This window comes from Gavia stellata, chromosome 16 (genome assembly GCF_030936135.1).
Source record: "Gavia stellata isolate bGavSte3 chromosome 16, bGavSte3.hap2, whole genome shotgun sequence".
Lineage (NCBI taxonomy): Eukaryota > Metazoa > Chordata > Aves > Gaviiformes > Gaviidae > Gavia > Gavia stellata.
In genome coordinates this window covers 15,909,945-16,885,119 of record NC_082609.1, presented here as the reverse complement: position 1 = coordinate 16,885,119, position 975,175 = coordinate 15,909,945, and the positions used below count along the sequence as shown (strand labels likewise).

Genomic DNA, 975,175 nt, shown 5'->3' with positions numbered 1-975,175 from the left:
TTTGTGCTTTGACACTGGCAAATAGTATTTGTCTTTCTAGAGCTCTTGGTCATGTTGAAACATTGCATAAAACTATTAGGGAGATGACAGACATACATGGCAAGGGAGAGAGAATTGTTTAGATATCATGGACCTAAACAGGCAGTTATAGCATATAATGCGCGTGTATTGGTGCCTGCCAACACCAGGAGCCTCCTGTGACAGCCTCTGCCCGGTGGAGCTGCCTGCTAGAGCCAGCACCCCTGCACTAGTTTCCGTGGGCTGAAAGTGGCTGTAAGGCTGTAAGTTCTCACCACTAATTCAGAGATCTGGCGAGTAAAATGTCTTTTGCAGCTGCCTCAGCAACTGTACTGTGGCGGATGATGACCCTGTCCTAAACTCTTCCGTACGCATGCAGCCCTCGGCACTTGGCGCCACTGAGGTGGAGAAGTGAGTTTGATTCCAGAGGAATGGCAGATTTCAAATGCAGCGAGTAAGGTTAAACTAAGTAATCCCTGTAAGTAAGAAACCTTTATGCTGCAGGCTGTACCTGAAGAGATTGGGAAGGAGCTTTCCTTGTTGGCAGAAAAGCTCAGAGGCAGAGGGGTCCTGGTACCTCTTCATTACCCCGCCTAGCTGAAGCCAGGGAGCCTGTTACACTCTACATCTGGCTAGTAAAGCCCCATTCCTCATTCCCACATTCAAAACTGCCCACGGACATCTACTCTTAGTACCTATTTGGAGAAAAAAATTATAGCCACAGAAGGTCTTGTCTTCTGGATAAAATCTGCATTTCCTGAGATTAAGGGCATTGTGCTTAACACTTGGATGGGGTAGGACTTGTAAGGCCATCCCACCTTAGTTTGTAAGGTAAGATCTCACCTTTGAACAGATGCACAGCTAAAATAAAGGCCACCCGAGTGGATGACTGACCTTAACATGTGGTTCTCGTGCAAGATCACCAGATGAACACAGGACAGTACAATAGGGTGACAGAAACCTTACCTTTTGAGTTTCCAAGGGCTGTAGCCTCAAAGCTGAATGTCAAACATATTCCCATGTTCGATCATCACTGAGTGCTTTAGAAGTGTTTGCAAGACTGTCGGCAAAAGGGTAAACCTGACAGAAATTATAGCACAACTCAGTTAATGCAAATTATTCAGTGGCACTCAGTTCTGATGTGGTTTTCTTGGATTCCTGGGGAAGGCTGATGCTTGTTTGCACTGGAAACTCTTCACCAACAAACATGAGAGAGCCTTGGGAGGAGGTGCTGTGGTCATGTCCAGTGCAGATGAGGGATATCTAGCTCTTCTGCTCTTACAGCAAGGATGAGCCCAGGCTACATGAAGATCAGGGGCTTACAGGATAATAATAGAGAGGCAGAATGCTGTTGGCACGTTCATTTCTGGCAGGAAACTTCCGAGAGGCTACATTACCCAAGGGATGGGAGGTGAAAACTAGCAATACCAGAGCCGGGCTCCCATGCAGGTTTCAGACTGGCTCTGCGCATTCTCAGAGCCCAGCATGTGTGCGTGCGTCAGCCCTTGCACTCCAGGTAGCAAAGGAAAAAAAAAATTGGGTCTAAATGCTTCCTTCCCCACACTTGTTCCCATGAGAGTATTGTGGATCCCTTGGTCTGGCCCAGCTTTAGGAGGAGCTTCTGTTGGTGCCTTTATTTGGGACACCCCGAGGCCACTAAGGAAGGCTAACACGGCACCGCGTGGGGGACTGGCGTGGGCAAGGCAGTGCCAGGAGGCAAAGGCCGGTACCTCTGAGCGTCCCACGCGCAGAACTGCCATCATGCGGCCAAAATGCCGTGGAGTGCAACCTCGAGAGGCAAAACACCAGTGGTGGTGAGGAGTGGGGTGTGCCGAGACACGCGCCGACACCGACAGCCAAATCCCAGGCTTTGGGCCAAGTCAGGAAGCGAAACAGTTTTTTCAAGCTGAAATGCAAGGTTGTAAATATCAAATTCTTTCAGTTACAGCGATCCAATAGGAAAAAAGGAAACGTACTCCAATGCTGATTCTCCATCTGGTTTTAGCTGCAAACAGAAGCCTGTTCTTGGATTTGTGTTTGCTCTGCAAACGCCTCAGCTTACGCTCCAGTGAGCTAGAAGGGCAAACGTACACCCGTAGCTCTTGGGCTGGCCCGCGCTCATGCACTGCGCCTTCCCACAGCAAGGAGCGCTTCCCAGGCCGGGTCCTTACACGGCTGCCCTCGGCCTGTCCTGGTCACAGCACTGTTGGGGACACAGCCACAATGTCCCTGTTAAAGCCACCACTTAACTAAACCCCATGAGGAGGATCCCAGTTCACGTCTCCTTGGCTTTGCTTTAGGTTAATCACCTATTCCATATGGAGAAGTGTAGCAAGGAGGAGAGAAGAAAAGCAAGAGCTTTGAGAGGAACAGGAGATACCAATTTGAGCGAGTGAGGAAAGGGAGGGTTGTAGAAAGGAAAAGGGAGAGAAAGATACCTCAGATGGGACCACAGGAGAGGAGGCAGTAAGCGGTTGGCCATGGCCACATCAGTCCAGTTATCATCTCCCCCCTTTGTTAAGTGAAAAGCTCTTCAGGATAGCTTCTAAAAGTCAGCTCTTTTTCCAGACATGAGAGCATCTAGCTCTCTGTGATAACTGCAAAATACAGTAATTCTTCCAATCTCTTTGATGCACCGCACAAGGGTTTTCTAAGTTAACTTGACATCCTACAGTTTACTTGCCAAAAGGACAGGCTGGGAGCATTCGTCCATGTAGACAGACCGTTAAATGTGGCAGGGAGTCAGTATGGAAACACAAAGAAAGCATAGTGGCAGAGCCGAGAGGTAAGGCTGGGAATGACCTTGGTCAGGTCCAGCATGATAGTTAGATCCAAGAGCTCAAGTGTATTGCTGGGGCTTCCCGCGGGACCCGTGCGAAGTTGTGCACAGGCTTTGGAAACTATAGGTAGCCCTGGATAAACGGTCTCTGGTGAGTATTTAGCTAGCATGACTGGACCGCTTTCAAAAGTTGTGTTTAAGAACATCTCGATAATGTGTACGTTACTTGCAAAGGAGCTGGGCAGGGAGTGTATCCCTGGCAAATCTGTTACATCTTCTCCCGTAGCAATTAATACTAAAAAGGGTACTTCACTTTTAGTTTGACTAAGTTTCCTTTTGAAGTAGCAGAATCCCTAATTCTGAAGAGTTTCAGCTTTAGGAGAATGGCAACAGAATAAAGGACATCGGGGACTGTGCAACAGGTTCTCGTTTCAACCCTCTCAACTGCAAGAAAAATTCCATTCCAAAAAATGACCTAAGAAGCTTATCAGTACAGGGAAAGGGTAATTCAGAAAAACTGTGACAATGAAAAGTGTCTCCACCTTGTGATTTCATGTTTTATGCCTCCATTAAAAACAAGTAACAATACTTCTTTAAGAGGTTTCACTTGTAAAGAACGGTCTGATAACATAACAGCACTTCACGTCCATCAGCACAGAAAAACATCTGCAGTGATGGACATAGAGGACTTCATCTGAAAACGTACCCAGGCTCATCCTTCAGCGGAGGAGTAACAGGGCTCGGGGTTCCAGCGCGTGTGCTGCACAGGGCAAACACGTAGGTGTAACGCTCCGGTCAGAACGGGACAGCTCTTGGTTGCACAGCAAAAACTAGATGCGCTTTCTGAGTGCTACAGGGGTTACACAAACACAGCCACTGAACTGGTCTGCTTTAAAAATGCGCTGGAGTGAATTAATGCCCGTAATCAACTCGAGCATCTCTGTCGAGACCATGAATCATTAAAAGCCTCATTTGCAACCCCAAAAGCAAAACTGTTCTCAAAATGAAGTGGAGCTCCCTAGCTACATGCCTAAATGAGATAAAAGCAGCAGGGCTCTGGTTGATGGATGGTTCCCTTTTAACATCATCAGGAGTGACTGTTTGCTTAGGAGAGGGTCTTTGATCTTACCTCCAGTATTTAAATGTGGCAGAAATAAGCAGTCTACCACAGACGACAGATTTCATGGAGACTTCCCGGCTCACAGCACGGCTTTCCACGTTCTGTTCAATATTATGTTACTGCGTTTTCAAACTGTTCCGATGTTACTTTGGTGCAAGTAAACTACTTGCAGGATTGAAACGTGGCAGTTTGAGGGTTGCTAGTCGTGAGGTGCAGAGAGGGAGTTTCTAAAGCATTTACCAATTTTCTGCTGTGTCCTAAACAGAGTTTTGGGTGACTTTGCTTACCCAGAGATCGAAGGCCTGGCCAGCCCTCTGTAGAATCCACGGTACAACAGCAGCAAGTCATTTCGACGTATAAGATGCTGTGTGCATTAGGTGACAGAGAGACACTAATATGTTTTCAATTTTAGAAGATTTCACAATGGAAGACAAGTAGTTCACAGGAGTTTTAGAGACTTTATTTATGTATAAACAATTTAAACACTTTGCCATAAATTATCTTTGCCTGTCTCTAGTCTTTGCTTAGCAGCAAATTAAAATTAATATAAAAACTCAATGAACAATTCATACATGTATATTACAAAAAAGTTCTTGTACCAAAGTTCTTATTAGACTTTTTTTTTTCTTTTTTTTTTTTTTTTTTTTTGTGGTGACTGTAATGTGATTGTCTCAGTTTCTCGACCAAACAAACACACTAATAATTTTTAAATCTGAAACAGTGATTGTGCCTTCTGGCTGATGTATGTACAGGGTGATCTGACGTGGTGCCCATTTGCAATAGTGTAACACAATGCCCACAGCTCTACTGGAACTGATACCAACAAACTACTGAATCTAAACAGACTACACCCTGTAACTGTGTTATACTGTCCACAATGGAAATCTTCAAAGACAAACAGAGTATGAAATTTATTTGTAGTGATTTATAGCCACCATTTTGAATGTAACTTTACACTCTGCCCTCTTTGAATAAGTTAAGCTTCAGGCCAGACAAGTGGAGGGTCAGAGCGCAAGTGTGGGTTTGTTACTTTTAAATATATTTCTCTTTACTATTTCCAGTGCGCTCTCACTTGCATTCTCATTGTCCTCCAGTTGCTACACACAAATCACCCCAAAGTCATGTTTTAAATGCACCTGTATTTTGCTTTAAATGAAAACCTCTTGGATATTCATCAAACAAGCAGTCTGAATCATCTGTGTTTCATCAGCTGGTTAGTGAAAGTGGCCCACTTGGATTTCTTAGTTTGCTCACGTGTGAATGGAGTGAGGTAATACAATACGAGGCCTTCTTTTTGTTTTTCTTTAGACCCAGAACAAGTGGGTAATATTTCAGGGGTACTTTTTAATTTGTATGGTTAGAGTTTTCAGTCTGGCTTTAGTCCACTTCAGGATGTGGGTTTTAATTACTTGAACAGTAGCATTTAACTCAAAAAATATGAGCTTTTTTGCCACTTACTATCCCAAAGTAGCTCAGCCTAGTGCCCCCATTTAGGTCTTCATCTCCTTAGGAGAGGAGATAACAGTTATGACTACTGATTCATCCAGCAAAGGATGACAGCAGGTTAATTTGTTACCTCTTTCCCATTTCATTCTGTCTTAAAAACTGGATGTTGCTGCTACTGTCTGCTAGCTCTGGGTACTGCTCCACGGGCAGGACATAATATCCCTCGTAACCTTGAACCCTTCCCGTGTTCAGAAGCTGCTGCTTCTCTCCGTCTGTCCATACGCGGCTGCCCTCTCGGCCATCCCGTGCCTTCTGCTGCTCTTTGGCCCAGGCTGATGCCAGGGCTCGCTGCCGAGCCTGGTCTAACACTCTCGCCTTCTCCTCGTCCAGCGTGTCGGGCGTCAGTCCGTAGCGGATGTTGATCAGCAGGGTGGAATACTGAAACTCAATATTCGTAAACCTTCGAGTCCTCCCGTTGACGAGGAGAGTGGGCTGGGAGACGGTGACGTTGACTCCGCTCTCCAGGACCTTCCGCCCACTGGTCATTGCGAGGGTGACAAGGTCGCTGTCAGCCGAGCCTATCTTGACAAAGTAATGGGTATCCTTCCCCTCGATGCTGTAGTGCATTTTTTCCAGGTAGTGAGCACTGTTAAGGACAGAGGCAATCTTTCTGCTATCATCTGTGGCTATGCTGGAAACGCCAGTGGTTACACGGCCTTCCTTCACAGCAAACATGATTCCTTTCCCAATGATAGGAGTGGTTGTTGCGAACCAGTGACCTGCTTTTTCTCTAATATTGGCATGTAACCTTTTAGATATGACCTGTCCCTCAAGAGCCATGAAAGCTTGGTTGTGTCTTTCTGTCGTCTGCTGAACTCCTGTAATGAGCTGGGGAAAACAAAACAGAACACAAAAACACCAAGGAAGATATAGATCTGAGAATACTCGTTTCAGAGACCAATACTAGTCTTTGCTTTGCTTTTTTAAGGGAAAGCCATGCCGTGAAAAATTCTACGCTATGGGAAGCCCACCCTTAGTCACCTGCCCCTATACATATCCCGTTCAGAATCAGGTAAATACTCATTTGGCAAATTATTTTGCTATCAGTAATACTAAATAAAACACTTCTCATTAATCACCCTTTGTAGCATATATGTACCACAAATGCCAATATTGGCAAGTCATATGGCATCCGTTAAAAGAATAAGTAAGACCCAAGTCTAGCACAATTTTAATCAGAGCTTAAACCAAACAGAATCAGTTTATTAAAAGATGGCGCTTAACTTCTGGATGCTTTTGCCCAGAGATTTCAACCAGTATATGTGACTAAAATGCTTATGAATGTAAGCCTTTTTGAAAACAGATGAGATTTGGGCTCCAAAATACCAAAGCAATCCCTGAAGAGAGGATTTAGACTCTCAAATGACTTAGAAGCCTGCGAAAGCAGTATGTTTAGGTTTATATGACCGTTTCAGTCGTATTACCACAAATGTGAAGTGAGCCTAGCACAGACTTCGTTTGAAATTGGCCTCGTACCTTTTTAAGTTTATTAAATGGGTTGGAATTTATTATAAAGGTCGAAAGCATGTGCCATTTTCCACCCTAACCTGACAAGTCAGTATGAACACTGTAACTGAAGTTAACTGGAGTAAGCGGAGTAGCAAACCAAAGCCTCGAAGAAACGTGTCAGACAAAAAATGACAAGAAATCCTATTACAGGGTGAGAAGTAGAACCATTTCTTCACAGTACAGCAAGTACCAACCTAAGTTTATTGCAACGCCTATGTTATTAGGATGGTTTTACCAAAGGTACAACAGATGATAAATTACCCTGACCAAATCTCCCTTTGTCATTGCTAATCAAGTTAATCGCATTACAACTTGTTAATCAAGGAAGAACTCAATAAAAGACAAACTAATGACACTGTAATTATCATAACAACGAAGGCTGGAAAGAAAGGCATATGTTCATTAGTATAAAATCTAGCTATACTCACTTCATTTTACACCAAAATAAATACTTGGTCTTCTGCTGTAACTACAGAAGAGCCCAGCAGTTCTATTCATAGAGTGGGGCAAATTTGTCAAGAAAAATAACTTCACATTTCTGCCTACCTGTCCATTTTCACATGCTTGACTCTCGGACAACTCGTATGGCGGTGGCACAAAGTACATTTTTGCTCTAGGGAAACCAGGAATGATGTTGCTAAGCTGAAATCCAAACATCACCAACCAGCTTTTCACATCTAAAAATCAAAAGCAAGCAGGCAAGTGAGAAATAAATGTGTGTAATAAATACAAGAAATCAAAAAATGTAGGAAATCCATCGCTGACCTCCTTAATTTCAAGTAGCAGTGGAACTCATAATTTATATTACAGCGTATCACTTTACAGAATTGTAGTAATCCACCATGAACAGGGAGAGGAAATATTGCTTTAAATTTACCCTAAATAGTTCGTCAGGGGTATACCACCTCTTTCATTCTTTTTCTATTACAGCACACGGATTATCCAAACATTTTACTGTATGCAATACTTGTTCCATCATCTCTGACACCTTCTGAAGTGGCTACTGTAACCTATAAACTGTATTGTAAGATGATGTTTTATTAGGTTAGTACTCCTAAAAACATCTGCAAAGTCCGTTGGGAAAATACATGGCTTCTCTTCCTCGTCCTGCTTCTACTAGCTGTCACCAGGTCTCGGGAGGCTCCATTAAATGCAGTGAGCAGCTAGACTTTTAATTCAGATATCTAAATTTAGGTTCCGTGAATATCCCCCCCATCCCTCCAGGCCCAGTACGGAAAAGTAAGGAGCTGTGTGGGAGGGTTACAGCTCAGCTCTGGGGCGAGCTTTGGGAAGTTCCAGCTCTGGGTTCGACCAGTAAAACTCTTTCGGATCTAGTTGAAAAAGCTAAGTAAATAAATTAATAACAGTAATTCTCACTCAGCAGATATTAAGAACTAATGATGTATTTTGTGTATCAAAATGATGTTTTCAACAAAAAGAAAAACCCCAAAACCCCGTTTTACATTTCTCTTTCCTGCTTCTCTTTTCTGGCTGTCATGGCGATAAGAAGCCTTATGAACCTATGTTCATGACCATTTTTGTTTAAAAAAATCTCTCCTGTCTTTTCCAGTGGCCTTCTCTCCTCGCTGGCCTACAATGGCTCCTGGTGCTGCTATCGCCACTTCCTCGCGTGAGCCGAACTCCGTGTCTGAAGAGAGACATGACGGTGGCAAGGCACGCTCGATGCAAGGGTCGCTGGCTGAATTTAGACCGCTCCAAGCACGGTGTCGGCAGCAGGTAGGTGCAGAGCGGGCTCTGCTTGCTGCCCAGGGGCACGCAGAGTGCCTGCGGAGCACCCGCCGGTACGTACAGACCTCCGGGACGTGCTCAGCCGCAACGTGGCACCTGCTTGCTGGTGCAAAGCCTGTTCTCCCAAAATTTTTAGCAGAGGTAATGTTACATCATAAAAAGTGTAATACTTCTTGGTTGTGGACATTCGACAGCAGAGGTCGTCTTTTCTTAGCCATTCTGACGCTAAAATAAGTAGTAAAATACTCTGCTTCTACGAAGATATTTGTACGTATCTCCCTTCACACAGTGCCTACCATGTTTTTCCTCTAGCTTTGGACAGCACAGGGTTACTGCTCCTTTTTAAGACTTCAATTTATTTTGTGGTATAATGGTATCTCCCAAACAATTCACTTCAGCTGCCCTAATTCCACAAAAAAAAGAGGAGGACCTATATACAAAGCAGTTACTATTTTGCTTAGCTAATGTGCTTTGCAGCATTGCACTTGCTACAGGAATTCCTTTTCAGCAAAACCTGTGAATAAAGCAGTGTCGGGGTTACCAGTAAGAATGGATTGGGGTGGGGAAGTATTTCTTTTTTGGTTTCTGTTTGTTTTTTTTTTTTTTAACTATGACAACCAAGGTGCCACCATAATCACTTCTTGTGCAAGATAATCTGTTTAGTCCATACAGCAACAAATATTTTCATCACCAATGAAGTATTTTTACAGACTACAAGGCATATGTTATAGTAGAATGCAATATATCTTCCTAGGTTTCATCCAGTGGATGGATAAATTAAATGAATGTAATTCCAAAACGTAACAAAATATCATAAGATGACATTAAAAATCTAAAACAAACAGTGGTGGATGAAAATAGGAATTTTGTTGAATTTAAGAGAACAGAATTTGATCCCAAGGTAATTTTAGTCGCCAATATTTTCACACTATCAGATACAAATTGCACTATCTTCAAATTGCAAAGTAGCTATGGCAGAACCTAGGGTGTGTTACACGTACAATGAGGTCCCAATGTACCAATGAAACTTGCTGTGATTTTCTTTGAAGGAAATGCACGCTTTTCCCAAAGTTCAAATTACTGCTAAAATTAAGATAGCTCTTTTTAAAAAATGATATCACTGCTCTAATTATTGTATACTGCATATTCAATTCAGAAAAAAGCTTTTCCTGAAGGCATATTAATTACCTTTCTTTTTAGAAACTGCCAGCAGCTAGTTCAAGTATTGTGTGATCTTACTAAGTGAAAAATTATTACTAATTAAGAAGAGGTTACAAGTTTTACCCAATTCTAACATACACGATCAAAACTACTTTATTGTTTCTCTTTCTCAGCTCTACACATTCCACAAAACTTCCTAGGTCTTTCGGGAGGAAATAATTTTTAGAAACATCATGATTTTTTTTAAAGACTGTTTGCCTATTAAAAGTTAAATGGGAAAAAGAGGTTTAATTAAGTCCATTCTTGGTGCTAATTCATAATGTGCCCATGGGCTCAGTCAGCAGTTAATTTTGAAAGGAGCCCTGAAGGGAAGAGATGCTGAGCAGCTCTGGTTCCCGATTCTGCAACTAACCTGCCAGTGATTCTTGTATAGGTGACTTCACTTTTCTTGATATAAAATTAGAATGAACACACTTTCTACAGTACTAGTTCAGTAAGAAGAGCACTATGGCTGTGCTGAAATTGAATATTTAGGCAAAATTTTTATTATTATATTTAATTTCCCTCCATAATTCATTGTGGCTTCTCATTCAGTGCCCTTCATTCAGGGAGGAGCAGTATCAAAGAATCAGGGCTAGCCAGCCCTTTTCATAGCACAAAAAGGAAAAAGGCCCAACCTTAACGGGAGGATTCAGCAAATGGCTAGTAAGGAGAAGCCTGATTTCTTTCCCAAATCGACTTCCAAACTGTAGTGTTATTTATAAGAAATGTAATGAAGTCTCACCTGTTACATAATTCTTTAGATCCAGTTCATTGCTGAGAGGGTTGTTACTCTTGAACATGTACAGATTGAAAGGAGCGGGTTCTTTACCAATGTTTTTCCACATGGTGTAATCAGGAGATGTCCAGCGTCCAGCCAGGACATCATAGTCCCTTTGGGTAAAATGGACGAGTTTGGTTAAAGGATCATACAGCCCTCCATGGAACCCAATAACCAGCTGGAAATCAGGGTTAGAGTCGTAATAAATCTCCCCATATGCTGTGTACTGAAGCTGTTTGATCATGAGGCCATTGATGCTGAACACGGCTAGTGGAGTGCCTGTGTTATCAGAGGCGACATAATATTCTTCCCCGCTGCTACTCTCCATTGCAAAGAGGTGGCCTTGCAGATCGTAGTACAAAGAGGTAATTTCGGAATTGGAATGATTGTAGACATGAGTTACCCTTGTTGGATTGTGAAGATCAGCATAGAAGTACTGTAGATGATGCCCCAGGTTAGTCTTACAGGAAGCCCTTCGGCCGAGCCCATCGTAACGGTACTGAACACTCCACCCATTTGCTTTGTTGTAAGCTCTTGTTAAGAGTCCTTTGGAGTTGTACTCAAATACGTCTGAGCCTCGCTGACACAGGAATCCATCATCATCAATTTTGTACGGTACGTCACCTAAGCGCGTAATCCTGTCTCTTAGGTCGTAGCGCAGAGGCATCAATCGGACACTGTTTCCAGGATTCAAGAGATGAAGGTTTCCATTCAGATCGTAACTGTAACGCCAGGTTGGCCTATCATTTACTGCTACACTTTGCAGTTGCCCATCTCCGTCGTACTCATAGGTGTACTTGGTTGTGTTGGCATACGGACCAAGTTTCAGTTCTCTTTTAGTTACCCTTCCCATGCTGTCATATTGTACAGTCATCCAGTACATCAGGGATCTGAACATTTCGTATTGAACTTCTTTAATGCGTCCATGGGTATCAAAGTGCTTACTCAGTGTCATAACTGCTGTAGTAATAATTTGATTTATATCATAATAAATAACTCCAAATTTGCCAAAATGCTCTACTTTGCCAGAAATCTCATCGTAACGGTAAAGATCAACTGGAAGAGGCGTCTCACTTATTATGGGCTTGATGCTTGCGATTCGAAAGCTATTATCATGGTATGTGTAATCGAACCTTGCATTGACCATACCTTCTTCAGAGAATCTGTAGATTTGTTTGTCAACGAGAGGACCAATTTTACGATAGCGGATTGTACAAGAAAATCCTCCACTTTGCAAATTCACCATTTTTAGGACACCTGTAGTTTCATCGTACCCGAAAGTAACTGCAGTGCTGTCATAAACGATTTCAGATAATTTGGATAGCTTGCCATACTTGTAGAAAACTTGTCGGCCAGTACCTAAAAATGATGTTTTCAAAATCCTTCCGTCATCACTGTAATCAAAAATCACTGATGCGTTGCTTTCAGGAGGATTATAAATATTTCTAATGTAGCCAACAGAGGTGTGAGTTGACATGCTGTGCCGAGCAACGCTAGGCATGGTAACAGCATGAAGTCGGTCTGAAGAATCATACTCGAAGATGTACTGTCGTTGACTCTGAAGCAGTAGTACCATCGACTATAGGGAAAAACATGAACAGACAGTTACTAGCTTTCAGCATGTGACCTCTGAGAGGGCCTTAAAGAAAAGAAAAGTTCACTGGAGAGGCGCTAATGTTAAACGAATAAAAAGAGAATTAGATACATTAGTTAGGGGTGCAAAGCTGCTCAGGAATACTGACAGATTGCTGTCCGACTGCCAGATGAGAGGATGTGCTACTTGGGAATCAACATGCTGACGACTCCAGAGAAAGTGTAGGTTAGCAACCTATTAGCTACCCTCCCTTTAGTGGGACTTTTTTTCTGTCTTTTTTTTTTTCTGAGGGATGCAGAGGAGTTAGATAAAGGGCTTGATTCATCTTTCCGCTGGCAGTTGTAACTCACAACTATTACTGTGAAATACGTGAGAAACTAAGCAGAGAACATCAGCTCTGGTTTGCTTAAAACAACAGATTCAGAGAAGGGAAAAGGAAAAATAATACGCAATTTTGAAGTATTTAAGACACTTTTATGATTGAAATGTCTTAATTAGGCTAAGTAAAAATGCATTACCATATTTTCACTTAATAAATAATGATTAGAGATGAATTACCTCTTTCTGCCTCAACTTTTTGTCAGGTTTAGTCATGCCTTTTTGGTCTTCATTAAGCACAATTCATTGTGTTAGTTTACGCCATTATATGGCAGCCTAACCGCTTTCAGGAAAACAGCAGAAGACACAAACCATGAACAAAGTGTTTCCCATTAAAAATCAGTCAAATTCAGTTGACTAATTGAAAAAATAAGGAATTTTGAGACCATGTACAAAGGGATTCTTAACAGCTGGAAGACATCAAAACTTAGGTAATTTGGGCGTGTGTATATTATGTACAGAGCTTAAATGAAGCCGAATAGTACTTTGTCTCTTTGTAGCTACTGTCAGAAGGTAAAACAACATCACCTACTTTTTCTAGGTAGGTGTAGCTCCAAACTTTCCCATCTGCAAACATGCGCGATATGATCCTGCCTTGCTTATCGATATCTGTTCGTTCACTCATGGCACCGCGCTGAAGCCCAGCCAGGCGCCCGTTGAAGAAGTAAGACACGTTGACAGCAGCCAGGCCGCTGCTGGGTAGCCAAAGGAAAGGCCGTCCTAGCTGATCGTAAATTATCCTCAGTGTAAACTTCCGGTGATCATCATAGATTTTTTCTGTGCGTATGTTCCGGTCGTAATCAATGGACAGTAAATTCCTTCCGTGCACCTATTGAACGAAAGAAGGCTGCATTCAGTGAGCAGTGGGCACTACGCCTCTGTGGATTTTCAGCGTGAAAATGACATGCGCAACGGAGAACTCCATTTCCCCACAGTTTTGAAACGTGTACGACATCTTCCTATTAACTGGCTTTTGCTTTCTACTTCTCGGTATACTCAAATATGTAACTTTGGGTGTTTTACTGGGCTATTTTCCATCTCCCTGCAACATGGGAGCTGTGATCTTACAGAGAAAGGCCTCCCTTACTGTCAGAACAGAGGGACATACTGCACACCTAGGTCTTAAAGTGCAGACTGTTAGCACTTAGCAGAGAAACGAATTATTTTGCATGGAACTACTTCTGCCATCAGTAATTCTTAGCCCTTTTCCTACAATGACTCCAAGAACAACCGAAGAAACTGTAATTCTCTGACTTCATTGAGGTTTAGCCACTTAGGTTCTGTAGTTGCAACACCCTGCTTATGAATTCACTCATACAATGTTTTCTTCATTTGCTTTCCAAATATTCAATAGATGCCTCAGCAACCCGATCACGTGCGATGGGTTTCATTTCGTCTGATTAAAAATCCTGATCATACAGGCTGGGAAAGATGGACTTCTAGTTTTGAGAAACAAAAGTGTTAAATAATTAGGTTAAATATTTTTCTTCTTTTTTCGTTTTTTTTTCAGTTACAATTTTCAAATCAAGGTACAGCATGAAGTGTTTCAGTCCCAGATTTTATTTTTTTTTTTAATAAAAAAGCAAAACAGAAACAAAGGAGCATAAGAATGCCAAATGGAGAGGCTTCAAGTGAAAGTGCTATAATGAGAGATACATAAACATATTCACTGGAGGCTAAGCCACAGAATTCAGGCTAATGCTGTAATCTGATAAAGCTTCTTAGGTAATTTAATTGTAGATGCATCATTAATAAAGTAGAAGTCTTTAAATTGGATACAATTTGAGAGCAATGACTACTTAAAAAGTATTCATCAGTTTCTGGGATTTTGTTCTTCAGCTTATATTTTACAGTAGCTTTGATTAAGCAGCGTTTTCTCTTATCCAAAATTAAACTGCACATCAAACAATATGTAAATTAACCCTGAGCCTTTCTCGAGGACATAAAAGTTATTCTGAGATATTTTCACTGGCAGGGGTAAACCCAATTCCCATCCCAACCAACTCTGTAGGAGTTCAGTTATATAGAAAGCAAATTAAAAATTAATACAATTTTGTATTTGTAAAGAAATAATTATTTCAAATTATCGCTCATTATCCTAATTTTTTCCATCAATAAAATTTAGCTCTTTAACAGTTTGCATTTCCTCAGTGGGCAATTATTAGAAAAAGCTCTTTTCTGTCGATTTTCTGGAAGGTTATCCCAGCAACAACTTCTGTGATTCAAAGAAAAGATAGGGTATTTTTTTTAAAACACCTTGGCAAAATAAATCATATTCTCATTTCCCAAGGTAATGGAAACAAAGCCAGGGAAGCCAAACTCAACATCAGTACTTTCTCAACTGGCTTACAAAACTCTAGTTTTGTAAGTGTAGGATCAGTCCTGATGACAGAGACGTATCAAAACCCTTTCTGTCACAGAGCTCTTGGGGAAGCAGAAGGGAGCTTTCACTTCTCAAAAACATTTAGCTATAATGTTAAAGGGTTAGTGTATGACTGAAAGATCCCAATTTCTTAACGACAGGCAGATTTTCTAAAAAGAAAAAGAAAAAAGAGAAGTCTTTCAGAAAGATTATTAACCGAATTTTAGCTTTTGTGTTTTAATTTGTTTGGTTTTGGTTTGTTTCGGTTTTTAGTTTCTGAAGCTTCATAAAGCAATTGGGATTTCTGGGCTTTCTTCCCTCCATTACAGTAACTGCAACTGTAATCTGCACGTAGGAAAGCCTGACTCCAGGTATCCTCCCTTTTTTGAGAAAACATTATAAAGGTTATTAGGTTTTTTGCCATAGAAAACTAAAGCATTTGGGGTTTTTTAATGATTACACAGACAAGAGCTATGCACACACATAAACATCACCTGGAGAATAAAGAAGTACCTGCTTGGATAATTCAGTAACTTCATTTTCATTTGTAAAATAAGTAAAACCAGAGACTGTAATTGTAGTGTCATATTAATTATATAGAAACCCAAACAGAATGACTAACTCCCACTCTTCCTGGGAACACTAACATCCCTGTTACAAGTATCATGACTGAAGATTACCTAACAAGCTCTTTCTCTTTTACCCCACTACCTACACGCACGTCTGGTTTTCCCTTGGCTGCTGCTGGCCAAGGGGCAGTAGGGACGAGCCCTTTGCCTTGGGTAAAGGTCTTGCAACAAAAATCACTTCCATGATGCTGCACTGTAACAAAAACTCTTCAGAAGGGAATTTTATCAAGACTTTATCTGAAGCTACTGCAAGACACTGAATGTGTGGTGCATAAAATAGTGGCGGACAGTAAGTGGGATAACACAAAGTGCAGGTCTTCCTTTCTTGGCTTAGTGAAGTTTGCCCAGGCATGTTTGCAGAGGCCAACACGTACAGCTGCGATGTGCCTACGGCACAGATGAGCAGAGCTGGGGGGCACAGGTAGCAGCACTACCTGAGGAATCATAGAATAGTTTGGGTTGGAGGGACCTTTAAAGGTCATCCAGTCCAACCCCCCTGCAATGAGCGGGGACATCTTCAACTAGACCAGGTTGCTCAGAGCCCCGTCCAACCTGACCTCGAATGTTTCCAGGGATGGGGCATCTACCACCTCTCTGGGCAACCTGTGTCAGTGTTTCACCGCCCTCATCGTAAAAGATGTCTTCCTTATATCTAGTCTGCATCTACCCTCTTTTAGTTTAAAACCATTACCCCTTGTCGTATCGCAACAGGACCTACTAAAAAGTCTGTCCCCATCTTTCTTATAAGCCCCCTTTGAGTATTGAAGAAAAGGGGTATGGGCTTCTGTAAGTACTTGTAAGAGGGGAATCCCATATAATAACAATCCCTTTCAGTACTACCTGATTCTGTATCGGGGATTCAGGGGACGGCTCCCCACGCTCTCTCACTGGTCGTTCCGGGGCTGCATTAGCTCCGCGGCAGTGCCCCCCCATCTGTACCGCCACGTGCCACAGCTGCCGCAGCCCACCCTGCCCGCCACCTGCTCCCCCCGGTGTTCCAACACCCTTGCTCTAGTTCATTCACTAAACGGTTTATAAAGATGAATTAGAATAAATGAGATGCAAATAAATTCTATGCTTTCTCCCTTATTTTCAAATTTCATTTTCAGTCCACTCAACCTGTTATAATCTCATGGTGATTTTCATTTAAAGAGCTAAATGGATATGTGATTATTGTTACAGGAACTAACACCAGACAATTAAATGTTGAGGTGTTGCTAGATAAAGCAGTGTTTTGATTTGCATAAACATGATGCAAAAAAACCCCGTCTCAGGCAAGGTTTCGGCTCTAAGACGTGTTTAACTTCAGCTAATTACCACAAGTACCTCTATTAAATTTTTAGTATCGAGAGTTAGGATTACAGCAATTTCATTTCAAGGTCCTATTTATTTTTATTTTGAACACCTAGTCAAAACACAGAGCTGATCTATTTTCTACTTACAATCAACTTCTGCAGGTCAACACATCAAAAATCAATTAATTACACAGCCATGAAATTTAGTCATTACGGATTAGCTGCTAATCTCATTCCATTGTTTGTCTAACCTTCTCCCCCTCTCCCCAATAGGTGCATTCTGAGCATTTGTGAGAATAAGGAAAGTCTTGTTAATTCAACACTGTGAATTAGATGTTCAGCAATAGGAAAATACCGAAATTTAACATCCGAGTCTTACTGTTTTTTTGTAAATTACCACGTACTTTCTTACATATATTGCATTTAACAGATCATCTTCAACACACAGAACTGTATCTCATGTCCAGTGATGTCGGGAGAATTATTAAAAGAGCCAGGACTGGATCAGCACTACATTTGTTTTCTTCCCAGTATCTCAAAGCTCTTCCAAAACCATATGTACTGAAGCAGGCAGTGAAAGTTTAGGTACTTAAGGGGTGAAAAACAGGCCAGCTAAGCACAGAATGAGATTAATCCGGCTGCAGTAGATCTTTAATTTGGCAGGGGATGGATTACATGACCTGAGTGTCTTTCTTATCCTATGCTTATGACTTTGTAATTATGGCAATTATTTTCCAATCGTGCCATTTGGGAAAGGGAATAACCACAATATGCCCGTCTCAATGAATCCGTAGGGGGATTTTACAGAAGCAGAATGTAACCGCACAAGCTGCAACTGTGTTTGCTCCCCAGGACTAACTGTGGTAAGCGTGCCATAGCGTTTTTACCAATGGTGAGTGGTTGGATTTCTTTTTTCCCCCCACCTTCAGAAGCAGAGTGACTTGCAGCAATATTCTGGGTATTTTTACCAACCTCTTTGGGAATACTTTTAGTAATGAAGCTTCTATAGCTGATGGCAGCAGACGATCCCATGCAGTTAACTAACCTCTCAAATAAAGAAAAGATTGTCACACCAAAGACAATCCCAGCGTTGTACATTTTTAACAAGTAAAAATAGGAAAGACATGTCCTTCAAAATGGAAAATTAGTTTTCTGCCCACAGAAGAAAAGATCAGTACTGTAATGACAGATTCTACTTACCCTGAGCTTTCTTCCGAACACAGTCACTTTGCCTTTAATCTGTTCCTTCCTCAGACGCCATTCAATTGAGTTTAAACCATTTTCCATTGGTAGAGAAATATTACATCGTCCTATGGTGGGAGTCACAGTCCCAGCCAGGACATGAGGTTCGCTGTGAAAGCTAATGCTCATGCCATTGGCATACATCACTCTCAAAGTACCATTATTACAGAGCTGGTAGCTGTTCCTCACTTGATCTACAGCAATAATGAAAAGAAAATAATTTAGCTACTCCAGTCATAAAGAAAACATATAGCTTAATTTGATTGTTTTTTTATTGCACTCCTGTTGATGTTAAATGAAGTCAGCCTGCAATTACCATTTACGTGGTACTATGGTGGAAATCACAGATGTTACTGATTCATGTAAAGAACAGTAGTGTAACAGTCAGCCTGCAGAGAAATACTGTGTTTATTTCATTATGTTTTCCCTCTAGTCTTAATTGTGAATCAAAACGCACAGTGATATGTGTTCAACCACGTAATTTATTTCTAACATGAACAAAAACTCCTGAAAACTGAACTGCTGGATAAACAACAAACCATTAAACTCCAGGACAAAAAAAAACCAAACCCAAAACAAACAAACAAAAAAACCCCGCTGGACTCTTTATGAGTGGGAAGAAGTAAGTGCCTCTTCTTTTTCTTTCCCTCTGTTTAAAAACCGTCTCTTTGTATGGAATTACAGTTTGGCTGTAAGTCCTCAAGGTGTGAGGCTCCAGCAATGCAAGCCGGCAGCCACGGTCCTTCACTCGCCTGCCTTCCTGGCACCCCACCAGAAGTGCACTAACCTGATGTGCACCCCCGGCCTTTTGGCTGTTGGAGAAGAGTTATAAAAATAATCCCGCGCTTTTATGGCCATGCAGTTCTCCAGCTGTTTGACCCAGCCAAGTCCATTCTCAGCCAGGATGGAGCGCTGCAGTGTGCAACTGTCAGCAAAGCATCAATATTTGTCTGACAGAAGGACAGCATCTACATAATTAATCATCTGGTATAAGAGAAATAAAGTCTTTGTAACCAGACGTGTCACAGTATAATAGCCTATAAATGTTGACATTTATGTCAGGAGGAGACTATTGTTCGATGACGATATTCTTATTCCATTGACATTATATCTTAATTAAAAAAACCCCATCACTCACCAAATTCCTTTCAGTCTGTCTTTGATAACTGACCGCTTTCGCTTCATCAGATACAACGCCTGGGCGGTGCTGGAAAGCTCTAAGCAAACATTTAACCACTTTGTTGCTGAACTCTCCTGCCATACTCGGGCTGTAACACTGTTCTCGGAAGCGCTAACTGTGGCACAAGGACATCCACTGCCCTGATTGTTCTACATTTTGTTTAACGGTAGTCTATAAACTTGGAAGATTTCTTTTCTAATAGCAGGAGACTACCCGTGCCTCTCTCTCCACGCAGATCTCTACCCAGGCAGCCAACGCTCAGCAGTCAAACTGCATCTCTGTGGCACTGAAGTCGGAACCAATTTTGCGGTGAAGTACCGGGAAATATGCGAGTGGGTGAAGTGAACCTGACCCAAGAGGTAACGGCAGGACTAACTTACACCAGCAGATAACGACCATACGTATTTGACGCAAAGCATGATTGTGAAGTGTCTCTTACCTGTCCTGAAGACCTGTCATTTTAGGACTGAGCTTTATGGGAGTTTTTCTTGCAAACCTTACGCGTTTTTCCCCTGCTCATGAGTGTACTAATGACACGAATCTTTTGCGAATTGCTTTCTCGAGTTGTGTGTGTGGTTAGGAGATGTGCTGAGAAGTGTGCTTTGGTACCTTGAACAACTGTATAGGAAGCCTCCACAGAGGAGAGATTTGTGATGACCGTGACATCGTCATCCCGATTAGAATTCTCAATGTCGATGGTTATAGACTTTTCCATTTCTCGATGAAGGCTAGTTACCACTCCAGTGGGACGTGTTACATTGGTCAGACGCCCTTCATGATCATAGCTAATAGAAAAGTTAGTGAGAGCAAAAAAGCATGAGGATATATGTTCATTTCAATACCCAATGTATTAATAATTCACCACATTTGTGCAAAAAACCCAGAATGAAACAGATTTTCAAGAACATCCTGGCCATACCTATTTCTCTGTTCTTGAAAGAGTCTATAATGATGAAATAATAATTTTTAGAGATACCAATCTCAACTACATGAGTGTAAATCCAGGCTAGCATCTTTTAAATTATTAAATTAATTAATTACATTATTATGGATATACAGCATGATATTTGGCTCAAAAATTACAATTAGTAAATTCATCTGTATTTTAATAGTCGCATTTCACTCTAAGGAAGTGGACTTACGATGGATACTATTGCTTATGCTGATGACGGGTACAATTGCATACACTGCACATTTGCAGTTGAATACTTAATGGAAACTACTAAGTATGGTCTTAAGTGACACATCAAGGAATAAACTTGCCATAAGAGATTAAAAAAGACATCAGCTTGAGAACATAATAATTTCATTTAGATCTTCTCTGTGGTATTGAACTGCATTTTGGGGTCAGTATTTTGGGTCATATAGATGAATGATGAGAAGTTAAAGCACAGGATAGGTTGGAGTTGCACAAAGGGCAGCAAGTCAGCACTCAGAATACACCTTAGAAGATGAATTAAGCACTCCAGAGGCATAAAGATAAAAAAATAAAAGAAAAAGGGCTCTCCATGTGTTTACTGAGTCAAATTTATTTAGAGGTATAAAGCCTGAGAAGGGGGGGAAAGAAGGAATGCTGCCTGAAATCAAATCATACTGTTTCTCCCTTTCCTTTAGCATGGTATATTTGTGTGCATACGTATGCTAAAGAAGCAATCCCTTGGATCTGAAGGGCAAGAAATGGGGACCTGAAACAAAATCAGTATTCCAGTCTGACACTCTGCTTGTTGCAATTCTCTACTTGTGCAAGAGTCTCTCACCCAGCCGCTACCAAAGCGCACATACTTCTAAACAGCAGAAAGGCAAGAAAAAATGTCCTGTGTAGATAAAGGGAAAAGTTTAGGTAGAGATTGAAACCAACTGGTCATCCTTCGAACGTAGAAATCCAGGGAGCAGGAAGCCTGGAAGAGAACTGGTAAATCCACTGCACTGCCTGAGAGTAACAGAAGAGAGGAGGAGCACGTTTAGTATCACGGAGCTAGCTGAGTTCTTTGTACGTCATGGTTAGCTGTAAAGATGAAAAAAAATCAGTGCTTTCAACATGACTTTTTACAATTAAATCATTCAGAAACCTCAAAGTAGGCCACCTGAACTGTATAGCATATCTCCAAAATTAATATATATATTGGCTCCTCAGTTAACACAAACATAAAATATGCCTTTCAAATCCATTGCAAATGGTTGCACCCATTCAACTGAATATTGGGGAGGAAGGAAAAAAATCACCTGTGGAGCAACAAGCCTTACCAGAACCAATGGAGGTATTAGGCAAAGAAGTAACTCAATAAAACAAAGCCTCATGCGACCTAAAAGGGACCAATAATATATTTTGTTCATTTAAGCAGTTCAGGATCAAATGAAGATTAAGCAGCATGATTTTTCTTAATAAAAGTCACAAGTTTCTACCTAAATATACACATATATTTTCAACAAGATCCCGAATAAAAGATAATACGTTGAGATAATCTATGAAATGGGGTTTGGTTAAGTCTATATAAAGGTCTTCACAAAAAAATAGTGAAAAGTACTCATAAAGTACAGATGAGGGAAGAACTTGATCCAGTCAAGCATCCATCTAGCAAGGAGAAACAAAAAGTACAAAAAATGGACAGTTTCAAAAAATCTCAAAGGTTAATAACGAGATACGCCCTAAGAGCCTGTATGTGGACTACGCTGGTATGTTTAGTGATCAGCAGAGTGATGAAGAGAATACTTAGGTGTCCGATATTACAGAAGAGCCAATGTTACTTAGGACAAACTAGAAAAGTCTGTGAGTGGTTTCAGTGTGACTATGCAGAGCTTGCTGAACATCCAGAAGAATAGCTGGCGAAATTCCCCATCAGCAAATATATTTTAGGCAATGCAAATGAGACGCTAATTTAAACTCTTCATTCACATTGCTGGGTTTTTAATTAACCCAGGAAAAATTCCTGGGGATTGCTGTGGGCTACTCACTGAAAATCTCTGTTCAAAGTGCAAGGGCAGTCTAAAAAGTAAATACGGATGAGGATGTACAGAGACTGAAACAGAAAAATTAAAATATTCTAATGCTATTTCTAGAAATCAGTGCTTTGTCCCTCGCCATGGGGCACGTTTCCCAGCGCTGGTCACAATTTCTGAAATCAGCAATGGCAGAGATTAAAAGGGTTTATAAGCAAGTGATGGACACGCCTAAGGTGATATGTACAAAAGTACTCTCTATGAAGATCTGCAGACCATTTAGTTTACGAGCTAGACATATAAAAAATGCACTACTTAAATGATACATGCTCACTGCAATACCAGTGTTTAAAGAAGGCATTTCTACTTTATCCATTGCATCCATAAAATCCTATTTAAAAAAAATACCTTAAAGGTAAAAAAATTAAAGTTAATAAAACTGAAACCTTTTATGTACTAGAAAATTTACAAGTGACATATTATTGACTTTTTTTTTAATTTATGTATTATGCGAGAGCAAGTGCTTAGTAGAAAACAACACCCAGACATTTATCTGAAAAATAAGAATAAAGCTATATAGGAATTAAATAGTTATGTACCTTTCTTCTTCATGACATGAACCCAGGTCGAATGAAGTAAAAAAAGAAAATTTTGCAATGGAAAATACACAAATCAACCTGGGACTTCTCAGTATCTTCTTCAGAAGCAGCCACTACATATCACAGTGTATGACACTGCATCGGGCTGGATGAATCAGATCTGATAAGGCAATCTTTGCATCTTCAAATGAGGTGGGTTCTGGATACACTGAAATTCCTGAGCTTTTGTTATTGACTTCAGTTAGAGTAAGGTTTCATTCCAAGTTGTTCTACTAATAAAATTACAAGGGGAGAGGTCCTTTCTTAATCCCAGTATCTTAAAAAATCAGCATCTCCCCACGCCCACTACTAACTCGCCAACATATTGCTAACTGTGGCCACGTCTGCCCGAGCAGGCAAAGGTTTCCAAGACCGTAGTTCCCAGGACAGCTCTGGGTAACACCGGCCACTGGCGCCCCGGGCAGACACGAAAGCCATTGGCCCATTCTGCCGGCAGCCTGCGGATGGTTCCTGGCAGCCCTGAGTCGGCCACAGCCAGCTCGCCTGTGCTGGGCCACCCAACACGGCTATAGCCCAACCGTCAGACACAGCCGAGCGCTTGTTCGCCACCTTCTCGGACAGCTACAAATATCTGACCTGTGCATCCCTTCAGTGGGCTCGTGCTAATGCACTGAAGGCTGTTCTCCCATGTCCAATATTATGGCACCTCTGTATCTTAATGCAATTTTTATTGCTAGCGTTCTGGTCTTTGAGGTTTGAGACATGTACTGCTCGACAGCTTGTGGGTGGGAGTGGCTAGGACAGTGCCGTATACAGTACTGCATAAAAGGAGGAACAGCAGCTTTTGACTTAACACAGAGCAGGGCAAGGTGCAGACCCGCATACATTAACATATATCCCTATTTTCTCTCCCTTATAAAAACCCAGCTGATTCAAGAAGAAAACTGCAGCATTCTCTCCGGATGCTCCCAAGACCGAGTGGAATACCACTGAGGACCACTTCAAAGATCTGTGCTTCGTGCCCCAACCCAAGCTTAAATTACTCCATGTGAGCCTGCCGGTAGCTGTTGTATTATTTAAGAGCCTTGCCTGTTCCAACTGCAAATGAACTGTGTGCATATACACACGCGCTATATATATATATATACACACACACACACACACACTCTCTCTCTCTCTGTACATATGGAGTTTGTATACACACACACAAAAAAAGTTTGTGTATGCATTTCTCTGCATATACATATGTGTACCTAGATATACTGCACAAAGTTAATTCTGTGAGCATTTTCAGGGTAGTTTCAGATAAAAGAAAGGAATATACCCAAGAAGATAGCACGGCACTTCAACGTCTGGCTGATATAAATGCACTGAAATAAATTTTTCATAACAACTTTAGTTCATGCAGTATTTTACTACTTAAAAGACATTTGTTCTTTTCCAGTTCTGCTGCCATGCTAACAATTTTGGGTATTGATTATCTCTATATGAATGCATGAACGTAATGGCACAGAAAACTATGTTGTTGTCCTTATAAACTCTCATTGGCTAAGCATTTTTTCATCTTCAATTGATACTAACTTATAGCTACCAAAATAAACTGCGTAACAGTGACTACAGAATTTTCCCCTTGGAGCTGCTTCGAAGAACAAGTAGAAACCAGAAACCAGTATTGAGTGATTGCGGGCTGTGATTATTTAGGTTCGTAAATTTGATTTAAATAATTCTCATAATCTTGTTAATAAACCCGTCAACTGTGGGGGTACCTGAGATGACAAAGCACATTAAGGAGTTAGTGTAAGTCAGCTGCTTCGGATCAGCCTAAAGGAGATGCCTCTATTTTTCTGGTATTTTGTAATGAGTATCTCTAGCGCATACAGCTAACTTCTAGTCCTCACATAGGGCTTTCCATGCACATATAGAGATACACATCTTCTTTTGACATCTTTGTGAATGGCATTTTATGGCTTCTCTTCTAGCCTAGATAACAGTCACCGTGTATAGTTTATTTTATACACGCACTATAAAGCATATGCATTTTTAATGCCAAAAATGTCTATACTGTCATCTATGGGCTCTATGCTTATGAGAACGTATGAGAACATATGTACCAGTCTGGGAGAAAGTAAGTTATTTCTGCTGCCTCATCCGAGTTACTAATCATCTAAGACCGTACCTCAGGCTGTAATATTTAGACCTCAATATGGTACTTAACTTCCACTGACCCGAGGCAAGGCTTGCGCATCTTTTCTTATTTGATCTCGGAAAAACATCTAGTCAACGTGTCAGCACTATATGCACATTAAATTATATTTTCAGATGCATCTCAGAAAGACATCAAAGCACCTACCTTCTATATTTACTTAGGAATTGTAGTACAATTTTTCTAATAAATCACACCAACTTAGTACTTCATGTGACTCTCAGCCACTGGTTACACCAGTTTTGTGACTTGTAACTTTCTGACGACCTTTTTTAATGTTTCATTGATTTTCATGGAGAGTTTTGAATTACTTTGCTATTTAATTTTCTACGATGAATTACTGGTGTTTTGAGAAATAACTAGTTTATATGACTTCTGATCTGAGTCTTGAGCTAGCTATTGAGGAAAAAACAGCAACAGAAAAGCCCACCTAGAAGGGCATCCACATCTCATCAGCAACAATGTGAGATTTTAAACCACCGTCTAGTACAGTGAGCTTTTGCTTGATCTTATAACCAGCAGTTAATACCTTCATGCGTTCACGTAACTGGATTATTTTTGTAACTAATGTGTGGTAAAGAAATACCTTTTGCAAAATATTACGGAGAAAAAACCCCTCCGCATCTCTACCCATAGTCTAGATGAAAAATCGCAGTGGTTCAGTTTCCAGGGCCACATCAGAAGGGGACCACAAGAGGGCACTGCTTTCCTGGTTATGGAAACCAAACACATCCTGGACAAAATACTGATGTGCGGTGCTGATTTAGATATATTTTGAACAGATTGAACACAGTTCTTTTTATTCCTGCATTACTTTTTCTCTACGAGGAAAGTAAGTGGTAGCCAAAATGAATCCATTACTAAACTAAAATAGGTGTGCGTCATTGCTAGTCTGTAACCTTAAAAATAAGCCTACAATTTAAAATTAAATATAAAGCCTTCTTCATACTTTCTACCCACTAATTTGAGAAATGGTATTCAGTAATCATTAATTATTTAAACCAAAATATATGGCATCAGACTTGCCATACCCCAAAGCTATATATATGTTCAATGTATCATTTAACTTCTATTTTTAAAATTGTTTTGATCAATAAATGGCAATACGACTACTAAGAATAGGATAACTATTAATAAAAATCTGACTGTTTTTTCTAGATTTTTAATATACTTTTGAACTTCATCTCTGATGAATTTCATTCCAAGAGGAAGTTCTGTCTTTTTAATCTATATGCTCATGAACACCAGTGTGCTTTTGGGTTTGCTACAAATTATGGAAGTTACACCAGGGGTCTGGCAGATAGCTGGGGATCTAATTTCCTCACTTGTCTCAAGAATGAACAGTCAGTGAAGTTAATCAACATTTTAACAACCGTGAGTAATATATGGGTCTGAACAGAAAGAGAGATAATTTCAGTTCCAAAAGAAACTGCAGCATCGGGGTTCCTAGAGAGAGGCAGCTCGGTAGGAGCCATACATTGCTGGGGGCTGGTCTGGATGCGAGTTATCTGCAGCCTTGCTGATGGCTACGAGCAGGGGCCCAATCTGGTAAATCAAACACGGGTTTCTGAGCGTGGTAGGCAATCCTCGGTGCTGGCGGTGGGTGAGCTTCCCCACTGGCCTCAAACTGCGGGCAGAATTTAGGTGGTTCGGTACCCACCCAAAGGACCCGGCAAAACTGATGAAATCAAGAAGCCACTTAATCATTTCCCGTGTCCTACTAGCCTGAGATCAAACGGCCTTATTCAGTATCAGTGAAAAGCCTACAACAAACGTCAGCAGGGTCAGTTTAGGGCCTACTCACTACCAGCTGAAAAATAAATGTACGCTTAATATATCCAAAAACATTCTTACTCATAAAATGTTGTCCATCCTGTTTCATCACTCTTCGTTGCTAAGAGACCACTGTTTCCGTTATATGTCATTAATCCGAGCTCCAGGGTCTGTGTTGAGACTAGCTTGAGTCCACCATTAGTGCCAACAGCCAGCGTGACAATCTGATTATCCGGCATCAGTAAATGGCGGGGCATCCCACTGGCATCCCGACGGACCTTCAAGGAGTTGCCGTTGTTGTCCATCACCTCCGTGACATCGTTATCGCTGCTATAGGTGAAATTGTACAAGTACTCCCCGGTAACAAGGCTGAGAGTGTACTGGTGAATCCCATCAGCATTGAAGACATACAGCTCCTGTTCTCCTGGAGATGCAGCTTCATATTGGTTAAAAGAATTAAGAATGGGCCTGTTTTTACTGACAGCCCTAATGCGGATATTTCCAAGATCAGCTATGTAGATGGTACCATCTGGGGCCACAGCTAAGGAAGATGGTGAATTTAAGATGGCATCAGTGGCATACCCATCATCCCCAGAATAGCAATTACAGTTGACATCATTTTTGCAATCACAGTCTGAAGCTGCCCCTGCAAGAAGGCATATTTCTCCATTGGTAGTTACCTGGCGTAGCCGATTAATTTTTTTTTCATCTGTCTCACTGATGTAAAGAACTCCTGTGTGTGAGATGGCAATGGCACTGGCTGATTCAAGTGCAGAATGAATAGCCAGTTTGCTAAGAGAGTAGTCTATACCAGGAACCTGGCAGTGCATGGGGCGTCCAGCAATAATGCTAACTTGATGATTTTCTGTGATCCGTAAAATAACATTGTTCTCTAGGACATAAAGTGAGTTGTCCATGGGATTGACAGCGAGATCAGTAGGCCACTCCAGCCGTACCTATGAGTTGCACAAATTATTACTGTAAAACTCATAACTGAAAAGTACACTTCCAGTGTTTAAAATTCCATGTGTAACAACAGCAAATTAGTGAGGGGTTTATCAGCGTATATCATGAAACCAAGTCATGAACGGCAACTATTTCAAACAACGACTTTGTTTTTTCGGAAATATTAAAGCTACGTGCAGTGGTAACTTTGGCTAATTGTGTTTCTGTGCAAAGAATGAACGCTACATTGTGGAAGCTCTACAATAATTACAGAAAAACAGGCAATTAAGACAATAACTCCCATTATCTCAACCTTATTTCTCTATAGTTGCATAAATAACCTGTGTTAGCCACAGTAAAAGGATGGTTCACTCATTTCAGTAATGAATCAAATATGCTATCATCTTGTGTTGCATAATGTATTTCTTAAGTGGCCAGGCAGTTACCCAAAATAGATGCCCATCTCTTCTAAGGCAGAGAAGAAAATAGATGCAGTAAGAGTCTACCTGGGTGACATCCATGCTGGAATCACAGCTGAGAGGTCGAACAGCAGTTAGGTCGTTGGAACCCAGCAGGGTTGATATAATTCCATTCTGATCCACTTTTCTAATCATAGTGGCATCAACAAAATACATGAGTCCGTACTTATCCACTGCAATTCCTGCAAATATAAAAAGCAGGCATCAGTGAAGCAGTGAGGCTCCTGGCTTCAAGGCAGGCTTCATCTTATTACCAAGTTTACAAGACGGCGACGGTTGTTCACCTCCCCTGTCCTCTCCTGCCTTCCAACCTGAGCACAGGCCCTGGAACCCTCCAAGGACCTGTAGTTCTGCTGAATAAATGGCATCAAGCAGGTTTATCCTTTGGGGCCTTAAAGAAAAGAAAACCACAGAAATCCCCCAAACATGCCAAAGAGCCAGCAGAATGCATCAGCTTATTTCTGAATTCAAACTCTGTGTGATATGTTACATAAACTCAATAAAAAAAAAAACCAAACCTCCTAAGTTTTAATCTCAGAAATTTGAGGCGCTGCTTTCTTCACCTGAAGAATCTAATGAAGAATTCTTAGAAATCTTTTAAAATGGCTTTAAAATTTTTGAAAAATTAAGAGGACATTATATTCTTTCAGCAAGTTTCTTAATTCTTTGACCTGTTGCGGTAAGGAATATGGGAAGAACATCTGGTGTTTCCAGATGAAGACACAGGGGTTTCCAGCCTGGAAAAAAAGGAAAGGTTGAATGCCTGTCACGTTGGGAGTCCTTAGAGAGGAAAGGCACGGAATGAAAGGGTGCTCCCTTGGAGGAGCAGAAGGATGCTGGTGCCTGTTGTGAAGGAGGGCAGGCTTCTTCTCACTTCCCTTCCCTGCTTTGATTTGGTGCACTGCCTTTGTCCGTTTCTTGGGCTGAAAATAAAATACTGATCTAAAAATTTTGTCTTCAAATGGTTGCAGTGCTCATCCTATTGGGCAGTGAGAGAAGATACAGCTTTATCTTCTTAACTTCTATGTGGAGGCTTAACTTAAAACATGCAAGCAGCTCTGTCCCGTTGATATACTCTGTTTGTATTAACTGAAACTATTACCTAGACAAAGAAACAGGACCTTTCATTTTTGTTCGCTTTTATGATCATCTAGTTATTTTCAACCATTGGAACAAAACCCAAAGATGTCTGAAACACCTGGCAACACACCTGATTAATTCATCCTTACAATTAAGATGAAACAATGGAAAAAAAAATCTGAAAAAGAAACACATCCCCAAACCTCTACATCATCTTGAAACCTTCTTGTTAAAAATTAGAAACTGGAAAGGGCAAAAATCCTTTTATTTTTCCTCTGCCTCTGAAGAAAAAGGGGATACATAGAATAAAAACTCAGAAAAAAGCCACAGCAGGCAGTTTTTCCTCCCCAAAGACTGTATCTCAAACAGTAATTTGTTTCCCAGTTTACACGCTTGCTTCTCGGAGTGAGCGGTACCCTGCTAATTTGTGTTCTGTTCTTCTTTTGCAGCGTTCAGCGTTGGGGTAATAAAGTTTGCTTTAACTAAACAAATCACGAACACTTGCCAATCCACTGTAATTAAAGCCCAGAATAAAAATTACCGAGCAAGGAGTGATTTAATTGCCAGATAATTATTTCCACATCCAGCCTAGCCTCATGCAGTCATTTTCTCCGGCTTCTTTTCCTACTTTACCTCGAGGGCTCATTAGGGTTGCGTCCACTGCCTTCCCTCCATCCCCACATCTGGCTTCGTCAAAGGGCAGGCATTGCTCTCCGGTCCCTGCTACCACTTCAGAGTTACCAGCTAGGTCTTTCGTGCCAGTGAGGGACTTGACTTTGTATATCCGTCGACTATTGGTGTCCGATACGTACAGCGAGCCTGAAACAGGGTCCACGGCCAGATAGTATTTATGAGCGGGATTGTTGCTTTAGAGAAAAAAGAAAGCATAAAACAGAAACAGCTGAGCAGTCTAGAAACTTCACAGGCTTTCAGAGCTTAGATACTCATCAGGCACAGAGAGATCTGGAAAGAAAGTCTGACACCTTCGTACAGAGGTGGGGTCTGAAGGACTACCGTCTGAGGGCCTAACGTGGTTAGGGCCTCGTCGCTGTTTCAGAAGGACTGTCATTTTAGATCTCATTCATCCTGCTACACCAAACCTTGCACAGCAGAGCCCAGTAAGCCAAAGCTGCACAGCAGACCCTCCTCTCGGTCTCTTTAGCCCTTTAGATCTGCTCCAGGTCAATTCTCTTTGGCTTATCTCTACCTGTTTCCCCCCCCCTCCCCGCCACCTTGTTTAACTTCCCTCGAAAGCAGAAGTCATAGGAGTAAGAGCAAAGAATCGGCTTCTGAGTTACTTATATTATGCCACAAGATTTGCGAGGTCTTGTATAAATAGGAGGCAGATGCATAACAAATTTATTCCTAAAGCAAATTTGTTCCCATTCATTCTCATCAAGAACCTCATTTACGGCGAATGAAGTTGGTTATATAACTAAAACCAGAGACCCCCAAGTGTCTGACTTTAACTCCAAACCTTCTGTTATTGAGAAACTGGTCCTCAGCTTGCGATTAGAATGGGTGCTCATATGGAAAGCTACTTCTCTTCTGAAATATATGTTTTTTGACAGCTTGTCACATTTTGGAACTACTTTAGCAAATCATCTGCAAATTGAGAAATGTCAATCTTTGCGATATATATACGTTCACACACAGAGAACTGCAGTGCAGAAATATTTCCAAAATCTTGCCTGGCTAGTTTAACTCAATTTAGTTGGATTTTAAGCATGATGTGAATTTTCCAGCCTTTGGAGCCTATGGGTGAGCGTAAATAAGGTCAATGGTGGTTTCAAAGCATAGAAGACAAATGAAGACAGGAAGAAAAAAAATGAAGGTTACTTACCAGTAACCAGAGACATTTGCCTCCAAATATCCACACTCCTAGTTTCATGTGGCAGAAGTGCCCACCTCCAAGAGTGAGGATACACAGAGGTAAGTTATGATGGACAAAAGCCATTCCTTGATCAGACTCGCTGAAACTATAGTAAGGCCACTTTCGGCAGATGGATTATCAGCAGCACAAAGACAACTGCGTTCACGTGGTCATGACCAGATTTGGAGGAATGAGGAGGCCCAAAAATAGCACTTTCTACAGTTATTTTCCTCTATACCAGTCTTTGACGTGTCATGATTTTAGGTCAGTAACAGTTTGTTCTAAAACTGTAGAAAGTAGGGAGGAGATTGGTTTGATCAAAATTCAGTAGGCAGAGGTAATACCATCTGCTGAAGTCTAGGAGTGTAGAAATTAGAGATGAAAAAATACAGTAAACAAAAAATACTTGGCAGGTTTATTTCATGCATGGATCTCAAAGTACTTTAAAAAGATGGGTATTACACCCATTTTACAGAGGAGGAAACTGAGGCACAGAGAGGTTAAGTGGTGTAGACAAAGTTATGCAGGGAGACTAGTGACATGCTTGAGATTAGAACGCAATCCCTTTATTCCCCAAGCTCCTCTCCTTATCTTCAGTGGCAGACTGCACCTCTTCACTAGACCCTTATCACATTCCTTCTCATCCCTCCAGAACAAAGCTCAATCTTCTTTGCCACATGGAAAAAATATCTCTTTCCACTTACAAGATTTCTCTAGTCTCTCGAGCATCCGAGCCATACAAACACCTGCACATTTGTCATTGTTTTGAAATCCTGCTCTCTTCCTCCACCATGCTCTCCCCTTCCACTGAAGAACAAACTTTGCTGTGATAGCAGTGTGGTGCCATACTTCACAAATACACCCAAACTTAGCTCAAGGCTTTGCAACAGCAGCAGAGCAGCCAACAACCGAGCGCTGCAGCTGCAGGCTCGCTGCTGCTGCCTCTCTGCAGGTTCTCCCCCCAGAGCGCCTTTTGCCTGGCCCTTCTAAAGCACGTGGCACCCCCGCCTCGGCCGAGCGGGGAGACGCGAGGCCGGTACCAACGGGAGCTGGAGCTTGGCACAGCCATAGCTGCCTGCTGCTGGAGGCAGAGGCCTTGCTTGGTCTCAGGAGTGGGAGCTGCTCACAACAGTGCCTGGGGGAGCTGCGCTGCTGCCTGACAGGGAGCAGCAGCCACTTGGCGGGACTGGAAGGGTCTCCCTGATTTTCCGGCGTGATGTTGCTGGCCGGTGCCTGTCTTCCTGAGTGAGCGCATCCCTGCTTCCCTTCTGCCCACAGCTAGCCTTGGCTATGTCCCACTGTTACCAGGATGGGTCAGGTATGAGTCCGGGTAAAGAGCAATGGCAGAACATGGGCTTATTTCCCTCTCCTCTCCTGCAGTCATTGGCGTGGCCCTGGAGCTCACCCTGCCTTTCTCCTCTGCAATCTCCCTCGGGGCAGTTTTACCAGGAAGAGTCAGTCATGAGCTTTTGTTCCAGATCAGGGAGCAACTCAGTGGAGCTGCAGACCTGCTGCACACCCCTTTGCTCCTTCCTGAGCTCGGTAAGGGAACGGACAGCGGAAGACTCTCCACGTAAAATATTTGAGGGGCTTTGGCAGAAAAGGACTGGTGGAAGGTGACACGCACTCACCGTGTCCCCAGAGAAACTACGAGATTATTACCTCAAACAGGGATGTATTTTATAAATGAGTAACAAATATTTCTCAAATTGGCATCTGAGCAATTGAAGACCTCTGCCTCTCTTTTCTCTGTGCCACTGTAATCTTTTATTCGAATTATAGGAAGCCAAGGAACGTACCTTGTTTTAAAAGATTTTCCGTAACATTCGGTACTGCTCAGAGGCCTCTGCCAGTCATGTCCCCTCCTCTAGCCCTCCCCGGTCGATGGGGCAGTTACCACCACACGCAGCCTGACTCTGGGCTGCGAGGGAGCCTGGTGCCTGACAGCAAGTGCAGGCAGGATCCGCTTGTCCTCCCTGTTCTTCTCATACGTGCATCACATCCATAACATTTCAACAGTAGCTTTTCTTTAAATCTAACTAGAAAGAGAAGCTGCCCACAGCAAATCTCTAAGCACCTGAGAAATTAACTAAGCTTACAGTTGCTAATGAAGAGCCTCCAGCACCACCAATAATCATTAGCAAATCGCGCATGAATTCATCCAGATAAGAAAATTTAGTGGAGTTACACTTGCTATACCAAAATATATTGCAAAGGGGAAATTACACTGTTTAGTCTAGACATCTTTTGCATCTAACTTGTATTATAGAAATGGAAAGTATGGTTTTAAAAGGGTGATGCGCAGGACGCTATAGAATAGTTTACAATGGCTCTTCTTTTTCTTGCCCTTGATATTCTCCAGGGCAAACATCACCCCCGTCCCAGGTGTGGCATGGAAGAAGGTACAAGCATTTCCTATGCTGCTGCCATCCAGAAGACCCAGGGCTAGGTGAGATGATGAAAAATCTTTTCTGCTAATGTCCGGAAAGGTTAGGGCTCCCTCCTGAATCTTACAGTGACTGCATCTAGTGGTTGCATACAACCAGCCCCACAGGTTGACTGACTGTTGAATGTATTTGATGAAAGAAAATAGAAACTAAATTATGAAAAAGGACAGAGGGTTCAGAAAATCATTAATAACCGGAAAATGAGGTTTTGACCTATTTGCAGTTATTAGTGCTTTTGTGAACCTTTCTGGCATTTGTAAAACTGCTGTTGTAGTTTACCTCAACCATTTAGACCAATTATAGACAGCAGGGAGAAGTGTTTCTGTAGAAGTTACCTTGGGGTTCATTATACTTGCATTCTACCAGAAATTTCTAATTACTGTCAGAACTTATTTGTTGCTTTTTGACTGCATTTCATAATTGCTAACGCTCTTATCATATTCATAACACACAATTAGCACATAAAAATGTTTCTATATATGGTACATGAAGAACATAACATTACACAAGAAGCACAACACAAAAAGCAAACACAATGAAGCAAACAAACCATATCAAATTATATGGGAAAGAGCTCGTGTCTTACCTATGTTTAAACTCTTTATTTCTTTATAGAAAGGGAACAGAAGAAAAAAGAACAAACAGTTAGCTGAAGAATAGATGGTAAAGCAAACATAGTATTTGTTTTATTTTACAGAAGGACACAGGAGAAGATATCTCTTTTCAGCACTAGCCTTAGCTTGGCTTACGGATGAAGAGCAACTGGGAGTGACAGAGTTGCAAGCTAGTTCCCTAGTAGGACACCCCTGTCCCCAACCCCCACCCCCCATATACTTTACAGGAAACTTTCTGGACCGTGGAAAGAGTTTTCACATGGAAATATGTTTAGCTTGTGGGCTAGGAGCGAGAGAAACTGGCAGTCTTCTGAATACAGAACTGGGAAGGGGGAAGCATTGGGCTTAGGATATTGTCCGCCAGTTGGAGGCAACCTCTTTAATCAAAATAGTTTTCCAACAGGCTATTTCTAAACAAATGTTACTACACAGTTTATTTTCCTCTCCCCCCAGTCTCTAAAATAATTGCTTAAAGCAAGTTTGGATGCTACTTGGTATCTATCTCAGCCCATCAAAGCAAATCTTAGGGTAAAAAAACTCTTCTAAGTGAGCAGTAAGATACTGTACAATGGGAGATACATAGCATTAACTGATCCCTAGTTTACTGTCTAGACACAAAGTCAAAGCAAAAGTGTTCTCTGCTTCCCAGAAGTAAATTAACACATCCTCCATACCACAGTGTTTCACTGTGTTTATGTCATTTCCATTGAGGAATATCCACTGAATGAAGCAGAGAGGTGCATGACTCCTGAGCTGCAGCACTCAATGCACAGCGCCAAACTTGCAATATCAACGTTAAGCCTGACATGCAACACTACTGAGTGAAAATTCCTATTAGCCACTCAGATCAGACACCTTCATAAAGGACAGCGTGAAGCATATATGCACACTGGGATATTCTGACTTTTAAAGTTACTCAGGATTTATATCGGCTTACGTAAAACCAAAATTACATCCGTTGTGGAATCTAAATAAAGTGATGTATTTGGTTTGTAATACTTATGGACATACTATTTGCAACAGTAGTTATTCAAGCTACTTGATACTAGCTGAAGACTTCTGCTCTCGTTCATAATTAAACGGCTCGAATCTTCAAACTCTTACCCGTGTAACTCACACAGGTTTTGAGATGACCACTGAATCACAACTACTGCTATAGATGATGTTTGCTGGAATGGACCTTAGCTCCCTTTAGAGGAACAGGGGGCAAAAGACATCACTGCAAATCCTAAAGATCTGTGTGTCAAGACATTTGCAGCTGTCCAACAGCACTCAAAATACAATAGCTTTATTGTTCATTGCTAATAGTTATAACAGAGGCTAAAGAAACTATGCTATGGAAAACAGACTTCCATGAAAGAAGAGACAAAGTGGACAAAAGCAGATTGAGACGTCCATCTTCTGTTTCTTTACTGATGTCCCTTCCCATTTTCCCTCACACGTGCGGAGAAGCCCAAGTTCTCTCTCGCATAGAGAGAGAGCGAAGTACTCAGACTAATACTGTTGTAAGCTTGGAGACAACATTTTCAAATATCAGGTGCGCTAGGACACTTTGTCACTGGCTGATACTAGGAAGTGAGGTGCATATAAATGCCTTATGTTAAGTACCCTAATTTGAAAATGTTTCTCTTCACCTGTAAAGCTGCAGCCCTATTTACTGGAAAGCTAAAAAAAAAATCAGCATATTCTATATAATGCAGAGTTATAGGGTATATTGATATAAGTATTTATAGCAGGTCAAACATCCATACCAGCTGCCTTCTGTGTTTTATGCTGAGCTGCTAGCAGAAAGCACTGAATGATCTATGACTTTTTTTTGTCTAAATATAATGAAGCAGCCTGATGGTGTATAAGGTAGGTGTGAGAGAGTGATTTCAGAGTAGAATTGGCCTGAATGGGATCTCTTTTCTCTTATATAAATCAGAATTCACAACAGTGACATCAACAGGATGACATGAATGGAAGAGAGGTGCAGAATAGAGCTAGGCCTCCTATTCCCTAACAGTTGAATCATTTTGCACTTTTCCCCGCTAATTAAAAACTAAAAGTATGGTGGAAGCAGAGGAATTGGTTATTGGCCATATCATTAAAAAAAAGGCTAATGACCTAAATTCACTCAGTGGACTTTGCAGCTATGTCCAGTTTACGAGAGCACTAAGCCTATTGCCTGAGTGGGCTGCAGAAGTATCAGAAGACAGCCAATGCAAGCTATTTGTCCTCATTTTTCTGCAAATACTCAACAGTGCTGTAACTATAAGGTCCAGTTACATAAGTTACAGTTTGAAGCAATAGCTCTTGCCTCTCCTAGAAGAATGAAAAAAGGAGATGGAACAGAAATGGGTGAGGTGGTACACTCTACACTCATGCCTTCCTTATTAAGAGACCAAACCTGAGTGTTGGGGGGGTGCACGATGGGGGACAGAGATACAATCTTAAAAAGAGTTCTGATGATGCAAAGTGACTCTGTATGTCAATCTTAACTGCACTTGCCAACCTACAGGAATAGACTTACGAGTATGGGAAAGAAATGGGAAAGTGGCTCTCAAAACCATTGATAGGACAACCTTCCTTCTAACCTCGTAAGACTTTGCTTATCACTGTGGCTCAATACCTAAGGGCAGTCAATTCTGTAGTTTTCAAACAAAACTAAATGATGTAAAGTACTGAGAGGAGATTGTATCAAATGATCACCAACAGGACAGAAGAAGGTGCTTTGTACTTTTTGCACAAGTTGGCTTGTACTCTTTAGTCCTTCTCTATAGTCATTGCTCTGATAAGCTGTAGACTTTGAACTATGCATTTCTGTGCCCCATTTCTCCACTGGAATTTAAATAGGTTGAAAGTGACAATGTTTTACAAAATTATAAAAAGTAATGGTAAAGGCTGATTTGAGCACAGGCTACAGAAATAAAGTGCTAAGTTTAACACCTTACCTCAGCTCCAATATACTAGTAACGTTCCTGGATGGGAAGATACGCCGAATGTAGTTAAAATCTCCAACAAAGAGACTTCCATCAATACCCACTGCCAGTGCTACAGGGGCCAAAAGCTTATTTCCTTCTGCCAGACCATTGCAGCTAGGACAGGATATGCTCCTTCGGCGCCCGTTCCCCATAATGCTGGTTATCACAGCTGGCTGCTGAGTTAGAAACTGATTTTCTCCGTTGCCTTTGTGCAATATACCTAGTAACGAAGAGGAGAAGAAGTGGTTATTACAATCATTCATTGCAGGGGACTTCAGGTAGTTCTCTTTTCAACTGCTGCTGTTAAGGACTGTACACTGAAATGACTCCAGCACTTGGTTTTTCAACGGTGCAAAAAGAGTGAAAGAGCTTTGCAGTAGTAAAAATAAAGGTGTGATGAAGATTCTCTGTTAAAGAACAGGCACACGCATGGCCACAGACCCAAACCTAAACCCAGAGTCCTTTGGTATTCATTATGAAAGAAAACGCTGCCATACATCCCTCTGGCCTGGCACAATGGTTCTGACTGTCTTATTAACTGGGAAGTGAGAAGGCAAACAGCGGAGAAGGCATGTACCTTATTTGTGTCCCTGGATCCTCTCACTCCAGTTTCCTACGTTTTGTTTGGAATTTTGTGCCAACCTTACCGTTCTCTTTCTACCTCTCAGCCTTCCCCACTTTTTTCATGGAAAATGAAAAATGAGAAATGGAGATACCAGAGAAGAGGACAGCAGAGAAAATGAAAAGATAGGAGAAAGACAAAACTCCTAGATGGGCTGCTAAGGATCAGTGATGAAAGGCACGAGGGAAGCTAGTGGTAAGGCTCTTTATTAGGCTTCAAGAAATGCCCTTAAGATAGGATTTCTTTTCAAAATATTTGTTCAAAGAGCAGACCCCTGCTCCAAGAAGGGAGTGACCATTTTCAGTGTATCAAAGATTGTAGATATCTGGCTGGAAACTTTTAGCCCCATGCCCTTTTGGAAATGCAGTTGTATGACCCTAAGGTAAAGTAACTGGCTCCCCACTGGTGAAGACAGTGGATATCACGCTCTATCCAAATGGCTACCTCAACAGTGTTTGATCTGCTGCACAGCACTTAAAATGTGTTCAAATAGCCTGATCTTGCCTATTCCAAACACTACTTCAGATTTTTTGAGCAACAATATAGTTTGCTACTTGTTAATGCAGGGATCAGCAGGGAGGCTGTAGGAAACACTTTACAAGGATCAAATGAAATATATTCTAAGCATTCAGCTCCCAAAGAGTCTCTCGTAAAATAGGAAGTCCGGGACCATTCAGGTTAGGGTAGGTAAAGACAAAGAGACGTGAGGAAAAAACAAACAGGTGACAAAAGAAAAAGACAAATGAGACTCAGTATCTCGTCAGACTCATACTCCTTTTAAGCCCCATCTCAGATTAGAGGGAAGAAGATCAAACAAGAGGAACCAGGAACGGGTGTGGTTAAGACCAGAAAACCAGGGAAGCAAGACAGAAAGACACTACAGGGGAAGGGGAATAAACAAACAACAGACTAGTGGATAAAGATTTGGACTTTAAGTCAGTCATGCTGTGCAGAACAGTAAAATATCTGTTGAAATTCTACAAAAATTTTCTGACAACTGAAACGTGTCCCATACCTTATTGAGATAAAGATGAAACAAAAAGAGTGGAGAAATTGCATTTTTTAAAGTATAAATATAATGCAAAGAAACGTGTTCACAGACAGAACTCCATATAGCCCAGAAAACACATGGCATTAACTAACTCACCGCTTTTGACATTAAGTACATGATGTTTATCCAAAGACCATCCTCCTAAATTTGAAGGATCTAGTTCAAATCCTTGCAGCAGTGCTGTCCTCTTCTCCCATAAAATGAGACTGGGGCAAGTCTCATATTCAAAACCCACAGAAACTGAAATAAAATACAATAAAATCTAATATACTTGCTGAACAAACACTGAATTAAACGTCCGAAGCACATTCAAATCGTTCAGCATTCCAGTTCCCCAGCCCCTCAAGAAGATGGAGTGATTATATTCCCCTCTTTTATTCTACAATATTAAATTCAGATCTTTGACTAGACACAAATTTGAAACTTCATTCATATGTACTCTGCAGGGATCTGATCACTTCTCTTTGAATTGCTGGCATTGGGAAGTGACTGGTTTGGTGAGAGGAGAGTGAGAAATATAATTTTAAAAATATAATAAAATTATTCTATCAGGTAAGAGGACATCATCAAACTCTTAATTTGCCAGATGTTCACAGCATTTATTTAATGTGTCCACTTTACATACCATATACCAAAGGAGCAGTGAAAACTTTACGTGCTTTTAAGCACACACACACTGTAAGCATCGCTCAGGAAAGCAATACCTTATGCAATAATGTAAGAAAGAAAAGCTATAGCAAAGAAGATTTTAGAAAATATAGAAAAGAAATTAAGATTTTAAAAGTTAAGTTTTTCTTTCCACACTGGCACAGCTCTGATGCCCATTTTTAGCACTGCTGTATCAAAATTGTTCTGATATTCAAATGAAAATGAAAACTTGAAAATATTACGATGATCACTCTTTTTCCCACCCACTAGAACCAAGCGAACTAAAACCAGCTATAGAACTACAAGAGACTGAACAGCATTAGAGAAACACCATTTTCATTTCAAATGTATTATACTACAAGGGGCTATAATAGCATGCATGAAAACCCAAATGCACTGAGGAATGCCAGCCAGTCCAGCATGAGGTTCATTTGTTAACTGAAAGAAAATAAAAGCATAGTGATGGACTAGGTTTCACCTAAGTTCCTGTGGCCAGTTTTTCCCAGTGTCTGGTCTAAACCTTCTAAGTCAGCTACTGATCAGGAAACACAGGCATGTTGATGGAGTTTAGACCCTCTGAATGTGATCTTTAATGTGTAAAAGAAACATAATACAAAGATAAATTGTGTCAGGAAGACAAGAACTATTTAGTCTATATTTGCTTCTCCATAAGAATTCTTTGCAGTTTTCTTACTAAGAATTACAGGTGTTATCTGGAAAGTTGTGGAGCTTATATATGCTGACTTACCTACGGCATCTGACAACCCATAAACCTTCTGACCGTATGCATCTGTTTTGTCCCAGATAAATGTATACGCCAAGTTGGGAGATGCCTGAAATGATTTTTGAAACAGATGCCCTTCTACTGCTACCATCAAATGAACTTTGATTAGATTCAGCGGCACAAGTGACTGAGTCATGGCGATCTTGAGCAAGGATTTGTATCCAGCAGTACGGGAACTCAGGTAGCTGAGCTTTATACTAGAGCCAGGGATCTCAATTTCTTCATGAAGAACCTGCATAAGAAAAAGATCAAACATTTCACACTAGTGCTTTGGTTTGGTTTTTTTTTTTAATAATATTGCCTTGCATATTCTTATGAACTTATGACTTTCTGCTACTGGGAATGGTTATCCTCAACTCAGTGCAGTGATGCAGTTCAGCTGACATTTCTAAACAAATGATTATTTGGCATCTGTGTACATTTCTTTTCAAGAGCCCACCGCTGGCAAAAGTGCAAATAAGTACAAGCAGTTTTACTGCAAGTTATATACAAGGGGAACATAAGAAATATGGTCACAGGAACTCACAACTGCCACTAACAGTCAGTATAAAGTAAAGGCTAACTGAATAAAGTAGTGAAACAACAGTACTAGTAGAGTCTTCCTTTGTCCTAAGTAACGTACAAGAAAACTGCGGTTAGCAGCACACACACCAAGCCTTTGCAAAATTCTCTTGAAACACCTAAGCTGGCAACTGAAAGGCAGAGATATACTTGATATATTGCATGATAATGCGAAGGGGCAAGGTAGTCAAAGATAAATGTGTCTGGGTGACGTAAACCTCGGGTATCTCCTGCAGACTTCACTGGAAAACCTGGTATCTGATGCAACTCTACAGAGGCATTGTACAGCAATTCCAGGGGACAAATGGTGACTCTGCGGTAAGTGCTCAGGGCAGCGCTAGCGCCTGACCACTGATTTCTATACCCATTTCAGTCCCACTGTTCTTACCTGGGTTTCTGGTACGATGGGATTCCGGCCAGGAGCATCGCTGAAGAAAGTTGAAAGTGGTGATGAAATGATGACTGGATCAGGACGGACAAAACCACTTAGATCACAGCTGGGAATAGAGTTCTCTTCTGTCTTCATGGCAAGCGTGTCCATGGCATAGAAGCTATTCCACGGCAACCATACTGTCCTTTCCTGACTCATAAACGGGGCCCGTTCAAAGTGCAAGGTTAGGGATGCTCCGCCATTTGCAACCAAATCAAATCTAGAAAAACGTGGGCTTTAGAAGTGACAAGACTGAATAATTCCAGTAATAGCATTCCTGGCTAATGAAATGAGCATACAGGTACAGCAGGAGGTATATTTTAAGTGTCATGCTTCAAATGATCAGTAACAGGATGTGAACCTCGGCAACTAAACAATTGAAATCCAGCCAAGACAAGCAATGATTTGAAGTCACCCAGACAAACCTTGTTCCTATATATTATAAAATCTGCATTAAATAATTAAAAAATACCCAGAAACAAACCACCCCATTTATTATTACAAGTCTCCTTTATATATAAAATCAGCAGAGAAGCCAAGTTCATACTGAGCTGGACACTGAATTATCCCTTTCCTAAAAGACGCTGTCCATCAAGCACAGGACACATGGCAGTAAGAGAATAGTAAGGAGAAGTTTTGCCCTTCGTGTTCTACAAAGTAAGATAAGAATTCCTGTCCCCAGGACAATCGGTCCATCATTTTTCAGAGATTAGGACTTTACTCCCAATCCCCTACATCACAGCAGTGATGTGGAGCTGCGCAGGCATTTTGAAATCTGGCCTAAATGAGTAAAATACTTCTAGGTTGTTCTGACAACAGAAGTAGGTATCAGTTCTTTCACGTAAATGCTGGCAATGTAACAAATTACTCAATGATTTCAATAATCTATTCAGATAGAAATACAGTTCAGCTCACCATTTACTGTAGTATTAAACCACTGAAATCAACAACATTACACTTTTATTATAACAGAATAATATTCTGGGCAACGTGGAGATGAAATACTCCCTATAGTTCAGTTGACTCATATTAATTCTTTCAATTCAATTGTTTGCACGCAAGATCAAGATAAAACAGCAAATGTTTACAATGCATGTGTCACAGATCTACAGTTGTAGTTACCACAGCCAGTAAACTAGATAAACCATGACACGTTGATTTGTGTTAATCTGAATTTGTGTGCGTTTCAAATCAGCTGATACAAGGGGGAAAAAGCACTTTCTTGCACAGCAGGAAGTTGTCTAAATATATTCAATTAGAATCTTTTGATTACATTCTACCCTGAAGAAACTCAAAAGATAGTGGATCTTCAAAAGGAAAGAGAGGCAGAAGGGAACTTTTAATGAAATAAACTATTCTACAATGATACTACTTCTTTTTTCTAGCAGTGTTAGCCTGCCTTGCATTTTAAAACAAAATATGTCTGGTCTCAGCTGGGTATTACTGTAGTCCACCAATGCTTTCATAGATACACAGCAATTTATTTGAAAGGAGTCCGCTTGCTAACACATTATTATCAGAAGTCAGCCTTTTCATATTTACTTGCAGTTAGTATTCAAAATGCCGTGTGAAAAATTACTTTTGTGTTTTCTTAATAGCTCTTTGCCCTGGGAGGAATGCAATGCATGATACCACATCGTTCCATTAGATCACACCATCTGTTAATCAGCAAAGATGCTACATATGAAATAGGTACTCAATGAAGCAAGCAAACTCACGTGCCATCCTGACGAGTGATGGTATAGCCGTACTTTGGATACTTGACAAATGACACATTGACCCCAACTAGAGGAGTTCCATCTGTAGTCACCACTTGGCCTCTTATAAGAGACACAAGACTGAAAAAGAAAGATAATTAAAGGTATTAAAGTTAGTTACAAAAGCAAAGTTACACTGTTTATAAACTGAGTAGTGGAACACTTGTGCCTCATTTACTCTAGATCCAATTTACTCCAAATGCAATTTACTCCAAAGATTTCTAGAATACGGAAGATACCACAATATCGCCCAGCTCCCTCTATATACTTCCATCAAGAAACTGCTTATCTATGCAGTGAAACCTGTGTATACAGAATGGGAGTTAATGCCTTCCTTGTCTAATGAGGCTTTGTCTCATTGTCCAACGAGGCTTTGCAGAGTAGAAAGCTACCTCGTGTTCAGCCAGGCCAGAACTGTGACCCTGAAGTCCCACTGAAACGATGACTGGTTGGGCACTTGTCATAAACCTCTCTGGGTACAATAGCGTGTCTGCAGACACCTAATACGCTTGAAAAACACGGTGTAAAGCCATATCTCTTTTTTTATGCGATCGATTTTCCACACTAAGGTTCACGTTTCTCCATCCTAGGGAGTGACTGATGTTTGCACACTGCATTTGGTCCTGATTTGTAAGCCTTGCTTTTCACTTTGGCAGCAGGAGGAAGGATTTGGTTTTAAGGCCAGCTTTACGCACAGGCAAAATAAAGAGTTTTCTTAGCCAACAGGTTAAGCAACCTTGCTCAACCTAAAGGAGATGAAGATGGGTTATTCCTGTAAGAGGCACAGTCAGTCTTTCTCTCTTTTGAGAGTGCTTTGCTGCTGCTAAGGGCACAGCGGGCAGAAATTGCTGCTGCCCGCCTGGCTGCCTTCTCAGCCTCCTGAGCACTGCAGGTCGCAAGCCCCGCTTCTCCCTGCTCTGCCGCTCTCCGGCATGGCCAGTCTGTTCCTGCCCCTCTCCTCTCCCAGCTGGAGAGGCGTCTCCATCCCCTGCCTCCTCTCCCTTCCACCTTCCCTGTACCCTGAGGGCAGCAGATCGGTGAGTGGGGGAAGCCTGCCCGGAAAAAGGGAGATAGAAAAGGAGAAGCTCCTTGCAGATGGTTTCCATTTCTGCATTGCAAACGTGAAAAAAGGAGAAGGCAATCCTGGGAAACAGGGAGAAAGTCAAGTCCCGCTGCAACCCATAATCTCAGGGACCGCAAAATTGTGTTTTGCAGCAGCCCTCGGTGAACAGATTCCTGTTTCAGCGCTACGAGCTTCCCGCATGATCCACCAACTCTCACCTGTAGCTATAGAGAGAGCCAGAACATGCAAAGCCCCGTTTCTGAACTGCCTCTGCAGCTCCGCGGCCCTCAGGCACGCCGGCAGGCACTGCCCCTCGCACCACAGACGGCTGGGCCCAGTCCGAGCCGTAGGACGAGGGCATTAGGGTGAGCTGGGTTCTGCCGAACACGGACTAAATGCAGTCGAATTCTGGCACGGCTATAACGCTTGCATTATCCCCCGCGCTTGCATTTCTAAAGCGATGTACGTATCGGAGAACGTATCGGAGAATGTCTCTTTGCGTCAGTACTACCAGGGGGTGTTTTCAGGTCTTTTCTATTAACTCTGAAATGTTCGAGGGGCTGTGACGTAAATTTCTGACTGTATTATACGGGCTATTTAACAACTACTTCCTCATATCTCTATTCCAAACAAGGTGTAATATTTTCTTCAATATTACATAAAAAAGAAACTAACTCATGAAAACGAGCCATTTCCATTACTTTTCTTTTAGAACTTGCAACCATTTCTTGACTCTCCAGGTCAAATTTTAATTTCTGAAATCAACATTTTGTGACAGAATATGGAATTTCATAGAAATCAACACCTGTTGAGAAAATCTACTTGGGAATACAGTGGACCAAAATGATTGTCTTGGCATTGTTCATTTTGCTTGAACTATTTTATGTCACACACACACACAGATAGTTGTAGGAAGATAGTCACTCAGGCTTCTACAGAAGAATCTATAAATCTGCAGAAAGCCGATTTAGAAAGAAGTCATCGTATGACAGAAGAGAACTGAGAATGTTCATGACTTAATTTTTTCTACCTTCCATTTTAGTATTTCAGGAAATAATTTGAATAAGAACATTTTGGCCAATAATCTTCCCTGTTATTTCTAAAATGCCAAAATATGGACCACAACGGATATTAAAATTTGTAGCTAAAACCTGGATTTATAAGAAGTAATATGTCGACTAACAGTCACACATAGGACAACCCTTTTTTTTTGGTAATCTTTTGAACATGTAACTGACAAATTAAGCTGATACATTAAGTCTTTTTTTTTTTTAACATGGAAGTTAAATGTGTAAAACCACGTAACTATTTTTTTTCCTGAAAACTTCATTTCATCTTGTTTCTGCACAGAAACAATCAGTGAGATCTAAATAATTTTGCACTCAATACGTTTTGTTATTTATCGCTTTAGCAGGGTAGGAAATAACTATTTTTTCTTATACTAGCACTGGAAAAAAATCGTAACCACTATTTTGTCCCACTTTTTCATCTCTTTCAATGGAATAAGAGGTTGAACAAAGAGAAGAGAGAGGCCGTTATCTTTCATGGTAGCTACTTCTTGAGAATATGGCAGCTTCAGTGTATGTGAAACTTGGAGTCTAACCCTGTAGCACTTTTTAACGAAAGCCTTAGTTTTAAAACTTTCAATTTGACACTATACATTAGATTTGCCTAAAAATGCTACCAAAAATAACAGCTGAGCTATAGAATTCTCAAAAGCACCTTCACAACGTAGAGGCTAAGGCCAATTTTAAAACGTCATTAATATGCCATCTGCAAAGACATGCTAAAATACACGATGTACTTCAGATGAATAGAACAGAACTAAGACTCCTGCCACCAGGAACCCTAGAAAACATATTTTAAAAGAAGAAAAAATCTACAATCTCAAATGAGATTTTTTCAAAGGAGCCTCAGGATCGAAGGGCCCAGCTCCTGCTTAGTCTAGAGCTCTAATTCTTAGACTGTTTTGAAGACTTCAACACATACGCATACATAATCAGCTTTATTATTTCTAATATAATTTCTAATCTTTCTTGGATGGTGCAAGAATGTCTGCATATCACTATACTCGTCTAGAAATCTGGAATGATAATCACCTGCTTTTGTAAAATACTTCAAGATCTAGGGATAAAGTGTTGGATCACATTAATAACACAACTAAACGTTATCAGATGATAGTGGAATACAGATACAGGGAATACGCTCATTTTCATTCTGGGTGGCTTAATGAGGCAACAGCTCAAGCACTGGTTAGCATACAATATGTAACAGGAAACTGCCCGCTCCTCTTCTCTCAAGGAAATTTTGCTGACTGTAACGTACATAGAGCAGCAGGTACCAACCAGCCTGTGGACTAGAATGCTTTTTATGCTGTATCCTGTATTCCTTTTTGGACAAATTATTCAGCCTCATGAATTAGTAAGCCTCTCTCTTGTCTTGTTTTCCTTTTCATGCAACATTGAAGAAAATTGCAAGAATTCCCCCATTTCACTTTCACAGAGCTGATGAGGAAAAAAAAAAATCACCACAAATTTAGATGAAAACAGAACAATTTTCTTCCATTTTTCCAAACAACGTCACGTGTGTACGCATAGAGTATTTTATAGAACAGAATAAAGTCTGTATTATATAGAGTAGGATCCAACAGGGCTCTTCTTATAAAATATGGAAATCATTGTGCTATTTGAGCATCATAGGTATGAATACAACGGGGTCCTGCCTGATGTATCCAGAAACATTACGATCCTCATTTTACAGACAAATATTTAGCGACTTGCTCTACATCACCCAGTAAGCCTATAATGAAATCCTGACTGAAAAAACAGTTTCCTTTAACAAAGTCCAATCTTTTGGGCGTTATCGCGAATGAAGTTCGTTCTTCAGTTTTAACTTTGGCAATATGAACATAATTAACATATTCATCAATTTCTTAGCATCTTTCCATGGAGACATATTTAAATAATACTGATAAATAGGAACAACACTCTTCTTGTAAGCATACAATGGCATCAAATATCACTTAATGATGTGGTGGCTTTTAGGTTAATTATAAATATATAAGTATTAATCATAGGAAGTACAGACATAGAAAAAGAAAACCAAGAAGAAAACAAAAACCTAGTCAGATGTATTGATGATGCAAGTGAAACATCAAGTAAAACAGTTTTATATAAGGAATAAATAAAAAAACCTCCTAAGTTATTGTATCTTTAAAATAATTTGAAATGTTATTCCATTACTGAAACTTGTGTTAATGGCACTAAATAAAATGCAATCTCTTTCTAACTGGAAACCAGTTTGCATTTTCCCTTGTTGTAGATTGCACTCTAGAGAGTCGAAGAAACCTTCTTCTAGGTGTGACCAATATGTTAAAATGCTAATAAAACTCAGTGTTATAAAACAAAGGCCACATCATAAATTGCAAGAGTGCCCTCAGTGGGAATGATGCCCGAGATGCAAACGCATGAAGCACCTGAAAGCAGCATCTCATGTTCAAATAGGAATAAAATCTCTGGGAGAGATTTTGCCATACAATGCAACTGCACAGATACAGCATCATTTTTATAGCTGCTACCTGCTGTTGAAGGGATTTTCTCCAGGGATGATGTGAGTGCTGTCCTTCCCCACCAAAAGCTTGATTCGATCATAGAATGACTTCACAGCTGGTGAACCAGAATGGCTCTGTTGTATGATGTCAAGAGGATCACGTGAACCCCGGCACAGCAGGCTATTTTGACAAGTAGACTGGAGGCAGCAGTCTGGGTCTAAGCAGTCAACCAAGCCATCTGAAAGGTAAAAATCATCAAGATTCAGCTGGCTGCACGGTGCTATCGAGCAGTAATATTTAATGGACATCTTAAGGCACTGGGAAAAAATGTTAATGCTTACTCTTCACAACACCTCTACGCCATAAAACTGGTAATTGAACCAATAATGCAACGAGGATGAGACTTTCTAAAGTACACTGGTTAAACACCGTTACCGCTACAATTAATTTAAACCAGTGTTAGATGAGAATCAATCCCACAGAAATATGTTAAGGGTTGAAATTAGGAAGAAGGAATAGTGGAAGGAGTACAGGATTTTTTGTTTAGGTTTTTTGTTTGGTTGGTTTGTGGGGTTTTTTAAATCTTTCCAACTGTTTGTTTTACAAAGTCTGTAGATTTCCTTCCTGGGCTACAAGAGTGTTGTGAATTACGCTGTTTAATTTCATTTGTTCCATTTGGGGAGATGAGGGAAGGAGATGGGGGTGACAGAGTAAGTTATCATTACCTAAGTAAAATAAAAATTACATTGTACCCATTTTGGGAATTCATAGGATTGCTTGGATAAGGAAGGATCAGTCACAAAGCCAGGGGGTTCAGTCATCATATTACATATTAGGTTCCATAAAGACTATTTCTTAAGAAGTATTCTTAAGAAAAAATAGAATTTAAACACCAGAAGTTGAAATGGAATCCTCAATGGGGAGATTGATCTGTATACTCAGATAAATCACATTTTTAGCACATACAGTAACAACTTCTAGCACCATCCTTGCCTTTGGTATCATCATTTAACTGAAGTATGTTCTCTCAATGGAGTTCTACTGTAATTTAGAAATTAATAACCATTTACTTTAAAATATTATCAGCTCTAACATTTAGAGCTGCATGATGAGGTCACTGCAGACATAACATATGCTCACCTCTTCGAAATTTAGAAACATTTGTTCATCTACTCTGGCAAGAATCAGGCATTCAATCTGCAATCTATTTAGGTCTGTAAACTTTCAGAGACTCCCCAGGGCATATTAATCTGATTTTTGAATACAAATATGGCCTGGGCATATACTGAATATCATACACAAGAGAGAACATTCCAGTAGGTTAGTTGACAAAAGTACCTTAGAGTAAGATTATGACTCACGTATTTTCAAGATTTTCAAATGCACAACAGACCAGCATTACCCTACACAGCGATAACTGGAAAAACAACAACAGAAGAAAAAACAACCCAAACCTATAAAAAGCTTTCATATTTTACAATTGGCCTTGTATTTCCAACGGATTGTGCGTGCCTGAAACGACTGTTTCTGATTTAAAAACAAAATTGCCAAGGTATGCTGACAATGTTTCATTCAGCCCTCTAAGGAAATTTAAGTTAAGACAAACTACCTTGTCGCGAGAGCTATACATTGCTTTAAGGTCAGTCACCTATTCACATTAAGAGCTCCATTAATCTTAAATCCTTTCCAACGTGGCGGTAGGAATTTTCTTTTTTGCTACAGTCCATTTTCCACCTGCTTTATATAATCGTTGTAAGGACACCATTAGCTTCAGATTATAACTCAAGGCAGTTTTCCTGTTAAGCTCTGAGAACTTTTTCTCAGCATCCTGCATTCTTAGTTTGTGACACCTCTACGACTAGGAACTTATAGCTGCCCACTGTTTAGTCCGCTCAGTTCTTTTATTCAGACGACCACCAGTCAAGAGGATGCTATCAGCACATTAGAAATAATAGAAGCAAAACACAGGATATAAACTGCTCCCTTTGCCAAATTTACATTTACCTGTTCAAGCTGCATCGTATTTTTGCGATACCTGTTATTAGAGGTGAGCATATGTTATGTCTGCAATGACCTCATCATGCAGCAGATTATGGGATGCTGTGACCGAACACTTCTGATGACACCATGAACTTTCAACTGGCATATCAATCTCTCAGCGTCCTGTCAGTCACGCGAATCACATCTTTATGCTCGCAAGCCCCCTTGGATATAGCCTGACATTGCAATCTTCAGTAAATTACCCTGTCACTGCCAATCTCACCGTTATCTCACAAACAATCAAGCAGGCAATCAAACTGCTCTGAATTGCCAGTTCAGGACCTGGGAGGCTAGAAACATCTCCATCCAATACCAGGGAGAAACCTGTGCATGATTCCTTTCATGTTGGAAGGTTTTTTAGGCAGTTATGTGAATTCAGACTCGCACACTTTCAGATGCTACAAGAATATTTAGAAAAGACAGGCATATACTGTAACATAAACATACATATGATTTACTTGTTTGGAACATTATTGCTTATAATATATGGCTGTATTCTCCCATACTAATTTACTCCCAGATGGCATGATTTGGGAGTTAGGATATTTTTACCTTGTTCCAACTACTTGATCCAGCCTGTTGCAAGAGCAGAACCGAGGTATGGATCTGTTCAGCACACGCAGCCAGAACCTGGGCACTGCTGTTTGGTGTCAAAGGCTTATACACCGCTATGTTGTTTGCATTCATTGTTGCATTGCTGCTATTATTTACTTTGTTGCTCTGAAATCTCCAACTCTATGTATGACAGAGTATTGACTACTGTCAGGATATGTTTGTTTCTAATTCATGTTTGCCTAATTTGCTATCCGGACGTATTATCACAGAACGGCTGAGGCTGGCAGGGACCTCTGGATGTCAGCTGGTCCAACTCCCCTGCTCAAGCAAGGCTACCAAAAGCCGACTGCCCAGGACCATGCCCAGAAGGCTTTTGAGTATCTCCAAGGATGGAGACTCCACAACCTCTCTGGGCAACATGCTCCAGCGCTCAGACACCCTCACGATAAAAAGGTGTTTCCCAGCATACGTTTGTGCCTGGGGTTGTTCCTCCCCAGCTGCAGGAACTTGCACTTCATAGGGTTCCTACCAGCCCATTTCTCCAGCCGTATTGTACCATTACATATGAAGTAAATTCTTACAGAATCATTTAGTTGCATTAGACTCAGTTGATTAAAACAAGGGCTAGAAAAAAACGTACCTTCTGTAAGAGAAAACTCTGCCATAAGCATGAATTTTAATTATAATTCAGTACTTTGTTTTTTAATATATGTTTCAGAGCTTGTCGTCTTCCAGATTTCCTCAGGCACACTGAATTATTTATATGGTTAATTCAATGACAAAAACCTCACCATTAGCCTCACCAAGATACTGCTGCTTTTTATAGCATACACATCTGAGTCAAGTGGCCAGTTAGCAGCTCTCTGAAACTCTGTGTGCTAAAGGGGAAGAGACTGTAGCAGGAATTAAGATGATGCTAAACCTCCTCCAACAATTTGAGACCAAAGGAAGTCCTGACTTGGCCTTAACTGAGAAGAAAGAAATAGGAAATTTTCATCTGATTTAAACTGGCAGCACAGGATTAGCTCTCCATTGCTGTTCGTGGTTCTTCTGAATTCCCAGATCTTGTCAGAAACAAATCCAGTGACACGGTATTCCTCTTGAAGACTTCACTTCTGCTAATGGATACACACATTTCTTGACTTTCTGTGAACTGTTCCACAAGATTTTTGGCAGACTTAACTATACCGCAAAAAGAAAATTTTGAAGTACTACATGTACGTAGAATAATCTACTTGTGCACACCATATTTTAAGATGGACTTATGATTGTGTTCCTCTTGAACATCGTTACAAGGCCTAAAAAGCTCTCAGTGGAAATAGTGATATATTTTACTGCTAATGTATTTAGAACCTCTCATCATCACTTTTCCTTCACCACTGAATGTATTTCTCATCAGGCGACTGGGTTCCAGAATTGTGCTACACCTTTCTTCGGAACGTTGACGCTTGAGCTACTGTTGGGTTTTTTTTAAACTCCTCGGAGTAAATTATCTTTAGTTTCCGCTCTTCATCAAATACTTGCAGGTTGTGCTTCAGGTTCAATTCACGATGCACGTTAGAACGAGTCAACTTTGACCTGACATCCAGCGGCTTGAGAAACTGCTTTCTGTCCCCAGCAGGGGACAATTTTGTTTCCAGAACAAAACTTCGGAGCACATGCTCAGCAGAGGGCATCCTTACACTTCACACGAGCTGCAGGAGCTGGTGACTTTCAGAGCGTAATTCCTGGAAATTTTTCTTTTTCCAATAAACATTTCAGACTGATGATTAAAATGGAGGCGGGGAGGGGGGGAAGAGCAGCTACTACGAACCCTGCAGGCAAAAGGGCCTTTGATCACTCTAAGGGCAAATTAGTTAATTTATCATGATCCGATTTTAATTATGTGTAGTATTAATATACCCAAGGTGAAAGAATTAGAGATGCTCTATCACATTATCAAAAGAGTAGGCCTTCTCTCTGCCAAGACAGAAATATTTTAATTGAGCTCTAAAACTGCATGCAGAACTGTTTCCACAGCCCGGCTATTCCACAGCCCAGGATATCTTATTACCAGCAAGTTTCATCTAATATTTAACCCAAATTTTCACTTTTGTAGCTTGATCTAATTACTGTTAGCTATATTGGCATACATCATTCAAAATGATTCCTCAGAAGTTCCTAGCGCTAAGAAGAAAGGAAATGCTTCTAATCCTGTTCCAGTCCTGTCCCCCAACCAGCCAAACTGGGAAGCCTCTGTAAACTGTCAGGATACCGCTGGCTTTTACAACAACCTGTGAGCACAACAGAGTCCGGAACCGTAAACCTAAACCAAAGCTGTCTTTCGGGAAAAGCCAGATTGTAAACCCCAGATTGTGGTAAAGTAGAATAAACCTGGCTTCTGTGTCAGCTGGGCGTGCCTCTGAATGCCCAAAAAACTCCCTGATGAGGTTTTAAAGTACCCTGGAATATGACACTGGCAGAGCAACAGCCCCACTTCCCCTGCCCGCTCAGGACCCCTGTGCTGCCCAGAGCTCCGGCAGTCGGGAAAACCCTCATCCCTAAAAGCACAAGCCCAAAGAAACTACTGCAGGTGTAGCTCCAGCTACGCACTGAGCCGGTGGTGGTCCTTCAGAACCTGTGAATACCGGCGAATTATTGATGTTCGAGCTTCAAACCACACATCGCTTAGAGCAGAGTTGACTTAGAGGGCTCCAGGTTGAAAACAATCTTGAAAAAAAATGTTTGTTGAGTTCCAGTGTACGCACGGATACCCACACAGCAACTGGTGGCTTTCTAAATGATGGAATTTGCAGTCACTGAATTTCTTGCTTTCGCTTCTCTATGGGTTATAAGAGCGTGTTATTGTAGTAACATATCCCGTGAGGGACAGTGTAAGGATAAGCTGGCTAATGTGCGTAAAGGCGATTAGAGGCTGACGTGAAGTTTTAACAAAATCACATACAAGCACGCTCCTTAGCTCTTGTCAAACTTACATACTGTCCAGTTTTGATACAGATTTTATACTCGAGCCTACATGACTCGTTCTGGCCCCCATCCACAACAGATTTCAACTACTCATCACATTTAATGTTCTAAACCTGACTATCGTACAGGCTGTGGGAAGGTATTTTCTGCACCAAGAGTATTCTGGGTATTTATATTGAGAACTTCATAAAATCTTTTGTCTGTGCTGAATTAGAGACCCCTGCTGAGGCAATGCTTGTTGAGGCAAGCTAAATTACATGATTTGCTTTTGTGCTGTGAAATACTTGTATTATCTTAAATGTCACAAGCCTGATGCAGTATCAAGTCACAGGATTTGTAATTTTCTAAAAGCATTTTTTTTCTAAATGTTTATTGCAGGAAGACACTTCTCTTTTCTTTCTATTTTCTTTCTGTCTAATTTCAGAAATGAGTTTTCTAAGACAACTCAAATAAACAGCCTTTCAATCAGTCAAGTGCACTGTCCTGACAGTGAACTTCTCTAGAAATGTATTTTTCTTGTGAATTGAGGAGAATTCATACTGGAGCAGATAGCTGGCTCTCTTTCATTCATTATCTTTAATGTATTGTGCCAAACAGAATTACCACCAACTGTACTTCTTGGTGGGGTTACAGCTGTACAGTAACAAGTTGAAGGGCAAAATTTGCCATCTGAGATATGCACAACTCTCTTTGGAAAGCCAAGTGGAAATAAATCAAAATGTATTTTAAAAAGAACGTCCCACTTTGCATACCAAACAAGGAATTGTTATAGAATTAGCATTCTATACTGCTATGGGTTGCTTCCTTTCCTTCACCACCCAATTTTAGTCCAGATAATTACATTTTGAGGCGAAATGTGATCTGTGAAGTGATATAAGCAGTGACTGCATTTAAGGCTTTGTGTTTTTTTTTTTAACCTGCCTGCACCTGCCCTCTCCACCCTGATCAAATCTGAAACAAACCACTTTTTAGCAAAATTTTGGCTATTTTCCTTTCTCTGAGATTACACCATTTAACTGTCTTGTCAATAAAAATTATAACCATAAGTAGAGTAAGTTTGAAAGAATGCAAAAGGTGGGAGAAAAGACAAAGATGGAAAAGCAAAGCCTAGAAAGAGTAACCCAAGTGGGCGATATGGGACTCCTGCCAGGGCTGCTTCTGCAGAAGCCAGAGTTCTTCAATATCTCCCCCAAATCATCCCACAGAATTTAGGACAAAGGCCCCTCAAATATGAGCTCCTGGTATCAGCTGCCTTCAACATCTAGTGAAACTATTCTTTAGAAAAGAAATATGATGTTTGCTATACATTAAATTGTCCATTTTACTTGGAAGCACTGTAAGGTCTAAGGTGAAATCTATTTAAACATACACAATTTACGAAGACTGTTCCAACGTACTAAAAGCATTTTGCAGTTTAGTTAAAATAGTTACTGTAAAAAGATGGGTGTAAATAGCCCCTGTAGTGATTTCCTTATGCAATATGTCAAAAGAAATATGAACTTAAAAAGTAATGTACCTTCTCCCATTCCTCAAAATATCATTTCTAATCCCTTAATTTCCTAAAATAAATCCACGGTGAATTAAATGGGTTATACATGTCTATTGGGGGGATTATACATTGTAATCACAAGTATAGGTCTTAAAATAAAGCTATTTTTAATCCCTCCAAAAGATGCTTAACAACTATTAGACTACTGAGGGACTGATTAAGGAAAGGGATTAGATTTAGAAGTGGCCACAGTAAGTAAATTACGTATTATGTTTTGGAAAACAGAAGCATTTTCCAATTAAAAAATATCTTAAAAGTGAGTCAATGCCAGAAAACCCTCACCAGTTAGGCTTCCTCCTTAAAGATAAATAAATAAATAGACAAATAAATAATTAAATGAGAGCCTTTCAAGCTTTTTCAGCAAAGTAGCCTATGCACCATAGCAACCCTAGGCAGGTTCATCATGAAGACCCAGTTAAGCCCATACTTAGATTTGACATGTGATGGTAAGGACAAACACAGGTGAATTTGCCAGTGCTACCTCGGATCAGGCACAACTCTACTGGAACAGCTCTAAGAGGAGAAAACAGCTCTGGACACTCTCTCCTCTCTCTGCTCTGGAATCCTGTTTTATTTATGTGAGTAATACACACTGACATCTCATTTAAAATGAAGATTTGTAAGTCTCAACAAGACAGGGACACATCTGCCTCTTCTGGGAATAAACCAACTAAAGGGCATTAATCTAAAATTGAAAGAAAATATTAAGTATAATCTTTCATTTTCCTCTTTTTGAACTATGGTACGGAATTCGCATTGTGGCAGATAATAAGACAAAACAGGACAAATGGGAATCCCTTTGGAGTCAGTGGCAATGCTCTTCTTGACATCCATGAAATGAAGACTTGGCCTAAGGCCCCTGAATCTGATTGTGAGATACAATTGCAATAAGAATGGCTGAACAGCAGAAGAGCACCAAAATATGTTAAATCTGATGCAACATGGGGAAGAATGGAAGACAGAAAATGATAGTTCCGCTTCAGTGACACACTGAAGCATCTATATTTTAACAACATGACTAGATGGATGGAAAGGGAAGGAGATTGAGCTGTCCAGATAGGGATCTCATTTAGGCAAAAAATTGTATTTTTAGCTACCCTGCTGCCTTTCGAAAGAACAGCTTGCATCTTCTGCAGTACTCCAGAACTACTTGCTTATCTTAACAGAGCAATGTTGGTAATGGAGCAGCAAATGAGTTCAACATTTTGCTGCAAATAAACTTGGTTGAGTTTTAAATGAAAAAAGAGACTGGGAGGAGAGGCGATTTCTTTAACTTTAATAATCTTGTGTTTTATGTGAAACTTGGGGTTCTGGTACCTAGCTGAATCTTTAACATTGATTCTCATAGTACAGTTTTCAGCTTTGTCTAATGAGAAAACTTAATTCTATCTGCTCCTTTATATAGGCAGTCACACTTACATAAAGGTGCATCTTGAAGCCCCCAGCACACATCCCTTCCTCCCTCTCTGTTCCTGCACACTCCTGTAGTCTCCGCTGTGATAGCATTAATAAACACATAGGTCGCAGGATGTGTTCCTGGCCAGATGTGTACTGAACCAGATACATGAAGAATAGTACAGCTCAAGGCAAAGGCAGAACTGCACTCTAAGATACTAAGCATTAAGTGAGTAATGTTACGTTCAGCTTTGAGTCTTGTTGTAGCTCTTGTGACTGACAATTTGACAAGCTGATGGGAATGATAATGGCTCTGTCCTTACAGCGCCAATTGGAAAGGACCCCATGCCACCTCAAAGAAACCAGAAACTCAAAATATAATCAAGCAAACTGAAACAGCAAAAAATCACAAAGGCATGACAGAGACAGAAGACTGCTGCAGTGCCACACAGCCCGTGGGTACCTCTCAGCCTGTGCCCCCTACAAAACACAGCGTGGCTGAATCAAAGGGTTTGTCTGTTCGGTTTTTCAGGTATACCTTGCAAGTATTCGGAGAAACAGCTAGCTGAACAGGTGTTGAACATCACCTAAGCTCCCTTATAGAAGAACTCTACAGAAATGAAATCAGGATGAGACTATTAGAGAGGAGTAATGATTGTCGGATTCACGCACTGAGCTAAGGGTCGGAAGACAAGAGATTCTTTTCTGCCTTTATTATAAAATCCCCACGTGAAAATGTGCGGGTCAAACGGACTTTTCAGGTTGTTTGGACCTTGGAACAGGCATAGATTTTCAAACTGCCTACACCCCCACAAGAAGCAATGAGCAGTAACCTCTCTAGCCTCTGGAAAAAAACAACTTCAACCTGCAAGCATTGAAAAGGTCTGAAGAGTTCCCCCCTTAATCTTTCTAGCTTTCAGCTAGACCAGTTTTCTTTCAGGCGCGACTATGGTAAACCAGAAACCACGCACCTTGCACGGTAATGCTGATTAATATTATATGTCTGTTGTATGGCATATTTATTCTATGTACTCTTTGACTTTGATGAACTACTATTTGCCTTCCATGAACTAAGTTTTAGAATTTGCAATTTTAAATTGATATGAACAGCTGAATGGTCTCACTGGTCATTTTTTCCCCTGTTGGCCTATCTGTTTTACAAGTGGAGAATGTTGTCTTGGATAAATAAGTAACATCTTATTCCAGTACTTCTAATAATGTTTTCCAAACTCATATCTTGTTTTGAGGAAAATCTGATGATACATCCATTTCAAGTTTTTCTTCAAAGCCTGTAAAAACTGCAAACCTAAGCAGTTCACCTTTTAGTTTCTTACATTGCATCTTAATGTAAGTTTAGTGGGTTTTCTTGTATAGTTAAATGCCAAATAATGTAATTTGGCACTTAGATTCTGCTCTTTACAACTCGGTAACAGCTATGAAGCAAGTTCCAGTTGTCTGAAATTGAATCAGCTCCAGCTCTTTTAAAATATTTCTATAAGCACGGATCACATGTGAAACCAAGGAACTAATAGAGGATTTACAGATTAAAACTAGCGGATGATATTCAGATGTGATTAATATCATGTAATCAAACGCAAATATACCCGTTCCTCACTTTGGGACTTACGAACAAGTTCTACACCCTGAAATTTTACATCAAATTAAAGCACTCATCTCAATGACAATTTTACCCTAGAAGCAGCCATTCAAGGAAGCCAAATGTTTCTTTGCAGTTTTAGAAAACACCAGGAGTAAAACATTTCTTAATCACCAAACAACAGATGCGCTCTTTAGATTAATTGTTGGCCAAAGAAAAGTGAAGGAGTCTCAAAGCTGTGTCTGGTGCTTGACTTTCAATGAAGAGCAGGAGTGAGAAAGAATCTACGTGACTTACTAAAGACATTGTAATGAAAGGTGTAAGACAGCTACTTCGAATGAAGGAGACAGATTAAGCAATCTTATTTAGACGGCACGACTTGTCAGAACTGCCTTCAGCCCAGCATAGCCTAATACACCACGGAAGGCTCTACAAAATGAGATCAACTAAAGCCGTCTTTGAAGGTAAACACAGAACACAAATTCTACGTTTAATAGGGATGTGCCTGATAAAGGAGAGGGAAAATTGAACTGGGATCTCGGAGTCTTACCATACATGACTGTTCAGCGCACCTCACTCAGCCCTTTGAAGTCTGGCACATGAATCGTGCCGTATGACAGCAAGCTACAACCACTTACACAGGTTGTGTACATGAGAGCATGACCCTAGCCTCCAGCACAGAGCAGAAAAAATATTGTTAAATATCCCGCTCAACCAGCCGCTACGCTTGTGCACACAGGCACGGTAAGTTGTTTTGCAATGCACATGCGCCAAGACCCCACAGGAAAAAGTTCTGGTCCGCTGGGCCATGTTCTCCACCATGGGCCTCGGCGGGATGCGGAGTGGGACTGAGCCTGCCTGCTCGCTCCCGACGCAGGCGTCGCGGGTCACCACGTCTCTCCACAAGGCCCCAGCTCGCTCAGCCTCACTTGCTTCAAAAGAAATGTAACACCACCACCTGACAACGATGACAGCCCAAGTCTTTCTGAAGGAAGACGACTCGCGAAGAAAGTGTGTATAACCCTTTGTTCTTTAGGGACTGGGAATTGAAAGACTTTTGCTCACCTCCCTCATTATCCTTGTTATCAGCACAGGCGGTTTCCATGGCAACGTTGCATCCAGGCCCCCTCCAGCCGGTCTGGCAGACACACTGCCAGCTGTTCTGACCCAGCGTGCATCTCCCATTGCCATTGCACAGATCAGGGCAGCCATCTGGTTGAAGAAATGGAGAAGGTAAGTACAAGACACACTCATTCACGCTGCCACTCAGACTTCTGACAACATTACTGTGCAGACAAAAAGGCTCGTTCCTGCTGGTGGGACCAACGCTCTCCTGGCCCAGAGCCGCAGCCCTGGGGTGGAGAAGGAGGGTAGAGAAAGCCGATGCCTCAGAGAAACGAGATTTAACTCAAGCCAAAAGGCAGGAGGAGTCCTACCATCACCCATAATATGCATTTTAAGAACGCTGTAAAGGTTCAGCTCTTGAGTTGATGGAAATTACAGTCTGCTGACAGAAGATCACAGCCTTTTATTTTTCCCACTGTATGCGTGTGTATACACACATACGAGGGAGAATGTCTTATTCAACAAGCACGTCAATGTTCAGAGTGCCTTTTATATTATGCGTTGCATAATTCTCCAGAGCTTCTCTAAACACAAGGTTTAAATAAATAGTTTTGAAAATATTTCCCGTCTTTAACAGTCATTTAAAAAGACCTACTTACTTAACACTAAGTTTACTTACATCATGATGTAACATTTCATGATTTCTGAAAGACACATTAGAAGAGATATCCCACAAAATACGTATGTTTTCAATTGACTATGGATATGATGTGACTTATTGTGTAGCAAAAGCTGAATTAGGAACAAAAATATTTATTAGCTAAGGTGCTTACATGTTCTAACAAAATGTCCATAGGTAACAGAATACCTCGACTGCTTTTTCCTGAAGATAAATGAGTCTCAGGAGGCACTACTGTATCTTACTGAATATTCATTATGAAAAAGGGTAAGAAAACCAAATTCCAGCCTTGGTATATACAATCAAATCCATCAACACCCAATCCACACAAGCAGGTGTAATTTGCCTGCGGAGGTGATAGAAGATTTGAGAGTCCTGCAGCAGACCTCTCATAGCACCTTTTCATTAGTCTTAGCAGGAGGAGAGGGCTGTGTTGCCATGCTGACAACAGATGTTGGATCCCGATCATTCACCAGCTCTCTCGTTTGGGTTGGAAATACAGTCTAATCCTGCCATCTCTACAACCACCAGAGAACCTGGAATAATTAATCTCATTGCTGTTGGTCTTGGGCAGAAAATTTAATCTCAAAACAGCTCACAGAGCTTCGTGCTCTCTCATTTTCCCCTCCGCCAGCAGTGATGGGTCACTGTCAGCATCAAGATCTGCAGGGACCTGCTGCAGCCCTCTCAGGTCTCACCGACTGGCTGGGTTAGTCCTTTGCATTTGCCACCGTGACCCCAAGCTGTGACTATTAATTAAGTATGCCACTCCCTTCCCCGGGCATTTTAAGAGCACCGGGGAACTAACGGGCACCCTACCAGAGTGTGGATACTCTTGTCACCAGCTGTGAGTGAGGAAGGCAGCAGTGGGAAATATCCTGAAAGCAAATAAATATGTTTTCTTTGTCTGAGCAGCACTGCTTCAGATGGGCAGCACTGGAGAACGACTAAGGTGACAGTATGTCGCCTTTGTGCCCCTTGGCCTCTGTAGGTGACCGGGAATAGGAGCAACTGTCAAACCAGCACAGCTTTCATACTAGTGCTGAGAGGTTGAACAGCCTTCCAGAAATCACTAACTTAGACCGCCTGTGTTTCTATAACCCTGTTCAGAAAGCCGCAGCTCTGAGTTGTGTCTCTTCCTACGCCTCCCAGCCGCCCTTGCTGTAGCCAGGTGAGGTTAGAGAGTTCCTCGGAGCCCACGCTGGTTTTCACCCTGCTGCAGGAGTTTCCCATGCGGGAAAGGGAGCTGCCTTGTACCCCTGGTGCTCACACAACTGGTATCACAATATGCAAGCATTCACTTTACTTTTCCTCTTTGGGTTGTTACCTGGTACATTCATAGCGATTAATTAAATTTTAATAGGACTAAGTAGTCCACAGCCACATTAACCTTCGATGTAATTCTGAAAGTTTGCTTTACTATTTTGTTAAAAAAATGAATGCTGGGCCTGTGGAAGGTGCTGGACCAAGACCTCTGAGGCCTCAGCTGTCCCACAGAAAAGGTTCTTTATAAGTAAGAGCAACCAAAGCTTCTGTGCATTGTCCTACCAAGGTGCCTGAACCTGCACCGTTTCTAGCACTGGCACAGCGGCTCGATCCCCACCAAAGCTCTGTGGAGTAAGATACCAGATCTCTGTGGACAGGCCAAGACCATTCAGTTCATTTTACACAGAAAAGTATCAGCAGGTAGAAACAAGTCCTGGAAGTTTTATTTCAATGCTGTTATGTATTAAAAAAATACAGTGCCCCTTTCACTTAAATGCAAGCTTATTTTGGCATTACATATCTTAGCTATAAAAAAATCGCACTTACTTTTGCATCACAGCTAATACATTTTCAAGGCATTTATTTTATCTCTTTCATTTGCCAGGTTGTTTGAATGACCAAAATGATAACATTGGAGGGGAGGCATCAATACTGTAGGACAAATTATTTGTTTTAAATGAAAACCAAATAGTAATTGTGAATATACACACATGGTTGGCTTTATACTGAGGCACTGAAGAGAATTAAATCACTGAAGCAGTTTGCTTTGCAGCATATGAGCAAGGTAAAAACAGGAACAGTAGGGAGCTAGCAAAATCTCTGAAAACTTTTACGTGCAGCTGGGGATTAATGGACATGACTTTGCGATTAGCTTAAAGAGAGAAGCAAGCATCACTGATATAGACATGATGTTGCTAGGAAACACTACGCTACCTCTATAGAGTTTTATTTAACTGTGGCCTTCCAAAGACAGACTTTGTGTTTCAGTAACATAAATATCAGAAGGAAGGGAAAAAACCAGCAGTAGACTACAATAAGATCCAAGTACTTTGATAATAATGTCTTCCTTAAAAGATCTATTAAATTAATGATGTATTAACCTTCAAAACAGCTTTAAGTAATGGACAACTATTTAGAAATTTTGCATGGTAATGTGTGTTTCGGTACACGCGTGTATGCATAGATGCATTTCTGTTTATGCCTGTCTTTCTTCAAGCAAATATTTACAGAGCATTATAGTCTGTTAGACCAAAATTTAACAGCCCGTTGACCAACTAGACAACGGAGCTCCACTATGATCTATTAATAACAAGTTTTCTTTTAAAAAGTTCGTATTTAGGCAGTGCACCGAATGTCTCTATTTAAATCTTCCTACATGTGCGATCAGTACCGACGAACATCCTCAGCACACGCACCATTTGCACGTGGCTAATGGGCCTTGATGCACTTCAGCGGGTTTTGGCAGTGGACAAGGTCACAAAGTGCCTAACTGAGGAGCCCTCAGAGTCTCAGCAAATGCCCAGTGCTCACAGCTGGACTTACGGTCTTTGCTGGAAACACACACTGTACGAAGCACACCCTAACACCAAGTGCATCGTTCAAGCTTGCTTTCACCCTGCAGTCCTAGCTCACAGCGCGCAGTGTATCACCTCCTGACTGTCTTATGAATTCACTCGCAGAGGGAGGCAGTCAGAGAAAGAGTAAGGTAGTCACAGAGGGAAGGGCTATCAACATCTAACCTAAAGAAGTAATCCGCCACGGTATGAAGCTCTCAGTCACAGCACAGAAAAGGGCCCTTCATGCCAAGCAGACAGGTTGCTATTCCTGGTGTGTAGAGAAACTCTACTCATCTTTTCTATTACAGTATGCTTAATGGAAAATGTCAAAAAGCTAGGCTAAAAAAGAAGAAAGTGCTTGTTTAAAGTGCTAGATTGACAACCTGTTTATTCACAGAACAGGCAGAGTACGGGCAACAGCAGTTCAAGTGTCTCCCACTTTCCCAGCAATGTCTCTGCACAGGCTGCTGCTGCTAGAGGTGAAACACTAATGCAGTCTCCCTTCTCTTTCCATCTCCAACTTGCCTGTGGGACTGGTAACTGGGAGCTTTAATACAGGTACTTATGCATCTACAATTAAAACAGCAAGAAAGATTTCAGTACTTTTTGCAATGTAGTGTCAGGAATCTGTGCCTGCACTGCGAGGGACCATCAGAGTAAAAGAAGGTTTCAAAGTCAAAATACTAAAATTCATTCCTCTCCATACCACAGACGAACCAAATGCCCAGCGTTCATGTAAAGTGAATGCTGGAAGGCAGTGGTAAAGGAAAAGGAGAAAACAAAGGCATTGTCTCTCTGGATCTAACAGAGAATGAGGTAAACTAGTGTTCTGTACATATGAGATCCCAAAACACTTTTTAGCATTCTCACTGAACAGAACAATCTCCATAACCTTGCAGTTCTGGAACACCAGGGCTAGTGTTTAATGCCTGAATTTATTTCCTCTCTTAGTTTCTTTTCCAACTACCCAACTAAATTGGAGTAACAGAACAAATTCATTAATGGATTTCATTGTGTTTCTTGCTTCTCTTTGCTCAAGCAGGCTGTTACATTCTTAACTTGCTCATAGCTTAAAAAGCTCATTTCATACCACATCTGCAGCGGTAAGTAGCATGACAACGCTGACTCTCACCGATCACAAGGGCTTGAAGACAACTCTGAAACTCTGCAGTTTGGTAAGCAGAGATTCAGCAAATTTATCTGTTTCAGTGCATGGGGACACTTGCGCCCTATATACCTACATTATTTCTCAGTACTTGAAAGCCCTTCACTTACATTTCCTCAGCTTATCCATTCCAATGCCCGTATGGTGACAGTACGTTACAATGAAAGGAACTTTGGTGATACATAGTACAAATGAATACTCAGTAACAACATGGACTGTGGCTTAAGAAAAAAAAAAAAAGGTTTTTTCATAAAATATTTGAGGTCCTTCTTCTAGGCATGAATTTGATTTCTGCCTCTTGACTGTGCCTGTTACTAAGAGGAAGATGATCTACCATGGATGCTAAGTAAATAATGTAGTATCAGAAGAACAGGACACTATTTAACAAAACACTTTGAGAAATGAGAACATGTCAATATGAAGAGGAGTATTTAGTCAACTACTACTATATATATATACACACAATTATTACATTTATCTTATTTCACATTTTTAATATTCATGGAGAAAAGGGATCAAAAAGGTTCAAGACTCTTGGTTAGACACAACAGGGAAAGAAAGCTCCTATCTGAAAGCCCTTATTAATCCAAAAGACAAAATGAGCTTAAAATATTAGATTTTGTTATTTGTTTGCAGAGCTCCACATCGCCACAGTCCATGATGGGGCCTAGAAGATGCTATAACAATATAAATTAAAGTGTTTTTCATAGCAAAAATAGAAAAATAGATAGTCTAGAAAACAACAAACATTGCTGTTACTGAGGTCATTGTGAGCAAAACTGTCTACTGCGTCCTCCAGGCCTATGTAAGCTTTATCTATTTCTATTGTTTCATATTTTCAAAACTTACGAGAGATTTACGAAAAGCTGAATTTAACAAGAAAGTCTGTGGAATCATTACGAAGAGTAAACAAAATCAGTATGGACAGTGCTTGTTTCTAAGAAAGTGATAGTGCTGGATATATTTACAAGAGAATACTCATAGGTTTTACCTACAGTGAAATTTTTTTTGAAACTAAGTTGTAAGCTGATTAATGCATTTTTTAACTCAGCAAATTAATTCCCAGTATCTAGGCAGTACATCAAAAATTCCAATCCAATTTTGGGTAAATTCTGCACAGAGTTCCTTTTCATTCCACTGATACTCACAAACTCCAGGTATACAAATACACATGTACCCAGCTACCCGGGCATATATAGATTTTCCTTTGCATAAACTACTTTAAAACTCCAAACCAAACACTTTAAGTAAATCAAAATATAAAGACACACTGTCCAATTAATTTGTGGTTTCAGACTAGACCTTAATAATCATCAGAACTCCCAGTTATGGTGGGGAAATCACTCTGAAAAAGAAGGAAGGGAAAGTCAGCCAGGGAACAGGAAGTTAGAGAAATCTTGTTCTTTTTAAAGTTTTCAAACTTTGAAGGAATAAGTAGCCTCTTCGTATAATGAAAGGAAAAAGGGGAATAGGAGAGATGGAGGGAAAAAACTAAAATGGCTCTAGGTGGTATCTCGTAACCACTTAGAGAAGCGGACAATGTTTTTAGCCTCTCCTGAGTTCATACACGGAACATTAGATGTGAATCTTCTGAGTCCTTCTGATCCAATGCGGTCTACCAGCCATCTATCCCCCAAACTCCTCCGAACAATATCTTCAAGCAGATAGAAGGGGTTCCCAGCACCTCTCCCCGTTTAGCGCACATGTAGTGCAGCTATAGTCCGGAATGTACTATCTCTTGTTTGTCTTTCTGCCTAACCCCATTTTACATATCCTTATCCAAAGCCTGCTGGCAGGCAGTGGAGTCTTTCCACGGACCAGGACACTTTCCACGGACACTGGACCAGGCGGTCCTATGGGTGAAGCTGCCCTGCAGTAAGAGTATGTTGTACAGCACAGTGTTTTCTTGCTCACAGGATACACATGAGTTTCAAGGGGAACATTTAAATTACATTTAAATCCTCCTCATTACATCCGTTAACTACAGAACTGTAGCAAATAAAAGTAGTCTGGGATATGATGGTGCCTACAGAATATAGAGAAATTACATAAAAGCAGTAATGGTAATAGCCTGTTTAATTTGGATTTTAGAGGATAATCACTGTTTTCATATTTTCTGTTCATTCCTTCAGTAAGCTGCTGGTATGCCTATGGCTATCTAGCAAATAATAACTGAGGTACATAGAACGAGTTACCTAGCAACACTGAAAATAAAATTATGCTTTTTATTTGGTATTGTTATTTTTTAATCCTTCAATTCCAAAGTCTACAGGGCTTAGTTAAAGCCAAAGAAAGGGCATACAAATAAAAATGACATGTAGTATTATGGTAGGCACAGACAAGTTATTTTCTACAGAGTAATATTTCAACTAAACTAAACTCAAATCCAAAACATGTAACTAAACATATGTCAGTGCAATACAGTGTTGGTTGAGTGAGAGGTGAGGCCGCTTTCAGTGAGTTTGGACAGTTCCAGAACAGGCTAGAAAGCCATGCAGAAGCACTAGCTCAGGTCTTCGAAGCAGGATAGTCACACAGATTGACAAATTATTCAGAATTAACCCAGGCTTTCAGCGTAATAAAAAGCCTGATTTCACCGCTCAGGTACCACAGCAGTGCTGCTTGCGGTTCCAGAGTGCTCACACAGAGCAGGAGCTTCTCCGTGGCACTGAGGCATTTGTAACCAAGATGCTCTGACTGGCTTCCTTGCTTCTTTTTTTTTTTTTTCCCCTTTTTATTTTTTAGAGAAAACATTTTTTTAAAACTACCCAATACCCTATGTATTTCTTTAAGCTAGATATCAAACAAAGGAATGTATGGAATAAATAACTATTTGCAGATGTGTTGAGGTAGATGAATACATGCCTGAGTTAAAACTAAAGAATGGGCCAGCTACAATTTTATTTATTGAACAGGCTGAAAAAAATGGAAAGGCCAAGAAGTAAGTTTCAAGAATCCAGAATCCTGATTTCCTCCACTCTCATACTTTCTGTGCAGGCAGTCAATTACGAATGTTAAGTAAGGTTCCTTAAATTGCTTGGCATATGTAAGCCATAACAGAATTTCCTTCTAAATTCTATTTACTATATTTCTGTGCAATTTCTGTCTTTCACATGTAAAGGTAGGAACTCAGAGAACATCCAGCTCTCCAAACAAAATAGGAAAACCGTGAGAAAAACTTGTGCTACTGTTTAGAAGAAGAGAAGTAAACCTCACACAAAGGGGAACTGCTGGTATTAAAAAGGAAGTCTCAAGAAAAGTCACTTGCATCTTTCTGAAAAAAGAAAAACTATAAAAGAGATACAGACACACACATCCCCAAAAAAAAGACAGAGGAAAGTTCATGTTGCAATATAGGTCACACAAATTTGAGACTGAAAAAACCCCCCCCGGGTGTCAGAGCATCACGCCTTGTTAAGAAGGGATTGTTCCCAGCAGTACGTTCTGTTTTACCCAACTTCATTTTAAGCGACTCAAGCAGATGGGCTCCCATTACTTTCTTGGAGGAAGACACCCTCGAGGCCTCCCTCTTGTACACAACCATCAGAGTTCTCTAACTATCACCAGCTTTTGGTGTGACACCCCTTCACCCCAACAGCTGGGCAGGGAAAAGAGGGTGACAGTTTGTGCTACACTGTCCCGAGAGTTGAGGAAACCAAACAGATCAATAATCAAAAAATCCATGTCTGCTCAGAAGGCTGAATACACACAAAGAGCTTCAGCTGAGCCCAAGAAAGTGGCCTGTTTATATATACAAAAGACAGTTTCAAGAAGGAAGGGAGACTGCATTGATGGGAAGTTTAGTCACAAGACTGAGAAGCTTCTGCAATGCTAAGAGACCAAGTGCTCTGCTGTAGCCAGGAGGTCACATCCAGCCCTGTGAATGTGGGATGTTACAGAATGCTGCCTCCGCACAGCCCCCACAACATCCACAGACCGCAGGCAGGAGTAAGGGTGGGACGAGTGCTGTGCGCAGGCGACGTGCTGCCTGCGTGCCCCGCTATTGCTAACCTTAACGCAGAAGCTGCACCACGTCCTGCACAGAAACCAACTCTGTGCACGGCGGCTTTATTAATGATCAGGTGAAGACCATTTCAGATGCGTAGCAGCATAAGCAAAGGAGTTACATGAAACATAGGGACACAATTAAAGACACTGCTGCAGCCCAGCTACACCGCTTCTTCTGTCGGCTAAGCAGATTATTTGCTGAGATTTTTAGAAAGGGCTAAAATGTGACCCTAGCAGCACGTTCAAGTTTCACAGTATATTGTTTCTGAATGAGACTCATACTCAACTCATATTCATAGACCAATAAAAAGATACATAAAAGATGCAATAAAATTTGTATTTAAGATAGCTGGTTCTTTCAAATTAATCTTACTGTAACAAAATCCATTTAGAATATAATTCCGGGTGAAATTGCATTCATAAAACCAGTACCACAACCATAACCTTTTATTGTATTAATGTTTCTGATATGGGATACAAGAACTGGCATCATCCTTTGTAATATGTAATATCGCTTCTTAGAAAGGAGCCTTCTCAAGTTGGATTTATCTCTAAAATAACATCTATATAAATAGTTTAGTGGCAGTGTAATGATAAAGGGACCTATCAGACAGGATGTGTAAATTCAGTCAATTGAAGAGTAACAAGCAAAACATTGACCTCATATTTAAAAGAATACATAAGCTAATTAAAATGTAATAACTAAAATCCCTACACTAATCACAGTGTTATGGCAGGGAGTTTCAGTCTTTCGTTCATAAAAATTAGGATCCACACAGATATTGCTACTCAACCTCCTTGCAGACAATGTAATTTGCTTTTTTATTACTTGAAATATGTGGCAGCCATAGCTTTCCAAAAATAAGCATTTAAACTTTTTTCAATAAATGTTTTGGTAAAGTTTTAGATATCAACTACAAAGCTTCAAGAATCTCATACACGCGGATGCACAAAGTTTTGTCACATTTCCATACTCCTTACGCATTCTATCCTCTTCATGTCATAGGGAGAGGCAAAGAGGAAAAATTAGAACGTAATTCTTATGTTAAGTGATACTTGTATCTGGCAAAAGGATATTTGATATTGTGCTGTCAAATCCCAGACATTAGATTTCAAAAGCTCACTTTATTTGGCTAACTGAACTTCATAAAATTCAACATAAATTTTTCCTAATTTTTCCTTCTTTCAGACAGAATACAATGCAAAGCCCTAGTTTTGCAATTGTTAAGAGCTAAGACGATGTATGAACTCAGAATCATACCTAGCTTACTGAAGTACCTGCAGTATTCTATTCTAACTCTGGAGGAAAGCATGAAGTCATGTGGTTTCTGGTTTCATGTTCCTTTATGCAGTTTTCATACAAAGCCCAGACAACAAAGGATGCTGCTACTCCATCCCGCGCTCCCTGTCAGACTAAGCTGGCCGGGGGAGACGGCATGGTGCCATGCTTATCCAAAGTTGAACCCAATTTAACGATATTGTGAACGCAGCCTGTATAAAACGAGAAGTAAGCCCTATCCTTCACCTGCTCAGATACGAACTTTTAAAATCCCTGTATACATCAAGATGCCACAAAGGTAGGACCTCATTTCAAACATTGACAATCTAAGACCCTGCTGATATAAAAAGTAGAAGATCAGGCTTGAAAAGAGCAGGATTGCTTGTTGCTACCAAGGCTTCGTCTGGTAGCGGAGAGTACTCCCAGATCTCTCATTTGATAGAAAACCCTCCAGTGAGGCAGCTGTACTTTTTCCTCTATGAACGCCCCAATGGGTCAGCAGAGAAGACCACCTTGTCACTGGCTAGCTTTTCTCAAGACACAAATGCCACCCAGCATTTCTCCTACTTTAAATTTTAAAGGAAAATCACAGTTGGCAGCTTCACTGCTCAGTAAATGTTTTTAAGCAACATTATTTGTTGCAACAAAGTTTCAGTGCAGAGGCAGGGAATGTAAATGCTAAACCAAGTTAAATCAGACATTTTCTGGCCAGCTAAGTGTATAGATACATTAAATATAACCACATTAAAGTAATTCTTTAGGACTTACGTAGACCTAGAACTATCCTACAAACAGGGTATTTGTAATTAAGTGCGAAACACTGTCCTCTGCTGTTCTCGCACATTTACAGCTGAATCTCGGTCTCTCAATCAGATTTGGTAACAATAAAATTATTTCTAGCATTCTGCAAACAACGATGGCCTAACACAAAATGATAACCAGGCAAGCGTTCAAGCTCTGGTCTCTTCAGAAGCGATGCGCAGACAGAAAGAGGAGAAGAAGAAAACCACCAACAGGTATGCTGTGCGGAACACGAAAGCTGACGCTGCAGACAAGGCCTTGGCATTAGCCCTGTCAAACACAAGGTGTACTGCAAATATTGAAGAGTTTATCTGTCTGAGAAAAACTGACACCCTGTAATGTAAAATTAACCGTTAAATCTGAAGCGGCTAGACTGCTTGGGATCACATCCTTCTTCACCGACCAGACTGACTCCTCATCCTTCTCGGCTGTATCAGCTGGGGGCCGGGACACAAACTGGTCCACGTTGGCAAAATTCAGCCAAATACAACAGAATTACATGCATTTCAATTGGCCGCTGTACAACCTCAAGGTTCATGGCAGTTTGCTGTACCTGGGTCCTTCATATAATAGTTAAAATTAACGTATTCTTCAGAAAAGCAAGGATTTTCTCCGGTTTCTACGCGTTAACTGACTACCGAGCATGGTGAAAACCCTTGGATTAATACCTGCTGCTGGTGGTTTTACAGCCCTTCCTCTCTCCCGAAAGGGTTCTGGATAACTAGCGCTTCCCCTGTCTGAAAGGCAATGAATCACTTAGAAACAGAGATTTCCTTTCATCACACTGGCATGAGCCTGCCCATTCCACAAAGAAGCAACCCTTGGACCCATCCATTCTAGCCAAATATCACTAGCATCAACTTTTCCATTTCCAAACATTTTTACAAAGTCCTATTAAAACTAAACTAACATTCTAGACCGAATGCAATTTTGGATTTTCGGGGAAGACGCAGTTCTCAGTTCAGTCATTAACTTCAGAATACTTTTATTCACTTCACAAATCCTCCACATAGGAGCTGTGCTATCAATCACTTCTGCGGGACGGTCAGACTCCATTTCATACCTCCCTTACAGTCCATTCAGCAACGCAATATATACGGGCGTAAGCCAAATTCAGCTAAGTCAATACTGAAGCGTTTCTTCTTAACAAGAACAGGTACATCAAATATTATCTTAATTCTCTCACCAATGGCTTACTAAAGAAATTCAAAATCAAGTTCAAGGCCTTACTTCTTATCTGGTAGGCTCAGGATATTTAAGAGACTGCCTAAGGTACAGGGATGGAAACTGGGGTCAAGAGCTCTGCTAAGCTGACAAAAGCTAATCTTATCTGTGTAGGAGGTGGAGATTTTAAGAAGCCAATTCAAGACTGTGGAATGAATTCCTTCACTCTATAAAAAAGAACTTACATATATATTAAAAAAAAATAAATCACGTATTATCCACTTTTCCTCCAAATACAAATTGCATTTCTCTGACCATAACTCCTTTAATATACAAATAGCTTTACAAAGTCAACCAAAATGGTCTAGTAAGCTAAGCCAGCATTTACAGTGACCAAACAGAACTGTTTCCCTTATGCCGGTACTGCTTAACAGCAGTTTACACTGGTGTTTCTAATCCTATTTGAATTCAGAGATGCGAGGGAATGGGATGTGTGCGCACACATGCATGCACAAGTAGGGCACTGTGGTGAGAACAAGCAGATATTATATACTTATGGTGCTCAGTATGCTACAGGAGGTGCTTAGCTAGGGCGCTGAGTGGTGAGGAACAGCCCATCCAACGTACAATAAAGAGGGCTGTAGGAAGTCTGCCTTAAAAACAGGCCTGAGACTAATGTCTGAGCTCATAACTAAACCTCCTTTGAGGAAGAAGTTGGACTGGATGACCTCCTGACATCCCTTCCAACCTGAATTCTCTATGAACCCTTCAGTTTTAGAGCTTTATAATTCATAGTTCTCAGGGCAGGGAATCCCAATCTTCTCAGGCATTATTACAAAATAATTAGTTTCTATTCATCAGATGTTGATGTCTGCACAGAATTTATAATTTAGCAATTAACTTTCAGGTATGCAAATGCAGGTCCTCTATAAGTGTCCAGGTTATCTCTATCAGAAGAATAAATATGAGCCTTAACATAAGCATGCGTTGTCCTCCATGACTGTTTAACAGACCAGTATGCCCTATGAGCAAATATCCCTTAATTTGGTACAGAACTTTGGAACCCCTTCAGGATGAAAAGTGCTATATAGACGGATGTATTATATTTTGCAGCTGATCTTCTTAAAGTATTAATTACATAGATTCCAATAAACAGCTGCACACTGTATGGTTTCAGACTACAGAGTCCAAACATTTCAGCTGTCCCAAAGGAAAATCAAAAGAAAGCACTGAAGAAAAAAAAAAAAGAAGTTTTTAAGAAGTACTGTGGGATAGTTTGGAATGAAAAAAGCCTTGATAACGTACACTAAATGCTTCTCATACCCCTTCTGGCTCACAGGAATCCTAAATCTTCATGACAGTAAAATAAGATTAAGAAGTGACAAGAAATAATGGATATTTCAATATTAAAATAAATATATCTCACGTGTTTGTTAGAGCTAGAATTTATGGAGTTTAAATATATGCAAATATTAAGGATGAAATAATGCCCACAACACAGGAGCAGCATTCTGCCACATAGGCGACATATGTAAACCAAATTAAAATACATAAACAATGCGTTCTGAGTTATGTGATTATTTGTGTATGCTGAGTTGTTTGGCAGATGTAGGATAGAAGATGAATATTTCACTATACAAAACATATTTTATAAACATGGCTTTAATTCTAAAGTGCTAGGCATCCATTCTGCATCCCTTTTCAGTATACATAAGCCTCATGAATATCATGCAATTTTCCAATTTTTCTATCTACCAACTGCACAAATAACTAATAAAAGCTACAGAAATAAAAATGTTGTTTTCACAAACAGTTTTTAATCCTGCATGCACAGACAAAGCGTAGGATAGCTCTCTTTTTGTTCCTTCTTTATCTGCCTACGTGGTGAAGGAAAAAACCTCATTAAACCTTCAAACACAGGCAGTTGCCTTGATATTTAAATACTAAATAAATCTGGGAAACTGAGTTTGATCTACTAGGGAGATCATCTTCACCATTTCACCCCCAAGAAAGCCAAGAGTATTTAGTCTGCACTTGGAAGAAATTTGAAAGAGAAAAGACTCTTTAAGCTCTGCTTGCTTTGTATTAAAAATATTTATTATCTGGCAACTGATAGCCCTGCTCCTCCGCTAGCCTTACCAGAAGTGACCTTAATTCTCTGGAACAAATACTTAAGTCTTTCTGCTTACAGACAGAGTATTTCTTTTCTGTTTCTCTGCTGAAACCATCAGAAGCACCATCGAGGCTTTTAACTTGGTTGCCTTGCATCTCTATTTGACAGTTTTTAAGCCGTGCTGGGACAGGCAGGATGTTATTAGTTATAATGGGACCATTTGCTAGGAGCACCTCTCTCAGGAGGAGAAATGCAGTATCGAAGCGAGTTGGAGATGCAGCCAAGAAATCCAGAGATCGCTCCACCTCAGCTGCAATTCGATTGTATGACCAATACATGGGATTAATCCACTTCAGTCACTGCTTCATGTCAGGTGAAAAGGTGCACAACTATGTATTGTCATGGTATTTGCTTCAGTTTAAAAACAAAACAAAACAAAACCAAAACAACAGGGAAAAGCAGACTTAACATTATCAAAAACAAAGACCAGCCAAAAGGAATTTTCAACAGCAAAACCCCCTCCCAAAACAACAACAACAAAATCTGTGCATGGGACGTCTAAAGGACAATTTGCTACAGTTCTGTGCAAATTGCTCTTTCTTTGCAACACTGAAAATACAGCACGAGTAGCTAATAGTATCGCTAAACGTATCAAATAGATATCAAGGCAATTCCACTTTTCTGTTTTCTATCCAGGTCATTAGTTAGCATTATTTACCCTCAGTGTTCACACAAAATGATAACTTTGGTTACCGTACTCTGCCTGTTTCCCATAATTTCAATTGGGTATAGTATGATTTTTCATTTCTTTGCCATAGTTGAACTGTTACCACATTCTAAGGAACATGTCAGGCACACATATTAATTAGGCTTCCCCTTAGACAATACCGATTCGTTCAAAGCTGTGAAACCGAGCAGCGTATAGCAGCCTTTTCCACCGCACGGCAATATTTCGTCAGTTCAGAGCAGAAAGTGAGAAGCACTGCCCTAACTTAAACTGCAGAGGACTTCCGTAATACTCCACTCTATATTCCCCGACTAGCTAACAAAAGAACACCTTGCGACATCAACATCTTAGCTGCGGGTCTCTCACCTGAGGATTGATGCAGTTTGACTCTATTGAGTTTGAGATCTCCACGGGTCTTAATCAAGCAAAAGGAACTTTGGAATGGCTTTAGGTTTCACAGTAAATACCTATGTGGGAGTATGTTTAATCAGGCAGAGCGCATATCCAATTTACTGCAATAACTTCCGTAAGCGGTTAGGAAGTTTTTGCAAAAATCCTTCCTAACTGGGTATCACTCACTGGAAAAACTATCCTGCAGTTTAATGACATCGTCTTTCGCCTCAAGGTACAAATCAGTAAACTGAAGACACTTAAGTGCATTTTCCAGCACGTGTACCAGCTTCTCATTCTGAATGAAACAACTTACTAATTTTAATTATTTCCTAAGCTGGAATGAAGTTACCCCATTCAAGTAAGGGATCAGCAGCAGTAGCCCTGTGAAACATTATCTTTCATAAACCTGCAATTTTTAGTCACAGGACAAAAAAAATAGAAGAAATGCTGAAAAGAACAGACATCTTCCTTTTCACTTCACTGCCATTTGTTCACATTTCAATGACATCTCTCCTCATGTTTTATAACATCTTTATCTCAAGCAATAAAATACAGAAAATAAAATAAATAATGAAGATCTAGGGGCATATTCCACAGATAACTTTTAAGAAAGCTCCCATTTAAAATCGATAGGAACATCCACCTTAAGAAATCAGATACATTATAAACACCTTGCTAGAAATCTTAAAAAATACAGTGTTTTATCTCAGAAATGCTGACAAAAATCCTTAGTACAGCAGGGGAAACTGTAACTATAAAGGCTGAATAAACAGATGCAGTTTTAAATGGAAGGCAAATATGTTAAATTACCTCAGTTCTGCTGAATAAATGCTTCCCTTCACAAGGCGTCTCATACTGAAAACTTTCCCTGCAGTAATACTTTTAAATCAGGTACTAAGGATTTTACAAATTTCATGGTAACTAGAAATACAAATACTGGTAAAAGAAGACAGACTTTACTTATCGAATTCTCTGTGTAGGGAAAATTGAAAGAATAAAAGGAATGGAGAAATCATGGGGTTTTAATAAGCACTGCCTTCATTTTCTTTTAAGAAAATTTCATGTGGTATGAAAATACTAACAATTTCAGGAGACACTTCAGCGTATCCACAAAGTTTGGTATCTGAGCAATATCTCATACGTAATTAAGTCTTTTGACATAGGACATGATCTACCGTTTGAAATTAAGGGGGGGCCTGACCAGTTTTGATTCACTTTTTTCTTCAGCATATAAGCAATCAAAATTGTTATAGCATATATAACAAAAGATTCCAATGAAAAATCAGAAAACCGGTAACTGATGCGTGCAGACCTGTTTACACATGCTTAACATTTTCTATAGTTTAACACTCACCTAGTATGTCCTTCAAGCAACTGCTGCCCTCTCAGCTTTCACAGACAAAGTGACCTTGACTCTAATAACCCATTCTCTAAATATGGAAGGCTTTTGCCATTCTAAATCAATATTTCTGACTTATTTTGAAAAAAAAAGGTTCAAACATTCACAGGACACAGTGAAGATATATATGGATTGGCTTCATGATAAAGAATCAATTAATAACGATCCCCGGGAGGCAGTAACAAAAAGCAATTTTACCCCTAGTTTCCAAAGAAACAAAAAGATGCATTGGATACAAAAATCTATGTCACTATATTCCACCCCCCACCCCCCCCCACCCCCCAGTTCAACTATCTATTAACAATGCTGCATGGTGAGCAATGCCAACCTTCATTTCATATTCCTAACAATCTCCTATGCAGTCATTTTCTGTCTTAGGTCTAAAACCTCTTTTCAGTTTTTTTCTGAAAGAAGAAAAGGCATATTGCCATTATTTTTACTGTACTGTTATCAAATTACTCTGAAAAAAAATATGTAAAGAGTAGAATTAATCAGAATCTGTTAGCATTTTAACAAATTCATACTGTGCTTTCACTTCTCAGCAGTAAATGCTTTCAGTAATGCTTTCCTTGTTCAAATGCAAGTGACTCTGCCATTTAAAAATAAAATAAAATAGGGAAGAGGGAGAGAGACACCCAACTTCCTTTTCTATAACTCCTTAATTCTGGGCACACGGTCTTGCATTATAGAACTGTATGCTAATTCCTCTATTAATTTCAGAGAGAAGTGATCTGTAACCCAGCACACACACATTTTGCCTTGCTTTATTAAATGGAAAGTAAAGAAGTCAGATCAGTTTATATTTAAAATGTGCTGAAAAGTTGATGGCACCATGCTACATTAGGAACTGAGTTCTACTCTCTGGTATTCCCAGCGGTTAAAACAAAAAGTCAGTTCTCTCATCTGTACTAATGTGTCTCTGGTTTTAGGAGGATCAGCATCTTCTGGGACATTCCGGGTTTTGTATTTGTGCATGCTGAATTTACAAAAATAACTTCACTGCTATTCTTGAGGAACTCATTCCACAAGAAGCTCAGCATCCGTTTTGATTCCTAACAATTGGAAGATCACAATATTCGAAGCAGTATTACTTTTAAGATCAATAAATCACCATGTTCTAGGTAAACATGTTACTCCTAAACTGATCTTTTTTTTTGTTAATTTGTTCTTTCGGATAATTATCCTCTTCGTATCGTTCCTAGCCTAAAATCACAACCTAGTAATATTTTTCACTACAGACTAATTTCGTCTTTAATTAAAAAGGATGGGTTTTAATCATGATTACACTATTATATTTATTTCTTAGATAACAAAGCTATTTCACTACTATTTCTCTTCAGAACAGGGACTGCATCTTGATGCACTGTGGTTCTTTAGCTCAGTTGTTCAATGCTCTGAAAAACTGACCTTGAAGGCAAATTAAAATATATGTGGTCTAGATGCATTATGAATCTTTGAATCTCATTTGTCACACTCATCAATAACTTTACTCTTTCCACATTTACTTAAAAAAAAAAATTCCCATCTGCAATTTTATAATTAACTGCAATGAATACAGAAGACATTAATCTTTACTTTATATGGGGTTCTGTAAAAATATACCAAAATGTTAAAAGTGTATATACTTTTTAATTATTTGAAAAAATAACTATTGGCTCGTGTAGTCCAGGCTATCCTACTCACTCCAGAACATTTAAGACGACATACTTAAACCCTTCCTTGCAGCTATTTTGTATAGTATATTATTTTACAGTACTTTAAAAGCATGCCACAGTCTACTGATGCCGAGTTGATCAATCTGCTCCGTGCTGGACTGTTAAAAACTGTGAATAGAAACTAAAAATACAATGGGATTAGGAAAAAGCAATAAACCCTGACATTGATTGGCAGTTTGTCAAAATTTCGGCTCCCTATTTACAAAAGGCAGGAAACCCACAGCCTTTTAAATGGCCTTGTACAACAGAGAAAATACAAATGAGTTGGGTAGGACTTAGGTGCCATTATGTAAGCTGTGTTGGAGAGAATGCAGAAACTGTTTTACACTTCAACATCTGGGATTCACTGCGTGGCTCCCAATAACTAATGACACAGCACAAGAAAAGGCAATGAATCCCAGATGTTAGACATCGGCCATGGGCCATAGAACTGGCAGATTACAGTAAGGCGGGAGTAAAAGTATCTTGTAAGTTTAGTAGAATGAGAGAGAGAAAAGCTTTACACGGAGAAGCAGACAAACATGTCTCCTCCGCCTAAATTTTCATTAGGGATAATGTTATGATCCATGTCACACTGAAGGCTTTGTGAAAGCAAAAGTTACTACTTTTCCCTGAAGAATGCTGAACTTTTTAAAGGAGGTACTTATTTAGAGTGAAATATTCAAGTCAAGTGTGTAGCACCCAGTGCTAAAGGTCAGCTCTCAGATTTGAAAATCTTTAAGGAGACAGCTGGACGATGAATCCTTTCTGCTCTAATCCTGTTATTGAAAGAAGAGAGAGTGAGGATAAATACAGTAACCTTAATTTCTCATGTCCCACTTTTCCTTCAGCTTTTAGTACTATGACTGTCAACTGCTGCTAGACTAAAGAGACACCAGTATGGCTTTGTCTCTATCTATCCCAGCATGGATGCGTTTTGAATACAACTGACAGCATGAGATGGGCAGTTATATGTCAATCAATACTATATCACTGAAAACACTACAGAAGTTATGTCCTGGAAATTGCAAAAATCTAAACGCTTCGTTACAACTTTCATGGCAGCTATAAATCAGGTAATAATGATGCCATTATTACTCCAGCTGTCAGCACCTTCAACATACAGAGATGAACATGGACCATAACCTCTGTCCTGAAGACTTTCGAGAACACTCAGGTTTGTATTTACTTCTTACATTTCAGTTACATAAATGTTTGTAATTTCTTTGGACAAACGACATATACTACTTCATATGACTATTTCTGTTGGGACAGAAAACTTTGCTTCTCTTTATACATGTAGAAGAACTATATCTAAAATGAAACAGACTGAGGCTACCTACAGGAATAATCCCCAGAAGTGAGGTTATCCTAAAAAGCATTTCATAAGCAGGTCAGAATAGGAATGGAAAGAAAGAACAAGAGAAAAGAGTCAAATAACATAATTTTGTAAAAACTCTGTTCAGTAAGAATGGCTCAGGATACCTCATAGCTGGTACCCAGAAGAAGTCCCCATATTCAGTCCTTAAGGTCTTTTAAAAAATTGTCTTAGTAAGGGCTTTTAGGGAAAGCAGGATGTATCAATATTCAGCACCAGTGTGTATTTCATCCTCTGAATAGTTACTGCACAAGAGATAACTGACAGTTTAAAGAGAAAGCTTTCAATAGTTTCATTTTTTTCCCCAAAGCCCTAAATAGATGACACAGCAAAATCCCAAACTGACACTTCAGAGATGCTACGAACCCCCTTTTTTCCTTTTTCTGTCTGACACTAATATTTTTAATACAACATTAAACTAAGAAAATATTAAGTAGAGAATTTCAAAAGCATCAAATATCTTAGGAAGACAAGCCTCTAACTTCTAATGCATCCTACTGTTAATTTAATACTACATAGGAATCTGAGACAAAATTGACAAGAAGCTGAAAAGGTAAAGCCTTGCATCTGAATTGTTATTCCATAGAGTTTGCAGCAGTCAAGCAAAACACATTTGGCTTCATTCGCATCTTCAAGCATGAAAGATTACGTGAAACTGATATTGAAGATACAAGAATTATACCTTGAGAATGTATAAGCAATAATGCAAGTGATTAAGGAAAAGATATCTTTAATGAGCGGGCCTCAAAAGGATGGACAGATATTGTTCTTTTTTGGATTTCTTTCTTAATAAGTATAAATATTATATACATGTATATACATATATATTCCTCAAGATCTGGTACTTCCTTTCTGTCTCTACACAATCTATGTCACCGACCTCTCACAAGCATTCCCGTGTCTTTGTTGTTTTGTATCCAGCAACACCATATAATTCACTCACTTGCTGAAGCTGTGCTTGACACCACAGGGTACAAAATAACACACAAAACATTATCTGTGGAAGAAGAGAAGATTGCCTGACGCTGTGAATACTCCTATGAACAGCAAAATCAGCTTTGCCCTTTCAAAAGTTAGATCAGCTGCCTGATTGATTGCCCTCCCCCTCTTTTTGTGGTCTTTCAAGAGTTCAGGAATTGGCCAGAAAATCAATGTAACTCTTGTAGAAGCCCCTCCAAAAGGAGAAAAAAGAAACGTGATTTTAGTTTGGGAAACTATTCTGCTGGGTGCATCTTTGAAGTACCAGACAAAATGCAGGAAGCTTTGCTGAAAGCACACTCATTAAATTTTTTGGGCTAGAAAGGGAAGAACTAAGGTCATGTTCTGCAAATATCCTATATACAGAGACAGAAAAAAGCCACTCAAGTGTTCTGACACTGCGCTGTGACATATTTCAATCATTTACAGGAAGCCCTCAGCAAAGAATGCAAACAGGAAAGTTCTTCCTCATGAATAGGCTTGCCTTTTAGCCAGAAAAGATCCCCAGCTGCCCCGTGTAAATTCTGCAGATGAAAAGGAATTCTGTTTCTAAACTCCCTGAAAGTCAAACCACTCTCACTGTATACAAATCTCTACATAGATTATTTCCTTCCAAATATATCAGCTATCTTGCTCAGCTATCTTGCTCAGCTATGATAAAGTAAGAGGATGCACATGGTAATTCTGAATTCCTTAGCGTTACAGAAATTGTTTAGAAAGTCTGCTCATCCCTGAGACAGAAAAGTAGAGAAGTATATTTTAGTTACTGGGCTAGGAATTTACAAAGTTACAAATCAGAAACAAAAATTAGCATGAGATTCAAAACAAGAGCTATTTACACAGGGTGTAATCTGGGGACTTTACAGCCGAGAGATTTTATTCAGAAGTTTTGGAGGTGAAATAAAAGATGACACGTTTACAAAACCAACAAAGCACCCCAATAGCAAATGTAGCTGGAAAAGATAAAAAGCATCATCTTTCCAGGAAGAAACTTCTAATAGCTTATTTACTGGGAACTTGCACCTTTACTGAAGCACGGTGATGTTGGACTAGATGACCGCTTGTCTAATTGGCTAGTACATTCCCTTGCTTTTGGTTATAAAATGTAACACGATGTGATACAACACACGTGACCAAAACGTCACTTTAGAAGGAAAACTTCTACCGTATGAGTCTCTCTTTGCATGCATGATGGAAATGAAAATGTAAATTATGTGCAGAGAATGACAGAAATCGTCGAGAATCTCTCAGATTACTTCATGAGGTATCTGCCACTCTTCTGTTTTGCCGAACAGACGCGTGGCGGGGAAACCGCCCTACACTGCAGATGAAAGCTTGACAACACGTACCTGGAAGACTGCATCACAGATGTGCTTATCAAGAAACCTGCTACCACAGAAGTAAAGACAATAGCGTAACTGTATTATACAGGTGATGAACCTGAATCTGCAGATACAGAAACAGCCAATGTCTCTAACGTTTTTGGTCATGCCATCATATAGATTACCAACATATTTCTATATCATTAGTAATGAAAAGTGGTCATGCCTTAAATATTCTATGCTTTTTTCAAATCAAATGAAAACCTGTGTTCCTCCCTCTACAGAACATGCAATCTATATTTCTACTGTCGTTGTTAGAGGGGTTTTTATGCCTTGATAGGTTATGAACTGTTACAGATTAATTTTAAGTTAGAAGTGCATTGCAGAAGTCTAATGTATCTAGCTCCTTCTAAATTGCTCTTTGTCAGATACGATGGCTTTCCACTGTCTCCTCCCACACACTTTCCATCTCTCCTGAAAATTGCCTCATCTTTGAATCATTACCATTGTAATTACAACAGGAGAAATCAGTAGTAGAAGAAAAAAAATCTTTGACGCAAAGAGCATTATCATGGGACAAAAATATCCTGCTGTATCCAAAGATAACACAATGCTGCATTATTAATGTTTCTATCCATTATTGACTTCATGATAAGGTAAAAATCTAAATCTTTACACTTTATATGTGGTATTCCTTCCAGTCTACAAGAAATACAAACATGCCTAAAAGCTGGGAAGGGCATGGTCATTCCAAAACACTCGGAGGGAAAAAAATTTTAGTAAACTTTCTTTTCAGTGAAAACAGAGGTGGAATACTATCCATCTAGTGTTCAGTTGGGTGAGTCTTGGTACTTCAAAGGGAGAGGATTTGAAGTATTTACCTACTGGGTGTAATATTTGCTCTTTGTTTGGATGTTTCAGAATGGCTCAATATACACATTGACAACCCATTGTTCTGCAAATACAGAACACACAGATTAGTCTCCTCGGTTGGATAAATGATCAATTCTACTTCTAAGACCGGCGTTAGATTCTTAAAGGGGATGACAGTACAAATCTTAACATAGGCCATTATAAAATAAGGTACTTAGAAGGAATGCTTCCTTTTAAGCCCATTTAAAATCAGACTGGGATAGAGCTCATCAATGGTTTTCTAGCCAGCTTTCTGCCCCACGGCAGGATGAATTATCTCTCTGCTATTCCTGACTGACGTTTGTCTAAATTGTTGTTAAAAGCTCCATTGACGAGGATTCCACAACTTGCTTAGACAACCTACTTCAGTTTTTCATTTACTGTTACAAGGTTTTTCTTAACACCTAACCCAAATCTCCCATACTGTAACTTCAACTTCTTATCTTAGTCATCCTGAACACAGAGACTCCTCTCTTTTTCCTGCACATTTTTATGTATCTGAATATTTTAGGTTATTTCCCACCATGTAGGTGACAGGATCCTGGTTCTTTCAAAACTTTCTTCTTTATTCAAGACCCTGAAAACATAGAATCACACAGAATCATTAAGGTTGGAAAAGATCTGTAAGATCATCAAGTCCAACCATCACCCCAACCCCACCATGCCCACTAAACCATGTCCCACAATGCCTCGTCCACACGCTCCTTGAACACCTCCAGTGACGGTGACTCCACCACCTCCCCGGGCAGCTTATTCCAGTGTTTCACCACTCTCTCAGTAAAGACATTTTTCCTAATACCCAGCCTGAACCTCCCCTGGCGCAACTTGAGGCCATTTCCTCTTGTCCTGTCACTGTCACTTGGGAGAAGAGGCCAATGGTAACGTAAGGTATAGGGCTAATACAGATTTCCAAATCCCTTACTTACTGAGGGACATGTCCTACCATTTGACATTTGCAGCACAGAGGCCAAGGACTCAGTGGGGGAAAGACAATGGCAGATCCCCACCTCCGGAGTTAAATTCCGAAAATCAGTACCAGGGCCAGGAAGCAGTGTTAGGTTTATGGTTGGACTCGATGATCTTAAGGGTCTTTTCCAACCTGAATGGTTCTAAGCAGAGTCTGCAGAGACGCACACATCAGCCCTGTTTGTCTTCTGCCTAGCAGGTAGATAGTTGGAGGTTCAGCTTCTATGGCTGTCAAAGTGGGTATAGCTCATTTGCTAGATACCCCCTCATGGAAAAATAAAAAAAAGGAACAGAAAAGATAAGAAATGTCTTGATTGTAATCTGCAGCAGAGTATCCATATTATGAAATAGCCTTGACTACAATCTTTTGCCACTTTCTGTCTGAAAGCAGGTGTGCTTAACCTACATCTAATGTAGGACGTGAGCAGATAAGAGCAAGGCTTTGGGAATATGACAGGTGGCCACAAAGAAAACCTCATATATCGTCTTCTGGTGAGAGCTCATCTTACAAGTTATGTTTGCAGACTTTTAATTTTTGCTTGTAAATATTAAGGATTAAATCCTGGTTTCACTGGTCTCACAGTGAGATTTTTGTCAATGACTTAATAACAGTCATATTTCATGCTGCAGGGATGCAAATTACAGATGGAATTACACTTTTAAAATGGTATTTTTGACTATTTCTTAAGATCTCCGTATATATCACACTATCCTTAGTATACTATCCTGACAGTTTATATGGAGAACACCCTCCACAACAGTTTAAAAACAAGAGTTTTAAACATCCAAATATTAATTTCAGTGAAAGTAATAGATCTGCTTTATAACAGAATACTTTAACAACACTCAGATGATTCAAGGAAAAGCTAAATCCTCCATCTTAAAATTCCGGCATGAAATTCATTCAAGATTTAGCAACTTCTGTATCTTAGTCTTTCTCTTTGTTATTAGTTTTCCAATATTTTTTTCCTCATCTAGATTACCCTCTATTATTTAGTTATAACTTCCTCCATAATTGCAATCAATGAATAGTAATCACTTAATAAACATATCCTGACAGGTCTATTTTTGCACTGGGAAAAGATTCATTTTCTTTATCATCGCTCCAGTAAGCAAATTTTTCTTCTTACCTGAAGTAGCAAAGTTAAATGTAGTGCCTGCTGTAGAGTTCTGCTCTGCTACGTACAGCATTTGAGCAAGGCCAGACACCACTCCTTTCATTTTTATGTTATTTGGATATAGATTTATCAAAATCTGTGCAACTTGGAATTTGCATTCACTGATTTTTATATGTAATTCTATTGCTGCACATAGGTAAAAGCTGCTTTGCACAAACAGCTCGTTAACACTGAGCTAAGAGTGGCATTCTGGGAGACTTTTCCGAGTGCTTTTCTTAAAATGCAGGTAATGCAGACAGAAAATGCATTTGTGTTAAATTTTTTGAGCTTAGAATCTCAACATCGAAATGCCAAAGAGCGTGCATTCTGTCAACTATCTATAAAGGCCTAATTTGTTATTAAATAGAATAAAATATCCTGAATGAACTTGGATACCTGCAGGTTGCTATAATGATTTCTTTTCCACTGCCATGTGAATGTAGCACATGAAACTGGTACAGAAACACAAACAAAAGAAAATGTATTTTGGTTTGTATATAGAAATCTGTCTTTTTTTCCTCAGAAATTAGATTGATTTGTTCTAAGTGAGCTTGGCCTAAAGTCACTAGAATCAAAGCAAGTTTTTCTACTGACTTCAAGAGATTTCAGACTAGGTGTAGCCATAAATGGAAATTCAGAGTAAATAAACTCTCGTACAGGATTCACATTTTTCTGCTTGAAGTCCATATGGAGAAATTCTCAAACGCCTTGCGAGGTAAGCCTGGCCATTCGTTGCTCCTGGAGACCTAATATGGGTATTCAAAAATTCAAATTACGTACAGGGAAGGGAGAGATTCAGCCTCTGCTCATACACTATTTTACTCTGGTCTGGCCTGGCTTTGCCTTAGGACAAACGGACTGTGCAGTTTGCTAGGTACCTTTCAAACAGGACAATAACAATGGCTTTGGAGTGAAAAATTAAAATAAAATAATTTTTTAAAAAATTAAAGAATCAAGGTTTGAATACATCACATTTGCATTCCTGAATATTATATTTTCAGGTGGACAATCCTCAGTGAGTAATTCTGGCACTAAATGGTCTGTCAACCTTTCAGTTGAAAGCTAAACCATAAAGGGAGTACTCTACATTCAAATGAGCTTATGTAAAATATAAGTACACTGTAGTTCCTCACACTAACGTTTAAAACATCTTGAGCAACTCATCCTTGTTCCGAAGTATCAATCCACTGTAAGGACAAATTTTCCAGTGGTAACTTCTAGCATTTTTTGTACAAATACTGACAAAAATTAGTTTTACCATCCTTATCCTCCAAACTCTCTCTCTGTTTCAGCCCCCCGTAACGCGAATCAATGGGATCAAGCCGAGCTGTCCCTCCAAACTGAATTCCATTTCTGGCATCACGCTTTTTGCTTTTGTAAATGGCCTCACAATCAGGCCTCACGGTATCAGCATGTGAAAATTCTTACTAATACAGGCCTGTCACAGGAATATATATCAGTCTACACACAACAGGCAACTTATGACTGCATAAATTTAAATGTACGATAACTACAAGGGCAAACTTAAATTTTTTGCGCTAGTCTCATCTTTGCTGCAGGCAGACCCGCATTAAGGTTCAAGGAAATCTTTCTCATACATACAAAACAAAAAAAGCTTATGCATATTTTAATCACTTCAGCAGCATCACCCTTTCTCTGAAAAGAAGAATTGATTATCTACATCAATAATAGGGAAAATATTTATTTCACAGCTCTGATAATTAGACTAAAAATCTCACTTCAAAGTTCACTAGTTCAGCTTGTAATTTTCAGAATTCTTTTAAGATACCAGTACAAGGCGTCTTTTTGTGTGCACAGTAATGAAGACTTTAAATACACTAATTATCTCTAAACATACGCATATTAATAAAAGATTATAAAGCAAAACAAATTTTGCGCAAAGCAGCAACTTTTAAAACAAGCAATTATTACACAATTTAATGCAAAAAAATTTATACTCTAGGCATTTTGTAAAGATCTGGGAAGTACTTATATGAAAACAAAATGCCTGGATTAATCTAGCAGAGATATGTTGATACGATGGAAGTCAAAAAGCAATTGTGAAAAAACACTCTGCATCTACGCTGGTGACAAAGTGTTCAGTCATAAAAGCTTTGATTTAAATCATATTACCATAGTGTGGTGGAAGCAGGCAGCACCACAACATCAAAGGATATGCCCCAAAAATATGTATCTATTTTTCTTTTTTTTTTTTTTCTCTCCAATAAGAGTATATTTTTAGTTTCCAACTCATGGGTGTATCAGAAATGGTTTGTATATCCAGGGAGAAATCAGAGGGGAATGAAAAAGAAAAACAGCTTGAGGGATGCAAGAATCTCACCATACTTTTAAGTAAAGAAGTAACAATTCACTTGTAATAGGACTGTCCCATTAGGGTCCCTGATTGCCATGAAAATCTCAATTGACCTATGCCTTTTCTTTGTTAAATTTACCACTTTAAGATAATTAAAACAATATGACCTTGGATTTGGTCCCGCTAGGTTTCTTTTAAGGTATACCTCACAGTCCTCCAAAAATTCTTTGGGGAAAAATCCCCTCACCTGAATCTCACATTGTCTCAGCAGCTGGATACTCTTGTTCCGGATAATTTTGCTCAGGCATCTCAGAAGAGATGTGACCACTCAGAATTTCCCATTTTTGGTTACAGCACAGGGAAAATAACAATTTTTCCTTTGTTTTCAGTAACTTTACAAAATAATCCAAATACACTACCCGACTGCTTGTAGAGACGAAATAAAGAAGTTCATTTAGGAATAATTAATTCCTCTTCAAAATAAATTTTGAAGCACGGTAATTGAGAGGATAGAACATCATTGCTTTGTGTAAGCATAACCTTTTTGAACTTCCCAGGCTGACACATCACAGCTGAGATGCAATCGTTTTAGTCACGGCACTCTGCGTGATGCCAATGCTGTTCTGAGCAGCACGCTATTAGGAAAGGGTACAGCAGCATGCTGCACTCCCGCCAGAGCCCTCCCATGCTGGGATTGTCTATAGGCAAACACCATGCCCACTGCCACAGCACAACACAGGAGAATGCTAGGGAGCTATTTCTGTAACACCAGGAACACTTATTCCTCCGCAACTTGACCGCTGCTCTGTGTGGTGATGGTGGTGATGCGTTTCAGATGCGATATATAATAGCAGGAGAGCACTGATGCATCAGACCAGGAAATTAAAAAAGATGCCATTCACACAAAGGAATGTTTAGTTAAGTTTGAAAATCTTGGCTCAGATGATACCATGATGGACCATTTGTTACATCTTTACTTACTAGCGTTCATTTGCTGTGGAATTTGTTGTTGTTTTTTTTCCCTCTACAAATCAGTTTGTTACTGATTTTAAATTATTCCAAGAGCTCATCCGCATTACACCCAACACATTTTGAGTCAGAGATAGTATTTGAAAGCGCTAGGGTCCTTAAAGGAACAGCCTATTACAATACACAACAGTAACTATGTTTCTACGATTTATGAAAAGAAAGCAATATGTGCCTGTTTCGGTGCCTGTCGTTTGCCTACCAATGGTGCAGTGCTCCCCATTCCAGCCCTCTCTGCATTCACATTTCCCATCTTTACAAGTTCCGTGCTCCGTACAACGGGGATGACACACACGCTGGTCACATGCCACTCCTGTCCACCCTTCTTCACAGCGACACGCTCCGCCAATGCACACCCCGTGAGTGCCACAGTCTACAGAGCACACTTCTAGGAGAAGAAAAGAATAAAGATTATAGATCGCTCATGTCAGCAGCGATGGGGCAGAAGCAGCAACGTAGCCATGAAGGGAAAAGTGAGTACAACAGGTATGCTATTGCTGAAAACTATATGCTGTCAAAAGCTGACCTGTTCATATTCTGATCAAAACCGGCATTTAACTTTTGCTTAAAACCAAATTAATTATCTTTAAAAGTTGTTTAAAAAAAAAAAATCTGCTCGCGTACGCTGGACAGAGCTTGTCCTCTATTCCGATACAAACAAGTTTCAGAGGTAGCTTCCGCAACACTGTCAGCAGTGAAGAAGGGGAGCATGTAGCTCTGTTTTACTCAAACCTGGACCTGTGGGGATTTTGATACAGACATTGATTTGCCGAGAATGAGACTGAAACTCACCTAAAACTCATTCAGCAGAGAATGGTGACAACTCAGGGTCCCTTAGACTCTAGGAGTGACGGGTAAAAGACACTTTCAAGGGAGAGATTTTGGAATCCTATTACTAACATGGTCAGTTATCCGGTGTCTCACTCCAAAAATTCTTCTACTGCTCTGTGCAAGCTGAACTTGTAGAAAAGCAGAGGGGTCTTCTGCCTCATGCATCAGCAAAGAAATTGACAGTGAAACTCCCATTCATGAATTTTTCTGGCTGCTGATGCATGAAGCAGAAAAAACAGATCTTGATATTCATTCCACTGGTGGGGTATTCTAAGTCATTAATCTTAAGAAAGAGTGTGAAAACCATAAATATTATTTTGAGAGACTTGCTTATGACCTACAGCTCTGTCTCAAGGTTCAGCTTCCAATATAAATGCAAAATTCCCAGTATTTTTTCCCCACAAACAGAACATTTTCTGTCTTGTCAAAACTGTTTTTTTCTCTTTAGCTCCTTCTGTTAGAACAATCGAGTTTTACAGCTGTAGCTTTGGAGAGGACGACATTTTTTTAGCCTACGCTTTTGTGCCTGCTTTTTAGTGTCTCTTGCTCCAAGATTATTTTTTTAAACATTCCAGGTACAACTGAAAAGGGAACAATACCCTTTATTTGAGAAGACATTTTTCTGTTTTGTGACGTTTTTCATAAATGAATAGCACTTGGATGCGCAGTAAAGCAAACCCCAAAAACGTACTTAATTGTAGTGTTTTCCACTTCTCAAATGTTATAAACATAGTTATGAATTATGGAAGTTTTCGTTTACAGTTGGGAAACAGATGTGAAGCACTTAAATAACTTCTTCAGTCCAAATGAGGGTCAGTATTAGAACAAAATACACACTCCTAACCTGCATCCCCCTCGCCCCCAGCTGACAATCCCAAATTAAGAATGTCACAACAAATAGTATCTAAGATATATACACACTTCTTCCCAACATAACTAAACAGGACCAAACATGTTCCAAAGTAAATTTTCCAATTTATTTGCACTTCAAACTTGCCATAGATAATAAGATTTTAACAAAATAGCAACATTACTGCAAAATCAGGAGAAAATATTTTTCTTACCGACGGAGCAGTCAGGACCCATCCAGTTGGGATCACAGCTACAAAGACCTGTGTCAGACAGGTAGGTACCGTGCCCACTACACTGGTCTGGACACTGGGCTCTGGGAAGCTCACAATTTATTCCACCCCACCCCGGGCTGCAGAGACATTCTCCATTCACACAGACTCCGTGGTTGGAGCACGTTGGATCTAAGCAATCAACTACAGAAGAAAACAAGAACAATGTAGAGAAAGGTAAGTTCGCACAATACGATGGCTGGAAAACATGTAGATGCGTGCTCTGAAAAGTTTTTGTCACTGTGATAAATAAAGAAAACTGACGTAGTTCTTCAAGTCATATTAACACCTGGTCTGAGAACGGAAAAGTGCAAAGTAATTTGTGTTTTACACTAGCTCCAAATAAAACGGAACAATGAAAGCTTACTGTAGGAATTCTGTAGTGAAGAAGCACAGAGATGTAAAAATATCAGTTAAATATATATAATAAGAGTTCCACACATAAGCCTTCACCTGGGGACATTTCTTCTGAAATACATTGAAGTTCCAATGACTCATGTACTACATTTAAATAGCAAAATAAAAAAAAAAATAACTGAATAAATTGCACTTTTTAAAGGATATTTTTCTTTGGAGTATCTTCATCAATACTGCCTTTACTACTATTGAAACGCTAGAGCATTGTGAGAATAACATTATGATGTCCAATTTAAGTACCTAGAAGTCAAAATATCAGTGGCTTTCAGCTTCATTTAGACTCCTAAATTATTCAGGCACTCCTGAACATTTGATTCGTGGTCCATTAGTAGCTGAGCTGTGACATCAAGAGTCCTAGTTAATTCAACCCATATTCTAATTGGCAGATAGTTCCTCTTAAAGAAATAAAGCAAAACAGATACAGATAGGGATTTCATCTTTTCTCAATCCAGAGACAAAAGAAGAAGAACGTGAAAAGAGTTACAATGGAAAATCATCCAATGAAGTTTCAGTTGCTATTTCAATCCTGATAAATAAAGGAATGTTACGAGCTGTCTTTCAAATAAACTCTATCAGTAACATCACGGTTTTCCAAACTTTTATCTTGCATTATGAATTTGTGTAAGTATACTATGCTCTACCGCAAATACCAACATAGAGGCTTTACCAACTGCCTTTTGCTGTGGAATTGAGGGCCAAGGTCAAACCCATGTCCTAAATAAAATGAATTCATCTCATGACTGGTATATATTAGCTCACAACAGAAGGACCAAGAATGATTGGCATTCTCTCTCGCAGCTCCAGGAAGATCTGAGTTTGTAATGAAAGTGATTTATCTCTCATCTTTTCCAAATTGATCCTTCTAAATTAAGGCAGAGACATTTTCACTCTACCTTATGTGAACAATACTTGATCTTTCAAATCTCAACTTTTCTATAAACACAGAGTCTTGTCAAGTTATTTTATGTAGTTGCAGAACATTTAAAGTAAGTATATAGATTAGATACAACACAGAGGATTGAGGCAAGCACATTTAGAAAAGCAATAACACGAGTTATCACAATAGTTTTGATTTTAATTCAGATTACAGCAGTACAGGAATAAATTACTATAAAATTTCTTAAAAGATTTTCATTTTAATGACGACACCAGCTATAGGGGTTTTTATTTGAGTGGTTTTTTTTTAAGATTTAATGCTTAGTTAAATGGACATGAAAATATTATAATGCAATTTCGTATTTATAGGTAAACCAAGATTGTTCTGTGGTTCAGCTCAGATGGGATTTGATAAATTCATAAGTTGTTTTAAAATTATTCATAATACTTGTCTTGAACTGCTATTCCTTCTTGGTGCCTAACAAAATTAGAAACTGTCCAAAGTTTAGAATGTGTCTTTCATACTATTTCTGTTGAACCTAACAGACACAGAGTTGTGATAAAACAATCCCACTGAATAAAGAAATAAAGAACACAAAGATTTAGGTCCATTTACTTTTAGGATGAAGGTTACTTTTTTCCCCTAAATTTAGTCTATTCTGGTTTTTTTTTTTTTTAGATGATGATATTTTAATAGAAAATTTAAAAGGGTAGTGTGTGTATAACATCATATGTGGCAGGACAGCTACCTTCAGGAGATACTGATGAGTCCTAATGTACTCGCCATGTCAGAAATGTATCATCTTCCTTCTCAAATGAAAGTACTAATGAAAGCAATGTGGAATGCATGAAAAACACCACCTTCTGCTACATAAATTAACTGTCTTTCCTCTATCCTGAATTACAGTATTCATGCAGCTGAGACTTATTTCCACAGAATAAGCCTATCAATACCCCTAAGCCCCCAATCTCCCTTGTTTTATAGAACAACACACTAACCACCTTTGTCCTTTGTTATAGACAAATACACTTTATAGCTGTTTTGTTCTATTATATGGGTAAGTAATAGCTTTCAAAGTGTAAATTGAAGAGAGTTTTTACTTTGAACTCAAATCTTGTTCTATTTTAATACATGCTCTTAGAGTTATCATCTTGGGCCAGATCCTCAGCTGCTAAAATTAGCATAACGTGATTACCTGCAATAGAACTACCCTGACTTATGCTGCAAAGGTTGTGGCCTCAAGTCTTTAGAAGGGTTTACAATGGTATTTAATAAGGATTTATAAATGGAGCTTCTTTGGTGTTTAAACAAAGGAGACCGTGCCTTAGCAAGTAAGTACATTAGACTTAGAACTCACAGCCCCTTGGCAGCTCAGATCATTAGAGCTCATTTAGTATTGGGCCCTCTGTGGATTTGACAAAAAAAGGTACTGAAAGCAATTTATATCCCTAAGGACGAAAAAGGAGGTCAAGGAGTTTTCCGAACAATATGTACCAAAAAACCCCCAAAGAGCCATGAATTACACTTACGAAGTTAAATGTCATTGAAAAATGACTCGACCATGAAAGTGACAAGAAAACCACCCTTAACTTAACTTAATTTAGCAATTTCGCCTGTCTCCCCCCAAACCAGATTGAATGAAACCTGACAAACATGCCACTTCATCTTGTGTGCAAATTTGTTAATAGAACAACAGTGTTTATGCTGCAAAAATTGGTGCATCACAAATATTGATTTTGGTGCCACTTTCATTTCAGGTAAATTGTTTGAACAATTTGACCATGACGAATATCAGAAATAAAAAGCTAATGGGAAGAAAAAAATGCTGACCCACTTGTTCTAATTCAATATCCTAGTTGGAAAACGACGAATAAATCAACCTTCGCCATTCCTTTTGGAAGCTCAAATCAATAGAGGAGATTTCATATATTACATACAAATACAGATATATTTATTTGTATCATTCTACCATTAGAATGGCAGAATTTAAATTCATGCAAAAAGTTTAAATAAGATCAGATGATTACTTGCAACTGGAGAGACACCACTTCATATTATACTCTTCTTCCCATAGCTCTTGAATTAATGTAAGAAATATGCACAGAAGAAATGGAATTTTATAGTAGAAACATGACGGTTGTTTTTTATTTATTTGTAAATTACTTTATTGACTTATTCATTGCCCAATGATGTATGCAAAAGGTTATTTTAACCTTTCTTGTCATGTTATTGGCCCCTTCCAAGTTTGCAGTCAATACCTCCTGCCTTTGTAATCCATTTATCTTTTAAGAAAAAACTTATCCTTTCAAGCACACTGTTGATTAAATAAGGTCTATCCTTTCACTTCACATAGTAATTCACCTCCCCAAAAACTCTGTTGACCGACAACGTTTTGCAGTGTTTCCAACTTTGAACGCTGTTAGCATTAACACCTTCGCAAAACGATACACACTAGCTTGTTCTATAACATTCTCTGGAGCTGGTGAGGTGTTTATTTCACCCATTTCAAACATTCACCTTAGGAGAAACTGAATTAAGAACGACAAGAGACTATTTGTCTTATAGGAGTGCTAGGGGATTCAAGATGTCTAGCCCAGATATACCACAGCCACTCTAGACAACTGAAAGAAGAGAGAGAATTCCATGCAAGCAGCTGGAAATTACAATCAAAATGAGGGAGGAACTGCTTACAAGGTAAAATTTACAGAATCAAATGAAAGAAAGGTAATTTTAGGCCATCTACCATAGTCTCTCTAATAATACGAGCATTTATATGACCACACAAAGCATGATGAAATTTATATGACTTAATTAGACTGAGCAAACAATTGCAGTTACCAGAAAGAGAGCTTCTGCATTCCTGGGGAATAGACTGATGTTGTACAGCATGCTGTCTTGTCATTCCATCTTTGATTTCGATAAGAATGCTAGCTATAGCAAAGCATTTCAGATAATTTTTGAGTATTTCCTATAATCATACACTCAGGGTGAACTGAGAACTATCAATCCTAGCAGACAAAAAGGACATCACAATTTTCTGCATATAGCTTAAAGTGTAACCCATTAAAAACAATGGAAAAACTCTACTGACTTCAGGTGAATTCTGTATTAGAGCTTTAGCAATCAGTGTTGTGAAGCTTTCCTGGAGGGAGATGACAGGAATGAACTGAACAAACACTTGCAGTGTTGGCAGTCCCACTAGTCCTAGCTTTTTTTTTTTTTTTTTTTGCTTTTAGCAAAGTAAGTTCACTCAGACTAATGCAAGATCTTGTGCAGTCCACGCCCAAAAAGTAAAACCCTTAGTGGTTAGGTCCTTATAGTTTTCTTCCCTTTGTTTCTTGATGGGAGAAACAGCTGTTTACTATAGCGTAAGATAAAAATTGATACCCGTGGTGGACAGCTCTGCATCCCACTCAGAATACTCCACAGAGACTCTTTAATCCTAAAACCATGCAGCTCCAGTCCTATCACTTTAGTCCTCAAACTGCTCCTCCTTTTGGAGGATTAATATGATATATTAATACATATCATAAAGTAGCTTGAACTATTACTGCTCTGAGGATGTGCCAAGGTATGCTGAACTCTCTATTTAGCAGTCCTCTGGGGAGCTAAATTCCCTTTTAAAACCATACTAATATATTTTAAAAAGAAAAGCAGTCCAATTTATGTTGTGCATTCTAACAGAAAACACTGTGAATAAACCCAATATCGGGCTTAATCTATGATCACATTTTGCATGGGTTATTTTGTTAAATTTGCTTATTCTTTATACACAAGGAATTGGACACTTTCAACATGAAGAGCTTTTCTGCATTCAAAGGACAGTTATCGTTTCCTTGCGCCATCTACCTTTCTTTAATTCCATGTGATTGCAGCTAACAGGAGTAATTTGTCCTACATGAAGTCTGTAAGTAACATGGATAACTAAGTCTTTCAAATTTGTTTCATCAACTTCCGTCTTAATAGTGACTGATACGTTTGCTTTGTATGGAGCTGCAGCTATACAATTTACCCCGATCCATTTTCCTCTGCTTTTCACATCTAAATTGTTCAATAAATATAATCCATAAGAAAAGATTTAACTTCACTCTTCAACAAAGGAATTATTCAGGTTTACTTGTGGCAGACGTTCTTAATACAGCAAAACAAGGTATGTAAAAGGTCAGAAGTTTTGTTTGAACTTTGATAGATCAGTAAAATTGTGATGGGCTACATTTTTACCCCTCTTTTACAATAATCTGCTACAGTAGTTTTACATTTAAGTTTTTATTCTGTTCTTTCCTTTTTTCTACCTATTGAACAAAACCCAGAAAACAAACTCACAATATAGAAAGAAAACATCCTACAGTATTACCTTCTTCACAGTTTTCTCCTTTATAGCCAACAGAACAGACACAGTTCCCTTCAACGCAGGAACCATGACCTCCACATGAGGGATCAATACACTGGCTGATGGGTACATCACATTCTGGACCTTTCCAGCCACTGTAGCATAAGCAGGTGCCTTTAGAGTATTGACCATTGCCACTGCACAGTACCGGGCAGGCAGCTGGAAAATTGAATGAAAGAAAAACAGCATACTGGGTCATACATGTATTCATGTAAAAGTGCACTAAAAATCCACTACCAAATACTTAGCCGTATATTCTAATCCATTCGTTTACTGGGGAAAGAAATCTAAGCTAATTTGTAGTAGTTCAGTTCTTCATTTCCCAAAGAAATGATATGATTGCTATTTAATAAAACAAACACATGTTGGGCATTCTGAGAATACAGCTACTATTCTTTATAGACTATTGATGATGTTTGGGATAACTAAGGAGATAATGTGAACAGATTTGAGTCTGACATTGCTCTGCTTTGTTCCTCTAGGTAACATCCAATTTTCACAGACACCAGAACACAAAACATTCAGTCCCCAGAACATTTTATTATATAGCATCTTTCTTCTTCCATAACACTTTTTTTAATATATATGCCCCAAAAATTTTTTAGACCCTTTAACTTGTTTTTTTCAGTGTAAGAATCTTGAACACGGGAATAACACAAGCTTTCATCTACAGCAAACGTACCTTGCCACCAATATCCCTGCTGAACCTTGCTTTCCCAAATCCCAGGGAGACTGCTTTTACCCTGTGTGTATTGGCAAGAAAGCACCATTAACCCTTATCCCTCCCTCTTGTATTATTAAGGGGGTAAAACACATTTTGAGCAAATATTCACTTATGCAAATGAAGCTAAGCCTATGAATAATAAAAGTAGTCAGCAGGTCTTGGATGCCAGGAATCAGATGTTGTACATATGCAGAGCAATGGAAAGAAACAAGTGGTTTATTAAAAGCCAGTTGCACACAAATGTTACACTAAGGCATATTCACACTCCTATATGCCCACGTCTCCCATGTGAACATGGCAATCTATGAACTTACATGCCTGCCAAAGACTGAATGTGTGGTCACCAGCCGGGGAAATGGAAAAAAAACCAGAGGAGTAACAGAAAATGGGAGTAATGAAGTGATTCTTTCAGAAAAGGTACACTTTTGTGCTCCTCTCTCTGATGCAGTTTGATAAAGACAGGAAAGTATTTCCCTGTCTTTTCACCCTTCAAAGTAATTAGAAACTAACAGGCAGTTTTACAGTGCCAAAAATATACTCAAAAGCTGCTATTAATCATTAAAAGGTCTTACTGTCTTCTTGCTTCTATTATCCCTTTAACCTGAATGATCAAGAAGAACCCAAGTAATTGATTTCCTACAAAGAAATGTGTAATTGTCCAGTTGTACAACTTCTCCACTCTTCAGTCCTGTAACCCTTATTAATCTTAGCTGTCCCATTGATCTGCTGCAAAAACACATTTTAGGATAGATTTTTTCAAGAATTTTCTCATCTGAAATGGAAAAAATTGATCAGAAAAAAATATATTCAGATCTGTAACGTGAGACGTTAGCTAAAATTTAGAGTGCTGAGAATTATTTCAATTAAGACTACAGGTTGATGCGCCACATGTCACATGTATAATCTTTTTTAGTCTATTTTTTCTACAGTAGAATAATAACAAAATCAGTATGCTGAAGTTTGGGGTTTTTTTGCTACTCCTCCTCTGTCTTAGGGCCATATCGTCAGTCCTTTGGTAGCAACAGAACTTCATTCTACTTCGTTCCCGGTGTTCCCTCTTACTTTGAGTCTTGTTCAATCTTCTTCTTCCTCGCTCCAAAAATGAACACATATCTGAATAAAATATAATTTCCAGCAGCAACTTTCTGATTTCAGATGTGGCCTATGTTCACAAGTGCTTTACTGAGTTCAGTGAAAGAGTTTATGCCAAGGTTCTACCAGTTTTGCTTTTTGCAGCTGGTTTCAGAATTAAGTTTACTGAATCAGCTGGATTATGTCCATACTGCACTCTACGTCAGCCTATTTTGCATCGTTTTGCACATCATCATGAAACACCCTTCCATGATACACAACACACTGACCTAGTAGCAACTTGTATGCTGTGTGAATAACTATTTCTTCTGTTTGCATAAATTACATCATGGAGTCTATCTCAGTTCCTCAGCATGCACGGCTTTTCACTGCCTAGATATGGAAACTGCTGCTACTGCAAGTCATAGAGGTGAGCCATAAAGAAAGGGATCAAACTAGGACTGCTTCCACTCTTCAGGTAGGAAGACCTGGGGATACAAACAATTCCTTTGTCCATAATTCTCCATTTCACTGCAATTAAAAGTTTTGTTTGGGTTGATGATGATACATTTTCCCAAATCACTGTAAGCACGGTTATAACTTCAGCCCTGATCTCTTGACTTGCCACAGTGTAGAGGATTTGGAGGTGAGTGATCAGAAGGCAGCTTGTCCTGAAGACCTGGAATAATCATTAGTGGCAAGTTTGTTGATGCCACCTTCCACACCCTGACATACTGTAGAGACGCTGTCACTTTTTCGGGGCCTCAACACAAAAATATCTCTCTCTGGAACAAGGCAACTCTCAGCTCCTGTATGTGGTGGTTAAGCTTGCAGTCCCTTTGTTCAAGTCCACCACAGAAGGAAGCAATATCGCTAGATGCAAATTCTCTACGTGCTTCTGAGCCACTGCAGAGACTCAACATTATCATTACTAATAGCTGCTCAATGTGGCTTCTCCAACTGCACTGGGACACGCCAGCTTATGACTTGCTTTTACCCATCAACATCCTCACCATGCTGTCGTACAGCTGCATGGAAAGAAAAGGTCCCCGGAAAGCTAAACAAATCGGTAGACAGTAGACAGTTTTTTCAGACAAATCACATTTGTTCAAGTAAGTATAAAGACAAAAAATTAGGGTTGACTTACAAACTGGTTACAAGTAAGGATTAGATTTTTTTGTTTTGTTGTGTTACAGGTCAACATGGCACTCACCACCAGAAAGAACTTCTGTTCTGCAAACCTCTCCTCTGGAGTCAAAACTCAAATAAAGGCAATCACTCAATTTGAGCAGCACAGTCCCCTGCAAGAGGGACTGAGCAGAAATTAATCGATTATTAAAATAAATTAAAAAAAAAAACAAACCCAAAAAACAACAAGCAACTTAGATGTGACGCTTCAGACCTAGCTAGATAATATTGTGCCAGCCACCTGATGTAAGATTGCTTCTCTCCTCGCCTTGCCCCTAAGTCTCATTAAGCAATAGGCAATTGTGTTCCAGCTAAAGAGATGTATACCTGCTATTTGGAACATGTCTATGGGAAGGCCATTCTTAGATCCCACTTTTGATCTGAATTTGCAGGGTTCAATTTCTGGGACACCAGAGACTGGCACAGAAGAAGAAAGATAACTAGATGGTGCTGGATCTTGGGCTAAAGAGCTCTTACAGGAGTTTTTTAGTGTTCCCTTGCTCTGCGCTATGGTGCTTCAAGAATTTAAGTAAAGATGAAAGCCATGTCACAGCTTTTCATTCCTCTTCATGCGCCTACCACATCAGAGGTCTTGCTATGGTTCATAAACATGTTCAGTCCTTCTGAAGCTTGTATATAAGCTGAACAGTAATCTGCTTTCAGTGATCTGCCGCTGCAGTATGCATTGCCAAGATGTTAGTGACACCAGAACTGACTTTGGAGAAATGAGAGAATCTGTCATTTAACCTTAGGGATGAAATGAATAGTTAAGATTAAGACACTTGCAACCTAAAGCCACAAAGTTTAATCTACAACCCTCTGCTGGGGTTATTCTACAAACTATATACCTGGAGTATCACTCTGGGAATGAGAAAAAATGACAGAGGTACTTGGTCAGATTTTGGCATGTCCAAGACTGCCATGTCACTAAGATTGCAGGGGAAACATGTAAGCAGGAATGCAAGCAAGTGTAGGTTGTAAGAACCCAGCTTGTCACTGCTGTAATAAATAGGTCTTCATTAATGTTTCTGCTGTGGGTTTATAGGCTGTCCTAAGTGAGGAACAAAGAGATAATCAAGCTGCTCTTCCATAGAAAACAAAAGCAGGCAGTATAAAAAGAGGTCTGCTAGGCTTATTTGCTAGACCGTGTTGTTGCAGGGTGAGACCCAAAACAGCCCACTCTAATTTTACATCCAGGTTGCTTCAATTAATGTGCAAAGAACTCAAGAGTCATCTGGAGTTCTTGTTATCTAGGACTGCTTATTTCCCCTATGTGACGTGGATGGCCCCTATTCCAGGACAGAATTGACTGTTCAAAGTCTGTTGAAGGAGTGTGAAGGAAGGTTGGTTTATGTAATGAAACAATCAAGTTCCATCTCATTTCTATGGACAGATAGGTTGCAGAAAGACAACGCGTATCACACACCAACACGGTCAAAAAGTGGACAGAGGTCTTCAGGAGTAGTTATGGCAACACTCAAGTAAGTTAAGCACAAGGGTATAGCTCCTGAATGAAGTTTAAATAAGCACAACAGATATTAACCCAAAATATAGTTTTGTTGATGTGATTCTGCCCTTTACCAGTATTCGAACAAAACCAGACAAAGTTCTTAACACGGGTCTCAGCTGATCAAGTTACGGCCAATGGATACTACAGACCTTTGAGTCCTGTAGGCTCCAGACATTTAACAGCAGACAAATATCCCTCTAAAAGATCTCTCTCTAAAGGTTATCTTTGGATAGGTATTTTGGAGCAATGTTAATATTCCCTGATGCATGAGGAAAGGGGGTTTGATAACAGCCTGTTACAGATGGACTAGGAGGGGAGATGGTGAGGGATAACGCCCAAATGATCTGGCATGAAAAGCCACTATTTTGTCCAGTGACTCTTAACACCTAGGTATCCCAGCTGCAGTCTGTGTACGCACTCCTTTCACCCAGCCTTATGCTATTCACCCCTCCGTACTCACCAGAGGTGGTGTTCTAGAGCATAGCAAGAAACCAGCAAAGGATATCTGAGGAGCTAAACTCTCGAGGCTGTTGCAGAACTTGGTTTAGTTACACAGCTGCTTGGTTGAGAGGCCTTCCCCTGCTACTTGAAGTTCCAAACAGGATTTGAAGGCAGAGTTCTGGCTTGGTTCCTCTTGCAGTAGAGCAAACATTATCCTGGTGCAAAGAGAGTCCTGTACCACTAGGACCTAAGCTGTCAGTTTTCTACTGCAGACTTTTTTCAGTTCCTCCTCGTAGAATAGAGAAAGCGATATACTTCTCTTCAAAGTTATTCGAATTTCTGGACACAGCAATATGCAGACTCGAAAGGTTTTTGAACTTGCCTGCAATGCTTCCCTGCCCTGGACCAGGTCACAAGCAATGCCCTTATATCGCCTTTGTTCTGCAAGCAGCTCAGTTTTACAAAATGGGAAATTTTCAAATGGGGCATAAGAAAGTTAGCTTCCTTTGTGCCATCTGTAGGCTTACTCAGAGCCCAGACAAGCTGTCAGAAGTCACCCCATATTAAGTCAAAATTTTTCAACTTAAGTACCACAGAATTTTGTGGTGAGACGCTCATGGCAGGTCAGTGAGGGGAGTCATTGGTCTGGATGGACAAAATTGCATCAAGCCTGTTGGGGTACTGTTTGAGTGAGGACCGGAATGGTGGTATCGATAATGCTTGTAAACCCTAATCTTGCATATAAAGCAGATTCTTCTTAGCACAAGTTGGTGCGCATGGAAGATGAGCTTGACTGTCTACTCACAATGTAAGCAGTAAGGAAAATTAGGACTGAGTGTTGAAGTGCAAGTTTAAGGCTGCACTAACAGAGCACTTAGACACAGTCTGAAGTGCCCTTACATCCTAAGTACTGCTAACTGTTCCATCAACAAATTTTAACAAAATTATCTGAAAAGTTCAAACTCATGGAAGAACATTCCCTTACTGAATACCTAATTAGACAAATCCATGGAATGAAAATCTACAAAGGCTACTATACACAAAGAGACATCATCTACTGTAGGAAGTCCTAACACTAGTCCTATCTCTAGAACTGGAAGAATTTACTTGAGAAACATCAAAGACAGGTACAATTTTTACTCTTCCTCAACTATTTGCTGTAGGCCACCATCAGAGCTGAAATCCTGGATAAAATGGAATTTTAGTCTGAGCCATTGCAGCTTTACTTCCATGATATAACCTCTGAACAAAGACATTCAGAAAAAAACATTCTGAAGAGACACTACTTACACTCCTAGGTAAGATACATTCAGCCCTTGCTGAACTGTACAGAACTTTGTCAGACCTAAGTGAAATAAAGATAATTTTTATCTGTAGATGTTCCTGTTTAGGAGGAGGAAGTGAGTTTCAGTCCTGAGACTTCTGCTAAAGAACACAGCTTAGAAGAAATGTGTCTGACATCATACAAAAATCCAAAACTGCACAAGGATCACCTGTTCTGTACATGTGATCACATATTTGCAAGTGCAATTGGTCTACCGTAACTCGTATGACCCAACAGTGGAGGATATGCACTAATATTAGCATGCATCGCACTTGTTGAGGTTTACACAAGGTTTGCTTGGGGTCAGATAAAAACTTGGTTCTACTTCCAAACATATGGACACATCTTGAATCTTCTCATTAAGAAGAATTTCCAAACTTTTTGAGTCTGGTTTTGCCTAAACAATTCTTCCCTATATTCATTAATGCAAGTCAGGCCAGTGTCACTAAGCTTGGGGGAAGTCATTATGTTATGTATCACAAAACAGAGTAAATGTTTTTCAAGTCTTTAATACAATCGTATTAACATTCTATAGCTGCCTCTGAAAAATCATCTGCACCTACAGATTGGGCAGTTTTGATATGCTCTTTGGACAGAGTTGCATGAATTCCTAGTTATATAAAAAATGAAATACTCACTAGCATAATAGAAATCAAGTTGTCCTTTGTTTCACTGACCACCTGGAATTCTACTGAAGACAGATGTAGGTCAAACTTCTTGCCAATGAACCCTACCAGTGGGCCTTCTGGGTGCAGTTCCTCTAGGGGATAATTAATTCAGACTCTGTAATAGCTCACACTTCCCTTTAGCAGAGATTAAACTGCTACTGCTGAGAGATTATGCATGATTTTGCCAATATATAAAGACGACTGATTACTGTTTATGACAGTCTAATCTGAAACCAATAAATGCATTCCAGGTCAGCTCCAAACTGGAGCAGAAATACAGGAAAGATCCAAAACCAATGTCATATACAACCTTCTAGTTCCAAATACCTAAAAAATACAAATAGGGTCACGTTGTACTGGCGTTTTGCTCTTTTTGGTCTTTATCTTGGTAATGCATATGTAGCATATAGTCTACAAATGCTAATTTCTCGTCAACGGATGAATCAGATTAAGACGTAAGCAGGTGAAGACGTGTTTTACTGATGCTAGAGCTGAATCCTACAACAATTGTATACCAAAGCCCTGAATAATTTTAGATGATTAACTCCAAAAGCTATAACCAGGTTCCTCCCTAGTGTCAACCTCCTAAAGTGAAGTTATACCTATTTAGATATAAACAACTTTAATTTCTAAATGGCTTAAAAATCCACAAAACCACTAAAACCAAGGGAATTGGAAACATTTGCATTTTAGAATATCACCCCAGTTATTTAAGAAGTCAATCTCTGACAACCTGATTCAAAATGTTGGCTCTTGATTTTACATTATTATTATTTTACACAAAACAGTACTGAAATATAACAAATCCTCACAAGCCTTGTTATACCAAGTGTTTGCCCAGAAGATATTTCTAAAAATTAGGAGTATGAGTATTCTTATTTGTAGTTTAAAAATACAGTTGTTTTGCCTGACAACACATTTCACGTTTAAACCTATTTTAATCAGCTGGATGCACATTTTCACTACTTGTCTTCATGCCTATTAGTTTTAACTGGAGTTCATTTATGGATATGAAAATCTGAAATAATTTCTAAGACCACTCCATGGTTGACGCTGTTTCACTTTTACTAGTTTATGCTATTTTTATGCTACTTTCCTGGTAAGAAGTTGCCTCACCCCCCTAGCAAACTTAGCCCCGAGAAAATAATTCTGGAATGGGAGATTGAATTAATTGAGTGCCATTTTCTCTCATCTGTTCTTTACACCTCACATACATGATATTTGCGTGGTCTGGAAGAATGGTGTTTGACTAGATTGCCTAACTTCCATTAGGCTGAAACGTTCTTAAGAACAGTGACAATTGGGAAGATCTAGAACATCTTTTAGGTTGCTCGAAGACCTTGTGCTCTTCCAAGCAGAAGTCATTTTGTAGAAATTCACCCAGAAGCAGAAGAATGAACAACTATGAATAACGGTTACTGGCATTATATGCTTTATTAGTTAGTTCGTGAAACTGTTTACTTTGACCGCAGAACACGCAAATAATTTAAATGATTTAACAGTAGTGTCAAGCTATGCTTGCAGGCATCAAGTCAGTATTAAGATAAAATGTAGAGCCCTTCATAGTAGTCATGCTCTGCAATCCTTACTTCAGTTGCCCAAACCTGAGCCTTACCAAGCTCCCTTGTCTAGCTCTGTCAAACTGCACATTAGTAAGCAAGAAAGAGATTCACAGAAGAATTTCCAGAAGGACGAAAAACCCATCAGGTGTGTCAAATCTCTGACATTCAGAAACCATTTGGGGAAAGCAGCACACGCTGACTTAAGCACTAAAGTATGGATGCTTTAATTAATCCGGGGTGAATTTAATTGCTTTAGTTAAGTGGAAATCGGGTTAAAAATGATGCAGAGCATTCTGGGGTGTGTTAAAAACATGACATATGAGTTGGATGAATCGATAAATTAAAAGCGCACAGATGTTTTAATTAAACCCAGGAAAGTTAACGAAGATCACTAGAGACTTTTAAGCCTATGATTAATTCAATTCATTTAAAATACCTGTAGAGATATGGGGATGCTTCCATTTTGGGAGTTACAGAAGTTCTCAATCGATAAGTACTTAAGCTGTTCTACAAAAAAAATGGCAGGATTTTTATAGAAGTGACTGAACAGCATTAATTGCATAATGAATATTTACATCCTTTTGAACACTCAGCAAACTTTTGCTTTGGCCAAAATTTATCAAAAGGGTCATAGTTTTTCTCACTGCCTTCAGTGTGACCTTAACTGTCAAAAATACAACACTTGCTGTTCCCTCCCCTACCATTCCACAAATTATCTATTTCCATTACATAACTGTTTTGCTTACAACTATTACAAAATATCTATGTAAGAAATATGAATATGTCTTCCCACACTATCTAGCAGCAATTTTCAGAACCACAGCAAATTCGTAAACTGATCTCTTTGGGGTTGGTCACTTGGTACAAGAAATTTTTGCTTCATGAATAGAACCTTATAATATTTTTAATAACAATAACAATGCAGTCTGTAAGAAGAGGGAAAATAAAAATTAAGCAAATGTCAGATACATTGGAACTAATTTAGTGGTGGATTGAAAGGGCTGAAGCCCCATTACTGCTAGCGGGAAGATGAGCTTAGACAATCTAGCTAGCCATCAACAAAGATCTAAGTCTTAGAACTCTAAAGATACTGGAGTCCTGAGGGGGGAAAGAAAAAAGGCCACTCTACTGTTTCACTGGAAAAGCCACAGCTGAACTTAAAAAAGATTTTCAGGTGGTATAAAACAAACTCCAAATTGGAGACAGAGAGAAAAGAGGACATTTGAGTTCAGCTAGACACCTGAAAAACTCAGCTACCTGTGTCAGGGTTCAAGTGTCTTGAGGATTTTCTCTTGACAGTACATTCTGGATTCAACACTTTGTCAGCCTGTTCGTTCCCCCTCCACTACTGCAGAAGCTCTGCAACTATCACTATCTAGATTAAGGGAAAGATTGTAGTTCTCCATGCAGTACACTAAGATGATTTGCAAAATGGTAGACTGATTTGCAACCAATCCAGTTAGGGTCCTCCCTACATCATTGAAGAGCAGCACAGTTCAATTTCTTTTACATACGCATCAGGGCATTCAAGGAAATCGAAGCTACCCTGCACTGGTTCTGGTTTACGACAAGAGAATGCGACTGATCAGTTTGCCATATATTTTGTGCCTTTGAAAATAAAGGCAAAAAAAAAAAAAAAGGAAAAAAAAAAAGAGGGGAGAACTCTTTTCAACTCTCTGCATGATACATGGGATTGGAGGAAAATGTAGTTGGTGGATACAAATGTCCTGAAAACATTGCCTTGCAATCTAAAACTCTTTTTCTGTGGGAACTAGTAACACAGAATCAGAGCTGTGAAATTCCCGCTTTAGATATAAGCAGTGAAGTTGATGCAACTACAAGAACATGCAGAGAAATAAATTTTACTTTCTACCAACAGATGGAAATAAACAGATGTTGAAATCGACTACTGTCAAAGACAAGCACGTAGATCTTCATTTGTATGTCTTGATAACTTCATCACCAGAAAAACTGAGGAGTAAGGGAAAACTAAACTATTTCAGAGGTTGCAGTAGCTATCTCCATGGAAAGAGCCAGTGAAGAATCAAAGAGATGATGCTTCAAGCTCACAGAAAGCAGCAGTAAGGACAAACACCAGAATTATCCTTCCAAACATACATATTGTGTTTCGTAACAGAGAAGCACTAACAGCATGAAGTCATTTATGCATCTAGAAAAAGAAATGAAAAAGTGAAACATTTCTTCCCATGTTTTTGGTACGATTGTACACCATTCCCAGTGAATGGTGTAAAAGCTATTACTTCTCTGGTAATGGTTTAGCTCTGGCTAAATAGCAGTGCAGTAGACGTAGGATGGCACCCACAGGCTGCAGTATTCAGGGCATTTAAAACCCAGACTGCTTTGCTCTCATTTGCCTTATTCCATTTACCAGAAAAGATTTAAATCATAACATGATTAATTGCACAGTTCCACGTTAGCTGCAGATACTTAAATATTTTTCTACATTCGAATTAGAAACACTTTGTTTGAGAAAGTGAAATGGGATGACAGCTAACAATTTAATCTCCCCCAAACAGGGTCTAAATATAGGAAAAGATCTAAATTACAAGTTCAAATCTAGACATAATGCAGATATGAAAAAAACTCATGGATGCTGAAATCTGAAGCTGTGATTCAGGGCTGTTTCTGTTATTCAGGGATGGCAAATGTCTAAGAATCTCTTCACAGCTGTATTTCTGTAACGTGATTTACAATACTACTTAATCAGAGTTGCTTCAATGACATTTACCGTCATCGCAAGGACTCCAAGATGTTCCCAACACAACTGCAAAGACAAACTCTTAGAACTTAATGAAATAAACAAATACCAGTACAAGTCCATGGAGACAATGCAATCTAAAACCAAAATGTAGATTGCGACACAATTAAATAAGCTAACCAATTAAACACAAAAACAAATTACAAAGCATACATCACAGTGAGCACAATTCAGCTCAGAGCAGCATAGGTAGAGCAGAGAGCCACCAATGGAAGTATTATAAGATTGGAAGAAAGATTTTTGGCTTGCCAGAAACTAAGCTGCACAATGGTTTGCATCCTGCATGTATTTGTATGCACGTCCACCTCCTTGCTGCACTGGGAACCTTTTGAAATATTCTATTTATTGGAATGCCATTGAAACAGAAAATATTTGTGCAAATAGATATGCTGTTGCTGCACATGTATAAGAAGGGAAGAAAGATAAAGTGAAGTAACTGGTAATAGAAAGGGCTTCGAAAGCAGCTGTGAGAGATCAAATGAATGTACCCTGCTTCTAATAAGTCTGAAAATATTACTCTAATGCTGTTGCAGAAAAATCCATTAATAAGATTTTACTGTGTTTCCATATACTTTCCATCTTGGACATAAGCAAAGCAAACTTCCTTATCACACTAAGCCAACCAAACTCGATTCCAGTTTGTGGGCCTCAGGTGCAGTACTGCCTGGGGCTCTGCCTTTGGGCTCTGAATTTCTACAGGTTGGGTAATGAGGGATCAGATGAAGATGCACTGGTGTTCACTGAAACCAGCAACTCATAATTACTCACCTGCCCACTTCTCTTTACCTATCATGGTTTGTCCAGCAGTGGCATTAGCAACTTTTCGCAGTTATTTCCTTCCTCCTTCATTACTGAATTCCTCAGCGTTTCCCATTTTTTTCTTAATCCTTTTAGCTTTGTCTTCAAAATTTTCTCCTACAGAAATAAGTCTACCATCTTAACTGCACCACTATTCTGCAAGCTCTTTGGGAAAAGGAGTCATACATAATTTCAAGTTCATACGCTGCAACATGAATTTAGAAACATATGAAAGGGCAATGCAATACACAGGCACAAAGTTGGCTGCATGTTTACTGGCGGTTTAATATAGAAAACAAATGCTAGTTAAGGTGCTACACTCGATGCAAGTACTGGGTAAATTTAACAACATTAAATAAATATCTTAAAAATTTTTAAAGCATTTTTGCTGCCCTGTAAAGGCAAAACTGTAACAAACAGGAGGAAGGACGTGCTTCTAAACAACAGGAGCATCCCCGCTTGAAATTATTAAGGACAAGCTCTCCTGTAGATAAATTCTTTATAACCCTGAATTCAATGCTGGAATCAGCAGAAGCCTTAAGAGCTTTAAGAACAATGAGAAGTTAATATTTTGCTTGTTGAAATCCGTATTTTTAAAGTCTGTTTTCTCAAATATTCCCAATGCTGAAAGTAGCTCCTGGGTCCTATTTCAACTTTGTAAATATTCCCTTACAAAAAACGCAAAGGATATAAACCACCAATTTCTAGCCCGGCACAGGCTAGGGAGTCCTCTGTCACCATTCTGTCACTAACCGCACATGCCTTGCAAATGTCTGCTAATCCTCACATTTAATCTACAATGTACTATAATGACAGGTACATGTTTTTAAAGAGTAATGAAATGTTAAGATGCCAAATGACTTGTGTTGTAACAAGGTATCTGTTGTAGAATTCAGGAGTCCAGACTCTCCAGTCCCCTCTTTTTACCTCTAATCTCCAACAGAGTTCATGAGGATTGATGAGGAAAGCTGCAGACTAGAGACGATGGTTCCTGTATTCGCTCTACTGACTCTGTGCCCTGAGCCCCTTTCGGAGCCATGACCACTAACAATCAGAAAGAATTCAGCCTGTGACCCCTTCAGTTCTGGGCTCCTGTTTAAATTGCCAATTAGAAAGAGTTAGAGTGGTGGATTTTGTGTTGGCTCTACTTGCCTACCTGACACTGGCTCAAAGCTACTATCTCATTTCATGCAGCCAAGCTAGCAGCTGATACACGGCAATGACTGTCAATCATTGTCAAAATAGGTTACATGTCCATTTATTTACTCTGTAATTATTTTGGGCACAGCTGATGGCGCAAAACCCTTTTCAGAGTATACTGCAGTTCAGTAAAACTGAGGGCAGATAGGCAAGCAATGTCCTGTACAGAGAACTCACTGGAAAGCAAGTGAGGACATGATCAGTTTGCCAGAAATGAGAAACGTCTGCTAATAAAACACGAGACTGGGAAAACAAGAAGAAAATCTATAACAAAGGCATTTTAAGGTACTGAGTCAGAGAGGTGGGAACTGCTGGAAAGGAACATTGCCAAAGACAGCCTTGTCTGTTCAAGTATCAAAATGATGCTTCCACCAACTGTGTGAGAAGATTTGAGTGACAAGCCAGGGCTGCGCTGCTGCTGCAGCACATACACAAGTTGGTACACATACACACACAAACACACAAAACCCCAAACCAAACCCACCCAGAAAGAGATACGAAGAGAGAAGCTGAACATGCTGAATTTTGTCAACTGCAAGAAAGGATGAGAGAGATGTGTGGGTGACAAGTCATGAATGCGGTATTTCCAATGAAAAGCACACTTTTTTTTTTTTAATGAGAACGGTGTAAGTGATGAGACATGCTATGATTAGGAACACATAAAATGCGTGCCAATGAAGTTGGTATTTCTCTAATTTCTGTTTTCTCTCTAACCCACTACTTCTCAGCCCTCCCCTGCATTCTTGCTCTGTCACAGTGGACGATACCATCGTTCTACCTGTCTTTATGGTTCATAATCTAGATGTTATTTTTGACTCATCTGTTTCCTTGCCTCACATTCAGGCTTTGACAAAGCCTTACAGATTTGTTCTGCGTTGCATCTCTTTGTCAGAATTCTTGCCTTAGCTTTCAGGAAATAAAATCTACATTAGATCAACACCTTTTTCTCCAGTGTTGATAAATTCAGTCTTCTTCAGTCGTGCCCGTGTGCAACAGTGCTGCAAAAATCATGCTGTTAATCTAACCTTCAGCTGTGTGGCTCTTCTTTCCCAGTCCTGTTTCAGGTCCTTTCCTCTTATCACATAGAACATGAACTTCATGCTCCAACTTCATTTACAGACCCGCTTTCTGACATTTACAGACCCGATTCTGACTTCAACCTCTCTCTGATTTACAATGCTTTTGAAAGTCAAATCTAAAAAGAGCTTTTCTGAGCTCCTTCCTATGCTCTGTCTCCTTTGGAGGCTCCATTTGCCCTCCGTTGTCCACATGATGTTATCTACCTGCCCCATCATCCCTCTTTAAAACTGCCTTTTACTACAGTGTTCCCCAAAACTGACAAGAGTCACACTCCGTATCACATTTTTTCCTTATATCTCCAGATCTGTCAATTGGTTCCCATTCATTTCCTTGCAGTTTGTATTGACATGGTAAATTCCTGGAGGTAGGCACTGTTCTTATTTATTTGTTTTGCTTGTGAAGCACTAACCACAATAGATTAGCTTTAACAAGTACTATTGCTCCTGATAATCTCTTTATAATGCCATAAAAACGGTGGTTTTCCCATACTATTGTTCCTCTCCCGCTCTTTTCTCTGCCAAACCAATCTGCTTTGGGTAGCATCATGTTTAATCCAACCTACCTCACTTGTCCGATCTATAACCTGTTATTGCACAAATTTGCAGTGAGTCACTTGAATAGCACAAGACACACAGAAGACCCAAAGTGCTGCCTCACCACGGGTCCCATCTCTTCTGCAGGCTACGAACATGTGCAGGACAGGCAAAGGAGAAAGGCTATTCAGTATCACCTCTCACCCCTCCCTTCAAAGTCCAGTGAGCTTCTCTCTGCTTGCACTATTTTCAGTTCCTAAGATTTCTAGCCAAGTTATGAAGGCAAATACTTTTTTCCTTACTCACATAGAGGAAATACTAACTCGTAGACATTACCAGCATATGCCGGACACCTTTCATTCATGTTGGCCACGTGCTCAACAGCAATGACCAAGTACTGAATTATTCAGCAAGATGCACTCCAAAATTCATGTTTTCCCCACTGCAATCACTCCCAGAACCTCTTATGCCACTGCGAGCATTCTGGACATGGCACTAGGAGAATAGTTTCAAGCAGAGTATTCAATGGATGAAAAAACATTACTTTATGCACTATTGCCCAAGCACTAAGCCTCTGAATAACCTCAGAGCAAGAAGAGTCCCAAACAACCGAAATTTGAGTAACAACTGAGAAAAAGGCAAGAGTTGCTACTTCTAGCAATTATACCTTACTTACCTAATAATTGACAGTTTTTTACATTTTTATACAGATTAACAGTACACATATAACAAAGAAAATGGCAGTGGTAGGAACTCTTATTATGGTGTGGGCAGTCATCAGAAACAGCAAATCCATTAGAACAGATTTAAAAAGACATAGACTACACTTTACAGCTTAGTAACTATTTCAAACTAAACAGATGTCGCAAAAGAAATAAAAAGAAATTTAAAAAAACCTACCCTTCTTTTTATACTTATTAAAGTGGCGCCGTCCTTTGCCAGTAAGCCAAAAACAAACAGAATGAAAATAAAATAATGAAAAACCCGCACAAGGAGAACAGGAAAAGAAACTGCGAATAACATAAATCTGAATCATTAGCGTTCTTAAAATCAGATTAAAAAGTCAACTGATCAAACATGGTACAAATTCCTGGTTTAAAAAATCCAAAAGCCTTCAAACCATTTAGATTAAAATATTAAACATTTCTTATTACATTGCATAATCAACTAAAAGTATCTGCTAAATGGCAGCTTCATGGCAGCTGACATGAGCTACTCGACTCAATTTTTTTCCTTCTTTTACAAATTGGATACCATCTCTTAACAGGCTATGCTCATCATGTCAATGCAGAAATCCCACGTGATGGTACATTGTTTCACCTTTTCAGATCAGCTAAATATGCTTATGATGCAAATCCTAGTCTTTTAAAATGCAAAAATTAAAGGAGGCTCTGAGTACATTTGCAAAACAGTATATGACAGTGTCTTCAGAAGTATTTTTGTTAAAGGAATGGACAAGTTGCATGCCCTTCAAATATATCATGAGATGAAACGAAATTACGGCCAACTCTGAGTCGCTTCTAGGAACCCAGCTCATTGTAACACTGAGCTCTACAAATGGCGAAAAGCAAGACACGACGAAGGATGCCTGCTTGCAGATTTACCACAGAACTTGGAGTTGAAAGACCAAACTATTATCAGACATTAACAGTGGGTACACCAAGAAAGAAAGACATCTTGATATACTTGGGTGGTTACGTCATAGAGGTTACAGAAAAATAGAGATGAATATAAAAAAAGTGACAACACACCAAAATAACATAATCATAGCTGCATGACTGATTCTTAAATCGGTCCTTGGCCATAGCATTGCTTCTTATCAATAACTCCTACAGATAATTGTGGGCAGAAGGTTACTCACAGTGCAGTTCAATTTACAGCAAACCTTCCTCTGGCTTGAACTATACACATTTTCTTTATCAGGATACATCTCCACCCACTGAATTATCTTTTGATTATCAGACTTTCTTTTTCTTTATAGGCCGTATTTTATCCACATGAGATTAAAATGTATCACTACCTTCTTTGTGTGTTAGAGGGAATCCTTAATTAGGTTAAACTCCAAATGATTTCAAAGGGAATCTTGCTTGAGCAAGGATGGAGTAAATCTGTTGATATTAGCTACCTGAGAATAAGTTATTTCCACGGAATAAGGGTGAGAAACAACACCCCCCACCCCCCCCATTATTTGGCAAGAGCATTTGAGAGGGTGAAATTTCCTCCACTTCAATCAGGGTATGAAAGTGCATTTCAGCCTGTGGGTTGGGCCAAAAGTTCTTCTCTTTCCAATAATTTTCATGGTATTTCCCTGGAGCTAATGGATCTTGAGATGAACCCGTGCTGCCTCTCACAGATTTCCTTCTTTTTTCTCTTTTAGAACTACACGGATAGAGTAAAGTAACAGAGGGAGTACCTGTGCACTGTCTGCAAACAGTTTGCAGATGACTCCTCTCAAGATTCACTGCCTCCAATGCCCTCAAGATCAGCCCTGTGACTTAGGATTCATTGGCATAAAGGACCATGCTTCCTATCTATCAAACTCGGGTTTCACCCAATGTGACGCTCTTAGACTGCCGTGTTATTGCATGAATCAAGTTCTAAAAGCCATCTGAGGAGCTTGTTCGCATTTTCTCCACATTTCTCTATTTGAGTCTTGCCTCATTTTACAGTGGAGAACTGAGACACTGAAAGACGTGTTGCTAGGGAAATAATAATAAAAAAAACCCAGAGGGGAAGAAAATCATTATCCTTCCATACTTGTGACAGCTTAAATATAAATTTAACGTTACGGTAACTGTGTATTAAACATGTGTCCATACATACAATATGCTGGAAAAGATTTAACTCTCTGTCTCATTTTACTGTGTTTTACCATGCATACAATCCCAATTTTGATGTCTGTCTTCTGAAACTGCTCTCACATATAATCAGCATTCAAGTAAGCAGAAAAAGCTGTGGACATGACAACAGGCATGACAGTGCCTGTGAAATGGGCGAGACGTGTAGCCCTTACACCCTAACTCAGCCGCACACTTCGGGGTATGTCTCATAGTATAAAGGCGTGCAGCTACGTGCTCGCACCGCAACACGACAATTCTGTCAACACACCCGTTTTGTCATTTTATGTAGTTTTTCAAGCTTCTTTGTTCTTTAGAAATACCATGATGTCTGACAAGAGAACAGTAAAAGAGTTGAAAGAAGCTTCCAAGAAACCATTTCTGCTTTTCAGGGGAAAGAGACATCACAGAAAGGACAAAGCAGGAAGCCGAGGGAAGGTACTGAGGGGTAGGAGAAGCCTGACAGACACAGTTTGACAAGTACCCTGTAAAAAAGCTGTTTATCTGACATAGCCTGAATGAAGTGTTTTCTAGCATTAACATAGAATACAGCGTTACACAGAGGTTCAGTGTACAATGCAGGATTGCTCCACAACTCAAAATGCAAATGAGGTGATTTAATGGCCACGTACGTGTGAAGAGCGGCAGTGAAGCACACAGTCACCGCATGCATACCTTCACAGGTTAACACCACAAAAATGCATATAGCTGTCAATGTGTATTTACAGCACACATTATCACACCATTTACTTTGTAATATGCAGAGATCTCCTCCATATATTTGCCATGTGTCTTAACTTCTCAGGTAATCAAGCAATATGCACGCTGTATTTGAAGCACTTTCTAAAATGAGTACTGAATGAGCACTGAAATAACATCATTAGCTTTCCAAGGCCCTTGGGGTCTTTCTTTTTGTACTGGGGCCCCTCCAAGAGCCAAATACACAGACACAAAATGGAAATGACTCTCTCCAGTGTGGCTATAACAGCTATTTAAGGAGTGTTTCATAGACACACACGGGTATGCTGGATGCCACCCTGCTACACCAGGGAAAGAGGTGGGGCACAACAAACTGTCCTCAGGACTGGATCAGGAGTCTAAGAAGAAATGAGCACATTCCTAAGGTCCTTCAAAGCATTTCAAAAAGCTTTCAAACACCAGGCTTTCCCCCTTTGAACACTAACAGCCCTATCCCTGTGGAAAACAACGGTAGGCACGTGATATTGATAGTGTGCCTAAACCTCACACAAACGAAGAAGGAAGCAAACTGTAAAATGTTATGACTGTGCTCAGGAACAACGGGGAATACAACTAAGTCATTGATTTAGACAACATACATGCTACTAGCTGTATAAACTAAAGAGGCCCTCCTTTATGAATCTTTTCCCTATGGCAGCTATTCCAAACTCACAGAAAAACTTAGTAAACACATACTGCCAATCCATAGTTGTCTTACATTTCTGTTTAGTCCTTGATAATCATGCATCTTCCAGTTTTAGTTGTTAAAATTTATAATCGACACTTAAGAAAAGGTTTATTTTAAGACTTTATCAAGTCCTACTTATTTCCCTAAAAAAGATAAACTTCCTTCAGTCAAAGAGTAGTTGTATAAGCAAGAAAGATGCTATGAACTAGAAGTAAGGCTCAGCCAAGCCAGAATATACATTACATGCTATTGATGATGATAATCAGTCTTCTGTTGCAGACCAATTAATGATTATCAGAAGGCATTGATGAGAATTCACCCATTTTCACAGAAAATAAATCTTTTCTGCCACTTCTGTCTACTACCTTTGACACAAAAAAACTTGTAGCTATGCAAGCTCCTCAGCAATGTAGCAATACTTCCACCTGATCATATTTAACTAAGAGATCAAAGAAAAAAAAACGCATATGGATCTCTTTGAATCTAGCTCGGAGCCATGCTAACTAGCAGGCACTGTAGATCCATACATCACACACTGTGGTTATTTGTAAACATAGGGAAAATGATACCTTTAGCACAATCTGCTCCATGAAATCCTGGAAAACAGTGGCAGACACCGGATACACACTCTCCATTCCCATGACAATTACGTGGGCAGTCTTGCACTGAATCTGAAATACAAGCATCACGGGCACATTAGTTGGTTCCTATTTAGGCTACAAATCCTTTGCTTAATTTTTCTTGAGTTTATTTTGTCTTCAATACTTAGAAGAACAATCCCTAATAATATTAACACCACAAAGTTCAGGTGAAGCAGAAAGGTTCTATGGCAGCATGAGTAAGTGTAGAGATCTATTGAGATACTAAAGTCACATATTAAGTCTCCAAGCACCATTAGAACTCAAAGTCTTCTGATAGTGCTCAAGTCCTCTGTTAGAACAGGTAGGCAGGACTCCCTCTTAAGACCTCTACAGCGATGTGTGAATTCATATTTATGTAGCAAACATAATGCTTCATCAGGAAAATTGACAATCTGCCTTTTGCAATGAGACTTTGATCTTGCAAAACCACTTTTCCTCGTGAAACTGATTATCCCGAAGAGTGTATCTTCTTTTCCTTCTACAGTCATTTAAAGCCTCATTAATTAAGCTGACAGAAATATCTGCTGAACATGACAAAGAGGAGCTCTGTTGCTCCAGCAAATATTCTTTACCCTAAAAAAAAAAAAAAAAATCAACAAAAATGGTGCAAGTAGCTATGCAAGAGGATGAAGAAGAGGTCTGCAAAAACAGAGGACAACGTTTAACATTAGAGTTTAAGGGACTGACTGAAGTGTTGATGACTTCAATAATCTGAGAAGAGTAAGCACACCAGCCTGATGATAAAATATCAGTTGTACCAAAGAACTAAATTTCCACCATTTCTGCTATTATTTGGATAATAGATACAGTACTTTGCATAATGACAACCTAGAAATAAAATTCCAATTTTGAAATTGATTGTTAAAATCACTTTCATTTGAAAGCTGTTGGATTTCAGTGGAACATACTTTCATCACTGAATTATTAGAACAAAAATCTAATTGGAATGTTGTTATACTTCACTATTACTCCCTGTTGTTGTAGGACCTGTGGTCCCAAACTAAATGGCTCTGTCAGTCCCAGACACCAAACAAATAGCAGCTGTACAACACAGAAGATGACTTTTGGATTTAGAACGAGCAGAACCATACAGACTATTTTTCTGTCAAATTCAGCTGAAAAGAGGAAAAAGATTCAAGCACAACTTGAAATCTAACTTCACAGTTGCAGGACACTAAATTAAAACACCCTAAAGAAAATTTTCAAAGAGACATCATTAGCTTGGCCTCTTGAAATGGTTCATGTAAACAATGAAAAGAAAAACAAATGTAATGCTCAAAGATATCCATTTGTCTCATGAAGAAGCTTGTCTATAGATTTATTCATTATTTCGCTTCATGGCACACAAAAGCATTTTCTATGTATTCAAAATCATGGTAAATTTAGTATTGTCTGGAATTTAACATTGTTTCCGTTATTCTTTCTCCTCTTCCACATTAGAGAAACTTTCAGCTGTCTCAGATCCTTTGATTATGAAACATCTGATACCAGGTGTGCGTAGAAGAACCTCTGAACTGGATAAAACACTATACTTTTCTCTACATTTCAGTCCAATTCCTATTATTGCACTATCAAGTAGTCTACCTGACTATTAGACCTTTGATGCTTTTGAAACCTGTAGCATAGACCAGGCAACTCTTTTAAGGACAGCTTATCATAGCTGAAGGTTTTCTAAGCACAATAGGGACATAACACGATACAAGCACAAATGTTCTTGTTCTTTTTGGAGAAGCAGAAAAAGCTTTCTATGGGCAAATACGCAAATATATTTATATATCAACATGCATAGCACCTAGTAACTCTTACTAAACCACATATGAGCTATGGAAGAAAAATCATTTTTTCATCTTAACTGAGGTTAACAGAAACAATTATATTCATACTTAATGACACAGTATTGGCTATCCTCCTACACCCTTTGGGACTTAAGCCAACAAACTGAATTTTATACTGATGTAAAAGGAAAAAAATAAGCTTCATGTCATTAATCAGGCAAGACTGGAAAAGACCTTCAACTATTTTTCATCAAGTTTAAAAACTCACTCGGACTTTTTGCAGTTTCTCTTTCCCTAAACTAACAGGAATTACAGATTAATACAATACAGTGCCATTTAACACTTCACCAGCCAGGACGGACTAGCACATAGACTATTAGAATTTTTTATGCCACTGGGACAAGATAGTCAGCAAAGTTCATCAAGTGTTTCAAAACTCAACAGATCTTCTGATAAAGCTTGGAGAATTTAGACTCAGTTTGATTTTCAACTAAATGGAACCCTATTCTTCTTAGAAAACTGCAAGCTTCTCAGATCATAGGCTAGATGTTCTTCTGCTCTTGATTCCACCACGTTGAGGAGACGACCCACTATTAGGTGAGTAGTAAGCTGTAAAACAGCATATGGCTAATTAAATTACTCAATTAATCTCTGGCGTGACTGCAAACAGTACCCTCATTCACAGGTGTCAGTTTCTTGTGCTGCGTTCTACTAAGATTAAACAGCTCTCCTGTTGGATACTACTCCACCTGGGTGTAAAGCAGCTTCTCAGGACAAGCAAATAAGAAGTATAAAAATAACAGAGGTGAGGGAGAGCAATATTAACTGGGGAACGCTTCAACCCAGACTGAACTTATCTGAGTCTTCTTCTCCAGAACTAAACTCAAGATCTATGGGAATCGTAAAATCTTAAGAGAGAAACCAGCAAATTAAAATCAGCACCCCATTACAGACCTTTTGACAGCAGTGTTGAGAAAAAAAATGCAGAACATAACATAAGGATAAACAGGACGAATACTGAAGGCTGCAAGAAAGTATTACGACTTTAAGTAAGGGAAGGTATAAACAGAGAGGAAAAATGCTCAGCTTGTCGAGATACCTACCCAAAATAACTGTACTGAAAGAGACCACTTCTTTGTCCTTGCCATCATTGTAAAATGCCAGGTGCCACAAACCCACATCCAAGTATTGAACAAACACAGCCTCATTCTGAACAAGGGTCTGAATACTTCGACGTTCCCGTGGGGACTCCACCACACTCCATTTCTCTTTCCCATCCAAGCGTTCCATGAAATCATACTGCAGGGTAAAAAAACAGGAGGAAAAAAGGAAAAAAAAAAAAAGAAAAAAAAAAGAACACAAACAAACAAAACCCCAAACAAACAGACCTGAATACAGAATGATATTTCAGCTCAAAATCTGACACTGCATTTTTCTTTTCCACCTTGTCATAAAATGGTATTTCCGGAAGATATGTCAATGTGAAACTAGTATTTACTAGTCAATCGTGCAACACAGAGAGATTCTGTGACTCTTATCCTTTCTTAAACAGTGACAGATAATTATGCATCTTTGCTCTGCATAGGTGATCAAAAAATGTACAAATGGTATTTCTTGACATGCTGGGTTTTGAGGAAGAAGTTGAAATCAGTGATTTGACCCATCAAATTTTAGGTTCCTGCACAGCTTTCAAAGCTGGAAAGCTTCAACCTATGAGAGACGCACCCTTTTCTAAGCAATCGCCTACAATAACTTCTTTCTGCAAGAGAATCAGAAGGTGTAGTTCCAGACGTACAATTGAATGGAAGCCCCCAGAACGTGAAAACAAACAGGAACAGCACAAACAGGAAATGCGTGTATCGGAGGCTAGGTAACTCAGTGCCCAATAAAAATACACTGTACAAGTTTTACATCACAGAGTAAAAGTTGCTTACCTGAGTTTATATGTGGAACAATCGGGGGCAAGTAGGGTACAAAAACCAGAGGGAGCATGGAAAGGAATAACACAAATCAAGTGGCTGAAGGAATTGAACTTATATTAAGGAAAAGTGAGAATTTCTGATTGGATGGTTTCCAAGAAAGGTAGAACGTTACATTAATCTTTGGAAAAGGGATCAAACAGAGCAAGTGATTATTTAGAGTATAAGAGGGATGGCACCATTAATGGCATGAAACTAAAAAAGGAAAGAAAGAAATTTAAGATGAATGTCAGATAAGCTTCCCATCTATTAAGCTCAGTAATAGCCTCCCAGTGGAGATGCCACTGCATCACACAATTAAACAGGACTGGAAGAAATATTGGTTAATCTACAACAGGGAATAACTCCACATAACAAAGCAGCTGGACTAGTTGTCCTAACAGGCTTTTTTCTGTTTTTAATGTCTGTGATTCTGGAGCTCTCAAGCTGATGCTATGCTCAACTTCCTTGCTCTCATAGTCCCTATCTAAGGGAAGCCCTTAAGGAACAACAAAAACAATATATATAATCTTTTGATAGTCGTGTAACAAGTCCCTTATCAAAACACATCTCGGTTTAGACACATTTATCTATGTAGGAGTACATAAAGATAGATAGACATGTCTAAAGAAAGATGTGTATGTTCAATAAAATACAGTAATATTATGTGCTTGCTTGCCAGTAGTTTCATTGCATTTCCCTCCGCTATCTCTAGCACATACGGTCTGTGCTTGCGACAGCTCTGGGAAAACATACACCTTCACTTGCTTCCAGTTGAAATAGAAAACTGTAATCTTGCATCCTAAACAGACCAAACACCCAGAAAAGGCTGTCTTGTACACTGTATTCCACTCATTAACAGTAAGTTCTAGCAAATAATACACAACATGCAATAAAATAATGAAGATTATCCCTTCTAGTAGAAGAGACAGACGGACTGATTTAACACTTTAGTGCCATGCTACACATCTATCTAAAACTGGGGTATAAAATCTGACCTTTCTGTTTGAAATTTTGCAAGAGCAATATAGAGTCCTTGATACACTTGGCCTTACAACAAAGGGAAAAGCATGGCAGTATTACTACCCTCCTGTTAAACATGCAGAACTATGACACCAATATGCAGCCGCAAAGGAAATCCATGGCAGGGTAGGGATTTGAACCCAGGCCTACTAATGTTGAAAGCTCTTGTCACAGTAAGTGCATTATCCACTCTCTCCTATGCCTTTAAACGTGGGGAAGAGTAGGAGAAGTGGACTAAAAAGTTTCACCAAACTATTAATATTAAATTGCCATTCACTTGAGCCCTTTTTCATGCAGGATTTTTGCAGGAGAAGGCAAATCACGTAAATTAGTACATCTAAGCCAATGCACGCCAGAGATTTGGAGAATTCTGGCATGTCAGTAACTTTCAGACTATCAGAGGTGCCAAACACACATATATCTATCTCTTAAGTCAATGACATTTGGAAATATTGCTAAAACCTTATCGTCTAACAGTCAGAGGTTAAGGACAGACTCATCACCTCCTTGGGAAATATTATTACTCGGGCAACATCTTGGGAAAAAGAAATCTTGAACAATCATTCACAAAGGGTCAACTAAGGAAGTAGCAATAAAAGCTGACATTTCTCACTGGCAACATGCTGTTCATCTCTGCTTGTGCTGGCAGGTTCCTCTGCCTCCCCTCTGTTTGATGCTGATTCTACCTCATATAGTAGAGGAGGCTCAGCAGTTGGCAAGATCGAAGGGGAAGAGTACTCAGGCTGAAACTGCTTGAAGTAGTTTTAGCTGCAGATTCTCTGTTCACAATGACGGGGTGCGACCTAGTGAGAGCAGGTCCCTTGGTATGACTCCCCGTAAGGCTACAATTTTAACGTCAGTAAAGTTAGGACCGGCATTGCCCCTCTTTAATCAAACTACGAAGAGCTACTGCATGCTCAGGCAAAAGCAAAATGACTAAACCTGAATAACTTTATGAATGGTGAAGTACTGGTGCAAACTGATACCAAATATAACAATACATTTTTATCCCTCTTTGGATCCCTCAGGACTGAGGGAAAAAGAAGGAAGGTAAGGTATCTGCCCGTGGTTCCCCAGGTGTACAAACAGTAATGTATCAGCAAGTACTAGGTATATGTACCCTGAAATCTAAAATCCCTGACTGACGGGTCACCGAGACGGTACTGTGAATTCATAACAGGTAAGATTTCTTCACGTGGTTGGCTGAATCATCATTTTGCTTCTTGCGGCCCAGTTGATTTACCACACTTGCGTGATGAATTATTTTTATATAATGTTGTGCTGAAGATACCACTCTTGCCTTAAAGCTACTTATTGATAAATATCCATAGATTAAAAGACCCATCTAGGAAAAGAGTGAAAATACTTTCATGATCATTAGGAAGCAACCGTGGAATTTTTCATCTAACACACACAACTGCTAAGGAAGAGACAACTAAATCACATGAATTAGGGAATGGATCTGTAAAACCAAACTAAATCACTAAATCTCTGCAGTAATTTGGAAGTTCAACTGACTTTTTTTTTTGTAATGATTCACTATATTTCATGGCTTTATACTGAAAGTCACACAAAAATGGCAAAAACTGCTCAGAAACAAAATGCACCAGAAAACCCAAATGACTACATGTTCAGAGTTCAATTTTGCAGGGGGGAGTACTTACTATGATTAAAGCTCCATATAAGCAAGTGACTTGCCAGCCTGCTTCCCTAAACAAATTCCAAATTCACATTCTCAGTGAGTTTGTTTATGTTTACTACAGAGCACACCAAAACCCTACTGCATACTTTTATTTACAAACCTAAATCTCATACTAAGTTCTTTCTGGGCAATTTGTTTTTATAATTTCTCCATTCAGTGCCTTCTATCCTCCTCTGACGCATTTTATTCATAGGCTAACAAGGACCTTCTTTTTCCACTAACCGTGGGGAGTCAGCAAAACAGTTTTGGAACTTTACGTATACGGTAGTGACCACACTGCACAATGCCATCCATATAGCACAGCTCGACTGAGCCCAGCTGCATACAGGATGTGAACTACTTGTGAAAGCACGGCGAAGCGGAGAGCCTGCATAATCTTCGTTTTTTTCTTAGATTTGAAACTATTTGCATGCCTCCACAAAATCCCTAACAATGTTTGAAGTTAGGAATTGAAAAGAAAGATTCCTTAGAGTGCTTGTCTTGATAACAGATGCATATTTAAATGGGGGGGGGGGGGGGAAACGTTTGGCATTGTGGCTAGCATTTGTCTTTATGCCAAAGCCCTGTAAGACCTAAGCAGCCAAGAAAACATATGTCAGGGAAACTTGTTTGCAGAGTGCTTTAAAATCAGTTCTTCATAAAATCCAGTTGGTAATTATTCATTAAAATATACCCATGAAACATCTGATACCCACAGTGACAGCCAACCGATTTGTTTCAACGTTTGAATGTGACACAACACAACCAGTACAATGCAGCACGGCATTCAGTAATAACAGCACAGTTGCCATCAGACAACTTTAAGGTGGCCAGAGCACCTAAATGTGTTTGAGCACTGGCTAAAAACCAAGGTAACACTGAAGCTCCCCAGCTATTCAAGCTGTTTCAAATAAAGCCACTTCTTGTTGTAAATGAAAACAGTTTTCATTTTGACATGAAAAATTTGCAAGTATAAAACACTCTGCTGGAAATGAAAACAATATAACTCCATGCACTGCCTTCTCCAGACGTTACAGTGATGTTTCTATAAGGTTACCTTATTTCATGAGTCATTTGGAATGTTCTACCATTGTTAGATACATCATAATTGCTGTAATCTCTGTAGAGTCACTTCATGCATTATTTGACATTTACAGTTCATTTTCTATACATTATCAATTTTATTAAAATTACTACCTTCTACTAATTTCCTATTCTATTCAAGCCTGCAATGTGTATTTTGTTATTTCTATGTAGTACTGCACAGGTTGGACGAATTTTGCTTGAAAGCAATGCATTCCTGTTTCTAGTCTGCTTGCCACTCAAAACTGCGTTTTCACCTCTCCTCTAGAACTCCATTCCCTATGCACAAGGCACACAGGCTGCCTCTAGACAAGTTTACAGCTACATCAGTTTGACTGACTAAACCAGGCATTTGGAATATTTGCTAAACAGTAATACTGAGAAGGTTAAATCTCAGCAGGGCTCTCAGACAGGAACTGCGTCTTGTTGTCTCAGGTTAATCATGTACCTAATTTGCTGATTATTGACTTGCTCCCACAAAGGATTTTATTTGGCTTGACATATCAGCACTGATCAGTGATGAACTGTCAAGTGTAGTTGTTCACTGTTTTACAGCTCATGTCCCTAACCTGCAGAAACCAGGATTTTAAATTTCAATTTTAAAATATCGTCTGATGTCAACTTCAGACTATTTTCATTAATACAAAAGCATTCTGCTCCTTTCTGTCAGAACAAGGCTTCTTTTCACTAACTCAGGTCTGTAACAGTTTGCTTTTCTTTTTCTAAAATTATTTCTCTTAGTAGCAGCTTGGCTGACTTTCCATTGCTGGGCAAAAATGCCAAGCAATCTTCTGCTGTACCACCCTGTTGACAAGCACCAGGACCCTGCATGGATATGGGAAAGTAATCCTGCAGATTATACGGGTAGATTTCTTCAAGTCCAGTTATGGAAGAGGGTTGGAATTGCTTCCTCTAAAGATTAGAAAACAGGTTCTCTGAGGAGGAATCCAGCTCAGTAGGAAACACAGTTGATATTTCTCATTATTTAATTTAACAGAAAGGTCATGAAATTTATATCCTATCCACGTAAGGTGGAGTGAAATAAAGAAGAGAAATTTTGCTTGATTATAGCCTTCTCAGATGAGAACATCATAATGAAACCCAGAACAAATACATTTGATCACAGTGCAACAGAAATCAAAGTTCAGCTTGAATTAAAAAAATATTTTGTCCTACCAGTTACATCCAACTGCATTTCTTGTAAAAGATACAGGCATACCTCCATCATGTCTTAGTCAATCAATTATCATTAACTTGTATTAATAGCAAACCTTGATGACTGCTTAGGAGCTTTGGTTGCCCTAAGCCATTTTCACTTTATGATTTATACTTTTGTTTGTTTTCCTCAACTAAATTACTGGTTTTTCGTGGTGGAATGATAGGGGAAGTGAGCGCCAAAATTCTGAATTAAATGAGACACGCTCAATGAATTATGCCATTACCTCATTGCAACAGTCAAAGATCCGTAGACATAATTTCGCCCTCAAGACAACCTCTTGAAGCATTACAGCCAAAATCAAAACATTCTTAAGAAAGGCTCCAACCCTGCAACATATTCTCTGTGGATATCTTCTGTTTGCATGGATGTCTGGCAATGGCTGAAAATTAGTCAACAGCCCTGTACCATTTCCCCGATTTATGTAGTATTTGTACGGAACTTCGGGATGCTGTATGCAAACCTCTAGCTCTATGGAAAACTGACTGCTTGCCCTCCCCTCCTTGGGTTGTGGACTGCTGATCCTTATTTCTTACCCATGTAAACCTCTTTTCTCCTTTCCTCCCAACTCCATTTAAAGATTTTGGTTCTCAGTTTGGACTACAGGCAATAATAAACAGCAAGGAACAAGAAACAATGCAGAATAGTTCTGCCTCACACTGGTAAGCAGATCCAAAATTCAGTTAAGGAAGTGTAGTTTTCCCCAGAAAATTAATGGGTTCACTGTTTGTACCATGAGTTTGCACATGCACATGGACACAGTTCACTTAGAGCTGATTATCTTCCTGAAGGCAGTATGTAGCAATGCAACTATGTTAAAACCTCTGGGCTTTTAGCTTACTTCATGCATTGTAACCATTTATGCAACTGCAGTCTGCTTTACTAAATGAAAAAAAAAGTAGTAGCAGTTCTTTGCAAATCAGGGCAAGGCATCGAGAACTGTTAAACTGGGCTTTCCCAAAAGGGATCATAGAGTTCTACATTTGCTTTTTGGAAATCATATACTAAATAAAGCATTTTAAGTTTAGGTGATAATTTCTGAATGAAGAACTGATTTTTACCAGCAAGGATATGCATGAAGGAAGGGGTCCTTTCCAAGAGTTGGTTGCTATTTCTGCTTCCCTTGCTCTCTAAAGAATGGAGGCTCTTTCCTTTTAGTACGCGTAACTGCAAATATATTACTTCTCATTACAGTTCTAATCTAAGTAAATGGAAATCCTTCGATTCACATTAATGAGTTTTCAATATAATAAAAAAATTTCTCTCTTTAACAGAAAATATGGCTGTATCTTCCCATAGCAAAACAATTAGAACACCCACTGCACAATCTAGAATAAAAAGATACTGAAGTTTGGTCTCACTAACTTGAAAACTATCTTTACCTACAGCCCTTAGCTCTGTACTACAGGGTCACTGCAAAAATGCGGTGTTAGGGAGTTTTCATCTCTGAGGCTGGTTAGAAATCAAGAAGAATTGGGTTTCCCAACTGCAAGACTCGCCCCATGTCCGAGTCAGATGATATACCTAAATACCATCCTTGAGGGAAAAGTAGTAAAATGAAAGCTCTCAAACACAGGGCCACTGCATTATACTCTCTAATATGGCTGGGCGGCACTGATGCCAAAGTCTGTTGCATACCCCAGCAATGCCATTCCAACAGCCTGTGGAGATTAAAACTTCTATGAAGATAGTAAATTGTGTTAACACATCTAGCTGTGCATGCATTCCAGCTGTATACAGTGCTTTGATACTGTGAGTTTGACCATCATCACTCATCATTTTTGACCGGTGTATAACCGGATAGGTTTATCCCAATTGGTGCCTAGATTTTGTCAGAGATCTAAAACCATGAGTGTCAAACTGCAAGTTATTTTAAAAACCTGAATGGCAAGAACATCATCATTGATTACTTCTTTTAGCAATGTACTGTTGAGGTGTGTAATAACCTAGAAATCTTAGTATCATGGCGTTCAGTCAAATATCACAAACTAAGTAAATCCCAGGATATTGCACAGAATCCCTAAACTTGAGCTCCATAACCTCCAGCATAAATCTAACATAGACTCCTAAACTTTTGCATTTTGACATTTCAAGCCAACAAACACATTGATAAAGTACCTGGGCATGTGATGGTGGGAGTCCTCTTCTTATATAAACACCAAAAAGGGCATCCTTCCCTAAGGATATGTTGAACTTCAGGAACTGTGGCTGGCTGATATGGATCTGAGACCGCCAAAACACTCCGGGGGGCACTTCCTGGGTGACCCTGCGGCCAACTTCTGTTTCTCCGCTGTCTATGCTGCTATTCCTAGCGACCCATGGTCCTACAAAACAAACGCAAATATAAATCAAATGAGATAACTGCTTTTAATACAGGTATTTTTATGCATTCAGGACGAACATCTGTGGCAATGCTACCTTTTAAATCAAACTGTAACTTTCCTTTCTTATTCTGATGCAATTTGCCTGCTGTTTCAATCAGCACGTAAGAATTTGGCCCCTCTATTTCAGTAAGAAGGCTGTGAACTTTTTTGTGTGGCGCATCTGCAATTTTCTAATCCCTCCAACCCTTTAGTTCTGCGATTGCTCTTCACTAATCAAATACAGTAACAGTAGAGCATCAACTAAGCACATACAAATCTCCCTGTGTTCTTTTCAGCTGCATCTTGTACGCAACCAGGGTACAAAAAAATTATCAGAAAGGTGAACTGAAGGGGTGACGTCAACCTAAATGAACTGATTTGCAAATTTTTATTACCATTGTTTTATTTAGTAAAGTAGTCCGATAAACTCCAGCTCATAGACAAGAGAGTTGACAGAAGAAATGAAATGCACAGAAAAGGATTTAGAGGACAGTGTCTGTACTCTGTAACACGCATCTTCTCCCTCTTGAAAGAAAGTTAGTACAACTCAACGTGCTGCCTTTCAAGTTCTCTCTGCCTGAAGCAGGGTCTATCTACAAGTCTTTCTCCCTCGTGCTGTGGTTAGTTAAAATCCATCATTTGATGGTTCTTCAGCATGCATTATTGAAGACAAGATACAAGACCTTTCTGGTTGAGTGCTCCGGCTTCCAGCCCATGAAATAGTCAACCTTTAAAACACGGTGCAAATCCCTTCTGTTCTCAGCTGAACAGGGTGGTTCTGAGGCTAGGCATATTTTAAACACGGAGTGCGATACGTGAAGAGTTAGCAGTGCTTTCAAGCTACAGTATATAGCAATGTTTGATTTGTGTTCCATATTCCCAAACAACATGGTGATAAATCCATTCTAAAATTACTACAACAGACACCGTAGACCAGAAAACCACAGAAAATATCTGTTAACAATTGCAGAAATTTAAAGGTATCATTAATATAACTATTAACACACACTGGATGGTAGTGATATGTCTGATACAACCTGACAGTATTTTTTTAAAAGCTCAATGTTTACTTCATGTTTTTTTCATGGTGTAATGCTATTTTCAATAAATGGTAAGTTACTTTTGAAATATATTCCAGAACTGTATGAATGTAACAGGATGGCACAGAGTGACATATAATTTCTGCAGGTAAGTACATAACAGCTTTTCTGTCTTGAACTATCTTTAATTGAAAGAGCTGCAATAGCATGGTTTCAATTATAGATTCCAAATTATCTATGTTAGCAGCACTTACACTTGTACATAATGAACCAGATATTATGTTAGCAGTGTTTTGAAATGGTAAAAGAATGCTCTGAATACCAACTGCTATACAGTTTTTGGCAACTTGTTTGTTTTTTCATTTTGTATGTCAATGGGTCTACAATAACATCACAGCACTAAGAAAAAAAGAAAGCAGAACAAGCTGCAAAGACAGGCTGCAAAGAAAGGAAAAATGGCTGAGAATGTCAAGCAATGTGCCTTTAGAGCCGCCCAAGAAGACAGACATACCAACCAGATTCAAACACGTAACGCTTTATAAAAACTACATGATTTCCTTTCTAATGGATTACTGCAACAGAGGATCTCTCAAAGTTCCTACCTCAATGAAGTCAGGCACCATCTCACTAGAATTTCAATTAGTCCTTACCCACGTGGATAGGAAAACCAGGTACAGAGCACATAAAATCTCCTGTTGAATGCTATACTGGAATCACTGGCAGAGCTGGGAAGTCAGCCTAAGACCGAGGGCTCCTTCATCTCCTTTGAATACAACATTACCCTTACTTCACTTCACAATTCCATGTTATGGTAATAAATGATGATTTTTTTTCAACATTCTTAAAAAGCATGCTGTAAATTATTTCTTTGGAAGCAGACTCTGCATGCTTAAATGAACATCAACTGTATCTAATCTAAGAACCGACTCCCTGACACACCCTGAAGAACCTTGTTCTTCAAGATCAGTATATCCATAGTCAAAGTGAAACAGTCGAAGAAAAAGCTATTTCCAGGAAGTATTACAGTAGGTATTATTATTATGATAAGAACTGTGTAAGTAATAAAGGTGGGAAGATTAATAGACCAGTGCCTCTTCCAGTATTCTGACTCTGTCTACAGACTCCTTATACTCAATGAATTACCTGCATTATATATTTTTTTCAATTTGGTTAATTTCAAGACTGCAATAAAGCTGATGCAGTCCACAGAAGCTAGTGGAAATCTCTGACGAAAAGACTATCGAGTTCAGTAAGTGTAATCTATTTCTGAAATCCACATGTAAAATTGGTGGGAATCTGCAGCTTAGATCTGTTTAAAATCAGAAGCCTCCCCTCATGTCGTAATCTGCTTCTCATTTAGTTTCTTTTTAAGCAATACTTTATACTTTTTAATACAGTTCTAGAATTCAGTGGAGCAGTGGTCATGTACACTGGCTTGCATTAGCAGCACAAATCTAATATTCCAATTAGTTAAAAAATAAGCAGCTTAAAGTCACTTACCTCATGTCACAAACATATATATAACATATATATATAAGCATACATATATATATCTGAGGGCTATTAAGTACTGAAATGGCTACTAACACACATAAATACCCTATGCCACAGAACAAATTTTAGAAAAAGGAATCCTTGTTAGAACACTTGAAGAACTGATGTGGTGTTAGAATGCCCTCATGCATACATCGGCTTTACCAATTACTGAGTCACGTCTTTTTCACCTACGTCAAATAGATATTATACTGAATATTGCTTCAGCCAGTATACCTCACTTTTATCCAGTGCAGCAAGCTTACCGAGCATGCAAATGGCAAGACCACCATAGTGTCTGTTGGAGATTATCATAGAATCATAGAAATGTTTAAGTTGGAAAAGACCTTTAAGATCATCAAGTCCCACTGTTAACCTAGCACTGCCAAGTCCACCACTAAAACATATCCCTAAACGCCTCATCCACACATCTTTTAAATACCTCCAGGGATGGTGACTCAATCACCTCCCTGGGCAGCCCGTTCCAACATCTGACAAGATGGTTTCATTGGCTATTAAAGCAGCTCCAAAACACCACCATCAATGACTTTTGCTCATTACATTGCTTCCAAGTCTGCTGAGTATTTATTTCCTCGAACTATAACTTTGCAAATAAATGTAATTCTTATGGAGGCTCAAGTTTTAGTACTTCTGGTTGGATTTAGCCTTAGCCTCCTTTGGTTTTCCAAAATTCTGTTTTCTATGTCTATCTGAGAAAGTGCATTTTTCAGGAGTCAAGACTCTTCAAATATTATCAATTAAGCTAAACAGAGAAAACTCCAGTCACCAAGAGAACCAGAGTTATGTTCACACTACTTCAGCATGCACCTTACAGCTAAACAAACATATTGGATGCCAAACTTTCCCAGCAAAAGATTTTTAGAAAAAGACCATTCCTTTACATGTCTCATGAAAATTTTGAAGTTATTAGCTTAAAAATTGGTGAAAACTGCAGATGAGACAATTAAATTTGTAGTTATTGATCAGCCTAGAGACATGATTCAGGTTCCCAATACTGAAATGATTCAGTTCAGTCTAGCATTATCTTTGGAAGCACCTTTCTGTAGATGCTCTTTCTTTGCTCTACAACATAAATGATCTGGTTTCTAGTTGTCCAAACCACTCCTTCTGGAACATTTCAGTGCCTCAGGAAAATCTACCTAGGAAGAGAACCGTGACAGCTGTAGGGCTTCAACACAGCGGAGGATTTTAAGAGCAGGTTAGATGAGCAGCTATCACAAATGATCAAGATATACCTAACCTACAACAAAGAATGGAATGGATGGGTGACCCTGTATTTTCAGGTCTGTATTTCTGTAGTATGGCATGCCTCTGCTCTACATCCAGCCCATGCCATGTCTGTGAGAAACAGCTGCTGCCTCACACCTCCCGCATGCTGAACAGGATCCGTATTTTTGCCTTTAAGAATTTAATGCATGAGATCCTGGTTTTATGGCTCTACATTACAATGCTGAAATAACACAATTTAGAAACGCTTGAAGTTGTACTAAAATAGGAGTTTTATATTTGCAAGTCCTTGCTTTGACACAGCCAGCGCACCTGACTTGGTCATGATCTTGATGTTCTCAGATGACTACTTGTAAAACAGAAATATTAACAATGATCTATTAAAAATTCTCACCTTGAAGATGAGTAATGCAGAGCAGTCGCATAAAAATACTACCAGAGGTGTCTCAACATTGGCCTCTCCATGTTCCTTCCTCCCCAAGTTAGAAATACAGAAATGAAATGCAAAGTAGATACGACCACTGAACCTCTTTTATTAGTCGTAGGCTTAAGTTTATTTTTTTAAACCTGAAAAGCAGAACATCGTGCTAGCATTATATTCGCAACGGCTTTTTCTGCACTAACAGCTTCACTTATAAACTCTGTCTCTAGAGACTCTTAAAGTAAACTTTTATTATAGCTCCCTTCAGTCTTCACCTCCTAATGTAGAGAATGTATCTTGCCACCTGACTCCCTCCAGCTATTTTTAGAAGCTCTTCCACTTTGATGGACCACTGCAGATCACATTCAAACAACATCAACTGCGTTTAAGTGAAGTTACAGATGTGACAGCCTGACAAATCTGGGAAGAACAACTAACCCAAACAACTCATCCTGTTGTGAACAAATAAATCCCAACATCATTATCTCTGCTGTGGGTGACTGTTTTAGAGTTTCGTCCGTTTATCTCACAACGCCATGGATACTGAACTTTTTTTTTTGTGATTTCCTCTCTATAAACATCTACAAAAGAGAGTTTTAAAAGCATACTGCTTCATCTTACCCAGGGGAGCCATTTCAATCGCTCAGTCAAACATATATTTATCAACTAAATAACACTTATTCATTTAAACTGCTGTGTTATTTACCCAGTTGAATTACTATTTTGGCATATACATTTGAAAAGACTGTTTTAGCACTCAAGTATATTTGCCTTTGAAGCTATCAAACAGGCAATACATGACAACAGCAATGCAAACTCCCCCTGCTAACTTGTCAGCAGGCCTCATCTTGGAGCTGGAGGTGAGTTTCAAGGTGGCAGCTGATAGGACATGCCCAGTCAGCCTTCAATTTAACTGATGTCAAGCGGTGTCAGCCATGGAGGCACAACTGCAGCTACCCTGAAACCAGATATACTTGAGGATTTATTATAGGCTCCTCTCCTGTACTGTAGTTAAGATTAAAAAATATGAAATCTGGCTACCGGCAGTGTCACGCTACAGACATCACATTTAAATAGCAATTAACTCCAGTGCTTTGACTGTGTGCCTTTATAACGCTGATGACTGTAAATTGCGTCTTGATAAGGCCCTTGAAAAATATCTAGCAGAATAACCGTTCCAACGGATCCATAATGAAGTACCAAGATGATGTGGACAATTTCAGATTAAATACAAGGAATAAATATCACCAAAGTTGGTTAAAGAGAATTCCCTTTCACTTCTCTTCCTGTGTCTCTGCATTTCTTATAAATCACTGCTGCAGACATAGCTTTCCTTATCTTTTTATTTAACTTATTTTTCTGTTGTTGTTTGTTATATAGTTAGGGATTTTCACAGATGAATCTGAACTCCAAAGAAATTTATGGTACAGCTATGTAAAGGAAACCATTCCATATAACAATACGCTCCACTGACTTTTTGCCAAAAAAGAATTTGTGGGAATTACTACGGTTTTCAATGATAGCTTGATTTTTTCCTCAGGTAAATTTGCTACTTATATGACCAGACATTTCTTACTGTTTCAGAAAGGCAAACAAAAAAAAAGTAGAAAATGTCTTTTCTATACAAATTTCTTCAGTGGAAAAAATCAGTGCTATGCACTATTACTTCCTATATGAACTTCTGCTTCAGAGTATCTACTGCTAATACCTAAGTGCCCTAGGACCCAAGTGAAAACAGATTCTTTTTGAAACGTGTACAATAGATTGACTGCTGATGCAAACAAGTTCCCACAGCTATAATAAAGTAAAAAGCCAGGAAATGAGAGTTTGTCTGGAGAAGCTGCTATGACACATCTTGAACTTCAGTTATGCTGAAGATGCTGAGGTACTAATGAGCTCTATTTTGTGAAGTGAGGACGAAGGAAGCTTTGGAATTTGTATGAGCTTTCAGGGGTCCAGTAAAACAGCTTCTGAAATAAAATCAAAACCTCAGGTTTGCTGATCAGTATCCCATATTTCTGTCATAGTGAAAGGAAAGAAATTCTGCTAAGAAAGCATCTGCTTAAGTCCACTGCTCTGGCTCAGCTGCAGTCAAACAATCTGGCCCTGCAAGCGGAATTAAGAAACATGTCTTAATATCCTGATACACCTCAAAATTTAGGCACATCTTCACGTTCGTGTGGGCATGGCTTCACAAGATGCATTGTTTTCAGAATCAAAAGCAAATTATAGCTGAAATGAAATTAAGAGCTGTTGGTTCACTGCATTTCACAAAGAACAAATACACAGTAGCATGGATTTCTGCATCACCATAACAATCAGTATATAATACACTTCATCACCTAACTTTAAACACAGTAACTCATACTATCACCATCAACACAATCACAAAAATAAAACTCCTCTTCTGTTCTGTTGAACTTAGCCAAATACTTTGCTTCTGCTAAGACAGCCCTAGAACGTGGTACATTTTCAGAAGACCACATCTGTAAGCCTTCATAGCGTCCATATTAATACTTCTGCTTGCTAAAGTGATAATTAAGAATCACATTACATTAGCCACGTAACTACTTAATAAGATTAATCCACCTGGAAACTGATGGCATGTCTTGATTAAATTGAATGAAGGTAACGGAAGTGACATTTAAAATACATTGATTGTTGCTACATTTTGATCACCTGTTTCAAAGCCTCCGAAAGGAAATAGTAGAAACCAAAAGATTCATGTTTACATTGTTAATGAGGTATGAGTTTTTCATCTTTTTATCTTTTGCAACATGACAAAGAGTTCCCTCCAGTTGTTGCTGAGTCCTTATACTGCCTGATGAGTAGGATCAGGTTTCAGCAGGAACATAGCTGGGGTAGCACCAGTGTCTCAGGCAGTCAAGTCAGGGCCTGTTCTATTTGCATCTGAACCCCAACTCATCAATATGCAAGAGTGACAACTCTTCCCATTTAATAAATTTGTTACTCCTTTAACGATGGCCTGTCTGCTGCATTGCTAATAAAATATCTTAACTATCAGAAAATAATCATTTCTGTGTGCAAACCAAAATGTGACTCGGAGCTGCAGCATCTGGCAGAGGTCTCAACATCACCTGGAGAGAGCTGAAGACAACCTATACCACCTCACAATGATTGCTGAGTTCAGCTTTCCGTATTTATTCAAGGCAAATTTCTGCTAGATTAGTCAAATTCTGTTTTTCCCTTCTCTCATCTCAAGCAAGTAAGATAGCGTCAAATTTAACAGCAAATTTAACTTTCTGCATTTCATTATTGCCATTTTATTTACAATGCTGAATTTGATAACTGGAAACAAGTATTTTTCATGCTACTTCAATACTTTACCATTTGATTAATTGTAATTGTCTTTTCAAAATCCGCACACTGTGGTAGACTTAGTGAAATATCTCATAAACTGAACACGAACCTGGATCAAGCTGGTTGGTCCAAAGAGACACAAAGCCTGGATTATGTGAGTATCAGAACACACATCCAAATCTACCTTTTCCAATTAGTCAGTATATTTATGGCAACCAAAGTGATCTTTCAAGTCCACAATCCTAGTCCATAAGTATTTTTGGTGTCTTTTAAAATGTGGGTTTCTAGGATCAGAGACCACAATCTCTTACTGTGTTTTTCAGCTTTATAGAACCTTACTAGAGCGAATAATCAAGTTAAAAAATACTAAGTCAATTTCTAATTAGTAGAAAATGTGCTGAATTTGTAAGCACACCAAAGGCAATATGTCATAAACAAAAACCTCTACAGTGAAGCATTCTTTACTTGGATTTGCAGCTGGTGTTAATTTCGATATTTCCACATAAATTTTAGTTTATCTTAGGCATCCTCTGAAAAGATCAAAGTTGGCTTTTGTAGTATATTCTGTCAATTAGAAAGGAAACGGCACATAGATAGTCACATTTTTTATGGAAATGTGTGTCTAGCCTACTACATAATTTTAAATGTAGAATATATTTTTGGCATAGATTAACAGAATCTAAGCACAGAAAAATCCCATAAGGTCACCTAATTCACTTCTTTGTGAAGAAGCAATTATTCCCAAACACGCTATTTATTTTTTTTTTGGCACTTTCCCCCCTAATTTAGATTTATTACACCAAAATTCTAAGATTATCCTTATGCAACTGTAACCGACAAATGGGCTTCACTCTCAGAAAGTGTTTTTTTAATGTCATTACTACCTATCTCATCCCTGTAGCAATTCCACAAGTCCTTCGCAGTGCCAACTTTTTGGGGTTTATGTACTATGAAGGGATACTACCATATCATTTGCATTAAGAAAGGAATTTTTCTTTACTTTTGTCTCTTAATCTAAATCCCTAGTTCAGCACAACTTCTAGAGCCTAAAGGCAAAAAAAAAAAAGCTATCTCATGCTCTGTTTACAGCCAGAGCATGGTGGACTTCACTTGCAGTTTTACAGCAGCACTGAGGATTTTTCTACCCATTGCACTTGCCCGCTCCTTTCAGATGTCCCCAGTATCAGTGAGATGTAGTGTGTAATTACAAAAACCCTGCAACTGTGTTACCTTAATAGTGAATTTTGTTTTCATTCAGATAGGAAAATGCAGTAATAAAGTAATTTACATTCCTCTTAAATTGCAGTTTTATTATTTCATACCAGAATTTAGTCTCTTAATAAGGAACAAGCAGATCACTTTGAAATATCTACTTTTTTTTTTTCCCCTTCCAAATTGCTCTGCTTTAAAATGCCTTGCTTGCTGAGTAGGCACAGCTTGTGTTTAAGTGGCCGTTCTCAGTCTAGGGGTTAAAGGTTTCTTTGGGAGACCCATGTTTTGAAAAGAATGGCTTCATCCTGAGTTGTGTCAATTACAGAAAGGTCACTCTCCGCAGCCAGAGCCCTGAGCCCTGAAATGCCTGGTTGTGTTAAAAGCTGTCAGAGGCTTTCCTAAAAACTGCTGGGATAGCAATATTAACTTGGACACAATAAAAGGAAAGGTGTGGTAGAAAAACTTCTCACCCTTCCCTGCTATGAGAATTTGTCTTTTAGATATTACTTGTGTTCATCCAAACCTGTCATTCATATTATTCCACTGTGGAAGATTACTTGCCTAAATATTGTTCTCCCGCCTTCCCTCAGGTTACCAACATTTCTGCAACCTTCTACAAAATGTCAGAAGAACAAGTAAACTTTTCCAACATGCTCTGAGGAAAGCTAACTGCAGCAATTTAAGACATAACTAGCAGTTCTGTCTCCTTGTCTCCTCTACAGGAGGTTACCACTCCCCAAACACCCGGCATCTCAGCCTCTTCAAATGTGCGCGGCTAATTAGAGTGGGGCTGGGATAAACCGCCAGAATTTGCACTGAAGTGCCCCAGGCAGACGAGCACATTCCAATTCAACAGTCCCGCTGCCCTATATTTGCACAAAGATGGCAACAAAAAGCTGCAGCGGAGGGGATTTGGAAACATATTAAACACTGCAGTTGTCTGCTAAGTGACCATAACTGCAGACCTGGGCTCTTCAGGTTCCTGCCTAAAACCATAGGGTCTCTTACCTGTGCACAATCTGGAAGAACTTCAGCAGTAATTTGAATGTTCTGCCTTCTACTGAGGGATGTACTGTTCGTCCAATTTGACCTACAGTCAGTCAGAGATGAAAGCCAAGCCAACAAACCGCTGTCTGAACATCTACAGGTTTTTGCCACCAGTAGGATGTAGGATTTCACAAAAAGGAGGAAGCCAAAATTAGTCCCTCCACAGCAAACATGAAGAAGCTGAGATGCAGCAACATCATTTATTGAAAACAGAAGCAAATCCATGAAATGAACGGGCACACCAAAGAACAACTCAGCTTCCTTTCCCAGCTCTATTTAACTGAATTTTTTCCAGTACATCCAATGCAAGTATCCTGTGTTAGCATTTGTTTCTAACACTTGCTTTGGCAATCAACAAGTTTAACACGAACCACAGGTCCTGAGAGCAAGATGATGCTCAGCTCTGAACAAAACTCTTCCGTTGACCAACAGCAACTGCTCCTACTTCTCTTCTGTTCCAGTCGCCCCGCCCCACCTTCACAGTAACACTAAGGCCTGTGAGGTGCTTTGACTAATTGAAATGTTTTGTTCTGTCTTCTTATCATTATTTTTGTACTAACTAGGGAAAGCCTTATCGCGATGTAGCAAAGAAAACACCTGAACCTCACCAGTAAAAGGCACTTGATTTAAATGATTAAAATCCTTTTCATGACATGCAATTTCTCTGTATTTTTAATATATACTTTCTCAGTTTAAGTAAATATTTATCTTTCTAGATTTTCCCTCATTCTTCTCGTTGGCCTGTTTCTGTCATCCTTCACTGGAGCACAGTTTTTCTTTAGAAGAATCCATCTGCTGCCTTTGCTCATTGTTTATGAGCAAAGTAATGTAATTCTACACGTATCAAGTATCTCATACAAGTATCACATGGCAGATTATGAGAGGAAATGGCCTCAAGTTGTGCCAGGGGAGGTTCAGGCTGGGTATTAGGAAAAATTTCTTCAGTGAGAGAGTGGTTGAGCATTGGAAGAGGCTGCCCAGGGGGGTGGTGGAGTCACCATCCCTGGAGGTGTTCAAGGAGCGTGTGGACGTGGCCCTGCGGGACATGGTTTAGTGGGCATGGGTGATGGTTGGACTTGATCTTACAGGTCTTTTCCAACCTTAGCGTTTCTGTCATTATTTACTGTGGCTCGAATTATGCTGTCCTTCATGTTTTCTATTAGAATTACAGCTGAGAAAGAGAAAAACCAGGCATTTGGTCCCGGCTGGAAGCCAAAGTTCTTGACTTCTCCCAATCAGCACAATGTACTTCTAAGTCAAGCTTTTTCTCTGAGTTCTCTATGCTATACATGGAAACAGGGCATATCAGACCGAGCAGAATGCGCATGCATTTTTTGACTGACCGCTGCTTCATCAGTATCTGAGGGAGCACTTCTTCAGCAGTAGATGAGCTTCTAGAAATGACATGATTTTGTGCACCAACGCGCAGAGGGACGGAGTAAGAACAGCCGTACCTGGGCAGCGAACCAGCAAACAACTGCCAGCAGCGGCACGCAGAGAACAGCAGCAGGCAGAAGGCACCAGCACTGCTCAAACCAGCCCGAAACCCGGCCTGGGCGTCCCCCTCGGCGCGGGCCTGCGCACCGGCAGCCGCAAGCGAAGCGCCGCGAGCCCGCCGCCGCCGCCGCCTCACCTCTGCCTCCAGATGGCGCCGTCGCCACGTCCTCCGCGCCCGGCAGGCCGGGCCGCAGCCCGTTGTTGAAGGTGTGTCCGTCCGCGGGCTGGAGCTGCCAGTTCAGGCCCAGGAGGTGCATGGCTGCCGGAGACACAAAGCCGGGGAAAGTAAATAGGCCGCGCACTGAGGGAAATGGCGGGGGAGAGGCTACAGCTCGTTTCACTTAAGCGGTAAAGCAACTTGCCTCGGAGGAATGTTAATACGCTACAAAAAAAGCATCCCAAAAAACCCCCCAAAAGCAAGCCCTGATGACTCACACAAAAGCGTCTTATTTTTATTCAGTTATCGGATCTTCTAAATTACTGACACCCAAGAGGAAAAACGCTTACAGTCCAGTGCACCGAAAGAGAGAGGTGAGCGTTTTGCTCAGACTGGGGCCTCGCGTGCTGCCCTGCCGAGACACACGCTGCGGGGGGACACCTTCCTGGAGACAACGCGCTACTGCAAACACCAGCGCCGACTTCAAGTTATACGTGATAACGTAGACGTTGATTATAAAATAGCTTTACCCCTACCTACGCTAATGACATTGTAATGTAATTATTTTGTGTTTATTACAACTTATTTAAACCAACAGACTAACAGCCTCTGCCTTCATATTGTAGATTAAACCTTCCCCACAAACCCAGGCCTTTGCCATTTTGACCTCGCCATTTTTTCTACTCCAGTGCAGGGAACTCGGCCACCCGGGCCACGCACCGAAGAGCCACGTGCAGTCCTGGCCAGGAAGGGTTTGCCTGCACGCAGAGCTCCTGGCAGCAGCCCAGCACCGTGGCCTCTCTGGCCGTCCGTCCCGAGTCCCTAAGCCGGAGGCAGGCCCGCCTGGCCCGCAGGTACGGCGGGGGGCAGGCAGCTGCGCCTGACGCTAAGATACAGAGTGGGAGAAAGGCTGTGGCACCACCTTCGCGAGTGCGTGAGTTATGGGCGCTGTGCTAGGGGCTACTGAGTAAGTCCTGTGCATAATGCGGGAGAGTTGACAGAGCTGAATCATTCAGCTAGTGGATTTATGGGCATCGTCACCTTGTATAAACAGAAGCTACCTGAATACATCTCCATAATTTCATCATACCATCCCCATGGCATCCTCCCAATGTAGGGGAGTGGTGAGGGATAGAAAAGCCCACCAAGCTGGTTTTATTCACTTTCCCTGGGTCTATCATCAGCGCTCTTCCCGTTTACACAGAACGTATGTAAACGTACATACCACAGAGAAGAGCATTTCCAGTTATATACTAAAATGGTGTTTGAGGAGATTCTCTGTCAGTTTAGGGACAGAAAACATATATGATTATGAGCACCCTTAGAATCATTCACTTCTGCAGTCTCAGATCCACATAAGATGAGCAGGTATTTTGCATCCAATTACAAGCAATTGTAGAAGAGCTGGTGTGGTCACAAATGGACCATCAGTGGCCACACAGCTAGGTGTTCAGAGATTAAACATTAAGGATAGGTAAAGCAAAAGACTTATCACAGGAACTGCAATTTACAGCGCTTGAGACGTCACTCAGATAATCTCTGAATACGAGACATCACTCAGATAATCTCTGAATACAGGGAATCCATTTAGACGTGAGCAATTCATATACATATTTCTAAAAGCCAAGAAAAAAAAAAACAAAGCACCCCCCACCCCAGAATCCATCTAACCCAGCTCCTGGAAATCCCTCAGCACACAATCTATGCAGAGTTTAACTTCCATGTTTTTGACAAAAGCAGTTGAGAAGCAAGACAGCTTTCATAACATGACCTTCCCCTAGACATACCTACGGACCAAGCAGATGTCTAAGAATAGTAACTAAAATCAGGAGACATTTTGTGTGAAGAGGGCAGTTGCCAGATTTTGCTTTCATGCTGAATTTGCAAGATTTTTTTCTATTAGGAAAAAAAATTGAAAATACATTAAAGCATCTGCTATTTGAAAAAATACCAAGTATGAAGCTGAAAAGGACATTTTGCCGAGAAACTACTAAAAATTTATTCCTAGGGAATGTTTAAAAATACCTGGAAAATACACAGAAATTTTATGTGGGATCAAATGTTTTATTCAATTACAACTCTTCTGTTTTGCCAAAATGAACATTTTAAAAGGCTTTTCAGTCTAATCTCAAGGAACTAATTTTCTTTTCAGTACAGCAATGAAACTGAAAAATTATTCATAAAGCTCAAACAACAAACAAGTCACTAGCTCATACAGCCTCTCCCCACCGAGTGAGAGACATCATCTCTGCTGTAGACGTGAGAGGGCTGGGGGATGCCAGGTAGCAGAGCAGCTTGTGTTTGTGCTGTCAGCAATTCCCACGCGATGCGCACACACCAGGGCTCCAAAGAGAGAGTTCAGCTGGCCCACCCCCATAAGCAAAGAGTGCATAAAGATTAAGTGAATTTCAGAGCCACGAAATGAAAACAAGTCATAGAGGAGAATTAAGACTTTTGTGGTTTATACTCTCAGTGTATCTATTCAAAGTTGCAATCTTTTTTTTTTAATTTTATTGCAAGCGTAACCATAAATATAGGTCATTTGCAGAGATGAAAGTCTGCTGCTTCAAGTGTGAACCATTCCTCACAACAAAGAGATACAGAAATCATAACTACAAGAGAATTATAGTTCTAACTCATAATTACCAGGTAAATTCAGAGAAGGAATTAAAAAAGATCTTATTAACATGGTATTAAGAAAAACTTTGATCCATCTGCTTCCAAGTACGCCATGATTTCATTAATAACTCTGTTGCTCTGTGTTTTAATCATAGATGCACATTAGGTAGGAGCAATTAGAGCTCCTTCCTAATGGGGCAGGGACTTGCACGTCTGCTATAGTCCCTTACGGAGACAGAGAAAAGATGACAATCTCCTGCATAGCTCACACATCTATTGCCTGATCTACAAACTTCCACTAAGACAACTGAAACATGAGGAATGTTCACCTTCTACCAAGAATACCTCGAGAAAAGTATGTCACAGGGGCCTGAGGGGAAAGCTCCGTGTTTGCATTGCATATAGCAAACCTGACTGGCAGCCGAGCAGGGAGAACAAGGAGCTACCTATTCTCTGCTGCTTCAGAACACTATGAGATGGCAAATTTATATGATTAACCTTTTGTTCTGTTAATCAAACAAAAATGCCTTCAGCAAAGGAATAAGTAGAAGCCCGTTTAATTAGAAATACAGGGATCCACTCAGAAGTTGAGTGCATGTGTGTCAGAAGAGAAATTTGGGCTAGTGAATTTGTGCCTGTTTCCTATTTTTTCTATTGTGGGTTTTTTGTTTTTTTTTTTTGAAACTACAACTAAATAATCTGTGATGTGGAGGCAAAGCCTTCTTCCCCAACAACACGCTTTTATCAGATATTACAGTACTGGCCACATTTTCTCCGAAGGATATTCAGCAGACAGCTGAGTTGGGATACTCAGCTAGGTCCATAGCTGATCATAAAGACGAGCGCTGATTTTCTGAAACAGCCCACCCTACTTAACACATTTCCAGAACTTCCCATTTGATTTATAGATTAAACTTCAGGGACAATCACCTCTCTGAAGATTTAAAACACAAAAAAGCGTCATTTCATCTGTTATATGTATGATGTATTCATAAATTATATTGTACAGACCACTTAACGTATGTTTTGTAGGTATTATTTGCGTTTGTTTGCTTTTTTCCCCCTCAACATTTAAGCATGTTTCTAAGTTCTTGTGTCTAATATCTGATTTTTTAACATGGAACTTGTCAGACTTTATCTGGCTCATTTAACACTAACATCTAGTAACTCAGGATAGTGAATTGTGTATTTATATTCTCTAAAAAATAAGAATATAAAATCAATAAATTCTGAAGTAAAACGTTTGAGGTTTAGGTAAAAAGTAATAATCAACCTCTCACTCCCACCCCAGCAAAACATACACACACACAGAGCGAAAGCGCCTCAAACTGGCAGCTAAACCTGCATGCCCATCAAGAACAAAAGCAGCGAACTAGTTCATCTCTCTAGGTGGTAGAGCTGTCACGGATCAGTTTAAGACTTACATAAGATAGAGGTTGCTAGAGTGAATCACACGTTATTTTAAGAAATCTCAAAAGGTATACAAATTCACAGAAAAATGACAAAACTTACATGCAAACTTTCTTGAATGTTCTCTAAGACTCAGTAGTGTCCCCACATTCCTCTTTCGTTCAGTCTTCTCTCGTTCTGGCCATAAGCCCAACGCTCACTCCATTCAGAGTTTAATCTAATGGACGATGGTTTCCAAGCTGACAAAGCTCCCCCTTTGTGCTCTCCTGTCAGTCTTGACCACGTATTTAAAATGAGAGACCTCTGGTGTCTTCATGTGCTAGAGATCTCACTGTAGTCTCAGATCTCCCTGTAGCTCAGTCTCTGCCAATAGGCAGGGCAGAATCAGGTTTTGCACTTATCTCTTTACTCTATGGTATTCCTTCTTAAAGAGAGAAATACGCAGATTAACGACCCACCATTTTCCCCATTCCTACTGCACCTTCCCAGTTGAAGTCTGGGAGATATGCACCGCTTGCTCGTCAGAAAATTCTGTATTCCCTAAGCAACTGAAAAGATGGGAAGATTATAAAACGAACAGAATTCACAATGTTTCCACATATTAATTTTCCAAGTTGTCATGCTTACTAAACCCTAAATTATTGTCATCCAAAACGAACCCATCAAACTACGATCTCACTTTGTCAGGATATCGCTAGTCATATTATGTTTAACTGTAGCAGGCCAGCCTCTTTTCATGGGGAAAAGAAATTGGTCCATTATATCACGAACAACATAAGCAAATAAACGCTAAAAGCACATTTGCTATATGTAGGCTACTGTATTACAGGGGAGTGGAAACACTACAAGTTTCCTTTCCATCCACTCATGAGGTGAACAATGACGTAACTCTTGTTATTCCAGTATACTTTGTTAGTCTTGAGCAACATCAGTGTGACTTCCAAGTCAGGCCTAATGAATCACAGACCTCACGAAACAAAAGGTACCTAATAAATCTTAGCAGCATATAATTTTATAGCATATATATTCAAAGAACTATCTGCACATCTATTTCTTATTTCATATGGTCTGTATATTGTTCTAATGCACCACAATCTTTGCACGAAACATAAGAAGTTTAGAGTGGGTGCATATAGATGGGTGACCTGGATAACTTGGAGAAAAATAAATGTATCCCAAAAAATAAAAAAATAATTAAACACTATTGCATACTTACTTTGTATTAAATGTTATTCAGCTGGGACTCGTGGTTCTTTACTAGTTACTACTTCTTGATCGTGCTACAGAACTCCAGATATAGCAGGAATTGATCTTACCGATCTCAATTAGTATTCATAAAATAACAGTTACTTAAAAGACTAGAAACATAGTAGTTTAATGTTCTAGTACTATGCCTCTGGAAAAACAGGTTCAAGTTCAACACAAGTCACAACTGAAACGAGTGTGTTAGGCCTATTCCCTAGTGATTACTTGCCCCCATTACAAAATGAATGCACAATTCATCACAACTGACAACCTCTCCTCAAGGGATGCCCGAGACAGGAATAGCAGGGGTCTGAAGGTGAGAAAAGAGCAATGGAGGAACTGCATGGGCGAAACTCACATGGTGCCTGAAAACACTACACTTGATTCTAACTAGTGCTTTCAGGTCTCCATCTGAGGAGCGTGGATTATTGGGTAGCTGTAACAAGAAATGTAAGAAGCTCTTCCTAGCTCCTCTCACCTCTGAAGAGGTTACAAGACAGTTCACAAATACATACACAATCAGAGTTTGCTGAACTAAATCTCAGCTGAGATCCGCTTTTTGCTAACATGTTTTAGGATTAAAGGAAACCGAAGACAGAGGACAGCTCGGCTTCGTCAGACGGGCAGTTCTGCAAGCGTTATTTATGTACAAGGTATTTCATCATTGTGGACATCAGTAAAAGTCCTCTCCCACCAAATTTAGACTTGGCAACAAACATGCCTGACAAAGTCAGATTTCAGTAAGTCGTAGATGTTTTACAGAGGCTGACACCATTCGTTGCTCAGTAATTTTGCTGGCCAGCTTTCGGCCGCATTTGCAGCAGGAGGAATACAAGCACTGTCAGTACGCAGCTAGAATGGAATAAATGACTCCTTGTATTAAATGATGGCTGAGGCAGTTGTCACAAAGACACCTGCTGAATCCAAGGACCTGGACTCACCATTACACTAATGCCCTTTCATATTCTGTAACCAGCAGAAAGGGACAGCGTGTCCACGAAGTTTAACCTGCAATTCCTCCACTTTAAAGTGCTTGGGAAGTCATTACCAAAGAATGAGTCCTTGTTACTTAAAAGAAGCAGTCTTAAAATAAACAATGTGAACAAGTATCACCTTTCCCTGCTAGAGAAACAATGACGTCTCTCCTAAAATTCAGGACTAACTGCCAGAACTTTCTATTATTCCTTGAATAGAAAGGCTGTGACAAGGATATGCCAGAGACCTCCTGAGGGTATCCAAGAGATCTCAGAAAAATTCATCACATTCCCAGATCTTTTTCTAAAAACAAAACAAAAGCCATATGACTTGCTGGGTGGACATCTGCCATTTTTGATACATTATCTACAGGGAAGTTTAAATTAGTATTTAAAAAAAATCCAAACCTATCATATATGATATGATAGAATTCCAAATGCAAAACAGGCCGTGCAGGGTGGTGGCAGGGTCTGCTGCTGATACTGCATTATTCAACACGAGGGCTGACTGAGAACTGTGTAAGGACATAACGCAACCGAGCGACTGGGCCAGAAAACGGCAGACAAAATTCAAACCCAGTTAAGATAAAAGAACATAAGCTGGAGAGGAGTAATCTTAACTCCACATACAAAACAATGAGCTCTGAGCTGACTATTATCAAACTGAAAGGAAATTTTGGGCTAGACGATAAAGTTCCCTGAAAATTTCAAGTAAGTCAAACATTGAATCATTATGAGAAGAGCGAAAAAAGCAAAGAATATTGTTATGCTACCTCCCCTCATCTCAAAAGGACGTAGAAGAACCAGAGGTTGGAAGATCAGTAGGGAAAAGTACATATATGATTTGCCCGTTCTTACAAGACAACCACTTTTGGATGCTGGATATAAATTAATGGATTATTTGACTTTTATCTGACCCAACACAGCTGCTCCTACACATATACAACACTCCTTGGTGTATCCATTAGTCCCAATGTTTCTTGAAGTGTTTGATGCATTTTTATCCCCTACGTTGTACCACAGCATGTCCTTACCTATCCACCAGCCCAGACAATCTAAGGAATGTTTAGGTCAACACGTCACAGGCAAACCCTTGAATTTGTATGCCACAAAGCATTTCCTAGAAGCAGTATGATTTTTCAGGTACCCTAGGGCATAAGCTTCAGTACATCTAAATAGGCTGAGAATGTAGTATATAAAATGGCAGTTGCTGACATGCCACAGAGTTTGTGCAGGCTAGTGTCGTTATTCACCTGCACAATAGTAAATACGCTAATTAATAGCAGAGGCAGTTATGATTATGAGAGACATATTTTCAAAATAACTTGTTGGACATCTCAGGGACACAGGAGATAAGAGTTTAACTTTTACATTTGATGCCAGAGATTAAAGATCAGGTAAAAAAAAAGTATTCTCTAGATTACCAGTACTTAGGGAATTTATGAACTCATGTTATAATATTCATGACTAGGATCCTACAGGCCTCATGGGAAACATTTGGATGTACTCCTGATCGTATTGTCTCCTCTACTTGTGAGCATTCAATTGTTTGCAGGAACGGTTGAAGTACTATTTCAAAAACAGATTACTTGATCTAAATTTAATATTACTGTTGTAGAATGTATGCAAAACGTACTGCTTATTGACCGTGACCACTGAAGCTCAACAACTAATAGATGGCTTACTTTCAAGGTCATTCATTCTCAGTAAATCATCTTAATCCTCAGTATGCTATTTGGTATGCACTATGTTTTCTTAATAAATTTAAATTAAAAGTTCATTTGGGAACTCCATCTAAAGCATTACCAAATAGACAACTTGAACAATTAACAGACCACACTGTTTTCATTAAAACAATAGGTTTGCCTGTATTATGGCTAGAGAGCACAATTAAGAACCATTTTTCTGTCTTTCTTACCCTACACGTAACATTGAACAAGACCTTTCACTTCTCATAGTCACTTTTTTTGTTTACAGTGTTAAAAATGGAGAATTCCATTAACTACAATGGCACAGCTGCATATTTTACATGCCTTTTCCCACTTCTCCATCAATTGAATTAAGCTGATACCGTGACCAGCATACACGCTTCTACATGATACCCATCTACAACTTTCTGCTTTTGTTAACTGTGCCGGAGCTCTTCAGTAGTTTTACTTAAAATAACAACAACTTCTTGCAACTTTCCAAAGAGGAAGACAGAGTGTATTTTCTGACTACATGAGGAAAGCTGTGAGGACTGATTACCCAGTAAGTTTATGAAACAGTGAACGTAATAAATATCAGGCTATGGATTCTGCTAGCCTTCTCACAGCTGCAGAGAGTTTACAGCTCTGTGCTTCTCTAATCCAAGAGTGAGCCTATAAACACAGCCAGAGTAAAACTTGAATTTCAGTGCCTTACTTTCTGGGACATAAGCAGAGGGAAACAGAGGCAGACCCTGATCTTTGCTTCTGCGCTCTCTGTAAGGATGGCGCTCGCTGTGCGAGAGGGGAAAGCAGGGTGCCTCCGCTCTATGCAGAAATGGTAGGCATGCTCTTTCCGCTCACCAGGGAGACACAGGACATATTGTGCCTTTTTGAAAACACAATGGAAGGGAATGTTGACTTCACACAATCTTAAACATAAGAAAGCAATCCTTAGGCATAATTTCACCCTCAGCATGTAAACTCTTTTAGACAATAAACTGTTCAGAACAGGGCTTTTGCTTTATGAAGCATCCAGCCCAAGAAGCATTTTACAGAAATACCATAAAGGATCTATGAATGAGTGTATTGTTATAATCAACAGCAAAACTTCTTCTGGGATTTATTAATTGCTTTCTTTTGAATAGATGTTATTAAAGATGACACAGGAGATGGAAGGAGGGCTATAAGATGGTTCACTGTCACTGTGTTCATACAGAATAAATAGGGGGACCCAGAAAGAACAAAATTTTTTTTTTTTTAAGTTGGTCACACCCCCTCCAAGCTGACAGATTTCTTTCCCCATGCATGTCAGTAAACTGAATGGAATGAATTTTGAAAGCACAGCATGAAAGATAAACCCACAAATCCCATTAGGAGTAATGTGATTTGTGTGCTTATCTGCTACGCAATGCTTTGAAAGTTCATTCCTCTATGTCCAATTTCAGTCTTTCTACTTCCAAAAATACTTGAAAAGCTTACACGCACTTGCAGTTACTTCAAGGGTGGGGAAAATTGGAGGATGTGAAGACCCGGCTCCCAATTCCAAGGAATACAACAGGCAAACAGAGCTTCGGCCTGCAGGAACAAGAGTTATACCTTGGGTGGTGGTTAGTTCCCCAGTCACCATTCTGACTGGGACGGAGAAAGAATCCCTGGTTTAGACTTTTCAGCTTTTCTCATTTCACTCCTCTTTACTGAAATGTTTTGATTTTGTGCCACTTTGAGCAATCTTTTTGTTACAAGAAGGGTAACAGCATTGCATGCTGCCTTCATAATCTGGAATCTCATGACAAACACCTTAAAAGAGAAGCAGAATACAGTGCACTATTAATTTATTCTCGTGACAGGGCTTAGATTGTACAGAGTATAGAAAACTGGCACAAGATTAATCAGTTCCTGAGACTGTATAAAAGGAACTCACTTCTTAGGGCAATTTTAAGAGTCAAGGCTGCAATCTTTTTGGTCTTGCATCTGAACTAGATGGCTGTAACTAATAAGAAAAGTGTTTATATTTTTATTTACCTAATAAAGCATCTTTCAGCCTGGAAGGTCCCAATCACATTATACAATACCCACTTGACCAGCCTTGCCAAAATACTGCCACTTTTGAAATAGGCTTAGAATAGCAGAAAGGGATGCTCTTGACCAACACACAATGGAAAACCTCATTTTTTTTTTTTTTTTGGAGCAATTTTGAGCATTTAATGTTAAACAAAGCAAATTGGATCCAATTTTAATTTCACACCTAAAAGACACCATTACCATGAACAAAGTACCCAGCTTCTCTTTATTCTGTTTCCAAGAGGAGGAAGAACCTAGCTGAGACTTGAAACTGGCATTTCCAGGAATATAGACACAAATATACTCTCTTAAATCACTGATGCCTGAACCTACAATAATTAGAATAACTGCTTTACTTTTAATACTGATTGTAACCCTAAGGGATATCATGTCAAACATTTATTCAACTATGTTCATCTTCCGAGACTGCAACTGCCCTAATCTCTACAAACATGTTGAACAAGGTTTTCATAATCCAACTGTTCCAAAGCATTCAGACCTTGACTCAACCTCTGATTGTTAGCCATATTGATAAGAAAATAGTTTTTACCTTTATTACTCCTTTGCATACACTAAATGAAGTGGAACTGCATGATTACGAACGGCCAAATTTCTGTTCACAGTGCAAAAAAGTATAAATTCTAATCACAGAGTATATTCTTCCCTTAATAGAAATTATACAGAACAGTTTAATTTAAATCACCTGACTGTAAAACGTTGCATGAATGATAAAATTTAAGGTTTTACTCCCTACACAAAGTAATTATTGGAGTTAAAAGTTCAATACAAAGAGGAAATAGATCTGAAGATGAAAAGTAAATATGATTTCTTCTCCCAAAGCTTCTCATTAATTTTCAACACTATAAACTGTTTATACTTCTTTCACGATACGCTTCAAAAGGTATATATAAACATAGCCTAAATCGTATCTTGGTATTCAGATAAAGGTACAGATTATATTTAGCATCGAGGCAGATTTAGACCTTCTATATGCCTCGCAAAGCTGACATTATTAATAAATTGTGAATTAGATATCCTACTGATCCAGAATAGAAACATACATGATGAAAATCAAATATACAGATTTTATTTGATAAATATCTTGTACAACCAGGCAGTTACAGCCTTGTAACTCATATTCCTTTGTGGTTTTTTTTTAATGGTTACTTTTTAAAAGATAAACAATTATCAAATTGCACTTTAGGTATGTTTTGAGAATTTTTTTTCTGTTGTCCTTACATGATTTCTATTAAGCATCTCCCGTAATGGGTTTACCATAACTGGGATATGTACTATTTTTAATCTTATACCTGTCTGATTCTTGGCAGGTTTCCAAGTCTAAAGTTTGCTTATTTTGCCTTCATGGGAAAAATAGTTTTTCTAACAAAGCAGAGACTGAAAGCTTGCCCTCCTGCATCCATGCCTTCTCGTCTTCCCATGTAGAATTCTAGAGCAGGTAAGGAAGAGCAAGCTGCAAGTGAGGGCATGATTTCAGTGTGGTCACACCAATACGGAAGTACATTAGAAAACAGAGAAATCCATGAAGGGTTTATATGGTGCCAGGATTTTAGTTTCTGATCGCTGCTCTATTTTGAAGTGGCAGAGTTGCAAGTTTTCAGACTGCAGCAATATACATTTTACAAGGAATTTGTGTGTGTATGTATGTGTTCATATCTGATTATCAGTTGCATCACCAAAACATCCTGTTACACAATTTCATCAGCCAATATAGGAATGAAGAAAAGCTTGCATATGCATTTTAAGCCCCAGGAAACATCATGATAGCACACCAGTTTATGTAAGTCCCTTCCAAGCACTGTGCACCATGTGTAATGGAAGACAATGATATTTCATTTGGATACCTACATCCCAATTCATCTAAGGAACATCATCATAATATACACTTAATTAAATACTAGTATTTGTATTACTTTCCTTTATCTAATATGTCTTAAATTGCCTTTTAAAATATGGGTTTTTAAGACTAGCTCAATTTGATCATCATCTTGCTATAACAAAATTCACAGCAGAGGCAGTAGAAATCACTGTTACAGATGGAGCTGCTGTCCACAACAGAAAAATGAAGCCAGCTTATTGTACAGAGCATCTGATACCTGATCATTTTAATGAAGCTTTCCGTCTCGCATACAAAATGGTGCAGAAGCCAATTCCACTGTCTGCGGTCAGCAATGCAGAATGCTCATCATCAGTCATTTCAGAGCTGTTTAAAATCAAGGCCCATTGTAATCAAGGTCAAAATTGTCACTGACTTCAGTGGAGAGAGCTTCACTTCAGAACTCGTCTATTTATTTTAAGTATTTGAGACTGCGAATATCATAACAAAGCCTCAAAAAAATAGCGTTTGCTACAGGCAACAGCAATGCAACCCATAAAAAACTTTACCCTCCAAAGTCAACAGTTTAAATTGCGGGGTGAATTGGACATGCGTGATAATGCATTAGCATATGCATCACTGTATACAATTAATGAATCGTAGAATAAAAATATGAGCTAGATTACACACCCTCCAAAACCTTTGGCTTCAATTACATACACTTTGTAAAGCATAACTGAAGTATGTTAAATGATTAATACAATACATTTTAACATATGTAACCATATTACTTAATAATACCGATAAAATAACTGGGAATTATCCTTCAAAGAGAAGACAACTTAGACTGCAAGGGGCAAAAAGCAATATGTGGTAGCTAGAACTATACATTAGCACGACACAGCTAATGCTCAAGTTCTACTTCTTCATGTCTGTAACACCCAGGTGGCCAGCAACCAAACGAGGATTAGATAGATTTTTCTTTGACGGATGAAACAGTGAATACTATATTAAAAAAACCCAAACAAACCAAACCCTAAACTATACTGAAAATCCATCCAGCATTTCAGCCTCACTCTTCACTATGAAATTGATTTTCCTCTTTTTTTCCTTTCAAGAATTTGCTTCGTCTTGGAAGCAGGTATTAAAGCTGCTTCGCGATAACTTAAGAGAAAAATGACTAGAAACTCTTCAGTGTCACTGTATCTGACAAGTTTCTGCAATGTATTTACCACCTTCTTTCACAACATTACTAACATTTAAGCACCCAGAAAGTGCTACAGCTGACATTTTTTTCCCCTTCATTTCAATTTGAAAAAGATGCATTTGATTCTATGGTCTAATAGAAAATTCACTTCTGTCTACTGAAAGCGGCTGTCCATACTAATTACTGAGAAATAAAATACACACAACCTTTATTTTGCTTAGGATTTGAACAGAATTTAAAATGAAGACAATATCAAACCTATTCATAAATCTTTAAAAATCTCACCTTCTAGGACAGGTTTAAAAAAAAAAACCCACCCTGTGATAACACCTACAGAGTTATTTCACCAATTTTTCAATTTAAATGTGATTTTGACAATTTAATGACTGCATTCTTTCAAAAATAACAGTGGTATTATATGACTGTCATGTAAATGTAACTCAGGATTGCTATCAGTTCATAAAATTATTTCAGAAATCTGTTCGCATCCCATGTTTTTGCAGAGTGTACATAAACTGCAGCTCTCGCTTCATTCTTGAAAAGTGTTTTAACATTTGCATTCAAGTCCTCAGAGGTAAATTTTCGGTTCAGATGCAGGATTAACAAATTTCCATCCCTATACTACGTTGCAGAATTTTATGAAAAAGCAGCTCTCTTTTCATAGAGGACCACAGGCCCTTGGGAAAAAACAGTCTCTGTAGCACTGGATTGTTAGCACTCGGGTTGCAGAAAGCACCGTGAATAAAACTGCTTTCGCACTGTGCTTTCTAAAACGTGATATTACCCAGTGCAATAAGTAATGAAGCTGAAATGACCAGATCTTGTTCTGAACAATGTAGCTGACTGCACAGTGCCAGCGAGGTCTGAGGAAGGAATGCATTATATTCTGCTGTATATTTCTGAGTCAGACCTCTGAAGTTCTTCGAACCTTTACTAGAGCAATTTTGTATTTGAAATATTTTCAGAACTTATCTTCTCCATTTTCGCCAGCTAGACACAACACGCACACTGACTCCTGTCAGGGAACAATGGGAGGGACTGAGCGCGCGGTGGCTAAGCACTCTCATTGAAAAAACCAGAGGATGCTGCAATAATTGTCCTGAGAGGCTAGAAAGGAAACAAGACTCTATGCTGACAGCTTAGCTCAGCGTGAACTCTCATTTTTCACACGGAGCTAATTAAAAACTGAAATTAGTTAAATATGGAAATGACACTTGCAAGCACTTTAGCTGAATTCTGGCAAAATCCCTCTAGAGTGCTGCGACACTACCTGCTGCTTCAAAACTCCCCAACTGAATTTCACAGTTAAAAGGCTGAGCAAAGGGAAAGTTATTACAGAGATTTCCAATTCAAAACGTGTCTGTAAAATTCTAAATTAAATTTCATGGTAGCCCTTTCAGTAACTAGGGACATACTGTGCAGTCCGACGATACGGTGCTCAAATAACGTCCCTGCATGTACTCTCCGATTATCTCACCTTTAGGCACTGTGCTGGTTGTGCCAGAACTGTGAGGCTCACAAGGATGCCGGCACTACAATGCTACAAAGATAAGCCATGTACTGCTACAGAAGCAGTTATTTGGAAAGAATGGATGCACAGCGCATAAAGGAATTACTTCCACAGTTTAACAGCAGAAATCTTGGAAAATCAGAACGCCACAACCAAAATATTTTATGCCTCGTGATTTTAATTTATATTTGTAAGTGTGGGATAAATATGCAGAGGAGGGTCTATACTGCAATAAATTACATGGCCTATATATATCAGTGCTTTACAGGCAAGGTAATAATAAAAAGCACTTCTGCATATTTAAATGGGCATAAAGAACCAAGGGACTGGATATGCATAAAAGGTACGATGACTGACATTAGGTTTTTGACTAAAGCACCGTGTGAATTCCATTTTGGTGCACGTCTTTCCTAGTATGCATAAAAGCAAGGGTATTTGCCCAAGGGCAAATATGATTTCTGAATGCAATTTTACGAAACCCGCCCACGGAGCAGATCATTTTGGATCCATACCAAGGCATTCAGGATAGCCAATCACTTTCAAAACAACTGGAGCGTTCTGATTTTATTGTTTTTCCTACATTCCATCCCTTTACCCTTGAGGCAATCCCCTCCCACTGGCCTGCCGCCACTATTGCACCAACAAATTTCTGTCTAGGAAAGCCAGCAAAAGATGCCATATAGCATGAAAGCCACTGTTACTCCCAAGTCTGCTGGCAGGGGGTATTGCTGCACCCAGCCTGCCAAAACCTCTTCCCTGGCAGCTATCTGTATAATCTGTACATCACACCCAGGCTTTGCTAGTCCAGGGCCTTGAAACATCTCAGCTTACCCAGCTGGAGGGGGTATGCTGCAGCTGCACCATCAGACCCTCTTATTTTATTGAATTTTGAATATGCAGTTTCAAAGCAATTCAAATGAATTTGCCCAAGGCCTCAGATCAGTAAAACTACCGATACCATCTGCAGCAGGCTTCCTAAATTTGAAGCATTTAAAACCAGGTGACAGGATAGGAGCTTTCAATGTAAGGACTGACACTCATGAAAAGCCTGCTAAACAAACTTGGTTATGCCTCATTTTGGCAAGGAAGGAACTGTATGGCTTTCAGCCCAATTCTCACAATAGCACTGGTAATAATCACAAGTTCCATTTTAAATTATTTTTTAAATCATGTGTATATTTTTCCAGGTTAAAAAGGAAGCATTTATTTCAGTGTTGAGTTTCATCTATTTTAAAGCATCTATATGAGTGGAGATAAAGAGCAGATTATATGATGAACCTGAACTCTTAACAAGAGGGTGTATTAAGAAATCCAGAAACCAACATCAAGCAGGTTGAGACCTCTTTCAAGAAGTTTATGAAACTCCAATGTGGTCATTAAAACATGGGTTGCCCTAAAGGAGGAAATCCAAAGGCATGATTATAACACCCTTCCCTTCAAGTAGTATTTTGAATAATGCCCGTTGCTTAATCCTATTCAGTACCTTTAAACATCCCAGATGATGATGAAGTATATGTATACACCGCATAGTTTAAGTCCTGCAGGGACGCAGAGACTAACAGCAAGACTGTAGCAAACAGATACTACATTTTGACCAAGGTCCCTTGTTTAGAACTCGGCTTTTACAAAACAGCAGAACTGTAAATTATCAGACAGGGCAAAATAATATTTAAAAAAAAAAAAAAGATATCTTGATGCCCAGGGACATACGTAGTTACACAGAGCTGAGTCTCCTACAGATTCTGCACTGCCAACATAACCCAGATCTGCCAGCTAGGAAACGACTAATGTTTCCCCACTCATACTGCCATCCAATTCTTCTTCCAGCAAGCAGAGGCAAAAGATTAAATTCCCTATCTAGCAGATGTCCACGCCCATGGTCCATTTAGAATATGCCTGATTGACAGGTACAAGCTTAAAAACTACTGGGACACATACCTGGCTGGCTATCAAACCAGGAGCCAGAGCCTCAGCCAGAGGAAGCAGAGCGTGGCAGCCAAAGCCCTCTGCAAGAACCGTGTGGAGGTGGTTGTGGTCCCAGCCTGGCGCCCTGCACTTACTCACTCCACACTGAACAGGGAGTCCGTGAGCTGCCTATCGGTTTCTGTTGTTTCATTGCCCTGACTGTGCCTGTATACTCAGCCCTGTCCGGAGCAATGATATAGCAGATAACTAGTACCTACCTCTTGTCTGGGGGTTTTAAGACCACCCATATTATTTGTACGAGTAACTATCCTATTTGGGGATCAGTATTCTTAAAGAGAGAAATTATTTTTATCATCTTCTTCTCCCTCTTCTGCCATCCTACCTGAATATACTCACAGGAAGATACAGCTTGGTGAGGGAGCTAGTGGCAGAAAAGGGGAATCCGGGGAAGGGTACTGTCAGATACAGTCAGGCAGCTTACTTTGAATAGCAGTCATAAGCCAATGACTTATGCCTTTTAAAAGACCCCTACAGAATAAACTATAAAGAACTTGCTAGAAAGAACAACGTATATTCCAATCAACTTGTGATTGTACTTCAAATCTGCAATGAACATTCACTCTCCAAAGTGCTTTATGCTATACTCAGCACATGACGCAAATCTGGGTAAGCACCGCTGGGATAAAACCTCAGACATGCTTACAAGGGGGACATCCACATAGACAACTGCTTTTGTCACTAACACTTCTGGGACAGTATTTACTCAAGAAGAAAATGAATAGTGGCTTCAAGGTGAGATATTGAGACACGATTTTCATCTTCAGGCACTTAAAGGAATGTAATGATTCTCTTGTTCTTTTCCCTCCTCTTGCAGTCAGAAATACCCAATAAAGTTTAAAAACTTGAATCAAGGAAAAAAACCTGAGCCTGCAGCCTCCCTTTGGGGAGGGAGAAGGGAGGAGGGAGCAAAGGGGGCTGACAGACAGAAATACATTATTTATTCTTTCCATAACCAATATAGCAGAGCGGTGTGAGCCAGGGAATTACATCCACCAAGCACACATGCTATAGCCATCTTTGCCCTTGTAGGAACTATTGCAGTGCTCGGAAGATGCAGCATGCACAACCCAGCAACGTCACCCTCGTGACATAAACCAGCCTCCATATGCAGAAAGCAACGGAGCGAAGATTATTCCCAAAGCTGGGGCCAATAAAGGGCTACCGGTTCCAGGAGACTGGTGAGCCAGGTACCCCCAGAGAGTTTACAAGCTGGTTCTTTGAGCCATAGGCAAGAACAAGACTACTAAGATCATTCGTCCTCACTCTGAACTGCTGCCTCATACTGATTTTCTTTGTAAACAGAGCCTAAGATCATCCCATAAGAAGCAAAAAGAGTCACTTTCTGATTTTGCCAAATACAGGGTCCTCAGTGGGAGCAACGCAGGTTTTGCCCCGTAAAGTGATTCTGGCGTTCTAGATAGTCTAAGTCATTAAATGACTTCTCTGAATTGTAAAACTTTAGTCAAGGTCATTTGCAAATGCCAACCTTGAGTTCAATTATGTTTTACCAGTGGCTGACACAATTACAAGAAAAAACCCTGTTTTTGTAACTCAACGGTCTTTTCCCCTTGGTTATCAATTTTTAAATACAGGGCAAGAAAAAAAGTGTGCTTTTGAGAAAATTCTGAACACATAAATGTTTCAGATCAGTTCTACTGCACAGAAGAAGAAAATGTTTCTTTTAATAGTGTGATTTGATGTAATTTGCCTTATGATTTTTCTTAAGGTACAGGAAATGCCGAACAGAAAGTGGCACATATTTCAAGATACAGACCCAAATTCATCCCTGCATCTTTTTCATGCCTCATTGGTATAAGCCAATTATTTTCAATGTAGCTATATCAGTGTGAAAAAGGAATAATGCAATCATGAATCGAGTCCATACTATTTTTCATGACAATTCCACTCCAGCAAAGCCTCAGATATAACCCAGTGAACCACAGATCACAGTAATATTTTATAAAATTTATTCAACAAAATGTATTAAATAAACTTACCTTTCCGCCTGTATCTTAGCAACTTAGCAAGCCTTAAAATATCAGAACACTGGGAACAAGCCTCCGAAATCTTACCTGCAAATGCAGACTTTACTTTTGAGAGTAGCTGCGCCAGCATTGATGGACATAATTGCGAGAATAAATTTTGCAGAACGGGGCCATAATGCATACATTTTATCTGTATCTGCACCCAGTCCTTAAGGTATCTCTTAATTAGTGGTATCATTTTCGAGGCTATTCACCAGCTCTGTCATGTAAAGTCAATGGCAAGGATATTCAGGTTTCATGACAGGAGATATCAAAATAAAAGTATCCCTAAATAGCTTAAATGTTCCACAGCCACTTGTCACATGTTTTACGGTTTCCACTGATTTCAGTAACAGCCCCAGAGTGAGCTGGAGGAAAGAACGTGCCCTACGGCACTGCATCTTGGGCTCAGGCATCCTTCACGGCACCAGTTTTATGCTCTGTGGCCAACGAAATACCACGTACGCACTATACCTTAATATGAACTCATCGCTAGAGAGCCAAGAACAGTGCTGTCTAACTGAAGTTCAACAGCTGCATGCAGAATAGGGAAATGAAACTTAATTCCTCACGGAAAAATGCAGTGGGACTGTATGAAAACCGCAGGAGCTGGTCCACACCAGTTTTAGTCATATCTTTAGAGAGATGGCAATAAATCCTCAGTATTTGCACGGAAAACTGGTTTACACTAAAGCAACCTGCAGTTTTCCCTTTAAGAGCCAAGAAGCAACTCAACTCTGCAGACGAAGGGTACAACCACTGTCAGTTTTGTGAAATGAGGGAGAAGGCAGTGTCAATAGGACCGTGACTAATTGGTAATTAGACCAAAGTAAGAAATCTGGGGTTAAACCCTGTAGTCTTAACTCAAGATTGTTCCCTCAGTACTTTTTCATCAGCTTCTGCATGATTTAGAGTTTAAATTAAAGCTTCTAACCCTGCGCCCAGTATTGTGAAAAGAAAACACCGGGGCTTCACTCAGCTGCACAAAGGGCCAGACCCTCTCTGCTTGAGCCTTTGGGGCTCCTTATCTGTCGCGGGCAAAACAAGTGTTTCGTGAGCTGGGAAACTGATTCCCTTCTTTACCAGCGCCAGGCGGACGTGGCAGACGTTCCTAGTCACCCCTAGCTCCTCACGCACCTCACGGCTTCTGGCCGGCGCTGGGAGGCTGCTGCGGCCTGCAGCCAGCCGGGCCGCCCCCCTCTCGGCCGCTCGGCCCCGGTCGGCTCTCCCTCCGCTGCCCTGCCGGCGCCGGCACTGCGCGGGCGCTCTCTGCGCTGCCTCGCGCAGTGCCAAAGGCGCCATGTTCCGCGAGAGAGGCGGGAGAAACGTGGCCCCTGACGCTTCAGAGACGCCGTAACCAAAACGGCATACGATAAATGTGGGAAGGAGCACAAGTGATTCAGTAGATGTAAATACCGACGCAGTAGACACATAAGGAATGGCTTTAGCAACATCCCCTGCTGAAGATCCTCCCCCTGGATTTGTCAGAAATACTGTCAACTGCTGTAACTAAACATCTGACCAGTCCTCAAGCGTCCACAGCAACATCACTCCGGTGCACCTCAGGCGCTGGCATCCTGGAGACTGACTGGGCAAAAAGTTAGAAGAGAAAGCGTAACGCTGCTGGTTTTCCTCCTTTTTTTCTCAAGGACAAATAGGGATTTATCATTACTGAGAAGTTTTCTTGACACGAGCACTGCAAAGGACAACTAGCTGTGACAGGGACGCAAACCCGACTTGTTGTGAACACCCGCCCGGGAGGTGCCGGGGGGCAGCGGGGCGGGAGGTGTGCGGTCCTGGACCCAGTCCCCGCGACTGACCCCGAGACAGAAACAGGCTCCGCTCGGCTACCCTCCTTTGACGTCTTCCAGCTGCTAGCCATGGCATGCTGCTTAGCTCTGTTTACCTTAAAATCTCCTCGTGGATGGCTGTACTATGCATTCGTGCAGGCTGATGATTTAGTGGTTGCCCGCTGATATCAGAGCGAGAAGCGTTTTTCCTTTCAGTGTCTGCGTTGTAAATCAGTTGCTAAATTATGTGCTACTTCATTCACATTTTTTTGGGCCTCTAACTGATGTAAGCCACCTGCTGTGGCGATAACTGACAAAATATATGGAACCTGGGGAGAGGACGAGGGAAAGACAGGAAGGAGGAGGACTCTGACTATCTTTGCACATGCGACCTATTGGCAGAAATGCTCAGGCAGTGGCACACGAATGCTGTAGACTGAAGCTATTGAATTTTTTAGTAGCACAATACACTGCGTACCATTGTCGTTGCACCAGAATGCAAGCACTTACAAAGCAATCTTCAAAGCAGTAAAATAAGACGTACCCAGCTGTGTTTCAATTCGTATACATCAACAAGAAAACTTGTACTTTTCTATACTAATTCCACAGAGAAATCATAGAATAGAAAGCTATCAAAAAACTAAACAAAATTCTACAGAGTCCAACTTTAACAATCCAGAAAAATAAAACTAGTTTTATTAATCTGTATCATGGAAACAGAAGCAATTTAAAGCAGCTTTGCAACATCTCTCCTAATTAATCTGTATCAGGCTATTTGGATGAAATCACGATCTTACCGTCAAGATCAAAACATTCACTGTCTTCTCCACAAAACAACTGTTAACGTTTTTAAAAGTAATTTGGGAATGCTGACAAACAGACTTGTTGATGTTACAAACAAATAGGTACTGCTAACATTCACGTCTCCTTATATTTTATCTTTCTTTTGCAAGGCCTTATAATTTTTTTCCAGTAGTAACATACAAATTACTTTCCTTGGAATCAGACTCAAGATTCCTGCAGATTCTTAAATGAGAAAACACGTTATCGCCACTAACGGTAAGGCAAACAAAACAGAACTACTCCTACACGTGACGGCATTGAAAGAAGGAGCATGTAGTATCAGCATTCGAAGACGGATGAGTAAACCAGGGGTGGGAAAGGGCAGATTCCTGTGCAAGCAGAGGAATTTTGAAAACTTCACTAGAGGGCTGGGATCTGCTCGCTGCAAAAGAAAATCAACCAGAAAGCAGAAATAACACATTGCTCTTTTTCCTTGTTCGGTAAAGTTCTTTTCATCAAGTTGTATGGGAAGTAGAATAAAACTTGTCTTCTTCCCTTCAGAACAGAGTATTAATATAAAACATTTAATTATTATCGTTACAGCTTCCGCCACATTAGATTGTACTTTACCTCCTTTTATTTTTTAAGGTGAATACCCTGCCAATAAAAGACACTAGACCGATAGCCTGAGAACCCGGTATTTGCCATTTATTCTCAGAATAGGAGTAGCACTGAAAGCTTCCCCAAGTGGCCCAGCTTCACTCCTCCTCTGAAGAAACTGCTCCTTTATCATTGTCTATTCTGGAAAAATAATACGCCTCAGCTAAAATAATGGTAAAAAGTGACTTAGCACTGAGTGCGGGCACAGGGCGTCTTACCTGATATCATGGCAACAACCAGTGGATTCACTTAAGGTCATGGGCTTGGTTCCCCTCGACAGAGCCTTCTCAGAGCTGGGCAGTGCTCATTTCTATTTCCCCTCTGCTCAGCTTCCAGGAGGAACAATGTGCAGAAATAGCTGCACTTCCCCAAGGAGCAGTGTTTCCCCAGCAAACGGCCTGAAAAGCAATACTTGGCCCCACAGGGACAATAATTTGGGGTCCTGAAATAAAAATGGATAGATAAGGTTGTGCTGGGAGAGCAAGTCCTACGTCCTAAAAGACCAGAGGAAGATTTTAATTGCTTTGGTAGCACCCAAGGCTACAGCCCTCTCCTTGCATAAACTTACCTGGAAAGATCAAACTAGCTGGGGAACAAGTGGTTACGTGGAGCAGGACAGGTCCCCAAAGCTCAGCTGACCCTCATACTAAGTTTTCATAGACTATCAGAACTCATCTGAGACAGCAGACCGATATTCTTCATTAAAATAACTAACAAAAAGTTAGTTATTCACAAATAAAGGTGTTGAGATGTTAGCTAGAACAAATTATTTTGCCTACTGTAAGGGAAAACACTGTTAAAACATTGCTGCAAATGGGATGTGAACATTTAGGATTCCTTGGAAAGTGAGTGTAGCGAATCTCGTGGTGAAGAAGTCGCTTCATTATCAACAGACACAGATCTCTCCTCCTGAACTACCTGAAAATAGGCATGAATTGTCTATCATACTTTACCGCCTTGTGCTATGATTTCTTTCTGGAACGCCATGCTCCTCATTCGATCTAGTTATTACATTACTTTTAAATACCAGAATATAGAGCCTGATAGTACTCAAAACAGCCACTCAAAACCAGCAGACCCAAGATCCATTTTTTACAGTAATGTAAACCATTCTATGATTCTATGAATGTAGGAATAATAACATTTACTTACAGTAAAGTGCTTATAAGCTAAATTGGCATTAACTATTATTCATCTCAATTCTAGAAAAGAGTGAATCATAGCCTTAACTTCAAGCACTCTTTTTTAAAAATAAGTAAGTAATTTCACTGAGCAGGAAATAAAACTTTTGTCTTTCTTTTCAATTCCTCCAACTATCATTATTTACCAGAAGCTAATTTAGCCTATTTACAGAAAAACCAAGTCCTTTTTTTTTTTGGCTCTCCTGTGTTAGAATTAATCAGAAGCAGCATGATTTCATGTTTAATTTCAATCACAGCAGCTATTGCTTTTCAAAGAAATAAAACTTACAAAATTTGTATTGCTCATAAATAAGATGCTCATTTTTTCTTAAGGAAAATAAAATCTAGAATAATGGCTTTTGCACGAACTTTTGTTTAATTATGAGAGTGTGTTTTCCCTTAATAAAATCCAAGTGCATAATTAAAACTGCATTTTCTTGAAAGACATCAGCAATATCTGGGTCATCTAGAAGATGTCCAGACCATCAAGAAATAAAATGACCATAAGGAAATACAATTTTGGGGGGGAAGAAGGAAAAAAAAGTTACGATTAAAAGAAACCTATCACCCCTAACTTCAACCACAGAGGCAAGTGCCATGGGCTGGTACATGGAATTCCTTTTGTAGACCTGGGACTTAGGTTTCTTTCAGTTTAAATTGAAAAAGCCAGTTATCAATTTTCTAGCTAGATTTACTAAGAGGATAGCAGAATTTAGCCCCATCTGTTAGTCCTTGGCTAGGACACTAGTGCTATTTGTTTTCCTAGCATGGCATCCCAGCCCGTTTCTGACTTGCAAGCTCATACGACGTATTGATGGTGCCAAAGAGAGACACGGTGAAGCGGTGCCTGCACCACTGCCAAGGGCAGGGAGAAAATGGATGGTCAAATCCAGATGATCTTACATTAAGAGGGGAGGCAGTAAAAAACCTGCGCTGGCCCCCCACCTCCCCTCTCACCCCATGCTCGCAGGAGATTGCATCTAACCTTCAGCCAGCAAACAGAGAGAAAACTTTGCTTTACAGCTTTAGAGGTGCCCAAGAATACTTTCAGCTGGAGTTTTGCCCAACCATGGGCTGGCTTTAAATCCATACTGTCAAAATAAGAGTTAGAGGGATTTTCCCCAACTTCATAACTGGGACAAACTGCTTTCGGCTAAATGGCTTTTGCCTAAAGACTTTCTCTAGTGTCCTCTTTCACAAAAATGTACACCGGGAACGGCAGTTTTCTGCAGACCCAGCTGATCTGTAAATCTGTTGGGAGAGGGTAGATTCAGTGTTCAGTGAACCTTACGTATGCTATACTAAAACTTACACAAGATGTTGCACTGAAACTACAGCCAACCCGGTAGCAACGATGGATCTAAGTCACATTTCTCATTATACAACAGTACAATTTTATAATTCATTATCAGTAAGTACTGGTGGCCAATATGTACTAGATTACTCCAAAATATTAAACACTTGGAGATACTGTGAATCTCACCAGAGAAAATAAAAGTAAATCCTCAGCTATTTTTGTAAACTTCTCCCCTGCTGCAGAAAAGCCTACACAAACTATGATTAATTTTCCCATTCCTGACTTTACTTACATGTGCATTTCCAACAAACCTCAGAAGGGTACAGGTGGAATATTTTCAAGAATGGGCCTAGGGTAAAATTCTGACAAATACATAGAATAAGCAAGCTAAAAAATAGGGGCAATATTTTCATCGTTTCTGTCAATCTGTAGTAATATTAGTTATTTTTAGTACAGCAGAAAAGATTTTCTACATATGACTTAAGTGCATCTAGTAACACACAACAAAAAGCAGGTCAAAGAAATCAGTAAAATACATACAGAAATCAGTTCAATTTGTAGCTATCTATACACATAAACACAAACAATAAGCAAACTAGAGACATGTATAATATACTTCTGTCTACCACAAATTTGACCTTTTCATAATCTGCAGCCCAAACTCTATTATAAGCTTGCCATTTCAATCCAGACCTTTGACTTCCAAAAAAAGGCTTTAGGGAAAAAAATCTGTTTATATTTCAGAAAAGCTTTAAAAGGTAAAAGTATCATAGAATAATATTATCTTTATCTTACCAGCCTAGTCAGAGAGTTCAAACTGAAATGGCATTTTATACTAAGCACTAACATCTCAATTTGTAAATGGCATGCAGGGCATCGATATTACTGAAAACCAGGGATAATGATGGCAGGTTTTTCAGTTCCTGAGTTGACCAAGGGGGTATTTTCACGAAGGTGACACACACGGGTTTCAAAGGCCTCCCCCCAGTCCACAGCTGGCACTGATAAGTGGCAGGACTTACTCAAGAGTGAACATACATTGCATAGCACACACACATGTTGACGTAAATCGTGTTTAACAAGAGATATCCCAGCGAAAGAGGGTAGGAAAAAGCCCCGCAGCCCTACAGACACTTCAAGTGAGGAGGAGAAAGCATCTGGGATTTAGTATTTTCCTTCAGCCAAGAAAGGACCCGATTGTGTTTAAATTTCCAGCCAAGGGAAACAAAGATTCACTGTTATCATCAATACAATTGTATGCCTTCACCTTAGTCCCCAAGCACCCGCGTGCCTAACCATTATGACGGAGACTAGCTAAACAGTGACTGCTTAAAAGAATCAACTTACTTTCAAAGCCTGTCTCCTGCCCTCTGATCAAATCTGTAAATCTGTCATCTGAAGATTTTAATGAGCAACCTTACCGAGCAAAGTGAAAGACTGAACGACCGCCACCTCCAAAACCCCATATCGTACCCTTGGTATTTGAGGCCTGTTTCGCCTTGCAAGAAATACAAAAGTCTTTTGTCTCTGAAAACAGAAAGATTTGGGGTCACACAGTAAAACTGAGTAAGAAAACTTGCAAATTTTGGCTAAAAGCATCCACACGGAAACTTACCGGTGACCTGCTGCGTTCAGGAATTTACCCATGTGACAAACCCGAGTCCTGAACTTAGGAAACCGCTTTGTACAACTATAAAAAAACCCCAACCGATTCCAGAGTCATGACTATAGTAAAGAAAAAGCAAGGTATGCAATATATGCAACCGTTACCTCTTTCGCAAACTGCTCTGGGATTGTCAGAGTATACAAGTTGTAGCACTCAGCAGAAGCTGTTAATGGAGAGCATTTAAAACAAAATCTGCTGAAAGTATGTAAAGGAGAGCTGACAGCTGAAAAAATGATTCATCTATGGGTTAAGAGAACTAGAATTCCTAAGTTTTGGGCCCCGAGCTCTGGTTTGGACCTTTCTATTAGGAAAAGCTAAGATCTGTGCTCAGAAAGGCTCCATACTCAAAAGGTAGAACATAGGATGGATTTTATGAAGTCAGCCCCAGGCCACGTGCCGCCCCTTCCCGGGGAAACGACTGCGTGCACACTGCTTGCAGGTACAGGGCAAAGGCGTCCACCGCGGGAACGGGCAGCCCGAGGTGCGGGCGCAGAGCTCCCAGTGCTGGGCAGGGGAGGACCTGCAGCACAGTCCCCAACCTGCAGGTCCCTCTTTTCCCGGTCTGCGGGGCCCTTGACAAAGAGAGAGCCAGAAGGAGCCCAGGTTCTGCCTGGGCTGTCCCAGCAGCTATACCTGCCCCAAACCACTCAGCTGGGCTGTACTGAGGACTACTCCTCAGCAGAACACCACTCTACCAAAAGCAGCTACTAAAAGGTCTCCTACTTCAGACTCAGGTTGAAGTGCAGGTTGGGATGCGGATAGCTTTGAAACTGGTATCCAGGAGTTCCGAAATGCTGAATTTCGTACTAAATATCTGTTCCTCAAATCATGGGAGCCACAGCCAAAACTGTGCATTTTCAAATGCACACACAGTCGAAGCAAAGAAAATTCCCACTCCTTCAACTCACCTGCCGTGTGTCTAGCGTTCCGCAGTTTCCAATCAATGTTAGGCAAATTGCACTGTGTTTAAAAGCCTTTTTCTGTTCTAGCTGTTTACAGTTTTCTACTGGTAAATATGGGAGAACAGATGAGTGATTTATGAATGCTCACTTTAAAAAGTCAAACAACATATTAAACCAATACTTCATAGCACAGTGAAATAGAGTTAAGCAGACCGTTTTCACAGTGATTTTTATAGAAAGAACACGCATAGATTTTTGACACGAAAAAATAAATCTAAAGATAGAGAGAACTGCATGTATTAGATGTTGTTAAACCTCCGTTTGTCCTAAAGGAAGTTCTGTCAGAGATGTATATAAAATCTAAAAGAAGAGATGAAAATCACAGCTTCTCAAGCTCAGTAATTTCTCTTTACAAATACTCTAAGATGAGATGGAGTGAAACCCTTCACCAAACTGCCTCCTGAAAACCAATACTATTTCCAGTCTCTCTGTTAATATGAGAGTGGGTAGTGCTGATCAAATGACAGGAAACCAACCAAGCAGCAAGATGCATCTTGCTGTTTTCTTGAACGCCTATAAATCACTGCTTTCAGTAACAGTAACACACTTCCTTAGCCGCAGCCCTAATTGGCGGCACTTGCCCATGGCTGCTTAGGCAATTGCAATGACCCAGGTTGTGCAAGCAAGTAACGAGTCCCTGAATTGACTACGGAGTGTCAGAATGACAGAAGGAAAAATTGGCTAAGGGAGCACATCAGCAGTGTATGTGCATCCTCAAGGAGAATGTATATTTTAATTTGTAGCCCATTTGCTGCAAAAGGAATAGAAGTTTAAGATATGCCATGGAGTACAATATGGCAATCCAAGCAAAGAGAAGGAAAACAACTTTTCTGTATTTCTGAGAACAAATAGCTGTCTCTACCATCATATCATTGTTTTACTATTACCAGCTAATACAACAGCAGACAGAAAGTGCAGCTGTGGTCCACAGAATATTTGGCATTTCTGGCCCAGGCATAATCCCTCATGTAATGAAAAACCTATTTCTATTTCTGCATCCTCGCTACTCTTCATACTGAAGAGGCTTGCGTCTGTCTCCCATTTATTGAAGCTTATTCTTCATCTAGACAGCCAGGTCTGGTTTGTATTAGAAATTAGGTTTTAAATCACTATTTTTCTATTATTTATTTTAGGATTTTCAGGAAGCCTCCAGAGGTGCAGAAAAATGCTTCTTGCGAAAAAGACCCTAATACTCTTAATGAACCAAGCCCCATGTTAAAGAACTTCGATGTTTTTAAGGTTCAAAATAAATCCTGGCTATAAAGACAATGACATTATTTTAAGAGTTGAAATGACACAAAAATGTCCAAAAAAAAGTTAAAAACTCCCCATGGGAGTCAGACCCCTGAGCTTTTCTTAATGAGCAGGCTCCATTACGGGCTCTTGCCTTCTCTTTTCTCATGCGGCTGGGGTTTTACACTCCAGTCATTAATGGAGTCTCAAGATGTAGAAGGGGATATATCCAAAGAAAGAAACAACAGGTAAAATAAACTTTTGGCTCAATAAATCTTACGGGCCTAAATTACATCTCCTTTCGCTTTGTGCTCTCCGCTGCCTTGTTGTCAGTTTTAACACGATTCTCTATTTTTAGGTCCCAGCTCTGCACCACATTCTTGTAAACGTGCACAGCTCTCTCCTCGGGAAAGACCCTATATGATATGGGCATACTAACCCATTACCGCGAGGTAAACGCAACTACGATGTTGCATTGCCTTTCTGCAGTAACTGTGAGAATTGTGAAATTTTTTAACTTCTGTTTCACTTTAAAGTATTTTGCATTTACCACAGACCAGCAGAGATGTCACAGGTTCACACCTGCCCTTATATTACCTTTGCTACGTACTCCTGACATTTTTCCAGCGTCTACTAATTTTCTCAGCACATCAAGCACTGTTTTCCTCTCTTTTAAAGACTTTCAGTAACTGAACACAGAAATCCTCTAGTAACAGCACGTTCTTACAGAAGAAGAATCTCCTTTCTTCTGCAAAAGAACACATTACCCTCACAACTCCAATTCAGTTGAGACCGACTCCAACTCTCAGGAGCAAAACCTGAGTTTGCTGATAAACCACATGCCTTGGATCAAACTCTCCCCTAGAATTACACAGGGGTTTCACGGTTTCCGTATTTCGGAGGCATAGCTGTAGCACAAAGTCCCTGATTTAAAATGGAAAATTTGTCATTTTGTTCTTCTGACTACACAGAATTATTTCAGCTACATTGCCAAACCTTTTGATAGCAGCAGGTTGGCTTTGCACTTGCTGTTGGTACAACTGCGCTAAAGTTGGTTTATGTGGCCAAACGAGGATAATGAGAAGCAGCAGTTCACGCCTTGCCTCCTGCTGAAGCAGACACGGATAGGGCCTTCTGATCATCTCCTGCTTTCCTCGTGTAGTTCTTCAGCCTCTGATTACTCCGTTGTTATTTGCGGTCATCTGCACATCACAGAAAGTAGGAAGTCTCTTGCAGGAGGAATGAATAAATTGAAAGGAGAAGGTGCAAATACACAAATCATAAAACATGACTGCCAAAATAGTGCAGTACACTCAGATTTAAACAAAACAACTGTTAACATACAGGTACAGGCAGCGTATATACCACAGACTGACTGACCTTTCAAAGACTCTAATCCAGGTCAACTCCTGCAAGGCAAGTAAAGTGCCGCAGAAGCAGCGTACCCTTCTCGCCCAGCAAATGGGGAACCTATTCCGCCACACTGGCATTAGCATGTGAAAACATCTTCTGTTCTGTGCCTTTCCTCAGAAAGCATTTAGTAAGAAAAATGTTGGAAGAAATCAGCTGACCAACCAACCAGCAAATTAAAAAAACTTAAAATTAAATTAGCTGCAGCACTGTTATGTATTATGTATACTACCTTTTAATAATTAAACATGAGACAGGGGGATAAATCTGGACATCCCAGAGAAGAAAACAAACTAAACCCAGAGCATATCTAAAGTTTTAGGTAAGGGCCTGTAAGATCAACATAAGAGAATGAAATTCCTTTTCCATTCAGGAACTATATTAATACAAATGCTTGTCTTTTCTAGTAATTCTTTAGTAATAGCCAAGATAAAGACATTAATAGTGTCTAATAATCACACAGTGGGGCTCAATAGTGATTCTCTCATTATAAAATCTGATCAACGCACAAGCCAAAACATGATTTTTCTAACCAACTACATTCTTCATTTTGGCATTGTAATTCAAGCTTCTGATGCCAGAAACAACTGTGAGAAATTAAGCAGGACAGAATTCCCTGAATATTAAGAAAGTATACATGCATCAATCAAAAAAGGAACCTCTCCTTCCTACACCCCTTACTCTATTAAATAAATAGGCTTTGGCTCGCCTATACCCACGGTGGTCAAATTCTGTTGTGGAAAACAACCATTTGCTCATACTCAGTGAAAGGACTACACGTCTTACAGTTTAGCACTCATCATCGTTCAGGCAAAAATGCCTCAAATCACGAGAAATGGCAAGAACTCCTTGCAGGGATACAAACGGGACTGACTGGCTGGGGAGCAGCTCTGTGGGAAAGGCCCTGGGGTCCCAGTGGACAGAGAGCCAAACATGAACCAGCAACGTGCCCCGGCAGCAAAGGCGGCCAGCAGTATCCTGGGCTGTAGGAACAGAAGCATGGCCAGGAGACTGGGGAGATGGTTATGCCCATCTGCTCTGCGCTCATTAGTCTGCTTCGAGGATAACTGCATCCAGTTTAGGGCCCCTCAACACAACAAACACATCAGTAAACCAGAGCAAGTCCAGGGAAGGCCACCGGGATGGCTGGGGGCTGGAGCACTTGCCCTGGGAGGAGGGCCTGAGGGAGCTGGGTTTGTCTGCGCTGGGGAAGAGATGGCTACGGGGGCTTAAAAGCAGCCTGCCGATACCTGCAGGTCATCAAGAAGATACAGCCAGGCTCTTCACAGTGGTATATGGTAAGAGCATGACAGACCAAGGGTATACACTGAAACAAGGCTCAACCTGGATATAAGGAAATACTTTTTCCCCATGAGGCCAGTCAAGCAGTGGAACAGGTTGCCCAATCTCTGTCCTTGGAGGTCTTCAAGACCAGGCTGGACTTCAGAGATGACCCAGATTTGAGCAGAAGATTGGACTAGAGACCTGCAGAGGTCCCTTCCAACCTGAATTATCCTATAACCTTGTAAACCTAAATCTGGAGTGTAAAATTTGCCCCGGGGATCAGACAGGTTGTCATGGAAGATGCTGTTTTTCCTGATTGTAACTACAAGGCTATCATACAAAGAATTAATAACAAGGCACAACACAATGTGGACATGGTGTGCTAGGTATTCAAACTCATTGACCTTGGCAAGTCAATGACTTTATTACTGGACATCCAGAATATATAAAACTGCCGGGATTTTTTGTGTCTGAGTAGTGAAGTGAGCAGGTAGCTCAATGTATGACGCCGCAAGGCTACCTAGAATTAAAACCTGACTAAGCAAAAGCTGAAATGAACCCCAAACCTGTTTCTTAAACAGATTTTTAAATTACTGAAAGAAGGTAATTTCACCATGTATTATATGGTAGGCAATGTTTTCTGTCATTTCATAGTGATGTCTCATTTCTCTTCCCACCGTTTTTGCTCCATAATTTCTGTAGTCTGTTACCCTGTTTTATTATTTTTGCAACTTGAATTTAATTCCTATTTTTATATTTTGTCTTCCTGCAAGTTCCTTGAATATTCTCTTGTCTCTTTAGTACACTTAAGTGTTTTTTATTTGTGGGGTTTTTCGTGGCTTTCATAATAGTGTTTTAAGAGCTACATTAGCCATGCTTACAAAATCCACGTCACATCTTTCAATCTGCTATTACCCCATTAAGCAGTAGTTCTATACCTAAAGGTGAACAGGTACCTCTACACTTAAATGAACAAAATCCGTAAGCGTGCGAAGTACAAACCAACACAGTGAGTTAACAAAGCAGCACAGCAACAAATAATCAATATAAATGAATCCATAAATGATCAACGGGTGATCTCAATATAAATAGCTGCTAACAGAGCAATGTTTCCTTAGGGAGAAATGACACATTTTACACTGATATTGAACGTTGACTTTTCAGAGAGAATGACCACAGGTTTATTTGATAGGTATCTCTGACTTGGCATTATATTAGCAGAATTTAATCTCCAATATCCCCTATGCTCACCCTTCCCCTAAGAAATGGTCTCATCTCAGTATGTTGGGCTAGGTTATAAAGCATGTCTCACTAAAGTATCTCAAAGCTTTTTCATCATTTTCCCCCTGACTTCCTGCAAGACTTGTTTTGCATCTACTTATCTCTGCTATCTCTTTGCCCTGACAAGACTTCATACCTGTGATTCTGCGATTAAATCCAAGACTACTAAAAAAATTCATAATATTCAATATTTGCACTGATGGAAGTAGGAATAGGCTCTGTTCCACAGCCATTATGAAACCCAGGATATTTTCTAGTTTGTGCATGGTAGGACAACACAGTACACGTGAAGCACAGCATGTGCTTCACAACTGAGTAAAAAAAAAGAAAAAGCAAGCATCTCTGAGGAAGCCACTACTGTCTTGCAGCTTTGAGCAGAAGAAGCCAAACCCTGTACTGTATAAACAATAATTGTACTACTAAACTACTAATTTTAACCACTATCTCTCTAAAATTTCCAGGTTAGCCATTGTTATGCTATTACATCGCATTGCTCATTTTTATGATACTAACCTCTACCACAGCCCGTGTTTTGAGTCGTGCAGCATCAGCTAGTACAGGTAGCATCAGCTAGGCAGTTACGTTACTTTACTCACGTTCACAGCAATATATTTCAACAGCTTCTGGGGAGCACTTCCAGAATCTGTGAAAAACGTTTTCTCAAACCCATCCTAGATTGCGTTGTGCGATACGTGTTAAAAACCAAATAAAAATGCGCCCCCCAAACCACAACCCCAGTAACACACAAAAGAAAACACCCTCTTGGTCTCCTGTTTCTTGCCAAGGGTTCAGAGTATGTTTGTTTGACTTGGTAGCTAAGCAGAAAGGGTTTACAATTTTAAGTGCTAAGCACCTGATAGCACTTTCCGAGTTATGGAAACGTTAGTCTCACTCCAGTTTCAAGTGCTGAGGTTTACTGTATGAAAATCCTCAACAAAGAGAACTGAACAGGCTGATAAGACTGCCCCTTCCCACTGAAGGGTAGCTACTGCCGTTATCTCTCAGATCTCTGCTAGGCCAAACAATAGGTACATTGGCTTTTCTTGGAACAAATCTGTAGATCAAGCTTTTATTTTTGACTCAGGAGAAGCACGGGCAAACTATACCCAAGTAATTTCACATAAAAATCCACCTGTTCTTTGTGGCATTATGCATATCCAGCAGCTGGAGCGTTTTGTCTCTAGGAAAATTGTCTCCTTCACCTAACGGATCTCTCACACCTTTGGACTGTGAAAGAGGACACTTGCCTAGACTAGAAAGCCACATCTAAAGCTCCTGGAGCCAGGCTCCGCGATTCCCAGCACTAGTGCATAGTTTTCTTCTGGAATGGGGCCAGATGCTTTTCCCCGAAAAGCTCAAAGCCTCTCTTCTCAGAGGTCGCATCAGACAAGCTTACCGAGCTACTACTGCTCTTTTCTCTCTCAGATTGACGGATGTCAGTCAATAAGAATCACTGAACGTGTGACATTCAGAATAAGACAGGCATATTCTAAAATGTAATTATTGCCCCGTAACTGACACCTATTTTCAATGCAAATTTAGGAAGAGAACCTTCTGTCATCAGCTAATCTTGCAAGATGCAGAGCTCCCTCGGTTTACATCGATTTCAAGTGAATCTGATAGCAGTGATTGGCAGCCAGATGACCTCTGCCGCTCAGAGGTTCCATCTTTGCGTGGTTTTCCCTTTTTTCAGTCTCGGTTTCCAAAATGTCTAGCGTATTTGATTTCAGTGAAGTCTGGACAAGACAAAGTCAGTGGTTTTCTGACTCTACGGGTAAAAAACAACAAATGCAACATAAGAAATCAAATGAAACGTAGGTTGCCATTCGTCAAAAACAACTCAGAGAGAGAAAAAAATCATTTGATACATAAGGTAGCCACTTGAGCAAACTGTTTTGATGAATCCTGATCTGTGGAATCAGGGTCAAAAAAACAAGTGGACTTACGAGTGGAAGAAATTACAAATATGAATGAACAAGAAACGTCACACAAGCACTTACATTAGCAAATAGCTGGCTCATTTGTGGGAAGAAAATAATTCAAGTTGATATATACCTGAAGAATATCATTTTATGCAAACTGTGGCTGTGGTATGTACACATATCTGATGCAGAGTAAAGATGAGATTTCTACTTCCAAGTCTAATTTTTTCAGAAGCCCCATACATTTTATTGTCTGACTGACACAGAAACAAATGAATGGGTACAAGAGGGATAACAAAATAAATTGTTTATTTGCCTATATGTCTTTTATCCTTAAAATACCTACTGTGATGCTTTCTAATAGCAAGAAATTTACCAAAATATTTGTTCTGTGCACAGCTATTTTTCAGGCTCTAATTTTAAATATATATAGGGAATAATAATTTTAAAAAAAGACATTTCCATTTGTTTAACTGCCAGACCCTTTGGCAATTCAGCCCTTTCTATAGCACGGAAGTGAGTATATTATTTTAAGTTCATGCAAAAAACTGAGATATATTTTAAACCTTATGTGTCTTTAAGGCCAAATAACACTGAAGATTAAATGAGTAATAACATTTTCATGTGCAACATACACACTAAAGATGTAGTGCAGGCATGCTATTCTCATAATTTCTTTCTGTCATTTTCCTTTTATTTTTCCTGTATCTTCTCGCACATGATAGGAGTAGATAAAATAGCATCAATACTGTAGAAGTTACCAGTATGAGTCTCAAGATACTGTTTTCAAGTGGAGCATCTTTAAACCCATTGTAGCTTTAAATTTCCACAGGAAATAACAGTTCTATTTTTTTTTTTTTAAAGGAAAGTCTAAATACTTTATTTATTACCACATTTTTCATGTACTGACATGTTGATGGTCAGATGTTCTTTGATGCTCAAAGTTAGACTGGCAGAAATCAGAGCAGTGTAGGGGCTTACAAAAATGTGGTATTTATGTTTGGCAGCAATTACTTTGTGAAAAACACAAGGTGACTCTATTTTTCCTCTCCTTCTTTCTTCTTTTTTATATTTTTTCCCCTCCAAGTTTGGCATGAATCTAAAGAGCTAAAAACTAATTTAACATGACAAATGCTTTCATCACTCCCTTAACCTCTGAAGTGAACGCTCTGACAAAGACAGTATGTGCGGTATATGCTTTCCTTTTGACACTTTATAAATTACTTTCTTGTAACTGGGTTTTACCACCACTCCAATATCTTCAGGATGTCCTAATTTGAATGGCTGGTTCTACATTCTTCATATGTCACCCCAGGATACTAGGAAGAACTCCTGGGCTTTGTGAAATGACGTGTGTCTCAGACAGGATTGTAGGACTATTTTATTTACATACCGCATACTGGAATTTACCAAAACGTTGTGCAATACTACCAACTTGCACTCCGCATTCCATTTACATCTGGCTGCTGAAGAAACAGGGAAATGTGATAAACCTGGCTATAAATAAGCAGACAACCTTTTGTATACTGTGTAAGAAAAAAGTTAACTGAAGTGAATTTCTCCTATTCTCGGCTATTAAAAATAGTATAACGCTCAGCCATAGAAACATCTTAAAATGCTCTTTTTCAGGAAAACTATCTGAAAATCTTTTGCCTCTGTCTATTCCTTTAACAAAAGAAGACAAAGTTGCTTGATTTATTTTCATCCTGGTGAATCTGATGTGTGTCAAAGTTTCTGCAGACACTCCGTCAGGGTAAAGGAATTGAGGTATAGAACAGTATGTCTGAGATGGCCAACTGTACGCATACAAAGCCAAGCGTATTTTTCACGTACACAGGCCATATCACAGTAGACCAGTGTCACGCAGACCTGCAGAATTTTTTCCCAGACAACAGTCAGGCTAAGTTTCAGAGGAAGATTTAGGGAAACTCTGATAACGATGGTACTGACTGGCCCGTAAAGGAAAAGTCTATGTAAATAGCCAAACTACAATGGCATTTTATGATCTAAACCATCCATCTACATGCATCTTAAAAAACAAAATAAAAACTAAAAGTTTCCTTCTAGCAAGTCATATTGTCATTATTTCGACAAATGTTTAACTTCTTAAAATCTCAGTAGCAGCTTTATTTAGCGTCAATTATGTAGCGTGGCAAAAATTCCAAAGGTTATTATGCACTATTAATTTATCTTTGAAGCTTTAAACATACTGCCTTTTCATTCCATTCATTGTATTTTTATTTGTGTGTTACCAGAAAGGCAATAGCTATGCCTAAATAATGTTTTAAATATTTATTCTTTTCTATGTTATGATACTTTTTTTGCTTGTCTCTTTAAATCACCCTCATTAGAAATTCCTTCATGCCACCCATAATCTTTGGCAGCTCTCTGAAAGTCACATCTTTAAACCTATAAACAGCATGTTTTCAATGATCTATCCGTATCAATTCCCCCATCTTTTTTATTAGAGGACAATTCATTTAGAAGTCCTGAAGACTACGAGAACTTCAAAGTATTCTTTCAATATAATTTACCTCTTATTTGCCAGCATTGCCTTTTTCATTTAGTCCTGGAATAGTCTTGATTAGCATTGATATGATCATCTTCACACAGCCTAGATATATTGACAAACCTAAGTAGCAGAACCATTTGCTGCAAATTTTGATGACTTTTTCCATAACTATTCCTTTTAGCTGATGTAACCCCGGTGATACAACCTCTGCTATGGTGGAGAGCAAGAAATTTTCTTTGTGGACATGTACGGCAGAAAAACATTATTAGGACCTTTAAAGCCTCTCCTGTGCTTGAAGTTCTGACAGCAAAATACATCAGGAGGAGTTACTGCAATATGGAGTACTGCCCTTCCTCCTGCGCGTCTTGGGGGAACTTAACATCTCTCTTCATCCCAAGACTGCCAGCTCTCCCGGTAGATTAACAACTCTCGCTTCCCACTGTCTCAATGATTAGGACAGAATTGGGATTTTGGTCTGATCTCAACATTATTCTGGTCACCCGTTTTGAAAACAGAAAAACATTTTTCCTTCTGACGGGGCAAGATAAGAGTTATTTTGTCTTCAGAGCGGTTCAGAAATTAGTAGGTCAGGAGCTCCAAAAGAGCTGCAGAACAGTGGGAGAGCTGGTATTTCGCATTGCTGCTCTCTCCCCAGGAGAGAGATGTTTAGTTTTCCCAGGACTCAAGTTCTGCACATACCCAGGAGAAGGCATCCCTCCGGAGAGCTGCAAAGCAAGGAAAGGTTCTTAAGATTCTGGTTTTCTTTAAATAAAGAGATGATTTAGCACCTTAAGTCATACTATTGGAGGACAGCAAGTCCCAGCAATCTGATGGGTGGATTAGCTTATAGCTGATGGTCTTACGCCTGGTCTTTGTCATGTGGAATGAATTTGTATCAGTATGAGTTTTTGTTGAGAGTGAGGGAATTAAATTAATGAATGGCCTAACTCAGCACATCCCTTGTCATTCTCATGCACCTAAGGCATTGTAACTTCTTTTTTGTTTCCTTTTCTTTTCTCTCTTTTCCATCACTTTAAATTACAATCACAGTGGATCCATCAAATTTATTCACAGGATTAATTGCAGCTATTTTCCGGTTTTGACAGCTACTTTTCAATGTACTTACTCTTTACTGTGTATGGCATGAAGCTTGCCAGCTAACTTCTTATTGTTTAATCCTTGAGCCAACACTCTTCCCAAAACCTGCTTTCTTGCGTTCACTAGCCAACTCTATTGCACTCATCATCCTTTAGTCAGGAAAGAAGACCTCAAAACCTTACTTCTGTCAAAATGGATCATTTATGTCATTACTTGAAATGATAGATCATTCATCAATTATTAAGAGTCAGTGCACTGCCTTACATTATCTCGTCCTAGATAGTATATGAAAGTAAATAAAGCAATAACCATGTTGCAAAGCTTTGCTTTCGATTACAGTAACCTAAATACCAAGGAAAAATACATTTCATAATCCATCACTTCAAAGTTATGCACATGATTAAAATATTCAGCTTGCAGTATATCATTTCCCATGTGCATAATCACTCAAACAGAGAGCTGTTGTATGATAACTGTCAAGTTCAATAAATCATGTGCTTTCCAATCTTTTTATTTATATATCAGACTAAGGCTCTTATTCTGAGGTGTTCTACAGAAGAAATAGAGAAAGATGGTTAGCTCTGTAGCACTGAGTATGCTGGGATGTAAGCCTGGCCTAAAGAGACAGCAGCAATAAAGTAGCTAGCCAGCTCTCTCTCACTGCTGTATATATTAATTACATGTGGAAGCTCATTAGTATGAAAAACGGGGTTTCCTTAGAAAACAGCGTCTATTCTGTTGAGTCAGATTATATGGGATCAAAAAAACCCCAAATCATTCTCTTCAAATGGAGAGAACAGGGAGAAAATTCAGTACATCTTTATAGAGCTTTTGAGCACCATATATGAGAATAGTTTCAGAGATTAACTAAAACCCCCACAGAACAGGTCTAGAAAGTATTAACAGAAAATATCGACAAGCTACCATAATTTTGCCATTTACTCAGAGAAGCTAGACAGTTTCTGTCAGCAACGTATTGTCGAATGCACTGTAAAAAAGGTACAACATACACAGCTAGTTTGTGTAGACACTTAGAAAAACCTCCAAAACAACAAAGAGGGGGATATCTGGGGGAGAGAAGTCAGAAATGAATTAAATTAAGAAAGACAAAATAACAGGAGCATGTTAAAAAAATCTTGAAAGACCACAGAAAGAATTAGAACATGGTGTGGTCATTATTAATATATTAATCACTAGAAATAAGCACAACATCTAGAGTTTCCTTTCTATATTTTTGCTTACAACATACTAAGGATGTGTGGAATACAGAAAATAACAGTACGCAAAATGGAACTAACTATTTAGATCTAACACCACCAGGAATTTAGGCACACTGACTTATTAGTCGAAATGATTTTGTGTTTTTTATCTAAAGGCAGCATGTGATGGTAATATTTGAATTCAAATGCCAGTAGCTTCTGTTATTTATATGGATTCACCTCCTACTGCAATTTTTTCCAAGTATTTTTTAAACATATGGTAGTACATCAAAAATCATGGTATCACCCTCTGTTTGGACCATCTATGAGAGGTGCATATCGGACACCTAAAGTTAACTGCACACTGAGAATCCTGAATCGATTTCTTGCTTCCACTGCTCTTATGACAGTGAACAGGACTTGAACATTTTATTTTTCCTCATTAATCAGTACAAGGAATAATCATTTTCTTTGCTCAGTAAGAACACAAATTTGCGAAGCAGATTGACCATCATTTTATCTGCTGAATTTTTATTTGCTGACATAGCCGTGTGATTTGACAGAGAAAACACAGCCTTACCTATGAAATATGCTAGCAGGATGGCAAGCAGGACTGCAGCAGCAATTGCAGATAAAGCAGCACATTTCCAGCTACAATACTTGGAGGGTTTTTTCAGCTTGAACGCATTCCTGGAGAAGGTATTTCTAGGTAACAGTCTGGGAGGTGGAGTATAAACTGTTCCTGAGGTCAATGGGTAACCAGGGGAAGAACTACTGAACAGCGGAGTAGTTCCAGAAGAAGTCTTGAACAAGAAGTGCCTGAAAAACATAAAATAGAACATCGTTGAAAATGGCAAGTCTTGTAGTAAAGAAAGAATATCTCCTATTCCTATTCCATTCCAGCTGCCATAATGTCTTAAATTCAACTAAAAAGAGAAAGGATTTTGTATGAAGAAGTAAGGAGATGAAAATTCCCATAGTGTTTTTGCTACCAGAGCTTAACAACTGTCACTAAAACACAGTGTCAGGATATCTGCTTAATCCTTTCTGTAATGAGATGCAACTTGACCAGCTAAAACACCAGCACGACCAGTGAAGTGTCTTTGAGTACCAGTTGAGATGGCGCCTGTAAGAAGAGCGAGCAGGCTAGTAACAAAGCTCATATTCAGAAGTGACATCACTATTGATTCCTTTTTGCCTGTGTTTGGTTAGGACAAAGCAACTAATTCCACTACAAAATGCCTGTAACATTTATTAGTACAACAGAACACTTAACTTTATGAGAAAACCGCCTTTCTGAGTTCACAGGTTTACACGATTTCCCTGTGGAATCCACTACCCAACAAATAGTCCAAGACAAAAAAAATTATGAGTCTCATTAACATTCTTGGCAAAAGCCTCCAGCACAAACCATTAAGACATATTAAGCAAAACCCATAGTCCTGTAAGAAAAGATCTTGCCAGAATTAGAATTAACCATTTTTTTTTTTTAATGGTACGCAGGCGTGGTTTGAACAACTAAGACAATCACCAAAAGCACAACACTCAGCAGAGTTCAACTGCCTTTCCATTTGTTAAAAAGAAAAATAAGGGCCAACATAAACTACCTAAAAAATTCTCAGAAAATGCTGCCAACAACGGAGAAAGCAAACTGGAAGTCTGGCTGCTCTAGATTAACTTCTCACAGTCAGGAAGAACTGACTACAAGCGAGTTCCCAGTACAGGATAAAAAGAGAAGCACGGAACAAAGGCAGCGGTCTTCAAGAAGGCCATTTGCTTTGAGACAAAAGAGCTCTGAAGATCCATTCCATACCCTATCCCTTCCCAGCTCTGAAAAACAAGTGCTTCTTGGAATCAGTGAGAATGAAGATACTCAGTAATCTCCAAAATCAACAAAACCATAGCCTAAAATAACCCAGCTCTTCTTCAGATGTAAAAATGTTTAACACTTTTATTCGGAGCAGAATCCAGTATGTCACTCTCAAAGCACCTGGTAGGACTTTAAAATCAATTCCAGCCACTGTTTATTACAACAAAGATTTGCAAGCTTGAAGTTGAAATGTGTTTCCTAAGTACGTTTTCCAACACGTCATCAGGCACGTGCATACTTCCAAGCAGAGTTTACTGTATACTTATTATACAGAATAACCAAAATGATTTTCAAGAGTACTTTTGAAAACCCAGAGCATAATAAATGGTGTAGAATGTGCATAGAGGTAGGAGACAGTAAAAGGAAGGCTGCCTAGGTTTCTCAGTTTTATGATTAAACATTCACATTTGAAGACAGTCTCTGAAAATATGCCCATTTTTTAATGAAGTCATTTATAAACTCTATTAACGAATGTGAAAAATTACTTAGTTTGACACTGCCTTTGGTTTTGTTTTCTGTTTTTTGGGTTTTTTTAAACCCAAAATGACCTTGTACATCCCTCACAACAGTGATCAAAATTTAGTTTCTTTCAGAAAATATTTCCGTCACCTAAGATAGTGGTAGTATTCACTGCCAAAACTACTTCTTTGTGCTTTGGAGACACCACAGAAAAAAACTTCAGGCACACAAGTACACAACCAGAAGTGGCTTTCAAAGCCTAACTATCTCAGGCAGATTAATTCTGTGGGTTTTGGTTGGTTGTTTTTTTTTTTTTTTTAAATGTAGTATTTGTAAAACAAAGAAAGAATTAGAACAAAAAGGGAATATTCTAACCAGTTACTTGAAAGAAACCTTCTGTCATTTTTTTCAAATAACGTTGCTGCTCTTTTTTCCTCATCGGTGAGGCTCATTAGACGTTAGAATAATTTCTTTTCTGCACATTGTATGTGATCTATGAGCAAACATGGTAAAGGCAAATGCTAAAAGGGTCTCCCCCTCTAAATGACCCAGCCTTCCAAATGAAAAAACACACCTTCCAGTTACAAGAAAGCAAGAAATAATGAAAGTCTGATTTAATGAACACTTCATTTTAAATGTTTCTTTACTTTGCAACAATTCAATTAAAATAACTGTGGGGAAAATGATGTTATCAGGCTGGTTGGGTTACACTGGATCTATTGACACTTCTCTTCCTTTCGTCTGGTTAAAACCTGATTAACACTTGCTAGCAGAAGCAGTTTTAGTCCTTCCTGCTTGCTCTCCGGTGTTGGGAACACAATACCGCTTCCATGAGAGGAACTAGGGATTGAAGTGACGTGGAGCGCGAGGAAGGAAGGACAGAGAGATCTGGTGAGCCAAAGGAAGGCAGGAAGGCTCATCTCTCTCATTCAGGCTAACTCTGCGTCTGTCTCAGCCCAGGACCCCCTTCTCCCCATAAATCCTCACGGTGCGAGTGGCCCATTCGGGTTTGGACCTAAGGGTCTACAACAAACAGCTCTCACAGTTTTTTTCTTTTTTTCCTGCCCAAAAGCAGATCTCCCAGAATGAAACTGGAAATTGCTGTCCTTGGCACTGTCTTATCTGAAATGTCAAGGCTTTTAAACCCAGAAATTTTAGGTTCTCTTTAGCTGAGAAGTCAGCTCCAGTACTAACAGAAATTGTAATGTATCGTTAAAGTAAACTCAGATATATAATGAAACTCTGCTCCCATTAAAATTGAAATAATGAATATCTAGTATTGTTTTAATAGAACATGTCAATCATATACTCTTTCACGTGAGAAGAAAAAAGAAGTAGAACAAAAAATAGTTCCACTGTGATCCACTTTGAGGTACATAAAGTATATAAAGAAAACCAAAATACTTATCCATGCAAACATGACCTCTATTATATTGTTAAAACTGATCAGAACTTGATAAAAGCAAAAAAGGCCGACTGCAATAGATATGTGGAACGGTGTCATTCTTAAAGCAAAAAAGAAAAAAAGTAATTAGGTGAATTCTGAATTTTGTCACACCTGTAAGTGGCAACCATTTGAAGATAGCACACCAAGTTAAAGGATAGTGATTATGCCTTAAAATTTTTTAAAAATCTATTTAACTAAAGATATGTTGAATATTCACCAAGCTCGTTTGGAAAACTGGCATTGCATTCTTAAGTTGGAGACCAGATTAGCAGAAACACCTTAAGTTATAGTAAAGCACACCAGAAAGACTGAGAACATAATGGGCAAAATACTTGGACCCCCCAGAGTTTTACATTAGATTCAGCTACTAATGGAAATAAATTGACCTGTCTCAACTCTATCCCTAAACCCAATGATCTACAGCTATATTTTTATCTGGGATTTGACATGCTCTGGTACAACCAATTGTCTGTGGGCCCAAGCTGCACAGAGAGAATATGAGCATTTATCAACATTAATTACAGCCTCACAGCGGTAAGACTGGGAGGTATTGTACAATGACTGCTTATGAAAAGAAATGAACTTATTTGTACCCATTCACTTCATTTCAAATAGATTCCATATGAGAATTAAAAAAACCTGTATATTCTCTGTCTTACCTGTTCACCTATCAACCACTACTAAGAAAAACAAGTACCATTAATAATTTGATTTAGATTGGGACTAAATTTCTATTTTCAAAACATGGGAGTAAACTTGCAGTCTTCGCCCAGTCTCCCTAAATTCTGCGTATCGTGAAGACATTCCTATACTGGCAAACTACAAAATACGCTTGTCAGTATACAGTGAGTCGGTAATTCAAGCATCCATGAAAGCTACGGAAGGAGCTTGCGTGCTGCTCACAGAAAAGAAGTTAACCCTGTAGCTCGCTTGGTGCTCTCCTCTACAGCTGTGCAGCTTTCTGGGCTGTAAAATGCACCCCGCTTGGTTTTAAGCAGCGTGTGCTGCCGATGCGCTGGATCACAGCCGGGGACCTCATCACTGACGCCGGGAGAAAGGTGACATCTATGAAAGTTGAGCTTGCAAGGGGACATTTGTCCACAGTTCTGTGGACTAATGGTAAATGGAAAAAGCTCTATTTTTCTTTCGTCATTAATTCAGAGCTCTCTGTAGCATTTATTTTCCCACAGGTCAAAAGGACCTCTGGTGTTCAGGGAACAGGGGTCTGACAGAGACTGTATTAACTTCCATATTCTTTGAAAGAACAATCTTTTTTTTTTTTTTTCTTCCTGCTTTCTGGCCAGATTGTCATGGCAGCACGCTCCAAGAATCAGTTGAGAAAAAACGCCGTAATTGTTTTTGCAATGAAAAACTGTAATAGAAAGGAAGAGCAAGATACTTTGTAACATAAATTGCTTCTTTCCCTCATACTATCCTAAGCTTATTCTGTGTGAAAAAAAGAAATACAGAGAGCTGCAATGCTTAAATTGCCTTTTTAAATAGTTTTTTCATAGGTTTTTAATAGTAATTAATGACTAGAAAAGATACACACCAAGAGAATAGTAACAGCTCAATTTAGTGGTTCTAGGACTTAAAAACATCTTCAAGCTGTGGTAAAATCACATCTTGTCTATAATTTTATTGGACATTTATTCTTAGCAGACAAAACCAACGCAATATAGAATGTAACATGCTGGCTTTCACTGGGGGGAAAAAGAAATCTTCTGTAGTCTTCTAAGTCCTCCAAAAAGTAGCCATGAGTCATTTTATGTCAGTGGAAACCTGAAAGTGGCTGCCAAATTCCGACAGGGAAGTGTTACGGCAGTTTTCTAACTTCCACGCAAAAAGAAACCAAGACGGAAGAAAACTAGAAGCTGTTCTTACGCCTTTTACACTAAGAATGAACCCTGAGTGTTAGACCGGTGCAAGCTTCGGTTACCTGTGTAAGGGGCTCTCAGCCTTTCCTCGAATGAGATTTAAGTGCATGTTCTTGCTCTCAGGTTCTTGCAGGGAAACACAGGATTATCAGCCAGGTTTACACAGCTGAGGGCTCTCTGATGTGGTGACATTGCAGAGAAGTCTCCACCCTTTTTAGTGTCTAGAGCACAGGGACTTCGGTATTCCCCAAATGCACTAGAGTCAGCAATAAGGGTTTAAAATGGTATCCATACGTGTTTCAATTGCATAGTTCCAAGAAATTGTCTCAATTGCGTCAAATCTACAGACTAAACTCCGTAAGATACATTTTTCCACGATGAGCTATTGAAAACGCACACTTACATAAAGGAGCTGGCCGTTTTACGCTGGTGTGCCTACGGGCACCCTCAGACCCAAAGGCCTGTTACCAACAGAGGACAGCCCTCATGGGAACACACTATTTCAGTGTTTTTCAGCCTGCTGCAGATAATCAGTTTGTAACTAACCGTGCAGGGTGCAGGAACCAAGGACACTCTACTAGGCACAGGAACAATAATTCAGAGTGAACACCTCAGTACCGATGGGACACTTCCATCCGCCGTAACCTAACTCTGAACCTTGCAGCAGCCGCCCAGCTTCCAGCGCAGCTCTAATACCGGCTTCCCGGCTCTTGAAAGGTTCACGATTCCTTAAAGGCTGGGTCCTTCACATCCCCAGGCAAAGTCTTCTAAAAAATGCGCAGTGTTAAGAAGAGGGTCACCGATGTTGCCTTAAGTACCAGACTAGCTTGTCACTGCCATCTCCACACTCAACAAAGACCCAGTCGGACACGCAGAAGCACAGTAACTGAGAGCGCTGACAGGAAGGTAGGATCACAGAATCCCTAAGGTTGGAAAAGACCTGTAAGATCATCAAGTCCAGCCATCAACCAGCAAACCCCACCGTGCCCATTAAACCATGTCCCACAATGCCTCATCCACACGTTCCTTGAACACCTCCAGGGATGGTGACTCCACCGCCTCCCTGGGCAGCCTCTTCCAGTGTCTCACCACTCTCTCAGTAAAGAAATCTTTCCTAATATCCAGCCTGAACCTCTCATGGCGCAACTTGAGGCCACTTCCTCTTGTCCTGTCGCTTGTCACTTGGGAGAAGAGACCCACACCCACCTCACCACAACCCCCTTTCAGGCAGTTGTAGAGAGCGATGAGGTCTCCCCTCAGCCTCCTCTTCTCCAGACTGAACAACCCCAGCTCCCTCAGCCGCTCCTCATCAGACTTGTGCTCCAGACCCCTCACCAGCTCCGTCGCCCTTCTCTGGACATGCTCCAGCACCTCAATGTCCTTCTTGCAGTGAGGGGCCCAAAACTGAACACAAGATTTGAGGTGCGGCCTCACCAGCGCCGAGTACAGGGGCACGATCCCCTCCCTGCTCCTGCTGCCCACACTATTCCCGATACAGAAATAGTTGTACAAAAAGGCAGGTGCCAGCCTTTGGGCACCCTGATCTGTTGTACAACTAAACAAAACCAAAGAGGCAATGTTCATGGAGCCGCAGTTGAAAGCAGAGTAGGTAAAAAAAAAGGCAAAACATCTGTATTGTACCACAGCTGCAGCGTTAGCTCTGTACCGGATAACTTTTTACAGGACAAACTGCTTTTCATCTGGAAGCTGTTAATTGAGATAGTGTTGGATAAGCTTTTATAAGCTTCTCTCTCTCTCTCTAATCCCTGCTGTAAGCTGCCCCCCTGGAGCACCCTCCCGGGGCTCTCGCTGCCTGTGTCCCAGGCCTGGCTCCGGTACGTCCCAAGGGCACAGCCTTGGCTCAGGCCGCTCAGAAAGCTGCTGCCTTGTGACAAGGAGCTGAGAGAGAGTCTGTAGAAAGATAAGGTGAAAGGTATGGAGAGAGGAAGGATTGCTGAGATGGGGATCATTACTAGCTCAAGAATGGGAGAGGAAGAACACCAGCGTGGAAAAACATAAAATCTGAAAGGGGGAAACCCGGGAAGGCTAGCAAGGATGCATGGGGCCGAACGGCTGGTGGTGATGGAGCTGGTGGCACACGGCAGCTCAGCGACCCCAGGGAGCTACAGGGGCCACCCCTTACCTTCCGGAGTGGTGCCTGGGTGGCCAGAAGAGATTCTGGGTGCCCTGCAGCGGGTGGTAAGCACTCACGCAGCCTGCCAGCTTAAATCCTAGTTATCCTAGTTAGCTTTTCTGCGAGTTAGCCAGTAAAGAATTGCTTTACCCTTTAAACTTACGCATATCTTGCTTGCACTATCCTTTATTCTCCAGGAATGCAGCAATGAAACCGCTAGTTAACAGCTAGTAAGAAGTAAGGAATGGCTACAGACATAAACGCAAAAAACCAGTTACTTTGCATATGTACTTACATTAAATGGGAGCAGGATCAATAAAGCAGATACAGGAAGATTTAGGCAGCTCTGAATCAGCTCAAACTATAGGACCTTTCCCTCCCTAAGTGGAAAAACTTGTGTCTTTTCTGCTATAAAGTTCTGAGTAGTATGTTGCATAGTGCAGTCAAAGTGATGAAATCCAGTAATGCCTACTGTTCTTATTCTGGTAATGATGACAATGACAACAGTATTTTGCATTTCAATAGGTCCATCCATTTTTCGCTTTCTACATCAATTAATGAACATAATTTCAAAACACTTCTGTTTGAAAAGGCATACATGTAAGCTCTTCACTATCTCTTAATTCAACTACTCGCTTAACAAGACAAAACAAAAAAGTACTAGCAACAGTGCTATTTAAGTCTATAAATAATAGAGTATAAATAATTAGAATAATAAACTCAAATCTCTAAAATAATTTTGTTATCAGTCTACATGTAAATATAAAAAATAGAAACCAACATTGCATCATTTGAGATTAATTTTTTTTTAAATAAAAAGTAACACCCTAACCATAGCTGCCTCATCCTGTACAGTCACTCACGCTGCCTGTTCGCTCTGCACAACCCAAAACTTCAAAATGCAAACCAACAAGATCGTGAAAACATGCAATTATCTGCAATCTGTAAAAGCTTCTTTGAGCTTATGTGCATGCGAGTAGGAGTACATCTAGACTGATTTTCTGAACCATCATTACACATCCTGCTTTTGTAGGGTTTTCCTTCACCCTTTTTTCTCCCTTATCACAGGCTACATTTGTTACGAAAACAATTCTACAGTAGCCTGCTAAAAATGACCCTTCTACAGTGTTTTTGGAATTCCTCCAAGTCTATGGCCCAAATGTCTGTGAAGTCCTTGGGGATGCTTTTGACTGTGCTTTACTCGACTCTTTAAAATGCTTTTGATTTTTAGATAGGTCCAGAATCTATCTGTGCAGATCTCATTTATTTGGAAAGTCCACACAACCTTCCCACAACGTTCACATGCAGGAACAAGAGAACGGAGGAGTCACTTCTTGCCCCAGCCCTCAAACTCGGAGGACTAAACTGCTGCAGCATATGTGCCTGTAACCGCAGAGTTTAAGTAAATGGTAAGAGAAAGCCACACAAGACAAAGCAAAATTAGAGGAGTTATTGCACTGTTCCAAGTAGTTGTTTGTTATGCTGAATATATCCTAGAAATTTGCATTAACAAAAGGGAAAGAAATTTTGTTTCACTATTCTGTTCCAGAACACTTCGCATCATGTATAAAGATATCAAAATATTGAGACAGTATTCAAAATACGCAGACAATTGTGGAGAGCGGCTGTAACTTGGAACTTCTACACATTCAGAAATTTCAAGCTTACATATTCAGCTCACAAGTTCTGCAGCTGATCTTGACACCCTAATACAGTACAGCATCTGAATTCAGTAGTAACAACATTTCAAATACTCGATTTCTTTCTTTAAAAAAACCCCACCAACCACCTCCTGCCGCCCCCCAAAACCTCAGCACTAAATCCTGCTCTTCTTTGTTCTTGGCCTTTTTGCCTCGACTGCTCTAGCCCGAGCATAGCCGCTGTGTACCGCATTCATCCCGTCACTGCCTGGAAGGCTGCGGCTACAAAAACGCTGAGCGCAGATGCTTCCCTACTCTGACGCCCGTGACTTTGAGCTCATGCACTGCATTGGTACAGACTGGGATACAGCTCTTGTTGCTGCTCCATCCATTAATCTCCCGTTTCTGTCCTAGCTCCCTCTCCCCAGGCTCACCCAACGTGACTGTGCTGGACTCAGCCTGGCAAAGTAAGAAATACAGCTCGAACCCCACAGGAGCAGGCAAATACTGTGAAGAGGAACATGGGTGATTTTAAGGCTGATTTTCAGATTGCTCAGACTTTAAACTGAACTTTGCTTAAGTCACCCTATATTTGGACCACTGCTCTTATGCTACAGCCCACAAGATCTTCTAAGGAAACGGATTTTGTTATCACCAGAAGAGTGACCATCATCCTTTCTCCCGAACTACAGGTGAAACGTTAGTATGTTACATTCTTCATCAATGCCTGGTAACATATCCTTGTCAGCAAGCTCAAAGAAATTGTAGACATACATACAAAATTATCTCTGCAACTAAAAGATTTGGACTGAAAATATTTCCAAGTAATTAGGAGACTAAAGAATAACACTAATTTCTATTTAATTTTGTCTTTTTCTCTCCTGGATTAAGTATTATTAATTATAATGGTACCAACTAAATTAATATCAATATAAAGTACCAGAACAGGCATTAGTACATTAGCCAATCTCAGTCAAACATCTATCCACAAAAGCTCTTCTGTTATCCTCACTTATGAGTCATTCCGTTTCTGACCGGCGCCTGCAGATGGCCCTGCGTGAGGTTCCCGTACCAGAGAGGACTCTCACAGCGCAAAGAGCAATGCAAACCTTCCTCGCAAAGCCATACTTTTCTCCCTGTGCCCTCAAAGCATTTCAAGCTTTAAAGCAGAGCGCTGCCTTTCTAGCTGTCTGGAAGTAATGAGACCCACACCGGGATGTTCAAAGGTAGTATTTTCATCATTCATCCTCTTCGAAGGCAATGATTAAAGCAGCAATAAAGGAACACCTCTTAACTGGAAAACGTAGAAACCAGCACTTTGGAAAGGAGGAGGAGGAGATGGTTTGAAACAGACTGCAAGAGGACAATAAAAGTTAAAGAGCATTAAACAGCAGCTCCGAGCCTAAAGGTAAAGCAGCTAAGTACCGCAGAAATGAACCACAAAAACAGCACCATAAAAATGCTACGGCGATGCATTACTGCATCCTTAGTTAAAGATATTTCAACCCTTCTATTAGGGACCCTTATTTCAAAGAAAACCGAACAATTACGTAGCCAACCTGGGCGCCTGTTGCAGCCGTAAAGAAGCAGCAGACTGTATTTGTTTGCCTTGAACCAGAAACAAGCACACTAAAATCAAGCACACATCACTGGAAGTGCTCAAGGCCAGGCTGGATGGGGCTTTCAGCAACCTGATCTGGTTGAAGAGGTCCCTGTCCATGGCAGGGGGGTTGGACTAGATGATCTCTAAAGGTCCCTTCCAACCCAACCCATTCTGTGATTCTATGATTCTAAAAAAGCGTAATTAGCAACTCCATATAAGCATTTTGCAATACTCGAACTCCACTAAAAGGAACAAGCTACTGCAATACAGCCAAGCATAATGATGTAAAAAATACAGAGCCACAAAGGGTATGTGGAGACTGGGGATATAGTTGCCTGAAGAGGGTACATGAAAACATGTGCAAGCAGTAAAAGCTTGTTTTACATCACAAAGAAAACAAAAGAAACGTGATTAACACCCCCACCCCCCCCCCCCCAATATTGAAGCAAGAGGTGGAGAAAGGATATATTTGGAAAATGTGCTGTCTCCAAACAATCTGAATTTAGCCCAAACTGCCTAAGACAGCCAAGGAAAGAAGGGAAGGGAAAAACTTTCTTACCAGAAAAATAATAACAACATGCAGACGCACGTTGTCTTATTCAATGATGACAGTGCTTGGTACTGTTAGATAAAGAGAGGTCTGGAATCTAAACTGTGATCTGAGTTTTGTAGTGCTGAAATAAAGCATTCCCTCCAGACAGCTCGGGTCCCGCTTTTTGTTTCCTAATCAGTAATGTGAACAACTTGCACATTATTTTCAGTTGAGAGCAGAATCTACTGAAGGTAACTGAAAGGTGAAAACTAAAAGTTGTGCTACTCTTCCCTGATAAAGCAGGTGCTGTCAGTGCTGGCTTTGCCTCCTGGGCACTCCGCTACGGATATTAATAAACTGACAACAAGAAAAAAAAAAAAAAATCAGGTGTCGCGCACTGTGAAGAGGCAGCGTAAGAGGGATCAGTGTTTCGCAACAAGCTAAAGCTATAAAGTAAAGGCTGAACTAAAAAGTTCGCAAAAAGGTGTCATTTGTTTTTGTGGCTACTGGTATGAATTTAGATGAAACACCAGTTTTAAAGTGAAAGAATTACAGGCTAATTCTGAAAGTCTCCAATGATTCCGCAGGCATCAATTTCAGCAAAGCTCGCTGCAAACCAGAAAAAACCCATCATCATCTTCCGAGTTAATATTCTTGTGATGAAACTTGTCATCAAGTCCTGTCAGGTGTGTAATTTCAGCAAAGAAGAAAAATCGATCCTGAAGCAACTCTGGAATAGTCTTAGAACACAGCAGTCCTGTCAGGATGTTTTCTAATATCTTAATGCTAGCCTATGACACACCTACCTACGGAAAAGCTCCAATGAACTGCCGGGTAGCTTGCAACCTCCAAAAATAACAGCACTCGCAAAGTAACCTGTTGTCATCAACATGAATGCATATATCTTCCCAAGGGTTTGATGATAAAAATTAGAAGAGAAGAACCAAAGTTAGTAATGGAATTGATAGTCTCCACATAGAGGGAAGAGGCACAAAATCAGACAGTGGAAGAAAACCAGCCGGGCAAACGCCCAGTCCCGTTTCTCAGGGATGCCAGTATTATGGCAAAGAATCATTTTGTGAATACCCCAAGGAATTGCCTCCCTGTAAAGTGTTTGGTAAATTGGGACAATCTTAACCCATCAGAAATGACACATTTTAGGTAGTGTTGCACCCAAGAACAATTTCTTTCGAAAAGAGATCGACAAAGAACAGCCGGGGGTTACTCCACGCCAGCATTAAAAGCACATTGTAATCCTGTGGGCAACGAACCACATAGAAACAACTGGCCTGGGCTGAATGGGACCAACATTTTTATCTTGTAGTTCTTGGTAAGAGATACCAAAATTAAGTTCTAAACAGCAGCAGATGCTCTCACAGAAGCAGCAGTTTAGCAGCAGAGCTTCAGTCTTAATTTTTTTTTTTTGGCCAAAGTTAGCTCCAAACCTTCAGTCAGTGAGAATCCCTTTGCTTTCTCTTTTTGGACACTTCAGGCTTCAGATAACTTGTATTTGCTTTTCAGCCCCCCCACTTCTTCACGGCACCCACGTTTCCACTTTAGCAAAGTAGGGCAACGTGAGTGAAGCCCCTGTGACCGCTCCAAAGGCGGGCGCAGGAGCACTGGCCGGGCACAGACTGCCTGCTCCTTACAGCCTCATTTGTTCCCCACGGTGCTACAACCACTGATTAACTGCTGGATAACAACAGCCTGGGTGTTGTAAGCTTCAATCCAGCCCTATCAACAGCTCCCCGAGCTCCAAACCAGAAGGCAGTCTTTAATCAAACTCGGGGAGGGACTGGGCTGAGACTGCGCGGCGGTGTGACCGTACCATACCTAGCTACTCTGGGTGTAATCCGGCACAGCGCCTTTACATTCCCAGAAGGTTACAATTCAAACGTAACATCTCAGGAGCTGCGGCAACCAAACAGCTGAAACCGTGGTAGGAGTCAGACTTAAAAGCGGTCCAGCTCCTCCACCCGTATGCTGTGCTTACAGCTATCTGGGCAAGCAAGAACACGCTACTATTGCCAATCGCTTTTTTCAGCACCACGATGGCTAACTGTAAACGTTGGGAGATCAGCTCTGCCAGCTCTGCTATTTCAAGCGCAAGTTAAATATGTTTGACCTTCCATACCCCAAATGACAACAAACCAGAATATGTAGAACTGCAGCACGTCAGGCATTTATTTATTTAGTTATCTGGCAGGCCTAAGTGCTGCACCTTTTCATTTACATGCAACTGTTTGCCCCACGGGCATCAAGCTGTTAGCACGTACAGAAGAAATTAAAATGAGCTCGCATGCTGGATGAAATATAAATTAAAATTATAGTACTGTCAGTCTTGAATCTGGGGTTGTTTCTCAAGGTCTCCCAAAATGCATCATTTCAAATGAGCCTCTGTTTGTTGCTTCAGGAAAGGCAAAATGTATAATTTTTCAGCCATGCAGTCAACATGAGTTATAAGTAAGTTGTACCCTGAGCCTGTGAGTAAAATATGATGTACTAATACCATGAGTTGCGTACACAGGACTGGTCCAAATGAATAAAAGGCTTGAAAATGGGACACGTGAACAGAGAGATGGCCACCTGTCTACCTTCCAACGCAAAGCACATCAGAGGCTTGAAGGTGTTCTAAGGTCAGTAACTCCCAATGCTGTGTCAGCCAAAACCGTCACCGACACAAAGCAAACCAAACTCCGTCCCCTAACGAGCCAAACATCTTTCTCTGTGCGCTTCAGAGAACCGTGCAGTGGCATCGCCCAGGGGCGTCCGTCCACACGACCCACCTGGTCTCCAGCGGGACGTTGCTGTTGAGCACCCAGCTGTCCTGGAGCTGCACGGACTCGGGGGTGGTGGCCAGGTCGTTGGGCGCCGGAGCGGGCGCGTGGATCTGGTTCCGGCGATTCGTGAGTGAGTTCCTGTTGAGGGAGTTGGCAGAGGAATGGTGATGGGACAGTGAATGGTTGTGAGGAGGAGGGAGAGGTGGCCTCAGTGTTGACTGGCTGTGATGATTTGAAGGGCCTAAAATAGAAAAGAAAAATAAATCACAAATGTGTGTTGACGATACTATTCCCCTTGGCATTTTCAACAGACCACCGCCTGGAAAGAAAGCCAAACCCCGCAAACAGGAAACTAAGCCTGCATGCCTTTGGGACCTGTAGGCATTAAAACACGGTTGAATCAGATCAGTGATTAATAGAGACCAGAGATATAAAACAGTGTTTTGAGGTTGCACAGTTGGGATGTTCACGAAGGCTATGTTTAGATTTAAAAATACTTCTTTACGGATTCTTCCGGGTGAAAGGCTCCTCTGTGGAGGAGCCAGGACAGCAGTCTAGCTTGACCATTCTATACATCCACCCAGGGGAACTTTTTCCTCCCTGTTTCTATCAGGGACTTTAAGGAGATGAACCTTAATGGATTAAAACCAGCTTTTGAGAATACGGTCTTTAGGCTTCTATAAAACTTAATCAGAGATCTCCATCTGCTTTCGCTCACTGTTATTTTACCAACCAGCTTCAAATGAACAGTATTTGTGCCAGTCAAAGAAGATTAAACTCCAAATATGAAAAGAGAGCAACAATGCAATGATGATATCTTTCATGCTCTGCCATGTGATCAGGATTTGGCCTGTATTTTTCTAGTTAGCAATGCCACAAACACACACCAAGATCTGAAAATTATGCTACTCTTTCAGCCTCTTTCCTTGACAAATGACAGATGATGGTTTTGAGAGATAAAGAAGGATATACACTTTTCTCATTCTTTGAGTGTTTGCATTGATAATGAAAATAAATTTTTCTAATCAATAAGACAAGTGGATTAAAATAAAAAGCAGATGAGAAGAAAATAGAACAAGCAGCATAGTCACAATTCTAAACATAAATGCAGAATGGTAAGTTTAAGTTCAACTCCAAATGTTGCAATAATTCACTTCTAATAAAAATAGCAAAAGAGATTAAAGAAAACAAACACTGTAAGTGTATTACGAACCACATGCTTTAGTCATTATATCAAGTTGTAGTTTTCTAGTGAACAATAATCAGAAAAAGTAATATTAGTGAAATTATAATTATAATGATGTATGTTTGTTTTTGGAAATTGAAGCACATTCTGTACTTAATGAATCAAAAAATAAAAGAAAACATCACAAGGGGAAACCATTTGCAGCTAGACTGATCTATTTTTATATGAAACAATGAAGTATAGAAAAACTGCTGAACTGATCAATTAACTGCAAGTTAATTAAGGCAAATATTTAAAAAAAAAGAAAAAACAACCCACCTCCAAACCCAAAAACACGTTCAAGGGGGGCTAATCCTGATTGCGGATCAGGCCACGCAGCCAGGAACTGAAATCGGTGCATCATTTCAGGCTTCTGAACGCTAAGGTTCCTACCGAAACCCCTTTCATAATCAGGGGGTATTTCACTCTCACGGTAAGCTACCCAAGAGAGGGCGAGTAACCACCTCTTTTCTTTTGTATAGGGAAACCCGCGCGGCACTGCAGCTCAACCACTGGCGATCCGAGGGGCGAGCTGGCACGGCACCCCGAGCCGCAGCGGTGACCGTGTCCTGCCCCGTCCCCAGCGCCCCTGGGACCAGCCCCTGCCCCGGCACCGCTCTGCCGACTGCCCGCCCCAGGGAAAAGCAACGAAAACGCCTCCTCCTAACAGCAGTACCACCAGGGAACAGAGGGAGAACAGAGTTTTTTGGAGAGCGACCATTAATTTTCTGAAGCGGTTCCGTGGGCCTGGGGAAGCCCAGGCTGACGAAGAAGAGACAGACAGGTTTACTGGGACTTGCGCCAGGCAAGTAGAAGTTGTCCCACGACAAGAAACTTCAAGAAGGGAAGGATATTAAATTCTGCATCCTTCACATGCTGCTTTCAATCTGCACAGAAGTGTCTTTATCTTTTTTGAATGTCTGTTGCCTGAACGCTCGCCCTACCGGAGCGTCAACTGCTTTAAATCCAGATGCACCTTTCACGAACACGGCCTAAATTTTAGGGCCATCATATGTGCTGCTCTCCTCGGTATCCTTGCCCCGGCTAGGTCCTACCTAAGCTTGCAAGAGACTGTTTAGCCCAGCAAACTTTGCGTTTAAAACCCCGCTTTGGGTCTCCTAAAAGATAAATGTCTAATCTACGCTCGGTCCTGGGCCATTCCCAACAGCACGTGGAGTAAGACGCAGCAGGAAGGAAATGTGTTTGGACAATATCCACACGCATAGAAGCTTAAGTGGAATTAGTCTCCTAGTCTGTGTTCTGGCTTTAAACAAAGCATGTTGGGATTTCAATAAGTGGATATTTATGAGCGATAAAATACAAACATGTGCCCTTGCGTTAAAAATTACTTCAGAAGATTAATGCGCTTCTTATTTTCACAACTTACTTTGGATGCAGCTTTTCCTTTTGGAGAATAAATATGAAAAAGTCATACCCACATAAACAAAAAAGTTTCGCTTCGAGAGATGTGGTAGTGCCAGCTATATAAAGCCTCTGAATCTTGCAACCACAAAATCATGGAGGCTGTTCTTAAAAGCGAGACAACTGCACACCAATAAGAAGGAACGGAATTTCTGTACGATTAAGGAGGCAAGAACTGAATTCAGGGTACCACAAATTAATTTCATCCGCCTCAAGACTTAGTTCCCGCACAGTAAATAAAATGTACTGCACAAAATAAGCTGCGCAGAAGTACCTGAACATACACCGCAGGTGCAGAACCTCAGAAATCTGGTCTAAGATGAACGCTGCATTTAATAGAGAATAATAAAACAAATACCAATATCAACGTTATATAGTTATTATATAGTTTATATTAAAACGTATAAAAGCTTATATATGTATAAGAAGTACTAACCAGGGAGCATGCACACACACTCATGTGTATATATGAGAGAGATAAAAGCTTAATATGCTGCTTCTTCATAAACCTGTTTAAATGAATCAAAAGCAGAAGCTGAGCACCACTGAACTTGCCAGGGATGTAAAATTGGATTCGCATCTGAACACTTCTTTATGAGCATCTTTGCCTAAATTAAAACTTCAGCAGCAGTACCTGCAAATCTGCTGAGCTCAGAAGTTCAGAAAAGTAAATCACTTGTCCCGTAATAAAAAGATCAGCAGCCTAAAGGACTGGCACAACGTATCTTACAAAATGACATGCTCTGCGGCCTCTTGCCGATTGCTTTATTGTTTGGAAGCTTGAACACAATAAGCATCTTCATGAAGTACATCTGGCTTTTTACATCAGGAAAGCAATTTTATTTTTGATATAGCAGTTGCCAGTATTGGTTTGGGGAAAAATACTGAGGACACGACACCTTTTCTCAATCATTACATGAATTAGGGGCTTCACCATAATACACTACACCATCGCAAACGTTAAGGATTTAAGAAGTCTCTCAAAACCATAATGAAAATCAGAACTGGAAAGCTGAAATACTGGTACCCTCCATGTTTTGGCTTTTTTTTTATTTTTTAAGTTCTGATTTATATTCACAAATAGACAAACATACCTAATTCTAATGAATTTTAGTACACATTGGTTGTGCTGAGCACTTCTAAAAAGTCAGGGGCCAATGACCGTATAATCAATACGTGATTCTTCAAGAGATCTTACTGCGGTCAAGAATATCAGCAATGCTCATTTCAAATGTGCAATTAGAAGCTGAGCGAGGATAAACTGTGTTCTAATTAAGTAATCAGAGAATACAAAGCCTGATCTACATACCTTTAAAGTAATCAAAAGCTATCCAGTTGACTTATTTGGGTTTAATCAGAACCAAAATGCCAAAAAAAGAAAAAATAATGTTTTGCTCTTTTTGTTCTTTTACCCAGTAAAACAATTAAACGAATCAGGCTAGCACAGAGGTAAAATTCAGCTAAAGAAAGATGCAAAATAGCACACGTCTCCTTGAAAGCAATCAAACGAAAACCCAAGCCTGAGCACAATCCTGCCACTAAGGTCTCCCCTTCTTTTGCATGCGCACGAGCGAGCGCGGGCTCTGCAGCCCAAAGCACAACCCCACGGCCGCTGCCCTGCTGCGCAGACGCCGGCTGAAGGCAGGGGTGCCGCGGGAGCGCCGGGTGGTGGGCAGCCGCTGCAGATCCTTCGGGAGCCTGCGCCACCGCGTCCTGCCAGCCTTAGCCTGGCACGAGCCTGGCAACCCCAGGGAGCAGGAAAGGCCACCGGATGTCACAGCGCGGCAGGTCCAACAGCGGTGGCTGCGTGCTCCTGAGCGCACACTTCCAAACACCACTCCTCAGCTATTTTAGCAGTTCAAATGTTGCCTAGAATACGAAGGGAAACTTCAGATCTGCTTTAACATGGTCAAATTATTTTTCAAAGTTCTTCCAAGGCTTTGGTACGCTTACTTCACACTTGTGCTAACTCCATGCAACACAACGATCTGAGGAGAACAAGTTAATCTCCCACCTCAGCAATTAAATTCAAAGCCAAATCAGCAGCATCCCTAATCTAAGCAAAGCGATCGCCTCCCTGCATCCCAGTTCTTTGTCAATACTACCTCAAAAAAGTAATGTAGATTGTATCTTAGTTGTGCTGAATTAGCCTCTGTGCCATGATTAAATGCTAGAGACACATAAACACCTCCTCATCAATCCTTTCCACAAAAGATCTAAAAGAAAAAAGCCAAACATATATTATTTTTCCGAAATGAGCAATGATGCAGCTGTTTCCTTATACAGCTCAACAATACAAATATCGAACACAAAAAGATAACGAAGCTGATGCATTGAAAGCAAAAATTAATTACGTAAACCCACAGAAAATCCTCGTGAGCCCGCATTAGGAACCCAGTCTGCAGTATTCTTAGTTCTTTATTCAAATAACTCTACCACGCTGTTTTCTCATGGAAACCACATCATCTGCCATCACAATGAGTAACAGGTTTTTCATAGAACCACAGGGCCACCTTCCAAGCTAAATTCATCTTCAAAGGCAGATCCCATTACTCAGAGTCAGGAAGAGAAGAAAGCCCTGAGACACCCAGGAACATAACACAGTACCGCCAGGAGCTGCCGCCTCCGCGGCCAGCTCTCACCCCAGGATTTCAGCCGTCCTTCGAGTTCAGCGGGCTGGGACCGGGGTTCCTTCCCAAGCAATATAGACTCTGATTTACGCTATGTCTGCTTCCGTTCTTCTGTTTGTTGGCTTTAATTCTCTGAATTATTTTGTGCAAGGCCATAGTTAAATGGAATCTAAATGTTCTGAAAATGTTTTCAACATACGCTGTAAAGCAGCAAGTTATCTCCCTCATAACCACGGATATCATTAACTCTCTCTCTTGTTGTAAACCCAAAACATTTGCCAGGTGTTCCTTCTTTTGTCCGCATGTTTTTACAGTGTTTGAGGCAAGAATAGGTTGAATGACTGGCTGTCATCCCAGACTGTACATTTCAAACCGAAAATGCAGTAAACGCGTGGTGTAAAATTGTAAGTCACTTATCAGTCTCTGCCAGTGCACTGCTGCCATCTCCTCAGCACAATAATTGGAATAGAAAATTAAATGTTGCTGTGGCAAAAAAGAAACAACAAAAAAACAAACAAAAAGTACCCCATTGCTTACCCACAATATCCAGATAATCACAGAAAAGGGGAAAGGTGGTTTAATGGAGAAAGTCTAGGTCTTCGTCATAGTTTCTATATCCTACTCTGACTGAGCCAGCCCTTGAGCGATTGTGGCCCAATCACTTGTTATCTATAAGCGTCCTTATCCGCATCCTTTGCAGGAGTGCCAAAGGTAAATAACCTTACCACTTACAAGGCAATCGGATACTACTGCAGCACAAGCCAGCCCAATGCTTCGCGTCCGCGGCTCCCAGCCCGCGGGGCACGGGTTCATCGCATGGAGGCAGAAGCAGCAGCGACCAAATTAACTCTGCCAGACCCGAGTTGTTGCTCTGTACACAGAGTGCGACTGCGACTCCGTCACGCTCCCAAAACCAGAGGTGCTGAGACGCTCTGTGCAGATGTCCAAGCGCATCTAGGCAGAATCAGCCTGCTTGCAGCAAGGATATTAGCTTGTCCTCAGCGTTGCTGGAGCCAAAGAAACGGCAGATTTGGTCTCTGTGCCGGCTGGGTTACGTGGTTGTGAAGAAGTGGCACACGTACTCATGCAAGTGAAGGCAAAGACGCAGGACCCTTCACCAGGAGTCTAACCTGAGGGATTACAGTCCTATAACCGATTTTCTCAAGTGAAAGACACCTACAAAAAGGTTAAAAACTACTGCCCTACACAGCAGTATTATCTGAGGTACCATGTACTAATTATATTTGCTGAAATACACCACTTCAATATTCATTATCACACTGTATGAGGTGTACTGGCTCCATAAAATAATGGCTAGTCAAAGGCAAAACACATCGCTTTAATAATAATAATGCTTTATGTGGACTCAGTGTCCTGTGATACTTTTATGCATGTGTATATATACGCACACAGACATGTAAAGATAGGCATACTGTTTCAATTTTGACATATCATAAAATGAGTCACAGAGAGGTTAAAGAAAAGAGCCTTCTTTCCAATTAAAAAAACAATCCATGCATTTCACATCTTTCCCAATCAACCTTTTCATTTAGTTTTCCAATAATGAAAAAGATATAAAATGTATTTCAGAAAGACTAAGGGTGTATTTACCTTCTTTAGCTTAGATACATGACTTTTGTCTGAAGAAGGCACGGATGTAAGAAGAACTAAGAAGAAATGCACACGTATATATTTCTAAGCAATGAAGTTCATCATTACTGTCGCCATTACCACGGAACATTTCAGTGCAGAATGCTCAATGTTGCTCTATATACCCGTTTCTGCAGAATGGGAAGGAGTTGAACCCTATCTAGAGACTTACGCAAACCCTCTCCAAAGCTTACGCAACGTGATACACCGAGAATCACACCAAAGAGAGAGTGAAGACACACAGTTTTCTGAACCACATACGGAAACTTCTGAGCAGAAATATTTCGGCTAGCATTCGGTGCCGTTTTCCTGATCGGAGTACAGCTTGAAAACTGCTGTTTGCCTGGATGGTCCAAGGGGGAGCCTGAAAGTTTTCATAGTGACATAAGAATAATTGCACTGTAATTGCCAATTCATTGTGAGCCTGGAGTCAGGTGCAATAGAAAGTCATCCCCGAAGCCATTAGAGCAGCGCTTTGGATTTCACAGAACCCAGTCAGCTGGCACACAAAGCTGTTTTCCAAGGGGGCAAAAGCAATGCTAGTCACAGGTGTTTTAATGCAATACGTTATCTTGATTATTTCACAAATGTCACAGAACATATTAAGCATGGTCCAAAATATGTTTTTTTTCTGTTAAATCTAACCTCGTAAAAAAATTATACAAGAAAGAGTCTCTCAACATAAATTACTGAAAGCAACCGTGTCAGAGAGATGATCTAATAGGAGACTGAGCTTTCAGCAATCTCTAGGTGAGCTTTTCAATAAATCAGCCTTCCAGGTGTTGCAGACCCTTTAAGAAGGAAAGGTCTATCAGCAGAGAATAACGATTTTGAATCCTTCTGGTGTTCTGAGTCTGCAATGTCAAGTCTCACCACCGAGAAGTTTGGCAGCTGAACTATTAATGAAACTAAATACACTGAACATGGCTTTCAGCATCAAGTAATTTCTGTTTCTCAGGCAATACTATCATCCTTCCCAGCAGCACTGACTTTTGTCAACTGCCTAATTTTTTTTCTTATTCCATCTTACACTACTGCCTTGGGGTGATTCACCATAACACATACTGTACACCAATCTAGAAGCTTTCAGTTCAACAGCAGGATAAACAAAAAATACACCAGTTTTCTTGTTTAAAAGAGAAAAAAAAATATATGTTCTATCTTACCACAATGCTCTTCCACAGGTGTTCAGGGTTAGAGCATTTCTTTCAGAAATATTTACAATATTACCCCTTCAGCCCAAAGAAAGCATGAAAATAATAATAAAATATAGCTTTTCCTTTAGGCTGAACCACCTGATAATCAAATGGTGGAAATAAACACTGATATATAAGAATCATTAACATGAAGCCTTACTGACATATACCAGTAAATACAAGGTTCCTGGAGGAGCTTCCTGGGATAATTCAATTTCACAGCTCCTGGGAAGCCAGTTATTTACTGCCTGGACCATCTGTCTCCCAACATGTAGAACAGGTAAAAATAAGTTGTGTAGACTATAGGGAAAAAGTAAGAGGAACGTTGCATAATGCCATAGTAAAGAAAAGCAAATATCATGCAATGCACATGTTGCATCGAATCAGACTTTTCAATATGTTCTTTCTCTTTTTCGAAGCAGGCAAGACGCAAATAAGGACAAGAAAGAAATGAGCATTCGTCTGCCTCCTGGGAACCGCAAGCTGCCATACTCCATGACTGGCACTTCTGCCAGAGGCAGCGGAATTTGGTTTGAATTCCTGGTTGGTATTGGACAAAAAGGAAAGTCACAAACCATTCAAATTAAGAAGTCCTGTCAAAGTCGCCTGACTTTTCAAGGTACCAGAGAGGTTAACTTCAGCTACCACAAACAACAGGTTCTGTTACTCAGAATAGGAAACCATGGGCTAAGGAGGAGAAATTGAGGGTATCATAAAGCGGCGTACAAAAGCCCTCACACAGTTTATCACTCGGCAGCAAATGAGCCAACATTAAGCCAGCAGCTTTTATAAAAGTTTTTAGAGTTTTTTAGTGTGTGAAGGGAAAAAAAACAGAAGTAAAAACCAACCATACCCCCACAGTTGCACCTGATAAAACAGAAAAATCGATACAGGAGAATCTCAGCTATGAAAAGGATCGGTCTGTGTCACTGGGTGCTGCAGCTGGGCTGGAACTTCTCAAAACACCGTGGCTGATGTGAGCGGCTTGCAGGGGCTGATCCCAATCCCCGTCACCTGCAGCCTCACCGCCGGGCGGGCGCCTGGCAAACCACTGTCCTTGACCGGCAGCGCGGCAGAGCTAAGGGAGAGCCAGGCCCCAGCAGATGCCAGCAGCCACTGCCCAGGGATCAAGGGACTCCGAGCGCGGGGCAGAGCGGAGCCGCCAGCGCGGCTGAGCCGAGGCCAGGCCAGCGTGGGGAACGTCAATGCCCATCTGGGGACCACCTCCCCGCTGTGCTCCTGCGAGCGCCCGAGGGGCACGGTGTGCTGCTTCGGGCACAGCTCGGTGCTACCGGCAAAACGCCTGTCAGGCTGCAGCTGGCTTTTGGGCAGCTCGGACACCAGGAAAATTTAACTGCCTTAACACCATCGTGATGAGGCACCCACTGAGCTTAGGCTGCCCAGCAATCCTCTCAAGAGTACCCCATCAAATACTTAACTACGGCTGCATTTACCATGAACCAATTTACTGCAAGCTAGAAAAATGCTCTCTAGCAAAGAAGAAATGAAGCAGCACACTGAAAACTTTGACTAGCTGGAGGAGACCAAGTGTTGCCTTATCTAAATAGCATTACCAACATCTTGCAGAAACTCAATTCTCATCAAGATGCTAAACCTCAGTGCAACTCTCTATTATATGAGCTTGAAGAGGCACTCAGAACAAGGCTGGGGGTCTCTTTTTTCTTTTTTTATTTTATAAAATACACCTGTTTGATCACTTAGAATCAGTGAAAAAGAAAACACTGTCACTACTCATCCGCTGGGACCGTGCTGCTTGCTTATCTGACATCCTCTGCCCAGTTTACCCAGCCTACCTCTGATACCATAATTACAATGCAACTACAAGCTTTGGGCTGCCACTTGAAATACCCATGGGTCTTACTTCTCCAGCATGGAGAAGGCAATCGAATTTACAACCTGAAGAGACCGTGCAATCGTACCGGCAAACACCAAACAACGAAGCGGTCCCACATTATCAGAACCAACAGAACTTAGGGGAAGGGTAATGTCTTTTGGCAATGCTTCTTGTTCCCAGTGTCAAGGGGAGAGCGAGTCCTACCCATTATCTATATGGCATACATTTTTGAAAACACAGCTTCACCCCAGCTCCATCATCATCTTTACCTGTCCTTCTTTGTCTCAAGGCCATGATTTTATTTTTCTGAGAAGACCAGCAACGCAAAGGGACTCAAGTAAAGAGCCACAGAAATACGGTATTAACGGAGCGATGAGGGAACAGATTCCATTTTCTATTTAAGCTATAAAAGTAGCTATGATAACTGAATTATATAGTGTTTCTTCCTTCAGAATGTCTGAGACCACCACAGTACTAAGTGGAGTTTAGCACTGTGAAAAGAAAGAGAGAAAACAGCTCTCAGGTGCAATGCTGTATTCACAATAACGATAGTGGCAATATTAAAGAAGAATTTAAAAATGGGAAAAGAGGATGACCACAATATTTTATCCAACTAAAGCCATAGGAGACTAGAGAGTAGCTAAATACCAAGACTGTAGTTTGGCTAAAACCTCTGGACAAACATCTGCCACCTTGCAAAAATTTCTTACAGCTTTTCCTAATGATGAGAAGTAATCAAAACCTACGTTTGAAATCTCTGCTTTAAAACGTGTATGGATTGCTGAAATCCCTTGGCCAGAAAAGGTTCACGGCAGTTAAAGCCATAATGCGACAGATGAATTTCAGAAAACCCACAGACCAAGGGGCAAAACTTTTTGACACTGAAGTTGACTTGTGAAATCGTGAGAGAGAAGAAAAGGAGATAAGGAGGATTCTCAAGTCAGTCAAACAATTCTGCTTCTCTGAGACATGGGGGCAAGGAAGAGGTCAGCAGAAACGAAGGAAAAAGACACTAAATAAATTATGTCCTATGAGCTCTTACAGTAGCGTGATAGTAGTCTTCTACATAGAAGATATTATATGCAGATTAGCAAGTAATTTGGTACAATACAAACAGATCAGTAGATGAGAGCAGAAGGTCCTAGACCCCCTCTTCTAAACCATATGCTGTTTGGATAGTGTAGGGCGGTAAATTTGGACTAGGTTTACTTTGATACACCGGGATCAAGAGTCTCCACCATCTATGTGCTTTGAAGCAGTCTCAAGGACTGGTCATTGTTTCCACCTCTCCTGCCCCCACTAGAAGAGGGAGCCCATTTGCATCAATTTGGCGAGAGACTAATAAATTAGTAGATGTTAAGCTGCAATTCTGTATTTGACAAATCCAATAAGATTAGTCTGGTTTGATTTCAAAACTATGATACAGCATGACAGCACACAATCTTCCAATTTCTAAAACTGATTTAGAAATTAATTAGAATTTAGAAATTAGATTTACAATTTAGAAAATTTAGATTTAGAATTTAGAAATTAATTTAGAAATTAATGAAGAAACGCAAGAAAAATCTGTGTTAAGTCTTCACAGCTCTCTATAGAGACACGTTCAACATGTCAAGGCTTTTCTGCAAGGACCTTTTATTAACCATGATTTGCAAGGAGCATTCAGAAACAGAAGAGTCAAGCTTAAGAAATTCCAAAGTCAAGAGGATTTTTTTTTTCCTAAACATCTCTAGTATTTTAAAAGTTATTTTCATTATATTATTACCAGTTAATTACAGCTATCTATAGTTTTATGTAGTGAGATATTTATTAGATGTCCCTACTTAACATGGAATGAACCAAACTCTAATTACTTTAAAAAATAAACTTTATCTAGCTGAATTGTTGCTGTTAGGCAGCTGTGACTCTCCATGCCAATAACATTTATCTGAAGAATTTAAAAAAAAATAATTAAAATAGCCATTCTTTCTTAGTAATTTTCTTGCTACTGGTATGTGTGAAAGATTTTCATTTGCACTCACTTACCAACTCAGACAACTTCACTAATGGGGAAATCTATTCTGATAACAAAGAATCAAACTGCACCTTGAGAAGGGTCTCACAGATGGGTACATGCATACGGCACCTGGATCAGGAATAAGTATGATCTTTCATCAAACACAACTCTCAAAAATTATGGTTATCCTTGACATAGTCACAAAGGCAGATGGATGCCCAGATAGCAAAAATTTTGTTTTAAATTAGTGTTTCTGAAAGAAATATTCACAAATCTGGGAAGGCAGAAGAGACGTTAAACTGAACACTAAAACACGGTATAGAAGGGGATCATGAAGAGCAGTAACTGTGTACTCCAGCAACGTAGGCTATGGAGCTTTTATCTGTCAAAACTGCTTGTAGTCAATGTTACATACACTGAATTGATCAATACCAATAACCACAATGTAGTAACAATGATAATACTCCGCATTCTCTGAAATATCTGCCATGTGTTCTTTTTAAGGTGTTTCATAAACGAAGCCTGAGAAGGTAAGGATGTTATCAGAATTTTACAGGCACGTGAACCGAAACACAGAGAGTAATGAATTAATACCAAATCGTGTGACTGAACCCTAGTCCCCTGGTTTCACCCCGGTCTTTTCCCTCTTCCAGCAGGCCTTCCGCATCTGGCACCTACGTTTCTCCAGTCATAACAAACTGAAACACCTGAAACCGAATTCCTGTGGGTGCTAATAGAAAGTAACCCACGTTTAAGTTTAACTATTATTTCAAACAGGTTTGGTTGGGTTCTTCTTTCTTCATGCAGAATATTTCGGTAAGCAGAAACAAACGGGGCAACCTCTACATTGGATAAAGAGCTAGAAATGCAGTATCCTTCTGCCTGACCTTTTAGCTAGCTGTTAAAAAACAACAAAAAACCCCAAACAAAAACCCCACAGCTGATCACACATTTTCCAAATGACACATAAAACAAGTCCTACCCATCGGAGAGGATTACATTTTTAAGCGAATGTCTAATTAGTACGTTTTAACAGAAATATAAGAGCAAAAGCTTCCCTCTTGCAAGTCAATCATCGTTAAAGCTTAAAGACTGTTCCATGCATATTTTCTGCATCATAAAAAAGTAGTCTGGAATAAAACCCAAACTACACATCTGTGTAGGATGCTCATAGACATCTTGATAGGTTTTCACTATTTCAATTTACTTGCGTATTGTTTGATACAAGCTCAGGGAAATACGGCAAGCTGTGCCATGCATGGAGGGGAAGACAACTAACTCTCTGTTGCTGTACGGTGTCTTTTTATTAACTGAGACTCCACAAAACTCTAAATTTATGAAATACTAAAGAAAAAATTATTAAATTATTCATCAGTGATAAGACAATTAAGAAGCAAACTAAGGAGCAAGTGGAAGCTTGGTCCTGAGGGAGAACAGCTGGTCCTCTCATTAGAAGTACGTTTTGGCAGCAAAATACCCTCTGAACAGAGGGAACCTGCTGCTAAAGCAGCCTCAGAGTCGAATTTAGGAGCAAATGACAAAGACAGACTCATGTGAAGAGTAAGGTGGGTATACCCAGGGTATCACTGGGTGGCTGGTGCAAGCTGCGTACCCCCTGCTTTTGGCAAAAAGGTGCCGTGATTTTATTGCACGTCGGAGCCACAACGTTAGACGGGAGCCGTCTCAGCCACTGGGCAACTTCGGGCTGCTGTGTGAAAACACACTGAAGTAAGCTTAAAACTCAAGGAAAGATATTTGCACTGGATAAACCTTAGCTGAGCACGGAATCTAGCAGTGAGGATGGCGTCCGAGTCACTGAGTCACCCTGCACCCCCGCTTCAGATTCCTTGTTTATCAAACAGAAAAGCGTGCTGCAGACCCTGAAGGGGCGTCGGGTGGGTAAATACAGGAGAATTTCATGAGCAGCTTGAGATCTTCTCCGGAGCAGGTACCGTGGGTGTGCTGAAGATGCGCACTGCCCAGCTGCACGGTGGCCAGCCAGGGTCCGGAAGGGATACTCCGCCTGTGCGGTTGCAATGGTGCAGGTGCTATCGGAAAGAAAAAGGAACTGTACGATGTTAGCGACATGGAAAGCCTTTCACGGGTGGAAAAGAGAAGGAAAAGGAATAAGAAGGGGAAGACAAAGACAGCACTTGGGTGCAATGCCTTTTACGGAGTGAAGTGGCACAGGCAAATCCAGCACCATCCTGCTCTAACAGACGGGTTCACGGTGCCAGAGCCCTGAGGGTCTCGGAAAAACTCATCATTAAATACCATTGCTCCCCATTCCTTCTCATCCCTCTCTTTCTGCTACCTACTATCTTCAGCTTGTGGGTTTTCTCACACTTTCTTTTTGTAGTTTTTATTTCTTTTCCTGTCCTGCCATCTCAGTAATACTGAGTCTGCATAGTTCAGATCTGGCCTCGGCTCACCACCTCTTACAACCCACCCTCAGACATCCATCTTGAACTCCTAGTGAAAAAAAAAAAATCAACTATCCCATCTCTCACCACAGCATCACAAAGGACTTATTAATTTGTGTAACTCCATTGCTGAAATACATAATTGGTCACAAGTATGATTTGTGTTCTTTAACGAGAGTATCCTTACGTTCTTTAACGAGAGTATCCTACAGCAATAAAAACTTTCTGTAGCATCTGCTGAAACACTCACTAGCACACCTTGTTCTATACGCTTGAGAAACTTTTTCAAATAACAAAGGTCCATAACTTTTTGGCGACGTAGAAATGCAAAACCAGATACTTCATCTTAATTTCGTACAATTTTACTTCCCAGTTAGATAAAACACTGCTAAGAATTTTCCTCCCTGAATGCCATCCTCTCCTTGCCTGTACTTCCCCATGCACGTGGAGCGTTACTCCAACTCTTGCCTAAGACTCAAGCCTCTTGCACAACTGGCAGGAATTCTGACATCCCCGCATAGCACCAAATTAGTCTCAGCCTGTTTCAAAACCCGATTCATCATATGTAATAATTTCCACTCCAATCTTTCTGCACCTATTTATTCACTTGGGTCAGCTGGCAAAATAAACATTTTAGCCTTTCCTTCTGCTCCAGATACGTCATACCAAAGTGGGTTTTGCATAAAAAGAAATGGCATGCTACTATCTTTGCAACATTTTTAGGGCCTTACTTATAAATACTTCAGATGATGCTCTAGACAGGAACTCAGGGGACGCAGATTTCAGCTCTTCACATGAACAGCAGAGTTACAGGTTCCGTTTGAATCGGTCCTATACTATCTTACCCTAGATGATCAAAGGAAAAGGAAGCATAGATCAAGTTGAATTTATAATGTGACGGAATTTATATGCATCGCGCTAACAATTTATTAGGTACACAGAGTTATCTGGGCATATACAGGTACTGGGCAGTCAGGAATACACAGGACAACACCCTGATGTACAAAAACGAATCCCAATATACAGAAATGATCCCTAACCCACTCAGGAACAAACGCTGAGCAGGTGAAGCAGATGAATCCTGAAATGCCGGGAGGAGGAGGAGGAGAGGAGCGGGGCGGCAAAGGCAGCGGGGCAGCCGCCTCCCCGAGGTGCCGACACTGCCCCTTCCTCAGGTGGGAGCGAGCTGCAAGGAGACGGGGAACCACGGGAGCAGAGCCGGCAAGTTGAAAAAGGAGGAAAAGGAAAAGGCGCAGAGCTCCTCCAAGACAGCGTGTGTTTCTCTTCGGGCAAGGTTCAGGGTAAATTAAAGGAGAGGGAAACAACCAGGAGAGCTGTCGAGGACGGGGTAAGGGAATTGCACGGGCAGCAGGAATGCAGTATTGAACAGGGTAAACTGTACTACACACTTCAGACACACCTGTATAGCTGTATCACCTAGAACTACATCACATACCACAGACATATCTATACCAGTAAGTACGTATAAGTACACCCCCGTCTTTTTTTGATTAGCGCTACAAAGGTGCGGCAGTTTGTGTGATGTACACCTTCTCCCTTAGTCCTAGTAATACTATCTTGTTTCCAAATTCAGAGATGTCACTGGGAAGTCCTATGACATGTACTTCTTAAACCTCAGTGCTACTTCAGAGAGTTTTAAAAATAGGAAGACAATAGCTACCCACCTGTAGAACAGTAAATTAAGAAGTTACTTTCACGGACACATCATTATTCTTTCAATACTGTAGCTTTTGCAAAACTAAATTGTTTTTCTTCCTCAAGAAGGAGCATTTTTTGCAAAAAATGCTTCTGCTAAGGAAAAAAGCCCCAAACCCACAATCTTAAGCCATGTTAAAGAAATTATTTTAATCCTGCACTTAGACATACTGTTTGAAGGGTCAACGTCACCCACAGCAAAGACTGATAAAGGAATTATTTTAAGCCCAACACTACAAGATACCATCTCCGGAGTTGATCCTATTCAAAGCAAGCAATGACAAGAGAAAATTGATACTTCTATATATTCATACTCTTCAAAAAAATAGACTGTTATTTCCTAAGCTAACATAAACAGATCTGTCTCCTCTTTACACATTAACAATTAATATGGATCCTGCTTATAGACATCTGTAATGCTTTGGGCTGTATTTATGGTGTGATAACTGTGTCATTTTGAGACACAGTGCACCAAGATGATAGAAAGACATAGATGAACTGTTCACTCATGCTCCCATCTAAGGGACAACACTGTTATCTTGTTACAAAATACTGCCCCAAGCAATGAAAAGTTTCATAAATCTTTTTCTACCAGTGTTGTCAGCTTCTATTTTTGCCTGTGGCTGAATGTGATTATAATCTGTTTTCACCATACAAGCAAACAAAGCGATCCAGAATATAATGACTGGGGAACATTTTGGAGCCCTCCTGAGCTGCAGGATATTTCCAGCTGCTAGCATAGCTGATAACGGACTTAATAGAGCTAATGATTTCTAATACCACTAACACAAGGCTATTTTCACAGTGGGTAAATAATGACTCTTTTGTTTTGGAAATAGTTAAGGAGTCATGTAGATGGTTGATAAGTACATGATACAGTATAAATGCAGCAATATTTGGGTAACTAATGGTAGATTACACCATAGCTAGAAGATAATATACTTTTTTGTTTCCTTTTAAGAACTTAAAAGTTTATAACCCTGTTAACACCACTGTGACAGCACGGAGATTTCACTGTAAACAATTACAAGTAATGTTTTAATCTAAGCATAAAAATGCATCCATTTGTTACAGTGCACTGCCTCTTTGTTTTTATGTTGGTAATTAATATTACAAATCTTTGCTAGAAAAAAAATAAAAAATAATTGGATAGTAAAAGAAATTTTCTTGAGGGTTGAGTGCAAAAACTGCATCGATGGGGCAAACTACGACTACCATATATGCCTACAGCATTTTACTCCATCATGACTGTATGTTTCTGATGAGGATTAACAACATCTACTTGGTTTCCTCCTTTCCCGGCATGTAATCCGTGCTCCCCATTCACAGGCATGTGTTCCCACCAGGAGAACTCCACACCGTAGGCTAGAAGATTCCTTTCCTGTTTTTGTTTGTATGAAAGTACACACAAAAAATTTCCTATGGTAAAATGCATTTCCCCTTCCCTCTCCGCCTTCTCTCCAGAAGTTACGTACCTAGCTATGTACGTTGCACATACGAATCTTCTATTTTTCCTTAAAGATGTTTGAACGTCATTTCACATTAAGTTCATGGTAGCTCTAAAGACGGTCTGGGACTTCTGTCCCAACTCACTGCAGTATCCTGCAAACCCAGCGTTTCATGCCCCCTCGCTCTTCCCGACCAGCTATTCCCGCCCCATGCTTGCCTCTCGGCTCGGAGCCTCCGACCCTTCCGTGGCCCTGTCGCTGCTGAGCAGGGATGGGGTCGGGCTTTGGCGCAGGGAAATCCAGGCAGCCGCCCGGAACTGGCCCGTCTCCCACCTGAGCGGAGCCTGCCCAGTCTCGCAGGGTGGTCCGAGACGTCTGCTGCCCCGGGAAGGGGGCACGGTGCGGGGGGCAGGCAGGTCGGGGACGAAGGAGCACTGGTTTGAAAGCAGAACTTACTGTGGAATTCTGCACTGTTGGAAGCAAGGCCGTCAGCAGACAGTTCTACCGCCATGTGAGTTTTCCGAGCTGTATTCAGTAACAAAGGGGATTCCCTAAAAAGGACTGTATTTCAGCATGCCCTGTGTTCCGGTATCGCCCCGAATGGGTGGTACCAAGCCGCTTACAATCCCAACTTCTCAACACGCAGAAAGAAGATTAATTATACTTCTGATGAAGGAAACAAAGTAAGGTTTAAATAAAATAATTCAAGCTACACAGAGCTCCTAAAGTCAAAATGAAAGAAATAAAAGGACTTCTGGCACGAACAGAGGATAATAAATAGTATAATGCAACAAAGCAATATCTACCCATTATAAACCTTATAGATTTTAGGAAAGCATATGATAACCCCCATTGTGATTCATTTTCACATATCTTGAAATATTACAGGAAGCAAGCAAAAATAATTAAGTTTACCAAACTGTATTTCAAGGTACGGCTTCTACGGTTAAATGGAACGCAAACTTAAGCGAAGAGTCTAATACAGCTGCCGGTGTCAAACTGAGAATGCAATCTCTTCGCTTGTTTGTCACTGCCATTGTTTCATTATGAGAAGAAATTGTAGACTGAAACAACAGAAATATTTCACGGTCTAAGAGTTAATAGCAGATTTTGTTTGTTCTGGTGATACAGCAGTTGTAAATGACAGGTCAAACATGCAAGGAACACCACGAGATTGTTCCACACCACAAATAAATCAGGTTAAATATTATGAAAAATACATCTAGCAGGAACTCCAGGTTCCAAATCAGGTTTTGTATTAGAAGGCCAAGAGACACAGGGTTTGTAAATTCCTGTACTTGATAGACATGAGCAAGCCAATGGATATAATCGTAAGGAAACAATACCATGATCAAGTAATGCGACAGCCGCATTCACCAACTTCCCTGACTTGCTCAGACGTTACTTCTCTCTCAACAGACAGATGTGGAAACAGCAAAGCCACTAGATGCAGTTATTTATGCATTCTGAGTGCCAGTGCTTTCAGAAAATATTAGGTATTACTTTAACTTAATTACTAAATACTAAGATTCAGAATTCAACAATTCTTATTTTCTTTACATAGCACTCAATGCAAGACAGAAATTCAAGACACATTAAAAGCTCAGCTAGAGCGCCCAACATAGCTGGCGCACCACTGACAATTTGAGAAGCGTGTCAAAGGGCCTACACACTCTTCAAACCGAGAGTATTGAGCAAGTTTGAGAACAAGACAGCTAAGCTGCTCAAAGAATAAGAATTAAGGATTGTATAATGAAACTCAGCTGTAATATCATAGGGCAGTGATATATTACCTGCATTAGCATATAAAAAATGAAAACGTGGGAAATTTTGGAGATCAAGGAGCTCTTCTTCTGTATCAATACAAGAGTTGTAATGCCAACTAAAATTAGACTTAAACATGTAGATCAGGAATTTACGATAGGAATAGATGGTTGTTAAAGAAAAAGGTTACAACGGGATAGTGAGTTAAATATTTTCATTATTTGGAAAATGTTTATGGAATGGAAAAAAGTCTAGTAGAGAGTACTTAACAAAGAAGGTCTTGAAAATTGAGAAGATATATAGGGAACAAATCTTCCTAAGTCTAAAAGTTACCATAGTTTGTTAAAAGTAATTAAAATACAATATACGAGGCGGTCCTTCAAAAGGAAGTAAAGCTATGTAACTGGTGGAGGGACAGGAGATGCAATTCCGTGTTGACAACTGCAAGAGCAACTTGAAATTCTTCTATTAACTATTGATTATAAACTACCTAAATGAACTCCAAGAAGAAAAAGGCCTGGAGGGATGAATTTTTGTAACCAGACCAATGAAAATAACTATAATACAGCAGATATTCCAGGATAACATTCTAATTGCATAACAATAGAAGAAAATAAAAATGCAGCCTATCTGCTAAGCTCTGACATCAAGTGATTGCATGCTGCATCCTTATTGCGGAAGCGAAAGACAATCACCAGCTGACTTACGACGTACCCTGCGTTAACGTGCACGAATACACCAAGTTAGGAAATGCCGCATCATTCACTCACATCGTGTGGAAGGTGTTATGTGTTATCCCACAGCCATCCTGCCTCGTTCATGCTTAGCGTTGTGAAAAAAGCAAAAAGATTTAAAATGCCTACTTAACGCAACTGTTCTCTGTAAACTTATCAGGATGTGAACCCTCCGGCATCCTCCGCTGCAGACAGAGCTGATCCACGCTCACTGGGAGCAGAGTGACCGCGGAACTACGGCGGACCTTCACGCAGGCCCCTGGCTGGCACACAGGCTGCTGCTGTCTAGGGTCCAGTGCCAACCGTCTTCCCAAAATCTGCTAGAGCTCTCTGCCTTTGCATCTGTGTGTTAGTGGACACAAACCCACCACTTCTGTATTGACTATGCCCCTTACAAGTTCTCGCTAGGTAATACGGACTTGGGTAAGAAATCTTACTGATCCTGGCAGAGAACTAAGAATTGGAAAAATGACAAGGTGTGCAGACACATTTTTGATGCTCAAGTCTCAGCTGAGTGAAGTCAGTATTTAAAAGTCAGTCAGTAATCTCCTCCCAGGAATTCTTATACTAGTGTTTTAGTGAGACATGTGCATGTCTGACTACGGTGCTGGAGAATGGGCACTTACTGTAACGTCACCATCAGGTGACAAGCACAGAATTTGGCTTGGTGAAGTGATATGTCTTGGACTAATAGAAAGAAACTTACCCAAAGGCTCAGGCAGCCAAAAAGTCGCTTGTAATCGACTCCCTGCACACAGCAGGAAACCATGAATACCGTGGTTTGGCTTCAGACCTGACAATCAGCTACGTTGCTATTGCTTAGAAGGACAGGCGTTCTTCTAGCAGTCATGGCCCAGCATTTCTGTTGGGAGATCACCTACGCTGCCAAAACAGATGCAGCAACATATTCCTCTACTGGCATATATTAACCAATCGTGCAGGAAACTCAAATACCAGGTTACAGTAACAGATCCATTGATCAAGCCCAATGTATTTTGTAGGCGTGCAGAACTGCTTAAAGAAGATTGTGCAGAGATCGGATTCCCGGCTGGCTGGTACCTACCTGAATGTCTCTGCAGATGGTTCAGCAGCAACATGCCTTGGAAGGTGTGGCTGTGCAGCACCTATCAGCCCTGCAGCTTTTCCAGGGTGGGCAGTATGGTCAAGAAGCAGTGCCCAGCGGGGAGGTCAGAAGCCAGGCTGGGGCACTCCGAGCTCTACGACGAGTGCCAGACGCGGTGGCAGCTGGTAGTTCAGCGTGCCTCTGGTTCACCCCAAAAGTTCCCTAACATGTCAAAGGGACTGAGGTACCCCCAACTCCAAACGGAGGAGTCCCGTGCCCATATCATAAGCCCAGTTTATGGTTGGACATAAACTGCACAAATGAAGTTAGAGCTTTCTGTTCGATCCAACTACTTTGCATTATATACTATTCTTTTCATTTGTGAGTCAAGCCAGTTATTGGTATATGTTGCTCAAATGAACTGCAGCATCAACACAGCAAAATAAAAGCAAAAGCATTGTTTAGGCACAGCCTAAGTTCTTATATTACCGTCATAAATGATACACAATAATACACTGTCTTCAATTTTCTAACACTTCGTAATTCTTCAGTGAAAGAGGCAATACTCTTCTGCTCTCATTTTTTGGTAATTCACAAGAGTCATGCCAGCCCGTCCAGCTGCAAGTGTAACACATTTGTTCTTCAGATATTATCAGTGTACACATCTGATTTTCTAACTCCAAGCAATTAGAAGCCCAGTGCAACTGCAAACAAAGCTGCTGGTCAAGGAGGCGCTGCCGACTGAAAACTGAATAAGGCTTCTCTAGATCACCATTTCAAGAGCTACAGGCGTTGTTTATTCACATTTGGTAAGACTGTAAGAGACAGGCATGCTGTCTGCCTCAGTTTTTATGGGGGATGTGGGGGGAAAAAAAAGGAGAATCTCACAATTCATAAAAGACAGAAGTACTGTCTATCTGGCACCGTCACTGTCAGGCTCGCGCCGGCATACTGCTGGGCTGCTTTCACACCCATACTGCAGAACAGAGACCTCTGAAAAAAAACAATCTATTTCCTTTTTATGTTTTTTTCTAAACACCGTGTACTCTTCAGAACTGTATTTATTTTCTTGAAGTAAACCCAACAATAACCGTTACGTGAGAGAAGAAAAAAATAAGGGAAGGAAATGTAAGTGTGAAACGCTATCACTGACAAGGACACTGCTAGAGAAAATGCACAACATGTATTCACTCGCTTTGATGTTTCACAAAGTTAGAGCTTCCGGAGTTGAATGAGGCAGGTGAATATTATCTTTGTACGTCTTTGGATACATGTAGTTACAGATATATTGCTGCTATTACCAAGTAACTCAATGAACAGCTTAAATGCACATTGCACTTCCTTATGACATTTCTCCTGTTCCTCTATCAAATTCTGACACGGAGGTTTTCTCTCCTAACCATATCCATCAGCACCATTTCCTACCAAGCTGGTGACTCCCATCTACAAATCGGTCGGTACTTATCCCGGGATGTACATGAATGCACACAACCTTTTCCTTCCACACCATGTTCTTCCGTAGGGTGCAGCACGTTCTCCTCCCGAGAAGGCGTTGTGCGCCACCGTCGTCCTTTGTAACAAATGGTGAACTCGTGGTGCGTGAATTTTACCCCAAGCAAACCCGAGGGGTCACTGAGGCACTTGAAGGCTGCGTAGCGGGTCGGGGCGTTGGTCTATAGACAGGAACAAAGGAGCAGGCAGTGCCCTAGCCGGCTCGCTTCCCTATCCCTGCTCACCTCTGCTTCTTTTACTAGGTTCCCGTTATCACCTTCATACCTAAACTGATCTATCGAGTATTGCAGAACCCTTTGCCCACGCCTGCTCTCTGCTAGGCTATTCTGGCTGCTCTCATTATCCCTTCTCTCCACCAGAGAGACAGTCATGACTCAGTATGTAAATCTGACTCCTTTCAACACTTCGCTTATAGCTCCAAATCTGTCACTGCACACGGATTAGGCTAGTATTTCTTACCTATTGAACTATTTCACATCACAGCTTTTAACTGAACAGATTTAGGGAAGGAATTGAACACAAACTGTTAGAACGATTAGAAAGGGAAAACGCCACAGGACGCATAACAGCTTCCTGAGGCCTCTGGGAATGCAAACAGTTCTTGTTTAATTCTCATTTTTACCTCAAAAGTTTTCAAGCTAGTCCTTTCAGAAAATTAAACCAAAAAATGTTGTTTGCAAAGACAACCGTACCTGTAAAGCAAAGTACCACAGAAAGCTCTGCAGCACTCTGGACTTGACTCAGCTCCCTGCCAAGAGTAAGGAATAACGTCTTTAAACCGTCACTCGCTTCCATTCTGTGACTTCCTTTCTATTGCCACAGTATTCCGCTGCGTAAATCGGCTTTATTTATTCATAGGCACTGGCATACCATTACTTTTGTCAAAACTGGTCTCGCACATACTGTGTTGTCTGCATTCTTATAAACGAACTGGAAAAGCAATTAAGATTCCCTGGCATTTCGGAGAGGGGAGGGGGCAGCCACCGCACTGTTGCTAACACAATCTCCGTAGGCGTACGCTAGTGCAGAATGACTGCATCTCTGTGTAGAGGGAGATAAGAGAAGTGACATATATTAAAACAAATTGTTGATCCATACCAGAGAGGAGCTCGGCAAACAATAGCAGTAAAAGCATAAATGTCAATTTGGGATGATAAAAGATACAATCTAAATGTAATATGAGAGGCCTCCAGACAAAAGGGAGAAATAGAAATTACACATTACTGAAGTACCAGATGCAATAAACAAACAAATATGTAAACACAGACATGAATATGTATATGGCAAAATTCAGATCACAGGGTTAATTGCGCAAGAACCTAGATTTTAAAGCAAAATCCCGAAAAATTAAAAAAAAAAATTGGCTGCTAGATTTGAAGGAAAAATCTTATTTATACTCTCGGTAATTTTGTTTTAATTTTGAATAATCCGCAAGTATCTCAACATGCCTTCCCCTACATCCTGCATGTGCATACTGATGGCACAACTGTCCATCAGACGCTGAAACCAATGCCAGGAGATTCTTTCTCGCAAGAAGCTGGCTTTTTATCCGCTGAAAAGAGCTGTCAAAAGATTTCTCTAATTGCTTTCAGGATTTCCTCTCCTCTTCCCCTTAACGTTTTCTAGTACCCTGCAGCACTTTGCCAGGTGAATTAAGGTTTCAAAGCTCTATTTAAATCATCTTATGCCTATTCTAGCCTTGGCGAAAAAATCAGATCGTTCCATCCAAACTATGACCTAGCAACGAGGCACAGGGATCAGTTAAAAGACCTATCCAAAATTCACTTATCACAGTCAGCCTCGGTAGTAACATTGCTATGTTTTACCTGATACTGTTGGACGATCCAAAACCTTATTTTGTTATGAGAACATAAGACACCTAAGAAGGTTAAATTTAATTTAACTCAAAAAAAGTTCACAATACGAATGGAATTATCAAAAGCTACACATTAGCGACCAGTTTCTAAAGCACAGTACTGCAACAAAAATTTCCGCCGTACCACCAAACAGGGAGATATTCCATATATGATTTTGACCTACGTTTGGGGTTGTCTGCAGACACACATCAACCTGTCAAGATCAATTTTTTGATGTGAACAAAAATCAACCCAAAACCAAATCAACCAAAACACGTGCTGTACAGACATACACAACTACACACGAACACATTCAGTCAGTGTAATTACACATGACAGCTGTAACAGAATTGCTGCCGTATCGAGTCGTGCATTTAAATAACCACATGTTCCAGGTGCCTGGAGGTAGCACCATGCTACAGTCGGCAATACCAAATGACAAGAGTGGCCAGCTTCACTGTTCCCTGTCGACTCAACTTAGTTTAACGTTTCAAACTCTTACCTTCAAACATGTCTACATGAGAGGAGGTGGGAAAGAATGAAAACTTACAGGCAGACATTTTATTTCTCCAAGTCTGAAATGCAACTCCTACTTGAAATCTACTCCCTAAATATTAGGTGGAAAATTTTAGACTAATCTAGTATGGCATTATTGCTGTTGCATTTTCGTCCTTTAGAAAGCTCTCTGAAACTAGCGGAAGCTACTGTTTCAAAACTCCGCTATTAGGTAATTATATTGCCTAACATCTAACATCTCGCAAGCCAAACTCCCTTTTGGTTATTAAGAATTAGCTATGTTAATCTCATACTATGAAAGACAGAATATTGTTCTTTCAAGCGTTCTTTTCAGAAATGTGAGCTTCTGCTGAACCTGCCATATAGGCTAAGGTTTCCATTGACAACTATTCCGTACTCTAGTAATGTAAACTTCCTTTTTGTTTACAACCAAACAGCATTGATACTTTGTATTTTCAGTATTTTAATTTTTGCTTGTATCCTAGAGCTATATTAAAAGAAACCTCAATATGGAATACAGCCGTTTCAAATACTGCATCTATTCATCATTATTCCAAGCAAAAATGTGTATTTATTTTGTAAACATTCTATTATTTTCTGCACAGTGATTTTTTAATATTTGTTTTATTCTTAAAGATGTAAATAAAGATTAATTTCAATGTAGCTGCTTCTATGCCATTTTTCTAAAAGATTAATAAAATTGATAAAAGAATTTGAACAGAGAAAGAAACACGTAAGTTTACATGTCCTCAGCATTTCCGACAATTTTCCATCTGTACATACATTGCATGCACTACAAACTCCACCGATTATTAATCTTGTCCTGTATTGCCTACTCAAATATTCTGTTTTTCTTCCTTAGAACACCCCCAAACTGCCTGGTCATCATTCTACAAAAAATGTATTGGCCTAATGTTGTTTTGGAAAATGTCAGGCAAAAGGCTTACCCTTTTTCTGGAAGACAGGCAGCAGGAATATTTTGGTTTGCTGGTATTAAAGAAAACAGAGGAACGTTTTGTTTGAACAGCTAGAATACCCTGTTCGCTGCCGCAGAGATAAGGCATGTGGAAGTGCGGTGACTCTGTATCGGGGAAATGCTTCTGCCATCCCCACATCCACGTACGCAACAGCTTTCTCACGCTTTGAAAATTTCACATTTTCAAAGACTCCGTCTGCAGTCGGTTGCCTGCCTGGATCAAAGAAGGGCCGTCCTCCCTCCCCGCCACCGGGGTCCAGGCTGCTCTAAACCATACGTTTACGACTGACAATACAACAATACCGTACTAGTATCACATTTTCCAACGTACGGGACGACAAACACTATCAAAGTCATTAGGAACTGGTAGTACTGGCCTCATACCCTCCTCTGCACTCTTGACTCACAGTGTCTCTGCTCCCATGGACTGGCGACAAAATTACCAGCAAAGCCTCTCTGCAGCAGTGACGGCACGTAGAGAAAGACTAGAAGCGGCTAAACCTTTGCTACCGTCTGCTCCAAGAGCAGCACTCCATTCTCTCCAGCCATCAACTGTAGCAGGTAGGGGCACCTGAACGTGGGGAATCCACAGAGCCCGAGGGTCCTGGGCTGGGTGACACAGGGGTAGAGATACGGCGGTCTCCCAGGGTGGTAACGTTAGTGCTTCCCATTTCTATCTTACACGGCAGTCTCCGCCATGGAGTGAAGTCCCCTGTATTCAAGCCCTGCTACACCTCCGCCTACAGAAGGGATCGGGAGGACCGGGGGTTATGGAGAGGAGAGTTAGAGTCAGAGTCAGAGAAGAGGGTCTCCACTCACAATGAGCCCTTGTGCAAGAGGTCTAAACAGTATCATGAGACTTGATGGTGATGCAGAACTCCTGCTGTCAGTGCTGTAGGAGACACCGCTGCACACTGTGCACTCTCCAAAGCATTCTATGCTGGGCTGAGACAGAAGATCCTACTGCGCAATGCAACACAGAGATGAGAACCAGAGCTGCAGAGGAAGCCACCAAGGGATGCTGGGCTGTGGGGACAGGACGCTGAAACCAGCCTGAAGAGAGGCTGGGACTTGTCTCTGACCGGTTAGTCAGAGAATAGGAAGCCTGGACCGAGGGCTAGAAAAGATTGAGGTGGGATGAGGAGTTGGGAAACGGAAAGCTGTCAGTCAGGGTGATGGAAGCAACAAGAGAACAACACATCAAGGTGCTGGAAGAAACAAGACGGAAAGATAGACCTAACAAAGAGAGTGGAGAGAGAGAGACACACACATTTGAAGATCCCAATGAAGGAAAGAGGGACTGAAGACTGTTGAGAAAGGGGGAAAAAAACCAAAATGACAACAAAAAAACCCCACACAGATCCAAACAAAGAAAAGAGTGGAATTCAGGTTCATAAGGAACGCTAGAAGGTGAGCAAGGAAAACACGAATTAGGACTGGGTAGAGAAGCAGACTGTGTACTAAATAAACAGGAAAGGTGGAAAAAGCCCACCGCGAGGATGGTGGGAAGAGAGCCCTGCTCCTCTGGGACGCATGCCGGGACTGGCCACAGAGCTGCTGGGGCTGAGGGGACCAGAAGAGTGCTCCAGCTTTCGGGACGCTGCGTTATAACGTAAAAGACCGGGCAAATTCAGGCTGCATAGACAACCTTATTACTGACAATTAGCAAGCTTCTATGTGCTTCATTTTGCAACATTAACCTTAAGAACTTTTTAAGTTCTGTGTGTTTCATTTTCTTTGGCCATTTTGTTGTAAAACAGAAAATTATTAAGAGTGAATAGAGCACTATAGCTTCAGCTGGTGAGCAGGAGCTGCAGCTGCTACCAAACAACACACAGCTATTAATTTATTTGAGGGTTATCCTTATTATTCCTCATCACAATAATATTAAATAAGCTATGCACATACACTGATGGAAAACAGACTTCTCAGTTTCTGTCCGCAGTGCTGTATTTGTTATGAGTTTGAATTTTTATTTGAAGTTTCCTGAGCTTCTTTGTTAGCTAGTGAGTTGATCTCAATTTTACGTTGACGCCAAAGCAGAGCAGATTAACTCGGAAATGATGCCCAAAGCTTGAAGTGCTGCTGGATCATTTGTCCTTGTTGAATGAAGGCAGATTTCTGCATTGTGTTACACACTGCTACTGGTGCCACGGTTTCAAATATTGTTCTTTTCATCACTCTTTGTCAATTATCCTACATTCAGGGGATTTTTTAACTAAATAAATATTCCTGCACGGTGAATGTCAGAATTAGGAGAAAAGTCCTGAAAAGCCAGCTTATACATTAAATTCTGATTTCAGTAAATTAATTCTTCTCAGATAGCTACATTTCCAGAACAAATTATCATCTCTAATATCATTACCTGAATATAGCAAACCTGTATTGTAAAGGGTCTTGACACTGAATGATGATAGGCATCAGAGGCTTAATGTTTAATTACTGAACAGAGTTTTCTGGCGAGTTAAGCGCTAATATCATTCACTTGCTGCTGTTGGCTATGTGGCAGAATATTGTGATTGTTACGATCTGTCAAGGAGAAGTGATTCATAAACTTTGCTGCGTGCTACTCAAACGCACAGCTGGTGGGAATAAAAAATGGACAGCTATTTATGGCAGTAAATCCCAACAGGGAATGCCTGACTTAAAACATACATGAACAATAAATAGAAAGTCTTAATGAGCAGAGGAACATGCATTCCTATACATTGTGAAGCACAGAACACAAAGTAGCTACTGATATTTCCCTTATATTTGTATGTTTTAGGGGCTAGGAGCAATCTCTGAATCACAAGCGTTGCTACGACTAAACTAACGCTCATGTTAATTAATGACGGTACCCTCCCTGCTCAACAAAGAGAGTGAAGCAAGCTGGGCTTGGCATCTTAATTTAATCCCCTCTCGATGTAAACTATGCAGCAAAGGGACAAAAGAAGGGGGAGAACGAAGAAGATTCAGATATCTATTTTTTGGTTTGCTGCAAACAGTAGGGACACAGAGTTAGCTCTTCAGGGAGCTGAAGACAAGAACATCCCTACACAAGCTCACCAGGACTGAGAATCCCAGTGACTCAGTGGCAAAGGCTTTGTGGGGAACAGCAGGTCTAGGTGACTGACTCACACACCTAACGCTGTTTCACCCCCCAGCCTGGTCTTTTGTTCCAAAGCACCGAGCAAGCTGAAATAGAGTGAGTTAAAAATCCACCACCACCACCCCCCAATACATCAAGAACAAAATAGACATCTGACTTTTTCCACTTTATCCAACAAACATAGAGAATGCAAGAAGGCGGCAGCAGTGCTAGGAGCATTTCTGCGAGCGCTGCGTCTATCAGGGCTGCTGCTCCCCCCCAACGCAATCTTTTTATAAATACAAGCTCTTAGCACCACAACTGATAATGTTGACTTTCAAAGACAATTTTGAAAGGCAAGAATGTGCAAGTCTCATTTCTAGATATGCTGAACAGCAGTAAGAACAAACATTTGTCATGGGGTAATGAGAGGCCCGATTTCTATGCTATATACAGTCTATTTTTAAAAATCGACACGTTTCAGTATTTACATTGCTGCTTTGTATGCATAAGTAGTTGTACACATGTTTGAGAGCGAAGGAGGAAAAAAAAGAAATCCTTCTTTTTCATATAGGAGCCTAAATGGAGAATAATTCCTGAAAATCTAAAGCTTGAGTTTGGATATTGAATACATAATCTGTCAGACCTCTGTTCTCTACTCTCATCTGTTTCAAACTAGTTAATGAAATAATGTTTTATATAATAAATAACAGGGGAATTAAGCCAAGGAGTTAACAGTAAGCACTGAATAATGAATCAATGCAATTCTTGCAAAACACATAGCTTAAAGTTGTTTACAAAAGAAGAGATACATTAGATTTGCTCTTTAAAAATGAAGCAGAACTCTAAGTTGTTTGGGAAAGGTGATCCCTCCTATTTTGTACCTGCTGGCCGAAGGCCCTGTCATTCTGCCACGGCTGCAGTACGGAAGCACTGAACTGTCTGCTAAGGTTCAAGATAACTAGAAGAAGGAAGAATAAGAGGCGGCGGGAAGAAAGGAAAAACAAAACCAGTGCAGAAAGGCAAAAATGGAATAAAGTACAAAGAAAGGACTAGCAACAGGCATGGCATGTTTCTGACACGTGGTCCGGAGAGCTCAGCAATGAGAATCAGTTCAGACTTCCAGGTGAGAAGACAAACAAGGAGCAGCACCTCTCAGCATGGCAGGACATACTCCGAAGGAGACACGGACAGTGGACCCAAAGAAGAGGTAATTACGAGCTCATCTTTGCACCAATATCTGGAAGAGCGCAGCTTTCCCGCTTGTTTGGACAAAGTCCAGACCGCTGCGGAAAGAGGCAGTTTGGTCCCAGCCCTCCCAGCCCGGCCCCTGCCCCTTCTGCTGGCAAGCCATACCCGCAGCGTGCTTTGAGTCAAACCGGCCTGGTAATCCAACCGAAAACAAGCCTTGCCGTCCGGCCGGGCCCGGCTGTCCGTCAGACCACGCTGATGATCCGGCTAACTAGACAGCTCCTAGAGCTGGCGCCGGGGAAGGGGGAGCGGCAGCAGCGTGAAGCCAGAGGCCGGGGAGAAGAGGGCTGAGGCTTTCGCACGCAGCACCCTCTTCGGCTGGCGGTAACCAGTGATGAAAATGTACCCCAAGGTATGGATCAGCAACGGGATTCCCCGGCCAACAGCTGATTAACTCTGGATTGCTACCAAACTCCGCACTCTCCCGCACCACGCTTAACGCTTGTGCAGCTGCGTGGGAAACTGGTGCCAGCAGCTATCAGCTTGGGAACGAGGCACTGATTTTTTTTTCCCTGGGGGTGAGATTAGTTTTCCTATCATCTGCACGGGTCAGCCCTTTCTTGGGAGTGCTGGTGATGATACAAGGCGGGGATGGCGAGAGGAACGCGCAGCGTGCAGGCAAGCGTGGGCACCGACCTCAGCAGCAGAGACGCGGCTCCCTGAGCTGCTGTCAAACCACGTCCTGACGCCCTGCCGAAGCCAGAGGAAACGGAGTAAGGAGGTCTCAAGCCACATGCAGGTGCACGGAAAAATACATAGCGTGAGAGACTATGTGTAACTAATTACATGCACTGTTCTTTCACTTGCTCTATTAAGTACTATTTAGAGAAAACCTAGGCTTTTAAGTAAATCATTAACAGGAAAAGAGTTTTCTGCAGCCCTCCAAAAAAAGTTCTAAGTCATCTTAATTGTCATTTTAGGGAGGGAAAAGAAGAAAAAAATATTCTAACAAACATTATAGTAAATGCATTTAACACATTTTGAAGGATAAACATTTTGCCAGTGGTCTGATAACTGAAATACATATATTCATAAACTCCATTGACTTAAGGCATTTGTACAAGCAGACAAGAAATTTCTGGCAGAATGGTGTATTCAGACACCTGCGTGTGTGCGCACACTCAGAGTGTTCTATAGTTTTACTAATTCCTGAGTGGTTTAGTTTGCTAAAAAAGGGTCGTATTTTAATTCTGAATTAATATTAGAAATTATTACACTGTGTCGAGGAGTCCCAATTTAATAATAGAATATGATAATTAAGATTTATGGCATCTGTAAAGTACCTATTTTAGTAGTAAAAGAGTTGGCTTATAATGTGTGCTTTGGTAAGACACTAAACTAAGACTGAAATAACCTTTAGATATGAATTCTTTCACAGCTGGCTACAGCACTCTCTTTAAGTCATTATAACAACTCTCTTAACTTCACCGAACATAAGCGAAGTGCCCATGAAAGTACCCAGAAAGACTATATAAAGGGATTTCCATGTCCACAGGTTAACAGAACTTAAAAAGGCCACCCTGCCCCTTGCAGAATAGAGCTTTATTGAAAATGGGGTTAGGCTGCATAAATGAATCAGGTCACCTTTTGAAAGGAAGAACAGGTTCCTGCGCTTCCTACTTGCTTTCAAACGGCCGACTTCCACAATGCACAAAGTGAACATCGTTTGGATTTGCATACCTTAACGTCTTTCCTCAGTTTTAAGCTTCCCATTGCTTCTGCAAAACCAAGCTCTGTCCTGGGCTGGGATTAAATCAGAATTACTTTTGAGAGAGAAAACCAGCAACCTAAAATACAAGTTTCCATAAGATCTTCAATTGTCCGAGCAGCACTGTTAGAGCATTTGCTGTTGATAGACAGGCACCGGACAGATTAAAAATCACAGGAGTTAAACTGAAAACAAAATGTTTTCATAAATTACACTTCCAAAAATTAGCATCAGACGCCTTTTTTTTCCTGCAACGATTCTAGGGAGAAATGAGCTGCACTAGCCAATCCAGAATTTCATCTAATGCATGACCTACTTTCCTTCCAAAAAGGAATCTGTTACACATCTGCAATAGCAGGATATATACAGATGATAAAAAGTAGCCTCAACTAGTAATTTATGACCAAGCCATATAAATGTTTCTTAAAACTGTGTCCACTAACAACGCTTAAACTAACGGTGTTCCTCCGTATAGTTTTGTTCGGATCTAGCTTATTCCAAAACACATTTCAATCATTTTGAAACACAGCAAAACCAGAAAACCATGAGTTTCTACTTGCAAAATGTTACCCAAAAACCACAGGAAAATCTCTTAGATGTTTCTTACTGAAAATTAGATCTTCTAGAAAATCAGCACTGCTGGGTGCGGCTCAGATCCTACCCCCTGCTATATGGGCACGGAAACATTTCTAGTATACAAGTGGTGCGATGGATTGTTTTTCTTCAAAAAATAAATTCTAATCATATGGATGAACTTTCATGTTCTTTGTGAAAGCATGTAGCTGTTCTGTAAAGAAAATAGGTAATTAACATACTATATATTTTTTCAGAACATGGTTATGACATGTAATGAATGCTTCGTTTGAAGTGCTTCCTAACAGCATTTTTGTGCACCTTTTTGCAGAAGTTTCTTAAAACACAGTGCAATGTGAGCAGTGCAGCATGACTGACCTTTTTTTAAAAAAAAAAAACCAAAAAAAAAAAAACCCCAACCAAACAAAAAAACCAACCAAAGAAAAAATCCCCAACCAACCCACACCTAACTCTTACCCACTGCTGTCTCCCAGGAAATTGTGACAAGATTCTGCAAGAAACCTGGGACCTGCGCACATTAGAAATTCTTTCCTGCAGGGTTAGCAGGTGTGGGCTATGTCAAATAAATTTATTGCAGTCTGTGCTAATAACAAAAATTATAGAAAACCTAGATGAAACTGCTCTGCATCCAGCTAATTTGAAGCTACCTTACGAGACAATAACAAGCTTCTAACAGTTTTTCCCTTTTTAAAATACACTAATTATGCTTAATGTTCCCTGTCGCATTAGCTTTCATGGTAATTATATTTCAAAACTTTTGCAATTAGGGTACAGTTAATATTGTGGAATATTGCAATTATTTTTCATTGTGACACCTCCATTGAAAACTGGTGGCATAATGATCACATTGTTCAACTAAATCAGAACTGTAGAAATATGGCAAATGAACCAATTATACATTATTATTTCTAATTACAGATAATGCCCTTTTCCTTGCTTTTGTCCAGAAGAATTTCTCAAACACCCAGACTCTTCCTAATTTAAAAAAAAACACAACTAACCGATTTCTCCACCTTCATTTTTTTCATACACATACTAATATATATGCACAGTATGTTTATGTATACTGCACATTATATATTTGTAAGACATGTGAGCATGGACATGCGTGTACAGGTACATCAACATATACAGAGATAAGTTACAGTTGATACGGGTTCAGTCAACGCCAGCTATAAACGTAAATACCACTAAGTTGTACTCGCTCTGCGTAACGATTTTACGCACTGATTGATCCTCAGAGGTAACTTCAAATGCATTACAAACGCACTCTACACCTTTTCTACTTCAGCCCCATATTGCCCCAAACAACATTTCCTTATTTCTGCTTAACCTTCCTCTTCCGTAAACTCAAGGTCTTTGGCTCTCCTTCCTTAAGCGTCTAGCTCTCCTTTTCGTCATTAAACCTGAACATCAAACCCCAAATTAACAGCCCTGATGCTACGTTTATTGATGGTGAATAAGCTCAAGCATTTGGATAAATGACAACAGCAGAAATTTCTAAGAACTAATATATATAATTGTTAAGATTTGATGTTCACTCCTGGGTTTTGAAGAGGCTGTTTGTAATTAAGCCATTCTATAATCTGCTAAGACAGAACGCTATCACACAGAAGTGCACTCTGAGAAACACAGCAGAGGAGTCGGGAAGGAATTGCTAAAACAGAACAGCCAGACAGGTAATAGGAGACATTCTAAGCATTTTCAATACTTCAGCAATTCTGAGAGTAATTATCATTTACCAACATTTACATTCTTCATATGGAATTTTAATCAAAGCTCGCTTAATTAAGTTTTCATTTAAATTACAATAAAGCAGTGATAAATAAATCAACGATCAAATCCCTGACTTCAAACAGAGAAGACATTTACCAAAAACACCGGCTTGCCAAACCCCACCATCTGTACATGTCCCAGCTACCAGTCTAATGAATTTCAAGGTTATATTACCAAGTGTAAGATATAATTTCTAGCCAACATTAGACAACGGAAATAAAACACGTATGAGATGTCACACTGTTTCTGCCATGAAAAAAGTCTGGAAACAAGTTTACATGACTCCTTATTCCCCTCAATAAAGAACAATATAAGATTAAAGCAGAACCCCTGCAAAGATTATTTCAGACAGAAATCTGAAAACTGCAAATCTCAGCTTATTCAATATTGTGGAAGAAGGTTTTTTAAGAGTAAAGCCTCTTTTGGTAACCTGAACAATGAGCACGTTTTCAAAATGAACTATAACTCTATCTCCTCTGACCCTCCGAAACACTAAAAGCTGATTTGAGTGATTAAATGACAGCTGGAAGTCCTGAGAAATCTGGCACAGAATATAATTTTTAAGAATGCCTCAAAGTCCTGCCATCACTAATGTCTCAGTCATCACCCACCTTCCATCATTTCTTCGTTTGTATTAATTGATTTTTTTTTTTTTTTTTAAAGTTTATGTGACTTTATTTTTCTGGACATAGTATTTTTCATGCAACTTTTGTTTCTTTTAACTTAGACATACAGTCTGCACCATCTGCTGAGCACTGACAAAATACAGGACAAGTAAACTGAGCAGTAGAGCGTGTTTCTCCCATGCTGGGTAACGCTACCGAAGTACATATATGTACGGGAAGGAGAGGGGTCTCACAGGGGTTATGTGCATGTATATATACATGTTCGAGATGAAAATCACTCGTAAACTATATAGGTCTCCAGGCTGTATGTGGACAACAACCAAACACATCTGGCAATATAATTATCTATTAAATAATGTCTGCTGAAATATTACTAATAGCAAAATACTATAATAGCCCTGAAATAGTTTAACAATGGGGTTATAAATAGTGATTAATGGTTTAAAAACAGAAATGGAATTATTTTCCCCATAAAAAAATAGTAAGTATTCAAAATAAATAGCTTTCTTCCTAAATTAATGGCCACATGTAAGATCAGTGGTATAAAGTCCATCGTATTTGAGAGTAAACTCATCCTCAAAGACTCCTCAAACATATTTTTAACAGGCAAATTCAACAGTGAAAGCATTTTAACACAATAACTATCGTGCGGGACACTTACGATTTTTTGTTTTCTATGGAATAATTCTGCCAAATTCTTTCACAATATTCTGTTGCATTACAAGTAAAAGTTTTAAGGTAATGATCACCATAAAAAGTAAGGGCTGTAAGAGTTTGAAGATTTATGAAATAAAGACAATACTTATATGTACCTATTTAATTGCTAGCTCAACCCCTGCGTATGTGTCGTGTCTATTGGATCAATTTTCTGGAGCAGTGAAGCACGTAAGCATAGGTGTTAATGACCCCATTCTAGTGATCCATGGGACAATAATACCTGCTTTACTGACAGCTGTCAGAATAGTCCGTTAGGATCTCCAGAGGACACAAAACGTACGCTTCATCATGTGACTCGCTGGGTAACGTAATGCTGGAGCATAGTGATGACCATCCAAATTACGTGAGTAAACTTCACTGTGTATTCCATTACTTTTGCGGAAGAAGCTTGAATACTCCAAGTTCAATTAGAAATGCATCACTATTTTCATTTGCTTCATTACCCAACTTTTTTTAAAAAAAAAAAAAATCAGATCAGATGTTTTTGTAAGTTGATAGGCAATTTTATTTCCTGAAATCTTTATTATGCATTTTAATTCTATGCAAGTTCCTGATGAATTGATTAGCCCTACAATGCCTATGTGAGGCACAACAATTCTCTGTAATGACATAGCAGAGCTATATGTCGCTCTGAGCCGCTGATATTTAAGTACTCCCAAAGTAAGTACCAATTGCTTTTTTGGAGCTCTTCCAGTACTCAAAAAAGCAACGTAACTTCATTATCATTAAAAGCAACAGCATTATATTTCTTTTACTTGCCTCATCTTTGTGAGGATTCAACTTTTTTTTTTCCCCCCCGGTGATTTAATTTTCATCAATATAAAATCTTAAATGTCTCATGAAAAGGATTCAACAGAGATAAATGGAAGTGCAGGAACCTGAAGTTTGATTCTAAATTCAAAAATTTCTTCACAGTACTGCCTCTATGTCTTGACTAAATATATAATGTTTGCAGTGGACCAGCCAATAAATCACTACTATTTTAAGCTTGATTATCTATTCTTTTTAAATCCTGTAAGTAAGCTTTTAACACTTTCAGCTAAAGAACTGTGGCATAAGAATTTGTGCAAAAATCCTAAGGTTTACATCAAGGCAGCATAAAAACTGTCCGTATTCTGACATGCGTCACTTGTAAAGTGTAAGTGGTTTTAATATCCTTACTTCAAACTGCTTAGCAATGAAAATTCAGCTACAGAGCACATTCTTTTGTTGGTTTACATTTTGTAGTTGTGAAACAAGAGACTGACACGTGAAGAAGTGCTAAAAGTAGCACTAGGCATTGAGTTAGCAGCTCAAGCAAGATTTAAGAACAAATAAAAGCAGGAAAACAGTTTCATTACCTGAATTTTGATGAATAGGGTACAAACAAGGAATCATTAGAGAGCCTTTAACCTAATAACACAGATTAATAAAAAGCAGCTGGGAGAGCAGTAAGAAAATAGGTTATCTTTAGTTTTATGAAGCCTGTTAGAGCAGGCAGATTTGTGCCACAGGTTGTACTGTGTTTGAGCAATTTGCTCTATGTCTGCTCCAAACGTTCTCCATTGCTGTGAATTTTACTCATGGGAATATTTAGCAATGCTCACATATTGTTATTATGCTGTTAAATTAACAACGGCTCATATCTTCAACAGATTTCAAAATGCAAATTGAAGGTGGAGAAAGCATCAAATCTTACGAAAATACGTGTGGACTTTCCAATAGAACTTGGCAATTTCTGTAGGAACAGGGTGGCCCGGCGAGTGGAGAATCCTGCTCTCATGGTTGGGTTGCGTTGGGAAGTGCCGACGCCTTCCCACCTGTGCCATTTGCTCTGTGTTGGCTTTGCAGTGAGAACCTAAAAACTTTTATCTGAAAAAAGGAACAGAAATCTAACAGTAGCTCAGACTGAAGACTAAGGGGGGGAGATGCAGACAGTTTTGGGGTTGGGAAACACATGGCGGGGGTTAGAAAAACTACAGAGAGGAAAGCTCTCTTTTTTCCTTTTCTGTTTATTTATTTATTTATTTGTTTTTATTCTATTTTTCTGTTCTTTGATAACACTATGCTTAAACCAAAATCTGAAATTATACACTTTCACTACAGTTTTCTCAAACTTTTTAGGTGCTTTCTCATAAAACCACCTGAGAGAGAGAGAATATTCTGGGAACTAGAAATAATTCAACTGAAGAATTTTTGCATAGACTGAAACCTAATGGTGATATTTCTGTAGATCCTTTTAATGTAAGTCAGCATGCTAGAGCATTAATTCCTTAAAAGAACCAACTGCAATGTACTTTTTTGTTAATCGAAAGAACCTAACAGATTGGTTATTAAAAAACAGTTCAAAATTAAGATTTCCAGAAAGACGACAAAGTATGTAATGTATATATTTTAACAGCTAGCTAAGGAAAAAAACCTAAACCCGAACCAAAACCACACGCGCCCTCGCCCCCCAAAGCAAACGAACCCCAACCACCTAGAGAGAACAAACATTAAACCAGCTACCCAGAAATGGAATTTGGGCCTGCAAACCCCTTAGGAATTTGGAAATGTGAATTGAATCTGCCTACCCTATAAAGAAAACACTATTCTATAAACCAGCCTAGACTATATCCTAATGAAGAAACCACTGAATGCAAAGGCTGCTGCTGCAGCAGGATCCACCAGTACTGATTTCCTCAAGCAAATTTAAATGATAAATATTAAGAAGTTGCTATCATCTGAACTAAACTTGACTGAACAGTTTAACTTCCATCTCACCCCGAAGAGTCAGCTACGCTGTTGGGGTTCTGGGTCTCAGTGAGCAGTCGCTGGAGCTCCCCAGAATAAACCTGCCATGATAAAGAGCTGTGAAACAGTACCAGTTGCTTTGTGACAGCAGGATATTAATGGAAATTGTTCCAGAAAAAGAAAATGAAACACAACACTCTAATGCATTCTTGTTTCTGGCATGATCCCAAGGGAACTGAAGAATGGAGAATGTGGCATCTTTCCAGCTGTCGACAATAAAAAAGAAAAGAAAGAAAAAGAAAGATATTTAGAGGAACTGGTGTGTGGTTCAAGTACAAGTGAAGAAATAAGTTTTGTGGCCATCTATGTACTTCTGGATGACGATTTCTAGTGATTGGTATTATATAACTTTTTTCTGTAAATGATTTGGAGGAAGCAGCTGAGTTACCTGTGTAGATGGACTGGGCTTTAGCTGCTGACAGTACACTTTTAAAAGTTTGGTTTCTAGCCAGGCTCTGGAGTCCTCTCCTCAGATTAGTTTTGTAAGTCCAGTCCCTCACAGCCTTTCTGCATTACCAGAACCACCAATTCTCAGTCTGTTCATACACATCCGTCTCCATAATCTCATCATGCTTTCAAGTCAGTCTCAGATGGGAAACTCAGAGTCTTGGAAATTCCCCCTTTTCTTCAAGGCGGTCTGGTTTTCTCTGCGTCCTCTCCTCCAGCTGCATAGAGCACTCACAAGCATAATTGACTGGCCTTGCCATGTCTACTGACTGCATGGATTTTAGAGTAAGTAGCTATTCTTTACCTGGTTTCAGCCTAGTGCCTGCTTCACACCACAAGGAAACAAACCATTCATTAATATCTCATCAAATTTTGCTACGTTTTTAGCTGAAAAAGATAGGGCAGGAAGGGAGAAGAGGTTTGGAAAATGCAGAAATATCTAATTAAAACAATAGTTATTTAATTTTTGAAATGTTGAACCATTTCATTTCGAAGACTTTTAAGTAAATATTTTCACCTTTCATTTTGAGAATTTGTGTCTGTTTCCCCCCCCCCCCAAAAGAAAGTTAAACAAAAAGGTTGAAACTTAAAATTGAAAAAAAACCCAGCCCACGTTTTGCTTTAATTAAGTAATTCACATTGCTCTTCCTAACCAAATTTGCAAATTGAAGTAGTCCAAGCTACTTCTTCCATGCCACGTAAGCCTTACCAATTGCCTTTTGTTTTGTTTTGCCTCCGTGTTACTCCCTTTTGCTTTTGTAGCAAGTTTTCAGCCCAGCTGGAAATGAAGGTGCCAAGAGTTGATGGAACTTGTATTGCAGTGTCACTAAGGATTTATATGCCCCCCCAAACCATCCCAGTCCCAATCCTCATTCTCCCCCCTTGATAGAATAATTCAAAGCCATCATTTACCGCTTGAGCTTTAAACTCCCCAAACTCCCTTCTCTTGACTTTGCAAATTATGTTTTCGGAAACCTGGAGCTCTCAAACTTACGAAGATTTTACATCTTTTCATGTTTGCTAGTCCCTATAATTGACAGATTTGTGTCAAGTGAAACAATTATCCACCTGTTTGTGGGAACAAATACTAACGAACATGCTCAAACACTGCGTTTTGTTAGGCAGAACATTTCACACTTCATTACAGTGTGTATTAACTGAGGAGTTCGCCTGGTGTTTGGTGTGCAAAATTCCCACTGATGTCAGTAGAAAAAGCGATTTGTAAACCCCCAAATAATTACCATGGCCTATACAGTGAATTAGTAGTTGGGATTTCCCGTTTTATGCTACACTAACAACTGCCCCCCAGGTTTGGACATTCAAGGCGGAGGAGGATGTTTCAAAATAACAAGGTCATAAATCTTTTTCTTATGGAGTACTGAGACAATATTGAACTTTGCTGCTGTTGTTACGAATGGAAGTTTTGGGGCATGGTAGTTGACAGCAAGCCAGTCCCTCTTTGGCAGACTTTGAAAGACCTAGCAGCAGAGGAAGACTCCCTGGCTTTTAGGGTTTTGGTATATATGGCTTCTATACCCCCACTTTGCTTTTTATCATTTATAAAAGGTCATTCTCATTTTCCACACTGTTCTAGTTATTGCTCCTAAACGAACAGAGCATCAAGGACAAGGAGCCTTCTCAAAACAATACAGCTTCCACACTAAGTTGCTAATTCTCTTTCATTTTGATTTACCAGGTTTTTTCAGATCCCAGATATGCAAGATAAGTACCAGCTATCACTATAATCATAAAGATGCTGTTATGTTTCTGCTTGTATGTATGCATTTATTTATTTCACAAATCATTAGACCTGACCTGACTCAAAGGAGCAAAAAGCTCAATTACTGAAAATCACGCTGTTACAGCCCTATGATATCCGACACAAATGCATTAAATAGAAAGGAACTATTGTAGAGGAGCGACACGTAAGGCAATACCTTGGCGGAGTGAGGCAGGGACTGAAGGAGAGCTGAATGACAAATAGCACCCTACGTAGATGGAAAAGGTCACTGCAATAAAAGCAACCTAGGGAACTGGGAGCAAGCGCAGCATTGCTACAGACTGGAAGAAAACACAGAATCCAAACAAACGGAACAGAGCGAGAGATGCAATTTCGTTCACATGTAAATGCCACAGATTGAGCTATGGAAACATTTGGGGAGCTGACAAAACGGAAGAGGATTCCCTCTATGCCTTCATGTCAAGATATCTGAAAAAGTAAGCATTTACTCAGGCCAGTAATTAACTTTTACAAACAGTCAAAGTTTCTGTGTAAGAATCCGGCAGAAAACTAAATTACATATACTTGCAATGTAATACAGAAGGCAATATCGTTTGGTTGATTAGCTTACATGAGAAAAATAACCCCTCATCTGTAGTTTTAGTAAGTAATTATTACAAACAACACGGGAATTGCAAACAACACGGGAACTGGTCAGTTCAAGACTTGCACTCAAACTCCTTCGGTTCCTGAACCTTTGGAGTGGATGGAGCCAGCTATCCACAGGTGGTACCAGGACAGGCGTGATGCAGGCGAAGAGCATCACCACAGACAAAACCGACCTGAAACACCACACTCAGCTCTGAAGGCATCCCACAACATCAAAGCCTCTGACCATTTACTCGGCCTCCCAACGTAAACCCCACGGTGCGCACCTCCCGCACGCTCCCTCTACGGGAAACATTTGTAATTCTGCACCAAAAGAAAGCAGCTGTTTAACGGGGGAACCCCAGACTTCCACTACATTTCCACTGCAACGGCGGCTGCACAAGGCTGCTGCTGAAGCTGAAACGGTAAGAAAGACAAAATCCTGGTCTACAAACGCACGCATCAGCAAAAGCCAGCAGAAGATGCACCGATGCCCGCAAAGGAGTCCTCTTTACAACACGGCTTAATCCATTTGAGAAATTGGATTAGGAAGTAACAGGAGAGCATATTTTGCTTGGGTGAGCTGTATTTTCAGTGGAGGGTTTTGCCAATAAAGCTGTACGTGCCAAACCTTTTAGTGTACGTGCTCCCAGAGTGCAACAGAGCTGTCGCAGGTAAACAGAAAGGGAAAAATATTCAGAGTAAAATGACAGAGCTCCGATTTCTTTCTGTTTATGCTGAAGGGATATAAAAGACATGCATGGAGAACTGTCAGGCAAAGAGTCAGGCATGAATGGGAGGCGAAAAAAAAACAACAGTGAGATTTATTTATAACCACTGAGCAGTTTTCTCCAGCTATGCGGTGAGTTCTCCATCTCTTGTAGTTTTTAGAATAAGATTGAACATCTTCTAAAGGAAAGAAGTCCTAATTTCTATTGATTTAATCATGCATTATATGAAGATAAACTCAGTTTCTAAAGATGTTAACACGATCAATAGATGACATATATTTACAGATTTGCCTGATAAGATGCTAGTATTTATAAGCATATTAGAAATAGGTATTATATAACTGTAAATCTATTGGAGTAATTCTATAACCAGGAACAACAATTAAGCACTAGATAAATTGACAATTTATCATTTAAATAAAGAAGTATATGACTTTGTCTTATCAAATCAGGAAATCCATAATACAAGATACCAACTTAGATAAAAAGTATCTCCTTGCCTTTAAGTGTTTGTAACAGCACTTATTTGGATTTCTAGAGAGAAAGAATGAAGCGATTGAACTTTTTGTTATTACAAAACCAACCAAACACACACCCCACAGGACTTCTGTGTACAAATACTGCAAAGAATTCTGAAAAAAATTATATCCTAAATTTTAGGTTCTCGATTTTATAACCTGTGAAGTGCACATGGCGTACATGTGCTTGACTCTTCGCTTTGAATCGGCTACCAAATTGTGTTGGTGACAGTTAAAAACACGAAATGTTTCCTAAATATTGCCTTTCCGTACAAACAGCTGCAGAATCCACTACGGAAGTTGTTAGGACTACGTCATTGCCAATGAAAAAGGAGGTGTGGTTCAGAAGATGCAAAACTCTGTATCAAAAGACAAAATTATTAGAAAGCCTGAGAAATTCTTTCCCATACAGCACAACTTACAGTAGAGAGCATTAGCAAGAACATTAGCAAGAACAATTTTAGGCTTTTCTACACACAAAGGATAAAACACACGAACAGCGACTGGACTCAGCATATGAAAGAAAAAAAAAAAGATGGTAAAGAGTTACTCTGCTTGTAATTGTAATATCCCCAATGCCTTTCAGTTTTCAAGCCAGGTGCCAAGTTTAGGCATTCATTTTTCTTGGCACCACAGCATGGAGGAACACTATCTAGTCTTTAAGTTTCAAACCCATGACATTCATCGGTGAGCTCAAACCAGCTGCTAGGAGACAAAATCAGGCTCGGTAATGAGAAAAAGCAAGGCCTGACTGGCCGTAGTGTCTGAGCTGTTTCCCAGCCATTACGGTAGATATCAGAAAACAGCAGAATAACAGCTTGGGAAGTTAGTACCGCAGCTCCTGTGCTGGGCTGCTTTTATTGCTCCGGAGGCTGCCCGTTTAACACATTTACCAGCCTTAAACTAAAATGAGGTAAAAGCAGCTAAGAAAAATCTCTGCAGCTCTCAAAACCATGGTGAACTTAAGAAAAATACAGAAATGACAGAATTAGAATCTGTTCTCAACACTATAGCTTTTTGTAATGCGTTATCATTTTTATTACCATAAAACCTTCTGTTTGCTATTTGTTTGTCTGTTACAATTATGAATTCATAAATTAATAGCTACAATGTTTCTGCAATATCTTAATATCTAGAATCACGTCTTCTGGCTGAAATTCAGACATCTGCTGGCATTGTCAACATATGCTGCACAGATTAGCAGCAGCAATAATATCAGTAATAGCTGCAGCAACATGGAACAAATACTTAAGAAAAAGTACACCCTTCAGTTTCAATGGGAAAACATGCTTCCTGCTGTTCCCTCCATTTCTAATTCCAATCCAAAGCGCTAAAATTAGACCTAGTGCTCAAGAGATGCAACGGAATTGGAATGTGACTGGCCATTAAGGATTTAGAGAACTTAAGTATTAAAAACAAATTGGAAAAAAACAATCTACTTAAAGACCTCGCTGCTAAATATGTACACTGTTTAAAACAATATGCATAGAAAGAGACTACTGCTTAAAACCTCAACACTAGAAGCCAGAGCATAAACACTAGAAACCAACAGGTTTTAGTTTCTATTCCATCTTACCTACTGTAACAGAGGAATCTTTATGGGACATCGTCACCTGCTGAAGAGAAGCCTTTGAGAAATACGGGGTGGTTTATGCTCTTCAGCTACATTAAGCATTACAGATAGAATTCTTGAAGTTAGTGTTGCTTTCTTCTACTTCTGGGGCAGCACATAACAGCCATGGGTTCCAAGGCAGAAAAAAGCCTATAGCACTGAAATTCTTAATGATGATAATAACAAGAACAACAACAACAGACCCAGAAACAAACATATATAATTTCCTCTTAATTTGGAAATAGAAGTTAAAATTATAATCTGCAACTCTTTTTTTGCATTGTTCTAAAATGTCATCAGAAAAAAAATTGCTTATGGTATTCCAAATGCAAAAAACAAACCAAAACCTTTTGCAAAATTAAAATTAAATATTGATCGAACATGCTATACTTATTTTCTGTGCAAGTGTGCGGGCAAGACCTCTACCACCTGCAATGACAGTATATGAGCAAAACATGTTTGATGATGCCATACCATGTGGCTCAAGAAAGAATGCCCATGGACTTTGAGTGACCATGAGAAAGTTGCTTTGAATCTGAGCAGAATTAAATCTCACCATTTTAATAGTCAACACTGGGAAACTACAAAACCTCTGAGAGCATGGAGTGTGGAATGGAGTGATCCGTACCTTCTGTTGGGGCTGCACAGGGAGCTACCACAAACCTACTCACTAAGTCTGGGAAGCCTTGTGCCACATAAAGAACCTGTAGGTCTTCCACACCTCTAAAAGGTATTAACTGCCAAAATTGTTAAGGCGAATGTTTTTGACCATTTCCAAGGATGCAGACTTTACAGCCTCCCTGGGCAAACTGTTCTAATACTTCATCTCCTTTCATGGTAAAAAAAGTTTCTTCTTATGTTTAAACTGAATTTTCTGTATTTCAGTTCACGCCCATTGCCTCTTGTTGTGTCAGCAGACAACACTGAGAAGAGCCCATCTCCCTTGTTGCTACTCTTCCCCATCGGGATAAGATTCCTCTGAGCCTTTTCTTCTCCAGGCTGAACAGTCCCAGCTCTCTCAGCCTCTCCAGGTCTATTAGATGCTCCAGTCCCTTGATTACTTTAGTGGCCCTTCACTGGACATGCTCCAGTAAGTCCACTTCTCTTGTACTGGGGAGCCAAGCACTGGGCCCAGCACTCCAAACGTGTCTCACCAGCGCCGAGCAGAGGAGAAGCATGACCTCCCTCGCCCCCCCTTGGCAGTGCTTGCCGAATGCAAGGGTGCTGCTGGCCGCCTTTGCCCCAGCGCACATTGCTGGCTCACGGTCAATCTCTTGTCCCCCAAGATCCCAGGTGCTTCCAGCTGGGCAGCCCCAGCATGTACTGGTGCAGGGGTTTACTCCTCCCAGGTGCAGGACTTCGCATTTCCCTTTGTTTGAACTCCACGAGATTCCGACAGAATGTTTAACGCTCAGCGTTGAGCCTGGTTAATTGGGGAATAGTTCCTCCAGCAATCCAGCAACTGGATATCATGCTGGGATAGCTGGGCATGCCTAGGTTTCTTATCTACAGTTTAAAGCCACGTCTTTCTGGCAATAAGATGAAGGTGCTACCTACTGAGATATCCAAACTCTTTTATTTAGTCTCTTAAGTAAGTCAAGTCAATCCTTTACGGGGGGGGGGGGGGGGGGGGGGGGGGGGGGGGGGGGGCGGGAAGAGCTATGGATCCACATTTCTGTTGTTGTTACTTTATTTTCTGTCATGTAAGTTGGCAGATACAGAAACTGCTTTCTCCATTCAGTAGGGGTGATACTTAATCATCTAAAGGAGATCTAATTATTTTTCTATAGGATTCATTTATTTCTTAAAGATTATTGTTTCCTGTATGGGTTTGCATTATACACTAAAAACTGGAAATTTTGTTTATTTGATGCCAGATTGCAGAGGGTTATAAAACATACACTTCCAAGCACTCCCAGCAGAGGATCCCAAAAAAGACCTCCAGCTACAGCGCATTAATGAAAGTTCTGGCTTCCTTCAGAAAAAAAAAGATTTTTACATACTGGATTAAACTGCAAGGAGGTGGTGGTAATTATACATTAGTAATTATGAAATCTCATAGGCAGGTCGTATCCATTGAACGCTGGAGTTCCTTCTAGATATTTATACTGAATATAATGAACATAGATATTTTACATAATAAAGTAACACAATCTAGGGTCATAAAGAGTCTTATTCTTTACTTCAACTCTAACTCGCAGACAATATTAAACAACAACAATTATTTCACTCAAGCCAACCTATCTCTCCACTCCTCTCTCCTCGCTGCCAGTAACTGCTTGTGAAAAAATCAAGCAAACCCTGTCTTCTGAGCAGCGTCCAAACTATTCTATGGGCAAATATCATTGCATTGAGGCCAACTGCTTCGTATTATTGTCTCTGAGCCAGAGAGACATGTTAACACTGAAAACCGGGGCATGATCCCCCTTCCAGATAAACTTCAGTAATTTCTTGGGAATCGTGACAGTATCTAATGCACAGTCTAGAATTTTCCTAAAAATCAAAATACTCCGAAAATCATTCTGCATCTACTTCTCATTGTTAGACTGGTTGAAGATGATGAATGTATCCAATATGGATCCATTACATCAAAAACTATTGTGCAAGTAGGTGTATCCTAGGTGTTCTACTCAGGTTGAAAACCAACCAACCAACCAACCAGTTTTTCTGTTCGGATTCCAAAATTTGGTTTAGTAGGAATAAATCCTATATAAAAAAGTAAAGGCAAAGGTGCTGTTAACAAAACCCTATTTTTTTTTCTACGTAAGATTGAAAAAGAGCCTGTTAGATTGTATTATGATTGAAGCCATTAAAATGGCATTCCAACAAGATGAGTTGCCTTATATTACCAGAAAGAAATACATACAATATGTACAGGAAGAAGAAATAAACCTATTTCTACTGTTAGCTGTAAGAAACCATTCTAGAAAATGGTGTGACAGGAACCGCCCTTCTTCTAAAAGGGAAAAAAAAAAATAATCCACTAACTTTTCATGGATAAAAGGTTTCATTTCCTTCTATAATATTTGTGTTTTTCAAAATACTATCAGCAGGTGCACCAGATTTCAAAAACCTCTTGTCCTTCATCACATATAATTGTGCTGCATATTATATTAAGAAATACAAGCAGAGGAATGTAAGTGATTGGGAGTTCAATTAAAAACAGCATAATATCTGTTGCATAGGAAATTATTCTGCAACTGAAATCAGGTTCTAACAGAGAAAAAAGGAATACATTTTCACATCTTTTTAATTACATAGAATTTCTCAAACATGATTTTTTAATAATATATTCCATTAGGTTAACATCATATTTAAAGAAAGTGCATTTTCTGATTTCATTTTAAGTCTGATTTGAGCAATTACTGTGTCATTGTTCTGCAGCAGAAAGGTTGAATTCATTTACCGTGTGGTTATGCTAGTTATGATTGATGTCGCTTCTCCAAATGATAAACCAATCACCCCGATGATGTAATGTCATTTTAAGAGTGCTATAATCACATTTCTCTCAAACGGGAAGCTCTGATGAGTTCTAACAAAGATTTATTGTAGATTAAAGGCCTTCATAATATCAACAATAGATTGCTCATTTGATGGAAGATTTGATTAGGTAATTTTTTTAGGCAAATTAGTTTTCCAGAGATATCAAGAATGGCTATTGTGAAGGGCACAGGGCAGCACATATGGATGACTATCACCTCATATCCAAGAAGACTCATCTAAACTTGTTGAGGAGCTATTCTGTAATTGTAGAGGTTGAAGCAAGCATAAGTGTACAATCAGACAAACAAGAGGACACTTATTATATAAGGTAATCAGCGTGAGACTTCTGCAAACATTTCATCTTCAGCACGTACTTTGAAGACGGCGATAAAAATGTTTAAAGAAGAACCTGGAAAGTGCTAGCAAATATTTATTACTGGTCAGAGATTATCTGAAATCTAAGCCTTAAATCTAAATATCTTCAAATCTTCTTTTTTAACCCAACCCCGAATACAAACAAAATATTTAAATTTATTTACTCTCTCCCAAGTGTCTGGATCTATGTTGCCAAGTTTCCACAGGAACTAAACTAGATTTAAAAACATATTTTAAAATAATAATAAAAAAAATCCCCAAGCATGGTCTACCTTTCCATATCATGTAAACTGTAAAAGCTACTCTGAAAATCTTTCAAGAATAAGGATGAGCCACAAAAAAAGGTGAGCTTTTCCAGTGTAAGGTATACATCACTCTCTGTGTATGTTCTTATAGACTCTCTAAAGGAAACATTGTGAGAACTACAGAAGAAAGATGAGATCGCTAGAAATGCTTATTAGTATCCAGAGTATGTATTAAGTCCAGAAGAGCTCATGCTATAGAATACTCTCAGTGGTGCTCAAACAATCATGCATCTGTCTGTGGTTAAAAAAAAATGCTATTTCTTATACTGAAAATTAAAAGTCATTATATATTATATGACTGTTTATTAAAGAAGAAAATGGAATATTTTTTTGGGGGGGAAAAAAAAGGTAAAACGCAGAATGAACAAATCAGCCATTCATAAACAAATCAGAGCATATCTGAGCATGCCAAAAAGGTTCCTTGGGTCAGTGCACAGTAACAAGTGTGAAACACAAAGCTTTTAAGGATATAAAGGAACAATGACTATTATTTAGAATGAAACGTACAGAGCTCTTCCATCAAATTTTCAGATGTTGTTTTACTGCAACTTCCTTCGTTCAGCTTCATAAGAAAAGCCACGCTGGCTCGCCCAGCCTCCAACGGTGGCTATAAATACCAAGTACCAAGTATTCAAGTATCCTCCAAATCTCTTTTTTGGTTCACATTCCCTGACCTTGATTTTCTTCTACTTAGCAACCCTCATTGCATCTCTCTCCCACTTACTTCTCCCATTCCCTTTTAAACCCTTGTAAACTGTTTGATCCACCACATCCTTTCGACAATGTTCTCCCTTTTGTTCTTCACTCCTTTCTTCAGCTGTCAACATTCACCCGGTCCTGAGCTCCGAGATGAAGCATGCACGCCCTCAACAACTCACTCCTGACTGGTAACGGTCCATCGCTAACCAGTGAACCAGAGCTGCTTTTTCCATGAATATCACTTTACTTTTCTCTACCCCAAGTTTCCTCTGCCATTTTGCTGCCCTGTTACTTGGTCTCACAGGGTCCTTTTGTGATTCTTCACAGTACAATCTTGTCCTTAGCACCCAGCCGTCAGCTACCTTTCTTACCCCACTGCTCACCATCTTCTCCAAGTATATCTTCACGTCCCACGAAAATTCATTGAGGAGCTCCAACTTCTGCTTACCACCTTTCATATAACTACTTACCATGCAGGGACCTTCCCTCTTACCCTATGTTAGTTTAGTTTCCTTAAAAGCACTTAGCGACAGATTTTGCTGAGACCCTTTTGAAAATACAAAGACCCTTCAGCAACTAGATCACCCTTATTTAGAAATGGCTGACCCCTTCAAGGAACCCTTAAATGTTTGATGGTAGTACTACCCTTTACAGAAGCTATACTGACTCATCAAAGACAGATCATATCCTCTGGTTTTTTCCATTTCTATGGCTCCTACTGAGTTGCCCATTACAGATTTTGAGGTCTGCAGCTCCCCAGATCCCCCTGGAACCTCTTAAAAGAACCCCTCAAAACTGGTATCATATTTTCCACCCTCAAACCTCAAGTAGCAAGGAAGCATGCTCAATCTCTGCATTATTATTTCTTTCTGTAATTATATTTTAACATATCTGAACTGATCATAGAGTTAAAGGCTAATTCAGGACGGAAGGAACCCCAGGAGGTCCCTAGTCCAGCCTCCTGCCAAGCAAGGGCAGCTCTGAGGTCAGACCAGCTGGGCTCAGGATTTTAACCAACCTATTCTTGGAAACCTCCAAGGGCAGAGACTGCACAGGCTCTCTGGGCAACCTGTTCCAACCCAATGCTTAGGGAAAAACTTTTACCTTATACCCACTCTGAATCTTATGTTTCAACTTCTGCTCATTGTCTCATCCTCCCACCACACACCACCAGCCACTGCTTAAAGGGCATCGTTCAAGTGTACCGTACGCACCCACAAAGGCCAAAAGTTCCACACCACATACTGTCTCCGATACTGTTCGGATCTGTACTGTCACAGGAAAGAGTGACCTTAAGCAGATCGGAAACTGCATATAGGATATAAACTTATAGTGTTTAGTTAAATAGACAAGAACTGCACAACAGATAACTGTGTAAAAAAAAAAAAAAAAAAAAAAACCAAAAAATCAGGAGCTATAATAGCCTTCTTTTGTTTTGCCTGTATTTCTAAAAACAGATTGCATCCTCATTCCTCAATTTTTGGCTGTCAAAATGAAAAGTCAGCATCTGTTAATAAATTAAAAAAAAAAAAAAGAAAGAAAACCCTAACCACTACAGATTATATGACTGATAGCAGAGCTGCAAATGTTTTAAAACAGTGGCCTGAAAGACAAGAATTAATTTGCTGAAAAGAAGCAGTATGTTAGTTAAATGTGACATTGGGAGCATAGAATCAGACAGATTCTGAAACAAGAACAGATGTAGAATGGCAGAAGCAACACACATTTTTAGATACAGAACCCCATCACCTACAGGAGATACCGGACTAGCGTATGCAGAACAAAGAACCGTCGTGCGTACACCTCTCTTTACAATATGCATCAAGGAGCAGGAAACCTACTTTAAAAAATAAATCCCTCTGATGACAAGAATTCAGTAATTTTTTTACACTACTTATAAGACTCCTAAACCAAAAAAGCTCTCTATAGTAAAATGAAGGAAAAACATATATGATGTATGGTGTTTCCAAAAAGGTTTCTGTGAAATAAAGCAGTAGGATTTTTGTTCGCCTCATTTCCATGCATGCCCTCAATTTTATGGTGATGTAAGAACACATTTGCAAAAAAATGCGTAAAACCGGCACAAACATGTCACAAACAAACTCCATATGTTTGCAATTTTCTTACCACTGCTGGAAGCCTGCTGTGGCCCTGAACACGCTCTTAGCAGATATGAGTTAGGAGAGAACTCCTCATCAGGATTGGTGTCCATGATTTGATGGGACGTATTGCTGTCTAGCAATGGCATCTGGCAGCTAACTGGTGGAGGATTATGAGAACTGGGCAGCTGAGCAGATGGGAGAAGGCTAGACGAGGATGTAGGTGGAATGGGACGACCTGGGAAAGAGGACACAGGGAGCAAAGATCAGCAATGAATGTAATGAAAAAACCCAAACAACCAAGTAATTGCACTGTAACCGTCCGTCGTTAAGTATGATTACTGCTCCACAGAGCCACAAAATCTCTCCACTGGTACGAACTTGTCCCGTTGTATCACACTCAAGGCATTGCGAGCGGCTACGTTGTGAACTCATCCCAAAAATCTCTCTGCAGCGTCGCTGCAACTGCGCACCACTGGATCGGAAGCGGCCGTTCGGCGTGGGACCAACACACACAGCAGCCAAACGCTGAACGGCCCCGAGCTGCGTTCTCAGGGGCTGCAAAATGCAAGTGCATCAGCTACACATTTTACCAGAAGAATTTTCACAGAAATAGGTCTTTTGGCTAAATAAGACCGATGAGAAAGGGGACTATAATAACTTGATTCCTGGAGTTACAACACAAGTCTGTAATCATCTCTTAAAATAATGGTGCAGTTCTGGTTCGGTTTTTTGTTTCTTTCTTTTTTTCTTTTTTTTTTTTTTAAAAATATCTAATAGATTCCAGTACAGGAATCTATTAGAGGCATGTAACAAGAACCATATGAAGGCTACCTCCAAGCTAAGGGTCTTCCTGTATTGTTGCAGATCTTTCCGAAACCCACCGATGGACGTGGCAGGAAGCATAGGGGACAAGGGGACAGCAGGACTGAAAGGGAATTATCCCATTTGCAGAGACGGGCTAAGCTGGAATATGGGTTGGAAACGCTAAGCTCTCCTGTCCTTTCCCTCTCATTTCTTTCTGCACTGATGCTGCAGGGACAGAATTTCCTGCCTACCTCACCAGGCAGATTAATTTCAAGCCCGAAACCCAATCCTTAATGTGTACGATACACCTCAGCCCACTGCAACAACATATTTTTGGTCAACTGAACTAGTGGTATCAAGTCAACAACAAAAAAACCCCCGTTCATACTTATTTATTCTTTGCTTTTGTGAACTTTCATAACTTTATATCAATCTATTCCATCAAATGCACACAGGTGAAGACAGGTTTGGGGGTTTTTTTTTTGCATTACGTATTAGAATATGACCAATTGCAGGGATGAGAGGAAGAGAAACACACATTCTGATCTCTGCAAGTTTATCTAGTGCACTGGAGAAATTGTTCGTGAAAAATTTATACATAGGAAAATATGACCTCTGCAATACTGCCAAAGCCTGTGAGGCAAAGAGAGATGTGCTGCATGCCGGCTACAAATGTTAAAACACAGCAAAACTACATAAAATGGTGCACCCATTATTTGTAAAGAAAAGAGTAGCAGAGTTGCATTACAGAGTTACATTAGTTACATCTTCCTTTGTGGAATCAAGAACCCCTCACTTTATATGAATTACACTAAGGTTTATACCACTAGGTAATCTTCTAGAGTCACACATTCAATTCCAAAGGAGGGAAAAAAAGAAAAAAAAAAAAGAAAAAAAAAAATCAAGAAAATGAATAAAATCCAGCCATCACATGTAAATTATATTTGGGGAGCAGCAATCAGCCAAAGGTACCCACAGAAACTGAAAAAAACTTTCACGACATGCTATCAGCAAATAACGGGAACTACTTCCTTACCTTCAAAAAGTTTAAAATAAAATAAACACCTGGAGATAGGCAAGTGACTATTATGCTTATTTTTTATTAGATTTTTAGCACTGGATAAACTGACGATAAGACTAAATGACAAAGTTATCATGTAACAGAAATGCATTTAAGCCACTCCAGAGTAACCCCCATCTACTGTCTTTTACGCTAGAGAAAATTCAGTATGCGTTGAGTATTTTCATTGTGGACTTGCATTGACGAGGAAATAATTCTAATATTGATGACAGGAATAATTACTGTTATTATTCATCATTATGCTAGTCTTATGAAATACTACAGTGAATATCCTAAACATTCAAGGGAAGTGATTGAGCAAAGCAGTTTCTAATTATTTCTTCGCAAGGTGTTGGAAACAAGTGGAGAGGCTGAGGTTTGACACTCCTCAGACAGGAATGTGACACTGTGCCCATTGTGTGCATTTAACTTTAACGTATTCTCGCTCTGCCTCAGCATTATGAAGTTGAAAGAAGAAACTTACAAATTCCAAATCTGCATCTACTGTACCATATGAAAATACTACTGTATTCTTAACATGTTGGACATGTGAAGTGATAGAGATGAAGGGAAAAAGATTTCGCCTTCTGTGGAAACTACCTATGGTATTTGAGAGAAATTTAGGTATGCTTTTGCAGAATACATTGAGAGATACCAAAAAACCAAGAATTCTTTTGCCAGGAAAGCTAATCACATTGTTACCTTCATGAAATAATACAGCCCAAATCCCTGAAGACAAGGTAAAATGTCTAATTACTACAGCTCTGTTTGTAGCTTAGAAGAAGCAGAAGGTATCAAGTTGTTAAAACGTTGCATTATTTTGGTGGGGAGTTGGCTCTTGAGGAAGATTTGTCCATAAGCACATGTTCATTGAAAAACATAGATGTCTGTGAGCCATAGAACCTACTGCCAATCTGTCCTGTGGTTAAATTTCCTAATAAAATGCCAAACCTGATTAAAACTTTTCTTGTGGTTGAGGCATTCTTGATCTTTCTGTCAAGTTGATTTTTGGCATCTAATAAACGTTAAACTCCAACTACAGCCTTTCCCTGTACAGTAGTGGGGCTCTAGTAGAGCTGCTTCTCTCCATACAGCTCTCCAATCCCACGCCCTGAAACACACACAGGAATATCTTAAGACACCCAACCTTTTGTAAAATTTGGTAGGAAGTGAGTTGAAAAATTACTGAAGAGGAACAGAAGAAGATTAAGCTTTGTTGCCTTAGGAAATGAATCTAAAGGGTAACTATCTGCAGTACCACAGTTGAGAGAATGGTTGTGAAACTACCGAAGAGAATTGAACATACGCAGTTAGGCTATAAAGAGCATGATAAATGCAATTTATTTGTTACTATATACTCTTAAGTTAGAAATAATGGGTTCAATTCATACTCTTGAATACTACTACCTTGGTCAAATAAGTTCAATGTATTATTGTAGCATTTAAAATAACAGACTAAGCTTTACAGGTTTTATAAACCTGAGCTTCTTGCCAGACCCATTCGTGTGTCTGCAGATACCCTAACAGTCGTATTTTGAAACCCTCCACTTCTTGAAATGATTCTATATTTCCATCACTGCACAATGGGACTTGTAATACCCGACAGTATTGTAAAACATACTGTGATGTACGGTACCATCAGTATTCTATTACACTGCTGTTTTCAAAAGTGAAATCCATAATGTAAACAGGAGTTCGTACAAATTGCATCGACTCTTCATATATTAATATGATAAAGCTTCTATGAATGAGATTTTTACCTAGTTGTGCATTGACAGAAACCCTATGTAACGGACACTTCTACTGACAGCAATAATGTGATTATGTAACATACCCAAAGTAACATAACCCAAAGATACAAATGCCAGAAAGGGAAACCAAAGTCTAAAAGCTGATATATTACAATTTCAATACTAAAAGTTAATATTAGTTTTCTTCAAATATCTGTTCATTTGCATTTTCATACCACGTATACTCATGCATGGCAGATACTCGTACAGGTACTGAATACAGTATTTGTAAGGCATTTTTCAAAAAAAGCAAGCAGACAAGAACACACCACCACCACCACCACCCCCATTACCTTCTCCTGTCATTTATCTTATCTCACTACTTAGAGTGAAGGAAAAAAATTGATAACTCTCCTTCTGGGGGGCATTCTGATTTGGGCTTCCATGCCACATGGCAGCTCATTCTGCAAGGGCCTTTTTCATCCTCTTATCACTTATATTCCCTTTTTCCCCCCTAAAATGATATAGCAGACAGCACAGACTTACTGTTTCCATTTTTTCTTTTTAACAGAGTCACATCTTTCTTCATCAGCCCAGGAACTTTTATTAAACCATTCCTCAATTACTGCTACACTTTGAGTCCCTAAGGCTTAAAATATGCCATAGGATCAACATTCAAAAATCGTGCCACGCTTGTAGCTGGTTACGATGCCACAGCTCCACAACCATCTTCAGAAAGACATCCACAAGAGCGGGTCGGTCAGAGGTGTGAGGAATTCCTTTACTCTCCTTGTTAAGGACAGCTTCACAGCCAGACAGAGGTTGAATAAGGCACAGGCTTCCCAGGGAGAAGCTGCCACGTGTGGTCACGGTACAACGCGGCAGTGGGGTGACAGAGCAGGCTGTCTCAAGCCCAGGCACTTACAAGACAGCTAAGAAGAGTTCTGTTCATCTCAATCACAATAACGCATTTGGGAAAAAGATACGCTGGTTGCTGTTAACCTAAATGACCAAAATCCATCACCAAGGGGGGGGAGAAAAGGATTGCCTGCAATCACTCCAGGCATTAATATACATAAATAAAAGACACGATCAAAGAGGAAAAGCAGGCTGCTTATCAGTTCCTGAAGGATTTTTGCGATGCACTTTCTATACTCCCCCTTCTTCCTCCTCCTGCAAAGGACCTACGGAGTTCTGTGGGTGAATAAAGCCTGTGCGGGTGTGAAACCCTGCCTCTACACTCCACCATGGTGCATGACAGGAAGCAGGGAACAAACACGACAAAAATAACTGAAATTTAAGAATTTTGACACATGAGCAGTCACTGTGTAAATATGCATTACAAAAACACATCTTGAAGAGCTGTTAAGTAACCTTTCAGCTAACTCTACTATAGTATAGTATTACTAGCTAAGAATATATAAGAAACATAATTGTATATATATTTACATAAATATTTATATATTTAAATACATTTACCCACACACATTTAGACAGATACGCATAATATCCAAAAAAAGATTATTTTATGAGGTCTAAAGGATCAAGCCAGACTCCTTAAATAGCCATTTTGCCATTAACTTTGTCAGGGGGAAGATCACAACTTGTTTGTTGCCCTCCCACACTCCTAAGTTATCTACTTCAATATAAAAATTTATTTTGTTAGAACAGATCTGAATCCCAGAGGTGGTAAATACAGATCTCAAAGCTTACTGTGCCTGCAATGGAATTCTCAAGCTCTTCCCATCAGGACAATCTCACTTCTAAGGTTAGCACATGTGTAGCAAAGATCTGTGTAGATTGTTGAACCCCATGCATTTTCAGCATGTCACCTGGAGATTTTCATACACTTAAACAGCATATCTTCATTGATAAATTACATTTCTGAAGGCATTTTCCTATGTGCAGGGGTTTTTATAAGCAAAATCAAGTTTCAATACATTTAAACAGCTGGTAATCCTCACAATTACTGTCGGACTTGATGATCTTAAAAGGCCTTCTCCAACCTAAACGATTCTATAATCAAGTGGTTATGATATTAACTACTTCGTACGTCTCTAAGCTAGGCAACCTGCTATTCATGCAGAAGATAAACAGAAATGATCTGTAATAACTACAGTTAGTCACATATATGACTATCAATAAAGTCACTTACGCCTTTGTTCTGCAGCTCTGGTCGTAAGGACCCGGACTCGGATAGAAAAGATATCCACAAGCCAAACACACACTGCGCAATCCTCGACACGTTAGATTGCAGAAAGAAGGGAACCTTTAAGATAACTGTTCTTTTTAAAACAGCTGTTTGGAAGATGCAGAAGCATTCAAGTATTAATGCAGGACGGTAGGGAAGTAAAAAGTGAAAGGAGAGGAGTCGTTTCTACATAACGGATGGCATCAGAACAGAAACTGTATAACACTTAATTGGCAATTAATGTTGACATTTACTGATTGAAGCTGATAGTCATGTTACACCAATACAAAATATAGAACCCTATATAAAGTAATCCCAAAAAACTATGCCAGTGGCTTGAATGATGGGCAGTATCATTAGCAGCAGTTGCTGTGGTGCTCATATTTACTACAATTATACAAGGAAGGCGATCTAGTAATGGCATTGGCTGGACATTAACTAGAGATGATAAAAGGGAGGGATCAGATATCCCCCTCCTTTTCTCCCGGAGAGCTGGAAGGGAGAAGGGGAAGCAAGCCAAGGACCAGAGCCCGGACCCCGCGGGCAGGATGACAGGCGCCCAGCTCTCCTCCCACAGCACGGGCACCTTCTCGCTGCATTTCCGAGCCAGCCTGACCAAAGCACCCACAATGTCAGCAACGTCAGGTTCCCTTTAAAGAGCGAGAAACGACGCTAAATGTGTCAGGGAGCGACTAGATAACGTAAGCGGTGTGTTTCTGCAGTGCAAAGCGCTATAAATTAAGCAGGCGGCTGATGAAGGTGAAACTTTCCTGAGGAACAGCACATTGAGCAGAGTCTCCTCTTCCTCCCCAGGCTAATTGTTTTCTGCAAGAAGAAAACCCTGGCCTTCAAATATTTGGGCAAAGCCTGTCTCGCCAGTGGGCTGGGCACTCTCAAGCAGAGTCATATTGAGTAAGCGAAATATATATTGTCATAACTGGCAGAAGGGATATAAATATTTTGTATTTGATGAAATTACTACATTTCACTGACAACAGGAAAAATCACCCATTTTTCTGGATAGGAACAGCATCTATCGCTTTTGTAGCTCGAATGGCATTTGTACTTCAGCGCAGCGGAGGCCAGCGGGGAGCCCCAGCAGGCAAAGCTCTTCTCGGGGGAGAGAGTCATTTCCCCCGCGCTAAGCAGCCTCTGCAGCCTCTCCGGAGAAAGAGGAGACACCCCACCTCCCCGTTCCCTCATCTGGCAAGCAGCAACGCTAATTTATCTGTAAAGAGGACTCGGTTAACCCTTCAGTCACGAGACCGCCTTTCAAGTTGACAAGACAAAACAAAAGCCCAAAATGAAGCACACAAGAAAAAGGGGGAAAGAAATCCGACAATTTGTGATCATTTTCTTCAACATCAAATTGCCTTCTGTTGCCTAAACTCCTGTTGCGTTTTTTTCTCTAAGGCAAACCAGCTTCACAACAGCAAAGAAGAAAGATATACATCAGGATTTGGATGATAGAGAGAGATCACTGAAGAAAGGTACTTCCAGTGCTTCTGCAGCTCCTCTCTCTCTGAAAGCAACAAATGAACCAAACCAGCCAAGCTAAGAAAAGTGTTTTCACAGAGTCTGTGTCAGAAGAGTCAAAGGAGAAAAAAGCATGGAGCCGAAACTCCTGCACAGACCTGTTTATTGATGTTTTGAGGTATTTCTCTGCATCACAAAGGATAGTCAGAGGATGAAGTCGATACCATTGTATCATACCAGGGAAAGATAGAAGGTGGCTTTGAAACAATTAAAAGAGAATGCCAAAAAAAGAGATCTAGACACAGTAAATCATCTGTGATTTACGTAACAATGAACCATCTAAGATAAATCAGTGCTACGGGTTTGTACCTTTCCCATTTAACAAAATGAACAACACCCTCCATGCTTGGCTTAGTTTTTTCAAAACTTTTGTTATGCAAAAAAGCATAAAATCTGAGCAATAGCATGCACAGAGTGAAGATCATAAAAAATTAACAATAATTATGTAACTACAGTATAGGCAAGAATATGCTGAAAAAGGTGATTTCTCAACGTACAAGAAAGATTTGTATCTTTGGCCAGTAGCTGCTCTGAGAGCAGAACAGCAGAGCCCTGCGCGGCACCTGGTTATGCCGTCTTCACAAACGCTTTGTAGAGTCTGCTCTGCCAAGTAAGAAACGCTGGAGCCGTTTGTGGCGCGAGATGTCTATGTCTACAACCACGTCTTTGCAGACTGCATGTATGACGGGTTGGCTGCTGTCCGCTCTGCTCCCTGGGGCTGCCTGGAGCTACGTTCCTTCAGAAGGACTTCACTTGGGCTCCTGAAGCCCTCAGATCTTTCTTCTTTTTTTTTTTTAATTGGTGGGTTTTTCATTTCAAGGTGGCTGAAATGTTGAAAGGCTTGTGTTGCAGTTCCCCAGAGCAGCGGGAGCCGAGCGTCAGCGTTGCTGAGGCACAGCTCCATCACATCATCAACCCATGAACTCCTGTTGCATTCAGGGCGAGTGAAAGAATTTACGTTGGCAAGATCTCCAAAGATAATACTCAAGCCAAACTTAGTGCAAGCAACATCCATTCCCTCCCCTCTCAAGCAGGCAATGGAATTAGCTCTTCTCCCAAGCACCCCCAGGTCTCCTGGAGCCTTTCTGTGAAACACCAAAAAGCAAAATCCACTCTAAGGGGACCAAAGCCCTCAGGAAAAGGGCACTGAAGAAATTAACACGTACGTGCCAAAATCTCTACCTCCTTTATTCAAATATGAAACACAGCAATGTAAGATGATCTGATGCAGCATAAAACATAGTTTTGAAAGATTCTTAGATTCACATTGTACAAGGAAAATAGTGCATTTCTTTAGAAAACATAATCCTAGAAATCACGATCTTACCTGTGTAGGTATAGTGTTTTAGTAGCCTAGAAGTTAAAATGTTGTTTAAATAAAATTATCCTAAAAATTCAAGGCTATTTCTTCTTAGGCACATGTTCATATTCATATTTACATTTCAAATTCATATTTACATTTCCAAGCAGTCCTGCGGGGAGGGGTGGGAGGTGGAGGTTGGGGTAGGGGTAGAGATAAATCAAGAAAATCTCTAACAAAACAAAATAATCCTAGATTCTTCATGACAGTAATGCATAAAGTCTCATTGGTTTAGCATTGTTGTAGGTCTAGTTAAATTTTGCCGGCAGGATAAGAAATTATTTATAAGGCATTATATATGATAGAAGAAAAGAAATATTGTATAATGGCAACCAGTTTCTGTTACAAAAAAACCCCAACCCAACATTAAAATATATTCATATTTAATATGTTCCTCTTCCCTGTCTTCTGAAGCAGAACCGTTTACTGCACACCCAGGAATACAGTCTGAGAACTGCAGATAATAGAAAAGGGACAAATGAAGAAGAACCAGCAATCCCTGGTCTCTATTTTTTATTACGGATGCATTCTACAAGCTTGTTCAAGTTTTGTTATTTTCCTTAAACCGCTTGACCTCTGTATGTCGTTAATATTTCCTGAAGTACTGTACATGTGTAATTCCTGAATCTGAAAATCACTGCACCAATGCAAGATACTATCATTACTAAAATCTATGCAGAAGAATAACTTGGAAATCAATCACTTCTCTTCTGACTTTCAGTGCTAAAAGTTAAATTAATTTTCCTAAGCAATCCATCTTCAAAATGTATCAGTTTTATGGAATTTGGATATTAAAAATAAGTAGACAGTCATGACTTAAAAATTATCTAAACCAATTCAGTATGTAAAGGAATAATTTGCTGCTGTCAAAAGCTAATGTCACTTAATTCTTGTCTTGTTAAATCATCTGATGCCCCTTTCTTTTTTAGTTAAACAAAGATAAATAATAAAAACGATTTACAGCTAGAAGATGTTAGGGTTTTGCAGCTGTTCAATGTCTTTTGGGCAGATTAGATTCTGTAATGAGAAGTTATAAGCCTCATTTTATAAAAGCTGTTGCTGTCTTGGGAAAAACATCAGTGAATAAGATTAGAAAACTCTTTTCCTTCATGAACCTATTAGAGTAGCAAGCTGATTACTTGGCATATGTTTGATACCTTCATAGCTGGAAAAGAGTAATTTGTTTCAAGGATTTTTTCCCATCACTCATAAAGTCAAAATGTCTTCTCCAATCTTACCGTACGTCTGATTTAGCCAGTAAAATCAGAGCCAGAAGAAACAGACAAATCCACATGAGCATAACTCACACAAACTTGCATTAACTTAACTTCCCTAAAAAAAGGTTCTACTGAACTAACTATAACTAACATCAAATTATAACAACTCATCAACTGCCTGGTCCTTGTGGGACAAAAATAACATTCTAAGATTAGGAATGTATTTAGGAGAAACTTATTGGAAGATTCACAACAATCATCATATGTGACTGAATTTCCACCTTTATAGTAACTTAATAATATATGTAGCTTTTAGAAATTGGGAAGAAAGAAAATTTCCTATTTGTCCCTCTTACCAGCTAAGCATTCATGGCAGGGAATTCCACTGATGAGAGGGTTGTAGTTAGGCCCTGGGTAGGTAGTCACCAGGCTCCCTATAAAATCTACCTCCTTCGATAAATCTACAAGTACTTGATTTGATCTTTATTCTAGTGACACAGAGAGTTCAGACTATGCTGTGCTACAAACTTCACAGAATCACTACGGTTGGAAAAGACCTGTAAGATCACCAAGCCCAACCATCACCCCAACCCCACCATGCCCACTGAACCATGTCCCGCAGGGCCACGTCCACACGTTCCTTGAACACCTCCAGGGATGGTGACTCCACCACCTCCCTGGGCAGCCTCTGCCAGTGCTTCACCACTCTCTCAGGAAAGACATTTTTCCTAATATCCAGCCTGAACCTCCCCTGGTGCAACTTGAGGCCGTTTCCTCTTGTCCTGTCACTGTCACTTGGGAGAAGAGACCAACACCCACCTCACCACAACCCCCTTTCAGGTAATTGTAGAGAACTTGTTTCCTCTATCCAAACACCTCCTGTTTACCTTTGCCTTATTTTATTGAAATTCTAAATATTGTTAAACAACCACTCATGCCATCTCTACTACATATCCTCCTGAATTATGTTGGCTTTATTTCTGTTAGAGAAATTTATTTCCAGGAACGTTGCAACACTTAGTGATTCAGGTGCCTGAAGTCACTAATAGGTGGGAAAAATAACACTATCTTGAATAAACATGAGAAAACGCCAAACTGTAATTATTTAACAAATTCTGTGAAAGTCATACATAGGTAGTACTAACTGGTGGGAGCTGGATAATGATTAGAGAGGTTGTGTTAACCCTTTGGAACCTACTAAAAAAGCAGCTCTAATTTCTGGTGCACAAATGTGAAATGAACGCAAGGCTCCACATGATCAGTATTATGTAAATGGCTAATAATTTGCTTAAAATCTCTTCTGGCTGATTCCGCTTTAGGTTATTAAAGTCTACTTTTCTTAGTTACACCTACAGTTTGAATACGGTGTTCCTGTTTGCTTTCAAAATGTGTGTCGAATGCACTTCTGAGTTAGTGCCATGAACATCTGCTGTGATACACTCTAGAGATGTTTGTATTTTAGTGCTGGGAGATACTAAGGTGCAGTAAGAAAACTATCAGTATGGTGGGAATTAATCTTCCATTACTCTTGATACTGATCCTTACATTTACATGATATTATCTTGCTATTTACATTTTTCTTGCTTCATCTGGTTTCTTCTCTCAAGATCCAGTCTTGCATTTCTGCCACAACCCGTACTGACATTAGCAGAAGTTTTGGGTGTACAAGGAAACTAAAGGCTCGACTTTTTAGTCATGTATGTCACTGGTGGGCTTTCCAAAGCACAGAAGTGCGTAAGCATTTAACTTCCCTGGGTCTTACTGCATCTTCAGGCAGCTAAACATCTTTTTTTCTTAAACATTTAATGGGTGCTACAAATGTTTAAGACTGTTAAGATATTTTACACTGAACATTTGGGGGCACTGACAAGAAGTGATCAGGCCCCGTAACAGATCCTGCTTCAAGAATGAACGTTCCACCATTTAACAGCAAACCGCAGAGGAATCTCAGCTCCATAGAAGTCAATACAAATTGTATTTTTGCCTTCAGCACAGCCAGGATTTCACCCTAGAGTCCTACAAGGCGTTTGCGCAGAGCGAAGCTCCCCCAACAGCAGTCTTTTCCTGACCGGAATACCAGGCTGCTGCTGTTCGTTCGATTCAGGATGGTCCATTGCGCTCAGATCTAGAAGCGCAGCTTGGAGCTAAACTGCAGTTCAAAATCAAATGGGGAAATGAAATACCGTCACTAAATACGGAGCTAGGCCTATTTAGCCTTTAAAAATCTCTCTGATGTCTTCTGGTAGAGCTCACTATTCCCTGAAGACGACACACAAAACAGAAAGTATCCAAATACAGGATTATGGAGAAAACTACCAAACCACTTGTAAATGAGCAATTTAAGCGCGGATGAAATGGTGTTCACTGTCAGTGTTAAAAAATGTTTGAAATATTTCCTTCTTCGTAAAGTTGATTTCCAGTTCAGAGTTTGGGAAGTAGACTCAAAGGAAGAAAGAGAATATAAATTACGGAAGGAAGGACAGTACCATTTACTGTTTGTGGGCCACATCTTAAATGAACACTGGAATCTGCTCACTTTCCTTAGGTGAAAGCTAAGAAATGTGGATTTCTTAAGTGAGATTTATGTTAAATTTCACTTTATGTGAAAAGTTCTACAAAATAAAGCCTTTCTGAGGGGCAGATTGCAACACAACAGCTATCAGACCACTAACTATTTTAGCACTGCTGTTTATCGCCATAGTTAATGGCACTCTGGGAGAGCAGTACAGGAAATTAAAAAGATAAAATTTCCTTTTCATGAAAAGACATTGCAGACATGGAAGACTACTATATGGGAAAGGGAGCTTCGCTCTGCGGTACTAAGAAAACTGTAACCTGATTAAAGGGCATCTGCAAGCACACAATTAGATACGTTAAAAAGGTAAGAAATCTTTTCATTACAGTTAAATTTGCCAGAACGAAGGAATAAAAATACATGTTCTTCACCTAAAAACAAAAGGGCTCTGTTCCACACCTTTCGGTAAGGCACAAACCCCACTGAAAATCAAACAGGCTACAGAAGAGCTTTAACGTGCTCTTCTGTATTTCAGTGTGAACTGTATATTTAAAATAATGACAGTTTCTCTCATCTTTTTGATCTTAAAGCACTTTATAAGTACAGCTCAGAAATACACGGACAGAGAAGAATTAAAGCAACTGAAGCTGAAACCTGCTACTTAGGAATCCAAAGTTTGTTTACACCATTAGAAGGCACTCAAATATATATCCCCATAAATGACAAGGTCCCAGCAGCAAATTAACAGGAACAATTTTCCCATCTCAGGAGCTGTCAAGATGGGCTCTGTTAGCCAATTTATCTTACTCTAGCACATCTCTGGTGCTTGTCAATCAATATGGGAAACATTTGGTGCTGATTGCCATTTTTCTATCCACTTCCTTTTGCCCCTCGTACCAGGCAATTTACTGCAAGTCAATCAAGGTTGAAACAGACCTTGTTTAAATAAAACACTGTTGAGTTCTTTTTCACAGCAACAATTTCAAAACCAGAATGAGCTGTAGCTTTTCACATTTACATTTATACTACTTTTTCTGTTTTTCCCAAATGCCATGCTCAAGCTATAGGTCATAACTAAACTTGGCCGAAGGCTTATGGAGGAAACGGTCACAAAGGATGAACTGAATATAACTGTAGGTGCTCTGTCAAAAATTCAGTCTATCAATGGAGACAGAGAACATTAAAAAGTACGTAAGTACTATGGGATTGTTTCTTTTTCATTCTTGCTTGAAGTCAGGTCTCCACACCACAAAAGCAAGTTCTAACTTGTCTGAACTTATTAACTCAGGATAATCATTTCAAATATTCATTTACACTGCAATTTTAAGGTAAGCAGGAGATCAACTACTACATTTCTAACTGCATGTCACAAATAAAAGTAGGAAGAAAATCAAATCTCCCAACTAAAAACTTGGCACTATGTTAAATACACTGACAGCGTCCCTCTCACGTCCAGAGAAAACAATCCCACAGCAACCCCCGGTCACATCACATCTAACTTTGGCACTACCTTGGCATCACCTGTCAACAGCGAGGTAGACCAATACTACTACTGAAGAAACCATTTCCTTTGCAACAAATATTATTACCTGATGAACAACTTCAACAAAATACAATTATTACACATAATGCTTAGCAAAAAAAATTTTTAAAACTTTGACTTCTTTCTGCAGAGCAAGGCTTCATTTTACAAACAATACCCATGTAACTTTTCTACTGTGCACAATGCTATTTCAGTTCTTAGGTTCACCATGGATTCCAAAATTAACCACATGATGATTCACAACCGTGGAGCATAAAACTACTGTCTTCTCAGTTAGAATGGCAATTAAATACCTGAAGCATGCATTTATGTGCTACAACTGTATAGCACTCTACAATTTATTTGGTTTAATCTCGTTATTTATTAGATCCACATACACTAAATCTAATGATGTACAGCTGCAACAAAAGAAAATGCAAGTCAGGTCAACCCCTGAGATCCCACAAGTAATAATCTCATAAGAGAATCAGAGACATACGCCTTTAATAACAAATAAAGAGTGGCTATGTCTTCAGTTGTTACTGTTCTTATGAATAAGATTATCCAGTGCTCCCCTGTTTAATTTTAAATGACGCAAGGGTGTCAGACATCCCCCCCAGCTCAACAGCATATATATATATTATTTTATATATGTTTTTATAGATATATTAAATGTATGTTTTTTTATATATATGCTAGAATATAATTTGCTATATACAGAACCATGGAATCATTTAGGTTGGAAAAGACCTTTAAAATCATTGAGTCCAACTCTTAACCTAGCACTGCCAAGTCCACCACTAAACCATGTCCACACGTCTTTTAAATATCCCCAGGGATCGTCACTCAACCACTTCCCTGGGCAGCCTGTTCCAAGGCTTGACAACCCTTCCGGTGAAGAAATTGTTCCTAATATCCAATCCAAACGTCTCCTGATGCAACTTGAGGCTGTTTCCTCTCGTCTTATCGCTTGTTCCTTGGGAGAAGAGACCAACACCCACCTCTCTGCAACCCCCTTTCAGGTAGTCATAGGGAGTGATAAGGTCTCCCCTGAGCCTCTTTTTTTCCAGGCTAAACAACCCCAGCTCTCTCAGCTGCTCCTCATCAGACTTGTGCTTGAGACTCTTCACCAACTTTGTTGCCCTTCTCTGGACACGTTCCTGCACCTCTATGTCCTTCTTGTAGTGAGGGGCCCAAAACTGAACACAGCATTTGAGGTGCGGCCTCACCAGAGCCGAGTACAGGGGCACGATCCCCTCCCTGCTCCTGCTGCCCACACTGTTTCTGATACAGGCCAGGATGCCGTTGGCCTTCTTGGCCACCTGGGCACACTGCTGGCTCATCTTCAGCCGGCTGTCAACCAGCACCCCCAGGTCCTTTTCCACCAGGCAGCTTTCCAGCCTCTCGTCCCCAAGCCTGTAGTGTTGCGTGGGGTTGTTGTGACCCAAGTGCAGGACCCGGCACTTGGCCTTGTTGAACCGCATACAATTGGCCTCAGCCCATCGATCCAGCCTGTCCAGATCCCTCTGCAGAGCCTTCCTACCCTCAAGCAGATCAACACTCCCGCCCAACTTGGTGTCGTCTGAAAACATACTGATGGTGCACTCGATTCCCTCGTCCCGATCATTGGTAAAGAAATTAAACAAAACGGCACTAGAAAATGAATGGCTTTTGAAAGAGACAAAAAATTATCAGTTCCTTCTCTGGTCAGCAATTTACAGCTATCATAAAAGTATGAAAGGAACTTAGATTATTAAAAAGGATGCCTGATGTAAAGGTTAACAACTTGTAAAATTTCATGGCAGGAATGTCCCTGCTCATTTGCTAGTACTTTAATATGAGACCTAATATCTTCTCAATCCATAGCACATGCAATAAAATCCATAACAATCCTATAACGGAGGCAAAGACTGACTGAAAAATAAAGCAACCGTATTATAACGCGTATACAATCACCAGTCCCATCCTGTGCAGTATTTAAAAATCCTTACAGCAATCTTTTTGGCCAACGTAATGCATGATATGACTCAAATGGGTTGTATTTCACTATATTTTGGATAAAGAATGTACTAGTTTAATTATAAAAGAAGAAATGTTAAACATTTTAGAACATTAGCCTCATAAGAAGCAAAAAACTCTTGGTGTTCATCCTCACTAGGGGTGAGGCTATCCCCAATTTAAGGATCTTCCCCCTTAGGCTGCTGCAAGTGATAGGAAAAAAATCCATATAATATATGAGATTTAGAGGTATACCAAAGATGTGGATATTGTATAAACACGAACAAATATATACGTACACACACATGTAAATGTGTATGCATAGGATGTGTGGTGTCCTAACCCTAACCTTACCAAGAGTTGACCTTTAAGTTATCTTCACAAGAAATTTCTCATGACTCATCGGAAGGAAGATGTATGTTTTACTTTATATTGATGTCACTAAGAAAAAAAACCAAAACCAAACAAACAGCAAGATAGAGATAAGAAAAAGTTACTTCTTGCAAGGCAAAAACCAGTTAGGCTGATTCATGCAAAGATGATGTAAGTATATGCTTCAGTAACAATAGCCGGTTGCCCACAATAAAAATTATCGTAAAGGTAGTATAACAATTCCAGATTCCCAGTTTAGGCTTAACTCATGACAAAAGATCATGGGTGGTTTTCTTGCCTAGTCTTCAAAAAGATGCCTCCCACACTAAAGCATGAAGAATCACACTTATGTAACATTTATTTTATCATTTTCAACGATAGGAGAACACTTATGCATTCCATTCATTCCACCTCACATATCTAAAACATCCCTGAAGAAAAAAAAGAAAGTCATTTTAATCCTCAGAAAGCTCTGGGCTTATTCAGATCTAAACTTTGCCGCTGGCCAAGGCAGGCATGGTACTTTTACAGTCCTCTCAGCTCTGTGGAAGTCACTTGGAGCTTGCAGAAAGCTCATGTCTGGAATGTAGGTTTGCGGCTGGGCTCTGTCAATTTATTCGAAAGGCATTTCCTCCAAAATAAAAACAAACACGACAAATAAAAAGCCTTACACCTGCTTATGAACTGTTTCTCTTTGCCCATAGCAAAAATTGTGTTTTCATCGCTAACGTATTTTTCCCCACGGTTATACCGGTTTCTTGCTATACGCTTTCTGATTATGAATGTAGAAGGGAATGTAAAATGTTTCTGCCATAGAAAGAAGCAATAAATGATGGGTAAAGAGTTATCTGATAGCTGAATGACCTAAATAAGGACTTGGCTCAGGTCAAAACGGTTAGAAGACCGTCCCCTTTCTGCCCATCCCTGCCCCCAGCTCCTCTGTCCCCCAAATCTTCTCAGACGTTCCATTAGGGCCCTACAAAGACTGAACAAAACATTTGATGGATTTTAGGGGAATGCAGATGAAGTTCGCAAGACAGAGAAGATGGATACAGAGAGAAGCAGCGTACGCTGCCTGACGTACCGCCTGCCAGAGGGTTACAAATGAAGGGTTAGTTAAATTCTCTCTGAAAAGTTGATCGCGTATTTCGCTATCCTTACCAAAAGCCAAAAGTCCAGGATTTCTCTCTGTTCCTATCCTCTTTCTTTTTCCCCCAATACCAGGTTGTTTAAAACCTTAATTTTAACCTGAACCTGCAATTTTAGCTGCTAAGAGAATTGCACTTTCCTGTCTCTCTACAGCCCCAGGGACTAATTGAGAAGATTACCTGAAGGCTCGAGGTCTAAACGCTCAAGGAAGAAAAACCTGCTTAAAACGATCTCTACAAAGAAGAATGACAGAAACAGGAACAACTAGGAGATCTTTCTGTCACTGCAGGGTTTTATATTACAAATGACGGTATGCTGCATGTGATCATGTGCTGCGAAAAACAGTAATAAGACAGTGAGCTTCAGTGGTTTCTTTTATTGCAGTACATAGACATCTAATTGATAGATAAGGAGCTTGTCTTCACTACAAATCACAGAACTAAAAAGGAGTCTTGATCTAAAAATATTCTAATCTAAGGAAGGGTCAAGTTTCTTCTGTCTTTGCTAACTTGCCACGGCGAACAGATGAAATTTGTTAGGTCTACACGGCTGAAATAGTGTTTCTCTCCAGCTATCACAGAGATCACGTTAAAGTGGTATTGAGGACTAAATGGAGTAGATATGTAAGAAAGAGTCAAAGCCAATTTTCAAAAATGCCGTTTTACCTACACTTAATGAAATGAAAACTAGAAAATCCACACTCCTATCAGAAGTCATGACCCCATCAAAAGCCGATGCACAAAACTGTTCCAAGCAAGGTCGGTTAATAGAAATAACACATCACAGCCCAGTCCATTTGGGGCTTTTGTTCTTAAACACTTCAGTAAATGGGCCTGTTTGTTAACTCCAACAGATAATTATGAAGTGCAATAAAAAATTCAAATTATGTTAATAGGCCAGAGAACAACGGCTGTTTCTGAAATCACTGGCAATTACTACACATAATGGTCCTCAATTAAGCTGGAGGGTATTTTCACTCATTCATAATTCACTATTTTAAAAGTATCCTAAAAATATATAAATGGGAACTGTTAAAACTTTCAGACCAACAATGTAGCTGTTTGTCGCAGAAAGTAATACCTATTTTATTTTTATAGCGTTTTTTCTCTTGTGAATGATATGTGAAGATATTATTAGTGAGAGGAAGGTAACTACATGGGCTTTATTTCTCATAGTGCTCCTAAGTGCAAAAGAAGCTATATTCCTTTCTTAAGCAACTTCAGTTTCCCATAGGAACATAGCCAGCAATCGTGCATATCTTTACCGATTCTATTTTCAGATACTGCAGCTCACTATATAAACTTTAATGCATATGTGGATGTATGTGAACTGGGGGACGCACTGCTCGTCCACTTTCAGACTTTTACTTCAGATATTTTTCAAGGGAATAAAATGGACCACAACAAAAAATGGAAAAATTAAGGCCTAAAATAAGACCAAGAAATCCTAAGGATCATCTTTCAATCATAAGCTTGATGCACCCTAGATTTCCACCAAACCAAATAAAACAAACACCTTTAACAAATGAAGCCACTAAGGAAAGATCAATAGGCAATAATTACTAGCCACACTTCCACTAAAACTACCACTTACTTATCCACCGCGTGTGTAAACTTCCATTAGGAAAATGGCACACTTAGTAATTGCTAAATTCTCATTGTAAGTTTACTACAGATGATTAATGGTCAATTTACTGGTGACATGCCTGAATACCCTAAGTAGATATATATAAACACACATGTGTGCACATGGGTTTTATTTATTTATTTCAAAACCAACCACACCTTAAAAACATTTTCTCTAATCCAACCACTTCAATCTTCCTCCTGCCAAGAAGCAAAGCTTCTTTCATTTTTATTCAAATACATTTGCATACATATTCCTGAGAAAGAGTAAATCATTCAAGAACAGTTCCTAACTGTAGAAATTGATATTTTCATATTTAAACGGCAGCTCACAGACTTGAGCACAACACCGTGAATCAGCAGGGGAAGACGTCATTCGTCAGTCAGACCTTAGGATCTGCTGAGAGTCTTTATTGCTTTGACCTCATTAAAACACTGCAAACCATGAGCTAACAGAAATCTGTCTCCCTAAATACTTTCCCCTTTAGTTTTTCAATAGTTCCATGCAAAGTGAAAAGTTAAAGCCGATTAAAAGAGATACAAATATCATTATTTTTGCCCTGACAAACTGTTAGTTATTGGATTTGGTCATTTCACTTTAGAAAACCACCACTCCCATTTCTGAATGAATTAGTAATTACACTGTTTATTGACTTTCCGTGGGTTTTTTTGTTTTGTTGGGGGGTGTGGTGTATTGTTTTTGGGGTTTTTTTTAATCCCTTCATTTTTATTCCATCTTCTCTTTCACTACTTACTTTTAGTCTCAAAGCTAAAGAAAATCTCAAGTGTTACAGCTGGACAAGGCTACCTACATAAGGACTAAATTGTAATTCTAACTTCCTTCCAAATGGGACAAAAAGATTCTGAATTTATTCCTAGGCAGTAAAAACTTGTTTTTCTATCTCATTGAGATCATCATACAATACCAACAGATGCTTAAAACCATCTAGTGCTGAAGGAACTGTTGAGAAAATGGAAACAGAAATACTGATGAATGATAATCTACTGATACTGCAAAGGTTTGTCTTTCCTGGACTGTGTCTAGCAAAACACACATATCCCAACACGCCCCCCTCCCAAAGCCAAACAAGAAATTATGTTACTTCATACTGTTTGGCACTGTGAGCAGCAGTTGTCATTTTACTTTAAAAAAAAAAACAAAAAGGTAGGGGTTAAAGTCTCCCAGAATTCCCAATGACCTCAGTAGCTGCTATGCACACAGAACTGCGAACAGAATATTACCATTAACAGTATAATCATAGTAAACAAGCATCTGGCTGTCATTTAAAATACAGCTTCTCTCTACTGATAATAAGAAGCATTTTCTGCTAATTTCTGTTATCTGTAAATCTCTCTTGGCATTCCAACTCTGCACTTAATGTGCTGTACACGCTTCACTTTATGCACAATGAACACTCGCATCAAATGTCAGCATGTCTTCTTGTTATCTTAAAGATAGGCAGGGATTCATTCAATAAAACATGTAAAGAATAAGAAGATAAGGAATAAGGAGATATTTACTTATTATGCCACAGATATTCAACAAAACCATATATCTATCTATATTTAGTTTCTTTTACACTGGGGAAACAATCATAACCTTTGCAAAAAAGCACTTTTATTTCTTGCCTAGCTCGGTTAATTTAATTGCAGAATGAGAGCTGAAGTCAAGTTTAGATCAGTTACTTGTTTATCCATGTATCGCATCTCTAAATGAGCAAAGCACTACATTACACCAGCCCCAAGTTAATCATACCTGCTCATTTTCCGGTACCACTGATGTGCTCTCCGCGAGCCTATTCCTACAGGGTACCTGCATAGGCGTAAACCAGAAACTGAGTTCCAAGCAGCTGCCATATTCTGGTTTTCGTACTTTCTCTTCTCTTAGACTACTGGAAAATTAATCTGCAAGTGACCCTTGAAAAAAAAAAAAATACCAGCACAACGCACACGTAAGAAGCAGCAGCCTTGAAAAATTGAACTTGTGTAATGAATTTCTCTCCTCCTGGATTTACTGGTGTAAATCACAAGCAACCCAGTTGACTCAATTCACTAACGTGAAGTCGGTACAAGGAATGTCACAATTCTGCCACAGGTTTTGAGCTTTAAAAATGGACTTTACAAAGTATTTCATATGCATCAGAAACAGCAACATACTTGTAAAATAAAATATAAAAAAAATGTAAATTGACTTCAAATTGAGTGCCTATCTTTTTAATTTTTATTAAACTTTGTTTCTCATTCTCCCCCTCATTTAGATGCTTGCAAAATAAATATAATTATATCCAACTTTAATAACTTTGGTACCTTGAGCTGCAGGTGCTACTATGCTGTATCTATTACCATATTTTAAGCCCTTTTAAGAAGATTGCATTAATTTCTATGATAATTTAGAGCCCATAATGCATTCCAAGATGTGAATAGATGTTAATCACCACAGAATGATTTTCCTGTATACTAACGAAGTCATGCTGTAACTAGTAACTACTAACTTTTAAAATTCAATATTGCCACTGAAAGACTTGCTTAAAATTTTGTTAGAGTAACGACACCCCTGAGGCTGGTGTAAAAAAACCAAAATAATCAACAACTACATGAATTGCTATATCCTTCCTATAGAAATTATTAGGACTGAAAATGTTTGAAGTATCCATTCCATTCTTTGCCCAGTATTAACAGAAGTTATCCATGCATAGTTATCTTCTGACACTACCGTAGACTTAGTAGAGCAGCTAGCTCAAATATAGCAGGCATTAAAGAATCTTCATTATTAAAATGACATTACGTTCACTATTACAGGCACATTGCTGAGGAAAAGCTGACATGAGCAATTGCATAACTATTCTGATATTAGAACATTTAGATTGATAAAATAAGGCAAGAGTTTGCCTCTATGATTTAAGTCAAAGCTCAGTTTGTTTCATCAACTCCAACAACCTCTAACAAAGAAACATTCCGATTTAAATATCTATACAGAGAAAGTGAAAATCGGCAACGTTTTTCTGGAACAAGCCTGTTTACAACTTTTCTGCAACCTAAAAGCAACTAGGGGATGCCTCTTCTGCATTAGCCTGTTCATCGTTGTTGCTTTTTGACAGCTATTTAAACCAGGATGTACTAAAGGTAGTACACTGCTTTGTCCCGATCAGCAAGGTGACCCGAAACGAAGGAATGTTCCAAAGGTATCCTTAGGGACCCATTACCCAGGCTGAGAAATGCTTTCAGCTTTGCTACGGTTTGCCCTCTGGACGGGCAGGGACACTGGGTATCTGCTTCACCGCTACGTCAATATGGGTGGTACTGTCCGTATTAAACATCAGATCTGCCTTCAATAACCAAGGAAGAAACAGCCTTAGCCAAAATTATTGCTGTGCTCCACAAATTCAATAGTGTCACTTAACAATGGATCATTTCAGCCACGTTATTGCATACGAAGATTATAGTTCCATCTTCCCAGACCTAGAGTACTAACTACTTGAGGACTGTGATCAAAGAACAAGCTTTTGGAGAGTTTACCACAAAGTTTGTTTTTTGGTTTAAGAGTTAGACTAGACTAGACTATTTCAGTTGGAAGGGACTTGCAACGATCATCTAGTCCAACTGCCTGAGGAATTCAGGGCTGACCAAAAGTTAAAGCGTGTTGTGAAGGGCATTGTCCAGATGCCTCTTAAACACCGGCAGGCTTGGGGCATCGACCACCTCTCCGGAAAGGCTGTTCCAGTGCTCCACCACACTCTCGGTAAAGAACGCAGTTACAACGCAGAGTAATGCCACCATCTTTGTGTCTGCCCAGGTCCCAAGCGATCTAAACAACAGAATCAAGTTGATGTTTCAAACTATGTGGTTAAAATCTTATGCATTTTGTTCTCATAAATGAAAACGTTTTAACATTTTTTTGCCTGTGGACAACAAGCACATTCAAGTGAGCAGCTGAAAGCCATGATGAGATTGTGATAATTCAAATTGTTGCTCTATCAACAATTAAGCTACATGCAGAGGTTTAACTGGGTGCTGTGATTCAGCAGTGCGAGGAGGGCTGCATGCACCCCGTTCTCGTTATAATGAGTGTTTTTCCCTAAAGTCTCTTCTTACTTCTTCGAAGATTTTAAAACTAGCAATCACTTCAGTGCTGTGCTTTAAGGTGGGATTCGATTTCTGGGGTCTCTAAGATGCTGTCAGCACAATCCTTGAAATACAGTATCATGTGCTGGAAGAAAATCAGCGCCTATGTGAAATGTGCCTCAGAAAAAAATAAGAAAAAAATTGGGGGGCTTCTAGATCAACTGTTATTATGATCCCTTAAAAGACTTTGCACTCTTTCTGGCATCATCCTTGATACTGTTTCAAATTCTGCTGCCTTCAACACAAGTTCATTATGCCTTCCCAAAACGTGTCAAAAGGTAGAAGAAAGATTTTAAAAGACAGCTTAAAAGATCACAAATCCTCCGAAACCCACAAATGCAACTTTAGCATTCCAGATGAAATTTGAATTTTGAGAGAAACGTTGAAGGGTTCTGTAAGAAGAATAGTTTTTTTACTCTGCTTTTACATGTAAGCGGTTCACTTTACAAGATTAATATCTAATTGAGAAATGAAGTATTTAAAGACGGTTTACTTTTTTTTAAAAAAGAACAATCTGGGATTTATTTCATGGTTGTGTATTTTTGTAGCAGCAGTCAATGCCATTTGAGCAGTGACAGGATTTAAGCTGCCACCAATACAAATTAAATCATTAGCTGCTGCGTGTAGAAAAATTCAGAATCTTGCATTTCAGTCTCAACAGACAAGCACAGGAAGAATTATTCTCACACGTTTTATATAAATAATCACTTAAATCTGTACATGTTAAGTACAAAATATGTGTTAGCATAACAAAGTATCTGGTTTGTGCAAGTGTGATTCTTGCCTTCCTCTCATTGAAAGAGAAGAAACTATTACAAAAAAAAAAGTAGTAGTATAAAACAAAGCAACTGCTTGAGGAATTAAATAACTAAACAAACAAGTGCAGTATATTTACTGAGAAGATATTAGAATGGCTTCAGGAATTTTATCCCTAGAAGCGCTACAGAATTGTAGCAACACAGAAGAAAGTTGAAGAAGGTGAATAAACACCTAAGCAAGGGGCTCATCTGGAGAAGCCTCAGATGAAAGAAGATGAAGGGAGTGCACGGCCCCTCACTTCAGCTCGGAAACTCTCCAATTCCCCCCCTCTTCCTCTACCGGTGACCAACGCGGTATTCTTCAGCGGTTCCAGGAGACCCGAGACCAGCAAGGCCTCGCAAGCACACCTTTGAGTTTCTGCCCGTTTCCCCCGTGTTAGGTACCCCCTCTTCCGCCCCGCAGCCGGATCCCCAAGCGGACACCCCGTCGGTGTGCGAAAGGACCAAGCAGCCAAGTCTCGGAGGGGAGACGGTGAGAGAGCGCCAAGCGGGTTTCACCTTGCCCGGCCACAGGCCGTTCCAGGCCCCAGCTCTCCAGACCTGCTTTATCTTGAACGAGAAAACTGTCCTTGGGGATGGAAGGATGCAGGGGGCACTGGGTGGGGGCGTGTGGGAAAGACTTTCAAAACACAATGGTAAAGTTGAAAAGGACAGAAGAGCGTTAGTCTTGTAAAATCAGTCAAAGCCCATGCCTTTCTACCGTAACAGATCTTGGACATTCTAACAGCACAACCCTACGACAAAAAGTGTTTCTAAACCAATACAGTAAAAACCCCGGACAAGACTGAGTATTTAATTTCCTATAACTTCCCTGATTCAATACAATTAAACTCAACATATGGTACCGAAACAAAGACGAAAATCAAGCCCACCCATGTACCAGAGTAGGAGACAGAGTAAAAATAGTAAAAGTTCATACAGACAACTCTCAATAGAGGAAGAGGATTAATGCCACACTTTGTCAGAAATCTTTTCTCCACACATTAAGGCTTTACCTAGTCAGAAAAAACAAAAGGGCCTGAACAGGCAACCAGCGTTATGAATGCCTCTGGGAGCTGGGGGACCTCCAAAGGACCAAGAGGCCACAATAAATTAACACAACTTAGAGGAATGGAGGAGAGGACCCGGCAGAGCAGGTAACAGAAGTCTCTATAATAATTGAGTACACACAGGGACTCGTCTGTTTTCATTCTCAAATTGTCCTTCCTGGTATCAAGTCACAAACTGGGTAGCTCAAAGAACAAGATTACCAGTAAAATGCAAACTGAATTTTTTAAAACCAGAAACAGTTGAGTAATGATGATTTGTTTGTTTTCTTTTTTAAACAGGGAACACCTGTAATATCAGTGATGCTAAATTTATAAAGACTATACAGCCAGACATTTAAAGAATGTTGAGCCCTTGAGTGAAAGGTACACAATAAACTTCAGTGCTTTAAAAAAAAAAATCACCATAATAGTTAGAAACCACTTTTTTTTTTCCAATATTTTACTTTAATTGGAAAGTTGAAGAGGAATTTTCTATCATAGAATTTACAATGTCAGTCAACCCACAAAAAACCTAAGCTAGAGTTAGGAAGAATTTTCCCATTTACACCATCACATTACAGTATGTGTACACTATCGATATTTTATGACTTATAATAAAGCATTTGCCCTTTGTCACTGTCAAAAGTAAGACAATTACTATAGCTACCCCTTCAGCCTGTTCTGCTGTGGAGTTGTCTGGTATATCTGAGAAGATGAAAAATATTCTTTAAAATATTCTGAACTGGAACTGCACAATGGATGCACCTCCAAAAGACTACTTTGTATACCTTTTTCAAAAGGTATTTCCGGATTCCAAGAATCAAAAAATGAAGAGTTAAATATAAAAGTGTGTAAAAGCTTAAGACTTGTTTTAAAATTAAAATCAGTGGTGATGTGCACAGAAAATGCCAACCAAACATTTGATCAGCGTTATTGTTTAAGAAGTCTGGCTCCCTTTTTAAGTAACATTTTTGAGTCAAGTTTCTTTTTCAATTTAACAATTTCCCTAAAACTTCTTTCCCCATTTAGGCAGTACTACCTAACAAATGGCTTCAATGTCCTTTTCCTCCCTTGAATGGCCATGCATATTTTGCCAGAAACATGAAAAGTAGGAATGCAATTGCATTTGTGCTGATGCTAAATGTTAATAGATTTGCCTAAATGCCTGCTAATAGCACCCCTAGAATTAGCTAGACTAGTAGTGCATGCCTAATGTGTTGTTTTTGTTGTTGCTGCCTTAGCTGTTTTCTCCCTTTTTTCTCAGTAACAAAAAGAAAGGCGTTTTTAGTGAAGTGTTTCTGTACATCTGTAGCCTGTACAGCAGGCATGCCACTAACATCACCTAGCACCGACAGAGCATCATTAGGATTATAAGTCCCAACGTTCTACTGTTTCCTTAAATTAAACATGAAAAGTTTAATGTCTTTTTAAATTAAACGCCAAGTCCTGACTTTGCCAGCCAAAATATGTCCTTCTATCACCTCTTTGAATTCCTCCAGGTCACTTCTTTTGTTAGAGAACTTAGCTCCATGCAGTCAGAGGACGATGCTCTTTTACTGGTGTGTACTTTCTATGGTTGTACAACTATGGTTGTGGGCGACTAAAGCTTTTGAAAAACATTTTCTACAGGCCCAAACATTTAATAAGTATGCTTTACACTCAAAGAGCTCCAATTTGCTTAGAATCACAAAGCAATTTATAAGTGTAAAAGGTTTTTAAAATAAATAGTTATAAGTGGCTTCATTGAAAAATCATATTTTTATAAGTAAATAATCTGTGAAAATCACATAATACTGTATTATGAAAAAAAATCTATCTTCCCGATTTGCGTTTGTAGTAGCTGCACAAATGCATCATGTTATCAAAGTCTTCTACTGTTTCAAAATACAATAAATGTAAAAATATTTCATAACACCTTTCTTTTTAATAAGGACTGCTAATTTCCAGCTGTCAGTTGACTAAGCCACCTTGAAATACGTTACTATTAGTGTAGCGCAGGACAGATACTCAGTCCTCCTATTTCTGTCAAAAGTACGTAAAAAGACTGTATTCCAACTGTAGGCTGCAGAGAGCCACTGCAGACAGAACATTTAGTCCTAATGCAAAAAGCACACTGAAGAGAAACAAAGCCAATAGTTGCTCCAGGTCCAAGAAACTAACTTTCAAATCTCTAATTAGAAATTCTGGTCCTGATTCTAACTATGATAATATTAAACAAAACCCCAACCTTACGAGTCTTTTAATTTATGTCAGTGGAAACACACCACTGTAAAGGGTACGAAAAATAAGAATCAAGTCTCTGATTATATTACCTTTCAGAAAATTTGTTAGCATGTTATTAGCAAAATGTTTATTTGTTAATTATAGTTTTAATTAAGATACAACAATAAATTATCTTTGCAACATTTCTGCAGCTATTTACAACCCCTGAGACTTAGATATCTCCTTCTGTATCTGTAAGGTTGACTGAAGTAAATTAAAGTTATACCACAAAGATCACCCTTTGCTCACCCAAATTTCCTCCTGAAACTTCAAAGGAGGAATGCAGTGTTCCTCCAGATGCCTCTGCAAACCACCGCAGCATCAACGTAACAACTGCTATTCTCATAAGGACTGCCTCAGACCTGGTTTTCAAGAAGGAAAATCCTGCTTTTTAGATTTTTTTTTTTTTTTAAACTAATTCCTACGCTTTCATAACCTAGGATCTTGCTAATGCCAGTCAAAATTAAAGAGAGAGAGCATGACTGGGAAAGAAAAGCCTGTATGTCATGGATTCATTTGCTACCCTACATTGGTGTCACCCGTTTCCCTCACCTCAACAACTGAGATTATCCTTTACAATAAGCTTCTGCTAGAGGATATCATCTGTGGCTCTTCTGCACAATAAAGCATGTTCTGCCTGTACCAATAAGGCAGGAATGTCTACAAAGTCTAAGTGTAGGAAGATTCTTCCAAGGTGGACTGCAATGAAATACGGCTTAGCTATTAGCCACACACTTACGGCATAACTTCCGACTTAAGTTTGGTAGCACTGCCTTCATGACCCATCGCAGAAAAACACACCCCTTTGATTTCACATGAATTCAGAGAATACCAGAGCACTATGGAGAGCGGGGTATGTGATAAGGAGCACATCAGATAGAAAATGTACCCCAAACGTCAACATGCTCTAGGTTCAGCAGGAGATGCAGGAGCCACCTACTCCAAGTCTCAACAATAACAGTTTTCAGAAATCTGCAGGTCAGGGCCATTTTTCCAATTACAGTTATCAGGGGAAAAAAAAAAAAAAAACCCACAAAAATCTCTCTCCAGTATATACACTGCCATGATTTGAAAAGTAAGGTATGCCAGGTTCAAAAGCAGTGTTTTTTCTTCCTGAAATCAGCAGAGCTTGATATGCCCTTTCAAAAAACCCACACATTAAATTTTATTTTTCAGTGACAAGTATAGATACATGAGGCCCAACTTTCATTATGGTTCCTACCCAAAATGGCAGTGAGCTCCTTCCCCAACATGGGACGAGGGGGTTCCCTTTTCACCCCCACATCCAACCCAGAGTAGTTCTATCATCCTATAAACACGTTACTTCAGTTCAAAGAAGAACGAGGAGCTAGTTTCATAGGTATTCCACCCTAACAGGAAAACAGAGCTTTATTCATTTATTACTTTTCTTCTTTCTTCTGCCCACCCCCCAATCCTACCTGAGCAGAAAGAAGAGCCATGTGGACACCCTCCCCTATCACACCTATCCATACCACCTTCTTTTTCATGAGTCAGAAAGCACAAAGAAACGCAAAAACAAAACATTCGTATTTGAAAGGCAAGTATCTGTTGGATAACGAAAGAAAGCTATGTGGCAATTCAAACTCAAATACCTAACATCTGTTTTCTGGGGTTCTGAGCTGTGGTTCAAGGACATACCAATACAATAGCACTAATACAACTATATTACAACAGTTGCTTTTTTTGTATTTTTTTTCCATCTTATTTGTACTTTTCTCATTACCTATCAATTATCTGGAATTTTATGGTCAAAATGTAATGAGGGCAATATATATCTGCCAGAAAACCTGCAAACAGAAACAGGTTTTATAAACAAACCCAACAATTATTCAGTTTCACACCGCTGATGAGGTCGCTGCTCTGCTGACATACGCAGTACTTTCTCATGCTGTGCATCACAAGTCTTTAAAAAATTACTAAGGGATATGTGTGTGTGTGTAAAAAGAAAATTAAACTCTTAGGACTGTATTTACTTAGTAACTCCACACAATTACTAACAAATTTGTTAATACTAGATAGAAGTACTGATTTTGTTCTTTAGTAGCGGCTCTTGGAAATACATGAGAATAAAAAAATTGTACAGTATTACTCAGAGGCATAAAGTGCATCTAACTGATGAGGTTTCATAATTCTCCAACCAACTCTGCTCAGAAAGTAGAATTGCTCTTCTTCACCCCTTTAAAGAAGAGAAACGTTTTTCCTCTTTTCAGCCAAAGTACTGCAGTAGAACGGTACTTTAATTTAAAAGGTACTGAAGCTGTTTCCATTCGTCTGCTTTAAAAAGTCTTTCAAGTGCTGCTATTTCTGTATCCCTCTGGTAAGCACATTTTGCTGCCTTAGTTTTGCATAAAAAGGAACAAGACTAGGTCAAGGATGCAAAGCAACCCTGAAGAGAAGACCTGACCGGTCCTATCTTTCTAATGCTGTGCTGCTTATTAACATCCTAATTTTTTCTAATAATATTTTAGTATTAACGTCACACTGCATTTCCTAATGAAGACTTTTGCTTTATAAATATATATACACACCCTAGAAAAAATAACTGAAAAATATCCCAGAAGACATGTGTTTTCCTACAGCAATAGCAGTTGACAGCAAATAACTGTTACCGTGTTACCTCAAATTTTCAAAGAATGCATTTAACATCATTATTTCGGCAGTCATGTTATTTGATTTCATTATACAGCTGAGAAAAATCTTGCATTTGAAATGTCTTACACTCAAAAAGTGACTCCTGGCTTGTAAGCGGTGAATTAAGAACAAGCGCGTAAACCAGGGAAAGATATGGTCACAGCCATGCAAAGCTTACACTGAAAAGACGACACGGAGAACCAGATATTGCACTGGATATACTCTAAAGTGTTACAGCCTTGTTGTGGCTCCTTCTTATTTTTCCCCTATTAAGGAATAACACAAGAAGTGAGATTACTTGATTTGAGTATCAGCCTTATTACATAATGAGCATACATGGCAAGGATTTGTTAGAAACATAATAAAAGGTAAGTGAATTGATACTGGGAAGTGTCCCCCAGGAAGAAAGTCCCTTTTGAAGTATTAAATCTAATATTTTCATTAAGAGACGTATTAATGATTAAGTGCTATTAGTGTCACAGCTAGGAAAAACCACATGAAAATGTATTTATTAATTTCATTTCACCCTGTGTATTCTAAGAAAAGCAGAAAAACATGTTTGGATTTGGATTAGATGGTTTTAACCATCAAAGCTCAACCTTTTGACAAGCCCTACTTAGCACGGCAATCACTTGAAGCCTATACTATACAGAGACATCTCCAGTAGAACGACAGGAAGGTAACAGAAAGCAGAATTACCCATTTCTTCAAAGATACTGTCATAAAGTACAGGGCATACTTTTCTCAAAAAGGCTTTATACTGAAATGTGATCCACAGAAATATGCGCATATTTTACCCTGCTCACCTCCGCAAAAGTGCTCACTAACTATGAGGAAGGATAAAAGATTTGCTGTATTTGGAATGTATCACCTTCCACTTCTGCAGTGTCACTTCCTTTAGCTCAGGGAGCAGTTGGTGACAGAAAAGAGGACTAGAGCTGGCCATCAGAAGTCCTCTAGTCCATCCCCTCCCCACCCAACCACTGCTAGTAACCCCTTGCCTTGCCTTCCCTTTCCCCATCCATCAGCAAATGATTCTGCAAACTAAGACACTTAAACATTTGGGAGACTGTAAAACTATTTTGAAAACACGTAAACCCATCCTGAAATAAAGACAGCTTAAGCAAGTTACGGTCACCATTACAGAAAGCTTCCCTATCATACCTACATCTTGAAGCAGTTCAAATGCAACTCAAACCTAAAGCAAAAGCTTTAGTGGGTTCCAAGAAGCAGTCATCTGTGGCATCTAAAAACACGGTCTCTGTATCATTGGAGACTTAACCTACAGAGCATGTTATAAGCCATCATTATAGTGTTTCTACCTGCACAACAGTCTCATCTTCCTTGATATTTAGCAGTCAATCCTCATCCTAGTCGGCTGGTCAGAAGTACAGCCTTCATAGTGCGTTCTTCCAACTTGAGCAAGGAATTTCAAGCCACAAAGATTCGATGACACAAACTGGACTTCTTTACCTGGTTACGTACTTTGTTTGCCTTCTAGTGCTTTACAGAGCTGCTCTCCCTTCTGTAGGATACTTGCTTCTTACTCTATTTATCCCCTGACATTGCAGCGTACTGCTGATTACTTTCCTCCCACCGAGTTTCCAAGATGCCTATTGACAATGACAAGAGAAGGGACAATAAGGCCACTGCTTTTCATTTGGATTACAGGATGTAACCTCCACGCAACTGCTGTTTTTCAAGCATAAACTGATTCCAGCATCGGAGACACCAGAATACTTTAAACCAGTCACAGACTGGATTCCAGTTCTTTAGACCAGCCATAGACTGGATTAGGTAGGAGATTCAAGTGCATTGACATCTTAGCTACCACTTAAAAAAAAGAAAGTGCCTTATTCTATTCAGGCCTTACCCTATGTCTACTAGCATGCTACTCACTTTCTGCTCAAAACTAGATCTTGAATATAGTCGACTGTGCTGTACGTTGATGTTGCAGAAGATTTGCACAGATAAACACACTAGTTCTCCATCTCCCTTAAGATGAAACCATGACAAAGACCAAAAGGACCTCCTGGTTGTCACAGCCCCATCATGACCTGAAACTGTAAGTCAGAAAATTGTGTCTTTGGTAACACGCAGCACATCCGTAATAGGCTTACTGTTTGCTGGGATCCAGAAGGAGCTAGCCTTCTAGTTCCTGAGCCTTTTAGGTCCTTTGTTCCAATCAGAGCAGGCACAGGTGGTCCTTCCCAAGCCTGGCCTTCTATGGCTCGTCTGGGAAGCCCCCTATTCGCTTCCTTTACATCAAGCCAGTTTCTGTATCTGTTTACAAAGAGGCTGATACGGTCATTTCAAAAAATGTTCTAAGTGTTCTCAGTGTAGGCCTCCAAGATGTACAGAGAAATACTTACACACTTCCTCCCGATTTCGCTATGGACGTGTACGTAACTTTGTAATGTGGGCTTCATTTGTTTTGCTTATCCATGCCATTTCCTGTCTTCATGTTGTCAACTTATGTTTCATTCTTTTAATAGAAAATAGCTCATGACTGAACGCCTGGAGGAATGAATCCTGAATGATATGTGCTTTTGCACTTGTCAATCTTTTCCAGTCTTTAGCTTAAGATCTTTTGATAATCTTTATATTTTAAATGCCAGCAGCATGTAGTTTAGTACCATTTTGGTTTAGATGAACAATAGTGTTTAGAGAAGAGTGACAGAGAGGATTATTGGTTCCTGAGAGTTGCTGTCTGCCGGAGATCTGACCTGCATGCCTACATCCACTTCTCACATATGGGCGAGGAACTTGTAAACGTGGCACTCGGCATAATTAATGTAGTAATTCCCAACCTTCTCAAATCTGCATTTTACTTTGCTGCTAGGGACTTATTCTCTTCTTTTGCATCTTTCTCAGCTTATGTCTGAGAACGTTTACTGCCTCCACATTGCGATCTCTCCCTACCTACCAACTCAAAGTTTAATCTCAAAATTTTTCTGATGAGTTTGGTTTCATATGCACTATAAATTTCCAGCTCAAATACAAGTTTCTTGCTCAAGTAAAATTTTTATTTTTGGGTAGGACTAACATCACCTTCCCTGAACAGTTCACAGCTTACTTCTGTATGTGTACACCTTTGAGCATAACATCATAGTCCATGTGAAAATGAGTGACTAAGATGTACTAATCTATATAGGGTCTTGCCAGGACAACTGCATTGTTATGTTTGCAGCTGGCTATACTCCTGTATTTTAAATATGGGGATCAATTTAATTTCTGATTTGACTGTTAATTAAATAAAGTTTACTGTTCTAGGCTTAAAATTTAGTAATTAGGATTTCATTTTATTCCAGTACTAATAAAATCTTATTTGGGACTTACTACCAGTAGCAAACACTAAGCTGAATTCTTCTGCCTCTCTTACAACCACAAAAACATAAACCATTATGATAACTTTGAATCAGTCCAAATCAAGAAGTTTAATATTAAGTGTTGGAACCATTGTAATATTTATAAGAGAATGTTTCAAACGAGGAATACAACTCCACGATCTTTGTCAATATTGTAACTGCAGTTTATATTTACAAACTTGGTATTACTCTGCTTTGTAGAAGGCAACTCACGTGTTTTGGCAGAAAACTGAATAGTAATTTTTTCCATTGGAACAACTGCTTTTTTTTAATAATCCTTCACTCTGTTCTTCCATTTCTCTTCTCTTCTGCTCCCACAGAAAACAAGTTATTCCTCACATTTGGAATGTTGTCTTGTTTATGCTGTTCAGACATGTGCCTGTTTGGTAGGTGCACAGTGAGCCTGCCTAGTCTGCACAGGCTTTAGTACATGTAACACGTGTTGTACGCTGCTGAACAGCACTGAGGTAAAAAAACCCTGCACCTTTACGAAATAGAAAAGCCACATACAGTGAGGTCGTATCTATTTAAGAAGAAAATATTTTCTCTTAAACCTTCGTGCCTGACTTCTACCGTCAGACACTAACACAACCGTTTCCAAAAAACACCCGTCAAACCCAAAGAAATAGAGAAACAAATAAAACAACTCCTTCAAACGTTCTGTTATGAAACTGGAAATCATTTATAGATGCTCCTAGGTAGTTTGGGAACCTGTCCTCTTCCTTGCTGTCCCTATGTCTAATGCAGCCCACAAGCCCACGAGGGCAGGGATCAGCCACCGAAAAGCACTTCATACTGTATACATGATGAATAAATAGATGCAACAACTTTCAAGGTCATTAGGTGAAAAGAAAACATGGCTGGGAACATTAACATGAACTTGTACCTTAGTTGCCTTTATGAAGTAGAGGTGATGAAAAAATAGCACATCAAGATGGACAGTGCGTGAGTACTGACACCGTTCACGAGTAATGGTTTAAAAAAAATTATAATAAAAACAATAAATCAGTATTTACATGAATTCCTGTCCCTTAGCTCTTGAATGAGGAATTGTAATGGTTCTATGGTTCACTTAGGCTTTCTGAGCTACTTCACAAATATACCTTATTCTCCTGACTGCTTTTTCCTTCAAGTAAGTGTCTGTCCTCATAATGTATTTCTCAGCATAAATTGTATGCCAACACTCTTCTCCACAACAGCCATCAGCACTTACTGGATCAACAAGTAAACCAATACACTTGTTCACACATACTTAGTTTAGGAAGGTTGCAGGTGCTCTTCAGAACCTGAGGAAGTAAGATTTCTGGACCTCTTGTTGTATGTGCTATCACACAGGTAAGATGATACATACTTTAGAAAGGTAAGTGGGAAATTTCCATTAGTGTTCTGCCACCTGGAAGTTCAATCTTGTGAAGATGCAAGAAAAATAAGGAGAAGCAGCAAGGAATCAACTGATTTCATGAACTGACCTACTGTATACAATCCAAGCCCAAATATTAAGTTACAGAGTGACTTTAAGTGTTACAATAAATGTTAATCATTATGCATTACTTCAAAAGTCTCCTGTTTTTTACTTGTGGAGCTGATGAAAAATGCTCTAACATACCTGAAAGCCAATATGTACAACTGTTCTTCTCACGTCTCAGAATACATCAAGCACCTCGTTCACATACCACTAGTTGCGCTAGGACACACCAACACTTACTCAGATTGCCCCAAGCTCACAGGCAATGCAGAGGAGAGTCTCTGGCTGATCAGCGCACGGAGCGGAAAACCAGTTCTTTACTGAATTCCATTAAGTCAAATGCTGCCCACTCAAAATCAGTAGGTCATATTTAAGTACTAGCACCATTATATGTTCCAATGCAGATGCAAAATTAAACTGATCAAAGCAAAAAGAAAACACCCCTTTGTTATGACAAGAGTCTGTTTCAAAGAGCAATTAATTTTTGATGAAATTTATAAGACTTCTGTAACACAAAGTTGAAAGCACGCAGTGGAGATGCTCTCTTTTGCTAAATGTTTGCCAAGACAATGAATAAAAACCAGAAGCAAACCAGAAAGCATGAGAAAAATGAAAGAAGTGAATCTGAAGTTAAAACGGGTCTTAAAATGCAAGTAAGACCTGAAAGCAACAAAAGAAGGTAACCAGCAGTGTCTCAGCCGGTCAGCGAAACCTACACAGGGTTTTAGGAAAGCTCAGAGCAAATCAACCGATTGGCGGCTGAACTTCACAATGCACCTCTCTCTCACCGGTGACCTGGAAGAACTGCGCGTGCTGGAGTATCAGGTCAGGTATTCTACAGACTTAATGTATTTGGCAAGTAACCTACTACTATCCCACAGCTATACGTCAGGATTTAAACTCGCTGCAAAAACTGCTGTCAGGTCCAAGTTACTAGTCATCTCCATACTAGAAAGACTAAGCAATGCACTGGCGAAATCAACCGTCTCTTAAAATGTGTTTAAATATGACCAATAAGGAAAACATTAAAAAAATCCCTAATTTGATGCGGATTAATGAATAAATAAGATGATCGAGTAGAACATGTTTCAGATGCAAGCGTAGAGACCAGAAAACTACCGGAAAGCCCTCCTAGCAGAATTCAGAGTATTCTTAATACCCTCCATCCGTTCTGACAGCTAGAGCTGGCTGGTTTGTCTGTAACTTAGGAAAGATTACGGCATTTCTCTTAACGAAGTGCTATATTAAGAGTGCGAACACAATCTTTCTTCTTCCTTCTGAAACAGGAAAGAAAGTAGCAGGTAATAAATGTAATTCTACAATCTGCACCTAGGACACAAGAAGCTTCTGCAGTGCCTCACAAATAGCAGGCTTTGCCACGAGCCAAACACTGCTGACTAAATCTCTTCGAAATGAACCATTCTCGACCACAACTGCTAATCCCCATGCCCTGGAGCAACTCATTGCAGACTGACCGTATAAAGATGAATTAGAAGGCCTTGAGCTTTTTAGACTGTGTTTAGCCGAGAGATTCTTCCATTGAGGACCTTTTCTCTTTTCTCAGGCTTCAGCATGCTTATCTCAGTGAAAACTACTTCACCACACGCTGTTCCATTTTTTAGGAACCAGCTCAGAAAAAACCCAGCATTTACGATGTGAATGGGGATAGAGCTAAAAAGCCTGCATACTGCAAACTAATGGTGTTCAGGTATGTGCCCGAATGTACACGTGAAACATACTTTTCATAGAGCACACTATATATATATACACACAAACATATATATAAGCATATTAGATGTATATATGTATATTATATAAGCATATCATGTTTTATATACGAAAAGCATTTATATATGTATGTGAAGCATATTACTTACTGTATATAATATTATTGCCTATATATTGTATAGATAAAATACAATATTGTATACATTTTATATGCAAAACACTAACTGGATAATTAATTGTAAAACAGACATTAATCATTTTGGACAAAAACTGCATTTCCTAATAGCTTTTTCTGTCTTCTGCTGGAGGTTGCACAGGTGTAGAAGAACTTAGGGCATCTCAAATGGAAACAGCAGGTACAAAATTGAAAACAAATAAAATAAGGGGTTCCCTGCAGTTCTTATAGCTAAGTGATAGAATTCCTTCCTAAAAGATACTGTGAATGCCAGAGTTTACCCGAGGTCAAAAAGTGACTAGACAAAAGAAAAACACCTCAGTGGCCAGTAAATATAAAAAGACTAATCCTGGATGGTCAAACGCAAAATGTAAACCTCTTCTCTCATTTTATGATATATGTGTAGAAAAAAAAATCTCAAGTTGTATGTATACCTGGCTGTACAATCCACCTTTGGCCGGATGGTAGAATCTGTTTTCTTCTCAGGAACTTACTGCTAATTTTTTAATCTCTATCTCTACATACACATACATTTGTTTCTCTAGGTGCTAATACAGCAATAGTTCTTTCCATTTAAACTCTGGAATTGACAAATTTTTCCATCTATGCTTACCATGGTCTTTTTTAACTATACCAAACAGCAGAGTTAGGCCTAACAGTAATAAATTTCTCACGCTATACTTGCAATAGTCAATGGTTGCCTATGAAATTACTACATTCTTACATGCTTACTTTGCACGTAGGATTGGATAATGGTGCTCTTCTCTGGTTTTAAGGTATATTCCTCTAGTTCTACATTTACAGTGGCCGATTGGTCTCTTGGCCATCTTTTCCAAGCTTGTTTAAATTTATTTAAGTTTTTAAAGAATCCGTCCTTTACTTTCAGTATATCTGTAGCTTTTGGCTCATACAGTATTTTACAACACTAACTCAATGCAACCTAATGGACTGGCCTAAATCCATCTGCCTCTCACGTCCCCAGAGAAAACTAATGATAAGAGGTCTCTTGTTTACAAGGAACTTTCTTAGGTAACCACTAGACAAACTTTTCTGACAGGTACCCATTACATGTAATCTAATAATGGACTTCATTTGAGAGTAATACCCAGTTAGGATACAAATATTTATATGGAAGGTAATGTGGTAAGTAGAAAGACAGCGATTTGACAGAAGACTATGCTTATGTCCCTGTAAGAATATTCAGCAAAAGCATACTGTGCTGGCATTCTAACTGTGCCAAACCCAAACCGCACTGGAATCCAACTGAAATGAAATACCCGATATTCTGACTTGAAAACCTCATCACTGACTTCTCCAATGAACACACAAAACCTTCAAGATGTGTTTGTTCTCCTACTATTCTTCAAACATCTCAGTTTAAGTACCGAAGTGCTCGTGTCCCCTTTTCACAACAACATGCAGCTAGAGAGTGGCCAAGCCAGGTGCCAAGAAAGGCTCTTGCTCTTCAGCTGTCTGCAGGAGATTGATGGAGGCATTCCTAACACCGGCAATCCTTGGCTGGCCCTACAAAGACCTGACCTGAACACCTACCTTCTTCACGCACTTTTAAAATGGCCTTGAGAGCCTTGCAGATCCTGGTAAGAAGCAGAAGCATGTTGTACGCTGGTGCCGAGCACTGTGACTGTCAAGTCTCCACACGTCTAACGCCATTAGTGATTGTGATTAATACTCATAAGCAGACTTGGGTAGAAAATTTTGTCTTTAGACTCCCAGACAAGTATCTTAATCTTTGGACATCATATCCTCTTCATTGTACTATATCAGATATAAATCTAATTAAAAAAAAGGTTTTAAATAGAAAACAAATGGTCACTATCCGGCTCATATACCTTTGATATTTTCAAAGCTTTGCTTTTAGATGGGAAAAAAAGAAGAAGAAACTTATTCTGATAAAGCACAAAAAAGGGCTAAACGTAAAAAACCCAAAAAGACAAAGAAGAAAAAGAAATAGAGTTCAGTTCTTGGGAGTTCAGGATGAGTTTTTTCCTTTCTAAATATTAAATTCATGAATGAGTGTAGCTTTCAGTCCTATTCAGCAAGTATATAAGCATTTGTTAACTTATGTTTAAATCTTTCAATGAACAAGGGCAACAATGGCACTCATCAAAATATAACATAAACTACAGTTAGTTTCAAAAATAATGTTTATTGAGATGACAAATTGTTCTTTAGAATGAAACCAACAAAAAGGTATTTCACCTATTATGGACAATAGTAGTTTCATAACAAAAGTACACTAAAGAAAGCTAGAAAATTGGACTATGAATATCACAAAATTGATTTTATCAGTTCAGTTACCTTATTGATTCACAGTGTTTGCCAACAGATCGTTTCTTTCTCTCTCTCGTCAGTCTGTAGAGAGTTAAGGTCTACCATATAATGGTGACACCACTGATCTAAAACTTAAAGCAAGAATAACGCCACAAAAATCTCTTACCTTGTTTCAGGTAATAAACAGATTCACTGGGCAGAGTAATTTTTGCCCAACTGATCAATAACTGCATTTTATCAATTTCTGCTATCAGTTTATCAAACTCATTTTTTTCCTGTTTCTTTTATAGGAGCAGTCCATTTTGACATGGCATCAGTTCTAATTCAGCAGAACAAGATCAAAACCCAGTAACAGGTAATCGGAATCATCTGATGTTCAATCTGAGACTGAATACTTTCAAATGAACACATTCATGCTAAAGGGATGTCCACACATTTTAAAAACTTCCCCCCCCCCAAACACAACTACTACCAATGTATTTTAAATTATCCTAGGGCATCAACAATTTGCAGTTTATCTGCTGGCTTCCAGCTATTACATAATGGGTAATTAGATGCTGAATCTTCTAGTGACTTAGAAAAATAGTCTACATGTTAATTGCTTTTATGAGTCCTTTAATGTAATCTGGGGACAGAAAGAATTTTGGACTGTCTCTGAATAATAACATTACTGGCATCAAGCTTAATTTCTTTCCCTTCTTTCCCCAGACATTTCTTCGATGTTTTGACAGATTTCCTTCCCTCCTCCCCGTACACTATATATATACAATTTTTTTTACCACCACACACGCTATTAGATTTTTCTATTTAATCGCAACCAATGGCCATTGACCATTTCCAACACAGTGTCCAAGCTACCACTAGACTTCCGCCCCCCCATGAGAAGACAACTGTATTTTCCATAGGTTATTTGTTTCTAGTATAAAAACTTTGTCTCTTCTTTCTTGCTTAACATCTGTTTTTGTGAAATTATCATTAAAACCGGACATTTGCTTTCCTTTCTCCTTCCAAACCCTCCTAGCGATCTCTGCCCTTTGACTTCCCTCCAGCGGGGGAACCATGAGCAATGTCACCTTGCTCTCAATAAGCTGACAGTGGTCAATCTTTTGGCAACAAAGCTACTGCTGCCACCACACAGGATTGACTTGAAATGTTGCCTACAAACACCTCAAGAAATGAGGCAGAATGTCTAGATCTGAATTGCCAAAAGTGGAATGTTTGTGTGACTTAGTTGACAAAACAGTGAGTGAATTTGAGAAAACAGAAAACAAAAACCCCACAAAAATGAAAAAAAACCCAGAATATTCAAAATTACCATGGGAATATACAAACGTAGGAGCTTCCAGAACACTACATCAACATTGTATCTGGTCCTCAACAGCAACAAGCCTATCTAGAAAAACCTGTATGAATAGGGCAAGTATCCACCAACTTATATGTCTTGAAGGAGTAAGACAGAATTTTTGTAGTCAGAAGGGGAAAAAAAGCATGGCCAGAAAAAGAATTTAAACAAGGAAATAAATCACACGCTTTAGGGAAAAGAGTAAACCACAGAAATTCATATACAAGCTGCTACAAGAATGTAACCTTGTTGTGATGCTCTCCACTTTTGCCCCCCAAATAAACAGAAAAAAATTTTCTGTTCAAAATTTGTATCTCAATCATTCACATGTATCAACTATAGGATAATCCAAGAAGTTCGCAAGTTCCCATAAATTTATGATCTCCCATAACCACCTACTGTAATAATGATGCTAGTCAATGGCAGGAGAGTGGGGTCCAAGAGACACAAGTTTCAGAGCACATCCGCGTAAACACTGAAACTCATCAGCACAAGACGGAAGAAAAATACTCATTAACAAAAAGAAATCACAAGTGGTGGCATTAACTGTAAAAGCTTTTTTTTTCCTCTCTCTGTTTTGTTATGCTTTTGGGGATGCAACACGGAGGCAAGCAGCAAATTCCGCAATTTTTCTGAAACCTGTGCATTCTCCAGTTACTCCAGTATAGAATCCCAGAATCCCCCCCTTTGAAAGCCCTATGCAAATCTGAGCATATTAAATGCCATACTTATCAAGTCTTCCTAAAGAATTATCTTTAATCACAGAATTCTTCAAGGGAAGAAAAACTACCGGAGAAGCAGTCTGCGCTACTGTGAACAACAGGCTTCTGGGCTGATCAAGTCTTAGCTCTCAGAAAAACCTATAAAACCAGAAACTGCTTCCAGAATAGACCTAAAGAGCCCATTTGAAAGCGGCACCTGGATTCTTTTCGGAGAAAGTTTAGAAGAGACGAGAGGAAAAACAAAAAAGCGTTGATGCACAGTTCCTGACTCAAGTCCAGTACTTACTGGAATGACGAAACTTCAGTCTTACCAGTGTTTATTCCACCCCGTGCCAAAATGGTTTGACCGAAGGATAGACTAACCTCTACCAAACTCTGCCATGAAGAGTAGAATTACTAGCCTCAGGACTATGTAAAACCAGGTGGAAACAAATGCTTTGCTTGGAGAGTGTCGGGGGGAATGATTAATCGACACAGCCCTTTGACAGAAGAGGAGAGGCAGGAAGGCAGGTGCTGGTTGGCATGACGAAGGAGAACACTTTTGCCCTCAACAACTCTACAAACGGAGAAAGCAGCCTGAACTGGGGGTCCTGCCCCTAGATTCAACATGACCAGGACTGCACACATGACAGTCCTCGTGCTTTTTGCCTTTTAAAATTCAATTTACTCTCATTTTCTCAAGATTTCCTGCTCATGATCCTACGACCCCTTAGGTACACCTCTGATCTAGCAAAATAGCATTGTTATTACAGGGATATTTAAGTAACAATAAGAAAAACAGAAAGAGGAGATTACCAACATATGTAATTGTCCAAAGCAGGCAGAAAGATCTTTTTGCAAAAGTAGTTATCAAAATTGAAAGTACAATATATTACTGTATTAGATACTCTACTGGTGAGCTGCAATCAGGCAGTGTGCAAGTTAGTAAAAATCAGAACGAGAAAGATTTATAATTAAACTAATCAAAATCTTGCAGGCGGTATAATAAGTACTTCTGAATTTTTGATGTGGCATGCTGATTCTTAAATTTTGAGAACTGCTGCTCTATGTGATACAAGCACCCTATTGGGCTCCATCAGATAAAAGCCTACATCTTAGAAATCTCAATTCCTTAACAGAAATCTGGATGTCAGACTATAGAGACCGATGTGTATTGCTGAATGAAAAATTGACCTCTGTGAAAAGAACCTAAGGGCTCTAAGAATGTATTATGGTGTGCAGAGTAATTTGAAGCTACAATAATCCATGTGCTTACCCTCCGCTGCTTACGAACTTTTTTATTCTAAACATACAAACAAAAAAACCACCACACCCAGCAGAGTAAAGGGTTCCCACAAAACTTCTATCAAAATAATTTCTTTAAAAAAACCAAAACACAAAACCACCACAAACTTTTCTTTTTCTAGCTTCATAATAGGATGTCGCAGTAGTCTGCTTACTCTTATAGGGTTAAATAGACATTCTATAACCTGCCAACACAAATTAAATAATTTGATATTGTTATAGTTTTAGCTCTACAATCTTAACTTAATTTGGTGGCATTAAGGTGTTCCATCCATTTCAATGTGTACCTGCCCCCAGTTCTGACATTTGAATTATTTAAAAGGTATTACTATCTTCTAAGACAGACAGTGCTTTAAACTAGTCAACATACACTCCCTGGCATCCACAGAATTCAACTGCATATACACAAAAATTAAACTTTTCTATAAATACTTCAAGTATTTTTTAATTACCTTAGATCTAAAAGCTACACTCCCTCTTCACACAGAAGCATCACTGACTTTGCTTTATCAAACAAGCCTGGGACTAGAGTGGGAAAGAAGGCTGTGCCAACTCTATTGAGGTCAAGTGGATTGAAGTCTGCTTGTGCTATCTGAATCACACATTGGCAGATGAAAAGATATGCTTTTACCATCTGTAAATTTTAATGTGCCAGATTTTGGCTGCCGTACAACCTAAAGTATTTACTTCACTGAGGTACACAGAGAGAAAAAAGGACACAAGAAGTTTCTATCTAGGTTTAAGCTGACAGTACTAGATAAAATCACTTTCTGCTACAGTTTAACCATTTAAACTTAAGCACTGAAGTAAATTTCTCATCCGTATAGAGATGTTCTGATGAAAAAAAATACTGATTGTCTCTTGATGTCTCCATGGCTTCCCTTCTGCGTTTGAGATGAAAACAAGTATGTGGATTTTTACAATGGCCTTGAAAATGCCATTGCACTAAAACTGAAGGTACATACAAATGTCTGATCCTTTCAGGGCTTGTAGTCTCAAAAGACCATTGCAAATGCAAATAACTGTAGTTGTTACTGCGGAAACAGAAACAATGAGAAGAATAAGAATGGCAGTGGCAGTGAGGACAAGAAGCAAGATAAATAACAGAAATGATCTTCCTTGCAGCAGGAAAGCTGGAATCTAGTTCTATTTTGCAATAATAAGTCATGTGGTAGACTGAGACCTTCAATCAGCTCGATGAACCTCATAGTCTATTTTAAATAAGCATGACTTATGCTTTGTCCAGAAATAGTACACAGTGGTGCAGCAAAATACTTTTGGCATATTAATACATTTGTCCCATTGTTCCCCCCTTTAGCCTTTAACCCCGTTCATATTAACTCTGTATTTCTGAAAAACCTGTACTGAATAAACTGATACTATATTTTCCCTATATCGGTCAATGATTTTTGAGGAAAAGGATTTCTTTTGTGTCAATCAGATGTCTACTGAAGCCAGAAGGGTACAACAGTATATACACTTTTGCATTGGTGCTTTTCTGCTGGCACTAGCACAAATGAGAGGAAGGTAGTTTAAAATAGAAAGTTGAAAAAAAAAAACCAAACCCAAAAACCCATAAACACCCCACAGTTTCAGTGAACAAGTACACAAAAGGCAGATGTGGAGACATGTTGTCTCTCTCATTGCTCTCACTTCACTTTGACTGCTCTTTTGTAATTTTTCCATGTTTTCACGTGTTTAGTTTCAAAAGCCATAAATTTCTATCTGAAGAATTTACATTCAGTAAGATGAAGAATGTTCAAATTCAAGCAAAATTTGAGATAATTAAAGAAATTCTGCAGTTTAGCTGAAATTTTGATCAGTTGTACTCCAAAATGGAGGACGTTCCTTCACAGATGTGTCAGAAGCAAAATCCCCCATTTCTGGAAGCGAAGGAGGAAAAGCAACAAAGCATGGCACAGAGATACTGCAGTTATTGTGGAAAAAGCCTTGAAGCAAATGCAAATGGGGCAGAACGGAACTATCTGAATACAGGGAAGGAAGAACAAAACCCGAGATACACAGATCAGATTTGAAATCATAGCGGTCATTTAACTAAAGTCACTTTCATATCTACTGAAAACAAAAGAGAAGTTCTAAACTGCAAGAGGTTTTTTTTTTTATTTTGTTCTCTGAGCAGCTCTGTAAGCAGCGTCAAAAATACCAAGCATCTAGAAACTTTCAGAAATGCCAACATCTTCCAAAACTAGAAAGAGTCGAACTGTGAGCACGGTGCCTCCTGGAAAGCACAAGACCCCTTCCCACAAGACCGTCCCCATTGAATGACGTTTACTTTTCTGTTCCAAGACCTGTTTTGATGTTGCAAATGTATCTTTACGCTGGTGAAAGTGAAGAAACACAGGGGCAAACTCAGCCTTCAGACCCTCCGCTGCAGCTCTCCTGGACCGCTCCCGGCCGCCTTCCCCACTCAGACCCGTCCAGGTTTGTTGTTACCAGAGACAGTGACAAAAAAGCAGAATTGTCATACCTGCACAGAATACAGGAATCTGCAAATGATTTTCGCATGTCAGAGATCCAAATATTTTACAAGATAGACACTTAAAGATACCACACACAGTATCTCGCCGTACTGCGTACAATTTAATCTGCAAATCTTCCCCAGCAGCGACCGTTACAGTGCACTCGCACAGACGCTACAAGTCCACTATGGTAGAGGGAATGGACTAAACATCCCCGCTCTGATTTCTCTGATTTTCAATTAAACTTCCTTTTCTGTTGGAACACGGATCACCTGCTCCACCATGCATACTTCTGTATTATTAATTTGTTAGCTTGCTCGAATCACAGTTGAAAACCTTTCAGCCTTGGTTTGCAGCAGTAAATTCAACTGACAGCTGAAATTTGGAACGCTCACTTAATATTGATTCTGAATGTAATAACAAGCGACATGACCTTTTGGAGGGTGTAAAATATGGCTGCCACAACATCTGTGCCACATTTCTTGCTGTTTAGTAATATGCTCTAACAGCATGGAGCTGGCATTGAAGTTAAGCTTTATTATCAAGCAGATCACTCCATCTCTCTGGCTTCATTAAAAAGAACCCACAAAACCTTTCTCCTCACCCCGCCCCCAAAATGCTTCCCACGTCTAGGACTTGTGCACACATCGCTGTTTCTAAGACCTCATTTATCCCGCAGTAAGAGGGGAGATATTGGACTACTAAAAGAGACCCCCTGTGTCAGGCACGGCAGTTCCAGCAGACTGAAAATCAGGACACGTCTTTAGCCAGCGAGGAGAAGGGATTTTACATCAAGTATCCTACCCAAACATCTACCACGTTATACTGCTTACAGTTACCTCCCTACGTATGAGAAAATACCTTTACATCTTGCCTTCCATTCTGACAAAAAAAGGAACACATTCCTACTATTTTTGTGTGCTCTGACACCACGAACACCATTTTCATTTGGCATTACCCCGGGATACCTTGAACTCATTTTGCTAGGCTGGATACAGACTTGGTTGCATCGGATTTCCTTTCAGTCATTTCTTTTAAAGTGCTGGTATCTTTAAGATACAGTCCAAGTAGGCAGACTATCCATTTCTGTATTTTTTAAAATCCAATTTAAATAACTGCAAATTATCCAAGCAGTCTAACCAAGTCTCAAAGACAGAATTCTACTCCAGAAAACACTCCCCCCAACGCATTGTAAAGAATGCTTTAAGGATCTCCTGATTTTTTTTTGTTGACAGAACAAGTAAACTGAAACAACGAATCCCTTTATCCTTATGAACAACACCTCTTTGATCTCTTAACGAATAATAAAGACAAGGAAGCAGATCTTTACCATGACATTTTGATTTTGTATTTTGTGATTTCAGTTCCTACGCTGCCAAACACTAGGTAGCAGCTAAAATGTTAAAAGCTTTAAAACTTGCCCTTCAAGAAAAATTAAAAACCTTCGTATTTTGCAGGTAAATAAAGCTTCTAAATAAAAGACCTGCTGGTACTCTAACAAACATGTATAATATCAAGAACATGACAATAGTCTCTTTTTAAAAATCTTAATAGACCATATACTGCAAGCCTTGCTCATCTATATACCCGTACCGGCCTTGTGGCCAGGCGGCCAGTACAGGTGTAATCTGTATCAAGCGGGTTATGAATACCTCACAGTTACACACCGAGAACCAGTGAGCTGTTCTTTTAGCAAAAGATTCAGAAAAAAATTACAAAGACAAAGAATTGAAGTGTATAAAAATATACCAAGTATAGAAAAGCATTCCTTGCGGCGTAACCATGGGATAGTGGGAACAGATTCCCAATATGTACGTTCCAAAAGGCATTAAATATCACCGTATACATGTACTGACACATACTAATTCACGCATATTACATTTAATAAATATATGTATACTTGATTATTACTGAAGGCAGAATTAATCTTTAATGATTCCTAGATACGTAGAATTTGAAAATCATTTAGATCAATTATATATACACACTATCATATTAAAATGGCTAGTCCCTGTCTTTCTCTCCCCTGCTCTGAACATAATTTAATTTAATTATAACATCAGTGCCTCAACCAATCGACTCTCCCATTCTGCTACAATAGATGAAGCCGAGACTGTAACAAAACACGATGAAAGACTGCTTGGGCAAGATGCGAGAGAATGACTAAAAGAAAGGATTGTTAAATTGTTTCAACTACAATGAAGTCTGGGACTCATTTGAAGGAGTTGGAGAATAAAATAAAATACTTTAAAAAGCTGTAACTGACGTTTGAGTACCCTCCAATCTTATAATTAGCTATTATGATAGAGGAATAAATTCCATGGAAGATGGAAGTAGTAGACAAAAGTGTTATCGCAGGACCCGGAGAACCCACGGGTTCGGTCTTTACCCAAGCTTCCACGGCACATACAGAGCGTCCAGACACTTCAGCAGTTTAATCTCTGTTTAAGAGTATTTGAAATCCACACCCTTCCGCTGCACGACAGTTGTTCTCTTGAAGAGCAATATTTACAAGTCCTACATGGTGGAATCATTTGAAGTGTCAGAGATAGCCATACACTTCCAGCTATGGAAAAGATTTCTCACTCTGCAACGGCATTAGACCTGGGAGTTCGACTGCACGACCAGGCTTTTAAGTAGTATAAACCAAACCCACTGTGATTACTCTCAGTAGTTTCAAACACGTCTTCCTCAGAGGCTTAAATCTACCACTCCTCCGCACCACGAAACCAGCTGCCCTCCTTACGGAGACGCTGACGTGGCCTGGCTTGCTTGCACCCTTTGGGGTATCAGAGAAAGCAGAGCTAAACAACCACGAATTGGATTACTCCTACATTCTCAGTGGAGACAGAACTCAAACCTAATCTGATTGTATGTATATTATGAGCCGCTGAGAATCTTTTTGCAGCAATTACCAAGGTTCCACACATAAAAAAGGGCATTTTATTTAGCACTGGGCTAATCTATCAAGTGGAAAGCTTCAAAGGGAATGTTGGGGGAGAAAAAACAAACAAAAAACCCCCTGAAGCAGGTTTATAAAGCAGGGGTATTTCTTTTTTATTGAAATGCAATGAAGTATTTCAGACTCTTAAATGCACTGAAAGACTTTCAAATAAAGCACAATTTCTCCTTTGGACTTTCAAAGCTTAATTTCCAGTGATACAACGTCTGTAAGTTCTAAAAGGCTCCAGAGCAGCAGCTGGAAATGCTGTCACTGTTTCCGATACACATCTCAAAACCAAGAGCTGTAGCTTAGGGCAGAGGGAGGAAAGCTAACCACCAGTGGCTAACACCTGCCTTAAAAATTAATAGCCAAGATTATATGGCAATTACATTTATGCTTTTTAATGGCAACTAAAATTTGTCAGACAACCAAATACGAGCTATATGTTTGTTTATAGATAAAGCAAGGCTGAAAATGAAAAACTGAAGTAATACAGTATAGTGTTATACATGCATATATGCTCACGCACATCTGTAAAACTAGATTTTTACCAAAGCTGTCAGTGAATAGATTAACATAGCTGTAGGAGTACAAGCACGCAACACGGAGTGAAACTCAAAAGCTAAGGAGGCGGAGCGGAAAGTGGAAGAGGGGTGTAAGAGGGAAACCCACGAGAGGCACTTTCCACATTCCTGCTCAGAAGCGAGGGCATTCAGACGCTTTCCTTAGGTGTCCGTCCACTACTGTGCAGAGTTTGGGCAACAATCAGGAAGAAATTCAAGTTCAGTCAGAAACCTGTAACACGATCGTGGAGACATAGTAGAAGAGCATGCGTGACTGGAAAAAGGGCCACCGATTTACAGAGAACAAGCAAGGATGAGAAGGAGAGGGATTACCACCTGACTGCACAGAGTACCAGTTTGAAGAGATCATGAAATTATTTGAGTCTGGGATCCTGAGAAAGCCTGGGAAGGCAACTAGCAGAAGTTTGGACTCCAAACTTGAAAGTAGGCTTCGGTGTAGTCAAGGAATTGCTAGACAGAACCTCCCGGGGCACAGCCATGAAGGACATGCCCCAGAGGTGTGGCACACAGCGAGGGGGCAGCGAGTCAGGGATGGACACAGAGGATTGGACAGGGTGTGCCAAGAGTGCTGAAAAAACTGATGGGTATTGTCATAAGGTGACATTCACTTGTGAAAACACATTGCTGTGGCGGCGAGCCCTTGCTAATGTTACGCTCATCTAAGAAAGGCAAGAAAGAGAACCTGGGGAACTCAAGGCTGATCAGTCTCACCTAGAATGATTCCTGGAACAAATTTGAACTATTTCTCTTTGGAAACCTTTTCCAAGAACATCAAATGATGAGAAGATAATCAGGAATAGTTAACCCGGATTTACCAGAGGGCAGATCATGCTGGACCCAAATAATTACATTCTGCAATGAAATGACTGGCTATGGAGGCGAGGAGAAAGCAATCAATGTTGCACTTAGTTTTTAGTGAACCTTATCACACCCTCTCCCACAGCATTCTCAACTGCAAACTGAAGAAATATCCTTTGGACAAATGGACTGTTTGGTGAGCCTAAAACTGGCTGAATTGCTGGGCTCAAGGGGCGGGAATTAATGACTCGGTGTCCAGCTGGCACCCAAGAGCAAGCAAAATACCGAAGGGGTACTAGAGTCTGCACCATTCAATATCTTCATCAGAGACCTGGAAAATGAGACAGAGTAAACTGTCAGTATATTTTTGGTTGGTGTTAAATTGGGGCAGTGGCTGACACAACAAATTGCACAATTTCAATCCAGAGGAACCTTTAAAGCCGAGGAATGGCCTGCAGAGGCCATTTTTTTGTTGGTCATGCTTTGCAGGGAAACACAGCGTTCTCCAAAGATGGTGGAATAAATCCCAAGCACCAGTACAAGCTGGGAAGTGAACAGCTGAGTGACAGCCCTGCTAAAGTCTACTTTCTTTAATTCTATAAAATTCACAAAACTCTACTCTATGACCTGAGCCCTTGCAGCCAAGTGAGAATCCTCTTCATTGCTCTCAGTAAGCAAGGAAAAAATGAATGAACTACGGTCATACGGGAATACAATGGTATGCAGGATGGTTTTAAAAAAAAAATCATTAAGTCCATGTAAATCTTGCCCTTTATACCAATCAATTAGTAAATACCAGTTTCAGCAATACCCAACAGTCGTCATTTTTAAATTGTCCGCTCTTTGGAGTCAATTGCCTTGTTAGCTATTTAGCCCTAGATGCAATAAAAGACACAAGGACTTGCAGTTACGCACCATAGCACTTGCTTCCAGTTAGGCACCTGCGATTCTCCATAGATAATATGGCAAGAATTAAATAACTCAGAAGCGTGAGTAGAAACAGCAACAAAAACTCTGGAGGCTTCTTGTACAACTGCCTTGAGTTAGTCAACAGGAAGCATGGAGCATAGTAAAGCATCCAAATCCCATCCTACCTTTCCTTCCCTGCGAAGCACAGGCATGCAAGTCAGCATTACAGGGTGCACGGCTGTTCATCTAGGATCCAGACTTCTGAACGTTTAAATTTACAAGCCTGGAATAGTTAATCCATAACCCTACCTACAAAAATGGGGTGTTTTTGAAAACAAAATAAAAAGTTCAAATAGGCAGTTAAAGCATAATCATAAATAAAATATACTAATAATGGAGACTGAGATGAATACTAATCATGAGAGATATAAAACTACATGTATTTTATAAAAACAAGTAACTCAGGCTCTGTAGAATTATCTTTAAATTTTCATCAAAATGTAAGTGCATATAAATCTAAAATTAACTATATATAGTGACAAAATAAAGTTAAATTCCATGGATGCTATCAATGCAAATTCATCACTGTACACATAGTGCTACTTTGTTACAAAAAGTTCTAAATTCACCATAAAATGGGAATAAACTACAAAGTAGCATAAGTGCCACTAATACAGAAACCAGTGGTGGGACACACCAAGCAATCTACTGCCTAACACAATACTACGGGTGCCGTGCCATAGACGTTAGAACGCACGATCTCCAAAACTGATTCCAGTGTGCACCTAGGACAGACAGACATTTCCTTCAAGTACTCTATTCCCCAAACTGACATCTGTTTCACTGAGATGTCAAGTACAGACTCTGTCACAAGACTTTCTTAAGTGACACAGAAAATCAACAAACTCAACCAACACCTAATATGAGCTCGTAACTACAATTGGACTTTCAGACCCAGAAGGTAAACGTCTGAAAAATGAAGCAAAACGAAACCACTGAAAATACTTCTTTGAAGAATTCCTAGCTAAACTTCAGGACAGTCGCTCTCAGATAAACTCAAGTATGTTTATTTGCTTCTATGTCGTCTTCACGCTGCAAGAAATCTAAGTGGAACTTCAAAAGAACTTACCTGCATTAGCTTCTGTGCTCTTCTGAGCAGCATAACTGCGGAGACTGTGCCCCAGCCCGGTACTTCTAGAAGTACTACCAAAATATCCACTTCTGTGGTCAAGACTTCTGCTTTCAAAAATCTTTAAATGACAATTGTCATAAATGCTGTTGTCCAGAAGCATTTTAATAACGTTTTTTAATTCCTCACTTTTATAACTCTATGTCTAGCTTAACAATGCCATTGCTTTGGAAATTGATTATTTGCCATTACCTAAAATAAAAGCTAAAGTCAAAGGAAGATTACAAACAGGTTAAACTGTTTCCTATTCAGTTTCCTGAGAACATTTGCAAACTGATACAAATCTTGGGACTATCCAAGTTTGGGCTATGTGTCCAAAGAGCCTACAAGTGACAGCAGCTACAAATTACCACCTCTGGTCTCCCAGTGCCCTCCGTGGAGAAGGAGGTGGCAAACTAATGCCAAAGCACAGAGCAGAGCAATTAACTAGCAAGAGAATTTCAAATGAAACACTCTTCTGTCTTAACTTAGATGTTTAGGATGGGCTTCAACTAATTCTAACAATTTAAAAATAGTTATCTAACTGGAACTAGTCAAGCAGTTGCCTCTGCCGTTAATGAACAGAGATACGCACAACGAAGGGAATTTCTCCCATGCCACCCTAAGATGAAGCATGCTGGAGGGATCGCTCTGAAAGTGCCCGTCTTATTTTACTGATGATTATCTTTGATTAATAACCTATCTTTTATATTAGCGCAAATTAGACAAGATGAATTCTATCTTTATTTTCTTATTTTCAAGTAATAAGAATCTTAAGCCCTCCGGCCAGAGGTTATTTGGAGCCTATAGAATGGTAGAACAATGTAATTTGCCTTAGCGTGTCACTTGTGCCACCTCCCTTTAATCTCTAACTTATTAGCATACGCTACTCTTTATTACCCTGTTGAATTTGGCGCTATTTATGTCTACTGAGTCACACACGTTCTATTGCATTAATGTGACTAACCTCCTTATTTGGTATTTTGCTTTAAGCTCCCACTCCTAGGAGCTGATTTTTTGAAAGCGTCAGCTTTACAATACTCCTAGCTTCAGGAAAAGACTTTTTAAAAAAGGATGTGGGTGTAGTCTAAGGATTTAAAATAAAAAGGCCTCTAAAAATAATCCATCTATAGAAAATAAGCTCATGATATTTTCAGGCTTAGCCCATAACCTGCACTTCAAAATTCTCCTTATTTTTAGACCTGTCATTTAACTATACATATATTTTAACCTTGTTGATGGAAAGAAAGATGACAGCCACAGAATCATCTAGACGAAACACCAACATCTAATTTGCATGTTTACTAGTAATACACATTGAAAGAGGAGGGCTGCTTCTCCCCAGTAACCTCCCTGCTATATGATAGCATGTTAGTGACTTCTTCGTATAGTGTTTGGTCATTCTTCCATTCAATTGCTTTCCTGTGCGGCAAAGCTTCTAATAGGCACAATTCCATCCACTTGCCTAACTTTACTGCAGTACTAAAGGCATATTGGCTGATCTGCTAAAACGGCAAATACGAAACCAGCTCCTTTCATCATCACCTTTAGAGTTTGGGCATACCCGTGACATAGCACAAGTGCCAAGATGTTAATCTCAGCTGTGGGCAAAATTTATCTCCCAAAGCTTTATGATTCTACGTCTGTACTAGATAAACCTCGCTGTGGATGTTTACTGCCAGAGCTGAAGAGTTCATCTACATATCTATTTGCATGTGCATATCAGTCAGTTGCAGAAAAAATAGAAGAGAATAGGATTGGTAGAGCTCTCCATCGACATACTGAGCATGAACATTTATCCAGCAATCATAAATATGTATTCTGACAACGTTCTTCCATCCCAGTATGCAAGTGGAGACCAGAATAGCAAAGAGTAGTGAAACACACCCTAAGAAAGCCCCGGTTTCCAAGTATTTTCCAGGAATATGAGATCAGTAAGAACAGACAAACACAGGACATTCTCTGGAACCTCTGTAACAATGCTTTTTTTTGTACAGGTGAAAGCATATTCACACAGTCAAGTGGAAAAAACATTCCAAGCAGCTTATTAATCACAAATACAGAACAAACATATCAGTGCAACTGAAAATCATCAATGCTAATGCAGAAAGCATCTCTGATTAGAAAATGCTCAAAAATGATTATACAGATGAGCAAGCCTGATTTTTGGGATCATCATCTTCCTACATCTGACATGTAAATGTAACTATTCTGATAAATCAGAGTAGGAAGCAGCAATATAATACTGAAAGTCGTATTTTAGCTTAAATTGATTTGACCAACTTTTTAGTGAGGAAGTTGTGATTAACTGTATGTTTATCTGTTGCTCTGCAGACAGACTGCAAAGTGGAGATGTCAAACATGCAAACCACGTTTTGCAGAGTGGGTCAAACCCCCTTCTCCTTATCCTAAAACTTCCCAGGACTAGTGCGTTTGTGGCCTTGAGGAAAGCAAAATTACATACATAATTTAAAAGAGAAAGAAGAATCGAGAGTGCCAGGGGAGAGGAAAAGGAGTTAAATCTTGAAATGAGTCTTGAAAAAAACCCAGAAGCCATTTGCCATGAATTCAAAGGACGTTATTTGTAAGGAACAGTAAATGTCATCCCTTTCTTGTCCCTGTTTCTCTGCTGAGTCATAATTATGTCACATTTCACAGCACTGGAAAGGGGGTTGACCCCCCAGGACCCACCTCTTGGCTGGGCAGAGCCGGTGGGACTGCGCTTGCCATCTTTGGACTGGAATACACAAGTATCGCTACATTCAACAGCACGCTGCCTGACAGCTGGCCTATCAAAAAACACATACAGGCTGGCAAGAGGAAGAAAATATGGCCCAAGCAGCACACGCAATACTTCTCAGCCCAACAGACAAGCGGAGAGGAAGCAGCCATCACCAAGACGAAGGGGTAAAGAAATGCAGGGGAGAGGGAAAGCGGGGGACCGCCAGCGACACCTTATGCTGGTAGCTTCGAGCCTGCAATATGTCCCTGCTGCTTCTGAAGGATGCACGCTGCTCAGCTAAATGTCTTCCCCTCTCAGTTTTAGGAGATGTTTTCCCGAAATGTCTCCCCAGGTATAAGATCAGCTAATTCCCAGCAAAACTGAAGTTTGATTACATGTTAACAGTTCCTAGGGTGATTACATATAGGAGCACAAGCAGGTGCTCACACCTGCCCCAGGTAAGGAGGGCTCAGGTCAGTACACGGAGAACAACGCTGGAATGCTGAGGCCCTGTTTCTACGAATCCCTGATGCTCATGCATTGGCACTTTCTATTTCGACCTCTCAGGAATCACTTAAAAGGCGGCACATTCAGAAGGCAGCACTTCAATAGCTCTGCTGGCAGCAATGCTTTGATTTGTTTGACATTTACTGATCATCTGGTAAGCTGAATGCTGCAAATTCTAAGTTGCAGAAAGACAAAGCTAAGGAAGGAAAAACCACATACCAGCACCGTGAGGCTGGAGGAACAGAGAAGCCGGGCTAGCCTTCTGCTAAATAACTTGAGACGAGTCTACACACAACTATGAGAAAGTGAAGGATCAAGCACTAGGGATAAGTTGTACTCACTTTACTCCAACGCTGAATGTCTTCAGTGGTAATGTTTCCCCCTAAAAAACCCTCATGAAGCCTCCAGTGTAAACAATAATTTTCTCTCCCTTTTTTTAATTAGGCCCCTCTTCCTGCCACACTTAAGAGTAACTTCTCAGACTTTTAACACAACGCCATTAATAAAACACTGTCTGAAAATCAGGATTGAAATAATCAGAACAACATGGAACCGCATCTTCAAATCCCATTAAAGCTGCCTCAAGACCATCATTCAGAAACAGTTACACAAAACTGCATGAAAATGGCACTATTTTTAAACATTAACGTATTCAAAATACTTCTCCATTTGCTCCTCGCCTTCACTGGTGCTCAGTTTCCATTACTAGCATGTAGCCACAGGCGCGTCTCAGTGCTGCTGCGTCAGTGTGAGAGTTAAAAAATGGTATTATTGAACTTTGGCACTTTTGCGTAACTTTCTAAGATGTGCCTGATTCCACATTTAAGTATCTCAGCTTTGGGACTACCATTTTATTAATCAAACTACAGAAGAGGAAAAAAACTGAAGTGAAAGTAGATTTCTTCTTAAAGCCACAATATTTTAATAATTTCTTGTAAAAGGAAAACAAGTAGAACCCTGTAACAACTTGAGCTTTTATCATACTGAGTTTTGATCAGAAGTTGTGACATTCCATAACTCTCCCCATGCATGCTAATGATAAGGGCTTTACAGTGGTTTAATAAAGCACTTGGTAATGAATAGGAAAAACAGGGACAGCCATGTGGTATCACTGATGCTTTATTAACCACCATTATTGAATGTTTCAAACTCTGGTTGAAGTGAAAACTTTATGCAGATAACTCTGGTACCACAAAGGCATAAAGTTCCCTGAGGAATGCTGAAATACTTCTGACGAGGAAAATATGACGAGAATAAAAAAAGCGGACACCTTTTTTTGAAATCATCTACTACATGAGATTATGGGAGAAACGCTCCTCCAAGCCACCCCACCTACAAGCTGGTACAGCCTTTTGCCTTCAAATGGAGTGCTAGATACTCTTCTCAGAAACAAGAAACCAAAACAACCAGAACCAATTACTGAAAAAGTGAAGTCTAGTCCTATACATTACCATTTGTTTCTTAATGTAACTCTGAGCATATTTACACGTTGTAACAAACATTGAGTCCAATGAAAAATTTCAACACCAAGATAAAAAACCTGAAAGGATCTAGAGCTGTCACTGCAATTCTCCACTAGCGACCCAAAACTATCCAATTCTCTTCCTTCTCTTACGACACCAAAGAATAAAGACTTTCCCCTCTCCAGAAGCTTAAATGGTCAAAATGACTTTCATTTCCCAACGCAGCAGAGAGAGTGGGAATCAGAGCGTGGTTCAGAGGAACGGTGAGGTCCTCAGGCTAGCTCCCAGCACACTGACCAACTACAGCTGTTGAATTTTTTTCCTTGATAAGCACACTAGTTGAAGTTGTGCTTAGGTTTCACTTGAGAAAGACTATAAACCAAAGTAAAATTGTGCAGTTTCAGGATTGTTTTTTTTTTTTTTAACAAAAATGTGTTTCCATGAAACTACAATTTTCTAAGTAAAATGTGATTACTACATCTTTTCCCCACATCCTCTTACATGGCATTGTGTATCCTTCTCTGCTCAGATGCAGTGAAAAAGTTTACAGTCAGAATCTTTAGCTTTACATTTAGCCAAGTGTTTACACAACTGATCTTGAAACATGTGACATCTTCATGTGACAAAAGACTGAGAGGGAATAATAATTATTAGTTTGCCATTTAAGAAAACTTAAGAATAAGCCCAAGGATATTTGTGATACTTTTTCAAGCTATTTTTCTAATTCATATAATTCTATTCCTCAGTAATGCTACAAATAATTATTGCATTATATAGAAAGCGTGGTTTGTTTTCCGTTAATAACGCAGAGAGGTTAAAAGTATTTTTCATATAAAAAAAAAGGTTATTTTTCCTCCAAGTTGAGTGACAGCAGTTAGTCCTCACAGAACAAAAATCCCCTCTGTCTCCCCGATAGGAAACGGACAGTAACAGTTCACCATCACTTTAATGTTGGGGTTTATCATCAGCTATTTCACTGTCCTGCACTTCCCTCCGCTCAGTTTCACGCAATGCGTAATGATAGAGAACTCCCAGTTGTTCAGAAATCTGTGACCGCAACATACTCGATCAACATTAGGTCTGTCATTATTTGAGTCACCTTTGCTCCGAAGGCATACTCGCTATGCAGCCGCTTTTGTAGGTATGATGGTAGCAAGAACATGGAGTTACACATCTGGGAAGAAGTGCTGCACAGCTGTACGAGGTGCAGTAGCAGCCTAGGAAGGAGGCATTTGATGGGTGAACGCTGACGTGCACCCATCTGAAGAGATACTCAAACAGTGGAATGACAAAATGGGCTTCTCAGGGGGAACCTGATACAGCAGCTCAATAAATCGTCACAATCCATGCTATTTTCCACGTATGCTGGTGTAGCAGAGATGGGAGGAGGAATATGGGTGTATGGGGACCAGAAGCACTTACTGAAAGGGATTTCAGCTGAAGAAAACATAACAAACTTCAGTGCTTGACAACACACTGGTGACTTCATGAAGAGCAACACACATTTTCACTAATATGGACCAACTATGCCGTCCCAATTGATAGACGGGGATAATTCAGCTTTTATATCCTTTTCGACAATAATATGTAGTCCACTAAGTTAAACATCTTTGAATATATGCTTTGAAAACTTCTGAAAAAAGGCTTTTATCCTTCATCTACTAATGAACTATTTCTCAAGATTAAAAAAAAGCTTCACTATCTCGCACTTGTGTTTTCCCTCTGTAGTTAATGAGTCTTAATGAGAGCAAAATTAATAACAGAACACATCTCACTAACTTGAAAAAGACATTTTTCCAACTCTGAAATCTATATAATTTCTGTTCATGCAAGCTAAGGACACAGAGAAAGAAATACAGTCTTGCTGCATTAACAAAGTCAAATAATGATTCCTGCTAGAGATTAAATGTGGTTCAGCATTTGCGTCTATTTGCTGTCAGTGAAGCTGCAACACACAGTCATCAGAATTATGGCCCAATGCTGAAAAAAATTAATGGAACAACTGTCCATGAAGGAAAGCTATGCATTTTTAATAGAAATTTAAGGGTCTTAAAACACTTTTTAAAGAAATTGAAGGATCTTAAGTTCCAGAAATAATTTTTCCTATTTACAAAAAAACTATGCTTCCACAAAGGTTTGCGAAGAAATTTTGTAACTTATTCCAAGAGGAATGAAACAGAATTCTTTTGTTGAGATTGAACCAAAAAGTTGGGTTTTTTTTTCTTTCCATTTCTATCTTTTCCGGACTCGTATCAACAAGATGCACTCAGTGACTGCAGTTTATTCACATAAGAAAACATTTTCTTAATGAGAGCAAAATTAATAACAGAACACATCTCACTAACTTGAAAAAGACATTTTTCCAACTCTGAAATCTATATAATTTCTGTTCATGCAAGATAAAATTTAAAACCATATCCACTGAACCAAAGGCATACTTAAAATGCCAAATATAGTTTTTCTTAATGTAAACTAGGTCTGTTATTTTTTCACTGCATTCTGACCATATTATAAAAAAGTGCATCTGTCAGTGGTAATCAAGACTACATTGAATAACCATAATAAACATTAAAAATTTGAAAAAAATTACAGTAAGGAGAGGAAACCGTTTGCTACGAATCTGACTTTCCATTCAGTGTTGCTCCTCTATTTAATACTACGGTTAAATTTGGATAATATTGATCCCAATGTTTAGAGTTTATAGTTTAAAAGAGGTTAAAAATCATAACTCTTTGCATTTATGGTGTACCTACAAAGCTCTCTCTGGGAAACACTGGTGTATAAGCTTAAAATATAACTACCCACTATATTCTGTGTATTCATAAATATATTGATTTTATGGGATACTATCTCGCAGGAGATTTGGTTCTGAGTTTACAGTGATACTTAACTTCCATTTCCCTACCATGCTCTTAAGCCTACATACCATAGCAATAGTGTCAAATTAAACATCCACAGCTGAAATAAACAGCTGTAACATCGTCAGTAGTACTGCTGGGATAGCGCATGTTACAGCGGCCAACATTTCCATTTACATTCAATAGTACAGCAAAAAGGATTTTTTATTATCTGGCAGAACTGAGGGGAGAGGAGGGAAAGTAACTAAAATGGCTAAACCAGGGAATCAATTCGCCCCACCACCTTTTCTTCTGTCTGAAAAGACACCCCAATAAAACAAGGCTATACAGGTCCCCCTACAACAGTCATAATTCAGCAGCAGATAATATTTATTGAACACATCTGATTTGCAAAAGAAGAGGTTTTTAACCCATTTTATATGTTGCATACTGTATTTGCCCATTTGTACCTGTAAGAGAAGTGAGCTGCACAGTTTGACTCATATTTTGCATAAACCACGGGTTTTATTCCAACTCCAGAAAATCATCATATAGCACAACTGAGGCGACTCATGGTCTTCCCTTAAAGAGAAAAAAATCCTGTAATACACCTCCACAAAACAAACAATATATGCTTCTACCCCTAGCCCTTCTTCCTCCCTGCAGACAGACTCAGCATGTGGTTCCTGAGGAATTAGTTGTAGAAGAACTTCCCTGCTGACAGCAAAATGCCAAATGCACGTCCTGCACGTGTAATGTGTCTGACATTTCCACATCTCACCAGGTTAACGTTTCTGACAAGTGCTTAAAAATATATGTCTTTTAAAATGGGTGTTTACTGCTGCCTTCCTATCTCCTCTTCATCATGTTTTAAAATGTTATTTTACTCATGAAACCATGTTCACATTTGTCTTTTGATTTACGCAGAAGTAATTGCTTTTTGAGGGTCAAATACCTTTTTGGAACCAATGGGTTCATTTCAGTTGATGGATGGTATAAAATGTGCAAATATTGTCATCTTTGTATACAACGGAACTGTTAAAAACTGAAAAGAATCAACATGATTGACAGATTTAACAGGGGCAGCACTGACAATGTTTTAACACCCTACCTTCTTTAATGTTGTTATTCTTTGCAGTAGGAGACCTTGGGAAAATTTTCAAGTGTTAAAGCAGTTTCTTCCCTACTTCTATTTTTCCCCATGCAAGTACAAATTGCCAGTTGGGACCTTTTACAAACCAAAGAGGGATCTAGCATAGGCACAGGATTGGTGCATCAACTGTTGCCATAATTGAGTCATTACAACAGTTTTTCTTAGGGAGCAGTGTACAGTATTTGCAGAAGTACAGTACTAAACCTGTACCGGACAGATTTTGGGCACACCTTCTAAAAAGTCTTACGGCATTACACACAATGGACATTATATTAATTTTTCTCAGAACTTCTAAAACCCTCCTGCACAGTAGGTCAGTCTCAACTTTAAAATGCAAATAATGGAAAGTGATTTCAACTAACTCACCCGAAGAGACCCTTGGTTGTACATCTGGCTTCCTATAAAATAATTCTCATACACGTATACATATCTACACACATTTACATACATGTTTTATATACGCTTTCGAATTCATATTTGAAGTATTTTCTCCTCCTTAAACATATGTTTTTCACTCAGTACTAATGGTGTTGCCAATGACAGCAACAGTCACTGATGCTGATTAAACTTTATGGTTTTGCAGTGGAATTCATAAATTACTATAATTTCTTTTAGAAATTGAATAATTAAGACTTCCTTAGTAACATGCTGCACACCATAAAAATGATGAAGCTCAAAAACAGAGGCATTTTAAACTCCGCTACAGAGTATCTGCGCCATTCAGTAAAGGCGTGTTTTCCTTTCTGTACTGTCAGTCTTGTACTTTTTAACTTTGCCCGCCCATAATCATGACAAAAATAGATTTCAAGGAAAATTAGAGGTTTTTGAACTTCCTTGGTATTCAGTCAGAGAGGTCATTCCTGTTTCAAAGGAAGACAGACCTCATCGGATGCAACACAGAACACTGAGCTCTCTGTAAATTCCTGCTATCTGACCCAGCCACAACTACTCATTTTTCCTTCTAACTCCCAATATATACTGACAGAGTTATAAGGAGAATGGCAAACAGTCATCAAAATATTCTCCACTTGAACCGGAATGACAATATTTCAAAATACTCCTCATGAACCAACAAAGGAAAGCAAGCTGACCATTCTACTTAGCAGAAGATAATCAAGCTCAGTGCCCTTACGCAGAGAAGCTCTCCCTCTGGTGCAGGAGGCTGGCTGCAGGTACAGAGCGAGCTTGGGAAAAAGAACTATGACATATTTAGATGCAAGATAGCCAATGTCATATAATTTTCTGAAATACATTAAAAATAATAGACTATTATAACATATGCACTACACGTGATTTTTTTTTTAATCTGGTTTCATCTGAGTTAACCTCATCAAACACTTACAGAAATAAACTCAGAGTACTCATACGCCTCCTTAGTGCCCCACGCATGATGTAGCAGTGGCCTCCTGCCAAGGGATAAGGTAGAACTGAAGCCATACCTTCTTAAACCGCTCCAACCAAATTGACAAAAAATATGCGTATTTATTCCCTAAATCTCGCATCCAGTGCTTCCCTGCATCTTCCTGCAATTCTCTGTATATTCTTTGGAAAGACAAAATTCTCCAACAACCCCCTGGAAAGGAATCCTAGAACAGCTCATTTTATCATGCCAGACATACCAGGCATATACAGTGGCGAGGGCACCATGGGAGAGGACAGAGTACCTTCAGACTGGCCTCATGTTTGTGACCAAGATAGCGTTACATTGAAGACACGCACTTCAAGAGTTGAACTTCCTTTTTTTTCCCCCATCAGGATCAAACCTGTGGTACCCTGTTCTGAACTGCACACCTTCCAGACTACCACTCCAATTCACAAGCTAAACTTCTTCAATTACTCTTGGCTATAGATAGAAGGACTTGGCCTTCATTACGGATATATTCTGTTTCTCCTTTCTTTCATCAGAAATACATTCTGGATTAACCTGCTTTAGAAGTTCTCCAAAAGTTGTAATTCTTAACAAAGTGTTGATAACTGACTGATTCCAAGCTCTCTGTCTCATCAGGGACTGTGAATGTCCCTGACTCCGAGACAAGGTTAATAAAGTTTAGTTATCTAAATAAATACTTGGTTCTGTCTTGTCAATCTGTTCATGTACTAGAGACAATGCAACCAGGTAACCAACTAATTCCTAAGATATCAAAATGATCAAATGTTAATCTCTTAACACATACTTAAGACATTCACATACTATCATTATGTGAACTGTATTCTACACTTGTAGAAGACGAAAAGTGAAGTTATTTTAGAGACTTCTTCTGATCGTTTGACTTCATTAGTCTCTAGCTGTGCTTAATACTCCCAAAACAAGAACTTACTGTTCTTCGTAACCAAAAAAAAAAAGTAAAAAAAAAAAAAAAGAGTTTTATAATTACTAATGGTCACAATGTAATCTCAGGCCAGGTAGTAGATCCTACGCTAGCGCTATAAATATTTGTGTATAGGTGTCATTTTTGCCTTATATTGCACAGTCCAGCCCTACTGAATGCACCATGATATTGCAGCACCCGGTAGTATAATGCTACAACAGGTATCACAGCTATAGAAGAGTGATTTTGCACATCACCGGATTCTCTGGAGCTAAAAGAATGGATTTCTCTTCCCCCATTCCCCTCTTTTCTTTTTAATATTAAGGCACATATTTCTTAAAAGGCTTAGATGTAACTCTTGATTTTTTGCATTTTGTAAGTTTTATCTTTGGGTCCTTTACATTATCATCTCAGTTTGAATAATATCTTTCCTTGGCATATAATCGCATTTTTATTAAAACATTAGTGTAAATATTATACTGTATTGTTGACTGCATATTAAATGGCTTCATTTTGTTACAAAGTTCTTAAAGCCTAAAAAATTTCTTAAACTCTTATCTAGCTAACAGATTGAATCATGATTGTGTAACAGATTGAAATCTCCATAATGGGAGATCATATCAAAATTCCTCTGGAAGTCTGCTACTTCTTAAATGAACTATTTAAGATGCAGGGGAATACAATGGTGGAGGAGCGGGAGGGAAAGAAGAAAAGTGAACTAGTGGATTCAACAAAAGAAAGGAACACAGCGCGTACGATAACCAGGCTTCTTGACAAGGGAGCTCACAAGCACAGTGAAGAAAAAGCTGTGACTAATTTATTTATTTTAACCAGTGGATGATAAAGAGTACCTGTCTGCTTGATTTAGGGATCAATGGGAAAAACACAAGCCTACCTGGCTGAGAAATTATCTGACATCAGATGCAGCAAACCTGTCTTGCTGTGCCCCTACAAATACCTAACAGCATTCACAGACCTGTTGAAGGGAAGGAGACAAAAAGACGACCCAGAAGCTTCTACATTTTCATTTTATTATTTCTTTTCCCTGTTTTATTTACCAATTAGTACAGAGTTAGCAGCAGTAGAAATTCAGATGCTAACCTGTAAATGGGCTTTTTCGCACCTCGGGTTGCTGCTTGAAGAACGCTCTAGGCACTCACATTCCCTACACAGCGTATATATACTGTAGCGTCAACTGCCGTCAGGTACAGAAATGAGTTTCAAGAAGAAGAGCAGCTGATGTATTTCGACATACAGGTTACCAACATCTCCAAACCACTGTAACTAAAAAGCAGAGCAAGCAGACAGCTGAACACATGCAGTTCGTCAATTAAAATCTACGCATTCAGCTTGAGGAATCAGGACCAAAGATTATATAAAAGTTTTAGTGACCAACGTGTAAAAAAGGAAAAGAAAAGCAAATTCGTGAGATGAGTAAAAGGAACATTACACTGAATGCTGAGGGGGTTTTCTGGATATTCTGTGCAACAGCACTGTCTGTGGAACCAACACTGCCCAAACTACACAGAATCAGAGCACCAAACAATTGGAAAGAGCTTTCTAACACTGAAAAACAAACAAACAAAACTTTATTATGCCTGTAACAGACTCAATCCTTTCTTTTTCTTGTTTTTCCACATAGAGCAAGACTGACTATTGTACTCTCTGTCTTTGTCTAAACTCCACCAGTGTGATAATGTGATGTTGCTCTAATTTAACCCATTATTCTTTTGTCTTGCCGAAGTGAAATGCCACTTCTCTTCTTCCCTTTGAGGTTCATCTCAAACAACTGTCTTTGTTCTTAATGAGACCAATCCATATGTTTGCTCCTGCATATTGTGTTCAGTTAATGGGAAGATTTTCTGACACTGTAAAAACCCTTCTATTATTTGTTCCAGTCAGCTTTGTGTTCTTTTCAAAAGCTGTTGTAACCATTACCTTTGATAAAATGTCCCACATCCAACATTTTCTACTTCTGAATAGTCATCCCTCCATGAACTCAGGCTTATTTATGTCCCTGCAGCATATGTGTATCTCGATTCCTCAATTTCTTCCTTTCTCATTGTATTGTATGTGTTTGAAAAACCAAAACCAGAAAGTACAGTGAAGGCATTGATCAGGCAGCCTGCAGCAAAGCACTACACATGAACCCATGCATCAAAACTATAATTTAGGTTATTTGTCAACAATTATACTTGTAAATATTTGCTTTGCTGCTTACCGATAAATCAACAAATAGCCATTATGAGAAAGCAGCGAGGTAATCTCGTTGTTTACTTTTGCTGGTTTTTAGCTACTAATCAATGACCGAGAATGAAATTATGTATACTAACTACTCAGGTGGGTTTTTTCAATAAAAATCAGGAATACATATAAAAAGAATATGAAAGTAACTAGATTAGTGAGAGTTCTGTGTGAGTGTACGTGCACAGTGTGAAAACATCCTAAAATTCATTGAAATTATTAGCTTCTCTTCTAATGTAAAATAGCTTAATGACTTTCTTGATTTAAAAGCAGACTCCTGTGGCTCAAACAAGTTTCTCTGGCAGCCAGACATAAACATGATATTGTCAAGTCTCAGATAAACCCTGTTTCCATGCCATGCCACCTTACGCCAGCAGCAACAGCGGCACAGAATGGTGCGGCACAGAATAGTAGCCTTACACTCACCATGAGAGAACATGACTAATCCTGGAAAATATCCAGTGTTATCAGGCACCCCTTATGGAGGCTAGATGTTTGCTGCTGCTTTGCTCACAAAGCAATGCTGAGGAGCCCTAGTGATTTAAGTAATATTCCTGATTTTCTTTTTAAATAGATCTCATGACTCTGTAAACAAAATGTAAGACAGGACACGGGAGCTCACACAATTGATTCCAACCCTTTGCATATAGCATGCACAACAGTTGTTTTGCTTTAGATATGCTGAACATGAGTCCAGCAATTTCTGTCCAATTTTACCTTGGTGAATACCTAGTAACCTTATCCGGCACTGAGAAATGTCTCATGGGTATTGTTACTTCGGTTTTCTCTTATGTCCTTTCCCCATCAGATATCACCCGAGTTCTCCCGAACATGCTGGCCCGCTGGAGTCTAACCACTACAGCATTTATCTTAAGCAGGTTTTCAATTTTTCATAGTAACCTGCAACTATGACAGGATTTACTAAAACAGTTTCTCTCTCCAAATTCTATTCCCTTGACAAAAAGAATACACGCTTCTTCTCAAAAGGCTTAACATCATTATTCAAACAGCACCTTTTACCAAATTCCCTTCTTTCAGGCAGGCTTATGGAACTTCTGTGATCAATTTTTATTTTCTCAAGAAATAAAAGTCAGGGCTGGAAGCTGAAGAATTCCTACTACAGTCTGAAAACATACATCATACAACAATTAAAAAACCCCCTCAGAACCTCACTGCATGGGACTGCAGTAGCCGTACAGTAACCATAGCTACTCATTTCAATGAAAATGAAAAGAAATAGCAATGAATAACAATGAAATCATAAAAAACAAACAAAAACCCTACACTAAATCCTGAAAGCTAAGAAAACATTCTTAATGTAAAAGTGAAGAACATGTGTAAACCAGCCAGCTTTTTTGTTTGATTTCCCACGGATATATTTATTTCTTCAGTAACATATGCCAAAAGCGTACGGAGGCATCCATTTCAACACTTTTGGACAGGGCACAAACAGGAGAATTCACCAGCTGTGTATTGTTGTCTGATAAATAACAAGAAGTGTTCAGTTTTTGTCCTAATCCTGTTACATTCAGGTATGTAAAGTAACATCGCTAGTAGAGAACTTAACGTGAAGAGAATGAAGAAAAGTTCGTTACAGTCTTGTGCAACCTCACACAGCACCAGACTCTCCATTGCAAATCTACACAAAACATTCTGAGACTAAAATTTTGATGCAGTGCTGGCGGTCTGCCCGTTGGTAAAGCAATTGTACTGTTGACCTTCCTTGTAGATCTACTAAATATATGCCATCCAGAAAAAGATCAGCCAATTCTCTCAAATACAACATGGAAAGTACAGGAGGATTTAGATCTTGTTAATTACTTATTTATGGAGCAATTTCTAGTATTTTAATTCTTATTTATGTATGGAACCAACATCACGTTATGAGGCAACGAACCTTTTGTTACAAGTAGCAATAGGGCTCCGTAACAGCCCTGCCTGTAAACTCTGCGAGTCTAGGAAAAAGCAGTTGCTTATCATCCGGCATCCTCACACAATTTAATGTTTAAATAACGCAGAAGTTGAAGTACTGCTGTCTCATGTGCAACAGAGAACTTGGTGATCAGATAAGATTTTTTGATGATATTTTATAAGATCAGTTCTGGAACCAGAAATTTGGGATACAGGTGTCATTTATTTCAGAATGGTGGGTCTCTACTCCTTTGCTATTCATGCTGCTGGAATAACCTGCAGCGATACAGCGGACCCAGCAATGATCTGGGTTCTGAATAGATGGGACATTCCAACAGTGATGTCAAAAGGCTCAGTGGCATAAGTGCCTATACTTAGGGTCAAGATTATTATGATTTCAGGAAACAAATTACAGGGCTCACACAAATTAATTATCTTCTTGCTATGCCACAGAGATCTATAGGGAGATATTAATACAAACTCGTAGAACAATTAAGGTTAAAAGGGACCTCTTGAGGTCATCCAGTCCAACACATCAACCTCAAGAGCCAATCTCAAAGTTAGATAAGGTTAACTTCTCGCTCATTTTCATTCTCGATAGGAATACCCACATTTTGCAACTTCAGATACCTATTTTTGGTGCTTCAAATAGGAGCAGAAAGAGGAAGAGATGAGCTTAGAGCCCTTACCTTTGCTACTGACTACATAAGGGGTCTAAATTTTCTTGGCACAAGCATATCAGATCCGCTCTCACATGCAGACTTAAACAACAAGCGGTCGTCTTGTGTACACTGTGTTTCTATGTTTAGATAAATTATGCAATGTGCTTTTACATGAATAATGGAGATTATTTCTAGAACTTAAAAATTTGTGATTTACTGAAACCTATATGAAACAGACGACAGCAAGACACAATGCACAACTGACTCCAGCATCAGAGCTTCAGGCATTAGAGTAAGTGGTGCTCTTTGTCAGATCTGGCACATTCATAACTTATTTGTAAATCGGGAAGACTGTTTCAAAGCTCCCCCATTCAGTGATGAAATCACATTTTCCCGGTAACCCCAAGCATGTCATTTATCTCCATCAGAAGAAAGCCTTCAATGAACAATAAAGCAAATGTCACCACTTTTCATTAACAAGAAATCTGCTAGCAATCCTGACTCTCCCCATCTACGTGTGATATGGAGGGTGGGTGGGGTGGTGAGAAGCGTTAACATATACGAAAATGAGCATATATTAAAGAAATAGTTGTCATTTTCATATAATAAAATAACTTCAAAAACTGTGATTTAAAATAAGGACCTGCCTTCTCCATTTATTCTTATATTTTTAGCAACTCTTGTACATTAAGTAATATTCTGTCTTCAATTTTTTGTCGGTATTTAAATGCAAATCTTGCATTTTTTCAAGATGACTTATGAATATCAAGTTACATTTACAAGAAATACTGACATTTCCTTGAGATCAGTTTTTTTTTTTAAAAAAAAAGAAATGATGAAACAATAATAAAGTAATTTGTCACATCCCTTGACTGAAATATGTGCCACTTACATCAACATGGATCAGCAGGTGCACTGCTGCACAGAGTTGTCCCTCCTGCTATTATACTTGCAAAGTAAAATTTGTAATGTATCAAGATGAAATTGAGAAGTGGGATTGAACAATCTTACCAAGCTACGGAACTCTAGGGTTGCAGATGTTTAATACAGACAAATTTAGAAGAAAGATGATTAAAGTTGCATGTATACAAAACATATTGATCTGTCAAAAGCCAACTGATGCAACGTCATAAGAATATTTTAAATAGCAACATCCTAGAAAAAAATTATTCAAAACACTGCCTAGGATATGTGAAAGCTCGAAGTATGGTACACAAAGTCACCAACGTAACTACGTGTACGAATATCTCAGTGTTACACAGGAAATCCCATCTGGGAGCAAATCTCTATTGAAACTTCAGTAACATTTATTTCAGACGTGTAAGAAAAGCGAAGGTCATGCTGCATGTAAAATAATACTTTAATCCAAGGACTAAGTTACAGAACTTCTATCTACACAAATAAGAGAAAGTTCAAAATCACCACTACATCATCTTCACAGAATCACCAAGGTTGGAAAAGACCTGTAAGATCATCAAGTCCAACCATTACAAAAAAAAAACCAAACCCACCAACAAAAAAACCCCCACACCACACCCCACCCCACCATGCCCATCAAGCCACGTCCCACAATGCCACGTCCACACGCTCCTTGAACACCTCCAGGGAGGGTGACTCCACCACCTCCCTGGGCAGCCTCTGCCAGTGTGTTACCGGTATGTACCTGCCATGACACAAAAACCTGAACGGCTAACATCATCTTCCACTTTAAGAACAACTGGGATCTCTCTCAAAAAAACCCATCAAGCTGTTAGAAGTTACCATGATGCTGACTGGGCCTATGCTGCTTGTGAAGAAAAGGAAAAAACAAAAACCATCCCCAGAGGGAAAAATAATATAACCCACCCCAAAAAATGTAAACCTACAGAATAAATCATTCTTACCATCAGGAAATGCAGGTCTTAAATTCAGAGTGGTGCTTTTGAGCAAGCAAATATGATATCCTCTGACTTTACCATATAAACAAGACGAGGATATTTGTATTTTAATTAAGTACCTTTTAGCTCTTAACCATTGATGAAACAGTTCCCACACCTTAAGAAGATACACCTAAAATTCTTTCAAAGATGTCTCTAGCTGTCAAAGCTTAACTGGCTTATGAAAAAAATAAAAAATATGCATAGAACAAAATTCTGCCAAGGAAAGCCATATCCTGACCCAGCGGCAGAAACAAGACACCTTGGGATAACTTAAGATCTGGCAGATCGTTAAGACTCATGGGAACCAAATATCCCGTGCCTCAGAGCCTCCTGGAACACCAGAAAAACAGTGCAGATAAAACTGTATTAGGCAGCATATACAGGAAGGGCAGATGCTGTCCTTAAATGCATCCAGGAGAATCCTACTGATTTATGCGCTTTGCCTTTATGCTGAACTAAAAAGAACCAGGTAGATCATATTCCCAGCTAAAAAAACCTCCTAAGTACCGTTTCAATCAATGTATAAACTGTTTTCTTTCACACAGTTCTGTCAGCTTTTGATTAATTTTCACCTCTAGCGTACTAATTGTTGAGTCCCTTAACTGGCTGATTAGAATCCAGCACAAAGTGTATGCTGGACTCCTTTTCAACAAATTCTTCAGCTAATTGAAAAAGAAACTGTGTTGAAACAGCTGCTAGAGTATGTTTAGTACTTGGTTTACTCATCTACATCTTGCGCATGTTGTGCACGGTTGGCATAGATTAATTCTGTACTATGCCTCTCGGCACGGTCACTCAGGAAAGCACCGCTTGCGTTGCAGGCCAGATTCACAGTCCTTTGTCTCCACTTGCCTGGGCATTTTGGAACAATTAACATCTGCTCACGCTACCACTCATCAAGTTTTGCGTAGCATGACCCACACTTAGCAACGACAAAGCACTGAAGGCAGTGGATTTTGGGAGGTATAAATAGATAATTCGTAAAGTACATGCACATCTTTATTATTTAAAAATGTAAATTCACTAGAAATACAACTTATTTTTTCTTTAAGGGAAATTATTTTTCATGTCAGGGTGCTTACAGTCTTTTGGATACTAAGTTGATATAGGTTTTCAACTAACAAAAATGTGCCCACATATGACAGGTATTCTAGTAAAGACAGGGTGGCGTGAGCTTACCAAGGATTTTATTCTCCTCCCACCTCCAAGAGTTGCACCAGAGTGCGAGAGACGGTAGATGGATATTAAGATAAGGACATAAGGCTATTCAAGTCCTGTACATTACAGTAAGAGAGACAAAAAGATCTTCTATACACGACACTTCAGAAAATGAATGGATTGAGATGTTATCCTGAAAAGATTCATTTTATTAAATACAAATTATTATTATTAAATTTGCATTTCAATAAGCTTTGTTTCCTCCCATTATATGACCTATAATCTTTCAGCTGCACAAAACATTCACTGGCTATGCTTCCTCGGCTTAATAATGGCTGTAAATTTAAGTAGCCTAAGAACAGAAAGGTTTAAAGAAATCATTTTGTTTACTACACAATAAGAAACTGTGTATCATTTGTTAGAGGCCCCTCGACTGTGCCTGGAATGTTCTCAGACAAGTACCTCTCTAACTGCCGTCCTGCAGCCAGCTATGAAATACTGCTCTGCAGGCATCTCCCACCTTCTACATACACCAGCTGCAGGGCCGCCCTGCTGAAGTCGACAGGAACGGTGCCACAGAGTTCAGCGACACAGAGATGTATGCATTATTCCACTGTATTTCCAAATTTGGGTGTGAATATAATTCAAGCATATATTTCTGTATATGCAATAATACATGTTACACACAACCACAGCTATACATGTCACCTTCTTGAAGCACTACAAATGCACACACACACTCCTGTAATTTGCACATACAGAAGTTTTTTCACCTATAAATTAAAGAAATTCAATTGGGAGGTCTAACTAAGCAAATGGGAAACTACAGCAAAAGTATAAGAAGTTAAATTAAAGTTGGGTAGGAAAAGTTACCCAGACTCAAATTCTCTCATATTTTGCTGTTACAAGTTTAAAAGACACATATGTGGCTCCCTGAAGTGCTCAAAGTTTTCCAATTTTATGTAGCAGAAACCTTGTAGCAAATATTTTTGTTTGGGGTTTTTGTTTGTTTTGTTTTTTTTTAAGACAACCTCAATAGCTCATTAAAATCTAGTGCAAGAACAGCTTTTAGGAGACACCTGCATGTCAACAGTTGAAGAAAGCTAAGCAGGTATTTTAATAAATTCTAGGACTTCCAGATTAATTTTAGCAATCACATATCTGTAAATAGATCAGGTAAATGCAATTTTTTTTAAACTTTCTGAAATGGATCATATTCTAGGTTTGCCTCAGTTGAGCTCCAAAGGATCAAACAGTGAATTAAAAGGACTTCCTCCTCTCTAGATATGAAATGGCTTTCTACACAGCCCAAACCAAATAAACCAAAACCAAATACTAAAAGGAAAGCTAGGGGTTTATGAAAATATTGGTTCTACTCTACCATCATTTGAAGACGTGTTGATGTAACTGAAAGACAAAAATATCTGTGACTGATAAAAGTACATCATTGCAAATATCAGTTGACCGTAACGCCAGAAAGGGTGCTTGTAGGAGTAACCAGTTTTTGAACACGTCTCTAGAGTTCTGATGATACAGACTAAACCACACATGCCGCACTATTCATCTTTCTTTGGGAGTCAGGTTTAAAAGTATTTCTAGCCTGCTCATGTTAATGCCAAGAGACTTAAACTCGGGCAGCACAGATTTAGAGCAGGTAAGGGAAAAATAAAAGGAGAGCAGGTCACTGTGTCAAGAGAAGCAGCACAGTGGTCTGCTCTGTATTACTCTCTTGGGGGACCCTGGTATATTGGGTAGGGCACTTCTGAAAGTAACCGCACCTTAACGATGACAGTTTCACAGAAGCCCTTATAACTCCAGAAAACAGCTAACCTCAAAAGACTTACATGTAGGGAAAAAACCATAGTATATCTTTTAAACCTATAGAGTATGTATAAATAATAACTTTCCATAGGATCCTGTGCTTACACGCTTCCTCAACAAGGAGGCTTAATAACTCTTCGTATCAAAAGGGCTTGGAATAAACAACCCCTATCTTTATTTAGTTTATTTCTGGCAGTTTTAGTGGAAACACGTTAAAAGCATGTTATTAAAAACACAGCACAGTTTTCCAGAGGTTGAACACATTCTACATTCCAGTGGTCTGTCTAGTCAAAGGTTATAATCTTAAAGTTAGGTAGGTATTTACTGATGAAATTCTATGACTACAACTAACAGTACTCTTCGCTGGCTAACTCACTGCAAATGAGAAGTCAAGTCTTTGCGACACTCTCTAGGGTGAAAGAATAAAAAGCACATTTCAGAAATTACAAGTTCTCAAGATCCACAATGTAACAGAAAGCGAACGATAAGAAACAACACTTCAAAGGGATCTTGAAAAAGTCCGAGTACCTAATACCATCCAATTCTTCTGGAAAGCTTATATTTGACAGGAATTCCAGGAACTCTCACCTGGAATTCCTACCTCACGTTGAGGTTATAAAAAAATATTAATATTGAAGTAGGTGTTTCTATAATAAGAACAATGAAGGTGAAGAAAAAGGAATTTCTAAATGCTAATTTGATTGTCATGTAAAATAACGCTCACAAGCATGACCTGGTCAAGCAACCAAATTTACAACTGCATTTAAATTGATTAAAAGCAGACTACGAAATTCAGCTAAGTACACATATTCAGTGCACAAATTTTAAAAATACATTTTTCTGTATTAATTTGACAAGGAAAACAGAGGTAGAAGCATTCTATAACTATGCTGCCTCCCTCTTGTTGACATAAATTCTCTCAATTTTCTAAGAAAACAGTTTAAAATTTACCTAGAAGCCTCAATACCTCAAATTCAGTCCTTTTATATTGTTACAATAAAGCTAAATCACAGAGGAATGATCACATCAGGAAGGTTTGAGGCTATAGTAATGTCTGTACCCCAACAACCTACCCCAACAAACTGACCACAGAACTATTCTAGTGCTTTACCGATCCAAATACTTCTCCCCACCCCAACTTCTCACTCCAGAGAGCTCATCTACTGTGAAGTCCCAGTGAACTGTTGAACTTCATAACTAAAATGCAAAGTTAAAATACCCCCAATCAAACCAGCTACAACCCAAGTGCTCGTGCTCAGGAACGATTTCAACTTAAAGTCCCTGAAGGTGAACAGCAGCAGCTGGCTTTATATAACATTTCTTAATACATATAGAGCAGCTCAACTGCTTAGACTTTACTGATTTCAAACCTTGTCTGTATGAATCTCCACATGTATTTAGTGTATCCATGTACTCACACGTAAGGGATATTTCTGTCCTTTCCCATTACTTCACATTTAACTTTGAGACTATTTGATTTCTACTACGCCCACAGATTTAGAAGGACATATCTGAAAAAGCACAGTAAAGGAAAGCAAATACCATTTAAATTTTTTGTCAAGATTAACATTGGCAGTACTTTTCATACTACCACTTTATTACTTAACTAGCAGCATGAACCGCTCTGAGAACTACGCATGCCTGAAACGACATCGCTTCCTAGCACTGCAGACTTGACCAGCTCTGAGCCACCTCAAAAGGAATGTCAATAATGCATATCACAGAAGTGACTTAGAAAATGAAGAAATCAATACAGCACATGTCAATCCTATCTATCTTTCTTAGATTCACCTCAATCTAGCTGAAACATACTTCCCTTATTTCAGTTCTGCCTCCATCTGCAGAATTTGAATCCTTCAGCCTTTATTACGTGTAGCAGTACTGCACAGTCATGGCAGCTCTGGTCTTAATTTCCTGTTTTGGTCTTAATTTCTTCCTGTATTCAAGAGATTGTTGATACAAACCCTAAATTTAAGCCACAAAAATGCAGGTGCATTGAATGGAATTTAAGATATGGAGCTTGCAATTTTACGCAAAAGTAACTTCTTGTTCTGACGTAATGTTCAGAAACCAACCTACAACAAAGCTAGTTTGAGTTACATCCATGAAATAAAGGATCCCGACCTTACTGCTAAGAGTGGAAGACAATGAGAAGTTTGAGTGCAAGCGCAGCTCTGTTATTTTTGACACGGCTTACTATAAAGAGAATGCGGCCTGACAGCGGCTAAAAGAAGAGACGCCTTTCTTTACTCTGAATACGTCAATTCTAGTGGCCAAACCAGGCACTCGGTAAATGAGAACACGTGGCTGTTCAGTCTGTACTGGGCAATAAGTATCAGGGAGGTCACATGGGCTGGTTTTGCTGTTGAAAAGAAGCACCAGTATCTATCTATGATGATACTATCACATGGTACACAAAGTCAAATTTCAGAACCAAAACTTGGGGGCAATATCTACAACTAACCCTGAGAATTGCCAAGTATCCTTTGAGTGGAAGGAGGAGGGAAGGCAGCAGTACCGTTTTGCCCTAACAAAGAATATATCACAATGCCCAAAGAAGGCTGAAGATTTTGCAGGCTAGATAGGTAACAGACAAAGATTTCCAGTATCTAAAGAGAAAGAGGCCACCTGATTTTTTTTGCTGGTTACAGATCATTTAGTTTTCCAAAATGCACTTGATTTCCAACTTCCACATGCTATTTAATCAAATAAAAATCATGCTTTATTTAAAAAAAAAGATGACATCAGTAAGTTTCAGTAAGTCCTTTTGGGGGCCTCCTGGCATTACCACCACATTCAATATTTTCGTTAATCGGGAGTAGGAAGTTCAAGCCATGTGGGATTTGATGTACAATATTTTCCTACCCTACACTTTGACTGAAAAAGCAAAGTTTTCATTCTAAATTAAAAAATGAACCAAGTACAATCAAGTATGGCCAGATTCTGAGCATATGCACTACAGAAAAACCTGTCTCCAAAGCATATTCACTCTACTGAACCATCACGCAAAATCTAAATAATTAGATCGGGATCAAATAGTAACTCCTAACGATCCTGTTTAAGGAAACAAATTTTGAAGCAGCATGAAAATGTATTACCAGATATGTCTGTAAGTCTTACAGCCAGGAGAAACCCCGTGAAGTTGCTTGAAAATACTGAAGTCACTTGTCACAGTAAGGAAATGGATATCCCGAACTGTGCTGTGCAGGTCTCAGCGTTTCACCTCTGCTTAGTATCCCAAGGAGATTTAGTTCTTCAGATACTTAAGCCCATCCACTATCTACATTTCTATCAAAACGCTTGGCCTTCCACTGACAACCTCTGAATGCAGCCGTGCATCATCAATGTAAAAATCGTTAACACAGGGAAGAGTTCGCAAGTAACATAGGTCAAAATAATTTACTGTCATCATTTCCTCATTGCTTCTCCTTATTAAAAAATACAATGTCATCAATTTTGTTTTGCTTACTATTATGGCATTAGAGACTATAAAAATTTTTCCCCAGATGCAGATCCAGTTTGGAATAAAGCATATTATATTTCCAGTTCATAATCCAAACAAAAAAAGCAAGCTATGGAAATTCAAAGAAAGCACTGGCCAGGGGCCCTCCACTTCTACCCTAGCAGTGGATATAAGTAAACCTAAACTAAGGAACTACAGCACTAGTATAAAAAAATATGTATATAATTTATTTTTTGTACATCAGTTTTTCCTTGTCTCCCTGCTTATTCAAGTTTCACAGCATACATATGGGTATGAATAAGTAAGGGATTCTTCACCCTAACTTCGTGCACAGCAGCTTGAGAAATGTTTCAGATTAACATAAATGATAATACACATACATAAGGCTGTCTTTCAGAGAGGTTTGATGATTCGTAAATGCAATGTTTACACAGATCAGGTCAAGTCAAAAGGTTTGTAATATAAGTATTTAATGTATGTAAATCTGTTTATCACTGCTAAGGAACATGGGATGACTTCAGATGCTCACTCTCTAATATACGCAGTACACATGTAGTGCAACTCACATGAATTCTCATTCCAATTTTTAATTACTATGCAGTCTGTAAAGACAAGAATTCACTAAGTCAGACTGCTCTTTTTTTTCTTTTATCAGAACAATTAACATTAATCGCATATTACTTCACAGGCATTGCTTTTCTACACATTCATTACTAAAATAATAAATCGAATGAATTTTGAATAAAAGTATTAAAATAACTACAAGTATAGACATTTACCCTTAAACATATTTCTATCAGTATTTCCTTAGCAAGTGGTCATAAGGAGATAATGCAAAGCTTCATTTATACTCACTGTATGTTTCAGGACTCCCAACAAAAAAAGAACTGGCAATTCCTTTTAAAATTGTTTAGGCTTTTCCAGATGTAATTTTCTTTTTATACTGTATACAGATTTACGTGCATAACTTGTCAAAATGCTTTGCGAAACCATAAAAGGAAGACAAGGATTTCATACTGTTAAACAGACCTTGGTGGCAGGAAGGGAAGACATTGAATTTGTTTTTACTTGAGGTTTCTAAAGTTTTAGACAAAGAGTCTGAATTCATGTCTCTGTGGAGTCCATCCTGTTTTTTCACCTACTAGAGAATAAAGTGGCCAAAAAGTTTTTTTTTCCTAAGGTTTCCAATCCATGGCTTTAATTTCTATCTCAAAATCTTAAAATTCAATATCCACCCATCCATATGGAGATGCAGACATTTCATTTTTTGGATTTATTAAAATCTACTTATACTGATAACAGCACAGGGACATATGATTTGGCACAGCAAACACAGGTTTAACAGCCTAATTCCTTGGATTTTGTATAGTGGATCATTATGTTAATGCCTCTGCAGTAAAGTGCTAAATAGGAATTCCCACAATGAGAAGGAAAAGGTTGGACATACTGAGGTAATTTGGGAAGAGACGGCTCTTCAGGGACACGGGGGGGCGGGGGGGGGGGGGGGGGGGGCGCGAATCTTCAAACCAACGGGACTACCAAGCTCTACCAAAAGGAAGAAAACATGCCACAACACAAAACGCCATGAATTATGTCTTTGTCTGAATAACCCATGGACACCAGACGATTACACCTTGTCTTACAACCTTGCTTGGGAGGAAAGATAGCTTTGTGGAGCTTTACAGGATAAAGACATACTCTACAAAAATAAACAACTCTGCATGTATGTGGAATTTCTTATTGTACAGTATTCAACTGGATCTTGAGATAAACCTCATTATTTTCTTCTGCAACTGCTGTGATGGCACTGGACATGATGCTCCCTTAAACACTTTCTCCCATGTAAGCAAATCTGACACAAGACACCCGAACCTGCTCTGTCTTCGCAGCCCCAGATTCACGGATGTGACAGAAAACTAGGCTTGCTTAGATGACCAAGAATGTCGTTGTGGAAAGATTTTTGCTTTGGTGGAGGAAAGACTAAATGAGAAGTTTTCCATGATAACCAGGTGTTTTGAAAGAACAAATATACATTTAACATTTTTGATTCAATAATAAATTGGATCAAAATAAAAAATAAATAGAAGGCATAAACATAGCAATATATTTTGTAAGTTCCTTTCAGTTGTTTAATATTTCCTTCAGTTCCCTTAAAAAGTTTCATTATTGTTTTCCCTAAACTTATGTCCACATTTAATCACCAAAAATGCACCTCCACCACGCAGCAGATGTATCATTAACTATTTCTGGAAAAAAGTGAAATAAAATCACCCAGCATGAGAGTACTATGGAGTAAGTCAACACTAGCAGATGGTGTTTATTTTGTCACTGCTTGTGTTAAAAATTACCACCTATTTCATCAGCTTCTTTAAGGTAGAAGCTTCATGTAAAAAGCGGAAAAGCTATTTTTTGTATGCTGTCACAGAACTCCTTAAAATATAAGTTCTTGTTTTCATGGCTTCCAGTTTTCTAGGACATGGTGCAATACACAAGAGATCAGTTTGTATAAACCTGACACGATCGAGTATTTTGCTAGCAGCTCAGTCTTTCAACACACAATCTGTTTTGTTTCTCAAGCAAATTTGCAAATTCTTTAGTTCAAATACCAGTGTTTTCAAGACAAATTCTCTAACAAGTGTTAAGTCTGCTCCTAGGAGAGGCACCTGGTAGAACCGTCAGCTTGTTTTCTTCTAGGACCCAACATGCAAGCAAGTTTTGCTTCCCCATCAGAATTTCCTACATTCTCATTATTTTATTTTATCGTACACTTTTGGCTTTGCGGTTTACGTTCTCTGGTTGATTGTTTCTTAACAAAACAGGATGTTGCATGAAGAGCAATTGAACAACCTGGGCTTGGCTGCTTAAAGAAATCATTGCTAAAATCCCATGATAAAACCAGGTTTTGCTCATGTATTTTTGAGAGAATTTCCATTAAAATGGAAACCCAAAAAACCTCCCAGAAATGCAAACCCATATAATCCTCAGTAAGGCAAATCCACATTGAAAGCAGCAAAAGGAACCAAATTCCTCACTATGGTGATTTAAACAGAATTATTACAAACGCTATCCACAGTATCTATACACAGTATTTAAATACAATTTTCAATAAAGTAAAAGAACTCATTTATATCTGAAGGCTACTGGACATCAGTCTACCATTCTCACTGATGCTTTTAAATCTCATGCCATTGAGAGATCATCCTCCAAAATCAAATTTCCATGCAACCAGTTGCATTTTGTAGCTAAACTTCATAAGCACAGGATAAAATCCAATCCATTTTCTTCCCCCAGAAAAGGCATAATCCCCATCTTCATTCAATTACAGTTCAATTGATAATGTCCCAAAATTACTTTAAGAACTTACTTGCACATCACAGATTACCATCGATCTTTGAGATAGTTGTATGCTTGCTGCAACAACGTATCAAATACATAGCTTATTAACTGCAGTCATTCCAATCTCCTTTAGGTATTGACAGGATTATACATGAATTCAGAGACTAGGGACTCCACTACAATGTCCAGATTTGTATGTTTGCAGTTTACTCAAAATCATAGTGTTGAAATAAACAGCAAAGCTGCTTAAACCGCACTACAATGGCTGCAAAGTGAATCAAAAGATAGGAAATGGTAGAAAAAAGGTTGCCTGGACAACGACTGTTAGTGCGCTGCAATACGTTTTTTAATTACTTGACTCAATCCTTTCTCCCTCCCTGTTAAGTCTTCTATTGCACTTAATGTTCAGGTTGGCTTGCACACACTATACAAGGAACCAATCCTTTTATCTTTATTATTTAATGAGAAGCACAGTTTCCTATTCAAATCATACTCTAAGCAGACCGCTATTACATTTCTTTTTTTGCTTTCGTATATTACTCAACATTACACTATCTGAATGCTTTAAAAGCATTAATTAATAATTCTGATAAATCTCTGAGCTTCTGTTACATTATTTTACAACTATAAAAAGAAACCCAGGGTCATTTTGTCCTTTTGTTTGGTTGGCTTTGGTTTTAATTCTGCATGCTTAGTACGAGACAGATTTGAGATATTTTGGGTTCGGGGTTTTTTGTTTTGTTTTTGTTTGGTTGGTTGGTTTGGTTTGTTTTTAAATCTATTAAGAATTCTTCTCCCAGAAAAGGAGAAGTCCGAAAAGGTGAGATTCAGGTTTACTCCAAATACTAGGTAGGGGAGATATTTTCCTATTGGACGCTTTTATCCTTTTTCCTTCCAGAGTCTGAACATGGATCTGACAAGAATCCTTCTGCCTGTATTTTGAAGCACTGACCATTATAATACCCATGTTCAGCACTTAACCTCCTTTTTTCCCATTACCTCTTGGTCTGCACCAGCAGCATCTTTCTCCTTAGCAAAGCAAAGGTTGAATAGATCAAGAAACCTAACATTTTATTAGAACACAGCAAAGCAATCCACCCACTAAATGAGCACACTCGATAACTGGGTACCTTTAAAATGAAAAGTCTGAGGGCTCTACTTATGGTGATATAAAGAGTCCTCTTCTGTTGACACAACATGCACACTGAAAGCTTTGCAACACTATTTGGACACATTCTCAGCCAGCTGAGGCTTTAAACCAAGGTTAGTGCCATCTGTCTAGTTTTGGCAGCATCCAGATTGATGTAAAACATCCTATGGCACTTTTTAAAAGGAACAGAGATAAAGCTGGGTTTTGGTCAATTCCCTTGAATTATTAACATGTTAGATTTGGCTGACATCAATGCCAGTCAGCACTGTCACTGAATCACTAAAATTCCTTAAGGTGTCTTTGGATTTATTTACTACAGCTTATTAATTTTTTCTTTTGCTAAAAAATACATTGCAAGCTTTTTTCCACATATCATCCTCCTCCCAAAGGAGTTTTGCTCTTAGGGAAACAAAAGGTATGTGTTTGTGTGGGGAGTAGTGGTACTTTAAAAAAAAAAAAAATTGTCTATCAATGAGGTAATTCCCTACAAAACAAAAAAACCCAACAAAACCCCCTGCTTGTTTTGCACAGCCCCTAAGATACAGAACTTCAGTGTCACACCAAGTGTGACTGCCTGAATCTGAATCTCTCCGATCAAAAAAATTCAAATCAAGACTAAAGATGAATAGAGCTTTCGCTAAATCTTTCATTAGAAAGTCAGATTTAAGAATCACCGAAGCAACATGTATCACATGCAAGCTTTTACCAACGGGATAAAACATATGTGGTTGCCTTTGGGAAAATACTGCTAGATATAGGTACCATGTTGTTTTTAAATCATGTATGCATGTACCCAGATCTGGCATCTCTTACATGTCTTAGCTCTCTTTCTCTCCATGGAACGTGTCCAATCCCATGAAGTAACATCAGCTCAGGGAAAATGCAGTTCCTTCACCACCCACTGAAGACTCCCAATAAAAAAACCCACCCATACTTGGTTCAATCAAATCAAATCAATTGATAAGAATGAAGGAGAACTAAGTAGTAAAGAGAGATCAGGTTTATTCAACAGAATATAAACACCCAGGAGGAACAACAAACAAACCAACCCCACAATACATAATAAGCAGAACATAAACAGAACTAGATTAATCACTGCAAAACCCACAAATTCTAAACTAGGTTCTAAGTTTACAAGGAATAAGTTTAAGCAAGATAAAAACCTTACGTATTAGAGAGTTCTTTGTCTCAGCCAGCTGCTGCCAGCTTGTCTGTCTGTCTTTCAATTTCTCAGAAAGGTGTGTGTGAAAATCTAAATGAAATAAAACAAATACATTTTAGAGATGGCTCTTTTCCTCCTTTTCTTCCATTTCATTCACCTTTGGTATAATACAGCCCTTAGAACGTTTCACCTCCTCCCACCCAAAGCATCTCTGAATAATAAAAAATACATTACTCATTATTATCTAGAGACTGAGAATTCTTTTATCTTGTTATCAATGACACATAAAAAGGCATCTTGAGCAGCAGTAATACTGGTGAAATCTTGCTTTGCAGGAGGTACACATACCCACTGTCAATATCATTAACCATGAAAAAGGACGGAGTGCATAAAAATCTGGCTATAATACGGGCATTAGAATTTAACCTGAAGTCCGTGAGAGTTTCCATACATGCTGTACAGTAGGTATTTAAAGATGATACTGACTTATTTTCAGTGTATTATCTATTACTCCTATAGTCAGGCATGTATCATTACATCCTTCTAAAGGATAATTTTTATTATCTAAACCCAGACTTTGAAGATACATTTGGAAAACGGACACTTGCAGCTATAATAAATCACTTCTTACATGTTTATTGCAGCAGCATGATGACTTTTACATTGACTATCGACATAATCAGGCTCATTCTACTGCATCTCAACTACACATGAACCAGTGAAACTGCACTGTCGCAAGGATGGCAATTTTTTTTGTCTCGTAAAAACTCTCCAGCTTTAGGAAAACAGATTTTAATATATATATTAAAAAAAAATGCTTTAGTTTTGAATAGTCTTTCTCTTTGCGTAAAAAGAAAACAGCTTGCTTTTGTTTGTACAACTAATTCGAATGTACCTGGATTTTGAAAACATGAAGTAATTAGGGAGAACTCTTAAATTTGAAAAGCACAAAATCAATTGAAAATTGTTATTGAATTTCACAACAACAACAACAAGAGAGTTTTCAGAGGTAGTAAACAGGAAACATAAAACCTCTTTTTATTTATTTACATGAATTTCCTTGCACAAACCAGTAAGACAAGAAGCCTAATAATTAATGTATAGTCACTACAATTCTTGTTCTTCACTGCCTTTAAGGTTTCACTGGGAAATTATTTTACCTGGTACGTCTCAGGTTCAAACCCTTAATAATTTTTATAAGATAATTAATCTTGCACTCAAGACTCACCAGAATCAACACTGAAAATATGTTCTGTATACCACCGTAATTTACTATATGCAAAGAAAAAAAAAGGCAACGCATTCACACTTAAAAGATACAAAAACAGCTGACCAAAACAATAGAAAATAAACTGCTTTGCATGCTAAAGACCTAAGACAACAAATGAGTTATTTGTTAGGAGCACAAATGTTTTGGACCTAAAATGCCTGCAACAGAAATAACGTGAAAGAATGACAGCTCCCAAGTTTTACACTGCTGGCTTTGGGGGTAAAAAGTAATTTTAAGGGACAAGTTATACTTTCACAAACAATAAAACCCAGACACAGTTTAGTAAAACTGGCTAAATGTCTCCTTGCCACACATGAAATTCAAGTTTGATGTTCTATGACTACAAGTCATTTTCAGGTATTTTGGCTCATGTCCAATTAGTTCAGCTTTACTTTCGACAATAAAGATTTTGATTTAAAAGCAAGGAAGGAAAACAAGAGATTTTCAGGAACACTCCACTGAAAGATAATTCTAAGAACAATATGGAAGTGAAGCAAAGATACGTGAAGTGCAGAGCACAATGACTATCAATATAAAAACTTTGGTAAATAAAAAGAAAAAAATCATTGCAAAGGTCTTCATTTTGGTGCTACTAGCAATTTCCCCAAAAATATAGTACTGGAAGTTGATGACATTATTTTCCCATTTTTCGTATTTTAAGAATAGGAGAAGTTAAATATAAGTAAATACTTGCATACACAGCAATATATGAAAAAGGAAGTAATGCAATTGTTTAACTATGCTTTTTTTTTTTCCTTTTCATTTTTTATGTGAAAATGGGACCAAATTCCTAAATACGGTGCAATTCTTCTGTGGTACTTACAATTAAATTGAACATTTTTAGTAGTTTGCAATTTTACAGTTTCTGTTATATCACACCCTGTAATATGCAAATTTTTGAAATCTTTACTTTCTCTATTTTTGTTTTAATAGGTGTTTTGCTTTCATTTCCCTTTCAAGAGGAAAAAACAGAATTAATCCATCAACAGTTATCACATTACCCTTGAAGCCTGTGTACGTTACTGATCTGCTATTTTCTCTTTTTACCTGTCCGTGGCCACCTTGGGTTATTTGATCCTTACAATTACAAAGGGCACAGATGACGACAACAAACTGCTCCCCCAAGGAAGCTTGGCCATCCCTCTTTTTGATGTGAAACATCTAAAACTAATGGCTAGAACTGAAGTTTCCAAGCTCTGTTCTCCAACAATTAAAAAAAAAGTTTGTTACCAATGCCCAAAGAATCATTTAAATGTTGAGACACTTCAAAAAAAGTGCCAACTGAAGGAAGTCTCCATGGGTATTACCTTCCTTTGACACTCACAGGGAGTTAAACCTAATTGCATTTAGGGTTATCTCTAGCAGCTACACTCAGAATCAAACAACCTCATGAGGAATATTGTTCTAACTAATCTACTTATTAAGCTTTTATTCAGATTTAGTACAGTCTTTTATAAAAAACATCTCAAAGGGATAGTAATGGATTTTGCAATTACCAGACAGGAAAGAATAGACTATGACCTACAATCTTTGGCCTTGCCAAAAATTAGGGAAAAAAAGTCTTTTCTAAGTAAATCTTTAAATCATTAAGTTAATTTTAGTCCCTATCAGACACCACACTTCACACCTGGAAAAAGTAAAACCTGTGTTAATTTACTATGCTTTCCTCTTATACATTCCTCTAAAACACAAACCCCCTGAAGTTCACAGGTCTGTTGGCTCCGACAGTAACTGATGGAGGGAAAGAAATCTGCTTTCTCTACGTTACTTTCAAAGGTGACTGAGTAGCAGTTTTCGGCTTGCTGTCTCAAGACCCAGTTTAAGTTAAAGATCAACGCTGAAACAGCTAATTTTAAACCAAAGTGTCAATACTAGCAACACTTTTTGAAAATTGGGAAAACAAATACTGCAAATCCTAAACTGGTCTCCTGTGAGGTATACGACGTTCAGACAAGCCGCTTCTCTTCTGCACGTTATTCAGCAAACTCATTTTCTTCTCCTTTCCTCACAGCAGCCTCTTCAGAAACTGATACTCTGCTTCCCCCATTCTATCACTTTTTAACATTTATCGAATTTCCCTCAGACCCCCACAGTCTCCCACAAGGCCTGGCACTCTGACGAGACCTACATGACGTTCTCTTGCTGTCCAACAGACAGGCTGACAAGGAAAGGTTGTACTTACTCTCCCCATTTTCATTCCCTCTCTCTCGCTATGCCGCGTAACCAGCAATCAGGAGGCACCTCTGAACACCACGCGGTCAGAGGTCCCGCTCATCAGGATCTCACCACAGAGCATTCTTGGGCCCCACAGGACACATTCTTCTCACAGCAAAGAGGCTGATCACCAAGTATCATGTTGTTCTTCATTCATGGTTCCTCTTTTGAGCTGGCCGAACAATGACTCGTAACGGTTACCTACCCAGGAACAAGTATCACCACCAGCTCTTCCTTCTCGCTCCCTCCCACCCCCAGTTGTTTTCTTCCCTTGGAATTTTCCCCTTCAGAGTCCTGCCTGAATGGATGTTTCCAACTATGCGCTATGAATTTTCACCCTTATTAGTTCAGTCAGGTATTCTGGAATTTCACTTTTTAACATTTCCCAATAGGCATCACCAAAAGCGTGGCTACCAATCATATAGTATATGCTCCACCCTTTAAGATGATAGCATATTGTTTATGAGTTTTATTATTTTTTTTTACAGTATGAAACCTTTTTCATTTTGTAAGCCTTGCTTTCTCCACCCATAATTCTTATGCCTCTCTGTCAACATTCATCTAGAAAATAACTAGTGTTAACTAGTGTTAAATATGATCAGAGCTTAAATATCCTCCCAAGATCTGTTCATTTTCCCTCTTCTATTTATCAAAGTGGCACAACCCAATTTTTACCAGTAATAAACAATTAAAAAAAATGGTTTATTTTTATAAACTAGCACTTCAGAGAAGCATTAAAAAAAGAGGTCTTGCAAATGGGGGGTATTTACCTTTAACTTCTCAAGCTGCTTCCCCTCCCCTCCCAATATTCACACAAGAAGATCCAGTAACGAAGACTTGCTCCATTTGTGTCACACCTACGTGGCTGAGGCTTGTCCCAATGGTCTCGAGTTTCCTCTCTATTGAACACTTCCAATGAGCAGAAGTTGCTCCTCTGTTAATACCTTACTACGTTTTCATTGCTATTTGCTCAACGTTTATTACTGATCATTGTGGTCTTTGAGGAATAGGACAAAGATTGTAACAACTGACAGAACACTCTCTCAATACCGGGCAGGTCAAAGCTCTACGTTTTCCTCAAATAACCTTTTTTTGGTTCTTTTTTTCCAATCACATTCTCCCCTAACATTTTGGATCAAGCACTCTGGACAGACAGAACAAATGCAGTGCTCTTAACCTATATGCATATCATTTCTGGAGACAAATAATGATTATGAAGAAATTAGAAAAAAGTCAGTAATACAAGAATTATGCAGTAAAGTATGGAAATATGAACTGTTCTGTAATAAAAGACCACACAATTTTTCTCTTCCTATATTGTCTTGACAGAATTACTATCTGCTGTTTTATTCTATTATGTTCTATTGCACATTTCAAATCCAATGTTTTGTTTCATCTTCTACAGAAGTTGTACTCGTTTTTCTCTCCTCTGAAGCACATTCACTAAGCCAATTAAACTTAAAAAAGCTTTACCTGCATAGTATACTAGCAGCTCTCAAGCAGAATTATTCTCCGATCCAAAACATCCACAACACATTTTATTTTTTGAAAGTATACACTTAAATATGTTAACACACCACCAAATATTCATGGAAGAATGACAAACGCTTCAAAGGAAAATGCTCTAATATTAGTTCAAGTACATTTGAAAGCCTATTAGAATTCAGTGAACTCAACAGCAAATGCACCATTTTCACTCTCCTCTGTCTACCAAAGGTAAGGTTACAAAATGGGAGTCAGAAGAAATTTTGATTCACATTGCTATTTATGATGTCCTAAGTATGACCAAACATGACCAGCAACAGATCTTCTGCACCAGGAGCTGGATTTTCCAAGCGCATTGCCCGTGACTCTCATACAGAATCAACTAAGCAACTAGCTAATTAGAGACAACAGTAGAGGACTTAAAATGACAAATACCTTCATTTTGTATTTTCATTTCCTATGGACTAATAAAAGCATTAGGATGTAGTAGTACCGTAAAAATCACAGGGACACGCATAATTCAGATCAGCACTTAGGAGAGCGCGTAGATGCGTCTATTTCTCTGTGCAGAAGTCTGTCTACACTTATGAACTTAAAGGGAATTGAAACTAAATTTCAATTGGATTTATTTAAGTCAAATTGAATGGTTTCAACTTGCCTTATTTTCAAAAAGTGTTAAATACAGGCCCTCTTATGTCCGAACGAATACGACTACATAGGAGTTAACAATCAATTTCACAACATCACTTCAAAATCATGCCACAAAAATCACTGGTAATTTGGATAAATCTTCTCAAATGCCCCTGAACAGCCAAGCCCTAACATCTAAAATATCCATAATTGACTCTTAATTCAACACGGTCATTGACTCGCATCGAAAGAAAAACTAAGTGAAACTTCGTAACGTTTTTTCTCCACGCTGCTTCCTTCTGATTTTGTTCCACTTTGCTTTTTAAAGTAAGGGTCAATTTAACAACTATTACTTCATGCTGTTAGGAATGGGACAGCATCCCCATACGGGACAATGACTCAGCTACGGGTCAATATCCCCATAAATTATAAAACCATATGCCACAACTCTCATGGGAATAATTTATCAAAAAGTAAGAAAAGCTTCAGTCTCAAGTAGCAACTACAGGTACTCTTAAGGTTGCTTTCTCTTTCTTTAATACCTCTTTCATGCAAGTCTTTCTCCGAAATAACATTTTACTATTAGTTCAGCCTCTGTTCCAATGCCTATGTGTTTAGATCAAAAACTTATGCCTAGAAAGACCAGGATCTGCATTATTAGGCTAATGGGGAGAATTTAATTTACTGAACTACAAACTAAACAGTTCCTGGTGAAAGTTCGTATCACTTTTTTCAGTCTAGCTATTTGAAAAACAACAACAAAAAAACTATTTAAAACCAGTATCCTTACATAAATATGGCGACAAAATTCACATTAACCTAGTTTTACAAGAAAAGTGGTCAGGTACAAAGTTTAATTTAGAGGGGACTATATGCATTGTACTACAACCAATCAACACCTCAATGAAAGCACCCACTGCTGTTCCTCATCACTTTGGTAGCACACAAAATTGTGTAAATAAATGCTGTATAGAGAAGGCTAAAAAGAATTTAAAGAATTCTGAAAAGAATGCCTTAAAAAGAATTTTTCTCCTTATTGTCAGATACATAGATAACCTGTACTTTTTCAGCTTGAAAGTGTAAAGAAAGAATAAGTCAACGAAAACGCTACAGTGAAAATTATCTGCCACTTACTACTTTACCGCTTCTTTTGTGAGTAAGGGAAGAAACCAAAGTTAGCTGCTCTTGATAAGATTGTACTTGTTTTAATTTATCACCTAATGGCAGCAGAATGGAGCACTGTGACAGCTGTGACATAAACACTAAGAGATTCATAAAACAATGGAAAGAAGGTTTTCCAGTACAAGCATGCCATTCTAATAATGTTAAATTATTATAACCACACATTGGGAGCTGTGTCACCCCACCGCTCCTCCAGAAGAAACAAAAAAGCAACCCTCAAAACATGATTTCTTCTGCCAAAAGAACAGCGTAAAGCTAAGACACATAGACAAAGGTAAGAAGGACCAAAGTGCTACCATGTTAGTCCTGCTGACATATTAGGCATTTTTTTCAATGACCTGAATATTCCATAGGCCCTACATCATCCTGTATGCTTCTGTCACTGTAGCTTATCGCTCATTTACAATCAGTGAGGCTCCTAAAAATATAAGGGAAACCTAAACCAAATACATACAAGTTGTATTCCTAGGGAGCTGGTGACTGAGATCAATATTCTAGCAGTAATAATGCCTTGCAAAACAAAACAAAAAAAAAAAGCTCTTGGAGTAGTAACTTCAGCATCTGACACTCTCATTATACACTTATGTTCTTCACTGTTAAGAATTATTGTTTTTAAACTGCTAAGGCAAGTTAATTAATTGACGAGCCTCAACCACCTTTAGACCTACTTTTACTTACTGATCTCTTTCTATAGCAAGTTCTATTAGTGAAAAAAAAAATCAAATTACAGTTTTCAAGTAATTTAGTTGGTAAAATCTAATTTGTCATCTGTGCCTGTAAACAATTCTGAAGAACTAAGAACTGACACATGATTCACAAAAAGACAAGTAGACAAACTTACCGCCTTACTGTGTTATTTGTTGGGGAAAAAAAATTACAAAGGACAAGATTTCAATCTGGAATTTTACCAACTATCTCTTCAGCCTCTATAATGAGATCACCTATAGCTTTGAAACAAATTTATTCTCAGTACCCTTTGACAAAGAATGTAAGTACAACCTGTAGCAAGTCAGATCAAAAGAACTTTTACTGCCTCTCTATCCTAAAGGAAAAGGATAAAACTAGAGTTAACATATAAAGATAATCCTTCAGAATAGCCGCTGAAACTCCAGGAGTTTCTCTCAGATTTCCTAAAATTTTTATTCAGCAGCCCTGGTTGGATTTTTCTTCCATCAATCAGAATCATAGAATCATTTAGGATGGAAAAGACCCTTAAGATCAAGTCCAACTGTAATTTCTCAAGCCTGTCTGCGAACCAGTGTAAATTGTTAGTATTTACAAAGTCCAGGGACAAGAAGTCTAACAACTTCCCTGAATGTTACATGAAGAAGTAGATATTTGTTCATTTTGGATCTGCCATTTGCTAATTTGATGTTGTATAGTTCCCACATGGGGAAAAAAGGAGTGAACAATGATTCCGTATTCACATTCTCTATGTCAGTCACCAATCATGTCACCAGTCACTGGTTTTTGTACAGTAAAGAATATTAAACTATTCAAGTCACTCTTCACAAGGAAACAATGCTATATGTTAGGTAACCCATCTCACTGGCTTTTACCTTTTGCAGTTCTACTATATCACTCTTTAAAGGAAAGAATGAGAATTCAGCATATCGTTCAAGGTATGGACATCCCACACCTTTACAGAATGGCAGTGATTTTCTGCTTTGTTCCTCATATAAACTTCCCACTGGTTCCTCTCGTTTGTTTTAAGGAGGAGGTTGTTTGCATTATTGTAATATCGCATGGATATCCTGTCATAGGGTTGCACACTGTCGCACTAACAGAACTTTCCTGAATAATAATAGACAATTCAGAGCCCATCATATTTCCTCATCAATTCTCAATTTCACCTGCTATTTTCTCTCCCACCCACTCAGCATCACGACATTCTTCAGGAAATTCTTCTCAGTCTTTGTCTTCACTACCCTAGGGATAACCCTTGCATACAGAAAACAATCACCTCAGTACGTTTGTGTTTTCCCAGCTCATTTAAAAAAAACACCAAAATTAAGTTTGCTCCATGAATGGAACAACAAAGTGCAGGAGGCAGCAACACACTCAAAAAACCCAGACTAATTGAGCTCTCCTGTGTAAGAACATACGTCTGCCTTATGCATCATGGTAGCTGCTTCCCTCTGCATACAACACAGGCTAGTAACAGACTCCCTCATCTGTCCCCTGACAGATAGAAGCCAGCCTTAAGGACTCTGCCCAGTTTCCACAAACCAGGCAGTTGCTAGAAGAGCCAGAAGAACTGCCTGGACAAGACAGACATACATAAACATATTACAAGTTCATGCTGTGCACTGTTGGAGAGAAAGCATTAGACAGGAGGACTCGAAAGGGATAACATTTTAGAGTAAATAAATGTAGACGATAGTTTCTACATGTACCAGAACGATATTTATGATGTGAAAAGCACTGCTATATATTCTATCTAAGCTACAAACACCGAGTCATGTGGTGAGTGACCTAGTTTCCTTTTCATTTTCGGTGTATTTTTAGTTATTCCCTGTTGATTTATGTTTTCATTAAAACCTCAGGGATATGTCCCTTTGAAGTCTGCTGGAGACTGAATGGACATATGATGCTTTGTAAAGAATACCTAGGCATTTTCCCCCAATGTTCTCTCTCTCTTAAAGTCAAACTTCTAATAGGAGCTCAGTTGAAGAGTAAATAAGCATCATTTGTTTACCTCTTTATCTTATCTTTCCTTCACAGGAATTTAAATGCAAATGTGAAATAGAATGAACACCAACAAATGCATCAACTCACAGTGCAGTCTAATGACCGCAGTCCACAAAGGAAAGGAGACTATTGTGCTCTCTGCTTACTGCCACAGCATTCTGCAGCTGGCAATACTAGCAGTGTTCGGCATATCTTATTTTTGCAACTGAATTTATACAGAAGTACTTTGAAAATCATTCCAGTATTTATACAGAAGTGGTGTAATTCATTTCTGTAACCTTATGGACTGACATAGAACATTTTATGTAGACAGTTAAGGAGATGATACTGATTTGAAATAGAAAAAAGACAACCCACCTAAGAAAAAAGCCCTCTGAGTGCCTCCAATTGTGCAGAAGACGCATTTGAAGAGTTTCATTTTTGGAGAATTCTGACCTTAATCTGCAATACGTGGAAACTTCTAATTGTTCTCAAACCAGACATGTAAAGTCAGTGAAATGAGGCCCACTGTTGCGAATTTTTTTTAAGTATCAAAATGGACCATAAAATTTCAAGATTTATGTATGGACTCCAAAAGTTCAGAGCAATTAGTAGCCGAATTTTTTGTTTTGCCCCTTCTCTATCACTGAATTATGTTAAAACATTAGATTTTGTATTATAAACAAGCACAAAACATTGCATAATGACCTAGCTTCAAATGAACGTTCAATTACAGTAATGATCTTGATAATTATATTAGGACAGTCTAGGTTTCCCTACAGCTCTCTATTTTTCAATATAAAGAGAGTTATGTGCGTGATGACAGGTCTGTGTGCTCATAAGACTATTCTTACTTTATCCTGTCTATTTTCGCATGCTCCACAAACTCAGTTTTAAGCTGCAGTTTTCAAGTATTTTGTCAATCACAGTTTATCAAATGCATTCTGCTAAGACAGCTGTCAGGACAAGATTCAGCAATGACAAGCTGTCTTAGCTCCTGTTCATTCTATCCTTAAGTCACCAACTCTTATTTTTATCTCTGAGAAGGAGAAATACTCTGGCTAAAAAGGCTCTACCTGTTCACTAAACAGGCAGTTGAGTCACTATGTTGGCAAGGCTTCTGAACAACAGAACTAAGAGTACCAATAAATTCTCAGCAGCTCATTTATGCCTACTTTTTCCTTATCATAAGTGCTATTCTGAAAATACTACTGGCACTCTGCACACAGAAGTGATTGAGTAAAAAGATACAGTGCAGGTTCTCAATTTATCCTGAAATAGCTTCTAGTGGATAGATAAAAGCCATCTAAACCATTGCTGAAGACCGTGCTATTACACAGAACCACCAGATTCCCCACAAAACATTCCAGACAAAATTCTGGCCTCTGTTACACACACGTGCAAAATGACGACAGCACACATCATTATTAGCGTACATAGTGAAAGATCAGTGCATACCGAAGTATTTTCTTATAAATCCTGGCAATTAAGAACTTCATGGCATCTTACTCTGTATAAATGTTTTTAGCGATACTTCATAAAGGCTAAAACTGGGATTATGCCAAACATGCCTTTTAGCATTAATTGTGTTATTGACTACATTGCCTAAAAGAATGTTCACTTATAATGACAAATCGTGACTGGTGAAAAAGTGTAAATCTGATTTCCCCCCCCTCCACAGTTATTATCATGGAAATGCTATAACCGTGAGACAGTACACAGACAGCTTATCTCCAAATATTTTAGTTCATCAAAGTGAGTGCCATACATGCTCCGTTGTGGGATGAAGGAGTGAGTTCGAAAAGTGGTTCCAGTGTTAATCTAAATCAAATCCTTCTGCTTTAAAGGGAACAGAATGAAGAAAGTTTCAGTCTTCATTAAAGAGGAAGCAAGAAAAAGGTGAAGTAGTGACTTGAATTTTTGAAGTGTTTAATATTTCTTACACCAGTTGAGGTTAGCAGAACATAGTATTTGAAACAGGCTGGCATTTGAAAATAGACCGTATCACAGAATCACTACGGTTGGAAAAGACCTGTAAGATCATCAAGTCCAACCATCGACCACCACCACCATGCCCCACAATGCTTCGTCCACACGTTCCTTAAACACCTCCAGTGACGGTGACTCTACCACCTCCCTGGGCAGCCTCTTCCAGTGTCTCACCACTCTCTCACTAAAGAACTTTTTCCTAATATCCAGTCTAAACCTCCCCTGGCGCAACTTGAGGCCATTCCCTCTTGTCCTATCACTGTCACTTGGGAGAAGAGACCAACACCCACCTCTCTGCAACCTCCTTTCAGGTAGTTGTAGAGAGCGATGAGGTCTCCCCTGAGCCTCCTCTTCTCCAGACTGAACAACCCCAGCTCCCTCAGCCGCTCCTCATCAGACTTGTGCTCCAGACCCCTCACCAGCTTCATCGCCCTTCTCTGGACATGCTCCAGCACCTCAACGTCCTTCTTGCAGTGAGGGGCCCAAAATGGATATGCACTTATGACAAAATTTTCAACTGTTGTCCATCAAGTGTCCATTGTTGTCCGTTTATGCCGTATGAAAAGGAACAAAGCAGTAAATGGGCCAGAGTAGTCCCAAAACAAAGAAAAAAATCATTAGGATATGAACAGAAGACATCATGCTATCTCAAAGCAATGTTTCATTGCCAACCCTAGCATGAGAGAACATTAGAAACAGACCTAGAGGCGAGAGTAAAGGAGCAGGAATAAGTCAGAGATAGGATCACAGCATACAAGCATGTCAATAAGCAGCTTGGCAGTAACTGGCCTGATGTCATTTCGAAGCACTGTACATTGTTTTTGTGACAGACCAAACTGAAGTCAGAAGTATGCAAAGGACCGTTGCATCTTAGCAACACTTCCCAACTCCCTCTTAGGGCAGTTAGTTTTGCATTACAATTCTTAAGGTCCCAGATGAAGGAAACCATAGGAAGGAAACCAAACCTCAACCAGTTGGAAAAAATATTGGAACAGATGAGCAGGGGCTTTTTGCTATTTTAAAAGGAATCTCCTCCACCTATTAAATGGTGTACTTCACTGTATCACATAACTGCATTAAGAATTTGATACCTGTGAACATAATTCAGATGACGTTCAGAGTTCATAATGTAGCAGGTTACTCCCAGAATTGCAGAAGTCTGAGGGCAAAATGATGGTGGCTGTCCTTACTGAAAGACTAAGGTGATCACTACAATCAAACAGGACCAACCCTTGTCAGTACATCTGATCAACTCACAGAAAGTGTTAATATTTCAGTTATACAGACTAGCAGGATGTGTAGAACATGAAGGACACTGAAATAAAAGCAACAACAAAAAAATGAAGTACATGTAAATGACAAGTTTTCTGGTTTTCAGCTTTACAGAGAAGAACCAGATGTTTCTAAGTAGTCTTCTCTCTTTTATTAGCTTAGCAGTAACATTCTTTTCTGTGTGCGCGTCTACAAAAGTAAGTGGTTTTCCACCAGAACAAGCTGCTAAATGTCTGCTCAAGGCAGAAGGACATATATTCATGTACTAGTTATTTCATGGAACTCTCTTCCTCTATCACCGTGGGTACTATCTACTCTAAATGAGTAGATATGGAACATGGTGCTCCTTCATTAGTTTTTGCAGCAACTCAGCATTGCCTTTATCATCTTTGACATATTATAGATGAAAATCCTTAGATCATTTTTTGATATTATTTTTTACAGATTCACAAGTCTATTTCCAACGTTTTGTTTTCAATACCAAGCCAAAATTACCTCTTTCTTCTTTTCGTTGTTCTAACAGTCTTTGTTTGACATACCTGTTTAGAAAACATTATTGTGGACGTGGTCCAAATTAATTATCTTATCAATGTCCATATCACGGCAATTTTTAGGAAGAAGCAAGGTTGGTAAGATATCAGGAGACACACAATTAGACTTCATTAACCCAGAAGAAAAATCTATTCCCAGGTAGCCACTGGTTAGGGGCAAGACTGGAAAGATTACAAACAGACCTAAAATAGATGAAATACATCGGTAGTTACTATTTCTGATAACAATACTTCAAAAGTTAACAATGATGTTGGACAAACAGTTCTGCTGGATTTTCTTACTGTAGCTCAAGCAGCACAAAACTATAACTACAGTCAAATAGCTTTCTAAGAGTGTGGGAAAAAAATCCATCTCTGTGCCTCAAATACTTGTTTTGAGGACACCTATTACAGCTGTAGCTTTGGTGGCAGAGGAAATAGTTAAGAAAAAAAGAAGTGGCCAGAATGCAACTCCAGTTCTCCAATGTGCTGCAATGGCTTTGGGAGCTCAGGGACAGTAGGATGTAAAAAAAGCTAAACTGAATAAGCCGTAAGAGGTCTTTTGGGGGTTTTTTTTGTGGGTTTTTGGTGTTTGGGGATTTTTTTGTCTCTGAAGTTTTGCATCAGGAATAGATCATCCAAAACAGAGAAACTATTTCTATAAATCTAAACAGTCTTATGAATCTATTTAAGACTCAAACCATTTCCTTAGAGTAAGCACTGTTATTTTTATAAGCGAGAAACTGAGGGCACATAATGTTACTCTGGCTTGACGCCCCTGTTCCCCCCATAATAAAAAACAGCTAAATCTGTCTAAAACTAGTGGTAGAATGGGTGCTCCCGAGTCCGCTACTCTGCCTAGAAGGATAAGGAAGAAGAAAGCCAATTAGATCTTGAAGCACACAAGGTAGAGTATGGAGAAAGTAGTAAGGTCCAGTATTCCACAGAAAGAACTTCTGCCTCTCCAGTACCTCGGGTAGGCACTGAACAGACAGACAAAGTCTGAGTATTTAAAACTAATGCAGGAGCAAAGCTGTGCCAATGGGATCAAAAAAACTGACTATCAAGAAGTCACCCCCATGATGGAGTGACTCTGCCTCTTGCAAGTAAACTTGGCTGCTCACCTAAAATGAAAAAATTTCACCTTTTACCACTCATGACTCACTGAGACCTTGGTATCAATGTGAGGCTCATTAACATAACTCTTATATGTTCTGTGTCTAACTCAGTATTGTATGTGCTAGAGTTGCCATTCTGGACACCCACAAAAGAGTGGAAGAGCAAGAGAAGCATTCTATGATACCTTCCAGCTACAGCCCTTCCCCCCTCTCAAGAATCTTCCAGGTTTTCTTTTATGGAGTATTTTACATCTTTGCTCTATTACATTACAAATGGAATAAATGGTCTGAGACAAGCAAGATAAAATTCAGATTCTAGATTAGAGGGTGAGGCAGAAGAGATCTAAAGGAAAGTACTTAGTCTGATGTGTACTGCAGAAACAGATGACGGTAGAAAGGTAAAGCCACAAATTGAACATTAAGTAACATTGCAAGGAAGGTACTGTTGGACATATTAGCAAAAGTTTGCACTTAACACACCAAAAGTAAAAAGGTTTCAGCTGAAGAATGCATATCAAATTTGAAGTTTAATGATGTAGGTGATTTAGAAGATACGGAAGAAAATAACTTGAACATAAAGGTGTTTAGAAAACAAGACTTGCAAAAGAGTTTCTTAGTCTGGAGAAGCCAGCTGTAGGTTAGAAAAAAATGTTGTATTAATGATCAATCACTCAACATGCCCATTAACAGGAGGAGAAATAATTACTTAAATTTTAGCAAGACAGATTGATACTGAATGATCCAAAATATCTTCTAACCAGGAGGTTATTAACAAGTGAAACAGATTAACAGGACATTTGTAGAGCCAGTGTCACTGAATGCTTCCAAGAATAGGTCAGGTGAATTTTTAAGGGATAGCCCCCTTGGATAGAAGATGATCACTCTAAAAAAAAATTTAAAAACACCCCACACACATATACACACAAGGATGACCTTAGGTGTAAGCAGAAACCTAAGTCCTAAGTTCTTCTACTTACTGAGCAAGTTCTTGCTCAGTATAGTGGCTCTCAAAACTTTTTAATCACCTGACTTGTGTTTGTCCACTGCACAAGGAATTTAAGCACTTCATTTGAGGTTGCAAATCCTACTCCAGAAGCAAGGAATATTAGAAACAGTACTCAGCACAGCATGTGGATACAAGTTCTTTTGTGGATCTGAGCCAGCGCGTCCCTTCCAACTCTGTTTCTAGGACTGGAAGTAAAAAAACCAGAGTTTTGCTTGTTTTGAAGTGCAACAGTTCAATTCTTTAGCCATCACAGTGACTGACAGAAGTTCCGCAAATCATTCAAAGACAGATCCCGTTCCTTGTTCTCCTTTTTCACTCTCTATATACACCAAATCAATTTAGATGTTTGTACAAAAACTGTACCTCATGTTCACAGCTAGTTCTCCTGGTGAAAAACTGCTGAAAAAGAAACTACATAGGTGGTTTCTGCCTATTCACTGCACATTCCATGCGGGCATATAAAGGAGCAATAAACTCAAAAACCTGCAGGAGAAGTTGGAGTAAGAGTCAGCATACCTGAAAAGACAGCTAAGTAGGTGAGAGAACAAACATGCAACATAATTGGTTACAATTCTGTTAGATCTAGGAAAAAAAGACAAACAAAACTCAAAAGCTCCAAGGACCAAGAATCAGAGAGGATTGTCCTGAAAAAAATACAGCCAGATTGTAATAGACGGAGCTGAGCATTTTATTCCCCCAAGGCAAATAAACTTAACACCTCACACATCCTTTCAGATAAAGGATAAGATACTGTCCAAACACTAAGACTTTATTTAGAATGAGGCAGGGGAAGGGGCTGGCCCCATATATAGGCCGTATTTCCTCTCCTTGACACTCCTGCATCACACTCTCGGTACCAGCTTCTACCTTCTTTTTGTGCTGGGCACAAATACTGAACACATCACTATTTTTCAGTGGACCCGAAGAGCACATTAGGATGGAAAGCGTGCTTTATGTATAAAATACTACACGGAACCTTTAGTTTGCCAGCTAATTTAAAAATATGCCAAGAGATAAATTTAAGAACATAATAAAAAGAACCTTCACGTGCCAGTAATTATTTTTTTTAGATTTGCTTTTTAGTTACTAGCTATTGGACCAATTCACATCAGTCTGAAAAAAGGAACAGTTGCTTTAAAAAATGTTTCCTCTTTTAATGTGTGTAGTATCTCCCAAATAAGAGAAGATGACACAGTATCTCCCCTCAGAAACAGGCATACTAAAATGTGTTTCTAGATTGTGCACTAAAATGAACAAGGGATTAACATGCACAGTGTGACAGAAATTTTTATGTATTTGTCAAGAAAGCAGAATGAAGAGATGCAGTAAGAGGACTCTTGCAAAGAGAGATGTTACTTAAGCACTGCCAGCAAGCTGACCACTGGTTCCTGTCTAGTTTTGCAGGAAAGACAAGGTAATAGAAACGTAGTCCAGACTTCTTAGAAGACTATATGGAGATACAAGAACACAGGCAGAAGACAATTCGAGTGAGTGAACGGGTCATTAGAAACCCGTTTTCTCAACAGCGGGCAGACTGCCTCAGCCCAGTCGTTATCCCCAACTGTCATTTCTTCCTTTCTTTTACCACAATACCTCTAATGTGGCTAGGTAGGGACTGAGCGGTCATTAAACTGGGATGTTAAATATTTCACCAGCACCCGTGGCCCATGAGCTGTAAAACTACTGGGCTATTGTGTGGTGCATTAAAGGTATTAAATCATCTGGGAGCGAAGACGTATGTTAGACAATCGGATTTAAAACCAAACCTTTACTGTATGCAATGATGTTTATCGTTCATGAAGTCTATATAGCTGCTGACCATGTTCCAACCCAGAGAAACTTACAGTTGTAAAACCAGCGCTCTTCTGAACTAGGAGCGAACAGAGTTTGGCAATTAATGACAAAACAGAGCCTCCGCTTTATAGAGCAAGTTGCGAATGCACTAATTCACCTCTGGACCTAAGAATTTTACAAAGTAGTATAGCATGATACAATTCATATATTCATTGACGAAGCAACTAATGGCACTCAGACATTTTAAGTAGCCTTTCACAACTGAAAGGCTTTTTTTATCTTAGCTTTTTTAGAATTACTCAGTCGTCTTATTTCATCTCAAGCATTTACAACTATTTAAGCTTCCACATATCAAATCCTACTTTTCAGTAATGACAGACCCTAGGTAATTATCTGGTACATAGAGACCATTAGGAAAATCACACCTATAATAGCCATAGGTCACAGAAGGTACAACTACAAGGTGGAACATATAACTTCTGAAAGGTGCAAGTAAGCAATCTCACAGCTGAAGTAGCCTTTTCAAAAACAAGTATGTCGAAGTTTATCTTTATTACCTTCCGTTTTACAAGCTGACACTGACACAACCCTTTTAAGCTGTTACATACTGATCCACATCTCCAGTATGCATTAAAAAAAAATTATGGGTACAGTCTTGTTTACCTAACTTAGACCATGCCTAAATTCTTGACAGTGAACCCAAACCTCCTATTCTCTACAGTCAGTGGAGAGAAATAAACACTCCAGAGACATATTCAGATGGACATCTTGTCTACCTAACTTACATGAGTGAACTCAACACAGAATGGTCTTCCTCTGGCAAGTATCCAAAAGCATCTAGCACTTGCTACTGACTCTATAAGGAAATCAAGTGCTTTAGTTGCAAAATTGCGTCACTAAGCAGAAGCTAGGCGCAGAATTATGTGGACTAAACCTGTGTTTTGGACACTTTGTTCTTTTAATCCCCAGAACAATGTGGAAAACAAACTTGCTAAAAAAGTGTTCTTGCATGACTGGGCAACGTAAATTGATACAGCAAACAGGAAAATGTTAAATTTAAATGTCACTAAGCATGAACAACCCTTGGCTGCATTAAGGTATGAGTTGTTCAGCCCAGGCAATGATACACTACCAAGAAAACTCAAGGCCTGGGATCGAGCCTACATCTCCACTATGTCAGAAAACTCTAGAAAGCCACTTCCACTACTTTTCATCAAATTCCTGTTGCTTTGTTTGTGGATTCTGAATGTCCAAGGAAGTCCACTCATTGCACTGGTATCCAGATTCCAGAACACATCACTGGTTTGAGGTAAGAAGCGTATAAAAGGCCACAACATTTTAAATTCATACCCAAAAAATCACACCTAATGACTCTTTAAAAGGAGAAGTGGAACCTTCTTAGTATTGAAGTAACACACTGACTTTTTGAGTAATTGTGTCAACTTATACACAGGATGTTTGTTCCATATATCCATATACCCTATTACAGAGAGAATACTGCAATTTCAGTAGATAAATAATAGTAACTAACAGAACATTCACGTGCTAGACTACTTACATATACGTACAGATTCAATGCAGTATTATATATTATCGTATCAGTTCTATTTATTCAGACAATTCAATTAGTCTGCCCAGTTTTGTTCCGAGGTATGCACAGGAAGTTTTTTAATACAATTTTAGAGGACTTAAGTTGTGGATTTTCCCAGAACATCTATTATGTTCCATGAGTCTTCACCTTAAAATATGAGGATAATGGATCTAAGTGGGAAATCTAGGACAGTAACTACATTGCATATAGCAAATACAATATGTAAATATTGCCGCAGTCTCCGTTACATGAAATTAGGGTACAACGGAAGATTATGTCAACAGAACTATGAGATACTGAATTAATTTACCTTCAAATATTAGAAGTAGTAAATTTTCTGCTCATTTCCCACTAAGACTCATCTTAATACTAAATATGTTAATGTATCTGTACTAGTTAATGCATTTTTATACTACAATGTTCTTCACAGGACCTTGTGGTTAATAAACATTACGTATACTATGCTTATTTAGTTTTAAATTTTAATTATCTTGGCTTTCAGAAAAAGAAAGAAAGTGTTCTCACTCAATGTCACTTAGTCTAAAAATGATGCAAGTGAGGAATGGTGAAGTAGCGTTGTTATAAACTCTACTTGTTTTCTTTTTGTTCGGTTTATCTAAGACAGCTAGATACATAAAAACCAAGGTGATTAAAAAGAATATTTAGGACTGGTTATTCAAATGTACCTGCCAAAGCTGCATAATCAAGATGGATAACATCTGTCCTACAGCAGAAGAATTTCTCCTCTTTACAATCACCTTTATAATTTAACTAGCCTGAGGATTCTGTTGAACTGTAAGAACTAAAGATGAAGATGATTTTAATGTTACTGTGAATCAGTTAATTTCTGGTTCCACTTTTCATCATCAAGCAATTATATCTACAACCCTCCTTGCCCCCCTCCCCCCAAATTCTAATTTGTGCTAACTGCATACACAAAACAAAAGATGAGAGAGAACGGTAGCGATAGCTATGGCAGCATACCTTTCACTGACAGTGACATACTTTACTATTTGCATACTAAATAAACTGGTTTTCTACATTAGGATTATTGATCTTTCACATCTCCACAACGTTACTTTAGAACTGGGCTGTAAACCAAAAGAAATTAACCTGTTGTCATACCATTAAACTCAGTAAGCATTTTTTATATCCCATTTTTCCTCGGTAATTGTCCTGTATAGGCCCAAACCCCTACATAACCAATCATTTACACTTTTTTCCCCTTTATGTTTTTTGTGGCAGACAATCATCATCTTCAATTAAGTGTAGATATGGACTGTGAAGACAGCTACTTAAGGTCATGCCAGTGGGAAATTACAAGTTACCAACTCCCCAACTGTACTAAAGGTCTGTAGGAATTTTAATTCTCCAGCAAGTTAATACTTAATTTATTTTGCTTTGCTTATTTTACAACCAGAGGTTTTCTCCCCCCTGTTGAGAGCACCACCTTCTTTAATGATATCAATACAATCTAACAATTTATGTGATGTTCACTCTTCCATAGATCTAATGTTTAATTGCTTTAGCATGTCCCTGACCTTACTATTTTGGGGAACAGAAATACAGCAAGAAAGGACAAACTGAGGTGATCGGGTAAATGAGTTTCCCAAATCATTAACACCATGAAGAGCAAGGATTCAGTGCGTTACTTCAGCTTCATAGGATATAATTACATGTTTTGATTAGCAGATATATTTTCCCAGCCTCAGGTGTCAACAAGGGTTCAAGTGTATAACGTGTATAAACGGGTGCTAATTTTACTAGTCATGAAGATGTGTTTCGCTAATTACATTTATATCCTCTTAGCCAATTTTCATTCAATACTGCTTCTCTGTAGTACAGCTTCCTGTTCATTTCCTTACAATGACATTTGAGCTCTTCCAAATGACAGAGTGATTCTAAAATTCAGTAGGCATGACAAGTTACTTCCCTACTGAACATCTGTCATAGTCATGAAACAGTAACAAGATTTACAGAAGTCTATACAATTTTGTGGTCATTTCTCTACCTCTGTGAATTGTATCCCATTTAGGACGTTATCATCTGGGATTAAAATCTTACGGCAGAAGTGGTTCTCTTCTTTCACCCAGGGGATTGCTAAGAGTTTAAGAATTTCGGATTGTTCACACCAAAACATAAGGGAGCGAGCCTGTTTAAGAAAGTGAAGCCCTTTTCCCTGCCCTGCAGTTTCCTGACAAAGTCCTTCGTGTTTTGCTAACAGAAATGAGATGAGGATTGACAACTGAAAGAATCTCTTTTCAGACAACTGGCCATAGAATGGTTTGGGTTGGAAGGGACCTTTAAAGATTGTCTACTACCATACCCTAATCAAAACCATTATAGAAAATATTTAAGGCTTTGGATAGGAACATGGGATAAATTGGAATGCCTCAATAACAGCATGCTTCTGCAATTCAGATTGCAATACAAGAGAACACCAATGACCCAAAAGGTTTCTAACAGGGATACTGTTGTCTATACGTCATGATCTCTTGGAGTATTTTTCCAAGAGCAATCTGGTGCATGAATGGCATATAGACCAGATTGCACTCTCTTCCCTGTACCATCAGTGTTGCTCAATGTTATGTAGGAAATGGAGTGGTATGAAATGAGTCCGCTACCTCTTCCGCTGCTTATGCTTCTCAGTATGCTGAAAAATTCATCATGATGCTGAACTGCTGCTACCTACAGGCACATACAGCAACTCAAGGGAAGTAAGCACCATTGTAACCAAAACCTTACTCTCTAGGCATCTTTGTTGTATATTTAAACATGACGGAATTCCTTAAAAAGAAAAAATTATGAAACTTCACTTTTTAGCATGAGATTAACCTTCCCAAACTAGTGCTAAGATCTCTTACCAACCTTGTATAATTAAATGGTTAATACGAAGCCACCACTCACCAGAGAACGTTAGTCAGTCTTAGCAAACAGCTAAAGACCTCAACAGTTCAGTCCTTCAGCTTACAGTGCGGCCTCATGCAGCGTTGTTGGCATGGCTGAGGCAAAACTTCAGAGCACGTAAGAAAGAACGATAGGCCAAGAACAGAAAATTTCACAGCATGGCTTAAGGAGTTGCATGAATGCATGTGATAAAATACTGGTTTAATCTACTCAGTCTGCTCTTGCCACTGATACTTCAAGATCCTTACTAATTATTATAAACATGACTAACTCCAAAAAGTAATTAAGGGGAAAATCACATGGAAATTACTAACATATTCAGACTGTGTTAAGTCGTCACACAAGAGTGCTAGCATAGGGTCTGGATTTATAAGCTTGGACATGGATTGATATAATTACTAACAACTGACAGACTTTAAAAACAATATTAAGAACTTAATGCAAAAACTTCCATAGCGAACAGATTTTAAAAAAAGCCTAACCATGCTGCCAAAACCAAGTATAGGTGATATACATTTCCCTTCTAAATATTCTGAAAAATTATTTACAGAATAAATACTACATAGTCTTCTGATAAGACCTGAGGATACTTTATGCTTGTTCAGTACGTAACAAAAATACTGTCTCAAAGCCTAAATGGCACTCAACAAGTACTTGAGCACCACTGAGAGTATTTTTAAAGAATACAGTGCCAATACCCTTAAAAGAAGATAAAGAAAGATTAAAACTTTCAACTTGTAGTAAGTACAGTATGACAGATAACTGAGCCACGCAACACCTCGCTAAAGCTGCGTGCAAATCTTATTACAAAATGTAAACTTTAAAAACAGTAAGTAGTTATCTGTAAAATATGACGTTAAAACTACTATCATATGACTGGGCACAAGAGACCAAATATGATTTATTTTTTTTTTTTAAATTCTGCTCCTTTGCACAAGTTATATTATGTGTCTTCAGAACTATCTAGTTGGATGGAAAGACACAACTGAAGTAACCGGATTTATGATGAGAGGCTTCTTTTCTTTTGCTTAACTCTAAATGCTGCAGATAGCTTTGCCTTTGTTTTAATATTTTAAATTTGAAAAATGGGAGCAATAAGGACAGTAATTCAAAGATATTCTATGCATGTTCATTTTAACGGAGTCATCAGTACTATTTAAGTTACCAATGGACAAAACCACCGCCTTGCTAAAGGTTTTAACCACAAGCAGCCTCATTTCAGAGAAGAATACTCACACACAAAGGTAAGTGCATGTTTAGGTGTTTTAATCACAAGGGCATTAAATGCGCATGTTCTGCGCTTGGTTAAAAAAAAATTTAAAAATACAGTTTTCTGGGTTTTATCTCTTTCCATTAAAGTTATTCTTACTATATACGATAGCTTTTAGCAAGGACAAACAAAAGCACTATGGATAGCACAGTATTTCGTGTATGCAAAGAATGTTTAAAAATTAAATTTTCAGGGTTTTAATTGTATATACGTGAAGTCAAGTCAGCTGCTATAACAGAACAATTGATACATTCATGCTGTGTGTTATGAACTCTAATTATTGGAACCCCTTGTCAATCTTCACAACTTACATATTAATTTGTTCTAGCTTTCTTTGGGGTTTTTTATGCTATTTCTGTTAATAACAGAGTAAGGTTATACCTTGTACTTTTATTCCTGATCATTTGAAATGTAAAGCACAACATGAGCCAGAACCTTTAAGGGAGGAAAAAACCCCTTAAATATAAGGGGGGAAAAAAAGAAGCAAAGTTGTGCTAAAACTGCATGAATTATTAATTACTGATTTTGCTTTTATCTTCAAAAAGACAATACATTATGATTAAAACTTACAATTAAAATAAAATTTGTATACAATATTTAAAAAAAATTTCAATGAATTACCAAAATACTCTTTATCACAGACATACTCACATCAAGAATGACTAAAGTTGAGCCTACAGCCTTCAATGAAATACTTGAGAAAAAAACCCCAGAAATTTCTACCCAATTAGCGATCATTTCAGAACACTCAGAGAGGACGAAGCGTCCCAGAGAACTGGAAAGCAATATCTGCCTTTACAGAGGGAGGGGTAGGGGAGAAAAAGGAAATTAATAGACCTGTCGGCTTAACTCTGATATCAAATGACATGGAACCAATTGCTAAACATGAATTTTGTGAAGATAAGAAATGAAGATAAGGAACAGTCAACATAGATTTGTTACGAGTGCATTAAGAACCCATTGAAATTTGTTTCTTTAGCTAAAAGGGATGTGGTACTCTTGGAAAGGATTTCAACATAGTGTACCAGATGGTATGTTTTACAGCATTTTAATCTTCCCCATGAAAAGACGATGAAAAGATGCCCGGTCCAAGGCAGGACTAACAAGCCATTCCTGAAAGATACTGTAGAGTGTTTCTATCCTCAAGGACTACAAACTTTAGAGCCAGTTATCCTAAGAGACTGTGGTATGTAGATTTTATTTTATATTTTCTTCAAAATTTACAATAAGCCTTTCAGAAATCACCCAGTAAATCAACAAGTAAACATCTGACCCAACTCAAAGAGAGGGAATAAAATCCAGGTGTGCATTTCAATCATGCATACCACAAACATATACTACATTTAAAAATACTCCATGAATATTATATTATGATATAAATATTATTTATGACAGTTCCTACAGTGGAGATTTTCAAGTGAAAAGAAGAAAAAAGTGTTTCAGAAAAACAAAACTTGCTAGAGAAGCTGTAGAAGGAAAGCAATCCCCATTCCCCTGCATCTCTCAAACTTATTTTGAAGTGACAGGGAAACAGATGATGTGCCACATTTTTTAAATTGTTACTGAACAGACCAAGTGAAGAGGAATGCATCATTCAAAAAGCTGTAGACAGCAACCATTTCAGGAATATGCTAAAAAAGCTTCCCTCCACATCTGTAAGTACGCTCAGAGAGCAGTACTAAGGATTATTTTTTTGTATTATACTATTTGTCACAAAGCTGGAGAGTCCTTGTTGCGATGGTAAGATAATAACTTTGGCCCAGACGGGAAATCCCAGAAACTGAACGGTCAGGCGCAGCACGGAACTGAGACACTCTGACGTTCCGCATGCATTGCCGTCTCCGTTTTCTCAGGTAGCGATGAAAGGATTGCCTGAAAAGTAAGCCAATCCTTAACATACAAATAAGCAATACTATGCGGTTACTACAAGCCGTGTTATCCCAGAGCCTAGCCTGGGCTTTAAAGACGCAGTGGTGTTTACCATCCATTGTAACTAACTTGGCTCTTCGTTAACATCTTCTGGACTTAGAAAAACGTGTCATTCTCCATTCACAGTTTAGCACTGTGCAAATAATGCTGATTTCAGAACACACACAAAAAAATCAGGCACTTGGTTACACTTATTTTTCACCTATAGAAGCCTAATTTGGAGAGCTGTTATCAAAGACAAAGACTTGACACTTCCTCTGAAGGAGGAGCTCCCCGTTGCCCTGCTGCCCTGAAAGGACCGCTAGCAGACAGAAAGCGCCTGTCTCTTACTGTGCTGCACGCCCAGGCTGCACATTAGAAGCTCGCATAACTCCTGCTGTAAAACATCCTAGCTACTATTTATTTGCTTAATTCACAAATTAAAATTTTCAAGTAAAATATAAAGACACCATTACCTCGCTCAAGCTAAGCCCACTTTTGATATACTGTCAGGCTATTATTAGTTCATCTAGTTATTCAGAAACAACAAGACTTAAAAAGTGAATTTCTAGGTTAGCACAGCATGCCTTTGGGTAGCATTATATAGCCTGGGAAGTGAAATAATCATCATAAAAATACATGGCCTGCCGAGCGGATGTTACTTTAACAAAATGAACTTGGTATTTAAAAATTAGGGGAAAAAAAAAAGAACAATATTTGAGTATACACACAATGACATCACTACTACAGCTTTAACAGCCCTCAAATCTCAAATACATTTTAATGCTAAATTAGTTTATAAGCCATTTCTATTTTCCTACTGTGAAAATCATTGCCAGCTTTTGTCATGAATTACAACTGTATTTTTAGGACTTCTGTCAGGGGAACCGTTATTTACAAACACCTGCATACTATTCAGCATGCCTAAAGTAAAACAAAAAAAAACCCCAAATCCAAAAAACAATCAGAAAACCCCCTTTACCTCTTACATATCTAACACAGACCGTTGCTATCTGTGGCGTACATCTTTGAAATGCAAAGAGCCTCAAGCTTATTTCCTCCTTTTCAAAGAGAAAGCAAAACTATTGAGGAGAGAAATAAAATGAACAGGAATTATACTCTCCTGTTTTCATTTATTTCATAGCAATATTATACGTAACATAGAACTGTCTTTACTGTTGTTAGCAGTATTTACACAGCAAGCGTGTTGCAGAAGAACAAATATTTTCCATAATTAAGTCACAGTGTTACATGTGGTTTGTTGCTTAGCTATTGATGAAAACATTTAATTTAATAAAATTCAGCTTTTTCCTCTGTATTCCCTCTCCACATTCTATTGTCACTAATTACAGCACCTTCTCCCGCTCGCTCTGTCTCTCTCACACGCACAGAGGGAAAGCTGCCAAGCAACTCCCTCCGGAGCCAGTGTCAGGGCTACTTTTCAGATTACTAGGAGGGAGTATGTAAACTGCACTGCCAAGTACCCTCTCCGTAGGGATTAAGTGTGCCACTTCAGAATCCGTGGTCTCAGAGGAGTCATCCGAGGGCCTCTCGCCCCACTCCGATAGCTCAGGCGAGCCAGCCCTGCTGGCAGCCGGTCACCTTGGCCTGCGCTGCTGCCAAAGGTCAACTGTGCATGCGTGTGTTTCAGTCGGGCACCAAAATATTTCAGTACCAAAGCTCCTCATTCGTAGCTCAAGTATTATCTAATTAATATTTAAATTAGATATTGCAGTTTTCAACAAGAGTTCAGAAGAACTGAATTTTGATATGGTTACAGACAGATGTTTGTTAACCCACTGAAATACGCTGCATCTGCAAAAATGTCTATCAGCCTGTTCTGTAAATGCTTATTTAGAGACACACTTGTGCTGAACTATTTCATTCATTATTCCTTATTTCTCATCGGTTTATCAAATGTCGAACAAAACCGAAGCCAAACAATCCCCTCACTGTCACGTTTTAAACATCTGTCATTTCTTGAGATGTAAATTTGTGAAATGAAAAACAGACAAAAGAGGCATTTATTGTAAGTCGCCTTTGGTCCTGGTTCGCTCATCCAGACACAAATCACAGAATCACTACGGTTGGAAAAGACCTGCAAGATCATCAAGTCCAACCATTAACTAACCCCACCATGCCCACTAAACCATGTCCCACAATGTTTGGCATTGCTCATGAAGAGTAACCTCAATTCGCGCACCCCACTTCCAGGCTCTTCCATTACTCCATGTTGCACACCAGCACCTTTCCGCTACAAACGCACTCTGCCAAATCCAAGAAGCAGCCAAGAGAGTTTGCCCACTAGGAATTCTTTTGAAATGCTGGCAAAGAGCATAGACCTTCCACAATGATATCTAACTTCACTGAACGGAAAGTTCTTCTCTGCTGAAATAAAAGTTTGTCATTTAATTCAGTGGAAAGATGACTTCATGCACCGGATTCCTGCTGTCATTGTACAGACTTAGAAAGCTCTATAACTAAGGATTACTATTGCTGTGTATGTGTAGCACAGAGAAGTACTGTAGGTATCTTTTGTCTTCCACATATACTTACAACACAATCAGGAAAAGAACTAATAGACAGTGAGGAACAGATGGGAAGAGAAACCAGTCTAGAGGTAATTCTGCATTCTTAACAGAATATTACTCTATTGAGCTAACAACCACATTTTATTTCCTTATTGTTTTCAGAAAAATAAATTTAAATTTAGCAATCTTGGACCCCATTGCAGGATAAATATGAACTAGACAGACTAAAGACCAACACAGGCTCTTTTGTGATGGGAAGATGCTCGTAACTTCACTAAAATAGAAGCAATTGTAACAAAAAAACCGCCACCACAACAGAAAAAAACCTGTCGGACCAGAAAGGAGGAGGAAATAGGGTGTTTTCATTATGCAGAAAGATATTCTTTGCACCAAAGAGTTCTCATAAATTTAGTAACAGGCAGCCTATCAAAATAATATTCCTATATTAAATATAAGATTACAATTCTCTCTTTTTTTGGAATTACTGCTAGAAACTTTTTTCAGAATATTTGGCATAGAATCTCCATTTTTTTCAGTAGAAATTCAGTAAGGACAAATGTTAAGGATAGCTGGCAATATCTCACCACAGCAATGTGCATCTTAACAAATTTCCAAAAGTCCATCAAATTCACATCAGAGGAATGATGAGCAAAATAATAATTCTGAATATTTAAGAAGTCAGTGAAATTTAATTTCACTTTATCCAGAATATTCTCTTTTATCTTGTGGGAAAAAAAATAAAATATTACATACAATCTCACTAAAAAAAACCCCAAAGATACCCACATGTTGGCAGCAGTTTTAAAATACGGACAGAGATAAATAAAAGACAAAACAATCATCAACAGAAGTGATGATTCCCAACTCAAGCTCCTCTCCAGCTGTTCAGATGTGTACATACAGAGAATAAAATAACTGTAAGGCTGTTTCTCCTTCCTTGGGGAACTGCTGTCTTTTCCATCACTGCAAACACCACTTTAAGCAATTGTCATGTCTGAAGATCTCTTTGCCTCTCCCCTACCCTTTTCTTAGCAAAATGTACTACAAAGCTTGAACTAGAACAGCATATAATTGAGCAAAATTGTCACCAAATCTTAAATTTATTGACAAAATTCCTTCATACACATACATTTGAAAATACAGATAAATAAAGCATTTATCTTTTTTTACCCCCTTGAAGTACTATCTTACTATTATCGAATTGGGTAGATCAACCTGCACAAGAAAAAGAAAGCATTATCAACTTGCTTAATTCACCACGTTCATAAAGTATAAACTTACAGCGTTGTAAGAAATGCCAAACAAATATAATGTGACTAAGAAGAAGTATCTAAATAGTTTAGAGAATATACTACTCGGTTGGAACGTCTCATGAATTTTCTCCATCCACTTTAATAGTCCTTTACGGAATATTTTCAACACAGCATGAAATTCTGTACATAAGCAAGCAGTATTTTTCACCAAAACCTAAAGAGGAGTTGAACTCGTACAGTGAGAGACGACTGTTTCACTATTTTCAGGCAGCCTATTACAAACAGAGAATTACACTAGCAAGTGATTTTTCCAAACTAAATAAGGACATCTCCAAGAAAGGGACCTTCCTTTCAAGGAAACAACTAAGTTATGGACATAACAGAAGTGTGCAAATTTTTTTGATTCTACTAATGTTTGTTCAAAACATAGCATATTGAAAAAAGGGCTTGTCCTCTACAAAATAGCGATTTTTAGCGGTGAACTCTGACACATTGACTACCCTCCTCTCCCCTTGAAATTTTAATATAAATAGAAAAGTCTGAAAAAGGAGACACGTGTAAGGATTTAGAGCAAGGAAGATCAGCTAAGGCCTAATTCTCCGGTTTTGACATTTGAATTAACGTAGTCTCTCACGTTTCAGCACACTATTGCTGGTTGTGCCAGAAATAGAATTTTAATGAAAGAACACATTTACCCATATAAACCCTGTGCAAATGGATGATCCTGTTTGCATTCTATGAAGAGTATGCAAATACATAAAGCGCAGGCAAAACCAGCATGAAGTATGCAAGCGGCAATATCCATAAACTACATATAAAGAAAACACTCTGAACTAAATAATTCAATAATCAGATGAAGTACAGCTTCATTAACACAAAGGTTTGTACCCGAAGATTCCTCCCATTACTGCAGCAGAAAAGTTCTAAGTATCCCGCTATTTTGCACAGCATTCCCCTTTACCGGTTTCATACGGCTCTGCTCCTATTCTGCCATACGAATACTTGACATTAACAGCCCTCAAAGTGCAGGCTATCATCCTGGTGCCTTGCTGCACTGGTGAACTTACTTTAAAAGCCTTTGAAATGGTCTATTGACCACACCCCTCCCTTATTAACTTCTGAGACATAATGATGCTATAATCTATAAACCTCAGGGCTTCTTTAACAGTCCACAGAACAGTCATTAAGTTAGCCGTTCCTCGCACATCCCTGTAATTGTATTCCAATATGCAGTGGAATGCTGTAAAAATATTGTTAGAGGAGTTCACTGGTGAAGATTAGAGTTAGCTGGAAAACCAGCTGTCCCCGTTCATTATTTTCAACGGATTCCACGACAGCCTGCCGGAATTTGCCTTACAAATTGTTCCACGCTGCCTTAAGAGTGAAAAATTCCAGAAAATGCCACCAGGTTGCAGACTGCACCTCACCTTCCTAAGGCACCGGCTGGTCTGGGAACCTGACGGACTGCTCAGGGCTCATGCTGAGCAGGCATGAAACGGTTGGGAATTCCATTTCCTACCCAAACTGGTGTGGTTTGGGCAGAGGAATGTTACGGAAATTTCCATTTTCCAGCAAATTTAAAAACAACCTGACTTTTCATGCTGTTTTGGAAGAAGATAAAATTCAAAGAGCTAACTGCAGATTTTGATTAGCTCAGTGAAAATTGTATGTCGTATGTTCTTGGTTGTGTGCAAATTCCAATACTAAATAACATTTAGAGACATTCTTTGTCAAGCTTGGTGAGCTAAACATGGCCTACATTTGTTAATGCAAATACAGACACAACTGATTACATCTACTGAGAAGAAAAAAAAGAAGAGACTGGCAGAGCAATAAAGCCATGCTAATGGAAGGGACGTTTATCTTCTCAAGCCACTCTTTTATCAATACAAAAGCACAGAAATCGACATTTTCATGCATAGCAGGATATAATGCGGTGAGAAAATGCATAATATCTAGATGATCTTTCACTTAATTTCATAGGTTCAAAATAATCTTAAGTAATCACTTTTCACCTATAAGATCTAATTTTAATGGGATCTTTATAGTAAAACAAACACAAAAAAGGTGTTTGGAGGTTTTGGTACAGCATTACTACAACACATTTGCAGAGGGGTGAAGGGCTTAGAACACTGTTTCAATGGAATCTCAGTAAGTAAAAACAGTTAGCGTTACATTTTGAAACACGCTGCAATTACCTTTTTAAGAAAAGATTAGATTCCGGTAATCCAATCTTAATTTCATAAAGACAATGAAAATAAACATGCTAATACTTCCCAAAGCAGGAAGATTATAACGAAATAAAGCAATGATATGCCCAGGTAACACACCTGACACATTTACTAATAATCCAGGAGGTGTTTTGGTTCTATTTAAAAAGAGATCCCGAAAGAAGAATGCCCACGTTCCAAATTCATCTCCCCTTTGTTTCAGCTTGGTAGCAAATGCTGCGCTGCATCAAATGCCCTAAATGTCACTCAATGTACTGGAGGAAGGGTGAGAGATCTCCCAGTTTATTGTGCAATGTAAGAAATGGATAATTTCTGTTTAGCAGAAGAGAAGTCTAAACTCAAAACAGAGAACATACACAGCAATCAATTACGTGTGAACATTCATTCAAAGCTGTCAGTCAGCTGGACCAAAGTGTATAACAACTTCTGTATACCGAGCTTCTGATGCACAATACAAAGTATCTCAAGGAGACCCACAGAAACACTAACGTCTTTCCCACTTCCTTTTCTCCTTCCCGATAAATGCAAGTTTAACCATCTACAAAAAGAAAACTAATACCTAAGAAAGTTTCCCACACAAGAACCTTCGTGCAACTGAAAAACCAAATGCAGCTTGTCCCCAGGCTGACTTTTTATTAGCATCTACAGCGTTCGGAAAAAGGCTTTGTTGTTTAAATTGGTAATAATTAGGGTATGACAACTGCGACGTGAAACTTCTGGGGAAAAAAAAACCCAAGCAGATTACAGAAACTCCACATGGGCAAATAAATTAGCAATTGATGGCTTTTGAGATTTCTTAGTTGCAATATTATTTTATTCATTCACTGTGAGGTATTGTCTATCACATATTTTGCATTCCTTTTCAAGTCAAGACGAAAGGTTTGAATTATGAAGCAGAAATTCTTCTATAGAAAAAGCTTTGTTGAAAACAGTATTGGCATTACCAAAAATACTAAGTACAGATTCCCCCGAAAAAACCCAAACAGTTCAAATGTAAACACATTTGAACTTAAGTGACTCACTCTTTCTGGAATAATTACTTGGAGGTTTACTAAATCTATTATCCACTGAATACTGACTAATGAGTGAGTGAAAAGTAGAATAATTCTGTTTCTAGTAAGCTCTTCAGAATGTCAGTTTTAGAATATAGAAGTCATACCAGAGTTCTGGTGTTTCTTTATGGGATAGTCCTATCCTCTTCAATAAGGATAAAATCAGTTGGTCTGTACAGAAACCACTACTTACAGTGATTTAATTTACTATACAATTATGATCTTTCCAAAGAATTCCTTAATTATGATACAGAAATCTTCAGAGGCTTTATCCTTTATGAATTATACAGAAGAGTAAAAAACAAATAAAAGCATACCACAGTCACAACAACCACAGCAAATTGTTCTACTTTATACGACAGAAGAAATTTTCCGTAAACTTTCTCCTAGTCTACTTCTTAGACTAGGAACTACACGTACGACGAAGCTATGAAGAAATCACTATACTGCTCATCTGGTTTGAAGGTATTCATAAACTTACTTAGGGATTATGGACATTCTCACAGTGAAGACAGAGAGAATCCTTCTGAAAAGCCAATCATTGTTCACTGATGTTTCCGCTGTCTTACAGACAGAAATGGATGTACTAACCCTCTCAATCTGCATCTGAAGTTTGATGTCTCCACTGTACTGCATGGGGTTCAGGATTACATGCATTTATTTTTCCTAAGGCTTATTCCACCTGTGTTGAAGAAGGATAACGTAGGTTTCCAGTAAGACTAAAAGTTGAAAAATGAAGCAGCGCAGGCTCATATCTGAAGTTGAATTATGTAAATAAGTATTCAAAACATCTTTCTTGACAAAATTAAACAGGCCCTATAAGTTAAGGTAGACCTATTTTCCAGTGAAATAAATCAGTTCCATAGCTACTTCAACTTTTATGATAAACAAATCTTTTATGATAAAGTTTCTAACTTTCCAAGGGTTGGATGCGCATATACAACCCTCACGAAAGATGCAAGAATAAGTAGTTATGATTGAAAATATCAATCCATATCCAATTCTTCCATTATTTATATTTTTGAATTAATTGCTATTCTATAGTGTCTCCATTAGCAAAAAACCCCCACAAACCACCTGAATTAGGCATTTCAAAGAGTTTTTTTACAGTATGCATTTTGATTCCCTACTGCATTAAGCGTTCTATAGAGTGCAGTCTCTCAAGTATGCTTCAGGTAGCCAAAGCACTCAAGAAACTTTTCAATCATCCGTATCCAGAGTTTGTAATTCTCCCTGTTTAATTATCCCATTGCACTCGGCAAACAGAAAGTGTTTTCTCAAAGTCCTGCTCAAGCCATTTTGCAAATCTGCTGGCTCCTGCAAGTCACCACGTAGCAAGCTTTAGTCCATTAGTATGACAGGTAGTGCTCTTACTAACAACTGCTTTTTACTCCCTCTGACAAATGTGCTCTGTGCCATGGCTGACGTTTGTGTAGTAATCAGGACTGATGGATAGGGACGCCAGTGCTGCCGAAAGTGCCCCCCATTTTAATGCGAGCGATTTGTCAAATGTGCTGCTATCGCACTGCTGTCAGGCACAGCCAGGAAAGCACTCTGTCATCTTTCCACCAACCAAGGTCACTTTGGCAGGGACAGGAGAACTCTCCAACGAAATGTTCATCTTCACTGGCTACGGGAATGGCCTGGTCTTCACAGCATTTAGTTTATTTTAAGCAGTCCTTAAAAGTTCTTGCAAAACGTCCTTGTTACCAACTACTAAATTAAAATATAAAAAATAAAAGTGCATTGAAGCAAAACTTGCACCGCTAGCTAACAATACAGATTTGGAGTTTCAGAAATGCAGACTTATTGTAAATCCCTGCTTGTCAGGTTCTCACAAGACAGACTTAATTTAAGAATTACTTAACAATGCAAGGACTTCTGCCACCAGAACACCTTAAAATACAAAGACAACACAGTATGGAACAACAATTAAAAGATCAAAGTGACAAATGTATAAAATATGTCTGTGTATCATCATGAAATTTTGAGTGAACTGGAGTGCCCGAAAACAAAAGATACAGAAATACAGAGAAAAGTAGAACCTTTACTCTCTGCCATATAAAATGTAGAGAATGGGTAACTGTTTCTGCACTAATTGTCATCTAGGAGCTGGTTTTGCAGTATAGCAGCCTCCAATTCTTAAGCATGCTTTTTTTTTTTTAATATTTTTTTCCATTTTTTTGTGCCAACACTCAAAAACAGAAACACACCAATGAGATTTAGATGCTTAGGCATTTTCCAAAACAAGTTATCTGGCTCTTCAGTCAATTATATAAAAACCTGGTCTTCAGCAACTAAGGAATTTAAAGAAATTAGTTGGGGACCTTAATGCAGTTATACCAAAGGCATTTGTGAAGTAACAGCCTACTGAAAAAAAGAGTCTTTTACAGATTAACCCAGAATGCAATAGGCAAGTCATACCATTCCTATCACTTAAAGAAACATAATACGAGTTTGCCCATGAGGCAGAATACAAATCAGCACACACACACACACTTGCCTACAGAGCTCCATCCTAAATCTTGAGTACTTCCCGACAAAAAACAAAGCCTGTAAGAAAATACCATTCAAGGTAAAAAAAACGTAAGATGCATAGGCAGAAAGTAACTGTAATAACACAAAATGAGATATATCAAACCACACTCATCTTTCGCTACTACAAAAACCTGAATGGTGTGGGCAGCCATGAGCAAAGTTACTCTCACAGCTACATCCACACCAGTCCTATTGGCAATTATTTCCATTTTCAAGGACTGCAAAAACGAAATAGAGAGAGCTTAGTTCACAAACATTGATGCTACATCCTTTTTTGCTATGCATTCCTCCAGAGCCCCAGATGAACTGACAACAGCTGAGAAAACCTCTGCTACTGCAAAGTCACTCTCAACACTCCTACTCACATCCTAAACTGTGAGCACTGCTGAGCTGTTTGATAAAACCTTCGCATACTGTAAATGCATTGTCTCTAACTTGAGTGAATGTTCATTCTATGCCTGTAAAGCAAATACACATCTACTGTTTTAGTGACCACAGAAAAACCACTCTCTTCCTTCTTCTATGGCATATTATCACTTCACATCAAGAGAGACTCAAGGATTAAGGAAAAGGGACATTGGAAAGTCAGGAAACCAAGAAAGGTAGACATTGTTTAGATTTTATTGAGAAATTGATCTAGCCCAAGAATGGCTGTCTCACATAAAACATGTTAAAAACCCACCAGGACATTTGACAAGTCGCTCTTTAAAGGTCTCCTACTTTTCTTCTGACCCTTTCTTTAATAAAAATTTGGAGCAGGTAGCAATCTGAACTGGCTGTGAAAAATGTAAACATGCCTTCTGTGCCAGAAAGCCTTTGTTTGGCTGCAAACTGGGGCTTGGCATTACTATAAGCATACAAGGTAAATGATGACTAAATATCTACATAGTTAAGATTGTCAAAAACATTCTATTCTAGGTCAAATTTCTGGGAAGCTTCAGAAATATGTGACAGCAGCATCTAGAAACACAGTTAAGGGAAAATACAATTTCTTGCAAAGGAAGAACTCGTACTCTTTCTTCCGTTGAAATCTTGAATACCTCTGCGTTAGACAAAAAGAGTCATCCTGCAATCGTGGGTGAAACTTCTGCTGTTATAAAAAGGTCATACCAAAATAGTCCCTGTAGGAGACTCCAAAATTTACCACTTCCACAGGTACAGTAGAGGTGTACAAAAGAATAGCAGAAAGATAGTCCCAAACCCTGTGTTCCTTTAGAAAGTGGTATCACCACATAATAGTCAACCAAACCTTTGTGGAACTACAGTAACAGTGGGCATGGAACAGAAAGGAAGAATATCTGTTCTGCTGTACTTTAAGTTGTGGATGCTCAGAAAATAAAAAATAAGAAAGCAGCTGAGCTTGAATGAAAAGACTTGAGGAGCAGCATGGAGAAGAAAAAAATGAAAACAGGAAAATAAGAACATAGACAGGTGTGAAACTGCAAAAATCTAACCGCAACAAAGATTAATGAAACTGCGCATTCAGGATGTAGGTATGACTATGTATATACAGTTCCCTAATTTATAGAAAAAAATATATATATGCAAACCCTATCATAAAGACGTTTCAAGTCGATCAGTCACAATGATGGAAAGCTTTTGCCAGTCTCACTTTAATCTGCCCAGATCTTTCCTCACATGAAAATAAGGGTATCATAACCAGTTCTCAAACATAAGCTCTTGCACAGATTACATTTGGAGAATTCTGTATAAACATACATACACATTACTGACACATAAATAAATGCACATGGAAAAAAGCCATACAGACAGAACCCTTTGGGGAAGGGAGGACTTTGGAGACAGAAGAGCAGCAATTCAAGGTCTAGAAGTTTAACTGTTGGCAGTTGTACTTGAGAACAATCCTAAAAGAATGTAAGATTCATGGTTGCATACGATATCAATCAGCAAAATTAATACCTAATCACACTGAGAAGTAATAAAGAATGTGGGAGCTTTAAAAAAAAAAATATTACCACACAAACAAAAATTAGCGTCATCAAAACAAATAAAAGAGCAATTTCTAATCTAGTCTTACACTGACATCAAGGAAACACAGCATTCCTTACCAAATAGTAAATATTCAGAGTCTCATTCTCCCAGATTCCTTGCTAACACTGCTCCCTGTACAGGAAGCGCTACAGTGAACCCATGCAGATCTTCCAGTTTCCTCAGCTAAACGCTTCATACTGCCTATTTAATATTTGAAGGCAGTCTAGGAATTACCACATTATTTGAAAAACTTAAAGCTGAAACAACAAAAACTTACTCTCTGAAAGATACAAGCAAGCATAAACCAAAACTAAAAATACTAAACTGTAACTTTGTACAAGATGAAGAGCTGATACATACTTATAGGTCAGGTCAGTCTGTATTTTAGAAGGAATTAGAAAATTACTCAACAAAGAAGAGTTATTAAGCATGCTAAATAATGGTAAAATGATAATTACACTGGAGATTTGTCTTAATAAACGAGATGCGAAGGGGTCTTTATTATCCACCCATGTGCATCTAGAATTTAATTAGTTATCACCTATAAATGCTAGTACCAGAGCTGCCAATCAATCTCCTACACAGTAATTGAGGAAACTCCCCAAAATATCAGAAGTGAATGCTGAAGTGCTCCTTGGTTAGAAAATGGTTAACCCAACAGCAATATGGAGAGAAGGAATTCCTCAGAGAGCCTAAAGAAAGAGATGTTTTCATCTCATTACATCTACCTTCATAATTATAACAAACTCATCAGCCTCTAGATGAATACCACATATAATCATTTTCCTGCATATTTTCCAAAGCAGGAAACTTAACAAGATATAAATGCTACAGACTAATTTAGGCTATTTGCAGTTCTCATCTCATCTTGAACTGAAATAAGAAAGTATACTTAAGCTAAAAATAACCAGACAGAGACTTTTGCTTATTTATTTACTGTAATCCTTGCTCAGAGCCAGGTAAGTAAACAGGTTTATCCTTTTTAAAGGAAGGTAAATTTAGAGCATGGTTAGACTTTAAATAATAAAAAACTAACATAAACAACTAGAGAAGCTAGCATGCTTCTAATCTACCTAAATGGCTGCTTTCGTTAAAACATTTTAAAATATATAAAAACAAAAGGAAAGAAACTCCAAAACCAAAAAACCCACAAAGGAAACAAAAAAATCTGAAAAGATTACTCCACCAAAGATTAATTTCACTTACACTAACATGAAAAAACAAACTAGAGGATTACACTCAGCTGAACAAAATCAATCACATACGAAGTACAGTAGTAATAATCAGGAAAATCCTGACCCACCCAGTGAACGTGGAGCTCTGCCAGGAATACATTTCTTGGCAAGGCTCTGTGCCCACTAATTAGAGACTGAACCATTTGGGGAAAGTTACTCTGTGTCCTCAGGAATTGATACAGAGCTGTCCAAATCCACCTACCTCTCCAAAAGTGAAATTGTGTTGTTACACATATTGGCACAGAACAGGATCAGGCAACAGCGTCCAATGCGGATCAGGAGGCTTACAGATGAACTGGGGGATAAAGGGTGGGTGTATGTACACATGCACAACACCTGCTTTGCATTCCCCCCAGAAAGGCAATATTTTTCTTCATTAGCGGGCTGCGCTGGAGAGGGTGCAAAGCTGCCAATCCTTTGCTTCCCCAGTAGCGATGCTGTTCCATAGCTCCAATGTGAAGATCACTGAAGGAAGTAATAGTCTATCCCTGAGCACAGCTAATTTTATTGACACATACAGAAAAGGAAACCAGTAAATATCCATGTACCCATCTGACACCAAACTCAAATTTCCAGTTTAATCCCAAATCTTTCACATCTGTTTTCTTCACAACCTACCTCGCAGTATCCATAGGGAACTGCAGGGAGGGGAGACACAAGAGCTGTCTCGGAGAGTGGTCCCAGCAATGACTTGCTCAAACACTGCTCTATGTTCCCTGCGTCACACGCTCAACAAGGAATTTCCTTCTAGAGAGTTGCCGTGCACCACTCCAGGTAGGATCACCTAAAGTTTTTGCACTAACTCCTCAGGAAAGTGGTATGCACACTGATCCCGTTTCGAAGTAACCCCATTTATACGTTTGTGAAGTCACGGGGGCAGTGGGAGCTCTGCATTAGCAAGCCTTAAAATCTGGCCCGATAAGGAAATGGGTTTTCAACGTACAAAATAGACTGAAATCTCTTTTAACACTTGATAAACGTAACGGGGGTCTTTCAGATGCGACACAACTGAGTACACTGAAGGAGAATCCCACTTTCATTTTCTACTTTGCAACTTGACAAACTTAGCTTTCGTGTATTATGAAAGAAGGATCTAAAAACACCCCCCTGCCCCCAAATCACAAGCAGTATTAACTGATAACTTATGACGGATAAGAATGAGCAAACGCATACGGACAGAGGCAGTTAAAAAGAATTGACACAATCATTTGTACTTTCTGACAAAATATCCGAGAAGTTTAACACAAAACAATTTAAGTTTCATTTTAAATGCTTATTTGCTTGCCAAAAGCATACTTTACACAAACGTTAAAGACAATACACAGCTTTGCAAAAATAGCTATTATGGCTGAAGGGCTAAATTTGACCTGAAATAACAGGTTGAAATCCTGTGAGTACAAAGATTGCGTAACTTTGTCTTTTAAAGCCAAACATATTAGCATAGCAGGTGTCTCACTATTCTTCCTGTCAGCGTGCTTTACACTGCCTTTGTGCACTGATTGGTATGCTTCAAAAGGTCGTAAAAGAGAAAGGACAAAAAAAAAGCAGAGGGAATATCTGAGAACATCATAAAACAACCCGAAGTGCTGACTCACGCTGTAACTGTGCAAAGCTGAAAACTAGGCCACCGCAGAGAAAACGATGGAAAGTCTGAAAAATTCACTGCCTTCAGTAACGCGTAAAATTTGTATGTGACAGAACAGCATGCAAAGGAGGAGCCCAACTTTCAAGCAATAGCCTTAATTGGAAAATCTTCTGGAATGTCCTCGTGCAGCCGACAGACAAGAGGAGCAGGGCGGCAGCCCTCTTGCCAGGCACCCTCCAACAAAGGGGCGCGTTGTTTGCGTGCGGGCAGCACAGCTGCTTCCCGGCGCTCCGGTGGGGAAAATTGCTGGAGATCTCCGTTCAGAGACTCTGAATGCTGACGGTACGCTGGAGATCCTACCTGCCCCCCTCCCACTCGCAGTGCCTTTTTAACTGACTATTATTCTGTACTAATCAAGTAAAGCAGACTAATAACTTTCCTATTCAGGCATAATTCATTATCCTTATTTACCCAAGCTGGCAAAATTTAGAAAGATTATTCCTTCCAGCCTTTTTAATTACCAAAATTCTACTTGCTTTAAAATACCATAGTCTCCCTTGAGTATTCAGCAGAGCTGAAGATCACCATGGCAATAAGAAAATGGTGCCAATGTTATCTTGGCACTGACTGTCTACAGATCTCAGGAGACTCAGCACAGGAGAAAATTGAGCTCATGTAAAAGCAGGAACTCACTCTTTCTAATTATTTTAATATACCTTTTATTTTTGCTAATTTGATGTTAAAGAAGTTGAATTAAAAAACCAAACCTTAGAAGCATATATTTTCCTGAACAGACAAACAAAATAGCTAATGAGTTTACTATTTCACGGTGAAAACCACTTTACTTGCACAAAAAAAGCAAGGTCCTACAGTTAGGAACTGAATACATGTGAAAGTGTTGCCAAAGCATTGGAGGAAAGAAAAACAACCCACATGAAAACAAAGTTGGAGAAAAAAAAATTCTGGAGTTCTTCAGATCCCTTTAGATCTTAGATTCAGGCATGCGATGAAGCTTTTCTCTACAACCCCGACATGCAGAAACCTGTAGTTCTGCTGCCCAGCATAACCATGCCCATGTTTGGGGACTGTTTGTTTGCTTTTCCTTTTTTCTTTTCCCTCTTCCCTAAACTGTGTCAGGGAGACAAGGGATACCTTTTATCAGGATTATATCAGTATTCCAATACACAACACAATCACACAAAACCCGGTAGCAATACAAATGAAAAGGAAATGTACTGCAGTGACTGCAGTACTGCTCCGAACTTTTAAACTAGCCTTTCTTTAAGAAGCCAGTGCAGCACGGGAATATCTCCTGAAGGCCAAGTACCACACAGACAGCAGTGACAACATACACCAGAAGAAACTACTACTAAGCCATGCAGGTCAAGATATGAACAAAGAGCACCTTCCCTTCAAATTTACTGTAGCGCCAGCACAACTGCAGGTTTTCTTTTTTTACGGTATCAAACCAGCCACTGATACATTATGTTCTTTTGTAGTCAGCAAACAGGACAGAGGGGGAAAATAGACTATATATCATCCCAAAGCCTATAGACACAAAAAGACAAAGTAATTCTGTACTAGTTGAAAGATGCACTCGAAATCTCAATGAAGAATGAAAATGCTATATTGCAAACACCAGAGGAGGGATTTAACTCCATACAGTGCGGAGTGACTCTGAATTAGCAGACTGCAACGTGAAAAAGAAATGCCAATTCCCTCAATCCTCATTTTCTAAATCTGGTTTCTAATGTGTATATACCACTCTCTCCATATACACACAGAACAATTTTGTAAGCGGTTAATATAAACTCATGCTGACATTTTTTGTTAAGGAAGTAAATGGAACATATTAGAATATTGTTTTGCAATGATGTATTAGTTGCAGCAGTACTTCTGCTTAAGATTGATTTCGGGGGAACAAGGAGAAAGATGATAGCAGAGGGCGGGGGAACCAGCAGTGACTCTTCCACTTCCTGCAGCCTGATGGTCAGAGCATTGGCATCAAGCGTGTAAAAGCCACATGCAATGCCTGGCTTTTACAGGGTCAGAAGTGTCTACGATATTCAGATCTTCAATTTGAATCAGACACTTGCTTCAATCAGTGTCACTTGTGTCTCTCACAAATGCCAGAGCTACCAGGGTACAAATTCATTCCCAAATTAAATTGAATGTTTTCATTCAAAAAGCAGATATTCTGATGCAGATAGGCTTTTTGTTAATGTAGGTGAAAGGTTCTTTTTTCATCAGAAAGCGGGGAAGGAATAAATATTAAAAAACTCTACATGTGCTGTGCCACCACACAAAATTATGGATACCTGGATAGCTCTAGTTTAATATACAGGTGTTGCAAACACATTGTTACAAAACCTGCAGTTTAGTACGGGTTTGAAATACAATGGCAAGATGGCATAGAAAGCATTCCTACTTTGCAAAAAGGATACTGCATTTCACAACTTCAAATGAATTCAGATCGTCATGAGCAATACCAGTTCCACTAGTGAGGTCGAAAAAGGCTCACTGCTTATGCAAGCTCATGAGAACATTTTAGCAAGAAATATAACAAGTTGCACTCGGGATAAGTTTGGCTGGTAAAGGCAACAATCCTAAAGTTCCCACAATGAAAAATGTTACATCCTGTTGAAAATTATTGGGAGTTTGACACAGGAAAACATGACCAGAGACTGTTGTCCTTTGCCATGCCAGCCTTAATTATCTAAAAGGTCCAATCTCACTGTTCAGCTAACTTGAAATCAGCAGGAATATGATTTGTGCATCCCTGTGAAAGTATGTTTAGCTGGCCAGCAACACAAAAAAAAAATCTCAAGAACTGATCACCACTTCTTATTTAATAACAGAATTATATATGGATGGGTTATTTTCCGCCCTCAAAATGTATGCATTTCAAATAAACATCCCTGGAAGATGATCTCTCTTCAACTTTTCAGGATGGACTCTTCAACTGACCAACTTGAAGCTGGAGTTCCTGCTGTTTAAAGCAATGAGGAGGGGTGGGAGGTAGGAGGAGAACGACCCCTTTCAAACTGCTAGGCCTCCTGATGTTCGCTTAGAAGACGTTTTCTGAGAAGTAACAGAAATATCTGCTGGATTACAGTTAGAACAAAGCTAATCCTGACTCAATTAGCTTCTTGGCTTTTCCCCCATGTGGTATGACAGTATCAGAAAATTGCAAGAAAGAATTAATTAATTTACAGTTATTTTTAGATATTAAGCTCAACCTTTCAGGTTACTTGCCTTCCCATAACAAGGCTCTATTCTTCCCAAATTAGTTCTTCTAAGGAAGTTATTTCAGATGTGACCAAGACAAAACCTGTGACCCAAACAAGAACAGATCATCTTGCTTAGCTTAGATGTCCTATGCAGACAAAATTACTCAACCAACTACACACAAAAGGGCATAACCTAGCTCTTGAAATATAAATGGATGGTGCAGGTTATAGCCCGCTGTGCATAGCATTCATGCATTTTAGTTCTCGATTCTTCACTCAAACCTGCACAACTGAAACCATATTTGCAAAGACATTTCTTGCCATTTGAATTAAAGGACTGTTTAGTAACAGACGCATACAGAAAAATAATGTTAGCTGTAGAAAGTTCTTTCCACCAGTCAAAATTTATTTTGGTTTGAAAGGACTAGAGTACTTTTTTAGACTTCAGTCTTCCTTTTGAGCTGAATTCAAGTAAAATAAAAGTGTTACTGAGTCCAGAGAGGATCAAATTTCAATTCAAAAGAACAATCACTAAGTAGAATCAATGATCTTCAATAGTTAGATACACTATTTTACTTTACTACATTATAGAAACTAGACTGCAACCTTTCTCCCACGTTATTAGCTCAGGGCCTAACAACTGACCACTAACCCTGCATCAAAGTTATTTCATTCATGACTATGCAATTCTTTACCTCTATGTTTAGCTACTTCCACCCTCCCTGAGTGTTTTCCCTAAGCACTGCATTTTTGCTTTACAGATTAAAATGAAAATACTGCATGCTTTATTAGGTTCAGCTCTCTTATAATTACATTTGGGCTAAGAGACCAATGTCGTTTGTCAACGTAAAATGCAGCTCTTTGGCACAAACGTTTTATTTGCTTGTTGTTTCCTCCTCCACCTCCTCCTCCACCTCTCTGGCATATGTCAAATGTTTAAACAATATGATCTTGATGGCAGATTAATGTTAGTACTTAATGTACAAGGTCAGCTTTCCAATGCAAAAAGCAATCTGAGAAAGTGTAGTTGTTTTAAAGTTGTTTTTTTTTTAAATTAGTTTAATCACAATGTATTTAAACGAAAATAAAACTCACACTTAAAAAAACCCCAAAACCTCAAAACCGTAAATCCATGCCAGCACTTTCCAGTTTATAGTACATTCTAAACCAGCAGCTTAGAAGCATATAAACAAAAAGATAGTAGTGTAGGTTTGAAACAAAAAAGTTGTAATAAGCCTCCTGTAAAAAAAGCCTTCTACTAGCTATATTCCTAACAAGCTGTAACACTATAAAACCTAATCCAGTATGAAATAAGGGTTTCAAATTAAAACTTGGTTGTATCATAGGAAGTAATCAAACTGTATTAGTCTACTGATAGATCACAAGTGAGCACAGTGGCTGAACCACGCTGTTAGATACACAAAATAGCATTAACCAAATGGAGTAAGGCTAAAGGGTCCAAAGATAACAGCAGTTAGATAATTCATGTATTTTCTGGTCACTACATCCCTGAAAAAAATTTAGTTTTCAAGTAGTCATGGTTCACTTCACTTATTCTCTTGTGCATGCACTATGCGTTGCACAATGCAGAATCAAACCCTCCTTACTCTTGTGACCGTCATCACGCACATCTCCTTTGTTTACACAAAAGCATGAGCAAAAGTTCTGTAACGTGGCCCTTCAATAACACTTTGTCACTGAAATGAATTTTTTTTGCAACACCTGTATGGCCAAACCTTGTTTGCTGACCTCTATCATTTGTATACTTGAGAGTATACAAATTAATTAGGAATTGTACCAGTACTGCTACTGACTGAATTTTTGTTTTACTAAGCGTGTTCTGAAAGGACGTAGCAAAATTATTAATTTAATGCAAAATTCAAATAAAGAAATGTAATCTATACTCCCTCGTTCTATTGTTCTCATCTACATCCTACTGATTAGAACAAAGATTCTTTCTGAGATTTAGTAGAACAAAGTAGTTTTCCAAAGTAAGCACATTTCTGTTAGTAGTCTCATTTCAAATTGCTCATAAGCAAGAAAACCCTTAAAATAGTCAGATACGTCTTTACGTAAGTAGGTTATAATTAGGTTATTAACTCAACAATGCATGGATCATACCTTCCCGCGTATTTGTTCAGCACTTAACACAACTAGACTTTGACTTACCGAGACATGCGGACTCTACCCAATATAAATCAAGAGGGTGGTTTCAGCAGGGAAAGTAGTTTGCTGACAAATCACTTGATTTGTCTCCAGCTATCATACTTGTACAACCGACTGTAAGGCATTTAAATCTCACTACTTCTTGTAAAAGAGAAGACAACCTATCTATGCCACAATTAAGAAACTGGGTTACTGTTTCCTGATTTCATATTTTAAATGAGCAGATTATCTAGGTGCAGTTCTCACAGCAAATGAATTCAAGCTTTCTCTTTCCAACATTCATAGGAAGGATGAGCAATTGTGATATTCCGTTCTGGGAATTCTGGAATGCAGAAAGACAAGGAGCTACCCAATCCCTTTTCTCCAAGGCCCAGTATTACCAGTGACAGGCAACAGATCTAAGTGCCTGTCCACACGTGAGCAAGCATGCATATGTAACAACTGCGTGACCCCACAAACTTAACCAAGGGAATGCTGCAAAGATATATTAATTAATATTTATAGAGCACTCAATCTCAAGTGATTCTGTAAAGATCTCCCTCTTTTGCTTTCTTGGGTTCTGTTATCAAACATGCAGGAGGCATAAATAAATACAGGTAGGATGTAAAAAGCTACTCACATGACTATTACTGATTGTGCTTTAAGAAAAAGTAGCCCATTTCTCTTCTATCAGATCCTTCTCTAGCCCTTACTACTCGCACGCAAGATCCTAGCTATTTATAATAAAGTGAATAAAGTTGTGTTTATAGGCAACACTACGGTAGAACCAAATACAAACATTGAAGAAAAGAAAGAAAAAACAGTTATGAAGACTCCAATCCTTAAAAATATTTTCTGATTTCTTAAAGAAATAAATAAAAGTAAACTGCCTTGAATAATAATCCCTTTTGTCTTTATTTAAAAAGAAAAGTATTAGCTAGAAGCATTTCATGAATCAAACTAATCCCAACTCAATACGGTACGCACATCAGTATATCAGATATCGTTTATCTGAAAAGTTACACTGACAAGTCCCTCTCAACTTATCTTGCAATATCTGTTTGAAATCTTCCCCTTTTTGATACTGTTCTGAAATCAGAAGCAAGTTGCCTCTAGCATTTGGAATTTAGCTGTCAAATAAATCTCCATGAAACACTTAAAAAAACCATACCAGGTGCTGAAGAAGTTACATACTGGCCTCATTCACTACTGAAGGCAGACAGAACCTCTATACATGACTTTTTCTACCCCCACCTAATAACTGTTAATGCTTCACATTCCTTTTTACTGTGAACTTTTAAGAAATAATTCCTCTAGTAAGATGTACTGTCACTGGAGGTAGTTTATACAGATCAAAATAAGCAACTACCATTCCACATACAAAAGTTTCACTCTTACCACTTACACCACTTGTTTTCCTCCTTTGCTTGACATTTTGGTTTACACTTTTCACACTGTACATTTATGAGGAAAGGAATAAGGTGCTTTCACGTTTTTGGAAACCAGTCGGAATATTACAGTATCAATGCAATTAAATAATTAAAAATATAATGATCTTGACTGAAGAGGTATTTCAATATACCTCTTGGCATAATGATAGCAATTGAAAACCCTTCTAGACTGCAGCCTACTTGGCACTTGCTTATTTATCAACTTATTAATTTCTATTCTGTTTACAAAGTGGCAGTAATGAAGGAAATCTCAAGGGTTTTGGGGTGGGTTTTTTGGGGGGTGGGTCTGGTTGAAGCCACTCTCGCTGCATTAAGGAAAAGACTCCTACTGAATGATAAAGGACTCGCTCTTACACTATTACAGGAGATGAATTGCATTAACCCCTGCCCTTCCCCATTGTACTCGCTGCCCACTCGAAACAACAACAGAATTACTGAAATCCCACACTCTCTAATGGGATGGTAATAGGATTCAGAGGCCATTAGGGTAAAGGCAATCCATATTTTACAGTTTAATAAGCTCTTGCTGAAGATGCTGGATCCCTCTTCAAAGCCAACAATTACTGATTTAGTATTAACAAATCCACAACAACTGTCAAGACTGCAGAATGCGTTCGAGATGAAGTCAGCAGCTTATGGTGACAGACTTTAAAATGTGTGTAGAAAAATGTAATCACTTAAATTGAAATAATTTGTAATTTTACAGTGATACTGGTTATTACTGTCATTTCAGATTTCTTTACATCCAAACGTCATGGTTACACAAGTTTGCACATAATTCTCCAAGTTCTGCGGTGTTTCTTTTAGAAGGCGAGCACTTTTGTCCTGTTTTCTAAGCGTACACCTCTTGTCACAAAGAAGTAAAACAGTGAACGTAGAACTAAAGGAGACCAATTGAGTCATGAAATCAAGTTCTCCACAATCACAGACAATCACACAGACAGTTTATTAATATTGTGATTACCTATAAATGGATTGTCTACTAGGTTGTAGCTTCAAAAGAACCCATCATTCTCCAACAGCATGCCTTGAAGTGTAGGGTGTAAAATACATACTTAATCTGCCCGCTGTTATCTTAACTAGTCTTTAAAAACACCGTTTTATATCTTTTTGAAAGGCGAACGTGCTGAATATTTTCTTAGGTCCTTTTAAGATAGAATCCACTTATCACTATTTTTGCTGTATCCAGTTATTCCACATTCTCTTGCGTAACTGACTGGGGACATAAAGAGCAGTCCACAGAAGAACCAATCCACTCCTGATATGCCTGAAACCAAAAATATGCCTTACTTAGATACCCACGATAAGCGCTGCTGGATCTAAAACCCCCCTTTCCACTATTCTTTTGTTTACATTTCTGATGGGGAAAAAAATCCCAATGAAAACAGATGCACTTTTTAGAAGTGATAATTCCGAGACTCAGTTTTGGCCCCACAAACATTCATACAGTTTTCCATGAGGTAGACAAGAGCCCTGTATCTAAAAATATGGACCGCTGCTGTTATAGTATAATAATTTCGTGCCTGAGAGCTCATAATCACATAAACACAACAACAGGTAAGCAAAAAAAAAAATATATGGACATAAAACAACTAAAACCAAAAGCCTACAGTCATTTCAAACCGAGGAAACCAATTCTTCACCACTGGTTTTCAATAGCCACATTTTTGAATTTTAATAAACACCCATTTACAGAGGTAATACGTCTCTTTTGCTTACAGCAACTTCAGTTGATCGTCAGTGTTACATAGATAAACTGTAAGATTAGGCTCTTCAGCATTAATTCCAGCACATGAAATAACTCTGTATTAAAGGCCACAATACAAAATTCTGAGGGGCCATACTAGTTTCTTTGTGCTTAAAATAGAAAACAAGCAGGTATTCCCCAAGATATTCCCAAGTGGTTCTCCAGATATTAATTGCCTAGTAAGTCCCTCCCTCAGAACCCAGCAGAGTGTCCAAGGGAAAAGGAGTTTAGCCTAGCTTTCTTTCTAAAAATGCCATCTTGTCCCGTACCTCAGGGAGGTATTTCCTTTGAGTGGGAACTCACCAGCTTCCTAAAAAAAAAGCTCGCCAGCTCCCTGAAAAATAGTAAGGAAAAATAGTAAACAGGCACGAACAGGAGCGCCAGGGTCTAATGCCAAACTGTACGTTTTTCTGCAACGGATTGAAAACACAGGCTTTTCCGCAAGTCTCCTGCCTTCTCAGCAGCATCCCATCCCAGCACGTCTGTCCCTAGGAACCCAAGCAATGGAGAATCGGAAACGCTTATGTTTAGCTCTGCAAATGCACTGCACCTAGACCTCTTTCATGCAGACACATTATCCAACCTTCTTTTCGGAGGTGGTGTTTTCATATACTCAGATATTGCAACTTCACATACCAGGAGCAGGGTGATCTTCAAACATTTCTGTACGGTTTATGTGGACAGTCACCAGACTTCAATAAGGACCACACATATTCACTATTTATCAGAACGTATCAATAATGAATGTAAGTACATCTTTCATTACCTCCACAGTTTATGTTAGAAGCATACATTTAATGAAAATTTAGAGTTGATAGCGTTCCTCCTAGATACACTGAAATTTGAGCTCCACTCAAAGCTTTCGTTTTGGATTAAAGGTGAAAAACATTTGATCAGTGGTTGGTGAATTAATGCTTAGTGAGTAATTTTTACAAGTGTTTTGTTTTCTTTTCAGATGTTTCTTACAAAGATGAGGAAAGATATGAAGTTAGTAAAACAAAGAAATAAAACCCCACAATCTAGACAGTAGTGAAACCAAACATGCCCAGCAGGTGCCATCACGGAATCACCTCTCTGAATCAGCACATAACTGAATTGTTGCTAGCAGAATGCCATCAGATTAATAAAGCTTATTATTTCTTTGTTCACTACAGTGGACTTAAAGTCCAGTATCTTTTGGGTCTGACACTGGCAAAAAAAAAAAAAAAAAAATCAGTTCCATATTGTAATGAACTACTTCAGCATTCTCCTCCGGAAAGGATGGAAACATGAAACAATGTACTCACGTATGTTCCAGAATCAGTAAACCTATTAAAATTTCTACTTTTTCGTTCAGCTAGCTCACATACTTTTGTTGCTCAGAACAGTCTAAGCTGTTTTTTTTCAATATAATATTCAAAATTCTACACCCAAATCACAGTAATTGCCAATCAAACAAATAAAGAATAAATTAAAAACCCCGCACACCCTGCTTGCCTGCTCTAATGCAGATCTCCTTGAAAGGACGGTATCAGCGTTAACTCACACTTCATCTACAACACCCTTTCCTACCTTCCTCAACTATTCTTTAGCACAGAATTATAGTTGTTCTAAATTTTTATGTTAGATCTATAAAACACCACTAGAAACACAAAACTCCTTTTCACTTGCAGCATAAATTAGAATTCGAATCAACTCCTTCAGAGATAAAAGCTCTACAGCTGCTCAGTTTCCCAGAAAACAAAACAAAACCAAGTCATAGAATATTAAAAAAACCACCACCCAAACTTGCAGCTTGTAATAAGAAACTATCAAAACAGTTTTTAAAAACAAAACAGAACCTTCAACCATAAGTGATCCGTTCATTCAGAAGATTGCATTTTAGAAGGCGGTGAACAAGGATAAAACAATTAATTTGTTAAGGCTGGCCAAGGCTAACTGGGTAAACATGAAAAGAAAATGTGTTGCCTGCACTGTGGTCCTGAATTGCTTAGCATTTAACATACGCTGCCTCAAAAGACCATTTTAATTTTTATTTCAGTCATTCTAGAAAATCCTCTCAAAAAGGTAGTAAGGAAATGCAATATAATGAACTATAATACAATAATCATGGTTTGGATTTCTGTCAAGTTTCTTAGAACGTAAATGAGCATTTATCAGGAATTTGCCCAAAACAAATAATTTGCACTCATTTCCGCAACAAGACAGACATGATTCTCTTTCATTCAGCTCTTTGTTAACTCTGATTAATTACTTCACTTCCAAATTTCATTAGAAACGTATTCATCTTTGCTAGGTAGCAACGACTGATACGCTGCATCTCCAAGTCTCATATTAGAAAACTGAACATCTGCCCATTCCTTACATTCTACTGACCTCTAGAGACTGTATGTATATATGTATAGCACATATACATTATTTATGTGCATGTACACACACCAGAGCAATGTCACAATAGATTGACTTTAGAGAAATCTGTATGCAGCATTTGATGTTACAGTTTTTACTCTGATCACAAATTGTTCTTAGAAACATTTTCTTTGCTGTGTTTTCTAGACATGAAGAATCTCTTGCTATTTTTTCCCTTTCCTCTCTGTGTCCTTTTAGCCCAAACACACCATAGCCTTCTTCATCTGCTATGTACAGAATTAAGCTATCAGTATGAGTATCAATATAAATATTGAGATAATCCAGCATGAATACCTGCTGGGGAGGGAGCATCACAAAACCAGGAGCTCCTAGTTATTAAAAAATAGTCCTTATTGTATGCAGGGAGAGAAGACAAGTCTCTCACAACTCAGTATCGACACTTCTTCCCCCCACCAACTGATAACATCTTGCAGCAGCTTCCTTGTCTCCATTTTGCTGCCAGGGAAAAAAACGTACAAAAGCCTGTGTTGGGTTTGACATTTAGACCAAACAGAAAGGGCTGAAGGAGTTGAATTTGTCAACTAAAACCTATTCAAAATAGACATTAATCCAATAATAAAGAGAAATGAGGGGAACAGAAAAGACGATGTTCCTCCATAGCAATGTTAGCACAGCTGACATTGTTATGAGCCATTACTTGGTAATACTGTGTGGCCAAGTATAATAAAAAACATTACCACAAACATACACAAAATTAACATGTGAAATTTTAAAGGTACATTTTCCAACTGAAAAGACTTTGTATTAAGTTTCATATCAAAATGCCCAGAAAATATACAAGGGATTTTCTAACACTGCTGATGTTTTATAGAGAAGGACCACTCACAAGATACATTCATATGACTTTATCCTCTGGAATCTCACAGACAAAGATAAGTTTAGGAGAATGATCTGAAAAAACCATCCTACTTCAAAAAGCTTTAGCTAAAAAAGCTTTTTAGCTTTTTTTTGTTTTTTACTTTGGGGGTGAGGGGATAAAGCTTTTTCAGTGCAACATTTCACACTGTTACAATCACGTGGCACATGATAACAGAATACATATTTTATTTGATTTGGAATCAGCTATGAGCTACAGGTTGAATTTTATTAAATCAATATAAGCTATAGATAGCAACTGAACTCTGTATCGTTCAAAAATTGCATGCATAGAGTAAGAACTGTGTTACCTAAATACATTTTACATAACACAGCTACAAAGGAACCTACATCCACTCTTTCAAGTTACTCAGGAGTTACTTCAGCATAAATGAGGAAAATACATACATCCATGTCTTTTCCTTTAGAAGTAACATCCTTAAGATAACTTCATTGCCAAAACCTATTACTATTTTTTAAAATTATTTTTATTTGGCTTATATCAAATTTTAACGAAACTATCACAGTGAAGGAACAAATTATACAGATGGATTTGAAACAAGCTTCCCAAATAAGTCATTGAATTGCTATTATCTGCAGTACGTTTTCCTATGTACACATCACAGGTTTATATTTCAGTAACTCAGTGCAAACTCCTAGACATCCATTCCTCCCGTATTGCAATAATGTGAGACTAGGTCTGTATTGTTAAATTTGAAATGGGCTTAAATTAAAACACAGAGATTCAGATTTGTGTGTTTGTTTATATACACACATTAGCATCCGTAGACAAACCTAGAAATACAATATTGGTGCTACTGAGAAACGTGGCACTAGACTCAACTGCGGCCAGAATTATTTACCCTATTCAGCTATTCTGAGCTTTTCATAGTGTACTCATAAATAGAATTCCACTATACAAGTATGCTTGCTTTTCTCTTCTTGACTTTGAGAGCTGAGAAATACAAAGATAAAAGTTTATTCCTTAGGGCTATAGTGTGTCATAAGCCTTTAAACTGAATTTGCCAATGTTTTCAACAGGGAATTCTCTTTAGCAACTGATGACATATTACAATCTTTTAAACTACATTACATACCATTTCAGTGAACTGACAAGTCTTAAAGTAAACCAAAGTAGGGAAGAGACAAGAACATAATTCTTGTAATATTCTCTCACTGGTAACAATCAGGCTTGTTTTTCGGAGTGGCATAGAACTCTGAAAATGTAAAAGCACTCATGAACTTTTGGCCACGCCCAGCTGCGGTGCACAATGTTCAATATAAACCGCTAATTGTCTCTAAGGTCCTAGGAACTTCTACGTTTGAGAAAAAAAACCCGCAAAAAAACTATACATGACTCTTCAATAAATAGATATATCATTGACGTTTCCTAAACCATACTCAAAAGACAGGAAGATTTCACTTCTTCCACATATAAAGTATGCAAACAGTTTTCTGAAGGTTAAGGAATTACCTTAGTATGTACGCAGTTGTATGCACGCGTAAATTCAACAATAAATTAAAGAAGCGGAAGATTAAGGAAAACCCCTACTGGCAATAGCAAATCTGTATGGGAAAACCACATCAACATAAAGCTTGTCGGATTAAAGAAATGTTGGCGCACACGTGTGCAAAAATCCATAAAAATACTAAAACCAAACTACAATAAAAATAAGCTACAATGCAAATGACATGGGACATGACTGTAGAGATCTGCCACACATTTTTCTATCTGCATTTTTTTCCAGTTATAAGCAGAAGCTGAAATTTTCTTATAGAGTAAGAAAGTAAATAAAGCCATGCTGCTTTGCATTATAAAAATCAGCAAAACAGTAATTTTAATTCTAAAAACTGAAATCTCTTCTCTAAAAGGTCTTCAACTAATTCTTGGTTTCCCTTTTTTATTTAAGGTACAAATAGATGCAAACCAGCTGAATGCAGAGAGATCACATTTTTATTATGACTAGCCTAAGTTTTGCATGTTTATCCTACTCTACATGAGAAGCTAGGATTAAAAAACCAACACAACACACATTACTGTTTTGAATTTGGAATCAGTTACGGTTGATGATCATCTCCAAAAATAAATACTCCCACAGATAGAGGTCAGTGGTTGCCTGAAATTGCATCAGTTAGCACCTGTACGCTAGAATCCTCCACTCCTTTGGGACTGCTTTATCATTTTATCAGATTAGTTAATAAAACAGTAGTTTTAGTATAGGACATCACAGTTTTCTATCCACGCATTTGCCATTAGTTACTCTACAGTTGATTGATCTGAGACTCATCATAGGATTTCTCTCAGAATTTAAGCATGTAAGAAAATGGTAACTCACAATTGTTCATAGCTAAAAAAAATAAAAGTACAAATAAAAAAATAACGTACAAATTAAGAAAGAGGGTGGGTTTTTGCTTTTAATTATGTTATGTGTTGATCTGTTAAGCTCTTACTGTTCTCAAAGGAAAGCAACTTCACTGCATTGGAATTCTAATTTTGAGGTTGCATGCATTTCATCTCTTAATTTATAATTGAACAGTGGTACTTTGTGAATGTATTTTTAAAAAAAAACCCCAAATTTTTAGGGATACTCTTTGAGTCCTTCCTCTGAGAAAACATGCATGCAAAACGATGTTAATACTAGTGATAAAATGTTAAAAGTGGCAAGTAAAAACTAAAAACCTTAAAAAAGGACAGATCGTTGTCTCTACATGTACCTCATTTCAGCACATTTACCTCTTCAGATTTTCAGATGATGATGTAAAAAATTATTGAACTCATATTATTAAACTACCAACAGCCTGTGTAACCATTTGCCTTGAGATTTTTCTTTGGCTTTCGTAATCTCGCTGCATTTCTTTTCCTCTATGAAGTAATCTTTACTTTGCTCTCCAGCAACATCTACTGGAACATCAGTAAAATGCTGCTATTTATATTAATCACCCATTTAACATGTAGTAGGGCAGAGTTAGCAAATGCCAAAAGGAGGGATAAATGATCTGCAATTCAGATCCTTCATTCTGGGCTCAAACAGATCAAGTTAGCTCGTCTGCAACCTTCTAGTTTTCTGCCATTTCATGAGGAACAAATTCTTTATGACTAATTCATATCAAAAGTCATCTACCATTTACACTTAGATATACTTTATTTAAGTAATGAAATATCATTTAAAATACCGCATTACATCCAGGACTTCCATTTTTGTCAGACAACTTACTCTTAATTTCAGTCTGATCCCACATGCGCTTAAACAGATCTGAAGCATAAAAAGACCTTGGAAGAACATATAGAAACATCTTGAAAGGTCAAAGAGAGGTGTAACGGCAATTCCAATGCCAAATAATAAACACGTTCAGCAAAACTATAGTTAAAAAGTAAAAATGTCCACTACGAATCAGTGAAACATTTACAAGTTCTTTTGTCTGATTTTAAGACCTCAGAAAACAACCTGTCCCTTCACACGAGGATGAATATGTATGATCCACTACCACTGAAGGTAAAAGTAGTAAGCGTGAAGTCCCTCTACACTGATGGGAGACTAGGCTTCCCCGGGGGCTTGATCCCGCTCGGCTGTGTGGTGGCTTGTCACTGCCTATCTTGTAAGATCAGCTCCTGCAAATGCACACAGAAAGCACTGCCACTGATTTTGCGAGGTACATAGCATTGCGCATTCGTACGTCTGCATGCAGGCTTGAGGCATTAGGGTAAACTTGCATCAAGACAAAAGTTCTCAATTAAACATATTAATTTCTACCTGCAGTATGCTCGTCTGTAGGTCCGCAACAGTAAAAAAGAAAAAAAAAAAAAACACAACAATGTTCACTCTATGACAGCTTATAAAGTCAGCTTTTCACAGCTCTGCTTTCAGAGCCAGTTAATTAGTACTCTGCTTTTACAAATAACTCTGATCACTGTGATATTATTTGCTTTCCTTTAAATCCCTAATAATGGTCTAACTATCCTTGACTGCTTGTTCACTTTTCAGTATGACAATGAAATTCAGAACACCACTGCTTCTCAGAATCCCACCCTTCTATTTAGAGTCTTAGTTTGCCCATACAGAGAGCAACCGTAGAATACAAGCGTAGAAATGCAGGGAGAGAAAAAAAGGCACCAAAGCCAGCGAGGACCAGAAACAGAAGTCCCAATAGCTAAATATTCCAGTTGTGAATGAAAAGCACTTACCGGCATGTAACATTTGAAAAGTAATAGAAATTATTTTTGCCTTTGGAATCCCTATGGAGCCTCAATGTATTTTTATAAGGAATAAAAGGGCATGTTTCCCAAAACCACAAACACTTTCAGCTATATAATTTTATATTGTCACAAGACTTAAGTTCATAGCCTTTGCCTGATAAATTAGCTCCTCTCAATGACCGTTAAACAGAAAGCCCTTCATTGTAATCCAAGTGCACTTGTGGACAGCACTTTCAGAGTTAACTCCATTTGACAACTGACATAAATCCATTATTCTAATTTGGTGATTGCTTTACTAAACACAGATGCAGTTTATGAGTTTTAGTCACGTATTTCATTCAGGATGCTACTTAATCTCAATTTACAAAACATAAACACGAAATAGGTTTTACAGTACGTCTAAAAGGGTATAGCTATTCACCCGATGAAATGCCAGGCAAACAAACCGTATTCACCTAGACCTAAACTCAATGCTAGATCTTACCTTACCAAATAAATAGTAAATAAGTACAATTAATTTTTAGTTCAGCTCTTGCAACCAAATTGCAGAATGCCAAGCTCCTCAAGGGTTGTAAGACTCAAAAGCTTTTCTTATACTGAGATTCAAGCACTGAATTTAACCTTAAGTAAAGTCCAGCTTTCACAAAAGCTGGTTCTCTGATTTATTTTGATACACAGAGAAAAGGAGGAAAACCAATCATTCAGTGTGAATACAGCATCTTCACAAACCCATTTCTAATTCAAATTATAGCACATACTTTACATCTTAAACAAAAGGAATCTGATACAACACTGACACTGCCTCTCGCTGCAGTTGCTCGCCTCAGTTGCGAAACGCTGAAAATCTACTGCTCTGACCAAGCCACTCCATAAAACATTCGGATTCAGGCACTTCTTACCTGCCTCAGTTGAAGGCTTCCTTCCCTTGTTAGCAGTATGAAGCATCCTCTAGCCTTCCCAATCCTCGCCACCAGCCTCAAATCGCACAGCTAAGTCCCTTTTTTGCGAGAAAACGCTTATTGAAAGTGATTAGTTTTTGTTGTCCCTTTTAGGTCCCTCCTGCGGGAAAGAGCAGGGGAGCGATGTGACGCCACCTTTTAATCTTTTGCAAGAGTGAAAAGGCAGAAAAGGAGCGCTCGATCAAACTGAGCTTCACACATGACTAAAACTCGCCTGAGAGGCTGCAAGCTCTGGCTAAAGCACCACTAGGCGTAAGTGTAAGAACAGAGAAGAGGGGAGAGTCAATGAAATGTGACAACGTATGTGCATCAAAGACAGGAAAAGAGGGAGAGAACAATAAGAGAGAGATCGAGGCAGCAACGAGAGAAAGAGAAAGAATGAGAATGTGAGGGAGAATAAGCACGAAGAAAAGATAGGAGAGTTTTGAAGCAAAGAATTCGCAGAATAAAGCCAAAGTGCCTGGCAGCTTCTGTTTTTATCTCGGTGAGCATGACATACTGCATCTCTCATTTAGCAACACATTCTTGTCTCTTCCAGGTTTGAAAACTGAGATAATCACAATGTGTGCCTGTTTTCTCCTGATTGGCATACTCGTGTGCAGTATACCTGAGATTCCCCTCAAGCATCTTCTAGAGATGCATTTATGTGCAATTAAGTTCAAATATTCATTAGGAAAGACACCTCCCCCCACCCCCGAAACCCAGGAGCTGCTAATTTCTACATGAATTTACAATATAGTTCAGCTGGCAGATGGAATTCTACTTTTAACTACTAACAAACTGCCACCGATAAACAAATGACTGAACAAATGTTTAATGTTGATAACTGAGTTTTCATAGCAACAAAACATATTAGCATTGATAAATCTGTGTTAAAAATAGAGGTATTATAGACGCTTTCTTGTTTATCTTGTTATTTCTATATGAAGTTGCACTAAGTAGTAGGAGAAGAAAAAACATGACCCAGAACTAACACTTTTAAAGGAAACCATCAGAGATACGATCACATTTCAAATTTTTTTAAAAGTGATTACAAGCTAAAAACTAAATTTAAAATTTCAAATTTAATTATGAATTCCTACTCATTTAGAAAAGATCCACACACTAAGTCCTCATACAAGTAGGGTTTGTTTTCCTGCAAGATAGGGGTGGTGTGTGGGGGGGGGTTGTTTGTTTGGTGTTCTTTTCTAACTACGTATACCATTTGTAACATTAGGACAGCTTCTGTGATTTGCTTTGTTTATACCTTTTACCTTTTTAAGGTAAAACAGGCTTTTAGCCAACTGGCAATTGGTCAGCTGGCCAAAAAGCACAATATTGTGCACAACAAGACTTGGCTATTACCTGGAGGTGTTAGGTTAAGAGGGCAGCAGAAATGTAAACAAACCTGAAAAAGAACATATATTTCTCTTTGCTGCAACATCCTATTTGGGCCTCCCCTTGGATCCCAGCATCTCAGCTCTATTAGGGAAAGGAAGGACTATGTCAGTGACATTAAGAGTCTGGAAATCTCGATCTAGATCTCAACAGTATAGCATACTTTTGTGTTAGCTTATGCAAGTGACAGAGTGCTACGTTTAGGCATCTGCGCCTTAAGGTAACTAGCTAGTTTAAAAAAAAAAAAATGTTTTAACAGCTCTACACAACTTGGTATCCGCTTTTGTAAGGATTTCCCAATTGCAGAGAGGAGGTTACTAAGGTAAGTTCACGAACAATTACCAGGGAATCAGTGGCCAATTTCAACACTGAGTACTTATATATCATTATCATACCACAAATTTTACAAGAATTGATGTCTTCCTATGAATGTTAGCCTCCAGAATCTCACCACAAACCACCATATTAAGCTTTGGGCAGACAGAATCCAGTTATCGTATTTGTAAAGTAAAACTTGAAAAACAACTCTTTAAGCTTGCAAACTGTCCCAAACCCCACACTTACTGGTAAATTTGTGATCGCTTCAGTGTTTTACCTCCTATTTTTTGTCCCCTGAATATTGGCAATACACTTACATAAATACGGATCCATCAAAATCAGATTCTCACTAATCTTCTTGAGCAACCTTCATCACATGAGCTTAGAGTAAAATTTACTACAAGGAGAAAAATATTCATAAGAACGCTGGGCTTTTAAATGTCTCTCTGTACGTGTATCAATACAGCTTTAGCCTGACCTAGCAAAGGAGCATTTTGTGTGATGGTTTACATCAAGTATTTCTCCTTGCTCTGTAGGTGTAAGGAACCTAATCAAAGCAGTGTAGCTGCGTTAAAGGCCTCCTGTTTTCTCTTCCAGACATGAAGGAAATAAACACCACCTGAAGATTCAGGGGGACAGGAGGAGAAAGGAGAAATATACATCCACATGTTCAGTTATTGCAAATTTTTCCAGAGTATTATTAGTAAATACTCCAATGGAAGTGCCTAGCTACCTTTTAAAAAGAAAAAAAAAACAAACACCAAGTCCCAAGTTCCTATAAGAAGCTTACTCTGCCTATGCAGCATGTGCATAGGCACATGCCTGTGCACACTTAAACTTGAAATGAGTAACAGTAGCAATTAGGGAAGAGATCTTTCCTGTCTATTTCCCATTTCATCCTGTATTTTCTCACCCTTATTGGTAAATTGCTTTTCTCATGGCAGTCTCGATAAGCGGTTTCCACGTTATCTTGCAATGTACTAGATTATAGTCATGACAACAATTTTCAAAAAACGCCAACACATATATCCATACTTCTAGAAGTATTTATTCATTCTCACAGGCTTATCGACAAATTCACAATCCAATCAAAACCCTGTATTTGCATCCGAGGTCAACAAAACCCTTGAAAACATGCATGCGGTTTGTTTGTTTGTTTTCATGAAAGATACAAGATTGTGTGGCTGAAACGAAGCATAAGCTTACATACTGTACTAAATAAATTCTTTTCTACAAGAACTGACCTTGTGTTTGAACTAAAAATGTCTGGACACTGAACTGCTTGAGTCCTGACAGCTCCAGTGAGCAAAGCAAGTTATTCTCCTATGGAAGTAAGTTATTCTATAAATTGGCCACATTTCCATAAGACAGGCTAGGTCTTTGACTCACCTAAATGCAAAAAACTGTATTTTACTGCTGTTAAATCTGCTTCCACTTAAGCTTCCTCAGGCAGTACTCCAGTAGTATACAGGTACCACACCATAGAACGTTACAAAATAACTACACAATGAAATGTACTAGTAAAGTCATTTTGTGCAGAGATATAAATAACCGATTTCCAGCCTATTTTTTATACTTTCATCATTACAGAGAAAACAACTGACCAGAGCCTTCCCTCAATCTTACCTGAGGAAGCCAAGTCAAGTTTAAACACAGAAAGCCTCTTGACCCCTTACTTCTCTACTCTATTAGAAATCTGGATCATTCTTCTGTTTGTTTTAGGTCTAGGATTTCATCAGCCTGCATGCAAACGCATACTCTTATGTCTGTGACTTAAAACTTCCATAGTAATAGAATAGCGAAGAATATTCAACAGTTTGCATTGTTTCAGTGATGCTGAATCCCCCACCGGGAAAACTCATCGACAGTGTTATCTAGAACACGGAGCTGAGTGTCATGACAGCAAATTATGGGGAAATAAAGCGGCAAAAGACTACAAAAGTACTCATGCCTATTAAAGGGACTACTGGCCAGAAATACGCATTGACTACACATCCTTTGGAGCTACGTGAAAGCCTCTGGCTATGCAAAAGAGCTAATGACCACTCTTACCAATATCCTTCTGTATTTTACATCTAGCAAAGACGACTTCTTTGCCAATTATCTAGTTGGATGGCATGAACAGATAACTCATTTTTCCAGCCTTTTGTTTCTTCTGTTTCAGACCTGAAGAAAGACTGTGTCTGAAAGCATCTATTTTTTTCAAGTTATATTGGTTGCTTTAATAAAACATACCACCTTTTTCCCCACAAACCTTGTTACAATAATACCTTTGGATCTTTCTTTTACACCACAACCACAATAAAAGTAGAACGGCACTGTGAGGCCCTTCATCCCCCCCCAACCACCATTCCCCAGACTGCGATCTGTTCACTGCTTAGAGGAAATACAGCAGAGTAGAACAAGGGCTAGAACAGAGGCAGAGCATACAAGAAAATCCCTTGTGTCTTATATTGTCTATACTGAACTTCCCAGTGTCCAATTTACGACAAGAAATGAAATTGGTGTGATAAAAGTGTCACAATCAGACATAATTTTACTGGTGAGAGGCACAAGTTAAAGACCTTGCATAAGCATAAGCTACATGTAACATCCTGGCAGGGTGAAGGAAAACATGTGATCCTATTGCTGGTATGAATTATAAAACCACCTAAATAACTGCTTTTTGAGCATAACTGAATACATGTGATAGCATCATTATAAATTAAAATTGTTTATGACCTCCATTTGGTCCAAACACTACAACCTTACTCACTACATGCATGGTTGAACAAATTTATCTACAACTGCTTGTGTTACGCGATAGAAGAAATAGCCAAGTGTCATGCAAAGGAAACAAAGAGAAATACCCGCAGAAGCTTCTTCAGTAGAAGCAGCCTGTAATTTGGCTCTGAGTCATACAGATTTCTTAACGGCTACTGCAAATAATCTTTGATTCTTATCATTGACAACTCAGTAAGTGATAATAACTAATACCTAGGTTGTTATTTGTTTACACAGTTAATTTTTAGTTTTCTCTGTATCATAAAACAAGTGGTAACATATTATGAAATCAGTCATTTCATGAAAGAATGAAAATCAGTACTTTTGTAAATTTTGCTTGACAGAAGAACTAAAATAGGAGATAATCAGTATGTTCCTGGTTATTTGGGAATACTAATTCCAAAGGCCATGTAATTGTCCTCCTCCCCCCATTTTATTTATGTGTAATACCATAGAGGAATATGCATTAGAATGACATTTCAAAATTCAGACTTCTGTGGCATCAACTTGTACTACTGTCTGCTTGGTACATTTCTGTTTAGAATTTTTGCTCCAACTATAGCTCTGAATACAGTCACACAAGTGAAGAACTTGTCAGACTGTCATGGGTAAGCCAAACAATTCCTGAAGTATCTCCCACAGAAGATTTACATTTTTTAAAACAGCAGTAAACTGATGACCTTCATCTGTGCCTAAATGGCAGCCAATTCATGTGAACCTCCTGTGCCTCAATTAACATTAGGGATGGAAAGAATCACTTACCTACAAGGTACAGCTTTGCCTGCCATGATTTCTTCCTATAACATGGGCTGAGAGCTCCTTCACACTGTATAGGTATGTTCTGCTTGCAAAGACAAAGGCCAGCTTCCAGGAGAGAGCTGTATGGCTCGTAAAGGATTTTCTTCAGTACTAGATAATTTAAGTTCTCTACATGAAGTACAAATCTACACTGAGTCAATAGAGTACGTAGCTTCACAGAGCGTACAATTTATTTTAGCGTACTGGGCAACACACTTAAAAACAGAACAAAGCCTAGTTTTACTGCCCAGTCCTCTGAATTAATATGCAACATTCATGCCTTAAGTATACCCTTGAGCATTCAGTACTTCTCTGAGCCACAGCTTTGAAGATGTGTTGGTTTCCTATGCACTAACTTGACCTATATTCAGGCTGACTTCTATTCTGAGATTATTTCTGCTGCAAATTCAATTCCTGATGCTATATACATTGCTTTGCTACACCTATGATACAGATGCCAAAAAGCAGAAGGATGTCAGCAAATTAAAAGGCCACTGCTGTCATTCCCTAATAACCGGGGCTCATCAAAACCCATGGTTTTTTGTGAGCTGATCTTGGCACAAACGTATTTCCTTGATAATGTGGAAGCACAGAACCAAATCTAGAAACCTCCTTAAATTATCTGTTGTTATGCCAGGGTCCACAGACCTGCTGACTTGCCTGGAGCTGAAAGACCCCTAGAGAATTCTGAAGACTTCCATTTCTGCACATGCATAACAGACCCATGACGAACAGTTACCTTTACACCAACAATTACCACAGTAGTGATGATGCAAGAAACACTGGAGAGATTGCTACACAAGCAATGCCATAACAGTATATAAAAACAACTGCACAATCCCTACTTGCTGCCTGCACATGTGCAGAGTCCTACTTGTAACATGAGTCAAGCTGGTGGTTTTTTTTTATTAAACAGTTTTGTGCTGTATCTATACTATGACTCAAGCAAATGAGTAGATAAGAAAAAGGGTGGGTAGTTTCAAGAAAGTCTGGTTTACTATCCGTCTGTTGTGGTTCAGAATACAGAGTAAAATTCTACCAAGGCGGCTTGACATGGCATATAAAAGCACCCTTAAAACACTTTTCTTGGCATGCCATCAGCTCTCATCAGCCACAGGATATCGGTTTTGATGAACCTTTGGTATGAACCAGAACAGCTGTTCCTGTCTTTATCCCTGTCACACCGCTAACAGAGAACACGCACAGGGAAGCAAAAGACTTAAAAAAATTTGGTAAATGTAAAGTACCGATTAGAATATTGAGAACAGGAAGAACTTGATATGATTGACTCTTGAGAACTTTAAGACATAGTATTTTAAGTAAATTGTTAAAAAGTGACAGAAATGTTCAAAAAAGCATATGCATATTAAAAGTTCTATAAAAAGCAAAGATGACATTACACTAGAAATGATTAAACTAAAAAAAATACATTTCAATGCACATTTCAGTTTTGGTTTTAAGACAACTGTTTCACAGTTCTGAAATGCTATTTATAGTGTGATCTGGTTGCAAGATGTGGCTTTTTAGGTACATTCATTCTCTTAAAAATATCCATAATAAATAACGTGCTGTATTTAAAAATAAACAACATTTAATAATAACATTCAACATTTTTTCCCTGTAGTTTTTTTTCTTTAGAATATACAGATTTTGATTCCATGGAAACTCAATTGAGACTGTGTCATTTCTTCCACTCAGCTGACTACAAGCACTGGTGAACTATCTGGCTGTTATTTGAGATGTTCTTCAACTTTATGAAGTCAGAGACATTAGAGCAAAAGCTTTCCAGTAAACAGTTTCTGACAAAGTGAAAAAAGTAGTTAACAAAAAAAGAAGCATTAACTATTTTTACTTTTAATATCTTTCAGCCAACCAGTTTATTACAGTCATTGTAATTTTTTGCCATTCTCTCTCCTCTGACAATCACAGAAGCAATTCAAAACTTTACTTAGCAGCCAACTCTCTTTTACAATAATCTGATTCTTACTTGTGAAATCTGGAATAAAATGGTACAATTTCAGATGCTGAATATCTAAAAACATAACCTCTGGAAGCCGCCAGGAATAGATATGAACTACGCTATACAAAATGACGAAGTCACCGCACGCATTTCCTGGGAAGCGCTTGTCTTAATGCACAACACCAAAAGCATGACATTCAAGGGGTCCAATCTTGGAAAAAAAACAGAGAGACTATCTTATAAATGCTCAAACTGCTCAATAACCTCTATTTCCTATTTCCCTGAGCCTCCTGGTTTCTTTTTTAGGGCTTTTTAAAACACACTTCCTCTCTCTGTGACTCAGTACCCCTACCTACGAAAAGACTACAGAGGTAACAGCTGGTTTGTAAAGGTACTTTGAAAACCACTACTGAAGAGATCAGAGGGGTATCAACACATAAAAAGAAAACCCCACAATATTTTTACCTTTTTTCTTCATTAAAACTGTGCTTATTGACCTCAGTGGGAAAACGTTTGGATACCTGACTGAATTTGATATATCCTTACTCCTTATTCATGATAGATTTTCTGCCAATTAAGGTTTCACAGTAACTGTAGTAACGGAATACTATGCTATTGTGATTTTTTTGTTAGTATAAAGAGTATGGCTGCAGTCATGCCATGCGCAAGTCATAAAGGGTGTTGTAAAAATTCTGTTGCCCTGCTTATCTCTATTTTATCACCTAGTTTTTGTCTCAACTCTTAACAGATTTTGTTAACCAAATTCACAGAGCATTAATTGACATCAACTGATACATGTTCCCAACAGAAGAAAAAAAAGAAAGTGTGAAGAAACTTACAGTACTGGGAATTTAATTTTTAAAATGCTTCTCAGTTTGGTAAGAATTAGCCAAACCCATTCTATCATCATAGCTAATGTCTGATTCAAGGCCTAAGTAGTTCCGACACATTTTCTGGTATTCACCAGAATGGAAACATTTCTTTACGCTTGTCAAGAAGTCCTTTAAGAGCAATGAAAGGGTGTTACAGAAATACTTTCAACATCTGCTGATGTTTAAAGCTCACAAGACAAAATAAGCGTTTACCATGAAGGTAGCAGGAAGAAAGCGTTAGCTCAGGATAAGCCACCTGACACCAGAGAGACATACGCATTTCTTACATGCGCTATTGAAGTACCGTCCACGCGAAACCAACTGGCAGCCCTGCACTTCTGGAGCCGGGTGCCACCCTCGGGTGGCTCTGACTGCGAAGCAACGACCCACCCTCCTTCGGACCGCCCGCAGCACCTCTGCCGCGAGCCGGAGCGCAGGGCTGGGGAGCGGCCCAGCGCTGCCCGCCCAGAGCCGGCCGGCCCTCCCGCGGCGGGGCGGGGCGGGGCGTCGTCCCCAGCGGGAGCGAGCAGCGCGCCCGGCGGCGGGGACCCGGGCCGGGGAGTCCGCCGCCCGCCCCCCCTCCGCGGGTGCCGCCTCTGGAGACCTTCATCTCCGGCACAGCGCTCGCTGCAGCACCGGAACTCTTTTCGGACGGAGTCGCTCCCCATAAAGGCGCTGGGGCCCGAAGGAACCAAGGCTCGCTCTCTTCCCGCCGGCCGTCCCAGGGAGCCCCGGCGGCCCCGCCACCGCCTGGCCGCTCCTCCCCCAGCCCTCGCGCTTTCGCGTTCGCCCGAATTCAGCATCGCTTTAAGCAGGGCGAAAAGGAAGGATAAAAAAGAGGGAATAAATCCCGAGTTTTGCGGGGGGGGCGGTTTGGGATGGGTTTTTTTGAGGGGAGCGTTGTGGTTGTTTCTCTTTAACTGGGACTTGGAGAAGCCGCCGGCGCTGCCTCGCTCCTCAGAAGCCCCCGACCCTCCGCGAGCCGCCAGCCGCGGCCACCGCCCGCCCGGAGCGGAGCCGCCCTCCGCTCCCCGCCCAGAGCGCGGCGGCCCGGCCCGCGGCCCCTCCCGCACTCGCCCTCACGGAGGGGCGGCCCCACCCCGAGACGCCCAGCCGGGCAAACCCCCGCGGGGCCCCCGGCACCGTTCGGCCCCGGCCGCCCAACAGCCCTCGGGGCGCCCCCCCCCCCAGCCGCGCCCGGCACCCCCCGCCGCCGAGGAGCCGCAGGCCGCCCCGCGCCCGCCCCGAAGACGAAGCACACACCTGCGGGCGGGGCGCGGGTCCCCCGTGCGCTGCCTTCCTCTGCGCTCGGCGCCGGCTGCCGCTCCGCCGCGGGCCGCGCTGGCTCCGCTCCGCGGGGGCGGGAGACGCGGGGGCGCCCCTGCCGCCTTCCCCCCGCCCCGCCCGCGGGCGCGCCCGCGCGGGGCCCGGCCAGGGCGGCGGTTGGGCGCGCGCCGGGGGGAGGCGGGGGCCGCCGGCAGCCTCTTGACCGGCGGCACCTGCGGAGCGGGGGCGGCGGCCTGGCCAGGTGTGCCTGCAGCCGCGCGCGGTCTTCGCCCTCGCGCGGGACAACAGCCCCGCGCCGCCGAGGGAAGGGGCGCTAACGGCGCGCGGGTGTCGCAGAGCTGTGCCCCGCTGAAGGGGGCCGCCTGCTCGCGACGGCCCGGGGGAGCCCGAGCAGATGAACGCCCTGTGCCACGAGAAGGTGGCTCGAAGCAGCCCGAGGAGTTCCCGGTGGCTGCCTGGCACAACGGTTAGTCAGGCAACTCGAGCAGCGCGTGGGCGTGAAAGGCGGTGGAACTGCGGCCGCCCCCGCGGACGGCGCTGGCGAGGAGAGGTGAGGCGAGGGGAGAGCGGAGTTTGAGATAAGCCGCAGCTGACAACGTCGGAACGGAGAAGGAGCGCCAGAAGGAGGAGCGGGACGAGCCTTCGGGCACGGGTGGCGGCTGTGGCGTGTGAGGAAAACCCGAGCAGCGCGGCAGGGCCCCTGCGCCAAAGGGGCTGCCAGCGGGCCAGCGCCAGCGGCCGTTCTCTCTAGCCACAGGCGCCAGCGGGGCAAGGCTGATGCTGCAGGTGCCTGAAGAAACAGATCTCCTATTTTCTTGGAGAGCCGGGTATAAACCGTGGGCTTTGCTCACGCACAAACCCCAAAATTAGCACAACTGGCCGCTGCTGGTCATCTGAACAGTTAAAAGTGTATCGTTTTCACTTCAGATTAACAATTTTCAACACAGGATTCCAGTGAACTTGTAACTACACCGCTGCTGAGTGGAAAAAAAATACTTTCTACAGGAGTCCAATCGAAACTGAAAGCTTTAAATTAAGTTATAATCAAGCCTTATTAAAATTTAGTTGCCCTGTTAGCCACTCGATTACAATTCAGCAAGACCAAAAAACCATTAAAAAGCACACAAAAAAGGAGCAGGAAGTCGAACAACAGAGGGAGACAGGGACACGCACAACCAGAACATGTGCCGAAGAACAACATGCAAACATGGACATGTGTTTGCTCTGGCTGCAAAGAGCTCACTCGCTATGTGAGCGTTTCAGTCTTTAAGCAAAGCACTTACGTGGAATCTTACCTCAGCAAGTTCCCTTATGGCCTCAAAGTACACTGAAGTTATCTCCTCGGTTGTATCTCTCGTACTACTTTCGCATATGCGTATCCCAGATTCTAAACATGCTACGTACCACCCATTGTACGCTGATGAGCCTTATGTATACCGGCCGTAAGGGACAGGAGTGTGCTCCCTTTGCCAGCGCAAACAGACATTGCCATTGCATCACCTACACGTTCCTAGGAAAGGATCATTATTCTAGTAAAATAAAATAAAATAAAAAAACCCAAACAACCCTTCTTGGAAGAGGCAGAAATGAGAGCCCCGACTGAACTTCCACCTCTCAGTCTGTCCGCACAGGTGACAGATGCTACCTACTCCCCTACCAACAGGCACCAAGTGGAAAGGGAGGCCGCATCTCTTGCGTTTATTAAGTGGATAATGACTCCATATGCTGTCCTGCAGCCAAACAACAAATAAAAATTATAATGTACAGGCCAAATAACTTCCTTGGAATCTAGACACATTACTATGCGTAATTCTCTTCTTAATGGTTATAAACAGACCAGAGCAATATACAAAAATAACATTCGACACAGAAGCATGATTATAATCAGCTGTGTATGACATTTCTGTGCCATTTGGGTTAACTTTCAACAGCGTTCTAACACGGCTTTTCATTTTTCAGGTAATACCTTGCTTCAGTAACTTTATTTCAAAGTAGAAAACAACACCTAAGGTCACAACTACTAATACAGTTATAGAAGTCATCGCAAATACAAAACCCCATTTTTTTATTTGCAGTAGGCACCCCCAGAAAACCACAGGGCTAGTACTGACAACTTATTTCTGGTGTGTTGACTAGAAAATAGAATGTAAACAATACTATTTTTATTGTTCAGACAAGTTACATTGAACTCCTGGGAATCAGTGTGTTAAAGCATGTAAAATCCGTGGCTGAAATAGAGCTTTGGAGATCAAATTGCATCTCAGTTTGTGATACACTGCTGGAACTTGGGAAAGACAATTATCTTTGATGTGGTCAATTTTTTCTGTTTATATAATGGTGGTAATGATACCTCATAGGACCCATTTAAGGGTTTAATAACTAATGTTTACACAAAATTTTCAAGTTGCTAATTATGATTATTTAGCTAAGTGTTAACCTAATACATATGTAAGAAAACAATATTAATGTATTCCCAAAGATGATTATGATCATAATTATTATTAATGCCACTTGCACAAGTGCAGTCGTTCCTCACCTGCCAAGGCATGATGCTTGTATGACATTATGGGTACCCGACAGGAAGGGCATGGCCCGGCCGGCCCCTATGCAAATTGCTTTGGCCAACTTAGAAGTCGGAAGGGATGGAAGCTGTGCTAGAAAAGGAAATGCTGGAAGCAAACTATGCGAGCAAGCACAGTTCTGAAATGCCTTAAAAAGCCCCATTTAGAGTCAGCCTGAATCATTTAGCCTGAGCATCGTGACTTGCTAGCTCTGCTGCTGGGCAGGAGCAGAGCTGGTGAGCTCAAGGAGAGAGCAGCAGGAGCCCCAGCACAGGCAACCAAGGAAGCAGCGACAGCAATCCTGAGACAGAGGAAGAAGTGAGGAAGTGGCAGGAGTCCTGGTGAAAATGAGAGGACACTGAGAGGGATCTGGGGAAAAAAATGTCACTACTAGTTTGCTTGGGTAATGTTTCACGCAGAAAAGACTGGGAAACGAGGCACTTGGTACAGTCCTCCTCAGAATAGAGCAAGGTTTTATTCTAGCAAATATGAATACATTAGGGAAGCGAATAATTGAGAAGGCCTTAGAAGGCCCCGGGAAAAGAAAAATCCTGTAAACAAGATTGAGCAACAAGTCTTTGAAAGAATCCTTTTGTTCCCAGCACAATGCTTCCAAAATCTGCTTCTTCAGAATAGTATTCATTTAAGAGGAAAAAAAAAAAAAAGGAAGAGACATATAAAGGGAAAGCCAAGAACCCGTTTTAAGGAAAAAGCACTTTAAAATAATTTTCTTACTCTTCAGGTTTTTTGCACCTATGCCTGGAAGTATATTGCCCACACTCCTAAACACCGGAGGTTCTTGCACTTTACTGTTTGCATGGTTTTCATGCTAGCTGAAACAGCATTTCCTAACAGGGCCAGCAGAATTTTGTAGTCAGCAAAAAAAAATTCCATTGATTGGCCTGCCAGTGGCTAAAGGACAACACATCCTATGCGGTCCGTCCTGGTGCTTATGGGCAGCCAACCAGTGAAAATATATATACCTTTTAGGTGCAGCTCGCTGCTCGGAGCACATGTAATTCCAGCTGTAGGTAACAGTGAGTGTTCAGCTGCAGTTAGGAATGCTATGTTCTCAGTTTCAAGTTGGGCAAAACCCCATGCAATGAGTTTTCAGAAAAGCCAGCTCTCTGTCTTTGGCCAGCGGTACCTTCTGCAGAGGGGGGAAGAATGTGAGGAAGCAGCTACAGACTAAGGCTTAGGAGGGGAGAGCGAGAGACAAGACAGGATGACAGCAGCAGCCCCGGGTAGGAGCATGTATGGCTTGGTACTGGTAAGCTGGAGACTTCCAGTGACCCTCCACTCTTGTGGGGACTGACTGGCAGTGCTTGCATCATGGGATATAAGGATCAGCCTTCCATTGATTAGCTTACAGCCATGTCAGATCAGAATGAAGCTTCAACATAATGAGGATTTCCCTGGCAAACAAAAAGGGACTGCTATTAGCATATCAAACAAAAGCTCAGGTTTCATTTTATTAAGCAGTGTAGAAAAAAAACTTAATACCTACACTTCTCGCTCCTATAGTGGACATTCAGTATAGCCCTGAGGCTGTAGCGATTATTGTCACCTTTACTAAAGATTATATATCTACCTCTGTACCTATATAATCTACCTCTGCCCAGAAAAGGCAAGGCTCATGCTTCAGCTTGTCACAGTCCATTGCACCTAAAAATATCAACACTTTAAAATTATCATACAATCAAAGTATTTTATGGTTCTTAAAAAATAGACACAATAGCAATAATAAAGAGGGAAAAGGAAGTTCTAGTTTCTATAATGAAGACCAATGGCTTTAGAAATCAAACATTAACATTGGTACGTTTTTACTCTGTCTCTCTTGGAAAACTTGCTTCTCTGTCAGTCCTTCCTTGAAATACTTAGCCAGCTAGGTACACACCAATTTGTGTGAATCTCAAAGGTCTGAAATTCCTAAAAGTTTCACAAAACCCGTAAGATGAGTACAGAACAGGTACCAAAGTTGTTGTCCCTCTGACAGAAGGGTTTTGACACAATCCAGGAATTGCCTGTTCTATCAGACCTGGCACGTCAGCGTGCCCGTACCGACCCGCATGCGACCTGCTCCAAACCCGCCAGCCTGCGTCCTGCTCACGGACTGTGGGTAAGACGAGGCAGGCGGAAAGGGGGACTGCGGTGAATGGGTACGGGGGAGCGGAGGGTGCTGCTGGCTGGTGATGTTCAGGTGTGGGTTGGGTTTTTTTTATTCCTATGTGCCAAAAGCCTAAAATGCTCTACGCTCCGCTGAAGTCAGCAGGGCTCTATCAATGTACACTAGTTTACAATGTGATCTTAAACGTTTTTATTTTTCTTTCTCTGATACTAGCACCATTTATCTCACTGTAATTAAGTCTTGACTAGAGTAAACTTGTTTCTAAACTCTGCCCAAAACCCTAAAACACCTTCTGCAGCCTGTTATACACATAGCATATTTCTCAAAGCAAAAATAAAATAACTAGCTTTAAAAACCTCCAAAATTATAATTAAAATGTATGTCTTTTAGCTGCAGTCAGTAGTAAGAAATGCAACTTACTCTAAGGCAAACTACAATTAAACATATTCACGGCATTCAACATATTAAAATTAGATGACAAATCTAAGATGAAAGAGACATTTAAGTGAGTGATTTCCATAGTCTATGTCCCCATATGGTCTCAATGTTGAAATGCTGTCTCTCTGAAAATATCCTCCTGACATGGAAGCCCACAGAGGTTCCTTTCGGGGCACTTAAAAGTTTTCTATTAATAGCTAATGAAATACAGTGACTTATAGCGGTATTTTTATACAATGCTCTCCCTGCTTTGAAACTAAATCCAAACCTACACCATGAATGAGCAACATAAGATGCTCCCTGAAGGGCTGTAGTGGTGGGTGACACATTTCTTGTCTCCCCAGAGGCGAGGTATGTCACAGCCTCGGTACATCCAACCTCGCCCATCTACAAAGCTACTGCCTATTCCCAGAGAAAAATATCTCATATTCACACACGCTTTTTATGTGCTATGGGACCAACAAAAGCAAAGCAAAACAAAACCCCACTTTTCAAGCATACATAAATCAAAACCTAAAAGTAGAGGAAATGTATACAAATAAATTCACCTGAAAGAAATAATTTAAACAGCTCTAACACCAGACTTCTAGCGAGTCTATCTGTTAGAAAATACAGTGAACCGAGCAGTCAATTTAGGTTTCACTGACGTAGAGGTAGCAGGCCCTTGACTTTAATGAGGCCAGGATTTCACTACAAATCTAATCTGGAAAAATCGCGGTAGTATTCTTGCAGGATAGGGCAGGGCAGAGTGCTACAAGATTGAAAGGGGTACAGAAAAGCGTACCGGGTATGTCACCAAGATACACAAGCCATGTTTTGATGGAATGAGAATCCAGCACAATACAGCGCTATATATTGCATTGAAGGCTTTTTTGCTTTGGTCATTATTAGGATCTATTATTACTGGGTTTAATTAAAATTATACATAATTGTAATTGATAATGTGTTATTATATCCTCCTCTATGTGAGAAGTAATGAATGTCCTAAATTAAGCAAAGAAACAAACTTGTAGGTGAATGCAGGCTTGTTCACACTGTGGTTGTATTTATCATCCTACGGACTGTTAAGACAAAAAGGCAGGGTGACATTTTCCAAGTCCTTCACCAAAATTAAGAGTACAAGTCTGGGTTTTGTTTTTGTTTGAAACACAAAAGGGACCCAACAGGTTAAAAAGTATAGGATTCTACTTTATTTATTTGAATTTTCAAAAGTAATCATTTAAGTATGTACATTTACCAGCAGTTCACAGGTAGTACAGATCTGGGAAAGCTGCAGCATAGGTGCAGCTCACTCAGTCATATGCTGCTTTCCTTAAGTAACCCATTATACAAAAAAAATAAATATCGTGTGACAGATTGTTTTGACAGCTAAAAAAGATGTAAATTTTTTGAATGCATTTGACTGAAAGGCAAAAATGTTAGATAGATGTTAATTTAACAGATGTCTAGTTTTGCATCATCAGCCTGAAACAGGCAATTTCTAGCAAGTCTCCTTGCTGTATCACAACATGAAATCCTATGAATTCCATACGGGTATGCCTTTCACAAACTTCAAATGAGCCATTCTCATTCAAAGGGAAATAAAATTGTTGTGAGAAGATGGTACCACCTGGTTGTAATTCTGATCAAGCAAGTAAACACATCCAGGGATAATAAAACTGATATACTATCATTAACATTACAGTCTGGAATAAAAGAACATTATTTGAGACTATATGTTAAAACCATTAATTTACATGAAAGAAAGAAATTAGATGGTCTCCTAAAACCCATCCGTATTCTTGCAAATCTAATTATCCTATGGCTAAGTATGAACCTAGGATTTTTTTTTAATTTTGCTTTGCATATCTTAAATAAAAGGGTTTGTAGCTTGAGTATATTGTCATACTCCATATAGACATATATCTGCAAAAGAGTTTAATTCTGGTTTTGTATTGGTTGTAGAAGAAACTGAAATAACTATAGCTTAACTAAAGCTGTTGTTGGAGCACCATTACCTAAAATCTTAGGAAGCTTTGGGATTCAAGCATCATCATAAAAACCATTTTGATGGTTTCACGACTTCATTGGGTTATACGGCATAAAATAAGTTTAACACAGTGAGAAATTTTCCTAAAACCAGTACAACACAGTTGGCTATATTCATTTTGGATCTCACAAGTGGCAGAACCTGTTCTGTGCATTCTTGTATTGAATTTGCATACAGTATTACTGTTCCCATTGTACAGAAGAGGAAACAGAAAATAAAGCGATTCAATTACATGGGAAATCAGGAACTACTTACTATTGATTTAGAAAAGATCCTAACATTCAACTGCCAAGCTTGAAAATCTGTTGCTGAAATAGAATGTGTGTTTGCAAATGCCACCTGATCTCTAAATAATGAGGATCAACGATATTTACCTACTTAATAAGAATATTATGAGACAAATCTAATTCATGAAAGGGTACTTAAAATTACACTCTCTGATTTATATGCTTATATAAATTGCATTTACCTGTTCTAGTTGTGATCTAGATATTGTGGCAAGTCAACGTATTTGTGAAATTGAATCCAGACTTAAAATCTGCAGTTTTGGAAATGGAAAACATGCTTCTCCGGGAACAACATTCAGCTGCTCCAGATTCTTTACCCAGTTTGTCACCATTCACTAAGTAAACACCTGCTATTTCATGACCCTGACTCAGTTTTACCTCTTTTTTAAAGAAGCATTTGGGCTGGATCTTTTCAGGTTTTTTTTCAAGTGGGAATATGTCCCATCTTTTGATTAAGAAATAATATGGCAACACATAATTCCTACAAGCTGAGTAGTATTAATGATTACTCAAAGAATTCTGGGAGGCAAAATAAAATAGTTTATTTCCAAGACTTCTTTTCTTTGTTTTAACATAAACAGAGTAGAAATAGTCTAAGTGCATTCAGAGTATTCAAAAACAACTTTCTCAAGAATCAAAATTGAAAAGTCTAGTTAAAGGAATGAAGTTTCTTTCCCTGGTGAAGCCACACCCTGAAGTGACTTAAAAAAGGTTTTGTCATTTATGGAAATGCTTTTACAGAGTCACTTTTTACAACAGAGAAGGGTTAAAAACACAAGGAGACTATAAGCTAAAAAGTAGAAAATACAGTAAATAAACAACCCAAAAGAACAGTTTTGCCTACGTATCCTAAATAAGTTATGTCACTACATCAGGCACAAAATATCTTTTTTTTTTAATTATATCTTTACAATAGGAAGGAGAAAAACGAAATAAAACATGGAGATCAAGTTTTCCTACAAGCAGTAAATCATCATGGGACATCAAGAATCTGCTTATGATTCATACTTACGATCTGGTCATTGCTGCGTTATATACACATTTTTGATTTTTGACATTGCTAAATTAGGCTGTGTGGAAATACCATCAAATGTTTGAGACAGATGTCAAACACCTGCAAAACCTCCCGTAAGTTGATGTTTACAAGCTTGATTCCCTCTGCTTAACTTAACAGAAATCTTAAAAAAACTGAAAAACACTGCTAATGAAGGTATTCTTTAATATTATTTTTGGTTTGACAAGTATAATGATTCAACAATACTGACTATTTTCATTTTGCTTATTATTCTGCTACATAAAATCAATGCAGAACAATAAATCTTTGTATATGTAGCACATCACATGTTGATCACAAAAATAAATTAGGTTTAAATTAAAACACCCCCCCCCCTTACTCCTCGATTGACACAAACTAAAAGATGGCATACAGGAATGGATCAATTGAAGGCATTTCTAGAGATCCTTTGAAGAGAAGATAACAGCAGTGTCTCAGTATCCCTATTACCCATGGGGGGCTGCTCTTGCATTTTCATTGACATGTCAATTACTTGGAAGGGGAGCAGGAATAAAGCCTAAGGGTGTTGAGTTATAAATTAGGACACTCAAGTTGACAGAGAGATTAGCTCAGTCTTTGAGGAAAGAAGAAAGACCGAGTCCTACAGAATACCCGCTATCAACTGATTCTTCTTTCACCTCTTGAGTGGTATTTTAAGACAGACATTCTCCAGAAGTATGACAAAATTCTTGTCCTGACAACCATGCCCTGCTCTGACAAACATGAGGAATGCAAGAGAAAGAAAGGACTCCCCCCAAGTTGAAACAAACACAAAAATAAAACCCACAACCCAACAAAAGTTTTTTATTCAACACAAGAAAACCCTCCTGTGTTGAATTTTTCCAGACATCTACTAAATTTAAACTCAACACACTTGTCTTTAAAAAAAAAAAAAAAAAGTTCAAAATGCTAAAATGCATTATGTATTCTATCTATGGTGCAGCAATTCCTGGCCAACCACAGCCTTAAATACAAGGAAAAACCTGTAAAGCAAGATTGTTTACCTAAAAGCAGCAGTATACGCTTTAATATTTTAGTAAGGTTCAGAAACTCTTATTTCTAGTACAGATAATACAGTAGTGAGGAGAAGTGACTAGAGAAACAAACTGGAGTTTGGAAAAGTAGGTTGTGTTCTCAAATTTGCTTCAAGTCATTTGCCTCCCTCTTCCTCAATGTTCTCAGCTGTAAATGGAGATGATGACAGTAACCTTTCCTATAGAAACACTTTGCAACCGATCACAAGCTGCATGCAATAGCGAAGCATCATCATTGTAAACAGTAGCTGAAATTAGAAAAGTCACAATATATGGAAAACTGCCATTATGCAAACCATTTGTGCAGCATTTTGATGATGAAAAAGATGTGCTGATATGCCCCCTTAAGTTGTAAGGAACATCAGCAGACCATACCAGTGTAAATCAGTCCATTTCCAATAACGCTGTTAAGCCATGCATGGAAGCTTCCCTCAAACACACTCATTTTTCCGTGTTCATGGATTCAATGCAGAGAAATACCATTTCCTAAATACGCTTGATTTTGCAGAGGTCTCCTTCTAAACTTCCATTTTTTCCCAACATTTTTGTTAAGTCCTCACACAGTCTTTATAATCTAAGCACTATTTTTCACACACTTTCATTCACATGTTTAAAAATTTCAACTGTACTCAGTGACCCACAATTTAGGAATATGCAGTGGGTTTAAAAAGAGGCTTAGACAGAAAGCAACATAAAATAAAAAACTGAAATTAAGAGTTCAGTGGGATTGAATATGGGGGATAAGTACTTTGCTCAACAGTATAATGGATAAGATTTTTAAAAAGCTGACACTTGATCAAACAGTTGATAGTCACTTGTCCTCTTGTATGGTAGGCGTTGTTGACCTATGGGCAGCCTTAGTAATGAACTTGGGATATAGATGTAAACCCCATGCAGCTCTGGCTGCCTGAACAGGAAAAAACTAAGCACATCCAGCCTTTATGCTGTTTATTTATATCTGTTTTCCATTCAGCTCCTTCAACAAAGTAGACTACTCAATTTCTCTAATATTTAGGAACCAGATTCTGGGTAGTATGACAAGTTGATACTGTGCAAATATTGCATCATTTGGAGGAAACATTCTGCTGAGGACAGTTGAAACTTGCAGTGCAAACCATTTCCACTGAAATGGAAATCAATTTAGTGGAGATCACAGATGAATTGCTTTTTTCTCTCTCCGTCTAAAAGCCACGTTTTGAACGCACATGATCTTTAAAATTAAGCTGCTAGTAAATAGTTTTTGAAAAATGTTTATGAATATGAATTAAAGGCACCCAGATTTAATAGACTGACATTACATTTTCAGAAAGTTGAGCCAAAAGGGTTGCATTATCAAATTCAATGCAATCAAACAAGACTAATTCTTCAGTCCTCCAGCACTTCTTAATATTTTGTTGCATATTTAAACAGTATACAAGTATTTTATCGTTAACGTTATTTTCATACATTTCCTATAGTATAGTTATTTTCAAAATTGGGCTCCTGCTTATACTATTTTAGAGTGAACTGAGAAGTGTTGCCAAAACCAGGAATGAAAACCAGGAATGAAAAATAGCTGGTTTTATTTCCTCCTCCACGTTTGTAATTTTGATGCTGACAGAAGCACAATGTTATGTATTGAGCACCATCTATGTTTCTAGCTAAAATGCATTTATCTGCTCTGTGACAAAATTACTAGTGAGGTAGATTTTGCTTATATAGAATTCATGTCTCATAGAGGAAAAATGCAAAAGAAAAAGCACATAACATAATAATTAACTTTCATAAGAAGAAACTTATCAACATGACATACTTGAACTATAAAACTTCAAAATGGTCGAATACCTATAGCATTTTGATTATTCCATCCTTAGCTGTATTCTGTGTTCAACTGATTTAGGGTATATACAGTTATCTATTTTGTAAATAGGAACATTACAGATAGTTTTTCACCTGGAAAGTAAAAACAAATCAAATTAATATTATATCCAATTCCGTCTAGTGAATTTACCAGCATCTGCAGAAGTTTCAAAATGCCTGTATTTTAAGTTTTCTGGATCTTGTCTTACTCTTTATCAATACAGTCATTTTTCCACCCCCAATTAGTGGAGCTTAATTTTGCTTTTTATTTTAATTCATGCAGTTCAGAGAAAAATAAAAGTTAAAGTTACTGTACCTTAACAAATGTACCTAAAGTGGCACTATTTTTGCATGCATGAAAGCTCAAAGCCTCAACAACTCCCATGAGCGATTACTCTTCTAACACTAATTAGATATTTGCTAATTAGTGTCTGATGTGTGAAATGAAAAACATTTTGAAGCTGAAATGGATAGGGTCTATAAAGATAGCAGCACTACCCAATTCCCTTTTTTCTGTTATCATATTTCATAAATATTAATAAGATCACATGATACTACCCCGTCTATAAAATTATCTTTCTGAAAGAAGTCTATTGTTTGGTATAATAGGGCTGTGTCAATATTTTGCATTTAGTGTAAAGCACTCAATGGAGGGAAGTGCTTTCTCTCAATGTTAAAGAGATGTCACATTTCATGCATCATTTTTATGCTGCATTAACTGGTCCCTCTTTTTAATAGTTTATTGCACTGAAACAAAGAATGCAAAACAGTATCAAATAATCCTTTACATTTCTAAATAATCTTGCTAAATTTATCTCATTTCAAATGTATCTGGAATAAAATATAAATGATGAAATAGGTTTTTTTCTTACGCAGGTACTGAGAACATCAAATTAGTTTCTCTGCTGGTCATTTCCAGAGAAGGTTTTGGAATGTTAGAACAGTTAAAATGGGATAGTGTCTTGAAAACTAACTTACAAATTTATACTACAGATGTTTGAACAATATCTATCTTCCATCATGCATTGAGAATTGTTCCAAACTGCCAGGGAGAATTACTGGTGTCATTTAAGGATACAAACCTATTTCTCTATCAGAATATTAATATTTAGATCCAAGACTGAGTTTCAAAGAGAAAAAAAAAATCATTAAAGTGACACAGGTGAGTAACTTCAGACGAGGAAGTTAATTCCAAACAGGAATACTGAAGTGCTGTTTTATTGTAGCTGCTCACCTGTAAATACTGGCAATATCACAAATGATATCTAATCACAGGATTGATACCGAAATTTTAAATGGTAGCTAAGCATGAATTGACAAAGGTGACACTGAAACAGAATAATGACTAGATTATCACTTTCCTCAGGCTGACATTTTGTGATTATAATAATACCGATCAAGATGATTAAAACGATAATAAAAGGCAAGTTCTAAGAACCAGAATAAAACAGACACAGGCAAGATAAGATACGGCAGGTGAAGCTACAATTTTGCATTACACTTTTTCAATGAAATTTCTTCTTTTCAGCTTGAAGTTAGGCAGTTCATTAGTCCCTAAACCCAAAGGTGTTTCTGAAATAGATACCACCTCTTCTACCTATACAATATGCCTTTCATTTTTCACGTATTCAACAGAAGAGTAAGTTCTTCAATATCTATTGATCCTGAGACACTAAGTTAGACTTTATGTTAGTTTGATACCTTTAACTTTCATTATTAAACCATCGCAACATTATTCACACTGATAATTCAGGGGCAAATTCTGATTTCACTTAAATTTATTTGCTTATTGATGTAAACGTTTTAATGTCAACTACAATAGCTATCCCCTCTACCTTTAATTACTTTTTCTTCCTTAACAGAGGGTTATCTTCTAGAACATTTTGCCATTTACAACCCTAAAGATCGCTTCTGTACCAGACAGTGATAGGGATACAAAGGAAATCAATACAGTTCTGATTAAACCTACATACAAGTGGTCCACTGAGGCGGACAGAAGTCTAGGACAGAAGATAACTACTTTTTCTGTGATTACACAGCTAAGCAAGAACCAATCGAGACAGATGTCTATGACAGGATACAGTACGTCCATATCCTTCCCCCCCCCATTTTGATACACCAAACTCCGGCGTTTCAGGGTGCCTATCACATACCCCCTTATGCACGGCAAACCTTCCTCAGCTTTGCCTTAGGAACCATTCTCCTTCCAAGACCATGACAGAAGTGACAGCAGTCACCAAAGGTAACTTCATTGTAAAGAGATTTGAGTTCTCTCCTTTGCCGGTAAATGCAGTTACTTTACTTTTAGATTCAAGACTTTTTTGGCTGGGGAAGACAAGGTTTGCGCTCTCAGCTGCCAATTAACATGAGCTAAAACACTTGCAAATAATTAAACTTCACATTTGTGAGTTCTACACATACTAATCTGGTTGTGTTCTGCTGATACGGTGAAGGAGCGAAAAAGCCACTAGTTGCTTGTTTCTTTGACCTGCAAAATAAATGACTGGTTAGAGCGAAATGTCTCACAAACACCGTATTTATGGTGCAACTATTAGGAAGAAAAAAGGCAAGAAAATTTAGGTACATTAAACAAATGTTTAAATTGTTGGAAAAAAAAAAGAGTGTAAGAGCCACTCAGCTTTAACAAGTTGCTGTGTTCAGTGAAGTACAAACTGATACCGAGCACGCCTACAATCCAGTTTTTCACTGCTCTGGACACAATGAGGATATCTTTCCAACAAAATGCAGAAACTGATTCTGGTTCAAACACATGACTTCCAAAACTGAAAGGAACACTGGGCATTTTGAAGTATTATAAAATAATGTAAGAAGTCTGTGCTAGCATATTTTTGATGAAAGTTTTGCCAGTACATTTAGAGTTCTGTTAGGTTATGCAGCTGCCTCAGTGGGAAGTGAAGTCAAGGAAATGTGCTGTCTGAGGTAAGCACAAGTTGCACTTTCTCACAGAAATTGTTAAGGTCCTAAAAAGATTGATCATACGCTCACTGCTAAAATTTACCTACTTACCATCAATAGAGTAGTAGCAGCTGCTGTCCTGAAGAGGTCCGTAAGAAACATTTTTACCAGGGATGATCAAGGGATAAATCAGATTTTCCTTCAAGCTACTTTTACTTACGTAAAAATAGCAGAAGTCCTGGAAGGACAGGAATGTATGTAGTTCAAGCAACAAGCTCTATTTTTTTTAATCAGTAACTTCAAAGAAAACCTACATCATTGATGTGTAGAATACTAATAATCTGCACCTTTGTGTTCTTCTGCTTTTCATCACTCTTACAACCTGTTAAAGATCCTTCATTAATACATTAAAAATATTTAATATTCAGTATGTAATTCTTTCAATTTCAACTGCTTTCTTGACACTCTTACTGCGCAAATGTATGGGATTGCAGTGTAGGGCTAATCAACCTCACTGTATGTCTTAAAAAAAAAGCCACTAATTAAAATGAATCTTTGATAAGACTTATTTTGTGAACCATCATCTATATAATTAGGAAAAGGCTTGTCTAGTAACTCATAGCAGCTCACCGCTTTCTGTGTTATTTCTGCCATTTCCTTGCAAAATACTGAATTAACCGAATCTCTAGAAAGGCCAATTTCTTACGCTTCAGTTATCTAGCAGGGAACTTCTTCCCAAAGAACATAGAGAAAATCACGGCAGAAAAAAATTCCAGCCTTTATTTAAAATAAAAACAAATTTTAAAAAGAGTTTCTGTTATGACCAAACGTTTATTCATTTCAATGTCTGGAGAATGAGTAATAGCTTCAGTTTTAAGATAATGAAACTCACTTTCTATGAAAATGAAATGGTATTATATTGTGTAATAAATGATTGTTTCTGCATTTTCTCTCTCTTTCACTAACTGAAATTTGACTTTCATTGGCAAAGTTTAATTATTGAACTTTTTATCTAAGTAAAAAATGGAGAAGAAGAATTTGTCAGAAGACTGATTTTATACAGCTGTCAAAGAATAACAGGAACACATTCTTAGTAGGTATTAAAAGTGTCTAATAGCCTTGGATTCACGTAGCTGCAGGTCTTTCTACACCTTGGTGGAAAGCCTGAAAAGCCAATTGCATTTGCATGCTCTCCTAATGCTTCCTGGCACACGGAACCTGCTATTTTTTATCAAATGGATTTTGGTCTTTCACCCAACTCCATTGTACTTTGGAACTGTTCAAGTTTCTCATTTTTTTCAAATATTTCCAAGTACATGAGCTTTTATTCCAAGAATCAAAGTCTTGCATGACTGAAACTTAATGAGCCGAACATTCTGCTTTAATGTTCCTCCTAATGGATCAAATGGAGAGCGTGTTAAAAAACTGAACAAACGAAAAACACACCAAAAAAACACACCCCCCAACCCCCAACAAAACCCAGCCAAACCTAAACCTCAAAAGACTCCGCAAGTGACAGGTAAGAGCTGGTTGATAAGCTGTACAGCAGTATCATCACCGAACCCCACAGAGCCAACATCCGCATGCTCTCCTCCACCAGTCCTAAGAAAGTTTGTTGCCAAAAGGTTCTGTGCTCAGCAAATGAAACAAATTTCTGTGTGCCCATTGCGGCCGTAACTGTTTCTAAGACTGATCTCACATACTTTAACTCCACAGATCTATGAGACTGTTGTATCCTATCATACGCATGTGGATGTTTAATGAAAGGTCAATGGTAGAAACTGTTCTGGAGAAAAAGAGAAACTGAATAAAAATCACATACATTCATATTTGTATAGGTGAGTGTACAGAGCACAAAAATGATAAAATATTTCAATGTCATTCATTAGATAATAGGTATTGCTGTTAGGAGTTCAGAAGTTTTATTAAATAGACTCTTTAAGTACATATTAGATTCATAGTTTTCATATTTATTTTAACTTTTTTTTTTGTTCTTTGGTTATCCTTTTATATACAGTAATATTTGCTAGATAATATTAATCTACTGTGGGAGACTGAACCCCTGGGGAGGAGGAGGGGGATAGCAGTATGAAAATGTCCCGTACAACCCATTGCACAGACGTGTTGTCAGAGTGCCTCGGCAATAGCACAGTTCTGTACTTCGAGATTAATGGGAAAGATGACAACAAAGGAGATGGGGAGTTCAGTTGCATACTCCTGTTTACACATTTACCCAGCCCAAGAAACCGGGACACTTGAATAAACTGTAAGGTGGCTGCTGAACAACTAATGTTAATGTCCTGTTACCCTGTGAACTCGTTGGCGCACTACCACTGGGATAAAATGCCTGAACGCTGAAATCCACTTGATACGGAAACACCAAACAGAAACAATCACAATCACAGTAATACTACAAAGAATAAAAATGGTAAACTGTATAAATCCTCATACTGGCACCAATAACTCTCTAAGGCTTAGATTTTTCCACTTAATAATTTACATATTTATAGGGTTGTTTTTTTAAATATATGTATATCTATATGTATCTTTTTCTTAATTTGTTAAATATTCCTGTGACATAATTGCTATCATGACTAGTAAAAAGAGAAGCTTGACTGGTTGCACTGAACTCCTAACCTAACAGTGAAATTCCCATGGTAATAAATTGCAAGACAAAGCTTGGCCCCCAAACCAGCTATGGAGACGTGGCTATAGGTAGTAGCTACCAAGGGCGCAAAGGAGTTATGGCAGCACTAGGATTATAAAATACAACCATATTGACATAATGTTTCTCGTAACATGACTGACTTTCCTTTTCTGACTTCAATGTGATAGATTTTGAAAAAGCCACTCAGATGATCAATAGCAATTTTTCATGGCATTTTTGCTATTTCAAACTTGTTTTTCCTTTACTGTTTTTACGTTCACTACACCCAAAGGATTAACCTCAGCCTCCATTCACAAATTGTTTAAGAAAACATATACATTCACTTTCCATCTCTGCAAAAATCTGTGAAAAATATTCTTATCACATTGTTATTATTCATACTATCGTCAATGCTATCATCAGTATAAATAAATGCATGTAGGGAAGACAGAAGCAATGGACAATCCTATCAAAATCAGACGGCAAAGCTCTTGCTGCCTTCTGTAACGGTGTAGTGGTGGGTGCCAGGAAAAGCGGCGCTGCCAGTGCCTGTGAAGGCACCAGACTTTATGCTAACCAACGGCACGGGCCTCTGGCCATGCCAGCCTTTGTCCTGGCCTCACTGGAGCTTTGCTTTTAGCTCTAACAATGATTTTTTGAATAACCAAGTGGCTATTGCCTAATTTGTTTTACTTTTCCTTAGCTTTGTATCCTCATGTGAAATAACCATAATTTTTAAAGAAATTGTAATGACAAGTGGTTAATCTGGGTAGCATTTAGTATTTCTGACCCTAGCATAATGCCAGAGCACGCTGCAGAGCAGGCATGACTGCAGAGGAGTCATGACTGCAGAGGGAGGGGCCCAGGGTGAGGTGGGAGACCCCAGCACTATAAATTCTCCAGGGGTCAGTTAAAGAAAAACAGACATGGGAGACGGACAAAACTGTTTTTAAGGGTAACAAAGGAAACAAAGAACAAGTCTATACCACCTATGAGACGCTGCATATATAGTAAATTCAGAAGATACACAGAGCTGCAGATCAGTGAAGAAGGAGCAAGGCGCAAAAGCATGTTAGAAAATTAACAGGAGCCCCAAGCGTTCCCTAGAGCGCGGAGGATGAAAAACCATCGACAGACACATCATGTTCCCAGCAAAAGAGAAAGACGAATTCCCCAGCAGCAGTGCCATACCCCTCCTGCTCCAGGGATAACTCACCAGCCCCCCTCCCAGACCGCAGCCTTGGGACCCAGGGGCAGTGGAAGTGTAGCTGTATTGGGTCTGCCTGGCAAGGTTTTGATAGCAGGGGGGCTACAGGGGGGGCTTCTGTGAGAAGCTGCTAGAAGCTTCCCCCGTGTCCGATAGAGCCAACGCCAGCCGGCTCCAAGGCAGACCCGCCGCTGGCCAAGGCCGAGCCCATCAACCACGGTGGCAGCGCCTCTGGGATAACATATTTAAGAAGGGGGAAAAAACAACTGCGCAAGGGCAGCTGGAGAAGAGAGGAGTGAGAATACAAGAGAGGAACAACTCTGCAGACACCAAGGTCAGTGAAGAAGGAGGGGGAGGAGGTGCTCCAGGTGCCAGAGATTCCCCTGCAGCCTGTGGTGAAGACCACGGTGAGGAAGGCTGTGCCCCTGCAACACATGGAGGTCCGCAAGGGAGCAAATACCCACCTGCAGCCCCTGGAGGACCCCACACTGGAGCAGGGCGATGCCCAAAGGAGGCTGTGACCCCGTGGGAAGCCCACGCTGGAGCAGGCTCCCAGCAGGACCTGTGCAACCGTGGAGAGAGTACCCACACCGGAGCAGGTTTTCTGGCACGACTTGTGCCCCCGCGGGGAACCCACACCCCAGCAGTCTGTTCGTGAAGGACTGCACCCTGTGGAAAGGACCCATGCTGGAGCAGTTCGTGAAGAACTGCAGCCCGTGGGAAGGACCCACGGTGGAGAAGTTCATGGAGAACTGTCTCCCATGGGAGGGACCCCACGCTGGAGCAGGGGAAGAGGAGTCCTCCCCCTGAGGAGGAAGGAGCAGCAGAAACAACCTGTGATGAACTGACCACAACCCCCATTCCCCATCCCCCTGTGTCGCTCGGGGGGAGGAGGTAGAGAAAATCGGGAGTGAAGTTGAGCCCTGGAAGAAGGGAGGGGTGGGGTGAAGGTGTTTTTAAGGTTTGATTTTATTTCTCATTATCCTACTCTGATTTTGATTGCTAATAAATTAAACTCATTTCCCCAAGTCGAGTGTTTTGCCAGTGATGGTAATTGCTGAATGATCTCCCTGTCCTTATCTCGACCCACGAGCCTTTCGTTGTATTTTCTCTCCCCTGTCCAGCTGAGAAAGGGCAGTGATAGAGCAGCTTTGGTGGGCACCTGGCATCCAGCCAGGGTCAACCCACCACAGTAGCATAACGTGAGAAAGGAAGGGGTAGATGCTAGGTAGTGTGTGCCACAATTTTAATTGTATTATTATTGCGGTTTGTATTATTTAATGGTTTTATACTGAGATTTTTCCTGTAATAGCTTTCTCCCCTCTCCCTTGCCTTCTTTTTCTCTAATACCTACATCTGGCCTACCAGTAATTTTTTTATTAGCCTGTTGTGATTTCAGTTACATTAAGAATAAATTCTTGACTTCACATCCAGTTGTGTTTCTTTTTTGTCAATAACAAAGACTTGGGTGATAAAAATAAGGAGTTAACCTGCAGTTAAGGCTAGTTCCCCAGTTCCCCAGTGGAACTGTGAGCTTTAACAGAAACAGAAGATCCAAATCATCTTATGCTTCTATAAGAGGAGGAGACAAAAACAGAATGTATTCTTTTAATTATTCATGTTCAAAATCCATATAGATTTTGTTTTGAAAGGCTAACAGTGTGATTAAAGAACAGAAGGAAAACATATGTCTAAAGAAGCACTGTTAAAAAATACTTTAGAAAAATGTTTCATTGCATAAAAAACGCTCTAACTTCAGGAGCTATTTAGCTAGATATTTGTGCACAACCAACAGGAAAAAATGACTGAGTCACTCCAAATGAGTGCGAATTGGCAGGTCTGCAGAGCTCAGCACTCTCTCTTTTGCCAAGTGTCATGCTTCATACAGAAGACTCACGCATCAGGTGTCCATGTCACACTTTTATTTCACTCTGCATAAATCTCACACAGAGATATCTTGACAAGGTTTGTTTTATGCCAACACAAGTACTCCATAAGCATTGCTCTGATGGGAACTGGGAAGACCAAGAGCTGGCAGCTAGAGCAGCTTAGGTGCAGTTTTGATTCCTACATCAGATACAGAAGTTACCCAGCAAACTATTGTGCCAGTTGTTGCTGGAGCCTCAGCACTTACCCAGTAACATGTTGTGTGATGTCCTGAGAGCTTCAACAACCCCAGCAGTCATGGCTACGCTCTGCTGCGCTAGCAAATCTAATACACGTTGACCTTGGTAATACTTCTACTTTTAGGCTCTGGAGAAAACTTCTTTGTTTTTGTCAAATGAATGATATAATGAAACCTGTCATGTGGCAAATCACATTCAAACAGATTTTAGTATGTCATGTAACTAGTATTTTATGTTTTATTCTATTTAGTGTTTTAAGTTCACTCTTTTCTACAACACTCACATGTTTTGTTTAATTCTGTCTATATTTTATTCTATTTTGTCACATCTGATTAACCTCTACTTGAAACTCTTACTTCACGTTAGCACACTGGCTCTATTCATCTCTGTTTTGAGCTACATGGATAAATCTTGTGCTTGGAGCACTGCCTCAGTAATCAAATTGTCTGCTGAGAGTGCAGTTCCATGCCGTGATTTTTGCTGGTGGTGAACCCAGTGTAAACAGATCCTGCCCTCCTCCTCTCGCACCCACTCATCCCTGCCCATCCTGCCAGCTCTCCCCCGCTCAGCACACTCAGCTACTTATGCTGATGAAAGTGGCAGAAGAAGGGGAGACAACTGCAAGCATATTAGCTGAGGATCTGACTTAAACAGAGTAACTGCTCTATGCTCAAAAAAAAAAAACAAAACAAAACCCAAAACAAACAAACAAAACCCCAACCAAAAAAAAAAAAAAAAAAAACCCAAAACCACAAAAACCCCCAAACGGAGTGTCACTTATAAACTGATCTGGAAATTTCACCTGTGCAATTCCACCTGCACAATTACAGGAACTGTAACCGGGCAGGAGTGAGAAGCTGGGCAGAAACTAGGTGGGCACCTCTTAAATCAGCCTTGCTGGAAGAGATCACTAGTGATCTTGCCCTAGAGGGCAAGAAGTTGATGGGAGACAACATGCATCTTAGAAGTGAAAGGGCATGATCCTGTATGGTCCCCAAAGAAGATAATTATGCTAAAGATTTCTTCCTCTATAGAGAGGCAATTTCAACTTTGAGCTCAGTTTCCTTTGTATACGTTGTTCAGTATATGTCACGACATCCATCCATTACATACATTTACATACAATTACATACATTGTGTTTGAAGACGTATGGGTGCACTCTGCAAATTATGGAATCTTTGAAACATTCCATGGCAATTTTGCATTTTGATCCCATTTTTTCTCTATGTATTATCCATAAGTATTACCCATCTATTTTTTTTACTAATTTTTAGAAATGTATGCCATACAGGGAAGAAATCCATTCTAAGAATTACCGGAAGCCAAGAACTCCACAGTCATCTAAGAGAATTGTTCTTCCATTTATAAAGTCCCTGACATATCTACAGAGTGATTTAGACCACAGAGCTACGCTGACACCTGCTTTACAAGACTCAGGAACCCTCTCCAGTAGGCACCTCCAGGTCTTTTACTTTAATGTGATACTGGTTCTTCCTTTGCATTTGCTGCCACCCTTGATCTTCCCAGTGCTCTGATGCTGCACACAATTTGGCTGCTGGCTTACCAAGAACAGTTCTTGTAATAAAATATGCCCTGCAATCATTTCATTCAGAGAAGAAAGTTTCATCCTGGGAACAGCAGTTTTCAAAAAGAACAACATTTAGCAGGATAAGAAAAATCGCTATTCCTTTTTTTTATTTTATGAAAATTCCCTTGAAGAGTATATGGGGTAAGCAACTAAAGCACAATGCCTTTTAAGTATAGGATTCCTTGGAAATTTTGTTCTCCAACAGACAGAATGTTAAATCTGCCTATGTTACGAATCTCCACCACTTGCACATTTATTTCCTTATCTCATCTTTTCAATTACTCCTTTAAAATACTTTACAACATCCCTGATTCTTGTGCCAATTCAGACAGTAAACTCATTTTCCAGTTAAAAATGACATGCGGTATCCCGCACCTGAACCTTTACTAACCTGAAACAAGGTGAGCTAATTTAATTAGAGAGGAATGCAAGCTTCTTCATTAAGTACAATAATTCCTTTTTCCTTTTTTAGTGACAATTTCTTGACTCTAGTTTCAGCATGCATTCTATTTGATGTGAGAGTGGGAAGCTGGAAGAAGAATCACTGGTACATTACTATAGCTTTGTTTACCATGTGCAGTAAAACGTTCTTAGATAACACCTCTATTTGTCTGTGACACAGCAGGGAGTAAATGAAAATGTTTATTCTGACCCCTCAGCAGAAAGAACTCCCTTAATCCACTCACTGATGAGATAACACTGTAGGATTACAATAATCAACTTGCAGTATGTCCTCTATTAGGGCACTAAAGATACAGCATTTCATATCCACTGGGAAATGATTCTTCGCTTACACAACAGTGACAGGCTTTCGCCCTTCGAGATCACATTTTTCACCCCATGCTGAGCCCTCAAACTGCTTCTGTATCAAATGGCGAATATTAAGCTAAATACTACAATTCTAAAAGCCTTCAACTAAAAGAAAAATTGTTTGCAATACCCACTATTGATTTACGTAATGGAATGATAAAGAGACAGATGTTAATATACTTAAGCTCCTAAGCATCCTCATAGGGGTAGAGTTACAATGAACTGCTTGTGAAGGGCTTTTATTTAAATGTAGATACAAATCTCAATCACTTCCTGCCCTAACAAATTTAAAAATTGCTAATACTGCAGGTAAAGCGATTGCTACCTGGATTCCACCACAGTTCAAGTCCCGACCATTGCCTAATGTCATGCAGGAATTCTCCATTTGCTACAGAATTACTGAGTTTTGTCAAAATTCGAATAATGAAACACAGGGAGGAGGGGAGGGAAGACAAGAGAATTCTGATAATTCATTCAAACCTGGATTTTTTTCTGGACACTTTTCTAAAGGAAATTTTAAGTGTCAAAAAATACGTATCTTGTGCTCATTATTAAATGCTAAATACCACAGTGTTTTGAGCTGCCTTGTGGCCATTGTAAAGAAAACAGGTGTTCTGATAGATTATAAAGTGTGAGTCAGAGGATGTGCAGAACAGAATTTTAATGAGGCTGCGAGCACAGAAGTCTGACTAGCCTTTTGAACATGATGCTAAAACACTGAAAGTAGTCTTAAAAGAGACAAATAGCAGGAACACAACTAAAAAATCCTCATTAATGTACACCAAGTGAATGCGATATAGAAAGTCATTAAGTCAGGTTTTGTAAGGCGTCGGTGGAGCTGATTACCGCGAGGTCTGCGGTAGAGGAGTCAGATGCTCCGGACAAGCCCCTCAGAGGTGGGGTTGGCTGGTTCAAAGGGGGAGTCATCATTTTCGCCTTTGGTCCGTCCGACTCCTGCTGCTAAAACATGCAAATTTCATAATGATCTGCACCGCTATGTGAAGGTCCAGTCTGACATTACAGTCACCAGAGCAGAAAAATCTTCACTGAGCACCTCATCCAGCCTCCAGCCTCCATTCCCTCCTGTACTAGCAGCAGATGGCACAGAGCCTCTGTGTGGGCTTGCTGACGCTAGCTCTGAGACCTTCCCAAAACAGGAGCTAAAAGCATCCTTATCACATCAGATAACCATTCAAATCACTCCTATCATTACATTCACACAGAGCCTCTCCAACAGTTTTAAAAGATTATAAACAAAGACATTCTGTGATTGACATTTAGGAATAAAGACATTTTGAAAAAATGAAGTAATTCTTCCAAGCCTGGTATCTCAGGAAAGTTTTTTCTGACTGATAACAAAATTGCTGGCTGAAACCCAAACACAGGCATTACTAAAAGGAGTACATCTGGGTGGGCGTGAATGAAGAGGACTTCCAAACTGGTCACCACCAAAGTGGTCTTCCAAACTGACACTACACCAATTGCCCTTTACATAGTTTCACTCACGTGATTAAACCAAAGGAGAGGAGAAAAAAAATCACAACTCTGTGCACAGTTAAAATGAGCACTTGCACATACACTCGGTTTTGTGAAGCGTTTGTTTTTATATCCATGAGCTTGAAGTTAAGCATGAATGTAAATAGAGGAGTGGATCTTTTAGCCAGAGAACTGCATCAGATATAAATCCATGTGCAAAATATAGACAAGAAATATTTTGAGCAAAAATATGACATTTGCTTTATATGAATTAACTGTTTTAGTATAATTCCATTAGACTGTTAATTAACCACACACTTTACTAAGGTTATTCTCTTCCTACAAATTTCTGTCAAGCACATACTATCAGTACCAGTACTGTGTTTCTGCAGCTATCTAGTCCATGCTTTGTGAAGCACACAAGTTGTTAAGTGTATGCATTTTTTGCCTCCCACACACTCTTGGACATATGCTGTTTACTTTTTAAACTCCAAAAAGTGAGCATAGAAAATTACTTCTACACAGAGAGGATTTCTCTAGCTCAGCCTTAGAAGCAGTATTCACTTGGGTTTCTGACGTTAGCAGCTAATGAGAAATGACATAGCATTAACAGTAGAGGGAGGGATCTAGTCATTGCTGCAAGACCTACCTCAAAAAAATTCGGATGCAGAAGTCAGAACAAGAGCAGCAGTCTCCCTTCATAAAGTTCATTATAACACCAACGGACAATCTCTTTTGACGACACCGGATACATCATTCGTAACACAGATTGAGGATCCCCAGACTCGAATACAAATGCAGAACAGCCCCATCAACTGGGCTGTACTAGTTTTCAATAGAGAGGAACAAGGGTTTTAATATTTTGCTGAAGCAGAGAAGGTAAAAGAGCCAAGCAATGGGGAAACCCTGGAAAAGGTACGGAAAGTCCAGGTGAGAACTTTCAGGAAGCCTGAATAAGAGACACCCTTGGGAAAACCAGGCTGCCAGCCTGCTGCCAGCTTTACTGGCTTGGCTGGCTGTCACCTTCACAAGACCTAGAGAGTGTAAAAATCCAGAACACCAGGACAAGGTTTGAAACCCAAAATGTCAAAAGTTGCTTGAAAAATGTTGTCACATGTTATCTGGGGATGATGACTGTGCTCTTCTAGTGTCCTTGGAGACATATGGAGGTATAAAAGAGAGTGTGTGTGTGTAGATATGTATTTGTATGTATGTGAGAGTATATAACTTAGGTATGTGAGAACATATACCCTATGGATACGTAAATGAGAGCTTCAGCTTCCACACAAAATATCCTCTAGCAGGGGTAAACCTGGAGTGCATCTCTCAACAGCAGAACTTGTAAAACATAGGGCAGGTGCATACAGAAAACTCCTAGGAGTGGTTTAATCCTTTCATTAAGCCTTTAACCTTCATACTGTATACTTTGTGTTATTTTCTGTCAGAGTTGTTTTAGTTCTGTTGGTCTTCTGGATAGACTTACATATTTTTAGAACTATGTCAAATTAAATTTCTCCATATTTAGATAATCTTATAAAAACTTTAAGGACTTTCCCTGTTCACTGTCATTCTTCTCCCTGCTATTATAGCTTTGAAAAAAAATAGATGGAAATAAACTTGGTAAAGCCTAATTAAGAAAATCCTGAAGTTGAAAAACATGCATTAAAGAAAGAAAACAAGTAATTGAAACAGAAAGTATGTTGAAATTCCGGTTTGTATCCTACTACGCAGAGGAAGGACCTACAACTAAAATGTATGCACCAACACCTTAGTAAGTACCAATGTAATGAAACTACACCGACTTATACTGAAGTGCCAGCCCACACATAGAATGCCTCTATTATTATAGCTTAAAGCATACATGTAGGTGGTGGGAAAGGTGACTGTGAGTTTCATTTTCCTTGGCCACATACTCTGGTGTTTCTTTAAAGGAAAAAACCACAACAAGAAACTGGAAAAACAAGAGTACATTGGGATGAATACCTCTAAATTATTACAGGCGCACACGGACAGCCCCCTCCCAATCACATTCAAAACAATTCATGATGCAGAAAACCTGTCACCTGAACACACTTTCTGCACTAAAAATACAATTTATGTGACTTATTTGCAATGCTCATGAACAATACAACACATACTGTGGGTACATCTGTATCACAAGTATTCAGTCTATAAACTGTCAAGCACCTTCAGCTAATTCTTTAGCGCTCCTGATTTCGCCCTTCAGTCAGCTGAAGATCAGTGGTGTCAAGGATATTCACTCAGCCACAAACACAAGATCATCTCTGAGCACTTCACAGAATTTTTCTCTTAAGAAGCTTTTTAATGTATAGTTAGGGATTTCTGCACCAAGTGGATACTTGTTAGCACTTTACAATCTAGTGCAAAACATATGTTCTAAAAAGATATTAAAGAATAGCTTGAATGGGTATTTTGGTCATCTCAACAAGAGTTCCTATCTGGATATTAGTGGATACTGGACATTTTCAAGGCGTCTATTTACATACACCCGGCCAGAAAACATGAGCACTAGAATTGTATCTTATTTTGATGAAAACAAAAGAAGCTTCGTAGATACCTTTGTATCACAGGCTTTATCTTCACCATGATTTTTTATAACAATTTGTAAAATTAATTACACAAATTGAGATTTTACAAGCTTTCTTCAGAAGAATAGATGCCTCTGTTTCCAAACCTGTTTCACCTAACTCCCTCTTCTCTCAAAATCTCTATTAGTATAATCCAGCTAAAGTGTGTGGCCATTGCCATTAAGAATATATATTATTGTTTCAATTATCAACAGATGGCTTTTATGCATGCTTTTTTTTCAGTCTCACATTCAAATGCAAACCTGCTCTAACCACAACTTCTTCCATGTTTCCATTTTTCAGAGTCAAGGTGAATCAAAGGAAAGGAAGCCCTAACACCAGCTTAATGGAAAATGTGTACTTGATTGTATTCTTACTGATGTCAGCAACAAAAAAGTGACCAGTAGCAAAGCCCAGGCTCAGAGCAAGTAAACGTTCTGAAGTTTTAGCATTAGTGTGCTACAGATACTGTTTAAGTTGGATTTTAAAATAACTCTATTGTAAATGTTGCATATTAATCACTTGCCTACAGAGAGTAGGTAGGAGTTTGACAGTGTTGCCAAAGAAATGTCAGTAAATGAAAACTAAGTGCCTAAATTTTCGGTTGGAGAACAATAACCCTTCTAATTATTGCACGTAAGTTACAGCTTTTGTGTGGTAAACACCTAATAATCAGTAACCAAATGTTAACCCTTTAGGTTTGAGAACAAAACATTTAAAATATTTAAATGACAATACTAGTGCAATGGCCCTTTAAAATTAAAATGCATGAGGCTTAATAGTGTACAGTCTGCCAGTTCCCTAATTCAGTTCCGAATGCTCAGATCCTCAAGGAAATAATCTTGTTATAGCATTTCCATTTCATTCCATAATGTCTTCCATAGTATGTAAAAGAAGAGTCAAAGCAAAAGGACCATATACATTAGATCTTTAATTTTTTTTTATGTTGATTCCATGGCAATAACCAGTGCATGAGCATGTCTATAAATCAATTGCTTCAAAGACTTATTCCAGGCAACTAACTAAAGAGAAATGTTTAATTGTCCCAAAGGAATCTTTAGCTTTTCTTCCCTTCCTCACTATGATAAAACAGAAAATTGCACAAATACACACCTAATTTCCAATATAAAATTTATCAGGTGCTGGTCTTGTAAAAAACAGTATACCCCAAGCCAGAGAGATCAATTTACAATTGACATCAGAGCTGTATTGTCTCTCCTTCATCCACATAAAATAATTTCCCGCCAGCCCAGCTCCCAGCGCTCCAGGTGGGAGCTGTACAGCTCAGCTGGGAATCGGGAACCCCACAAATCTCCCCTTGGACCACTGAGAGGCACAGCACAGCATCACCTGGCCATGCAGGGCATTTTGTCTGGATTTCAATGACTTAGAAAAAGAGGTATAGGCAACAGAGCCATTGACATTGCTGTAATAATGGCTACACACTAGTAAGCATACTAAGTTCCCTATTCTAGTCACTAATGCACTAAATGGTCCACCAAACTTTGTCCTTAAATGAAGGATAACATACAGTAAGATGTAAAAAATACCCCTCTCATTTTTTTGCAGAGATTTCATTTACAAGCACAAATAACTTTCAGAGGATTTCCATATTTGAAGTACAGCCAAAAATGGTACAGCGGGAAACAGCTGTAACACCGCCTGATGTATTCATTTTTGTTTTCTGAGCATCATTCCAGTGGCACAAATGATATTTCCCACATGCCCGAAGCCTACAAAAATGATGATGGAAGCTTCATAAATTACTGATGCATTGCTTAGACATACTTTATAAAATTAATAAATTCTTCATGAAGCAATGGAATGACGTGAAAGCTTCCAATAGAGATTGTACGTAGGTCTTCCTTGGGTAGCTGTTAACAAGAAAAGCCCCTTCAGAATTGAGATTAAAATGGACCAGCTTCACGATTAGACAGAGCACTCACACGGCAATGAAATTAGGAACTTCATTATTTTCCAGCACTCTCAAAAGAAGTATGCACAAAAGACTAATAAAAATTACACAGCAAGAATGTAAAAGCGAGAGGAGAATCAAGACTGCAATGGGAAAAGACAGGACTTGGCTGTGGATGCTAGTGTACAGTAGCACGGACTGCTGTGTACAACGAGTATCTAGTGAAAACAGGCCTCTCTACCGTCTATCGTCTCTCCTGGAAAAGCATCAATTGAGAAAGTGACTGACTTTACAGCACATTAATCAGCGCACGTTGCGTATTTAGCGACAGCTTCAAGTTCTCACTTGGGTTACAAAAAATCCACAGGGTCTGTAAAGCATATACTAACATGTGCTCTAATCTATTTCCATTGAACGTACAATTTTTCAGCCCTAGAAAACTCAGAAAAGCAGCACACGAGAACAAACTCAGAGATACACATATTAAAAAACTATTAAAATGCTTTCAAATTATGTAGAGAAAGATCAGCTCTGCCTTCTCTCCATGGAGGCTAGCATTTAAGAATTTCATCTTTTCTTTTCTTCTCCTACATGTCAGACGTTTCCTACTTCTTACTTTCACCTAAATATGCAGGACAAACCTAAACCTGCTGCTCAGATAACCCTGCATGGCTCATACACACAAACAAACTGAAAACAGTATATGCTTTTCTGGAGTAGGCTTAGAAAAGATACGCCATTTTCAAGTAAAAATCATACAACAAGCTTTTCTTATGCCAGGGCAAAACAGGAAATGAAACGGTAGCCAAGGTAACTATATCCAAATACCCACAGACTATATCATGAAAGCTGACGTTCTTCAGCTTTAACGTTAGGCAGTCAAGATTGCTGTGCGCTGGAGACCACAGCTGGGGCAGCACCATTCAGGATAAATGCTGGACAGTTTGCAGAGACACCGAGCTAGAAAATTCTTTGGGACAACAGAACAGAGCTACTGAGCACCCTGGTCCAGCAAGGTGAGTACGCATGCGCTTAACTTTCAGAGCGTACAACGGACTACAAAGGGACTGTAGAAATGCTGGAATAAAATGTCTGCTTAATTGCTTTGCTAGACTGGAGGCCTGATTATTAAAGCATCTGGCAACCCTACTGCAAACGAGATTGGTATGTGATCACACTCAATGGAGCTAAGCAAGTCTGCTGAAGAATGTAAATGTTTTCAGGGTAAGGGACTCGTTTGTTTGTCACAGTCTTTTCCTTGCTACTTGCTTATATTAGCATCAGTCAGAAAATCTTAAAAATCAAACAGAAACATGGTGCTTTGTTTCCAAAAGTATCATCATACACATATTACCATCACTCGTGCTGCAACTGGCTTATGGCCATGATAGGCTCCATTACTTTGCTGCAATTATTGTCATCATTCCTGCAATGCCATAAATAGGCCTTGCACTTAAAACATTAGTTTCTTTCTCAGGTTTCTTGGCTGTACAATTGCATTATTGAGCTGTTTATTGGTACTAGATGCTATGAATTCCTCTGCCATTTCTAGGAACCATTTCTTTTAACTACATATCCAGCTCTACCTTAAAATGAACAGATCCACATAGGAGAATTTAATTCCTTAAAATATGCAGTGGGTAGCAGAGACTGTTTAGAATATGAGGGAGATCATATTTGTAAACCCGCCCATAAACTTGGGAAAAATGCGTATTTTAAAAGACTACTGAAATGGAAGTACTTTAGATGACGGGATTGAGGAATTAATCCATTGAGGAAGCAGAGATGCTTATGATAAAAAAAAAGTCATTTGAAAGTTTGCAGACTGGAAGAAAGCATTAAAACCACACTTTTTATGAACAACCAAGTACTTTGTATTTACAGAAGTATTTGGAGTTCATTATTTCTGAACTACTTATTTCACAAGTAAATTAATACATCATCAAGCCACTACGAATAAAAATCATGGGCAGAACATATGCTTGGCTTATCAAAGGTATTGAGGAGAATGACATATTACATTTTTTAATTATTGTTGGCAGGCTAAAACTAGAGAAGCCTTGTGCAACTTCCTTTGATCAATATTCTGAGTTGACACAAAGATCAAGGTTAAAACGTGGTCATCACACCTTAATGAGGACCTTGCTTGCAGAGGAACCCCATGTGAACTGATCCTTGAGTGTACCTGCATATTCTCAACATTTTTCTCCAAAACCAAGCAAATCTGGAGTTCAAATACCTTTACAACCATAACAAGAACTGGAACTAATTTTGAGCAGAAGGAGACTAGAAACGGATTTAATGAAGGAATCAGCTAATTTTTTTAAAGTGATTCTCCACCAACCTTAATGACCAAAAGTTTGGTGTCAGCAAAGATGTAGGTCTGAGAAAGCGAAAAAGGAGGGGAGGAGTTCACTCTGCCTGTGCCAGTCACCCCGTAACAGTAGCGGTAAAAGGCTTTGCCAACATCTTGCTTCTTTTCAAAGAAACGACTAATGTGTGAAATCCCATATTGTACCTACAAAGCCAGTACGTTGTCCACATCTAACAGGCAACACCTATCCACAGTACAATCGCACACAAACAAGGACCTCACAGTAATTCTCAGACTACTCACTGCAAAAAACTGACCTCATCATCCTCATATCCTACCTATAGAGGAGCCTGGGCAACAGCGACAGACAGATGATTTCCTTAGCTAACTGGAATCAGTGAAAGACTTTCTGACTGAACAAGAGACTGTACTTCCACAGACTGGTAGGATTAACGGTCCATTTTACTGCTTTGTTTTGCAGAAGGAGCTCTGTACGTTTTCTAATAGTCACGTGCCCTGAATACTTACAAACTTGTACATCCTTATAGATGTGTAATATGCCTCTGGAGCCACCCAGGGGAACCTGTTCAGGAATGGTTTATGGAATACATTGATGGCAAAGCCAGCACCACTCTGTAGCACTTACATTTAAAAAAATACATATGAAAAAAAAATCTAAGAATGGCCTGGCCAGTCCTACTGGGTATAAGATACCAGGGTACATGTCAGAGCTTCACGCTCCTATGCCACAGAAAGACCTGATGCTGACCAACATGAAGTTTGGAGACATCCCAAATGACTCATTATTTGTGTCATTTCGAAAAGGTCACATCCAGACTCATAGGAAAACACATAGCACAATTCCATGCAGACAGAAAAAATGAGACAGTCTACTTCCTTGAAGGTTCCAGTACATCACATCCTATGGAAAACAGAATTCTTTTTTCCTGCTGCAAATATTCAATCCAATAGCACGTTTTGGTTGAGAGACAAAGCAGCACAGCCAACAAGATCATCTTGAACTGTTTGACAGGTTTTTTTTCCTTTCTGAAAGCCTCAGATTGTGACCATCTATCAAGCCATCCTTTCTAATTTAATTGGGTTGTAGTTTACACTCATAACCAAACAATAAAGTTAGAGTAATGAGTTTCAATCACAGGACTCTAGCAAAGAGTTTAATTTATACAGATAATTAAAATCACCATGTTACTCTCCTTTCCTTGTTCTTGGTACTGTACTAGAAATTGTAGATAGTGGAACATTATCACCAGTGATCTTCTCATTGTATTAGAAACTTCTTCAGAAATTAGTAGCAATTTTCCTACTTGAAAGCAGTATCAGGCTTCACTACACTGAAATGAAATGAGCAGAGCACAACCCCAACTTCTTTTACTTATCCCATTCTTTTAAAGATCCAATAATACCTTTTGAAAGGGCTTCTAGCAACTTGCTATGTTTTAATAGCATTTTAATAGTATTAATAATGAAGTAGTGATTTTAAATGCAATAAAACCCATATACATCTTCTGACTGAATGATTAAACAGGTGCAGGCCCAAACTTAAACAAATGTAACTTGGCATTCATTATTTTACTTAATTTAGCATCAAGAGCATGTATAACTTTCAAAATGCTAATTAGAAATGTGAAAATAAAATCTTAAAATGGTTTCAAAGAGTAACATTTTGCACAATTTCTGAATTAGCCTCAGCCAATCGCTTCTTCCTCCTAAGAATTAAACAAGAATTCAATTAGACAAAACCATTAAACTGGCAGCTTTAAGAGCAATTCTTCTTTTTGCACCTGAATAGAAACACTTATCTTAATACCAAGCTAGGCACTGTTAAAATCCCTTGTATTCCAGAGAATCCTTGACTCTTGTTATACGAAACAATTTTGATATCAGGAAATCAGTTGCTCGATTATTTTTGTTTATTTATTTATTTTCCAAACTAAATTAGTATTTGCCAAAACCCTTCAGATTAAAAACCAGCTTTATTAGGAAATTACAGCCAGTTGGTTCAGCCTTCTTAAAACCCCCAGGTCATGTAAAATGTCAGGTTTACATACTTAGAAGTAATCTGAGCAACCAGTACCAGAAGAACCTGGACAGAGGATCCACATTTATTTCCATGGGATCAGTAAGGACTTCCCAAAATAAAACACTTGCAAAAATTGCATTCAGATAAGGACTGGGAAACACTGACTGCCCATATTATTCTGGGATCCCAGAAGGGAAACCTTTTCCCACACTCTCGCAAAGCTTTGCACATACTTCATATTGTCACGTGTATGAGAGCTGGGCTGGAAAAATGATGACTTGAATCTGTAGCTAGTGTGTGAGGGTGAAAGGAATTACAGGCACTACTCTGCTTTACGTGCCAATAAAAATACCAAATAATTAGTACATTGTCAGTTGCTTCAATTGCTATTCATGTTCATCAGGGTATTTTCTTAGGACCAAGTAACATTAGAAAATTACAAAGGAGAGACGTCTTTAAAAGAAAAGGCAAACGACCGTCTGTTGCCCCTTCTCTGCTAGGTGATACCCGCTTCAGAAGAACACTCAACATTGTACGTACAGAAAATGAAATTAAAAAGCAGCATAACAAACAACCACTGGTACCTCCCTGTACCAGGACACCTAAATGTCCCTCACAGCACTTCTGGAGTCACGTTGCTACTGAGGGAAGAAGCACAGCACTGGAGAGGAAGAAAAGCGTGACACAGCACTGGTCTCCATGCCCCTCTCTGACCTCCTTTGCTGAGTGAGGGCAGAGGTTTATTTAAGAGGGAAATAGCCATGAAAAGTCAAAGGAGAGAAACCCTGAAAAGCAGCAGCATTGAGAGGCCCAGGCGAGGCCAGAAGGAAGCCAAGATAATGAGGGCAGGAGAGGAGCCAGCTAAAACTGACAGTCAATTAGCTGCAGGGCAGAGAGCCCCATCAAAATCTCAGAAACACTCCTTCAACGGCAAAAGCTCCCCGTTTTGGCTACCTTTGCAGCTGCTCCCAACACCGGGTTTCCTCATGCTGCCTGAGAAATGGAAGCAAGGTGTGACACTGGCCTGGCAATTCTTCCTTCTAGGAAGAATCTTTGCATATTAATGGATAATTAACACCACCTGCTTATTCCCCTCCAGGCCAGGGAAAGGAGCACCTTGCAGATGAGACTGCTCGTTGCTCTTCTCTCCTCCGCCCTGCACACACAACTCTTGAACATGACCTCTGGTACCAATCACACATGAAGACAAGTAAAACACTTACACCGCCCAATTTCAGTGCGCAAGCAGCTATGGTCACTGCATTTCCCTGGAGAAGCAAGGGTTTGTTTTTCTCATTCTTGCATTGTTTTGCTTTTCAATAAGGCTAGATACTAGCATTGTTGCAACAGGTTAATTATATTCTATTTTAATAAGCATCTTGGTTTAACCTCTGCTTGTATGAGATTAAACTCTCAACCTCACCTCCACATTTTTTTTTTCTCATCAGGGAAATACCAGACTGTCTGTGGTAGTCTCGAATTTTGCTTAACCTTTGTGATAGTTTTTCCAATACATCTTAATTTATTATTAACTATTAGTGCAAGTGTTCTGCATGCAGTATCTGCAATAGTCTTAGCGATTATGGTCTTGGTGATTATCCCAGCCCTCAAAAGTTTGGTGTGAGGAATTCCCCTCGCACAGACTGCTAGTCAGAAACTGCTGGCTCTGTACAAAGCACGCTGAAGTAACCAGGAGATGACAGTGAGGTGCGTCGAGATCCCATCATCTCTTATGGAAAAGCTTGTGGAGAAGTCACCCAGCTCCGCTCCTCCCTCATGTTGCTGACAGCATGTGGTGAAGGTGCCTGTGCTCAGGTTACAGCCCTGATGCACTTCTGCCACATTGCGGACCTTTGCGTAAACGAAGAGTCAGTGACAGCCCCTCCAACCCCCTCCTCGCCCACCTCAGAGAGGTCCCCCTTGGGGGATGAGAGTGTCAGGGAGGGGACATGGGCGGCACCATTCAGCCCAGAGGGACAGCTATGCCTCTTGGCCCAGGGGGTTCTTCACCCCTCTTTGATTTTGCAAAAACAAGTATCGTGTTCAACAGAAAATAAGGCAGTTGTAAGTAAGGATTGAGAAGTTTACAGATTTTTCTAAATCGTAATTTCAGCCACTCTTAGCAGACCAGGCCAGGCAGAGTTTTTTCTGACAAGTAGCTGACGCCGCCTCAGACAGCTCCGCGGTGTACTCAAGGCAGCCACCAAACTCAGAGGTGGGTATTAACCTGTGCCTACCTCTACGCCTTCCCCGCCCACTTGTCAAGCAGGAGATGAGAAAAAACTTGATTGCTTTTTCCTCTTGGCTCTTCAACCTTACATTTTCATACCAGGAGTTCAAGGACTCTTCCCAGTGGAAACCATTGGTCAAATGACAAGTAAAACAGTCCAGCAAAGAGAGCGCGTGCTCGTGTTTAAAAACTTTTCTCCATTTTGTGACTTGCTTAGAATTTGCTGGCCCAGTCATCGTCTCCCCCACGGCCACCGGATTTTGGTTATTGGTGGAACCACAACCATATGAACACAGAAATGACCATACCACTTCAGCACATACTGGGGTTTCCAATTAACAGTCGTGGGAAGAAATAAGGAGCAGAATTCAGTTAAACAAAACAACCAAGGGGGAACAGAAACCCAAAGGCAATTCTTTCTGATCAAAAGCATGGACATGGAAGAAAAATAAAATCTTGATTTTAACCAGAGATTGCCGGGGGGCGGGGCGGGGGGGGACACGGGACGGGACGACACACGGGACGACGGGACGGGGACGGACACACCATCCCAGATTTGTCTAACTTCAGTATTTCTACAGTCCTGTGCTGTATTGCAGCCCTTAGTCACTGCTTCTCACTGGCCAGTTAAAGAAATATTTCCTCCTGCAGGATGCACACGATTTTTCATACTATGGTTTTAAGACAAGCTTCGTATTCAGGAAACAAAAAAAAGAAAAATGTAGTAGTAGTATTTAGGTTCTGCATATCTAAGTAGCCATTATGGATTAATCACAGCAACGATGAACTGCAGGAAAAAAAATCAAGAAATACATTGAACTTTCAGATTTTACATTGAAGCAAAATAAACCCCTCAAGTTAAACAGTACAATTACCATAACACTGTTTTGGCTGTGCACAGCCAGTTAAATAAGATTAATTTAGCAACTTTTAAATATCAATAAGTAATAAACATCTTCATGTATAGGCCATCCTCGCTCATTCATGTGCTCTGGAGTGTATTCAAAAATTATTTCTTCAATTAGCTAGACATAGTGTCTAACGAAGGACCTACTTCTCATTAAAGATTATTTAATCACATGTGGAGATTGGAAGGCATTTTCATCAGCTATTTTTGAGTTCTTGATTAATTTAAGAGATGCTTAAAATGTTTTTCAAATGTATTTTCACCCTATAATAATCCCAAAGAATTTGCTCTATCCAAAACCATTTTTCTACTACCATCAAGCACAGGAAACATGCAAATGTCAGAGATGTGCCAACAGACCTCCACCTATAGTATTCGCTACTCTGAAGCCTGCAACAGGAAGAGGGAAAAAATAACAGTCCTTACCAAACTACAGAAAAAAAAGCAAAATACAGTCCTGCTGCACAATTCCACTTTGTCTTATAATAGCCTGTTGTTTTTTTTTTTAAATCTGTAAACCTCTAGTAGTGTTATACTTTTATTAGGATTTTGGAACTTAAATCAACACCTTCTAGAAACTGTAACAGTAACAATATTTTTAGTTTTACTTGCAACTCATTATTACCTTGGTTCCCACCTATGAAATATTGTATTACAAGGTAAGCTGATACTTTTTCAATCACCTGTCCTGAAATCCATACAGAAATGCATTATACAACAAAAAGGTCTCTTACAAAATACTGTTTTCACTCTAGACAACACAGACAATGAAGGAGAGATGAAATTTGCAGCTTAAGTACTTGGAGTAAAATAAATAAAGCAGTAGATGTCAACATATTAACAAGTTAATCTCTTGAAAATGAGAAGCAGAAATGAAATCAGAAAAAATATGCCTGACAGCTACGGTTACAAGTGACACACACAAATCTTGTTTATTTTTCTCTTTCCTTGTGAGCTAGTATTTTATGTATCCCACTACTTGGGAGTTGATTATGAAAGCAATGCTGGGGTCAAAGATTTTCTTACAACTATTCCTCTGTTTTAATTCCCACAAGAAATGCAGAAATAGGTCACACCGGCTCACACACCACTCTGTCTAACTAATTTAGTATGCTAACTTCTCTTAGCAGTACACTAATTTTGCCTATAGTACATCACAAGCTGCTGACACTTTCATCCATACAAATAATTGGTTTTAAAGAAAGTATTACTTCATCAGTACTAAGTTATGCAGTACTAAGTAATTCGTGAGAAGCTTATCTGAGAAGTCTACCGCATGGCAGGGTTTCCCATTCACTTAAATAAAAACAGCTGAAAGGGAAAGTATCACGCTCTAAGTGTTCCTCTTCCCTCTACTGTTATTCCCATATATCATCATGAATACTGAATGAGCTTTAGCAAATACAGAGACTGACAAACAGCATTGCTTTTGGTGAGATAAATCCTTCCTTGAAGGGCCTCATAACCACATTCCTTTTCTGCCTTATCTCCTAGCTCTGTTCTGCGCCTATTCAGACCACTATTTTCTCTGCCAACCTTCTAAATCCTTTGCCTTTCTCAACTCATGTTCTTCACTTTCACTTTACTCCCATTACCACTCCTGCTTGTCCATATTTTAGCTTTATTTCTTAGATAGGAGAGTGTGTTACAACACGTAAGAAAAGGGTAACTGTTATGAACAAATACTAGAAATCAGTACTCCGTCCCTGATGCTCCGTTTCTAACATACCTGTCATACACACATCATTTCAGACCTTGGGCACGAGACGTTAAAGTAAATTCACCAACATCAGTGATTTTCCAGGTTCCACACTTCCCTAGCTAGACAGCAAGGTCATTAACAGTAGCACATTTTCTGTGACATTTTTGCCTGAGTCCTTTTTTGCTGAACTGATAACAAGAATAGAAAACAAATTATATGGTCTATACACTTAAGTGATTTGTAATGGATTCATTTCACACCAAGACGCAGTAAGTAACACCATCCAGCACGCAAAGTCAGTATCACAGAGTTTGTGATTAACTGTGAACAATAACTGCACAAAATGCAGGTACGATATCCAGGAAAACCGTCTGAGCTCTCCCAGCACCCCTCAATGACAGCCCACCCTGATCAGCTTCCGTAACGGCCCAGAGCGGCAAAACCCCAAGGACACTTAGTTATAAAGGCATGGCTGTGAAGTGGTTAAACTATCCCGATTCCTCCCAGGGAGTAAAGAATCCATCTTCCAGAGCATGGCCTTGGACAGGCCAGAGGGACTGGGAAAGCTTGTGGGGTGGTTGCAGCAGCTGTAATATGCTCCGTGTACTCAAAACTAAAAAAAAACCAACCAGCTGTTTGTAAAAGGAGATCGTACTCCACTTCATTTTGAAATTTGTTTCTTTGATTTCTCTTGGTAAAGGAAATTAAGTTGTCTCTCAAATTGGGAAGAGAGTGTACAGGGTTAAGTCCCATGCAAATCTATTTTCTTTGCCTCTGAAATCTTGTAGAGTCTAAAGAAACAGAAAAATAACACTGAAATCAAATGACTTACCTTGCTTGTGCCTTCTTTGACCAGACTCTGCAGTTAAGACAAACATTACAAAGTTGTTATACTTACTGTAACATTAAGAAGGAAGCAACATAATTTTTTCATGTATCTCAAATGTTGACACTTGAGAAACACATTGTGTAGGTACACAGGATGTAGTTATACATGTGGGGCCCCTGTTAAAGGCTGAAGAGATTATTAGTTTAGAATTCTCCAACACTGACCTGCTTTAATTTCTGAACCCTAAAACTGCATTAATCTTATGGTAACTTTTGCACTTAGTGTGAGACATTTTGATTTTGTAAAGCTTTGTGTCCCAAGGGAAGTCAAAGCACCTACAGCACTTTGCAGTCAGAGAACATCTCTAACCAGGTTTGGGGAAGGAAATTTTTTAGGGACAGGAGTGATAACCCCACATACATTACAATAGAAATCGTCCTCCTTACATGAAGAAGGGAGAACATAGGTTACATAAGTCTTTACATAATCTTCAAATCGCCATGAAAAAAAAAGAAAGAAAACAACACACCAAGATTCAGTTTTAAAGATCACAGTCATGTTCTGTTATGTTGACTAGTATTTTTACCAGGTGGTTACATATGATTTGGTTTTGAAAATGCATTGCTTGAAGAGTCAAGCAAAATTTAATCCTGGTATTATGCTTCTTATTAAAACCCTAGATGGTTCTGCACTTGTGGATTACTACGATTTTGAGAAGTACAGCTACATGGTAGAAGAAGCTTCACGAACTCCTCAGCAGACAAATCCCTACTTCTAAATATTATACTAACTCCTGCTCTGGAAATCTTATCACACTGAACCCTCTTTTATTAGAAACTGCATGATTATCAACCTCAGCACAGTTTAAACTGTCTGAATAATTTTCTCACATAAAAATATTAGCTATATTTTACCGTAGCATAGTGCAGAGGCTCAGCTTCAAATCCTACTCATAACAGTTATATTGGCAATAATACAAATAACACATAATTGGATTTTTTCAAAAACTGCTTGTCTTCCCTCCCCCCCCAGCAGAGTGCATAGAAACCTTGCCATTATTAAAACCTTTCAGTTTTTTACTTTTTTTTTAATTCCTCTTGTCAAACTCCAGTAGACACAGGAGACTATTACTCTATAGCAAATTAGTGAACCTTTACAAAACTTCTAGTTATACTGATAAGAAATGGTATACATTTAGGTTCAGTCTGTCTTACAACATTCACTATATTTGAGAATGTGTTGTAAGAGAATGATGTACTGAATATGTAATTACATTATTTCACTTTGAATATACAGATGGTACTAACAGAAGTTTTGTACTATAGATAATTAGTGCATGAAATTTTTAAATCATGCAAAAATGTCATATCTTAAGATTCCTTTTAAGTATGATTTATGAAAAAAAGTTAAAATTTCAGGTTTTCTACATAGATTAAAATATAACAAAGATACTTTCTCAAAGATACTGCAATGCCTTTTTCATAAGAATATTTACTTTGAATAATTGTGATTATTTATTGTGTACTATCTACTCATCCCCTTGCAAATTAAGCAAAATCTATATCAAAACGAGAAACTAAAAATAAAATGCACTTTTTACTTTTGAATGAATTCCATGAAATAGCTTGTCAAATGTATTCATATCCTGCCATTTCTATTTCTGTCTATTTAACAGAAAACTGAGTCATCAAACCTGATGTAAACAGCTCTAATTTTACCTAGCTTTACAGTCTACTTAAAGGGCTATAAAAAGATCAGTTGTAAAAAGCAGGAATGATCTTCTAGATACGATCATGGGAAGGGAAGCTGTCTGCTATGGCTGGTCATAACCATCAGCAGAACATTTTTACATTGGCATTGGGCAGACAGAATCATCCAAGCAGAAAACTTGTGTCAAAGAACCTTTTTGGAAAAGGAAAGACATGCTCTATCTTTAAGGCAACTTGTTTTAATGAAGTGAAGAGAATTAGCGGTATCTCTCTTTGAATTCTTTGGGGTCTCTAAAAGATACTGACTTGCGTGATGCACAGAATCACCTCAGGTGAGATTCCTTTGCTATATTGCAAACCCAAACATAGTATCATTCTGGTAGCTCAAGAAAATTAAAAATAAAAATAAAACCCAAATAGGTCTTCTCTTAAAACACAGAGTGAGCGAAATGCAAAATGCAAACAAAAATCACGTACAGGAAAAAGAAAACTAATCACTTAAAAATCTAAGTATTAATCACAAATCACTGACTTTGGTTAACATATGGTGGGGTTTTGTGTTGTGGGTTTTTTTTCCCCAAAAAAACACTTGATGGCATGAGGTACTTCAGGACCATCAACATTCTTAAAACTAAGGTCATTTGCTCCAGTTGTATAAACTGGTTTTTTTTTTCTCCGCTCCATTAACAGTATAATTGTTTGTGGAAACTAATCATTAACTTTGTGTATTTGCCACAGCAAGAATCTGAGTCCATTATTTTTAAGGTTTTTTTGAAAGCTCCCCATGATTTTTGACATTTTGGAACGAAATGAGTGAGTGGGAGGGTAATGTGCAGGTGAACAGCTGTACTAACTTTGCTGAGAGCTTTAAAATAATAGTTCCTAGCACTGCATATGTGGTTGGCAAGGAGCAAGACTGTGGAGCTGCGCTGCTATGAGCTCAAACACCTGAACTGGCCAGAGGCAATCAAAATTAAAGAAAAAAAACTCCAAACCTTAACATTTAAAGAATCTTTACAATCTTCAACTTGAAGAAAAACATCTCAAGTTTTCAGCAAAGAAAGGGACCCAATCTTCTATCTACCTCTATAATCTCGGGCATTCCCACTGTATTTCTCATCCTGACACTGCAGAAGAATAAAATACATGCAGATTTCAACGTGCCTCAGGGCCTCGGAACAGCCCTTTAACATAGATGACAGACCTAGTGTGGGACCAAGGAGTTAAAGCAAACTCTCAGAGGCAACACAAGAATATCCACGAGAAGTAAAATTTTATGGAAGTGCAATTAAAAAAAAAAGATCTATTGATCAATGCAGTACTACAGAATGTACATATGTAGTTTAATCCAAAATCAATGGGACATTTATTATCATGGCAATTTCCAAAGTTCATTCCATTTGGTTCCTTTGCCATTGTTTACATTTTAGAAACCTACAATAGCATTTGTAAACAAGAAAAAGACCACAAAAATATCCTGAAAATACCTCTTTGAGAAGAAACTGGTGAAACTGGAAAAAAAGGCCTTAGGAAACAGGTATTCTATTTACAACATAATGTAGTATCTTTATATTAAAGATACATTGGAGAGTTGCAAATGACAGTATCTGAAAGCAAAATAACTGTGAAATTTTTAACCACAGCTACAGTTTCACTGAAACTAAATTCTGATTATTTTTTTTTTAATAAATTGGAGTTTGTTTTGACATGTCAAATATAATAGATAATTTCTAAGTTGTCATGGAAGTGAAAGAATATTTAATGTTTGTACTGGAAAAGAAATAGCTACAAGAATGAATCACTTGCTTACAATCATGAACTGCTAAATAGAACAGTCTGTGAGATGTTTGATAAGAGAATCTCACATCCCTATTTCCCAGAGCCAAAAGCAACACTTATTATAGTTTTTCTGTCTTCATTTGTATGTGTAATTTATTCACGAGACAAGTAGGTGATAAATTATCCATAAACTTAATTTTAGCAACAGAGCATAGAAGGGTTTTGCAGATTACCCACAGGTGATTTGCTCTGGGTAGTTCTCCGTACATCTAACATGCTATCACACACATTGCTGGCACATTTCCTTCATGAACAGCATCAGTGACGAGCAACTAAAATCCACGGACAACATGAACTCAGGAGAGTAACCTATTTGTGCCACCCTGTTCTATATATTCATATATAGAAAAGGGCTAAATACAGCGAGACCTCGTAACGCAGTTGACACCACATCAGTTGTAGGTAACTGCCCAACTTCTCTTTTATAGTATGCCACCTCTAGAAAGCAGTTTTCTTTTGCATCTTTGAGCAAGACTGGTCTAAGGCATGCTGATAAATACTACGATAATCATAGCATGCGTGTTATACAAAGGAAGAACTAAAGGAAAGCTGTTAGTGAGTTACTGTAATGATGCAGTTAACACTTCGTACCTGAGATCCTGACGCTGCATGTGGAATGACACCTGGTCCCGCTGTCTTCAGTGGCAGACTCCCAAACACCAACTGTTGCCAAGCATGCTGTAAGCACGTCCCTATTTCCTGTGACTCTACCTACGAGCAACTCGCTAGAAATTAGCTGCTACTACTGAGTCTCTGATCATCAAGAGGATTTTCAGCTCCATGACTTGCGTTTGGGTAAAAGTAATGCTCCTATTGAGTTACTGTAATACCTGCCTTTTGTAATTCTTGAATAGTTCAAAAAAACCCCAAACCCCATGATGACATTATTAAATATTTTATTGTATATTTTTTGTAGCTGATGATTTGTATCATCAAAACAGTCTTCTCACATAGAATTTTTTCAAAACAAGATAGTACATATTGTGAAATCAGAGAAAAACTAAGTTCACTTTAAGAACTAGGGCAATTCAAAGCAGTTGCTTGCTTGTCAGTTAGGAATGCGGTATTCAATGGTATGTACATTAAAGTACTTGAAAAAATAGATTTGGGTTTTTTCCTCCCATTGTTCCTGTACTCAAAAACATACAGAGTCTCACTGACTACAGAAAAAACTCTCTGAGCTTTGATTTACAGACTTTTCCCTACCAGGGTGACTGATACTGGTTTTATGCATGTATACATCTATTTCAAATACTGCACTTTAGATCATTAGTTTCATAAATATTTTCTCTGCTGTAGCACTGATTCGGTATAATCAAATAGCTCTAATGGATTAGCCTTACAAAGTGTGCTGGTTTTGGCTGGGGTAGAGTTAATTTTGTTCACAGTAGCAAGTATGGGGCTGTGTTTTGGATTTGTGCTGGAAACAGTGTTGATACACAGGGATGGTTTTGTTACTGCTGAGCAGCACCCACACAGAGTCAAGGCTTTTTCTGCTTCTCACGCCGCCCCACCAGCGAGTGTGCTGGGGCTGCACGAGAAGTTGGGAGGGGACACGGCCAGGACAGCTGACCCCAACTGACCAAAGGGATGTCCCGTACCGTATGACCTCGTGCTCAGCAATAAAACGAGGGGGAAGGTTGGCTGGGGGGCTGCTGCTCGGGGACTGGCCGGGCATCGGTCGGTGGGCAATTGTTTTCATTTGCATCACTTGTCTTTCTTGGGGTTTATTTCTCTCTGTTAATTTCCTTTTAATTACAATTATTATTATTATTGTTGTTGTTGTTGTTGTTACATTTCAATTATTAAACTGTTCTTATCTCAACCCACAAGTTTTCTCACTTTTACCCTTCCAATTCTCTTCCCCCCATTCCTGCTGGTGGGGGGAAGTGAGCGAGTGGCTGCGTGGTGCTTAGCTGCTGGCTGGGGTTAAACCACGACACAAAGCCAGAACATTCATCACGATGAAGGACTGCTGCAGTAGGAGAAGTGGACCAACTCCACAGCTGATATTGAGCAAAACCATTCCATTGCAAAGTCAAAAGTTTTACTACTGGAGCTTGAACTTCAGTCACTGACTTCAATTTACATAGACAAAGGAAATAGAGCACAATTACAAATGTAATTTAAATCAGATAATTTAAATAAATCCTCCATTTGCCTTTTAACAGCCTGATATTTCTATTCTTACCTGACTGTGGATTACGCGTTAGCAAGGAGGCTTGCCTGGCACTTATTTGAAACCGTGAGTTAGGCATATGTAACGCTGCTTTTATGAATAAAGTTTACTAATAAAGTTAGTCATGAATAGCAGCATTCAGGTAGGTGGGCCATCTTCTGGGAATAAGGTCTGAAACCCTCAGTTTTACTTCTCGGGATTGCTGTATTCACTGGATGGCAACTGAATAAAAATACGCTGTGAAAACCTCATACAACTGCCTGGAAACGTACTGTTCCTCCAAGGCTGACAGGTTTGGTTAATTGTGAGGAACTCCTTCACTCATAAAATGAAATGGCTTCATGTCATTTCAACAAGTGTATACCTGGGAACTACAATATGAATTAGTCTTAATTTATCTGCAGTACTGCCTGCATGCTTTATGAAAAGTATATGTGTATATACAAACAGGGTAGAAACTAACTTCTGCCTAAGGCTATCACCAAATGTCAATTAAGCTGCCAGACTTTCAGGGGTTGGTATTCTGTCTCACTGCCTGGGGGAAGCTTTGTATTCAATTTATTGTTGAATAAGACAACCAGTTTGGCAGGGAAAACAGATTAACAAATTATACAGCATTTTTTTAAAAGGTGAACATAACTTACTGAAAACAAATTTAAGGAAGCTTTCTTGTTCTTGTTATGACTATTTTTCAATGTATAAAGCTGGAGAGGGAAAAAACCATTAACTGTCTGTAAGCAGGACCTAATATGAGCAATATAAGTTAAAAATGCACTCTTGGCTTTGTTTCATTATTTCACTATTTTATTAACATATAAATATTGGTGGGAGAAGCTGCTGACATACCCAGCCAGGGGATGTAAAAAACAGTTGTGTTCTAAACAAGATACTAATTCACTGACTGCTAAAAATGCTTTGTTCTTTCTATTAAACAAACCCATAAATTAACTCCGAGTCTGTCCTCTTTGCAAAGAAATACTACTTACCATTTCCAGCTTAGCTCTGTCTTAGTATTGCCATACCTTTAGAGATGCGCAAATAGTTAGGTGCCAATTGATATCCCAATTCTATACAAACACAGCCATTCAAGCCCGAATTAATGAATTACACTAAAATGCACAGGGTGCTATTTTAGAAAGAAAGGGCAACATGTTTGTGTTCACCTCACATAATGCCTACACGGGTTATTTCCATACACGGACTTGGTGATTTGAAGGCCATCCCCACTCCCCTCAACCCCCAGAACTGGCAAAGTTTCCTTGTCAAGCAGAACGTAAAATTTCCAGCATGCTTCCATGCTGGGTTCTCCACACACTGGTGTTCTTGCTCAGGTTGGGAGTTCCCATTTAAAACGGCCATTTTTTGTCATTGATTCTGCTGAGATAAGACCTAGTTTGTTTACTCATCTTGTTATACATAGGCTCAAACTCTTCCTCTGGGGTGTGAACTGAGCCATTCTGAGGCAAAACCTCCACATGCAGCCAAACGTATGGAGAAGACCTACACCCAGCTAGGTGTCTTCACTATCAATTTCTTCTTCACTAACATGGCCAGGTGTCAGAAAGGGAATGTGGTCTTTAGTGGGGTTTTGGTGGTTTTTTTTCCTAACTTTGAGTAGAACTCTGTTTTCTCTATCTTGTGATCTGAAGAAAATCAGTGTTTACAGAATTTACCTGTGACTGCAGGAATAGGAAGGCTTCTGTCTCCTCAGCATGTAATTAATTCTGTGTTTTGAGGGGCTGAAGAGAAAACAGAGCTCTAAAAGTCACCATGTAAACGCTCATTTTGTTTGTTTGGAGAGCCCAATGAGAACATCTTCCCATGACTGCTGGGGCTCCTGGAATATATGTACCTATACGTACCATCTTACACCAGAGAAGAACTTAAGCCAGAGAATATTTGACTAGTCTGTTGGTTTGAGCACGTGTCCAGGTGCTGCTACAGCGGTGCTCATGCAACATGAAAGTCCCCTTCATCAGAATGGCAAACAGGGCAATGGGGGCAAGGGGGCATTTCTTGTACGAGAGCTGAGTTTCTTCTGCTCCCTCCAAGTAACAGTTTTCCTGCATTTAACTCTCGCTACAACAATAACATAGGGACTAGAAAATGCCATCACTGCAGGTGTCCTGTAGCTCAGATGCTTGGAGCGCATGCTTTCGCACTTTCTCTCCACAGCCTGAGCATGTTACACAGTGTCTTTGCCATTCAGTGTACACTCAGCTTACGCTTTTCCAGGATGCATTAAAGGCTACCAACATGCTCACCATCAGCTCTCGGTGTTTGGCAACAAATATTGGCTAAAGGGTTCTTTGCTTCAACAGAATGATTTGCAAAAAATTACCAGTTTACAAACACAGAAGATCAGAAATAAAAAGGCCCAAGAGAGTGCTGTGGCAAACAAGAAAATCCTCACAGATGGAGCATCTATTCTCTCATTTTCTCTCCAGAAGTATTCTTCGCCATTTAGATTCTTCCCACATTTAGCTGTACAGTACAAATATCTTTTGCTGTCTTTCCTCAAGCCATCATTTAGTAAAGCACGGAAAAGGAAACAAAAGTATAAAAATCCCTAAAAAGAATAAAAATAATTGCGCAGGACTACTGTATTTTCCTTTAGAATACTTTGTCTGTCATGGCTATTCCAACTTCTAGTCTCTTTTTCAGCAGGGCCCGACGGGCCTTAACCTTTGCCATGCTAAGGGCCTGCCTGCCGCAGTTCTGTAGCTGCCCCGTGACTTCCCCCCTCAGCTGCGGGGCAGAGGGTTCCCCCTGCTCCCATGCTGATGTTCCTGTCCTGTTATTCTCATGGCCTTGCAGCTGCAAATCCTGACATTGTTGTCACGTTGGGTTCCTCATGGCATCGAAATCACGACTTCTTTCCTCCCCCTTTCCCTACCCCTTGTTTTGTAGCTTCTCCTTTCTTCAGAGGAAAACAAGACCTAACGAATAGCGAGGCAGGTAATAGTCATTGAAGCAGGCGATAAGCATGACCCAATAATATGCCTGCAGGAAGCTTAACAGCCAGAGGGTGTGCAGCACCCACCCTGCTCACATCACACCCTGCGACTAATAAGGGCGTCTTAAGCAGGAATGAGCATGGGGGCACCTGAGCAGGGGCTGACGAGAGTGATACAGTCCCTGTGGGACCCGTACGTGGAGAGGGACCACCTGCAGCACTGGGGAAGGCACTCGTCCGGGAGACCCTGCCCTTCCTCCGCCTGGCTGACCACTGGGAAGTTTTCCTTTTTTTCAGTCTCTCTCCCCTTTTCTTTTTTTACTACTTATACCCTTAAAGTTGAGACATGCCATGAGGTGTGGACCCCACAAGCAAATCTTGCAGCATGTAAGCCTGTCTCATCATCCTTCCCGCAATGCTCTGCAGTTATATTCAGAAACTATTCCAGACGAAACCTCAAAATAACTCCAGACACCATTTTCTTATGCTGTGGAAGATGAAGGTAGTTTCAACAGGAAACTGAGTTATCACATTAGCAAATTTTCCGAATCACTCTCACTTTAAGACAAAGGGGAGAATAGGGATGTACAGCAAAACAATCCAAAGGAAAAAAACCAAAATCTATCAAGACAACTATACTTGTTATCAAAAATTGTATTTTTCTCATTGTATTTTGATTGTATGTTTGCCTAAAATGCTAAATATTCATTCTTATGCCAGCTTTTTTTTTTTTGTAATTAGGTACAAGTATACTATTTACCATGGCAGCAGTGCTCAAATCTCATTTATTGAATGGACATCATTAGAGCGAGCAGAGCTCAGAAAGGTTATTAGAGCCTCATCTGAACTACGAAAATGTCAAGTCAAGTGGGAATGGTGAATGGCGATATGAAACTTATTCCAGTTATCTTATGTTAATGAGAAGAAACAATGCAGAGTTTTCAACAAAAACAAAACAAAGCAAGGAAAACAGCAACATGAGATGCATTTGTGACCACAGCCAACAATATATTCAGTTTTATATATTCCCAACATCATTAAAATATGTCCATCTTACCATTAGTTGATCACTGCTTTTACCTCCAATTCACCAAGTCAGCTTTAGCATGCTAGAGAGGTTGCTAGTTACAACATTGACAAAAAATAGCTGTATACATAGGCAAGTAAAAAACAGCAGACAGCCTCTGTGCAAACAGTGATTTATAATTGCTCTTCTCTCACTAGTAAAATTCATGTGTCACATCACTTAGTTTTCCATAAGCTTTTCTTTTCCCCAGGACATGTCTCTCAATTTATTTGATGAAATCAGAGAGGTCTGACAAGATTTTAGAGAAAACAAGTATACATTAATTCTACAAATTTAAAAAAATAATGGTCATGTTCAAAAATCCCTATTTTTTCCTTGTTACATACCTTTACTGTTTCAGAGTGCAGATGTCTTAATAGGACTGTCAAATAAACGTGTGACTATGAAGATGCACTTTTTACATCAATTTTGGAATAACATGTTGTAATCCAAATTAAATTAACTGGGAGGTTTTTTTTTTTTAATACAGAATATATCCTTCCTGTTTTTCAGATATAGCTTTTATACATGTAGGAAACACAGTAACTCAAGAGTCTTACGTGTAAAATCCACACTGCCAAAAACCCCAGACAGAGCCTTATGAAAAAATACTACCGCACCGTAACAGCTCACCTACATTGTGCACACTGTGTGTATTGAGGTTAATGTGCACAAAAAAGCGTTTTTTCAAGACCAGTAAAGGAAAAGTATTGGCTATGATCTTTTTTTCTTCTTTAGTGTACATCTAAGTGTTGTTTTTCTTTCACATTCTGTTCTCCAGAAGATCTTTAGCACCTATTTTGGCAGAAAGCTTAAAATACTACGGCAATCAGAAGTATAACAGTGACTTCACAGAAAATTGAAGCTGAGCAACAGAGAAGAAAAAGAATCCTCAGTAACCTGTGTAGGGCATCTGTTTGTTGCTTTGCTTAGACCTGTTTGGTATAAATTAATACCTAAATTTTGGACATTTTTATTTTTAAAAAGACCTCTTCAGTTTTTCAAGAGCTATGCTTACACGATAAGCCTATCTGCAACCCCATCAGTGGTCATCCAGATAAACCAACACCTACAGAGGAGACAAGACCTGAATTGGAAGACTTGATTCTTGGCCAGAAAAATAAAAAAATCAAACATTATTAAAAAATAATAATTAAAAGCTCACGCTGTAGTCTTGATATATATTTCACACTAAAAATGGTATGATAAAATAACATTAAAAACGCCTGACAGATGACCTTCAGAAATTAATAGGTAAGAATCGGTACATTATAACAAAAGTTTCACATTCCTATTTTCCTTATTTCTGCTTATTTAAGACCCTGTCACATTGATTTGTTGTGTGGGAGGATTCCAGTATCACTGTCTTTGACGGGACTGTGGTAAACTTCAGTCTGCAGAGCAAATTTCCAATCATAAACCACACATTTCTACACGTGTTGCAGTAAAGTCAATCGGACTGTTCCTATGCTCAGTTTATTAAACTTAAATTTGAAAATAAAGATTTCTGGAGGCCTGATATGGCCATTGCATCACTGTAACATAAACCTCCAATACAGACAGACTTTCAAACTCAGGCCTCAGTATAATGACACCAGAGACAGTACAACGGTTCAGAACAAACAGAGTCGAGGCAGAAAGGGCATAGGCACCGCACAAGAAGGGAGAGAGGCAGGAAAAAAAGCCAGAATAAAGAAGCAACTAGAACTTGTGCTCCAGGTCTCCTAAAGTCATGGCTGCATAGTTCATAAGGTTTGAAATTTGAAAGGCTATGTTGCCTTATTAAGAAATGTTATCTTGATCTATAATTACATCTGGACCATATAAAATAAGCAATTAATTTTTATCAATACAGATTAATACAATTTATGTATTTAAGATCCAAGGAACTGATCTATGTGTTTGTAATCTTTGCTCATTTCATTTTGTGAGGCTGCCTATTACTGGCTTATTAAAGCCTCATTATATTATTAAGTCCAAATGCCAATCTTGGTTCCAGTCCAGGCTCTCCTCTCTGTGTTTAGTAATTACCAACAGAAGTAATTTCCAATAGCAATGAGTTTGACACTTGATGACCAATACAATGTCTACAGTAACATGCTGAGAGTTCATTTCTTTAGCTAAAAGGATACATTTACTGAAGACTAATTTGCAGTATTGGGAAATGTGGAGCAAGGAAGATCTTTATAACATCTGTCTTTATATGCAAATGATATATATGCATATATTTTACATGGGGAAAACTCTCAGCGGAGCTACCCAGTTTCACCATCTGTCTCATCCATGACGAAAACAAGCCACATATCCTAGTAGACTGTCACATGTTTATTAGAAATGGACAATAGAATCTGCTCCAGCTCAAGTCTCCAGCTTTCATGCCATCTAGAAGGTAGAAGCAATTATTTCCTTTCTAGCACAAGTTAAGCTTGTCATAGTTCATATTATTTTGCATGTTCAAGAAAACTCACTTCAGTAGCTATGACCAAAAACCAACTAAGATTAGCTCATTCCACCAATAAACGGTATTTTGTTGTTGTTTTAAAGGTATTATGGCACGAAATTCTAATTAAAACAAATGAGTAAAAAATTGAAAATTATCTTTTAGAATGTCAGAAATCAATGACATAATGGCTTCATAGATAACCATTCTGCAGTTAGGAGGACTAGCTAAGAGATCTCTATGTAAATAATTAGATATATCACTATAAGCCTAAGAAGCATTTAGTAGTTACCCCAAATTACACTGGATTAGGAATTTTAAAAATATTCCCCATAGTAAAACAAGACAACCTAATCTACCACGAACAGCTTCCAGGATTCTGTCTAATGTGTTGTCAGTATACTTCAAATTCAGAAACTTGATTTTAAAAAGCAACAGATTTTTCAAAGATTATTCTCACACTGGCTATATATGATACCCATCTGTGAATTAAAATAAAGGAAACTATCAAAATGATCCTTAAAATCAAACATATGGTAAGTGTTCACTATGTCAGGCTCGAGCTAATTTCTCCAGTAGCTGGGCCTTTCCACATCTGCCCGATTTCAAAGTTTTGGGTTTGTTTTGTTTTTTTCTTAATTTTAATCTGTTGCAAAGGTTTAACAAGTTCAACACGAATATGTGTAAGATCGGAAAGAACAATTTAAGAATGTTTCATTTTAAATGCAGATCAGGAAAGTATGGTTTTATTTTCAGTTTAGAAAAATAAACAGCATACTGATAAAAAAGTTGCTTACAATTAGGAGAAAAAGGACGTTTTACAGGTTTTTTGGAAGAACAGCCAACCTAAAGGAAAAGGCTCAGCTACTCCGCTCACTCAGTAATATTTTGCTGTGTTATGATCTGAACCAATTCCAAATGATAAATTTAGAACACAGTCAGCAGGAAATAGAAAAGGGGGGTCTCAATCCTTTTGTGAATCTCTCCATAGGCCCTGAGACCAGTACCTCTGATATCCATGTGGAGAAAAGAAAAAAACCTAGTGGAAAATTTCCCCCAAAAAATGTAATTTATTAGGGGAGAGACAGAGAGAGAGACCAAGCACACACTTCCTTTGCCGGAACGCAAGCAGCCTCCCTCTTCCTTTCCATTTCTACCTCTAGTGGGGACGTCACCTGGACAGGAAGCTCAGCTAAAGAAGTCCTCGAGTGGGCAATGTGCTGGCAGTGCTGCCCGCGCTGCACAGGGAGGCTGGGGGCCGCGCCGGTGCCCAAGCCGCTTGTCAGCTCCCAGGAACAGCGTCTCCCTCACACAGCGGCACCAGCCAAAAGCATCTTCCCTCTAAAACATAGGTGCACTCACCTGGGAAAGGAGAGTCTGGTTTGGGACAGAGGGCTTTAATAATTCTGAATATTAAAAACATAAGGTTTTTCAAAATCAAACTTTGCACTTTTAAAAAAAAAAAAAGGGAAAAATATTATGAACAAACCATTTTAGCAGGTCAGCAGAAGAGACAGGGAACAGAAAAGGAAAGCAAAAAAATAGCAGACTACGATGATAAAAATTGAAGAACACCATTTCCAAAGTTAGAAGCCTACTTGAAATTGAACCAGAAACTCCCACCATCATTTCCCTTTCTTGGTTTATGTATCTATTTATTAACTTACTTACATTTCAAGATGTTATTTTAAGGACTCAAACCTGTACTGTTTGGGGACACCTGTTTCTCTTTGAAACACTGTTGCGAGATAGATTCTAAGGGACAATTAATTTATTCCAGTTGTCAGCCTTGGAACAAGAGATCCAAACATAGATTTTTCAGATTTCTCTTAGCTCTTCCTGGTTTTCTAAAATATGTAACAACATCTTTATTAATACTTTCAGCACGTACAATGAGTGGAGGTTAGCAAAACCGTAGGAAGGCTGTGGAAGCCTTCTCCGAGGCTGCAGGTATAGAGGTGAGTACAGTTTCCCAGCAGCAGCTGGAGAGGGGCTCTAACGTAGAGCCCATGAATTTTGACGGTTGTTAACAGACACCTCTGAACACCTCACTCACCCATAGCTAAAACTCCTGCAACTGGGTTACTCAAATTGAGGGGTTTGTGCTCCTAAGTTCCTCAGCCTGTCCTGGATAGGTTTCTTATTTAAAAAAATCAGTTAAAGCTGATCCAGTCCATTATTTTTAGGCAGCTACCTTTGGAGGCCAGCAGATGACAACAGAATGGAAAATGCCGTTCCTTCTGCAGCTCTGCAGGTGTACTTGCATCATGAAGGAGCTTCTGAATAAAGCAAATTGTACATATTACTACTGTCTTCAAAATAGCTTATGAACTTTTCAGTCCATTGTGATCACAGTTCCCTGTATTAGAAGGGAGCCTATGCCCTTAAATCCTAACTCTGTGAACTCTTTCCTTTAAAGTACCCAACATGAGAACTTTTTCAGGAAGAGGAAAGTCTGAACTCTAATGAGGTCCTCTCTGACAACTGTAGAATAAAACCTTCTATTATAGGTACTACAGAGATTGGAAACACATTTGCTATACTTCTCATTTTTCTTTATGAACCTCTCCATCCCTTAACTAGAGTACAATGTCCCTGACTTGAATTTATATCATGCTTTTCAAGATGCAATAAGCAGCAGATTGCAGAACCTAATCGCTTAAGGAAAGATAACTTCATGGCGAGACAGACTATTGTGAACTAGACTAAACAAAGCAGTATATTAATGCCTGCAGTAGTAAGTATATAAATATGGACAAAATGTCACTTCTTCATACTCTCGCTTCTTTGAAAATCAACCAATTGACTGACTGAGCAGCAAACAAAAAAAATTTCATTCTGGAATATCCAGCGTTAAGCTGATTTTCTGCTGTGTAGCAAATGACTGAAGGTTAAACTTACTCCAGAAGGTAGGATCTAAGCATCTGAGTCTCTGTGTATAGGAGAGAGAGTAAGGGAGGCAACGCACAAATGACACAAGTCTTGGTATCTTGACTGTATAGCCTCTGCTATCCCGCACAACAAATTCAAGTGTAAGGTGCAGGGAATAAAACATGGGGTCTAAACTTGGAAGCCTACCTAAGGAGATCAGTGCAACGGGGTCCAGGGCTTGAGAGAACCCTAAAGTTCTGCTAAAGCCAGAAGGAAAGTAAAATTTCCACTCCCAAATGAACAGGATATCAGCTGTTGCTATTTCAGAACCATGGAAATAGCTTTATTGATTTTAATTTTAAAGTTTAGAAACTGTGGCCTTCATAAACACATAAACATTAAGTTCAAGTGAAGAACTGTCTGAAGATCCTAAGGCAGAATACAAGCTTGTAAGACTTTGTCTTCATACATGCTGTGTATTGTGGCCAGAAATTAAGGCTAAATTTTGAAAGCAAGACAATACCATTGTTGTGGGGCTTGTTGGTTGGTTGGTTGGTTTTTTTTTTCCCCCAAGAGGACAAGAGGAACAGCTGCAGAAATATGTATCTCAGCTATGTGTCACATGATACTGCTCACTCCCTTTGTGACCATATTACCTCTATCTCTGTTTAGCTAGAGCTACCTGGCCAAGCAACATGGCTCATTAAAAGCTCATTAAAACTCAATTTCTGCTGAAAGTGGAGCACAGGTAACATTACTGGTACGTTATCCAATGTTCCCACCTCTTTATTTGGGTAGTGTCATCCGTGTTTGAACTGAAGATGAAGTAATCTCAACTACTGACAAAAGGTGAACTGAAGATTTAGTTACAATGTCATAGAGAACTACTGCAGGCTTATGAGTGGAACCAGCTCATCAGCCCCATTAGCAAATGGCAATTGAAGCCCTTTAGCTATGTCCGAAGAAGAATATTGTGTAGATACATAGGATACTCTATTGAAGGACACTGAACAAATTTACACACAAATGTTTTACAGCTCAAAGCATTCTTCTATTCAGCAGACACCACTGCTACTACTGCCATCCTACAATTCAGACAAGGGGAATAAAGAAATAAAAAGACTAAAAAATATCCCTAATGTCACAACAGTCACAAACCAAGGAACAGCACTCAAGTCCTCCTCTTTTTCTTTGGTCACTATCATTTCTTGCAACAGCACCCTGTGAGACAATGCTTCCTTCTACCCTTCACTACTGCATACATCACTTAATTTTTTTTTTATCTCATAAGTGAGAATTCTGGTTTCATCACAATATTCTGTTTTATAATATCGGAAATATATGTCAAAACAACTGAGTCTTCAGTAGGCCTATCTTAGATTGTGTCTACAGCATTGCATGCTCTACAGGAGGATTTCCAGAATGGCAAGAGAAATCACTATTATTTTTTTAATTTTCGGGGTTTTTTTCACTATGACATATCCTCCTAAGCTCATGGCATGCTTTCATCACATCTGACCTATGCAGGTTAAGCACCTGAATACAAAAGCACCGTGTAACCGAGAGGTGTATTCTCTCAAAATGCTCCTCTAAACAATCACAGTATTTATTTTTTTTAAATACATATTCTACCTCCCTTTATTTTTGCTTTTTTGTAGAGAAAGCCATTTGATGAAAAAACTTCATGTGCCATAGAACATCTCCAAAACCTCAATTTTAATGACTGTATTAAATAATGGCTACAGGCCAACAGGAAAAGGGCTTGCATGGCAGTTTAATTGACAGAGTATCTGAAGTGCCCTTGAAAATTATTTAAAAGTTTATTACAGTCCTGGAGGTCAAGAATGAAAGGCTTCAAACAGAAGTTCTGCTGAGGTCCTTCTCTGACCCAGATCCTGTATCTTTGATGTTCCTATTAATTCAAAAATTTAACTTAACACACAGACACCTTCAAAAACTCTCCTCTTTTGAAAATTTGCAATCGTTCATGTACCATAGAGCTCAGTAGTGTTTGAATCTCTGACTGGAACATAAATCTGTGATGAAGCATAATTACTTTAAACCAAATAACCTACGAGATGCCACAAGCTATGGGAGAACACACTTTAAATGTCACTAATTTAATATTCAAGCTGTAAAGAAGTGAAATATGTTGAAAGCAAGTATAAAGTTACACCAGTATTTTATATATTTATGAAATACCTCACAACATACTTATGGCATTCCTTTCTTATGAACATTGTCACAGTAATGAATTTTGCACGATAATATCTGCTAAATAAATAGTTATTGCTGTACTTAGTCATAAAGTTTGCAAAAATTACATCACTTGTGAGAAAGGGAGTATGCTTTCTACATTGGCATTGCCTCCATCAGACATTCTGGGATACAGTTTATACATTAGGAGCATTCTAACATACATATCTGTGTAGAAAATAAAAAATGTCTTCATACTGAATGGGAAACCTAAATTTTCATTCTGCCAGAGGACAGACAATACCTTAATGACTCTGCCTTATACACAAAATCATCAGCATGGCAGGCTGACAAAAAAGAGGTTAACTGACAGATACAATAGCTTCACCTTAACCCAGATGTCAGGAAACATGTCATTATTGATATTCAAAACTGGAACAGAACAGTTAAGTGAGTCACATAAAGCTGAATAGGCAGGTATTTAAAACATCACGTATATAAGAATAAATTCGTAGCTCACCTTATCTTAGAAAAAATGAGGTCTTTTTTTGTTTTGTTTTTATTTCAGAGCTTATCATTCTGTTAAATATCTTTTCTATATGGCTTTGGACCATTCTACAATATCCACATGTGGTCTAAGATAAACTGACCGATTTTTCCCTGAACTTTCTGCATTAAATCAACAGAATTATTCGAAGTCTTAAGAAAATCTGAGCTCAGAATTTGGCCTAATTTATCTCACTGTTACATATGAATATAATCTCCAACTCAATCCAATATGAAGCACAGTTCAAACATGTTGATGACAGTTGGTCAGAAAATGTACATGGTGAAAAACAAATCTGCATGCTTCGCTTGCTTGATTTTCAAGAATGCAGAGCATTTAACTCATGTTTTCATTAAGACAAAATAGGATAAATGTTTCAAGGGAAATGAAGGACAACACATACAAATTCTGGTTTTAATTCATTTCTCTTCTTCCACACACATATCAGGTATTCTTAAAAGGACTTATTGAACTGTCAAAATAAGGCTCATCCTCTTATTACTTTCACAGCACATATTTTTATATGTACATAAAAACCCAGAAAGGTACATGATCACCATTACATATGAGAACCATATGGCATGCCGTTACAGAGGAACATATTATGGGTCACAGGACCTGCTCACACACACAGAGTATCATTTAACTAGTTTTTCATAGTTCCAGCAAAAGTAGAGTTATAGACAATTTAACAGAATTGACTTTGAAAGAAATGAGTCTCTTGCTAATACCAGTGAAAGGAATATGAATGGTGAAAGGATATCTAGCCTTAGTCTGAAAACAGCTATTGGCTGTAAACTCCACATACTGAAATTATGATACAAATTAGTATCTTCAAGACATGTTAGAAACCCTTCTTCACTTAGAACAGATTTATAAATCTGATCTTCTCAGTGGAGGTGAATAATTTACAGTTCCCCACCCCTAACTTGATAATGAAAATGAGTCCAGTTTGAACTTTTAGCTCTTTGACACTGGAGAATATATAATGCAGAATTAGAATGTAATATAAATGCAGGCTGGATCAACCTATTAATCATTTTGTGATCTTAGTTAAAAAAAAAACTATTAAGAAAATTGGTCATTCAAATTAATCATTACGTTTCAACAAATGTTAGCTTTTGTATTCTTCATTTAAGAGGAATCCCTACTTTTACCAAAAGTATTTGTCCAGTCACCTTTATTCTAAAACAATAGACTGCAGTTACTCCCAAAACAAATTTGTCACCACAAACTTAAATAACAAAGATAATTTTCACCCAGAAAGGTCTCAATCATTTCTTCTAAAAAAAATTAAAGTCCTTAAAATTCTCTTCCACTTTCTGCCTATTTTTGTAACCCCATGTATCTTTATTACAACTGCATATAAAACTTTATAGAAGGGCAAGAATGCAATAACAGCAAGTTTATCATAGCTGATACTCAGGTAGCAAGATGACTTGACACATAGATTAAAATGACGAATTATGACACTTTCATCCGTTGGTAATGACACAGAATGATTTCTACTGTCAAGATCATGAAATTCATCACAATCTTCACTACATATCCCAGCTGAATTTGAATTCATAACGAAAGGGATAAAAAGGTCAGTGTACCAAGCTAGACAAAAAAGAAGATGCCTGAACAGAAATTGAATATTCTATTTCCAGCATCCATCCTTGACAAGCAAGCTGCAATTAAGGTAAGATTTACTTTTATGCACCAAGTCCTTTAGTTTGATCTGTGTAGCTGCACACACTTTCCCCTATTGTTTGAAGCATCATTTCAGAATGTTCAGCACAAAAGTACGTAAAACACTATCAGAACAGAAACAGTTGTTTCATTCTGCCACAGAGCTGGTCTGAACCAAGGACAGAGAGTATGGTCTGAGCAGCAGTATACTCAGCTAGAATTCAAGACTCCCAGCTTTATTTCCCAACTCAACGACAGCCTTAAGCAGCCTTGGACAAATCTCTTCCCATATCTCTGTCACCCTCTCCAGTCTATAATGCAAGCATTCATGATAATGACATCAAAGTGATACTAAAGGAAGAAAATTTATTCATTAATTTTGATGCTATTTAACTACCACACAATGGGGCTCCTATTACCCAAGGTACGGGCATTTCTTATTTATTCAAGCCCCGGTATTCCAGTAGAGCTAGTTTCCCAGCAAGTGTCCCAACTCCTTGTTTCAAACCCTATTGAGAAAGCAATGAATTTGTATTATATCTGCCCACGGAGCTTTCTTGGGTCATTATAATGGAAGAAAAATCACACAGCATGAGTTCAAATATAGGCTTGAAAAACCTAACCTAAAGCAGCAAAAGATCTCACTGCCTAGTATAAGTAAATCTAGATTTTAACCTTCCTCAAATACATGGATATACCAAAGATTCAGAGAATCCTGTAGATTGGAAAAGAGGTCATCTAGTCCAACCTGCTGCTCAAAGCAGGTCCAAATACAGCAGGATGGCTCGGGACACCATCCAGTGGAGCTCTGAGTTTCTTCAGGTATGGATAATGAGGTAACTCTGTGGGCAACCTGTTCCAGTACTTGACCACCCTCCTCATGGTAAAAACTTCTTCCTTGTATTGAATTGGAATTTCCCACATTGCAGTTTGCATCTATTGCCTCTTGTCCTACGGCTGTACACTTGTGAGAAGATGTTTGTCTCCCTTGCTCTTCCATTAGGTAGTTGTGAACAGAAATAAGGTCTTCTGCTAGGGGAGAACAAATTCAACTCTCACAGTCTCTCTTCTAATGTCACTAAGTAGAGCTACTGTGTGCACATCTGCCTTCGTTAGAGATAGCATCTCAGTTACATGAACAGTGATCAGATCTGTGAGACTTGTCCAGTCTGTCCTTTGTCTTTTTCATTAAACAGAGTCTGACTGAAGTTAGAGCTTCAGTTGAATGATATGTCATTCTGTCATTGAGTCACATTAATCGCTACGAGGCCTGCTAACAAAAAGGATTACGTATCTTTAAAAGGGATGGCTCTTGCTCTCACATCTCTGATAACTAATTTTCTCCTTCATGTGTCAAGTTTGTCACAGCCATGTGTCAGGTAAGTCATTGGTTGATGTACTCTCAAATATACACTACTTATGATAGGAACTCAACACGGTACAAAAACATATGATATTTATAAAGCAAGGAAAAGGCAGAAATTGGCAGAACATGGAAGACTAGGAACAGTTTCTGTGCTATACCACCTGACGATAGGGCAGAAAATAAGGCTCTAAGCCATTATTTTTTCAACTTCTGTAACACAGGAACACCTCAAGGAACACCTCACGAGACAGAGATAAATATCAAGGTAACGTAACTGTTGTATTGCTGTCCAGCATTGTACGCGTGACTGATCATTTCTCTCTTGAAAAACGTTACCGGGACTGAAATCTAGCTCCTTCCCCTTCCTCCTCCTCGTTATCTGAATGCTGTGCCATCGGACCAGTAGCAGCAAACACTTATTCCTGATACGTAAGAGGCCAGAAAGGAGAACAACGGATTCCCAAAAGGGTTCACAGAATAGCAACCCAATAACGACGTAAACGATTAAGGGGATTGAACTGAAAACCACCACCTAGAAAATGGAAAACTGTGATGCCTGGCAAGTTGTAAGAGAAAATTGCATCCTCCTTCTATGATGTGAACAAACATCACATGCACGTATGAAATGAGCATCAGTACTGAAGAGCAACCTTTTAGGGACGATAAAACCAAGAGCTTAGAGAATACAACTAGCTAATAATATGTATGGTTTAAAATACATTTTAAAAATAAACACTTTAAAAAATATTTTTTCTTTGCTATTTGAATAGCCACTACTTCCTTTAAAGGGGTATTTTTTGTTTTGTTTTGGGTTTTTTGGTGTTTTTTTCCCCCCAGTTTCTACATTAAAAATGCTTTAACCCATTGCTTCTTAAGTTAGGTAAGAATAAGAGATAGTAATTAGATAAAGATCTAACACTCAGATTTTTAACAGCCTAAAAATGTTCAGAGATGCCAGATATTTTTACACAGACCCACTCTCTCTTGTATGTTACAACTAAGAGAGCATGAGAGAGAATGACCATTTAGGTCATTACAGCAACATTTTCTACTCACCTAACTGTCTTCGGAGCCTAAGTTTCATTGATTTTCCATGGGACTTATCTTCCTCAGTCACTCCAGGTCTTTTGAAGACGTCATCATTAAGCAGTAATCTAATCTTTTTTTTCATCAATTGCTACCAGCCCTGACTAGTGGAAGTCAACACTATCCCACTTGCTAGCTTAAAATAAATACTTGAAACTAAACCATACAATAAAATTTTGATATGATATAAACAATATTGACAGAAGACCACAAAAACCCACCTTGGAAAGCTGATGGGTGTTGCTCAGTGAAGAGAAAAAGATTAAAATAGTCAGAAAGGTGAATCCCCATTAGTCAACCAGCCCATGAAAAACACATAAAGCTCCATTTTGCCATACTTTTTTCTTTTAATAAACTATTGTTTTCAAGTATTAAGGTGGTTCAGGACAATTAAACTGCCATTTCAGATAGCCTAACTTGGCATGAAATTTTAGTCATTCGATCAGATCGGATCTATTCTGACCTATTAGTCTGATGACCTGTGTGTAGTATGACAGTGAGTAAAAATCCCCTTACTATGCTGTTAAAAATACCAGTACCATGTTAGAGATAAGCAATTAAGCCACACAATGCAAGAAAAAAAAGAGAAAGTTAATAAAATTTCTCTATTTCTTGTCTTTTGGGGAAAATTCGCAGCAGCCCAAATTCTTTTTTATGAACATCTCAGACATCACTGGGCAACTTATCATTGAAAGATGTTCTCTACATTTGAATAAAACCAGCAGACAAACATGACTGAGAACTTACTCCCAATATAATCAGTAAGATACAGAAATAAGGACAAATTCCAGAATTTTTCAATACTCAACTCTAATTTTCATCTCCATAAATTGCAGACCAACTGCCTGCTTGTGTGGGCTGATAATGGTTCTCCCTTGGGTTATTACACGCTCACTCAATGCTCCTGAGGCCACACGTGCCCTAGCTATACCTCCTCTCTCATTATTGTCCCCTTTCGGGAAGTGGGAAGTATTCAGTATGTACCAGCAACATGTTCCCCAGAAATTTTGAAGGATTTTGTTTTTCCTGGAGGACCTTTCAGGCCTGTCCATGCGCCTGCATTTTGTGGAAACATTTTTTGTTTTATTTTGGCTTGGGTATTTTGACAATCTTGGAAAACAAAACTAGCACTGTATTTTTCAAAAATGGACTTGGATTAACATAGGTGCAGTATAGAATTTATTTCAGTGATTATTCCCTGAATATGAGGTTTAAGGTCATCCTGCCCCCAAGAAGGGAGAAGTGTATGGATAGGCAGCGTAAATGTTGCAATTTCTGAAAGACCTCCAGTTGCAAGATAAGCTTATATGCCTTATATTTCTGCAACATATTGCTCTCTTGTAGGTCAGTGTGAGGGGATAAGGAGGTAATTATCCTGCATCCTTCTCTCCCGCTTGGTAATAACTTCTTCCCTTTATCCCCTTTCTACACTTGTCAGCATATCTAGTGATCGACAAATGCTACTTCCTAGTGAATACTGAATATCATTCCTACCTATTTTACAAAAGCATAACAACAATATTAAGAGGACCATTATGAGGAATATTATTAGGTGGTTTAAGACCTCCACGTTTGGCCAGATTTCAGCTATGAAATGAGTTAAACTGGAGAGAGTGTCCATTATGTCCATTTGACATTTATACAGAAGCTTTTGCGATGAGTCTGTCTCAGAAAATCATGCATGTAGAATTACTCTTTCAAATTTGCTTTTGCAAGAAAGTTGTTTGATGTGTATTTCAAGCTGATGAGACCCAAAACCAACTGCCAGTTGCTAGCTGATTTTTGGTGCTTCACTTTAGCTGTGTTAGCTCCTGTTTATTAAATTTAAGATATGTATGTTTTATTTTTAAACAGCACTTTGTAGTTTTTTGCATTGCTGGCAATTAATTTGTTCAGTGAAGAAAAAAAGAATACTTTCATGTATTGCTGTGTTTTTTAATTCTCTGCTGATGTGTGATTAAGTATTCTCTTTCACACAGAACAAAGAGACTTGTTTCTCTGCTATTTTCTTCTCTTTTGTTTTAGGAAGTACAGATGAATCCATTTTATCTTAATTTGTTATTTCTAGTAAAAATTAAACTGATTATTTACTTTATAAAGTTTTTTTGAAGTGTCATATTTTTTTCTAGCGTTATAGATAAGCTGAGAATTATGTATTTTATGTAGAACTTTTTTGCCTGACTGTGATAAATACTGTGAAAGGAAGGTTACTGTAGAAAGTATATACGTAAGTTTGATAGGAAGGTTTAAGTCTTAAGTCCAAAAGCACTTCATATTCCACAAGGACCTGCCAGTCAGTTCACCTTACGTATCTTCACTCTCAACCTTTTCCAGAAGTCAAAACCATTGTACAGAAACGAAGGAACCACATAGTTAAATGACTTATTTTATGTTTAACATAGCAGAGCAAGAATAAAGCAGTTGGATCAAGTTTAAATTAGCAAAGACGAAACAGAATTCTCATCCTGATCCCACATTTCAAGATATGAAAATTCACATAAAATTGAAGTTACAGTACTTAAAAATGATAGATGTCAATTTAAGAAACAGGCTGAATAAGCTCAAGGAACTGATTGTCATGATTTGAATTCAAGCAACTAAAAATAATTGTGATAACTGAAGAACAGAAGAAATCAAGTCTGAAAGAATTTAGATGTCAGGTTATGGTCTGGTCTTACAGAAAAAAAAAGAAAAAGAAAGGCAACATTAAAGAGAAGGCATACTGTTGCAACATTAGTAAAATGAAATCAGATATTGAAAAGACTAGATTATTTTTGGCAGCATTAACATTTACAATAGACTGCATCCCCAAACCCATATTTATCCAGGCATTTATGATATTTTACTTCTGTTTAGGGGGCAGGGAGGAAGTATTTTAAGGAACAAAGACTTTCCGGGAGCAAGAGAAAAACCATTTTATATGGAGTTAAGATGCATATTGGCCAGCTCAAAAATGTCAAATGCTTATGCTAGATATAGGTTCTGTACGGCAGACAAATCTTCCAGAATGAGAAGACAAACAATTGCAATAGTGGTAATAAGCTGTATGTTGAGAATGGCTTTGGAAATATTGCAAAACCATGATTAATTCCTATAAAATCCTCAATATGCAGTCCTTTATAATGGTGGCAATTAAACAGAAACAACTCTAAGTGACTGACAAAATGAGTTTGATGAAATACAATCTAATATAACTTTTTAAAAGCAAATATGTATCACTGGATTTAATAAGCATCAACATAACTTATTTTATAAAGCAAAACGTTGTAAAATGCTAATACAGGTAGACAAGTAGGGAATTACCTTTTCAATATTTTTTTATTCATTTGCTCCAACTGTACAAAGAAAATAAGCTTTACGTAAAGCAAAATCTAGCAACCTACACATCAAGGCATACCTTCTACTCGCATCTGCATACCGGCAATTACATTCGATGGCCTCATTTTAAGAAAAGTACTAAATACCCTACAATTCCTACTTTGCTTAATCATTACAACAATAATTCAGTTGAGTTGCATTTGGAAACCTGACTACATTATTCTTCCATTTTAATAAGCTTTACAAATGAAAATCTATTATGCCTAAACAGCCAGTATAAAAAAAATGTATGAAAAAATCCGGGGATATTAGAAAGCATTGCTTCCTTTAAAAGCGTGTTCAAAGGCTTTAGAAAACATTTAATCGCTTGATGAAGTGATTCATTCTCTTTCCATTCCTCAGCCATTGGCTCAGTAATAGAGATGAATCCCTATAGAAGAGGTCTGTAGGACGGGTCTGCATACCCTGAATGCCACGATGTCCCTCTTTGTTGGGCATCCTAGGACAGATGGCTCTGCACACAGTCTCTTTCATAAAGTGTATGGCAATGCCAAAAAATCAGTTGCTATGCAACCTCAGTATCCCTTCACACCAACAGAAGTAGGTGATGTATAAGCTTGAAAAAGCTAGTTGTTTAGGGCAAAGAGCCTGCAAAGATGTTACAGTTCCAGGCTGTCTCATAAGTCATCATCAAAATAATCCGCAGCAGCTGAAATGGAGCACCACGGCAACTTGCTACCACTGCCTGCTGACCTGAACTGAGGCGAACCTAAACCCAGTGTGTCAGCTGGCAGTCTGACAAGCGAGCAGCGAGGACTCCTGCGACAAGTGGTTGGTCAATGGATCTCCACATGCTAAAACAATGATCATTTTTATTTCTCAGAGCAGCACCGGACAGTGAGACATCTTCAACAAGCAGAATAGAGACTACAGTATCCTACAAAGTGACACAAGTGTTTGCCTCCCTCCCTCAGGTTGTGGAGATGGTGAAGAGATGACACCGCTGGAGGTGTAAATGATTTAACTGCTAAGTAATTATATGAAGAGGGGACTACGACCTTTATTTTGCTAACTGTCTATTAGAAGAACTTCTCTAATTTTGACTGGGACAAATGAGACAATTTCCAGAAATAGTTCTTGACCTTGAGCACATAAAGCTTGAAGGCAACTATCACACAGCAAATAATTACCTAAGTGATATATTACCAGATCATACTATAGCGTCCTTTAACAAGATGACATTCTACATATTCAAGCAGTGAATTCCTATTTTCCAAGTCTGAGTTCTGCACAGATAAAAGTGAACATTAATAAGGGAACAGAAACCAGAGGCTCAAGTATCTGAACCATGAAAAAGAGAATCATTTAAATTGTTTCAATCTTTTGTTTCTGGCACCATGCCGTCTAGTCATATAAAGCTGTAATTGAAACCATGCGGTGTGTGTAGTGGGTTCATTACTGTCTCTGACTGAGTCGTCTCATGTGCTAACCATGTACTGATTTTTTGCATCCTTAGGGTCAAGAACTCTTCACCTACGTATTTGTTAGCATGTACAGGCTCTTATTCCTTCTAGGAAATTAAAACTAGCTAGTATTTAAGAGCCACAAATTGATTTCTGAGTCCAAGTCCCATGTGATGCTGAATGGCATGTCTAAGCATCCGTAAAATAAATCATCTGTGAAGATATTGTATTCATAGACTTAAAATATAACAACGGTTTAAATAATTGATTTGTAATATTTTGCTATATGATAGTTTACTGCAAATCCTTATTTGCTGAGTAATAGCTTTCCAGTGCTAAAAAGAATGCATCCATTTTAGAATGAAGTACCTCGCCTACAAATAATTAATATCTGATTTTAATATTAAGTATAATTTTAATTACATCTGGAGGAGATACCATCTAAGTATCTCCTCTAATATGCCCTGAAATGAAACCCATATATTTTACACAACATATAAAATTAAGTCTGATAATGATACTTTTGTAGAATCTGACACAATCGTATCTATTTCATTAGGCTTTACTCATTAGCTCAGAACTGTTACAGAATTAAACTTTCATTCAGAAAATACGGATGAAAAGTCTGTTACTGTGTAAAATACTCCTTGTCCTCTAAAGTAAGGCGCTGCCAAGTAAGCTGAAGCAAGAGAAAAATATGGAGATAAAGGTCTGCAGTGCAAGAAAGCTTTACGTTTTGACCTGAGAACAGCGAGAGGTTTTCAGAACAAGTACTATACTTTCCAGCTCAAATCTTGCTTTTTTTCAGAAGTATAAAGAACAAAAATATTTCACACAATTGACGCATTTACTACTACTCTTAAGCATTAGGCATTTAAACTTATTTTACTATCATATGACAAATTCTGCTATCTATAGTAAGATTCTGTGATGTTTTCATGAACAGTTCAAAACAAGAGGATTAAGTAATAACATATTGTCAAAGGTCTGTCCTTATTGTCTCTCTAAAATGTTTTCAATCTTTAACATCTAACGGGCTTGTGTTATCATGCAAATAAACTAAATCTATGGTGAATGCAAGAAGAAAAACACAAAGAAAATCGAGCCTCCCTTTTTAGTTTTACAAAAGTATCATGAGATATTCTGAGGTGGGGGAAAGACACAGAGGGAAAGAAGAATTCATAGATTGCCTCTATTCCATCCTGAGGTCAAGATTTCACCTTTCCTCTTCTGAACAGTGTTAGCCATTTCATTAGCCTATGAAACCATAAGCACTTAACTTTTATATTTCAAGCTCTAATAATCCATGGCTGCTCTGGGAATTCATGGGGGGAATAAGTTAAGCACTTCAACGTACGAAGCAATATTATCAACATGAGGTATTTCAGCTTGTATTTATTTGTGGGTACGAACCTGGGCTGCGTTGTCTGTGAAACTACTTTATTTAGATATAAATGGAAGTAACTGCAATTCTTAAATAAAAATGCATTGTTCTTTCGCACTATACAGGAGTTGATCATATTCCTGCCTGTACATGTCTGACCAAGAAGCTTCTTTGACGAAGCAGCTGACCTAAGCATAGCTCTTTTGCTATTTATGGGTACAAGTATTCTCAAAACAAGTAAAGACAGGAATATTTTAAAACTAAGATGGTGGCTTTAAAAGAAGTACCCATTTTATTTACACTAAATAAAAGCTAAGCTAAAGCACATGATTAGTGTAACATTTTAAAAGATTCTGTGCAAACAGTCAGCAACCTGTAGATTTCCTCAGCGTGATCCATTCCCTTCTGTAGCTTAGCAACATTAAGACTATAACAAACAAAAATTAATTGTGCCAATGCTAATTTCCATATGTGATGTTCATCCAAGTGCACTGGAACCATTTACATTTTAACCTGCAACATACCCTACATCACATGCATACAATAATAAATTATTACAATGCAGCTCAGGAAAGCGTAGTGCTGTTGTGTTGCATGTAAGTAGGAATTTCACCGTATCGGTAACGTTGACTGTCAGTGGGAGCTAGTGCAGCTGAAGCAGATGTTTCATGTTGATAAGCAGAGACTGGAAAAGAAATTTCTAAGCCACTTTTTCTTTTTTCTGCATTTTCTCTACCATACTTGGCAATAACTGATCTAGTACATTTGCCATGTGCAGCCACTCTGCTTAGTGTAGACTTCCTCACCTCTTTCCATAAATCCAAATAAGCATTAGTCATGCTAAACCACAAACCTCCTCCTTTCAAAGCTCCTTCTCACTCCTCCAATTGGGAACTGTCTCTCGCTATCAGATAGGGGTATTTAACTTTCTTTTGGTTATCCTTTCTTAGGGATTTAAGAGGGAAAGACTCAGCCTATGTCAACACTATTTATCAACACAGCTATAAAAATTCACGTACAATGGGAATCTACAATCTAAGGCATACATTATCTTATTGCTAAGACGTCTGAATTACAAAATGCAAATTTCAGTACAATTCTACAAAATTGTAATTATACCCTGCCATATTCACAGTTATTTGTTAAATCCACAGCAGCATGAATAGTCAAAACTAAAGACTAGCATTACAAGCTAGAACTAAGGTAATTGAAACCTCATTCTGAAACTAAGCAAAACAGGTAGGTTGGTACAAAAGCTACCCTAGATTTATACAATAGTTTATATTGGATGAGACCTCTGGAGGTCATCTAGTCCAACCCCCCAGCTCCAAGCAGATCTAATAAGACCTGGCTGCTCAGGACCCTGCCCAGTCAAGTTCTCAATATCTCCAAGGATGGAGACTCCAGACACTCTCTGGGTCCTTATTCCAGCGTTTGATCATGTTGAACAAAATTTATCCTATATCAATTGAAATGTCTTGTGTTTCAACCTGTGTCTGTTGCACCTTGTCCCAGAGCTGTGCACCTTGAAGAACAGGCTGGCCTCATCTTCTCTACACACTTCCACTTGACAGCTGTGGACATCAACATACATCAGAGAGGTATGGGAAGGGTATCCATGCCAGCCCTGTGTGTACTTGCCTGGTGTTTTGTCATTTGAGAACAGGAGTGGATAGAAAAAGGTTGATCACTTACCCACCCACCATCCCTGATAATGCAGGCTACGCTGAAATGGTCTCAGATGACATGCCTGTTTGTGGAGTCCCTTCTAGAAAGTAGTAACTTTCCCTACTTTCCCTACTGCCCCTATGGCAGGACTTTGGACATCCACAGTTGTCCTGGAGAGTGTAGTTCCAACACTTCCCTCCACTTTTCTCTGACCATTCTTTAAATTTGAGAATAAATTCCTCCTTGTAGGTGATATCCCAAACATCAACTTAAAGGACAAATTATTTTTTGAGTATCTCTGCAGTTTTCCTCTCCTTCCCCATAAGGAAGGGCCATGTTAGCTGTACATCCCAAACTGTTGGAAGTCAACTGAGCTATGCAGAGCTTTAGGAACTCTGTATCAGCCTGAATTTAAAGGGAAGACAAGCTTTTCCCTTACAAATTAGTTCATAAATTAGATAACCATTTACAAATAGAGAACTACATTGGAATGCATTCTGAAAGATGTGAACACACCACTCAATCTCAATGCAACCTGAGGTACAATAAAAAAAAGTATGCACGGAAGTCTAACAATAAGATAAATTATACCTTTCTCAGTGGTTAAAATATTTGAAGTAGAACAAATAATAAAAATCTATAAAACATACTCTGGAATTTATTGTCCCTTAAAAGCTCTATAATATTTGTTGCAATCACATCCCTACTAATTAAATATATATTAGGCTACAGAAATCAATATAGTTAGAGAAAGTAAATCAAAGCCAGAATGTAGCTTACCGATTATAGTGAAAACAGCTTGCTAAAAATGTAAGGACTTCTAAATACTGCGAGGCTTTTCAAGCTATTTCCTTACCATTACGCAGCTAGTTTTGTGAAGTCAGAAAATATTTAACATGTATTAAAATTTAGTTGCAGAGGAATGTTAATATGCAAAATTGTGTTTTAAGAAGTACAATTTGTTCAAGTAATTGAATTACTGGGATAAAAATGACAGATGTTAGAGGACATCAGGGATAAATTTCTAACACTAAGCTAAACACTGGAAAAAACATTTTTCTACAAGCCACTATCTAATCGCATAATCTACATTGCCAAAATCTTCAAGAGTAGTGCAGGTAAAAGGCGGCTGTTGTAAATTTCCAGAGGTCTTCATCACCGTCATTGCAACTGTGCAGCCTTTTCCCGGTCATTGATCACTGTAATACCTGCCCACCTTAAAATGGCAATGAGTAAAGACTAGTTATTCCAAAACTCTGCCTTAGGAGTTCCCATCCTATGAGGTTTGCTGTGAAGATCTACATGCAGTGTCTCCTTCTCTTCCACTGGGAGATGAATCCAGCCTGGTTGATCCACTAGCTCAGGGGAGATGCCACCCCGAGAGGCAAGTCAGGGGTTGCAATGCTTCAGGGGCTCCCTGGGAGTGAGGGCTCACTGCAATCCATCAACCACTGCCAACAGGTCAGCTGCAGAACCACTGGGCCAGTTCAGCCTCCACTGGTGAAAGAGTGGGAGCTGAGTGCATGTGTGCAGAGGAGAAAAAAAGGGGGACCACTGGCTTTGCCGTGTCAGAGAGCTGAGTGAAAAAGGGCAGAGCTTACACAGGGAAGAAGGGCGGCTCGTATAGATCCAAACTGCTTTGGACCCATGGTTTTGGGGAGGTATTCCCTGTTTATGCTATGCAGGGAGGAGGGAAGCTGCTCTGGAATAATGGTACTGGACAAGAGCCAGCCCTCTGACAGATCTTTCTGGAAAAAAAGGAGAATTCACACAAATGGATTTATTCAGGCAAGTCCTGCACATGAACAATTAAAATGTGGAAAGGAATAGGGAAAAAGACTGAAGCACCTACATGACTTGGCAATCTTCATTTTGGAAAGAGATCAATTTTAGTGGGAGTCTGAAATTTTTGTCTGCATCTGACGGTATGTAAAAATCTCACTTAAGTCCGGTGAAAATTTTACCTTGATGTAAACTATAAAACCTGAACCAGAAGGTGAGCTTGATTTCATATCTTCTGGTACAGTATATTTAAAAAATACATACATATATATTTAGCTTACTATGTAAATAACAAAAAGAATGCAACTGGATTTCTTAATTCTTGGATTAGAAACTAGCACTGTTAAGACACCCTAGTCACTGATAAAGACTTCTGTACATATTATTTGTATTTTAAGTGAAAAAATGCAAACCCAAACCAAACAAACCTCTAGCAATGAAAAACACCATGAGCCTGGTGCGGCCTGTCAGACCTGTGCCTGCAGGTATAAACTGGTACGTTGCAATAACTTTATAATCATGCATAGAAAAGAAGTATCTTTCCATCTGGATGTAGATGAATCATTTAAATACCATTAAGATTCTAAACTTGGTGATTTCTATATACACATAAAGCTTCTAATCTCCTTTCCTTTCTTTTCACCCATTCAACCTTTGTGTTATTTATGACTGGTCAAACATTTACGTTTGTTTGAATTAACTAATGGCTCAGGGTTTTGTGAAGGTCATCATCCTGGTTTACACACATGGCTGAATTACACATCTCTGGAGCTAAAAGCATCAGATATTAAATTTTGAGTTAAGTATCCTTTCTAGCAGGGACTGCAAATCACCATCTGCACCAATGCCTTCCTTCAACCTTGACATTGCCGTAAACGTCAGACACCACCACCCAGCCATCGAAACCTGTGCACCCTTCTGAAGGTCACTGCTTTCACATCGTCCAGTCTGAGCTCAGACATTCAGCCCAGCTTTCTGGCGCGAGCAAACCCCGGTCCCCACCGGCATCCTGCAGGCAGCTGGGCTACACCTGCAGCCCTTCCGCACAAGCCACACTCGCTCCTGACTCCCTCTCCTTCCATGGAATGAGGCACACTGTGAAGAAAGGAGCCTGCAAAACACACTCATCTGACAGGTCCGTTGTTTTGTGTCCCCTACGAGGCAGGTAGTCCTACCCACAGAAAACCGGGAATGTGAAAAAGACCCTGAGCGTCCATGCAAACCCACAAATATTTCTAAACCTGCGGGTCCGATCTAGCATACGAAATGCTCACTGTCAAAAAAAGTACATCAGTATTAACTGTATAATGCTCAGTAATGGCAGCTTCTGTCTTTCCCCCTATAGCAACTTTGCTACAGCTACTACTCCCATAGCACGCTGCCAAAAAGACAAGAGAGGAGAGAATGAGAAGGAAAGAAAAAGAAGAAAGAAGAGCAAAAACTGAGCCAAACTTGCTTGGCTTAGACACTTCCAAGAGGAAGCAGCCATCTCCCATAACTACACTTGACTGCAACCCATCACAGAAGGAAAACACAACAGGCAAAGAAGCTGCAGCTGTTACTGGAAAAGATGGAGGAAGAAATGCTGCCAAATTTATTTCCAAAAGTATCACAAACCTGAACATCCCAGGAACACTGACTGTCTGCAATACGGCTGTATGTAAAGCAGATAAGAAATGCCATTACATATGTTTATCTGCCTGCATGAAATAAAGGGAAGTGTAAATATTCATTCTCTCTTTCACAAAACCCAACCAAAACAAAAATCCCACAACTTTTTAGCAACTACTGTTTGGCCAAAGGAAGAAATAACAACAGACCTTGCCCGGGAAGGCTGGCTCTCTTTAGGGAATCTTGTAGGGTGCTGGAAGTTATGCTAACCTTTTATTTCAAAGCTCTTTCTGAGCATTATTTAGGTCTAATGTATTAAACCTATAATGGAAATGCAGAGTCATATAAACATAGGCAAAAAGCAACAAAAAAATGCATACACATAAATTGTATAAGCAAATGCTATTTGAATCGCTAATATTTTAATTATATCTAATAAAAATTAAACAGATACAAGTTTCTCACAGCATGGGGTCGCCAACGTACCGTGGGCAGAAGCAGATGCATGCTAGAATGTATCTGAAGATGTTTAAAAATTTCCTGCATAATTGTACTACAAAGTGTAAGTTTAAAAAATTCTTTGTGATCACAACCAGAAGGGCTAACCTTTCACACGTTATTCAGATGCAAGAATATTTTGTTGAATACAGAGTCACCCAGAATGACAGCACTTAGAGATGTAAAACACTGCTGTTCATCACAGCACAGCATTAAATCTGAACCTTTCAATCATGACTATTTGGCTCTTGACTTTGTTAGCTGCCTCATATAGCTTCTTAGCTGGTTCAACGAGCTGATGTTGGTAACACTAACTCATCTATCCATGCATAGTCAGCTATTGAGGGGACTGCAACACTGAGGCAGGGTGATAGGTTCAATTATCTGCGGGCAAAAAGAACAAATTTTAAGTCACGCTGCTCTCCTTTCCCTCTTCTAAAATGAACAGTAAGGAAGCTGATGAGTTAGTTACTGTACCTTTACCAGAAGCCTTAACTACCATCTAATACTAAACATGCATCTTGGAGTCTGAGCAGCTGAAGAAAAAAAATATATTCACATTATGCTGAATTCTCAAGGAACAAACAACGACATTCATTTTGAGTCATTATTAACCTAACAGACCATCAAATGCAAATACTCTAAAGTATGATTCAATTAACGTTTTAGCAATTACAGCTTTTCTTAATGAACACATCCATGCCTTCTACAGATTATTTAAAAAAAAAAAAAGAAAAACAAGCTCAGTTCCATCTTAACAAACTTATTAGTTTTTAATAAAGTATAATGTAGCCAAAACAGTATTTCAAATGAGGATGCAATTCCACAAAGGAAGCTTGAAGAAGCAAAGAGTCATACTCTATGTACCCAGGATCAGTAACCAGCCTTACCAAACCTGGTGGAATCTCAGCTCAATCTAGTTTATCATACTTCTTATTAAGATCAATCCCCATCAATATTGACATGCAGTACGCTTTCATTATTTAACAGCTCAAGATACGGTCTCCAGTTTCTGGATTACCAACTGTGTTGTCTGGCTATGCAGTGTGGAGACTACTTTTCCCCTTTTTGACATTGTACGCTTTACTGCTTCGGGAAATACGATGGCAAAGGTAGTTTCAACTTTGTTAATTGATACAACTTGCCTGAAGTTGGCAGGTATGCGTCTGTGTGATGTATTACATAAGTATGTACATATATACGTTCTCTTTTCTCTCTTTGCTCCCAAAGAGTGACTAGAAAGCTTCATTTGGAAATTCAATAAATAATCTGAGAAATAAAATCAGATTTTTTTTTTTTGCTATTTAATGAGTTAGTTGCATATAGACTAGTGATCCTAGCAACACAGGCTATACAGCTGAGCGAGGGATAACAAAACTCAGGGACCAGCATTGTCTGCAACATTTCAGCTCTGTGACTCAGGAGGGTGACACATTAACTGATGATAAACCAACTCCAGAACATTTCAATTTATGGAAATCAATTTAAAACACTGAGATGTACAACATTTTTGAGCCTTGAGAAAATTAAACTTTGCTTTGGTTTCAAAAGATTTGGCTTTGATACCAGCAAAAGGTAATATGGTAAATAAAGGGGAAAATATGGAGCTATTTTAAGTGCAGCAGCTTCTAGAGGAAGAAATCGTAGCAGAATTGCTATCGCTGGTTGGAAGGCATCATCCATGGGCTAAGAAGGCAACAATATTTCACAAGCAAGAAAGGAAAGTAATTGCAAACAGACTGGCTGTTTTTCACTGCATCTATCTTATAATGAATTTAACTTCTAAAATTAATTGAACCCAATTACCCAAGTTTCTATATGAGAAAAAAAAAAAGAAAAAAAAAAGAAAAGAGCTAGCAGGGGGGTTGAAATGAAGCTGTAATATTTAATCGGTATTAAAACTGAGTCGGGAGCCAATCAATACCCAATAAATTCATTTTGGTGGCAAACTATTTAAGTTACAGGCTATTAAAGGATTTCTCTCCTCTAACGAATTGATGTCTCACTGCTGTAGAGAATTTCTGAGGTGTTTTACTTAAAATTCAATTAACCCTTTGATGAATGAAACAGTAATTTGTTGTACTGTTCTGACAGGCAAAGGTGTTATAGACTTGACTAACATATATAATAGATCTATTTTTAAATTATATATTTTAATTTTTTTTTGAGAATCAATCACTTTTTTCCCCCATTTTGCCTGATATCACATCAATGGTGGTGATGAGGTGACATTAACTTCAACTAAAGTGAATTAATATCCCTCAGACCCTTGTAAGATTAGCCTTCTCAGCACCAACTCCAGAGACCCTTACTTCTTGATCTGCTTGCTTGGTGTAAATAATCCCATTGACGCACGGCACAGCTTCTGTGGGTAGAGCAGATCTGCAGGAATTCAGATTGCTTTCCTGATCCAGAAATGATAAAAACAATTGCTGGTCTCCAAAATACACTGATACAATTGGTGTTAGATCTACGGCAACAGATAAAATTCCATGCAACAACTGATCAGTACCGTCTGCATAACTGTTGCTAAAACCTTGGGAGCTTCACCAAATTTTGTATTCAGTAGAGGCACTTTATCCTGTACCACTGAATTTTTGTTTCAATAATTTAAATTGACAACATTATTCTTCATGACAGAAACAGTTCATGATATTACATGAATGTTAACATTGCAATAGAATATCTGCCTTTTGACAAGATAAAAAACAAAATTTAAAAAGTTATTAAAATAACCTGAATCAGATTTTTTTCTTAAACTACATAGTACAAAGTTCCTGATATATTATAAGTTGTTCTTTTAAAACATACATTGGTTCCTTATCCTTCCTTTTCCCACGTCCTAAAAATAACAACCCTTGCATGTTGGGTTGTGTGTGTGTGTGTGTGTGTGAACATCATTGTAAGACTTCACAGAATCAGCGAGAGAAGAATGTTTGTCACATATGAAAAGCAGCACCAATAATTATTCAATGAATTTAGAAATCAACTCCAGCAGTGAAGTATATGAGATTCCTGCTGATATTGGTCATCTGAGAAATAATGATTTATTGCTGTTCAGTGCATGCTTACTTATGTGGATACAATTTTCCACTAAGAAATCAAAACAAAATAAGAAGCCCAAACATTTGCATGGTTCCTTCAAAGAGACTGAGAAATAAATTGAATACTAATAAGTATGTTTAGCACAGCTGATTTAGTCCATGTCCATGAAGTGTAAAACATGCAAAAACCCCAATGTAGTCAAGTTGACTTTACATATTTTTTTGCAAATGGGTTAAGAAATAAGTACTCTTCTGCACAAAATTAGAGGAAGACTCTACAACATTCGTTTTTGAGAACATTCTTAATGCTTGCTATTACTTATTTTAACCTCCATTCACAACTTCATTCATTTGAATGCAGCTACTTTCGATTTACAGCAAGATAATCAGATTCCACGTGTGAAATTTTAAATCAGCCGTGATGGCTTAACAGGGGGGGGAAAAAAAAAGGAAAAAAAAAAAGTCAAACTTTCAAATCTGGCCTTTCAAGTTGTGCCTCAATCTGATGACCGGATCTGAAAATGGGTATTAGCATAACCATGAAAAGCAGCCAGGTACCACAGTAATATAGAACATAAGAAAATGCAGCACTATACCCCAACAGACTCATCATAAACAGGATTGGGAGACTGGATTACTCAAAAAGAGAAGTGGAGTGCCCCCAAAAGGTGTTCTTTGATTTTTTTTTTTTTTGCAGAGCACTACAAGACTTACCCGGTCATAGACTTAATTCCAGTATGTCATGCATTACTGCATGTACAGTTCTACATCATTAGAAGGGTCAGAAATCTTTGCAAACAGCACCCTAAAACCAACCAACCCCCAGCCCCCCCAAACCCCCATGGTAATAATAATTGAAGAAAGCCTTTCAAGATGTTGAGTGAACATTAAACCAGTTAAAATTAAATGCATTCCTATTGTGAGCAAGAGTTTTGCAGTACTATGAGATAAGGGTGAAGCATTGCCACTGATTTCCTGCACCAGTTCTCTGGGGGCTACATCGATGAGGCAGGAGAGGAGTCACATAATTCCTGCTGCTTTTTTCTACACATGAGCAATACTATCACCATATCTGGTTCTCTTCAGTTGCCCCAAAACATATAATCAGTAACTCTAAGGTTCCTGTTTTAACTACAAAATGCACATTTGAACGAATAAAAATGAAGTAAGTTTTCAAGAAACAAGAAAAGCAATGAGAAGCTGTATTGTTTTTACTCTGTAATGCTATTTCTATCATTTTATGTGGTTAACCTAGATGGTAATAAAATAACCTTAACTTTTTTTTTTTCTTTGAAGCAGATCTGCCTGTCCTTCACTTTGTTTTACAGAAAAAGAAATCCAAAAGCATTGTCTTAATGGCAATGCTTGGATTAAAGAGGTTTTTAAAAATAAAACAAAATCCTCTAAACCTTTGCCTGTAGATGTGATTGAACATTCCCAAAGTTGGTAGAATTAAGAATTCTAAAAATGTACAGTAATGCCAGATGCTGCAGCCAGTTGTTGTTGACTATTTTAAAAAAAAATGTAAATTTGAACACATCCTGACAGTATGATGCTCTCTTACAACTCATGTTTCTTACAGAGTTCCAGCTGGGAAATTATAACTGGCAGACATCTGTCCTTGTATCTTATATTCCAAGAATCCGTAAAGGACAAGCTTTTTATCAGACTGGTGAGAGCTTTTTGTTGAAAATATTATTTCTCAGATAATCAATTATCTATTCAATTAGATAGCTTTTTGAATAAATCCATCTTTCCAGAAAAGGGAATGACAACTCCTCAGCCTCCCACTAATATCCTACAAATATCCTAATCAGCTTCCTACAGTCATACATGCTCTGTGAAGCAAAAGCCTGATTGGGTCTCCTTGTAATTGTGAGTCTAACTTCATCTAATAGCTCTTACTAAGTAATAAGCTTACCAGATATCACAGGAAAATTATGGCACCAAGTTGAATACTTACTTTGTACTGCTCCTGAATGAATATGAATGCCTGTTTAACTTTACTTAGCACTTGATCCAGATTCCATTCAGCTCACAGAAGAAAAACAGTCCTTGATACTCATGCAGCAGAATCAAGTCAGTAGGCACGTAACCCACTCAATTTCTGCAGAATACTCAGTTAGGAGTCTTTAACTCTAGCTAAATAGATGCCCATGCACTCCTAAAATTGGGTTTAAATATTTGACATTCAAGAGCCAAACATTACATGGTGAAAGATCACTTCCTTCTGATCCAGCTGTCATACAACTGTTGGCAGGCTTGAGTCAAGGAAATTGGATTGTTCTACTTACTGAGGTGTCTAGGACCTTCCTCTGTAATCACCACGCTGAAGACAGTAGACAGTCTGTACAGTGCTAGGGAACGCAAGGCAGGATGAATAAAGCACTTTATGAGCGAGATAGTGACCTCTAGATAATCTCCAGCCATTCATTCCAACCTAAAATGTTCTATGGTTCCCTAACACGGACTTAAACCCAGGACACCAATTGTCTTTTTAAAACATAAATAAATTACAAGAACTAGACAGCTCCTAGTACAAGCCCACCAAAGAGAACTGGTTGTTCAAGAGAACCTTACAAAGCCATTTTGAGATCTGATTTATGCAGTCCCCCATAAAACATAATTCTCTGTAAAGTCTCAGGAGCATAAGATTTTTACACTTCCATTTGAGATGCAAACAATCAGGAATGGACTTAATTCTGCTCACAGTTGTATCACAGGTTACCTACCTTTTCCCCTCCTCAGTTAAAATTGCATACATAGTTAAGAGAAACTCACAAGTTAAAAGGCTTTTGATGATCATTTTAGCTTTAAAATGCAGCAGAAAAGTAGCTTTTCTTCTATACAACTCCCTTCAAAATCTTCTAGACATTTTTACTAAATAGAAATCTTGCTAAACACCACGGTCAGATGTTAGATACTTGTACTCCATCAGTAATTTCACTTTCAACGGTCAAACAGCAAAGTCAACCAATTGCTACTTTGTTCCACTTCCTCAAAACAGATGAAAAAAATACCACTATGGTAAGCACAAAACTGAAGCATTTGAATTTTAACTGGAACTACTAAGGTCAAAATGATCTGTGCTTACACAGCCAAGTCTAGTAACATGGGGTATGAAATGACATTGGGTGAGTATTCCAAGAGTTAATGAATACCAAGGGGGACACAAATAAATTTATGTTGATATTTTGATGGACAATTTGAAAGAGATTAGGTTCGTGGCATGCTCCTGTGGGAACCATGACTAAGATAAGAAGTATGAGCTATGATTCTATGATTTCTGAGAATTACTTAGAAAATAAATAAATAAGCAGCCACAGAAGTTTTGATGACTGGTGTACGGAGACTTATACCTGGCTTGCAACCCTTGGGGAAGAGTTAAAAAAGAAAGTCCAAGTAATAATGGATTTCCAAGCAAAAATATGATATATTGAAAACAAGTGAATAGAAAATACAAAGGGGGGGGGGGTGGAAATGAAAACAAGATGATTCCAGTGAACTACAGAAAAACAGCAAATTGTAAATAAAATTTTAAATAACACATTTAAACCATCATGAAGATAGATTCATTGAAGTCCTTGGTATCTAAATGTCATTATTCTATTTTTAGGTGCCTGGTATTTAATACAAAATATGACCTGTACTAATTGATATTTAACTACTGCATTCAATTTGTAAACATGAGACAAAGGAAAAGACAAGATGAATGCTTTATAGACATTAAGAAGACGGCGTCGGCAAGGACAGTGATGAAAATTGGAAGGGTTTAGTTTCCATCCTCTGAGATAGCATACTGTACACATCAGTCCCTCCCTGTCTGTTTCACTAATTTGCATGAGCACTACAATTGACAGCTTGTTAACAGCTTATTAGGGACTCTGAAACCCTGTAACAAACACCACACACAAAACAGAGTGGACAGAGACTCTAGTCATAAATTCTATTTTAACAATCCCAACTGAAACCCGCAGGTCAAAAACTGCATCTTGATTGCATAAGAAATAATTATGACTGGGGTGGGGCTAGAAAATCAGCAGATACAGGAGTAAGAATATAAGAACAGCTACCCCACGTCAGACAAATGGTCCATCCAGCCTAGTTTCTTGTCTCCAACAGCAGCAAGCACAGTGATAGCTCCCACACACTCTCTCAGCCTCAAGCGATCTGAAGCTCTGGGACTGCCTAAGCCAGGAGAGGTGTTTCATGTTTAATAGCCACTGATGGATTTTCTTCTGCTATGAGTCTCTCTAAATGTATTTTGAACCTCTGTAAAGTTTGAGCACAATTAAAGCGTTTAAAATACCTTGCTGTTCCCAATCTTCCTGTCAATACTACCCTAATGCTCATTTTTTGGGGGTAAAATAAAAAAACAAACAAACAAATTAATATGTAAGCCGCAACTCTTGTTTTTCTGCATTTCTAAATTTAATGTAGTTACAACATGTCCTTACCGCTGTCTACGATGGAAAATGTCTATTAGCATGAATTGCAACATATCACATGAAAGACAATAACAGCATCATAACACATTGAGAAAGCTATTTGTATTTTCTGGTGAGGGAGTACAGAGCTACTGAATGTTGTCCTTACTTATCTTAGGATGAAAGCCTTATTATAAGCTCATTTCAGTTGAACAAATCTCTCTGGGCTCCCTGCTGAGCAAGGCATTTAAACTTTAAAGCTAAAGGCATTCATTTTCCTTTGCTGACAGTGAAAACCTTACTGCACAAGCTCCGCGATGCACATGGAAGCTTTTAGACCGCTCAGTGGCAGAATGCATTAAGGCATTTAGCTGCTTATTGCGTTTCTCTGCAGTGAACGGACATCAAAGGCATTCATTTCCACGGGTAGCAAGAGTGGACTCTTCAGTGCAACTATCTCTGTCCCGCTCAGGTTTAAGTGCTCTTTAGATTCCAAACACAGAATACGGTGACAAAATATTCTGGGCAATATTTTTCAGACCATTCTGACTTGCTGTTATTTCTAAGGAGTATTTAGCATAGTGGTCCAGGCACTGGAGAGTTGAGAGGCCCTTCTCTGGATCAAGGCATATATAACAGTCATCAATATGGAAAAGATGCATGTTACAGAACCACAGCTTCTGATTTTTCACTGTCCATGTTTCTAACAGCTTCTACTAACAAAGCTTTTTTTTTGTTTGTTTTCCTTTTAAACAAAACTTTTGCTTATTCCAGCTGGTCATCTCTGTCTATGAAAAGTTACTGTCAAACACAAATATTCAAAAGTCTGACTAGACAATACAAAAGGGACCAAGCACTTTTGTGTGCACACTTATAAGCAAGATCTTAAATGCTTATCTTCTTATGTATTGGGTGACTCAGAGATCAGAGCCAAAGTTTTATCACTCTGGTTCACGCAAGTGTAACATGTCCCCAGATCAAACTTCTAAATCATAAAAAATCCCTGCCACATACAGCAAGGCAAATAACAAAAAAATGCTTTTCATCTCCTGTATCTCTTCAATTTTACTTAGCTTAAATGTTGGATGTAGTCCTACACTCACTGATACTCACTAAAATCACCAGAAGTTTGCTTTGTTTCACAAGGGCAGCTTTTGATTATCGATTCTCAGAAGAAGCTTCTTCTATTGTAATACCAAAAAAAGTATTTTTAAACAAAGATGCTGTAAATATGGCAAAAAGAGCAACTCAAATGAAATATTATGTTGTCCGTTATAATTTATGTGTGGGAGGGTTTTTTTTGTTTGGTTGGGTTTTTTTAAACATACTCACAGTTTACTGTTGCAAATAAGCATGAGAGTAACTTACTACTAATTGTTATCAGTACACAGATCAGAAAGATTAGGAAATTACTGTGTGACTGTAGTGTTCGTTACCTAGACCACATGCAGGTAGCAATACAGAGTTCACAATGCTGCAGGAATAAAGCATGAGACGAAGCCAAAATCTCACCGAAACACAAACTGATTGACATCTGAAGAGCTAAATAGATGCAATAATTATGGAAACACTAGCTTACCAGACTATATTTTTTAATGTATCTTTGACAAAAGCAAAGGCAAAACACAAAACAAAACACCAGCAACCACCATTATTATTATTAGGTCACAACTTCAGGGAAGATTCTGTCCAGGTCTGTCCGAAAAAATACATGGCCCTCAGAACGCATTTTGTTAGGTGACAAATACCTTATCATAGTGTACAAAAATACATATGTATGCTACTAACTTTTAAATGCATGCATATTTGAGCTATTTTACATTGAAGTCAAGGGACTATTTGCTTAAACTAAAGAACTGTATAAATAGTTTTCTTAATTAACATCAGTATTAACAGTAGTATTTAGCACTTTACTAATATTAAGACTTCTACCAGCAAAATGACAAAACTGTTGCCAGTTCATGTTACTGAAAACTGCAGTGGGGACATTATTTTTATGACTACGTTATACTACACGTTTTGCTTCACGTATTAACTCTAAAAAATTAATATATATGACTCAAACACAAGATTTGAAATGAACCTAATAATTAAATGAAGACAGAAAATCTTAAGCAGAAGGAACAATCCATTCTTCATTAAAAAACCACCAACCAAGAGCAGGCTTCAATTGCGGTAAAAAAGACTCAAATTAAACATTAAGAAAAACTTGCTAACGACAAAGATAGCAAACCAGAGGAACAGATGACTAGAAGTGGTTAGGTCTTCATCATGCATATAAACTGATATGCCTTGCCTGTGGACTAAGTAATCTTTAGAGGTCTACTTCAGACTACAGCCATGACAATGTTTCTCTAATGCCAAATTAGAATGTGAGATAGTTTTATAAAAATTAAAAATTGTATTTATTCTTAAAGCTGTCTAACAACATGCATAAAGAAAAATCTGCTGGAGCAGAGGTGAAGACAAAAGCAGTTCTGCTATCTGGGCACCAGGTAGCAAATACAGAAGTCTGAAGAATGATCTCCAGCACCTATGTACCAGGAATCGAACCCAGGAGGGATCAAAAAGTAGGTAGTGGTTTTTGGTTTTTGATATTAAAAATATTACAGAGTATTCCATGCTTTTCCTTTTCTTTACAAGGGTTTTAACTGATGTAACCAATATTAACAAAAATGACTTAACAGTCCACTTTATAAAGCTCAAGAAGAATTTTAGTCTGCTGTTCAGCAAAGATTGTATATCCATGGTACTACTGATATACCATTTATTAGGTTCACAAAAAGGATGAGTCCGCTATACAATCTGTTGTCTTTTGGTGTAGTCTGCTTGCTTTTATATTCAGGCTCTGCCTGTTACTACTTTGAAAATATATTTGTAGAATTGGCTTTAATGATTAAGAATATTACAGAGAGAGCCAACCCACAATATGGTAAATGTTAAAGTGGCTAGATTTTAAATTTAAATTCCAAGTGTCCAGCAACTAAGCAGGGCAAGCTGAAAAGAGTGGGAATTGCAACAACGTTGGCCCTGAGTCAATTTTTACATGCTGATTACCTACTGTAACTACCAGCAATTTTGATGGTGTTTGGCAATCTTTATTTTACTTACAAATTTTTGCATAAAGACAAAATAAGACATTTTAAATAGCCTCAAATCAGTCGTAAGAATAAAAGCCAGCTGTATTTACTGTCCTCCTAAAAGGGCCCTGCTGCTGTACCAAAATTTGTGGTGCTCTGTAACTACTGAAATTGTGATACAAGATTGCATTCACTTTCATCTTACCCTAAGTAATACTATTTTCTACAACTGTAAAGGAACTGCACCATCATATACTATGCACTATCATATCATAATCTATTTAAAAGAACTGGCACAGCTACAATAAAAGTCATCCTTTTCTGTAGCTTGTTCTTTGCAAATCACCCAAATGCTAGCAGTTGAAGAGAGCCTTTGATTTCTTTTCATGTTGGCACTGTAAACCCCCTCTTGTTCGCTACACACATATCCCTCAACTTCTGTCAAAAGCAAGAACAAATTTCCTAACCAAAACTGAAAAGTCCTTGGCTTTTCAAATGACTATAAATTGCATGGCTAAGTGCATATGGCCACAGGGCTGTCACAGTTACTTTTCTTGACAATTCATCATAGCATACTAATTCTGTAATATCATTACTGTGTCTCTTCTCACTGTACTGATCCAGCCAGTTAATTTAATCAACTAATAATAGATTCAGAAATGGATGCAAAGGGCCCTAGCACTTCAAATTATATTACTAGAGATGCACAGCAGTGAAAGCAACGTATTTTGTACTTGGCATTAAATATAACCCCAGTAAGTTATATTCTTCTAGTAAGTTGGAGGTTTTCCTTTAAAAGGAAGAGAAAAAATATTTGTAGAAGTTCAGAAAAGGTCTTTTTCAACAGGATGAAAAAAGCGGTTTATTTCACACTAAGCATAACTTACAATTATATTGCATTAATTTGAAGAAAAAATTATAACCAACTATTTAATCAATTATCATAATTACTGTGGGTAAGTTTCAAGGTAGAAAAACACTGCAGGAAAGAAATATATATCTGTAGTGGAAGCTAAAGGTGTATGATTAACTGCAAAGTGAGCCATTCAAACATGGACAATTAATTTTATTAAATTTTAATCTTCTCTGAAAATGTCAATGATGATTAAAAACATTATTCTCTAACATCTCAGTCCATTTTGCATGTCATGAAGACTAATACTTAAACTTTGTATGATAAGAAAAAAAAAACCTAACCCAAAATGTAGGCGAAACTGAAATGCAGACTGCATCCAATTTTTGCTTCTAAAACACTGACGATCAAAGTAGTACCCTGTGAAATTTTCGAGGATGCAACACAGACTCTCATCTGTGTGCATATCTGCTCACTTCAGCTAAAAAATCTACACAATCCAAAGGGCACATCCTGCAAGATGCCACAGACCTAACGCGGGGATAGGCGTACTTTATAGGCATGTAAAAATTTGTCACACTTCAAAAGGTGCTACCAGCTCTCAACAGTATTCTGATAGATATATGTGTGTGTGTGTGTGCAAGTGTATCTAATACACATAAGTGTATGTTCAAAGTAGCTGCATGCTTCATCACCAACATATTTTTGCTTTACTGTCTTCAGAAGATGAGGAGCAGAGCTCTCACGCACGACCGCATGGAGGGTAGCGCTAACTGTGTGGGTGGCTGTTCCCCGGTCCTGGCAGCGACCAGGGACTGCACTCACCTGAAGCCGCTGACTGAGCTGCTTTAAGTCCCATTTGCACTATCGGAGCGTTAAAAAGGACAGTGATGCCACTCTGGATATGGTGTACTGTGAGGAAATCATGTTCAACAGACCCAATTTCAACCCACACATAGAATTTTCCGCTTAAGATTAAATCTAGATGAATTGCCAATGTCAATCCAATTAATCTTTTGGGGAGCTTAGACTGAAGTCAATGAATCTCTTCACTTGCTGAGGCATCTTGTGTATTGGGGCCTAAAACAAGGCAAAAGTGTGTTTCCTGATGTAAACAGAGTTGATTTTGGCAAAAATCAGTGAGCAAGGGCGATGGAGATTTATAGACTTACTCTCTGGCCATGATTCAGGAAGGCAAATGTTTAACATTTTAAAAGCGATTAGAGGCCTCCAAAATGCAATGAATCTTCTGTACCTGCCAAAGTGCTCTCCCCGAAATGAGGGTGCCTGAATTCAGACTTACATTAAGGCCAGTCTAAATACATATTTTTTAAAACACATTATGCAGAGATCACTGTGTAGTCTCTCTTTAAGGTGTCCAACGTCCCTTGTTACTAAGCGCAATTCAAATTATGCCTACCTAGTCTAAAAGCAAGGCATCTGCTTGAGTACCATAATCTAACAAAACAAATAATTTTCCTTTCATCAATATACAACAGCTTTGTTCATTACTGGGAAACATTAGGTGGTGAAGTATTGAGTGCTATGCATTTTACGCTTAAATCAATGTACTGTCTTGCAGTTATGCCACCTAATGTGTTTTTAAGCCATGCGCTACAGAAATCAATGTGGCTCTTATTTGATATTCAGTGTTAAGTTCAGCCTCATAAATTTAGAATTGCACTCTGTTATTTTGATGGTTATGTATTAACCATGTCCTGTAAGTTTTATGATTTTATATTCAGACACGCAGTAAATCATGCCAGTTATACACAAACAGCATACGGTGGCTTTATTTTTACTGTCCATTCTGGAAGAGAAAGAAAAGGATGATTCATTTGACCTACTGGGGAAGAAAAATACAGTATATCAGATAAATTTCAGAAGGTGCATCAGTAACAAAATTAGGCTCCATAAAATTTAACTGAGTCTTTTCTGAGACAAACTGATTTGCAGCAGATAAATGTGTTTGATATACTTCATCTTACCAATATTTTACACTGGAACAGGCACACGACAGTTGATCATTCTTTGTAACACATCTAGCAGGTGCTATGCTATTGTCTAGAAATCAAATGCTACACTGTAAATATTTTTTCTAAAACATTGATATTGGTATACAGAATAAAAACCAAGCCCTTTCCCAGCAACTTTTAAGGTGTTGTAATTCTGGAAAAACTTTTCTTACTTTGTTATTGTTTTGAAGTATCTAAATAAACTTTCTTTTGTACAAGAAGCCAGAAAACCAGTGCTCTGCAAGGTATGCTTTTTTGTAAGTGGAAACTATTTTTCTTCCAATTTGCAGTTTAAGTTCTTGCCGTGAAACAAACCACAGGCTCCTAGACCACTTGGCCATTTTTGGCTTGCTTCATTAAATATGGCTTCTCTTCAGCATTTTATACCATATTTTTTTCATACAATGGTAATATCACTGCTTATTCAATATATTTCAAAACAATTGTCATCTGCGGTTAATTTGAGAATTGTTTTTCCCTTTATCATTGCACTGGTTTTGGCTGAGATGGAGCTCATTTTCTTCATAACAGCTCATAGGGTGCTGTGTTTTGGATCCGTGGCCTAAACAGTGTTGACAACAGAGGGAGGTTTTAGCTTTTGCTGAGCAGCGCTCACACAGCGTCAAGCCTCCGTTTCTCACATTGCCCCGCCAGCGAGTGTGCTGGGGGTGCACAAGAAGTTGGGAGAGGACACAGCTGGGACAGCTGACCCCAACTGACCAAAGGGATGTCCCGTTCCATATGACCTCGTGCTCAGCACTTAAAGCTGGGGGAGGAAGAAGGAAGGGGGGAACGTTCGGAGTGATGGCGTTTGTCTTCCCAAGTAACCGTTATGCGTGATGGAGCCCTGCTTTCCTGGGGATGGCCGAACACCTGCCTGCCCATGGGAAGCAGTGAATGAATTCCTTGTTTTGTTCTGCTTGTGCACGCAGCTTTTGCTTTACGTATCTCAACCCTCAAATTTTCACACGTTTCCCCTTTGGACTCTCTCCCCACCCCACTTGCAGGCAGTGAGTGAGTGGTTCATTACCCAAACAGGTACAAAACAGCCTCACGTATCACTGAACTGACCAGCACCGCCAGATTTTCCCAGTCCCACAAATTTCCAGATCAAACGATGAGCCAGCAGGGAGCCAGTGTAACGCCCTTGTGACAGAGGACACTATGGTTACACCAGACCTCCTCTATCGTCTTCCACTTTCTCAGGTGAAATCCTGAAGCCAAAATCCTCTTTCATTTCCCAAGAATGGCCTGAAAAGGCAATTTAAAATCATGGTGTGCAGCATTGTCATTTTTTTTCTTTTTTAATGCCGCTGTAGCTTAAACTAAATAGATAAGAATCACAGGGAAGACTGTGTGTTTCTTCTGATAGCAATTCAAATCACAGAAAATAATCTGACAGTATCTACAGTGTAATCCAGGAGAAAAACAAGAAAGCTTTCCTTTAAAACCAGTACCGTATACACTGGGCATTTGCATGGATTCCTATCTAATCATACATCAACAGGTCATTGCTATAGCAGAATAAAAAAGGTGTTAATTTATGTCATACCAAGGGGCTGGAGTGTCCTGACTCTGGGGGGGGAGTCCTGCTCACACTCTTCTGCCCACACTTCACGCTGTCAAAGTTTCTTGGAGTTAAGCCCTACATTTTCTGAATTACATGTTAGATCTTTATTCCAGTATATGCTGCACTTCACAGTTCAGAATTAGCCGGGCCACGACAGTATTAAAACGAAAACGTAAATGAACCATAAAATGTATTAAATGAGGCACTGTCAAACAACTGAATTTGGTTTTGCGTGACTTAGAACAGGCAAGTAAGCATGGTTTATCAGGCCTCGCATTTTACACCAACTTGGTTTCATTTTTGAATTTATTTTCATTAGTTGCTTTTGTTAATAAATACAGAATGACGGCGCAGGTCTAATTTGGGTGAGTCAAGAATCACAAATAAAGCCACTTTTATGTGGCCTTGTTAGAGGAAGGCAATAAAAATTTGTTCTGTTTCTGCCTATGCAGCCTTTGGCTATGCACTGGGTTAACTACTACAGACGAGTCCTGATGCAATGAATTCTTTCAGTACAACTTCTATCAACTACAACTGCAAACATCCTATGGTAGGAGATTTACTATTAAGGCTATTCTGAATTTATTGTGAAGCTATAATACAGTTTATGCTATGTATTATTGAAATATGGCATTTGATTTTTCATGCTTCTGCTAGCAAACTATCATCATCTGGGGCCAGGATCTATCTATTCTAGAAGATGTATCAGTGGAGAGAGCTCCGTAGTTTTGGAGGTCCATAGGTCCTTCTTTTCCTTTTGGAACAGTCATCAAAGACTATCAAGTGCACTGTACACACAGAGAAACAACAGTAACAACTGTTAAGAAATTCCAAACGACTAATAAGAAATATAATCATACTCAAATTAGCTGTTGTAGAGTTTACTATAGATACAGGGGTACTTGCATTCTTTTACAGTATTTTTTTCTAAAACACAACAATGTGCTGGCAAGCAGCATTAGATGCTCTTATCTTCCAATTTTTACTATAATCCTGAGTCCTGATTTTCTCTGCACAAACCACATATAGATTTCTATTCTGACAGTGGGAAGTGGGAAATATTTATGAAGAGAAGGAAAAAGGAGAGAGTGCTACAAAGTATGTTACATAATAATTATCCCTCTCTAAGTGAGAAATGTTTTTATTCATCATATCTGGTAAGCTGAAGGAGTTCACTGTCACAGTAATTTAGGAAAAGGATTCCCTAGAACTGAAGCAACTTCTTGGTTGACTAAAGCCCACAGAACAGTACCATGAGGACTGTGACAATTTTCCTTTGAAGAAAAACTTCATTTTATGTTAACAGCTATGGTCAATGTCCAGCTAAAAGTCTTTTCATAGAGACACAGAAATGAGAGAGAGGACGGGCAGGGCGGGGGGAAGAGAGAGACCATAATATGCAAACAGAACTGTATTAAAAACATTAAACTACAGCATCCATTTCTCCCAGATTCCTTCAGCAAAAAAAATTCCAGGCAGGTTTCACCGGTGCAGCAATAGCCCATGTTTTAACACAGGGGAGATATAAAGGCAGCAGACTCTGAAGGATAAAAAGGAAAGCTGTGCAGCGTGTTTCCAATTTTGCTATACTGGCAGGGAAAAAAAGAAACCAAACCAAACAGCAGCAACAAAAAAAACCCCTTTCCAAACCACAAACTTTGCTGAATGACCCAGCCTTTGGCAAACCAAGAAACCAAACTCTCTAGGAAAGGGTAGGGTTAGAACAGATCAACACAATGACTTTCATGGAGCAAGGAAATATAGGTCAGACTGCATAGAAAAGTCAAGAGAAATGACTCCTCCCCACTCCCACTCTGGATGACACCTGCCCAGCGGCTGGCAGCAAGGACCAGCTTTTAAGGAATCATCAGGTGACACAGACTTTACACCTGAGAAGGAGAGGTGGGAAAAACGCAATCAAGGAACACGCTTTGTTTGCTAGAAAGGGAGAGCAGGAAGATGCTCAGAAAACCTCATTCCAGGTATCCTCTTATCATTTTCTCTGAAGGAGGAAAGGGAAAAAAAAACCTTCCGCTACCACCAGACTCTTCACACCACACCTATGCCTCAGTGTTAGCACCACAGTGCAAAGGAGCCCTGGCTTACACCGGTATCCTTGCACCTACAGCAGGGTGCCGTGTCAACACTTGGGCATTTCTGTATGATGTTCATTTATATATCCAAGGTCATTAAAACTTCCTTCTGCTATACATACCAATGCATTATATCCACCTTTTTAATCTCTGCTTCTCACTGGGAGAGCACTGTGCTTTAAAATCTGCAATGTATTTTTTCTGAAATGTTCTTCCTGCCTACCATGGGAAAAGATTTTCCAGCAGCCATTAGCTACAGCCATTTTCACATCTCATTTTAACAAGCTATAAAAGCAGAACAACATGCCAATTACATGAAATAAATAAAATGAGTGGGTACGAGATGGCTAAGAAAGCCTCTTGCACTGCATATATTTGTTAGAGAGCCTATTAGGGTTTCACTAATGCATTTATAATCCTGCAGAACAGTCTGGCACATCTGCATCTTCAGTACAACAGAACGGCAAAGATGATACAATCCTCAGAGAATTTCTATTTGAAATAATTTTAGATCTGTTTTATGTATACCAACGAAGCTGCCAGTCAATCTGATCTTCAAACATGCTGAACTCCACAGAGGGAACTCTGGTAAACTGCAGACTGTTCACCTAAACGCATTTATTTTAGCAACATGAAAACTAGTTACTGTATTTGGCTAGTAATACGCTGCACATTTGGAACTTTGTTAAATACCTTAATTGTGTAGCAGAGAATAAGGCAGTTAATTTATACAAAAGGACACAGAGGTGAATTTTATGTCTACATGTCAGAACAAAATAAGTAAATTCACTGAACATATGGCTTATTAAATTTAATAGTTCCTTTCCAAGATGATTCTGATTGCCATGTTTTGAAAGATAGGATTTTAAAAAAATTTCTTTTGGATATTTGCCGTTAAGCAGATATGCCATCTGTCTCCCCAAATGAAAAGTAACTCAAGACTTTGATTACTGTTTTCCTAACCAAGATTTAGGGAAATGTGTTTCTAGTACACTGATTAACTAGATCTGACATCACATTTTGGACCTGTGTATTATTCGTTTTCAAAGAACTACCCACATACACGCACAAATGTACTACATGATACACAATGAGAGAACCATAAGGAAGCACCATCACCTCTTGCATCACTTTCAAGCACTGTTGGTGACACCATGTTATTCCAATAGGCATCTTGTATTTTCAGTCAAGTTTTAAGGAGACAGATGTCTAAAGCATAACTCTCCAAACTGGACTTAAAATTTCTGTCATAAAATGCTCACATCAGAAAAGAAAATAAAAAAGGAAGCCACTCACAAATTTCATTGTAAAAATACATATCACAAATAAGATGCTGGACTGAGCAGATCACACAAATTCTGTATATCAAGGGAAAAAGTGTGAGCCTGATAGTATGCCAAATTCTTGTAATTTACATATTTTACACTTCAAATCCTCAGAAGTCCAATTCATTTTTCCTGTCTAGTTATTTTCTAGGGAAATAATTTTCGCTAGTAGCCTTCGAACCTACACAAGCAGTAACTCACCTGTGTCTGAACCAAAACGATTATTTCATTCCCACTGATAAATGTATAGATTATGCATCTACTTCTTAAGTCACCAAGTACCTCTCTCAAATCCAGCGTGAAGTGGAGAGAAGCCCAGGAGCAGCGATCAATGGACTATCAGCCCCTAATCTGTCATAGGGGACAATAAAATAACACAGCCATCGCTGCCGCAGAAATACTGTATGGTTTGGTCCTGACTCAGAAGGTGAATATCACTGTTCATTTAAATCACATGAAGCTTCACTTGGGACTCTGAGGCATATTATGTTCAGCACATTACAACAGAGCCAAACAAAAATAAATCCTATATATAGTCAAAGGCATGGTGGAAAACCACAAGTGGCGAAAAACCAAAAATAAATAAAAAACAGGTTTTATCACCCGAGTCCTATGTATACTACGGAACTGATTTATTGCTACAACACTTCTTAACAGCTGTATTAATCAAAGCAGCTTTTGAACCAGAGCTTGACTTGTAACGCACACCCCCTCAAACAGTGAAAGGTCCACGTGGCGCTGCCTCCGTGGCCCTGGTTACCCCGCGTGGCAGGACAGCGCAAGGCAGCTCTAATGCTCCCTTTTCTGTACACTATGGACAGAAATGGGTTATATGAAGGTTGTAATGACATAAAAAAAAATCGGTTTAAAAGTTGCATTTTAAGCTAATCTTTTAAAAATTTTCTTTTGTCCTGAGACAACACAGCCAAAGCAGAGGCTGCTGTATCCCTAAGGCTGGATGCTTGCCTTCCCCCTAGGCAGAAGGGCTCTAGATGAAGCCTGCACGAGTTGCGACAGCATATGAACATTTTTTAACATCGTAACACTGCAAGAAGCACAACCAGCAAGAGCACAGAAGCATTTTGTAACACTGTTAAATTAAGTACATAAATAATATATAACCACATAGGGGCAAAAGGAGAGTGGTGATACAGTTGGACAAACTGGGCACAGGAAAACATACGCAAGAAGTAAAATCTGCACGATAAGAACAAAGGCTGTAGAACAAAGGCTGTAGAAGAAGCAGGAAAGATGTCCAGAGGAACATGGTCCTTAAAATAAGATACGCTATGCTGGGAGCAAATGCGATCCTTGCTTTTGGGGGAGGAGGACAAGAAGCATAAAAACTCTGAAGAACAGTGAGGAAAAATGGGGAAGATGAAGTTACTCACTTTGGTTCCAGCTCCTCACCCGCAAGATCTCTGCAGGCGGTGGCCCACCCTTGGCAGCAGAAAGCACGGGGGAGCTCGGCCCCCAGCTCAGCCCTGGGTGCTGCACATGCACAGCTGGCTCAGCGTGAGACCGGTGAGCACCAGCTCTGCGAGTATGTAGTGAATCATGATCAAGAGCTAAATGTTGATTGTTAATGAATACTGATCTAGTAGGGTCTCGTTTTGAACTTTCAAACTGGCTGGTCTTTCAAACACTCCCCTAACCGGTAAATAAACATACTTTAGCTGACATTTCAACACAGAAGGCTGTTCGCACCGGGAGTTCAGCAGTTGCAGGTGGGAAGTGATGGTCACCGCACCACCGTGAGGCAGCTCAGCTCAAAGCGGTACAGGCTGTGCAGGCACCTCTCTTCCAATGCAGAAAAAGATAAAAAGAGACAAGGTGCAGTGCAAGGCTGGGAGAGCCTCAGCTGAGGGGCTGTGCAATACCATCACCCCATCAAAGGGCATCCTTAATCCGGACATAAAAAGCAGGAAAGCTCGGAGGCTCACTAGACACTGCTTTAGGTTTGAACCAGGCACGTGGTGTGAACGCAGTTCATGTGCTGCCGGTATGGTCCCATGTGAGAGTATGCCTGGGCAACAGATAATAATTCTTACATAACAAAATTACCTTGAGATAATTTTTCTTCCAAATACTTGATTTAGAGTATGAACCAGTACTCAAGTACGTGTTCCACCTGCCTGATGATCCTGCTATTGCTAAATAAAGGCTGCTTGGCAAGGGCTTTATATTATCTCTTTAATAATAGCAGCTGAAATGAATTTACCTAACAGGATGGATCTTTCATAGAAATTCTTGTACAAAATTATCAGAATTCACTTACTGAACTTTGCGTTTCAATAGCGAAAGAAAAAGTCTGTAAAAAACATTGCCTCTGTCATTTTAATTCCTCAGACTTCAGAAACTCTTTAAAAGAGGAATTGAGTATTTTGAGACCATCAGTATACAGAACTAATTTCGCCAGGTTTGCAACCATTTCCCAGACTGATGAATATTTTTTTGTGCACAAATAAACAGAGTATGGACTACCCGTTAGTACACTCAGCACTGCTAGAACTGTGCATGTTTATTCTAGGTTCCATATCTACAATCATCACATTTTATAGCATTGCCATAAATTCACAATTTGTATGCATGCACCCCAGAACCTTCCTTCATTATTATTGATAAATCATAATAATGAAGTTACTCTCTAATTATTTCTCAAAATCCTTCTTAAAATACCATTAGTATTATTTATTTAAAACTTAAATGGACTTGCAGAACCAAGCTTTTTGTTTCTAATTCTTGCACCATTCCTTTGAATGTTAAGATATACTAAACTCGATTACAACATATTGTGCACACATAAGCATCATAACAGCTCACAGAGATGTGGAATTTACCTTGCCTTCCATAAATAAGTGAAATAGATCTTGAAAAATTAGATAAACTGGATTGAAGACTATAAATTTAATTCCAGTATATCTTTCTTCTGGGGGGACGTGCAGGTAAGGCTTATCTGTGAAGCTCATACGGAACGCTACAATACAAACTCTTTCCTGCTGCTAGCTTTTGTCGAAGCTGATCTGTTAGAGCAAGTTTCACTATATTTGTATTCTGATGCAAAAATTATTAACTAACCAAATGATAAATCCATTCACAAATGCATTTTAAGCATGAGTGAGTCATATACGTGCTCACATAAGAAATGTGAAAGAGAAATTATCATAGTACTAGGTGTTTTGGTCCAGCATCTGCCTTTGGATACATATGTCTCAATGCTTTGAAAGTCTGTTGGGCTTTTATTAAATAGCAGAATTTTTTCATAGTTACAGACTCAAGTCTGTTGGTTATAATTCCTGTCAGAAATATGCAACTTATGTCCATACTGATATATGTTAGCTAATTACGCTCAGTTTTAAGAATGACCTTTTTTTTTTTTTTCTTTAAAGAAATTACAAGAAGGCCCAATTTTATTCACCCCGTTTGGTATACAGCTTATACTGCATGGGAAGACTTGAGTGACACGAAAGGCTAATGCTGGGCTTCTGAACAGTCATTGCATTACTCCTGATCGTTTTATATCAGAGCAATTCTAGCATCTCTGTAAAGAAAATAAAATATCTGATAAAATAAGGTAGTTGTTATCATATCAATAATTTTTCTCATCACACTCACCCTGACACAGTTCGGATTTCTGACAACTGCATATGCTGCAGTACTTGTCTGTTGGTTTATAACAAACTTCTGAGAGCATCTCTTTAGGTCTATGTCTATACTAATTTCAAAGTCACTGTCTACCTTCTCTTCTCCTTGTGCAAGTTTGTACATCTTCATAATACCTTTTGATTAGTTTATCACATAGTAAAGATTTTAAAAAATCATTATCCTTTTGATCTAAAAATCCTTATGTTTCATCTTTAATACGTTCTTTTGAGACGATCTTTCTGGAGAAGTTGCCACGTATGTTCTGCTCCTCAGAGACATAACAGCAGAGCTAAAGTAAGACTTTAGGAGCTTCAAATCACATTTAAAATTGTTTGAAAAGTTTTTGTTTTGTTAAAAAACCCATTTCTTCCACTCTAAGAAAAATGAGAGTACTATTGCAGTACTTATGGCACAAGAAGACTAACAAAAAGGAAATACATAAAACCAATATTTGAAAGAGTGTCAAAATTTACCACCACAGAAGTGATTTGAAGCATTTCTAACATGCAGTTATTTCGTGAACTAGACTCAAATAAGGAGGGACAAAAGTAGAGAAAGAAAAATATTGATTTCTTCTGTTCGTTTTCCTAAGATGATCATTATTTCTGTAAGATGATCTGTTCCTCCATTTTTAAACCATGCAAAGAATTCGTCATATGTAGGGAAAAAAAAACCCTCGCTTTGCACATTCATGCTGTAATATTCTGCTTTATAAAGAGTGCTTTTAAACCATCACATGTCAAACAAAGCTAGAAGATTATCTGGAACCACATTAAAGTCTTAAGCTCAAGGCACTATGTTATATTAAAAAAAAAATGCAGAAAGGGAGAATAAATGGTCTTTCAGGCAAAGACTAGCAAAAGCCATAATATTTTTACCAAGACTGAATATGATGGGAGAAAAATACGGTGAAGAAATCAGTAAAAAAATTAAATACCTGAAAAATAAAAAGTTTAATATAAATTATCAGCATATTGACCAAAGCCACAGAAAGCATACAGCTACCTGGTCTACCTCCTTTACAGTTCACCATGTGCAATTATTTTTCTTAACGATGCTGACTGTTCAAATCCTCCCCTCACAACTCCAGCCTTCAAGCTGAAGTGCTGCAGTACTGATTGCTCCTGGAATGTTTTCTCAGGATCTTTAGCAAAACAGCTGGACTGAGGATAAGATAGAAAACACTGATTATTAATGTCTTCCTGCTGTGGTTATAGGTTAGACTTCTAACATTTATCATAGGTCTCTTATTTATCTTTTTCTCTTTTTTTAAAAAAAAAAAAAAGCACCACACAAAATATCATAATTGTAATCACTCCAGGCTGCCTTCATCTGTCCTGATATCTATGGAAGTAAAGAGTAATTAATTAATTCAAGCCACCCAAAAATCTGAAAACATAGGAGAAATTCTGCTTCTAAATTAATAAAAACATTCATTTGAAAAGATTAGATGGCATTCTGTCACCTAAGAGAGCCGATACAGAGCTCCATTATGTATAGAATGTCCTTAGTTCTGGGTAAGGACATTGAGTCCACAGGGGAGAGGACAATGAGTCCTGATTGAGATAGAGGACAGGCTTGGAGCATGCTCCAATCCCAAAATTTAGGTTTAAACTAAATATGGGTACCCGTCTTCAGACACTCTTAGGGAAGTCAAATTATAGGTCAAGAAATAAAGTACCTCAAAGAATAAAAACTGGCTAAGTATCACAATAGAAGTGGTCTTGAAGTACACAGCAATTATCCAGAAAATAAGAGCTGGCAAATTAATCTAGACGACCAAGACTTAAGGAGTCTTTGAGCAGCTACCAGGGATATATTGACAGGACTGGGCAGATAAGGTGTATTATTTCACTGTGCAATACTGAAAATGTAGAGAACTCCACAAAGGAAGGAAATGAACTGAATTATTTACACATATTGTTAGCTTTAGAAATAACTATGTAATACATAAAAATGAGAAAGAAAATAAAACTCCAAATGTACCTCATTCACAAACCTATAACACAAATACAAGTATTCAGTTCCTAGCAATCTTGTGGCATTCACTGACACATTAACCCTTCAAGGCCAACAACTTAGAAGGTTTGCTATAGTAAAAGAGGTTATTAAAGTGAACATCAGCATTTCTATACAGATGAAAACCACAACAACTTATTCTCTGTATTGCTATAGCATGCTTTTGAACAACAGCATACACACATGGTTAGTAAAAACATTTTTGATGGCAGATGACTACTTCCTTGCACAGGTGTGTTGTTTCATTGGCTGTCCTAAACCTAAGCATTTCGTGAGTTCTCTGCAGCCTCCTTGGACTCCTCTTTCCTTTGCACCTCATGTCCCACTACTCATTCTCACCCACTCGTCTTTTCACACTGCAGGTCACAGTTTTAGCCTCTACCTAATCCTTCCTACCCGACACCTTCTTTCTATGCATTGTACAAAACTGTTGAGAAACAACATCTTAGCACAAGTGTTAGTGATAATTGTGTTTTACTTAGCAAAAAGAAGTTTAAAAAGGAAAAAAAAAAAGAAAAAAAAGAAAGAGCTACAAAAGGCAAACTCCACTCTGTTAAGCAATTATATCCATTCCCTTGTTTTGTCCTTATTCACACTGTGTAATATAGCTTAAAGCTACAGCATTACGTGGTAGATACAAAAATAGCATACGACTACTTAAAAATAATTCCCCTCTTTTGAAAGAAAACTGGAAAGAGGAGTAACTTCACTGTAATTCATCTTACGTCAAGGTACCAAATAGAAGTGTTCTACGGAATACTGATAAACCCGTTTCATATCTAGTACCACTCAAGGTTTTTTTTTTAAAAAAAAAATTTTCCCCCAGGAATCATGATTACTCATTCTTACAGCTCAGCATCTGAGGAAACAGAAGCTATATTTTCACTCTTGAACGCTAATTTGATGTTGAGAAAAGTCCCTTAACCATTTGTGTGAAAAAATCCAACTGCTACCTTTCAATATCTCTGAATGACAGTCATGGCTCTAAGCAAACAAATGATGCTCACATATTGTGCCTTGCCTACAGGCATGTTGTTATAATTGAATGATATTACGCCGTCTTACAAGATGGTATCTCAGTTTCAATAGGGCAAACATGGCAAGGAAGTATCAGTTTCCATAGGCGTCTTGAACTTTCTGGCAAATACAATTTCGTCAACTGAACGGTCTTCCTTTCTGTATCAGCAACGTGCTACTGGAAAGCCTTAGAATGACTTGAACAGTCAGCAACTTCTGAGATATTTATAACAACTTCAGACATCACAAAAAACATCCTTTCCACTGAATTGTTGCTCAGCTGTAAAATCTGTCCCAGAGAGATGTTATCTGAAGGTCCTCAATAATACCAGCATGGTTCTTAATAAATAAAAAGTGAAAAACCTACCAAAACTTCCTCTTCCATCCTACCCTATAGGAAAAGAAGCTTGATAAGTTCGTATTTTTATTTCATTTACCTGGATAGCTGCATTGTGTATTTGGGAGCACAGAGAAAATACCAAAGGACAGAAGGTATAAATATGAGTTCATACTGCGTCTAAATACAGTCTGATATACTCTGTGGATGAGCTGTACCTGTGATATATTCCATGAATCAACTAAGCTTCTTAGAGTCCAGCTTGTGTAAATCTCTCTCTGAGACCCCATCACCTGACCACAGATGGATAATCACTGTACAACCACAGACTTAGGTGGACAGAGAGGACAGATAGTACATACAAGCCTAAGGCTCTTACACATTTTTAATATTAGGAAAGGGACCTTGAGCTGGATGCCTTGAGGAGCCAGCACAGAGTATATCAGCAACTTATTTTGTAGTAACTGTACCTCTTTCTGTGACTTCATTCACAAATAAAACTGCCTCTTCTTCTGACACCAGCATTGTTCTGCTGCACAGTACTAAGTATCTAGAAACTTGAGGTGATTTTCTCTGTAAGAAATGAGTGATGTCGAGTTTGTATGCAACTACAGAGTAAGTGATGTTAGTTAAATGTATTTACATAACAAACCCAAGTGGATAAGCAGGAAACAGCCCCTTCTTAGGACTTGGTTGTTCCAACTACCACTGGATTTCCTGAAAGCAAAAGCACCTGAAGAATTGAATCTACACACAGCTCTGCTGCCAATTGTGCAAATTATTCACCATGCGGCCACTTTTTCTTGCTATTGCTTTATACAACTGAAGCAAGAGGTACCGTTTAGAAGCAGTACCTCTTCCAAAATTCAGTGGGTTTTAGCACAAGAATGTGGAGGATCACAGCAATGGCACCCTCTGGTGACAAACAGTAACACATTATAATGACATCAATTATTCAGCCTAGAAAAACATTTAAAGCTATTGATTCATGTGAACCTACTACATGGAAAGCATTCCTACAGCAAGTTGCAAAATGTAGGCGGTTATTTTTAAGAACAATGATAACTACCCTTCAATAGCAGGCAACTTTACTGAAAAGGCAAGTTCTTCATGATATTTCCATCTCTCCAGTATCACCGTATCTTCCTTTCATGGGTTCTAGTCTAATCTGATGTTCTTTAACCATCAGATAGACAAACTATAAATTGAAAAAATGGTCCTCTATTTTTATCATCGATAGTATTACATGTTCACATATGCTTAAGATTTCAGCATGGTCTCTGTAGTGCTACCGACAGCTTTTGAGATGTTGAAGAACATTGATGAGAGGTCTGTGAGCCAAAGACTTCACAGGCGAGTGTTTTGGAAGTGGACAAACAGCTGCTCATAAGAAATCTTTCACTTGATTCGAGAGGGAGAACTTCAGCCTTTCTGAAGCATTGCCAATCACCCCCATTCTTAAAACAAGAATGTCAGACAGTCAGCAATTTCAAATGCTACAGAAAGACTGAATGAATATATAAAAGTATTTTTCTTATCAATGTCAAGGAAGGAGACTGTCATAGAATGTGTAAAAGCTTAAATTAAGCAGAAAGTTGTCTTTCATCCATGTGAAATATAGTGAAATTAAAAGTAAAGAAAACAGTTGATTTCCAGATTGCTTCTATAGCATCTGACAGAAGTCATCCAATTCTGCCAGGAGCTTCTGCAAAAAGTTGAGTCACAAAAAAACTTTCTGGGTAAAAACATAAAACTCAGGCTCATTAATTAGATCTAAGGAACTGTGATCTAAGGAATGGAACTTATGGCACACCTTTATCATTTACTACTTAAGAACTAAGTAAAAAAAGTTTTTTAATAAAAGAGTAAAGTAATAATAATCTCTCTTGAAACTCAGTAATTATGGGATTATTTCGTTTTCAACAAGTTCTGTTTATTCTAATATATACCTATTAAAACTTTGGCACTAAAAGAGCTAAGGTATAGTTTCCTATCCATTTTCTCACTGAAGATGAATTCTGTTCTACCCGAATAGAGTGTTACATTTCAACATCACGTTAACAATCAATTCAAATACATTGTCTTTGACAAGCTGCCAGATTACTTGAAAAGAACGGTGTGCAGAGTGTAAACACAAAGCATATCAAATGAAATATTTAGAAACAGTAACAACACTTAAACAGCCATGTACCTGTGTAGTTTTACACGTATGGCAAATAGGCATTCACTGTACTATCAAATGGAGTGCATTGGTCAGACTCAGGCCAAGCTGCATAAATGAAGGGTTGACTAGAAAAAACAGTATGTACCTTGACCTAATTATGCACTAATCAGTGAAATGTGCAAGTCTTTGTAATTAGGAAGATTATTAATAGTGGGATATGCTACACGAGCAAAGGTGCCAGTATCTGGCTTGATAAATTTAGATGAGGCTTTTGGTAAAATTTCAGTGTCTTTTGAAAGGAAAGACAGAAAATAAATTCAGCATATGGTTTCCTGTGACGTGTGCTTCAGTTTACAGAGGAAATGTGAAATACGTGGGGTTTTTTTGTTTCATCATGATCAATTTTGTTAGATACCACGTACAGGCAAACCTGCCTGTGAAGGTTTTATTGCTCATCAGCCACTCGCAATGCATTTATTACCAAGCTGGATTAACTTTATCAGATACACTTCTCTGTTATAGAAAAGTATAAAAAGGCATTATTCTAACCCAGTTATACTTTGAGCAAAGGCGCTGGTGCTTGCTTACCTAAGTGACCTATATGATCTAAGTTTCCTTTACTAAAACTAATAATTGACAAACTGAATGATGTGCTGTAACAGAGTTCTTGTTAAACATGGTTTCATCATTTCTCTCTAACAGATGGAAAGGCTCATAATTAAAATATTAATTGAAAAATCTCATGGTTATTTTGAGAGTTCTTTTAAAATGCTCTCCATGTTGTGACCTTCACACAATGATGCATATACAGCTGCACACAAAAGCTCTTTCCCTATGAGTTCAGGAAAAAGGAAGATCAGAGCTAACCTCAGCAGTTTACGAACCCAACTGCTGCAGTATTTTCCAGGTAGCCTTAATTCACCAGCCTGTATTTCTGTTTTCCTCAGTTTCCTGGCTAAATGCTGGATTTCATTTCCCAGGTCTCAATTCCTGGTTGCCTTGGTTCATGCAATTATGTAGGGGGCATTCATATGATCCAAAAAAGTCACTCTGAAGAGAGAGACTGCAAAACAGGACACAGCTTCAGCCAGGTACTCATGTGGTATATGGACAAAAAGCACAGTGGTCAAGGCCCAGCAGCCAGAGTGTGGCATAGACTGCGGCAGAGGTACTGAAATCACTGACACCTCAGAGAAATGGCAATTTACAAATTTTACAGACACTGAAGCCCTCACTCAAATGAATGAGCAAGAAGATTACAGACACACATGGTATAAGACCTCACCACACCATGCGTAAGAGATTTCTTTTATTTTTGGGGGGGGGGTGTTGTTTTTTGTTTGTTTTTTTTTTTTTTTCCCCCACGCCATCCATGTCTTCTATAATCATGAGGGTTAGAAATACTTATATCTCTGGGAGAATAACACCTGAGATCCTGGTGTACCTCTCTCTGGTCAACCCCGAACTGAATGGAAATTGTAATAGCTGCCAAATTGCTGAATGCCAGCTAAAAGCAACTGAATGTCAGGATAGCGTTTTTTTTACCCTTTTGGGCCACCTAAACAGAGTTGTCACTCTTGCCACATCTGCATCCTTACTCCCTAGAGTATCACCAAACACTGTGTTGCAGATAGCATTTATTTAGCTCTTTCAATATACTTATATGTTTAGCACTACTTCCATCGGCATCATCCCGCTGACCTACACTACTGTGTTATTGGATTATATTAAAATTGTACCAAATGTTTATGATTTTATATACTGTCATTTCATATTCTTGTCTTCCACAAGGCTTTAACAGTTTACCAGTACTACATCTCCATTTTCTGTCCTTAACCCCACCACCTAGCCTCCCCCTGCACTGAATGCGTAAGCCATTTACCTGGACAAAATTGTAGTTGATGTGTAGTTAAGTCTTTAAAAGTCGTTCCTGCCAGTCAATTCCCTCATTAGGAAACCACTTCCTATCAGAAGTGCCCTCAGGTTTTGAGAGCACATCAAAATTGGATCCACTTAAGCAACTGAGCTTTGATACTGTGTTTAATGACTTTCTAAATTTGTCATTTACAAAGTACTTTACAAGCCTTCCTAAAGAAGAGATGAAGTATGCCCATGCACGAGCTAACCTCCCTAGCACTCCTTCTTAAGAAGTCTAGTTGATGTATGACGTATGTGATTCCATTTTCTGAGTATATGACATTTCATTTAAATCTCCTCATTTCCTTAGGACCATCTGGATGCTTTCTCAGTTATGAACAGATCGTACAACTGTGGCAGCTCTTCCTCTCTTCTCTTTCATATCTGTCCCTCCTGCTGTTTCCAAGCTACCTGGGCTGATCTGGGAGGGAAATGGGCACAACATTCCCAGACAGTACTAACAGCTGAAATTAGCACTCTACTATGCAATATACAGTAAGTCTACAGCTTCCCTGCTTCTTCTTGTACACAAAGCATAGACATACTGTCTCAAAATGATAAGGGCATATTACCTTTTTTCCTCCAATTAAAGACTACACAGATCTGCTCCAACTGTATCACCACTGTTTAAACACCCCGTTTTAACAAGGAGAGTATTTTCCATAGGCGAAAGTTAATATTTCTTAGTGGGAATATTTAGGAAGCAAGCTTGATCTCCCACTTTTTTAACCCAAACAGAATTATGTCACCAGGAAGGTTAAAACCTTCTACTTTCAAAATGGTCTTACCACTCAGAGACATTAGCATGCATAGAACAAAACCAAAATCTTCTCAAGAGTAGAATCACAGTTTCACCATAACCTTTTCTGCAAATTATGAAGTGTGAAATAGAAAGCTGAATAAAAATTGAAGTAATAAAATATTGAGAACAACATGTCAAAATTAAAACAGTAAAAATAAGAAAATAAACTCCTCAGCTGTCATCTGATGGCCTCTTTGTACACTCCTCTGATGCGGTAATATCTTTTCTTTTCCATTATAAGACTAAGTCTGTTATTCAACAACATCCCAGGAAAAGCCCAGATTGTACTGCTCATAAAATTGAAGCTAATTGAGGTTAGCTTGAATTATGGGGTGTTTTTTGTTTTGTTTTTGTAAGATTTACTTTACATGTGCATTTGAGAAATTACTATATGAAATCACTGCTGAAAACTTCATAGCAGGGGAAAAAAAAAGGAAAATATAATTTCCCTATTTTTTCATAAGATTCAGCCAGAAGTATAACACATAAATGCAGTTTCTCATATTTTATCTTAGAGTTTTCCCAACTTCATTTTACTTTATTCATGGTACTCTATTTTTTTATAGTAAGTGATATGCACACATGGTATTGTCTGGTATTCAAACTTTCAATTACTACAATAAAAAACACCACCAAAGTAATGCAGGAAAAATAATACAATTAATTGTCGCCAATATGTCTAGCATAGCAAATACTGATGGATATTGAACCTGAAAATATCTGTGAAGCATCCTACAAAACCCTTCCATGTGACTTGAATCCTTACACCTGATGCTGGAGACAGCCTGGCTCCAGTGGAGTAGGGAAGATCTTCTCCAGGAAGAAAGGGAGATGAAGTGAGGAAAGGGAAAGTGCATGGCACTACCAGACTCAAAGTCAGGACTCTCCAGGTACATTCCAATAATGCACCACTTTTCCACACCTCACCAGGTACAGCTGGGCTATCAACACAGAAATGGTTCCATAAATTCAAGATCATTTGCTTTTCATAGGCATTATCTACAAAGAGCTATCAAAAATCACAGTGTTTTATTGTGGATTTCTCTAAAAGATACACACAGATTGCTACAGTACGACCTTGAACTCTTTCTCTTGTTTTGCTGAAGTTTGAGATTGCTTTATTTCTTCCCATTCATTCTTGTCTTGCCGCTCAATTCAGAATCACCACTAGTAAGATAAAAGCATTCCTTCACCATCTTTTTTGATCTGACATTATTTTAATACCATGGTTTCAGGCCTGGAAGTTCTCCTCCTCCCCCAAGACATGCTTTTTTTCCTTTTCTGACACACAAATGTAAAACAGAAACATCTCAAGTGTATGATATTATAATAATAGTAGAAATCTCATGATAAATATTTTATGCTATGTCCCATTCTACCAGTGATATTATCCGTTATATACAATAATGGTACTAATACAAAAAGTGTCAAGGTAACAACCTTCTACCAAAAAAAAAAGTTACCAATGTCATTCTAGATGTTTTCTCTTTTACAACAGGACAATTCACATGATCTAAACTCATATAAAACCGAAAGCCCTCCCTGCTCGTGGATTCTCTTTGCGTCTATTAGTTCACTTCAGCACTCCAAAATATTACTGAGATCTGCTCTGAGTTTACATGCTACTTTTCCATTCTCCTTTCTTCTACCTAGGATTATGTCTTCTCTTCTGCATTACCGGTTTGTTCAGCTTTTCACTCTCATCTGTCTCATGTCGGTTGAGTTTAATCGCCTCCCTAGCAGCCTCTAACTGGTCATTCAATAACAGTGAAGCCAGGAAAAGAGAAGATTGCAGATCTGTTGCAAAAGCATTCTGTACATCAATCCTCCTTAATTATGACTGTTCTGTTTTCATGGATTTTTAAATGGAAAGTTACTTGATTTTACAACAGGTTTTATATTTTTGAGAAGAACATAATTTTCAACTCAACCTAAAAAACCCCAACTCCTCTACTTTTAAAAAAAGAAAAAAAAAATAGCCCTGGAAGAGTACTTGCTTCAAGGTCACTACCTAAACATAATCAGCACCTACACTTTACTCTGGAAATAGGAATACTGTAGGCTTAGGAAAGAACACATGACAACTGATGACAAACGCTACCTTTGAAAAGTTTTTCACCACGTTTTGGAATAAACAGTTACAGGATTTAATAAAAGGAAAGAAAAAATAAGCATTCAGGAACCCTCTGGTATATCCCCTGTGCTCCGTACCTGTGCATCTCCACAAATAATTCTCCCTACAAAGCTGGCACATGACGTCAGAGGTGAGCTATATTTCTAATTGACCTTTTACATTTGCATGTATCACAAAAAGTTTAATTTAAATCTCGCAACTCAATACATCATGTTGAATTACAATTTGGTGACAGATTTGCTGTTATATATTCACATTACCATGTCTAAAGAAGAGATGGCCAGATCAAGACAGTAGTAAACTCTGCAAGATACGATAAGAATTTAGAGCCCAATCAGACTTGTGAAAATAAAAGTGTTGCTTTTCAAACTGGATTGTCAATAAGGTGTTTTGTTAGGAAGAATTTTAGTATACCAAGTACAACATTGAATTAAAAAGAGTTTCCATTATTTCAATTTATCTATAAGCATTCCAAACCTGCTAATATTTCAAGGTTCACAGAATTCTGAGTTATGATAAAATTAAATCATACTAAACCTAGACGTGCAGAAAATGGTCATAAGCTTTGTGAATGGATTTGAATGGGAACAAAATCATATTGTTACAGCAATTTTTAGAAATTAACCTCCTCTGTGCTACTTAGAGATGTACTAAAAGTGACAACATAAATTTAATATTACAAGAAAAGTGGGAGGTTTGCTTTTGGTTTTTTCTAGTACAATGATATAAATTGTGATAGCATCTCAATATTAAAAAAAAAATAAATCACCTTTTGGAGTTGAACTACTGTTTTGTTACACAACAGTTGAACCACATCAGAGGGAAAAGCTTCAATGGTCCTGTAAATAAATGCAGTGGTCTATGCATCATGAGTTCCCTCTAATATTGCTGGGCATACATGGATAAAATCTCATACCAAGAAATGTCTTGTTTTATGCTAGTATCCTGCAAATCTGAAACCATATCAGAGAGCGAATTTCTCTTGGAAGTACAGATTCTTGATACTTCCTCTTCGAGACAAATACCTAGCAGGTTATTGATCTGCTTCTGAAGGACACAGTGTTTATTATATAGGAAACCACTGCTGGGCACAAGCGTAAGAAATTAATGATGGCTTTGTAAGCGTCCACACTGTGGTGCTGAACCAGTGGGGCAACTGTCAATCTATATGATAATGCATCCCAAAACTTCATAAAATCAGTGATGTGAAGAAGCATTGATTTTTGAGCTAACCAGGCTTTGTGAGAGAGTAAGACTAAAAAGTTTACTGAAGTTAACACGTCTGTGTACATAATAGTTACTTCATACGTGCGTGTTGTTTTTTTTTTTTAAACAACCAAACATACAGAAACCCTTGTCACAAAAAGCTTTCCAAGTAAAAATGAATACCACATAGTGATTTGTTTCTTGTGTGCTGTTTGATCATGTCCTTCTTTCTCTTATTAACATCATTGTTAGAAAAATCACCTATTCAAAATGGATTCATTGCACTGTATTTCCAATTACTTAATAATGCACTTATTATAATGAGGAAAAGGAAATGCAAGCAAACAGACTCATTCTTTTATCAATGTCTGTGACAGTATGTATGAAAGTAGGTCCTGAAATTTTCTCAGACAAAAGGTGTGGCACAGTGCTTCCACTGAAATGGAGACAATCACCTTCAGAGAAGTGAATTCATGCTATAGAAATGAAACCAATTGTTCCATAACGCCATAATTTCATTAGTCAGATTTTTTATTTGAAATTATGCCCAGTAGCCTTATCAAAACTACACTGTAGTCAATGGAAGTTGTCATATTTTCTGTGAACGGTATTGTAAGGAAAAAAAAAGGAAAAAAAAGGAAAAATCAATTAATCAGTCACTGATTCTTTTTAAAATACTGGCTTCCTTGTATGCACCATTATTAGTAAAAATACATGTCCTCTTTGGTTTTGATGAAGAAATGTATCTTGCTATGCCTAGGGAGAGGAGATATTACTTGAAGATTCAATTTAAATCAACAAAAAAAGACTGCTGTTACAAATAAAATCAACGGCACTTTCCTGAACTTTTGTCTATCCTTATAAAAACTGCAGTTCAGTTTTGCCTTGTTTGCTTTGAGAAGCAGTTGCTTGAGATTCTAGTGCCTGGCACACCGGCTTTGCTGAAACAACTGTCAGTAAGTGTGGGGAGGAGCCTAAAATAAACATCTAAAAGCCATCCTCTTCTGCGAGGCATCCAACATGTAACAAATTAATTTTCATCACAAGTAATATGCATAGCAGAGAGCTGGTTTCATTAGCTGGCATCAGCTGCCTGAACAGTTGCTCTGAGGGTATAATGTTAGGGAGATTCCTCCTCACCTTCTCAGAATGGCAAGTATCAAAACCTTTCATTCATATTTGAACTAAGCTGAGTTTACACCTTCATCGCCCTATAGGATGGAGGACAAATTCCTGCAAATCCATTTTTACTATTTTTCCTCTTCAGTTTAGTTTAAAAATACGTGAGCACAGAAAATTCCCCAGGTAAAAATTTTCAGCTGATACACATGAAGAACATGAATCTGGGTTATATGCATTTGAAAGGACAGCTGACTTAATGCAGTTTACTTTGAAAATCATGCAATGACTAGGGTTTTGTCACAAATGGTTCTTGCACTGTCTAACATCTCATTTCTACGAACATAATAAACCACACTAAACAGAAGTCCTTTGCCTCAGTCTCATGCATAGGTTTGCTTTCTAAAAGCCCCCCCAATACTTAGCAATAAGCAAACAGCAAATTAATTTTGTTTTTTTACAGCTTCAAAAACATGAAGAAACACACAAAATTAAATCTGGTTGTTGCAAATTAGCACCATTGCTACAGCTACTAGCATATTGTAGATTATCAATATTACTTCAAGCTGTGTATAAATATCACATATGATATACTACTTCTCTTAAGAAATTTCTTTCTGCTTCTCATCATTATGTTTAATTTAATGTACTCCGAGCACAAACTTCTGTGAAAGATTATCACGTGGAAAGTAAATTGTAAGATAAAACACGCTATATATCATATGATACACACATAATAGGGTTTCCTGATATTGATGCTAAAAAAACCCCAAACAAGCCAACATTAAAAAGCAGCTTTAGTCAAACTGAGAAAGAGAAGTGAGAAATTCACCTTTAAAAGAATATCCATGTATTTTTAAGTATGATCACATTCTCATACACGTGTGTTAAGAATATATTGAAGAAAAAGGCCTACCGTTTTCCTCATCTGACTTATTTTCATTGTCGGAGTCGGTAAGTGTGAGCGCTGAGTTTTCACGACTTGACAGACCGGAACTTCGCCTGGATTTGATCCCTCTTCCCCACAGCCTGATGGCATGCTCCGGAGACATTCCTCCCTCCGTGTCTGAGTCAGCGTCAGAGCCGGTGCTCAAGGAATAGCCTTGATGGAGTATTCCTATGTCGGAGCAGTAGCCACTTCGATGGGGAGAGGGCTCACAGATTCCTAGTTCTGCAAGGGTGAAGTTTGTTCCTAGAAGGGCAATTAAAAAAATATAATAAAAAAAAAAATTTAAAAGCTAGGGGATTTATTTGAAGTTTGAAAGTAACAGAACTTTTTAATTTCTCTTAACTATGCTGTATGCCAGAGATCTCTGGTGCACAGATCTAGCAAGACGTAACTAAAACAGATTGAATATAGTTAAAAAGGATGAAATACACAAAGCAAAGGTAAGAAGGGTCTCTAAATTTTAGGTTACTATTTTGGGCCCAAATAATTAATCACTTAGGTATGTGATTAACATAAAGCTCATGACAAAGTGCTAATGACATGACCTGCTTTATTATGTATCTAACCTTGTATTTGTAGGACCAGAGCTTGAGCTTTGAAGTTGAGCATTTGATTACTGGAGGAGTTTTTTCTTATGAAGCTAATTTTCTCATACACAAGTCTTCCACAGAGATAGGATTTTTTATTCTAATTTTCATATAGTTTCCTATTTCATAGAAAATAAACACTTATTTGGGAAAACAGAGTTCACAGATAGGGATCACCTGAAAGAATGCAAACCTGTCAGCGATGTAACATGAAACCTTGTCACCAGTTTTGCACTTTTACATTTGGTAGTTTAATATCTGCTACAGGAATCAAGACAGATCTCATAAACATTGTAATTGTTTTCTACCTTTTTTCACCATATTCAAGAAGAAAGTGTGCATCAACACCAAAATCAGGAGGGCACTGGGTTTAAAGGCAAAACTTTCAGGAACAATGTCAAAACATGTGACCTTTAGCAGTTAATAACGACTCAGTGGACAAAGTCTCATACATTTTTAAAGCACATGGAGTCCCCCAGGGTTCTCAGAAAGTAGAGACTTGCTGGCTGATTTCTGCTTATGTATTTGTTTCCTACAGTAATGAACAGGACAGTAAAAAAATACAGGGAAATATTCACTGGTCTTTAAGGCTTTCAAAGGTTTTGAAAAGCAAAGTGATTTTAGCTTTGTTACACTGAGCTAAAAATGAAGAACAAAGACAGACTGAAGTCGTGGCAGTATAACTGCCAATTATTTCATTAATTTCTTAATTCACAGGGAAACTAGATCTGTGGTCTGTGTTTCTAAAAATGGTAGTTTTATTTTGTCCAAAAGCAGTTTATATTTTCTTCTCTTCCTCTATATATTTATCAGAATGAAGCTATACAGTGGAAGTTCATACATACTTAACTGTCTTCTATTAATAAAGATGTTAACTGGATGTTTTTTAAGTGTCACAATTTCTTTCACAGATTAGCCAGGAAAGATCATAGAGTATTAAATCTATCTGGTTCATCTATCTGTATGAGCCCTCTCCAGTCTCACACCTAGCTGTTGAAGTATTTTTTTGGATATGGGATGTATGCACACAGCTACAGAAAGTAAAACTGAGTCCTACTTAACATGTATTCCTAGAGCTCATCAATTAAAGGAAGGGGATTGATTTCTTCTGGAAGATTGAGCTCTGTCTTCATCCAGCAACAGCTGAGCAGCAACATAGAGCATGATGAGAGGGAGGAGCCATGCTCTCTTTCAGCCCTAGGTAAACCCGTAAACAGGCCAGCAGCAAGAGAGGGGCCAACAACATCAGGTAAAGAAGTATCGCCAACGGGATGCTTCTAATGAAATGAAGCATTTAGTGGCAATGTTTAAAAAGAATATAAAAAGACTGACATTAAAAAAGTCAGCTCTCTTTCATCAACACCAAATTAACCTGAACCCTCCTAGTTAGCAGTATATCTTAACCTGCCTGCTAATATTTATTCTAGTAATCAGAAATTTTGTGGTTTAGTCAAAAGCAATGAACTGAACAGTCCTAAAAATGAGCTTCACAAGTGCACTTCAGTCTAAAGATTTTTTGCCTTTTTTTTTAAATAAGAGCTTTAGCATGACACTTAGATGAAACACAGTTACTTTTAAAGAAAATGTAAATTTTAATCATGTGCAATTTCAGTAGAAGACATTTAACAAAAACAGCTCGGTTGATTAGATTTTTTTTAACCATTTTCGCTAACTAACCTTAGACTCATTAAAAAAAAAATTCAAAATCTGCCCAAAATATAAAATATATACATAAAAAATGGAGTGAACTGAAGCCTACTAGCCCCACACTTTCTGACTTACACAGGTAGACAGCGTGTTGACATTAGATACACGTTAAAGTTACCAAACTCATCACAAAAGTGAAGTTTTTCAAGTTTTCTTGCTTGCTGGTGGTATAAATGTCTACAAATACACACCAATTATGAATATATTAGCTTAATTAGTCTGTTTTACATACGTGGTAAAAAAAAATAATGATATTCTGTGGATTTTAACAGCCATTACAAGCCCAGATGATTTCACTCTGATTAGCATCCTGTATTGACGTCAAAATCTCACTGTAACATCTGATGCAAAAAGCAATCTTCAGAAAAATTACTTCATTTGAGGAAAACGGTAAAGGCACTGAAAGTGGAAGGAAAATATAGTATTCACAGAATTCATTCATCCATTTGAGCTTTATTATCTGGGAACTTGGCACCTTCCAGAAATGTGGAGAAAAAGATTTGAAAACTGACCAAATTTAAAAAATTTGAGAAGTGGATCAGATCAATTCAAGAACACAAATGGAATCAGCCTCTGACCCTCTGGGAGAGGATTTTCTATGCTGCTTCTCAGAAACATTCTTGCAGTCTTACAACAGAAAACCTCAAGCATCCTGACAATAGACATAAAATATTGTAGAGATTTCCCTCTTTTGCAAAAACGTTTTCTTCTCTGGTAGATTCTAAATTAGTTTTATTTATTTATTTATTTATTTATTTATTTGTTCTGTAAGACAGCATACAATGGCAGAGTAACTTGTCCTGGGACACCCATGGATAACCACATAAGAACATATTTTGGAGATGTTTTTCACATCTATATACACAGATAAAAGCATTTTTCAGATAGATATTTTATATCTAAATATATAAAAATGTATCTATATGTATTATACTTCCTGATATCTTCATAGCCCTTAATTTACTGTAAAATCTGAGGAAAAGGAGATAGAAACACTATAGTTATGTTCTCTAGACCTTTTCTTGATCCAGATCATATTCTCCTACATGACTCGTTTCCCTAAAATGAAACTGTCCACATCTCTTGAATAACATATGAACTGCTTTCACTAATATAATATTCTCTTATTTGCTCAGCCATTATTGCGCATTAAAGTATTAATGGCATCAGCAGACCACCCTTGTAAATTCAGAGGATAAATACGGTTCTGGATGCACATAAATCATTTATCCAATAATTTATAGCAGAAATAACACTACTATTACTTTGCAAATAAAATATAGTCTCACAAAAAATGAGAAAATGTCTAACTCCTTTCATATCCACTCATACTGGCAGAATACTCCACAGAGGCTCCCAATGACAGAAAGGTCATCAAGAAGAACGCAGCCTTCCTCGCCCCCATTGCCAGTAGAAACTACAGCACCTATGAGATGGAGCAAGGAAACACAGACACAGCCTGGCCTGGGGTTAAGATTTGGTGTCTCCTTCAAGAAGTATCTTCCTTACAGCTCTTCAAGCGATTAGGAGATCAAGCAAATCAAGAACCCCTAGAAGAAAAGCAAAGGAAGGAGGGCAGCAGCACCTGTTTCTTGCCATACCCTGGGAATTAAATTGTACTGCTGTGTATTCACAGAGAGAAATCTGGTCCATGAGCTAAAATGTGCTACTAGCACTAGCAGTCAAGGCAGATGGACGGCTTCTTACAGTGTTGTACAGCACACTCCATCTCTAGGGCTTGCATGGAGTTGAGAGTAACTGCATTTTACTGAAACTTCACTTGTAAAGTAGGACTGAAATGTGCAGGCAGAATCCATTCTTGCACAGTCAAAACTTAAGGGTGTTTTCTTTCAGATTCTTGTAGCATCTACTACATTGCTGGTGACACTAAGTGAAAAGGGATAAATAACATCAGATCTTCATTGGTGGAAAAGAAAGAAAGAAAGCTCTTTCTCTCAAAGAACACACCACCAGAAAACATTTTTTCCTTTTTCATATGCAACAGAGCTTACTAGCCTCCATCCCCAGTCCCTTCGTCCCCAATTGCAGAAATCACTAGACCATTTTCATTAAAGAAAAGCAGTTAATATCAGCTGCTCCCTTAAGGTGTATGTAATCTCTCATACAAAAATAGACCAGTAGTATACCAGTTTAGAAGTGCAATATAACGTTATGTACTTGATCATCATTGCCCATAATCTACATGCTGTGAATAGTCTCTCAAAAGAGTAGAAAAGCAGATGTTTTCCTTTTAATTAATATATCGCTTCTATTATCTTTTTTGAGCACATTTCCTTTTACAGAAATTTGCTACTGAAGTTATTTAGTATATAAATGCTTACTAAAAGTGTGCTTAATTTAACGATGTACAATTCTACTCATTATCTCAGCTAAGACGAGAAAGCATTACCATATAAGCAAAGGTTATTTTCACCTAAACTCTAGGCAGAGGTCTCATCTGGGCAATTACAAACTGCAGGAATTGCCCTTCTGAAGATTAATCTAATCCAGCTGTGATCGCTACAAGATGCCTCAGAGGAAGATATCTGAAACCAGTTATGCACAGATATGATGAATTTGCCTTCAACACTACATCCGCAGTTCAAAACTGGACGAAGTCTAAAATCAAAAGGATAAATATCACCTTACATTCTTTGCTACAATAATCAATTACAAGAAGTAAGGATAATAAGAACACACGTATTTAAGACATTCCACCCTTTCTCAATTTTTTACGTTCATAGCTATAATGATTATTGCTGGCACAAGTACCGCAATTTAGCTCCGATCTGTGGTATATGAAGAGGTCATTCTTTTTAACAAACTCTGATGCACACTTAATTTTTCTCAATTCTTTATGAATTTATTATACGTTATTCTCATTTATTATAGTGACAGGCAGAACAGATGATTACTGTCTCATTTTTTTATCCGCTTATCATACACATTTTTAACATTTACCCTTTTTACTGATCTTCCTTGTTCAATAAACAACTGCCTTTTTTTTTTTAATCCTTTTATATGTATTTCACCTGTTTCAATACTATTCTTTTCCCATGGTTAAAGATCCTGTTCTACAAAATGTTTTAATTAATATTGTTTCTAATTCTACACTATCAGATACTCCAAACTGAGACTCCAAACCTAAGCTGAGGGATACACTACTGTCTTCCTGCCTTTTTGAAGGTTTTCTACTATTTTATTTATGATTTTTGAAAGATATTATATTAATGTAAGCACTTTCTTTTGTAAATGTCCCCCTCCCTCCTTGATGCACCATTATAAAATACACTGCAGCTTTCTGGTGGTTTAAATACACTTAAATGAGAAGTATCTTTTCTGTGCAACATACAGGAATTTTAACCACACAATCACAATGACCAGCCTCTGTGGCAAATTTAATATGAGTATGAAACAGGCCTGGAAAATTCTCTCTCTTAACATTGTTGATATTACAATGACTGCAATATTCCATCTCTGAAGAAAGCACAAATTCAAAAAGCACAAGGAAAAGATAAGCTCTTCTTTCACTGTGATCCCTCCAAGTAGAGGAAACACCCCATGGTTCGGGAGGCCAGGTAAGAAAGAAGAGCTATGAGCCACTCTAGCCATGAGGCTCATCAACCTACAGCAGGTTTATGGGCTAGCTTTTCCTCCCCTTTGTAATAGTCACAAACGTTATTACATAAACTGAACTGTTTACCTGAACTCCTAACACTCTCTCCATTTTTCCCTAATAATAGTCCTTTGGTAGCAGTATGGGGAAGGGGCAGCGTAAGCGCCTGTGGAACAAACTCACCACTGATCAAACACTAAAAATACCAGAGAACGGATTCCTTCAAAATTAGGAAATAACAATAATGAACAAGCTATACCTTGTTCTAGGTTTTAAAACTTATAGCTGGGGGTTAACAATAGCAGGGCTTCCTACATGTTTCTGTTACTGCCTACTAAGAAGATTCGCAGATGACATATTTTCATTTACGATTATGAAACTGCAGGCATTGCTATTCAGGAAAGCTAAACGTTTTATAACTAAGCAAATGTTAACTTTAACTCTTAATGATGATAAATCTTACTTTCGAAGAGCACATTTGTGACAAAGGCATCAGGAAACACTTTACAGATGTTACTGAGAAGTACGAGAATACCACAGAGGTCTTGATGCCCATCTCCAACGTGCTGTCACCCAGCCCACACGTGTGTACATACATACACACCCCGCTCCACAGCAATACTTACTGCCACTTAGAATGTACATGTACATTGTGAAATTGTGTTACAAATACTAACACAGTAGTATGCAGACACCAATTTTCAAAATTCAACAGAAACACAACGGTTTTCTTAAAAGTGAAACTCTGGCAGCCTCTGTCACTTCTGCAGCAAACTGACTAGCAGCAGCAAACAGAAAGCCTTACACACGTTACAACACGTAGTTTGAATTTGAAATATATTTTTTAGCTTCTGTCATCAATGACAGCAAAATCCTTTAATTGTCTTTTTTATAATCCTCTTTCTGCCTTGCTTCTTTCTGACTCAGAGATCCCCAAGCCTAATATCAGGATACAGATGTTTCTCTTTTTGACAATAAGTCTGTTGACAGTATAAATACAGTAGATTCATATCCACTTAAAAAAATCATAAGGTTTATAAAACCAGGCATCTAATGATATTTCAGTCTAGCTCACAATATTATATAATTTTCAGTTATGTGATCCTATTCTATTTTTTCAGTAAAATTTCCTCCTTCAGTGACTGTGGACCTACTCTCTTTTTTTTTTTTAAACCTTCCTTGTTCAGTCCTTATATACCAAATAAAGAATACAATATTTTTATTTACTTCAGTCACATTTTCTATGGTTGTGCTGAAGGTAGTCTCCGAGAACATCTCAAACACTATTTATTTTCACCTCCTTGTGAAGTGAGCTTTTATCATCACCATTTTATGGCTTTTAAACTAAGGGAAGGGAGAATAGAACAGCCTTTTTCCAGAGCACACACTAATTTTGGCAGAACAAGTACCATCCAAAAATTATATTTCTGGCATCACCTTATGGTGCTGAACTTTTTAATGATATGCTGGTTTAGGGCAAAGTATGCATTTATCGTTTTCTCCTCAAATGCCGATGTTGATTAAGGACAAAATCAGACTTGGGAGGACAAGCGGATGGAGCTGGGTGGCAAGCACGATTATTATTTATTATCTACCCAACACAGCTCAGGTTAAAATGTAATTCTTCAGGCTAACGTTTTACTTTCTCAGGCAGTCTTTCATTTATTGTAAGCTTTCCAACTTTTCCAAGCTCTGAGGAATGGTAAAAGGAGAACAGCTTCATTTATTACAAGAGGATGTGCTATTCCTACAGATCTGTCCATTCTGAAACCAGGAGGAGAGAGGAAAAAAAGTATGCAATTCTGCAAGCAATTGCTCTGCCCTCCTCTGCTGCTTCGCCCTTCTGAGTTCTGCCTAGGCGCACGTCTCCTCCTCGCTGATTGAGTGCCAGCAGAAAGCAAATTCAGGGCTGAGCCCCCCCTAGTACTCCCCGTGCCGGTGCTGGGCAGCAGTGCAGGAGGAACAGCTATGGGAAAGTCCTGCTCAGACCTGACCCCGCAGGCTGGCAGCAGCTCCCCAGCACACATGCAAGCTTTCATCGGTTCTGCAGTCAAACGCCAGTAACTCTATCATATTTCAGCAGAGATGCATAGACAGATAGCAGGGAAAGATTTTCCAAACTTGGAATCTCTGATTCAAAGGATGGAGATACTTGAGTTTTATCAACCCAATGGTCACATGATGTTTTCACTGCGGGCAAAATAACCTATTTTCTCTAGCATCATTCTCGGAACGAGCCAGATATTCCCCATCCGTCACCAAACAAATCAACCCAAAGTAGACGGAATTCATGGCAAATTTCAACCTAAATAGTTTGATCTGTTGAAGTTTTGAGGTGTTATTATAAGAAATGCATGTAAACTCAAGTATACACGACACATTAACATACAAATAAGATCTTCCTTTCTCAAAGCAACTTTAGGCCTCTCTACGTTATCTACTTATCTCTAATGAAATATATCATCTATCATTTAGAAGGCAATAACTGTTTCGTGTTCAAAATCAAATTAAAAATCCACAGGGTTTTGCGTGCTAAACATGCACGATGCACACCTGTATTTGCATAAGTACGTCCCCTACCAGTGATGGCTTCCTGGGCAACCTCCAGCAGAAGGGAAGAAAATCTGCTCTTTTTAGAGCTACTTAGTGTCTAGTGAGACCACGAGTATGACCAGTAATCTAAACCAACTCTAATCTGATTTTCTGCACTTTTTGTTGAAGTGACAAGAAAACATGAGAAATGTTTTATATTTAAAACTACAACAATAAACTTTTTTCCTATGTGAACAAGACTGGAAATGCTTCTGCAGATGGGATAACAGACATTTTAGCATTTTGAAATTAGTCGTGCCACACTACTCATGCCAAAATACATTCACTAAAGTACAAAGTTAACAACTGGGCGGTTGTGCAGCACTGGGGACTAGCAGAGACCGATTTCCACGTATTAAAAAGAAAGACCAAAAGCAACCCACGGAAACTGTGACTGAGGGAAAATAGCACAAATTCTGTTCTTTTTATCTGTAAAGCATAGACAATAACATTGTGCTAACACAACTGTCCAAATGATCTAACGTACCTCTGCAGTGACAAATAGTGCCTTTTGGGGATAAAATCTGTACCAATTCACAGCTATGTACTGTGATACACTACAACAAGAATGTGGTTATCAATGACTAAAATTCAGTTCCTATTATTTTTTCCCTTACAAGCAGCAGAGAAAGAACAGAACATGAAGCTTCATGGCAAGTAATGATGTTCTTGCTGTAAACTTCCCTGCTCCAGTCCATATGCCATCAAAGTAACAGTGATTTTTGGAGGGGGTTTGGGTTGGGGCGTTTTTGGATGGAATCTTATGAAAAGGAGTTAGAGTACATATATTCTATTCCCAGTCCAAAGTGACTCAAACTACGGAATAATTTTGTTATGCACCTGTTTCCTTTTTAGAGAACATTAATTTCTAAATAAAATTCACCACAGAAGCACCAAAAAGATTAAGAATATACTGCATTTGTGTACATAAAGTGATAGCTACCATAAAAGAACAGAGAAAGAATTATTTTCAAATTGCTTTTTCATGTTAAACAACCTGCTCAACACCTGATAATATCTCCTATTGCACTAGCATAGTATTTTCCTATGAAAGAATAACAACTACGGCTCCATCAAAAATGCAAACTTCAAAAAGAAGTCAGTTTTAAAGATAGTACAAAGAGAAAAAGAAGTGCTATCCCAATAGAGAAGAGCTAGCATTTAGTATCTGTATTGACCATCCATGTTTGAAATGCACAGTTAGGCTCATCTGGCACAAAGAAGTAGAATAATTAGACCGTGGTACTCACATAATCTAAGATCTCAGTTTCCACCACTAAAAAATGGTATGAGTCATTTGCAGTCTAGTCTAGCTCACGAAGATGCTGGTCTTCTGTTGTAAAAGCATTTTAGTTATGTCAGAAAAGGACAGTGAGTTCTCCTTCGGCTCCAGAAAAAAAAACCCCTCAGTTGACCACAAATATATGGATGTGAGTACTTTCGGATAAAATCACTGTACAGCTACTAATCTTCATTGATACACAAATCTGAGTCCAATTATTAAGAAAGATTTCTATGAAAATCTGTAGGAAACTACCAGGGGATAAATTAACTGGTGATAATTTGCTGAATTAATGAAAAGCCTTTTCTTCTTTTTATACTGTTAAACCAAGATTTAAAAACAGTAAAAAATAAGCCACTGTTTATGACTTGATAAATAAACAGTGCTCTCAGGAAACAGTAGAAGTCATAAGCTTTCATACTTTCATAACTGTTTAATTGGGAATTCTCAAAAAATCTGCATCAGCTGTCATCACAGACAAAACCTTAACTGTTTTCTTTTATACCTTGCTTCACAAGTTAGGAACATGGATACTCTGTATTTTATAAAGGTCCCCAGGCACATATAAAGATTTCTTAGCAGTAGCAGCTGTCAGCTGTTTAGTCACAAGGTGTTTCTTCACTGTAAACATCATGTCACCTAGAAATAATGGTAATGTAAATTGTATCCTGTACAGTAGAATAAAAGAAGTTTAAACCATTATTCAACTCAGAACTTCTGTGTTTACATTCTGAATGATGTGGCTCATAACAGGTTTTAGAAATGCCAGAGATGCCAGCCTTTAACTCTGCATTTCTAATCATGCTACGACGACAATCAGTAGACCAACGTGAATGACTTTGAAGACTGATACAGGAATTAATCTAAAATGGAAAGAAGAGCTTCCCCAAAAATTCAAACAATTTAAATGCAGCACCATATGAATTAAAAAAGCATATTGAACAAATCCATATAAACTTTATGCCAAACTTAAAGAATAATGAAATTAAAATCATTTGAGCACTATAATTTTGAAGATATATATATTTTATAATCAGGTATCAAGGAAAACAGACTAAGCTCTTTGACACAGTATACCTACTAAGAAACAGACTCAACCACATTTTCTTTTATTCATCACTTGTGTTCATTTTATGTAGAGATCAGGAAACGTCTTTATTTATTTGATTGAATTATAAATTGCTTTCAGCTTTTAATTTTTAATCCTAGGAAAATAATTAGTCATTTTCACAGCAATTCAGTTGGGGTATTATAAATGGAACAGTTGGCACCAGTTCAGATTACTACTGGTCCTGAACTTTGCTACAGATGAAATATACACCCTTAATACAGGAATTCTTTTATCTACCAATGACTATAATTTGTAGACTGCATATACAATCCCGAACACAGAAACTGAGTGCATCCTTGCCTTTCTGGCATGCACAATAGCTGCAATGCTATAGGCAACAGCGCAGCAGATCCATCAGTTCCATTGCTGGAACTGACTGGTCTTACCAGGCTTCTGCACAACTATGGAAGGAAGAAATATGACCTCCTTCCATGCACCTCTTTACCTTCCCTACAGTGGCATTTTCCACGCACAGAAAACAAGCTGCTATTTTGATTCCCTTTTTGCTAGCCACCGATAGGCAAGTGCAACATCTTCATTTTAGCCTGCTGCACTTGGGCTGCTGTGCCGGCAGGCACATGCTATTCCCAACATTCTCTTCCTACCTCAGAAGCGCAGCTCTCCTTGGTTAATGCAATCTGTTTCTCTATTTTATTTCAATTTCTGTCTGTTCCAGTGGTTTAGAATTTCAGTTCAAGTGTTTTAATTTTAATTTAGATTACTTTTCTCTTCGTCTTCTTCAATGAACAGAAGTGAAGATTTGTGATATGTGCCAATAAACAGTTTATAGATTATGTTTATTCTAACTTTCTGCTCTTTGAAACTATGTCTTTGTTTTTATAAAATTCCATTTTAAAAATAGGGGCTGCTGTTACCCGTCCATTGTCCTCTTTCTTCCATTTTTGTCTAAGATTTGAAGGACTGCTGACACTGACTTTAATTTGCTTAATAACAGAATGGAGATGCAAACATGCCAAGCAGTAAGTTAAGCTCCAACCACCACTTCAGCATTGATCCTCTGAATTGGCAATATCAAGACACCTCAACTAAAACTAGGACTTTGTCAAATTTTCTTTTATGTGTGGGAAAATGTTGACCCTGATTTTTAAAAACTGATTTTAAAAAACTGATTCTCCTCCACTAGGTCAACTATTCTGCACCAGAACCAGTTGTAATAAAAACCATTTCACTGCCTAGCCCTTCTTTATTGTTTAGTTCTGCATTAAAAATCTTCAGTTTAAAACCAAAATCTTAGTGAGGCATTGTTATTAGGAGATAACACAGTAAATACTACAAAGAGAGCCAGAGCAAAATTTGGTTCATTTGAAAGAGAGTTACTGTGCAGGCTGTGTTATCTGCCTATTTTTAACACACACGTCATCTCACTTTATAAGTGCCTTTACTTGCTTCATAAGTGCCTTGCAGATGAGGTGAAATGATAAATTCACATCTCACTGATAAAGGTCAAGTATACCTAGGTAACATATGATGCCATTATTTTTTTATTTTTTTATTATTATTATTTACTTTGCAGGCTCCAATTATAGAATTCTTTGGATTTAACAAGAGCAAGATTAGATTGGATTATTCATTAAATCCTCATGCTAGTTCACACTTTTTAACCTACCTACCATTTGCAAAGAAGCATTTTAGTCTAGTTCATGTATTTCCTTTTTGGCTACATGGGAGTCACAGGCAGTTTTCAACCTAAAAACAGGTTTGTTTTGAAAGGGAGTATGGGGTAGGCAAGGACAGCACTGAAGACTAGGGATGGGAAAAAAATCTCCTCTCTCCTGCTTAGAGGATACCTTGGATGAGAGAGCTTGCCCATTCTGCTCCCAATCTCTTTTTCCATTATGTGAATACTGACAGAAATACCGCGGCTGTGCGGTACTGTTGTATATCTCTTGCCTGTGGCCTTTCAGTCACTGTCTTATCCGAAAAAAATTGTTTTCTTAATTACCGGTGTGATAGAGCACATGAGCTAAGCTGGCCAGTAGCTTCAGATGGCTTAAGCTACCATGACAGGCTCTGGATACTTCACAGATTTACCCGTCATTTTCAGACTGATGAACCTCTGATTCAGCTAAGCATACTAAAACTTGCCAGCACATATATTTAAATTTCAGATTCGTGGTTCTCAAAGGCATTTGGTTGCTCTATTTTCTTCTTTGTCATCTCGTTAATGACTTCAGAACAGGGAACAGGCATACATGTTGGAACACTACCCTTGATTTAAGTTCTCCTACAACTTACTTTTGTCATGGAAACTGAACACAGCATATGTTTTATAGCTTTTTTTTTTTTTTAGTATTTTTTTTTCTTTTAAACTGGGAATTTGGCAACCAATGTGCAGGGATGTATAATCAAGGAGAAAGCCATTTCACCCTTCAACAGGAAAGCCAAAAGAAAGATCCCTCAACCCAAAATAGTGAACAACCCAGAAGTTCCCAGGGATTTCTGATCTGGAAAGTTAAAAGAGAAATCTATAGCTAGATATCAGAAGTGTACTGTACTGATCAGCTGTGGTCCTCTAAGTTATTTCAGGGATAACTTTAAGAAGTCCAAAATGGAGGACCCACAAATCAAGACATTCAAAGTCAACTATGTTCTGTGTAGAGGGGCAAGATAATTCTTTTTTTAAAGCAGAGATGACCTGCACAAAAATCACAAAATGCTATGAAAGATGGCCTGGTAAAAATCAAGCACTGAACTAATCATGTTCCTGTTGATTCTTTTTAAAATTACTAATATCTAAGAATATGTTTGAAAATGAGCTCTAAAGTGAAGTTGCTTTTAAAATTACATGCAGGATAACATGCATGGACACCATGTACCACACATCCTCAGGAACTACTCATCACCCAAGTAAATATTGTCCCCTGACCACATACATACCAGAATTTTCCAGTGTGGTTTTGTGGGCTGGAGCACCCTTGTTAGCACTGCAGTCTACATGTCCTCCATCTCATAGGACTGGCTTGACCAGTCACATCTAGCCAGAATTAGTAAAACCTGACTTCAGAGGACTGGTAGCAGAAAATCTGTGAACAGGGAGCTGAAACAATGACCATGAGGCATATGCTCTCTTCTAGCTAACCCACCAGAGCTATATCAAAATGAGAAAACACTGTCATTTTGTTTCCACTTTACCTAAAATTTTGGCTTTTTAATCTTTGACTTATTTAACAATACTTGCCTCTTCAGAGTTCCACTGCAGGCACAGCACACAGCAAATGGGTAATAGTGCCAAAAATTTGTTTCCATTGCAGGCTAATGCTGACTGCTATTTTTTTATTAGCTTTTAACACTTCTGTTATCAGCAAACTGCCCTTTCTGAAGAGGGGAAAAGAACCCTAGAGAAGTCTGCTTTTATGAATGCCTCAAGCCTTCAAAATTAACAGTGAGAATCTTGTGGTCATGTATACTCCTGTCTTAAGAGCAGATGTGGCACTGTAGAGTTTTGGTATTAAGTACTGTCAAGCTTCCTTTCAAGCAAAGAACTATTTATCTACTTAACACAGAACATAGCCAACTTTTGTAAGTTTCATATATTACATTTATTTCAAAATGCTTGGCATTATTAATCCTTTTTATATTGTTAATATAAAGATTCTGCTTCAAAACCTCAAAAACCCAGAAAGTTTATTTTTTTCTTTCTTTTTTGCATTGCATGCACTGATGAACTAGCCTGCTCAGCAAGCATTTAACAGATTAGACACTTGAACATGGTTTCAGGCAATGCTCTCTCATGTTTCTGCGTATTGCCTGATAAACACTTCAAAGTAAACCGCTCATAAATATGAAATGAAAAGCCGAGAAGTCGTTATGCACAGCTTTGAGATACAAATCTCTTTATTCCCCTCTGAAGTGGAGTTTGATTGACATAATGAGTCATAGATCCTGTCCAGGGACACACTGCCTTATCCCCTTTTCCTCAGGAGACAGGGAGTCTTTAAAGAAATCCACTTCAGAACTTTCTGATAGACAGCTACAGAAAAGTTGAACACTACACAAATTTATTATTTTGTATTAATACCTACTTTAACAACTATGACTTGTCAAAGATTGATTCCAAAGCCATGAACAGGCCCCAGCATCTAAACCTTTTAAAGGAAGCCAAAGCCAAGATGTGGATTTTATCTAGTTATCACTGACATGGCAACACAGGCCTTGGATCTGCAAACAAAGGAAGAGGCTTAGAGTCAGAGAGGGTCCTGGCTGAGCTGGCTACTGCGCTGCAGGGATCTGCATACCCACAGGGCCCTTTGCGAGTCTGGGGAGTAACAGCTCCATTCCCACCCACTCAGGAACAGCTATTGCTAGCAGAGCTTCATGAAGAAACAGGTGAGCCCTTTTGGCTTCGGCTAGACCACTACCAAGCCTCACGTGTTCCCTTTGATATCTGCACAAGCAGCTCCTGACTGCAAGACTGCGCCACACGCATTTGCAGCACAGCCCCCTCCACTGCCTGGCTCTACCTGCTAGACATCTCTCAACTTGGGGCGAGAGGAGGAAGGGAGGGGGTGGCCAGAGGATGCTATCACCCCGAGGAAGTCTGCATTGCTACAACCCTCATTAGAAGGCATATTTATCAGGTACAGCCCCCCTATAGTCATTGCCTATACTTCACAGGTCTATGCTGTGAAGGAGATTAAGACTTTCATGTGAAAAGGAGCAGTAAAAATCATCCAGCCTGAAAAACCTCTGAAATGCTAATTTAGACATTGCTGTTAATAAACGATACCCATGTGAAAACAACAAAAACTATGGCATGTGTAATTGTTGGCTGTTGATACTCCACAAAACGTCTGTTCCACAGAAAGTCGAGCTTTAAGCCACCACGGTGAAACTGCTGATCAGTAGCACTATAAACAAAATTAGCGTGTAATAAATTGCTACCCTACAATGTTATATTGTTATATTCACAACCTGCATTTGTAGTATTTGTGGAGGTTTTTAGAATGAACCCAGCAAATATCTGCCTAAACTGAGGTGCAACTTCTGGCATTTTATTTGCTAGCCATACTGTATGCATTAAATTGTACATCGTTACTGGCTTTTGTCAGTTGCTGCTCCCTATGAAATAACGATACATAAAGATCCACCACTCACAACTTCGCTTTCTTTTGCTAATGGCAGTGCTATTATTAACGTTAGACACAACCATTCACATAATTTATATAACAATAGATACTACATTACGATTTAAAAAGCAACAGTAAAATATTAGCTTAATTTGTGGTGTTCAAAATGCACTCAAAATATTTTTATTTTGCCAATAAAAATGAAAAGGCTACTATATAAAGAAGTGTACAGTGAAACAATGAAATGGTGAGAAGACTAAATAGTAAAAGAACTGAATTCATTTTACATGTAAATAATGAAACATTCAAGCCTAGTTTTGCAGCAAAAGGCTGAAAGGGAGATTTAGAAGCTTAAGATGACGAAAAAGCCACAATGTGGTATCGCCATCCATCTACAAAGAACATTGCTGCCTCTTCTTAGTCCTCCGTGACTGAGATTACTAAGACCTTACTTTTCCCTCTGAAACATTCATTGTTAAAAATTTTTACTGTTGTTACTTATTGTTTGCAAATTGCAAACATATTTTGGCCCTGCCCTATATATTGTGAGCACTCTTCCTTCTCTGCTGCTTATGATCATTCACATCTTAAAAGTCAATAGTCTGCACTGGCTTTTCTAATCACTAGTAAGCAGTATATCTTTACATCAAAATACAAATACATGAATTGCAACAAATACTGAGCAAAATGGGGAAGTCCTGATAAAGCCAAAAACGAAATCAAAGCTTACGACTATAAACAGACATTCTCCAATTTTACAATTTTTTATTATGGATTGCCCTTTCTATGTGAATTAAAAATCTCTGGCCCAAATTGCAACTGTTTGTAACTATTTTGAATATTTGTGAGGAATCATTATCATACATAAAACCAAGGAATTATGGGTGTACATCTTGGCACATATCTGAAAAAAACTGTCATGTACAAGTATTAATTTTAACACATGCATTATTCCAGGATACTGTTGATAGGTTGCCACACTGAAAGGCAAATGAGGCATCTGAAATACTTTGAATTACTGAGGGTCTTCACAAGATCTTCTGCAGCACTCACAATTGATATGCCATTTAATTAATATTAGACATATGAGTAAAATTAGATACTTCAAAAAAGAACTAGACCCTAAAATAAGCAAGCCTTTTTTAGGATAACTATGTTAGAAATAAAGTGTGTTTCTATAAACTAATGTTATTTTAAGAGATTATACCTCTGTTACTGAGCTTTCATTACAAGATGTGAAATATTTTGATAGGGCTTCGAGCAGCACTAGGTATTCTGATGAGGTCCAAAAAGCACAGCTGTCAGTCATACCCTTGGCTCTGTCAGTCACTTCAGCACACTGAAACCAAGTTGTCTCCAGGATAAGTGCTCCTCAGAGATCTGCAGTTGCTGCTTGACCTACAGCTGAAAAGCAAGTGCTTTGCTCACTAGATCTATTAGCCCTTTGACTTCCTTCATTCACTAGCTAATATAAATACATTGCAGAAGTGAGTGATTAATTCAATTTCTTCAGAGAGAGTGCTAAATTCCTGAAGCCTCTAGTATGACTATCCAGAGGCTCCAAAACATCCATATAATTAGTTATTAATTATGGAATTACATTTAGAAATCTGGTAAGAGCCACTAAGTTTTTAAATGCTTTCTTTTCATCTTCCCGCCAAGAATACCCTTTCCTTACTGCACCATAGCTTCATTTAACATAGGCCCTAAAACAATTGTCATCTCTATCTATTTTTATGTGCTAGAAGCCTGATCAACAAATCATCATCTTCCCATTTCCCGTCCATGCTTTCCAGGTTTGACATCAACACAACAGCTTAAACAATAGCTTACTGTTGCTCCTAAAGGAATAAGACTTCCATTAAAAACTGCAGGAGTCAGACAATTTAAGAGAGAGGAAGAAACCCCAGAACACTTATTCACGTACTGTTGAACACAAGCCTTTCCCTCCATTACTGGAGGGGACCAACAAATATTTAAAATTACCTCAGATACCAATGTATAACAAGGCGTCTGGAAAGCATTCTGACATAAAAATCTGGGAATCTGACCTGACAGTCCATTGCTTTGACACAAAAAATGCCATCTTTTTTCTTCTATATTTAAGATATAATATATCTTGGTATCTTCTGATCCAAGTATGGCACTGTGATGAAAATACTAGACAACGCAAGTGTCCAACCCAGAAGAGGAAGTTCCCTTCCAATCATGTTGACAATTTTTTTCATTTGTAACCAGATAGAGAATATATATGTAGTCAGTTTTGATTCCGTCTTAAGTTCTGTAAATGAGGCTTATGTTAATCAAACAAGTTCCCCATAGCTGGACTTAATGGGGTAAACAAATCCACAACATATTTTGGAAGCATCTATAGGGAATTCCTTCCCTGCTTAAATCTCATTCTGTGGAGAGTAAAGAAGGAATGCTTTTACATGTGTTATAGTCAATTCTAGTTTTACACACTGGAATAGCTATGACTGTAAAAGAGAGGCCATATCTGCTAGTTCACTCATCTGAATTGCCTTAAGCTTCACCAGTTTTCAAAAAACAAAACAAAACAAAAAATGTACACAAGAATGCCACAAAACCCCACAGAAGTCTGCAAAACGTGCAAAGAGGAGCGCTTCACTTAAAGCTGCTGTTAATGCAGGCATCCATTTTCAGAACACACAGAACAGTTGCAGCTTAGTCCAGAGAAATGAACAGGAGTATTTTCAACTCATGCATACATTTATACTTACAGAAAATTCTTCCCATTTACGCCAGTAGCTAAAAATTATTAAATTAGTTAAAAATTTCTGATAAATAGTCAAACATTTAACAATGTCATAACTCAGAGCTTGTTTGAAAACTGGCAATCAATTGGAAGAATATGTTTTTGAAGTCAAACTAAAAAAAAGTAAAACATACATAACTATATGCACTTCTTTGGTTGCCATTTTCAACGAAGTGACATATATATATTCTAGTACCCTCAACTCAGGAAACAATTATTTTTGAATAAAAACCACTTACTTGGATGACCTGCACTGCACAGTTGTCTGCGCACTGGCCAATAATAATCTGAGCTCAACATAACTTGAAGGATACCTTCAGAAAGGCTGCATTTCAGTGACGGAAAGCATGATCCTTCCTACACAGTATGCACTGCACTATGCATTTAGTCCTTTGAGAGCTTTCAGGATGAAAAGACTATAGTTATTACTACCATCATTATTATTAATGAAAAATACACATGTAAAATTAGGTTTCAAACACAATGTTTTATAGCCCCTATTTCTCTCTGTGGACATACGCCATAATGGCTTTAACAGACCTTTAACACTCACTGACTAATTAATCTTTACACTCAGGACCCAGCACCGAGTTTTATTCAGTAAGGAGCAGAAAATAGCATCTGTGGATTGGCTTTGCAAGGTCCACTGCATGAATAAATTGACAGGCTATGGGAAGAGTCAGTATTCAACAGCTCCTCTCGTCCCCTCAGTACTCCTGTAACAGCCTTCACCAGCCACTGAAGCTTCCCTTCGCAAACTTCTTACATACAATTTATTTTTATTTCCTAAAGTGACTCTTTTCAACCTTACAGAAACTCAGTCTTCCAAATACATTGGCACTGATAGAAAAAATATTACAGGGACTAGATAGCACTTTAAAATATAACTGCATTTCCGACACAACTGAAGTACGCACCAGCAAATTCAGCTTTCCTATGGAGAGCACAAACGAACCGTACAAATTAATAGACCCCAGCAATTTGTCAGAAAAACCTTTAGGCTTCCATTTCAAACTCAAACATGTTCTAAATATGAAAAAGCACAGGGGAGATATTCTGCAAAAAGAAAGCACAAAGAGAAAATACACCATGCAATTTCTTAATAGAATAAATTCAATCTTTACTCCTCTTAGAATTGTAAAGGTATTGTAAAAGAACAAGCATATAGGGGTAAATTTCCCTCATCTCATTTGCATGATACAGTTATAGTCAATATAGCTTACCTGGAGTCTTTCCTTACTTTAGCTATAAAGCTGGACAACCAGAACACCATCTTCAGTTACAAAAAGTGAAGTGTTACGTGTTTACCAGTCAAGCTTCAGTGGTAGAGATTTAATCATGATGAAATTATTAAGGATTCTAATTGTCTTTTCTAGTATAACAATAGGTAAACCCTGGTAACACTATGAAATTCACCACATGATATCTGCTTTATTCCATTAAGCTAACTTCAAGAATAGCTTATTCCATTTCTTTTGTAAGTAAAATTATATTAGGAAACAAGCCTTGTGAACTGCAGCACAATAAGCAGTAGTCCAGCACTAATTTTGAGAGTCAAAAATGACCTCCTTAGACTGTCGCTTTAACAAGGAAGATCATTAATTGGTTATGGTATATTTCTTACAACAAAGCCTTTATTTTTCTGTATGCCTACAGAGATAATATTTGTCAAATTAGCTCTTTTTCCTTTGGAGTTGTTAACCACTTGTTTAGAGAGTCTACTTTTCACAGCAAAGAGCTATTAATTAAAGTCCAGTAGGACTGAAATCTGCACTTATTAACGCTTGGACAGACCCAAGTAAAGACACATCTTCTCCAACACCTCAGTGTACTCTCCTTACTCCCCTTGTTTTTCCTCACTTGTTGAAGCACATTTTCAGTTTCCCTCCGTAAATTCCACAAAATCCTCCCTATCAATGAGCCCTATTTTACTCTCAAGTCACCTCTAACTGATTTCTCAGACTGAAAAAGGGAAAGGAAGGTGAATCAACCAGGAAACAAAATCCTCATCTGCCATTGCTTGATCAGCTTATGGTTTTATCTCCCCAAATATTTTCCCATTATAAAAAAAATGAAGGCTAATAATGCTCTATGCATCAGTATATACATAAAAAACAATTCAAAATTTAATAGGAGTTTATAGGGACTCAGCTTTGTGAATTACACTCACAAAAAAAAAAAAAAAAAATCCGAAGTCATTTCTATTTGATTTGAATCCCATTTATGTATGACAATATCTGCTATGTTAAGAGATCCTGACAGGAACAGTCCAGCTGAAATCACAAGTGCGTGAAGCTGGCAGCTGGCTCTCTTCCCACTTACCCGCAAATTCTCTCAAGTGGAGGAGGAACATCACTAAGCACTGTGTAAACCTTCATTCCTGCTTTAGAATTAAAATAAACCCTGGCATAAAAAAATAGGAATTCTGTTAGGTTAGTTTTTACTTAGATTAACCATTTACTCAAAGGTCACATTTAGGCTAATTTCCTAACTGGCAACACATTATGCACACATTTTAAAAGCAATGTGGTGTAGAAGTAGTCATTTTGTGACCAGCTCTATCACATTCATCATTAGGACTGAAATAGTCATAGCCCTGTCCATGAGAAAACTTCAAGCACAAGGAATTATATTTTCCAGCATAAGAAAGACTGGAAAAAGCAACTGCATAATTCCAGTCTATTGGTCCAGTTCATCAGAAAACACAAAGATCCGCAACATACCACTTACATACATATAACATGAAAGGTATGGCTCAAGACAGAAAAGGAAGGGAGCTCAGTATTAAACCAGAAACTTAACTTCTGTGCCCTACTACCACAGCCTCATCTTCACCGTGATGCAGTTTCACAGCCAGGGAAGAATAGGCTAATGGCTGCTGTGAATTGAAAACTGTATTACGTGCAAGCCAAAACTAACGTAGGACTGGATCCAGATGGTATCAGATATGCCTTGATTCCTTCTGCTTCATGTACATGCACTGAAAAGAGACAGTGACCCTTGGACATAAATTTGTTAATGGCACCTCCAAACTGGAATAGTAACAAGCTTTTTTTTCAGACTAGATCAGAAAAGAATGATAAATTACAATGTAAAGGGCATGACAGAGGACTCCGGTTTAGGTTTCTTGTTTTTGCTACATCTGTTCTGAACAGAAAAAAAAATCTTCATCAAATAACTCATAAAATAGGTCAGAATATATATTCTTCATAGAACGGTGCCATTACAGTGCTTATTTATAGGGAACATTTAGTTTTACTTGGAACATATCTCATTATTATTTGGAAGCTCCTGAAAAAAATATTCACCCACCTCATTCTGTGATACCAGTTCTGTAGCTGAACATCATTTGCAGCCTTGACTGTGACATGGGAACAGGAGCTTGACTTCTGTTGGGACTTCTGCATTGGATCGCTACCTTAAAATGCTTGATAGCCAAAGCCTTTACAAAACTGAGTTATCTGTATAAATATGTCTGGGTATGAATTCAACTGCACAAACCCAGAAATGTTAAGAAGAAAATTTGAAGATTAAACTAATAAATATACCTATACAAACTCCGATTTTTAGAAATGTAATAGCTTTGATGTAATGGCTTCCAAAAACCAACTAAAGAAACTGAAGTAAGGTCACTAAAATTCTGAATAAGAGTGCCCACAAAGTGAATTAATGCAGTTTAACTATTTTAAACTCCTATGATTATTTTTTTTCTCTGTGTCTTCATTTAGATACACCTATAGTTTAATTTTCTTGGAGGCATTGATAAATACAAGGATTGTCTCCATATAAAATATTTTGACTTTTATGAACAGATTTTTAAGTTACTCAGATGGATGGGATTGTTTTGTTTAACCATGTACATTTAAAATTACCTGGAATTTAAAATACTTCTTGCATGCATTTTTTCTAAAGTTCCATGAATTCTAAAGACTTCATCCTGCACTTTACTGTTACCTGAGCCTCACTCATATTTTCTTGCTTTCTCAATACAAACGGGTGGATGAAGAAACTCCTGTTCTCCATGGACAGATGAGGGTGGCCACCACATATATAATCTATACATGTATATTTAGCACTGCCCATATTTAACCTACATCATGCTTTGCAAATATACTGAAGTATGACAGAGAAGAGACTCATACCATTACCCTCTATGCTACAGAAAGGAAAACAGAGCTCTTAAACAAGTGCTTGCCTGAAGACTTAGAACGATTATTGGCCAAAGTACAACAACTCCTCAAACCCTGCATTTTAACTTTATGTTTTAAATCAAAGTTGGCTAGATAGTTCTCTAAAAGGAATAATGGACAGTGAGATGCACCCTGAATTTCAGAAAAATAGAAGATCATCTTGTTTCAGGTTTTTCATGAATGCAATGCAAGACTTACATTGCTTAGAAGGATGAAACACTCTGAATAAGTCAGTCTGGAAGTCTTAGCCTCTTCATTTTTTGCTAAACACTGTAAATATTGTACATGGGAATGCAAATTATACTGGCACAAGCAATATAAGTTGTTATCAACACCAGTATTGCAAAGAATCAAGTGACCACAACAGCATACTTGAAACACAATTTTCCTTCTGCACTTGAACCACATAAGCACTCATGTGCTAGAATAACAAAAATCCCTCAGATTTAGACCAAAGGTGGCTGAAGTATTTGTGGTAAGGCTTCCCAATGTGAAAGGGGCCATATCCATGCCATGTTAAACACTGGTTTTTTTCTTCCCTCACAATGCAAGGACATCCATGCTCAGCTCAGGGGCTGCATTTTGCCTGCTGCCTTTTCCCAATGGAAAGCTGATGTATGATTAGATCTCCTGACACCACAGGACACTAATAAATAAGAGAGTATGACTGTAATGGAGACTGTGGTACATTTTCATTTAGAGTACCACTCAGAGAATCAGCAAAGAATCCTGCCTCTGGAAAAGATCCTGCATAGTGAATATTGGGTTCAACCAGCAAGGTGAAAAGTCTTCTTAAGACATGCTCAGTCAAGACGTATGTACATTTTTTGAGGAGTCACCATGGTGAGAAAATGTGAAAGACATGGTTTTCACTGACTTCTGAGATCTTATTCCCACTTACAAGTCAGAGCTAGACAACTCCTAAAAATTTTGGCAAATTCAGCTAATGTTTTTATTCTCTTCTTCCTTTAATTTTCTTTTCCTTTAATTTTACCATTCATCTCTAAAGTGTATGAGTCCTCACTCAGCTTCCACTATTGTGTCTCTTGAAGCCTCCCTTTCCCATTTCTTTGACTGTCTTTTGTTCTCCCCAATCCAGCAGTGTCAGACTTCTTTATTAAATAAATTATATTAATAAAGCTGTCAAACTGCCTGAACATGAGTAATTCCTATGTTAATAAAACCCAGTAAAAGCGTGTCTTTGACTTCACCTTCATATTTTTAAATTGTATTTTGTAACAACAAATAAAGCACTCTAAGCTTTATTTCTCTAAATGATTATTACATTTCTGTGATGGATAAAGGCAATATGTATTTGCCAGAAACACCAGAAAATTAGATGAAGGCAAGACACATGGAATTAACTGAAGTGAAATTTTCCCTTGTGATGGATGGCTTGAAGTTTCACTAATCAGAGAAGTTTGCTTAGAATCAAAATAATTTTTGATTAGTTAAGGATACATGCTACATAGACAACAGACAAGGAAGGAAAAAAACAACAGTGAAAATATTAGCTAATATAAATAAAAATGGATTACTAATCTTTGCACCAAGATTTTTTTTTTTCCTTTTTCTGCTCACAATGTTATTCATGCCCCTAAGCAACTCACTTAATCTTTTTTCTCACGCACTTTGTCTGTAAAATGGGAATGAACCAACATAATTTATCCCAATGGTATAATATGTGAGTTAGAGTAAGACAAAAAATAACAAAATCCAAACATCTCATAATTATTTAAATAAGATTTGCTACATCAGTATGACATACATAATCTTAGCTTTTGTTCTCTTCAGGAAAAAAAAATATGAATTACTTAAAATGTATGCATTTTTCACTCTTAAGCATTCAACTGAGTCTTTGTCTTCTTCCATTTTATATCATTTTCAGCTACATAAAAGATGAAGTAGATGCATTTCAAGTTGTTTTCCTTAGACTTTAAATCTTGGCTAACTCTTCTCATTTACCACCTTTCACCATAAATTAACATGCACATCAAGACAAGTTCATTATCATTTAGAGGCCCGTTAAAAAGATGAAAAAAGAATTGTACCTTAAAGTGCCCTGGATTATCCAGTGGTTAATAAAATCAGTACTGAATAATTTTATAGTTCATAATAATAATCAGTTTGCTTTTGTTCCTTTCTAATCAAAAGGCTCTGAAAGTAAAATTTACATTCTAAAGTAAATAAATGCTCATTGTTGGAAAGTACCATCGTATTTGTTTTCTAAAGGTAAGAATGATGTCCATATAAAATGAGTAATAAACACAATTATATAAATAAAGCTATGATATGAATGCATTTTGGTGCTTCTAAATACAGTACTTTGGGAAACAGTAGTTGAAAAATTACTCTTAACGTGTAACAATCCTAATTCAGACAAAAATGCCATCTGCATCTTACAGATTTATATAAAAGTTCCATTATTAATACATTTCAAATGTTTGTACACTACCTAGGAGAATAATACATTACGTTCTTTTGGAAGAAATAAAACCAAGCTTAGCACATGATTATCCTGCTGTCACAAAATTTCACTTCACATTAGCAAAGTGACAGCCGCAAAGCAGAAGTGTAAAGGGAACAAACCATTGAAATATATGAAAAATAGTGGTGGCCAAACAGTCACAAAATCATTGTAAGCAAGCATTAGTAATGTCATAACGAAAACACTTAAAATTAAAATGGCTGCTTTCTACAGTGAACTCAGATATACCATGGCTATTAATTATTAAGGGTTTAAAAAAAAAGAAAAAAAAGGCAGCATTCTAGCTACAGGCCCTTCAGCAGCGGGGTACTTCAAGCTCTGAAGGAGTCTCACTGAGTTCAGTCGCAGACATGATAAATATGGGTTGTGGGGAAAAAAACCTTAGGTTGGGAAAGATGATAGCACAAGAGCAACTCAAAATCCACAGAAGTCTATGCAAACACTGGCTGTTGAGTTCAGCATTGCCTGAGCTTGAGAAGAGCACCTAATAATGCACCAAACACTAACTCTGCCTCCAATAAATTCAGGTACCTCGGTATTTTTTTTGGTCTCAGTACTATATTAATTTAGATCTGCACTGAAGTTCTCTAAAAAACATCTTTAAACATATTCTTCAGAAATCACTTTTTCTGGGGAAAAAAAATAAAAATGTTGTCCACTGACCAGTACAATCTTCCACTCCCAACAGTGCCCTCATAACATTAATTTTTATGTTGCTTATCACTATGTGTGAATTCATACTGTATTTTTAAATGCACTTGGAAATTTAAACAACAAATAAAAACCACCTAAAGTCTGTAAAGGGTGTCAGGTGATCACAGAAATCCTTATCCTGCTAAAGAACAATATGGTCCCAGATCATAAAGTCTTTTAAAAACCGACTGAACCTTGGAGGTGGATAAAAACACAGTGACAAAACACTGATGTAAGAATGTATACAGCATTTCAGCTGCTCATTGTTTTGTGATCTTTTGCTTTATTTATGCCGTTTTTCCTTTCCCAGTCTTCAATTTACTTTTTAATCCAAATTGGTTTTGAAAGTCTTACTGTGATTTCTTCTGGAGAACAGACCAAAAAAAAATTTCCAAATAATATAAACATCATGGTCTTTTCACCTGTCAGCAGGATGTGTCAAAACTTCATCTGGCTACAAAACCAAAAATCTTGTCTTCAAATTGGTGCTCCCCCAATGGGCAACTTCAGCAGATCAACTTGTACGTTCAAAGCATTTTAATGTATTGGCATTTTAGCATGCCACTTACTAGCCCAGCACTCTTAGCTATATCTATCCTACAAAATAAACATACAATGACCTGTAAGGTGGAATCACCATACCTAATATTTTGATATTTTAATTCCTCAGTTTTCCGTAATATTAATGCATTGTTGGTTGACAAAAACTGGAAAAACACATAGTGCTAGTAAAACATTTGATTCTGTTCAACAGTTGAGCATTCCTCCTAAATTCTTATTTAATGATCTAATTTAATTCACAGTTAATAAGGAAAGCTTTTTTCCTGAACTAACTACTTAGTTAGGTGGAACTGCTTTCCAAGACGCCAGCAACCACTCACCTGTCCCACAGCCCACGCCAAGGTACCTTGCCATTTACACCTGCAGAACTGGCTCAGCATGTCACTACGTGGGCTGCGGATTCCGGGCAACTCGTTTACTTGTGTCCCATCCCTCCTCTCTCAGATAATGCTTTCTCTGGTTCCCGTCTGTTAGAGCTTTCTTGCACTTACAGGCAAAGCCTTCTATGTTAAAAACTATGTTTTATTGTGGTAATTGTATGCTTAACATAGGTTTATTTTGAAATCTTGCACATTAGGTATCCCATATAGATATGGACTTGACTATCACTGCATTTTAGAGTGACTCCCAGTTACAGCATTGATTTTTCCGTCAGTCAGTCTGTGGGTTTGAAACATTAAACAGCAACTATATGGCACTATGAATTCAAGACACTTTTTCCCTCAAGAGCTGAGATAGTATTTATATTTGTAGTCTAAATACTTCTTAAAGGACACCACTGAACTCAGAAATTACTGAAAAGACTCAGCACCAGGAGAAAATTCCTTAAGGTTTTAGGAAAGGCATTTTGCACTATTTTTTTTCCACATTAACACAAAAAGCCAAATAACAATTGAAGAGAGCTGGCAGCAAGATCATTTGAAAAAGCTCATTAGCTCTTGCTAAATTAGAAACTCAGAAGCTGAAGAAGAAAGGAAGGAATGCTAAATGCAGTTCAGTCACGTCACCTTTAGGTAAATAAAGCCAACCACATACATTTCAGCCATCCTTAAGCATCAGTTGTGCCATACGCACTAAGCAACAACAGCAGAGAAAGAATTGTAAGTATGAACACCCATTATATTTGCCACCACCACTCATAACCTCTTCTGGGCTTGGTCCATGCAAACCTCTGGGAACACACCCTCCCCTTCTGTCCTTCTCCTGACAGTTGTAGAACACACGATCTGTTTTCCTGGCTCCCACCTCCCAAAATGGAAACATACTGCTGATAACAGAGGAAGTTATTTTCAGTTTTTCCAGTTCTGTCAACGGTTGGGGTGGCCACTTGATTGATAAGACTTTCCAGGTGAGAGCTAGTTCCAAAAATTCTGCTAATGCTTTCTCTTCTTGCTGCTTTTGTCCAGAATTAGCACCCTAAAGCCCATACTGATACCTCTCTTTATCCCTCTCGCAGCATCGCTCCTGACTAGCCTTACTCATCTTCTCTTTATCTTGGTAACCCTCTTCTGTATCAATCCTCATATCTCAAAATTTACCTTGCCGTTTTCAACACTGAAAATACTGCCACTTCATTTACCTTCACTAGAAAATTTTTTCCTGGGATTTTAAAAGCCTTTATTTACCAGTATCCTTCTGCACAGGTTAGGAGTCCTTAAGAAAGGGCAACCAACATGAGAAAACCATGTAATTTGTTGGTGAATGCAGAAAAAAAAAGAAAAAACACAAACGCATTCAAAATATTTTGCCAAGAATCTAAAGATTCTTGCAAAGAATTCCTTGAGAGAAAAAAGAACTAGAAAATTTGACAGACATACTCTACCACCTGCATATCCAAAAATATCTACAGATTTCAGCAGAAATATAAAACTTCAAGCATAACAGTCTCCTTGACAGTAAAGACAAGAAGCCACTTTCCACAAGTGCCCTCTCTCCCCTCATCTGCATTTCAGATTATGCTGTATGTTAATTTACAACCTCAAGTCATCAGAAGTCTGAGATAGTCCGTACAAAGATGTTTTTAAGTAGAACTGGAGAAAGTTAAATGATAAGGATACACAGTTTGCCCTCCTACACAACAGGGTCTGCTTACTACTTTAGCTGCTCAAACTGCTAACAGATTTTCTTTGGGTTTTTTGGGGAGGACGTTTGTGGCTGCAAAAGATCATATGCAGAATTAAACCACAATACTCTCTTCTTGGAGCTGCTGACAACAGAAAAATATCTTTTAATAAAAAGGTAAAGTTTGTGCAGAGATTTAGCTCAACTTCACACTTAGTCTTGAAAGCTGAAGTGATAAAGGCCTTTTAGATACGTCATCTCTGTAGGGGAGAATTTCTTACATGAGCAAACAATAAGTGAAATACTTATTTTAAACATTTCATTGCATATAAACAAGATTAATTTAAATGGAAAAATTTGGCATTTTTTTCAGGCTTATTGCATAAGCATAGCTCTAAGTAAATTATACTGCTGAACTTAATGTAGGCTTTAAACACATTAGGTACAATACTTCTTATTTTAAAAAAGCATACTTGATATTCACTGATGTTACCAGTAACTACAAGTCTGCTTCCTTGCTAAATAGTCATATGACCTCCAGAGACATAGATCTTAATTCCTCTTCTGAAAAACAGTACCATAAACATGTCCAGGGGCTTAATTTATTCAATCGTTTTGTGGAAATTTACTGTGCATTTTGGTAACAGCATTTTTTGATATGCTACCATATCATCTCTCTTGCAGAATGTTATTTAAGTCACATAAAGAGAATCTAAGGTAAACCTCTATCAGTTCGAGCCATTTGTTTAACGTTTGCACATTCCTGGCACAAACGCAACTACATGCCTGACAAATGTATTAAGTACCATAATTTCTCTGTTATCTGGAAGATAAAAAGAGAAAGAGGGAGAAAAAGATGATCAACTTCATCCTCTCCAACTATGGCTTAAACAACGAGGATATGAAAATAGTGATGCTGGAGTAATTAAAACTTTCTTAGAATAGCATTCAAAACCACTGTATGATAGGAAAATTATTATTTTCAGGAAAACAAATTTGAATCTAAATTCAATTCCTATTCTCCCAATCCACTGCTCCACAGCTGGACAGCTGAGCAAATTGATACTTTAGATTCAATAACTGAATCAATGCTATTAAACAATATTTGTATATTTTACAACACAGTATTACAACCATGAAAATCACCTCTTAATTTTGGGTTTCTTTAATCTGCCAAGTCACTCTATTTATTCTCAATTGTTCCTATGCACAGATAACCTCATCTTGCTCTACAGATAATCATCATGTTGTGGAATGCCAAAGTTTCTGTTTTATAAATATCACGTCCGCATGGTAAGAGGATAGGTTGCCACACTTCTGAAATTTTTTTTGGTATACATTTTCTTAAACTGGATACTAAGATCCTCAGCAATAAAAGAGATATTGGAGAAAAACTGAATAAATCCTGTCCCATTATGTTTTTGCAAGCTGCAGAAATAACAAGGAAACATACAGATCAACAGAAAATTCACTCTAAAACAATACTTCAGAGGAATTTTATTAACAAGGACTGTTCTGCCTAGTGTAGTGCTGTCCACAAAAAAAAGCCACACAGAAAACCCCCTGTGTGGGACAGATATACTTGGATCAAGGTTTAACATTGTTCTGCTGTCAAAAAAATGAAAGAAGATGATGAATTTAAGAGACTGACTTTAAGATGGAGGAGTCTGTCAGGCACTAACAGCTTATAAGAGTTACAAAGCCGACATATAAACATAAAAAGCAAAGCTGACATATTTGATAACCACAAAGCCTGCTTATTCCAAAGATACTCTCAATTACAGTCATTCTGGATTACACAAAATGAAAAAACAAGTTCAGGGAAGTGCAGTATTACAATGCTCGTCTCAGTTTCGATGCTGTCAACCTCTCAGAGCTTCCCTACATGTAATGGAGTCTCCCCAACCTCGCACCTGGGCAAACACTTGTGGGAAGAGAAGGCAGTTCCACAGCTTCCAACCATGCAACACATATCCCACCCCTGCACTGATACTCGAGGCAACGCAAGAAGACGGAAAGCATCATAGAAGCTTCATGTGGTTTGAAGTTGAGGTCATCATGCAAGTTAGATGTTTTCTTTAAGGGTCAATTCTAAAACCCAAGCGAAGCCTTACCTGCGCAATACCCTCTCTCAAAGGCAAACAGTTGGGGGCAGTGGACTTTTTCGAAAAGACCGTGATATATTAAGCCAGCACCTCATCTGTGTCGCTTTGTTGCAATTACCCCAGAATAACCAATGCCCAGTAACAAAAGCTTCATACAGTTTCTTAATAGTTAAAACAAGCACAAAGGTTCATTTTACTTAAGAAATGGTAAAGAAACGGGCAAACACAGATGAGAGATTGTTGCACTGAGTCAACAAGAGAGAAGCACATAACTGAAGTACTGAAGACATCTAAAACCACAATCTGTTGTGTACACAGTGATTTCAGAGAGCAAATAATATTTCATTTTTCTGTGCTGTCTTCTGGCTGAATCGTCCACATTCAAACAATCCTAAATACAAGTGCAGGATTTTAGTCCTCTATCAATACTAGATAATATATATTTTCAAGTCCTCAAATTTAATGTTCTTTCTTCTAATTAGACTGCTGCTAGATCTGTAGGCAGTTGTATAAACCACTTTAACCTTATTTTAATTTTTCATTATGAAAATTATAACGGTTCATTAACTTTGGAAGACACAGCATTACAGCTGTGATATATCATTCCTCATATTATTAACAATCTACTTTATAAATTCAATGCTTGAAGCAGATATTGGCAATAATGTCTTACGAGTTTTATTTTTGTGTTTGTAAGGATTTAGAAAAAACTTAATAGGAGCACACACTCTTAGTTGCCTATCTATACAGAAAATTTTGTTCACTGTCATGATTTTAAAATTCATGCCAAAATATAATTGCACCAAATTTAGCAGACTTGTTAAAAACTAAAACTAAAACCCAACCCCCCAAAACAAGAAACTATCTGACTAATACTACCCTCCCACCTCTCCAACTCTTTGGTAAGATCACTTAGGCAACAATGATGTCCAGATTATCACTTTTTGTGTAATAAACTTTTAGCATATTGTGAATAATCTTCTTCAAAGGTAATAGTTTCCCACAGAGATTAAGCACCATTTTAGCTTTGCTTCCATACTGTTCAAATGCCTGTCTTAGGGATAGAAAAACTCCAAGAGACAATTGGATATTGCTATGAAATATGGAATATTTCTTATAAAAAGAATATGGAATATTACTTATAAAAAGTGTTTTTTGTCCTGTAAGTACATAATTTAAAATATTAATATTATATTTATAATATTTAACATGTCAGCTTAAACTGCCATCTTTAAAACACAGTATTATACTGGAAGTAATTCAAAAAAGCTAGAATACTGTGCTAAACCAGTTACCACAGAATGGGCCATTTGCTTGAGCGAATGAAATTTATACGGCTTGTCTGACATGATGGTCTCTTTTTTTCTTTTTTTTTTTTAATTATTGGGCTCAACATTGCGTCTGGCTTAAGTAGCAAAACCTAAAATATTGATAATTTTTACCCCAAAATTAATACAAACTGGCCTGATTAGTGTATTTGAGAAGATAAAGTTGTACTGAACTGAGTCATCCTGCAACTGAGCACTTACTATGTCATTTAATCAAAATTTAAACTTCTTTCTAGCCAGCAGTCAGCACACAATTTGCTAATTTCTACGTAAAAACTGATCAAATGTTATTTTACCTTTTTCACACAGAATACTGGAACAAATGCTACTGATGTTGGGTATTTGTTTAAATTTTCTTAACGTTAGACATTTCTTTATATTTTACAACAGCTGGTGGAACTGCCAAACCAAAAAACCTCAGGTGTAGCTCTCTGTGTAATCCCATCATATGTGAGACTTTCCATGAAGTTCAGGTCACATACGAATACATTCAAAAGATACGCTAAGAGAAGAAACAGTGACAGCAACTAGCAAGATTCAGAACTTAAGAGTAGATAAATGAGCTGATAAGGGAAGGATGAATTCAACAGTGATGCGCATGCAGCTAAAAGACGTTTACAGTACTAGGAGTGGCAAGGCATACCTGGGCTGATAACTTGGATAAAGGAAACAATGCAAGGAATAGAACAGGCTGGATATCGGTAAGACCTTCCAAGCAAAATTTTTAGTAAGCTAAAGAAACATCTCGTACGGTAATCAGCGGAAGACCAAAGTCTGACTTTCAAAATTACACTGGATAAACTACACTGAAGAGACATTTCAGTACTGATGATCAAACTGTTCTTCTCTTGTAATCTACTTCAAGCAAGTATCTTTCTTTGTGAAACTAATGATTGTGAAAACATTTGATTGTCGTAAGGAAAACACAGCTAACTAGCATCATTGAACACGACAGTAGTTACACAGAGCTCAGAGAACAGAATCATAAGCAAGACAACAGGCACTGCTTTTCGCATTATGTCAAGAACATTTTCAAGTGTCAAATTCAGTTTGTAACATCCAGTTTTTGACCAAAGTTCAGAGAAGAGCCTAGTTCTTAACTACTGTGTTTTCCGTAACATTTCTTTAGGCGGGTAATTCCTCTCTCTATTTTCTGGACTTGCTCAAATTCAGCTAAAATGAAATCTCTTACTTTACTTTTCACTGCATTAAGAAGAAACAGACAACTGGGGTTTTTTTGAGTTTTCCTATATAAGCTTTCTGCATCCATTTTCACAAGGTTCTATCACACGCACATAAAACATCTGAGACCCATTCTACATCATCTATAAGAAACGGCATTCCTCGGAGAGGCTTTTCTCCAAACAGTTTTAAGAGATATGTTTTGATTCTGAATTAAACAGGATGTAGGGATTGCCACCAGCGGAGGAGTAGGAATCACAAACAGCTATAACCCAAATATTCTACGGAAATGTAAGCAAGTAATTACAAATAAAACTGCTTACATTCATGCAACTTGTTTGGCAACAGCAGTATACCATAAGGAAAGCTGCTACAATTCATAACAGCATCTTGTAATAAAACAGCTTTATGCATCCTTCTCAAACTGTTTAGTGCTCAAATCTCATCAGATGGCTGAGTAAGCATTACACTTTGGGACAATAAATCTCTGTTTCCAATATGGTCTACATTCACAGACATGTACTTTTGCATTCACTGTAAGACATTTCCAGCTAAGCACTCATATAAAAAATACAGCAATATAAAAAAATATCTGCATGCTATTTTGTCTAGTCAGCTATCTAGACTCTGAAAAAATTTAGGAACCGTGAAGGACCAGCAGCTCATTTTCCTTCCTTTAGAGAACTTTGCTTCCTTTAAAGACTAAAAGATAGGAAAGGGCTTAGAAACGAGCAACAAATCTGAATTCATGACAGAAGATACTACACAGGCAGATGCTTGAAGAGCTCTACCTAGATAGATAGATAGATAGATAGATCTCATAGAATAGACGACTGGCTTAACTGCAGCATCTAATTGAATCTGCAAAGAAAAAATACTGGGTATTACGGGTGTTCCAATAAAACAGAAAAGGGCATCACCAGACCTAATGGCTAGCAAATGAAGACAGTTTTGAATATCCGAAGAGAAGTTAGCATCTGCTTTTAACATGGTAGCTGACTTCCCACAGACACTGCCCACCAATGGAGACAATGGATTTTCTGCCTATTGATGTTTTCAAGACTCCAGAACGTGCTTCATTCAAGGACAGATTACTGGGATCAATGCAGAAATAATCTGATGAAAGTTAATGAGCAACTGGATAGCAGGCCAAACAAGATAACTGGTAAGCATTCTGACCTTAAACTGTGAATCCATAGACAAATAATATAAAACAAAAAGAACAAATAAAAAAAATGCTGGGCCCTGCTTACCCAATCATACGTGCTTCTCGTTTTCTTTTCTACTAATTTTGATTCCCATTTATAGGCTTTAAGTGAATTGGTTATCACCACTTTGACCCAACTCCAAAACATCCATGGTTCTCTAAGGAAGAAAAGGAGTTTTGAGTGGCAGGGTTTTTTTGTTTGTTTGTTTGAAAGTTTCCTTATGTTTTTCTTACTAACTAGACTGTGTGTATTTAGGTCGAGTCACAATATTTGAAAAGCTTCTAAAAAACTCATAATCCACTGGAGGTATTAGGAGAACAAACAGGGACAAGAAAACAAATATAAACATAGTCATTATCACCACAGACTACCCTGTTGTCGACTGAGTCTAGAATTTAGTCCCCAACGATAGTAAGCTATTTCAAAAGAACATGGGGAAAAACAAATAAGATGTAAAAGACAATTACAGAATAAACACAATAAACACCTAAAACCTGTTCCCAATGCATTTGAGTTGAAACCTGACTTGTGCATTGGAGCAGTGCATACACTTTGGTGCTTAACCCATCTTCCACACACTCCAAAAATACACAAATGTCTAATCCTTTCCTTATTTTTCTGAAGATGTGGACCTTAAAAACATCTGGTGTCAGAGTGTTCAACAATGTATAACCAAAAATAAATGTCTTTTGTCAGTTTAAAATTTACAGATTTCCATGTTATCTAAATATTTCTTCCCTCCCGTATTATGAGAAAGGGGGAGGAGAAGCAAATGTCCTAATTTCCCTTTACCAGAAAACAAGCTTTAGAGGGGTTCCCAAGTTCACAGCAGAAACAAAACAATGCTCACTAACACAAATTCTGGACTACATGACTTCTAAAGACTAATTTTCTGGTACATGCCTAGGATGCGGGGACAAAGATACCCAATTCAAACCCAGATCAAGCGCAAAAGCTTTTAAATCTGAGATTTTCATGGTAATAGGTGTATTAGAAAAGCATCTGAGTCTCTCCCTTTCATCAGTTTGAGAACACTTACAAGTAATCAGCCTCCTTTCCAAACTCTTCTTGCTGGAAAATACACCCTAAAACCCATCTATGTTAAACTGCAGATCCTTCTGAAGATAAGAACCCAGAGAAGGTGTAATATTTGCAGAATTGGCTCAGGTTAGCCATTTTTGTTAGTGGGATTCATCAAGAAATAAGTATTTTCATTTCGAGTATCTTGTTTTAAAAAGAAAAACATTATTTCATCTCCTTGGAGCACATTATTTCCCTTTACAATGGATTTTAATATGAGAAAGAGCATCCATATGGATGTGCCTAAATATTACAAACTTCTTAGAAGAGTGTGTAGGAGAAAATGGAGAAGGATTTATAGGATCAAAAATAATTATTTTCAGTATCCAAAGTCTTAGACTTCTATTACATAGTGGAGCAAAGGGATGAGGAGAAAAAAAAGTATACAAAGAATAGGTTTTCTTCAACATTCAGTTAGGCCCCAGCATTGTAAGGTAAGCAAACACTACTCCTCTATTTGAAGCACAAGATCTTTTTGCTTGATACAAATTTGTAAGTACAAAGTATAGGAAGTATAATTCCTATTAATTCTGAAGTGCTTTTGTAAAGGTATTTGCATTAAAATGGTTACTAAGCCTATTCTAGAGTAGACCTATGGGTTTTTTTAAATTTCTTTTATTCACAGTGTGTGCTAACTACATGAGTTGATAATGTCTACTTTTTAGAATTTATCCTTTTATATCTAGTTTACATGATGTTCACGTAACTTCAAAAATGGTTAAAAAAATGAACCTAGTTTAACTTAATCATCAAGTAATGAGGAGTGCAGTACACCAGCAGTAAAAAAAGCAGAAGCTCTTTTTGAAAGCTAAATAACTGTTTAGAAAAAAGGAGCATAAAACTATACATACCTATATATTTGCAACGTAAATCCCTGCATTCTGATCCTCTAATTTAAACTGTAAACAAATGCTGATTTTTAATAATGGTGACTAGAGAGAAACTGCCAAGAATAAAAAATTATTCCCTGAGAGAAACTGTGTGTGTACACAGAATTCGCATATTATGTCTAGCTGTTTGTTGTTTATTCTACAAATACATATTAATATTAGAATAGTACTGTGTTTTTCAGCACTGGTCATATTAATTATTACTAGAGTCCTCTGTCAGTATCACAGCTTCTCTATATAAAGTTTCAGAAGACGGTATTTTATTAAACTCCAACTTCGTCTTCATTACGTTCACCTAGAACAAGATTCCCGGTAATACTTTAATTGATTACACTGTGTATTTAGCCTGCTAGATGATTACATTCTTTCCATAGCAATGACACTTTAAATACTTCAACATGCTGTATTGCAACAGCCACCTCTGAATTGCGGAGCTGGAATACTTCTCCTGTCATTCAGTATCTGCTCTCTCAGAGAAGGACTCGTAACGGCCAAGATGCTGATCTAGAAGCTGGGTCAACTAGTCAAATAGGTAAGAGAGCAAGAGTTACACCTTCATTCAACAAGTCCGTGTTAGACACCCTGACTTCTCAACAGTTAGTGCCAGCAGGTCTGAGCAACAAACCACACCCAGCAAATTCAGTCATGACGTACGAAGATATAAAATGGTGGAACGCCAAGAAAGGAGGGTGGAAGGGGAATGAAAGGGAAATGGAAAGTAAGAGATTATCAGAACAACTGATTTAAACTACTATTTACAAATCAGGGAGCTTACTGCTCAAAAGGAAAAAAAAAAAACCCACAACAAAACCACACAAAAGAGCAAGAGGAAACGATTTATACATATGTACTTGGAAGTACCCGAGAGACTGAGAGTCCATTCCATGATGTTTCCCTGAAAAACCACTTCTAAAGAGATTTTGTTCTGATTTTATGTTATTGTGACTCAGATCTAATATACACAAAGTTTTACTTTAATTCCTATTTATCAGCAGATCTTAATATTACAGCTCAAAAGGCCACTTTACTGATGCTCGAGTATGAATGAGAGGAGGCATGTTAGATTTTGGGTTAGACTTTCTTACATTTTCCTTTCCTAAAAGGATATTTCGGGAAGGGTGCTATAAAGGTTTGTACTTTTATTTATTTGCTAGTCTAGTAATGCTGCTACATAGCTCCATTATTAACAATATCAACACAGATGAAAGCACAGACGAAAAGTGCTTTCATGCTTTTAAATTACAAAGGAATAAGAACCATATACTCTTTTATGATTTGGGGAGAGAGAAGGTAGGGGAGGGAGTTTTTATTCAACATCTCTGCTTTATTAAATAAGGTATACATATTAAAATATAATTTTTTATTTCTCAGTAATGCCATGCTTTCTAGAGAAGATAAGTTCAATGCAGTTGTCTCACCTTAATAAATATTTTACACTGGGATCGCGTATCTCTTAGGTAACCATTAAAACCAAAGTAAATCTTGATTCAACAGCAGTGCAAGTTACATGTGTGTACCGGTTATAACAGGAAATTTGCCGTAAGGCCTTTTTCCCCACACAAGCAACTCTACATCTGATTCCATGTTAAGGACTTTCTTCTTAAGCTTCTGTCACCTGCCTCTACCTTGGATTTTGTCTCATTATGTAAGCATATGGGTATACTGAAAAGCAACATATTGCAGAATGCCACTCAAAACCTAACATGACAAAGGAAAACCAAGAATGTGCTCCCACTGTAACCAGAACACAAGAAAAAGGTTTCTTTAATGTCTTTAATCCAAATCTATATACAGAACATCTAATTTTCAAAAGGTCACAGGCTCTGGAAAGAAATATTAAAACTAAAATTAGTATAACTCAGTCAGATTTGGAAGGGATACACTAATTTGAGCCCAAAAGTTGAGTATGACTCGTGTTTGATGACAAAATGACCAAAATCTCATCTCTGTGTTACTGGGAATATAAGCAGCGAGACAAAGTCTAGTTAGCCTGAGAACCTGTAACAGCAACTATCCTCTCTATAGAGCAGCGCATTAGTCATTGCTGAACACAGAATGCCCGACACCAATAACTTTAAATCTGAACAAGCTTAATCACTCTCATGAAATTATCTTACTGCAGTGTGGTTCTTTGAATGTGTCCCAGTAAATTATTTGATGACAGATTTATGATGTGAAGAAGAGCAAGAAGAGAAAACAAAATTAGTTTTCCTCAGCAATCAGAGCTGTCCTAGAGTAGGCTGTAAAAAATAAAATGTAGATTCATCAAACTGGTTTGGGTCTCTTTGGGTTTTGTTTTTGGGGTTTTTTTGGTTGATATTTTTCTTTTTTCTTCAAGAAACCTATTCAATACATATGGAGAAAAGGTGCAGTATGAAATACCCAGGAGATGATGAGTAGTTTGGCATAGTAATACAACTTCACGTGAAAGAAAACTGAGTGCATTACACTTCCCAGGTGTCCCTCTCTGAGGATTTTAGTGCAATAACTTAATTTTCTATTTGATGTTAATAAAAGTACTGGACAATCTTAAGGGACATTATAAGGGATTTGTTATAATCATCATCACTACTTTTTTTCTGATTCCTGTTAACATACCTGTAGTGTTAAACAGAATACAAAAAGCACACATTTTTAAGTATAAAAGACTAAAAAATGCAATTTGAGCTGACATTTGAGCAGAAAGGTATTGGCTGTTGTTCTTTACTGAAATGATCTCACTATACAAAAAGAGATGCTGTGACATATACAAAGCAATCCTACTGTGGTAAAAAAAATTTTAAAAAATTTCGGAAGACTGTTGGGCCTAGTTTAATATGATTGTGGTTTTTATACTTTTTCTTAATAACTTCAATCATATACTCTAGTTGTTCTAACATTTCACAGCAGAGATTTGCTGCTAAACTAGATCTGACCTGAGAATGAGAAAGCAGTCAACTCAGTATAACTATTGGCTAATAAATTTTGCATCAGCTGAAGCCTGGCACTTGGCTCAGGCAGAAGTACAAAAGCCATGAGCTATGAAGGCCAAGTGAGGAACTCTAGAACAGTACGGTTTGCAACCACCCCCTGGAAACCCAGTTTAAGACTTTTAACAAGTCAGTATAGTGTTCTTTTAAGTACAATTTGGTTACAAAGCATACTTGAAGAAAAGTTTCCTTTCAAAGCAACCTCTTTAAAGAAAGGTTTTCCAAAATCCTCATTTTTTTGCCTTAAAGGACTTCTACCTTCACCATGCTGTGTCAGCAGATGAAGTCAGAAAGAAGGTATTTTCTTTTAAAAAAAAAAAAAAGATTAAGTTTGATAATTGGTTCTCTTTGGTGGAAAAATACATGGCATATACAGAAATTAAAGTATTACCAGAAAGTTGTAAAATATTCCAAATATTCAGAGGTGTCAGAACTACTGTCAAGTTTTTCACGTATCCTAGGAGAAAGTAGAAAAGTTTCTATTCATCTTAAAACACAGCACTCAAAAAGAACCCCTCAACTTTAAATAAAACTTGTGATGTTTGAATGTTCTCTCAGATACACTGAAGGACTGTATTTTTCAGATCGATTGACTAATGAGTATCCAAGTGCAGATACTGAATTACAAATCCATTTCTATCTATATTAGGGAAAATCTAAGACAAAGTAATAGCTCAAGCATGCATTGGATCTGTCATTTTAGCTGAGAATCTGAACACTTGTTTTGAAGATGATCAGAAAATAAGCTTGACACAAAAATCCTAAACGTACTTTGAATTAATTTGTAGAAATATTATTACTGATACGTGAAAAACAGACTTTAAAAGGAGAGTTTTATTACTTAGAAAAATTACAGGTAAACATCTTGGGAAAAGCACAGTAGAAGTAATGCCAGACTAAGGTGCTTCAAGTAACGTACGATCATGTCATCCTTCATGCCTTTATACCAAAACTTCCAAATACTCCACCAGAAAGTAGCATCTACAAAAAAAGAGGAACTTTCTTTGGTAGGCACATTTGTCGACGATTAGCACAAAAGCTTATTTCAAAACATGCAAATGATGACAAAGTTTTTAAGTTGTATTCTCAGAGCTGAACTTCCACCAACATTCAGTTTTCTTATCAAATGCTTTATTCACACTAGGTTAGAGAGATATTTATACTTCAGAGCTCTGCTTTTTCATGAAGAATGAGACAAACAAGTCAGAACAGAAGGACAATAAAATACTAAAGCAAACCAAGAAGATCTGTTTCAGACTTCTGAGCTCTAAATATAGTTTTTGTTATTAGCATTTCAGCGTTGAAACATCATAAACAAAAATGGAAGTAGTACAACTTGGTCTTACGCTTAACAGATTTTCAAAACCGAGTAACGTACAATCAGGCAGCAGCAGCTAAAAACAACTGCTTTTAGCAGCTCCAGTGCCATGGCTAAACCAGATACTTTTCAATAAGTCAACTGCTTATAGCTTTACTAACAGAAGAAACAAAATATTGAGGAAAATATCTACAATTGCTTAAAAAATATGTCAAGCTTTTTTATAATAGAAGAATAAAAAAATTCTCTAAAGACTATTTATTTTAAGAATGTTTATTTCCTACAGAATTTAATCCCATCAAAACACCCACTCAAATTTAGAATAAATTTACATGTATAAAATTCTAGACGTCTGCAGCTGGAAACTGCATGCATAGGATGCAATGAAGAGTATTTCTTACTATATGAACCACATTTTCATCCATATAATATTAATGTAGAAAATGAGAACATGTACCAAGTTTTAATCTAGATCTAGTTGCCACATTATCTCAAATTTCATGTCAGTGGAGGAACGTTACAATCAGAAAGATGCCAAGCTTTCAAATATGAAGAATCATCATACAGACTTATTTTCTAAAGAAATTTGCTTTCTAAATTTAACAAAAGCAGGAAAATAAGGAGTTACTGCTCATATTATTTAACAAAAAACTTACTCTGGCTCTCTAAAATAAACTTTATTCATCTAGACAACAATACAGACTAGCGGGGGAAAAGAAATAATAAAAAAATTAAAAAAATCTTTAGAGCGTTTCAATTCAGTTACCAACAATTTGCACTCCCCTTCATAAAGAGGGCAGATAAGAACACATTAAGAGCAGGAGGAGGATGAACAGTTGTCAAATCAGTAATCAAGAGAAAAAGAACACCCTCATAAAATGCCAAATAATGACCTGGAAACTAAAATGAGGCACTTGAGCTGAAGCATCAATCATCCAGATAGAGAAAAGTAATATTTAGATGACTCCTGCACACAAAGGCTGAACAAACCACAGGGAAAAACGGCTCCAGTAGCTCGTATGATCTAGTTGCAGTTTGATGCGTTATCTCTAGGTAAATACCTATAAGCAAAAAAAGACCCTACAAGAACAGAGATTACCTCAAAAAATAGAACTGGGTGTTTGATAGACCAAGCACGATGCAAACACTTCCAAAATATCTGTACACAAATGTGAGAGAAACAAGGGATTAGACAAGGGTTTAATTAGCGATGCTAATTAATAGATATGTTGATTTAAAGGTGAAGACGGGCACTGACTGCTGGCAGAATGCTTTGAACAAGTTGCCTGACATGATATCAAGTATATAAAATGACCTTTCATTGAATGATCTCCACAGAGAAGTATGATAACTTAGGATTTCCTGAGTCACAATATTAGAAATGTGTAGTAAAGAACTATCATATGCAAGCACATATATAAAATAGTAGAGTTTCAGCAATTAAAGATGTACTAGATAATTTACCTTCCATTGAGAGGGGCACAAAGGGCTACACATTTATGCCTCAAAACTGCCTGTATCTTGCATGATATAAACCATATCTGATTCTTCAACTGAAACTAAACCAAGTAATTTATTTTAAAAACCATATCTAATTGTTGACTGAGTGACAATTTAATCAGGCTATTTGGTCAAGTTAACAAGATGATTAAACATTGTTCCTATGAAGCAATGTTCACTAATAGTTTCAAACACACAGACTTAAGATCTATTGAGACAAGTAAATACCTGAATGAGAGTAAAACTATGTGTGTGCAGTGCAAAGGCATAGTCACAGTTTTTTCAACTAAAACCATTTAGATTGTTAATTCATTAATTCATTGGACATACCAGGTATTTAAAGTGAGGAACATTTTATAAAAGAAGAGATTAATTCACCTTGCTTACAAGTTCACACAGGCAGGTTATTTCAAATATTAGTTCTAGGATCTTGATGCTGCAATAATGTATTACAGCCAATTATAAAAGTAATTAGATGGGTTTCCTCCTTCCAGTTTTTATGAGGTGATGGGTAAGCAGTAAGGGTAAGCAGTGACAAAATTAAGCCAGAAGAAACAGCATTCCTATTTCCACATTTCAATTACACAGCAGTTAAGAACAGGAAAGGAATTCCGAGGCACCTGATTAATAATGAATATACGTTGGCCATATGGGGTTTTACCATAACAGTGGTATCTTTTCAGTACAGGTACTCTGTTACAGACAGACAAGTTTCGGTGAAAATGCCATTATTATTTCTAAAATGAACCTAGGAAACGGAATACAAAGTTAGCATATTGGCCAACCCTGAAATCCATGAGAAATACAACATCTGCTTAAGGATCACTAGCACTTGTGTTTATCAGATGTTTCGAACAGTGGATCCTGGTTTGCCTCATTTACAAAAAGTGAATTCCAACAGTATCAGAAATCTGAGAAAAGAAAGAACTTCCTAATTTAACACAAAACAGTTGAAATAATGGTAAAATGGCATCCATTCTCCTACAGTTCTTTCATTAAAACTCCTTGTAACACTGGTATACTTTAACAAGCAACAGAGGTTGTCCACCAAGGATTACTGTAAAAGAAACCAGTTCTGACTTTAAACATACCTTGTCTTGGAAACTCATCCGACTCTCTGTGAACCAGGTCAGAAACTCGATTTCCATAGTGCATCCTGGTGTCATGATCATATGCCTTCAGTGTCTCACTTGAGCTGTAAGACTTCTGAGTTGGTACTCTGCAGTCTTCACTGTCCAGTGAAGAACTTGTATAGCGACATTCCTTTCCACACCGGCCCCTTGTCAGAGAACGGTGTCTTCTATCCTTTATATCCATTATTCTGAGTCAGGTGGGACGTTTTCAGAAAAGCCACTCTTATATTTGGGGTGAGTCACTGTCACCTAAAAACAGGAAAGGATAACAAAAGAGTGAGCAATGTTGCTACTACATTTTGTTTTATTCTACTTTCCCTGACTTATCCTCGAAGAACAATGCGGCACAGATCGAGAAGAAAGAGACAACCCACATGACGCATCCTTAGAGATTGAAATAATTGACCTGAATGGGTGGGGGGAAGAAAATCAAATGCTGTAAGTGAATTGCATTCTATCTAAATTATCATCTCATTGAAGAGTTTAAAAAAATAATGATAAAACAAAAACACTGTTATCTTTTGATTTTTGAATGAGCACTGATAACAACACAGAACTGACAGAATAACTTTTGTTCCTGTTTTGCAACAGTACAAAGAAAAGCAGACTCAAACCAGCTTTAATTATTTCTGTTCTTCCTGCAGGAGGGCTTGCAATTAAGAATGAAGCATGCGGGAGAGCTGCATAGAAGAGATTATACCTATTCAGCATTAATGCATTACAAAGGTGTTCATGATCCTTTAACAAAGCATTCAGAAACAGCGATTTTATTGCCCCTGGAAAACATAATCCAAGGCCCTGTTCTCAACAAAAGGTTGGACCAGCTATCTCCAGAGGTCCTTTCCAGCCTCAACATTTCTGCATTTTTATGATTCTCTGAACGCACTTTGCGAATTGGCTGCTCTTGTGCACCACAGAACATGACTAGATGCTCTTCTTCATAATCCCTCAAGATGACCAGTTTATCCATCCCAGTAGTTGGAGCTCTTCAAAGTTGTGTAAATATCTTCTTGCTCACTGGACCAGAAAGAGATAGATTCTTACAGTCTACTTAATTAGGACACCCTTACTGTGGCATATATACTTTAATATACGCACAGTTAGCATGCATGAACTGCAAAATGAAAGATACTGCAGAAAGCAAGAAATACACTAAGCATGAACACCCTATCCACTGGGGTACTAATTATTTTGACTTGGTATTTGCACGTATGTCTTTGTCTCATGGCATCCTATGCCCAGGTCTGTACTAGTCCTGAGAAATCCTCATGACAAAACTTTTTGCTGGAAATGACATCTTCCCAGGCAAAAAATACCCAGATTTGCCAACAAGCAAAAATTGGAACAAAACCTCTGCTTTTCTATACATGGCTAAGGAGGTGAAGAAATCATTTTGGCTAATTTAGCTGGGACAGTTGAAGACATTTCCTTTCCCATTGTCCCCTCTCAGTTCAGGTGCCTACTTCAAAGCCCACCCAGCAGAACGGGAGCGGGTCCTGGTTGCCAGCTACACCCAGTCCCAGGCAAGAGTCTTAAACTACCAAAGCACTTCAGCAGTACAATTCCTTCTACCACCTCTGCCACCAAGGTCACAAACTCCAGCGAAAGATGATAAAAAACCCAGAAGGCAGCCGTGTGTTTCATTGTTGTAGTTGTTTGCACCCGTAGGAGATGAGGTCACAACACTGGCATAAGTATTGGCTAAATCATCGCTTTTTGGCTGGAATAGATTATGTCCTAAGAAAGAATAAATGTACTTGGCCATAAGAGCCAGTGAAAAGGTTTCTTGGCTTCATTTAGACTCTGACATTTAGACTTGTAGGTTTTTTTTCTTTTTTCTTTCTGTATTTTAAAGAAAAAAGTTAGGTAACAAGGAGAATCAGATGCTTTAAGCCACCCACAGGTACTCTGCAAACTGTGAGCGACAAAAAGTGTAAACATGCTTACTTTTTCCTCCTTTTTCTCTTATTTTTAACTATGATGGTAGATTTCAGAGGGAAAAAAACACAACAAAACCCACAAAACAACACACACAGAAAAGCCAAAACAAAATCAGAAGACATTCAGCACTTAAAACTGGGAGGGTTATTTTTAGAATTTTAGATTAAAGAGAAAGGAAGACTCAATACACACCGGCGTTTCTCACCTCTCTGAACACCTAGTGGCTAAGCTGACTTCTCTATATCTGAATTATTCAGTTCAATTCTTTAGTCCTGTAATATTTATTAACCTGTAAAGCATGTTAACTGTAAAGCATGTTAACACTGGTGGCACAAACACTTGCTTGAAGTTTGAGGAGATATATGATTGTTTAGATTAACAATGCCTGGCTCTTTGATCCCAGTTCAATACTATCTCATCAAATTCAGATATCAATATATCACAATTATAAAACACAGAAACAGATGAATACAGTGCAGTATTGAACAAAAACTGCCAATTACTCTCTGGATGTCTTCACGCTACTGTTCAATACAAAAGTCTATTATTCCATATGAAGGTATTGTCAATCAGTTCAGAAAAACAAACAGCTTTTTGTTTTCATGACTGGTAAACTTTAAGCTGTCTGGCCTGATTTTCACTGTTTCTGAAAGAACATCTAATTCCTTGTTACTACAGTTAAAAGAAGCATTTACTATGACTGAGATAGAACTTCTGAGTATTTCCACAATATTCGCTTATTAAAGCATCTTCTCAGGCAGACAAGATTTTTTGAAATTGTTCCCTCAATAAACATTCTTTTGTAGAGTTTTGTGCAATTACCCTACAAATACAAAAATAAAAGGAAATGGTAAGACAATGCTCTGCTGTTGATAATCCCGAGAAATTTTCCTCAGCCACCCTCACGTGCAGAATGCAAGGCACACCATCTGCACTGTCGTGACCATGACAAGTCCAAAACGTTAACACAAGAAAATAAATGTAGAAATAGGACTGATATGTCCTAACAGCTTTACTTTGACCTTTCTTAAGGAAAATCTTGTTACAAGAATCAGACATCACAATAATTTGGTGAATAACTTGATCTTTATAATACTATACTATTAAAAATTTCTTGAACTTTACTAGATTTTAAGACATGCTTAAAAATATAGATAATTTGAAGAACATTTTTCTTGGGGCTTTTATTCAATGACATGTTCATATTTATGACAGTAGTCCTATTTTTTTTTTCCTGATTTTTCTATTCCTTGACGACAAATCCCAAGCATCTGAGACTAAACACATCTACCTAAATGCAACAAAATATTCTCATAGATTCTTCTCTCATCCTCATCTCTGCTTTGGGGTTTTCCGTGAACAAAACAGCCAGGCAAAAAGCAGTTTCATAGCACTGTCAACAAATCACTCTTGAAATTCAGACAGCAGTATCACCATACATGGCTTAAAATACAATGAGATGAAGTTGTAACACACTCCTAGAAAACTTGTTTCACATTTTCCTCATACTTAGCTTAGATGAAATACTGTTTCAATTCAATGCTAAACACTTCCCCTGCTAGATAGTGAAGTCTTTAGGTAATGTATTCCTGGAAAGGTAAAACATGATAGCTTTGATTAAGCAAGAATAATGGTGAGAGTCAATTTGAGTTTAAAATTCCTGATACTCTTTGACTTGCCTGTCTCAAGGGCACTCTATGAATGGTTTCTTTTGAGTAATTGACCTAAATAGTAACTGATTTAATAATTTCTTTTGTTTCAAAGAATTTCACTAAGACTGCTCATATTGACCCACTTATACTACACAGTAGTACAACCACTAACAACTGACTTCAACTGTTTTTCTAATCTGTTATTGTTTTAATTATCTATGAAGCACTAATAGGACCCCCATCTAACTTTCTGAATAAGGTATTTATGACTTGCAAAAGGGTTGGTCAAGTTTCAAAGGTGTACAGTCTCAGCTGATCTAGACCTTCCACGGAGAGTAAACCTAAAGCAATAAACGGGACATGCTGTATTTGCTGATGATGATGCACAGACATGTATCACATGTGCTGCAAGTTACTCGTGTCTAATAAACTGTGGACTCACCGTTCACCCAATATAAGATTTCTTGTATTCACATGCAGCAACTACAACTGGACATGACTACAGCGGTGGTAACAAGAGCGTAAGTGGTAACTGTGGGGTAGTCCAAGGGCATTAAAACACTGTATGTCCTGGAAAGGAAGATGAGGAGAGAGAGAAGAAGCTAAGAAATGAAAAACAGTTTTTTGTTTAGGGGGTTTTAAAAAAATTGACCACTTCTTTTTGCATTAGCAAAGTCAAATCAATAGGAGGCACGGAGGGAGGACTCAAAATGAATTTTAATGGCTTAGCAAAGCCTACGCTAAAGCTCTCTTTAAATTTGAAGTTGATTCGTACACTGATCTTAAGTTATGCGCTTGCTTCTTGCATTTTCTAATGATCCCTTACACTGTTACAGCGTACATGGCCATTAGAACTGCCAGTCACAATAGACAGAATGCAGTAATCACATCAAAGTTCAAGAGAAAACAAAGCACTTCACACTTACTTTGTGCCCCTAAATAACCTAGCACAACTAGATCAAAACATTACAATAGGGCATACCATATTAGAAACAGTCTTTTTTTTTTAAAAAAGAAGTAGTACACCATGTACCAACGCGTTCATTAAAAAACAGGTCTCTTAAAAGCCTGTACTTCTTTTCATCAACAATTAGAAATAAGCTTGTGATTTAGAGATTCAAATGCTGTTCATTATTTTATGCAAAGACTATTTTTGAAATGAGAAAATTCAATAATTCAGCTTTGGCACAGTACAAGTTTTCAGGGAATAAATAAAAGAGTTATTTAACTGCTGTATTTTTTGCTGATCTTAATATTAGTGAAAAAGTACATCTCTACTTCTGGATCACCTCTGCCCTTTAAAAAAGGCAATAAATAAAATGCGATTTTTTAATGAAATACTACTGTAGTATGTACACTTTGTTACACGAAATAACGTTGATTACAAGTATGCCGGTTTTCATTTGGGCCAAAAATCAAAGTATTTTTAGACAGTCTATTTGGTGTAATAATGTAACCTCATTATTCCATTGATAAGTCTTTCTTCTGATTTTTCATATACTTTTTTTTCTCTCAAAATACTGAATTTTCCTTTTAGTGTAGCTACTCTATGTGTTGCATTGAAAATTAGACCTATTTAGTATAACGTGAAAAAGCTATTTCAGAAGAGTTTTAATGAATGATTCAAGTCTAAGTAACAGAAGACATACAGTGTTTATAGGCATTCTGTGTTGTGCTTTACTGCAGAGAAAACCAGGGGTTTTTTCTTTTTTTTTTTTTTTAATAAATGAAAGCTATAAGAAGTATTTTCAGACTAAGGGCAGTCAAAATTGTAAACACAACAACAAAATCAAACACTGTGCCGAATATTTATATCATATATGTATTTTTATCTACTTAAATATACATATTTTTATTTCCAGACTATCTTCTGAGATTTCTGTACTCCAGGAACTTCTTACAAATCCCAGAACTGTTTAAATCTATTATGAAAATAACATCCCATTAAGAAAATAACATGCCATCAAGAACTGATGAAAAGCCCAGGAGCTAGGAGACAGCTTTCTAACAGTCTTCCTCTCCCATCATTCACTGACTGCTAAGGATTAACCCCTTATTTTCCACTGAGTGGAAAATGAACCTCTGGTTTATGAACCTCATGAGCTCAGGATCACCATAGATTTGGAAACCGTACCGGTAAAATTTCACTATTAGCTAAGCATCTGCCAGTGTTCAAGGTTTGAGGCAGAGTGTGGCACATATGAACTAGTCAATTCTTCATTTTCATTTCATCTGCTATCAGCTATGTGCTTTCCCCCGCTCTGAGAACAACATGAGAAATAGCAAGCTTCACAAACACATGTGATATGTTCCAGAGCAGGAAGAAAAATATTGGCCTTTAAGTCTCCCTCACACAAAACTAATTTGGTGCCTCGATTAGACCACACAGTATATTTACATAATTTTTCTTGAAAAGTTCTTTTCAACTTCCTAAAATATTACTTGCATCCTACATATTTCAGTAGCTGGTCATCAAGAGAGTATGGCAACTATCATGTTGATTCCCATCCTAGATGTTACACCAGCCATTAGAAGCAGACTGTGTCACACTGACTCAGAAAGATGGCCATGGTTTGTAAAAATATGTGACACAAGCAATTAAAAACAGTCATTTACAAATAGCAAAAAGTTTAACTCATTTTTCAGAGAAGGGCTTATAAACCCACCCAAATTAGTACTAAGCAGAACATTACTAGACATGTAAAGAAGGCTAAAATGACATCTGTTTTTCTTCCTACATACACAGAGGTAAAACAGTAAAAAGAGTTTGAAGGAGAAGTAAAGAAAAGGAAGTGACAAAATAAAAATGTTTGTGTGCCCTGGAGTTTCTCAGCCATGTGAAGTTTTCAAGTTTTTCCTTTTGGAGAGTTTCCTCCTTTTCTGAATGAGGCATTAACATCACCCCCATTCCAAAAACTGCCCAAACAAAAAAAGTAGAGGTTTTACCCTGGCATAACATATTTCCACTCCTAACTGAAAGCTATTTACAAACATTCATTAGGCTTTAGGACAGCCATGAGAGCTAAATCTGTATTACCCTTATTCTACAGAAAAAGTTGAACACCGAAAGGGTAAGTGTCCCACCTGAGGTCATACAACGAGTTTGCTGCACATGGGGAACCCCAAGTTCCAGTTCTTGGTTTCCTGCTTACAGTATAACTGTTATCTACATACTTCCACCATTCTATCCAGTCAGATAAAAAAAAAGAATCAAGTCACCATAGAACAATACAACAAGCCAACTTCTCAATTAATGGAATCACATAAAATTAGTATAGCTGAACAAGTTCACAAAATGGATTTAAAGATCAAATACAAACTGGCCACTTCAAAAGACTAGGTTTGCTAAAAATAATTGCCTAAAGAACATTATTATTCTTCTACTGCCTAGAAAAAACAAACAATACTATTATCTACTGCTAAAATGCTGTTAATGAAGAAAGGTAGAATAATTTATCATTGCATAATTAACACAATGCAGTTAAGCATGCTTTAACGATTCTGTATAATAGTTTCCTATCACTAGAGAATACTTTTGAATCAGGAAATAATTGTCTAAATAATTTTTTATTAAGTCTTTGATCATACTGATCAACATTTACAGAAGTGAGATAAATCTAAACGCCCATGCAATGAATGACAACTTGCTTTATTTAATTGTCCATTGGTGATGTTCTTTTTTTCCTTCTAATCTTAGGGTAGAATGCTGTCTTTAATTAAGTTAATGGGATTTTTAACGTTAGTAGCAATGTAGCCAAGACATCAAGCTGGTTAGAGCACAAGTTGTGCTCCAGCCATTCCCCCTCTCTTCTGCTTTCACCAACACTTAATCATCAGTTCATTTAATTTTTTTACCAGCATTTTCCAGTGTTCTGTCCTCTTGTCAGGCTCCTCTGTCCTTCCATTTTCTCAAAAGCCCTATTTATCCCCATAGTTTCAGTTATGGATTTGAAAGCTGTTCATTTCCACAAGTCTTTTCCTTCACACCCAGGCTAATCCATCAGCTGTCTCCGAGAACTCCTGGGCACTGTGCTTCTGTATTAGCCTCAAGGGCTTTGATTTTAAACACATGAGTGTGCTATAAAGTTGGAGAAATTTAACTGACATGAAAGGACTTGTACTTTTCTTGCACTCAAGCAGGTCCAACGCCAAGAATTTTAAGACAGTTCCTCTCCACTTCCTTATGGTAAAACATTCTATAATTCTACACCTGTTGGGCACCTTCATTCCTGCTGGCAGTAGCAGAAGCTGTACCACTGGGTAAAAGATCAGCCAAAAGAAAGCCATTAGGAACACACCTTTCATTTCTTGTTTACTCTTAACAGATGAATACACTGTTAAGGGGGAACTTTTCCAGAATCTGAGATCAAGCAAAGCTCCTGTATACATCTCATCAGAGGATGCTACTATAAGAAGATCATGTTGCTGAAGAGGTTTCTTAGCCATTTTCAAACCTCTAGAAAGGAGGTTTGAAAAGACCATTCTCAGAACTCATCAAACAGAGTAATTGTGCAAACAGTTACAAGTTTGGGTACTTATCATTTCAGCTAAGAACACCACCTGCTTTTGACTCCAAATTTACATCATTCTCTCTCATTCTGTCCAAGAAACACTCCCCTTCTTTCTTTAAAGCTTCCATGGAACCTCTCCTACATCAATTTGATACTAACAATTTTCATATGCTCATTTACAAGATGCTTTAATAAGCTTTCTGCCTGCTAGCAGTGTCAACCTACAGAGATATTCTTTGAAGAATATACAGCCTTAAAAATGGTCTCTAGTAAAGCCTTCTGGTAAAGGCTTTACTAGAGACCATTTTTAAGGCTGTATAAATTTACCATGATAATAAAATGCAACAATATTTTAAAATGCCTAATAGTATTTAGTAGAATTTCAGTAAAAACAGCTGTTCTCAATTACACAACTAAATAACCTACTCAGCTAAGCTCTACTACTCCCCTCTATCGGGGGGGGTGGGGGGGGGGGGTGGGGGGGTGGTGAAGAAAAATAAAGAGTCCTTTTGTTTGTGTAAACTATTGGCCTTAGTCCTTGGGAGTTGTCTGCCTTTGTAAACACACAGATTTTATCAGAAATAACAACTTCCTAAAGTGATCCTTTGTTTTAAAAGTTCAAGGTAAGCTAAGGGAAAAAAGAAATGAATGGAAGACAAAGGAACATCATGTTAAGGTACATAACCTAGATGACATTATATCTCAACAGCTTCCATAAAAGTATTTTCTGAAAGAGTATAAATTCTAGATTGCCTCAGACAGCAGTGAAACTTTGCATAATGAAGTAAGAAGGCTGCACTATAAGTTTCTCAGCTAACAACTACACCTCAAGTGTTGTTCCATGTTTCAATAAAGGAAAATTAATTGCTTTATAAAAATTAATTAAACCTTGCAGCAACGGATAAAATGAATACAACTATTAGATAAAATGACCAACTGTAACTCAAAATCTCTGAAGAGAACTTCCAGTGTCCACACAGCAAGGGGTTGGCAGGGACAGAATTGAGGTCCTGTCACCCTGAAAGCTGGTCCACCCAAACCTGCAGTGCAAGGCTTGCTTGGGTATTATCACAGCAGAAGAGGACAGAAAGGGTTATCTTGATTAATGGAAATCTTTTTAATAACCTAAGTCAAGAAAAATACACTTCTAGGAAATCAACTGGTCCAAGACCACAAGAAGCAGCAAATAGCTCATAATATTGTACAGTCACTGTGCGGATGTTACTACATCCTCTGTGCCATATCCAAATCACAAAGAAAAAGGCCACCTAATCTGGTGGAAAATCACTCTAGAGAAAAGGCCTCATGCTTCAAGACATGTTAGCTACTTAGTCATTTAGGACAGTATATGTAATCCAACTGCAACTTCCTTCTGCAGACTTCTTGGATAGGACCATCATTTTGCTTACTATCCTCTCTCTGTGGGTGTCTCCAAAGAAAGCCTGGCATTTTCTGGTGGATAAGAGGTTTCCTCTGTGTCGCTTTGTCAGCAGTCACGTCTCACGTGGCTGAGTTGTCAGAAGCAAGCCCATCCTGGCTCCTCAGCTGTCACAATTCTCAACCCTGTATGTGATCTTCATCCAACACCTAGCAGGAGGTGCCTGAAGGCACCTGGAGACAGCAAGGTCTTAAGCTGTACCAGCACAGAACATGGGAGCTCACATGGGGATATTCTCAGATAAGCTACTGCATGAGAAATGCAAACAACCATCTCCTATTCACCATGTGTGGCTGAGTTTTAGAAAGCAAGAACAGTCACAAGGAAGTAACCAGTTAAAAATCACTGTCAAAACTGCAAGGAATCTTTACAAAATCCATTTTGTCCTTTCCTTCCATTGCCATTTCACAGAAAGAACAATAACAAAGCTGCAATGTCTAATTTCTTCTCGAGACTAAGCTCACTGCATTAAAGCCAGCCCCCACAATTTTGCCATCTGGTGCCTAGATTGCCGTGTATCCAGAAGAGAGATGCCTACATTCTTCGACTGCCATGGTCAAACTTTCCAGGCAAAAGCATCAGCATTTTATGACAAGGATAGAGATAAAACCTAAGGGAACCTGGCAAGAAAGTTTAAAAAAAAAAATGGAAACAAATGTTTCACCTACCACATTCAGCTGTATCACTGACTCTTGCAAAATAAAATTTATAACTTCAATGAAGACACTTGGTTTTAACTCACTATCTATTGTATCTGTACAGCTATATGGACATCCTGTTCTACATCCACAGTATATGGAATTTAAAATATTTTTAAATTGCTATTAAAATTACTTAGTCTCTAAAAATACTGGAATTGATAAAGTTTATAGTTTTGTTTTTCAAAACAGAAAAGTGACTAGAGGTCCAAAACTTAGTTGATTCTTCTACTAAGTGGTAGATATTATGTACAGAGAACAAAAATAAATAACACAGTTTAACAAAAATCACATTGTGAAACTAGAATTCTCTACAGTCATAACCAACTTGTTAAAAGTTAAACACAAGCCTTAAAATGCTGTATTAGCTACCTAGGTAAATGTTTTCTTAATATTACTATCTTTAGCAGTACTTTCCAGATGGAAACAATATTGCATCGAGTTCTGCTCCCCCCACAAAACAAGAAAGATGTTCATGAACTGGAGCAAGCCCAGGGAAATATGCCAGTGTCTCAAGGGACTGGAACATGTGATCTGCGCAGAGAAATGAAGGAAGTGGGCTTGTTTAACCTGCTAAAGAGACAGCTAAGCAGGACCTAGCAGTGGCCTTCCTGTACCTAGAAGGCTATGGAGAAGAAAGAGCCATGTCTTTAGCGAGGGGAACCCAAAGGCGAGCGAGAAACCACAGGCGCAAACTCAAGTACAAGAAGTTCTGATCAGAAATGAAGTGGGTTCTATGGGTACAAATACACACTGGAAGAGATTGCTGCAGAGGCTGGGGAATTTTGTACCTTTTCAAGATGCAACTGCACAAAGGCCTTAGCAACCTGGTCTCAGTTCAGCACTGACGCTTGGATTAGGTGAGCTCCAGAGGGCCTTTCCAGCCTCAGTCGTCTATGACTCTATGATACTCTTAATTTTGGAAAAGTTCCATAGTCATTAAGGAAAAAAAAAGTATTTATTTAAGAAACAAGCCTGTAAAGTGAACACATGATGAAAGCTTTGTAAGCTGAGCACGCTGGCTTAAAAAGACAGAGCTTTTTAAAGTAGAAAATTCATCTAAGCTTGCAGGTTTAAAGCTGAGTTCAAAGCTTCAATAGCACAATAAGGCAGAGGCTACATTATGTCTGCACACGTGTGCAGACTGCAGAGGACCAGCAAACATCACTGCAGTGGGGTCCTTGCTACACAGTGATGCTGATGACAGAACAAAGGAAGTCACACAGAAATGGTATGCCAGAGAAAGCAGAATAGGCTTTGTTGCTTCTTCAGTTTCACAATACAGACCATCTGAGGGAACAGAAAATGCCTGAAATGCAGTTCTAGAGTGAAGAAAATCTACAGGGACTAAAAGCACAGTTTAACAAAAGTAACAAGCACAAGCTCTATCATAATTCCCAAGACATTACTGCAAGCTCATACATTTCCAAACATGTCATTTGACGGTGCTGACTTTAAAACAGTCCCTTAAAAATATGAAAACTCAAAAGAAAATAGCTCTCCATACGCTGTAATGACACTACCATAAATCTAAAGCATGTGAAAGGGAATTGTAACCTCTAACACCCAAGAGTCCACCTCTCTACCAGTCAGTGCCATGTTTCTATGTCATGTATATCAATGCAGACATATTCTTCTTCCACTGAGGATTTTGTCTTTTGTTTGGCAACCCAGCAAGCATGGCATTCATCTGTGCCTGTCCTATAGATATGTGGCCAGTGACCAGCTTTAGCTGTGTGTGTGTGATAGTCAGATATATGGTACATTATTCTGTCTGAAAATCTAATTATTGTCGTAAAACAGAAAAAAACACCAAAACCTGAAGTTGTTTCAGTGATTTACCTACCAAATCATTCCATTTCCATTTCCACTGCAGAATACAGCACAGATAGCAGGTATGAACCTATGCCCCCACAGAAGTCAATGGTGGTTTCTCTTCCTGTATAATCCCGTCTGCCAAACTGCAAAAGGCATGTTAATTTTAGCCAATATACCGGGTTGGCGGGGGGCTAATGTTTCCTCTCTGCTGTATTCAATTAGAAGCAGGGGTCATTCTCTGTGCGTGGAGAACACAAGCTACTTAGGCCTGGGTATACAGACAGAACAGTCATGCAACTGCAGTCTTGGGGTTAGTATAGGAAAGGTTTGGTGTCCCAGGACCACTCAGGTGTCCTGGTGAACCAGGAAGGAGTTCTTCCATTGCTACCCCAGGTAGTTTTTAGTTATTAGCAGAGGAAGAACTGTTGTCCTCTGAGTAGGTCAGAAAACCGATTGAAATTTTCTGGTGTTTTTTGCTTGTTTTATTTTCCAAGTTTTGTGCACCACACAGTCTTATTCTTGAGGAAACCCAACAGAATTGGAACTGACCTCTGGAGCGAGCATCACCTATGGTAACTGCATGAGAGAGTTGTGATTGCTTTACTGTAAAAATCAAACAAACTCACTAAATACTCAACCTTTTTCCCAGCATTTTAACTTTCCTACAAGTTCTTCAAAGAGCTGCAGATGATCTGTGGAGGATTAGGGACAGTTTCTGCCAGCAGAAATTGTGAAGGAAAGAATCCTTAGATACATTACATGAACTAGTGTTGGTAGTTTTTGAGATGTGCAGAGTCAGTAAAGTGTCCTAATTAACCATCTCCTTTGCAACTTGCCTTTTTTGCAGTTATGTCTGAGATGAGTTGCCATCGATGGTGACAGGTCCCGAATTTCAAGCCATATGTTTCTATGTTCATGAAACCTGATCACCTAGACACACTTCTGGCTTAATGGTAGTCACACATGCACCTGAATCCCCTGGACAAGGACTACTGTAGGTAACATCCTACTACATCCTTCACAAATTATTTTACTAACGCTCCACCCTTTAAAGCATTTCCCCTCTTCACAAAGAAAAGAACTGCAATCCCATATTTTAATACATAAAGTTACCGAGGCAAAGAGAAGAGTGAAGTCGTGGAGCAACCCTGCTATTTAAAGCCTCCCTTCGCTTCAGTAGGTTGTTCTGCATTACAGGCAGTGAGAAAAATAGTCTCCTATCTCTGTACCTCTCAGAGCAGGAAGAAAACTGGAAATAAACACTATAAATGCTTCATTATCCTGAACTGAAATCAATAAACTATGAACAGTTTTAACCTAATTTACTAGGAAACAGAATTGGAAAGGTATCTGACAAAGCTTTTCATATACATTAAGAGCCATCAGACTGTAAATTTAGGTCAATACCAAGACACACAATGACCTACAGGTAAAATGATCGATACACCATTACCAATTTACTCAGTTGTCCAAATTACTTCAGTAATTTCTAACTTGCATGAAATCTTTTAAGAATTATTAAAATAAAAAATAAAAAGCAAAAAGTAAAGGAGAGAAAAGAAATCTCTTTCGTGATGTCGTTTTCAGTGGTATGCCTATATAGCTCTTCGAAAGCAGATTCTGCACAAACAGTGGTTGGGACTGTGACTACCAACTCCCAGAGGCGCTGGATCTGCGAGCTCAGTCCGTGGCCAGGTAAGGCGGTGGTCCTCGGGTACTGACAAGAGAACTCCAGGTACCTCAGAATTAAAGAACTTCTTACAAACCTTAGACCTCTCATACTCCCCAAAACCAGAGCCTCCTACCCAAAAAGGAGCAGAATTAAAAAGTCTATTTTTGAGTATTTTGTAAGTGGCATAGCCGAAGCCACTGAAAGTGACATCTCTTACAGCACTACTGCAAAGATTTCATGCAAGACAGAAATTATTGAAGGACTCTGGACAACTCTAGTTCTGTCTTTCCAGTAACACAGAGTAACAGGTGGCATAGAAGACTGTATCTGAACGTAGTGCATTAGGCAGCAAGAATACCTCCCTTATTAGTAACCCATACTGACTTCATTCCAGAAAAAGCTACTTCCTGAACCACACAGCCAACTTTCTACGGACAAGAGTTTTGTGCATATACAAGCAGCTAGAATTTAAACCAGAAAAAGAAAACAAGTATTTGTTCAATCATATGCAATTAGACTAAAAAACAAACAGAGAATCTGTGAATAAACCACTAAACTGGTTTCAATTCTAACACCATTACAGATACCATGATAATTTTTTTTTTTTAATTTCAGCTACCATAAGAACAAAGAATTTCCATTTACATCACTCAGCTATCCCCTGTTTCATTCCCATTTCTTGAGAGGCAAGCTAAAAGAATAACAACCACCAGACTGAGCAAGCACACTAAGAGTTAACAACTGAGAATAGAAGCAACAGAAATCAAGCTTCAGCAATTTAACAACATTGTCCAATTCCACAATTTTGATTGAAAGTTAAGTTTTAGTCAAGATCTGATCTACATACACAACTTACAAATTTCCTTGCTTGAATTTTTCCATAGAGTATTCTTCCAAATAAACAAATAAGCTATTTATTTACTTTGACTATAAGTCCCATTCCTCATTCTCATAAAAGCATTGTCAAAGACAAAGTAGTTTGTGTGAACCCTTGTTCCTTTAATTTTTTTAATAAATTATTTAGTTTTATTTTTAAGCTTCAAGTCAACTTTCAACTCCAACTTTTTTTTTTTTTTAAAGTAGTGTTATGGTCACACACTAGAATGATAAAATGCAAAAAAGAGCACAAGAAAGACAACTACTTAAGAGTAGCTGGCAGATCGGGTTTATCTCTTTGCAATTTAGAACTGGTGGTTACATTTATATATTACAACATCTGCAGACGAGAGATTCTACAACACACAAAGCTCAGTGCCTGAGACTTAGGCAACTCCCCAAAGCAAAGACCTGTAGTAACCAAAACTGCAACTCAATTTACGTGGGTAGAATAACCTTTACTTGAAAACAGTGATTCTTAAGCGTAAAATAAAACTAGCTATTTCATTTCCTTTACATATCTTCAAGGAAATCTATACACTCACAGAATATCTTGATGGAATTCTCAGTTTTCCAGTTGGATTGGCTTAAATTTTCAGAACTAATACTCATTCTCAGAAATTCTAGCCTGAGCAAGCAAACTTTCCCCTCTGCTTTGCAGAGGTGAAAAATATTAGATATCTGCCTTGCTTTAAGTCATTTAGCCATCTGAAATGTTTTTATATTCAGTACCAAAAGCTTACATGAGGCTACTGGAATACTTTCCAATAATCAAGAATACAGAATTAGGAAATGTCCCATTTAGAAATTGAGTTTTGAGTGATAAGAATGAAATACAAATTGGTCCGTAGTTCCATGACTCCATTTAGACTGCACTAATATTAGTTCTGATACAGTGCAAGTGCATCACCAGACAGATGGGCAGATCAGTGCTTCAAATGAGTATGATTTAAAAATTGTAATTCAACATGAAATTGTGACGTATCAGTTAATTAGATTCTTTAAAAGAAGAACAAAAATGCTTTTAAGAGATATTTCTTTATATATAGAGACTCACCCATACTTCCTAAGAATTCCAGGAATCAGATAAGTCTAAGGATAAGTCTACTTGTCTATATAGAACCAGGCTAATCCTCACTTATGTTACTCACTAAGTAACATAATTCATCAGAAAGACCAAAAGCATGTTTCCTTATCATTCCCAGTAAGAACTTAACTATGGAAAAGCAAGGTGTCATATCATGAAAACCACCCATAATTTCTACTAAAACATACATTAGATTACAAACGCTGTGTTCAAGCTCCACAGCTAAACCAAACCTCTCCGACTCATGTTAGAGCCCTGTATGGTAATAAAAGGCAGAGTAACAATGACAGAAAAGTATTCGGGGCAGCAGAGAACTTTGCTTTAGAACAGTGTGTGACAAAAAGCAAAGCACGTCACGCTGAAAGCGCCCAAAGCAGATTTCATGGACAACTACGTACAAAAATTGTAGTGCAGCAGGTAAAATTAAAATATTTTTAAAAAAAAGAAACAAAAGGGAAGTAATAAAGGTCAGAGTATGGTGCACACATTTCACAGCAGTATATGGACAATACTGTAAGATTTTCTTTTCTCTGTTTATAATCAGAACTTCATTAACATTCCTTGGGTTTCAGCTACTTGATTTTGACCCATTTTTGCCTTTCAGATTTACAAGTTTCTTAATTTTGACTGTTCCCCAAACCCATCTGCATTTCTGGAAATCCTATTCCTTCATTTCTCTTGGTTTCACAAATTCTAGGTGGAGTTGCATTTGAAACAATCTACAGTTCTCTTTATAAATTAATCCAGCAAGGGGCAACAGCACAGATTTGCAAAATTCAGCTATTCCTCATGTGCATTTCCAAAATTACTGAAAATTAATGAGTTTCTACTGTGTATATTTATATGCAACTCTTTGAAGTAATCATTACTAGCCAGTAAAAGTCACTTGGAGAAATGGGTTGATAAAAGAAAGATAACTGATACACTATCCCCATACCTGCAGTATCATTCAATAACACTTGTAACTGTTGTCCTGGATCCAAAATGCACAAATAGACCAAACTCTATATCCGACAAGCAATGCTGACCAAAATTATAAATTATGAAGTGTGCTGAACATGCCTTAAAAAGTGAAGTCTAAAGACTTTTCCTCCCTGGAAGGTAATTTTTTGCTACCAAGACTCAATTCCCTTTTGTCCCCAAATAAATAAGATTTCACGCACAATTGAGTTTATCTGCCTCAAATCAATAAAAGCATTAAAATCAATCTTAAAAAAAAAGTATAGTTAACCAATCTGATTATTCCTGCAAGTCTTGTAGGAACACAGATGTGCTGAATATGAAATTTACTGGTTGAAAGGTACTTTGGAAGGGTTTTAGACATTACTAGAATGCTTTCAAAACATGTGCAGCCACTTACAAAAAGTATTCAGGTGCTTTACCCAGTTTGAAAAGGAGTGCTTTTTCACAGCATTAGTTTTATAATGAGTCTTTTCAGGCAAATTTCAAAGAATGTATGGTTCACATACTTTAAACTGAATTCACTTATAATTCAGTATTTGACAGAGCTAATGCTTAATTGTTTCTAAAGAGTCTACAAAGGAAAATATTTCTTTTCTTATTCAACAAACATTTAACTAAAATTATGTTTTGCTTTGTTTTCACACTGAGGATTGAATTTGACACTATAATAGAGAAAAGCAGCCTGTGCTAGTTAATGTGATTTTAATTACTGTAGTCACAATTCTCCTTGTTTTGTATTAGATAGAATTTAATAAGACCTAAGTTTTGGAATACAGCATTAATGCTGATAGAAGAGGCTTTCTTCCAACATATTCTGTTTCATCACCCAAGCAATTCAAAGAATTACTGACATGTGAGTTAACGCTAGCAGTGTGCAAGTTTGAATCCAAATACGGATGCAACGGCATGTTTTCAAAAGCCTACAAAACCATGGGCATAGCTGTTTTAAGCTATAAGTAATGTTAATGAGAAGGCCACAGTTATTGTTTCCTTTTCAAGTGTTACAAATCCTACATTTTCTTATAACAGACACCAGAAGCTACTTTATATTTAACAGTGCAAGGTTAATAAACACTTTTCAAATAATGTCATAATCTATTGTGTAGATCTTCAGAGCCAGTTTTATCTTTGTCACACAAAGATAATGATGATTATCAGCTCTGCAGGTCCTATAAATCACTTCACCTCCACTGAGTTGATGGAGGTATGTTGATTTGCATCAGCTGAGAATTCTGCCAGTTTCTGCCCCCGAGCAGGGTTAGCATCATCATTTTGAAAGCTCTTTTTCAGTGAAAACACAAAGTTGCATACCGGTAAAAGTTTTGGTTTTGTCAAAAATACATTTGCATTAAAATTTAAATACACCATTTAGAATTTTGGCCAACTCATCACAGCACAGAGTTACATATCAGCTGATTCTAAATGCCTGAGCAACAGTGAACAATAAAATCTTAGTGTTATTGGACACGTATGCCATGTTCATACTATATATACAAACTCAGGTGTATGCACATTTTAACATCTGAAAAGTGGAGAGTTGTGAACTGTTGTGTTGTCTTACATAATAATCTAAGAAAACATACTTCTCGGGAAAGACATCTGTATAACACCCAGTCTACAATTCTGTAAAAGGCCTCTCCATTTCTTAAACTTCAAATACATTTAAAACAGAGCAAAACAATGCTGTGTATCCTACCATCAGCAACAGAAAGTTTGCTGAATTCTCTGTCTGAAGGACATTGCTAAAGCACAGACAATTGCAATTTAAAATTAAGGCAGCTACTAGTTCTATTGAGATCTAAAACCTGCAGTTCTTGTGCACGGGGCCTCCTCCCCTTCTCCCCCACACTTACTGCTTCCCAGTGAGTACCTGAGGAGGACAGAAGTGTTTCTGACATCTGGTCCATCCCACCCAGCACCCCGTTTGCAGCAGTGGCAGTAAGCAGAAATCCGGGAAAAAAGAAAGAAGAGAGGATGCAGGTCTGACACATCCAAACTCAAGAGTCTTTTTAGCTCAGGATTTACTCAAACTGATGTGAGGTAACTTAAGCTGAAAGTACTTTTCAAGTCTCCTCTGGAGCCTATGTAAATTTTTTGCAGTCACAGTATGCGTTGGTGTGAGACTCACAAGGCCAGGCTACCTGCTGTACGAAGAACCACTTTAATTTGTTCATTTTAACTCCAACTTGAAGCCATACTTGGTCATGTGGGGACTAAACATGCTTGAAAATGGCATGGACGTAATTTTTTTAATAGCAATTCTTAAAAAAGAAAAGAAGAAAATTGAGAAGTCTTGCATAATCTGGGGTGTTGGGCAAGATGACCACCAGAGATCTCTTCCAACCTCAACCTGTGATTCCGTGCTTTTTATCTCTGAAATCACACTTTCTTTTAAAAGACCATTATGAAGAATTGTTAGCAGCTCCCTGTGTACCTAGACAATGAAGAGGAAATGCAAAATAAGATGTAAGATTTGGACCCCAAACTTGTAGTGCTTCATTACAAAACTTGAAAGTAGGTGCTTGAAGGGATTTCCAAGGAGACAAGGACCAACATGGAGGCAATTTGGTGAATATCTGCATGCACGCTTTAGCTTAGTCTTCTTTCGAATCCAAAGGTTTTGCTCCTCATTTCCCCTTACGCATGACATACACAAACATCCAAATGCAGAGCACTCTTTTTTCATTATGGAACATAGGAAGATGGGAGAATAAATTCTGCAGACAGGGCAGATGGAATGGGAAACTGTATAGTAATTTCTAATGGACTAATCAAATAGCAGGTATCTTGTTCACTTCTGTGTCCATGCATTTCATGTATTTGGATATTTAGTTATTTCTACAAGCAAATGTTCTGGGTAGTTTTAGTAAAAAACCTTCAAGTTTGTTATTACTTGATGGATTTTTCATCTGAACAGACAGAAAAGACTCTCTTCAGATTATTTTCAGAATCTATGGGAGGCTTTGAAACCGCCCATAGACCTCCAAAGGCAATTATAGCAGAGGAGGTTTTCAGATTTACACCTGACTGAGATGGAAAGGTCTGTGTACATCAAATATTAAAAACAAACTCACTATAAATAACCTCTAACTGAAGCACAGCCCCAGTGACAAGTAACATTTTTTTCTTTTTTTCTCATTTTTGCCCCTTGACATAGCAGTGTGAAAACAGTAAAAGAAAAGATGGAATAGGTATCTATAGAATGACCTAAAATTTTCCAATTCTCCTGATGTTACCAGTGAAGGAAATATACAGGCATGTACATGGTCATTACCTTCATATTCCAGTTTCTTTATTGCATAAACAAATAAAATTGACCAGAAAACAGAGCACAGTGTTAACTACACTATAAACCTGCTACATAATTTGTAATAAGATATTTGGGTTTTAATACTATAAAAAATAAGACTATTCCATATCACTTCTAAAATATTTGTAAATTATATCACAGATTAAGAGGTGGCCCTAACTATCTGAGCACCACTTGATATTTGCTTTAGGTTAATAGACATTCTCTTGAGTAGCTGTGCTCAAATACGTTATAAAGAATAAAAGGAAACACTATCTAGCAGTGTTTTTAAAACCCTGAATAATTTCCATAATTTGTGACAGTCGGCAGATTTTGATAGTATCTCACATAGATTTTTATGTTTCAAGATGACAATCATTACACTATTATCTGCAGTTTGAGCAGTGGAACACAACCTTCTAATTAGGATGAAAAACTGCTCCAGTTGCAACTCCAGTAAGTCACAACAAGTCAATAATTTTAATAAGAATTAATTTTAAAAACTCTACAAGCTTGTATTGGAAGCCATTCTGGCATGTCTATTGATTAACACTTGGTATGACATCCTATAAAAGACTCATTAAATACAGCATCAATCTAACCGTAATATTTTGCTATTTCTTTGATTTATTATAAAATGAAATAAAATAGAACAAAGCACTAAAAGATTATTAAGGTAAAGTAGCTTTTTGATTGGATGTGTTAACTTCACACTGCACTTGAGAGTAATATGATGGAAGACGTCACACTGTGGTATACTAAAAGGATATATGACTAAGAAAGCTGGTACTTCCCTTGTATGTCAGCGTGAAATATCTCAGCAAATCTCACAGATTTCCAAATATAAAACATCTAGTTGCTGCCACATACAGAATCAGTCATGTCTTCATTACTGTGACCCTGTTTATTACCACCCCACAGACATTTTTGGTTTTAGGAACATGTAAAACTGGGGTACGTGCACTAAAAACATGAGGAGACTTCTTCCTTTTCCATTTTCTGCTTGGTTTTGGAGGAACATCACTAATGGAAAAAGCAACATCTTAGAGCTGTTAAAATAGTAACATTTATTAACATGGCATCTACCAAGACAAACTTGGAAACCATTAATATTAGCTATACTATGATTATATCTATTTAACAAAAAAGCTTTTACTACTCCTGTTTCCATTTGTCTGAATTGAAAAGCTTTTCACATTAGTATTTGAGTATTAGTATTCTTACCATGTAAGAAATGTCTTTTCAGCATAGTTATTTATACTCTTAAAGCTCATAACAAGGTTCAACAGAAAAATAAATGTAAGTAAAAGCCTGAGTGATACAGTTGTAAATCTGCAAACACACATACAAATCTGTGAGTTGATGCTAGGTGGCAGTACTGTGTAATTAAACTCCAAAGATTCCTTCACTGTATCTGATTCACTTCAGGCATTTTTCAAAAAAAAAAAAAAAACCAAAACACCAAACCCCAAAAAACCAAAACAGAACAAAAAACCTCAAACAATTTGAATAATAATTTAAACAACACACAGATCTCTTTTTTCCCTTTAGTTTCACCTCCCAAGAACTATATTCCTTATGCAAAAAAGGTCTCAAAATTAAATGTCCTATCCATAAACCTGTGTTCTAGCACAGCAGCATTATATGCAACAGCTCACAAATTAAGAGCCAGACTTAGTCTCCATCCTGCAGTATTACACCCCTATTCCTTGGTATTACACAACTTCTAACTTCTGCGTAGGTTCTGACCTTGCTTTTATCTGCATCTCAGAAACAGAATTACCTAGTGTTTGAGGTACACACTTTTAAAGCCTGTTTTAGTCTCAAGATGTATTTGATTGAAGAGCTCACTTCTAATCATTTGATCCCTTTAAATGCTACTGCTTCTAACAAGTCAGATGTTCCCCACAGAGTAGTTACAATTATTTGTAGCTATCACAGATGATCAAGGGTTACACGTATTTTCCTATACAGAATTTCAGGAATGTGTCTCACTTTATACAATGATTATTTCCAGAAGGAAGACTTGTTCAGTTCACACAGTCACTTCAATTACAATTCGAAAAAGGTTTCCCAAGTAAGGTAAGTCAGCCTATTCAAAAAGCATTAATGACACAAAGCTGTCAGGAGAAGTTTCACTATTGTTATGACTACAGTAGTTACAATAACATACAATGTCAGTTAAATTCAGCTTATTCAACAGTGAGTACTGCTTATATATTATGCAGCATATGTAAATAATACAGTGAGGATTTCTTCTTCATTTAAACACACTTCCAAATGGGGATACAGAGGAGCTTTTAATATAGTATTACTACAAGAACAACATATTTGTTTTTACTGTGAAACAGACTGTTAAGGACCTGAGAATCACTGATTATATATAAAGAGGTATCAGATCTCTCTTTCCAGATTTTACTAATGATGAACATACATTTACTGTATTCATTACAGAGTATTAACTGAGATGTACAGAGTCCCAACTCAACAAAAAAGCAGACTAGTCAGTTAACAGGACTCAAAATCACAGCTCTGAGACTTACAGATTAAAGTAGAGGACACGTGGCCGCTCCCTTGCCATCAGAAGTAAACTTGTCCGAAAGTTCTTGAGTCTAGTTACAAACACATCTGATGTCATTAATTCCATCACCTGCTCACATAAACAGTTTTCTTGTCTAACTGACCTTACCATTTATTTCTAGAAGGTTAATTTAATGTTCTAATACTCATATCACGTTTCTCTTTCTTTCCAGTTTTGACCATCGCTCCACATTTTTTTATTCAAAAATTCTGTTTATCTTGGGGTTTTCTGGTGCAGAACGTGGACACTCTGGTGTCCAAACATATCTAATATATCCTCTACAATCACAGAGTTTGAGTGTTTCAAATTTTCTAATTCTACAACACAGAATGAAGAAACTAATTGTGTCACTAGAACACAGTAAGAAGTACTTACCATGACACTACCTATCTGCAACAACAATATAATCTGCAGAAATGTAATAATAATGGGGGGGGGGGTGTGTGTTCTATTTTGGTGTACCACATTAATATTTACATATAAGAATGCTAATTTCTGCAACTGTGGTTCGTCACTCAGTAACTGAATGCTTTTAAGGCACACGAGGAAAGTTACTCAGGAACAAAAAGAAGAGGTTTGCAAACACAATCCACATCTGCTGAAGAGCTGAGTCAGTCCTGTAATGCCTGGTGTTGTGCCACACTGCTGAACGAATGCTTGAGGAATTAAACTGCAGCTGTGAACATTTTTCTCAAAAAACTCTTTTCCTCTCACATAGTAATTGTGGCCCCTGTGGTCCTGCAAAGACAAAGGATCTTCATTTCAACCTAGAATCTCAATCTAAATCATCTTAGAAAGAAATGGAACTCAGCTTAGGAATGCTGAACTTTCTAACTCCTATGTAAGTGAAAGCAACTTCTTCCCTTTAGCAGCTTTTCTAGATCTTTCCCACTGAATCATGACCACTTATTTTTTAGTAAAAGGTTAAACCCTTTCTGGAAATGACAGCAAGCTCACGTACTGTGTTTTTTTCCACAATGCAACAGTTTATAATTGACTGCTTATGTAGTAATTGCTGTATTTATAGTGATTATTTGCATGAGAGAAGTGATTGACATCAGCTGGTATTAATGACAGAGAGAGGGTTTACTTCACATTTATGACCTAAAGCTCTTACATAAATGATTTCCCCTTCCTAAGATGCTGTTGTTCTACAGTCTTAGGAATGCATCTATGAAATGAAATGTCAGCATTATCTTTTGTACATTAGGTATCTGCTAAATATTACTTAGTATTCTATCAAAATTACTGTCTCAGGCTTCTCTTTCTGTAACTGTCTAAAAAGACTCTTCCTAGTAACTTAGCATTGGATCTTTGTCTTTCGAGCATCCATGTTCGTAACGCTGTTTTTCCTGTAAGTATTCCAGCATAGTATCTATTAAACATTCTTTCATTTTGATGGACAAAAGCTCTGATGTGCTATCAAGCAATAGCGTTAGGCTATCACAGAATAGAAGTAAAAGAATTGGCAAAGAAATACAGGGATGGAGAGAGGACGGTCCTTCTCCTAAGTTCTGAGTCTCCAGCACTGCAAAATGTAGCAAAAAAAAAAAAAAAAAAAAAGAAAAAAAAAAGGAAAACCTATAAAGGTATTATAGCCATTTCCAGGAACATGGGTCTTTCCCACAGGAAAAAATAAAGCTGACAAAATTGATCAAAGAGTATTTCCGATTGTAACTAATAATCAGATTCACCTCTCATATTTCAGTGAGGTCAAGTGAGACTAAACAGTCACTGTGCAAGAAAGCAAAATATTCACAGAAGGCGTATAAACTTGCAGTGTAATTCAGCTATTCATTAAAAGGATAATAAAGACCATGGCCTTTGAATTATTATGCATTTATATTTCTTTTCCATGCCCGTGTTCTAGAACTGTAGCTTATGGATAGTTATACTTTGAATGGGAACACAAAGCCGTATTTTATATCATTCATCAAATTAATTTTTAAGAGATGAGAGTTTAAATATGATTACAATTAATCCCTGACAACACCTTCTTCTTGCTAGAGCCCAAGCCTATAAATGAAAGGAAATGTTCTTTTTTATACAACACACTTGTTCTTCCACTCCACAAAAGGCACTTACATTATTGTTGAATAAACTGTTAAAAAATAAAAATCAAAGACAGAGACCTGCACTTGTGTGGCACTATCTTCTTAATGCCATCACAAATCAAAACTTTACATTTTGGGAAGTTATACTGGGATGTTACAGGAGGGATAGATAAGAAGACTTGTACAAAGCTTAACATCTTAATTCAAGGCTTAGCTTCACGTTTTACAAGCTACTTAGGAAGTACTAACACCTCTGTCGCTCACAGCGAACCTTTGAAATTTATGAAGGAGATAGCCTAAGGGTTAAAGAAAACATGCCTTTTCCCCTTACGAGACTTTATTTAGTTTCAAGCAGAGCTTTAGCACAGAATTTTGCTTCCCCCTCTCCACCTCTTTCTCTTGGCTGTAAACAGAAGTTGTCAGTACAATAGGAATACTGACAATTTAGGATGAACTTTCTTGAGACGGGTCCCCTCTCTGCCGCCCTAACTGAGGCCCTCTGAATGCAGGGGGGGTACAAAGAGAGAGATGGAGGTAGTAGCAAAAAGCTTCCCACAGAGCTGTCACCTTCTTTAAATTTAAAACCTAAGAACTGAACTCACAGCTTTGCACCAGCAGCTGCACCAGCTGTTCTTCCTCTTCCTACTCCATACAACACAGAGAGCAGCACACTTTCTGGACTGCAGTGAGGGAACTGAGACCTAGAGGGACCCCTCTAAATATCCCCTGAACTCCACTTGCTGTCCAGCTCACTCACCTTCCTTCCATGCCAGTTAGCCTAAGTCCAGCTCAACTGCAAAGAAAATCGTGTTTCAACTTATGGTGAGAATCTTGCTGGGGTTTGTTACAGATGTGTAAGATGCGATGTGCTATGCTTTTTGGAATTTCTTTGAAACCAACTTACAAGCCCATCCACATGCTGATTCTTATTTACAGGTCGACATGCTCAATCCTAATGTACCAATGCAACTCATTAGGTTTTTTGCTGTGGTTTTAAACATACTGTTAGCAACTTTCAAGACTACACCATAATATTAAAACTCTCTAGTTAGTTGAAATTAATTTTCAAAAACATAAGAATAATGATTAGGTATAAAGCAGAACATCTAAAGAAGTGCTTTAACAAATTAAATACACATCATGACCCTAAGCCAACTGTTAATTCTGTAAAATTAAAAGCAAATAAAAGAATTGTTAAATCGTGTTTGTGAGTATTGGCAAGCTGTGAAGAAAAACCTTTGCTTCCCTCTCTCTCTACACATTTTTTATTTTTTTCTAAAGGCAATTTTCATCTGTTACCCTGTATGGAACCAACATCCATTATATGAAAAGACAGCGTCTTAATCGAAATGACTTCTTATACAAGCCTATTTAATAAAAATTCATTGTTTTAATCTAGCAAGTGTAATATTCATGAAAACTAAATGGTGTCTCTTTATTATTCAGTTACTGATGCTCCTCTGCAGCTTATGGAACTAGCTCTCTTAAAGCTGAATAAACTTTGAAACACAATAAAAAACACAATGGCATTTTCTAATACAATGAAAAAGGATTAGGCCAGTACCAGCAACAGGCTCTACTGCTATGTGACTTGCACACCACTTCTGAAACATCCACCTTATCCTATGCAAAAAATTCAGACACAAAAACTACATTCACATAACTAGGATGCTTAACAGGTATATTACTGTTTAATAAAAATCAATGTATGTTGGAGTGAGCAAGCAGATTGTAGTCGTACGTTGGCAGGATACATTTTACCTGACAGTTTTGGAGAACATTTCACTTAATGTGTATGTTCTGAAAAGAACTAATGAAAATGGAAATAACTAAAGACAAAATAGCTGTTGTGATACTGCATGAGGACTTTTTTTTTCTTACACTGCACTTCTAAATATGCAATCACCTATCAGTTTGGTCAGTGGGATTCCTGCCTAAGTGCACAAGTTCAGAACACAGAACAATAGGCAATTTAGGTATACTACTGCAGCATACACTCATTTCTTGAAAATGACAGTTCTTAATAAATAAAGAGCTGAATGCTTGCAGCTGTTAAGAAAAGACTGAAAATGCAATCCAAATTTTTCATAGATCAATGAAAAACTTCACCTGTAATGACATCCACTGAAAAAAAAAATTGTCTCTATGAGTGGGACCTCTCAGTTTCTCCCCTGATGTAGACTTCTCATTCAAACCAACACCCTCATATGGCAGGAGAAGCATGATTTCTTTAATCTCCCATCTGAACTCTGTTCTTCAGATAAAACCAGTTTCTTGGATTTCTTCCAGAACACAATCCTACAGATCCCCTAACGCTACTCGGACTCTCAGCCCCACTACTTGCAAATGCATTGATGCAACAGACCAAACTCTAATTTGCACCTTTAAGAGCTTCCCCATTGGAAGCCTGTGTCCAGCAGCGTAGCTGAGTAACTTAAAGCACATTTTTCTTAACGAATTTATTTATTCAAACAATGAAAACCACAAAGAATTGCTTTCCTTCCTACCAATATCTCCCAGCAATCATTTAAAGTTAATGCCCTCAGAAATATGCCATATAGCCTCATTCTCAGACTCTGCCTGCCCTCATAACTAGGCCATGCTCCCCGTTTAGGAAAAAGTTTGTTGCTGCTTAAGAAATTTATCTTTATCTCCTGCCCTCAACCTTTGTGTACAAAGTGCGTGACACTGGGACACAGAGGAGAAGAGAAGAAACAACTAATTAGTGATCCAGTCGTGGCCCTAGTCTTGCAACTATTTATCCTGAGACATTTTATCTCTGGATATTTTTTCATTCATTAAGAGACTAAAAAAATGAAAGCAATTTACTACAAAGCGAAGTCACTGAAGCACACTTCATAGAAATAGAAGCGCAGGCCTCTCCCACATCTGTCACAATAACTAATGTAAAAAAAGGCCAGAGTCTTGAGACAAAAAGCAACAGGTCTGAAACAAAGTGCAGCGTGCATCTCACAGGCCTGCAAATCCCACCAGCACTTCTTCAGTGCTGATGCTTCCCCATCCATGCAAGCTATGTTTTACCTGCTGGTGTAAATAGGAGGTGGCTGAAGTCCTGTTTTAAACATGCTTTTCTAAGGGATTTTCTCATTTCTCTCATCTTTCCCTGTCAAGTCACATTACTGCCAAGTACAGTGGCTGAGGTACGAGAGCAGTGGTGAGATCTTTTGGGACATGACATCATGGTATAGCTCAGAGCTCAGTTATACTTCTGTTACAGGAGAGTTTTTCCCCTGCTCTCTCTGCCAAGTGATGTAAAGAAAGTAATAGCAATACCGCTACATGTTTCATATCACATACATCAATCTTTCCTAGTTTACGAACAGCATTTTAATACTTGCATTTGTTTAGAAGCCTTTCCTTCCTTAACACCTTTCTTTTTTTCAGGTCTAGTACCATCTCCAATTGCCCATTACCTACAAAGCCTTCACCAGACTAGGGCAGTGCTCTCAAAATTCTTCTAATGGTTAGCCTTAGATTCCTTAAACTCTAAAGAATCAAATGAAGCCACACTCCTCTGGTGGTATTGAATGTCATAGGGAGAGCTGCTTTCGATTCCTTTCACTGAAATCTGAGGGAGAGGAAAGGAGAATTTATTTTCCCTCTGCAGGGAACTGCCATGCTTAATGGCTGACAGAAACGTCTCAGACCTCTTCAGCTGCCTCCCTCACTAACTGTACTAAGTTGTGGTAGGTAGCTGTGGTGGAGTTGTAATCATCTAAGCACCTAAGACAAGTAACAATAATGGCTGTCATTAGACCAAATTACAGGTTAAAAAAAAAACCTTTGGCAAACAAGCTGTGATTTTTAACAAATTTCTCTTTCCTCTTGCAACTTAGAAGCTGTCACTGAAATTTCAGGCCCCTGTCCCACACGGTAATGTGTAATGCTCTTTCACTTCCCACTATTAACTTGTAAGAATGCATATTTTCTTTCATACACAGGCCAAACCTTGACATTTATAACCATTCAGAATTGAGATCTCCTCAAAATCCAATATGAAAAGCATGTGTGCCCCTCCAGACACATTGCTGGCAGTCAAATCTGTGGCTACTGACAGCAGCACTATGTGACAGAGTAGTAACTACAGTGTATGACTACATACATTATCCACACTAAAGTAATATTATCAATTACAATCAAGATTCATGAAGCTCTACAAAATGCCAGCTTAAGATGATTTAAGTGCCATTTTACATTCTAATATTTACAAGCTAATGTTTCACAAAATGGGTAGGATATATTCAGCAGTATCACATTTACTTCCTGTGGAGGCACTAGCTAAAGCACTCCTAACTTTTATGTTAAGATAATAGTTGAAAGGTGCTGACAGTTTTAACCTACATCCTTTTATTCAGAAAGACTTCTAATCCCGAAACTTGGTTCTTTGTTTTAAATCAGGGATATATTGATTAACTGTGAGACTGAACGTATCTCAGCGATGGCTGAGTCGGGTATCCACTATGGAATTAGGACAGTTAAACACTGGAATCGATACTCTCATTGTGGAGCCACGGCTGCTGTGGCAAGCAGTTTCTCTAAGCTATTAATTTTATTATTAGCACACCTGGAGACATTGTTTCCCTGAGGGAAAAGCAATTCAATTGTGTGTGCTGCAACGACTAGTGGCATATGATCAATGAGACAGCTGGGACCACAAGCTTTCTCTTGGAGCTCGGGGTGGGCATGACAAAGTAGTTTGTAAAACAGTGACGATACAAAGTAATATTGCTTTATGTTTTATGCACCTCATCGTAAGCATATAGAGAGCTTACAGTTTCCAGTGTCTGGCACTTTTAAGCCTTTTTGGAGTAGTTCACCAGTCTCAGTCTTTCGAAGGTATCTTCCCTATGACATCTGATATCAATTGATGATCACCCTTTTCCTGACCACTGACTCCTTCCATTGTTCCACTGTGCTTCCAAGGGCACCCTCTCTTAAAAAGCAACAGCAACACTTGTTTAACATAGAGGAGAAAGACTAATTACAAGTTTCTGAACATTGAGTTTTATTTCATAAGCATGTTAACAATGAAAAGACACAAAGCCCAACAGACCTGGCAGCAAAGCATCAGCTATAACTGACTTTCTAATCACAAAATAACTGATGTGTCTCAAAAACTCTGCTCCAGCAATACTTGAAATTGACTCAATATTTGAACATAAGAGTCAGTAGAAACTAGCAGGAAAGGAGGATAAAACAGGGACCACGCAGGTATTATAGGCATATATAAATGATGCACCGCCATTTCCACATGCAAAAAACCCCAGACCAACAAAGCACACACTAGAAGAACAAACCAACCAAACCTCTCATAAAAATAAGCTGAAGATAATGCTGCATCTGATAGAAACTGTACAGCTACAATACCCCTTGCAAACCTTTCGGAAGCTTCGGATCATTACCCTGTTTCCTTCTGAATTGCCACTGTGGCCAAAGCAAGTTCTTTGTTGTGAAAATTTGCAAAAGATGCTACACATGTTGTAAAGACCACAAATTAACAGGATTATTTAGCATTTAAGACTTGCTGAAAATTATTAGGTCAAGTTGGTCCCCAAACCACTATCCAATTTATGCTTATTGACCCTGGTTCTTATCTTATAATATTACATTTCTGAAGACAAATACAGTCCCTACAAATCCATCAGAAGGTATGCTACATTTTGGAGAGCAGAAGGAGAAATCCAAACAAGAGTTACTTTTGGGACAATCCAAAGCTATTACTTTTAAAATACAAACATCTATGTTTGCTTTCAAGATGCTTCCCTTATCATTTTTAAATGTGGTAAACTGTCTTACCTCAAAAAGTAAACCATTGTAGAGCAGCGATTTAACATCACATTCTATTGTTTTCCAAAACACCAAATTATTTTTTCCATAACTTATCCTAGTCCTTACATAATACTGAAAAAACATTACTGTCTGAAAATCCCCTTCCTACCTCTCCCCCCAAATCACAGAAACCCTGCAGACTTGTTTCCCTTCTACAGGCATCAAAACTCCAGTTAAAATAAAACCAACTTTCTATTCTAACCACACGTTCTGAACCAGAATTCTATTTCTGTTGCACAACCCAGACACATACAGGAAAGAATTAGGAACTCCCTCAAACAAGTAATTGTTTGTTTTTAAGTTCCATTCCACCCCATCTTTTTTCCTCTTCCTGTTTAGCATTGGGCCTAATGTAATCTAAAAGGATTTAGATACAACTACTGAGTCTCTTGTTTTTCTGCCTGCTCAGTTTGGTTTTTGTACACTTGACTGGCAGCTGGTCATCAGCAATCACCTATTAAATACCTTCTGACATGTTCTGGGGCCTTTTCAACATCAGGCTAAATGCCAAATATTCAGGATCTGCTTGTACATACTCCCCAAGAGAAGGGAAAGTAAATTCCTTACCTTTACAATTTATACTGTATATCCACCTTGTTTATACAAGGGATTTTTTTTATTTGTTTAAAAAAGAGAAAAATACTCAATCAACATTCATCATTCTGTGTGCTTTGCTGGAAGGGCAAACTGCTTCCTAACTAAAATTATCATCATCATCATCTGATACAGGCTAAAGCTGTGTAAACTGCATTACACATGACAAAACCCCACAGTTTGGTCCAAATCATCATAAGGCAGACTAGTACAATGAATAGTATAAAAAAACCTGTAGTAAAAGAGAAAATCACCAAGTCAATCCTTCTATCTCCATACCTCCCTCCACAAGCTTTGTAATAACCATTAAGCATTTTACAGACAGAAAATAAATTCAAAGGTAGGTTTACATAACCTGAGAAAGACCCCTGACAGCAACGGATACACCCCAGTCTGACACACAGGCAAGGCTCAGCTATCACCTTCCAGACTGCGTAATCACTGACACTCCTTTGTAGGCGGATATCCATCAGTATTAAATCTAAGCTCTCATTAATTCCAGGTGTGTCTACATAAGGTTGAAGGTAAATCAGGCCCCTGGATCAAGCCTGAAGGAACACATAACCTGTTAGTAGTGTGCAAAGGAGACCTTCAGTGACTGCAACCTCACTAACCCAACCATAATAGCTATGTGATCAGCATGCCAGCAAAGAAGGCAGTTTGTGTGTAGGTTTAGTTTGCCCAGGGGCTTATGAACTACCCTTTAAGCAGGTAGGAAGTGAGACAAAAAAAAAAAAAAGGAAAAAAAATCAGGCATCTCTAAGGCCAACAGATGACCAGAAAGTATCTGACTGGCTGTTTTTAGCTAGAAGACACGTACTCCCTAAGAGCCTGATAGGAGTTGGTTGGCACCTTTGTGCACCTTCTGTGAGCACACCAAAAAGACTGTGTATTATGACAAAGGGCAGGGTAAGGTTTTTTGCTTTTTTGAATAGAGAAAATAGATATACGCTGGCTGTACCCTCTGATCTATAAGCTCCTGTTACAATAGCATGCTAGGTTTCACCAAAGGAAGAAGGCACCTGCTCCTCTGGAGGGTGCTCCAGAGCCACGTCTTCTCCTCCCTCTTAGTGTCCAGCACCCAGAAAAATGTAAAGATAAAGCCATCTCTTCTGCTGTCCACCAATATGTTTTTAACCAAACACAACATACAATAATCATTCATCAAATGGAGCAGTGCCACCATTTTAGGACACAGTCAAAAAGCATCACAGACTTGGGGAAAAATGTGCTCAGTTTGCTGTGGAAAGCAGCCATGTGTACTCTTTGCTATCAGTCAATATTATGAGAGAACAGAGGCAGAATCCTGAAGAGGATAGCAAGGAAGTAAGAGACATGGAAGCAGGAAAGCTTTAGTAACAAGGAGAAGCAGAAAGAAGGGGATGGTGTGCAGCTCCATGCTAATGCACTGCACTAACCTTTAACGCCAGTCATGGTCCTTGAGCTGGGGTTTTGCAACTCAACCATATTCAAACCCTTCTTGGCCCATCCCTTCACAGTCCAGAGCTCTGCCAGCCTGTAAGACAGTAACTATCAAGGATGACAAAACTCTATCCCATGTAATTTCCATTTATGGTTTTGATGAGAAAACATTGCAAGCACAATGAAATTCCCAGATTTTAATGATTATTTAATATGTTTAAAATTAACCTATCATTATTGCCACTTGTGCGCTAAAATCATTGTCAACCTGCTGTATCCACGTCTAATTTGTGCAATCAAGAAATGAAGAGATTTGGGATTCACTAGTCTGATGCTGACAAGCTATTTCACATAATCTACTCTTTGAGCCATATTTCCCATATCAGTCAAAGAATCTCAGTGATTAACCAAAGAACAACAGGTATCCTAGTCAGCAGATGTTATAGCAAAACCAAGACATAACCTTTATCCTTCAGTTTCCATTATTTCTAAAAGTGAAATAACGTTAACACCTTTGTAATTCGCTGTATCAATACATCAAAACTTAGGGGGGGTGGGAGAAGGAGATCTAGCCAAACCTTCTAGTTACTTTAGTTATTTGAACTTTGGGATCTCTGCCTCAGTGAGAATTTTTCTGCACACAAAACCTACGAGATGCCTTCATTTCAGGAGATTTGAGACTGAGTTCTATAGTCAAATAAAATCTTTAACACCAAGCTTCAGCAGTACACTCAGCACTATCTCCTATACAGGACAAACAAGGCCAAGCATTTAGGGATTTAACTAATTTCATTTACTAAGAGAAATGAAGGTCTGAGTTTAGAGTTATTCTGCCTGTACTGCCTGTCTGATACTTTTTACAAAGAGAACATTAAGAGCAGAAATTGCTAACATGGAATACACATTCCCAGCAAAGTATGCACCTCAAAGTAATGCAGGCATTGCAAGAATACTAACATCATCACCACAGAATATCACTAATCTAATGAGATTACCTGTTTATAGACAAGAGACACTTCCATTTTCTTACACATTTAACCATAGGTCTGCCTAAGCACTGAATACCCATTATGTTGAATTTGTTATACAGCAGAACCATGAGCAGATTTAGAGTACAAGCAGGGCCACAATACAGACCACCAACTGGATTTGACACATGCAACTGGAATGTGCACATTAACACAAGAGAATGATTGCAAGGAAGGTAAAATAGAAGCCAAATTCTCAGAGATTCAAGCTTACTGAGTAATGAATTCCTGCCTTGAAGACTTATGTAAGAGTCCTTCCAGCTGCTTATAACCAACGTATTCCTCACTCAAAATGAGATTAAAGAACAAGTTTCAAATAATACATCCCAACATTTTTCCTTTAATACTTGATGTACTTAAAAAGAAGGTGTCATAACTTCTCACATAAGTAAGATGTGTTGTATGTCGAAACGAGGAATAAATGAGGAAGCATCAACACATGGTATCTGGTCACTTAAACCAGGATTAAAGGCAGGAGAATGTAATTTCACAGCTGTGTTTCAGAGGACTCACTCTTCCTGGTGCCTAGAGAACTTCTTTTCTATTTCATCATCTAGCCCACCAATACTGCCAGCTATGCACTCATGTGAATACACTTAGGAAGGCTTGCCTCTGGTCTCACTTTTCTTCTCTTAATAAGTTAGTTCCTAGATTTTCACAAATTTGTTTAGCTATTCAATACCTACATAATTTTGAAGTGACAATTTATTGCCAAATTATTTTATTTCTGTCTAGGGATGCTATCACATAAACATTTACATATTTCTTGAAATTGAAATCAATTAATAGTCCCAATTAAGCTAGCAGGACTATTCACCGTCTTAAGCATGTGGTCAATTATTTCCTGAACTGGATATTAAATTAAATTTATTAAAATTAATAAAAATGTCTTCCCATCATTTTGTATTGGAAATACTGGAAATAGTATTCCTACACTGTAACACTGCTATTTATCATCTTCATGATGAAAAAATAGTAAAGACTTTATTAGCATGTTTCGGAGGGTATTTTCACTTTAAACCCAGCTTACCTTAAACATCCAACACATCACCCTGTTTTTACAGGTGCTGGCAATTCATATGTGAAAATCTGTCTACAGCAGTATTTTATTCATAAATTTAGGGAAGGCAATATGCTTTCAACTTGTAGCTGGTAGATTAGACAGAGAGTAGCTTAAATAAGATTGTTTTGCTAAACAAAAAAAATGCGGATATAGTTCAGAATTTTAAATTAAAAAAAAATTTCTTCTTGCAACAGATAATTGGACAAAAATATATCAGGAGAGAGTTATTAAAAATCAATCAATCAATAATATATTTTAAAAGTCTTGTTTCCTACAGAGTACCTGAAAAATTATGTGCGAGCATTTTCATTTGCCTGGCTGTAGACAACATGATTTACATCAGCAGTAACACAACAGTTCCTGAAAGCACAGAACCAAAATTCCTTTGGTAAATTTTAACGGTTTTGAGTTGTAGAATGAAACCCAGCACAGCCAGTCGTAGCTGTCGTGAATGAACAGACGACTGAGCAAGACAAACTTTCACTGATTTAAATATCCTACAGCTTCCTAAATCTTACACTATATTTGCTATTTTGCTTATCAAATAGGAAAGGGAATGACTAGGAAAATCTTTTTTTCTAACAACAGACCAGTTTTAAATCCAACAAAATATGGGCATAATATCTGAGTTAATCCTGTGAGAGGAGACTGCAATTCTCCTTGGAGATCCATCACGATTAATTCCTAACTGGGCAGAGGTTCAGGGGCATATTGTTCCCTCCTCAAAAAAGTAAAATTCTCAGTGCATTTAGGGAGACCTGACTGATGGCTTCCCTAGTTTTTCTCTGTATCTTTGAGATGCATACCAAGTAGCCAGTTGGCTGTATAATAAAAGTACAGTAATTACTTCTCATATTTGCTAGTGAAGCAGCTCAGGACCTGCCATGACATGCAATATTCACCCATGCCAAGGACAAAAAGAGCCACTAAACCTTTTTCTTCCCATCCCCAAACCCCCCCAACCACTTCATTCTCCCCTGTTTGTTTGAAACATTAAATTAAGAGTAAAATTAAAAGATAACTCAAACTGCAATGCAGAAAGAATAAATAAAGCTGGCATCCACATAAAAGCATGCAAATCCTTTACAGAATTCACTCCATTTGTAATAATAATAAAAAGACATTTGCTAGATTCCTTTCTGTTTGATTCCCATCACCTGTACAATGCTTGAACCAAACTGGTGAGACATGCACAAACTCAAATAAAGGAAATAGCCTCTTACTCCATCTGGCTTTCTTTTCAAAGAAACTGGTTACCATTCTACTGAGGTATATCAACGTGAGGTAGGTATTACCGGACAATGCATTAATGAGACAAAGTATTAATAAAATAAGTCACATGCCAAAATACATATGCAAATTGGGCAAATATTGAGTTACCACAAAAAAGCAAAGTACTGAAATAAAGATGACTTTTTTGCCTTCCCTGGTAGGACTTGAAAATCCTCTAAGAGTTGAATAAGTTGTTTTCTTACTGTTATCTGCCCCAGTGAGACTTAGAGAGAAGCATATAAAAGCACTGATCCTGCACTTAAACACAGACAAAACTCTACTGACACATAGTTCTTGTCTTAAATGGCATTCCTCATCATTCACAACACAAAGCCATTGTACTACGTTGATCAGTGGAAGACATAAAATATGTGTAGTTTTATAAACTATACATCAATGTAAAGATTTGTTCCACTTCATCTCTGTAGTATTTGAATAATTGCAAATGAACTGGAAAACTTAATAAAATTAAAAAAAACCAACATATTATTTTAGCTCTCCTAATAATATTGATTGTTTTTTTTTCACTTGCTTTACCATGTTATCAAAGTACAAAGTGACGGGGAGAAAAATAACATATTGAAGAACTAGATATTTTATACAATGTATATTTGTAAGCATACCTTTTAAGATTAAAGAAGAAAGATTAAGAAGGAAATACAGGAGATTTTGCAAACGTGAGAAACAACAGTTTGGATTCCTATGAGTATTGCAAAATGACTACTATTAACAACAAATATACATAATTTTTTACTTATCTATGTATTTCCTTCCTGGTTCTACAGTGTATTCTCACTGGATTTCAAAGCACACTCTAATGTTCCAGAAATATGTCTTTGAGTAAAGAGCTTAGAAATGTAATTTCTACTGAAATGTTGTAAGTGCTGCACTGAATGACAAGCTGAGTATGCATAATTCGGAGGCTAAAACTCGTCTAAACTAAAGAGTACTTGAATGGATGTAGGAAATAGGCAGCATATGAAAAATGAGGATATGGCTTTTTTTTTTTTTAAAACAAGATAAGAGGGAAAAAAATTAAGATAAACATCTCATATAACTAATGGAAAGGGGCACTCAAACTAAGGAAAGTAAATTCTGATGTAAACATGCTGCATCAACAGTCCGATATGACTGTGTGACTACTTGTACTCCATGAAGATATAAGGTAGTTTGCCCATAAGTGACAAAAACATTTGATGTAGTCTAAGAACATCATTAGTCAGTCACCGCAGAACAGATGACTTGTGAAAACAGCCTGACTTACTCTGCGGTAACCTCAGCCCATGTCTGAAATGCTAACTGTGGATATGAAATGCAAGGAGATACTTAAACACATGGGTTTGGTACATTTCTAAATACTTGAAACGAGATAGCTCTTTCCTTTGGATGTATACATAAGGTGACACAGTTATGCCACTCCCTCAGTCCTGAATGCAATAATTCTGCTCTTTCACTTGTAAACCATCATTTCACTATATGTTGCTTCTGGTATTTCCTGTAGACCTAACTTATCTGAAGTACAGAAAAAAAGAATAAGCTGAAATCAAGGTACTCTTGTACTCTTATTCCCCTAGTCCCTGGCAGATGAGAGGATAAGTCTCCATGTCTTAAATAAGACAGTGTTATCAATATGTGAAGAGAACGCTTACAAAATGAAAGCTGGTGAAGTCCTTAGATATTTGACGAAATGTGAACAAATGAGTGCAGATTGCACTCTGAGAATTAGTACTTGCCATATACAGTTAACTGCCATCAGCCAAGGAGTTGAATGGAGGGAAAAAGGTAATTTATGACTGCCTTATTCTAAGGATTGGAAAGATTCTTCAGTGTTACTGTAAGTTGTGAGGTTACTGGAAGACACCAAGGCCTGCTGCTATGTTCTCATTCTCCTTCACAGGGAGAATGCCTACATGCCCTCCATGTCTCGGTTAGGTATTGCTGGGTCTCTGAGCCCCATGGCACGCTAAATGAGAACGAACACACAGAGGGAAAACTGACAGAGAGAACAAACTGCTTTTAGTATGTAGAGACAAATATGTGTATGAACAAATACATCTTTAATCTCTACAGATACAGAATTTATACAGGCAGCCCTAAGCAGGGATTATAGATGGTTACAAGCTGCACATGGTGCTAGCGCCCAACAGTTCAGCTCTGCGGGCAGACCTAGAGAGCAATGAAGGATATGGAAGTGAACCTGATCAGAAAATGGATGTATTCTGGAGTTACATGGATCTTTTCATTATACATTTTTACATCTGAGAGTAAGATTGCATTATGTGCCACAGACTGATTCTTCATCAATCCTACCACAGTGTTAGGAGGGCTTGCTACTAACCTGTGGGGTTTGGCTTAAAAATTAAGAGCCAGTCATGAACACAGCATATATATTTTTGGCAACATATGCGCAAATTGTTGCATGTTAAAGCTTTAGTGTTGTAGTTTCCACTTAAGATGGCTTATAACTTTTCTCTATATTACTTCATTAAGGTGGAACATACACTGTTATAAAACTTTTTGTATCAATGAAAAGCAGACATGCTTAGGATACAAGTGAGCAGCTGTTTAATAACTCAAAGCATGATTACACTGTAGTTAAGAACAAGAAGCAAAGAATTAAACTGGTAGGGAATTTAAACCGAATCTAATTTCACAAGTTGGAATTTATCCAAGACACTGCATTTAACACCTTTACTCCTGTGAACAGTGAGTGAGTTCTTTAATGACCACAAGTGGTCAAGACCTCAGTTTTAGATCTCACCAGACAGACAGGCTAATGAGATTTCCACTACTACTAGGTTTTGCTCAGATTGACAGCCTCTATTCCATAATATTTCCACATTTCCAGTCCCTAATGGAACCAAATAGCAAAGCTGTGCAAAAATGATAGTACAAAACTTTTTTTTCCCCTCCAAATCTCAAAAGCAGTTTGGCTTAGGGTCAGGATGAGCTTTAAGTGTATGCATGCATCAGTTATTTTACCTTACATATATTTTGCAATTCTTGACATACAAACACATACCTTTCTAAAAGCCACCACATCAGAAAACCCAAAACATTCTTTCAATATATCATAACCATAGAATATTCTTTACACAAATTTAAAGGATTACCTATGCCTTTCATACATAAAAGCATAATACAAACACAATAGACTAGAATGTCTCAAAAGGATGTGCCTCATGCTAGCTATAAATAATACAGATGGAAAAAAACCAAACTGGAATTAACCAGAATATCAAAACTGAATAATTATTCAGAATGCCTCTCTGAAGCACAAGTATACCATTTATCCAGTGATTACCACCTCTCAATTTATCAGATAATCATTAAGACTTTTTTTATATGATGAGTATTAATTAAAAATATAATAAACATAGCTCCATGTAAACCACACCACTTCTTAAAGACACAGTTGAAGCACAGTCAGTGACTATGGAACAACTGTTGTAGAGAAGTGCTTAACTTGTAGAACATGTGCTGCCTTCAATCTGCTGGTATTACTCATCTCAGCCCATAATGTTCACTTGGAGAGCTTTTTTTTCAGGACAGAGAAGGTCAGAAGTACAGATTAATGGACTGGCACCAGTATCTGCCCATTCGCAAGTGACATCTTTCACTGCAGCATCTCCCTCACAAATCTGGGAGGGGATGGCAATGAGCCCCTTGGTAAACAATGTGCCTGGGAATAGAATGGATAAAATTCCTGGTGTCAACTACTTACTCCCAGCTACTGTCTTTCACAAAGCAACTGAAGTACACAAGATGTGCAGTATATTCTACATGCACATATACAATACACCAAGTACTTTAAGGTGGAATAATTTCCAGCCATGGATTAGCAAAATGACTCTTGTGCGTGGCTCTCCTCTAACACGATAAAAAACTAATGGCTTGGTACGAAGCTTCTAAGAGATCAAGAAAGTACTGCACATTATCGTGCATTACCTAGCGCATACGTAATAACACAGTAAATTTTTTCCCTAAAACCTGAATTCCTGTATTTGAGCAACTGTACTCTATTGTGACTATGCTGCACTGTATGACTGTTTTTAATGCAGTGGCATCAATTTAGTGATTTTTGTTAAAATTACCACATAATGGTTTTTTATCCATAGTCTCAATATAGTTTAGTAACTTCGAAAAGCATGTGGGTTTTTCATTTACTTATTTTTACTTTTCAGGCATAGTACTATTAACTGGCTTACCCATAACTTTTCAATGTATCAGTAGCAAAGGCAACAACTGTTCCAGTTGCAATTTACCAATCCAAGCATCCTATCACCTTTTCTTCTCTCTGTAAATATTCCCGATTACATTTCACAGGTAGATAAACAAACTTAGAAAGAGATAACAGACATTCATAATTTATAAACACTGGTAAAAATGAGTACATTCTCAGAAACATTTTTCACATAAGTACCCATACTTGCTAGTAGTCTGTTTATAAGCAGATTCTGATTTTTGCTACTATCAACCACCCTCTAAAAAGTTTCTACTATCTAAATTAGCAAGGAACTTATCTGCCAACTACATGTTGCATTTTAAGCCAGTATCTCTCCAGTCCACCATTCCAGGGCTGCGTTCTTCCACAGACTTTTATTAATTATACTAGAATTTACCAGCCCTGCAATCTAGATAATAAAAAAGAACAGCTTTATTTAGGTGCATACTTTCTTTACTTAGAAATAAAATAGTTTAAACATTTTTTTTATATTATAAACCAATAATAATAATAATTAGCTAGATACTTCAGTACTGATTTAATGATTATGTCAGTAGCACCAGAGAATCAGAAGCTTCAAAACAATGAAGCACTTCTCTACGTTACTTCAAGATTGTGTTAAAGTTACTTAGGGAAATAAAGATTTCCGCTCTTATTTATCAGATACTTCATAGGGCACATTGTGTTTTCTAAGCTCTGTGAATTCCATTCATGTGGTCTGTACATACCAGAGATCTTTTTTAATCTATTCACTGTCAAAATAATAGAAAAAATTATGATTACGTGGTTTTTGCCCTCAAAATTGATTTTTATAACAACTCATTTCATCTTGAATATTACTTTTTTCTAAAAATATACCCATACCATATGAAACAAAAAGAACAGAGTATGGTGTTAAGTCTGACACCTGTTTGCAGTCCTATTGCTTTGCTAGTGAATAGCAATCTACGTAAACAACGTATTCAGTGGATCACTGCGCTACAATCAATGTACTTCACTATTTTCATTACATCTAAAATTGAATACAAGGGGTTTTAAAGTTTATTCATGTTATTCATTATAACAACTTACAGGCAGAGAGTCCAAGACTGAACCATCCTGAAAAGCAGAGTAGGAGGGGGATATTTGAGATACTGTTTCCTGAAAGGTATTTCCTATTACTCCTGTCCCAAGTTAGCTACTGGCTTCTTCCCAAGTCATTGCTGAATTTCTCACCTGGACAAATCATCTATGGGGCAAGCAGTCTTAATCACAAGACACAGGACTGACTGAGATGATCAGAGTTTTATTTGCAACTCTGCTATTTCATAGAATCATAGAATGGCTTAGGTTGGAAGGGACCTTAAAGATCATCTAGTTCCAACCCCCCTGCCATGGGCAGGGACACCTTCCACTAGACCAGGTTGCTCAAAGCCCCGTCCAACCTGACCTTGAACACTTCCAGGGTTGGGGCATTTCACAGCAGTCTTTGTATTCTTGCTTCCACATCATCAATACAGAAAATCCGTAATTTCCTTAAAATACAGGTCACATAATACTTGTTTGTACATTGTTTGAGAGTACAAGTGGTAACATTATTCTAGTAAAGAAAGCAGAGAAATAAAGATATCTAGGATCTGGGGTTTGGTGGGGTTTTTTTTGTTGTTTTGAGGGTTTTTTTGTATGGGGTTTTTTTGGTTGGATTTTTTTTTTTATGTTGCTGGTGATTTTTTTTTTTTTTAAAAAAAGGTTTCTCTTCAAGTCAGTCACTGAAATAACTTTAAGATAAATTGAAGTTTAGCACAAGGCAGCTCAGCTTGGCTGAACAGTCAAGGCAAAGCTGCAGAAGAGCTCCTTCCATAGGTATAAAGGCCTGCAAAGCAGCATACAAGCAAAAGCTGCAAAGCAAAACCTGTGCATTGCATTCAAGGACAAATGCCCTTTGGTTCTAGAGATAAGGCACTTAGGCTGTGGGGGAGAGGACAAGACAAAACACCACTACTAGCTTCTGAACAGAACAGTCTTCCAGTTTCATTTGGTTTTTTCTGACCCCAGCTCTGCCTCAATCATCTGAAGATAATGTGCAGTCCAGTAAGGCACAGAATAACAGGTATCAGCATCCAGTCAGATTTACAGCACTTGATACTTTTCTGGTGATTTTTAAAATAGAAATTAAGATCTATCATATTAATGTATTTCTCAGTAAGTACAGGTCAACATTTGAAGCAAGAATCTGCACTACTAAACTGAAAGCCCTTCAGCATTCTTTTGAAAGCCTGGGGTAATAATGGTCTAAGACAGCACTACTGAAAAACTTCATAAGCATCTTTTGCAACTGCTGCAGCAATGGAATCATGTATAACAGAGAAGTGGGAATAACACAAAAAATATTTATGAGAATATGTCTGATGGTCTTTTGTTAAATCTTAGACAATCTTTGTTCACTGCTACAGTACAAATAACAAAATAATGACTAAGTAATATATGGGGAGAAAAGGCAATTTGAATTCCCTAGGAAAGCTGTCTAGTCAAAGTTGAAAATACTTTTTCTTTTCTTTAAGTTATGCTTTATATAAAGCGAAGTTGGCCCTATCACTTGCATCCACAGATGCAGGGCTCAAAAATAAACAATTATTCCAATAAATGTGAACTTCCATTCTGTGGATTTTTTACCATGTATATACTAAAATGCCAGCAATATGTCATGCCTAAGAAACAGCCTTTTATTCTATTTTAAAGCCAGTATTCAACTTAAATGGTAAGGCATATCTCTTGATCTTGTTTTGTAAAGGTTGTACTTGCTACAGGCTTAACACAACTGTGGGAGACGGTATGGAAAGGATCGATAAAGCAGTATTACCCTTTGTGATAGTGAATCTCTGCAGGACATTCCAGCTTAACTCTGTTGCCTGCACTTATGCTTCACACTTTCCCACTGGGAGAATGGGCTAAAACATAGTAATGGACTAACAAGACAAGAAGAGGTGTGTAAAAATTCCACTCTTGTTCCTGCCTTACAGTTGCTACATTTCTGTAAGAGCCATAAAATAAAAAATGTGCTGTTGAATTACAGGGTTTGTTTATTAAGACAAAAATATATTCACAAGCCCTGCTGAACACAGGTCCTAGCTTCATCACACAGTATAGATGCAATAGGTTATAATTTTAGTTTTAGCAGCATGATTTTAAAATAAAAAAAAAAGTATGGTGCCAGAGAGCTATATATTATCACTGTGAATTTTACCAAATTGCAACTCTCTTTGGTATTACAGAAGCATATAACATGAAAGAGGTTCTGTTTCAGCACAAACTGGGCTGTTAGAAATCATGTGCAGGTGATTTTAGTGAGTCCAGTAGGCTGTATTGATGACAAGTTCTCTACAGGAGAATCTGACTTATATGTAAAGAGAGTTCTTGCTGTCTGAAAAAAGTTCTGAAGAGACAGGGGTATTTTGGGCACAAAGCAAAGTAAATAGCTTCAATTATAAGTAGTAGCATGGAAAAAGTCACAGGCACTTAAATGGGTCAGACATAAGATGAAGTCTGGAACAAAGTCACCAGAGAAGAAAAGAGGAAGATGCTAAAAACATACAAAGTTTTAAACACAGTTTAAAAGAAAAGTTTCAGAAATTAGGACAAGTGTTTTAAACTTGAGTCAGGCATGAAGGGTCTGACAGGTAGAGGATACAAAGGTGGAGATGACATAGCTAGTAGAGCAGAAAGGGAATCTTCTTTTAATACACATACAGATTGCTACAGAATCACATTGCAAAGCATTAAAAAACATTGGTACAAAGACTAACACTGGAGCCAAGAGGCAGTTGTGTAATAGTACTTTATCAAATGTGCTAAAAATATAAATACGCACATATAGAAACAAAATCAACTATCAAAATCTTTGTGCCCTTTAAAACTTAAGCATTCTAGAACACATTACAGTGAGCCACTTGTACAGTGTGTCCTTGACAAGTGGCACATAATACGTGTTTCATATTCTTGCTCAGGTTATTTGGAGTTTGAGATGAGAAACTTCTTTTGAGTTTCCCTAAAATGGTGCAAACTAATAAAGAATGAAATGTAGGAGTGAGGTAGGCATGAAATTGCAAGCGGAATAGTTAAAAAACAGGTGATAGCAGCAGATGGAAAAAGTAAATGACCCATTTGGAGACAGAGACAGACGAATGCCAAAGCTGTTTGAGTGAAAGGAGGCATGGAACTAACACTGATTAACTCAAGAGGCCCTAAACCTACTGAATTTGGTCGGAAAGCTATCATGTAAGTATGCATCTCTGCTCTCACCAATTGGAGGAGCTGTCCTTTCCCTTTTGTATCTTCTTTTTTCCCCCCACATCGCCAAATCAGTCACCTACTTCTCTTCACCCTTCCCTTTTCCACCTTTATCTGCAACCAACTAAATCCCATGAGGTTATACTTGAAGCTGTATCTGGATGCAATGGGTATACATCTCAACGCAGTGATCTGTGGACAATTATAGCAGTCAGTCATGAGCATTTTTGGGGAGAAAGGGAAGCACATGTGGGGAATGACTATGCAGTTCTGATTTTTTTTCCAGTGGTCCATTATGGTACCTTCTACAAATGGTTTCTAATGGCAGAATGACAATACTCTGCCTCCTAATGGGAAGTTATAAAATGTTAAAGGGACAGTGTGCAAATGGTGCAATATGAACAGCCTAATGAAGGAACATAAACTGCCTCACCTCTCCAACAAAGTTTAGTTTTAAGCAGTAATTACAATGAAATACAAAAAAGGGATTAAAAATATTTTTTCAAATGAACTCTCAAGAACAACTAATTGTATTAGAAAGATGTTTCCATAACTACCAAGTTTTAAAGTATGTATATATTAATAATTTCATAAGAGAAACTTCAAATCAAGCTACAGACTGTGAGAGGTTACCAGATGTAAGTATACTACCTGTCTGGATTTCAGAATTGTAACCTTTTTGTGTGCTGTTTTATTTTTTGGGGGAGCAGGCTTTTGTTTTATTTTGTTGTTTGGTTGGTTTTATTCTTTTTAAACAGCAATTGACTATGAGTCTGAGTAGCATGAAAGACAAACTGAGCACGTTCTTTCGTGTCAGGGAAAAGTCTTGTTAATGATGAGGCAGACAGAAACCTTTCTGAAAGAACCCTATATGATGCAGACACGTCATATTTGTTCATGATACAGATAATGTACACAAGTGTTAACATTTTCTGAAATATTAGTTTGAATGTATTGCTTTTATTTTATTTTAATATTTCAAATATATCCAAATATATTACTTTTATAGTATATTACTTTTAAAGAAACATATATTACTTTTAAAGAAACACATTTCATTTGTTTCCATTGTTAGTGAAACAGTCACTGTCATTTACCATGGCTCCATACAGGTACCGCATGGAGCCAACAACTGGAGCGCTCACCCTGCAACAACTTCTTCCCCCTCAGGCTGCAAAACAGATGAACTGTTATCTCCAGACAACAAAACTGACAGTGAGATGTTTAAAGACTCAGGAGGCAAGAGGCCCCCACTGCTCCTGAGCGTGGGTGACGTCTGAGCACATCCCTGCCCCTTTAACTAACCACCCCGCAGGATCTCAGGCCTGATCCAAAACCCTGCAGGAGTCTTTCCATTGGCACCAACGGGCTGTGAATCAGCCTCCAGGGTTTGGCTGAAGAGAAGAAATTCATCCAGTCCCAGGGGTAGTCAGCCAGGGTAGAATACTAAATGGTTTCCCAGTGAACCGAAGACGTTCCCAACCTCAGTTCTCCCCGCCATACCCAGTGCTCCTGCCAACCACTTCATCATCCCATAAGCAAAGTTTTCTGTAAATACGATAAAGAAAAAACCTACTTTGTTTTATACTCAACAATCCTGTAAGACATCTTCATTATCAGGTGTTTCTGCTTTGAACATATTCAGAATTTAGACTTATTAATACAAATTTGTGCTAGTTACACAGAGCAACTGGTGAGTTAAGTAACCTGGAAAAATAAGTGTCATTGCATATAAAAATATTGCATATTGTTAATGATATATGTAAGTGCTTTTATTACATGGGGTAATAAAGAATAGGGTAAGAAGCTGGTTCTTGTTTATGCTCAAATTATCTATTTTTAATATATACATCACATTTACTCATTTTCAGTACATACACCCCATCACAACAAAGGAAAGTTTTTTTGATCCCAGCTCTTTTTTTAAGTGTTGTAAAACAGCTACTATATTCTTTCTCTTGTCAGCTTTAGCTGTGGGAAATATATTTAGATATTGCACACATGAAACAATATTGTCCTTTTTAACCTGCCCTATGGTTTCGTGTATGTGCTGTCAGATCACTAGAGAATATTTTGTCATTTACTGATATGCAAAACTCTCAGTTTATGAGCCAATTATTAAACTTCCCACCCAACTAAGTGCAGGTGGCATGAGCAGCTTTCTTCGGAGCTACTGCAAAACCGCATGTATGATATAGTTTACATCAGGAATTGAGTGTCATGGTCTCACTGAAGATGAACTGTAAAACTAATCCAGAAATACTAATAAAGCTCTGTTCACTGTATCTCGTTATAAAGTGGAACCAATTAAAATAACAAAGTTATCTAAAAATATGTTGATGACTGAAATAGTTTCATACTAATGCTAGTTAGCACCCAAACAATTAGACTTCAGAATTAATCTGCAGTTTTTTTCTTATGCTAAACAATGCAGAAATATATATAAAACTATATCTATTGTTGTGTAGATATCTATATTTTATGTACATAAAATATATCTGCAGTTTTTTTCTTATGCTAAACAATGCAGAAATAGATATAAAACTATATTGTTGTGTAGATATCTATATTTTATGTATCTAAAATATATCTATATGTAATAGATATTTATATAAATATAGATGCTTATAAAGTAAGTTAAATAAATTAGGATCATTTCTACCTTTACTTGAAAAAAGTGATTCTAATAAAATAATCTTGTCAGTCCTTAATGACTGAAGATTTAAATAAATAATCTCCATTTCCTAATAAACCCAGACTGACTGATGAAACTTCAGCAAAAAAGTGGTTAAAATTCATCTTAGCTTTTCAATGCAAAATGGGATTCCACTTTATCAGAAAACTTTCAAATGCAATATTACTTTTTCTTACATATACAGCCTGCAACTTACCTGGGGCACTATTTATCATTCAGACAACTTAAGTACAACACAAAAAATCACCTTAAGACAAATGAGAAATTCTCTCTTGGGAAACCCAAAACTGTATTAATATGATAAGCAGTAGAGCTTCACTTTTCCTTCATTAACTCTAGCAGACATTTCTGATATAGCCAAGTAAGAAGTTTAAAAAAAACCCTCCAAAGCTTAAAAAAATAAAACAAAAAAAAAAAACCTCCAAGGTTCAAACATCCTTCTGGTCATATCAATCATTTTCAGCTCAACCAACTTTATTCATTGTTACAAAAGCATTAAATTCAAGATGGAAATCAGCTGAAAAAAAATCAGTGCCCAGAGGGAACCCAGCGCTTAGATAATCTAATCCATTTGGGAAACAAAAAGTTCATGTCAGGTATTTAGTAACCAAAGAAATTATCAGAAGCTAACTATTAAAATTGGGCTGAGTAATACTTCATCAGATTTCATCAATCCTGCTCGAACAAAGAATATTGTGGGAAAAAACCCCACTCAGTCTTGGTTATGTAGCTGAGATAAATAAATATTAACTGAAAAAACATGCAGCTATTGCAGTTATCTTTCTGTTAGTATTTCCTAAATACATTGCTCAATATATACTAAAGATAATATTTTCAAACCAGAACACAAGTCTTATGAGGAGCGGCTGAGGGAGCTGGGGTTGTTCAGTCTGGAGAAGAGGAGGCTGAGGGGAGACCTTATCGTTCTCTACAACTACCTGAAAGGGGGTTGTGGTGAGGTGGGTGTTGGTCTCTTCTCCCAAGTGACAGTGACAGGACAAGAGGAAATGGCCTCAAGTCGTGCCAGGGGAGGTTCAGGCTGGATATTAGGAAAAAGTTCTTTACTGAGAGAGTAGTGAAACATTGGAATAGACTGCCCAGGGAGGTGGTAGAGTCACCCTCCCTGGAGGTATTCAAGGAGCGTGTGGATGTGGCATTGTGGGATGTAGCTTGATGGACATGGTGCTGTGTGGTGTTGGGTGGGTTGTGGCTTGTTGTTGTTGTGTGGCGTGGGTTTTGTGGTTTTTTTGTTTGGGGTTTTTTTTTTTTTCCAGGTTGGACTCGATGATCTTACAGGTCTTTTCCAACCGTACTGATTCTGTGATTCTGTGTGATTCTGTGAAATATGCATAGCAGAGCAGCCATTTCAGTTCCTGTATCTGCAGTTCAACTATGTTATCCAAAGCTTTACAGGCATTGCGACTCTCTGTGCACATCTCTCGCTTGTCCCAGTCTCCTCTTAAAAACAGGAGAAAGATCTGCCCCTAAGTAAGCAAGATGTTTAACGTCCTAGGCTCGATATTATTAAAGACCCATTAGTTGAGCAGTTTGTAGGAAACCAGTCTGTTTCATGTAATCACGGGGTGCCGAAGCAGATGTGCAAGCACAGCACCTACCAGTGTGCTAGAGATGTTTAAAAAAGTACTTTCACTGAGGATTCTTTAAGCTAGAATTTCTTTAAGTTAGGATTCTGGAAATAGTTAAGATTTCACTGAAAGAAATTCTCAAAAATTACATTTTAAAAAAACTTCACTGAAAAAAACCAACCATATTTTCAAGCAAACAACGCTAAGTTTTAAAAGAAATTTCTACCCATGAACATAAACTAGCATCCACACAAATGTGTTTTATGCCTGCAGAATTTATCATATCAGGCATTTCAGTTTGAGTAAATATTTTATGTTCATGGTTTAAGGTGGCTCTATATTTAGTTTAAAATAAAACCCCTCATCATCTTAAAAGATCATCACGTAGGCCTTGAACATACAGACATTATGCAAATGCTGGTTAACAGATAGGCCTGTATGCGTATATGGATGAGTATTATATACATCTGCTTTGGAAATTTACTGAGTCATACTTGAAAAACCAGAACAATTTCCACTCAAAAGAAAAATTCTTTGGTACACTAAGGTCCCATCAGCAGAATGTGATTTTTCACAGGGAGCTGTATGCTGAGGACAAGTGCTTGCTCATTCAGCACCAGCTAACCTCACATCTCTGCATAATTAAGGTGAACAGGAAATTCAGTCAGAGAGGAGTCTGCTGTTGCTACCATGGCCCACAAACAATCTTAACTCTCAGTACAGCGAAACTTCTGAGGCACCATTACAGCTTTCCTTACCCAACTGATATTTAAGGTAATACACAGAAGAATAAAGACGACTGCTTAGCAAACAGCGTAACCAGGTCGCTATCAAAATCCAAGAAGAAACAGTAAATATAAACTAACATTTTTTGAGTGGTACTCATTTGGAACAGCTGCTGCTTATCGAACAGTTAGTGTCCAAGATGCTGGAAGTATCTTAGATGAATGCTAAAGAAAAAAACAATGCAAAATTATAAAAGCCATTCATGAGAAAGAAATTAACAGCATAGCCTCTACTGCTTGGTTTGTAAGGCCAGTTTGTTTATGTAACCTATGTTTATGCTTAATATAAAAACATTGTAACAGTTTTGTCCCTGAGAGGCATCTATTTAGCTATGTTCCTAACAAAACCTGTTCTTTTCCTGGAGTCACTCACATAGACAAGAATGACCTGCGTAATCCTCTGCCTTTGCACCTTTTCCTGGTGCCGAAGATTCCTGTTCTTAAAGATTTTCCAGTATTAACAACTCTGTAACAGTTCATCTTTTTAAGCAGTTAGGAAATAAAGAATATTTTCTAAGGCAACTTAATTATATTACTGGTCTTCACATGACAAGTGTTTGCAAAGAGTTTTTGTACAAAGCTGCCATACTTCAATGAGTCAGTATAGGTATTAGAACATCAAAACATTTTAGGCAAAACACTAGGTTACAGGATATTTCCAAGGAAAAAAGATAATCACCTTCAACATATTTAAAACCTTCTTGTAGGCTAATTCTTAGCTCATGATTCACAATTTCTCTGAAGGAAATACTGAAACATTCCAACTAATAAAAAACCAGTATCAGGATATTAATGACTTGCTAACAAGCATAGCAGGATGGACGGAAGTAATTTAACTCTGCCCTGCTGAGTCACTTTGGCTGTCCATCTACACAGAATGAACCTAATTAGCTGGTATCAAAAATGCCACAGCTTGAGCAATGGGCAAAATGTATGAGGGAAATAAAAATCAATCAGCATGAGACACCTTCGTTTCCATTTACTAAATATTAAGTGCAGTATTTTGTCCCGAATTAACTGACAGCTAATGAAGGCCTTATTTAGCAGTATTCTTCTCAAACTCAGAATGGAAGAAAGATTATTTCTGAGTACCCAAGCTTATCCATCCATTTCACATTCTTCCAGAGTACACTATAACACAGCGTATTTCAATTTGCATTTGTAACAGAACATTCAACCACAGAATACTATATTAAAATCACATTAATGGTCTGTCTTTAACTCTTAAACAGATAAAAGTAGAGACAAAAACTCATGCTGACACTTTATTATGGTCTTCTACTTCTGTGCAACATAGAAACAACCCTCCTCCACCAGACACAATAGCTTAGATTAAAACAAGAGTATCTGGCTGGATTTGTAACCTCTACCCAAAATGCTCTTGCTGTACTGCATGTACACAAGCACCTAACACCTTAACATTTCCTGTTGGTGCCTGTCTGTCTGTCTTCAAGGAGCAGATCTGGATTTAAAGATGAGATGCATAATTTTCTCTTTTTAGCTGTATTAACCATCACTTTCACATAACAGCACAAGGGCTAGTAAAAATGATACATTTTAGTTCATATAGACTCATTGATTAATACATTCATTCTACCAACATGAGCATGCTACACTCAATAAGAGGACCTATTTAGCATACATTTCATTTCACTCTCTTCTTCAGCTTTTACACAGGTTGTAGCTGACATTTCTACCTAGTCCACACAGCAGCATTTTGACCTTGCTTTTAGAGGCTCTTGAGCATAAAATAATCTTTGTGGTTAGAGCTTGCAACCTATGTTGAATTATGGGTGCTTTACAGTAAGGAAATAAAAAAGCATAGTCAAATGCTGACAGTACTCCAGTGCTTTTCCCACAAGTCCTCTGAAGAACTAGCCAATTACCCTGCAATTGACAGAAGTGACTGAAAAGAGCATCCTCATTTCTAGCATTTGGAAATTTATTTGCAAGTAGCTCAGCAAAATTAAATGTATACTTATTACAGACACAAAGGCATGTTTAAATCACATTAAAGGGATAGTTTTATGATACTTGTAATTATTTTCCAAAAAATGATTTTTTTCTATGCTGTTTGTAGTAATCCTTTGCAAGCTTTAAACTTAAATCTGTTTCTTTACTAAACTGTTTTCTTGCAGTGTACGTGAATACTGCTTTGCTATAATAGGATTGCTCATGAGCATCAGGCTTCTGGCATTGATCTTTATAAGAGGAAAAGGAACACTGAAACATTTGCTCCTGGGGGTGAAAAAATACACGGAAAGGACTGCATGGTGTTTTAGGAAAAAATTACAAAAAAGGAAGCAGATCAAAATTGTGACTAAATCAAAGATGGTTCTATTCCTTTTGCAGTCATGACAAACTGTCAAACATTATTGACATTAAAGAATTTTATCTAATAATAAATCATTAAGATCTGGTATTAGGTACCAAACATTTCTTGCAGAGGACAAAAAAAGGAAGATAAAAGGCAATGTGAAGGGAATAATGGTAGGAGTCATGACTGTGTGATTTTAAGCTTTACTTAGAAGTTGATTCACAACACTTGTCACTAGTTTATCCGAGTCTTTCATATATATGTATTTATGGACACATAGACACATCTTTTCCTCCTTTTCTCTGCAAATGTGAGAAGCCTTTTATTTCTCTAAATAAAAATATGACTTGACAAACACAGATGTTTGTGGCAGAAAACACCCTGGATAACAGCATTTCCATGACTCTTGTTCCTCTAGTCTGTATTATTCAATTATGAGGGTATTATACTTCTTTTTAGACATAACGTACCTTACTTGCCAACAAACGAAACTGCATTAGGGACTGAAAGCATAATATACTTTTTACAGAATCACAGAATCACTAACGTTGGAAAAGACCTGTAAGATCATCAAGTCCAACCTTAAAAAAAAAAAAAAACCACCACAAAAAACAAACCACAACACACCAAAAACCAACCCACCCAACACCACACAGCACCATGCCCATCAAGCCACATCCCACAATGCCACATCCACACGCTCCTTGAATACCTCCAGGGAAGGTGACTCTACCACCTCCCTGGGCAGCCTCTGCCAGTGTTTCACCACTCTCTCAGTAAAGAACTTTTTCCTAATATCTAGCCTGAACCTCCCCTGGCGCAACTTGAGGCCATTTCCTCTAGTCCTGTCTCTAGTCACTTGGGAGAAGAGACCAACATCCACCTCTCTGCAACCTCCTTTCAGGTAGTTGTAGAGAGCGATGAGGTCTCCCCTCAGCCTCCTCTTCTCCAGGCTAAACAACCCCAGCTCCCTCAGCCGCTCCTCATCAGACTTGTGTTCCAGACCCCTCACCAGCTTCGTCGCCCTTCTCTGGACACGCTCCAGCACCTCAATAATACACTTTTTAAAGGCATGTAACTGGACAATAAAGAAAAAAATAAAATCAAGAATTAACATTTACGTTACAGTATGAAATAGCCTGCTCTATCCTTCAAAAAGAAAATCACATTTAAATGGAAGGAAACAAACAATTTAGTGAAGGACCATATTTAAATATTCTCCAACAGCCTCATAAAACATTCCAATAATTTTTTTAAACTTGGCTTTACTCTTCCTTAGTAGCAACACATAGATCACAGGTATCTGTTATATTCACCTCAATTAGAGTTTTTAAAGCTCATTTCTTCTTTTTTCTTCTTTTTAAGCTTTAACATTCAAGCCAAAACCCAACCCTGTGCCTGGGTTTTCTGCTTTTATAACAGTAGCAACTCCTCAGTGCTTATCATAATCCTCATCTTCTAGTTCTCATCCTAGCCATCTTCCAGAGGGTTGACACCTCTTTCTGATTAAGGCTACCTTTCATAAGGCCACACACATCAAAATTGTCCTGAGCACCAATTCAGGCTATGTTACATTCTAAACCCTTCAAGTAAGCATTATATTATATTTCCCAGAAAGTGGTTAATTTGCACTGATCCATTATAGCAAGCTGTTTCAAAGCTCCTAATTCAAAAGTCTCTGGGTTTGAAAATCTGGATGTTAACTATCCCAAGTGTCCCTTAAAGTAGGGAACAGAAGAAAATACTGCTTTCACAGTTCCTGTGCCCAGGAATGGGAAGGTTTAGTCCTCATGCAATAAGCTTATTTTTTAATAGTTTTTGATCCTCACATATTTAGTTACTCATGTATTTATTATTATGTTTTCATTGTACAAGAAAAATAATGGGATGATGTTTCATGGTTCAGTACAGAATAATTGCAATCAAGCTTCCAAGCTGTGACATGGCTAAAGTTAACTCCTGATTGTTGTGGTTTGCTGTATATAAACCATCTGAATTTAATTCAGATCTATTCTTTGTGAATAAAGGGCGTCTCCCATTTGCACAACAAGACCTCTGAAACATAGAGAAGCAGCCACAGTATGAAGGGCATGTTTCACATGATGTGACATAGCCACTGGGGCTAGCGCAGAAGATTTTCTCCTGCCACAACAGATTGTCAAATTATCACATTGGGGTAATGATTTCACACTTAACTAAACATTGCTGCAATGTTAGCCCCACAGACATTTGCTGCAAGGGCAGTGACTTCAACTGAGGGGGAAAAAGCATGCTGAGGAAAAAGTTGTAAATTACTGACTCATGCAGAGTTAAAGCTTTGTGGAGAATGAGAACAGATGACACAGGGGTCCACCCTAAAAGTGAGCGCTAGGTGACAGGCAACCATGCAAGATCTTATGGGGAAAATGGAAAAGTGACATCACTAGTCTTACTGTTTGAATCACAGAGGAATTACAATGCTACTTAGTAGTCCATCTTAATGAAAGGTGAAAAGATAAATACTAACTCTACAAATCTGGTCTAATTCCTCACCCAAAGACTGATTACTTGAGATCTACGCAGAAAAGGGTAAATTTAATCTTTCATCTAAGTTGTAGCAGCTAGATAAATTACAGAGGCCCATGTACAATTGACCTTCAGCTACCACTTTCTGATAACAGAGAGGAGTTTCTCACCTTTTCTTTTATCAGATCTGTCTCAAAAGTTCCTGCAGCAAGATTTCCCTATATTTAGAAACCAATCAGCGCCAGCAGCTGCAAGATTTGCCCTCCAAGCAATCAAGGGTAGGAAATATGTAAGTCAAGAAATCCAGTGAGGCAGAAATTTGTCATCAGACTTTAGAGGAAGCTCTTAGGAATCTACATCCATCTAGAAATGAAGAGGCAAATCCTTGACTCTTGCAAAGCACGACATTTTGAGGCATATTTCTGAGATTGAGAGTTTTCAGGCTAAATTTCAGAACAACAGTTTGGATGAGTGACATGAACCTACCAGGACTGGCAAAAACTGCTAAGCAGATAAAAAAAGTAGGTGATCACCATGAACTTCAGAAACAATTAGTACAGCAAGACATAGGAGAAACATGAAGCTGTTCTGAAGCACTATATCGCAGTCTTAAAGTATACCCATCTGGATACAAGGTGGTTGATGGATCCTCACTGTTCAATCACAGTATCTCCAAACACTTTGTATTCTGAGGACTCCAGAACCTGAGTTTCACGATGCATAAGATGCAGAAAGGGATGTTAGTAAAAGAAGCTGAAGGCATTTTTTTTATCCAGCATAATTACATCATCTCATGTTCTTCCTCAGACTGAAGCATGGTACATACTTCCTCACAAAACAGAAGTTATGGTATTGCCACAGGAATTCAGAATTACCCAATTCATCTTAGGCAAAACTATTGCATTGCAGAATTGCATTCAGGCCAGAGAAGGGTAAGACCTAATAAGCAGGGTATGTCATAGTAGTCAAGTTAAAGATTGAGTACATGTTATAGACACTTTCTTATCAGTACAAAGGCACATATTTATCTTGGGTATTTTTTGGTGACAGAACAATATAAACTAAGGGCATGCCTATCTCTTCTCTCGCTCTTTCCGTGGCGCTACTGGTGAAGCTGAAGTGCTTAGTGAGATACAACTTACAGCCTCAAAGGCAATTTGCAGTCACCTACATGCTGCATGTGCACTAAGAAAACCCTTTAGAAGTAACAATCCTTTCTCAAGATAGATACAATCATGTTAGTGTTAAAATTTATGTTCTGATTTATTAAAATTATGATTCTCAGGTATACTCCTGTTAAACACCAGTAGAAATAAAGGTAAAAAAAAAATCTTGCAATGGATTTCAGAAAAAAATTGTCTTTGAACTCCTAAATGATTTAGAAATTATGCTTCAAGACAGAGAGTTGTTATTGGAGAAGAGTATGCTACAAAAGTTACACAAACTCTGCTTGAAATACTGTCTTACAAGACTGCTGTTCTGATAAATTAGACAGTTAACATTTTGCACAGATTATTTAAAGATGTAACACATATTCAGTAACTGCAGCCTGTGACCTACTATTGCCTTTTTGCAAATTCTAAGATTTTTATTTTCCTATTTTTTACAAAGGGCACTATACAACCATTTTATTTGCAGATTGCTTTAAGGAAGCTCTAATCACAAAAAGCAGGCTAATTCACTTGACTTCTGCAAAACATATACTAATATGAAACTATGCTTGCTTCTTATCTGTTATCACTGAGCTTCCAATCACTATTTTGATATTGGCAAGCTCTATCTGGTTTAGACAGAATAAAATCCAAACACCCTAAGAAGAACTAATCACTGTTCATTCTCACTTAGAGAATTAGGAATTATAGAAGTTACTTTCTATTGATTTTGTGTTACACTGAATTTAAGTTTCCATATTATTGTCAGAAATGAAGAACTTTCCCACAGTCAGAAACATCCACCCAAAAATTAACAACAGTTTTTCAATAGAAACACCTAATGAATCTGCTTTTCACAGCTTCTCTCATGCAAATTTCAGACTACGAACTAGAAAGATCAAACTTCTCTAGAAACAGTAAATAGTTATATTTCACCAAAGCTTTTTTAATACTGCTGGACACATAAGCAAAGTTTCCTCAAGGACACATAAGCAAAGTTCCCTCAACAATATGGGGTAAGGGGCTAACAGAATAAAAACAAACAAACAAACAAACAAACAAAAAAAAACAAAAAAGGAAAAAAAAGAAAACACAGAAAGAAGGCATAATTTCCTACTTGAAAAAATTAATTAAGGTCATAACTGCCAAGAGCCTGAAAAATATGTAAATCTGTAATCAAGTCTTAAAAAAGTTTTAATATCTCTCATAGTATCTCTCCTACAGCCAAAGAGAAGAATGGAAATCTTCAGCTCATCCACAAATCCCCACAATAACTTATTGTGGACAACTGCTGAAGCTTATTTTTATTTGATTTAATTAAAACAAAAGGCAGCTATGATCATAGCCATCTTCCACCTCTACACAAAACCCATTTTTTTACAACTCTACTGCTGTAGCCATATTGCAGATCCTGTTTACACCTAGCAAAAAAAATACATCCTATTCTTAAAACATATGATAGGTGCTCAAGTAATATGGTATTCATTAGTTCTTCCAACTTCAGTAACATATCTTTCCATATGAAGCATAAGACTGACTACCTCTGATATTTTGGAGATAAAACCTTGTATCTTGTGCAGTAACTTCAAAAACACAGCTCAGTGTGGAATTGCACTTTTATAGGAAGGAGCCAGAACATTCTGTGATTCTTCTTTTTTGACATGTTAATTGTTCTTCCATACACAAGGAGAACAAAAGCAGCAGCATGCCATATTTATTCAATGAAAGTTGAGCCACAGGGGTTATGGTACATTCTTTCTCCAACATCAGCCAAATTATCTCAGTGCCCAACTTTTAAGAGGCTGCAATAATACTCCATCATTTGAGAATGCTGGTAGGCTTATGCATCATTTTAACAGCATGAAGGCAGATTGAGATCATCTCCCTGTTATAGGAACCTGGAGACAAGCGGCAGCCCTGGTGAATCATTTTCATACATTCTTACTCTTAACAATAACCTTAAAGAGACACTACCGTACTAGTCAATCTTCATTCAGCATATACAGTAACTTTTTTTAGGATTGAAAATGAGTTTATGTTGTGTCTACAACAATACCCGCTATTTTCTTTTTTTATATATATATTTGGAAGGCTCCGAAATAAGGTCATTCTGTCTACCGAGAGAATCCAAGTTCCCTGAAATCAGTTTTGGAAAAAAAAAGTAGAAATAAGCTTTGTAGGTATGAGAAAATACATGATACACAAATATTAACTTGAGCACATTTGATTGGAACACTCCAGAAAGAATAAAGAAAATTCTCTTGAACAATTCCATGTAAAATTATTACTAACAGAATTAAGTGACTATGCATACAAAGTTAACTATGCATGCAAACCTTCACATAGACACAGATAGGTCTTTAATAAAATGAGAGAATCTTAGACACAACAGAGTGGCGACTGATGAAATGAAGATGACAGATTAACTTAATTCTTAATGAGAAAGCTCATGGCCCTTATAAAATCAGTTTATTTGAATACAAGATGTTAGTTCTTCCCAGAAACCTAATCCTTTAAAGCAGGCTTTTTTTTTTTTCCTTTTTCCTTCCCCCCCCGTCCATTCTTTTAATTATAAAGAATGGACCAAACCTTCCCTTTCAAAGAAAAAATATCCATTTAAATGCGAGGGCATTGAACCTCAGTTGAAGTTTCACCTTCACATTTGTAGGAAAATACCTCAATTTTATTTACAGTTTCACATAAAGTAAAACAGACTTAAAATACAGCACCAGAAGGACTGTCAATTTTTATTAGGTAAGCAATACTTGGACTTACCCTTCCAATGTCACAACAGCAAGTATAACTGTATTTCTAATTATGCCACAGAGGTTATTCCTTCACTGTTTCTTGCATTAAAAAAAAAATAAAAATACAATGCATATCTCATTAAAGTACTTAGAGAGGGTAAGTTGGTCTATCCAAACAGCAGTTTAGGGAAGAATACTATCCTCAGTTTTAAAATCTAACATGTTTTCCCAGAGCATGAGCAATCAACACTACCTTAACTTATGTCCTCTTTGAATTCACACAGGGAGTATGGAAGGCTGGAAAGAGAAGATATACCTTGAACACAGCAACTGCTTGAGTCAAGAAAAAAGGATAAGGATGCCCCTGAACGAGTGATGTTTCGGAAAATGGATATCTCCTAGTTATTAGTACTTTCAAAATAATGTTCATTTTTCTTTGGATATGCATTATTGCTCTATAAGCTCTAAGAAACTTAGCAGCCTATGCAGTGCACGACTGTAGATTTCAAAAGACAGCTGTCTAGTGCAAGTTTGGCATGTGGGGTAATGGCAGCGAGAGGAGGAACCGCTGGCTGAGCCAAATAGAGAGCCTCATTCTGCTCCGCCACACCCCAGGAACCAGATGAAGTGGTGCGGCATGCGTGATGCAGGGTGTCTGAGCTTGAGGCACCAATGGCCCAGAGAGACGAGTGAGAAGGGCAAGTTGGTTTCAGGTAGTGCCTCAGGGGAAAGCAAATAAGAGAGAGTGTCATAAAGGAAGACTGGCAATTGAGAGACTAAATCTCCAATAACGTTTTGATTTTTTGGTAGAGCTTCATATTTAAAAAGTACAGATTCATTCAGGGCATTTTAAAATCTACAGTCGCACGTTAAAGACTTAATTTTTCATCCAGGTGAGAGATCTGCTTCAACACAGAAACTGAGGCAGAAGGTTATCACCTGACCCAGACTACAGGATGCCACTGACACACAATGTTGAGTAAACTTCAATGACTTTGGCCCCTCTTGCCACCCAGACATTCCCAGGCTGTAGCTTTGGGTCACAGACTTCTATACTGTGTATTGTTACAGAAAACTACAGTAGTGGCAATCAGAGAGTCAAATTACAGCAGGTAGCTCATTACCCAAAAACATTCTGTTTGCAGGCAAGCAAGCTGGCAACCTGACAGCCTCTCAACAGTATTCAAGATTGGAAGAGATGCAAGAAAAGGTTCATCAATAAAAATAGCCAGCAGAAGAAACCTATATACTGACTGACCTTGGACTCAAGCTAAATGCCAGGCTAAGTACCTTTTGCTTTCTCTCAGGATAACAGAGATGCTCTTTGGTTCTTGAGTCATGAGGTAAAAGCAGCTTCAAAAGTCATGTTCAAACAACCACAGATATTCAGAGCAACTGCCCCAGGTAAATTTTTAATGCTAGCAGGAGCCACTGTTGCCACTGAGGAAGCATGTCACTATATGAGAATGACTAGCACCGGAAGAAAGGACCACTTGAAAGGGATGTCAGTATGCTCTTCAGATTGTGACAGACAGTAACGTTAAAGGTTTGGCAGGATGTGCCTGAGGGCTTCTACTTGATCCTTCTTTTAAAGAAGTGCCCACAAGCTCAGAATCACGGAAGGAGGTAGGCATTACAAAATACAATCCTTACCAGAACCCTTCTCCAATCTAGGAACAAATATAGTTGGAAGAGTTTCAGAAAAGGTAGGTTAATTTATGGTGTGACACGCAGTGTCGTAGCATACAGAATCAAAAGGAAAACAGTCAAGTCCCCAGAGGGCCATAAGGTCAGTGAAGACTTGGTGCTTTCCTGGGCGTGATATAACATTCTGGATTTTGTGCTGTGCATATGTTTCTCCTGAAAAACAGCAGAGCAGATTATCTCTTCTGCTTTCAGCGAACAGAGTTAGAAATCTGGCACTCATGGGTTCCTGGGAGTCCCTGATCATGCATGTCCAGCCTTGGAAAGTGGGAAACTAATGTCTTTCTGTAAGGTAGAAGAATGTTTTCCTCAAAAAAACAAATATTACTCCAAATGCAGGACTTCATGTAATTTTGCTTAGTAATTCACATAGTCATTTTGCATGTGTAAATAGCACAAATGCCTGATGAGAAGGGTGATGGAAAATTCTTTTATATGCAGCTCAAACAGAGAAGCTATGTTATTTCATGTAGTCTTCTTGACTTCCTTCTTGAACATTTCTGGGCAAGTATGTTTGTCTCAACATGTTTTTAAAATAAGTTCAGCAAGATACATAGATTGGCCAGTTTGTAAAATTTAACAGAAAAGATGATGATTTTGCTCACTTAACTCACTAACCAGTTTCTAGTCAATAACAAGAGAGTCAGTTTTTCAGACAGTTTTTAGTTTCAATATCATCACTACTTGACTCTTGCATCATGAGGATTTCTGTTTGCTGTCCTCAGCAGAGATGGGTCAAAAAACAGATTCTGTTGATCAGATCCTTAAAAAAAAAAAAAAAAAAATCAGCAGCTACCACTTGATTCAGGACTGCTTTTTCCTTTATTTAACCACCTCTTCCATTTGACTGTGCACTTAGTGCCTTCTTTGTTGCAGAACTTCACCTATGAGAAATCAATAGTGAGGATATATGAACACTTGCTAATTCAAACTCACAACATAGCAGAAAGACGACAGAAGTCAGTTATACCTAACTTTATCAACAGTGTTAAGACGTACTGTAGCAGCTCAGCAAAGGCAGATGTGTTTGGGAACAGTGCATACTGCTGATTTTATCTCTATAAAGATACAAGAAACCAGGAATCACTTGATATTACTACTCCTTAATCGGAGAAGACAACCTAAGGACTACTTAAAGGCCAACTGTGACCTAGTTTTAAAATTTCTTTGTATAGAAGACTGAGGTTCATGTGGCCAAACATATACTTTGTTTGCTTGGTGAAATGGCTCTGTACAAATGAACCTAGTCATATCAAAGCAAAATGACAAACACAATTATAAAGTCACAAGGATTGTTCCGTATGCCAACAGCATAGTATTTAAACAACAGTATTGAACAATACATTCATTCACAGCTGTTTGGGTATCCACTAATGAAGTACAAGATTCATTATGTGGCTGGATTCAACAGCAGGTACTGACTGAATACTGCCTCTTGGACATGTCATTCTTACTGACATCTAACATCTAAATTGCAAAAGGCTGAGCACAATCAATTACATCTATGCCCAGGGCTCAGTAAGAAGTGATGCTAGGCAAACTGGGCAAGCTTGATACAGTGCAACATACCAACCCATGCGAGCAACTACCCATCAACATAGGGTTCGGTCAAGAGAAGAGCACAGACTTCTGAAGGCACAATTTCCCTCCTTCCTTCCTTCTATTCAACTTGGACTGAGGGACTTTGGCATTGCCTGAGACATGGATCACACGGTTGAAATGTCAAACTCATAACCGGAATATAATTTATACCCCAAAATAAGTTTAAAAAAAATTGTGCCTTTATACATGTAAATTCTTTGATGTATATAGCTTTCTTTAAACTGCTGTTGGCCATTTGGCCTAGAACCCTACTCTAGGGCCATGCAAATCCTGCCGTGAATACAAAATTGATATTTACAGCCTTCAATCTCTGCCTGTTTAGCCCTAGCGAGAAAGATTAGGACAAATAAGAAAGTATTAAATGTCCTGACGTAAAAAAAATCCAAAATATTTAACTTTAAAGCCCATATACACCATTTAAGATTATTTCCTTTGTTGTTGTAGTACACGAGGTATGAACCACTACCAACCTGCAAAACATTACACACAAAATTAATCACCCTATCAACATCATGGCAGGGAGCCTAATCCAAGCTATCTGTACTACTGAAGAAAGTCCACAATTACATATAATAGAGGTCTAAGAAGCTCATGAACAAAAAATCAAGTTAGTTTCAGTTTTACTAAAATATCTGTACTGTTCGTATTTCAGCCAATGAAGAACTCAGATGTTGGTGCCTCAATAAAAGGTTTTTCAATTGCCATTATCAGTGTAGGGAATGGCAATACTTTGTCAACAATGTCCCTTCTCAAGTTCTCACAAAATAAATGAGCTCCACTTGGTTCCTTTAACTACGACAGTGACTGCATGCATTGAAGTTGAGGCACTATTCTTACTCAATTTGTTTTCATTATTATTTACCCGTACAGCACCAGCCCACTGAAAATCATATATCCATTTGCTACAACTGTAATTACTGCCAGTCTTTATATCAAACTCTGTTCAGCATACAAACAACAGTTAACTCACAAACAAAGTAACATCCTGCTGAAAACAAACTTCAGACCATGCTTCAGGGTTTTGCAGAATACAGGCATCTCCACCAGGTTTAAGGCACCTACCTGAACACTTTGTTAAATTCAGGCTACAACTATACCAAAGGCCACAGCATTTCATACATCATTGAAATATGAGAGCCAAAGATAATTACAAATAAAAAACCCATTTATTTTGTACTGTTTCTCATCCCAGTGCACTTGGCAACTGGGGGTGAAAACAGAGGCCTGGAAAAGGCAACAGTCAAACTACCATAAACCTGTTAAGAGCCCTGCTAAAAAGCCTATAAATGTCAAAGAGATTGTTTTTCTTTAAAAAAAAAAAAGAAAGAAATCAAACAAAGCACATTCAAATGCAACGTGCAAAGACTATACTACAAAAACTGGTGCAGTCTAATTTCGGTTTGGTGTTTTGTGGGTTTTTTTTTTAACTGAATTGTAAGTGTCCCTTGACAGAGTGACTTAATGACATTTTGATTTCGATAATTTGTTCAATTCAGCTTTATTACAAGTCTGCTACTTTGACATTATCTACTTAGAAGGTACTGAACCAGTATTCAGATGTTTGACATTAGAGTGTCAAATCACTTGACTGACAGACCTTGACCAAAAATGTAATTAAATCATTATATAGATAGGTATTTCTATAAAAACAATCATATGAGATATTATTACTGGTCAAGAGAGTTACCAGCTCTGTGAGTCTCACCTATATTCATAGATGTGTGTTATTCAATGAGATACAAGAGTGCTCTGTAACAGCTGCAGAATGCATTCATCTTTCATATAAAAAGAACAACTATACAAACAATGAAACTTTTGCTAAGTAAGTAAGGAGAACTAAATAAATACAAAGACTAAACACCTATTTTAGACACCAGACTGAAATAAAGCATGCGAGTTAAGGAACGTATACAAACAAAGACAGATATTGACACAGTACATGAGATCTGTGAGGAAAAAGCACAGGCATAACAGATGCTGAAGTTTATTTCTCTCACTGTACCAAAGTCTTGCTGTAACAAGCCAAAAGCATAAAAAGAATCTCAAGAAAAGCAGTAACTTTACCTCAGGTTTTTATTTTCTTTTATCTTCTGACATGATATTTCAAATGTTAAAATTTCTACCAAAAAGCATAGTTTTAACGAGAAAGTTACATTACAACTGAATTCTCTGCAAAATATGAGATATAAATAAATTACAGTGTAGTTTGATTTCTGTCTTTGAAACTTACGCAGGTGCCTTTTTTGGTTTTTTTATAATTTTTTTCTTAAAGGAAATAATTAAGAGAAGCAGACCATTAAGCACAAATGGTACTGAACACTTTTATATTCACAGATACTCCTATCATGATAATCACATTAGACTTCATTCTTCTTCTCCACTTAAGAAAAATCAGGCATTTCCTTTGAGAGGGAAAATTTACAAACACTCCAACCACAAGAAAAAAAGGGTGGGGTGGTGGGCAGGGAATCCGTCGAGAGCTTGTAATCCAGGAAAACAGGCTTCATTCCAGGGTTCCTGTGGATAAGGGAGCCTATCCACCACAGCATCACCCCAAAGAAATACACACTGCATGTATAGAATGTAGCACAGTCTCAATACTCTTTTTTTTTTTTTTTTTTAAACTGTTGGTATACATACTTCCAACTCCTTAGACTTGCTCTTGGTCTGCAAGTCTCTTCATGCAGGTTCCGAACTGGCTGTGCATGCCTGCAGACTACAGGGCGCTGACCTTGGGCAATCATGACCTCAGACACAGCGCTGCCACATGTCTGAAACCTCCGCCATAGAAAGGGTGCCTTGAAAGATCCACCCAAACAAAATCCATATGAAGAAAAAGAGAGAATGTACAGGAAAGTTCTGATAAATTTTCCATTTTCCAGCAATGGGCAAAATAAAGCCAGTCTTCCCTCAAGCTTATAGGACTGTCTGTTCTATAGCCTAGCAGAATTTATCTATCTTCAGGACATTCACTCTTTTGTCAAATTCGGAAGAAGTCAGTCTGAAGTTTAAAAGTGAGTAAGAACAGGAAGGGAGAGGTAGAAACAGGGAAAACAGGGATAGACTGACAGCATCATCACATTAAGACCCAAGGAAAAACATCCTTAACTAAATAAACATCCCTCACCCTCCGCTGTCAAAAGCTCCCTAGCTACAAGGTTGAGCAAAAGGAATATAAAATTTTCCTAGTGAGTAGATGGTAAATTCATGGTCTTTTCAAGTCTATGTCAATTCTGCCTATTTAACTAGTTATCATTATTTTCAGGAATTCTAGTATATCAGCTTCCTTCAAAGTCAGCTAAGCTACCTATGGTATTCTCTACTATACCTAGAAATTTCTGTTTATTTTTTTTTTCTTCCTACTGTTGCAGTTCTGCAAGATACGTCATTTTATGTATGGCCTGAATTTTCTGACCTCCAGTTCCAAAATTTCATGTTCCACCAGGAATTCCATTCCAAATGTACACACCAAACCAAAACAAACAAAAAACCCCCACTTCCTAGCTATTCTTAGCAGTCTGTTCTGCTATGCCATCACTACAATAATATTTTTCCACATTGGTTCTGTACAATCCTCACTGTTATGTGCTCTGAAAGCTATACATCTGAAACAAATAAAGGAGGAACATATGGGCCATCAAGGTCACTTATCCAGTGAACAGTCCTGCTATGAGAAGGGACCGCTGCTTTGAGAATGCTGCTGTGAGGGATGACCTCAGAGATGATAAATGCTGCTGTTCTTTACTGTGCATGTCACAGATTAATTCACTTGATCTGATCTGATGGTTCCACAGAGTGCTAACAGGAGCTAAGTGCTACTGGCAATAGGAACTGATTGGTTCAAGAGATGTCATTATCTCTGAATAAATGCATTGATAAAAGAGAATCATTTCAGACCAAGAGCTGACGGAAGTAACTGATACATCACCATAAATTTTTCCTCATTCATATAATTCCCAATGATGCGCGTATTTGAGCATGTGTTTCATCACTTGAGTTGCTTCACTTTTATAAGAACATCCTCTTTTTCTCCTGCATGACTATTCCAATTAAAATTCACATATATGGTATACTACTCAAGTAAGCACAATTCATTTTACAATAATACCCTTCTCTTGCACTCGCATGGCTCAGTTAAAGAAGCAGTACCAAAACCCATGCCCCGTAGTGGTCTAACCGTAGGAGTAAATAAAACTCACTAGGCTCTTTCCTATTCTGCCACTCTGCCCAAGTGTTTCATGTATGCGTGGCAGCACTTTCTTTATGCCTAAGGTTCATAGTGACTAAGGAATGTGGCAATAGTGCCACTGCCTACACCCAGAACACGCACAGTGCCCCTGTGCAGCAGCAAATCCAGCACAAACCAGGCACCTGTTGTTAATTCTCCTTAAATGTCAGACAGAGGAAAGGAGAAAACAACAGTGACAGCAATGCTGATCTTTCGCACAGTAATACGTGACCTTATGAGAGGGCTACACTCTTGTTTTTAAGTTGGCAGAGGCATCTTGAAGCTTTTATTCAGCCATGTATATTCTGAAACGGGGCAAGAGTGAAGGATATTCGTCTGCCCTGCAGTTCTGAAAATGGCAGCTGGCTGGAGAGGCATCAGCTGGCTTTATGCTCAGCACTGACAGCCCCTAGGGGTACTCAGTATCACTTTATCTGTACAAAAATCCTAGGAATCTAAACTGAAATATAAAGAGTCCGGTCTGTAAGTCTTCAACAGTATCTTAATGGTACTTTATCTGCCAGGTGTTTTTATGGACCTAAGAAAACACTTCAGGTTCATATCCTACAAAGACTTCTACCTACACACTGTGATTACTCCCCATTTACTTCTGAATATTCACAGAACATACATAAGTTAGCACAGTAGAAACTCACTGCTTTATGGATCAGAGTTAGAATTGTTGAAATAAGAGTCCTCCTAAACGTATCAGTAACCTCTCATACTTCTTGCACACAAATTTCTCTATAAACCCCCTAAAAATAGTAAGACTTTCTTAATACAAATTACAAAGTTCTGTGACACACACAGAAGTCTTCAGTAACTTTGCCATCAGAGCATATTTTAATGATTATGAAATAATTTTTCAAAATAGTATGCATACATACTACCTCCATGCTATTTATTCTTTCTACTGTGAACATAAGGTTGGAGCTTAACTACTTTATTTTTAGCATACTCTACCTCCATAATGGCCACTATTATAACAGAGTGTTATCTGTATCACAGCAATTTTTCTTAATTACATTAAGCCCCAGTGGAGTACCCCTGAAAGAACCACTCAAAATTCTCATTTTTCCAAAGCAATAAGTTACAAAAATTATACTGTGATAACATGCTAACTATTCTATCTTAGAGAAACACAGTTGAGCTTTGGTTCCTTTTGGAAACACACGAAACTTCAATATCCAGCAAGTAGAATTTACATTGGGGGCAAAAAAAAAATTCTAACCACAGGGGAGAAAGGATCATCTTAATTAGGACTGCTGTTCTTTTTCATTTTGCCATCTATGCACCAATTCTGATATAGAACAGACTCTAGTTGTAAAGTCATGCAACAGAGTACTTCATTTTTATAGTAATTCAAATTAGATTTGGATTTAAATTGAACATTCCTTTAAATTATTTTCATTAAAAAAACAGAAAACAGAAACTTGGTACAACAGACTAACTTTGTGAACGTTTTTAGAATGCATCTTCAGTAGCTGTTAATAATTAACATGATCAATAAAGGATTCCTTAGTTACTCGAGTACAATGATTATCACAATTATTACAAGCCATAAATTTCTTTCCCCATACTTAGGGACTAATCTACATAGTCTGGTCCTTCACTGAAATTTTTCTGATGTTTTCCCTTAGAATTCTGGGAATAAAGTACATTTTTAATTGCCCAGGAGAGCAGATTACTAAATTACAAGCATATATTAGACAATTGCAAAAAGCAGTAACTTACATCATCTTTTTTCTGCCTTCAATTAGGTATTTTAAAATACACCAACAATAATAAAAGCAAAAGAAAATAATATATTAATTTAGTTTGCTATGGGTTTTTTATGACCTCTTCCACATGCACAGTGGGATCTATGCAAGAACTTACCTAGAAGTGGAAATCTGTACTGACATTGTTAAATGTGTTAAATCTATTAATTATTTGTAAATCCCACATATCCGATGTGAGAAAAACAAACGAAAACACAACAAAAAATTCACAGAACCCAGATGCTTAAACTACCCAAAAAATTTAGGAATGACATAACTCTTTTATAGAACTCATTTAAAATAATTAGGAGGTAATAACAATGTAGGGCACATGCAAACTCACTGCAAACAAAGGATAATGCCATGTTTTCCTAGCTTCAGTAATTTTCCTCATTTTCCTCCATTGTACATGCTAGACATAATGCTTATAGTCTGAAAAACGACTAGAAAATTGTACCTTTTATCATCTCTTATTGTTTCCCAGTCATTCCATATTGCATTTGTTTATCAAAGCAACTCTCATACCACACTCACACAACTCTAGGATTTCTTTTGTCCCCTTTCCGCCTCATTAGAGGATATTTAACATTATCAACTATTATTTCCCTTGTCAGGTTTAAATTAGGATAGTTATTACCTGATCAGTCAATTACTCATTCATGTCAATAACTATTTCACATATCTCCGGCTTTCAAGAGTTCAAGCAATCTTCTCTTCTGTTACACAGGGCAGCTGTTATTTCTTTGTTTCCTTTTACTACGGCAATATTTCAGGTATGTTATGTTCACAAATGTCTTGTTTTAGTTGAGTATTTGTCATCCGCAGCCATGAACTTCATTATCCATATTGTAAGGAATTTGATTTTGAGTTGGCAAAATTTCTTTTTAAATTACGGATGCAAACTGAGATGATTAACCTGAACATGCCATCCGTTGGACTATACAGGAGACACATTTGGACGCACCCTACACATAACAAGTATTGCCAGGGTTTATATCTTAAAAAAATGGACCAAAACTGTAAGGACCAGAACTGCAAGTGTTGTTACATATTTATGTTCTTTGGTATGTTTTGATAGGCTGATTATAACACAATATCTGAGAAATACAAATTGTATCTACTTTATAGAAAGCAAAAAAATACTGCATCTCCCTAACAAAAGAAATTCCTTCTTGAATAATCACACTGAAATATTGTGTCTCTTGATAGCTTTTATCATCCTGCTCCCCTCTTTGGAAGCTGAACACTCTCATAAGAACTTTTAAGGCCATCACATAAATTAAGAAATCTTCTCTCCTTTGTGATCCAGGGAATCTAGATTTTGGTATCATGGATAAAATCTGACCTTATTGACATGCATGAATTAGGCATGACTTTGCTCTAAATTTATCATAAAACCTGAGCATACTTTTAATAATTCTTGCACATAGAACAGAATTCTGCTGTACGCTCTGCATTGAAACATTCAGGCTAGGAAGATAAATTCAAAGTTTCACCAGCTTAAGAATAAACTGGTACTATATGCTAACTTGTCCCTGTATTTTAAAAATGAACCACTAAAAATTCCTGCTTAGTTTAACAAATTGTTTTCTCAAGAACTTAACTGCAGGCTTGCATCAGACTGCTCATACATTCTCACATTTAAAAGAATACAACAGGCAATGAAACAGGACATAAGGTCAATGCAACTCCTTCAGATCAGATTTCTTTTTTAAAAATAAGCAAGCTTATTTACTAATCAGTATATAATAATTTCATATTAATATAAAACTAATAAAATGAGAAACCTCATGTTAGCTGAATTAATTATTTCCATTCCTATGTATTTAAGTTCTTCCCTTCTGCTAATCCATTTAGTTTCTTATTGTTTAATTTTTCTTGTAAGCTCCCTGACTTAATTTTAAGGCTATGTTTTAGTCTTTCTGCAATTATATTCATATTGCCAAAAATTGCAAGGAGATTATTTGGTCCTTTTCCCAGGTGATATATTAACTCCTAGATGAAGGCTTGCATATTACCCAATTCAAAAAAGTATTCATAATGCTCACTTCAAAATACTTTGTCAAAACACATGTTTGCATAAAGCTATTTCACTCTGATAAATTGTACACATTGCTTTTTGAATCCTCCTTAGACAGTTGCTTTTGTTCAACTTATCAATATTCCAATTCTCATTTAGAGCTCAATTTAAAATCATACTTTTTTTTAATGTGAGTTTGTTTCCCTATATTTTGTTCCTCTGCAAAACTAATTAAATGAACATTTATTATGACTTTCTTTTGCAAATTATTCTTCTTTTTGTGTTATAGATTAAGACTGCAGTTGCCCTTCCCAAGAACTGAATCCTCCCAGCTCTATCAAGGATCATCCGAATTCCACAAATACTTTACATTTTCTCAACTTTTAATCAACTATTTTACATTAAGGTTATTTATATAAAAGAAACAAATTCAATTGCCTCAGAATTTCAGCACTAACATACTGTCTACCAACACACATGCTAAGGTTTATATTAAAAAAAAAAATCATACAATTTTACTCCAGTGTTGTCAGAGCCCCATGACTGACAGAAAAAGTTTCATTTTCAATCTCTCTCAGTTGTGTTGTCTTTAATTCCTCGTTTTGGTAGCTCTTTCCAAATAAACTCTGACAATTAATGTTGAGAAATAAAGGAAGTCAGGGGAATTTACATGCATTATGAGGCACAGCTCTCTAGGCCTCCTTCCTACGTATACACAGTCCCACAGAAAAGAAAAAAAGAAATAGCCATTTGAAAAAAGCAGCCATGTAAAGTACACTGCAGAACAATTTTTTAAAAACTGCAGCAACTGAAGCATGACATGTACAATACAGAAAGAGAGAATTTCAAAAGGCATGTATTATCACTGCGCCAGTTTGATGGCATACAATTCCTGTATCCACAATGGATACTGGAAGCCTCTTCAGACAGAGCAGCAAACCAAAGCACTAAGCTCCATCACTTCAAGGACCACTGGTCCTTGACAACTTTTGTGACAAAAAAATGTCGTAGCCACAGGAAAGAAGAAAATTTTAAGTTCACAATGAAAATTATGGTATAAGGCACCTTCCACATTATGCAATTATTTGCTCACTACTGTGGAGCAAATATGGGCTTGTACTGCAAAAGCAGCTTGTCCATATCAACACAGTTCACGTCCGAAGAAGCTGCAAAACCATCATAGTGAAAAGTTCAGATTAAAAGAGCTGACTAACGGATTTAGGGAGAAGCAGTGTAATAAAGCACGGAGAAAAACCACTCAAAACTAAAACTGACAGAATTGTTTAACTGACAGAAGTGACTCTGGCACTTAAGGTAATGAAAAATGCGCTAAAAACCAGACAGAAATATGTACACAGTATCTTTCAATGCCAAAATCCTTGTAGGATCCTATCCAAGTCTTCGAGGACAGGCCTTCTTTAAGTTAACTGCAAAATTTGGTACAAGTCCATCTAAAAATGCTATTACTCTTACAGTAACATAAACAAATTCAGTAACTGACTAATTATTAACTGAAAATAAGGAACTTTTGCTAATCTGTAAGTGGCAGCTCCAAGAAATGCCTCTGCTTGCTCAACAACCCTGGCTTTTCTACAAAATACCAGAAAAATCCAAGTTACGTTTTATCCACAAAACACTGTTACATGCTTTGCTAGTAACTAGGAATGTTCATATCTCATTCTTTTCCGCATCAGTTAATGTATGTAAGTGCGAGAAATGGCAAGAGACAAATACTTAAGCCAACATTTTACATTATGAATCTATGAACATGAATAAAATAATATTTAATTCCAACAATTCCCATATATAGAGGTGAGGTGAGGAAATCACGGGAATATCTTTACCCTTAAAATTGACTTGTACAAATTTAACCCTTTTTTTTGCACAAGAGAAATGCAAGCCAAACATGTCTAATTCCATCACGCTAGCGGTCACCTGAATGTGCTCATCTGAAGCTCAGCTGCATTACTGGCTTACCGCATCCTAAACAGTCTTTTAAGATGACAGGTCAACAACAAATGCAAAAGGACATGCAAAGCCTGAATTGCAAAGGGAATGGCAACATTGCATTTGAACTGAAACTGAATATCAAAAGTGTTTTCTATTCCTCATAAACAAATGCAAGATCCTGGTTCACTTGGCAACTAAGATTTACAAGTCAATTTATCTTCTTATTAGCTAGAGGCGGCACGAAAAGGTTTTGGACTGGCTGATGATAGACTACGAGAGCACATGACATGATACAGAAGGCCCAGACTAAACAATACTGAACGCTCCTTGCTTTTTGCTCTCTCTCAGCAATGACAGTCAGGACCAGCAATTCTTATTACAGCAATTCATGGAGTTGTTATCATTGATCAGCAAAAGATATAGCTAGTTATCACTGAGAAATAGTCTGGCTCATTTCCTTCGAAGAAAATAATCCAAGTGTAAGAAACTGTTGCTACAGGCAATCAACTGACAGTGAAAGCCTTGGGACAGCACACTAATATAGAATGACATCAGACACACACACACACAAAAAATTAGTTTATATCACTTTAGCCAGCTGCTAAAACCCGCTAAAGCAGCGTATATAAATCTGTTTTAATATTCACCATTTCAAGATTTTAGAAACTTATTTGAAAAACTGATGCAGGGCATTTCACTCCTGAAGCATGTTCATTTTTCTGTATGTAACGTCACCTTATGAATGTACCCAAATAAACATGCACATTTCCTTTCTCTTTGTAAAACGATTAGAGCACTCAAATGGTAAGTAAGTATACAAGATAACCTGGAGAAAATTCCAGCGTTTTCTATATACTCTGAACATTAGGACTGAAATATTTATTTTTGGTTTCCAGTTATTAAGCTTCCTTAAAACTAATTAAACTCAAATATTGTTTCTCTCTAATCAATGCCAGTATATTGGGAAAGAATTTGATACTTCATTTCTTCATCTAAGTGCAAATATATAGCACAGCCCACAAGAAACCACCTCAGAAACTGGATATGGAATTATCTACAGTTACACTACAACCTCACCAAATTTTATCAGGTCCATGCATATTTTCACTTAATTTTCCCAGAATTTATATTAATTTTTCATGAAAACTCAACATAACCATTTTAAGAGAGATATTGTCTATTACAATTTCTACCAATAAGATGTGTAAAATATAAAAAAAACCCCAACATATTTTTAAACCCCTGATGATGAAACCTTGCATTGCTGGTTTCTCAACAAAAACTGTTAATTCTGTGAGTAATGGAACTAATGAAATTCAGTCGCTGATAAGATATATAAGATATTTGGGGGGGTGGGAGGGTGTTTGGTTGACTTTGGTGCCTTACAAGGTACACTCACTGATGGACACTTTTCTAGAGCTGAGGTATTTTGAAATCTGTCCTCTCTTCTCAGGGCTCCCCATAATACAACCATTTAAAAGTTTTCTGTCATTTTGCAGGATATTAGTTATCTCTGAGATCTCTTAGCCTTTAATCAAAGTCAGTAGACACGGTGAGCAACTTCAAAATTTAGGTTGAGGAAGTTGACAGAGATGCAGAAATCACCAAAGCCTTGTTACCATACGCAGCAGCTAAAAATGCCTCAAGAGCAACTTTTCAGTCCTGATCTCTGTTAGTACCCTCATCTTCCAAACTCACATAGAACAATGCGAATCAGGTTATTTAAACTGTAAAAATATATTAAGTGGGAAGCATAATTGTAATCTAACCACTCAAGAAGTAGCTTTCCGAAATTAACATTTTTTTCAACTGAATGCAAATCATACACTCAACAGAATAAAAAGGAGCATAACTATGACTTGTACACATACTTCTACTGGCTTAATGAGAAAGAGTGAACCTACTTTGCACATTCTTTAAATGAGAACTTTCCAAAGGCAAAGTCTAATGGTTGGGTTTTTGTGTCAGTATGAAGGTTTAGCATTAAACTTGAGCAATGGGCTGCAGAAGCTAACTTATACTATTTTCACTATTATACTGTTTTCATCCAGTTTTACTTCTTTTTTATGGCACAGAAAGAACATTTTCCAGCAACTTAAAAAGTTTTAACTATTTCCTGTGCATTTTACGTCTTCCTATCTGCAACCAAACTAGCATTCTACCTAGCGAAAGTATTATCTGCATATTAATAGTTAAGTTACTCATTTTTACAGTACCTTCTTATTTCTCACATTCATACCTGCAGGCGGTCCTCATTCTTCCAGTAGCTATTTCCCTACACGCACAATAGGCTCTGAGTTCTGCCAATGAAGTGGCTCTAATTCTTTAACTTCCCACATGCCTGATTTTCAGTCCTTAAGCATCTTCCTTCCATTGTCTACCAGCCCTAAACAGAAACGAGCTAGAAAGAGTATATATGACTGACTCACCAAAGGATCCTTCCCGTCAAGCAACATAAAACACTACATGAATAACCTGGTTTCAAATCCATGGCAAGATGTAAATGTGAAAATGCAGCATCAAGTTGCGTGAGGGCAATTTGAAGAAGGTTGTCTTCAAAGTCCACACAGACACATGCAGCAAGAGAGATAGATACTCAGCCTATGTCTAAAGAAGTATCTTCAATGGAAGCAGCAACATGACAGGACCAACCAAGAATTTAAGCAATGAAGAAAAACCGTAATAGGCCACTTTTACACTTCAGCTCTGCAACACCTGGTACACTAACAAGCTGAAGCAAAAAGAATGGATTGATGTTCAATAGCTACATATTCAAAAACCAACTGTTTTTTTCTTAATTGGTATTTCATTAGTTGAGCTATATACAATTATATAATTAAATATGAAATGATAAATAATTCAAAAACATCATTTAAAGTTCTATCACATCGTTTCTTCTACAACAGCTGTTAATCTTCAGATAGCTCCTATAAAGATTCACTGCATTAAATCACACAAGGACAGAGGGAACAATCCTGATTTACATTAAAATAAAGATGCAACAGCTGTGACATTTACCCAAGTTATCTTCAGGTACTTGGGTTCATCTCTCATTTCAGTGATGAAGTTGTTGAGAGAAAAACAGCTCCTATACATCGTATATAGATTAGTCTGCTTCTTGCCAAGTGAGCTCTCTGTCAAATCTTTCTGATGTCCCAAGCTAATGTGTATTTTATAATGTATACTTAATTGTGTTAGCTCAGAAACATGGCAGCAAAATGGACAAGAGAAATAATATCCTCCAAATTAAGGCAAAAATATCTGAACAAGTATCACATTAATCATTTCATTCAGGTAGACACACTTCATTCAAATTATGTTAACAGAAGCTTACTGGTTTGGAGGGGAAAGAAAGGAGGCATGCACTTCCTCACAATGTTCAGATAATATTAATAGTCCAATTTGCCCATTTCTACATACACATGCATTTTCGTAGTAAACAGAGCTTCTATTTTATTGCACATGCAATAACATTTTAAGTGCTCAAGGCCATGTTGGAGGGGGCTTTGAGCAACCTGGTCTAGTGGAAGGTGTCCCTGCCCATGGCAGGGGGGTTGGAACTAGATGATCTTTAAGGTCCCTTCCACCCAAACAATTCTCTAATTGTATGAAAACAAATGTAATTTCTACTTTGTTACACATGATAAAAATAAACATATTTCTATCCATGCAGTTCTTCCTGAAACAACTGGGAAGTTATTTGTACAGAAGTTGAAGGAACCAGACCTGCCATGTGTTTTCCACTTGTAGCACTGTGTATTTTTCTTTCCACAAGATGTAAAAGCTTAGTGTTAATTTCTATTTAGCCAAATACATTTATTTTTAGCAGACCTCAACTTTTCTTTAAGCTTACGAGTAATTCCATTCTAATTCAAACCATTCTAGTGCAAACTTAACTTTTGAGTAGACACCTAAATCCTTTACACTCGTCAGATTTTTTCTTTTAATACTCTTCCCATCCTGCAAATTCTTACTGAGACAAAAGTCTGGTATGGCTCCACAGAAGTCAGGGAAAGGCTTAGCTGAAGACTTGTGCTTCACATATGGATATAGGTAATGCAAGCTATATGACTGACAAAGCATGAAAATTGGAACAAGTACTAACATTTGCGTCAATTGGCCAAACAGTTACGTACTTTGCTTTAGTACAGTGAGCAATTAATGGAAACTATTCGCCACAGGAAAACTAAATACAACTAAGTCACAGCAACAGTAGCTGAATTACAAACTACAGAGGCATTATTTTATATGCAGAGTTAAGAATAGAAGCAAGCCTCTCACACCACAAACTGCATGTCTGCGGTTTATCATTTCAGCTAAACCAATACCAGTTTAAGATGTCCTATCAAATGCCTACCTTTAAATTAAATGTATTTTATCTATATATAATAAAATAAGGTTGATATACAGTGTCTGACAAAAAAACAACCCACTTATCTACAGATTCTGATAGACAGCAAATCAAAATAATTCAAGCAACAAAATGCACTTTGTGGAAGTAGCTTATTTCACTGTGTAGGCTAAACGTATTTTGAGGAAGGATTACATTTTGTTTGGCAATTTATTTTATTGACAAACTGTATTTCATCAGATATTGCTTCGCATTTTGTAGACAAATGCATGTTGTCAAATACCACATTTCCTTTGGTGGATGAAAAGTATTTTTCTGCAGATTCTAAACTTCTCTGGAGAGTACAATGAATTCCACACAACAGTAGGTTCTACAGAGAAGGTGGTGTTAAAAATAGTGTGATTTTTTAAAGAGTCTGTCTGGAATATATAATAAAGAATGGCTTTTATTATTGATTTATGTGTGATTGTGATCTGTCACAGTAATGAATAATCATTATAGAAAGGTAAAATAAAATCAATATCTAAGCAACTTGGGGTTCTCTAATTATAATTTATGCAGTAGTTTTACTGAAAATTTACCCTCAACTCAAAATAAGTATGAGGTCTTAGAGCAGTACAACTGCCAAACATTTGAAGACAATTACTTTTCATTGCTTTCTTTCTGAAAAAATTTCTTTATTACAAGAGTACAGTGTCACTTTATCAGCAAACCTGTTCTAACATTATGACAGAACCTAGATCCAACTTAAGATGATAACTTCAGATTGTTCTTAGGCTACTTTTAACAAACAAACAAAAAAACCCACAAAAAACCAAAACAACCCTCCCGTCCCCTACAAAACCACACATAAACCACAGATGAAACAGTACTTGCAAGAACATTGCTTAAATGAATTATATTAATGTATTTTTCATGAGTTTGTGACAATAGTTCAGAAAAAAAAACAGATTCTGAATATTCAGTCCAGTTAAAGTACACGTTTTAACACCTATATTCTAACACCTACTTCAAAAATATTCTTCACATGTATATTTTCTCCTCTCCGTTACCAACTGAGTCATTTCAAGTTAAATCAGAATTAAACTTGAAACATGAAAATTATATATCTTATTCACATTAGCATTAAACTGAGTGGGATTCATTCTTTGAATATCAAAGAAGTATTCTTCATGAGAAGTCTGTCTTTAAAAATAACTTGTGGACAGACATCATGAAAAGCTGCAGAATTATCAGCTATTACCTTTAGGGGTAATTTACTGAGAAGGTTAAAAAGGCATCCATTTGCTATGGAAGCATTTGAAGAGTTGTATCTATTAAACATACGTGGAAGCCCTGCTACTGTGTGCTATCTTCATCAAGCACCCTGTTTGCTATTTCTTTTTCACCCAGTGTTACTTTTTTACTCCACTTTAATGATAAAAGAATTAGTCATTTTCATCTAAATAAATTCTATCCTAAGCAAGGAAGCAAACCCATGAACAGTAACAGATAGCTTGCATATGAAACTTAAACGCACAGAGAGCATGAAAGAAAATGTGCAATTTACTCTGAAATACTCTGTAGAAATGATCTACATTTATTTAGAAAAAGTACCAATATGTAAGCAATGATTTTCCAAAATCCAGGAAACATTGACACAGCTGGTGCCAAGGGAAATTTTGCCTTTCAGTGAAGGGTAAAGAGGGAAGAAGCAACAAAAAAAAAATCCCTTCCATATTTGAAATGGCTGGATGGTCAGCAGAGGAGACATCAGGTAGCTGAAGTTTCTGCTCTTCTTCTCTCAAACCAACTTATTCTTTTTCCACCTTGCAGTCATAAACTTTTGAGCCCTCCTACAGAACTAGGGCATCTTGCAAAGACCCATACTGATGACTGTATTATTTCTTCAAGTGACAGTGTTTCCTTGCTGTCTGATTTGCAGCTATCATGAAAGAATTTACACCATTCTCCTGCTTCCAGGAAAAGGCCTCCTATTCCACCAGTTCAACTAGAAGATAGTCAGAAGCTAACCTAATGAACTGTACATGCAAGTTCACATGAAATGCATGACCACAGATTTCATATACCTGTTCTAATTATATTTATAGAAGATGACACTGGCAGTAAGATTTCGAGTATTTAGCTACTCTTATTTTATAGGATGAATATTTATTTCACCTGGAATAAACTCAACACCTAGTAGGAATAACCATCTACTTACTTTAGCAGCCAACATCAGGCAGAAGGCTCTGCCTATGGAGAAGCAGACATCTGTTGTGGTAGCCTGTGATGCCTCCCTGCCTACACAGCAAGACACCAGGGTTTGGTACTTTTGTAAGGCTCTTCCCTGCAACAACAATACCTGTCATTTTTGTAATGCTGTCCCTGACCACAACTGGTGAAAGCCTTCCCTTCTGAGGTCCTCCCACAGATACCTTTCCTCCTCCAACCATAAAAGTTGCAGTAGGATGAACAGAGAATGGTGCCTGTCTTCACTAAAACTCAGCCTCTCCCCAAACCATCCTTCTTTACCCACCTACATCAACCTCATCCCTGAGGAGCTCTGATAACCAGCTCCACTTTCAGCATCCAATGGATACAAAGAAGAATGTGCACTTACTGAGGAATCAGGAATGTTTTAATCTTTGTATTTTGGACCGCTCTGCGCATCTAACTTGAATGCAGATGGCTTCCGCTATCACTTTAGCACAACCTAATGGGGAAATTAGAGTATGGCCTGCTATCTAAAACTCCCAGGGAAATGCCATTTGGGCAGCCTGCCCATCTGTCTGATGTGCTGGCCAGTTAAAAGGATTACAGCCATAGTTTACTGCTCTCTGCTCCACCCAGCTCATCAGTTCTTCCATGGAGGAAGTTCTCAGTGTTCTTGGCCCTCATACAGGCTCCAGATGGTTCTTTGGTAAAGCTTCTCAAAACCATTTTTGCCACCTACACGTGCCAGAAGTAGTCTCATGCAGAATTATTATTTTCAGGGTTGGAGAGAGACAAAGAAAAAGAAAGCATCTGGGAGAGTACAAATGTGATTAAATGTTGTAGCATAACAGTACTCTTCTATACTTTTTCCTTCTCTAGTTCAAAGTTTTGCTGGTCCTTGAAGTAAAATTCAAGTCAAAGGCTTTATTTTCTTTTTCCTGCTGTACACATGCTATAGTCAGAGAGCATTACAAGCAGTAAGAGAATATGCCTTCCCTGCCAGAAAAAAAATAAGAACAGAAGAAAAACCACAAGATACATACTCTGCAGAAGTGTCCAAAAAAATCTATTGTGTGGCTTCGGTATGCAAGTGCACCAAAAGAAGCTAAAATGTGCACTAAAATGTTTAAAATTACTGACATTACTATCCATTTCATTGTAGAAGGTAATCAAATTGGTAAAACACTAGTACCCCTTAATTACCTGATTACCTTTTCATGCTTGACTTGTTTGCAAGTGGATTTCAAATCTGCAATCATGATCTTTTCAGGGGCTTAGGTTAGGCTGGCCATCATGTACAGAAGGCATAAAATTAGCCTTTTATCAGCCTGGCTGCACCTCTCCTCCTCAAACCAAGATGGTACACGCACAAGTCTGGAATTAGACTTCGCTTGTGAAGAGTAAGGCAAAACCAGCATCAGGTGCTTAATCTTTTTCCATAGCATCCATCATTAAGTTTTCTCACCATCCATCAGTGGACCCATGAATACCTAGAAATTCCTTTTGCAGTGAACATACATTCCTGTAAGACCCCTCTTTGTGACTCTTGCTAGCCCTTGCTAGTTTAGCTCCAGTTGAGCTTAAGCCTTTCTAATTTCACCCATCTGAACGTTTTCTTTTCCCCCAACGCTGTTACTAATCTCTATGTGATGAGTTAAGTAGGTTCACACTATCAAGAAATAAGCTTCATATTTTGCACTAGTTTTCAACCGCATATGCAGGTCCATCCATGTGCAGTTAGCTCTAAATGACAGTCAGTCAAGACTATGGTAGTAGCAAAGGTCCTTCTCCCTCAACACTGCAAAGCTAAGTCTGTTTCTCTTGGCTTCGAGACCAGGTCATATCCTGATCCTGCAGTCCTAGCTGATTTCTTTCTAAATCTCACTTACATGTGCCAATTTCTTGTGATTTAGGCCATACAGATGAAGATTATGGACCACTAAGCCCTTTTGAAACCAAATAACAGCTTTAAATTGGGTTATACAATCTACAGAAAAATATACAGTAATTTAAGAAAGAGTATCACTATAAAACAAAGTCCATATTTTGAATTAATTATACTGTTTCATATTGTAGATTGGCGTACAAAAATATATATTTGTAAGGCCATGCATATTTAGTCCTCTGTCTTCAAGGCAAACTCTTCACCGACTTGCTTTGAAGTTGCAAATTAATAAAACATTAGGTGCAACAACAATCCACACACTGATACTAAGTATCTCCTAAATAAACCAGAAACAGTCAAGCTCACTCTGTCACACAGAAAATCACACAATAAATGCACTATAAGAGCTGCTAGATTATAGCTCACCTAACCAGCACAGGTTAACTAGATAGCTATATTTCAATTAAAGAAAAAAGCCAATTGTGGCGTGTCTTATTATCATACTAAAACATCTTGGCAACAATTAATAGCTGCCCAATTCATAGAAAATGCTTTCATTATTTTTGAAGCAGCTACTTTCTTTGAATTTAATGACTAAGAGAAAAGAAACAGATGTTTCTGTTGCTAAGGAGATTGAATAAAAAAACCATGGGATAAAGCAAATATTTAGAATTTTTTTTTAAAAAGAAAAATTCCTTCCACTTGGATTTAACTGCTTGCTTTATAACCAGCAGCACAGCCTGCTATCATATAACAAAACACCACTGCGTTTCTTTTTTTGCATTGTGATTGTTCTACTGCAATATATTCTGCATATTTATTCTGGGACGAAATAGCATAACAAATGAAGATGCCTAGACACATACACCAGCATCTCTATGTCTTGAGTAGCTGCAGATGCTCATTGTCAAAAGCGGATATCTGCATAATAAGCTAGATTTCTGCTAAAGTGAGGGAAACTTCAACTGTCCGTGAAATGTGCTACATTACAGTTATGACAAAGCTAATATTAAAAAATAAGAAGATGCAGTCTTGTAAAACAAAAAATATCAATCTACCAGTAGACAGATTGTTTTAACGTACATGTTTACATTACTGTAATTAACCTCATGTTGTACAAGCATGGACCAGATTGCCAGGGTCTACAAAAAGCTAGATCAGTAAAGACCCATATGAAGTAAAGCTGCTTCTATTGTACATGCTCAAAAAGGCAAGACTATACTCATCTGCCAGTAAAACATGTGAGCAAGTGCTAGGTGAAAAAAAAAATAAAAAATGCAGTTATATTGTATTTATTATACCAAAAATATAATTCTAAATTATTCTGCTGAAACCCATACTTTGAAAGTTAGGTATAGTTTGGTTTTCTATAGGACATCATATAAGACAATGGTAGTCACACTGTTTTTCCACTTCAAGTCACTGTAAATGTACTAACATTATGAGAAATGTATATGTAAATGACAAACTTGTATAAGGCACAGTGAAACCAAGAATAAATAATAGCTTGAAGACAACTAGCAAACCACAACCTTCTCTGCATACAACTTCAAATTTAAAAGAAGAATAAAAGTGTAGAACAAAAATTATTTGTGCTATGAATCGTCTTGCCTCATATACCTACTGGAATTGCAACACAACTACAGTGCAGCATAATCTTGTCACTCTCCAATGCCCTACTGACATGTTTTTCTACTGCATTATTAGCACCCTTGGAGGACTCCCTATTACTCAAAACTGATTTATTCTTGCAAGGTATCTTGCTCACTCTAATATCTCCTTTCCTGCAGTCAACACCAGCCATCTCCAAGTTGACATCTGAGCCTGTTTACAGGCTTATTGTAACTGATTCATGTCCCAGCTTCAGTGGCAAATATATACAGCTGTCAGATGAGCACTGATGGTGGTAGCTCTTCCCAACACCAAAATGTCTGTAAGCGCTGAACATTTTGATTTCTCACTGTGATGGCAGTTTAGCTCTTTCTACTTCTTCTGGTTTTTTTCTATAAAACCTGATTTTTTTAAGATCCTACCCAAGCAGATATAGCTTCCTGACTAAAAGTTAACTTGTGATTTGATTTCAGAGTGATTCAGAACCGGGGTGTATTTTATAACAGGCATTCAAAGCCTAATGAACCAGTTTATACCTGCTACTTCTATAAACACAAACAGCGCAATGAAAAGCAACGGGAAAACCTGGAAGAAAACGTCTGTTTACACAAGATTCCCTTCTCTTAAAGATTTTCCTTTCTTTTTCTTTAAATACACAAAAATAAGCTGTTCATGAGGGCAAAGGCACCATCCTGGACTGGAACGAATGGAACTGAAATGCAGTTTTATCCACTCGCTCCTCACGTGTGTGCTCTATTCCACCGAAAACATTTATCAGACACCTACACAGTCACACTACCTCAAACTCCAGTCACGAAGTAATTACAAACAGAGGGTTCCTTCAAAGAAGGATGCTGACTGAGAACCTTTTCCTTTTCACGAGGTAGCTCTGAAATAGCTCAGCTCAGGATTCATCATCAAACATGAAGGACTACATCATTCTCAGGCACACAGAATTTCTTTTGAAATCACACCAAGTGTCCAGTAAGACTTCAGAATCAGTTCCACAAAAATCTAGAATTGCCAGTACTGAGTTTTCAGTACAGGAAAGAATGGATAAAACCATAAATAAAGGACAGATTACCAAGAGCGCCACAGCTAGGATTTTACATTTTTCTTCATGTCAGATACTCTTACTCAGTGCTTATAGCAAGTTACATGGAAGTATTTCATAGAGCTTCACCTGTGATGAGCTATAACTCTTTTCTCTGGGCTCTCTAAGGACAGCCACAGAATGCCATTTCAGATTTTCTAGTCAAGATCTGTCCATTTCAGCCTCACTGTAAGAAGCAGGCAGATAGTTATCCTAATGTTTCCCTCAAGCTTGCATTCTAGGTCAGCCTGAGTATCTACAGCATTTTCCCCCTCACCCTTTCACCCACAGTCCCATATTCCCATAGAAGCAAAAAGATGAGTTTTCTTTTTAAAATTACGACACTTATTAAAACCTGCCCTTAGTTAGAAAAAACAAAAGGTCAAAGCTCAAATGTGTTTTAATGTGTTTTTTTTTCTCCCCACAGAGCCTTTTTTATACAAAAGCTCATATGCCACTGAAGTGTATGAAAAATATATGAATTATACAAGTTCATGGCACAGAATGCAGATTATTGTCTGTAAAATCTGTACCTAACTCCCAGAGAATCCTTATAAAATACCAAATAGTATCAGCATCTATTTATCAACACTCAACTTCGTACACTACATAGTAATCAGTCAAAAATCCAGGATTTCAAACAACTAGTTATCTTTGCCAGTACATTCTTATTTGCCACTTAGTGATGATCTTGTATTTCTATACAGTTAGTTTTTCTCATTACAGCCTCTCAGTCTGAATACTCATATCTAGAGTCCACTGAAAATAAAATTTTAAGGTAATCCTTCTTTCCTTTTTTTTTTTTTTTCTTTTTTTGGAAATTATCCTAGACTTACTGTTCTGCTTGAATTATTCCCATCTTCCATACATCTGACAGAGGCCTGAATTTATCCAAAATAAGATTAAATTTCTCATCTATTCATGCAGGACTTGAGCAATGACAGTGTTTCATTTATTTCCTGAAATCGAATCTTGGGTCTTAAGAAATGCTGCTAAATAACTTTCTCTCCCGACAAGTATTTTTGCAGTGCTAAGGCCAATGTGTGGGCATATGTCCTGATAAATTTAAAGTCACTCCTAAAACTGAATAGGTTAAATCCAATTAATATTCTACAAAACTCCATAACAAAGGCAGAAATGTAAAGAAATAGTGTGTCTTCCTTAAAATATGTTTTAGTAAAACAAGTAATTAGTGATATGGCATCATTTACAAAAGCATGGGTAACATCTTAATTCTACTTCTGTAATCATCATTCATATTGCAATGATCCATTTTAATTAAATATATATCCTTGCTCTTTCATCATGCTGAACTACTGCTGATAATTCCAGGAAGCATCCATTTGACTGTATTCATTTTAAAAACAAAAACAATTTTCCAATATGTTGTTTCTTATTTGGGATACAGATTTTAGGCAAGGGGTGAGGAATGGCAGAACAACACTGTAGCAATACTGATTTATTGGTTAGTTTATAATTTAGAGTAATTTACTCTACGTAAGTTTTCTGCTTACACAGGATGGTATTCTGCCTTTGTTGCCAAAATAGTTATGCAGGAGAAAAATCAATAGCAGAAGTTACATTGGTTTTGTGGTTCCATTTGTGAGTGCAAATATTTTATTTATCAAGTTCTGATTGTGAGTTTGCTGCTTAGGAAATAAAAGACAACTATTCGAAAACACAAGTATACAAAAAAAAAAAATCAATGGAAAGTAAATAATTAGCTTTAGGGAAGGATAAGAGCATGCTTAAAAATAAAATTGTTTACAAGACTACATATTTAGAGAATATAGACTGTTTCCTCACATCTATTGACTACTATTTCAGCAAAATGATATCTTCTATCTTTAAAAGATACAAAGAAGTGCATTTATGCAATCTCATGGAAGTGAATCTATTCAGTGGAAGTGGAGTTTGGGGTTTTGCGGGAGGCTTGGTTTTTTGGTGGTTGCGTTTTGGTTTGGGTTTTTTTTGGGGGGAGTAGCGGGGGTGAGGCTGTGAGCACAGAACCACACTAGAAAGGGGAAAGGAGCCAGAAAATTAAAAAATTATGAAAAGAAATAAGCACAAGCACACTAGAAATTACTGTTAACTCACACTGAAGGTACTTCTCAGGAGCTGGCCAAAGCATATTACAGGATTCAAAGGTATGTGCGACTGGCAGAAGTAGGCCTGGAATTTGGCAGAAACCATGCAAACAAGTCTTTGATCTATAGGCTCAAAACGAGAGCATTAGTGTTAGTGATGGATGCTGTCACTTACAAGGTCCATGAACATTTCACATTATTTTGTATACTTTTGTTCCCTTTAAAAATCATTGGAAACTAACAAATCAAACATGGTAGAGAGGCATGTAAGCCTGATAGTAAAAAGAGGGCTACTTCAGCAATTTTCTCAAGTAGTTTTGATTATTCATACCAATGGGAGTTTATAGAAGGTTTTCAAACCATACAGAATATGCTCTTTTACACAGAGTGGCAGCCCTAAAAGTGCAAAAACTTTTGCATCCCCCAGACACAGGACTAAGAAGAGTACTGAAGATGGTAATGATTGAGAGGCTGTTTGCTTCCCACTCCCACAGAAGAAGGGAATTTTCAGTCAAGATGCATAAAGCTAAGAAACTGAATCCTCCCTTGAGGATAAGTCCAGGAGGGTTTTGTTCAAGAAGTTAAACTTGTTTTTTCTTTAAGGTGGTTACTTTCTAAAGGCTTTGATCCACCATGATGGGATGATAGCAGCCTTTGTTGAAAAGAAAATAAAACCCCAAAACAAAAAGCATACCTAACAAATATGCTGAAACATTGATGTCAGAGCAATGGCCTCTGAATAACAGAGATGATGTTGGAGAAGGACACAATGGAGGGAAATGAGTCTCAATATTTGTTCCGGAACTGATGGAGAGTCTTTGTCAGTTGTATAAAGAACAAATCAAAAGGCTGAAAGAGGCAGGGCTCAGAGGCTGGGCAAACAACACAAAAGTGAAGAAATTGAGAAGTTACCAGCACTTCTTCATCACACCAGCAAATCCACAGGAACACAAATTTAATGAGGGACATAAAGAACAGACGGTACTGGTTCAACACTGCAAAGTCAACAGCAGAGCCTACAACAGGCTGAAAACAAGAGACGTCACCAGCACCTGGGACAGAACCCAGGACAAATTCCCAACCCCAAAGCCACAGCTAAGGAGAATTCATTGTGGCATGTAAAGACAGAACATCTCCCAAAACCCCAGAGCCCACAAAATAAAACCCCAAATCAGCCAAAGTAATATACTGTGTGCAATCTTCTTGTGGTACTTATGTTCTTCTCCCGTCCTGGGGGTCTGTGAGGACACCTCTCTAAGGTGGAGGAATTGGTGGAAATCCTCTTAAGCAACTACTTCACTGCTAGTGAAGGAAGGCTCTGCCCCTCACAAATATCACAGCATTAAGCTCTCTTGTCCTAGCATGTGTCTCAACTCAAATCAACCCCCCAGCAAACTCTCATAGCCATACGATGGGGAGCAGTAGGAAGGAATTTTTTTCCTCAGTACTTGAAGATCCTTCCTGACCTCAGTATTTTCCAGAGCAATGTAAAAAAGCAATACACAGGATCTAGCCACCATTTTGAAAGGTTTAAATGGACACTTTCTCAGCCCCAATTACTGCAGGGAATTATGAATGCTATTTCACATTCAGCTTTGCTCCCGACCTGCTGTCTGACCTTGTGAGATCACTCAGTGTTATTCAGGTTCCCTCATAAAAAATAGGCAGCAAAACCAAACAAACCAAGACGACAGCAGGGGAATTTGAGATTGACCCAACAGGTGTTTTGAAATTTTCACTGAGGACCTACTTCTGCAACCTTTTCCTGACAAACGGCAGTTGAGATTCAGAACAAAAGTCAGAGCTTCTGAACCAATGTCTTTTATCACTTACTGTTTGTTCCCCAGGAATTTGGTATGCGAAGTACTTGTCAATCTGTTCTTTAACTATTTGAAGATGGGCTACGAAGATGCCTTAAAACAAATATATGAACTTTTACATATCAAGTATATAGATACATTTATAATAGTAAAAACAATTTTCAGGAATCCCCTATTTCATTTTTCTAATTATAAAGAATTGGCAGAAAACTGTCATGAAACTCAGACTTGTAAAAGAAGTAAAAATAAGTAAAAAAAGTAACTCCACAATCCCACCAGATTTTCTTTCCAATATGAGGAATTACTTATACTGAAGCATTTCTGGTTTTCTCATTTTGATTTTCTTATACTACATAAATTTTGAAAATTCAAAGATTCAGACACTGAGAATAATTTACTTTATAAGTAGGGAGCACAGATCTTAATGGTCTAAAAACTGAAGGAATACAGAGTCATCAAGTCAAAAAATAACCTTTTAGTAGGAAATATATCATGACGACCAAGCGACCCATTGCAAACAATGTAGAAGAATGTGTTGATTTTTTCAATGTGAGTGAAAGAATTCGCCTGGAATTTGGTGCTTGCCATATCTAAACCCCACAACTTTGCCATGCTTTGAAAGACATGTGATACACTTTGAAATGTTATATCAAAGCAACTCCAATTAGAAGTTTTTTACCTTTGTAAAAATTTTAGAAGAGGCAGAATCTATAAGTGGTTTCTTAAGAAACACTGCCACTGAATTAAATGGCTTGAGTAAGAATTCTCAGGTGTATCACAAAAAATTGTATTCAGTAAAATTAAAATCCACAAAAGAATACAAAGTTCAAAATTTAAAGAAAAAAAAGTTTTAAATTTTTATGGGAATCAACCAACTAAAGGTTATATTGCCTTTACTCCTGAGCTACTCCTAAGCAAGGTAGCCTACTTCCACATTGGGATAAGTCTGTTACTGTATGTAATTACATGAATTCCCAGAGCGTATGTACAACATTAATTAAATTACAGGGTGTCTTGTAAGCATTCTGTCCAGCAGTTGGAGACACCACAAAAGAACAGATAATTTGAAAGGTTCTTCTCGTTGTTTATCTTTTCTTTGCACAGCACATATTATAGGATACGCAGATTTACAACTTTATGATATGCAGTCATTCATATAAACTAAATGGTTTTTGTTGTGTTAAGAATGTGAATAAAAGGCCCACGTGAGTGAAGAAAAATTTCTTTTGGTGCTAGGAGCAATAAATTCCTAACATCCTCATTTGATCCTGAATTTGTCAGGATGGGCAACTCCAGCAAATGAAAATCCAGGTAGGTAAGTAAAAGGTGTATTTCTTCTAGTGAAACATTCTGAAGTAATTCAGTTGGGCTGGAAAAGACTGAAGTAGATTCTGTAAAGGAAAGTGCTGAGACAAATTGCTTTCCTCTACAAAAACACTTTCCTGCAGAGATCTTTCTAGGCATTTTTCAAGCATAGATGGAAGCACTTTGGTCAACAATATAAACACATCTCAGAGCAAAACAACATAAAAAACTGAAGTTGTGACTACTCACTGAAAGGGGAGGTCGGCAATGCTCTATTTTGCTGTCGTTATGGGTCAGTTCTTTAGCTCATCAGGTGAGAGAGAATTCTTAATGCGTTGGGCAATGAAAAGCAAGAAGGATCTGTCAGGATGAAAAAAACAAGTGTAACTTTCAGAAAAAATGAACTGTAAAATACTAGTAATAAGCAAAGACTTTTAAAGTATTTTGGTACTTATCTCTCTCAGTTTTTAACTACCAAAAGGGCAACACAATCTACCCACTCTAGGATGTAAAAAATAATCTTCTAGACACACCTTTCCTCATGCCTCTCATTTTGACTCCTCGCTGCCCTGAACGTAGACACCCAAGCTATGAGATTGCGTAGTCATTTAATTTTTACACTGCTAAAACTAGCGGATAGGAATGGACTATGTCCTCTCCACTGAATTCCCAAAGAAAGAAAAGACATGATGATCTTGAATAGGATTCCTCAAAACTTTTGGATCACAACATTTTTTTCTCCAGGTATCTTCATTGCTAAAAGTTTAAATTAAAGTACTCTCAGATGTCATCACTTCACAGACCACTTGTTGCTTCCTCTGTCAATTTATTTTTTTTCTTTCTCAGTATGCAATACTTAATACTACCTGTTGGTTCCCACATTTTCTTCAGAATTTTCGTTATCCTCAGAAGTGGTTTTGGAAAAGAAAAATTACCTAACATGTCCACAGCCTCAGCAATTGATTTATTTTTCACCTGGTCAATGAAACGATCCAGGTAGAGCTACAACTAGTTGTAAGATGACCTGGAAAAAACATAGGTTTCACCTTGCATTATGAAATTAAACAATAAGAAATATCAGTGTAGAAGTGATTGGTCATGCTGCCAGAGAAATTCGAACAGTTGATACCCACCCACTCAAAAAATATAAAATCACCACAGGCTGGAGGCGGGAACAGACAAGCAAACCATCAACACTAGAGCCAGATATTTCAGAAATACATACAAAAACCTATAAAGACAAGCTAACTCTTTCCACTGTTATGCATGCAACTTTTAAGCAATTTAACACTGCCAACTTTATTGCTTTCACTGAGTTTAAATTAATGGTACTTATTTTTGGTTAAAAAAGAAGCTTGATGTACTAGCACTACTTAACTGCTGAGGTCTATCTCCCTGGAAATGAATAGGCATAATTGTATTTCAGGCCAACAGCTTTCCATAAAGCATCAATTATTTAAATAAGACAAAGAATTCGATACACATTGTACATTAGTATCATGTAAAATCTTTAAGGCCAGAATTGTGGCATAAGATCTTCTAAGAATATGAATCAATGTGAAAAAACCCCAGTGCTTTTAATTCGCAAATGCTAATGCTGAAATACAGATAACCTCACTAATTAGGGGTTGGAATGCAGTCTTTAGTTTCATAATCTCCTTATTTTCACTATTATACTTACTTTCTTTTGTGCAATCCTATCAACCTATGCCTCAATGCAAATTACACTTCTATTAACATACCTCCCGCTTTGGTAATTCTGTGCCATTTACATTATTTGCTTATAATTGCTAATTCTTTTATACCTTCCCTGTTTGTATGTCGCTATTTCAGGAACTGCTGAATTTGGAACAGAAACATTCATAAGAGCAGCATCAGGTTACACTGAGATACAAACACTGATAATCTACCAAGAAAAAGAACAATAAGTAATTTGTGAGAGCTAAAAATCTGCCTCAAGTCAGACTCATGCAAAAACTGGCAAGCGGGTGTGCCGCATCATCTTTTAATCCTCAAGACAGACCATCTCATACAGGCTTTTAAAACTGATTATGGGGGGCTGTCGACTAACAGAAAGACACATGTGACCACTCCCAGCTAAAGTTGAGAAGTATTTTGACTTTGAAAGCCAAAATATTTGGATCAGACAGCGCTCCTGCTCAGGCTCCTGCTGGTATCATGTCTTCTCACATAGCAATTCGCAGGGAAGAGACAAAAGGTGATGCAAAAATGACTTTAAAAGATGACTTAAGTAGGTACAGAGTTTTTCAAACTTGTAGGAGATTTAAAAGCACTTGATTTTCTTTCTCCTCTGACACGTAAAAAAATGCAGTAGTGCTACAATTACTGTTTTCCATTTCCTCTTTGGCCTGTTTTACATGCGAGAGGTCCAAAGAAAGATGAAAACAGTCTAGCTGTAACTGAATAAAAAATCCTCCTAAATCCATGTAGTAAATTAATGAAGTAACAAAAATAAATGCAAGTTTCAGTATAGGGTTTTTTAAGTAAGCTACTTGTTACCAAGACTGGCTAAAAATGCAATCTGACAAGTTGAAACATCTCTCTAAATTCTAACAAATAATTTTTTACCTTGATGTGCCTTTCTGTAACAGGACAGGTGAGAGATATTTGTATACATCTACCAGCATTTACAAATAAGTGAAACCAAGCAAGAAAAGAAGCAGAAAAAGACAAGATGGAGTTGTTCTTTTCAGACTTCTCTTACAATAACAAACACTACCAGATTCTTTAAAAATAATTTCAGCAGATACCACACAAGCAGCACAAAAATAGAGTACACCATTTCTCAAAAGAGAAGGCATGTCTCATGTACTGGCCTGTCACTAACACTAAGCATTTCTGGAGTCTGAAAGACTGTCTCCTAATTTATCAGCATCTAACGATGAGAGATGATTACTTTCTAAGCAGCAAAAGGAACAGGGGAATACCTTTGTAGTACCTGGAAAGCACCTATTTGCTTCACAGCCACACTGCAAGTTTACGACAGAACTGTCATCAAATGGTCATTTAATCAGTGAAGAAGATAAATGAGAATTACGTTTGTATTGAAAATAAAGCAAAAAAGGCTAATTTTGCCAGATAGACTCTTGTTAATTGTACGGGGTGCCCGTGCCCGGGCGCTGGCTGCAGGGGTCTCTGTGAGGAGAGGCGGGGGCTGCCCCGTGCCGGTTCTGGCCGGTTCCAGCCGGTTCCAGCCAGTCCCAGCCAGTTCCACAGGGGCCCCACCACAGGACACTCCACTACAGCCGAGCTTGCACATTCCCATAACCCTTCTCAACGTTAGTGAAGATGAGGCACGTGTAAAGATTTAACAGTTCCCGTGGGGGCCTGTCTGTACAAACACCACGCTTAGGCCGCCGTCTATGCTGCCATTTAAATTTCAGCTAATACCAACAGTGCTAGTAACCACAGTAACAGTGCGCCTAATAACAGTACAAAGAGGGTTAATTAGGTGTAAAGAAAGGTTGTAAATGACTTTGAGTGCCAGTGGCGTAATTCATATAAAAATCCATAAATTTACTATATGCTGCAAGATCTGGTCCTTATAATCTGCCAGTTCTATCGAGAAGGTATCTACAAACAGTCAGACACTTAAAAACTTTGAAAGAGGATTTGGCACACTTCATGCTGTTGCATGTCTTGCCCTTGTTAATGATTAATTAATTAGTTGTGTTTCTTAGATGAAGGTTATAGATTACACATGCAGTAATGATAGAAAGGGAATATCACAGCTGCAAGCATATAATAGCCAGGGAACTGCAAAATCTACGTAACACAGACAATTTGTATTTGGTCCTGGTCAGTACACACTTTATGTTGCAGTCTAGCATTAATATTTCTTAATTTTCTCATTAGTCACTAGATCATTTAGTGCAAGGTACTCACCCAGGGAGTGTCACCAAGACGTTTTCCTGCTCATTTTTGAAAGGGCAGCCCCAGGCCAGGCAGCCCCCCCGACCCATCGCTGCAGCGCCCGGTGCCGGGCGGCACTGACCACCCCATGCTCACCGCGCCCGAGGGACCGCTGTTCCCATTTAACTGGCTGGGATCTCAGCACAGGAAGATTGAAGACGAAGTGTCCACTAACACCACGTGCCAAATTTTCACCGCACCTCGCATTATACAGCACTTTGCGTGCTATGGGACAGCTAGGAGTGCCTTCAGCTGTAAGCTGAGAAGGATAAACATTTTTATAAATGAAGGTATCCAGTAAATAAGGAACAAGTAAGCATTTACCGGCTATGTCACGGTCTGTTTAATACAGGTATCTATCACCATACAGAGGGCTATGGAACACAGAGATTCCAGTTCACCTCTCTCCTCAACACTACAGCCATGTGAATACATTAGTAGCAGTCATCGTCTCTGCGTGCAGGCCTCTGCTACCAGAGGCAATTCTCTCCTTACATCAGCAATCGGCTTCCTAGCTTTGCGACATCTCCCCTCCTTTGAGCCAGGACAGGAGCTGGTGTGGTTACTCAATGAACCTGACTGGGCACTTTACCAAAATATTCCCATTTCTTTTGTCTCCTCCTGCCACAGTTTTACTCTCCACCAGTTCTTTAATCTGGCTCAGTGTATTGCCATGTAAGTATGTAATGCCAGCACATGGGGCTGCAGGGAGTGCACGGGCAGGAATGAGCGTGTAGGAATGTCCTGATCAGGTGCTGAGAACTGATGGCGGAACTGCACTGTAAGAGAACACGCAACCATTTATATTATAAGATGATCCCCCTCCTGAACTCTTTGTTTCATTGACTTCACCCCAGCAACAAAAAAAAAAAAACAAAAAACAAACCAACGATCTTGCAAACAACACCATACTTGGCTTTGCAAGACTAACTTGTTCTCGGACAGCATCTGATCAAAATAATGCATAAAGGAAGTGTCCTGAGGAAAAGATATCTTCATGCAACTTCACCCCAAGGCCAGGAAAAATTCAAGTTAAATATTTTAGTTTTGGCTATTCTTTGAGTCCTTTACTCCCCCCCCCCCCCACCTTCTTTTTTTTGGCAACTTGAATAACTGCACTTTAATATAGCCCATGTTTCAATAAAGACAGATAGACGCTTGCAGAGAGTCTACTTGTAAGTAAAACTAGTACACAGCATTTAAAAAATTAAGAAATCTAGTACTTTTATGTCAACTCACTTTGAATGTATAGTGCAAACTTGATATTCAATGTATAGCATTATCATCCTCAAGAAACTAACACTTTATAAAATACCAAACAGTCCGACAAATCAAGGAACATCTAGAATTTGTATACATTTGATATTTAACACATATGCCAATTCCTGAAAGTGATATTGAACAAAAAAAAAGAAGAAATTATAGATTTCTGAAGTACGTAAGTTCTGTACCACTTCATAATTGACATGTTTACAAACTTCTAGCTTAAAAAATTAATCCTTTTTTCTAATGAATATTAGTAATAGTTGAAGACAACAGTTTAAATTTTCAAGAGAAATACTGACCAACGTCAACAAGAATGGGAATGCAGTCCTTGATAGTAACAGAAAAGATCACGGCAAAAATCTAATAGCACTGCTTGCAAGAGGCAGCGAATGAAAATCATAGCTGAATCACAGCAGAGTATAAAACACAATACACCAGAGCAGTAACTTTGCTCACATCTTCAGCGACACAGCAACCTTAATCCAAATAAAAAGAAAAGCAGTAAAAATGACAAATATACCAGCCTTCGTGACATATCTACTGAAGTATGTATCCAGAAGAGCAGGGAGAAAGAATGCAGAAGCTGAGGTGAAGCAATATGGTCACCCAAAACACGAACGAGACCATGATTCTACAAGTAAATTAAAAATGCTACAGTGGAGTAACACTAAAAGTTGGTGCTTAACAAGCAACAGCTGTAGTACCATCCCTGCAGGAAGAAGCCTCTTCTAGCATATGAATCAGGAGAGCTGACACTAATAAAGCAAAATTATGCTCACGCACCACCGCTGCTGGGTGTTTTATCCATGGTCTATAGTTACAAAACAGTGCTTTAGATAGATTACAAACCCCTGGATAACAAACTTCAAAGATTCTGTCCTGTTCCAGAGTATCAGGAGTTCTTAAAACTGCAAGGGGAAGAACCTGAAAGAAAAAGACCCAAAAACTCTAGAGGAGAAATTACTAAATCGAATATTTTGCTATTAATTTAAAATGACAAATCTGAAAGGAAAATTTTTTTTTTTTCCAAGAACAGTTACCATGTGTATTTAACACCTACAAATAATACAAAGCAAAGGACCGACAAAAAGTGTCAGGTAAACAGAAAGCATCTGTCAGCAATTTGGAGAGTGAAGAACAGGCCAATTGTGAAGAGTTCATTAGTTTCTCAAGAGGAAAAAAAGGAGTTGGAAGGAGAAAGCGAAGTGTCTGATTAAGATTCATGAAAGGCACTCTGGTGTTGTGCCGGGGACCAGCAAGAAACACGCTCTGGGGCTGTGCCCCCCACAGCCTGTGACTCAGTGAAACCTCAATCTGTATGACCAACAAGAAAACCACTCTCACTTGATACTTAGTTTTGGTTTCGTTTTTCTTTTTAAGTAGCTCAACTAAGCAAAACATTAATCAGCGTCACTGTGGAGTACAGACTACAGCATAAACCTGAGCAATTACTAAGAGGTGCAAAGTGCTAGTGTATATACATGCACACACAAACACCACAACTAGCTGCCTGACTCAACCGACTCCACAGGATTCACTGAAATGATATAAACAAACAGCCAAGTAGATAATAACCAGAGCAAATGGATCAGGAGCTTCACTTGTAAGCATGAAAATAAATATAAGGATGTATTTACCATTACTTTGCACTGAGCGTTTCCAATTACAAAGGATAAAATAAAATGGAGAAAAGAATAAAACTTAGAGTGAAAATGCCAGAATATCATTAACTTTCAGAACTACTGCAAAGCTTCGAAGATGGGCATGATGGTAACCGGATTCAAACAGCAATAGACAGTTACTTAGGTGAAGCTGCAAACATCAGGGGAGGGGGAGAGGGAACAGAAGAGGTGGATAATCCTATCAGGCCAAACATGGCTCACCTAAGGATGAAAGGCACTAGGGCTACCAGAAAGTGAAGTGAATGTCAGCAGGGGAGGGAGAAGACCTGTCTCTATCAGCTATTTACTGCTGCTAGGAGCAGAAGCTGGCATACGGCTATGGCTGGTCAACACCTGAAATGGATCTGCAGCCTTGAATCGTAACACACCCTGCAAATACAGTCCTGGTCCTTCCTTCTTTACCTTGCACAAGGCAATAATGTAGAGGCACCCGAAGCAGCTTCAAGCATTGAGAAACATTCTTTTGGTGGGATGAAGGAAACTCTGCAACCATTCACAGCACCATCACCAGGCACCACTAGTGCAATTTGGTCTGGATATAAGCAAAACTTAACATTCAAATAAATGAAGAACTATTTCAACAGTATGTTATGAAAAATCAATAGTAACTGCAATTCTAAACACTGTCTTTGGATAAGAGTTATTATTTACATGCATAGTGAGATAACCAGTATATTGTCTCTTTAAAAGGGATGAATAAAGTAACTCCAGGAGAGTGTCTCTCATTCAGAGACATAAGCGAGTGTGTGCATAAATATATACACAATTTTTTTCAGAGTGATACACACACACCCCTCTCCATATATGAAGAGCAGTTAAACTGAGTTGCTGAAGGCATGTGCATTTGAAAGCCTGAATAAGAATGCCTTTGTCATTTACCTCATCTTGCACCAGCATGCATTCCTATAAACTGCCTAGACCACAACAACAATACCATGATCCACAGCTCTTTACATTAAACGGTCAAATTCCCAGTGTGCTTTGATCAGATCTGAAGAGAATGAGCAATACAGCAGCAATCATCTTCCCCTCCCCTGCCCAGGCAGTTAGGAGGAACGCTTCCCCTCCCAAAGCCACAGGGCAGCGAGGACTCGTCCCACTGCGTGAACAGCGCTGAAAACAGCAATACAGCAAACAGTGTGTACTGCACTTAACGTGTCCCCCTTTGACAAAATCATACCAGAGGTAAGGACACCACAGAAAAAGCTGCAAGGTGTGTTATCCCAACCTTCCTGACTCTTTCCATACAAGAACCAGGGGACATCAAATAGAACTAGCAGTGGTCTGGTTCAAAACCTTTCTTTTTTTTTTTTTTTTTTTTCTTTCTTCCCCCCTCCTTAAAAAAGGTGTTTCTTTACACAGCAAATGCATATTTGCTGTAGGATGCTGGGAACGCCACAGGTTTGCAAAGGCAGGAAAGATCCACAGAAGAGAACCCCACTAAGATTTCCCAAGCAGCTGAGACCACATCCAGCTCAAGAAGTCCCACGACCAAAAGGGCTGAAAGCCTGGGAAAAAGTAAGTGGCATTTCAATTATGATTGTCTCTTTTACTGTCTCAAGGTATCCACTTACTGCCATCGATCTGAACCAGTACGGCCTATATTCTATTTCTTGTTCCTTCTAGCGTCTCTCTACCTCTAGAAAGAGACAGAAAAGAATTATTTGGCTTGATACCTACCAGCTCATCTTGATAATACCCTTTGCACTGGCAAATAAAGACAAGAAGTTATGTTTTCACCTTTCCCCAGACTATTAATCCAATCCCAGAATATTAAGTCAGTGCATCAGACTCTGTGTATTACCTTATTTATTTAGACCCTCAAGATGATATGACTTAGAAACACAGAATCAAGCCACAGAACAGAAAACAGGCGTTATGAGATGCTAATCCCATTCAGCAAACAGCAAATTCAGAAAAACCCCACACAGTTCACAGCTGCTTTTTGTCCTTTAATGATTTTTAGATCCTCTTTCTTCAATTACAGATAGCAGACACTCTGTTTTACAAAGTGTCACAAACACCATGCATTTTCAAGAACTATTTCACCTGTAAATATATTCTCCACTGTACACAGTATTAGTCATCCATTAACAGCAACGGCTGCTGAAGAGCAATGTAGCACCTTGATGCTGATACATTGCCGCTAATGAGCGTAAACTGCACTTTGCACTGAACTGTATTGTTAAGAAGTGTGGAAAACTAGAAGGAATTTTTCACTCCTCTATATTTATCCATATTTAAAATATCTAAATATGGCCTGAAACTGCCTTTATTTCTGCCCCCCCCCCCCAAATGTGAGCTGTGTTCTAACAAAACTACTGTAATGAAATTTCCCCATCTCTAAGTATAGCACTACTCTAATAAAACAGTGACATAAACCCACATGGTTGGTTAATTGGTGACACAAAATAACAGGCCAACTGAGTGGCAAGCCAGAACTGTCATTTGAAATTAGGGCATATGACAACCCTAATGTGATTTGAAATTCAGATTTATATTAAGCCTCATTAAGCAGTTTAGACAAAGTCATACATCTTTTTATTGTTTTTTTTTACCTAATTACCTTTACAGAACAATGTACATAAATAAAAATACAGTATTTCTAAATCATGAAATATTTTGATATTACATTTTTTCAAGTCCTATCATCTCTCAGCTATGAAAGTGGAATAGGCAAGAGCCTTCACAGTTTGTTAAAAAAACCCAAACAACAAAACAATGATAAAAAAATCTGGCACATGTATTGGGTGTTGCTTCCAAAATAATTTCAAAGTAAGCAGTACCAAATATTCAGAGAATTCAGAAGCGAGTTGCCAGTTGCCTTTTAGGTAAGGGCTATATTTATCGTAAGACTGAAGCCAACTTTTACGAATTGTAGTTTAAAGACAGATGTGCTTTTTTTGTGTAGGTTCTCTTTATTATTTCTACTCCTTGCCTCTTACAATACCTGTCAACTCCTTAGCTTAGGGCTTAAGCCAAGACCTTGATACAACACAGCAATAAAACATGCGTATCTGTAAATGGTTATGGCTTGTCAGTAGTCCCTCATTAACAGAAATCATTTCATTTGTTCATTAGTCCCTAAGGAGCCACGTGTACACTCTTTGCCAGAACAGGATTCACTGACTGTGGTTTTTTCATTTGCAAAAAAATTCTGCTCGGTATATTTATATGATAACCATTACAGTCTAAAAATCTCTCTTTTTTTTTAAAAATGTATTTACTAAGATAAAAATTACTTACTTTTTTTTTTTTAAATATGCCTTTGGGAAAGTAACACATAGAGAAAACAACTTTATATTCACCAGGAGATTTGGTGCTGTGAGGCTAAGCAAAAAGCCATCTTGCCAAGCACAGCGTAATTCTTCTGCTCCCAGCTATTTCTATTGCCAGTACTCTGCACCGAGCAAACAGGACAATTTTAAAACTTGCAAACATTTTCATTAAATACATATTGATAAAAAATACTGTGCATGCTTTCGTTTTCACAAAACTCAGAAAAGACTCAATGCAACAAATGAGCTTAAAGGCCTCAATTGAGAATATTGGCATTCGGATACCGAATACTGGATAGCACCTAAGTGAGCATAAATACACTTAGATAGGATTTTCAAGTATTAAAAGCTAAGACAGTGAATCTATACGTAGCCACTGACAGTAGAGCTTAAAAGGACACTGATCGCTCCTGGCTTTGCTAACTTATAACAATAATAGGCAAGAATTTTGAACAGTTTTCCCTTTACAATGAAAATGGTAACCTACATGCGCAGGTCAACTTTTACATAGTAAATCCCTGGAAAACGTAATTAGTATCTAAATTTCAGAGTACAGAATTTCAAATGACCTTTTGAAAAATACTTGGTTTATAGAAGAATACCATGAGTTGCACCTAGGTGTTCAGTAATGCAAAACAAACATAGCTGATGTAAAAAAATATGATATACAAAGTACAAAACTTTATAAACATAATGGCTAACCTTCGTAACATGACAAAAAAAAAAATACCAGCAGGGTACCTTATGTAGCTATGGCTAACAAATTCTGCCAGAATGCCTGCTGGGTTTAAGGTTTTTTCAAATATTTTCTACATTATCATGCTACTTGCAAAGAATCCTCAAGAAACCACCTTGAGGACAGACTGTCATCCAACTTTTATTCTCACGTAGTAATGCTCAGCTCACAGATTTTTACACCTTTTCCTGCTTTGGCCAGAAAAGCAAATGTTCACATGTAGGCTATTATTCAGAACTGTTCTTTCTCAAATAGGAGTCTTTATTCTGTGACATTTACTCCTTAATACTACGGTGGTCAAATTACATTCAGGACACATTTGTGCATCACACACACACACACACATCTGTGTATTACAACATATGAGGAGAGGCTGAGAGAGCTGGGACCGTTCAGCCTGGAGAAGAGAAGGCTGCGGGGAGATCTCACCCGTGCGCACATATAACTGAAGGGAGGGTGTAACTGAGAAGAGCCCACTGGCAGAACAAGAAGCAACGGGCACACACTGAGACACAGGACATTCCGGTTAAAGGCTGTTTTCCGGCGCAGGTGGTCAAACACCAGAACAGGTTGCTCGGAGAAGTTGTGGTGTCTCCATCTGTGGAGATACTCAAAACCCAACTGGACACAGTCCTGAGCAACCCGCTCTGGTTGACCCTGCTTTAGCAGGGAGCTGGACTGGAACTCCAGAGGGACTCTGGAAGTAGGAGAAACTGGTAGGACTCCAGAAGTTCCTTCCAGCCTCATACATTCTGTTCTTATTTACATTTCAATATCATTTATATGCTGTAATTGTGCAATCTGCTGGTTTTTATTTTTTGAAGCTAAAGATTTTCAGTATCCATCTTCCTCTGTTCTTTTTAGTATGCTTAAAGGCAATCATTGTCCTCAAGTGCAAGATCTAGAAGTTTATTAAAGGCAGTTGCATACATACTTTTAAAAATAATAACGGGCTAAGCACTCCTTTCCTGATCTGTGCTTGCTTTCTATCCAGTTAACAATATCATTACAAGGGTGGTAACCATTGCACTTGATTTGCGAAACAAGAGAGAGCGAGATAGGAGAAAGAGCAGCAATTTAGCAAAAACAAATCGAAATTAGTCTAACAAAGAGCAATCACTGGAACAAGGAGGAGGGAATAAAGACACACTTTTAATATCTGTTGATCCGTTTCTATGAAATTTAACGGAGGGCAATAGTCTTGAAGATACTATATTCCCCCGAGCTCTGAATAAATCTGTCAGATAGTAAAACAAGAGACTCAAATTAGTATCACCTCTGAGAAGAGAAATCTGAGGCTAATAACTGTTTGCTAGCTGACCAGCTGCCACTCAGCACCCAAGTCACCCAGGGCCAAGCAGAAGTGCTGCTGATGGTTATAGGGGGCAGGAAGAACCTGCAGAAGGTATTGCAGGAAGGTTTAAAGGATGGATGAAAACAGGAACTGGCATTACTGCAGGGGAAAAAGGACAAGGGGAAGATCATAGGCAATACGAGCAGAGAGAAACTGGTAATCCTTCTGGTGTGAGGGTTGCTGAGGGGATCAGGGATGAAGGACAGAAATCTGCAGGCAGTGAAGCTTCATTAGTTCCACTAATCACAGAACAATTTGTTTACAGGAAAGTATTTTGGTTTGTTTGTTGTTTGCCTTACAAGGATGAACAGGTGTCTTAATATATTCTCAATGTGGAGTAACAGAGGAACAGCCAATACTGAGAGCACTCTGTTCAGGCTCAATTTATAAAAGGAAAAGTGATTCTGCATTCAACAGGAAGGATAAAAACGGTATCCTGCTGTTCACAGTGGGAGACAGAATTTAAATATCCTGTAATATAATTTGGTACATCACCACATGTCAGGCTTGACTTTCCTAATTTACACCAGTAAATTCTTACACAAGAATGAATCTTTTCAATTCAAGGCAGTAACTTCTGATTTACACCAAGGCAAGTGGAAGAGCACAAGGCCCTTCTTATCTTAATCAAATTTGTCATCTACTGTTAAATGCATTAATGGCCGATATAATCATATGTTAGTATTGTATTACAAGATAACAATATCGGCACGGGATTGAAAGGGGAAATAGATTACTATTTGGTGTTAAGTCATGTGCACCATCATTCACAAAAATCAATTAATAGGTTGCAATGTTCTCCAATTTCAGTTGCTTTTTAATTAAAAGAATAAATCAAATCACAATTAAAAAGAAAGCAGAAGCACCCACTTTGGGGAAAAAAGTTTTTAAAGGATGGCTTTAACACACACTACATGTTCCATTTTAGAGTATACAAGGTCACAACAAAGGTACCATTTCTTTCAGTGAAGTCACACCTTAAACTATATGGGGAACATTTTTTCTCCTTCAGTTCCCAAATTTTTCCATGGTACAATGGTGTTTGGCTGCAGATACATAGTTTGAAGAAGACAACGCCAACAAAGCACCAATCACAATTCAAGTGTATTTGTATTTAGACAATCCTTGCCTAAATTATTCTGATTAACATTTTGTAACAATATTCCATTTTTAAACAAAGATATCCCATTTAGACTACCACTTTCAGCACCATTCTTATTTCCAAGCTGAGTGCCCTCTGCGGGCCCCACTGCTTACCCATACGGACACAAGTCCAGATGCCTTTGCTCATACATTTTGTACGTAACTTTTTTTTAAACACGAAACTTCATTAGAAGAGGGCATACAGATTCCTACAAAGACATATAATTTAACTGCTGAAAATTATTTTCCTTTTTATATCAACAGGATATGCATTAGGGGAAATTGTAAAGGAGGTTTAAACTTTGCACTGAGAATTGAAACTCTGTGGGCTTTGCTCAAATGCTCTAATTCTGTGGATAGATGTCAGGCAGATGAATGAACAAGAAAACAACAAAATAGATGGACAAATGCTAAGGAACACCAAGAGAGCAGGTAGCTACAAACACAAAACAGAAGATTAAATGTATAGGAACAGAGACTGCAGAAGAGATTCAGCATGGAGATTCAAGAATAGAGAGCACACAAAATCCATCCATGAAGTAAACTGTTAGGCAGCTACACCATTCCCCTTCTCCATATTGCGAAGTGTAGTTGCTAAAGGCTTTATACTGCTTTTGGCTGTCGCAGCATTCCAAATGAGAAAGAAAGAGGGGCTAAACACAAATATACAGGGAAAAAGAAGATACTAAACAGGTTTTGGAAGAGAAAGTATATCCTGGATCAGTGGAGAAAGGGACGAAGAATACAACTGACCTCAAATTCACGTCCAAGAATCAACTAGGAGAAAAGGAAGTTAGACATCATTTGAAGGGGAAAAAAAAAGAAATAATAATTAAAAAAAAAAAAAAATCAATAAAGCAAGATTTTTCCATTTGGCTAAATTAGATTTCAGCCCTGAACTTAACTAGGATGATGAAGTCAGATTTCTCCACAACATTTCTCCAGTCAGAAGATGGGTAGGTCATCCTTTATTTCTCCTTCTGAACCTTCTCTAAATCTACAGATGCCTATATACTCAAGAGCCACTTCCTTTGATTACCTCAAGCTTTGCAGCAATCTAGTTCTTCAGAAGCTCAGCAGGGGTAACAGGAGACCTGTCTATCTTTGAGGAAAGAGGACAGCTTCAGCCAAAGAATATTAGTTACGTGAAGCAGAAATAAACTCCTGAGAGATACCTGCCCAGACCTGAGAAAGAACAAATTACTCCCAAACTGCTCCATCTTTTCCCGCTCTTACCTTGCCATCTAGGTCCTTCATGAGGAAAACAATGCACAGAAGACATGTTTTCTTCCCTTAAAGACTACAAGCCAAAAATGTGTATTTTTTTTAGGGTAGCGTGTTTCTCTAGTAGTGATGAACAACAGGACTGTGGCAGTAAGAAGGATCAGTAATGCTAAGAACCACATTTAAAACTTATAATTGATCTCAAGCTTCCCCTATAAATCCTTCACTATTCTTACCATTAGCATTAGTTAGACTTCTATGATAAAACAAATATCATCCTTCAAAGGGCAGGTGGAGAAATCAGCTTTCATGCTTGCTAACTGAAAGAACTGATACAGGATACTAAGTATTAAGATGCATCCAGATTATTAAGTCTTTGTCTTCAAAGAACTTTCACCATTAACCAGTTACTTTTCAGAGAATTTTTGGATGCATGTTAAAAACCATTTTATTCTCTTTACATTTAACATAAAACTAAAAATCAAGCACTAGGAAAAACTAAAGTTTCAGTGTTTTGCTAAATCTAAAGCAGTTTTAGGATTATTAGGATCAATCTTCTAGTGCATTACATGAACTTTAATGTCATCAATGAGGTGCGGGGGGATAATCAGGCTTAATAGGTTTAGCAAAAATACAGCCACTGGCATTCAACCACGTGCCAATAGTTGCAAGCTTTCTGGAATAGAAACTTACCACACCACCTCTGATGCTACTGTACAATAAATGCGTTTTTTAAAAATACAGTCTGCTTCATAGCCATAAAACCAAGGTCAAACTTATATCCACATAGTTAAAATGATCTTGAAATAATCAAAAGATGAACAAGTACCATTCATTTTTCTGCTCAATTTAGACATACCCATAACAAAAATACTCATTTTAGTTCTCCTTTTCTAGCAATAGGTGGCACTATCAAATACCACTTTCATAAGTATCAATTGTGCACCATATCGTTCTATATTCAAGTGGAACATCTGCAGGGAAACGTGGCTAAAGTTATTTTCCTTTCTGCTTCCCCTAAACAGAACAGAAATTACATCTTGCAGTCATTTGGTTTTCTGTTTTAAACTATAATAATGCTCAAACACATTTTTACAACAGTTAGAAACTCAAGAGAAATATATGTTATTGTTTTCAAGAGTATGCTACTTTAGACAAGTGTCAAGCAGATAAACATGCTACATGCTCCAGCAATCTGTACCATAATATATAAAAAAAAGAAAATCACAGTTTTAAAATAGGTATTCTTTCAGCACTTTCAGCTACCTTTTCGTGACCTTTTAAAATACGTAATAGTACTATTTTTTCCTTCAATTTCCATATTTTCCCAGATTTGTAGATAATATGCATGGTTGGCAAACAACACATCCTCTTAGCTTGCAAGAGAAGCACTTTGCTACTCTCCCCCTTCAACTTGTTGACCACCTTTCTCTTTCTTCCAAACTCACCAGTTCCATTCTCTGTGCAACAGTCCCTCTAACCTGCTGCTATCTTTTCTTCTCCCACTAGTGGTATGCTGGCTCTGCAGTCCTGATTTCAGAAAGATGCTTAACAGCGGCAACACAGAGTCACAACCCCGAGCTCAGTATTTATGAGGCTGATCATGTACATAATATTGTTTTTGAGATTTGCCACTTCTCCAGTGTAATTTTTGAAGTCCCAACTCCAATATAACATGCTTCTCACCTAAGCTGTTTACATAAGGGATATACTTCATAGGAAAGAAAAGTATACCAGACTAAGTCTCTTTTGGATTTTAATTTCTTTTGTTTCAACATAAAATGCACTGGAAGCCCAGAAACAACTTCTGTTTGTCTCAAAGCAAGGAAAGAATTAAACACCAAAAGGTGTTTTCTTAAGTCTTTTGGTTATTATGGCAAAAGCATTAAATCAGTCTTAAAATTACTACATTCGATTAGGCAACCTTCTACTCTTTCTCCAAAGATCAGCCACATCCCTGCAATTTCACAGCACTTTCTAATGCAAAGCATGCCCAGACTCCTTTGACAGCGCACTGACACGACATGCTTCACTTTCCATTGTCCACTGTCCTTAGCCGTTCGTTATCTTGACTGCTGTTCCTGCAGAATAATGATACACTTGGCCTCTGCCTGTGACTAACACATTTTGCTACAGGGCTTCTTTTAATTGAAACACATAGCATATACTTTCTGTTTTGGAGCAACAGCCAAACATTTAGTAAATAACTTATTTGCTTCCCCAACTGGTAGAAGGCAAAAAGTAAATACATTTTTAAGCAGGGGGTATGCAGCCCAAAGAAAATAGCACGTCCCTTGCTGTACCAAACTTGGGGGTTCTTACTGTGATCTAAGAAACACTGGCTTCAAATTCTGCTGCGCTTAAAGATGCCTTCTACCAAGAAATCCCCCAAATATAAACAGTTTCAGTACTAATGAAACATATGAAATTGCTAGAAAGTTTTCCCACCTTTTGAAAAAGTAAAAAAACCTGCTTTATGACTTGGTACCCATGTAATGATTTCTATGTAATGGATTCTTTTAACTACAGAATGATTCAGAGCTGAGCTTAGCCAAAAGCTTGCAATCAGCTCATAACTACAGCAGATGTTTCCCCAGCTGAAGTCACTCAGTCTAATTCTCTTACCCAGTGACAAGAAACTGGACATCTAAGACTCAGGAACTGTCATATTTAGGTTCTGAGAGATAAGGAATTACTACTAGAAAAGTTATCAGGCGTGAAACTGTCACACATTTAAATGAGATGGTAACTTTAATTAAAAAATGTTCCCCAAAACAGGGCAGCAGATTTTGTTTTAAAGGCTTCATTAGAAAAAGTCTGAACTGCAAGTTGAACAAGGGAAAAGCAAACAGTCAAGACGTCTCACTATCTGGCTAACAGAGTAGCAGCAGCCAATGTGTGCAGAAAAAGAAAAACCCAAACGAACAACCCCATGTAGTATTACTGATGCACTGGGCAGAAGTTTTTATTTTTAATTAATATAAAATTACTAACTTCTGACATTAATCACATCAATTTTTGTTGCACCGAGATCTCAGTTTCATTTCCCGTATGTCAGCAATAAATCCTACTAATAAATGAATTTGCCATTGACTTCCAGTTTATATTTTCACATTACTGTCCTATATATATGTTTAATCTGTGTCTTTGTAGCAACACGTTCTGGTTGCCCTGGCCCCAGACGTACCTCAAGACAGCTTCACGTAGTGCCAGAAGTAAAATAACCTTGGCATAGGTGTATAAACACAGGAAATCTGTGACAACGGTATCCAGTCTGCAACTGCTTAGAGGACTCAGATGACTGGCACTCAGTCTCCAGGTGGGTAATGCTCATCTGCAGCAAGTGGAACTGACCAACAGTCAAGAGGTAATATCCACCTCGATGCCAGAACAGACTGATTCTGATCCATGAAAAGAGAAATGCTGGACTGCAGAAGACATCTATGCCAAGCAGTGAAGCCTGTGGTAGAGCAATGACACCCATTTTGGCTCCAGCTCCCTTCAAGAGCTCTTGAGCCTGGACATTTCAAATTCAGCAAACATCACAGCCAACATGGTATAATATAGCTTAGGCTTGCTTGACTAATATTTGTAATTACTGATGGCTTTTCATTGTTATCAGATAGATTGCCTAGTAGTGGTACATAAACACATGCTTGTTTGAAGTCTGGAAATTTCCGTGGTGTCTCAGTTTCTCAGGAAGCTCCCATCACAGTGACTCCCCAGTCCCCTAATAGCAACAGCTACCACATCTTCTACCCCACTGACTCCTAGTGCTGTACAACAGCATAGATGGTGCTGTGACCGAGACATCGCCTTCCCAGTTTTCAGAGTAGTGAACTCTCATTTATTATGAGGAAAACAGTAGGTTAAGATTGAAAAGGCAGGTTCTGCTGTGCGAGAGAATCATAGAATCATAAAATCGTTTAGATTGGAAAAGACCTTGAAGATCATCAAATCCAACCAATAACCTAGTACTGCCAAGTCCACCACTAAACCACGTCCCTAAGCGCCACATCTACACGTCTTTTAAATACCTCCAGGGGTAGTGACTCCATTACTTCCCTGGGCAGCCTGTTCCAGTGCTTGATAACCCTTTTGGTGAAGAAATTTCTCCTAATAGCCAATCTAAACCTCCCCTGGCGCAACCTGAGGCCATTTCCTCTTGTCCTATCACTTGTCACTTGGGAGAAGAGACCAACACCCACTTCTCTGCAACCCCCTTTCAGGCAGTTGTAGAGAGCGATGAGGTCTCCCCTCAGCCTCCTCTTCTCCAGACTGAACAACCCCAGCTCCCTCAGCCGCTCCTCATCAGACTTGTGCTCCAGACACCTCACCAGCTCCGTCGCCCTTCTCTGGACACGCTCCAGCACCTCAATGTCCTTCTTGTAGTGAGGGGCCCAAAACTGAACACAGCATTCGAGGTGCGGCCTCACCAGTGCCGAGCCCAGGGGCACGATCACCTCCCTACTCCTGCTGGCTACAACCCCCTTTCACGTACTTACAGAGAGCGATAAGGTCTCCCCTGAGCCTCCTTTCCTCCAGGCTAAACAACCCCAGTTCCCTCAGGTGCTCTTACAGGAGACACAAACACGTGTGCTCTATAATAATTTTTAAATTGTCGTCTCGATTTATATATAAGATGAGTGTGTACGGCATTACACGTCCTGAATAATTACATTTGTTTACATGTGGATCATCAAGGTTTAGCTGCTAAGGGCAGTAAATGTTGCATTGACCATTGCTGCAAAGCCAGCTAATCCAGATATCTCCATCTCAAAAACCCATAAACTAAAAAAGACATACCTTATCTTCCTTGAGCAATTAAAATAAAATTTTATTTAGAAAGTTTGGGTTATTCCAATCTGCTTTAAAAAACAACAAGAGTAGACTGCATAAGCAATAGTCTTTGAGAGGACTTTTGAAAATAAGCTACTAGTAAATCTTCCCTGCATGTGGAACAATATTAAATTTCAGCTCTGCCTCTGGCATAATTAAGTACCCACAACAGCATAAAACCTTCATTAAATTATGGTGTTTGGAGTGAAATGTAAATTTGTCTTCAGATATGAGGTTGATATTTCAACCCCTTCACAGCCTGAATATCATTATGGGGGGCGGAGGAGAGGGAAGCCACAGAATAAGCAAAACAGAGTTACTGAGCACTCCTCTTCTCTGGGTACTGCACAATCAGCAAAGATAACAATTAAATGCCCATGTCTCTGCCACCGCCCCCCAAGGGAGAAAAGAAAATAAAAAACAAAAAAAAAAGCTAAGGATACTTTTTAACTGCTGCCTCACTAGAAACAATGATTACTTTATTACTTCTTGTGACATTCACATGGAAATCATTTTTTCCCCCGTCAACAACAGCCCTCTTCATGGAAAACAAAAACAAAACAAAAAAGCTCTTTCCAAAATAAAAAAGCAACACAAAGGCTTGATTATGCACCCACTCAAAGTCTATAGCACTTCAGTCACTGTTTGCAAGAGCGTGGACTGGCTACTAAGAGAGTGAAGTACAATACTGGCTGCACTTCACCAACAGGAACAAACCACAATCCAACTACCATGGAGGACATCAGCTGCTTCATGAAGATCCTCCTCATCTGCTCACAGTGCCTCCAGAGAGCTTCACCTCTACAGCCCTCCACATCCTCGAGCAGAGATCTGACCGATGCATGTATTTATTTAACACTGGATGATCACCCTGGCCAGCACATGCCCATGTCTGAAAGCATCACTGAATCTGCTTTTGCATCAGGCCATTCGTCCCTAGAGCAAGATGCGGTGCGCTGAACCAAAACAGCCAACTTTCTAGATGTAATACGAACTTCCTGACCTGAGTACGTTGTGGTCACAGTTGGGACCTGCTTAAACATTATAAATGCACGAGTTTGACACCACATAAAGCTACAGGAAACATGAAACATAGTATCTGATGAACAACCAAACAAGATTAATTCATTTTTTATAATGACCTGTCAAAACTAAACTTAAGAAAAATCAAGCTGATTTTATCTTGATCTATACTTTAAATAAATTAATAAAGATGACACTGGATCAGGTTTATACTGAAATTGTCCTTACTCTTAGATTACATTCAAAAACCTTTTCAGTGGCATGCATAGCTCCTGACTATTAGGCAAAATGCTGAAAATATCTGACATTCAAGTTTGGGTTTTTTTGGAAGGCCAAGTACAGAAAGGAGGCATCAGCAATGACATTTTAAGCATATATTTGGGAGATGAGCAAGAAAAAGAGAGAAAGCCTTGTACAATGTCACTTTCTAACTTTTTTCCTCTTTCAAGCACATTACAAATTAACTTATCTGCAGAAATATGAGATACTAAAATGATTTGTCAGTATTCCAGTTTTTTCAAGATATTAGGATTGAACAAAGTACTTCTGGAATACACATAATTCAGTATGTTCCTCATACAACAAAACAGTGTCCCTTTCTGTGTCTATGTATATTTTATAGAAAACACTTTCATAAAGGTAGTAACAATATTAGTATTTGGGGTTTTTTTAAGGAAGAAAAGACTTCTGGAACACTGCACATTCTCTTTTCTCAGAATTGTAACTCAAGTCTCAAATTATCCTTCAGTTTTAATGGCCAGAAACTGACCTAATGTATTTTTCAAGTCTATAAAAAAAAATTTCCTTGAAGTGTATATTTAGAATTTTCTCCTGCAGCATGCCTGTATTTCTGAACATGCAGGGTAATAAAATACTTCCCTTCAGAAAGCCTAATATAAGCATTATTGTAAAACAATTACTGTCAGTTTAAGGACTTCAAGATTCCATATATTGTAGGAGCTTCGAAAGATAAAAATATCTAGAACCTATCTTATCCCTTCAGCTACTTACACTGTAAGTTAAAAAACAATTAGGGAGTTTTACAGGTTGGTCTATATATATTGTTTTGAAGACTCAAAAGACAATTTACACCAATCAGCATTTTAGAATATAAATCTTCATCTACTGAAATCTAGAAAGTGTCTCCATTAAAAACTAGCTTGTTCTATTAAGTTGGAATAATAATTACTTTTCTGTATTTATCTCCCAATGTTACTACAGCCAAATAAGAAAAAAAGCAAATGTCTAAGCACTCATTTACAGACATTCTCTCTATAATGAGAACAACAGTAAAAGCTATTAAATAGTACATAGCTAAAGGGAAAAGCTTTCCTTTAGGTCAAATATATCAGTACTAGTTTGTAATAATCAAAACAGAAAGATTATTTCTTTAAAATCCTTTAATTCTTGATAGCCACAGTTCTAATCCTCAAGTCATTGTTGAAGGCCACTTTAATGTTTGTGTTATGCTGTTCAAATTTCGGTGTCAAGACTTTTTTTCCCCAATACTAAACCGCTCATGCTTCACTTTCATAATTTATGTCATTTTAGAAGCCCTTAATTTAATTAAAACCTTGTAAAACTAAGCAGGTTTGACTTCATTTTCTATATGCAAAGGAAGAGAAGCACATTACTTGGATGTTTTGTTTGAACAGCTCATTTCAAAATTTATTATGGGTTACTACCATAGCGAGAATAATAAAGATATATTTTTAATTACTTTTGCTCACAAGAACAGGCTAATACATATTCCATCAATATTACGATCCCCTTGGCTGGAGAGAAGCCAAATGCTAACCCAAACAGATTTTAATTCTATAATTACTTGGTAAACAAGGGAATCATACTAAATAATTATATATTGAATTCATATTAAATTAAACTAAAAACTTTTAAGATCCTCTGTATTGTATTTTTCTCTTTTGCTCCTGTCTGCTGCAGTGTCATTGAGCATATCATTATCCAAGTGACACTGCTCTCCAATGTGTTTTACACAAAGCAGGCAGACTTCGTACCGCGTACTCTGCTGCCTTACTTCCCTCTCCAGTGATTAAGTATAGATAGAGATACAATGCCACTTCACGTACACCATATTAAAGAGCAAAATGTTGCTTTTATGATGCAGTGCCCAACTAAAAAGCAACAAACCAGGAGGTCACCTGGGCAAGGTCATGCAGAAAGATTATTTCTAATCTGCTTTAAAAATATTATTAGGGCTTTTTGTTATGATGTCTGTGGAAAGGCTCTCTGGTTGGCTGAATGATAAACACTGCTATCTGTAACATAAAAAGAGAAAAAAGAAAAGAAAAAGATTTTTCTGCTCTTTTGACCATTCAGCCATTAAAAAAACTTTTCATCTACAAAGACTGATGACCTCTTCTGCAAAATTTAGTATTTCAGTACTAGCAAGAAAGGATCTCCTTAAAAGTCCATGCCAGAATAGAGCACTGCATACACAACAAAACTAAGTTTATCAGAACAGTGTTTCAGGGAAAGATACAGGCTGAAAAGACCAGTAATTTCACTAGAACACTTAGCTTCTTTCTTCTGAGCATTTCTCCCCAACCCCAAAACACATCAATAGTGAGCTCTGCTAAACCCGCAGGTATTACTCTTAAAGGTCTTGCTATGTCATGCCCCTGTTTCACAGTGAAATCACCTGGTAACGTCATAGTTATTCAGAGGCAGCATTTATCACCTTGCGTTGGCGAGAATTTACCAGGTTTCCAGAAAGCAAAACATCCATTTGTTCGGAAGACACAGAACACACGCGATTAAGGGTTGTGCTTTTTGGACCTGACCCAAAACTTCCCAAGGTACTGAAAAGCTTTTCTGACAAGTTCACTGGACTTAAACAGAAGACTAAGGCAGCAACGTTACCAGGGTGTTTGGCCTGAGAAAAGCATGAGCACTGCAGGCCATACCATGGGGCAGTACGTGATAATCATACTCATCCAAATACTTTACTTACAGAGTAAGAACTGATAACAATGCTTTTTAAGCTGCTACAAAAGTATGCAGTTGTAGAAAGGCGTTACAATTTTGTATTCTGTAGCAGATTTTTAACCTTTAATTAGACCAGAGAATAGCAAAGATGAATCACACCTTATTAAAAAAAATAAACTAAAAAACCCCAAACCTTGCCATTAAGTTCCTTCTGCATGCTTAGCACACAGAACCTTTTGTACAAAAAAAAAAAAAGTACAGCAGTAGACATTGGTTTAATCCATTAAGGAGCTATAAGACACTTGTTCTATGTTAAAGAAATCAGAAATCCTAATTTTAAATAAGTTTGCTTACCTAGCCCAATACCACCACCAAAACCTGTCCCACAGTATCCTACAACCACAAGACCAAATCCTGACACAGGCCCTGACTCACTCAATCATAGCACACATGGCCAAATGTTTTCTCAAGTCATTAACCATATTTGATAATTATTCCTGCAGTTATAAAGCTGCATAACCTCTCCTTGCAGTGTAAACACAAGCTGAAAACACATCTAATCACAGCTCTGCTTCTCTCTACTGTCTTTGACAGACCTCTCACAGAACATGGCACCAACCTCTTAAAGACCAAATTCAGCTGAAGTAATCAGGCACCTCTTGATTTACCTCTAACTAATAGGCATTTGATCAAAATAAGGATTTGCATCTTTTCCCAAATTTAGCTTACCACACAGTCGGGATTTATAGCAACAACTACTACCAATAATACACTTTTTCCAAATGGTCTTTCCTCTCATAATGTCAAAAGCTGGCATTCTGAAAGGAGCTGGCTTCTCCCACCTTAGTGGGGGAGGCAGCTGAAATTGCTTTATGTCCCAAAATAATAGGACCATGCCCTGAGAATATGCAACTACCAACCAGGTACTGCTTCCTTGACACCACATAAAAATTCGTAATAAAGCTTTTGTTTAACCCTGAAGTAAAGCAGTAGTGAGAAACTAAAGAGTTTTTTCTTCTGAAAATCTCACATTTAGACCTTCTGACAATAGAAAGGACAAGCAGACCAAGCTAGTGAAGCACAGTCTAGCTAGACAAGTAAGGGGTAACGGGAGAAAGCTATTTCCAGAGTACTCCATCCCAGAATACTCTAAGGGATCACAGTCAAAATACAAGAACGTATTGTGTTGAGATCTGTAGGGACGTGCGCTGTATCTTGTGCAACAAAACACCTTGACTGAGAAGCTGCAGCAAGGGGTTGGACCAAACGACCTCCCAAGGTCCCTTCCAAACTAAATTATTCTATCATTTTACAGACTACAATCTGGAGTATTTAAATCTAGAAACAACATAAAGATGAGAAAGTAGAGAGCTACTGGACAGGCTTCAAATTAAAATTCAGCTTGACATATGGGCAAAATGTTTCTGAAAAAAAGAATTCACGACAGTGAGAAAAAGGGCAAGATTTTTCCTTTATGCAAAAATACTCAACTGCACACAAACAGATGAGAAGCAAGTAATTCTGCAGTAAAAAAAGCTGTTGGCTGTGGCAGATCACAAGCTGCACATGAATCAACAATATCATGCTGTTCCTCACTCTCTAAATATATATTATGTTTATATTTATATAGGGCTGCATAAACAAGAAAACAGACTCTGAAATAATCCTTCCAAGTCTCCTCAATCACAGTTCTGCCCACAGTTTGCGGCACTGCACTTGAAGAATGAGGAAAGCCAGACAAGGTCCAGAAGAGTGCCACAAGGATAATCAGAGAAAACAAGAGCTACATAAAACGAGCCAAAAAAAAGAAAAATATAATCTAGATTGTTTAGTCTAAAGAGGAGCTGACACGGTAGAGGAAGAGGATGGGACAAGATAACACACTTTCAACTGCATATAATGCAGAAGTAAAAAGGATAGGAAGAGTTTTATTCATATTCATATACTTAAGAAGTTAGCAACAGTAAGAAATCTAACTGCACAAACCAAAGTAAAGGTTGAGATTATGAAATACTTCTTAATGATAAAGACAGAGAATGACTTGGGCAGGTGGGATAGAGGTCTCACAGATTCACGACCACTGGAGGCCTTTAAAAACAGCTTAGCCAAATACCTGATAAGAATGACATTAAGATGACTGTATCCTGTCCTCAGGCAAGAAACAAACCAGAGTCCATCTTAAAGTCATCTCCAGTCGTATTTGTATATGATCCTATCATTTCTGCTTGGCTGGAGGTTGCAATGTTATCTAGCATTGTACGATCGTCATAACTGCAGACATTATTTGGTTTTGCTTGCAACTCACTGCCCCCAAAATCCTTACCCCCAACAGTGGGTCTTGTGCCTTTGATGTCATTCAAGCATGCCTTGAATCCCAATAAACCAGTGGCAGTCCTCATGCAGAGAGAGATTAACGAGTAAAGTCCAATGTAAAGCCCACTGAAGCTGCATCCCAAAACTCAGAGAATGGTGCTGGCTGGTAAAATGCACTGCTTGGGCATTTTTGCAGAATAGCCAAATGCCCATGTTCAGCATGAGGATTTTACACCGTCTCAAAGAGTTGTATGGGCATGCACATGGCAAGGGGTTGGAAGGTTTATCACACTTATCTCTCAGAATTCCGCAGAGAACAAATCTTTTATAGTCTTTATAAAAATATTTCAAAAAATCTGAATATTCTCCTTTTTCCCTTAATTCTTGCAATGATTTGAATTAAAATGGTGGAATTTTTGGTTTTGACAAGATTCATCTCAGACCAAACCGGTTCAGTTATAAGCACACCTGGTTAAGTATTCAGTCTGCTCCAAAGCATCAGATCGCCTCACGTGAGGTCTGGTATTTCACGGAAACCAGAACATTCCATTCTGAAGTCCTTAGGTTAAAAAAAGTTACTATATCAATAAAATCTACATATTGTTTCCCACTGCTACTAATTAAGCATTTAGCTTTAATCAGTGGAAAGATGTATGATTTATTAACTCTTTTCAAAACCATTATAACTTTAATTCAGTGGAAGTAACTCAAAGATTCGAGTTAACTTCCCGACACCCTTGATGTGCGAACAAAGGAACATGAAGGCAGCTGTGCGCCAGCAGAGACCTATATTCTATTCAACATTCAACCACATATTTTTGCAACAGTGAATACAACAGCGTTGGGTGTGAATCACGTGGTTTTTTTTGTTTGTTTCTGCTTTATTTCTGATTTTCAAGTAGTCATGAGTGAAATGCTGTGCCCAGGCCTTTCAAGCACTATGTAAACTCCAAAATAAGAGACAGTTCACCCGTTAGGGCGGCACCTTGGAACATGTGCCGCAGCGGTACAGCTCTTCTGTACAAGCTCATTTGCTTTCTTCATCTGGGGTCTCCACATGTAAAATAATGAACTTCCTCTTTCTTACTACTCACACTGTGTGTTTAATTTTCAGATGTTCAGGTGTGCTTGACCTCCGAACCCCTAGTTTGGGCATGAATTTCACAAATTTCTCAGACTACACTCCAAACACCTCCATGCTGCTATGTTAGACACAAGCACTCCAAGGAAGATTTATGCTCTTTTCTGGAATATCATGAAAAAACTCTTCTCAAAGACATCATTCCCAGTGTCCCATTTCCAAGATTTTCTCTCTTTTTGCCCTAATTCATACAAAGGAACCAAGAACATTCTCCTGGCCTCTCCCAACCAATTCTACACCTTCATCCTAAAGTCGGTGCTTTGTTGTTACCTATTTCTACATCCCAGGTTCCCCCTAACCTAAAGAAAAAAATCAAATGTTATTACATGTCTGGGTTAACATCAACAGGCCTCACATCATACAACTACCAAGTGAGTCAGCATAATAATCAGAAGCCTGAGCCTGAATCCAGATAAGAGATCTGTAGAGCCTTATTCAATGAGAGCAGAAAATTCTTACTTGGCTTTGCTTTTTCATGGCTGTATTACAATCTCACACTATGCAACTCCAATTTTCCTGAGGGAATGTATTTTTTTGCTGTTCCTCTGAATATAATACTAATCTCATCATGTATTTGTCATCTCACTCTTATGACTTCCAATACTTCTTTGTGCATCTGTACATTCTATAGAAAACAAAGCATGTCTTATTACTGTACACTTCACTTAACGGCTAGTAAGGTAATGACCTCCACAATATTCCACTTGTGGTTTTCAGCAGGAGGACACCCTCGTTCTGCTAATAGTCTTGCCATACACAGACACCACTTTGTTTTGCAGAGCAGCTCAATTCATCACATTTAATGGAAATTTACTTATACCCAAGACTAGAATTAACTCACAAGGAAAATAGAACACATCTCTCCCCACCCTGCCACTCCCTCCTTCCACAAACACCACTGCCACACACAGACACTCTCTGAAGAGCTGCTATGTAACTAAACCTTTTTTTGGAAGATGATTTGAAAGAACACTGCAATTTAACTTAAAAAGGAAATTAAAATTTTGGCAGGGCTGGAAAACAAAAAATCCAGGCCACGCTTCAATAAAAACCCACAACAAAGCAAAACATGCAGAAAGGTGACTGCAACAGCCTTTATTTTTGCTTTATTCAATGAGTACAAAAAATTTCAAGCCTGAGATGAAATCATTTTATCTTTGTATCTAAAAATATAACCCCTACTTTAATCGAAAACTTTTTATACTGGATGTAATGGTAACACAAGCATTAGAAGTTTAAAGAAAGACAAGACATAGGCACTTAAACTCCCTGTGAAATTTCTAAAGAATAGTATTTCCTTAACCTACATGCAAGTCTGAATCATACTTGAAATATTTCACTGACTACAGGAGAAAGTGTAACCTCTTAGCAAGGGCACTTAAGTTGGCAGCTTCTTGTTAGGGGACACGAATGCCCCCAATACTAGGAATTACTGAGCAATGTGAGGCATCATAAGCCTGAAGGACACTGGGAAAAGTAACTGGGAAAAGAGGGGAAAGCACGTGGGTCCTCTACTCTGTGCTCTTCAGGAGGCATTTCTACGTTTGCTGCTGAGGCTGAGACTTACTCGTCTGGGACTTGTCAGTCCTTCAGCAATGCTGCTGAGTCCCGAGTACTCTGAAGGCTCCATATAGGGACTGATGCACAGAAAGTGCAAGGTAAAGATGAAATGCTGAAACAGCAGGGACTGTGAAGCATATCTGCCACTGCAAAACACGTTAGAAAAGAGTGGAAAGAGCCTCCGCATTTCCAGCGCTGCCACAACAGAATTTCAGTCCCTGTGAACTTTAACCAGTTCTTTAAGAACACGAACATCACAACACAGCACTGTGTCACCCTACTTATAAGTTCACAGGTGATTAGTATAAGCCTGACAACAGGTGTTCAGGTTTCAACTCTAAATCTGCTCTTAAAACATTTTGAAATAAATATTCCTACTTTCCATGTCTCGAAAGAAGTTCCCTCCCTATGCCAAAAGTAAGTTTCATTCTCAGGCCAAAATGTTTTCTTATCACAAGTCACAAAAGCAGTATGAAAAACATATCTCATTCTGGGAAGCCTTTAATTTGTGTACAGATTTTGCCTCAAATGTAAAAGGAAAAACAAACAAACAAAAAATCCCCAACATTCTAGACTAGCACATTATTGTGCCAGAAAAATAGACAATTTAATTTGTCTAAATTTAATACGTGGGAAGAAGCACATTTTAGTGGAGCCTAAAAATATAGCTTCAACCTTACATTAAAGGGACTAGTAATTTCCCATAAGAAGTACAACAGCTTCCGCAGAGAAGTCCATTGAACAATTTTGCAAGTCAGCTTAGTACTTTTTATAGATGCAGTTCAAGGTCAAGGGCAATCCTAGTTCATGTAGCCTGACCTCCTGTACATCAACATGCTGTGACATCTCATTTGATTACTCCTGGTCTGAGCCCAATAATCCGTGTTAAACTATGTCGGAACTCCTAGTCTTGCTGAAAAGATTCAGAGATGGATAATTCACTATTTCCTTTGGTACTTGATCCTAATGCTTACAGATCAGTCCATTACTTACTGTTTCTCTGTCTACACAGGTAAGGATTGTTGGGGCCCTTTCCGGTATTTGTAAAAGAAGTGCTGTTTTGTCAGTGTCTGAGTCCTGAAGTTTCACAATTCTTCCATTTCTTATTAGCATCACTTAATATGCCTTCAGTTCTCAGCTGTAAAGCTTAGCATCTGACTGAATCAGAATACATTATGTTTGAATAGAGGCAGGATCAGTATAGATAATTCTGTATTACTCTCTGCCCTCATTATTTACCACTTTGGTAATCTTTGCAAATTTTATCACAGTTCCATGTACTTCAGATCAATGATCAAACTGTTAAATGGTGTCAAGCACAGTGCTGATCCCTATGGAGCTGCAGTCTATTATTATGACTAATTTTTTGGGTTTGTCAGTTGGCCAGTTCTTAATCCTTTTAACTTGTGCTTCACTGATACAGGGCACTGCTATTTTTCAAACTGGAATGGCACGTAATGCAATGAACTGTCTTTCTAAAAGGGCTGTTACAGCTACATCTTCACCTTTATCAACCAAACCTTTGAACTTCTTTAAACATTGAAATTAAGCTTGCTCAAGATTAATTTCCTGTAAAGCTACGCGTACCGAGAATTACACCCCTACTGCTTAGTTCTTTGCAAATTAGTCTTTTGAAAGATTCCCCATATCCTTCCCAGGACTGATGTCTAGATGTTCCATCTGTAGTTATTCTGAGTCTCTCCATGTCGGTCTCCAGAACAGAAGATTCCTGAACAGAAACAGACACGGAGAGACTTGGAATAACTATGGATTGAATATCTGATCTTACCATGTTCTTACCATTAACTGTTCTTACCATGTCCTCTCCTGAACCGAAACAGACATGGTAAGAACAGTTCATGGTGCAAGTGCTGATGCATTAACACAGTTATTGACATGATTTTTTTGGTAAACACTTAGGATATTAGAATACAGAAAAATGCCTGTCAAATTTATGTCCACTGTAGACAAAACAGGTTCCCCTTCTCCTTTTGACCAAACTTTCTGAACCCTGTACAGAGGCAACTACAGGATTTTAACATCTTTACTTCATCTTTAGAAGGGAGACTGTGGTAACTCAGCAATAAATTCTGTAAGAATCTGAATGCTCCTCACTGAACTTCAGATGCTGAATAACACCAGAATACTGCCATGTAGTATAATTTTCCATTCATTCATTTCTCGCCACTGTACTTCATTCTATACTGCTGTGACAATCCCAGTGAAGAGAACCGCCAATGCGAACACCTTAAATTGTGCTAAAGTCAGGAACATGTTGTTCAGATCAAATGCACTGCCTACGGGTACTGGCCATCCAAAGGGTCGTGCATATGCCACAACTCCAGCAACACGGAGTAACATTCAGGTAACATTCCACCTAAAACACCCCTAGACATAGCAGCCCATTTAGCCCTGCTCCCTATCTCTAACTGTAGGTAGTAACCAGGATTAGTGGTAGTCATCCTGATGATAGTACTTAGCTATTCGCCCCCTCAACCTACAAATCAAACTGCTTTGTCACAGAGCTATGGCTGTTGTCTTTCCACCTCTCCCAGAGAATTATACACACCTCCAGCTTAATAAGAGAACAGCACAAAGAGTTTTCTGTGAAAACATTAATAAGTATGAAAAGAAAAAATACCATGAAGCTATCCATATTTGATTAATTTGATTGATTCTAATAGTTATGAACAAGTTTTCATTACCCAGTGCTGTTGAATTTTTAAACAAAGACCCCCAAAACGTGCCATCCCTCTTAATGCTGCGTCGCACCTTCCTCCCCTATAATCAATCCTAGAGTAGACTGCGACTCAACGTGAGTGAAGGCAGCAGACTGAGCTATATGTAATTACCCATTTGATCCTATTTAGACACCGAATTCTAAAATTACAAGGCTGAGGACTGTGCGCCAGTACAATGCCATATACATAGGTACTCAAGCAACTTCAGCCTGAAAAGCTACCTACAGTTAGTAGTTCAACTCCTCTAAAACAAACAGATACGTATTACTTAACATCATGCATTACAATAATAGAACTCTTATGCACAACTTCATCGCTTTTAACAAGGTTAATGCAGTGAACAAAACAAAGTAAAACTCTAGGTATGTAAAATATCCAAATATATAATTTCTGTTAATGTCATTAATGAGCACATTAATGCATAGGTATTAATTTGACAGGACTATATAAAATACAAGTGTGAATTAAACCTACTTTTGAGGAGATTCAAGAGCTTGATTTTTCATTGTTGAATATCTGAAATCTCTACATAATCATTTATAATGAAAATTATAACAGCATAACCCATGTTACAATACCAAAGCTCAGAGAAAAATATTCAGCACCACAGAAGTGTACGATAAACTGTCAGAGCAGAATTTGGCGCACTGTGTTAACAGAAATAGTAAGATACTTAATTTACAATCCCAAAGAAATCTGGTTATTTATCTCAACTCACTGGAAAAAAAACTTCATTCTGAAAAAAGTTTTCAGATAAACATCGCTATCAATCATTTTATGCTCATTTATATCATTTGTTTCTTTGCTTCCTCATTAATAGATGTCAATAGCCTTCTACTATTAACATAAAGTGCAGAATTATTAATCATAAATAACCTACATTTACTTTTTAAACATTTTTTCTGCTAACTTCAATATATTTGTGCAAATACAGTGTTATAGTAAGCATAAAAGGCAAGTCGCTCAGAGTCATCTAAGAGCTAGAAAACATTTTACACCAGGTCAGAGTTTTACACAATGGACTGAGTTCCATCCTCCTCCCCAAAGGATAGCCAGCTCCTGCAGTGAGGGGAAAGAAAGAGCGTGCAGACTCTGAACTTTATACTCTCTTGTTCAAAGGACTTTCAAAGTAGTAAAACAAGAGGAGAAACAGGAGAGATGAAGGCATTCAGTTGCCACCAGTTGCAAGTTTTATTAAGAATAACACCTCCACGGCTGGAGAAACACACAAAGATCAAGCTATGAGGTAGCTGAGATCCTAACTGTTTACATTAAAGCCAGAGCTACTCAAACATCTTATTCTTCTAGGTACTCTAAAATGTAATGTCTTGGAAAAATACCCTCCATTAGATGCTGCCTGTAACGGAAGTGAAGAATGACCAACCCAGAAAGACAATTTTTTTAAAAAATTAAAAATCAAACTTTCTTGGCAACCATGTCTGAATCATGGGGGAAGAGGTTACTCTTGATTCTAACTGTAATTAATAAAGGGGGTTTTTGCACAAAAGGAAAAAGGAAAAAATTTATAGTAGTGTGAAGTAAATTGAATATTAACATCAAATTACATTTTTTGCTTCATTAGGAGATCACCTTATCCCTTTTAGTATTACTAGGAAAATGGCATTTGAAATCAAGTAGTAAAAAATTTCAATTGTGGAACAATTATTATCTATTAAACATAGAAATAATATTAAAAATCCCATCCCTTCCTCAGAAAGCACTATCCAAACTAATTCAGAGAGATATTTGAATGGAGGAAGGAAGAGTGCAAATATACTTTTGTCTTAAAAACTGTCCTAGAAGCACCTTTTGTTTCAGAGGCAAGAATGAAGTTCCATGGATCTTTGGCATACAGTGTCAATAATCAATTAGTAAGGATTTTTGTGAATGTTGTCAGACCGTCAAATTACATTGTGGTTATACACGAAGACATCGGTAGCATGGAGTGAGGCAAAAATACTGAACTTTAAAGCCACCCACATACCAAGCCCCAAACCCTCCTATCATGAGCCGTCCTAGAAAGCAGCAATGACAGCTTACATCAGATGGTAACACACCATCAGACGGTTAAACCTGCTGCTTGCAGTATGAAGCTACCATTTTAAAAAGCACACACAAGAAGCGAGGATGTAACACCATCAAGTTGGTACGGTAAAGGTTTATTCTCCTAAAGTTAACGAAAATGACCTCTCAGAAAAACAGTAGTTCGGAAAGCGTTTTAGAACTTCTACTACAGCTACACTTTTTTCATATGATAGCCATCAACAAGGTTACACAGATGTACACAGACAATCTGATATTAAATGCTTCCTGCTAGTTGACTTCAATTGATTTCCAGTATGTTGTATGTGCTTATCCCTACTTATGTCATGAAGGAATTTGAACAGTGCCAATGAATCTGTGATAGTAGTGAATACAACATGATACTATTTACGTTTATTAGCAGCTTGAAGAAAGTGTGTTGAAATAGAAAGTGGGAACTTACATTTTCATGGCTTACTGCACTGGGCTAACCTAAGTAGCTTTGTGTTTATATAACTTTGTATATAGTGTTACAGTGCTGCTTAAGCAAAGGAAGGATTTGTTTGAAATAAACATTAAAAGCTGAATAAGGTGTAAAATAAAGCAACAAACTTCTCAGTTTACTTAGTAGAAAGATTAACAGAGAACAAGACATACTATCACCAAAATTTAAATACAAACATGTAAATATCAGCTAATATGGATCACTGCCAACATTTAGTGAAAGAATATCCAAATAGTCTAGTATGATACTATACTATATACTCAGCCTTTGCAAAAACAAAGAAGTCAAAGTTAAGGAGGTGAGGAGTACCTTGGTGGAATTTAAAAGCTTTGATCTGACAACTAGGTTTGAATTCTAGAAACTGCAACAGGATTTATGACCCATATAAGACTTCAGCTCTCTTTGTACCAAGTATAATATTCATTTTTTTATTAATGAAACAGCAGCTGAGTACAATTGACAAGCATAAAATTATGCAGAAAAGTATTACCAAGACTGCTAAGAGAAGGAAGAAACTGAGAAAAATAAAGGTTTACATATTTTCTTAAACAAGTCCACCATGCCGTACAATACAGTCTGTAAATGACTTCCAGCCGCAACTGATCTCAGAATCTGCCCTTTTTTCATGGTGGATGGCTAGGTATTTGTAATGGACATTTATCTGAGACCAGGAATGCGGGAAATAACCTCATCAGTGTTTGCCTACAGTTGAGTGTAGCTAGTACTAACTATAAATTATCAAAATGCATATTAGTTCCTTTGGAGCGCAGCAGCACAATATCCTCTGCAAAGAAATAACAGAAACTAATCCTCAAGGAGCTCCACACTGCCAGGCCACTGCTTCCCCAACCACAGCCAGCAGTCACAGACAACTCCAACATCTATAGTAACACCAGCAAGTTGATTTTAGCTCTGGCTGTACCAGCCTAGAGCATTTGGAAGCAGCCACCTCAGAGAGTAGCCATAACCCCAAGCTCAAGGAAGGTGGCACATACACAGTCCTATCAAGACTAAGGAAGTCAAGTGGGACTGATTGTCAAATCCTTGACAATTTTATCTCAAGCTTGTATTTCCACGGTGCAATTTTTCTAAATGCTTATTAATAGTCCACCAGACACAGATGGACTTTAGATGACCAGAAGCATATTCCCGACACCATCTTACTCACCAGATCTGCCAATCACCAGATAAAAAGCCTCCTTCACAGAACAAAACTCCGACTTTCCAAAGCTAACCAACCCTGCAGCCTGCCCTTCTAGTCTCTGAGCATTCTGGTTGTTCTACAAAGAGTGGGATCCCTAAAAGATGGGCCTGCACACAAGAAACCAAACAGCAAGCAGGATTGCTCTCTTGTACCTGTGTGCCCTTGCAAACCGAGTCTGTTCCCGTCTGCCCGGCAGCCCCAAGGTGAGCACAGCAGGGCTAAGAAGTAAATACAACGTCACAGGCAAGACAGACACTACAAATAGCACTATGGGTTCAGCAAGAAAGCGTAGAGCCTATGGATTTCAGGTGCACTTCACTGTGATGCAGTGATCTTACAGGGGTAAACTGAGCATCTAAATGTGGTTTACACAGTTCTGCTTTAATAAAAATGGAAAAGTGAATACAGAATTTTAGCCTAACTGTGTGTTGAAAGTTTATTCTATAAAAATGTCTTTAAAAATGTATTGTATTCACACTTTTTTGTTTGGGGGTTTTCTTTTTGTTTGTTTGGGGTTTTTTTCCTTTTTGTTTTTTTTTAAAAATTCAGACATCTAAATAGGGAATTAAAAATTTGGGCACATGCACATTTGAAATACTCTTTGGAGCACAGTACACAAACCAGTAGGCAAAACACATTCATCCCTATCTTCAACAGATACTATAATAGATAACACTTAATATATTGATCCAAATGCTATTAAACATTATAATAACACTGTACATTAACGCTACTCTTCATTTTATTTAACAGTTTATGATGTATAAGCCAGAAGAGCCTGGGATAAAAATTGAGAAATTATTAAAAAGGGAGGAGAGACTAAAGCAATTTCTTACTAGTTAATTTTATCTTTTGATTTTTGTTATGCCTGGCAGACGATGGGTTTATACTTCCTCACATCAGAAAATCCTATTACAAGAATTTCTCCAATGCCCCCATAATTTTTCCTCCTTAACATTTCCCACATTGCCCCCCTGAAAAATTAAAACAGGAAAAAATAAAAAATGTGGTCTCCCTGTCCTATAAAACTTCCATCCTGTTATACCCTTGGAGCAGAGACCGGAGAGGAAGACCTGGAGACTGGTGGCATAGAATGGAGTGATGCTTTCACTAGCTAGGTGGAAAAGATCAAGATCTGCCTTATTTTTTCAAAGATTCTTTTCACCATCTGTGCTCATGACAGTTTTATTCTGGGCCAACAAATGGCATTTTTCAAAATGTAAAATTAATTTGCACTGTGTTGATAAAGTAGACTGAAGAACAGACACTTCTTATAAAACCATCATCTTATAGTAAGTATTTCTTTTTGTATAATAAATCAATACAGATGGTTGTCACAGAAGTGAAACATCAAGCACTTACAAAAAGACATGAGGATGGCCACAGAAGGCCACAAGTATGGATAAAGCATTGTATAGTTTCTGCCAGAAAAATAATTAAAAAAAGAAAAGGAAGATATTTGCACATACATTCACAGAGAGAAAGAGAGATGTACCAGTTCAGTGGGGGGGAGGAAATCATGTCATTTGTCACACCTCTGTGCTAAAAGATAATCTTTTCCTCAAAATAAGTGAACTTAAAATCTATCTAAAATTATGCTGAATATTTATCTACTTTGCAGTCCACAGCATGTTTTTTAGCAAATGTATTTTGCTATGTACTTATTGTTTCATTTTGCAGTTTTCTAATAATGGGAATTGTAATAATTTCAATTTTCAGCAAGTACCAAATAAACCTCCCATTGCTGCGTCACTCTTCATCATTGGTTTATAGCCTGTATAACCCAAAATAACTTTCTATTTGTAGAAAAACTGTACTAAATCCTTATAGAAGAAAAATTTCAAACAAACCCCATATATTTCCAAACAATGTATTTGAAACATTCTTCCTTTTTTTTATGTGCAGACCTAAGCTTAGAGCATTCTGTCTCTCTAGCAAGAGGAGAGATTATCACTATCACTTAAATTGCCACAAGAAATACTGTTCCAATTCTACTCAGGTGTTAGTGATGTTATCAGCTCCTACATGAGAAAGAAAATTCAGGGGTGGAGTTTGGCAAGCTTTAAAATAAAGGTTTTTACACTTAAATCCTGGTATAAAGCTTACGGACTTGATTCAATGTTGATTAACGGAACCGATTGTGCTTCAACTCTCCGCTAAATCACAGTTAAAAGGCAGATGAGAAGATACAGTTACGCTTATGCTACGGAAATTCAAGCATTTTCGTCTGATGAATAGCTATCAAACAGCTTATTTGAGTTTATCCATCACATGCAGCAAATATTTATGTGAAAGTGAACTAACAATATGCAATAGCAAGGAAAACAAGTTGAAGAACAAAATGTTACATTTCTGTAACATATGATTGTGTAGCACTGTCTTCCAGTAGTTTCATGTCATTAACACAATCTCTTTTTCATCAGAATATGAATTTTTATGATGAAAGTCTTTATGTAACACTAATCTTTCTATTATGACCTGAGGGAATATACTGCAATAATATTAGAAAACTTCATTTGTTTCTTCATGCGGTGATTCAAAGATGATGTCCTGGTTTAAACAGAATTAAATTACTGAAAAAAAAATTATACTTATGGGCATTATGCCATGCCCTTTTAACTTCCCCTATACAGACCAACAGTGCAACTCACTTATTGGAGGAAGCTAATACCCTCTGAAACCAACTGTCACGGTATTGTAATCATTTACCTGTTATCCTAGGGTCACAGCAAAGGTGTTGCGTCACGGAGCAGCAAGTGGGTGGGAGCCCCAGCACGGAGGGCGTGCTTTTTTTTAAATGCTGGACAGCTAGTAAAGGACTCAAGAGGCAATAGAAGAGCTCTTGTACTAGAAACATTAGGTCAAGAATCTGGAATCAGGCTAAAAAAACATTAAATAATAGCAACCACTGCAAGGACAGATTTTCAACCCTGTAAAACTCCACTCTTGCCGTGTCAGCACTCTTCCTTCTACTCCCTTCAAATGAAACATAAAAACAACCCAGGAGCACGCAGATTACTCCACTTTCAGAGTTAAGGTGAAGCCCATGGCTGCTGCTTAAGGACCTTTGGAGAAGTAAAGGTATAAAGAGTATGAACCCCCCTCCCAATTCTTGATAAAATGTGTGGAGGAGGAGCGGGGGGGGCGGGGAAGACTATGTGCCCCCTTGTTCTCCCCCTCACTGAGCATTGCCCCGGTCCCTTCAGGGATCAGTTAACCCCACCTGTCACCTTTCATGTAGCTTTTAGAGTTTGATATGCCCTGACAGTGCTGTAAATTAGCAAGTCAATCTGGCTCTCAGAAGATATGTATCTGCAAGGGTTAAAAGAATTTTAAGGATTTTAAGTCATACCTTCCATTGGCTAACCATTACTGAGCTTGAACTCCTGATGGTGAACTCCTTGACACTAATGAGCCTACATCTGTTCCTCTAACTCAAAATTCCTTTGCTCTATGAGCTACTTCTATTAGCAGACCAATGACCATAATGAATTTTTGACAATGGACAGCTATTCAGCACAAATCAACCTAAGCAATTCTTCCATCAAGTTTAACTGTATTGTGTTAGAGGAAGCAATTGATTGCTACTGTAAACGTGTGCCTACCAGGCAAGCTGATTTCTACTCATGCACAATTTAAGTAACCAAAAAGCACACAAACGAAAACCCCGCACACTGGTTATGGATAGCCAGATCTATCTGTTCTCAAGTAAGCAGAAAAAAAAAAATATGTTTCTCTGAAAGTCACAAGGTTAGGTTATAAAACAGATTAATTAAATGAAACAAAAATAAAAATTGTAAAAGCAACCCTGAACTACCTAACCCAAATGACCTACAGAGGTAAAGATACTAATTGGTCCCAACTCAAATTTACTGTAAGTAAAAATGCTTATGGAAGTCCAAGGGTTGCTTTTTCCCCAGAAGTGGTGAAATGACTTGGCAGCTGGCTGTACAAGATCTTCTTCTCCCTCTGTGCACAGATTTTAACAGCCTCAATACTGGTATGAACAAAATGGAGAGACTGGAGCAAAACATTCTGTGCTTAGATATATTCAGTCAGGATTTGAGAAAGCTGGTTAACTTTCTGATCACTGACAAAGCTCCAAAGCTGATGTTTTCTCTTGGTTGTTTTCTTCAAGTGACCACAAATGAGGTGGTAACATGTTGTTTCTGTCAGTTTCAAGAAGGTTTTAACCACTGAAGTTTACAGATATACTTCTTATGTTTTATATACTTGACAGCAAATGGAGTAACAGATAGGTACAGGAAAAAAAACCAAGCTGTATGTCTTGTGGTGTATGAAATATGGTATGCATTATGCCCTAACTTCCAAAGGATAAAAAAAAAAAGCCTCTCTAAATTCACCCGCAGCTTTCGATCTCAAAATAAACCCATCTCCTCCTCATCTTAATAATTTTAGACTCCCCTTTACACCCCAGCTGTAAAGCACAGGATGGTGATGACACTTCAACTCCAAGGTACATACACAAACTCAGAAACAGAACGCTAGGTGAAATTTATGGTTCAGATATGTCAAAAATACCTTCTGAAAAAATCATTTCCTCTTACTAGTAGTGTCTGAAAGCTCACAGGCATTGTCAGATCTTTTCTAAATTCAAACCACAGTGCTGACCTGGATATTTATTTACATATACATACATATATATTGCATATTATATGTGCAGATGCTGAAATATATTTGTGTAAAAAGCAACCTGTAAACCCCCAAGACACAGATACTGCTGATGTCTGACACTTGACAAGGTCTAAAACAGCCGGAATAAAGGATTCCAAAATTTATTTCAAGAGCATTTCATAAGATGTCTGAATTTGAAAAGTCATGGTTACCAAATAGGCAGCTGACAGTTATTTCTTGTGTAATGTATTTCAGAAATAACCTAACACGATCACAGTATCTCCAAACCTTACATTCTCATTAAGAAGTGAGCAGGTGGGTTCCAGAGTACATGAAAGCATCATGCTCCTAGTAGAGGTAACCTTTTTTGTCCTCATTAGGATGAGTGATGACAGCAGTGAAAAAAAAAAATGAAGCATTTTCTCTTTTCTTTTTCCTTCCTTTTCCCAGTATAGTAACAATAACCAGCAGAGAGGATTCTTTGCAGCAGATGAATAGATCCACACTGGTTTCATGGTTTAGTTTATTAGACAAGAAGTATCCCAGGTATTTCTATCTTGTGTTTGGCTCAGGATGACATTAAAAGAAAATGCTACTTGCTATTGCAGCATTTGATCCAAAATTCTTCTTTCATCTTTTTCTTATAACTTTTCATTTTGTTTTTCCTTCTATAATTCTTTCCAACATACTGCAGGATACAAATCCAACCGCATGCCACCAGAAGGGCAATGATTGCAAGATTAATAGAACACACCAACAATCCTATGTCAAACGACAGCAACTAAAGTTAGGAAAGACCATCCTTGTGTAAAATCAGCTGGACACTTAATTCAAGGTGAAATTGTAAGGAAATCAGAAAAACCTGGTAACTAAACCAAAAACCCCTGAAATTTATACTAGAGAATTTTAACCTTTTCCCTGACAACTCATTTTATCAGAAGTAACTACATTTACATACACACACAAATGCGCCCTCCTAATATTTCCATCTTTCTACGCTGATGATTACATATAGCTTCACGAACACTCCTACCTTCCCAGAGGATGTAGAAACCAGAAGGCATGTGCCCGTTGGGCCACTGTCAGGCTCACTGGGTCATTCCACTCTGTTAGAAAACATCCAAGAATATTATCTAAAAGTCTGTACGAGGAGAAAGGAAAGTAACTCCATACTGTTTCACAGGTTAAAAACCCCAAAAGTCATAATTCCTATTCTCACTTCAACTTTTTCCTATTCTGATCAACTCCCCGTACAAGTCTTCTGCCTCCTCGGCAGTCCTTATGTAAATGGCAAAACAGATAGAATTCGTGTACCATCCCAGGTCTTTTCATTAACACCACAGCCACAGCCTACTGGCTGCAGCAAACTCCGCTGACTTGGAAGCAGCGACAAATGCAAGGACAGGGAGAGCTTTTAGGCCTCTTCAGTGTCAGAAACCTGGGGTAGCCATGGCCCATTCTTTGTGGCCTAGGGGAGGAAAGTCAAGGGGTTGTCTAGTTTGTTCCAGCCATGGGTACAGCAAGGGAAAGAAGGGGGAAGAATTTAGAGGAGCTGATTCAGTCTCACAAATCCTTCTATTTAAGAACAGAGAGGAACAGCCCATTGCATTTCCATTCATCATTATTTAATTCAATCTTCCCTCTACCAGTTTTTCTGCAAGCAGCAGGCTGAAAGGTCATGTAAGAATATATGTGCTGCAGCAAAACTTGCAGAAATAAAGGACAGCCAGAATCAAAACAGATGAGCCCCAAAACCAGCAAGAACCCAACTATGTTAGAGTACAATTGCACCTGATATGTCAAGTTAAAAAATTTTTTAGAAATGTTTTTGATTCAAAGATTCACAAATAACATTGCTCCCTCAAGAGCTCAAAAGGCAAAAAACCCAGCTCTCTCCAACACGATAACAACAAGAGGTCTAAGACATACCCAGAAGACTGAGGCTGTAGGCACTGCCATAGCAAAAGAGAACCAAAATGGTTCAAGGTCTTGAAAAAAATGTAGTTGACATTAAATACTCTGCAGCACATCAAAAGCAAGGGGGGGAAAAACAAAAGTAGTGTTACTTTCTTAAGTTTCTGAATGCTGAAATACGGTTCCATTCGAAAATTCTCATAAGACTTAGTTTAGTTTTTCAGACATTCTGTTTTCAGTTAAAATAAAAAGCTTTCATTTTATTTACAAACAGCTGTGACAAAAGCAAATATTTGCAAAATAATGGTGCATAAGAAAACAAAAGAGGTACTAGCATTAATACCTACTAATACAGAATGCTAAGTAGGTTGCCTGAAATTAATTTAAAAATATTAATTACATTCAGTCACAGGACCATAAAATTAAGCAGTCTAATGTATCAACACTTGAAAAATACACTTGAACATACTTCCCTAGTGAGCAGTGGTCTAAGCTATCAGCCTCTGTAAAATTCAAACACCAACACCGCTATCCACAGAGTTTCAATGATAGCACTTAGTTAACAGTTTAGGGCGTTAACAGCTACAACATCGCTTTCCTCCATCTATTGGCAGTTCCAGCACTTCTCCTGTAGCTTGGGATATTGATGAATGTTAGAATGAAACAACTGGCAAAGACTAGTTTCACAGCTCTTGTTCAGAAACATGCAGTAGGTTTTGCAATTTACTTTTTATGCTGCAGCTACCGCTTCACAAAGTCATAGGGTTGAGCTCAAATTGTTCCTTGAGAGAAGTAGAGGGAATAGCATATCTATCTTCTCTTGCCCTCACCTGCAGGCAGGAGGCTTTGAAGGAAAGGGTAAAGACATAACAGTAGTTTTGCACCCTCACAGATTTGGAGTTGAAGTAGGAGAGGCCATTGTGCTTTTCTTGAACCATCACATTTCTTGAACACCTACCTGCCTGAAGTGGCTATAAAAGTTGAACTCTTGACTTTACAGACAGCACAAGATATGGCCAAGGGTGTGGTACAGTAGAAACACCACAGCGCTCTCTCTTCTGATGGGAGAGGTAAAATACTTTCTAAAGTACTGCTTCTGAACTTACCTGCCATCCACTTCCACCTTTTTCATCTCTTTAATCTATTTTTGGCTGAGTATGTCAATTTTCTATCCCAATAAATGACAGTACCTCATATGTTATGCAGTTACTGGAATTTAGGGTTTAACTAATATCATTTCAGGTCTTGAAAACCCAGTCAAGCTCTTGGTAACCTTTCCTCTTCTATTTACCACATTATACAAAGTTCAAAACATTGAAGCTGAAGCTGCAAGTTCAAGGTTGCAGCCCATCTTTAATCTTCTGTTAGTATTACAGGAAAGCAGTTCTGGAACATTATGGTCCTTTAATTATGAAAAATTAGCAACGATGAGCATGGCCATATTTTACAAGTAAGACTGTGTTCTTACTTCTGCAAGCATAATCGATAGTATTCTTGTAAAATTTGGTTTGCTAAATCCACTGGAGGGACTCGATAATTCCCTTTTAAACCGACTTTTACAATTTCCCAGCTGTCTAGTTCTCTACATTTGTCATGACAGACAGAGTTAAATTAAAAATTCTAAACCGTCACCCTGGGGCAAAGCTTGATAGAAAAGTGTAGAGCAATACTCTTTAAAACCAGTAACAAAATATATCCCAACACTATAGAGAAAACACACTGTAATTTTTCTGTGTGCATTTACTACCCTGGCCCGTTTTAATAGATGCAATTTTCATGAAATCTAATCACAACACACAACTCAAATGGGTGTCTCCCACTATTCTTTTTTTGAATAGTCTAATTCAATTGATCACAGCAATGGAATCTCGTATTCATGAAGGCATGTGTTTAGGCACAGAGGTTAGATGTCACATCTGTGATTGATAATGTTTGTTTTGTGCTTTGCTTTTCAATAACTCTTCACTTTAAGCAGCATTTTGCTTCTAAACAGGAGTGGGTGTAAGGACACTCAGCATAATGGAATGGGCCAGGTTTAATTCCCTTAATCACTTGGTCAGGGCAACAGAATTAACTGTCCACATCTGTTCCCTCTGAGTGCACATGCTTAGTTCTCCCTCTTATGCAATAAAGGAGTGCGGGGTCATGATGCCACATCTAGCCTGCCTTTTCCTCCAAAACTGAATCCGCAGAGAACCCACAGACTGATTTTGGACCACAAAATACTTGTGATGTGGCAAAAGCAGCTCAATCTTGACTCTCAAAGAGTAACTTTTTATACAATATGCTATATGCATCCAAAGGAAAAAGCAGAGCTGTTGTGCCACTTGTAAACAGACAGACAAACAACCAACCACACTAAAACTCTGACAAAAAATGGTTGCTTATTGAAGCTGGTCTTGATAGACCACTGAAAACGGAGTCTAACTGCACTCAGAGTTAGGGCGAGCTGTTCAAACAGGTTCATAATAACCAATTTAACCACAATGGTAAAGGTGATGTTCAACATCATTAGTCACACTGATAGAGCGCTCTGGATAGCTGCTTTACAAAGTCCAGGGAGGGTCAGATTCAAAAGGAAATCTGAAAAGGTATCATTTAAAATGGCAATTAATTCAGACCCATTGGTTCGTGCTTCTGGCTCGCCTCTGAAACCCTGTGTTTCTGTACTGCTGAACGCAAGATGATGGAGGTCAACTGCTCCAAGCCCCTGGTGTCCACAAAATGGTGATTACCATGGCGCTCAGTCTCAAGCTGGAGCCAGTAATGAGCCACCTACACTCATCCACTTTTGACATTTGTATCAACTATGCTTGTTTAAGGATGAATAGACACAGAAATAATAAGTTCAAAAAAACCCCAACAGAGTTCATGCTGGGAAACAAACACTGAATCACCAAAAGGGGAAGGGAGGAGTCACCAACAGGCAGGTAAGTTCAGGGAACAAAACACTGAGTAGCAGACAGTGATCTTTAAGAAAGTGACAAAACCCCTTAATTTATAGGAACAGCTGCACTATTTTCTGGTATAAAAAAACAAACTAGTTTTGGAAAGAAAGAAAACAGCTTTTCCTTTAAGGCAAGGACTTCACAACAGCGTTGGCAGTAAATGCTACGTTTCACCAAGAAGCTGTTCTCCGCAACAGGCATCTTAAGACATACTGGATGCAAAAGGAGAGCCTGCCAGGAAAACCTTCAAGTCAGCTGACAGTAGGAAGGTGAGGGAGAACTTCCTGAATTTATTTCATTAAAAACCGATTAAGAATCTTTTTCCTCACTTACACCCTTTGCAGCAACATTTGTGTTATTTCGTTTGGACTCTGTGACTACTTTCAGTTGGCATTTTGTCCTTTGCCTGACCTGAGCTAAGGGCGATTTCAAGGTAGCAGGTTAAACACAAAATAATCCCCTCTCAAGGCTGTGGCAGTCTATGAAATGAGGCAGGAGGTAAGGCACCTCTTAACTCCCTAGTAGACGATATTCCACAGGGTAATCCATGAAACCGGAGGCTGAACGTGCCTGTGCAGGAGCCCTGGGGGCCCGGAGGGGAGCTGGCATCCCAGGGAACAGGAGAGCAGCCAGGGCAGTCGGGAGAGCAGAGGTGAAGCACCACATCACTGGGGCATCAAGCAAGGTAGCAGGGAGCCCACCTGAGCCCCAGTGTCCCTTGGGAGTTCGTCGTATCAGCGCTGAAACCTCATCCTCCTGGTAACTGCTACCAGTTTCTACATATGCAGAACCTGAGACAGCAGCACTTCAAACCTGCCTGTGGACCTCTGATTTTATCACTATAGTAAATAATAAAGAAGTGCAAATGAGGATGAGAATATTGCTTGTTTTACATGCAGAAGGTCAGAGAGCATGAATTAGTTACTCTCCTGTGTAGGCCACTGCTGGCTCTCTGACGGGGAAGAACAGACTACAAAGAACACTATTTCCTCTCTCAGAGTTAAGTAGAGACACGTGGTGCTGTGATTCTGCCTTGTCTCGTCCATGAGCCCACTAACAGCCAAGGAATGCGTAGGAGAAAATAATCAGCTACTGTCTGGAGATAAGCAACATATTATTTCTCCAGGGAGCAAGCGGGGGAACCAGGACAGAACAGCTGTTTTCAGTCACACTATTTCTGCCTTGGACTGCTCCCACTATATACAGTGCCTTACTATGGCTTGAAAAGAATAGCCTATATTTATAAATATAGAGAGATAAATAGATATGTCTGTGTGCGTGTCTGCATCTGGTTGTAATGCAAGAGTAAGGAGAAAATCTCCTTCCCACACACATTAATGCAAAAGTAAAGAAAATATCCTTCCTATATACATTTATTTTAAAGTGTGTGTGCTAGCATATTTTTATTTTAGATAACTGGTTACTTCATCATTGGATTGTGTCCTTACTGCACTTAGCAGTTTGAAAAAAAAAGTATGAATTCAAATATAACTCACAGGACAAACAAGTATTTATTTCAATTTTTAAACAGCCTGGTGATTTCTCTTCTCCATTTCCTACTATAATATAAAGCATGTTAAATGGAAAAGTGTGTTATGAATGCAAATCCTCTATAAGTGGAAGTGTATGGAAAGAGAATTAAGCTATTGAGCGAAGTCTAAAATAATTTTTCTACCAGCACAAATGAAAAGTAATGTTGCCAAAAAGTAAACAGACCTGCAAAACCAGATGTAGATAGTAAGTCAAATATTCTGACCTGTATGTTTTTGTAAATTGATCTAGAATTCATCTAGTTAACACTTAAAGATAATACTTGAAACAACAATTTTTTGTAACTGGAACTTTTTAGAAACATTTTATACAATATTGTGATGTGTACTTAGAAGAGTGATACGTTTAATAGCATTCAGTCATCACATAATTACGTGCACTGTATACAGCAACCATTTAATGATGTAGCTAAGCCAATTTAGGACAATATGCTCATCCACTAAGCTATTAGAGCTTAGAATGACGTTCTTATCCACTTTAAAGTTCAGCTTACCATTAATTGTTTAATACTAATAGAGTTCTGAATAAATAAAGTCAACAAATTAGAATGCTATAGTTAATTGTAATTAATGTTGCTGTGTGTACAATCCTACTTTCATAAAGAGTAAGATGGCAAAGAAGATAGCTCTGCATTTTGCTAATGAAGTTTGAATTCTTCTACTGCAGAACAACTACTTCCCACTACCATCTTCACCCAAATTAAAAATGGTCAGATAAAAATTAAGAATTAACAAGGAAGAACCTACATTTTGTAGAAAAAATACTCTTACTGTCGTTATTGAGTTCATGGCAAGGGCATCTGCATTGTAAGCCTTTCCGCACATGTATGTATAGACACATACACAAATATAGATATAGTAAAGGTGACATATCTTCTCAAGAACCCCAATTTAAACGGTTTCGAACTGCAATTTACTGTCATCTTTTCCCAAGTCTGTGTTCTACTTCCTTCTCTCGAGTCTATATTCAACTCGAATCTGAGAGGGAAAAACAAAACAAAACAATGCATAACAAAACAAAATCAAAGCCAAATAATACAAAGGATTTTAATCTTTATCTATCTGCCTGTATCTCTTGGTTATATAATCACAGCTGTAATCTCTAGTAAATGCAGACTCAATCAGATAGAACAATAATGCTGGGGAAGATCTCTCAAAGCTGTGATGTGTTGTAGAATCTAAACCGACTGTTACAGCTTCAAAAAGTTTCCATCAAACGACCAGATGGGGATGCAATCCTTCAAATCTTCTACAACAATAAGCGTAGCGACACCATGAAACGTTTGCTTCTCGATCATCGGTCTCATAAATATTGGGAAGGAAATCCAAAAGAGAAACTTTTTCTCATATGTTTCTCCAAAATTAAGCGTAAGAGACTGTACCAAAACATATCCTCTTTAGTCAAATAACGAGTACTTATTTGTTTTCTGTTTTGTGAATCCAATAATTTTATATTTACTTTGCTAAAATTAAAACTGTGACGTTTCTTGTATATGATGAGAGCATATGCATTCGTCTTCCCGAAGACAATGCAATCATCTGTTGACATCTGCAGGTCAAGAAACATTTTGTGAGGTTTTAAAAATCAGTTTATCCCATATAATATGAAAACTATGGTCAAGGTGTGTGATATAATTTTCAAAGTTGTAACTTAACTGACATAGAGCTGAACTGTTCCTCTATTAAAGAGCTGAAGAGAATGAAGTGTTACCATTAAAGAGAGAAATGTTATCTTACATAATAAAGTGACTTGAAAACACTAAGGCATTTATACTGTATGAATTCAAGTCACATAAGCAAAAATATCCTTCAGTTAATGGTGACCTCAGTGGATAAAGCCAGAAGTGGCACGTCGCAAATGGAGGGTTACTAACGGATCTCCACAAAGCACAGGCTATAAAAGAAAACACTTTAACATAGTATTCACGATTCCTAGCTATCAAAGGGATGCAAGTTGCCAAGAACTGGTCCAGATGCAGCCTTACTTCTTTTTAACCAATTGACTGGTTGAAAGTGTATAGTCACTAATCCACTGGTAATACTGTTTGCAAAAAATTACTTAGAAGAAAACAATAGAGAACTTAGAGGAGGGGAGAAGGCCCACCCTTTACTGTTCATACGCAAAGAACAGGGAAGTTCAATCTTGTAGTGGTTTATTTAATACGGGATTTAATCCATTTTCCTTGAGTCTGAGGCAGAGCTATTTTCTGTATATTTAGATGTAACACCAGGTGTTTGAACACCACTTGCTAAGCATTCTGAAGACTCCACATCAGGCTGCTCATTTCTATTCAGCAGGGCAGGAATCAAAGCTGACTTAAAAAATCCAATATAGCTATCATAGCTTTTTTTTTTTTTTTTTTTTTTTTTTAAGTATTATGAAATACAGTCTCTTTGAGAATATATTTTCTGTGAACTGTGAAAGAATGAAAGAAATCCGTAGTACTTGCGGTCTGAATCACACACAGACAGAATTCACATGTCTTGTAACTTCTTGTTTCTGAACTTCACCACCTTGAACCAAGGTGATAAACCACCCACCTTTTATGACCAAGCTCCTCTGAAATCATGTGCTTACTATGCAAATTTTAGATGATACTTGCAAGTGGCCAGGATAAAGCAACACCTCATTTTCTTCAGACCTATCAAGAGTTGGCTGCAGGTGAGATTAGATTTTTATGTCCATTCATGGTATTTGCCACACTTACCGCATCCTTTGTGAGAGAGAAACCATGGCTAACAGGTAGCTTGCATTTTCTGTTGTGGAAGGGTATCAGAGCACAACTATCTGGACTTCAATATTTCATTTCTAAGAACATGCAATAAACGGAAAGCCCACTCCCAGAGAATATGGCAATGAGAAGGATTGAATAAACCTTGTTTCACCACTCCATACAGCTTGGCAAAACCCACAATTCAAAGAGCCAGTAGATTGAGATCAAGTATGAAAGTTCATAAACTGTTCAGGAAAGACCTGTGACAACACACTTTGGTTTAAATACTTTATACTTTTTTAAGTATACTTCAATTTTTTTTAATTTGGAAATGCACAGGCATATCCACGCGTATCTAACCATCGCATGTACTTTTTCCACACTGGCTGCTGTCATAGACAAGGTACTCACACCTAGACAGATAGATACGTCTGAAGCAGAAAGGCCATCGCGTTTTCTCATGTTCTGTCAGCTTGTCACAGATTACAAAATGAAAAATCTGTTCACAGGTATTAGGCACCCACTCTTTAATTTCTCATACAGGGTACCATACCAATAAAACGATGATGGACAGCGCAACTGCATCAAGTGAGAGGAGAAAACAACTCACCCCGATAACAAATCTAAGAATTCCTACCCTTCTGAATCAGCATAATTCATTCACTTAGTACTGCATGTCACAGATCGATTTGAGGGCTAGACCCCCAGCTGCAGCGTGGCGCCCATTTCTCTTATGATGGGCATGTATTATAAAGGCAACAGATACCAAAATAAAGTGAATCCTGCTGCCGCACAGAACTGACCCAAGCGGTTCTGCCAACACCCGTGCCTGGCTCACACTGCACCAGCAAAAGGTAACTATTAGATGATGACACCATGTTATGCAGCAGGACCATTAACTCTTCAACCTGCATTCCTGTCATTCTGCACGGCCCCAAGAATCAAATGCACCTAGCATCAGCTATGAATTTGTAACCTTCAGTGCAGCAGCTGAACAATATACAAATTTCCTTCTCAACATCTTGCCTCAGAAAGTTCCATAAGCACCACACTGAACATATTAACAACCAACGGCTATTCCTTCTCAAACGAGGTGCTAGATAACTTCATTACATTTTTCCCTCAACATAATCAAGGATTTAACAGTCATCGGGCGAAAACAATCACTACACTGAAGATGTATCAGAAACCTGTTAGGATAGGTTTTGCCCCAAAAATGCATATTGTGAAAGTGTAACAGAGAAGCAAATTCAAGACACAAATGTTCTCTGACATAGTAAACTTAAGAGTTGGAGACTGCATGTATTTATTAGTCTAGTTTTGTTATAGCAGATAAATGCAACCTAATGAGGTATACAAAGATATATTTTTTTCACAGCAGTTCTAACCTGCTTTAGTTTTACTTTTAAAAAAATTGAATATTAAAACAATATTATGCATGTGTAGTGCATTCAAGTACTATATTGTGCTTTGTACTATACTGTGTTTTGTTTTTAAATTTTGAAATAATACATAACCCCCTTCTCAAATAGACTGAATGGAAAAGAATTTTTTCAGATCAGTCATTAGAAGCCTTTTAGTATCTAAAGAAGATTTAGGGTTTTTTGAAACCGGTATCTGCATTCTTTTCCAATTTACACACACAGATCTTAAACTGGGAAACAATTAATATTTTGGTATAAAAAAAGCTCAACAGACTTCATAAGAATTATTTAATTCAATAATAATTCTGTAGTTAAATACCTCCTCTTAACAAGAATTTGTTTCAGACATTCTCTTCCATCTTCATGGAACCAGTGATCAGAAATTTAACTTCACACATTTACTTTTTTGAAGGTAATGGTACCTATACATGCATATGCTTCCCAAAGTTAAACAAATTTATCTCTCCACAGGAACAAAATAACAGCCTATATCATGTTGTGCTTTCTCCAAAATAGATTCTGAGCAGCAAGGATTTTATGTGAGATTGTCTGCCAAGTCTTAACTTGAACTATACTTTTGTAGTATTACCCTCACTTTAAACTACTGATTCACAGGAAATGGCAGTTTCATCACTTTTCTTTCAATACTCAAAGATTTGAGACTATTTTTAAAAAATTTTTATTCTGTGTTTACTTTCTATCACTCAGAGAAATAATCACGGCTATCAAATGCTTCATAGATGAATATTTTGTAGGTAACCTAACTAGGCCATAATAGGAATCAGTACACTGTACAAAGAAATTACTTTGTAGATAGCTAATGGAAATTCACTTACTACAGAAATTTCACTGGCTGATGACAAACGGATGAATGATTCACAAATGCAAATGAGAAAAAAATACTCTACAAAAAGAAAACACATTTGATTTTAGCCATAATTTAGAAACGTGTTTACAAGATGCTCTGAGACAAGACACATTCCTTCTAATGCCCTTGTAAAAGTCCTCTACCTGTGTAACATGAAAAGCCTCATCCACCGATCTAAATCAACAAAACTACCAGAAAAAAAAAACCTACATTATCTGTGATGGCTATGCAGCCAGTAAGCAAAACAGCAAAACAAGATTTCACACAGTACTGGTTAACTGTCAGGCTAAACAATGCCATCTCACCTAAAAAATCTGAAAACTGAACTGGGCTTTGACATCATGCATCAAGCTAAGCCGCATCAATTCTCTTCTTCAAGAGCCTAATAGACTAGGGCTGTTCTTCCAACAAATTCACAAAAATATCTGTAATGATCACAGCTCTGTCATTAGGGGTGAAAAACATTTTTTTCAGGTTTTGTTAAGCAGGTGCTTAACAAAACCTGAAAAAATTATTGCAAAGTTTGACAGATTTTTAAAACTAACAATTCAGTAGCCGTTTGCTATCTGACCTTCATTAGAATTTTTTTCATTATCATGTTGCAAAAATCTATTACATTACTGACTGAAGCTATTAGTCACTAGAAAGCCACTACCATGTTCCTCAAACTGGGGAATCATCATTATCATTAATTTCAAAGGATAGCATTAAAAGAGACAATATTCAATATTTTACTCACTAATTCCACTGTAATTTATATTATAAAAGCATGCAGGAACGTTATGCCAGCCTGGACAATCGGTCATTTTTTCTGAACCATTTTGTTTTCTAGGGAAAGCCTCAATAGTATCTAGGGCATCTGGGGATACCTCAGTGGAATTCAGAGTTCAAGGAGCCGTTCTGTAGCACTGATACAGCGGTAGTCGCAGAGGGCACCTATTTCTACATTTATAAAGATCAGTACTGATGCAATACAAGGAAACAAGGAGAGAGGCAGGGCATTCCCTCACAAAGCTATTATACCTTAAATCTTTCATCTTACTCTCTCTCATGTGCGTTCTAGGGACTGCCATGAAGACTTTGTTCGTGTTATCCTCTCCTCACAGTATTTCTGTATGATCTAAAGCATGATCTACTTTTCTGTGCTTTTATTTCTCTCATATCTACCAAATACAGACACTTTCATTTTCTTTTCATGGTATTTGATGAAGTCTCATTAGCTATTTGTGTGCTGTTCTTAGGATACATGATGCCAAATCAATTGCCTGGATATACAAATACTTATTAGTGCAAAATTTCAACTACGGAGTTAGAAGGTTGCTACAGCACTTACAGAGCAGGTCAGTGAAGCATCTATCTTATTCATTATCTTAGCCTGTTTCCATACTTTAAAGGCTTGCTTAGACAGGGGGCCTTAAAAAGGAAAAACAGTTTAACAAAACCAACAAAATACCCCGACCTTGTAATCACAAGGATTTTTGTATCCAAGTTGCAAAACCTTACACATGCATGCATGATGCACAGATACATATACACATACCTATTTCATCTCAAGTAGTACTAACTGCTATAATCCATTTTTACCATTCTCAAATTATCCAAGTTTTCAGTTGTCCTAACTCAAAATTCCAGGTCAGTAACTTGAAAAATACATTAAATTTCTAAGAAACATACTTGAAAAAAAGTTGAAGGGTAGACATCTGTTTAGATCCACCTATTTCTGTTATAAAGTGCTAGTCCAGTACACTGCAGAAAAATACAGCTGGGAGAGATGCCCACTGTAAAGTTGTCTCATCTGTCCCCTAACTGCAAGACAGTATCAATGGTAATGCTATCATCAGAGATGGATGTTTGTCCAGTCTGTACTGTAATTTCAGTAACAGTGAGAATTTCACAGCCTCTGCAGATATACTGTTCCAAAGCTTTACTACTGTTATCATTTGAAAGGGGATTTGGGGCTTTGGTTTTGTTTGTTTTCTCTAATTTTTAACCTCAATCTCTCTTGGTGAAAACGATTCAAGCTTTAAGGAAGTCCTAAGTGAGAACAGGGTTGTACAAAGGGTACATGAAGTGAAGCACTGTGGCGACTGTGGAAAAGAACAAAACATCTTTCTGGGCTGGAATTCCTGCCAGGAGGTGGGAGAACAGAAAGATGAGAAGATCTGAGAAGTCCTGTGGACCTCAAAGCTAAGATGAGCAGAACTCAAAACTTGTTGAAGTGGTAGCTAGAAATTGGGGAGCCAGGTTAAGAGTTCCTTTGTGGCTATGTTTTGTATGTAGGTATAATGTCTTTGCCATTTCAAGTCATGGCACTCAAAAGAGAAGATAACAGTGTCCTGGAATCAAGCTTTAACTGTAACACACAAACACGATGCGGGGGTGGGGGGAGTCTATCTAACGGTGAAAGAAGATACTCTCTGCTAATAAAACTGTGCGAATTCATCTTGAAAAGTCTTGAATAACTCATATACAACAGACTTAGAGACATCTATCAATAAACCACTAAAGAAAAGCAGGTAGCTCCAAGGTATAACTTACTCAGTTTTCCCAAAAACATGCTTCCCATTGAGCCACTGTATTCCATTATCCACAAGGATAATGGATTAAGTCATATGAGAAGACTGAAATAGTCCTTGCCAGGTGTGTCCCAGGAGTAAGAGGAGCTCCTTTGGGAGAAGCACAGGTGCTTCTGCGCTATATGACGTAGTCATGGTCACCAGTGAGGTACATCTGCCCTGCTCGCCAAACGATTTCCATCTTGTAGAAGTTTAAAGAGAAGGGCTAAACTGGGCACTCATTATTCTACTGAACCTCAGCCTTGGTAATTGAAAGAAGAATATGGTCCCATAATGTGCTAAAAGCAATCAGTGAACAGGCCACCTAGCTACCATACATTTCAAATACAATATAGCCATTTTAGTTATTTCAAAAGACTCTTGTCCATGTTCAGACTAATCGCAAAGGGAGAAGATAGCCTCTATAATAAAGCTGTTTATCTGAAATTAAAAATTGGATTAATTTTTCTTTCCTCCTACACTACTGGAACCTCATCCAGCTTCTATCATCTTCCAAAACACTTCCTAATTGAAACATTTGCAATTAAAAAAAAGAATCACAGCAGCAAAAGGTGAGCAATTAGCAAACCGAAAGACATGCATCTTTCCACAATACTGATACATTTCAGGCAGTAAATCCAGTTCCCAAATGAATCTACTACGGCAGGTCTGGAAAGAAAGTGCAGTTTGTAAGCTGTGTGGGTGAACTGACCAGCAGAATTTTGTCTGCTCTTCAGAGGCAATGGATCCACACCTTTACCTGGGGGACCGCAACAGCCGTTTTTCTAAGTGGAGAATAAACCTATTTTTCAGTGCGTTAGCTTATCCTGCACCACTGCTTCCCTACTAAAGGATGGACTGTTTTCCATAATACAAAAAGCTGTTACAGATTTACCATGTGAGCAAACCGATATGTTGAGTAACTGCTAAGTAGGGAAGATGAATAATAGCTCTATGGACTTCCAAAGTAATCAAAGCGGAAATAAACATTCATTTATATCATGCAGCATTTAGCTATAATCTACTGGTAATAGACACAAATAAGATTTCATACCCAACAGGAGAAATGGCCCCAAGTATTCATACAACTTCTACAACAAGATAATTACTCAACTACAAACATTAAACTATACCTGTAAAACCTTCCCCATCAATGTCATGGCTGAGGGGAACAGGGAAGGAAGGAAGGTCGAAGGGAGAAAAAGTACCACCACCCAACCAAAGAGATTCCTTTTAGGGTCATGGCATAAACACGATAAATTCACCACCCAACCACCTGACACAGAAAGCATTGTTTTAAAATACACAGTGATATGCATACCATGACTTCTGACACAGACAGACCTGTTCATAATAAATCTGGGTCATTATACTCCAAAATATTCATGAACTGACTGAACCAAGCCAAATAACCCTTGGTCATGGAGCTTATGTCTTAAAGCTTAAAATACAGCTGTGCCAGAGTTAAGTTTAGAGCAGATAAGTGAAGTGAGAAGGAAGACAGCAGGAAAGATTTTAATCCACATTTTCACTAGTTCACCACTGGACCCAGGAAACAGCACACCAGCCATAGTCCTTCCAGCCTGCTAATATTTTTTGTTGCAAACAAGGTAAGACACAGATGGAGTAACACATAGCTGCTCTTGAAGTACCTGGAGAGTCCCTGGGTTTACTTCTTTTTGCACTGCCTGAACAGAGAGCAATCTTAAACCAAGCATTGAGTATTTTTTCTTTAACCTCGGCAATTCTTTGTGTACTGTGTGGTGCCAGGCCTCATCTTTTTTTGTTTTTCTTTAAAGAAAAACACTTAGAAACAAAGAAAGCTGGCCTCCCTACGTAGCTAAAAAAGCAGCATGTATAGGCAAGGTTTGATCCAAAGTCGCTACAATCATTGTGAGGCATCCATTAACTTCAACTGCCACAAATTCAAGCTCATATACGTTTGTTGCTGCTTATTTTGAAAATAAAACTTGCTAGCTATAAATGATAGGTTCTGCTGTGCCAATATTATAGCCTACTAAGTAGTAAACAGCATTTCATTAGCAAACTTCGAGTGACATCTAACCATCTTTTAAGTGTCCTGCTTTCAAATGCATCAATTAAACTAAACTGCAAATGGATGACAGAAGGAAAAACTCGTTCTAGCAGAGCTTGCCTTAAGCAGGTGATCCTTTCTCACACACAGTCATTTAAGCAACAGCGGACCAATAATGACTATTCACAGGATTAGACCCTAATATTCAAACATAGCTAATTCAGGCTTAACTGTCATTATATCTAAGTCTTGTTATGTTGCAAACTTAAAGAAACTCCTACTCTACAATTCATAGGGACGAATTATTTGTTTACACGGAAACTGCTTAAAGATTTTTGGAATACCCACCAGGCTTCAGCGTTACCAGAACTAGCCCAATCTGACTATGCATAGGACTTCTCACACTTCGTTCTAGGGGCCAGGAAATTTTCAGTAATCAGAGACTCTTTGGTATCCAGGGCCAGATGGAAAACCTTTGGCAAACAGAGGTAGTACAAAGCAGCAATCATAGCAGCTTTTCAAAAGATCTAAACCCCACACCTCATACTGCTTCTTTTCTCTAAGAGCAAGGGGATGAAAAAGTATTGGGGCTGTCTCCTTTGCATGGCATCACCAGGGAAGAAGGGAATGACCATCTGTGTTGGGAGTATCAACAGAATCTGAATTCTGACTTTCCCCAAGATGACTGTTGAGGCAAAGAGAATGACACAGCTCTCCCTATCCTAGTACCCTTGTGCAAAGGGGAAAGGCCATCCAGAAGCTGGCCTTAAACTAGCTGGGGTACAACTCTAAATCTTAATCTTGTAACATATGCTAAGTTCAAGGTCTACAGAACTGACAATGTATAAACTCCAATACTTGGAGCCAGTGAAGGTTATGGACAAAGAGTGACAGGCATGGAGGAAATGCATAGATGCTCTTTTACAGAGCAGCTTATTAAAAGCTTCTATTTTAGATGGTTTGAGAAACACAGGGGAAGTGATTACTGCTCCTTTAAAGGAACAATGCAGGAAAAAGAAAAGCAATTTAAGCCTGGAGGTAGCTGATACAGAATGCCAGCTGAACTAGAGGAACCTACGGAGGCCCCTGGGATTCCTGGAGAGATGGAAGAAGAGTTTCAGTTAGGTAATTAGAGCTTCAATAGAAGAATAAATACTCCACAGGCAATCCACAGGTTCTTCTCACCTCTCGCCACTTCTTCTCTCCAGCAGTGACAGCTGCTTGTGAAAGTGAAGGGAAAGGTCTCTCTCATTCAACTCATTAGTTAGTAATCCTCACTGGTAATACAACAAGGAGCACAATACCAGGAGGAGCTGCCAGCCCTTCCCACCACTGCTCCGAGGCAGAACACAGGGCTCAAGGTCTTGTAGGCGCTCACCCTAGTAACAGCGATGCAGTGGTGGAGCCAAAGGCTATGAATACACTTTTGAAAGAGAACAGACACACCCCAGGGCAGGTGAGGCAATATTCAGGTCACATTTTTTCCTGCATTATTCTCCTGCTCCCCCCTCTTCCTGCCCCAGAGGGAAAGAGACTGCTGTTTGTAGCCAGACTCCTGAAGCAGGAGGTACCACCTTGCTAGGGAATGATCCTAAAGGAGCAGGAGGAAGAGAGCTATGACAGTGATCCACTGATGATTCACTATTTCAGCTTTTTTCTGTGACCGTAAGATCAGTTACCAATGGAAAGCATGTTGGTAATCAATGTCGTGATCTGAAAGAGACTATTTCCCCCCTTTGCCCTGCAATGATCAAACAGGCAAAGTACCATGAAGATAATACCACCTTCCAGAGGGGCCGTTTGAGAAGGATTAACGAAATTATTGTGACTTTGATTCCCCAGACAAATGCTGCAGCAAGTCCTGCTGCACCGTCAGCCACTTCGGCATTGGTCCTGACCACTGACATGATTTTCTGACAAGCTATGCTCTGTGCAGCTCCACTCTCACGTCATCTCTCAACCTCAAGTAGGTTCCACAGAAGAAAGAAGGTGACTATGTTCAGGATTTCAGTCAGCATCCCTTAGCAGGTAGGAAAGCTGAAAGAAAGACAGAAGCACAGCTTATTCTTTATTCCGTAGCTGGGACCATTGGTGTCAGCTAAGATTTGCACTGGAATACCATGTACTTCAGTATTGGTTAATAAAGCTGTGACCTCCAAATTTAGCACGGCACTAAGAGACTTTTTCTCAGACTGCTCTGTGCCCACAACAAGCAGCTGGAGAGAAAGGGAAAAGGAGAAGATTTAGGTTAGTCTCTATGCAGGGAGACAACTAAAGCCAGCTCACTTCTCAGCAAAAAAAAAAAAAAAAAAAAAGTTTAGTTCCTTTTGTGACCAAGGCTATATACAAATTTTTGTTACCATACCTTGCTTTTTAGATTACTAATAATCTACCTGAAGGTCTGCTTCTCGTAAGTCTTTCCTGAAAAGACTTGATCACCAAACATATGCATTTATTTCAGGTGCCTTAACTGAAATACCTAGATGCAGGGTTTTTTCCTCAAGGATTTTCCACAGCTACAGATGCAGGATAAAGTCCAGAGGGGCGTTAAGAATTGATCTTAAACTAAGTAAAGCTAATAGGAAGTTTTGATCATCTTATAGGCACCCACTCATCTCTAAACAGTCAACTTCCTTTAAAAATGTGTTCTCTATTGCTTCACTTCCAATAGCAATCTGCACATTTACAGTTTCCCTCAACAGCGTTTCCCAGGGTTCTTTAGCTAGTATTTAGGCCACATGTTCACAGAACAGAAGGAACTGATCAAGGCCTTTCACCATGGAAATTTTCTGTATCTTCATTGCTAGCAGACCTTCATGTGTCACATGAATGTTTACGTAAACTCAATCATGTTTTCAGTAACTGTACACATGTAATATAAACACTCAGACAAATCAAACTGTTACAAGATTATTAAAATTACAGATCCACTTTCACGGTACTGTTGGGTTTACTTACAGCTACAGTTACAAGTATAAAGTTTCAACTCATTCAAATATTCTTCTATAAACTAAGATTTGTCTAAAACTTCCCCATGATTGCAAGGAGTCTGTCAAAACAATTATTTTTCTGTGAGACTCATAAATAATCCTTTTGATTTTAGTGCCCAGTCAGCTATGTTGAAGCGGAAGAGAAAACTCCCTATACTTTTATGGGCTTAAGTTTTTGTGGATGTTCACATTTGCGAGTTCTCCTGCAAAACTAGTATACCAGCCGTAGCTCACTCTCTCAAAAACCACAGACAATGATAAAAACATTTTGTCTCTGTCAAAACTATGTAGAGAAAAGTTAGAAGAAATGCCTAGACAAGAAAACATGCCTTAAGAGGAAGCTCTGTGTTCCAGACTATAGTCTTGCCAACTCCTGATGGACCATGACTTTATGAATGACCCTAGGCACAAAACCAAAACCAAATGCACCAAGAACCTGCACACATGCACATCCGAATCTATAATCTATGTAAATGTGAACTAAGATAAAAAGTTATTTTGTTTAAATGCCTAATTCTTCAGTAATGGTGAAAGTAGGTATCTACACAGTGACAGCAGAACTAGGCAAACAGCGTGCACTGATAGGCATTTTTAATGAAATTTGATTGGTTTTAATATTCTTTAAGTGTATTAAGCTGCATATCACTTGTTTTAACTTGGTTCAGAAAACTCATTTAATGTTGCAAGTACGAAGTGTGTAACATTCCTCCCTAGAGAATGTATTTTTATATACTATGATGCATTTAGTATTTACCTTTGTTACTTTATTTCAAATGGCATAAAGCCCACAGCTCATTTTTCCCCCAGAATCTGATTCAAATACAGTATTTCCTGCAACACTGGCAAGGTAAGTGCAGCAAGTAAAGTGAACTTTATTACCAAGATCAAAAATCTTGTCCCTAGTGTCACCGCTATATTTTAACACCAAGTATTCTGCGTTTCTAAATACTCAAGTTTCTTTTTTTTTTTTTGGTTGAAAAAAGTGCTTACCGTTTCTTTAGTATGTGGTACAAGGTTGGAGCACACTATCGTGATAACTTATTTCACTGCAGATAGCTGAGTTTTAAGAGAGATTAGAAAAGTCACTAGGCAAGCTATACTTGGAAAAAGCTCTGGAAAAATCTGCTGTTTACATTTAGTAGGACTTTCTATATTTTACTGTTTTCACATGTGTTTACATGTAAGCCCTACGCTACTATGTAACAATGGCTTCAGAACAGAATTTGTAGTTTCCATTTACATACATACCTCTTTAAACTCACATCTTCCACAATATAGTTTACATGTAGCACTGCATAGAGCCGTTCAAAAACATAACAGCACCAACACTCCTAACTTTAGTCGTTTAGGAAAAGTGACTTTTCTAAACATTCTCATTTTCATCCCCTAAAAAAAAATTTCAAAAAAATAGATTTTCATGTCCAGCGTTAAGGGAACACACATAAAACTTCCCAGGAGGCATCTAAATTCTCACATAGCTCATCACAGAGGTGCACACATGGAGACAGGCCCTGTTTGCTCTTGTACGTATGCACATTGATGTAAAAAGAAGACTCTCAATGTTAAGGTGCTACGCTAAAATTTGGCAGACCTGGACTGATATCCACACGAAAAGCTTCTCTGGGTCTCTCAAACTGTGGTTCAAAAAATTTACACTAGCTGATATCACTGTGCCCACAAAAGCCTTGCATGAACAAGAGTAAGCAAGAGAAGACCGTTTTGTTCCTATCACGTAGTATACTTCCCCCAAACAGCACATCAGCTACACGCTGTTCTTGCTCACTGTGCCTGCTCTGCATGCACAGCTACGGTACGGTACAGTACTGGGCTTCAACTCCTGCCTCTCCACATACTTCACACGGTACCTTCCACAAGGACTTTACATAGAAATTATTTCCGTACTCTTAAAGTGTTTCACTGATACGTTCATTAACGATTTTGATAGGCTCGCATACCCCTCTGAAAGATCCCTGGTGCTTGCCATGCCTGTGTAGGCTGAAAAACAACAGATAAATCCGGAGAATTGAGACCAGCTGAAAGCTTTAAACGCTCCTACTAAAGACATGAAGACAGCTACAGTGTGCCCCAAACTAGTATGAAAATCCTTCAAGAGCAGCTACTCATACATTTTATACAATTTTAAAACATACTTGCAGTTCTGAAGGGTTACAGTTACTGTTTTGGCTAAACGTACACATTTATATACCAAAAAAAGTCCCTTAAGAACACACTAGAATGAAAACTCTATTATCCACAAACAAAAGGGGTGATACCTTGTTCTTAATTTCCCCATACTACTTGACTGGCATTATAGTTAAAAAAAAAAAAACACCAAAACCCAAACAACAAAACAAACACAAAAGAAATCCCCAAACGCCAAAGCCAAGCCCCCCTACCTCAGCACAACTTTGCTTTCCATTTGTCAGACAATAAAACGTATCCTCTACAAAACCTGTTCCTGAGTTAAAGAAGAAAGCATGGCTTAAGATCAGTTGTTTCCTTAACTATTATCCCAGAACGTGTATGAACACTGCCGCTGGTGTAAGGGAGTATATGCATCACGTATCCATTCGCAACCTGCTCAGCTAAACATAAGTTTATAATTCAGTGTTGTGCAGCTTGTTGCCACAAATCTTGTAATTAGATCCCTATTTGGATGACTACTAGGTTATTAACGTTCAGCAATAAACGTGAAAGTGGACAATTTGTTACTATTTGGCACTGAATGTAAATCAATTCAGCCAAAAAGAATTATTTAAAAAATAATAAAAAAATGAATAATATCTAAGCTTAGCATGCTTCCTGCTTATCCGAAAAGTCTATCTGATAATATTGAGCTAGTCAGCGAGGTGGATTTAAAACAAAGTATTTGAACTTCAACAGCGTTATGAGATCCCAATGTAGACCAATAATTGTGAGACTAAATTCAGCTAACAGAGAATGCCCCAAAGTATCTTTTAAATCCGTATGTGGATTAGGTGAGACTGTATTGCAGGAAACATTTTACACGTTGCTGTAGCCGCTCAGCTAAGCGACTCTGAATAAGGATCAGCACAAGGGGCTCTTTGAGGCTACAGAGACGACCAAGACACAAGTTTGATCCGATTTGTGGATGGAACAGTCTGATGCCACCAGAGTCATTTCATACTCTACCTCCTACATAAACTAAAAGTACGCTGTACAGGAGCTGGTTTGTGCAGTAAGATATTAGAAAGATGAGTCGCTATCAGTTGGTATGAAGGCTCTGGGATGTGACATCTCAGGTCAGAAAGTATGGACCAGTTCTGCATATGTTTAGTATAAGCAAAACTATCTTGTCTATTGTAGCACAGAAAGTATTATATAAAACTATCCTTCCTGATAAAGATCTTGTGAAATGATAATTAAAGTACAATTAAAAAGAAAAAAAAGCCTGGAAAAAACTTGTCATTTCCATTCCATACTAACCTGCTGAAAAAGCAAGTCAGGACTAAAACGCCTCTTATCAATCAGTTTAGTAGAAATTAATTTAATTTATGTTCTAAGGTTGTATTTCCTGTTACGGATCCAGGGAGGGGGAGGGTAGAATTTTTAGAACTATCCATTTATATAGAAGAGTATTATTATCTAAAGGATCAGTCCAATAATTTTTTGGTCTTATCTTTAAGCATGGACTTCAGCGGTGCTGCTCCTGCATGCGCCTTTTGCCAAAACCAGTAAGGATTGAGGGATTAAATTCACAGTAAACTGCAAACAAACACAAAACAGCTTTTCAAACATCGGTATATTGACTTGAGTGGTCTAACAGTGGCTTGAGCTTTGTCTCTGTCTAATTTGACCTTCAGTTTTGTTTGACCTCTCAGACAAGAAAGTCTAGACATTGACCTTGATTGAACTGAACAAACATTTTCCCTTTTCCATGTTGTTCTAAATAATTTTAAGCACAAGATCACTAATACAGCTTATACCATTACTTACTCTAACACCAATACTGTTCACAAGAAATTTTCTTTTACTGCAGAAACAAAACCGACAGTATTTGACAGGAAAGTGCCAAAGCCATGACCATAATATATCACAAGTTGATATATATATTTTGCTGGTTTTCCCAGAAATAAAAATGTTCTTTAAAAAGGCTACGAAATTTAACTATTAGCCCCCTCAAATCAATGCTCCTACTGCTGTTAATCTCTGTGACCTAACAAGAGAAAGTGCCTCCTCTGTTTTCTCATGCAGCTCTTTGACTTTTAGTACGAAATATTAAAAATGAAAATACAGGTAAATTTAATTAGAGGAAAACATCACTAGTGACATTCATGCGTTAATTTTCCCCAAACTACATGAACAGCTGAAATCTAATGACACAGAAACACGATTAATTTATTTTCATTATCCACATGAAAAATAGCCATGTGGGGAATTAAAATATTATTGTTTTCATGTAAGCACTGTCTTAGTAGGAAATGCTTAAAAATAAGCAAAATAAAAATTCAAACACATTATCTGGATCAAAACTTTTTTTTTTTTTTTTTAAATATGCTGAACATGAGTTAACAGTTGGAATAAAAATACTTCTGTGAGTTCTTAGATGTTGCCAGGACACTAAGAAACCACAGCTAAAAAAGTTTCCCTCTCGAAATGAATTAAAGCTCAGACCTCACAGCTGGCTTTTTGAATACCACACAGTCTATATCAGTGTAATATATGAATAGTTTTTATTTATTACTCAGCAACTAGAAACCTCAGCATATGGGCCAAGCTAAATTAATTGTCAACCTGGTTACTGATTTGCCAATGCACAGGAAAATGATGCTCAAACACATTGTTTGTATATATTTTAAACCTTGACAACGCAAGAAATGCCACCTATCTTTAGGCTGTCAGCCGCTTGTAAAAATCCACTTTACCTAGCACTTACATAAATCCCTTAGAAAAAGACCTGTCATCATTCTATATGGTGGAGATTCACCAGTTTCTCAAAACAGTATAATTTGAATGATAATACAAATGTCTTGAAGAAAGAATCGCCTCTCTCTAAATTCTTCTGAAGTTTGACGAAAAACTTAAGAGACTGTACAACCAAGGTTAACTATTAAACTTGCATAAAGTAACTGTATTAACAGGTGATATTACTTTTTCATTACCTCTGCACTTAACATAGACCACATTTTTAAATACATCAGATTTTAAACAGCATTCCATGAAGTGCTCTATGAGGATATTAGATAACTACAAATACTTATTGACAGCTTGCATTCCATATTGTTTCCATCTAGCTTTATTTTCTTAAATTGCTACAATACTACTACTTCTAGACTTTACTCTCTTAGAACGCATGCATTTTGAATTTCTTTGATCTTATATTATCTTTTAATTATATAACTAAATATTATAAACAAAGTCTCCTTTAATTCTGCATTCCTACATTTCAATTTTGTTTTAGTACCTGTTTTCTCCATGTAATACAAGGTTTGGTAAATTTAAACAAGTATAAGCCAAACATTACATATATAAATATTTATGTACACACATATACACACACAGAGACAACGCTTGCCATTACATTTTGAGCCTTTTAAAAGGACAAAACTCTTAAGTATGGAAGTACATTAAAAAAAAAGCATAAAAAGCACATATTAAGACATCAGTAGTATTAAATCATCTGAAATTGCTCCAGGTAAATGTTTACACTAGCATTTACAAGCATCCTAAAAGAAGTGTTGAAAAAGAAGTCTGGTTCAGAGATAAAGACTTAAGAGCTCAGTTCACATCCATTAAGCCACCTTATTTAAATTTCAGTTTGGGCGCATGCAAGAAACAAACCAGTATCTTGTCAAACTGCCACCCCACGTAAGGTCTAAGAGGGACTTGGTCTGGCGTTAGCATACGTTGGTACATTGTCTCAGCAATGTATGCAATACATGCCAGCAACCTCTTCCTCCACAGCTATGAATTTATTATTAAGTGCAATTTTGAAACAGCTCAATCGCAGGGCTATAGGTGAAACACTAAGGCGCTTCTATGTTTATTATCTTTGCAAACAACATAATACTATTGTCCCCTACTGCTTCCTGCAAATCTGCAGCAATGATGCAAAGCAGCTTTTTTTTTTTTTTTAATTCCCTTTCGGAATACAAATGCCTGCCTTCTCTTCTTTCTGCCTCTTCCGAACCAAGACGCGCTATGGACAATAGTTTCTGAATCAGCGATACCTTTCCACACCGTTGGCAAAAACTGAAAAAAAAATATTGTACTTCAATCCCAGAAGAAAGGGGAAACAGAAAAGAAAAAAAAAAAAATGAAGCATCTTAAAGAACAAAGGCAACATTAAACCACCGTGAAAATAAAAGAAACACCAGCGATCAAGATGAGAATTAATGGGCAGAAAAGCAGCAGCAGCACTTATTGCAGAGGCACAGAGAATCCTCTTTCCCTGGAACTCATGCAACTAATGACCTCTCCAACTGCTGAATTAAACGGCTCCAGGAAACAAAACACTTACTGCCTGGTTTTAAGACACATATCAGAAGTTGTCAACTCCGCTAACGCAATTACAGAAGGGGGGGGGGGGGGGGGGGGGCAGAAAGGAAGGGAGCGACAGAGACAGAAACGCTGCAGCTTCAGGCGCTGTTACCGAATGAAAAGCGGTAAGGAGAGCCCTGAGCGTGTAGGCAAGTAAGAAGTCAAGAGCATTTACCAGCAGCAGCAGCAGCAGGTTGAGCAGCCCGAGTGCCTCACACCGTCTCTGGGAGATAACTTAGCACCGGTGCGGATTCCTTCACTGACGAGGGACACCCCTTCCCTTCCTTTGCTCTGCTCTGCTCTCCTTTCCTCTCCCTTCCCTTCCCGTCCCGTCCCTCCCCCGAGGAGCGGAGCAGCCAGAACAACAGCAGCAGCCTGCCACTGCCACTGCCACCGCCCCCGGAGAGCGGAGCGGAGCAGCAGCCGCCGCCGCCGCCGCGGAGGGCGGGCGGGAGGCGGGCGAAGGGAGCGCGGGCCCCGGCAGCCGCCCGCGCCAGCCGCGCTCTGGCTGCAGCCCCGCCGGCCCCCAGCTGCACGCGCCGCGGCCGGGGCCGCCAGCCAATCCCCGCGCTCGGCACCCAGCCGCGCGCGCGCAGCGCCCCCGCGCGCGCAGCTCCCCCGCGCGCTGCTGGGGCCGGGCGGCGGCGCGATGAGGGGCGGCCGCCGGCGGCGGAGCGGTTGTGAGGGCTGCTGCGCGGGGACGGGGACGGGGACGGGGACGGGGACGGGGGCGGCAGCACCTCACCGCCGCGCCGCGGGCGAGGAGCCGCGGGCCCCCGCGGCGCCCTGTGGGTGTCCTTGTTTCCTTGACCGTTACTGCGCATAGCGGGCGTCAGTGCTTCGCGCCGCGCCTTTCCCTCGGCGGAGCGGCCGGGCTGCCCCCGCTGAGCGCTGCCGCAGAGGTGCGGGAGCGGGGGAGGCCCCTCGCCCCCGCGGGGCGAGCCGGGCTAACGGCCCCGGAGGGTAGAGGAGGGCTGGGGGCGGGCGGGGCCGGCGGCAGGACGCCTGTCCCGTCGGCCCGCCGGGGCGACGGGGATCGGGCGCGGCAGGACGGAGGCCGCCCCCGCGGAGGGCCGCGGCCCCTGCCGGCCCTTTCCCGCTGGAGCCGTGAGGAAGCGGCGGCGCTGAGGTAACGGCGGGCGCGGGCGGGCCTGGCCCCTCTGCCGCCCCCCGCACCTCCAGCCGCGCCACCCCTTCAGCGTGCGGCGGCCGCTGCGGGCAGGCCGGGCCGTGAGGAGCGAGCGGGGAGCGCGGGGAAAGACAGCCACCACCACCACCAAAATCTCATCACGGGAAAAAACTGTTCAAAAACTGCTTCCGTCTTTCTGCCGCAAGTTAGAAACGTTTCAAGAAACTGTTCTGCACTTCTTCAGAAAGGAATTTCTTTAGCTATAATCTTCCCCTTCTCAATGAACTGGCCATGGGTGAGCCTCGGACATCATGGTCTATATAACGTTACTTCCAAACGCTGTGCAGAATACTTACCTTTTCTGTAAAGTATAATTAAATGCTGGCTATTATTTAACCTTACATTTTCGTCTCCTCCTTTGCTACCCATCTGTGAAAGCACCAATGGCACCAAAAGAAGGAGCCCTAAAGCAAAGTAGATCAGGAAACGAGAGAATGGCTTGCAAGCTGATTTCAACCTATAAAACCTTGTGCAGATTCTTAGCGAGGCCAGGAGGAAAGCAGCAACTTCAATTAACCAGGATATACAGAAACAGCAGTGAAAAGGAGCTTTGGACATGGGTCATGCACAGCAGCAGGGCTAACAGTGCTGCTAAAACATAACAATCTTCACGTCTATATTCCATAAAACAGCAAATCTGTGTGGGGAAATGAAGTAAGCTAGAGCACATTGGATTACCTGTAGCTGGGAAAAGAGTACTGTAAATGTCTGATTACAGAGAAACTACAGCAGAGTTAATTTTCCAACTGCAACTGTAGTTTTGTAACTGTCAACAAAGAGCAGGAGTTTTAAGGGGCAATCCAGAAATCAGCAGGGAAGTATCTCTCAGCTTTTCAAGGTTAATTGAGAAGAGGGGAGAGTGGAGCATACTAGTAGAGCTTGGTAAATTACATGCAATGCTGTAGCTTGAGGACTGCATCTATTCAAAAGGGTGAAGAAGATGCACGTAGCCACAACTTCTCCCTGGCCTCATCTTTTTCTATGGCATTTCACAGATTTCAAGATGTGTCCTTGTCTCAAATGCTGTGGTCTAAATTTTAATGTAATATGCATGGTGATGTCTTGATTCTGCAGAGAGACTTCTGTACAGAGATACCGTGATAGTCATTTTACTGGAAATAATCTCTCTGCTTGAAAATAAACTAGATTGCAAAAATGAATGTTAGAGATGTATTAAAAAGATTGTTGCAGTTAAGTAATGAGTTGTCCCTATCAGGAAGAACGACTGAGAATTACACTCAGATGGGAAACAGATCTTGTCAAACTACATTTTGATGCAACGCAAGTTTCAGTGAAAAATGTAAGCGCAGTCCATAAAGCACGTGACTTGATCCTTATGATGATTAAACAGAAATTAGCAAAAACCAAAATACGCTTAGCCCATACAATCTAAAGATATTTGTAAATCTTCATCTCTCTGGAGTATTTCTAGCAGCGATATACAGAATATTGCAAAGCTACTTAATATACCCGTGATTTGAGAGAGAACAAACAAATGGCTGATTAAATGCCACGCAACAAAGATCTGTTGATGGTCAATTATGATGGATACAGGTTAATGGCATAGACCAATCCACACGCCTTGGAAAGGTGGCCCCATTTGTTCAACACAACCGTTGAAGTCAAGGTCAGGTATCTAGTGAAAAAGAACACGTGTCATATTTCAGGTTGGGGGATTGTTTTCTGGGAGGCAGTTTACAGTAAACAGCATTAGTTTGTCCTGGTGAATAAGTGACTATATGCTCCCGCTGTTATGGGTTAGTAAGGATGACACCTGTGAGTGGATGGGTAGCGGAGAGAGTATCAAAGCAAAAATAAACACAAGTTACACATCTAGGCATTATTAGTAAGACCAATGTGGGAATACTGGCTTTGTGTCCACACTTAGGATTAATGATAATTACATAAAAATTAGAATATCTGAGAGACAATTAATGTATGTTTTAGAAGGATAACCATGTCTTCTCCCTAGAGTGAGAGTCCTAACGGAAGACAGGGAACTGTACTCTCTCTTCTTCTTGTTCTCTATTTAAATTGATGTTGGATTCTTTTAGATGTGGTGATACAGCTTCTACGAAAGAGAGATTTGTTCCCATCTCTTTAAGCTGGTGGTAAGGGTATTCTCCCGGGAATGGGAGACGTGAGACTGAATATGCATGAGGCTGCAGAGAATAAACCAAATACCTCATTTCTTGGGTTAGAACTCTTTAACTACTGGATTAGCAAGTAAATGGTGACCACAGGCTACTCCTCCTCTAGCACATTTTAAATCCTTTAGCTCTGTTTAGTTCTTTAGAGGAAAAGATATAAGTGCCTACCTTCAAGAACAAATTCCAAGCAGTGAAGCCCAAGTGAACATAAGCGTATTTCTTCAGACTTTAGTAAACTGTCTGAGGAATGGGACTGCGGACGTATCACTGTCCTGTTTCCCATTGGCTATATTAGTTACTGCTCCATGCCTGAGAACCTAAAAGGTAGGCCTGTGATACACAGCCTAGAACCTGCATGCTTTATTAGCTTCAGTCCCTAATATCTTTGGAGTCTCAGTATCACCTTGTCACTTACAGAACCTGCTGACTCAAGAACATCTTGTCCACTTTCAGAAGGACCGTGGTTCTCTTTCTCACACTTCTTTGAAAAATTGACCTTCAGTGTGATTTGAAAGGAAAGGAAAAAGGAGACAACAAAAAAGATTTGCAGTTTACTGGAGATAAATGCTGGATGCTTGTCCCCTTGCCTTTTAAGCACATGTTTGAATTTTCTAACCTGAAACTGCTGATTTTTCAATGTGTCCCTATATATCATTATTCCTCTATTAGTATGTAGCTGCTCCATCACACACATTGCTATAGCTTGATCAAAACAGGCATAATTAAAGACAGTTTCTAGAAGCTGATGCTATCTAAATTCATTGTACAATGAAGGTGAAATTTTAATACTGCAGTTAATTAATGACTGGAACAGTTTACCTATGGAATGTGAATTCTGTGTGGCTTGGAGTCTCTAAATAGGAACTGAAAATCTTTCTGAAAGATATGTTGCATCTGAAATGTAAGTTATGGGATTGATGGAGTGGTTACTTGGGTGAAGTTCAGGTGAAGTTCACTGGCTGGCATTACACAAGAGGTCACACCAGATGATAAGCAGAGTTTTTTCCAACCCAGCTATAAATTGTGATATGAGATGATCCACCATAACAACATAGGACTCAACTCTTCAAAATAAAGAGAGAGCTTATCTTACTGAACAATGCCTTTTAAATGCTTTAACACGTTGTAAAGAGGATTATTTTAATTAATTGGTACAATTTCCCACATTTATTATATATACTGGAATATCATTAGTTGCACCTGATTTAGATGTCCTATTTTCATTCTTAATCCGATGCCTGCAATTGCATAGTAAGAAATACATCCTCTGAACAGTAGTCAGAATTATAAAAAAATTTTAAAAACCACGCATGGGAGTATCTGTTCCAAGGAAGTAACCACACAGTCGTACGGGAGAAATACCCGAGTATCACGCAGTGAGCTACCAACAGAGGAGGAGTGGCAAGATACAGAATTTTAACACGCTGGAATTACCATCCTTGGTAATTCAGGGCATGTGGTACATGTTTGACATTAAAATAAGGGAGTTTGTGTCACCTCTTAAATATTGCCAGAAGCCATCTGTAATTTGTCAAACAAAAAGAAGAGAAAGGTGTTGAACTTGTACTAGTATTTTCAGGTAGTTTCCAGTCCCTTTAGCCTTTTTTTATTTTTTCTTCCCTTCTCCAGCCAGCCCATCTACCTTGTAAGAATTATAGCCTGTCTTTGAAATGGCTCAAATGGAAGTACTGAGCAGGTGGAAAGCTACTCGCTATATGCTTGAACGGCTCTGAACAATTCAAAGCCATCACCAAGTTTGCAGTTCTGGAAGAAGAGGAGGAGAAAAAAAGATGGAAAGTCTTTGTAGGTAATACCTGCTCAGTGGAAAGTAAAGAAAATGTGCAGATTTTTATAGGCACAGAATACCGTTGTACTGAAAGAGGGATCATTTTTCTTTGTAGAAATTGCTGTCGGCAAATGAGCATGTTTGGTATGCACAGCCATCCGTAATGAAACCCCCATACCATGCAAAATTCAGTAGAATACCACCTGTCTGTCCTGGTGCATGTCGACAGTGTGTCCGACAAACATGAAACTCCCGACTTACATGTCTAAACCCTTTCTCCCCTGTATTATATTTGCCCTCCACAAATATTTCAAAGGAATTCTGAAGAATATGGCTGCCAACTTATTGTTGAAGTGGACTAGTGCCATCTCTAAGCAAATGATGAGCCTTTCCTTATCTGGCAGGTCAAGAGAATTCATTGGGCTCTGAACACTTTCGTGTTCAAATTGTCCAGCTCTCAAGAAACACCACCTTGTGGGTACTGAAATTGGGTATCACTGTTGAAGAGTTGGTGGGGTGCACTGTTTCCACTGTAGTTACTGTGCTAAGAGTGTTTATGTAATAATCCTAAACTGCTAATACAAATGTTAAACTAAGTATATGAATACCAGGGTAATTCTTACTCTTGTGAATCAGGACCCAGGTCTCTTACCTTCTTCTGGCCCATCCAGTTACTGGAGTCATACTGGTTTCTAGTACACATTTTAGATTCCAGTTCCCGAATACTGAAGTCTGAATTTTCATTACTGTTGTAACATAAATGGAAGATACAGTTGTTAACTAGTCTTTAGTTTGGTTTTGCAAGCTACTGACTGCTATTGAGTGTAATTGCAAGCTATTGCAACATTAATTCTCTTAGCCATTTTAATGACTGACACCACAGAGGATGAACAGTTTCACTTGTCTTCCTGCAGTAATTACTGAGAAGTTGTAATCATTACATTAAAGAAAAAGTATATGCTTTATGTAGTCGTCAGTATATAGGAATGCCTTTGCATTTTTGGTCTGGGAGAAAATACCGCAAGGTGATTATGATAAAAACCATGAAGGTCAGGGAGCATTCTGGTTAGTAACGATTAGTTCACTGACAAAGTGAACTAAGGATGAAATCAACATTTATTTCTGATATCAGAAGTATTTTTTCTCAGCTCTGCATGAGGTAAGTGGTGGTATTGGTGTGGATGAGGCACACCACAGATACATACTGTGCACAAGAGTAGATGAAACTAAGTTCAGGTAAATGGCAACACACACAGACAGTTCTAGTACCTAGTCTAGGTGAAAGGTCAATTAAATTGTTTTAGCCACAAGAAGTGGTAGAATAATATATCTGGAACAATACATAGAGAAAGAGAAGAGAAAAAGAAACTAGCAAGGTGTAAAGGATACAGTATCTATTTTGCATAATATTGAAATTAATTCAGTCAGTACAAGATTTAAAGTCCGACTCAAAAGCAGTATTAATTTAGCAGTCTGCTTCAGCAGTAAGCATGTAAAAAGGCGCAGACGAATCATCTACTGGAAGATGCATGTAAAAATGCAAAGAATGATTGCGGAAAGAATGATGAGAACCAAAAAAAATAAACATAGAAGTTTTCAATATATAAAATAGGGCATGCAATTTGTGAGCGTTTACCTTCTAAGTGATGCACTTCTATCCCTGCATAAAATGCCAATGCAAACTTCACTAACAGCATTTGCTCTTTTTAAGTAAGACCACTATGGAGATTGGGGGAGGAATTACAGAGGGGAAAAGCTGAATTTGTTACCTAAAAATACTACGATATATCGGTGAATCTTTTAACTTTCATAGGCTCACTTGGCATTACAAAATATAATAGAGCAATATTTTTTCATTTTCTTAGTATGCAAGAATTACCAAGAGAATGAGAAATATTAAATAATAATAAACCAACATAAAATTCTCAGGATTGGAATAACTTTTTTACAACAGAGAGCATAAATTCTGTGTTATTGCATAGCATTTTTAATAAAATAATGAAATAATAGAGACTATGTAACTGACGTTTATTTTAAGTAAGCTATTAGTTACACTATTTTTGATTTGCTTAACCTTAACTTAGCCCCATCTTTCAGGAGTCATTTTTATGCTATGTGCTGCCTTCTACCCTCTTTTCTTTTTATGCAAAATATTTTCCTTGAAAAGAAGTTCCATACGAGCACACAAAAGTATTCACTTGCTTTATTTATCTTCTGACAAAATCCAACAGCTCCATTTGGGATCAGGGCCCATTTTTGCTACTGGCTAAACATGATGACACAGTCCTTTCTCTGTGAAGGTCACGGTTTAAGTGCCTGATTTCCAGAATATTGTATGAAAGAAGGATGATGAACTTAGCTGTTATCAGTTACTTTGTGTGACGAAAGGTGCAAGATAAAGAGGAAGTTTTCATGCCTGATCTCCTTTCATTATCTGTTGTGTTAAACTGCAGCAAGCAGTCCATGAGAAGCCCAATATTTAATGCATTGGCTATAACAGCACTGGGCAATAGATTTATAAAGTGATATGGTATACACAGTTTATTTGCTGTAAATATGTATAATGCAAAGAAACTTGTTCATTTATCACTACCTACCATTTCTTTTTTGAACTCCTGCAGTGCCAAAAGAAATTAAGGCAGCCATAGAAGAATGGGAAGTTAGAGCAGGAATTATATTTGCAGGGATGTATAATCTAGAATGTCTGTTTTAAGATTACAAAAATAATGTATTATACCAACCGCTAATGAAATACCTAGATTCCAAAACATGTTCTTTTAAACCGTAAATGAATAAGAAAGAAGACAGCAAAACATAATAATTGTAAGGTTTACTCTATCTAGGTGTTTTATGAAGTTGAAATTTGAAGTGCTGAAAAAGGTAAGAGAAGAGAAGGCAAGTAACCCAACTAACAATAAGAATATATACTCAACTAGAATAGTTTAATGGATGTTTTCTTTTCTGTTGTTTTCTTACTTTAATTTATAGATCTCCTTTTAAAAAATGAAGTCATGTTTGCTATATAAAATCTGTCAAATGGGTGAGGTACAATTTCCTTCTAGTTTTAATGTCACTTCATTGTCATTTTTCTGTATTTTCAAACACTTGTTTAATTTTCCATGCTCATTAAAGATATCATTTCTTTGAACCCAAAGGAACTTGCAATTGCTGGTTAACACATTACTACACCAGGACTTACTAAGCAAGTTATTCTATTATTTCCATTGTCTTCCAAAGACATATAGATATATTTCAGTTATTTAAAATAATTGTCTCGGTGTTCTCACACTATTCAGTGTAAAATATGAGAATGGCAGAACTTTCACACTGATACATGTTTGCAGAATTGACATTTGTGAAACTGTAGTTATATGTTCTCTGCATTCTCCTGTCCTGTTAGTGTTAGAAAGGCTGGGGGGATCCTTTGTACTTCTCATGTCATAAGCTATTCCCAGGCTAATTTCTGATCTCAGGAAAAAAAGGTATAAACTGAGATTGTCACATCTTCAGTGCCTGTGTATAAATGGGATATAAAGGTCCCTCAAAAAAAGAACTTAAGATTCTCCCACAGTTTCCTTAGGAATGTGAAAATTAGCTTACTAATACCAAGATTACTTTTTCTTTTTAATTACCGCTATTGAAATAGTAAACTGAAATAGAAACTCTGAAATATAAATGCATTAAATATAAAAACATGGACAAAATAGAAGTAAATATATAAAATCAAATACATTTTTACATTGCTAATAAGATTCTGCAAATGGAATTCACTCATCATTGAGTTCATCACACACAATTTATCATAAGACTGCTGCAGTCTCTCAGGTCTGATGACCTGCTTCACTTACCGAAAGAGTAAAAACTGATTTTTCCAGCGCTGCAAATAAATATGACTCTAAATATAATTAAGAATATATGCCTGTTACGTAAGAAGACACAATTTGTACTAATTCATTAATGCGTTTGAAGGCAAACTTCAACACATTTCTAACAATGGGCCATAAAAAACGTGGTGTCTGTCCATGACACCAGTTATTACCACTGGCATAATTAAGCTTGCCTCTCGCAATTAATCACCTTGACTGCCAACAAATAGTATATTTATCTTCATTATCTTCCTACAGGTAAGTCTTTCCATTATGCTCTACAGCAGAAGCTGATACCATGTTTGGCTACAGAATGGACGGAAATTCAGCCGTGACATAAATGGAGGTGCAAGCTGCCCATCACGTCAGGTACTCAGAAAGTGAGCTTAAAGAGCAGACCGTTGTTAAGAAATGCCCGATTGTCGTTTAGTGGATCTGCACAACTGGCAGAAAACCAGCCCACAAGAACTTATGAAGTAAATTAGAGTGCACTCATCTGGACAAGGAACTCTCTGTATTTAAGTATAACTCTACACTACAGCCATATGAAACCTGAGTATCTTTAAGACTATGATTTTGTAGTTTCAGCTTCCTCATATATTTTAATTAAAGACAAACAGAATTATGGACAGTCCAAATTATTTTTCTCAAATGAGAAACAAAAGAGGGGATGCCAGACTAATTTACTTGCTTTTGTTTGCATCTCTTTTTCCATGATTATTTTAACAAATGAGTTTACTCGCAGGAATGTTTGGTAAAATAATGAAGCAAATATTGTTAAATGTTGTGATTATTCATAGCAGAATCTATAAGTTATGTTTCTCCAATTGGAAAAGAGAAATATGTTGTATGACCTACATACCCATTCAAAAAAGCTTGAATATTCAGAAAGCTCTGCTTATGAATGAATTACAGACAAAAAATTATGCATAGATATTATTCAGCAAACAGTTTGAACATATACATCAGAAAAACTAGTTTGTTTGGAAAACTTGCAAACACAAAATGGAGCAAAGAAATTATTCATTATGAATTATTTGCACAGCATCTGTCTTACTTTCTCATGTTAATTGCCTCTGCTAAACCACATTTTCTTCTCCTCAGTATGTAAATCTAAATGATTTTGCATATTCTCTGAATATCCAGTAAATACAAGTTTCATTACCTTACCGCTTATATCTTTTTTGTCAGCCTAATTATACTAGAGTTTATATAATTTTAAAATTTGACCTACTAGCTTCCTGTAGATTGCAACCTCTTCCTCTGGATTTTGTGTATCGCCTAGCATAAAAAAAAAAAAAAAAAGGATTAAAAACATGCACATTAACTGTGAACGATCTTGTAAGGTATGTGTTAATTACCACTGTATTTATATATATTGAAAAAGCTAGGTTTTGTTTTTAATCACAGTACTTTTAATGTAATTATTATAAATCTAGGACATGATCCACAATCGATTTGAATTAACACAGAGAATTTTACTGACTTTTGAGAGCCTACACCAGACCTTCCCCTACAGTAACTGGACAATGTATCACTGTATCCTTTTGTGCTTCCTAGGAGGTACCACCCCAGTTGTATAAAATTAGTCTTTCTACAAATACAAGCTTATACATCAGGCAGTTTGATTTCCTCTAAAAATACATCTTTTTTTCACTGCATTTTCTGACTTTTTGATTCTTTGACCACTGACTCGCATCGTCTCTCCAAGTAACACCGTGAGAAGAAAACGTGCACATTATATCATGCCTTTTCTTTGCAATAACTTCATGCCACCAATAGAAATAAAAGTGTTTTGTCAAAAACTGTGCTGCTCTTAGAAACTAAATGCAAGTTTAATCCTTCAGGCCTGTTAACAGAAATGTTCCCCCCGGCCAAATCTGTTGCACTGGGTCACTGAGAATGTCACCTAAGTAAAGCCTCAGGATCGGTTCAACATTATCAGCATATATACTTTGTTAAAAAGACAGATCTGCAGAAAGCACTCTTTCTACAGTGCTATACTTAGAAGCCAAGCACTTTGAGTAGTACAAAGATACACTTTTCTAAAGGCATAAAACCTTCTGTTAGGATTCCATCTTTAATGTACCACAAAGTAGATAACCCCTGAAATGATTTGGGTTTTTTTCTGTTTTATACTGAGGTTACAAAACAATGTGTTAACATTGGTAGCACAACTGGGTAAAAGCATATTTATTCATTTACTTCTGCTCTGGGCAGAAGCCTGGCTGAATGCTTACAGCAAGCGTTTGGCAACAGCCATTAGTACATTGCCAAGGCACAGTAGGTCGATGTTATTGCCTGCACATCTCTACTGAAAACTCAAATTTTCTAGCATCTTAATGGATTACAATGGGGGAAAAGGAATCATGACACAGTTTTGTGATATAGTAGTTTTTGCATCAATACAAAACTTCATTGACTCATGCTCTACAGGTATTCGTGGGTCATAACAGAATTTCTGTCTTAAGAAGTTCCCCAGTGCACCATGGAAATCTCTCTACTATATTTTGCTCCTGATCCATATACCCTTCTGTTCTGTAATGCACCAGGCCTGTGCTGTCAGATGACTTCTGAAGTGAATGGCACCAATAAAATTTTGGGCCTTATCTTCAGCAACTCATTTTTTTCATGATTTTTTGTAATATACCTTTAGGCTACAAAATACATCTATAGGTTTTGCCTCACTACAGGATGTGTTGTCCTGTATGCTTTAGCAGTTCAGTGAGCTGAGCTGATTCAAATGAGCCTTGAAATGTTAAATACAACTTGTAATATCAAAGGTTCTCATATCAAATAATTTTCTTCCTGGGGATCCTAGGCAGATTAAGGACTCGTGCAGGGACTAAAATGTCCACTACTCACATCCAATATCTCACCATTGGCTATACCATTATCTGTTCATTGAAGGAATGGCTGGAAAACACGGCTGCAGCACTTCTTTATTTGTAAACCAGGCGCAAGAGTCAGATTATTAGGTCCATATGGCAATGAGTGAATGCTAAATATTGAGTAATTGTGTGACAGAAGCCTTCATGTACAACCTTAAGGTGATGTTTTCTTTGCAACTGGTGTAGAAATGAATATGCAGTATGGTCGCACTTCAATTTTTCCTCCAGTCTGGTTATCTCAAAGCCCAGAGAAAGAAGTCCTTTTTTGTTGTCTTTCTGGTTTTGCTTTCATATCTTGCAGCAGTGTCTGTTTATAGCTTGCTTACCTTTCTTTACCTCTGAGCTGAATTAAGAGGAAGTATGGTTTGAATTGTCCAAAATACCAGCCCCCAAAACACTCCTGTATTTTCTGAATTTAATAGGAACTGTCAAGAAATTACCTGCTCCTTTCCAACCCTTTGCTTTGCAGATGCGGAAGAGATACTTGGAGAAGAGTCCTCTTTAAATTGTACATCTTGGATCTGGTCTATTTATCAGTACAGCCCTTGCATGCTCGCCATCGTATGCAGGACAACCAGACCAGCGCTAAGAGGCTGAACTGGATATGCAGTTCTAATTTTGGCACATTCTTACTGGCATACATTTTTGTACTATAATTAACTTTAATTCTCATATCATAAGGCAGGAATACGACTTCTATCTATGCACTTCATGGTAGTCTTGTAAAAACCAAATATTTTGAAAGGTAATTAGTAAGTAACTCAGTGTGAAAAATAGGGAGATTGTGTTTTCCAGGACTGGCATTCTAATTGTAAACGCAGTCACACATGGAATCAAATGTTTCTAAAGACACGATTTGAATAGCTCTGAGAATGACAACAGAGGATAAGTGGGCATTACTCAATATTGCCAACAATTAAAAGAATTATATTAGGATATAGAAAATAACGCTGCATTTATTTCAGGATCCTTGTGCAAGGAGAAAATGTGGAGTCTTGATACCACTGTGGAACAACTGTTAACTGCATAATGACAATCACAGTATACAGAAATGAGTAGGGAGTATTTTAATGGAAAGCATATTGCCATTTTCCTTGCATTAAACGTCAAAGGCAATTAAAACATAATTTAATTAGAGAATATCTTATCAGCTGTAAAAAGTAAAATTGATTGATATGCAGTGTAGGGGTAACTTGGCTGCTGCTACTTGTAAAGTGATGGTGAAGCTGACAAATTAGTCACTTGGTTTTTTTATTTTATAATTTCATCTATTTTCATATTTTCTTTCACCACTGAAGGCATTTTAATTAGCTAATGTTTGATTGCTCATTGTTTGGAAAGGGAAAATGTTATAAATGTATTGTGATCTGAAGAGTTGGTGGCATTCAGATTAAGCACCTAGCATGACTATATCCTGCTCTCTCATTACTAAAAATATTTATCTGATAATGGAATTTTTCTTATGATTCTTTCTGTCTGTATTACTGTCCAATAAGATGTTTTAATCTCCAGCTTAAACATCACATGTAGCTGGAAACAGGTCAGCGTAGCTCACAGCAGCTACAAATCAGTGAGCAATCCCCTCATTTGGAAGAATCCGTATCGCTTAGCCAAGGGCTGAATTTGGCCATGCAAGGAATAACCAACCAGAAGTGATGAACGCTGACAAAACAGCAAACCTATTTCTATTTTAAAAATATAAAAATCCCACAAAAAAGGGATAGCCAAAAAAATTTTAAGAAATCACTCTTACATTCATTAAACCAGAAATGTGTAATCAATCGTTACTTCAGTAAAAATATGAAAGGTAGCTTGAGTCCTTAATAAATATTAACAAAATATCTAGGTACCTATTCTTCTTTGTTCATTTTATTCTTTACAAGTGAAAGAGTTGATGACATGGTTTCATCATTTTTTGGCTATTCTTTTAGTTTTGTATGAATATTTCTCTTCTAATGAGAGAATATCAGCAGACTAATGTCTACATGGATTACAAATGAATGCATTACTTCCCGCAGAATGAGCACTTCTACAAGGAAATCCTAGGACGCTCTCAAAGGACTGGGAAATAAATTAATTAATAAATAATTTAAATTAAATTTGTCTGCAACACTTGACTACAAAACAGATGCCGGTGCTTGAGCTGTAGGACACCTGAACTTTGTTTATAATCCCTCTGTCCAAAGAACTTGTACAGCACTTGTATAGACTGACTGGATGAAGAAAGAGAGAAAAATCTTTTGCTTGACTAAAATAATGTCTTCAAGGATTTTATTTTTTTTTAAGGTTTCTGGTCCTCTTCTACAGATAAAAATCCATTCTTCCCGGGTCTATCAAAATCTCTTCTGACTGCATCAGCTATGGTTTTTCCCTGTTGGGAAAATCTGTATAAAGGCACTTCTATGAAGCCTAATTTTCTATACGGGCTAACTTTTTTCAAAGTGGAGAACCATAACAATTGAATATGATTCATAAGGTAATTTCTCTTGTGGTCAAAGAAAAGAGATCAGTGTACATGTACACCTTTATTAGAATCAATTTAAAAGGACAGTTTTTCATATTAAATAGGTTATGAATAACAATGGTCTCATTTAAGAGCAAGAAATTATATAGACTTCTATTTAAATATTGGAACAATCTGAGGAGGGGGAAATAATTTGAAGAAGTAACTCAGTAGGTCTCTGACTTCACTGTGATACATTTAATTAAAAAAAATAAAAAGCTAAGGAATATCAATTAGTTGAGTTTCTCAGATTGTTGGAGACAACTGCCCTCAGGGATATCAGATTTTACATATTTATATATTTTTATTTTTTTTCCTTATGCTCTTCAATTATATAGCAAAAGAGAATGAATGTTAAACCCTGCATCCTGGATGGGGTGTATAACATCAAGAAAGAAATCTGTATGAAAATGACATAACTGTGTGGTAAGATGAGAATACATAATGGGTAGTACTAATACACTGAGATATGGTCCAGTTTTGTTTTTTTTTTTTCCCTACTGAATTGTTTGTTTGTACATAGCAAAGACTGGGTTGCAAGGAGGGAAGGGAAGGAGGGGGTACGGACAGGACCAGTGCTTGCTCTGCAATTCATAATAATGCAAGTGTTTCTGTGTGAAATGGTGCTTAGGAGTTGGTTGAAAAAGATTATTTCATTTGAAAAATAAAAAAAAATTCACACAAAAAGCTGTAAAAAACCAGCAGCATGTTACTAGAGACTCATAAGTACACTGTTAGAAAAGTATATTAACTAATAAGTAGTCTGATCTAGTTGAAGATGTCCCTGTTCATTGCAGGGGGGTTGGACTAGATGACCTTTAAAGGTCCCTTCCAACCCAAACTATTCGATGATTTTATGAACTAATACCAGAGAGTAATTTACACGTTTGTGAACAACACCACTGAGAAAGCCTCTAGCTACATTCAAAGGAGATGTTTCATGAAAAACAGTGCAGCTGTTAGGTCAAAAGATAAAAAAGCAATTTGTTATTTCACCAATTAAAAGAAGTAATCGGCAAGTGGTAGTTACACAGCCTGATAAAATATCTACCATTTTTCCTGCTCATTATAAAATCTCTGTACTTCAGATACTTTGTACTGTGGGTTTATTAAAAATGTCTGAAAGCACTAGGTTTGCCAAAAAGGTATGATCACCTTTAAATAAGTAACAAAACAAAATCTTAGAAGTAATGGCAGGCATGAGAAGCGTTCAGGAACTGTTAGCTCCCCTCCAATTAATTTTACAAGATGCTTAAACCTTATATGCTTATCTATGAAGAGAAAACCTTCCACAGTCTGTGCATGAAGTTACCGTTGTTTTCCTTATTGCTCTTGAAAATATCATACAACTGTTGGATCAGGGTATAAAGAATGCAGCACAAGTGCTAGTTCCCAAGCTTCATTTTGTCCTTTCAGTGTATTTCATGCAAGTGGATCTGGGTGCTATCAGAATGCATTCAGAAACAGCCTGCATACAGGTATCCACACCATCGGACTTGAACTTGAGTGTCTATAGGAACATAAGCTATACTGTGAGGAAGAGAATAAGGCTCCTAATTTAAATTATCCAATGGTATTTTTGAGTCTTCATTACCTTTACAGGAAGTCCTCTTAGAGCTCTAAGACAGCCAGAAAGATAAAAGCCTCCTCTCTTCAGTCACAAGGAGATCTATACAAGAGGAGTATCTGCTCTTCACTTTATTTGTTTGTTTTGAGGAAGGTTTCTTATTTGTTTGGGGTTTTGTTTATTTGGTTTTTACACGGAAGATAAGGAATACCTTAAGGAACATATTACAGGAATAAAATTTACAGAAATACTTTAAAGTTGTTTTATATATTGATGATCGAAAATATTTTTTGTTTAGCCTAAAAATTCCCCTTAAAAAAACATGAAGAATAATCCGTGACATAAAGTAAAGCCATGTCTTTAAATATCTATTAAAAAAATAGTTGGCTACAAACAGACAATAAATTCTGGGAATGCAGATCTCTAATAGCCTACAGGAGATGGATGATTTGAATACAGTACCGTTATTTCAGTGTGCCAGTTTACATCTGGGAGGCTGAAGAATGCTGGCAATGTCCACCTTGGGAGCAACAGCCACACGGTTCAAATGCATGTTTTCCCAAATCTCCCTTTCCTATTTGAAAATCCTTCTCTAATCATCTGTGCTACAATGCTAGCAGGCACATATCAGATGTTGTTATGAATTATATAGGATAAAAAAAGATTGAGAAGAAGGGTCTGGATGGTGTTAGAATGCATTTTTAGTATATAATGTTTCTTTTGAAAACGGCAGAAACATTGTTTTTTTACTAACCTAACCAGTTTCTTAAAAAATTGTTAAAACTTCCAAACAAAAAATTATAGAGAAGAAAATAGGGCAGGCAGGAGTATATTTTTGATGCATATTTCACTCAAAAGAATCCCAAAGCCCAACACAAACACTGATTATGCAAAACTGTAGACTCTAGGATGATCACTGCCATTTAAAGGAACTTAGCACCACGTTCCCAGTGACAGGTTTCTAATATAGCAAAAGAAACCCTCAAAAGTTCTTTCAGGTGATGGTAGACCTGACAAAAATGGTAATGGATTTTTGGCCAAGAAACTCAATATAAAGGCAAATATAGAAGAGATGTGTTAGTCAAACATAAGTTATTGGACTCAGTACAGAGTAAATGGATGAAATTATATGATATGCTATACAGAAGGTCAGGTTACACAATCTAATGATCCCCTTTGGCCTTAAAGCCTGTGATTCTGTGAAACCCTACTCCTGCTGGAAGTCTGTAATTCATGTACTACTATTGATTTATTTATAAGAGACCATACACAGTAATAATACCTGTGCATGATTATTCATGGTATTTGTCCATGAATTATGTCAGCAAAAACGTGATTAAGTAGAATTATGATGCATGTTTTTAATTTCATGGTGAGATGAAGGCCTAAGGAGGAGAACAGGCATATTAATTTCCTAAAGGGAAAGCATAAAGTGGATTTTTTTGTTCACTGTTTCCCACTGTTATTACCAGTGCAGCTTCTCTGTAGCAACAAAGAGAGCTGGAACAGAAAAGTCCCACGTGCTGGCACTGTAACATCCAAAAAAACGTATTTGCCAGAGACTTGCACCAAATACTGGCACTTCTCTATGTGTTAACATTCACATCGTAACTCGCACTAGAGGTGGATTCGTGATATCACTGGGAATTTTGCTAAGAAAAAGTCGATTAACGTGTTGAATCGTAACGATTTACAGATGATCTCCATGCAAATCAAACAAATTTTTATGAAGAAATCAAGCAGTGTAATACAGTGTGACCACAATTCAGAGCTCACACATTTCTGATTCTGACTCCTGATTCTGTAAAATGGACATCTAATTTGTACTTCATAAAATAATACAGCTGGCTTTTTGTTTTCAAGCATCATTAAGAAAATAAGAAAAGTAGTAAACTGATATATAAATATTGTAGAGCACTAACTAGATAGTATTATAACCTAGTAGAACCTAGTGTTCTACATTTGTGCATTTCATTTTATAGGTAAATATATAAAACTGGTGTCTCAAGAAATCTGTGTGTCACAAATTTGTAATATCAAATCTTAATTTTGGTTAGGAACAAAATGCAATTAAAAATCCATCAGAATACATAGAAGGGAAAATCTTGCATTTATACTATGTATATCCTTCTGCTCTTACAAATATTTTGTGTTGAGTTTTAAGAGCTTTTCCTGATAATCAAATTTTCAAAATAAAATCCTGAAAGATACATGAAACTGTTCACCAGTACACAATTGTTATTTGTATGACGTTTCCTACTTTTTACTATAATTAATCCCAGTATAATGGTATTTGCGGGAAAAAAACCCTTCAGAGAGATATCAGAAAACATTATCATCCACTTACTAGAGTAAAATGAGGAAAACTGTTTTTACTTTCTAAATATTTTTTCTCTCCTATAACAAATTTCCATGTTCAGTGGTATTAATATCATTACTTGAGCCATAAATACTATTTTAGCAGACAATCTGTCCAACAAGTTTTCTTTCCCCCTATTTGCAAGCATCCCATGAAGTGGATTTTGGTTAGAAGTGTTTGCTATACATACGTTACTACTACTGTATCATTTTACAGTTTGTTATTCTTAAAACAGTGTTTGCTTTGCTTAGTCTTTGCCTATTTGCTATTCATTATTTAAAGCATATAACAAATGGGAGCCACGTGATAATGTCAGAGCTGGCTGACATGGTAAGTAAAACTATATAAATGGCCACTAAAGCATGAATTGCAAATAACTATCTAACATAAATACACAGTTAGCATATGAATATAGGTTACATTTATATCAAATTACACCAAAAGACTCACACACAGTGAAATCAAATAAAAACTAGGAATTTTACAATGTTTACCAGTATGTTACCCCAAGAAAAGGTACTATTTTAAAACTAGTTATTTTCTGTTGGTGTATTCTGAGTAATGCCATGTTACAGTAAAACCAACTCATTTTTTAAATACTCTAACATTTAGTAAATGGACTAAACAGTGTTTCCCAAATGACCGGTCAATAGCTCGTCATCCTGTTTATTGGCATTTCTAAAGGATTGCTCAGATATTTTATTCATTTGCTGAGTGTTGCAATTGGTAACCATTTGACTAGATAAACTCCTATAGATGAAAAAACGTACAGATTAAGCATTTACACATTTAGTTTCATAATTTAATACCTCTTTATAATTATACTGGCAATGAAAACAGGCAAGGTAAGACCTGTTTTTGAAACAGTATTTTCAGTTAGACCAGCAAACATTATTTGAAAAAGCTGACAAGCGTGTGGCCATACAAGTCTTTTTTTCAGATCCTGCACCACCAAAAGCTAACAATGCTAGCTGGCCTAATAAAAGATATTGTCCCTTCTTCCACACCATGACAGTCTATAGCTCACTGAGTATGCTTGCCACTTATTTCCAAAGGAATTTATGAGCAGATCTTCTTTAAAAGCATTTTAGAAATACAGACCTGAGTACAGATGTGTGATAAACCTGCAGCCACGTCGGAGTCTGTGTAAAGCAAAAACTGACCAACCCAACCTGTCACCATAATGAGGAGGAAACTACTTCGTGGTCCCTTTGCAGTAGAGGGGCTGCAGTCAGGAAGAGTCTAGGAAGGAGTGACTGTAAATTAAAGTTTCTTAGAGCTTCCTGCATTCCTGTTGTTATCAAAAGCAAGACTGTTGAAATGATCTGAGCCAGAATACAGGCACACACTAAAGTACATGCAAGTGCGTCTTGAAAGTGGCTTTACGTTTTTTTCAAGGATAGGTTATGCCTGTGAAAAAACATAGACATATGTATCCTGTTACTTTTTTGCCTGAAAAGAAAATCATAACAACAGGATAATTCTACTGAACTTTGTTATGGGATAATTGATTTTCACATCTGAAATCTTACCAGATATTTCTGCTTCTCAGAGACAATTTGTCTAGGTAAATGCAAGGATAGGAAATAGCACTGAACAGCATACTAACTCTAGGAGTAAAGTAAGATGAAGTATTTAAAACATATTAAATCAGATACAGTATGCAGACCCTATCCCACTCTCTCATGTACACGTGAGCAGCTCAAGGATACTCACAAAATGCCACTGAGTTCCGTCCTTGCAGTATCTCTCCCATAGGTTTCTAAAGGGGCTAGCAAGAATCTTGGTCTTGGTTTGGATTACTGTTTTCTTCCATCACTTTTAGCTGTGGCTGTATACTTAGTAGTCTGAACATCTGAAAGCATAGGGGAATAACTAGAGGGAAGGGCATAAATGAAAAGAATATCTGATACCCTGAGGCGTTCTTCTCCAATGGACTGCTAGCATACATTGACCCTTGGTGGTTTATATATGCTATTTCTTGTTGAAGTCTAGCGCCAGGAGGATTTTCATTCCAAATCTTTCTGGGAATGTTATTCCAGAGGCAGTAGATACTTCACCGAATCTCATATTAATAAGCTATGATGTTAAATAAAGCACTGAAAATCTTAATCAAAGTTATGAGTATTAACAAGAAGTGAAGAAGTAGCTAATAGAAGATTAGCTGCTGAACAAAAGTTTTCTATGATTAATTATATTATAGTGCAGTAATTTAGTTTCTCTCGATCTGTAACTTCAAATATCTATACTAATTAGTTGCCAATGTACAACATAATAAATGAGATAATGAAATAAAGATGTTTTAAATATCCCTTTCTATTATAGGTATGTTTTGCAGCATGTTAACAGACAAGATGAATTCTGTTTTTTTTAAAGGATATATTGGCGTATCATTATGTACATGAATGCCAAATAATAACTTTCTCACAAGAATAATGTTCAACTACTAAATCCACAGGAATTTGGAAATAAGACAAAATATTGTATATTAGATGAAGGCTGGCATGGGTTAAGCTTATAGCAAACGCGGAGACATCACACCTTTCTCCATCACATTTTCACCTGCTCATGTGGTGCACACTTCTGCTTTGATGGAAAATTCCTTTGGGTCTTCTTGGTGTAAAGCTGTTGGTGCTTGCAGCAAAATCTGCAGAGCAAGTGGTGAACAGAGAATGTTTTCATTTGGTTGTTAAGCCAGAGAAATATCTACAGGATTTTTCACAGTTTGTGAAAAGGACCATCGCTTTTCTGTTAGCTTTGTTTAACTTGGGAACAAGTTATACAAGCTTTTTCTTTTATGAATTTGTTTGGAAAAAAATATTTCTTTTTCTGAATTTGCTTTAGAAAACTGCAGTTCTTCAACTCCAAATTTATACAAAAGAAATTTGCAGTATTCCCCATGTAAGCTGAAGAAACTCTGAGGGAGCGTTGCACAGACCGAGGCAGTATTATTTATTTTCCTGAGGCAGTGATGACAGTCAAAGCACGAGCAGCGTAGGTTGTTTTATATATCAACCTTGCATGTTTTCCTGTCAGCTTTGCAGTTTGTCATCCACAGCTTAGCCTCCAAATGGCATGAACTTTGAGGACAGCATGCTGAAATGAAAGACTTGCTGCCTCCCATAGAGAAGAAACAAGGCCACCAAGAATAGCAGAATATCTGCTTATTCCACTTTATATAGCCTATATTGTGGAAAAATATTCCATTATTAGTAGAAACATAATACAATTCTGTTAATGGTAGTATAATTTGTTGTTACTCTTCGGGGCGAATCTGTGAGGAATCTAGCTAGTATAACAGACGAAATCGTAAAAGAAAATACTAAATACAAAATCTGATATACAAAAGCAAAGAATGAGTTGGAGCAGCTGCAATAGCTTATTATAAATACTTATCCAGAATTGTTCAGCTAGAGCAGTGTTTGCCAGCTGGAGTGCAGTTGTTCTGAGAGGGAGGTGAGATATCCCTCCTCTCTACGGGGAGAAACAATACCACGGAGTGAGCATAAACACACAAGATGGTATGGTATTTTATTACTGAAATGATTCTCAGAGACAGAAACATGTTAGACCGCTTTATGGCAGTGTTGCCAGAGAAGTGACTGGCCAGTCTGGAGCACACTGATAAGGTTTATTCTTCTATCACTGCAATCTTTTTATAAACATTATCAGTTGTTAGGGTTTTTTTTTTTCCCCCTCTTATGGGTGTCAGTTACAGATGTGTGGTCAGTATACTATCTGGGTATAACCGGCAGAATTTTCTCCTAGTTTTGCGAGGGGATTGAATGGCTGGGAATTGTACATGTCCTGAGCAGCTACGCTGGTGACAAGAAACTTCCCATTACATCACATTTACAACTTACCTTGTCAGGTTATCATGGGGAACATTAGTTTGCAAGGTGATAAAAATTAGAATCACACGAACTAAAAAAGGAGATCCAAACACCCATCAATATTTAAAGTAAGTGCAAGAGGGCTTTTTCATTAAAACTGGCATACACTGAGTTTTGCTAGACTGAAGGCATACAGCATGTTGGTCATTGTGTTATAATCAGTTTAAATATGCTAGAAACACAGCATGAGACTAAGTTCACACAGACTTGCTGTTGTACTGGTCGAACAGCACTGATCAAACTGTTTTATTTGAGGTTTGATCTAAAGCCCATGAGAGTCTGGCTATTGCATTCAGTGGGCATGGAGTTCAACCCTTGATGAAACTGAGCACTTTATCCTTGTATAAGGCAATTACTTATGTCACTTGCTGAATATACCATTTCTTAGATATTTCTTTACATCTAACCACCAATAGGTAGAACATCCAAAAACCTCAGACCATTTATTTTTGTTGTTTTCCCTCTCAAATCTTTCAAATCCTCTTTATTACTGCCTCCTGCTTCTGCTATCACTAGTATCAGCAAAAAACAGTGGTTTTCCTGTAACAAGAAATATTTATGATATCACTGTGAAAGGCTTTCACATGCTTTTAGTTACAATACACCACATCTCATGTTCATTTTAGAAAATGATATTTTATTAAATGAACTGCTGCAGTGTGTACGTATTTTACTGTGAATTGTGGGTACTCAGTATAGTCGTCTATGTAAAGGTGGCATCATTTTTTTTTATTATATTTGTCCATGTCTGGTGATTTTGACCATCATCATACACTATCACACAGAATCACAGAATGGCTGTGGTTGGCAGGGACCTCTGGAAGTCATCTTGTCCAACCCCCCTGCCTAAGCAAGGCCACCTAGAGCTGGTTGCCCAGGTCCATGCCCACACAGGAACGGAGACTCCACAACTGCTCTGAGCAACCTGCTCTAGCGCTCAGTCACCCTCACAGTGAAGCGTTTCCTGATGTTCCGACAGAGCCTCATGTGTTTCAGTTTGTGCCCACTGCCTCTGGTCCTGTCAGTAGATGCCACTATAAAGAGCCTGGCTCCATCTTCTTTACATCCTCCCTTGAAGTATTCATAGACATCGATGAGATCCCCCCCCGAGCATTCTCTTCTCTAGGCTGAATACATGAACAGTCCCAGCTCTCTCAGCCTTCCCTCAGATGTGAGATGCTCCAGTCCCTTCATCATCTTCGTGGCCCTTTGCTGGACTCCCTCCAGTAGCACCAGATCTCTTTTGCACTGGGGAGCCCAGAACTGGACACTGTGCTCCAGATGCTATGCTGCAAGGACCAAGTCTGGGAAACATTTATTCACAGTAATACATAAACTAAAGCACGATGTAAAAGAACTATGAGAACTTAGAGTTTTAAAAAATTAAGAAAAGTGGAGTCAGAAGTTTCTACATACAAACATCACAAAATGAAGGGAATGAGATTTCAGGTTCATAACTGAGTAGATGAATATAGAGAACTTTTTGCACTCTCTAAATAATAGAATAGTAAGCATGTCTGCTGTGGAGAGGATGAAACATGGCAAATCATCCATTAATAAGTATCTATTTTCCTTGACAAATACCTAATTATTCAGCAGAGTAATTTAATGTTCTGTATTAAGCTAAGAGGCACACGGATTAAAATACCCGCATCAATGGGCTCTGTTCAGTATTCCCTACTCACTCCCACTAAAACATTCACAAACCTCAGCAGGGAAGTTTCCTGAGAAGATCAGCTAATAACGTATTGTACCCTGCAAATGAGCCCTTAAATCTCTAAAGTTGATTTTTGTCTACCAAACCACAAAACTGTCTTTCTCTCCTTCTTCTGTTAAGAATTCTCTCTGCGCATATACTGTACCTCTATATATATGCCAAGACATAACTCTAAAGAATGAAAATATCACAGTTTAAGGCAAAGCAAAAATTTAGTCTTTAATAAAGAGACTCAAATAAAGCCAACGAGAAGCATTTATATTTCAAGTGAAATAGAAGACTGGCATTTGGAGGCCTGTGGAAACACTTGAAAAGCAATTAGTCACAGCCATAAAGCGACTAGTAAGAAATGCTTCCAGGCTACCAAGCAGCAAGCCTGTAAGGGAGACAGTGGATCTACTGGACCAACAGGAACTGAAAGGAACGACTATGTAGAAAAGCGGCATTGCAGAGTAACTAAATGACACGTCCACAGAGGTCTGCCCCAAAAATATTTGAAAAAAATACCTACTTCAAGAGCTAATGGTCCCAAGCTTTTGCTTGACGCCAACAGTATGAATCAGGATGAAATCAACTAAAGGAAAGGGACTTGCAATACTATGAAACCAGGGTCAATGACAAATTATTTTATAGTATTGTTTTCATGACCATTAAGATGAGGAAGATTTAGCCATACTAGAAGATACTGTACTGATTAACAGGAAACTGATAATTGCAGTAGCTTAGAAGTTACCAGCCCTGAATAACAGTAAACTTAAAAAGTAAGCAGCTGAACTTCTCACAAGGTATGCTATTTATTATTAAAAATCAGGGAGAGATAGGGTGTCAAAAAGTAGCTGTCTTTAAAAGTAAGACAAGCAAAGCCTGCATCAATAACAGATAACTAACTAACATAGCAATTGAAGGACAGTATATTCACCAAACAAGAAAACAAGTACGGTATGACAGGGTCAAACATCTTCAATCTCCGATTTACTGTATGAAATGAAGAAGCATTCAGTTGGAACATGCAGTGATCACATTCCACATACTCTAGCACATTAAATGTCAGTGGAATTAGCTATGAATCTGACCTAGAAAAAAATAGTATGTGCTTAAAATTACAGAATATCTACATTTACATCCTAATCCTTTTTTTTTTCTTTTTCACCTAATGTCAAGTTCGCTGAAGTACTGCTTGTAGTGTAGATCAAGTACTGTAGATAGTGGATGACTATATGATTTTGACCACAACTAGCATTATTAGGCAATGCCACACCTAGCATGGGACAAGGAGAAGAGAGGGCTATTAAGAGCCACACGTTTCTCTTAAGCTTTTTTCTGGTTTTAGCTAGTATTTTGTGTGTGTCTATATCAATGTTTTCATGTGTTTATACCTATAAAAACAACGTGGCAACAACACCTTTCAGTTACGCAGTTCCTTTTATCCAGGAATCTGAAAATATTTCACATGCTTTAATTTAGTCTTACATCTACAGAAGTGTGCGCAATAGTGCTTTCTGCCTTAAGGCTACATTCAGTAGAGTACTTACACGCCTAATTTGTGAGGGCTTCACTAGACAGGAGGGTAGAGGTTACACTTGGGCCAGGCACGGGCATGAGCATGTTCAACATGATCTTCAGTGTGCTTTTGGCCTAAGTCAACTAGCACTCTCCCAGACAACTCCTGCATGCCGTTGAGGTGATAGCATTGGCCAAAGACCACTCCCACTCAGCCTATTTTGGATATAAGAAAATGTAGCTGTATGCATGAGAATGACGTCATGCCACATTCTGCCCCATTTTCTTTACTATACAGAACCCTATCCTCATGTCATGCATTTCTATCCAATAACTATTTAACATAAAATACAAAAAACAGTGCAGAGCTATGAAAGCTGAAATGAAGGGCTTCCTGCGCTAGAGTCCATGCTACTTCTTGTGCCCTTTCTCACCGGTGGAATAAGGCTCAAATTCCCTTCTGCATCACAGCAGAACTTCAACTGGAGTGTGAGAAAAATGTGAGAGGGAAATCCTCCATTAAAATATACCATGAACTCAGGCCTTCCGCTTCCTGGGAGAGACCCCTCTTTTATAGCAGATAAAGCAATAGTATTGTTGTAGTCATGATAATCTAAGGGTACGAGCAAAGTCTGAAGGAAAAGTTATTATCTTTCTAAGGCTAACTGATGCAGTGAGACAAAAAAACCACCTTTTTTCAGGTTTGGCGGTTTGTTGGTAGGCAGGACAAGCATTGGTACTACTACTGTTGCCCTCCAGTGGGCTATGAATGAATACAGAAGGCTGTCAGAGTATCCATCAAGGACAGGGCTAGGAAGAGGGACAGAACAACCCCAAATCATCATTTCTTTCCCCCTTCCAAATGATTATGCATCATCATCTCTAATCACCTCCAGGCCAGTGATGAGCATGCATTAAGCGCACTTATGCAGACTGTATTAAGTATGATTACACATTACACTGCAAGGTTATATGAAATATATGGATCGATGTATGGCAAGGCTCCACATCAAGGGTCAAACATTCTTTTGACAGTTGCAAGGACTTTTTTTACTTTTAAAATTTTTGACGTAAGGGTAATTTAAATATACCTGCCTAACACCAGGGCATGCTAGCCTAACAAAAGCGGTGGTCTCAAACCTGGGGAAAGGTAGTGCTCTCCAAGACATTCTTTCCAGCCTATCTAAAGGGCAACACGATACACTTGCATTTAGCTAAAACTTGTCAGTCTGGGAGCTGGGAAGATGAGTCTGCAAGAAGGGAGAGTCTCCCACCGCTCAGTGTTGCCCAGGAAAACTCCATAGCTGACAGCAGGACTGTGGTAAATACACCCGAACTCACAGGCTCCGGGCAGCTTAGCACTCCGTCACTGCTACATTTTGTGCAGTTTTGTCCGTCACTCAGATCCGAGTGGGTATACAGAGATGCAGAACCGACACATTAGAAAGGAGGAGGGGGGTAAAAACAACTGATGCAACCTGCAAAGTTTTGCACCATCTGAGCATGGGTTTTCAGGAAAGCATTTTTCGATTTATATTCCTATACTTCTTTTAAGTTCATTACTGGATTTAGAGCTTAGGTTCTCTTTTTTGTTATGAACAATAACTTATTTCTTAACCAGTCTCTCTTGCAACCAATAACTATTGTCTCTTTTGTAAACTGCAGTCCCCCTTGTTGCCAGTAATACGTGTTTTGGGGGAATTATTTAAATGACAAAATGCTTACTTGTAACAACAAAAGAAATGATACAATATAAGCTAAGTTTTAATAACTGAAAAGATCTTTAATTAAAATTGCTTTCCATTCAGGGGCTAGAGTTTTATTTAACCAGCTGCCCTATGAAAGTTATTACCTAGAGTTTTCATTTTCCCAGCACACAGCTGCAGAAAAGATTTTATTCTGGTGAATGAAGGGCTGTACAACAGCAAGGACAAAGCTCACTTAAACTAACAATGGAGCCATGGCAAAAGTCATAACCTTCTGCTGTCTTAGGGGAAGCACACTTTCTGAATATAATCTCTCTGATTATGCCTAGTATGCAAAATGCAGTTTTATATCTGCAGCTCAAATAGATTTCAATATTACCACTGAATACTAATCACCAATGCAAAAAACGTACGGCTCCCTCAAGGCATTTCAAAAATCTTGATTATTTAATCAGTGTTCTTGATTTATAAGGCGAGCTGGTTGATGACTACCAAAATGTGACACATTGGACACTATCCAGATGGAATGCCAGTTTTCATTTGAGGTTAAAGAGGTAAAACTCTACAAAAGAGGTTTTCCAGTCTCCTGGACTAGAGCTAGAGTTATATCAGATGACAAATAAAACCTGGCAGTTTGGCTTGCACATAATATTAAAACAGAAACTTCACTGAACTGTCAGTTGTAAAATGAAGTAATCAGCTTGCTTTCTGATTATTCTCTGTTTCCACTATGGACTTCCATCTTAATGTCCTCTTATCTTTTAAACAGCACTATATTTTTTTACAAATATGTAAGTGGTGAGTGCTGCCTTTTCATAAGCACTGATTTTCCAAACAGCTGGATGCAAAATTTGAAGAGTTAAGTTTCTTTCCCCCATAACTACAGTGATATATATATGTATTTGAAAATAATTTTGTATCTACATCTCTATACATCAACATATGCTTAGGTATATATGAAAATAATTTTCATTCCTGCTTTAAAATGCAATGGAATTGTCAAGAATTGTTTAAGATACAGATGCATAAGTTGCATTCATTTCTGAACAGGTTTTACCACCTAAGTTGCTTGGGCTTTGACAGTCCCATCTCCATCTTTAACTGTCAGCAATGACATTCTGTTAAAGAAGGTTTCCGTATAAAATTTCCAAGTTTTCCTATTAGGACTTTAAAGAGCAGAATGACTTCAAACTGAGGTAGCAAAGAATTAAATTCTCATTTAGACACCTAATTCTAGGCCAGACCCCTAGAAGTTCGCAATCTGACCACTTTATGCACATGCCTGTATGGATATAGAGGCCTAACGTTTCAAACTAATCTTGAACGTATGGCCCTTATTAGAAGCAGTGACTAGCACTTAATATTCAAAGCCGAGTTACAACCACAGAGAATTATTTTACTGAATCAGTCCTTTGTCTGTGTTCATGCTGCAAGCGGGCGGCACCAGCGGAGCACCCGGAGGCACCCAGAGCCGGCGGCAGTCTCCCTAAGCAGGCGGCAGTGCAGGCTGTGCCAGCACAGCCGGGCTCCTTGCTGCGTGCTGGGGGAGCCGGCCTGTGGCCTGTGCTCTGCACCGGCCCGTGCTGCTGTGCCTTCACCGTTATTTATATCTGAGCTGTCAGCAATAAAGCTAATATATCAATGCAGATAACCACAGCTCCGTGGCAAGTGGTCAGCCTATCATTTCAGCAAAACTGAACATGTCGCAACCTACAAGGATGACCCCTGCGAACACACAAGCAATTTGAAGGTAAGAGGCACCCTAGAAGGCTGATTTGGAGGTTAAAAGCATCCTTACATCCCAATGCAATCTTCTCAAGCCTTCTAAAACCGAATGACTAAAATTATAATCAAAACATGGGAACTTGATGGAAATTTTAATTAAAAATAAGCATTAAAATAACAAAAGCCGTCAAACTGACACGCTGCAAAGTTACACCTACACCAGAACCAATGACTGAAGTAAAAGACTCACCATTGACCATCCTGCACAGTGGGCAAGAAGCTTCCCCGGCGACAATGGTCACCTGAGGGGCCCGTTACCTTGAAAAAGGGAAGAGCCCCTCTCCGCGGGCCCAGGACTTCACCTCGCACAGCGGGGCTGAGGCGAGGGCGTGAGGCTGCCGCCCGTGAGGCTCCCGGCTGTCCCCACCTCAGGTTTGGGAAGGCGCAGCTCGGCTGCCAGCAGTGCAGCTGTGCAGGCTGATGCCAGCGCAGTGTCCGGCCTCGTGTAAGTCAGCAGTGATAGGGCCTGTGTCGTCCCTGTGCCCTCGCCCCATCACCTCTCCGTAGAGAGGCTTTCATGTCGTGTTTTCCCACAGCTGTGCAGCAGTGATCCAGTTTGCACTGAAGTCTGCGGGGCTCGGCACAAGCTCTCAGGGTGCATCAAAGAGCAGGCAGCAGTGTAACACCGAGATGCAAAGCTAAACTTTAAACTAGCTGTTTGGGTACCAGCAGCAGCACCGGCCAGAGCAACATGAAGAGCAGCACGTGCTGATTTACTACACGGAGCAGCCTTGCTGATTGCAGCATAGCTGTATGCTTTCAAACCGCCTCATGTCTGACTCCTTTGTTATGTTCTTTCTTCGGTACCTGGGTGACTAATACTCATAAAACATTGTTTTCATCCCTCATTTTAAAAAGTTTGCTAGAAATTTCAGTAGTCTGTATTGCAATGGCACAACAAAAGGAAGCACAGAGAAGCGCATATGGTGACCAGAGCCCCCAGGTGCCCTGCCCCACCGTACCCTGACCTCTGCAAACGGAGCCACGCATGGGTGGCTCTCGCCACGTCAGCTGGGCGCCAGGCAGGCAGCACCCCGTGTGCCAAACTGCTCCCAAAGTTCTAACAAGTGATGGGGTCACCTCCACAGAGGCCTTGTGTCTAGGTCTTGGCAAAACTGCACATTTGCATTCTGTTACAAAGCCAAACATTTTAATAACTGCAAGAGTTCACTTATAAAATCTATGTTGTTTGGGCTTGTGCCCTTTATAATTACATCCCTGTATCTTTCTCTGTAGTGTAGATTTGTATCATCTGAAGCTTTTGAAAGAATACCTTACTTGACTGGACTTGTGGGTAAGGCAATCGTGGGGCAGTTCAAATAGCGGCACTATTTCAATTTTCTGTCAGGAAGCCAAAAAATCTGCTTGAAACACAGATGGCTATTTCCCTGTCATCATCTAGCTCCTTAGCTGATCTCCTCACCATTTCAACTTCCTTCTCTGTAATAGTTTTCCCTGAGTAAGGAAGCTTTTGTACCTTCTTCTTTAAGAGAACAGAGCTACAAAGTGCTGAGGATGTTTTGATCGTATATGAGAATGTCTTACTGAAGACCACACTGCTGGCTAACACGCTGGGTGACTGCCTCAGGCTCCAGATATTGCAAGTAACAATGTCATATACATCACAGGTACCACCAGGCCTTCTGCCATGAGTACAGCATGACAAAAATAGCTTGTAGGGATTATGTCCCCATGTTCAAGTCTTGCATGGCAGCAGCCACACAGCAGGAAAAACACTGGAGCCAGAACTTGCCTGTGCAGGAAAAGAGGGATCTCTCCCCTGCAGGTTAGAGTCCATGCTGCCAGGGAAATCATGACCCTAAAAGAGATGGGAACTTCTGCTTACACATAGCACATGAGACCATTGCTCACTTTGCCTTATCCTTCTCCCGAGTCCCACATAGCCTCACTATATGTAACCATGTCACAGATTTCATAAAAGGCTCCACAGTTTTTGAACCTAGAAAAGGGAGTCAAGAGTACTCTTCTGCTACCATGCCATTCTGTTTCTGCTATTTAAATTGGGACAAAATTTCAATTCTCCTTCGCTGGACCTAGCTAAGCAAAGGTAAAGCCAGTTCTCTGGATGCATCTCAACCACTAAGGACTTCTTGACCAGAAAGACCCTCTGCTACACCTCTGGTATAAAGCCACCGGGACAGTGACTCCTGCCAACTTCTCCACATCCTGGTATAGACACATGTTTGTGTAATCCTTAGCTATAGTCTTAATTCTTCTACTTCCCACTTAATTCCTGTATATACATGCCGTCACCTTCTTGAACTATTTTTTTTTTTTTTAATAAAAATAAACCAAAATAGTCTTGGCAAAGCATCTCATAAGAATCATCTTGTGGATGGGGCTTTTGCTTAACAGAAGATCGCACAAAAGGGACAAGAAAATTATCTGAATAATTTCATGCACCTGACACCAGCAGCAGAAGATAGATGTGTTAGGTCAGGACAGAGAGCTAACATATTTCAGGAAAACCTTTGGACTACCTCTTTTAATGTGTGGGTAAGTGTACATGAAAGCTGAAAACATCATTATTATTAACTGCTGTTAAATCAATGACTATGCAAAAATCTGCCTATCTTCAAAGAATAACTTTTCTGTTTCTTTGCTGCAACCCTAATCTGCTGTACCAGAAACATAATAGGTGCAGTGAACTTTTTTTTTTTCCAGCTGATGGTGCAACTACGGGAAGAAAGATCATACAGCCTTTCCATTCTTCAGAGAGGCTGGGTTTAAATAAATGTTCAGCATTTCTGACTCTGAACAAAGGACTTGTTATGGAAGTAGAAAGCAATATCCTAATATTGCCTCACAGAATTCTGCTTAACAAAAATTACCAACAGTAACATCAATACAGATAAAAGCCATACCCGAAACTTTACACACATGCAGAATTATTAGTGAAAACAATACTAAATTCCTGTTTTCAACAGTTATGTTGATTCCAGTCTGTGTCCTACACACGTGGGGTATGCTATTGGAATACATGTAGTAGGAAAACAGATGACTACTTTCCAGAATTTGTACATGCACCATATACCATTAAAAATAGAAAGTAGCAGTAAATTGACTTTATTAGTGGGAAACCTGCAATTTTGTAGGATTACAAAAGTGCAGTAAAACACCTCAATCACTGGGAAATTTGAATGTTTCTGAAAATATACTGCAATATGTGTATTTAATGTAGAGAGAGATAATCTATCTGCTTCCAGACAGATTATTCTGATTTGCAAGGACAGAGAGCTGAAAGACTTTATTCCTTCAATTTACACACACCTTTGTCAGAACTAATAACCCAGTTCAAAGGCAAAAAGTTTCATAGTACTTAACTATGTGACCTCTAACATGTCATGCTGATTTAATTCATATGATCTTACATATTTGGGCATCAAAAGCCCTTTATTCTTCTTAATTAGAAACATAGATTCAATGCAACTTGCCTAGAAAATAAACTAAAATCATATACATTACCTCTGAGCAATGAGAAATAGCACTGATTGAGCAGGGCTGTTTAAATCTCTGCGGTTGGCAGTGTTCATCAGTGAATTTGTTTACAAAGTGGAAAGAATGAGATGCTGTCAAAGAATGAAAAATAAAAGCTAGATTTCTTGGGAAGGAGACATCCGTCTTTTTCTATTTGTAAATGCTGACGAGCAGGGTTTAAGGAGGGCTAATGTCATCCATTCATCTTAATTAAAGAGTTAATTGCTCGTGTATCCTGATTTGGTTAGCTGATCTTAGTAGCATGAAAAGCGTTTGCTTCTATGTATTTTATTGACCACTATAATGACATCATCAGTAAGACTCAGGATTTATTCATGCCTCAGCCTAAACTCATAACTTTAATAGCTTCCTACATGATAAAACTTTCAAGAGGGAAGGAGTTCTTTAGCATGGCACAGAATACTGAGAGGTCTGTTCAGACCCTGTTCAGAAACTGTTAAAATGTCTCAGTTCAGCTGTCATTGAAGTATTACTTCAAAGTCTAGAGTCATGAAGATAAGTAAAAAGTAATTTTAAAGACTAGTTCTCAGCAAATGTATATATGGAAATAGCATAAAACATCTAAAAATCACATATCAAATATAAGCAAGAGACTTATTACTATTCAATTTTTCACATCTGTAGTCATAGTCAAGTAAGCACTGACACAAAAACAGACAGGCAAGGTTGACAGCATGTTCTATGGATTAAAGACCAAATTGGTTTAGTCATATGTCTTACAACACAAAGAGGGGAAACTCAGATCTAAAGAAAGACCAGTTAACTAACTAGGAAGTGCGTGAGGCTTTTCTATACAATGTCTTTTAACATTTACTGCAATTCCTGATGTTATTTCTTAAAGAGTCTTCACAAGAATGAAATTAAATTTTACACAAGAGGAAAATGGACAGTACTACTGCTTTTTGATTTATCAGCTATGCGGTACTTAGAAATGAAACAAAAGAATACATTACAAAACATAATACATGATATTCGCTTATCCTGGTAATGAGTCTTCAGAACTGATCTATTTATGTTGTGCTACTTTCATGGGATCAATTTCTATTGCTAATAATGCACATAAGTTACTCAAAGGGTCAAACTGGCCTTTAAGCAGCACCATGTACCAAACGTAACTCATCCTAACACAGTCTCATATGCTGTGAGCACTTACTTGGTTTTGTAACAGTCACAGGGCAGCTCCTGTGCAATCTCCTGAAATAATCTAGAAGGCACTAAGAATAATGTGATAGGGTGCTACAGCTCGTCTAGATTTATGAACTTCATGGGGGCCTTCACTTTGTGTTTTCTTTATGCAGTTTAAACTTCTCAGCTGACTGGTTCAGAGGCCAGTACGGGCTCCCATGCTTTTTGTGACAGACAGGAGATCTTTGTAATACTGATTGGGTTTCTATGTTTTCTCAGAAAACTTTCTGTAAAATATAACAAAAAAAATTCTAATAACCTCTGTATGATATGAACACAAAACTACCTTGCCCGTCTCACGGAAGAGCAGCAGGCAAGTCCAGGACATACAACTGAGTATGGTGCAGTGGACCCATGTTCCCCCAGACCAAGGTAGCCAGCTTGTGTCAGCTTGATGCTGCCTCCGAACTAATTAGCCCCGCTGAGAAGTAGTATGTGTGAACATGGACACAGGACCATGCTTCGGCAGCTGCTCTCCTCTTTGGTCTCTAGTATGATGCCATGTGGCTCAGGAACATGCCTTCCACATGCTCAGGCATCTCTACAACTATGCAAGAGTGTGCAGCGTGTAAAGGGAACAGCACTGGAAAGCAGATTTGTTGGCTAACACCAACTCTAGAACTGCCCAGCCGGGTAACCTTTAACAAGTTGCTTCAGCTCACTCTGTCCCAGTTATCCCCCAAATCACCTGTATCTCTTTTTAGAGATACTTTGAGATTCATTCATGGAAAGGTGCTAACTGAGCGTTAAGCAGTATTATTATTTCTGAATAGTTCACTACTGGAAAAGACAGCAGAGTCAACATATGGGTTTTACAATCAGAGAACAACTGGGGTTGGATGGGACCTGGGGAAGTCGCCTGTCCCAACCCTGAGCTCAACAGCGAGGTTGTTCCAGACTTGAAAAACTCAAGGACGGAGAGTCCACAACCTCTCTGGGCAACCTGCTCCAGTGTTGGACTGTCCCGAGGGTGAGGATTTTTCCTTTATGTCAAGGAATGTCTATGGCTATGGAGAAGGCGGCCACGACAGCAGAATTTCTCAGTAGGTTTTAGATGTTACTCATCATCTTCTTTTACAGCTCAGCTCCAATTAAAATATCTTTTTAAATTGAAGATTGTTCTGGTTTTATTTACGCTCCAAGCAAACTACTCAGTCAACCTTTCTGCAATATACTTGTCAGTCTGTTTAGTGCCGAACCCTTAAAAAGGCTGACAAGAATAAAACTAATATACCGCTCTGCCATTTGGGCCTCTGTGCAACAGTATTAGCTTACAGAATCTCTTTTACGTCAGTCAGGGCACAGTGGCACACAGACAGCACTGTACATAGGCCGCTGTAGCCCTGCCAGCAATCCCGCCCTGCCTCATGTGCTCACCGACACCCATTCAGTCAGCTCAGAAATCTCTGCGCTGCACTCCTTTGACGGACCACGTCTGCAGTGCAGTGTAGTAACCAGGGAACTGTTCAGACCACGTCTGAGCCTTCAAACCATGCCAATGCCTGTTCTCTCAAGATCTTGAACATATAGGTCAGTGACCTTGGAAATAGTTTTAAGCAACTGCAGGTTTTTTATTAATTTTAAATCTCTTCTGTTATCTCCAGTTTCTTTGTTTCCTCATGCCTATACTTAAACTACAAAGTTATTTCCTAAACACCTAAGGGAAAAACTAAAAATGTTCTTGGATGTAGACTGTGGACTAGAAGCAGTGACTGTCACTTTTGAACGCTACTTTACATAACATTAAAATAGAAGGTGAGTAAAGACAAAGGCGTTAACATTTTGTTGTTCAATGGAAACACTTTGGAAAATGTTGAAATAAAATCTCTAGTGGCTTGTGAAGTATTTAGTTCAGTTGTTTAGCAACAACACCTTTTGATTTGTAAAGCTTCTACGATATCTTAAAATAACCTAAAAAAGAAAGTTTTTAAGGTTTTTGACTAGCTAAAACCACCTACTGTAGCTTGAATAGAAAGTAAAAGTTCATAGGCGCAACCTTCTTTTGAGATAACACATTTTTGAATTACTATACTGTAATTTTTGTACACTACATCAGGCAGTGGCTAGTGCAACTTCTTACAACATTACTAGCTCACTAATAAACATGTGCGTGAAGCGGAACGGCGCATACAAGTTATAATTCTTTGGCTGTGCCTAGTAACATAAACAGGTCTGATACCATCAGTTGAAGAATTGAGGAATTAAACCATCCGAAAGACTGATGTAAAGGATTGGACATGCTAAAAGAGATGGTGAAAAGAGGCTGCTAAGAAATGGAACGACATTCAGAAGTGAAGCAATAGACCCACAATGGTTTCTGAATGGAAATAAACATAACCATGAGAAAATGCTTCATCAATGTAAGAGCCACAACAAAGCTGTGAATCTCGAGATAAGCAAAAATTGTTTTTGAAGAAAAAACCAGTGTGCTAGGTAGAACTTCAAAGACTAGAAAAGATCTAATCGACAGAAAATACAAAAGAAGAGAGACCAAAAAAATCATACTAAGAACAAGATCAACTTACTCTATGTCCCTGGTATTACTTTGTTAACCCTTTGGTGCCGACACCGTGGAACCGGTTTAGTGATTAAAGAGAATGAGTATTTCAACACCACTGCAGTCGGCTGTCTTCACTCAGCTCCGCAGTTCCTCTCCTAAGCCTGCCTCTTCAGCCCCCCATCCTGTGTTTCGCCCCACTATATATCTCTAGCAGCACAGCTGCAGCTTACTTCTCGGCTGGAAGGCACCATAGCTACCTTGCTCAGCTCTTTATCATGCTGCTCCCAGGCCTACCTACAGAATGCACGATTGCCTTTTCAGAAAGAAGCCACACAAATCATTGTGCCCTGGGTGGAAAGCCCACTCGATATTGTATTTCTAATCACAGAGAATAGGAGACAATACATTCAAAAGAGGGTCATAGAATAGGTAATTAAATATCATATCGGTTCTAGGGTAGAAGATGCTGCTGTTACAAGAAATACTGGTTTGCTAAATTCAAAAACACCCACAAAAATTATTTTTAACTGAATTAAAGGAAAACAGGCAGGTAAAGCTATGGCTTTATGCAAAATGCACTGCAGCATTCTTCGGCCTTGGTTCTGAACCATTGACACAAGGAAGATTTTTGCCACTGGCTTTAGCAGAACAGAACTAGTGGACTAAATTAGCTATTTTCTTCCTAGAAATTTCAAAATAATTTTGAATCCAGAGAAGATATATAACACCATTAATCTGCAGTAAGATAGGATGGTAGGCAGAAATGGAGTTTAAGCGATGCTGGGGAAGCTGAAAACTAAGTGACTACCACACAGAAAACTATGCATAGAAAAAGAGATTTAAGTGAAAAATCCAAGCCTAACACATGTTCAATGCCAGATGAAAACAGAAATGAAATTTTTGTAGAATTTACTTTCTTATGTCTTTGCACGTGGGTTTCTTTTCTTTGGGTGGTTGGTTTTTAAAAATTTCATCCTGACAGCTTAGTCCACATCTAAGGACAGCAGACTCCGGAAAGTTTTCACTGAGAAATTCCTGCTTGTGATTCATACACTTCTAAATACCTATTTCAAACCCCTTTTTCAAGTGATTTTGGTAGCCATTGAAAAAAGTGTGTGTTGTTTTGGTTCATTATATAATATGCCATGAAAACCAAATTCTGTTTACAGCAGAGACAGATTTTCTATGATTTGATTTTAGACAGTCATTTCCACAAAAAAGATCCTTTCTATGTCATTACTAATGACATTACAACCTTCTCTAGTTGCCCTCAAGACCTAGCTGTTTTGTAGCAGACAATATTTGACATCTTAGTTTGCAATGTCAGAAAAAGCCAAGAGAACAGAAACTGTCTTATCAGAAAAAATGGCTTCAGAATCTGGTAAATAAATCACATTTCTATGGTGACATGATAAAAATTGGTATGTTGGAAGCAAGAGTGTACCTGCTTTGTGATTAATTACAGATGTCAATACCTAGAGGTACCTGCAAGGCAATTAGCACTGTACTTGCCTAAATGTCACCCCATTGTAAATACAGAATGGAAATAAATAGACAGATTGGCCTAGCGCATGTTGTTTGGATTTGGAACAAGAATCTCAAAAATGTGAATCCTAACCGAGCCAATTTTTTATTATGTGCTGATGATAAGCTACAAAAGAATTCTCTCTTTCTTTTCTTCCGGTACACTGTGAGGCTAGTGCCACCCATCTCTCAAAAATGACTAATGAAAGCCATCATCATATTGGTGAATCCTAACAAAAACAGACCTATACAAATTTCTGTATTTATGTAATTATTTATGTAAACACTAAGACTGACTCAGGTAGAATTTTCTTTGTCATTGGAGCCCAGATTGCTAATGCTTTACAGTGGCCATTTAATCTGTCAATCCTTTTTTGTCCTGTCTTCCCCAATCTTACAGTCACGTGAACGACTGTGAACAGAAACGCAGCTATAGGCTGAAAGTTAAGGAGCTGACAAATGGAGGCTGATGTCTCTGCTCTACAAGATTGAATATACATTACCAGAATATCTATCAAAAATGGCATTTAATAGTTTAATTTCTATAAAAGATAAACAATAAAGTTGACACCCCCCACCCCCCATTTTGATCATTCAATCATGTTTTTACAGTGGATTAAAATCTTCTGGAAAGTAACTGTATCTAAAGATCAGCGGGGGAAGCTTTTCTATTCCATCACATAGCCAAGATTTTTTTTTTCCCAGTATTCTTCTCCTTTTAACTATAACATATTAGCTGCTGGTGGCCTTTGGAAAGCTAGCAGATCATATGATGCTGGCTCTCCTTCTTTCCATCTGCTAGCCTGCATCATAAGAAAACTAAAATATATATTAAATATTACTTTTTTATGAAACTAATTAGTACAGATGCTGCAAGAATCTCATGTGATCGTAAAAGGTTTTGTGACAGAACTTCTCTGTTAAAGTAAAGCTCATCTAGAAAGTTGGAAATCCTTGTCTTTAAGGGTCTTTCATTAGTAGCACACACTAAACAATGATCACTGCTGTACAATGAGAGACAAATTAATGAATCAAACATTACAGATTTCATCACATGGGCTAATTTGCATTTAAGCTGGTTTCCAGTTCTGTCATGCATTTGCTTTTAAACGAGCCCCTGTGGATAGTGCTGCAATGTTTGATTCATTAATTTGTTTCTCAGTGTACAGCAGTGCTCACTGTTCAGTATACGGTGAAATACTTTGAAAATATTTGTTTTAACAACCTATCTTTTATTTTAACAAAGAAATTATAACCCTGAAGAAGGAAATGCTGGCCATTTTGCAACATAGCCCCTGCCAAATCTCCCAGTTGCTGCCCCAGCCCATCGTTATACCACTGTGATATTATCTGGATTAAGTCTTCACAGCTTGCTTTCACATATTCTACAATTTCATAAAGCTTTGAGCCAGCTCTTTGGGTTAGTGTTATGATGCCCAATTCAGCTCCTGGGAAGTTAAAGGTGGCTTTAAGCCTTTACTCTCTGATCCTTGGATGAGTCCCAAAGAGTGACTTAGATCAGCCTCCCGGATGCTCGGTGACATTCTGCCACTAGTGTGCCTAGTACACCGGTTCCTCCACATTGTAACAGAGTGGGTTGCTTGGCAAAGCCATCTCTGTGAGAGCTGCAAAACTTTGGAATTAGTTTTTGGTTTGTAACAGCTTGAATTTGGTGACCTTACAGTACGCTGAAAGCACCATCTGTTTTAGAAGAAAAAAGAGGCATGTTCCCTAGCTGGTCAGTCCATGGAGACAAGCGTTTTGGTAATTAGTTGGGTAGTTGAGTTCTCAAGATCCTATCTGAACCTCCAATTTTTAAGTTTATGTACTCGAATACAACACTAATTATACATGTACAGCTTTGTTGTAGGGATCATTGCTTGTGTTTAATTCTAAATAAATAAATATATGTAGCAAATGAAAAAGCTGGAAGTTGTTTCAGTAGGCACTAGGAATTGGAGAACAAAATGCTTCTCTAGCTGGAACTTCCCTTCCTCTAACATGGCCATGATGGATTGCAAGGTTATAAAGGCAAGCCCATTTGACAAGAGGATACATTTGGACTATGGGATCCATGGAAATGAGAGCCTAATTAAATGAGTTGGTTTTTTTGTGAAGGAGGAAGGTTTTCATATGTTGAGAAATGGAGTTAAGTAGCATCAGCATATTACATTGCACAACCATTTTCCTCCCACTTTGCTTTTCTTTTTTTAAAAGTATCACTCTGAGTGGCATGTTATACATGTTGAACAGGAAAAAAATAAATGTAGTTGATACCGAACAAAAGAAACCCATCAAGACAGAAAGGCAACATCCTAAACCTGCATTTCAGAGGTCTTAAATGGAAATTAACATAATTCTCACCTTTGCTTATTCCAAGTAATCCACAGATACAACTGTACGCTAAAAAAACCCCTATAAGAAACAGAAACCTCTGCCTACTGTCAAACAAAACCAGTGAAGCTACAGTATGCCAAGTGCAACCAACACAAAGTCTACCCTACAGACAGAATAATATGATACCAGGAGAGCCTAAGCGGGCTGTATACGAGACGTTGCCCTCTACTGATTAACACACACAGAGAAAAGTTGTCCTTTGTTTCCATCACATCAGAAAGCCCCCAGGAAAGCCTATTCATTTTCAGTGCCTGTGTAGAAAAGGAGGATGAAGTTTGTAAGGGACACCCATACCTTTGGAAGACAGGTTGGCATTTTTCCTAAAATGTATATCTGGTATTTTCTGCAGCAGAAAACTGCTTGGTCTTTTCTTACAAATCCAATCAATGTCGTATTTAATCATAACCTTAGTTCTACCTGCAAGGAATTACATAATGCTCATACGGTGGGAAATTCTAAAAATTATTTGAAAGGCTGGAGTCATTTTAACGTTTATTATGAAAAATGTACCTCATTGAAAAACACAGGTTTTTTTTTTAAACAATAATCTCCACATTTTTCTTCCTTGAGAGATCGTATTTCACAAAGACAGATCAAATACTCCCAGAGAAAAGGTAGGCTGCCTTCACATGAATGCAAGAATTTATAAATATTCTTGTAGCAGCTCGCACAATCCAATTACAAGACAATTTTATATTAAATGCACAAATAGGTCACTCTTGCTCAAGGTAGAAAACACTTGCTTAGGCGTGTAAGTATACCGAGTCAAATAAATATGGCAGCAAATACTCAAAAAGAGTGGCAGTAAGATGAAAATATGGAACTTGGTGTCAAGAGCATGTTAACTACACTATACCATTGTTTTCTCCCCAACTCTCCCACGAGTCTCATATGGAGCTAAAGCAATAATGATGGAGGAAGAAATAAATCTTTTCATGAACAAATGTGTGTGCTGTCCTACTACTATCTTAATCACAAGAAACTCTTTGGCTGGTTGCTTCTCCAACTCATAAAATGCCTCCAGTGCAAAACATGGCTTAGTCTCTTAAAATAGCTAACTTCATAACAAAGAGCACATTATCAGATTTCACAACATTTTGGTCTGCTTTCAGGAATCAACCATTTAAAAAGCACCAAAAAAACCAACCCACACTTACAATTGCACACCCATGGTAAGCAAAAAAATCCCCCCCAAACCCCCAAACAACGTAACAGTCTTAAATTGCAGTGAGGAAGATTCATGTTAAACATTAGGGAATTCATTTCTGGTGTCTAAATTAAAGCATTTTGAAGCTGGGCTTTTAGCCATCTACAGAAGGTGACTCATCTCATTTTAAGGTGGGTTCAACAACACTTCTGACTCTCCACTCACTAGAATACAAGTCCAGTTGACATCTGTATTTTAGATGGCAAAGGTAGGTGAAATTAGTCCCAACTTAATGAAATCATGTAAAGTTTATTTAAGCACAACAGATTGTTTATGGTGCCTATTTCCATCACCCTTATTTTTTATAGAGACAGCAGTCTACTCTCTGTCAGGTACACTTGAGGTGGAGTTGCATGTCAGGAGGTGCTATGAAAGTTAGGCATCATTCTAGTTAACTCTTCCTCAGCTCTTTGCAACATTTGTACCTTTTGTTTCATTTATTCTCTAAAGAAAATTGATTCAACAGAAACATCAATGTGCAAATAAACTAATGGTCTTAAACTGTGAGTATGAAAGAGTCCTCCCATACTTCTCACTGATACCCTTTCCATTTACAGAAAACTCACAAATCAATTAAAGTCACCCGTTAATTAAAAGCTTGTCTGGAAAATTCCTTGCTAGTTGGGAGCAAAAGAAAGTGTAAAAAGTATCTGAATGCTGAAGCTTTGAATTTTAATTACTTACTCCCAGGTTTGTTTGTGATCCCTCAGGTGTTGGCTGGGCAACAGCAAAGAACTGGAAAAAAGAAACAAAATTATTTTGTAATTCCTGCTGTGGGGAAGAAAATGTATTGAGAAGGCTTCCAATTTTCTCTTCTTATCTTGTTTAGATTTATTCTTTATTAATGTACTTAAAGTATCTACACACAAAGAAAAAAGATTCTGGAAGATTACAGGCAACTACAGTGAATAATTGCTCTACAAATTTGATAGGTTTTTTTTTTTTAATAATATGAGAGTTCCTATTGTGTTTCTCTCACAATGGAGAATATCAGTATAATTATAAGGGGGAATAATGCATATAAATTTGGCATAAGGGCTACAGTTTTTATCAGGTCATCAATTACAGAGATATATATATATGAAATGTGATGTGTTGTTTATTTTATATGCATCTAAATAGAAAAGACATTATTAGGTTTAATAAAAATTCTGGAACTCATAGGAATTTGATCCCTTCTCTCTAGCTACCCATATAATAATAGCTGGGTTTTCTGACCGTTTTCTTTCTTTCCTACATTTTTTAGACAAATTATCTTTTTTTCTTAACAGAGAAGGATACTTCATCTTAAGAAAGAGAGTCTGTAACCTAAATATGGAGGCAGTGGATAGTTTTTCTGCTTTTCCTCATAAAGATAATCACCCTCTCCCAGCCAAAGTCACAATATTTTAATAACCTGAATTTTTTAGTGCCCTTTTATTAAGGATAAACACCTGAGATTCTGATTTGGGTCAGTAATTTTTACAATAAGAAAATGCATTTGTGACATTTTACAGAGGAACTTAAGGATTTCATAAGGTTTCTGATGAATCTTTGCATATGAACAATTGGGCCATCTGAATCAGACAGATTTACACATTCAGTTCTCCAAGAACTGGAATGAGGACTTTCGTTTTTTAATGACATACACACAGCATATGTACATCTGTTTAAAAAAGTTCAATTATCAGTTAAAACTACCCTTGCAAATTAACTTGCATGCAAGTAGATGACAATATCATGTGCAATTGAAATAACTGTCTTCATATTATATAAGTTTTCTTCCTCAGTATTCTTAAGAATGAGTTTCAAATTGTAAAATAAAAAAACAACCTTCAAAAGAAATTTTGAAGTTTATTTACTATGTATATAAACCACATTCAAATACATAGAGTGAAAATGCTAAGAAGAAACTGAACATACATGAGTGTGGCTACTCAATTCTGATACAGGTTATAAGACAGTTAAAGAAGCAGATGCTTCTTTAAAGTGCATTTAAGGGACTGGTTACGTTAAATAGGTTAGATTCCACTTGTATTAAGTTCATGATGAAGGTTTCTTCATCAGATGACCAAGACTTTATGAACTGTAACAGCACAAGTCATTTTTGGCTATTATACTCATCTGAGTGCTACTGTTTTAGCAGTATATATTCAGTCATATAGTTAAGTAGAGAGTTCTGATCACTGTATTCAGCTAAAAAGTCTGAATATTGTGCAATTCAGTATTTTTAGGAGCCTTAAATAAATTAAAATATTAAAGCACATTAGGAGTGAATGAAGAATAAACCGTAAGAAATTTTGTCACAGTTTGGAAAAAAAAGAAAAAAAAAAAGGAAAAGCAAGCAGGCCCCTATCGTCCATTTGGTTTTGAATCTGAATGTCTTTCAAATGGAGACAATATCTTGTTTACTGCAGCTTGCTGGGGGACGGGCCTTATAAGCAGGATCTTATTCATAATGGAAAATGCATTGCACCAGGAGTAGCCATGATACATTCAAATACCCAAGCTGCAATTACTGAGACATTTTATGAATCTGTAATACATAAAAGAATGCCTTATGAAAATTCAAGACATCAGCAGGTCTTATGTAGGTTACTTGTAAAGATGACTTTAAAAATTAATACATATTCTTTCTGGAAGAATGAGAATCTTCTCTGAAAAAACGACAATGCCATATGCAGCTGAACTTCAACATTAAGAGCTGAGGAAGTATTTTGTCGCTAACACAAAGTGTAATTTCAAATGTTTTTATTTAAGAATTTATTCAAATGACAATTATGTCTTCTATTGCTATTTATACAAGGTCTTCCTTCTCCTCCACAGGACGGACCCACCACATTCACTCCAAGGTGATGAAAATACCTTTTAGAATATTTTACATCCAAACAAAACATCTATTCCAATGACAACAAAATGGACTGCAGGCACAACAGTTTTACAACTAACTAATGCACAAGTATCTAAGACAATAAAGGGGGCAGGATAACTTGCATTATCCAAAGAGATGGATAACATCCATCACTCATGTGAAATCCATCCATCTCATTCATGACAAGTTATGTACAAAAATGTGACATGAAAACGTAACAGAGGAAGAGTTTGTGATATTACTGAATGCAGCCAGCTGGGGTCCCTGAGCTTGCCCCAGACCAAGGTGCACCAGGTGAAGCTCATCCTGGACTTGACTTTTTAAGACATAACAGCATTTGTCAAGCCAGGTTAGGAACGCCTACACTCGTGTTTTGCCTGATTTGCAAACTGCATAATCCTTCCACAAGGAAGGATTATGGATATGTTAGTCTGAGAAGGAGAGAAATTGTTATGCACCTGACACTTGACAGTCACTGATGCAATGGATAAGTCACTGAGAGTCACAGAAGTCTTTTTATTACCAATTATAGTAGTCACTGGATTCTTTTATTTCCTTAGTTTTATTGATCCTCTGGAAATGAGGGTGGAGGATAGAAATTCTATGCGACTTTTTCTGATCATCAATTTTTGCTGATATCTAAAGTATGAGGAAATGTTATGCAACCTTTTCTGTTTATGACTGAACAACTAAATTAGGAGGAACAAACAGCGGGAAAATACATTGCAAGTTTTCCCAATGTTTTCCATTGTGCAAAGCCTTTAATAAAAACACCAGCTGGAAATAATGGTAAGTTGCTAGGAGAAAGGGTAGATGCTAAAGATCATTTTCAATCTAATTCTCATGAGTTTTTCTCTCTTTAGCACTCGTTTCCTAAGTTTTTGTCTTTTTCCTGTACCTGAATTCTCGAATTATTCTTCTCTTCATATATACATTCTATCCTTAAAATTCAGACATGTTTAAACAACAACACAAAAGCCTTAACAATTTTGACTATTTCCAGGAAGCATTTGTCAGCACACTAACTCAGTTCCAAATTGCTCTAAAAGTGTTATTTAAAGAGCAATAAGAAGTTCTTATCCATGCAGTCACGCTTTTTTGTTATTCTTACATGTTGGCATCCAGCATGAATTCCAATATTTTCTGCATATTACCGTTAATTTGTGCTTCATGGGGAGTGGCTGTTCTTTTCCTCTATGGCTGCAATCAATGACTACTTCCCAACAGTTGTGAGACAGAATCCTATATAAAAATGGCAAATCATATTAAGCTTCTATATGATCCTTGATCTTTTGCCAGCGTGTCTGATCTATTGCCAGAGTACACGAGTCAGGCTATGTGCCTTGGTTAATAAGTAAACAGTTCCTGTAAAACTTCTCTTTTCTCCTACCGTCTTAACCCTCTGTGTTGTTTGAAGAAATCCACGTTGTATTTCGAACAGGATCTCTTCTCTTTGCTTAAGAGAACATTAGCAGTGTCTTAGGTCTGAAACTTTATAAATGAAGCAAATCTCTTTTTGCTAGTGAAGCTTTTGGCAAAATATTTTTCTGTGTATTGCACAGTATGTTATCGTCATGATCAGCACAGATTTTCAGAGTACCAACAGCCTGGTCTCTTATGAGTGAGAAATTTCACTTCTCCAAATGAAGTGAAAGGATAATGTATGTGAGTTAGAATGGAACTCATTCTCTCACTGTTGAGCGCTTTTCTGGTTCTATTCTTGGCAAATATGAAAAAATATATGTCATTAACAATTTCAAGTTGCCACTAAACATTTCAAGTGCTCAAATTAGAAAATTTTAGCTACTGCCAACTTGGTCTGCATTTGACACAACTTCCGCAAGCAATTATTAATCCTTTTATCAATTAAAAAATTATTTTGGATTTACTGTTGTATTTAACAGTATAACTATTTCAGACATACAAACTGCCAGTTAAATTTCTACATGATCTGTTTTTCTACATTTCTGGCTGGTGCAGAAGAGGGAAGTACAGGGACTCTTCCTCAGGACAGACCTACCTATGCTGAGCTTTGTGGTAGTACAGCACAGGAGACTCTTATCAGCTGAACATGGCTCATGTGGGATAGTTTCAGCCTCTCATATTTCACACCCAGACGAGTGTGGGATGGAATCAAAAGCTGCATTCTCCAGCACTGTGCAAGACAGCTCTTTCCCAAATGTGGCTGCTTTTCCATTCCCGCTAATGAAAGGGGAAAACAAAAATTCGGAATGTAAGCCCGTAACATTAGCTTGTATACAAGGTACTTTTACTTTCAGATGAATGCTGCTAAGATTGGGGGCTGGGTCAGATTTTTTCCTACTGGCATCATGACCTTTCAGCAATTTGTGAATGTCCAATTTATATCACAATATTATGGTGATGACTTTTGCTAATTTCAAGGATTTATAAATGAGTATGGAATACTTTGTCAGTAGAAAAGAAAACACAGATCAGAGAAGGATCTGAGCAGAGCAACAATCATGCTACAAATGTCAGAGCTGAGCAATTTCCACACAAATAAAATAAAGCTGCCATCGGCAAATAGTTTCAGACTTGAAGTGTCAGACTACTGCTGTGTGACTGTGTTACAATCCCAAGGTCACTTATACGGAGAGCAGGTGGCGCGACACTCAGCAAGCCAATATCGCAGCTCTGCCTTTACATATAGTTACTCCCCAGGAAGACAAAGCTTAATACTTCAAAGTGACTTCCACACCCCACACCCCTTTCACAAACTAAAGAGTTCAAGTCAGGAACTTTTACTTAACAAGAAAATGCAGAGGTTCTCTTTCTCCTATTTAGTTTGTAACTTTGTCTTTCAAGTAGGAAGAAGAAATGGGGAAGATGCAACATTTATATCTTGTAATTTGCTACAGCCTATGGTTTCACATCCTCTTGCCAGAACATCACAGAGGTCTGACAACTGACCACAGTTTGCCTTCCGGTACTCTGATACCTGAAGGTGAAAGCATCAGGTTGGATCTTGCATGAGAATCTGAAGAGCAAATTTGACTCTCAGTCTTACAATTTGAGTCTTGTGCCACAAGATGAAAGAAAACTTTTTTAAGGTAGGAAAGCCAGCTGTTATAATAGTGCTGGCTTCCAGTTTTTCACCCCAAAGCTGCTTCTTTTTCATGAAAACAACTCTTTAGTAACAGACTTCTGCATCTCGTCTACAACTTGAGATTGACATGTCTAAGTCCCATTCACCTCAGATATGCTTGTAGTTTCTTTATAATTTTATTTACCTAGAGGCTGACCAGTCTAGGCTGTCCTACTGTTCAGACCATCCATGCATGTTATGTCAAATTAAACATCCCATTTTAATGGGATCCCAATATTCAGTTAGAGTGTCAATCTCTGGGATCTAAAATGTTATTCAGCATTTTTCAAATAGTGTAAAATATATTCATTTAAAAATCTATAAGCCAGCTAAATAATGAATATGAGTAACAAAATGGTATATTTGGGGATTTTTTTATGTTTGAGAAGGGTGAATGGGAGATTTTCAGAAGGATTAAGCACTCAGGGTTTCCCCTCCTGCCATTTCTATCCAGACATTCAAAAGCGGTCAATATGTCACATAATGAGAATATTTGAAAGTGTGGCCATTTCTTTCAGTATCTAAATGATGAAAAAAATTCTTGAAAACATTGCCCTTCTGTCTCTAACCACAATGTGCTGGTGTCATAGGTTAGCAATAATCACATATGAAACTTCAGATGTGATAACTGAACACCTTTCATGAGCCTTAAATTCATAAAGACAATAACCTCTCCTCCTCAATGTATTCAGTATTTTCTATGTGAAATATTACTGTAATTTTAGCTGACGTGTAATCTTTTTCTGAACCATGATGCTCATGCAAGCACTGTAAGCCTCTACTCTTGCACAGGGTGTGCTGGTTTTGGCTGGGGTAGAGTTAATTTTCTTCACAGTAGCTAGTACGGGGCTGTGTTTTGGATTTGTGCTGGAAACAATGTTGATAAAGCAGGGATGTTTTCCTTATTGGTGAGCAGGGCTTACACAGAGTCAAAGCCTTTTCTGCTTCTCGCACCACCCCACCAGCGAGCAGGCTGGGGGTGCACAAGAAGTTGGGAGAGGACACGGCCGGGACAGCTGACCCCAACTGACCAAAGGGATGTCCCATACCGTATGACCTTGTGCTCAGCATATAAAGCTGGGGGAGGAAGAAGGAAGGGGGGAACGTTCGGAGTGATGGCGTTTGTCTTCCCAAGTAACCGTTACGTGTGATGGAGCCCTGCTTTCCTGGAGATGGCCGAACACCTGCCTGCCCATGGGAAGCAGTGAATGAATTCCTTGTTTTGCTTTGCTTGCCTGCGCGGCTTTTGCTTTACCTATTAAGCTGTCTTTATCTCAACCCATGAGTTTTCTCACTGTTACCCTGCCGATTCTCTCCCCCATCCCACCTGGGGGGGAGTGAGTGAGTGGCTGTGTGGTGTTTGGTTGCTGGCTGGGGTTAAACCACGACGCAGGGTAACCAGAGTTTTTTGACATTTAAAATATCTAGCGGCGTGACAAGAATTTGTATTTGCATATACATAAATTGTGCCAGGGAAACTAGATGAGTGACAAACCATCAACAACAGGCTGCAGCATTGCCTGTGGCTTTCACATCAAGCATGGCTGCATATAAAAATGTTATGTTGTTGAGGAAAAGTAGCTTGACCACCACAGCCTCTGTTTTATATATACTCTTCTGAAAAAGAGACTGTATCTTTTAAAAATTACTGTAAAGGAGAAAACTGTTTATTATATTTATTTGAAAACTTTTTGTATTGGCAATCCACTGAGGGGGTAAAAAAAGTTTCCTTTCTGATATGATACTTGACATAAACTTCTATATGAGGATTTTCTTTCCCATCCATCCCTGACTATCAGCAATGGTATCTCCTGAGGTTAAACCAGACTGTATGATGCCTGTGAAAGGTTCGTTATAGCGTATACTATTGCATCCCACCGGTGCGTCTTCCTTCCCTCACCTGAAGAAGCAGCTTCACTGTACAACTAAACCTGTGGCTAGTGACGATTAATGTCACAGAAAAGTAAAACATGATTTTGTTTTCATGTGACTGATAGTGCATATATTCCTCAGAATCACAGCAGAGTCCAGAGGGATATTTCATGCAGCTGAAACAAGCAACTCATGCAAACCATCTGCTTAACCACATGACAGACCCAGTGGTGATTTCATAGTTGCCAGTGAACAAACTCTGATTCCTCCCAGAGAGACAAATGCTGCTGCAAAACAATGCAGAACGTTTCACACCTTGGCATATGAGTCTTGTGAGAGCTGACCAAAAGAAAAGGAGAATAAAGTAACAAAGAAACTAGAGCTAAAAAGGAAACTAAACTAAACTTTAAAAAAAACCCTAAAAGCTAGAAACTAATGCACAAAGTAAAAACACTTCCATTGCATAACATCCTGCTTTGTCTCCAGCTAGTAAGGTTACTCATTGTACAAGACAGTGCAGTAAGTGCATAAGTGCCAAATTTAGCATTTTGTACTTTCAGCTAAGACATTTGTACAATGCAAGATAAAAATGGAATGTGGAAATAGGTATGAAATTCCTTTGCTGAAGATATTTTATTTTTCTAATTATGTCAGATTTTTTTAGAATGGCTGATGGGTCCAAACTGGTATCTCAGAGAATAGTCATAGAATCGTTTATGTTGGAAAAAAACCTTTAAAATCATTGAGTCCAACAGATCACCTAGTGCTGCCAAGTCCACCAGTAAACCATGTCCCCAAGTGCCACATCTACACGTCTTTTACATACCCCTAGGGACAGTGACTCAACCACTTCCCTGGGCAGCCTGTTCCAGTGCTTGACAACCCTTTTGGTGAAGAAATTTCTCCTACTATCCAATCTAAACCTCTCCTGGCGCAACTTGAGGCCATCTCCTCTTGTCCTGCCGCTTGTTACTTGGGAGAAGAGACCAACACCCACCTCGCTACAACCGCCTTTCAGGTAGTTGTAAAGAGTGACAAGGTCTCCCCTCAGCCTCCTCTTCTCCAGGCTAAACAACCCTAGTTCCCTCAACTGCTACTCATAAGACGCCTCATAAGCCACTCCATAATGAGCATGTAAGAGTCAGGACTGGGAAAGGCTCCCAGGTTTCCCTGTTTTTTGGTGAGGAGGGAGTAACTGCTGTCAGAAAGTGTTCCACTCCAGCTGCTGGGAGAAGACAGGTTTATCATTGACCTGTGCATCGCATTTCTGACTCCGCAGACTGCACCTGCCCTGGAACCCCTGAAGACCCATTGTAATTAGTTCTTAAAAAAACTTAAGTGATTTGAACAAATTCTCACCTCAGTCAATTTAGTACCACAAGCTACTGGGAGGTCCCAGGGGCACACACCGGCTCAACAAGAGACACTGATGAACTCAGAGGGAAGACAGTTTTTTGTGGCACACCCTTCACTGAAACTTGACATTTGCAAATGAAGAGTACAGATGTATTTAGGAGACAAGAGAGTTGTACTCCCTATCTCTTCCTGAAGTGTACGTTTTGAAAGGAGGTATGTTATTTTGTGAGAAAGGAGAGCTATATTCATGCATGCTTGGTAGGTCATAGAACTTCTCTTCAGCTGATTCAACAGACATCTGTTATATGTCTATTAATCAATCAACTCTAAGTTGATTTTATGGTTGCAAGTAGCACAGTCACATTTCAAGTAATTTCTACAATTACGAAAGCAGTTAATAGCCCTATCAAGAATTTCATTACACAAAAAATTAGTCTGATTCTATAGAAAAGACTGAATAATGGAGTTTCTTTTTATCACTACTTTTAGCAAGGTTAATCGAAAGGCAATTTAAGAAAACCGCTTTGTTTTACACTGCTGAACTGATGGTCATTTTGTCACATCACCTGTTTGTTTGACATGACCTGATACTATGCATCACGAGATGACCTACCAGTTTGAAGAGAGAAAACATCCCCAACAGGCTTTATCAGTTTCAGAGCCTCATTTATTACACAAGCTTGCTTCTAACCCTTCTGTTATGAATTACTACCTGGAAGAGGCTTTAGGCTACATTTTCTCTGTCTGTAACTTCTTGCGAGTAATTACTGCCTCAGGTACCAAACACACTTTGCCTTCTTGCTGCAGTGACACACTAATGTCCACGCTAACTATGAAGCTATGGATCTCAAGAATGCCAAAAACGTAGTCGTGACAACTAGTGAAAAATGATTAACTGTTATACCTCTATTAAATCTTTTCAAATCCCCAATGCTTTGGTTATGTAAATCTTAAAAAATGCAACCAGATAACAAGTTTTAGTGATATTTCTATACAATACAATACATTTGTTTGTTAGGATGCCAATGAAGCTTGCTTTTATATTCTGTAGTTTGGGCTACATAATCTGGGGAAATGAAAAAATGCATCTATCAAGCACTTAACTGACAGTTCCTTACCTCAATGCCTACATAATAGTACCTAGAAATAAAATCCCTTTAGTGGGGTTTCTGTATTAACAAGTTAGGGGAAAAACTTTCTCTAAACCTTGCAGTTCTAAATTAAGTTGTGTTTCAGTAGCTGACACCTTTGAGGTACAGGCTGTCATCAAACCCAGCAGCCATTTACCAACTTAAACCAGAGAAAGACAATGACATAATTACACAGAAAATACACAGGATAATCTGCAATGCTTATTGACTTTGTTCTGTACTCTGCAAGCTCCTGAAGGTAAGAAAAGCTTCAAAGACGTGGATTATTACATTACAGCACCCATGTTCATGAAATCTTTGGGGTTTAAGTGTTTTCATGCAATGCATTTTCTGTCAAACAAAGGAAGTTCTCTTTGACTAACAAACCTCTACGGGCATCCAACCACACGCTCCAAAAATCAGCTGTCTTAATTGTGCTTCATGGCTAAACTGCAACAAGGGGAGGGAGGAATATTTATACTACCTAGTCTTATATCCAATAGAAACACCTAAATTAACCATTGGGCTCTCTGTACAGCAATAAAAAGGGTGAAAGAGCTATATTTTAGAGATTAATTTACTTAGATTTCCCTGAATTGCTTCAAAAATCATCTTCCTCTCCTACCCTGAGTATACAGAAAGCCAATGATACAAGCTGCCTATCTCGGGGACATAAGTTGAATTCCTAAAACTAGACTCTACGACTACCTGCAAAACTCCCATCATATTGAACTTCTTCAGTTTTCACAATAACTCTAGAAAGAGAGCTTAAAACAGTATGGCACTCGCGCAAATGGTATCAGCCATGGAAAGTGCCTTTTAATAGCGAACACCACATCTAAATGCCTTTACTTTGTCAAGTTCATTTTTTAGCAAAGCAGTACAATATATTCCCTTACTTCTTGGAAGTCTCTGCGTTCTCAGTTGCTATTTCAAATTAACCTAGATATGGAGATTAAACAACCATTTGGGAAAAAGTGCTAATCAGAGGGAAATAACATTGTCTAGTGTTTCTCAGCCAGAGTGGCTTTGGTGTGGATTAAGCCTATAGCACAGAAAACAGAGATGACTCTTAGAAATAAGAAATGAAACCATCTATTTTCTGTGACCTCCTACAATAAACAAGGCTTGAGCACAGCAGCTGTGAGAATCCCCTGCATATGCTGGCTGATGGCAATCCAGGGCTGACTTGATTTCAGGCTGTATCCCTTGTGAATGACTGAAAAGCTGGCTTATTCATTTTGTGGCCTTATTCCAGCTGCCAAGGTTTATCTCCCCTGTCTTGTAATCCTTTGTGCACACAGCTCTCCATAGGAAGTCCCAAATAAAATTCCCTTTGTCACCATAAAACTAAGTGCTGAGAGTTGACTTTTGCAACTGCCGTCCTTTTTCCATGGTTTTGGGTTCACATGACACAGTGTACTTGTGACACTGGGTAGCAGCTTGCTGAGTCAGGGCGGCTTGCTTCAGGTATACGTTTAAATGCGGCACTGAGGTGGAGACTCCGGGTAGGCCATGGTATTAAAGTGACTGAGCGTTCATGAAGACGGCTGATCAGACTCAAAAGTCTGATGACAAGTCTGCGCTGTTAAAATTGCCTTTACAGTGAAAGGGAATAGACTTTACAGTCAAACAGAAATAGATGAGGGAAAACAAAAAAAAATATCACCTGAGGCTCTAAAAGTTGCCACTTCTGTGAAACACCAGTGATCATAAAGGTTAGGAGTTGTATGAATCTGTCATCTCACACGGCCAGAGCCAGAGGAGGATCAGGTAATGCCTTTTCCAAATTTCAGCCACCGGCAACTAATGCAAAAAGGTAGCTCAGCCTCCCTTGCAAGGGCTGATGGAGGCTTCCATCTCAGGAAAAGATACCTGCTTCACTTTAATTGCTTTGGGGAGTCCTAAAGTGCCTTACTCGTACTTGGATTAACGCCACTGTTCATACAAAGCTCAGCTTACCTAAAAAATAATAAGTCACATATTCAATAAGCCAAATGTCTCCTTCCATGGCTACCTTGATTCCTGCGTTACTTCCAAGAAATGCGCATAATAATATTTTACGTCAATTTATAGAGCTTTTTAGCTTTTATTTTTTAAAACTGTGTTTTTCAGAAGAGCACATGAATAATCAAAGCAGAAATAATGAGGCAAATCAGCAAACACAGTAATTTCTATGTGTAAAATACTTTCAAATCAGAAATTGCAGTTATATTTATACTAATGACAACCTTAACATCCTAACAGGCTCCAATTTTTGCATAAAAATGATACATTTTAAATATCCAAAAGCTTGATGGGAATTTTATACTCTGTTTATGTTAAACCAAAAAAGTGAACTTAAAGTAATCATGTAAATTGAATGATAATAAGAGTTCTTTTATATTTTTAGACTACTTCAAATGAATAATTTAAAAGGCATCAAGCAAAATATTTTATTAACATAAAGTTAATGGTATATTTTTATAGTATCTGATTTTCAAAAATTTGTACTAAGGCATTATCATAATCAGCTCATGTCAGTAGTATGCCATTTCACATGCTTTTATTTTTGACTAGATTTAATGTACTCCCTGGCACAGACATGAAGTCTAAACCTTATTCCTGAGCTATCACTACTGCCTTTATTAAAATACTTGTAATTTGTTAACTTTTACAGAAATCTAAAGTAAAGAGGACCACGCTCTGTGAATTGAAATTTCTGCTAGGATGTATTCCAATGACAAAATCAAGGGCACAACAGTGGGAAATTCCTGCACTCTCAGACAAAGAAAATAAAAAGGATCAGCCAGCGTATGTGTCACAAAGCAGATATTATGTTGTGAAACCAAGACAATTATAGAATATTAGAGATTTCCTTTTCACTCCCTGGCTAGAAAAAGAAGAAAACCACCTTACTCAGTGCCAACTTGAGGACAGGGAAAATGATCCCACTAGTATAACGCTTGGGTTCTATTTCAAAGTATAATTTTTTTCAAAACAGAGATAAAGTCTTATCACCAGTGGTGAAGAATACTTGAAATGTGATTTTTCTCCCACAGTCAAATGTTCATACTAGGTGCAGAAGCTGTCTGCAGGATGGCCACAACTTGCAGTAGGTTTCCAGCTTCAACAATGGAGACCAGCAAAAGCAAATATTTCCTTGGGTTGGCATTTTCAGATTCTGTTAGGAAATGAAGGTCATGACACTTACTATGTGGCAGGCATGGGTTTGTAAGACCTCGCAAAACCTACATTTAAACTACCTTAAAATACACAGAGTCTATACCACATTTAATTTTTAGAAAATGTATTATTTCATATAACCCTATGAGAATAGGGATGCCCTTTTTCTTTCTTCTTCTGTCTTCCCAAATAAAGGGCACATATAAAACTCTTGTTCTATCCAGACAACTCTCATCAATAATCAGTGTAAAACTGCCATTTATTTCTCTATGATTGCACTTTCTAATGTCCATTGTTTTATTATCTATTCCAAAACAATTCTTTATCATTAACTCTGATGATAAATATACCACCATTTAGAATTGGATGGAGCTTTGCCATTATTGCTGTAAATAAATAGAGTGAGCTGAAGTAAGTCATGTAACATAATGAAAGACTAAGCAATTGCAGACTTAGGGCTATGGAAACAAACTTGGCATGTTTAATTACCCTTATCAAAGGACTTGATACTTTGATAATATACTGTGTAAAAATGCTGTAACATTTGAGAATAGTTTGAATTAAAAATTCCAATTGATGGTTTGTCAAAATGAAATATAAAAAGGCTATGAGGGTGAATATGTAGCCTCATGAGTCTTCTTCAGTACTTCAGTGTCTTAATAATCACCCAGTAAACATTTGAAGCCCCCAAAAATGTTCAAATGATTAATTTAAAAAAGAAACAAAGCAGGAAGATTTTTGAATGTGGAGTCCTATGACAGACTTCAAAGACCCCTTGAAAAGAGAACACTTTGTGATGGAAATATTTTTCCTCAGGGGTTTTCTATCACCATTTGAAATTTTATATGCTTTCCCCATAATGTTTTGCCCATTACATTACCATCTTCTCTACAGCAGCAAGAAAATTATTAAAAGACGAGAAAATGAAGAAAATCCACAAAATTGCTTGGTCTCACATGTTTTGAATTGGGGGAATACATGATATTTTTTCATTCAAATGGAAAAATTAACAGTCTGTAAGGAAGGCATCATGAAACGTAAGGCAATAAACTCTTCTGACATTCTGGTGGGTTTTTTTCAAATTGTGAATGACATGATAAAGATTTTTTATTTTATTTATTAAACACTCCTAGATGTACACTGGAGTTCCACCTGGTGTTCCACATCTCTGGCAGTGAAATTTATCCCATGCAAAGATTTAGTTCAAAACCTAAGCATTACCTGAAACTCTCCACTTAGATTTTGAAATCTCAGAGGACTCTTCTCTCCTGAAACTGCAGTTTCCTAAATACGCATCTTGTGTTGCTGCATATGTGCATCCTTGTATTGAAAACATGTCATAAAAAAATACACAAAAATCCCACAGATATCACTTAGTTCTTTCACTCCTAATACAGGGAACAAAAATGAAAAAAAAACAAAACCCTAAACCGAGAAATAAAATAATAATTAAAAAAAAGAATCCACAGCCACCTTGTTCTAATATTATTTTGATAGTAAACAGAATAGTTAACAGACTTTATTATTCTTTAAATACCTGAGCTACTAGAACCTATTCCAATTCCTATTCATTTTATTAGCAAATTTCCAGTAACTCATAAATGAAAGGAAAATTAAACACAATAAAATAGCTATCATTTCTGAAGCTGAGAATTTTCCTATTATAGTCATGTCAGAATCTTTTTTTCTGTTTCTAATCCAATGACATGTTACATTAACATCAATTAATCATTGGGAAGAACTACCACGTGAATTTGTACATTCTCATTTCCTAAAATCTTTAAACCCAGACTGAATGGATTTCCAAAATATACTATTCATAAAAATAAGTCATTCCTCTTATACAGGAGTAATTAGGTAAAGACCTATCTCTCTGCACAGATCTAGAAATCAGATTACATGACCTTTCTGACATGAATTCACGTATCCAACTCCATCAAAATGATGAACAAAGCATGCAGAAAAGTGGAGTCCAGAGAAAGCCTCATTCGTCATACCCTCCGCATTGTTGTGGCGCCTACGTTCATCTGTGAAACACAGATCAGTGAATGCCTTGTGAAAGGACTGTGACGGCTGGGGAAGCATTGCTGAACTGGAGTAAGGCTGCTGAGTATATTAACTTTCTGGAAATGCTGGTAAACAGCTGTGGAACAAGGGGAAGTCTTTAACATGCTCTGAAGGTGACTAATTGTGAACATTTCAAAATTATGCAAGTAGAAAAAACCAAATGATCTTTCACAAAATTTCTCTATATATTGAGATGTAAATGTCACAAATCAAGCTTGTACTCTTAAAACTGGGCTTCAATGATGCTTAAGATCTATGCTGAGGGAAAACTTTCATCCATCATTACAAAATTGCTGAAAATTAAACTCCATAGAGAAAAATACCACTTTCATTTTACTGCTGCAAAATGTTGATATTTTAAAAAGTTTAAAAGAGATACGTTTGCTGTTAGGCTGGTTGAATGGCCAAAAAACCAAAAAAACCCACCACTTACTAAGCCTCTACTTTATAAAAACATTAATTATTACAAGCATGGCAACATTTTAATGCAGTTTTATTCTCTTTTCATTTGTTATATTAAGAGCACTTTCACAATAAATATTTAAGTCTAATTCCATTTAAGGGTACCCAAATTTAAAGAGTCCAATCACCTAACTGAAAATAATTTTCACTAAAGTTATATCTAATTCTTGACACATTGTCCTGTTGTTAACACTTGTTTTATTTTGAGCTAGTAACAACCACTCCCTGGAAATCAAGGATACAGAATGTCTCCTTTCAGCCCTACTGAGAGACTCTGTAACAGCACCCCTCCTTGATTCACCAGCTAAAAACAATTCTAGAAATACCAATTCCTGAAGGAAAAAGAAAAAAAGATCAAAAAAATAAACCTGCCCTTTTGGCAGCTTAATATTGTATCTAATCATTGTCCCCTTGTCCATGAATGGAGAACAATCGGGATTAGTATCTCCTCTGGAAATTCCGGGGAACTGACCAAATCAAACTGTATTGCTAAATGTTCCTAGAAATGTTTTAAGGCTGGCTCAAGGTTCACTACCCATGACTGTAAGCGAAGCCTTGATAATCTAGAACAGAATTATTTGAAAATGATTGTGACCATCTTGCTTGTGAAAGCAAGGTATTTAAAGCCAGAACTGCTTTTTTCTTCCTTTTTTTCTTTTCTTTTTTTTTTTCCTTTCCTTCTAACAGGACAAGCCCCTCAGTGGAAGTGATTGTGAAAGACATTCAGTCTGGTTCTGCTTCAGTAATTATACAAAATATTGCTTTGGAATGTGGAGATGACCAGCCTTTGTAAATCAAGTGGAAGGGCTTATTACAGATAGAAAGCTCAATATCAGGTCTCCAGAGGAGATACACACACAGGTGGATGGAAATGGTTTGGTGGCCTTAGTTCTTTCCTGTTTAATGCAAGTAGGCAGGAAACAAGATCCACAACTTTCTGTGGCCACCATGCTGTGGTTATTTTCTGCTGAATAGCACAGAAATAAAAGCTTTCATATATATATTTGGAAGTAGAATTCTTACAGTAGTAAAATAACTGTAATCAAAAACAAGCTGAATATGGAGTGTAGGATGATAAGAAAGGTTTTCAGGGCTAGAAGGTCCTGCAGAAGACAAGAAAGTCTGAAGTAAATATAATATTTTAAATAGAGCTTTGCAAGAAATTTCTAGATTTAAAAAATTCTCTTTTGGGGTCCATGAGAGAACATTTCTTGTAATATGCTTGCATGGATATTTTTGGGGGTATTCTCAGCTGTTAGTAGATTTAAACAACCTTCTATGATTATCTCATTTGAATTAGAAAGCCATAAGCAGTCAGGATAATTCTTCATTGCACCTGCACCTACACAGAGGAATAACTCCTTATCGCTTAATGCCAAGATGGAAAAATGTTGGTGGCCCAGATCAAGAATATGTCATGTACTTGAGAAAGTGATTAAAACTATAAAAAATAACCAGCAGACGGCCAGTCAGATAGCTAGGATATATATGAATACTACAATTCACATCTGGTTCCTAGTCTCATCCAAATATGATCATCAGATTCAGGATTTTGGCTCAGTCTCATAAATAAAAATGAATTAAAAAGTAAAAGTGGTGACAGAAATGGTGACTGTATAGGTTTACTATCCTTTGGTTTTGTACTATTCCTTTCCTCCAGCAAACTGCAAACAACTCTTCAAAAATTCTTTGTCTGCGTTGTCAATACGATTTCTCCTTCTGTCATGAATAAGTACACACATAAATACTCTTTATCTACTGTGTACTTACAGCACTGTGGATGCACCATCCGTGCTAGGGAGACTTGACATAACCACACTCAAGCTACCTGCTACGGATTTTGTTCTTTGTGTATACGTCGTTCTGTAATGACTCAAACAAATTCCTGGCTCTACATTGTTTATTTAAACAATGGCATATTTTTCACAGATTGAAATACAATGCTTCAGTCTTACAATAAGAATTAGTTACGGAATAATAGCAGTGCACATACAAAAGGAGAACAAAGTACTCAGCTATTTCCCTGTATGTTTTATTTTCATCCATCCACGCAATACAGGAAAACAGACGACTGTATGTGTAACCACACACTAAAGCTCGTACGAGGAAATTAGTCTAAAATACAAACACATTGCATTATTGTGTGAGTTTTCGTCGCAGTGTCAGCTGTACCTTTTTCTACTTAACTTCTCTTAACTCTTAAAGTCGAGGATTTGCATTAGGTGAGATTCATCTGAACATAATAGTAATTTTTCTGTCTTGCTTTATGATATGTTATTATTCAACAACTATAATCTATACAGAAATAATGCTTTGTCTGTTGATTATAGTCCCAGGAAGAATAGCAACAAAAAAAGAGGAAACAATTAATAATTTTAGAGCAAGAACAAATGGTAGTGTATTGAAATACTAACACAGAGACATCCATCCATTGCAGGTTTAAGAATAACTTCCCATACTAACTGCAGCACTGTATACTCAGTGGATGTGAAGTGCATAGCTTGACCCAAAAGAGCTGCTGCTTTGTTTTCTTTCCAATCTTCCCTTAAACCTTTGCCCCTTTCTTTTTTTTTAATGTTTATTTTTACAAAGCAACAAGTTGCCACTGCTTAGGCTCCTGGTTATGTTGAGACAATGCTGATGGATGGTATCTCGTAGTATCCTTGTACCCTTTACTTTGTTTCTTATACATGGTTTTATAGTTAACCTGTAAGATCTCTGGGACAAGGACAATCTTTTGTTCTTTGTCTGTATGTACTGAATAATGTAGGGTCCTGATTTGTGACTGGGTTCCCAAGTGCTATGATGTAATACAAATAATGAATGAAAGCACTTAATTTTTAATTTAAAATAAAATTGTCAAAAGTGATTACTAATTTTAGACTTATCAACCAGAAACAGCTGGGATCTCATTTTAGGAGATCCCAAGCATCTATACTCTCAGATAATTCAAGTGCAGCTGGAGTGCGCAGATTGAGCACCCAATATCCTCAGCCCCAAAATTATTTGAGGATTTTGAAAGTGCTGGCTCAAATACTAGCACATTCCGTTGATTATCCTTTGGAGGGGCCTGTTTTTTCCGTATCCGCCATGCAAGGCAAAGGGGCTAACTGTCTCTTCTCCTGTCGTGTTTCATTAATCCCTTTCTTTCTTGAAAGGACAGGTGCAAATTAAGTCTCTACTTGAGGACACCCAAAGAATCAAACAACCTATACCTCAAAATCTAAATGCGTTTCTACCTCTCCCTTATTTTCACCCATGCCATTCTCTGCCACATACTGGGCATCTTCCAGTAATTTCCTCCAGCAAAGAGACTGGGACAAAGCTGCCTTGGACGCCGCCGGTGTTCTTGGATGGTCAACAAAGGGTGCTAATGGACATGGCAGCTGGCTTTCTCCCCCTTGAGGCTAAACATTTTCCCTGCACTAACTCCGCACTTGACTGATCCAAAAGCTGACAGCTGTGAGTTTGTCCTGAAACCATGCAGCAGTAACTGCTGCCATTTCACAATATAACTCTACTTTCTCATGTGGATTTAGTGCCAAGCACACAGCAGTTTGTGAGCCACGCAGTAGAGGAAAAAAAGCAGAGAGAAACAACCATATTTCATTTCAGTCTACATTACCAGCACTTTTCCTTCTTTATTCTGAGCCTAGGAGCTAAGGAAGAGTCCAAAATAAACCTGATGCATTTTAAGAGATACGCCAGTAAAATCTGCTTTTGCATGAATGACAAATAGATAGAATTGCAGAGTCTAATGGAGATTTAACTGGATTAGCTCTTAATACTATACTGTATTTTATTAACATTCACAAGTGTGCTTCTAGTAATTTTCATTAGGAATGAGTTGAGAAGAGTTCAGAGATAAAAAACTGGAGTATGCTTCTGAAATGATGCATGTATCTGTGATAGCTAGAAGTAACTCAAAAGTTAGTCCAGTATTTGGCAACTTATGATCCTTGTTCCCACTATGCGAAGCTGGATGCTTTATTTCTACATTTCAGACCAATGAACTGAGGAAACCAAAATAACTGAAATATGTAACCCAAGTCAGGAAATTCATAGACAGTAAACTCAACATATGCAGTACGCGTACGTATAGTACAGTATAGCAACTGTTGTCATTTCACTGCACTCCCTTATATTTCTGTTTCCATTTTATTTCATTCTCACAGCCTGAAGTATAACCAAATGCTTAAGAGAAAAATTAGCAAATCATTAGTGATTATACTCCATTAAGCCTTGAGAAATCTGGACAGTCTACCTGATTTTTAGCAGGTAAATAACTGTTTCACAATGGTAGCATGTCTCACAAAATGCATTAACATTTAGAGGAAATCAAACAACTGAGTTATGCTTTATTTTCAATAATAAAATTTAATATAAAATATTTTCAAAAGCTAAAAATTTAGTCCTAAAATAAACACCAGAAATAAACCAGGCATAATTATAAAAAACATTAACAACTCTCAGAACTCCAGTGTCTTTGGGAGTCAGGCCCCTTCTCAGTTCCATGCTTGCATGTGACCCCAAAAGCCCAGGGTAGCTACAGGTGCCACACCTGACATTTCCACCTCCTGATCTCAGCAGCCAATTCATTTTGAAAGCTAAAATTATTTTCTCTCTCTGAAGTTCTTATAATAGCTTATTTGTGAAAAATACCAGTCTGAATCAATTCCTTGAAGCCAAAATTCAGGGCTGAAGAAAATACGCATGCATTTATCACAACAATATAGCACTGGAAAAAGCAATATTACTGTAACGAATCTGGAACAAACAATGAGTACTGGGAGAGGTGGAAAACAGACTGCTCCACCAATGCCAAAAAGATTTCATGCTGTAAGACAGTGCTGTTCCTATTTTTTTCTGCCTTTGTTTTTTCTTTTAAGAGAATGAAAACTCATTTAAATAAGAACTGTGAACGTTCTTATGCATTTGATACTTACATGCCACATTTTTATTCTTCTAATACTTCACTTAATATTAGGGAAAATGGTTTTTTTAGGCTACTGAAAGATTCCCCAGTCACAGTCCCCAATATCCAGATTATCAGCAGAAGAGCTAAAGCTCACAGAGCAGCAATGGTGATTTCTCCACACTTCTCTCAGCAAAGTGCCTCAGCCTTGAAGATCTCAGCTGCAAGGGAAACAGGGGTTTCCAACCTCCCCAGCTCAGATGGTCTTTGTACTTCCTCTTCTGAGACTGTCAAAGGGTGTTAATTATATCTGACTGTAGCCTGAGGCTTGTGATGTGAGCACTTGCCTATTAGGAATGAACTTTCACACTGCTGCAACCTGTACCAGCTTTAAAACAATAATGAAGTAGAAGTCCTTACATTTCTACCTGTCACTTGTCACCAAGGTCTCTAAACAGTACTACTCTTACTTAATTTTATTTTCAGAACAGGATAAGTGTGGGGACCATTACCATCTATATGGGAAAGATGAAATGAAACACTCTGAGCTGCTCCAGCTGGGGCACCCACGAGGGTGTGCGAAGACAGGACAGCAGAGGCTGGTGTTGTTAAACACAGAAACAAGGTCTCCACATTCTTTCATTCTTTTTTCTGATGATATATCCATGCTGACATTGTGAAAACTGCTCTGAATATGGACAAAGGGGGATGAAAGGCACTTAAAATTTCTGTGGAAAGATATATTTTGATCACCCAACTTCAGTGCAAGAGGAACCAAGCACTGGTGCTCTGAGTGGCCTCTGGAGGAACCTACTTCCTCCACTGATGCCTGAGTGGCCTCTGAAGACTCACCAGCTAAGTCCCTTACAGTTGGGTGCTGTGTCTGTTCCCTAAAAGACCACCCCCACCTCTCGAAAATCTCCCCATGCCCTGCTACTATGGAAAATACCACAGGGAGAGAGAAGGGAGATGGCATTCAGGCTATGCTCATTCTCCCACGTGAGTATTCGAAAAGCCACGTGTGGAAGGCCCCTCGAAGGAAAACCTGGGCCCTCAGCTGTCAGCTTTCTGTTCCTTATGATTCAAACCCATCTTTCTTCCCAATAACTTTTTCATCTCTACTGCTCTTTATTTGTTTAGGAAGCTGCTGAGATTCCATTCCTTCACAATGCATCTTCTAGAAGTCATTCATTAAGTAATGATTCTTTCTTACTTGCACTGACTTACGAGAAAAAAAGAGTATTTTCATGTCCTATTAAATTATTAGTATGCCCATTCTATACTCAGTTTAGAGTGTAGAATCACAATTCTGAAATAAAAATGAAAATGTAACATGATGCAATAGTTATTATTCATTCATAATCACAGTATTTTCTTAAAATTGCCAATTGCTTATTATATAAAATTGTATATTTAAAGGACGTGAAAAGGGCTAAAGAGAATGTAGCATGTTTTTCTCTTTTCCTCCCTTCAGTAAGTCAGAGAAAGGCAGCACAATCACGGTAAATATCTAGTCCTTCTGATACTTACTTCATTTTCATAAAGTACCATTTTGCTTGTATGTTTAAAAAGTAACCAACAGAGAGATTTGCTGTAAAACTGAATTAGGAAATGGATGCTTTTTAAACGATGAATAAGGAAAGAAATTAATTCTATCATTTCAGATCAAAATAGGGCACAGCATAAGGAGCTGGATTTTGAATTGAAATGAAAAGTTGTGACTGAAGCTGGTAAAATTATTGAAAATATCGTTTGTTGAGAAGGTATTCCTTTTTCTGTTCACAACGCATTTATAAGCAGGCTACTTTATATGAATCAGATCACAATTAGTGGACCCTGGGTGAGAACATATCTCAGCATCAGAGTTCCTGATGAGTTATTCATTTTACTTTGCATTATTCATGATGTGCAATTGGTCAGCTAAAATCACAGTATCACTTTTGTTCCTGGTGTAGACAAAACACTTTTAAACTGAAGAATAGAAAATATGCCTACTCATGTGTGAACATTGTTGCTTGTAAACGGTTAGGGACATTTTTATACAAAGAACAGTCATTCCACCAACAAACTCAGTTTAAAAATAGCCAATAAGGCAAAGAACAGAAAAGCCCTCTCAAATTCAAACAATGTTTGTGAACTTTTTTTCAGTATTTGATGAGCCTTGTTTGCGATTTCATATGTAATTATAAATAATGACTTCTAAAAAATGGGTAACATCATGTGTGTCCTTTAGGTTTTTTGTTAGATGGATAATGTCACCGCTAAGCCTTGAGAGAAAAAATTATCCAGCTAACCTTCCTTCTTACATTCATTTTGTTCTTTTTTATTAACTTGAGTTTGATTTTTGAGAGCTATGAGTCATAAGTCCCCTTCCACATAAATATTAGCACATAAGGATTAACCATGGCTCCACTAGAGTCAGCAGCGATATTGAAGATACTGATCTAGCGAGACACTTAAACACACGCTTAATCACTTTTCAGCAAAGATCACTATTGGCTTCAGTAAAATGCTCTTTTTGCCATATATTGGAACCTAATAATCTTGAAGTGATGGTTAGACAAGCTGGAAAGTAATGGAGAGCACCAATGTTCAACTACCTCCCCCTTCTACGGTGGGCCTCTGCTGCAGGGCAGAGGGTAAGAGCTGCCAGGTGTTTCCTTATGAGAGCCCACAGAGCGGAACGGCTGCATTTAGACTACTGAGTTGCCAATATTGGCACACAGCAGATTTCTTCAGTAGCCAAATGTAAGGAAAATAGATATCTATATAGACTTCCACGTTGCACATGCAATCCCGGATGAATTTATATAGCTCGTGCATAAGACAGGATACACGCACTTCTTACACCTTAAAACCTATAAACTTAGGAAATGATAAATCTTTTGGTAGAAAGTAGAAGACAGCAGATCAAAAAACAATACATTGAGTAAAAAGTATGTGATTAAGTCTTTGTAATTTTGTACTTCACCTGAGACATGAAAACACTCATCAGTCGCAGACTCTCACACATACTAACATTTTCCATCATGTTTATAGCGTGTACTCCTTAAACACCATCAGGTATCTGGACCTAGGTTATAGAACAGGCAAATAGATCAGACAGACTAATATAGAACGTAAGCATACTTCTGCTCCATAGGAAAGTGCTAGGGGGGAAATCACACACAAAAATCTCAAAATGAGAAGAAAATGTCTGAAGTAGAATCAAGATGTAAGTCTCCTAGCAGTATGGGATGATAAAAAGTTACAGATTAATAAATGTATGTAACTGGTACACCATTCTTAAATAATTCTTCCTTATATATAGGCAAACATGGATGTATACCTCAATGTTTTGCTACTACAGTTAATCCCTCTTTAGTAAGAACATATGTGTATACACAGTCTCCTCCTACATTTCCGTGGTACTAATTTGTACCATCACAAAACATATCTTATACTTGGCTTTACTAGTGAAAAATGTGTTTAGTACTGAAAAAGAAGCCAACATTTAAGCAGATACATTTCTTCAGCAATTACTTTAAAATGGATATCTTTTTACTCTGTATTGTTAAAAACAGCCTTGGTCAATCACAGTTTCCTTGTTGCTGAGTCTTGATTGCTTCCATGACAACAATACTGTTTTATAGCAAGAATATCCTCATATACAATTAAGATACAGGATGCTATATGCTTGTTTATATTGAATTTAAAAGATAACTTGAAGAACTCATTATGTTTCTTCAGTTGTGGTCTCTGAACAGTACTGTTAAATCATAAATATTAAGAATTAAGGTAACAATGTTCTGTTCTGTAATGGAGCTGTTTGCATAACTGCTGTTAAAGCTCTAGACTTTTCCATTTAAATAGTATTTAATATGACTGACACATTATTTGGAAACTGCAAGTCATGAAAATCTAATAATCAACAAAAATACATAAATCAATGGTCAAAAAAAAAAAGATAAAAACCCTAATCCATTCATGAACATACAAGCTCATTCAAAAATGTAGTCTTTACCATGGTATGCACCTGGTATTTCCTAAAGTATTGCAGAACACCTTCAAACACGCAGACACAATACAGTCCACGTGTGCTGCATGCAGGCTCTGCTGCCAGTAGCAAGATGTTTCTCTGCAGCAAGATGTGGGCTTCTCCTGAGGCTTCCTATTGGAAGTTTGGTGTCAGTCCTGACTTCTTTGCTTTTGAGAATTTCATTCATACCCAGAGTAACAATTTTTTTTGGTACTTCAGTAGTGATGCGATGATACCAAGGACTGCAACACAGAAGAATCCGGACTTCAAAAGTAAAATCATTTAATGAATGCACAGCACATGCCTTGTTCATTATGCTGAATCCAGCCCTGGAGTTGGGCAATGCATACACTAATTCTCTATTAGAAATGTGATTCTACATTCCTCATTTAGAAAATAGCATTAAAAATCAAGATGTTTGGCTAAAAAAGCTTTCATACCATTTTGAACTTTCCTAGTATGTTTTTAAAAGCACGAGATAATCCTTTTTCTCAGCTATTGTGTTTTATTCTGTTGAGGGTTGCTGGTTGTAAAACATTGTACCTCCCTTTAAACTTTTCCATATAACTTGATTAGACAGCAGTAATCTCTAATGCTTTCATGTGCAAATTTAGGAATGACCCGGAACAAACGAGTTTCCTTCATCGCCATAGCAACCAGGACGATGGAAGAATGCCACTCACCAGGCAATGCAAGGCAAATTTCATCCCTTTGATGTTAATTAACAAATTGCTTTCAGAAAAGTCAATGCATTTTTCTTCTTTAAATGTTTGTGATAAATTTTTAATATGTCTGAAAATGAAAGAGAAATACAGAAGCATCGGCTACAGACAGGTGAAGTGCGGACAACTACCTTGGCAGATAACCCACACACCAGTGCTACAGCAGCGATGCACCCAAGGAAGGGTTTGCATCAACTGGCTGCTCATAAATCACCTTGGGTAAATTTTGGGACTTGGAGTTAAGGACTGATGCTTCCAGCTAGTTCAAACCATTTCTAATACACACTGTGATATGGGCCTTACTATAAGAAAGTGGTCCATCCATTTTGAGTTTCTGGCATGAAAAAATAATAGGATAACACACAGAGAAAAATTTGTAAGGATGAGGTTATAAGCAGATCCTAAGTCATTTTAATATATTTAGCATGGAAACCACTTCTCACATATACAATTTGTTTGCATAGTTCTTAGGCTACTTGATACTCTTCCTCCTCTTTCCCCTATTGTCCTAATGCTTTACGACAGTTATCAGTTCTTAGGGTCTACTGAATTGTTCCTATTTTTACCGATGAGAGAAGGCTTGAAAGTTGTCAGACAACCCAAACCTACCAAGAAACCCCATCAGAGTTCCTGCTATGAAGGAGTATGCCAATTCAGTGGTTAAGATGCTCCTGAATTCAGACTCTCAACCAGAGAATGTGTTTTCCCTTTTGTCCCTGGCTTTTTAGGTCATCCAGGACTAGTCATTCGGGCTAAAACTTCACTACAGAGGCAATCTGAGTAACTCCAGTAGAGTCAAGTTCAAGTGAAATGACCACACTACAAACTAATACCCTACACAAAGTGATTTGATTGCTATATGCTATGTTCTTACTGGACTCTGTTACTTTGATCTGTATCTTCTATTTCCTGATACAACTGCTTTCTTAAATAAGGTTTTTGCTTGCAGAGCAGCTTTCAATTAGAGGCGACACTGTAACTTGAGTTAACTTCAGCAAACAAAGTTCAGACTCTCTTCCATTCCCACTTATTCAATAGGGATAGCAGAACCTCGCAGGGTCACAGGATGTTCAGGCATTGTACAGGTTGCCCAGAGAGGTTGTGCAGTCCCTGTCCTCAGAGGTTTTCAAGACCAGTCTGGAGAAAGCCCTGAGCAACCTGGGCTGACATTAGAGCAGCCCCTGCTCTAACCAGGAGGTTTGGACTTGCAACCTCCTGAGGTCCCTTCCAGCCTAAAATATACTATGATGTTATTATCTGATGTTGTGAAGATGGACACAAAAACACCTGTCAGATGCCAGATATTATGGCAAAACGTAAATGAACAAGAAGCAAGTTTAAGAAATCCATGTTTCTGATAGCACTTACTGCCCCAAATTACCTTTACCTGAAGCTGAACTGAAAACAATGCTCTGAATGGAGAATAAACTGCAAGTTTCTAATCCCCAACAATAATACGTTTATACCAGTAAACCCTTCCCTTCCCTACTCCAGTGCTATTTTGCACCTCCACATCAGTTAGGAATTGTGTCATAAACTCCACAATATTGTTCTAAAGTGCATTACAGTGAAAGATTCTCCCTATCCATCAATTAAAAAAATTACAGAATAATTTTCACTTGTCCTGTATTTCTGGATGATCTTATTTAACAAACTTGCTTTTCACCACAGCATCAGAAGTCCATTAGAAGAATAATATGCAGGAATCCCACCAGAGTATAATGAAAGAATTCACAGAAGGTAAAAAGTGACCTCCTTACTGCTCTTTGCTTTAACTATTGAAAACAAAAAACTAAACATAAATCTGCATGGCTGTAATCCCAGAGAAGTAAACCTGGTGTGCTGTCTGGTGATTTACTTATATCTCACCCTAATTCACCCTCACATTAGCTACACTTACCCATACAGAATATAATTTTACAATCCAAGTCTGTACTTGGTGAATTGCCAGATATTGGCCCGTAACTCTCCTTCAAGCAGGGCGGATGGTAAGAGTGAATGATGCCAAGATAAATATCCCACCTTGTACAAGATAATGGACTGAAAAAAATTGGATACTTGAAGATGCATGAGAACCCTTTGTGCCCAACTCAATGGAAAGAGAAATGTCCAAAGTAAAAAGCTTAAGCCAAATTCTAAGATCATTTTCTAAATCAGAAATTTTAAGATATTAGAAATGAGTTGAAAAAGATTCAGTTTAACTCTGTGTCTTAAAAAACATTTAGATTTTAATTCAGTATCTGAAATCCAAATCCTCTTTGTATAAAGCGATAGGAAAAGCACTTCTTTCAACAAGACTTACATTATTTCCTAAAGAGAACAGGACCGTTTCAGAGACTCTAATTGTGTTGATGTCATTTGAACAAACTTCCCTCTCTTAGTATTTCCTTTTTTTTTAGTTACCTTTTTATTTTATTTTTTTTTTAATGTACAAACCTATAGCAGAACAATTGTACTTTGACAAGATCTGTTCAATCAGCTTTAACTGTTTTCTACCAGGCAGGTTTTCAGCACTGCCTTTCCATACTGATTTACATACAGGGACCTGTTTTCCAAAAGATATGTAGTTTCAGAAAAATATGACTCCACATGTGAAAGTTGGGGGGTTTTTTAAGCTATCTGAGAAGGTGTCACTCCTATCTGCCAAATAGAGAGGGGGGTGGGGCAAGCAGTCATGTTTTCTTGGAAAAACATGAAAATATGCATATGCAATACAGTAAATAAAATTAAAATAAACATGGGATTTTGAATTCTATTTACTGGAAGTGGCTGGCTTAACTGTGCAACTGCTCAGCCTTGTATGTGAGTCATGCTAATGTATGAATTCATTCACTACAGTATGATTATTTTGCCAAGCAATATATTAGAAAACTCTTACCAGAACTTCCCAGAGCAGCCAGTCATATAAATTCATATCTCGGAACGAAAAGAGAAATCAGACTGTAGTCTAATATGGAGCTACATAAGGATCCTTCCCAGCATCCTGAATATAAACTACTGTATATAATATTGTAGGATTACTTTCTAAATTAGCATACTACACCAAAATGTCTATCAGAATTTATTGGGAAAATAACTGGAGTTTGAGAAAAATACTGCACACTAGATGACTCCCTGAGAGTTAATCTATATGTTTCTTATGTATTTCCAAGATACTTTTGTTATAGTTGTTACAAGACAATGTTAAATTTTATATATACTATGTGCAATATATTACATTTGCTACAGAAGTAAAAGTATGTCAGTAGTTTTACAAGCATTAAGATGTACTACTTTCTAAAGGGTCTGCCAGCAATGGAGGCGGTGCCGGACTTGCACATTTAAGGAGACATAGAAGCAGACATTAAGTAAAATACTGGAATACTGTTCATGAACAGCACTGGTGGAACATTGTCTTATTTTCTACATCTACAATTTGCTTTCTGTAAGGCATAAATTAACCCCAAAGTACTAGGAAAAAAATCAAGTGCCTGAAAGGACCAGATCATTTTAGGCTGAAGTCACCATTTAAATGAAAGACAAAGTATTTCTATTTGCTGCAGACTTCAGTTCACGTACGTAAGCAGTAGAAGTACAACGCCTACCACAGAGATTACTGAATGACCGCAAAGGCTAAGAGCAAAACTTTTCAGAATAATGGCAAGGCTTCATACTTATTTCAATTTTCATTCTTTGTTACTATGAATGAAACAAAACAAAAAAATAGAAAATCATGCTGGAATATTAGTATTTACATCTACCGATGGTATTTATTATTGCTGGTTTATTATGACTACTGGCATACAAAAAAGATTAAGACAGTAACAGTAGTTTAGTAGTGGTTTAGTGTCATATAAGGAACTGAGCCAAATTCATGTTGGCAGACAGAGCGAATTAGTAGACTTAAGGATTAGTAAAGATATTTCAAGCCTAACGAAGGAGGAATTTCCATAGCTATTTTGCACACGGATCTGGATTCTGTCGTTTTCAGGAGGGGGGAAAAAAAAAAGCTTGGACAAATTTTCTTTCTCACACTGAGCAGAAACTTACAGTGTAAGTAGCGAGGAGGAGAGGATGACAGTTCTTGATGGTAGCACTAAAATTAAGCAAATGGGACTTTAAAGCAAAGAATTTCTTTTACACACACACTTTAGTAATTGGTTATTTCAAAAGCAACCCCTCAGACTAGCCTGTATTTGGGAGGTGCTTTGCAGAGCTTTGCTGTACACCACCTGACACAACGGAAGAGGCAGCTGTTACCTACAGCAAAAAGAACCCTACTAAAAAGACAAAGGGGGAAATCTAGGTTGCACACATACAACTCGCATTAATAAATCTTACAGTAGAGTGTTTGGAAAAAGCAGACGTATCCCAAATATATAAATAGGCCTCTGAAAATCAGGGAGACAATTCTGGCTAACAAAGAAACCCACATACAGTCAAGAGGAGAGGCAACTTTGTTTGCGATTGGCAACCGAGCTGTGCAATTTCATATTTTCCCATTATGTTTCCTATTGAGACTCTCTATATGCTTTCTACAGTTTACAGCAGAAGGCTGAGGAAAGGAGACTCTCTGTTGACAAAAGAGCAAAAAGAGAAGAAAAGAAGTTGTAATTTTTCCTGCTTGATGGCTGAGCAATCACCAGGACACCTTTCCCTTATTAAACAACAAAAGGGAAATGTGAATATGTAATGTTTATTGGTATTTTCTGTGCTTGGCAAGAAGTAGTTTGTTTCTGCAACTGTGATGTGAAAAATCTCTTCATGCTGGATGGCTTTAGTCTATCGGCACCCTGATGAGCACTAAGAAAGAACCACAGAAAGACCTGACATCAAATTGGCTGCCAAAACCACCCTCACTTTACCATAGCACAAAAAAGAGGAAAACAAGGATATGCATGAACAGTATGGGTTTCTTTTTCTGTGCTTGGTATCAAGTAAGTTGCTAATATGTTTGTGATATGAAAACATTTCACACATACATCAGTGCTTCCAGGCACCCAATTGAGACCATAGCAACAACAGACTTCACTGCATTATTGCAGGAAAAGACTTTCCTCCTTTGCTTGCTCTAAGTCCTTTTTAAAGCAAAATCAGTGACCACTTGTCTATACATCAGCGTGCTCGTCTTCTCTCCACCCTCACTGTCAGCCCACTTCAGAAATACAGCAGAACTTGCTTATTCCTAACTACATCAGAGAGAACAGGAGGTATAATATCCTTTTCAGTAATCACTAACAATTCCAATATTTTCTTGTCTTCATTTCATACCCTTTTAATGTCTTTTTTTCAGCCTGTCATAATGCACAGCATTGTGGCTAATTTACAGCATAGAATAATATAAAATAAACATTCTGATGAGGAGATGGTGAGATACAGACAGCTACTTGTCATTAAAAAATAGAGCATAAATATTATTACTTTCCTGCAATGCCTTACTTTTTATAAAGCATCCCCTGTCAGTTTAGCCAGGTAAGTACACTATGTGCTACTTTCACTGCACTAGCTCTAAATGATTGAATAGATAATTACTTATCATAACCATGCTAGAGATGCATTCAGAGACAAAGCAATCAAGAAGAAAATACCTCATTTACTGATATAAGGGTTGCGTAGTTAAAGCTGACTTACGCTGGCTATTTACATTCTTATGTAAATATTCATATTTTACTGTGAATCTTTTAACTTCATATTCAATATACAGCAAACCATACTCTGTTTAAAAGAAACTTCTATTTAATTCATCAAGAAATATTTATTTAATAAAAACATCAGGAACCTAACAGAAATAAAATATAATAATCTAATTATAACACCAGTCATACTATGTCCATTAATACATTCTGTCCAATGTTTAGTAAACACAATTATGTCCATAAATACATACTTTAGCTCGAAGACGTACTGTCAGTGAGATATATTTTCATTAAACATATTTCTTAAATGTTAACAAAAGTCAAAACACTAAAACTACGATAATTCTAAAATTCTATATTTTTCCTCAGATGCACTCACTTAATTTTTGCCTATAGCTCTGCTCATATTCTACCTAGAGTAACAGCACAACATCATGCCGTGCTGCAGACAGTATCAGAAAATACCCCAGAAATCAGAAAATACTTTGACACTTTCAAAATATAGCACACAGAGTGCTTGCCTATCAGTGACACATTGAGGATAAAAACCAATTTTGCATATTTGTCTATAGAACAATCACAACAAAAAATATTTAAGCACAATAAGTCAAATAATTTAAAATTTAGCAAAGAGCTCTCGTCCTTAGGCAGGCTAACACAAAACTTAACTTGTGATAATCTTCCAGTAGCTGAGAAATTATAAGATGTACTGTACAAAGCACTTATCTATTTTACAAGCAGAGTTTTCCTGTGTGCCAATGCATGCCTTCCATGAACTGCATTTCAAACACATATATTTCCCACGTTCTAAATAATGACATCTTTCTATAATGACAATATGATTCTAATAACTATTTTCCAAGTTATATTTAAGATACTATTTTTCAGTAATAATGGCATTAGCTTACTGAAGTTGAATTTAGGATACAAAAGATTAGGATTTTCATTTTTTGCCATTATTAAAAATAATTTTTAAAAAAGAGTCACATTTATTTGGCATAATTTAAGGCTTGTGTGTTTTTAGGTTCCGGTGTATTATCAGCATCAAGTGCTACTTATTTGCTGCTAAGCTGGTGTAATAAATCAATTTTTTATTTTATATTTTAGCAGCCATCAAGGAAACATCAGAGCACTGAGCATTATATGTGACATTCATCCAGGCAATCCCTATATTGTTTGGTAGATTTGATTCTCTTTTCAAAGCAAAGTGGGGCTACAGATGCTTTTTACACCTCTGCTCATTTATGGGTGAGCGTAAGCCATAAGTGTCCTTAGGATATCCTCTTTATATTGTCCTAAATAAAAAAAAAAATTAAAAAAAAGGAAAAAAAGAGATTAAACGAGAGTGATGTCAATGCATTACAATGTCAAAGTCCTGTTTCATGTTGGTCAAGATGGCTCATCTCACAGTCTTTTCTCACTTTGATGTCAGGGAAGTATGATTGTGCTGTAGTCTCTGAAGTCCTTTCCCTTGTCAAGTATTTTGAATTTTATGATAATAAAATGAGGAGGGGGAGCGATGAAGTTCAAAGACCCAAACAACATACAGGAATGCTGCTATAAAGCTAAATAAGCTAACTCTAAAGATTATAAGCAGAGCGCTACACAATAAGGAAGCAGATATTTAATTTCATTTTAAATGTTAGATGAAAATCCTCCATTTTAGCACTTGGACTTCTAAACAAGACATCTTAAAAGAGAAACGCACAACCCAAGCAAAAAAGCCCATATCTAACTACTTTACATCATCAGGGTTTATAATTACAAAGGTTTCTTTTTCTGCTTTTCCTTTAAAGCAACTTCCTAAAAAATATGTGCCCTCACTGTCGTTGTTCACTGTCAGACTGGAAAAGTGATATGAAGTGCAAGCATTGACAGGGATATTAATTTGTAAAAGGTTTTGTTTTAATGCAACAAAATCCTTTTCATTCTGCTTTTGAAATAAAATGGGAAAGCAAAAGCACATTAAATGGTCGCTACTAATATTTCATGCCAAGATAGCAGATAGCCCTTATCTTCAGGCCACCCTGCCCTCACAGTCACCCATGCTGTCTCCAGGGAATTGCTATCTACACTACATCATGTAACTCACATATCTAATATCACATATATATTGCAAATAGATGAGACCTCTTGCTTTTACCTCTTTAAAAAAGAGTAAGCATTACTACAGTCACTCCCCAAATATTCAATAACATTAGTCAAATGGTATATTGCTGGCAGAAAAATCGACAAACATTAAACAGACCAAATTCAAAATCTTCCTCTTCTGGAATCCAACTCCCCTTACGCGACACAAGTGCCCATCTAAGTAGCAGTAAAAGAGCCCACTGCCTACAGCCATGATTTATGGTATCGGCAAACATGAATAACAGATGAATCCAATCGGAGCAACAAAAGACTGAACATTCCCCCGCCCCTGTATTTCAGAGACCATTTGCAGGAGACGACAGTTTCTCCATGCACAGCTTATAGAAAAATATCACAGGCTTTTTCAGCACCTTCAGCAGAACCATACAAAGAGGCAAGACCATAGGCGGCTTCCTGATGCCATCTCCACGGACCCCGCAGCTGCGCGGGGCAGCAAGGAACAAATCGAGCGACCCTCCGTGGGGCTCCCCAGTGCTTGCTGGGGAGCATGTACAGCTCTGGCGTGCTAATGGCCAATGTGGGAGCTATTGGACAAGGGCGTAAGGATGGATGAACTCATGAGGCCGTACAAGGCCAGAGATGGGAATCCTATGCATAACAAAGAGAAATGCAAAACCCATGGAAAAATTAAAGTTAGAAGGTCACCATGACATCACCTACTAAAATCTCCTTTTAAAAGAAGGGCTGAGTTGTCTCATAATCAAGTTCCTTTCCACTAGGACCCCCAGATCCTCCTTGGGGGACCCTCCTCCTTGTCTTTTACCAAGTTGGGTGTAACATTTGCTTTTTCCTGCAATGAAGAACCTTCCCCATTCACCACAACCTTTCAAGGACAGTAAACAGCAGCCTCACAACAACACGGGCCAGCTCCCTCCACACCTTTGACTGCATCCCAACCAGTGCCAAGCTGCTGCTGTACAGCTGAAGATCTATTGTATCACCTACAGAAATACTGTAAAGGATTTGGCACACATATAACTGTGTGTTATGTTAACATAACACATAATCCCAGATGGGTTCACAAACAGAATGAGAGGCAGACAGAAATGATTGCTGAGAAGAGGACATAAGACTGTGATGTCACTAGAGACAACCTGAAAGGGCTTTTTTTTTTCCTCCTCTTATTTGGACAGGGAGCATAAACTCTCCCATCTACAAGGAGCATCACAACTGTGGCCTCTGAAGTTGGGCGAGATGAATACAAATAGTCTTAGCCAGAGATTTTGAGGGTGGGAAGGAGAAGGAAGGATCTGTGCGGTATAGGTGTTTCAATAGAAACTATAAAAGACTGCAGTCATTGATAGTGTACAAATATATAGGTAAATATATACCCATATATACTATATATAAATATATGATAATTGTGTACATTACATATACATTCTAAAACTAGGATGTTTACATCATCTCTTATAGAAATAGGGTGAAGCAAACTACACTTCCTTCCTCCTGTGCTCTGCTGATCAATGGGAGGATTTGCCCACAGAGCAAGAACTACTCCTGCACGGCAGACTTCCCCCAGGGGTGAGGAGTGCCTGGAGAAACTCGTCATTCTGTTACTGAACATGCTTTCTTATTCTGAGGAGGGCCAGCAACATTTTTGAGCTCCTGCTATGCTTCTACTGTTGCTTGATACGCAGCTGCTTTAGGCTTTGATGGAATATTTCAACAGACAGCCTAAGGGGTCATAAGAATCATGCACTTGGCTGCATAAGCTTCCCCCAAAGGAGGGACAGATTTTAATACCTCCTCCACTTCAGGAAAGCTGGAAAAGGTGCAAATAGATGACTTAACTATCTGGAGGAATTTTCACACAGTAATGACACATGTAATATTCTGAAAGGAAAATCCTACCTGCACTCTGCTGCTGTTTGCTTTCCCATTCTAAAATTGGAACCTGAACTTAACTGAAGACAAACAAAATATTCTAGATCCAAAAATATCCTGTTTGCAGAGATTAAAAAGAAAAAAGTAAGGAAAACAACAATAAGAATGTGGCCTTATAAGACCCCATTGAAATTTCTGTTTTATCTGCTCTCTTGTTTGAAAAAAGCATTATGTATTCCCAGCCATGATTTTTTGATGTTTCCCAACAGAAAGGATTATATAATTGTGTACATGTTATTATCAACGACACCACTATGCTATGGAACCACTGACACTTTAAACTTAATTACAGATGGCAGCTTATGAAATAATTATAAAGAAGAGATTGGACAGCAACCACAGTGATTTCATGCTTCCTCTTCATGTGTGTTTAGCACAATATTGTTGAGTCCCTCAACTTTAAAAAATAATGCGAGTTATCAATCAGATAGTACCACTGCAGACTGGGAGGTTGACTTACTGTTGTAGGAAGTGATATCATGTAATGTTTGCCACTCAAAGTCCACATCTTTGCAGAACGCGTCCCCACAGCCTGTAAGACTGGCTGGTGGCCATATAACGACCACTGCCAAAATGAGTACTAATTAGCAAGCCAGGTTCACAGGCTGTTCAGTCAGGGCCGTATACCATATTGAACAATGTATTTTCAGGGCAGCAGAATATTCCCTTGGGTCTATAGATCTGAATTGAAAAAGCGGAATTTGAGTATGAGGATCTTACACCTGCTTGATTTCATTCTATGGCATTCATTTCCAGCCCCAGTGAAATTCCCTCCCCTCCATGAATTCACTAATTAAATTGCCAATGGCTTTGATACTGATGCTGCCTCACTGCAGGGAGAATTTTGCCTGGCTCTCCAGAGATTATTTTAATGTGTTCCATCTTAAATTGGTAGGCACTTTTTAACCTGTTCCTTCCTGATTCCATCTCACCTTTACGTTACTACGATTAGTGCATTAAGCCCGTAACTATTATCGTTTTAGTGAAGGGCTAACGCAAAGTAGCTATTAAGCTTTCCAGCTTTCTACATACTATATTTCTTTTTTCTTCCACCCTCTTAAGCAGAGGGCCCCACAATTCCTTTTGTTATTCCCTGTCTTCTTATGCATTTTAAAAGCACACTTTTTCTACCTTTTACATCGTTTGCTAATGGTACCTCATTTGGAGCCTTTACCTTTCTGACTCTTTCTTCGGATTCATCCCCTCCACCCAATCCCCCCTCCTGTAATTTTACTCTCTTCTTATGAAGGTACAGTTTTATCTTTCCAAAGATGCTGAAGAATTTTGTTGGGGCTTTTTGGTTTTTGTGGGCTTGTTGGGGTTTTTTTTTTGGTGGAGAGAAGAATAGGGAAGGGAGATTACGAGTAATTAAGTACAGTATACTGGTTCTGTGCAACCCTTATCCTACATATGGCTTCTTTCCTTTTTTTTACTGGAGCTGTCAAAGCTTTTTGTGGCAAACAGCATTAATTACAAATGTATCCCTCTTTTGTCACTCTCTCATAAACTGCTTATGATTTTCCAAACCATAGGACACTTGCTGTTTCAATAGCCAGTCACTTCTGCTTCATGATTTTTTTTTTTAACCACGTGATCAAATAATAAATAATCTAAGGTCAAGACCGCTGTATGCTTTCAGTTTAGTAAGTATGCTAAAATTCAGGGTGCTTTTAGGTTCAGGAGACGTTTTCATCAAACATGAAAAGTGTTTGGGAACATCTGTACATTAACATCCACACAGCGATATTCTCCAATTTGTATTTCAGACAGAATTTGTGAATTAATAATTAGTTTTTCATTACATGCTCAGCTCTTCAGTGGGACATTACACCTTAATAATTATGTTGCCTGTAGAATTGGGCAATGGAAGCTGATTAACAAGTCTCTGCATCATATTACCATATAGAATAATTCAGACCAGAAAGAAACTCTGGATATCATCTGGGTCCAGCCCCTCCCTGAAAGCAGGGTTAGCCTCAAGGTTAAATTCAAGTTCAACATAAGGTAACCTGATCCTTCAGGACTTCAAGGTCATGTGTGAATGAAACATCTATGCAAACCCTGTTATGCTATTAAGAAAGGCAAGCTGAAATAAAGAAATAACGGGTGATGTCTAGTACATCACTGACCTATTCCCACTCTTTAAGCTCTTTGATATGTTGGACACTTATCAATGCATACATAGTTGCTTTAGGCTTTCTTTCTAGACCAATATACCATGGCTTCAGAAGGAGAATTTTCCAACACACTTTCCATGTGCCTACTATTTTGGAGGCTTTCTGCAATAGCTGAAGATCACACCCACTCCTCTAACTATAAACATTTTTAGAGTAAAACCTAAGGGGTGTGGCTGGTTTTTTTTTAAGGAAAAATGTCCACAAATGCAATTTTCACATTTTCCACCAGTTACAGAATCTTAAGAAAAATCCATAGAGCTCTCTTTATAATATGTTCTTGTTTAGAAATATTTTTGTTTCTGAAAAGTGCAGTTCTGCTTTTATTTAATAATATTTGTATTACATGCTATATTTTCAAGGATTAGATCCCACCTTTTAAAGTCCAAAACTCTACTCTCATCAGTCAGAAATGCCTGATGTATACAGAGAATTAAATACTTTGCTCAAGGAATATTTTTTATATATATATTTTTTAAAATTTTTTTTAAATCTCAAGTCTTACAGAAAAGATGAAGACCACCATATTTTCAAATCATATCATAAAGAAGTCTAAAATATTAAGAAACACCACTGTGTTATGATAGATAATAGTGTAGTTAGGAGATTACATATAATGTGATTGTGATCTGAAAGATATGTAGCTTAATATTAAAAATACAAAGCATACATTATAGGATGACAAAACAGAAAATTAATCACACACAGTAGTATAGTTTAAGGGACTGATTTTCCTCTACATTACAGTGATATAAATCAGGAGCAATTCTGTGAAATCAGTGGAAGTACAGTGTGTGAGAAATGAATCAAGTCCAACACTTTGTTAATCTATTCAGCATTTCTTTTCCTTGTTAGCAGACTTGCCCTCCATTCTCCCTAAACAGAAGGGACAGAGCAGAAAATTATCACCTATTGGTGATAATGGTGACTAATAGTATCCCCTATCATACCAATTATTTAAAATGTTTTAATGTAACCCTTCATAAGCCACTACATATAATTAACAGATGGAGAGAAGAAAAATTACAGGCAAAACACTGAGCAGAAATACATATGCAGACTCACTGTTTAACTTGTTTAACACTACCCAACATTTCTTGGTAAAAGAGCAAAGTAATTCCAGAAAGACTTGGTGAGGGAACTTCTATGAAAGCAGGCAAAGTAATCATTCAAGAACATATCAAAAAGAAGAGGGAAACAATAGAGAGGTAGATGTTCTTAGAATAAAGCAAGAATGGGTCCAAGATACGCCTTATGACTAAATCATGTGCTTTTTCCCTATTCTTGGAGCTTTGCTGGATCCTTAGACTAGTCACAGCCTCCTTAGCCAAGCTCAAGTAAAGTTCAACTGGACATACAAGATGCATTGTACATAAACCAGTTAGCAGATTAAAACCTGGCCATTTTTTTGCAATAATAAAAATGCAAGATTTATCTTTTTTGGTGCTTTCATGTTGGCAACATGTAAAACTGGAATAAAAGATAACAATCATGCTTACAGGGCTGTTAAAGAACTGGAATCTTTGGGCTTAAAATATGGAGACCAATCATTCAGTCTTCCCACATACCATTAGCGAAAGCTGCGTCTGTGCTTTGTGTCAGTCCAGCTCCTTAGCTGTACAGTGTGAGTTACTGCTCTGGCTCGCTATGAAAATCTGATTTTTCTTGCCTCGGTTTTTCCTTTAACCAAAATAACTGTTATCAGAAGGTGCTACATATTTCTCTTGGAAATAACACTGAACTAATGTCCTAACAGAGTATTAGAGGTATTTGTCATTAGAGATTACATCTTGTGTAGGAGTTGTAAAAAGTGGCAATGTTAACATTGCCATAATTAAAAAATTCAGCCTCATCTCCTTTGTTTTGCTGCACAAAAGCTAGCCTGCTACTCAGGGCATCCTGTTAAATCCTACTGACATAACCTCCACTTTATTTTTTCTTCTGAATTGCCATATTACTGCTGTTAAATATTGGACAAATTGCCTTCTGCCTTTATTCGAACATTCTACAGAAGACAATAGAAAAAGGTAAAATATTAAACCTATGGAAATTATTTCTAAAACTTTCATAAATTGCTTTAGTAATATTACAGAAATATGTCTTGTGGTTTAAAAAGTTAAAAATAATATTTCTATTGCTTTCTATAGGTGTTAGAAACCTTTCTAGAAAACTCTATCAAATATATTTTATCAAACGCTATTTCACTAAGAAGTATGAAATTCTATAGGATTGTATCCTAAAATTGCAATAAACCAAATTCCAGCAACGCTGAGGCAATTCCTGTGTGTACTGACAGTACCTGATCTTGTCTGACAGACAGGAAAGCTGGAGGACACGTGTAACCTTTTCTGTATGTACACATATTCGAGTACTTTTTTCAGGGAATGGAAATAATCTCTGCGCACAAGCCTGCATTAGCCTAGCACTGATAATAGTACTAACTTCTCCAGTCTGGTCTCACACGTAAAGAAACAACCTGCATGCTTTTAAAAGGTGTAGCGAGAGCCACACTCCCTACTGCTCCGTTGTGCCACAGGCAGGAGACCTCTCTGGGCTCAGTAAGCCTCTGCTTCACCTCTCCCAGGGCCACAGGTCAGAGTCACAACTGAGATCACGTTGTTCAGAAATTGTAAATGGTCTATGGCCAAATTTATATTACGTGTTATTGGTTGCATTAGGATGGTCAATAAGTAGACAATTATCAAATGCCTGACATTGCTTTTATTTTTTATTCTGAGCTTATTTTCTTTAAAACAGACTTCCCCCCACCGCACAACATCCAAAGCCCTCTCCTAAACAATAATTTCAGAGTCTTTGAAAGAATAAGCTCATCTGCTGGCATAGCATCCGTTAAACAGGCCCTTCCAGCGGCACCTTAATTTACCCATGTGCTGCTAACAAAGTACCAACTTGTTGAGTTCAGCTCCTGGACTGTTTCCAAAACCAAGATCTTGCAGTTGGGATTGCGATACTTCTATAAACTGGTAACCAGGGCAGAACAGTTTGAAGTACCTCACTGCTGACAACTATACACATTAAGCATATATGCAAAAAGTCTTTTTTGTTTCCTTGGATTGGTTTGAACTCTGCTCTCAGAAGTGACAGAAGATGAATTAATCTCTTGCTCTCATCCGACTTTGGGGCAGTTTCACTGGGCCATTCTTACACAGTGAGGTTTAATGGAAACCGAGTCACTCTACTTTTTAAAGGTATATTCGCATTCTCTGTTCATTTTAGTTACTCCACTTGTGAAAGGGAATTATAAAGCTGGAGAGGGAAGAGCGGAAATCAAAAAGGAAAAGAGATTAATGCAGTGCCTTGCCTCTACAGGAGCTCTGCCTTGAAGGTTGCCACATCCCCATTTCTTGATGTAACATTATAAGATGATTTGACCTAACACACGACATTATTTATAAATTATACTGAATATGCACTATGATACATTTGAAAAGATGCCACTAAAGGAACTTCACGCATGGGGCGGGTGTACAGGTTTTTTGATCAGAAAAAGAGGACATTTGCATTAAAAGAAGAAACATCTCAAATCTTAGTTGGAGATGTCAAAAAATTTAGTTCACTTTTATTAATAAGAGAAGTTTCATTTTCATAAGATTCTTCTTCCAGTATCATGGGCAGAATTTTAAAGGAGGCCTGGACCAAATGTTCATATTTCAGATTAGGTACCCACACTTTTGACAAAGGCTGTTTTCCTTGTGGTCTCTCTGAACTTCTGAATTTTCCACACTAGAAATTCCAATATAAATACAGAAGAACCCTAATGGTATCAGTTCTATTTGTTAGTGATTTTGAAAACACTTTGCATTATATGATGTTTCTCATTCATTGAACTAAAAATATTAAAATGAGTAAAGCAATAAATGTAAGCTTTAAGAGGTTAATGGCATAATAGCGAAAGGAAAGGGAATTCAGTGGAAAAACAATGAAAGCACTTCTACAAAAATAATGGAAATACAAAGCTTCCAGAAGTTTTGCAACATACTGGGGGAGGGAGGAAATAAAGCATTGCCAACAAGTGACAGGTATACAGTATGAGAGAAAGTGAAAATGTTGCCAAAAGGGAGTGATAATGGCTTTGTATCCATAATTCATTCATCTCGAGGGATGCAAGATTATGTAATGTAGTGGCATTGGTGTATCCTGGTTCATTAATAAGTCCTACAGAGTGTTTTCTGCATTCATAAGTTGGGATAGTGTATGAAATGCAGAGCCACTTTGTAAATTACTGACTCCCATTTTCCTGACAGTGCTGAATGCTCTCACGGTTTGAAGTTCAATTTCGTACCAGTGGTAAGACAGGGTGAAAGTTTGAGCGACAGCTCAATCATCATCGCATGGGCCAATCCGAAAGGCTAGGATTAATCACACTGGTGTTGAAAGAAGAAAGAATAAAAGAGCAGATACACTTCCCACTTGATCATTAGTTTGCGGTAACACAAAGGGTGATGGAAGCTTGAAGGAGACACAGATAAAAGTGGCAGTAATAAAAATTGGCACAGATGAAATATGGGACTCAGAATAGGCAGGTGAGAACTATAAGAGTTCAGAAAGAATAGCAATTAAACAAGGGGGGAGAGAGAGTGAGCATGAGTATGTTACAGAACATTTGGCATAGACATGGCAAGTGAAGGAAAAAAGGATGGTGAGAAACCAAAAATAAGGTCAACAAAGAAACAGTGTTGCATTGTAATGAAAGAAGAAAGAAAAATCAATTTGGAAAGTGACAGATTATTGGAAGAGGGGTTATTGTAGAACAGAGAATGAATCCTAAAATTTTAAACAGGGAAGTTCAACATATGAGTGAGAAACACAGAGGGAAATGAAGTATGGAGCGGCCAAGAAAAATTACAGTGGTACCTAATCTGAATTAAACCCACATCTTTAATTTCCACTGAGCATAAATTCTTAGATTTCTTTCTACATATCATCTCACATTTTCCAATTAGAGGAGAAGTGCAAATGTAATTCATCATAGAAAACACTGTGGCTTTCCCCCCCGTCACCCCAACCATGAGAAAACTTGTAGGATATCCCTGAGAGCTTCCAAGACATATCTGTATGATTTTTATGCTGCAACAACTTTGAAATGTGTGATCTCTTCTTTGGCTTTGAGAGCTGGGTTGTGTCAAGACTGTGCAATCAGGAATGCTTCCTGGAACAGCTGCTTTTCAGACCCTTGAGGTGGGACTCCAGGAAGAAGATACATGCATTGTCCCTCTCTTTACTGCCTTTCAGGATAAACTACATTGGGTCAGAGGAGGTATAAGGGGCACATGCTCTCCCTCAGTTTGGCATCATGACTTTTCTTTTCACTCAATCCCCACTTCACCCAAACCCACAAGTGCAGTCATGAGGCTCCATGAGGGCACTCAAGAAGTATCAGGGCAGGTGGGCTGATGGCCTCAGAAAGCCTCAAGGCTGGTGGGGGGGGCCAGGGAATTGCTCAGAGGACAGCTGTGCTGGGGTGCGACAGCGCTGGTGGAGAAGCCGAGCTGAGACCTTTCATACCAATCTCAATGTTTCACTGCAGTACTTTACAAAACAGTGAGCAGATGGCACACATTTCACAGTAATCTATTTGGAAATTGCCAAAAACAGGGCAATGCTAATATTTTGACAAGCTAAACAAGTACATGTAGATGCTTGAAAGCCTTTATTTTTATTCATTTAATTTTTAATAGTGCCCAGAAAAGTAACTTTCTTCAAGCTCCATGTACTTTCTAGTAACAAACGCTACTGAGGTGAGTCTGCACCACACCCACAAATAAGCAGTTAGTGGCTCTCTCCAGGTCTGAGATAATAAGAGATACTCATAAAAAAAAATGTAGTCACTGCTGTGAAAAACAGTGGAACTGTGAATAACTCATTCTGAATACCATTTTTCCCATCCAAGTATCGCAAGCTATATACATGTACCATATAATCTAGAATTTGGAAAAAATAACTATGTGTCAACCAAGCATCTCATGAGATGGAGGACCTGATACCAGGTGACGAACATCTCTAAGAAGAATGGAAATAAAGTGCACGCTCAAAAACAGAAAGCAGGCGCTTGCCTTGCACAGAGTGTTAACATCTCATGGCCAGCCAAAGGTCTGTGAAAGCTGATTGCTCCTTTGCCTATCGATCTGAAACTCTGCCTTCAAATTGCTTCTAGCTTTTCTTAATTGCTGTCTTCCTGTAACCGCTTGACGGTTTGACAGAGACTGCATTTCTGAGTAATTTGTCCTTTTTGTTTAGTTAGAATGAGTTTTAGGGTGTGGTTAATAAAGGGAAATTGGGAAGGAATCTTTTGCATTGGAACACGGGCACACAGTGACACAGAAGGGGATTAGTACAAATAACTGGCATGAATTCTTAGTGGCAGCACCTTATGGTTATGCCCATGAAATTGAAATCCTAAAATTTAATCTCACAGAAAAAGAACATGGATTTCACAGTGGACTTGAGCCTAGTGGAAGGAAAAAAGTTTTAAATCTACACCACAATCTTTTGTGGTATCATCAGGGCAAGCACAGAAGACAAAAGGGACGGGGAGATCCAAAAGACTGAACTGAAAGCAAAGGATAAAGCACTTGGCTCCCTTTCACTCTCTTTTATTTTAGTGTGGGGATCTAGTTATTGTCTCACTGATCCACTGAAGTGATTGGTATCTTTTATTAACAACACTTCAGCCCGCCACTTCCACATACACCTGTGCCTGCCATTGTCCAGTCAGGTGTCCTAATCAAAGACACAGTAGTATACTCAAGGTTTCTTGTTTTACTCTTCACTTGATTAATGTGTACATCTGGACTGAAAAGTCATGCAGAAATAGTGTGCTTAAGGCACAGGAGGCTTAGCAGGCATCACCACCAGAAGTGAAAGACTGCTAATTGAGCGCTTCCCAATAACTTATTGATTTCAATCAAGTCTCCCTAAAGAAGCATGCCAGCAGCAACATTGACAGCTACGTACATGAAGAAACAACAATAGGTAATGGAGCAACAGTGTTGTGAGAAATATTAAAGACACTGCTTTTCATAGAAGTGATCTGAATCTAAATTCTGAACAGTTTTTGTCCAAATATATATATGACAAGAAGACACCTTAAATTACAAGGAGAATCAGATTTTTCAAATTGCTATCATTTGAAGCATTTTGTTCTGTTAAAAATAAGCAAAGCTCAAGGGAAACCCATTAATAAACATCCATATATTGGTGTTAATAAAAAGCTCTCATTGAAAACTAAGCTATCAGTTTTCCTTTAGACAGAGGGTGTTAACATATGAATGCTTAAAGAGTTTTTTTGATCAAATATATCCCCTCAGATAAGGGAAAGCTACACAGAACCATTACCCTGATTGACATGATAAGATAATATGTATTGGTCAAAAATGAACACTTCCAGAAAGTCCTTTCATACAGAGAAATAAAACATTATGGCAAGTTTTGGCTGTTGTAGTGGTGAATTGCTATTAATTTTAAATAAATCTTTGACAACTATTGGAGTATTTTGCTGTGTGTATTTCCAGTATGTGATGAACTAAGGAGCCTGCAGTTCAGATAGCTGATGGCTGGTGGTATAAAAAGAAAAATACTGTGTGCAAGCGACCCTCTAAGAGCATAGCCTTGAAGCACTACGCTGGATTTCAGAGCTGACACATCTTTTGCTTTGTACCTGGATCTGTGACTATGGTATGTTCAGATATGCTCTTTTGTCTCAGATCAAATGATCTAAATTGCCTTCAACTGAGCTACTGGAGAAACTGTCACTGTCGTCTTGGGAATTTTTCCCATCTTGGAACGAAGGACAGTTTTTTTAAAGCCACTGCCATCTTGACTGTTGGGTTGAATTGTTGTTTCCTGGAAATCCCTATGGATTTTTTAGGATGTTATGATTCTTTACTGGAGTTCTTTCTTTTAGAGAGTGACAATTCAGTTTTTTCCTAGTAGAACGGGGATACTAACCAAGTCTCTACAGATACTGCTATGAATGTGTTGCACACAAAAGCCTATGGGTTTAATAAAGTTAGGGATCTTCTTTAAGAGCTGATGGATAGGAAAATCCAAATATTGGTAATGTCAAAGGAATCTTTTTAGTATCTTTATCAGTAGTAGTGACTACACTGTTTTTAAGTCAAATGACTCGGCCTCGTCAGCCTCTGCAAGTTATCTTGAGATCACAGCACTGCCCAGAGTCTTCCCTGTCTCTGTCATCTCTATCCTTGTCATGTCTCCTACACCAGAAAGTGCTTTCCCAAAAATGTCTTCCCGTGAATCAATTAGGAAACTTGGATCAAGTTTATGGCTACAGAGGTAATTTGTTGGTTTTCATTAAGGTTGCCTTCACTCAAGTAGCAAAGCAAAATAACTTTGCAATACAATACAATGGTATTGCTACCCTCTCAGTTACCATTGAAGTCTAAGTATCCATCAGCTGTAGTCCAAAATTTGCTCATCACGGTTGTCTTAACACCAAGTCTATGTTCTAAGCTGCTGCATTACATATTCAGTGCAAAGCATATTCACGGTTATCCTGATCATATGTTTGGATTACAAAGGATGTGCCCTTGCCATGCTTGGATTACTTCAATTTACCAGTGAATTTACCTAATTCAAGCTTTTGAATATATAACCTGCAAGTATATAACCATAACCTGCAAGAGCAGGCTGCCTGTAGCTGGTCAAGATGACCATTATTCAACATTTCCAAGTTGTTACTGCACATAATCTTATGCTCTATCACAACCAGATGCTCGGTAACCTGAAATGCAGGTGCCAGGGCAAAGGCGCAGCCGAGGCTCACGGTGGGGCTGGAGCTGGGGCCAAGCAGCTGCTCTCAGTTCCTGGCTCCTGCTGCAGTCCAGACCCAGCCAAGCTGGGGGACAATGCTGAGCCACTTACCACCCAAATTCTGTGTAAAGCAGCATTTCTCACTGGCTGCTAAATTTCTTTACCAGCACACTTTATGTTTGGGAAACAAACCCATGATCTGGCACACTGCCCTTCCGTGGCTGAAAAGCCAGTTTTGCTGTAGTACCTGCCAGGGCTTCCTCAGCAGTTCAGGCAATGAGATGATAGACCTGAAGACCCTGTTTACTGGCTCTCCTCCCTAATGTGGATAACCCAGGAAGGAACATACAGTTGTTCCCTGCCTGTTAAATAGTCTGAGATCAACCGGTTTTGTCACAAAAAGCAAAACCTCTCCACTTAGGTCTTGGGGGCCAACAAGAATACAACAAGATACAGCAATATTAAAACCTTTAGGTTTTAATTATCAGCAGTTGTATTAATAACTGGTTATATATTATTTTATGTTAGCATAATTTAATAATACTGGTTATATAACAGTTTAAACATTTTAGTAAAGCACTACTGCTTTTTGTTACTGTACTGGTTCAGTTTTATTGCTGCTCCGAATTTAACTGTAATACTGAACTAAATTTTAAAAGCTTTCCACCTGCTAAGAAAACCTGGCATGGGGGTACATCTCATGACACTCACCTCCTTCTCTCTTTTCCAAAATTCTCAATGTCTCCAAACTATCCCAGCCCTTCACTCCTTGTATTTACTGTCATACCACAGAAGTGAGGAAGGGTCAGCACACAGGTCGGAATTTAACCATCATTTTCTGAGTCACTAGCCCTGAAGAACACTTTCTCATATGAAAGGCGTGCTGATTTGTGTCAATACGACTGCAGTCCCTCACCTCTCATTTCACCGCCGCAAGGGCCACATTTACAAAGGTAAAGAAAGTTGGCGTTAGGGAAGATCAGTGTCAAGCAAAGCACATGGCTTATCACATCAGTAGCGCAGGCTATAATTGATTCATGAGGTTCCATCTACACAGGAGGAAGATGTTTCCTAAGCAGACACCATTCCTAGACTCACCAAATGCACTTTTTACAGATCTAGGCAGATATAGACTGTAATTGAACCAGTACTAAGGAAGGGAAAATATTAAAAGAGGCAGTAAGCCTGAAAGAGAATTAGGCAGAACTGTAAAGAACACTTGGGAATTCTTTCTTCCACAAAAACCCCCATGTTTATGTCATCTAGACACTAAGTAGATTTCTTTGAGAAAAACTGTTACATTATCTGAGTAAACATGCCAGTCAGGAACAACAACCAGCAATTTACAAAAATGATGCTCGATTATTTAACACTGAAAGAGTAAGGTTCCATGGAGAGAAATGTTGTTATTTACACACTGCATCTAGAACAGGTTTAGGCTGAGATGGAATAACCATAGCAAATATTAAGGGTTTTGTTAACTCAGCAAAACTCCCCAGGCCTAGTACTGCCTTTTCAAGTATGTCTGGCTATAGTTTCACTATGTGGCTCATTGACGCATTCAACTCCTCACTCCCTGTATCTTCCAGGAGATTTCCTAAAGAACAAGAGGTCTTCTGAAGAGAAAAGAGAGACTCCCCCTTTTTTAGGGGAATAAGGCAAATCTTTCAAGTGGGCTGGGCTCTAGCATTACAGACTCTTGAGAACTCCTACATATTTCACTGTGCTCAGCACATCACCTGATTAGGCTTCAAATCATTAAATATAGCTGTACACAAAAGGAAATTATGGAATTACACATTGCTCCCCAGTTACAGAGTTTTTCATTAATGCAGGCCAATTTTCTCGTTGTACTTCCGTGGGGTTTCTCCTAACTTAACATTCTTTTAAGGTAGCCTGTGTTGAGGGAATTATCTTGTTTTTCAAAGCAAATTTTAGCTGATTACTAAGTATTTACATACTGTAATTTGAATGTCTAATTATACAATTAGTGTAAATACATGTAATATGGTTTATTTTTCACAAAAGCTGATAAGGTACATTGCTTTTTGCATTCCAGTGTTACAAGATTTTCATTGCTTGTAATACGCAATCCAAAAATTCACATTAAAAGCTTCCAGTAAAATCTGCCTATTCATCAGTTAACAGTTTCCAAATGATTTGAAACACACTTTGTACCATAAACCTAAAAAAGACATCTGCCTTATTGCTAAAGACTAGAGCTCCCAACAACACCTTCCACTCCAAAATTTAAGAGTTGCCTTAAGCCTCTATATTTTTTCCTTGCAGAGCTTTATGACGAGTTTCCTTCTACCTTAAACTACCCAGCACTGCATGAAAATTCACCTATTGACTCCATTAATACATCACTGCTGGCCTAAGAGATATTTTCATGTAACTTGTATTGACATTTATGATGATACGCTTGATGAAATAAGGAAAACAGCACTTGGGAAGATGAACAGAGAAGATGCCCCTCAAGTTTTCGAGCTGCTTCCTTTTAAAGCAGCTATAGATTACAACTTCCTAATTAGCGGGCAGGAAAATGCTTCTTTAGTCTCAGTTGCTGAAGGAATAATGCATAGCACTGAGCTGCAGAAAGTTGCCAGCCACCTTTGCTCCTCCTCAGAAATCTCTAATATGTTTCTAGAATCAAGTTTGACTAAATCTGAGGCTTAAAATATAATGATATTTCTGTAAGTTCTATAACATTTCATCTAGTAGCAGAGAAAAATTTAAATCAGTGCCTTCGTGAGCAGACATTTGCACTGCGGTAGGCATGTCCATGACCCACGGCCAAGCAGGACACACATGCAAAGGATATGCTATACAGCTAGTGGGGAGCCGCCTCATGCACATGGGGACAAATGAGGTGACTGGAGTTACTGCAGCGGAGGGTGTGGGGACCCAGAGCAGAAACACAGAAGAAATCCTGTTTCACTATTTCATTGCTCTTGAGGCAACCTGTTTGCAAGTGATCAAGACTCTTTTTCTGGAAGCATTTTACCCTCCAGAGATGCAGCACCTGACAGTGATTAAAACAATTATTTATGTATCAAATATACAGAACACAGATTAACACCCAATTCTTTTAAATTACTGCACAGGTTCTGAAAGACTGGAAATCAGCAGAGAGGCTTCCACAATTTCTGTAAAGTATGGACTTTTATTTCTGGTAGAATGTAAGTTTATGCCAGAGTTGCTTTATATTTTCAGTTTAAATATGATTTTCTCTCACCCAAGCTAGTATTGAACTTACATTCCTTTTTTAAAATTTTCTTTTTTCCAAACTTGACTTTATTTTAATTAAGCATATGGAAATCTTATTTAAACAATGTGGAAAGATTAATTATGTAAGGAACGTTTCTGAATTCTATGTTATAAAAAGATTTCTCTATGTATATTTCCTTAACTTAGTATTCACCTCACAGTGGAAAATTACTTCAGCTGAATATTGGATTTTAGAGTACCCTGGAAAATTGCGTCCACATTTCATGAGACTAAGTCTCATGTTGTCAACATGAAGCAGCCACAAGCAGCCACAACACTTTAGCAGCCACTGCCATTCTCCAAATGTCTTCTATGGAAATGCCCTTCACAGAAATTAATTTTAAAAGGGCAACTATAAGAAAAGCAAAACTAAAACCAGGGACCTTGACACTGGCCTCCACAGCATTAAAAGCTACGAGCCTTTTCTTGAGATGGCCACTTGGACTAGCCTACATTTCTAAGGTGCAATAAATGAAACTCTGCAAGCACGTAGTATTTCCCTAATTTATACAATCAGATTTTGCTGTCCTTGATCACACTGAGAAATATCTTTTCCTGAGACTAGGATAAAATTAATATGGTACTATTAAGAGCAGGTCACCTTTTGACATGTGAAGATGTCAGATTCTGGCCTAAAGATAGCACTCCTATACATTTATTTCCTGTTCTTATTGAAAAACAGGACACCATTAAACCACAGACAAAAGACTTAGCAGTATGAAAGAATAAATCAAACCTGTGAAATGAGTATATTTGAGAAAAAAGAAAGAAGAAGAAGAAAAAGGATGTTTACTTTATAAATACACTGCACCACATCAGAATAATTTCAAAAATAGATTTCTTAAAATTCTGAGCTAGCAATAGAACATAGCCACGTCATTAAAGATGTTGAACATATACTTAATTTTCAGCTTATTTTTATGCCCCCCTGGCCTCAGTGAGATTTAAGGATGTGTTTAAATTTTCTATTTAATCAAGGCCTCGGTTATGAGGATAATAATGCATTTACAGCATATATTTTTCTTCTGTAAGATGCAACTTACAAACCAAATGTGGGGAATATCATGTTTGGCAGCATTCCCTAAGGGAGTCTGGATCTATAAACACATGGATGTAATGCGTTTGTTAATGCAATTCTTCTTCCATTCTCTGACAGTTATAATATAAACAACATTTTCTCCTTAGGAAGCAATCCAAATACAATCAAACCAGTATATTAATATCCGTTAAGGTAATCTTCAACTTTGTAACTGTTTTAGAACTCCATTTTGTGAGAGACTATAAGAAACTGGACACAGATGTGAGGCAGCAGCCATACATCACATCCCATTGCACAGACCATGCAACGCTAGGACGGCTCTGTTATACCTTGTGTTACTTTGCCAGGGAAGACAGAGGTATCTCTCTGCCAGCCTATGATGGATGCTTAGACATTATTCTTTAGCTTTAACCTCTTCTTTATTCTTTCAGTTTACTCTCAAACAGCCTCTGTGTGAGCCCTCTGCAAGTCAGGAGTCTCACCTGAAAGCCTGGACAGATGGGAAGGCAGGACATGGCTCCTGGTCCGTTCTCAGAACCATTCTGCAGGAGAACGTTATTTCTGAGAGCGTGGAAGGCAGGGCCGTGTCCAGCTCAGATATGAAAGTCACATCTGCTGCCACGATCTGCCACTTAAAAGAACTTCAATCCCATGGAAAAATCTAAGTCAGGGCATCAGGTCTAGTTAAGTGAGACTGGAAGGATCTCTTGTATTTTAGCCAGAATGAATCGATTCAGGCTGTATCAAAATGAAATAACTCGCAAATAAACACAGTCACACCAGCCACTTATTTCTACGTGCTGGACTAATGAGCAGACATCCAAAAGAGCATGACAAAAAAGCCAGACATCGGCCTGGGTTCAGAGGAACACAAGGAATCCCTAAGATGGCTTTTTTCAAGAGCTTGCCAGTTAATCAGGAAACACACAGAAGCATGGAATCAACAGATTGGAAAACTCAGCAAAGGATCCAGAAGTTGGAGAAAATGTGGGTTGTGAATATTTTGTTCAAATTAATATTCTGGCAGCTACGTTTTGAACAAGCTGTAATTTGTATAAGGCACCTTCTGTTAAATTTGTGGCACAGAATTACAAGGACCGATCCAACTTGAAATCAAACCACGGATTTGCATCAGTGCATCTATTTACCCTTACTCACCCATGCCTAAAGTACTGAGAATCAGATATTTAAAATAAGAGAATGCAGATGAACACTTAAAAATAATTTTTCTTCAAAAATAAAAGATGCATTTTATCTCTTCAAAGAAACTAAAGTAAAAGAAACTGAATAAGTCTTTGACCAATACTCACGCTCTGACAGCCTTTGTTCTATATATTCATTTTGTACAACACATAAATTCATAGCTAGCAATGAGGTTTTAGGAACAGAATTAAGAAAACAGCTAATCTCTCAGCTATGTTGTCAACACTATATTTAGAGAGATGAAGGCAGAAGTATTAATCTGTCAAAATCAAAGCCATGGACAATGGTCACTTCTGCAGAGTGGCTGAATCAAAATTTTTCTGCCATGCATTTTATTTTTGAGTGCTTACTAAAAAGGTAAATCACTTTAAGAGGGGTATGTAGCACAACAGTGACAAAATAATCTGCTAGAGAAATAGAGCTGACAAATTATAACTTGAAAAATGAATGACTGACTGTTCTTGCTAGAGTAATATGGAAACTAATGGGAAAATAGATCAAGGCAGCATGAATTTTTAAAACAAAAAAACCCCAACAAAATTACTTTAGCTTTTATGCAACACGTATACATGCTACAAACATAATGTCAGCTCTGATCCAATGTTTTATGTATGTCAATGTTTTGCTCCTTATGTTATTACTAGCGATGTCAGCCATACTGGTTATGTTCAATACAATTATCAATACCTAGGAATCTAAACAGGTAATGTTACTTTCTCAACAGTGATCAGATGCTGATTTTTCAAAGATATCCACAACAGTTCTATGGCACAAATACTATTTTCTGAGCTTCACAAACCAGAATGGTTATTACAATCACTGATTTAGATAATAACGTTTTAATGTCAGCCAAGCTTTAGAGGCCACTCAGCATTAGGTGGATTGTACATGCTCTTCAGAATGATACCACTGATTTCAGCTGTGCTACCATGCCATCAGGTGCACAGTTTCCCTAAAATCATATTTTTTGTATTCAGTAAGGCCATACCTTGGCAATTGGATGACACATAGCAGGACTACACCTGATCTATAATTCAAAACAGCAAAGCACATTTCAGCTTTGATGGGAAGTGTGCTATATATCTGATTTTTCTTTCTCTTCATTCAATACAAATGGCTTTAATAACCAGTAACAAATTATCATGATCCAACCAGATTTTATATTTTGATGATCAACATAATCTGATTATTATAAGAAAACTAGAGAGAAAGTATTTCCAGGTCACTGTAGACAGTGAATTTGGATTATCCTAAAGACATCCCTGAAAGTTATACCAAACAGGTATAACAGTCTGTGTATTAACCTTATGAAGAGTGCACTGGAAATCAACATTGTTCAGGCTTTGGAAGAACAGTATTCATCTTCCTCTGTTACTTATTGGAAATGAAATCTTTCTACAAGCAGTAGGAATCATCCAGTCATGCAATAATTTAGGTTGGAAAAGACCAAAGGAGGTCATCTAGTCCAACCCCTTCAAAGTTAGATCCAAGGTGAGCTGGATATAGCAATCTGCTTCTTAAATGAGGTGGACCAGCCAGCCAAAATCTAATATAAAATAGTGCAGAGGGCATTGATTTTATGAAATCAAGTCACAAAACCTAGAAGCACTTCCATCTAATAGATGTCACAAAGAGGCGTCCATAACACCAGAAATAAATGCAAATACTACAGCCACATTCATCAAAATAATACAGGACCAGCAAAACCATCGTATTGAAGTCTATGAACACTTCTTCAAAATACATCAAGCATGCATACAGTCTCTACATTTGCAGTAATTTTTTTCAGAGCATGATATAAACAAATGTCTTGCCTATGCTAAGCCCCAGAAGGATAGGGGTTGTTGTCTTTGCAAAGTTCCTTCAGAATGGAAGCACAACTCCAGCTGGCAAACTAGTTTACAAATGTCCTCTGGTAAAAGCACAACATAAAGCAAAGGTTACTGGTAAAGGTTACACCTCTGGTAAAAGCACAACATAATCCCCAAACCAGGAAGTTCTGAACTTCCTCTGTGGACTACAACACAGCTCCACAACCTGTGTCAGGTTCCACAATATCAGAAAAAAAGAGCTGGATTCCAATTCTGAAAAATGCAATGAAAGCCTCAAGAGGAGAACAACTGCTCAAGATGTCAAAAAAAAAAAAAAAAAAAAAAAAGAGAAAAAGTGAGGGTAAGTGAAGACTGGAACCATGAAGTATACATGGGTTAAATACTAGGACAAACTTGTGAAGTAGGATGCCCGTCCTATGCATGGAAGCACCACAGTCCACCTGCAGTAAAGGCACGTTTCCTAGGGAAGTACACCAGAACAAGCTTGGGACCGTGGTTGGGTTGCAACAGACACAACCAGATAAGACTCTTTACCTTCTTACAGGTATCTAAGCAAAAAATGTTTGCTGAAGCATCTTTAGCTTCTTCTTACTCCCTTCTTCAGGCTGGGTATATAAATGTAGCAAATTTCTTACAGCTGCAGATTAATATAACTCCTGTTTGTAATGACGCTGTCCAGGGAGGAATATTTTAATACAAAGAGCAGGGTCTTCACATGACATTAAGAGCTGTACTGCCACCCCATATTCTGACTCGGAATTGCGTATTGCATATGCAAGCTCTGATGTTGGTTGGCAAGATGAAGCGCTTGTCAGTTATGAACCTGCAGAGTTCAGTTTAAGAGGAAAAAGACTCAGTTCTCAAACCAGTTTGAAAATGGAGGAAAAAAGGCTTACATAAGGGTGTGACCGTAACATTTTATAAGCTACCTGACTAGCTGAGGAGCCCCCCGAATCACCAAAGAGTGATTGCTTTTCAGACATCAGAACCAGCCGTTACAACACCTCCTTGCTGAGGAAAGTCACTGGCGGAAAAGGAGCTGTTCTTAGAGAGGACATAGGAAACCTCTGACCTCCCACTAGAGCTATTCCTCTTTCCCTCTTTTCTCCTTCACCATCACTAATATGATTTTAAAAAACTTCAAGTAGGGAAAAGGAGCCCAGATCAATTTGATTTTAATTAACTTTATCTAAAAAACCCCTGTCAGACTCATTGAGGCTGTGTTACAGCAAAACAAGATTGTTCCATTTTCCAGAGCACGTGATTTCTTTCTAATACACATGAAACCTTCTTCTATCTCATCAATGAGCATAAAGCAAAAACCACTTACGTAGGATTTTTTGTGAAGGATATGGAGTTGCATAAATGACTTTGGAAAAAATTGCTTTACATTGCTCTGTTTGACATATAATTCTTCTTCCTCTTCATGGGAAAATTGTAAAAGTATTTCTAAACAAAGTCTTATCATGAACTCATCAGTATGCACATTCTGTGCTCACATTTAGGATCTATTTATAAAATCAATTCTGTTCTGGGCTCTGACAAACAAAACTGAAATGCAGCTGTGTGACATGTTGATAATTTTCATTAGTTCTAAAAAGCCTCAATAGAAATTACAATCTTACGTGTTATAACCAAATAATCCTGGACAACCCACAGGAAAGGTGACTTTTTTATATTATCTTATTTGTTAATGGAAAGAAAGGAGGGGGGGGAAAGAAGTGGATAAAAATGGAAAGAAATAAAGTAAGATGAAAACTTAAAAATCACAGATGTACATGCTTGAAGCCATGCTGACTGGAGAAAGTCCTCAGCATCACTGTCAGAGGCAAATGTGTATTGAATTACCCTTGCATTATTTGCACATCCTTTATTACGTTGCAGGAGTATTTGCTCAAATTTTGAATGAGCTTGTTATTTTAAAATCTGAAAACCTCATGGTATTTAATATAAAGAGACAAAATTCAGCAACTACATCTTTGAACAAACAAACATAAGCATATTTTGTGTGAAAAAAAGTATAGTAGAGTTTACAATGATTCCTTTTTGAGAATTAGGTTGTGGTCAAGAAATCACAAATACTTGAAAACAGTAATGGGGGAAGGCTTCAGAGAAAATGAGATGAATTTCATCATTAAATTGTCTTTAAATAAAAGTCCATAAAGTAATAGAGTAAAATTAATGTTTATTTCCCCTTTCCCTATGTTTGATAAAGAAGGCATATAAGGTTGTTCTGTTTTTTCCTGACAAATGTTTTGGGAGGTTTAATTTTGTGTCCTTAGAATACAATGCTTTTCTTCTGCTGAAGAACTACCTGAATCTATTTTTTTTTATACGGATATTTGTTGATCAAAGGAAGATTATTCTGAAGTATTCTTAGGCATCAAAATTTTAGAAGAGTTGCCAAAAAATAATAATAAAAAAGAAATGTCCTAATCAAACATTCCTTCTAATTTAAATTATTAGATTTTCAGTCTTTTAGTTTTTTCCAGGGTTTTATTTCATTAATTCTCCTGGCTACATGGGAGTCCCAGAGCATGCAAACATCAAGTCTCTAAAGGTAAAACAGAAGGAGGAAAAGAGGAAGACGACACTTCCTGTGATCAAAAGAGTCAGGTTCATCAGTTGAGGCCCGATGCCAAACCAGACAGCTACTGCACTGGCCTTGCCACACACCGCTCCTCTGAGAGGACGTGGGAGCTCGTTCTTGCACATGTGCCCTTGTCCATTCTCATGTGACAAACTTACTATCAATTCATCCTTCAGCTTAGAAACTAAATTTCACATGGAGAAGATATGCCCTGGTTGTCATCCTCATCTTCTGCCTAGAGTAGAAATCCCCATTGACCCCCGTCCCAAGGTGCCTGATTTCGAGGCACTGACTGGGGAACTTGCCCACACACCTCGTGGCTATAAATTCTTTAACACCTGGCAACATAACATTTAGCAGGTCTACTCCTAGCTACCAAACTTCCCTACCTCCCATCTAGGCTTACACTGTGAAGTTTGCTGTGCAACCTAAACAGATTTTTGGAGCAGACAGATCCCAAGCTGCTCATTTTTAAGAACAAGACTCAAAAAAACAGGAAAAAAAAATTTTGGAAGAAAACTGTACCGCAGACAAACATCTGAGGACTGTACTTATTGACATAGAGAAAGAAATCAAAAGCATTCACTTGACTGAGAAGACAAAGTCTTCCCTTCTTTCCCTCCCAAATGATTTCAGCACTAGTCTTCTAAATATCCACAAACCGGATCTTTTTAAAGATAGTTCTGAAGAAGCAGACAGGCAACGACAGTGATATTCAGAAGTTCCAGACTACATTTGTTTCAAAGGAATTTAGTATATAAGCACTTTTGAGAATCCACTAGCCAATCCTTTACACACCATAGATTTTTTTTTTTTAATACAAGTCACTTTTGAAAATGAAACATAGGTTCATAAAAAGAAATAAGTATCTTTCAATTTTTGTCATTTTCTGAATATCACAATATAAAATAATTTGGTGGCTTTTCCCTTTTCGATCTGTTTAAAACACTATTTAAATTTGTACTTTTCTATGCAAACTGCTATTTCTTTAATTCCATAAGAGAGATAATGAGGACTGGTTTCTTTGTAATTCTAGTGTGATATTTTTGTGGGTGGTTTTCAAAGTACCCGGTATGTAATTAGGGATAATGCAGACAGTTGCTTTGTTTTCTGGTGGATACTCAATTTTTTTTAAATTTGCGGCTTTGGTTTTGTGGGGTTTTTTGGTTTTTTTTTTTTTTTTTTTTTGCTAAGTAAATGATACATGGTTGGACATAAAGTGGAGAGTGAATTGATGCTCTTATTCACTTGTGGGTATTTACACTTTAACATGACAATATCTGATTTTAAATCACATGTCCTGCAGAATATTTAGAGAGAAGGAGGAATTCTTCAACCCAGATGCAAATGATTTAGGAAAGAACGGCAGTTATGAAACAGATGACTGCTCAAATCTTCCTGAAGGATGATTGACATAAGCCAGCAAGAGCCACTTGTGAACTGCAAAAAGCAAAATCTGAGTAAAAAGTGCACTATTGTACAGCAATATCATTCCACTGCGCATATATGGCCATACTTTTGAAGATCATGAAAACAGAGCGTTCTCTTCAGTTTCACTGAAAAATGAATGTGTTCACCAGCTCTGAAAATCAGGATAATACTGAATGAATGGTTTGTACATAATTATTTGGTATAAAAAAACTATACTGAATAGCAAAATACACTTTTGTGAAAAAAAGATCCCAACACCATGCTCATGTGATTTCTCTCGGCGCAACAGTACAGCAACAAGTGTCTTACGAGCAACTCTATTAAATGTAAAATCAAGTACCATGCTGCTAATGATTTCAGTGCATTCTTACCAAATAGGTCTAATCCTAAACTGTTTGTATTCAAAGACCAGCAGAAAGGAGAATACATGATATGTGGAATAATAATGTATTGATTGACAATCTTCTTCTATCTATATTTCAACTTTAAAGCTCTACTGTGAAGAAAAAGAACTAGAAAATTACAACCACTCTTCAGTTAATCTGTGCAACTGGTTACATGAAGACCTAATAAGACAACATAGAAGACTGTAAATAACCAGTTCTTTCCATTATAGTATAAAACTAACATGCAGTCAGTTATTTGTGAAAGATGCCCCAGATCATTCATCATATGAGGACCTATGGTTCACTCTTTTCACTCTGTTTTTCTTCCTTCACCTCAGTTTGTTTAGCTTTGCTTTTTTTGATACATTTTATTTAAACTGAGAAGAAAAGACTAAAGCTCTACTATCAATATTCTCCAGAGATGTAAAATCCTATTGATGAGTATCCGTTTCCAGTCCTGGAGACAACAGGTTTGAACAACTAAATTCAAACCCACAAAACAGAGAGCTCTACAATCCACAGCTTGGGTGCGTTAGCTTTATAGTATTTTTTCCATGACATTTAGTGAATTTAATTTCATTTGATATCAGCAAAAGAAATATCTAAATACTGCTGTCATGGAAGCTTGCACAAACACTGAAATAGAAGGAAACTATTGTTATCCTCGAGGATAATATAACTTTACCTTGCCTGCAATCCCAATGTAAATAATGTGAAAACAAATGCTGTAACAGTAAATATTAATAGTATATACCATACACATAATATAGTATAGTACAAACTAATAATTGATTGTTTCATTCCTTTGTAAAAATCTAAAAATAAGCCCTATTGCATTGCTTATTCATTGTTATTTTTGTTTTGAAAGTCAAGAAAAGGCTTGTCTTTCCTTTACATGCTAACTTATTAATATTATTTTAGTGGAAAATTAATTAAAATATTAACATAGCCCCAAGTTTTTATTCTAAACTCAGTGTTACTGGGAGTCTGATTTAGCCTACTACAGCACTAGACCTTTTCTCAAAGCTTCTATATTGAGTATTTTTGCCTTGATCATAAAACAGTCATGGTATGAAGACTCAATTTACAAAATTCTTTTAATGTAAACAATACAGAAAGCCACTTGAAAATATATTTGAAAATCAGTATCATCGATACATTTACCAAGTTACCAGTAAAAAAAAAGTACTTCTAGGTCTTTTTGTTTTAAAAGATCTCGCAGAATTTCACATCTCCCTTAAAATATCTGGAAGTGTAAATATTCCTGTAACCATTAGTTTCTTTTTTCACTACAAGCTGAAATTCTGTCCCTGTCATTCAGGGAACAAACCTCTCCAAAGTCAGGGATACTTGTTTTCCATCAATTTTACAGAAACTGAAATACAAAAGACCTGCCAAACCACATCTTCACGAAAGGCAGGAATGACTTAAAATAACACCAAATCTATTTCAAATAGGTAAAAACACAAATTACTTTGCCACCTTCTCACTTGAAATTTATGTTCAGTTACCAACCAAACAGACAATAAAGGAACTTCACTGAGTAGAAAAATGAAGAATATAAACACCAGCTGGGAGCACACTCCTGTAGACTTTCTGCACATTATCTGTGGGTCTCTAAGTGCTAATATTTTGGCATATACATTTCTCACGTTAAACTGCCAGATAAAAATTATATATTAACAAATTATTTAGATCATGTTTCATAATAACTCCCGAGGATCTTTCAGAGCTGGCCCACTGACTCATTCTTTTTAAATGAAATTAAATTGAATCAAACTTTCATCATTCATCCACCATCTAGATTAAAAGATTCACTTTCACAATCTTAAACTGCTGCCAGGGACCAGATTGCTGGGAAACACATATATACTTTTCTTTCCAGTGCACACTGTTAGTTTTTAAAAGTTTGCCAAAGTTTTCTTTCCATTTTTGCAGTACTCCTACAATACTTCAGAGATCCTCCTCCCCACATTTAGACACCAGTACAGTTTCCATAATTAATAAATCTGCCTCTTCAAAAAGCTCGGTCACCTATTTGAGCACAGTTTATATAGTACAACATTCATTCAGAGGAAAAGAGTTGTGTTCTTTTAACATTTTCAACAAAAGCACCTACAGGTCAATATTTTATATCTGTTAAGTATTATACACGCAGTTATTGCTACTAATCTCTAGTGAGAAGGTCCGAGAGTCAGAGCGGGACCCCATCGCGCATGGATGGGGCTTGAAGGGCCTGAAGCTGACTCTGTCCCTGTGCTTCCTGAGACAAAAGAGGCAATTCCACAAAATTAAATCAAAGGCTGAACGGATGATCAGCAGAGTGAAATTAATGAGATACTGTTTAAACTTGTTGTAACAGAAATGTAAGGATCATAAAAAGGCCTTCACGGCTCAGCTATTCAGAATTTCTTATCATGAATGGGTGGGGAGTGGTGCATACTACACGCGTTATTTCTGTGGACAAGAGACAGACTGTAAATGAGGGGGCTGGCAAAGCAGGGCAGATGACATATAACAGTGTATTTACAAACTAAAAAGTTACAAGGATACTTAGCTGACTCAGAGTTGTTGTGTATTTAAGACAGGGGCAAAAAACCACTCTGCCATTAAAGAAGTAACAGGGCCACGTGGTTTTTGCCATAGAGATCTCCTGTTTCTCATCACATTGTAACAATCTGGCACATGGCGGTTTGTACTTCTGGTACTTTTTAGATGGCATGTCACTGTCTCAACAAGAGCTAAGTAAGAAATAAAAAAAAACCCCTATGGTATGCACTTTCAAAACCATGCAGCTACAGCTGGCAAATCCAAAGTCTTAAAAGAAACATCTAAAACCTTGGTAAGTTCCTTAGGCTTTCAGGAAACCAATACCAGAAATGCAGCATGAGAAATCTTACTTGTTATTGAGATATCCACGCAGGATGAAATACAGATTTTAGCATTTGGAAGGAGTTTGATAGACCTGGTTATGAACAGAAAACATGTATTTCGCAAAGCAACAATCAAAATGCTGTGTGCCTGAATTAATTGCTTTGAGACCAGGGCATCACCCACAAGGATCAGATAATGCATTGAGAATATCAGCAACGGTGAACAAACTCAAACCCCTCAGGAATATATTCAGTGAAATACATGGTCTTCTATTCCAAAATTCAGGCTAACTTCAAGTCAGTTATTAACAGAGTACTGTAGGTTAAAAAAATGGCAAGGTTCTCTTCATTATAAAGGAGGTTGCTTATTTCTTCCAATCAGTTCATGGTATCGATTCCTGTTCTATGATCACACTTGTCATATTGACAATGCCAAAAAGGACAGACGTGACGGAAATAAAAAGAAAGATATGGTTTCTGGAATGCCAACATGGAATAGGAAAAGGAAAGAGAAAAAAACCAAGGGAAAGGGAAAAGGAAGTAGGGAAAAGGAAGTAGGGAAAAGGAAGTAGGGAAAAGGAAGTAGGGAAAAGGAAGTAGGGAAAAGGAAAGGGAGACACCCTTGTATCTTAAAATCGCAAAAGCTTGTTTTAATGTTGGATGCCCTCAACAAATTCACAGTCCTCTCAGAGGTTTGTGATTTAAAGATACCATATATGCAACAGCTAGAAAGCTCACAGGAAAACAAATCATCATACAAGCAGCAAAGAGCAAAAGTATGCAGTTGTCTCTACTACTGAGAAACAGAGGGACTAGCCACTAACGAAGATATTTGGGGTGAAAGAAAGAGATACACACACAGATACTCTGTGCAGAGCAATTAGATAAGGCTCCTACAGATATGAGAGTTGTAAACCACTAGGAAAACACTTTGCTAAGATGAAGTGTCATCACCACACACAGCTCCATGGCTGGCTGATTTTGGAGAGGCTGAATCTTGTTGAGCTGCTCCTCTTCTGAACTGTCTATCCATTATATGCCATATAGGGCTAGGGGCTATGAAATTTGCCCACCTCAGGGGAAATGGAACAGAGCCAATCATATTACAAGATTGAAGTATACATAGGTGGTAAGCCAAGCTGAAGTAAACAATACGAAATGTGAAGTGAATAATAATCTATTTACATGATAAATGTCTATTCTGTAATACTTCACTTGTGCTTATTTACCGTCATTAGAACAATGAGATTCAAAAACATATGTATGATGGAAGCAAAGTAAGTGGCATAGTATAAAATTAAAATAGAAGAAAGCACCCAACGCTACTTTTCAACATGTTTGAGGAACATTGGTTTGATTGGCATTTTCTCTAACTTGGAACAATATAAATATTGATTTCTTTCCAAATATTATTTGATTCGCAAACTCCAAAGACGTTTGTTTGCATTTTCAGAGATCAGTGTATTTCAATACTATCAGTATGAAAAGATAGCAAACAGAAAGAGCAAATGGTAAAAAATGTACCACCTGGAACACAAACTAGATTTAAAAGGACTTACAAAGAGGCTTAATAGGTATATATAAAGCTAATGAAAAATTTATGGTCCTGGAAACTATATATACCCTCAGAAAAGATACCACGCCTTCCCATTTCTTCACCCTGTCATGTGCCAACACTATCTAAAAGAGCAAAGGAGAAGTTTTGGATGAGAAGGCAACTGGGTTTCTATGCTCGGGCGTTCCTCTGATGGGCTTCAGCAAGGCTGCGGTGAGCTGCGGCAGGGCTATCCCACCCTGGCCACATGTGCTGCCCCAGGGGAGAGCTGCAAAGTGATCCCTGCTGGCTCCTGCTTCAGATGCCACAGTAACTCAAGAACTTAACTCAAACACCTACTCTGCCCGCCTATAGACAGAGAACTTGGAACCAGATTAATTAGTTTGAGTTTCAATGCCATTTACATTCACACCTGATTTTGAAAAGGAGGACTCCTGATTGTGTAAGCCCTGTTCTCAGCCACTTGCTGAATCAAGTCCTTATGACGCAACCCAGATTTCACAGAAATCAACAGTGTACTCTGCAGCCCTGAACAAGTCACTCAGGCATCTGGGGGCTCGCATTACATTAGCACATTTGAAATTTAACTAAAGTATATTACTTTGAAACATCCAACACACAAAGGTAAGTTACCATGTTTGGAGAGGCAGCAAAACATCTGCTGAGAAGGCTTCCCAAAATGGTAATATTAGAGATTAATGCAAATATCTCTTTCTTCAATATTAAATAAAAAAACATTCTATATTTAAAAAAAAAAATTAAAAAAATTGGGATTTGGACTACATTCCCAAAGTCAGCCAGACTAAGAAGGATATACAGACAAAAAAAAAATAAAATTCATGTTTATTCATCTTTAGGAGATGCCAAGACAGAGATATGAATAAACATAAAACTCACCATCCAGTATCAGAATTAGAATACCGAATATTGCTGATGGATTAATTATGTTTTTCCAAGCTATTCAGATAATTAGACATACTAAGTTCAGAGCTATTTTTGCAATGATAATGGACTTGTTTTGTTGTGGTCTATTTAACAAACTGTTGGACGTTTTTTCTAAAGCTTGTTTACATTCCTGTACATCCTAACTTTATTGATATTCTGTCCCTCGGATTACAGTGTCATGACAGCAACACCATTGAAATAGCTTAAGACAATATAAACCTTGCTTTTCAGAGCTTCTGCAATAGATCAGACTACAGTAACTCTTTAGATCCTTCCTAAATTGAAATATGGCACACCATGCTAAATAACTTTATTTTTAGTTTTTTACATGTGCCCACGTGCATGTTTGAGAACCCTAGACATAATGGTTTCCATTCAGCAAACTGTTTCAGAGCTTGCATTAGTTAAAATTGTTCAGAATTATGTGTAACCCTAAATCATATATAGAGCACTCACCAAAGTCACAAAGAAACAGAACAAAATTTAGGTATTTTCAGTCTCAATGCTTATAAGTAACATGTTTAAATTCAGGCACATACATGCATGAATAATCCTGATCATACTAGGCAAATTCTTACCTTTTTATTGAGTCAGCTTTTAAAGATTCATTGTATATTGTACTGAAGTCCCACTGGTCTCAACACTCTAGTATCACATCAGTCTTTGCATTTACGCTACCAAAGGAGGAGTGCGTGAGGTGCCAGACATCCTCAGCTTCCAACACTGTCTGAGACAACATTCTGCACCTCATGCAGTCAAATTTTCCAGCAAAAGCACATAACCAGCACTGGCTATTCTGAAATATGGAAAGCTTTAAAGAGAAGCATTTATACAGCTTCACACTTTCTTGTCCCTGTTCAAAATCTGATTAAGCGATCGAAAGAACCATCTACTCTAGCTGTATAAAGAAATCTTACCTGCCACAGATATCTCATGCATAACAAATACGTATATGCATGCATACGCTTCCTTAAGATACACACATATATATTTGTAGTCATTCACATTGTCTGGCTACAATGAAAATAAACAAAAATTGCATAGCATTTTTGAAAGACTACAAACACTTAACACTCTTATTCTTAAAAGGTAAAAGTGTCTATTAGCCCAAACACATTTCAAAACGTGGCTTTGTTGTTAACGTGTTACAAATTAATAGAATCAAAATATGAAAGGTAATAGAAAGAATTGTAGAATTATATAATTAAACACTGCTTCTTTCCTTCTGGGTACCATTACTCACGATGTGCAAATGTATTATGCAAAATAACATTAAAACAGAATCTGCATTTTACCCTTGGGTTCATTCGATAGTCAAAATGAGTTATAGAAAAAGAAGTTAATTTCGGATTAAAGTAAAGCATTTAAAAATCAGACTTTTCATATTGTCCTTCAGCTATCAATACAAACAGAGACTTGAAAAGAACAATATGTCTTTTTCAGTGTAGGTCCATTTAAATCTCCACCTTTCATTCATATCGCACATCCCAAGAGTCCTGCAAGGACTGTTTTCTTGCTTTGCTTGGGGAAAAAAAAAAAAAAAGAGGACTCAAATTGTATTCTCAATCAAATGCATTATTGGAAAATATACAGGAGCTCTGAATACTAACCTGAGCATCTTAGCTTTGTGAGTATTATCTTTCCAAAGTTACAATTATATGGGTTGGAAAGGATTACACAGTACTGAATCACCTTATGTAAGCAAAATTTTAGATTAACTTCCATTGTGTATTCTATTTCATAATCCCAAGATATAAAATTGCATCTATGCCTCATCTTTTTAAAGTTGTTTGTTGTTTTTTTTTTATTAATCCCTCATGCAAATTAGAAGTGAAGATTTATTTATTTATTTATAACATTCATCCAAATCAGCTTTGCTGGTTTATTCTTGTAGCTTACAGTTTAGCTTGAGATTCATTTTCTCAGGAGATTCATGTTCTCTGTCCGTAACAGCTTGGCTTCTTTAAGCAATGCACTGACTATGTACAAGACTGGGACTTCAGGAGTTCATTTTTGTGTTCTATATTGAAAAATGTTATTCTGTAGGTGGCAATTAAACATCGTATAGCGTGAAATGATACTCATCTCCTTAAGGGGTAAACCTCAGTTCTGTCCTTGCATTACCCTTGAGTCTCCAAGAAAAAACTGAGCTGATGCATATGAGGACTGACATGCTGAGCATGAGATTGCACAGTGGTTTTGGTCAATTTAAGCGAGGATTCCACCAGACAACCCTGCCCTGACTTTTTGTGTCCTTCCCTTGAGCTAGTACTGTGCTTTTACAAAGACGTAGTGATCTAGTTCATCGACCCCATTAACCAGCCTCCCTCCCCAGTAATTTTTTGGTTATAACCATACCCTAAATTCTCTCCACACCCAGTCACTAGATTGTCACTATACAGGAAAGGTAAAACCCAGCTTAACGGCAGGAAAGAGTAAGGCAGGACCATTCCAGGCCTGGTCACCCTAAGAGTCACTTGGCTTTATCTAAGCTACTGTGCACTGGTATCCTGACATATTTGAGATGGTCTTCACCTGCTCACAAAGGAGCCACGCCTCAAGGCTCTCACAGCATGTGACAATTCTGGAAGTGGACTGGCAGAGAACACCAGGGACAGATTCAAAGCCATAGTGTATCAATCGCCAGCACAGAAAAAGAAGAGTGACGTAGCTAATGGTACTAAAGCTATGATAGTATAATACTGATGTGTGTTCAGAAAGTGTCCCAAATCATGGACCAGTGATATATCCTATAAAAAACAACTTGTGTATCCAGTATTTCTTTTTAGTAGTATTACCCATTTTGGTTCATCTGCCTTTATGTGAAACCAATTCCTCCAGTGCTAGGCAACAGAACACGGCTCTAAGTCAGTTGACCAGTATTCACACTTACTTTTCCATCTACAGATGAAAGAAATTCTGCTGCAGAGAGCAATTAAAAATAGTAAACATCTCCTGCTTCTTTTCTCTCTCGTCCTTCAAGGAATTAAACTGCTGCTGACACAGGAGGAAATGAATTGCTCTTGACTGTAGCTAACACTTCATAAACCCTTTGAATTCTTTTAGGTGATCATGACCCTCAGTTTGAGATACAATGTCCAGAGTGAATGAGCATCTACTACCCCATAAACAAGCCACAAAAACCTCTTTATTATTTATTAGAATAGAATTCTTCATCACCCTAGGCATCTAGATTTCTCACCTCAAATGACTTGTTAAAACTCAAAACTCCAGTCAAAAATAATTCATATCGCAAAACAGTCTTAACGGATAGCGAGAACATACACATTTGTTCCAAGTTGCTCAGAAGTCACTGATGATGGAAAAATCAAGTAATCTTTATGCTCCAGGTGCCAATATCTCTAACTAAAATGCATTAAAAGAAAGAAAAAATAATCAAGTTTATTATCCCTATCTACAGCTTGTGGTGTGATATTTTCCTTTATAGCATTCTGAATCTTCTGCCTCCCAAGAACAATGAACTTCAGAAAATAATACAAGAGGAAAAATCTCTCTTGCTTTCAGGAATATAATTTCAGAAGTGATTCATTGAAAATAGTGTAGAATGAAAAAGAGTTGGGATAAAAGATGAAAATGGCTATTCTATTTGCTCTGTATTGATTCTGCTTTAATCTCTGTGTAAAGACCAGATATTTCCAGGTATGGGGCATGGCAAGTAAGTGGAATGAATGGGACATCAAAATGACATAACAGTACTTAAAGTCTACTGTTCTTTGTTATATAGAGTGTTGTATATATGAGATGCTTATCTGCTCTGCACATCTAATTCCAGGAAAAGAATAGAGAATACTGCTCTGTTGCTCTTTTTTTTTTTTTCTTCCAATTTTTGGAAATTGCTTTAATGAGGCACTTTATTTATAAATTTCACAAAATCAAATTCAGATGAATCTTCCATTAATAAACATCTAATAGAGAACAAATTTGATTAACCGAAGTCGTCTTTGTTCTTGAATTGAAGCAGCAAGCTACATAACTTGAACTGGTTTTCTATCTGAGTTTTCCCAATGGCCATTGGAAACTTGAGGGGTTTTCCCCCCTTCTGAGAACAAAAGAGAACTAAATCAAAATTCAGATGCTTACCCTCTCAACACCAAAATGAAGCATTGACCATTGATCAATGCTGGGCCGAACTCCTCAGGAACAGGGAGACTAACAAGCTAAAACAATTGCCCTACTAAACCAACATGCTATTTCCATAAATGGATTATTAAAAGCCTAGTAAATGTTTCTATGAGCCTGTCACATTACTTTTAAGTAAACTGTTTTTCTTCTCCTTTCCTCTCTTCTTGCCTACTCCAATTAAGAATGATTTGATTCATAAAATGCTCAAGGATCAAGAAGGTAACAGATGTCCTACGTGCCTATAATACATACTGTAAAAATTCAGGGGCAGGAAACAAAAGTTAGACAGTCATTTTAAGGCAGGCAAACCGCAGGTATCCTAGGAAAGCAGCATGGTAACAGTCGCGCTACAGAACACAATGACACGTCATATCCTGAATCAAAAGCAGCAATGAGCCAATTGATAAAATCAGCCTACTGGTCATTGTATAGGTTACAGTTTAGCATGACGCCATTCCTGCTGCAGCTGCACCTGGACAACAGGACCAACCTAATGGCACCACTAACAATCTTGTAACTGAGCTTGCCATTTAGTAAAGCTCCTAAGGGCATTCTGAACCTCAAGTGCAACTTTCTATGTTTAAACTTTTCTGTGTTCACAATCACAAACTTCTCTTTTTGATGACTGGGTTCACATTTACATTTAAAAGATACATACCTAAGCATTTTGCTACATGGTACGTTCACAAGAGAATCCAAGGAATAACTGAAACAAGTGAGCCCTTGGCTACCATCATCTTTTTGCAATATCACACTCAGTTGGGAAAGGTAGGCATTTCTAGGGAAATGCATTTAAGATGCTTAAAAACAACTTACATTTTTCAATTTTGTGGAAAGACATTTTTCCATCATAATTTTTTTCCATCTTACATACCTAAGACTCCATTTTATCATACTATGTCAATGTTCATCCAGAAAATATTTGTGTTCAACTTTAAGCACCTCTGTAGGCTTACGTCAACAAGATCGTTTAGTCAGCTAAGAACTTGTTTAAACATGTTTTTGCAGTTAAAGACAGAGAGCTCAGTACTCTGCTGGACAGGACCCTTTAATAAATCTAGGATAAACTGGAACCCTGCTAAGAAATTATTATAACTAGTTAGGAAACAGAAAAATAGTTCTGTAAATTATAGTAATATTTTCTTCCAGTTCTAGCATTTTTCTGGACCAATTTCTAGTTCTGAAAAATGTTTTCACAATACTTTTTATTGCTGTTTAAACCACTATCAAAATTGTTTAAAAGTAACAGACATGATTTCATGGTAGCAAAATGGATTTCTCGGTAAATATTTTACAGAATAGATTCAAGAAATGACTGACGGAATTCTACTAAAATGTAAGAGAAATGTCAAAAAAAGCTCATACTACTTGCAGCAACATTTTCACCACAAACAGCGCTTTTGAGAAAAGATACAAGATATTTACTCATAATGAACAGAAATATGTTCCATAAATAGACCCCATAACATAATTTAATGTAAGGAATCAACATTTAGCATAAGTGGCTGGATTTGGATGAGAACTGTGGGCTTGATCACGTATAGGCACTGACTGCTATGATTCAGCTCACTGAAACCAACAGGACCAGTGTCCAGCCCTAGCTATTCTGCAGTACATACACACTCTTCTACTCACACCATTCTGTTCTTCATCATGCTATAGAAAGCCTTTCTTCCTACAACCCTCTAGAATTACACAGCTAAGAAGCACAGACAGAAGCTGTTCACCTACTTCTCACTTGGGCTATCCAGCATTGTTTTTTTCTTACCCAATGGTGGATCTTACTCAGGCAATGGAGGAGGGAACACTTCCTGCTACCGGGGAAGAGAAGAGCAAGTCCTGTTGGTCTACAAAGCCCTGACACTATGCACCCTGGTAAGAAGAGGCAGGTGCTCACTGGAAGTCACAGGACTCTGTGATTTATTTTACTTCCATCATGCAATTCAAAGCATGCTTTCTTGGCTAGATGAAGCACTCTGTCTAGCTATGCACAAAGAAATTTTGAGTAATTCCTCCTTCACAATGTGTTTTGAGAGCAGCTGACTGGTGTTATTTGCCACAGCCATTTAGGATACAGATAGGCCTCTGAAGAAACAGCAGCTGCAGGAAGATGAAGAGATGATTGAACCAAGGAGGACCAAAATTCCTGCAACGTTTATAACAGTAACTACCACTACTCTCTACTTCCAGGGAGTAGAATACAGCTAAGTATTTACTTGGCTTATTCAAAATGGCTTTTCCTTGTAATGGTGCATCTAGAGACAAGACGAGCAAAGAGTGCTTAGTTGGTGTGCATTTTCAGTGATAGAAAAACTTTTTACTTGGTATGCAAGTTAATCTTTTCATTTGTGAAATCCAGTGATAAACACACATTTTTAAGGATGACAATTTCTGCCTATTCCAGTCTGCACTTAGAAACCGGGACCTGGCCTAGAATTCAACTACCTGGGCTGGATCAGACAGTAGCCTTTTCAGGAATGTTCCCATTTGATGAGAGATATCAAGCTTATGTAACAGGGATGATGACAGACATAGGACTCTGTACTTGAGTAGTCCCTTTAAATCAGGCGGGAAAAATAATACTATTACACACAATAGTACACTGAATTAGCTGTTGATCACATAAACATAAAAGAAAGGATGAAAAACTCAGTGACGCTCAAGATGAATAAGCACAAATATTACTGAACAACAGTGTTACTCCCGAGAGGCCACGTTCCTGGGCATAAAATATGGTAAGGGAGGGCTCCACTCCTAAATTAACGTGAATTTGTGTGTCCAGCTGTACTTAACGCTTTTTAAAATCTTCCTACAAAGTAGATTGCTAAGCCTGTCTACACCAGTGTATATTCAGATTCGCCATGAACTCGAGGCAAGTACTTGATGGAAGGAAACGTCCCACAAACTTTCATTTCTTTCACATCACGATTTTCTGAGTTTTATAATTCCCATTTTCAGTAACTAGAAGAGATTAAATACTTTCAGCTGATGAAACCCAGGAAGTTGTTTGCAAACAACTCCCTTAGTGCTCTTCTGTTCCACATATCTTCATGAGCACGCAACAGAGTCCTCAGCTTTGCTGGGCTCTGGGTTGGAAATCAGGGATGACAGAGGAAACTCTGGACTGTGCGCTGTGCACGATCCCAGGGAGGACTGAAAACTAGTCCAGCCCACACTGCTACATCTGGTATGGAACTACTGACAGCTGCAAGGGACCATTCTGGCATCAGGGATTGTTAAATGGTGTAGTACCTTAATCACCCTTCTTCCATTTGAAAAATGTTTTCTGCTCTGGGGCTTGCGGAGAAGTTTTACAAAGCAAAGAACCCTTCAATTGCTCAACATCCAAAGGACCATTTTTTGTGTCAGTGAGGCAGCAAACTGTACCCAGACAGCAATGAAAAACTATACTCTACGTGTGTTCTTGTAACGCATACATATAAAAAAGATAACCTCTCTTTAGTCAAAGTGTCATCACGTAGGCAGTTTAAATCATGTTAACTGTTCAAATATTTAAAAAGTCAAATGTATTCATTTGTATTTTTTAAACTTCAAAGTCCTTCTGATAAATCTTATTTTGTGAGAAGAGCCGCTGCCTTCCTACTAAGGAAAATAACGTTTACAGAAAGAGATTTAAATATCAAAATCTTTATTTGCTAAAAGTTCGATCCTAAAGACTTTATTTTGGCACACTGTCTTTGAAGTTAATATGGAGTTTTACCTGAAAAAGGACAAAGATTTAGCGTTGACTTCTAGCTTATTAATTGCTTTTAAAGCATACAGGCAGCTTTTTCTTTGCTTTTCATGAAAACTCTGAAACACAGACTTAGGACAGTTGCTACTAAAGCTTCATATGAATGTTCAAAACAGACACCATCTGCTAAGAAGTGGAGAGAAGAGACAGTTTCTCTTCTGAAGTCGCTATCACAGCACATGACAAACAACCCAGACAGAAAAGAACAGCGATAGTTCTTTCAAACTTTTGTTTCGGTATAAAACAGAAGACATGAAAACACTATTCAGTCTTTACTAGCTTTATAACTCATTTTAGAAAAAGGTAGAACTGTGGCCTGCTTTAGTAGATAAAACACTAATCCTTTCACCTCTAGAACAGCTGTTTTGTCTAACACAAGTTCCTAAATAAACAGAATTTGGTGTTCTGCTTTGCGATAGTAGTTCATGTCAGAAAACTGATCCCCACCGGTGATTCAGAACAATCAGCAGCCTTTGGCAGAGCAACTCAGCGTTAAGCTATCACAGGCTGTGAATCATCTCTTATCCTAGGAAGGATATAATCAGGAGAAAAGGGCCGAGGTCAATAGCAATGCAGTGTAATGACAGCTCACATTTTTGACAAGGTACACAGTATCTGGTTATATGAATAAAAAGTCAGAACTCTCCATTTTCACCATTACTCTGACCTTCACTGTCCCACTCACTCCAGGATTGGAAGGAGTAAATGAAAAAAGACAATTAAAATGTTAAAACAATTATGGTCCCATATACGACCTTTAGAAATTTAGATTTGAACTACTGAGTGAGGTTGAATGCATAAAGGTCTGACAGCTGTAAAGTTAAACATTTTATATATATAACAAAACTGTAATATACCTGTGGAAAGCTTTCCAATGAAATCTTAACCATAAGCAGCCTCTGCACATTTTGAACTGTCTGTCAGCAATAGGAAATGCAGAATTTTGATCAGCGCTTAGCTTTTTGAAGACATTTACTCTGAAACAGTCTCTATTCTATAAGCTATATGCCTTATTTATCAATGAGTCAGTTTCCTGTTAATAAGTCATGCAAAATGATGCAGATTGAAGTTATGCAAAGAAAATTATCTTTCTTGAAACTACTGTGTTAGCTGATTTGCCTACTTAACATGTTGTGACAGCTTCAAGATCTTGAAACTGTCTAGAGGTATACACAAACCATTAAAAACTCTAAGAAAAGCTGCATTTGAAATAATAGCAAGTGTCAAAATATCTTGGAAAACGTAGGGCAATAAAATATTAATAACAAAACAGCTGTTTAACGGCAGCCTACCAAACACTTACAACATGTTGACGATATTTATACAAGAAGAGAGGGTATGTCACATTTGGAAAATGATGTCCTATGGTTCTCCAGAATGCTTTAAGCACATATGAGAAAAAAAGGAAAAAAAAAGTAAAGGAGCTATTTAACTGTATTTAAATTTAACAAGTGTAGTAACAAAAACGACAACTTACTTAGCTAAAAAGCTTTCTTTGTACACTGACTCTTGACAGCCTTCAAGAAAATAAGAACAAATAATGTCCTATTCTGATGTTACCATTTTTGTTTCCTGTCAGTGATTTTTGGTTTTTGGTTGGTTTGTTTTTAAATATGAAACACAAAACAGCAGCCAGAAGACCCCTATTATCCATATAGGTTGAATGAGCTTAAGTAGATATATGCAACCTCCAGCTCTAGGAAAACAAAAAGAAAATATGTAAAATCCTTTTAGAAAACTAGACAGTGACAGGTTTAAGCACTCCAGTCTGAACCTGTAGTTGCAAAACTTAACACAGAGTAGTTGCCTGTATGAGGTTTACCTCACCCTGTTTTTTACAGTTTGATTTTTCTGGACTTTTTAAAAAATAATAATAAAAAACCCCCAACAAAACAAAAAAACCCCAAACAAACCTTTACTTTTTTTTTTTTGAGTGCTATTTTCTTAATGAGAAATTGATGAATGATGACATCTGGCAAGAGAAAAAAAGCATATGGTCTAAATAGCTGTTTCTACAGAGGTTAAAATCAGCTTTACAATTTTCTCTGGTTGCCATTATGATTGACAGGTCATCAAAGAAATCACTCACTCTTCTCCCCCTCTGTGCTGGTCCTCCGTACCATCAAAGACACCAGGGGGTAAATTTGCACTGTAGTGTATGAGGAATTAGACACGCAAGATCCATTAACATAAATGGGATTTTTGCACCTAATTCCCTGCACACCATGCTGAAAAATGTAGCTGTAGGATATAATATTCATGTTTTCTTCTTTATTCTAGTTATAATTTTTAATTATTAAATTTCTGGCATAATTGGGTTCTTCTAAAGAAAATGAAATGCCTACTATGTTACCTAAAATATTGTTTAAGACCCCTTGGGCTTGATGTGGAAGATGACAGGAAGTATGTATGTATGCGATCCAAAAACTCAAAGAAACTAGGATGAAATAGGATTGTTGAACACACATTCAAATTGGCTCTGCTTCCTCCACAGCTATTACCCAAGCCCTACCTGTTTCAGCCCAACCCATCTTATCCTCAATCCCTCTCAAAAAGTAACCAAAATGGATATAGTATTTGAAAATCAGAAGAAAATAAAGGGTGTTTAAAACTAGATCAGTCACTGAAACATGGGTTTGTTTTTAAAAAAAATTACTGTTAGAGCAACTCTGGATCAACAGAATGGGATAGAAGGGTGTTGTTTTTGAGGCTTTTTCTTTCGTGATCCCTCAAACAGTTAGATAAAAGCTTTTCTGAATGATACCTAAATGCAGTCTGTTTCCATTCCTTTGCTTTCATTGAAAAATTCTGAAATTGATTTATCTAATTTCAATCTGCAGCAATTTTATTTTTTTCATTTTGATAAATGTGCAAATATTCCATTTGGGTTGATATATTTTCTTTTATCAGGGGCTTAATGACTATACTGAAAAAATTATCATTCACCTGCATTGACATAGAAATAAGAAACGAAAAGTTCATGCTCAGGACATGATTTGCTATCCAAAACCACTTCCAGTTACAGAATATAGAACCTTTCTATAAGCAGACAACATCCCTCTTTGCTTTTCTGTCTTAAACTGGCAAAGGCACCAGAAAGAGTTGTTGAGACTACTAGGCTGTTTGTCTTCATTAAAACTGTGTGGTATGGCCAACATTTTCCAAAGATTCAAAAAGAAGTGGTCCTTCGTACTGAAGGGCTCAAAAAGAAAAGATAATAGATGAAGTTTCAGGAACAAAAAAGCCTAACAAAAACAAAGTGCCATAAGGGAACATGGGGCAGGTTCAAAGAAAAATAAATGAGCCGAATAGCAACATAGAGTTGAGAAAGCTGAGTTTGCGATCATACAGCTTAAGATCTGCAGAATTGAGATAACATTAACAAATTGCCAGGTCAGAAAAATAATTTGTTGTATTTATTAGGGATTGTATTATTAGGGATTGAAGAGAAGCCAAAGCAAAGAATGCTGTATTGGTAAAGAAGCTGACAATGAGGATGAAGCAAGCAAGCCTGATATCAGACATTTTGTTGAGGAAGATACTGTGAGATTTTGACATAATGGGCAAAAAGAAAAAGTCCAAAATAGCTGCTAGCTCACAGATGTGAAGAAGAACTGTCTTTTTGAAAGTGGTGAGGAAGAAGGGGGAGGAGTGCTGAGAGATTAAATGCCTCATTCATTTTGACTAAGATTAATATTGCAAAAAAAAGTCAATGGAACATGCCAGAGAGATAGAAAAACACTAGGTGAAAGAGTAAAGGTCAGAAAGGGATTGTTAATTTTGCAACCTGTTCAACACATTTGAATTTGAAAGATACAATATAAAACTGTAAGATACTATTTGGACCTTTATTTCCAGGGTTTGCTACGACTTTTTCTTCTATACTATCAGAATCCACTTTTTTAAAAAATGTAAATTCAAAATTTAGGCAAAGCATATTCATATAAGAACGGTATGAACACAAAGCTTATTTTCTATCTTGGTCCCTTTCTGACAAAGCCTGACAAACAGTGCCTCTGTTCTTTACAGGTCTGTTTTATATAACATAAGCTTGTTAGAACAAGTATATTGGTAAGCAACAGCTATGTCTGAAACGATTTCTATAAAATATGCTGCTTACTAGTTAACCTAATAGCTTTACACATCACTTCACCAAACAGAGAAGGGAAACCTGTGTCCGTTTGCTTCTTGTATGACAAGGTTTTTATATAAGAACATATTTTCACACAGTATAATGGGGCTTTTCATACTTTCATTTTCTTAAGATTTTTGTTTCTTTTTACTTTTCAGAGGCATTGACTGAGAAAATGCTGCAATCTCTTCAATTTTCAAATAGAAAAACACAGTAAGCCTCTTTGCTTCTCTAGGTAGTTTTTAAGTTTACATAGATTTTTTTTTTTTCCCCCCTCTTTTGCTACAGCCAAATACAATGGGAGAAATAACTCCTGTTCATATTAATGCTCTTTCAAATGTTAAGGTCTAGTTCATGTTTACAACATCTTACATATGGTCCCCTCATATCTGACATAACCAATTATCCAAACAATGCTAACACTACCTTCATTTCTGCTGAACTATACATACTTTTTTCAGTCAGTCCTGAAATTACTGAGTAGGTGCTTTTTTGAATGGCTGCTAAAATGGACATGGTCATATTCATCATAATTTCTCTCAGTTTTATTAGTCTGCATTTTTCTGTGATGAACAGAACTTGAACTGACGGCTATACCTCTAATGTTTCCAGAACTGCTCTGTTGTTTTCATTTACTTAACAGTTTATGGTACTCCAGCTGAAGCTGAATCCCCAGTGAGTATACTTTCTGTTTACTATTGCTAGATTACAATGAACATCATAAATTACACAACACTAGGCAATTCAAACACTGTGTGTCGAACATGGGATATTGCAAATTGAGAGTCAAATAGATCCCTTTTTATTTCTATTGAAGACATGATGAAATGCCTAGCAAGTTACCAGAGATGGTGCCAAGAGATTAAATCTTCTTGTTAATAGCATAGAAAAATCAATGTTACTTTCAAGAGATTGTTGCTAAAAGATTATAGAAATATTTTGTCTCTTATAGGTAACGACTACCCCTGTTGCCCTTATCTTTTATGTCCTTTATTAGGAGATTCAGAATACTCCTGGTGACACACTTATTGCAATTTTTTTTTTTTTTTTTTTTTTTTTTTTTATGGGTTCAAGTTTAAGAGCTTGTTTGTTTCCATTCTGTTGGGAAATATTGTTCCCTGGAACTCCGAAGAATTTGGTTTCCAACAAAAGCACAAGATAAGTACTGCATATAGGAAGAGTGGTCACTATCTGAATTTGTACATAGGTATGTAAAATATATGTGTGTGTGTGTGTGTGTGTATAATCTAAGTTGCCTTCATTGTGGTTTTTACTTACTTTCTTCTGAACAAAATTAGGTAAGTGGCCCAGACATTTAACATTAATCGTATGTTTTGTCCCTTTTAAAACATGAAAGGAAAACTGTGAAGGTACCTGTGCATGTAACTGCATTCTGTTTGAGGGCACTGTATGAAAATAGTATATATTATGCACCTCATGTTATACATATCTAAGAAACTCATTGTCTGCCTAAAGTATTTAAGCACTGTAAAGCTTTAAAAATGTGGCCTTCAGTATCTTTGTTCTGTAATAACAAAGCTTGCAGTTTTGTTGCAATATAGTTGAGTAGATGAATAATATATCCCTTAAAATGTCAAATGAAACTGCTATTTCCCAAGCATTTCTCAAGCATTACTGTTCTTTAAATCTGACTCTAGCTCCCTTATCTATCTTGCTTTTCTCTAAGCAGATTATAATTGATCAGACTTATCGGTAATCTGGCATCTTGAGTTTATTATTTCATGAGCTCTATTGAAAGGGTCTCTTCTTCCCCTGTCCAAAACAGATGACTTTGTATATGCTGCTTATGGTAGGACTGACCACTTTTGCAGCTGTATCACTGTGCAGATAAACATCTAATTTGTTTTCCCACTATCACCTCAAGGTCTCTCAGTGCTATTTCTTCACAGTCATTTCCTCTCAGTTGTATGAGTTTTCATTTTCCCCTGATGAACTTTCCTATGTTCATTATGAAATTTTACTAAGATAATCTATTGATGAGATATACCCTATGTTCATTATGAAATTTTACTAAGATAATCTATTGATGAGATATACAAGGGAAAAATACTCTTTTTTTTTTTTTTAAATTCCTGAACAATGATGCTGAAAAGGAAGACCCTAAAAATTGTCACATGAACTTCTCTGTAATAATGTTTCTTTCTCCTTATCAGAGAAGGCACATTTTTGCCAAGTTGCTTAAGTAGTTTCATAAATATTTTTGTTATAACTTATTTTGGTCAATCACTTGAAAAACAAATTTCTTCAAATGACCTGCAGCTAATGCTGTAATTACAGCTAGTTGGGAGGTGCAAGTAGAATTTATTTTTGTTTTCATTACAGTGACATGAGAGATACTGTTCCTTCATTGGTCAACATAATTCTGTCTCCATATTTAGCTTTACACTATAGAATCTTCCTACCTCATAAGAAAACCTTAAGCCAAATTAATCTATGGAAGAAAAATAATTAAAAAAAAATCCATTAAACTAATTGTCAATATGATTACTATTGAATTTATGATACCATATACCTGGTTCTTTATAATACCGATGAAGAGGCTAGATATATCTGAAAATTCAAAATCACCAGAGAAATTAAGTGAATTACATCTCACTAAGTCAAAGTTACTCAAATATAGTTATTTTGGAAAATACTGGTAATCCTGATGTTTTTTGGGGTGGTTCCTTGGTTCAGACAAACAGTATCTTGTTTTCAATCATAATTAATGTAATGTATATATATATACACACACAGTGCTTGTAAGTTGAGACACAGATATCTACATGTATGCACAGTCTCTTCTAGCAAGTATCATATCTATATGATATTTATTTATAATAAGTTATTTGCTAATGAACATTAATTCACCTATTTCCTACAAATTGTTTACTGACTAATGAATGCAGAAATCTTCCCCCACCCCATGGCCAATGATCACACTGAGAATATTTAGTCCCTCATATCCTTGATTTGATTGTCTATAATTTGAAACTGCAGTGCTTGCACACAATAGGACTATTTTATGGCAATAAAGTTCTTCAAAGATGGCACTATCTACTGAAGTACCATTTGCAGACCTTAGTTATTATGCCTGTTTACAGAAAAACTGCGTAAGAAACCTACCACGTAGTTAAAATTACTGGACAAAAGCAGCTTCTCCTTCAGTGGTTTGTTGCTATATTCCACAAAGAAATACACAGAAAACAGTATCTTATACAGTCCTGTCCATAAAATTGAGCAGCTTAAAATGTGCAGATGTCTTGTGTGATTATTTTGAATAGTTATCAAGAGTGCTAAAACCCAACCCACCACCAAAAAACCAAGCAGCAGTAACTCACTTAAAATTTATTTTTAAAGGTGAGATATTTAAGTATCCCACTTAGTTATGGATTATTTCTTTCTAGACCAATAAACAGAAGAAATATGTCTAAATTATTTGAAATATTTAGGTTTTGCATAAATGTGTTTCATAAATCATAAGAATCATGCTGTGTTTTAAGACTTCACTGTAAACATAATTTCTCTTCATGTCATTTATAATTATGTTTGTATTTCTGAACTGAATATAAAAAACATAGATAACAGTTATTCTTGTGCCTAATTTGTGAGTTTAAAAAAAAATAAAAATAAAAAAACTGTCATGAGGTGTTGACCTAAAGGAGAAGTAAGTATAGAAAGGATGTAAAAATTTACTCAAGAAAGAAACAAACCTGCCTATTTATGTTGTTAATTTTGTAAAACAAACGAACAAAAACTGCAACATAAAGAGCAGGACAGAATCTGCTTCCTATCCCATGCAACAATACTGCAATTTCACCAAACAGATGTGTTTATTTCTTAGAGTTTTATTTCTACACATCAGCTGTGCAAACTAAAATCTTTAAAGTTTTTTGTTTTCATGGGTGCGAAACCAAATTTGGAACTGCAAACACCTAAGTCTCAAACAATGAAAAAGAAACAAATTCATAGTATTTGAATCTTAATTTCAAACAGGTTTGTTTCCTATTTAACTACATAGGATTATCTGTGCTAAGACAGTATCTGATTTTGTCTCACTAAACTCTGTACTAACAATGGAGGAAAGAAGGAAAGTTTCTGACCTAAAATACGTGGAGAGTATTATCTTAAATGTGTTAGTAGTCCCTGACCTTTCAAGGCTTGCTTAAGGAATGGACAAAGCATCTAGCAAAATTTAAAGGAAGCTGAGAACTCCAGACAGGGCTGCTGGCAAGGTTAAATCCAATATCAATGATAAAGGCAAAGGTCAGGGGGCAAACATATGAAAATTACTTTGTACAAGTGAAGACAGCGATACTGTCACATCTGTCATTTCTTTAGAGCCTCTGAATAATCCCCCTTGGATCAGGACACAAATGAGCCTTATAATAGGAGACTGTAATTCCCCTTTGGGTAAAAAGCTCCTGTAAACACAACAATAGCCTAAAGATTACTGGAACAGGAATAAACAGCATCACTTGGTCACACAGGAACTGCACCACAGACAATGCACAGTTACGAAAGATTCCTCGTTACCAGAATGCCCACAAAATGACATAGGCAGCACAAGAAAGAAAGGCAGACAGAAAAAGCTTTAGCAAAAAAGGATTCAAAGTCATCAGAATTGGAAGACTAAAGGAATTCCTTTCTGAGTTTGGATATATACAGACAGGTTAAAAAGTTCTTGGCTGTGACAGTGTGACAGAAGCTTTTAGCCTATGACTAGTTGAGGTGTGTATCCCCCTTCTCTGCAGCATGCTGTCCAGCACAAAGGGTGGCTTGCACAGAGGAGGGAGAGATGTGTAATCTGCATCTGTACTCAAAAGGTAAAAACAGTAGAAGCCTAGACAGCTGAAAGCAGTACTGCCGTGCAGTTAATGCAAAATCAATGGCAGCAAAATATTTATTAGAGCTTCCAGTGACGCATGAGCCCAGGCTGAGTAAGAGGCCACCACAGGCTGGGAAAAAGAAGCACCTTTTGATGTGAGACTTCATCCCATGAAAACCAACCTGAACCCCTTGTTTCTTTGGAATATTTTTGGGGTGTTCAAGAAAAGAAAGATTAGCCTCCAGCTTTAAAAATATGTTGTTTAGAAAAGTATACTCATACTGGTCTCAGCACTCGGATGATAAAATTGGCTACTGACTGAAATAGAAATATATCAAACTAAGGACAATAATCACAGTAATAAAAATATTTTTTTCCTGAACTCCTTAGCAAGATAAAAGCGATACATCTGATACTTCTGCCCTTCTACATTTGTTTTTATATTTGCCATATCTGATGGAAGAAAGCATATGCACACATGCGATCCACCACTTTGCAGCAAAACAATCCATATTCATATCTGATAGTGCATTATGTAATTCTGTCTTCAGAAAACATAATTGTAATGTGAAGTAATAAATGTGGAATAAATCACTTATACTGATAAGTGTTTCTGTGCAAATGAAAGTCTAAAGGCACCATAGTACTAGGACAAACATTCAAGCTAAAATAGGAATGGCAATTGTACAGCGTATTCTCACTGTCCTCATGACGTCCAGCAGGACTAGACAACATACAACACACCATTAATATTCTACCCAAAAGAAAAAAAATCCAGCTGCATAATCTAAGATTCGTGTGTGGCAATGTAGTATTCAGCCAGGATTAATCATGGCCATAATGGACGGTAACATAAACGCAATGCCTTCCTTATTAAACTCTAACTTCAAAGTCATAACACTTCCCATGCCGTAGCAGCACAATTCATCAATTAGGAGAAAGCATTTGACATTCATTTGTTAAATAACCTGTTTCTGAAATGGAACAATAGGTCAAGATAAGTCAATTACTATTTACACATTTATCCAGCTGTATGACAGCTGCAGTCATAGGTAAAGCATACACTTGCATAAGGGAAGAAGGCTGCTGAGAGTAGAAGACTAACCTGAAAATTTGCCACAGCCGTCTCCATTCCCAGCTTTGCTCTGTGCCATCCTCCATCCTGGTCCCCCAGCCTCCTCCCCAGTGCAAAGGAGTTTTACCAAGGGTGGCAGATTGTTGTAATTGCACTGACTAAAGCCAACGTATTGCTGACCTTACTCTCCTCAGAGCTAGAGCCACAAAGGCTGAGAAGTAACTGCTAGATCCTGCCCTCAGCTGGGGTTGTAATGAGCTTCACCTCTGGAGAAGGGCAAATCCCCATGCCTGGGCAGGAAAGGGGGAAGGGAAGAAGGAAGGACCTTGCTTCATTTTGCTCCTACTATTGGTGTGCATTTTGAGGAGAGGGCTGTAAAATTAAAGAGGAATTGTGAGGTAAAGGCAGAAAATTAAGAGAAGGGTGAAGAGAAAAGACAAAATGTAGAGATAAGTGGCAAGTGATAGGAAAATAAACCCAGGGAATGAGATACTTGCAGTAGCAAGAAAGCAACAGGGTAAGAAAGTTACTCTTCAGTTACTGTTTTATAGGATTCTGTTTACCCAAAGCACAGAGATGAAACATAAAATGATTAACAGCTGATGGAGTAAGGAATATTTATAACCATCTATCATTGTAGGAAGTAAATTCAAGTTTGTGTAAAAAGAAATATCAGACTTGCTGGCATTTAAAATAAGACAAGGTTAGATTATTTTAAATTAAATTTTAAATGCAGGTGAAATCCATAATTTGTTGTACAGCTGCTGACATTTTTGTTTTTCCCCAGACTCCTGAAGATGCTAGAAGGCTTTATCTCAAAGAAGAGAGGGAGGGCAGGAATAAAATTCCTGCTGAAAAGATGTGTACGTAAAAACACTCAACCTGCTGTATCTCATGGTTCTGATTGCAATCTTAGCTTTTAAATCAGCACAGCTCATTGTCCATGAGGAGAAGATACGGAATGGGGAGATAAATCACACAGTTAGGTATGGGGAAGTAGCAAATCTGGCAAAGTAGGTTTTTACACGAACTAACAACCCTTTGTTAATATTAAAGGCCAGGATGCAGCCACGCTACAGTTGATTTCTAACACCAGTTACTCTGTGTAGTTCTTTATATCAACACAAAGTTTATTTTAAATACTTGAACAGACTTTCTTCTTTTGTAGTGTTTTATACTCACTTTGCACTGATGCATGATTCAACAGTCACATAGGGAAAAGGACAGTAAAGTCACTGGTCTTTGACTGCAAAGAGGTCTGGTGGTTTTAAATAACATTTTAATTTGAATTGTAATAAGGTTCAGAGTGGGATTCTGAAAAGTTCAGGATAAGCAACTCCATAGGCCATTACAACTGTGATAATTTGAACTTAAGGTCAGGGAGATTTTGTTCAAGCAATTCAAATTTCATTTTGCTTTAGTGTCCATATGTTTCTTTAAGTCAAAGCATTGTTCTTAAACATGCCTCTGACACCTGGGGTGAGGCTCTGAAAGGTTACCTCAAGATAACAGCAGACAACACATACACAAGCCTGAAGTGTTACCTTTGGAATGTATGAAAAAATCCAGTCGACAAATAATCAAAGACAGACTAAAAATAGGTACATGTGGGCAAGTTTGTCACAGAATTTGAAAGTTGCCTGTTCTTCCATCTTCTACACCAAGTCATAGCTGTAACTGCAGTCAAGGCTTTCTTTATTCTTGTGCTGAGATTTTCTTTCTTTTACTTACCCAAATGAACAATGAACTGCCTCACAAAGATCTTGTTTGATAGAGACCCTCAGTCTTCAATTTTGGAATCAGTCTTTGCAATAATACCCACAGAATGCAAGTGGATCCGACATTTCCAAAAGTTTTCACACAAACTACTGATTAAAGCATGAAACTTACACAGGTATTACAATTGAAGCCAGAAAGTAATTTAATCTTCCCCCCCCCCGCCCCCGACAGGGGCATCCTAAACAGGAAGGTCTGCTTAGGGCAAACTCTGTTTCAGGCACCAACCCCACCTCAAACACTGGCAATCCCTGTTAATCACTCTAAGTGCATTGCTGATTTGTTTACTATTGAAACTGCCACTTGTCAAACTGCTCACAGTACTGTTGTTTACAAGCTGCAGGTGTAAATCATGATATAACCATAGCAAGGTGACAGCAACAAAATGTCCAAGCTCCTTTGAGGAGACAAGATGACAGGAATAGAAGAGACGGGCTCAGTTGTTAATTCCCTGACACTGAACATAGGTTGCCAATTTTAACGAATATTTTTGGGGTTTTAAATAAAACATGCATCATTGATCTATAGATATAATCGATGGATATTGCTGAGGAGAACCCACCTAACTTCACAGAGTTGCGGGTCACACAATAAAAGCTGTCAAAGGAGGGATAACGTAAAAGGGCATTTGGAGATGACATTTTGTCCCATCTAGTGACTTGATCTGAGTCCACCATGCCCTTTGGCAGGGGGAAGATACATTACTATTGTAACAGGGAGTAGAAAAGAAGACAAAGCTATCTTTTATTTCTCTTCGGCTATTCTTCATGAAGGAAAAATGAACTTCATTTAACTGCAAACATATCGGCTTAGATATTTTCTCAAACTCGCATGCCATGAACCCTTCAACATTTGGCAAGAACAAAGACTCCTACCTGAACCAGGTCCACTGCAAAATGGGAAAAGTAGAGAGGTATGTGGAAGAGAATATAAAACTGGCATGATAATTTTGTCAGGACTACATAATAAATTGGAAAAAATAGCAATGAACATTAATCTTCACTCAGTAAAATCACCTTCTGTTACCCCTTAAACAGCTTGTTAGTACTTATTATGGCAACAGTTTGATCCAAACCTATTGTTGCAAGTCAAAAAATTTTATAATAAAAAGTTCTTTGGGGGCATGGGGGCACAGCTGTTTCTGAAACCCAGCTAAGCTGTTGTGACCCCTACGGGTTCCAACTTGGCCTTCACAGAAGATGTACAGCTGGGGAAAAGGGAAAGTGGGAGATGATGACCTTTTAGTCCCCATTATGAACCAGATCTAAAATCTGCAGACATCAACATAAGGATTCCTGATATTTTACACTCTCCAGCTGTGTTTCAAAGCTTGTTGACTTTTTCTAATTTTTTAAAAGAAATTGCATACATGTGAAATTAAACATACCAACAAGAATGCTAGGAACACACTTAATGGCTTTTTCCCAACTGCCCTCAGTGTTTCATTACTAATTACAATTCACCTTTCCAACTTTGATTTAAAAAATATTAAAGTATATGCTTTAAAAATAGCTTAAAACTTGCAACTAGTGTCCAACCAGAAACTCGATACCCACACCTATAGAAAACAGAGTCATGAAGCCATACTATTAGTTCATTTTATTTCCTTCAGTCCTGTTAAATGTGAGGCTATCAGCAGAAGCAGGCTTAATGCAGTTGCTTAAACAGCACCTCGGCTGGAATGTGGCCTACTAAAATCTCCAGCCCATCTTAACTTTCCATTGTTAAGGAGAGGGTCAGAAAAGCCAAAGTGGCTTGAGAATTCATCTGAGGCACCAAAGGCAAGCCCAAAATACAGCGTTCACTAGGTTTTTTTGTTGCCCACCCCATCATAGGCATTCACTGTAAGTGCTCAGCAATGTGTACAGAGCACAGATATTGGTGCATGCAGTATATTAGGGCATATTAACATTTTGTGTACAGATTCTGTACTGGTAATATACAGATAGAGAACATGCAAGGGAATTGGACGGCACGTTTGGTTTTCTTCTCTGCTGCTTAAGCCAACCACCAACAAAAAGACCACTGACATAATATCAGAGATGCTAATGTAAATGTTACTGTCTGGAGACTCAGATATTCACTATTATAACTGCCTGTCCCAGACCAGTTAAAAGTCAAATAGAAGGACTGCTTCTCACAGCTTTCTGGTACTGTTAAGATCATGAACTGAATTACTGGGATAAGCGTTTTAATCGGGAATAGATTTCAAAGAATACATCACTTCATCCAGTCTCACAGGGAGGAATGGCTGCCTTCAGAATGTTTCCTTCCACAAAAAGCATGAGTAATGCGGCAGGGAGGAAAAACAAAGAACAGACGGCAACCTCAGACTCTCTAAATGGGGGCAGTGTGTTGTCATTAATGACTAACACCAGAAAGTGTCTAGAAAAACTGCAACGATAAGCATAAGGGAAACTGAAGCAGTAACATCACACTTTCACAGTTATAAAATCTCTCTGACATGCTTGGCAAGGAAGTTTAGTGTGAAGGGACTAGTACATGCAGGATGTAGTGGCAGCAGAAAAAGAATGAATAAAAGCCTCTCCATTCGTTGATTAATCACAAGCATGTCCTTGAGTTCCCTTCAAACATTTGACCATGATAAAAAAAATGACTATCCAATGAAAGAGAATGACACCATCTTTTGAAAGCAAAAACTCTACAGGGTGCCATCAAATTTGACAAATCTATGGCAATATACTGTATACTGGCCTACACGACTGGATGAAATTAGGGTCTGTCAAAGTCAGTAGATGCCTAGTAGCATTCCGAGACAGATGGAGCTTGTGAAGAAATCCTGAGCACTCTTTGCAATACTTGCCTTGTACTCATGATTTTTTTCCAGCAGCTAGTTTGTTGTAACTGGGAATATAGATCAAAAATGGAAGAAACTTCCATTTGAAGAAGCTGGAAGTCTTTGCTAAAAAATGAGTTCTCAAATGCAACACTTGTGTGTTTAAAACATGTAACAATTTTGGTACCTATGGATAAATACTGGCTTTTCCATGACCACTGTGCTCTTTCATATGGTGGGGAAATTATTTTCCTCTTTGGGATTCTGATTCTCCTTCTAAAAGAAAGCCATTCTCCACATAAAGCCGTATTTTGTAAAGACTGCTTAAAGCCCATATGGTATCCTTTGTTTGCAGCTGCACAATTTTCCATGAAAAAATAGATATTTTGGTTAACTGAGGACTGCATTGAAATGAACCCCAGGGCAGACACTCAATGTACATTGACAGATTGCTGCAGGCAGGACTTTTGTCTGTTTGCTTTTGTCAGGTAGGTGACCTGACACAAGGAATTTGGGCAATTAAGCATTTTTATGAGACGACTTCCCGCCCGCCGCCCCCCCCCCCCCCCCCCCATTTCTTTTTTGTTTCTTTTCTGTACTTCAGTTTGCTTGGCAAAGCATTTTCTGAGGTATGCCCTAAAGTTTCTCTGAGCTATTGGGGAGTAATTTCCTCAGCCTACTCTCCTCCACAAGACTGTAAAAACTGTAGAATAAAAGGGGAACTGTGGCGATTTACCTACTAATTAGTTGCTCTTATTAAGAGGAGTGAGATAATTGATTTTAGGATGCTCTACCCCTTATTAAGACCTAATTTAACTGTATATCAAAGACGAATTAAATGGCATTATTCCATCTCACTGATGAGTTTTGATGCTTGGTGAATAGATTTGGGTGGAAGAAGAACACACCGTAACAGATTTCTAACTCACACAGATAACTATAAACTAAGAAGCTGAGCAAAGGGAATTTTGGATTATCTAAAACTAACACATTTATCGGTATTCCTTCACACTGATAGTTTGAAGTGAAAAAAGAAAACATTTAAACACCTGCTGAGCATTACAGGAAAGGGGAAAGACAATGAAAAGGCTCTCACTGTAAACTGTTTATTTAAACATTTAGGTAATTTTCTTAGAGTGAAGAATTGCATTTGTGAAAAGGATACATGTTTCATAGCATATTTCTCTGTTTATTCTAAAGAATTGTGTAGCTACAACAAATCAAGGGACCACAAATAATAGATACTATTTATTTGTGCCATTTTTCAAAAGTGTTTAAAGAAAAGAGACAGCATCTTTCTCCACCTTAAGAATTACTTGAATTTCTGATTATTCAGATACCTTGTGGCATTCCAAGTTTATTTAGTGCTGAAAAGGAATAAAGAGACAGGATTACGTGCCTCCAGTTCTTCCAAATAGTCTGCAAGTTAAAATACACATAAAATGAGAAAAGATTATGTTGCTTTTGAACAAAGGAATGGCAGGGACTGAGTTTACTAATAAATTCTGAGTTTTTTCATCCTCCACTCTTCATTTAAATGAACTCATCTGTCCTAAAATAATTCCTTTAACAATCCAGTGGCTAGCTTAATGAAAAACAACTTACAGTAAATTTGTGTGTGTAAAGTAAATCAATTCAAAGCTTTAATCCCATCAATCTGCCCCCTAAATAAAATGTTTTGTCTTCTAGACATTGCTTTGACAATACAAACTCATCCTTCTATTTAATCTGTTAGGTCATGGCCCCAGAGATTATGATGAGCTGTCTCTCAAAGCCCCAGTGCACCGCAATACAATGTCTCTTGGATCAATCACAAGGATCCTGACCAGAAAACCAATGACTTTGCTACAACTCTGGGGTGTGTTTCCCTGTTTCTAATAGTTTCTATCACTGGCAATAAGATAATCTGTACACAGGAGCATCAGTCATATGTCACTTTTTCATTCATCTTTGGCCAAGATGTAACTATCCAGCAGCAATAATCTACAGTTTTTAGACATCTAAAATAAACATTACCTTTTACTGACTGTAGGGTATTAATCTGAAACTGAAATTTTGTAGATATAAAGTTTATTCTGTATTATCTGAAGGATATTTACACATTAATTATTCTTTTACTAATGCAAATAGAAATAGTAGTACTGTAAAGGGAACAAATATTTATTTCATCATTTGAACAAATCGTATTTACAAATAGATAAGTGAACAAACTGTTTGTGTAAACAGTCGCTAAAGAACATGAGGTATGACCAACCTTGCAGCTAAGCTATAAACAGGAGGCTTTTGAGCAAAGAATTACGATGTAGAGTTTACTCTTCACTTTCTACAAAGTGATGAGGTTTTTATATATGAAGAGAATTATACCCAGACACTTAAATGTTACTAGAGAAAACTTCCAGCTTTGTAAAAAGGAAGAAATAAAATGCAAATAATCTAAATATGACATAAGAATATAATGCTTTTCCTTCTTATTTAATGCACACGTCCTTTCCAAGCACCAGAAAGCTGATGGCTGGATTTAGAAATACGTATGCCCATCCTCTTCCGTACATACGCATGTTCATGAATGCACATGCACACTGTATGCAAAAATGCTCACAACTGAAGTTGCTGTGCCACTAAGCACCATTTTTGTTCATGTTTTTGCCTAGCACTTAGTCTCACTAGCATAGATATTTGCTAAAACAGTAGGTGAAGAATGGGTACCTTCAGTAATTTGGGGTCAAAATGCAGATGTTGTACAGCTACTAACCCAATATAACAGGCAAAACAATGTTGCTCCAAGGCTTTTCCTCAAAATCTTCCCTATCCATATTTCCTCCTAACTTGGTATTTCATTAAAAACTAGCAGGTTATCTTCCAAAACAAGTTTCTGCACTTACCCTGAACATCAAAAATAAAAATAAAAAATCCCACAATCCTCTGGCACTTCTACACAACTCTCTATCTTCCTATTTTCTTTATTTGCATTTTGCTCTTTCAAGATTTCTGCTGGCATTTTCTGATTAACACCTTGAGAGGTTACAGTACCATCATAGTGCTTTCATATGCTACTTCAGGCCTCTTTACACTTTAAAACTTTACACTAGTATTAAGTGAATGCAACCTTTAATCTACCTGTAAAGTTCCTGTACTACTAACATGAAAAGTTACTTCACTATTGCACAAGAAAACATTACAGGGATAAGAGTAAACATTTTGGAGCCTCCACATTAATGTGATAGCACTGTCTCTTAATGGAGTACTTGTTGTAATAATTATTGAAGACTTTGGTACAGGAGTCACAGGGAGATTCTATTTCTCAACAACTTTTTTGAAGAAGTCCACTGGCAAAAGGGCAAAAACTATCGATGCTCAATACACAGCTACACTGGCAGCCCCCCTTTCCATTTTGTTAAAGATGTTGGCACAGGAATGGATTTGGCATTAAATACAGGACGTTATACTGGAGTGAAGAACAACTATTTAATTTACATTTTCTCTACGTTCATCTGATAAAAAGATTAATCATATGGGGAAATTAAAATATCAAGTTGGATTTTTTGTTGTTTACTCACAGAGCGAGAGGAACATAAGGCAGCTAAATAAAACCCCCTTTTTTCCCCCCTTCAATTAGGATTTACAAAAAGGAAAATCTCACAATATCCTATAGCCAAACTTCAGGAATTATTAAAAAGCACGACTCAAATACATAATCAAGTCATGTGTTACTAAAGAAAGAACCAATGCTAGAACATGCTAAACAGCAAAACAAGTAAAGCACTAGCTGTCTAATCCAAAACAAGAGTTTCAAAAATGATTGATAAGCCTCTCCAAAATGAGAACAATCCATTCTGGCTGCAAGTTAATATTGCATAGACAGTGTGCTTCCTTCCAGTAGCAGTAACTAAATAACACATTCAGTAGAGTTTTATACCTGTTTCAGGTCTCTTGCCCACCACACTAGAAAAATCAGTCTTTTCTTCTATGCCTTTCTATCCTCAATGAGAAACCTGCTATTAATTTACAAGTGCGTCCATAACATCAACTTTCCTGTCTATTTTTCACATCACAGTCCTAAGAATGAGGCAAACAGTTCATAGAGAGGAGAGAGATTTATCTAGTTTCCCTTTTTAATGTTTTTTACCCGAAATGTAAATAAGAGAAGCTTGGGGATCAATTGCATTTGAATTTCTCCTGATCTCAAATGTTCATCCGAACATATTGCAAAATCAGAGCACAGAAGACACTTGGGGAACAAAAAAGAAAAAAGAAAAAAAAAGAAAAAAAAGAAATACATAGGAAATAGATGGTGCTGATCACTTGAGTCTTCAATTTCAATTTATATTTCTTAAGTTTTTAATAAATATGCACATTTCAATAAAGACTGAATCATACTGACAAAAAATTTGTGTCAAGTAAAAGATATACAGTATTTTTAATGCATCAAAGATTTTCTTGAAGATTACAATAGCAAAATGTGTGTCTAGAAAGTGAGTTGGATGGAGGTCTTTTATATGACAGTTTCACGCTGATACCCTTTTGTAACTTTCCTGCCTAATTCAACCAGAGTTGTTTGATGTATTTAACATCACAGTGCAAGTGAGGTTACAGAGGTCATATAATATGACACTGACTCTACATCTTCCAAACATTCCCGCTAAAAATCACATCCAGCACATTTGAGAATTTCAAAGCATATCACAGTCCTGAAAGACAAAGAACAAATCCAAAATTTGATCTAACTTTCATTATAATATTAAACAAATAGCTCAGGATTCATGGTGTTTTGCTCTCTCTCGTATAAGAAAGGAATAGAATTTACAAAGTAATCCAAAGTTTTCTTATAGTGACACTATTATTTATCTCAACACTTGTGCAATGGTCCATGTAAAACTTCAGGAAATTAATCCACTAGCTGATGAATTCTATATAAACAAGTATTCTGGAAGGCCAGCAACAATGTATGGTAATAAGTTAGCTATAATTAGTAATAGAAGCCTTAAAATAACCGCATCCTCCTGAGTTTGCTGTATTCTGGAAATGATAAAATCACTTTTTTCCAGTGTAACTAAAATGGTAATTGAAAGCTGATTTAGCATCAAAGACAACCTCAAGGTTATAAATATTTGTAGCTGGCTGTGAAATATTCTCATCAAAATTTCTTGAAAGTGGATGCCCTGCTCTAATGGCAGTACGCTTGCAGGAGCTAAACAGAAATAAGACTCATATGCAGAAAAAACTGGAAAGGAAAAAAAAAAAAAGCTTTGAGTGGGAAAAAAAACCGAAATGCTTTACTTCAGAATCTAAGTGCTGTTAGCTGAAGATGATTATAAAATGGTCTATTTGACATAGCTGGGAAAAAAAAAAAAACAAACACAAAACCAAAAAAAGAACCCCAACACCACTAATGAGTAAATATTGATTGCCATTGAGAAGTCAGAATTACTTCAGTAATTCTTTATTCTTTCCATCCAGTGTTTTCACAGGACACCAGCCATTACAGCAGCTTGGCTTTTTCTTCATGACTGGCAAAATCTTGGTTTATAATCCCTCCAGGCACTGACTTCAATATTTGCATTTGTATTTAAATTATTTTCTTCTACTGTACAATAGTTTCCAAAACAATATACTTAAAGTTTTTATAGCAATTCCATAAATATGCAACTTTTTGAAGTGTTCTTTTATGCATTATACAAGGCAGCAAAGCGAGGCTGCAGCAGTGGAAACTTTTAGAGACAAAAGAAACTGCCTACCCAGTCCCTTCCTCAGCTGTCCTCCAAGGTTGCTACACAACCTGAATAACTCTGGGATTGAAACTAAGGCATCAGTTCCAATCAGAGGTGATCATGTTTAGAGTTATTAAAAGATGCAAGCAAAGAATCCCCATGCAGAAGAAAGGTATGAAGTAACTATTTTGCATAAACCATGAGATATTCAATTACCTGAATTACAAGAAAGAAACATAGAGAATGTGGCTTCGAATTGCTGAAATTTACCTTACATTTTCCTTAAGTATAATTAACATCTCATGAGAAACTGTATTAACACACCTAGTCAATACGCAGCATGCAAAAAAAAAATCCCCTGTGCATCGCTACTACATTTTCTAATCCAGTTGCTTGGGGCATATCCTCTGGATTGCATTCACTTCCTTTTAACACATTTGTTATTTAAAAACTACTAGTAGAAGTAGTTATTCCAAATTGTTGTCCTCTTGAGCAATCTGACCAATTCATTTCAGGATTTGAAGGAATTAATATAATTAATACAATTTAAGGTATGACTTATGATACAAATATCAAATTTCAAATTGTTTTTCTCCCCTAGTTATCAGGGCTGAATAACATATGCACAAAGCCTGAGGTCAAAGCTGAAAAGTGCACTTGAATATTTGAAACCTGCCTAGAGACTGATGACCTTTCAGGTGTTGCTGCTAAGAAAGTGAAAGATCAGATGCAAAAACTTGCTCATGGGTTATGGTGTATTAGCGTAACAAATTCGAGTGTCTTTGGGACCACAGAGGCTGGCAGTCATCAGGGGAAGGCGAGGGCGGGACATACAATGACAAAATGAAAAAAGTCAGGTGTCAGAGTATTATGATTTTTCCATTGTCAATTAGTCTAACTCTCTGTTTCTCTAGGTTTGTGACCGTATCTTCCCCCTGACAAGTGGGTTAATTTCCTCTAAGTTCTCCAGAATAACCACTGTCTATAAATTTTTCAGTCCTCTAACACAACATTTTGCCTGGCTGTACCATATACAGGCTGCAGGTTTTTCATCTGGCAGTTCTACATAACCTGCATGTATGAGCAATCCTGTGATCAACTGTAACTACCAAACTTGTCTCCCAAAAACCGAACAAACAGTGAAATTATGGAAGTAGCATTCTTAAGTGTTACTATGTTAAATCTCAAAGCTCAGAAATAGGTCTTTCAGTACCTATCTGACTTTAAAGTAAAAAGGGAAGTTACAGACAGATGCAACCCTCACGTCACCAATTTAATATGTGCCATAATCTTCTGCTGACAAGATCTTTTTTGCTGTGAAAAAGAACCATATTATAAAACACACCATTAAATACCTAGAGAAATAAATAAATTCTTAAAAAGTGCTTAGAACAGTGATACATGGTTAGCAATTTACCATCTTGCTGCATCCTAATCTAAACAATACTGTAATAGTAATCAATACAAGTACTTGAAAAGACTCATGATTATGTCCTACATCTTTAATTTTCAACAAGGCGCCAAAGCACTGTGAATAACATACCCATTTTTATTTTCCCAAATAATAAGACTTCCTCATAAAAGAAACCCAAGAAGAGGGAAGCAGACTGCTGCAAGAGTGTCAGTAGGAATCTAAAAAAAACCAACATGACTACAGCCTATGCTATAATACGATAGATGTTGTTTCTTCTGTGAAGCACAAAACTATCAACCTGGCTCAGGAAGCAGATCAATAGCTTATAAGCACCTTATAGTAATCACAATGTCCTCTCTTCTCAAAAAAGAATCTCACTTAGTGATTTAGGCATATATATATACACGTATATATATATTTTTTTTTAATCTTGAAGATCTGAACATACAAACATTCCACCAGAGAACCCAAAAGTAACCATTACACTGGAAAACCTTTTGAAACTCACACAGACAACGAGCTTATATACAAACAGCACCAGAACTAGATTGAGAGTTATTTCAGAAAGGTAGTGAACAAGCTCATTAGCATGACCATACACACAATGAACAAGAAAAATATTCTTAACAGGGAAGTAAACTAAATAGTTGAGAAGACATGGCAAAAAAGAACAGCTAAAGGCACTAATCAAGTTGACTTCTCAGAGAGGACATGGAGAAAAATTCAAGCAGGGTATTGAGATCAGATGACTGCAAAAAGGAGAAGATAGCACAAACAGAGATATGAAACTACAAAATTTGGACAACAGCATAAAAAGTGGAAGTATGATTAAAAAAAATTAACCAAAAATAGTGAGAAATAAGGCTTGTATGGATATTTAACCGGCAAGACTGACAGAGGCTGCTGCTGGTGCTGAGAGAAATAATGCAGACTACAGAATTCACAAGCTCTTAGGATGAGCAAGAAACGTTTTTCAGAAATTTTGTTTAAAATACACCTACTGTCATTTGTAACCATTACCTCAGAGGAGAGTTTCAGCAGGGGATAAACTCCGAAAACACTTCACAGAGAGGTGTTTGGATTTCTCTGTTGAATCTGAAAAACAGAAAATCACTAGTTAAAGCCATCAGCTTATGACACAGAGGTAGCACTGGCAAAAGTGACAGAAAATATCCATATAAGAAATCTGCCCACTGAACAGAGAATGTGCCAAGGAGAGAGGTGGATTAGTGGGTTTATCTCAGAAGTGACAGACTTCTGCATTTCAAAAGCACCACGCTGGAGTGGGTGATGGAAGGACTTACATGATCAAGAAGAACCTGTGGTTCACCAATAGCCAAGGGTTTTAATTTGATCTAAATTCTGTTGTAAAATCCTGAGATTAACCCATACAGCCACTTTTCCCCTTTAAATTTCATGAAGATTTATTTCAGGGAGGTTGAACAACATTGGAAATATAACCAAATAACTTAACCATATGAGGACAGGTTAGAAAAGACTGTAACATAGACATTTTTAACCTTCCTTCTACTCCTCCACATCCACCCAAGGAATAAAAAGCAGGTTTGGGTAGCAATAAACTTTGTTGTATATGCAGCTGGAAGATGGCTTATTCTTTTCATTTATCATTTAAAGACAGATCATCAGGAAGTCATTACATTGCAAAGATTGGATCTCTGCACAATTGTGGTGTAATTGAGCACTGCAGTATGCAAATACTGTAGATAATAAAACAGAAAATGGTTTGCAGTATTGGATTTCTTCTTTTCCTACGTTATGGTGTCAGGTTTAATCCAGTCAGCAAAAATAAAGAAAAGAAAGTTTTTCCAAAACTCAGACAGACTTTAGTGGCTTAGAACCTATTTCATTAACTACTGTTAAGCTTTAAAATTACAGAAGTTTGGCCCCTAACTATGATTCTAGCCAGCTTGTGACTATGATCTGAACCCCACCTCTATCTGACAGAGGGTTACAAACATGAAAGGGAACTACTATCAGAATATAAGGAAGCAGTAGGGAAGGTGGAAAAGCAGGCAGTCTAGCTTAATAGACATATCTCAATTCACAGGTCAGGGGAGGCTATACTGCTTTTAAGTCAGCACCAATGCTCTGGCAATAGTTTTTAAGCTGCTTCTTGCAACACCAGTTGCAACATCAGGATCGCCATGGATGACAGACTTGCTGCAGGCTATGTTCAAGGAATATGCAGAGATCCTGTAATGGTTGCAGATACTTACTTCAGTGTATCATGTCTGTTTTGGCAGGGGATAATATTAGCACTATTGAGATAAGGATACAGTAGTGCTGTTTGAAAATATCTGTATCCTGCCTGCTGGGCTGTGATAAACAGTTGTGTGTTTCACACATTAGGTATAAGTATTAACAGTATGTGTGCAGGCACTTAAAAGCAGGAGGAAAACACAAATAAGTTTGCAAGTTTGATCAACCTCGAGGTATGCTGGTAGAAGGAGCAATTCTGCATAGGTAAACTTGTGTTGCTTAACTTCTATCTCACTTCACCATCTTAAAAGCTCAACTCAACTGTTAGTGGGTTCAGGTTCTGATTAGAAAATATGATAAAGATATGAAGAGAAGGGGCAGAGAGCAAAAATGCAACACAGAATAATGGAGCCAAGTGATGACCGCATAGATATATATACTCTGTGACCAAAGAGGGCCAGACAAAAATACTCTATGAAAATATGAATACCACATTTTTATTCTACCTACACCATCAAAATGTCACAACACCACTTTTAAGAGATGTTTTGGTTTCTAATACACAGCAAAGAATTCTTGTCTCCTATAAAACTAACTTTTGTTTCAGTGACTTCTTGAAGAGAGGAGGATACTCAGCAATTGCTTAAGATTGAAAAAAAGAGATAGGAAAAAATACCTGCAATCAGAATGGCTCTGCTATGCCCACAACAAGTTAAAGAGGTTTACAAAGCTCCACCATGCTGTATGTTCCGCTCATTTCGACAATAAATTATTCCTTTTCTTTCTCCTTACTACATTGGTTCAGTCTGTCATTGTGATTAAATACTACCCCCAAATTTTCCAAGCATTTTTCTCTGCCTTTTGGAAGGACAACTTCTTATTTAGAAGTGGGGTTGCCAATCCAAATGCACAGGTCAAATCATATCAGAGTTCTGAGGCATTAGGATTTGTTTCATACATAGAAGGAACAACTGTGAAATTTCCAAAATGAATTAAGGTTCTGGAATTCTTGCTCCCCAATAATTTGGGGCCAAAGAGTTGCAGCTCAAGTGACTTTGCAACTGTAATTTTTTAAGAACAGTGATAATAGGTTCCCGTGGATTTGTAGTAATGGAGAGTTGCTCCTATCACTTCACCTCAGCGGAACCGCTTAAGAATTATTTGAAGGAAATGGAAACAAAATTTCCTTAAGAATACTCTCTCTACAAACAAAAAGGGTAACTACCTGAAAGTAATTTCCTTTCCTACAGTATGTCTTAATATTAACATAATCATAAACACTTAAGACAGCATTCCCCTCATATATCCATTATTAATCTCTTAAAGCTGAGTTATGAACAACATAAAATATTAATGCATCATGCCCTAATAATTATTGTCTTATTAGAGCATTTGTCCAATATGGCTTGTTAGATGGTTTGTGTTCATAAGGAAGATAAGTCTCCATTTACCAGAAGATATTAAAAAAAAAAAGCCAAACCAAAACAACACACCCTATCAATATTATTTCCGTCAACAACATTTTCATAAACTAATAAAAAATTAATGAAGCAGACAAAATGTAGTAATCTGGTTAAATATTAATTTTATACTTCCTAAATTTTTTTAAGAGCATGTCTGCTGAACTTTGAGCACTATTTATTGACAGCACCAGAGCCCCCACCCTGTCCTTCTCAGAGCAGCTTTCTGTACTCACAGAAAAGCAAAGTGATCCCGCTCACCCCAGTGGGGACCACTTATGGCCCCAGCCATCGCACTCAACAGCTGGCGACCCGAAAGAGCTGAAGTCATGGCACCAACCATTCCAACATGGGCTCACCAGTCTCTGTACTTGCTCCTCACAGACAGCTAAATAGCTGTTCTGATGGCAAACAGTTCCTCAATGGGCAAATACTTCCATGGACATCAAAAAAATGCAAGCTAAGTGCTCATCAGCCTCAGAGATGGTTAAAAAACATGTCCCTAAAGGAGATGGGAGAGTCTTCAATCACACTTGAAACTTCTGTCCTCTGGACTTTTAAAACTTAAGTCTTCTAGTGCGCAGTTTGTTTCTTTACAGCAACAGGGTAAATTTGCGAGTTTTTAAGTTCAATTGTATGATGCTAATTATTTTGATAAACCAGCCACTGCATTCAGACTAGAGGAATGAGGCTTGTTTTTCAATTTCTGCCTCTTGCCCAAACATCACGATTGCTTGCTCTTTAATTATGAGGTAACAGTAACAGACAGTAATGGTGATCCTACAAGAAAGATTTCTCTTTCAACAAAATTAGTTATACCCTCACTTCCAAATCGTACCCTTCAGTAATCACTTTTAGACCACTTATTAAAAATAAACAAACCTGTTCTAGTCTTTATTGCTTTCCTGCTCTAAAAGACTTAAAATCTGTGAGATTTACATTTGCTTAATTTTTTGTCCATTGTTACACAGTATGCAACTAAGAGAGGATATTTTCAGTTTAGTAGAGGAAACCAACCCTGTACAGACATGTAAGGAAGGAGCAGAAACATTCTGAAGTCTCCTCCTGACACCTAACATAGCTCAAAATTTGATTTAATTTTATCATTTTATATTCCAAGAGACAGATCTAGACATCTGAAGATTTTTATGTATTTTGATTTGATCATTTAAGGGGAGGGGAGGTGGGGGGGAAGACTCAGTCATACTAAGACCTGTATGACAGTCTGTCATACAGCTTTCTAGATCTTCCCACATACTGTAGGCCACACAGCCTGTGCTGCTGCAGTAGTTTAAATCTCCTTAGTGCTCTTTCACACTGCGGAGCAGAGGTTTGCCAAGAGGCAAATCCAGATTTTAAAGAAAACAGGCTCCCAGTCTCATTGTACATCCTCTACTCAACAGAAGAAGTTATAAGTTTTACATCAAATGGCAGTTTCTGCTTAATATAATATATTTTTACTCTGGGTGGCAGCAGCATTAGCCAGTGCGGGAGTCTGACAATTAGCAAATTTGGAGCCTTCCACTTTTTAACCAGGAGGATTTTCTGTGTGGATTTTCCAGGCAGATCTGGGCAGTCATCACCACTGTATGCTTTAATTATGCTTTCTGTAGTAGTAATATTTGTGTTCATTGCCAATTGACCTGCGCTCAGCATCACGTTCACTAGTTGCCTTGAAGTTCATGTTGTGATCCTCCTCATTCAGTTTAAGTATCGTTTATATCATCACTCATAAAAACCTGTGAAAAATCACAGACTAAAACCTCCCCTGTTCCCCACTACTGCCTATACACCCAAGCCTCATTGTAAAAGATGTGGCTACCTAGATGTGTAACCTAGCTGTTATATCTAGTGGGCCTTTTCTCAATGCTCCACAAAAACAGAGTTTTGATAGAACTTTCAGGGGTTAGAGAAGAGAACTTTCAGCAAAACAATTTTTTCATGGAAGTGTCTATTCTACTGGGGGAAAAAAAAAAAACAGCACATGAGGATCTGCAAAAAATGTATATAATCTGATTTGAAAATTGATGGTAGCACTTAGCTACAATTCGGGTGCCCCCGTTCTCATCTTTCCTCATGTCCTCATCAGACTTCCTTATAACAGAGTGCAGCCAGGAGCTCATCTAACGCATCTGAAGTCAGCAAGGAGCAGGCTCAGGACACTCGACCTGTTAGCCCACTGAGGAATTTATCCCATAGAGAGCAGAATGGATACAGATCATAAGTGACTTAAATTTTGCATTGCACCACCAAGAAATGCAAGTTGTATTTTCTGCAGAGTTTAACATCTTTAGTAAATATCTGAAGCATTTTAAAATTAGCTATAGCTGTATCCAAAGTAAATTGTTTCTGGGGCAACACATTCATGCTTGCACTCCGGACCATTCAGGAAAAAGTTACAGAAAAGGCATTTAAAAAGATAATAGTCTGTCTGACTACAAACAAATTTCCCATCAAAGCAATTCCTAACAGGATTTTATTAACAGAAACTCAGCCCTCAGCCACAGCAAGGGTACTAATACCTATATGTACCTTTGTCAAGAGAGGTACAGTGTGGCAGTTCGAGCAGAGAACCTGGAAGTACAGGTCTGTGCATTCTAATTCCATCTCTGTCACCAACTGTCTTGGCGATCACGAGCTAGTCACAAAGTGTTTGCTTCAATTCCTTCATCTGTATAATGGCAATGATATCTAACTCAGAAGGACGTTGTGAGGATTAATTAGTTAATGTTGTTAAGTGCTTTGAAGATGAAAAGAGCTACAGAAGAGATAATCAGTTTTACAGTCCCTAAAAGCTTTTACCATGTCTGCAGAATTATTTTGGAGTGCCACATGAATATTATCTGAAAGAATCTGTCACTTGTCACGTACATCCAGAAAAGGGGGGCATGGGGAGGGAGGAGATTAAAAAAAGGAGCAGGTATGCAAATGTTTCAGTGTTAAAGCACGTATCCTGTTCTAAAATCTGTAGAGATGTTTTAAGAATTCATTTCTGAGCCCTCATAACCACACAGGGTATGCTGTTTTGCATGCTGACTTTATCCAGGGGCAAACTCAGTGGCAGATGCCAAGAGTCAGCGGATGGAGCCCAGGCAGAGACCAGGAGCAGAGCCAGGGCCCAGGTTCGAACAGTACAGAGCTCAGACTTCCTTGGTACAAACTACCTGTGCATTGCTACCACTTTCTTCAGGAAACAAACACCAAATGGCTTTGTTGACTTAACTCTTCTTTTCTTCCTAATTTGAAATTCTGAAATCACAGTGATTTTCAGGATTCTTTTCTATATGTCTGGATACTCTGGCTTTTTCACAGTATATATATTACAAAGGACTAGGCGATGACATCCCATTCTCTGAAGAAATGTCTTCAAGGCAGAGTATATATATTTACCTTCGGGTTGCATATTTACTTTGGGTTGCCTAGTAAGTCTTCAATACATACATCCCAGCTGCATTTCCACCCTTAATGGATTTTCATTCCCAATAATCAAAGTGGAAATTTTTAAGAAATAGTCATAGTACTCTTAAACTTTGTGAAGCGAGTCAGGATACAGAAGCATAAATGGTTGAAAAATTTCAGAATTTCCAGAAAAAAAAAAAAAAGGTCTGTACTAACTCTACCTTACTCAGATATTTTCATATCCCAGATAAGAACAGCCATATCTTCTCTTTCAATTTTAAGTAGAACCATTTTCATGAATGATTTGAAGCATAGCACCTTAAGAGAACGTCAGCCTGTATACTTTCAACTACTTCATAGCTTGTGCGTTTTTCTGGACAAATTGCTTCCAAGTATCATCATTATGTACAACATTTTGATTAACAACATATTCCTGAACAACACAGTTTTCAAGTGACCATCAGAAATAGAGTTATTCTGAAAGGACTTCAGTACAGATAACTTATGTGTTACAGTGCAAAGGTGGTGAGATGTATACTTGCGCTTCATTACAAGTTAAGTGCAATACTGACTGGCACTAGCTACTGTCAGAAAAAAAGAACACATACGAATTCTGCAACAATCAAACTTCAAAACTTCATTAAGCCATACTTTCCTCTTTAAAAATAATGTCCAGTGGCAGTCTTAGTGATTATCAGCAGTTAGAGCACCATTAACACACTATCAGACAATTCACATTCAATATTATTCTGCAATGCAATATATTTTGCTGTTGCTTATAATCATTACATTTTGCTCACAGCCCTTCTCCTACCGCATGTCAAACGTTGACATTGATGGGGTTGAAGGAAAAAAAAGCAAATACCTCAGCTTACTCTTATTTCTTAAGTCTTTTGCACTTCACATGGCAGTAATGATTATTTATGGCCCCTCTCTGCTCCCAAAGATGCTACCCAGTAATCCCCCACCGCATTTAATATCGCACTTCTGTTTTATAAAAGGAGGTGAAACGTCTTGACTTAGATGTATCCTTTTATAGAGGAAAAGACACCTCAAGATTTGAATAAACATTTACACATCTGGAAAAGGAATTGTGGATAACTGAGACGATCCTTTGGTATTGCAATTACCCCCACTGTTACACTCTTTGTAAACTGCCACCACTCTGCCTTGAAATAAGTCAGTTCTGCTGACCCCATCCAAAGGCAGCTCTAGATCCTCCTGTAGGTAGGACAGAAACCAGTTTAATCATGGCCAGATGGTACCTTTTGGTTCTTTTACCAACATTTTCCTTCTGGTTAAATAGTTCTTTTCCCTTTCCCAATATTTATTCTTAATGCATTTATAACAAGTAGTTATAAATTCAGATCCTTTCTCATGCAGGCCCAATGATTAAAGGCCTTTTAGCCTCATTTGCATGACAGGTTACCCATTATCCTAATAGTCATTGTACAGTATCTGACCCATCCACTTTTCCCCCTATTTATTTAACATGGAAAACCAGATTTTGAACACTGTACTCCAATGCAAGGTCATTTTAACACTTCCCTGCCTATAGCAAATATTTTACCAATTGCACTCTATGGGCAAGTGGCACTCGTGGCTAGCAGTCGTCCTTGGACCAGCCCATACACCCAGGTCTCATTTTGTGTGTCCAGTTGATGAGCTTCAAACTCACAGCAGAAGGCTTTGGATTCCTTGATTACATACCCCCATACTTCATACTACTGGATTTAAATTCCGTGTCTGTTACTGCTGCCCTCAAGGTCATCCGGCTTTCCCATAGGCTGGAATGACAATGTCTTCTAGTTTTTATACCAGCAAATGTCACCTACACTGCTATGTTTTGCACCAGTTACAGAAGTACAAGTTGTTTAAGAACAACTCTAGATCCTGCTGCTTCCAGTATCGTTTTCATTGTCTGTCCTCTAGCCAAGTACTACCTCAGTTTACACCACTTCTCATTTCGGGATTTTACCTCCTCAGCCTCACACCAGGAGTCATCCCCCTGCGCGCCTCACAGAAGCCGTGAGGGGAGTCCCTGCCCAGGGCCTGCCGCCGCCTCTGTGAGGAGAGGCCGGTTCCAGCCGGTTCCAACCAGCCCCACCACAGGACACAGCTGAGCCCATCAGCCAGGCTGGTGGAGCCTCTGTCAATACATGTTCAAGAAAGGGCAAAACACTACCTGGCAGCAAGGAAAAAAGTGTGAGAAACAGCCCTGCAAATGGCAAGGCGGGAGAAGAAGGAGGGGAGGAGGTGCTGCAGGCGCCGCAGCAGAGACTCCTCGCAGCCCGGGCAGAGACGCCACCGGAGCGGGCACCTCCCTGCGCCCGTGGAGAGGACCCGTGCTGGGGCAGGAAACTGAGTTCTCGTTCGGTTACTGCTGGATCATTTCTCAGTGGATTGTGCCTTTCGGCTGTCAGACTACATATGCAGGTAGTTGTTGCTAATTTGATACATATATAAAAAAAAGTTGAGGCCTCCCCTGTTTTAAAACCCTAGAGCTTTTCAGTCAAGTTCAGCTTCACAATTTCACATACATTCTTACGTATGCAGGGATAAATACTTTACTTAATACCGGTATTGGTTACAACAATAGCAACACCACCAGTATTGTCCCCCAAAAAACAGCGTTCAGTTGCAAAGTTAGAAATTTCTTCATTATTATTTATTTATTAAGGGTTGTTTTAAAAACATTCAAAAAACTTAGAACTTCCATATGCATCAAGACTCAGTGACACCCATGATTTTTTTTTCCCCCTTTCTCAAGAGTAAATGCCTCAAAAATTTCTCAAAAGAGGACCTGAAACCATTATTTCATATGCTGCATTGCCTCCCACTTACAAATGCATGATTCCTGCTGAGTATCCAAAACCTGCCAAGACAATTTACATCCCTCAAAATGCACAGGACTTGGTGTACCAACCACACGAACACTAACCATTAATTTCATGTTGCTATATATTAACCAATACTAGAAAAAATATGAAAGTTTAAACAATTGCTAACTGCTGGAAAAACTGCTGCATGCCGGTTGCCAGCCCTCAAGGAGTGCTGGTGTGAGCTCGCAGAGCTCCTGCTCGTACCTGAATTTTCCATGGAGTAATTGAGAGGAAACAATCTTGGTAGAATTAGAAATGCACAACTTGCCAACACAGTCATTATGCTACACACCGCCTAGCAACATCCATGAATCCTGACACCACAGTAAGTTATATATTTCATCTAACTCATCTGAATTCAGAGAGAGTCAATAAAAGGGCAAATATCGTTCTTAAAATAATTATCCTCTCACTCTCAATGATCAAGGAGCAACATACACTCATTCTGGGGCATTAGCAACAGGTCATCTTTCGCTTTACAAATATTTCCATTCTGTTCTGTCTGCACCAGCTATGCTTCTTGCACAATCAAGTTTCAAAAATGAAAAATGTACCTCAAATTGCCTAGCTGATTAACATCATTAGAGCGCGTACCAATCACACGTACCAATCTAGAGTACAGGTTCAGAAAAATTTCTCTGTGTTTTTGTGTTCACACCAGTCTTGATGAACAGTTTGTATGCCATTTTCACTTAGCCCTTCTAAGGCCCAATAAAACATTAAAGAACTAATCAGGGTAATACCCTCCTGAACTATCTACAGGTTTTCATACTGCAGAAGTGTAACAGAAGACTGGGAAGAGAGACTGTTGTAAGTATTTCTTAACATTTCTGCTGATGCCTTTTTCCCCTCTTTCTTCTTTAAAGATCAGGTTTTAGTACTATTTTCCTTTGTCGTCTTTAGCTTCAAAACTGGACATTTTATAACACAACTCATACCATATTACCTGTGTTCAGATCAGAAAGATTTAATTTAGCTGGATTTGCCTCTTTAAGAGATATCTAGCAACACAGGTGTAAATGGCTACTTGGCTAAATACACTGGTTTTCTTAATTCAGTTTTATATTTTGCCATCTAGATTAAAGAAATTGCAAAGTCCTATGACTAGATTACCTGGTTGCTTTTAGCAAAGCTGTTACTAGGAAGAAAGCAGGCAAATTACCTATTTTTCTGTCTGAACTCGAGGAAGAGTCTACACCCTTTCTCACTGCTGCCTTTCTGTTCATCTACTTTCCTCCTCTGGCAGAGTTCACCATTAACGTGCACTGACCAGTCTTTAGTAAGAAGCCCTCCTCAGTGCTCAGACCCATTTAAGAGTGCCCCTCAGCCCATCTTTTCTTCTCTTTATGGACAGCATAGAGAAATGAGGAAGAAAGAAAGTGAAAGAGAGGGAAAAGTATGCATCATAAAGCATGGCAGAATATATTGGCACATTCTTCCCATGGCAACTTTTGAAATAAGACAGAATGCATTTTGGATTGATTTCCTCTTCCCCTCATCTGTTTAATAAACATATTTCTCAGAATTATATTTATAGTCTTTCTTGCTTTAAGAATGCTCTCAGTGAAGAAGCGTTTACAAGAGATGAACTAAGAACCCAGCGAATTAGCTTTCTCCCTTCTTAATTTTGCATTATTCAGGTTTTTCAAAATACCTTTTAAAGGACAGAGAAAATATTTCTTTCTTCTTTACTGAACTCCAGAGAGTGAGAGAAAGTGTGTCTGCATTACTGTGACATACAGACATCACTTTTAAGTAGGCAGCTCAAGCACTGCTAAAATTAACACAGCAGCTACAGAGAAATCCACTTTATCTGTTAAAAAAAAGAAAAAAACAACAACAAAAAAACCCCAGAGCAAATACCCAGGCAGTTGATTGTACTGAAGTACAGGGGGTTAGGAACAGTGAACTAGCCAGCCTGCATAATAACTGTAAGAATTGTCATTGCAGCAGTATAGACACACGCTATAATTACCTCAGTTTGGCATAATAACAATTAGTGCAGAAAGAAAAAAAAAAGAGAAAGGGGAAGAAAAAAAATAAGAAGAAACGAGACACTTTTAATTAATTAAATTTGTTTGTTCTAAGTATAAATACTACCTTACCTAATCAGAAAATAGAAATATCCTCCATCTCACTTCAGATCTACTAAGGAAATAACCAGCTCACAGCAACTATCCATTAGCTGCAGCCAGCTCAGCTGTAGCTAATTTAAAGAATCACAAGCACAGCAGTATGAAATCAAGAGAACTTAGGCAACTGAAAGTACTTTAACTGTGTAAGAGCTCAGGTACCTTTAGTTTTACTTCTGTTGTGTGTTCCAACTGTGAGATAGTAGTTAGAAAGACTGTTATAATGTAGCCCCAAGAAGTTTAATTAAAAACCCCAGGTCTTTCCAGAATCCTGGAATTTTTTATTTCATTTCAAAATAGATGTTATTTAATACCTAAAAAATCACTTCAGTTCTTTTCAAGTCACTCTGTGACACATGAGAAAAAATTACAAAAGTTTTGATCTCCTGAATCACTATCCACTAAACCACAAGAATACCTTGTTTTCAAACCTTAAATAGTTTTATTCAGGTAATTCAATTCTCAAGTTTGGTAAAACATATTACCAGCCACTACAAGTGGAATAGGGAGAATAACTGGGTAAAAATTACGGGAATACAGTTGAGTCTAAAGCTGCATTAAGTTTAAGCACGCTCTGACAGGGCTGTACAACACAGGAAGGCACTTCTGCTACTTCAAGTTAAGCTGAGCTGGGCTATCATCTTTTAATGGTAGGTTGTTGACTTCATGAAGTTGGTGCCAACATCTGTAGACTCTCTGCCTGCTTTCTGAAAAGTCTCCTTAGTGCTATTTTGTCTGCTGACCAGATTCTTCTGGCTCACTCCCCTCTTACCTACTCTCAAAAGCACTACAGAAATGGTCACTAACCTCTTCCCTCCCAGAATGCATTCCTCCTCGAGTCAAAGCTCCTCTCATGATATAAAGATGCAATAGTGCAAAACCTACATTATAATATTTTAAAGCATGCAAAATGGATCCATTAACTGCTGAAATGCAAACTTTGGGTGACAATTCTTGCGGTGACAACATAAACATATAGAAGAGATTTCAAAAGTAGACGTGCTGGTTTGCAGAAATGATCTGCTGATCAGGTCGACCTGATTTTTCACGCTTGGCACCTGAAATTGTAATGGGGTGTGTGTGCATGTGCATGTGTGCGTGCAGCTTTCTTCTGTCCCCTGATGATACAGGGACATGATGTGTCTCAATACACTGGATTTTCATCAACTTCTTTCATGAAAGGGATTTAGTCATGTTGGGAGGGGTCATTCCCAAAATGCTGTCGTATGAACAGGGGATGTTTCTCAAATACTTCAATCACTAGAGCATTTTCAAGAAATAATTAAGTGGGCCTTGAGATCCTACTCCCAGCCATGATCTGCCTAATAAGAAGAATAATAATGGCAAAAAGAATATATTGAAAAGACAGTTCTGCTGCAGCCAAATTGGAAAATTTTAAATGGCTATTGTATCTTCACATTAGGCTGAAAGTTGGAAAGAATGTAGTTCAGGAGCTAACCGAGGTCAGGAACGGATTGCTCAGAATGGGGTCAAAGTACATCTTTCATCTAGGAGCTGGTCCTGGACTGCCAGTGCTTTAGCCAATTAACAAAGTTCAAAATGAGCTGAACTTCACCACAAGTATTCTTTTTATCTATTACATCACACTATATTCCTAGTGGTTTAGAAGTCACACATATCAGGCTAATGTGTCAAAAAAGCAGGAGCTGCTTTATTTTAAGTCTTTGTATCAAGGCAACTTTTCACAAATCATTTTGGCACGAACAATCGTATCTAAAATTAAGCAGAAGTGCTTCAGAAAAATGCCCATCATAGGCTGTTGGGTAAAGGGGTTGGAGAATCTCCTCACCAAGCATTTGAAAGATCATTATGAGATGCTGCCCTGACTTTGGCATAATAAATGTATGCTACCCTAATGAGGTGGTAGAGGTTTATTTGATTTCAAATGCCATATTGGTTGCTTAGTACTAATACCACAGACTGGAAATGAAAAACATCTAGCACTATCACCACTAAATAATTTATTCAGACCTTAATGTTGTCTGTATAATACATTACGCAAAACAGACTTGTTGCAGTGCCAGCATGTATTGAAATATTCCCAACTGGAACTGATCATATAAATCTGACCTTGCTTTTTATAACAAGTCAATGTAAAGGGAGGAAGGAGAACAATCTAAACACTGTTTAACACCTTCAGCATCAGTTTGAAAACAAAAATGAAGACTAATGTTTTCCTAGATAACTCATTCTGTGTTTGTTTTAATGAAGGCAAAACAAGCAACAGAACAACTGTTGAATGGAATTACAATAAAATATAAATATTTTTCAGACAAAAGGGCACAAAATCAGTTTTCATTTGGCTCAGAGACTATCCTGTATTTGAAAAGAATGTTACATATTCATTTCATTTATCATTTAAAGTCAGATAATCAGGAAGTCATTATGTGGCCTACATTGGGCAGCTATTCGATTAGAGCATAATTGAACACTCTGTAAGGCAGCCAAAGCTGACAGGTTGGGAATGCATAATATCCTTCCCATGATATTTTGAAGCAGGGGAAAACTGTAGGAAAATCATTGTCAATCAAAACCTGACAACCAAGTGAAAGAGGTTGGAATCCCTGCTACTTTGAAAACAGAGAGCCAACTTTATTCTGTAAACTACTGAGACATGTTGTGCTTTCTGTATTTATCAAATTATAAGGCATTGTTACTAAAAGATTATAACTGAAACCAGAAGACTTCATTTGGCCCACTTGTTTTGTCATTTATTTGAGGCAAACCAGTGATCAAACATGACGATGAGAGGAAAGGTTAAACTCACAAGCACAATGTTTTAAACCTGGCTTTGAAATCTGCTGATTGCTGAGAACAGCTATTAACAATGCACACAAAAAAACCCCACATATAGCTTGCAAAAAATTGGCCTTCCAGTTGCTGAGTATTTAAATAACTGATCAGTATTGTAAGAGGCTTGAGATTAAAATGGTATTTTTATTAAGAGAATTGAAACTGTATTTCCAGTTAGTAGCAATATAAGTTTTCTAATTAAAAGTCTGTTTGTTTCTCAACATTATCAGTATATTTTTCAGTAGAAACTTACAACGTTTTTGGTAAGCACCTATACATTTTTCTGGGTATCTAAAATAGGCCCACACACGTAGATCAGTAACGTGCATGTCACTATTCTGTCAAAGATCAGGGAAAGACCTTAAAGTTGTAGCTTTTACTTGCATAAATATTCTTGTATCACTAGCAATCAGAATAATAGGGCTAGCAGATGACATGTAATATCACTGAAATGGATGAGTATGTGTTCCAACTACATGTGGGAGACTAAAACCACTTACTAGACACCAGCATCTTTGAGCAGCTGTAGCTGATGTGATGGAAAGCAGACATCTTAAGCTTTCCAGACTCTCCTTGAAGACTGTCTTTCTCAGCCTAACTGTCTACACAGCACCGCATGTTAGAAGATGTTAGAAGGTAGTCATGAGGTGACAAAAAAAATATATATGCAGTACATTTCTACATGTGTGTGATTAAACAAAATAGAGGGAAATAACAAGTGACCACTGAAAGATTAGTCTGATTTCTACTTGGTTGCCGCAATGTTTTTGTTCTTTTTTTTTTTTCTTCCCAGAAAGCTAAGTCTATATGCCCTGCATATAAAAGGTTGAGAAAACTACATAAGTGGGAAACACAAGCAGGAAGCTCCTCGTGTTATCCAGACAACACAATAACCTCTAATAACCACCATCTTAAATCATTCAGCCTATGCCACTAACAAAGCCTGGGAATATAATGGAGCCTTTCAGCATGAACTGTAAATCACTTGAGGTAATTCAAAACCCAAGGGGAGTTGATTCCCAGGCTAGGATAAATCCAGGCATTAGATGCCTTCCCTTAAAACAACGGCGACATCTTGAGCTCTTTTGTGGGTATAGTGTCAGGACCTGGAGGGCAGAAAGGTACTGCTTCAGGCTGTACTCCATTAATTCCCCACAGTTGCCAAACCCCTTGGAGTTTACAATGAAATTAGCAGGTAGACCAAATTTCATAATTTCACTCCATGGAATTTATCTATCAAACCTATCACTGGCTGTACGTTGGCACAGAGGATGTGCATCAGGGGGGTTGGCATCCTGGGAGAGCACCTTGTCCCAGTGGGGAAAAGCTCTAGTGTGAAAAGGAAAGGAAGAAAGAAAGGAAAAGTGAGGAAAGAAACTGCTTGGAATGACAAAAATCTCACATGTATTCTCTCTAATTCTCCAACATTAAAATACTAACAAATACTAATTATATGTTGTTCATGAGATTCTCTAGAGTTATTTCACAGAAGATCAGCACCTGATTTACAGAAGAAACAGTAAGATACCATATTTAGCCTTCAATATCAATTTATAATTATTTTGGTATGTGTATTTATGCCAGTTAACTTGTAAACTCACAAATTTTCTAATCTAATATAAAAGTTATAAAATTACTACAATCTTTACAAGTATTTACATTTATTTGACTTTCCTCATACTTTTTTTTTCTCCTTGGTGTCTGGCTTTTTGCCTTCTAACGGTAACAAGCATGATCAGGATTAAATCCAGTGGAGCAGCACTAAATTGCATTATTCTTCCAGAGGTCACCTCTCTCCTCTATTTAAGGAACAGCCTAGGGTTTGCACTCTGCTGCATTATCCCAGCTTTGTTACCTGATACTACAAATCTTTAGAGCTGCTAAAGATTATATCCAATGAGGAAAGAGTGGAGAAAATTAAACGAAGAAAACAAGAATTAGTTGTGAGACATTTAAACTTTTCATATGTTTTGGGTTCTACAGCCAAGTGAAAATATTAAATGATGGGAATTTTTTATTTGATTTTATTTTTTAGAGTGGGAGATGGGACTGTACTATAACTAAATTTGATGGAAACATCTTTATCATTCAAAGGCAGTAAATGTTTGAACACAGACATTTCTTTTGCCATCTGACAAAAGAATTCAACTGAAAGAATTTACTGACTTCTAAAAAAATCAGTCCTTGATTTTTTAAAAGCTAAAATAAAAGGGGCGTAGAATGGTCCTGTGATGATGATTAAAATAGTATGAACGGTATGAACAATAGTAATGTATTTGTTGAAATTATTTTACCAGCAGGTCTCCTCTTGTTTAACAGATTCCACAGTTTCCTTTCATGAGGTTGTATGGTTCATCTGGATTCCTGAGGCCAGCCCAGAGTAACTTTGCCCCTTGGTTTAGATTAAACTAATGTATTTGTAAGGGCAGAATGTCTCTCTTTCTGTTGACAGCATCTCTCCATTTGATGTTATGTTGGCATATTTCTCTGGTTTTGATCAGAAAGCTTATTATTAAATATCTACTCAAAATGAGATCCTGGGACCTGGGGAATATAGAAGTTTCCAAAGTTCTTAAGGGGCTACAAATCTTTTCAACGCTCTTGCTTCTAGAAAGGGCTGACTCAACCCCAAATACACATCTGAGTACAACAAAATCTTTGGGTAGCTTTTCATTTAGAGATGACACTTTCAACTCAGATTAATTTCTGTCTGAAGTTTAATCATAAATTTGTCATAAATCATGAAGCACCAGTAAGGACCTACATTTCTTTTGATTCCTTCCCTCAGGCTCCCCAAATAGGAGAGTATTTGTAAAACCAAATTTATTTCAGCTGCTGTGCAGCATCAAGTTTTATAACTGAACTGGACATCTTTACAAATTCCAGAGGGTTGCCACTGCCTTTCTTCATTTTCATTCAGTATAGACTTCTGCATTGCAATTGTATTTATTATTCATGTAACGTATCCTTAGAATACGCACACAAGGCTAACAAGTGACAAAATTCATTTGTCCACAGTGTGTGTCAGGTCAAAATAATTTTGTATTAAAAGTAGTACTAGAATGGAGATATCAGGATGCTGATAAACATATCTGGACGCATTCTAAAAGTCTTAAATAAGTTCCATGATGGTATTCTGGCAAAAAATTAGCCCTGCCACTGGTCACAGTGTGGTTGAAAAGATAGAGCTACATTTCCCAGAAAAGCTGCACACCGCTCCAAAGCCTGAAGTATTCAACTTAAGGGTGTAAAATGGGAAGCTATAATTTAAGTAAGATTCAAAGAGCGCTCCAACACGTGGCTTTATGGGATTTTAAATTATAACTAAAATAACTGAATATGTAAACAGAGACAGACATGACTGTACCATCAAACATCTGCTTCATAATTATTTGAACAGCAGAATGCTTATGAATCTCCCATCTATTTATAATCCTGGCATATACTGAAATCTCTCATTTTGTTTTAGTCTACTTAGAAGGATACTGTTCAGTTAAAATATTATTCCCCATACTGTTATGTTGTGTTTACTCTATGAGATAACAGCCTACTATTTGAGACTTGGTTACATGCCGTTTAAAGTTGTGATTTTAAGAAATTATGTAAGAAACCACATCTGGCAGTGATCTACATCATTTATTGTCTAAGGTTTTACAGACTGGTATTGCACAACATGAACATCTTTTATCTTCTTATCTGAAGATGAAATGGAGGCCACGACTGTTGCTCCCAGACACCTATTTAACAATAAGCTATAAAAGAGAGAATTCCACATAGAAGTGTATTTTGAAGTGAAACCATGTAGAGCATTTTTTTCCCCATAATACACAAAATTAAAAAATACATTAAATTGGAAGTGACTCATTATTACAGCTCTCTATTATAACCAACTTTAATCTAAAGTGTTATTACACAAAAAGTTAAGTCAAGCAACTAAGTCTCTGTGACAAAAAAGGGAAAGATGAAATTAATTGAATAAATTATTGAAATTTAAATCCTTCCAATGAATTATTGGGGAATTGAAAGCATCTGAGATGGTCAGAAAATGCATGGGCACAAGACCAGAACTTTGAAGGCACTATCATTCCACCAGCTGTTTTTACAGTGGTTTAAGAAAAGATTTCTACCTTTTTATTTTTACATGTGAGGCAAACCCTTACCCTCTAACCTCATCCCTCTTTCCATAAAGTGTATACGTAAAATTTTCATTTAGCATCTTTAGCAATCTTACATTTGGTTTGAATAGTACATTTTCATTTCATTCATCATTTAAAGACAGATAATCAGAAAGTCATTACATCGGCTGACACCAGGCCCTCCGCTCGATTGTATTGTAATTGAGCACTGCAGAGCATGTGCCAGATCTAATGGATAATGAATATATTATGTCAGCAGAACCGCCTCAGGCAAAGCTCCTGGGGAATCAGAGGGGGCTACTGCAGTGACATGTAGGGTCACAGATGTTGTGCTGATTTACTGATGGAGTGATTGTGTAATTAGGTAATCAATGGTGGGTAGAGGACTATATGTGGACAGCTTATTTTATACAAATAAAGACCATACGAGTATGAGGCTCATGTTCTGGACAATGTAAGACTGTATTTTGGTTTGGCCTTATTATTTGTAAATTCTTGATGATACATTCCAAAAGTCTGAGGGTGGAAGGCCAGCACCGGAGGTCTGACTCCAGTTCAAACACTACAGTGACCTATTTTCACAAACTTTCTACAATATTACCCGTGTAATTTAGAAAGCTCAAATTTTCTACCTTGATTAAAATAAAATTCATCTTGCTTTGTGGTTCAGCTGTACTTGTACTACAGCTTTTAACATTTCATGTAGAGGTAAAAAGCAGTCCTTGCGACAAAAATGTGAAACATCTCTAAGCATTTGCTCTACATTTACTCTGCTCTCACTGAAAGCATTTAGTAACATTTACTTTGTTCTTCTGAATGACAGTACGTTGTCAAAGAAAAAAATGCAGAGGGAGAAGGTTCAAATCCTAAAATATTGTTATAAACATTATGTACGTTTGTGATAGAAGTGGTTGTTAATAGAAAAACACATTACTTTTTTTTTAAAAGGGAGATGATTGAACTCTTTACTAAAGATGATGAATGATTACTGATTCACATTTCTGTCTTTGTCCTAATTTAGTCTGACTGTATAACAGCAGCTTCTCTCTAAACCGCACCTCTCGCTCTGGTTCCATTTTAGTGTAAGACTTGGCTTCACTTACAGCGCTCAGCAGAGGTCTGTGTAATCCAAGCACTCTCCAATGCGGGAATACACCTGTCTGGTTCCCAGTCATGTTAATGCCAGTGTCTCGGTTGGATTTTTGGCATCCATAGGAACTTCCCTACGGTGTCTGTGACAACAAGTTCCAGCTGGGGTTTGGCATCCATGAGGATTTCCTCCTAGGAGTCTGTGACAAGTTTGCAGTGACATGGATCTTCAGGAAAAAGCATTATTTACTCGTTACTCAAAAATATAAAGAAGGGAGACAAAAGGTGTGAACAGGCAAAGGCCAGCAAACACGGTTATCACTTACACCAGTTTTTCATCCGTGGTAAAGGGAAGCAGATGGCTTCTGCTTCATTTTCTACCTTTCTCCCTCTATAAGCGTTTTCCAAACTATCAGCTTTGCACTGACACCCTGGGCAGTCGTTTACTCAGTTCACTCAGTTCCCCTATCCTTACTATGGACATGGGATCTTCTTTGATGCCAGGATTTAACCCTGGAAAGAATAATCCATTCTAGCCGGAGGGGAGCCAAGTAGAGAACATGCCTTAACAAAGCAGGACAAAACCTTTTTTTCTCTTCCCTACTACATTCCTGTAAGATTTCTTTTTGTGCAACTCCATAATAGGTAGACTACAATAAAGAAGCAAATGGAAAAGTGAGGCATGTTCATAACAAGTAATGCAGATTTTTCTCAGTTTACCACAACCAGAAATTTCATCCCTAACAAACAATTTGTAAAGAATGATATAATTTTGATTCTAACAGATGCTTTTTCCTGTACTCTCTTTGGAGGTATACAAACCTCTGGACTGTGTTGTAATGATTTGGAATTAGGCACTGTTACATGTCAAGTATTTCTACCCAATTCAAGAATGCATATATAGAGTATGCTATGTCTAGATCAACCTACACTTCAATAACTATTACACAGTTTAACACCTCCTCCCTCTTCTCCCACGCCCAGTCTTGTGCACTCTTCACTAGCAACTATATAGGTTAGTAGCCAGAATAAAACCAGGTTATTACGTTTCCTTATGTTTTTTCATCTATTTAACCACTTTCTGCACCCCGCTATGAGATGAATATTCGTAAGACCCTCGTGCTACAAATCCTTTACTGCTATACATTTCGGTAAAGTAGTATATAAAATCTTAAAAGTTTTTTGCTTGGTCGCTGATTACTTTCCTTACTTAAGGCTTTACTGGGCTATCTGAATGGTGAATTTTCCTTTTTCTCCAGCCCCTCCTTTAACAAAGAAGTATTCCCTCCTCCCAACCCATCTCTACTTTTCATGAGTCCTAAGAAGTAGAACAAGTACACCTGCCACTTAGCAGGAACAGAGAGAGATCTGCTAAACCAGACCTCCAATACAAGATAGCAATTCTTCAGTGCTTAACTGTGAAGAGCCTGGACAACACCTATCAATCTGCTTGAATTTTTTTCCAGACTGAATTTCACAGTCCCCAGACTCTAGAGAGCCAACAGTGCCAACCTCTTTCTGAAAGTAGGAATATCCTTCCATTATTACAGAGTAGTGATTAACGTAAACAAGAATTATACACCAACTTAACTAAGACACTCAAAATATCCTTGGTGTCGTCAAGGACACACTAAATCACATTGTTTTGGTTTGGGTTTTTTTTTTTAATAGCATAGCCAAAACTGTCCCTTGCAAGGCCAGAGCAAGCAAAAATCTGTGTTTATATTTAACGTCCTGTAAAATTCAGCCTTTTTACATATCAAAATACTTACCACTACTGTTTAACTCTGTTCTCAAGTAAGGGTATAATCAAATCTTGACAGAGACTCTACTGTAATTTCAGAGGAAAAACTAAGGGAAAACTTAAGTTTCAAAATAAACTTCCTATTTTTATTCACAAACATGACTAGGAGGTATCAACCATTTTTTAACTGAAAGCCCTTAAGTCTCTGCATGACTGTCCAAGCACTGAGCATGGACAGCCTAAAAAAATTCAAAAGTCACCATACACAGAGAGGATTTGCTGGCAAACATAGGCAAAAGTCAAGCTTTCCTTAGTATTCCAGCACATTCAGGCTCCAAGGCACTCCTCAGGCTATCCTGAAAAGAGGCAATACCATTACCAAGGGGAGGTAATGGTTTTTGAATGGTGTTTGGTAGTGTTGCAGGATATTTATGATGATAATGAGAAAAATCACTCACTTCTAAAAGATACTAGGAAAGAAAAATGCGTATTTATTTAAATAATTAACATCAATCAAGCAGAGTCTACCTGCCTCACAAAACTGCCTATCTTAAGTACTTCACAAGTATTAAGGGTCGTCTTTGAAAGCAAACGTTAACCACCTTATCCCTACAGATTTCCCACCCCGCTATGAATCCTGTAGATCTTCTGAGTTTCTGCAGAAGCTCAGGATTACCCTGGAGCCAGACCCCTTGTCTTCATAAAATGGTGAGCAAGCCTGTGCAAGCAAGACACATTCCTCTCTTCAAGAATTGTCCAGAAGTGCATAATGGAAATAAAACCTATCAGAAGACATTTACCCAGGCACACATGGAATAGTTTTTATTCACAAGCGTTATGCTATTTCAAACCAGTTCTTCAAAAACTTGTTTTGATTGTGGGAGATGACAAGTGAAAGCATAATTCCCAGAGCTGATGATTAGGCACACCTCTAACACAAATCATTAGGATGAGTAAGTTTTAAAAATTTAAAAAGTCATACTAAAAACGTCTTATATGGGCTATGTCAAAGTGATAGCAATTTTAAAGCAAATTTAATTTCACTCTGCTTCAGTTTCCTTATGTGGGAAACTAAGGTTTCTTTATCTTTGGAATTAGAATAATGTTATAATGAAATTTTGAATAATGGTTTTATTGATCCTTAATGTTTGCGCAGTGCTTAGCCCTTTTAGAAGTATATAAGAGCAAGAGGGTAAAAATACTTGAAGATATAAAGAGATATGGCTGGAGCAAAGTGTGCTCTGATGCTTTACAAAAACTAGAGGAAAGGCGGTGAAAGATGTTCAGACATGCCAGAGAAGAAGGATGGGGTAAACAAAAGAAATGTGTGGATGAAAGAGAGGAATCTTTCATAGCAGTTCCTCAATTCTTAAACGAGAACAGAGAGAACAGTCTTCATACACTAGAATCTTTTCAAAGCACAGAGAAGGAAGGAAGGAGAGGAAAAAAGAACAGACAAAATAAGTAGCTAAAAATGAAAGGAAAATGAAACTGAGATGGATGTGGATAGAATGAGTATAAAATATTAACCTCGGCTATTATTTATTCTAGCAGTGTTTACTGGTTTTAAAGTACCTGGAACATATGGAGCCTTAACTCGTAGGACTCACAATGTTCTCAGGCAGATCTTTATTACTATGTTACTTGATTATTTGCAACTTCCATACTGTTCCGTGTGGATTTTATGATTAAATCATTGACAGTATTTTTGCAAACACCTTAAAAAATCAGGTTTAAAGCAACTTTATCAAAGGACTCAAATGCTGAGCAGAAATAACTTGGAAGTATTATAATATAAAATAGGATACATAATATTAAATAAAGAATTATATTAACAAATGAAACAAAATACGTTAAAATATTACAAGCAAAATAAGATATGTTTTAATACTGAAATTAAACAGAATTTAAGTGATTCAGATTAATTGTTCCCTTTCAAAATTTCACAAAATAATTACTCAGTATAAAACATTGAGTTTTCAATGAAACAGCATTTTAAAATGATTTTATTCCATGAAGATTCTTTGAGCTGACTGTAACTGAAAAATTTCTTGTTCTTAAATACCTCTATAAGAACGCAGGGCTTCTACAATTTTAATCACCCACAATGGCCAATATAGGTTTTCTTCTGTTTCCACAAAAATAAAAAGCATTGCTTGTTCTTAAATTTAGAGACCTTTTTATATGCAAAAGAGGATGTGGCATTTTACTTCTGAAAGAAATACATATTCTTGCTAGGCTCTTCTAAGTTTTATTGGAAGTATTGATTCCTGACGTGTTGAGGCTCACCTTTGGTTTCTATGGTTTCATAAGGGATTATTCCCGCTATTGCAGTGTTTGTTGCTGTTTAATAGTAATTTTAATGAGAGAGACTGCTCAGTAGTTAATATGTAATGTCCTTAATTCAGCCCTCATGCCACCACATGCTGCCATGCCATCCCGAGACTTTTGGATTACCCTGGCAGCTATTTACACTGTGCTGCCAATTCTGTAACGTGCTGACTGTCATAATGCCACTTCAATCCTACCTTGTTGCCTACTTGATGCCGCCTACTGTACCCCTTCAGTCCCAGCACAAGAGGAGAAAACTTACATTGTCCCAGAAAAAAAATTCCACATCTAAGACATTGTATAATTTCTACATGATAGAGAATTGGGTTTTTTTCTCAAGTCTGCCTCTATTGTGTCATAAATGAAAAATGGATTAATTTATCTCCTACTCATGTCTGAACTTAATCTGAAAAAAAAGAGGACATTCTTAATCCTGAAGGATTAATCAGAAGAGAGGAATGGATATTCTCCATTTTATCCCTCAGTTTAGTATCTCTTCTAAGCAACAGCATGCATCGCACATATAAAGTCTTTCCTTCAACTCATATACCCTAAACAGTTTTGTCCTTGCCAGTGAGGAAGAATATAGGTTACGACAAAGCGTGCGATAGAGATGATTTTTAATGGAATTTTTCATTGCTAAGGAAGTAATGCTACAGCAGCCTCACAGCACAATGTCTTATTCTAGAGATGAACTGTCATTTCATTCATGTCATTCAAACAGCAAACTTTCCTTCCTTTCTCTATAAAGCCAAACATTCAATGTTCTCATCATTTGAGAACCGTAACATTTGCAAAGAGGCCTAAGACAACATTATTGCATGCCATGAATCAGTCTTGCAAGTTCAAATGATGAAATGCAAAATGCCAAACATACACTTTTTCTTGTCAAATTGATATTCTTCTACTGTATATTTAATGTACAACTTCTATAACTCGCAAGGAGATTCTGCTCTTATTTTTAAGCCCCAAGGGAGAGAATGGACTCAAGAACACCTCTGATGTAAGTGGGTACAGTCCCACACACTTGAAGTTAAGACTGACCATAATTACTTTGCTGAGTTACAACATAACGATTAAAAACACATTTATACATTGAAACTATAATGCAACCTTGAACAAGCCTCTGCTCCTAAGGCTCCTATATTAACTGTTCCACAAAGACCATTTGCTGAAAGTTGTCTCTTTAACTTTGTGTTGGTATGAAAATACAGACTGGTTTGTTGTTTTCTTCATTTTTGTTGTAGAGAAAGTGGTGAGTACTTAGGAAAATATATTTTTCCTCTCTAACCTCCATGAGAATATACAAGCTAGATTTGTGCTTTATTTCTTTCTTAATTTCTGTTTTACATGGTGGTCTAAAAGCATTTCACAGGTGTTTGCTGGAACTCATTAGACTATTTGGAACTCCTTCATGCTCTCTAAAAGGCAATTAAAATGTGTCTGCAAATTACCTCATGTGGTCTGAAGCACAGCTGCCTCTCATCCCCCTGTTACTACGCAGTGTGTCCAAACAGAATAGAAAAGCTGCTTTGATACCTGCAGTTTACAAAGGCAAATCATGCCTTCATAAGTGACAAAAATCCTCTGCATGCTTCTTAAGTTTTCAATGCAAATGCCTTTGTTGCCAAAAAAAAAAAGTTGATAACAAGTTAAGAGACACAACTAGTTAATTAAGTAGATAATACAGGCAATGGGAAACCAGCAAGTACTCAAGTAATTAAAAAAGCAATTGCTGCATACTTAGAAAACCTAGGCATGCACAGGTAAAGCCTAAGTGATTCTAAATGGATAAGATGCATGGGATAGTATTTCTATTTCTTGTTTCTGCTTAAAAGGGAGGGGTAGAAAAAGCCATTTTCTGAGCAGCTGTACTTACAGAACTTATTATCGTTCTGCAAATATCTGGCAATTAAAAACTCAGTTTGAGTTTCTATTTTAGCTACTTTTGAGAGAGATCAAATTCGCTAAAATAAAGAAATTTTTTACTTTTCTCTCAATCCTTACTGAACCATCCACTTCATTGGAAATTTTGCCTGAGTAAAGATGGAATGAAAGAACCTTAAACCTTTTTTGTTTCAATTGTTTTGTCCAGTCTATTTTACTTTTAAAAATGAGCTATTTATGACACTGGACATTAATATTTTCCCATCAAATGCTGACAAATTGAAGTAAAATTCAACAAGGTGTTTAATCACTTCCTTTACTATATGCATTTGGTAGTTCCAGAGGAGCATGGCGTTATTTAAGTCTAAACCAGAAAGGTTCAGGTCCAACTTTTTTTTTTCTGGCCAGCTGCAGAAAGGAAAAGGCATGTCTGGCCTTTTTTATACTTGGGGGGTAATGCAGAGTCTATAACAACTTCCAGGCTATAGCCCCATCCTCGTATCTCCCTTCTGTTCCAAAATCACTACCATAAACAGCAGCAAGAAGGGCTGCAAATCCTTTAACCTTCCTTGTATCTTCAGCACCCATTAGATCAAGTGCACTTTGAGCTCCAATGATTGCCTTGGCCCTTTCCAGCTATAACTGATCCCTTATCCCACTCCCTGCCCCAATATTTTCCCACTTTTTCTCCCCCACTCAGCTGTGATCTCCATTTAAGTCTCCATTTAATCCAGCTGCAAAAATACTGAACAGCACACCTGCATTTATTCCAAACAAGCTTCCATCTCTCCCATTTCTCAGCTTACCCTCTCTCTTTCCTTTCAGTCTTCTCTTAGTCCTTAATACTCATTCCCTTCCTGTTAATTTCTTTCAGCAAGCCGTAAAAAATGACTAATTACCATGCATTTTAAGCAAAGCAATGTCTAGTAGTAACAAAACAACATACTGTTGCTTAATGGGAAATTTTACATGAGACGTGTCAATTAAATTGTGGGCTTCATAAGACTCCTACGAAAGTAGTAGCTGTGGGTCTGAAGGCAATCCTAAATGTATTCTACTTTTTAAAGTGCAGTCACATACTCAATAACAGCAAGTGGAGTTCTTAAGGTAAATTGCAATTCCTAGCATGTAGAGGACACTTGCAGATTACAGCAAGATCTATCTGAGGGTACAGAAGAATAAAGTGTAGTCTAGAATGTAATAGACATAGTAATTACACACAACAGCAAAAATCTTTGGGTGTGATCCCACAAACTCTTATGTGAATCATTTTAGTAGACTCAGTAGGACTATGTACTTAAATATGGCAAAAAAAGCCTGTATTTCTGGACCCTAAGTCTTTAAAGCACACTTGCAAACAAACAGCATGTTCTTCTCAAAATATCCTGAGGGATAACCTTGTATTTTATGTGAATACTACGTTATTAGTATTGTTAGGGTCTTATAAGTAACCAAAGTAATTGTTTTGGTTCATAATTTCACATCTGTTTTCAATGATCAGAAAAAGAACTTATTATTCCATAACATTCAACCATCAGATTTACACAATGAAACTTCCAATAAGCTAAATCATGTACTTGTTTAAAAATTCCTAGACATCACAGAATCAGAATTGTTTAGGTTGGAAAAGACCTTTAAGATCATCAGGTGAAACCGTTAGCCTAGCACTGCCAAGTTCGCCACTAAATCATGTCCGTAAGCGCCTCATCCACATGTCTTTTAAAAACCTCCAGGGATGGTGACTCAACCACCTCCCTGGACAGCCACTTCCAACGTCTGACAACCCTTTCAGTGCAGAAATTTTTCCTAATATCCAATCTAAACCTCCCCTGGTGCAACTCGAAGCCATTTCCTCTTGTCTTCTGAATTCCTACAGCACCTTGTGTAGCCTATATCCATCTTAGCTGTTTACTAAATGTATTGTTGTGGCTTATGATGTGATTACGTGAGGTAATTATCATACCTTTACAAACCTTTCAGAATCAGGAGAGAAATAAAAAGTTGTATTTCAGTTTTAGCAGGCTGAACGCTTCTTCCCAGTATAAGAAAAGAATTAAAACTCTACCAACAGATAAAGAAATTATCTTCCTACATGATAATTGAGTACAAAGACGTTCCCAAAGCTTTGGAAGACAACTAGTGAAAGCTTTTTTAAAACAGAAGTATCCTGAACTTTCCAAATCTCCTTCTGTGCTCAGCTGGAAGTGCAGTCAGGCCCAGGGCAAGATGGACAGACACACACTGTTAATTACATTATCTAAGCATATGTAATTTTGTAAATAAAATGCACCCACAATTAAATCAATGAAGTAGTGGTATGACACTCATAGTAATTATACTCTTTCAGAACTGCAGAAATTTTGGGGTGTCATCTTGTAAACTCTTACATGACTTACTCTAGTGGTGATGTCAGTCATAGCTCTGAATTTCCTTGCTTTGAATGCAGTTTAAAATCCTGTCGTTAACACTAACAGGATTTTTTTTAATTTAATGGTACCACATGTTGTGTCATACAGCATTTAATACGGCATATTTAGTACTGGCAGTACTCAAATTCTTGATACTTGTTATACCTGTAGCAAAGCCGTGCAGAAGTTTTACTGAATAAGTCTAGAAGTTCTCTACCTATGACTCACTTAATTATCAGCTCCATTTGTAGAAGGATGATTCATGGAAATGTCCTGCAGGATCTATTTCTCAATAAAGCAAAATTTCCATTTACTTTAGAAACTACAGATAAAGAAATGGACAAGATTTCAGGAGAGCTGTGTAGATTTTTATTCAAATTTGTTTTGCTATAATTTTCAGCAGTGTACTGTGCATATTTTTTTAGACTTGAAGGGAATGTGTATAAGAAAAAACTACTTGTAATATTCATAATGAGTAAGAAAAAAAAGTTATGACTTCATTATGTTCATACCTGTCTAGTTACTATTTTAACTTTACCTACTTTGGGGTGTCAGTTTGCACTAGTCTTCTCATCTTAACTGAACTTTTTGGGAAGTGTGCCACATTTTATGTGTTTGTACAGTAGCTGGAATAGTTGGAGGAACTGTAGCTCCTATGTACCACAAACTCCAGTGAGGCTACTCATCTGCTTTCAATTATGTATTAAGTATGTGCTGAATCATGTTCAAAAGATCTTTTTCTTCACGACGAATTAAATAACATTTATTCCTCTTCATCCTACAGATGTATCATTTTCATTTCACTAGAGATCGTTCCACATATCTCAGATACTGTTACTGGCGTGTTCTCCCCCACCCTCTCAAATTGACACCACTTGTCACACTGATTGACACCACTTAAATAACCTTACCAAACACAAATTTGTAGTGGAAATACTGAAAGACACACACATAAGAATTCCAGGTGGAAAAAAAAAAAAAAATTGCCTGATTGCTTCTCCTATGGCGTTCTTTTTTGGTACAGAAAAAGTATATAAACCAAATGTCTGCCACCAATTTTGTACTTTTACAAGCACTAACATTTTAACAGCAGAAATGTTAAGTATCAAAGTAATAGATGAGCATTCCACTAGAAGGCAATTTCACTAAATACCACAGGTATTAGTCTTTCTGAATCTTAATTATACCCTTTTGACATATCCTTATCTGACCTTTCCTCCAGAGCTGCATGAATAGATGTGAGATAGGTACACAAACTCACTTACGGTTGCCACCAGACATGCATCAGTTTAATGCAAAGAATGAATGGCCATAAAGATGCAGCTCATATGCAGTGCAGGAAGCCATTAGGCCACTATTTTCTGAAAGTTATCATTTAAGTTCTAGCTTTTGTTCCGGGATTTTCTATCAGCTTCCCTTTTCTGGCTTTGGTCATGCCACAGAACATAAAGTTTTAATGAATTACTAAGAGTGTAGGACTATAAGATACTGCTGAAGAGCTAAACTTTTTGTACTAGAACCATCCAAGCAACACTGAAAACCAATTAGTAATGGCAGTCCTTAATCGAAGAAACTGAATTTCAGTTGAGAATAGTAAGGGCCAGCAGTTCCAAGATTAAAAAAGTAATGATTCTGCCATTAAGCCACACTTACACCCATCAATACTGAAAAGTATCCAGATTTTATTAGATCAACTGAATAAGCAAAAGTGGGTAACTTGGGCATATAAGATTTAGGAAATGTTGTGTGAGAAGTATAGCATAGTGATGATGCACAAAAGATCCGAGTCCTACTCTGACCTTAAGCAAGTTACTTCCTCTTTCTTGGTCACAGTTTTCACATCCATATAAATGTTTGAGATATTCTCCCTTAATATTATCCACTTTTGTCTGATGCTCACATTGTTCTTCATGGCATTTACAAATCTAGGGCAACTTTTTATTACACCTTATACACTTTGACTCTCAAAATGAAGTTTTGCATTATAAATTCTCAGCTGGAAGAATTTGCAGCACTAAACTATGTTTAGTTTTATAGGAATCCATGTTCTCCACAAAGTTCCCACCATGACCTATTATGCAGCATAAGAACTTGCCTGTACCTCTAATGGACTTTCATTAGAAAAACACAGCCTGTAAGATATTGTCTGAAGTACCTGAGAGCTGAATGACACATTAAAAAATTAACAAAATTGTTACAATACTGCATTAAAGCTTAAAGTTAAATATGAATAGTTTCTTAAAACTAACCATCGTTAAAAGTAAAGCACAGACAAATTTTCAAGCCAAAATGCCTGCTGACTCAGTCTGAGACTTATGGCTGATTTTTTAGAATGTTTTAACTTTTAAATTACCTTGTCAGCAATTTTTCAGTTGCATAATAATTCTTATATGTATCATTAAGCTGAACATAGCCTTAAGATGAATTCTTATCAATTTATGTGCACAATTGTACTTGAGAAATACAGTATCAACCAACTAAAATAAAAATATGCTATCTAACTGAAACGCAAACATATCTCCAGAAATACAGACTTTCTATAAACTGAAGATGTCCTCCTCACTGTTTATTATTTATATTTTAACTGGAAATTAACATAAAGATGTAAAATAAATTAACAAATTACAATGATGAAAATTATCAACAACTTCTGAGTTGTTACTATATAAATGTGATTTTTTTTTAATAATACTATACATAAACTGGATTTTTGCTTCATCATAGATAAATATGATTATTTATATGAGACAAATCCATGTGTCTTTCAGAGTCCTTCCAACAATCCCTGTTTCCTGATAAGAAACCAACTGAATGAGTAATATTTGATAAATATTTACTCTGCATACCTGCACTGATTTTTTTTTTTTTTTTTTTAATTTTCTGTTTAAATTTGTATTGCATTAAGATTTGCCATTTTTGCTGGTATTTTGTTCATTCAAAAAGGTTAAATGATTATTAACTCTGACTAAGTGGCAGGATAAGTGTCCTTGAAATTTGTGATAGTTCGATTGGGGCTGTTGTTCCACTTTGTTGTATTCCTTATTTCCTCTCATGTTTCACTATTAAAGTTATTTTCATAGTTAATATCCATGCACACAAGAGAATTAAGCAGAGAACTCCAAAGCTCTGTCTGTTTGCAAATCCTAAACAGCTTTAATAAGAGAATATAAAATTGTATCCCTGCAATCCCTAAAGTATTCATAAACAGCATATTTTTCAGGAATAAACCTGTTGGATTACATATAATCAGTGGATATGGTGATCCAGCCTTTTTTTCTGAGAAACATGTGTTTAAATTCCTAATCATGCACTTCTGAGAATGGGGCTTTCTCTCAATATTTCAAGTGTGCAAAACTGAACTTTAAAATCTGTGAGAAAAGTGGGAAGTAGACAGGAACAGGGTGATTGTTTTGCACACACATATGAGAATTATAGGGGGGAAGCATATTAAAGGATAGTCTAATTTCTTTAACTTTGATTAAGGTGCTAGTGAAAGTATGTTTGTGAAAATATCTCCCCTACTATTAACACTAAATGCATGCATATGTAATTATAAATGTAATTATGTTAATTACTATAATTAGTTTAATGTGAATTGTGTCTGTACAATTTGGGTTTTATTGATTGTGAAGGTAAAAGAAGATTTTCAAAATTGATGCAAAGCAATACTTTTTATTGCTCAATGGATTAACTCTCTCTTACATTACTGGTGTCTTACCCAGAGGTATTGTACCTAGTGGATTAGGACTTCAAATACTGCTATGATACAAAAGCTCTTTACAGTAAAATCCAAGACTCTAGTAATTATTATCCAATTCTTCAAAGATTTTTTGATGTTTGGGTTGAGCTTTCAGCAAGAAGATTAAAAAAGAGAGAGAAAAAACCCCCCAAAAAATATTTTCAGTTGATATAAGAGTCTTCAACATCTCATCTATTGATTTTCTTCAGATCTTTAAATTCACAGTGTGACTTATATTCCATGAAATAGGGTCACTGACATCTGAAAACGTACTACAAAAAATATACACTTCATATCCTATGGACTGAAACACATAATTGTCTAATGAAAAGGTTATCCAGTGTGTTAAATCCATCACTTACAGAATTTTTTTCTTGCTTCTAAGTGAACAGAGTTTGCTGCATTTTAAGAAAGGAAAAGCTTCATGGTGACTGAAAAAGTCTGTGGGTACTGTACTGTTTGACAATGAGCTTAGAGTGCCTTTTTTCTAATATTTTTAATGTAAGATTTTATACACTGATATCCCTAAATTGACCACCACAGTAAGACACTCTCTGGCCTGCAAATCTGTATTTCTAATACTACTGCCCTTCCCATTTCCAACATATATCAAAACAGAAAATAAAGAAGGTCTAAGATTTAAAGGAAACCGTTAATTAAATAGTGATGAACAAAAGCAGTCAAAAACCATCAGCCAGCTGTTTCACGACATGATACTGTCTTTACAAAGTGCAACCTCTAAACCAGTACTTTTTGCATTCTTATTTATTTCCCCCATAAAATATTTTTGAATACGTTTTTGAGCTTTTTTTTTTATGCACATGAAAGCTATGATGCTCGGTAATCAAATGATCTCTAGAGCAGAGGCTTTAAGAAAAACATCACATAATGTATGATTAACTTTCCTCTTGCCAGTTGTATGGTTACTGCAAAGTAAATAAAAAAATTGCAGTTTTCTATCCAACAAAATTACAAATAAAATAACAGAATATGAAAGGCATCCTGTAGACTATTAAAATAACCAGATTACATTTAAAAGTCATGAACAATTGTATATGTACTTAACTTTTTGTTATTGGCAATGAAGTCAATTAAGTTACTAACATTAATTTAATCAAACCTGTGTTTATCAGATTAGACTTTAAATTTCCATTTTTGAAGCAGACTAATTACTAGAAGAGTTTTTTACATTTCCAAGAATTCTTAACTCTTCTTTATTTAAATTAAATTAATTATAAATGAACTGTTAGTAGACTATTTACAATAGCTTTGACTGGAAGAACAATATTCCAGGTTCTTTATAAGGGTTATGAAAGCTGAGCAGAATGTATTTATTTTGCTTTTTTATGTTATAGGTGATCTCAAACTGTGCATTGCAGAATTCATTCATGGGGGGTACTACCCATGTGATCTCACCACTCCCTCACTTTCATGTTAAAGGAGACCTCAACATTGCCTCTACCAAGACATGTAAGTGAATAATAGATTTAGAGGCACAATAAAGAAAGAGAAACCTCCACATTAGGTATTAACAGTCAGAAATGCAAAAAAAAAAGCAAGTATATTTCATCCATTAAAGCCTTGCAGACACAGAACAAATATATTTTAAAGGCTTTCTTTAAAAAGATCTTTTTTATCAAAACACTCATCATTATATTCTATATGAATTGTCAAAGTTTCTTATGTGGCATAGTTTAATTTAATTCTTTTCATGAAAGATGGCAATTTTTATTAGTTCACTGTGAGTAAAATGGGATTCCCAGAGGAACAAAGTGATGCAATGCAGAGATTACATTGCTATTCACTCCCTAACTGAAAATTCCAGAAGGTGTTAATATATATCCCTCCAAAAAGAAAACAAAACACACCCCTTAAAAAAGAGAGATATGTGATAACAAAATCCCTTAATAATAGTCTTCCCAACATCCTGAGCTTTAAGTCAGGCAGTATTTAAAAGCAGAGATCTAGAGAATGGTTTCAATGATGAATCAATTTTATCATAGCCTAACACAGGTTTTGCTCAACTTTTGAGGATTATTTAAAATTTAATTGGGGTGCAAAAGTTGACATACCTAACAAGAGGACAACTGTTGTTCTTCCTTAAAATATTCAGACTAAGCCAACGTTTTCTTCTCAGTTTCAGAGGACTCTTGAAGGAAAGATTGTCCCTGCACTTCTCAGGAGTACCAAACAGTGAAACTGCCTGAAAACAGTCACCATTATTAAGCATTATGAGGCAAAATACAAACAAACATACAAACAAACAGAAAACCCCAACAACTGCCACCCCAAACACCTTTCTACAAGTTGACAACCTTTCCAAACCACTGTGATCATCATGAAGCTCATACGTCTACGAAACCACATTCTGGATTACCCAAACCCTGGAATCTCTTTTCCACTTACTTCAAAATTCTACTTTCTTCCTTGAGTAGATTTACTACTTTAGCAGCTCTCGTTTTTTGTGGCCTGAGAGATAAAATACAGTAGTAAAGTAGCTAAAATCACCATTGCAGTACCAACTTCAATATAGATTGCTGCTACTGATACACATTTTTTCACTGAGGGATTTTTCATTTTGTCATACGCTTGTAAGGCTCTGACTTAAGAGAAAAGGAGTAAGACTGCTTGACGCAAAGGCGAACCTCACTAGAACCATTCACATACTTGGATTTAGTCACGTTTATACCTCTTGCTGTGGTATAAACCCTTATTCCATACCATTTATGTCATACTCAGGTAGCACACTATCCAATACATTCTCATTACCTACCATCACCCTTCCCATCCTTTGATATAGTACACAGATATCCAAAAGGGACTGTCCTGATTTAAGCCCAGCTGGCAACTAAGCACCACACAGCCGCTCGCTCACTCCCTCCCTGCCCCAGTGGGATGGGGGAGAGAATCGGAAAAGGAAAAGTGAGAAAGCTCATGGGTTGAGGTAAGAACAGTTTAATAAGTGAAATGAAATAAAATAAAATAATAATAATTATAATAATAATAAAAATTGTAATGAAAAGGAAAATAACAACAACAACAAAGAAGAAAGGCAAGTGATGCAAATGAAAACAATTGCTCACCACCCTCTGACCGATGCCCAGCCCAAGCAGCAGTCCCCCGGCCAGCTTTCCCCCCTAGTTTATATACTGAGCATGACACCATATGGTATGGAATATCCCTTTGGTCAGCTGGGGTCAGCTGTCCCGGCTGTGTCCCCTCCCAACTTCTTGTGCACCCCCAGCCTGCTCGCTGCTGGGGTGGGGTGAGAAGCAGAAAAGGCCTTGACTCTGTGTAAGCACTGCTCAGCAGTAACGAAGACATTCCTGTGTATCAACACTCTTCAGCACAAATCCAAAACACAGCCCCATACTAGCTACTGTGAAGAAAATTAACTCTACCCCAGCCAAAACCAGCACACCCATGAAATCTGTCTGTAAGCCTCCTGAAGTCTTTGGAACATTTTTTACTGGTTTCAATTGATTTTAGATCATGCATTTATAGACAAGCTGATAGTATCCTAATTCTATACCTCATATGTATGTGCATTCATCTATGTCATACAAAGCTTTCACCGAATAGCTTTCTACTGTCCTATATCTGAGGAAATGAGTAGTTGAGTCAGTTCAAGGGAAATGATGTTAAAACATAAAAAATTATGTTTTCGCTAAGGATGACAGAGTTTGACTGTTGTCAGCTAATCTATAATGATTAATTTATTCAGTAGTACTTTAGCAATAACATTTTGAAGGATCAGATTCTGATCTCTGTAAATAAACACAATCATTCTGTAAAGAGGAGTTAGAATCAGACTTTTTACAGATTCCCTGGACTCTTGCTCTATAAAAGAAAGGAAGACCCGGAGTTCTTCTCTCAAGCGAGACAAACACTATTTTCTGAGTTCAGACAGAAATTAACCTTTGTCTGTTTTGGTTTTGGTCATTTAAAGGGCTTATTGGAAGCCACAGCAATGTAAAATGAAACAAAGTTTAAATTAATCAAAGAGAACAATTTATATTGGTTTCAGAGCAGTAATTATTGTGCGTCCCCTGTAATGGAAGACGGGCAGTTCTGTTGATGCACATGCTGGAAGGAAGTATGTCCAGCCAGCTCACACACAGGGTTTTCTGAGCACCCCATGAACAAACTCGCCTCTAATACCACTCCTGTTTGTGAGCAATGAAGTTTTTCTAACTGCAAGCAAATGAGCTTCAAGTACAGCTGTAACCAGGTACAAAGAAGTCAAGGAATGACTGTTCTTATTGATGGGACAATGGGAAATAGCCTTTACTAGTTTTGGGTAAAAATACATGACATTATTGATAGCATTCAGATCAACACTAGCAGAAAAGCACAGCAGGAATTTATTAAAAAAAGGATTTACCAGTGAACAAGAATTCATGATGTTTAACTTTAAGGCAAAAGTAACCAGGGCACTTTGAGTAACAGCTTTAAGTGGATGATTAGCTAAGAGGATTCAACACTTAATAGCCAAAATAAATGACTATAATTATTTTATTACCTATGCTAACTGATTTCATTGTTTTTATTGAAATAACAGCTCCCTAAAGAATAGAATGTTGTTTCAAAGAATCCCAGCTGCAAGCTTCTGTGTTCTCTTGTGGCAATCAAAAACAACAACAAAAATAGCTGTCATTAATAATACTCTTAATAAGTATGCTACAGCATCTTGGAAATACATTCCAGATTTGTCTGTACACCTGCACTTGAATATGAAGTTTTCTAGCAACTGGAAGGTTTTAGGTGGAATTAAAATAAATCTGTAAAGCACTTATTAAAATAAACTTGAATAATTATGGAGAACAATGGAATGCTTTAAATAGATTTTTAATAAATAAGTGTGTGATTAGTTTAGGAGCCTGAGAAATCTTAAAAATATATACTCTATGCCAGAATGCTTTTCAAGGAACCTTACTGAAACATATAGTGAATTTTTATGGAGTTCATCTACATCACTTAAGATCCTACCCTGGTCTAACTTTGAGTTAATCTATATTCCTACCAGGCTGTATTGATGTTCAATACCTGCTGCACCCTCCTTTTTCCCCCTCTGCAGGCTCCCATCTTACATCCTGATACAATTTAGAATCTACCGGAAACACTCCAGTTAGCTGCTAGAAACTACAGATCAACTCATTTTCATCATCTCCTCTTGCACCCTTAAAAAAATAGCAGTAGTATACAAGAAAGAGTACTGTTGGCTTACTTTGCAGGGAGCATTTTACTGATTTGCACCAGATCTGCATCAATCAGATACTCATGGTATGTGCACCTTCCTCTTCTATAGTGGTTAACCTGCTAAAACTGTGATGCTGTAATGCTCTATTATATCAAGGACAAGAGAGCTGAAGTTCCTTATGTCATACAAAACAGAGCCAAATAATTCTGGGACCGAATCCAGTAGTAAAAATGCACATCCTAAGAACACTGATCAACAGCATATTTTGACTGACCACTCTACGTCCCCCTGCTTTCCAATGCCTTAACAAATGCCTAATTCTCCTGCACAGCTAGGGAAACTAATTATCATTATAAAATTTGAAGGGATTTTTTTGTTATTTTTTATAATGCAATACACTACTACCACATACATAATCGGACACTGAGATTTTCACATTAGTTACTTGCGAGGCTTCAGCAAAATTTTGGGCCTAACGGATGTTACCCTAAACAAAGCAAACAACTACCTATGGCACAGCTCATCATCACTTTGTCACAAGAATAAATAAAAACAAGAAATGAAGACTCACAGAATCACAGCAGTCACACAAGCTACAGTAAGGCCCATTGAGCCACTATGTCTCTATTGGTGAGATCGAATGTGTGAGTCTCAGTCCACATTATGGAAATCATCTGATTACCTTAACAAAAAATATCGAGTCTAGAATCTAGCCTAAACTCCATTTTGAGAGACAGTTCTCAATGTGCTGATAAGGCTTCAATGTGGTATCACAAGCCCAATGAACTGATTGTAAAAATCAGTACATATCTCCTTACTGTTGTAGAATCAAAAGAAAACAGATTGATGAACTTTCAGCTAGTGTACAAAATACTGGACAATTTCCTCACATTATGTTTTAATGGTACCAGTCATCCTACAAACCACCAGAAAAGCATTAGCATGATTCCATTTTTTTGTTTTGGTTTGGATTTTTTTGTTTTGTTTTCCAAAGAAAACAACTTTCTTGAAGGGAAAATTAAAATAATGCATGTAAAAAACTTTCTAAAATTAAATGACACTGTCATTTGCCAACACCACTGGCAAAATTCTTGGCAATGCTGTTAAAAAAAACGAGTGTCAATTAAATAAGAACTGGCATTAATGAAGACAAATTTAAAATTTAAACCTTCAAAATCAGGCATTAAATATGTTATGGCTTCTCAGTATCATTAAATCATGTTCACTCTGTGTATCTTCTGACATTTTCAAAGTTAATATTTGGACATCTAACACTGATAAGAATAATATAATCCTCACAGGGTTTTGAAAAAAGTAGTATTTGCATTAGTAGTCATGTCATAACTGAGCATGGAATAGTATGAAGAAAATTGGTGAAATGCTGTTTTGTATATGAAACATTTTTTGCACTGACTTTGGACTATTAAAATTATAATTTTGATGCTGTAATAATGCAAATGTTGGGGTTTAATTTCCCTAATTTTGTGTTTTAAAAGAATTTAAAATACCTCTACTGATTACACAGCGTACCTACTTGTATTAATGGTAATGGAAAGTCCACAATACCACAACAGCAGTAAACGAGAGTAAGGAGCACTGAAGTTCAAAAGCTGATATTATGTGTTCAGTAATCTAATACTTTGATCAGACATGGGAAAAGCTGACTGGCTTTCAGGCCTCTAGTTCCTTCATCCACTCTAATAAGAAAACGTATAGTCCAAGTAAAACACAGATTATACACAACTGTTTAATACAACCTTAAAACTTAGGGCAAAGGAGAGGTTAGGAGGGGGAAGGGGAAAGCAGCCTGCGGGGCGCCAGCCCCCTGCCCCGATGGACAGGGCTGGCACAATCACACTCTTTGGGCAGCTCCCATCACAGGGCCACACTTCTGCACATCTTTTTTGTGTGACTGCTAAGTGAAATCTGAAAATAAAACTAATACCCAAAACAGAAACCTTTCCCCAGCCATCAATTCGAGGTCTCCCAGCAGTTCTCGGTGGGGCCACACAAACAGCCATTCTAGCAGAAATCAGGCAATGGGCAGGCAGCAGATCTTTGAAGGGGGCTGCTCCCTGGGACCAGCATAGCTGTTGTGGGGCCATATTGGGAAACAACCTGGATTTAAAAAAAACAGACATTCCTTTTTGCCACCAAAGACAGTTATTTTGTTTCTAACTGTAATAATTTCAGTCATTCTGGTTGTGATGCAATTCAACAAACACTTGCACCAACCCAGTAGGGAGTAAGGTGAATGGATTAGTTCTGAAACAGAACTGTACCTGAAAATACCACATGATTTTGAGACTTATGCCACTGTTTCTTACATTTTAACTCTTGGATTTGGAGTTGCTCTTCCTCAGCACTGGAATTCAATCTCTTTGAATGTATCTATCAGTCAACAAAATATTCTGTAATCAAATTGTTGGCTAATTCAAGTTGGATATAAATACTCTTAATCCTACTTCATCTCTTTAGGACAAAATGAACCTTAGGTGCATGCACTGCCTTTTATCTTTCATATAGCATCATCTTCAAATCATTTTTTCAGCCATCACCTTCAAATCATACCTTTTAATAATTCTATTTTAAATTATTTATATTTGTGCATTCTCTTCTTTATCACTGCTGATTTCCAATACCGCGCATGGGCACATGTACCACAGAAGCAACTTCCCTCCTAATTACAGTCTGTGCCTCTTCTCATCTAGAGGCACAAGGAAGAAAACAATGATTCTGTGACATCAAACTCACTTACACAGTAACGAACCGTGATGCTACAAATACTTGATTGTGGCAACCTGGAATGAATCATAGCCAGGGAAGGGTGATGAGGAGAGAAATGCTTTTTCTTATGCACACATCTTGGTAATTAGCTGCAGTGGACAAAGGCATGCAGCAGCAAACACGTGGCTTCTTTAGTTTAAAGGAACTTCATGAATTAAAATCTTTCTGGAAAATCACACGATCAGTAACACTGTGGTCATTTGCCTGGTTATAACTAAAAACTGTACCCAAAAACTAGAATCCAAGGAGACCATGGATTTAAAATGTTTGTTATGTAAACCAGTGTGAAATCGTTGCATTATAAATTGTTTGTCTTATAAATTTAAAGCCTGGAGGTAAAGACTGAATCATAATGTGATGTAAATCAGTCAAACCCCAAGAACATTAAAGGCTGATTTACACCAGCTGAAGATCTGCCTCCATGTATTAAATCAGTCTTTGCGCAGAGTGATCTCACAGTAGTAATGAACTCACAGAGATGAGAGAAACGAGCCCCAGTTAAAAGAAAACAAACCAAGAATGATGCAGGCACATTCAAAAGCTGTTTAACAGCTTTCACAAGAAAGAGGCAACACGGAATGTTTTGCCTCTACTGCCATTCATCTTGCAGTAACAAACACTCAAACAGTGTAAAACGTGAAGGCAACAAAATCCATCTATTTTTAGTTACTCTTCAGTGCTCTCGGTGACTGCCCAAAGGATGTATCCCACTGCCATCTTCGGTCTGCCCTTCCCAGTGAGACCACTTTGCTTTAAAGTGAGTTACATACCTGTTGTATGAAGAACAGAAGCACACAGGGGAGAGCTTCACATTGGGTTCCTGGCAAACACTTTGTTTAATGTAACTAAACAGTGTCTACTTCAAGGTACAGAGAAATTGCGGTATTGATTTTACATAGATATCCAAACTTCAGAAGGAATACCGGTACTCCTTATAATAAAAATGTTCGTCTAACTGATTGCTAAATCCAGTGAGAAGCAGCTCTTTCCATTATTTGTATCAGTTCTACATCTACTTCTACTCAGCAACTGAAAGGCATACATCAAGAAAAATTCAAAATGTGAGGTAAACTAGGATAGAAATTACACCAACTATGAATCAGTCAAAAAAGGAGAGAGAGTACTAAATAAGGGAGTAAAAAGATTAAATAAATAAACCAAACATATAGTTAAGTATTTCTCTAACGTTTTTCTTGGCACTTAGTCTTGGCACTTAGTCTTGCCACTTTGTTTATTCTGACAGTCTTACATCCTTCCTTTAACTCCACCTGAGTGTGAGAACAGATGCAATTGCTTTGCATGGCCATGAAATATTATTTCTAACAGTGAACCTTCCTTTCCCCCTCACCTCCAAAACAGGACAGCCATTCACTCCCCAGATTCAGATGCAGATATTCAAGTACTCTCTCTTCTGAGTAACCTTAGATGAATTTCAAAACAGAGGTGTGGAAGATGTCACAGCATCACATTCCCCCTGAGTAACAGCAGGTGAAGATGTGGAAAGTCAGTTTATTTTGCTGCCTTCAGTGACTCCCCCCCTCTCGCCCGCTCCAAACCAAACATGCTGGACTAAAAGTCTCAGAAGATATAAACCTTTTCAGCAGACCTGCTTCGAGTAGACATCTGCTATTGCTCTTTAACTGATTTGAAATTCACCAAAGAGCCTGTGTCAAACTATTTATCTTTACACGTTATTTTCAAAGACATGCTTTTACCCAGGTTTCAGTTGTTTAGATCACTGCTGGCTTTAGACGTAGCACACACCTCTGGGAATTACACTAACAATATTGCCATACTTAAAATTTCATGTGATATCAATGTGACTACATTTGTCTCCAAAAGCAAATGTTTTCAGATAGAGAAATAGAGAAAAAGAGCAGAATGCCAAATCCAGAAACTGGGAACGCTGCTATCTGCTAGCATAATACTAAAGATCCTGCAGTACTGCTTTCTGTATATCTATAATTTAACAGTGGTTTAAAAATACAAGAAAGAAAAGCAGAAAGGAAACATGAGGAGGCCCAAAGTTGGCACCGGAACAGAAAAATTCAAGTTTCACACCTAACAATAAAAATGAACGTACACACAGGTACACATGTTGCATATATGTATGTACATACCGTTTCTCTAATACAGCTCATGTGCTAACTTCATGTGACACTTTTGCTAACTGCTCCAGAAGTATAGCCCAACAGAGCTGTCAGGTACTTTCAGAGTTTCTTCTAGGTTATAACTAGGAGGAATTTAAATGTTTCACTCTGTAGACCAGACTGCACTATGCCATACAGAGAGACTAAGCTACGGCAGGACACAGTTCTCATGGTAGGACATGTAAGTTCTCATTCCTTTTGATGATCATGATGTATTTTAGGGGCACGTAACAAAACACACATGCTCATTTAAAGTGAGAGAGGAATAGGCACAACTTTTTAGGAAGGAGCTCTGCAAGGAAGCGTTGTAAAAGAGAACAAAAGAGGTTGCACTGGTGGAGAGACACCACTAGCTTTTCTTTGTGAGCATCCTCTGGGCACAGTTACAAGACAATGATTCTGCCATCACTGTCACAAGAGATGGAAGAGGACAGTACTTACCTACTCGTAGCAACCAGCCAGAGTAGCCCGTGTGCCTTTAGAAAGTTATCAGCCTATGCTAGTCTGTGAGACTTTGGCTTCACCAGGTAGTTAAGAAGAGAAAGGAAATAATCATCCAACCTTTACTGTGCTCCATTTGGGAAGGTAGTGCTTGTGTTAGCTTTAGCATGAAAATCATTACTGATACTTGAGCCTCTGCAAAGTCAGCCAAAGTCAGCAACTTTTACAAGTTAAACCAGGTAAAGCGCATTCAAGTACTGTGGTGATGCTGTAAGCTCGTCAAAGTGACTAAAGTTCAGGTGTTTCCCAGCTACACTGTGGAAATACATGTGTTACACAAAAAAAAAGAGATATATAGATGTTTTTATTGTTGGGAAGAACATATCGAATCCTATTATGATGTGACCCATTGCATTTTTACTGGGGACCCTTAGCTCTTTGAAAAAAAGAAATGAATTACTGGTAACGGATGCTGCACTTCACAGCAAGAATCTTGACATCACGAATCAAAGTCTAGTTTTAGATAATAGCATTGTTCACATTTAGTCTGCTCTCACATGACGCACTTTTGCACCTCTTCACATGATGTCTGAAGATAAATGGAGAACTGGTTATAGAATGGTTCTGTGAAGGATCTCTGGATTGTGACAGTTGAAGAACAAAGAAATGTGACTGTTGTGAGCAGTTTCAAACATTTAACCTAAAGTAATGGTTATTTTTTCTAGGTGAGAAAATGACAGCACAGAGAGGGAAACTTAATAAATTACCATATTCTATTTTTATTAACATGGTCACAATTCCCACTGATTAGCGTCGAACAGAATTTACTCCAACAGCACACAGTATTACAACTCTCACTCAAGCCTTGTCTTCAAAGATCTTTGAATCTTATTTAGCAACCTTGCTTTTCTAAGGCTGTGGCCTACTTGGAATTACTTCTTTGCCTGCACAGAGATGATATGAACATGCCACAGTATATTCAAGCTGCAAAATTGCCTCCAATAACACAATACAACTAATACATTTCGCCCTGCACAACCATGTGCTACAACCAAACAGTATTGTTTTAGCTATATGAGTCAAGAATGTCTGTAGAAGCAGCCAAGTACTGTTTACTTTCTTTTTATCTCTTTCAGTAAAGACAATACCCAGAATTCTTAATTACTTACTGTTTCAGAGCTTCAAACATAATTATTTGGCATTTTGTTTTATGCTGGGCCATGTTCTCAAAATGTATTCAGGGTTATTTACAAAAGTCCTACCATTCACATTTCTTATTTTTGGCATCACGGGCACCAGCCTCAAGGATGAGGCAATCACCACAACTGACACAGCAATGCAACCAAGTATTAAATGTTAAAAAGGTTCCTCTAATGGTTTCTAAAATAATAGTGGAAGGCAGAAGATCTCTTCAGAGATAATATATGGTATTTACAGTAAGAAGGCATTTACATTCATTATCTAACATAATAGGAAACTCAGTATTTGCGGAGAGAAAGAAACACATGATATTATGTACATCCCATAGAGACACTAGTTAATCTTAACTGCATCCTTGATGTATGTATCAGTATTCTCCATCTCATAGATTGCAAATTGGCATAATTCCAGCAAGTGTTATAAGAATTAGAGTTCAAACCAAGCTTCCTCATCTGAATGGTTACTGAACAGCAAGTAATTGAGGAAGAGCAAAAGCAAGCGTTTGTTTCAATTTTAATGAACATCTACTTTGATCAAAATACCGTAAGAACTCAATGCCTTCAACTCTGAGTGAATCAGGGCCTGAATACCTATTTGTTTATGCATTGTTATAAAACACTGATATGTGCATTCGTAGTTCAAGCATTGCTTTAAAACCTTTTTTTTCGGCATATATATAGATATATATTTCAAATGTAATACCAATAAGATGATACCAATTAGATGATGTTCTAAAAATGACGTGTATAAAAAATAACAGAAAAGAATGGACCTCTGAAAATGTAGTTATCGATTTTACAGGAAATGAATCAAAATTCAGATCACATTAAGCTTAGAAGTGTGATGTAATACCTGTATACGGAGCATTTATAAGCAGCTTATTATTTTTTCACTGTTGCTATCCCAGGTTATCAGATGGTCATCTGCTACTATACAACCTGTCAGTGTATGAGCTCCACTATAACCAGTAAAATAACAGTTTGTAGCCACTCTCCAAAAAAAAAAAAAAAAAAAAAGGAAGAAATTATATCAGACTCTCAACTGTGATTAGAATGTCAGTTACAGCTGCTGCCTTGTTATAACACTCCCACACTTCTTAGCTCACAAGGACAAATTCAATGAGAGAATGCCCTGCATTCATTGTGTAATTATCAACTTCACACACCTTGGAAACGGAGTACAGCTCCAACATGTGTATGACTAAAAACACTACTGTAAGATTATGGTCTGGAACAATAAAACAATTTCCTGCTGTAGTTAATAGACTATTATAACAGGAAACAATGTCGATATAAAACCTTTTCTTTATCTTGACTTTTTATAGAAAGATTTATCATTGGAAAAATTATATGATTCAGATAAGTAGAAAAAAAAACGCAAAAAGGAGTCAAAGGCTGGAAGAGGAGGGCCAAGAACTTGCTCGTGAATTGGCAGGCTGCCGAAAGCACCTCTGTTGGGGAATATGCAACTTTAATCTTTATTATGGAATCATCACAAATGGACTGTTTCAGAATACCATCTGTTCTCACTGAAGCATTGGATCAGCAGGCTGCATGCTTAAGTCTGTCCTTCACCTTGTATTTGGGATTTTCAGCAAAGCTCCCATTTTGGAAAGGGAGAGTTTTTTTCAATGTAATGCTAGTGTAGTACCTAATTTATAATATTTTTTTTGTATTTTTGTGGTGTCTGTATTTTGACTTTCCATATTTCTCTGAGGTAAGCTCCAGACAAAATGCTCATAGTAAGTGAGCGTTTACTTCTGATTTCTATTTTCCTTTTGCAAAAAACGAAGTGTTTTTACCAGCTGTAGTGTCCAGACAAGCTCTTATCAGACTAATGTTCCTCCCAGCAATCCTTCCAGCATATCGCATTGCTTAGATGGCTGTATATCTGCATCTACATAGCGTGTGTATGAGCAGATCTGAATTTACTATTAATTCCAGATGTTAATGTATAAAACATGATAAGGAAATTATTGGCACAAATGGAATGCCAAAGGACTTGACTCAGTTCAGCACTACCCATCCCTGTTTAGAGGGCACTCTGCTGCACAGCTGACTAAGCCACTGCAAAGCCATTAGCTCATCAGCGATTAATTGCTGATCCTGTTTCACATCTGGCTATATATGCAATACTGCAACTGGACATGCTCATGGGGTATTAGCACTCCCAGGAGGGGGCAAACAGAATAAAAAGGAACAAATCCTTTTGACTGAAAGAAAGATTCGGAGAATCTTTGAAGGATTAAAAAATGGGAGAAAGGAGAAAAGATTTATCAACAAAGTGAAACGTAACAAAGACACTAAGAAATGAAGAGGATGTAAAGGTTAGCATAGCTTGGCTAACCTGTAATTTTCTCCTCTGAACACAACTAGCGGATGTATGGTATGTATGTACCATGACAGAGTCTGACCATAGGGGTTAAGTGTTTGCCTGCAAGTTCCAAACTCGATAAAGGCAGAGAGAGGCCTCTTAAATTCAGTCTTTGGATAAACATAGTTTAACTGCATGTCTTGCAAGTCCTAGCCAACAGCTTTTCCAAAGATTTAGAGTTTCAAATTTTATAAATAAATACATTTACCCTAGTGTGTAGTAAGAATGATTTATCAGTAAAAGCAAAAGCAACAGAAAATGAAACATACTATTCCTACCTAAGCAGCAATCCTTAAGAACCAGGTACCCAAACACTTCAGAAGAGTATTTGGAGAAACTCAGCATTACCAAAGTATTCAGAGAGTAAGAGGATGCTCTCCCCATATAGCTCCACAAGCTACACTACAGGTAGGAATACAGGGGATTTGGGAAGAAGTACTTTCTGAGAAGCACTGTTAAACCCGCAAGCATCCCAGACGCAGGAAGTTACTAGGAAAAGGGCTTAACCCAAAGCACATCTGTGAGAAGTAGCCTGGGGAAGCTCAGCACACATTCCATTTTCATTCCTTTCACTGCAAGCATTGCAGTTGAAAAACGTCTCTGTTGTGTTACAATCTAGTCTTGCCAACTTTGATCCACACAAATGTGAAGAAAGCTATCGTTCTGGAGAACGATAACAATGTGCAAATCTACCAGCTCATAAATCCTCTTACCGAGTATAAGAAACTAGATCTGGCTATGCAATCTAACAGGTGGTTTTCTGAGAAACTTTCATATTGGAGGGAGGAGAAGGAAAAAGAATCTAAAAATATGCATTTTGGGGCAGCAAGTTATTTTTGCACCAAATTTTCAGTGTCTGAAGAATGAAGAACACAAAATTATTAGTTACTTCTGAAAATCTTAGCTAAGTTCAAATATCCTACTAGGACATTCCTGGCACACACAGGAAGCCTAATGGGTGGAAGTTTTCGTTAAAAATCATAACCCCTTTAAAAAAATACAGACTCGGTTTTGCTCCCTCTGAAATGAATGTGTTTTCTTTCTTTTTCTGAGTGAGAAGAATAAGCCTTGTATTTTGCCATGAAAAAAATTGTAACAAATTTATATAAATCATGTACTTGACAAAATGAATAAACATGAACATTCTCTGCTATGTTTCCAGTTTTGCGATTTTATTGACGATTCAGAGACTGCTAGTCTATCAGCAGACAGAAAAAATGATTTTTTTCTGTTCCCTGTCCTTCTCCTACTCCTGCCACCTTCCCCCCAAATCAACATCACAGTAAAGGAAATTGCAAATCATTTCAGGAATGGATTATTGATCTGGTTGATAAGCAAAATTACAGCCTACCTTCACATTTCTTAAACACAAAAATCTTTAGAAAAATCATTCTCATCAGAATCACTTGGTTTTTTTCCTTGTGACCTCAACAACTAGTGTTTATCTATAAAAAACCCATTGTATTATTGTCAACACGCATACTTACTGCTGAGTGTAATTAAATTCTTCTGACAGCATTTCTACCATTTTCTCTCACTGAGATTGGTATATTCATTAAGACAAACTTTGGAAGAAATAAAAAGCATGCTAACGAAATCCTAATTTGAAAGGCGATAAGAAATTACTTTAGTCTCTTACTAATGTGATTATGAAGGATGATGTTTTACGTATGTTTATTCCTCAAAGAGAATTTTTAAGCAGATTCTTGTTTAAAGCTGGGAATACTTCTCGTCTGAAGCTGTCCTTGTGCAATGCGCACAATGACAAAGAGAAAGTGGCCTCAGAGGCAGGTGAAAGTATGAAGTACGGGGAGTGAAAATGGATTTCAATAGAGTTACAAAAAAAAATGTTTTTAATTTACAGTACACGTAAAAGGATGCAAATCAGGCATTAAAGCAGATTCAACTGACTGTTCTTTTAAAATGAAAAGAAACAGTTAAGTCATATTTCTCATTAGCTACAGCAGTTAGGGTTCATCTCAATTTAGTACATGGACTGCAAGATTAGAGGAAAAGTCTTGTTTTTATTGGTGTAAATGGCCATGTTTGCTGTGGCTTTAGTCAGTCAGGGTTATACCTGACTTCAGTGATTTACAAAACATCAGACTGAAAATTTTTCCCTCATTGCCACAGCAATTCACCTGTTACAGTTTCTGCAGTTTCAGGGAAGGCGACTACTCAAATGTCCACTCCATTCCCCCAGAGCTCAGTGATGGTGTTCAGCGCTTCTGAAATACCTATTAGATGAACCATGACACTCACTGCTTTCTAGCAGCAAAAAAAAAAGCAGTGGCTTTCAAAGGACTGCACAAATGTAGAGTCTGAGCAGCATCTGCATGGCAGCTAGTCTGATTCGTACTAGGCACTGACATTATCAGGAATTTTGTACAAAATGTGCCTGAATTTAAAGAGTCTTTTTGTAATGCTGCTTTCAACTATAACTTTCAACTATAAACTTGTCCCTGTGGCTACAATACTAGGTGGATACACAGTATGTTACCTTGTTTTCTGGGTGAAATTTCTAGAAGGCAGTTGAGACAATTCAGAATATGATATGAATTAAAACCCGACTAATTCTATGGAAAATCTCATGATATTATCAGATCTCAGGCAAACGGTAAACTGCAGCACAACTGCTGTGAAGCACACATCGTATACAGCACCACAGCCACGCACACACCGATGCAGCGCAATTCCTTCTGGAAGGAAACTAGTGCAGACACTGACGGCAATGCACTGTCGCTCTGTATCAAAGGAAACTGAGCTGTGTACTATGAAATGTAATTTGGAGCAGTTTGCAGTGTTGATATGTTGAAACTTCTAGAAACTTTGGTAGGAGAAAAAGCCAACTGCTGACAAACTAACGTGATTCGAAGTAAACTAGGATGGGAAGCCAATTGATGATTTGACCAATAGGTTTTCTAATACAATGTCATACAAATGCCCTAGAATATAGAAAGGAATCTGCTTTGCTTTCAGAAGAAGCCAAAATCCAATGCCTTTGGTGTAAGAGGCAGCATTTATGTCTGAACTTAGGGGAAGAACATTCTTGCATTTGACAATGCCTTTTTAAGGTCTTGCTATATTAAAAAAGATAAATGAATACAAGAAAGCTTTCTGAAATTAGATGATGCTAGATTATTTTTTATCTAGATTAACTCCCTTATCTCTGTCATGACACAGCTGCACAAATGCTTGCAGTGGCAGAGAACAAAAGAGTGAAATGAAATGCCAGTTTGGAAAACAGAGGGGAGAGGACAGATACTACTTTTTTTCAGTAGCAGTGCGGAAACTGTGGCCTAAGACATCTTGCTATTGAAAACATCAAGTACTTTTCATCTTGTGCAACATATCTGAAATCAGCCAGAGGTAATGCTGACTATCCTTGAATTCATCCTGCATTATGCTTATGGAAGCTTAATTAAATTAACTGTTTAGTGTGCACATGCTCATTACAACTTACTTTACCCAGTGTTTAAAAAACAAAGAGAATAATTTTCCTTTGGAAACACATGCTTGCATCAGCTGCACAGGTGATCTTCACAATAAACAAATTTTTAGCAAATTATTGACTATGGTTTTCTAAGTCATTTGTGTAATTTAGAATTCCAAGACCATACACCAGTGCCCTTAAATTAATCATATGGGTCACTACCGTATATCATAGACTCATGGAATGGTTTGGGTTGGAAGGGACCTTAAAGATCAGTTCCAACCCCCCTGCCATGGGCAGGGACACCTTCCGCTAGCCCAGGTTGCTCAAAGCCCCGTCCAACCCTGAACGTTTCCAGGGTTGGGGCATCCACAGCTTCTCTGGGCAACCTGTTCCAGTGCCTCACCACCCTCATGGGGAAGAATTTCTCCCTTATATCTAATGTAAATATACCCTCTTTCAGCTTAAAGCCATTACCCCTTGTCCTGTCACTACGTGCCCTTGTAGAAAGTCCCTCTCCAGCTTCCTTGTAGGCCCCCTTCAGGTACTGGAAGGCTGCTAGAAGGTCTCCCCAGAGCCTTCTCTCTCCAGGCTGAACAAGCCCAAGTGTCTCAGCCTGTCCTCACAGGAGAGGTGCTCCAGCCCTCTCATCATCTTCGTGGGCCCTTCTCTGGACTCGCGCCAACAGGTCCATGTCCTTCTTCTGTTGGAGTCCCCAGAGCTGGACGCAGTACTCCAGGTGGGGTCTCACACGAGCAGAGTAGAGGGGGAGAATCACCTCCCTTGACCTGCTGGTCACGCTTCTGTTGATGCAGCCCAGGATACGGTTGGCTTTCTGGGCTGCGAGCGCACAGTGCCGGCTCATGTTGAGCTTCTCGTCAGCCAACACCCCCAAGTCCTTCTCCTCAGGGCTGCTCTCAATCCATTCTCCCTCCAGCCTGTATTTGTGCTTGGGATTGCCCTGACCCATGTGCAGGACCTTGAACTTGGCCTTGTTGAACTTCATGAGGTTTGCACAAGCCCACCTCTCAAGCCTGTCAAGGTCCCTCTGGATGGCATCCCTTCCCTACAGCGTGTTGACTGCACCACACAGCTTGATGTCGTCGGCAAAGTTGCTGAAGGTGCACTCAATCCCACTGTCCACATCGCCGACAAAGATGTTAAACAGCACCACTCCCAATACCGACCCCTGAGGAACGCCGCTTATTGCTGGTCGGCACTTGAACATCAAGCTGCTGACCGCAACTCTTTGAGTGCGACCATCCAGCCATGTTACAGTGCACACTCTCTTTTCTCTGATATACGCCTCTGCACCTCCATCCCATAAGAGAGAGATAGCTTTTCACCTCCATCACTATAATACACATGCATTGCCATAATATCAAACCTAAATCCAAGATTTGTTAAATACGCTTCTTTTAAAATTATTTAAACTTTTTCTCATCCCATTTAATCACTGCATTCTTCTTCTCCTCAAAGGATGAATATAACCTCCCAGCTTCTGCTAGTCTGGAAATAATACTAGACAAGCTTCTTAGTAATTAGCTGGGGAGTAAACTTTCTTTTTCCATCAGCAATGTTAGTGAGAAAAAAAAGAAAAATCCTGCAATGCTAGGCTTTACGTACATTTTATGCCTTTTTGTTAGCTGTAATGGTGGAAAAAGCTGAAAAAATTGTTGTGAGTGTTTGCATGTCAATTAGAATTAAGAGGAGAAGAAAAACCAGATGATTAGTTATTATTCTTACTATAGGTCTCTGAGGTTAATCAAAGCAACACAAAATGAGATGTAGAAACAATATGGCTTTAAGCAATGCCATGGGTTAGGAGCTGCTAGGAGTGTTATATGTCCCAGTATAGTCACTTGCTTATGGATCCTTCAATTCTGCAGGTAAAAGATTCCCAGGACCCTCTAAATTATACTTATTCTAAGTATCGTACATTCCTAAGTGACTCCACATCTACAGCCTCTTTGCACTACACACTCTAGCTGGTGCTAAATATTCCACTCATAGGCTAGCAATAAAAGCATGTATCTCCGTAGAAACCTGTGGCTTGCTAAAACATGTTTGCAGGTGACACATAAATATCTACTTTCCAAAGCCACTTAACAAGAAAATTCCTTGCTCAATAATTGCATACAATGTAATTTAATTACATACAATGTAATTTAATGAAAGATTGCAAACTGGTAAAATAGAAGGAAGAGTGCTGAATTTCCCTTTCTTTCCTGATGGTTTGTGGGAAGCCCGGCACAGAGTACCAAGTGCTGAACACGTAACCTTCTGGATGATGCTAGAATTGCTTTCTGCACATGAGCTCTGGTCTCTGCCACAGGAGTATCAATGGCAAGATGAATTGTTTTAACCAGCTGAAATAATCTAAGCTTTAATCAACAGTGCTGAAGGACAGTTATATGCTTTGCTTATCCTCTACATAGTTTCAGGCAGTTTGGAAACAAGTGCTTAATATTAAACAATTTATTTCTTTAAAACTGTCCCGCAAGAGATATTCCCAGAGTCTTTATTACGTGAACGTACAGGAAGCAGTATTGCTGAGGTAAAGGACTTTACTCAGCCCCATGGAGTTACAGCTAAGGACAGACGCTGAAGACTCATCAAGGGAAGCTTTGCCTACCCCGTTTTGAATCCCATAAAATACCTACTGCTGCAAAAGAGCTTTCAAGATATCTTAACTTGTCGGTTTTGCTTATCCACTCACACAGCAGATGCTACTGGTTTCCATGAGGACTGGACGGTGTCTCCTGTCACTAGACAGCAGTCCCTCTGGTTGATTATAAACGAATGGTGCTGATGGGCTCTGAAGGAAGTTTCATTAGTCCTGTCCATACCAGAGGAAAGTTTAATTCTTTCTGAAAAGTGTTTTCTAACATAGCTGAACTGTGTTAGCAAAACAAATTAGCTTGTCCTGGGCACTCCACTAACTGCTTTCAGGGGCACATTATCTTCCCACTGGAGTCAAAACCAAAACTCTATTGCATTTCAAGGATCAAGATTTAACTCTAAGTGTTTCCGACAGTGTTGTCAAGGAGAAGCATCTGAGAAATGTGTTTCACTCCACAACAGCTACATCTAAAAGAGCAAACATACCTCTTGATGTATTTGCTGGCTAGCTGCCAATATATCAGAGGCTGATAAACTTGGTCCCAAACTTCATTTTTGACATAAATCAAGATCATTTGTACACTACAGCAGTTACAAAGTAAAAATTCCAACCTCCAAGCAGAGGTGGGTTTTTATTTCTCTGTCACTGAAGCTGGAGTTTGGAGGCAGTGAGAAATAAGGATTTATAAAAAGTAAATACATTTTTAAAAATAGGGGTTTAAAATAAAATATACAGTTTTTTAGTTGGATTATATAATAACTGACTTTAAGTATAATCATTGGAATAAAATAGTGTTGATGAGATCATATTTACAGGTTATGCATATAATCATGACAACCTTATTCAGAACTGCTTGTTTATTGGCTATTCCAGAATATCTGCTGGAGAAGAACATCTAGCTCACAAAGTGATTTAGGAGCATGGAGATAATTTAGAGAGATAGTTTGTCAACCCTTTTCTATTCCAAAATTTAGAAAGAGAAATTTTTCAAGACAAAAGCATTTCTGCTATTATCCCCGAAAGACAGGAGACTCTACATTAATCCCCATCTTAGTAAGACTGAGAGCTATTAGTGGGCAATTCCATTTCCATCATTCAAGAAACACTTCAGTTTTTTCCAAGACCTGTTTTGTTTCAAGTACAATGACAAAGTACTGGTGCCAAAGATTTACACATTGTATTCAATTAATACAACATCGAGCAACTAGCAAAAGATGGAGATACTATGTTTTGTGTATGTGCCCGTCAAAACATATGCTACACAATTAACAAGGTGAAGCTCTTTCAAATCCAGACTTAACATATTTACTAAAACATATAACATACCTGTGTGAAGCAATATGCTGATCTTAGCAGCATGATTCAGAAAATGGACTTCCTTTATTGGTTATAAACAATAGATGTTTCTGGTAAGCGTCCACGAAATAAACAAAAGGCACAAATCCATGGCAAATTTTATGACCAACAAAAGGCTAACACTCAAAATCTAGACTCTAAAAAAAAAACCAATTCTCCTAATTTCTTCATCAGGGCTAAAATTTCAGTCTAAATACTGATTTGTAGATCACAGCTGTTTAGTGAGATAAAAGGTTGTGTGACAAGAAGAAGAAAAAAGATTAAAAGAAAGAATGGGACACCATCTAAAAACTTTAAGGCCATTTGTGATTTCACAGTAGCATAAAGATGAATACAAATATCCGTCCTGGAAGAAGAATAAAGCCCACTAAATCCGCTATACAAATGCACAACTCAAAGCCCTCTAAGTTATTGCTATTTTAACTTGAACTGTTTGGGAAGGGGGATGGGAGATAAACTTGGTTAATTCGTTCTCTTCATTTAGTGGATTCATATTTTCCTAATCAAGGCAGAGCTCAAACATGAGGTTCCCAATAGTGTGAAGAGTATTTTCACAGTAAGAAAGGTATAGTTGACAGCAAGCAGGAAGTCCCATTACACAGCCTGTTCTGGGAAGTTTTCTAATCCAATCCAAGTTTCAGAAATGAGAGACATGTTCATTGTGATTTATTTCAGAACTTCTGGTTACTGACCATAACTAACTTAAGAACATTTGTAAGTCACCTGTCTGCAGAGAATACTAGCCTAAGACACAACTTTTGGAAAAGCATTGACCTGCTACCTCTTCAGTTAGCAGGCTAAGAGATAGAAAACAGAAAGAATAGAAATCAGCTTTAATGACTGGTTCAGAACTAGGAGGGTAGTAATAAGTAAGGTATTTTTATAAATACATATACACTATTTAGATACACACACATATGTGTGGGAACTTGTATATAATTACATAAGTATACATACTCCTAGAGGAGCCACCACTCTGGCTCTTTCTGCAATGGTACTCAATTCCCTAACACTGCTTGCACCAGTATTACAAAACATGCGGAGTTCATGCTAGTATGAAAAACCAGGACTTAAAAAATGAAAGTTCCTCTTAGGTCAGTTGGGCAAAAAGCTATAACAATGTGACACTATCATACAGCAGCGGGCAACAAAATCTAGACTGACTCACAGCACTCAAGGGAACTCTCCCAAATTTTACTGTATTTGGTAAATGTTGAGTGTCAGTGCAGAGCTATCTATTCATTCTGGTTAGACAATTTCATTAAAAAGTAAAATAACAAAGCTGAAAACCTGTGAGAATACAGCATGCATTTGAATGCAAAATAAAAATGCATGTACTACTCCATTCAGATTCACAGTAGTGGCAAATTGTCCTAATAAATCAGTATTTTGGTATGAAATATATAAAGCTATAGCTATCGTAAGGAAATACATTTTTTTTTAGTTGCAAGAAGTGTCTAGCTACGCGTCTAGCTTCAGTAAACTTTTAACACGCTTCTGCATATCAACGAGGGATATAGATTACCAGATTTTCATTTGCCAGTTTACTGCAAAGCAGACATATGATTCAGTCTTTAGAAGGTGGCTCACTTTAAAATCTAATCTCACATTCATATAGCAAGTCCTAATGAGCCCGCTAGGAGTAAACAAATTAGTCTCCAGGATGTATTATGCATTAATTAATCAGACTAATAGTATTATGAAATGTGTAATAGATGAAAATTAGTTCTAAGTACAGTACTTGCATTGAAGAATGAACACAGAAGAATTAGAGCATAATAAAAGTATTCTCAAATTTCTACCACTGCCAGCTAAATCAGCTATACTTAATTAATGACATATATTTCTCTTCCATTTAACTGCATGTTTTGGTGAGACAAATCACAATTTTTCATGCTGTTTTATTCTTGACTGCCATGTTAAATTCACTTTTTGAAAAATCACTGTTGGTAATCACAGTGAGATACCTAACCTTGCACTGACCCAAGTATAACAGCTCAGCATGAGGCGTATAAAGTCACTTCAGTCCAAAAGGGTGGAAACAAGGGAGTACCGCTCTTACTGCAGTTCTTTAACAGAAGAGCTTATTTGGCCCTGAGCAGAAAATCTGAAAAGTGCACTTATTCCTAAATAAAATGTACGCAGTACTGAAAGACCTGGAGTTTCTAGTAGAAACTGGAAGCTGGAGAAGCTTGGGTCCTTAATAGGGAGATGCACTATATTTTTTCCTCTCTTTTCCTCCTTGATTGCGAATGATCTAACTTTTAAAAAGATATTGGAAAAGATGCCCCAGGAGAGATAAGATCATTAAACAAATATATTGCATATTTCCATTGACGAGTTGCCACCATCTTTTACTTGGTATGCCGCTAATGCCTAACCACCCAAGCCTGTAAGGGCCACACTGTGTCAGGTTGTATTCAAATGCAATCCATACTCTGCTGAGCCTGGCATCTAGACGGACACAACTGAGAACAGAACAATGTACAGCCATAGACATACAGCACTTTTCCTAATGTGAAAGTGTTGGGGAAAAAGCCAGGAAGCATGAAACTTGGCATACTATGAAAGACGGGCACATCATGTGAATGTTGCACTAAATAAACAGGCATGCGTGCCGGACAAAATCTCACCCTGAATGAATATGGTGAGAAAAACAAGGTAGAGGCAGTACGTACCTCTAAGATGACAGGCATTACTATATTCATCAGGTAAATATTTTAAATTGTGATCAGTCAGTTTTGCAATACTTCTGCTGTTTTCAGTCTGAACCACCTCTTAAACAAAAGTCTTGCTAACCTGCATTTTGTTTCTTTCTTTAGTAACAGGAGCTAACGCCTGTAGGAGACAGGATGAAAAGAAACAAATGCTCCAATCATTAATTCTGTCCAGAATGCTCTAAATGTAATTAAGTCCACTTAACTACCAGTCAGCCCCAGACTTCTCATTTCAACAGAACTTGCTCATAGTTATGCCTAAATCTGGCTTACCATTACAAATCAAAACAGTAAATGAATAAAAGGCCAGCTCCTGTTCTAAGCCACCTCAAAATTACCATTGGCTGCAGAAAGGGATAATTTAAAGCAGAAACGTTAGCTGTGGTTTTCTCTTCAGAATAACTTGGAGTAATATGCAGACTGGCTTTCTTACCTGAGCTTCCTGAGGTGCTTTCAATATCCAGCTCAGTCAGCATTTTCCCTGCAGGTAGCTGAACTCCAGCTGAATTCAGGTTGCCTACAACCATCATCTCTCTTCACAGCAGATAGCGTAATATTGCTTTAGGAAAGACCTGTTTGTCCAACTACAGCCAAATGATACTGCCTTTCCTAAGGACAGGAGAGATGCGCAAACCAGCCGGAGTCCTAGGACCTTTTTATACATGGCAGATTTTCTCAAACACAGAACAAAATCAGTATTCCCCCAGGATTTTCTTCCAGACTCAGTTCCCAGCAGTATTCCAGCATTAAGAGCAACCGAAGTGAACCACAATGCCACCCTGGCAGAGCAGAGGCAGGGCACACCACTGCCCTTCCCCATTACCCCCCATGTCAGCACATAACCACTGTGGGAGACAGAAGGAGCATCATGCATTCACCTTCAAGAAAGGAATCTGGCCTCAAAGCTGTTACGGCTGCCAACATGCACGGGCAGTGTTCAGTAACGATATTAACCAGAAACTTCTCCTAGGCACAAGTAAGTGAAAGTTAATGAACTCAACTTGTATGTGCTTTCAACAGGAACTGGATGCTTAACTGCCCTTACTGTCTCTAAAAATCCCCTTCTTAGTGACGAAACTTGTCTGAGAATGGCAAATATTTCAGTTGTTGTTATTATTGTTTATGATTTTCTATCTTATTAGTCACAAGTCATACACATTGACCTAAATGCAGTAAAAATGTAGAGTTGTAAATACAGGCAGACTTTTATGGTAGTATTTCATTCAGTCAATGATTAATACGATGTACTATTGAACACTGTCATAATAAACAAAACACTTTTACGTAGTACCCTAAAATATGAACTATGACTTTCAAAATAAAATCCATGCAATAAAAAAGTCATTTAAACCAATTAACATTTCACTTCCCCACTTCATTAGAACAGACAGCTGTACTAAGAAGTCAGTTCAAAGAACAAAGAAGCATCTGTGATGGGGCAGAGCACACAGGCAGCATGGACCCCAAACACCCCTGGGAAGACTCACTCTGCAACTGCAGTGTATGCAAGAGAAGGCTATGGGTCTGCCAACTTACATCTGCATAACCAACAGCCGAGTACAGGCCTATCCTCCTACAGTGCAAACGTCTCTTACATTTGTTTAACTCCAAGGAAATTTTAGCTTTTTTGTGCCAGAGAAAGGACAGAATCAGACACAGTCACAAGCAGACCTGTGTAAACAGAGGTGAGAGTAGGCTCGGCCACTAAGCAATGCAGCAGGGCTGACACCAATAAACAGAGAGCAAAATCATGAAGAGCCTGAAAAACTGGCAACCAGGTTTTATATGGCACCCTTAATGTCATGGAGAGTCAATACATCGATTTCAGGACCACAGAGCAACAAGGTTTGGAGAAAGAATGAAGCCAGAGCTCAAATCAAAGTTCTGGGAACAGCCTTAGTATTCCAGTCAACATAGTCAACATATAAGCTTAAGTTAAGCTTTAGGGAACAAAAGCCTATTAACTTAAATCCTATCTCCTATTGACTTAGGAGGGATGTATATTTGTGGAAGAGAGGACTTGTAGTACAGACTGAAATAAGCAGAATAACTCTTGCATTAAATCATCCTGTTATTTTAAGAAAAGGTTAATTCGTAAAACAAATTGAGCTTCATTAGGGACTAATTGACTGGAAAATTTTCTTTTAAAATGTCTTCTAATTATACAGGTGAAAAAAAATCTTTTCAAAGCACTTTTATAATTAAAAATCATCCTTGATCAATTTCTTTTAACATTTAGTCAAGAAAAAAATACTACAGGAAGGTTTAGCCAAGAGTTGAGCATCATAGTCTGCACCACTGCAATAAATACAACAGGATAAATATATTGGCAAGACAATGTCTGTGACTGCGGGGAATAATCTAGAAAGAAATCCATAAGTAAGTTTGGACCACTGAAGGAAAACACGAGATTTTCTGTGCAGGGGCTGGAGTGATTCAACAGAGACTGAATTCTCTTTTCACAACTGTAAAATGAATTCCCAAGGCAAAAAGACTCATCTCACGAGGAAAAGATGCTTTAGACGCCTCCTCTTCACCAGGTCTCCCAGTGCCTGTGGCACTGAATGGGACGACGTTGCTTGTGGCGGAAGTTTGGCTCACCTGATCAAAGCAGCTTGTCTACAATTTCCATTTTGGAAGAACTTCCAGAACAAAACCAGCACAGGAAAGCTGACTCCTTTCATTCTCAGAGCTTCAAGGACTAATCCCACAATCAGAGTGAGGTTTCTTTCTTCACTGCTTTGCACTTTGCTTAGCCTCTCTCAAGAATATGTAAAACACAATGTCCTGAATACTACAGATGATGAATCCTCTTTTATTTCTTTACCTAATCAGGACTTCACTTCCTAGAAAATCCTCCCTAGTAACTTCACTTGTAGTTGCATAACATAGTCTAGTAGGGGTTTATTTCTACCATATGACTACAGAAATAATATCAGTAGCTAACCCATGCTAATTGTAAAAATACACTCCGCTTATTCCTATTTGTTATAGCACTGAGAAATTACAGATTCAAAAAGATTATGTCAATATCAAAGGATCCTGTTTTATATCATCAGTTGTACAATGAATTTTCCTGCCTAAATTTTAAAATTCTTTCAAGCACCATTAGCCTTCGCAGTCAAGCAGCCCGTCAAAAGCAGTGAGGTCTATAATCACTGGGAGGTGGCTAGAAGGGCACTTCATATCTCCTATCGATTTCAGAATGAACTTGTGCTGTCTTGATAAGAACTGCAGCACACTTTTCAGTTAGAGCTTAGAAAGGGGAAAAAAGGGGAAACTCCCCAACAATGCACAAAGAAGAAGATAGTACTATGTAGTAAGTTTCAATATGAAATCTAAGGAATTAATCCTCTGTCAAGGCCTTGTATCAAATTAAGAGATAGTAGCTTTGCGTAGGCCCATTAAATAGACACACACCCCCGCACTCCTCCTAAATTACCGTGTTTGAAGGCAGCAGCTTAAATATCAGGACTGTGCCTTTTTCACCGCAATGAGAAAAAACAGGTTGGACTACTAAACTTTCTCATTTGCAAGCATACCCTTAAGTAATGTGCTAGAAGTGTCATTGGTCTCAAATTCATTTAGTGAATCACTGCAAATTAGTCTCTTTCCTACGTAGTGGAATCTCTAATATGGGCAGAGTCCTCCTTCATGTATTTAAGAGAAAGGGATGGACACAAAACCAAGAAAGAACTGTGAACACTCACCAGCTCTGGAAAACAAAGGGTCAGAGTTCCAGTCTCCAAAAGAGTGGAATGACAAGAGGACACTGTATAAATACTCATAAGTAAAATAAATAAAATAGAAGACAGAAGGAACAGGGAACATACAAGATTTTGTGTGCAGTCATTAGCAGTAGGTGCTCTTTGTATGGGGGGAAGATCTTTTTAGAAGCTCAGGACCTAGTAGAAGCAGTAACACAAAACAGGCAAAGAATCTTTGAAAAGTAAGGCAGACAGAAAGGGTCAGAGATTTTTTTTATTTCATTTTTCTGCCACTCCTCTCTAAATGTTAGACTGTAAATAATCCTGAGAAGAATGTGTTTCCCTTCATACATGAAAAGCCTCAGTTCTCTTTTTGTGTACTATTAAAAAAAGTAATAATAATGATGACTAATGGCTCCAAGCTTACCCGCATAGGTGAATCTATTTTCAGACCCGGAAAGTGATTGTGTAGATTCAGGCACAGCATGCAGTGCGTATCCACAATGAATCCACCTAGTTTGTGTTGGAATGTGACCTCATTCTAGTTAAATTAATTAAATCAAAGCCTGTAAGTCAAAGCAGTATCTGCTTGCATCTGATTTCTGAAAAATTTCTAGACCTTTGGAGCGACTAGTTTGTTGTTGATCATGTAAAGTGTATAGTACGTATTTTCACATATCTGTTAGCTTTCACATATGTAACCTTGTCTGTATCGATTATTTCTGAGATATTTAATTTTTAATCATTCTACTGAATTCACAGGTATTGTGAAATGAGAGGAAACTTAAGTAGATTCACAAAAAATCTGGATCTAATTCTAAAATTCCAATTTCTCTGACTGAAAGTAAAGAAATAACTGAATGAAAAAGATCAGGGGAAAAAACATGGAAAAAAATAAGCATTAGGTACAGTATTAGGCAACCACCTTGAAATACAATAGCAGGTGTCACCGTCTCATGATTCACGAGAACATTTTTGTCTTTTTTTGTCTATTTTTGTCTTTTGCTTTTACAATCCTGAAATGCAATTTGACTATTAGTCTTTGTTCACTATGTTTCCAGAGTAAAAATTCTAAAGGAAGACCTTTAAGTACAGGATTCTGGTCCCTCTGATAGGGTTTTTTTTATAAGGTTATTCTTATTTGCATTGGCTCCCTCTCTGGGCTTATCTGCTGGGATGCACGAACACTAGTACCAGAACAAAGCACAAACATAACCAGAAGTGAGGGCAAAATCACAGCAGCCTGGACTTCGGTTAGCTTAAGGTGCAATGAATCTTAACCCCAATATAAGACACAAATAATGCAGCAAGAATTTATCCCTTCCATAGTTGTGTGAAGAAAGTCCTTGGATAAAGACAGAGAAAACTTTCTGAGGTAATTTTAAGGTAAGTAAAGTGTGTTTTTAAGTAAAACGGGTTATTGCTTTGCTTGTTTTCATTTTTTTCACTTACATCCTTTACAAACATTTGTGGGATTTTGGATACTGTGAAAAGCTTGTTTTCTTTGAACTTGACTTTAACCTACCTTGAGTCAAGGGTGATTTCAAAATGACTAGGTAAGAATGAGGTGTTCCTTGCTTTAGGGTGTGCAGATCTACAAACTGAACACCAGGACATCCCAACACCAAGCACCCAGATGCTGGGGTTCCTAGCCTGGTTTCCAGAATATCAAAAAATGCTCTTTAAGATGCCGAATGGAGATTAGACAACAAAATCTATAGAAGCATTCTAAAAAGCAGGCAAAGACAAAGATCAAGAAAGAGGGAATTGTCTCCAGCTGTCAGGCTGTATCAAAAGAAAGCTTTCTCATAGCAGGATACTCCAGAGAACATTTGAACACTAAGGGCATTTGGGGGCAAGATACCATTTTTGTCTGTTATGCATGTAACGTAAGCAATGGTTTATCCACAAGAACAATAATATAAAGGACGTTGTTCTAAAGAAATAGCAGGGTGTGAATTTTCAGAAGGGAACTGCTGCATAGAAAAGATTTGGCATAGTAAAGGACTGTTACCTAAATGAAAAGCTAAAGTTAGAAATGTCTCTCTGTGAAAGACAGCTCAACCAAATAGTTGGACTTATTTAAAAGATACCTAGAATTCAATCAAATGGCGTATAAAGAGCAGGGTGCTCCAAAAGGCTAGAAGGCATTTCAAGTTATGCTAAAGTTATGAGCTGCCTGGAAAGCCTTTGTCCCTGAAAGAAAAGCCTCAAGTTGGGACAATTGCGAATGGTATAAATTAGCCCATGATTTGGAAACCTGGAAGTCGTGGAAGTTGACTGACCCAGAGGCAAAGCAACTCATCCAAGAGACCATGTGATTTTGTCAGACTCTATTCATAGTGTAACTTAGGATTATATAAGTGAAGAATAGAAGAAGTTTATTTGAAGAATAAAATCATAGCAGATGATCACAGAGGTCTTCCTTCAAATCTGAAGGAGAAATTCCATTTTCAGCCTCTCATGCTTAGGGACTGCACTAGCTTTACCACCTGCTTAAAAAGGATTTATTAAGGAAGGTTAGAATCTCCCAGAGCTGTACTCCCAGAAACTCCAGAACCTCAAGAAACAGGACAGGTTAGTTTCAATATATTATATCCCTTTTAAATATTGGCAGCTGAGGCATGGAATAATGAAGAAACTTATTCAGAGTCAGAAAAAGACAAAGCCAAAGAGCTTTTCTGTTGTTAAAATTAAGTTAATGACAACCCCATGCATATACCTTGTCAGACTTGAACTTGAGATTCTTCCATGTATTGCATGCAGGCATATTTGAATGGGATTTATTTAGACAGACAAGAGTAGGTACTCTATATCTCTTTTTCAGAATAAAAAGATTGAATGTGCCTACTCTTTTTTTTTAGAAAAATGAGGTCCTTCATTAAAAAACGTGAGTGGATTTATACCTTGTAGCAATATTACAGTAATGTGAATCCTGGAGATTTCAAAAATATGGAGCTATTTTCAAAAGTGCTATTCAGCAGACTGAATTCCTGGAATCCTTCACCATAAGGCATGTTTTTCAGTACCTGATCATCCTCATAGTTATTCTCCTATTTATTTAAAACCTGGAGAGAATTGGTAGGCCTATAAGCCACATATACAGAATCAAGGTATTATCCCTCTGCTGCTCAGTTTTCCTCTATTTACATGCCCAAGAATTACATATGTCCTTTTTCCCAGGAAAGTGCAATGGCAGCTGAGACTCAGCTATTTATTCACTGCAATTCCCAAATATTATACAGTTTGTTACTTAATATAATTCTCTGTCTTGATGGGATGGCTTACACTAGGTGAGCCAATGGCTACAGATATGGCCATCTGACCAAATTTCAGAAATTTCCATCACTTCATTTTCTGTTACAGGTACCTCTGAACCTTGGCTGATATTCAACTTAATTTTTTTAAAAAAGGTAGTTTTTTAAGTGTATAGAATTTTTTTTTTTTTATTTAAACTGGTGAAAAGAATTTAGGAAAAATATTTTGTATGTGTATACATATCAAAATTACATGTGAAGGCACATATTAAGAACTTGTGATGTCAATGAACACTTTTCAGTACTTTAAAGGCAGATTCCCCCTTCTCATCTCTTCTTTACAAACATAATTTCTAAATGCTTAAATAAAAACTCAGCTTGTTGAGCCACCAGTTCAAACTGAATGAAAGGAACAGGCTTGTCAGAAGCACTTGTAGTGGGGAAAGTGCTCTGAATAGTATTTTCTCCCTTCTGATCTCCACTGCAACTTCACACATGGCATTTTACACAAGGTTAAAAATGTAGAACTAGAATCACAGGAAAACGATAACAAAACGTGTTGAACTTCTGTGTTAATCTCTGAGCTTTCACCTTCTTTGTCCACAGACTCTCCAAATGACAGATGGACAACTGACAAATGGACATCCTTTTTGTAAAGGTCACAGTTAGCTTCCTTCTCTTAAATGAGCAGAAGGTGGTTTCATAGTCTCAGAGATCAAGACAATGGTAACTGTTCACAACACAAACCAGGCAAAAGTTATACATCAACTCCACAAGGCTTATTTTTAGTAAATAGACAATGATGAAGCTAAATTTGCCGAGACAAGTAGAGATTATATAGGGTATAAGCCCTTTCTGATGCATGCATGCAAGCTTCATTAATATTAATGAAGTTGCATATGCCTTGAGAAGACACAATCATTGTTCACTGAACAAAATGCTCTACCTAGTCCTCAAACATAAAGATACAAAGACAGTAATCACTTATTAGCTCATTGCATATAGGCTGGTGGAAATAAAGCACTGCTATTTTAGCAGCCCTCTGATGGAATGCCCTGATTGTAATTTCCCAAAACAGTGTCCCTTGCAACCATTTCCAAGCAGTTAAAATCTTATTGGCATATTCAAAGTACCCACTGCTGACAGGGCTTGCTGTCACTAAGAAACCAGTGAAGTGATTTGCATTTGGAGTGTGATTGTGAAGCAGCAACATAATACACTGTGATTAGGAGACTGAGTGAACCACTTCTAAAAAGAAGAAAGAGCACAGGATTAAAACTTAATATGACGTATATTTTGGGTTCACTTTTTCTACTACAAACTCTATTGCTCCAAAAAGTCTGGGAGTCCACTACTACATGACCAGTTCCAATACACAGCTAAGCTGATGGGAACCTAGACCCTCTGCTGAACTTGGTAGATCTATACTGATCTACATCACTGGCAATCTGGATCAAGATTCATAGCTGCTATGTGTTGTGAGCAAAGTAACATGGAAACTACTTCTGTTTCACCGTACGATTCAGCTTTAGAAAGAATTATTTAGTTTTGGTGCTGATAAAAGCATATCCTTGTGAATGAAGCTGGTTTTACCTGCAAGAACCGTGGTAAAGACTTGACTTTATATGATCGTATCTTTTCGCCCAAAGGAACAGTAGACAACGCTCAGATTCATAACATGTGCTTTGCATTTGAATCAAAAAAGCAAACAGTTACAAAAATTCACCATTACCCTCTCTGTAGATCAGTCCTTTGACACGGGCGGGACATAAACATGATGATTTATTCTGAACTAGAAACACTCTTAATGTTCTGCCCCTTGATAGATGGCATGAGTTTATTGCTTATTTATAATCTGCTGTGCATCATATGTTATCCTCCCTTAAAGTATGAATGAATTGGTGGTAATGTGGGGTTGCTGCTTCTGGGGCAGGTGTAACCCACTGAAAGGAAGAGGGGATTCGACGGGTGCAAGTGCATGCAGCTGAGATTAGGGGTGGATGGGTGACCATTTTTGCACTGGGGCAAGTGAGACATTCAGACTAGTAGAATCTATAGTTCAAGCAGAGAGGAGGAAATTGCTAAATAAAAAACTAAGTCTCAGAAGTAATAAGGATAAAGGGACTTTTCCAAAGAACCTGAACAGATGTAATGAACTTGTTGCCAATGAGTTGCTGGACTGAAAGTGTGGAGGAAATAACTGCCCCTGCAAGGTACAATCCTTTGATTGTTATCTTACCAAGCTGATTGCAATTTCATTATTCTAGCGGATGTTTTAGTAGAACTTTGCCTCTGAGATTCAAGGTCCTTTTGGGGACACTTGCTTTAAAAGGAGAAGGTGCGGTAAGATCTATGTCAAATCTTCAGATGAGTTCGGACCCTGCTGTACCTCTCTTGCTCTAAAAGCAGCGTTTATAGACTAAGTGAAACTCTAACAGTCATGTCTTCACAGCCATATTCCCTGAATGACTGAGCTTGAGCCCTGGGACGAAATACCAGTATGTAGACTCCTATGTCAATGTATTCTAGTCCTTTATCATATTATGTGTTCACAGCCCACTGCCCCTCCTTCCTCTCCACAGTGAATCACTACTTGTACACAGTTCCACGCCAATTAGGCATCACTGGAAAGTGTAGCAGGACCCAAGATGACAGGGCACTGCTCCCTGAGGGCCAAAATTCAAGTGATTCATTGTGTTTTCAGGCTTTGACATATGAGTACAAAGTTGTTTGAAATGTATTTTGGAGTTTGCAACTGTATAAGCTGAAGGGTAGACTTTGCCATTGAATTCTCATACTCAAGAATATAATTAAATTCTAAATCCCCTCTGTAAGCTCACAATTATGCATGAATATGAATGAAAATAAGTGTTTTTTCCATACTACTTTTGCTATTCAAAATGTTAGCCAGCAACAAAGGTTAGGAAATACTAACAACATTCACTAGAACGGGTGCTCGCCTCTTCTCTCTCAGCAGCATTTCCCAAAGAGTAAGAAATGTTCCCTTTGCCAATATGGCAAAAGCAATAGGTTGGGATATTGCAGTGCTTTTCAATCTCAGCTTTACTTTTAAAAACTGCATAGGTAATTTCTAAACATTATGGTAGCACAGAAAAAAATCAAAACACTAAAACCTTACCCGTGTAACTAATGCCTCTTTGTGTTTGTAAAGAACCCACAGGAGTCCAGAGATGTGAATTCCCCACTGAGAAGAGTAGGTGCTAATTCACATGACAATAATGTAATGACACCCTCTGGGAGTCGTAACATCATACATCTTCTTTTGAGAAAGCCAACAAGAAAAATTTCCATCCTCCTGCTTTTCAATGTTTTCTCATGCCTAGGCCAATCTTCTAGTCTTCAGCTATATGAGGGGCTGTTCTAGAAACTGCAACACTGAAATGAGTACAGAAACCATTAAAAAAGACAGAAGAAAAGAAAAAAGAAAGATACTGGACCCAACTTAATGGAAAGTCAGCAATAAGAGGACTTTATATGTGCTGGGAGTCAGCGGGAGTCAGCTGACTGACATCCACTGACTGTCGTCTGCTGACGACGGCAACAGAACTCCTACCGACTGCACTTTTACATATTTTTCTGTTTAGTTTTTGGTTTTGTTTGTTTTTTTGTTTTTTAAACAGAATTAACAAGCAATTTTTCATTTTCAGCTATGCTAATATACTGGAGCATAGACTTGGTGAGCTGATGACGGAATGTGGTGATATTTACCTTGTAATGCCATGCATGGTGTTGCTTTATAACATGATGATTCTGTGGAGACATGGCATAGTTTTAAATGGCGTTATACTGTATTTGCCAAACTATACTGCTAAATCCTAATCCTATAGGCCTTACTGAATTGCTCATTGTTGTAGCAGCTGCAACAAAAGCTACAACAACCATGTTCATTACATTCAGTTGTTGAGGTTTTTTGGGTTTTGGTGTGTTTCTTTTAAACATCTGATGTTTTATCTACATGTAACATTGCAGGTGTTGAAAGCCTGGATTTGTGAGACTGGCTCAGAAAAACATCCCATGAGGCCATTTCCTAGTCTCTTTGGTGACTTGAAGATTCTTGCATTAGGCTTCTCTATTTACTATGATATTACTATAATTTTCTGGTAGTCTGGAAGATAGGAAATGTGTACAATGACACACACTATCCCATCACAAATTATATTACAATTTAAACACTTTGTGTTACACCACCCCATGAGAAAAGGGAAGGGAGGATGATACAGATTTTTTTAGAACTGACAGAGTATCACAATGTATCAGCTTGTTATTAAAACATAAAAGTATATTTCAGAAACACACGGGCTAAAGCTTTTTATCATTGTTCCTTGAATAAATAGCAGCAGGTAGCTCTACATCTCAGGCCAACTATCTACCACCGGTCTTCAAAAACTTCTAAAAAATATAACATGAATGTTGATGAAAAGTGTAATTGCATCTGATTTTAAAAATACAGTTTCTTACTGTATCATTACAAGACAGTAAATCCCTCAATAAAAGAACGGAAATTCTTTCTGTGACAAAAGCAATACCCTAGACAAACAGCCAGAATTCAGCATCATAGTAATTTTTCCTGTCAATGCAATGCAATAACTGTTTAAAAAAAGAGTGCAATTATGGCATTAGTTGGGCAGTAAGATGAAGGTCCTCACCACACACAAAGAGCATGAGTTTAAGGTCCAAACTGCAAGATGAGTTAGAGAACTTAAACTCATTTTTTGCTGTAAACTGCTGGACTTGCCATGCAAAAAATAATAGCCAAAAAATCCATGCAACTGTAAAAAAATTTTTCATAAATAGCAAACAAGAAGAAACAGTCAGCAAATAAAAAAGGAAATGGTCCTTCATTGCTAAGGCACAGCATAACCCTCTGGATTAATACTTTTTCTGGCCACTGAAAAGATTGAAGATATAGTCCAGACCATTGTCGGCAGTGGAGTGTTGAAAAAGTCTGGTGTAAATTTTTAAAAATGAGCAAGTGATTCAGAAAAAAAAAATCAAAGAATATATCTAGGTTTCAATTATTTTATACATGCGGGAAAGAACAATATGTACATATATATCTATCCTAAAATATATAAAAAGAAAAACAACAATAACCAAGGAAGAGATTCTGATTTAAATTGACCTTTAAGTTAACTTCAGTGTTTTTTGAGAGGTAAAGGTGTATCAAATGTGCATCAAAATTTCAAAACTGTTCTTTCAAATGTAAATTTTTTTACAGTAGTGTTATTGCTATTCAACTTTCAAGAGAAATTAAATACAAAGTTATTATAATTATATATTGCAAAGAGGGGGAAAATATTTCACTTAAGTTAGTCCCCCCACAAAAGTAACACCACAATAAACAAAATATTAACTTGACACTTGCAAAAATACTTCCGTTTCACAGTTCAACAGAGAATAAGCCCATTTCTCATAAATGCAAAGGATCAAAATTAGGGAACCAACTTTTTAAAAACTGCTGGTATCTCCAAATTAGTCTGTAGTATTGTTTTACGTGCACTTCTATTTGTTTAAAATTCCCATTAAAAGACTGCTATCACCATCACTCGTAGTTTAGACTACAGGCCTCTCTGAAGCAAGATGAAAAAGGATAGCAGCTTTTTGCTGTTTTGACACAAAATATAGCATCTCTCTTATCTAGGTCTGGAAGTTTCTGGCTCAGTTCTCGGTAGGTTTTCCAAATGGCTTTAAGTGCTTCAGCACAGACCATCTCCTGAAGGGCTCATTTCTCCACCTCCTCCTCCCTTTCCACCACTGTTTTATGGAAATCATCCTTCCAGAATATAAAAGTACATTGATAGACATACTGACTATTTCTGTATCCCTTTATATGATTTATTCTCATCTCTTTCTGATAATCCCAACCATAGTCTACTAATTTCCATTCAGACAGTAAAAGAAATTATATAGTGCCCTATTCTATTTCGTGCTCACCCTGGGTTTGCAACTGTTAGTCATGGAATAAAGTAGTCTTCTGAGCAGGCAAGGTTCTCAGGATACTGACCCTAAAAAACAGCTGTAGTAGAGATGGACAACAATAAGAGCTTCTGGGATCCCGGTTTACCATAGAAATCACCAGCTAGAAGAATGTGTGCCCTAACCATGAAAATAACACCTGCTTTCTCCCCACTGGATTTGGATCACAAAGCAAAGAATTCACATAAATGCACTGTTTACTTCAAACACTGCACACCACCTTGTCACTCCTCCTTTCAACTCCTCCTCCCAAAGCTCCCATTACTTTAAATACACAGAAACTCCATCTCAATACCTAATAGTAAACTGGTAATTCAGAGTAAATCTTGATAGACTGCAGGCTAAAGGAAGATCAGTATAAATGAAATACTGTTGGAGAGTTGGTTAGTTTTTAAGTAGGAGTGATTACAAATATTCTCCCAGACTGTTGGAGAAATAGATCATTGGGGATTTTTGAGAAAAAAGTCTTTGTTCTTTTAAATGTATAGACTTCTTGAAAATGTATCAATTGGAAGGAAGTTTCACTGCAAAGAAATACCAGACTGGAACATTCTGCCCTGAGATCACGGATGGTCCAGAACAATTGTTTAGGTCCCTTCCAAGTGTGTACTCTGATTACTGTCGCCCTGATCAGAAGAAAATGTTTCCACTCTGGTTCATAACTAATGTGATAGTAAATTAGTAATGTAATGCAAATAAAATTCTATCTCAATATTTGCTTTTATCTTTGTGGAACTAGATCACATAATGATTCTTAACAGGCCCCTTAACACCTTTTACTTGTTTCCCCTATATCAGCATTATTGATACTGAAATCTGAATTAAGCAATTCTACATTTCCAACAGAGCAGGATTTTTAGCTATTCATTACTCCTAATGATACAGAGTAGAATTTGATTAATTCTCCTATTTAATTTATTTAAACACATTAGAACCTTTAGTGGTACTGAGGAAATTTTATTGGCAACAAACTGCTTTGGAAAAAGAATGATAGCAGAATGTTATTGATCCCTGTGGGTTTTCAGATTAAGTATTTTGTTTCTTGGAATACCTGAACAAGGAAACACTAACAGAATTTCCTACAATTATTCAAAAAATGGCTGAGAAATGAAAGATAATGGTAAGGAAGCAGCACTGGCCTCGGGTGCATTTTGATAAACTAAAAGTATCTAAAACACATAAAATTAGAAGTCTTACCATTTCTTTGTTTCTTTGTTTCTTACCATTTCATCTAGATGGATGCTACTTAATGATGTTCCTTGGATATACCAACTACTAAATTCAACATTCATCCTATTTCAATGTTGCACTGAATATTTTGTTCACACAGACATCTATAAAACATGCCAATTTGGCAAATTAAATATGGATTATGAAATAAAAAATTACTCTGAACTAAGCCCCCTCCCATCAAATGCTCAAAGACCACCAAAATGGGTCACTTTGACAGATGCGGGGCTCCTTCGAACCATTTGTGCAATACCTTCTAGGAACTGAAAACATTTCTAAATTTAGGTTTGAAACAGTCTTTTTCATTTAATCCTTTCTCCTTCAGACTGTCATTTTTGATGAGTAAGTATTTTCCTACAGAAAAATATTCTCCAGAATATACCAGCCTACCTCTGTTTACCAATCTTGTGAGAAGGTGCAGAAATCCAAATCTGAGCCTCCTACACTTAGAATTTTAAAGAAGTTCCAACCAGGCAGTGCATACCCACTGATCTGAAAGTCAGCACCATTGCAGGAGCCCTATTAGAGTGAAATGCTCTACAACTGTATATAAAAAACCTGACTTACAGACACTGCATTTGTGAAACTCTTTTAATTGCATTTGCCCTGTGTGAAATGTAGCTGCTTGCTCTAAAGGCAGTTAGCTTTCTATAAATGCATAGCATCCAATTCTGTTTAGCATGTGGCAAACATTTTAATTATAAATATAATCTGAATTATTCTTTCTTTATAACCTTCTGTAGCTGTTAACTGTATTTAGGAAGTACTGCACTAACCAATCATTTTCAAAATCTTTAAGGTGAAGCAGCCCAATTCCCGTGCAGTTCTGACCACAGAAACGTCTTCAGCCTTTTGATCTAGTAACTTTGTTCTGCAAGATGCAGGAGACTCTGGCACTGATCCAGCAATATACACGAACTCCAGCTTAACTTCTGACAGATGAGTAACTCTATGAAAGCCAAAGACTATTTATACGCTCATAGTTAGGCAGAGTACAAGCTTTTAAAGGTTTCAAAGGCTCTTAATTGAATAGCTGTACTGCCACACATAATACCCTTGAAATGGGAGTATTCATTTTCATGAGGAGTCTCCATAGAACTAAAAGTTTACAGAAGAAGGCTTTTTGTTCTCATGAATTTTATTTGAATACTGTGAATAATGTCTATTAATAATATACTCTGCATAGTGTGACTGATAGAGAAATAAGAGCTTCTTGTACGAATCAAGGATTGCAGAATCAGGTCCTTCCTTTTGTTGTGTTGTACCAGCAGACGAATAAGAGAGAAAGAAATAAGTTGTTTCCAAAACCAGTGGGGAGTGTGATGGCCTTTCTTTTTAACCTTGGATTTATTCACTTTGATGTGGAGTATATATAAGATTAAGAAATGCTCAATCTCTTGACTATTAAACTCTCTGCCTACTTGTAGCTGATGATTCATGGCTTATTGTTTCTCTAATAGTTCACAGTTAATTGGTATGGTGAAGAATTAAAGATTAACTGTCAAAATGTAAAAGTGTCAGGACTTCTATTTTCAGAGAAAGAACAGAAAATATCTGCAGATGAAGAACCACTATCTAAATAACCTCACACAATATCTACACAGCTACAAAATCAACCTTTTACCGTCACACAAGTGAGAATGCTTTTAAATAAGGCAGTTTCAATTTTATAGCATCCCATAACTTGCAATCAGCAGCTCTTTAATAAAACTGAAATAAGCACCTCACAGTCAATGGGTGTTTCTTATATTTTTTTGCACAACCAAAAATAGGATTCACATTAAACTGAAAATTGGGTCATGCTTCAGCACACAGTAATTTGACCTAAAGATAACATTCCTATCCCATAGTTATAAGATGTGCCTTTCAGACAATGAAAACAGTTAAGAGCTACAATTTTAGGTAGTTTGTATAATGTAAAAATGTCTGTCACGCTCCTGGAATCCAACATATAATGAAACCTTTCAGTCTTGGCTGTATGTAGCACCATGTTCCCACAGAACAGACAGTAGTATTGTATCATGGCATAACGTTGGTGTAAGAGAGAGCACACAACAGAAGAAATGACATGCCTGATTTCATCTGATGGTTTCTTTCTTACTAATAATCTGCAGCAAAACTGAACTTACAATTCATAGGAGGCAGGACAAGCTTTTGTTGGTGCCTGGTTGCACCATGAGAAAGGTCCTCTTTTCTTTGATCATGGCAAACTTTGTAGCACCCTGAAGGCAAGTTTCACTCAGCTCAGGTAGATCAGGGAGTATTCAGATCAAGAAACAAAACACAGGTCATTTACCAGATACCAATGACACTGGGTTGCACGCCAGTCACTGACATGCTTAGAAAAGAAAAACTTAGGGCAAAAGAAAATGAGGAAAAGGGAAAGCAAAAAAAATAATTTCTAAGAATAAAGGTGCAATGAGAAATAGGAAAAAAAAGACCATTAATATTACAGATAACGACAATGCTAACATTGTTTGGATATAATTTACAGTTACCTTTAGTCTACCATTTTCAACATTTAAATCAAATACCTTGCAACTAGCTCTTCCAGTTGCAAAGTTTAATAAAGCATAGAACCTGCTGTCCATAAATATCAACACAGAGCCATATCTTATGAAAATGATAACTTCCTGACAGCCCGGCCTCCCTCTGCTGCCTAGTAATGAGTGAGTTGGACACCACCTGACAGCTCAGATAAATATTTCAAACATATCATGCAAGAGATTCACAGATCAATCCCCACCTCCAAGAAACCAGTGGAGTGAGACAGAAAGCCATTTTGAACTGGTGCATCAGAGCGGAACACAACCAGCAGTTTTTGTTGGGTTTTTTTGGGAGGAGGGGTGTGTTGTTTTACTTTAACCTGTGCCAGAGTAGGGTGATTAAAGGCAAGACTCTGATCTGTGGATTTGATACCTCAACACTAGAACACATCCTGGCACATGAACAAGTATGCACAGTAAACTCCCGTTGCATTCCCTGTATAATGCTCTGACATAGAATTAACATACTGTACATTGTCTACAAACCCACTTTGAAACGGCTTCATAAAAAAGTCCCTCAGACAATAGCATGCCAGGCTTCTGAACCGTTCTGTGATCCTCTTCCTTCCATACACAAGATGGGTCCATACTCAAAAACAGGAATCAAAGACTAATGCACTCCCTATATTTCTCATTAGGTTTGAAGTCCATGAAATAAGCAAGTGAATCATCTTTTCAACACCTCTCTGAGAAAGGCAATTTATTTACAGATATGGAAAATAGGTAACTCCATAGTTAAATAATTTGAACCAGTCAGTAACAAGTCTGCCAACAGAGAGAGAATTAAAACTATCGGAACATTTTCCAGATATGGTGGAATACGCTGTGCCCAAAATTTACCTTGGACCAATGCTTCTTTAGAGCAGAGTAATCAGAGCAAAACTATGCTCAACAAGGCTGAAAATCAAGCTTTCATCCATGATGATAGGAAAAAATGGCTTAGCCACACATATTTACCCACCTACATAGCTGAATTCATGTGAGTATTTGGCAGAATGCAACATCTTTTAGGACAGCAAAGAATCATGGACTAAAATAAGCCTGTAGGCCAAAGCACTCTCATGATGGATAACCATGCACTGAATCCCAGGGCTCATCAAACCATTTTCAGACATTCTAAATAATGACGTCATCTTGTTGGCTATGCCCAAGTTAACTACTCCCACCAATGTTTTCCCCATCCCTGCATACAGCGCATCCTGTGAACTATGCCACTGGAACTGAATACAGTCTTCTGCACATCAAATTTATCCTGCTGAAAAGCTCATGTCAGAGAAGATGTAGCAAACGTTGACCCCAGCAGAAGCTCATACGTGTTACACGTTATGTGAGGACACACCTACTTCCCAACTTGGCTAGGCTGCTCCTGAGCTACTATCTTGCCATGACACTGCATACGTCAGCGTGCTTGGAGCTAGATTAGGAATCTCTGCACCTCACTCCATTACACTACATAGATAGATGTGAAGGAATTTCCTACTCCCTTTAAAAATCTGTTTTAAAATGTATGTCATCTTATATTCCAAAATAAAAATTAGACATGGTCATTTATACTGCATAAATTAGGAACAGGGTATTGCACTGGCAATTAAACAAACTCTTACAATCAATGAATAGTACAAGAAAGGAAAAAAAAAAAGGGTGTAATTTTAGGGAAAAAAAAAAGAAAAATAAGAGAACTGAGACTAATTATCTGTATTTAAGCATGTGAAGATCTTACTGAGTCTACAAGGTTGAAATCTTGTTCCCTAATCAACTGCATCAAAGGCATTCCCCAAGGCTCACAGCAAAACTGCAGAACATCCATACAAATCATTTTTATTCAAGAAAGCCCCTGAAGTGGAGTGAGTTTTCCTCTCCTCTGTCATACAGCTACATAGCACTGTGTTCCTGGAGGTGTATAGTTCTATACCATAATGCTTTGCAGATTCACAGTGACATTCTGAATGAGCTCTTTATTTTTGTTCTACTTTAATTATTAAGAGGGCCAGACTCTGCCCTGATTCACAACCTCTTGAACACCATTGACTCCAGAGTGTAAATCAAGTCAGATTTTGGCCATCATTTGGTAAGCGCTATATAATTTAATGTTCTTCAACCTTCAGAATGATTGAAGGACTTAATTTACTAATAATTAACTGCATGAAGCCTCTTTAAGGGGTGATACTGAGTTTAGTTCTAGTTTAAGGGGCTAATATGTAATACATAAGTAGTTGTCTACAAGCCATACACTTTCATCCCTTTGTTCTGACTGTAAAATGTCAATTGCACTCATTCTGGTTTTGGTTCCCTCCCCGCATTTGTTACTGCCTCAAAAACTGTGCTGTGAATTTGTAGCCGCCATAAATGCTTAAAGTAAGAGCTAATTGTGCAATGCTGTCATAATTCTGGGTTTAATACTTTTTAAACCAACATTTTACTTACACTTTTTCCTTTCTTCTGTCAAAAAAGACTATAGACTTCAATGTCACAATCATAATAAATGCATAGTAACTTGCAGAAAATCATAAGGAGTTGTTGTACCCTTCCACTTTTTTCTTCGAAAAAGGAAAGATGCATAATGTTATTCCCAGTAGGGGAAAAAATGTCACTGTGAGTAGCAGTCATGGCTTATTAGAAATTTGATTCAGAATCTTCGACCTCTACATTCATTTAATTTTTTCAAAGAGAGAAAGTCAAATAAAAAGATAAATAAGATTACCCGCCTTTTCTTACAGTTATCATCACATTATGGAATAATCACTTAACAAACATAGATTCCTCTTCTAACACACAATAATCAGCTGGCACAATCAATGCTTGATTTTTTTCTTTTGGTCTCTAACTTAATATGCACAATTTTGCTGTGCCCAATTCTAGAACAATTAATGGCACTCAGCTGCATCTAGCAACCTACAGATCTGGCACTTAAGACAGCAAAGTGCTACCAATTCCACACAGAGCTTAAAACTTGCATAGAATTGCTAAGACAACTGGGGTATGCAAAAAATAACACCTAAAAATTAGTTATCTGAAACACATGCTCTACAGGAGTGAATTCAAAGTTTCTGTAATTTCTTTACTTGTTTATTTTTATTTCTTCATGTAAAAGCTACTTTTATTTCTCAGGAATGTAAAACAAGACTCAGAGCTCTTCCTTAAAACAGAAAATACGAAACCTGCTGCCACTAGGTAGTTTAGTATTATGTTATGCTGTTCTACTAATAGCACTGGAAAAGAAAGCAGATGTTTGAAAGCTGGTCTAACATTTAAGTGTAAGTGAGAAGTCTGAGTTATGCTGCAGAACAAAGCACAGCTAAAACATTTATTTGATTTGAGCTATTATTTATAAAAAATAAAATAACAGATAATGATGTGTACTGTTTTTGGCTGAGATGGAGTTCATTTTCTTCATAACAGCTCATAGGGTGCTGTGTTTTGGATCCGTGGCCTAAACAGTGGAGGTTTTAGCTTTTGCTGAGCAGCGCTCACACAGCATCAAGCCTCCGTTTCTCACGCCGCCCTGCCAGCGAGTGTGCTGGGGGTGCACAAGAAGTTGGGAGAGGACACGGCCAGGACAGCTGACCCCAACTGACCAAAGGGATGTCCCGTACCATATGACCTCGTGATCAGCAATAAAAAGGGGCGGAAGAAGAATGAGGCGGGGGTACATTACGGCATTTGTCTTCCCAAGTAACGGTTACGCATGATGAAGAAGAAATGGCTACACATCTGCCTGCCAAGGGGAAGTAGTGAATTAATGCCTTCTTTTGTTTTGCTTGTACATGCAGCTTTGCTTTACTTATTAAACTGTCTTTGTCTCAACCCACAAACCCCCATCCTGCTTGGGGGCAGTGAGCGAGCAGCTGTGTGGGCTGTGTGGGGTTAACCCACACCAAGATGTCACAAGGCTTAATTCAATAACCCTTTAACTACCATGAAAATCTTTTAAGTCTATGAAGCTATTCATAAGAGTTTGTGGGTATAAAGGCACACAACTGCCTCTGAGACTGTCTCCCATGCTACACCTCGCAGCTCTGCCAACATGCCACAAATGCAGACCACAAAAGCAAGTGAAGAGTTGGACCTGTCATGGGGACGAAACCAGATCACATTCAGAGTGAGCGCATTCTATACCCTTCAGAAAGTAGTAGTAATATTATTCAGGGCAGTTGTAAGACAATCATTATTAAATCATCTGTAATCTAGAGGTAGGTACAAAACCAGTGTCACTATTTACAAAACTAAGTCAATGTAAACACAGAGTGTTTTGTACGCAGCGAGGAGACTACAGGACTAATGATCCAGACGAATTCAGTGAGGTGCTGTAAAATTTCTCATAAAGGTCTGCTAGGTCAGCTCACCTCTGGTCTGCTGTGTTCCTCTGCCAGACCGAAAGACAGCGTTACAATATATGTAATGCTATTCTTTTGAAGCCACCATATAGCCACCATATAGCAGCGGCTGTGGAGGTTCCATAATGCTGACAAGATCGGTTAGCATGAACTAGCTGTTTACAGCACGTGAAGCAAAAGCTGCTGGAGCTCTGCTGATAAAAATTGAGTTTGGCCTGTCTAAATTTCTTCCTTTTTTTTGCATGATGGTTTTTTTGCATGACGGTATAACATGTAACAAAACCAGCTAAATCACTTAAACTGATGACATAAGTTTGGATTTGAATTCAGGTCCTCAAATCTTGGAATTTAACATTTGTGGTTGTCGTGGTTTAAGCCCAGCTGGCAACTAAGCACCACACAGCCGCTCACTCACTCCCCCCAGGTGGGGTGGGGGAGAGAACCAGAAGAGTAAAAGTGAGAAAACTCGTGGGCTGAGATAAAAACAGTTTAATAGGTAGAGCAAAAGAACACTGCGCGGAGAAGCAAAGCGAAAGAAGGAATTAATTCACCACTTCCCGTCGGCAGGCAGGTGTTCAGCTATCTGCAGGGAAGCAGGGTTCTATCACGCGTAGCGGTTGATCGGGAAGACAAACGCCATTACTCCGAATGTCCCCACCTTCCTTCTTCCTCCCCCGGCTTTATATACTGAGCATGACGTCATATGGTATGGGATATCCCTTTGGTCAGTTGGGGTCAGCTGTCCCGGCTGTGTCCCCTCCCAACTTCCCGTGCACCCCCAGCCCACTCGCTGGTGGGGTGGGGTGAGGAGCAGAAAAGGCCTTGGTGCTGTGTGAGCCCTGCTCAGCAGTAACTAAAACATTCCTGCTTTATCAACATTGTTTCCAGCCCAAATCCAAAACACAGCCCCATACAATCCAAAACACAGCCCCATACTAGCTGCTATGAAGAAAGTTAACCCCATCCCAGCCAAAACCAGCACAGTGGTTTTAAGTTTACACTGCACAGGTAAGGTTTCCTTATTGCTGTAAGATTCCTCTTTATTGTCTGAATAGTGACATGGCTTGTTTGTCATCTAGATTTACAGTAAAGAAAGTAACTTATAAAAAAACCCCATGCTATCGAAGTTCCCAGACACAATGGTAAAGGACAGCACAGAACACACTAACAGGATAAAATGTAGGTAATTTTGGGAACATCTAAAAAGCAGAAGGTCAGCTTGGACCTTGCCAAAACACAGGGTCCAAAACCATCACAAGCAGCTAGATAGTGATACACATCCACTCCCTCAACCCCACTGTTGGAAAAAAGGTGTTGGGATGTTCTAAAGGTATTGTATGGGGAAAATTTAAGGATTTTCAATATATACAACTCCAGCCAGTGCCAATACTATCATAACAGCTCAGACACTTGCCTTAAACCCTGCTCAGTGCCACCCTTAGATCAGCCTCTTTGTCTCTGTCATCTCCATTCCCTACCTTCTCAGTTTCTCAGCATTGGTAAAAGTATCACAGCACTAGAATATGGAAGGAATAGGACTAAAAGGATGTCACATTATCCCTTTCCCTGGGCTAATGTTAATTCCTATTCTCCCCAAAGTACTGCAATAGATTTGCTGTCAGTGTGCAGTCAAAGGGAGTCTGTGAGGCCCTGGAGAGATGGAGTTAGGGAGATTGTTATACTTCGCTAAGGAGTCTTTCCTCCCATGAAGGATGAAGGGAATCCACCCACATTATTCAAAAAGAGTGGGAGTCCCAGCTCCAAGCAACACTGCAGTCTTCATCACAAAATGAAATCCCTTTGGGCTTAGCTCCCCAGTGAGATCAGAGCAAGAGTGGGACAGGGGAAACAGTGAAGGAAAACAGACAAAAACTGAAAGATGTCTCGAAGCTCATTAATTCCTTGCCTAAAAGTATCCTGCTTTTTTTGGATTGGTTGTTTGTTGGAACAGGGGTTGTATTGTGAATTTTTCAGCTGGTCTCACCATTGCTGATAGAAGTTCTTTTTAGGAATCAGAAATATGAAATGAATATAGTCATGCCCTAGGGAGCTTTAAGGGATGAAGATCCATGTCTTTCCAAGCAGGACGCAGATCAGTTCTTAATTAACCTATATTTTGAAGGCACCCAAATTCATTGGATATTTAATTTCCATTTCTCTCTCTCTAATCATCTAGCTAACAACCAGAGACTGAATCTCCCTATTTATTCACATACATGATGCAGGGAGGCATGATGCAGACGTCTACATTGTTTGACTACTTTAACGACATGAACGTGGATCAATGGGAAACACACTCTTTGATGCCAAGATAATTTGCATTCCAGTCTGACTGTACCTGACTGAAGCCTGGTCCACTGTGCTACGTGAATCACCAGTGGCGTTTGGATACCGCATATTTATCCTTTGTGAAATAAACTGAGAGACCAGTCTTGTTCCCTGAGCCCTACAAAATCCTTGAACTAATTTGATGGTGAAAGCAAATGCCCAAGGTTTCACATACATATAGATATACTATAGTCTAAAAACTATCCCTTTCAAGTAGATACTATTGCTAGGTCCTGTTCATACCTTCTGAAAGAACTGTGTAAACCAATATTAATAACATGGAAATAACAAAGGGAAATACTCTTCAGAAGAATATGTTTAAAAATGAGTAGACATATACATAAGATTCACCAGAAAAACTTTGAAACATTAAAAAACAAGAAAAATTATGTACATGCGAAGTCAAATAACCTTAAATACTGAAGTCACTTTTTCTCTGCAATGATATATTCTGTAACTCTTTTTACTGAGGTATATTTGTTATTTCAATGTGTGTGAAAAGCTAGCTGGTTTTCTCTACTCATTTACAGTAGAATCATGCGCACCATTTTTAATGCAGTATTTTCTAAGAATTTGCTCTTTAACATATAGTAGTAAACCAAAATGTTATCAGTACTTCCAAGCTGAAAACATGAGGATGACTATTATTAGTTCATAGAGCTATTTGTTCAGAACCACTGCAAAAAGCCTTGAATAACCTATCTTTAAAAGTACTTAAAAATGCTGAATATAGAATTTAATATCTAAATTCACATTCAGTCTTTAATTGGAAGTAAGATTCACATAAGTACTTATATAACTACACAGAAACCATATTAAACGCTTATGTAGTCCCTGAATGTAATCTTTAGGACATTGTGGAAGGAAGAAAAGCTTGTCTATACACACGCATGTGCAAGTTGAGGCCAACAGGGATCTACAGAAAAGGTTTCTTTTCAGACACAAAAATACAGCATGCCCAGTTAGTTCAGTAGGATCTGTATCTCTTAACAAGCTTGGAAAATCAGACCACATTTTCCCCTAGAGGTAAACTCTGTAAGTCTGAAGCTGAAAATCAGTACCAAGTACATCAGGTAAGAATGAAGTACATTTCTTTTATGAAACATCGAATAGTTTGGGTTGGAAGGCACCTTTAAAGGTTATCTAGTCCAACCCCCCCACATCTAGTAACCTCAATAATATGGAAAACAAATGCTCAGTTGGGTCCCCCTGCCAGACACACACACATGAACACAACTTCATGAATGCAAATATTTCCCCTAGAATTTATGTAAATATTTCCTGGAAGGGGCCTAACCTCAGTAAATTGATTCAGAGGCTGTATCAGCCTGCTTTGAAACTTCAGCTGCACTTGGGGATGATTTGTATACAATTGCGTTCCTCTGTTTAAAAACTAATATATGGCAAAATTAATATAGGAAAGCTTCCTAGCTCTTTCTGTTTTCTTGTCAGAGCTGAATAATTAAGAAAATGAAAAAAAACACCTTACAGTTTTATCCCAAGAATTTGGAACCTTGCCAAGGTCATTCTACTGTGGAGAAAGTGAAATACACAGTTTTTAAAAAGCAGATTACATGCTGGATGAAGAGTTCAGGCCAATCAAGTAAATGCACAATCTGTTAATTCCTCTGTGTTTTCTGCAACAAACAGAAAACCTAAGTTAATCCATCTAGTGTATAGCTGTCAGACAAATGAAGGAAAGAAAAGCAGCAATTTACACACCTGAAAGAAAATTAATTTTCACCTGCCTGTCTATGCACAATTACATAATTCTTAAAAAGATTTTCTTATTTCCTGTTACTTAACCTCATTGCGCAAAACAGTTATATCTCTTTAACTATACTGGAAATAAACAGTAACTTATTTTTTTAGTATTTTTAAAACTTAATCTTTTATCCTTCGCACTCCAAAAATGTTTGCATAATCCTACAGACAACCATCGTTCATACTTCATTTTCATCTTTGCCTCCAGCGTTCTCTACAAAACAGATGTACCCTATTGTACAAATGGAAAAGCTGAGGCAAAGAGATGACAAATATTTTCAATGTTTACAGTAAATCTGGAGACCAGTTGGATTTTATTTTCTTTTGGGGTAAATTTCAGCACATTTTCAGTCAAAAAGTCCCCCAAAATAATTGTAGTCCAAAGGAAGGCTTAGGGAACTAGTTGAAGGTTACACAACTCATCACTGGCAGAGTGAGGATTTTAAATCCTATTCATAAAGTTGTATCATCTCAAAACCATAATTTTGTGTGTGGAAACACCAAATAAAAACCCTGCATGGTCATTCTGTTCTACTTCATGTCTTCTTCCCACGGAAGGGGAAAGGGGTGGATACAAAGAACAGGGATACAATACATTGCCTTGTTTAGTACCTTCAGCAGGTCCTGACTTTTCTTACCTGTTCATACAGAAGACTCAATCATGGTAATTTCTGTCCCCCGTTGTAAAGGAACTAGTGAAAATAAGCTCTGCAAAACTGTAAATAAACCAATACCCCAGTCTCTTGTGGCAGAGTTCTATGCAAGAAACTAAGAAATTATTTTAAAAATATTTTTCTTACTCAGATAAGCTTTGCTGTAGGCACTCAAGTAGAGCCAAATAGAAAAATATCTCCTCATATAATTATGTGCTGGTCCACTAACAGCCTCTGCAAATGAACACTAAAGATCTTCAGTATGATCTAATCATAATTGTAGAGCTGATTTTGTGAGTGAAGAACAAGTTATAAATATGCAAGTCCTCTGAAATTTTTCCCCTTACTCATCTATTTCTTATTTGGACTAAGTATAAGACAGCTATTACAGAGAACTGCCTTACTTTGCTCAACTAACAATTTACTCTTAAAATAATCTTTTTATGATGAGCAAATAAAGAACTGTTGAGCATTGGTTTCTTAGATCATAGCTAAATTACTTACTTGATGGATACACACATGTTATGGCTCTATGTTTATAAATTTTAAAATGATCAGTCTTCAGAGAGTGATCATTATCTTGCTGAAGTCCTATAAAAACAGTTAACATTTGAAGCGTAAGAAAATACAAAGAGTTAAATCCACTTTGAATATATGGTTGACCTCATCTTATTTATAAATGTTCTTTAGTAAGGAAGCAGACAGTTTCTATAAGTATTCAAGTGCATTCTCTTTTTAGCAATTTAGCTAAAATATCCCTTGTGTCTTCAAGTAAAATAGCACTTTTCCTTCACGGAATTATTCATATGCAAGTGCACATAGTGGTCCTTTCACGTATATATCACACACACTTGAATGAATACTCAGGTGATACCAGAGGAAAAAGCTATTTTACCTTCATAAACAATATTTATAATTGTATCCTTGCTTTATATTTTCTAAGTGTTTTTATAATGCATATACCACAGTTAATTTTTTTATTTAATGCGTTATCTAAAAAGTGATCTTAAAAGTTATTTTTTCCATATGCAAAAACCTAAATAAACTATATAGACATAGTGTCTCTCAAGGAGTTTGGCTTGTTCTATTAATGCAGTGTGGATTAGACTTGCTGCCAGCCAATCACAACTACAGCTGTAATCCAACCTGCAGCGTAGCTTTTGAAAAAAATCAGCTTCTGCAGCTCAGTGTAGTAGTGTTTCAGCACTGCACATCAGCTAAGGACTGCCCTAATCTGCTGATGGACCTGTTCAAGAGAATTACTAGATACCAGTATATCAGGCAAGTGGCTATGCTCTTAATAAGGAGAAGCTTCCCTGAGGAGGTAAGATCAATTAGATCAGCCAGTCTCACACAACTCGACCAAAGGGGTTGGGGATTTTTTGGTGGGGGGGATTTTTCTCCCCTTTTTAATTTCTAAAACTTGGAGCTCATTGAGGAGGAAGCTATAACTGAAGCTTTGTATATAGTTTGGGAACTTCTACTACTACTACTACAGAAAAGTACTGCTGCTTAACTGAATTCTGCCCTGCCTTATTTTCTAGTCATTTACAGGGTAAGGTAAAAAACCAGTGTACGATATTTGCTGCATCTTATAGTATGCAACAACCTAGAAGACAGCTTGTACTGGAGTTTTACCCTAATTGTGGGGTTTCCCAGGCTGCATCCAATTGCTGCTGCAATTCCCGAGTGTTCTGTTGCAAGGCTTAGCAAGCACACATTGAACTAAAGATAGCAGAATTCTCAGCTCTAAAGAGATGAAAGAGACCTAGGCCAATATAGTTGTCGAGATTTCTAAGCAGCGTAATTCCATTGATTTTAGTGGCTGTCTTACTGGAGGTACCTCTACCCAATACCTATATACCTAGTGTGAACATAGCAGTCAGAAGAGAAATATTCAGACCACCGGAATTTGAAACCTGGTGATTACGATGCAATTGTAATTATTTTCATTCATTTATTGCTGATTGACTGTATGCTTTTATGTATAAGTTGGGTTTTTTTATAATATTCAAATTATTTTCGAACTCAGACTTGATCTTACAAGGAGGCAGGAAGGAAAAGTATGGAAGAGCAGACTTCTCCTCCCCTTTAACTCCGTTTCAGATCTGTTACTGTTTATCATGTGCTATTTCCCTGGGATCATTTTATGTCAGAAAACAAAATGATACTGTCATTTTAAATATCTGGGAAAAAATCATAATAGGAATATGTTATATTGTCCTAGTTAAGCACTTTCAAATTGATTTTGACACTTTCAGATTGATTTTGTCATAAATGTGTAAGTCTGATCAGGGGGATTACTGGGCTTGTGGAATAGGCAGGGTTCAAAACCTTATAACCTGAACATCAGGAGTAAGTGAAAATATCTTCCCTTTCATTCCATCTCCACTGCCTACTCCTGCATCACAACTCCTGCAAGAACAAGTGTCCCTGAAGATGTTTAATATAAGGACAGGAGACATTATAAAACAGTAACCTCCAGAATTCTGAAATCCATAGAATGAACTATGAAAAATACTGAAGTATCCTTTATTTCATGTAAAAGCTTGCCTCAGCAGAGGAGGATCAAGTGACTAACGCTAGTCTCTCTGTATAACCAAAGAATACTATATCAATAGTTTCTCTTCATAAGAATGGCTATTCCAAACCACGGAATATTCAGAATTAAACTTACCAATATATAATTGAATTAACGTTTCAACTGGACCTAGCATTTTCCCAAGTAGTAAAAACAAACCTCCAAAATAAAAATGCAGTCTAAACGTTGCTTTAGTTACAAAGACAAACAGAACAAAACTGTGCTGAACCAGACTGTGAAACCAATGTTCTGCCGAAAATGTAAGTCATTAAATGACCACATTTGAAGAAAAGAAGAAAGAAAGTCTCAGCAGAGAAAGATAAAGCTGATAAGGCTGATTTTAAAATTCTTTTGTTTGTAATAAGGTGTTATTAGTCTCCTAGGCAAAACACTTTGAAAAGTGTGATTTTTCATTTGATAACATCACTTGCTATGTCCGTGTAGAAAATATTCCCCAATAGTCATTTGCTGAAGTTATGTGATGTGGGCATAAATAAATACATCATATTGTAAAAGCTGAGATAGTGTCTGTCTGTCCACCTACCATGGAATTCACTTATTGCTTATTCAATATAAAGCCTGCTTCTATGATTTGGCACATCTTTATTCAGAAAGATGGGCTGATTGCTGACAACTTCGATGCAATAAAGACCGCTGCAGCATTACTGGAAGAAAGTCATTTGATAAATGTATATTTTCCATTTTGCTTAAAAGGAATCTATTATAAGTGCAGCTGCTTTCCGAATGAAATTAATGCCGAAGTGAAGCTTCGTATTACAAAGTAAAATGGGACTCGCTCTCTAATATTAGACTGAAAGGCATTGTAATGCAGCAGGAGGATTGAACTTTGACTCCTTCAAGAACACTGATTCATATAATAAAAAGGGGAAAAAAGGCTTTAAAAATGCTAACATCCTCTTTTCAAAGCTTAGCAAAGCTGCTGTTCAGAAAACAGAGTAGCAAATGCAGGTTGTGTGCATCTCCAAAGGAGATATACCCTAAGGAATACCATAAGGAATCCACATAAAATTCTCAAGATTGTTCTGAAGTTTTTGGAAGATACTGAAACGTACAAGTGGGAGGAGAATCTTTCACACTTTTTCCAGTCAGTGGTGATACACATTGCTTATTTAAATGGGTTTTAACTAAGCTATATAGTGTTGGATTACAGCTAAGATTTACCAATCCTCTATGATTACAACTTCATATGTGAGAAGTTCTCCCATCCTTTTCAAGATTTCAAGAATATTGCTGTTCAATGCTGGCTATAAATAAGGGGTTTTTTTTACTTTCTATTTAAGGCGTGTTTTTGTCTCTGAAGCAGACAGAAAACAAGAAGGAACAGAGATACCTGCTGGGATGTGGGCTTTCAAGCATGTTCCTTACCACTCTCAGCACCCATAACTGGTAGGACTGTGCTATGGAGGGGTTCCCTTTCTGACCCAATGATCATTTAATTTGCTACAGAAATTGGAGCGACTCTGTGATGAGAGGCCCAGCACAGGTGAGCTGAGAAGCTTGTGATAACTGTACGCACGAAAAACATACAAAAGGATCATGTCAGAGTATGTCAGAACATCTTTAGCTTGGCTACACCCCAGACATACCACCCAAGTGGTACTTTTTGTTTTGAGGTTTTCAAGTTTAGAACCTGAGAGTGCTGTTTCACCTAACGTTTTACCAAAAGTGGGTACATGGGCCACTGAAAAAAATCAGTTGTGAAAAATCTGCTTTATTAAATGAAAAACTGTACTAATTAAGACAGTTTATTTGTTGACCATGAAGCCTCCTGTCTAAATGCATTCTGGAAAAATAAAAGGATTGCAAAGTCAGAACCCAAGTCAGGAACATTTTGAAGTGTAGGGTAGAAAACCAACAGCACTACTCTTCTTCAACATGCTTTGCATTTTCTTTCAGGTTGAACTACATTTTTACAGATCCCTATCCCTTGTTTCTTGGCAAAATTCATGCATTATTATGATTCTAGTAGTTAAGGAATGGGTTTCCTCCTCCCAGTTTACGTGGTTTATTATATGACTGTAAAATGAAACGAGAAAATATCCACAAATGTTAACTTTAACCCATGTCTCTCCTGCCCCTTTCTATGTTCAACCAAGTCAGAGTTCTCAAGAGAGTGATTTTGGCTTTGGCTCTGAATAAAATCTGTGTTTCTCATTTCTCTACACTGGAAGCTTACAGAGCTCAGTCCCTCTGTTCACATTCGTAAATATCCCATAAAATGTTCTTCTTAAGAGCAGGTCCATCTGCTGCTAGATTGAAGACAGACAGTTGCTACCCTGTGAGGGCCTACAAAAATAGAGTCATATACAATGCAGCCATGGCATAAAAGTTGGAACATTTAAAATATGGTATATTCAGGGTTCTTCTTATCTGCTCTGTGAGTTTAAGGCCTCTGGTGTTCGCACTTTCAATCTTTCTGCAACCACAAATAAATCTAATGTGGTGCAATGTTGTGCTGCACCCAGGTAACTGAAAAGCAAATCGCAGTGTTAATGCCCCAGCCTGCCCAGACTACTTAAATGAGAAGCTGATATAACTTTACAGCACTGTTTCTGATACTTAAATGAATTTATTTAAACAGCTTGAATACATACTTACTGTATTTACATAGCTTGAATACTGGTATCTGACATTCCCTTGACATGTCCCACAAGCAAGGGCCTTGAAAAACTTTACTTGCCATAAGCATTGGCAGTACACTGAAAACTGGTAGGCATCTGCCTCATTCATTCAGATGTCTGTGATGTTACATAAAAGTATTTCGTAGTTCTTCAAACAGAAATAGCTTTCACTACGTAATTGACAAAATACGGAGTAAGATTTCTATATATAAACATTTTAATAATAAAAAAGTGCTGTAACATCTTCAAAACATTTTAATATGATTTGTTGAAAGTGAGAAAAAAATAACACCTTTCAGAAAAGATTCTTTCTTCATAATTATATGTAAAACTGTTCATTTTGTATATAAACTTCTTTACAATTGTCTTCAAATTATTTTAAAAATCTTAAAATATTCAGTTACAGATTATTTTTCATAAGTGAAAAACTCCAATATTCTTTGAAGAAGAATTTTGGATTTTTTTTCAGCAAAAATTTTAATCAAGGGTATTGAAATACTTGGGGGGGGGGGGGGGGGAATTAATCTCACTTAAAAAAAAAAGTCTCACTGTTTCTAAAGAAAGATGATTCTTTATAAGTAATGCTCATGTTCTGGGAGAAAACTTTGTAAGTGAAAAGTAACAACCAGACGTATTCTGCAGCCATAGCAATACAAACCCTCAAATTAGAAATTATATGCACCACTACATCTTACTCCAACTTAGAAACAAGAGTGACTTGCATCCTCTGTAAAGAGGAATTTTACACTGACACAGTTAAACTAGTGCCTTCAAAGCAAGCAATGATGAGGAAGTTTTAATACATTTTGTTGAAATTCCAGATTTTACACAAATTGAGGAAGGCTCTGATCTCAAATATTGTTAAGCTCCTTCTCCAGATTTGTTTTAATTTGCAATTAAAATAACAACTAACTCCTCTTCGGCATCATCATTCAAACACTGGAATAATATGCCTAAAGAGACTGTGGTATCTCCATCCTTGGAGACAGTCAGAACTAGACTGGACAAGAGACTGAAAACCTTAGCTACTTCAGTCCTACTCTGTGGAACAAGGTGGACCAGACAACCATCAGAGGCCCTTTCCAACGTTAACTATTCTATCATTCCAGAAGTAAACTAAGACTCCTTTCCCTAACAAAGCAGAATGGAACAGGACAGTAAAACCTCCACCCAATACATTCTGGAGCACCATATCCTATTTCATACAAGTCTCACTAATGTGATTTTTTTCCAGGTTTTAATCAAAACACCGTTTCTTAAAAATAATAAAAGCCTTTCAACTACTCTCTCTTCCTTTCTGGTAAAAAGAAGGCAGGAAGAAAAGTCTATCTCCTATTTTATATATGGATTTCATACTTCCAAATGCTGTGTGCAGATTTGAGGTTCCTGTTTCTGCTAAAGAAACAAACTCTAAATGTCAAACTGATATCTGGATTTGGACTCAGATTTTAGACACTCATCACAGGTGGAGATGAGAGGTGTTGTTTCAAAGGTGAAATATGAACTGGTTTTTGCCAGTACTGTTTGCAAGCTCTTCCTCCTTATCTCATTTTTTCTTTAGAGACATTAAGGCAAGATAATCTGGATCATTTTATCTGTCTCAATACTAAAATATGCTCCAACTGTTATATTCCAACCTTTTCTTCTCTACTGTCCGTCCTCTCAGTATTTCCTTCTTAAGCCTTCAGAAATAGAAGCAGCATGATTTTTCCTCAGTCTGTTCTATCACAATTTCCTATTTATCAATATTATAAACTTCTGAGCAATCTAGACATGATTTTGTTTCTGGGCATTCTTGCTTTTTGTGTCTGTAAAATATTTTTGAAGCAGGGAGAAGTCTTTTTAAAAGAATGCTCAATATTTTCTCCTTATTTTGCAAGAGAAAAGCTGTCTTATATACCATCAAACAGTCCCTCCTCCTTAACAGACTTGTTTGTAAGATCACAAGTCCCAGTGCAGCCACCTCTTTCCAAATATTATCTTTTGTTTCCGTGCTTTCTTTGTGTTTGCACCTGCAATAGTCTGTACTTTCCTGCTGGATAGCTGGCTAACTCATTTCTAATATTTAAACGTTTTAGGTTGGCTCTCATCATGACCCTAATACAGTGCATTTACACTACACTCAAAGGAGATGAATAGCAAGCCTACCAGATAAATGGCCACAGACTCACAGCCTTCAAGAGACTTATTCACTGGAGTAACAGTATTAGCCCGCAAGGGCACTTTCAAACGCTTTTCATGTCTTTCTACATTCCTGCTTCCAATCTCTGTCATTACTGGGTGATGTTGCTTTCAGATGGTTAGGGCTTTTGGTCACTGCTAGCTTGGGAAAGATTCATATTTATGACCTTGAACTGAAAAGCTTCCTATTGCATTTTGGCCACTTGCACCTTTCCTTCCATCTCGCCACTCACATAACATTCAAACTCATTTCCTTTCCTCTTCAGCTTAACCACTCTGTGTTCTTACATTTTGGTCCTTGTGGCTGCCTACAAATACAAGGGAGCCACCAGGATTGCAGAAAATATAAGGCTACTGTTGTAGTTGCTAGTGGCTGTTTTTAATGGCACCATATCCTGTGCTGTACAAACCAAAGAAACGAGTACTCCATCCCATAGACGGTTCACAGCCGAGGGGTCAATTTACCCTGTAATTCATAGACCAGCGACTCACACTTACACACGTGCCTGATTCTACTCCTGACCTCAGTCCAATCATATGTACATAGCCAGTATAAGATGTGAGCATTTTATGTTATTGTGCCCTGCTTTAACTCTTTCCCTACTAGATGTACACATAAAGCTCACAGTGACATGCAGGGGAAAAAAAAAAAGGTGCCATAGTCAAATTAATACTGAGTCTGTATCATTATGCAAGGCTAATTTATATCAGAAGTGTGCATACACATTTCTGTCATATTAGCCAGGGTTCACCATACATCCAGATTTACGAATTCCTGCTGGCTTTGTTTTGGCTGTGAGAGAACAGATGAAATCTGAATTGATACTAAATTGCTGCTACAACAAAAAAAATGCCTGGCATGTAAGGACCTCTGGCTTGACAGGTTACCCAGTTAATGGCTATTCAGCATAAAAACAGAGACAGGAGACAGAAAAAACAATAAATCACACCTAGATACACACACCCTAAGAAGCAGGAGATAATGAAGACAATACCAAAGACAGAACTCTCAGGTCCCTGAATGATGTGCCCTTGAAGGAACCATTCAAAGTCCTGAAGAACTGATAAGAAGGGGTGGAAACAAGCTGCTGTTCAGCATACTTGTCTGGCCAAGCCCTGTACCTGGTAACTGCAGTCTTATGAAACTCCATCCACCTATTTTCTGTGTAACTTTGCTCTCGAGTGTGTTTGTGTGTGTGTGATTTGCTAGCAAACTTCAGGCTCTACTATCCAGTAAGTCCTGGAAAGATGTGAGGCTGGAGACAGAGACAGGATAAATGGGGCTTATGTTCTGCGCTTGGATTCTGTGTGGACTTATGGTGCAGTGTAGGGCTTAAGACACCTGAGGAAGTGAGAACTTCCATCACGCTGCAGTAGCTGACAAGCAGGAAGAGACTAGAAACTGGAAAAAAACCCAGGCTGGAGATGGAGGGGCCAAGAATCAGGGTATCAGTTCTGCATGGTTTTATAGCCAAGGTTTGAGGGCTCTGCAAATATGAGAGTGACTGTGAATCAAGACAGAGAGAGTTTATAAATATGTATTTGTATGTATATGTGTATATACACATACACACGCTAAATACTCCATTTCCTAATGAATTGGAGAGGAAGAGCAGGAGTGGGCTGTGTTGTTCATGGTCGTGTAAGTGCTGTGGGTGCCAATAAAGGCAATACTCTGTGTTGATCTATGTATCCGAGCATGTGAATGGGGTGTGGGGGGTTGTGCGTGCACAAGCACATGTGCATCTATCAGGAATACATACACAGCCTTGTTATTGGCACAACCTGCAAATGGGAAGAGCGGGAAACAGACTGGGAAGGAGAAATCCAGGCTCCCCAAAGAGCTTCAGCCAATTTTGGATCTTTGTTACAACAATGTAAACAGACAGTAACTCCATGGTTTTCTGTGAAAAGGCAAGAGCCTGTTTACACTTGTAGCAGGCCCCAGAATTTTTCCTCATATTCAATTTTTCTAACTACACAACTGTAAATTTTAAAGTTCAACCTTTCTTTTCTGTTGATTTGTTCTACACCGTCTATGTTCAGCAACTCTAACAAGATGAAGTGGAAATAAAACAATCGCACTATGAAATTAATCCCTTTGTTCCAAAGATAGCAATCAAAATACATTCAGTTGATAAGACTATAACTAGGGAAGTGGAATTACCAACTCTTGGAGTCTGTGCCAGGTATAACATAATACAAAATCATAACAATTATTACAAAGAAGTAAAAAAGGAACCACAACTACCACAGCATCAGTATAACTCAATTACTGCTCCACAGTCCAAGTTGCTGGAATAAAACATGTTATTTTAACCACTTATCTGAAACTGCAATAGCATTGGGAGCAGTTTGGCAAGTGTTGTCAGGAGGACTGTGGCCCTCCTTAGCTGCATCCTATGCTGATATCTGAGAGGACAGGACATAACGTGCCTGGAGCTCCACACCACCGTTGCACAGGAGTGGATGTTTCTAAAACAATGCTGGAGATGAGCAGTTCTTGCACATCTATGTAATCGCAATGACAATGACTTTCCTAGCCATTTGTTGATAACAATTGCTGATCCCATCTCTCCATTGGGACAAATAGTGTAAAAGACCAGGTTTCTAGATATGGCAGGGTTATAAAGCTGATGAAGTATAGTGTACAGGCAACCCCCTTTTTGCCTTACTGTTGCTTTATCTGGCTTTCCTTTGGAAACCGTGTACCTAAAATAGCTGGTGTCCATGTTACAGCTACATGTTTTGGGTGGCAACTAGACAGAACTCAGATTTTGAGTAATCCAGTTAGCAAGAGAACACAAGCAGAAACACTTTTTTTTTTTTTTTGCTCAGAAACGAACAAGGAGTTACCTGGCAGAACCCCCCCACAAAACCATAGCTCTGGGTCTCATAGGAGCTTCTCTCAGATGCTGAGGCTCTTTCAGCTTCCTTCTTTATCTATTGTTACATCACTTCAGCTATCAACCACCCATCCACATGTACATATATCCTGTATAACACCCCACAGAAATCCCTGGCATTCACATTCCAGGAGAGCACTGCATTACTTTTGTTGCAGCTGAAAACATACGCCTAATTGCCTTTTACTACTCCTCACACCAAAATAATCTTAACCTGTACTAGCAGTGTTTGACCCACTCATACTATGTTTGCCCATCCTTGTGCACTGACACGTGTGGACACTTGGCTAAAAGGGCCATACCTACTCTCCAAAGGGCCACAAGGAAATGAGGATGTCTCTGCTGAAGGAAAGAGTGTGAAGAGAAGACAAAAAGCAATTGGAAGGTGCACTGCAGTACCTACTACAGCAAGAAACCTATAGCCTGCCCTGCAACCTTTGTGGTAGTGCTGCTTCTAATGGATGAGAATTCCCCCTGCTTTTTCTAAATATGATAACGTGAGAGTGCGGAAGGACTAAAAAAACGTACTCTGCGTAAGGTATTTGTTCCTGCTGAACAGTTTTAATGAAAAGGGGCCCATGAAGTTATTGTCTATTTAAACATCTTGACTGTATTTTTCTTCCACCTTACTATGGCTAAGTTAATTTGCTTTCCTTTTCTGTCCTATGATAGCATAGCAGACTATGTTAAACCAAAGTAAGTTTTTAAAAGACGTTATAATACAAGAGCAAAATGAGAGTGATTAAGATCTCAAACCCCATTCTTCCAGCTCCACCTGCATTTTGAGACAACAGTTAAGATGCAACTATAAAGAGGCTATTGTTTACAGCCTGCAAAATATATCAGAGACTAATTCCCAAACATCATTACTCTATCCTGTGCATGACACAAATTTAGAAAAAAAAAGTAGTGAAGGAAAGAACAGCAGCAGTGATGAAAATACCCTGCAGGAGTTGATATGGTACAATTTCAGCCGGACAGCTTCTGCTGTTTTCTTCAGCTCTTTTTGGGGGTGCTAATCAATATCTGTCTTCATCACTTCTGGTATTTTGTCTTACATAAAATAGCATCTTTAGGGAATGGATATAAATAGCTATTTGACTCAAAAATAATTCCTTAACTGAATATATTTAGAAATGCCTTTTTTCCTGTGCTTAGAAGGAGACACTTGAAAAAGATGCAATCAAAGCATAGAGCGATGTGATAAAAAAATGACAATGCAGCAGCTGTACCAAGTCTTTCTAGCATGAGGAAAACGGCATCTGTAAGGAAAAAAGCTGTGTGCGCACATGTGTGCACACATGCTCACACATAGTTTTCAGGGCTCAGCAAAGTACTTGGTTTGGCAGCTTTGTGAGTTCAGTAAAAACCATATGTAATAAGAGTGAAAGTATCTTTGCAATCCCCCTCTGTGACAGGCTCTTCTCTAAAACTGCAACGATGATTCAAGCCACCAAAACTAATCCTTTTTGGCTTTTCTCTCTGAAACTGGCAAGACTGAAGAGGAGGGTATGGTGGCAGGGGCCCTGCAAAGGTGCATTGGCACCTGTGGAAGCCAGTGGGGACTCAGAGCCACCCCATGCACTTAACACAAACCCCTGCACCTTGTAATCACTTTAGGACTCTCCTAGTCTGGACTCAATTTGAATAAGCAGCCCGCAGGTGAAAGACTGCTGGTTTCGTTCCTGTTCCTGTAAATCAGATTATGTAGCTACACAACTTTTTTTTTTAAACATAAAAAGGCTCAGAAAGTGAGGGAGCCCAAAGTTTCTTGTTTCTTTGTTTGCTTTTAAGATAAATCATGTCTACAAGGATTATAAGTGTAATACTGTTTTTATTGCAAGTTCTGATGAAGGTGCTTGAAAGAAAACAAACATCTTTCATTAAGTAAAAACCTTTGTCTTTCTCAAAGTAGTCAAACTAATACAATGACATTCCCTACCCCAATAGCAATAATACGTGTTCAAAGTAAACAGAAATATATATTCAGAATTTTACTAAAATATGTAACTAAATATGATTGTATTCTTAGGTATAAAACAACTATTTAGCATCCTATCTCAGAACTGATCTTTAGAGGGATTAATGAGGGTATGAAATTTTTTTCAGCCTTCTCCTAGTATGTACCTTCCCCTTCCATAAATGTACCAAGGAAATTTATTATTAATCCAGTCAGCTGGATCACCCTTCCCTTCACACTTGAAAAAAACATTATGAAGAAGAGTGGCTAAGCCAGGAGTTCCCATACATTGGAAGACATTGGGTTTATTATGTTTTTTCCTTTGGTAAGGATTATTATTTTTTATTTATTTATTTACTTAACATAAATTCACAAATTAATTTAGTCATGGTGTTATCAGCACTATGCATTAATGACTTAAGTTTCAATTTCTAGAATAGCTCCAGAGACCAAATCTAAATGACTGGATTAGTCGAAGGACAAATCCACACACGTATGGATTTTTAATAGCTTTTCTACCTAGATGGCCCCTGGCTCCTGAAGAGACTGTGATAGTTTTGGCACCTCTGTGCTACAACACAGTCACTGCTGAGCCACAACGGACTGTGGGGCAGTTACATGCTGCAGGGCAGACACACCCGAGAGCAGCCTCAGGTCACGCGACCACGCAGAGAGAGAAATGAGAAGGCAATCCAGAAATGCCTACGTTGTACCGCAGTTCTCTTACTTCTCTTTCCTTTTCTTGCCTTCTCTTTGATTATAAGCAGTACACGTTACGAGCTGGCTGCCCGCAGGAGAGACCAAAGAGCAGTGTGGAACTACAGGATGCAGCATTAGGGTTAGCCAAGATGACAAGCTCAGTAGCTTTCACTGGAGACACTCTCGTGCATCACCCAGAGTTGTACATGTGAATTTACAGTGAGAAATGGATCCTGTAGTGCTACATTCCCCGCTCTGCTCTTTCTTCATATGCTGAAGTTGGGGAACAACAATAAAGAGAAGTACCAAACTCTGCAGTCTTTGCTTACTCCTATTTACTAAATAATATTTTTCATAGCTTCTTAATTCTAAGTTCTTAATGAATATGATTTCATTAATCCTCTGTATTTTACACTGAATGAGCTGTAGAGAAATCGAGGGACAGCAAAAGGATCGGACACAACACTTGGGAGAGACAAAGTTACTTATTAAAATTGTTCTAGAAATTTATCTTTTGGGGCTCTGATCAAAAAAGAAATGAGCCTTTCCCAATCTTTATTGAAACCTGATGCAATGTGGGAGATGTGTACTAGCTACTTCTGTGATAATCATGGTATGAATGTGCACAGTAAATTAGCTAACAGAACAAAAATCTTTCACGAGAGCTTTAAGAAAACATTTGATTATACTGTCAAATATACCTGGCTAGGTAATTGTGCTGTTGTGCAGTAAATGCTTTAGCATTTAGAGACACAGTATCAACTGCTAACAGTGCACACAGTTCCCTTTGGTACACTAAGGCTTTTTTTCTGACTATGAAAGACTAAGCGGAACTGGATTGCCCAAGGATTTATTGTGTCTGTGACAAGATGTAACTAAATCTGATTGAGAGTTTCTTCATGCTGGGACAGCGTTCTCTGAAGAAGCTGCAAGGCTAGTCTGAGGTGAGTGATGGATAAGCTACATATCCTTACTTGTATTTATTTATGTCATCTGGTAAACTTCTCAATCTGCATTTTCACCAGTTTTCAGTAAAATGATGGAACCCAAATGGAAATAATCTATCTGGCTAACAAGGGCGCACCAACCAGCTAATTGTATATCTGGTGGAATACAAATGAACCGGAAATGGCTTTGAGCTACAGCACAATTCAAAGTGCAATAGTGAAGGCAGGAAAAAAGATCGTTACAGCCAATCATTTATTGCAGTAGTGTCTCAGCAGTAAGAAGCAACAGCAGTAGGCAACACACTAATCCCCCAGAATACCTCCTAGCAGGTTAGCTTCCCTGTAACATTTTGTTAACAAATCACAATGGTGTTAATAATATTGTGAAAAAAAGCACATGTAGATAATGCAATGTAGTTAAATAATCTGCTTTTGACAATGGTAATTAAAGGGTGATATTCCCATTTTCAGCAATCACATCCTATTACTTAGATCTATTCTGCAAGCATTGTTTTTTTTTCTCCTGTAAAATTATTTTCAGCTGTAAAAAAATTAAGCAGATTCATATAGTCTGAAAAGGTCACAGAGATCTGAATCCGAATGCTCTTATTTTTTATACTGTTGACCTACAGGGTTAAGATAAAAGTCAGTCTCCATGATGATATTCATAGATGACTTTTTAAAGTTAACTTTGTTCACAGTGACAGAAAGATACAGTAGTTTGAATACAAACTGCAGGAGTGAAGAATGAGGACAAATACCTCCCTGAGGAAAGTAGGCCTAATCCAAGGTCCATTGAATTAATTAGCATCAACATTAGCTTCGCCTAAGGGGCTAAAGCCTCTCCTTTTTTTTTTTTTTTTTTTTTTTGTTGGCCAAGCAGCATATCACAATATGTAGGCTGGCATCCAAAACCACACTTCAATCATCTTTGTTAGCCAATCCATTTATGTATCTAACACTTAGAAAGAAAAAAAGAAATGGCATTTATAATGCTGGTATATTCTTCTCAGATTTTATCTCACTGCCTTCAATTCAACTGTTACCACTTTTAAGGCAAAATAAAATACTCCCTTGCAGCAATCTGAAACAGGGAAATATCTGCAGGTTATTTTTACTATTAGAAGAAATCTTGTACTTTCACCAGTTTAAATGTAACAACTTAATCCATGCTTGAATGAGAATGTAGTATCACCCATCCAAATAATTTGCATTAGCAACCTCAAAAGCATTTAAATGATAAAGAGGTGAAATAGAAACTGGTCATATAACATGATAACTGACCAACAGCTCACTTGTAATTGGGGAAAAAACCAACGACTGACCCCGCAAGGTGCCTTGCCAATAAAGCATAGGTCAGCTAGCAGTCCCACAGTGTTACAGCTGCCACTATCATATTCTGTAACTCCTTTCTGTGTGATTGCTTCCTGCCTGTGCTACATGAAAGCTGCTCATAAGCTGCTATAACTTCATTCAACTGCAAAAGATGCAGTGATTAAAAATCAAGTGCAAGGACCAACCAATTGTGTATCAAAGTATCTCCTCATCTATCAGGTAACATTGGTCCACTATCTCTGCAATGGCCCTAGGAAGCTGTGCTCCTCCTTTGTTAGCTTGATTTCTGCTACGCAAAGAGAGAAAATAAATCTAACAAGCCACTATCCAAAACTGTAGGACTTTATCAGACAAAACTAGTACTTAAAGGTCTACTGAGGAACATACAGGATATCCTTACGTCACGAAGCCTGACTATAATATCCATAAGACACAAACCCTTTATGCAATGCTTGGAAGTTTTCCAAATCATCTTCTAGCACAGAGAATTTCACCATTCTTTGAAACAGGCAGAATGGTAATGTCTGAAATAAAATGCCAAACCTAAACAAGACCAAATTAAAATATAAAATAAATTAGCAGTCAGTCAGCTACTTCTGAACATACCCATTACTGGCGGTTCAATAGCAGGCCAGCATTGCAAAATTCTATTCGCTGAAGACAAAACTGGATGAAGGGTGCTGGTCTAAAAGATCAAAGAAAAACAGTAACTTTTAATTGCTGAATAAAAACTCAATGAACTGATTACCTATCAGCCTAAACGAAATCTTTACCTTTATCAGCTGAAATCCAGTGAACTCCATCAATCTTTTAAGATCAACTATTTGCAAAAATAGATCTTTACTTGAGATGAAGCAATATATAGATCTGAACTTTTATCATTAGTAGTTTGCAGTGATTAGAAAAAGATAATGGATTAGATTTTAAAAGTCATTTATGTGGTCATATATGGGCACAGATATTTAGCAGTTACAAGAATCTAGCCATAACCTCCTTTAAATCTAATACTGGCAGCCCTTTTTCTTCAAGAAGACTACCAATAGTGGCAAGTCAGAGAACTTGCAGGAACACTAAGACTATATACTTCCATTCCCAAATTTGAAATTATTTGCTACAGCACAAAACAGTATGAATTATGGGCTCCGGGGCTTTGTTATAGGACAAAGATTTCTTCATTCAGTGACTAAGATATATCACTGTTAAGCAGGCCATCAGTTAAACCAACAATTCTTGTACAGAAAGGACACTTTTCATCTTAGTTCCCTAACTGTATTGGTCGATTTTATTCACCTCTGCCTCTTAGATGGTCATTCACTACCCTGTTTGCAAACTAAGATTTCATTTGAACAAATAATTGTACAAATTTAGAAACTTTCCCCTAATCTGATTATTGAGCATCAGTTTTTTGACTACCCTAATCAAGAGGTAGAGGGAACCATGCAAACAGCAGCTGATGCCTTGAAGTCCCTTTACTGCTCTTGCTGCAACTACTTATACCTTTATAGAAGCAAACGTTCCTTTAATCACCTACAAGGCAAGTGTTATCCGCCTTTTAAAGAAAGAAACTAAAACTGAATAAATTACATCTTTTGGTCCAAACAACAAACTGTTGATGGCAGAACTAGGACCAAAATTTTTAACTCTGTGCATTAACTGGAAATACTTAGCTGTATTATCTTTAATTTTGGGAGGAAAATGGGATGGTTCCAGTAATGATGCAGTCCACATCTGAGTTTTTATGTTTTACTTACTGCTAACATTTAACACAACTGCAAGAATAAAAATAATTTGTTGGCTACGACCTCCTACAGCCTGTGATATCTATGAAATTCCTGTATCATCTTGAGTGGTTATAACATAGACACAACATCTGGGGACACAAGAAATGAAATTCTGTGCTCTTGGTGCAAGAGTGCCTGTCTGGTAATTTCAAAGATAATAATTCCTCAGTAAGGGGAAGGTGGCCACGAAGTACTACACTTTGTATAAGCAGGACCTGCTCACTGCTGTCTTAGAGAAATCATATGCAGCCTTCTCATAGCCTTGAAAAAGGCTGCTTACATAGGGAGCACTTTTCTTGCTGGACTCAAATATTCTCACTTAACTGTCTCTTCGAGGAAAAGGAAAAGTGAATAAGGAGCACCTTGAAGTGATTGATGACAATGTTCAGCGCATTTGTGGGACAGCTCATTAGATACTGTAAAAAGGGCCCCTCACAATGTACATTAAAGAATCCGAAGGGAGCACATTCTTGATAAGTTTTAGATCCCAACTCAAAGGCACCACGCCAGCTTTCTAACAATGGGGTGAGGCCAATGTGGAACACTTCAGAAGGATTTACACGAATAAGGTGTTCGACCATGTATCAGGGATGATCAATGAGGAAGAAGAGAGAAACTTCTCTACTGATGTTACAGACCAGCTAGAGAAGACTGCACAATATGATAAAAATAAAATCAACCTTCTAAGTCAGAAGATGATAACTTCTGTAACAGTCACCCCTGCCATCACTGCCTCTTTTTCATGATTTTTCTTTTGATACACAATAATCTTCTATTCCATCTGAAAAATAAGTCTGGGTCTGGTTACTAGATCTAGCTTAACAAATGACCCAATTTCTCCAACTGTCATTTCCAATGATAACTCATATTTATACATCATTTTTCATTAGTAGCCCACAAGAAGAATTCAGTTACTCTTAAGAATTTTATTCATGTCAGCATTTAGTTGTACATATACGCTTGGAAAGAGACCACATTAAGTATGATTTTTAGCAGGGGATGGAAAAGCAACTAATCTTCATGGCTGTACTCTGTTTTTAACTTTTCCACTTCCACAGGACTGAAATCAGAACAATAAAAAGCTGAATGACATACAGTGTGCAGTGTGAAAAGAAGTTAAACAGTATCAAGACAATTTCTGAAATATAAATAGACATTTTTCATGATGAGGTAGCTGCTCATAACTAAACTTTAAGATGCTGACACTAAGTGTCACCTACTCGTTTCCATTTGCATGTTTTAGTGAAATAAGAGAGGCACCAGGAAAACAGTAATCCTGGAGCACTCCCCCACTGCAGCATGGTTTCCTGTCTAAACACGGAAGACACTGCCACCTCTAAAGCCTACTCTGTCAAACTAATTGTTACAACTTCTATTTCTTCCAAGATATTTACATTTCCATCAGCACACATTTCTCTGTCAAGAACAGTAAAATGTCATACCCAGAGATAGTTCAGTGGAGCTGAAGTAAAGCAGGCCTGCAAGCTCTACAAATCAATCTCCATGTGTAAGTTGCTTCATGCTTTTAAGAAACCTGTTCCCCAGAATTAATTTCTCCCTAGTCTGATAGTCCTGACAATTCTGAAGTATCTGTTACCTCCTCTATGTAAAAAAACAATCAAAACCAACTAAGAATTACATGTTGTACCCTTTTTAATCCTTTTCTGGTTTGGTGATGCCAAGAGTAAGTGCTTTTAAGAGAACTGAAATACAGGGGTTTAGGTCTGCTGCGTGCATTAGGAACAGACAACGGGGCCTAGTGTTACACCGCAGCAGTCGTGATTAGTATAACTCATTTCATTGCACCCAAAGGCAGTCATTTACAAAGTACAAGAATATCTGATCTAGAATTTTCCTGTGACCAGCACAAATGAAAAGCATTAAGCTTCAAAGTTGGAGGCTACAGAGAGATGGAAATTTATTTGGTGACTAATCCACTCACTAAAACTTAGTACTACTGAGAGTCACAAAAAAACTTATCTCAGGATTGTTGTGTCTTTCTGAAACAGGGTTGAACAATATCACTGCTATTTTCCTATGTTATGGACAGAAATTTCAGTAGTGACATTTCTTTAGGATTTGAGTACCAATCGTGAACTGACCCAAACAAGTACGATTTACAGAGAAAAGGTACTCAGCACTTTATGAAAACCGGCTTTGTTACATTATTTTAATTGTCAGCCGCAAATCTCTAGGCTCTCTTGACTATGAGATAAACACTTTATTTACCCAGTCTGCATTTAGCTGTGATAATGCTATTCCAGGGGTTTCATTATACTTTTGATGCAGATAGTAGCGGAATATGATGTGCAGATTTTGTCCTCCCCCTGCCCCACTGCCCTCTTTTAAGGCAAAGGGAACTAAGGACATTTTAACATTGCAAGACCAAAGAGACTTTTTACATTAGAAGAGGAAAGAGTGCAGTGATCACTATCAGCATAACTTAATGGTTTCATCTGAAAATGGGTCTTTCAAAACTGATTTTATCCATCTGCAGTTTACTTAACATTGCACAATAATCACAGAATCACAGAATCACTAAGGTTGGAAAAGACCTGTAAGATCATCAAGTCCAACCATTAACAAAAAAAACCCCCAAAAAACCAAAAAAACCCAACCAAACAAAAAAAAAAAAAACCAAACCCACACCACACAGCACCATGCCCATCAAGCCACATCCCACAATGCCACGTCCACATGTTCCTTGAATACCTCCAGTGATGGTGACTCCACCACCTCCCTGGGCAGTCTATTCCAGTGTGTCACCACTCTCTCAGTAAAGAAATTTTTCCTAATATCCAGTCTGAATCTCCCCTGGCGCAACTAGAGGCCATTTCCTCTTGTCCTGTCACGAGTCACTTGGGAAATAAATATACAGAAAGCTGATAATCATCAAAAGTGGTATTTGATGACAGTTAAGGAAGAGAAAAACATGCTTTCATATTATACAAAATTCTGTTATATTAATAATGCCACATACGAGACTGATGACAACTTTTACACACCCTTTTGTTGATTTTGTGAAACATTATATTCCAAGGACCTTCATGTACTTTGTATACATTTTTTTACAAAATATATTGAAACTAAATCCATTTTGTATGTTTACATGCCTCAGGATAATAACAACCTACTTAGTGCTTACATACAGAAATGCATAGTCACAACATGGATAAGCCCACCAAAATAATTTAGACAAAATGTAATGTAAAAATAAATGATAATATCTGGGACTGTAAGCCCTTTTTCATCAGCATTATTTAGGTAAAAATAATTGATGTAAAGTTCTGCAAAAGCTTTATGAAAAAGCTAGAAATAAACTACAGATCCTTCAAGTCCTATTCTGCTGATCTTATGCCATACTGCTTTTACTTAAAAAAAAAAAAGAAAAGGAAAAAAAAAGAAAGAAATGCGGAGGACTGAAATCAGAACTCTTCACTTTGGAAGAGAGTTGATATAAAAAGCAAAAAATAAGTCTAATTCAGAGTTACTAATGATTACGGACTGATCTTCAACTTCTACAATGTGGTGACTGTACTGACAAAGTAGAACTAACCAGATTTATATTCTATGAAGACCTGACCCAAAACTCCAATGGAACTAAAAATATTCCGACACCCCTTACACAGTTGTTCATTTGAGATATTGCAAAGCAAACCTACAAATCCTCTTCCCTGTGTTCCTGTTTGCCCTCTGAGTGCTGGTCTGTGTGAAAGCGGGAGATCACAAGTTTAACAGCCCATATCCAGTCATCCTTGACAGAACACTGAACAAGTACATTAATACTAATTAATCACTGTCACAAGCTGACCATGTGTTAGGACGTCCCATTTAAGGTCAGAAAATGAACTCAGTAATTCAATACCACAAATGTTAGAGAAGACAGGAAAAATGTGATTTTTCATTTGAAGATATAATATACAATTAGTAGGTGCTTCTCATGTTTCTGAAGTTAGCTGTAAAGTATTTCCATTTACTGACTGATTTCAAACAACTGCTCCTAGTAAGTGGTAATCCTTTGTAGTAATAACAGATCTATAAAATATTTTTATCAAGGTACAGAGCATTAGTTGACTTCTTTCTCCTGCTTTTTAATTTATTTTGCTTAACTATATGATTAACCATTACTATGGTGCAAATTATAGAACAGCACATCAAAAGTGCTCTAAAGTACGCCCCAGTTTCAGAGCATAATATCAACATGAACAGCTAGCTAGGATCATATAAAGCACAGAATTGTCAAAGACTTCTAAAATCGGATGCTGACCGAAGGTAACTTGCTGACCTAAGGCCTAAACAAGCATCACAGATATTTCATATGCCTCTGAATCATCAGGAATTGGTCAGTTAAAGAAGAAATCTAAGTCGAAGGATTTCATGACTTGATCTGGCTTGGCAAATCGTATGTTTCAGATAATGTAATGTTAACTTCCTCTGCTTTGATAGCATGCAATAGTAAAGGAAAAATTACTCTGAAAACCAAAGTCATGGATGCATCTGGAAGAAACTTAAATATTAAATATAAATATTAAAAATTAAATTTTTTTAATGAGAGACACATAGGAGGCTGTACATGAAGTAGGATCTGAGTGATACAGCAGAATCCTAAAATAAGTTTTTCTGGTTTTCTTGTCAGTGAAGTTGGTATGAGTTTGATCAGTGTTTCCAAGAACACAGTTTGCGTCTGTATCTCAGGTGTACCTGGAACAATTTGGATATGAAATCAAGAACTAGACTCCTTTAGGAGCTCAGAACTTACAAATCAGGTTTCTGGAAACTGTAAGGTTGCTCCTGCTTCTAAACCATGAGAAAACAGAACCATTCTGTTTTCACCTGTGTAATTATTTGAAAGCTCCTTTTGCCCTTTCTGAGTGAGTTTTTACAGTACAGTTACCTGTCACTCAACTTCCCAGTGTTTCATGACAAATTTTGGCCTTGAAGTTCAACAAGAATATTCAACTGCATCCAGCTCCCTATATATTCATCTGTCTACCAGTCTGTATCAGCTGAGTCAACTCCAACAACTTTCAGCTCAGTCTTATTCTTAGTCTTTTATATCAGTTCTATCTCTACATTTCCTGACTTCCAAGAAGCAAAAGCAGTACACATTACTCAAAGGATGGGGAGTCAGCAAAGAGAAAAGGCTAAATAGATAAAGAGGAAAATAAAAAAGCTCCACATGAAAATATAATACATATGCAATAGGTCAGTTGTCAAAAAGACATTTCTTGTATTAGGAAAACATATTAAGACCATATCAGCTGAAAAATACACATATATCCATTTCATGAGGATTTGCTTCAACGTTTCTACATATTCAGAGTTGGTAAAATGAATTGTGTTCTGTAGTTCTGAAACTTCTGTCAGGGAAGTGATTGAAAACTTGGCTATATAGCATTTGGTCTGGAAAGCTATTTCATCTATAGCATACTTCCTTGGAAAATGCATGAACTAAGTTACAATACTGGATAGCAGCAACTGTTCTCATTTTCCTTATATTTGCATACAGATGGCAGTTTTTAAAGGAAAATTAAAAGCTGCCATCAAAGTTCAAGCAATTCATGTTTAGTACCAACATTTCTAACAGAATTACACTGCTGTATTGAAAATAGTTAAGTAGACAATGGACCATTTCTCATCCATTTAGTAGCACTGTACAAGTATCGGGAATGGTATTTCACAGCCTGGGCACTCTTTTTTTTTGGTGGTGTCTCAATGAGCATCAATGTTTCAACGGAAACACTGCTCATTGAGCATGGATGCTCATTGAGAAACCACACAAAAAAATTACTTTTTGAACAGAGTATCATTCTCATTTCAAATTTAAAGCAGAGTTAATTTATTGTGTGAATACACAAAGATGCTTTTCCTATGAAGTTTACGATTTTTAACTGTCAATAATATCCTGAAAAACACAAACTACTATTTAGCTTACTGTTGTAATCAAGCCATCTGTATTTGTTCTAACAGGTAAGACTACAGTAGACTTTTGTGCAAAATTTCTGCAGTCTCTCTGTAGTTCTCCATGTGTTCAGATTTCTTGACAAAGAAAATATACCAAGAAATTTGTTCTTAGAAGGTATGCTAGAACAGTTTCCAATAATCTGTTCTCTTCTTATGTTGTCAGAACAGTCCCTGCATCTTCTGCATGAAGTAGAGAAAGCCTTATGGCAGTTATTGATATCTTCACTGATCCATGCAAAAATTATTTCTCCACTCATCCTAGAAAGTATAAACCCATCTCTTCTTAAAAGATTATCATCAATGCTATAATGACTTCTGTACAGATTTAGCTGGACTAGCTACAATGCATAATCTAAGACTTCTTTGTAGATCATACTGACTCCATACTGCAGCATTTGTTTATAGAACTGAAGACAAAGTTATTAGGCAAAATATACATTCTGAAAAGTATTTTCAGAAACTACCTAAATTTTGCCACTCTGTATTTCACTAGCAGTTGAGTTCAATTTGGTGTGAAGTATATAAGTCAATTAACTCTGTAACTTAAAAGGGTCTATCAAAAGGTGAGCAACTATTGTTTCAGAATACGCATCTCGAAAAACTTTGTTTGGTTTTTGTTGAAATGAAATGGTCATCAGTATAGATTAAAAAAAAAAAGTCCTGCAAGTATACTGGTGGCTTACAGTATTTCTATTTTCTTCGCCTCTTCAATTTCTGAGCACTGAGTCTCAACAGAAGGTCAGTCTCAACAGAAGGTCTGAGTGAGTGAGTTTTAACTCTAATTGTGGGAATCTTTAATGCTCTTAGTTGTCTTCTGAAATTCAGTCATCCTTCCTGAGCTCAAAAAGACCTTGTTTATCTTCTGAATTCCACAATATGGCTTTGAAGTTCTGCCCAGCATTTTTTCAGCAGCTCAGCCGAAGTACAAGCTCAGCAAAGCTGTTGATGGCTGGAAACCTTCCTCTACAAACACATCTGCTGCTGCGCCTGGCACTGGCTGAAAATTTCAAAAGAGCTCGGGTAAGACTGATGCTTAGCAACTTCTAGGAGAAATTTGGTTTACTGTTACATCTCAAAACCACCCTGACAGAGGGTGCACTGAGCCATAAAGGACAGCAGTGTCCCAATGTAGCTAACTGGAAGCTGGTTTCTACAATTTACAAAATTTTCCAACTGTTTTATTCTCTGTATACCAGCTTACATACGCAAACACAGAAACCATGGTATTGCCTTGAGTCATGGTCTCAGACACGGAATCACCCCTGCACCTCCTAATTTATATTTGTACCACAAAAGGTTGCACTTTAGAGGTTTTTTTGTTTCTTTGTTTGGGTGTGTGTGTTGGATTCCTGCAATATTCTGATTAAAAACCAAAATCTATCCGAGCAAGTTCAGTTTTTTGCTTGTTTTTGTGTTTTTACTACTGGCAATCTGAGAAAATGTGATTTCTTAATCAGAGAAATAATTTTTCCATAGAACAAGACAGAATTTCCCAAAATATTGTTGCTTCTTACAGTCAGGAAACTGACTCCATCCTTACTGCATTTTCATTGTTCACAGTGCATTCGTGAGTGCATATATCAGAAATCCTGATATAGGTTCAAGTCCAAGTTCAAAATTCCTATATAAACATGACCTAAAGCTGATGAAAACCCACTTCTGTTAACGTCTGTGCACTCTGGCCTTTAATGTTTCACACCATTCCCAGTGAAATGGAGGGTGGTATGGCTGGGGGCAGAATTAAAACTTTAAAGTTTAATCTCAGCCCCAATGAGCAGAATTTAATATTACCAAAAATGGTAGTAAACACATCACCATATTCTCTTCTAGGGTTGCATCCATACAGTTTAAAACTGGGCATGTTATAGTCTCCCTGGGGACGCACTAAGGCAGAGCGTGTGGGCATATATTTCCAAGCTCATGTAGACATTCTGAGCACCATGAGCTCAGAAAAGCACCTCCCTCTCTGCTACTCCAAATACCAATTGCACTGTCTTGCTTTCCTTCTCTGGGATGCTTAGACAGGCAAAACGCTAAGTTACATCAAGGTGCTTATATTACGGTCTCATGATTAGGATGCGAGACTTCTAATGCTATGACTTTGTTTTTAAGTAATGGATGAATTTTCATATAAAAGTCTATTATTTATCTTGTAGAACAGTATTTCCCTTTAACTGATCTGTTCCATGTAAACAGAAACATGCCTTTAGATTATATATTTGAAAGACATGCCTACTGTGACAAGAGCTTGAATTGACCCTGCTACTGATGTCAGAGAGAGGTTATATGTAGCTAATAGCACAGCACGTCCCAGACATTATTAATTCAGGATTTGCTACAGACATTTGGTTTTAAAATTTAAATTAGGAATGCATATTCATACAGTCTGGTCTTTCAAATGTATACTCACATAACCTTGTTTACAAGAAAATGCAAGTGAGACCATTTATGATGGATTTAGAAAACTAAGCAAATGCTTAAATTATGTCAAGTCAAAGGGATATGAAAAACATATTTAAACATTGAACTGAATATCAAATGGAAATTACGGAAGTCACTTATAATTCATAGCTGGACTATACATGCATTCCTGCTTCAGACTTATAGGACAAATATTGGTACATACAGTCCCTTCTCCTGCAGACTCTTCAAGGCAAAAAATCTGCTTTACTGTTTCTGTATAGTCCTTGGTTATATTTTCACTACTGTACTATTATTATAACAAATAATGGCAAAACAGAGAGGAAGCAATAAAAACAAAAAAAAGTCTCCTAATAGAACCATTTATTGACTTCATTAATAGCCTAAATGCTTAAAGGTTTTATATTACAAACTGTGCAGCACAGAGACATCTACACATATCCTAATTAACAGCAATCACACACACTAATAGTATAACCTACTGCTTAAGTAAATGAACATCCTTGCCCCCTGCTGCCTTGAAGGGGCTGATAGGCATGCGCTTTATTGACAAAGTAAGCTAATTTACAGAGTGATTGTCCAACAGGGAACTGCTGTTTATTTGTGGAGTTTTTCCCATTGAACTCGCAAGGCAAACAACGTGCTTAAATTGTTAATTAAAATATCAACAGCTAAATGTAAATACTATGGTCTCTGCAAGTACAGTGACACATGTTTATTCAGAAAGAAAGAAATACTCCTGGCAGTTTCCTGTTTTAAAGAAATGCTGTAAATCAAATAATGCTGCTACCAGAAGGGACCCTTCCTCTCTCTCTGTCTCTCCAGTAGTCACCTTCAGTGGTTACACAACTTAAAGAGCCCAGAGACTTACAGACCCATAAAGAGTTTAATACCACTTCACAGTTTGTTTGAATATACCTTACTGTAAAAATAATGAGGCAGGCTGCTTCTGGCAGAAGACAAGTCTGAATGAGACATGATGGTATAAACTTTTGTGGAGTTTTCAACAGATAAACTAAAGGCCCACCTGAGTCTGCATTTTCTGTGGCTGAGTACTGCACCTTTTCCCCCTAGCTTAGCAGGATAATGAACAAGCAAGATCAAATAATATTTAAATGGTCAAGGCATCAAAAGCTTCTACTTCATTCTGCAAAATAAATGAGGTTATTTTTGGAAATCATGTTGTTTTAGGAAAGAAACTGGTCCAGAGAAGAAAAGGAAAACACAGCCTAATATTAGAAGGTTAATTTATTGATGAAATTCCAAGTGAGCACACATTACTCAACTGTTTTAGCATGTGCTTCTCTCAAATGCCTTTGCTGAAGCTCTTATGTTTAGTTAAAAAGCTACATATAGGAATACTGATTCAAACTTAGGACCTTCCCCCCTTTTTCTGGTGAGGGTTTCAAATTATATACTGTTATTCACTTCTCTAAAGAGATAATGAAAACATCATTATTTGTAAAAGTGATAGTTTCAGTTGGAGGATTAGAACTTGGATCTCAAAGGCAACACAGATACCTTCACAGCTGGACCGGCAGATACACTGAGAACGATGCCAACTTCCTCCCCTTAGATTTCCCTTTCTCAATTTAATAATTTCTGAATTCCTACTTCTGAAATTACCAAAATTAAAACAAAATCTTGTGTTTCATGTCAACTTGAGTGTCTTGTCTTACCAAAGGTAGTTTTTGCTGGCTGGTCAAAAATAATTTGAAAAAATGTTTCAGGACAACCAAAACACATTTACAAACAAATAAACCAAATACTGTTCAAAAACCCTCTACCTGAAGCTAGCAATTACATTACCATAACTCAGGGAGACAATGCTCTCTTCTTACATATTAGATTAATGCCTACAAAAGAAGAAATAATTTGTTAGCTTTCATACAAATTTCTCAATGACACTTACTTTGTCACTTTAGAGTAAGTGTCATTTTCTCTATGCACTTTAATCTTTAAGTGCATGAAAGACAAATCTCACTTCATGTTATTGCAATGAATTATGATCATCTGAGGTGGTATTTCCAGAAAAGGGCCTTTAATATGGTTTCTGCGCCAATTCATCAGTCCGACCCTATTAGACTTCTAGAGAAGTGTAAAGCCTGTAAATCTACAGCCCTAAATTGCAGATTACACAAGCCAGAGAGGGTGCTGTGAGGAGCTTTAGATTAAATTTTCTTTTTCCTGATAAGCAGTGTATATCTTTAGACAAGAAAATTCAGTATGCTACCCAGGAACGGGGAGACATAAAATTATTAAACACCATTTTACTGACATTTGAGTAACATATTGGAAGATGAAAATTAATGTTGAAAATTATTAAATAAAGTACAAAGCATTAAAAATAACAAACAAAAAGAAACAAGACAATCCTCTCAGATATGTATACTAGCTATGACAGCTAAAGAAAGTCTTTTGTAGTCATTGTAGATGCTGCTTTGAAAATGCCAGTTCTGGGCTTCGCGGCAGCCAAAAAGAATGTCTGGAATTATTAAGAAACAAATTTGGAAGAAACCCTAAATACATCATTAAACTGCTATGTAAATCCGTGATGGATCTCTCTCAGATACTGATCCCCCATCTTATAAAAAGAGAATTAGAATGTATGCCACAGTTTTCACGGGAGAAAAGCTGAAGTGACTAAAAGTTTTCATCTTGAAAGACATGACCTAAAAGAAATATGAAAAAGGTCTACAAAATCATGAACAGTAAACAGAACGTAAAGAAAGGCAAAGAAATGCTCACACAGCAAGTTTAAAACAGTAAACCATGCAATTCATATTTGAAACTGTGAAGGTAACTGCCACAGAATGCCACTGCAGCCAAAATACAAATGGGTTAAAAAAGTGGTTATGATATATTGATAGCTATTAAACATGATAGTCTGAATTCAAATTCCAGCTTGGGAAGCTACAGATTACTAGCAACTGGTGAAGTATAACAAAGAAAGCACCATTCCCTCTTCACTCTTGTTTCCCTAGGCACCTGCTACCACACACCCACTGCTGGGAGAGTGGATACAGAGTTAACCGAACCTTTAGTCTGAATCACTGCTGCCGTTCTTATCTTCCTGTATAATTGCATCTCAACACACCCATTTAATTATTCTATGACAATTTGAACAGTCTAGGACTTGGCATATGATGCATTTGCAAATGAGCTCTGAAAGACTTCATTTTGCAGGACGTGTTGTAAACAAATTTTTGCAAATTTTCATCTAATACTGTTAACTTTTGGAGAAGGGAATGTATGGATTTAAAAAGCAGTCCTTGGCTGAAGCTGTCACGTTACAGCTCTGTGCATGATCTCCATTGAGATTACATACCTTTTCACAGCATGGTCTAACTTCTGGGGAAAAATTAAACCACAGCTCTGTCTAGATAGGTTTGAGATTTAACACCAGTCATTGCCCTAGCTATGAAGTACAGATGGACTTTACAGCTTCAATTTGCATCTGGTAACTAGTTCGTACAGTCTCAGAATACTATTTTTATATGTAACAAATTCCATGTTGATAGGTTACATGCTTCTGAAGAAACAGCTGCATCTCAGAATTTTTTTCCCCCATAGGCTAGAAAGCCTTTTGAGGATGTGCTAGATTTCCCAGTTCTTTAGTACTTAACAGATCAAGTGAACTCCATTTTGAAGACATTTGCATGAGTAATGGTGAGTGACATCTGAATTACAAATAGGTCTGCATTGTAATTGAACCACTGTGCAGACAGAAGTGGAGTTCTAAGATTTGCACACTTAAGGAAAAGAAAAGGAAGTGTTTTTTTTTAATCACAAACTTTATTAATCACTTGTCACATATGCACCCATAGCAGCTATTAATCATTCACATACAAGAGCACTCCTGTTGGTTTGCTAGCCCAGGTATAAATTATCATGTCAAAGATTAACCCATTTTGTTTCATTAATACTTTGTTTTATTTCCTTCCACCCCCCATTTTCTCTTGCAGAAAAGGTTTGAATTGTCTTTTTGGACAACTGCAGTCTGAATGATTAATCATAGTGACAGAGGGTTGACCACAGGGTCAACAAACAATGAATAAAAACGTAAGACATGGGTTCATTCCAGGTTATACTCATGTTTCATTTCAGAAGTGAGAGAACAGCAGGCTCTTTCCTTCAGAAATTACTGCCTAATAGTCAGAAGGCAACCTTAAGACAATGCATGTGCAGTTACTTCCCCACAAAAAACCCAGAGCCATTTGTTATTAGAGTTGCTGTGTAGGCCACCCAATCTGGTGGAACAACACACTTCAGCAATTTCAAAGCACAGTTAAATGCTGACGTCTCCAGGGCTTTGACTACTGCAAACAAAGCCAGCAAGCAAGCTACAGAAGCTTTCCCCGAAGTGTGATACAGGATCATAAATGCAGCGTGATGGCTATTAAGCTCATAAGTTGTAGTCAGAAGATCTTATAATCAAAAGTCCTCAGGGTTGTACTGCTAGAAATAAAAGAACTGAAAGAAAACAGCATGTACAGAATTGGACATTACTGATTGACTAATTAAGAGTCTTATGAAGACTCCTAGCAATTCTTAGAATTCTATCACAGGATGTAAATTACATTGCAATTGTGAAAAGAATAATACTAAAGCGAATGCCATTTTTTAATACATTAGGTTCTGAGACCAGTTATTTAGTGACAGGCAGAATAGGGTCTAGTTCTCGTAAAAAGCAAACAACAGAAAGGGTAACAAAGTTATTCCCTCCTCAGTGCAGTTTAAATGGAAGTCTTCATTTTGATGATCATGAGAAAGTTTTCTTCTGTTGGATCACGAGTCTAACAACAGTGATATTTGCAGCCCAGTGGAACAATCCTATCAAATGACTCAAAATCCCTAGCAAGTTTTCAAGGTCTAATTTGCAAGAGCAAAGGTCTAGAGAAGGATGCTCATTCAGAACTCTCCAAGAGATGAAACTCTGTAAAAAGCTCTTTAATAAACTTCGTTTTTGTGGTGACACCTCACTTTTTTCTGTTTGTTTGGGTTTTTCTGTTTGTTTGTTTGTTTTTTTAAATGCTTGCAGAAACTAAATGAGAAAAATCAAAGAAAAGAGAAAGTCTTCAGGTGAGAGCGAAAAGAATGGGCAAACACTCAGAAGATGATACGGATTGTTTTTCTACGGCTTTCATACATAATCTACACTCTGATGGACAAAATACCCTGTGACTTATGACAACCATAAGTACTGATCCTTTCTCAAAAGTAATTGTTTTTTCAACAGACTTAACAACTCATCTGCATATCTAAATTTTCAGAGCGCACTGAAAAAAGTGGGGAAATGATTGCTCACACAGTTGCCACTTTTCTAATTTAAGTTGGTCTTTGGAGTTAATTTTTTAAGACCTTAAAATTATGTGAATGGAAACTCCAGCACACAATATTTTAACTCCTTTTTCACCTGATGTTTGACTTGGCTGGAGATGTGGCTAAAAAATGATGGAAGTAGATAAATGTTTCATTTTGTCAAAATCTTTTAGAAATAAACACATTGTAAATTTAGTAATCAGCTAAACTCCTTAATGCAACATTACACTAAGCGGAATATTGGTACAGATGTGATTTGTATCCTGACTTCATTTCTCTAATGCCACTATCTGTGTCCAGCCATACAGTGGAAACCAAAAATATTTATCAATCTTTATCAACCTTTGAACATTACCTACCTCTTGGGTAGCATTTTCTAGCTCTAGATCTCCAAGCCCATTACAAATATCAGCATCAGCATTCCTATCTTAGAACATGGAAACTCAGGTGAAGAGAAGTGCCCAAATAACTGAGCTAGGAACCAAACCCAAGCAATCTAAATGCTGAACTGCATTTTATTCAGTATAGCCCCTTTTCCTAATGATGCTAAGCACAGACACCTTTGAACTGCAATTTGATTCACTCAACAGTATTGTCAGCAAAGGGGAGCTATGCATGGACTATAACGGTACAGTTTATACTGTATGCAATACTGACACATCAAATAAAACTACAAGCATTCTTCATGTACTTAAATCAGTACGGGCATTTCTTTGAATACATGAGCTTATAAATCCTCATTCCTTTAAAATCCCACTGAAAACAACAGCATTTCTTCAAGACTGTGTGGGCATGCCAGTATTTGTGTATTAAAAAAAACCAAAACAGTTGATAAGTACTGACACTTTACCAACAGAATACAAATTTTTCAATACAAAATATTAACTTGAATATATTTGAGGAAATGACAATTCAAAACACACAATTAAGTTACTCTGATGATTTGTGTGACTGAACTTACTTTTGATCATCATCTCATTCTTAAGTGTTTTTCTAATCACTTCATTTTTCTTTGTTTCATAACTCCTACAATTACCATGAATCTTTCCAAGAAGGCAATTTTTGGCAACCAGTTAAACGCAGGACTTGGGAAAGATCTCTATATACAATCTGCCTGATCTAGCTCGTCACCTGAGAGGATAAACAGGATTTACACTGGTCTGTTGGCATTAACTCTGTGAGCTTTAAAATCCAACGTTTTCTCAGAGTGATTGCCTGCCCAGCTCCGCTGTATTACACTGAGTTCCTCTGAAATGCCGAGACTGTGCAAATAGGACTTTTTCAGGGTTCCATAAAAAGTAGGGTTTGTTTGGTTTGGTTTTGGTTTTTTACCAAGTCCTGGATAAAACTGAAATTATTTTCCCCACACTTCTGCTGAGCAAAATTAACATGAAAGTATTTCACCTTGAGAAGAGGTGGCTAGTTTAATTCCAGATGAAATGCTTTCATTTTCAAAATATAACACAGTATATAAACCCCATACTATATAGTCATGGATACTGGAATAACTTTTACCTTTTGGGCAAGTAATATAGTCCTTGGAAAATTTAACTCAGCTTTAATTAATATTTTTTTTAGTAACAAAAAATTACTCAGGATGTTATTTTCACTACTTTTCTCAGAGAAACTTTCACTTTTAAATTCATTCCATGAAATGTGAGGCTTCAATCTCCAGCATGATTACTCTGTGTTAATATTTAGTGTATTCCTAACTTAATGAGAGGCAAATAATGTTTCTGTGAAAAGGTGAAGTTTTTAAGCACACATTGAAAGGAAGTCTGAGGTCAATGTTTTCCATTCTCCTATGCCCCTGTTCAACTTTTCCCAGGTTTAAAATAGAACTGCTGAGGGTTTAAGTATAAGTGAATTTTATTTCTGAGCCTTGAAGTCTAATGAATAATTATTAGCCATTTGCTTAAACTAATTGTTTTGCACACCAGTTGACTGGTGTATTTTATATATTTTTAGACATAAACAGAGTTAGGACCCCAGGGAAGACAACAGAGGGAATAGATAACTATGCATCAAACCAGTTGTGAAAACTGGAGCAGTTACACAAACTAGACAAACAAAATTAAAGCATTTTTAGTTGTCTTGTGCAAGGTTATAAGGTGAAGAGTATGAGCTATAAAATAAAAGCTGCTCCCAGTGGTAGCTGATATCTGCACGTCAAAAAGCCTGTTCAAATTAAAAACTACAAGACCTGGAGGTTTACCTAGAAACACTGAAATAATTTTCAAACCTTTTGTTGAAAATCAGCAGCGTTCCATTGGGAGCATCGGTCTTTGGAAGACTTTCTGGCCTATATTAAGCCACAGGTGTAAGCAAAATTGAAGAGGCTGCCTCAGGAGAAGTATAAACATCATATTACACAGGATGACATTAGTAATTCAGAAGATAGCATAAAATCCTAATTTATTCAGAAAATGACATTTTATTTAGTGTAGCTCTGCAATTTGAAAATTTACCGAAGACACATCAATACAAATTTCTTGCTAAGAAAAGGTATAAGCATCTGACATTGCTGTCTGCTGCCAGCGAACCACTTTCAGTATTCCCAGAGGATTTTGCAAGCAGCAATGTGTTTGAAAACAAGAGGGAAGTCCTTTATAATGAAATGCCCATTCATTTTTCATGTTACACTGTTCTGCCCATTCTTTCCTTCTCTCATATATCATGCTTTTAACAACACAAGTTTTTTGCCACTGCTCTATTAGCTTGGTATCCTTTTTCAAACTGTTGTCAACGTGTTATTTTTCAGCAGTTGACAACCTGCCTATGAAGTGCTGTACCTGGAGGAATATTGCTTGCCAGATTCCTACAGAGATTACATAGGAATAATTTTGCAATGTACTGTTGAACTATTAGAAATTCTGTATGAGTAACAATGAAAACAATGGATTTATATTTTAATTGTTCTCCTGAATAAAGCCTGTCAGAAAACATTAACAAAGTTTCACTGAAAAATCTGGTTCCATCAAAATAAAGACATATTGTGCGATCATTTCAATTTCATCATAATAGACTTGGAAATACTAGGGAATCTTCCAATACCTTAAAGAGGGTTGAAGTTTTTTTTTTATTTCCAATTTAATTATTATTCAATTATTTTTTATTATGTATACACTAAAAGTAAAATTTGGATAGGAAGGACAGAATTATTTTTTACAGAAATAAAGACCTAAAGTCTTAAAAATACTTTTTTCCCAAGAACTCACTTTAAAAAATTTGAAATATTCTTAAATATTTGACTTTTTTCCAAATAAGTATTTTAAAAAATGATAAATATTAATTTTTTCACATGATTGGAATAGGTATCTTCACCATAGGTCAAAGTCTTTGGCTGTACTAAATGTGTAACAGCAAGAAGAATGGACTAGACAATATAAAAAAAAAAAGACAGCTACAGTGAAGTGACTTTAACTACGTTATGTTGCAGATATTGTCAAACAACTGTGTATGAAAGACATGTCCACAGTAAAAATACCCAGCATTCACTTCAGCCCCATATTACTGTTAAGATATCCTGTATGGGGATTTTCCATGGTTCAAGAAGATCAGAGACCCACATTGTACAGCTGCACAGCCCCACTCTACCTTTTACCTGTGTCTTCCTATTATTTTTCTTTTTATATTTAAAGAAAAAAAAAAGTAAGCATAATTGCTTAAACAATACATGGAAGATTGAACTGGAATTGTTCAATGAGAATTAAAACCAGAGCAGATGAAAATTTTAGAACTGTAACAAATTGTAGGAATAATTTAGTCCTTCAGCACAAAACCTAAACGACTGCACACAATAAAAGTGTCTAACTCTTTATTGACATTAAATTTGAGATTTTACGAGAATGCTCAGTATATACAGAGTACTTGGAACATTTTGTTGTCTTTGTGTCTTAAAGCTCTTAATTTTACAATTTTCTACACAACCAGCACTGAGTAGGGATAAACTTGCCTAACATAACATCCTCTCTCTAACTGCAACACCACTCCTGTATCTATTCCCCAATGCAAGGTGCAGCAAGAGTTTCTGAAAAAAATAGATAAAAAGAATATATTATGTCAACACTGTTAACAGATATGACTATCTCAATAGCTGTTTCTGAAATTACATAACTATAATTTCTGAAATTATAAATATTTAGCACTATATGTGGTGTATTTTTTCCTTGCCTCCGTGCAGAGGGGCTAAAAGATGGCACGTTAGGAAGAGATGCTAGAGATGGGAGCTGCAGCTGGTACTTCAGAAAGGATTGCTACGCTTGCTGCGAAGCCACCTCTATTAAAAACTTTTAGCAGGGTACAACATGTCTTCCACAAGACAAGAAGAAACATGTTTCCTGTCCTACACTTCTCCCATCCCTAGTTCAGATTTAGGTGAAACTGAAATCGGGATTCACCGTTTCTACGCAGCGAGGAAGAGACACAGACACTCAGCAGTACCAGCAGCAGGACCCTCGGAGTACGTAGGTGGGTCCAAGCTCCAGGGACTGCTCCAAATCTTCCAAGCAAATGACTGAGCAGAGCATCCACCTGGCTCTACCGGTTCAAATGCTTCTTCTGTTGCCCATGAACTGACCAGAACTCTATCTGTCAGCAGAAAACCCCTCTTGAAAAACTTTTCTTTTCTTTCTCCCCCCCACCTTTTTTTCTTTTCTTTTTTTTTTTTTTTGTGAAAGCCAGACATATTTATTAAAAAGTGTAGAATCTAAAATGAAAAGGAAAAAAAATCTCTAGCAAAGTGCCTTTTCTTACGAATTTCCATTTTCCCCTGAGAAATTTCTATAAAAATTCATAAGCAGTTATAACGTCTTTTCCCAATCACGGTTCCAGTTACTCAGGTGAACTCAGGAGGGCTACTGTTACTGTTACTTGGCGCATTTCCTTTTCTTCTCTTTTTTTGGAAGCAATCATACCAGATAACTGCAGTGTTCCCCTATGTGAAATGTGTTTTCTCTTTTTACAGAATTCTCTGTTTCGTTTTTTCATTCTCTTTGTTGAATGGTAAAAGACAAATGTTTTAAAAAAATCAGAGTACTCGATCAGCCCTAGATAGCTGGCAGTGCACTTCTACAGGGGCATGACAGGGAAAAGCCAGCTGTACGACTGCCTAAGCTTTCTGCCCTGCTTCTGCTATTTTAATACAACTTATCATCACACTTCAGCAGGGTGACCCAGCTGGGAGATTTCAAGTGACTTACAAGCAAAAGATCATCTTTATTTTGTGTATTTTCTTTTTGAACTAACTGATTGTAAGCCTTCTGAAAATAGACCTGACTGATTTCTTTCATTTAGAAACTTTTATGACTAAAAAAAACCTCTCCAATTTTTGGAGGCAGTAGGACCCACATGACCGAGACAGAGGCTGAGGGAAGGGGGCTGGTTTAGCCAGGAGAAGGGAAGGCTTCGGGAAGACCAGAGAGCAGTCTGCCAGTCCCTGCGGGGAGGTCACAGTGAAGACTGAGCCAGGCTCTTTACTGAGCTGCACAGTGTGAGAATGAGGGACAACAGCCATAACCTGAATCAGGAGAGGTTCCAAGAGGACATAATAAAGAAGTTCACTATGATGGTATTCAAGCACTGGAACAGGTTTAGTGGCAAGGTTGTGGAATCACCATCCCTGGAGGAATTGTAAACTTGACAGTGTCCTGAGCAACCGCGTCTGAACTCAGCGCTGACATTGCTTTGAGCAGAACGCTGGACTAGACGACACATGATGTCTTTCCAGCCTAAGCAGATCCATGATTCTATGAGAACTAGTGTAACAGGAAACAATCTAACTTCTCCATACCTCAAAAAACCAAAAATTAAGTGAGAATTTTTGGTTTGCTTCTTAACTTATCAAAAATGCAGTCCCTTTGTCCTGAATAAGAAATAGTTGACATTACACAGATTTTTTTAAAATCTTCTACAGATATTTTGAAATGTCATGAATTTTGAAGGAGGCAAGGCTTAAAACTAGATTTATATGGAGTAGCTTGCCTAACTAACTGTTATTAGAACCTACCCCTTAATTTTTGAGCATCTTAGATTTAATTTTTTCTTAAAAAGCAATTCTTCACCCATCTAATTGTATGAAAAAAACTTGTGAAACTGAAACTAACAGAATGACCTCTGCTGACTTCAACTTATGGTTGATGCTCTAATTAAGGGAACAGTACACAGAAACATACTATTCCCCTTTTCTCCCTATTTGAGCGCTGTTCATTTATAAGAAAAAAACCCTTACCACTCATGCCCACAGACATAACAAAATATGGTCCGAAAGATCTTACAAGTCAAACATAAGAAAGAAGTCAACTGCTCTTACTCTGCAGGAAACTACCAGGCCACCTGCATTATAAAGTGATAAGAGAGCAGGGCTTCTGTGATGTCCCAGCCCACATTAGCACAAATAAAAGGAATCAAAACCATGAATGCCGGTGAGGTGTGAATATCTGCAGTGCTGAGTACACTGTTCTTGTCTTTAAATAATAGTTAAAGAAATACAATTAAATATTGTGCTAGAGTCACGGTTTCTGCTACTTCATCACAAGAGTGCTCTTTTATTAAGCATTTTCTGTTCTTCGGAGCCACAGTATATAACCATATGATCTCATTCCTAGACTGAAGTGAAACGCACTGAAGATGATTGGTGTTACAAGAAATTTAGTATTTTTACTACAAACAAATCCTCTGGAAAAAATTCATTCTACAGCAGTAGCATAAGGAATAAAAGAATAAGAAAATATAGAAATGCATGAAGAAACTACCCAGTGCTGCTTCTAAAAATAGCTGATTAATCATTTACTTAAAAAAACAAAAAGTAGCATCGTTCAAAAATACGTATGCCAGAGGACTCTGTTTGCAGGAAGCCTGCTGGAGGTGAGAACTGACTGGTAGGTGGGGCTGGCAAGTTTAAGCACTTCAATACTGGGTTGCCACAGGGGAAAAAAAAGGTATTATGTCACAATTTTCAGAGGTCTAAATTTAGACAGTTTCTAAAGCTGTCAGTTATCTTACTGTTTTTGATGCAGCATGCTGGGTTCTGGGTTCTCAAATTTATGGCTACTGGTTTTACATAAATGCTTTTAAAATAGAAGTTATCAGTGCATGAAGGACACTGAATCCCACTGACCTGTTACCTGGAAGTACAAGGCTGGTTAAGAATAAATCTGGAACTTTCTCAGAATTATGGGAGGCAAGGAAGGAAGAAGCAAGCGAAGTACAGATGTGTTCTCAAAGACATCCACTGAGTTGTCAAGAGAATGAAATTTACTTCTTGTAAATACACCAGCAAACACTACTACTGTGTAAGAGCACGGCATTATTGATATCACCAATAATGTAAGATAAGGATTCAGACAGCTATGCTAACAAGCATATTAAAAAAATAATTTCCGAGCCCTCTCAGTGAAATGTGCAAGTTCCAAGGAGTTAAAATGATGTAATTTGTAATGTAGACCAGTAATTACAACTCCAGTGGTTTACCACTCTAATAAATATGAAGTGCTAAGCAGTGCTAATCTGGACTTACTCATTCAATTTCTCCCATCACCCCAATCCACTGCAAACAAGCCTGAGATCAATACTAACAAAACTGTCGTAGTGGTATCAGGTTCAGTTCTGCTGACATACTATTATATCTTAATTTTCCTGGACACAAAATCCAACATAATTAGACATACTCTGGAGAAATTGTTTCATTTATTCCCTTATTGTTATTAGCAATGAGATCGTGGGGAGAAAAGAACAGTAACCTGCACAGCAGTGCAGTGAACAATTTACTATGGTTGCCTTCTAGCAACGTCATTTATTATTGTTTGAGAAGGCTCAAGCCAGTTCATACCAGTTAACAAAGTATTTCAGCCAACCTAAAAATGATACTCCTCCAAGGCTTTCACAAAAAAAAAAAAAAAAATTGTTTGAATTCAACAATTACTATGCATATTTTTCATATTGGTATACAGAGCTATGTATTCTTTCATTAAAATAAATCAACCATTAAGCATTTATTATAAAACACTAATCAGTAACCATACTTGCCATTAATAACTCAAAAACGTAATAAAAATTGGCAATAAAAAACCCCACCAGTTGATATCAGCCTTTTATTTTCTTGTGCTAACCATTTTAAAAAACATGATTCACATTTTCTAAAATGCTTTGTATTACATCAAGAAAGAGTATTTGAAATAATGCATTTGGAAAGCAGTACCAAAAAAGATTTTGATTTATACTGGAGTGGATGCCCATTCTTCAGAAGAAAATTATATAACATTTCTAGTGAATCTAATAAAAAGATTATTATGAATGACTGATAGACCAAAAAACTTGTCTTTAATCCTACAGTCAAAAGGCATGCTTAACCTGATAGTAAAAGATTTTAGATCCCAATTTTTCTATTATTTCTGAACCTCAGAAAAAGTGCCCCTTCTGTGGGGACAGCTGAACAGCTTGAAGGTAAAACCTTCCTTCTGCACAGGCCAAAGCAAAGTTTGGCCATCTTCACAAGATAATTCTAAAGAAAAAGAAAAAAAAAAAAAAAAAAAAAATCTTACAAAGCCCACTTGACTAAAACATTTTGCCGATTTTGTTTTGCTGCATATATATATGTATGTGTATGTTTCAGCTTTTTCCCATTCCCTGTCCCTCCAAAAAGATGTACAGGAAATACCACAAAGATTTTACTCACAATCAGTTCCTGTGTGGTTTATGCATGTGCAATCTGTAATAGATATGCAAATTTTGGCTTGAATGAGTCAATGATTTCATTTTATGGAAACTAGAAGTTTCCAGCATAGATACAGGCTCACTGAGAGGGAGAGAGAGGTTACAGATGTAAATAGCTTGCCTTTCTCAAACACCTTTTGTAAATTCCCTAGGAGTAGTTCACAAGGCTCCCCTAGGCCAATATAGAACAGCATTTTATGTTCTTGCTTAATTTTGCCCATTAAATACAAATAAAACTACTGAACTTTCTTTGTACAAGCAAAGTTAAACATGTAAATATTTGAAGGATTGTGGAAACTAAACTCTTATGATTACCAGTAAAACAGACTTTAAAATACATCAGACTGTCTGAATCATGACAGTACCAGCTCTACCACTCTGATCAGACTTTAAATGGAAAATTCTATAGGACTGAGAAAGGGACTACACTGTATACTCTACACTGTGACCACGTGAAGGTAAAATAAAGCTAAATGCTAAGCACAGCTCTGCAGACTAAACAGGCAAGATCCTCAAAATCCTAGACTGCCCAAATCTCTAAATTATAAGATATAAGCAATAGGTTACAAGCGAAAACCAAGATGGCCTGTAAATGCTTGGCCGCAACGGCTATCCTCAGCATATCCATACCCACAATTGATACGCTTTGGTCTTCGGTCCCTTCAGTGCTACACAGCAGAAGGTTTTTAGACCTGCATAATTATTAACACCCGACAAAGTTCAGAAGCATGCCTTGACTGGTTTACTGCATCAAAGCCAACAGATTTTTGGAGTGACTTAGAGCTAGAGGACTGCTACTTAGATCACTGTAGACAGATGCAAAAGCCCCATTATTCTAAGAGCCTTCCTCATTAAATAAAAACACAGTATTTTGTGACTGGAAAGAATTCTGATAATAAAAATCAGTCAATTCTTCCATGTCTGCATTAGGGTTACTGTCGCTCTCAACCTTGCCCTTAATATTTTTAATCAGCCATTACTCTAGATTTACCTAAACATACTGATGTTAGATATTGTAAGCTAAATCATCTACACTATCTTACTTTTCAAATGACATTTGCATCTTTCGGAGTGAGTATACACTTGGAAGAACACAATCTATCAATCACTGTTATCTGGAAGCATCAATTAACATAAGAATAACATTGCAATATTAGGTGCTAAGGTGGGTTTTTTCCCTTGAAAACAAAGAATTGTTAGTAGCAACCTGTTTTTTTCTTACTCTATCTAACTAAATAAACCCAGAATGAAGTAAATTCATGATTTGCATGACAGTGGACTAACCGAAAAAAATCAATTGCTCTCACGGGATTAAGTAGAGCTTCAAGTTGACCAAGGTTGCTTACCTTTGAGAAGAAACTATTTTCTGAAAGAGACAATCTCAAAGACTTTGAAGAAGCCAGTTGCTTTCAACTAAATGAAAGCAAGGTTTACATTTTATTGGATTTGTGTTTGCTATCTAATGTGGTAACAATGAAGCATAGCTAAGCATTTGAATGAAATTAAATAGAAGGCATCTTTGATTTGCAGAAAGTCAAACCAAGTGCAACTTTACTTTGAGCTAGAGGTATAATGTGGAGTGGATGCCCTCAGAAAGTCTTTTAAAAAGTTTCATATTAGGTTGTCTTGGGTTAACTGTAAGTTTCTGCTTTTGAGTTTTTGGGTTATTCTCTTTTGAATGTATGACATATTCAAATAACTGAGAGCAACAGCATTTCCCCACTGCCAGAATTCTTCCAAATGTTTGGAACACTGGAAATGCTCCTGCTGAAAACAGCAGCCATGACAAATGCCAAGTGTCAGTGGTATTGCAAAACATATCATATCCCCATCATTTTCTTAAATATATGCATAGGTACATGTCTGAACTTGCTAATATACACGCATGTAAATTAAGAACTTTATAAAAACTTTTTTTTTTTTCCATCTATTCGTAAACTTTAGAAGTCACTCATTACAGGACTTCTCCACTTTAACTTTCTACAAGGGACAGTACAAACAGAATATTCCACCCAGTTTTCTCATCAGCTATCATGCACTGCTGTATATACAATGCTACAAACATTTTACAGGAGCACTGGAGTGATAAACTTAGGCCTGGACATCCTTCTCCATTTTTAAACAAGTCATAAATATTTACTTGGAAAATTCAACCAAATTAGCTTGCACACAATTGACACAGTAGCTCTCATGTCAGTGAAGCACCCTTCTACATAAAATATTTTTTGAGTTTATATAACACATCTTTGTGTTTAAGTTTGCCGACAACACCAAGCTGTGTGGTGCGGTCAACACTCTGGGGGAAAGGGATGCCATCCAAAGGGACCTTGACAGGCTTGAGAGGTGGGCCCCTGCGAACCTCTTGAAGTTCAACAAGGTTCTGTACGTGGGTCAGGGCAATCCCAAGCACAAATACAGGCTGGGGAGAGAATGGATTGAGAGCAGCCCTGAGGAGAAGGACTTGGGGGTGTTGGCTGACAAGAAGCTCAACATGAGCCGGCACTGTGCGCTTGCAGCCCAGAAAGCCAACCGTATCCTGGGCTGCATCAACAGAAGTGTGACCAGCAGGTCGAGGGAGGTGATTCTCCCCCTCTACTCCGCTCGTGTGAGACCCCACCTGGAGTACTGCGTACAGCTCTGGGGCCTCCAACAGAAGAAGGATATGGACCTGTTGGCACGAGTCCAGAGAAGGGCCCACGAAGATGATGAGAGGGCTGGAGCACCTCTCCTGTGAGGACAGGCTGAGACACTTGGGCATGTTCAGCCTGCAGAAGAGAAAGCTCTGGGGAGACCTTCTAGCAGCCTTCCAGTACCTGAAGGGGGCCTGCAAGGAAGCTGGAGAGGGACTTTCTACAAGGGCACGTAGTGACAGGACAAGGGGTAATGGCTTTAAGCTGAAAGAGGGTCAATTTAGATCAGATGTAAGGCATGAGGGTGGTGAGGCACTGGAACAGGTTGCCCAGAGAAGCTGTGGATGCCCCAACCCTGGAAGTGTTCAAGGCCAGGTTGGACGGGGCTTTGAGCAACCTGGGCTAGCAGGAGGTGTCCCTGCCCATGACAGGGGGGTTGGAACTAGATGATCTTTAAGGTCCCTTCCAAACTAAACCATTCTATGAATCTATGATCTTAAGATATACAAATTCCTCTTAAAAACTAAGTTGAATAGACCAGCAGACAAGCTACTTAAGTAAACGCAGTCTACATTATACACAGGCATTACACATGGATTCACGTTCACACACAGATTTGCAACTTCCTTTCTGAAATAGGGAAGCCTAAGTGTATTTCATTTCCTTCGGATACTGTAGGATGATGCCAGCAGGAAACTGATAAGGAGTCTTTAACTTGAAGGTGAATGAGTAAATAACCCAATAATGATTTCATATTTATTTAACAACATAGGTATTTTTACTAGCCACACACTGTCTTCAGAGGAATCCTTAGAGGGTTTTTCTAAACCTTCTTCAATTCATCAGTCTCTATCATCCTAACGAAACCATATTTGATTCATCTCTGATGTTAACCAAGCCAAATCTGATTCATTCACAAACAGCTGGTGCTTCCATGCTTTTCCATTTTCTTTCAATGATCATATGTCCTGGCGGGAATAATGTCTTAGCCAGATTTCTAAAATGAGTACAATCTTTCTCTCTCTCATGCATATTCAGAATTTGTATTTCTGCGTGAAAATTGTCCTTGGATTCATACATATGAAATTTCTCAGGCTCAGACTTTGAACTGAGCTATTTTCTGGAATTGATGCTAATGGCCTGTAGATGCTGGCAAAGCTTCACTGCTGTCCAGCAAGTCTCCAGCTTCACGCTAGTAAGAATCAGAACTACTTACTCTGTCCAGTTGTCACAAGGATACAAGGACGGACTGAGGAATCAGAAAATGGGGACACAGTCTTTAATCTCTGGGGAAGAACTATCATCATCTTATATATTTGCACAACAGATTTTGACTGAGGATGAGGGAAAGTATCTATAGTATAAAATAATATAAATAATAAAACTAATCTCTTCATTTCTGCTTCCAGTTTATAATTATTATAATTATTGAATCTAGAAGAGCAGAGGAAAATATCTTTTCTCTGAGGAAGCCATGATTTTTTCTACAACAGAACAGTGAAAATCCATTACAGAATAGCCTGGCTCTACCTTCTCTACTGTTGTAATTAAGTGCTAACATCCTTAACCGAAGTCTGCAAGGCAAACGGTACTTAGCCATCAATGTGATTTGGCATGATGGATTTTTAAATAGCCACGTCTGTGAGCAACTAAGGCTTTAATCTATATTAGCAAGTCATTTTGTGCAATCAGTGTATTGTACCAGCTAGTAGCTGAGGTTCCTACATGTGTGCTGTATGTACTTCACATGTCATATTCTGCAATATATTCAGCCTTGTACCCTGCTACAATCCCTGAATAAACTACTGAGAAGTATACAAGGGGCCGACTATTTGTTTGGACATTTCTTTAATGGACTGGAGTGCATTTTGTGCACCCATGGAAGGAAGTTTCAAAATTTATTTCCTTTGAAAGGAATCTACTTTACACTTCTAAATGCTTTACTGATGTGGAGCAGTAAGTGGGGACAATACGGCACAAGTGAGAGCAATCAGGGCATACACTCAAAACCTGCTATCGTTCTGAACTAAAACACTAATGAAGACATAGTCGGAGACAATTACTATCGAAGTGCTCTGCCAAATAAATAGCAACTAAAAATAGGTAGGAAAAAGATGCGGAACTGTTGACAAGAAAAAAGGTAGATAAGCTGGCAGAGAAGCTGCAGCTGACAGGACACAGCCTGGGCAGCACAGATCCAAGGAGACAGGAAAGCGATGAGAGGGAGCAGAGCACACCAGAAGTTATAACACTTGGTTATAAAATTGGCTGCTATTTTAACAATTGGTTCTACACATAACTATACTGAAGTAACTCTAGCTGTATCATGAAAGTTACGGTTATATGGATTAATTATAAAATTAAATATGATACTACAATTCTCAAAAGTACATTTTTGAAAATACATTTTGAAAATAAGTTTCCAATTCGTTCTCTCTAAATGCATAAAATACTTATTTAAAAAAACCCACATTTGCTACAGTATCAACCAAAACCACTGTTGCTCCAAAGATTTTTCTTTAAATTTAAGGTTTAAGTCACAACTTGAAAATTATTTAAAATCCTTTAAAAAGAATGTTGCTCCTAATTCCATGCATGTGTATTCATGCTTATGAATATAAGACCAAGACTAGCAGAACGAACACTAGTTCAGTTGTTAATACTTTTTTCATATTAACAACTGAGCTCTAATAGGCTATAACCAATTTAAATGTTACCCAATATCTACAGCCAGATATTTGTATTCACTTATTTTTTTTTCTTTTTGAACTAACAAAATCATGTGGATGAACGGATTTTTAATATGTCTAATGATAAATTAACGTAAAGGTTTCAAGGCCTGTACCAGTGATCCCATAGAACAAAACCAAGAAGATAGCAAACCTGCTGGCTCAGAAGAGTGTTTCATTTCTTTACAAGCAATCTCCAAAAGCAAATCCTCCCTTAGTTGCTTTGCAACATGATACAGTAGTTGCCAATTCCAACTTCATCAGCATGGTACCCTGCAAATCGCCATTATAATAAAACGTGACTGCACAGCAGTGCTCCTCTGTCTCTTTTGATGTATTATAAAGACAGGTATGCAGGTAGGGAAGTTGACTTTGAAATATCCTCTGAAGTTTCTGATTAGATACCAGCTATTATTTTACAGGAAGTATCAGAACTAAATTGACTGTTGTGAACAAAAACAATACAAATATGAAAGTTTGTAGGTTGGGTACCTCTATGTGCATGACACTCTCCTGGCTTGTTTCCTGCAGAACAGCACGGTGCAGTGTTATGACACCATAGAACAGTGAGACAGTAGCTCCTTGAGAGAAACAGTAAACGTGCATCAAATGCTAGAGTTGAAGCAGAAAAAAATTGCTATAGATTCTGAGTATCATTAAATATGAGAGATATAAGAATCCGGTTCAGGAAGGGATACACACAGGAGGCATTTAGAAAATTAAGATGCAAGAATGAGACTACACTCCTTTAAATTTCATTTAACTCCTTTAAATTTCAAAGGCTGACAATTCTGGAGATTTTTCTTTTTTATCCTTTCGCAGGTAGTACTTACAGTTGGTGTTAGTCTATGGCTTTTTACTTGAGAATAAATTAAAAAAGGTAGCAGGTCAATGCATCCAGATGAAAAAGCAATAAAGGTATGCTACAAGCTCTAACAAGGGTTTAGCTGTCCCCCAGGCAGAGGTAAACTTACCCCAGTAAGGCATTACTATATTTCACATCTGCAAATGCCGGATTTTCAGTCCAGCCTGAGCATTCTTCTCTATTTTCACATGCCCTGCTCATAAGTAACAGCTGCCAGGATGCAGTTTGAATGAGGTTCATGCCTCAAGCTTTGCCTCTACATTTTTGTGCCCAAGCATAAGTAAAATAAAGCAGCAGATCATTCAGCTTTCAAAGATGGTAGCCAAACATGATTTCAATCACACTAGCAGTGTTCACTCATCATCACTGTTGCTCAAACACTTGTATACCAGCTTGTATGAAGTGAGCAACTCAGTATCTTTCATGCCCGTCCATCTGGATCCATTTTCAAAGGCCCCATAAGGTGAAACATCTTGACAGGGCTCTCTGTTAAGATACAGTCAAGATACCTTTTCAGGAAATAGGTCTGTGATGATTTAAAATGGTTTTCCGATGCTTTACTGTAGCAATGACTATAGTTCACTTGTTGGCAAATGCCTTCTCTGTTGTTAATCAGTTAGTCATTAACCTTCCTAATATCAAGTGTTGTCACCATGGATTCCAAATATTTGAACAAGCAGTATAAAGCAGACAATAGTGTTTATGCTGCAAGATAATGTCGCATTGTTTACTATACATACAATGACCCCATATGGACTATCCTGGATTCTTACTATTCTTTTATTTGCAGTTTTCCATTGTTACTTTATTCAACTCCATATTTTATTCAGTTAATTGGCAGTGCAAAAGCTGAAGGACGAATCTGATTTCAGCAGAGAACAGAAATAGCAGTGTGGTAATTACACCATACATTAGGCGTATTTATAATATGTAGTGGTGGTAGTTCAGACTAAGATCACATCTGTCCTTTGGAATGACCTACACAACATAATTCACAGTTCATAATATGTATTTTATACTATTATTTCAAAATAAAATAAATCAGTAGTGCACTAAGTTAATGCATACTAATATTCATTTGGGCACATCTGTAACGGGCACTGTTTTTCCAGTGCTCTAGCTGCCGTCTCAGTATCAGTCTAGAACCAACGTGTACATACTTGTGTATCCCCTCCCCTTCTGCTCTAAGGTCACATTGGCTGGGCATTGCTTCCTTATGGTACATATCTCCTCTTCTAGCTCAACAGGTTGTTTTCTTGGTAGTAATAATTATAGCATATTACAAATTGAAAGTGATGTTTATTTTATTCAGATAAGAAGTTAGATACTGTCACACTGAGCAGATGTAAGATTGCTAGCCCTCCCTTCTCTTTCCCAGCTACCACTTCTGGCCTTGAATCATGGCAGCCTGTCCTTTTTCTCATGTGCCCAAAAAGCAGTCTAGCTGAAAACAGTATCATTGTAATGAAAATTTAATACTTGCCTACACTTGAAAGCACACAAACCAAACACTCCTTAGGAGACTGGCTGATCCTTCTGGCATCACACCACAGTAACAAATTTTCCTCTGGGTATTCATATAGAGGCAATATAAAGGCCAGGTTTAACACCACAGTGTCTCAATGACTGCATCTGCATTAGTGATTTTGTGTGCAGGACGGCTTCTCTTTGATGCAAGCATACTTCTCTATTGCATTCAGCTTACTAGATGTTAAATGAAATTATTCCTTGAATATAGTGCTAATATGGAACAATGTTAATTTCGATATTTGCTTGATTTTAATCAATGAAATTTGACAGTACAAGTTTCACTATCTGTTACAAGGTATATACACAGCCTGTAAGTCATGCCAATGGTATAGATGAGCCAGTTAACCGAACAAGGACGAACTCATAATGTAAAGACAGCAGAGGAAGATCAAGAACATATGAACAGCTTCATGAAAAAACACCCCGTGATAACCCTTTCCCTGCTTCTTTCTTTGGCCCAATATAAATTGCCCAGCAAGCTCCAGGGCTGGTTCAGTTTGTTAGCGAGAACTAATTCCCTGAAACTAGCCAATGCATTGCTGGAAAGGGCACAAATTATTTCCTTTTCCACTGTTAAAAACACTGGCAGGTATTGAGAGCAACAACTTCTAGAACTCCCAGAAGCCCTCCTTCCTGACAGGGAATTTAAAAGTAAAATCCTCAAGTTCCCTGGAAGATAAATGCTTAGATGGTAAGAGGTGCAACCTGTTTCAACTGCCATATAGTACTTCTTCACTCTGCATCTTGAGTTGACTTACATTTATGCTACTACAGCCCTTAACTTTGCCCTCTGTTTTGCTCAATTATGAAAACTGCATAACTTTGGAGAGTATTATCTATAAGATGAAAAAAAGAAAAGTATTTCAAAGATTGAATTTGGTCAGAATTCCTCACTTTTCATCAAACCTAGGGAGTACCAGCAATCATGAAAAATATTTTAAAGACTGAAATAGAAAATATTTAGTTTGTGTTAAAACATTTCTGTTACATTGTACTGGGAGATTCTCAATTTACAAGACTTGCATAAGTTTATAGTTTGAGTTATATGGTATGGCAAATAATATAAACATTTTGCTGCTCACGAAGGAAATATGTCTTCTGAGGATGTGGACATATCCATTGTTTAGGCTCAGTGCTCTTTCCTGATCCCTCTTTCTTGTTTAGAAAGGTACTACAGTAGGATGCTTGGGACAGCCTACAAGAAGGGAAACCTCTCCAGAATTTTAATTGAAAAAAGAAATTAGCTGTCTATTCCATGTAACTCTGATCTAATGAACTGTTTGTTAACAAACGACTGTTACTTTGAAGAACCTGTATGTACTGAAAATTCAGTTTGTTTTAAAATGATTCCCTCTCTTCAGTCCCTTCTTTTTTTCCCTATCCCACCACCAATTATATTAAGACAAAAGAAAAGGCCCCTGCACTGTCTGCTACCTGACTTCACCTGTGATGAAAGAGCACACAGAAGTGGACCGTGCCAGGGAAATTCATTGTGTTACCCATTATCAAGACCTACAGCCTGCACACAGTGCAGTTTTTTGCTTTCTAGTGCTAAGCATATTTGTGACAAGCAAAATTCCCCAGGATCTGGGTATAGAGGTAATCTACAACTATCTGAAAGACAGCTTGAGAGGGACATCAAGTCTTTTAAAGCAGAAAATCCAAACAAAACTGGTACTAAGACAGCTCACATCAAATCATAATGCTAATGGAGACACAGCAGTAGGCTGATATGCCTTAGATGAAGTTTTTTATTTCATTGGGTTTATTTTCTCTCAGGTTTACATGATCAAGGAAAAAACCATTTCACTCACTTCATATAAATTAATTAATGACAAGGGTGGCAGACAAACTTCTCTTGATCGGCTACTGATTTTATTTCTTTCTGTTAACACTATTGTCTGGGTAAAATAAAACAACAAAAAATCTCGGCATGTGATCAAATGTTTTTGTGGTGAGCTAAGCACTGGCATAGATTAAGATGAACTGAAGACAGAAATTGATTACCTTAAACAGCTTTAGCCAGTCTAATGCAACACAGAGTGTCTTCAGCCATGATATGCTGCTTTTACAGTTCAAAGTACCACCTAAAATATCCATGTGTTCACTAAAACATGCAAAAAGAGATCATTCAACAAGCCACTGTATTAAGTGTGCCTGTCCTGCTGTGTGTGAAAATTCATAACACACAATTGTGAAGCTACTAATGCCATCGACTTTCCTCCTCTGGAAAAAAAGTAGATTTAGTACTGGCAAAGATGCCAAATTGACAACCAGTCACTCTCCTGGCAGCCAGAGCATAAACAGGTGGATGTAGCTGGAACAAACTCACTCAGTGACAGCTCAGAAAGAACCTGGCACTCCATCAGTAACAAGGGCTGGCAAATCACAGAAGTAAAAATCATCAGCTTAAGTCTCTTCAGTCCGACCAAATAATCCAATGGAATAAGAAAGGTTAACAAAGTAAGGTATGTTACAATACTTCAGAATGATGCCAGTGCTAAAATAATCACTTACCCTTCCTAAGGCAAAGTCAACAAGGTAGCAATCAGCTCTCTCCGGCATACGCACACCCGCCACAGGATGCTTCTGTTAACTAAAATACTCTGTCTGAAAACACCCTCTGTCTTTATTGCCTCAGGAAAAGGGGCAATATAAATGAATCCACAGAGATTTTATCAAACCAAGACTGAGGAATTTTCAGGCATCTTCCTAGTTTGTTAGTTATGAATACCAGCTGTCTGTGCTTGATGCTATACAGAACTGACCCAAGACGAAACTCCTCCTTGAATTCTAAGCTAGACATGGTGCTCTCAAAATACACGATTCACATAAAAATCACATGCTGTGCAAAGAAATCCAAATCTACATGTGGAAAGGGATTTATTACATTAAATAAAATTATTACTAACTGGATAGTTATTTAAATGCCTTAGGGATGAAGAAGAGGAGTCAAAGTACTTTTACAATGATTTGGGAAAAAATAGCCAGTCAAAATTTTCATTATCTGTTTACCTTCAAGGCATGCTGTAAGGTAGATCTGTTTGGTGTGGCTGCTGCACAGGTTACTTTGAGACAACGATTTAGCAAAGGATGTTTATGTTCTGACGGATGTTTATTTAAATATATATCTGCTCACTTTGGCTCTTGGACAAGTACATAACTGTCAAGTTTCATGCAGCTTAAACTTTTGATATTTTATGTAAGTTAACTATGTATAACTAGCACATAATTTGCAAAGTGATGCTTAAAAGAGACTTTAAAATACTATTTTTATACCATACTTCCCTCTCAGACCTTCTTTTTAAAGCAAATGTAGGATTTATTACATATACACAGCTGAAGGGCCACAGTCAGGTTGGGAGTGGAGTCTCAGCAGATGTGAACTGCTAAGCAGTGTGGAGACTGGTGAAATCTAGGGAAACATGGAGACAGCAAATCAGCATTTCACTCATTTTTGCTTCTCCCACTATTCCTGGTTAGCATATTTCCTTTATGAATAACAGCTTTCAGGAATTCCTGTTTCTCACACAGCTTCCTGATTAGCTCCTAATAACTTGACTATCAGCCTGAGTATCTCCTGCTCCATGCAGTCTACCAAATAAAGAGCAGATGGAACGACCATTCAGCACTGAACACAGAGAAGCAAAGCTATAGTTTTGTGACAGGCAAACTAAAGACATGGGAACAACTGAGAAATGTAATTCTACAAGGTGTCTATTTACTACTAGACAGAGAGGTATAGAGTCAACACAAGTAAATATAAGAATGAGCAAAATAGATGCACAAATACTCCAAAATCATAATCAACATTGGTACGGTCAGATGCTATTACATACTCAGGTTTTGACTGAAGGAGAAGCCTGCTCTTGTATAGGATTCCCAGCCAAGGGACTAGTTTAGAAAACAAAAAAAATATATGCAAGGTAGAAAAGTGTATTTGTACCTATTGAGTATGGATGACCATCAGCAAAGCTCTTTACTGTATTTGCCCCATCTGCTAATGAAACACCTAGTGAGGTATTGAAGAAGTTGTTTCCTGTGCAATACCTAAACTCCAGACACTACTTTTTCTTTTAGATTTGTTACCCAGTTTTCCATAACTCAAGAGTATAACAGCTGCTTTGTCTTTTCTAACATACAACTTGGTAATAGATGAGCTCTCATCTCTTCCTCCTTGTGCGTGTGCATACACAGAATTTTGTTTGCACGTAAATGCCTGAAAAATTTGGAACTAGAAACAGTGACATGTAAAACCCTGATGAAAAAGTAGCTGCTTCTGAAAAGTGGGTTTTGATGAATTTTGTATGATCTCTTTAAAGATTCTCTAATGCATATTTCAAAAGATGTTTCAATACTGTAAGTTTTAGATCAGCTCATAACTGATAATTTAGATTTTTCCAAGACTATTCTCTTGTGGTATCTAGCTTCCAAACTGAGATTTAAACATATAGTAGTTCTGAATGAAATCACAGGCAGAATATTAGATTACAGCATATAAAACATCACAAAATCCTTTGTTAATGCTAAATTAAAACCTCAGCTAAGGCAAACTTACTAAAAGTATCTGGGAATACCAGAAATAGAGGCCTTTTGTGCTTGGCAGCTTTTTTGTATGACTTGTTTCTACTGTCTCTGTATAAGGAATGATCAAACATTACCAATGACTTTAGATCCTACGACAACCACAAATTGCAAAGAAATACGTGATTTCTAAATAAGGTTATTTCTTACTAAAATAATCCCAGGCAATAAATAACTATAAAATTTCACTATTGGGTGGGTGTGTAGACTTTAACCTTGAAATAGTTACCGGGTATTTTAGATAATTTAATATTGTTAAGTGTGCTCTCAGCATTTTACTGACGTTAAACTCTCTGGGCTCTATACTGCAGTATTTCTCGCCCCCCTTCCCCAGCCCCCAACGCCGTGTGTCCCACGTTGTTCCACAAGCTGAAGTCAACCCACTTCACCCCGGTATCAAAACGGCAATTTCCTACTCCTCCTGCTAAACCTGGCACAAGGGAGCAGGGGCTGGAAGAGGGGTGGGAGCACGAGCTCCCACGTTAGGCAGCAGTGATTAATTAGATTGGCTCAGCTGCCTGCAAAATCACAGGCTCCGTTTCCCCACTGGGATCAAGATGTTGACCTCTTTCATAATTTGAGGACTTCAGATGGAAAACACTGACTGAGGCCTATGCCTCGATCTAAGCTCCACATTAGGATGCAGTCATAGTGCAATTGCAATTAAAAACTCTAAGTAATAAAAAAAGCATAGGATATAATTATCTTTGTACACAAAGAAATTAAGGCTCAAATTTCCAAAAGTGCTTAGTTCTCATTCAGGCATTGAAACAAATGGTTTCAGTGGGAGCTGAGCTCCCTTGGGAAAGCATGCCACACACGCAGCAGGGCTACCAGCAACTGAAAATCATTCTTCACAGAATCACTAAGGTTGGAAAAGACCTGTAAGATCATCAAGTCCAACCATCAACCAACACCACCGTGCCCACTAAACCATGTCCCACAATGCCTCATCCACACGTTCTTGGGCAGGTTAAAATCTGCTGCATCACATGAGTAATTGAAAGTAAAAGGGAAGTTAATGGTACAGTTGCTTTTTATCTAACTATGGTTTTGCCATCTTCCAAAATGAGAACAAATCAGCTTCAAATTCTAGCCAATGTCAAAAATGTAAATAAGTTTTACACTCTCCTAAACCTGTGTTTAGTCACATCACACTTTATTTTGCTGTGCCTAAAGCCTGTATTCTCCAAAAGGCTGAAACATGAGCAGCAAAAATGACATACGGTTGAGGACAAAAAGTACTTTCAAGGTATCATTGTAAATCTTTCCCAATGTCTGTCTGCACCATGGAGAACAGATCTATGCAGCAGTGCTCTTAGCCATAGCATATATACCTATTGCTTAGTCTGTACACATCATATCTATTAGCTCCATTTGCTGTGATCACAGGATGAGTGCAGAATATCCAATGGAGAGCTGCACTGCAGACAAGAATTTTCAGGTCCAAGAGGATAAGTCTGCTCCAGATCAGAATCAAGCTATTAGTCTCTCAGCTTCATAAGCATCATATCATACACTATAATTATATATTTAAAAAATAAAAGTGATAGGTTTATTTGTTCTGTCCATTAGCAAACTAATGTTCAGAATATTTGTCAACTATTTTAATTCATGCTTTAATACACACAAAATCAAGATTGCAAGTAAATAAAAAATGAATGCAGAAATGTGTTTGTAAACCTTAGTTCCCCTGCCATGATAATTGCTTAATATCTGGCATTAATGATGTTTTTTCTAATGTCAGATAACTGACATCTAATCATATTTAAACATTAATGTGCAGGCATTCATGCAGGGACAGGGGATTATTTAGACAGGAAGGAATACAGTTTTAGAGACAAACAAAACATTTGCAGTCCCCCTGCAAAGAACAAACTGACTTAATCAAAGTTACATATGTAATATGTTTTTATGCTAGGGTTTATAGCTATAGTAAATATATGTATATTCATACATATTCAAAAGGTGGATAATTTAAAATCTAATTTTGCAACTTTAATCTGTCCCTAATAGGCCATCTTTCACACTTCCGTGGAACATCTAATACAGTTTGGTTGGCCCTCTTAGTTTGTAGCACATGAGTTGGAAAATACTTGCTCTTTCAAGATACAACTGTGTAAAATTCTTAATGGTGAAGTGCTGCACTTGCTTATATTGGGACATAATGTGTTTTCTTAACCCCTGATCCTGTTATGCCAATATTAAGAAAAGCATTCTCAAACTTTCCTTGTAACTAATAACCAATCTTTTCTGTCCAAATGAAAAGCTATTTTCTGATACAGTGCTGGGCCACATTTGACTATCTGCTGTGTGACAATACATTGTTTTGTGGTATTCCTAATGTTGATAAAGACTAAAGGGTTGTGTATTGGGCATTTCAAAGGGCTCAGAAGACAGACATTCTTAGGTGGGGTTCCCTGACGAAGGACTATTGTGACCTATGCAATCAGTCTCAAAAAACCCATATGCAGAAGAATAATTTAATTTAATCTCATGCTCTGTAGGGCCATTTATTACAACAGGCACCATGGCTCATACTGCAGATGCTACAGGTAATGAATGTAGGAGATAGGAAAAAAAAAAAGATTAATCAATGACATTGGATTTTACTAAGAAAAATAAAATATAAACTAAGAAGGTAAGCCACTGTAATTTTTTTCTTACCTTACCCTCCTATTTCAAGTAATCAGAAACACTTATGTAAAAGCACATAATGAAGTCGTAACAGTTTAAACCGTTTCACTTAAGCATAGGGCAAAATTGCTAAGGGACTTGCATTGGTCTCTGTGAGAGCAATGGAAAAATCCCTAAAATGAAATCTACATAATTATCAAGCATAAATGGAATCAACAGGAACTTTGATCTTTATTTATTTTAGACAAGGACTTGGCCTTTAGTGCACAATATTTCAAAGAAAAGTCACTAATGCTTCTGAAATAGTCTTGAGACTGTATTCGCTACAGAGCTAAAAGAAATACCTCATCAGACCAAGGGACCTGATTGTCTAAAAGATTTGGCACAGGCCCTGTCTCTCAGCTAGGGGAGAAAGCCCCAGTGACTTCTATCTCTGAATAATAATAAGGAACTAGACATCAGATTCAATGCATATTGTTTTGAGCTAATTCCACTAGAAGATAAGCTACTCTTAAGATGCAAAGCATTTTTTCATGCCACAATATGAACATTTAATATCTGAAACTCTTATTTCCTGTGAAACCATAATACTCAATTGTTACAGCTCTGCGAGCGACTCATTTAAATTTCTTAATTATTGCATGCAACTTTGTCAATAGTATAACGTTTTCAAGAGATTAACTTTTTTTTTAAAAAAACAATAAAAGCTTTTGTGCCAGCCAGCAAATCCTTAAAGGGTTTCATCTGTTTTGCAGTTACTAAATGGCCAGAGCAACTTAATAGTCACAGACAAAAATAAAATGTTTAAATAATGTAATGGTTGTGACATTGACTGAGGAAATGACTGAAATTCTACGTTCACTTTCCAAAGCACAATGCAAAGATTTCTGCATTATGTGAAGATATATGCTAGGTTGTTTTTTTTTTTTACTCACTGCATGCACAACCTGCTCACTGAAAAACAATAAATTTAAATTTATATTTGAAGTATAGTAGTTTCTTTTGCACACTGATACACAGATAAGTAACAAAACATAATATTCCTCTAAAGTATTTTAAGAGCAAATAAAATGTGAAATCCAATGTCTTGAATATTGCCTCTTCCATCATATTTTCTAAATGTAGCTCTTCAGATATTCAGGAAAGAACAATGCTTCATGGTTGGTAGTAGAGACAGCTTTCATTTAATTAAAAAATGTAAACCTTACACAGAATTTTGTTTTCAGAAAATAGAATTAAGAGCATTTATGTTTCATCTCTTTCATCATTGCACCAGGTCTCCAAGGAAGCAGGGATTTCTCAAGGGGTTTACCTGCTTTCTTCTCTAACCATACATTCAACATAACTGAAAGTGTTGAATAGCATCTTGGACCTACACTTCACAGATAACCAGAGAGTTTTGGAATAGCTGAGGGACAGCTGGGACCTCTGAAGACTTGGGGTCCAGCCACCAATTCTACACCCAGGCCGTACCAGGCCTTCATGATCTATTTTGGACTTACTGAACTGTCTTTGCTTCAGGATAGGATGCATGAGCTACTTAATCTTTTCTAGCAGAGAGCAGAATTTTGCACAGTACACACATTTTGCAAATACACATATGAATTCACTGAGCACACATGATTACAAATATCAACATTTCTCATCTTTCTTTTGAAGAGGAAATCAGCAGATTTTGACTGTTCTTGAAAAAAAGGTCTCTGGTGGATGAGACAGTAAATTTGTATTCATCTGTCACAAAAATTAAAAAACTTCAGTTTTGGAAAGTTTAAAATACTGAGGGTAGACTTGACAGACTGTCATCAATTTGCTCCAGACATGAAGGAAGCATGCCATAACTACATCATCATGTTTCAGAAAGCATATCCAGAAAAGTACATACATATAACAGAAGAAGAAAGAGACCTCTAAGGAAAAACTAATCTATTTTGCCTACCCTCACAGTAGGCTAAAACTGTAAGCAACATAGGCACATTTTTTATATGTTACAATATATGCATGTACCTATATGAATATTTCATTACATGTGTATGAAATACTTGGATATATGCATAGCTAATATACATATATGAGAGATATTTATGTATACACACACACAGACACACAAAAACACATGTATGTATAAATACCAGAATAGCAATGAGATCAAAGACTTCATTTTAAAAGCCATTTTTAAAATGCAGAAATTCTAGGTTTCTATCAAAATAGCTCTTACACAGAACTAGTTCATAGGATGGGAAAGCAATTAAGAACATTGTGTGAGTAAGAATATAAATAGCATGTTCCTTCTTGATTTCAATACATACAGAAATCCTTAACTGTATACAGAAAATCTCAGGCAAACAACCTAAACAGCATTATATCACAACTTTTTTAAAAGTCCATTCTTAAAAGATTGCATTTGAGCTGCTTGCAACAGTTTAACAAGTGTCATTAAATTTCTATTACTGCTCATCATTCAGTGCCATTCTTGATGACCTTGCTGTTTCCAAATACCTCAGTCTCATGACAATTCTCCAGCTAATTACATCTGATTACCATATGCTGTATAACCCGATATTACCCAAACTAGAATATAATCTAAATTGTAACGATACAAAGCTACAGTACCCAAACGGAGCCATTCCATAATCTCACCCATGCAGTAGAGACTAGAAAAATTCACAGACTAAAAAGGGAATTAATGATTTCTTGTTCCTTTTAGGCAGAATGCAAATGCCCATAAGCACCAAGTTTGTGGAAAACAAAACAATAGGTTCCTTCTCTCGTGCAAAACAAGCAGGTCCAAACAGTCACAGGAAAAACATTTCAAGCTGCTGATTGCAACGATGCCATCATGACAGTTGGTCATTATGGTTCATCTCATGAGAAATACTGATTAATGTTAAATACGTCCATGTATCTGTGCATTCACACAACGGCAAGAGTGCCCAACAACACATATCGGCACCGTACAAGTTTGCATCAATACTGTTGTGTTCTGCTGTTTTTTCAGAAATAGCACCACAGTTAGGCGAATGATTTGATACTTAAAACTGTCCGAAGTTTCCTGCATCCCTAACTGAGGAATGATCTCTGGGGAAAAAAATAATATTCTTCGTTGCCAAAATACTAAAATCTACCAAAGACTTAAATATAACACAGAAGACCTCCTGTGCTTAAAGTCCTATTTATTACTGTAATTCAGTCTTGAAAATTGCCACCTTATTTGTAGCTTGACTCACTGGTCTGGCGACCAGACTACAAGGTTTCAGTTCAGGCCATGTACATTCTGCAAGGAGAATGTTAATGCCTAATGATTAAACTTCTCATTTATTCATTGCCTCACAAGGACAAGGGACAAAGGCTGAAGATACATTTACCTATTAAAGTGGGTTTCAAATATTTCTGTTCCTAGGGACTCTCATTTAAAAGCAACCAGTTCAGTTTACTGTGTTATGAATCCCCTTTTCAGCTGATTGGTATGTTATGAAAAAACCTGTGAATATGTGGACAATTATTTTATATGATGATATTCACTAGGCTCTGACTCTCCTATTTCTGTAGGATTTAGATCTGATAGTCAAAAATAAAATAGGTCTAGCTTGCAGATGGTTAAATAACTGAATTTATAAAGCTGACTGAACAAACTGGCTCTATTCAGAGGTTTCACTTTTAAATCTTGTTACTGCTCATTGGTGAGGATTTACAAACACTGCGCCTGTCAAGCTTCCTGATCAGTGATAGCTTTGAAACTGAGCTAAAGCAGCATGAAGAAAAAGCCAAAACTGGATTTAGTCGCATTTCAACAACCATTTTAAACCTGTTCTCACTCAAAGAAATAAAAGTTATGATATTTTCATGCTTTCAGTTTACCGCATATCTTCAGCAATAACCTTTGCCTGAAAAATAAAATTCCCCAAAGCAAGTACAGAAGGGAAATGTCCTGATTTTTTTCCCTGTTAATTTCTGGGGATTGTTCTTGGACTGGCTTTTCACTGACAATCAAGAGAGCTGAATCAGGTACCTAAATTTGGGGAATCATTACATGCATGGTTTTCTATAGCATGGTCAGCCCTAAAATTTGCTGTTTTCACAGCAACCTGTTTAGACAGGCGTTACGGGATGATTTACCTCTCTCCCTCTCCTCACATGGCCAGACTAACTGAACATGTCCCTCACAAAATTGTTAATACAAAATGACTTTATAGAATTAAATCTAATATCATAAATTCCAAGATAAAAAGTATGTGAGGATATGAGTGAGCAAATGTACATGTTCAAATGTGTGTAATCAGCACATTTTGCAAAAGTGATAATTAGGATGAAGAATATTACTATACCTTAGAGAACACTGCTTTATCCTTGGATTTCAGAGATAAACAGAGGAAATAAAATTTTTGAGTGAACAGCAGGTTTTGAGGGCTACATAATTACTTGCATATCTTAATGAAACAAGAGGATTCTTCAGAGCAGGAAATGTCCTGTGACATAACCATTACAGTGAAAGAAATAGTGTAAAGCTGTTTTTTCCTGTGCAAAATTTTACTTATATTTTCCCTGTTCTCTCTCAAAGAAGTGATGGAGACTTATCTTCAACTATAGGCTCCATCCTCCTTCGGGGGTACTGGCGGAAGGGTGAGCATTTTGCTTTTCTTTGAAGTGCAGCACACATTGGAGATGAAAGCAACTGCATTATTGTCTTTGATGTTTTTGATACTGAATTTCTCGTTTGATTTTTCTTTGTAGACGTTCAGAAAGTAGATTTACTTCCTCAATCAACCTTACCCTAAATCCTCACTAGGTACTTATCCCTTAAATATCTGAAATTGGTATCACTATTTTTAAAAGTTTGAGTTTGGAATACTTTAATAAATTCTAAGTCATGCCACAACCTCTTTATTTGTAGAGTCCTTAATCACACTATGTGCTATAAAAAGAGAAGAGAGAAAGGAAATCCTTATAATTTACGTGAGACACCACAAAGACAACATGCTTAAAGTAAAAAAGCCTTATTCACAGCAACTCTCTATGCACAGCTCTTAATATTTGGAAAAGTGTACTCATTAGACAAAACTAAAAAAAAAAAACCCCAAACCCCAAAAGCAGTTATTCCCAGCAGTCAAGATTTAAAAGCTAAATCCTTCAAAAATATATTTATGCCTCCCAAGTGGATTACTCAGGTGAGCAAGGACTATCTGAATGGTGGGTTCTAGGACGCCTTGACAGAAATAGCAAGAAACAAAAGGACAGCTGTAAGGAAACAGATGGGATAAGGATTCCTATGATACAAGAATTCACACAGACATTGCCTGTCTTGCACATATATCTGGTTAGCTCCTTCAAGAATAAAAATTTTACACCTTGGGAGCTAGGTATAAAAAAAAAAAGGGGAGGGGGTTAGGTATAATAATCGTGTATACCAGCTTCAAATTTCTTTCCCATAGATATATTTACATATATTTGGAAAGGTAGCTGAATCTTAAGACTGAGTAATTATTCTTTCTTTCAAAAGGTATTTTATTTTCATCTTGCACACAAATGTATCAAAAAAGAAGTGGTTGAAATTTTCCATATGATTTAGCACCTCCTACTTCAACTCAATATTGGCCAGATACATTCTTCCAGAAAGTAAAGAAAATTTAAATCCACATGCAATCACACCTGGGTGAGAATAGCCTGCCAAGACAGTTGGCATCATCGCTTTTGCTCTCTGATCAGAACAGAGTATATCTATCCAGCAAGCATAGCAGGAGCAGGAGAGCATTTAAAACTAGTGCTTTACCTTACTGCCTTTAATTTGAAGGCGCAACAGAGAAGCACATTACTTAAAAAACAGTGGAAGAAAGAAAAAAAAAAATTAAGAAAAAGGTGAAAATACTAACAGCTGTGGCAGGAGCTGGCAAACAGAGACTTTTTGTTATGAAATACCCTACAGGACTGTCTAGTTACCTTATGATATGTCTAAGTAGCAATGCCAGTGCTATATGATTTTTACAAGCTCTTAATATAATTGGGAAATAACATGAAAGTTGTAGTTGAGGATATTTTCATCTTTATGAAACGGTGTCTCCAAATTACAGATTTCTCAAAGAAAACTCTGTCTCTAGTATGATGTGTAGGAGCTTTGCTATTGATGAAGAAGCTAGGATTTCATCTTTATAATGAAAAACATTGTAACTGAGAACTACCAAAAAACCCTATCTGATACTTCGTTGAAAATCCTGATCCTTCCTTTCAGAACTACGCGGAAATCCTCACGAGTGCTTAAGTCTATGTAACAGCTATATTAGCTACTTACACAGCAAACTAATTGTATCTGAAAGTATTTACAGTCAGTTCCTACATCTGTATTGCGCTTAGTTTGCTTATGCTACATAAAGCTGAGAGAATTTCTCCTTGTCTCTTTGTATGGCTTGCTCCTATCAAATATGTGTAATTCAAGATGGGTGCTAAAAGAGTGACTCAACATTAAAATCTGTCTACAGTAATTCTCTCCAACTGGCTCTATAGTTTTAAGTCAGCAATGGCCTCGGTCTAACTGCATCAGACACATTTTAAGTCCACCACCAGTAAGGAAGCCAGTCACTATCATCTCAAGAGCTTCCATAACCTCTGATAGCTGACTCGCCTCAAGTCCAGAACTCACTTCCCTGGCAGGGCAGTAGGGAATAAACAGCTTTTGTAACGGAGCTGCAGCCTCTTTCCATAGCAGTACGGCCTCCCTCAATAAACTGGATTTTGACTGGATTCAGACACTGGATTAACTGGGCAATCTCTTCGCATAATTTTGGTCATAATGGAGAAACTGTTGGCAATCCCAGAGTACCTGCATACAAGAAACTGTGACTCCTTCCACAGCATGGGAATCTTGTGCCAGAGTACACATGAAGAACTGGCAGTAATTTCTCTGTACTGAACAGCAGCTTATCCAGTGAATTAATAGTTTGTCATCCTGGCCTAAATGGAGATAAAGTAGAAGCTAGTTCTTAAACACAACTAGATAGATGGATAGAGAGGAAAATACTGCCAAAGGAATTGAGACAAGACAAGCGGCCTACAACTCACTGAGTGGCTCCCAGTACAAATACAAGTACCGAACATATTTCGCTGTAGCATCAGTACCAGGATGCAAATATAAAGCACATATACTGCTCCACAACGTGAACACTCACAAGCAGACTCCGGGTGTACAACAGTACATTCAGTACTGCCACTTGTGGCGGTACACTCTGCAACTTAACTTTGAGATGGCACAAAGCTTTCTCTGAGAAGTTTTAAGTTTTCAGCCATCCTAGGTTTGGATCAGCAAAAAGGAAGGTTAAACACATCTTCTACTGCTGCCACCTACAGTCTTCCTACCTCTTCCGGCATACAAACTTATTATCTGGCCTGCACTACATTTCTAACATCATTTAGCAAGCAAGAGCTAAGGAGAAAAGCTAGTTTCATGTGACACATAGAAATCCTCTTCCCTGGATCAGTCCATAGGGAAAAAATATGCTAAACTTAATGCCATAATTCAGTACTTTTTCAGGGTCAGATGTAAAATGATGTGGTTTTACTGACTGAGGAGCTGTCCCTTGAATGTTCTTACATAAAACTGTATAACCAGAAAGGATCCCAGAAAAAACAGTGTAAGGTATGTAGTTAACAGGACAAAGATTTTGTTTATTTACAGAAGATAAGCACAGTTTAGTTTCTTTATCTTACTTTATTCTTAAAAGCTGCAGCATTTCAGATTGCAGTTGTACATACGTATAGATAAGACAACAGATATGCAATGATTAGCCCTTTCAAGAACCAAAATGTGATAAATTATTTAAGACATCCTTTTCTGGGGACAAACAAAACTTCCTCTTTTATCTTGAATCTGCCCTATATAAATATTGATCTGCCATTTCTGGATGTATGTCTAAACCACCATGTTGTAAACACACAGCCATATAAATATACACAAATATATTTCCACCTTTCCCTGCATATACAAATTATAAGGCTGTTCCTACCATTTCTCATTACACATTCAGTAACCAAAGCATTTTAATAATTTTCAATACTTCACCCTGCATTCTCCTCTATACTGGGTAAACCACTCTGGAGAATACCTTGCTCTTTGAACTCTGTAATTAAAATGGCTTATATTTGTTAAGAAAAGCAAATTATTTGACCTCTAACTGTGAGCCACAATGATGTTAGTTAACTCTGTAACTTTGTATGAAGTCTGCACCTTTTAAAGTAAAAGGGTGTAGAATAAAACTTTTAAATCCTACAGGACATGGGCATTTAAGGGTATGTCTCCTTGTTTCCTACATGAAAAAAAAAAATCACATGCTGAACTTCTGTATTTTCAATGGTGACAAGAGAGGACTTAGTTGACATTGGGTCTATAAACTATATTTAGCACATTTCTTCTCTCCAATAATTTGTACTCTCCGTTCGTGTCAGGACAAAGATATCATCCTCTCAATACAAGTAGCACTGGCTAAACTGGAGCACAGGAAGGAAATTTTCCATTTTCAATGTCAGGAGAGGCTGAAGGTGCTGTAGCATACAATGTGCTTGCTACCTCACTTCTGCCAAATATTATTGCTGCTATCCAGCAGAAAGAACCAAAGATGTGAGTGCATCACCTCTTCATCAGTCAAATGACAGACTTCAGCTTCAAATGGTGGGCAAGACTGTTTAAGCTAACTTGGCTGACATTGCACTGGAAAGGACTGGAGAACACCTCCGTCGCCCTAGCAATCAGATGGATTATGGAGGAGGTTTTCTTATGCTGCTGGGAAGTAACATATTTAACACAGATGCAGAAGAGCATGGCTTATGTTTACAAACAAAGTTTTCCATTCTTTTCTAAAAGAGGGAGCAGGCAACTCCTCTTCTAAAAGAGGGAGCAGGCAACTCCCACTTTCCAAATTAAATATGCACCTCAATAGCAAGGTATCAAGCACCTACAATGATTGAAAATGGTAACCATCACGTTTAAAAACAAAATAAAAAAAAAAATCAAAACTAACAAGAGATTAAGCAGTACTGTGTAAAAATCACTTCACATCACACTAATCTTTATTTTGTATTAGAGCTGTGCTATGCTTTAAAAGCTGAGCAGCAATTAATTGAGAAAACTACAACCTAAACCTCTAAGACATGTTGACCACTCCAGTATTCAGCTACAGCCTTCCCAACAAGGACTGCTTACATACTCATTTCAGATACTATTTTCTGACAGCTACTGAAGAAAATATAACTGCATGACATTTTTTTTCTAAGACATGAAATAGTAAACAACGTATGTTACATGACATAGTAGATTAATGTTACTAGTGGCAGCAAATCTGCAAAAATCTGGCATAAATAGCCCACAAAGTAGATATTTACTAAGAAATGACAAAAGTTTTCTTATTGTCCATTCAGTTTTTTAACTAACTTCAGAAACTGCTCAAATAATCTTCTTGAAATAATTAAGCAAGCAATGACTTTAGGAAAATTTTCAAACCCTTGCAATTAGAGTTAAAAGAAATTAAAACTATCATGAGATTGATGTGAATGTCATGGTGATAAAACCCCAAAAAGCTAAGCACATATATTAGCAAAACCAATCCATATACACTTGCTAGCAAACAAAATGAAAGTCAATGAAATGATTGGAAAGAAGGAAAAACAGAGCAAGACAAACGGGGAGAGATGTACAGAGGTAAAAATGGGACCAGCAGAAAAAGATTAAGTGACTGTGAAGAAAAATACATAACTATGGTAGCTGGAAAAAGAAACATAATGAAGGCAGAACAGAAATTTAAAAAGTGAACACACTCCAGAATACACATGTAAAACTACAGCTGAATAAACTGTGTCAGTAAAAGAATTAGAAATATAACCAAAGGGGCAAAAATATATGTTCCTTTTACTCAAAATTTATACAAGAAAATATTTTTAATATAGGAACAACTATTTAATGCCCTGAAGAGTAGTATATGTATGCTACCTGACAAACGGATTAATTGTATTTCCTTATCTGACAAAAAACTGCTTTCTGATTATTTCCCCTGCCATTTCTTTTTCCCCCTCTTTAGTCCTGACAAATCATCCCAAATTCTTGATTCTTTCTAGAGCAATTAAAACTCTTGGCTGGGTACAGACCTGGAAATAATAGTCTGTCTCTGAAGCAGACCTCTTCTCAGTAATTAAAATCTGTGTTAACAAAAAAGGGATTTTTCCATACTTTATTTGTTATTATATTCAGGCCAAATTGCTTTGCTATGCAGCTTCTAGAGAGTTAAATTTCTAATTTTCTATTATTTTTGTAAAAAAGAAAATGCGGCAAAAAGGCAAGGGAATTGCACATTTTGCTTTTTTTCTTCTCCACATTCAACCTTGAGAGAATGTAAGAACTTCCCTGGTTTCTGAAACTTGTCTTTTGGTCCCTTTCCCGGGTGACGATAGGCAGAGTAGAGAAAGCTCTAAAAGAACAGTTATGTCACAGGATGCAAGGCTCACAGATGCAACTCAAACTAAGCCTAAAATCACTTTCTGCAGCTCATTGGAAAGAAGTCAAAAAGTTTAAAAGAAGTCCCCAGCCATGTTCCTAATAACTCCTGTACACATTTCTTCCACTTCCAGCTAGGTCCTATGGAACATGGTACTTCAGTCTCTGATCTGTCTGCTACCACCGCGCAGTAAACCTAAGGCAACTTTGTCCTTAGGGTCATTTGTTTCCCCAGAGAAGTCTGTATTTCAGAAACTGTTCATCCATATGCAGTCTGTCCATAATTCCAGCATCTGGAGTACACAGAAGAAAAATCGGGTCATGGTAAACTCCTGCTTATAGCAGACCTATTCTTTGAAAAAATATGGTTTCGGTGTAAGACAGCTCAACTGTCCCTCATTTGAAAATGAAGAAGATATTTAATTGAAAAGAAGCTGAATACACCTTACTGTTAAATAGCTTATTTTTTTCTCTGGCAAACAAAATGTGTTTTCCACAATAAAGCTACCAGAGGGCACGAACAAACTTCTAAAATCCTTTTAAAGTAACAAGCCAATATGATGTAGTGAAACCATTTAAGTCAGTCATTTCACTAAGAGCAAAAAACCACATCAAACAAAAAATTCTTACAGAGCTGCCTTCCTTCAGGTTTGTTAAGCTCAATGAGTTCTGGTTTAAAACTTTTAGCCAAATGAAATTGTTTCTGATTATGTAGGTCCTAATTTTTCCAGCTTATCCCAGTAAAAAAAGGGAGTTATTTCTTGTCTTTTAAAAGCGCTAGAGACTGGAACTAGAAGAAGCTATTGCTCACAGCAGGAGCCTGAAATATTACCCAGGCCCAGTAGAAGTAGAACCTCTAAGAGTCTGAGTGATACAGAGGCAAAGTAAGAGAGCTACATGTGGGGAAGAGGTAAGAGAGACAACACAAAAAACTCCTATGACAGCACAGATGAATGAAGCTCCATGTTTCTATGCACAGATCAACAAAGCTGGATCTCTCATTCCTGGCCATCTACCCATTCCTGGCCATCTCTCAAAGAAATTACCTAATAGTCGCTAAATAGTCACTAAAACACAGAGAGACACCGATTGGACACATCGTTCTGATTCCAAGTTTAGGAATGCTATTAGTATTACCAACTGCTAGTTACCACTTCACAATCCCCTCTGCTGCAGGGGCTTAAGAGGTTGACAGGAGCTACTCCCAGTAACTCGGTAATTTACTTAGAAAAAAAATTACCCACAGCCATTCAGAAAGCTCTCTCCCAACTCTTGGG

The 975,175-nt window shown here is 38.2% G+C and overlaps 1 protein-coding gene across 6 annotated transcripts; it reads right to left on the bottom strand.

Annotated features, from left to right (window-relative positions):
• Positions 1-5,489: 5,489 nt before the first annotated feature.
• On the bottom strand, positions 5,490-539,833 carry TENM2 (teneurin transmembrane protein 2). Of its 6 annotated transcripts, XM_059825282.1 has the most exons (31): positions 539,608-539,833; positions 496,153-496,428; positions 322,537-322,620; positions 241,519-241,728; positions 190,364-190,598; positions 176,596-176,834; positions 137,159-137,281; positions 125,459-125,664; positions 117,483-117,678; positions 114,533-114,634; positions 110,601-110,633; positions 94,787-94,981; positions 89,082-89,282; positions 87,362-87,574; positions 58,890-59,036; positions 47,749-47,959; positions 43,070-43,189; positions 41,310-41,571; positions 40,325-40,592; positions 39,025-39,168; positions 37,226-37,475; positions 34,265-34,285; positions 29,992-30,224; positions 28,306-28,460; positions 26,936-27,810; positions 19,952-20,127; positions 18,121-18,356; positions 13,167-13,463; positions 10,627-12,241; positions 7,479-7,609; positions 5,490-6,251 (listed from the first exon to the last, which is right to left on the bottom strand). In XM_059825282.1, the coding sequence occupies exons 1-31, from the start codon at positions 539,831-539,833 to the stop codon at positions 5,490-5,492; spliced, it is 8,442 nt and encodes a 2,813-aa protein (XP_059681265.1). The 6 variants fall into 6 exon arrangements, with proteins under 6 accessions (XP_059681265.1, XP_059681264.1, XP_059681266.1 ...); XM_059825281.1 differs by lacking the exon at positions 110,601-110,633; XM_059825283.1 differs by lacking the exons at positions 110,601-110,633; positions 322,537-322,620.
• Positions 539,834-975,175: the final 435,342 nt, after the last annotated feature.

Excerpts from the sequence above, each read along its gene's own strand:
- TENM2 (XM_059825282.1), bottom strand. The coding sequence starts at position 539,833 with ATGGATATAAAGGATAGAAGACACCGTTCTCTGACAAGGGGCCGGTGT. Across the intron at positions 89,283-94,786 it reads AGGAGAAAACTGTGAAGAAG|TTGATTGCTTAGATCCAACG; the intron begins GTAATACTGTAG and ends TTTCTTCTGTAG. Across the intron at positions 30,225-34,264 it reads AATAAAGAGTTTAAACATAG|CAACAATCCCGCTCATAAAT; the intron begins GTAAGACACGAG and ends TTTTCTCTAAAG.